The following is a 1,058,163-nucleotide window of genomic DNA, read 5'->3' on the forward strand; positions in this document are numbered from 1 at the left end:
GAGCCGTTTTTTTGAGGTTTCCCGCCGTGGTATTTGTTGATGTTCTGACTGATTGCGCAGGCTACTGTAGTCCTTCAATTTGTCTTGATGTTGGATCGATCTCAGATCTTGCGATAGGTGTGACCGGAATCCAAAGCAAAAGGGCTTTGATGGCCAGGATTCCCTCCATGGTTGCAGAGTGGGAATGAGGAGATCGGAGCCATTATCTAGGCACACCGCCATAGATGGTTTGACATGTGTCTGATTAATCTCACTGACCTCTAAAAAGGTACATCACTCTTGTATATGTGGCTCAGTCAACACTACATCTTGCAATCTTGGTCCTTGCAGGTTGACCGTGGAAGGACTGAGGGGCTTCCCATGAGGGACCAATCCTGAGGCGAAAGTCCTGCTGCATGCATTGGAAGAGCCTTGGAATCTTGGGGTGGGCAGGGACCTGCAGGCTGAGCGAGATTGCAAGGTGTGATCTGGAGGAATCTTGCTACGTGACCTGCTGACTCTGCAGTGTAGGACCTCAAACACATGCAGCGACCAAAGATAAATTGCTTCGAACCCTAAGTTCGCTGGGTGACGCTTTCTTTAGGACTGCCTGTGCTTTTTGTGCACCTCAACCATCTTTAATGTCTGGGCAACCTGCTGCAGGGCAGATGCAGGATGCTCCAGAGGTATCCTACAGCCGCAAAGACAAGTCCTTGGGGCTGTTGTGCGAGGCCTTCTTGAGGGAGTATGGTCAGAGCGCGGTCTCAGTCATCTCCCTGGACCTGGCTGCCACTCGCCTGGGTGTGGAGAGGCGGCGCATATATGACATTGTGAATGTGCTGGAGAGCGTGGAGGTCGTCGAGCGACAACAGAAGAACCAGTAAGAATTTTCAACCGGGATTCAATGTCTACAACTTACTCTGCACTGTGGATGTAAGCAAGGGCTGAGGCATCTCATGCACACGGCAAGCTGCCAGAATTGTGGGGTGATGGTCTCTCCACTCATGCTGGAACAGTCTGGTCATCACGCTGAATGTTAAAGCTTCTGTGGCCTGTGCAGATACAAGTGGTGTGGATTGCTCCACCTGCCAGCGACACTGGCAAGATTAGAAGTGGAGAACTTGGATGACAGGAGCAACGCTGGCATCGGCCGTTCTGGGGACAGGCGCGAGAAGTCTCTGGGGCTGCTGTCGCAGCGCTTCATCCAGATGTTTCTGGTGGCTCCCGGCGACAAAGTGATTGCCCTGGAAGGGGCTGCTCAGATGCTTCTAGGTACCGCCCCGCCACTTGCTTGGAAGCGAATGATGATAGGAGTATATATGACACTCTGTCGCTTGCACAGAAAATCAAGGCGCATGGGTTGAAAAGTCACTGGCTGCCTATTCACATATTCTTCTGTACCAGACAAAGCCGGTGGGAGTGTGTGCCGCCTACTGCACTGGGAACTACAACAATATTTCAAGCATGTGGTGTGCTGCTTGCAGAGGCGGAGGGAGCAGGCGGGGACGCGAACAAGCTGAAGACAAAGGTGCGGCGGCTGTACGACATCGCCAACATCCTGGCCAGCCTGCACCTGCTGATGAAGACCCAGCTCCCCGACTCGCGCAAGCCCGCCTTCCGCTGGCTGGGCACCGAGTCAGAAATTGCCGCCGCCCCCTCCCACACCCTCAAAGACTTCTACAGGTGACCGCCACCCTCACACCACCCTCTCATTTCCACCAAGCAATGTCCTACCACCCACCAACCTTAAATGACACATGTCTGGCTCCCTTTGCAGCCTGACCCAGTTTTTTCCACCACCATTCAGCATCCCGCTATTCTTATCCAACAATTTTCAGCCTGCCTGCCTGAAGTCCTCCCCAAACACTCCAGGACCCAAACCCTACAGGCGATTTGGGCTTCCAGGGTGACTCATTGCAAGACACAGTCTTGGGACTTCTTGACGCTGATGATCTGTTGATTTTGGGTGAACAGCAACCAGAAGACACTGGCGCATGAGGCGCGCATGGCCGCAGCAGGAGGTGTGGCTGCCCCGCCGCATGCCAACGGGAAGCTGCCGGAAGCTGCATCCAGCTCTGCCTGTCAGCTCGGCAGCGCGAAGCGGTCAGCGCAGCACATCCCAACCGGGCCCCGCGCGAAGAGGGAGCGGCGTTTTGTGCAGCCCTGCTTTGGCCTAGTGAGTCACTCAGCACAAACGAATACCTCAGCAAAATCCTTTCACTGCTGCTGTGGTGTACGCAAATGACTCTCAGTCAGAGATCCAGCATTCAACAACATACTGTCTGCAAACGTCTGGCTTTATTTTGACAATCATCATGAAGTCTTATGCCAATACTATTTTATTGGTGCATTGAGATGGCTGCTGCATGTCCCGCACCAGGCAACAGCAGCGTTGCACGGGCAGCAGCAGCCCAGCACAGACGACTTGGCAGCGGTCATTACCACTGAGACGCCGCGCGCTCTGCCAAAGGTGCCAGTGCTCGATGCGTGGTCCGCAGTCGGGCCGCCGCGGCTGCTGCCTGCACAAGCGGCCACCCCAACGCATGACACCGCCAATGGGCACCCGAATGGTCCCAACTCTGTTCCCAACGCCATGGAGGGCGCTTGGAGTCTCAGGCAGCAAGGCACCCCCAATGCAGCTGTGCCTCAGCTGGGACAGCCAAATGGGGGCCGTGCAGAAGCCATGCAGGTGTGGCCGGGGCCGACCGCCTACAAAGCAGAGGACGGAACTGCGCAGCAGCTGCCAGGTCAGACCGCTGAGCTGGCAATTGCTGGGCGGGCCAGGAAGCAGCTGGCCTGGGAGCGGCGGGACCACACCCTGCCCACGCGAGCCCAGCCCGCCTGCACCCCAAGCATTGCAAGCCTCACGGACTTGTACACCCAGGCCGTGGCAGAGCCCATGTTCAGCCTCCCGGCGCAGGCGACCCTGCAGCAGGAGCACCTGCCCCTCGGCGGCTCTGAGGGCAGCTCAGCCGCGCTCAGCCAGCTCAGGTGCAGCAGCACAGCCAGCGGGCAGACGGCTGTGAGCTGGCGGGAGCTGCAGGCATCCGCCGCACAGGGCCAGCAACGCACCTACGCACCTGAGCATTACGCGCGCGACGCTCAGCCGGCCAATCACTCGTTCCAGCAGCCGTACACGGCGGGGGCCGGCCGCATGGCGCAGCAGGGGATGCCAGAGAGCAGCGCTGCGGCCATGCTCTTGCACAGCTCTGCCATGATGCTGGCCGCCAGCAATGCGATGGCGTGCGCGCCGGTGCAGCAGATGCACAACGGCCAAGCCTTCCACGGAGCAGCCGCGTCGAGCGTCGATTTGATGCACCTCATGAGCTACTACGACCACTTGAAAAGGACCATGCAGGTCCGACTGCAGCTTCTTACACGGCGACTGCTGTGCTCACCTTCCCACTCACCTTGCAGTGCAACGTGCTTCAATGGAGCTCAGACATTTCTCTGCACGCCAGTCAAGCAATGTTCTCAGCTACTTCCATGTCTTTCCTTTGCTGTAGTGACTGAGCTTAAAGTGTGCACCCGCAGCCGGCTGGGACGCCAGATTTGCATTCCCTTGAGCAAGCTGTCAGCCTGCTGAATGGCAGGGCCGGCCACCTGGACTATCGATACTTCTGCAACGGTAAGGCTCTTGCAACATGCTCCTGTCTCAGGAACGATGCTGTCCCCTACAACACACAGACTGAATGTAGTGCTGTATAAACCCATGTCCTCAGGTAGAATACAAGAAAAATTCACATAGCTGAGTGAAAGAAGGTCTGGCAAATGCAGATGCTCATCTGCCTGAGGCCTTCCAGGGAGCCTCTGCCAGAGTACCTAGCTGCACTGCAGCCATCCCTGCCTCTGCGCTGACAGAGATGCACAGCTTGCTGCCGACAAGGTGGCCACTGGAGGAATCCGCACCAGCGCCTCTGGCGCCGCCTGCAGGACGCAGCATGGGGCGGTGACATCAGCAATCACAGCATTGCTGCAACGCATATCACATCAATGGGAACGCTTGCCCACAAGCGTGGTGGGGGAGCTCAAACGCTGGAACTGATTTTCACCGAGGATCGAGAATGATCCGTTTTTGCAATAGGACTGAGCAGTCAACGCTTCACTGTTCATGTCTGCCTTGCTTCTGTTTGCAAAGAATTGCCAATTCGAAAGTCACAAGGTCTGGACAGATGGTTGTTTGTGTTTTGTGTGGTTCATTATTTTTGGGTGGAGTGGTACTCGGCAAGCAGCTGTGCTGGGCTTTTCTAGAAAACCTCCTGGCACACAGCTTGCCTGTGCCAGCTCCTATAACCATGTGGAAGGTGCAATAGCGTGTATTGCAAAGATGGTTTCAGTTGTTCAAGGATCATAGGTGTCCACTGCCATGTGCAGCGGGCAAAGGGCCCTTTGGGTCACGCTTCAATGAACATTCAAACTCTACGAACCTGTGAACAGCCCTCAGGACCTCGCAGTGTCAAACAAAAGCGAATGCCATGCAAGTCATTGAATTTCTGCAAATATCTGCTGAAAGAGCTTTACCTCAACCGTGGTGCACCGTGCACACTGAGTGCAGTTCGGAAAGAAAGGGTAGTGTTATTAAGGATAGGTCATGTAAGCAACAAAGGATGAACTTGGAAACCCTCAAAAGGACAAGATCTTGACCCCAAGGTCTAGACCCCCCAGGCGCCTGTTTCAACAGGTAGCTGCCATGCATGCATGTACATATAAATTAAACTGTGACAGTGCGCCAGTACCAGTGCGCACCTCGTGACTGAACTACCTGGAGTCCTCATCAGGGCATATGACGCATCTGTTTTTCGAATAAAAGTGTAGATCCAATTGATTGCCAAGGGTGTCCAGGATCGGAGCACACCTCGGCCTGGCGCAGAATCAAAAAGATGTCCAAATTAGGCTAGATCAGAGAGGTTCCAGCACCAGGAAATCTTGGTGAGCTCTTTGGCTCGCATCGTGGAAGTGTCGAGGATCGTGCGCTGCTATTGCGCGAAAGTTTACATTTGGAGACTTGCATGCGCATGCTCTAGTGTCACTTGCGATTTTTCCGCGCTGTAGGCAAGTCCTTGGCCACTTCTTGCGACAGCCGATAGAAAGTTACTCGTGTCAGTGTAATGGTGGACGTGCCCTGATATGTATGATAAAAAGCTGTTCTATTTCTGTGGAACTGCGTGTGTCCCAGATTTGTTGGCAGGGGCCAGCATGGGATGAATCCTGCGGGAGGAGCCTGCTGACACCGTACCTCGATGGGAAAGAGGGAACAATGAATGTGTGTTGAGATGCACATGTTTGTGTTTGCAGGTCCCTCTGCCAAGACACTGTCAACTTCGAGAGTACAATCAGGCGGTGAGGCATCTACCGAGAAGCTAGCAGATGTCAGGCGTCCAGACCGCTGCACCACCCGCTGCAGGCCCTCACAGCTATGCTGAAGTGGTGGCAGCTCCTCCTCCTGCCAGCAGCAGCAGCAACAGGTGTGCAAACGTTGAGATGAGCTATTTTCGTCACTGGTGAACGCTCCACATCTCCTCTGACCCTGCTGAGCATCCCTCTCTTTGGCTTGCAGAGGCGCAAGGGGTTCCAGCGGACAACATGTCGACAAGCCCATCCTGGGCTTCCTGAAGCTGCAAAACCTACACCACTACCTGCGCTTGCGGAAGGGCCTCCAGGTCACTGACCAGCTCTCAGCTGAGCTGGGGGTGGATCTCAACGTGAAGAAGCAGACCTACCTCCCGCATGCTGCACTCTCTTACGAGGTATGCATTTACATCATGCTCTACCCAGCACTGCAGATGCCTTGTTGCAATTGCGCCTTCGCCCTTGCTGTAAGCCTTGGCAGTCCTTTCTGTGGCAGTCCTTTCTGTGGAGGTATGCCAAGCAAGACAGTATGCTTGTGGACTGCAGCTGCGGGGCAAAGCGGGTCAGAAGATTGCGATGCTGCGCGCAACGCGTCAGAGCCTGTTCATCCGTAAGACCTTTGCCATAACTCCGCCCAGGGTCTCCTTCAACCTGCACACCACTGCCGGCGTGTCTTACAAGGGTGAGCGCTGTCCCCTGCTGCCACCTCTCCCTGGCCGCGCCTCTTCTCATCTGTGTAGGCGCATCCCTGCTTGTTCATGCAGCTTGTGCATACCGTATGTGTGGCAGCGTATTGATATTAGTACAGTACTATCACGGTCCATGCAGTGTTCGAGGATGGCTATGGTTAGGGCCTGACTGTGTGCATGTGCGCAAATGTGCAGGCCAGCCCGAGTTTGCTGTGGATGTGGACAACATCAAGCCCAAGGGCCTGGTGGCGGTTGCGGCTGTGGCCATGCTGCTGCTGGGCAAGCCCCTCTCTGGCAGCCGCGGCTTCGGCGGCCTCCAGTTCACCCTGCCCAAGACCGGCACCTGCACTGCAAAGGTGCGCACACATGCCACAAAATGCCCATGTTCTGAACTTGTAGCTTCACTCGATGTACGCCAAATGATATCCATTTGGTGAGTTTTGGTGAGTTTGCACACTTGAACACGGGTGCCTTCAGAAGCAAATGCAACCCATCTGGTGAATTCTGGGCTGTTGGCTTGAGTTCCTTGGGTGCTTTTCTGTGGCATGACCCACTCACACATGAATGTGCAGGCTGAGTCCAAGGCGATGGTGGAGCGGAACGGAAAGGGATTGACGCTGTCCGTGAAGCAGATCAATGGGGTGCTGCGCTTCTGAACGGTTCACGAAGATGCACTGTGTCTCTGGTTGTGCATGGGAGGGAAGAAATGTGCCACTGCTGCATGGCCTGGCCTACATTTCTTTCTTCAGTGCTGTCCTCGAATTGCTTATGTAGCAGATTGCAAGAATTGAATGGAGGGGTACAAGGGGGTGAATAAGCAGTCATCCGAGAGGGAAAGGAGAAATTGAGTGTTCTGAGCATCCAGCCTAAGAGAGCAAGTCGGACAACCGTTCTCAAGGATGAGACTATCGACCTGCAGCATCAGTATTGTGAAAGGCAAGTGCTAAACATGGCATTCAAAAATCTTGACTTTGTATGCTGTATATCTTGAAATGCTGCATTGCAAAACTGTTTTCTTGCTTTGTAATGATCTTGAATATAATGAGAATTGCGGAAAATACATTCCTCACTTCTTATTACGATCATGCTGGCACCAGCATATATGGCCATATGACATGCACATACAAATCTTGCATGAAACGTTAACATTGACTTAGAGCTGAAAACCATCACAACTCAAACTCTCTCAACAAATTCTCTAAAATAAAGCTGAGCTTCGTTCGCTTCAGCTCACAAATCCAAATGCGTCAGGCTGGCGCTGTGATCTGCAGAGCCGCTGACGACAACGTTCATGGTGGGATGCCAGTCCACCGCTGTGACATGGCCTTTGTGCGAGGCAGCGGCCTGGAACTGCCACTCGCCGTCCGCACCCTCCACCAGGACAGGCACTTGGCTCGTCATAGATGTCAACACCAGTGCACGGGTGTCGCTGCTCACGGCCAGGGCATGCTTCATGTGGGGAGCCTTTGTGCCGCAGTGGGCACTTGCATCCACCGTCCTCACAGGCTCCTGCGGCGGCATAGTTGCTGTTGTTGCAACATTGCCAGCATGCGAAAACAACCATTTGCATGTCCGCCTCAGGGCGAAGCAGGTTGCATTATTGTGTGATGGAGTCAGGCGCTGACCTTCAGCATGGCTGTGTCCCACCACTGGACCTCTCCAGAGGCGGTCAGAGCAATGACGGACGTCTCGCTCCCTCCAAACCGCGCGCAGGCAGGCGCGCCTGCGCCGCCGACGGCCCACGCAGCCACCTTTGATGCACAAGACTCAAAATCACAAGGACGCAGCCTTGCAACAAGGGGCATTTAGTAGACCAATGCCAATGGACACGTGCACTGCAAGTCATTGCTCCAAACATGGTTTAAACCAGGTTAGGATGCAAAATATAGACGGCAGTTCGAGCGCCAAGAAGGGAGGGAGGGCTGCCACTCGGTGGAAACATAGTGCACTGACAAAATGTATAACCTCAGACTTGGCGTTGGTGTTAAAAAGGCGCAGGAAGCCGTCGCAGGCGGCGGCCAGGAGCAGGCGGCCGTCCGTGGAGAAAGCGAGCGAGTCCAGCACCGGATCGCCGCCCACCGCAAACGTGTGCGCCTTCTTGAACGCCCGCATGTTCCATACCGACAGCTTCCCCGCCGCCGGCCCTGCATAACTCTTACCTTCACCCGCCATACGGTGCAAACTGTGACGGTGGGACTGAGACAGTGTTTTCCTCCCACCCTCACTTTCCATCTGGTGCAAGATTGCCGACTGGATCAAGACAGTGGCGTGGTGAGAGGGCGCCCGTACTGCCTAACGGTGCAGGCAATGGGCAGGGCAGCAGCTTGGCAAACTTGTGCCCAGTCGCATCCTCATCGTGTGCTGCCGCAACAGTCTTCACGGCGATCTCGGTGAGACAGACAGGAATGACCAGACAGGAATGACAGGATGAAGAGCGCGTACCGGAGGTGTGGGAGGAGGAGGATGCGCAGGCAAAGGAGGGGTCGGCGGGGCTGCATGCGACGGTGCGCACGTCCGGGAAGGAGGGGTCCAGGCGCACGTGCGCAACCATGCGCTTGGTGTCCACGTGCCACGCCTTTATGCCCTTGCCCACCGTGCCCACCAGCCTGCGCCCAGGCCAGCAGAGAACTCCTTGATCCCCCCATTTGCATGACATGTTCTAGGCAAGGTACCATTCCTTTGTGTAGCCCCAGACAACACACCCTTGCGCAAAACAACTCCAGGGGGCCTCAAGCGCCAGCCGCCACAGGTGCACTTCCAGCTGCTGGAAACAAAGTACAGGCTATGGGAAGCACAGGGAGGGTCAGAGGGAAGCAGCATTACACTATATAAACGACCAGTAGTTCTACTTATAGTCCACAAAAATTGCAGGAGTCCACATGAGCTACAGGGTGCAGCGAGGGATGGCCTGGCGCGCACATGATTTTGTCGGCGCGGGCGTCCCAGGCGAGGGCGGAGACGGGTGCGCCGGTGAGCAGCGTGGCGGAACGGCCGGCGTCGGCCGCGAGAGACTGCGGCGCCCAGATGCGCACCACTCCGTCACGGTCCGCTGTCGCCACGTTCTGGCCGCCCGGCGAAAACGCCGCCGCCACCACCGCCGCGTCATGCCCTGCCAGCTCCTCTGCCTGTGGGTCAAATTTCAGACTCTCTCTTCTTTGCCGTTGAAATATCTAGCAACATGCGTGGGTTTGGGAGCTGGTGGCAAGGACACTCAAGGCAGACAAAAGAGCAAGAGCATCGCAGTGAGCTTAGATGCCGGGCAGCCTTCTCTGCAAGACCTGCAATCTTGACCTTTCCAGCGCTAAGCTAGATTCTCAGTGAGTGTCCAAGCTATAGCCTCTGGGAAAAAAAACTGCGGAGCAGGCTGAAACGTGCCTGCATGACGAGGTCGGCCTTGCCAGCGTCCTCGCTCGAGAACCTGCGGTGCAGTGAGGCGACTGCATCTCCCAAGCTGGTGCTGTATGGCTCGCTTGCGCCTTGGTCTTGTGACTGCTGGTTAGATGCCCCTGACGCCCTGCGGTGACATGCACTTCGCTTTCCTCATGCAGATCTCAAGCAGTGACTTTGCAGACACACAGGTACTCAAAAAGAAGTGAAAGTAATGACAAAAGACACCGTGGCCCTTTCTAGCAGAATAACAGACCTGCCAGCCTGTACAGGAGGATCTGCTGTTGGGACATCTGGCTCAGGCGTGCTCCTGCCGCTGTAATCCAACGCTCCTCGCCGGACAATCGACCTTTCGGATTCACTGTTGCTGGATGCTCTTTGCGAGCCGGGCGCCTGCACATCAAAGGCAGTCCACTCTTCTGGTGCTCCAAGTGAATTGAATGAATCATGGGCCACCCCTGCAAATGGATGCTGGACTTGAGTGAAAGCAATCACAGCATCGGATGCAGATGACTGAAGGATGTACCTCTGGGACTTGTTCTGACTGGGCCTCTAGACTGATGAGGGGCCTGGCATCCCCTGTGCGCCTGTCTGGTGCCCACTCCCCAAGCTTGACATCTCGCCTGTGATTCTGGCCCGCCTGCCTGCGCCCATCTGCCGGCAGACTCTGCTGTGTTGCGCTGCTTCCGTTCTGAGTGGGGGTGGGCTGAACACCTGATCCAAACTCCTGCCTTTTGGCCTGTGACAAAGAAGCTGCGAATTAGGGATGATGAAGCACGCCGTATCAGAGCCAGAGGCAAAGTCAAAGGCACCAGCCTGATGCAGCACTTGAAGGTGTTTCTGTACCTTGGCACTGGCTGTGTATGTGCTAGGCAGTGGTGAGCTACTGCTGCTGGGTGCATACTCATCATCGAGGATGTGGTCGACCAAACTTAATCGCCCGCTCTCACTGACGGTAGCAACAGGACTCTCCTGCAGCCTCTGCTGCAACATCTGCAGTGGACACTAGAATCTCAAGATAGTAAGAACAAAGGCGACAAGCATATTACGCAGTTCTCATGATCTACCAGGCGCAGATGCAGTCCTAAGGGGGGCGCCAATTGCACCTTTTCTAGTCTGGCCTTCTCCTTCTGGAGCTGCCTGCATTGATGCTGCAGGGAAACTCGCAACCGCCGGTCTGTGTCAAAGCGGAGCACAGCGGGCAGCGGTAGCTTCTGGATAACCTCTGCAATGAAATTGCGGAAGGACGTCTCCACCAATTGCGCCCACTCCTTTGTGAAGAACACCTGCTGCCCAGGATGTGGCCCTCTATAAATGATGCACAATCCCATGGCCTTAGCATCCAATGCAAAGTTAGTACATTCTTTGTCTCACCTGAAAGGTAGGGTGATTTGCTGGAGAATGCACATAGGGCAAGGCAAACCAGGGGCTCCATTCCTTGGCGTCAGGGCCGCTCATGAGCATGTCTCCAAAGTCAGCAAAGAATGATCTGACATCGTTCAGCTTGCCAGCCTTCAAGGCATGGACAAGGAAGTACCTGATGAGGGACACCTGAAAAACCCATGTCAGTACACGGGTATTGTCCTCTCATATTAAATTAAGGCTTCCTGTTCCTCAGTTTTCCATCCAAGGGAGGGTCAAACACCTCTAATTTGCGTATGGTTGACTCATAGCTGGCGTCAAGGTGGCAGTACAATTGTGAGTCCAGAAACTCTAGCATGTCAATGAGCTGTTTGCCTCTGTTCTGGCGGATGATCTTCTGGAAAACCATCGTCGAGATCTGGTCCACCTGGAGCAACATAACGCCCACATGACATAACTTCACATGGTACAATGCATCTGATGAGTATTTGAATGCTTTGAGGGCATCAGAGAACGTGTACTCCTGCCAATAGTGCTCCAGGACAAAGAACATCCAGAGCACTGTGCAGACCTGAAAGCCGCATCCTCGGTCTGCTGCAAGGTCTGAATTGAAGGTCTGCAGAGTTGTTGTAAATCCACGAAACAAAAGGTACTCCTTGAACAGTGTATCAATGTAATTGAGGGACTCCATGTATGACGAAGCATCAAAGTGGCAACACTCGGCAAAAGCTTCTCTACTACCGCGAGAACATTCGATGGCGAGTAATTTACAGATATACCCTTAAAATAATATTCCTATTGGAATAAATTCACAGCATTGGAGTGAGAAAGAATTCACAAGGTTTCCAATTCAGGGAAATGAGGTAGACAGGAAAGGGAAACAAAGCAATACCACAGCACCTCACATGCATGAAACATTTCTTGGTATAGAAGACCCATGTCAACTACTTGGACATTTCTAGACATATGCACATGCAGGAAACCTGCTTGCAAACTTGAGCTTGGACCAACAGCTGTATGCATACATGACTGATTTTACCACTTGAACAGTAAAATGCCTACAAAGGTAAAGTACGTCAGAAACATGTCTACACAACCCCTGTCGGCCTTTTTCCAGGGCACCACAAGGCAATCAAGAGGTGCTAGCAGAGTCCGCGCCGGACCTCCGGACTGCGCGGCTGCGCTGCGCAAAGAAATGCAGCCGCTGCCTCTGCTGGCGACCCCTGTCAGCTGCTGATGGCAGGGCTGCTGGCTGGCCCCCAGGAAGGCTTGATGTGTCTTGCGCAGGCACCTGCGCTGTAGTTGCGCTTGATGCAGTGTCTTGGCTGTTCTGTGAGCAGGCTGCAGCCTGAAGAGCAGCAATCCTGGTTGCCTGCTTGGCAACAGCCTCCTGCAGAGCCAGCATCTGGGCTGCTGCCTCCTCCAGGGCATCTGCAGTGGCAGCACCCAGTCAGTGACATCTCTGCAATGTCTTTGGTATCAGGCATGCAGAACAGTGTCGAGTGAAGAAAATAGAGCACTCAAGAGATCCTGGGGCTGCACACCTGCCACAGTGCACTCCACAACTCTGATCCGCCCTTCCATGCCAGACACTGCCCTCTGCACCTGCAAAGCCGAGGAGAAGCCTTGTCAGAAGCACTGTGACACATGGCAATCTGCATTGGTGTCCAAATCAGGGTCCATATCCGCTCAGCTCCCTCACCTGGTCAATGCCCTCCACTTGCTTTTCTGCAGCCTCAAGCCGGCTGCCATTTGATTCGCCCTGCTGAGCCACGACCGAGACTTGCGCATGCAGAGACTCCAACTCGGCCCGGACACCTTCGATCTGCTTGCTTGACGCGCTTGCCGCATCCTTTGCCGCTGCTGAGGCTGCACCCTGCTTGACCTCAAGCGCAGTCACCTCCTGGGACAGCTGCACCAACTGCCCAGGCAGCGCTGCGAGGCCGTCCAGCTCAGCCCTCATCTGAGCGCCAGTCTGCTGGAGGGGGACCAGCTCCTCAGACAGACCAGCAACCTGCGCCGGCAGCGCGGACAGGCGCTCAAGCTGCTGTGCATGGTCAGACAGCACCGCGCGCGCCTGCGAGAGGCAATCTGCGTAGCGCGTGAGGTCTGTGCGCAGCGCCTCTGACATGCGCTGCATGGAGTCCTCCATGCCCTGCTGCACGTGCTCCACCTCTGCCTGCACGCTGGCCAGGGAGTCCCCCCAGGCGGCCTCGCTGATCTCAGCCACGTGCACTGCCTCCCCCAGCTCCAGCACAGTCTCCTGCAGCAGATGCAGCTCCGACTCCTGCCGCCGAATGCGCGCGTCGGCCTGCTGCTCCGCTGCGGCCAGCGCCTTCATCGTCCGCGCTGCGCCGGCCTTCAGCTGGGCCACATGCTCCGCCAGGCTCTTGATTTCTGCCGCCTCCTGGGCATGCTTGTCCAGTGCATCCAAGCGCGCCGCCAGAGCACCCTGCATTGCCAGAAGCATGACCTCAAGAATACGAATGGCAGAGGGACCCTGCAGTAGGAATCATGGATCCAGTCTAGGACGTCACAACTTGCTCAAGAACAAATCAAACAAAATGAAAGACAGAGATGACCATCAATTAGCACAGATTCAGAGATGTGATGAAACACCGTAATACAAAATAAATGCCCCAAAATGAAGGCCTCACCATGTTTGCAGTCGTGCCGTCGCAGGCGGCCTGCAGCTGTGCAATGGCGGCCTGCTGGGAGGAGCAGTCAGCCGCGAGCTCCAGCTGCGCATGCTGCATCGCCCGGTTGTCGGCATTGACGCGCGCCAGCGTCTTGAGTGCCTTGCTGGTCTCTTCTGCTGCCAGCTCATGGTCTGCCTCCAGGGCCTCCATAGAGGACGTCCATGCACCCACCTGGGCCTGCAGGCCGTCCACACAGCTGCTTGCATGCTGCTGCGTCTCCAGCGCTGCCGCATCGGATTTCTTGACGGCCGCATTCAGCTGTGTGAGCTCCTCGGATGCATGGCTGAGCCCTGCCTGCAGGGTACTGACTGTCGTCGCCGTGCTTGACTGTGCCGAGCTCAGGCCCTCGAGGGTGGAAGCAAATTTGGATGCTTCCGAGACCATCGCCAGGTTCAGCTGCTCGATCTCTGACTTCACTTCGGCAAGCTCCTGTGCAAGGTGCTGCTGGGCGGCCGGCACCTTGGACTCTTGGGCAAGGGCATCAGTCGATGGGGCTGCCTGTGAGCTGGCTGCTTTCTCAGCCAGGGCTTGCAAGTCTGCAGCCACCTCAGCAACCTTGCCCTCCAGGCTTGCCAGGCCTGCGTTTGCAGTGTCTGTACGGGTGCCGCTGCCTGCTGCCAGAGCTGCGTGTGCAGCCTCGAGAGCGGCAAAGCTGCTTACTATGGCAGTCTGCTGCTCTGTCATAGTGGCAAGGGTTGCGCGCTGGCTTTCCAGCTGTGCTTGCACATCCTCGTGCTGTGTCTTAGCCCTGCTAGCATGCTTAGTGGCGGTCAGGCTGTGCTGCTTCACATATGTGAGCTCCTCCTCCGAAGGTGCCAGCTGATCTGCAAAGGCATCCTGCATGCCTTCCTTCGCCTGTCTGTCCTGCCGGTCTTCCCAAGCCTGCTTGAGGCGTTCCTGCCCCATCTCCACAACGGCAAGGGTGGCTCCCCAGAGGTTCAACTGGTCTTCCACCTCCGCAAGTCTGCCCAGGAGAGAAGGGGGATTGCCTCCTGCCTGTGCCTGCTCCAAGGCGTCCACCCTGGCCTGCAGCTGCACCTGCTGTGCTGCCACGACTGCCATGCTGTGATTGTTGGCGGCCTGTTGCGCTGCCAGCCTGCTCATGGCCGCCACAGTCTCATCCGCTCTCCTGCCCAGAAGGCACACTTGGCCATCCAGCGCCCGCATGCTCTGTGCAACCTCTTGCGCATCCAGTGCTGTCCTATCAAGCTGGGTGGTGCTTGCCTTGCAGATCGCCAGCTCACCCTGCCACATGAATGCAGTGCTGGTAAATGACTGCACCATCACAGTCGCCTTCAGAGCACATACAGTGAACACAGCATTAAAATACTTTGAATCGAACGTGCAATGAGGAAGAGGCTGCATACCTGGAAGATTCCAATCTGCGCTGAGACACTCGCAAGATTCTCTACTTTCTCCTCTGTTAATGCCTGCATAATTAAGCAGCACATGCTGGTGACGACAGCTCTGATGAGAGTCCTCCTGGAGAAGCATCAGGTTGAATTTGACACAAACATCATTGTGAGGTGTTGCCAGCCCAAGAAGGTTGCACAGGCTGCTCACAAGGCGTCCGAGGAAGCTGTTGAGGTCCTCTGCTCGAACAGCCTTGCAGTCCAATGCGTCCATGAGATGGCGATCAGATTGCTGGGGAGGCCCAGGAGCATTCTGCTGCCTTGACAGGAACTCAGCCAGCTGCGCTTCCAGGGCAGCAATGCGACCCTCATGCTCCAGCTGGCCTGGGGATAAATAGAACAAGCTAGCTTGAGCAGAGTGATAAGCTTCAAGAACGTCCAGCTGACATCTACATATCCAAATACAGGGATGCCAATAAGGTCTTGGTCACCTGGAACCTCTCTGACATTGCCAACGGGCTCCTGCGGGGTCTCTTCATGAGTTGCCAATGCTACTGGCACTGCATTGTTCTTGCTTCCAGCTTGCCCCTTCTGCACAGCTTCTGCAAGAGCCACCTGCAAACAGACAGAAGATTCACTACTGCCACCGAATCAGGACCCTGGCCAACGTAGGGAAGCTTGAAATTGATATGTGCAAGTCTCCTCACCCCCAGCAGGAGCCAGGTGCACAGCTGCGAATTTTGACCTCCCGGACCATCTGTGGGGTTGATGGTCTTCTGGCTCTGGCCTTTGGTCTTGGAAGACTGCAGAACAATGTTGGCTGTGTTGCTGAGAGTCTTTGCTGCTGCCACCTCTTGTTTTAGGTCAACCAAGGACGCCTGTATAGGATAGCAGGAGAGCTTACTCCACAGGGTCCCAAAGATCCTTTAATCGAACAGTAGTCGACCTGGAAAGTGGCAGTGGCTTCAAGGCGATACTGCAACCCTTCAATGGAGTGACTCAGTACCTGGACAGCAGATAACAAAGCACCAACCGCCTGCCTCGGAGGCCCGTTCAAGTCCACATTCTCTTTCTGCGAGGTACATATAAACGGAAACGTTTTAAGTTGCCTTTTCGGTAGAATCATGTAGGGACTAGGAAATGGTGACTTGTGGAGAATTGGGTTTTACTAGACAGGCAATGAGCACGAAGGGTACGCTCGAGCTGACCCCAATACCAGCAATGAAGTATCACATATTTCATTTAATAAGATTTTCCGCAGTAACGCAATAGATTTAGTGCCGCATATTTAACAGTGCTGGTGTTACCATTACAACCCCTTTATTTCCAATGTTGCGGTACATCCCCTTTATCGCCACGGTGCTGGATACCTGTACGCCCTCCGCCATTTTTAAGCCTTTTGCTTTATTGCAGCAATTCGTATCGCTGAAAATTTTAATGTTCTGCACAGCGACAGCTGGATGCCCATTCGTACTAGAGCTCCTATTCAGGCAACTGCAGCATGAAGGCGCATGCTCTCGCCAAAAGACCTTGTATTTCCTCGCACGATCACGCAATCAAAGGCTTGTGGTCTGTTCACATGAGTGCAAACGCTGTACCGTCCTTGGTTGGCCATTGATCAGCAAGTGTCGTTATAGTTGTTGTGGCACTATCTGTTGACTGTCAAGCAATCCTCTTTTGGATGCTTGGAGGTCTGCTCGAGCTCTTCCATGCAGTGTGTCGATTGGCAGTAAATACTGTGATCATAGTAGTATGAGCAGAGGATATTCTGTAACCACTCTTCTCTGCTTCTGCGCGTTGAGCTTCATCTTTGGACGATTTGTACAAGAAATACCTGGACTACCACAGGCACCTAGTGGGGTGAGGAAGCTTTTCAGCGATGTATTCTATGCATGTATCCAAAGAGCTTAAGGCAGCATCCTTGGGTAGTACTCGGTGGATCGCTTCTGATGGTTTCCTTTTAGCACGATCAAGGTGGAGGAAATCGTTAAATCCCTATTTGTCACATGCAGTTCACTAAGGCGGGTCTGAGACAGAGCCAGAGCCAGCCTTCGCGGCGGCAAGCCATAGAGAAGCAGTCCAAGAATGGGGAGCCTGGAGAGGTGGGTGCAATCCTAAGCAGATGTGACTCATATGTCCTATCAATTGATGGAGCTCTGAAATGGTTGAATGCGTGGCAGGTTGCACCGGGCACGGAGCCTTTGTTCACCACATTTGAGGAGGCACTTGCTGCTACAAAAGCGATTCAAAGAGCACCTTCTGTGAAAGGTGCAGAGTCTGGCAATGACTTTTACTCAGTCCAACCTCAGCAGCTCATCAGCTGGTACCCTAGGTGAGCTGACAGGTTCTCAAAAGCACCATTGACTTGTGCAAAGATCAAGCTGCAATCTGCTTTATGTTAGGATCAAATTTTTGGAGGTGCCCAAGGAGCTGAGGGGGTGTGCTGCTTGTTGCGCAGAATAATACTATATCCTGGGTTCATAGACCCGGAGCGCTGCAAGCACTTTGTGAAAGTTGCAAAGGCAAGACTGGCGCCGTCAGGTCTTGCCCTGCGCACGACCGAGGGGCCGCAGGAGACGGAGTGAGTTTGCAATACTCCCATCAATTTGCATGCTCAGTTTAAGATAAAAAACAGGACACGCTTCTGATGACCCATTAGACATTGATGTTTAAGGTCTCAAGGGGGTCATGATTTGTTGCAGGAATGTGCGGACGAGTCAAGGGACCTTCATGAGTAGGAAGGATGACCCAGCAGGCGTCATAGCGTGGGTGGAGGAGAAAGCTGCGCAGGTCACTGGACTGCCGGTGTCGCATGGAGAGGTGTGTACTCTTGACTGGGACATGCAATGCTAAGCCTTACATGGCAAGCTCCAAGCTTCTTCTGCCCTGTCCAATGGAGAAGACATGATCTGACAACTTTCCTTGTGTTTGCAGCCCTTCAATGTACTTCGCTATCAGGACGGCCAACACTACGATAGCCACTACGACATTTTTGAGCCGGAATCTTACGGTCCTCAGCCAAGCCAAAGGGTGAGGAATGGCATGGAAGACACAATTTTACAGGATCAGCCCACCAAGAATTGCCGTTTCTCTTATACATTGTGCCTCAACTGCTACACATGTCTTGACGATGTGCGATGCTGCCATGCAGATGGCTACCATTCTCTTTTACCTGACAGATGTGGAAGAGGGAGGCGAGACAATCTTCCCGCTGGAGGGCCGATACGGCCCAGATCTATTGAAAATGACAGGATTCAATTACAAGTCTTGTACCACAGGTTTCAAGGTGAGCTCACTGGTTGGCCACACAGCAATTTTGCAAGTGTGCAGGCGCACGTGTTCGGCAAGTGGTGTTGTGCACTTGTCAGTTTGGTGCCTTCTCTGCTGCCTTCTCTGATGAGCCTGCCCCTGTACCTACCAATAGCCCTGATGAGTGCCGTGCTGGTGTGCAGTACAAGCCCCGCATGGGAGATGCTCTCATGTTTTATTCCATGCACCCCAATGGAACCTTCGACAAGCATGCACTGCATGGCGGCTGCCCTGTGATGGCTGGAGAGAAGTGGGTGGCAACAAAGTGGATCAGAGACAAGTGCTTCACACCGCCCTGTCTGTGACTAGAGACACCTGCAGACAACCTTTTTGTTTTCTGATCATTGAGTACAAACACAGTACCCTGTGGTCTATTAGTGAGGGGAGGGGTTTTTCCTGGAGCTGACTCAATCGGTTGTCTTGACTGATCAGCCTGCAGGCTTAGCTCAGTGACTGTTCAATCCGTTCTCAGATCATGTAGCGCTTTCAATGGATGGCCAATAACGCAAAATCAATGTTAATGTTGCTCTACGACTTATCACCTCGAGCCTCAAGGTGATACCATATATACTACGGTATATAAGGGGACCCAGCCGGACGAGAGATTCAGTTTCGCTTCTTGAGTTGTCCTTGAGCAATATGAAAATATGCAGATTGGTACTGGAGATTGTATTTGAGAAAATGCAAAGTGCATCTGCTTGGATTGAGATAAACACATAGCCCCACATCCATGGCCATAGCATTTACATTTGTAAAATGCAGGGATGCATTCTGAAGTCACTATGAGCTCGTATGATCATTGAGCACAATACCACAATGCCTCGGCTTGATCAAGTCTCTGGTTCCTTGATGAATCTATTCTACAGAGGTCAACGACAAGTTGCACTCAAGATTAATCACACTCAATCTATCAGTGACGCGGAAACGACCGGGAATACATTGCTGACCCTCACTCTCTGCGCGCAAGGCAGCTACATCTGCATGTCCTTCATTTGAGCTCCGCTGCCGACGGCGGTGACAGGGAGGTCCCCCTTGGTAGTCGGGAGGACCGGCTGTGTCGCCTGCTGCACATCACTGAGAGTGAGCTGGTCCAGGATGTGACCCGGCTCCTGGCCGATCTGCTGCCACGGCGAAGGTGCAGGCGCCTCCTCCACAGGAGCATCCCTTGATGCCTCCAACAGCGTGTGCTGGTTCACAAGGTCCGGGCTCCACCCCTGTTGCACATCCCACACACAGCACCTCAGGCAGAGTTGTGCCAGACATTCCCATGCCAACAGTCTGCCATAGAGCAATCCATGCAACTGCACCCAAATAAAGGCAAAAAAGCCGATTCCATGCAATGAATGCAGGAAGGGAAAGGGTAAGGGGTGTACCTGGGATCTGGCGGCACTGACAAATGGCTCTTCAGTGTCGGACTCAGCGGCGTCGCTGTCCTCGTCCAGCGGCAGCGTGTCGGTGAAGGGCAGGCGCGCTGATGGGAAATACGAGGGCAGCCGCAAGCCCAGAAACAGCTCCACAATGGTCTGCCACATTGCACAAGATCTCTCTCATTCTTGTATATTTTGCCACATTCTGTTGGAAAGTCCGCCCAAATTTTTGGACAAATTTCCACTCACAGTGGTGGAAGCACACAGCGCTTATCATGACACACATTGAACCTGCCTGAGTTGAAGCCTACACAGCAAATGCTGCGGTCAGGAAGAGCAGCAGTCGTTTAGCTCTAAGACTCTAGACTTCAGCTCCTAGAAGTGCTGATGTCAGCGAGGGGCACCTGGCGGGTGGAGTCGGAGAGGACGTTGTTCCAGCGGCGCTGCACGGAGACGCTGATGTTCTGCAGGCGCCCCACGCCGGCCTTGCTCATGCCGCTGCCGTCCGGCTGCAGCAGCGACAGGATCGCGCTGTGCATCGCGCGCGACGACGTGTACAGGTTGCTGTTCATGTCGCCGTTGATCAGGAATATCTCCGCGTGCTGCGCCACCAGATCCGGCCGCAGCCGCGACCTCACCTGCGATCAAAACATGTGCCATCTGACATGCGCCATTATTCAATGTTATTTTCGACCTCTTGTACTTGAATCCCTTTGTGCTGTATTAGTGGTCATGTCTGCTCTAATGTACCCTGCAGCAATCCAGCTCTACAGCTCTGCTCTACACTTGCCAGCTCGACATGCTCTAAATATGTCAGCTCTTCTTCCCCTTTGCAAGCACATCAGGAGTGCTGTCAAGCTCTCACCTCGTCCACGCTCAGGCCAAAGAGGCCAAAGCGCTGCTCCCCTGGTTTGCCAGCAACCTCTGCATCCGGCTCCGCATTTGCCGGCGCCACTGCTGCCTCGCTGGCATCGTCGGCTGCGCTAGCGAGGTCATCAGAGGAGCCGTCGGGGGAGCCTCCCACTGGAGTGGCGCTGTCAGGGGTGCGCGCTGTCGGGGCCGGCAGGGGCGATGCCGGCCGCACCCAGGTGGTCTTCCGGGTGTTGTGGTCTATGTAGAAGTGGCGCCCTGTCACCTCATCTTTCCTTGCCTGGCAACACATAGATTCACTCTAAACAACCTGAGGATGACTAGTGAGCACAGAAAGAGCGCTTGCAAAGAGTGCGCAGCACTGCCAATAAAGAGTACAGAATAGGAAATGGTGTAGTGCTGTACCTCCCAGCCAGGCGGCAGAGAGGAGTCGCCATTGTACGGAGGCGGTTCGCCGGCGCCTGTTTTGGTGCGCTGGCTGGTGCGCATGTCCTCCTTGATGCGGCGGTGGATGCTGCTGATGTCCAAGTTCCAGGCTGGCTTCTTGCGTGCGACGCCCCTGGCCTCTGACAGCGCCGCTATGTGCGCACTGCTCGCCTCTATGCCGATGTCCAGCCGCCGGCACTGCTCGGAGAGCACCTGCACCAGGACACCTCTACGACTATAACACCCAGCCACTGAGATCACTGACAAAGGAATTGCAACAGGACAGTTCTACTGTGTAAAGGATGTCACTTCTTGCACAAATGGACAACGTCTTTGTCAAGTTGTTACGCGTTGTTTTGCTGAGGAAGGCGAATGGTAAGAGCCCACCTGCACTGCGCCAAAGTAGGAGGCTGCATTGGTGCGGTCCAGAGAGTCTGCACAGTTGTAGCGCACCACACCGCACTGCCGGCTGCGCCAGTGAATCTGCGCACAGCACAGCGGTGTCTCTTAAGAGAGGATTTCAGGGTAAGTCAGGCTATCAAACACAAAAACAATATAGTGGCCAGGACATGTTGAAGCAATTGGCTGTCCTCACCTTCCATTCGTCTCCCCAGGGAGTGGCACCAGATGTGCTGGCATCAGCACCGCTGCGCGCCCTCTCTTCAGACTCGCTCTCCTCTTGCACAGCAGTCCCAGACGGTTCCAGCGTGCCGACAGAAATGTCGCTCTGCATGCACAGTGGCACTCTCAGTCCCACCCACATATGCATGTATACGAACGACACGAAGGAAACTGCACAGCTGTTATGATTGATCAGATATGTGCACAGCCGCACCTGAGCAATGATGGTTTCCAGCAGTGCCCACAGCCCCTCTACAGCACCCTTCTCGCGCAAGTCCTTGACCATGCCATGCCAGTCAAAGTTGATGACCCGCAGAGGCGCGCCAGGCAGCCGCTTGCGCACAGTGCGCAGCCCCTCTGAGAAGTGCTCTGACAGCAGCAGCTCATCCTTCCTCTGCATGCAAAAATTCAAATCTCAGAGGGAAGCAAATGATCCAGGCATACTGTGGAGTCAATCCTCAATAGTAAACATGAGTACAGGGACTTGGATGCATTAAAACTGGGATACACAACCTGCATATTGCACCGCAGCAGGTTGATGCAAGTGACTGGTGTGTTGACGCCCTGCAGCTCAGACGGCTCTTTGGCGACATCTTCGCCGTTGCATGAAGCAGTCTTCTTGCTGGCATCCTCTGGCGAGTATCGCTTCTGCAGGCGGCGGAAGTACCTGCAGTGGTTTGACTGTCAGAACTGCCCCTTCTCTGGATACATTTGCCCTCTGAACATGTACCTGATTCAAGGACTTCAACAGACAGGCCTCGTTACACATATCACCAAAAGGCAAAGGAGGCCTGCATGTGCCAGCTGCATAAAACGACCTGGGCATAGGCTGACCTTCTGGTGCCGTTGTAGGGTCTGTCAGCGCTGACAACGATTGTGGCTTCACCCACTCCCCCAGACTTGATCTCCACTCCCCACCAGATCGGCACCGTTCCTCGCCGCCACACATAGCTGCTCCAAGACAGCGCAGCGCCCGGGCTCTGTGGCGCCAACCACAACAGCTGCACATGCCACAAAACAGTGAAGAGGTACATCATAAGCGATACACATCATTGCTGTGACAAATTACAAATGAGCCATGCCATTCGAATGACAGCACCAAGCACTCGTCAGCTTGATGTGTGCACAGTACCTGTTCACACTCAATCTCATTGCCCGGAGATGCCAAGCTGTTCAGCCCCCGTGCAATGTACCGCATGCCAGGGTGCAGCCTGCTCCGCCGTGAGAAGAGCACGAGGGTGTAACGCAGGCCCCTGTTGTCCTCTAATGTCCGTGACTCCACCACACCCTTTTACACAGGATACCCATCAGTTTATGACTCCCAAGATGAATTGCAGGGATGTCTAAACCTCTGAAATTCCGACATTTGTTTTGGTGCTGTTAATCACAACAATCTCCACAACAAGATGGGCAGGAATGGCATGCCTGCAAGAGGTGGGGACAGTGCGACAGCAGTCCAACATTCCGCAGAGATGCGGCGAGCCAGCGGTTCCACACAAACTCCCAGCTGGGGTTGTCCACGCTGTGGCTGCTGGGGAATGGCCGGGTGATGTCGGCTGTCTCACAGAAATAGTGAGCGTTGTTCAGCGTGAATTTGGGCATCATCTCAACCCGGTCCACCTCCTCTGGCGTTAGCCGCTGCCCGGACTCCTATAAAGTACCAGGAAAGCAGCACGTTAGAATCAGGCATTGGTGGGTCTGTCAGGGAGCGTAACATTCAACCTCCTGGTTCTAGGTAAATGCCGGAAAGGACAGGGTTGACAGTGTCATGCTCTTTACCGGCAATGGCAGCTGCAACCAGCGGCTCTCTGTCACCAGGCGCATGATATGGCCGCCAGGAAGGGTTGCTGCATTTCGCAGCCTTGTGGCAAGCAGCAGCATCCCGATATTCCCAATGGGTACATACCCAAGCAAGGCGCAGCCACGCTCCATGATCTGCATGTCCACATCACATCAACATTGTAAGATAATCTGCTTGAAGTCTGCCAGTGACGTGCAACATCAAGGAGCGAAGTACAAGATTTTATACAAAGTTGCATTAAGGGCCAAGAGGATACCTCTATGTCTGCCATAGCAGAGAGTACATCCAATGCCTCACCCTGCAGAGGCGAAATATGCCAGTCAGCACAAGGTGCAAAAACATCAGCACCTCGAAAGGATGTGGAGCAAAGAAAAATTGAATTACCTCTGTATCGAATACGTCGGCTCCTTTCCTGTTTCTAAATAAAATTCGGCCGTTCTGTGGATCAATTTGAAGAAGCTGGGTATCCCATCTGCCACAAACGGTGAGGAATCAATCAGCAGGCAATCAATACCTTCATAAGCACTGGATACTTGCATCTGACACGCCATCGTGGACATTCGATAATTGCAACACTATTTAGTGCTTCATGATAAACATCAGACCTGGTAGACAGCGATACAACAAGGCTGTACGTCTCTGGTTGCCTCTTGGACTTGACCACAACGCACGATGAGTTGCGCTTTGCAGAGGGATCGAAATGGTCGCGATTTGGACTTCCCTGCCTTCCATTACCATTTTCCATTGTTTGCATTCTTGATGGCAGGGGCTCTGGGTATTTCGGAACCCTTGGCTCACAGGATTGATGAGGACACCTTCCAGCACAGAGGAGTGCTTAGTCACATCAGTATTTCATGGTCCAAACAACATCCTTGCAGAGAAGCATTGTTACGTCTTCAGAAGCCCTTTCTCTGCGTCGAAAGTGTGTTTCGCGAAGTCCTTGGACGAGTCCCATGAGTTACTAACAGATGAGTCATTCCATCACATTGATCACACTGACGTTTCGGGAAGGGAACCACCACACAACAACCAATGGTCCATTCAAATCAATTCGTGGGATCAGTTCTTGCTGAACATGCTTGTGCATGCATTCTTACTCGAGATTTGGACATCTTGATTTTGTGTTGCCTAGATGTCTAATCGCTTTGCACATTCCAGACTTGTATGACGATTTGGAATCACCATTTGGATGTGGGTAACCAATTCTTGATGTAAGGGAACGACCACATTACAATTGTTCAATGTGGATAGCAGGATCTACCCATTGGACGTGGCCATCAGGTCATCGTGCTGTTTCCTTCTCGGCACAGCAAATGCGTCAGGCTTTGTCAATTTCGTTTCATCAATAGGCAGAATGAGTGTTCCTCTGGGCCAACTAAAGGAGCCAGAAAAGTCCCTGCAGGAAGGGCTGGAGTCTTCAGGGGGCTCTCTCAGATACCTCAGGCAGCTGATTGAAGATTGGATGAAGCCTTTCTCCTTGCAGAAGATCACGTCAGACAAGGGTTTTTTTGTCCTGGTGGTAGCAGTTGGGGCTGCTGCAGTCTCTCTGGGCATAGCCCTCCTGATTCCTGGCGCGTTTGTCCGGGCAGTCTTGCCGTTCATATGTGGGTTCTTGGGAGCCATTCTGCTCATGGTGATCACTGTGGTAAGTCTTGCTGACAATTCTGCACGCCCTCATGGTTCCATTGTTGTGCACTCCATTTCTACCAACCTGGGCAACACCTGCCTTTCGTGTTTCATCTGGTCTCTGAAATTGGTTTCACCATCAAGATCAGTTGCACTTCATTCGGCAGGTGTACTTGGTTCTGGCAGTGACCACCGCAAAGTTTTCTGCGGCTCCTGCCTCACAAGCGTCTCTCCTGATTCCCGGTCTTGGCGTCAGTTCGGACATGGGCGTGACACAGGAAGAAGTACAGCACGTCATGGACACAATAGGACAAGAGCTCTCTCAGGTAGGGACGCAGCCCAGATGAAATGTTGCTCTCGTGAGACTATTGTAACCCATTTTATGTGGGAACTTTCATAACGGCCTTAGTTTGGTTGCAGGCTCCTGTCGGGGACATTCCACCTTATCCAATGTGGAGCAACGGCAGATACAAGGGATGGATCTGGACCCTTGAGACTGCCAAGTTCGACAGAGCAGATGTGAGACGTCACCCTACTTTCCTTGCGCACTTTTACATTGCAACATGCGCATGTATGTGCTTACCTTCAAGTCTTCAGCATTGCCACTGTAGTAAGGTTTGTATGGTGCTCCAGACGTTGGTGAACTGGCCGCCATCAGTACCTGGGAGCTGTAGGTGGTGGGCGAGCCTGCAGGGGAGCACACTGGTCCTTGCCAGGGACAGGCCGCTGCCTGAGGAGATGCTGATGACATCTAGCGGCAGGCGGCAGTCCTCCGCTGGCGCTCCAGCCCATGAGCTGGAGGATGCACTCATTGTGAGAGAGGTCGATCTCACCGGCTGCAGGTGTGTATCTTCACAGAGCACTAAACTGGCATGCACTTCTAGTATTCTACTGCCTGGGGCATGCAAGGTCTTTGCTTCTGTAATGATCACTCCCTGTTCATTGCGAGGCTTTAACATATCTGCTCCTCTTCAAGTACGTGGAATGCTGCCATGCAGTGTGCACATTCTCACTGAGGGCTTGAGAGGCAAGTCCCGCTGGCTGCGCAAGAGCCCCCTGGAGATCAAGCATCCTGATCGTGACATCTTTGAGGGCCAGCGGGAGGTGCTGCTCTTTGCAGCAGGCAGCGCAGCCAAGGAGCAGTGGTTCATTGCGCTGTCAAGTGCCTGCAAGACTGATGGCGGCAGCGGCGCTGCCATCAGCGCCCTATACTCGTCCTTCTGTGACTATAGCCGAGCTTCTGCCTCAGTGGAGTACCCTCAGGTGCAAAACTTACTCAGTGCAGCGCTCTTGACGCACAGGAATGGCACATGCTGTTCACTTAATTAAGTGAACATCAAATATCCGAATTATGCATTGCATGCAGGTGGATGACGATAGTTCTGAGGCAAACCCACAGAATGATGAACACGGTAACGCCGAGCAGAAGCACCCGAGACGCTGGTTGTCGCGCTGGCTGCACAGAAGGGAGCACGGCAAGCAGAAGTCACCCGCACCTCCCAGACCCCCCTCTGCCAAGAGAACAAGCAAGAAGGACGAGCACCAGGGGTCAAAGGCATCAGACGGCAAGCCTGCAGGTTGGTGATCCGCATGGCACTTTGACAATTTGCATGAACAATTTCTTCGACAACATTTTAGGTCAAATAGCCTGATCATTGACAGGAGTATAGAAGGGTGTGCACAATGTCCAGCTCATACAGTCCTCAATAAGGTGTTCCTGCGTGCAGTGCTGAATCCCACGGAGTGCATGGACCAGCTGTGGATGGGCAAGGGTGGGAGTCCCTCCCCAGACAAGCGCAAGAGCCAGGTCTTGGATGGCTCCACAAGCTTGCCCGGTGAGATCAGGACAGTCCTGACATGCACCATATATTTACTTGCAATTTGCCTCAATTACTCCTTGCAAGCAAAGCCTACGCAGGTCTGATAAGTTTGTTGAGCTTTGGCATATACAGTGTCCAGAGTGTGCTGCTCATGATCAGAGTGTTGAACTGTGCAGGCCAGCCTGTCACAGAGAAAGAGGGCCGAAGTGCCAGCGCTCCGCTGCCCGCAATTGCTGCGCCGGACAGGGAGCTGCAGGACATGTCCAGAGCTGACAAGCCACAGAAAGGTCCTGCTGCAGCACCGGCGGCAGCCAGGCACCCCACAGTGTCCGTGAGCCCTAGCATGCCGGTCATGCATGCCAAAGCTGAAGCTGAAGAGGTAATACAATAATGATCTCTCATCATGATGCATGAGCTGCCTATGGACTTGTTGCAGCGTTTGAAAGCAAATCCTCATGCCGCTGATACGAAAACAGGCTGCAGGCAGCTGTTCTGTCGTTGCAAGGCACTTTGAGGAGGATGAATTGTGGGTTGGCTTGCAACGGCACAGGAGGAGAGCAGCAGCCACACAGAGGGAGGAGCACAATTGGCCCAGCAGGAGGATGATGGGTACCTGAGTGATGACAGGAGCTTCCCTGGAAGCCCCTCCACTCCGGCACACGTGCCCTCCAGGGACATGCGAGGTGCGCACCTCTCTTGGCCAATTCATTGGTACCTCTACAGTCATGTCCGAGCTCGTGTGAGGGTGCATCAGAGTGCATCCGTGTTGATGTACTGTCTTCCTGATGTTTACTGAGTATGTGGTTTACTGAGTATGTGGCTTACATAAGCTCAATTATGTGCTGCACAGGGCATGCGACCGACAGGTCAGCGGCAAGAAGAGGCAGGGCGAGCCAGCGGAGGGAGGCTGCTGCTTCGCTGCCATCTGTGCCGATGGAAGCTGGCGTGAACCTGCTCCTGGCGCGCATTGGCTTTGACCTGCTGCGCAGCAGCTCTGTGAAAGAGCACTTGCAGGCCCACATCCAGCGCAAGTTGAACCTCCTGCGCGTGCCTGAGTACATCAGCAGCCTCGAGGTGCCTCCTTTGCACGCAGGCTATGATATCTTATGTGCAAGATGTGATGCAAAGTGTCACTCTGTTCTGTTGGTGAAGTGTAATTGTTTAAGCCAGTTTGCACCCATGTATTAAATGCATTCGAGCATACATTGATGCGCTGTGCAGGTAGTGGATGTGGACATGGGGTGCTCTGTGCCCACCATCAGCAATCTCAAGGCGCTCCCATCGCCATCCTCGAACCTGTGGCCCCAGTTCCTCTTCGACATAAACTACCCTGGTGAGCTTAACTCACAGAAAACTCGACTACTTGATAATAGCGCACAGTGCCCTGAGCTATCCGGATAGTGACTGTCCCAATCAACCACGTTAGCAATGCGCATGTGCAATGCACCACAATGCCAGCCACTGCTATATAGCGTGCATGCGTATGTCTGGAAAGCCTCGCTAATAACATGTGCATGATGCCTAGCAGGCGGTCTAGTGGTGATAGTGGACGCCAAGCTGGAGCTGCGGGACCACTCTTCCTGGGACACGCTGGACCGGGCCATCAAGCGCGTGGGCGGCGTCGCTGCAGCAGCCGTCGAGGGCAACGGCAAAGGGGTGCCGGCTGCTGCCGCCCACGCGCCCGACGCCCTGTCACCCAGGGACAGCGATGACGAGGACTCCACAGGTGCAACTCGCCACTACCTGGCGCACTCGGCTCTTTGTCTTTTTTTTTTGGAGCTGCTCACTGCTGGAGAAATTTGACCTATTCTTCTTGCATGTGGGATGGGCAATGTGATAATTGTGACAATGTGTGCATGCAGCTCCTGGCGATGAGCCAGCACACAGCAGGCGGCAGGGCCGGCTGCAGCGACTGCGCGACATGGCTGCCAAGGGCATCCGCAACCTGGCAGAAATCACCGCAGAGCACATCTCAAAGTGTGCCTGCCTCCTGTCTTGAATATCTTCTCTGATCCTCTGAGTTACTTGATGCATCATGACGTGCCTTGGTGCAGATGTGTCTCCGGTGTAGAGAGCGGAGGCCATTTGGCTGCGCAGGATGCACCTGCGGGTACGCGTGGAGATACACTCTCTCCAGGGGACGGTGTGCGCCTGGGTGCCGCCGCCGCCGAACGACCGGCTGTGGTTTGGCTTTGTCACGCCCCCAGAACTGAAGGCTGAAGCGTCCCCCATCCTCAACGACGATGTGAGTTCCAGCATCACACCCCTGGCATCACAACAACGATATGTATGCACTTCCACAGGCAACTTGTGAGGCTAGAGCAGGCCTTCTGTGTGAGCTTATACTTTTCTGAAGTTGGTTAAGCGCTGCAGGCATTCCTGTTTTAGTACATTCCTGGCACTGTTGCATTCTGTGGAAGTACAGTCCCATCCTTATTTGTCACTATCTGGTCAAGAAGAGGAATAACTGCAGCACTGTACCACCCTCAGCGCCATGCATGAGATCACAAGACCAGCCAGGCTCAACAGGGGCGATAGTCAATACACGGTGTCATTTCCGCGAAGCCTTATTTCGCATGTCTCATGGAGCACAGCTTGCTCTGTGGGACAGATAGCCCCAGGTGGATCAGTACAGGTGCACAAACCCTCATGCAGTCAGATTACTGGCGCAGGTGAGGGGCCGCATGCTGATGTACTCGTACCAGATCACCAACGTGCCGCGCTGGGTGGCGGCCAAGCTGCAGAGCGCCATCACCAAGAACATGACGCTGCCCTCCTGCGCCGACATCCCCCTGCCCCACCTGCTGCCCATCGACCACCCCGCCATCGCGCATGCCCTGCCCGCCTTCCTGGCCGCCCTGCGCCAAGGTCTGCCATTTTTGTGCCTTGCCCTGACTGATCGTGTGTTGCCTGCTCAGATCAAGCCAAGCAGACCTGTCTGCATAACTGTGATGAACTTCTTTTTCAGCTGTCCTGACCTGCAGTAGAGTTGCATAAATTGTGGCTTGAACAGACATTCCTCCCAGTACAACCTAGTCTCAGCAACCCAGAGCATGCCAACCAAGCTGCTGCGTCTGAGAGTGTCTTGTGTGCGTCTGAGAGTGACCTGTGTCTGCCATTGCAGAGGAGGGAGTGGAAGCGATGCCAGAAGAGAGGAGCACTGCCGAGCGCGCGCACAGCCTGGAAGCCCCAAAGCCCGCAAGCACGCTCCCGCCTGCCTCGAAGGTGGGTGCCTCACACCTTTTGCGCCTGCACCCACCTTTTCTGTGTGCTGCTCCCGACTCCAATGTTCACGCAATGACAGAGGCTTGCTTTCTTCACTGAGAAGACTGTGTTTGCTGGCGAATCAGGAGGAACGCAAGCCCCTGAGGCCGATGATTCACTGGCCACGGCGCAGCAGCAGGAAGCCCAAGGTGGCAGCTGAGAAGGCGCCAGAGGAAGCTGCTCCTGCAGCTGCCGCCGCAGCTTCTCCCTCTGCATTGAAGAATAGGAGGGCCTCGCGCGAAGAGCAGCCCCCACACGACATGGAGCTGAGCACATTTCTGACCTCTGAGGAGAAGGCTGAGCAGGGAGAGGAGCTGCGCACCCTGGCCGTCACCCACAGCCGCACTGAGGTCAGCTGCTCTTTCGCCCCAAACAACATTTCTGGTCCCCGTATCTTGTCTGCCTGCCACCATTGGGGATGCCCTTGCATGGGGCTGACCTGAGGAGCATGGATTCTCCCAGCAGAAGCAGCACTCATTTCAAGAATATCCCGTGCCGATCGTTCTGAAGCTCATATTATTTACGCAGGCTGCGGGTGGTGCGGAGGCGTCGGATCCGCTCGGTGCGACAGCCAGCACGTCGCTGATCGTGCATGACGGCAGTGGCAGCCTCGCCGTGACCGCTGTTACCGGAGCCGGTGGGGAGGTTGCCGGTAGAGTGGACACAGCTGGCGAAGCCGAGGCCGTTCAGTCCTCAAGGAGCTTCTCCTCCAAGGAGCCGCCTGTGCAAGACCTCTCGCTGCTGCTGCCTCCACTGCCGGCAGTAGCGGTCCGGCCGAGCGCAGCTTCTCTTGGCGGCGGCAGCAGCGGGGCAGGCAGCAGCGCCGGAAGCACAGCTGGCGAGCCGGCCTCTGTGGCTAAACCTGACACAGGAATCCCATTGCTGGAGAGTGCAGCCAAGCAGGAAGCGCAGCCTGGGAGCTCTGCAGAGGCGCAGGCTGCAGGGCCCAGTTCGGGCAGAGAAGGAGCTGGCGGGAGTGTAAGGTTGGCGGCAGACCTGGCAGGATCCGTCAGCGATGAGTCACTGGACGGCCAGGAGCTGCTGCCAGCGCCTGGCTTGCATGCAAAGGGAACGCCTGCTGCCGAAGATGAGGTCCTGGGCTCCTCGCCGGACAGCTCGAGCAGGGGCGGCTGTGGCAGGTCGGCGTCGCTGGGCGGGGGGGGCTGGTCCCCCCAGGCCGACAGGGAGGGGTCCCCCGGTGGCAACCGCGGGGCCGGCCAGTGGCGCGAGCTCGGCGGCTCCGTGAGAAAGAAGTACTACGATAAATACTACAATCAGGTGGCCCTTCTGCACCTTCTTGCAGCACCAACTTTTGCATGTTAAACGTTTATATGATGCATGCATGCTCTTGATTGCCAACAAAGACCAATATGGCTGAAGCAGGTCCGGACATTTGAATGCAAATGACATAAGCGGCAACATTCATTAAGCATGCTTGGCTGTGAACAGGCACAGTCACTGGGAATGCAGGGCAAGAAGACATTTTCGTCACTGAAGGAGCAAGCCCAGGAGCAGATGCGCAAGGCGTTGGCCGCTCGAGAAAAGGCATCAAAGGAAGAGAAGAGGAACTAATGTGCCTGACAATTCATTTAATGGACTCACATGTTTTTTTAAATGTTGTTGTATTTGTAGATATATGTAGATAAGTAGATATGCATAATATGGTAGAACAGTAGGTACATATAAAGTAGTGTCTTGTACTCGTTTGTGTTATTTGCTGTGGCATTTTGCCAATCCAACTACAACTTTGAAACCATGTCTCTCTAGACAGACCGATCTCCCTGGAAAGGCAGAAATGTACATGTAGTGGTTTTTAGCATTCTGATGACACCGCAAAGCAGAATGAAAGTTTTTCAATGCATATGCAGCTCCCGAGACATTTCCAGATGATTATTGCTATAACCATACATGAGCTCCATGCGAACAATATGCAACCCCAGCAGATATGGCCAGCAGGTTCAGACCAGCTCAGGCAAATTGCTGATATACTACTTGGCATTATCGCACAATTGCAATTGAGCAGCCGACGAAATAAAATACTGGTTCTCAATATCTATCTCCTCAACATGCATCAACATCATACCTATTGTCCAGATTAAAAACCATTGCCTTCATGTCAACCATGCCATGAGTACCGTACCCATCATGGCATGCTGCACGTCCGGATGCATTCCCATGCAGAACGCACAATGCAACAAGAAAAGTCATCTGCTTCATCAATTGCCTGAACGGTCAGTCAGGAGGTCATGCATATTTGTGACGGCGGCTTCTGAAAGCGGCCTCAAGCCTGGACACAACATCTGCTGCCAACCGCGGACAGTCATCAATCTTGAGGTACAGAGGATCCTGTCAACACACCAACCCCATGTTCAGCGGATGGCACTTGCCATGTGAAGATGTGCAATCCACCACAGTTTTTTTAGTACAACCAAATCACCCATCACCTTGCTGCTACGTGCTGCTGCCATGAGGTCGGCCACAGGGCGCTCCAGTCTGGACATCTGCAGCTCGTGCAGGTTTGAGCATCCTCCAACATCCAAATGCCTCAAGCTCTTCCCTTGTAAATGCAACACCTGCCGCAATGCAAGACTGTGTTATTACAAGTACATGATAGCAAAGTTGTGGCAGGCAGGGTGAACCTTCTCACTGCAACCGTTCGGCGATTTTCAAGAAACCTTCAACAATACTTCCTCATCATCCAAGAAATGAAATGAACTCTACCTCCAAGAGCTGGCACGACTGCACCATGCAGACCTCCAGCGCTGCACTTCCACAGACAATCCTGCGCATCTGTCTGCAACCGGCAGCCTCCAACCGTAGCATCTCTGTCTGAGCATCCAATACCAGCCGAAACAAGCTGATGCAGCCGTTCACGTTCAGCGTCAACAGGCTTGTGCATGCGGCAAGAGACTCGTCCAGTCCTGCAAGCACAAATCGTCCTGATTTGTCGCATTGGCAGGGACGTTTGCAAAACCATAGAGACTCGCATTCGAGCTTCACAGCTGGTACAGCATAGGGTGCAATGCAATGCACCGCCGCACCCACAAAGAGCTTGGCAGTCTGTAACGTGTCCCAAGTTGCATTGGAAACTGCTCTCTATAGCAAATCACCTGCGAGACTCCTGCAGTTGGCAAAGTTGGCATGGAGCAGGCTGGGGAGGTGGCATCCCTCCTGCAGGCCCTCCAGCCTGAGGCACTGTGAGGCTGACAGCGCCTCCAGCGCATTGCACCTCAGAGCCAAGAAAGTGAGGCTGCTATTGCCGCTGATGTTCAGGCTGCGCAGCTGCGCGCATGTGACCACAATCTTGCCCAGGTTGGTGCACCCTGCACCACAGCAACACCTCAAAACAATATAAATGAAGCATTTGAATTTTAAGAAATCCTCCGCATGGGGATGGTACAGCTGAGAAGGAAAAGGTAGCGTTCAACGAGAGCATATGGGAATGCAGAAGAAGGCCGGAGGAATGTTGAGAGGCACATGGATCAACTACCTGACAGGTGTAGGTCCCTCAGCTGCACGGAAGGAGGTAGCTGCAAAGTGACGCTCGTCAGACCGCTGCACTGATTGGCTGTCAGCGATTGCAGCACGCCCTGCACTCCCTCCAAAACTCAGCTTTCATACTCTTGCGCTATTGAAGCTACCGTGCCATGCGTGTACAGACTCACAGGGGTAGCAAGCAGGAGACATGAAAAATGTGACTGCAGAAAAGACAGCGCGGACCCATTTGTCCTGAGGCAGGCAGGAGATGGCGGTGCGTGACACATTGAGCGATGTCAGCGAGCTAGCGCAGGCTTTCAAAAAAGCCAGGACTCCTTTGGAGGTGACTTCTGTACATCCGGCCACTGACAACGCTCGCAACATGCGCGCCTGCTGAGTGCTGCTCCCCTCATCCGAGCGCCACTCCGCCAGCGGGCTGTGGGCATGCCTTGCCGTTGCAAAAGCATCCTGCACACACAATCACATAATATAGGTCAAGTATTGTTATTATTATTATTATTATTATTATTATTATTATTATTATTATTATTATTATTATTATTATTATTATTATTATTATTATTATCATTATTATTATTATTATCATTATTATTATTATTATTATTAGAGACAAGCTGCAGTTAATGTCAAGTATAAATGGCTTGTAAAGCTTTGGACGTGCCACAGTGACGTGCCTCCACATGTAGCCGGGCCTTGCCAACCAGCCTGGGTTGCGAAGCATCCCGCACTTGCAGAGCCTCCCATGCAAGCGCGTCCTCCTCTGCCTCGGCTTCGGCTTGTCTCATGTAGGACGCCAGTGCTGCCAAGGTGTCATCTGACAGCTGTATGCAGTTTGACAGATCCAAATTCCTGCACACACGCGATTTTTTCCTGCTCACTCTAAAGCAGCCCTATTAGTGATTTGCAGGGCAATGCTTTGCAGGGCAACATGCTGCTGCATGCAGGGCACAATGCTGGCTTGTGATGCAGAAGTAAGAATTAGCACCAGCAGAATGCCAGGTGCTAAATTTGAGCAGCACCTGATCGTGTCAATGGTGGTGAAGTAATCCAGCAGGGCATGCTCGGAGAGGCTCCTGCAGCCGCTGAGGTCGAGGGATTCCAGGGCGGCTCCCTGCTCACGGGCATGCGCCCCCAGTGCAATGGCGTTGCTCATGCCGCGCATCTGCACGAGGGACGGGTGCACCCTCACCTTCTCGGCACGGCTGTGAGCCTTAACCATACCCCGAACAGCCGCCACAGAGAGCCCTGTCACAGGCACATCAACATTAGAATGATGATACAATGAGAAGGTCCTGTGTAATGAGAATAATTGCTGTCAGCTCTGGGGAGACTGGCAGATGTCTGCATCTAACTAGGTGCTCCGATTGGGAATGCCAACCTGCAGGCAGTTTTACGGTGCGTGTAGCCAAGCGCGACTCGTGAGCATAGGTAGCGAATTCCCGACATATACCAGCCGCTCTCGCGATGTCACGAAGAGTTAGGTGCTCCAAGACCTGCATTCATTTGGGAATCGCTTTAGCGATCTTTGCCGCTAGGCACTGGCAGATAGCCATGACTCCTTGCTGTCATTACCTGCAATTTGCATTCTTGAGGCAGCTCATCCCACCAGCATGGACCTGTAGCAGTGAAGCATGCAGTCAGCTACAGGCCTGAGGCACGGAATGCGACTTCAATTTCGTGGCAACCAAGCAACTGCATGTATGGCAGCTTATGACCATCTTGAATTTAGTGGCTCACCGTTGCTTTCATGAGTAATAATCCGCTGCTGCTCAATTGGGTCCCGACGGTGTGAGGTGGATGGATTGGTTTGTGGGCAGATGCTGATTAGTGCCTCCGTGGCAGCCTCCTTGCTGTAATTGAAATCCTCAAGAACATCAAGAACTATATCCGCATCTAGAATACCACGGAACATTTCCTGCAACTCCTGAGTGAGTCGCATATTCGTCCGATGCACGTCTTGCCCATCACTCAAGGATGACAAACTGTACTTTGAAGCCTTTTGAGAACCTTTTCCTCTTCTCCTAGCCATTGCAAAAGTAGTGTGCAAACCAGTGAGCAGCACCAGACAGTGTTGAACTTGATGTGCTGACAATGATTGAGCTTGGAAAACAACTGTTACCGGGCGCTGCGCTGCCCTCAGGACATTATCTAAATGTGAACTGCTCTAGAGACGTTGCAGATGAGCATTTGTTAGTCTGAAGCGAGTTGCACAGGGCAATTGCATCCTTCACGGGCACGTGACCACCTTGTGTCGATTGCCACGTCATTCGAACTTAAAGCGCAGGCATCCATCTGCTCGGAACGCGCTGATCGCACATACAAAGATAACTTCGCGCACAATAATTGGAAAAGAGTTGTTTGTTGGTGGATCCTGGGCTCAGAGAATATATCACGTGGCCGATGGCCCTGCCTAGGCTTTTCAGGGATGGCTACAAGACTCTCGGCAGATTCGTCCAGGAGCCAGCATGTGATGTAAGGCGTTGTTTGCCGCCGTCATGCACAGCCTTTGTTCGAGGCTATGCAGCAGAACCAGCGCCTATCGAACACGGTGAGAAATTTGGGAAAATTGCCTTCCAACTAGTGTAAGTAGAAACAATGAGTCTTTAGCATATTATTCACCACACTAGGTGCATTTGCGCTCTTGTTCGGATGCGGAGGCGTGCATGCGTGCTGAGAATTGACAAGAGTCCCTGCACTGTGCAGACATGGAGCCACCACCTTCCACAGGAGGCAGCTCTGGTGATCCGTCAGACAGTAACATTGAGATGAAGGGTATCAAACTGCGTGGAGCGCCGATGTACCTCGACATGCAGGCCACGACTCCCCTCGATCCAAGAGTGCTGGACGCTACACTGCCTTTCTTGACAGAGCAATACGGCAACCCCCATTCTCGCACTCACATGTATGGGTGGGAGAGTGAGGACGCCATGGAAGTTGCTCGCAAGCAGGTGGGTCTTGAAAGCTATTGCATGTGACTCCTGGAAAATGCCGCTTGCTGTCCAGCTCCTGCTGAGCAGTTTGTTAAATGCGGCATTCTGAAGACTGGTACATTATGCACAGGTGGCTTCATTGGTGGGCGCTGATCCCAAGGAGATCATATTCACTTCTGGCGCAACTGAGTCAAACAACCTGGCCATCAAGGGCATAGCCAATTTTTACAGGGACAAGAAGAAGCACATCATCACCACTCAAACCGAGCGTGAGTTGCTTTTGCATGCCAAATCACGTCAAATCAAACGTCAAATCAAGTCATTCAGCGCGGCTGTTGTTTCCAAAGCTAGCAGCCTTTGGCTTATTTTGGCCTTGGATTTGAGGTCTGTGATCCTCATCACGGGGAAGCTGATGCATGGGGTATCTGTGCTGCACAGACAAGTGCGTGCTGGACAGCTGTCGGTATATGCAGCAGAGGGGCTGGGATGTAACCTACCTGCCCGTCGACCAGGATGGCCTCATCAACCTGGATCAGCTCAAGGATGCCATCAGGGAGGACACAGCCATTGTGTCTGTCATGTACGTCAACAATGAAATTGGTGCGCATCTAGACCGCCCTTCACATGGATCTGACAACTCCTGCCCTATCTCTCTTTCAATCAGCAAATTCTGTAACTGTGCATAGGTACTCTCCTAAGTTACTAACACTTCACTCATTCTTGTTTGGACAAATTTCAGTCAGCATGTAAGGCGCTGCATGGGCTTGCTGCAGGCACTGTGCAGCCGATGGCAGAGATTGGCAAGCTGTGCCGGGAGCGCAAGGTGTTCTTCCACACAGACGCGGCGCAGGCGGTGGGCAAGATTCCGGTGGACGTCAACGCGGACAACATCGACCTCATGTCCATCTCCGGGCACAAGATCTACGGCCCCAAGGGCATCGGCGCCCTCTACGTGCGCCGCCGGCCGCGCGTGCGCCTGGAAGCCCAAATGAGCGGCGGCGGCCAGGTGCCTTCCCATCTGCCTCCCCTGCCGCCTTTCACCTCCTTGCACCCCTCCTCCTTGCATTTTATGATCAGAATCCAGAATTCGGAAGAGTACATCTTACTTTTGAAGATCGTGCAATGTTTGCTCATATTCAGCAAGCTGCCATGCATCTCAGCAACGCATAAAGACTGCTACCGGCACGAGCACATGCGAGGCGCCAGGTTTTGGAATGAATGAAAAGTCTTCCGAGGGAACTTAGAGATGTTGAATGAGCTGATGTGGGCTTGCACAGGAGCGCGGAGTGCGCAGCGGCACGGTGCCTGCGCCGCTGGTGGTGGGCTTTGGCGCGGCGGCGGCGCTGGCGCAGAGGGAGATGCAGGCGGACACGGAGCACATTCGCCGGCTGGCGCATCGGTTGTACGAGGGCGTGACCTCCCAGCTGGACGGTGTCGTGCTGAACGGCCCCGGTGACCTGGACGGCCGCCAGCGCTACATCGGCAACCTCAACCTGTCCTTCGCCTATGTGGAGGGCGAGTCCCTGCTCATGGGCCTCAAGGTGACCCTCCACGCCGCCAGAAGCGCTGGTGTGATTACTAGTATGGGCTTCGACCGTGTCTGCCCGCTTCTTTTTCTTCCATGTTGAAGGGACCCATTGATCTCTTGTTGGTGATGTTTGACAACAACAAAAAAGGCTTATTGCACAGCAGCTGTTTGCACCTCTACTTTGCTCTCAGACTTTTGTCACTTATTGCACTGCTGCTTGAAGGACTCTCAAAGTAGCCCCCTACTGTGCTGTCTTGTGGCACAGTCTTTGCAGAGCAGCCTGCTCTGAATCCCTCACTTCGTCATAGAGGACGGTAAATTTCTGTGCCGTGAAAGCACAGGTCCCACAATGTAGTGGCTTGGCTGGCGCAGGACCTGGCAGTGAGCAGCGGGAGTGCGTGCACGAGCGCGAGCCTGGAGCCGAGCTACGTGCTGCGCGCGCTGGGAGTGGAGGAGGACATGGCGCACACCTCGATCCGCTTCGGCCTGGGCCGCTTCACCACCGAGGCAGAGGTCGACCGCGCCGTGGCGCTGACGGTCGCCCACGTGGACAAGCTGCGCGAGATGAGCCCCCTCTGGGAGATGGTGCAGGAGGGCATCGACATCAAGAGCATCCAGTGGAGCCAGCACTAGGCCAGGGGAGGGGCTTCTAGGGGACGGGTCTGTAATCGAATCAAGGCTCAAGACAGTGCAGGCCAAGGTGTGAAAGACGTGGAGGGGGTCAAGGTGAATAGCATCCAGTAGAGTCAGCTGGCCAGCTTCAGTTGCCATCAGGGGACGGGTCTGTGGGCTGTTTGTGCCAAGATCAGGCTGAAGACAGTGCAGATCAAGGCATGCAAAAGCATTGAGGCTGTTGGGAGGAGGGCATTGACAGCAACAGGATCCAGCAGAGCCAGCACTGGGCAAGCTGTGTGCTGCAAGTGTCCATTAAGGAGCATGGGTGTTTCAAGTAGCAGGGGCTTGCAGAAAAGCAGGAGTATGGGCTGTATGTGTCGAGAAGAGGCTCAAGAATGATGCAGGTGAAGGTGTGTCGAGGGTGTTGGCATGATGAAGGTGCCTCATTGATATCTGCATAGCGTAGATTTGATGAATTATTTGAGTGTTAGCTTATTGATCTGCTGATGCACGTCACTGTCTTGTGGTTCAGACATGCCCTTTTAGACATGTCCTTTTCAAATAGTAGTGACAGTGGGATCAGCCTTAGACTTGAGAGAGATCCTCCAGTCATGACCAATCGATCAATGCAATGCGGTTGTTGCTTATTGTTGATAGCACCGTGACAGGTGACAGTGCTCATGTAAAGTCATGATTTCAATGTTGCGTAAATTTGCAGCTAAAGGACCGAGCATGACTCGGCGGGCTGCAGCCACCACTCCCAGGAGTGCCTGCTTGCCAATGCATGTATACTGTACAATGTGCATGGCATATTGACGTAATGAATGATCAGCATCCCCGGGCCGCTAGCGCTACTGCAGTAGCTCCGAGCTACTGAGTCAGCTCAGGCTCGAGCTCGTACCGGCCGCGTTGCATTACTAGTACTGCCAGTGGGCCAGCGTGGCTTGCGCTGGTTGTCGGCCTGCCGGCCTGACGCCATGCCACACAGATGGGAACACACTGAACTCATGCACGTGCCATCAAAGCCTTGCGCTGGCACAAGGAAGGAAGGAAGGAAAATTACATCACTCCACCAGCCACCTAGGCTGATCTGATGCCTGACTCTGGTTATTAGAGTCAGCGCCCAGCATGAATGTCCAATGTCCAATGTCCAATTGCCACTGGGAAGCCGTACTTCCTGGAATAGACCTGAGCGGCTAAAACAGGCAATACTCGTGATAACGACCTTGGATTCGGTCGACGGAGGCCAACGTTGCTAGTCCAGATGTATAGAAATCCCGAACACCCCTCGTCGACTTTACATTACATTCCACATCGTATCAATATACAGCACTGCACGCGGCTCTTACAACCATATCGGCGGGCCTTTCGTCATCAGGGTTTTCTTGAGTATCTTTTTCGAGGCCCCAGACTTTTAACGGTAAGTATTCATCAGAGAGTCGTGAAGGTTGTACCACAAGTTATATTGTTTGTCATATTTTGTGAGAGAAATATTTAGATGACCTGTGGCCAGGACCAGGCAACGATCGGTACGTAATGGAGGGCAGAGCGATGTCCCAGGAGCTTTGGGGCGAGGTGTGGAGGCAGGTCGGCTATCATATCGCTGACTATTGCTCCACAGTTGACTGGGTAAAAGGCCAGTGGGGCCAGCTTGGAAGTTTCGAAGGTGATTACCTTGCCTGACCTGACGCAGCTCGAAGTCATATGCTACCTGGAAATCACATCTAAGATTGTCCTGGTAGATCAGGCGCCGCTGCAGTTGCTGTTTCTCGTGCCTGCAGCTTTCTCTCTTATCAGCGCTGCCCTTTCCTATCCTGTGTGCCTTGCTACAGGTGAAGCCCAGCATAATTTGTATGTGCCCCAACAACTTGGAGGCACTTTCCTGGCTGTCAAAGCACAGCAACGAGGCAACGGTGCTGGATATGGAGTTTATCGGCGCCGAAGAGCAGACACAGGAATTGGTGCAGCATTCTCTGACTTTGGCTGCAGGTCTCACCACGTTGCAGGTACAGGGTTCCTAGCAGCTGCAAAAGTGTCGAAACAGTGCCTGCTCATAGCTTAGTAAGGGCCTGCCATTTGATTCCAAGTTGCTGATTACAGATTGCTGAAAACAAAGTGGACACCCACCTTCTCACATTCGCCCGCGCAGGCTCTGCGGCTGGTTGCTCGCCGGTTTGATGACATCAGCATCCTGACCCAGAGGCCACTGAGACATCTGGAGCTGAAGGCAGTCCATTTCACTGACAAGCGTGGCTTTTACATGCTGGGTTGCCTGCGCTCTTTGGAGACCCTGGCCATCCAGGTTCATGGGGAAGAAGCCGAGCTTCCTGGGCTGGACCTGAGCGGTTGTGTAAGGTTGCGCGGCTGCGCTTTGGCCGGCATCTCTGCGACTGAACTCCAAGTCCCAGCGGGCTGCTCTGTCCTGCTGAAATCTGGCTGCATGGGCATGATGCATCCGTGCAGCCCTGCTTGCCCATCTTGTCAGAGTAAAGACTACGATGTCCGTTCATTTCTCACCAGTGTGTTTGCGGCGTCGACCTTCCTGGAGGTGGGAAATAATCAAACAGACATCACCCTGGAGGTGCGTGAGAGCCTCCAGCACCTGGAGTCTCTGAGCATCAGCGGCCGCAGAGTCAAGCTGAGCACCAAAGTGCCTTTGCGGCTGACCTCTCTCCGGGCTCTTGCAAGCAGCGAGCTCTTGCTGAAATTCAGTCACTACAGGCATGCAACCAGCATGGCAGAAGCACTGCAGGCTTACACTTTCGAATGTGAGAGGGGTTTGGATGCATCTGACATGAGGCCACTTTTTGAAATCCTCAAGGACTTAGACAAGCTTGGTTTGCCTATGAACCGTTACGGTGAAGTCCCATCGGGAGGCGTACGCATAAAGCAGACAGCACGCAAAACAACGGGGCCTCCGGATCCACGAGAGTTTCAAGAAATCGGCTGGGTCAACGGCATCGAGCGTGACGAGATGTCCTCAGGAGCATACACGGCTGCTGTCGATGAACGCTTGGCAGCGCATGCTGGCTCTGCAGGCGCAACGGCGGCGATGTCCTTTGCGCAATTGCATAATCCAGTCTGCCGATTCTCTTAACTGCCGCTAACATCCACATGAGCAGCTGGAATTCTTGTGAATTGTCCCTTGCTGCTGATCTGAGGCAAGAGTGCGATTTCCAGCGGATCATTTGGGTAGTAGGCAAATGATTGATAAATTGGCCTACTTCAGTTGAGAGTGGCACCAGCATGTTGTATCATTTTTGTGTTTGCCCTAGGACCTGCCCCTTATAGGAAATGTCACCCTGTGTACATATTGCAGATGGTTTGCTAGGCCAGATTGTTTGCGCCGCCCCGACCAGCTCTTCAAGCAACCTCTGATTGCTCGTTGCTTGCGTGTATTCCTGAAGTGTAGGATGGGTTGTCACAGTCTGCCTGATGTCTCAGGCCGATGGGCTGAGGTTTCTTGGGCTCAGCGTCTCTGCCTGCATTGTGCCCAGCAAGGTGTTTGGGGATATATATGGCTATGGGGATATTATATAAGCGCCACAAGTTGTCTTTGAGGGCCCTGCCTTGCAAAAATTTTCGGGATAGATACCCTGGGTTGTTCCGAAATGGATGTTGTAAATAGCACAAACAAACAAATACACACAAGGTGGCGCTCATCCCCAATAACCTGCTGGGCACAACGCATGCACAAACCTTGGAAGAGTGCCAGAGACAGTGTGCCTATACAGGTATGCATGGGCAAGACATGGTAATCACATGTTCCCTCGTTTTCTTGGTAGACACTGAAAAGCACCTAGCAGCGCTTTGTAGGAGTGTCTGCTTGGTATTCCTCTTTCTATACTACTCCCAGTGTGGCTTTTTCCCCTCAATCAGGTGTCTCTCTTAACTTCGTTTGCCGAACGTTAAGTGATGCTCACTCCGCTTTGACTGCATGCTCGTTACAGAACTGGTGATCAAAAGGTTGTCGGATAATTTTATCTCGCTGACTTTTGATTGACGGTCAGTACCTGGCTGCCGACGTAAACGAGTGAATGACCAGCACTGACATTCCCATGACAAGTCCTTCACCGTCCTCGGAAGTAGATTACAGCGATCTATGCGGTCTTGCCGTCAAACTCAACCTAGCACTGCTTGATGCCGATGTGTTGAAGCTCGCTTCGGAATATCTCATGTCTACGCTTCCTTCCATCACATTTACTAGGTGAGGTCGACCACTCCAAACCGACGAAGACACTCGCCAGTCTCCAATCTTAATCCAATTTGACAATATCAAAGAATTTGTGCGTGCCATATTACCGGCAGAGCATGACTCTGAGTGAACTACAGTGAACTAGAGAGTTTGTCCCCAGGTTTGTGCACAGCATCAACAATTTTACACAGACTGTGATAATCAGACCTGGAGGGGCTGTGGAGAGATGGAAGTCCGCCCGTGCAACTCCAGCTAAAGGACCTGTTGGGGAATATCCCACGGTTTGCGGGGAACACACTGCCAGAGAAGGGTGCTTGTTATGACTCCTGATACATGTGCTGCTGCAGCCAAAATACAGTTGAAGAGGAAAGAAGCGGTACTGTCAATCTATGACATCTGTGTGAGGATCTTTACACACTCTTCTGTTGCGATTAGGGGTTCAGCTGGCACTAGTTTCTCGGCGGATGAGCCCGAAGCAGCCAGTGTACATGTGGCTCCTATGCACAGCAAGGGAAAGGCGCTTGGGACCCTCACTGTCGGCAGCAGCTCACCTGATGCCTTTGCAGGGTGCGCCTCCATGCTGAAGCCATCCCACGAGGCCCCTGAGCGCACTGAGCTAGATTCCACAAATCTTGAGGGCCAGTACATAATGACGCACTTGCCAGAGCTCGGCAACCTCACACCTGTCTTCTAGAGCGTGCTTCATTTGCAGGCGGCGGGCGGAAGCCGTGGACATAATAGCTGCCATGGTTGCCCCATACATGCACATCCATGACTTAAGGCAGCATCTGGAAGTCAAGCAGACGTGTCTTGTTGACTGTCTTCCTGCAAAGGTGAGCTGCACGTGCACTACCTGCTGATGTCAACACTCTGACAGTCATTCAAGTAGTGAGTGAGTGAATTATGACAGCATCTTATGATCTACTTCCTGTCAAGGAAAGCTTGACAGTGTTGAAACCATAGCAATTCTGGGCCCTGTGCTGCGCAGGTGGCATCTCACATGCTAGAAAAGAGGTCGCTGGGCATGACACCAGTCATGCACTCTGCCGAATATGACACAGACGCCTCCTCTTCAGACGGGCATGACCATGGTGATGGGACATAAGGGGATGTCCTCAACTTGCATAAGGACGTCTTCCCTCACATTGGTACTATTTTTGTAATGACTGATCAGAGACTATGACCAAGCTCTGAGCTTGTCACTCAGAGCTTTCAACGTGCTCAGATCTAGATGTTGATATTGTGACTCAGAGTGGTCGCTGCCTCGCTCACTTTGAGTACAGCATTATTTGAAGGGACTCGAATGCACATGTGGAGAAACCTTTTCCTCTGGTCTGAGCTTGATCCCACACTGATGATCTTGATCCCACCCTGCAGCTCATGAGCTGATCAGCTGACTTGAAGGCATATAAAATTCTGAGCTTGAGGGCGTACGAATGTGCTGGTCCTGATTATGTCAAGCTTGCAACAGCCTGGGGAACATTCACAATCTAATGATTACATTTGAATGAGCATCACACAACTCTTTGGAGGTTGCAGTGGTGTCCAACAGGCGCTTGAAAACAACATTCTACTCAGGAACCTACTAACCTAAGATTAACGCCAAGAGAAGACACATTGTACACATGCCCACTGGGGACGGCAGAGCACCAAGCTCTGATTAGCGTTGCCAACAGAAGGATGCTGAGCTCAAGCACCCAGCAGGCGCTCTACAGCAGCATTGACATTTCCTCCGGTAGCCTGCAGAGCCTGAATGTTTGCTTGCTCATCGAAGAAACCCATGGCCTGCAGGACACAGTAGCATTCCCTTGAAGCTCTTCTGATGGCACATCAGCCCTTTGCGAGCTTCTACAAATATCCATCTACACACTGACATGGCGAGGACAGGGCCATTTGCTGCATACATGAGCAAGCTATGACAGCCAACCATCGAGGAACTTGTTTGTTTGGGTCAAAGTGTGTCTTGAAAGAGTCGAACCGCACCCTGAGCTGCTCCAGCTGTGTGGCATATGCAGTCTCTGGGTTGGAGACAGCTGCGGGAACTCCAAAGCCTCCAAGGCCCCCGCCGCCACCCCCCATGTTGAGCGAGTTGAACATGGAGGCAAAGTTTGGTACAGCAGGTGGGGCACCTGCAAATGCAATGGCGCCCAGCATGAGACAGACATGACACCTTGATCAGTGTTGAGGATGAGCGGTGGTGCGGTGCTGTATGCTTGCGGTGTGCATGCTTGCGCCCTGCAGCAGTCCTCATTGTTTTAAGGCCTTGCTGTCAGCAACTGTTCTCGTAGTGCTGTCCTCGTACTGCTCTCCTCATAGGCATGTCCTCTATGTGGTGTCCCAATCATCCTTCTACACAACAGGCGCATTGGTAAGGGAGAAGCGAGGGGCACTGAGCAAGGGGGAGCTCCTAAATGGGCTGCGGACCTGCACTGACAGGTGGCTGCTCAAGACCGGCGCCCAGGCCACTGCCAAGACCAGCGCCGAGGCCGAGGGCCCCACCGGGGCCGGGGGGCATCAGGCCGCTGCCCTGCAGCTGCTGCATGGCCTGCTGCATCTGCATCATGGCCTGGATGTTGGCAGGGTCCAGGGAGCGGCGCAGCATGTCCGGATCTGACATTGCTGCCCTGTGCACAGCAATGTCGCAGTGTTTGAGGGACTGCATCCAATGCATGCATTGTCGCGCCACCACCCAACTCTAGCAACTTTGTGCCACTTGAAAATTCATGATCCCTGAGGATAGCAGTTGTATCGGAAGACCTTGGCCATGACAGAAATGCTTTGTCCTTCTGCATGGCAGAGACATGGCAGAGACATACAATGCTATCCAGACACAACAAAGGGGATAGCATCTGTAGCCCTATTACTCAGAATAAGTTAGGCAAAAGGTGCTCACACCTGAGGCGGGGGTCGGAATCCAGCATCTGGCGCAGCTGGGGGTTGTTGTTGACTGCGTTCTGAGTCAGAGCCTCCATCATTTGTGGCTGTGACATCATCTGCTGCAGCGCCTGCTGCATGGCCGGATTCTGCATCGCCTGTTCAGTCATTGACACCTCGTCATTTAGTTGCTGGTGGCTCAGAAAATTGCTTCTGAACCCTCATGAAAATACTAGCGAATGCTCCAAAGCCCGTCAGCACCTCATACGAGAAATATGCAGGACAGAGGGATGCACTGACCTGGAGGACTGAGTTCATATCATTGGGGTTGACGTTCTGCATGCCCATTCCCATATCGCCCATACCCATGCCGCCCAATCCCATGCCACCCATTCCCATGCCACCAAGGGAGCCCAGTCCTCCACCTCCCATACCCAGAACCCCTGCACATTGATGCCCATGTACTCAGCCAGCCTGTCAATAGATAGTGCATGCTCTCAGCGTTGAACCCTCCTCAGCAGGAAGCTGTACCATGCGCAGTGTGCTCACCATCGAGGAGATGTCCTGAACACAGAACACCGTATTCAAACTAAAAGCAATCTTAAATTAAGGGCCACACCTCCAAGGGGCTGTGTAGCAGCAGGTGCCCATGGGTTGGGCAGGGGAGAAGTGTTGGGCACAGCGGGGGCGGCAGAGTCAGCGGGCGCCCCTGTACCGGTGGCAGGCGCAGTGGAGGAGGGAGTACCAGCTGCCAGCGAGGCAAAGGGGTTCCTTGCATTGCCGGCTGCAAGATTGGCTGCATCATTTGCCGCAGCATCCATCAATGGCTCCTGACAAAAGGCAGGCCACGGCTTAGACAGTGCCAAAGTAGGTCTGCGACCTTTGCGTCTCGACTATTACAAAGGTACATGAAACTGCATCTAGAGTACATTCCATAAAGCTGTTGGAAGCCGTGCGGAATGGGAGGCCACCTGGATGTTCTCATACATGCGCCGGAGAGCATTGAATCCTTCAGGGTGCGACTCCAGGTTGCTGAAGGCTCGATCTGTGTTGCGCATCTGTTCGCGCATCAGAGCCTGCAAGAGCACATTTGTGATCAATTATATACACGTTGATCAATTGTATACACACACCTCGTTTGCTTTCTGTCCCTGCACAGCATCAGCCATCAACATGGACGCGGTAGATTACAGTACTCACATCCAGAGTCACACCAGACAAGGCAGAGCGCACCGGGTTGGCAGCCAGCTGCATTGACTCCCTCAGAAGCTGAGGGTTGTTCATGATCTGAGCAAATTCAGGGTTACGCTCCATGATCTGGAGGGCAATTGGCAGTGTCAGTGTTGCGCTGGACCTCCGGTGACACCCTTCATTTTGCACAGCAAAGCAGGACAGCAGCTATGAAAGGTGATGCTGAGAGTGAGTACCTGGGACACCATTGGGTTCTGTGAAAGCATGTTGCGCAGAAGCTCTGGATCATTCATCATGTTCTGCATGATCGGGGAATTCATCATCTGTGACATGAGCTCTGGGTTGTTGCCCATTCCTCCAAGACCCTGGAAGACATTCAACGAATCTCAGACTGCATATTCAGTGAAGTCACAATTTCAGTAGTAACAAGACATTTTGACGGAGATGCGACTTTGGTTGAGGTTAAAAGCATCGCCGTACCAGGTTTCCAAGGCCAGCATCAGGACCAAGCGCAACAGGAGGTGAAGTTGCAGCTGATGATGGCTGGGGAGTTGTACTGTGGCACACAAAGCACATCAAATGACGACACAAAGAGATCACAACGCTTTTCAGATCTAAATATGCAAAAAGCAGGACAGGGCATGAAGGCATCAAGAGGTCTAGCTACCTCGGTGCTCTTGCCCTTACTAGGTGCAGGACGTGATCCGCAGCCACGCCTGTAAAAGCATGCCTTGTCAGAGATCACGGGTGTAACATGCCTTTCACATGATTTTACAAAAATCGGGACGTGTGAGACGCACCATAACTCTCCACTGTCCTGTCATCCTTCAGCACCTGCCCCTTGTAAATCAGACGCTGATTATCAGCAGCGATGTTTGCCTTTTCGGCCACCAGAGACTTGACTTCCGCGATCGTCATTTCATTCCTGACATCAATGGAAATCTTTTCACCACCAGAAGTGGTCTTCAGATGCACAGTAAAGTGAGACATCTCGTGCCCTCGCTGTCCCACGCTATGTGCACACAATGTCCCTCGAAAATCCTGAGGGCTCACATACACAAATTTATTGTGCCTAACCTCCCATCACGTCTTCCGAGGCACTATGCGAGGTTCGGTCTTTTGGAGTGTGTCATCTCCCTAGATTTATTGGAGAGGTCTTATATTCTTAGGGTGTGTGAACTTGGCACCTTCTCCTCTTGGCAGGAGCTGGCCTATGCTCATGCAGAAAGGCTGAAACTCTGATAGACTTCGAGCACGAGGTGGCTGTTCCTCGACTGTGCGCGTAGGTCCCGCTGGGGTTCTGGCTTGAAGCATGGTTTGGCGCGGGACCACAAGCGCACTGTTTGTTTTGCTTGTAGGCTTGACATATGTCGAGAAGTCTCATGGGTTCTGCTACGGCATCAGCTCTGCAACTCCAATTGACTCCTTTCACTATAGAGCAGTCATTAACGCTCTTGGAAGATGCGCTCCAAACACCGTAAAGTGCGTTGCTCTAAAACCTGTGTTAATATTACAGTTTGATCAAGGATTCAAGGATTGATAAGCTGCTATGACTGATTGAGTTATGCTTGTCCTGACAGCTTTATCTGTGTTGTAGCATAACACGTTTCTACATGGTTGGGGCTTGCGCAAACACGAGGAGAAACGACTTCTCCTATCGACCAGACTGCAGAAATGACGGTGGAAGCGTACTGGATGGGAGTACAGCGACGTGTAACTCAGTCTTCAATTCGAGTACGCAACAAACCGCCCTTCATGCATTGCTGACTAAGCAATGTTTGGACGAAGAGCAGCAATTCATGCCCTCATTATTTTGCACCAAGGCATCCTAGTTCTGTTGCAGAGGCACCAAAGGATACTTTCAGGTCATTCGCTGATATTGGCCTCGGGAAAGTGTTTGATGAGGGTGACATATGCAACAAGGGCGTTCAGGTGCGGGGAGTGCCATGCATGCTGAGGTTGATCATGATCACCATTTCTGCACCAATTGCATGCCATGCATGATGTATTTCTATATCGTATAAAGTGACTCTACATGCTTACACCATCAGGTAGTCCTTCATCTCACAGCTGCGGGTGTCTTGATTGTGCAGGGCTACTTCTTTGTGAACACAACCTGCTCCACTTTCAGAGATGATACAAGGCTGCAAGTCAGCCAGGAGCGAAACAATTACTGCAGTGGCTCTTCCAGCTGGCGTGGGCTGAATTATGTGAGGATATGGTACCTTGTCACCTTCAATTGATTGGCCGACAAGCCTATGACTGGGAATATGTGGATGAGGATGCACTGTCTCACTGAGCTTCTGTCATGCCTGCTGCAGGGTTCCAGGATAGCTGTTGCAGTGGTGCTCGTGTTCTTAGCAGTGTTTGTCTTCTTCCTTGTGTTCTGGCTTGTGCGGCGCCGTCGCCGCAACGCCTTCCAGGTACATTACTCCCCCATTCTTGGCAGTGTGCCTGTGCAGTAAAGGGAAATATTGCTATCCAGATCAGTGACGCTGCAAAATACCTAAGTCACTCTTCTGCATTGCACACAATGCAGATGGCAATTGAAAGTCTCACTTTGTGCCAGGGGCCTGCAACTGTGGGCATGCAGCCATATCCGCCCCAGCAGGGCTACGGCCAGCAAGGATACGGGCAGCAGCCTTACGGACAGCAACCGTATGGTCAGCACACTTACGGTCAGCAGCCATATGGGCAACAGGCTTATGGGCAGCCATACCCCAATCAGTATGGCGTGCCTGCCTCGCAAGGGTACCAGCCCTCACAGGGCTATCCTGTGACCGGGCAACCAGTGCCAAATTCCAATGGTGCAGCCAGGCCCACTGTCTAGGATGAGCAGACTTCACAAGAGGAGGCTGTGATGGCTGCGTACAGCGGCAGCAGATTTGCAGATGAAGTACACGTCCAAGTATTGATAGTGATTTTGATTTTGTCCGGAACGAAACAAGTCCTGCTCGTACCAGCTTGCCATGATCATTTTTTTGTCACTGAGGAGTCCACAGCATCTGCTGTACATACCTGGTTATAGTAGCCATGTTGATTACGTCATGAAGATTAAGAGTACGGATGCAACATCATGATGCAGAATGCAATAGGTTCAGTTGAATTTAAATTGAACGGATTGTCTACCGCCGAGTGTACAGAAATTCGTTGCTGTACACATGCGAAGTTGCACAGCCGCCAGAAGTTTGCAATCAACCACACAGGTCTGCATAACTTTGACTCTGCACGGAGCACAAGCCTCCTTCGGATGGAGTCCTTCAAGGAAATTCCAGTGGCCCGGGGCCGGGCGTGCTCTGCATCATGATCATGATAATTTTATGCAGCCGCTGAAGGCAGGGTCCCGCCCGGCCCCAGGGCTGCATAAGGGCGTTCTTGAAGTCTGGTTTTCCTTGGCTTACAAGTGCTGGCATGGCCCATCCTGTCATGGGGGTGTCAAATTTTCCAGAGAACAATACTCAGAAGAGCCTGATCTGGCTCCTGACCCAGTGAGGCAGAGCGTCTTGGCTTGGCTTGGCCAATGCTACCGACGAAAGGCAATTAAAGGATACAGATGAAACAGCATTCTGATGCAAAGATCTTTAAATCAAAGCAAATTTCTCTAGCTCACGGAAGTGGTCCTTAATCTGCATTCAGAGAGATTTGGGGATTTGCGAAGTCAATCAAGTCTGAAAATGACAACAGCAGGTGGTGATGATGCCCCTGGGATACAGGATCCAAGAATAACGCTCGCAAATAAGGTGCTCATACCAAAATACCCTTGCCTCACTCGTCTGGAACAGACGTATTATGCATCTTGTCAAGTTGAGGTGCCTGACGTTTGCTGTCAAGTGAGCTTGTATGTTTCTTTGACCTGCAGTGTTTCTTATATAAATTACCTGGGAGAACTCAGAAAGAGAAGGCAAAGACGCAGCAAGAGATTTTAGAGACCATCTTCAAGGACGGTACGCTCCAGGAAAATGGAAATACAATCGCACCTAGACTCTATCATGCATTATAAAGATATCTAGAGTTCGTGAGGAACAGCTTGTTTTCTAAGATTCTAGGAGGACTTTTTGTTTTGTGGACTGAAGATTTGATGATGGTCTTTGAGTGCTCACGATGTATGATATCACGTCTGCAATGTGTCACAGATGCAGCGCCATTGTACGAAACCGTTTGCAAAGACCTTGGCTGGGAGGTAGACAGCGGGAGGCTAGCAGCCATGAAGTCTGCCAATGAAGCTGAGCTCGTCAGGCTGGAGGCCAGCATAAAGGACGCAGAGGAGAACCTGGGCGACATTGAAGTCAGGGATGCCTACCTCGCCAAGGCCGACTACCTCTACAAGATCGGTGTGTCTCCTTTAAACGGCCCATGCCTGCCACTGATCTGCACTTACACTTCAGGAGCCTCAAGTGTATCTTGGCATGGTCAGGTGACAGGGAAGCTGCCAAGGCAGCCTACCAGCAGACGGAGAGCAAGACTGCCGGCGTCGGCCAGAAAATGGATCTGGCCTTCAGCATGCTCAGGCGCGACACCTCACACACTTTACCCACCATGCACTCTATTCTTCTTGTGTTGCACCACTGCAAAAACAGGGACTGGGGAGCTCGAAACAACAGGATTTAACAGCAGATTCACAGATAGATGAAGAGTACAAATTTGGAAGTCTTCAAGCAGTTTCCTACGTGAAGACCACTCTAGTTCTCTTAAGCGACAGCTTCGAGCGCTCGACAAAGAGGGAATCATGTGCGCAGGCTGGATATAGCGGCGGGGGATTGGCACGCGGTGAAGGCGGGCCTGAAAGCGGCGGGGGAGCTGTGCGAAAACGGGGGCGATTGGGAGCGCAAGAACCGGCTCAAGGTGTACGACGCCACCTTCCGCATGGCCACGCGCGACCTCGCAGGCGCCGCCGGCCTCCTCCTTGACTCCATCGCCACCTTCACCTCGTGCGCTGCTCCCCTTAGAGCTCCCCTGCCAGGAGCCTAGAGCAGTTCAATGACCATTGCAGACGTCCTCCAAAAAGTTGAAGGGGTTCTTGTGCTCACTGTAATTGCTGTGATGGGTTATTGTCATCAACAGCACAGCTGAGGAGCCGGTAGATCATCTCGACTGACTGGAAAATGTGGGTTATTGATGACTGGGGCTGGACGCAGTCCTACTGAGCACGCTAGCGTTGCGGCCTGCCCCAGTTATCGAAATTCCTCCTCTGCCACTTTCTCTATAGACCAGGCAGATTTGACCCTCCAAGGTCTCCTGCTTCCAAGCCTCCCTTGGCTTGGCGCAGAATGAGCCCCTCTGACTGCATGCTTTGCCTGAGTTCCGCTGATCCACTGGGCTGGTGCAGGACGGAGCTGTTCAGCTACGAGACGTGCATCTTCTACACAGTGCTGACGACCATCCCGACTCTGGACCGCGTGTCGCTGAAGGCCAAGGTGGTGGACGCGCCGGAGATCCTGACAGTCATCGACACCATCCCCAACCTCTCCACCTTCCTCAACGCCCTCTACGAGTGCCGCTACGCCGACTTCTTCAAGGTGGGCAGCGCTGCCATGGCCCATTGTCATTGTCATCGCTACTGTGTTGCAATTTCATGTACAAAGCTTGTGCAATTCCTGCCAAAAAGGCAAGGTGCGCCTGCAGGCAAGCTGCTCTTTGAGCTGCCATGACTCCTATCCTTTTTCCATTGGGGATAGGGGTTTTAGCCGCAAGATTTCATGGAAGACCCATTTGTCCATGGGCAGCATGCTTGGTAATCTCACTGAGCTTGGGGATGTCCCCTTAGCCAATCTTTAAAGTTACAGTCGTGGCAGAGATGAACTTGTGGCATGCTTTCAGAGGGAATCGAGACGAAAGATGCAGTGCTCGCTGGAAGCAGCGCGGGGCTTCTGCATGCCCAGCAGACGCCACTTCACTTGCATTGTTGGCATTTGGCTGAGCAGAGTGCATGGGCTGCGCAGGCATTTGCAGGCATCGCGGACCAGACGCGCGAGGACGTGTATTTGCATCCCCATGTGCGCTACTACGTGCGGGAGGTCAGAGTGGTGGCTTACTCACAGGTCGGCACCGCCTTTGACAACCGATGCATGTGTCTTGCAATGCTATGAATGCATCTACCATGTGTGCATCTAAATTTATCGTGAAGTATGATGTGCACTTGTAGTTCCTTGACTCTTACAAGAGCGTGACGTTGGAGTCCATGGCGACCGCATTCGGCGTCTCTGTGGACTTCATTGACTATGAGCTGGTGGACTTCATAGTGGCTGGACGCCTCCCTGCCAAAATTGACAAGGTGGGCGCTGCTTGTATGAAACAGAACAACATTTCCTATATTGCGGATGCGCCTGTGCCGTCTTCAGCAAATACGGGGTTTGTATGCAGTTTGCATGGCATGAAAATTGTGTGTTTAATGTCTGGCTTGCCATCTGTGGGCAGGTGGCGGGTGTGATTGAGACAAAGCGGCCAGACGCGAAGAATGCGCAGTACCAGGCGGCCATCAAGCAGGGCGACCTGCTCTTGAATCGCCTGCAGAAGCTGAGCAAGGTCATCGATGACAGCTTCTGATCGCCATACTACTTACATGTCTGACTGCTACAAACAATAGTCCAATATGTGCTGTGCCGAGCTGTGTGTTCTTTTCAATAGGCGCAGTCCAGTCAACTTTACTTGTAACTGACAGCTGCAAACACCCATACTTGCTTGCACCCTTGCACATTTCTCAAGAAGGGGATGGACTGTTGCGCCTTATTGTCCTATAGCAGCCGCACCATTGGACACAAGTCCTCTAACAGAGAGATCAAACACCACGGATGCCCCACATGGCGCAATGGAGGATGCTGCAAGCATCGCTCTGCGCAGCATGGGCCCCTTGCATGTCAGCACAAGCCGCAGATTTGCCTGCGCCTTCCAGCTCTCACCCAGCGCGGGCCGCATGTCCTCATAGCCTACATTCACATGCATCCACCTTATGGTCTATCTCATAAGCCACAGCCACTCATACAAATTGTTGACCTCGCCATGCTACTCCAGCATTCTCAGTCCAGTCCATCCTCAGTCCACTGTAATCTGTGTGACCCTGCTTACCAGGACAGGGTGCACTACACAAGAAGACAGTGCCAGCGCCAGAGTTAAAAGAAGGGGCTGCCGCAGCATTCTCTCAAGAGTGCATCGACAGCACAATCGTGCAAATATTGCAGCATGAGGCTCGCGCACCTCCAACGAGATGGTTGGTGGTGAGTGCAACGAGGGAGAAGCGCTGGGCCAGCTGCTTGATGGCACGCCCCAGGCAGATCATCAGGGCGTGGCCATTCACCTCCGCGCTGCTCAGCATGGGCGCCACCAGGAAGGACAGCGAGTCTATCACCAGCAGGGAAGTCCTCTGCTGAGCCTGGTCCCCCTGGCGCCAAACACCCCATTTCAGCCTAAGCTTCCTCTGGAGTGAACAGAGATTGCACCGAACGAAGGCATTGCAAGACGCAGAAAAGGAGAAAGGGCTGCCTCGCAGGTTTGCACGAATGCATCAGCAGCACAAATAACCCCTGGTCTACGACTAGTAAACATCACCGTGCATGCATCCCACCTTCTGCTTTTTGGGTTCAAACGCGCCCTGGACAGGGCCAGCCGGCACTCTCAGAATTTACCTGAGGCTCTCGGCTTCAGAGTAACACAAAATCACGCATGACAGTATGCAAGAGCTGTGCGCACCTCGAGCTTGGTGTGTAGGGCGCTGAGGAGCTGCAGCATACCGTGCAGGTCGTGCACGCGGAACAGGTCCACGCAGCGCAGCGCGGCAACCAGGTCGGCCTCGGGGGCGCCCCCGGCCAGCCGCTCGTGCATGGCCGCAAAGCGCTTGCCGCTGAAGGACCCATCCGTGTCAATGTAGATCACCCGCTCGCGCCGCAGGGTTGTCTGTGCCGCCATCTGCCCACATGCACAATTTGTCTCGATACAATAATCCAAGAGCAGGACCGGTCCATTTACATCGACACATGTGTGTGAGGAGGTGAGAGACATTCAGTCTGCAGACCTGCATGCACATCTGTGTCTTCCCAGACCCGCTCTCCCCAGCAACCTCTGTGTGGTGCCCCTCCCGCAGCCCTCCCCTCAGCGGCCCCTTGTCTAAGCTGAAATAGCCACAACACACATCAGAGCTGTCCTGTCTACTAAGATGTTAAAATCGGCTGGTGCATGACAGTGACAGACCGGGGCGCCATCATGGACCTGGCAGTTTGGCATCATGGTGGAGTCCTCGCCTTTCACAGCCCGTGGGCAGCAGCCTGGTGTTGCGCAGGGCTGCCAGAAGTGATGCTCCCGTGTGCACAGCGGGGGCAACGTTGCAGCGCACGTACTCGAGCAGGGCTTCCTGTGCCTGCATGCACAAACCCACCATCAGCCCTTGCATGCATGCAAATCCCAAGGTTACATAGGATAAAGGGGTGGCTTCCTCACAAGCCCGACCTGCTCTTGCCCCGCATCTGCGGCATGACCAGCTCGCAGCTGAGTCCTCGGCCTCCCCTTCACGAAGTCTTCAACTGGGCACCCAAACAGTGGTGATCAGATTCTTGGGTTCCACCAGTAAGTGGTCCAAAGGCTTCATCAGCGACGCGCGGCAACTATACGCTCACCAGTCTGGTATTGCCGAGCGAGCTCTGCCTGGTGGGAATCATCGAGCTGCAATGGAAGCTGCGAGACTCGCTGCATTTCCGACAGATGTCATCGGTGATTTCGGATAGCTGGTTCCCCTTGCAACATCTGATCGATGCCAATTCTGTATTAGGCTCTGAGCATTAGAATGTGGTATTCTAGAGCATATTTGACAGCAGCGTTTGCGAGCTCGATGTGCAGATCAGAATTAAAACGGAGATCCCTACTTCATTGAATATGCGAAGATACCTCGACAGATGTCCACATAAAAATGAAAGACTCACAATCAGAGGTCGTTGCTTTCGAAACAATGAATTAGAGGGAAGTGCACGACATTCAGGGACGTGCCATGTGGGCATCCGACATGGATGACTTTTATGCTGATGTGGAGGACAGGCCACCAATGGTAGCGCTGTTTGGGAAGTTGCAGTTCACTTCGTCAATGCAGATCTGGGTGGGCAATTGAGTTCTTCCGTCTGTGACAAGTCTTGATTCTTAGGCACTTCGGCGTGGGTGTGAGCAAGCTCGGCTGCCCTAGAAAGTCCACCTGACTGTAAGTTCGCAGCCGGCTTGGCACCCGATGGACGCTGGAAGCCTTCTTAGACCCGCTGCCGCGGCCGCATCCCCGGCCAGGCAGCAGGATGCGTTCCCCTGCAGCAGTGCAGCACGCCCCACCTGTGCCCGGGCTGGCCTGGGCCACCCACACCGTGTCAGCTCGGTGCAAGGCGTGTCCGCTAAAATATCGTCGTCGCCAGTCAGTAGCAGGGCGCTGCAGGCTAGGCCAGGCGGTGTGCAGTGCTTTGCACGGGCAGACAAATTAGAGGAGAGGGGCGCGGACGAGCAGCTGTTCGCCCGGGGCAGCTTCGCGGAGAGCTTTACGCTGGGGGAGCTTCTTGGCGTGGGCAGCTTCGGGAAGGTGTACCAAGCGGTCAGCCGGGCCCAGCCCGGCCAGGACTACGCCGTGAAGATCGTTCAGAAACACAGGGAGGGAGTGTTGGATGAGCGCATAGCGCGCAGGATTCGAGAGGAGGTGGGCAGCAGTCCTGGTCAAATTGCACGTGATTTATTGGCATGTCCGTAACCGTTGTACCTCGTGGGGTGCCCTGCTGGCCCTGACAATGTTCCTGCATGTTGCAGATCGACATCCTGAAGATGCTGCAGAGCCGGCCAGAGGCCATGCAATTGGTGGGAGTGTTCGAGGTGAGATATATGGCAACACAACCTGAGCAGTGCTGTGGTACAGCAGTACGTTGCGTTTCTTACAGTCCCCTAGCATGTTAGTGCTGCAGGGGTAGATCAATGGCAAGCATCTGCTCACAGGCAGGGCAATTTGTAAGCATCTGACACTGCGCTGTGCAGGACGAGGACCAGGTGTGCATAGTCACTGAGATATGCCTGGGCGGGGACCTGGAGCACTTTCTGAAGGTGAGGAGACATTCACATCTTTCTATCACCACCAAATGTTGGGACCAGCCTGCAATAGTGATTTGGCGACCCCCCTTCTTGTCAGCTTCTCCATAAGCGTTGTCAACCGACAGCTTTCCCTCCCTTGCAGGATTATGGGTCCATGACAGAAGCAGAGGCTGCACATGCAGCGCACGACATTCTGCAAGTCCTTGCAGAGTGTCACAGGCAGGGCATCTGCTATGCGGATGTCAAGCCTGCCAATTTCCTGCTCAAGCGCCCATACAGCCGAGCTGCTCACAGCAGTGGCGAGGCTAGCACATCCGGCCGTGTCCTTGAGATCAGGGTCGCCGACTTTGGATGCTCACAGCGGCTGCAGGAGGTGTGTGCTTGCCCTATCAGTCCTCTGGAGCTTGTCAATGTTCTGGATGCGCAATTGCGCTCTGTTGTCGCCTTGCGTTTGTAAGAACTGAATTTTGGAATGGTGCGTGCAGAGGGAGAAGTTGAAGAAGCGGACGGGCACGCCACTGTACATGGCGCCAGAGCTGTTCATGCGCTACTATGGGGTGGAGTCGGATCAGGTGCGGCAACAGTGTATCCAGCAGTATTCACGTTTGCTTTGTGTCACTAGAGTTGTTCTTGTGGATTCTGTTATGAGCAACATGGCTGAGCTTTCTGCTGTGCTGTGCTGTTGCAGTGGGCCCTGGGGATCATGATGTACCAGCTGCTATCTGGTCATCTGCCCTTCTGGGACGAGCAGTCTGACCGGTCTCCCTTCGCAGTCATGTCAGCCATTCTTTCCAAGGAGGTGAGCCTGGTATCATGAATAGCTAAGGAACATCTTGTCATGCAGCAGAGTGCCACTTACAGGAGTGTCTGAGGGCGGTGGGCCGGCCTAGGTATTTAAGGCATGAGCTCAACAGTCTTGATGTGTGCCCAGGTGTGCTACAACGGACCTGAGTGGGAGGGCGTCTCTGACTCGGCCAAGGACTTTGTGGCAAGCCTCCTAGACCGCGACTACAACTCACGCATGACAGCTGCCGCAGCCCTGGAGCACCCCTGGATCACAGCCCACTGCAATGAAGATGGCTGCTCCGTCGCGAACAATGTTGTGCAGCTGAAGGGACGCAACCTGCACCTCAGCAAAAACCAGTAGGCACAACAAGTAGGGCTGCTTGCTCTGGAAGACCTTCTTGACCCACCAGATCACTGATTGCAATGCACTATTTTATTTCCCGAACGTCAGATATCAGGACTTGCATGCTGCAGCCCCGCATGGGCGCATTGACTGCAGACTAGTCACCCGCCATCCTGTTTTGCAGTAGATCTGTGGCTGCGGCACTCGCTGTGGTTAGAGGTACAACAATATCTTTTGGTGAGACAGTACGCTCACCTCGCAGCAATTGATTTCTTTTGCGGTTTGACAGTGTGCTTCTTACTTACCCCAGTGGGATGTTTGAACGCTTTAGAGCTTCGCAGGACTCTGTTGAGCCAGATTCCGTGACGGCATACCAAGTGATGTGCGTATTGTTGTATTGTTAGGCAGGAATTTTAAGCTTCTGGGTATCTTCACACCTGCTAGTGGGTGTCAGAAACATGCAGCACAATTGTGTTGCTGAACCCTCGTGTAGAATGGTATTGGCAGGGAAGCGTCTCATATTCACAAATCCACCGTAGCTGCATAGTTTGGTGTATCAGAGAGTGGTGATGACGTGCTACTTCCTCAAGGGAACCAACTTGAACCTGTTGACTGGGATTAGGCAGGCTCTGGGGCCTTGCATTGTATTTTTAGATGTCTTGCTTTGGGCAGAGTGGCTGCATTGGGATGTTACGGATTTCTTGGTGTGATATTGAACTGGAGTTTCTTGCAAGTGCCTGCTCAATCCTTGGCAAGCAAGAGTGGACAAAAATGCGTGCAACCGTTGCGCTGTGTATATAAGTGGACATGTCGACATCCAGACCTACCTGCAATGCCATGGAAATGAATCTTACAATGGGGAGTACATTAGTTTGCCTTGGTCATTTTGTTGCATTGAAGTGGGACATCAAGAGACATTTGCGTAACCAAGCAAGAGATCCGAAAATGACATTAAAAGGATTCCAATATCCTGCTGCTAATAATATCATTATATCATGATGTCGATAATATGTTGACGAAGATGCCGATGAAATCATAATATCGATATGATATTGCATCGCCAAGTTTTCTGCACAGCCCAAGCAATTGCAGGGGCATCAACTAATTGGCTTCAGGCTGTGCACACATGGGTGCAAAATTGCAGAATGCAAGGCTTCGAGATGATTCCCACATAGTGCCTCATGTACCGCGTGTCACAACAACTCTTCGGCCAAGCAGTACAATATCCTCATTGCGCTTTTACTTCTTTTGTGGTCTTTTCCCTCTTGGCCTTGTCAATTGCCGGCTTGCCTTGCCTTAAGAGCAATGCCGAAGTCACTGCCAAAAAAGCAAGGGTAGCGCCAGCGATCGCCTGCTCAAGCATGCAGACCCACCCATCAAAGAGCTGCAAGATGCAAATGCCTGCATGCATGCCTGGGCAAATGAAACAGTTTAGCACATCATTAGTCAGTTGAGTCCTCACCAGCTTGCTGTTGCTCTTCAACGCATCCAAAGCTGCTTCAATAGGAGAGGGCTCTGGCGGCACAAGCAGAGGCTCGCTGCTCTTGTATCCTTGTCTACTGAAATGTCCCAAAGCGTCCGCGCCAGTGTCAACCCCAGAATACTTGTACATCTGCATGGCAGGAAACTTGAATTGCACATCTGCCATGGCCAGCCACATCCCACCGAACTCATGTTACGACCTTCCTGTGATGACAGTAATTGACTGGATCTCTCAATCACCTTTCTGTCCCGGAAAAGCAAGAATGTTGGGACGCCCGATATCTTGAAGCGATCTGTTAGGTGGGGATCCTCGGCAGTGTCCACCAAGCCATGCAGGATGGGCTCTCCGGACTGCTCTTCACCCAGCTGCGCCCAGGCTTCTGAGAGCGGCTGCAGGCTCGGCTCTACAGAGGAAGTGAATAGCACAAACCTGCTCGCCGGATCACAATCTGCCTTTGTACCAGGTGACTCCAGATGACAAGATCTGGTCATCCACATGATGTCTGTGTGCATCAGAGAATGCATGCAATCTTGCATGTCTGAGGGGGGCCCACCAGACTCCAGTGGTCTGCCCAGTTGAGGCTTGGGTGACACCTTCAAAATTCTTGGAACTCAGCTGTATAAGGCGAGGTTGGGCGCTGGCGTTTGTGCACATGCATGACATCAAAGACAGAGACAGAAAACAAAAAGATCTGTAGAGGCTCTTGCTCTCCACCACCTTTCTCAACATCCAAAAACAGAGATCAAGATCAACCGAGGAAGTGATTTATTATGGCAATGGGCTGTGCGCTGCCCGGTAACCACGAATATTCTTCAGTACGTGGAAGCAATACGAATACTTTGCGTTTGACAATGATGCGCTCCAGATCCATCTGAGAACGGTGGACCAGTTCTCGGCCCCGCCTCGCCAGAAGCAAGTCGCTTGAACAAGGAATGGACAGAGATTCGAAAAGCTGTGGAAGGGAGGATCAAGCTTTAGCAATTCTAAAAATCATTACCCAGAATGTTGCGACAACAATCTATAGATCCACCTGTATCGGCATTTTTGAACTTTCTCTTATTGATTTGATGGTGCTCTGCTCTAGTAGCATATGGTGCATTAATTTTGAGATATGGTGCTGTGACATTATTATAGCACATACTCGTGAGTAGAGTACAACCCCATTGATTGACAGTTTGCCATTGGTTGAATGTATTGTGAGCATCGCTTTTAACTAAGCGATGAGTGACTCCAGCAACTGCCTTGTTGATCTTGATCTCCGTTCTGTAATCAACAGGTGCTCAACTACAACAAAACAGCAAGTTTCAATGCGCTTTTTCCTGCTGTGAATGTTAGGAAAGGTGTACTGAGAGCTGTCAACTTTCAATATTGATTGGTATATTTTGCAGACTCAAGGCAGAAAGTAAGGCGACAAAAAAGCATGTGGAGGCCACAAAGGCTTGGAAGAAGCAGCACAAGGAGAAAGTCAGAGCAGTCGAGAAGCAGACAGCACAGTATGACGCTTCAGACCTTCCAATCCTGGGGGCTGAAAACGTGGAACAGCTAGACCTTGATGGCGATCAATCCGATGATGCCGATGCAGAGGAGCTGCCCATCCACCAGCAAGTCTTCTTCCCACAGCAGGTGGGGTGGAAGGTCTCCAGTCCTGCATAGTCCTAGCGCCCTCAGGGAAAGGGCAAGCCAGCAACTGGGTGTACATTGATAATGCAGGTCCTAGAGCCCGAGTGCTCGTTGTCCGGAAGCGACACCCTCTTGGAAGCCTGCACAGCAGGCATCAGCAAGTTCAAGACAGTCGAGGCAGACAGCATGGAGCACAGCGCTCTGTCACAGGAGCTCATCAATGGGGGCTGGCTGACGGAGCATTACCAAAGGTATGCTTGACAGCTTAGCATGGTAGCTCTATGGCACCACCCACTGCACTCAGCCACTTCCCAAAAAGGACATGCTGATCTAAGGAGTACTTTCACGGACAAGTGTGCGTTTGTGCAGATCGCCGGAGTGCCCAGAAGAGACAGCAAAGTTGCTCTTCCGTGCGTCAGCCTTCTCGCGCAACGAGTCCCAGGCAGTGGCTGCTTGCTCAGCTCTGCTGACGCTGCTTGGAGCGCCTGACAGCAGCAACGCCTTCCTTGCTGCAGCCTGCACATCACACACCTATAGTGGGTGTCTCTCATCCAGCTGTCCACACCGCGTAGCTCTCCAGCTGCTCCAATAAATCAGGAAATTTGGTAGATTGTGTGTATTGTCCCTGGGTTAATAAGAGTGCCGTGATCATTTGCAAGGTATTGCCGGCCTTGCACGTTCCTGGTGACTAGTCTGGCTTTGTGTGCAGTGTCACCATTGTATGGGAGCGCTCCCAGCGGACGCGTCACAGAATGGGCGCCAGGAGCCAATGACATTCTGGAGGCCCTAGTGCAGCTGGGCTACAGGCCTGCGCCGGCGGCTGCAGGCGGCAGGCAAGCAAAGAGCGCCGCCGGCAAGAAAGAGGCAGAAGCAGCGCCTGAGGAGAGCAGCGCAGAACCCCAGCTCCTCAATGTGGCCCTGCTCCTTCGCATATTCAGAGCTGTTTGCCTGGCAAAGGTGCGTCTGGGGAGGAGACAAAATGCTCCTGTCTATTCATCATGCAGCATAATGCAGTGCACATGGGTGAACTGCACTACCTGTTTGGCAATACAGACTGGCAACGAAGGAGGTTGCCATGATTGGCCATTGCGCTTGTGCAGGAGGCTGTTGGTGGAGCTCAGGGGCCCTCTTGGAGCAGCCATGCAGAGCTATTGGTGGCCCTGTTGCGCCTCAGGATGGACCCTGAAACCTGCGCTTTGGCCGAGGATCTTGAGGTCAGCATCTCCTCTGTGCACCCCTGCCCCAATTTTTCATTGTGGTTACATCAGTTCTGTGTGCGCTCAGCTGGGCCTTGTTTGCCCTGACATGAGCTGATAGCATGGTGCTTGTGGCGCGCAGTCGGCAATGGATGCAGCGCTGCAGGCGTTTGGCGAGAGCACCTGGCAGCGCAAGTTTGTCACTCTGGCAGAGCAGGCCTCGCAGGTGGGATCCGCTCGGCTCATTCCCACCACTCTTCACGCATCACTGCAGCTTCCATTGATGATATTTTGTCAGAGGAGCGGCATTGGTCTCTGTGGTGAGGCATTTTGAAGCTGACTTCTACATCTACTGGCATAGGTGGGGGTCAGCCACAGGGGTCACTTGGAGGCAATCGGGCGAATCCCCACCCACTCACTGCGCGGCCGGGTGCTGCGTCAGCACGCTCTGGTGGCTCTGCTGCGCCACGTCATCCCCAGCAAGGCACGCACGGCCCCTGAGTGCCTGGCCATGTTTCCAAGCCGGACGGGACACCTTGGATGTTTGCCATTTGAATATTCTTAGGGGTGTTGGACGTGAGGGAAGGCTTCTGTTCAACTGTTGCAGGCGACGGGGAACAGCGGCGCCAACAAGCGCGGTGCAGTCTCTGAGGTGGACGTCCCCAAGGTACAGTAGGTCTTGGTCATGACAGCTCTGCCGCAGACAAGTAAAGAGAATGGACAGTGGAAACTCCATCAGAATTGCCCATTGGAGACGTGCTATCTGAGACTCGGCTCTGCTTTGCTGTGCAGGTGCTGCAGAGCCTGCCCTGGTTTTCAGACACCCGAGCCAGGCGCGACATGGCCGCCAGCGCCATGAGCGGCGAGGGCTCCTTCGGGGCCGTTGAGGTGCACACGGCCCTGCAGGCAGCCCACAAGCTGGTCTGGGACCACGAACTGATGCATGGTGCGCGCCTGCCCTGTCCTTTTCCTTACAAACTGGGAAACCACCCGTGCTAGTTGTTGAGCTGGAATTGAATGCACAGAAGTGCTTACGGCAGTTGCTGGCTGCTAGGCAGGTCAAAGGCAACCCCGTCTGATCAGGATCCTTTGGTAAATCCTAACAAAAATTACCTCCTCTAGAAATAGTGTGGCATGCGTGTGCAGGGCGCGATGAGTTTGTGGGGGAGACATGGCCGGGCTTCCTGAGGAGCCTGGAGGCGCAGTTTCTGACCTCCAAGAAGCTGGACAGAATGTCCGACCTCAAGCTGCTCTTCACTGCGCTCCTCAACTTCACTCCCGCCGACCAGATCTGAGGCTGACATGACCTCATTGGTGACTGGATACCTGATCAAGACGCATGTGGTCAAGAGGCTGCCATGCAGAACAGTCAAGCGCTGATGTGCTTGTTTTGATACCTGGTCTGGACATGGTAGATGAATTAGCTTGCAGAGGAGCCAAGGGACATGGTTCCCCTAGTACTGTATTTATGACTTCTGAGTATATTCCTGTCCTGCACGAAAAGGAAAGGCGGTACCGGATCTGTTGTAAACACCATTGCCAAGATGGTGATGCTCTGTGATGTTTCTTTATCATGGCACAGCATGGTGGCTATATTTGAGCATTCTTTACATGGATGTGGCAAGCCTGCATCTACAAAAGCAGCAAGGAGCTCCATTCACGTGGATCTAATTGCATTCCTGCAGGCTTCCAATGCTTAGGCTAGTACATGTATACACCACATGCCGCTGAAATTACACAACGTGGATACGCGCATGTCATGTGACAAAGTTGGTCCTATGCGACAAGTTGTGCTTAGAAGTGCCCGTCGGCACTGCCCAATGGATGCAAACTGTATGCCCTTCAACGTTGCAACTATATTTCCCTGTCCCACACACTCAGAACGGAATTGGTGCAGCAATAATATCTCAGCACTGACAACGGGACATGCAGTACCGCACAGACGTGTGACAAAACTCTGGACTGAGAGTCCTGCTCTCCTTGCAGCAGCTCATGTACTTGTAGTCTCAAAATTGTTGTTTTGGTGCAGTGAGAGCATGTTCCAGTCATTCCTGCTGTTTCTGTTCATTCCCAGGTTCTTGAGAACCATATCTTGCCGCTTGAAGGCGTATGCATCTGCATGTACTACAGTACAATTCACTCTTTCTGCTGTTCAATGTCTGCATTGATTAGGGTAGCAGACCGGTAGCCCCTTGCCTTCATGTCCTTGCAAATGACCCAAGAGATTCCCTGCTGACCCACTCCCCAGAATAAGAAGCCCCATCCATTGTACCTAACCCATTGTAGTTCTTAGTATGCCCCAGAATGAACCGCAGGAACACCTGGTGCTGGGCCTGGCATCCACTTGAATTCAACAAAAATGCACTGAAAGCGTGACATACAGGATGAAGCAGAAGGGAAAGAGAGAAAGGAGCGATGGGACCAGCACAGCACATCAGCAGGCACCATTTGCAGCCCGCCATGATGCACACCAGTGGCAGCTCACAGGGGGTTCCTGTTCTGTGCTGTTGTTCAGTACGGCATGCAATTTGACATTCTGGTTGTTTGCCCTCCCATTCAGGTGCAACTTCACCCTCACGGAGTTCCATTTTGATGCTCCCGTCCTCACACAAACTGCTTGCGTGCGTACAGCGAGGGGTGCCGATCGTCCAGGAAGGCGGCGGGCGGCTCCCGGGGGGTCGGCTTGCAGAGGGCGCGGTTGAACAGCGAGGTGACGCGAGTCATCAGGCCGGCGGCCGCGGCGTCCTCGTCAGCGGGAGGGGGAACTGGTGGCGGCCGCGGTGGCAGCAGCTGGCTCAGGTCGTGGGCCTCGCCGGGGGGTCCCTCCCCACCGAAGTGCCCCCCCACCTTGGACATCACCACTGGGCTTGGCGCCTTCATCTGCTGGGCCCCGCTAGCCTGTAGGCACCAACAGAAACAAGGACACATCAGCATGTTGCAGCTACCATGTTTATTTGGTGGTGGAAATGAAGGAAATCGTGAGATGCAGTGGCTACGGATGTGTGGAAAAGAATTGCAAGGCAAAAGAAAGTACCGCGGTGGCTGATGAGCTGAGGCTGCTGCGCCTTGTTTTCTGTGGCCACTGTGCAGAGTCCTCGTGAGGCATTGGTCTCCTGGACGCCGACAGCCGGTGAGGAGCCGCCCCCTGTGATGACAGCAAAGCAAGACCCTCATCAGATCCCCAGTCGCGAGGATGGCAAAGGAAGCCCAATAGCCGTTTGATCCAGGGGACTAAACAGCAGTCCTTATCCTCAAGGGCAATCCTTATGCTCAAGCCTTCTAGCCTTCTGCTCATCCATTCATCCCATTCTGCATGCGCCACCTCAGTGAGGATGTATTTTCGGCACTTCAACGCAGCAAGTGCACCTCTGCGCAAAGCTCCTCCCAATCTGTATTACCTTCTTGTTAGCATGTGGTCTTTGCTCTGTATGCGAGCTGGTGAAATCTCAGTGCACCTGTGCGGAGGTGGGGCGGCTGTCGTGCAGCAGTGGGGAAGTGGACCGGAAGCTGCCGGCGTCTGCGCCGCCGCCGGCGCGCATGCAGTCCTCGGCCGATGACGCGCTTCCGCTGGAGCGATTGTTGAACATGTCGCTGCTGCTCGCACTGCTGCCGCCGTCGCCCGCTCCGCCGCCGCTCAGACACTCGAACGCCGCGTGCCTCGCCTGCACTCAAACCCAACAATGCTCCTCAGGATCACAGTGATATTGTGTAAGAGCTACATGCGTCCTTCTGCTGCCTTAGCCCCTGACGTTGCATGTGCAAGTGTGTCATCTACCCTGCAATGTGTCTGGACTTCTGCGGAGTCCCTAGGCATACGAGAGTGGCTTCCAGAGCAAAGGTCAGATAGAAAGGCAAGCTAGGCTGTTCAGAAGGAAGATTGGCTTGCGTGAGGATCTGGACACAGATCTGGATTTAGGACAAGGTGTGTGGTCGGCTGGGGCGTGCCTTGATCAGGCTGCCGCCGGAGCCCTGGAGGATGAGGTGGGGTGCATTCACGTGGTGTGGCGCGATTTCGGGCGCGCTTGTGGCGGCCTGCCCCTGCCGCACAGAGAAGCTTCCCGACAGCGCTCCGCCGCCCGCGCCCCCGATGCTGATCGTTATCGTCCCCTGGGCCCCTGTGATTACCAGAACCCCCCATCAAATGAGATCCCCAGTGCCTGCTGTCCCAAGATCCTGGACACTGCCAGGGCCTTTAAACACCAGGCACGAATCCAGTGCCTAGTAGAGAAAAAGTAAGAGGAGTGCATACCTAAATGTACAGCTGTGGCGCACTCAGGAATAAATTGACACTGCAAATCTCACGCGCCGTGCGCCAAGTTTGAGAGACCAGGAAGCAGGGAACACACCGTTGCTGGGCCGCTTGCCGGTGGCTGTGAGGGCGATGGGCCGGGGGCCGTGCGCGCCATCCAGGGAGCTGACAGAGTCAGAGATTGACGCGGCCGACAGCAACTGCGGCTGCGGCGGCGGCGTGGCCGGGACCGGGGCCGGCACGGCGGCGCGAGTGTATCCCAGCACGATGGGGTGCTGCAGCAGCTGCCGGGCGCTCGGCCGCGCCTTGGCATCGCGCAGCATCATGGATCCCACAAAGCCCGCGCACGCCGGTGAGAGGTTCGCGCTGAACGGCCGCATGAGCCCCGCCGTGATCGCCGCCTTTATCTCCGCCTTGTCCCGCCCCTCAAACGGGAGATGGCCTGTGTTTGATGGCCACGACATGCCTTCAATGTACTGGGAGGACCCTTTCAGCCAAGAAAAGGCGTACAGGGCCGCGATATGAGCATGAGCTCACTCGAATGATCAAGGTGAGCCACCCTGTTCTCCTAGTTATAACTTTTTGCCATACTTGTCAGTGGCTTTATGAAGACTGTACACCACACTGGTGACCACAGCACCCTTGCATGCAAGGAAAGGGTAAAAGTTTGACAGCAGCACCGCAGTACCCTCACATCACATAGGCTGAATACATCAGGTAGGTAAAGCACGAATGCCTGACATTGAAGTCAAGGCGTGTGGGGACGATCCAAGACAGGTGGAAACGGTCGACTTGGCTGTGTTGGTTAGTTTGCAAGGAGGAGTACCTGTGAGGAGCTCGTAGAGAGTGACACCGAGCGCCCAGATGTCCACCTTCTCGGTGCAGGCTGCGATCTCTGAGGTTTTCACCGCCCCGCTGATGACTGCCTCCACTGGTGGCAATGCAACCACCTGCACATGCATCAATCTGCTCCTCAAGAGGCGCTGCTGCATCTCTTGCAGGAACCCAGGCTCCTCAAGGGTGCTGGTGCAGCCGTTGTGGGAAACTCAGACTCCTAAGAGGCGCAGTTGTGTATTCCTTGAAGACTTGAAGGCGTGAGCATTTGGGCAGATGAGTGTGTGGCCAGTGTGTGATTGGTAGCTGACCTCGGGTGCCATGTACTCTACAGTGCCCACAGGCGAGATGGCCATCTCCTGCTTCATGCTCATGGTCAGGCCAAAGTCCCCCAGCCGCACCCGCCCGTCGTTTGCGATGAACACATTTTCCAGCTTCACATCCCTGCACATCACCCCGACACCTCCAGCCTTCAGCACTGAAATTTTTGCAAGAGTCCTTTGGCAGCAAGAAATCACCGGCTCTGCCATGTCCTCTCAGGCCTGCGCACAACTTGCTGCAGCGATGCCGGTGGGGTGGTCTTCACATTGCATCTAATCCAGCCAAGACAGGGCTGATCCATCTCTGATCCAAGTTTACAGAATGAGCGCCTAGAATGGCATTCAGTCGCTCTTTCAGATGAACTGTTGTGCAAGGGCGTGGGAGGGTGCGGACCTGTGAATTATAGAGTTGCTGTGCATGTGCTGCAGGGTCTTCAGCAGGGGCACAGCCACTTCCAGGATGACTCGCCGCTCTGACATCGCGCGCCCCTCCTTCAGCAGCCGCTCCAGCAGGTCCCCCCCTCCGCAGTACTCCATGACCAGGAATATCTGGTACGCGTCTTGGAAGGCTCCATAGAACTGGGTGATCAGTGGCACCCTGTACCCCGCCAGAGCTCACATCACTTTGCACATGTAAAGCTGCTCACACCCAGGGGGGAGCTTGAGTCGCTAGGAAATATAAAGCCAAATGAAGTGGCTAATTTGCAAGGAGAGTGGTACCGTTTGCGCGTCATGTAGATCATCATTGCTGCTTCGCGCTTCACAGCGCGCAGCTTGGATGTGGACAGCTTGCTCTTCTCATACACCTTCACGGCCACCCTCCTCCCGTCCAGCTTGTGGCAGTAGGCTGAGTACACGACGCAGTCCCTGCAAAACAGCGCACAGGCTTGAGTCCAGGGGGCCAGCAACAAGCTACGACGCACCGTTCTGTGTCATCACCCCGGTGCTCTGACAGCTTCTGGAAGCAGCGTCCAGATATCATGGCTAACAATTTTATCTTCCATCAATTGTGCTGCGGGACAGAGAAAGGCTTGCCCGAACTACAGCTTTCAACCTCCGAAAGAAACCCTCGGGCATTGCTGGCAATCTGTCTGTTCGTACAGATGGACTTTGTAAACCACAAGGAACATCTGCAAGATAAAGCTTATATATATTATATGGAAAGACGAAGAGTTATTGTAATAACCCCATACATGGCGAATAGCACATCCTTCCGGACCGGGGAATTTCTCTACTATAGGGAATCTACTCACTTGCCCTTTCCGATGACCATGCTGTCCTTAAAGTCCTGCGGCCTGAAATTACAAACGCCTTCTGTCTCCTCAAAGCACGGCCCATCGACAGCATCGCTCCCTGGATAGGCCATCGTCACTTTCCGACACCCCACCGGGACCCTCCGAAATATCTTCCCTTGTAGCTCCCGTAGCCACAGGCCTATGAATCCATACGATGAGGATTCTAGCTACTTAGGTCTACAATAATCTACTCACATCAGATGTCTGTTATTCTGTGGCTTCTCGCTCTTGTGGCTTCTCTCGGGATGCACCGAAACCGTTGCTGACGATTCGGAACAATGAAGAGGCATCGGCAAGCCACACCTTGCAACTTCGATGTAATACATGTGAGTGTAAAAGAGCAAGCAGGGGCAGGTGCTTGTCCTGGTGCGCTCGCGAGTGTCCAGGCAGCTCAGAAGGGGGAACCTCCGCTACCACAGCGGGGGGACCGTTTCTCCTAAAAGGCGTTACAACAATCGACTCGAATCAGAACGTTATTGTAGATCTCTTGTCAATGAGTCTGCAGAGATGGGGTGTCTATAGGGTCAAGGATTCTAAAAGTGGCGATCGACGACAAATTGTGAGATGTAGTATCTCCTTCTGGTCCAAGGTGCTTCACATCCTGACGGCCTGTATGTGTAGTCGCAGATCACACATCAATGTAAAGACACGAGGTGACATGATTTATTCTGCCAATGGCAAAAATTCCGGGCCTTGCTCTGACACTATGGGTCTTGGTCCCTCTTTGAAGAATGAATGCTTGAATACCTATGAGCTTAAGCCCTTCAGCTGGAGTTAGAACTCATGCCTACTGTCAGCTCTATCAACGCATTATAGGTCTTGCTGGCCGGTCAGGGCGGCGGCTCTCAATCACTAAGTCCTTCGAAGAATTCTGCATCAGTCAGCAAAGTACCCAAGAGGCAGCACTTGTGTCATCATAAAATAAGTCTGTACCAGTAGTCTGCATGCGCAGCTTCCTGAAGGTTGCAACAGAGCAACACTATCAACTGCAACCGATAAAGCTCTTAGAATGCAACAAACTTCGCAAGGGGCACGGATGCAAGGCAGAGTCTTTCTGTATGTCCTCAGCTGATATTGGGGCAGCTGAGTTTGAAACACAACCAGGGGAATCAGAATATTACTTGTTTTGCTGGCCTGCAGGGCAGAGAACCTCAAGCACCATGTGCGTTGCATCCATCAACCTTCCACTGGGAACATCACAAAGCAGCAACTTTGCTGAAGAACGCATTCTTTTGAACGAGTCAGCAAGCACATGCATGCGCAGTTCACATACAGTAAATTATTCACTTTTCTATTGACAAACAGAGCATCATGGAACTACCGCACTTAGCAGGTCGTGATCGTTCGCAATCGAAAGTATAAGGTCATAAGCATGCATAGATATCCCTCCAAGAACTCTGAAAAAGAGTATGCTCCACTCAACCATGATAAATCATACCATCAGCCAAAACATGCCTTGTTTCGGGCTGCTGAAGGGCCGCACACAGTATTCTGACAAGTAGGAGATTTCCCCAAAGAAGCTGCAAGCACAGTGTGGCAGGCTGGCACAGGCCAATATAAAAAGAATGCAGAGAAAGTTTGCCAAGGACTTGGCTTCAAAATAAGCACATGAGCCTCCAAAGGATCAACGCAGGTGGATGCTTGCACGCCTGCAATCAAGCTGGCATCGTAAGACCTCGAATTCTGCATGCTGTGAAAAGCAAACTTGTCCTCACACCCCTTCCTGCTGCCTCACGCTGGGCTTGGCAGCTTCCGATCTGAACGGAAAGTAAGTCCGAAACAAAATGCTGACCTGCCATCTATCCATCCGTCAGGGCACACACTCAAAAGCAAGTAGAGATGCTGCTCCTCAGAACAATGCCCCATGGTCTTTTCATATCAAAAAGATACTTGTGTGCCAACACAGATTACCGCCAGGACAGACCTGGAACACAGTCAGGAAAACAAAGAACATTAATTGTACGTAATATAATAATTGTACGGCAGCAAATGCCACTGGCTTTGATCCACATCCCCAGAAGGATAATGCTGGTAAAGATTGATTTATGAATCGCAGGCGGGCGTTTCCTCAGAGGCTGGTCCTATCCTATCTCATCAAAATTCTGGGTCTGCCTCAGGTGGGTTCATCAGATCCCTCCTAAAACGACCTGTCTGTTGCACAGTATGATGCTACCTGAACCTCCTGCTGAGAAGAATGCTGGTCTTGAGTGTGGTACTTCCTGTCCTGCAAAAAGGAGAGCAGAATGTAGGGGACTGGCACATTGCTGACTGCAGAAGCCAACCTGGCTTCTTTCAACGGTTTTGCTTTTGCAGTAAAAAAAAAAGAAACTGCACACGTCCCACACCGACCAATCTGCAAGCAGGCACCAATCTGGTGATTCATCTCGATGATGCAAACTTGCATCCTAAATCATGCCACCTACTGGCGAGGCAGCGGCTCTGAAATGTTGTACACTTGCTGCCGCAGCAGGTTGTAGTCATCGAGGAGGCGCCTGTGGGCGTCTTGGAGCAGCGCCAGCTGTCCAAGCAGCACCTGCACGTGTTGGAGGGAACACGGATAAGCCTGTGATAATAGCGCCAATAAAAAAGTGTCTGATGAGTGATGCAACACCAGGCAAACGTGATCACTGGAGATTGTGGATGTACAAACACATGCCAGTAGAGTTGAGGCAGGGGGCGAAGTACGTATCAGTGTCTTTTGCTCCTCGACCTCCGTCCTGGGTTTCAGGCGCATCCGACGAGCAGACTCGCGGTTGATTTTGCGTCTCTTCTGCCTGCGTAGCTCCTCTGCGGTCATCTCTGGTTCCTCCCTCTTGCCCTCCTCCGAATTTGCGGAGCACTCCAAAGCTGTTTGGCAGCGAGTTATTTCTGAGTGCAAGCTGTGATCACACCCTCCTCCTATATTTGTGGACAAATCGAAGCCTGCCAGGCAGCAAATTTTGAAAGTGACCAGCTCATCCATCTGCACAAGAGAGTGCGTCGAGGAATTCCGCCTGAGGATCAAAAGACCGAAAACACGCACTAGGCTCTCCGCAGAAAGGCCTTCCGAAAGAATCATGGCGACCACCGCTCGAGGGTTGGTCGCGGATTGTCGCCTCGTTAAGGAGATGTGGGTTATCGGCGAAGGGCCTTCCGGAATGCTCACGCCTGCATGCACTTTCAGGAAGGGGGTATGTTCGTGCCTGTGCGCTCCATGTTTTGGGTGTGTGTGCTGTCCATATCAGCGCAGCTGCTCTCTTGCCGAGCTGATTGCAACCACAAGATCTCCTCAGCACCAAATCTGCCGGCGGGGTAATCACAGCCCGATTTATTGACGTCCGGCTGCATAGCGATGGGAAGCTCACAGGGTGCACAGTTGTCTTGCAGACCAGGGTGGTGCAGTTGTCCAACCCTGATGTGTTGCTCCGAGCCAAACAAGGGCTCCGGCTGATCAAGGAAGTTTTCAAAGAGCAGCATGTTGGGCATGCCCGGCATTCCTGCCATGTTGCTGAGTGAAAACTGCCCAGGCCACCCAGACGGCAAGACGGGTCCAATTTCGCGCTAAGCGCCCTTTCCTTGTAAGCACCAAAAGATCGCCAAATTTGGAAATCTGATCTGTGTCATAATTTTCTAATCTGGCAGTCCATGGATTTCGACTCGGATCGGCACGATACGGGACAGGACAGCCGCGGAGAGTCCACGGATTGTCCAACGCACGCATTCAATATGAATCCCGACAAGTAGACAGAGCTTAAAAAAAGCGTACCCAAACTAAACGATCAACAGGACGGCATCAACAGCAAGCTCTGCAGTGGCACTCCAAGGTTCGTTCACAGTCCGTTCACTCTCCGACCCATGCACTGCGACGCCTGCAAGCGTTTCCATATCTTCAAATGAACATATCACGATGTGTTTGTTTCAAACACGCGGGCTCGATTGCTCTAAAGAGCTAAATTCATATCTGTTCGGCGTGTACCGTGCTCGGCCTCTACGTCGTTTTAAATCTACTGTGGCCACCCTTGCAGATGTCGTCCAAGGTGACTGCGACGTTGGGCTTCTTCCTCTGCCTGGGCCTGGCGGCACAGCTTGCAAGTGCGCCTTCTCGAAACCCCTTCGTTAAATTGTCGATGCTGTAGCTGTGTACTGGACCCGTCTTGCTTCAGAGCTCCTTGTGAAAGCAGCAGAAAATTTTCATCATTGTTGCCTTTCCGGTCTACCAAGTGATGCGAGGAGCAGAAGGTCGTTATTTATATCGATGATTTGTGGGACGGCTCTGGAACGTCTGAAATCTGCTGCCTGCCTCGCAGGCGCCACATGGGAAGGAGAGGGCGACTACCCCTGGCTGAAGAAGGACGACAAGGGGGAAGTCGGTGATTATCCCCTCGAGAAGTACGAGCTAGACCATAATTTGTCGGACCTTGCCAGTAAGTACATCGAGGAAAAGGGTAAGGCAGACATGGCCGAGCACGACGATTTGCTCAAGAAGCTCACGGACACCAAGAACTACCTTCCCGCCAGCAAGTACTCCGTCTCCTCCCTCTACTACAAGGTCTTCCAGCTCGAGCGTGAGATCTGGTACATCCTCGGCTGCCTGAAGTCGGTACGCACCCACCTGCATCGCGCCCCTGTTTTGCAGCTGGCAATTTCTGCACCCTAGCAAACGTCCCATATGGCAGGCTGACATGCACACATGTGTCCCATTCAAACAACAGTGCTTTGATTTGATACGCACGAAGATGAACCGTTCTCTGAGGCGTCCTTGCGCTGGAAAACTCATCTTTGACGAGTCCAGCAAAAGGCATGAAACTCATGTGGGTCGTGCGCAGGGCAACTGCACTGTGGCCGGACCTCCAGGCCCCACTGGCGCCACCGGCCCTACAGGCCCCTCCGGCCCCTCCGGCCCTGCCGGTCCCACTGGTGAGCCCGCATTTATTATTGTTATTATTTGCTTTTCCTGCCAGAGGGGAGATGCGTCTGCAAGCTGCATGTAAACGCTGCCACATATCCTACCCCATGATGGAATCGCCAGATCCAAGCAAGACCCAATCAACCGTGGGCACGGTGCTCAGTTCTTACCAACCCCTGCCAGCCGAGGCCTATATCACACCAACATAAATGCACCGAGGTGTATGCCGGATTGACATGCACAGACTCACTGTGCTCACAGCTGCAGGCCTGTGGCAGAAGAAACATCGCCAGACTGGTGTAGTAATTGGCAGGCTGCATGCTTTGGCTTTGCTGCTGTGGGAATGTGCTGCTTGTGCTGCCATGCGTTGAACTAGCCTTCCCTGGCAGTGCCCAAAGTCAAGGATTTTAAGACACTATTTGCTGAACGGTGCTTGCTTTTGTGCTGCAGGTCCTATGGGTGCCAAGGGCGAGAACGGCACCTGCTCAGCAGACCAGTGCGAGAGTGCGTTGCTCCTTCCAGACTGCAGACTGCACGCATGCTTCTTGTTATTTTAATGGCTAATTGTATGCTTCTTGTGACTGTGCATGCTTCCTGCATGCTACTTGTCAGTGTGCTGGCTGCATGCGCACTTCTTGCGCTCTATTTTGCTTGCTAATGGCATGTGCAATACCTGCAGCTTTCTTCTGCAGCTGCATACGCGCTTCCTGTCGTTATGCTGGCAGTGACTGTTGTGTTGCAATCATAGAGTGCCCCGAGAAGGACATCATCAAAGCGACCGGCGGCGAGAAGATCTGCTGCAAGGACGATACCTGCCTCGTGGATGTGCCCCCTTCCTGGGGCGGCAAAGACATCGACTTCTACTACCCCCAGGACTACCCGTACGCGGAGGGCGCCTCACTCACCGGCCAAAAACCCGTCAAGGTCACCCTGGCACCGGGCACCTGCACCTACCCTGACGGAAAGAAGTGGCTCTGCAAGAGGGTGAGCTTCTTGCCTGCCACAGTGACGAGGCCATCATGTGCTTGAGAAAGAGAGAGGAAGGTGCATCGTGGAAGTGTTAAATGTCCAGCTTCCTGCAGCTACCTAATCACAGTAATTCTCATACTGTAAACTTGGATGTGCACAATAGCACATTTCGCCCTTGCGCCCACTAGAAATTGGCTGGATCCGGAAGCACAGATGACAGGTTTAAAATCTGATGAGATTTGTGGTGGCTATGCTTTCACAGGAGGATAAGGGGTTCGAGGGTCTGTGCGGTCAGCTGTACAAGGGCAAGTGCTGGTGCGTCCCGGATTAAATGTGTTCAGAAATCTTGATTCTGCTCGTCTACTGAGCAGTGACGAGTCTCCAAAGCGCACAGCTCGATTTGCTGCATGATCTGGCACGGCTCTTGTGCACATTTTTAACCGGCTTTTCTGTGGTTGCAGGGGCTTCTACAATGAGAAGTTCACCGAGAACGTTGTGATTGGAGGTGAGCAACCATAGACAGCGTATCAGACTGCTCCATACAGCACCAGGCCCAAACCAGGACTTGTACATACTATCCTGCAGGGCGCTCGTGCTGGCTCCCAGCTGTCTCACGACCAACTGCCTGCAAAGTCATCGAAGTTAGTTTCCACACCGCACGGAGCAAGCTTGCAGCTGTCAGTTGTGAAGAATTATCACAAAGATCAGGGCAAGGTCCTGCACTGCAGTTGCTTTGTGCTGAACGTTGAGCAACAGAACTCTGGAACTCGGAGGTGAACCTGTGAACATTGCCTTGAATAATGACGTGTGCACATATGCGATTGCTTTGATTTGATAGAGTGAGGTGGCTGATCACCCGCCTATTCATGAGTGCTCAGCCAGATCCTGGTATTTGATTGAAAGCTTGACAGCACTGTTTGATTGATGCCCTTTCATCCTGTGCCGTGCCTCAGATGGAGTTGATGTCTTGACTCTGCTTTTGCTGTAACAAGGGATGAGAATATCAGATTGTTGCACAAAGTTGCCAACAACACCGAATAGCCTGCATGCTGCTACTGATGCGCAGATGCCACTGCAAAGATTTACTTCAGCAAATCCCACCAGCAGGCACTCCCATTGCATGCCAATCTAGATAGGTCCTGCATTGAAATGGCATGCAAGACCTGCACCTGGTCAGGCATAGGCAGTCTCCTCCGAAGTACTTGTCAGCACAAATATCCGATACACCCAGGCTGCAGGAATTCCTCATGCTGGCAGGGCTGCAAGACCTAGGTTGAGACACACTCTGTCAGTATCACGACTGTGATTTCTTCCTAGGTTTCTGCCTATGGCAGAGCCCCTGCTGTTCGAACCCTCACAGCAAGCTATCATCATTAGACCAGGGGAACACAACCAATTACTGTTGTACCTAGCATCCACCTGCTCAGGCCAAGGTGCTCTGTACCTTGCAACGCAAACTTCATTCCCCAGCAATCAGAAGACCCGACAGCGGCCCGTGCACAGGACGCCCTTATGTTCCTTCTGCCCATTGCTGCATGCATGTCAGCTGCATGCAATTGTTGATCACAAACATAAGGGGCGCCTGGCTAAGGCACAATTTCCAATCAGGCTCAGGAGGACACTGAAATTCCTGTGCCCAATATACCGAGCCAAGGCCGTCTTCAAGCATCCCCGCTTTGCATGTCATGTCATAGCATGCCCCACTTGGAGTAATTTAATGCCTTTAGGCCAGAATATTCATAATACATTTATGTCCTGTTGGGCACATCCATATCCCCCTGTCGATCTCATACCGAGGACACTCTAAACTAATTTAGTTCGCAGTCCCCTGTCACACCAGGGGGCTGTATATGATGCAACAGAGGATGCAACAGAGGCAGCTTCAGTCACAGGCGGGTCACACATTTCAGAGGTATTATGTGCAGCTTCATGTATTACTAGATGAATTGTGTGATTGTCTTTCTTGTCTGCAGCATTACTGCTAACATACAACTCCCCCGGGGGTCAAGGCCTGCGGCCAGATGACAATATCAATGATGTCAATGAAGCTCACGCCAGGGGAATCTATGTCAGATATATAGAGGGGCCCCGGGGTTCAGGCGGCGGCAGCCTGCGGCCATACAATGATGTCGATGATGCTCATGCCGTCGCATGCATGCGTGCGGCGCGGGTGCAGCACGAAGTCGAAGCTGTCCCCGGCCTCGATGTCGCGCGTCCATTCCACGCGCCGGCGGTTGGATGTTCCCTCCGCCTCCGGCTTCATGTTGTACGCCTGCGCCATCAGCACCGACGGCGGCCTGCGTAGCAGACACATGCTGTTAGCACATTTACCATAATCTTTGAGATTTTGACTAATATAACAAAGGACCGCAACGCCAGCATTGGAGGCCTGAGGGCATACATGCAGGGCCACCTGCAGCCACATCTGCAGGGCCCACAACAGTCTGCAGGATTACCATCGTCGGAAACAATACTACGGCCTGGAGTGCCCTTGTCCTAACAGCCCTTCTAGTTTATGGAATCACCAGGCAGCCCAGCAGCTAGCCTGAGAGACAGTCAGTCAGTGACAAGTACATCACATCGCTCTTAGGGGGTATGGAATCAGATGCCTGACATTCGCTCCTCATGACCAGCGTCCAGCATGACAGCAAGGAGGACTGGAGATGAGCTGGGCACCACCAATAAGATAATCATGCCAGAAAACATGCAGACACATTATCTCACACATCTTCTGGCATCTGTCTGTAAGGCAGCTCGTTTGGCTGCCTCAAGCGTCAGCACTCAGCATGCGGAAGAGGCAGCGCTGCATTTCCGCAGATCCTGTCTACTGCTTCCACTCTCCCGATCCCCTGATGCCGCTGCCATCAATAACTTTTTTTGCTATGCCTTGCCGGATTGCACAGATAGATTCTTGTCCCAATGGGAGCTCGTACAACCACAACGTAAGGCTGCTGGTGCAGGAATTAGGAGCAGCTGCAGCTGCACCTTATAGTCAGTCAGGGAGGCGGCCAACAGATAGTCCACGTGTCTTGAGTAGTAGAAACCGTGCTTTGCTCACCTGCTGGGGTCGTAGAAGTTGTGGGAGACGATGAGGTCGATGCCGTCTCCACAGAGCGGGTACACATCGTACGCCAGCATGACGCGCGCCTGCATCGCGCGGAAGTGCGCCGTAAACCTCACCGCGGCCGCCGCATACGTCACGTTGCCGCAGCAGCGCCCCTCCTCCGACGCGCACGGGTGCATGCCGCCTGCGCGCATGGGAAGCCAGGTGAGTTGAGGCTTGCGGGAGCAATCCAGGTGTTGCCAGATTAATTCACAAGAAACTACAAGGGAACATGCCTCACGACAGAAGAGGCTGTCACGTGCGGAAACCCCTCTGTACTAAGTCATCTTCATGCAGCCCAGAAATGTGGCCTGCGATTCTTGCAGACCGGCTTGAGCGCTGCAACGCTGGGCACAATCTTGCTAGTGATGAAAGGTTTCGCAGTGGACCAAGATTTCCCGATATTCTGGTCTGACCAGTGAGCATGCTTCTACACTGGCAATACGAGTGCCTGCAAGGAGAGCCTGCCTGGTCTCATGGAGGGGAATTCGTAAGAGGCATCGGCGCAGCCCCACTTGTTCTCGGCCTCCCGCCACACCAGCTGCTCCAATTTGGTGGAGGCCGCCCCAGTGAAGTACCCAAACGTCCACCCCAGGTGCCGCTGGAAGGTGGGATAGTCCGCATTCAGCGACGCCAGCGGCCTGCACATACCCAACAACAGGGGTGTCAGCATTATGCGCAGGTGGACTTGAAGAAGCTCTTCCTTCTCAAGCTGGGCAATGCAATCACTGCCCGGGCGGCAGCGGCACATTTTACCAATCCATGCTCCTGTCTGAAGCCATGCGTGAGCATCATTCTCATCAAGTGCTCTCGCAGTTGCCAGCGCAGAAGTAGTGTCGCAGAGATCTTAGAGACTCAGAGGCAGCGCCAGGGCCACACGAAGTAGTGGGTATTCCTGGATTGGCTTGCTTATCCTGGGCGTGGCATCAAGATCACAGATGCAGGTGCAGTGCCACGGGCTTGGCAAAGGGCGAGGTAGCGCACCGGCCGGAGTGGCCGATCTGCATGTCCCACAGCGTCTGCTCGGCGTCCTGGAACAGCACGGCGGCCGCCTGCCCGTACTCTGCGCGCCGCTGCTCTGGCAGCCGCGTCGCCACGCACGGCTCAAAGCCCTCGCCCGCATCCCACTCCCCCACCCGGAAGAACGACTGCACATTCGCATAATGATCCTCCACATTGTTGAACGTTCCTTTGCTTTACAAGGCTTCAATGTGAAGACTCTGCTCTCCTTTGCGAAAGTCAATGCCACGCCCTCCAGCAGATTTCTCTTCTAGGAAAGTGTGGATTATCTCTACGTCAGCCTAGCTGATAAGTCCTATTGTCCGCCTGCTGCTCTGGAACAGCATGTGGCAGACAGGATACTGCATGGCCTCTCATCAAAGTTGTAGGAATGACGATGAGCAGAGATAATGAGATCATAAATGAAGAGCTCTTGGATCAGCACCTGGGGGTAGGTGTGCAGGTGGAGGCCGGCGTGGCTGAGCAGCCGGGCGAGGGCCCAGACGCTGTACGACTTAACCACCCCCGCGCGCGCCCCCGGGACCCTATCGCAGAAGGTGGACCCCCGCAGGATCACGGGGGCCCCGTCGTAGCAGCGTTTGGAGGGAACTCCCCCCGCGTGCAGCAGCCAGGTCGGGCTGGAAGGAAACGCGTGCTCCCCCGATGGCAGCTCCACCCCGAATGTCAGCGCCCCGATGCGCCCGCCGCGCGCCTCCGCCGTCGCTAGCAACCCCGCCATCGCCTGCACGCAAACCAAAGAGCCCCTCGGCGCTGCAACAAAGAGGACACGATGAAGGAAGCTGTCAGCTTGGGGCCAGCAGTCCATGCTCACGGGGTGCTGCAAAGCCATCTAAACTGGTCACTCCTGTAACTGGGTGCATGCCTTCTGCTGTCCTGGCAGTGCTGTGGTCCAGAGCCCAAGCAGCAGCAGAAGCAGGGCCCAGGAACAACAAGATGCTGGAATGGAAGAGAGGTCCTCCCACTGTCGTTTCCAAGACAACAAACCGTAATTCTTTGCGTGATGTGTCTGCTGCGTGGTGTGGGGGCACCTGCAAAATGCCCTCGCCCGGCAGCAGGGAGAAGCCGTCAGGAAGCAGAAGCAGCGTTTCTGCGATGCTTGTGCCGCCGCACGCCCTCTGCCAGAGCCGCTGCGCGGCATCTCCCCTTCGCACCGGCACCACCTGCACTTCCCCAGTCCCCCCGCTCTTCGCCACCGCCACATCAGCCTGCACAGTCGTGCAAAGACAGATTTGCATCCCGTGTGCCTGGACAGCAGCACTGCTTCTTGTGTTGCCACAGATCTCACCAAAATCCAAAATCTGGTGGTCACCTAGGTAGGGCGAAGAAACAGGAAGGACAGTGATTGCATCATGTATCTTGCAGTTGTACTGTTTGTAACAACCTATATCCTTGCAATGGCGCCATAGGACCTGACAGCACCCACCTGTGAGAGGGCGCTCCTTTGGGCCGCAAAGCTCCTGTGCCAGTCCACCCACTGCTGCGCCCCCGTCAAGGCCTGCACATTTCACTGCATTCATCTATTCCCGCCCTTTACCGATCCACATCCTACGCCCTCATGATATCAGCTCTAAACCTTCCCCGCACATGTTCAGCTCTGCACGCATGCATGAGCTGTGCATACGAAACAGAACCCTCTTTCTACCGCTGCGTACTGCTACTGATTGCAGTCAAACCTGTGATCACCATCCCTGCAGCGTTGCCTATGATCAAATAAGCCGGCTGCGCGCCTGCGGGCGCAGCGGCAGCAGGGGCAGCGTGCCGCGTTCCAGAACGGTCTGCAGCTGCGCAGCCAGTCGCGCCGCACCCGCCTCCGGCAACACAGCCTCTGAGAATGCGCTCAGGTCCACCAATTCAGACACGCCCCCCACGTCCGCCACCATGTACGGCACGCCCATCGCACCCACCTGTGCGCGGCAAACTCCCACTGTCAGTACTCTCAGCTGCGGCCTTATGTTCAAAAAGCCCACAGAATGCTACCTGATGCCCCGTATGGGTGTCAGACCTTGTCCCTTTCTCGCAGCAGTCATACCCCCAGAAGCGGTCGCCCTCGCACTTTGAGAATGCCCAGGCATTTCGTGCGCATGTCATCAATAAGTGGCGGTGCTTGACAAAATGGGCAGACGCCGGGTGTCAGGCTGTGCTCATCAGCTTACAACGCGCAGACATCGATTGCTCAGGTGAGGAAGGCCTGCCAGTGATTGAACTGAGCTAGCAGAGCGGGGCGATAAGATCTAGGATTCAAGGGGTGAGGCGGCCGCGCAGAGGGGTGCTTGAAAGGGGCGCGCCTCGGCGATGACGTAGGGCAGGTTCTCGACAAGGGAGCAGAAGACGACGAGCATGCCCGGTTGGGCCAGCACTTGCAGCGCCTCGGAGCGGGGGGCGTTCATGAGCAGGTGCGTCTTCCAGGGCCAGCCGCGCGACTGGTCCGCCAGCCACACGCTGCTCGGCTGGTACTGCACACTCGTGTCAGCGCCCAGGAAGTACACCTGCCGGGAATGGCATGACAGTTTTAGTGACTGACTGAGTGACTGAGTGATTGAGTGATTGACAAATTGGATGAATGAGTGAATGACTGAATGGAAGACGTCATTCAGCCACGTGGCTAGGTGCCTCGCAAAGGTATACTTCTGTCATTCTATAAGGGCTGCTAGGACTTCCAATTTTTGCGTGTAGGCTGTGGGAGAAATATGCCTCCACCAATCTTGACAGGATGGTAGGCTTCTCGAGTACCGCGCAAGGGCTGTGCTTCATGTCTGAGGCTTCATGAAATGACATGTAGCCTAATATGCGGCACAGCCCCCACGCAGCACTCATGAAAGCTGACAGCCAGGGACAGAATTCGTCTTTGAAGAGAAACGTCATTCCTGCCCTGTTCACAACTGCAGAACGTGTGCAGCGCAAGCATGCATGGGGCTGCTTGGTGCACTAGTAATGTTTGATCGCATGCACACCTCAAACTCTTCCTGCTGGCCGCGCAGGGCCGTCAGGCGCCGCCCGGTGCCGTTTGTGCTCCGCTCTACTCCGGCGCCGCCTGCCGAGCTTGCCTGCGCTGTGGCCGCTTGCTCCCTCCAAAGCTTCGAATTCACCTCCTGCACAACAATGGTGGAGGAGTAAGGCAGGGAGACTCTACAAGTGAGCACACCTGGCACCAGCTTGTCTAGGACAGGGCCTTCATTTCCAAATTTAGCCCATCAGCTGCTTGAACCTTTGAACATGGCACATGATGGCCTATGTGGATTCTAGACGAGGAACAAGCAATGTGCCAGTCATAAGCATGCTACATGCCTGCGGGCACCTTTTGCAACGATCCCTATGAGCCAAAGAGTCGAGCCCCCTCCCTTGATCTGGAAAAATGAGCAGCCCGAAATGACCCAACAGAAGCAAATTGTGCTCAGTTGGGGGCCAGGGCCTGCTTGATGTCACCACGTTCAATTGGTTTGGGGCGGAATGTGGCTGACTTTGTGGACACCAATCCATAAAACAATACGCCTGCTGGGGGCCTCCTACAGACTAGTTCTGCAGGGAGTGGTGTAGTTGGGGCGCCACAGCACCTGGCTCTGTTTGAGCGAGGCGGCGTTGAGCATATTCAGGGCATCCACAAACACTTTAATCCCCTTTCGCTCCTCCATGCGCGAGAAGAATGCCACCCGCCACACGCGCTTGACCGCGCCCGTCTGCAGCTGCATTGCCTCCCCCGGGGCCACCCCCTGCAGCTGCGGGGACCCCAAGGCCGGCATCACATTGGGGATGATCTTAGTGTCGTCCGGCAGCGTCCAGCCGCGCGCGTTCAGGTACGCGCGCATGTGCTGCGTGGGGCTCGCCAGCGTGTCGGCCATCAGGATTGCCATGCGCTCCTGGGCTCCACACAAGAGCCCAGTCATTTGGTGGTCATTTGCATGCTTGTTTGCATGTCTGCTTTACAGGTTTCAGGGGCTCTACCGGAAGATTTTACTGGTAATCTCCTTTCTGCTGCATGTGTTCTATGCAGTTTACACAAGACCCCCTCATGAACCCCTTGCAGACCCTCTGAAAGTGCACCATCTTCCTCTGCACACCGACACTCGTCAACTATCGAAACTTGTCTCGAAGGGACAAATGAACAAGCGCCCGAGCCAAGAAGGTTCGCCTCAGGATCCAAGAATGCAGGCGAATACGGGAATGAGGGGCTCCGGTGAAGAAATCTAATAATGCCGTACCTGTTCTCATATTGACTGCCCTTGACAACCACCTCTTGTCATGTGGCTGATGATAGCTTATGTGACTAACAGCAGAGGGGATGGGAAGGCATTAGGACACCTGGTGGTCGATCCGCAGGGGCTCCACGGAGAGGGATCGTTGGGGGCGCCACTGCAGGGACCACATGTGGCCGCCATGTGGTACGATGACTGTGCGCGTGCCGGGGGGCAGCCGCCGGAAGTAGCTGAGCGTGGCAGCGTCCACCAGCACGCCGCCCCACTCGTGCCCGTGGATCACCTCGCACAGATCCGCGTGCTCCCGCAGCCACGCCACGATCGCATGCTGCGCGCGTGATGTCTCTTGTTATCTAGGATGGAAGAGATTACATGGCACCCTTTCCTCTAATCTGGCAAGATTTAAACTGCATGACACCTTGTGCCTCTTTGCCCATTGCAGGGGTTCTACTCTGAGGCTGCCAGGATACAAATCAAACCATGCCACAGGAGCACAGCGCTCGTCAGCTGCTGCCATTTCTGCATTGTCATCTCTGATAAAATGTTGCACTGCATGCGCAGGCGAATTGACTGGTATGAGGTGAGATTACTGTGTGAAGTGCCCGGGGCTAGGCAGGGATCTGCGCACCGAGAGGGCTTCGTAAGGATATGTTTCCACCACCTTTGGCTGCTCAAAATGACGCTGCTGGAGACACTCGAAGCTGAGTCCAGCTGCCTTGTGCACCTGTACATCACGAATGATGCATGCATATTATGCTTTGATACAGAGCTTACTTGATAGACAGAGAGAGTCTCATAGTATGTATAGTCAGATAACATGCCCTACCTTCTGGGCCTGGGTGCAGACTTCCACCTCCTTCGTCACCCCCAGGAAGGTGACCTGGGTGAAGTCCTGCTCTCTCAGCGTGTTCGCAAGCAGATGACTGGCTGTCGCTGTTCCGCCACCTCCTTTCAGCATTGCACGAACGCCCCGCCCAGTGTCAGATTTGAGCATACCCCAGAAGTCTGCTGTGACGATGCAAATCTTCAGCTTAGCGTCATTTCTGGTGCTCTGGGCATCGCTATAGCTGTGTAGTACAGCTAGGCAGATCAGCCAAGCTATTAGCGAAGCACTTCTGCACTGAAAAGCCCCCATTTCTACATCATCGACATTCCTAGATCATATAACAGGTTAAGGTGCATTCGGGGGTGAAAGATGCCCGATTTGAAATGTCTGTAAAGAATTCGTTAAACATCGAGACCAGGACACAGCCTCGAGAACAGGTAAGGAATGTTCAGAAGAGGCCATCAATACTTCAAGATGTCCAAAAAACCTACGAACATCTCTCTAAGTGACATTCAGGATCGCCGTCCCCTCAAACCCAGGATCTGGACGGAATTTCCTTGGCTCGAACGCAGAACTCCGAAATGGGTTTCGAAACGCGGCATGCGTTCGCGGCGTTCCGTGTAATGGGCAGATTTTTGGGCAAGGTGGCGGGCAAGAGGCCCATGCAGGAGATGTGACAAGAGTGGGATCAAATGAAGTCAAATTATAGTTTGAGCTGAAAATTATGTGCTTCTGATCATGTGCACTGAACAACTTGTTCAGTACAAGTCAGCGCGGGTTGAGCAACTGGCATGCTTGCACTGCAGTGCCACTCCGGCTTTCAGTGATGGCGCCGGCTTTAAGCTTCAAGCTAAGTTAACTTCCAAAGTTGAGTAAATTTGAGCCTAGGCCTTAACTGGCACATCATGTGATCACTTGAACTTCACGGCGTTTAAGCCACTGCCAAGAAGCATCTGAAAAAGAGCCTGAGGCACGCAAACAGTTACGACAGTATAGTGATGTCAACAGCCAACTGTAGTACCGACATATTATGATTATTATTACACGCTTTTCCTGCCAGAAGCAAGGTGCGTCTGCAGACAAGCTGCAGTAAAGGCCAAAATCCTACCCCTCGATGGACTCGCCACATCCAAGCAAGACCCAATCAATCCTGGGCACGGTGCTCAGTATTTATACCGCCCCCCGCCAGCCGGGGCCAACGGGTAACCGACATATGGCACAAGTCATTCCATTGGCATCTTGCCGCTGCGGCGTAAAAGTCTGGAACCGCAGCTGAGCATATGCCAGTCATCATGATCAGCGCACTGATCAGAGTACTGCACCTCGTGCTCATCATAGGCAACTTCAAGAATTAGTGTCTGCAGGTTCACAAGAACCACAACGACAAACTCTGATTGTTCCAGAGCGTCCTTACTCCCTGGGACCTCATGTATCAACAATGCGGATGCCCTGCAACAGCAGCCACATGCATAAGACACAGTCCCTTGAAGGATGTGTGAGAGAGGCACGGCATCAGAAATGGCGCAAAGTCATTTAGAGAGAGTCATGTGAAGAAGACTTGCCATCGGCCGCATGCGCTGCAACTCCTGCTGACCTTGCTGCGACCTGGACAGCCACATGCAAGTCTGGTGTGTGCTCACATGCAACTACTCGGGGAAACCAGGCAATCTTGGGATGATAAACAGGACTTCATTCCGTCATGGTTCGAGCCAGAATGCTTGGGCCGGGTAATGGAACAGAGTTGCAGCGGGTGTTTGGGGCTCACTGTCCGCCTTGCCGCTTCTGCCGGTCCTGCTCCGCTCGTATCTGCGCCTCCTCCACCTATAAATAGTCAAGGCAGGACGCTTATTCCCAGCAGCATGGAGTCGTCTGGCTTTGCTCTGCCTGCCTTGCCTTGGGAAGGGCACACTGGCGCTCATCTGCAGCCTCCGACACACGCGTGAAATGCCTTTTTTAGTTTCCAACGATAGTGTATTTCAGGAGGATGCGCCTTGTGCACCTGCCAGCGGCAATTGATGACTATCTGGCATCCTTTTGCCACAGCAGATCTGGTAAGGTTGTGTCTGCTCGGGTGTGCACGTGGCAAAGCGGCAGGCCTTGCGCCACTTTTGGAAGAGGGCTCCAGACATGCAAAGGTATGGCCAGATAAATCCTGAACAGTATTACTCTGGGAAGTGTAAAAAAACTTTTGCAGGGAAGAATAGCCAGCGGGGCGTGCCTTGCGCCTGTTGTCGAGGAGGATGTGGTCGAGTTCCTCCTGCTTGCGCCGGCGCTCGTCCTGCTCTCGACGCTTGCGCTCCAGCAGCGTCGCCTTCTCCAACTCCAGCTGCCGCGCCACCTGTGCCAGTGCAACCCGCCATCTTTTCCTCTTTCCTTCTCCATCGTCCCCCAAGATTCTGTCAAACCCCTTCTGCAGGAAGCTATACTTGCATGATTACCGCGCCGCTGCAAACCAAGGCATGCCACGACAGTCTTCCGTACCCCTGCATTTACATGGGGGCCCTCCATCTGTGATGACGGCAGAAAGACCCTCTCTGCTGACATCACAGGGTTTACTTAAGACTACACAAAAGGGGGTAAGTCTTTAGTACCACATGGACAGTAGAGCCTACTGCCTGGAGGCTCAGCTCTCCACCCTTCAAGAGTCTGTCAAGGCCTCTTCAGCAGGAAGCTTTGCTTGGACAATCAACGCGTTTGTGGCATATGCACAGCAAAATGCCCTTTTCAAGGTACCAAGCGATCCCATGCAGGTGCTGTGTTGTTTAGGCATCCCATGCTTGCTCCGGCGTCGCACTGGCCCACAATGCCCTTGTGCCTGTCTGATGAAGCCTCCAATACAGAGTTCCTTGCACAGGGTCACATCTGTGGCGCAAAGTGCCGACGTGAGTATATTGTACTGTTCCAGGGCAGGGGGTGTGCCTTCTGCTCGAGGGCGGCCCGCTCTTCGCGCAGGCGCGCCTCGATCTGGCGCAGAACGTCCTCTGACTGCATGGCGGCCTCCACGCGCTCGCGCACGCGCTCCTCTATGCGCTGCGCCATCTCCTCCTCCTCTAATAACCGCGCAGCCGCGTCCTCCGCCTTCCCATTGCTGCGCAGAAAGACCACACCCCATGAGACCGAAGACTGCCAAGCACATGACCTGCACCAATAGCAGGGAAGTGGCGAAGTGCAGCCTCTCAGGCATTCCAGGGGCAAGGGCTTTGCAAGACGATGCAATCCCAAGAGAGCGCCAATGGAAATGTACGGCGTTCTGCTGAAGGGATCTGCCCAACAAGGCGTTGATGAGCCATATGATGAGCAGGTCGGCGCTTTGTGGGCGCCAGATCTGCACAAGGATGGGGTGAGGTGCCGACGTGGCACGGAGGGTGGCACACTGCTCAGGGCACACACCTCTGTGCCGGCTGGCTTTCCTTGTTGCCATCTCCCTTTCTTCGGTAGTGCCTGCACACCGAGCGGGGCTGCTCAGTCCTGGTCATTGCAGCGTAGTGCGCACCGGCAAGCATGCATGCATGCAGGTCGAGGCAGGGCTTGCCTTGTGCGTGCGGCAGGCCTCCGGGGGCTTGAAGGCGGGGAGCGAGAGGAGGATGGCCTGCTGCGGGGGGAGCTGCGGTCGCTGTCACTGCCAGAATCGTCCCTTTTCCTCCTCCTCCTTCCTCTGAAGGACAGAACTAGAGTGTCAGATTAGGATGTGGGTCCCAAGAGCTTGATACATCGAGAATGATGATGGATGCAGGAAGACACAGAGGGAATAGCAAATGACCTGTTGTCAGGTGACGAGCTCTCCCTGCTCCGACTTCTTCTCCTGGCCATGCCTTCCTTATGTCTTCCTTAGTGAACTATGAAATACTAATGATCTCTGTGCATAAGCACCTCAGTGGCCACTTCTGACAGGAATCGATCTGAATAATCGCGTGAATTCGATAGGGGCATAACACGATCTAATTTCTCTTCTGTCAAGATTGGACGTTGCACTGATCTTCTTAGAGAGTCTTGTGATCTCTCGCCTTGAAGGGAAAACCCTGCCTAGGGTTTTGGAAGCTCCTTGAAGGCCAACAGCTGGCTGGTTGGAATGCAAAGTAGGAATCTCTTCAATCTGCGATCACACATCACGGGCGTTCTGAGGGGCCCTGTGTGATATTGAGAGCAATCCTGGCGGTGCAGTCCTGTACTGCAGCCACTCTGACACTTCTGAAACGCCACATTTGGTAGTTTTAGGCCAATCGGGTACCGTACCGGCCTTCAAATGGAGCCTTTGACCTGCACCATGAGAGCCAGCTCCAGTAGCAGCTAAGATGTGCTTGGGATAGATCATCCAGTAGGGTCAAAAGTTAGGGTCAGAACGCGGAGATCGGAGCGGGAGGCGCTGGGGCGGGAAGACCTGACAGCTGGGGCAAACTGAAAGGCCAAACAGGAAGGATGGCGCCCGGCCACAACACCAGGCCGTCGCTATCTACAATGTTGTTTACGTTTGTGAGCTGCCTCGCGTGCTTATACGTTGCCGGCAGGTAGGCAACTGAAGCTCCTAAGAACCACTACTGAGCCATGCTGGATGCTGTCTGCCCTGCGGCTGCCTCAGCATGGCAGAGTTTTCTTAAGTATGACAGCATTGATAAAATAAGGTTTTCGACATAATCAGGGGATTTCCTGTTTCAAGAGAGGAAGTCAAAACAATCTCCGTCGAGGCACCAAGGGAATCTGTAGTGATGGGTGTATTTCCATTCATCGATCTTAGTTGCCCCAGAACGGTCCTTCGAGTGGGATGGGTTTTTTTGTGTCTGTATGCTCTCCCTTTCTTGGCTGTTCACACCACAGCCAGAAAGTTCAATCCAGACCATGTGCAGTATGTCAGACCTATTGGACATAGATGTATCACGTATACTTCCTCTATTCTGTAAATACCATCTTGAATAATATTGTGTGTTGTTGACAGGCTATGGAGCACCACCAGGGAACTCCATTACTTGGTAAGCCGCCTCTGCCTGAATATGGACTGTGACTATTATTGGCTATGACCTCATTCTGTCTGTTGACAGCTGCCCATTCTCATGCATCCTCAACTGAAGCAAGCACTCTTTGTCTGCAGAAGAAGGAGATGAAGGGCAGCCCATACAGAAGAGCAGGGAGCGGGTTCCCATTCATGGAGTCGGGTTCTGAGGCAAGCCCGGGGTGCGTTCAGCTGCCGTCCTTTGCTTTCATTCCAGTGCACAGCCTCTACCAAGTTCTGCAGCTTCCAACAACCCTGCACCCAACGGATGTCAACTCAGACAGCTGTGTGGGTTAACCAATAGGAGCGAGGGCGTTCTGTTCTATAGCATAAGACCTAGCGCGGGGCCGGCCACGCCGCTGACTGGCGCAGCAGTGGAGGACGACCTGCCACTGCAGACTGGGGACGAGGCGCTGCTTGGGCAAATCGATGGGGTGGAGTCTGGGGAGGTCGCCGGCTGGGCCTGCTTGAGAGGCTACATGTCCAAACCCTTGGAGGTCTGTCCACTTTATTGACACCTCAGATTCCTAAATCTTCTCCCGCAACGGCTCATCCTGTCCCTGCGTCGAGCCCCCGGCACCATTGCACCCGGACACTGACTGTGCGAGCAACGTATTTTATGTGAGCGTTGCAACACAGCATGGTCGTGCCAGGGCAAGCTGTGCTGTAGGCCTTGCGGCCGCCCTGTGACATTCTCAGGAGGACAAGATTCCGCGATTAATTGTTGCCCACATGTCACTTCTGCTCTCTGCTCTCAACAGCGTGATGTGCTGAGGGTGTGTGCGCGGGGTGGATCCCTCAGGTGGTGGTGTATGTGGACGGTGTGCGCGTGGGGGAGGCGCTGGCGTTGGAGGAGACCCCCCACCACATCATCCATCGACTGTGCGAGCTGGATCTGGCGGTGTCTGAGCTGGAGCAGCCGCCGCGTCAGAAGGGCGTGGGCTTCCGCCTCAAGCTGCCCAACCTCACGGAGGGCAAGCACGAGGTGCATGGCCATGCTGCTGATTTGACTGGAGCAGAAACATGTGAAGTTCATGACATTCCCACAGATGTAATTTGTCTGGGGTTGCGCGCCCTAGCGAGGTTTCTGTTTTGGTTGCCCTGTTGGCATCACCGTTGACCAATGTCGGAAATCTGGGGGCCCTACTGTCATGCAATGCTGCATGTCCACTACCTTGAAATTGCTAGCCATGGCAGCGTAGCTGGTTGACCACCAATGATGTTGCTCTGACTGTGCTCTGTGAATTGGCCTGTTTCCCAACTGAAGTTCAGTCCTCACTTTGAACTTTCTGTTGTCCTAGGTCCGGGCATTCGTGAAGAATAAGGAGGGCCTGGCAAAGCAGGAGCTTAACCAGTCCCCGCTTCCCTTCGTGGAGTCTGCTGCCCAGCCAGGTCCGCACCCTCCTTTGCTCCTCTGATCGCTCACCAAGTAAAATGCGAGCTTCTCATCCGCACTTTCTGTCTTTCTGCGTTGCGCCCAGGCACAATCCTTCCGGGGACACACTCTTCTATAAATCAATGTATGAGATGGCGCAGCAGAGGCCTGGGATTTGTTGGCTACGCTCTGCGTTCCTGTTGTCATTCCCAAATTTCAGGGGCCATTTGCAGAGCGCATGCAGGTCACAGGCCTAGGCTGTAGAGGAATGCTGGAACTAGTAAGGACTTGTTGCTCTATGGGTTGTGCTGCTGACGCCCTGGATGTGGACTGGCAGGGCTGGAGGAGGCGCTGAAGCGGAAGGACGCCATCATACGGGTGCGCAACGCCCAGATCAGCGCCCTCTGGGACGAGCTGCACACGCGCCAGCCCTGGACCAACGCCCTCTCGGGGGACGCCCCCATCAACCTCGCCACCGAGACCCCCGTCAATGCCTCGCGCAAACTTCTGGTCATCGGCATCAACACGGTGAGCATACTCTCTCGCTGCTTCATAGATAGGATTGGAGCAAGGCGGCGGTGTGTCCAAGAAACATTATCCAGTTGCACCATGAGCTGTTCCAGTGGACTGGTGGCCATGGCATGCACACGGTGGGTCTGCCAACTGCTGGTAAGAGAATACAGGTTGCTGGCAAGTATGCAGCATGTTGAGGACATCAGGGACTTGCATGAGAGCGCAGCAGGCACCGTCTTCGTGAGGGCACCCGGCATTGGGCTGCCATTCGCATGCCTTAGAAGGGCCAGCATGAAGGGCATCCCCCCCACATGGTGGCCATGCATAAGGCTGATTGGCGAATGATTTTTATATTGCATTGTTCAATCCTCTGGAGGTGAAGGGGGTGCGATGGATTGCGCAGGGCCTGGGCGCGCGGTCGCGGCGGGATTTGCTGCGCAAGACGTGGGTGCCCACGGGCAAGGGCCTCAAAACGCTGGAGGACGAGAAGAGCGTCGTCATCCGCTTCGTGGTCGGCTACAGGTGGGCCCTCCTTCCCTACCCGACGTCGCCTTCCCATGCATTCCTGACTGCTTCATTGCCCCCACTCTTTATCCAGATCCCTGGTGTGCTGCTTTGAGGGCAAGCACACAAGCGCAGGGTCAGATGGACCTGTCTTTCTCCTCGGATATCGTCGGAGCACTAGCCATACATGTAGGGAGATCCGCCAAGATAGCTTAGAATCTGAGGGAAATCTGGAGGATCCTTTTCCACTATTAGAGTCACACCAGTTGTCCCAGAAGTATACAGCTATGTAGAGCCCTGCACAGGGCAGTTGAGACACACGCTCCCCAGTGGGGCCATTGTCAAAGAGGGCACTGTCAAAGAGAACATTGCTGTAAAATTGGTACTGAATGGCTCGTATGGCTGTGTGCGCGCAGTGAGCAGAAGGACGACCCGGACGAGCTGCGGATACAGGAGGAGATAAAGCTGTACGGCGACATCCTGCGCCTGGACATGGTGGACACGTACGCGGACCTGTCACTGAAGACGCTGAAAATGTTCACCGTGCTGCCGGCCAAGTATGACGCCGACTTCTACTTTAAGATTGACGATGACGTGGCGGTCAACATCGATGCCATGGCCAACTACCTCGCTGCCAAGCGCAACCAGGGCAACCTCTACCTTGTGAGCCCCCTCTCCCGTGCCCGCCTTCCCTGATACTCATATGCCGTCACTGGCTGGGTGGAGTGTGGAAGTCGGCTGACTGTGGAAGGAGAAGGTGCAATGCAGCAGAAGAGCGCATGTTGTGCCGTGATAGATCCGCTTTGGGTGGCTGTTGTTCCTACTACATGAATTGCTGGACCAGCAGAATTGTAAGTGTGCAATGTGCGCGATGAGCAGGCGGGCATGGGGCGATCGTGGGTGTGTGCTGGGTGCAGGGTTGCATGAAGAGCGGGCAGGTGCTGACGGACCGGCGCTACAAGTGGTTTGAGCCTGAGTACTGGCGCTTTGGCGACCCCGCCTCCGCCGAGGGCCAGATCAACTACATGCGCCACGCCTCCGGCCAGGCACGTTCCCTCTCCCCATCACACCCACCCATCACCAGCACCTTACCTGTTGCAAGTTGCAGAAACCGCCCATTCTATCCTCTTGCTACTGTCTTGCTTCCGAAGTGCTCTTGCTGTCTGAGCAATGCGATGAAGGCAAACACAGGGTGCATGCGTGCTGCCGAAAAATGAGTCAGGGTCAGGGCAGGCACGGGCACCGAAAGAGCAGCAATGATGCGTGGCCTGAGGAGTGCAACAGCATAAACGACTGAGGACGGGATCAGGAACCTACCGGCAGTGCCTATGAAACCTACAGGGCAGACGAACAAGGACGCGGCTGACAAATCAGGGTGCGTGCAGGTGTATGGGCTGAGCGGGCCGGTGGCGCGGTACATTGGGCGCAACGGCCCCATCCTGCACCGCTTTGCCAACGAAGACGTGACGCTGGGCGCCTGGCTGGTCGGCCTCGAGGTCACCCACGTCGACGAACGCCGCTTCTGCTGCGACTCCGCCGAACGCTGCATGGCCCAGGTGCGGCTGTGATCTGGTTCTCTCTCTCTCTCCAATATGCAGCCCTGACTTGTGTACCTTGCTGGTCCCTATGAAGCACCAGCTTGACCTCTGGATGGGACATGTTGCTTGCTCAGGATGGGTGGCTGCAGTGTTGGTGGCGGCAAGTGAGGTGACTTGAGATGACCACTGTCGGCCTGGTGTTGTTGAGTTGTGCAGTGTAGCATGCAGTGCACCTGACAGCAGAATCTCTCAGTGTCTCTTGAACACATTCAGTATTCTGACAGAGGGCAGGAATCACACATTGACTGATGGCTTTGGTGGACTGACAAGAGGTAGTTCGTGCGTGCGCAGACAAACGAGAACAACGTGTGCCTGAGCTATTACGAGCACCAGTGCGCGGGCATTTGCAGCAGCGAGTCGCGCCTGGAGCCCATCTTTGAGTCCTGTCTCAAAGACCCCCTCAACCGCCTCGCCGCCCTGCTGGCCGAACAGGGCGAGACTCTGGAAGACCAGAAATAAGCGCTGCCTCCCAGTCCTCTCTTCTTCGCTAGGTATATTTAGTCTCATGCCCAGTGCTCATCCATGGCAATGCCTGGCCCTTAGAGAAGCTGACCCCTCTTCAGCTGTCTACTAGAGCTGCTTGCTAGATGCTGCACCAGGCAGCCCTCCCTATGGCACATGATTTTTGTGAGGCCACGCCAGCAAGTTTTTAAGAAGGTATCTTGAAGCATGCCTTCTCAATCGTGCGGGCCATCTAGCAGGGGCTTTCCAGTGACATATAATGGCGACTGGCCTGCTCATTTGAGATGCCTTCTTCTGATGGAGGGCACAGATCTCCAGTGATCTTGTTGGGGCAGGGGCGTGACTCTACAGCTCGTGCTGCATGTTGAGGTGCTTTCAAGGCTGCCCCACATTCATTTGGGAGAATGTATGTTGCTGGCTGTGCCAAGGGTGGCTGCATTTTTTTGTGGGTCTCAAGGGGAGACAGCCAGCACAGCAGCAGCATATCGATTCATGAGAAAAATTGCACTGCAGTTTGGTTGCAGTCGCAGTGTCTTGTTGGGGTTGCCGAGGTCTGACTGTCAGGCCAGTTGTCACACCTGTTGTTGCATTTGATTTTTCATTATGCAGTACTGACGCTTCTGGCCTTGCAGTGCCAGTGCATCAAGACTGGAATTGACTCAAGAACATGTCAAGACTGCCTGGCAAAAACACACTTCGACACCAAACAAATGGCTCCTGCAAGCACTTCCACCTTTTTTGCAATGCTCTTTTGCATCAAACCTGCGTTGAGTTGTTTGCTTGTGCTGTGGTAGATTATGCGCGTTGTTTTAGGCTTTTGTACCTGACACAGCAGCAGGGAAGGTATAGGGCAAGGGATAAGGAATGTCTCAACCAACACATTCGTTGGGCTAAGACATCCCAGATGAGGTCAGCATCACATGGTCACTGGGTAGATTAGAGGTGTACCATGCAGCCTGAGCGCTTGGGTTTGCAAAATTCGCAAGGTGTGGTTGGTCTCTGTGGCAGCTTTCACCTTCACATGGTGGCTTGGTTTGCCCTACAAGATTGCTGCTGTTTCTGCTCAGGCTGTTTGGCAGGGCCATGGCAGACTACACATTCTCAACGTTGTGACGATTCGTTGTAGGTGCCCCATGTGTGCTCCCCTATAGCAGGATGTGTAACATAAATTCACTAGAGATCTTTGCAAGAAACAGGCCGGAATTTGCAAGCGCAACACTTTGAGCAACCCTCAATGCATTACATAACCAGCACTCAAGGCTGCTGAGCATGCGCTGCTCCAAAAGTAGCATCCCATGAGAGTGCGAGTCTGTCCCCTTAGGGCAGACGCCTTCCGAGCTAACACTTATCAGTACAAAAAGCTACAGTCACTGGGACACTACGGTAATTGTGTCGCATTCAGCATGAAGCATTTATGGTACAGCACCGCAAACAACAAAAGCAGCGTCGCAACTGGCCCAAATGACTCATCAATTTCCTGGCAACATCACTTCGCCGCTTAAAAATCATAGTCATCCTCTTCAAAGTAGCCGGCCTCCTTCATCTCTGAGTAGTACATCAGGTCCATATCCAACTCCTCATTCGACCAGAAGAATTCTGACAGGAATGTCAGGTAGAGCAACTGCGCCAGCAATCACAGGTTACTCTCAACGTGCCATTGAAGGCACTTCAATAACTTGGCATTTGATGATGCAACAAGCGCAGGCAGAATGTCAGAGGGACAGGCATGACTCACCGGAGGGTATATGGCATAGTACAGGAATGTGGCGAGGCCATAAACACAATATCCACCAATCACGCCTGATCCCAACAAGATCGAACCTGTGCACAACACCCGCACAATGTGTGAGAGAACATGAGTGGCGTTTGCATGACTACAGAAGACATGCAGCGTGACATCTCAGAGCAGCAGTCAAGGTGGACAGAGTGCCCGTAGCTCACCTAATCCGGCCAGGACATTCAAGGCAAATAGAACCAGGATGTATCGGTAGAAAGAGGGCTTGGCAGGCAAGCGATCGCGCCATTTGGTGTTGGGCAGGATCAGAATGAGGGCATAGACCAGCAGAAACAGCACGGTGTGCGCCTGCATAAAGGCAGTCTCCTTGTAATTGGGCGAAAAGGATAGACCAAAATTGTCACTAAAGGGCATAGCAGAGAGCTCAGCTAGTCACTCACCAGCCAGAAGCCCCATTTGCTCCAGCGCAGATCATCCCCAGGTGCCTCCGGGCTTCCCCTGTCAGGAGGGCTGAGGTTCTCAGATGTGGCAATTGGCTGCTGTGGTATGTAGGGACTGAGAACCTCCGTAATGGGATAGGGAGAGCTGGGTGGACATACCCGTAGAGAAACAGGGGCACGTGCGCTCCAAATATGTATATCGATGCCACCACAGTCTCAAAGGCTGCATATGCTCCAGACATCCACAGAGTCCTGATAAGAGCCTGCATTGTCAAGGAACCTCAGAAGCGTTCCAACACTTGCCACGGCTCGAAAGTGAAGAGAAAGAAGTAAAATGCATCAATTCTGGCATGTGTCTGCTGCAGGGAGGATGGGCAAGTGTGCGTGAGTGCATCTGTACTCACCTCCCTCCCGCTTGTGAGATAGCCCTGCAGCAGAAACACCACCACCGATACCTCCAGCATCACCAGTCCTGCAAAGAATGGACACTACATGTCAAGACAAAGAACAGACTCCAACTTGGCTTGGCAAACGTGCACAAGTATCAGCATCACAGTGTCAATGGCACGTAAGCTACAGATGGTTTCGATTCTTTCTGACTCCATCTCACGCTCACAGAGTTTCCAAGCTGTATTTGAGGAAAGTGACAATAGGAGGGTGTTGCGCACCAAAGCGTGTGAGGAGCCAGAGGAGGTTGAGGAGGAGGGGGCTGGAAGATTCCACTTCTGCCACGAATGCGAGGCAGCGCAGCACGTTGAGCAGACCGACCACCCACAGGAATGCATAGTATGTGGTCATGATGTGGGACTGTGACCGCTGCAGCTTGCGGATTGAGGGCAGTAGGCGCCATCCCAAGAAAATCAAGAAGAGCACTGTGGGAAGCCCAATGACCTGCAGGACAAGCTGGGCTGTCATGTCCAACTCTTCAGATGGGGAACAAAGGTCAACAAGTGCTTGCCGATGGGGTGCAGACCTCAATATGAAGCATAACGCCCTTGATGAGATGGTGAGATTTAGCATGGCTAACAAACCACAGAGAGGCTGGTACTCCTTACAGGAAGCGGTGACGTTATGAGTAAGCAATGGTCAGACAACGCACCAGGGTGTAAATCAATGTTGAGCCATGACTATGTGGACTGACGAGATCTATACAGATGGAAGCACCCATGCTCGTCCTCTTCACGCCAGGGCCTTCATCAATAGCTGGTCGTCTTGGACTCAACAGTCTCGGCACCTTTCCACGAGCATTTTGGGAAGTGGCGAGTTCGCGCGATTTAGGATGTTTATTTAGCTTAGAGATTTATTCACAATCAGTGGAACAGAGCTCGAATGGCTTGAGGAGAGGTCATCCAGCCATCACCCTCAGTTTATAAGCAGCTTCTCCACTCGCGGAACCTGCCATCCCAACTGCGCCATTACACTTCTGGTGCGATTGATATTGGAGTCTTCTCTATGTTCTGTGGTAAGGAGGCAATCTGTATCCTATATACTGATCTGTGCACACAGCGACGTGATCAAGCCTTGAAATCTCCCAGATCATTCTAGCAGATGGCAAGCCAGCACCTTTGGCATGGAATAGCTGGTCTTTCGGGAGCAGCGGCAGTTTCTCTCGGTGCATATGGCGCTCATGCGTTCAAACCAAAAGATCCGTACTTTCTAGAGGCATGCTTATTTGTTCCCACGTATACACATGCCGAAGTGCCTTAACCTCAGAATATTTTCTTTCTTGTCAGCTGATAGCGATATCTTTTCAATGAGAATTTCTTCTTGAGTTGGGACTGGCCTGCAAATCCAGACGGGCTGAACACAGCACATCTATATGCGCAGGTATTTGACCGCGGCAATAAGTATCACCTCTTACACAGCCTACTTCTTGCTGTGGCACCTCTTGCCAGAAGACCAACAGCAGTTGGTGCCTGCGCAAGTGCTGGGATCCTGCTGTTCTCGGGCAGCTGCTATGCTGCCGCATTCACAGAAGACCGTGCAAATGCCAAACTTGCTCCCTTCGGGGGCATGGCCCTGATCGCTGCTTGGCTGTGTCTAGCAATTCCATGATCAGATTTGTCTCAAGTCCTCCTCTGTGAACACTGCTCGTTGGCATACAAGCAGTTGGTCCTGTTTCAGAGAACGGCTGTCCTGACACATGTCCCTGGTGTCCCTAAGTGGTGGATATGCAAGACAAATAAAATGATGTTCTGAATAAACAAGGACATTGTAAATTTGACAGCACATCCCACAACATGATCCATTCAATTTTTCCTGCTACTTGCCACACAATCATCTGCACGAAGAATTGCTCAGGCGTCAGCCTGAGCCTGCGGCTCTGTCTCTGGTCTGGGCTGCTGTCCTTCTGGCTGCTGCTGCTGCTGCTGCTGTGCCCTCTGCTGCCCCTCTCCCCCCTGAGGTTGCCTCTGCCCGAGAACAGCCACCCTTGGCTGCTGCTGGCCAGGCACCACAGGATTCCCTCCCAACCCCTGCAAATAATAGCGCAGCATGTGTAAAAAATGCCAGCGAGCTCAGGACAATTTTAACCAGAGTCATACTACCCAGAGGTCCGGACCCGAGAGCCTCCACCCTCAAAGAGCAATGGAGAAGTCTCACTACCGTATAATCCCACCGGAACATGGCAATATATCTAGGCACGGGGAAAAATCCCAGAATGGGTATCAGCGGCCAACTTTGCAAAGATGCATTTTGACAGCTGTGGCCTCTTATTCTGTCGCACAGGTGTATTTTGCTCTTTCTAGAGCCCTCTCTTAATAAGCGTCCTAAACAAGATCGACAGCAAAACAAGAGCTGCCAGGTGAAGCAGCAGGGGCCTGCACAAACGCTGCCTGCACTTCAGCACGAGCGGAGCATGAATTGAGTCCAGACAATGCCCAGGGCTTCTAGAAGCAGTGGGTGCGCGCGCACCTGCTGCTGGCCGGCGCGCAGGTTGCGGCGGCGCCAGAGCACGAGCCAGAGGCAGCCGCACAGCGCCAGCAGCAGCACGCTCTCAACGGTGTCGCCCATCGCGCCGCGGTCCGCGCCGTGCCACGCGCGGCCGGCCGTGTCCACCGCTCGCTCCAGCCAGCCCAGCCCCAGTCCCACGCTATCCCTCCTCGGCACCGCCCCCAGCGCCAGGGCCTGCACCGAGAATGGGACTGCCATTACCATCGTGCAATTCAATGGAATAAACATAAAATCATTTGCCGCAGAATGTCTTCCGGCATGAGGAGCCAGGTGCACAACCCGGGCCAGCAACACACAAGCTGTCATTGATCGCGTTCGGTTCTTTTGAACTCAAAAATTTAGTTCAGCTTGAATGCCTTGAAGTAAGATCGAAATTTTGCTTGAGCAGAGGGGACAGACCTTGCAGATTACAGACCTTGCAGATGATCAAACAAGAGAGCTCTTGGACCCACCTCTGGCCCAGGACCGGGGTCGCTGATGTTGTAAATCCGGCTGCTCAGCCAATGCAGCGCCATAGGAACGTGCGGCCTCACCGACTCCCACCTGCACGCACGCTGCACTGGTTAAGGCAAGCTGACTGGCCACACAGATGCCACTGGAGTGATCCCAGCTGCAGGTATTCAGAGAGGCACATGGACAGGTCGGCATTATTGGTGCATGGTATAGTAGCAGAGCATTCCTGCCAGCAAGGGCCAGGGGATGAGCAGCGGCATGGGCATACCAGGAGTGGAGCGCCAGTGAGAGCAGGGCCACTTGCACAGGCGCGGTGGCGTCCGGCTGAGCCTCCAGCGACTTGTCATAGAACCTCTTGGCCAGGTGCAAATCCTGCAGCGGTGCCACCACTTGTGTTCAAAATTGCCTTTTTATGCTTGAGCGGGCTGCTATTGATACCAGGTGCCCTGGCCATGTGTGTGACTGAGTGCCATTCCATAGTCTGCAACTATATAAGAGCAGGGTGCAGTGGGACTACTAGGATACCACCGGCAAAGTGAATTCCTCGAGGCTCTTCGTTGATGGGCGAATTGAGAGCATTTGTTTCGCTACAGGCCCTGAATGGGGCCCACACCTGTGGCAGGCCGGCGCCGAACTCGTGCATGAAGCCGAGGTTGAAGAGCGCCTGCGCGTTGCGGAATTTGGAGGCCGTCTGGTAGAGCTGCGCCGCGCGCGCCCAGTTGCGCTCGGCCCCGCGCCCGTACCAGTGGCTGTCCCCCAGCTGCAGCAGCGCGTCCACATTCCCCTGGTACAACCAAACTCTGCTCAACGCTGGTTTTGCGGAGCGGATTATGTGGCGTCTGACTGCTCAACGCTGTCTGTGTGAAGTGGATCATGCCGCGTCGGAGAGTCAGACGGTCAGCCAAGATGTGCAGTTCCTGATTGCATGAAGCACCTTATCCACTGAGCGGCCTGAGAGTTCTGCTTTCCTTGGCGACAGGAGTCTGCTGTGATAAGGCAAAAAGAGCTGCAGTATGTACAAGATGTCCAAGAACATAACCGATCCTTTCAAAGGCAGGGGTATGGTGCTTGCCTCCCCCGGTGAATAAGTCAGTGACAAACTTGTCCTGCTGATACTCTTTAGTGATCGATAGGCTCTGCATGAAAAAACATGCAGGGTGACCTCAGGGACAGCTGCGCCACCTGGCCGGCTGCGCGCTGGTGCAGCTTCTGGGCGAGCGCAGAGGCAGTTGGGCCGGCCGCGCCAAAGCCGCGCGAGAGCATCCAGGCGGCGTTGCTCTGGCCCACCTCCAGCCCCATCTCTGCCGCCTTCAGGTATGCCACCACTGCACCCTCATAGTCCCCAGTCCGATACTGCACCCACCAGCAATCACTGATCAGGCACTGGTTAAGCAACGCAGGAAGTGGTTCATGCACCCAAGCAGATCACTGGGTGGGGCATTTGGAGGGCTGGTTTGTGCGTTCACCCCTGTTCGACACTGTTATCAATCGTGTGCAGGCTGTCATTCTGCACCGATGCCATGCGTTATGCTTGCGCAGCACCACTTCCAGGCATGCAGAACTCGCCCGTCTCTGATCGGCAGGGCGAGCAGGATTATTTGAGCATATAAGAAAGGGTGGGTCTTGGCGCACCCAGTCAAAGGCTTCCTGCAGAACCGCCGCCCACGGGCCCCTCTCTGCTATCTTCTTCAGCAGTTCCAGCGCTGCAGTGCAGCCGCCCCTAAATAGCCAGAGCCACATGCACAATTTCAGGCCACCTTCAGAAGAAGTACTTGGCGAGCCCACGGCAGCACCATGGTGAACAACTAGGATCCCCCTCCCCATTAGCGACAGGTAAAGATATATTCCGCCCTCACAGAGCCACAGGACACAAAGTGATGATGGACAGGTGGGTGCCGCACTTGTCGGCGGCGGAGCCCTGCAGGTGCAGCATGGCGAGGTTGTACTGCGCCAGGACGTGGCCCAGCTTGGAGGCCATGTTGAAGAAGGTGAGCGCCTGCTGCGCGTTGGCCTTGGTCCCCCAGCCGTTCAGGTGCATCACGCCCAAATGGAACCACGACTCCACATGCCCCTGCCGCACCACTCCACAAGGTCAATTCCGGATGTCGCACCCAAAAAAGGCTTGATTACACTGAGAGGGGACTTTGCACCGGCGCAACGTCAGGATTTTTTTTTTGTTATTGGTGAGGGGCACCTCGGAAATGTAATAATACAGTATGACTCAGGCATGAGAATCTCTCGAAGCTGCTCCAAGCACAATACGGGTGACATTGAAAACAAATAGCCAAGCCAGGCCGTTTCAGCTTTAGAACAATCGAACCAAGCTACCCACAGGACATCATCGGCATGATAGATAAAAAAACCAGCGGCACTGCGCACCTGCTCAGAAGCAGAGGTGAAGTACTTGAAGGCCTTCTTGGCGTCCTTAGGCACGCCGTAGCCGGACAGGTGGAGGTAGCCCAGGCCGTACTGGCCGCTAGGGTGGTTGCGCCGAGCCGCGCGGTCAAACCAGTCCAGCGCCGACTCGTTGCTGGCCGCCACGCCCACACCGTTGGCATACATGTGCCCCAGGTGCGCCATCGCGTCCGCGTCACCCGCCTCCGCCGCTTGCCTGCGCAACAACAGCCACCGCATCAGGCACTGATGCTTGCGTTTCAGGTTTTGCGACTGTCATCTATTCACCTGCCATGAGTTGCTGCACAGACAAAAGACATGACCATTGCAGCCGCATCTGCTACTTGCAGAGCAATACCCAGCTTCGACTTTTTAATGGCGGCCATGCGGGGGGCAAGCCTGGTTGGACAATGGTCTAAACGGCAGCAGCAGATGGAGGTTTATTTTGGCACTGAAGTGGTTTATATTCTGGCAGAGCAGGGGCCCACCTGAAGTAGCGGAAGGCCTGCTCGGGGTCGCGCTGCACGCCCTGCGTGAGCATCTGTCCGAGCGCGCGCTGCGCTTCCGCGCTGCCCAGGTCGGCAAACCACTGGTAGTGCAGCACCTGCTGCTCGCGCGTTGGGTGGCCCCGCCACGACGCCCCAGCACTCAGCCGCATCCGCTCCACCTGCGTCATGATTCTCACACTACATTACTCCAGCAGCGCCGTATGACGGGCCAACGCGTCCTAAGCCATGGCGTCATTGATACAGCACAGGCAACCTCTACGTAGGTGATGCATTATCCAGGCCACCCCTTCCAACACAACGCCTCTTGACACTGGCGCATTTTAAAATGCAACATTGCTGAGAATCATCTCCGGCATGAAGAAGGGCTGCTGCGGTGTAAAGTGTCAGCCAGACAGCCACCCATTGGTGGGGTCTCCTATCTCTGTGGACCCTGAGGCCTTAGGTGACCTGTTAAGTGCGGCACGCTACTTCATGTGCTTTGCATGGGAGAAAAAGAGGGGCCGGGGCTCACGTAGGGCAGGCTGGCGGGCTGGCGGGCCAGCTCCACAACCTGCTCGGCCACAGGCTGGTAGTAGAGCACCGCAGTCTGACAGGACTTGGGCACGCCCAGGCCGTGCATGTGGCGGTAGCCCAGCGCCGCGCGCGCAAAGCTGTCGTTGCCGGCCGCCGCAAAAAAGTAGTGCGCCAGCGCCTCCGGCCACCGCGCCTGCCCAAGCTGGAACAGCGGCAGCGGATCGGCTGCATCTGCGCAACACACTTATAGTGTCAGCTCTTGTGTCCATGCAATCGCATTGCCTCAACTCATTCGGCGCTTTCAGCCCTCATGTCCGTAACATTGCAGCTCGATACCCTTCAGCCAGCGCGCTAGCAATATCGTTTGCAGGGCCTCAACTGTACGCTTGGAGTCACCATAATAGGTCTCAAACTGCCACTGCAAAGTGTGCTTCAACACAAACATTGCAGAAGAGCGCCTGGCGTGACATGGCTGCATTGCTCATGCGCGTTTGCCTGGCCCTGCTCATTTGGTCTGGCCAGCGCCACGGCGTGCAAGGTGGTATGTATGAAAAGGGAATGACCTTGTGGAGGGGGGTAGATGCCAATAGCCAGCCGGAAGCCCAACTCTGCCTGCGCCTCAGGATCGCCGCGCTCTGCAGCTGTGCGCAGCAGCTCGAATGACACCGCTGGGTTGAACAGAACCCCCTCCCCTGCATGCAAGGAGGATCACCCTTGAGGCATCGGCACATTCTCAAGTTGCAGACGATACTGCACACGAGGCATCGGCACATCGTTCATTCCATCCATTGATCCACGAGAGGCATCTGCACATCCATTGTTTTCCCAATCAAAGCTGCATGAGTCCACCAGAGCTGCTGTCAGACAAATAGGGTGGGGCCCACCGAGCTCGTAGCAGACTGCCAGCTCTTTTATGGCGCCGACATGCCCATTGTCAGCGATTTCCAGGCCAGAAAAGTGACTGGACAGGACATCATCATGTGCCCCGCTTCCCTCTGCATCTGTTGCATTCAGCGCTGTCTCTTCGACTGCCATAGATACCCCGAGGCTGACGCCCGCTGCAGACTTCAACAGATCTGCTGCCTGCCTCAACTGCTTTGCTGACGCATCTTTTTTTGACCTGCACCACCACTAGAGGTTTGAGTTCCACGTTTTCACCCACCCCATTGAGCGATACATCATCACATTTGTTGCATGTTTCGCATCGTGTACTGTCGTTGGGCTGATACCTGAGATCCACTGCCTTCTCATACTGCTGCTGCGGGAGGGAGGTATCCACCTCTGTCCCATGAGCTGCAAGGATCATCTGTCCAGCTAGAATGGCGACCATGACTCCCCATAATTCGGCAGCCCTGCCTCCCTGAAAGATCAAGACTTCTCATTCAGATTCGAAACATGGAGACTTCGATACATGATGGCACAGAGCCGCTGGGTTTGTTCATGTCGAAAAACTTGACTGTACAGCCCTACTTATGCAAAGCTCTGCTGTTCGATTGTCAAACTGTGGCGATGTTACCTTTCTTGCGCGGCCCATTAGATGTGAGTATCAGATGTAGATGTAGGATATGGACATTGGCTGAATTCACTTGATGGTTAGACCTGAGCTCTAGCTCGCCGTTCCCTGTGATCTTGTATTCCACTGTTCACCCATGTTGTTGCTTGGTTAATGATCTCAACTAAAAATACTGCTCATTTCCAGGCAGCGAAGACACAGTGTCAGTGATGAAGCACTTGTAACCTGAGAAAGCACACTCTTAGCTCCCAGAACGCGACTCCTTTCATGCAAACAATACAGGATGTCTAAAATAACAAATGACATGAGTTTGTGGCTGCTGACAAAGGAAAGTCGTCGAATGCAAGCCTTGATCGCAAGAAATTTCCTCGAAAGGAGGCAACTCCGCAAAAGCGATGCATGCATATGGGTGCATGGCCTAAATAGGATCCCTCGGATGCAATGTCTTTTCGGACGTAGGACTGAAATGGACTGGAAATGAGGGACTGGGTTGTGATTTTGATTGTCCTCGAACAATAGGGGGTTTAACAGTCAATCAAGGCTATCAGCATGAGAAGAGGATGCAGCTGGAGAGAGAAAACATTTGCCACGTGGCAGACGAGTTTCCTAGCTGAAAGCGCGTATAGAGAAGTCACTGTTCACCTGAATAGGTTTGACGCTCATTAGGCTCTCATCGTATGTTTGAGTGTTCTCTGGCCTAACAGATTGAAGACGCTGAGCGAAAATGGCACGGTTGCCGCTCATGCCTGCCCACCCATGGGCGATGTGACGTTGTCATGTTATAAGACTGGAGTATTGTTAGCGGATGCCAGATGCCAGATGCGTCCTATTCGTTTCACAATGTCAATGTCGGAGTCCTTGGCCACGTCGACAGCGGGAAGACCAGCCTCGGTGCGCCCAGTGACTTGCAGCATTGGGAGGCATCTTTCACAGTTGATGCGCCGCACTAGGATCCAGCCTTCAGCTGACACCTGGGAATTAAATAGAACATTGGACCGTAATTCTGTCTTGATTTTCATTGTCATGAGTCACCACATGCACAGCATGACAGGAGCACATTAACAACTTCCCTGGGCTGCCGCAGTTGCGGCCCTGTCTACCCAGCTGTCAACAGCTGCACTGGACAAGCACCCTCAGAGCAAGGAGAGGGGCATCACTTTGGACTTGGGCTTTTCATCCTTTTCAGTGCCGATGCCCGAGCGGCTGACCGGCAGCGTCCCTCTCCAGAATCTCCAGTTCACTCTGGTGGACTGCCCTGGGCATGCCTCCCTCATCCGCACCATCATCGGCGGCGCCCAAATCATCGACCTGATGATGCTGGTTATAGATGTCACCAAGGGCATCCAGGTAGGAGCTCCTCACACCTCGCATGACTTCCTTTGCCCTTTCAACAAGCTCTAGATAGGTGCTCATGTTGTTACGTCATAGTAAATTGTCAGGGTCCTGAGGTGCTCCTTCTCGGTGCAGGCTCAGACAGCGGAGTGTCTGGTGGTGGGGGAGATAGCGACGCGGCACATGCTGGTAGTCATCAATAAGGTGGACCTGCTGCCTGCCGAGCTGCGGCCCAAGCTGGTGGCCAAGGCTCGCAAGCGCCTGGCGCAGACCTTTGCTGCCACCACTTTCGCTGGATGCCCCATGGTTGCCGTCTCGGCCAAACCTGGTGCGAAAGTTTCATGCGTTTGATCTCTTCTCAGACCTTCTGAGAACATGGCCAATACTTGACGCTGCTTCAACCTGCTCTGAGGGCAGATGCGATCTCCCAACTTATTGTCACCTGCAAGCAAAGGCTGTCCTGCCACGGCACAGCCACAATGTACAGTATGGAATGGATCAGCCAAACTCTTGATGTGTTCAAGCAATTGATTCCACTGTGGCACGGGTATATGACAGTCTTGGAACAATGGCCAGGTGGCGGGGATGGGCCAGCACCGCCTGCAGAGGGAGTGGAGGCGCTGATAGAGGAGCTGGTGAAGCTGGTGCCGGCGCAGCCGCGACCGGTGAAGGGGCCGTTCCTGTTCTCTGTTGACCACTGCTTTGCAGTGAAGGGGCAGGGTACGGTGCTCACCGGCACTGTCCTGGCCGGCTCTGTTGAGGTATGCCACCCTCAAGCCTTGACAGAAGCCTGTGTCGTCACTTTCAGAACAAGATTACATTCAAAGTCATGCATATCCTCTCCTCTCCTACTTCCATCAGCAAACTCCTTTTGAATCTTGCTTAATGTGCACCTTCTCTGCATGTTCTCTGCAGAGATGATGAAGCCTCATGCTCGTTGGACATATGACCAATGCAGTCATATGAGACAACAAGCCTCTGATGGCGGGCCAATCATGGCACGCGGAGCTAGATCATCCTGGCTGGTCACTTGCAATTTGCCAGGCATGTCTTTGCATCCCTGCTTTCGATGGCATGTAGTGGACTGCGCCAGCTAGAATGAAGCTGGGGCCTCTGGATTTAGTGATTGAAATTGGAGCTGAGGGGTGCTTGTGGTTGCAGGTCGGGGGGATGGTGGAGCTGCCAGAGCTGCGGCTGGTGAAGAAGGTGAAGAGCATGCAGGTGTTCCGGCGGCCGGTGCCGTCCTGCGCGCAGGGCGACCGCGCAGGCATCTGCGTCACGCAGCTCAACGCGAGCAACTTAGAGCGCACGTTGCTGTGCGCGCCGGGCACCGTGCCGACCTTTAGCGCGGCCATTGCTGCGGTTGAGAAAGTCCGGTTCTTCTTGGGGACCCTGCCCTCCAAGAGCAAGGTGCGCAGCCCCATGCCTGGACGCAGCCGTGTGAATGATCACGAGTCATCTGACCTGGTTGGCTGGGAGGAGGTCTGTGACTGCAATTTGTGGATGGACCGCCTCAGACCTGCAGGAGGGCTTTGAAGATGCCAGGTCGTTTTTATCTTGACCGCTATTCCTCATTATAATTTATTGGGCTGGTGTTGCATGGAATCTCTTGATGCTGCCTGCTGCCTCTTATTGTGTCTGGCCAATCTGTGGCTACAGTCTAGTTGGCAAACCTGAGGCTAAGAATTAGTGCATGCAATGGAAGGTTACAATTTGTTCTCTAGGTGCTTTGAGTCTTTTATTGTACATGCCCTCAGCTGGGACTCTGGAGCAAGACACTGGATTAAGCTGCCGCTCAGTGCTGACGAGATGCTGCGCAGGTGCATGTGTCGCTGGGGCACAGCACAGTGATGGCGGAGGTGATGTACTTTGGAACACCCGACGGCAGCGGCCACGAGCCGGCTGCAGCCCTGCGCTCTGTCCTGGACCGCATCCGGCAGCTCGCTCTCAACGTGAGCCGACATCACCGTCCCATGCTCGCATGGGAATCCCTGGTGCAGCGTTTGACGTACTCACGCACTTTGCAAGTGGCAAGTAATAGTAGCCCAGCTGATGGTCGAATGATTTCTTGCAGGAGGACGTGAAGGACTTTGATTTTGGCGCTGAGTACGCGTACCAGAGCGAGCTGCACGGCTTGGAGGGGCGGCCCTGTGCTTCAGGGGCGCAGCCCACCACGCACCATGGGCCCCAGTGGGCTCTGCTGAAATTCAGCCAGCCCGTCACTGCACCCAAGGTGTGCTTTCCAGATAAATGTACAACCTGCCCCCCTGCACAAGTCCCTGGGTCTTTCAAGGCGTCCCTGAAGTCCCCTAACCCCTGAAATCGAATTGCGGATCATTGAAAGGTCACCCAAGAGCTACCAATCTGTGGCCGGCCTTGGTACGTATGCAGCTTCATACTGAAGAAACCAAGGTGATTTCTGCGGCATCACGTAAGGAATCATCGTGGTTGTCTCAATATATCCGGGGGCAGGGCCCACTTTCACCACGCTAGTGCCTGGATTGGCTAAAGGCCCTTGTTGCTGGAACAGGACGCATTGGTCATTGGGTCGCGCTTCGACACAGACGTGAGCAAGGCAGCGTGCCGGCTGGCATTCTACGGGCGGCTGACGGCGCTGCTGCGGGCCGAGGAGCCGGGCGAGCTGGCGCGGCTGCGCATCTTCAAGGCCAAGACGCGCGCCGGCAGCATCGACCGCATTGCCAAGGACGGCTTCAGTGCTGTCTGCAAGGGCATGTTCAGCAAGGACACCGACATCTCCCTCTTCGCCGGCATGAAGGTGCCTGCTCATCTTTCAAATTTGAGAAGATCAGCTGGATTATTTTGCTGATCACCTGCACGTGTTTCAGATGCAGTACTGCCCCTTCACTGATCTTCTTAACTAGCTAGGGTTTTCGCATAGTAGGTATGCACTTGTTTCACAGACAGGAAAGGGGAGAAATTCTTCACTCTTTGCCAGCCAACAAGGCTGATAAGATACTTGGGTGCTCGATCCCATGTATACTCTTTCTAACGAGTCTCTCATGAATTGAGCCACCTGCACAAGACTGGTGATCCCCTGCACATATGTGTAGCTGCCGTCTCCTCAATGCCAGGGCTGTCGCAGGCGCTGTAGAAAATGTGGCCCCAACTCACTGCTCCCAACGCTGTGGAAGAGTCATGTCACATGGCTTTTCAATGCAACGGATTGGTCCATGGCATAGAAGCATGTTTCTGTGCACTGAGTGGTGTCATGCTGCAGGTGACGACACAGAGCGGTGCAATAGGCACGATCGAGGGCTCCTTCGGCAAGTCTGGCAAGTTCAAGGTGGCCTTCCCAGAAGGCATTGCACCAGCAGCGCCCGGCCAGAATTCCATCACGTTGGTTTTTAAGCGCTTCATCTATGACCAGAATAAGAGAAATATGGTCCAATAGCTCCATTGCTTGGGCTTGCTGCCAGCCTCTCAGGGGCCTGAATCAGGGCAGCATTGCAACCTCCCGGTCAGTTCAGGGTCTGTTGAACGCTCAAATTTGTACAGATCTGCATTTTCAGTTTCAGCTCTGGACATGTGCAAAATGCTTGTAACTGAGGCCAGCATCCTTGCCAATAAATTTGTGTTCTACTCGGCAATTCATGATTGGCACCGTACCACCGGTGTTCTGTTGTTAACAACAAAACTACCTAAATTCCATCTGAATTTCAAAAGCATGCAGACAGTCTCTTCACTTAGAGGAGCAGATCATAACCGGATCAAACTTGCACAAAACCGGTGGAAGTTGAAACTGTTTTGAAGCCTACTTGACCCCCAAAGACGCCGCACACACTTGTGTGCACTCGGTCAAACAATACTGTCTGCTGCGAAACCCGTCTTTGAAAACTACCAGCTCCTTCCGCACAGACAGTGGTCCAAGTCCAGGCGCTCCTGCATAGGGAGGAATTCAAATATTGTCAAGTGTGCCCTATTAGCAGCCCTGCTGTACCCACCACAATTGCTGCCTTGGTCCTGGCTTGGAAAGCCAGCAGCATATCACACCAGGATTCCTCCTGTGTCAGACATGCGGCTTACTTTTCAGAGATGTTTGGATTAGGCAAACTATTTCAAGCATGGCACGCACCGTCGCCACCACGTATGCAAGTGGCCACGCACTTCCTTGCGCAATCCTGCACCTCCTTGTTTTTGAGAAGCTTCCCGAGATTGCCTACTGGCTTCACGCCTGCAGCATGTCCACTTACTCAAGCCAGTGTCAACCAGCCTCAGCATGGGAAGAGAACCTGGTGGTGCTGATGCTGACCTGTTGAAGACAGCTGAGATGGGATATTGTTCAGGTTGTCCTCAGAATTCAATGGACCAAATGCCAACGCAGGGCTGCCTGCAAGCAACACCTGCCAGACAGATGCACTTGAGCCTCAACAAGGGCATGACACTTTCTCTGCGCCACTGAAAAAGGTGTGAAGGGATGGATGCCTTCATGAAGACTGAGGTCATGTCCTCTTACAAGAGATATGCTGCTTGCTGCCACAATGGACTGCATGCTTCCTCTGCTGGCCGCAAGAACTGTGTCTAGAGGAAGTCTCAAGGCACCAATGAGTGTCCGTCTCGGAGCTGTGGCGGTGCATGGCACTCTGCTGGCCAAAACTGCTGGTGCCACTGGAACGGCAGAGATTACAGGGTGGGAAGGCCAGAGCATTGCCCTCTCCACTGCCTACAATTTTACCCTTTCCAAGAGTTGTCTGCAACCGCTACGATGTGGGCGTGTGCTTCAAGTGTGGACAAGGCAGCTGGCGCCAGATCGCTTGTTGATCACTATGCTGCGTCACAAGAGGTGTCCTCGCTGATCACAAAGCAAAGTCAATCTCCTTCGATATCTCCTTGATGTCAAATAGAGTGACTTTAAGATCTGTGTTCAGGTTCAAAAGATCAAATTTGGATTGATGTCCGAAACCAAGGTGCAGAAGATGTCCCGGAACAATCACGCAGTTTCGAAACAAAATTTGACTTATGTGCAAGCACAAAAGTTTGACTTTGACCAAGCCTCTTTCTCTCTCTCTCTCTCTATCTGTGTCTTTGCAACACCTACTGCCCATGTCACGAGACAGGACAATCCCATAAGTTTGGTTTTTGTGTGTGTCAATCTTGCTTTTGTTGCTCAAGCTGCATGCCGCATGCGGCATGCTGCGCAGCTGCAGTAGCCAGCTGCATTACTGCGCAATTGCAACCCTGGGCCGTGCGTGCAACCATGCCATGGCATTTTTTAAAATATTCAAGTCGCATCTAAGCCTTGTGGAAGAACTCCATTGACAGGCAGTGCTGTTTCTGTATATGCGCTGAACCTTGATAAGTAATTGTCAGCAGCGGGTGGGCTGGCCGATTGCCAGTGCCAATAGGAATACTCCAGTGTGCCCGACATCACAATCGCGCAAAAGAGACTAACTAGCATAGTAAGTGAAGAACTCATGCCTTTTAAGAGCATGCCTGTGCCTTGCTTGTTCTGCTTCATACCACCGCAAAATTGTCAATGGCAACACGACTGCCATTCTCTCACTGCACCTTCACTGCATTCTGGCCTTGGCTCTTGAAGAAGCCTGCTTCCCTCTGGCGCTCCAAGTCCATCAGCTGCATCCTCTGCCGGTGACCCTCCAGATCAAAGTCGTCCTTCTTGTCCCTGCACATTCCAATCACTCTAATCAAACAAACACCTCCACTTATGCTGGATATGGGCACTGGGACCCAACAAGACGGCATCAAATTTTGTTATGAAGTGCTTTAAACCAAGCACTCACCCGCCCAGACTTTGATACAGGTGTGCAGGCTGGATATGAGGCAGGAGCGCCGTGCGCAGCTCATCATTTGTGTACACCAGGGTGATCTTCGCGCTAGTCTTCTCATCCAGGAAGGCCTGCAATCACATCCCCTCCCTTGGTCATCACTAACGATGTGGGTACTATTGTGCTAGCGCTGCAAGTCTTCTGCCTCTAGAATGAACATGGTATGGCCGTGCACAGCTTGTTGTAGACTTTGGTCTTTTTAGAGCCAAAGCCCCGCGCCCCACCTGAGCTGCTGACCAGGCCAACCAGAAGTAAGTGGGGGGCCTTGACAGCACAGCAAAGGCCAGGCGCTCTGGGTAGTGATTTTGGGCGAGGTGGATGAAGCTGGCCAGCTGGGTGAGGCCCTCTGAGAAGTTTGCCAGGTCCGCAGCAACGATGACCTGGCCCACACCTGGGCATCAAGAGCGCATTTTGTGAGCTTCAGCCCCTTGGGTAATACTGTGTTCTTGTGTCTGACATGCCCATGGTGTGTAAGCACAAGAAGCATGCAGAGAGAATATCCTTACCAGCATCATCTGCCATTTTGCATGCCGTTTCCAGGTTGTATATCCAGAATTTTGTCTGCTCTTCCGTACTGCAAGCTGTCATAGGGCGCCTGCAAGCACCATACGCTTGTTCAACAGTGGCATCAGCAAGGTATGCTTTCTGACAAGCCCTGCAACGTGCATAAGGGCTTTCTGCACAATGATTTGTCAAGAGCTCAATTTAATATTGTTGGGCAGAACCCCACTTCAGCTGGTAGAAGATGATGGGTCTTCCAGAAAGGTCCCTCTCCGCTGCAACTTCGATTCTCCCAGATTGACCTGCTTTCTCGACATCTTTCCAAGTGATACTTTCAGGTCTGCTCTGCCTCCTCCATTCCAAGGTACTCCTACAGGTAGTGGTCAGACTTCATAAAGGATGTGCCCTGTGCTATGTGCAGCAAAACAAGCCTGCCAACACCTTCAGCCGCTTTATAATGCAATTTGCAGTGATACATGAGCAATTTCGAGCATCATAACACTTCAAAGATTCTCCTGCCCCGAAGAAGACGGGTACGGTGGGTTGGACCTTTACATGCTGATGTGAGTATATTGGGCTTTCACTTCGAGGCAGACCACACTGGCAGGGTCGCCCACCTCAGCATATATGTGGCTGCAGTAACGTCACCGTTGCGTGCTTTCACGTATCGCTCAATAGTGTTGGCACTGCAAAAAGCCGCCAGCGCATCATCGCTTGTGAGGTCGCGGAGTGCATTGCTGACTGTCTCGATACATGCATCGCTGCATTCCATTGAAGCTTGAGTGAATTTCTGATAGCCCCGATTCAGCGATGCAAATATAGCGTGACCTTGGAATTCTCACCAACTGATGAGGCTTCGTAGCTATAGCCTGACGCCCGAAGTTTGAGAACGCACTACTATCTTTCCGGCAAGTATTGAACTATATCAATCAGAGATTTTGGAAGAAGAGGAGAACAGGTGGGGTTTACGTGAAGCTCGTGTTTGTTTCGTCCAAGGATCGTTGACCGGTCAATCTTCTAAACTTGGACCGTAGAAAACCGTAGACACCTTGGGGCCTGCTGCCACAAACGTCAATGATCCATCATAGCATGAGTGGAAGGAAATCAATACATACTGTTACAGAAAGAGATATATTCAGTTTTCCTACTAGTGGTTTGCCGCGTAGGTCTTGCGAAGTGTAGGACACAGATTCACCTGATGAATACATCGTGATGGCGTGTGAGATTGTCAGCTTCGGGGTGGAGTCCCTAAGATGTAATTCTTCCACCATACAGATATGGTTGATGTCACGTTGATGGCTTTCAACGATTTTCTGGACGATGACTTTGATGACCTGGTATGCTACAGAACAAGATGGTGCTTGGTCTGTATAGTTCATTGGTTGTGGGATTTCAAATTTAGTCCTGTGTATATCATCCTAAGAAGATCGACAGACCACATTCTATATCTATATGCAGTCCATCTTCTGGTTGCCAGTCTCTCTGACAGGCTAGTGCATCCGTAGGACTTCTCAGTCCTCGAGGCTTTGGAGGCCCAACACTTGGCAGCAAGAGGTGGTGGAGGAGCTCATAGCCTGCAAGGAAGCAGGCTGCCTGCATGGACAGGAAGATCCGAGCCAGAGGTTGTCCCAGGAACTGGCGGCAGCAACCGGGGGCAGCATGTGCAGCGCGAGCAGCCAGACATCCCTGCAAGGATGCCCTTATCGCACAGTGGTCCACATCGCATAGATGCCGAGCCAGGAGCAGCGCATCCTTGGGGACAAGCCACTGCTGGGGGAGCTGATCAGCCGCAGCAATCTTGGAGTGGCAACAGGAGGCAACATGGCAGCGCACCTTCCACATCAGCTCATCATGTGGGCGCGCAGCAGAGCAAGTTGGGTCACACCAGCACGATGGCTACTGCTCCCACTCATGGCCACATGTATCCTGGAGCACCGGGTGCTAGCAATGGGTCTGCAGCAGGAGCTGACAGCAGATATTCTGCTGTCCAGCATCACAGCAACCATGCAGGGCCCTGGCAGCAGCCTCCTAGGGAACAAAGGCCGCCTGTGAGGACCACATGGGAGCCTGGAGGACACACCCAGAAAGGCACTTTCCAGAGCCATGCAGGGCAGCCCCATATGCAAGCACCCTTTGGCAGAGGAGAGGATCCAGTCAGCACATCCCCATCCTCAGCACCTGCGCAACAGGTGTTCCTTGGAGCTGCAGCACAACATACATCCACAGAGCAGCCGCGCTCAGATGGAATTAGCGCCCCAGCTCCGTTCGAATGGAATGACTGGCAGCCAGATGCGGGGGACGAGGCCACAGATTGGGACTACAACACAGGTGCTGGACCAGCAGAGTGGGTTGAGGGAGCAGGGCGCTGCTCTGAGGGCCGAGAGCCGCCTGAGGGAGAGAAATTGGGGGATGCAGCCACAGACATGGATGCAGAGCGACAGGGCATGCATGAGGAGGGAGCAGCTGCTGCAGCTGATGATGAGCCCAGACTGATGCAGTTCAACAGCACCAACAAGGGCATCCTGGTGGACACGTGTGTCCACATCTACCTGATGGATCTCTTCATGGTTGAGCAAAGTACAAACACATGCATGTTGGAAGTCTTATTTGCCCTCAGGCAGATGTCCTTGTTGCTCCTCAGCACTATGCGACTCCAGTGAGCATGAAGTGGTGGTAATATTGTCTTATGATTTGGGGCGTACAGGTTTGCTGCTAAGAACTGGATCTACCCAGAGGGTGTGCCAGAGAGGGCATACCAGGTGGCCATTGTGGAGCAGGCCCTGCTGAAGAACACCCTGGTCTGCCTGCCCACGGGCCTGGGCAAGACCTTCATCGCTGCTGTGGTCATGTACAACTTCTTTCGCTGGTTCCCTGAGGTGTGCGCAGCACCAAAGCATTCTTTGCTTCATCTGCTTGGCCTGCTACCAATTCCTGCCCATTAGGGGCCTCAGGGCGAGCTTTATGCTGTCAGGACTGCATTGGAGGACAAAGTGCTGATCTGTTAAAGAGATGACTGAAGCAATGTGCGGTTGGGCGGTGCAGGGCAAAGTTGTGTTCCTGGCTCCCACAAAGCCGCTCGTGCACCAGCAGATGGATGCTTGCCAGAAGTTCATGGGCAGCTCCAAGGTCAGCTTCCTATTCTGCTCTCTTCTCACATTTGGCTTTGGGAGGGGCTTGGCAACAAGACAAATGCCGGATTTACAGATTTGCTCAAGGCCAAGTTGCTTTGCAGGGCAACAGCATCGTGCTGGATGGCGGCGTGAACAGGGAGAACCGCATCGTCCAATGGGATTCTCCCCACAAGCGCATCATCTTCGCCACCCCCCAGACCTTCAAGAACGACGTCTGCACAGGTGTGTGCAAATGTATCCACTCGTGCAAGTCACTCACAAAGGAATGGGTTTGGGCCATGCTGCAGGGGTGTGTTCACTTGTGAGCGACTGGGCGTATGCAGGAGTGGGTTCACTAGTGAGCAATTGAGTGTCTGCAGGGGTGTGCCCGCTGGAGAAGATCACATGCGTGGTGGTGGACGAGTGCCATCGGGCCGTGGGCAAGAATGATGCCGTGGCGGTCATCGAGAAGCTGCGCTCAGAGGGCTGCAAATTCCGCGTTCTGGGGCTCAGCGCGACACCTGGCAGCAAGAGGGAGGCAGTGCAGGTCTGTTATTGTGGTCCTCTATTCGGTCAATCATATAAATTTACGGCTGGTCATTGCAGGGCCCTGAGCTTGATGGCATCCTGGCCAGAATACATGGATAGTGCATGTGATTGGTGGTGTGCACAGTGCAAAGATTCATGCGCAAGTCCCTTCCATAATGCACATGACTGATACACGTCAGGAGGCATATGAGGCACGTTCAGATTTATAGATTGGCAGCCATCAAGACTGAAGGACTGTTGTATGGGCTTCAAAGGGGCAGCATGTGTCGCAGGAGGTTCTGCAGAATCTGATGATCTCGGCGATAGAGTTCCGGGGCGAGGAGGACGCTGACGTGGTGCCGTACCGGCACGCGACGGCGCGCGAGATGATGGTGGTGGAGCCCAGCCGCGAGGTGGGCCACGCGCGCGCCATGCTACTCTCAGCCTTCCGCCACATCATGGCCGAACTCTGCCGCTCCAAGGTGACCTCCCTGGCCCTTGCACCAGTCTCCAGTCACTGCCTTGCGAAAGTGACTCCCGGGCAAGAGTCACTCCCTCACAGGTCCCTGGAAGAATGGTAGTATAAATGGGTTGTTCGGTAAATAGTCCTTCAAAACACTGCAAGCCCCGTCAACAGACCAAGGGAAAGATTGTCCTATTGGAACCTGTGCCAAGCATGGTGTGTGTTACAAGTAAGGTGTAGGGTAGGATTTCACAGAGGGTACACACTGAGGGGTTGTGCAAATGCAGATGTACTTTGGCAATGCTGACGCGGAGACTGTCACCCGTTTCGGGCTTCAGCAAGCGCAGCAGCAGCAGTACGGCCAGAAATTCGGCCCGGCCTCCGTGCTCTTCCGGCAGGTCTGGCCCAAGGCCCTCCATTTGCATCCTTTGCATGCATCTGCTGCCCTGCAGAACATCCCCTGGTCATCCACAATCAGGCATCATCCTGCAATGCAAAGTATACGAACCGCCGTCCAACGGGCACATATGGGTGGCTTCTGGGGAGCCATGCAGTTGACTAATGTGCAGCTGGCGAGCATGCTTGCATGTTTTGTTGCCATGATTTTAATCTCAGTTTCCATTCTGTATTCCCACTTGAACATAAATTAAAATTTGGATTTGGATGCGGCAGGCGATGCTGCTGGCGGACCTGCGCGACCACATGGACCTGCACGGCCTGGGCCAGGCGCAGGAGTACCTCAACGAGAAACTGGGCGCCGAAAACAACTCCCCCCTGCGCCGCCTACTCGACACCACGCAGGAATTCCGCGAGGTTCGCTGATCCTGCTTTCCCTGCTGCTCTACCACACCAGACCAACCACGTGTTCATCCTTCGACAAGGTTGCATTGGAAGTCTGCAGCTCGCTGACGGCGGGCAAATTGAAGTTGAGGTCCTGTCAGAGAGTGCAATCAGGTAAAAGTCGATAATAGGCAGTGCGCCGCACAGCTTGTTCCGTTGTCCATGGAACAAGCCCTCCCTTTCAGACAAATAGGTTCTTTATCTGCCGTTTGCAGTGCATTGTTCGGCACGTATCATCAGTGGGAAAGTTGATGTTGACAGCTGCTGTGCCTCTTGCTGCCCCGGCAGTTCCAGGCGCGGCTGGATCATCTGGTGAGGAGCGCGGCGGCGCACCCCAAGATGGCCGCGCTGCAGGAGGTGATCCTCGCGCATTTCAGCGCGCATGCGGCCTCGGCCGACGCTGGGCGGCCGACGCGCGTGATCGTGTTCACCAATCTGCGCGACAGCGTGCACCAGATCTGCGACGTCCTGCGCAAGCACGAGCCCCTCATCAAGGCCAGGCATGTACACTGGTTCGCATCCTGTCATGGTTGCGCCATGTCAGCAGATCAATTAAAGTGTGACATCCACTGCAGCTAGGCAACGTTCACAAGGTCAGACAGAGCTGTCATGGCTTTTTGAAGTGCATTCCGTACATCAAGTGCAGCACCAGCATGGTCCCCTGGTCACAGCCAGCAAGTCTACCGCTCTTTTCAGGGCAGAGCATTTCGATGACTGCAAGTATGACAGGCCCGCACACTTAAGCAAAGAGCATTCGGGGCTCTTCAAGCGCAACAAGGGCAGTGCGGATGTGTCCAGCAGAGCAGAGACCGGCGGACCCAGTGTTGCCACTTGTTAAAGTGTGATGTGTACTTAGTGCTGAGCGTGGGCCGCGCAGGATGTTCATAGGGCAGGGCGCTGGCAGCAAGAGGGGTGCCGGGGGCATGAAGCAGCTGGAGCAGAAGAAGGTGCTGGCCGACTTCAGGGCGGGCCTCTACAACACCATGGTCGCCACCTGCATCGGCGAGGAGGGCCTCGATATCCCCCAGGTCTGCCATCCCAATCATGACTCGCCCGTTGATGTAGTTCTCTCTCACTGTGCCATACTGTGAAGCCCCCAGCCTCAGGCAGCTGGCCTGACGCATGGTCGTGCTTGGAGGTATTGGCCTTGAGCAGATAGGGGATGACAACACCTCTGATAGTCGAAAGGAAAGGATCCTCAATTTCGTGAGAAATGCGTGACAATGAATTGGTTATTGCAGGTGGACCTGGTGCTGTGCTACGATGCAAACGCTTCGCCGATCCGCGACATCCAGCGCAGCGGGCGCACGGGGCGCCACAGGGAGGGAAAAGTCATCCACATCATGGCCGCCGGCAAAGAGGAGCAGAGCTACAAGAGGCAGCAGCTGGTGCTGTCCATGTGCAAGCTTCTCATTTAAATGATCGTTTTATTCAGTATGGGGGCCCCTCATATCGCTCTGATGGAAGTTGCTAGGCAGCGTCTGAGTTCCTGTCGGCTCATGGTGCAGGCGGCGCAAGATCTGCACCGCCAGCTGCGCCGCCAGGACTTTGAGCTGTACAAGCCCAATCCGCGCATGCTGCCGCGCAAGTATGAACCCCGCCAACTGAAAGCCGACGTCAGCTCCACATCCCCAGCCAAGGAGGCCAGCTCTGGCTCAGGCGCATCCGGTCGCGGCCGGGCCGGCCGCCGATCCGGCAGCGCAGCCGGTCGGGGCCACAGGCGCGGCCGCGCGCGCGGCGGTGCCGGGGACGCCAGCTCAGCCGGGGCCGAGGCGCCTGCGCCACCGACGGGCGGTGCAGCCGTCAGCCCTCGCAGCCGCTGGCGCGGCCCCGCAAAGGGCTCGGCACGCGGCGGCGCGGCGCGGCGCGGCCGGCCTGCCGGACCACGGCCGGCCCATGCAGACCCCGATGATGACAATCCAGCGGAGCAGGCCGAGGCGCCAGTGCAGGCTCCGGCTGCCAAGGCGGCGCCGATGAGCCTGAAGGAACGCATCGCTGCGAACAATGCCAGCCGCAATACCAGCGTTGTTTTGCCTGCGCGTGTGGCAGAGCCGGCACAGGAGGGTCCCATCGCGGACCCTGATGTGACTGTAATGGACAGCCCTCCCGCTGAGGAGGACCGGCCAGACTTTGGTGATGACACCGAGCCAAGCAGCAGGGCAGCTGGTGTCGACTGTGCTGCTGCCGTGGAGTCTGAGGAAGACCTGATGGAGCCGCTCTTCATAGACTCCGATGATCCCAAGGCAAACACCACTTGGCTACTTCCAACGTGCTCTGCACAAAACAGTTCCTGTCGATGGCCTTGCACTCACTGGTGTTCTCATTGGAGCAGCGCTGGTGTCCTCAGCCCCAGCATCATGAATAATGCATAATACTGGATTGTGCAGGAGAGAGACGGCAGTGCTGATGCGGCTGGTGATGTGGAGGTCGCATCACTCCAGGAGCCTGCTCATGAGGCCCAATGTGTTGCTCCAGACGCAAGTGCAGCAGAGCGCATAATGGCCGCGCTTCCATTCCCAGATTGTGCAGACTTCATCAGGTGCGCCACGCAAATTACTCTCAACAATTGCCTCTCTGGGCAATTGTCTTGTTCTTGGATGGTTTTATAGCTGAGACAAGCTCGGGATTATTGAAAGCCTTAGCTTCAACCTCCTTTTGGTGCAATTGTGCAGTGTCCAAGCAGACATGAGCATCCGAGTCAAGTCCCCACCACCGGAGCTGCTTGCCGCCGTATTTGGGCTTCCCACAGCAGCGCCCTCATCTGACGTGGGACGGCCGTTGGAGGCAATCTCTGCACAAGACTTCCATGCGGCTCAAAGCGACGCCGCCAGCAGCACAGCAGCCTGGCTCGCAGACCTGCACAGCATCCTCTGCGGTGACCAATCGCAAGGTGACGACGAAGATGGCCCTGCAGCGGCGCAGCCTGGCACAAGGGATCCAGCAGAGAAGCAGGCAGGAGGCGGCCATTGCCAGGGAGCGGCACAAGGGTCTGCGGCCATGGCCGCTGCACTGGCGGAGGCCGGTGCTAGGAAGGAGGGGAAGCAGCCAAGGAGGGGCAGCAAGGGGGAGAAGAGAGCCAGTGCATCAGCGCAGCCGGAGCAGCAGAAGCGGCAGAAGAAGGCTGCAAAGGACGCCGCTGCGGCAAGGAGGAAGGACAGCGAAGCCGCCGCACGAGCAGCAGAGCTACAGGCTGCCGAGGCAGCGGTTAGAGGCCCCCAGATGAGCCTGACGGAGAAGATGCAGCTCGCCAGCAGGGCACAGCAGCAGATGTCGGCCTCTGCTGCTGCTGCAGAGCTGGACTGCTTGGCTGGCGCTCACCAGGTCAGGGAGGCCCCCCCAGCTACTTTTGCTGCAGGCTTGGACGCAGCATTGCCGGAGACTGAGCAGCATGCAACTAGCAGCCACAGCACAGCTGCAGAGGTGCCAGAGGCAGATGCGGCAGAGGAGCAGAGTGCCAGCGACGGTGATGGCAAAGAGCGCCTGTCGCAGCAGCCGCTGCTTCAGAGGCTGCAGAACAGGCTGCGCCAGGCGAAGGGCAACAGCGCAACCGACCGCCAACTGCAACCGTCAGCGGCAAACGCCAGTCTACCAGAGCGCATTGAGGTGGGAGAGGGCGGCGAGCACGAGGAAACGCTGTCACAGGTGCCCCTGGCAGAGCGAGTCAGCGTCAGGGCAGCCCACGCCAGCAGGCATAGCCGGCATGCGCTCAGCACTGCCGTGCCCAGACAGGATGCGGGCCTAGATGCGAAGGCAGCGCAGCCAGACGCGTGCACAGCAGGAGCAGACTTCGAGGTGTGCAAGGTGCTGGACAGCGACACAGAGGCAGAGGTTGTGGCGCTGTCACAGATGCCTCTTGCCAGCCGACTGCCTCGCGCCAGGAGTGGGAAGCCTGGGCCTTTGCCAGCTCGGGCTGCGGCAGACAGGGTGCCTGATTCTACACCTGCGGGCACGCACGCGCACAGCAGCCGGCCGGCCAGCACAGCGCGCGACACGCGCCCTGGTGACATGTCCGCAGATGGCGGCGATCCTGTGCTTGTGGGCTCTTCTACACAGCGAGGCAGCGGGACGGGGGAAGCACAGCGCATGCAACCATGCAGAGCTCAGCAGAGCACAGAGACGCAGGCAGCTCAGGATCGCATGCACCAGGCGTGGCACGCCCGACCAAGCCCTGCGATCGCCGCCCGGTGCCAACTGCTAGCACAGCACGGCGTCGAAAATCGAGCGCGCAATGCAATCGAAGGGCCTGAGCGTGTGGCTGTGGCAGAGCAGCAGAGCAAGCAGCGGCCGCAGCCGGAAAGCAAGGAGGCCGTTGTCAAGGGCAACTGGGACCTGCTGGACGACTTGGGCGGACTGGACTTCTTCTCAGCGCCTCCCAGCCCCGGGCTCAAACCCCCTCTCGAGACGCCCTGCGCCACAGTGGGCGCGGCAGCGGCCGGGGCCAGTGCGGAGGAGCCCAGTACCAGCCCGGCACTCGCTGTGGGCAGGCCTGCAGCCAGGAGGGGGAATGTGCTGTGGAGCCCCGAGGAGGCAACGCCCCTGCCGCGGCCGCCGGAGCATTCGCGGCCGACAGACCCCGGTGACTCGACCGGCGGCTTCAGGCGGCCTGTCGCCAGGCGCAAGCGCGCAATCCTTGACAGCTGCACTCCAGGTTAACTCATGCACACACCTCTCAATATGTCTATCAGCGTTAACAGCTGTGCGTGACCATTATGTGATCCACTGGACCTCAAAAAATCAGCTTGACCTCTTGGTGGGCAAACATGGCTTTCAATGGAGGGATGCAATCGGATGCATTGTACTGCTTTATATCGCTTCTTTCGCCTGTGTAGCACGTGCTTGGTGTTGGATTTTTGTTCAGAGAAAACTTGGAATATCCATGAATATGAGAGTGAGCAAGATTGAGATTGCCGGATTTGTTTGCAGGCGAGCCAGAGCCAGAGGGCAAGCGCAAGCTGAAGAGGCTCAGCAAGCACAGAGATGTGCTCGCCGCAGCTGCCCCTGGCAATGACCTGCATGCTGCAACGCCGGCCCCGGCAAAGAAGACAAACGCTGGGAAAATCCAGAGGCAAGCGCCAAGCTTCTACTGTCTCTCACAGCAGCGGCTATCGCTGTATCACGCTTCCCATGTTGTGGTGATACAACAGTGCTTGCTCGAACAAGTCATGGTTCTGTTCTAGGCGGCTGATGGCGGCGGCGTTCATTGATGGGGAGGCTGAAGTGTCAGACGACGAGGACATGTCTGGCGATGAGGACGGCGAAGATGATGACATGCTCAGTGACCTCATCGATGACGAAACTCAGCCGTTTGGCTCTGTCCAGCCCAAAAAGTACCGCTCTGGCGCCTTCATTCTGCCTGCACAGTGGCGTGCTTTGCGGTCTGGATTGCTCTTGCCGTGAATGTGCACAGAAATCGCCGCATGTATATTTGGATGTCACTGGACCCCAAGGCCTCACACATTTTATATCAGACGCTGACAGATCTGAACAAGAATTTTACAGCCCGCTTCATCTGCATTGATAAAGAGAGGAAAAGAGACATCGGTATGCAGGCATCAAGGCAGGAAGAGGGGCAAAGAGTCTAGTTGCATTTGACAGTCCGGACCTCTGTGGCTTGCAGACAGAGCGAGATGATGGCTGTGTACCGCGACTCCCTGCGGCTGCACACGCCGACGCCCCTGAAGCAGCGGCTGGCGCGCTTCGCAGCGCGCGGCCCCGGTCGGACGCCGCTCGGCCCCGTGCCCGAGAACCAGTCCCCCGCGCCTTCAGAACCCTTCTTCGACTCCCCCTATGACCTCAGCGGCTCTTTCATTGCCACAGGTACCACCACTGAGTCTTTAGTTTCTTCCTTATCCCTGACCATTCACCTGCACTACCCGTGCTCTTATCTTGCCTCCTCTTATGACTTGCTTCAAGAATAGAGCGTGCACAAAGCATTTCAGCTCACTCTCATTGTTTGCATACTGAGTGAGCATGCCAAATTGCTTTTTACAGTGAGAGCCTTTACAGAGCTATGCACTGCGATTTGGTGCACATTCTCAAGTGCTCGAGTGAGGACATGTTTTGCGGTGTCAGTGGCATGCGCTGAAGAGTGAGGGATGTCATCATGCGCAGAGGGGGAGGCGAGCCAGCACATCCAGACGCAGCATGAGGACGTGTGCGGCATGTGCCACGACGATGGGGAGTTGCTGTGTTGTGATGGCTGCCCGGCTGCATTCCACCTGTCATGCCTCGGCCTCACCAGTGAACCGGCCGGGGACTGGTTCTGCGCTGTTTGCCGCGACGGCTGAGAATCTAGAAACTTCTAATCGCATGCATGGGCGTCAGCCTGTAGCGGCTGTTTTGGACCGTGTACTGGTTGATTTCAGCAGTAGGTGCGATTGTTTAGAGGGTTACCAGGATATATCTGTACTATATAGCTGAGTTGTTGAGAGGTGTAGATCATATTGCGCTTCGTCTAAGGGGCATGCACATTGTATCTTGTGCAATAGCTTTGTACCTGTGAAGTGGCTGTGCGATTCCAGATTATGAATGAATCATGTCATGCATTGTGCTTGTACAGCAAGAAATGACTGTCGCCCAAGCTTAAGCCTAGGTGACTTGGCTTGATCAGAAGCTTGAAGTTGTGTTTACATAAACCAACCCTCTACAAACAGTAGTCTACTCATCTGCTGATAAATTCAAATCCTCCAAGGTTGTTTAACGCGGACACCAGATGCACATACCTGTTTGAACCAATTCGTTGTCTCCTAACATGGGAGAGGCGCCTCATAAAGACACCCAGGAAAACTAGCAATCAAATACTGGGATTAAAAACCGGCTACATCAATTGTGGACACATGGACACTAGGGAATCATGGAGGTGACAGCGGGTTGTTCTGCGCATCAGCATTAGGAGCGCCAGGCTGCTGCAAGTCATGCTGCGGCGCCGCCTGCTGAGCAAAAACAGGATTCTGCACTACGTTGGCAGGTATCTGCTGGGCTGCCGGGGGACTCATAAACGGCGGCGGCCGTATCTGAGCCGACAGCTGCTGCAGCAGCCGCGCCACCGCAGGGGACTGCTGCTGCTGCTGGGCCCCGTAAACCCCCTGCTGCCCGTAAGGGTTGATGCCTGGTCCGTACTGGGGGACCGGCATCGCATTGCTCGCCATCTGCGACGCAAGCAGCGTCTGCAGCGGGTTCTGGAACTGGGGCACAGACCCAGGAACGCCCATAAATTGCTGCGGCGGTGGCTGCAAGCCGGCCGGTGTTGCTTGGCCAAGCATGTTGGAAAGCGCTGCTGCCTGAAGCTGCTGCAGCTGCTGTTGTTGTTGCTGATACTGCTGTTGTTGCTGCATCTGCTGTTGTTGCTGCAGCTGCAGCTGCAGTGCCAGGCGCTGGGCGTTGGCCGCCGCTTGCAGGTCTGCGCCGTTGGGAGCCGGCAGCACGGTATTTAGCGCGGCTGCAAAATTGTAGTCGGCTGAGGAGGCCTGCGCGCTCTGCTGGGTCTTGAGAGACGCCGCCTGCACAACAAGGAATTTTATTCACTGGAATATTTGCGCTGTGTACACAGAAAGCCCATGACAGCCCGTCATCTGCATTTGACAATAAAAGAGTGATACTGATGGAAGAAGGCCAAGAGTACCTGTGAGAGCAGGCTTGCGAGAGCGGCCGACTCAGTGGCTGCAGCTGGTGTGGTGCTGGGTTGCACGACGGGGGCGACCGTCTGGGCGGTGGGCACCGTGCTTCTGCCGGCAGTCTTGGCCCCGCTGAGCCGCTTGATGCCTTTGTCGGCCACTGCGCTGGCCACGGACGCAAACAGGCCCCTGCCCTCGCTCTTCCTGGGGCCGGTGCTGCCCTCTCCATCCACCCTGCCACACCCACACAATCAGACATCAACACATTGACACTGTCATGCATGGATCACATCCTCTGACCCGCCCACCCTTTTGCAACTCGCTGACTCTGAGCCAAAGACCTTCGGGACAAGCGGACCTGAGCAGCCCAATGAGCAGCTTTTGGCACAACAAGGGCGATCATGCACCAGACAAGTCTTGAACCGCAATGACTCAATTGTTATACATTCTGATCAGGCACAAGACTGGCAGATCAAGCTGGGGGCTATGCAGGGAGCAATGATGACCTGGCAGAGCTGGAGGCTGCGCCGATGAGGGCAGTGCCGGAGCCGGAGGCGGCCAGAGCGGCCAGCCGCGCCTCGTGCGCCTTCTCGGCAGCTTCCTCCTTCTTCCGCGCCTTCTCCTCAGCTTCCTTACTCTTCGCCTCGCCTTCCGCCCTCTTCCTCTCCTTCTTCGCCTCCCGCAGCTGCACCAGCCACATGATGAACTTCGCTACGATGTGCGGGGCCTTCGTAACTACATTTACCATGCCTCTACATGCACTGATCTTTCTGCCACTCTCGCGCTGGGTACTGCACTATAGAAACGGGAGCTTGACACCTCCACTGTGTTCTCAAAATAAGTGAGTAGGATAATTGACCAAGAAGCCGAGTTCACCTAGGACAATGGCTCCCAGGGGCATCGAACACTTGTTTACAGGACGTGCAGCAAGCAGAGGGGAAGAGTTCCCACCTCCTCTTTGCGGATGGCGGCCGGGGAGTCAGAGCGCGGCAGGGACTTGACGAGGCAGCAACAGCAGCCGAACATGCACTTGAGCAGCCCCCAGACGATGCGCACGAGCGTCTTAGACCAGCTCCAGCAGGGGAGGCAGTTCTTGAGCGCATAGAATGCAATCAGCACTCCAGCGACGGTGCCCAGCACGATGCACCACTTCTGCCACTGCAGGCCCAGGAATGCCTTCACGCGCGTGGCCACCGCCGACGCCGGCGTCGTGCTGTTCCCTCCTGCACCCCATGACGCACCCGTGACTCCCCCATGACTCATTGCCGTCACCGTTCCATGCATGCATGCGCCGCAAGCACTTTGTGCTCAAGAAGTCAAAATGCAGGTTGCAGTGGACTCCAGTAGTCCGAGCAAATGCCCTGGTGCTGTGTGCAATGCACAGACTCTCTTTTTTGTGAGGCGCCTAAATTGCATCGGTGTTGTTTAATGTGTTTGACGCGCAAGAGAATTTGGCAGACCATGCAAGCAGTGCCGGAGCTGATCGCTTACATGACCAACTGAGAACCGGCTGAGAGCCTTGGCGTTCGATCGTTTCCAAACATGATGGTGGGGCACACCCTAGTAAAGATTATTAGCAGCTTTGCCTGGACCATGCTGTCCTTTGGAGGGGTCTTGAAAGCACAGCATGGTCGAGAAACCATTCTGCCTATGTCGAGTCATAAAATGGGGTGTCTTGCAATGGGGAGCTAGCTCAAATTCAATCGAGTGCACCTGTGCGGCACTCGTACACGATCCCTATCGTAAGGATCAGCAGGATTGTCACGCACCAGGCGAGGGGCTGAGGCTGTCTGTGCCGGTGGTGCCGCCAGTGGTGGGCTTGGTGCAGTACAGGTAGTTGGCCAGGTCCTGGTTGGGGTAGGTGCCCCAGCCGGAGTCGCAGGTGCAGCCGCAGGTGCCGGCCTTTGGCGTGCCGTGGGTCCCGCAGTTCACTGTGCCGCACCCCAGCCCCTGCGCATGCATGCACCGCCTCAAATTACTGGCTGTATAGCCCAGTCAGAACCCCAGCCTAGGCAGCAGTCACCCAGTCTGAATGCTGAGTACCCAGCAGAATCTCAGGAAGGTCGGATCCGCCCAGCATACGCAGCCTGTGCAGTTCGGGGTGACGTAGTAACTCTCCTGGGGTTGCCTTGCTCCGAGGTCATAATGCTTGCAATCTTCACGTTTTGACCTTCCCGTCACACTCATCCATCCTTAGCACTGCTGTTCCTCATCACAGAAGTGCTGCAGCGACAGTGGGGCGGTTGTGGTGACAAAAGAATAAGCGCTGATTGATGTGCCCATACCGGCGGTGGGGGCGGGGCGGGCTTGGATGGCGGCGGCGGCCGCAGCGGTGGGGGCGGCGGCGACGGGGGTGGTGATGGCGGCGGCGGTGGCGGCACCGGGACCATATTGGTGACTACTGCAGAGAAAGAGGCCGCGCCCACTGACGCCTGCCATGCAAATGCTTGCTTAACTCCATGATGATGCACAACGTTTGCCAGGACACCATTTGCACAGGTATCCTGGCGCTGAAATCAACGTGAAATTGAGCGAGTCGATGAAGAAGCGATTGTCACAGGCAAGATTCCCGCTGACCTGGAAGGAGGGGTCAGATCCCAAGATGGCCGTCAGGTTCTGGGTCTGGAGGAGGCTCTTGTACGCGATGGCCAGCTGGTACAGATCGTTCTCACCAAACGTCACCTGCACAAACCATATTATAAAAGATCACCTCTGCATGCAGAGTCCACAACAACAGTTGGGATACCTATTATTATCCTTTATTCAAGGTCAAACGATTTAAGCCACAAACCGCAGGACATACACAGCATGAATGTAGTTCAAATTTAATCAAAATTTTTTAATTTGTAAGGCGCTCACAATGGTGACGATGGTGAGGCCGCCGGCCATGAGGCGCCTCCTGGACCCGGCCGCAACTTGCAGAGTCACCTGGCTGGACGGTACTTTTGCAGATGCTGCAATGGCGTTGCGGTACCTGCGAAAGCAGCTCTCAGTCAAGCGCTGGAAATACTTGAAGCCATGAAAGGTGCCGTCAGGCATGCAAAGCAGTGACAGACCAACTCATCATTTTACTCAGGCATTTGGAGGGAGAAAGTTTGACATGACAGTACTTATTCCATGATGCATGCCGTTGCAGGCCTTCAGATTTTGCAGACACTCTGGGCATGTGCTGAAAGCATCGGAGATGACCGGACCTGGATTGGAACGTGGCGGTGGCGTCGGTGGTAGTCAGGCTGGGGAAGTTGGCGGTGAAATTGATCCAGGGAGTGATGCCGATGGGAGGGGGTGGCGGAGAGGGGGGAGACGGTGGCGGCGGGGGGTGCGGCGGTGGCGAGGGGGGCGGCGGGGCACTTGGAATTCCAAAGCCTAACAGCACGCCGGGCCCAACCTGCGCACCAGGTCAGCATGGTCAGGGATTATAAGACACTATCATATAAATCTGATTACTCTGAATATTTTTTGTATTTAGTACCCCCTGAGACGGCGCTTTTGGGAATTAAAACTCAAAAGAAATTTTCAGGCAAGGTGCGTCTGCAGATGCACTGCCTTTAAGGGCTCAGTATTTTCAGTGCCTTCCGCCAGCCGGGGCCAAGGAACATGTGTATATTGCGAAAACCCTTGGGTTCCATGAGCTTTGTCTCCCGGGTGAGAAACCAGGTTGCAGATGGTGGGGGCGTACCTCAAAGTTGACGCTCATGTTGAAGACGCACTGGCCGAGGCCGCCCCATGAGTTTGAAGCGAGGGTAAGGGGGAAGGAGAAGGTTGCATTGTTGGTCGGCTGGAGCAGTGCAATCTGCACGCTGGTGTTGGCTATTGTTATTGCATTGGGATCGCAGGGGCCACCAGCAGCCGGTATGATGCAGCAGCTCACTGCCTGGACCCTCACACGGCCTGCACAAACATGCCCAAGCATTCCAAAGTCAATGTTGGTCATATGCATACATTGCACGTCCATCTTTGGAGAGAAGCGTGCATGTGCCATGTGGCATGCTCACACTTCTCTCAGTGGCTCTCCCTGGACTCCAGTGAGAGGAGGACGGGATACATGACACGTAACTTACAATAATCACAGTCCACCAGGTGGGGGTGGAGTGCTGCTCTGGAGAGGTATAATCTGTAATGCATGCAGATTCCAAGTCCAGGTGGTGTTCAGTGCAAATCAACCGGGTCAAGCATACCACCTGGCAAATGCACTGCATCTTTGGCTGTGACTTGGCACGATGCCTGTGACGTGCTAAATATTGTGCTCCACGTCAACACTTCATATAAGCATATGTGATCAAGAGTGCTGAAAGGGCTAAAACGTTCAATGCATGTGAAGCCCACCTTGCACGGTGTCATTGTTGAGGACTGGGAAGCTGAGGTTGCCGGTGAGGCTGTTGAAGGCCCAGTACTGGAGGCTGAGCAGGGGGATGAACTTCTGGGGATTGGCAGCGTTGGGGTTGGGCGGCGGAGTGTATCCCAGCGTGTAGGAGATGTTCAGCAGGCTGATGTCCATTCGCACAGTCACCTCCATGCTCGGGTTGAGGCTGGGCCCGTAGGTGCAGGAAATCTGCATGCGGCATCAAATATCTGAAAGACGCTGCGACAATTCTCCCCTGTGCCAAGTCATCTTGCAAGATGTGCTAGCCTGAGCAATGGGTGTGTTGGGCAGTGAGGACTGCCCATAAGGGACTACTGGCACATACAATATTGAAAAGCAATGACTTCTGCATTTCGGATCTGGGAATTACCTGCTGAGCATAGGCGTTGAAGGGAGTGTACAGGCCATTGAACAGAAAGCTGCAATTAGAATCAGACGATGGCTTCAGCAGGGAAGCCAACTGTGTGCCTGCACAGGTGGATGCTGTCAGTATTGCCCCACATAGCTCTTACCTCTAGCATATTTAGGAGAATTATAGAGTGTGTTCTTAGCGATTCAAGCAGATAATCAAGCGAATACCTCGATATAGGCTGAATTGGTCGGTGGCATTTGTGCTTCCCGTCACTTTTGTGCACTGGTTGACTGTGTTGCTGCATGCAAAGCAACTGTTCCAGCTGCTCTGGCTGATCCCTGGATGATTCGCCGACCCCCAATTTGCAAACTGGCTTTGGGGCACTGCAAATCCTGCACATGCAAGCTGAATCACTCATGCCTGCATTCTACCTTTCTTGCAGATCTCACCTGCCCACTGCTTCCTTTTTCGACAAATGCAGTCAATAAGCACAGCGACAAGATATTTGTCAACATGCCATCAAAAAATGATAGAAGCAAGCGATCCTGGAACAAAATGCAACCTGAGTCGGAAGTTCCATCAGAGCGCAAGGTACGAAATACATTTTCTATGGGAGCGCAGGGAAAGAGCACCTTGATCGGTTGACTGGACAGTGTTGGTGGCTTGGCACCAGCGCTTGCCAGTGTAGCCATCAAAGATGGACGAGTCATGAGGCGTCTGAGGTTTGACAATCACCCCTACGGCTGAGATATTTGGACCAGTGGTCTGTGCCCCTATCCAGGGTTGCACAGTCAATGGAAAGCCCGGAACTGCATTGCCATCCTGTGAGATGTTTACCTGCACATGCACACCTCAACTCCATGAGCTTTCTCAAGGCTTCGTGCTCTTATCTAAAGGTGAATACCTGCATCTGGTGTTATGACGGTGTATAGCTGAAGACGCCCCGGCTGGCGGGGGGCGGTACAAATACTGAGCACCGTGCCCACGGTTGATTGGGTCTTGCTTGGCTCTGGCGAGTCCAACAAGGGGTAGGAATTTGGCAGCCTTTACATGCAGCTTGTCTGCAGACGCACCTTGCCTTCGGCAGGAACAGCGTGTAACAACAATAATAATAGCTGAAGAAATGGGCTCTAACATGCACCGGAAGCAATCTCACAATGAGTGGGTGATCAGGGGGAATCCGCAGACCTGCAAGAGGAAGTCATTGGGCATCTCTAGGGGGTTCCAGCACTTGTAGGTGGTGCTGGTGTCCTGGACCAGCTGGGTGAGGCTATTGCTGGTGCAGCAGCCGACCACGCTGTTGCTGCATGCTTGCGCGGTGCGCGTCTCATAAGCATTGTTGACCTGGTACAGGTTTGGACCCCCATAGTCCGGGCCGCTATCGCCTGTGTCAAGGGTCGCCACAACTGCAGGGCACATGCTTGCTCTCTTCAATGGAGGCTGAATGCCCTTATGTCCGGTGATGTACTACCTTGATCAACAAGGAAGAAGCCCACCGGCACGCGCTGTGCACACACGACAACCGGGGAGGCACATTGGCGGCATTTCTTCTGGATTGTAGGGTGCTTTTCATTGGGTGCCCACCTATTCTATCGACATCCCCAGCAGACGCAGGGCTAATGTAAAGGGTGAGGTTGCTGCCTAGATGCCACGTGATGTTCCTGCCACTGTCCAGTGCTCCAGAGCCTGTGTTTCACAGCTGGTCACACATGTCAAGATGCAATTCTTGTGGAGCTTCTACATATTTTGGATGTTGTGTGACACAATGAATGTTGGAAACAGGTGAGAGATGACCTGCTGGCAGGCTGAAGACATTGGCAAAATAGCCCTGCCATTGACTGTATTTCAGCGTCACAGTAAATGTCGTATTTGAGACACCGACGACAGTTGCATACGGAGTGTACTGTGGCTGCCAAGCTGCTGTGCAACAGCCAATGAGTGCGCCGAAAAAAGCGATTGAAAAAAGTCTGCTCCTGACATCGGTCATGCTAGGTTGCACGATAAATCATCGATAGTATTTACAATTTCTTATTGAAACATCAAAGTCACGCCAGCTTCTCAAAGGAACGCGATAAATATGTCCAAGAAAGTCCTACAGCCTGCGACACTTTTCGGCAGGTTTCGAGGATTGTTCCGTACTAGACTAAAATCTGCATCTACAAAACTTTCATTGCACATCATATCTGCAAAAGATGAAATTCTTCAAATTCCACTAGCACTGAGAACGTGCCTGCGTGGCGCGGGTGCGCGATGCTAAATTTAGCCTTTCTTGGTTCAATCGATCCAGCGCAGAATTACAAAGCACTCAAATATTTTGGAATCAGCACAACATTCGCAGAGCAACACTGCAATTATGATCGACAATCTAAGTCTGCATTAGCGACGCTGAGGACTTGGCAAAGCTATCCGCAGCTTGCACCAAGCGTGGGCCCTGTTGCTGCCCGACCGCCATCATTTCCTGCAAGAAGAAATGCACCACTTGAGGGACAGCAATTAAAGAGACTCGTGCACTAGCTCATGGAAAGCCATCACACGCAATAAATTACAGGAAATCAATATATGGAAGCTGCAGCCGTACCTGCAGCACCGCAGAATTGACAGCTGATGGCACACAATGAATTACAGGAAATCAATATATTGAAGTGCAGCCGTACCTGCAACACCGCAGGATTGACAGCTGATGGCCCGACCTTGAAGAGACCACACAATTTACCACCGCCGTTCACAGCCACTTGGACTGCAGAGTCTATGCATGTCTCTTCCTGGGAGGATGCATCCAGGATGTAGGCACGGCCCGCCTGAAACATGACAATGTACCTCAAAAGAATCGCCGATAGAGCCACACTGTGACAAGCGGCATCTCATGTCCAATACTGTGTTGGCCACACAACAAGCAGGCAGGATGAAAATTTGCTGCATTGGAGGGGGTCTCGCCTGGGACACAGTGACGATGACAGGGACACTGCTCGTGTCTACTTGCGTGGCGTGCGCAGGATCGTCATCTAGTTCAAGTTCAGGCTCCTCATCTGGATTCTCTGTCGCCCCCACCTCCACCAGGGGGATCCTGGTGTCCTGCAGCGCTGCCTGCCACGCACAACAAGGCAGGCATCAAGCTACTGAAAGCTCCTTATTAACATGCAATCCTTCTGGAGCTTGCACTGATAGCAAATATAGACGTTGACAGCCAGAGCGGATCGTGACAATGGCAATGCCAATGCTACATTTTCTTCTTGACTTGAGTTTGTTTACTTCAGCGATCAGGAAATTTTGGTGCTGACTGTTAAAGAGATCCAGAGTCTACCTTTGCGGCTACGCTGAGTGCATCCAGCACGCTGCCATCTGCAGCCAGAATGAGCGCATCTATGCACAGAATCCAGCACCTTCTGCCGCTCACAATCGACAAGGCTCGCAGGTCCACACAGCCACCTGCACATTGCAAGCACACTTGGTGAGCCCAGGCACTCTTCACGGCCCTTACTACCAAAAGACTGCCTCTATCTTTAGTCTTCAGTCGCACATAGTCGTGCACGGTTGAACAATAAGACAGCCAAGGGCATTCCAGTCACAGCTAGTGCACCTTTGCCGCTGCGCCCAGGCTTCAGATAACGCTCCAAGCTCTTCGTGAGCTCGACCCCCAAGTCCTCGCCTGACTTTCCCTGCAATGGACACTCGTCTTATCATTGCTGTAGTGCTCCCAGGACACACAGGCCACAAAATATGTGATTGATGTCATTTCCTCCTTATAATTATATTGTGATCGTGAGCCTCACCTGATAGCTGGGACCAGCACAAGGGCTGCACTCCACAGTCACTTGCAAGCCGCCACAGTCCGGCGTTTCCTCGAGGGGAACCCCAATCTCAACCTGCCACCAGATGTCCGTTACTTAATCCAGCTGACATACTCTTTTATGTTTTGAAGGAAGTAGGAGCACAGAAGAGGCCATCATGAGGTGCTTAGAAGTGTCACACCTTGACCCCGACCAGCACTTCGGTGTTGCCCAGAGAACACCGGGCAGAGCCACTACACTGCTGCAAAACACCTAAAGCCAACTTAAGTGGCCGCACGTCCCTGCAGGAACGCCCATCCTCCCGCAGATCATCCTGGAAGCCTTGCACAGTGTATTGCTTCAAGTCCTTCCCAATCATGCCTGTTGCAGCGACGGCACCCAGATCGAGACGTTGTTATAGTAAGATGTCGGCTGGTGAATGCAGAGATGTCTTGCTCTGCAGGCTCGGAACGGGTGAAAAAACTGATCTGGTCAAGTCACTGACGTGTGCACACCGCAAAGGCAACATCAAGCAACAATTGTATTTCCATGATCTCTAACCCAGATGCATCAATGTGACACAGAATTGCTTCCTACTTCCTGTTTCTTTCTTTCAAACAGGAAAACAACACGTGAGGTCACATGACTTTAAAGAAGGGTTTTGGAAGAACCTGAGCGAAGCGATGAATACACTCGTTGACTTCACGCTATCAGGAGTGCGAGTACTTATCCTTATTGCGCAGAAGGGTCACAGCCTTGCAGAGAAGCAGCCGGGCCATGTTGCCACGGAGGGTGCTTGGCGGTCTGGCCGCGAGCAGAGCCGAAGGCGTTGATGGAACTTGCAGAGCACTAGTCTCATTGCAGAATGCACTTTGTAAGCCATCAGATACCGGTACAGTTCAATTTTCTTCTCCATGGCAGCAGCACCAGACTCGCGGACAGAAAGCTGCACCTACGCCGGCAAGTGAATTGCCATTGCAGACAGGCCGTGCCCGCATGGTTGTGCTTGGGACGGGCTGGGCAGCAGCGCGACTCATCAGAGATATTAATCCAAAGTTATTTGATTTCACGGTGACTGCCCATTTTGTGCGAGAGAGTTAATTGGCGGTGACCAAATAATTCTTGGACACTTTACATCCTTTCGGCATCAGGCAGTGATCTGTATTAGATATGAGAGTTATCGCTTGAAAAACTCATTTGTAAGTTGCTGAGATCCCTATCGTCCCTTAGACATATACTTTTGGCTGTTCATGCGCAATCATTGAAGGATCCTGAAATGGTCTACTGATCTTTTGCCCTACTTGCAGGTGATCTCACCGCGGAACCATATGGTGTTCACCCCTCTTCTCGCAAGCACTTGCGTTGGGACCCTTGAACCCAGATCTGTTGCTTTACCCTTGACAGACATCCAGCCTCAGCTCAAACAGCTTCAGGTCAGAGCAGCGCCGATCTTTTGGCCTGCTGCATTGAGCAACGTGCGTGCTTCAGATGTACACCAATCAACTTCCTGGATCTGACGATGCTCCTTCTCTGGTGCAGAACAAGTACTATGCAGCCGATGCTGTCGCCATCGATAAAGATAAACAGGTTGTGACATGCACTGAGGATGGGGTGGAGGAATTTGATGTCAAATTCGACATGCTGGCCATTGCCACTGGCTCACAGGTATGCTGCCTACCTGGCATTCTCCTTGTGGTTGAAAACAGGAAACATGTTGCTTTTTGCTTGAGGGATTGAAGCTCAATGAAGCAATGCATGGCACCGCTAAGGACTTGGCTGTGTGTCCAGGGTTCAACATTTGGGATCCCTGGAGTGGAGCAGCATGCCCACTTCCTCAGAGATGTGTCGAATGCGACTCACATCAGAAACCACCTTATTGCAAACTGGAACAAGGCCAACCTCCCAAGTATGGCGGATTCCCTCATCAGCAGACTTATGGCTCCCCACTCGTCCTCTTTGATGTAGTTACAGAGCCGGAGCTCTTACTGACATGAGACTGAGCCTGTGCATAATCTAGCAATGACCGACGATCGTTTTAATGCTGCTTCACAGCTCGGACCCAAAAGGAGCGCTCACGACTGCTCCAGATTGTAGTCGTCGGAGGTGGCCCAACTGGCGTCGAGTTTGCCGGCGAGCTCAGCAGCTTCATCTCTACCGTACGCCGCCCCCTCTCAACTGGCTCCGCGTTCACATTGCCACCTGCCCCAAGGCTTCATAATTGGTTCCCACTAGAGTTAATGATAGTCTAGTTGCACGCTGTTCCTGCCAGAGGCAAGGTGCGTCTGCAGACAAGCTGCATGTAATGGTTGCCAGAGATCCTACCCTTTGACGGACTTGCCAGATCTATGCAAGATCCAATGAACAGTGGGCACGGGGCTCAGTTGTTATACCGGCCTCCGCCAGCTGGGGCCATATGATGGTGCATGCAACTCCTGCTTTACGGCCCTGTGTGCGCAGGACCTGATGCGGATAGATGCCGAGCGCGCGAGAGACATTCGAATTTCGCTGGTAGAGGGGGCGCAGCTGCTTGGCAGCTTCGACGTGCGGCTGCGCGAATACGCCGCGCGCAAGCTGCACAACCAGGGCATCCACCTCATCAAGGTGTTCTACTACAGCATCCATGTGCATGCATGTCCTCCTTCACGCTGTTTGCCTTGGTTTGTGTGCACTTGTTGCTTGCATGTGTGTCCACCTTATCAAAGCGCCTGATCACAGACTCCACGTCCGTCCATGTCATCCTTCGTGCTTTTTGCCCGGTATGTGGGCATGTGTTGCCCGGACGTGTGTCGGTGAACCCAAGTTTGTTGTTCAGCAATGTGTGTAAGGGGTAGGTCATCAGGAAAGACCTCTTGAAGTGTGCTGGCAGCGCAGAGCATGGTGAAGGAAGTGAAGGAGACCGAACTTATCCTGCAGAACGGGGATGTCATTCCTTACGGCCTGTGTGTCTGGTGCGCCTCTAGGAAAATGTCAGAATCTATGCGCGACTGCTTTGGGTCGCCTCCCTGAATTTCCTGCACTATTTCCGGATCGTTGTCTTGAGTGAAGCACAGTATCCTGATCGCAGGAGTACTGGAGTGGGTCCCACAGATTTCACCACATCCCTACCCTTTGCAAAGACAGCCAGGGGGCGCATAGCAGTGGATGACTGCCTGCATGTGCTGGTGCACCCCCATAAAGACCACGGCCCCAAATCCCCAGCCGAGGTAACCTCCCTGTGCACTATACCTGTTATCTCTTTTCCATGTACAGGTATTCCATTTGTAGCTAGAGGTCCCCTTGTCTGGTGGTATCTCCCAGCATGCAAGTGGGAACAGCCCTGCACGGATGTGTTGCGAAGGTTGGGCAGAACGCTGTGGAGGCGGGCGACAAGTCAAGCAACGATGACTTCGAGCCTCTGCACAACATCTTTGCCCTGGGAGACTGCTGCGCAAATAAGGAGCACGCGTTGCCAGCGCTTGCACAGGTGCCCTGCTTGCCATTTGACATGTGGTTATGGATAGACGCAGAGGACACTGCACCCCTTCCACAATGTCACCTGCCCTTCTTGACAAGTGTTGTGTATGGGTGTGTGATTCAAGTGCCAAATGTCAAAATGTCAGGTGGCAGAGCAGCAGGGGATGTACCTAGCCAAGCAGCTGAATGCGGCAGCAAAGGCAAGGGTGGGCAAAGAGGAGGCGCCTCAATGGAAGCCATTCGAGTATCATCACCTGGGCTCCATGGCACTCGTTGGTCAGTCAACTGACCCCTCCTCTCCCTGTAACCGAATCCTCCATTGCATCTCTTCTGAAACACAAGCCAACCATACTGAGCAATCACCCTGCATCCATATGATGCTGTGCCCGTTCTGTTTGGGAATGCGTATCTGCTGATACTGATGTCTTTTTGCATGCAGCTTGTCTGCAAATGCGGCTCAGCTCTTGATAGGAACAGCGTGTAGTCAATGATCAACATTACGAATTTTTGTAAATTGACCCTTGCAGGGAAGGGGTCTGCAATTGTGGAGCTGGGGGATCACAGCAAGGGCAGGGGGCTGTCCCTGACCGGCTTCAAGAGCTGGCTGGCATGGCGCTCCGCATACCTCACGCGGCTGGGCAACGTGCGAAACCGGCTCTATGTGATGCTGGACTGGACAATCGCGCTGCTCTTTGGCCGGGACGTCTCCGCCTGGTGATCTGCATGCTTGGAACGCTTCCTGCATGCAGTTGCCCGTTGGTGTAGATTGAATTATCGTGTGAGGTAGTGCAGACATGGATTCTGCAGCGCTTTCCTAAGTTGCCCATTGAGGGGAGGCTGGGGAGTGGCGCAAGGAACCTGTATTGAACACGAACGCAGACTTAGAAGGTTGGTTTCAGGATGCCCGTGTCAGCTTGTGTTTGTTAGTAGTGATTCATTGAATGAAGGGGCTGAGCATGTTTTGCTGTATGATGTTGTTTGTGTCATATTCTTTGATGCTGTCAACATTGACATCACATTCTTTGAAGTGCGGACATGTGCTTCATGTTAACAAGTTTTGTCGTTTGACCATGTCTTTGACAGTAGCTAGCGCTAGATGGTGTATGATCCGCCAACAGAAGAAACATGGCGGCCATCGAATGAAACGCCCGGCCTTCCATATGGAAGGAGGATATTCGTAAATGCTTCATCAAGGAAAGCTCGTGAGCAGTCCATCATGGGCTGTTGCCTTACAAAAACCATCGCATACCACAGCTAGAAGAGATTTTCATATTGATGCCAATCTAGGAACATTTTCGACAACAATCCCCACAAGGCTGCATCCGCGACGTTGTCCAAGAACCATTCGTTTCACGAGAGTAACGTCCAGAACATCTCCTTTGATCAGAGCGAGGCGTCCACTTGCAGGTACACCGATTCTGAGATGTAGGGGACATCGGCATATTTGCCCCTGCACCATAAATAATCCCTTTTCGGTTGCCCCTTCAAATTCTCATAATGTTGTACTGAGCAGTGAAGGATATGTCTGGCCCAGAAAGAAAGTTCTGGCTACGAAGCAGCACAGCACTTGTGAACAAGGTATCCAGATTGCTATAAGCCACACTAAAGGCCATTCCCCGGCAGGTGTAAGAGCCAGGGATGGTGAGTGGGTGGCTACTGCGTGCTTGATGTATAATTCGCATTAATATCCCACACTGACTTCATTCACTTTTCAGGAAGCCAAGAGTGGACGCAAGACATACAAGGCAGTGCGAGCGCCAATCTTAAGGGACAAATCATTGTAGGGCTGCAATAAAAAGGCAATAGGAAAAGGCTAAGAGGCGCACGCAAGGGAGAAGAAGACGCAGTAGAGGATGGTGCACATGCAGATGTTCCAGGAGAACATGTCGTAGATGTCCAGAATGAACGACCACCGGACCTCAGCAGGCACGTATGCTCGCAGCAGAGTGAACAGCATGCTCACAATGTCCAGCATCACACCCTGCCATCCAAGCACAAAACTATTTCTAGGCTGCAAACTCGCAACCTTACATGAGGCAGCTCCATGCGCTCCATGCACAGCTGCGCATGGCTTCTGCGGAGGGACTGGGAAGCAGACTCTTAACAGGCAAAGAGGCTGTGTGTGCAGCTACTGGACATGCAGGCCTGACATAATGTGTACAGAAGCAACCGCACCTGCATGCAGTTGAAGCGCACAAAGTGGTGCAGCTTGTTGTTCTTGACGATGGCAAGGAAGAGGAGAAAGAAGACAATGAGCGGCACAAACTGGCCACTGTAGTACAAGGGTGCCAGCGGCCCTGCATAAAGAGCCCCAGTTGGTGTTCTGCTACACATTGATGTTAGAAATTCATGAGCCACTCTTACGTGTCCTACTGCCAAGCACCATCGGTTGCAGGTGCAGGTCTTGATGAACTCACCAGGGACCAGGTACAAGAGCAGGGATGTGGGGAAGAAGTGGTAGATTTCCCTGCCAAGCGTTAGGATGTCAATCCAGGGCACAATATACAAGAACGCCGACGCAAGTCTGACAAGGAGGCTTGGGGGGCCGCGGTTGCCAGTGGGAACAGCTGCTGCATCTGCTGCCCTGACTGGCGTCACACCCTGCAGTCCGTCAAGCAAATGGCTTTCAGCGACAAGGGTGACACAGAAACAATGAGGACTTGTTCGCATTGCGCTTGCTCAAGCTTCACCTGACGTGGGGGTTTTCTTCCTGCTCTTTGCTGCTGCAATGACCTGAGGCCTGTCACAAATGCACATGTGATAAGTTTACAAGAGCCATTGAGACACGAACAGGAATCATAAGATACATTAGATCGCTACAACAAAGCAATTAGAGGCATCGACAAAGAGGATGCAAAAAGACATCGAACTACAAAACTTAGCTTTTGCAAGCCCCTAAATATGGAGTGCAAGTTGCTACCTGGACTGAGAATTGTGTGCTGACGGCTTTCATTTCTGCGCAGACCTTCGCTGTGGAGCTTCGCGTTTGTGGAAACGTTTCTACAAGGATTGATGCTGCATAAGCGTGGTGCAATTATTCTACGATTTAAGCAAGCTACACCCTCTCTCGCGCTACAAGAAACAAACCCCTCCATGTCGCGAATCCTCTCCTTTCAGTTTGGAAGCAGCTTTGGGACCAGCCGGCAGGATAAGTCACAGTGGCTTATCCTATTTTGGCTTGCATGCACATTCCTAGATACACAGGATGATTTTTGGCTGACTAACTGGCCTTTGAAATTTGCTCTTTTGTAGGATCCTGTAAGCAGCAGCATACACTGCAGCAGGAGGACACTGGTATTTCGTTGAGAGGCGCAAATATTTGACAATTGCAATATTGTCACCGTGATAGTGACTGCGCAGTGCATGCATTTTGTCGCACTGCCGCGGCGCTGCCGGCAGCGATCGCTGGCGCCAGCAATCTCATCATCACATGATACTACGTGTCTAGTCATTCTTACAGCATTAAAACTTACTTGCATCCAGCACAGCCGCTACAAAATTCATACAAGGCCCCCGGCCCAGGGCCACCTGATCATGATGGATACCCGTCCATCGATGGACGGGGGCTATAATTAGGATTGACCTGCAGCGGCTGCTGCAGAGACTTCAGGAGAAATTGGGAGAGCACATATGGAGGTCCTGCATCACAGCAGCACAATTTTTAACTGTAGCACGATCCCCTAATGCTCATGCTACATACTTGAAAGAGCAGGGACAGTTCAGCTAACGGAGGAGTCATGCCAATTGGTGGGCAATCGGAAGCACACTTGTACTGGTTTGTAGATTTATCCTGCGCAACCATGAAGATTTTCTCAACATAGACACCCGCGCCACAGTGCAGTAATTTTTACAGGAAAATTTGCTTTAACACACAGTCAAACAGATTGAGCCGGCTCACCGAATTGGACAGGCGAGTGCTGTACGCAATGTAAGTCAGAGTTTTGTGGGCTTCATCAAGCAAGCGCCTGACTCGCAGCGTCTTGTTCTGAAAGAGGTTGAGCCCCTTGGACTCGCTGAACACTTCACCCCCAGATGAACCCCTCACCCTCTTCAAGTCCTTGATGCGTATAGGTCCCGTAGCTGCACATGTGACAGATGCCTGCGCACACCCCCTTGTATTTTAGAAGCAAGATCCCTGTGAAAGCACATGCATGCTTTCTGAACTGAGTTTGCGCAACCAGCTGTGTTCCTCTCTGCTGGGAGCGCATCTACCTGTGATGGCTCTGAGAAGAAGTTCTTGCTCAGTTTGTCCACAAGGGACCTTTTGAAGTCCGAGATGTAGACTGTGACACCCTCAACTGCACCCAGGCACAGTACATCAAGCATGTGCTAATTCCTGTTCTATGTTGAGGTCAGGAACCAAAGATCTGGAAGGTACCTTCAGGATCCTCCACTGCAACTACTTCCACGGTGTCCTTGAATATGAAACCGTTCCCTGTGAACTCCCCGACCTTGTCGGAGGCATGGGCTGCTTCCAGCACACACATCTCTTCAGATCTATGCAGGAGGAGTTTTTGTCTATACAGGACTGAACCCTCTGATGATGGGTGTAGCATCACACCTGTTAGGGGTGAAAGAAGCGCTGCTGAAAGCGCGGCAGCTCCTACTATGCTGACTGCACCTCTGCGAAGCAATTGAGTAGTTTGCGATCTGCGATGTTGGTGACATGTGCACGTCACCTGCGGCTTTTGACCCTTGACAGCACTGCAATGAAGCCGGGGAGGACTGGCCGATGATCGCCATTCCCCACACGCCACGGGCTTCATGATAAGCTCTTGATTGTGTGTCTGGTTACGGCTCTATAGATTTTCTTATTCAGCGCCAAAAACAGACTTTACTTACCATCTACTGCACCATCTGTCCTCTGATTGAGCGTGACGGAGCAGCAGCTTCTACCAAGCTGCAGGAAGCTTCCGCTTGGAGAAAAGATAAGGTGACGTTTGGAATGGAGAGGGAGGATAGGAAGTGTCCTGAGCCCTTGTTGAGCACATGCTGTGACCATCCCTCCCTCTCGTTCTCTTCCTTGTTACATGTTAGGGCCTCTACAGCTGTACCTACAGCTTCTACCTTGTTCCACGGGTACCGGTTTCTGCAGCTGCCATGATCATGATGGCATGGCATGTGCCATCAGCCATACAGTCAATAGACCCGCAATAAAGTACCATGTCATGAAGCTAGTCACAGTTCCTGTACGCACATTTGCATTCAAATCAGCTAGTAGCTGGCACAGTACGGCGCAGGTGCATCACTAAATGACAACGCAGCTAGTTCTCAGCAGATTCACTTTACCATTTTGTGCGTAGTCTTCTCAGAAAAAATCAAGCCTAGTGAAAGTTTCTAATAATAATAAGAGAAAGCACCACGCCTGGCGTTCACAACACGAGCTGAGGTCAACAGTAGTTTTCAGCCCCAAGGAGCCCGATCCCAGCGCAAACAAACAGCGCACGCCAGAACATTGACATACCTGCCCAGCAGATGTTTTTTCAGAGACGCCCCAAAACCAATCCACAACTGGTGCAGACACCAGCTGCTGACACAAAACCAAACCCAGTGACACGTGACGGTCCGAGACTTGTGGCAAATGCTCCCCCAAGCTCGGCTGACATGCACATGCCATGCTGGCATGTGACTCAGATAACAGTGCCGTCAGGGAAGGTAGTTCCCTTGATGACCACGATGATGCCATCCTTGATGACGTAGCCGTCCTCCTCCTTGTTGGCCTCCTGCACGTTGGCGCTGTTGATGATCTTGCAGTTGCTGCCGATGCGCGCGTTCTTATCAATGATGCACTTCCTCACCGTCGTGTTGGCGCCTGCAGTCAGTCAGTATATGTAAATTTCCAGGATTGTGTGCCTCCATTAGGAGAAAGCCCCACCTTGCAGTATGCCGTTCTAAATCACTGCGCACTTGCCTTGCACGGCTTGCGGAAGCATGTACCATGCAGGATAGGCAGCATGCATGGCGTGTACTCAAGCATCTGGAGCCCCCACTCCGCTGAAATGCTCTGAGCAGCTTTTAGAGAAAGCGATTGCATGCATTGTAGCAGAGCCGCCAGGGAGAACGGAGGAAGGGTTGCCGGGCAGTGTAATGCAATGCATGCAACATACAAGACACATCCTGAACTCGCGGTCTTTTAAACCCACATCTCCACAAATGATAGATCCATGCCAGGATCATCTCGAGGCATTCCCGCCCTCACAGCTCCACTAAGGCCTCAGGGTCCATTAAACCCAAAAAGATATTTTTCAAGATTTCAGAAGGCGCGCACCAAGGCCCATGGGCAGGCAGCCGGGCACGAGCGCGCACTCCTCCAGAGTCTCGTAGTAGTCAGCGCCCATGATCAGCGCGTCGTCGACGGTGCAGTTCTCGTTGATGAGCGCGCGCAGGCCGATGACGGAGTGGTTGATCTTGGAGCCTGCCCGGATGACGCAGCCGTCGCCCAGGATGCTGTTGTTCACCTCGCTGTCCTGCACCTTGGACGGCGGCAGGAAGCGCGACATAGTGTAGATCGGCGCGTCGCGGTCGTAGAAGCTGCACAGGCAAAGCCCCAAAATCGTGTTGGTCTTGGGTGCACAAAGTTTGTCTTGGCTACACAAATCATGTGCCCAAGGTGAGACTGCTCGACATGTCATACCTCTCAATACAGCGACCTCCCTTCTGGTCTCATTGTGTGCATATTCAAGCACTTTTGACTGATCATGCCCCATTTGAAAAGTGATTTCCCTTGTGATCTAACGTGTGCAGAGTGTTTTTGTCTAACAAGTGATGCCCCTCAGTACAGCAATCTCCATCGTGATATCATGTACACAAGGTAAGGTTTTGACTTGTCATGCCTGTTCAAAGCAGTCTGAATAAAATGCTCATCCTGGCACATGGAAAAGGAGATGGCTGTTGAAGCAAGATCTTTGCAAAGGGCCAAAGAGCAGCGCACAGCAAAAGGTCTGCACACCTGAACTTTGGGGTGGGGTTGTCTGTGAGGGCCAAGTTGGCCTCGTAGAAGGCCTCCACGGTTCCAATGTCCTCCCAGTAGCCGTCATAGAGGTAGGCCTGGATGTGCATGCCCATGTCCTTCGCGCCGGGGATCACCTCGCTGCCAAAGTCGTTCGCCTGCGCCATACACAGCCGTCAGCTGTCTTGCAAAATACACTCTGGTACCTTGTGATATGATGATTCATCTGATAAATTTTTTGGAAATGTCTGACAAAGCCTGTCATGGAAGGTGCTGCAGCAAAAAATGACCCACCTCGGGGAAGTGCTTTAGGAGCAGGTCCCTGATGGCTGAAGCCTTGGCCACGTAGATGCCCATGCTGGCAATGTAAGGCTCCTCCTTTGCCCTGCCCCCAAACAGCCCTCACTCAAACAATGCTTAGGGGCACCATGCCTTCCATCTCCCAAGCAAACCAACATGGTAACAAGTTGTTACTAACAACCAAATAATTGATACAGAAGAGTAAGAGCCAATTGATTTATCACCAGATACTAGCAAATATGACAGTGCAAGCGCTGTCACCTCTCAGCGTCAAGCCCCAGAATGGTGGTGTCCACTCTCATGGCTCTGAGAGCATCGCCGGTGGGCTTCTCTGCAAAGTCTATGATGCGACCCGAGTCGTCAATCTTCATGAGGCCAAAGGCAGTCGCCTTCTTCTCGTCAGATGGCAGAGCCGCCACTGTGATGTCGGCACCGGTCTTGCGATGCTTCAGGAGAAAGTCCTGGTAGTTCATGCGGTACAGGTGGTCGCCTGCATGCAGCACCACAGCTGACTTCCTTGCATTGAACCCTCACAAGCTGCTGACAGGGATGTGAGAAACAAAAAGGACGACTGACCCAGGCCTGTCTTTGCATCATGCCTTTCCAACCAGGTGCTTTCATGTTTAGCAGGTCAAGCTGGCACCTTGGGGTCAGTGATTTAGCGCATTGGGGAGCAGTCTTGCATTGGGATGGGAGAGGGTGCAAGGGGGTGTGCAGTGAAGGGCGCGGTGCACACCTGCCAGGATCAGGAAGTCCTCAACACCCTCTCTCATGGAGTTCTCAAAGAGCCACAGATATTGCCTGACAGCGTCGGCTGTGCCCTGGAACCACTTCTTCTGGAGAGGGCTCTGGCTGGCTGCAAGCACCTGCTCACAGCCACACAGAACGTTCAGATACACATTTTTGCGGACGATCATTATTACTACACGCTGTTGCCGCGCATAGAGGCAAGGCGCGCATGTAGATAAGCTGCAGGTACAGGCTGCCACATGTCCTACCCCTTGTTGGACTCGCCAGATCAAAGCGAGACCGAATCACCCATGGGCACGGTGCTCAATGCTATATGCTGACAATACCTGACATAAACGACAAGGATAGCCCAGTTGCAATGTTAGGAGCAAGCCGGGCTGCATCTTGTTTTGTGTTCAGCACAGAAGGGCAGGATGCATGGGCATACCTCCACAAAGCCTCTGCTGCTGTAGCCGCCCACATTGGCGTTGTAGGCCTGCGAGAGATGCCTGTTGAGGGAGGCTGAGTTGAACTGCGTGAGGCAGTAGATTTTGTTGACGTTGGAGTTTATGCAGTTGGACACTGGGATGTCGATTAGCCTGTAATTGGCGCCCAGAGGCACTGCCGGTTTTGCGCGCTTCTTTGTGAGAGGGTACAGCCGCGAGCCCGCTCCACCTCCCAGGATGATGCCCAGCACAGTCTGCACACGCATGAAATTACTTATGAGACTTTGACCTGACCTGACCTGACTAATGGCGACAAAACCTGAGCATTGTATACACCTGTGAACCTTAGGGCAGTACTGACGGGCAAGCTGGCAGCCTTTCGGCCTATAGAGGTGAACTGTTGTGAGGAAATAGCAAAGCTAGGGCAATGCACAACTGCACAAATATCAGAAAATGCTTCGAGAACTCAGTGCGCAAGAGCATGCTGCGCTTGGGGCCCGGTGGCAAACCTTGGACATGTCCTGCACTTGCAAGTCGAAGTCCAGAGCGCCGGCTGCCTTCCTGCTGCTTTCAAGAGCTGCCTCATTGATGATCGCCGCTTCACGCTCCAAAGACACTGCCGAGGCCCGCAGAGTCTGGAGGAAGGAGCATGCAGAGTGTTTCCCAAACGCCCAAAGTTACTGGCTTGCAGGAGGGTGGTAGATAACATATTTCGCAAGATATGTATTGATAACAGCAAAGGCAGACCTGGTGGCATCTCCTGCTCCTAGGAAGTGCCCTCTGAATGGTCGTTGTCAGGGGCCTGAGCTCTCCATAGAAGGTCTTCCCACCTGTTCAATAACCAAAAGAAATTTGTGAATAAGCTGCTGATCAAAGACATTTCAGGTGAAGAGGATATATTCTGGCTGGAAACAATATGCCAATAGACTTATATCCATGATATTCTTAAGCGCCAACAAAGTTTTTCTGATAGTAGTGTAGGGAAATACAGTGCCTTTTGCATACATAATTATTCTGCATCTAGGTCCGTAATGTTCATTATTGCATACCAGCGAGCAGTGCGTCCCTTCCAGCCATCGACTGCATATTCATGGCAGCCGACAGCTAAGGGGTCGCACTATCTTCACAAGCCCCCTTCGCCGTGATGCACTATTTATTGTCTTACAAAAAGCAAGTTTTGAGCCAGATACTTTTCTCGATCGACGTCTTCGTGCCTCAGAATGTCGCTGCCGTTCAGGTGCCAGAATAGGAGTCATCCAGATATTTTGCATGCTGTGAGATTCACCGCATGCTCACATAGAGGAAGGAAGTTATCCAAGAACTCAATTCTCCCATCAGGTAAGATGCAGCGCAGGCTGCAGATCAGCATTAACCTCTCCTTTTGACGAAGGTACTTCCTGACAAGTGCATTTGCGACGGCGGTTCAGTGCGCACTGCTGGCAGCTAGTGCCAACTGAGTTGAATTGCCGCCGGCGGCCAGTGAAAGGTACTCACCCGCACCATGCATGCTCATTAAATGGTAAAGTACCACTTTGTGTCTGTCAATGTTCACACAGCACAACCATTTTCGCGAATCTGAAAGCACCAACTGCTTGAAGTTCTCTAAGCTAGACACCAGTGCACTGAAGTACCTTGGACTCCTACGTTACACCAGTATGTCTCTTCTCCTGTCCAGTAGGAACCTCCATTCAATGAAATTATCAAATGACAGTTTTCGATGACGCTTCGCCTCCAACTACAAGTCAGAATGGTCATTCTCATGTACGGGTGAAGCTTTGCGCCTCAGATGTGGTGGCTTCAAGTTTTCTGGAAGATGATCCAGAGGGTGTTTGTACGTGCCAGCCTGAGTTCAAAGCATAATGAAAATATTCTTAGCTTAAAGTGCTGCTGATTCGTAACTCTGTGGTTTCGTAGCTTTGTTCCCAGGAGCTTCCATCAGCAGAATGAGGCCTTCCATACCTCTATTTGAGCTTTGATCTTTTCAAAAGCAGCCCAAACAGGATTTCCATCATCTTCTAATGATCCCATGTTTGCCCACTGCTTAGCCATGGCGGCATCCAGCCTTTGAGCTGCCTGGCATCCAAGAACGGAATCAACAGCAGACCTCCGGAAAGACAACTCACAATCCTGTTCCGATCCTTGGGCGCAATCGGAACAAGGAAGAATATCTCCAGTCATTTTTGGAACAGCAATACAGTCCAAAGCCGAAGATTACCTCTTCTCGTGAAGTGGCAGCCATCGCAAAGGTAGCCGCGAGAAAAACGAGCAGTGTGCAGGAAAGGAGAAACCTTGTAAGCTTCATAATATGTCGACCAAAGTGTCTTCTCCCTGTTATGTCTTTCTGATCATGAGATCACGTCCTTAGCTTAAAATGTCGCCCAAGTCAACAAAGGAGCCAACTCCAGATTATTGATATCAAAGCCCCTGTGCATGCAAGGGCATCATAAAGCGAGCGATCGCTGGTATGAAGCCGAGAGCTACAGCCTTCCTCTCCAGCATCGAACAAATAACAACAATTGAAATCACTGGTTAATGCAAAGCTAGATGCTCATGGCAAATAATTGTAAAAACATCGAAAGTCAACATCTTGTTACCTTTACTTTTTGCCTTTAAGCGATGATACGAGCTAAAATTTGCGCTATAAATCTACGAATGGTATCATTTGATGTGGCAGACTTCGTGCTGCAAGGAGTCTGACCCTGGGGAAGCTACATAAGATATTTGATCTGGAGACATCCCTGCAATCCAGTGTTCCTATTATTGAGAACATCCACCTATCAGAGTCCACATTGCAGTCCAACCATACAGTGTGTGTAATTGCTGCAAGGCAGGGGCTTGATGGGGGTTTTGGAGGCTTTGCTGTTCGACAACCTTGCTCTGCGGGCGCTGCCTGTGGACATAAGGGAAGGCAATGAAATACGCCCAGTCCCCAGGGCCTGCTATGCCAGGGTGAAGCCAACGCCCGTGGACAGCCCCCGCCTTGTGGCGGCATCGCCTAGCGCACTGGCTCTCCTGGACCTCGACATGACAGAGGTAAGCTTGACCACATTTGCGCATGATTGCAGCTGGACTGCATGGCACAGTGCACAACAACAGTGTGTGAGAGGCCTGTTCGTTGTTGCTGTTGGCATAAGTGTGTCAAGAGCCATACCGCATCAGATGTACTAGAAGCAACTCAAGGACTGAGCTGGTGCTGTGCTGCATGCATGCAGACAGAGCGCCAGGAATTTGTGGAGGTCATGGCAGGCAACAAATTGCTGCCCGGCATGGACCCTGCCGCCCACTGCTATTGTGGGCACCAGTTTGGCAACTTTGCCGGCCAGTTGGGGGACGGCGCTGTCATCTACCTAGGAGAGGTGAGCATGCTTGGCTCCATCTTCACTATATTGCTGGAACAGCTTGCACCCATCATCACCCTGAAATGAGCTTCTCCGGGGCTGAAAGAGTTTGCAGGTGATAAACAGCGCAGGTGCGCGGTGGGAGATGCAGCTGAAGGGGGCCGGGTTGACCCCTTTTTCACGCCAGGCTGACGGCAGGAAGGTGCTCCGCAGCAGCATCCGGGAGTTTCTGGCCAGCGAAGCCCTGCACCATCTGGTAAGGTATTCTAAGCCCATAGATCACTCCTTTGAGCAAGACTAAGCCACCTGCGCGTGATGCAATGAATGAGCTGGGTTTCCTCTGATGCCTGCTGACAGAGGGTGACCATATGAGCACCAGGACCACAGTCAATTCAGTCTTGCTTGGAACTGGCAGGCCTGACAAGGGGTAGAATGTTTTGGCAGCCTCTGGTGGCAGCTAGTCTGCACATGCAGCTTGCCTTCATTGGCAGATAAGCAGGCATTACTAGTAACAGTCACAGCAACAGCAAGAGTGATAGTAATGTTGATAGTAACAAGGTGGTGTCCATGCAGGGGGTTGCGACCACCAGAGCAGGGTGCATAATGACGTCGGACACACAGGTGGTGAGGGACGTGCTGTACACTGGCAACCCAGTCTCTGAGCGCGCAAGCCTAGTGCTGCGCATGGCGCCCACCTTCTTCCGCTTCGGCTCCTTTGAGGTCTTCAAGAAGACCGACACCCAGACAGGTGGACATCTGCCCTCCTGCTTCGTCCTTTCATCTGCTCTCACCGTTGGGAGAATCCGAGTCGCTGAGCCCACATCACCTGACCATGTTTCTTGTTGCAAGGCAATCACGCCCTCACTACTCGTTCTGGTATGTCTGTGTGTGCGCTCACCTCACACTCTCAGATGCCTCCCCATATTTGCATGTTAAGTGAAGAAGCAAGTTTACATCGCTTTCTTGGCATTTTGGAAAGACACACCAATCAGAAGATTAAGACAACCATGTGCATCTGGTGACTGACTACAATTTTAACATCACTGTGTATTGCCGAGCGAGTATCATGTGTCCGTTCTATAGGGCGCGCAGGGCCTTCGTATGATGAGAATGGGGAGATAGCAAGGAGCATGCTACCAGTGATGCTGGATCACATCATCAAAACCTTCTTTCCTGAGATCTGGGAGGAGATACCTGTCCTTCCAGATCAGGTGATTGGATGACCTCATATTTGAACTGCTAATTTGTGGTTTTTCTGCACTTTGCTTTCTGTTGTAATGGTCAATGCATGCCATGACTGACTGCTCAAAAAAGTGATGTTGTGCAGTCTGCAGAGCAGAGAGGGAAAACAGAAGAGAGGAGAGGGAACATGTATATGGATTTCTACACTGAGGTAGTCCGGCGGACATTCCAGCTTGCGGCTGCCTGGCAGTGTGTCGGCTTCTGCCATGGTGAGCGACCACCTGAGCCACATGAAGCAGCAATGACACAACACAGCCACATTGAATTCTCGATTTTTATCTTGGCATGCATAAAGTTATAGTGTTCTGGCCCAACAGGTGTCCTCAACACCGACAACATGAGCATCCTTGGACTGACGATCGACTATGGCCCCTATGGGTTCCTGGACCGGTGCGCCATGCAAACTCCTTGACATTTACCCTGCAGAATAATAATGTGCGCAATGCTGGCATGCTGGCAGGATCAAAATTACTCTGATCTACTTTGTAAGGAATTGAAGCCCTTATTGGGCATGTAAGACGGGCACTGGCCAGGAGGGACGAGGGGGTGGCTGACAGGTATCTGAGGGGGATCACTTTTATATAAATCGTGCCAATTCATCCACTGGGTACTTAATACCACAGGTATGACCCGGAGCACGTGTGCAACCACTCGGACGACAGCGGCCGCTACAGCTACGAAGCGCAGCCGGGCATCTGCGCATGGAACTGCGAGAAGCTGGCCGAGGCGCTGGCGCCTGTTCTGGACTCCAGCCGCGCGCGTGCACAGCTCGAGACACTCTTTGCCCAGGAGTACACCAAGTGCGTGAAACAATCTGCTCTGCAGCAGAATAAGGAAAGAACCTTGCATGCATGCGTACTGCTCAGCTGTCAGAGCCCCTGTGGTGTGTGCGGCAGCCAGAACTGCAAATGCTGCCCTGTACATTGCCGGGCGGACCTGACTATGGTGCCTTGCAAGGACCTCCTTCAATATCAGCGCACTCTGGGGAAGGAAGCGGAGGATGGGCTGCACATGGGTGTATTGGATAAAGCTGCAGGCGCCCATTGGCTGATCACTCTTGATTGTATGTTTGTTCAGGACCTACCAGCGCATCATGAGGCAGAAGCTTGGGCTGCTGGAGCTGGTGGATGAGGACAGGGATACCCAGCTGGTTGCAGACCTCCTGGAGGTTGAACCTCATCCCCATTCCCATTCCCTTGCATGCACTCTTTGATGCTTAGAAGCAGCCAATCTGTGATGACGCTGGAATGCGTATTTGAGTGCTGAGCACTTCAGCAGATGCTAGAGGGACTCGTGCTAGGGCGCAGGTTATGCACAAGACAGGAGCGGACTTCACCAACACGTTCCGGTGGCTGTCCACTGTGGAGATGCCACCTCCCAGTAGAGCACACAGCGATAACCAGGCCTCAATTTCTGGCACTTCCCAGGCGGGGATCTCAAATGGCGCGTCCACAAGTGGTACGGCACTCAGCCACCACGTCAGCTCGGCTGTCTATGCAGATCCTGTCTTGCAAAGATGCTCTGCTGGCGTCCCAGCTCTCTGTTATCATTTCTGGCACTAGCACGGTGCACTGAAATGAAGACTTTTGTGACAGCGTGCAGCGTGGGAAAGGCAGGCCTGTCAGATCCTGAATTGCTTGCATGAGGATGACTTGGATTCCATGGGATTGACATGCTGTTTGTGGAGAAAGTGCCAAGACAGGCAAAGCTGGAGGGGAATAATCGAGAGTTTGCTGCAACACACCTAGCCCTGTGGGCTGGAACAAGCGTGTAATGATAATAATAAGAACAATAAAGTGCGGATTGCAGGGGATGGAGGATTTCTGGAGCGTGTGCTGGGCAGCCTGGCGTTGCCGCAGGAGCTGGCGGAAGCTGCCCGGCCGCGCATGCACCCGCAGAACCTGCGCGTGCTGCTGCAGTTCTCACACAACGAGCTTCTCCTCGCCTCCATGGGCGTCACCAAGGAGGTCAGAGCCTCGAACTGAATTTTTTTACCTGAGGCTCTGTGAAACGTGCTCAAATGGGCGGTGCAGGAGCTTGAGACATCCTGTGTAGAAGAACATCACAGCATGGAGAGGGTGGTTCTTGTGCCTGAGAACCAATCAACCACCAACAAGAAATCCACCTCTCTCGCAATGGAGCCCGCGTGTGGAGCTGGCAGCGCAAATCAAACGTCATTTTCAGTGCTTCACCGGCTGCTATCAGTGCAGTGTATTGAAGCTGCAGTGGGCGATGGGGTGTTGGCTTACGGTCATTTCGTCGAGGATCAACAGCAGGCTGAGGCAGCGCTTGTCTCTGGCGTGCAGGTGCTGCATCAGGAGATGGCGCGGCTGGAGCGCTGCGAGGAGCTGGGGAAGCTGGACGCAGCTGCCAAGGCTCGCGCGGACGCGGATGCCTGGCGCGGCTGGCTGCGGCGGTACACAGCGCGGCTGCAGCAGGAGGCCGACGCGGGCGCCAATCCCCAACGCCGCATCGCCACCATGAACGGCATCAACCCCAGGTCTGACCGCATGCATGCCTGCACATGGCACCGTGATGATATTCAGCTCGTCAGCTGATTTCTCTGTATTGTAGGTACCCATGTGGTGCCACTTGCCAGGGGACTATGTCAATTTAGAGTCCCCTGCACGTGTTGCACCTGCGCAGCCCCGTTTGCTATATCTCCTCACTGCGCAGAGAAGAGGATCCTCATCCGTCATTTGTAATTGTGCCAAACTGCCTCTGTCGAGCTTAGGAGTGCCACATGTCTGCAAAGGGTGCAGGTTCTGTGCAAATGCACCAATGCTGGCGTGGTGACAATGCAATGGGGATGAGTGTGGCCAGGGCAGATCGGCTGATGAGGCTGGTGCGCGCAGGTATGTGCTGCGCAACTGGATAGCACAGCGCGCGATAGATGCGGCGGAGAAGGGCGACTACAGCGAGGTACGGCGAGTGCTGCGGCTGCTGGAGAACCCGTACTCTGACGATGCCGCGGCAGACCTGGATGCGAGCAGTGGGAGGAGTGGCAGCGAGGCTGCGTGCGGCCGCGAGCTTCAATATGATGGACCGGTGCCGCAATGGGCCAAAGGCCTCTGTGTCTCTTGCTCATCCTGAGCAGGGGAGGTGATGCATGGCAGTTGATGTCTGCAGCTGTACTGCGATAGTGTACAATTTTGTGACACTATATATAGATCCCACTTCAGAATTATGAGTGGGTTGTGAGCGACACCGCGTCCTGTTGACCTTCACCCGAATAAGTCAGTCGGCTCATTTGCTGCATGCAAATGACTTCGAATGCCACAAGATGTACTGAATTACTGAATTGGCAATCAAACTGTCATCTAATGAGCGCAGTCGCTCCAGCAAACTTGACAGAGGGCTTAGAGCCCTCTTTGCCGTCAGCGTCATTAACACCAGGTGTGCTTCTCAGCAGCAGATAATTCAACAAGTATCTTCCCTGCTGGACATATTGTACAGCCATTTACCTTATTTGCTGCCCTAATCCCATCAAATACACTATTGCAAAAGTATGGTTCAAATACGCAGCAGTTGTGGAATCCTCATTGCAATTACAGGCCCAACAACACATTGCAGTTGCTGTTCATTCCTCAACGTGCCAAAAGGGTCACAATCTGAGGGATGCTTCAACATGGTAATATGATGCCTTCTCCCTCCCCTGCCACAGCAAGGACCACCCAATCTACAGCTGCATTGTACAGTGGACCAGATGGAGACAGCGGACCTCGTTGGGGCAAGGCATGGATTTGATCCGCGCGTGCAAGATTTGATTTGGTGCATGACTTTGTGCAAAAACTGCAGGCCTACCTGCATGCGACACAGCTGCAACTCCGAAACGCACACAGAGCCGCCCTGAATCCCCACCAGGTCTGCATACGCTTCCTGCCAGTCGCACACAACATCACTCCGCATTCAAACTATTGGTGTGCACAACCTGTAGGTGTGCATTTCACCCCATTCACAAAAAGCACTGAAGAGGAAAACACTCCTTCAGAGATGTACCTCAGGAATCCCCTTCAGTTTGGCACCGTGCCCGCGCCGCATGCCCTTGAAGAGATTACTCAGCTTGGCAACAGTGATGTGGGCGGTGAAGGGCCGCCCATCATCCCCATCGGCTATGCCAGCATTCACAAAATGGGACCGCGCGGCTTCCGACAGCGCGACAAGCCTCTCATGCCCTGCGTCCTTGACGACTTCCAGAAACAGCACCTGAACACATTATGTATCGTCACTGGCTGTAGATTTATCATCACCTCCCCGTGAATGGAAGAATGATCCTCTGTTCTGCTCCAGTGCCTCTGGAGAGCAACAGCTCAGAATTATATTCACGTTTCTGTGAAAGGAAGGGTGATCCTCTGCACTGTGCCAAGTTTATAGAGCACCAGCTCAAAGGGACCCTGACCTGTCTCCTGAAGTCGCTGAGGCCTGCAATCTCTAAGGTGAGTGGGCCATGCTGGCCGCCATCCTGCAAAGCAGTCTGCAGGGCCTCCAGGGCATCCTTCGCCGCTTGCAGGCGATCCTCGCCATCCAGAGGCATGACCTGCGCACACAATACCATTGCGCGATTTTAGCTACTCAGCACCATGTGATATGAGGGTACATGATAGACTGAGCTTGCATGCAAAACCAAGGAGTCACCATCAGCGTAAGATGAGCAGTGATAGGCTCCACTAGGGCTCCTTGAAGAGCAGGCGTGTGCACAATGAGGGCGTCCTGGACTGAGTCCATAGCCTTGATCACTGACTCTGACAGAGACACGCGGGCTGCTATGAAGTGCGTCGGCCTGAAATGTCAACAGGTGAGTCATACTTCCAAAGTCAATGATGAATGAACTAGGTCACACTGCAAAATAGCTCATGCTCCAGCAGGTTGGTCGCATGTTCAGTTGGTGGACTGCAGACCTTTGTCTCTTCTTCTCCTTGGTTGGAGTGACAGTGACAGGGACAGGAACCTCTGTATCGGGTCTGAGCCGCTTTGTTCTCGACTCATCATGACCTTCGATGGCTGACACCGTGCTGCTTGATTTTGCCTCATGTTCTGCACCACATATCACGTCCAGGAGGAAATGCTGGCGTGACACGGGATCGAGAGACACTAGTTCATCCATACGATTATTGCGAACCAATCGCTCATTTTTCAATGGACTCCCAATTACATGACGAATTAGAAATACAAAAACCTTATTCGATCTCCAAGCACATTGACAAAAGGCAGATGTGGTCAACTTCCTTGCTAGTACTAGCATGCAAAGGTTGATGGGTGCGGTATCTTAATGACCGCACTGATGTTGATGGATCTTCAACTAATGCGATTTATCCGTGTGATTTTAATTGATCCTTGGAAAGGCTTGGTGCAGGCAGCGACAAGAAGAATAAATAGTCCCAAGCCTTGATATTCCATTTTGGAGCTGCCCAGCATGTGCCCATAGATTTGCTCAACTGCCCAAAAGGAAACTCTTGAGTTGGGATGCATGAAAGTTGCTCAATACTGATCAAATGAGTTGATTTCATTTAGGGTGCAACTTACAGGCCCGGAGTCTTCTTACAGGTCACCTCAGGTATGTCCCCCACGCCACCAAGCTCTTAAAACATGCCAGGCCATTGGAACTCTCTGTCGTCAATTCTCTTCAAAGCTGAAAGTAAATTATGGCCGGATGAGGTGTTCACCACCGTCCACAATCCTCGAGCTCACAATGACATCGCCGCTCTGCAGCTGTGGCACCAGCTCCAATCCCTGGAACAAAGATACAGGGATTGTTGAAGACACACCAAATTTCCCAACACACCACGGATTAGCGGCAAATTATGCATGTTTGCTCAGATGACTCACACAGTCACGCATAACAGACGGTCAATTGCTGGAACCTCACGTCAGTCACGTAGCCACACACTCCAAAAATGCCCTCATCGAACGCCAGTCCAGAAAGGCCGGCCTGCTCCTTGGAAAACTTGTATATGAAGAACTCATCGGCGGCTGAGTAGCCATCGGGAATGGGCGCCTGGTCTGATGATGCATGGGCCATTGCCACCTGCATCAAAGGGGCAGATTGCTATTTAAATCAAATCTTTCACCCTCAGATCAAAAGTGGGAAAGACCATGAATTGCTACAGAAATGCAGAAATGCCGCAGCTACAAGGGTAAGGATTAGAGAAATGGTATGCTGACATCAAATCAGAGCGAGGATTGCACCGCGCCATAAATTGAGAGTGGCAGCACAGGCAGCTCTCCAGACTGCACATCAAGCGTCGATCGGTACACCGGATCAAACTCTCCCAGCGGCAAAATCTCCAGCGGTACCAGCTTGCCTGCATGCACAGGGGAAGCCTTGGCTCTCCAATGTATTGGCAGGTGCATGCTACTTTGGTATGGGTCTAAGGAGCATTTATGGTGCATCAAAGAACCCAGTACCCGATACCACAAATACAAATTATAGAAAAGGGATGTAGGGCACAAATGCGGGTGGAGATAGTGCTTTGGCTTGCATTAAAATACGCACAGGTCAAGCGACATGAACATGGCTTTTTAGCAGCCCTCACATTGGGCTAGAGGTCGCAACAGGTAGGATATTCCAACCTGCCAAGTGCAAGTACGTTATTGGTGACGTACCAGGAAGTGCACCGGCGCCAGCCAGCACAGAAGCATAGCTGGCATTCAGCGTTTTGCCATTGTAGATGCCGTCCTGGATGTTGGCTGCCATGTTGCCAGCTGTCAGCGGAGCGGAGTAACCGTCCAGAGTGATGCCCAGCCTGGCCTGGCGGATAGGCCCACCCCCTTTCTGGTCCACAAACGCTGACTCGTCCCCTTTGCGCTCCAAAATTAGCTCCACCGTTGCCCTGCCTGCAAGGAGACAAATTGAATCAGAGAAACACATTAAGGAGGCCATGCGGCTGACTTTTCTGGGCAGATGCACAGGGAAAAGTAATACCTCAGACAAATACCATGCCAGAAAAATGCAGAAATCAAGGTCAGAGGAGAGAGCAATCAGAGCAAAAGCTGCAAAAGGTCACCTGTCAGCCGAGGCTGGCTGGAGAATTGGTCAGGGACGATGAAGGAGAGGCCTGGTGCCTGCAGGATCTCCAGGCTGGCCACATCCTTCAGCACATCCGCCACCCGCCTGGACACCTTGTCTGCATCCCTGCAATTACATCAAAATTCAAACCCTTCTCTGCCACTCTTAAACTCAGGAAACAACAAAAACACCCAAACCACGGCACAAGCAAAGCAAAAACCCTTCTGCCTAGAAGCTAACAAGCGGGGCGAGCCTTGCTACATAGAAAGCGATTCTAGGGAGATGAGATGACAGTCTAAAGTGTGAGATGAGATCACGCCAAAATCAGTGAAGACATGCAAGGCAGTACGAGCGCCATGCAAGGGGGAAGATTGTAACTAATTGGGAGGGCCTCACTTGGCATCAATGGCTCCGAGCACACCGCGCAGCCCGGAGCTGATACTCGCGTTCAGTTGCTGTGCCGTTCCCTCCTTCCCCTTGGGCACGCCGTACATGACCCTCTCCGGGGTGGCCATGACGGCAGCGGCCACGCCCACATCGTCGGCCATGGCCTGCCAAGGCTTGCGCTGCGGGATGCGCAGCTTGAACGCCACGTCCTCTAGCTTGGTCTGCACCTCGCGCACGTCCCCATTGAAGGCTGGAATGGCCCGCCTCAGCGCTGCATCCGCACTGATCACACGGCACACGGCACGGGTCAGGCCCCCCGGTGAGACGGCACTGTGAAATCCTGCAGCAACTGTGCAAATGCTGTACAGTATATGAATGCACAAGACCCCAGGCCTGACACCCTGGGCTAGTATGTGCCCCTCCTGGATACTGCCGAATGGTGTACAACAAAATTTGAGGTGAAAAGGTCAGCTTGCACTGTGTGGGGTCTGCCCAAAGTTCTTCAGCAACTGGGGTATTGTGAAGTGAGAAGGGAACATGCACTATTTGGGGTCCCCCTGAGTATGTTCACGGACAGGGACTGCTGTGAAGGGAAGGGTGAAGATGCAGGCTGTTCAATTGTGTTGAAAGATGTGGGGCACCTGCGGGCAATGCGGGCATTTGGCGAGTTCAGGACTGCAGCTGCGGGGCCCGGCAGAAGCATTTCTACGGCAAGTGGTGCAGTGGCCAGTTGCAGAGCTGCCAGCACTGTAGCCAATGCCTGCTGCCCGGATGTACACACCCTCACAGTCGCCTCTGCAGGCGCTGAGTTGGGGCTGGTGTTCTCTGGTGCAACAGCCTTCATGCGCCCAGCCTGCAACCCGACATGCGAAGATTAGCTGTGAGATTGCTGCTGTGATGTTGTGCGCTTGCATCCAAGTGGATGGTCTGTTTACCTGTACAATGTGATGGTTCTCCTTGGCAGGCATGCCTGCAGAACAGCGGGTGCCATTTGCAACAGCAGGTTTCCAATGTTGTGCACGTGGCGCAGATTGGAACGGCACAAATCTCTCTCTTGACTTGTTGAGACCAGCGCTGCGGCAAGGTGCCTTATCCCAGGCTATCGGACTCATCTCAACCACCCCTGGACAATTACAGGCGTCAGGCTTAATCATATTATTGTCATTGTCACAACTCAAGGACAGGAGAGAGAATTGCTGGCTTAAAGAATTGGAGCACACCTATGTTCTGGTCTTTGGTGTGTCAGGGCCTATATCCCGTGATCCACTGTTGATATAGGGCCCTCTGACAGCGGTGGATTGGGCCAGCGGCTTATTCGGATCAATCTTGAGGGGGACAAGGGAAGGATTCAGTCACTGTCCAATGAATAATATTGTGGGCATCTCGACAGGATCGAGATCAAGCTTCAAACCAATATTGCCACCAAGCAGCTGGCTGGGCGATCTGGCCTTTAGGACGATCGTTGAGCATTTATAAAAATTATGCCTTTTCACGATAAGCGTGAGAGAATGGAGCATACCCTGACTCCTCCTGACGGTTTTGCAAGATAGTAAGGGAACAAAGCAGCTGCAGAGATCAGAACAACTAGCCCTCCCGCTAGTAAACCGTTCCTGGCCTTGCTCATACCTGCTATGTCCACATTATAGCTCAGTATAGTATAAAAATCAAGAGAAATGCAGTGATGGTGAAAATGCTGACGTCCTCCGTCCTTGCTCAGAGTGTGTTACCTGGATCGGCATCGCTAATGAACACATCCTTGTGAATACGCAACTTTACATTCAGCAACCAGTGGTAAAATAGCGCATTGTCAATTGTAACTCGCAGTCTGCATCGTCTTTCAGCGAAGAATTCATTCAAAGTGAAAAGGAAGAGTTGATAAGGCACGTGGTCACATGAGTCACTTTTTCGAGAGCCAGGCATGGATGAAGTGGAGAATCAGACATTGGCAAGAATGCCACCAATCTGTGCAAGATTGCAAGATTGGGTGTATAATACCTCAGCTGTGATGATGACCTAGTCTGCATGCAAGTTGCAGACCTCTGAAAACTGCAGAACAGAACCTGTCAGGAAGTTGCCAGCATGTACTACAGTATACACCTAGGCATCAAGATGAACTTCACTCGCTCTGTACGCTACATGATGCTGATGTGATTGGTTTTGCAAATTTGAGAAGACATACTGCGTCTCGACCTATGACATTGTCAAGTGATTGCCAATCGGAGTAAGATAGGTTATCATCAGAAGGTATTGTTACAAGCAAATTAATCATCAGCAATCCCACTGTTGGCAGCTCTCATACTCATCACTCGGCAAGTATCATTCTGAAAATCTTACATCTCACAGAAACAGGACACCACCATTATGTCACAAGACCTAGTTCCATGGGGCCACGGACGACAAGAAGGTGTTCATGGTCTGCACACTGACAACGGCGTTGTTGACAATCTCTGCATTGATGGTGCCGTGGGGCAGATTCCAGAACTCAGGCACTGTCTTCCCGGACAGAGCCTCTGTCACCAAGATTGCTGTGAATCCAATCATAGCAAGCCTGCGAAAAATGGAGGAAGTGTCAAACAATTTTCAAAACAATTCCACTTGATCCTGATTGGACACTTGCCAGTAAGCTCTCAGCTCCTAAACAGGAGGTGCAAAGCCAACATTTTTGTACACTTCCGTTACAGGCAGTTGGGAAGAATATTGCAGGGATGCACACCTGCCATTCCAGTTCTCTGCCTTTGGACTCCAGAATGCGTTGGCGAAGGGCTCCTTCCGTGTGAAACCCCTGCAGATGCAGTTAGCAGATATGAGCAACAAATATGCGATACTACCAGCTCTAGACCACCATGACAAGCTTCCAAAGTAAAATTCATTACGTCTACCCTTTTTGCCAAGCGCATTGCCAAGAACGTGGAAAATACAGGACGCATATTGTCAGAAGGCAAGTAAGGACAAGTCACCTGACAATGGGGATGTAGGACGCCAGTGAGATAATGACGAAGGCAGCTACGATGCTCACGGGCGCAGTGGCAACCTGCTCCTTGATGCCGATGCCTGACACAAACTCTGCTGCAAGTGCGGATGTCACGCCCAACATTGCCAGGCGAGAGTTGATGGTCTCAGGCGCTGCACACACAGAATATTTTTTCAGAACTCACAAAGGCTGATCAAATTTCACTGAGCCTTTTGTATTCACAAATGTTTCACAGTTTCTGTACTACTAAGGTCTAGCTCCATGTAAGGCAGGTAAGAGTGTGACACAATACTCACCCACACCATCGAAGGCCTGGATGGAAGTGAAGGGCTGGTCGGGACCAGCGTCTGCACGCCTCTCAGCATTCTCGTTCGAGAGGTTGCCTGCCTCAATATTACTGATCTTGCTGCGGTCGACAGTGCCCGGCTCCATGACCTTCTGGTCACCCTGATCTCTCACCTGCGAGACGCTGGAGCTTCAGATGTACAGCCAAAGAATGCAAAGTGGTTTCAGAATATTCCGAAATAATTGTCATAGCCATCTCACTCAAAAGCTACGCTGGTACAGCACGCACAGCAACGCAAATAACGGACGCACGACCATGCCGGCCACGAGAACTTGCGTCGAGAACAATGCTTGAGGATCACCTCTGCACGCACAACCATGCGGTTCATTCTGCAGACAGACGGCAATGTCGATGAATACAAGCGGGCATGGACAGACGGCCTCGTCCTCAGAGTGGGCACTGACGTGAGGGCGCTGGTGGAAATCATGCTCATCGTTGCGGCCACGTTGTCCTCGACGTTGATAAGCAGTCTTGTCGTGAGTAAGTGTCTTTGGATATTCTTTGTATGTAGTTTGCAAGCCTTTGGATTTTTTAGAGCGCTCCCTGCACCGATCGGGGTTAAAAGCTGCAAAGCGAATTTTGGATGGGAAGTTGGGGTGACGTGGTTGCGTGGGTGGCCTATTATGCCGCAGCTGCACCTTTGAGAGAAGCTACAGGCTATTTTTGGAAGTGCGGTGCAGTGAAAACCATCTGCCCCATCCCAGCGATGTTCGGGATGCCAATATTGATGGTTATCATCGAGATCGAGTGCTAGCATGATGAAGTGCACTATATATAGTGCACTGGGAAAATAGGGCGTCCTAGTGGGCTCGAGCCAGGCTGGCGCCTATTGGGCCACCCAATAGGCTGCGGCAGCCCATGCATTGTGTGCACTTGTGTGGATCGGGCCTTTCAAACTCTGCAGCGCGTGCTCCATGTGCTTGGTGGAAGTAACATGCCATCTTGTGCGCACTTTTGCATTCAGAGCTTTTTTTTTCATTCTGTAAAGAGGACAACGTTGGTACCTTGAGGACTGTCCTAAACTACCTGAAGGATTCAACAAGTTGTCCTACTGGTAACCTCGTCCAGTTTGCACTGAAAAAGTTTTGTTGCACAGTTACCAAAGAGCTCCGGGGTCAAATTCACTTTTCGACACCGGTGGTACCTGTCGCAGACTTCGAAGTCTGAATTCACTGAATGGCATTCACTGCACAGCTTCTTGAATATAAAATCTGGCATCATGCGATACACTTCCGTTGCACACAGGTAGTGAAACAGCATCAGCCATATATGTGGCGTCCACTCGTAGTACAGTTGATGTGCCACAGAGATAAGATTCCTTCGAAGCCCTAAATGTTATGTGTAGCCACCTCTGGGTAGCCTCTGTGTAGCCACCCACCATAATCCTTCAGAAATGGCAGCTGGAGGACCATCTGCACAGATCCCAATGCACTGCATCAGTGCGCAGCAGCCTTGTCGCAACTCGCTCAGCATTGCCGGTTGAGGTACAGATGACGCCAACATTGCACAGTGCAATTGGGAGGAAAGATGCATGCACATCGAAGTCACCTGGACGGTGGTTTTTGGCATGTTGCACAAGGTTCACAGATTCACAGTTCTACAGCTAGTTAAATATTTGTCCTCTACTACTAAAGTAATGCCAGAAACCCACGATAGCATACAAGACAATGATAAAATACATGTGAAACAGGTGATTATTCTTCTGCAAGTCAAGGACATCCTAATAACCTGCATTGCATTATCAATTCTGGTGGTCAACTTGTCAGGTGATCGACTGACAACAAGTCTCATTGTCAGGCTTTATTGGCACATCATCCAGCCACATAGAAATCCATCTTGTGGACAGGCAGATTGAGGACAGAATCCTGCATGTGCTCCCAGGCCACAAAAGTGTATGGTGCCAGCCCACGCTTGTACTGCCTGCCCCCCTCCTCTTCCTCCTCCTCTCCTTCTGCATGATCTGCGCATGCAACAGAACCATTTCAAATTGAATAAAAACTTGACAGGTACCTGCCTAAGTTCATGAGCCTGCTGTAGGACGCTAAAAGAAGAACAACACAAGATATGAAGGCACAGCAAGCGCCAAAGTAGGAGGATGGCCTAACTCGCAGTGTCACGGAGTGCATCAGACGATACAAACATTTCCTGGACATTGAAATATACTTTTTCCTGCTGCTGCATGCATTACATTGATAAGATTAAGACGCACTCAGCATGGGCACTCCAGAGTCGCTGCCCCGGTCAAAGGACATGATCTTGTCCACGTCCAGGCGGTTGTTGCCGCCTCTGCAGGTTGATCGCAGTCGCAGCCGCGTCCGGATCTCTGTGCCGGCTGTATTCCCCAGTGGCAGCGATGTGAAGAGGTTGTCCTTCTGCAAAATTACACCCCACGGGTTGGCACTTTGCTCGCTCAGCACACACTAGACACCGCCTATTAACAAAGAGATGACCGCAGATCACTGCAATGGCTTGTGCGCGAGAAAGGAACGGCCATGTTCGGTGACTGCTCACCCTGAGCAAGTATCTGCCCCTGTGCACGCCCTCCTCCATCCTGTTGCGCACCAAGCGCATGGAGCGCTGCACCTGCACTGGGACCTCTGGGGAGGTGCGGTACAGCAGGGTGCCGTCCGGGAAGAACCTGAAGTAGCGGTAGTAGCATACCAGGTGCACCGGGTTCTTCACCCTCCACTCCACAATCCCTGACCGTCACACACATTCCCATCATCAGCACCAGGGCGCCTGACATGTTGCCTCCTTTATTCGTTACTACCAAATACAGTAGCACGAGAGAGCAGAAAGGGCAGTCACTGTATGATTGTGCTGGATAGTGGTTGCAACCGGCTGCGTTGAAGATAGCGCACCTGTCCGGATGTATGTATTACGCGACACGTAGAGCCCATCAAAGCGCAGGTGAGGCCGCTCCATGAACATTTTGTGCCAAGAGCCCCTGCATGAGCGAGAGGACCGATGAGACAATGTCTATCAGTTACTTGTATCATTGCAAATCTCAGAAGACACCAGCATCCCTTAGACAGAGAAAAGAGCCACCTGTACTGCGAGCGGACAAGAGTATGGATGGAAGCCACAGGTGCAAGCTCTCTGCTGAATTCCTGCCAGAAAGCCTCCACACAGGCCGGTCTCCACAGCGTGTCAGTGCAGCAGAGACTCCGGAACTGTTTGCAGACACACTGAGCCAGTCCCAGACTGAGGGATGGCAGCTTGCTCAGAATCTGAGTCAAGATCTCCTCTGGCAGCTTCGTCTGCAGCAGTGAAAGCTCTGCAACCTGCGCAGGAAGCAGTGTGCTGGGATGAGAGACGGCCTTGCGAGCCTAAGGCAAGACAGCAAGAAACCAAAACCTGATGCGGGAGAGCTACACAGAATGAATCAAGCTCCGACGACATGATGAGCATGTAAAAGAAAATACCTGCTTGCTGCTCTGCCGCAACCTGAGGCCATACATTGTCATCCATGGTCTCCAGGATGTCAGAAATGGGCTTGGTGCGTCAGGGGACCACGCAGCAGAAGGCCCTGGTGGCATGTTCTTGTCTAAGAGCACCGTGGCTGTCGACATCGCAGCAAAATACTCGAGAAGACTATAGATGCATCGATCCTCGCTGGCTACATATACACCTCAAGAATGGTTTCGAGCAAATCGAGAAACTAACGACTAAGTCTCCTTGCAAACAGAGTTGACGCAAACAGCATCCCTGATGCGTTCTTATACAATCTACACCTTCTCGACACGACACGATTTCTTCGAGCGAAAGGAAGAGCGCTTAAGGCAAAAGTTACGTAAGGCTGGGGTCGATACACAGTGAATGGTTTGTTTGATTTATCGACTCCTGAATCTCAAGCTCCAAGGTTCCCAAATTGCGCTGCACAAATCGACACATGGAACGTGGAGGGTCGTACTTAAAATTGGCCAGAAAACATCACGCGGAAACTAATCAAGTGCAAATCAGGCGAGGAACAAAATGCCTCTCCTCTGAAGGTCCCCTTCAGACACGAGGAAAGCTATTTCTTAAAGTAAAGAAGTACGGCCTCGTCCTGATCATACAGATACTGAACCATACATATATTAGTGAGATCCCCTCTTATAGTACGGCTTGGGGTCCCAGCGTAGCGCGGATGTCCTGACTACACCAACTCTCAGGATGAACGTTGCAAGATGAAGCTCTGAAGATTGCTTTATGGGAGCTCATCAAGATGGAGAGCTTGATACAGCTCTCCTTCGGGCCAGGATGGTCTGGTATGGTCATTCCCCGAGGATACTGAGAATTCAAATATTGTCCCCAAGTCGGCCTCGCAAGGGAGTCCAGTGGATCCCCCAGCCCCCATTAACAATAACAGATCTGTGCCTTTATCTGTTTTCGCCCTCACCTGCAACACAGTGCAGGGCTTGTGGCAGGTACAAGGACCAGTGCAGCCGCCTGCAGAGCGAGAAGGATGCCCTCCACTCCAGTGCTGGCGAAGAAAGTACAAACCTTCGAGACATCATAGAATATCTGGGGAGGGAGTTGTCAGCACGAGAGCTGGAAGTGAGCGAGCTCAAGAGCTTGCAGGCGACCTTGGAAGCAAGGTTGAAGGACTCTCAATCAGAAGCACAGGTGCTTGATTATCCCACTCTATAGAGCCATTGCCATCACGGATTACAACGGATATACTGCTGTGTATTGAGCAGACAATGCATGGTGTGCGTGTAGGCATGTGCAGAACAGTATGAGAGATATAGATCTGAGGCTGACGCAGAGCACCTCACAAGGCTGAAGCTCTTGGAACGGAGGCTGCAAGATGCAGGCAGCCTCTTTAAGCAAAATGAGCTGTTGACGGTGGAAAGAAACGCTCTGAAAGCTGCTCTGACAGAGGAGCGAACACTCAATCAGAAAAGACTGGGGTAATGCACCTTATGTCTCCGCTAGTTCTGAAGATACAAGAGGCACATCTGTACGACATCACACCTCACAAATCTCAGGTACACTCCTTCAATTTCACCTTCCTCAGACGTCTAAGGCTTTCTGCAGGGATTTGGAGAACAAGCATGTGCATGAGCGCGATGTTTGGGAGCAAAAGGCAGATGCGCAGATGCGCAGTGCTGTCTCTGCGGCAGAGCAGGCAGTGAAAATAAATGGTATCAGCAAGGGTGACATCGATGCAGAATTGCAGTACCAAGCTCAGCAGGTGTGTCCAGACAGGCGTCAGCAGCTGCAGCCTGATGACCATCTGCCTACATTTGTAAATGACAATATGCACGATAGCGACATTTCATCAATGGCACATGCATGAGTGATTGAAGCAATAATTTCTTGTGGTGCTCTTTGCCGCAGATTGACTTCATGTATGACAGCATGAAAGACGCAAAGTCAAAGATGGCTGCCATGAGAAGGGAGCTTGAGGTCTCAAGGGAACTGGGAGGCCGGCTGACAGCGCAGAATCAAGCCTTGCAGCACGCACTGAATGTTCTGGTGCGTCTCTCACACTCTCGATACAATGGAAATGACCTCAATGTATTGATTCTTGTGCCTGCCCACAGGTGATACCATCCCTTTCTGAGCCCGGCAGCTCCTGATCCTAATGAATGACAGAAAGAATTTTGCTCAACAGGCAGAGCGGCTGAAAGCGCAAAGCGCCACAGATGGGGCACAAGAGACGCATGTTTGTCCCACTCATCATGGAGCAAGGCAGGTGCCTAAGACAATTTCCCATGCGCAGACTTCAGCTTGCCTTAAGACACCTCTTGATCAGAAAGTGCAAAAAGCATATGTGGGGAGGACAAAAAGGCCCACAAAGGTGAGAAAAGCTTGTGAGACAATTTCTGACACAAATTACATGCACGGAGCGATCCGCCATAGACCAAATAGAATCTTGCCCAGTGAGCAGCTAAATTTGGCCAGAGGTAAAATGGATCTCACTGCTGCAGAGCTCCAGCCAATGGCTACTTACCCGAGCTAGCCCCACATGGACAACAGTGGAATTGCACCAGGAATATAAGCGAGCAACCTCTAAAACAATGGAGTGATCCCTTGCGCTCTGATGGTACTCGCCAGCATGCAATCAGCGAGGCATCTTGTGAAGTATTTGAAGGTGCAATGGAATGTACTATTGTCCTTTGCCGGCATCCGTTTAAACCGAACTGAAGTATTATCACTCAAAGGCCGCGTCAACACGTCAAGAAGGTTGATTTATGGGACAATGAACGTCAGTAAACACCGAAATCATCCTGTTATGCTTACCCCAGGCTTTCCAGGAAATAGGTCAAAGAGGCAATCAGTCAGCTGTACAATCAACAAATCTATCTACATCTAGCAACGAGTTGTCATCGTGTCTCCTACAAACTACCTTTTTTAGCCGTGCACATCCTAGGAAACTTGCTACTCTATGACACTGCTGAGGGCTGCGGCTCCTTGGGACCCAGCGGCAGCGGTGCAATGAGTGCTGCCACCTGCTCTACGAGGCCGGCATTACTGGCCGCCAGCACTCGCCGCCCCATGATATCAAAGGGCCCCCCTGCAGGGTCTGCCACATGCCCCCCAGCTTCCTCCACAATGAGCGATGCTGCTGCCACATCCCATGGCCCCCCAAAGCCCACCTCATAGCTGACCTCTGCCCGGCCGCATGCCACCGAGCACATGTCCAGCGCGCATGAGCCCATGCATCTCACCGAGCGCGCCTGTTTGCACAACAATTTCCTCGTTTTCATGTGACATTCAGGCGAGGAAAAAGACCCGTTGGCCTGCGCCAATGCCACAAGAGAAGCGAGATTATGAAGATCTGATTACCTGAGAAAATAGAGCACAAGAGAGCGGTGCGCACCCCTTTCACAATGGCCGAGATGCGGCCGAAGAGCGCGTCAAGTGTCGCGTCGTCGCGAGTCACCCCTATCTCTGTGATGATCAAGGCTGACCCCAGGTCTGTGCAGCCTGACACATTGATGGGCTGGCCATTCAGAAACGCGCCCTTGCCGCGCATAGCTGTGTAGAGCTCGTCAAGAATTGGGTTATAGACCACCCCCACTGCAACCTGCACCACACGACTAGACTCATGGACTTTTTGGAGCGGAAAGACAGCCAAGCAAGCAGGAGCACTCAGCCAAAGGGTCCGCCCAGTACCCAGTTCACTGGCGATTCTACAGCCACTGACAGTTCAACAGGGCTGCTTGGTACCTTCTTGTCGATTGCCAGCCCAATGCAGACACACACAAAGGGAAAGCGGTGCACGAAATTAGTGGTGCCATCGACAGGATCCACCATCCATGTAGGATTATCAGTCAAATCCGCTGTGAAGCCCTGCACAGAGTCACCGTTTCACATAAAATGTCTGTTATCTCAATCGAGCACTTCTGGGATAGCACTCCTTTGCGATCCAGCACAGGAAGTTACTCTCTACCTGAGCTGCGCTGTCCTCCTCCCCAATGAATTTGTGGTCTGGGAAAGCATCTCTGATGCTCGAGAAGATTATCTCCTCACACTTTTTGTCAGTCTCCGTCACAAGATCTACGATACCTGGTGCACAAATCATTCACTGTGATGCTGAGCTTGTCAAGAATGCTCTCAGGAAGATATAAGCCCACAATTACAATGCATTCGATTGCCAATGTGGTCTAATGTCACCTTACCTTTGTGTTGCACCTGCTTGTCTTTGTTAAAAGCATCTTTTATCTCGTTTCCTGTGCAGGGAATTTTGTGCCTCAATGTTGGTCTCATAAGATACCATTACTTCAGGTATAATGCATCCAAAATGGAATTACCATATCCTTGAGATGGAATGGCAGTGCAAGCATTTTGTTATTGATACCTGCTTGCTTGGCTGCCAAGAGCGCGACACGCAAATAATCCTCCATGCCGCGAGTCCCATTATCGATCGGCTTATCTCCTGGCCCTTCAGTTGCCCCCATCCGAGCTGTTTTCGCGGAAATTTTCAATCTATGTGTGGGTATGCTCGAGTACGGCCCTTTTACTTGGTTTTGTACGGTTGCTTGCGTATTCACAAGAGCTCGCCACTTAAAATTTCTCAGAGATGGAATCCAATTGCAGCGTCCAAGATTCCTGTAAGCAAGATACATTCATACTGGGCTGTGCTAACCAAAGCAATCCTTTTTCTTCCCAAGATCGGGCAGATTCCTCAAAGTAGGAAGTTCGGAACGGGTGTGTCGAGAACTCCACGTTAACGTTGGGTGAATCAACAAGGAACCCCCTCAGGTCAGTAGGTCGACACATCAAATGTTTCTCAACCGCTTCCTGCTCCTGCACACGACATATTTGATCTAGAGTGATCCAGGAACACCTGGAACTCCGAAAAGGTTTCATCTGATACAACGACAGGGCTGAAATGACCACTTTTGTTCAGGCATCAGGTCTGCACTCCTATTAATCTCTTTTCATAATGCGACATGTTCTCGACTCGGATTTCAGAAAGAGTCTGTCTGGTTGTTTGTCATTCAATGTTCCGCAACATAGTACACTGCTGTTTTGTCGAAAACAATACACATGTCAAGATCAGTCTGGTATCAGTTCACTTCTGGTGTTTGCGCGCAGGCTCGTCAACTAGATGGCAATGTCTTAGCAACGGCCCTCGTTGCACGACAGCCACACTCAGACAGCAGCAGCGGCCCTCGAGAATGCAGAGGCAGCGCATTGTAGCTGTCAGGTAACTGTTCTGCATGTCTCCTGTGAGGCATTTCTTTGAAAAAGTAGCCATCTTAAAGGATCTGTTTGCATCCCTTTTATGGATACAGTGTTGTTGATATAGCGCACAACACCAGTGGAAGTCACTTAGGAGCTTTGCTGCAGAGCGGAGAGGAATGGTAACGGTGGTGGATTCATCACTGGGTTCGTGGTGGGGGGAGCTATCTTTGGAGCATTGGGTTTCCTTTTTGCCCCTCAGATCTCAGCAGCCTTGCTCTCAGAGGACCAGCGCCTCAAGCTCCCAAAGTTCCTGGATGAGGATGAGAAGGACCCAGAAGCCACCAAGCAGGCATGCCCCTGGCTTTCCTCCTCGAGCTGAGCTCTTGCCGATGTCCTAGCAATGCAAGAAGTGAGCCGATAAGTGCCTTCATTTAATTTGTCTTCCTCCCTTGGTGGGGCTCGCACTATGTCTTGCAGCGGCCTTTGTTTTTATTTTAAGAGGTAACTTGCCCGTTGCAGGATTTGGCCGACAAGATTGCATCATTGAATGCGGCGATCGATGATGTTTCAGCGCAGCTGAAGGCACAGGACACAGTGGGCGAACCCGCAGCCTCCACAGCCACTGTCTCTTGAGAAGTCCACGTAAATGACGCGCAATTTGACGCGCAATTGTGTTCAATGGTCATGCAACGTTGCTCATGTTAACAGGCTGTATTAATGCGCAGTGCACAGGTCGTCTAGGGCAATTCCGAGCAAACATTGCAGTCCTGTGCTATCCAACGCTGTCATTGTGTGTCGACCTCAATCATATCAATATGCCATATTTGGTGTGGTGACTGATGTCATGTCTCATCGCATGTCTCAGCCTAGGAAATCCAGTTGTTCCAGTCCGACCCAGCATCTGCTCTTGTCATTATCCTTATTCTTAATTTCCTTATTTGACAATAAAGAGCCGCAGCATGCTGCAGTATAATTTATGTGCTACTACTGGTCGAGAAAGTGGGACATCAAATCAGCCCTGAGTGTGCTGGAATGATGTAATCTCTCTCTGTCTCTTCTGGGTAACCCAGCCAGCAAAACCCAAAAAATTTGACCAGCACTGAAAGTATCTTTTTACGTTTGCTTCTCTTCTTCCTCAGTGCTGTCACCCTGCCGGCCTCCTCTTTGTTTCATCCGCACCGCGGTGACAAGCCCAAACGCGAGCGGTCCCACATAGTTGCCAATGATGTTTGGAATGGCCACCAGGGCCAGGGACGAAAGATAGACATTTGGTGCATTCCGCAGAAAGTATCCCTGAATGCAGAGAAAACTAAGAACAGCGATTGTGTATATTGCTCTTGCTAGACAAAGCTGTATAGGAGGAAGTGAAGAAGCAAAGGACCAGGCAGGCGCAGAGGGGGGTGCTCACAATTGTCAGCTGGATCGGCATCGTTCCCAGTGCCCCAATGGATGCCCCAGTAGCAAATTGGGCCGCTGGAACGCCTGTGAACCCAGAAAGCAAGCAGAGGGGACCTCTGAATCCCAGGGAGAAGCGCTGTACAGCACCTGCACAAAGGACACTTGTCTGTAAAAGGAAACTAGAGCCTGATGCTAGAGAGCAAGCTTCTAGACATTTGTGTGAGGCATGCGAGGGGTAAGCTACAAGACAATGATGTGGGACATGCAAGGATGGCTCACCAATGTAGTTGCTCCACTTCGTGATCATTTGCTCCGCCTTTGTGATGCTAGCTGAGTTCTTCGGCAGGAGCTTGTCTTTCAGGGGTTTCAGGAGGCCTTGCCGCAAGGCCAAGCCTATGCAGAAGGTCAGCTGCATGCATGCATGCAAGCTTCCAAAACAAGGCCTCGAGCACACAGAACTGCAGAGGACACTGCAACATACAGTAGTATTTGAATAACAGGGAACAAGATTGGTAGTCTGACCGCACCATGTCACTGATCACGACGCCAATATAGACAATGAAGAGGACATAGGCCGCTTGCTGCCAGGCGCCATACATACCGCGCCACAGCTTTGACCCAATCCAGATGACAAAGGCATCCTCGCTGCACTATTACACACAGGCATGTTAACAAATTCTGACCAGGAGCATGCAGATTGAGAAACCTCGCCCATGTGTGCTGAAACACCCACCGGCATGCCCAGTCCAGCTGCAAACATGTAAATGAGGTAGTAGCTAGGAGGTGCATTCTCGATGAAGTTCAAAATGCTGGAAGATCCTCCCTGCATCGCAATATCAGCTCTGATCACGGTCTTGAGGTGGCGTATTGACCTGATGGAGCATTGTGTGTAAATCAAATGTTTGCACAGATGTGTACAAACTGTGCAAAATGATTACTAGTGGGTTCAGCAGACCTGTAGTTGCGAAATGGCAGTCCAAATTGTCGACGCTTCTGCTCTGACTCCAACACATCCCCGCCTGGCCCTTGGCCTCCGTTTGTATGCAGGATGATTCTTTAATTGTTGTCTAGTGTATGATACTCTAGTATGATTATTGCAATGTGCTAACAGCGGTAGTCGGCCGGAGTGTAAATCGCATCTGAGAGACATTGGACCGCAAGCTACGAAGTCATGCACATGTCGTCAAGGATGATCGGTCCTACAAACTGCACGATTGAGCACAGGCAACGTCCAATATCACAGATGTTACACTTATAAATCCTTTTAAGAGGGAAAGTATAGAAGTGGCAAATTTTGACTGTGAAGTCAGCGAGATAAACCATTGAGGGTTCAGAGCGTTGCTCCCCTGAACAGCTCAGTCCGAGGGGTCCATGATCCAAGAACAGCATTTGAATCTGGTTTTGACAATGCTAAGATCCGAACAATGTTTGTCACACATACTTCAGTTGGATATCTGGCTGTTGATCAGAAGCTGCGCCAACATCATGCCAGCATTGCCATCTTGCGGTACTTGATTCGCGTGGGGTCACCACCAGTCCTCTTGCGCAGATCAGCGTCATACTCTGAGTAGCCGCCTTCAAACCACACCTGCACACCACCATCTGACAATAAATGGCTGTACACCAGGTCGACGCAACAATGTGTCCTGAATGCACATGTTGAGCAGCTGAGACGGCCAGGATTCTGCTTCACACGCATGCTTCCGGCGCATCAGAAGTCATGCACATCAGATTGGCGGTCTAAACGAAAATATATCATGATGGATTGCAAGAAATCTGGTGGAAAAGTTAGCTGTGGTGGGAACATGCCTGGGAGCCGTCATCCTCAAAGGCGAGGATGTGTGTTGCCAAGCGGTCCAGGAACCATCTATCGTGGGAGATGATGAGGGATGTGCCTGCGGTGCGCATGCCACTCTTAAGCAATGTGGCCGCACATCAAGCAGACATCATTTCAATAATATGCAGCATATATGGCTCAGGACTGGTCTTTAAAATACCTGCAAAGGAGCCCAGTGCGTCCTCCAAGGCTCTCAGTGTCTCGACATCCAGATCATTCTCCGGTTCATCCTGCACAACCAATTAGACTTCAGGTGGCCTGTGGAGCTTTATATGACTTCAGGTGTTGCGCACAGCTGTGCTGTGATACAGCAGCTGGCAGGAACAAATTGTGGAATGGCAAGGCAGGGCCAGAAAGAAACCAAATCCCTCAAGTGGGAGATCTCACCAGTAACAAGACATTGCCGGTCTTCTTCAGGACCTGCACAGCATTACAAAAGGCTTGATTATTCAGGCTTGATTATCCTGAGGACATGATGGGGCGCACACTCCGCAGTTGCCGCACAGCAATCTGGTGTTCGCCCTTGACAAGATGTTCTAAGCTGTCCTTACCTTTGCCAGCTGCAGGCGGTTGCGCTCCCCGCCAGACAGGTTGGCCACCTTCTTCTGCTGGTCACCCCCTGCAAAATTGAACCAGGAGCAGTATGCTCGCATGTTCACCTTGCGCCCGTTCACGTCCAGCTCGTCCAGACCCTCCCCAATCTCCTCATACACCTGCATCAGGGTAACACACTCCTGTCATCCATCTGGCCATCGGTATTTCCCTGTACACCAGCACTGCCATTAGTAATTCCCTGTGATTCCCCGTTTAGCGGCATCGCTACTGGTAGTTCCCTGCGATTACAGCACCAACATGGCCATTGTGGCTCCATGTAATTCCCCTGTGCACTGACATGTTTAGAGCACCAGGCAGCTGAGCAGACAGAAATTCACCGTGCGGTCATTATCCAGGTTTTCTCTGGACTGCTCGGCGTACATGAGGGCCGCTGTCTGGCCGATGACGAGCTCCCCCTCATCTGGCTGCTCCAGTCCCATGATCATCCTGAACAGCGTGGACTTTCCAGATCCATTCCCTCCCACAATACCTGCCAACACACACAACCTCAAAGGAAGCCATTTGATATAATCCAGATGCCTTCAATGCCACAAATGTGGGTGCAGACATTGGAAATCGCAGAATGCAGCTACATGCTGAGCAATCCTGTTTGTACATAGCAAGAGGCATGCCAGTACACTGTGCTGGCGACGGCTTTGGGGCTTGCATAATAATGCGAGCCTTCCCATCATGAGAATACTACAAGCAGCTTGACAGCTGCGATTGGCCATACCTACGACACTGCCAGGAGGGACAGAGAAGCTCAGATTGTCCATGAGCACTCGATCGCCGTAGGACTTGCGCAGGTTCTTGGCTTCGATGACAATGTCACCCAGCCTGGGGCCCACTGGAATTGTGATTGACTCCATCGTGGACTGCCGCGTATACTCCGCAGCCTGTGCAAATCACAGCTTCATTTCAATGCCCACAGAAAAAGTTGCTATCTTTTCATGACCTCTGGCACCTTCAGCACAGCTATTTGTAGGCCTGACTGTTTTCAACATTAATTGCCAAAGCAACTCATGACTGGTAATAATTACATGCATGGCATGCGACAACTGTCTGAGATTGCGCACAAATCCTGGAGTTGCCTGATACATGATATAAGATCATGGAGATTTTGTAAAAATGCCATGCACCAAAGGATTCACCTTGACCTCGATTTGGGGTAATGACTGATGCTCACCTGCTGTACGAGGTCATCATAGCGGCGCATGCGGCTCTTGCCCTTCTTCTGCTGGCCCTTGGCCTGCGAGCGCACCCACTCCAGCTCTCCTTCAATCTGCTTCTGCAGCGCAGCCTGCTTCCTGGTCTCAGACCCCAGCCGCTTGGCCTTGGCCTCCAGCCACTGCGAGTAGTTGCCCTCAAAGGGGATCCCCTTGCCTCTGTCCAGCTCGAGGATCCACCCTGGCACAGCACACCCCAAGCGTGACTAAACTTGCCAAATATGCCTGCAGTCCATGCAAGCCCAGAGGCGCATGCAGCACTTGCAGCCACATCGGATTGGGGATTGCATATTGAGACGCATCACCTCTCATGACGGATCCAAATATGGCACTCAGCAGGAAGAGCAGATGCCACAGAGTATGTCCTAGAATCCACAGTGTACCCGGATGCGCTCAGTTGAATGTAGATACCTGCCTTTCTGCAAAAATGGCAGTCTGCAAATTGCTTTATACCTGCTACATTGTCCAGGAAGAAGCGGTCGTGAGTGACAGCGACCACGGTGCCCTTGAAGGCCGCCAGGGTGCGTTCCAGCCAGGCAACAGACTGCGCGTCCAGGTTGTTGGTGGGCTCATCCATGAGTAGGATGTCGGGCTGCGAGAGGAGCACTCGCGCAATTGCCACTCGCCTCTGCTCACCTCCGGACAGATTGGTCACCATGGCATCCCCTGCACAGTGAAGATTTGCCCCTTTACTTGATTAGAGCATAGATAACATTATAATCACGATTTGAAGCTTGTTGATTATCAGGCAGCAATGTCTTATAGATGTAGATTGATTAACACAAAGCGAACATTGGTGCAGCCAAGAAGGGCAGATGCAAGGATGCAGGACATGTAAATGATGCACAGCATCATGAAAAAGTATACGTCAAGCACAACTTTCTGAAAGCTAAGAAGGGCGGATGCAAATGTGCTGATTATGTAAATGATGAGGGTGAAATGTGAAACCTGGTGGACATCTGAGGGCATCAGTGGCGCGTTCCAGCTGGCGTTCCAACTCCCACCCTTCGCCAGCATCGATCTCTGACTGCAGCCTGTCCATGCGCGCCATCAGTGCATCCACTTCTGCATCTGGCTCCGCCATCTTCTGGCTCACCTGGTAACACCAGTCGTGCATGCATCAGATTAAGCTGGCTCAATACGCTCAGGGGGAGCACAGAAAGAGCGATTGTCTAATATTCTAATCAGTTCTCCCTTCTATTACACTCCCCTTGATACACTGAATGTGCTCTACTTAGCACCAATTTGGACCCACATAGAGCTTGGATAATTAGAGCTTGCGATCTTCAGCAGGTGGGGGGGAGGGCACCTCCTCAAACTCTGTGAGGAGGTTCTGCATGTGCGCCACAGCCGGGCGGACATTCTCGTCCACAGTGGGGCCATCATCCAGAGCAGGCTCCTGTTCCAGATAGCCCACCCTGATGCCATCTGCCAGCTGCAAGAAGCCATCAAACTCCTTGTCCTGACCCGCCAGGATTCGCAGCAGGGACGACTTCCCGCTGCCGTTCATGCCCAGAATGCCTGCGTAGCACCAAGTCTCTTGGACTCTCAGGACGGAGGGTTGTCTCCAGGCTGTTGATTCTGTACAACAGCTGAACCATGGGGTACTGTAGCAAGATAAGTTACCAATCTTGGCGCCCTTGTACATGCCGAGCCCGATGTCCTTCAGGATCTGCTTGCCGCTGGGGACCGTCTTGGACACACGATCCAGAGTCAGGATGGTTGTCCGTGTCTCCTCCTTGTACGCCGCTCTGCAGCAGGCGCACCGTTATCACCTAAATGCTTGCACGGTTCTTGACTTAGACGACAGGCTGAGTCAGAGTGTCATTAATGCGGAAGCTCTGAGAAACACACCCCTCCTTGACCTGCCCAGGAGATTTATATGACGGTCCCCCGCCACTCTTCCCACCAGTCTTCCCACCGGTTTGGCCGGTCTGGCCAGTCTTGGGCCCCTTGACTCTCTTCGCAGCCCTGCAAGCAGTATGGTAGACGTAGATTTCTAAATTGCAGGTGGAAGGTTTGCCAGTGGGGAACGCAACGTGCAATGTTGCGTTACATCTGTGCATTCTTGCGTGATCACACTAAAAGGCAGGTTTTATCAAATAAATTCAGTTACCTGATGCATCTATCTAAATTCCTGCTGTGAGTTCTCCCAGGGCAGAACTGTTTGCTGAGCCGACTTCCAAGGAAGCACGGTGCATTTTCGCGAGTTCCCGCAAAGACCGCAGAATTTGATAAGGCGAAAGATATCGACGTCATCAGAAAATGCTAATTTGGCGCCTGGACGTCTCGTCTATGACATCGCTTCGTGCCAGATCAGATCAATGCTTCCTTGGACAACTAGTCCACACCTTCAATTTGCCTTAAGAATATCAGCATCTCATCCTCTAAGACTTCGCAGCACGATTAAGAATACAGGGCACTTAGATTGAAACAGTCGCAACAGTTGACTTCAATCTCATCCGCCAACTCAGCAGTGACTAAGCCTACAGCTCAAACTTGAAATGCCTCCTTGGCCCTATTTTGCACTGCGATCAATGCAGAAGAAATGCGATTGTCTTCTTTGAAAATTCTTTTCTTTCGAGGCAATATCGTGCTTGTATTTCTGTAACTTTGACACCAAAAAGAAAAGCATTAACATGTCGAGCTTTGGATTGGGGTACTTTGACAAAGCCTTAGATAGCGTGATAGATGGTCTTGAAAATTCTGTCGTGGATCGCACAAGGGCCATTGCTTCAGATTTGCTTTCAGAAGAGTTTAAGGCGCCTGCCCATCAGCCAAACATCCCCGCTGATTCACTTGCAGTTTTGAGCAACCTTAAGGACGTCACAGGATATTGGCGACTCTTCAATATACAGGTGTGGTTTACATGCAAAATTGGTATATTTTCCCGTAATCCTAAGATCCAAGACTTGAAAAGCTGAACATCTGGAAGTGTATACGTTTTGCAGGAGAAAAGAGCAGAGCTGGCATGCCGACGAGCGGACTTTCAGACACCTCTTGACGGCAGAGACGCTGCCGCACTCAAAAGGTGGAGCTCAGAATTTACTACCTGAGGTTCTGTGGCCTGCGAAGTATTGCTGCACATGCCACCAACGATGCCTGTGCAATTGAGACGGGATACTGAAGGCCCAGCATGTGCAGGCGAGCAGAGGAGGCCACCAAGGCGTACTGCGAGCTGGCAGGCGTGCTGTCGCAGGCTCCAGATCCTCTGCCATTCCTGCATGCGCTGCAGCCATTGCAGAAGAGTCTGGCAGAGGTGCAGCGAGAGAACAAACGACTGCAACTGTACGGCCAGGCAGCTGAGAGCGAGGCCAGCAGCGCCAGTGAGGCGGTTCTCAAGAATCGAGAATTGGAGAGACAGGTTGCTGAGCTCCAGGCAGAGCTCAAGGAGAAGGTCTGGCATGTTTCAGCTTCAGCATAAAAAAACCATCCGTACATATGTAACGTGACTTTCACAGGGCTGAGTAGTAAATTAAGAAAAGGAGATTCATGCAGATTGTGCTGCATCAGGCCGAGAAGGACAGCCAGCTCCAACAAAATGTGAGCAAGGTGGAGGACTTGAAGCGGGAGGCAGACCAACAGCGGCAGGAATCTGAGCAGCAGATCAAAAGGCTGCGAGAGGATATGGCCTTACTCCAGGTGCTCATTGTGCATGCTACATATACACAAGGAGTGCTGCCAAAAGCTTGCATGCGCAGGCTAATGTGCCAAGGTGCACTCGTATAAATTGACCTTCAATCAAGCTGTCATGTTGTAGGCCGAGCATGAGAGGGTTCAGAGTCAGCTATTTGAGCTGAGGGAACAGAAAGAGGCGGCCAGCAATGTTGTTGCGTCAGCTGCTGAGCTGGCTGCTGAGGAGCGAGACAGTCTTGGTCTCCGTGTCAGGTCTGACTTGTCAATCCTGCCTGCTGCATGGCATCTGTGCTCTCAACAAAAGACATAGATGCACTGTATCCAGAGTATAAAGAAGGCATGCATGCTCAGGCAAGCAAATTTGTGGACAACAGGTCTTTGGAGCTTGAAAAGGACCTGTTGGAGGAACGGATAAATGGCCTGACAGCCGGTTCCCAGGATCGCGCAGGCCAATTCGCAGCTGCCGAGGACTCTGTCACACCAAGGGCCGCTGATGCCATCAGATCACTGAGGCAGGAGGTGGAGCAATTGGGCCAGCAGCTTGAGGCAAGTCTTTCCCTTGCTTGCACCAGCCAACTTCCAAGGCCCGCGACAATTGCCTCAGACTTTGCACTTGAAACAAGCACCCAGCAAGGTTTTACTGTCACACTACTTCTTGACCGAAGCTACCCGGGGGCACTGCAAGCCCAGGTTCTAGACTTGCATATATCTATCAAGCACCTCAACTGCCTGCTACTTCCAAAATTCACAAAAACCTACACAATGAAATCGATTTTCAACTGAAGATGGTGTTGAAACAACACCGGTTCGGGCTCCACAGTGGGGGTAATCCTTCCGCTTAGTAATTCGTGAAGGCATGGTCTAGTCAGCAGCTCCACCAAGGCAATTGAGCAGTGCAAGATGCATTTCCAGGAGGCGGAGTCGAGCCATGCGGAGGAGATGGGATTGGCGCAAGTGGAGCTGCAGCGGGCGGTGCAGCAGTGCGCGGCGCTGCAGGCTGATCTGGATTCGCGCGCGGCCCCCGATGAGGTGGCGGCCCTGCACGCACGCATCGAGACACTGCGCCACCTCGTGGACGTCCACGAGGAAACCGAGGGTGCGCGCCAGCCGCCGCCACATGATGACATCATTTTGCAAGACGACAGCTCTAACAGAAATTTGAACTGCCGGTCAGCAGACTTTGTCAAATGGCCTTCCTTTTGGTGGCAGCGGTCTTATGGAGGTGTACAGTGCAGAGTGAAGGGATGATGGGCCCTATAAAGCGCATCATTTGTCTTCCATGTGCAGGAGAGGAGCCGGAGACAAGTGGCCATGCAACATCATCTGCCTCCGCTGCATCCTTGCATGCCATCTTGCAGGTCAATAACCTCACCCTCTGGACAACTCCGTTCCCAACCAAGGAGGGAGCCCATATTTGTTTTCTTACACAGTCCATGTACCTTGAGCAATTGAAGGGTTGATGCTGAAATTAGGCAAAGTTTTGTGAATGGAGGGCGTTAATTTCTGGTGGTGCTTGTGCCGCAGGCGCGCAATCGACGGCTGGCGGCGGATCTGCAGTCGCTGCAGCAGCAGCTGAAGGCCAAGGACGACGCGATGGGGCAGATGCAGGATCGGCTGGCCGGCCTGCAGCAGGAAGCGCGGCACAAGGCCGCGCTCGTGCAGAGCCTGGAGAGGGACCTCCTGCAAGCCTCCCAGAATGTGGGGAGCACCGTCGATGGCAGCCGGCCCGCATCTGCAGGGCATGCCGAGAATGGCGAGGAGGCGTCAGGGCATCATGCCAGCGGAGCACCATCTTCATCCCTGCTCAGCATCATCACCAGCCAGCGGGACCGCTTCAGGGGAAGGTGCCTCCCCGAGCTTCTGAGCTCTGTCTGCATCTTGGGAGAGGCGTTCACAGTGCTTCACATTCCCTTTCAACAAGCTTGGGCACACCATCCTGCATATCACTACCGTCTCCCACCTAGCTGTCCACTTCCTGGTCTTTCCTGTTGATTTCTCCTAGGACTAATAACTGCTGTCTTTGGTTTCAATTGCGGCCTGCGCAGGGACCATGCTCTGACCACCCTTGGATCAAAAACGCTGTGCATGGCTCCCGACTGTGGTCCACACACTCATTAGAATTTTGAGCTTGGAGGTGTTGGCAACGCATGCAGGGTGGAGCAGCTGGAGGGTGAGATGGCTGGGATGAGGGGCCAGCTGGCGGCGGCGCGCTCGGACCTGGCGGGCGCTCGCGCGGACAGCGTGAAGCTGTACGAGAAGATCCGCTACCTGCAGCGCTTCTCCGCCAAGCACTCCGCCTCCGACGGGTTCCAGGTTGTCCAGGTTGACAGCGAGGGCGTGGCACACCCCAAGGTCAGCCCTGCAACAAGCCTGTACCTAACCAGGGGCAGGTACCTACACACAAACGTGTACAGAGCGTGTGCCGGCATTCCAATCGTGCAACCCTTTGCCCAAAATGCCTTCCCTTGCAGGAGATTGAGGGGTACAACTAGGTAGGGATCCACACACGACAGATGTATCACAGACTACGTGAAGTTTGTGCTGCACCGGTGGGTCTTGTCCGCCGCACATTCCGCTTTCTAGAAATAATTAAAGGCCCAAGGTCTCCAAGCTCCTGCTATGTATGAGCCAGAGCATCGTGCTGCCATGCAGGCCTCGCAGCAGCACCGCCTGCAGTGCGGCCCGGTGCACATCGACTTGGGCGGCAGTGGGTCGCCGGAGCGGGATGCGCGGCCGCAGGTGGGGCCGTCTGCATCCCCGTCACAGCTGCGCGCGCGGCCGGCCCGGCAGCGCAGCGCCTGCTTCGGCTTTGTTGAGGCCGATGACGAGGAAGCTGTGCACTCGGCCGCCGAGCAGCGCTACCTGAAGGTCGGTGTCACAGACGCCTTCCTTGCTGCAAGCATGGATACCAACAGCACCCCCTTAGAAGTGCTCAGCAGCAGGCAGCCGTGAGGCAGCCCCTTCTCCCTACATGGCACTCGCACTGCCTTGTGTCTCTTGCAATCCCGCTTGGCTTGATTTGTTTGATGCAGATTCCGAGTCTGAATTGTAAGGGATTATGGCGAGTGCAATGCTCGAGGGCAAAAGCAGGATCATGCAAGATGGCTGGTGCATGGCCTCGCAGGCGTACGAGGCGCGATTTAACCCATTTGCTGAGTTCCAGCAGAGCGAGGAGGTCAGCCGTGTGAAGTCGCTGCCGGTCCATGACAGAGCCATCCTGTCAGGAACAAGGTGAGTCACTGGTGGGGGATGTGCTGATCTGTAGATATTGGGTGCAGATCCCCAATTTTTCCGTTTGCAGACAAAGATATTGACCTCTGAAGTGGCCACGGCTGATATGATTGAGTCCGATTTTGTGCATTGGTGCAGGTTGCTGTTGCAGAATAAGGTTGGGCGCATTTTTGCGGCGGTCTACCTAACAGTGATTCATGTATTTGTTTTTGTACTGATTTACTATGCGGCTTTATCAAGTCAGCCGGTTGTAGCACCCATTGCAAGTCAAGCTGCATCTGCAGACGTATATGCTTCATGAAAGCTGCCTTTGAATACTGCCAGCATTTACCAACAGACCTGTAAGATGCAAGTTGTTTTACATGTTGTTTGTCACATTGTTCAGGGTTGCCTACACATCTAATAATATTTATTAGAGGGCTCATTGCAGTTGCTGGCAAGCCTTATGTCTTCTGTACAGCGTGAAGAGGTCAAGCTTCTGCATGTACATGTGGCAGAGCTAGATGCGTTATTGTTGTATATGGTACAGGCGGGCTCACAATTGTAATCCTGAAGTATCCAAATGCTGGAGCTTCAGAAAAGTCATGTCGGGCACGCCACTGCAATGGCATGCAAATAATTGCAAGAATCATGGTCGCATGTGTTTCGGCACTGTTGGCACTGTTGTGTCAAGACTGCGCAGCTGCTGTCACAATGGCAGCCGCGTAGCTGACGCTCGAGTCCCGGAAAGTGGCAACTCTGGCAGATTGGTCATAATTCTCAAAGTTGATCTCAAATTTTGTTCTGCAAGAGCGGACCATCTGCACAGCAGAATGCAAGCCTCAAGACATTGACCCGGAGCAGCGCTTCATTTTGCAAGTCATGCTGATGTCATCACAAAGGGGACAACACAGGAAGCAATTACTCACATTCAGGAAGACACTTATGGGATGTCGGCCACATATTGTGTTCCCATATCGCCTCAAATACTCTGTGAAGGCCTTGGGATCCCCCTGCAAGCCGGCATTCACAGCTCATACTGACATTATCAATGCCAGTGACAGGGTGAGGCCTTCAACTCAGCGCTGGTAAGAGTTCATCCACACCTCATACCTGCTCAATGATGTCCATGCCCTGTGTGTCAAGCCATTCTATGGCCTTGTAAATGGGCCCCTGCACATTGTTGCAAGACTGCTCGTTAGCAAGAGACATGACGGTATTATCTGTGGCTAAAGCTCATGTTACACAAAGTCCATCACGCAACAAAGCAGTTGCAACATCCCACCTTTGATGAGTCATTGAAGGTGTAGCTGAAGCGCGATCCCCAATGACAGAAGTCCGAGGAGATAATGAAGACATTGGATGGGTCATCCAGGTAACCTGCCAGCAACCTCCCATAGGCTGCCTCTCTGCAAAACATACCCAGATTCAGATGCTTCAGTGTGCACTGCAAATCTGTCAAGCATTGCCCAGCTCCCTGTTGCAAGCCAATGTCTTTCACTATTGGGGAAAAATCCTGAATAACACACCTCTCGGGAGTCAGAGATCCAACCATTATGGGGACAAGCTGAAACTGTCTCCCCCTGCAGCAGAACCAAAGTTCACAAGAATCTGCAACCACCATCCAGCCATGTAGGATTCAGTTTCCTCTTCAGTTTGCACACCTCATGATGTGCGCAAGATAGCCCATCTGCAGCTCTAGACTGTGCTCTGCCTGTCATTAACACACCAAGGCCTTAGACTGCGCAAGGCGCTCTTTGCAAGACTCTTGTGAGTGCACCACATAGCTGCCTCTCCAGCACACAGGCTCACCTCGTCCACATCAATGTCAATCACATCAAATTGTCCAGTGGCTTGGAGCTCCTGGTAAATGTCCAACGCTATGCTGACTGAACCTGCACACCAGCAGTATTGGGAATCCCAACCCTTGGGATGCATGCATGCATCAGAGTGACCTTTGGCATCGCTTGTGTACGCCAAGCTTGCAAAATTTACCGAGAGGGGTGTCATAGCTGCTCGCCGGAGACAGGCAGCACCTCCTTGTGTAATAATGATGTGATGGGCCCAGAATGAACACCCGGGACCTGTGCCACAGCAGGGCACTGGGGCTTTCACAAGAAGCACACAGAAAAATTACTCAATACACACTGCCTGCAGGAAATTTGTCACAACTTAGTATTATGGAGCGACGTACACTCTTTCTGGATTGATCTGCTTGTACGCATGAGCCATGACATGGCCGCAGTAGCTGTAGCCAGCATGTCTGTTGTGCACACACAAGGACGTCAGCCATGCGCATCCTTGGTAAAGAAGGGATACAGACACCAGAAGGGAGGCTTGAAGTGCTCACGGGCTTATGATGGCACGGGCATGAGCACCCCTTGGTGTTGGTACAGCACCAATCCAATTCTCGATCTGAGAAGCCAATCGAGTCCCTGAAGAGAACAGCCATAACATCGTTTCAAAAAGCTTTCTAAAGCTAAGTTGTCAGTATCGTGTTGAACAATGTTATGATGTGGATGCAGTATACGAGCATATTTCCAGGTTCCATGGATTTGCCAGAAATTTAAAAAGGAGGCATCGGTCCTCTCCAGCAATGAACACGCTCACATTATTGTTACTGCAAGCATTAGCCATACCGTCATCTTCATACCAAGATCCTGCGTGAGCTGGCCTCCGGTGGGGTCGGGGCATCTCAGTGTGATCTAGCTTTCTAGTACAAGGTCAACGCTCAAATATGCACACAGTAACTTCGTGACGATGTTGCTTGCTGACATGACCACTTGAAAGCACATTAGCTCATCCCTTTGCCTTGAATTTCCAGCTGAAGGCCTGAGAAGTCGAAGTAGGGTTGAGCGTAAAGCCCTTAAGCCCCCAAGCTTGGCAGGGATATTCCAGATTCTACCACCTTCCCCGTGAGAAAATGTTGAGGTTGGATTTTAGAAATGAGCCCAAATTGTGCAATTAGCCATAATATACAAAGCTAGCTTAGGGCTTGATCTAAGAGCCAATCCCCTGCATGCAACCATATATGGTGATATATATAGCTATATAGCAGCCGCTGCAGCACCCCTTTGGGAGCAGGGGGGATAAGCTCAGCTTGTGCTTTTGTTCCCCCTGGAGACAGGGGTCTTGCAGCCCTCGATGACAATTTAGCACAGCACCCACCAGCTCCCCTCATGTGGTTGACCTTAAAAAGTGATGGTAGACTCCGGGATTACGTAAAGGTTTGACTGCATGTATCACATGATTACACGGTGTAATCTACACATCGATAGCTTGATCTTGATCGAAGCTTCGATGCAAGATCTTGAGATCTTGCAAGCGTACTACGGTAGTCGCATGCGATTGCACTTGTCAATTAACCAATTGGGCCAAATCTGCCAGATGGATGCATTTCCACCTGTCACATTGCGTCAGTCCCTAGTCGTGTTCATTCAATTCTTGCTGACCGGTCTCACACTCTCCACTCTGTATAACACCACATGTACATCATGAGCAGGGCATGAGCAGCTCCTTATTCCTGCCAGCACCGTGCACCTTGTAACCTTTCTTCCAGAAGGCCTGATCTACGTCAATGAATTCAACAGGTCAAGAGGGTCAACAAGAGGCCACGTCATCCTGATACTCAAAGCAATGGCTGCAGGCGTACGGCTCAAGCAACTTTGCTCAGGAGTGGCGGGTCAGGCTGCAGCAGGCCCATGCCTAGGGGAGGCCGGCTGGGCGACAGGTAGTGCACCATCTCTCCGGCATTCCTAGCGCCGTTGGTCCAGCTGGCAAATCTGTGGCACACAGCCTTCTGCAGCTTCGGGTTGGTCAGCAGCGCCGTCGGCCCAAACATTTGCTGCAACCCCTCGGACATGATCGAGATGATCTGCTCGCACATCTCCTCCACGCGCGGCCGGCCGACAAAGAACTCCTCATCAAACCGGTGGGACAGCCACACCCACAGCGAGATCACCTGCGATGCATATCCCTACCCACTCACTACCCGGAACAGGCATGCGCCAAGCAAGGGTCCCCCAACATGCACACAGGCGGGAACGGGCCAGAGCCACCGCCTTCAATTCAAGGAGAGTGGAATGAGAAGCAAAAGTTTACAGGGACGAAGGAGTCATGGACCAGCCCTGACGCCTTCACTACAGCGACAGTGGTACGAGAAGCAGCAAAAATTGCTGCAAGAAAAGAGAGCACACCTGGTGAGCTGCTTCCAGGTCGCACAGCTCTTGGGAGGTCTGGGGGACGCGGTCCTTCCAGGGCACGTCGACAGGCACTTGCTGCTTGGCTGCATACTTCTGCGCAAAGCGCAGCAGGGCGGCCGCGGCCACCGGGTTGCGCAGGTTGGCGGGGGCCATGCAGAACCAAAAACGCTCCTGCACCCCAACCAGCACTGCTCAATATGACTACTATTACAACACGCCGCTCCTGCCAGAGGCAACGTGCGTCGGCAGACAAGCTGCAAGTAAGCTGCCACAAATCCTGCCCCTCAATGGACTTGATATAGTGCTTGTCAGAAGAGCTGAGGGCAAGATAACGACAATGTTTTGGTGCTGTATTGCAAGCTAACCAACATTGCTTTGGGCATTTGTCCCGCACCTGCAAGGACAGCCCTTCCACTTTGGACAGCAGGCGGGCGGCCTGGATGACCGACTCCTGCTTGCAGAACATGTATGTGCCATCTACTCGCGCCTCCGCTGCAAACCTGTTGAAACAATAGACATATATTACTCACCCTCCCGCAATCAGCGATCCCCTCCCACAATAAAAAAGTCATCTGCTGGATCATAACTGACAGAGACATTGGCAGCTCTCTGGCCAGCAAGCAATCAACAGGGGCAGGCCCCATGGACATGTGTTCCTCTGGTAATGAATTCTTATTATTAATCTCACACGCTTTTCCTGACAGAAGGCAAGGTGCATTCTGCAGGCAAGCTGCAGGTAAAGGCTGCCACAGATTCTACCCTTGTTGGACTCGCCAGATCCCAGCGAAGACCCAAACAATCGTGAGCACGGCGCTCAGAATTTGTATCGCCCCCCGCCAGCCGGGAAATTTATAACCTCTCGGAATGGGCGGAGCTTTCAAATATTGAATGGACTGCGGGGTCATGGATAAGCCATAAGAGCTACACCAGAAAGGTTGTAAGGGGCCAGAACCAGGGGGCCCCACCTAGACACACCCTATTACAGCATTGATAGCAGGGATGTGTGTAAAGGGGCCTGCCTGGTGAGGATGTTGTGGAAGTCCTGCTCGAGCTGGTTGCCAGCAAAGGCCTCCAGCTGCTCAAACTCGGGAAAGAGGCCGGCCGTGGGCGTGGACAGGGCCTCCAGAGGGGTGGCGACGGCCTCCTGCAGCCGCGGAATGTCCGCCCTGTTCAGGCACGTCACCAGCCCCTGCCCGTACACGCTGTTGCGCCGCCCGGCACGACCTGCACACAGCATTCCCTTGGTTTGAGTTGCCATGATTTGCTGCCATCACAGAAATCGACTTGCCTTCACTTCTCGGTATGCTCAAATGAGAGCAAGGCATGTAGTACATGAGGCCAGAAAGCTGCTGCACATCCACATCCACTGATGCAATGTCCTGTTCATAACTGCACACTCTCTCAATCATCTTTTCATCATCATGGGAGCGGCAAATGAGACTTTGACGTAAGATCTCATAAGGCCTGGCCACCCATTGGCATCTGTGAGGTGCAAGCACAGCCACATTGGAAGGAGATGATGCCAAGAATGTGACAGGAAGCCATGTGAGCGCGCGCCTGCGATCTGCTTGATCTGGGAGACGGAGATGGGGACGCGCGCGAAGCTGCCGTCGGTCTTCTCCAGGGTGTGGAAGATGATGCGGCGGATGTTAAGGTTGAGGCCCATGCCCACTGCGTCGCTGGCCACCAGCACGTCGTAGCCGCTGTCTGGATCGTTGAACAGCCGGGCCTGCGTCCGCCGCATCTCTGGCGGGAGCGCACCGTACACCACACACACCCTGCACGCACGACCCGCCGCATTATGAATGACCTTCAAGGAAGCCACATTTTGCATGGAAGGACCACAAAGCACAGCTGTATGTCCAAAGCCAAGACTCCTATCACGAGCATAGCATCCCCATAAGGAAATTGTGGAAGAAAATTCCCTCACAAGGAATTGATGCCCGTGACATGGCTCTGCATGCGGGGTGGCACGAATAGAGCGCCAATCAACCTCCAATCCGCCAAAGAGCATTTCCCACTCTTCACCTATGATCATACACTCTTCAATTGCTCAAATGTCGGCAGTGCAGGACAGGTTGCTCAAGCAAGTGGCAGATGAGTCACCGCTGGCCGGTGCCGGCCTCGATGAGCTGCTTGATGTCGTATATGTCGCGGCGCGAGAATGCGACGATGCAGTCCCCAGGCTGCACATCCAGATACCCGCGCGCCAGCCCCTCAGCCTCTATCGCCAGCGGCGTGAACCGCTCGTAGCTGTGCACCTGCCGCGCTCGCACACAGACTTCTGATCATTTCCAACTCTGTAGGCTTGGATATTTTACAATCAAAGCACTAGGAGATGGTATCCACGCATCTGAGCACACACTCTAATGCCACAGGTTGAACGCCACTAAGCAACAGCTTTCTCCCCAACAATATCTGCAGCGCCAAAGGATGGTAGCCATGCAGTGGAGTGTGGGCTCTTGAACGAACTTTGAACCTCCCACAGCATTCTCAGAAAGTCGTCCCAAAAAAATTGCAGGAATGGGGTTGGGTTGCCTCCCTATAGGAGAAAAAGGGATTAAGTTGACTCCCTAAAGGAGAATAAGGAAGCAGTTGAAGGGCTGCCTCGCACCTGCAGCTCCTCGCCCATCTGGTGCGCAAGCGTTCTGACCAAAGGCAGCGCGGAGCCATCGCCGCACATGTGGATCTCGTTCGCCGCCAGGCCCTGCAGCGCCCGCGTCCATGCCCACCCCCGCGAGTCATCCCCAATTTGCTGCACGGCAGGCCACAATTGCTGAGCATAAAAGAAATTTTACTTTTTCCTCTTACTTCATGGTACAAAGTCTGTGCATGAAAGCAGTAAAGGTGATCGTTGAAAACCCACCATGAAGCACAAGGTAATCTGGAGACAGACAGCAGATGTTGCATTGGATGAGCGATTCAGTGAGGCACAGCCTTTACCTGGATCTCATCGACCACTGCTACATCCACACGCTTTGACAGGTTTGTCATCTCGATTGTGCAAGCCGTATGCTGTGCAAAGGGCACCTCCTTGCGCTCCTGGCCTGTGCATGCATGCGGAACACAGCTCTGAGCGCTAAGAAGCGGCCCCAATCAAGAGCATAAAGACAGGGTATCGCCTGGATCCCCTCACATTGCCATCCCAACTCCACCTACAAGAAATGCAACCTCATTATAATCTGGCTCTCCTGACTGCAGTGCCCCTGCTGCACTTTTAACAGTGCCCCACAGAGAGGTTCACTCCAGTGTGCAAGCCTCCATGAGTCAGCGTGTGTAATCTCACCAGTGGTGAGGTTGCAGAAGGTGCCGGAGGCGTTGAGCTCGTCATAGACCTCCATGGCGAGCAGGCGGAGCGGCCCGCAGTAGAGGCCGGTCTCGGCGGCGCACATGGCGCGGAGGGCATTGTAGGTCTTGCCCGAGTTGGTAGGGCCCATGTGGTAGACCAGCCGCCGCTGCAGCGCGCGCGCCATCGGATACCACAGGTGCGGTTTGCGCAGGTCCAGCATCTTGATCGCCTCGCTGCAATTATAAAGGCAGCCAAATATCAGATTAACCATGCACATGACAAGATTACGAGTGCTGCAGGTACCAAGAGAAGGAGAGAATACTCGGCAGAATGTTAGCATATACCAGATATTGAGAAAATATCCGGGAGAATGACAGCATGCAACAAGACAGTGAGACAACATCAGGCGAAATGGGAGCATGTGATAGGAGAATGAGACAAGATCAGGCAGAGGCCAATTCATACTAGGCAAATATCAGCTTGGCAAGTACTCCGGCAGGGGCAATAGTGGGGAGCAAGATTGTTGCAAGAAGCGCGAATACAGGGAGGATGCTGCACCTGTATTTCTTGATCTGGTCGCCGAAGGTGTTGAGGGCAAAGGGGGCAAACAGGTTGAAGAGGGCGTCCTCAGCCTCGCCGGGCTCCAGGGCCACCAGAGTGTCCTTCAGCTGCGCTGACATGCCCCGGCCAAACCACTTGGAGAACTCCGTCGATGCCGTGAAGAACAGCTGCAATGGCGCAACCCACACAGAGTTAGGCACTTGCCTTGCTAACCACACAGCCACATACAGCGAACTTGCAGGGTGCGTCCGATGATGCGCTGTGCAACTGCTTAACATGTATCAATCTTGATGCTCTCATGAAACCTTAATTGGAGCTTTGATTGATGAAGGCGGCCGCCACCGACCTGATTATTGATGTAGAGGGCGCGAGCGGAGTCGCGCATTTTGGCGCTCTTGGAGAAGGCAGTCAGGTGGGCAGCTATGCGAGGGCCCTCCTCCATGGTGAGGTCCATGTGCGGCAGCAGTCCTGCCCGGCGCTGCTTCCACAGGTCCTCCATTTCCTGAAAGCTGGGCAGCCGCACCCTCTCCTTGGCCTTGGCTCCCGCCTTGCTGCTGCTCTGCACCTCCGCGTCCTTCTCCAGCATGCCTGCAGCAATGGCCTCCAGCTGCCGCTGCTTCCTGCCGACCCGCTTGAATTCCTCCATCCCCCCGCCGTCTTGCCTGCCAGGGCCGGCTCCCGGACTCGAGCTTCTGCCCCGTCTTCTGAGCGCCCCAGGAGCAATTTTGGCAGCGCCGGCCTCCGCTGCGGGTGCAGACCGCCGCCTCCTCGCCCGCGCTGGAGACTGTCTGAGTGCCGCAGCAGCAGGCTGTGCTGTAGGCTGCACCACCCGCTTTGGGGACCTGCCTATCCTCTTTGGCGCAGCTGCATCCACAGCGCTCAGTGTAGGGCCCGCAGACGCTTTGCATGCGATCCGCCGGGCAGCTGCTGTTAGATGCTTCTTCCCAGAGCTGCTGGCCTCGCTGTTGGACGCCTTCCTGGCATGCTTTGCGGCTGCCCCTTCTGCAGCTCCAAGCACCTGCATAGGCGCACAGACAGCCTCGGCACTAGGAGTGGAACGGAGGCGAGCATCACCGGCGACCGTGCATTGCTCTCAAGGTGCTGTCACTTACTGGTGCCAGAATCAACAGGATGAATGCAAATCTTACCTGCCCTGATCTGCCAGCCTTATAAGCGTGCTGTGAGGTGTGCAGGAAGCTGCGCAGGCTGAGGAGCTGGTCCTGAACGCCCAGGCTGGACAGCAGAGTGTTCACAGGCCTGCCGTCCACTTTCGAGAAGGCCTCAGAATTGGAAGGCAATTGACTGCTGCAAATGATTCTGCGCAGCAAAGCGGTCCCATTTCGCAGTGCCATGTTACTATGATGGGAATCAAACGCGCCCCAGGCTCGAGGATCTCAGCAACACCAATTGAAAAATGCTCGCAACAGAGAATGTGAAAGGGACGTTGGGACACCGATCAACTAGAGCCAATGGCCTTGTGCACTTTCGTTCATCTGTTCTCGGCTACTCTCTACTATTCTACTATTCTACTATAGTGCACTTAGATAACGACAAGGCTATATTATGTGTCCAAATACCACATTGCTTGATGCAAAAGTAATTTAAGCACGTTTGGTAGGAGGCAGCAGCATTGAGGGGCCACCTAGCTAGGGTATTGAAAGGACCCCATTCTATATCCCTCGTCACCTTATAGCCCTACATTATCCTCGGCCTCTCACCCAGCAGCCCTTCTCAGGTGTCCCTTGTGGTACATTGTGAAGTGTGATCGCCCAGAATGGCGAACACATTGGCAGCACAGATGTCTCATCTGCATGTCTCACACAGCACCAGCACGGTGAGGCCCCCCAGCTGCCGGTTGCATCCTGGGCACAAGAATGAAGTCTGTATCCTAAAGGCAGTGCTTTGGGCTGCTACAGCTTGATAAATTTGATCATTTATCAAGATCAGACACGGTGATTGACTTTCTGCTGCTTGACTTGCAGTCTCTGAGGAGCTTTGAGGGATTCAAGGCCAGCCACGTTTGCAGACCTGCTCAGGTTTTGGCTGTGAGAAGTCGTCAGGTGCGACGCATCTCTGAAGCTGCCTAATTTTACAAATTTGTTCTAGCAGCAGGAATCAGCCAGTGAGAAAATAAATGAAAGTGTAACTAACCCTGGTAGGCAAGTTCTCAGCTAGAGACACAAATTGTTTCGTTGAAGCCTTCTATTGCACCCATCAGGTGGCAGGACACAGGTTGCCACTCAGGATACAGGCAGCTCGTGTTGGTGGCGTGGAGATCCCAAACCAAAAGCGCATCGAGTACTCCCTGCAGTATGTCTTCGGAATAGGCCACACAACAGCAAAGGCCATTCTATCAGAGACGGTACGTTTCTTAACAGCACTGCCAGCATCAAATCTTAGTTTAGCTGCAGTCAGCCTGCTTGTTAGCCCTTTCACTGCTGAAGCCATTCCTAGTCAGCTGCAGCCAGGGTGCTTATCAGTACTTTTGACCTCTGCAGGGAATAGAGAACAAGCGGACAAGGGAGCTCTCAGAGGATGAGCTCACCAGGCTGCGTGACGAGGTGGACAAGTACTCGATTGAGGGAGACTTGAGGCGTTTCAATGCCCTCAACATCAAGCGCTTGAAAGAGATCCAGTGCTACCGGGGTCGCCGTCACATTGCGGTTGGAGCACTTTCCTCCTGTGCTTCATGTTCTGTGAATCTGAATGCAGGCGTAAAGTCAAAGCATGCGCTTCCTACATCTATGAATGTTTTGGTGTCATGCTGGGCGCTGACATTGGAAATTACAGGCAGGCATCCAATCGGCCTTGAGTTGCTTGGAATTTCAGATGATGTGACTCTTGAATGACATTTTCACTTGTTATATCGTCTCAGACGCTTGATAAATGTTGTGTTTCTGCAGCAACTCCCTGTGCGTGGACAGCAGACAAAGAACAATGCGCGCACACGCAAGGGCAAGGCAAAGCCCATCGCTGGAAAGAAGAAGTAGGAGTTCCGCTGGCGTTTCTTGCTCTATATTGTTGTTTTGTCCCTTTGGATCTGCGTCGATAGATTGAACATTATCTGGCAATGGTTACAGTACATTAGAACTGGAAATCATTGATTAACGCTCCAACTTGAACATGCCGTTGCAGCCATATGAAACGCTTGTAAATTATTTGGTCTCAAGAACACTAGTACGAATACAGACGTATGCCACGATTGGGGCCCCATTTATCATCGTATTCACAACAGCTGTACATGTCTGGTCAGGCTCAAATGTCTATTCTACATGCAAGCTGCACCAGGACATGCGCACTCTTGCTTCCCTGTGCCGTCATGGTGCTATGGTTGCTATAGCATGCTTGCTATGTCATACACTGCACAGAGTCATCGCGCATCCCAGCCCAGGCATTTCCGCCCCTGTTTCCTGTGATCACCAATGGGCATGCGCTCCCTGACAGAGGCCATGTACTGGAAGTCTATGTCAGCAACAGCAATGCCTGTTGCAAGGGAATTGTCCAGCCTGGCAATGATGTTTCCCCAGGGATCAACAATTATGGAGTGCCCATAACTCTCGCGCTTCTCGTTGTGCTTCCCTGCCTGTGCTGCTGCGATGACATAGCACTGCGTTTCCACGGCCCGAGCTCGCAGCAATAGCTCCCAATGTGCTTCACCTGAAATGAGCAGCATGCCAATCGTAACATGTATTTCCCTCACATTGCAGGAAGATATGATGACCATCTTGGCAACGTTAGCGCAGAAGGGCATGTCCCTTCTGAAACATCCGCCAGAGTGCAGGAGGTGCTAAAAGTAACCCTCTGCATCGACTGACATGGGACCCATGATGACAGACTGACCTGTCAATTTTGTGAATGCCGAGGGGACCAGCAAGACCTGAGCCCCATGGTCAAAGGCCAGGCGCTGGTAGACCTCTGGGAAGCGCAGGTCATAGCACACTGTCAGGCCCAGCCTGCCAGCTGGACTGTCGCACACTGCGAGCTGCACAGCCCAGCAAGATAAGATGCACACCAAATGTCTGATTCGGGCAGATAGCAGGTTGAGATGTCAGTATTCTGCACAAGATCAGCAAGGTGCTGATGCTTCTCACTTGATTGCCTGGGGCTGTGCTGCGGCTCTCCATAAGCACAGGGCCGTTGTGGACCTCAACATCAAAAAGATGCACCTGATCCAGGAAGCCCATATTTTATTAAACAAATAAATAGTACATCCTCCTTGCCACCCGTGCGACACTGGCCACATGGCATATCGATTCGATGCGCATTACCTTTCTGTATGATGCCACCAGCGTGCCATCAGAGCTGAGGACAACATGGGTGTTGTAAATGTGCTCCTTGTCTGGGCCGACCTCCTGGAAACCTCCCAGCGAAAGCCAGATGCCGACTTCACCAGCCAATTGTCTGAATCTTGACATGATCGGGCCATCAAGCTTCTCAGCAACAACCACCGTCTGCAAACAGGACACTGTGAACATCTGGAGCATGTCAGGCGATCAACGTGCGCTTTAGACTAGTCAGAGGTTGCAGCAAAATGTACAAGATATCAATGAGGCTTGCCTCGTTCTGGTTGACACCAATGAAGGAGAAGCACTCCGGCAAGAATAGCATTTTGCAGCCTTTGCGAGCTGCTTCGCGCGCTAGCTGACTGCAGACACTGAAGTTTGCATCCTGATTTCCAACTGATGTCATCTGCCCGACCGCCACCCTGACAGCAGGTTCTATATGACTTTGGCCATCACAACCAGCCGTGTCGCCTGAGTAACTCATGGCCAGGGGGCCTCTTGGAGTCGCGAGCTGAGCTCTTGTGGCAACTCTTCGGAGCTTCTGTAGCAGTGGATTAGGATGTCGATGGTAGCTTGCAGTTGTCAATGCCCATGGCTTACCAACGAATGACCTTTGGATACTCGTGAAGGCTTGATAGACGCGGGTTCGAAGACATATTGGGAGTATCATGTGTCTGTTCACAAAATGAGTCCTTGATGTGAAGTGTACACCACTCAAGGCTCGATATATAGGTTTTCATGGTGGCATCGTCCGAACACAGTTGAGCAAGGATGACCGCCAAACTTAATTCTCTGCCCAGATCTCAAGCTTTAAAGCGCGAATTGAAGATTTCTTTTGGACAGGAATGCTCTTGATGACCTCTGTGGGTCAAATAATTCTGAGATCCGACAGGATGCCATCACGTGCCCAGCACACCCGAGACTCCTTGGTTTCTTGTGCGCAAATTGCATCGCTATCTTGGAAATCAAACATTTGGTGTACATCAGAGCTTAGCCGCGCAGGATCAACGAACACAAGGCATATCACAGCTTTGAAGATAGCTAGTATTTCGTGTTGATGGTCATTGCCTGAGAGACTTCAGCGCCTCAAATTCGCTGTTCTTGTACTTAGCATTGTATCCATTTACTTGCCAAAACATACTCGTTTGAGTTTTAGGGGGACTTTTTCTCATGTAGCCCTCATGGCTTGCACAATAGTGTGCCTTAGTACTGTAGGAGGGTGCAAAGGCTGGTGTAATAATAAACGGTACTGTGGGTGCACCAGACTGTTCAGACCAAGGCCAAAGGCTGCCAAGAAACAGCTTGAGAGACAGCACGCAGGTGTCACTTATGCGCTCACCTGGAATGACTTCCCACGCATTGTCCAGGACCTCCCATACAGGAGGTACGAGCTCTGTGTGCATGGATTGTTTGGAGGCAGTCTATCCATCCTTTCCAAACAGGCTGATCAACCATGTCTGCCCACAGGTCCTTCGCTCCTCCCCTCTCAAATGGCCTGGACATGAATGGCACAGAAATTTTCAATTTCCTCTTTCCCGATGGCAGCATTTTCACAGCTCATTGGAGCTCGTATGCACTTCTTGCGCTGGTCCTAGCTGTAGCTGTGGAGCTGTGCACACGTGTATTGATGCTACTGTCTCAGGTGCGGTGCTGTCTCATTTCACTAGGTGATCAGGTTGTACATGTGAGCGGGAGGATATCATGACTCCTGAACAGTTCATGAATTGTTGATCTTGTCACTCAGGAGCCACCAAGCGAAGAGGAGCTGAGCAGACTGGAAGCCAAAGCCATGAAAGCTGAAGCCAGGGAAGCAGCCATAGAGAAGAGGGAAGAAGAACAGATAGAGCGAGAGAGGCGCCTGCGCATGGTGCAGCGAATCGCACAGGTCAAGTGGAAGAGGCTGGAGGATGCGAGAGCGGCCCGAAGACAACCACCAGCCACTCGGTAAGGAGTCCTCTATTGTCAATGCAGGAATTCATGTTTGAATGTTGGCAGTGCAGGGCTCAAAATTATCCTTTCAACAATATCGCATGCAATTTTAGAATGTACCAGATCATTGCTATCTCTCGCAGGGCTGGCAGTATCAGTGGCGAGGAGACAGTGCCTTCACAAGAGGATCTCCAAGTGGAGAAATATATCTTCCGTGATTACATTGTTGATGAGAGATACCGTGGTCTGAAGTGGCTGTCTATCATCACCCTGATGGCCATCTGGGTCACGGGCGTGCTCAACAAAGACAGTCCCCTCGCACCATGACATGTTCCTGTGGACTTTTTGTGAAGTGCTGATGTCTGCAAGATGTGCACATGTGCAGCATGCACAAAAGGTGCTGCAACTGGCAAGACAAAGCTGGATCGCCAAGCTGATGAGGCTGTGACCATTCAATCATATATTCCTTCTAAACAGAAGAGCATATCCTTGTAAAAGAGAACCTGTACTATGCTATGTATGCTAATCACAACAAAGGCCTTATAGTATGCAGGCAGCACCGAGATGTCATGCGGACTGATGCATGACAGTGATTTGTATCCTTTCCTAAGACTAACTGAGCTGCAGTGATATGGAGAAACAATATCAACAGTGCAAGCTACTTTGCGCTTTATTACATTATCCAGCATAGGCATGTCAGCTGGCCGTGCGCAGCAGGTCATCTTTGAGAGTGGGGTCACACTGCGGCGCAGGGCTCAGCCTCATGAAGTTGAGCAGGGCTGAGGGCAGGAGCTGGGCTTTGCGCATGCTGCCCATCGACGCAGCAATGGGCTTGCGGTCCGGGCCAATCAGGTCATAAGTGGCCCCAGGATCGCGCAGGCTGTCTGTCAGCCATTCAAAAATTGCCGCCACTGGCTCCCCTGACACAGAGAGAACTCCTTCAAACAAACATTCAGAAAACACTTTACAAGGGAGAGAATGTCTGTTGCATCACTATAAAGCAAGCACAGCCTTGGACTCCTACCTGCGTTGAATTCTCCCTGGAGGATGAGGCCTTCAGGCAGGCGTATGCGGATGACTGCAAAGCTGACTTTGGCCTGCTCCTTGTGCCCACTAGCCAGCTTCTCTCGATACGCCCTTGTCATCAGGGTCTGCGATAGGAACAAGCACCCACATGCATCATGCAGAGAACTTCACGCCAACATCAACCAATAGTCACAGAAACCACAAAGAGCAATGCAAAAAGAAATGTAGCTAAATCAACCTGGTCAAGATCCCGCTTTTTCTGCTTGGCCACAAAGGCCGCCTTCAGCTCTGCAGGGGACCGCGCAAAGAACCAGCTTGGCAGGGGCTGGTCATCCACTCCAGTGGGCAGGATGACCTGCAGCGGCACCTTCACATCACCTCCCCATGCATGCATGCTGCAGGGACACAATTTACGGCGTAACCACGACCATACGGGGTGAACGCTGACCTGTGTGTTGCGCGGCCGTGGGCCGGCAGCTGCACTGGGACCCGCAGGCGCAGCACTCTGCGAGGAAGAGGTGGAGGCTGCTCCTGAAGAAGACCTGCCGACGCCTGCACGAGCCGCCAACACTTACATCTTTACTTTCCTGCGAGCCATTAGTATTTACTGAAACATCAGGGACGTCATCCTGGCCAAGAAACACCAGCCAGATTGTTCCGCAGATTGTCTTAATCGAGGAAAATATGCTTGGCATACCTGGCTGCTGCGGCCTGGGTGACGGTGACGGTGAAGGTTCTGCCTGGCCCAGGAGCTGCAGGGCAGCCTGCAGCAGAGCAAGCTCGCAGTCATCTGAGAGAACAGCGAATGCCTCCTCCTGGCCGCCCTCGGCTGCCTCCTCAAAGATCAGCTCAAAGCCGCATGCCTGCACCGCACCATCGAGCAAGCGTTATGTTGCGCCATGCACAGCTTCTCCAAGATACTGGAGACTACACCATGCGAAAAGGGAACCATGCAAGGGTTTGTATTGCACAAGTTGTTTGCATTTGCAAAAGTGCACCGTGCAAGCTTCATGTCGCGCCACGCAAAGCTTCTCATAGACAGAGGAGATCATAGAACAATCGGATGGGAAAAGAGGACAATGCAGGGATTTGTACCTGTAGGAGTGCAACCCCGCCACTGACATCCACTATGGTCTCCTGGATGCGCTTGTTGCCCAGCCGCAGCCGCCTGTACTTGGCTTCTGACGGGTCCGCCAGTATGTTCCTCAGAACCTTCCCAAGCACCTCAGAAGCAGCGCCAGCCTGTGCAACACACCATCATCTGCCTCGGGCTTGCAGATTCGGGGTCTCACATTGTCGTTGCGGTAAGCATCCGAATGTCCCTTGCATCATCATCTGATGGCGTGTTGCGGCAGGTTTACGATAGAGACTGCACCTTATCAGAGGAGAGCAGGAGGGCAGCAGCAATTTGCACTTCGTCAATGCCCTCCACATCAGGCAGGCTTTGGCTTCTGCCTGCAGCGCTGTGGTTGAGTGTTCCAGAATTGGAAGGCTCTGGCTTTGGCGTGCTGGTGCTGAAGCCACGATCTGGAGCTCCAAAGTCACCTGCTGAAGTTCCCCAGAATCAGCAAGATAAGCAATTTAAGGGCCCTTTTATCAACCAGAGAACAAAACACGGTGTCAAGTTGCATCACACCTGCTTCCCTATTTCGTTGGGGTGCTAGTTCTGCCGTTCCCAGGCGTCTTCCAGGAGGTATGGGCTGTTTGGGAGCATCTGTACTCTTCGAGGGGACTCGTGACCCAGGAGCTGCTGACATTGGTTTTCTAGCTGGTGGTGGTGCCTGCAATTGGATGTCATTGGATTTCAGTGTATCGTTCACGAGGTGCGTATGCAGCAAGGTGAGGCAGGAATTCAGGTCAGTACTGTAAGCAGGCAGGCAGTTGGTAACGCACCTGATCTGCACGTCCGAGTACATTGCCCTTACCCTTGAAAGTCTTGGGCTTCGACTTGAAGAGCTTCTTGAGTTTTGAGCTCAAGTCATCCATCAGAGATGGTCCAATGTCTTCAGACTTCGGAAGCTTGAAGACTAAAAGATTCCGCAGTGTTGCAATACACTGGTATTAATCTTCCCGATACAATCGCAAAAGCAATTGCTGCAGGACAGATCTGCAAGCAATAGTCAACACGGCACGTGCGCATGTGCTCCCTCCATTTGCAGGGCAAGCAAGTTCGCCCAAAAGATCCTCGATTTTGTGTTTTCAGACATTGAAATGGCCTATATTGTGCTTGCAAGCAAACTTTCGTTCCTTTGATCGTACTCCTATAGCCACGTTCGCTTTGCAATCATTGCGAAATAGCACTAACTGGCCTTGAGCTGGGACAGAAGGATCAGTCATCCAATCTTCAATACATACCCTCAATACATTTGTGAAGACTGGAACTTCGTCAGACAGCAGGATGTCTGTGAACAAGATCTGGCGTTGTCAGATCCATCTGACATGCCGTGAGCATTGGGGGCAGCTACACCACAGACCGCAGAGGCTGTCATCTCTCTGTCAATCACGAAAACCTTACCTGCCAATAAGGACCACTATATGCGCTTCTCAGGTCAGGGCCGTAGCTCTCATGAAATCAGCAGATATTCCAGTTGTATCCAAGCTCACAATGCGTGAGTCAAGCGCTCTGTGTTTGCATGCAGGCTACATCACAACAAGAAATTCGGGACCTGAAATCTCTTGTGGTGGTGGGATCCATCAATGCTGATCTGGTCCTAGAAGTGGAGAGGCTCCCCAAGGATGGTGAGACACTCGGGGCTAGCAGCCTGAACACATTCCCAGGTGGAAAGGTATGGTAATAAGGGCGCAACTCAACGCAACTCAACTCAACTAGTCCGGTTCAGAGCACATCTACCTTCTCCAGATATGTCAGTGCGTTATTCACTGCTGCAGGGAGCAAATCAGGCTGCTGCTGCAGCACGTTTGCAGCACCCTACCTACATCATCGGTCAGGTACATGCTCACACAACCCCTGTGGAAGCTAGAAGCATTACCTGCCCTTTGGGCTCACAAGCCTGGAAAAATCAACTCTGCAGTTTTCAGGTGGGCAAGGACGCCAATGCCTCGCTTTTGAGGGATGCGCTGTCCGACTCGGGAGTGCGCTTGGATCACTTGAAAGAAGTGGATGGGCCCAGCGGCACAGCAGTCATCCTCCTGCAGCCATCCGGTACCACCTTAACACCTCTCAGGTTGCAAGTTGTCTCGAGCACTGGTGCAGAAGCAGTGGTGTGTTTAATACATTGTGATCCTCTTACAGGTGAGAACAGCATTTTGATAGTGGGGGGCGCCAACACAGCTGCATGGGATTTTGATGATGCTGCGCTTCAGGTGATGAGCTTCCTGGCATTCCAAAACTGTTCAGGCGACTGATGAGCTTTAAATCCCTTACGCCCTGTTGGATCTGGTGTTCAAATTGTTGAATTTGATTGGCTTGCAGCTTCTGCGCAGCGCCGGGGCTGTGCTGCTCCAGAGGGAGATCCCAGAGGAGGTCAATGTGCATGTGGCCAGCATTGCTGCAGCAGCTGGGGTGCCAGTGCTGCTGGACTGTGGTGGAGTTGAGGGGCCGATCTCGCCAGATCTGCTTAAGAACATCAGCATCCTGTCCCCGAATGAGACTGAGCTCGCCCGGCTGACTGGTGCGCACTTCACTGCAGAAAGTTTTTGCATGCATTGAACTTGCTTTGCACAAGGTCCTGTGCGTGCTTGCTGCAGAAGTCCTTGAGGTTAGCTTTCTGAGGAGGCGAGGTGACTTGCAGGTAGGAAGACTGAGTCAGAAGAGGAAGCAGAAGCTGCAGCACAGGTGATGCTAGAGCAGGGCGCAGACACTGTCCTGGTCAAGCGAGGAACCAGCGGCTCATTGCAAGTCAGCACTGACGGACGGATAAAACAACCTATTTTCTTGGTGGACACGGTAATTTCATCCTCACAGACATGTAGACGACATCTGTCTTGTATGCATAATCTGCCGCAGCCTGTAGTTTGGGCGTTGGATGTCCTGATCCAGCCTGTGTGATGTCGGAAGGTTGTTGACACGACTGGGGCGGGTGACTGCTTCACTGGAGCCTATGCTGTGGCAATCTTAGAAGGAAAGGGAGCAGCTGAATCGCTGAGATTTGCAGGTGCAAAAGTTGCCTTTGCCTACTATATTTTGTGCTCCCATGCTGGATAAAGGGCAATGTAATGTTGTTGTTGATGGTTGATTGTCATCATTGATCGATGATCGTCATCATTGATCATGATTGGAATCATGCAATCTTGCTGATGTGGACTGCTTGTTTGTGTGCAGCTGCAGCCAGCGCCCTGTGCGTGCAAAAGGCAGGAGCCATGCCAAGCCTTCCATATCGTGAAGAGGTACTAAGATTGCTGGAGGAAGCATGACACAATGGTGTGGAAAATGCAAGATTACAGAATGTGTAAAGCAAGCTTCAATTCACATCTCCAATCAAGATGCATATTGGGAATCAAACATGCCACCGCCTCTTTCGTGGTTCAAACGGATGAAAGTCCTGCCTAAATTCCAGCAACTTCAAAATAAGCTGTCAGGGTGGCCAGAGTCTGCAAAAGCATTCAGCTACTATAGTAGCTACTCATGCCTTGGCATCCTGACCACTGCTTTGGCGCCCTCCTATGCACCTTGCCATCCGCCAGAACTCCTTATTGCGCTTTCAGGCATGAATACAGGGCATGATGCATGTAGAAGTTACCAAGTGCAGCTCCAGCTCACCTTACCTGGACTGCGGCCATCCCTCAGGAGACAGGCAGAATCACTTCTTTGTGGGCGGCGGCCCGGGGAGGGCGGCTGCGTCCTTCTTGGCCTTCTCTGCCACCTGATCATCTGTGAGGGGCACCCAGTACAGCCAGGGCCGTGTGGTCGTCTTGCGGAACAGGTCCTCGAGTGACTTTGGCTCGTCCTCATCCTGTCACGCAGCACCCCTAGTCAGCAGCAGCCCTCCTTCCATACATGAAATGCAAGGTCAGTAACACAGAAGTGATGTAGCCAACAAAGGCAGCACAACCGCACAGTAAGTGAGAAACGCCGCCTTGCAATATGAATGCAATGTGTACAACACATAAGACACCTCCAACCGCCTGTATATCAGCAGACCGACAAAATCCAAACCAAGGCTCGTGACACACAGCAATGGTGAACAACGGCGGCGACATAACGCATATGAAGATGTCTGTGGAGGATGACAAGGTTGAGGAAGTCACCATGGGCTCTGGATCAGCCGCGTCAGCAGCAACTTCTGGTGCTCGCTCGCTCTTTCCCCCGCGCGCTCTTCTCCGCTCCTCCAGGATTGCACGCGCGTCAAGAGACTGCACCCACACCGCAACCATCAGCCTCTGCAACAGACACAGCTGCAACATCCCTTAAATCCCAATAAAGGTGTCCAATAAGGTGCCCTGAGCAGCCATAATGTCATGGAGATACATTATCACACTTGGCGCACTGGCAGGCAGACCTTAGTTTTGGTGATGCTATCGGCAGGCTTGGCAGCGGCCGCCCGGTTGTTGGGCTCGGCCGCCGCGGCTGCGGCAGCGGCCACCTGAGCCGACGCGCCAGAAGGCTTCCCGGCTGCCGCCGCCGCCGCTGGCCGGCGCGTCTCCTGAGGCACCCCTGTCTTTATGCTCTCCTCTGCATCCTCCACAGGCACGAACCTGCCCAATGCACGCCAAAACATGTCAGAAGCTGCAACAAGTTGTAACGAGCTCAGCATACCATCCAACAATGCTCCGTAAAGATTCAAGATGGCGCGGCCAATCTCAAGGGACAAGCGCTGATAAACAGAACATTGTTTTCAGGTCTAACATGAGCAGGAAGGTGGCTCACTTTGGACGGAGAGAGTTGCCATTTCCAAGAGGCCACTCGATGCCTGTGACGGCTTGCCGTGTGGCTTCTGCCTGTTCCTCAGTGGCATAGATGACATATGCCCTGTCTTTGATCTTCGTCATCCAGAAGCCTGTGATCTCACCTGCGGTGCAACATGCATCTAGGTCAGACCTGGCGTTCCTTATCTTATGTTTTCCAACTGCAGCGCCAGCGGCAGGAGCATCTAAAATTATATGACACTCCGCACCGGTCTCAGAAAGCTTCTGCTGGGCCTGCTTCTCAGTGAAGGGCCGAATGAAGCCAGTGATGAGGAGTGCGCACGAGGCTGCCTCCCTTGATGACGGCGCCCTCTTGGGAGGCACATCTGCCCCTTGGTCTGCCTGCTCCTCCTGTCCATACCAAGACCTTTATTAATAACCATTTAATAACCATAACTCTGTTGAACACAATCGCTTCCTATCAATCGTACAGTGTCGGCTCAGGTCCATGCTTCAGAGTGCAATACAGTACAAGAAACCATCAGAGGCATAGCTGGGAATGAGGAGGATGTCAGACCTTGCCAGAGCCACTCTTGAGCCGCTCAAAGACGGAGCGCTTGTCGTTGCTGTCTGTGCGAGCGAGCTTGGCTGCGCGTTCGGGAGCGTCGGCCGCATCACTCCCTTTGGTTTTGTCGCCGTTTGCCTCTGCAGCCGCCCTCTTCTCGCGGGGTACAAAGATAGGAATGGGCGCCCGCTTGCGCTTGCCATCTGTTCCACAGTACCAACCATGTCACTGGTGCACTGACTGGGACCACAGGAGAGAAACACACTAGACGCATGCACGGAAGAAGATGCTAGTGTGGATTGTGGCCCATACCTTTTGTGACAGCATCATCCTTGTCAGCTGCTTTGTCTCCTGGCCCAGTGGATTCTGTGCCCTTCTTCCCGCCAGCTTCGCTGGCTTTCCCTGCAGCTGACTTTCCCTGCAAGCAGAGAAGCGTTCATGCATGGAGGTCAACTAGCAATGTGCACCGGGCAAAAACTGGGGTGCACAATTTGAGCCGGGCTAGTCTGTCCTAAATGCACAAGCCCGCACCTCGGCTGCAGACTTGGCCTCGGACTGAGCTCGGGGCCGCCGTGCCTCGTGAGGGGCGGGCTCCTCTGGTGCAGTGGGCACCTCATCAATCACCTCGTCCGCCTCATAGTCCACTTCCTCCTCTGCAGCATCCTGCACCGGCACTGGCGCGGGCGCCTCCGCCCTCTCCGCTGCCAACTCCCGATGCCGCGGCTGCGGACTGCGCCATGTCACCTTGTGCGTCAGCAGCTTGACGATATGTTTGCCTGCTGAAAGACAGCATACCAAGACGCCAGCGCATCTGGGGACTCTTCACAAACATGCAATTACACGAGGGCAAAGGGGTCGAGCCCACCTGGCGGAGCCTTCCTGCAGGTCATCTCCTCTGTCGGCTGGCTTCTCCTCTTCTGCTGCTGCGCCCTCATCCGCATCTTTTGCAGCATCAGATGTCGGCACTGCAAACTCCTCTGCGGTTGCTTCATCTGCAGCTTTGGCATCGGGTGCATCCTGATCTGGCTCCTGGCTGACCTCCTTGTTTGGCACGTCCTTGGGAGCCTCTTTCATGTCGGGCTCCTCCTTTGCCTCTGCAGTCTCATCGGCTGCCACTATGCTGGCAGCTTCCTTTGGCTCTGCAATCTCGTCAGCTGCCTTGTTGCTCTCAGGAGCTGCTGACGGCTCATTCTTAGCCGCAGACCCTGGTGCCTGACCCAAAGTATCCTCCTTTGCCAGCTCCTTCTCCTCCTCGACAGCCTTGGGCTGCTCTTCCTGTGGTGCATCCTTAGCCTCTGGCTCAGCTGCTTCGGCATTCTGCGACAAGAAAGGATCTAATCACTTCATCATATTTTTGAGATGCCAGTTCAGTCTGAGATTGTTCACTCACGAATCGCCCATCTGCTCAAGACAATCCAGCAGCGAGAGGAAAATCTTAAAACTAGTCGAAATGGTCTGACCATTGATCAAATATGAGGGTTGTACACAGGAACAGCCATCGCAGGCTCACCTCTTGTCTGATTGCACCTAACAGTCGCTCTGCCAAAGCTGCTTTGAGGCCGGTGACTGCAAGCCCTCGGCTTTTCAACTCATCCCTCAAGTCTGCAACACGCAAGCCGGCTACCTCTTCTTCCTTCATCTTTAATGTATCAGACTAGGCCGATTGCCACTTCTGCTGGCCGAAGTGTGAATCCAGGTATTCAGGAAGCTTCGGAAAATAGACCCTGAAGCAATGTACAGAAAGTCACAAGATCGTTTATGATCCTATCAATAACAAAAGCCCTGCGCAAAGATCAGTGAAAGTTGCTGGCACCATGCCATATTCAGTAGGCGAATGTCAGCTTGGGAGGTAACGCGGTAATGCAGCTCCTGGCACAAGGCAGGTAGATGTCTGAACTGGTCTGCAAAAGATCATCAACAATCCACCAAGCTGTCATGGATGTGGTCACATTGTTGAAGTCCAGCGTTCAAATCCAGTGCGAATAATTGACGAGCCTGAATAAGTAGGGCATCCGATCCAAACAGCGCTCTGCGGTGGTGAGATAGGTGACAGCCAAGATGAGGATTATGATCAAGGGTGGTGTGTGGAAGAACACTGAGGTGCGTTCTCGATCTATCAGGGAAGATGTCTGCTCTGAGGTTTCACGGTGTCTGTTTTTGGCCGATCTTTAGAGCTCTTGGTAAATTATGGGCAATGCAACAATCGTGTGGAGTACTTAATATTTTTTTTCTGATTTTGTCCGCTCGGACTACGCCATGACCAGGCCTTAGAGTCTTGTGCTTCCGTTCCTCAACAAGTCAGGAACCTGTGTGCTTGTGTTTACAGGATGAAATCCTCAAAGCAGCGGTCATGAAATATGGCCTAAATCAATGGGCCCGTATCTCTTCGCTGCTGGTCCGCAAGTCTGCCAAGCAGTGCAAAGCCCGCTGGTATGAGTGGTTAGATCCAGCCATCAAGAAGACAGAGTGGACGCGTGAGGAGGATGAAAAGCTGCTGCATCTTGCGAAGCTTATGCCTACACAGTGGCGCACTATAGCACCCATTGTAGGCCGGACGCCGGCGCAATGCTTGGAGCGCTATGAGAAGCTCTTGTACGTTCCAATCCTCTAGTGGCCTCGCCGTGATAAAAGGATTTCTTGCTGTTTCTTGTGAACAGAATGCTACCATCTCAGTCAGCAAGTCCAGCAGTGAAAACGTGTACGAACCTTCCGTTATTCAGGTGCTTGTCAACCAAATACTGACGCATGCGCGGGAACTGATTGACTGCAGGGATGCAGCAGCAGCCAAGGACGACAATTATGATCCTGCGGATGACCCGCGCCGGCTGCGGCCCGGCGAGATCGACCCCAACCCAGAGGCCAAACCTGCTCGCCCTGACCCCATTGACATGGACGAAGACGAGAAGGAGATGCTGTCAGAAGCGCGAGCTCGCCTCGCCAACACCAGGTGTGCAGCCGTGTATCCAGCCTGCACATGAGGAGACAACTGAATCTAGTACCTACAGATGCCTCCGTTACAGTGCAAAGTGGAGCACCTCGTTTTGCTCTCAGCTATTCATTCGGTGCCTTTGGCTTGTTTTGCTGCTTGCCGCTGTCGGTACAGCAGCATCTCATGGCATGCTGTTGAGGGATGATGCCATTGGAAGACTAAGCAAGGGAGTTGGGGCGCGCACAGGGGCAAGAAGGCGAAGCGCAAGGCGAGGGAGCGGCAGCTGGAGGAGGCGCGGCGGCTGGCCTCGCTGCAGAAGAAGCGCGAGCTGCGCGCGGCCGGCATCGAGATGAAGGCGAAGGCGCAGCGCCGGCGCGGCATCGATTACAATCGCGAGGTAGCCTTTGAGCAGGCGCCTGCGGCCGGTTTCTTCGACACGGGCGCCGAGAAGGAGCGCACGCGCGAGATCGGCAAGGAATTCCGGCCCGCCACCCTCGAGGAAATGGAGGGCCGCCGGCGCAAGGTGCGCTTTTTTTCCTCTTCTGTGCTTGTTCCCTTGCTATACCCCAAGCCCAGTGGATGGCTCGTAGAAAAGCTCTTGACAGTCCCAAGCTCCTATCGCTGCATGTGCAGCAGTATTCCTGGTCTGCAGCCTGCAATTTGTGATGCCTTCCCCAAGAGGATGGTGTGTGACCTGACATTCGTGATGGATCTTGTGCAGGACATTGAGGCGAACCTGATGAAGGGCGACGAGCAGAAGGCAAAGCTGAGGGAGGCCCACAACCAGCCAGCAGCCGTGGCAAAGGCCATGGAGTTGAACGATGCCAGTGGCATGCGCCGCCGGGGCCGCATGATGCTTCCTGCCCCACAGGTCTGATGCAATGCTCTTGTTACTTTTGCTCCGGATTCAGCTCATGTTAAGAGGCGTCTGTGGAAATTGAAGGGCATCTTTCAGATAGAGCCCGAATGCAAACCCCAGAAAGTTGCCATTTGCTCGTGACTACCAGCACTTATTTAGAGACGCCTGAAGTGGATTTGTCATTTTGCAAAAATGTAGAGAAGAGACTGCTCTTGCAAAATATGCAGCACACTGGATGGTGAAAACCTGCTTGAACGCCCATCAAAGCGTGGAACACAGTGTGGTAACTGACCTTGATGAATTTTCCAGCTACTCAAAGTAATTGGTGGAGAATTTGCAAGGATAGGGGACCTAGGAAGACATCTGTTGAGCTGTCCCTGAACGCACCTAGTCTTGGATGGCTCATACCAGTGTTTTAAGATTGTTAGTATGTTTGCTATCTTCTGCTGGCATATCTTGGCCCAATATGCATTCGTGCCATCATCAATCAGGTGACAGAAGAGGAGCTGGAAGCCATTGCTAAGGGCGGTGGTGAGGTGGCCATGGATGTTGACATGGATGGTGCTGGCGGTGAGGCCACCCGGCGGCTGCTGGGCGACTACCAGACACCTGCCAGGTCAGCACCGACCCCCAAATCTCCCTTTCTTCACCCTCAAAATGATGGCTCCATTCCGAGTGAGCGCAGCTCGTTAGCAAGCTCATGTGTCTTGACACTCCAACAGTTGTGCCGACTTTGAGTACGGGCAGCTTGTCTGCAACTGTAGCGCCATATTTGATCATGGGGCGAGCTTATGCGCAGTAACTCTGTGCGTTTGGCCACGGCTGGCGGGGGGCGGTACAGATACTGAGCACCGTGCCCATGGTTGATTGGGTCTTGCTTGGATCTGGCGAGTCCATCAAGGGGTAGGTTTATGGCAGCCTTTAATTGCAGCTTGCCTGCAGGACGCACCTTGCCTCCTGGCAGCAAAAGCGTGTAATAGAAATAATAGTCATAATTTTTGCGTGCAGGATGGCGACTCCCATGCGGACGCCGCGGGCGGTGACGGCGAGCGGGCAGGACCGGGTGATGATGGAGGCGCAGAATCTGAGCCGGCTGCAGCAGGGGCAGACGCCGCTGTTCGGCGGCGAGAACCCGGAGCTCTTTGACTCCGACTTCAGCGGCATCACGCCCAAGCCCTTCACCGCCGCCACGCCAAACCCCCTCGCCGCTGGATTGACGCCTCGCATTGGAGCCACCCCTTCGCTGACCCATCCTGGCGCCACTCCCTCTGGTGGCCGCGCCATTGCAGGTGATGATCCGACCGCTGCTGCCGCTCATGCTGGTCTGATTGATATCGTTTCTGTTGTGAATTTTAATGATTGTTGTCTCGCCTCCCAAAGCAGATGCACAGGAATTCCCAGTCTGGAAAGCATGTCGATCATAGATGTGACCTTTGTTTTGGTCCTGCAGCCATGTTTGGATACACAGCCATGGCCTGAGCATAAATCATCCTTGGAAGACTGACGTGTGCCTTGCATGTGAGCAGGTGTCTCCGCGACGCCATCTGTGGCAGGTACGCCCCTACGCGGCGGCCCGGCCGCCGGCATGACGCCGATGCGCACCCCTGTCCGCGACGAGCTCGGCCTCAACGACCCTGACATGCTGCTGCCGGCCGAGGCCAGCCGCCGCGAAGCGCGCGCACGGGAGGCCATGGAGAAGAACAACCTGAAAGCGGGACTGGCCGGGCTGCCTGCTCCCAAAAACGAGTACCAGATCATGGTGCCAGAGGTGCGAGGTGGTCATGCATGTGCTGTGCAGTACATTCCAGCCACCCAATCTATAGTGTCTTGCGCAGAATGACTCTGCAGCCTCTTGATGTGCATGACATGTGATGGATTGACTCTGCGCTCTGCACCCATGTCTTCAAATTTGAGTTTGATCCCTGCTGATTTTGGGTTTTGTGTGTGGTCAGTTGCCGGAGGACAGAGACGACGGCGAAGCATTGTTGGAGGAGGATGCAGCAGACATTGCTGCGCGGCGCAAGGCCGCAGCCAGAGCGGCTGAGGAGGCGGAGCTGCGGAAGAGAAGCCAGGTGAGCAGCCTCACTGCACCAGTTTAAATCCACTCTGCTCCCTGACCATGTCCTCAAATATCGTTCCTGCTTGCACATATGGTGGGTCCTGCCCACGATTCCTGCCCGTGTCTGCAAATTCTCTCTTTGCATGTATTATCACGTGATGTAATATGTCATCTGACCAATGCACGTTTGGGGGTTCTTGCAAGTGGCGGCATGTTGATTGGTGCTTGTGTGGCGTCCTTGCAGGTGTTGCAGAGGGGCCTGCCGCGGCCGCTATCCCTGGAGCACGGCCCCGAGGCGCGCAACGCGGAGGAGGCCGGCGGGCTGTCTCAGAGGGAGGCCGCGGAGGCGCTGCTGTTCAGCGAGATGAAGGCGCTGCTGCAGCACGACGCTGCCAAGTACCCCGTCAAGGAGAGCAAGAAGGACAAAAAGGTAACGCCTCTGCCGCGGTCCACGTCATGTTTCTAGGCTTTTGGCAAAATCATGATTCAGCGCAGTGTTTGGCACTTTGCGATAGGAAACATTTGGCCTGGACATGTAGTGCATACGCCCAAGCCTTACCCTTGGCATGTCCTGCTCTAGAGGTTCACCAGCATTGAGATAAAGTTGTGCACATACGTTTTTATCGTCAGAAAATAACTCAATTCCAGATGTAGTACGTTCACCTGAACATGGCTGAGGGAAATGTGTTGCTTGTCGCAGAAAAAGCGGCCTCGGCCGGAGCCGCAGCCGGCAGAGCCGCTGGATGAGGTTGCTGAGGAGGACATGGCGTCGGCGCTGGCAGTGCTGCGCGCGGAGACGGCGCACGTTCGGCGCGCGATGGGCCACGAGGGAGTCTCGGAGGAGGAGTATATGGAGTCCTGGGCCGCACTCAGCCGCGAATTCATCTACCTGCCCAAGCGCCAGCGCTATGACCGCAGCATCTCTGCCACCAACACCGACCGCGTGGAGTCCATGCAGGCACGCAATACTTTATTTGCCCCGCTGCCAGTGCCGCTTCATTTGTTGTGACCTTACATAGGGAATTGAGGTGTCTCACGCGCGCGCTTAGGGACACTAGACGCTGCTTAAGAGGTGCCCCACCGTGTTATGAGCTTCATGATACTGCATTAACTATGGGGCCTCAGAGAAAGAAGTTTCTTGTGTGTTCTCTTGCTTTGCTGTATGAAGGGAGTTTTCTGGCCAGGCTGCAACTTGCAAGGTCCACTATTGATGGCATGAGTGTGTGCTGCAGAGCGAGCACGAGGCGGTGCGGTCGGAAATGGAGAAGGAGGCGATGCGCGCGGCAAAGTTGGAGAGCCGCCTTACTGTGCTGACTAAGGGTTACATCACGCGCGAGGCCGTTGTGCGCAAGGACATGGAGACGACGTGGCAGGCCGTTCAAACTGCCGAGCAGGTGCCCCCCCGCTGTGCCTTGCTGACTGGTTTGCTTCATGCTCAAAAATCCTCAATCTTGTGCTCTAGCATTGAGGGGCAGCAGCACTGAGAGTACCTCATGATGAGCTTCAAGCAAAGTGGTACTGCGGCAGCACATGCAGACGTGCCAGAGTGGCCTCGCGCAATTTAGGGAAAAGAATCGAAGAGGACAGCAAGGCGCTCAGCCTGAGTGACACATGTGCAGGAGCTGGCGTGCTTCCGAGCGCTGTCTCAGAGGGAGGCTCAGGCCATGCCAGAGCGGAAGGCGGCCGTGGCGGGGCGACTGGCTGCACAGGAAGAGCGGGAGCAGCTGCTGCAGAAGCGCTACAAGGCGCTCAGCAGTGATGTGGCTGAAGCCAGGAAGGCATTAACGGCTGTGGCTGCTGCGTGATTCCCTGTGAAAACAAAGTTGTGTACATATCGTACACTCGCTTGTTTGGGCAGGCTTCAGGTTGAGTGGGATCCAACGAATGGAAATTGCTGGAGGCTACAATATGTCGCACCTTACGCACTTATTGACTTTGGTGTGAGTGGTCCTGATGCTCGTGGCCAAACCTCCAGGTCATCCCAGAGTCTGTTAGCGATCCAATCACTCAGCTATGCATAGCCTGCACAGCTGGTAAAATGACAGATTTGCGGCTGTGATGATCTTTACTGTGAAGTTAGTTGCAATAAGCACGGTGACCAATACACATCACCATCACATACACGTGATGCCACACGTCATCATAATTACCGTGACAATAATACTATTTCAACTCCCAACTTGAAGACTGACTGTTCAAGTTTGACATCTTGAAGTCATACTATTCTAACTAAGTAAACCTATGGCTCATCGGAAATACATGCTATACATGTAGGTACATGAGCACAATGCGCATGCAGCGCATCCTCGGCGTCCATCAAGATCCTCATCGAGATCTGAATATTTGGTCCCGTGATATCCTGGACAGTCTCGGGTCTCACCCTCACACATGAGAGAGTCAGGAAGGGTGGATTTGGTCCAGATTAGGCTGAGTGGGTCAGGGAGGGACCATTAGGGTCGAGGGTCGGTGAGGAAAAAACCCATTATCAGCCGGCGTAGCTCGGGAGCAGAAAGGAGGTCATTCCAGTGTATAAACGAGTGCACATCATGGCTGCGAGGTCTCGAAGAGGGGCTGGCAGCTCCGCAGAGACACATAAGGAAAATGGAAAGGGGGAGGGTCTCAACAGGAAGACGATTGAGACCATCAAAGATGCAACAGGTCAGCACAAGCACTATCTTGGAGGCCTCATTTCGCGCAGGGCCTGGATTTCTTTCCACAAACGTAGAAGTTCCTTTCTAGCTTGTCTACAAGTAGGGAAAGGCACCAATGGAAGATCTCATGGGGTCCTTGACTGTTTGCAGGGGCCAGTGAGGAGGACATCATGGTGATGCTCCTTGAGTGCAACAATGATGTCAATGAGACAACCAGCCGGCTTATCGACAGTACGTTTTTTGTCGCTTTTTCTGCTGCAGCATTTCATTTCTTGCAAGATCTGTGCCGAAGATAACCCATTTCTGCTGTGCCTGCAGACCCGTTCAGCCAGGTCTTCAACAAGAAGCAGAAAAAGAAACAGGTGCGCCTGCATGTTCCTGCTGCAGCACTATATATTTTTGGAGCGAATGCGCTTGTCTTGAATATTTGCCATTGTCTGCAGAGGGAGGAGGAGAGAAAGAAGGATGGCTCCAAGGTGATTGAGGTGAGGCGGCAGCCAAGTGCAGGGCAGGGAGACAGACGGAATCGGGACAGGGGGCCTCGGGGCAGCCTTGATCGGAACGGTCCCGATCGAAACGCCAATAGAGGTGCACACCCTCGGCCATAGGCAACTGTCCTGTTCGGGATGGACCGATGTGGTTTTGTTTGCAACGGCGCTGAGGGAGTTGTGTTGGACCGTGCAGCAGCCAGAACCGGATCTGGGAAGCCGGCAGAGGATGGCTCGCATGCTGAAGAAGCCGTATCGGCGCCCACGGAGGAACAACGGCCGACCCCGTTGCCTGAGCCCACACCTGCAAAGTGCGTTACTTCCCCCGTGCAGCCATTCCACGCGAACTTTTGGTGATGGCGTGTTCGAGATTCGAGTTTCACATTTATGCATCGCAGACCAACCTACTCGAGAGCACCTGGGCCTCCACAACCAGCTGCTGCAGCACCTCCATCCTCGTGGCAGCCTGCAGTTGGCAGCACGCCGGGGCGGAAAACCATGGCAGACTTGTTCAAGCGGCCTCCTCCCCCAGCTGCGCCACTACCAATACCAAAAGCTGCCCACAGTGTGCAGGAAAGCTTCTCCCAGAAGGAGACAGCCCCCATCGCAGAGCTGGTACTTCCTGTCCTCCGCTGTATGCTGTCAATTTGACGATCTGGTCACACATGCAAGCACAGCAACCGTCTGATTTAGTGATACTTCTATTGCTGACATTCATATCATTGCCGTGGCGCAGGGAGACCTTTCCCTCGGCGACCCGGCAGTGAGCGCACCGCAGAGGATATCTAGCAGCCCTGCAGCCGGTGGCTCTCTACAGTCAAACCAGGTCACACAGGATGTGCAGGTCCGCATCCAGCCAACGATGTACCATGTACAATGTACCATGACACCGACCATGATCCTCCTGTCAATCTGGGGTGAAGCGGAGCCTCGCTGACGGAGCGTGTTGCCTGCAGGTGCAAGGACCGTCGCCGCGGCACACGCCCATCTCGGCCGCGCTGGGGATCGCCCCCGTGGTGGTGCCGCCGGCAAGATACCCGAGCTCGGAGAACAACGGACCGGCCGCGCCCGTCAACGCGTGGGGCAAGCCCAAGCCGCAGCCTGCCGCGCCTATGGGAGCGCTGGGGGCGTCTCTGCTGGGCACTGCGCAAGGCGTGCCGGGGAGCATGGCCGCGCCGGCGCCAAGCATCTCCCTCGCCAACAACGACGTGCTGTCAGTGGCTGATCCTCAGGTCACATCATCGGGATTGCTGAGCTCTTCTGCAGGCACCCAGTTGTCCGGGAGCTTCCAGCAGCAGGCGGACATGAAAGCCGCGGAGCGGGTGATCCTCCCGCAGCAGGCAAGAGTTTTTTTTTCTGTTTTCACTATGGCAGCTTTTCTGGGGTGGCAGCCCCCTCAACAACAAGTAGGAATACCAAAGACCAGGCTGTTACGAGCCTGGCATCACACAAGCCCCAGGGCATTGACGCCATAGAGCAGGTTCCCACACGCTGCAGCTGCTGCGCTCAGCCAGCGCCACCGAGAAGGGTCGATTACGGAGTTCCTATGCGCCTTCTAATCTTGAGGCAGTTTGTAGTTTCATGTCCTAAACTTTGTGCTACATGTCTGAAAGCCACCACTTTATCTACAAGTGGGCTAGTACTGTCTAGTTTTCTATGAGTCTCTGACTTACCTGAGTGGGGAACAGGTGCGGGATGTGACCAACCTGGGACTGCAGTTTGGCAACATCGGGTTTGACCCCAACCGCAAGGGTTACGCGGGCGCGATCAACACTGCAGATGACGACAGCTCCGCGCAGCAGCACACTGCGCCACAGGCGGTTCCCGAGCGCAACACCGCCGCAACTTCAAATGGAGCAGCATCTTCTCCTGCTGTGGATGTGTTCAACGGTGGAGGTATGCATCTCATGAACAGCCTCTCAATGGCAGCATGCCCCTGCATTCACCCATCAAGCCATGTCACCTGTGTACCATCAGCATTTCTGCTTGCATGTCTGCCAGGCAGGTGTACCTGGCACTAATGGTAGATGCACTGCAGATCCGCCCAAATTTGCGTTGTGCAGGCTATCACTTCTTCATGTCCAACCTCTTAGCCTTAGAAAAGGGCCGAGGATGATATTTGAGACACCATGCTTTTCAATTGTTGCAGGTATGGGCAGCAGCTTGGGCAGCTACCAGCAGGCTGGGAACACCGGCTACTCTACCTTCTCTGTACAAGGGCCCATTGTCAGCCAGCCCACTCCAGCGGCGGCGCCAACCCTGGCCCCTACCAGGCTCCAGGCATGCCCTTATCACCACTGTTGCAGTGCTTGTAATTGCTGCCATTACCATCATGGGCAGAAGGCAGTCCAGAATATCCAGAGTTCATGTTGTGCTGGGCAGCAAAGATGATGCGTCGGGAGGAGTGGCTACAGCTCAAAATGTGTACAAGTTTGATTGCTGAGAGGTTGTGCTTGGGATGCACAGGAGTCGTCGACAACGACGAGCCAGCCTGCCAGCAACTTCTTCTCCGGGCCCAGCTACCAGACAAGCGCACCCTCCACCAACTACAACAACTACCAGGCGCCGGCCGCGCAGCAGCAGCCGGCCAGCTATGGCCTGGGAGGTTACCAGTCAGCTGCGCCTCAGCCGCAGCAGCAGCAGCAGCAGGCACCAAGCAGCCAGCCTGCCTACTCCTACCAGGCCTCCGCTGTGTCCACCAGCCAACCGGCCTATGGCGCTCAGCAGCAGCACCTGCAGCAGCCGGCCGGTGGCTACCAGGCGCCCGCGAGCGCGCAGAACGCACAGTCGTCCTACAGCCAGTACGGGCAGCAGCAGCCGCAGCAGCCCCAGCAGCCGGCGGCGCAGTACGGGCAGCAGTACGAGGCCCCCACTGCCAGCACCAGCGCTCCTGCCGCCAAGCCTGCGGTGCGTGCCCCTCTCCTCTGTCATTTTTTCGGCTGTGCTGCTGTGCTGTACTGCTCCCAAGATTTTGCTAAGCTTCTTCGGCACAGGAAAGTATAGTACTGCGAGTTTGATCTGAGTCTACTTTAGATATCAATGATCGGACAATTTTCAGGAGGAATTCTCCGACGTTTTGCAAAAAGGGTTCCATGCCGACTGCCCCGGAGTGCTACGTGCATTGTTGCATAGTGGTGATGACATGTGTCTGGCGCAGGTGAGCTCGTACGACAACAGCCAGTACGGCAACTACAACCAGCAGTCGGCCCTAAAGGACTTCCAGCCAGCCCCCAAGTACAACGCCGGCAACGCACACAGCGCCGCCGGACACGCCGCCTACGGCGCACAACCGCACGCCACAGGCCAGTTCGGTGCCAACGCTGCAGCGGCCAGCACCTCTGCGCCCCTTGCCGCGGCAGCTGCCGGGCAGCAGCAGGTAAACAACCCATCTTTTGAGCTTGCAGATGCCCATATGCCTCTCTGGTGCTAGGACCCTGTCTGTTGATCAGACATGGGACCTCCATTTGTGCAGTCTTCTACCAGCAACACTGATCACTAATCACAGGGTTCTTGGTATTTCTCAGCAGGCGCCATTCGCAGCTCCAGGCATGCAGCAGGTGCCGCAGTACGCTGCCATGGGCTACGGGCAGCAATACCCCCCCTACATGCCGCACTACGGCGTGCAAAATGCATACTTCCCACAGCACCCTGGTGGCTATGGAGGCTACCCAGCACAGGTGTCCATCTCTTCCCATTTATGTTGATCTGCATACAAGCACGGAATGTTGAGGACAAGTCATTACTCCCATGCTGCTTCTGCTCAGCAGCTCAGGTTTGCTGTTTTTTTCACTTTATTTTGCAGTATAAACGGGCGCATTGTCATGTGGAGGAAGCGGCATGTGTTCATGCAAAGGTATTCTATACGCAGGCTCCCGGCTACGGCGGTGCAGCCAACCAGCCCAACGTGGACTTCCAAGCAGGTGGCAACTACTCCCATGCTCAGTCCAGCAAGTACCAAGGTGGCAGCGGCTACAGCGGGCAGGGAGGCTTGTACGGCAATCAACAGCGCATGCGAGGTGCGGCACCTTCAAAAACTATGTTCAGCCTCTAAGCTCCATGTTGTGCGCATTTTGTCCGTGCCTTAAGATTCACTACTGTGGAGCTCTGCAGGTTTTCAAGACGTTGCATCCATGGGACATCCTCATCTTGTGCGAAGTCACATTTGCTTGACATCAGTTGGCTGGGGTAATGCTTGCAGTCACAGCAGATGTATCTTCACTGCAAGCATTACCGCCCTCAAGTAAAGGTGGCTGTGCGCATGCAGGCAAGGAGAAAGACAGCTACCCACCGCATGCTGCCTCATCCCTGTATGGCCCTGACGGCTCGCAGCTCCATGCAGCAGGGCCTGCTGGCCAGTACCAGGTGTGCACCTGCCCTCTCTTACAGCCTGAATGGCAAGCGAGCTGCCTGCCCACCAGCTCATGAAGTCCTGCTCAAGCACTGTGTGCATGCGGGCTCCTGCCATGCGGGCTCCTAACATGCCGCAATGTGATGCCGCACACGATACTGTAATGCTCGAGTGCACACATTTGCTAAATGCACATTCGATTGTATGCTGCAGCACGGTGGCGCTGGCCGCGACAACCAGTACGGCTATGGGGCCCAGGGCCAGGCCGGGGCGCAGAGCTACGGGAACTACGGCACCGGCCAGGGCTACTCTGGGTACAATCAATATGGCTATGGAGGTGGCCAGAATGCTCCCAACGGCCAGTCTACCGGCTTTGGCAAACTCAACTGAGCGGCATGCGCGCGTACCGCACCAGGCATGGAGCACCACTTTTCCAAAGGATGCTGCCAAGTGGAGTGCCCTGCCTCGACGCGGTGCAGGCGGCCCTCACAGGTTCTTGCAGGCTGATGAATATGGGACTGGGCTGCCGGTGTGGTGTGGTTGCGTGGCTTCGTCTTAATGTATAGTGCTGTCATTGGACATGGTAGCCGGTCTGTAGCCTGGAAGGTACCCAACTCGCTCAAAGGCTGATCAGGAACTCTTCACCATAGTAGCTCCCAACATGGAGTCGTGCAGGCAAACCCAAATGGACATGCAAGTCTCTAGCGAGAGGAGATGCGGAGAGTGTCGGCCAAGACGCCAATCTGTTGATGGATGCAAGGTAGTTTTTCAGTTACTAAACTCATAGCAGGCTCCCGCTCAGAGAGCGTGCAGGGTGTCCTGTGGTTGATCCTTCTTTTCTTCTTCTTGGTTTGTGGCAGCTGCGTCAAAGCCCCTAGTACTCTGATTCTGTTGCGCCCCATCAACAACGGCTTGCTGGAAGGAACCGTCGGAAGTGTTAGATGAGACTGTATCTGGCTGTTGGCTTTCACGAGCGCCTCTGATAGCGTAGGACAGGGACAGTAATGAGGTGTCCAGCGAATCCCACGGGTGATGAAGGGGTGAGGCGCCCGGAAGGGGTTTTGACGAGAGAACGACATGTCATACAATTGTAGCACTGTTGTGAGTGAAGGGGCTGACTGGCTTTTAAGGAAGTTCTAGCTGAGGCACGTTGCTTCAATTCAGTCCCGCCATGCAAGGGCACATGGTCATACATAACTTGCATTGCAGGTTCCACCATATATAGCCCGACACTGCATTTCAGCACCGGTGCCATACATGCTACACAGCGGCTCCTTGCGCTGTATGTTGCACAATCTTTGCATCATAACTCTGTAGAACTCGACACAAATTCTGGGTGCAAAGCCAATATGCTGTCTGTACTCTGAACGCAGTCTTTGGTTCAAATCGCATATATCCCGATATTTCAGGGCAGCTGTGCTTGATATCAGGCCCTTGTGCTATCAATGACCTGCACTGTACAGTTTATCCATAAATGATTGTTTCCAACTTGAGCTCCAGAATCAACCGACACAAAATGCAAGGCCCCCCAACAAAATCAAGTTCATGCATGGGCGTATCCAACCTAGACTTTGACACGAGGCGCCATCCGCAGCCACTGCTCTATTCTTGAAGCTTCTTCTTCCACCACACCTCCCAAAAGCGTTGGCAAACCTTGTTAGCTTCTCGATGAGTTGGAGAAATTGATTTGACTGCTCATTGAACAGTAGAGCATTAGGGGCTCACTGCCACCTTGGGTGATCGGCCGAGGATTCGTTTAGGAGCAGCTAAAATATTTGGCATCACACCACAACTTTTCATCTGATTGCCATTGTCTATCTGAGCTATCGTTGAAGACGTGCCAAGGAGGCAAGAAAACGGCTCAAGGAAGGTGGGTCGGAAGCGCATCCTTCTGCCTTGGACGCAACGATGGACAACGTAATTCAGTGTGTAGTTGCAGTTGCGTCCAATTGTGAAATTTATATTGCTCATCATAAGTGAAACATCATTCAGAAAGGATGACCTTGAACGGCACACTGACCACGGCTAAAGTAAGTCCTAGTATTGTCAGCAAAAGTATTCCTCGGAAAGGACGGTGTGCCGTCAGGGCACCCGAGTAATCAAAATCCACTACTTTAGTGGATGTAAACGCTACTAATGTGGTGGATTATTGGCAATCAGGGGCCATGCCACCTGGTAACACATTCCATAGCATGCCATTTTGGTAATAAAAATTAGGCCTTTCGTCAGTAAGCATGGAGAATGATCAGTGATGTGTTTCTGTACCGAGCATGTCACTTATTATTGCTAGGATCCCGTGTTACAAGTGTGGCAGTGACAAGGAGAAGCTTCATCCGAACTGCGCAAGTTCAGAACGCTTGACTCGCTGTGTAGGTTGTGATTATATTATCAGATTCTATTCAGAAGGTCTGACAAAGGACGAATACGGCCACGACGCTGTTGCCGACTGGGTCTTCAAACAAGAGGCAAGGGTGCCATTGCAACGTTGCAATGCCGTGGACTCAGGGGTCAGATATTTCCATCAGAGCTGCCTTGGCCGAGATGAACCTTCAGCATTGTCCAGAGCTAATGGCTACTATTCTATTCGCGGGAAGATTGAGAGCGAAAAGTATCCAGAGCTCAGAAATATTACCCACAAATGCTGTGAGGACTGCGTCATTGCAGCCCAAACCAGGGGCAAGGATCTCAATGAGGATAAGTTGAATTTTATCATGCATCAAGGAGTGATTGGTAGGTCTCAATAAGCACTCCATCTTTGAAGGTTGGGAACACCTATGTTTTGAATCTCCCCATGACCTTGACACAGAGTAACTAACTCTGACTTTTGCGTTGCGTTCAGAGGCAGAGACCGGCGACTTGGAGAGGAAGAGAGCCGATAGGCGATCAAGCAAGATTCGAGGCATCATTGGTGGTCAGCAGGCTCGCCTCGAAGACAATGGGACGACTTCGACCGCCATCTTTGCAACGAGACACCTCAATCAGAAAGTCAGCTTCAGCAAGAGCGCCAGCAGATTGCTGGCAGCAGTGCCCAACCTGAACAGGACAGTGATGGCAGCCTCGTATCTCCAGGCCAGTGGACTTCAGGCAGGCCAGACAGCCCAAGGACAGGCGCAGAGGGGCGCCACAGCTGCAGCAGGCGGCATGCAGGGTCCCGCAGCCCCAGAGGCAGAAGCTGCAGGACCTTCGCAAGCGCCACAGCCAGGGATCAGCCGCAGGCAGCTCAGCGCTCAGGGAGCCGAGCAGGACATCGTCCAACGGTGGCTTGCGTTCAGCCTCAAGGCCTCATCCACCGTTGCAGAGCTGAAGCGGTTCCTGCTTGACAGAGGCCAGCGGCCAGTGATCTTCACCAGAAGCGCGCTGCTCGCCAGGGTGGAAGGGCTGCTTAGATTTGAGCATCCAGAAGGTAGCTATCCATGATGGCTGTAACGATCAGCGCCTACACATCTTATGCCTGGCAAATTAATAACATGTCCTCACCATTTCCTCTGGACATCTTATGCGCTGGCAGCTAATGGATGCTGTCATGCAGGTGGACTGGAGCCGAGTGCGGCGGCGGTTGAAGAGATCACAGCCGCTGTTGAGGCCGCAGCCCAACCGGCACGGCAAAGACCAGCAAGGCAGAAGGTGGGCATCTTGTTGAGGATCCTTATGTTTGCATGTGCTTTGTGAACGCCTCTCATCTGTCAAGCTGCTGGTGCAGTGAAAGCGAGTTTGGCTGAACACACTGATTGTAAGTTATTGTTGTTACAGGCGCCGAAGAAGTCACAGCTTCAGATGGAAGCGGCCAAGTCCATTGTTAACAAGGGTGAGTGGGCGCTCTCAGCTGGAAGCTCTGATCACCTGGTGACTGTTGCACACCCGAGAAGGCTTTAACTTCTGCAGATTTGATGGAAGGGAATGATAGCCAGTCAATTGAGGCGCTCACATGTTTGCAGGAGTGAGCAGCGGCCTGCCCGTGGTCAAACTCAAGCAGATTGACGAGTTGCTCTGGACCTTCGACAAGTGCCACTACCTGCCGCAGTTGGGGGAGAGCACTCCCTCGATTGGTGTCGCTCTCTGGGCCGTCACAAGCACGCTGCACCGCGACGGGGAGTTCCCAGCACGCAACTTGTCCCAGTTGGGTCGTGCTGCCAAGGCTCCTGTTGGTTTGGTGCGCGCTGTGCAGCCAGGCAGCGATGGCAACCAGCTGCATATGGAGATATGGTTCCTCGAGGCGCGCGTGCAGACAGATAGCCAGGGGGAGCCCGAGGCAGCGGTGGCAGGGGAAGGCGGTGGGGCACGCGCAGATGTGGAGGGACGGGGTGCAGGAGAGGCAGCCACCGGTGGGGGCGTGCAGGAAGGGCATGGGCGGGGTCGGGGCAGGAAGCGTGGCCGCCGCGGCACAGGCGGGGCGCGTGGCAGCAATCGGCCCAGAAGGGGCAGCCGAGGCAGGCTCAGGCGCCCAACCGCCAGAGCCGCAGAGTTTTGGGGTCCCCCCACTGAGGGCGACGAAGACGAGGTTGGGAACCTCTTCTCTGAGTCAGATGCGGATGACCAGCCAGCGCAGCAGCACAGTGACCCAGCAGAGCCAGAAGGGCAGGCAGAGGGTGTCCTGCCTGAGGCCAGCGAAGTGCCGCCGCAGCCCACAGCTTGTGCGAGCCAGTCGCCGTTGCACGGCTGCTTGCTGGCAGATGAGTCGCCGCAGCCTGTGCCAGTCCCCAACGTGCGGCTGAGCATGCAGGGGCATGCCGCATCGCCGGCCAAAATGGCTGTGCTGGTGATCGACTACCGGCACATTGCAGCGGCCCTCTGTCATCCAAAACGGCTGAAGGTGGCTCTCGGAGGCGCTGCCGGGAGCTCGCCCATGAACGTCGAAGAGGCTGCAACTGGTGTGGCGCTGGCAATGTTGCTGGCTGAGGAGCAGAATGCGGCGCGCGCCGGAGAAGGTGAGGAGCCATCATGGCTCTCTTTGTCCTGGCTTATATGATTCCACTCACAGTGAGTTTCTAAGTTATAATGCCATGCGAATCATACCCCGAAGGTTTATCGACAGGTAATTGTCAGCAATAAGCTGACGACAGGCATGTGTTGTCTAGGTGGGAGTGCTACGGCAGCGGAGCAGTCGCAGTCAGCCTTGGAGCAGTCACCGCTGTCTGGCGCCATGGTCTTCTTTGATCCTGCTCTGGAGCTCGCTGCCGATGAGGAGCCAGCTTCCTCCTACCGCTCTGCAGATGGCCCAGCAGGCATGTACAAAATCCTGCTCTGTCATTCCTGTGAACTTGTCAACTGACTGCTCTCATACGCTGGTGTAGTTGATTTGTTCATGTCTTGTCTCTCAATGCTGAAGTGTCTGCTTGCCCCTTTGCCTGAGCCATGCCTGTCTTTCACGCACCCTGCTCCACATGCTGTGCTTGCCCCTTTGCCTGAGTCATGCCTGTCACTCACGCACCCTGCTACATATGATGTGGTAGAGTGCCGCACCTAAGGGTCATCTGGGTAATACTAACAACAGGAATAAATTTGAGCTTGACATCCTAGCAAGACACTAGGGAAGATATTGCTTGAATGCGGTAATAATCGCGGATTGTAAGCAGCTGTGTGTTGGTGCGCGCAGGTCGACCGTCCCTGGAAGTTTCCTCCCCTGGGATCAACATGGAAGCTGCAATGGGTGTCATCGCAGGGCTGGCATGTCAGCTGAACCCCTCGCCGCAAGCCAGAGGCCATTCGAGCGCGCACAGTGACGTGCAGATTCTGCCAGATGACACAGTCTATGTCCTAACAGATGACAGGAGGATAGTGGGGACGGCAGAGGTGGTGCATATTGGGCCTGGCACACGGTTCCACGGTGCTGAGCTTGAGGGGTTTGGTGTTATTTGCGGGCTCACCATCACAGACGCAACTGGGGCTGGACACCAGAAGGCATGGTTGAGCGACACAGATGAAGTCAGAGCAGGCAGAACACCCTTGGAAGCAATTGGGGGCAATCAGATGGTGGCAGTTCCCGAGAGGTGCCTTCGCTTTCTGAGGCGCCCACCGGCGGCTGGAGAGTGACTTGCAATGTGATCTTTGCACTTTCAAGCTAAGTCAGTTTCAAGCTTAGTCAGAATTGGCGTGTGAGCATGACGCAAATGTAGCATCAATTTTTTTTATGTCCTAAATTTGATATTGCAATGAGGACTGTAGTAGGTTGTGACCAAGTCTGCCTCACTACAAGGCGTTGCACATCCATGCGCTCTACGCAACTAATATTAGTCACTCACTTGTCCCTCTCTGCACATGTGCGCAACAATCATGACGGTAACCAGATATCATGCATGTAACAATCTGTAAGGTAATTTTGCTCCCGGTTGCCTCACATGCTCAACCTTCGAATCTGAAGTGGCCAGTGGGATGGAGCACTTCTGCTTGAAGACAGAGCACTGCTGCTGACCGCCACAAGGTAGTGGCGGTGGAGGGCAAGAAAATAAATCCCCTGAGCCTATCTTATAATATTATTAACCCCATCTGTCATTGAGCAGCCTGGCTCGTTCTTGCTGTTTCTCTACGATGTCGGTGTCGAAATCCACTCACATAGAATGTTGAACGTGGAAGAATTGCTACAAGATTCTTCTCAGCATCATCGCACTTCTTGGTCGCTGCATAAAGACACACGGCATGTCACATCAGATGGCGCAAAGGTGATGCCCTTATCTTGCCGGCACCCACGCTATGGTACACGCACGCGATGTGTATCAATCAAATGTGCCACAAGCGACAGAATTGGGGTGTCAATTTGCTGCACAGCGTGGGTGCCCCTCCTTGATGGGCACATCTCTTTACATCGAGCAGCCATCTGAGATCGCCAGGGTTGAGGACGTGCTGTCCGTGCAGCACGCACTCAGCGTCAATATTTAGACTCTTTCAATATTGATTATTGATGGTATTCTTGTGAAAGAGTCTCTTGACCGGCCCTGTAGGTATCGCACGCTATGAAGAGGCTTTTGCAGTCCAGGGTTGGGGCAGCACACCTCTGAACATAGGACCTGCCACCTTTGTAATCTTGCTCAAACGAAACCCTGAAATGCCTTCTCGAAGAGTGTGGTTTTCGAAATTCCTTCAAGCACCACGGCTGTGTGTGCAGGAAACCTAGTAATCTTCAACCACTGAACTTCCTTGAAGGCGGGAGCCATGCATGCACACACCGCCCTCATTCACTGGGCACTGGTCATGTACAGGTGAGATCTCAGGAAAGCAAGAGTATGATCCAAGTGTAGAAGTGCTGTAGAAATCGGGTTGAAGCCGCGGGCCAAAGCCTTGGAGCCTTAAGCATCATGCTGATGATCATAATGATGCCATCGGGTCAGTACTAGTATAAATGGCGTAAGGCTACCCATTAAGAGATTCCAGTGGGACCACCGTCGAACATTATAACCTGAGAGAAATTTCTTTAAAGCATCAAGCATCTCGAGATGTGCTCATGAGCAACGCATGTCTTGTGCTGCAGGTGCAACCCATGCCATGCCCGTGGCCAGTGGGCACGTACACATGTGCATCAACGTTTCAGGCAATTGCAAGTTGCCACAATGGCTACCCAACACCGGTGTTGGTAGCAAGTGAATAGTGGGTACCCACTAGTTATTTGCCACACCATTGCCCTCAGTGTACTCTTAAAAAGCAATCACTCGATTATAACTAGAAGGCGCCTCTACAGTGTAATATTGTTGTCAATAGATCAGATTGATATTATTGTTGCATTCATTTATTTTATATTTAATTATATTGAACAAGCTCGGCTCGCAAGGCTTCAAGCCTTGTTGCTCCAATTGGTCAAATATATGCATTATTCTTTTTTATCTGATAATTCTTGCAAAGCAGAATTAAAGCCACTGCAAATATTAAGGCTTGAAACTCGAATTCACAATGTGGAGATAAAGTCCATGCAATGGGTGACTCGTTAAACATTAATTGAAGCTGAAGGGCTAATTGGCTTCTGATAAATATTTTAATATCATGGTCATTTATTTGGATGGTCCAAACAAGCTGTCGACATGAGAATGATCACTCACAGGCTTGCATGGACACTAAAGTCCCCCCAGGTTTTGGTAGAAAGTGAAGCCAATGACGGTACTGCAACATGCTCAGCCTATAGGTAGCTAACCAGATATTTACTATAATTACACCTTGAGGATCTGGTCCAGAGTCACATGCATGCCATATGGGCGCATGTTGCCGACTGTTGACATGACCTCTCCAAGAGTCATCAAAAAATCACATTATGACAGACATATCTTCTTAGAACCAATACAAATCTTTTGAAGACTGAAGGTCTTTATTGTCATTAATGGTGGGCAGTGGGTCATGGCCTTCCTCTAACTAAGGAAGCTTCACAACCTGGCAGGCAATCTTTCTAAGTAGCAATTCTTGTCAAGGTTCATACTGTTCATTTTTTGGCTGCTGGCAGTCAACATGCTATTAACTATTAACAACGTGGACACCTGTACATATATACAAATTTTAAGTATTAATACTAATATTAATTTGTAGTATTAGCCGTATAATTTTATCATAATATTATGATATGCTGCCAAAAATAAAATTCAACGAATTTAATTTGGTGGACCTTCATCAAAGTTTTAAAAACATGACAGGGACACCTCCATTCACGACAGGCATTGATCACATTTTGACACTTATATGAGATAGAGAGAGGCACTGCTCAGAGCTACATGAATTGCAAGAGTTGCAGGAAGTTTCAATAGGCTGCCTTTCGCTTGAACAACTGATAATTTTTAACAGCAATGCATATTTACATTAACAACATAAGAAGCTGGCACTCTGTGTTAATTATTTGCTTTAAGTGTGTGGAGAGAACAAGCTGCTAAGAGATCTTGAGATTTTTGAGCCAATTGGCAGATGATTCCACAGCGCACTCCCTTCCCAAAAAGGATCTGATGAATTGTAGAACAATCAGATTACTGTACTCTATAGAAGATTACTGTACTCTATATAGAAGCTACTGACTTTCAAAGTTTGAAACAGCATCGAGAACATCAAAATTGGCAGACAAGGCGAGATGCTCATTGCCAAATTTTCAAATGTGCCAATATTTATGTGTCCTCATCATCGCCGCCGCTGCTGTCTGAGGAGGCATCGGACCGCGCATCCTGCCAGTCCGAGTCGGAGCTGGTGCCGCTGTCCAGGTTTGTGAGGTCGGCGTGCAGCGCTTCCACAGCATTGCCTGCCATGCCGCCCAAGTGCTGATACTGTTCAAGCTTGGAGAGGAGCACCACCTGCTGCCCGAGCTGGAAAGCTTCAAGGGCTGCATGCACACCCGCCTCCCCCAGCTCCGCCGCATGGGGAACTTGTCGGGCGCTGGGCAGGCGGCGCTCTCCCCTCCCAGCGGCTTGCTGCACTTGCTGGGCGTAGTGCTCATAAAACACTACCATATCCCTGGCCTCACGCCGCACGATGGTCATCTCTTCGGAGCACCGCTTCAAGCGCTCCTGCTGCTCCGCCAGCGCGGCCAGTTTCCTAGCCAGCAACCCTGCCTGAGCAGATTGTCGCTGCCACGGCAATGTGTCTGCCGCGAGCAAGCCAGGGGCGGTCAAGCGCTGGCAGTCATACTGCGCTCCCTGATAGTCCCCAGGGGCGGCATGCCAGCGCCGCAGCTGAAGGATGTCATCGCTGACTTTGGACACGATGGCTTCCATCTGGCGCCGCAACCGCTTCAGGCTAGTGCGCTCACGATATGCCGCTGTCTCCAGCTGTCTCTGTAGGGCGTAGTAATCCACGAACCTGGCTGCAATGGAAGCATGTAGCTGCTGAATCATGAACCTCTTCCGCTGACCCCCTATCTCCTGGTACAACCGGTCTGCCTCCACCCACCGCAGCTGTACCCGGTGCCTGCGCTCCCACGCTGCCAGCTTGCCCTCAAGGACTCGGCGGTGCTCATGCCGCATTTGCTCGGAGAGCGATTGCTGCCCCTCAGCTGCGAGAGTCACACTGCCACCCAGCGCGTACAACTCCTCCAAGCAGCCTTGGTAGTGGTGCTCCCATGTAAGACGGGCCTGCGAGTAAGAATCCTGACATCAGTGATTCATGCATCTTTATGTATCTTCCAAAGGTGTGCATCCCATTTGCTCTTTACAAAAACTCCACCAGTATGCACATCCTGTCATGTCTTGTCCTGTCATGTCATAAGTCACATGTCAAATGTCCTATCATGTCATATGAACAAGCACCAGTACAGCCAACTGAAGGTGCAGAGTGGAGCAGCACCGGGATGGTGGGCGCGCTTGTTGATGCCCCCTCAGACGATGTCTGCCGCTGCTCCCGGGCAGACCCCTGCGTGCAAAACAAACAATCTGCTTGCATACTTTCTTCTGAGGCAGCTCTTTACTCTGAGTCCTCTGAGCACCTCCTTCTCACTAGCATACCCATTGATACTTATTCCATGCTAGAGAAGAGCCTTCAAAAAGGACCAACACACCTCTGCTTCGTCACTTGCGCCTGCACCAGCGCCGCCTTGGAGAGGATCCTGGCCTGCCGGTGATGGGACGCCTCCTGAGCCACCGCCACCCTGCACCTGATTCATCAGCCAATAAGCGAGCATGCAAAGCATTGCAGACTGCAGGATATATCAAGATGGCATCTCCCCAGAGAATCAGTAGAGACAGGTGCAGCAACTAGGAGGGGTGCATTTTACCTGCAACTCGGGGGCTTTGATTTGGGCAATCTCCTGCTTGAGGGCCCCCGTGGACTGCCGCAGTTGTGCCAGCAGTCGAGCAGCCCTCCTATGCCACTCAAGCAGCTGCTTGGGCAACCTGCGCTCCTTTTTTCGCTGCCAAGCCATCGCCTGCACATGGACCAACATTGTCACTTCTCGCACCTACAGGGTTACAAACTGCAACATCGAGCAAGGCTACAAGAGCTTGCATCATATGAAAGGAGAACTCACCAGGTCCGTCATGTAGTCCTCCCGCGTGGCAGTCGCCATGCGCTTCAAGATGTGTGCAAATTTCCTGTAATGTGCCCAAGCCTGTTCAATGTTGTCACCAAAGGAGTTTCCTGCCGCTAGCATGCGGCGGGCGCCATACTTTTCTTGGCATGCCGGAATGTGAGCCTTCACATGCCACGGCCCCACTGCCAGGCCAGGCATACCCTCCACGTTTCCTTGAACCATCCTGCCAGCACAACACATCACCATTCAAAGGGGACGCTGCTGTGCACTCCGACGAATCCACACACTCATAGCATGACTAGTACTAGACACTAGGAGTGAAATTGTTCCATGCAATAATTGTACAGGGCACATCTTGACGTAAACGCCAGGCATGATGGACGAAAGATTATACCTTCGCCAATATGGGTCAAACTGGCAAGCAATGTCAATGAAGAAGTACTTCAGATCCTTGCCCTCCTCAGGCTTGAACTCCTTCAGCAGACGCTGCAGGAGCAACTCGTAGTAAACAAAGCACTCCGGTGTGAACAGGTTTGCCGCCACGAGAACATACCCGTGGCGGCAAACTGCTGCTGCCACGCCCTACGCACAAGCACATGCGGGAGTGTCAGACCGGCTCCAAAGCACCAGCACATCTTCTTGTTACACGCTTTCCTGCCAAGCAAGGTACATCCTGCAGAGCTGCAATTTAAGGCTGCCATAACCCTACCCCTTGTTGAACTCGCCAGATCCAAGCAAGACCCAATCAACCGTGGGCATGGTATTCAGTATTTTTACCACCTGAAGCAAGGCACGCTAGGGTGCTGCCAAGTATTACCCTTGCCAGCCGGGGCCAGGAAAAAAAGAGAAAAAAATCATGGATATATGAGATGCATGCCAACATCAGTAAGCGCAACAAGATCCCAGAAAAATGCGAGGAGACTCACTTGCACATATAGGCGCAGCTGCGTGTCTGAGGCGGTTGGCGTGGCAGCAACGAACTGAGAGCAGACCGGCCGCTCCAGCGCCGCCGGGTCCAAGGCCTTCCGTTGAGCGAGCAAGGCCTTCACCTCTTCATCAGCAATGAAGGGGCTATAGGGCAGCTTCGGCTGCAGGAAATCAGAGGCTTTGCCCGCCGCCCTGAGCTGCGTGAGTCCCAGGCAGGCGTCAGCAATGGCTGCCACGCAAGTGCGAAAGCAGCAAGGACACTGCACAGTGGGGCCCCCGGAGGCACGACTGTCCAGAGATTCCTGGGTCGCCGGGCCCACCTCAGCTGCATCTCTGCCAGTTTGAGCCGCGAGGCTGCCTGCTTCCATTTCTGGTGGCGATGACGACGCTGCTGCTTCCCTCTGAGTGTTCTCCTGGGGCGGCGGCGGCTGGCCGAGCTGCAAGTCTGAGTCACCGCTGAGCCCTGCCTCCGAACAGATGGGCTGCACGCCAAGCCTGTTGAGGTCATGTGTGGCGATGTCCATTCTGCGCCACTGTCTGACCGCCACTGGGAGGTTCCTCCAGATATTTTTGGGCAGGCCACTCAGTTGCCCGTACGGCACACAGCCGTTCCTGACGTGCACCTCCTCCAGGGCGCTAGTCCAGGCGACCATTGAGGTTGGGCTGGCGAGGCTGAGCTCATGCGTCTGCAACATGAGCGCTCCAGAGTAGTAAACCAGCGGCCTCTGTGGCGTTGCAGGAAAGCATCCCATGCTCACAGGATCGACTGTGAAGGCGGCACTGCACCCGCCACACCTGAATGCTGGGGGGCTGACCTCTGTCCTGCCGCTGATCGAGACATACACAAGCCTGCTGATCGTCTCCACCTGCTCCCACACTGATCCCACCCTCCCAGCCTGACTGCATGGACTGCAAGCGGGCAGGGCTGCTCTGGCAGCTGTCAAAAACTCTGCCTGCAGCTGCTGCTTCAGTGCTGCTTGGCGTGCAGGCTGACCAGCTTGGAAACATGTGTTCCTGAATACATTGTCATCAAAGCACGCATCCCATGCTTGGTGCAGCCGTCTATTATCCTCTTGAGCTGCCTGTTTCCGCAGACGCCGGCGTGAGGGCGGAGGCTGATAATAGGCAGCAGCGGCTTCTCCATCTCCATCTGCAAAGCCATCCTGCTGTTCTTCCTGCTGAGCTGTGTTTCTTGCAGGGATCCGCCAGGATGGAAGGGCGCTGGCCGGCCTCCGGGGTCCCCTCGGTGCAGATGTTGCCACAGTGCTGCCTAGGTTCCTCCCAAATCTGCGGCCTGGCTGCAGCAGAGCAGGAGTGTCGGCTGATGGTATCACCTTGACACTGACCCTCCACCTCTTGTTCCTGACCATTCGTCCTGCATGAAGTCATCACACAACGGTTTCTGCAAGTGATCCACCAGGACATTAAAGGAATGAGAAGTACATCAGCAGCATGCCTTCTAGTACAAGTGATACAACTATCCTTACAAGCACCTGGGCTACTTGCTACTCTTTGGGGTGCACAGTCCTCTCCAGATGCTCCTCATCAGATTGGCATTCCAAGCAAAGCCAGGTCAGGGCAGACACCCACGGCTACTCACAGCAGCAGAGGGATCGTAACGCTCACCAGAACAATTGAACTTGATGTTGGTTTAGATTGTAGACGACTTCAGTGTCTGTCCGGTGCATCAGTGCTCAATTCAGGTGAACGCTCTGTGTTGCCTGCACGCATTTCATTTCAAGGAATTGGCTTGGCAGGGCATGCAGTCACTACGAAAGAAGTAGACATGCACGTCGATGGTCGTGACATTCGATTAGCTGAGTCCAAACAAGTCAAGGATGGGGATGCCAAAAAACCGGCAAAAGTGCGAACCTCACATGGCCAGCGACAGAAGACTTCAAGAATTCGTTTAAATTACTCCCATAAACATTTGCGGCCGTCCCACCCCCCTTTCAAATCCTACTTTGCAACGGTAACCTGGCAAATGGCATTGCTGTCTTCGCAGAAACGAGTAGCGCACGATCCTATAGATACAGGCTTGACCGAAATAATTAGCTTGACGGAGGTACTATGCAATGCTGAGATTGTTGTAGGTAAATCTGAAGGATGTGCAGCATTGCTTTTGTTATTGCACGCCCCGAAGGGGCGTGCTCAGAAAGAGAGCCAAATCCACTAATGTAGTGGAGTGCATGTCCACCAAAGTAGTGGATTTTGCCCGACAGAGTAGGATGCATCTAGCTGCTTACGATGATTGGACCCTGCCCTATTTGCTCCTGCTTCATGTAAGATGTCCATCATAACAGTGCGATCGGTGGTGCAGCGAAGCCTCTGTGCATATTCATAATGATGTAACTAGCTTCCGGCACTGAGAACAGGGGCTCAAATGGGTCGGCACGAGGAAGAGGGCACTGAAGTAAGGAAGGAGAAGAAGGAAAAGAGCAAGCACAAACATAAAGATAAGGACAAGGAGAGAGAAAAATCCAGCAAGTACAAAGATAAGAACAATTCTGACGGAACTGTAGCAAAGGCGGAGCCTGAGCAGAATGGCGACACGTCAAATGGACTTCCCTTACCACCACGATCAGGAGAAAAGAGCAGGGAAAAGAGCGACAGGCAGCCCAGAGAAAAGAGCAGGGAGACAGAATCAGAGGTGGACAAGGAAAGCAGGCGAGACAGGGATAGCAGGAGAGAACGGGACGGGGACAAGGACAGGGAAAAGGACAGACACAGGCACAGGGACAGGGACAGAGATCGGGAAGAAGGCAGCAAGAAGGGTGAGAAGGAAGGCAGGAGGGACAGGGACGACGAAAGGGATAAGGAGGAGAGGCGAAGGCACGACAAGGATAGGGACAGGGATAGAAAGAAGGTTGACAGGAAGGAGGATGGCCATAGGAGCGAGCGCAGGGACAAGGAAGAGCACAGCAGAGGCGAAAAGGCTGCAGACGCTGACAAGGATGACAGGGGCAAAGCTGCAGCGAAGCCCTCTGTTGCAGCTGATCCTGAAGGGGATTTCATGGAGGAGGATCTGCCTGGGCCACCATCAGGACCAGTTCCAGTCCCAGAGGAGCCAGCAGCAGCGTCTTCTGTCCCAGAGGAGCCCTTCGTGCTGGACGTCAAGCCTCAGGTGCAGGAGTCCGGCGGAGAGATCTCCATGAGTATTGAAGAGACCAACAGGTCAGTCTGCCATCCCTGTGCCTCCTGCAACTTGGTTCATCGTTGTCAAAGCAATGCTTTCCTATGTCTGCACTCTGCGGCCTCAGCGGCCTCAGGATATGCCCTGCGAGCTTATGGAGAATTCTTTATTTTGGCAGAATGTTCTTGTATTGAATTTGTGCCTCCTGCACTTGATTGATCTTTGTCAAAGCAATGCTTTCCCAGCTCTGCACCCTGCGGCCTCCTGTGAACTTTCTGGGAGTTCCTGATCGACGTGAACCCTAGAAAAGTGTTGATTGTGAGAGGCTGTACCTGGTACTGAGCTTTGTGTGTGGAAACTGCAGGGTGCGGGTCTCTCTGGGGCTGAAGCCGCTGGTGATGGAGAGCGAAAGGGAGCAGCGGCAGAAGGAGGCGCTGGCCAGGGAGGCCAAGAGGGCCGAGGAGGAGAAGGAGGCCAAGGCTGCTGAGCTGGCTGAGCGCATCAAAGCGTATGCCCCTTACCTACTGCATTTTTTGTGTATCAGAGGCATCCTAAACTGCAGAGCATACAGTCCTTCGAGGAAGTCACATGCGAGAATGAGAAGTGTTCCTGATGAGTTTACTGCACACTACTATCGTCCTCTTGTACCCAGGATGCCTGTCTGTGGTTACCTGTTCTTCTGCAATTGTTCAGTCCTGCTGATTGGTGAAAGGCTATGTTTCCTTGGAGCACTTAGTTCGGCAGTTGAGTGCAGGCCTCCACTACTTTAGTGGATGTAAACGCTACTAATGTGGTGGATTATTGGCAATCAGGGGCCATGCCACCTGGTAACACATTCCATAGCATGCCATTTTGGTAATAAAAATTAGGCCTTTCGTCAGTAAGCATGGAGAATGATCAGTGATGTGTTTCTGTACCGAGCATGTCACTTATTATTGCTAGGATCCCGTGTTACAAGTGTGGCAGTGACAAGGAGAAGCTTCATCCGAACTGCGCAAGTTCAGAACGCTTGACTCGCTGTGTAGGTTGTGATTATATTATCAGATTCTATTCAGAAGGTCTGACAAAGGACGAATACGGCCACGACGCTGTTGCCGACTGGGTCTTCAAACAAGAGGCAAGGGTGCCATTGCAACGTTGCAATGCCGTGGACTCAGGGGTCAGATATTTCCATCAGAGCTGCCTTGGCCGAGATGAACCTTCAGCATTGTCCAGAGCTAATGGCTACTATTCTATTCGCGGGAAGATTGAGAGCGAAAAGTATCCAGAGCTCAGAAATATTACCCACAAATGCTGTGAGGACTGCGTCATTGCAGCCCAAACCAGGGGCAAGGATCTCAATGAGGATAAGTTGAATTTTATCATGCATCAAGGAGTGATTGGTAGGTCTCAATAAGCACTCCATCTTTGAAGGTTGGGAACACCTATGTTTTGAATCTCCCCATGACCTTGACACAGAGTAACTAACTCTGACTTTTGCGTTGCGTTCAGAGGCAGAGACCGGCGACTTGGAGAGGAAGAGAGCCGATAGGCGATCAAGCAAGATTCGAGGCATCATTGGTGGTCAGCAGGCTCGCCTCGAAGACAATGGGACGACTTCGACCGCCATCTTTGCAACGAGACACCTCAATCAGAAAGTCAGCTTCAGCAAGAGCGCCAGCAGATTGCTGGCAGCAGTGCCCAACCTGAACAGGACAGTGATGGCAGCCTCGTATCTCCAGGCCAGTGGACTTCAGGCAGGCCAGACAGCCCAAGGACAGGCGCAGAGGGGCGCCACAGCTGCAGCAGGCGGCATGCAGGGTCCCGCAGCCCCAGAGGCAGAAGCTGCAGGACCTTCGCAAGCGCCACAGCCAGGGATCAGCCGCAGGCAGCTCAGCGCTCAGGGAGCCGAGCAGGACATCGTCCAACGGTGGCTTGCGTTCAGCCTCAAGGCCTCATCCACCGTTGCAGAGCTGAAGCGGTTCCTGCTTGACAGAGGCCAGCGGCCAGTGATCTTCACCAGAAGCGCGCTGCTCGCCAGGGTGGAAGGGCTGCTTAGATTTGAGCATCCAGAAGGTAGCTATCCATGATGGCTGTAACGATCAGCGCCTACACATCTTATGCCTGGCAAATTAATAACATGTCCTCACCATTTCCTCTGGACATCTTATGCGCTGGCAGCTAATGGATGCTGTCATGCAGGTGGACTGGAGCCGAGTGCGGCGGCGGTTGAAGAGATCACAGCCGCTGTTGAGGCCGCAGCCCAACCGGCACGGCAAAGACCAGCAAGGCAGAAGGTGGGCATCTTGTTGAGGATCCTTATGTTTGCATGTGCTTTGTGAACGCCTCTCATCTGTCAAGCTGCTGGTGCAGTGAAAGCGAGTTTGGCTGAACACACTGATTGTAAGTTATTGTTGTTACAGGCGCCGAAGAAGTCACAGCTTCAGATGGAAGCGGCCAAGTCCATTGTTAACAAGGGTGAGTGGGCGCTCTCAGCTGGAAGCTCTGATCACCTGGTGACTGTTGCACACCCGAGAAGGCTTTAACTTCTGCAGATTTGATGGAAGGGAATGATAGCCAGTCAATTGAGGCGCTCACATGTTTGCAGGAGTGAGCAGCGGCCTGCCCGTGGTCAAACTCAAGCAGATTGACGAGTTGCTCTGGACCTTCGACAAGTGCCACTACCTGCCGCAGTTGGGGGAGAGCACTCCCTCGATTGGTGTCGCTCTCTGGGCCGTCACAAGCACGCTGCACCGCGACGGGGAGTTCCCAGCACGCAACTTGTCCCAGTTGGGTCGTGCTGCCAAGGCTCCTGTTGGTTTGGTGCGCGCTGTGCAGCCAGGCAGCGATGGCACCCAGCTGCATATGGAGATATGGTTCCTCGAGGCGCGCGTGCAGACAGATAGCCAGGGGGAGCCCGAGGCAGCGGTGGCAGGGGAAGGCGGTGGGGCACGCGCAGATGTGGAGGGACGGGGTGCAGGAGAGGCAGCCACCGGTGGGGGCGTGCAGGAAGGGCATGGGCGGGGTCGGGGCAGGAAGCGTGGCCGCCGCGGCACAGGCGGGGCGCGTGGCAGCAATCGGCCCAGAAGGGGCAGCCGAGGCAGGCTCAGGCGCCCAACCGCCAGAGCCGCAGAGTTTTGGGGTCCCCCCACTGAGGGCGACGAAGACGAGGTTGGGAACCTCTTCTCTGAGTCAGATGCGGATGACCAGCCAGCGCAGCAGCACAGTGACCCAGCAGAGCCAGAAGGGCAGGCAGAGGGTGTCCTGCCTGAGGCCAGCGAAGTGCCGCCGCAGCCCACAGCTTGTGCGAGCCAGTCGCCGTTGCACGGCTGCTTGCTGGCAGATGAGTCGCCGCAGCCTGTGCCAGTCCCCAACGTGCGGCTGAGCATGCAGGGGCATGCCGCATCGCCGGCCAAAATGGCTGTGCTGGTGATCGACTACCGGCACATTGCAGCGGCCCTCTGTCATCCAAAACGGCTGAAGGTGGCTCTCGGAGGCGCTGCCGGGAGCTCGCCCATGAACGTCGAAGAGGCTGCAACTGGTGTGGCGCTGGCAATGTTGCTGGCTGAGGAGCAGAATGCGGCGCGCGCCGGAGAAGGTGAGGAGCCATCATGGCTCTCTTTGTCCTGGCTTATATGATTCCACTCACAGTGAGTTTCTAAGTTATAATGCCATGCGAATCATACCCCGAAGGTTTATCGACAGGTAATTGTCAGCAATAAGCTGACGACAGGCATGTGTTGTCTAGGTGGGAGTGCTACGGCAGCGGAGCAGTCGCAGTCAGCCTTGGAGCAGTCACCGCTGTCTGGCGCCATGGTCTTCTTTGATCCTGCTCTGGAGCTCGCTGCCGATGAGGAGCCAGCTTCCTCCTACCGCTCTGCAGATGGCCCAGCAGGCATGTACAAAATCCTGCTCTGTCATTCCTGTGAACTTGTCAACTGACTGCTCTCATACGCTGGTGTAGTTGATTTGTTCATGTCTTGTCTCTCAATGCTGAAGTGTCTGCTTGCCCCTTTGCCTGAGCCATGCCTGTCTTTCACGCACCCTGCTCCACATGCTGTGCTTGCCCCTTTGCCTGAGTCATGCCTGTCACTCACGCACCCTGCTACATATGATGTGGTAGAGTGCCGCACCTAAGGGTCATCTGGGTAATACTAACAACAGGAATAAATTTGAGCTTGACATCCTAGCAAGACACTAGGGAAGATATTGCTTGAATGCGGTAATAATCGCGGATTGTAAGCAGCTGTGTGTTGGTGCGCGCAGGTCGACCGTCCCTGGAAGTTTCCTCCCCTGGGATCAACATGGAAGCTGCAATGGGTGTCATCGCAGGGCTGGCATGTCAGCTGAACCCCTCGCCGCAAGCCAGAGGCCATTCGAGCGCGCACAGTGACGTGCAGATTCTGCCAGATGACACAGTCTATGTCCTAACAGATGACAGGAGGATAGTGGGGACGGCAGAGGTGGTGCATATTGGGCCTGGCACACGGTTCCACGGTGCTGAGCTTGAGGGGTTTGGTGTTATTTGCGGGCTCACCATCACAGACGCAACTGGGGCTGGACACCAGAAGGCATGGTTGAGCGACACAGATGAAGTCAGAGCAGGCAGAACACCCTTGGAAGCAATTGGGGGCAATCAGATGGTGGCAGTTCCCGAGAGGTGCCTTCGCTTTCTGAGGCGCCCACCGGCGGCTGGAGAGTGACTTGCAATGTGATCTTTGCACTTTCAAGCTAAGTCAGTTTCAAGCTTAGTCAGAATTGGCGTGTGAGCATGACGCAAATGTAGCATCAATTTTTTTTATGTCCTAAATTTGATATTGCAATGAGGACTGTAGTAGGTTGTGACCAAGTCTGCCTCACTACAAGGCGTTGCACATCCATGCGCTCTACGCAACTAATATTAGTCACTCACTTGTCCCTCTCTGCACATGTGCGCAACAATCATGACGGTAACCAGATATCATGCATGTAACAATCTGTAAGGTAATTCTGCTCCCGGTTGCCTCACATGCTCAACCTTCGAATCTGAAGTGGCCAGTGGGATGGAGCACTTCTGCTTGAAGACAGAGCACTGCTGCTGACCGCCACAAGGTAGTGGCGGTGGAGGGCAAGAAAATAAATCCCCTGAGCCTATCTTATAATATTATTAACCCCATCTGTCATTGAGCAGCCTGGCTCGTTCTTGCTGTTTCTCTACGATGTCGGTGTCGAAATCCACTCACATAGAATGTTGAACGTGGAAGAATTGCTACAAGATTCTTCTCAGCATCATCGCACTTCTTGGTCGCTGCATAAAGACACACGGCATGTCACATCAGATGGCGCAAAGGTGATGCCCTTATCTTGCCGGCACCCACGCTATGGTACACGCACGCGATGTGTATCAATCAAATGTGCCACAAGCGACAGAATTGGGGTGTCAATTTGCTGCACAGCGTGGGTGCCCCTCCTTGATGGGCACATCTCTTTACATCGAGCAGCCATCTGAGATCGCCAGGGTTGAGGACGTGCTGTCCGTGCAGCACGCACTCAGCGTCAATATTTAGACTCTTTCAATATTGATTATTGATGGTATTCTTGTGAAAGAGTCTCTTGACCGGCCCTGTAGGTATCGCACGCTATGAAGAGGCTTTTGCAGTCCAGGGTTGGGGCAGCACACCTCTGAACATAGGACCTGCCACCTTTGTAATCTTGCTCAAACGAAACCCTGAAATGCCTTCTCGAAGAGTGTGGTTTTCGAAATTCCTTCAAGCACCACGGCTGTGTGTGCAGGAAACCTAGTAATCTTCAACCACTGAACTTCCTTGAAGGCGGGAGCCATGCATGCACACACCGCCCTCATTCACTGGGCACTGGTCATGTACAGGTGAGATCTCAGGAAAGCAAGAGTATGATCCAAGTGTAGAAGTGCTGTAGAAATCGGGTTGAAGCCGCGGGCCAAAGCCTTGGAGCCTTAAGCATCATGCTGATGATCATAATGATGCCATCGGGTCAGTACTAGTATAAATGGCGTAAGGCTACCCATTAAGAGATTCCAGTGGGACCACCGTCGAACATTATAACCTGAGAGAAATTTCTTTAAAGCATCAAGCATCTCGAGATGTGCTCATGAGCAACGCATGTCTTGTGCTGCAGGTGCAACCCATGGCATGGTATTCAGTATTTTTACCACCTGAAGCAAGGCACGCTAGGGTGCTGCCAAGTATTACCCTTGCCAGCCGGGGCCAGGAAAAAAAGAGAAAAAAATCATGGATATATGAGATGCATGCCAACATCAGTAAGCGCAACAAGATCCCAGAAAAATGCGAGGAGACTCACTTGCACATATAGGCGCAGCTGCGTGTCTGAGGCGGTTGGCGTGGCAGCAACGAACTGAGAGCAGACCGGCCGCTCCAGCGCCGCCGGGTCCAAGGCCTTCCGTTGAGCGAGCAAGGCCTTCACCTCTTCATCAGCAATGAAGGGGCTATAGGGCAGCTTCGGCTGCAGGAAATCAGAGGCTTTGCCCGCCGCCCTGAGCTGCGTGAGTCCCAGGCAGGCGTCAGCAATGGCTGCCACGCAAGTGCGAAAGCAGCAAGGACACTGCACAGTGGGGCCCCCGGAGGCACGACTGTCCAGAGATTCCTGGGTCGCCGGGCCCACCTCAGCTGCATCTCTGCCAGTTTGAGCCGCGAGGCTGCCTGCTTCCATTTCTGGTGGCGATGACGACGCTGCTGCTTCCCTCTGAGTGTTCTCCTGGGGCGGCGGCGGCTGGCCGAGCTGCAAGTCTGAGTCACCGCTGAGCCCTGCCTCCGAACAGATGGGCTGCACGCCAAGCCTGTTGAGGTCATGTGTGGCGATGTCCATTCTGCGCCACTGTCTGACCGCCACTGGGAGGTTCCTCCAGATATTTTTGGGCAGGCCACTCAGTTGCCCGTACGGCACACAGCCGTTCCTGACGTGCACCTCCTCCAGGGCGCTAGTCCAGGCGACCATTGAGGTTGGGCTGGCGAGGCTGAGCTCATGCGTCTGCAACATGAGCGCTCCAGAGTAGTAAACCAGCGGCCTCTGTGGCGTTGCAGGAAAGCATCCCATGCTCACAGGATCGACTGTGAAGGCGGCACTGCACCCGCCACACCTGAATGCTGGGGGGCTGACCTCTGTCCTGCCGCTGATCGAGACATACACAAGCCTGCTGATCGTCTCCACCTGCTCCCACACTGATCCCACCCTCCCAGCCTGACTGCATGGACTGCAAGCGGGCAGGGCTGCTCTGGCAGCTGTCAAAAACTCTGCCTGCAGCTGCTGCTTCAGTGCTGCTTGGCGTGCAGGCTGACCAGCTTGGAAACATGTGTTCCTGAATACATTGTCATCAAAGCACGCATCCCATGCTTGGTGCAGCCGTCTATTATCCTCTTGAGCTGCCTGTTTCCGCAGACGCCGGCGTGAGGGCGGAGGCTGATAATAGGCAGCAGCGGCTTCTCCATCTCCATCTGCAAAGCCATCCTGCTGTTCTTCCTGCTGAGCTGTGTTTCTTGCAGGGATCCGCCAGGATGGAAGGGCGCTGGCCGGCCTCCGGGGTCCCCTCGGTGCAGATGTTGCCACAGTGCTGCCTAGGTTCCTCCCAAATCTGCGGCCTGGCTGCAGCAGAGCAGGAGTGTCGGCTGATGGTATCACCTTGACACTGACCCTCCACCTCTTGTTCCTGACCATTCGTCCTGCATGAAGTCATCACACAACGGTTTCTGCAAGTGATCCACCAGGACATTAAAGGAATGAGAAGTACATCAGCAGCATGCCTTCTAGTACAAGTGATACAACTATCCTTACAAGCACCTGGGCTACTTGCTACTCTTTGGGGTGCACAGTCCTCTCCAGATGCTCCTCATCAGATTGGCATTCCAAGCAAAGCCAGGTCAGGGCAGACACCCACGGCTACTCACAGCAGCAGAGGGATCGTAACGCTCACCAGAACAATTGAACTTGATGTTGGTTTAGATTGTAGACGACTTCAGTGTCTGTCCGGTGCATCAGTGCTCAATTCAGGTGAACGCTCTGTGTTGCCTGCACGCATTTCATTTCAAGGAATTGGCTTGGCAGGGCATGCAGTCACTACGAAAGAAGTAGACATGCACGTCGATGGTCGTGACATTCGATTAGCTGAGTCCAAACAAGTCAAGGATGGGGATGCCAAAAAACCGGCAAAAGTGCGAACCTCACATGGCCAGCGACAGAAGACTTCAAGAATTCGTTTAAATTACTCCCATAAACATTTGCGGCCGTCCCACCCCCCTTTCAAATCCTACTTTGCAACGGTAACCTGGCAAATGGCATTGCTGTCTTCGCAGAAACGAGTAGCGCACGATCCTATAGATACAGGCTTGACCGAAATAATTAGCTTGACGGAGGTACTATGCAATGCTGAGATTGTTGTAGGTAAATCTGAAGGATGTGCAGCATTGCTTTTGTTATTGCACGCCCCGAAGGGGCGTAAATCAGAAAGAGAGCCAAATCCACTAATGTAGTGGAGTGCATGTCCACTAAAGTAGTGGATTTTGCCCGACAGAGTAGGATGGGACAGGATCTGTGTGAGATATCAAGAGCATCAGCGTATTTTCGGGGTGATCGGCGTTGCCGTTAAGCAGTGTCTTCTTCCACAATGCAAGCTTTTCTTCTCGTGGAGGCTGGGTGAAACCGACTCAATGTCTGTCTCGTTACGCAGTTACGATGAATTGGCTCTGTCTTGATTACAGATGCAACACGGCCCGTGCACCAACCTTCCAAACTTCTCCAAGATTCTGCATGGAAGGCAGTGGTGCAGCTGAGTTGTGAAGGTGCGCTGGTATTCTCCACTGCTGCCCCTGTACAAGGGCATTTCTGTATATTCTTAGGGAGCCTCAACAGTTAGACAAGACGCAGAGAACTACCTGCATCAAAAAAGCCTGCCTAGCATCTGGCAGCCAGCCTGAGCACACAGCATTGAGGACTTGATATATTCGGAGCGCCCACCACCTGCACATGATCCACCACCTTGAAAACTCTCTTGGAAGAGAAGTGCCTGGACCGGGTTTGTGCTCCTTCAAGCAACAGGGATTGAGTAAGAAATATGATAAAATATCTATATGGCCTTTCGGCTCAGGAAAAAATGCAAGGCATGCACCAAAAGAGTAATTCTGGCCTGAACAAGCACAGGATATGATGAACATCATGGCCCAATATGTCCTTCTGTGCTGCAGGAAGGATCTACCTGAGCAGTTGAACAATTTAGGTGGCGTGTATGGATTTCAACAGTGCTCCCCTATCGCAAGGACAACACTTTACTGCGAGCGGACCAGGACAGCCAACACCTTCAGGCTATCAGAGCATCAACGGTCCTGTCATCAAGCGCGAAGGACAGGCTGAACCTGTAAATGGACTACAGAGCATTCAAGAATACTCTGCAACCAGTTCAGAATGGATGCCAACAATGAACCCTTCCTCCTTGCAAGGAGCCTTGCATCAGGTTGCACCACCAAGCACCCCAGGTACTTGATCATCCTGCCATACAGTCTTGACCCCTTCTCGCGCATTTCGTGATGACCAGCTGGTCTCTTTTTCCCGTGCCGTGATGAATTCATCTGGCTTTTACTCTTTGTGACGTTTACTTTGTATGAGGCCAGGGCCGGCAATGATGGCGTATCTGCCATCCCAAGAGGCTGCATTTGCAGCCAGTCATCCACCAGCTGTTGACAATGGAAAGCATGGCACCACAGTCGGTGTCAAACGTGAGCGTGGCGAGGCTGGTGGAATGCCAAGGTGGGTCTGATCAGCCCCTGCAAACTCAGTGTGTGTATTTTATGTCCTGCACCTCTCTTGTCTCAAATTCAGTGTAGCCTCACAGCAGGACAAATTCTAAAAGCCACCTATGTGTCAGTGAGAATGAATAGTATACCTTCCACTACACTTCCAAATAAACCACAAGCGCCCTGGGCTGATCAGAATCAGTCATATTGGCTTGGTGGCTCAGCATTATTGCCACTGATTCTGCAGGGATGCTTGGAGCCAGTCCTCGCCACAGCCAGGATATGGCGGTGCAGCAGTGGCATACCAGTCCCCTCAGCCTCCTGATGCCGGTGCGATTCCTCCCCTCCTCAGAGGACTCTCCTACAGACACCTCCTGCTCTCTTTCATTGCAAGTTGTACTCGTGTCATTGACAGCATCGAAGACAACTAGCTTCTTCTCTGTCATGCGCTTGGTGATGCAACATAGTGCACAGATTGGGGATGAGCTGAAAGTCTGTGCAGGCATGGGCAACGGAGCCCAGTGGCAGGCATACAATGCGCAGTGGGCTGCGTACGCGTGGCAGTCAGAGGCCGGCATGTATGGGGCGTACGCGGCCCCCCAAGCACCCCCCATGATGCCGGCCCTCCCTCAGCAGCTGCCTGGGGATCAGGCTTCGGCCTTTGCTCCCTCCACTCCCCACCCACAGGTGCCTTGCCTTTATCTTTCTCCTGAGATCAAACTAAAAATTGTACTGTACTGTGCGCCACAGACAATGTGACAAGGTCTGGCATAGAGAGGAAAATTACAGCCTGGATGGACGGTCTGTCTCGAGGCGCAGTCTGACCTGTCTTGGCGGACGATGAGAGCGAGAGCACTGGGTTGATGGGATTCTGGTGGGCGCTGCAGGTGATGCCATATGCTGTGGTCAACCCCTACAGCCCACAGTACTATGGCGGGGCGCCAATGGCATACACCTGGCCCATCGGCTACTCTCCGGCCCCGGTAAAACACGCTCACCACCAGTGTCAGTTAAACCTTTTGATGATCTCTCCCTGAGCCGACTTGAAAAGACAGAACAAGACTCACAGCTTCCACCTGAATACTGTTACTTAATGCCTTCCTGGTTTGTTTCGCCGAGTAATTAATGAATTGATGCAGCTATACCACTGCAAAGGCAACTTAATTTCCATCATTCATCATTTCTGATGACAGGGAAGCAGCGCTGCATATACAGCGTCCCGCTTGACATCATACTGCTGGACATGTGTGCAGGGTCCGTACGCGCCGTATCCGCAGGCGATGCCCCCTCCCGGGCCCCCTCAAGGGCATGCTGCTGGCCACTGGCAGACCCATGACCCCCGCATGCTGCGTCCCTACGAGCACTCTCACAGTGCAGGTGCTGCACTCATGCCGACATGCAGTTATTAATATTCCTTGATCATGCCATGTCTTGCATCTCTGCTGTCTCACTTCCCTTACCGCGTGTAGGAACTTGTTGGCAGGTAGCATCACTACCGTGTGCCGAGATGCATTCACTGACTTCCTTGACGGAAGCCATGTCACGCATTCATATCTCCCTTTCCTACAGCTAGCAGGAGCCAGGGGCAGTCGACAATGGCAGTGCCTGATGACAGTCTCATATTACATTAGGTATCAAATGAATATATCTGATGACTGTGCACAGGCAGGAGACCCTGGATGGGGTCGCCTCCAGGCAGGCCGGTGAAGCGCGCGCGCACCAACTTTGCAGGGCCGGTGCCGGAGTGCGTGCACATCAACAAGCGCATCACCGCCGCTCAGTCTGCAGAGGTTCGACTCTATATGACACATACATGGGCAGCATACTTGAGCATTTTACAATGTGACCTTTTCTTCACTGACAGCCTGCGTCTAGCCATTTCTGTGAGCAGACTGTCTTTTTGCTGGTGATGGGAAAGAATGGCTCTGCTGAGCTCGGTTGTAAGGTTGTGCTAATATGGACCAAGGACTCTCTGGAACCTTACCTCAATGAGGCAGTCCTCAGCACTCGACCGGAATGTGTTCATGCATTATAATATTCTTATTACACGCCTTTCCAATCCATGAGGATCAGGTGCGTCGCAGCAGCGTTCTATGACAGCCTCCCAACCTTCTCTATCATGCATTATATCAGGCAATTACTAAGGCTCTGTGCTGCCACGCAGGCTGTGATTGGCGTGGTGCAGCAGGAGCTGGACAAGTTTGACGCTGTGTGCATGGCCACTGCGCTGCACACGCTGGCCTCCATGCGTGCCAGCGCGCAGCAGTACGCCGCCCTCTTCGAGCGCCCTGAAGTCCTGCGCCTGATGCATGTCATCGGTGAGCGCTGTCAATCAATCTCTCAATCCTTCAGAGCAGCAGACGCTCCTGATTTGTCTTGTCAAGTATGTCAGTGTTGCTCAATTGCATTATCCAAGAATGGGTACTCATTGTTGCATGCTATGGTTGGCAAGGGCCCCAGATTATCATGCCATCCAATACCATCCTTCGAATGAGGATGGAATGTATTGTGTTACTGTGGAATTACTAAGGCATTCCTCGCTTCGGCAGGCACGAGGCTGACCGATTTCACGGCGCGCAACCTGTCCAACAGCCTGTGGGCGCTGGCCAAGATGGGGCACAACCCGGGCGAGGCCATGCTCAACGCCATGGCCGCAGAGGTCGCCAAGAAGCTGGACGGCTGCAACGCGCAGAACTTGGTGAGAATTGCCTCCCATTATGTCTGTCAAGAAATTCTGCTGGATGGGATTCTTGCTATCAATGGGCAATTGTGCAATTCCCTGGGCAATTGTGCAATTCCCTGGGAATGATTGTATGTCCAACCGGTAGCCTGAGGCTGGGAGCATTTGAGATGTACGCATTACCCTCATTACAAAAACTATCATTTCAGTGGAGTTTCGGGACATGCATGTCCACCCTAGTGGCTGAGTACGTCGGAAGAGAAATGCCTGGCCTCCTCTGAAAAAGCCATCCCATTAATCAGTCACTGCTTACATGCATGTCCAGCTAGGTGGCTGAGAGCATTGGAGAGGACTGCCTAACCCCCTTTTTAAAGACCATCCTGTTCAATGAATACTTCGTGACATTGCGCATGCACGCAGGCCAACATTGCCTGGTCGTACGCGACGCTGAGCCACACTCCAGGGGAGGAGCTGCTGGAGGCGATTGCAGTCAAAGCCCAGAAGAAGCTGGCCGAGTTCTCCTCCCAGAACATCTCCAATCTGCTCTACGCCTTCGCCAAGCTGGAGCACAAGCCCAGCACCTTCCTGGAGCAGGCCTCCCGCGCTGCCATGCCCATCCTCGGAAGCTTCACTCCCCAGGTACATCCCGTTTAAATACGCCCCATCCTGGCATGTGGAGATTTGGTGTCCACAAGTTCTCCTCTTTTTGCAGCTTGTCTGCAAACGCATCTTTCTCTGGCAGGAACACCCCTGTAATGATGTTCATGAAAGCATTTTGGGTATATTAATGACAATATATGAATATACCTCATTTGTGGGAGGTGCAAGCGCAGAGTGTGGGCTGTGCAAGGTAATAACTGTTTATATTGCTGTGGCAGGCTCTGTCAAACACTGTATGGGCCCTGTCCAAGCTGGACACGCTGGACGAGGAGCTGTTCATTGCCATCGTGCAGCAGGTCCTCGGCAAATTGACCAGGTTCAATGCGCAGAATGTGGCCAACACGGTGGGTCCAGCAGCCTGCTGCTCCTCGCTTACAATCCACAATGATCTGCTTCAATTTTGCTAATTTGAGCAAAAAGTGTGCTGTGCTCTCTCAAAAAAGAGCATGTGTGCAGGTGTGGGGATTTGCAAACCTTGCATTTGACCCTGGCCAGCCGCTGTGGGATGCTGTTGCACAGAATGGCATCTACACCATGCATGAGTACAGCCCACAGAACATCGCCAACGGTGAAGCTCCCTTTGATGCATGACACCCATTCAGGCTGACCGCGATTTGCTTTGGACATGCATGCACTAGACATCATACTGCTTGGACCTGGACTGTTCCTAATTTGTTTAATCTGCTGCAGTCCTGTGGAGCTATGCCAAGATGGGCAAGCGCTATGAAGCCCTGCTCACAGCCGCATCGGCCCATGCAGCTCACACCATGTCAACCTTTCAGCCCCAGTCTGTGGTGCGCCCTCTGTCCTTGCTTGTTGAGCGATCTCTGTCTTGATCATCACTTTGGTTTCTGAGTATGAATTGCTGCAGAGCTTACTGTTCTGGTGCACATTCCTGGAAAGAATCTGTGCGGTCCAGGCAAACTTCTGCTGGGCGTATGCAACGCTGAATGTGGCTCCCTCAAGCCAATGCCTGACGGCCCTGGCAGAGCATGCAAATCACACCCTCATGCAGTTCTCCCCGCAGAACATCTCCAACACTGCCTGGGCCTTGGCAACGCTCCAGTTCAAGCACATGGTGAGCCAATCTTCTGGCAATCTCTACTGACCACCACAAGTATTTGTTTGCCGATGGCCTTTCTTCACTCTGCAAGACAGCCCTCCTCCCTTGCTTGGCACCCGCACTGCCTTGCATGCCTCGCATGCTCTTCGTTTACATGTGTGATGTCTGGCTGTGAGTGGTGGATTGCCATGCTGTGCTGCAGGGGCTCATGGGCAATGTGGCAAGTGAGGTCACTGCCAGGCTGTCCGGCGCTGAGGCATCCGCCTTCAGCCGGCAGCATCTGGCCAACCTGATATGGGCCTTTGCCACGCTGGAGGTATATCCACCTTGCCATGCATGTTGCATCTTTGTTATTTAGATGCCTGGCAATGCGGTCTGCATGGATGCCTCGCAATGCGGTCTGCATGCAACCTGTTGAGCAGGTCACGGCTTGTCACATCTGAAGCCCGCAACATGCAGCACAAATGGCAGCTGACTCACCGCAGCAGCTTGGTAGAATGATCACATGGATGATCAGAAGGTCTTAAGAGCATATAGGGGCCTGCAGCTAGTCTGCAGACGCACCTTGCCGCTGGCAGAAATAGCATATAATAAGAATAAGAATAATGACAAGAATAAGAGCAATGATAACACAGGGAGGTCACTGTTGAATTTGTGCCTGCAGCTGGACCCTGGAGCGGCCATGTCGCGGGTGGTGGCGAATGCCATGGCAGAGAGGGCGTCAAACTGCAACCCGCAGGAGATCAGCAACACAGTCTGGGCCTATGCCAAACTCCGTGAGCTCCCCAATGGCATGCATGTATTCACGTGCCCTTTCATGATCTGCCAATAATATAATACAGACCTTTCCTCAGTGTTTTAAGCAAAATTGAGTTTCATGACGCAATGCATGACTGCATGCAGGCTTCTATGACGCTGCCGTCCTGGATACCTTTGCAAATGAAGCCACGCGTCGCATTGAGGAGTTCAGCCAACAGAACCTGGTATGGCCATGCATCTGTTATCATTTACACTTGCATCTCTGTTGTGTCTTTGACTTGAGTTGCTTATTGTTGAGCAGATGCCTTGCACTAAGCCTTCTGAGACTGAGTGGTATTGCTGCTGCGCAGGCCAACCTTGCATGGGCGATGGGAAAGCTGTCCCACTTCCATGAAGGACTCCTGGATGCAATTGCTGAGCATGCAACTGCAATGGTCCAGGTGCGCTGCTCAGTCAAACGTTCTATTTTTAGGCCCGTCATTGCACCGCAAGGATCTGAATATTCTGCCCAACGGAAAGCTGCAGGTATTCAGGGTTCCCTGCAATGTGTGCAGGATCTTTCCCTGCAGCACGTGAGCAACATCCTGTGGACGTATGCGTCCTTCCTGCACCTGAAACCGGCCATGACTTCAGCGTTTGTGGGCGAGATCGAGCGCCGCCTAAATACAGAAGCCTTCAACCCCCAGCAGCTGTCCAACCTCCTTTGGAGCCTGTGCATTGCTGAGGTGGGCATCCGCTCATCCGACAATTTCCAAATGTCCACACTGATTATGCCTGAGATTAAATCATGCGCGAGAAGACATGCTGCATGTTCACCATGCCAGCTGACCTTTCGGGCGGGTTTCTGATGCAGCTGTGCTCGGAGGAGATCTGGAAGGGCATCATGGCCCAGATTGAGACTCTCGGCATTGCTGCAAAGGACCTGCCCGAGGAGGCCCTGACTCAGATCTACCAGGTGCGCCCCTGGAGAGGAATTCACAGGCATATTGCACTGCTTGTTTAGCATTGACGGGCAACTTCTCTTTGATGGCATCAAACTGTTTATAGTGGCTACATCTCTTGCACCTAAACTTGTCACGCAAAACCTGCCACACACTTTTCCTGATACTGGCACGGTCCAGTGAAGCTCTGAGCCCACGGTTCAGGGCGTCCTCTCAGTGCAACTGTGGGCAACCTTGGCTGACAACCACATTACTGCGCACCGCAGGCGTACCTGCTGATGCGCGTGGACCGGCCGCAGCTGCAGCTGACCATGCCGGCTCAGCTGCTGCCGGCGGCGCACCACACGTGGCTGGAGAGCTGCAAGAACGTGCGCATCTCCGCGCTGCACCGGGACGTGGCGCGCGTGCTGACGGAGCACGGCATCCCCCACAACATCGAGCATGTGACCGAGGACGAGCTCTTCTCCGTCGACATCGCACTGCCGGGTGAGTCATCTTCCTCTGCGCGCATCCGCAGTTTTGCCAGGCTCGCCTTTGCAACGAACTGCATCATTGCATACTTTACCGGTATCAGTGCATGTGCCAGGGCCTTCATTGATATTTGTTTCCCCGGGGTGGGTGCTTCTGCACACAACAACACAACCGCAAGAATTGCCAGTCGCAAGTTTCATCATTGCGTACTCTGTTGTGGTCAGTGCATGCATGTCAGAGACAGCTCAATGACTGGGCACCTGGTGTGTCCAGAGAGTTGAGTGGTCCTTGAGAGCTTCGGCATGAGATAAATCAGGGACATTCTCCTGGTCTCAGGGAATAAGTCCATCTATTTTAAGTTCTGATGTGGTCGTGCGTGATCTAATCTGGTCTCAGAGAATGATTCGTCAATTTCAACTGTTGACGTGGTCAAGTGTCATCACATGTGGTGTGTTGCTGTGCAGAGGAGAAGATTGCGATCGAGGTGGACGGGCCTCATCATTTCACGGTAAGTTGCACAACCAGCTCCAATTAGTCTAGCTCCTTCAAATATAATCGAGCTTGCAGCAAAGCAGCTCGCTTGCAGCAGCACAAGCACGGTCTTGCTGTGATGTGCAACTTTGGTGCAAGGATTTCTCTCTGTCTGTTCTTACAGCATCAAGCTCAACTGTATATATGTATTACAGCGGAATCTTTGAGGTCAACAGCTCTAATGAGCAGAGGATGTGCAAAGTTTTTGTACAATTGTCCGTGTTGTACAGATGCCCTGTATTGATGATTTCAATCTTCTGCCATCAGGCCAACACCCTGGCGGTGACTGGGGAGATGCTGGCGCGCCAGAAGCTGCTCAAGGCGCGCGGCTGGGCCGTCATCTCCGTTCCATTCTTCCGCTGGTCCGGCCTCTCCGACACCCAGCGCACCGACTGGTTCTTCCCGGTGCCACTATTTCTCCACATATCACCCTTGCATGAATACAGAACAATCACGTAGCGCATGTTTTTGTCGCGAGGTGGCTTGACCCTTCAGGGGCGCACCCATGTTGGCTGCTGTGATTCTGCACAGCGCTTCATCAGCCCGTGTTCAATCCTGTTCTAACCGTATGATTGCAGCTGGTTGAGACCTGAGGTCAATTGACATGCACTTGAATGACAAATATACTGAGTATCATGCTGATGCAGAGGCAAACATGTCATCACAAGGCCGATGTGCAACATGTGGAGAAAACTAACGCATGTCCTGATGGCGGATGGCGCATGGCATGCAGGAGATCGCGCAGGCGCGCGCAGCGCAGGCGCAGCGGCACATGTGGCTGGGGCCCCCTCCGCCCGTCCCTCCGCCGCGGCCGCCACCGCCGCGCCCCCCACCAGGCAACCCAGCTGTCCGCACCGCTGCGTTGCCTCCGGCCGCTTATGCGTCCCCACCGCCTCCGGGCCCGGCATGGCCGCCTGCAGCCTACCAGCTTGGCAGTCCCCCTGCTCCAGCTGCCGTCATCAAGACTGAGGCTGCGCATGGTACTCCTGGGGGACTGGCAGATGCACAGCATGCCCTGGCGCCTGCCTCGGTGTCGCACTACGCTGCACCAGCCAGCAAGCCAGTCACTGAGGCAGTCAAGACTGAGTTGCCGGCAGCGGCAGTCCAGGAGGAAGCCATGCCAGTGCCAGGAGATGGGGGCAAGGCGCTGTCCAGCCAGCAAGCCCACAGCTCTGTGGAGCCATCATCTCCGGTGCAGCCGTCAAGCAGTCCGCCTGAGCATGCAGTGACGACCCTGCAGTCAGCAGCAGAGCCAGCAGAAGGTGAGGCTGCGCAGCAGAGCCTTCCAGTTGGTGACAGTGAGCACCCGCAGTGATGAGGAATTGCAGCGTCTGCCTGTAGCAGGCATGAGAGCAGCATCCCTTTTGAGGACACAGAAGCATCTGCATGCAGGACCTTGCCTCATACCGCATGACGGAGGTCTGCAGCTGTCAATACAGCTACGTAGTAGGCACCTTTGCAGGGCTCTGGAAGCCGCTGTTGGATGCGCTAGCATATTCACAAAATAATATGGCCCAGGTGGTGTTGGTACTGCTCTGGGACAAGAGCGATAGATATTTCTTGCCGTTGTGTTCGGTTCAAGGATTTCTCTCTGTCTGTTCTTACAGCACCAAGCGCATCTGCCTAGGTAGTACAGCTAAACCAAGAGCTCAACAGCTCTGACGAGCAAAGGATGTGCACATGCCCCTAAGCATGCATGACCATATTGGGAAGTGGGTACAATGGTCAATGTTGTACAGATGCCCTGGGTTGATGATTTCTCAATCTCCTGTCATCAGGTTTTTCCGGTTGCTGGTCATGTCACATCAATATGTGCACCACGACTGTCTGCATGGACATCACGGCCATGATGGCTGCTGTAAATTGAAATAGACTTTACCAAATGGCAACGGCTGCATTTCTGGGACCCTTATGCATCCCTGCAAGCATAGCGCCATTGCTGTGGTCGATAGATAATCCCACATTGTTGACCTCAAGACTTACTGCACGAGAAAAATCACATGAATTCCTTCACAGTTGGCATGGCGGTTCCACTGTTTTGGCAACACATTGCTGCTGGCACCATTATCCAGACCTTAGTTTGGAGATGAGAAGACTTGACAAAGCAGGATGCCACACTGTAATAGTCTTATGGAAGGTCTTGCAGTGACGTCTTGAGTCTGAAGAGGCAAACTTGCAGAGGCCTGCATGCCATGGATCTCCAGCTGGCAAGGTTGCCTGATTTGCCCTCTGCCAATTTGAATGCCACTTGTCGGCTTGGTGCCTGAAGCTTTATAAAAGGACTTCTGCGCAGCAAAAGCGATCCTTTTCTCTTCAGTCTTGTAGGTAGTGAAGGTGTCTATGCCAGAGCTGTGATCTTTGACTTTGAAGGACGTTGATGATGAGGGGATGGGCTGTCGCACTCGCCTTGGCGCTGGCTGTCTTGACCGCCGGCAGCGCAGCAGCCGCACCACCAGGACTGCAGGGCTTCATCCGCGTCTCCAATGGCACCTTCGTGGACGACGGGTGCCAGGAATACCTGCCTTTCGGCTGGAACAGGCAAGTCCAGGTCAAAGCTCCCTGCTGTGCACTTTGCCGCTTTCCCACCTTTTTCGGCCCAGGTGCACCTGCTTCAGTCTAAGTTGAGCTCTCCAGGGATTTTTTTTTGTTAGATGCTCTTTATGTGGCATGCAGCTGGGTGTCTTTGAATTCGGTTGCAGCAGACGCTGCCTACTCACTGCCTGACGGCAGCGCAGCCCTTGCCGACAATGTGCAGAACGACGTCGTCAGCCTGTTCCAGGAAGCACAAACCAGCGGCTTCAATGCCGTCAGGCTCTTTGCTCATGGCGGAGACGTGAACTTTCAGCTGCAGGTGTCGCCAGGTGTGCTTCGCCCAACCTTCCAGGTCAAAGCTCACAAAGGGAAGCAAGCAACCCTCCTTCAAAGCACTCATGGCCTTTGTTTCCTTGCAGGGAAGTACAATGAGTCTGTCTTCAGGGGCATAGACTACATCCTTGCCCTTGCCGGCAAGTACCAAGTGAAGGTAATGCTCAACTGTCAGGACACACTCCCAGGTGCCTAAAGCCAGCGTCAGCCTTTGTCAATCAATGCATGCATGTGCAATCCTGAAATGGTCAGCTGACAATCACAGGCGATAATCTGTACAGTGAACAACTGGCTGGACGAGTTCGTTGGAGATGGAAAGATCCAGGCAAGTTCCTGCTCAGATTGCTGGTTGCCTGATGTGATGATCAATCATCTGCTGAGTTGACTGTAGCATGCATGCAAATGATTTAAAGAGAGCATGATCGTCTCATAAAAAAAGGAGCAGGTCTCATCAGCATGCTTGACATCATATTTCTAACCAGTGATGCCTGGCAGCCACAACAGAATTCTGACCAGCAGGCTGTGCCATTGGTTGATGCAGTACCTTGCCTGGGCTCACATTGCCCTGGAGTACCAGGACACCTTCTGGACCAGCAAGGAAGTGCGCGACATGATCAAGGACCACTTCTCTGTTGTCGTCAACCGCCGCAACATGTTCACTGGGAAGCTCTACAAGGAGGACGACACCATCTTTGCATGGGACATCTACAATGTGAGAATGCTGCACCCCACCTGTCTGCTCTGCTCTGGCCAATCCCACAGATCATCAGATGTTCACTTCATGCATGTACATGTACATTATCACCCATGTACATGACCATGCATGCAAGGAGCGCTCTTTGTCTCCTCATGACCAAACTGTAGAGAGGCTACAGAGAGCATGAGCTTTGATGTGCCATGCATGCTTTCCTGCAGGAACCCCGCTGTCCAGCGTCACAGCTTGGAACTGGCTGCCCCGCCGCAGTCACAGCATTTTTTGGTGACCTTTCAGCATTTCTCAAATCAGTGGATCCAGACCACATGGTAAGCTCTCATTCTCTTCCATGATGTAGAAGGTTTTGCTGTAGCACAACAGCAGAAGCAGTACAGATGAGAATGCAGAAAATTAGAATTTATTGTTGCAATGGCTCTGGCAACATGTGAAAGGATGCATCTCAGGTGACGACTGGAGAAGAAGGCTTTTTTGAGCTCAGCAGTGGCGATGCTGATGCAGACCCATCCGGAACTCCAGCAAATGTACGCCGCCTCAGAGGACTCCCTGCATGGACTAGCTCAGTGGCATTCTGAGCAGGAGGCAGTCAATGCATGAGACTCACCTGACTGGACTTTCTGTTGCATGCAGGTCCTTGCGGCAGGGAGGTAAAATGAATGCATGCATGCCTTTTGTCAAGTTTAATAGGGTGCATGACATGCTGCATTCCAATGGTGGACAGTGCAGGGAACTGATATGTGCTTCATGGCAGGTACTGGTCGGCAAAGATCGGTCAGGACTTTCAAGCACAGCATGCCTTTCCCAGCATTGACTACACAACCATCCACCTGTGGCCTGGTACTGCTCTTTCTTGCAAGCCTCCCTGCAGATATCTGATCGCGCCACATCTGTCTGTGTGCACACCGCTTTGATGACTTTGCACTCGAGAATGAGGATACTGATGCCACAGTTGGGCAACGCAGATAACTGGGAAACTCAGGACCCCGACTTCCCCCGCACATGGATTGAGGCGCATGACAGGGCCTCTGCAGCCATGGGCAAGCCCCTGGTGCTGGAAGAGGTGGGCACGCTGCCTGCACTGTTACTTTTTGGTTGGTTATCAGGACTGCAGCATTGCTACTCCACATGCATGTCGGTCAAAACTGTGTATTTTGCTCTGGTACAATTTGGCATCCATGTAGGCAGATTTTGGCAATGCACATGCATGTAGATCAAAGCGCAGTGCATGGCTGTGGTACAGATTGGCATAAGGGACGCATCTTGGGAAGTGCGCATGCTTGGAGATTAAAGCACAATGTTTGGCTGTGGTGCAGTTTGGCAAAGGGCAGGGCAAGAATGCCACCTACCAGGCCGTCTATGACACGCTGCAGGACAGCCTGGCGCGGAACGGTTCCTTCAAGGGCGCGCTGTTCTGGCGCTAGGATAAGGATGGCGGCACTGACACGAACACTGTCGTCACCGGCGACCCCACCTTCCAGTACGCATTCAAATCCCGCTGCTCCTGCCCTTTGCACCTCTGTGCACCTCCATGATGTGACTGTGCACCTGTCATTGAAGGTCCAGGAATTGTGCTGTCTGTCCTTGCCTGTGGACAGCAAGGATTTTCAGGAGCAATAGAAGTCATGGGGGGTTTAGCTGACGTTACATACATGTGGCGCAGGTTGATTCTGGAAGCACTGTCCAAGATCAAGCCCTTCATGGGGCGGAATGTGCCAGGCTGCACACCAAAGGCAGTGTCTGCTTTTGGATGAGTCTGGAATTCATACGGCTCTCTGTACATGTACAGGTTGCAGCTATTCTGAGACCTGTCTACAGATCTGAGCCTTAGTTTTTTGAACGCCAATTTCCTTGTACGCATCCATCATTCTTTCAACATACGAGTTTCAATCAAGGATGTTCCGAACGATCATGTTCAGGATTAGTTCAACAGAGGGTGCATGTGCGCAAAGAATGAAGAGCGAGAGAAGATTTGATTCAGCAGGTAGCTCTGCCGTCATTTTGTCCGCATTGAATGGCTGCTGTGCTGCTTGGCTAGAGTATCTTGAGAGCTTTCATTTGATTTTCCAACCTTGAGGCTATTTATGCGGTGTAGGATGCCTGGCTGCGACTAAGTCAGCGCCAGGTCTCCAGCTGGGTTGCAAGAATCAGTAAACTTGGATCCAATTGTTCTTTCAAATCACGATATGGGGTTTGATTGGCAGTCCTTATGTACTTCCAAGTCACAACAGCTTGTAAGGAAATGCTCTGCCATCCAGGACTTCATTGTCGAGAATGCAGACATAAACAATGCTCAATATCCATAAACATTCCTTGACAAGTACAGTTACTGTACATGATGTTTCCCAGAGAAATGCTGCCAGCGAAATGCAGACATGTGTTGACATAGTATCGTCTCCACACATGCATTCATTTTGCAGTTGTTAAATAAAATTGGAGAGCAGCGTTGAGCATGATAGCAGTTAACTGCTATCGTGCATTGTCATGATGCTTCTTTTCAGCTGCTGTCTCAGCACGCTTCTCCATCAGCAACTCCATGATGCGCCTCTGGGACTCCGAAGGATTGGATCTCCTCTCCTCTAGCTCCTTGTGGATATTGTAGGTGTACCTACAGGTGAAGAGCTCATGCCTTGTGAATATGCCAAGTGCAGTGTGCAGGCCACTACTTGCACTTTTAACTGCCAGTGTAAGGAAGACTTTGCAGCAGCGATCTGCAGTAAGAGTGGGCCACAGCGGTACTCACAAGTCCTGATGTACATGCAGAGCTCCTGTAAATATAAGGCAGCCTCCTACCAAACATGCTGCTGAGAACCACATTGCAAAGCGGGGATGCCTGCACAGTCAAAGATGCACCACAGATGTCAAGTTGGGCAGACACAGCAAGAATGTGGTAGTAGATCATGAAGCAATCGATGCAATCATAATTCTGAACAGGCTGTACTTCTTCACCTTATTAATCTCTCGGTCCTCCTGCTCATCGCTGAGGCTTCAGCATTTGCTGCTGACATTGTCTGGGGGGTCCCCCGCGACTGCGTCACAGTAAAGCTTCCCATTCATGGTGGGCAACAAGAGGCATTTGATGCTGCAGAATAATGCGTGATGCTGGGTGATAACAAAATCTTTTACGCACTCACCCTGTTTAGTATCTGATCTGCAGCTATTCTGACCTTTTCAAACTGCTCAGCTGCGTCTGGAGCAGTGCTCACATCAGGGTGATACCGCATGGCTAGTTCTCTGAAAGCTCGTTTTACTTCTGCTGTGTCTGATGTAGCTTCCAAACCAAGGACTGCGTACGGATCTGACCCCATGCTAAGAGGGATATGAGATCCCAGGATTTAGATGCTTGATGATATCACTGCATACTTATGATTGTGAGCTAAACAATTAGTATTTCGGGTATTTCGGGTTTGTCAAGACCACATAAGGAATTGGATGTTCTACTGCTATCTTGCAGATTATCCTTGGCGCTCACCGCATTCTCCCTGCGCTTGTGCTCGCAGCTTCCACGTCGCAGGAAGCCAGGAGCCACTGCAGTGACGTCAGCTGACAGCCCTTTACATCTTAATGTAAACGCAATTCATTCCAGTAAAAAGACACATCAAGAGCTTTGAAATTTTCTCTGTATTTGGCAGATTAGCAGGTTGCTCTGTGTGACGAATCTGATCTGTGACCAGAAAGTAACATCGAGAAGCAATGACCACGCAGATAACAGAGTTGATATTAGATCAGACACCTTCATTGATCTTAAAATCGCAGAAAGAATACGCAGGTATGCCACCAACTGAAAGTCCGGTAATTTATTACGTCAAGGCTTCAGATCGCTGTGACCACCTTTGCATGAAGTTTTCTCATGCATTGCAGCAGGCGGACCAAATCAACGACCCTGCCCCAATTCAAATTTCTTGAAAGGTGACACAAAAGCCATCCTCTTTCTAGATTCTTTCCTAGCAGCATTATGCTGTCTTTCATGTGAAAGAGATTGGGTCTGTGGGCCCCAAGACTTATGTCAGGCCTGTGTTGGCAGGCGTCCGATGGTCTCCAGATGGAGCTTGCCTGCTGACAGCCAGCGAGGACAACTGGTGCGCCAAGGTTCCTCGCCCCGATCGTAAACATGCTACTTGACCCAACAAACATCTGAACACTGCCTTGAATGTGCTGTGGGCCTTGGGGTGATCAGGTTGCGCGTGTACGATCTTCCAGCAGAAGTCTTGGACCAGGGTCTCTTGGAGCCTGCAGATGATGGCGGTGCAGCTGCGATTGATGACAACCTGCCAGCAGTTTTGTACTTGGACGAGGGCGAGACCATCTATGACTATGCATGGTATCCCAGGATGCTGGCCTCGGAGCCCTCATCCTGCGTCTTTGCTTCCACTTCTCGGGTGACACTCTCCTGCCCGTGCTCCCATTGACCAGATCCTGTCACACAGACCTTCTGCGAGAAATGGGGGCCTCTGTTGGCCTGCTTGGCTCGGTCACCTATCGAACAGCTGAGGCCTTCTGATCCATACTTGATTCCCAGATCAAGACCAAATCTTTTTGATCTCCGCATGACACAGAATCAACCCCAGACAGTCTTCAATCAGTGAGACATGAGGTCCTTACCGTGCATGCAAGAGCATGGATAGGCTGCCATAGCCATATCCAAAGCCATATCCATGGCCATGATAGGCTGCCATTGTCAGGCAGCGCGCCACTTTAATCACCAGCTGACAGCGCATGATTGGGCAGGCGCACCCGCTGCACCTGTGGGATGCGGTCAGCGGCCAGCTGCGCGCAACCTACAGGGCCTACGACGCTGTGGACGAGGTGACGGCGGCCTACAGTGTGGCATTCAACCGCGACGGCTCGCGCCTGCTCGGCGGCTACAACAAAGCCATCCGCATCTTTGACACCTCCCGCCCCGGCCGCTTCTACACCGAGATCGTCACCCACTTGAAAAAGTCCCACGGCCTGCAAGGTGCGTCCCAGTGACACTGTCAGGGACGTCCACTCAGAAGAGTATTGGCTGTCCATCAACTCTTCTAGCTTAAGATGGCCAAGGTAACGTGCTGGCAACAATGTGCCTAAGGAGCCAGCAGAGCAACACTTGGCCATCCACATTGGGATGTGAACATTGGATTGTGAGTTTTGTAATGTGCCAGTCCGCCACCTTTGTTCCTGGAGTCGTGCATGCTTTGTTCCTGCACCCTGTCCGCCAATGAGTCCTGCATGCATTAATTCTGCCCCCTGCCTGCCAGGCACGAGCAATGCCCCACTCGCAGGGTCTGATCTGTGTCAGGTGCGGTGTGAGCAAGAAGACTTGGATGTGCAGGGATTGTGTCGTGCATGGCGAGCAACGAGGACGGCTCGGGCATGATGGCAGCGGGCGCATACTCGGGCGATGCTGCAGTCATGGACGAGCGCACTGGCGAGCTGCTGTATGTGCTGCAGGGCCAGAAGGGTGGTATCACACAGGTGCATTCCATCTTCATCAGCTGCTCTGTATAAAAAAACGACTTTACTTCTGGTCCATGCCATGCACAGTGTCATTGAAAAAGTTGCTGCTTCTCTTTGCACGTTTCTAATTGCCACAATATGTCTGATTCTCGCCAGACTGAGGGCACAGAGTGGCAGCGTTCACAATACTGATACCACAGTCTTTGCCTTCTGAGACATTCATGTTTTTGAGTCATTTCTTCAAACCAAGCCCACTGCATGGTTCCTTTGGCAGCCAAAGGAAGTCACTCACTTTTGTGCACATGCAAGCAGGTGCAGTTTTCCAGGGACGGAAACTTCCTGTACACGGGGGCGCGGAGGGACCCGGACATCTTCTGCTGGGATGTGCGCTTCACATCAGATGTTATTTACCGCATGCAGCGCGAGACCGTGGCCACCAACCAGCGCGTCCAGTTTGACATCGAGCCATGCGGGCGCCACCTGGCCACAGGCATGCCCTCCCACTCCCCTGATCAAGTACTTCAGGGTTGAGTGCAAATGGTCTGCTGTATACTGTACAGGAGTAATAGCCTGCCTCCAGCACATGCAGCAGCAGAAAACCTACCGGCAGTGTCAGTGGAACCTCCTGAGACACGTGTAAACAGGCTTTGTGCGTGACTGCCATTTGCTTCCATGCTGAAAGCAAGTATCTGTTATGGGACATGCAGGTGGCACAGATGGCAAGGTGCAGGTGTTTGACCTGCGGACAGGCGAACCAGTGGCCAGTCACACTGCTGCGGCTGACACTGTGAATGGCTTCCACTTCCATCCGTTCCTGCCTTTGGCTGCTAGTGCATCAGGTGCAGTGCTTCCCATCTCTGCCACTAATCTCATGCATTTTTCGCCCACCCATCAAAGAGAAGCACCTGCAAATTGTTACTGCTGAAGCTTTAGCTTGATTGCTTCTGGACAGGGCACCGGCGCTTTCCTCTGGAGCCGACATCAGAGTCTGACTCTGACATGGATGAAGATATGGCGCCTACCTCGGATTCTGAAAGTGCAGAATGCAGCAATGCCCTGCTGGTGTGGAGATTTGATGCGCGGACAGTGGAGTTAGAAGCCATTGAGGCAGGGAGCACTGATGCAGAGGGCGGCACTGAGCCAAGGACTTCCAGTAATGCAGCAGTTGTAGACCCCGCTAGTGCTGTGCTGCCACATGATGCTTTGCCATTGAATGATCATGGGATAGAGAGCGGTCACCAGGGCGTGGTCCTTGAACAGGATATGCAGACAGACTCCACAAGGGAAGATCCTCAAATACAAGCAGACCTGGCTGTCCAGTGAGAGGCAGGATAGATGCACATGCGTTGCGAAATACATTTGCTAGGTTTGTTGCAGTGATCTCTTTATTGGTCCACAGATGTCTTGTGCAAGATGTACCACATACTGCAGGATGGCAGTAGAGGACAACCCTTTGAGTAACTTCCTGGTCCTGTGAGCCTTGGCTGGCCTGCTGGCCTAGCTAGAGCAGGAGCATACGCTCATTGTTTAATGACCACAGCACTGAGCCAGCCTGGGAAGGGTGATGGCAGCTTTTGCCAATTCATGTGATCTAAGTGGCGGTTGGATCTTTAGCTGGCCTGGCAGCTCTCTGGTTGAAGGGCCGTGCCAAACCTATTTGGGCACACCGCGTGACTGTCACAGTGCCCTAGTGCCACGGTGGCACTAGGGCAAGAGGTGTTTTCCAGCTGACCAGCTGATAGAGGACTTTCTGCCTGCCTCCATGCTGGAGGCTTTTCATGCAGGATCTAACAAGATCCCAAAAAGCACGACGCTGCGCTGTCAAATTCAACTTCCCATGCAATTCATCACGTCCGAACAAGAGGTGAGTTGGATATCCTACTCAGCCCTGGGCAGGCGACAATTTAGGACACATCGACCAAGAAATTGCCCACTTTCCACACTTTATTAGGGTACAATTTGTTAAAGGAAGTTCTGGATTCGAGGAGTAGCATGTTGTAATTGAAATGAACTCAGGCGTATTCGAGGGAGCCAGTGTTGGGGGTGGTGGGCGGCTGCAGCACTTCCACACCAAGACAGCTGCGTCGTGGACTCGGCCCAACAGTCGACGAGTTGATTGCGTTCTCGCTCCGATTGAAGCGCCTAGCAGACCTTCGGTCTGTCTGACGCCCTCAACATCAGAACCAGCCACCGGCACCAAAAACCGGCTGCAGGATGGTGTCCACCGAACTGTCTCGTCTGGCAAGGCTTTGGTGGGACAGTTGTGGGGCATCTGGCAGCGGGACAGTGCCACGCCCACAGGTCAGATCCGGCAGAACGGCCGTGATCTGCAGAGGCTCGGCGAAGCAGCGACGGAAAGAGGCCTGCAGGTATGCGTGATCCTTGTCAAGGTCAAGAATAGTCATGCTGGGTCAGCAAGACATTGTTGGTTTGCCGAATCAGCCCTGTGAGAGGTTTGTCTGGCTGTTCGAAAACACAATGCTGGTGATCCCCAGGGGCTAATTCCCATAGGATAGGTGGGTGTTTTTGAGAAACGAGGTAGAAGCTCCCTGCAAAGCCCAGGTCATCCTGGAGCCTGTTTATCATAGAGGTCTGTGAAGGGACATTTCCTCGGTCTGTCGTATTTTTTGGGGACTCCTAGCGCCTGCTCGCAGCGATTGCTCTCTTCCATGACCCTCACCCTTTGAGATTTACATGACAAATCTGCCCTTATACAAGAGGTGGACGAGCTTTTTGTGTATCCGATAATCTGTGAAGCGATCATACAGCTGTAGAGGTATTCTTCCCGGAGTTTACATGTGTTCCTGTCGGGTGTTGGCTTTTCTTATGTCTTGACTGATGATGTCAGCCTTGTTCTGTGTCAACACTTTATTGACAAAGTTGAGGGGTATCTTGCAGGTCGACACCGCTGTGAAAAGGAGGGAAGCAGTGAAAGCTCCTCCAGCAGATATTAGGCGCTACGTGAAAGCCACTGGTCTGATGGAGACCCGCTACGTCAGGATGCTCTCCAGCTTGTGCGCGGAGACATACTACCTGAACAAGCTGAATGTGAGATCTTGCTCGAACTCCCTTGCATTTGCTGCTTGGATCTTTCAAGCTGACAATTGCGATCTGTTTGGCCAACTGTTGGTGTGACGCAACTGATGGAACTGCAGAAACGGACTCTGTACCTGCGCCACCGCCTGCACTTGGTGACAACATCACACGAATGCAGCCACGTGGCCAAGGAAGTCCCGCGATCAGCCCAGCAGACTATGGATGAGGGAGATGCCATGGCAGCCTGCCCATCCCAGGCTGAGGCTGTGCAGCAGGACATCATGGCCAGCTCCCAGCGCTCCGTGCCTGCCATGGAGGTGCGTGCTTCCCTGCAGCTCTGTTGCCTACAGCTGTCTTGAAAGTATTTTTCCACTATACTCACTCTTGCACAAAAGGTAGACCTCTTTTGACAAGGTGGAGGTGCATCGCAGGCTCTGGAAAAGCTGAAGGCGGCGGATGCAAAGAAGGACAAGGCGGTGTCCCCCACCGAGCTTGTCACACAGCGGCTCTCCATGGCGGCGGCAGCAGCCGCCAACGCCGCTCAAAGTGCAGCTGGGCCCCTGGCCAACAACATCACATCCTTCACCTCTGCAGCCTCCAGCGCGGCCGCCGTGCAGGCCCTCACCTCCCAGCTACAGGTCAGCCTCGTCATAGCTAATCCTGCAACATCTTGCTCGAGGAACCATTCCTGAACTCACTGTTGGATGCATCACAAGTTGTTGAGCTGTATGCTGTGAGCTGAATGAGCGATTCTTTTGGCAGGTGGCGGCTGCGGCAGGGCACTCCACGGCAGTGGCGACGATTGCTACAGTGACCGCGGCGGTGCAGGCGACGTGGGGCAGCGAGAAGGACAAACTGGGCAACCCGACAGAGTGGTACGTGGCGGACGACCCGGTGTCGCACACGCGCTACTTTGTGGTCCAGGGCAGCGACTCCATCGACCACTGGAAGGTCAACCTCACCTTCGACCCAGTCGTCTTCGAGGACCCTTCCCTAGGCGTCAAGGTTCGAAACCCCCATCTTTTTGCTCTGGTCTTATTTTCTGTGTGGCTGACCACTGCAACATACAGCTGGGAGTGTGCCTGGTGTACTGTTCTCTTGGTCTTCTGTTCACTCGGCTGCTTGTGCTGGCTACCACTTTGACAATTGCCATTGTAGATTATGGTGGAACTCCGAGGTGTTAAGATATTCTTTGTTCCACAGGTGCATCGAGGCGTGTACGATGCGGCAAAGCGGCTGTACCAACGCTTCCGGCCGATGCTGGAGGAGCACCTGGCGTCGTCGCCCTTTGCCAAGGTGGCCTTTGTGGGCCACTCCCTGGGCGGCTCCCTGGGCTCGCTGCTCATGCTCATGTTCCTGCACCGCGGCGTGCTGCCCCACTCCGCCGTGTCCCCCACCTACACCTTTGGCGCACCCGCCATCTTCTGCGAAGCCTGCGGCCCCGGCGGCACCTGCGCGCTCAACACCGCCATGGAGCCCCCGACTGCCGACAACAAGCAGAAAACCCTCCCCTCCGGTTCGAGTGAGGTGAGCCCTTTTTCCTATCCCCTGCAAGGTCCATACATCGAGCAAATTGAAAATGGTCAGGATCCAGCTTTTGCATCCATAAAACTTTCCGTGTCGCGTTGTGGCATGATGGAGCAGACGGGTACCCAGAACTGAGAGGAGTGTTGTGGCCATGCAGTGTGACGACGGCACATGCCTGCACATGGGGCACGCGGCGGCGGAGCAGCGCGCGGCGCCGGACTTTCCCGAGGCGGCGAGCCGGTCGCTGCTGGAGCGCATGGGCCTGCCCACGGGCGCCATCCGCAACATCATCATGCACCGCGACATCGTGCCCCGCGCCTTCGCCTGCGACTACACCCTCGTCGCTGACCTGCTCGCGCGCGTCGGCGACGGCTTCCGCGAGCACGGCTGCCTGCAGAACCCCCACGGTCGCCAGGTGCGCCTGCCACGCCGCTTTGTTCTTATTATATGTCTTTTATGAAGGATAAACAAGTTTCTGCTTTGGAGATTCTGTCAATCTGGCCGCAAAGTACAGCACTCTTACGAAGGTGCATGCTGAGCTGAGCTACTTATTGCCTTCAATTGTACATGGGTTTCATCAGAGTGCCATACTTTGCTAAAAGTATTCAAGCCTTGATGTGAGTTGGTGGTGGTGGGCGCAGGTGATGTACTACTTCCTGGGCAAGATGCTGGTGCTGCAGCCGGACAGGGAGCACACCTTTGTGAAGGGCGAGCCGGACCACCCCATGCTGGCGCCCGGCCCGGGCCTGTACACGCTGCGCGAACCCTCCCTCCTCTCCTCCGTCGCCAGCGGCGCCCGCGCCAAGGCCTCCAAGCTCGGCAGCGAGGGCGCCGCCCAAGCCGCCAAGGTGAGCTCACTTTCTTTCATTGCTCGACATCAGACTTGTCATTTTGCAGGATTCATGGAGCATTCTGCAGGTCACTTTGTTCCAGGACTTTGGCAGCTGATGTGTGCACCTTTGCATAGAAAACAAACAGAAACCAGTGGCTTCTGTGGAGGCGTGGTATGAATCCATTTGTTATTCAGGCATTTGGGTTGAACGGTGTGCCTGTCCTGCTGTCAGGTGGCCAAGTCTGCGGCGGGTCTGGCAAGGCTGGGACGCAGGGGGGCGACTCACCTGGGCAATATTGCGCCCAAGCCCGCCAGCATGGGCAAGGCCAAGCTGGGCGGCCTGGCCGTCTTGGCCGGAAAAGCCGAGAAAAAGATGGCTGACAGCCAGGTGTGTGATTAAGCCTTGAAAACAGGACACCAGCATTTGTTTTGTCCTGTTTCATGTGCTTTGCATCTTTGCGGATCCAAGGGCGGTTGTGCCAGGAGTACGGCAATTCTGTTCTAAAGCGCTCCTGTCACATGATTGCCTCGGTGCTGCAGAGGTGCGTAGCACGGCTTGTCTCTTACTGGCCCACACGGCTGCTGTCCTGGCCCATTGTGCAATGTGCTAAATATCCATCGACAAGGCACTGATTGGGTGTGGCTGTGTGCAGGCGCCCGAGCTGGGCCCGCCGGCGCCGACGCTGTTTGACGCGGTGATGGAGCTGCTGGACTGCCCGCACCCGCTGGACACACTCAGCGAGGTGAATGCCTACGGCCCCGACGGCGCAATCAGCCGCTTCCACAACCCCGACAACTACACACGAGCTCTCGGCGGCGTCCTGCGCTCGCGCGCGCGCTCCTGGCGCCCCCTGCTCGGCGACGCAAAGCCCCGCGGCGGCAAGGGAAATAAAAAGGGCAAGGGCGACGGAGGGGACGCCTCCGACTTCCAGGTCGGCCAGGGGCCTGCCCCCACCGGCGGCCTCTGGTTCCTCCCACCCAAGGGCACCACTAAGGTGTGTATCTGATGCTGTCTGCTCAAACGATGCTTTAATGTGATGACAGTGCATCTGGCATCTGGCTGCAGCGCACAGGTGTATTCCAAAGACACCCTCTCTGGTTTGAGTGATGCTCATCGTTCAGAGAGCTGCGTGTTGTTCACAGGCCGGCAGCAATTCTGACAATGTGTCGCTGATGCATGCACTCTTTACCCCATTGGTCATGTCTGCTTCTCAATATTTTGGGTTTTGTAGTCTTGCTGAGGTGTGCGTGGTATCCTGCAGGTGAAGGTGCACCCCAAGAAGGTGCCTGCAAGCGGAGAGCGCAGGCAGCTGCCAGATGCTGTCCTAGCCAAGCACACGACTGGCCGACACTGAGGTCGCTGCTAGCAGAGCCTCTCAAGTGACAGCAGCCCTGCAAGGCTCCAGTGTGTGCAAGAGTAGGTAGATAATGAGAGACGTGCTTGCGCTTAGAGGTAGTAATTCGTTATGATTTGTAGCGCGCAGCACAATTTGTGAGCTTGTACAACGCATGTGTGAGAGAAGAGACTCAAGAAACGGTGTGCCTCTTTTTCATTTGCTATTGATCCTTCACAGCAATTCCGACGAGCTTCTGCAGACGAGTCATGGGATTGCCTGCCTGCCGGCTGCAGTCGCATGCAGCTGTCAGGTGGTGCACCATGGCATTATTTCCCTCTGCAGTATTGCGGGGTCGATGAGAATGTGTTGATTTGAGAGGTTGGTCAGGCGCAATTGGCCTGACGCATGTATGGCTGAAAGAATGTGTATTGTCTGTATCTAGGGCTAGTGATGTGCTTTGCTTTTGTCACTTGTCGTAGCTCGTAATCTAGCATGTTGGTGCAGCAGTTGTGCTCTAGTGCACCAGAGAGATCAGGAAAATCGGGTGAACAGATTGCCTTGTGCACAGATGAATGCTGCAGCCTGTTAAGCTGCAAATTCTAAATGCACAAGGTTGAGTCACATCACAATTTCCATGGCACCAAATGCGGTGCATGTTGTAGATCCTTCTCGAGCAAAACTATCTTCTTGTGACTAGGACGTACAGCAAACGTGCTCTGTGGTGACTGGTGAAGTCTGACTAAAATGATGTCATCAGGCTTAGTGTCTTCACAGTACACCACATGATGTGTGAACCTAGCTAGTAATTAACTAGATCTGTGGCTGTGCGCACATTTCTTGCAGGCCTTGGGGATAACATGATCTTACAATTGTACTACTAAATTTAATGTAAAACCATGCATGATCTTGCACTATCGTGGCAAAACCATAAGAGTTGTTGGGAGCTGCCAATTCTGCAGTGCCTTTTGGTCCAAGCGTTCAAACTTTGAATATGCATTTACGTAAAACATGAGGATGCACACATGCAGGCTTGTCCATTTCTACATTGCACTGGCAATGCGAGCGCCAGAGCATGGGAAAAGTTTTTCAGGCCTTGGAGGCGGGATTCCAAAAACCCTAGGGGGTCAAATTTTGACCTTCCAAAACCCTTATCCTCTGATGCTAGGTCAATCTACGTGTCTTTCTCCAGCACAGCTCTTCCACCACATCTTTTAAGTTCGAAAGTAAATCAAATCTGCTCCGAATGAGTCACACACTGTGGGTGTAAAAGATTCCCCTTACACATCCTTTATGTCACAGATCGGGGCCACTAGGCCATATTAGCCTACTCCAAAACGTGCGCAGTCATATAGTCCGGTGGCACCTGTTGTAAAGACTTACACCCTGCCCGAAGACTATGCCTAGTCCGAGCTGATCCAAAGATCACTACCATTGTATCCATTGTCCTCAGGATAGTCCCCTAGCCTAGTTGATACTTTACAGTGGCATTCTGACCTCTATGGGAATTGATGAGGGGCACCGGGAGAAAACGCATATATAATGAGGGGAATGTAGCTATAGCCCAAAAGATGTTTTATTGCCTGCCTCGTGAAATAATGGCTTATTCTTGAGAAGATGCCAGATCTGGATATCGCCAAATTAGGAAAAAGTCTATGTATAAAAATGCCAGTTTGCGAGGCACCCCATCAAAATTTATCACTTTCAAAGTTTGCAAGTCTTAACAATTCCACCGTTCACTACTTGCTGCATTATACCGACGCCGCCACTGGTCCAACTTGGTTGAACCAAGTTGGCTAGCACCACCGGGCGCCACAAGCACCACCACAATCACCGTGACTTTACGGTATTGGCCAGGGTTTGTTGTACAGCCCTATGGCAAGATGAAGTTCAAGTTGAAGAAATTATGTTGATGGCCATGGCGTTCAGTATGACCCCGGGTCGCTGGCCGCGGAACAAGTGCGCTCATGCGCATGCGCCATTGCTTGGATTCAGTACATAGTATGCTCGACGACGTCACGGGCATCACAAACAATAATAGGTGTGTTGCGAGGCATTTTCCAGGAGTGATGACGTTGTGCATTTTGCAAATTTGCATACCCTGACAAATGCGTCCGTGATTATTGCATGCCTCATGATGTAGTGGGGTCATTGGAAACTTGCCAATTCAGGATATAGCCATTTTAGGAAAGATTCCATGTTACTAGCTCGATTTTCCTAACGTCCCACGACAATGTATTGGTGTGTAGGAACAAATCCCCAACATTTTAGTCAGCCCGCAAAAATCCGGAAACCTTCGGCTTTGAAAGCTGTCGGCCCAAGACAAGGTATACTGCATAGCTCCTCACCAAAAAGACACTGGACAAAAAGAAATGGGATGTATCCGCCGTAATATTTTTGAGGCGATTATATCATACCTAATGAGATCCTGAGGTATGTTACGGTTCGATATTCGCGAGACGAAGGAGATCCTTGGGACCGTAAAATGGCTTGCTTTCACTACGGATTGTTCTCATTGACGTCTGAAAGTGGAAGGCACTAATTCATCCAACATGACTAGGAAGGCCTTGGTGTACCAAATGGCAATAACGAATTTGAATGGCTTCAATGGAGATACTGATAAGCGTCCCGAGGTCATGTAGATCATGTGAGGTTGCAGTGCAAATAATGGTCTCAACACGTTATAACATTTGAGACGCATTTGTCCAGGATGAGGCTATATTTTGGAGACAACCAGCCTGTTGATTGCGATTGCCAGCTTCAACCGGGTTGGAGCCAAAGCTTGACATCGGACCTTCCTTCTGAATTTGCAGTTCGCGACTACTGGTGAATTCCGTACTTCCATCCTGATGGTGTGTTTCGGGTACTGCCACCAGTTCTGAGATTGTGCATGATTTTTAACCGGCTTTGTGAGGCAGAACGGCCACCAAGTTGAACTGTACGATGATCCAGACCAAAGAAATTCAACCACTGTGACGCTCTTGAATCCTGGCTTCCTTTATCACCGCAAACAACCAGCCCATTGTTTGCATTCTCCTCATCGTGCAATGGCTATTGTGGTTATAGCAGAAAGCACAATCATGAGAATGGAAGTTGTGCCAGAGAGACAAATTCAAGCTTTGGTGTGTTGCATCGTTCAGAATCTTCTTGATGCTGGGCGAGCCTCTGCTAATAATGTAATATATGACACTTGCTGCCATGCTTTGCAGGACCTGTAAGAAGGATGTGCGGCTGGTGCTGCATGTTTTGACCGGAGGTCTGCTCTCAATTCCCATATCAGCATGATTTTGTCAAAATTCTGAACCCACAGTCAGAAAGTTTCTAGCTGCAGGTCTGATCGTGCTGTGTGTGCTGCTGCCAGGTTCATGCGTGGCACTCTTGCCATCGCCACAACTCACACCAGAGTGCGCACCTTCCCTCATCTCCCTGTGTAGGTCCCTAAGTATACAGGATGTAGTATGGGGGGATGCAGATGTTTGAGCTGACACCATTGCCCTGCCGTGCAGGGGCACGAAGGTGTTGGAGGAGCAGCATGCGCAGTGCCTTGGGGAGAACAAGGCGGCAGTCGTTGCAGCGAGCGACAAACTGGACCTGCTGCTCGTTGCTGAGAGAGCCTTAGACGGTGCGAGGGCGCAGGCCTCCTTTGCTGCTCACATCCTGCTGCCCTTGACTCCCTGCCTGCCGCCTGCCACTGCCCAAAGCTTGTTATGCTGCATGCACAAGTTATGGAGTGATTCCTATATGTTGGTGCTGCGCAGGCGAGACTCCTGTGCCCGTGTTTCTGGGCTATGTTGTGGCGCGTGGCACGGCCGAGACAGCGCGTGGCGGGGCGGAGGCAGCTGCGGCCTTGATTGAGAACATGCGGCTGCCACTGGTGCTGGACCTGGATGAGACCCTGCTGGAGGCCTTCACAGCCAACCAGCTGAGGAAACATATCAAGGACCTGTCAGCGGAAATAGATGGGGGCAATTGGTACGCCTCGCTGCATTCCTTGTTCAGTGTGAGCACATTTGCCTCCTGTGGCGGTGTACTGTCACCAGTGCTGCTAGCGCGTTTTTGGTCTTGAGTGCTTCAAGATGCGCAAAGGATTTCATGATTGTCATTGTTATTCCCTACAATTGCAGGAGTAACGTAGAGAAGAAGCTGCAGCTGAAGAGGGAGAAAGCTTTCAAGGAGGAGGACTATAACTTACTGGTGCAATTCATACAGACAAACAGCGTCACATTGAACGGCCAGATTCACAAAGCATGGTTTGTCCTCTTTCTACTCAAGCCATCCATCTGAGCACCATATTTTCTTTGCAGCCAGCCCATGTGTCTGGCATGGAGCTTGCATGCCCAGCACCAAGACCCGTCCCACACCATGTATAAATGCCTCGCTCGTTGTGGTGTTCACGCAGTGTGGAGGAGGCTAAGTCAGAAGCCGGGGTGCCGCCTGTGAAACGGCCGACCATCCACCTACCCAACGGTGTTGTGGTGACGCGCATTGATCCGACCAGGAAGGAGACGTCCATGTTGATGCGTATACGCCCTGGATGGGAAAGGCTGCGCCAGTGGCTTGAAGGCCAAGACAATGCCCAAAGGTCACATGCCAATCTTTTCACGCTTGCATTAAATGACCTGTCTTCCTTCCTGCGCTGCGGAGGCCGGGATAGCTCACTTGGCCCTTGAACAGCATTCACCTCCTGACAGAGCTCTGTCTGGGCTTGGTCTTGGCCACAGTCTGTGTCCTGATCTGTTCTATTGCATGGGCAGGCCTGGCCGGGAGCGCTTTGAGGTGTATGTGTGCACAACGGCGGATCGCTCATACGCGCTGGAAGCCTGGAGGCACCTGGATCCGAGTGCGCTCCTCATTCCCTACGCGGATCGCCGGAAGCGCTTTCACAATGTGCACCAAGACAAGGACTCCAAAGACAAGGACGGTAATGTCAAACCAGTGAAGGATCTTGCGCATGTCATGGGCCTGCTGGGGCACCCCTGGTCCGCGCCCTGCACGCCCCCCAACTCGGCCATGCCCCTCGCAGTCATCATCGACGACCAACCAGCAGTGCGCATCCTACCCATCTTCGTCGGGCATGCCACCTGCCTGACAAATTCCTGCATGTGAGAGCTGTCTAGAGCTCGATGTAGGAACACATGATTGTGCCCTTGTGGGATGCAAACACCATCACATGGAGTGCATGCTAAGGGGGGTTTTGCAATGCCGAGGTGAACAGAGCAGATCTGTGTGCCGTGTGCCAGGTGTGGACGGCTGAGTCGCAGGGGCAGTTGTACCAGGTGGAGAAGTTCAACCCGCAACGGCTCGCAGGAGTGCACGACGGCGTGGCAATGCACGATCAGGAGCATGTGCGCAGCCTGGCGGAGGAGCTGGAGGGCGTGCAGGACGTGCTGTGCAAAACGCGCGGCTGGATGTACAACACCATGGAGGGCCACCCCAGGGACAGCCTGCGCAAACAGATCTTGGATGCCAAGCCGCTGAAGATCAGGGACATACGCGAGGGGCGGCCTTTTGCCAGGCACCAATGGCCGCGCATCTGCCACCTGCTCAGCGTAAGTTACCTTGTCCGCTTGCAGTGATGACTGGAAATCAGTGCTTTGCTGACAGTCCCTTTCTGCCCGGTCTCTGTGCACCCCATCTCATAAGAAGGGGTAAACAGTGATCTGCTGTGGGTGCAGAAAGCGAAGAAGGGAACCTTGGAAGCTGTGCCATTAGAGCTCTCCCCGGCCAACTCATACGGGGCCACCGTCAACGCCGGAACCGGGCAGCCGCCTGCAGCCGCCGCTGCTGCCCGCAAGCCTGTGGATTCCCGGCGGGGCTGCCTTCCTGACGGCCAGCCCGGCGCGGCCGCGCTCTTCGCTCGGGGCGCTCCAGCTGGGGCCGCGGCGGGCTGCAAGCAAAACCCTGCACCACCCCCCAGGGGGTCTGCGGCCCCGGCCGCAGCGGCCGCAGCGGCGGACTTAACACGAAGAGGGAGCAATGCAGCGGCGGGGCCGTCGGGCGCACCTCCCAAGCAGTTCGGGAATTTGCGGGTATGGATCTTAGCGATTGTTGTTTAATCCCCTTGGTTTTGTCCAGCAATGCACATCCAGCAATGTGCATCGCCTTATGCTGCAGAGACAACAGTTTTCAAAAGGCTGCTGTGAAGGGTGTACGTATTGGCGAATTAGTCCTGATGGGTTGCTCGAGTGGGAACAGGCGGCTGTAGATCCGCGGATGATGGCGGTGGCGCCGGCCGGCGCGCAATCAAAACCCCCGGGACAGGGGGTGAAACCCCGGGGGCAGCCTCCGCCGGGGAGAGGCCGAGTGCAGCCTGCCGCCCCAGGCCGGGCACCTGCCCCCGGCGCTAAGGCTGGCACCGCTGTGCCAGCCAAGCCAGCAGCGTCACGAGCAGCGCCGCAGCAAGCAGGTCAGGGAATGGCGGCCGGCAGCAGCGCGCAGCCGGGCAGGAAACGAAGCCTTGAGGGGCAAGACGACGCCGCCGCAGACAAAGCCAAGCGGCCGATGATTCACGCAAACGGCAGGCGCCGGCCGTCGCTCAGCCCGAACTTGGAGATGACCTGGATGCAGCTCAAAGACAAGCCCCATGCCGAGTCTGCCGCACCCGCTGCTGCCGCCACGGCTGCATCCGCTGCCGGCACAGGAGGTGCTGCAGAGGGTGCACCACAGGCCAGCCGCCCAGCAGCAGCCGGCGCCACACAAGGGCAACAGCCGCAGATGCTATCAGTGCAGCTCCCCAGCGATGAGGACGGGGCAGGACCAGTGCCGATGGAGGCGTCGCCATATCGGACGCCGGCTAAGCCACCAGCGGGGCCCAGCGCGCAGCAGATTGGCCAGGCGACTCCCGAGGGGATACCCCTGGGCTTTGGGGGGTCCAACCTGCCGCTCAGATCCCCCGGCAGCTCCAAGGGGCGGGGCAGACGGCCTAGCGCGTCCCCGGCTGCCACCAGCGCAGCAAGGAGGCGGGCCAGTGCGCCAGCCGGCCCCACTGACACTCCAAATGGGCCGAACGATGCGAGTGACGGCACGCCCGCACAGCCGCCCCGCCAACAAGGTAGCACAACGTGAATGGCAAACTGGGGTATGCTCTGACTGCTGGCAGGCCAATATACCTCCGTGCGTTAGCTTCCCTTGTCCCGAGATGGCGTGGGGCGTCCTGTGCTCATCCTGGGCTATCATTGCACCAGGCAGGGTTTGAGGAAGGTGCTCTGAGGCGAACGGATGCTGGGGCTGCTCAGGGGACTCCAGCCCGCTCCCAGCCAGCGTGCGTGCGACGCAAACCACATCATTTCCCCCTGAGTGTCAGTTTGGCAGCCTGGACGAGCTGCCCGCCGCGGTGAGGGAGCATGCAGTCTTGAGGCAACGCCGGCTGCAGTACCACACCTGGAAGGTCGAGGACTGGTGCTGCGCGCGCGTGCTCCTGGGTCCCAAGGTGAGTCAGGCACCTGCTTGGCAAGCGTGCCTTTGAATTGCGGGCGCATAATAAATGGGTTTAATAGGAGCGGCTGACTGTTGGACAATCAGAGCCGAAGCGGCTCACTCCACAAGCCATGGCTCTGGTGTCCAGCTGCTCACTGGTCATTGCAGATGCAACCCTTGCCTGTCAGTTGGCAGAGTCTGATCGCCATATTAAGTAGCTGTGTTTCTGCAGGTGCTGGGGTTTGGCGTACATAGGGAGCTGCAGCCTGCTAAGGACAGCTGCATCAAGAAGGCCTGTGACAAAGTGGAGGAAGGCATGAAGAGTAAGCTACGTATCCACTGCAAAACCTGCTGTCATGCCTGCCTGCCTGCTGCTAGGCGCAGAAACAAAGAGCACATATCTTTGCATTATGAACTTGCAGCAACAAGTGGATTGCCCCTCGTGCTGATCACAGTGTAGTGTCGCCAAGGCTTCAAGGGAGTGTGGTGCTGAATGCTGCCATGTGCTTGCCAGGGGGGCTGACGTGGCTAGATGATGAGCAGCCCGTGGATGCGCGCTCAGCCATTAACAGAGCCGAGCACTTGTACCCCGGCAGGCTGCAGTGGGCCAGTGACAACCGGTGCTTTTCCTTTTTCCTCTTGTATGCTTGTTAATGTTGAGCAATGCATCAGCTGTGATCAGCCCAAAGTGGTTGAAGAGACACAAGGCAGTGCGAGCGCGATGTAGGGAGAAATGGCTGCCTAGGAGTGTCATGAAATGCCTGCAATATACAAGACATCTCTGATTGTGAACGATGGGCAGACATCAAGGTTCATGTCGAAGGCTGAGAGTTTCATTTGTGTTGTTCCCATGCAAAGGATTCTTGCGGCTGAGTCATCTTCGCCTTCTGTGCCAGGGATGGGGACAACAAAAAGGCTGTGAGACTGAGCCTGGACAACGGAGCGCTGACGGCGGAGGCATGGGCGCAGACAGAGGTGCAGGCAAAGCGGAAAGTGGCTCTCTGCGTCCTGCTAGAGCTGGGCTGCCCCTTGGATGACACTGAGGACAAACCAGGTAGAGAGCTGCACACATCTCTTTGGCGGCATGCATCTCTAGAAAGTAGCTGCTTGAAAAGTCAGTGACACAGAGGAAACACTAGGTAGAGAGCTGCACACACTTCTTTGGCGGCATGCATGTCCAGTTTGGCTGCTGGAAATGCTTATATGCTGGAGCTGCTGTCTCACAGAACTCACTGCCTGCTTGCAGCTCTGAAGGCATCGAGTTGGGTGAGGAGGCGAGAGCCATTGGCGGGAAAGCCAACAACAGGGCGACCTTTCAGGGAGCCAGCAGGATGATTGTAATGTGCCTCTACCAGAAGTGGTTGGGAAGGTGGCAAGCAGTGGCTGTACTGGCATTTGCCTTCGCATGCCTCTCTTTTGTCAAGGCAAGTAGAACAGATGAGTTTTCGTCGGCGAAATGTTCAAGTGTTTGGATTCCTGTGCAGAGAGGAGAGGCAGTATTCAAGATAGTCAGCTTCCAGAGAATGTGTGGTATCACAGACACAGTAAACAGGTCTGGCTCTTGCAAGGGCCATCAAGCAGAACCTGTTTGAACCTGCTTGAACATCCATGATATCTCTTAGATAGAAGACTATTTGTGTATATGTCCTGTTCAGGGTGTTGGTCAGTACTGGCGATTCAAGTACACCACCAGAGATGGAGAGATTTTGGAAATTAAGTACTCCTTGTCTGTAAAAAAGAGACCTTACACCCTTTGTAGTATTTGCAACATTGTTGATCCTCAAGAGCTTGCAAAGTTGCTTCCTCCCTATTTATAGGACGGATACTGTTAGGGTACAATCGAGCGCCATTCTCCACTTCAATGATAGATGCTCGGCGGAATAAGCAATGCTGCTGCGTTGAGAGCTGTGATGACCTCAAGAGGACTTTCAATTGACAAAAAGGTCCTGTGGAAGGCTATTCTTGGACAACTACTCGAAGGCTTGCTCGGATGAATCTGGCTCATCCTAAACACAGCAGGAGTATGTCACTGATTATCCTGGGACAATGATAACATCCAAGATTAAATCCATGCGTCCATCGGCTTGGGGTGCAAAATATTTTGCGTTCGGCTCATGAGCGATGCTCAATCCCCACAGTTAGCGGGCCTAACCTGGCGGCTTCCTGGTGTCGCCGAATCTGAAATCTATGTATCCTCTGATGAAAGGTGAGATCCGCTAAGAGTTTCTAGCAATGATTGTTTCACACAAGGTTGAGACCGTCTCTGGCAGTGGTGTGGCTCTGTGCTATCCGAAACCGTCGGTCAGCTCCTTTTTTGCACATGCAGGTGGCCCGATCACCAGGAATTATTCCTGCCTGATCAAGCACAATATCAGGACAGCAAAAGAACTCACTCTTTCAGACCCCTATGGCCCACAGGCCAATCTGCAGATCTCAACGTGCGGGGCATTGAACGTGTCCCTAATCATGGACAGACTCCTTCTCGGCGCTCCCATCTGTGCATGCCAGAGGCACGCGTGCCCAGTCTGGGACGGAGGCAGAGCAGAGGGCAGAGCAATGCACAGCAGCCATGCAGGGCCAGTCCGTGGTCCAGCAGTACAAGGAGCCATGACCGGCTCAGGCCCACCCAGCTGAGCCCTCAGCTGGGGTGCAGCCCTGCATTCAAGCGGGACGTTGGAGGACGTTTAAATGCGCTGAAGCAGTCTAAGCTATTTCAGCCTACCTCCCATGGCTGGCCGGCTCTTGCTCGGCCACAAGTAACCATGCCGCCTGACAGAGCAGCCGCGCTGTTGAGAAGCCTGGGCCGCTTCTCAAGTGTTTCATGTGCGGGGCAGAGGCCGGCAGATCTCACAAATAAATCGCACATGCTGGAGACCTACCTGCAGGATGCTCGCAGGCTCAGCATGCAGCCCAGCCAGCCCTGTATGGGGGACAGCGCGAGGACACCCTTCCAGGAGACGACAGAGCTTGACACATTCAAGTCTTCTGTGCATTACGATACAGTACAGCAACATAGAGACGACACTCCAACGTCTTCTCTGCCTGTCCCGCCGAGAATATTGCGTGAAAATAAATGCATACAAGCAGCATCAGCAGGTCTAGTAAAGGAGCATGCTGCGGGTGAGAGGGCAGTGCAAATCGATGGCGAGCCAACGGCCTCAGAGTGGGGATGGGCGCCCAGCATTGCAAGCACTAGGAGGTCAAGGGCGACAGCTATGGGCAGCAGGAATCTTGGATATGCACAGATGCACCTGGAGCGCATAGCTGGGCGGTGAGATCTTCATGGGCATGATGAATTTGGGTGATAGAAACTCCATTTATCATTGAGTGCCCTTGTGGGATCCGAAAACTATTATGCCCGACTCTCAAATTGTGTATGCCTGCTGCAGGGAGAAGAAAGGGAAAGCCCCTTCCTGTCATGCGGCCCCATTTGCCTGCCAACGGACAGCATTCAATTATCCAGTTATTGCGCAGCCACCTGTAGATTCCTTCTCCCCAGGCCAATAACGCAGATATAAACAGCAGCTGTGGCAAATGTGTCGTGCATCTTCATTGGTCTATCAGTTTGCAGATTTTCTAACGGCAAATTTTACTAATGGTCCAACTAGACGATCCTTCCGTATTCTGGCACCATAGCATGTTGACTGGCGGCTCCAGTCTGGGTCTACCATGATCATGAAGGGGATGTGACCCAGGCTTGCACCTTTAGTGCACACCAGGCTGCCAATCTTCTGGTCACGCCATCATGTTTTAGAGGAGCGAGACAGAGTGATCTTATAATATTACATAAAAACATGATGGCTTGCTTCTGGGGGAAATTTCCACGACTTGCCTATAGGTATGCGTTTGCCTGCAATGAGGCAAACATGGGATCTTGCTAAACATCGGATTGTCAACGCTGTTTGGCTTCCCTCATGTCATTATCCGTTTGCCTGAATGCTGCCACAAGTGCAGTTCTGTCAATACTTTCCACCATCCCGAAATGCAGCAGCACGCGCTTGTGCACCCGCGTTTCTTCCAGCAAAGCATATGCAGCACCAGGGATTTGTTTGTGCTTAAAAAAATGTCCAACATGGTCTGCTATGGCTGACTACCTTAGAAACTGGCTACGTCCTGCTGTACTACTCCGACACATCTTTGCAGAAACTCATATTCTTATGAACAGTGTGGGACGCCTAGGCACTATAAGAATGGTGACACCTGCCGTCTCTTACTGCCAGCACCTTGAAAGCATCGAGTACCGCGCAGCACCATACTGCAATCTGCTTGCTGCACAAGGAGCAGCTTCCAGCAATAACACAAAGCAGCAGCAGCTCTTTGTTCTCTGGGGCAGCAGAGGCTTCCAAATGGTGCCAGCCCGTATGTTAATGTTTGCATTCCAGAACGTTAGGCTACCACTGCATCGCTTGTTGCTTCTGAGGTGCGCTCGGCTGGCCAGAGCAGATCATGCCAGCTTGCTAGTTTGTGTCCTTCTTGCTCCTGAAGCTCTCCCGCAGCTCCTTGAAGCGGCGCATGCACTCCGCCTTGTTCTTGCCCGGCACGTCCTGGGACACATTCTCCCAGCGCTCCTTGTCATCCTTCCCAAACTTCTTCAGCGCCTGTCGCACAAGCAAATCCCACATTCACTCTCTTCCCTTGTGTCAAGTAAAACCATCACTTTTCCCTTGACAACCCACAGATACTGCTCCTTACATCTCAAGCACCTCACTGTTATCATGTCTAATCCACAGTCAAGGTATATGGACATCAATCGTATTACTAGGGAGGCCAGTGAACAGAATGATGATTCAAAACAAAATTCAGATAGGACGAACAAGGGTGCATCATGAAAGATGGTACAAAAACACCCTTTCAGCAGATTGATCAAGGGGGATCTATGTTAGATATAGATCCCCCTGGATAGATAGAGAAATGGTTGACCTGCACGAGGGCGAGCTCCTGCTCCTCGGACCAGGCGCCCTCCTTCTTGGCGGGGCTGGCCTTGCCGTTGGCCGCTCGCGCGCGCGATCGGCCGCCGCCGTTCTCCGTCAGCGCCTCCTTAGCAGCCGCCGGCATCGGCGCCGGCGCCCGCTTCGACGCTGACCGCGGCGTCCCATTGCCATTTGCCTGCACCGCAAGCCGCTTCGCATCAGTGACCCAACCCTGTGTGGTATTTCTGTAGGGCATGGCAGCCCACAAGCAGGCATTCACAGACGTTTCAAGAACCTTCAATCCACTAGCTCCTCTCACAGCAAGGAATCACCTGGCAAACGGCCCTGTTGTGGTGCACTGCATCAAAGATGACAGCTTACGTGCCCTGGAGCTATTCCGTTTGCAGAAAGGAGAGGACTTTAGCGGTGGCAGGCTCGGGAGGGCAATGAGGACTAGCAAATTTATCGCTGTGTACCTGAGGGGCGGCGTGGCCGTTGGCGAGTGCAGCGGCTTCTGCGGGGCCTCCGAGGACGGCGGCTGCCTTGCCCGACAAGTTGACGTCCACATCTGTGAAGGCCTCCACCCGCTGCGTTGCGTCCGACGCAATCGTTGTGTTCCCCTGCGCTCACACAATGACCCATCAAGACACACCCTACACCCTTCTTCTGTTTAATTGTGGTGAGCCAGCTCTTCTCAGCTCTGTACAAGGAAGACTCCAAGAACCTCCTGCTTGCCGAGATGCACTTCTCATCTGTAGGCTAGGCAGCGACATTCGCACGCAGCAGGATACGGAAAAGGCGTGAAAGGGACCGCCATGAGGCAAGGGCAGGGGCAGACCTGGCGCTTCTTGGCGACGGCGAAGTTGTCCTGCTTGGGCGCGAAGCGGCCGGCCTTGAGGCCGTGCTTGACCATGTCCAGCACCTCGTCCACTCCGCGCGTGCGAACATAGCCCGCCACTGCCTCCCACCTCTTCACAGTTCCCTGCAGGATAAGCTCAAAGCATCAGCCTCACAATCCAATCCCGCGCCACTGAAGCACAAGCATGCGGACGAGCACACCATGATACGCATCACTCGCCCTGCTCATTCAACAGTGTGTATGCAGACTCAGCAGCACAAGACAGGAGGCACGCGTGCTGGAGCTGAGAAGAGATGAATTATCATGTGCCGCAGTGGATTGCCCCATTCAGAAGTCAGGCTGGTGTGTTTAGGGCCAGTGAATCATAAAACGAGGTAGAGAGGAGTGCACCTGTGGGAACTTGTCGAGGGCTTTTTCCAGCAGGCGCACTTCCTCGTCGGACCACTCCTTGGCCTTCTGCACCTTCTGCCGTTCGGCCGCGCGCTTGGCTGCGCGCTCCTCGGCAGCCGCGCGCTTGGCAGCCTCCTCCTTAGCCCTCTGCTCGCCGTAAAGTGCGCGCTCCACCTCGCCCACCCGCTCCTGAACATGAAACCCTCACATGTCAGCAACTCCCTCGCCTTAATAATTTGAAGGGGTAACGATAGCGTAGAAACCCTTCGATCGACGTTTGCCCTCGGGACCATACATCATGGAGGCCCCTTCCTTGAATCCTGCTGCGCAGACTCTCCCTTGATGGTGGACATGGTCAAAGCCTGGGCTTGCCGCGTGCCCAGTCATCTGGAAATCTGCAATGAGCTGGAAACAGGGACATTGATGCCTGAACAAGCTTGAAACTGACCTTGAGCAGGGCCTCCTTTGTGGCGGCGGTGGCGCCCTCGGCGGACAGGCTGGCGTTTATGGCCGCCAGGTCATCCTTCTGCAGGTTGGAGCACAGCAGCTCTGCCATCTCATCCACAATCGTGCCTGCGGGTATGCACAAACAAATTACAACCACAGCTACCACATCAATGGTCACTACTGCCATTCCTTCGTTGGAATGACCTGCGTTGCTTTAAAAGTCCGCAGGGTCCATCCTAGGCCCCATGATTCTGCAGCACATGCGTCATCCTAAGCATGTTAGAGAGTACATTTCTTGCAACTCGGAAGTAAATGCAAAGTGGCTAAGCGGGGCTCAGGCGCGCACCCATGTCAGCACAGAGGCTGCGCAGGCGCGAGCGCTCCTTCTGGGTCGCCTTCTTCTCTATCTGCCGGACCTTGCGCGCTTCGGCGGCTGCCTCCGCAGCGGCTGCCGTCTCGGCCGCCACCCGGGCAGCCTCCTCTGCGCGCGCTTTCTCCTCTGCCTCCGCCTTGCGCTGCCTCTCAGCCTCCTTTTCTCTCTTCTTCCGGTCCCTGCCCAGCAGCCATCACATGATCAGCACTCGCACCGGAAAGTGGGATATCCACAACCATTTGCTCTCACCTAAACAAGTCGTGGTGTTGCAATTTATGTTGTGATCCAATGCATTGTGGGACCAACAGCTAAAGGTGCTGACATGCTGGCGCGATTACTTCATACCAACTCAATAATGTCGCTAAACAGTACTCGAGTGCTTTTGCTGCAAAAGAAACCATGATGGGCATGTCAGGTCAATGTGCCAGCGCACCTCTCTGCTCGCTGTGCCTCTTTGTGCGCTATGACGCGGGGGTCGCATCTGTATGCGTTCTCCACAAACTCCTTCAGCCGCCTCTTCTCTTCCTTCTTCCCTGCCTCTCTCAACTTTGAATTCATGCGTTCGAGCCACCTGCGCCACAGACAAAAACCCCCATTGTTTAAAACCAGGCTCACCAATGCTTCCAACTTACAAATCCAGACAGATCAGGCGCCACAGCAAGCGATGGCGCCAGACAGAAACATGCATTGTCATCCGAAAGCAAGGAGGCGGAGAGGCTGGATCGCTATCCAATATACCCCACATCATGCCATTGGCGCACCAGCAACAATGGGACGCACACACTTGTTTACGATGACAAGTGGCACACCTCTTCTCCTCTCTGCACTCTGCCTGCTCCACGTCCTCCTCGTCGGGATGGGGGAACTCGCGCCAGGACTTGAAGCTGAACCAGAAGTCGTAGAACTTGTCCACGTCCTCCCAGGCCGTCTCATCCTCGCCCACCTCCGGTACCGGCGTCGCCACAGACCACCGGCTGTTGCGCCGGAACGCCGGCCCAAACACCTGCGCCACAACCGCATCGGACTCAGCTGCCAAAATAAAAGAATGACATGGGGTTGAGTCGTATCAGCTGTACTCAGTTGGGGCATCCTTACATCACCCCTTTCGCTGCCGATGACTGCAACGCAACCATGGCGACTGGGCCACCAGGTTAGATTGTTCGCGTTTGACAACTGTTGGGGTCACCCAGCTGATATAGCCATGCCCCTTTGCCTGCAAATGAAGAAGGTACATGGGAGACTCCAAAGTGAGGTTATAGCAAATCGCCAGCCCCGTACTTGGTACAGAAGAGATGGCACCCATGCAATTCACAAGAGCATGGGAACAATGAGCACTCTCCAAACGCGAAATAAGCACAGGGCAGGCAGGCTGGCCGGATCGTTAGGCACCTTGATGAAGTCCTCGGGCGCGCAGTCCATGGGCAGCGTGTCATCAAAGTCATCGGTGGAGTCAAACTCCCTGCGCCTGGCCGGGTCGGAGAGCGTCTCATAGGCTTCCTGGATGGCCTTGAACTTCTCCTCAATGGCCTGCTTGGTTGCCTCATCCGCGGAGGCCGCCCCTGCCTTGTCCGGGTGATGCTCCAGTGCTGACTTGCGGTACGCTGCACAATGAAATCCATGGTGAGCAACAAGCGCTGCAAAGTATGAGAGTCTCTGCCACATGCCATGCTGCAGCATCTAAAATACACTCTGCAACGACAAAGGGGATGATATCCATCTTCACCCCATAAAATAGCATTAAATTATGTGCGAGCATTCATCAGGGCATTCACCAAGCTTGATCTGTGCGTCTGTGGCAGTCCATCGCTCGTTCTGCAGGCCCAGGAGAGCGTACAGGTCCTCCTTCTCTGACTTTTTCTTCTTCTTCTTCTTGCCCTTCCAGCTTACTCTGCAGCCAACGGCAAAGCGAGAGTGTCAGTGTTTGCGGCGACGGCTACTAGGGAGGTGTGGCATATTCCCGAGATCAGATCAGGGGGTGCCGGCCCATGCAAGCGCTACTCACCCTGGGGGAGGCTGGTCGTCATTAATGAATGAGCCCTGTGATGGACTGGGCTTTACTGTGGAATCCTCCTGCTGAACAGCAACGTCCTCCTCGTTGGCTGCAGTGCAACAGATAAAGACACTGTAAGCACATCAAACAAATTGATAGCTCGCTCTGAGAGGATAGACGCGGGAAGAAAACGCTGATAATTCCTGCTGGGTAAGTTGAGATACTGTTTCCACAGGGGCTTGTGAAGTCAAGTATCTTAGACAATTTAAAAGATCTGTCTGATGGACTATCACTGATGCAAGGGTTGATCATTGTACTCTGTCATCATATATTGGGACAGCGTATCCATGAACACACCTAGCAATCCAAACTATGATTCACGCACACCTTGGTCGTAAACACGTGCGTCTAGACGACTATTTTATCTGCGCTTTGCGCAATCTTGGGTGCAGGTTGGTCATGTCATGATAGAGAAACTCACCAAAGAATCCGGATTGCCTGAGAGCATACTCATGAAACCTGTGCCCAGCAGCATCCTTATTTTTATGCTTCACTGGCGCCGCCAAAGCACCGAGCACAGCCTTCCCTCCAGGCGGAACGCCATCGACGTTATATTCTATAGCGAGCAGGAAGACCTGCTGGGCCATCTTGCGAGTCATCGCACTAGCATGGCACTGAATCGTTCGAGTCTCCTGACGACTCAACGGAGGGCCACCGCAAGAGGGCTTTTCCACGGTCATCAAACGGCGTGACAGAGAAGCATTTCCAAGAATGTAGAGAATGGTTTTGAAGATTGCAACGTTTGACGATCTGATATACAATAAACAAGAATGGCCTTGCAGAGATTAATTTCAATTGATTGAGAGAATCTGGGGCCATCGTGTTGTACATCGACGACCTGCAGATAAACAAGATCTCTACTCCCGCAATTGCTCATCGAGCATCGTTGTTATTGACCTGAATGTAGTGGTCACGTCGGTGGCCGCACGAGCAATCGCGCTGTATGCATGTAGCGTATTGTTGTGCTTCTCCTCTGCTGAAAACAGATGATCAAGTCCCGGGTTGTACTCGTGTTGATCTTCACGGCACAATTTCATAACAATGTCGTATTGTCACAGCTTAGCAATCCAATTGCAAGCAACAAGCAGATTGATGCGAGAAATAACAAGTACCTGCAACGCAGTGCTGATGAGGATGACCACATCGACCCTACGTGAGCATTTATTTCTCTGCCTGCGATCACAAAGGGATGATGTTTTCAAATTATTGGCTTTGCTTGGACCGAGGCAGTGCCGCTGCTACATGTACTTGTGGCACTGATGCTTGGGTACAACAGGGGCGCGGGTGATGAGGAGATCCCTCAAGGCCTGTGCGATACTAATATCAGGCTGAAATGGATGACAGAGGTCAGCTCGAGTGTGTATGCCACCCCCATCATCCATGACCTGCTCAGCGATGGCCACAAGGACATCATAGTGCCGTCCTTTGTCCATTATGTGGAGGTAAGCTCAACTGAATGAAGAACACATGCAGAATAGGGATCACGGATTCTTGTATCCTGTCCTCATGCCCCAATGATTGCAGGTGCTTGATGGAGTCGATGGGGCCAAAGCCTCAGATGACTCATGGCCGGCCTTCCACAAAAGTTTTGTGCATGCCTCACCAGTCTTATTTGACTTTGACGAGGACGGCGTACTCGATATTTTGATAGCAACTTACAATGGAGAGATTCTTGTGGTCAAGGACACGGTGGGTGATGCATGGCTCCCAAGGCCTGCTATTGAAAAAATCACAGACTGGTGTATGTGGGCTGTTGCCTCATCAGCGTGGTGCTCTTTGTCTGACACCTGTTATTCCCCCAGGGAGAAGTGTTGGCGGAGAAACTGGTGGTGCCTAGATTGAGAGTAAGGAAGGACTGGTACAAAGGCTTGGACGATGACCCCACTGATCACAGCCACCCTGACGTGGGCATCAGACCTGATGCCCAGGATGGCTCCACAGGTCTGCTTCTTGCTCTCACGTCTGCATGCAAATATATCCGGCTAGTCTCAGCCACTCTCATGACTTGACAGTGTTCCCTCATAACGTGCGCCCGACTCTTTCTTGTTTCGTGATGCTGCAGTCGAGGCAAATCTGACGGCGGGGATGCGGCGGCAATTGCTGGCTGTTAATGAATCGGGGAGCGCCCCTGGCGGACAGTCAGATCTGAGAGCAGGGCAGCGGCGCCTGTTGCAGGTGCTTTTAGCAATTTTGAATTCCTATTGTTATAGTATTCTCTGCTTATAGCCCCCTGCAAAATCAGGAGATGTGAACCACCCGGCCAGATAAAGAGACTTTTTTGTGGCTCTGCAGGCTGAGTCTAAGGTGGACATTCCGGAGGAGGCAGCACAAACATATAAGGAACTTTTTGAGGACCCACACAACGAGTGGAACGCGGAATTGGAGTCTGATGATGCTGCATCCTACATGCATGACATGGACAACCCAGGCATCCGCGGCCTCATTGATGGCGACGGGTTTGACTCAGGGGATGTGGCAGACTGGCACAGCAAGTGAGCCCCACTGGTTGAAGTTGCCATGACCTTATTAAACCTATAAAGGACCTCAGTCAATAGAGAGCAAAGAAGCCTGGGCTCTTAGATTTTGCCGTCCTGTGCTGCCCTAATGGTTTGAACTAATTGCAGGTATGTGCAGCATTATGACGATCACTATGTGGATGACTGGAAACCGCCCCCAGACATGAGTGAGGATGAGATGTGGGGCGATGAGTGGTTCTTTGAGGCTCCCCATGAGCGCGAGAAGGGCTTCCTGCGGCTGGATTCGCACATCATGAGCACTCCAGCCATAGCAGACATCGATGGGGATGGTCAGGCTGAGATAGTCATTGCTGCCTCATACTTCTTTGACCCAGACTACTATGATGATCCGGTGAGGCCCCACTCCAGGATCTCTGCACATCTTGCACCAAGCAGAGCCTGCATGATCGGGGGCAATCTGCCAAATTCCTGGAGTGCAGTCTTCCCCTTCCATCCACATCATGCATCATGGTACTGCATGGCTGCATGTCTCAGATGTACTTGATGCATGTAATTTGCCGCTATACCCAGGAGCACAAGAAGGAGCTCGGAGAGGACGTAGACGTGAGCAAATATGTCGCTGGAGGCATTGTGGTGTTCAACTCGAGGACGCGCACCATCAAGTGGCAGCAGCACCTGGACCTGTCCACTGACAGGACTGCCTTCAAGGCCTACATCCAGGCCTCTCCCACTCTTGCTGACATCAATGGTGACGGCAAGCTGGAGATTATAATCGGCACAAACATGGTGCGCCATAACCTTTGTTCTCATGCATCTGCTTTGAAGCAGTATTTCGGATTGCTCATTGCTTCACAGATGCATGCTGGTATTGAGCTACTAATTCCATGAAGAACATAAATGGCAGGAATGAAGGGTCCTTCGTGGGTGAAGAAGGGTCTTCGCATCTTGGACCGACCGATCCGCATTCAGTGGTACGGTAGTAGCCTGATACCTCGGCGCGGCAAACATTTAAGTGGTGGTGCGCGATGTCAGTCAACCAAAGAGGGGTAATTGATACGCTGTGGCTGGGGGTTGTTGGCAGGGATTTGTGTACGTGCTGGACTGCGAGGGGCGCACGGTGGAGGGCTGGCCGCTGCAGATGGGCGCTGTGCAGGCGCAGGTGGCCGTGGCCGACATCAACGGCGACGGCGCGCTCGAGATCGTGGCCGCCGACGCGCGCGGCAACGTGGCCGCCTTCTCCGCTGACGGCTCCGAGCTCTGGGAGCGCCACGTCAAGAGCCTGGTCGCCCAGGTAGGCCCAGCAGCCAAACACTTGGCGCGGCTGAATGACACCTTGATGGCTGTGACCACATCCAGATGTGCAGCTGACCCATCTTTTCACAGATACCATGTGGTATTTTGGACAGCAGCCACTCTTGGCGCCCATAAAGGAAGCAAAGTGGCATGGGCCACTCCAATGCACTTTCGTAGCCATCGTCTCCTGGACTTCAAGGCAGGGTTTTGTATTGCCCAGCCGTGCCAGCGACCAACAAGGCCATTCAGCTCAGAAGCTTGTCCCCCACTGTACTCATGGCTAATGTACTCCTGTACAGGTGCACCTCCTGAGAGGTGCCGCGCCACCCTCTTCCTGAGGCCACCCTGTCACTTGCAGGCGCCGTCGCTGGGGGACATAAACGGGGACGGCGTGCTGGAGGTGGTGTTTGCGAGCGCGTCAGGCGCCGTGTATGCGCTGTCGGGAGTCAGCGGCCACGATGTGGCGCCCTTCCCCTTCCGCACGCGCGGCCGCATCACCGCCCCGGTGCTGCTCGTGCGCCTGCGCGACTCCGGCCCGGCGCTGCACGCCGTGGTGCAGTCCTACGACGGCCACTTGTACGCCATCGACGGCGTCACAGGTGGGGCAGCCATGCGTGTTATAAAAAATAAATGAGGAGATACATTGACATGTAAGCAGTAGGAGCGCCAGTGCAAAGGGATAGGGCTCAACTGATACAGGGTTAAGGCCTTCACTGACTCCTCTTTCAACAACAACTCTTCAGTGCAATTCTATTCCGTGCCTGGTAACCATTGCCATTCGGTCTTGCTCCCACCGGTTGCGTTGGACTATCTTTTGCGCGAATCCCTTCATTGGTAGCTCGCAGAAATGGGCACAGGATGACCCTAGTTTCATGCCCTGAGAGAATGCTGCAATTTGTGAACGGCATTGCTGCATTTGTGTAAAAGGTTAGGACTACCATTGGGGCCTGGGTGTGCAGGCTGCGCTGACACGGTGGACATTGGGGAGACTGCGTACAGCATGGTGCTGGCGGACGACATGGACGGCAACGGGCGCATGGACCTCGTCCTGGCCACCATGAACGGCAACGTGTACTGCTTCGAGACCGCCGCCAGCTACCACCCCTTGAAAGCCTGGCCCTCCCAGGTCCGCCTGTCACCCCTCCTGCACAATCCAGCCCCTCTCATCTCATGTCCGATTCTCTACACTGCCCTCCCGACCTTGCAGATTTTTTCTGGCCTCTGAGGATCGGCAGGGGCTTTATACAGGCGCTAAGCTGGATGGGCCTAATGGAGAGCATGACCCTTTCAGCCCTTCTCTTTGTGGTTCTAAGTCATTGCCGGCTCGTTCATCACAATAATTTGGTAGCTGTAGAGAATTTTGCAAGTAACAACAATTTGGGGTCTTTGAAGATCGCTGAATTTCCCCTACATGCAGAGCTGCACAGGCTGTGCTGGACAAGAGGACCGTTCATGCAGGCCCTGCAGGTCGGCGGTGGAAATCTCTTGCTCCCTTATTTTCTGGCTGAGAAGATGACACTAGTCCTTGGAATGGTACAGGTGCTGGAGCACAGCGGGTTTGTGGCGAGGTACAACTGGGAGGGCGTGTATGCAGTGGCGGCCAGCAGGGCGCCGCGCGACGTGCGCGGGCAGACTCTGGCAGTGCGCTTCCAGATCATTGACAAGCGCCCGCGCAGCACTGTTGGCGGCAGGAACGCCACCGGGGGGCCCTACAACGTGGCTGTCAGGCTGCAGGTGCGCACCGCCATCCCCTGCCTGTGCAGAGATCTGCCCCTGCTATGGAATTCAGTGCTTCAAGCGTTCCTGAGCTCTGCTCACTCTGAAACCATGGAAGACTATTCTCTGCAGCTGAAGCAAGAGGAAATGCAAGACATGGCATTGCGAGCGCTACTGAAAAGAAATGGGCTATAGAAGTGCGTATGCAAGCTCTTATTCCAGTCCAATTTACATGTGCGCACTGGGGCCTGTGCAGGGTGTGGGTGTGGAGGAGATGAAGGCTGGCGATCAGCCGGTCATCGGGACGACGTCTGTGTACCAGGAGCCAGGCATCTACACCCTGGAGGCAAGACCCCACCTCTCCCAACAGTTGTGCAGCCTGTGCACCTCACCTGCGAGTGCCCTGATCTGTAAAGGTCCAGGATGCCCAGCGTTGATGCAGAATGATGCATCCTCGAGGGCATTGCATGGCACTCCTCCAACATGTTACTCATTGCATATTACTCACACTTAGGAAGTTTTGCCGGCTTGTTGCAGGTGCCATGCCCACGGACGCGGTCCACGGCAACTGTGCGCATAGAGATGGTGGACGAGAACAAGCAAATGTTTGTGGACACCTTTGCGCTGTCGTTCCACATGCACTTCCACCGCCTCTTGAAGTGGCTACTGGTGGCACCCTTTCTGGCCTGCGTGGCTGCAGTGCTCAGCCTGCAGTTTGACATTGACCTGCAGGATGCCCTGCCCTCCTTCAACAGGAGAGTCTCCATGAGTGCTCCATGAAGTACTGCACAGTAATTGCCAGTGCTTTGAGGCCCGAGCTCTTTGCGTTAGCCAACTGTCTTCAATTTTATAGAGTTGCTAGGCACTAACTTGAGAGTCTGAGCTTACCCTAAAATCTGATTGGTTTGCACGCTGTAAAAAGTATCTGGGAGGAAGGAAGGAAGGAAGGAAGATTACATCACTCCAGCCGCCTAGGGCTGATTGGATGAACTGGCAGCATCCAAATAATCAAAACAATCCATCACAAAATGTGCAACACCAACAATGTCCAACTGCCACATGAATTGCTGCATCGTCACAATGGCTGCACCAAACAGCCCAGGATATCTGTCCCGAACAGATTGCAAGGCAGGGCACTCAAACACAAGGTGGCGCTCATCCCCAATAACCTGCTGGGCACAACGCATGCACAAACGCTGGGGCCGGGGAATCCTTGCCCAGCGGCCCGAGACATTGGGCAGACTATGACAACCCATCCTGAACTTCAACAGTATACGCAAGCAACGGGAGGAAAAGAAGGAAATTGCATGGGTACGATTACAAACTTTATGTTCTGCCGGCCTGACCAAATGACCTCTGTGCAGCGACCGTTTTTGGACATTCTAGGTGCACAAGTCACATCCAGAGTACCAGCTTGTGCATTTTCAGACACGCAATCAACAAAGCTTCATCATTGGAAGGAATCTGCAATTTTCGGCTGGGCAGATCGCATGGAGTTTGTTTAGGGTTGAGGCTCCATAGCTTGGCAGTCTGCACTAGAAATGAGATCCTCATCTATTCAAAGATATAGCAGGCTTTTGAATCGATGGACCGCGTCCCTTTGGACTGTGTCCTCGAGGCAACTGTCAACAGGAGATGCTTTGCAGGCACATTACTCTGGGTGAGCTTCGCCAACACTCTCCAAGTAGAGACATAAAATTTGAAGGATGCAATACTCTTCATCTCTCCTCACATATGTTGGTCCCATTTTCCTTGCAAGACGACGACACCAAAAGGTCTAGGTATCCTTGAACCTGACGCCTGCTGGACAACCTTTCCAGAGTACATGCCCAGCCCTCTGCAACATTCAGACCATTTGTACATCACAAAAGTCTCTTCTTGTGGCAGGATGACTGGAGTACTTGACGTTCCCAGGAGAGGGTCTCCCTGGCTGCAGCTGGGTGGTCAGCAGCGCTTCTTCAGCGACCTTCCACCCCATACAGTGAGTTTCTATCCTTCATTGCTGAGATCACAGACTCACAGTCTAGTACTGGGAAGCAGCCCAGAAGTGCAGAGCATGACGGCTGTGTGGGTCCTGCTTACTTACGATTTGGAGGCTATGGCATGAGTGCAGGAACTACAGATGCCAGCACTGTCACCGACCATGTCGCAAGGCAATATTGCCACCTGGAAGGTGAAGGAGGGCCAGGAAGTGACTGCTGGAGATGTGCTTGCTGAGGTGGAGACAGACAAAGCCACCATGGACTGGGAGAACCAGGCAAGCCTTACCCTTGAAGGACAGGAGTACATTGTCCTTCCCTGACGGAATTGGGTTGCCGGTGTCTTGTTACCAGAGCGGAACAGGAGCCACAGGTGCTGGTACACGATTGAATGGCTGTGAAGCATGAGCTTATATGCCATGCATGCTACAGGACGACGGCTTTGTCGCCAAGATTCTGGTGCCGGATGGCGAGAAGGACATCTCAGTGGGCACGCCCCTTATCGTGCTGGTCGACGATGAGGAGTCAGTCGGAAAGTTCAAGGACTACAAACCTTCTGGGGCGCCCGCAGCAGCACCCAAATCAGACGATACCTCCTTGGAAGAGGAGGCTCCCTCGGCACCAGGTATGTCTTGCCACGCTCCACACTGGATCTCTGAAGCTACTTTGTCAGCATTTTTGCAGTTTGAAGCATTGAGCAGCTCCTAAGAAGTCGCTTGTCTATCTCTGTAATGCTGCAAGATGTCCAAATTTGGTGATTTTGGTTGGAGATTTTGAGGCAACACCGGCGTCACATACATGCATGTATGATGGTGTGGGATCGCCTGGCAGGGCCCAGCACGAGCGTGCCGGCTTCTCAGGAGGGCGGCAGCCCACAGCACTTTGAGGTGAACCACCGAATCGGCCCCGCGGCGGCCAAGCTGCTGCGCGAGAGCGGCCTGCGCGCGGACGCCATCCAGCCTACTGGGCCGCACAACATGGTCACCAAGGGCGATGTCCTGGCCGCCATCGAGTCCGGCCTCAAACCGTCCCCCAAACCCCAGGTGGCCCTCTTGCTACTGCCACTGCTACTGGCCACCACTTCTCCATTGGCCTTGCGCATGATGTTTGGCGTCCACCACGCCTGCCTGGTGCCAGCTGATGCAGAACAAGAGCGGTGCTGCAGTTGTCCTCCAGGAACACGGGAATTGATGCATGTGTACCAGGGCGTGCCAGTCACGGTGTCGGTGTGACAAGTGCAGGAGACGAAACAGCTGGAGAAGAAGGAGGCTCCTTCTGCGGCGCCGGCGCCGCCGGCCGCGTCGGCCGCGCCGGAGCAGGAGCAGCAGCCGGCAGAGCCTGCGCCGGCGCCGGGGAGGCCGCGGAGGCGGGGGCAGGGCGAGAGCTACACGGACATGCCGAACTCGCAGATCCGCAAGATCATTGCCAAGCGGCTGCTGGAGTCCAAGCTAACCGTGCCCCACTACTACCTGCGCGGCCACGCCGACCTCGCCACCGTCACTTCGCTGCGCCAGACGCTCAAAGACCAAGGCGCCAAGGTGGGCTTGTTCATCTCTTGCCGAGCTGTCTGAACTTTTATTTAGATCTCTGTGCTGGCGCAGAGGCTGTCTAGGAAAAGAAATGTTCATGCATGTCTTGAGAATGGCCTGTTGTGCTGAGATCTGAAGCTTTAGTATTCACCTGGACAAACAGAGAATGTTTCTGCACTCTTTGTAAAACGGTGGTGCCAGTTCGTGTTTTTTATGTTGTTTTGGCGCTAAAAATTCTGCACTGGTCAGGTGTCGGTGAACGACTTCATCGTGAGGGCGGTGGCGCTGGCGTTGGTGGATGTGCCGCGCGCGAATTCGCAGTGGGACAGCAGCCAGGGGGAGATTGTGCCCTGCCCCAGCGTGGACATCTCCATCGCCGTGGCCACCGACAAGGGCCTCATCACGCCCATCGTCAAAGACGCCGACAAAAAGTCCCTCACCCAGATCTCTGCAGAGGTCCGTGCAATGCCCGCCCAATTTTGTGCTTGCATTTGCGTGTTGAATCTGCTGTTATGCATGCTGGATGCTGTGTCTTGACTGCTGTGTGCCTTGCTGAGTGTGTGTGTGTGGAGCAGGGAAGTGTGCCTGCTTGTTCATGCTCTTGAGTGTGTGCTGATTCACTGAGTGACTGCTGAGTTTCATGTCTGGACGTGATATGTCTGTCTCTTCTTTGTGCCTTGCTGAGTGGATGCAGAAGCAGGGTCGTGAGGGGATGAGTCAGGTGTGAATTTTGAGAAGGGTTTTGTGTGACAGGTCCGGGAGTTGGCTGGCAAGGCGCGAGCGAACAAGCTGCAGCCGCACGAGTTCACGGGCGGGTCCTTCACCATCTCCAACCTGGGCATGTTCAATGTGGACCGCTTCTGTGCCATCATCAATCCTCCTCAGGTAGGTGTTCTGTCTGTGCATGCGTGAAGATGCAGTTGACGTGCCCTTGATGAGATGCAGCATGTGCTGTGATAACATGGGGCGCTGATGTGCGTTTGGGATCCTGGGAGAATATGCATATGCATGAAGTATGCCTTGTGCTGCTCGCAGGCGGGCATTCTTGCTATTGGAGGCACTCAACATTCTGTGAGCCTAGAACAAGGGCAGCCTGTGGGCAAGGCTGGCATGACGGTCACATTGAGTGCGGACGAGAGGGTGATTGACGGGGATGTTGCCGCGGACTTCCTTGCTGCGTTTGCCAAGGCGATGTCCAACCCCGTCAGATTACTTAGTGTGTGAGGATTTGTGCGAGGGAGAGGGGTTTAACAGTGCTGAAGGACGCTAGTTGATGACCGGCTGGTTGCCCATGCAGTGACTTAGATGGTCTTATTGTAATGCTGTTGGAAGATGAGCAGGACATCTGCATTATGGACTGACGTGCCTTACATTATCTGGGCAGTTTTTTAGACCTAATGCATACTGCAACTCAAATGTATGAGAGAGTTGGTTGTATACAGTAGTGCAGTTTTGCAGCTGGTGGTGCATATGCATTCAAGGAGAGGGAGTCGACGATGCAGATGCATGTGCTTGATCACTATGTGAATCATTATTTTTCCATAAATGAAATCGTTACAAGCTAGTGTGGCACTGGATCTGCATCCCAGCACCTGTCAAAAGGGCACAGATGGTGCACAAATGACAAAATCACCATCACATAAACATCACACTTGAAACCAAAGGCATGTTCTGAACAAGACATAGTTTGCTATGGATGCCTCAGAGGGCTAATGTACAGTCATACCACATCGACATATCACGCTGCCTCTAGAAGCTCTCCTTGGAAAGCGAAATCGGTCGCGGTTCTACACAAAGGAAGAAGTGCCCTGCAGACAGAGCATGGCACACCCAAGGAACAAAAGAAACACACCATGCCGTACACAACATCGGGTGGCATTCTCAAATGGATGCACAGCTGTTCCAGCAATCACAAGGTATGGGGAGGGAAGCCTTCTTACAGTGCTGTGCTGCCCACTCTCAGGAGTTTACACCTTCCAGTAGTGTCGACCAGGGAATGTACAAAACGAAAACACTCTGCACTCACCACACAAGAAACCCCAAAGCATAAACAGGCCCAGCAGAAGAGTTGAAAGGCAAGCAGATCGCTGCAAACCTGTGATCTGCCTCCTCCAGAAAAGCTGGTCCACCCAAGATGCGCAATAATCTATCATCCTGTGATTAAAGTCTTTGCCCAAAATATCTATGCAAAGTGGTAGATGAGCCACCACTGAAAAGTTGTGGAAGGAAAGCAGCAGGTATGAGCCAACCTGCCATAAAGTTCCTGAGGCCCTTCGACTGCCGCTGCATTGAACAGCGCCTGCACATTTGCCAGCAAATGCCCGCATGCAAATGTGTGAGGCAGAGCAAAAGGCAGGCAGTCCACAAAAGAACAGCACACCTTCCACATGGCGACTGTAGGCTAATGCTAAGGAATTAACAACACCAAACTGCCAGCTCCGCTGATCCTGCCATCTGTCAGCATCCTTGAAGAAAGAAAGCAGCATCTTCCAGACATGACCCAGCAGGAGTGGAGCATGTCAGCGTCAAGATACCAGCAATTACCTCCCTCAGGAAAGTTGCCGCAGCATTGCTCTCGCAGCAGGAACCGCAGCCCCCATCTGTTCACACAAGACACAGGCATAAAATTGCATCTTGGGATACAAAATTGCCCTTGGCTGTGTCTTTTGTTGCATCACCATAACGACACAGGTTCCTTGTAACAAGCTCATCTCAGCAGATCTGAGAAAGCATTACCGTGCTGCTTGATTCTCCGCTGCTTGTTGACCTCGGTACGGCGGTCATGTCCGAAGCCCATCTCAGAAAAGTCGCCCACCCTGTGCCAGCAGCAGACACCAAAGCACCAGAAGCATCACCCAGAAGTTCCTGGGTGCCTCAAGCACGAGAGGGCCATGATGATGCACGACAGCAAGATGTGCACTCAGGATGCTGCAGTGCCGGTAGGTACACTTAGCCAGCTACAGACACGTCATCGTTGATCTTCTGCGGCCATCTCCTGATCCCTCTCGTCCTCATCGCTCACAGCTTGCCCATGCGCATCTTCTGCTCCATTGCGCAGCTGCTCTTGCAGTAGGAACAACCGCTGCACAGCCAGATACATGGGTCATGATGCAGCACGCTAGCACCAATTATTGCCTGAATGACAACCGCACGATGATGCTGCCACCGCATCATTGGCATCTGGCACATGCTTCATAGCAGCCAGGCACGCGAAAATTACCTCCTGCAGATCAAGGTTCTGCTGCTTCAGTGCCATGTTCTCCTGCTCCAGTGACATGATGTAGGATGTCTGATCTTGGCGAGGCTTCAAGGCTGCATCTCCTTGCCCCTGCGCAACATACAGGAGCAACGAAATAAGAAACCATACAAGCCTTTGCACAGGACCCCACCAACAACAGCACAATGACAAAAACGCAAAAATATTTGTGCACATTTGAAAAGCAGGAACACTTTACATACCTCTGCACCAGGCTCCATCTCGCTGTCGCTGCTGTCTGAAGCAGAATCAGAAGCACTGGCGTCGTGCATAAGCAGAACCTCGTTGGTGCCAAAGAAGTCCAGATGCGCGTCCTTGTGCTCTGCCGCTCCCTGGGATGACGCCAAGCTTGCTCCATCATCTGGAAAAGACACACAATCATGTCAGACTCGTACATCAGCTCAGCCTTTCTTGCACAGCCGAAGGGTACAGGCCAGGACGCACATGGCAGCCTATGGCATATCTACCATGCTGAGTTATCACAAGCTGATGCACAGATGCTGCACTACTACAGTGCTTCTCAAGGGCCAAGGGTGAAAATTATGGCGGGGAGCAAAGCAGAGAGATATTTGAGAGCTTCCACAAGCTTCCATGGTACTACACGTCAAAAACAACACTATCATAGCGAACCCGGGTGCGGAGCAGACTCTTACCTTTCTGTCTGGCCAATATCATGTCGGTCGTCGAGTTGAACGGGGCGCGGGGAGCTGTGCGAGGCGTCTCCTGACCTGCGCGAAGGCGGTTCTCGAAGTTGGTACCGGCGCCTTGAACAGCACGCACACCCCAACCGAAACGAGATTTCCCGCTTTGCTTCGCACCCTGGGGGTAGTGGCGCTTCGTCCTCTGCCTGTTGTTGACGGCCAGCGCATCCAGCTGACTTGGATGGTGGACTTGACTTCCAGACTGCTTGCGCTTCTTGCTCCAGTTCCGCTTGCGCTTCTCGGTCAGGCGTCCCTGCGGATGAGATACAAACCCCTGCACGGGAGGTTGGGGCTGATTTTGGCGCTGCAGGCGCTGAGGTTGGTCCTGAGGAAGATATGAGGCAACACCTGCTGCAAAGCCTCCAGAGAGCATCGCCGGTCCCGGCGCCAGGTCCATGATGTTGCAAGGCAAATTTAACACTGCTGCGGAGGCCATCTGAAGACTTTTGAGAGAATTTTTGGCAAAAGTCTAGTCCTCCGGAGCTTTTTATTCGCACCATCATCGAAACCCTGCACCCCTGCTGGGCTGGAACAAGGGATTTAACCTCCTCTCTGTCTAGTCGAGTCTAGTCGAGTGGTCCCACGTTTGTCAGATTGTTACGGCCCGGCTCAAGTAGTATAGGCTTTACCTGGCGTCTACTGATCGATCTCGTGGATGCTCCTCCGCTTGCATCAGAAAACGCGTTCTGGAACGGCGCACGTAGCAAAGATCTAGATCGGTGTTATGGCCCCGTGAGTTCGCAGTCAGGTTATAACTCTCATACGCTGCAGAGAGAAGAATGGTTCGGAAAATGTAGTTTGTACGCTTGGACACGCGAGTCACAAAGGTATGATCAGCCGCGCCTGCACCGTGGGCAGGACGGGTGTAACCGAGAGTGCAAAGGCGGAGATAGGGCCTGCCATCTGCACGCGTCTGCCATTTTATGATGGAGATCTTTGTTAAAATCACTTGTTTGATCGCCACCTTCTTTGATCCCTTTCGTGGGTCCATGACGCGCCATGTGGATGTTATCGAGCATGGCAAACAGCGCTATCTTTTCGTGGCTTCTTTTCCTGCTTGTCAAGTAGCGTGACTGAGAACTCCGATAGATTTGGGTACTCAGTTCACAGTTTGAAAATGTGGGTTCGGAGCCCGTCGTGCTTGTGAAGGCTGTGTCATGATGCTACCCTTCTCTTGTTCGTCAGCAGGTGGATTGAGTGGGAGGGACGAGCTCACTCACCATGGCCACAGCATCGAGACGGCAGCATGTGGCGCACGCCATGCAAGGGGAAGACTTGGTAGAGGCAGCCTCAGCCCTGGCCAACCCTGCACGCAGAGCACAGCTGCAGGAGTCCCCCTCCACAATCCACCGCAACCTTGAGAATGTCACAGGCATCATTGGGGCTCATGACCTTGTCCACTGGCGCACAACCCTGACGGTCAGTCTCATCGCCTTCTTTCCCACCTGCCTTGCATGCATGGTCATCGATACACCTGGTACCCAAACTAGCTATTTGGCCTTCTCACAAGGTATGTGCATTGTTGCAGGTGAGGTCAGTGGTGCTGGCGGTGATATTTGGCAGCGTCTTCTCCATCATAGTGCACAAGCTCAACCTGACGGCCGGGGTCATCCCCTCCATGGGCATGGCCATCGCGCTCATCAACTTCTTCACAGTGCAGTCCTGGAACGCGCTGCTCAAGCGCTTCAACATCAAGACCCTCCCCTTCACGCCCCAGGTGCCCCTGCCACTGCCACTGCTGCATACCATCTTACGTATCACACCATGGGGATGCTAAACACAACATAGTATAGTGCTGTAATAAGCATTTTCATCGGCATCCACCTGATCGTGCATTGCAGGGGTTCTTCTTCTGATTACTGCCCTTGTGCTAACACAAGCTGTGCACCATGTGCAGGAGAATGCTGTCATGCAGACCTGTGTGGGTGCCACAGCGGGCCTGGCGTTCACCGGGGGTTTCGGCTCCTACCTGATCGCCATGGACCAACAGAGCTACCTCAACCTCGGCTCCACAGTGGGCAACTATGCCTCGGTGCGCGCACCTTCCAACCCCCCGCGTACATACACATGCTCCCTGTCACTTTCATCTTCCAGTCACTCTTAGTCACAGTACCCTTACGTCACAGGCTCACCCGTTCATGCTTACATGGCGTCAAGTGTAATAGTCCTATTTTGTCTCACCACATCAACAGGTGAGAAACGTACACCAATAGAGGGGGCTGACTGTACTTGTCCCACCGCCTCTCACCACAGAAACAACTTAAAGTGGTTACGACAAAGAGAGTGCCATAAATGTAACACACATATGTGTGGCGCAGGATGTGTATAATCCGGAGCTGTGGCGGACGATCCCGTACCTGCTGTGCATATCGCTCATCGGCATCTTCATCCTGCTGCAGCTGCGCAAGCGCTTCATCGTGGATTATGGGCTGCCCTACCCCTCCGGCACCGCCTCGGGTGTCCTCATCAACTCCCTGCACAAGATCGGCGACAAGACTGCCGGGCGCCAGGTAATCTTAATCCCTCTGAATTGTACGAATGCCAAATTTCAAGGAAACAAGCTTTTTGAGGTCTAATTGCATGCTTATTTTTGCACCCATAGTGGCAAATGGTATCATCTGATGCCGGACTGCAGGAGCTGAGCTGTTGAGGTCTGGAAGCACGTTGTCTGGGCGGCCCTGATGGCACATGCTGGTGCACTTTTGCTGGATGATGTCTTTGTCATATATAGTGTGATGCAGTATCTGACAGAGCTGCATGCATGCGCTGCTGTGCAGATGAAGACGCTGGGGACGTGGGGCTTTTCTTCTTTCGGCTTCTCCTTCTTCAAGTGGTTCTTCAGCGCCAAGGGGGAGAAGTGCAGCGGATTTGAGGGCTTCCCCACCTTCGGCCTCACAGCCCTCAAGTGGACCTGGAGCTATGACTTCTCCTTGACCTACATTGGAGTGGGTGAGTCCTGAGATGCTTTTTCAATCTAATCTCGATGGTTGTCCGATTGTCTTGCTCTGATGGTGAGCCCACCAGCACCAAAGAGAATGGCCGCTACCAGGCGATTAAGTGCAGTTCTGGGCAGTGTGCTGCTTTGATCTTGTGTGTTGAGGCTGAATTGGGGTGCAAAGGTGCCTGCCAGCGTCCAGGGCTGAGGTGATGTGCTGTGCTGCGCAGGCATGATCTGCCCACACATCGTGAATGTGTCCATGATGCTGGGGGCCATCCTGTCCTGGGGTGCACTCTGGCCCCTCCTGGCCACCAAGGCCGGCGACTGGTTCCCTGCCGGACTCAGTGAGCATGACTTCAAGGGGCTCTTTGGCTACAAGGCAAGCCCGTGTCCCCAGCATTGCCAATAGGAGGCAGAATGCAGATCCAACGCTGCTGTGACAAACACCTGACAGCAGAGTGCAGGCTGTGGGGCACAGGCATTGTTGCCATGATGCATTCATGCTCATCTCACTTCTGTTCCCAGCAGCATTCCTGATGAAGCAGATGTTCTACTCTATTTTGTGCGACGAAGTGTGACAGTGAATGTTCCAGCATGTGATGGCTGTCTGTGGGGCTTGACCTGCGCAGGTGTTTGTGGCCATGGCGGTGTTTCTGGGCGACGGCCTCTACAACTTCACCAAGATCGCGGTGGTGTCGCTGATCGCCATCAACAAGACGGTGCGCGCCAAAAAGGAGCAGCTGCCCGTCAGCCTCCCGGCCCCACACCCAAAGACGCCATCTGAGGCGGGAGGCAGCGCCGGTGACGAAGGATCGCCGCTGTCGGACACCGAGGCCGCCAAGCTGACGGAGCTGCGCAACCGCGTATTCCTATCGGACCCTGTGCCCTGGTGAATCCTTCATAACACTCAACTCTGGGACCTCTCTCGTTGATGGTGGAGCGACTGCGCGGATAACTCACCCACTCATGCCACTAGGATGCGCTTGTTTGGACCGGAGCATGGATGTGCAGAGGAAGATGTATTGGAAGTGTGCTGAGGGTGGGACTTGCATGCGCGCAGGTGGATTGGAGGGGTGGGCTATGTGCTGTTTGGGGTCCTTGGGGCGGTAGTGATTCCCCTGCTGTACCCGGCCGTCAAGTGGTACATGGTTGCCGTGGCATTCTTTAGCGCCCCTGTCTTCTCGGTGAGCCCCCGTGGCCAACAACATGGCAAATATATGAGCACCCTTTGCTCTGACTTCTTTAAGGCAACCATGTTGATGCGTGTCGCATGTCTGAAAGGAAGGTTGCCTCATGCAGGTGTGCAACGCATATGGTGCTGGGCTGACGGACTGGGACATGGCCTCGCTGTATGGCAAGCTGTGCATCTTTGCCTTTGCTGCCTGGGCAGGCCACAGCGGCGGCGTGACTGCCGGGCTGGCCATCTGCGGAGTCATGCTCTCTGTCACCTCAGCTGCCTGCTGTGAGTGGCCAACACCCCTTCTTAAATACCTCTCTTTGCTACTGCCAAAAGCTCATGTATCCTAGAACTGCTGCTCGACAGCTTTTGGGCATGCAACCTTTCTAGTGCGTCTTTGGCCAATATTTAAAACTGCGAAGAGTTGGGACATGGTAACCAGCAACCCTGAGCCATCCTGAAGTGGGGTTCTGGGGCCAAGGTAGCGATCGAGAGATTCAATTGCACAGAGGAAGGCAGGTACAGAAGTCTGACGGAAAGAGTGTGATTGCATGCAGCGCTGATGGGGGACTTCAAGACGGCGTGGATGACGCTGTGCAGCCCGCGCTCCATGTTCATAGCGCAGGTGGTGGGCTCCTTCCTGGGCTGCATCATCGCGCCCCTGACATTCCTGCTCTTCTACAAGGCCTTTGACATCGGCGTGCCCGGCTCCGCCTACCCGGCCCCCTACGCCACCATCTACCGCGCCATGGCCGTCCTCGGTGTAGAGGTGCGCCGCCCCTTTCTGACCTCTTCCTCACCCTTTTATGAGGGCCAGTGATGCCCTCACCTAAACAGCTGCCTCATGTTGCACTGCATGCTGGGCGTTCATCTTGTGATGACCTCTTTGTGTTGGCAGAACTTCGCTTCAGCCATTTCCACCTGTGACATGGAAGCGGTCTCTCATCAGAGACTGCCCAAAAAGCTATCATAGCATTGCTATCTGCAGGTGGTAAGACGGGCAAGCAAGTCATCTGCGATGGTTGAAACAACTGCTAAGTGAGTCCTTGGCTTTGCAGGGCGTGGCGGCGTTGCCGCAGCACTGCATGTCGCTGTGCGCGGGCTTCTTTGCTGCTGCGATCGCCATCAGCGCTCTCCGTGACGTGCTGCCGGAACGTTATGCGCGTTTCGTGCCCATACCCATGGCCGCAGCCATCCCCTTCTACATCGGCGCCAACCTGGCGGTGCGTGACACTTTTCTGCCTGTTGTTATTGACCCTCTTCTCCCTCCTTTCAAGGTCACCGCCAAGACTTGCACTTTCAGAGGATTCGCAGGCGATACTCAAGGATGATGACGCGAGCAAGGCCAGGCACTGCCTCCTTTGGGGCAGGATCAACCAGAGAGACTTGGTGCTTAAGGCAGCCCTTCTGTCATGGATAGAATATGCTCTGGTTGGTGGAAAAGGCGGAGGGAGTTGAAGGTAGATTGCGGTGACATTGTGGAGCCCTCTGTCATGCGTGCAGGTGGACATGTGCATCGGGTCGGTGGTGAAGCTGGTGTGGGAGCGGCGGAGGCCGACGGAGGCCGACTCGTTCGTGCCGGTGGCGGCTGCGGGCTTGATCGCCGGGGACGGCCTCTGGTCGGTGCCTGCCGCCATCCTGGCCATGGCCAAGCTCAAGCCGCCCATCTGCATGTCCTTCTCCCCCGGCTCATAATTGCTATAGGAGGAGCGATGATTCTTCACTGCTTCCTTGATAGGGACATAGAACTTGGACCTCTCTGACCGTCCAAAGGGTGCGACCGCGCGCCCTGTGACAGCTGCTCTCTTGATAGGGGCAGAACATTTGGGCCTCTCTGACAGCAGGAAGGTGCACCATTCTTGGACGCTTGCTCCCTTGAGGGGGCCACAACACTTGGAGCCCTCTGACGGGAGAAAGGGTGCGGCCACGTGCCTGTGCTAACTGCTCTCTTGATAGGGGCGCAGCACTTGGACCTTCAATACAGATACAGAAAGGGTGTGCAGATCCCGGTCCCATTCTTTGTAGATATCTTCTGTTGTTCTGGCGGTTTGCACATTCATCCTCGAGCCGGCCTTCTCGTGAGACCCATCCAGAGTGCTCAGCCCAGCTGGCTTTGATGGCTGGAGTCTTGCTGAAGCGTGCTCGTGTGCAGTGGGTGTCATGTAGCTCTCATTTCTGAGCACACTACTGTCCTATTCCGCGTCCCAGCACTAATTCTCAGACAGCTGCCATGGTGCAATATTGTTTCTCAGCTGTGTTGTTGTGGTGAGGCACAGAAACTGTAGATCTTGAGCCTCTGAGCAGGACTAGGGTGAGCAATTCTAGGTGGCATGTTAAAAATAAAGCTGGCTCTGACCAGCACTCTGAAGCGGCACAGAGAGCGGCTCAGACATGAACGCGTGAAAAATGACATAGTAGCAATATTTTTGCAGTGTCTGCTTTGCCAGCAATCTGTACCTGTACATTTGAGGATGCCAGACACTGTGCTGGACGGTGCTGAGTCCAGCAGGGTATTCTGACTGACTGTATTACTATGCTGCTGAAGTGTTTCAGAGCGTGTTCAAGAAGTAGAACAAAGAACCCCTGAGGAAGAACCAAATGAACAAAGGAACAGTGACCCTGTTGTGCAAATACTCTGAATAAAAAGCGTTGGGGTGGTATGCACGGAATGCTGTGAACTTGATAAGAGTATTCTGGGTCAATTGCAATGATGATGTTGCTGTCCACATGTGGGAGGTATTGAAGGTTTGTTTGGGTTGCGGCTTTCCACTGATTGTGCAAAGACATATGGAAGTGAATAAGGCAAGAGATCTCAAATTGTTCCCTTAAGACTGACCTGCTGATGGCGCCAAGGTCTTACAACTTCATTGTAAGCTATATGTCTTGTGCTTGGAAGTTCTGTCACGAATACGCTCTGCGCATGACTGGCATAACGCTTTCCTAAATTCTCCGGCCACACGCGAGGAGGGCCTGCATGGTGCCATCATCTGCCATCATACTGTCTGCGCTTCGCAGGGTCTCTGAGAATGCTGTAAGCCTCATTCAGCTTCTGGAACCTCCTGGACGCGGCTTCCTTGTCCTTGTCCTCCACCTTGTCCGGGTGCCACTTCATAGCCAGCCCCCTAAATGCCGCCTGCAACAGTCACACAGCTCGAACCTCAACACCTGTCCTTCTTTGCCGCTTCAGGGCATGAATATTGATGCTGGCCAGATGGCATAAACATGGCCCTGACCCTAGCCACAGCATGCCTACCCTGGGCCATTGCCAAGCTACCTCTGATCTGTCGTGATAATGGGTATTTGAATATCCTTTTCCATGGTTTATGCACAATTACAACGCCCTCCTTTGACGTTCAGAAAGACAGCATGTCAGGGGTCAACACGGCAGAGGCACGATACATATACCTGGATCTCCTGCTTGCTGCAGCCGGCCTCCAGGCCCATGAGCTGGTAGTAGCCGAGGCGATCGCCAGCGCTGCCCTGCTGCGCAGAGCTGCCAAACCACTCGGCGTTCTCTTGCTCGTCCATGCGCCGCCGCTCCTCTTCGTAGCGCGAGTATGCATGCACCCACTCCGCGTCCCACGCCCCTGCCCTGTTGCCCTCCGCATCCCTGCACCACAGGTGTTCCCTGTTGCAACCAATGACTAGTTATTTTAGTGCTCCTGCCAGCCCACCGGCCACACATAGTGCAGAGGAGCCTTTCCATGAGTCCTCATTCTGTTCCAAATGAAGACACATGCACGGCATACGCTTGACAGCGGGACCTGGGATGTGCCCTTCATCCCTGGGTGGCGGAGGGCAAAGAAGAAGTCTATGCATAACCGGCTGCGACTTGCAGGTGGTTGCCAGCTTATGTGCCAGCTCGTGGTTACCAGGTATCCTGTTGGTGTTCAAATAAAGCAGATTATGAAAAGTTCCACAAGAGGGGACCTGAGGCGGGGAATGAAGGGACAGGGGAAGGACCTGGTCTCCTCAGACTGCTGCCAGAAGGCGGCCCAACGCGCGCGCAGCCAGGTGAGGTAATGTGTAGCGACGCCGGCCAGGCTCATGGGCAGGGCAACGCCCCAGATCAGCGCCTGCGCGGATGCCAGCACGGCCAGCCCCTGCGACAGCGCCATCCCCGCGCCAGCCGCCAGACCCGCCAGCACTGCTATCTTCCCCTCGTCGTACGCGCGCGCCCCCGCCACCTGCTCGCTGTTCACCCCTGCACCGCAGCACACAGGGGGAGAGTGAACACAACTGCTGTACACAGTACTGAAGAATGGACAAGTGTTGCATTTAGCTTACCCCACAGCACCGCCGGTGACTTTGTTGGCGCGAGGACAAGCAAACAGAGCAATGGCGTACACAAAAGCGTTGGAGAGGGAATCTTGTCATGCCTGATCTGCATTGCACAGGGGCAACCATCGCCACTCTGCGTGCCACTCTCAATGCAGTATTTCATACAGCATGTCAGTCAGTCCTCCTTTCTTGGACCTCAGCGATGTTATATGTGGACATCAGACAGTGGTGGAAGCTTCATGCAAAAGTGAAAGACAGCAGATGCGCGGGTGGCTGCAGCTGACCTGACACAAAGGTGCGCATCTTGGTGCCAAAGTGCTGCGAGCGGAAGATGTAGGCGGGCACGTAGAGCGGCGAGGAGCGCATGGCCGTGATGCTGAAGTCCATGTCGACGCCCGCCACCCTGTCGCAGTCAAAGCTGCTGCGCAACAGGTCCTCTGCCGCGTTCCCCTCCTGGCACCGCATCCACTCCGACACAAACCTGCACACACCCTTCCAATGTTCCGATCCATTCTGTACACCTGCCCATCATGTGTACTCTTTCCTCGTGAAACGAGGAAGTCACTTCAAGAGAGAGATTGACATTGAAGCACACTGGCTCATGCTCTATTTCCAAGGGGGTTAGCAAGTGGGACTGCCTCTCCACTTATGACCCCCATGGGAATTCTTCATTTGTGAAAGGATAATGCCACTTCAGGTAAATGCAGCCAGCATCTCTTGTCAACACGATTGACGTGTAGAAAGTGCCGTGGCTGGCACCTGAGGGCAGTGCCGGGCTTCATGTGGAAGGGCCCCACGCGCCGCGTCTCTCCGGTGGCCGCGGACGTCAGCATGCGCGGCGTGAACTCCGTGGCCTGCGTCACTGTGCGGCCCGGCCGCAGCCGCTGCACCTCTGCGCGCGGATACTTGTAGCTCGCGTACACCTGGTGACATATCATTGGGTGCCCTGAAGTCAGAGAGTTCTTTGCATGACACCCGGCAAGTGCATGGAATATTGCTACATGGCGATGCATATATACCAACAATGGGCATCCGAATTTTCTTGTGCATTATGCTTGCTCAGCCTCAGCATCAAGCACAGGAAAACTGTGTGTAAGATGCCCAAAGTTGGCATGATCAGTCTCCTAGATAAACAATGCGCCAGCTCACCTGCATGCCCTCCTCGGAGGCGCTGTAGGAGCGCTCCCAGCTCTGCTGCAGCCTGACCTGGCGCCAGGTGGTGCGCAGCTGCTGCTCAAAGCGCCTGGTGGCCGGGTTGTACACCGACACCCACGCGTCATAGCCCAGCTGCGCCCCCTTCAGCACCACCTGGGCAGTCGCTGTCGTCACCCAGAAAGGCAGGAAGCTCTCCTTCACCTTCTGAAGCCCTGCGAGGTGCATGCATTGCTGAATTCTGCTATGCAGACCTTGCTGGCAACGTAGGCGCAAATTTCGCATCAAGAGACCCGGATGATATCCCCTGCTTGGATTTGTTGGGGCATCATTTCAGGGAGTCACCTGCAGAGGGCTGAGTCAGGAAGAAGTTCTCGCTGTGATAGTTCTCAAATGCCTGCGCGGCCTGCTCTCGTGGCTCCTGATGCAAGTCACATTGCATGCTTGAGATGTCTCAGATGATGGACAGTACTAAACAAGTGATGTGCAGCTCCCAAGCAGTGTCTCACCCGGAAAGGCAGGGCAGTGAGCTTGGCCTTTGGTGGCCCTTCGGTCTCTGTGGCTGCCTCAGCTCTGGTTGAAGTGGAGAATAGACTTTGGCCAGGTGTTCGCTCAGCAGCATGCGCTGAGTCTGTGCTGTATTGTGGAGGTCTGGAGTATATACAATACACAAGATGCTCTCCAGGTCGATCACCGTGTCTGACAAAGGCTGCGAAATGATCTGCTCTTCCTCTCACGAATTCATTGAAACCCAATGGGGGAGAATCAAGAATGCATCTGGGAACCAGAAGGCGGACACATCTCCCCCTCATTTCATTGAAGGGGGAGATGTGGTCGGATCAGCAAATTTGTAAGAAGACCTTATTGTGTTCGGCAGGTCAATAGAATGAAAATCGAACATTTCAAATCAAGGAAATCGATCTGATGTCGGCCTCTTCATACACACTGGTGCCAGGGTCCAGTCTCCTTTTCAGCCACTACTCACACCACGGACTGTAATTGAGACCAGCTCAATATACTCCCCAAGCTTAAAAACCATGATACATCTAGTATATTAATAGAATTTCTAATGTTGAAACATGTTTCTTTTCGTTTTGTCCTCAACTTCCTCAATCTTGGAATTTGGGAGGAACGCCCTCCGACAGAGTAGAATTCTATTCTTGGCTCCTGTGCCTTGGACATGCATGTCGAACCTTCTGCAGGGATTGATGTCCCATTCGACATGTACAGGGAGAAAGTATTAATCATGGCTGCGGAGACATCTCAAGTCAAGGCAGACAATGCTTCCCTCGTGGAACAGATGAAGCAGATCAGCAAGAAGAGTCACAAGTACGAGACTCTTCTATGGCTGTCGAATACACTGAAATTAACAATGCCTGATTCTTAAGAAATTAATTGTACGCATCCTTTCTGATGCGGAAGATTTGCCTTGCTGGGATTCCATGTTGATCTAGAACACCAGTTCACTGAGCACGGGTCTGCTGCTGGGCGCAGCGTTTCAAATGGCCTTGTGATGGCAAGGCTGGCCGTTGCGTGTACAGATGAAGCCCTGTACGCCAGGGCTCTGCATGCATTCTGGTACATACACTGTGGCATAACAGATGCTGTGGAGAAGCACAAGAGTCATCCGGGTACAGACTTGTTGGTTTCGCACCCCTGTTGTATGCGAATCTTCTCAGTCAGTGATCCCGATGCCAAGGCTCAGTTCTGCCATGCAGCACTCAAGAGGATTGCCGAGTTGTCTGTGAGGGCTGACAGGAAGGGCGCATTTGAGGCTGATCTGCGCTTCTTCCGAGGGTGATCACTCATCTCTCGAGGTCAAATCTTTTTCGGCATGAGATTTGTGCCTGTGCAATTGGGCATAAGGACTGGTGTGGCACAGTGAGACATGGAGAGCACGCGGGGGTACCCCGACACCACCAGTGAAGGCATATCTGGACCACCTTGCGGAAATATCTGAAAGGGATCCAGTGCTACTGGTGGCGCACGCGTACACACAGCAGATGGCACTCCTTGCTGGCGGACAACGGATCAGCAAATTCATCCGCTCGACACTGCCGAAAGTTGATGGAGATGAGGGAGTCTCTGTCTTTGCGTTCAAAGTAAGGCCCATTTCTCCGAGTCTACCTTATCATAAAACCCAGGACTGCTGAAACTAGGCATTGGTCCATTTTATTGGCTCTGATGTGTCGTGCCATTTGCTGGTCACCAGGAATCGGTGCCACAGCTGAAAAGCGACTACACCGAAGCGGTCAATGCTCTGGGAACTCAGCTTGATGAAGAAACTGTCAACAGGGTAGGCTTCCAACCAACTTTAAACAACATACTTCCTTCTGACTACAACTGTGACTTGATGCTTGTTCCAGGCTTCATGCAGCAGCAGTGATGTGCCTGGTCTGTGCAGATCTTGCAGGAGCACGTGCGAGTTTTTGAGCTCAACAACAAGGTCATTGCGAGCTTTCCAGTCAGGGCGAGGCACAGCATCCAGGCAGTGCTTCGGATGCTACCTCCAGAGCTGCTGCTCTGCATCTTTGCTGCCACCTTTGCAGTCGGCATGATGTGCCTCCTGCCCCACTTTAATGCCTTTGCAGCCTGGCTGGACGGCAAAATGGTAGCTCCTGATGTGGAAGGACCTTCTGCTGCTGCTGAACGGGCAGAACTCTGATACGGCCAACTGGAGGGCTCAGCTGCGGCAAGTGAGCCTGAATTGCCTTAAGTACTGATCTTCTGTCAGACAAAACACTTACAAGCAGTCCAACATTACATGTAGTATACTGGGCTCAACATGCCCCATTGTTCCTTAGGCAACATGAGGAGACATGGATGCCATGTAATGTTGGATAGACGCTGCCATTACTGAGCATAGATAGCTGGTGCAGTCTGATAATGCCCAGGTGCAAACACACTGTAATCATCTTCATTCGCAGAGCCGCACAAAATTTAAAGTACATCACGTGAAATCTAATTGTTGTCCAAGCACGCACACAAGGGTATCAATACAAAATTTTTCTGAAAGAGAATTGAGTCTGGCATCATCATGAAGGCAGCACACAAATGCCAGTACTTGACATGGCAGTTCTGGCAAATGAAGTCTGCCGACACCACTAGAGTTATCTGCGATCAAACTTCCTGGAGCCTCGGCGCATGTCTTCAAATCCAGGGCGATCATCGGCTTCCTCCTGCGCGGCTGCCGCCATTTCGCGCTGCTGCTGCTGCCGCGAGATGATGGCCTCCTTCTGCTGCAGGCGAGGCAGTGCGGCTGCCAGGAACCTGGCCACCTCGCTGTAGGGAACGTCCTCCTCCGTGCGCCGCTCGAGATTCTTCACCTGTGTCACGGAGCATCGATCTTCACCCAATGCATGCACAGAAATGAAGAAGGATGCAAGACACGACGACTTTGCGAGCCCTAGGTGCATGAACTTCAGCTCACACCTCAGAGCCACTAGACAGCCATTCGTACCCCTCAGAGCGGAGCAGCGGCTTCTGTGGCAGTGCCTCTTCCACCAGGAGATTACAATCAGCCATCTCAATCCTGGGGCAGCATCCATCGGCCGCCTTGGTGGAGGGTTTTGAGAAGGCTGATTGCACCTTCCTGGCACAGATCGCACTGCCATAGGGTACACAAAGCAAGTCTTATGAGATTTTACTACCCAGAGCAAGGGTGATAGTGGGAAAAGCGGCAAAGCCATAAGGGGAGACACACGCGGACGGTGTCGGTGGTGGAGAAGGTGGCTGCGTTGATGGTGACAAGCCAGTGGATGTGGCGAGCGCCCGCGTACTCGTACTGCGCGGTCTGGCTGGGGGACGCGCTGTGCACCAGCTCCGCTCGCACGCCCGCCTCCCACAGCAACGCCGCTAGCGCCATGCGCTCCCTCAGCAGACCTCCGCCGCCCTTCGCGCACACCAGCACCTCCGCCTGCATTGCGAATGGGTGGCTTGCTACCTTACTTGTTTGATTTCAACCACAAAATGACATTCTCGATCTGTTTACAATAATCAGCCTGAAAATCAGATGTTTTAACCTGAGACAAGATCAAATCTATCTGCCAGGTTCAATATCTGCTCTGCATGCACGTAAGCATCTGTGTGTCGTCCATCAAGCAACCTACATCCAGATAAAGCACAGGGAACTGCCCTGCCCGACCCAATGCATGGCATTCCTGCAAGCACTTCCTCTTGGCAAGAAGTTGACACTAGGTCCTGAACTGTGCAACGGCCAGAGGCACAAACAAGACATTCCCAAGGTGGAAGGCTTGCTGGAATGCAGTGCAAGCGCAAACACAGCAGTTCCCTGCCCTGTGAGGGATAGAAATGGGGTGTAGGAACCTGGGAGGCTTGCAGTGCGGGTGGGCGGCCCCGTCTGGGATGCGGCGCGGCCAGCACAAAGAGGCGCTCCACGTTGAGCGTGACACCGACGGCGCCCATGGGCGTCCCCATCGCAGGCGGCCACAGCGACTTCAGCAGCCCATCGTAGCGCCCGCCTGCCAGACCAGCCAAGACCAATGCTCGGATCTCTGCTGTAGCTATTCACTACCTCCTCAGTAAACCAATACTCTCCGAGTCTGAGCAAAGACTTGGCAAGTTGCAAGGCTGCTTTGCAGTGAGGAGAGGTTGGACACCTACCCACAGCAAGCAGGGAGGATGCGCCAGTGCCTGGCTGAACCAGATGCACCTGCAGCACCATGCACACAGCTTCAGAAACTATGACATCCGCCCACATTCTCTGCTTACCCACAGCGCACGCAGCGCGCTTCTGTACATGCAGTATCTGGGTACATGGCAAAGGTCAAGCAGAACAGGTGACATTCAGAGGCAGAGGGAACGCGCCTGGAAGACGACGCCGGTGTAGTAGTCGGCGTGGGGCCGCAGCAGGGGGTCGACAACGACCTGGGCGGCCGGCAGGCCCCAGGCGCGCAGGTGCGCCGTCACCAGCCGCACCGCCTCCAGCGCCGCTTGCACCTGCCCCGACGGCCGCCGCGCCCCGGTCGGCGCGTCCACCAGCTTTGCGTGCAGCCGGTGCAGCGCAGCCTCCGCCTCGCCCGGCACCTGAGCGTCGCAGATACACTCTAGGACTTCTAATAGGGGATCTTCTACGGACCTAGGGAGCTTCTAAGAGGAGACTGCTCTCAATCTTGACGATACCATTTTCCTGTCAGAGAGGGAGCATCTTTTATCCAAGATGTTAAGTTGTGAAGAAGATGTCAATGGGGAGTTTGAGTTGCAAATGTTATGTTTTTCCAAGTATTGAAAAGGGCACGCAAATGGGTTATGCTGCTAAAGAGACTCTGAAAGCCGTGCTGCAATCTCCAGGTAGACTGTGCATTGATCATACGAGTGTGCGCATAGTCAGGAGTGGAGAGCAAACCTGCAGCAGGAATTGCTTGCAGCCGGCGACGGCGTTGCCGGAGAGACCGAGGCCCTCCAGGGCGACGCGGATGGACGGCCAGTGCTTGGAGCGCGCTCCTGCTGTCCTCGGCGACGGCGCCAATCCTGTTGCCAGCAGCCGCAGCGCGCTCCCCCGCAGCTCCTGCCGATTTAGTAAAAAGAAATGTCTCATGTGCGCCTTGTAAAACAATCTCTCCACACTGGGCCGCTGTCCAGCAGCATGGCAATGGTATCCAATATGCAAGAAGCACAGCAGTGTCTTTGGAAGCCTGGCCACCGAGGCGAAACGAAGCTCAAAGGGCCTACTGCGCTTTCAACACAGCAGATAGCAATGCTCATTCCCACGGCAACGCACAGCCGCGCAAGTGAAATCTGCAGGAGACTGAAAAGGCGAAGATATCAGGAGACTGAGTGCTGGCGTACCTTGGGTACGTGGGCGTGCGTGAGTGAGGCGTCCAGGAGGGAGCGGTGGCCCAAGCGCACCTCCAGCTCACCAGACCACTCCGGCAGCGCGTCCATCACCTGCGCACCAAATTGAAACTTCAACGTCACTCCAACGATTCCTTGTTCCTGCAGGATGCCAATGATGATACAGAAAAGCTGTGTGTCATTCAGGCCATGTCATCCGTGTTAAGCAAAATGAAGAGGACTGCAACTGACCTCAGACACAGTGCGGATGACCTCTGCGTCCGCCAGCAGTGTCTCTGATGGAGTGGAGCCCGGCAGGGTGACGATGTCGAGGTCGGCCTGCAGGTATGCGCGCGGTAGGCAACGCCCCACGCCCCGCCTCCTCACCCACGCCACCTGTATCCATCCACCCCCTCAAATCAGCGCCCAAGCCTTCTCTTCAACAAATTGCAGGGCAAAGCTGCTCTGGCAAGGCACATCGTGTAAAAGGGGATGAGTACTGAATAGAACAAGGGCATTCTGTAGTGAGGAATTTCAGGATGCAGAGCAGTGCTGCATCGCACCTCGTATCTGCGCATGGCTTCCAGGATGGCAGAGCTACGCACGCCGGAGGCTGCTTGCCTCGCCAGCCAGGCTGCAAAGGGAGCCCGCAGCTCATACCTGCGTCACACAGATACACACGCCCTCAAGCAGACAGCAATACAGCGGCCCAAACATCTCTTCGCTGCCTCTCCTCTCGTCACTATCTCTCTTCATTTCACAGGCTTCATGCATCACCAGAGCGGACTGGGCCATGATGTTGCTTGGGAAACTGCAGGTGCAGGCTGAAGCGTGCTCCGTCTCTCCAATGCGTCTCTCTCATTCACCGTCTTTTATTCTCTCACAGACTTCCTGCATGGAGGGAGGGAGAGCGGGCCAGGAGATTGTTGGGTAGAATGCAGGTGCAAGCTGAGGTGTGCTTGCCTCATGGCCAGGCGGGCGCCGCTGGTGGACAGCATGGCAGCGATGTCTGCGGGTGCATCGATGGGGCAGAAGCCCACGTCAGAGCTGTCCATTGGGACCGCGCCGTGCACCTCAAACACCCTCTCTATCACATCCACCACCGCATTGCGCGCTGACACCTGCACACACCATGTCACAGTGAGCAGGCATCTGATGAGTCTTTGAAGCAACAAGAAGATGACATCTGATGGGTGATTCTCACAATGATGCTACATTGCTGCTATAGTCAGAGGAAAATGCGTAGCAGGTGAGATGGGCACCTGCAGGGAGTTAGGTGTGCCTGGGACCTCGTCCTGGACCAGCAGGTCGCTTGGCATGCTGAATATGGCGTCCACCACACGCTCATACGCATCCAAGCTGCACTCAACAGACACCTTCTCTGCAAAGCGCGCCGTCACTTATTCTTTGCGATAGATTTCGACAGCACGCATTTGCTCCTGGTGACCCCTTACAATGGGCCAGGTATCAGGTAAGAAATACGCTGAGTTGAATGTACCCTTTGCTTTCACCAATTGGTTCCAGAGAGACAAGACATATTTTTCTTCAAAATTCTGTATAATTGGGGAACGAGTACTGGCAAGGGGCTGGCTCACTTGTCTGGGAGGGAACGCAGCAGGTCAGTCAGCTGCTCATCCCCCACGGTTGGGGGCAGCAGCTCACTGCGCAGCACCTCGCGCGCGTTGGGCCGGTCCGCAGGATTCGCCGCTGTCAGCCACCTGATTAGCCGCGCCACCTGTGCCACCCATACAAATGTTGCTTGCAGTTTTTGCTGCCCACCACATAAATGACCTTTCCAAGAGTATGCTACATTGCCTGTCTGTCAAACACAAACATTGCATTCGCATGGCGAATGGCTTTATGCCCGAACAAATACCAAAAGGAGTGAAAATTAAGACAGGAATCCATCCACCTGGGTGCTTGGGTGCCTTAACGAGCCCTTTGCACCACTTTGGTATCAGGGCAATTGGTCTGACGCAATAGCTGCCCTGAATACTGAGAGAAGTACACTCCCTTAAAGTCGTCCGTAATGCTCCATGGATGCAGTGCTGAGGGGTCGAATAAAGAAAGGGGGTGGACCTGGGGGTGGGCGGCCTCCCACTCGGCGGGCATGACGCCGTGGCCCTGCAGGTCCCGCAGCAGCGCAACGCGCTCCATCCCCGTCGCAAACGGATGCCACAGCTCAAACGCCACGATGCCCAGGCTGAATATGTCCACCTTGTCATCGTAGCGCGCCCATCCATTCGCCACCTCTGCATGCAAATGAAAACATGTATAATCCGTACAATGACAGAAAGTCCGCTTACAGCACCTGGGTACCCATGGGCCAGTGCCATGTGCTTGCAATTCGCACATAAGAAGGAAGCGCTGCACAGGGTAGAAGAACCGGCATTGGGCATCTGTCTTTTAGTCCATTTCTCATTCACCTGGGCTGATGTAGAAGGAGGTGCCCACACGGCCGGTAGTCTCCCCCAGAGCGCTCCCGTGCTGCGAATCTGCATCGGGCCTCTGAGCTGCGCCGCCGACGCCCCCTCTCTCTCCTGCCTCCTCCTCGGCCTCTGGCACGGCGGCAAACTTGGCCAGGCCAAAGTCCCCCAGCTTGATGTCTCCTCGCGCATCGTAGAAGATGTTCGCCGGCTTCAGGTCCTTTTCACAGTACACAGCATAATCAGCACAACGTTCATCTGGGTCAGTGCAGCGGTTTTCCAGCTTCGTTTCACGAGAAGCTTCCCATGCAAAGATATCTGCAAGTATCACAGGCTGCTCACCCTGTGGATAATGCCTTGGCTGTGGATATTTGCTAGCCCAGCCAGCAGCTGCCTGATGACCTGCGCACATTGACACCCGTGTCACCCACTGACATGTAATGTCACCGGCATGCATGTCAGTTGGCTGTGAATTCTGCAGAGAAGGGGGCATGCCTGCCAGCAGTCTTCGGGGTCCATTCCATCTGGGCTTTCATCAAGAACTTGGCGCAGGGTCCTTGGACAGAACTCCATCTGTATGTACAGCATCTGCTGGGGAGCAGTCTGCCTGCTCCCTGTCTTCAGAGTGCACGTCCCTGCCACATTCATATCAGTGCTGAGGACCCCTGCAGGATCAACGGGCACTGCAGCAAACGTTTGTAAATGGGGCAGATCCAGGGAAGCCTGCAGACCTGCTGTGGTGGTTTGTATGCCTGATTCCGAGGTAGTTGTCTGTGCAGTGTCAGTCTGTTCCCTCCTCTTCTGCCAGAACCCTACTCCGCTGGAGCTGTCATCAGTATCTTGAGTAACTGCACCAGCTGCGCCACTGCTGCTTGCCTGCAAGAATATGTCAACAACAATTTGCAGCAATCCAGTCAACGCCCGATGCTGCTGAAACATTGTTGGAACACCCACCTTGGCAAGTGCCTGCCTTTGCCACATAAAAACCACGAACCAACAAAATGTCTACTTCTTGAAATGATGTTTCAGGGCTCGTCCTCACCGTGCCATGCTGTGTGGGTGCTGACGTGGGGGTGCCTTCAGATGACACCTCCTGCACAGTGTCAAGCCCGGTGAAGGCCAGCTGGCGCATGGAGGGTGCCACAGCGTGCGACTGGCTCTCGGATGTCTCTGCCAGCCAGTCCCCAGCATCTGTGTCCACATCCGTGTCCATGGGTATGTCCCCCACGCCCGCCTCGCACCACGCCTGCACATGCCAGCACACCCATCTTCTTTCCAAACTAGGCTTGTCCTGACCCAGCCATGCCATTGAAACTGCTCTGGCATCTTGCTTGGAGCAACATGAATCTTTGTCAGTGCATGATTGGATCAAGCAAATGCCGCTGGCTGAAGCACTTCGCAGAGATGGTGTTTGGGGACATTGCTTCATCGAAAAGTTGGTCCCCTGGCGCATGTGTGAATAGAGCAAACAGCAGTCATGGTGTCAATGTGAAGTGTGCAGGAGAGGGAGCAGCTGCAAGAGAAGGGAGCTGGTGAGTCACCTGGAAGTAGCGCACGATGAAGGCATGCTGCAGGCGAGCGAGCGTGGCCACTTCGCGCATGAGGCGCGAGTAGGCGGCCGGCGCGGAGGAGGGCATCTTGATCTTCTTGATCGCGTACTGGCGCCCGTCCAGCCGGTTCACCGCCGCCACCACCAGCCCATACCCGCCCTTGCCCAGCGTCCGCAGCTCCTGTGGCATACCATTTACCTCAATTCACATCCATATACGTTGCCTTCTCAGCATGCGTTTCTATGAGCTTGACGAGGAAGGAAGGTGCATGGACAGGTGTCCTAGTTGTCCAATGTGAACAAGCAAAATTATGCGTAAGAGATGTGAGGAACGCGTCAGTTATCTCGAGATGGTAAGGCGATGAAGCCGAGAATACTGATGAAGCGGGAAAAAAAATGAGCTCTTGGTATGAAAGAGCATATGAGTACAAATAAAATACCTGGAAGTCGCTGAGGTATCTGGAGGTCTCTTCGCCGGCGCGAGGGGCGGCCGGGGGCCGCGCCAGGGGCGCCTTGGCAGAGGGGCGCTGCCAGAAGCGGTCCAGAACCCAGGAGGCTGCAGGATCGCGGCCCATGCCGCCGCCGCCGCCGCCGCCGCCTGCCCCGCCGACAGAGGTCTCAGCAGCCACCTTGGCCACCTCCTTGCTGAAGAGCCTCTGGAAGGCGCGGTCGAAGAGCGCTGGCTGCTGCACCAGGGACACCTGCCACACCCATCAGAGCATACATCTGCAAGCTTGGCCAGAACAGAAGACTAGGTTTGGGGAGCGCCCTCACCTAAGGACTGATTGTTCTGCCAGAGCATGATCACTGCAGGGCTGGTCTCAATGCAGACAGCTCTTTAACGCTTCAGGTGATGGGATTGATACATCTACTGAGAGCATGCTTTTCTTGCTCACCTGCACCCAGCGCGGCAGCAGGCCGCTGTCGGCCAGGCTGGAGGCGAGGGCGGGCAGCGCATGTGCTGGCATGCCCTCTCCGCCCTCAGTCAACAGGCCCAGCAGGTGGCCCAGCAGAAGGTCCTTCTTGATATCCTCGCGCGTTCGCTCCCCTGCATCGCCTTCCTCACCCTCCTCCTCGCTCCCCGCCGCGCTGCTCCCCGCCGAGCCGTCCCGCAGCGTGCGCCGCAGCGCCGGCGGCAGCGCGGCCATCACGCGGCTGAAGCCGGTGCGCATGGTGCTGATCAGATTCCCCACCATGCTGCTCGAGGGCTCGCTGCGGTCCCCGCTGCCGCTCGAGCGCTTGTGACTTATACTTGCAGATGCTGCGCTGTGGCCAGCGGGCCTCTGACCCGCCGGCTGGAGCGGCTCTGCCTGGGCGCCGTCCACCTGCTTCTGGTCGGGGCTCTTGTAGTCGCTTGGGGCCCGTGGAATATCCACGGCAGAAGCCAGCTGCGTGCCGCTGTCCCTCCTCGCTGCCAGGTCAGCTGCAGGGCCCAGCGGCATCTTCTGCAGGCTGGCAGTGCTGCGATCCGGTGCCAACCTTGCTGGAGGTGTGGGATTGGAGGCCTGCAAAGGGCGAGCTGCGGCCCAGGCAGCACTGGAGGGCTTGGCTGGGTCAGTAGGGGCAACTGTGTCAAAGAGCCCTCCCGCGCCTGCGGAGCCCCAGGCTGCCTGATCCACATACAGGTCGTCCCCAGTCTCGCTGCTGGCTCCGCTGCTTGGCGCGTCCCTCCGCTGCATGTCGTGCCAGAGGGAGATCGATGCGGCCTCCTCCGCCTCATCCTTGGAGGGCTTGTTGCGCTGCTGCAAGAACTCCTGAGCACATGAATAGAGGATCGTGTCACCTGACCCGGCCACTCGCTTTTCTGATTCTGTGGGCTTCCTAGTGGACACATGCATGGGCAAGACGGGATCCATCATCATCGGGCATCGGGCTTGGATCTATTGCTGACCTGGCATGCCTCCACCAGGTCAAAGGCGCAGACCTCCTCCTGCTGTGCATGCTGCGCAAGAGCGCGGTGCAATGCCTTTGACAAGGCACGTTTGTCAGGGACTGACAGCCCCTTTGTCTCCTTGACTCGGAGAGCGCATGGCGCCTCAGGATATCCACCAGTCAGCCTGCACGGCCGATTGGATGTGATCACAATTACCCAGGGGCAGCCTGTATTGTTCCACCACATGCTTCTGTGGGCTAGTAGCACTTGCCAAAACTACAGGTCTTGGTCCGATTTCGGCGAACCTGATGCCCAGCTCTGCCCAGACAAAGTTTGCTTCGGCATCTCCTGGATGGGGGACAACTCTGAGTGAAAAGCCCTGCTCGTCTTCATCGATCTTGAAGGGTTCTTCCTCATCGGCATCTCCTTCGGGGTTGGAGAAGATGGCTTGCAAGGCGACCTGCTCGTCATGATCGTCTGTCAGAATTAACCTTTGAATATCATCGAATGTGGTGTAAGGGCTAACAAGATCGTACCAGCTCTTCTTGAGCGGCTCTGGTGAGAGCTGGCTCTTTTGATGCAGTCTGTTTGGACCCCTTCTTCTTCTTTCTAGCCATTCCAAGTCTCAAATCATGACTTCACAATGTCAATGCGTTTTATACATTCCATCTGGAGTGTCATTTTCAATATAACCCAAGGCATGTCTCCCAATGGCAGAGTGACTCAGCAGGATTGCATGCACCAGTCCCTTCCACATGGGGGTTCTGGACTAGCTTTAGCAGCAGTGTTCCTTCGCCTGCCTGCCTTCTCTGCATTCGTCTGATCGTGTTCTTTTTTGTGAGCACAGACTGAATACATGTGTAGACAGGCGCATGCAATGTCCATGGGCGTCGGCTGCAGTTGGACCTTTTGAGCCATACTTCAAAACTTTAAAGTGCCAAATGATACGTACGCAAAGTCACAAACGAATCACAAGCAATGATAGCCACGCATGACAGATCATCCAGTGCAGTGGGCTCATCTTGCAAAGATCTGGTACATTGCATTTCTGCTTACAAAGCAAGAGGGACAAAAAGAATTCCATGGATCTTCATTCCAGCTCTCAGCTCTTTCACATATGCTCAGCTCAGTCTCAATCTCTTTCTCAACACTATTCCAACAGTCAAAGTCTCGCAACATCGCAACATGCAGGATGTCCACAGTAGATCTAGCTCCAACAATCAATATCAATGCAGCAATGGCTGATCTACAAATCATCTATCTTGCTGATCATACTACAGCAGCAAGAAATGAAAACTCCCGCTTACAATCTACGGGACCAAGAAGAAGGTTGCAAGCAACAACATGCATTCGTTATTGTACAGCATACATGCGCCTCCCACCACCCAGGCAATGGGAAAGCCAGCTGGAGTCTAGTTAGCCTGTGCGCCTGCAATGGCAGCGTCCTGGCCCTTGTCATCCTTGTCCAGGAAGAAGGCGCCCAGGGACTTGCCCTTGCAGAACTTGCCGGCCGCGAACTTGCCCTCGGCCTTCTTGGCCTTGGCGAACATGCCGAACTGGCCGGTGCAGATGTTGAGCTTGTCGTAGTACTCAGCATCCACAAAGGAGGTTGCCTGTCCCTTGCACTGCAGCCCAGCATATAGAATCAGCAATTCCGTGATCCATCACCACTCACATGGCTGCATGGTGTGACTTCTGTAAGATGCTGAAAGAAGGGTCACATGCCAGCAAACAATGCAGATGGAATAGGATGGAAGTTAGAAGGGGCACATCAGCTGCACATGCAAGTAGAAAGTGAGGTGACACCTTGTGGCCAAAGATGCCGCTCCAGAAGCCCTTGCAGGAGGCGGCGACAAAGTTGGGCGCCCAAGTTGGGGCGTCCTCTCCCGCCTCGCACTTGACAGTGAGCTTGCCCAGGCAGGGGAAATTGCCATGGAACCAGGCCGGCTTGTCGTTGCACAGAATCTCGCAGCGGGGAGCCTTGCAGCCGTAGCTGGCGAAGGCCGGGGTCATGTCCAGGGACAGAGGTGCGGGCATGGAGTGCACGGGCATGCGCACCCCCATGTCCTCCATCTTGTCCTTCACGGTGCCTGCAAGGCAGCACTTCCTCGTGAAACACTGAAAATACGTATGCATATGCATAGCCCGTGAATAGCAACACAGGAGTGTCTGAAGAGGGTGCTGAGAACTGTGGGGGATGTCAGTACACCAGAGCAATGTAAGGTGGAAGGACCATACTTCAGCCACAAACAAAGAACTCAGCTCGCCATTCAATGACACTGCTGATAGGGTGTCTAGCATGCATGCAGCTGCCAGGTGACTGATCACGTCCAGGGGAGGAGCTGTGGCGCACTCTCAAGGGTGTCAAAGTCCATGGCCTTGCGCTCAAGCTTGTGAACTGCCTTGGCTGCGAGCTTCTGCTCGCACTGCTCGCCCTCGCAGTCGCTCTTCTTGACCTTGAAGGCCTTGATGCCGCCGCCAAAGCCGGTGCACCTGCCCTGCCCCAACGGCTCCTTGCTGTTGGACTCGGCCAGCGTCCTCTTCAGGACGTCCAGCCCCTCATAGTCCGCGTCCCACTCCTGCGCAAACGTCACTCCATCGCCATGTGCTCGAGCATTCCAGACTAAGAATTCATGTAGATGCTGCATGCCTGAGGACAATATGGACAATCGTCTAAAATTGAAATGCATGCATCATCCCTCCTCAAGCACTCAGTTCCCCGCTGGTCATCTCCACATCCGAGATGCCTATTTTCGCAGACCAGACAAATGGCATGTAGGAGTGGCATTTTGACAAGCAAAGCCATCTTGTGTGACACAGTGTGACTCATGTAGCATGGGCGCCTGAGGTGAGGAGCGTGCCTGAGGCATCTGTGAGGGCCAAGTCATGGCGGCGTCGGAGTCCTCAGACTTGTTCTTGCCAATGAAGGAGCTGGTGCCCAGGCAGCCGCCCGCCTTGAAGGCCGCGACCTTCACATCGCCCTTCTTGAAGAACTTGGCCGCAAAGCCGTGGCTGTCTCCCTCGCACACAGCCACGCGGGCGCCGCCAAGCTGCATCATGGCAAATGAACAATCTCAGTCCCTTCTGATCTTTTGACAAGGACTTCCTTGTTGATTGTCGACAAGGAAAGTTGTTGTTATCAGCAAAAATAACTGCCAAATTGGGGCCGGCGTTCTTAGCAGTCTTTTGACATCCCCTGAGTGATGTATGCGGGGTTGTGCAGCATTGGATGAGCAGCAAGGTAGACACTTGATGGAGGCTCAGGATTGACACCTTGAAACCGACCCAGTGACCCTTGCACTTGAAGCCGGCAGCTCCGCAGCCCTTCTCGCTATGGCCCTTGCAAAAGGCCTTGAAGAGGCCCCAGCAGCTGTAGGGCTTCTCGCCGTTGTCATCAGCCCTCGTCACATTCTGCAGCACACCCCGAGGATACCCAGTCAGCAATGTCACGCACCTAAATACACCCTGCAAGGGACATGAGGATACCCAGTCAGCAATGTCACGCACCTAAATACACCCTGCAAGGGACATTAAGATGACTATAGGTTAGCGGCGCAGCAGCAAGAGCAAGACTTACCCCCCCATTGCAGGTGACAGTGCAGTTGGGGCTTCCCTGGATGCCGTCCCAGAGACCAGGGTCCTCCAGCACTGTGGCCAGGTCAAGGGCAGCTCCTCTTGAAGCATGAATGGAGGTCTCGCCCACACCAGCAGTCACCGTCTCTGATACAAGGCCTGGTTGGAACAGCTCCAAAGCGTCTTCATTCACCAGGGAGCGCGCATGGCCTGCAAATCAGAGGTTTCCGACGAGATCAGGATCTTGCTTGAGGAAACGGCACAAGGCACGCGTTTCCGGCAACACGGAGGACCCACAAAAATCGGGACGTTTCATTGCTGGAAACGATCTGCCGCTACTTCGAATCAACCATTCATAAGGCCGTCGACCCAGACCGGCATGGGACAGCAGAGCCCAGCTCATCCCAACAACAACGTGGAACGATCACGCCGCACAGCAAGTTTGAAAAGAGAAGGTAAAACATTAATAAGAAAAATCAACAGCACAGTTTCAAAGTGTGCGAATGTGGCTGTCACACGGCATCATGCGGGCCTCCCAGAGCCCGGCTACTGGTATACTCACCACGAAACAACAGCGCGACACTACAGTAGACACCAGGAAGGACTGTGACGTCAAACATAAGGTGAAGGAAACCTCATTGTACCACCCGTTACTCACAGATAGGATTTATCGCGTTCCATGACAGACACGTCGATCAAGCATATAAAAAGTCCAACAGAACGCTTTAGCTCGCAATTATGGCCGGCAACGACCTCCAGAAGCTGCATTACCTCAACGTAACCCCTTTGCCACAGCAAGAAATCTCTGGTTCCTCAGGACGTGATAACGTTACCGATGCGTATTGTGCCAATCAATCAAGGCGTTGTCTTTACCTGATGCGACGAAACAGAGGGCAGCGATTGCCAGAAGCGACGAAACGGAAAATCGCGCCATGGTGAAAACAACCTGTACCAAATATTGACAAACATGGGCTTGTCCACAGGTACGGTCTGGGTTCTAGGAAGGAGGCAACGCCGCAAATGGATCACGTGGATTCACGTGCATCCCCGTGCGTCTGTGCTCCCTCCCTCCTCTGATTTCCTTTCAAGATTAAATTAGTATCAACATCATGATGCAGTACCATGTAATTTGAATGCCATCAGCATGCTCCCTCGCATCGGAATCCCATCATGCATGACCCATCATGACCATGGCATGACTAAGTTACATTGTCACCGTGATAGTCATGCCATGATAGTTTGAATGAGCTCATCATCCATGAGTTTGATCATTTCAACGAGCACCAGAATATAGGCACATTGCCGGGACAATACACAATGGTACCAATGATTCTTTACAAACTGGGGTTGCACCTGTCTTGAGCACACATTTTGTCACGGTTGTCTTCAAGTCCCACTAACTTTCAATATCCAGTGCGCAGTTCCATACAGTAATTCTGCAAAGACCAGCTAGCCCAGCCTTCTGCAGACCTTAAAAAGTGGCAAGTTGGCAGCTACTCCATAAATTTTGAAAGCGTGCACGTGTTGCAAACAAGCAATCCTGAATAAAAAGGGTCCCACACAAGGCTCTACATCGTGGACTAGGACGCTGTCTCTGCTGGCAAATCTGTCGGCTGGACACTGTCTGCCTGTGCAGCAGTCTCGCCATCTTGGATGTCGGGTGCATCTCCTACAGCTGCTGCTTTGACTGCAGGCTGAGTATACTGCGCGACTGGCCGCGCCTTCCTCTTCCGCTTCTCCAATATCGTAGCGACCTGCGGCAAAGACCATGTGACAGTCACCAACACTTCATCTTGCCTGTAGAGCACTGACACGCCTTCTGCTTCTGCTCCAAGGCCATAAACCAGCAATAGCCTCCACAAACTGTTAAGCCTACTGCCCAATAACCTGACAATGCAGACGAAGGAGCCCGCCAGCAAGCCCCAGGGGTAATCAGGATTGTATAGGAATATAAAAGGTGGGTATTACGGGCGCAAGATGCGGCACACCGTGTTGCGGAAGTTGCCGAGGCCCATGAAGATGAGCAGCGCGCCGGCCAGGGCAACGCCGCGGCTGCCGCGCAGATCGCTCTCATGCGCCTCCGGATCCAGCCATCCCTCCGGCGATATCACCGCCAGAAACGTACCGCTCAGCATGCAGGCCCCTGCCCACCATGCAGCTCATTTTCATTCAAATATTTGATTCCAAATGCAAGGCAGCCCTTCCTCTAATCTTTGGCGCTCGCTCTGCCATGAAATTTACATTTAAGTAAACAGATCAGCCCACTAGCCTCCACTGTTACATGCTTGCGACAGGAGCTGAAAGATCCTTGAAGGTGCCATAGCAAAGTATCTCCAGGTGGAGAGGCACCCATAGACATTGGGATGAGCAAGGGGAAAATGTGGGAGAGAACAGAGAAGCAGGGCGCACCGATCCAGCACTGGAGGATCTGCAGGGAGAAGAGGAGTGGGTAGAGGAAGAGGAGCTGGCCAGAGCCGCCGCTGGACTCGCCCGACACCACGTCCATCGCGCGGTTCTTGCCGAGCGCGATGCGTGTGTACATCCGCCGCCGCTGGTACCGGTTCTGCACCATCATCACCAACCCCTGCACCCACACATCCTGCCCCGAATCAGCATCCCTGTGTATTTTCACCGACGCTCTGCAGCCTGAACATGCACATTCGGAGGAAGTTTTACCTTTGCTCACCAGCCATATTCAGGGATCAAGAGTACACCCAGGCATGTGTCATGGCAAGGCCAGGGGTCTTTGGATGCAGGGCTCGATTAGGGGCAATGTTTGTGGTGTCGTAGGTGGGATGTGGGTGGGATGAGAGGAGATGCGCGCCTGGAAGGTGGACCACCAGAGGAACTTCCTGACGAAGGCCTGCACCGCGCTGGAATCGACGGGCAGCGTGAGCAGCAGCGCCATGGTGATGGCCGCCCAGTAGTGGTGGTGGATCCACCAGGGCCGGATGCTGCTCCCATTCACCTGCATGCCAGGCTAGCCAAATCAATGCACAGCTCCCGCCTGCTTTAATCCACCAAGCGCGCGGAGTGGATGTTTGAGACATGCATCCTGGCATAGGAGCGCTGTGAGTCTTAGAACCGCCTGCTCGCTGACACTGACGCTGCCACTGGTGAGCCCACCTGCTTGATTACACATGCTTTGCTAATCAACAAGCTACAAGAAGATGTTTTGAATTTTGTGACCTTATACTTTTTCATATTTGCATAGTCTTGATACAAGGAGCACTATTGGAAAGGAACCCACCTTGAGGACGTTCTCTCGCAGGGCCATGGCGGTGTAGAAGTACAGGAGCCAGGCGAGGAAGCCCTGCACGCCCACCATGAAGGGGGGAGTCAGGGAGAAGGGCTCCCCAGCCTCCCGCTTGGCATCCGCTCGCAGGAGGCCCACCAGGAGCACAAGCGCAAATGAGAACAGGATGACTCCGCAGCGGTCCCTGAACGCGTGGTATTCCTCCTTCAGCTTTATCGCCTCTTTCCTCTGCGATCCACAGCATGCCTTCACTTAGCTTTTCAGTCAGTACATGTGGCAGTGTGTGACTAGGCAATGGGCTCTGCGATGCTGTAGCATCCCAGTATCGTACTCTTTCAGGGTAGGTGGAAAGTCTAAAGCTTGCAAGGATCATGCATCAAGTTCCAATGCCCAATGCCACTCAATGCCTGTATGCAGAAGCCCTGCTGAATGATGGGGATGCTGCACCTGGAGGGTGACCAGATTGCACTGCTGGCCCAACAGCAGCGTGAGCAGCGCCGGCGTTGGCTGCTTGAGCAGTTTTCGCATGTCTCCACCTGGTCCGTGACCTTCCAGCACAGCCTTGGCCCTTCCGAGCTCCTCCAGAGCATTGTCATCTGCGGCGCGCTTCATGGCCCGCGAGATGTCACTCTTGACGAGTTTTACCTGGACAGTGCATAACCGAAGATGTGGTAATGTTGATGTTGTGGAAAATGAAAGAAAGCTGGGATTAGGTTTGCTGGGCCTTCATGGAGGAAGCTCAGCATGACAGGTGCAGGGAAGGACATCATCTTAAAGCATGAGATCACCTCTTCTGCCAATGACTCGCCCTCCCCTACAATGCGAGAGTTGTAGGAGGCCACGCGTGAGCTCAGGTTGCGACTGTGAAAGCAGGTGCACAGTCAGTCCAGGACAATAGAACTTGCAAAAGAGGGTCAAATCACTGGAGTGAAGGGATTGACCGCGATCGTACCATCTCGTCACAATCTTTTCAGCATCCTGTAATGTTAGGGGGACCTGCAAAACGCATTCCCTTCCCAGGTGATCATCTGATGCATCAGAAGGGAACCAGAAACGCACAAGATCATCGGGCTAGACAAGGCTTTCACGGCAGTAAAAGCGAGTATGTAATGTTTGAGCATCAATATCGTACCTGCACTTCTTCTTCATCCATGATATTAGCCCTGGATCAGGTCAGTGAATTTCGAAGAGACTGATTCCAGGTTCTCGTCGCTTGCTGTGATCAAAGACGTGGACACCAGACCTTCAAAAACATTCCTGACCGGTGATATTGACTACATAGCTATTGTTTTTGTTGGAGGAGAGTTCTGCATCCAGTCCGAGATTCTTCAAGGGTCCCCCCTTCTATTCTGCGAGCCCCCCCGCTCCCATGTTATTATGTTCTGCCGCACCTTCTGGAGGCGGCTTCACATCTCTGAATTCACCACTTGTCCTGAGGACAGCACCGGCGAGCCGTTGCTGAGGGACGATTTCATCATGCAGCTCTTCGTGCGCACAGGTGAGAAGACCTGCTGCTCGCCAAGCTCGAGCAGACTTGATAATCTCTTGCACCTTTTTAGTTTATTTGATCATCAGCGAGGGAGGCGATAGTTACTGTGATATCTGGGCGGTGTGAAAACGTAATTCTGACGCTGGAAGTGTTGCCCATGGCTGTGGCCATGTCCGTGATAGTGTGCCTATGTACTGATGAAACCTTTGCTTCCCTGCAGACAAGACTCACACGCTCCAGGTGGGCAGTGATGCCACCGTCTCCGATGTGAAGGCAGCCATCGAGGCTCGTCAGGGTACGTACCTCTATTTTTTTGTAATGTTTTATCACATTGAGCTGTATTATCACGTTGAGCCAGAAGCCACCAGATCTCAGGCTTGACTCCCACTGACCAATTACACGCAGGCCTGGCTGTGGATGCACAGCGGCTGCTGTTCGCTGGGCGCCAGCTGGAGGACAGCACTGTGCTGGCTGAGGTTGGTGTGTCAGATGAGGACACCCTGTACATCCTGGCACGCCTGCTGGGTGGTGGCAAGAAGCGCAAGAAGAAGACCTACACCAAGCCCAAGAAGCAGAAGCACAAGCACAAGAAGATCAAGATGCGCGTGCTCAAGTTCTTCAAGGTGGGGGTCCGGATGGTGCTATCCTACCTGCAACTAAAATGTTCCCGACTAAGGTTCTCTACTGGCAATGGGATTGTGAAGTGATGTGTGCTGCTCAGGTGGATGACTCTGGCAAGGTGCAGCGTCTGCGCAAGGCCTGCCCCAACTGCGGCCCCGGCATCTTCATGGCCACCCACTTCAACCGTGTTTACTGGTACGCTCTCGAGAGAAGTGCTTTCCTCAGTGATAAGCATTTATTTTGCAATGTCTGGAAGTTACTTCTATTGTGAACAGTGCTGAGGATCCCTTTTGTTGTCCTGCAGCGGCAAGTGCCACCTGACGTACATGTACGAGAAGGCGGAGGCTTGAGAGGTCCAGCATGCATAGCTGCTCAATTCTGGGGGACAATTTCTTCGCTGTTTTGGCTTGCTATTCTATAGTGGGCATGAGAATGGGTTGAATACTCTCTTGGGTGTATTGGCACGCTGTGGGAAGGCCATGTAATCGCTTCTACAGTACAAGACTGACTGTTTTGAGGGACACGACTGTTTCCCACCTCCGACCATCCGAGCATAAGTCATGGTTATTCACCGGGTAGACAACATGCTCAATGATTATTACACGTATGTGTGCCTTATCATAGCTATCATTTTGCGCAGACCCGAACGATTGCTCTTGGAAGTGCAGTATCCTCACAAATCTCGTACATTATCGACATGCACGGTTCTGGTTGCACCAGAATATAATTGCCATGCTCTGTGACTGGTCACATACAAGTTCGGGGTCAGAATGCCACCTACCAGTGATATCAATCGATTAGCCACAAGTATAATTCAGATGTGCAAGTCCTTCATATTCTGATTGTCTGCTGTACTAGACAGCTTTCTTCCAGCACATAAACCTTGCAGCATGGGCCGGTGGCGCAGCACAGGCAAAGAGTCTAAACGCACTTCCCCGCTCAATACCAACACCTCTGCATCCCCCTAAGCCAGATCACTCAAAGTCGCAGCATGAATTTCCCCTGTGGTCACAAACCCTATCAGGGGCCTGAAGCCAGACGCAGGACCCGCTGCAGCAAGGAACGGCCACAGCTTGCTAGTCATAGCCGGCAGCGTCGCGGTATTCTCTTCTGCTGCCTGTGCGCCGTGCTCACAGCTGTGCAGCATCAAAATGGGTTAAGCGCCATCGTTTCATTCCTTTTGCAGCTGCTATATATTCCTGGAGATGGGGTATGCTGTCCGGACACCAATGCCACTACAGTCACTGTGCTCATTGCCATGTGGTGGGTCACCCGTGTCTGTGAGCACCACCACTGCAGGGTCAAGCAGGGGTGAGTTGGCCAGCGCCTCGGAGGGGTTGCTGAAGGTGCGGAGCTCGCATGTTTCTGGCGGCACGGTCCTCCCAGGGCCCCAGCTGCAGTATGGGGGGGGTGTGTCCAGGGGGTGGATCATCTGGTGGGCATCGTGCGCCAATCTTCTGTCCGCCAGCTGCACCTGTTGAGCAGGACACGGCTTGTCACATCTGAAGCCCGCAACATGCAGCACAAATGGCAGCTGACTCACCGCAACATTCGGCTTGCAGCACATAGCATTCTCACAAACAAGAATTTGCAGCATACACCCAAGGGTCGCTGCTTGAATTCAGGCAATGGCTGCACGCTACATACGCACCAGGCGGCTAATAATCTGGCGCACCTGGACATTATGTACTTCAGGGCTCAGGAAGCCACCAGCCTGCCCTTCACCAGGGCAGGTCTGTACAAATCACCCAGCATGACGGTGTCGAGGCCGAGGGCTCTGTAGGCTGCTGCATTGATGACCTCCTGCGCTGCCACCATCGCCGCCAGCAGCTTCCCAGGCGCCTCTGCATCATGCGTTGACAGCTGTGGCTTGATAAGCTGCCCTGCTGCCTCCTGCTCCTCAGTGCTCAGCTTAGAGCCTACAGACTGCAGCTCGTAGATTTGCTGCAGCAACACTGGAGGCAGCCACAACCTGACATGGACCCACTCGTTTTCCTTGCGCGATCAGCCCAACTGGAAGGCCTGAACACACGGCTCATCAGGGCTTCACAGGGAAAGGCTGCTGATTGGAGAGGAAGTATCTTCTACAGTACTGCCTTGCAGGCCCGTCACATGCAAGAGAGTTGCACAGGACCAACATCCTACCTGATGCAGAAAGTGCCTGAGTCCAAGACGTCACCGAGCGTGAGAGTGTCTGACAGCTGAAACTCATCACTGACTGGAGCCCCCGACAGCACCAGCAGCAGCAGAGTTTTCGCAGCCTTGACTTCATGTGCAGCTGCCCTCCCTACTGTGGTCCTGTCTTGAGAATGCTCTGTTGTGAGCTAGGAGCTACATGTTGCGGCAGCCCATTGCCTTTGTGACTCTGACATTCTCGCTGGCCTAGAGGCTGACAAGAAGTATCTGTCCAAGAGGTGCAGCTGGCGGACAAGCAATTTTGGCGCGATGCCCACCAGCTGATCCACCCCCTGGACACACCCCCATACTGCAGCTGGGGCCCTGGGAGGACCGGGCCGCCAGAAACATGCGAGCTCCGCACCTTCAGCAACACCTCTGAGGCGCTGGCCATTGCACCTCTGCTCGACCCTGGAGTGGTGGTGCTCACAGACACGGGCAACCTCAATGGCAATGAGCGCAGCGACTGTAGTGGCATTGGTGTCCGGACAGCATACCCCATCTCCAGGAACAGGAGGAGCTACTTCAACGGAAACTGCGGCGATCGGTCCATCTTGTTACTCCACTGCTGTGACGGCCGCTCACAGGCAGCACAAGAAGTGCTTTTGACGGTGCCCGCTCCGATCGGCAAGCTGTGGCCACTCCTTTCTGCAGCAGCCTGCTGCCAGCAGGCCCTGCACGTGGCTTCCAACCCGTGATAGGCTTGGTGACCTTACGGGAGATAGATGCCGCCACTCTGACTGACTACAAGGGAAAAGCACATGTTGTTGTGTTGAGTGGGGAAGCATGCATGAACTTCATGCCTGTTCTGCGTCACCGGCCAATGCTCCAAAGGCTGTGCGCTGGAAAAGCAGAGCTGAGTCACAAATTGTGTACATTTAACAGGGATATCCTTTTGGCTTCATGACCCTGTGCTTGCATTTGGCCATTGCAATGACTTGTGATGTCCGCAAATTTAGAATTGCGGCCATGCTCATTGAAGGCGTGTGGCAGTTGGAATGCTTCCTCCTGCATGCCACATTCAGGCACTCCATGCGCGCATAGTGGAGATTTTGCCGGTCCTCAGCTGGTTGAAATGAAACAGGGCAGTATTTAGAGCCAGAACAAGATTACATTCCCGAATTTCTAGAGTTGATTCACTGAATGTGGCATATATATAGTCAGGTCGCCAAATAAAATCACATGGCGATAATATCGCCGCGATATCAAAGAGATTGCAAATAAGATTGCTGCTGATAAAACAGTACTTCGGCATGCATACTGGCCAACTCTTGCATACAGGCAATACATGAAGTGATCTTGAGCGTATGCCACTCATCATGACCCTATTTACCATACATTTGAGACTATGGGATCAGAACTGGCATTGTCACAGCCATCTCCCTTCCACACAGATGCACATGACGACTCAACAATCTGCACACGGGCTTTTGCATGCGTACTTGGGTGTGAAACTGTCAGGTTCACCCCTGAATACTTCCTACAATCCTGGTGTCACCAGCATTTGACAGTCATCAGAAATTAAGAGCTTGCATGGTCGGCAGTCTTTCAGAACGCTGCCCTGCTGCACTCATTCCAAAGCACAATCTGCTCCAGGCGGTTCCAAGTACTTCTCTTGTTGTGTTCACACAATGTACTGAGAGCTCCCTCTGGAGGGTGTCCCCTGGGGCGTCCTCATAGACCCCACTTGGGCTAGGGGCACATTGTTGTTCTCGCCTGCCCTCGCGCGGCGCATGATCAGCCTGCATGTGAATTATACTCACATCAGCGAAGTACCACAGCAGAAGAGCGCAAACATCTCCAACAGCATTAGCAACAAATAAATGACATCACAGCCAAGGAAGAGGGAGAGTGTGGTGTAGGCAGCACAGCAGCACACCTGTCAAACTTGTTGGTCCAGAGCAGGTTCACGTCGTAGCGGATCTTGGCGGCCTCGGCTGAGAGGCGAGACAGCAGCAGGGTAGAGCCCAGGTACACCAGCACCAGACCTGCAGATGGCCATAATACACTGTAACGACCTCTTCTCACTGAGAAAATTACACACAACCTCTCCTAAAAAAGAACAAACGCGCAGGAATCCTAAACCTGGGCGCACGCACTGATGAGGTGGTGATTGACACGGTGCAGTGCACTGGACAGTGGAAGGTGCTCACCAACGAGGGCGCGCAGGAAGTGCCGGCGCGCGTCTCCAGCCTGGGTGGCAATGCTGACGAGGATGGGCGAGTTGCAGATGCAGGCGTTGTTGTTCATGAAGGTGTACTGCTGCAGGTCAATGCAGGTCGTTGCCGGGCAGTAGCGGACGCCACCGGCACCCACAGCTGCACGCCATATGGAGGATGTCAGATTGATGATCAAACTTGAGCTGCTGACTAAGCTATACCTTTACCACTGACTCATTGACACGAGTATCGCTACTGTAGAGCCCAGAATGGTGTTCTTCCAGCACCAGCTTAGCTGTCAACACCAGCTCACTTTGCAAAACACAAGCATCATAGTGAGAATTTACTCTTCATTGGCTTCGCCATAGTTCTTCCGTGAAACGGTCAATTCAGGAGCAGCATTTCCTGCTTGCTGAGTACGTTTGTGGCAAAAGGCATATGCGCAGCAAAGAGGGTGAGCAGTGTTAATGCAGATTGTTGGGAGAATTGGAGGAAGAGCGTCGCACCTGGCGAGCCGGCAATGAGGCTGTTGACGAGGTAGCTGATCTTGTTGCCGGTCTGCTTGTTGATGAAGGCCCCGATCGCGTTGATGTCAGGGATCAGGGTGTTGAACGCCGTCTCCACAAATTGAGGCGCAGCCGTGCCTGTTGCAACAAAGACACTCACTCAAGTCCATCTGCCACACTTGTCATCACCAGATACCCCCACAGAGGATGTTTGCAATCCCGGCATGGCCCAAACATGCTGCCTCCTCTGTTCCATCATCAAAACACCGAACCACTGCGAGGCCCCCCCTAATGAGGCTGAACAATTTAACATTTCATTACGCTTGTATATGTTGTACTTCCCTCAAGAAAAATTGAACCCTGCTGTGAACACGATAAGGTGTCTAGATGCATGCTGGAATTGGGAGCTTACCAATGGCAGGGTTGCCAGCCAGCAGCTGGCCCAAGGCATCATGGGAGGCAGCAGCGTCATCCAGCCAGCCGCGCAGAATGGGCAGCACGGTTGTGAACAGCTTGCTGCCGGAGATAGTCACCTGCTCCGCAATCATCACTACGGCAAAGACTGCGCAGCACACACTCAGCCGTGAGCAAATCTGCTCTGAGCCAAGTGCCATGACCGCACACAATGTAAGTCTGACACACTCATTGCTGGACGTACCCAGACCCTAGATCCGTGAAAGTGGACAACAGGAGGTAGTACTAGTAATACCTGCTATGCAATATCAAACAAGGACACCACCACACAAGGCTTTGAACGTGACTTCTTTGCGAATCAAAGATCGACACAACATGGCATTGCAGCACATGAATGGATTGGGACCTGTGGGCCTTAATCTGTAATCTAGTACTGTATTGACAGATTTGAGTTGGAGCATGGTGGTAGTGGGCAAAAGAAAGGAGAGGAGGGCGGCAGACTCACTCAGCAGATTGATGGCGAACCAGACCGCCGTCCACACGCAGAAGGCGTACATGATCACCACCACGATGACTGTGATGTACTCCAGCACCACATATCTGCGCTCGGTGCTGAACCCTGCAGTAGAAGAACTTGTTGATGTTAGGTATCATTGAAGCCCCACATCCCGTAACGTCTTGACCAACTCTCGAATCACCCAAACAAGCCACACATGTGATGTGATTGCCGCACCGGGAATACACAATTAATTTCAGCAACAGAGCAGGAATGCACATTTTGATTTCATGCACTACCAGGAGTAAGTGATGACCAACCTGTGCCGACCCTGCCCTCGGCCCTGAGGCGCTGCTCAGTGCGCCAGAGCTGGATGATGATGGTAGAGACAGCTGCCAGGACGGCCACCACAACAGTGACCACCCAGGCAGCGTAGTAGGCACGATTCAACTTGCCAAAGTCCCCATTAGGCCCGGTCGCCGCTGCTAACAACCGCCTCACGCTGCCTCCTGCCTCACTGGCCTGCAAGCACAACACAAATTCTTTGCAACCGCTCAACTCCCCCAAATCTTAGCAGCAGAGCAACAGGAAATGGATATATGCGTGCAGGACGGTGAAGGTGAGGGTGAACAGAGGAGTTTCAGAGTGGCGCGCACCTCATGGCCATACAAGATGGTGCCCACGACGAGCAGGAGGACGCCCAGTATTGAGAGGAAGGGTGTGTATGAGAAGCAGCATCTGAGGCTGCTGGTGGGCCTGCGCAAGCAGCAGCACAGTAAAACTCAACACATTCACCTTCCTGAAACATTACCTGGCCTGACTTTATCTTCAGCAAGGCAACTAGGCCATAGTCACGCGCATTACTGAGCGCCCTACAGCAGAAAAATTCAAGGGAAGACAATAGGAGAGGCATGGCTGGAAAGCCCCAGGAACCGCACCCGCAGAAGGCCCTGTCCCCCTTGTGGGGGCTTGACGTCTTGGTATCCAGTGCAGCTGACGTTCTGCCCGTAAGAAGGGCGTCCTTGCCCTCGGCTGGCTTCCTCTTGCTGGGTGTGCTTGCACCGGATACACGAGGTTCTGTCAGCTGGATGCCCTCTGACATATCCTTTTCCTACCTGGCCACCACAAGCTTGTCAGCTCTTTAGCTTGGCGCTGCACCGCTCGCTGCAAAACTTCCAAGCATGGGCCCTCAATCGTGTCTTAGAATAATAATGCTCTCTCGGTGGCCTCTTTGAGGGCCACAGGAGCCCAACACTTCACCATCGTGATCACCTACTTGCCTGAACGGCTTATCTTGGATGGCTGTCACCGAGAGAAATCAGCGTGACAAGCATCATCACTGGTTCTCGACAACCTGGGTTCACAGGCTGAAAGCCCACTCACCAAGCCTAAAAGGTGGACCGCTGCGCAACGCGGGGACGAGTCTACCGAGGTGGTTGCGGCTAAAATACGATCCAAAATGATCACCAATAGTAGTTTCCTTTAGCTAGCAAGCGCTGGAACCCATAATCCATCGATGTGTAATAGCTGGTCCACGCTTGATTTAGAAGTTGAGCCGACTTCAGTGTACACCATTTTGCTACCAGCCCTCCTCAACACCCGAGCGGATCAAGCCCAGAAAGCATTAAGAATGCATCAAGTGTTTATTGGCAGACGGGCATACCCCGCTCTGGCCGTCTTCCGCAGCCAGCTATAACGAGAAAGCGATGACAGATTCCCCGGATCAGTCCGATAATAGGCTCCGACGCTGCCTGCGCACTTACAGGGAGCAATATGCCACCCTTTTCGCTATTTGACTAAAAGAGGATAGCTAATTTGTCGAATCACTGGCGTGGACTTCCCTTCCCTCTCAACCTTCGGGCCTGACTGCTTTGCCAGGTGTTCGGGCCAGTCTTACCTGCCCAAAATGGCCAACGGGGCCTGACCGAAGCCATGGGCAGCTTCTTCCTGGCAACACCCAGCTCCCCTATCGACTTCGGCTAGGAGTAAGAACGATCGATGCACTCCAGGTCCCACACATTGAAGTCGGACCTGAGTCGCTTAAAAATTTGCAGAAAAACGTGCGAAAAATAAACCTACACTTTCTCGATCCTAGTGAATTGTGAACAGAGATCAGGTGCAAAGAGTTCATACAACCTTAGGGAAACGACAGGTATCAGCAGAAGCATTTAAAAAACTTGAATGACGATCTCATGAAGAAAGAATGCCAATCCAAATGATAGAACTCACAGAAGAATTCATACTCAAGGAAAGGCTTGGTGAATGCAAGCCTCATGTGTCTGGGGCCCTCAATGCCTGCAGAGAATACCAGCAAGAAAGTTGTGCAAGAGACGTATGCTGTGTGTGCTAGCCAAAGGGAGGCACATGGCAGTCCTAGCAGGCAGCCACCACGGCACAGACCCAACTTATTTGCAGGCCGTGGCAGTCCCGCCCACAGAGCTTTCTGCCACCCTGGGAGCACGCGTGGAGCACATCTTGGTGAACGAGCCTGGGGTCCTCTCTGAGGTTGTAGCAGCTGCCCTTGATCTTCCACAGGTATGCAGCGATCACTGTGATCATGTTTCTCCTGTCACTCATCGTTCTTGTTATGGCATTATGATTGCATCACTTGATCTAGGGGCATTGTGATAAAGGGTCTGTCAGAGCACCAATCAGAAGCAATCGCCGATTCTGGTGCAGGACTTTGTGACGGAGCTTATCCGGTTTGGGGCAGTCCACTGGTGTCCCGTGCTGCCCGTCAAGGCAGGGCCACCAGGTGAGAGCCACAGCACTGAGCATGAAGCTTCTGCAAGACAGGCTGCTATAGCCAGAGTCGGAAAGAGCGTGCGTCCCTCACTCCGCGCATTATTCTCTGCGCCCATTCTGTTCCAGCGCTGCTGCCCACTTGTCAGGGCCCCAGACATGGTGATACACAAGCTTGCTCGCCTTCCTCCATGGCATGGCTGATTTCTTGGGGGCTTGCACTGGACAGCCTGTGCATCAGCAGCCTCAGCGTGCTGCGAGCGATGTTCCAGTGGAGAAGTATGCGTACGTGCGTGTGCATGTGCACCCCAAGCGCTTTCCCAGCGCCTACAAAGTTGACTGGAAGGTGGGCTCTGAAAGACCCCTGTGCATTGAGGCCCCCGCAGAACATGCATTCACCGTTCCAATGCTTGCTGTACTTCCCATCGCTGCCTTGTTCACTGTCTGGTAAACAATAGTCCAATATTTTGTGGTTGTTAGGCACGAATCGTGCATGCTGCGCCAGACTTTGTGGTCATCAACAAACCGGCCGGCGTGCCAGTCGTGCCCACGGTAGACAACATTCTCGAATCGTGCTTGGCCTGCACAGCTCAGGTGCGACTGCAATCCAACTCCTTGTCCCCTCTCAGGCTTGGTATCAGGGCCTCAAGCTATGTGTCAAGCAAACAAAGAGCATGTGATCCTGAGAGATTTACGCTCTGATTACTTGTTTCATGTGTGGGCCAGGCACTTGATGAGGCATCTCCGCTGCTGAGCACACACCGACTGGACACCTGCACAGAGGGTCTGGTGGTTTTGGGCCGCAAGTACGAGTTTGTGGCTGCCTTCAACAAGCTGCTGGGCCAGCCTGGCGCCCTGCAGAAGTACTACAGAGCTCTTACGAAACAGGCGCCCCCTACAGGTACACTTAATGCCAGCCTTGGTGGTTCTGTGTGCCGGATTGCCTGCTTACAACACTCCTTTGTAAGTAGAATGGGACGGAGTGTGAGTCATAGCTGCGTTTCTATGCCCTGAGGAGGGCCGGGTGTGCAGGCGGGCTGGTGCACTATGTGACAGTGGGCAAGAGGGTGAAGGGCCTGCCGGCACACACAGAGGTGCACAGTTCGGCGGTGGAGGGCGGCCAGCGGTGCGAATTGGAGATCCTGACTGTGTCCCGCGTGCAGCTGGCCCCGTGTGCTACGGCTCTGGGGTGGCCGAGCTCTGCATATGAGAGCTTGATCCTGCTCAAAACTGGGCGCACACACCAGGTCGGCACTTCATTGACCCCTGTACACCTTTGCAGCACTGGCAATGTCCAGCTGGCTAGATAAGGTACTGCTGGGCAATGTGGGGTGTGTGAGGTTTCTGTGCCGGCCATGCAGATCAGGGCGCAGTTGGCGGCTGAGGGCCATCCTTTGTTCGGTGACACATTGTATACGCCCTTGGCTATGACTCTTCGCCCCAGCAGCGATGCTAGTCACGAAATGGGGCGGATGAGCATAAAAACAGTGAATGACTGCCAGTCAATGACAGACTGCAGCGGTGTTGATAGCGAGATCAGTTTGGGACAGACCGTACAAGTGCCTTCAAGAGGAAATGCTGTTGACATCAATGAGCGTGAGAACTTCAATGCACATAACCAAGAGGAGGCAGCAGGTGCTCCAGACAGATGCGCGGGGAGCATTCCTGTGCGGGTCCTCAATGAACCGCTTGCATCAGGCATTGGGTTGCAGGCGTGCCGGCTTGTAGTGCATGCAAATGACAACATCATGGGTTTAAGCCCAGCGGTGTTTGAAGCCCCTGTGCCATGGTGGCGAGATGGTGCATGATGCAACTAGGCCCTCATACGTGTAATTCAAAGCTGAGCAATGCTTCTGGGAAATGCCACACAAGAACCCACTGCAGAGTACAGTGCCAGGACAATTCTCTCATCGGAAGCATCTCTTACAGCTCGACATCTGATTGAAGCCGAATTGAAGCATTTCATGCGGCTATGAACCGCAAGCTAGATTGTTCAGTGCCTTAAGCACCTTAACGGCAGATTTCAACCCCCTGATGCAAGAGCAAGGACTGTCGTCCCAGTGCCAACAGGTATTTCCACACTGGGAAGGCTGAAAGCTATTCTACAGGGCTGTGGCTGCTGCAAGGCTATCAAGCCACCAGCTGCACTGCACCGCCAGCCTCCTTGATCTTCTTCTCTGCCAGCTTGGAGAAGAACTTGGCTCGTACAAGCACGGGCTGCTCTGGAAGGGTGCCCTTGCCCAATACCTTGAAGATGCCGTACTTTGTCACATCGATCACGAGTGCCTCGCTCGTCTTCTTTGCTGCCTCCTCCCGGGCCTGCAGCATGAGCCAGCTTGATTAGCATACTTTTGATGCTGCCTACTCATGTGCACAATTAGTACCCCAGGCTGACGGTTCGATGAGAACAGCCAGCAAAACCCTGTGTATCAGAGTCTTGGGTGTTGTAGTGCACACTCTTTCCCACTTGCCATGCATATGCCATTGTCAGAAGGCCTGATGCTCAGCCTCGAACAACTTCGCGTGAGCAGGTATTTTTAAGCTCATTATGCCATCCTCTCTCACCTCATTGCCGACCAGCGACCACAACTTGTCCAGGTTGATGATGGGCTGGAAGTACTGGTTCTTCCTGATGTTGAAGTGCCTCATACCAACCTGCATCAGTCAATGGTTTCAGGTTAGTTTATTTACTGACATATCCAAAAGACTACCACTCAGGCAAAAACTATGAGCAACAACACCCACCTTTCCAAAGTAACCAGGATGGTACTTGTCGAACATGATCCTGTGGTGATGCTGGCCACCAGCATTACCCCGTCCACCAGGATGCTTTCTGTGCTTTCCGATACGGCCATGGCCAGCACTGACGTGACCACGCTTCTTCCTGTTCTTCCTCAAGCCTGCATCACACAGACACTTGTAAACAAGGAAAGGCAGCAGTCAATGCAATCGTGCGATGGTTTTCCTCTACGTAAAAGACTCCCCCCAAATCCTTTTAAGTCTGGTATCCCTCAAAGACAGCAAAAAGAGAATGTAGCTATTAGAGCAAACTGCTGCAGCACGCGATTCCTTGGCAGGTCAGTGCACCAAGCACAGTCCTGCGCAAGCCTAAGCATGTGAAGTAAGGAAACTCACGGGTCGTCATGGTTGCTCCTTTCCAGTAAGAAACACTAGCAGGAACATTAAGGTCATGGCGGCTCTGTAGCACCCATTGGTGGGCAGGGCATAACAGATTTCGAAGATTAAGGTCTGCCCAGTATGAAATGCTCGTCAGAAATGTTGACATCGCGACTTGTGCCCGGATCTATGGCAACTTGCCATTGGCAAGTCTCGCTGTGTAGCAACGGTGATTCAATGATGTGTTGAAGGTTTCGACACCGCGGTGGATGAGTATCAGGGACTCAAGGTGCTCATTGCACTGTTATGTTGCCTTGTGGCATGCTTTGGCTTTTCACCGTAGGCGTGATTGCCAAGAAAGGTAATCGGAGCTGAAAGCTGGATAGCTCTGCATTCTTGAAGCGTCTAGAAGTTCGTGCAGAAGGTGGGACCACATTCTTGGAGCAACGGTCAGTAAGCAAATTTGCATTCCTTGCGATACAAATTACTGGCCATTATACGCTGTACAATCAAACCAGCACTGCAGCTCCCCAGTGACTGATGCACTTTCCTGAATAAAAGGGGGGTCGCAGGTCCTGCGGAGCATCTGCCCATATGGAGCAGGACTTCAGGGCCACTCAATTCGTGGGCTCACAAGCAGACGCAGAGGTCCTCCTTGAGCAACCACGCGCTGAAATTGTATTGAAGCAATTGAGAAGGCGAGGCCGTCGACAAGACAACGAATACCTCATCAGGTTTGAAGGGTGAGACTCTCCTAGGTAGAGGAACCGATCTATTGTAGCCCTTCAAGCCACGACATTGACGACATCCTGGAGAGCTTTTCTTACTCCTGCATATCACAAGGACACAAGATATGCGTTGATGTGGCTGCGCAGGTACCCAGACTCAGACAGCACCTGGGTCACAGAACAGGCGCTCAGAAGGGAGCCAAACGGGGCACAGCTCATTGCAGAGTATGAGGCAGCAATCGAGCAGGAACACGCCGACGTGCAGGCCAACAGTTCCGACGAAGACATGACAGCATCCGTGGACATCCAGGGCAACGCTCCACAGCCGCAGTTGGCTGTCCCCTCAGCACAAGACATAGTGAATCAGCTGTGGACGCAGGCTCCCTCCGAGCCGCAGCTGCCGGAGACACAGCTGCCCTCGCAGGCAGCAGCCGCGCCTGTCTTGGCGCGCACGGCGCCCGCCACGCAGGAGCCAGAGCCGGCATGGGAGGACTGGCAGCGCAACAGGTCGGAGCAGATTGAGGCGGCCAAGGTGGCGTACAGGAGGGAGGTGCAGGCCAGTCACGGCCGGCCGGCTGGGCTGCGGCCGGCCCAGCGCTCCAGCGTCCTGAATGGGTTGCCAACCAGCCTCTGGGAGAACAGCCCGCTCGTCAACAGACGAGCTCAGCGTGCCCCAATCGCCGGCCTTGCTGAGCAAAGAGCGCCAGTGCCGCAGCCTGGCAGCGACCAGTACGCCAGGCCTGCTCAGCCGGGGCCTGCTGGACCATCAAGCACTGCGGATGCCTGGGGGTTTGATGTGCCAGGTGGGAAAGCAAACCCTTTGCCGCAAGATCACCATATCACCTTGAAAGGCATTTGCGTCCATGCCCACGCGCTCCGCTATGGCGTTGATGATGCGCGACATGGCCAGCCCCTTGCTTATGCCCACCGGCCGCACCTCCACGCTCTTCGCCCCCTGCCGCCATCACACAATCCCCTTTCGTCCCCTGATCTTTGGCTCTGGAGTCTTGAATGGAAGCTGTCATTGAGAGGAGGCAATGCTGTGCAGACGAACCGTCACAGGAGGATCTGGCGGCCGCAGACTGGGCCCGGCAGCACGCCGCCCCGCAGAGGCCAGCAAACCCGATGGTGTCGGCTCGCCAGAACCAGCCAGTGGGCCCTGAGCAGATAGGCTACATGGCCGCTGACCCTTTCGGCTGGCAGAGCCCCAGAGCTGCCGCACAGCCGGCCTGGCCCCCTCTCCAACAGGGCAGGCCTGCAGCAGCTGGAGGCGGGAGCCCTGAGCAGGCGCGCCTTGTGCCGGCATCCTTCAACCGCAACAGGAACAGCCACTGGATTGGTCCCGGGGGCGGGGCACATGCGCAGCCTCTGTGGGCAGCTGCACCCAGGAGTGCTACGGGTCCCGTGCCCAGGCATGACTTTGCAGCCGCTCGCCACAGCCCGCAGCCAGCCGCATGGGCCCACCATGCGCACCCGCCAGCCTCCTTCGAGCCGCCAGCAGACCCTCAGCGCCACAGTGTTGCCGGCCACAGTGTTGGGAAGGTGCCGGCACACGCTGCGCGCATGCAGGGGCCCAGTGCCGCAGAGCCCTCCATGCAGCCGCTGGGGCCCCTTCCGGCGGAAGCTCAGCAAACCCGCGCGGCGCGGCCCTTGCATGCCGACCATGCAGCGCTCGGCCTGCCTGCTGTCGCTGCCGGCCAAGCCGCCCCGGCAGCAGCAGCCAGCCTGCAACGGCAGGAGCCAGCGCCCGCGAGCTGGTACGACAGCATCGCGCAGCAGCTTCTTCCCAGCAGCCGGCAGCCGCCACAGGCCGCCCCTGCGCGCGCGGCAGAGCAGCCGCCGCCACGATATGAGGCGGCTGCCCGTGCGGAGCCGTCGGTGCCAGCATTTGTCCGTGAATCTGCGGATGCGGATGGCCTGCCTTCCCCCAGGCAGTGGCCGGCTCCGACGCACCCTGCACCGCCCCAGCGCCTGCAGAGCCCTCTGCGGCCTGCACAGCCAGTTGTCCCCGCTCCGTCCCATGGTGGGTGAACGTCCCATTGCACCACCTGAAGGGACACCAATGCACAATTAAAACGTTAAGGCGGGCGCAAGAATGAGGTTTATCAGCTGCTTGAGGATGTGAACAGTGATAGGGCCTTTGTGTGCCACAGGGGCTGCGGCTCGGGCGCCTGCGGCAGTCCACCAAGGCCTCTTCTCTGAGCTGGGAAGGCGTGCTGCTGAAATGATACGCCAGGCGCCCCCCGCTCCTGAAGGTGCAACCTTGCACACGACAAACATAATTGACCACAATGCAATGTCCAAAATTCTTGGTCATGCATTCCTTCGTGCATTTTCTCTGTCTGACAACACAGTGTTTTTGCAATGATTGCCCTTGCAGATCTGCGCACCGAGCCTCCCAGCTGGAAATGCTTATTTCAGTCGGCCACGCATCCGACATCCCTGAAATTCACGGCTGCGCAGGGCCGGCAAGCGGTGCTGCAGAGGGGCGTCCTCAGTCGGCGCCTGTCCGGGAGGCCACATGGGGTGCCTGGGCGACACATCTTCAAGCGCTGGTGCGAGACCAGCCCTCCTTGATTTTGACTGACTACAATTACCTGCGTTGTGGAGAGGCTCAGAATGACATATCTGCACACTCGCTCAACGTTGACCATGGTTTTGGACACTGTCCTCAAGACCTTAGGTGCTTTGCATGTGTCTGCAGGGTGGCACTGTGGCTGCATATGCCGCGGCGCAGGTCTTGCCGCCAGAGCTTGCTGCTCAAACTGGAGGATTGCCGAGCACTCCTGTTGTGGACCTGAACGCCCGCCCTTTAGCCCAAGCGCAGCCTGAAGTGAGCAACTGAGTAATTCCGACGACCTCGGGCTCCTAGAGTCATTTGAGTATCTTTGCAAGGATCAGTTGTGCTTGTGAACCTCAGTGGATTCAGAGTCCTCTGTGTCTCTATGTGGTTTGAGATGGCAATTTGTGGATGTGCAGGGGGATGAGGAGCCAATTGAGGACTTCATTGATGTTCCCAGCCTGCCAAGCCACGATGCTGAGGAGGACACAAGAGACAGAGAGGCAGGGGAAAAGAGCAGAGGCCGCAGTCAGTTCAAGCGCCTGAAGCGGCTTTATCAGCCAGAGACAGGTGCCACCTCTGCGTGGCCTGCTGTTTGTTAAGCCACCGTTATTGCAGCCCTATACCAAGCCCGGTTGAATGTGCTAAAGTGGTCATCATGTGTGCAGAAGAGGAGGATCCTGCGCCAGAGGAGGATGCACCAGAGCTTGTTCCAGACAGCAGTGAGGAGATTGGTGCACCAGCACACAGGCGGCGCCCTGAAGGTAATGTTATCTTCCAGTTTACCTGCAGCATGCGCATGAAAGTCTTCCGTGGCTTGCATGGCAGGCATGGCTTATCTCAGGCTTCTCATGTTGTGCATGGCGGCCTAGATTTCATCTGAGGAGTTTAAGATGCTGTGCTCAGGCGGCGCGCGGGTGTCCCCAAAGAGGCAGAGGAGGCAGTCCCACGTCATAGAAGATGATGAAGACGAAGCGCAGGAGGCCAGTGAGATGGCAGAGCCTGGAGACAATGTGCAGCAGTATCAGGAGGATGGGGCGCCCATGGACCAGATCGATGAGGAGGACTCTGTGGAGGATGCATACGGCCTAACTCAAAATGAGCTGTGGCATCTGCAGCCACAGCAGTGGGACGATGCTGTCATCAACAGTGCGCACCCACCTTCTCTTGACTGTCATGCATGACATATGGACACCTCTTGGAAGACACCATTCTTCCACTGCTGTTGCCTTGCGCAACCGTCATGGAGTGTGAAAGACTCAGATTGGGGGTTGTCTTTGACACTCACAGCATGTAATGCTTCCCTGTGCAGGAGCGAGGCATGAGGAGAACGATGTGCTGCTGCTGCGCATCCACTGGCCTGATGATTTCAGCGCTTGGGTGAACAGATACGCGCTGCATGTGCGTCCGCACTGCCACATGAAGCTGATTGACTTCTACGAGTCCAAGGCGAAACCGAGGCGCTAGATGCATCCCCTCTGGATACAATTGCTCGTTTGCGCCGCAAGGTTCACCTCTAACGAACGAAAACCCGGAGATTGATTCAGTACAGGTGGCATATGGTGCCACAGCATAACTGCAGCAGTGTGACAGGCAGCAATTGCGCTGCATAATTGATCTGATTAAAGCCAAGGGAAGCTTCTTGCTCTTGTGTGTAATTATCACTGGACTTTACTTGAATGGCTTGTCATGTCATGTCATTGTTGTTTCTGTTGGTAATATTAATCTATCAGGTATCCTGTGTCAGTACACGCCGTTGCTTTGCTGCAACACAGATGGCAATCGGTGATGGCTGTCAGAAGTCACAACCTTGAATCAGACTGGGGATGAGGAGATCCACACAATACCTCCAGGATGAAAGAGACTTCATGTAACAAGTGCTCTGCCACCGAGACCAATTGGACGTCACTGCAGGTCACTGTTTTCCATGTGCTCCTCTAAGTCAGATCATTGTGCAGCAGCTGTATCAGCGGATGCGCTGTCAGGCATTTGTCCTGATGACAGCGATGGTTTCTTCAGCGTGACCCATTCCACCGGGGCATCATCCATGCATCTCCAAACCCTCTTCAGCGTGCCATTCACTCTCCTGGGCTCCTCAGATTCTTTCCTGCCTGCATCAGAGCAGCGGAGTTGTCAGGCTCTTGCTTCACCTGAAATTGCTGGGCGCCAGTTTTTATACGAGATCACAGCAGGCTCCTGTACCCACCTCTCCATGTGAGGATACCAAATGCCTTTCCATGCTTGCCATCCTGCAAGCCAAACACCTTATGAAAGTTCCACCAATGCAACACCACCAACAGCATTGTAAGTATCAAGTGTGGCAGAGTCGAACATGTGACTGAACTCTGCTTTTCTTGGATAAGCAAGGGCCTACCAACGACGGCTTCATGCCTGTTATCGTCCAGAAAGAGTCCTCCTTCCATGTTGTTCTCTGCACTTTGTGGCCAATACCATGTTTTTGCAGATTGCTGGCCACCTCGTACACTGCATGACAAACAACAAGCTCTGTCAAGCACTGCAGGCAATGCAGCATGCATAGTATATGAGTATGACCCTCCAGAAAGGAAATCCGGCTAGCTTCAATGTATACGTCTGCACGCTCAACAGCGACGACCATGTAAACAATGGGCACGGTGCTGCTTGAATCACTCACAATTCTTTGCGCTCAAGATAGCCGATGCACGCATGCACGCAAATCTTGGCCAGAACGACAGATGTATACCAGCACCTCACTTCCTGATTTTGCACCCAGGCTTTCTATGCGTGCGTCAAAACTTAGAAGAGCACCTTTGCATGCATTTGCACCAGTAATCCAGATCGATCTAGATTGTTTTGACTCACAAACATTTGCAGTCTTCTGGGAGGCAAGATCGTTCCGGAGTTCAGGCAGGCCATATCATAATAGTGCCGTAATTGTACATTTGTCCCAGAGTAGTTCGCATTGCTCCCCGACTAACGAGCTTCATTGATGCTCTTGTGATCTTATAATCACTGTTCTATCATGCTTTCAGAAGCTGGCACAGGATGAATCAATGAGAAAATATTTTCTTGGACAGAGCGGCATCTGATGAAAATTGTGGGGCTTACCGGCGGAATAGCAACCGGCAAATCCACAGTAACAAATTTGATACGACAACATGGGATCCCAGTCATAGACTGCGACGAGATCGCGCACCTAGTGACTAAGAAGGTGAACACTGGCCTGCCCAGAAGTCTTGAACACTAGATTCTTCCATCAGCCTACAATTACAGGGGACAAGACGGTGGGGCTGTGATGTTACACAGGGGAAATGGGTTTATAAAAGAATTGTCAGGATGTTTGGATCCGGTTTTCTAAAGAGTGATGGTGAGTGCTGGACTCCCTTGTACAGCTCAGCCAAAAACAACTGCCTAAGAAAAGTCCAGGAAGTAATTCGTATAATGTTTCTGATTTGTTTCTTTACTGCTGATTTCACAGGTGAGATTGATAGGGAGAGATTGGGCGAGCTTGTGTTCAAAGATGCTGTTGCCAGACGGAAGCTCAACAGAGCAACTCACCCTGCAGTAACTTTGGAGCTTGCTAAGCAACTGCTGAGTCACCTCCTCCAGTGTCACTCGCTGGTGATGGTGGACATGCCCCTGCTGGTCGAGACTGGTGCATACCTTTTGACGTGGCCGCGCGTGCTTGTCAAGTGTGATCCAGAGACACAGGTGCCCATGCCTTGTTTTATTTTTGCTCAATGCAGCGCTGCCATGAATGTCACAGCATATGCAGATTGGCATTGTTTCTCAGATCCTGTGAAGTGCATTTTGGATCTGCAGGTGAGGCGGCTGGTTGAGAGGGATGGATGCAGCAAAGACCTTGCACAGTCAAAGGTTGCTGCTCAGATGCCGCTTGAGCAGAAGCAGAAGTGGTGCCAATACATCATTGATAACTCTGGCACGCGGCAAAGCACCGAGGCGCAGGTGTGCTGCACTACTCTGCCAAATAGCTTACAGATGCAATTTGCAAACGCCGATTTTTCTGGATTTTGTCATCATGACCATCAGCAGTCATGAGGTAATGTGCCATGCGCTGAAACCAGATATCCATGCAGGTGAAAGACACCGTTTGGGGGCTGAGAAAAGGTTTATGGTGGAAGAGCGCACTTCAAACTCCAGCAAATATTGCAGTGATACTGATATTTGCTATAAGTGGTCTTGTCCAAAGGTAACGGGCTTGGCATTTAATATATGCAATGGAAGCAGTAAAGACTCCTTAATAAATAGAATGGTCTCAGCACCTGAGCAGATCACTCTCGATTGCCTTTCAGTAACTGTACTGGCAAGGAAGGCAAGAAGCATAACGTCATGACAATCAATTATATGTTATAATCCCCATGTGGTGCACCCCCAGAGTTCAGTCTAGACACAGGTCTGCCCAAAGTCTTTCATCGGGCCCTTGAGCACCACAATCATATTGACACTGAGAAACAATACAGGCAACTTGTATCAAAGAACTAGAATAAGTACTAGCAGCAAAATGCATGGATGACAAAGACTACAGAACCCTGTGCTCTGGGACACACAATGTGCACTTTTTGCGCATGTACAAACACAAATGCTCGACGTCAGACTAGCGCACAGAGCTATATATAGCACTTGTGGGACATGCGCTCGCAGTCCATTTGACACACGATGTTTGAATGCGTGAAAACAGCACCATTCTAGTGACACACTCCGCATCTGCTCAACATGTAGTTGTACAGACACTGCAGCTTGTCTTGAGCCATCCGGCAGTGAAACCTAGAAATGCGAAAGACGAACCTGGACATCCTAGTGCCAGCAAACCTGGGTATCAAGCCTCAACTTTTCTCTTGCCAGATGCTTGCTGCTGTGCAGCACACCCTGGGAAAACACAATAAAGCACTGCAGCAGTGACGTCTGTGCTGCAGTGGACCCGAGTCGCTGCCAAGCTTTACAAAATAAACATATCTTCAAGCAGCGTCATCGTGAGTACGGTCAATCTCAAACAGCGTCCCAGGCACCTTTGGGCTGGGCAGGGACGCCCTCAGCCACAGCCTGGGCAGGGGCAGCGGTGTTGGGGGCGGCCGGCTCACTGTGGGGGATTGCTGCAGGGGTTGCCGGGTGTGGAGTGCCCGGTGCGGTGGCGCCGATGGGCTCAGCAGGCTGCGCCGTGGGCTTCTTGGAGAACCAGCTTCGCTTGGGCTTTGCGGCCGCCGGTGTCTGCAGCACAGCACCGTATGCTCAGCATGGTCACAGCATGTTCACAGCATGAGCATGACAGGTGCTGTCTACAGCTCTTACCGTGACCAAGACAAGAATTGCTTACCTTGAGAGTCCCTCAAAAGCATGACCATGACAAGAGCATGAGCATGGCAAGAGCTGACCACCTGCCTCAGATCATTACCATGACAGGCCATAACATAACAGTCATGGTGTCAGACAGAGTTCGTTGAGATGGCCGGCAGAAATGTGTGGCGCTGCAGGGGGAAGCATACCGCAGCGACTGGGGAGGCAGCAGGATAGGAGGCTGCTGGAGAGGGCGGGACCTTCCCTGTCTTCTCCTCCCTCACGAACACATTGCGCATGACCAGGATGAGCACAGAGTAGGCCAGGTAGACGCCCACCAGAATGAAGGCCAGCACATAGGTGGCAATATACGCCGCTGCACAGCACAAGCACTCAGAGAATGATACAGAGAAGGGCTTGAATTTAAGGGTGGGCTATTCATCAGAGTATTGCTACAGTATTGCATTCATAGCACGGGATGGGATGAAAGGTTTAGTGGTAGTGGTCGAATAGACGGACAGATCCAATGAATAGAGCTGATTGGTGTCATTCAAAAAGGTTTCTGCAGCTCACCTGTCTGACCAGAATTCCAGGCCAGGTTGGGATTGCGCTGCCAGGACCTTGTCTGCAGGGGTGAACAGAAGAGATTAAGGAAGCTTCAAATATTGTGCAGACACAAACATTGACACCACTAACCAGTGCAGCTAAGAACAGGGCCCATGAGCACATACCAGGTTCTTTGCAGAGTACACGACGAGAGCAGTCAGCAGTTGGAATACTGAAGTGTGGAAGCTGGACGCCAACAGGATGCCATTCCTGCACCATCAATGCTACCAATTGAGGACAGCAAGTCGGCTGTTATAGCAACAGCAAAGATAACAAGCTTTCATACATGCCAGAATGTGGTGCTTCGATAAATCAGTATGAATGGCAGCTCACCCGAATCCAGAGAGAGGCTCATGGTTGATAGCGTTCCTGTAAGACAGGCATACTTATATCAAACAATTACTCCAGGGCTCTATTCAAGGAAGTATATCTCAAAAACGCCAAAGAGGTGACATGTTGAGAAGAGGCAAACTCACTTGAGGAGCAGGATCAGGCTGACAACAAAGAACAGAATCAGGATTAGGACACCCAGGAAAAGTGCTGAGAGCAGAGCATTGAGGTCAAAAGTGTCCTCGTTGGTCACGTAAGGTTTCGCCTGCGGAATGTAAGGGGGATGCACGTCAAAGTAGAAAGCATTTCTTGCGAAAGGCAAACTTTGAAAGCGCGTGTGCATGGTAAAACCGTTGGGTCACTGCAGTGTAAGGCTGCAGTGTAAGGCGTTAACAGCATCGCACGCTTCCAGTACCTGCTGAACGTTTCTGAAGCTGATCAAAGCAACCACGACGTACGCTGCTGAGATCGCCTGCAACACATGAATTCTGAGTCACGAGAAGGTGCAGGAACCGCCAGCTTCGCGCAATTAATTCACCACTCGTCACGATTCGCTGTGCAAGAGTCAAATTACCTCCTGTATGAACCAGAATATCCAGATAAACAGCCACGCCGCCATTTTGATTGCTTAGAACAGCTTCTGCTTTCCGGGCCCTGATTCCTCGGAGTGCTTGTGTAGCAAGACAAAGCTTGGGTCTGCGCTAGCGATCGATCCTCAGTAAGCGATCTGCGTAATCTCTCCACTCTAAGAGATGTCCTTTGCGGAAGAACACGCCGATCTTCGGCCAGGAGATCGTACAAAGCGTTCAACAGAGCAGGTGCCAAGAAGGTGGGAAGCTGTAGTGATGGCCAAGGTCGTCCGGTGGCGTTCCTGCCGCTGGGTGAAACTTGTCTTCCTTCCCTCTTCCACCACCAGATCAAAGGTCTTTTGTCCTGTGAAGAACGTAGAGGAGAGAGCAGTCTCCCGAATCCCGAACGTGCGTCATAATTTGGTGCATCTTGGGCCAGGGGGCGGGAGGCTCCCCTAGCGGAAGCTGTCATGGCGTGGCTGGAAAACTTTGCGAATCTGATGATCACCGGAGCGATCTGTACATACGCAGTGTATGATTTCTTCAGGGATTACAATGGACAGCAGCAGCGCCAGGTACGTCTGCACAGATACAACGCAGAAGGCAGACTATTCCAACACCTCACTGTTGCGCCAACATTATCGTGAGGTGCACCTTGAATCCACCTTTTTACAATCTTGAAGTACTGCTCATGTTATCAGGCACGTCCTGATACGCTTGGTGTTCGTCATAGGGGAGTGAAGCCAGCAGCAGCAGCAGCACCAGCCGGATCCAGACCACTGTCAGCAACCAAGGGTGGACAACAGTGCAGCACACAGGCCCAGGGTGGCAGTCCACAGTGTACACGTTCGGAGACAGCAGCCCTCCAGGCGTACTGACCCTGCACAATCTGTTGGGGCCCAGTGGTGAACCCCAGGCCTTTGGCAATGACGGGGAGGGCCCATCGGATCTGCTGCGGCTGCTGCAACACCTGCAGCAGGACCTAAATTCCCCACAGCTGCAACTGGCTGGAGCAGGAGCGCGCGACTTCACTGAGGTAAATTTTGCCCAGATCTTCGAGCGGATTGAAGTCCTCTCTTCCTCTGAAGGACACGACCATAAGACATAAAGGTTTTGAGCCCCTCTCTTTCTTTGAAGTTAAGTGCAGGTAAGATGTCACGTGATTGGGCTCCTCTATTTCTTTGAAGTTCACTGCGACAAAAGAATTCACTGCAGTGAAATTGGCATTGTGAATGCGCTTAAAAAGGGGCTGGCGATCAGTGAGAATACTCCTGTGCTACGCTGCAGGCGGACTATGAGATGCTGTCAGCGCTGGACCAGGGGAGCAACAGGAGGCGGACGCCCGTGACTGAAGCTGATGTGGCGGCGCTGCCGACACACATCCACTGTGCTGCTGCAGAGGTGCGTGGCTTTCCTGCATACCTCCACAGCAGCAGGCCTTCCACACTCATTGTGAGCTCATGACTGCAAAGCCGACGAGGCCACTTCGTGCAGTGCTGATTGTGCTCCTGAATTCTGCGTGGCCTGCCTGTGTATGATTGTTGGTAGGAGCAGGAGCTGACACGGCTCTTTTAAAAAGCAATACCAGCAAAATACCGTTGGCTGCTTACCTGGAACATGCTCAACTGGACTTGTAGTTTCATTGGGATTGTCGTGCAATAAAGGTTATTCGAGAGGGTGCTTGACTGGGAGGTGTGGTGCCTGGCAGGGTGTCAAGGGAGCAGAGGAGGGGGAGGAAGTGTGCAGCATCTGCTTGGACGGCTTTGTGCCGCGGCAGGAGGTGAAGACGCTGCCCTGCATGCACCACTACCACACAGGGTGCATCGAGGAATGGCTGGTGCAGCAGGGGCGCTCTGTGTGCTGTCCTGTCTGCAAGACACCCGTCTTCCAAGGTCAGACTGCTCCATGGTAGCGCAGCAGTCCGTCAGAGTTTCCCAGACAAGTGAGCCGATATTGCTCAGAGCAGCGCTCCGGGATATATTTCCAAAGAAGCGAGCTGAGATTGCTTAGAGCAGCTGTGCAGCCTGCGTCATAGGAAGCCTGCCCAGGATAGAAGCAGACAGAGCACAGCAACACACTTTTCTACTGAGGATTGTAGAGCGAGTAGCTTGCAGGAAGTGTGCAGGGCTGCCATGTGACTGGCAAGCCTGCGACGGATCACACATTCCCTGAAACACGGGATGAGGAGTGTATAGTATAGTCACTTTGTGTACAACCAACCAGTGAGATATGCTGCAAGGGCATGTCAGGAGCGCGCTACAGCACGGAAATATGACATCAGATCAGCTCGGAGGAATGCAGCAGGATTTCAGCCTTTTTTGCCTGGCTGACACAATCTGGAGGTATAGAGATTATATCAGCAAACTCAGTTGCTGGTGTGATGACAAGAGGGGTCGGCTTTGGTTGATTGAGGGTACCAAGATTGCCACTAGCCAGCAAAATGCTCAGTGACGCATGCTTACAAGCGGCGAGATGCTGCAGATATTCGCCTTTGTTTGGCAGTTAGGCAACCGCATAAAGAAGGTGCCCGAATTGTACAAATACAGGAGGTCTCGGTCCAAAAAATAGTGGTGTTGCAGTCAGTCCTCTCAATTGGAAGGAGCGTGGCTCTTGGCTGACTCAGTCAGACATCCAAAAAGATTGGGTACGTGCCCACTGGTCAAGCTCTGAGAGCATAGCCATCAATCAAGACTTGTCATGACTTGAAGCGATGGATATGCTTGTGCACTTCACAATGGCTGGAATTTTTGAAGCTCAGCAACAAATATTTGTATTGCAGCTGACATCTGTGATGGGATGTGCACCGCCTTTGCTATGCTCCCATTGATCCTGTCCGAGTAAGTGATGATGTGCACCACATGTTGTGTGTTTGTCAAGGACATTTGAAAGGTTTGTGGCCATGGCGCCATGGCTTGCATCCATGAATGATGGATCAGGCTCTCCCAAGATGTCCCTGCTCGGCTTATGGCGCCCGTGACTTCATCTGTAAGCATATTCCATTGAACATTTACAACTGAAGAACCACTGCCGCACGGTGGCGGGCTCTTATACCAATAATAATCTCCAAAATAAAAATCATAAAGGAAGTAAGCTTATGCCGGCAGGCGCCTGCAGGTCTCGGGCTAGAGGACACAGTCTCAACAGGGCCTATGCATGTCGACACCATGATCATGATGGATTAAACAAAACACTAATCTTGTGGACCCCAAAGTCTGTGTCTAGACTTCATCAAAGTCGTCCTCAAAACTCCTCAAAATGCATTATGTTCCCCATAAGACCAACAAAGAGGTCCTGCGACAATCCAGGCAAGTCCAGGAAGGGATCCGGGCAGAAATAATTATGGCAGCTCACCATCAGACAGTCCATGAAGCAATGACAGCTCCTATAGCTTTTGTTCGAGAGGCATATGAGATCTGCACAGCTTGCGGCACTGCACGGGTGTGCAGGTGCCTAAAAAATATTGCAGCACTCCTTGCCACATGGCACAGGATCAGATCTCCCTTGTTAGACAGAAATAAGGGGGATCACAAATTGCCTGCCACATGGCTTGGATGTGCTGTTCCTAGAAGTCTCTGTCCAGTGTTGGGCTTAGAAGGCCCGGCCTACCCATTACTTTGCATTCTGCGCTCCGCCTGATGCAGGGTATCCTGCCAGAGCGGCCCCCCTGGCCTGCCTCTTTTCAGCTTGAAAATGCCATGATGTGCAACAGCTGGCATTGAGAAAACCAAGGCGTGGGGGGCTCTTCTGGACTCTTCCTCTTCAGCTAATCAGGGCATGAAGCAAAAGGGCAACGTAGCAAACAACCGAACCGCATGGATGTTCCCTCCACTTCTGTTTCCAATCTCTACCCTACTTTCGACCAATTGCATGCAATACTATGAGAGGCGTGCAATCCCCCCGCCAAACCAAGCAAACCCAACTGCAATTCTCTCCTTGTCTCTCCTCACCACAGCTCTCTCTGGCACCCTCAGCCGTGCAGTGCTAACAGCATCCACCTCATGCATCGAGCCGGACCCTCTGACAGAAAATCAGGCCCTATAGGAATGCAGAGATGCCTCACACATGATCCCCATACACCGGACAAAGAGCAACCCCGAACAGACAATTGAGTGCCAGTGGGGGTGCCGCGCCAGGTCAAATGATGAGACAAACCTTGACTGTGGCAACAACTGACCGTGGCCATAAGTATCTAATAGAATCTCAGGAAATGGGCAAGGGAACACACCTGTGACATGGAACCTATTCTGATCACAGCGCATCATACCAGTCACTGCTAGAAGCTGGCGGCCCTGGCAACACTGGCGGGCACACCCTCTCTTCTCCCTCCCCTCACCCCTCAACAATGCTGTAACCCCACAGAGGACTCTTTCTCCCTACATCTCCAGCCGCGCCAGGCAACCCTGGTGCACTGCATCTGCACACAGCGCGCCAGAGCACCCCGCGCGCACAAAAGCAGTCCACAATGAAGACCTGCTCCGGTCCCAAAGCTAACCCCGAAGCTACACACTGCTGCTTTTATAATTAATACCTCCCTCAGGGCGTGGGTCTAAACTCCCAGCCCCGGCTGACGAGCCAAATGGACATGCATTTGGTAATCACATCATCGTCCTGCCGTTCCTTGTCTCTCCCTCAAACTTCATTCGTCTTGCCGCAAATCGCCTCTCCAAATCTCCTCTCCAGATTCGAATTTCGAAACCATCAGGCTTTCACCGGGCAGCCGCCGCGCAGGCAGCACAGCTGAGGCCCCTGCTGATGGAGTCAAGCCAGTCAGCCGGCATTGCAATATCGGTGGCTAGTGCTCGCCAGAAGCGCGCCTGCGAGTGCGGCTGCCGGTGAAGCTGCCGCTCACATCATCGGGGGCCGGCCGCCTTGGCGCTCCTCGAGGCAGAGGCCCACGGCATGGTAGAACTGCGGCAGCGCCTCTGCTGGCACAATGATCGCGATCCGATCCTGCCCAGCCACCTGTGCAAGTGCGCACATCTCAGTGCAACATGCAGAGCAGATTCCTGTACTTCCCACGACAAGCACTGCACCCTTGAGGGGTACAATTGTATGTCGTGCACTGCACTGTTTATCAAGCAAGTTTCTGCCCTGAAAGGACCTCGATTGCGTGCTTGGAAGGACATATTCTTGCACAGCTGGAAGGCACTGCTACACAAGGTGCTATGCAAAGTGCCATCTCTCGAGACAGTAGCCTCTGACCTCGGTGATGCGCAGGTACTGGCCCTTGTTGTTGCTGCCCAGGTCGAAGAAGTAGCGCTTGTGCCCCGCGCGCACGATGCGGCTGCCGGACTCCGTCGAGATCAGCGTCGGCGGTGATGGCCCCGGCCCCACCACTGTCTCCTGCCCAAGTGCCGGCACCTGCACAACCCCCCCAGCACAAATACTAAGCTGCCAGTGCCAGCCTCCCCACAAGGTGCCATTTCCATATGCTGCATCACCAGGCTCTCTCCAGCACGATGCTTCAAATTCGAGACAGAGCATGCATGCGCAGAACAAGCAACGGTATCTGAACGTTGGTGCTCCAGAACAGCTGAAGTCCCGGGGGACTCAGAACATTTGCCTGGGTGGTCAGAACACTGTGACTGGACACATGCAAGCAGATGTGTGGTTGGGTACTGTCAGAAGTGATCAGAACGGCCTGAACGCTGTCTACCTGCATTGGTCTAGAGGAGATGGAAAATGCATCCAGGTAGGACGTGGTCTGAGCAATATCCGGAATGCGGGCACCCAGCGACGCCAAATGAGACTCCAACTCTGATAACCGATCCAGCTGAAGCTGTGCGCGCAGATCAAGCAACCACCGTCAGTCAATCAGAGCCGAAGGTCTCGGCGTCAATTCAGAGAGATAAACAGAGCGGCCAAACAGCGAACAGTCAGTAGCGCAATGCTCCACTTTGGAACAAACACACCCTCTCACAGGAGCCCCAACTGATGCATCTTGATGCGTCCGTCATGTAGCAGATCAGCAAATTGATTATCGCTGCGCTGTTCAGCCACAATAGAAACCAAATTTGTCGTCCGCTGTTAAGCTGACGTGCATCAGTGAGTGGAAGTGTAAGGCGGCCACCTGCACAGGAGGCATCTCCGTGGTCTGGGCCTCTATCCGCGCCAGCACACCACGAAAGGCCAGCCATGCTGAGCAGTCAGCACCCCCCGAAGGTACAATTATGGAGCTCCTCCCCCTCGGCCTGCAGCACAGGAGGCTCTTTCATCACACTGGCCAACAGCACACTGCAGCTGGCCAGGATTCCAATGCTTTCAAAGTTTGCGCTTGATTTCTTCACATTAGTAGCTACTTTATAAATACACTGCGGGGGCGCACCCTGCTCCGCTCTCTGAGATCCGAAGGTATCTTCCGCGCGGGTTGTCGCCCACTGACCAGTAGAAAACCTTGCTTTCCACCGGGAATTCTTTCGCGGTTGCAAGCCTGCAACAGCAAGCAACATTGACGTGTGCACGTGCAACTGACAGCGTCACCAAACATGCACATTTCTGATCACGATATAGTAGGGCTCTGCTCACTCGAAGCACAGAGAGTGTTCAAAAACTTCACAAGGTCTCTTGAGGGAGGGACGAGGGCGTACGAGGGCTCTGTGGTGGCATAGTAGTTGAATAATTCTCGGAACCAAGGCAGCGATTGCCCCGGGACGATGATGGTTGAGCGCTCCCTGTTCGTCCCCTTCTCCGATATCTTCAAGTAGAGACCTCTGGAATTTGCCTTGGCATCGCAGAAAAAGATCTTGCTCTCAATCTGCGCAAACAATCGGGAAAACGCTTATGAGAGAGGCCGCCGGATGTGGGCCCCAGCAGGTGCCCAGGCTGCACACGGGTCACAAAGTACCCTATTGCTGACTTATCCCTGCTTTCCCAAGCTCCAAATGGCTGTGCTGGCCGTTTCCGCACGGTCGAGGGAGGGGTACGGCTGCCAGTACTGGTGCCTCTTACGCGGTATCAAGGGCCCCTTCCCCCAAAGCTGTCCTTGCAGGCTGACTCTGGCATGCACAGATGGTTGTACCCCTTGTGTTGAAGAGCTTTCGCCAAGTACGGCTGTGGTTCCCATGTCTGCAGCCCTCGATCGGACTCTCCAGCACTCCACGCGTGAGAACTTTTGAAGCACAGGCAGAGGCGCTCCACGCTCTTGAAGTGCTACCGAGTGCTTCACTGTTCTGATAATTCACAAGAAGCTCAGAAAAAACTCACCCGCAAAGTTTCACTGCAGACTTCTTCGTCCTCTGCGACCCTGGCTCCTGGGCCCTGTTGCATCTCCGCAGCATGGCCCGCGCCCGGCAAGGGCGCACTGTGCGGTACCCGAGTCGCTTCGTCCAGGGAAAAGTACGTGGGATCAATTCTATCTAACACATTGGACATGATGGCCCGCTCCCCGCTGCCATTCCACACTGATTATGCTGCCGTCACTCTCCTTTGCTGCCGTCACCCGCGGGGAACCATGTGAAGGAGTCACCACGTTCTGGAAATGGCACGCCTCACTAGACGGGACCCAAACACGTGCAACCGTGTTGCGGTCAGCGCAATATATGATGCGCTGTGCCACTGAAGCTTTGTAGCACCATCAAATCGGCCAGTGTACACCGTGCACGTGTGGCACTTTTCCTTCTCAACCTTTAAAATGTCAGCTGAGTCTCAGGTTGACCGCTTTGTCAGGCAGCCAGGTTGGCTCTTTGGCCGAGTGAGGCCAAGACGTCCTCACTCAAGCTTAAGTCGACTTAAGCTTGAGCTTGCGCATGCATGCAAGCAGCTCGGAGGAGTCCTGGTCAAAGCATTAAATGGCAATCCAGATCTGCTTCTAGAACACGTACGCATACTGCATCACAATAATTAGCTAATGCCATTCAGTGAACCTGTCAGAATCTCTGTCACTCCGAGTGCCACTCGCAGACGAAGGTCTATATCTAGATCTCAGATGATAGGCTATCATGGTCATGCCATAACGTAATATACCGGTATCACTGGTACCGCCACAGCGTGCACTGGCAGCCCTCAATTCCAGGACATACTAAGGCCGCAACTCAATGTAAAGACTTAAGCCCTAAAGAATTCGAATCCGGGTGTGGCACTAGTGCGGCAACTAGCTGCAATCATGCGACCAGCTCTGAAGAGCAACGTGACATGTTGTACAAGCACAAATGCCTTCCGGAGGGACACGCAACACGGCCATGAAAAAGTTTGGGATATCAGCAAATTTTGATTTGCAAAACTCATTTGCCCCCTCGTCAAATGTGATGCATCTCGTCATTTGTTGCACGGGCCCTGCAGGTTTCAACGGTGGCTGCTCGCAAGACAATGGTTGACCATGTCCACCAGATTTGGGTTCTCCAAGGCTGCTGCAACTCGCTCCTTGTCGTTCAGCTGCTTGTTCACTGCTGCTTCTGTGGAATGCGTGCCTGGTGTTACAAAAATGTCCACCTGAAACCCCGCACCATCAGCATCATTGTCCTGACCAGATCACTAGCGCAATACTTGGTGCTCATTCTTGCATTTTGGCACACCTTGAATCTGGATGGCAGCGTCTGCATGAGTTTGACCCTCAGTGACAGGCCGATGAGGGTTGCCATGCTGCAATGCTGCACTGTGGGAGTGAATTGCACCCTGCAGACAGCAGCAGGCGTGTCAAGTAGCAGCAATGAGCTGCATGGTAAAAACAATCCCACAATACTGACATACAGGTGCATATCTGTGTCTTGCCTAACACGGCCTGCAGAATCCTCCACCGTGATCAGGTCCTCGCTCACGACATTCAGCTGCTCCAGACTGTAAGGATGCTCAGGATCTGTAACATCTCGTAGATGCTGCATGGGCAACACGTCAAACAGATGAGAACAGTAAACGGACCAAAAAGCATATGTCACAACGGGCGGACCGTGGCATATTGTGTCCCACCAACATAGCTTTCCCACAAGCTTAGAGGTGTACCTCGAATATTTCCAAGGCATCTATCGGTTCCCTCTGCCCTTCATCTCCTGAGTCCCTTGTGCTCTGCACCAATTCAGTGAGCAGGATATCACTGGGCTCACGATCTCGCAGAGAAATCACCTGATCAATCGTATATGTCAAGTAATAAGGATTTAATGTTTATAATACTCTCTTACCGCTGCTCTGTGCGTTTCCTTGCGCTCATGCACCACTGGAGACGGGTTGATCAGGTCCATCAGAGACGCCTCAAGAGATACGTGCAGTCTTTGGTGGTATTTTTGGGCATTCCACACAGCACGCCTCTGCTCACAAAGCCCCCTCAGGGCCTGACGAGCGGCGAGTTTCACTTCCATTTCACGTGATACCACGTGATAAATGTGTCATCCAGAGCGTCCGTGAAGCCCGAAGATGATGTTTTGGGAGAGCTGGGAAATGTTGAGAAATTTGGAAATGAAAGCTTCAATACAAAAACTTCTGCTGCCTCGATGAGCCAATTCTAGTTGTCACAATTTTGGGGCTGAGCCAATACCATGAGGATGGCCTATTCCTGCACTGACTGCCCTTCCCATAGTCATCAGATACCCCCTTCAGCATGTCTAAAGCTCACTCGCGTCACATCTGTCTCAGATCTGCATCGCAGAGTACAGCAATCCTCAGAGCCCCTCAGGCGTCGGCGGTGTTCGATGACGAACAAAGGATGCATGAAAGTGAGAGCTTTAGATGCGCCGATGCCCTTCGATTTTGAACATAAAGCTACGAGGATCTTGGCGAAACGGAAGCAGCTCACTATAGGCATCATCGGATTTGGCAACTTTGGGCAGTTCCTGGCAGAAAGGCTCGTCCAAGCAGGCCACACGGTAGGCTCGCAGGACAGTGCATGTTGCAGTATAGTATGTTGCACTTCAGCATTCAACATGCAAATATTATGCAAGCAACATCCGTACTTTGTTGCATGTCAGGTCTTGGCCACGTCCAGGACAGATTACAGAGAGGTAGCAGCGGGAATGGGGGTTGCATTCTTCACAGACATAAATGACTTCTGTGAAGAGCATCCAGAAGTGGTCATCTTTGCGTCTTCCATCCTCTCGATGGGATCAGTGCTTGGAGGCCTGCCAGTGCAGCGGCTGAAGCGCAATACTCTCTTTGTGGATGTCTTGTCGGTGAAAGAGTTCCCGAAGCGCCTGATGCTCTCCACGCTACCTTCTGAGGTGCGCTGTGTCAGCTTGTCAGGATGAGGCGCACCTATACCATGTTGCTGTGACGCGTTTGAGCAATGCCGATTTCGGCTGAGCAATGCCGGGATATGCGCCATGCAGGTGGACATCTTGTGTACGCATCCCATGTTTGGGCCAGACAGCGGCAAGCACAGCTGGCAGGGCCTCACCCTGATGTATGAGAGAGTGAGGGTAGCAGGTTCGGCTGATCGGCAGAAGCGAGCTGCTAATCTTTTGAGGGTGAGTACTCTCTGATCCTCATTTGTTGAAGCCACAGTTGTACCATGGAAACGAGAGTGGAACCAGGAGCATCCAGCTCCTCACTGATTCTGGCAGCCCTGATAAAGGGAACAGACCTCCCATTGCAGCTCTGGGAGAGGGACTTCCATGGCATGCTTGCTTTGCCAGCTATCTGCCACCTCTTGCAGCCCATCCTGTTACCTGTGTGAAAGGTGACAGGACTACCCCACAATCTACCAAGCCAGTTGGTGACATCACTCAAGCGTTTGTGTTGTGCGCGTGCAGTTCTTTGAGACGGAGGGATGCCGGATGGTGGAGATGAGCTGCGAGGAGCACGACCGCATAGCAGCGAGCACGCAGTTCATAACGCACACAGTCGGCCGCATCCTGGGCAGCATGCACCTGATGCCCACCGCCATCGACACTCGGGGGTTCCAGTCGCTGCTCAACCTCGTGGACAACACCACCAATGACTCCTTCGACCTCTACTACGGCCTCTTCATGTACAATGCGGTGAGCCCGCTGCCTAAGTGTTTCTCCTCTGTTCCCCCTAATACATGCCCGTGCCAGATCTGACTGGCCAATCTTAGAGTGCTAGGGGCCGGTCATCAAGCTGCAGGAATGAAGCTTGTGAGCTCGAAACAGTGGGGAAGTTGTCAAAAAAAAAAAAAAAAAAAGGATCACATAGGCTTAACCAAAGGCCTACCTGCGGACAATTTCTAGTTTCACAGGGGGCTAGAAGACTGCGTTGTGACGCTGCAAGAACGTGGCGGTTGTTTGTTGCGCAGAATGCGACAGAGGAGTTGGAGCGGTTGGAGCATGCATTTGACAGTGTGAAGAAGCAGCTTTTCAGGAGGCTGCATGATGTGGCCAGGGAGCAGCTGTTCCAGCAGGCGCCTGCTGCTGCTCCAGAGCGCCTCCTGCTCAAAGCTGGCAGGAGCCCTCAAGCTGAGGCCGGTCAAAACAGCAGCAATGGGGGAAGCCAAAGTCAAAGAGAACATGCAGAGAGCACCCCTTTAATTTGAGGCTTTGTCTCTGTTTCTGTCCGGTAGGCGGAGTGTAGCGTGCATTGCGCTGCAGGGGGATTTTGTTGTTCCAACTCTCCTTGTCCAGCAATCACTTACAGGTAGTACAACCTTGATGGGCGCGAAAACCGAATTATTCCGCTGTTCGTAGGGTCCGTGTACAATATGTGTGTCTCCATATGCTTGACAAACATGAATTGCAGCAAGTGGTGTTGATGTTATACCGCCATTCATTGGACAGGGAAGGAAATCTGGGCCACAGTAAGCTGCTTGCACAACGCCTTGGACAAGGAGCCAATTCAAGCAGCATGCATGCATTGCCTTCCAGAATTCAGGAAATGGATCTGCGATGTCGCAGCAATGTTAGGATTCAGGACATCAAGTTCTTGCTTGAAAACGCATTTTCCTCACCTTGTCGAGACGGGTACAACAATAGGAAGTGTTGCAGAGGCCTTTTGGTTTCGTAGATCATCTATTGATGCGGCATTCAGACTTCTCGACCTCTTCGCAGGAAAGGCCCATGTCCTGCCGCACAACGGTGAGAGCATGGTATGGTTACTGGACTAAATTAGATGATCACTTTAACAAGCATACCCAAGCGTATAGTGCGCCTGAATACGAGCTCTGAAAAACTCCGCTGGGAGCGCAGGAAGCGATCTTGAGATTCTACGCACCCCATCAGAGTTCCATGAAAGGCTCTTGGTACGAGAGTGATTTCATTTTCAACATTATACAATAGCGCTGCCTTGATCCAAGAGAAGGGCATATACCTTCGTTGGTACATCAGGGTGCTCTTCATGGTCCATACAGGCTGGCATCAGGACAGCAAAGCATAATGTCACCATTGCATCCCTGTATGCTGGAACTTCTGGGGGGCTGGAGGCACAATTTGTGGATGCTCTGCAATGTGCGGCATCCAAGCAGGCCCCTGAGGCACCAGGAATAACAATCCTCTTGGATGCCCTGCGCTCCACCAGGCTGTCCCTTGGGCCTCAAGGCAAGGACATCTTCCGGATCCACTAGGATTGCTGGACTGTGGCTTGACATGTAGGTTGACAAGCTGCGGCATAGCCACTGCATGTACGGCATTGGCTCTGCACATCTTGACACGTGTGTGGATCCGCAGGGCAGCAGATCAGCACAGCACAGATGCTCGAAAGTGCTCTTTTGGCAGGGAAGAAGCCAGAAGCAGATGTGTCCATCCATCTCTTTCACACCCCGGCTCTGCGGGGCGTCTTGAAAAGGTATGGCAGGGCTGTCAGCTGACATGGGGTCAGATGCCAGATAACTCCATGTCAACACTTGTTTCTTACACATGATAGATTGTCACCTGCAATCTCACTTCCATAGGCTGTTCTATGTTCAATATCTTGACGTTCTCAAGCAAGACATGATACACTCGCTTGTAGGTATCAATCATGGGCAGCCTGTGTGTTGCAGGCTTCTGCCGCCCCGAGTGAGCGAGGTGGTTGGGGTGTGCCACCTCAAGGCGTACATCTTTGATGATGACATCATGATCTCAGGTGCCAACCTCAGCAACACCTATTTCTCCACGCGCCAGGATCGCTATTTTTTGATCCGCAATGCAAAATTACTGAGCCAGCACATCCGCTCCTTAGTACAGGCGAGACACTCTCAAAATCTCCAGTTTGTTACATGCAGTTGACAGAAGTGCTGCAAATGTGTTAAGTGTCATTTGGGAAATTGTGGTGCAGCTGACACTCATTGCAAATAGATGACTATGATTATGTCATAATAGAGATTTGGACCAATTGTTCAAATTGCCCACAGAGGTCTATGTTGGCGCCAGGTGGTGGGCAGGTATTCATACAAGCTGCAGCCTGGTGCAAAGCTTGCCCAAAATCTGGCTGGGCTGGATCCCCTCACGGCTCCCTCTGCCTTCAATCATGGCCTGAGGCGGGAACTTGAAGCGCTGTTTGTGCCTGGGCAAGCACCCAGAGAGTCTCAATCTTCCCTTGCAGAAGAGGGCGCCAGCGCTAGGGATGCCAGCATGAGTCACAGCGCAGCTGCAGCTGTAGCTGAAGATGCCAAGGCGCCCATAGCAGACAGAAGCATGCCAGCAACTGCCTTGTCGGAGAGGATCAGAGCTTCTCTGAACCTTCTTCAGCGCCACACGATTGGAAACGCAATTCCAGACCTCCGATCCATCCACAGGAGAATGCCAAGGCTCCTTGGAGGCACAGACCCAGAGAAAGCAGAGGCCAGCAGCACCGCCGACCAGTCAACGCTAGAGTGGGTCCCAATACTGCGCTCTGCAACAATTTGTTGCTCAACATTTCAAATGAGATCTATATGTGCTGATATTCCTTCACATGTCAATCGTAGAGATCCCAATGAAGGATCTTAAACCTTCTGGTGGTTTGTTTGCCAGCCATGAGCGGCTGCGCGGCGGCGAATGCTCGACCTCAGGGCGCACAGCAGATACTTGGATCATTCCCACAGTCCAGCTAGGAAGCGCTGGCTTGCGGCAGGTGCACCTCAACATCACCGCATATAAGTCTCGTGGTGCTAATGCCTCGGTCATCTCCAAGCTTTTCACTTGTTGAGTGGTGCAAAGATTTATGGCTGCTGGCAGGACGAAGCTCTGACAACGCTGTTTCTGAGGGCTGCCGAGCCTGGCAGCAGCCTGGCCATGTCAACCGCGTACCTCAACCTCGCCAGGTCATACGAGGCAGCCCTGGCTATTAAACCACAGGTGACTGCCTTTTCTGCACCTCAACTGTGCTCCAGCTCACCGCTCCCCATTTCATCGTTCTGCTTTCCTACCCAGACTGTCCCCGTGCACTGCATGGCCTAATTGCACAGCCACCAAGCACTGGGCCCTGATTCCGACAATTAGAGTCAGACAGATGGGTCGGCCTGAGATTGGCTGGAAGCGATGTAATAAGAATTCCTCACCGCATGCAGTCATGGCCTGCCAGCTGGCGCTTACACAAATTATGAGCCAGGTTGAATGCTGTGCCCAGGTGAATGTGGAGTTGCTGACGGCGTCCCCAGCGGCCAACGGCTTCTACGGGGCCAAGGGGGTCTCGGGGCTGATCCCCACCGCGTACTCGCTGCTGGAGCAGCACACCTGGCGCCGCCTGCAGCGCGCATGGGCCCGCTCCGGAGTGTCATCCTTTACAGCGCAGCGCAGCTTATTGGAATACAACCGCGCCGGCTGGGAGTTCCACGCCAAGGGCATCTGGTGGGCCGCATTCCCTGATGTGTTGGCCTCCGTTGTTTGAGGCTATCTTCAGGTGGACAGGCTGAAGAGAGGGGTGAGGCGCGCAGGGCAACATGCCATGATTCAGCAACTCCGGACACGGTCATCTTCTTGCTGATGGGCAGGCGGTTGCTGCTGTCCTTTTTTGCATTGCAAGAAGGTGAGGCGGGAACGGGGCTTCCAGCAACTCATCGGGACACTCTGAACACAGGTACACGCCGCCAGGGGAGACGCTGCCCATCGGTACGGCTGTGGGGAGCCCCAACTACGGGTACCGATCAGTGGTGCGCGACTTGGAGGCCCAGTTCATCATCATCACTACCAATCCAGCTCTACGACAGGTATGCACCCTCTAACACCCTCTCATTTGCCAGGCAATTCACTTGTGCTTTTCTCGCCATTCTGCATGTCATAAAGGGCCTGCATGGGCTTGCAGTGTGACTGCAATCCCATTGCCTGCCGATCAATCCTATGGGTTGTGTGCATGAAGGAGAAAATTGGTATATATAGACGACTGGAGATGTGTCAGCTTGGTTTGACGAGGTGTGTTCAGGCCATGTCAGAGGAGCTGGAGGCACTGCGCTCGCATGCTGAGCCGGTGAGGGACGCCCACTTCAAGAGGTCAGACCGCAGAGGCACCCCCACCGTGCGGCTGGCGGCACACCTGCTGCGAGGGTTCCTATGAGCCTGCGGATCTGCACTCTTCACACGAATCCATTACTTACGTTACTATTTTTTTCAATGCCTTGAATTGCTCAGAATGCTGAAAGATCGTTGTTTGAGCCGGTTTGCGATGGCAGTTGTCGAGCGCATGCCAACTTGAACAGTGCAATAAAAGAGATACCAGATTTCCTTTGGTGAGCATTTAACATTTTGCATCTTAGTTTCCAGAATGATTTGTAATTTCATCTGCTGTAGAGTTGGCCCACATATTGCAACCGCATAAAATACACAGCTCTCACAGCGTTCGTGCCAGTCACATGATACAACATCTGCCTTCCTCAACGGCTCATGATACAGGCAGGGTTCTGCTATACAACATAAAACTTACTTCTACATTGTCCATCTCTCCCAAATATCTCTCTCTCTTGTGCTCGTGCAAGGAGTACCTCCCGTTCGCTCATTCATCTCGCCTCCTCAACAAATTACCTTGTGCAGGATATGCTGCAGATGGGTCCGTTCAAGAGAGCTTTGCAACGGGTCTGCACACCAAAAAAATCTCTAGTAGTCAAGCCCAACATGTTGGTGGGTCAAAACTGTCTAGAAATCAGAATCTCAATGCGCACAATGGTAAACGCTGTGAAAAACGCTTTCTGGAATCACCTGCCATCTCTCTGCCAGGCCTTGAAGCCTGTGCGCAGTACCGAAATGTTTGTGAAACCATCAACCGTCGCCAGGTAGGCTGCAATCAAGGACCTGCAGAAATGCCTAATTGTTCATCTCTCAAGCATGCCTGGCTGTCACTCATGCACCTTACGTAACTCCGAGCGGCAAAGAGACACTTCACAACAATAACAGCTTAATAATCAGCTGCACTCTCCTTTGCACCGCAGCAGATGGCAGGTCCTGTGCTTTTTCTGGGACACACATGGTGAGTGGACTTCTGGTCCAGGCATGCAGGTCATTTTTATACAGTGATGCCCAGCACACAGCGGCTTTGAAGGGGCAGATTACCTGCTCTGGTACACCTCATGCCACAGCTCTGCATTGTTGGGCGGCGGCGGCCGGGACATGTCTCCCTTGCTGTTGCACACCAGGATCACCTGCGTGGCCGGGTCACCTCCCACGGCGCTGGCCAGCTCCGCCGTAAAATTGACATTGGGCTCTGTGGCATTGAACACCCCAAACAGCGCAAAGCCTGTCCGGCGAAGGATCTTCCATGGTGTCCAGCCTGTTACAGCACTTTAGTCAGGAGATACTTATGACAAGCAACATGATCTCCGAGGCACAATGAAGTCCAAGGCTCCAGTGTCATACAGCTTGCACAGCTGAGAGCGGGTGACACATCGTCAAGGCATGATGTGACGTGTGCATGGGCGTCTTGCAGGTTCTGTGACTATATCTGCTGAGCAAGCAGTGTGGTATTGCGCACCTCTGATGGACTGGTAGACGGGAACGTTCTTGGCTCCAGGAATGTGGGCTTTTGCGAATTCGCTGGGGACTCGTACGTCCACCAAAGTGACTTCCCTCTCCAAAGCAAACTTCACCTCATGGGCAGATACTCCCTCCACCTGGATTTCAGTTTGCATTCTTCAACACAAATAATTTTGAAGGTGTTCAGACAGAGTCTGAAGCGGGGCGACACTTTCAGGAGAAGAGCCCGTGCTGTGCCCCTCCATGCGTGGCTGGTAGGGACAAAACCAATGACTGAGGAGCCCTATCCACCTTGTTTGCCTTCAACACGCGATACATAGCTTCCCAAGCTCCTGGTGTGGTGATCCTCAAGCCATTCACTGTGAATCTGTCGGTGTTACGTTCTGAGCTCGTTGCCGGAGTCTTTGGGGGAGATGGGACACTCGTCGGTGCAGCAATCGCGCGGATAGCAGACCTGTGTTGTTACATACCACAAATAAGTCTTGCATCATCGCACACTTTGCACGAGAAGAACAATTCCTGTTAACGACTCCCACCCGAACTTGAGCATGAAGCAAAATAGTGATAGAGATCGATTGCTATAGCAGCTCACTTGGTACTTGTTGTTCTTTTGACTGTCTTTGAAGACGAAAAGTGTTGCGTGCGCTGCAAGGTTCTCGCAAGCAGAGTGCTGGAGAGAGTCGGTCTTGTAGCGCGATTTCCCCAGGCCGCGGGATCCATTCTGACTGCAACCGACATGTTCGACGCACCAAATCTTGCCTTTAATTCCTTCTTAGATGGATGTAGGGCCAACGTACATCCCAAGAGGAAGTGGAAGCCCGTTCCTTGGGGCGACTTGCGCGGCATGCCGGCACGAGAAAACACGTGCCTATCCATATTAATTCCCCTCTTGCTCTCATTTAAAGCTGCTGGCACCAATCTTGCAGGAAATCTCCTTCGTGTCAAATATGTTTGTTAAGGTACCCTTGCGAAGAAATTAATACAAGACTCCATCCATTTTATCGATCGCCAATTTTTTCTGCCAAGCCAATTCTTTGAAGGCAGTGTCTGTTCGATTCACTGCGATTCTGAGCAGATGGCGTCTCAAGGAGAAGTTTTAGTAAACAGTGACCGGGTCATCAAATTCCTTGGGGGGCATGCTGATCGCCTGGCAGATTTTGCAGATGTAAGTGTTGTGCTTCGCATGCTTTGCCTGCCCATGTCGATGCTCCCGCTTCTTTGACCTTGAAGAATCAATAATGGGTACCTATTCTCTTAAATTCTATGCAGAACGTGGATCCTCCTTGCGACATTGTTACAGAATTTGCGGAGCTGTTTGAGAGGGCCCAAGCCACAGACAAGGTGAGGGACAAGGCTTCATAAGCGTGGATCAAGACGCTCCTGCACTTTGACAATCACTATGTAGATCACTCAATGGATGACACGCCGAGGTTCATTTTCAATATTGTGCATATGGGGTGGCTTTGTAGGTGGACAGCTGCAGGAAAACACTGGCAGAGCTCACCATGATGGAGGCCCAGATAAAGGCCCAGGCAGAGGCCTTCAAGCGGATGTCTCAGGGCTACGAAGCCAGCATTGACTCCTCAACAGACTTCATGGCTCGCCTGGAGCAGACTAATGCTGAAATCCCTGTCAAGTGAGGACCCTGTCCCCACCGCTCATTTCATCAGTCTCTTGCTTGACAGCCTTTCCTTTTCGTGCATATTCAGAGACACAAATGACTCTGAAGCTGGGTGTGACTGGGTGAGATGTAGCATAACTAGATGTATGCGGGTGTGATGCAGTTGCAACCCAGAAGAGGAGGAGCGCTTCAGGGAGATGCAGGAGAAGCTGTGGAGGGTGAATCACCCGAACGAGCCCATGCCAGCTGCCGGCGGGGCTGCAGACGAAGATGAGGACGTCATTGTTGCAGACTCTGGCAATGACCTTGCACGCAATGTCAAGTGTCCCATCTCTGGCGTGGAGGTGAGGCCTCCTTGTTTGCATCTTTGTATCAACATTCTCGTTGCACGTATCTACTACATTCCACTTCAAACTTCCAAGAGGAAAGGTATGTGCATGGTCAATCTGCATGGTCACTTTATGCTTGCACCATTATGGTTTTTGTGCGCAGGTGCTGAATTTGAAAGAGCCTGTGGTCGATGAAGTCGGCTTTGTGTACGAGAAAGAGTCCATTGAGGGTTGGCTCGTGCCTCATGGAAACCGCCCCGTGGAGGCACCTATAGCCGGTGAGTACCCTGAAGATTTAAGACCCCCCTTCCACTGTGTCACTGTGTCAATATGCAGGAGTGATCTTCTGATGAGTGTCTCCTTGAGACAGATGCTGCTTTGTGTTGATCACTGGTGTGTCGTGATAAACAGGCACGAGCCACAAGATCACGAAGGCAGGGCTTAAAAAGGCTACCAGGGTGATCAGGGAGCAGCGAAGGAGGCAGAAAAGACCCCAGACACAGCAGGCAGAGGATGCAGCTGTGCTGGACGTTTGAGAGGCACATATGATGCCTCTGTTTCCCTGGTGACTTTCAGACGCACTTTGCAATATTCCATGAAATCCTATCGCACCGGAGGAATCTCAAGGAGCTCCTGGGTATCTGTCATGGTGTGGGTATTTACAAGGGCAGGTGCACAACCTCTTTCAATAGCCTCACTACCCTCGCTTGACTAAGTGAATTCATCTTTTCATGTGGATTCTTGGCAACATCAGGGCCATTACAGCCAATCACTGATTAATGCCACAGCAGTTCTATCATCTTCAGATGTTATGTTGGAAAAAGTTGTCATAGGCATATGCATTGCAACAGCACACACTGATCGTGCCAATCTAGGTCCTATCAATTCTTGCTCACTGATCAGAAGGCACAGCCTTCACAGGATACCATGGCTGTCTCATTTTTTTTTGTTCGGCAACCTGGCAGGAAAAGAATCGCAGAGAAACGTTTTGAAACGGCAACCGAGACGTGTCACTGTTTCACAGCACTGCGTTTACTAACAGACAAAGCTTGGACATGGACGCATATTGTATTCCTCTAAATCTAGCAATGTTCTACATCCCCTACAGTGCCCCATGGCACTCTTCCCCTACTGGCACCACAGGAAAAGTGACCCCTGTCATGCAGACACCTCCACTTCGATGTTCTATGTATCCAGCCCAGCTGGTCCATGGGCTGTCACACACGCCCCCTTTGCATGCGCATGGCTGGCGGCATGCTCCCTCCTGCTGAGTACCGGCCACAGGGCCGCTTCCATGCATGCGCATGGCTGGCATTGCCTGGCAACACCCTCCTCCCTTGCATGCAAGCGCATCGCTGGCAACCACGTTCCCGCCTTTGCACTAATGGCCACAGACCCCCATGCACGCATGCATGCAATGGCTGGCACCCACGCTCCCTCCTGCATGCTATTGCTTCTGCAGGAAGGGATCAGATCTGGGCCAGACCCCTTGCATGCATGCGCATGACTGTCACTACATCCCCCCCTGCACGCTCCAGGCAAACGCCCCTGGCATGGCTGGCACCGGAATCCGGCCAGCGCGCTACTGCTTCTGCAGGAAGGGCTCCAGAGGCTTGCCCAGGGCGTAGACAATGAAGCCAATGGAGCGGAGGCGCTCGTGGTCCAGAATGTTGCGGCCGTCAAACACAAACGCGGGCTTGCTCATGCTGGCAAAGATACGGTCGAAGTCCAGCGCCTTGAACTCGTCCCACTCCGTCATCACGCACAGCGCATGCGACCCCGCGCATGCCTGCACATAAATCCAAGCCCTGCTCAATCGATGGCATCCAGTCTTCCCTCTTGTCTTCCATGCTTCCCACGTTCTGCACACTCATGCAGTGATCCCTCACCTGTTCTTCAACTGTCAACTGAAATGACAACTGAAAGGGCAACTGAAAGGAAATTCTGCACTATTTCACGAACATTCTCTATTTTTTACAGTTAGCAGGATGTCGGACCATCATGAGAAGCGGTGGAGCATCCCCAATAGTGGTGCAAACCCCAAGCTCACAAAGCTAGTGGGATTGATTATCTGCCATGGCACTGATTGGGAATTAAGGCTGCAGACTTATTCAGCAGAGTCAGGGGTGGAATCTGGTGCCGGGTGTGTACCTTGTAGGGGTCTGAGGAGACGCTGACGGTGCGGTCGATTTCGCGCGAAGAGAAGGGAACCTGGGCGCCGTTGGGCAGCATCGGGTGGTCCCACTGGAACTTGGGCATCGAAAGGTCCCTGCAGACACATGCCCCCGCACCCTCAGTGTCCTGATTAAATTGAATGGTGCAATTTTTATGGACCTAATTGATTGATTCATCAAGACTTGTAGCACGAGGCACAGCATCTAAGCTTGTGCACCACCAATGCTGTTTGAGCATTCTCTCCCTGCAGCCGCTGCAGACTTTTCTTTGGCTGACGTGGATACTTTTGAAGTGCTGAACATGGCTCTATACATAATATCATCGGGAGAGAAGTGCACCTCGTAGCATGCAGGCCATGCTGTTTGACACAATATATTCAGATGGCATGGGTGCTGTTTTTTTGGAGGCCCACGCCATGCATGGAGGTACGGGGTTGGAGAGAGATGGCTGACCTGAAGATCTGGTCCTGCTGGACCTGTGGGTCGTAGATGCTCAGCCGCGCGTCGTCCGCAATGAGGCCGTGGCACACATCGATGGCGGGCGTCTCACGGGTGTCGCCAGTGTCCTGCAGGATCATTATTTTCAATGAACTCTGTGCATAGATAGCATGAATCTCACTCTCCTTCTGACTTCGCATGCTGCTGCAATGATTGCACTCAGAAGATCTCAAGGTGCCTCAGATACTGATTAGGAAGCATTATTGTCTGACTCCTCATGAAGGGTCAGCAATGCTCAGCTTCGTAGAATGCTATATCACAAGGTAGCACAGATTGAATAATCCCGTCTTGCTTCCATAAAGCAGGACAGGACTGGTGGAAAGGGTGAGTAATCACCTTCTTGAAGGCGAAGCCGAGGATGGCGATCTTCTTGCCGGAGACGGTGTTGAACATGCTGCCAATGACCATCTCCACAAAGCGGTGCTTCTGGTAGTCGTTGATCTGGATCACCGAGTGCCAGTAGTCCGCCACCCTCTTCAGGCCCACGCTCTCACTGCGCCACAATAATGCGACTCAGTCACTATGCTGGTCCATCTAGCCTGCCAGATGTGAAGGATGAAGCAGATTGCAAGTATGGCTCATTGCTGGGACTTGAGTCCTCCATTCAAGGACCTCGCTGGGCCCTTCAGAACCAGCCTGCTCTGACATGGAAGGAGTATAACAGCATTGGAGTGATTGTAATGGTAATGACGGCTGAGGTGAGTTGGGGCCTCACCAGATGTAGACCAGGTTGAGGATGTCCTTTTGGAAGCAGGAGCCTCCAAAGCCCACGCTGGCGTTCAGGAACTTGGGGCCAATGCGGCTGTCTGTGCCTGTAACAGCAGCATGCCAAGCATCAGCCCATGCACTCCCTATAATCCTCTACTGGCTCGAGCCTTTCTCATTTGGTTAAATAGAGCCTTCTTCATGCTCCCACATCACTGTGTCCTGGTGCCTTCCCAGCATATACTGTCTGGAGCTTCTCGCCTGAACTGTATCCTCCGCGTGCATGAAGGCGAGAAAAGCAGCAGTGCAAGGGAGCAGCAGGGAGTTGTAGCAACACTTAGGAGGATGTGCGAGGCAGCCGCAAAGGCTTCGCACCCAGATTACAAGGTTAGTCACCAGTGAGCAGGTGATACAGAAGAGGTAGCCCGCACCAAACCAGCACATCATATCTGACAAGGACATCTCCGCGCAAGCCTTGTCGCCTGAATTGGTGTTTATGGTGCTTGATGACAAGGTCAGTCCCTGGTAGTACTGTCATTGAAAGGAGGAGGCGCACCGAGGGCGTGGGCGACCTGCTGCACGTCGGCGCCGGTGGCCTCGCAGAGCGCTGAGATGGAGTTAACGGAGGAGATGCGCTGCGCCAGCATGGCGTTGGCCGTCAGCTTGGACAGCTCCGCGCTCCACAGGTTGGCGCACAGGATGCGCTCGGCCGGCACCCAGTGCGCGTACACCGACGCCAGCGCAGCCACCGCCGCGCGCCCGCTCTCTGTCTCCTTCCCGCCGATCAGCACCTGCAGATACATGATTGGGGTCCTCTTAGAGATGAGTTTTCTTTGGATTCTTGGGGCTGCGGAATCCCTGCTGAAGGGTGATATGATTGTGTCCAATTAGCACCTGCAGCGATTGATTGGGTCCCCCTGAGAGATGGGTCTTTTTCCGATTTGGTGCTGTGGGCTCCCTGGCCGAGGATAGCATGGAGCTATGACTTGCCTCCAGAAGGCCATCTCCAGCATTCAATCAGGGCATTGAGGCCGAGCGCTTGAGGGAGTGATTGCATCACACATGGCCCAGCATGATGGCCCCATTGGATCTTGGTACTGCTGGGGGTGTTTGGAGCGGGAGATGGAGGGGCAGGGGCGTACCCTATCGGGGTTGGTGAGGTCCTGGATGGCGGTGCCCTCTGCCAGGAACTCCGGGTTGGACAGGATCTCAAACTGGACGTCCGGGTGGGGGCAGTTCCTCCTCAGCACCTGAGACATTAAATCTTGACTGTTGGTGGATGAATACAAGAACTTGCGAGTCAATCTTTGTCTCGACTGTACTGCAGGCTGCAGGCATGTCATCACTTTTGCAGCCGGAGTGGGGACTCCTTTGGAACATACCTTGCCGATGGCCTCTGCGGTCTTCACAGGCACGGTGCTCTTCTCCACAATGATCTTGGAGGATGTGGAAACAGAGGCGATCATGCGAGCAGCCCCCTCCCAGTAGGCCAGGTCTGCTGCCTTGCCCGCCCCCACTCCAGACATCTTGGTGGGTGTGTTCACACTGCGGGGCACCAGGCATGCTTGTTGAGTCGCAGCACTGACGTTTGCTGAGCAGCCAGGAAGAATTGAGTTCAAACACACATTATCGCGCCACCTTGTTGCCGACCTTGCCCTAAGATGGAGGAAAGGCTAGGACTTCTCAAGGAAAGGTGCAGTTACATCGCAGGCACCAGTATGTTTGATGGGATCAAAGAGTCCCCAGATGCCGTTGAAACCGCCTCCACAGATATCTGCAAATTCTCACATGTTGCCAGACTACCATCCAATGACCTTCAAGTCTTCTGAGGGCCACTTGCCAGGACGGCTTCATCAAGTTGCAGCTTGACTAACAACGCGTGCAGTGACGCAAGAAATGGAGCGTGCGGATAGAGCATTTCTGAGTATGTAGAGTCAAATTCAACCATCTACAGACATTGAGGATGCAGGTATCGGATTCTGGTTGGCCCACTGGGTCTCGACATGCATGTCCAAGGGCCAACGGACCTCACGAAGACGATGTCTGCCTGCGCAACGTGGTAGCGGCAGTCCGTCGAGAAAAAGAGGTTCTTGCCCCTGCAGGCCTTCACGACCTCGAAAAGCCCAGGCTCATAGATGGGCAGCGTCTCACTGTTCCAGGCATTGATGCGGCTCTCGTTCAGGTCAACCACAGTGACGATGATCTCGGGGCACTTTAAGGCAATCATCGCCATCGTGGGGCCTGCAATCGGAGACACATGTCAGTTAGCACCAGAATAACCTCGCTTGATACGGCGGAACTAACCCCATACAGTTCAAGATGTCCAGAGTGTCAAACGCACACAAACATGCCTGTGCATACCTCCGACATAGCCAGCACCGATGCAGCAGATCCTGGTAGGCTTCGCCATCTTGATTGACTGCTGCGATCTCTGCGATCCCGGGAATAATGCGGTCGACAGGATCGATTGGAAGTGAAGGGGACGATGCTTGGACGCGCCTTGAGTCTCGAGAAGGGAGCCAAATCTGGAAACTGCATGCGTCAAGCTACGCTTCCAACTTCTTCTGAGTCATAAAATTTCGCAATTTTCTCTCCTCAGCTCCTCGTCAGCAATATATATATATATATATATATATATTCTTGCTTGCACTATTTCTGACTCCAATTTTTGAACAGGTCATGTTGCAAGATTCTCGTGGGACTGAGACTTTTGTATCCTGACAATCATCACTCGAAGAAAGGCATGATTTTGAAGGATTAGCTGCCAGAGATGTTGAAAAGCTTTAGATGAGTATTTTGCATACTTTTCTTGCCCACGAAAATGTGATGAATGCGAGACTATTTTGTTGAAAAAAAGACCCATCAACAGGAGTCAAGTTGTCTTAATCGCCGGTGTTCCTCACGGCAAAAGGCCTCGAATCTGGTAGCAAACTTTGCTAAAGTGATACAATATATCAGCAGCGATGTTGGACGACAGACGAAGTGAGTTTCGTCAGTCCAATGACAGTGCCAAATATTGTACTGGCTGCTTGGTAGTCTCAGCAGAAGTTTCAATTTTGCAATGAGGCTGCATACTGCTTGTAAGCTGATCGTTTGGCAATTCTCATGTCCTGCAGAAATAGGGATCGGCCTCACTGGACTCGGATTCCTGTTTCTGGTGCTTGGAGTGCTATTCTTCTTCGACAAGGGACTGATAGCCCTTGGGAATGTGAGCATTTCCTGCACAAAAAGCAACTTTCTACCCTCCCCCCTCCATGTATACCCATAGCTTCATTGCAGGGATGTGCTGAATGCACGTTGAGGGACATAGACTTTCCCTGTGTTTATGCAGCTCATGTTCCTATGCGGAGTGGCACTCACCATAGGGCCACAGGCAACGGTCAAATTCTTCCTTCGAAAGAAGAATCTGAAGGTGAGCTGCTGGTCTGCAAGCATGAGTCCTAGAATCTCTGAAGCATGCAAACGGCTCTTGACCGCGCATCCCGACCATATGACGAGTCTGCTTTTGCATGCAGGGCACCATATGTTTCATGGCAGGTGTGGCCCTTGTGGTCTGGGGATGGGCAATTGTTGGGATGCTTGTGGAGACTTATGGGTTCTGGTTGCTGTTTGCTGGGTTTGTACCAACGGCCCTGTCTTTCCTGAGGAGGATACCTGTGTTTGGCCGCGTTTTGGACCTGCCTCTCTTCAAAAAGGTCAGATTTTGTCATCTCTGACATTTATTTTGATGTGTATGCTCCTCCGCCTTTCTTGTGTGATGTGTATCTGCCTTCAGTCTCAAAGTTTGTCTCTGTGCATTTATGTGCCGTTAAATCTCTACTGACACATGTTTTGCAGGTGCTTAATAAAATTGCACCGGCTCAGACGCTTCCCATCTGATGCTGCTGAGGGGGGACATGCGTTGTTGGACTGGCGGGGGATCTGAAGCCCCTCACTCAGCCAGCGGAATGGGAGCATTGGGCTTATTCTTACATGTTAGGAGTGATTTAGTCCCATCCAACCGCGATTGAACTCTTTGAACATTTTAATAAATTATTGTGATGGGTCTCTTCAGCCTCCATCGTATCCTGGGGTGCTGAAGAGTGAATGGCCTTGTGGACATGCAAATCTGTTGGTCCATACTGTCTTGCCGGGACGGCGCAAAAGCATCATCAGTGAGCCAATGAATGTGTTACAAATGATGACAGAGCGATATGCTCTGTTCAAGACAATAGCAGTTCTCTGCTAATCTCAAGACAATCCCTGCTCCGGATGAATTACATTGGAGAAAACTTGCACCAGGTAGTAGGGCTCAGATGTCTGTTTCCAGAACGCTAGTGCAGGCACTTGGAATTCCAGGATTCTTACTGCAGAACACATAACAAGAATCAAAGTGACTCCTAGTACCGTATGTCCAAGTATCACCTGAGTAGGCTGATGAATCCTGCACATCTGTGGAGGTCGAGGTCAACAGAGTCATCACACATGCAAGCTGTACTTCCCCTTATAATCATTATCCAGCTCATTCTCTCATGCCTTGTTGTACTTTCCTGAACTGTTCTCAGCTCATGAAACATAAAACGTCCTTGGATTATGCCCCTCGTGCTGGCATGTTTGCATGCCACAATGACATCCGTGTTTCAATACGGTACTATGGCTTGCTTGCTAGTCTGTATCAATTTACCACTTATGCCACAAGGTAACCTGAGGTTGCTGCAACGCACCTAGCCCTGAGGGCTGGAATAAGCGTGTAATAACAATAACCTGAAGATGCCTTCGAAGGTTGGAATCCAGGTTGACACGCCAAATGCGTTTATTGAGGGAAACAGGTGCTGCTGACTCTCATCCCATGCGCAAGAAGAGTCCAGACTCCTGCAACAAGCACTCCGTTGTTAAGTGTCAGTCACTCAGTTGTCAGCCAAGGAACCAACGCCAGGAACGCAAAGCACATGACTGTGTCAAAGCTACCATACCTGATTGATGCATGCCATAACACCCGCTCTTGATGCATCAGCTCGCACGAAGGTTGCTGCAGAGCTGGCCCTGCCCGGGTCAGTCTCTGCTCCCTCACAGGAAGGGGCTGTGCTCGTCTCATTGCCCGAGTTCTCCTTGTCAAAGCTCTGCTGGGGTCTGATGCGCTGTGGGGAGAAGCCTGTGCCTGAAGGGCGCCCTCCCAGGGCTGGGTTGACAGAAGCCTGCGCTGTGTCCTGGCTCACAGCTGTGTGGCAGGCGCGATCTGACTCAGATCCATTCCACTTCCCTGCAGCGGCAGGCGTGGTCACCTGCCGAGGCGCCATTGTCTGCAATGCTGTCCTCTGCGCAGCGATATTCTGCAGGGTCTGTTGACTGGCTGACTGGGCGGCCCCTTGACTGGGAGCTGGCTGCTCGAAGCAGTGCACTGGGCGTGCAGGCCTGAAGTGCCACACTTTAGTGCCGCCGTCCGAGAGCATGGAGTCCTGGGAGCTGTGCAGGACCTGCTGGTCCTGGGCTGTCTTCCCGTCTGCGCATGACAGAGCTGCAGCTGAGGTGGCCAGGTAGTCCCGGCGGCAGGCTCCAAGTGCCTGGCTGAATGTGTATCGGCCGGGCCCACTGCTCTGTCGCGACAGGGCGGAGATGTTGATTGGCAGGGAGGAGGCACTGCAGGCATAGCTGCTCATGCGTCCATCTGGGCCAAGGAGCTTGAGGACTGGAGCTCCCTGATGGGGCCTGGCTGTATGGGTCTCCCTGGGCTGGTCCTCGTCTGCACTGAGGCTGCTGGGCGACAGAGGAGGCCCCATGGCAGACATGTAAGTCGCTGTGCCTGCACTGCAAAACGCTGGATGCTGATCGGCCGCTTCTTCGTTGTCCTCTTGGCTTTGCGCACTGCTTGGCTCCTGTACAGCACAAATTGCACATGGCTTAACTGCAGCGTGTGGTAGTTGCAGCATGCACTGCATGGCATGCAAAATCCGTTGCTGCAAATCAGTGATAATTCAGAGAGGAAACATCATCCCTCTCTTTTGAAAAGTAGATGCATGCACAAGCACCTGTGCTTGCGAGCCATCCTCCGAGTCTGTGGCCATGATTTCGTCCATAACGTCAGGCAGGATCTCATACAGGTATGGGTCACTGCGGCCGCCGCGGCCCCTGCGGCTTATCTTGCGGGCGTTCACAAGCATGCGCAGCGCTTTGGACGTGTCCGGCGTGTTTCCAACGTCACGCCTGAGCACACATCACCGTATCCTCTCATCCTTCTGAGCGGATGCATGCATGACTCATGCATGCATGATTCTGGTTTGAGGCTACTTTGCCTTACAGCCATGAAGCGATGCTTTTTTTGATGCCAGATGGGGTGGGAGTGTACCTCACTGCAGATTCCAGCGTGGTGGTCTGACCCATCTGCTGTTTGTCAAAGAGGTACTGCAGCGTGATGCGCCCTCTCTTGATGATGCGCTGTTCTGTGTTCACACCTCCGAATTCCATCTGCAATGCATGCACAAAGGTGTCTTTGATCCAAGCATGGGACTACACTTTCTGAAAGGCCCCCAGACAAACCAGCAGCAATGGGGTGCCAAGGCAATCATATTCGGGTCCACACCTCGGCAATTGAGCGCTTTGCAGTCCTCGGAGCCTTTGGTGTTGGTTTCTCCAATTCCTTGACTGTCTCATGAACCTGGCATGCACAGGAAGTCATCAGCAGCATGCAGCAGGAGGACACACTGCTGGGCTTCTAAGAATATAGTCCCAGCGCTTCTTACATCCATGTAGGCATGCATTGAAGACCTGTGCATGCGCCCATCATGCTCACATTTTTAATTATTGATAGACAGATTACATTTGACATGCATGTTGTCTATCAGGAAAGCTGCATGCATCTGCATTGGATGCTAGGTGACTCTTGCAGTTCTGCCAAGGCATACCTGGGGACAGGGTGGCGTGAGCTCCAGGATGTTGTTGTGCTGGGACAGGGCATGTGTGTGGCTGCGTAGTGTGTGGGGCCTGGTGCTCTGAAGGGCGTTTTCCTGTAAGCACAAAAACTTGTCACCAGCGCAAGTTAGGGGACTTTTTGGTTGCTGATCATGCAGCAAACAGCAGCTGCTCTGCTCTGCAGAGCTAAAACGATAAATGATGAGCTGTGATGAATGCTGTACCAGTTCCTTGGGTTCGTGGTGCTTGCTGGCTTCACAGGCTGCCTGCAGAAGTGAGGCAAATTTTGCGTCCATTGCCTCGCTCAGCCCCTCCCTGAACGGCAAATACGACACATCCTTGATCGGTCTTTGGCATGCTGCACAGAGCCTCAGGTCATTGCTTGTCCAAGCAGAGACGACTGAATTCTCACAGCACATTTACAAAACGCAAGAGGTTTTGTGGCCCTGCAGAGTGTGGCTCGTCAGTTATCGGCTCTCACCTGATGCTGCAACCTTTCGAAACCTAAGAGATCTGCGTTTCTACAGAGCCTTGTGCTCAGTGGGCCTGCCTGGCTTGAAAGCCTCCGTGACTCCCTGCCGGACGGAGCTGCACAAAGCAGGAGGCACCCTTCGCTTGGTCCAGCGCAGCACTCCGTTTGCAGGTGGGAGGACAAGTACTTAGGCCTCAACTTCTGCAAGCGTGCGCTTCTGAATCGCACTTTGCCACTTCGAAGTGGAAGGCTCAGTTCAAATTTCGCATGCTGTGCAGTCTGCATGCATGGGTGTCTCAAGCGGCGTTCCGATCAGTTGACTTTAAATGAACCTTTTTCTTTCTTCCTCCTTCTCCTGATAAAAAATTGCACGCTCTTCCAACAATGGAGACTCCTGCACCATGTGTTCTTGTTGTCGGTTGTGCAGCTGTTGGCAAGAAAACGCTGATATCACGCATCACTGGATCCAGAAGTGATCAGCAGGTCCTGTGGACGATCGATACAAAATACTACACAGCGCAGGCCCAGATCTTATCAGTAAACATTCCCCCAAACAACAGCCATGACAGCAGCGCCCAAGACTGCGAATCGTTAATATTGATCTTCGATGCACAGCGTGAGGAGACGTTTAGACAAGCGAAGGAGTGGCTGATCCAGCAGAGCGTCAGCCCAGAAATCACTCTGCTTGTAGCAAATAAGTCAGAGCTTCTCAGAGGTCCAGATGGTGCTGTGCAGCGACAGACTTGGCATGAGGAAGCCCAGGACTGGTGCTGTGAACAGCTCTTTGAGTACATTGAGGTGAGATCTGGTTTTAGAAAACTTCTAGTTACCAATCAAAGGAGGGTTGCAGCTGTACTGAATACAAGATGAGAGCACTTCTCGTTTGTCACACTGTTTCCCGAGCTGAGTTCTTGTGCATTTGCAGGTGAGCGCGGCTGATGATGCAGCTGACCATTCATTACAGCTTGACGGCGATCCCCAGGGCCTGAAGCGAGTGCTCGAGGCTCTCGAGGCGCACACATGGCCAGGCCTGCACTTGAAGGCCCACCGCAATGGCAGTAGCAACGGCAATGGACTCGGCGTGCATGCTGCAAACGTGTCACAGCTGCCCGGGTCTGAGGGGCCAGGGCCTACTTCTGACCCAGAGAACAGCCACAGGCAGTATTGGACAAACCATGCGCAGGAAGAACATCAACAGAGCAGCATGCAGGAGCCACATTCAGGGCCAGCACTGGATGGCTTGGGTGCCAGGGCGACGTTGGTGCCCTCAGCAGGAGAAGCTGAATCGACAAACGGCAGCAGCATGAACGGGCAGAATGGAATTGCTAAACTGGCTGGCAGCCAATCTGAGGAGGATGCAGAGCTTGAGAGCTTTGAGGTGATGTTGGGCAGACTCTCAGAAGCGCGGGGCCAGGTCCAGGGAATCCCTGACGATGAGCGGCGAGCCAGAGCTGCTACATTTGCGATGCAGATGCTGGAGTCACTAGGGCTGGACGATGATGATGACAGTGACGATGGTGATGGCAACAATGACAGCTTCAACTAAGTGTTGCTCATAAGGCAATCACAGTACACGGTGTACTAAATGTACTCTTTGAACCTCGCAAAAAACTGTAATGCCATTTTGCGATTTGGCTATCATGATCAGATGCTGTGACCCACCTGCTCTTGCATGGCCAATCGCAGCCTCATGATTGTTTAGTTGCCTTATCTTCAGTTTACAAGGTGGCTTTGCTCATGATGCACTTGAAATATTGTATCGCTCTCAGCAAGGCACACCTGACTTGGTCACGATGACGAGTCATTTACAGCGTCTTCAATTCGCATCCTGAAGTGATTTCTCCAGTGAACAGATGTCTTCTAGGGTCATTGTTTCAAAACGCTGAGACGGCGTGGCGTTTTGGTACAGGAAAATCCTGGCATGTATCCAGCTGGCAGAGCAAGCCAACTCCACCACTGCAGAGCAAGCCAACTCCACCACTGTACCTTTTCATTGGTAAGGTGTGACAGTCTCTACGGTGGTTAGCCTTAACTTAAGGCTTGCTGGCCTGAACGCAGCTTAGCTAGCCTGCCAATCTTCAGGCTCAGCGTAATGGGGCGAGACTCAGCATTTGTGTCGCCATCATCATGATGATCACTCACGCTGGTGGCATACATGTGCCATCATGCCATTTAAAATCCCATCAACTTGATCAATTTGAAATTTGGCTGAGGCCTCCAGCCTGGAGGCTCCAGGCACGGTGCCAGTGCGTCAACGCCCCTTGAGTTTAAGAAGCCCGAATGTCGCTCTGCGATTGCCATAGTCAGTCCTCAAGAACTGATGTGTCGTTACTTTGTTGACACCAGACATTCTGCATGTCCCTTCAGCTGTCCACTGTTGCATTCAGGCTGGAACCTTAGTAATCGATTGAGTCATCACCGTCAAAGAAGACAAGGCCGCCTCTTAATCAAATGCGATGCAATTATTGCGTACTTGGAATTCGCACACTAAAGCAGACCTGATACTTGAAATGGAAGTGTGAGCTGATGTGCCAGGATTTGTGTATTAGTATGAGAATTTTAGGCTAGAAATCCAACAAGTCTGTTGTAAGGGTCCCAGTGCTTTTCTCAAATGGACGACATACACGAGATGGATCCCTTTCTGCATGAAAAACCAAGGGGAAGCGTTGCATCAGAGCTTCTGGCGAAACATCTCCGCTCAAAACAGCCGGAGTCGCAACAGATCTGTGTTGTCCTTGGAGCGATCCTGGAAGTTTTGGAAGGCGAAGGGATGGAAGCAACTCCCACTGCTTTGTTTGCGGCAATAATGACATCGCTTCAAAGTCCAAAGGCGTCTTCTGGCAAGTCGCAGCAGTCACCACAGGCGTGTTTCTGCCAGCAGCCGTTCACATGCGCCACTATGGCTGCTTCTTTCATGATGATTAGTCTGTAGGATCGCAAGCTCAAGCCTTGAGATGGCCATGAAAGCTATTCTTAATCTAAGCTGCAGTGATACATGACGGTAGGCCCTGATATCGAATTTTATTTTGGAAATGTCTGGAGAAGGGAAGCCGAATGTTGCTGTGGGGCTGGTGCAGGTTTGTGCAGCCATGGGGACAATCCTCTCAGTGACTCTGAGCAGGGTCCCGAATGCTGTGCTGCGCTCCAAGTTTGCCGCATCATCCGAGATCTTGTGTTCCCTCGTCGAGGAGCATGCCGAGCAGGTTCGATCTCTCTTGCAGCCGATTATTCATTAGCATGCAGATATTAAGCCATCTCTTGGGCAGGCAGAGCATCCGTTGTGTTTGAGGGGCTGTGCGGCTGTTTAACAGGCTGCGACGCTGAAGCCAGTGCTCTCCTGTCTGGCAATGGTGACAGCTGCAGTGGATCCGCGTGAGTGGGCCAGTGCTGCTCGGCCCTTTGGCCTGCTGCTAGGTCTCTCCCTGGACGAGCGGCCAAAAGTGCGGAAGCGCGCCCAAGAAGGTGTCATTGGCGTGCTGGCTGCTGTGCGTGGCACATCTGCAGCAGATGCAGCTGGCTCCACCGTCGCAAGAGGTAGAATGGCGGTTTCATCATTTGACCCATACCACTGCTACTGGGTTGAGGAAGATTGACAACCTGCACCAACTTACCCACCCATGTTGGATTGGAACTTCTCACATATTGTGTTTCTGAGATGGTGCCTTGGTGCCCTGCAGTGTGCCAGCAAGTGCTTCCGGGCCCAGAGGTGGCAGCCCGAGCAGCAGCAGCGGCTTCAAACAAGAAAAGGGCGGAGGCAGAGGCAGCCATCGCCAAGGCAGTGACAGACGCCTTGAGAATCTTGGGCTTGCTCAAGCCTGCCTTACCCCTCATGCCAGGTAAAGCTCATTGCAACAACCTCTGAGGGGATTGAGTGATTGAGAAGCTGATGCGGAACAGTTGGAGTGCCCCTTCAGAAGGGCGAAGATGAGTTGTCTTTCATTCATCTTGTTTGCATGAGATTGACTTTGTGATGTCATGTGCAGGGACAAGAGTGCAGGAAGTGGTGGGGCTGATGCTGAAGCTGTACGTGCTGCGTCAGCCGATGCTGTTACGCTCTGCAACAGAGTGCCTGGCTGCCTTGTGTGCCGGTTCAAGCAGCATCAGCGCGGCCGCTCTGGTGGAGGTGCTCAGAAACGTGGTGCACATGGAGACCGCATGGGATTCCAAGGACGCTGACTCCCTCATCTCATTGATCAACCTGGTGGAGTCCGGCTACATCCGGTGAGCTTCTCTCAAGCTTCGTGCACATGCATGCACCCGAATTGTGGACTTCTCTCTCCTGTTTGTTTATCTTGTGTCGATTCTATACTCAGTATACTGTCTTGAGCGCTTCAAGACAAGATCCTCAAGTGCTGAGAGTGCTGTTGTAACACAATATGAAGGATCATCTCCCCCAATCTCAGTGATACTCTGACACTTGTGAGCTCCATTGCTGCAGGCTGCATGAACTTGATGCGACAGCTGCTGCGGAGCGCTTGCCGCACGCATTTCATGCAGTCATACCGCGGCTGACTGGTGACTTGGAGGGCGTGCGGCGAAGAGCGGAAGAGGCCCTCAATCGCCTCATTGCCGCCTGCCTGGACGATGCGGCTGTGGCCGCTGCGGTGAACCTGGCCGGCGCCGGCATGGGCGCATCGGCCGGGCCGCCGTCCGCCGCGGCCGGCGTGGTGGCCTCCGTAGCTGGAGCTCTCGACCCGCGCACTCAGGACGCCTGGCCCAGCGCCCTGTCAGGTGGGGCTAGTCACTTCTCCTGCATTGTTCACCTGACAAGCTCCGTTGGGCACAGAAACGGCAGACTCACTGCAGACCCACTCTTGTGGAACGTGCTTTAGGCAGGTAATGACTTATCAATGCTGTGCCACACAGCAAGATTTCCTTGGTACTGTGGTTCACCGCCGTATTTCAAGTTGTATTCACTTGTTGTAGCCTGCCTAATTCCTTTCAAGTCTGAAGAAGAATGAGGGAGGCTGAAGAATGTTTATGTGTGATAATGCAGTGTCTGCGGCGCTTTTTGAGCGACTCGGCCAGCGAGGGGCGCGCCTTGCGGAGCCCCTGCTGGAGAGGGTGGGAGACCTTTGCGCGGCTGCGGCTGAAGCAGCAGAGGAGGCTGATGATGAAGATGATGAGGAGCGGACGGCCGGTGCGGAGTATGCCGGAGCAGCTGGTGCGGCGATGAGCTCGGCGTTGCGGAACCTGGGGCCCGAGGCTGTGCTGCAAGTGCTGCCGCTCAACCTAGAAGAGGTGCGACGGCTGCCATGATAGTTGCCCTGCCTCTATGCTGGCCCTACTGCGCTTGCCTTTCATACCCAAGTATAAGAATCCGTGTCCATTTGTCTTTGGACAGTGTCTGGACACTGTCTGGCTGGTGCTGATTCATTCCTGTCTGTGAGCTTATTGTCAGCCTAAGATCACATGGGAAGGCGATAACGTGAGCTATGCTTGGTACACGGTGCATACTTGCTGGCAGAGGCAGTCCCATGGAGTCCCTTCCTCAATTTCATTGCATTGCTGGGCAGGGGATGAATGGGATAGGGGAGGCGCGGACGTGGCTGCTGCCAATGCTGCACCAGCATGTGTCCAACGCGCGGCTGGCCTTCTGGGGTGGCACGCTGCTGCCGCTGGCTCGCAGGATGGGCTCCATTGCCAAGGACCCTGCCAACCCCCATGCACTGGCGTGCCGTGCTCTGGAGGCCCAGCTCTGGCAGGCCCTGCCTGCCTTTGCCTCCTGGCCTGAAGACACCGCCTCTGCCTTCCGGTGAGCCCCTCGCTGAATCTATTCCAGAGTAGATTGTTGAGATTCTTGGGATGTTCTTCCCGTTGACCTGTGGAAGATATGTGGTGTGTCCTTGTGAAAGGAAGGTACAAAGGATGTCTGTGATGAGACTTTACATTCATGATCGAAGCTCCATCTGAGTGCCTTGCGCACATGAGGATTTGTATCAAAGCCCTGAGACATCCATCTTACCATTCTGGACCACTTCAGATTTTCGTTTCAGACTCAAACCTCGAAATGCGTTTCCAGTATCACGTTGTCTGAACAGCACCAGTGTAAATCACATCGAGTTTAACTCGCAAGGGGATTGCCGATGATGAAAAAACATTGTTGTTGAGATCCAAGTATGCTTCAAGGAGCATGTGAGGACAGCACTTTGTCACTACCCCTGAGGCAATCCCTTGTGCACTCTTTGCTTTGCACCAACCACTTTTCCATTTTCTCATACGGCTTGACACGCTCTCTTACAAGATTGCATTGTGTGCCTGCGCAGGGATCATGCGAAGGAGATAGCCATGGCTTTCATCAGTCGTGCGGATCTGCATACTCCAATTTGCACAGCCCTATATCGCCTGTGCACGCAGAACCGGGATGTGCTGAAGGTCTGAACAATTTTCTTAGAGACTTAGCAAGTAATGTGGCTTGATGGTGCTCAAGCTGAGGAGCTGACATGCTGAATTCTGCATATGACACTGATGCAGTTAGGATTTTCTTCAGGTGTCTAAGCATGTCTCTTGGCTTTGTTTGACACAGGCATCAGGCCAGGTAGAGGGCCTTGGCTATGCAGGAGGGCCGAGTGCTACCTCGAATGGAGACGAGTCTGATGCAGAAGACGAGGGCCAGGGTGTTGCATCAGAAGCACCTCCTAGCTACACACCTGCACTGGCACAACAGTAAGTGACTCATCCCCATATTTAAATTCAAGCGGTCCCAAATGGCTATGTTCTTTGCTCCCAATGCATGCTCACGAGGAATCAGTCATGCATGTCTGGTGGCTCTGCTTCCAGCGCTGCAATATCGGTATCTGACGTTGCATTGAAAGACAGAATTTCGCTCATTTTCTTGCTCGGTGCATCTTCAGGAATGTGACGGTCCTGCGTGGGTTCTCCAAGAACTGGCTCAAAGTGATGGCAGATGCATTCTGTGCTACGCAACCGGGGCTCAGAGGACCCACTGGACGCGCCATATCAGCATATGCCGCCATCAGTGACCCTGCAGTCTTGACACCCTTCCTGAAGGATGCATTGAGCAAATATGTGGAGGTGCGCGCCTCTTTACTTCCAGACTAATCCTGCCTGGACCCGCTCATCTGGATCCGCTCATGTGACCTATCAAGACTGGGTCAGACTTTCTGAGCTTGCTAAATCTGTAAGTCAACTTAATGCACCCAAACAGTCAAGCTGCATGCTAGTGGGAAGAGACATGACATGCAAGTTCTGTGCTCGCTGCAGCTGACACAGGCAGCTCAGGCGGACGTGCCTTCGGCTGCGTTGGTGGCACAAGGGGGCAACAACACGCTGAGCGAGCAGCGGTGCACCTTCCTAGAGCTGGCGCTTGCGCTGGCCGTTGGCCTGAACACTGACTGCATCAAGCTGCTCTTCACGACAGCAAAGGGCGCCATGCAGGTTTGCTGTTATTCAACATGGACAACTCTGATGACAACTTATATGCCGTGAGTTCTGTAGACTTAGCCTGTGCACAGGACATCAAGCATGACGTCTTATGCACCGTGATTATATGGGCTCAGCCTGTGCAAAAGACATTAGAGAACATTGTGCTTGATACTGCAAGTCTGACCGCTCAAGTATGATATCAATGTTGGAATATGCAACAGACATGAATCAAACTCGGCGATGCAATCCGCAGGAGCGGGATCAAGCGGTGCAGAAGCGCGCGTACAAGCTGCTGGCGTTCATAACGGCCAAGCGGCGAGATTTCACGCTGCCGGCCCTGCGCGAGGTGCTGGAAACTTTGCTGGCGGGCGTGACATCATCGCTGTCAGCCGCCAAGCGCTACCGGCTGGCGTGCCTGCAGGCCGCCGTGCTGCTGCTGCTGGCACCGGACGCCCCCGACGTTGACCTGCGCGGCGAGGACGACGCCGGCATGAGTGCGGAGGAGCAGCGCAAGCAGGTGCGCACTTGGTCCATCTCTGTGAGCATGCATGCATTGGCCCACTGGTGTAGGACGTGCTACTTGTAGGTAGACATGCAGCAGGGTCTTTATTTGATTACGTGGGATAGGCCAGTTGTGGGCATGCATGCAGCATCCTTCACCTCTGAATTTGTAGGACGTGCTACTTGTGGGCGTGCATGCAGCATCGTTCACCTCTGATTATGTAGCCCGTACTAGATGTGGGCAAGCATGCAGCAGCCTTCATCTTTGATCATGTAGGACGTGAACAGCAGAAATAGAGACAGGCCATATGCTTTGTGGCACGGCCTACACATGCAAAGGTGGAACGTGCTGCATGCATACCCACACTGGCTTCCTTGCGCCATTATGCCATTGCCTGCATTGCAGATCCGACCTAGCCAAAATCCTGCAGGTTGCATGGAACCTTCAAGAGCTGCACAACCAATGCGGGGTAACTTTTGGCGGTTCTTGGGGATGAAACGAGGGGATTAAAATTGCTGAGAGGGTGTGCTGGCGTGTGCAGGTGGTGGCGACGTTGGTGAGCGAGATAGTGCTGTGCGTGAAGGAGGTGAACCAGAAGACGCGCGCGGCCGCGTACGGGCTGCTGGTCGACCTTGGGCAGGCCATGCACGAGGCCGACCCCCCCTCCCTGCCCAGCCTGGACACCCATATGGGCGGCCTCGACCTCCAAGGTAGTGCCTCCACCTGGCACCAGCAGTTCTACATGTTTCTATACTGGGAGCGGCTGAATGCAGGGCCCAGCCTCTCACTGCTGATGTGGAGGTATCAGGAGTCATTGCAAGAGATCATCTATGCACAGTGACCTGTAGTAGAAGTTCTGGCATCAAGAAGCATGGTAGCCTACCACCAGCGCCCTGTGATGCGAGTGTAGCGCTGGGAGTCCTCTGAATGGGATAGCGGCTGTCATTGGCAGCGATTACTTACCAGAAGGCAAAGATATTTGTAAGTTGTTTTGCTGCTTGGGTGTGTTCAGGTGGTAGCGAGGGGGGATCGGGCGGGGGAGGCCTGGCGACGCTGTTTGAGATGGTGCTGGGGGGCCTGGTGGGCACCTCGCCCCACATGATCAGCGCGAGTGTGATGGCTCTCGCGCGGCTGCTGCACCAGTTTGCGCCGCAGCTGGGCGGGGTCGCACCAACGCTGCTGCCCGCCGTACTCATGCTGCTGCGCACCAAGAGCCGTGAGGTTGTCAAGGCCGTGCTCGGCTTTGTCAAGGTGCGCTCTGCTTTGTGGTGGCAACATGATATGTTCCTGTATGCCGTCTGGATGTAAATGCATTTTAAATGCAAATGCGAATGCATGGCTCTTAAAAGAGGTGTAGAATAGTATAGCTGTGAAAGGGGTACTCTATTGAGGTAATTATACTTAGCTAGCATTGGAGGAGAGCAAACCATCATAGCGCAGGACAACACAGCTTTTGGCAGAAGAAGCAGTGGTGCCTCAAATGAATGGGACTGTGCAAATGCAGGTGTGCGCGGTGCGGCTGCCGGTGGAGGTTCTGGAGCAGCACATGGCGCAGATCCTGGAGGGGCTGCTGCTGTGGAGCGAGGACTCCAAGAACAAATTCCGCCTCAAGGTGCACCCCGCTCGCCTGCTCGTGCCCTGTACTATCTCTAGCATTTCTTTTGAGAGGGCTGTACACTTCAGAGCACCTCCTCCCTGCCCTGACGCTGTGCAAGAGAATTCGAAGCACTTGTCAGGCTGTGCTTTCCTCTTGCAAAGGGTTCACACGGCATCTTCGATGATACTTCTCTCCTGCTGCAATGCATTCCGCGCTCTTTGCTGGGACTAGCGCATAGTGAATAGTGCGTAAAACAAGCATGTAATGACTTCCGTTATGAGCTGGCGCGCAGGTGCGAGTGATTGTGGAGCGGCTGGCGCGGCGGTGCGGCTACGACGCTGTGGCGGGCGCCATGCCGGCGGGCGACAAGCGGCTGCTCATCCACATCCGGCGTGAGAACCTGCGCAAGCAGCGCCTGCGATCCAGCGAAGCCGGCTCCCAGGTGCGCCATCCAAAACTCCTCTCGACTCTCTGGTTTGAACATTTGGTGCACATGGCCGCTTGCCCTGAAGCACAATTTTCGCGCGGCTCAGTGCTGACCAAATGGCATCTTCTCTTTTGCCACAAATCACCTTTCCTGGAGAAAATGAGGGGCAATTTACAATAATTTGACAGCATACACCTCCCAGAGCATTCAGCAGTCATGCAGTCATGTAACAGGATAGCTTTGTTAGAGGTCATTTGAGGTAACAAGAGTCCAGAAGAGCACATGTACTTTGTAATGGGGGACGCACCACCTGCTGGAAAAGTGGTTACTGTCATGCAGATGGATGTGGACGAAGAGGAGGATGGGCGCTCGAGGGCGAAGGTTGCGCCCACGGCGCGCGGCAGCACATGGAACCACACGAAAGTGTTCTCTGAGGGCGGCTCCGAGGGAGCCCCCACCAGGTACAGCGGCCCTGCACCAGGACAGCGCGGCCAGCAGCGGCCCGGGCGGAGCGTCAAGCAGGTGCAACCTCTCATAACATCACACCCTCAACTCTCTGGATTGTGACGCGGGAGACATCTCTAGAAGCATGGGAGCAGACTCATCGACCGGGCCTTGCCTGCCATTACTTTCGCTGCTGTGTCCTGTGTCCTGTTGTCTGGCCTGATGGCTGGAAAAAATTTCACAGCTTCCCAATCCCTTAGTCTGCAAACAGGGTAACGTCTACGGGCTGCTTCAGTAGCCTTTTAGGCCTCACAAGCCTCACGAAAAGCAACTATGGGGTTGACCCTGTCTTGACATGGAGGGTGCTGCGCGCAGGGTGAGTCACGGGCGGTGATGGCGAGCTCGGCGAATGGTGATCCGCTGGACCTGCTGGACGTGGGGGCCACCCGGCAGATGCAGCGCGCGTCGTTAGGCGCCAAGCCGCGGCGGTCGGCGGACGACTACGCGCGCGGCAGCGACGGGCGCATGATTATCCAGGACGAGGACGCACCGCCAGGTCAGCACGACTTTCCCTTAACAATTCGTTTTTAAATAATAGCCCAGCGATCTGAATGACAGAGGTCTTCAAGTGTTGTTGGCCAGGTGCTTTTTATATGCATGCCTCACCCCCTTGTTTGCTTAAGGCGTGGTGTGGTTTGTGGGGGACTTGTAACCTGCAAGAGGTTCATGTGGAAATACTTCACAGCGTGCTCCTCATGGCAACAAGTTGCAAAGTGTGAGCAAAGTGTGGTGTGTTGACTGTGCACTTTATATTGTGTAGGTGTCAAGCGCAAGCGGAGGGCGGGTGGAGGCTTTGATGACCGGCTGAGCGATGACAGCGACTTTGACGACCTTCGCCACATCGGCGGCTTGGCCGCTGGCATGCGCAGCGCCAGCGCCAAATCAGTGCGCTCCATTTTCAGGATGACAAGCTTGTAGCTGAGATTTGCTCTTCACAGATGTAATAACCTCATAAGCATGACTTCCTCTTCCTTTTGCTTCCGGCTACGTGCTGCCTGCTGCCTCTCTTCCTGCTTCCTTTGCCTTGAAGCCCATGTCAGTGCTCAGCATCTGTCAACCTTGTGCAGGTGGCTCTGGCGCAAACTGTGGCAACGAATGCCAAGACCGCGCGCACGTCCCGGGCCGGTGCCAATAGTGCTCGCAGCATTGGGGGCCGAACAAGCGTCGGCGGCCGCAGTAAAACCACTGTGAAGGGCCGACAGCACACCGGCGACAGGCATGCACACCACTCCTGGACCATGTTGAGGCTTTCTGTCCCATTGAGGCAGTTGGAAGTTTGACTGCACAACTGGATGCATCTTGTTCTCCCTGCAGGGGATCTGATGGGTCATGCAACTTGCAGGTTCAAGAGCAAAGGGAAGGCAGGCGGTGATCAGAAGGGGAGCAGCAAGGTGGAGCCGTATGCGTACTGGCCCCTTGACCGCAAGATGCTCAACAGGCGTCCATCCAAGAAGGCAGATGCTCGTGAAGGCCTTGATCAGGTTGTCAAGGCTGCCAGGGCAGGTGCAGCAAAAGGGAGCAAGGCCAAGAGGCACCGTGCCCAGTGAACTGCAACAAGTATGCCGAATATTTGTGACATCAAGAGTGTTGGGCATATGAAGATCAAGCCAAGGTGGCACGTGATCGTTTGAAAAGTCTGTGAGAGTTGTCTGGCATGTGATGTTTACCAATGCTGATTAGTTGTTGCTCCATGATCATAGGCCTCCCTGGTATTGTTTGAGGTATGTTTTGGCAGTACAAACGCATGCTCATTTGGTGTCTTTAATGCAGGCTGATTGTGTGAAAGCTCATGGGTACTCTCTGGCAGTTCTGCATATAACTTATATGACATGTATGATGACACATGACATGATGACACATGACACATATGATATAAAACTTTGAAAGGGCAACCTTCAAGGAAATTCCCAGAATATTGCGAGCTGTCTGGGGGCTGGGGGTTTCAGCCTAGGATGGCAATTTGCCCTTTCCCTGCCACATGAGGTTTCTCAAGCCAGTGTTTGTTGCAGACCATCTTTTCCACTGATCAGAAGGAAGGAAGGAAGGAAGATTACATCACTCCAGCCGCCTAGGGCTGATTGGATGAACTGGCAGCATCCAAATAATCAAAACAATCCATCACAAAATGTGCAACACCAACAATGTCCAACTGCCACATGAATTGCTGCATCGTCACAATGGCTGCACCAAACAGCCCAGGATATCTGTCCCGAACAGATTGCAAGGCAGGGCACTCAAACACAAGGTGGCGCTCATCCCCAATAACCTGCTGGGCACAACGCATGCACAAACGCTGGGGCCGGGGAATCCTTGCCCAGCGGCCCGAGACATTGGGCAGACTATGACAACCCATCCTGAACTTCAACAGTATACGCAAGCAACGGGCACTCAAAGGCTGCTGTAAGAGCTGGCAAGGGTGGCGCACACAAGCTGGCCTAGCAAACCATCTGTGATATGTACACAAGGTGGCATTGCTGGACGGGCAGGTCCTAGGGCAAATGTCAATGTCATCCCAAACCTGCAGTGCTTGCGCATCTAGCAGCTGCATCACAGCATCAACTTCCACAGGAACAAGGGTGTCAAACCGAATAACAAACTCATACCCAATTCGGCGCAAGCCCCGCATGAAGGCCCAAGCCCAATTCTTAACATTACGGGTTATGGCATCCCAACAATCATCAAGGGCCACTTGCCTGTGAAAATTATTTGCAGGCAAGGCAGCCAAATTGTTCCAGAACTTGATAATGCGCCGCCACCACACACAATCAAGGGTCTGCTGATTCAACTCCTTAAGCAAGATGGCACCATGCACAGAGGTGGGGACGCCAGCAATGTCTCTCAGAATTTTCAGGTGAGAGGAGGCCAAGGCAGCCCGGCCCCGCCGGCTGTCGCCACCAGGAAGGCTGCGCAGGCCCCACACCTCACAACCGTAGGAGGCAGTCGGCGGCACACATGCATCATATAGGCGCAACAACAGGCCAGCTGACATGCTGCAATGCAACTTCCCATATTGCTGCTTGAGCTGTGCCCACACACCCCACATGTTCCTGTGAAGCTTGCCAAAGGTGAGATTAATGCCTTGGGCACCGTCAAAAAGGGCACCCAGGTACTCAAACTGCTGAACCCAATGTAAAGGCGCACCACCACAAAGCCATTGAAAAGGTCCTGGCAAACTTGAAGAGAACACCACAATCTTTGTTTTGTCAACACTGATGACCATTCCCGTTTGTTCACAAAACTCAGCAGCTGCATCAATCAAGCGTTGCAAATGAGCAGGTGTGGTGGCGAGCAAAGCAAAGTCATCGGCATAGCCTAGATCTGGTACACAACTGCCAGGACGCAACTGCGGGCCAACCCCAGGGCACCTCTGCAGCAAGTGCCTGTGCAGGCCATCTGCAAACAAGCCAAACAGCGTTGGGCTAAGGGGGCAACCCTGCTTCAATCCTGTCTCAGAGGGCAAACTAGGACCCTTCCTGCTCCCAATCTTAATGGCAACCGTAGAATTGGCATACAAAGACTGAATGGCAGAGAGCAGGTGGCCATCAATGCCCAGGCGACGCAGACTCTCCCAGAGCAACACCCGATTCACTCTGTCATAAGCACCCTTCAGATCAAGAAAGCAACAATACAAGGGCTGCTTAGCATGGTTTTGCCGGTCGATAAAATGCTGCAAGGTGAATAGCTGGTGGGCCGTAGACAGTTTTGGCCTAAAGCCAGAAGTCAGAAGTCAGGGAAACTAAGACCAACATAACACGATCGATGTCTAGGTTTCAAGAGTCTATACATCCAAAAAGTGAAAACCTAGGGGGAAATAAAGTATTGGATTGCCTTGTGAAGCCACTCCAGAAACCACCTCTTGTCTGGATTAGCCGAGTCTCTGAGGTGTGTGGATCCATACTTGTGTCCTTCGCGACAAACCTGAGATTGTAGTAGGGCGCGGTGCGCGGTAAGCGAGTGCTCGGACCGCAATCTATTGTGGGCTTAAAAGCGCGTGTAGGTGAAAGGACACAGTTCTGTTTGGGGCTTGTCTTCCCCAGGCGAGATGGCTGATGCGTCAGTGTCAGCGCAAGAAGCCGTGCAGGCTCATGCTCAGGTGGCTTCAGAGAAGGACAAGGAGGACTCCCCAGAGAATTCTGCCTTCGAGTGCAATATCTGCTACGATCTCGCTCAGTCCCCCGTCGTGACGATGTGCGGCCATCTGTATTGCTGGCCTTGTCTCTACAGGTGGGTCACTGCATCCGGGTGCAAGCTTACGAGAGCGCGCCAGACTTTGGAGGGCTTCTGGTAATTGATTGGAACGCTGGCTTTTCAGATGCTTAAGAATCTCTTTTGCTGCAGATGGATGCAGGTGCAAACTCATTGTCGAGTGTGTCCCGTTTGCAAAGCCGGCATTGAGCAGGACAAGGTGAGATCCCTCATCTACTTTTTGAGGAACCCCTGCTGGTGGTTTTTCTTTCCTTTGAAGAGGCAGCGAGTTCACGCGAATATGCATTTTGCCTTGTTGCAGGTGATTCCTATCTATGGACGAGGTGGTGACAACACAGATCCACGGCAGAAGGCCCAGTCCTTGGGCAACAAAGAGGAGGACGAGGATGGTCCTGTGCCACGAAGGCCAGCAGGGCAACGGATTGCGCCTGTGCTGGTCAGTAGACAATCTGCAACCACTTTTAAACATGTCGCAACCATTGCAGAGGTGCAGTTGCCCTTCGCTGAGGAGTACGGAGAAGAATGATGCTGCTGCAAAACTTGAGCAATACTTGGGTGCATGCAGAGGGGCGGCATGAGCCAGCAGTCAGGGAATGTGAATCTTCAGCCAGGACTTGGCATCCTCCCTACTCTGTTTGGGATGCAGCAGGCTCCAGGTGACCCCAACGGCATTACTTCCAGTCTTGCAGCAGTGACGAGTCTGTACCCTACTTGTGCTTGAACGCCTGTGTAACACAGGGCAAGGAGGATTTGCGGAGCCTCTCACAGCAGAACAGCAACATCAGGTATGACTTGCTCTGAGCTTTAACTTTTCCTCTGGCTGAGCTGCTTTGTTTACATTGCACAGTTTCTCATGGAGGGATCATTCATTGTGATGTCTGCATGCAGGCATTTCTGTCAAGGCTGCTGCTCATGCTGGGCTCTTTTGTGATCATGTGTCTCCTGCTCTTCTGAGCAACCCCAGCATGTGGATGCACCAGATGTGCCAAGTGTACCAATGGGTTCAAAGAGAGGTTCCAGTGAAATAAACATTGTCCGCCTGTGCGACTAACCGCTCCTCTGCAGGATGGCTAGTGTGCTTGCTTCAGCAATGTTTGTACTACAAAAGGGCGAGTCCTTGTGAGTTTTACATGATTCTTGTACTTACATGATCCGCTGAGGCCCCCCTGCCACCACAAGAGATGACCTGCTGCGACATGCTTAAGCATGGGGGATGCACAAGACTGGGGTTATACGTGAACAGCGTGGACGCTGACTGAAATCACCAAGACAATTGTGCTTTTTTTTGGTAATGTTCCTCTCTAGTCCAGAGAGTGCGTTTCTCCAGGTAGTGTTGCAGCATGGGGGATATCAGAGGCAGCAAAGAGCGAGAGGGTTGAGCACAGTTTGGTATACATAAGCCTAATTTCTGTGCCTGAGCTTTCAATCCAGCTGAAAATTTTCCATATCCAATGCTGTCCACAGCATGGGACAGTGCCCAGGATCTTCTGCTACTTGGTTTTGTGACAGCTGTGCATGTGCACCATGCAGTACATATGGAGACTTTGTCTTCTGAATTCAACCTTGTCAGCATGAAGAAACTGTCATCCGCCAGATGATCACTGAGGTTGTCTTCAGCAGTGACCTTGTGTAGCCGGTTTAGTGGAATGGTCCTTTTTGAGTATATGCAGAGTAGTGCACACACTGCATGATATGACACCAACTCGAAGTATGGGGGAAAATGGCACCGGGTTGGAAGCAGGAGCTCTTTTAGCAATAGACAATTCCGATCAGAGACGTGGACTTTTGCATCTGCATGTAAGGTTGACATTTCTTTGCGCGGAAACCTGGTCCATCACATCACTGTGTTTGGAGCATACTCAAATTGTATGCTACAGGCGCGTGGGTAAAATGTCCACACTGGTGCAAGTGGGGTGCACTCATCCTTTGCTACTCCTCTAAATGTGTGGTGAGAACCGCAAGAGAGTTGTGCAATGATACTCTATCAATGCTGAGTCTTTGAAATTAGAGTTCCACCATCTGACTGAAAAAACCTCTCACGGTAGCACATCACCTCACCACCATGGTCAGCCCGAAACAATTTCATTGGGCGTCATGCTAAGCTTCTTGATCAGGCACGTGTGTAAGTCAAAAAATAACATAGAATATATATTGAAGCTATCAGATTGTGAAGCACACCGCCATTATCATTGGCATGACCATGTCAGCTCCCAAAGTTCGAGATGTTCACTGCGAACATATTCAAACCGTTGATCAATCTGATCTGTGTCAAGTCTGCGAGCTTGCATGCCGCCTTCTGCACTTGAATTTGCGCTTATAAGGCTCATCAAGAACAAATACGCGTGTGGCTGAGGCGCCACATCGTACTTGGCAAAATTGTATCTTTTCTCTGTGCTGAGCAGCACTCTTCTTTGCAGGCCTGCATACAGAAAGGTATACTTGGTACACTCGCCTCATGTTTGCCTTGCATTTTCAAGGTCGACTGGACAACGCAGTTGGAGAATACAAAGGGGGTGTTCAGTCACTGGTGTGCTGTCTCACCTGGCCTGCCTGGATCAGGCTTGAGGAATGACATCATGCACCGCATGAAGGCCTCTGTGAGGTCATCGTCATAGATCATGTCTGCCGCCAGTATCACTTGCACATCAGCCAGCTCTGCCACATCCTCTGGCAGCCAACTGAAGGCCTCATCTTCTCCATCACCTGCTGTGCATTGATGGACAATGATAAGAGCAAGGACAGCAGCTTAGGATGTATCTGCTGAGGCGCACTCGTACATCCATCAAAGTGGGTAATTTTACAGGCTTGAGCAGGAGCATGCAAGGCAGCCGCGGATGAAGGGGAAGGCACCGGGCCTGACCTACTTCACGAGAGGCTTTCAGAGGACCCGGCTCAGATGGCACAGCATGGAAGAGGTCCATTTCGCGCACCAGGGCCACATCCGGCCCCTGCCTGAAGAGGTGCTGGTTTGCCTCTACGTTTGTTTGGCAGTTGCGCAGGACTGCCGGGTCATGGTCTGCCAGAAACACTCGACGCGCAGTGCGCACAAGAACCAGGCCTGCAAAGCCAGTGCCTGCCCCAACCTCCAGCCCCATGCAGCCATTGAAGAGACCCTCATTTGCCAGGATGTAGTCTGCCAGCAGGAGCGCTCCTGGCCAGACCTGGACATGCCAGACAAGAAGAGCTGCAAAGGGCTGCCCTGATGAGGCTTCCTTACGATACAGTGGTGGAAGGTTCCTTTGCCACTTGCAGTGGGAGACATCCAGTATGAAATGTCTCACCTGCAGCCCCACATAATTCAGACCTGTTGAGCATGCATGGCAAATAATAATGCGTTCTTGGAGCTCGTCATATCGATCTAGTATGAGATCGCCATCCTCATCCACGGCGATGGCATTCTGGTCAACCTTCTTGACTGCAAATTCAGCACCGTTGTCAACTTTGAAGGCCCCTTCGAAATGCAAAATTAGACTGCATGAAGTTTTTTCTAGGACAAAAATATTGAAAGAGTCACACACCTCTCAGACTGGAATCAGATTTTGGCAGCAAGACAAACGTTGATACAGCTACATGATCGGCAAGATCCTTGTGGACGTCGCTCCGAATGTCGTCCATGAGACATTGCGATGGTTACACAAGGCACAGTAGCTGATAAAGAGAATGCCTTCCTTCACATTCAATTTCATATTGAGAGATTGATTTTAATCTAGGGAGGCAGCTTCCCTTTCAGGAGAAGCTGCCAATGGCCCCCTCCACCATCTTCTTATCAGACCTCAGAGGAAACCATCTGGAAGCCTGATCCAATACTACCCCAGCGGGAAGGCACCGTCTCACACACGATATATGGCCCACTGGGCCCCCCTGGCAGTATCGCCCCATGCATGCATGCATACCGCCTACCAGTACTACTACCACTGTTGTACCACCGGTCACCGCACGGCCGGCCAACGCGTGGCAGACCGACCTCAGGTAGGCTATGACAGGGCGTGCAGACTGCCAGTGTACAATATGCGTTGGCAGGTGCAAGTGAAATGTGCCACATTGGCAACATGATGCTGGTGCCACTGGCCATGGCATTGCTGGTAATCCCCATCTGATTGTTGTGACATGCTTTGCCATCATGGTGATCACCTCCCCCCAATTTCATCAAACTGCCACAAATCCAGACTGGGCGCCAGGCAACATCTCATGCTGCAAATCTGCTGCACCAAAGCATTGTGAGCACAGCTTCACTGCCAACTTCAACAGGACAAAATCGAAATTAGTGGAAAAACCAAGTAGGCCCACCATGAAGTCTACTCTCTCAAAAACTTTGGCAGGTTCTGGAAAGCTCGCCAACATCAAAATTTGTAAGGCCTAGCATGCCAGCATTGGCATTCTGTCCACCCCTCATATGCCGACACACTGAGCAATAACTCACCACCTAACTATGCTATAAGCGTAGTTTTTAGTATACTGTATGTTCTGTTGCAAAATCTCGCCTCATATCTACATACACTTGCTGCATCCAGCAGCACATAGACGAGAGCAAAAATTGCAACAAACGACCTATGTTCATGGCTTCAGAGCATGCCTCTGGTGACGCTCTTATTGCAACCACGATAAACCTCCTGAAAGGTCTGAACAAAATTCAAAAGTCCTGTTGACATCAAGATTTCCTGCCACACAGCTGGCCAGCAAGCAGCTCTCAGCTAGCATCTCTCCAGAGCAGGCCACAAAATCTATACAAGCATGCAGCACCCTCGTGTTACTACCCAAGGCACTGCATCACCTAAGGAGGTTGTTGCACCATCCATTTAACAGTATCTGACACTAACGCCCAAAGAATACGCATACGCAGCCTAATGAAACATTACAGCGCAAAGAAAAGCAACGACCAAGATCCCATCGGCTCAGTACTCTGCAAACAGCTGCAGCCGAAAGGCACCGGAGCCTGCCTGGCAGGACTTGATGGGCACGATGCTTGACAGGTCCCCACTGTTGGACACAGGAGATGCTGGCTCCCCATCCACCCAGGTTTCTTGGGGCACGCTGTTGCGGTTGGTCGTGTAGGCCACAACCTCAAATGTGCAGCCTGCGCGCAGGTAGATAACAGTGAGGAGTGCCTATTCCGACCATGATCAGGCAATCCTGTAACAGGCAGGACACTACAAACAATTTGCATCACTGGCAAGAGCAGGTACCAGCTTCATGCATGGTGGTTGTTTGATCAATCGCAACTAAGCGCTTTGCACTTGTACCGGCATAGGTTCAAATGCACATACATAGCACTTGCGGATCGTAGAGGGTCATGCACCTTTCTTCAACGGACCCAGCGATGCATTGGCGTACTGCAGCTTCAGCAAGCAGCCCCGCAGGGCAACTTCGACGTCCTCCAGTTCCACAGACTGGAGGATCTCGGGTTGTACCTGCGCCATGCAATGCACACCATCATCTCTTCCAGGTTTCAAGCGATCCCATCATAAAACAAACAACCACGGGTGTTGCTCTTGCATGCGCACCCTCAAGTTAATGATGTATCTCTCCACGACGCAACCACAGCTGTCAAGTATGAGGATGGCTACTTTCTCAATGACTCCCTGCATCAAAGGCTCCTGCGAAACAGAAGTTCAAGAGGTGATGAACCAAATTCACACCTTGTACAATGGACAGGAACACGGGATCATCCGAAATCTGCCAATTCACTTTGTGTTGCTCATTGGTTGCATCTTCCTATGCAGTCAATGTTTGGGTTTTCCCAAAGGCTGCGATCTAACCACCAGAGAACACATCGCGGACGTACAGGAAGTCCCCGAGCCCTCACCCTGATGCTTTGCACGACGCCATGTATATAGTCTGTCAACTTCGGATGACGAGACTTCCTGACTGCGATGTTGAATAGCCTCTGTCGCGCAAATAGCTCGGGACTGTAGATGCCACGCAGATGCAGGACCTCGTGCACAGTCGCCTCTATGAAGTCGCACAGGCAATGTTCGATGTCTTCAAGGCTCATGTTAGCGGTAACACTGGTTAAAGCAGCAAATTTCCACGCGCAATACGCTGCTTGTGGCCAGGCGTGGGCTTCCGGAGGAGAGCAATGTCTAGGAATTTGCGCACAGCGGACGGGCTCCTGGCTACTTTTGGGCCGAGAATATAAGAGACAAAGGAAGCCAGCAGTCTCTGTTAAAGAATATTTCAGCAGTACCCAAAAGCTTGGCCAGCATTGCGGCGCAGATGCCTTCTGCGGTTTGCTCCCAGTCAGCTATCGAGTCACATGCACAGGTCAGCATGGTTTGCATGGTTTGCTCCCTGAATAGGCATGCGCTGATCTTCAGTCCAGGAGACTTTCCGAGGAGATTAAAAAATCCCCCCTGATGAGCGAATGCAGTCTGTCTATAGCGCGAGTAAGGCTTACTCAGTAAGCCACTTGCTTATAAGTGCTCGCATGCATGGGTGTCTAAAATCCTTGCATTACAATTTTCATCATACAAAGTTCATGAATATCATATATATCAATATTGATGATTAATTGATCAACAAACATCTGCATGAATACTCCCGCAGACAAGCGGCATGGCCGCACTATGCAAGTTCGCAGCAGGCCATCTTCTCAGACATAGCTGACCGTTGACCGCAAATCAAAGGCGCAATACCTTTGGGTGTCTACTCAATGCACTGCACTGGTGGCACCTGGCGTGCGCACCAACCATTTTGGTGCACAAGCCTCAGGCTTGCTGAGCCTGATGCGCAGTCAGAATCTGCCAGGGTCAGTGTTGGCAAAAATAAGCCAGCCACTCGCCCAGCCGGCATTTCCATTGGCATGCTGCAAGAATAACACAGGCACCACATTTCGTGTTCCAGCTCCGCACAGACTGGGAAGCCTTCAGGGTTGGTACAAATGACTCCAAGGATCCAGCATCTCTCGGCTGCATCTGTGTCTTTTTCATACCATGCTCAGACTGGTGCCACCGCCTTGTGGCTCATGGATGACATGTAGATGTTCCAGGCCAGCGCCATGACATTGGATGCCAGCACCTGCCAGGCACACGTCTGACGTGAGAAAAGGGTCACATCGTCTTGCATCACTGCTTGCAGCAACAGCCGTACATCCAGCAATGCTGCAGCACTTAGATAAGATCTCAAATGCACACCTGAAGCTGCTGAGGCACGAAGTTGAAGTTGAAGAATTGGAATGGGAGCCAGACTTTCCAGTTTGTGATCAGAATCGCCCTCATGTCCTGCTTCAGCTTGGGAATCACCTGATCAGCCTTGCCCTGCAGCATCACACGTTGATGTCACTTGCCGCAGCTGGAACGGAATAGGAGAGATATCAACACAGGCATGCAGCCTGTAAGCGAGACTCTCAACGCGGTAAGTGTGCTATTGGTGGTTGCCAATTACCTCCATTGTGAACTGTGCTGCAACAATGGTGGACAGGAAGATGGGTGCCCACACAAGCTGATCCAGGGCCATCCTGACAAATGTCCCTGCAGCAGCAAGAACACTGCCATTGACATGTCTGGACTGGTGTAGCTGCCAACAATCTCCTTGCACTCGTAAAGGCACAAACGGATTTGAGTAGTCGCTGACAAGCAACCAGCGGGCGCACCTGCCAAGCCGGTCACTGCCACCTTGCTCAGGGTCAGGTACCAGTAGTGGAGCGGCGGGCCAATGATGGTGAAGCCCTGTGCAAGCACACCAACTTCACTGATGCGCTCAACAGATATGTAAAGGTTTGTGCAGAGAGTCAGTCCCTCATGGAAAATTCCATCTGTGTTCAGGTCAAACGGAAGAGCACCAGGATGGTGAAAATGCCCAGGCGCTTCCAGTCCAGCTTCTCGTTCTTGTCCACAACAAGCTGGGCAAGGACGTCCCCCAGGGCGTTCAGCAGAGCAGCGCTCCAGGCCTTGGTGAACACCTGCCCAGCCATTGCAACATCCATCGGACCATTGCCATTTATGCTGCATGCATGCACAGCATGAGAGACTCTATTCACAGGAGGTCCATCCACTTTGAGGCCCAACTGCACATTGTACAAGGCACAGTAAGGCTTGGGCAAAAGCATGGGCAGTCAATGAGGTGATTTCTACCGGCTGGGTCTCCAGCAGGCGCAGGTAAGTGGCCCAGAGACCGCCACCGGACCCCGAGTCACCTCCGCCACCGCCCCCACCTCCACCTCCTCCTGCTGAGCTACCGCCTCCGCCTGATCCTCCAGTGCTGGAACAGCGGATGGATGGCTGCAAACGCGCTACCTTGGCTACAACGGACTGGCCTGCACCCAAGCATAGAGATCATTACAGCCCGATGAATGTGGGGCGCAGCTGTGTCAGAGGGCTGTGGGCGAGTAGACAGGCATGCTCTGCTGTACCTGTGACAAGGCTGAAACGGCCACCAAAGGAAGCAGCAGAGGGCCACACGCGTCCACCTGCACAGGAAAAGTTTTTGTTCACGTTCCCATGCCTGTAGATGCTCCATGGCATGGTGCACCTTGAGCGTTGCATGACTGCCGCGTTCCCCGCTAACAGCCTCTCATCTTTGCCCAAATCACTCACCAGATGAAGGATTGGAAAGCCGGAGATGGACAGGTGATGCCGCAGAACTAATATGTGTCGGCGCGGATCTGGCTGAAGCCTGAATGTGGTATGGAGCTGCCATGGGTCTAGTCAACACAGCCGAAATCTGAAATCGTCTAAGGCCTCCAATGGCAGACCGGAACATCCAGCACCAATCAGCAAAAGTTGGTGATGGCGCTTTTGTGCTTTTTTGCAACTGCTCCCTTTAGCAGAGCAGTCAGATGAGACCACTTCCCTAATTTTACCTATCGTTTCGAGAAGCTTTTCTCGGAGTCATGTCAATTTCGTGTCTGTTCCTGCTTCAACCTCAAAAGTGCGTCAGCAAGTACGTTTGGATGACTGATATCATCGATGCCTAATCATTGCTTGCATTGATATGCGCGACGTTGGGCGAGACTTACTCGCCAGCAGAGCTGAATCATAAGAATATTTGAGAAGGAACTATGCCAAACTTGCCAATCAATGTCATATGTGTGTTTTAATCCAGCCATCAAGATGCTTTGATGTGATCCACACCCCCTTGTAATAGCCTCCACACAGTCACGATGAGCGGCAAACGTAAAATGGAAAATATGGGGGCATCAATGGGCACGGACGAGCTTGTGCGGGAGGCTATGCGGGAAGTTGAGGAGAAAAAGAAAGCCAAGAAGCAAGCACAGTCAGGTAGGCATGGGCCAGACAGATTAATCCAATGCCCACTGACGATAACGCTGAAATTATCTGATTAGATAATGTGTCGAATATACTCCCAACAGTAACGCGTCCCTGCGCTGTAGAGGGCTATCTTGCTCAGGTTGCTTCATGACCAAGCTCCTTCCCCACTCTGCAGGTGCCCCCGTCAGGGATCCGTCCAAGAAAGGCAAAACGCTTGAGGAGCTGGAACAGGAGGAGGGAGGGACCATTAAGGAGTCCCAAGTGCCCATGGCACAGGTGAAGCGCGCTCAGAAGCGGCAGGGCAAGGCCCAGACCGAAGGTATCAGCACCTCACATCAAGAGACGTCTTGTACCTGTACTTTTATGGGCATGGGTTGCTCCTAGCATGGGTTGATGCACTTCAACTGCCTCCAATGCGCTAGTGTCTGTGGGGCTCTCCATATTGAGGCAGGATACTGTTGCCTGCTTGCAGAGACGGAGCTTGTGGGTGTTGGCGACCTGGAAGAAGTGGAGGAGGCCCTGGAGGTGGAGGAGGATGATGGAGTCACGCTGGAGCCATTCAATCTGGCCCAGGAGCGCAGGGAGGGGTACTTTGATGAGGGTGGTCACTATGTGGAGCACAGAAACAAGGACGAGGAAGAACTGGAGAAGGATGCCTGGCTTGCCAGCTCCAAAGGTGAGCTTTGCATCACATGGAAGTTGCTGATGAGCTGCTGCTCACTGCATTTGGGTCACATTGATGCGCGGGCATGGCAAAACGCACTGCCCCCGATGACTTTCTACAGGCTGTCCAGCTGCCAAAACAATATGACATCCTCCAATCGCCGCAAGATCAGTGTCTCAACTCGCCACCTACCCTGCTCGACTTGCACACACCTGTGCACTCCAAAACCCATGTCCCTTTTGCTGCAGCAACCGCCAAACAGGCCAAGTACAGCTTCAGCACAGTGTTTCCAAGCGCAGGCCCACTCAGCATGCAGGAACCAGTCCCAGCAGAGCCTGCATCACAAGCTTGAAGGCTTCGCAACTGAGTGACAGGGGGTCAGCACAACTGGAGCACTCAGCCCTTGACAGCCTGCAGGCATCACTTGGCAGCAGTGTCTTTGATGAAGGGGTGGCACAGGGCTTCCTTGGGGCTGAGCCTCTTGTCGGGGTCCAATATAAGCCTCTCCAGCAGGTCTGACATGCCTTCTTTTAGTTTTAGATTATTCTCCTACCCTGCCATTGCCGTTTGGATGGCAAGGGGTGTCAGAAACATGACTAAGGCTCTTGTGGCGCGCAGATGCGGTGGTGAGTGCGGCTGTGCGGCGAAAGATCGAGGAGCAGCAGGCACGCGAAGCGGCTGCAGAGGCCGCGCCGGACATGTCTGGCGCGCAGGCTGCCGCGCTCAAGCGCCAGATTGCCGACCTGCTGCAGCCGGGGGAGACCGTCACAGAGGCCCTCAAACGGCTGCGGCCGCCCGCACCCAAGCCCGCCAGAAGAGGTGGGCCCCTTGCCACAATGCTCTTCATTAGCGCATCGGCACACAGCCATCCTGTTTTGCCCCGCAAGGTTGTGCAATGAAGAAGCATTGTCCAAAGACCAAAGCAGGAAGATTTCACCGGTGCGAAGAAGACATACTCTTCTTGGTGCGAAGGCAGCATGTCCAAACACAATGAGTGGCCGCATGTCAGAATGAGGAGGCATACTGCTGCCTTGCTGCCAAACCCTCAGGGATGACTGCGCTGCAGCAGGGAAGCAGCAGCGGCCGGCTCAGAAGGCGGAGAGGACGCCGGAGGAGGCGGCGGCGCTGGCGGCGTTTGATGCAATCACGGAGGCGGCCAGCGCGCTCATGGACAGCGGCGAGCTGGACGTGTACAGCACATGCCGCGAGGAGTTCCAGCGTGCGGCCGCCCTCTTCGCGCCAGCCGCAGACATCTTCGCCGACGCGGACGGGGATGACGACATGTTCGGCGACGGATTTGACACAAAGCAGGTGCCGTCAAATTGGAATAGCTATGAAAGACTGAAGACTATGCAAGCAGGTGCAGCAAGCTCAATTAGCGCTTGCGAGGCAGCCCGTCCTCTCATCTCCAGCGCTCGCTCTGCATTAATGTCTGCATCCCTCTTTTTTCTAATTAGGTTCCTGCAGAATCCCAGGTTTGGTCCCTGAGTGAATCGAATGTGCTGTACCCCTTATTCAGCATGGCCGTGCCTCCGATGTGTATGACTGCATGTGGGGTTTCATAAAATGCGTATGGCGGGCTGAGCTGCGGATCAGGAGATGGTTGGCGCCATGCAGGAAGACGCGGGGCCTTCTTCTGCTGGGCCCAGTGGCGTGAACGGGCATGGGACTCCCAGCACAGTGGCAGCAGCAGCAGCCCCCAGCGCTACAGCTCCTGCAGAGCCGGCGAAGCAAGCAGCTGTGGAAGCTGCACCGCCTGCAGCAGCTCAGGTCTGTGCTTTGCCTAAACTTGGCAGAAAGAATTTTGGCTAAGCTTGCATATACATCCTCTTCGATTTTGCCACGGGGCCCGGCTTTAGTCATAGTAGAAGCAGAAGCAATTAGCAATTGCTTAGCACGTTACTTTTGTGCACCTCGCCTGAGGATTGCTTTGCGCAGGCGAGTGGGCCGACAGTGGCAGCACAGGGTAAGGAAGCTGAGGCCGTGGACTACAGCCGCTGGCCGATAAAGGAGCTGAAGCGGTTTTTGATTGAGAGGGGTGCCGACCCCACTGGCATCGTGGTGGAGAAGGATGACCTTGTGGCAAAGGTGCACTTGAAACATACCTCTCTGCACACGAACAAGTTTGTTTTAGCCAACTGCACTTCATCCTGACAAGCCCGGCATATGTTTAATGTCGGCGTCCAACATTTATGAGCTCACGACGAGTTGCTTTGCCCTCAAGGTGAGGGAGCTGGCAGAGAAGGGGCCAGAAGGCGAGGTGTCTGCACAGGCACCGGCCGGGTATATTCTTGATCCGGGCAGCGGATATTTTTACAATGCAGAGGCCGGCCTCTACTATGACGTCAGCAGCGGCGGATACTTCTCAAGCAGCACCAATAAGTGGTACAGCCATGATGCACAGACTGGGCAGTACAATGAGTGGCCTGCCTCTGCCAGCTGAGTAGAGGGAAGCTTTGTGACCAAATTTTGAAGTGTGGCCACATATGGGTGTGGGTAGACTATGAAGAGGGTGATGGGAAGCTCATGGCCATGACTCATGCAGCATATTATCAAGGGAACAGTGCTTGCTGGAATACTCTACTGCACATAAACAGTGCACATGGTGAGAGATGAAAACATATTGAAATAGTTGAACCACCAGCACACACTCATAGCTTACATGACAGGGAGCAACACCGTCAATGCCCTTCACATGCATTTTGACATTGCGACACAAAGAAGTCCAACTTCTCAGCAGCTGTGGCACACACGCAATTGCAGCGCACTTTCTTATGTGCATCCATTTATTAATCACAACTCATGCGTCATCAATGTTGCAAGCTTATTGAAGCAATCATGCCGGCGTGCCAGCAATGTCAATGGAAAACTCCAGCTAGCCCAGAAGCTTTTTGAGGATGGTACGAGAAGTGTCAAAATCTTTGCGCCAGACAAAGCAGCTCAAAAACTCCTCGTAATCTTTGCGCAGATTTGGCTGCACCCGCATGCCCCCCAGCCACTTTTTGAAGTCTGCAATGCTGCAGGGGCCCTGCGTCTTACCCTGCAGAGAACACACGTCACCCCACATCCTCAGTCATGTGTCCAGAAATTAAGCACATGAGGGAATTGGCACACACCAAACAATCCTGCAATACATTCAAAAAAGGGCAGATGCTGAAGAAGGCATACCTTGGGATCAAGGTACAGCCACTCCATGCAGTGCTCATCAGGCACAGATGGGTTGGGCACACCAAGCCCAGCAGATTGGTCAAGCGCGCTAAGAGCCAACGGCGGTGGCGGCGGCAGATCGGCCCCCTTCGGCTCAACATCTCTGGACACACAAATAATAGTCCACTTGAGAAATAGAGGAGACACAGTCGCGTTGGCAGGCGCAGATGACGCATGTCCCAGAAGAGGTACTTGAGGACGTCCTTCCCATCAAAGGCCAACGTTCGCAACCCAATAAGCATGTAGCAGAAAACAGCTTACCTGTCAGCAACATGGCCGTTGCCATTGCCGTGCGCAGAGCTGTGGCTGCCTCGCCTGGCGCTGTCGCGGTCAGGGACTGGAACCACTTCAACACGCCTCTTGTTGGATAAGGCAGGCCTCCTGCTTTGACGCGTCTCATCACGCGCTCGCTTTGCGCCTCTGCTGTTCTGCCCCCTCCCGTTTGTTGCCGTGGAGGCTGCATGTGGCAGGCAGCAGGTCAGTCTACAACCCAAGCAGCTCTGGCACAGGCTCCAATTGACATCACATCCGCAACCAAACGGGAGCCAATATGCCATTCTATGGACGCAGATAAAAAGAGAGTGCTTGCACCTTTGGGTGTCGTCTGGCGGCCGCTGTCCTTCCTTCCCCTTTCCACACTCTTTTGTTTGCCTCCCTGTCTGCACCGCTCCTTGGCAGACTCCACTGCTGCTGTGGAGGGGCGGCTGCCCTTATCTGGGGCCGCTGATGCTGCATCTGCGGTCTTCTTTCTCGTCGGAGGGGCGGCGTCTGCTTTGCTGGGGCCGCCAATGGCAGAGCCTCCCACCGTAGCAGAGTACGGACCCCACATGCCTTTTGAGGAGACAGGCAGCGCCTGCCCTGCATCCCCTGGCTGTTCTGTGCCTGGCTCTTGCTCTGACGGCTGCTTTGCTGCCTCGTCCTGCGCCATGGCCGGGGCAGTAGGGGTTGAGGCCTTGGGAGCGGTGCCAGAAGCGTCCAGCTCTGCTGCTGAAGGGGCTGGCTCGGGGTCTGCTGCAGCGGGTTCTGCTGTGATAGCCTTGTCGGTGTCTGCATCTGCAGCCTTTGCTGCTGGAGTTGAGCCTGTCATGCCGCTGCCGCTCGATTGCTCTTGGCAAGCCAGTGTCTTTCCTGCAGCATCCTTTTCAGATGCCACAGGAGGTTCCTGTGATGACTGCTGCGCTGGGCTCTTCCTACCTGTTTGTGCTTCTGCACCATTCTCCTGCGTGCTCGCCGCCACGCTGGCGCCAGCCGCCTGCTCGGCATGTCCCTCCTTCTTTGCTGATCTGCTCGCGCCAGAGGCCCGCTCGCTTCTGCGGTCCCCATTCTGCGCTGCTTGTGCCGCCTTGCTGCTGCCGTCTTTGGCCCTGTCCGCGCGGCCAGCTGAGGGCTTCTCCGGGTCCAACGCCGCGGCCGGCTCCTTCCTGCTGCTGACCTGCAGCCGAGACGACCTGGACGCCATGACTCTGTCCTCTACCTTCCTCTCGGCAGATCCTCTCCTGGCGGCTGGGCTCGAGGCGCTGTGCCGCCGCCTGCGCTCGGCCTCTGCCTCTCTGAGCTCGACAGAGCTCCTGCGCGGCGTTCCGCGCAAGCGCGGGTCGATGGACGACGGCGACTCTCTGCGGCGAGGCGGGCTGCGGCGGCGCCTGAAGGACGGAGAGTCCGGCGCGCTCGCATGGGGTGGCTCCCGGGGATGGAAGCCAGGAGCGTGCGCGACGACGCGGCGCTCCCTGATAGGGGAGTCTCTCCTCTCATAAGGGTCCCGCGCAAGGTGGTGCGGCGGCGGCGGAAAAGGGTCAAGCGGCCTCGAGCGTCGATCGCGCTCCCAATCATGTGCGTAGCGCGGATGCGGCGGCGGCTCGGCAAAATGGCGGCTGGGCGGCGGATCGTGGATGGAGGGCGGGCCCCCAAAGAAGTGCGGCGGTGGGGGCCAATCGCGCGGGGGAGACCGGGCCCCCCGGCCCGGCCGCCACTGCCCAGAAGGTCCATCCCAGGGTGGCGAGCTCCCAGCACGCCTGGGGGGCCCCGCATGGTCGATCGGGACTGCGTATCGGCGCGGCGGCGGGCTGATGCTCCTGCGGGCCCTCCTTGGGCTGCACACCCATCGATGACTCAGTCAGCCTGGCGCCATGATGCAAATGTGAAAGCCTGCAGCTCACGGCCCCTTACACCTCGCTCTTTCTAACCTGGGCGAGGGTACAGAGCCTGTAAACGACAACGATGTGAAAAGGCAAAGCAAGGAAATGAGGAAATGCACCACACCTGTGCACATGGTCCATGGCAGGCGGAGGGAGAGGTGTCCTGGAGCGCTGCCGATGCACTCCAGCATCCGCTTCCGCAGGCTTGGTCCTGGCGACAGCACAGAGAATTCCTTCAAGACAGCTTTAAAATAACTGGTGAGGGCAGTCCACTGGCATGGTGGGATGAGAACATACTTTACAACCATAGCTCAGGACCCTTGGAGTCCTTGCACAAGGAGCCTCTGTTGATCAACTGTACTGAACTTGCATGAGTTCAGCTTATGCAAGAAATGAGCTGATTTTACTTCTTGCATGCAATCAGCTCAGGAGCACTAGCTCACCTAGCCACGAACAGTATTCGGTCATATCATATCAGCACAGGGCAGCTAATGTGTGAGGCATCGCACCTGCGCAGTTCGGCCTGTTCACTAGTCTCCTTCAGCTCGTGGTGGCCAGGCGGACCTATCCTGGGATTGTTTCGCTCTCTCTTGCGGCCCCTTCTTGTGCCGGCGGCCTCATCTGCATCCCTGGAGTGGGATATGGGCGCTGTGGCTGTCTGCTTACGATCCTCAGATTTCTGGCCTGGGCCCCGCTCGCTCCTGTGCCTGCTGCCCTCCCGAGAGCTGGGCCTCTCAGGCGCAGCTCCCATCTCAGCCGCGCCCTCCCTCAACACCCTGTCCCTCCATTCCCTGGCACTCTCCCACCCTCGGCTCCTTGCAGGGCTGCGCCTGCTTGCTCTGGGCTCCCTGCCTTCTCTGCTGCTCCCCTTGGCTCCATCGGATGAGGTCTGCTGCCGCCGCCGCTCTGAGACGCTCTCCCCGCCGCCGCTGCGGCCTGTCGCGCCGTCCTTCCTGGCAGGCTCGTCGGGGCCCTGCCAGCGCTGCCAGGAGATGGGCTTGTGCTTGCCCCTCTCAGAGGGCGCGCCGTCTGCTCCCGCTGACGACCTGACAACACGGGGCGGCACCTGTTTCTGAGGCGCGCCAGCAGACAAGACACATCACGGCAAGCTGCCGCAGGGCGGGGGAGGGCCGCACAAGGGCGGGCGTGACTGCATGTTCCGGCAGAGGAGTCCTCGGAGGAGGGTGGGTGGCGCTGCGCTGCTGGGGACTTCAGCACGTCCAGGGAAGACTCAGCTCGCGCGATCCGTTTCTGGGCAGTAGCCCGACGCCTGCCACTTTGATGGCACGCTTTGTGCCAGGCGGCCACGCGCTGGCGCCTTGCTGGCCCTGACTTCTGTCCTCTGTCCCTGACTTCCCTGTGCTTGGGAGGGACTGATCTGCGCCCCCTACTGGCCTGCCAGCTGATTCTGCTGTCAACCCACACCTTGCTGCATTCCACTGCCTCCCGCTGCTGCGTGTCTGCTAAAATCATAGGGTGCATCTGTTAGAGATGCCCACCTTTCTTGCTGTGCAAGGGAGGCCGCTCTGCGGCTACTGCCTGGCAGATCCTCAGACTGGACGTCTTCGTCGGTCGCGCTGTAGTTCACCTCCTCCTCGTCTTCCTCAACGAATTCAAATGGACTCGCTGCACCGTTCGTCAACGGCAGGAGGTGTGCAAGAATGTTGTCTTCGTCGTCCCTCTTCTCCGCTCCTGCCATGCCGGGCCAGCACTGGCCTCAGAAGGTCGCCAGATCCTGCACGTATCACGTCGAAATGATTGCACCAGCTTATTTTACCAGCGGGGAGCACTGAAGCATTTCTAACGCATCAAAGATCGATGCACTGATACTAAATTAAAATTTGGCCACAAGCAATACCTTTTGCAAATGAACTGATGTGTCGATATGAATCATACCCTTCTGGCGATCTAGGTCAAGTGATCAGGCAAGTAAATTGATGAAACGTCTAGTTTGACTTTCTATCTGCACACCTATCCTAAAGGGAAGGCGATCATGATAAGCGTTGCCAGGTCTGTCGCATGATATCTCAGCACATCACTGCCAGACTGGGAAGAAATAATGTGGTTGTCATCGTCGTTCCGCCCAGACGAAGTCAACTTTACCAAGGGTGGCGGCAGCATGGCGGAGTCCGAGCGGGGGATCCCCTTTCCATTCTTGGCGATCTAAAAGCTCTGTTGCAGTGTGCAGGCTGTTGCTTGGACGGTTGGGAGAAGTGGGGTGATACATTTGGGAGAGTTGGGGGAAGCTACGCACGTGGACTGATTGCTGCGGTTCCTGCGCGTCCCTCACTGTCATAGATCGTGGCTACGAGGGCAGCCTGCCACAGTGCCCCAAGCTTTCATTACAGCCCAAATTTTGGGACATATCGAAAGGTATGTTTTATTGTTCTTGAGATATTGCTGCTCCTTCATTGGATACGGATTCATTTCCATGTGTAAGCGTGCTCAGCAGCAGCTCCGCCACATTCTATTAGCTTCATACTCGTTAACGCAACGAGCTTGGCTGCCGACCATCGAAATACTAAGTATATAACGGCACATGGCCGTTCAGAAGGTGTTGAATGAATCTTAAGCAATGGCACGAGGCTCGGCAAGCATTTTCGGTCTAGATCAAGGGAATTCCTGGCGCTGTAGTACAGGCCTGATTCTTCTTTAGGATGACGCAGTCCTGTGTTCACATGGGTCTTCAACATGCAGCAAAGGCGAGATCTTGGTGGACTGCTTCTGGTGTCTTCTGGAGAGTTTGCTGTGCAGATATCTCAGCTCCTGACTAAGACTGGGAACCCGCACTTTGGTGGACCTCATGAATTGTAGAGTTTCCTGGAGTAAGAATGCCGTTTTACTGATCTCCTGCTTGGCGATTGATGGTGGAGTGGGTGTGTCTGATGCATCTGCAAGTCCTAAAGCCCTGCCTCCTGGATGTTGGAGATAGTGTGTTTCTCTGTGCATACGTTTTTACTGCAGTCAAATATTGCCAATGCAGGCGACATGCTTGAGCACCAACCTTGCGCCAATGAGGAGAGGCATATGAGCGCTGCGGAGGTTTCCGAGCAGGAGGCCAATGGAGTGGCAACAGAGCACCTACCCCCCGACCAGACAGGGCTGAATGGCTGCAATGGGAGTGGCCATGCTGCAGTCTCACCCCAGGAAAATGGGTTGGAGAGACACGAGCCGGAAGTGGCCAGAACTCAGGCGGCGCAGGATAGGAGCGAGGAGATGCAGAGTGACAAGCTCGTGTCAGGAAGTGAGAGTGGCGTGAAGATATCGCCAGCGGATGCGCAGACAGCCCCTTGCAGTAGCCCGGCCCTTGAAGAAGCTGAGGCCAGGCCTGAAGCAGGATTGGAGAAGCAAAACGGCAGCAATGGCGTTGATGCAGCAGAGAAACCTGGCAAGGGGAAGGGAGGGAGCAAACAGGGCAGCATAGAATCGAACAAAGAGCTCAAGGGCAGGGAAGAGGAGAAAGGAAAGGACAAGGGGGAGCGCTCAAAGAGCAGGGGCGCGAAGGACAGCAGAAAAGACAGCAAAGGCGACAGGAGCAGAAGCAAGGCCAGCAAGGACAAAGACAAGGAGAAGGACAAGAAGCGGAGCAGGCGGAGCACGCGCAGCCGCAGTCGCAGCCGCCGCCGACGCGGCAGCAAGCATCGCTCTCCCGGCAAGCTCTCGCCGCCGCGCAAACGCCGCGCGCACGGCAGCCGGAGCTCCTCGCGCTCGTCGTCCCCCAGCCCGCGGCCGCGCTTCTCCCGGGGCATCAGCCCCGGCGCGATGCCCCCGAGGTCGCGATACACTGCCGGGGGAATGCACCGCAGCCCGCCATTCAGCCGCGGCGCGGCGCCCCCGGCCGGCCCGTGGGGCTACGGGGGCGGCGGCCCCCCGTATGAGCCGCACGGCTACGGGCCGCCGCGGGGTGGTTACTCACCGCCGAGGCGGTGGCCCGGCCCGGGGCGTTCCCCGCCGCCGTACGGGTACGAGCGCCCGTACGGCTACGGGGGGCCGCCCCCCGGCGGCAGCCGCTCGCCCCCGCCGGGCCAGATCTACGGGCGCAACCCGACGACGGGCTCGCCCCTGTACGGGCCTCCGCCGCCGCACCAGGGAGGCCCTTGGGAGCGCGCGCTGCCGCTGGAGCCGCGGCCGTCTGCGCAGGGCAAGGTCTGGGGCGCCCGCAGCGGCTGGGACTCTGTCGCGCCGGATGCCCCCGCCCGTGATGTGCCCTTGGTGCGCCCTGCTTGCCAGCTTTTGCTCCTCTGCTGAAACAATTACCATTGCTCTTACGTTTCTCAATCTTGTGGCTTCCATTGCTTTCTAGCTTGCACTGCTCTAGTGCCCCAGTCCTGACGGATTCAAGTGTGCACAGGTGGCCAGGCAGAGTCCTGTGGTGCCCACCAGCTCGGCTGGGCCGGAGATGTCGGCCAGCAAGGAGGTGGGGGCGTCTAGGCAGGGTGCTGAGGAGGCAGCTGTGCCGGCCACTTCGCGGTCCAGCAGAGGGCCTCAGGTGGGCGACAGCGGCTGGCAGAACGGCCCCGAGACCACCAGCAAGCCCAGGCCCAGCGAATGGTCCTCCATGTCTGACGGCACCGCCATTGCCAAGCCGATGCCAGGTCTGCGCGGGCCCTCCCTTCCTCCTCCCTCCCAAATTGATGAAAAAATTGGTTTCTTCATCGAACATTAGCATTGGCATGCGATTTGTTGTCTCGTATAGCAAGGAATCAAGGGAGAGTAGAGACACATGAGGCGAGCAGGGCTACAGTATCAGGTATTGCAAGGTGTTTTTTAGAACACCTGGAATCTGACAGGGTGGGCTGGTGGTGTGCACAGAGGCTTTAGCGCCGGCAGCGGGGTCGCAGCAGTACCGACCTGCAGTGAGTCCAGCAGAGGCGGAGCTGAGGGCCATGGTGTACAGTGTGGACCACAGCGACGCCTGCTGGTACTACATCGACCCGCAGGTCAGCCCCGTGCATGCACCTGCAGCTTCCCTGACAAACACTCTCATTCGTAGCCTTTTTTCCTGTCATTCCTTTGTCATTTCTAGCAGTGCCATCCTGCTGTGAATTTGCATTGCAATGTGTCTGTGATCACCAGTGCTCCTGGTTGGCCAGATTTATGAAATTCCTATGCATCCTGGGTGAACAGCAAGGCAACCCTTATTCCTCCTATGGCGTGCGAGTTGCCTCTCATGTGTTGCATTCTCTCTTAACTAAAAATTCCGGTGCGGCGGGCTGCGCAGGGCAAGACGCAGGGCCCGTGCACGATCCGGCAGTTCAGGGAGTGGCTGCGGCACATGCGCGGCGACCGCAACCTGCACGACGAGCTCAAGCGCTTCAGCGACGTCTCCGTCTGGCGGGTATGCTCACTCTGAGTTGACCCCTCGTTACTGAGTCATTGCACTCAGTTTTTCGGCGCCACCAAAGGATTTTAGACTTCGGGAGCTCATCAGCGCCCACCCATGGTGTTCCCATTCCTGTGTGCACATCCTAGCATGATGAATGCCTTTGTGAGTCTGGGCTCAGCTGCAATACTGCAAGAATTTCCTGGTGAGGGCGGCAACCTGAAGCATCCTCTGGTGCGTTTGACAGCGCGGCAGCCACTGTGCAGCTGCTGACGGCAGGGCATGTGTGTGTGACAGGTGGGCATGCCCTTCAGAGTCAAGCTGACGGTGCTCATGGCAATCGTGGTCCAGACATCGCCCTCACCACCTCCAAGCCCCAGTCCCCACGATGGCAAGACCTTTGGGCAGCACATCTCAGCTCGTTGATGCACTTTCGTTGCCCGCAGCAGATTACAGCGTGTTATGTGTGTGGCGGGAGACATGCAGAGAGAGGCTCGCACCACCCCTGTCAGAATGAGCAACTTCTGTGGCATAACTTATCCCTGCGTGAGTTTTTTTCCTTATGCACTCTTGGCTTGCTGGAAGGTTGCTTTGAGGCCTACCAGCTTCAGCAGCTTCAGATATCTGATGAGTCGTATGAGTCAATGTGATCCCTTGGAGACATCCCTCAATGAGTGCTTCATTGTTGTACCCGCTTTTGGACGACAGTTGAATTTCTAGGAGTTTGCAAATCCGGTGCATGCACTGGGACTGTTGATGCACGGCAGGCAATCTTGTGGTCAAGGGAGGCTTTTGCACTGCACCTTTTTTGTTGCTTTGCCACATTAGGCAAAATACAGTGGGATTTCAGGGGCTTTGTGCACAAGTCTGACTGCTATGCTGTGCTTAGCAGTTTGAGGCCTCATGTTAGGGGTTCTGTTACTTCAGATGTGGATGTTTTTCTGTGTGCATGTCAAAAGTGCACCAGATATTGCACGATTCTAGCTGGCTGGCCCTGAGCAATGTGTTGAGCTCTCATATGCGTGGGGACTTATGCGCATTATGTAGATCTTATGTATTATTAGGCATCTAAGCCCTTTAAGCAGTGGTTCTGCAGCTCTATACTGCTGCACTGTCGACGTGTTGAGACCTCACAAGGACTTTGTGTTCATGTCCTTGCCATGCAGCAAGAGACGATCTCTTATCATGCTGGGGGACTCTTCTGTGATAGGCTGCAACATGGGATGTTATGTTTGTGCTGCAGTCATCTGCTTTTGGTGATCTGTGCTTATAGACAGAAGGCAATATGTAAAAGGCTGGTTCAATAAACTTCTTTGCAGTATTTTGCAAATGTATGTGTACACTTCTTCAAATTTTACGAAAATATTACAGTATGTATTGTTTTTAAAATCTATGCGCCTGCGCCGTTGCCCAACTTTTCAAATAAGTACATGTGGCCTCTCACGACTACAAGTTCACTGGAACAAATTTAGGGCAGAAATCTGCCAAGGCCCTGTGGGTGCTCAATAAGTATACATCATTGTACACAAACGGCTCGCTATCTCATACATCATGTCCCACAAGACATGATCATGTGATGGCAAAGTTGATGGCGCGGCGCGCGTATGCAAATTTCTTGCGCAAGCTGGCTTCAAAGCCCGCCAGCTGCACTGCATGCATCACCAGAATAGCGGCAAACGCAGCCGTCCCTAATCGAAGTGCCCATCTATACAGCAGCAGCCTCCACCGATGCCCTCCTGACCTTTGAGCGGGCACCAGTGACACGCCACCTGTGAAGACACAGAATCAGCGCTGCTTACAGACATCCCGGCCCTAAGCCCTGTTTTGCACAGCACACCACCAGGACTCCACAGCTGACCGTTGTCTGATTCAAAATCATGAAGAAACAACTGAACCAAGCATGTCAGGTTGTTGGTCGAGTTGCGCACCTTGCAGACCGAGCACGGCCTCAAGCGCGGCCTGGCCGTCAAAATAGAAGACTGGTGCCATGTTGATGAGCGCAAGGGCGGCCGACACGTTGAACAGGTATGCCAGCATTTGCTCTATGACATGTGGCAGGCCCGTCAATATCCAGCCCGCTTTTGGAGAGAAGTCCGTCATCTATTGCCCAGCACATTAGTTCAATTTGCTCTGCTTTTCAAGTGCATTCTGATCTAGTAATTGCTTGCAATCAGCAATAAACGTGAATCAAGTAGACAATGGACAGCAGTCTGGTTGAGCTTCGCTGGCATCTCTTCTTCTAACAGGGGTGAATGAGGCACACTGGCAGCGCCAGCAAAATAGGACACGTGCCAAAAGATAGGCATTTTAGCAAACAAGAGGCCATTAAAGGAAGGTCACCTCCGCTGCTCGCAGCAGGGCTCCAGGGCTCCCCACAAAGATCAGCATATGCGGACAGTTTGACTCCTGTATGACCATATCACGGTGCATATGGGCTGGATCTCCACTCCCCTGCTTTCCCCTCTGCTCCACCTTCCCTGCTGCTGCTTCCTTCCCTTTGCGATCCCTGCTGTAGCACACCTGCATGCATCACCTCGCCGTTATTTTCCTTCTGCAGCCTGATCCATTTTCTTTCCCTGTCATGCAGCGCATGCCCACATTTCAACCAGGTCTGTGATATTGTCTCAAGCAGCCGATTTCCCAGAATTACAACTTTTGAACTGCCTGATCTATTCCCTTTCCCTGTCATGCAAAGCATACGCACGGTACACAATAGAGGTGTCTGTATGGTGGCCCAAACAGCGGGAGGTTTCCCTGCAGAAATATCACCTTGAACATGTGGTCGCCTGGGAGCAGCACTGGCACCATGCAGGCGGCGTTCCTTGCACAGCCACTGCCCTTCTGAGGCGTTCCTTGTGTGCTGGTGCATGCCCGGTGCCCTGCAGCCGTCCTGGCTGGCAGGCACACTCCCACGACTGCATCTTCAGGCAGGGGTTGCTCCTGGCCCTCAAAACCTCCCCCTTCCAACCCGTCCTGCCGCTGTGCAGCCTGCTCAACTGCAGCCGGCCCCTGGCGGACCGTGTGCATGCTAGTGTCTTGCTTGTCCTGTTGTGTGTCCTGCTTCGGCCGCCCCTCTCCGTCTCCTGTTGTCATGGCAGACACCTCAGATGTCCAACTTTAAAAAAACCTGCTGAATAAAATAATGTTTGCAGCATATCTGATTTATTCTGCCGGCTGCCACAAATTACTACGAGGCAAGGAATTGAGCTGATGACACACCCCGCAACTGTCGTGGGTGGTCGGAGCGGGCACGCTCGACAAAGCAGAGCTCATTTTCAGCGCACAAGCCCGACTCAGTGCTGTCTGAGCACACCGGTGCGCCCCTCTGCTCCTCTTCAGGTATGCAGTAGCCTACGCCTGGACAGCCATGGCGTTTTGCTGAATGTACTGGCCGAACAGCAATGAGACAGGCAGACAGGGTAGCGGCACGTGGGCAGAGCTCCAAGTACAGAACATTGACAGCCTGCGGATAATATAGTGGCCGGATGTTAGAGAGAGCACCAGTGTAGGGTGCCGGCCTTCCTCCTTGGTCTATGAAAGTCTTAGCGGACAGGAGGGACTCGGCATTGGCTGCATGGCTTCTGGATGACGTAAGGGCTGGCATGTTTGTGAGGCAGGCAAGCCAGTCACGGGAGCCCTTGACAGGGCACTGGTTGACGCTCAGAATCATATCTCCTGGAGACAGGTACGCACCCACAGGGCTTGCCTCGCTCAGCTGCCTGCAATCAATTGAAAAATGTCTTCTCTGGATTTTTATATGAGATACACCATTGTTGAATGCTTTAGCGGCAAAGAAGCAAGCCCACCTGACAACAGCGCCATTGCCAATAGAATAGCCCGGTGACAGGATCCATGGCAGGCTCAGAGCCACCACCCAGCACATGCAGCAGAGCACTGCATTGTGCCACACTCCAGCACAGATCACCTGTGGCAATAGACAAATACAAGTCAGACAAGCTCTCTGGCAGGGCACTACTGGCCCTCGATGACAATAAGGATGCTACAGGGCCGAAGCTAAATTCTGGCAACAAGCTTGAGGAATTCACCCTCAGACTCCTCAAGGGGTTTAGGATGGTCAGTGTGTCTGTGTCCAGCGCAACATATGCCCCTGGCAGCAGCAGGACCAAGAACACAGCCATGTGATGGATGCCTACACCTTCTGCTGCAGCTGCCAAGGCGTGACCCGCCTGCATGCCATCACATCAGACCTTCTCATCTGGTGTGTGCACCATGGATTGTGCAGACATACAGTTTGCCGTGTGTCACGCATCAACAGAGTGCATGGCCAGCCTTGATTGTACTTTCTCCCATTCACAACGCACCTCATGCACACCAAGGGACAGGGCTGTGGCGATCCACAGATACACAGCATGACCCCAAGGGACTGTGAGACCTGGCAGGGCAACGCCCAGTGACCAAGCCTGAGCTGGAAGCTGTGGGTCTGGGCTGGCATCCGTGGCAACCTGCAGGTCATCCAAGAGAGTTATGGATGCTTGGCAAAGCGTACACTTCGTGATATATTGATTTTGAGACAATTGGCTTGCATGACCTTCAGGACATGAGTGAGAGCAACAGCAGGCACACCTCTTTCAGCCACCTCATGACCTGCCAGAGCTCCTGCATGAAGATGAAGGTCACGGATATGCCCAGCATGCCCGCTGCAATCGTGCCCATACCAAACCATTGCCGCAACAATCTGTTGTGCTTCCTTCCAATGTTGTAGAAGATCCTGCGAGGGCATAGTTAGTCATAGCGACCCGCAACCTTGGACAGCCAAGGATGGCCATATTGGGGGCGTGCAGGTGACTTTTCGATTATCACACAGATCATCAATGAATCAACACTACTGCAGCAAGTTTCCACGCAAATTTGTGAGAGAGCTCACCGATTGAAATGGGCTGTGCAAAAAGTTATGCTGCACCACCCAATTGAGAGGCCTCTTACACCAATGCCGCGCTTTATGAGGAGTGAAGCTGCGTAGATGCTCAGCCAAAGAAGAGTGGCGATTAACAGAGGTCCATGCATCAGCTGACTGTTTATTTAGAAGTCTCTGTCGCCTAGTACGTCACAATCGTCTTGACATTCTGACGTTGAGGCCAGATGTCTAGTGTCTGAGTCAAATTGCCAGTTAATTTGTGTACTATGCCATCAAATACCAGCAGGACATCAATGATAATGAAGCAGAACACAATTTGTTTGAAACGATGAGAAGGCAATCTTCTGAAGGACAACAGATCTTTCTGATCGGCGCCTTCCTGCGGTCAAACAATGCGCCTATGTATCCTGAGGCTTCAGCAGCCCATGAAATTGGGATGCACCTCAACGAATGTCGGTGCTGTCGCAGTATGCTAGCCCCATGCAAGCCCCCTAATCAGGCAATATCCATCTTTTTTTGGCATTCCATTCCAACATCAAAATTTCCTTGAGGAAATCCCAATTACAGCAACATAGTTGAACAAGATGATCAAGAGGATATGGACCATATCGGTACAAGGTTAATTTTCGAGAAGTAGAGTCGCACATCGACATGTCATCACACAGTCAGATCTCTCACCACATATAACAAGGGAAAAGACGTCCCAATTCAATTGAATCGAACCCATTCTGAATAAGTGACATTTTCAGTATTATTTGGAAGGTGAATGACCCATTGATCAAGGCCATAACTGCGATTATATCAGCCCTTTAGTAGCAATGGAAAACCTGACGGTGAGAAGGAACTATCAGGTATGCGTACCAATGTTTTAAATTTATTGCCGCAAATCACTCATGTAAGCGGAAATCACAGAAGATTCATCACCAAGGTCTGACTGTGAGAGAGCTGTTTATGTGTTTCTCAGAGACTGGCAGCACTACAGAGCGCCATGCACACCAATTTGGTTGAGTCCCAGCAGAAAACCAGAGCGCTTCGTTCTTCTCTGGTGGCAAAAGAACGCCAACTTGAGCTGGCAAGGAAAACCATTGAGCGCCTGAGCAATGAGCGCACCCTCATTCAGGTCTGCAGCCCGGTCTGGAGGCACTGTCATGCCAGCAACACCTGTCCTGCATCTACGAAACAAACAATGAGTGGGTTGACAGGCCTGCCTCACTGCTGTGCAGATATCTGCAGAGGCAGACGGGGCGAGGATTAAAAATTTGGAGGGGTCTCTGGAAGCCATGAGGGGTATGTCGGGCATCAAAGCCAGCAATGAGGAGCACAGAGCAAAGGTGCCGTGCGTTTGAGACTCAGATCATGGGGCACACGGAATTGCAGCACTTTCCAACGTAAACACAAGATTTCTCTGATCATTTCTGAAAAGACCAACTGAATTAAGTGTGAGTGCAGGTCAGAGCCTTGATGGAGGAGCTGAGCATTGCAGAGGAACGGGCAGATGCTGAGCATCAGCTGGCTGAGGTGCGCAGACAGGAGGTGAAAATTTTGAAGCGGGCGTTGCACCTCAGAGACGAGGAGCTGGCCAATGGCTGCCAGCACAGCATGCAGGATCAGCTTTCAGACTGCCCGCTGCAGAGCGTTGCACGAGTAAGGCACCTGGTATAACAAAGCAAACTTGTCTGCACAACATATAGTATATATCTAAGGACATGTGTGTAGAAGTTTGTGTGTTTTCCAGGCATTGTGGAAGTCTTTGGACATTATGGATGGCGCACAGACGGTTGCAGGAGTGTTACCTGTTGACACCCCAATTGAAATCCCAAAGGTGGAATTCTTGCAACATGAAACTTGCATTCTCAGCTGACACGTCGAAATGCCTTTCTGATGCATTTCTCGTCTTACAGGCAGACTCATGAACATTGAGGCTCTTGTAGGAGGTGGAAGGGACATGAGGTCAATGTCTTACAACGTGGAAAAATGGGAAACTATGCATGCAGGTTCAGCAGCAGCAGTTCAACAGTGGAGAGCTGCAGCTTGTCCTTAGAGCAGAGAGTAATGTGGAAATGACCGCGAAGCCAACACTGGATGACTTCCAGTCAGCTCAAGAGATCTCGCCTGCAGCTGATTTGAAAAGTAACAGCATACTTGGAGATCTACAGAACGAGATCAAGATCTTGCGAGAGGTGCTGGAATTTTCTGCTGCTACAATTTTGGATGGTCCAAGCACAGCGCCTCATGCAGCACAAGAAAGGGAAAAATGACGTGCTCTATGCACGCAGGATTGTGGTAGACTCAAAGAGGAGGCTTGCACCTGCACAAAGAACTTGTACATTTGCAAGCAAGAACTAGATGCTCTGTCTTTGGAGAATTCTCAGCTACGTGAAATTGTGGCTGACCTTGTCCAAGAGAGGGAAAACGCATCAAAATTGAAGGTGCGGACTGCATCGTGAATGCGCATGCTTTCATGCAAATTACCGATGATTATGTTGACTTGAGTGTTTGGAAACAGGAGGAGAGAACAGAGGTGTATGCCAGGGATATGAAGGCTGTGGAAAAGGCATCGCAGGATGACTTCAATGGCCAGGCCAATGCCCTGCAGGTATGAGACATGTCATGTAGTACTATCAGGAATATATCCATGCTCATCCAAACCATGCCTTCCGCCGTCTTTGCAGACTTGCTTGCCTGCTCTGCGTCTGAAGTGCAGCTGGTCTAAAGACCAATGTACATGCAGATGCACATAAGAGACATGCTGGAGATTCACAACAGTTTTATACAAGATGCCAAGGTCATTTCCATACAAGAGAAAATTGCTGACAGCAGCCAGGCATCAGAATTCTTTGAAGCTAACTTGCAATCGTGCGATTGATTACGAGCTCGTGCCAAATAGCTCAAGGTTGACTCTGTCCCATGGTAGATTATACATGACAGCGTGATATTCGATCAGGTGAAGCATATGCATGCATGTCTGGCACTGGAAATTATGGCAAGTTGCGCAGCTGCAAGGCCCCAGTTCTTCACGTTGGTGCCGCAGGCATTTCTTTCAGAATATAGCAGAAGGTGATAGAGAGCAATGAAGTGTGTTTAATGGTAATCACTGGCTACTAGACCTTGGGATGGAATCTTAATACTGTACAACAATGGATTCCGGTGTACTTTTATCATTGCACTAAATTTTGCAGGCAATTCTTTGCTATAGCTGGGCACCTGCACTACACTGGCATGTCACGGGAAATTGTAGGACTTTGCTCTTCTGTTACAATTGCAGCCAAATGTTGCCTGTACACATCCTTCCAGCATCGCAAAGACTCAGTGCTTACGCAAAATTCTTTAAATCTCACTTCTCTCTATCACCCTAGACAGCCTGAAATTACAAAAAGTAATCTACCAAAACTGACCGACTTGCACCTACGCATCCACTACATTCAGAAATTTCAGTCCATATCTGTCAAAAATTTGCGGACAAGTACCACATGCATGCAGGACCTGCAAGATATCTTCCGTGAATGTAGTTCGATGCAGTTCCAAGAGATTCTCATGGCATTTCTGATTGATGCCCCAAGGCAATCATGAAAGGCCCCACACAAGTGGAGCTTGTCTCAGCCCTTTGTGTCTTGAAGTCTTCTGTGCTGTTCTTGAGTGGGTCAATAGTTGCTGCACCCAGATCACCAGGAGTGCATCCAGTAGGTGATGGCATATGCATCTGGAAACTTTGCCTTGCATGCGAGCTCGCTGAAGCCCGACTGCCTGGGATCACACACTTCGTGCTGTCCTGGCCTCTTTGTCGGCCTGTGCCCCTTGGCAGGCACATTCCCAGAGTTCTTCCAGTCTTGAGATGTCAGGCGCCAGTCAATGGGGTAGATGATGCCTGGGGCCAGCACTTTGAGGGGACCCAGTCCGGAGGCATTGTAAGACATCATGGCCTTCAGCAGCATAGGTGGCCCCGTCACTTCCTCCACCCAATCCCACTTCCTTTTCTCCTCACCCCCAAACCACCTGGACAAGCACACAGACCCAAGTATTGCAAACCTTTCCTCAGCTCAGCAGACATTGCTAGACGTGTTGCACAATCTCCTGGGCTTGCAAATATCCTTCTTCTGCCAGCGGCTGCACCTTTGCTGAAATAAGATGGACTGCACACATACAGAAGATCAAGGGCCAAGCATGTGCGCACTTCATCTTGGGCTGCCAGGCACATGGTGTGGCCGCAGCAACAATCTGCTGGATGCAGAAGTTCCAGAAGGGGTGCTTGGGGGCTGAAGCCATCCATGCATTCGGGATGCGATGGTTGAAGCTCAAATCGTCCGTCATTGCCGCCAAGACGAGGCTCTCCATTGTTATCAGCTTGTCGAATGGCTTCAATACCTCAAAGTCCAGATCCGCATAAAGACCTGCAACGTGCACACAATGCTCTGGTTCTTTCTCACATGCAACGTACTTGCCAAAGAAGATACCAGCCTGTCTTGCCAATCACCTTGGGCTCAGGTATGAGTCATACGACGTCGCCTGTTCAAGGGTAGTGTCAGGAGGACACCAAGAGCTCACCCCCGTAATGATGCATGTAGAGCACTCGTGCAGTGTCTGCACGCATGATGTTTTCTGGGAATGCATCATACGTTTCCAACAACCAGGGGTAATGTTCCCTGACAAGCTCTCTGTTGGCTTCATCTGTCCACAGCTTGTACTCCCAGGTCGGGTGCATCTCTCTGCGGGCAACACAATTTTTCGGTCCAGAGCACTAGATTCTAAGCAGGTTTGCCACAGCCCACATAAAGGGCTTACAATCCAGCATCAAGGCTCCAAACTGGCAACTGCTTGGACCTTCTTCGAATGAGTCTTCCCCAGACAATGCGATTTCACTTCTGAAGGATACAAGGAGACATGGCTGCCACACCTCATGGTTTCCTGCCATCTTACAAGCTTGGCAGGTAGCTTGTCCACCTTCCAAGACTGATGGATGATCTTCGGGATGCTATGGCCTTGGGTTGCAGGTAAGCCGAAAGCTTCAAAGCTTGGAACAACATTAAAAAGAACAACCAAAACAGACGCTGCCGATCGAAGCTGCATCTTCAAAGTGTCCTCGTATAGAGATGTCCAGCACGAGCATTTTGTACCAGGCCTTATATTTTTATCATCGTTGGGGGTCCTTGACTCATCATGTTTCGCAGTGCAAAGCAAAGCTCACAGAACCATTGTCCTTCCTTCAGATTTGACGCCACTCTCTGTCCTGGCCCTGGGCATCAGCCATCTTGGCCTGGAAGCTGTGACTAACTCGTACTAACTCTTGGTCAAAGCCGCTTTGCTTCACCTCTCTTTGCAGTTCGTAGGAGGAATTTCTAGAACTGTTACCAAGGAAAGCAATGGATTTCGATGAAGAGAATGCTGCTGCTATTTCTCAAAGATTGAAAGCCCACGGTAAGTTGATCTGTTGATCTCAGAGCTGCAATCTGTGTTTTCCGCGTCTGGACAAGGTTGATTGAGTGACTGGCTTTCTTTTTAAAACATTAGAGCTTGTTTTTGGCTATATATACCGACTTGCAGCACAGGGATGATGAGTGTGGCGGATAAGAGCACCTTGCTGTGGTGTGTTTTCAGGAGAGGCATTTCTGCGCATGTTCGAGGGCTCTGGGGATGAGGCAGAAGAAAATAAGGAGCCGTCTGCAAACCTGCGAAGGAACATCGTGGAGCCTGAGATCTCTGATGAGGAAAAAAACATCACCAGCAGTGGTAGAGATTCTGATGAGGAGCTGGAATTCCCAAGCGGGACTAGCTCACAGCAGCGCAGTAGACCAAATGCTAGGTGCTGATCTGCCTCATGATAGCTAGGAGGCCCTAATCGTGACTCCCAATCACTTGTTGCTGAAGCCTGCGTTCTAACAATACCATGAGCTGTAGTGTGCATCACAACTGGAAGTAAAGGTTGTCTCTGCTTGCAGCCAGAACGGAAATCTGGGACTTGCTATGTCCTTAAAGAAGCAGAGACGACTAATCATGTCGGGGAGATCAATCCATGAGCAGAAAACCAGCAGCAGGGTGTCCAGGCAAGATGATGGCAGGAGGACAGATCATGAAAGAGAAATCACATCGCAGGACTTTGAGAAAATGCGGAAAGAAGTCGACACGTTGGGTGCGCACCGCGCCGCTCAATTGCGTGTTGAAGACTGTGCAGGATTGTGGACCTGCTGCATGGGCTTAGAAGCTGCCTTCGTGATAGTCGCGTTTTGAAACCTGTTCAGCTCTTGCCTGAAAGGGAAAGGAAGTCTGCAGGTGCTTCGGCACTGGGGAAGCGGCAAAGGAAGGATTTCGAGAACTCCATGCTGCGGAGTGTCAATGCAAGAGTTCAAAAGTCTCCACGCATACCTGCCTCTATCGGCCAAGGTGAGCTGGCCAGTCTGATCCAGTGGAACACTTACAATCACGTAGCTTACATTCAGTTTGCACATCATATACTCATCTGTTGCTCGCGTGCCACAGGAACACTGTTCTGATATTGTGATAAGCAAACATGTACCTCTGTGCCGAGATTTCGTGTATACTTGTGTTGCTGTGTCCTTTCGTCGCATCAGCAGATTTTCATGTGAATGGACAGGTCTGGCAAAGAAGCGAAAGCAAAGAGAAGATGCAGCTAAGGAGCTTGCAATCGAGGCAGGCATGATGCAGCGGAAGGGTCTTGGCAAGAAACGGAAGCAGATGGAGAAGGCCCAGAGAAAGGGATCAAAACACAAAAAGCGGCCTTGAAGGGCTGAGGCTCCAGCAGGATGTGCCCTGACTCCAGGCAATACCGTCATGCGCAATAGATGCGCAATTGTGCCGCGATGATCCAGCTGGGGTGTTTTGAGCACTTTGCTGACATGCCGCAGTTTTAGAAATATTAATAGGAACTCATGCAATCCCTGCAAAGAGGTCAGGGCGTACTGTTTAGCATTCAGGATGTGATGCAGAACTCCAGCAAATTTTGCTATCAGGATGAGACTCCTTTGAACAGTTCTTCTCCAATCTACATGCCCATAGGGCTCCGAGCGTCTAGAGTCTAGAGTACTAGGCCTAAATTTGTACTTCTTGCATCCATCTTGCAGCCACACTTTCTGCCCATAAGAAAATCCACAGAAAATACGGCATGGTCCTCTCTTGTGTCCTTGCTAAATAAATCAAATGAAATAAGTTCAAAGAAAAACAATCTGAGGCAGCGTCTCAGATGGCATGGGTCAATATCAGCACTCTGCTGTAACTATCGGTAATGGAAACCATTCTGTACCGAGCAGGGTTGAAGGTAACCTCCTAAAAAAGAAAGAGTTTGTGGTGCCATAGCATATCGTGATCAGACCCAGAATATAATTTCTGCCTGGCAGAAAACCTGGAGTGAGCTTGAGGAAATCTTGGATTGAGACGCCCAGACCTCAAGTACAGTGGTAGGCCTTGCTCAAGAGCCCCAGTGGCCCCACAGGGGGTGCACGCACAAATTGACTAGTAAACAGCAATCAGATGACATTGTAAGCAGTTGACCAGAGTGACGCAATCCCCGGATATATCCTCCCCTGGGCGCCCACCTTTGCCTAGATTGCTGACTGCCACACTGTGATTGTCTGCATGCATGTTGCCATCAGATCTGAAAGCTGCAAGACTTGTGCTTGTACTGATTGTACCCATATGTCTTAGCCCCGCACACCCCTCAGTGTGCCCCAGCATTGCTTGAGCCACCTTGGCACGTGTATACTTACACACTCAGTCACTGTCCCAGCTACCGCTCCATGCCCAAACTACAATGAAATAAGCCATAAAAAGACAATTCCCCATGCCAGAACTTGCGTGTTGTTCAAAAGGTTTGGTGCCGCTGAAGTCAAGCTGTGTCCAGCTGGGATACGCAGAGGAGGGCCACTTGTCACTGCTGCAGGGCCCTCCTTGCTGATCTTCTGCTATTGTCGTACTGGTCTGCTCACATGCACTGGGTTGGAACGCTCGTGAAAACTGCCCTCCCTGCCTGAGTCCTCAATGTCGCTTCTGACACATCCAGAGCCTATGCCCGCACTCTGCAATAGCGGTATCTCACATGCCACCACACACAAAACCTACAGCAAAGAAACAAGCACCGCAGCATGGTCAGAACAACACTTCATCCTGGACAACGCTCACAGCTGTGTGGTGTCTATCATCACAGGCCAGTTGCGTCTGATTTGCTATCAGACTCCTGCCAAAGAAAAATTTGAGCTCCTTCAAGAGTGCAGCACCTTCCTCATCCCATCGCCTTCAGCATGCGATCTGAGCACGCAAGGCTAAGTAACAGCGATGAGAATACTGCCTCCTCCCAGCCTTCTGTGACGCAAGCACCACAGGCACAGTCCCCCCCGTCTGGTCCACGCTCCTCGGGCTGAGCACTCAGCTCTCCAACGCATTCACTCATGGCAAGAAGAAAGGAGGGGCCCCGGAGCCTATGCTTTGCTTTGCTCGATGCTGCAGCAGCGGCATCATCTAGTTCCCAGCAATGTCAAAGTGACATCCTTCCCCTCCTTGCCAAAAGCCTGGCGGCTCTATTTGCCGTGCACAATGCCCATATGCAGGGCCGGCCGGCCTCCTGTACCATGCTGCAGCCACACCTATTATTCCTGGCCCCACCATGTGAGGACCTAGCTGCCGATGATTCTCCTGAAGTTTTACCTCGCCGCACAATTAATAGATCAGGCTCTGCCGCTGTTTGGGTGCTTGGGCCGGTGCGGGTGCTGCCGGGTGACTCCCTGCTGGAGCGTTGGGGTTTAGAATTGAACCCCCAATGGGGTTGCTGGCGGGTCACTTCCTGCTGGAGCCTTGAGGGTTGGGGTTGACCCCCCAGTGGGGGTGTTGGCGAGGGGGAGAAGAGGGAACGCCGTCGCGGAAGGCCATGCCGAAAGCCTCCTGCGCCTGCTGCAGCGCTGCCGGCGCAGACGAGCGCTTCATCTCCTCCTCAGCTACCACACTCCCCGATGCCCTGGGGTCCCAAGTCGGGTCTCAGGCAATGACGCGGGTGGTGCCAGGTTGACCCATCGTACATTGATCAAGGAAACATGGAACGAGAGAGCAGAGCCCAGCAGGTAGGCGCCCAATGACAGCAGAAAGCAGGGGTCACAAGCCCCTGGTCGGGAGCACCACAGATCCCTTTTTGGATGGTGAGGTGTCATATGTGCTGTACGTATATTAGCAACCACAGCAAATGAGAAACTTGATGACTGTGGCGCTCACCTTGCGTACTGGAGGCTGCGAGGGCTGGACTGCCCGAAGCTGGCTCGGGACTGGAGGCCGGGCTGCGCGTAGCCGCCGCTTGCCTCCACTCCCGGGTGACCAAAACTGCCCCGGGCTTCCAGGCCGCCGCCCGGCTGGCCGAAAGCCGATCCCAGCGCCGAGGCGTCGCCGGGAAGGTGGCTCCTGTGCTGGTACAGGTCCATGGCGCCCTGGCTCAGGTTGGGCGCCGAGAAGTGGCGGGGGGACATGTGCGAGGGTCCCCCCTCCCGGGGGGCGCGCGCGTGCGGCGGCGGAAGTCGTTGCTGCAGCTCCGGAATGCTGTACGGCGAGGAGCGCAGGTGCAGGTGCGACCCGTACTGCATGCCCGCCTGCGCAGCATCAAACTTTTATGAAGGCCTCGGTAGCGTCACAGGTACTCTCTGTTGCATGTCAACAACTACAATACAAATAGTAACGTCCTCCATAAACTCTGGGACACAAACGTGTTTGTGGGTGATAATTATTAGGTTTCAATGTATCTCAAGCTGTCTTTTGCCCTTCAACCCGTGCCATCCTTGGTACGCGCAGACTCCACAACTGGACACAATTTCAACGGGGGGTTTTTTTTTGGACTGCTGGAACAGTATAAGGGAGCGTCGTGCAGTGGTGGCAGACCTGGCCGCTGCGCAGCTGCTCGTGCTCAGGTGTGGACTGCAGCTCACTGGAACTGGCCCCTCGCTGGAGGCCAGTCAAGTTCGGGTAGTACGCCATGCCGGCCCCAGGCGATCCGCTGGACAGCTGCCGGCTCTGGGCGGCGCCGAGGGCGCTGTCGAACGACTGCAGCGACAGCGGGGTGTGCTGCGCGCCGCCCCCCGGCTGCTGCGCATGGCGGCTAAAGAGCGGCGTCTGCTGGGACAGCGGGCTGAGCATGTGCAACGAGGGGATCTCGGCATCTAGCGTGAAGCTGTCAAAGCCGCCGGGACTCATGCTGCGCACTTGAGCTTCCGCGGCAACCGCCGGGTGCGGCACCGGCAACGACTGCGTCTGCATCAGGAAAATGCACATTCAGATTGAAATTTTCTTTTCAGGAGATATCAGATCAGAGGGACACAAAACCCAAACATCAGACATTCTCTATTGCGGCAGGTTCCGGGCGGCAGGTTCCGGGCATTCTTCCTTCCAACTTGGATGTGGTGGACAGAGCTGGGATGACTGCAGAGCAGCATGGAACACTGCCTTGGGTCCAAGATCACGCTGCATTAGATGCAGGAAGGCCACAGCAGATGCGACGATCCACCCATCGAGAGGTACACAAGGGGGAGCACTCACCCGCTTCTCGGCGGTGGGGTTGGGGGATGGGAAGGGGCTGAGCGTGCGCGACGATCCACCCATCTGCTGCTGGGGTGTGCCCAGCGGACGACCGGCCAGCTGCTCGCAGCGGGAGCGCCAGCCGTAGGCTTCCCTGGCCAGCGCCCTGTTGGCGCCCTCCAGCTCCAACATGCGCGCCCGCAGCTCTGTAGTCTCCTGCTGCAGCTTTTGCGTCTGCGCTCGCAAACACGGACCACCTCAATGATAACCCCACACGACCCTCATGCTCGACACTGACGCAAACGTGGAGATTACAAGGCAAGGGCGCAAGCTGTTGCATTTTGAGATGGCCTCCCCTTTAACAAATATCCTTGTGAAAGGGCCTGCCGCAAAATGACAGCTAGTGCGAAGAGACAATTCAGGCTTCGAGGAGAGCGGAACTCCTGAGAAATATTAGGGCCACACCTCCGCCGCAATTGTCTCTCGTTCCTCGGCGCGCTTTTGCCGCATTCTTCTTGCTGAAAGCCTATTTGTGACCCGCCTGCAGACCAAAACAAAACTCGGCACTGGATCACATGATCACGTGCTGCGACAATGCAACCAGCTGCAACATCAGTCCCACAGATCTCACCTTCTCAGGCGGCGGTACACCTGGGGAGAGACCTCCTCTTTGGTGCCGTCCTCTTTTTCCACCACAATGGGCTCCGTGCGCCGTTTGCGGCCCCTCTGCGACTTCTTGGGCTCTGCCGAGTTCCGCTTTTCCTCCTCAGACTTTGGCACCGATGAGGCATCGCTCTCCGACTCGCCTGACGCAGCGCCTGACGTTCCGTAAAAAGGGAAGCTTGGCTTGACGCTCGACTTAATTTGGCAACAAAAGGGATTTTTTGCCTTACTTTTCATTTCGGCTAAGATTACTGCCATTACATTATTTAGTTCCATGCATAAAAAGACAGATGGGAGCAGTGGGAGAGGAGTAGTGGATTTATGCCTGCTGCTTGTGCGTAGTTGGGCTGGGGTCTTCTCCGCAGGGACCTGAAAACGCCCGGACTGTCTGGGCCAGCATCTTGCATCTCCTCGTCTTTCACTACAGTTTGCACTCAGCTCCTTAGTATCAGAAGGGATTCATCAGTCTCATCTCTGCAGGCCATTGCTGCAGCTGCTGCTGCCTCTGCATCGAGCAGTCTCAACAACAACCGGCACGAACGCCAATCAAAGAAAATAAATAGAAACTAAGCGAGCTCATTGTGAACTGCATGCATGCAGCAGAGGGGGCACCTGAGGTTGTGCCAGATCTGGAGCGCAGCATGCGGCCATGGTGGCGGGGGGAGGTTGAGTCGGGTGCAGTGCCCTGCGCTGTGCCCGTCGTGCTCTCACCACCCGCCCGTGACCTCAGAGACCTCTGCACTTCCTGCACAGCGCACAGCGAGTCATTCAACTCTTCTGCAGCTGGAGAAGCACAGCTTCAAGAAAACCCGAGTGGCAGCAGTGTGTGAGACAGGCTCTCTGGGCACCATTGCAAATGTACATACAGCCGTGGAGAACATAAAGTGGACCACCCCAAAGGTCTTTCCCGAGCCCTGTTGTGAAAGCAATCAAAAGTCTGGAAGTCCAGAGTCTGACCTGTCCAGCAGGTGGGGGTTCTGCAAGAGCGGCGGAGGTTCTAAGTCCGGTGGTGACAAGTCGCATGGAACCAGGCTTGAGGGATCCTTGTTGGTTGATGGGACCAACCTGCGCACCACATGCTCAGCTTAGAGGTCAATCTTCACATATTTATCCCACTTTTGCATAAGCACCAAAGAAGTTTCCATTCTTCGAACTGTCACCCAGGTGCAAGGCAGCACCTGTGTCATGTAGGTGCTTGGGGAGGACGCAGCGGCAGAGAAGTTGCTCTCGGCGCTGACAGGGCGCGGTAGGGAGTGCTGTTGGTAGGCTGCTGAAATGTCTGGGAAGGAGGGCATACGGGGGATTGTCTGCGCCCACCACCCAAACTTTTCAGATGGTGCATATTAGATGTTCATCAGGGAATGTACATCATTCACAGCACAAGCATCTAGCAACCCTGACCCAGCAATTGGTTGCTGGAGCAAACCAAGGCGAGAGGAATCAACCCAATGGTGAATACACACAAGTCAGGGTGATCAGAGACAGAATGATTACAAAAATGAGTAATGAAGGAGTCACTTGCTGATGGCTCACTCTGTCAGAGGGAAGGGGTGGGCTGGAGGTGGCGGCTGAGATGGCGGGGTCCTCTCCGACGGCGTCCTCTGCCTCCACCAGCCACCCCAGATCCACGGGCTCATCGTCCTCGTGGGACGGCAGGGAGGGATCACCGCCGTGCTGTGTCATTTGGGGTGGATGGGGGGGGAGCCGCTGGCGCTAAGTGCGGCGGTTACGGGGTGGGGGCGGTGGCGAGCGGCTGAGCTGGCGAATGAGGGCACCGGCAGTAATCAGGCCGTCGCCTGGTGCCGCATGCGCCCATGGGTGGGCCCTGTTGCGGCCCAAAGCAGAATCCACATCAGGGCCCGCCACAAAATAGCACCACTCGCCTGTAGAAATCCGGTCTGACCGGCTGCAGACTTTGCGGATGCCGGTCTGACCATGTCCTGAGCAGCCTCTGGCTGACACCTCACAGATGGGAGGGATAGGATGTAGCGCCAGGGTTGGGGCCTCATTACACTCATTTCAATTCCTCAAACTGCTCACTGCGCTCCTCTGCAAATGGGCTGGGCTCTGCTTCGGTGGTGCGTGGACTTCTTTATGCTGGATTTGCCCCTTCCCTTGACTCTTATGGCGGTGAGCAACATAAATGTCAGACTAAAAGCGAGAGGGACCCTTTCAACGAAATGCAAGCAAAACATTCCACAGGTTGTGACCCTGATCATGCAATACTAGGAGCCACGCTGAGTGCTGCCTTTCATGTTCCAGCTCGATCAGGGCTCGCTAATATGCATCAATATGACATCAAGCTCCAAATCAGTGCAGGTTGGTTACAGGCAAGAGAGGCAAGAAGAACACAGTCGCATCAGACAGACTGGGGCGCCATCGGTGATGACGATCGGGAGTACCTGGTGCGTTATATAGCTATCCCTGCCGCTGCTGCGTCCTCCTGATGTTGATCTGCTTTGAAATGCAGTGCCACAGGGTTCCCCGCGTCCACCTGCAAAGATTTTAGTGCACCGCTAAAATCAGGAGCGTCATAGCTCACAGCACGGCGGATCGCGCGCAGGAAGCAAGTCAATTTAATATTGGTGCCACGAGGTTCCATCAGAACGATGATACTGACTGAATCGAAGGCAGATATGAGCTCTTTTCATCGCGCAAGAGTTCTGGGCGCTGCGCTATTCAGGGTGCCCTCTGGGTTTAGATGCTACCTGCTACGAGTCCCTTTCGATTGGTGCTCTCCCGCTATTCAAATCTACCCTTAGTGTTCTTCAAGACGGCTTACACGCTAGGTTGTCGATGCCTTAAGGAGCACAGCTAATTTCAGCCACGTTGAGGCCGCATCGGGCTTTTACTAACACTTTCGAGGTTGCCGTCAACCCACAACAGCAGCACATTCCCAATTTTTCTAGAAAAGACAACGTGATTTTTCGTCCTGACTTGCGACTATAATAGGATATGACGGGACATGATCGAGACATTTTCCGAAGGCCAGCAACACGATTCCAGACGAGTTTGACAGATGGCGCCTTCACAGCTTCCAGTGCAGCTGCCATCACATCTTGCTCACATGGAAATGATCACCTTGGACGAGACATCTCATGTCATCCCCTTCCCCCGTTTTTGGCTTTTGGGCATCGTGATAATCACGACGTGATTTTATTGCACTAATGTTCATGAAACTGACAATGCATGTCCATGCGGTGGAATGCTGGCGCGCCCGAGGGCCCTGTCATCGCATTGCCACAGACCCTCGAGTTGATGAAATTGCCATTCATGAGCAGGCGGAGCATACCATACTATGTAGTAGTTTTATGCATTGCTTCGGCATACACAGGCCAGCAAAGCCAGCACATGACACAAAGACATAATAAGCTGAACGCTGTAGCGAATTGCACGCACGTATCTCAATTTGCCGGCCAGGCCTGGCGATGCTGCGTTTTGCGGCATGGCATCATGATGTGATTCTTGGAGGTTCGCCCACTGGCAGCGCTCAGGCTGATCAGCTAATCACGGGGCCTCCGGCTTGTCAATTTTTTGGACTGCCACGATGACATCCAGCCATGTGACTACTAGGAGCAACCTTGCCAACACAGTGCGTCACGCCACACCAAGTAGACAGTATAGAACGCGTCGCATCCCAGTCTCAGCCTGAGGCTAGCATGCAATTGCACAGCGGGCATGATGATCTGATGTGCAGCCACTCCAGCAGGCAGTCTGCATGATGGAAGTGTCCACACTGTCCAGCAGTAGCAAAACATGTCAGATCTTGTTGCGTGCCTCTGAATGGCTCTCATAAACTGCTCCTGTTCCTAACTATACAAGCAGATCACCACTTCCTGCAAAATTCTGTTTCTGGACTCGCAAGAATTTGAGAGTAGTGCACAGTTTACCTGTAGCGCATGTAGCTTCTCATCCTCTTGAAAAGGCCCAAGGCAGATGGGACAGCTTTCCGCTTGAAGCTGAGAGCCGCTTGGCACAGTCAAAATGACCAGGTGGCAGAGTTGTGCCTCTGTGGCCCCAGCCTGCCCATGGGGTGCTGCATGTCGCTGACTTCTTGTATCTAAAGATACCAGCAACTGCCTGCGGTTCCAGCACAGATCTTTGGTAGCTTGTTGCAAGCTTGCCCATGTCTACACAGAATCGGATGCATCATCCTCGGCCTGTGAGAGTGTGCAACATTCCAGTTGTGAGGAGCATGTGCAGGCCTCACCTAGCCAGTGTGGAAACTTCCTCAGCACGCCGATCAGCATCGGCACAGATGCAGGACACTCTGGGAGTGTGCTCCGGGCTTAGCGCCTCAGGATTGGCAGCAGCTTGGGAGGCCAGCTGCACATCCATCATGGAGTCCTGTAGCAGTGCTGTTGCCTGCTCCATGGCGATCTCCTGCTCGATGCACATTCCCTGTCATTCGTAAGGACAAGACCACTTACTGTTTACGAAACAATGTTCCAGGCAACAAAAAGCTTAGGAGCAGTGCTGAGCAGGGAGAGTATGCTGACCTGTGAAGGAGCAAATGCAGTCCTATGTACGCATGCGTAAGTGCTCAAGAGGGTGTGCAGTGCAGACAGCTGCTGACGCCGCAGCTCGAGCTGACTTCCCCGAAGCCGCAGCAGGTCCTTGCTGGCAAGCAGTTGCTGGTGTTGCAGTTGTGCAAGCCTGAAAGGACACCATAGCCAATACGTTACTGGGGACTGCGCTTGATCAAGACCAACCAATCGCACTGATGTTAGAGCAATGGAGCCAGCAAACCAACCTGCGCTGCCCTGAAGCAAGATTTTGCAGTGCATCTTCGACTGAGCCCATTCTTTTCTCAAGACATCTTGAAAGCCTCCTCTGCAGGTGTGGTTCTGTAGATGTCCTGTCCGATGGCTCAGCTTCCGTCTGTTGGCAGACATATCTTCTGCTTTCCTCACAATCAAATTTCTCAGAGGACTCAGTGGGGCCCCCTCTTAAGCACCCTTCCTGCGCCTTGTCATCAAGTGCATTGGAAGTACTACCCACGAAGTCTGCGTCAGAACCCTTGTTGCAAACGCCATCGCTACATCTAGTATCAGTAAAGTCTATACACAGCAATCTGGCCCTGGCCAGAACGATTTGAGCTCTTTGCAGCACCTGCTCCATAACCTTGTACGAGCTTCCACCTATCCTATCGTTACTTCCCCAGCAGACAATGACTTTAATATTCAGTAGCTAGTCTTCTGCACTATCGAATCTCTCTCCATGCACATAAATGGCGTTTGAAGCGCATCCAGAGTCCATGGACTTCATTTGGCCAAGACTGCAGTTGCGGAGGCGAGGAACCTCTGAGGATACGCCTTCCGAAACTTACATTCCGACACCATCTAAGAAAATAGAGTGCTTTACAGCTTGTTGTGGAAATGATTAGGAAAGTATTCAGAGAGTATTACCCGTGCTTGTTTGGCGTGAGTGGAAGCATAGGATTTGCTTGACAGGGCTACTGATGATGCCTACGCCCACTCTGCAGAGGCTGCCTGCTAAGGCAGCGATACATGCTGGGCAACAAACGTCAAATGTCCCACGTAATGTTTGTTTGGCTGGCAGCCTTCGACATGGGATGGCCGGGATCGCCTCACGCAAGCCTCAGCCGTCCAGGATGAGAGCAGTCCAAGTGGCAGCCAACGTAGAAGATTATGATCCCAACAATCCAGACATTGACGACATTCAAATCAATAATCTCTCACGTGAAGAGCTGGGCCTAGAGGATGACGAAGATTTCGACCACTTCGAGCCAGATTACCTGGATCCTGAAGGCCGTGAATTGAGGCTGGAGGATTTCTACACAGTCAAAGAAGGAACACCAGAATCTTTGGTCTATGAGCTATATTCTGACGACGTGTACGGGCCTCCGGTGAGCAATGCCTCTCATGATGCCACCCCATTTGCTTTTGCACAATCTGCCTTTGTCCTTACAGACCATTGAGATGCTATTCTTACACTGCAGGCGGTCGTTTTGGCGGGCTTCAGGGCAGAAGAATTTGCCATGGTGCGCTCCATCTTCTTCTGCGCAATTGCTGAGCATACAATTCCCCGGGCGCTGAACTGAGATGCAACCAAGCTGTGCAATGATCAACGGAGTTGGCTGGCGCACAGGTGCGCGCGATCTTGGACAGCGCCGGCGGTCATGCCGTCAAGGTGATACCAGTGAAGGACGAGCTGCTGTATGAGAAGATGTCCACTGCCATCCATCTGCCAGAGCCAGACTGGGGAGCAGCTCGGCCACAGGGCTGGACCAGAGGTGGAGCTTGGGGTTCCCAGCGCACCATCCTCTTCTCTGGCATGAAGTCAGTGGATTTGTCACTCCTTACATTATCAGATCATTAGAAATTTGGGGGTCTTTAGATCTGCACTATTTGGATGAGCACTTGATGTTGTTGACCAGCTCTTGTATGCCGAAAAGAACTAACAAGGGTATATGCAAATGAGCTCTTGATATTGCAAAACACTCGAGTAGATTATGGCTGTCTTGGTGTTCTAACTGCCTGTGTTTTTGATGACAGGCTGGCGGCACAGGCTGCACTGGTGGAGCTGTTGGAGGAGTCAGGGCTTCCCCCTGTCTGTGCAGCTCTTGCAGTCGAGGAGGATGCTGACACGCAGCTGGGCACGGTGCTTGCTGAAGCTGTCCAGGTAAGTGTGACTGTGACAAGTTGCAATTTTGCATTCATGCCAGTGATTGCAAGGGAGTGATAGAAAGGGCCGCGAGGAGTAAATTATGTGGCTTGTGATTGTGGCAGGCGCAGCGGACCAGGCGGAACCCACACAAGAATATCTGGGAGGACCTTGACCGGACTGCTAAGGAGCTTCCAGATGTTGAGGACTACCTAAAACGGAGAGTGCAGGTACTTGCTTTTGTCTGAACATTCACATCCCTTGCTTTTGTCATTCCTGCACTTGCGTCACACAAAATAATGATGAAACTTGTAATTCCAATGCAGGAGATCCAGCAGGATGTGCAGGCAGGAAACCTGGACAACATCATGGTCAAGGATGACACAGGCGAAGAGGGGGCCGAGATCACTCTTGCCGAGCTTCAGGGCCGGTTGGGCTTGGAAAATGATGAGGAAATTGCAGATGCTGGCAGCAGTCCAGTGACAGACATTGAGCTGGAGGAAGGACTCGGAGCAGAGGCGCCGCCGCCACAGGATCCATCCACAAATGAAGTCCAGCAGCTTGGGTCAAGCAGAGACATGTCAGAAGGAGCTGGAGATGCCTCATCAGGGCAGGCACAGGGACCAGGCCTCTCCACAAGCCAACAGAGTGAGGGCACGCAAAGTCGGAGGGCGGATATGCATCCCAGGCGTGCGCGCAGTGATGATCGGGTGGAGCTGAGTGAGTCGGCGCTGGGTGATTCCCTGACAGCAGCAGAAGGGCAGGCGCTGCTGCAGTCACTGGGGAAGAACGGGAGTGTGCAGAGCAGTGCAGACAGAGACAAGGAGGAACGGTTGCAGGAAGTGCAGAAGCTGGCAGAGTCAGCAGGCAAGTTCTTCATGGACAGCTTGGCGCAGAATGCAGGCCTTGCAGCTGACCCCGACTTGCAGCCGAGCGAGGCGCCGGACACCCAGCAAAGCCTCGACATGATCGACGCCATTGCTGAGGGGCGCCTGGTCGCCATACCTCAATCCTCCAGCGATGGCACGCCATGGGAAGAGGACTCCAAAGCAGAAGCTCACCCCACCCGAACACAGCAGGAGGGGTCTTCAACAGAGCCCTTGGAGGACAAGGCTGATGAAGGCCAGCCATCTATCACTGTGATCAATGATGTGAAGGTGTGACTCGTGCTGCTTCCTCCTGATCATCCTCCTGATCAGTGTGCTTGGTGCCGGTCAGGTTTGATTGCTTTTGTGGCATATGTGGAACAAGTCTAGTGACCTCCTCGCTCCTGTTGCACCATGTGTAGGGTGAGGAGAAGGCAGCTGAGCAGATCATGGCTGATCTAGACAAGACCTTTGACAAGCTGAGGAAGGAGACGGACAAGGATAAGGTCACAGAGGCCCTGCGCAAGGAAGCCTGGGAACCCACCAAAGATGCCCTCAAGGTCTTTTCCCTTCGCATCTGCGCTGCTCCCTTGTCATTCGCTGTCATGTCAGGTAGCTTTTGCTGTGCAACATGATGAAAACCTGTGGTCCGCAGCAATGCTCCCCTTGGAATACAGGCATGCATGATGGATTAAAGAACCTGTGTGACTGTGGGGACAGGCTGCTCTGGCATGTGGCATCCCTGCGGAGGACCTGAAGCGCTTCATTGACGAGGAGGCGGCAGAGAGGGAGAGGGATGCAGAGAGCTGGGCCACCTCCTGGAGCAACATGCCGTCACTGATGCCCACCGAAGAGGAGAAAGCAGCGGCCGCAGCGCGCACCGGCAGTGCAGTCCATGACATCCTCTCGCCGATGCCCATCGAACGGCGCACACAGAGCCATGAGGCAGAGCATGCTGAGGCAGGCACAGAGCAAGTCAGTGCTCAGGAGGAGGGCAGTGTGAGCGGAGCCTCGGGGCCTGGAGATTCCGAGTTTGGCAGCAAGTCCGGCACCATGACCAAGAAGGAGCTGCGCGCATTTGCAGAACAGAGGAAGCTGGACTATGCACGGCTGCTGGCTGATGCAGAAGCTCAAGGCATCGAGCTGCCGGATGACTGAAGCAATGGCACGCCCTGGTAGCAGGACGGCGTAGATGCATGGACCCGTTTGCGTTGAGTTGCGTGTGTCAGATGTTGCAATCTTTGCATGCTATGACTTCAAATAGCTACAGTAGCTTCATGGAGTAAGGATGCATTACTGCTTACACATAATGTAATGCCATGAGAATGCACTCTCTCTAAGTAAATGACTCAGGTGCGCTACTCATCTTGAGCTTTGATTTACTTGAAGGCATCCGTGCATGACATTACCAGTGACTCTCCTACATAGATGAGCAAAGGTTCCAGGTTGTGCAGATCATCTGGGGACATGCTTGCTATGCTAGTCGAGCGCAAATTCCGTTCTACTTGTCACTAACTTTGGATTTTTAACTCAAGAAAGAATGTAATACCAATGCACTTTAGACAGAATTACAATGCAGGACAGATGCCTGATCTCAGTTCAGTCAATTCTGATTGCAGCTGCAGCACTTCTGCATTCATTATGGTGCCATCATGACATGGTACATTTGCTTCCTTGACATCGATCGCGAGAGCTGTCGCTGCTGATCAAGACTCTACTCCTCCCTTTCAAACAGCTTTGCCAGATTTTTCCTGCCTGCTCCCTGCTGCTTGGCTGTCTGGGTGTTTGCTGTGGCCTGAATCTTTCGCGGCTGCTCCACTGGATCCGCCGAAGCTCTGGCAGCTCTCTTGCTGGGCCTGTTCATCTTGGCGTGCCCATCACCTGTTGCTGAAGCCATCTCACTGCCTGACACTCTGCCCTTGCACACCACTGAGTGGGCATCCCTGGTGACAGATGCGCCAGAGCACACTCCGCTGATTGGCAGCATGGCGCTCTTCTCCTTGTCATGCATCTCTGAGGCGATCTGCTGAGAGCTGTAGGGAGATCGCTGCTTTGCTGTTGATGGACAGCAGTTGTTAGATGAGCTGATGCTGCATGCAGAGCTGGTTGCGCCAAAGCCCTCAAGTTTCTCTGCTGGGCTGAGCAAGTAGTGAAAAGCACTGCCCCTGTCGATGCCATTGTTTGACTGCCTGATCTGCTTGGCAGCCATGTACAGCGCTTTCTGATTCAGCAATGCTCCTGCACAGGTGTCCACACAAGGCCGCTCAGCTGGTGTAATCAATGCTTCATACAACCTTTGTACGCCGCTGTTCGTGCTGCCTGAGTACAATGCATCTCACTGATTCAGCTGAATGGATATGCAGGGGTAGCCATGACAGGTGTTCACCTGTGTCTGGTCTGTAAGCAGGGGGAGTCTTGTCCATCTCAGTGTTTCCTGCACGGCGAGGAGGGGAATACATCGAGACTTCCTCGGTTGCTCTTCAGCAAATCACCTTTCTTCGCAGCACCCTCAAGCAAGGGAGCAAGCAGCAATGTTGATCAGGAATTTCCAAAACGCTTCAAGAGGCACAAAGAGCGAAGGCGATCAGCTTGAAGGGAAGAAAGACAGTGGAAACTTTACAACTGACAAGTACAGATAAGAAGGAAATGGAGCTATCCTGGTCACCTGCAGCTGCCGACGCAAGCACAGAAGGTTGAAGCAAGGAGCCACTCTTTCTCTGAAGGATCCTATCTCGAGAGCGGCTGCGAAGGAGGATCTCAACACTGCTTGCCGACAATGGCCGTTTACAAGTTTATGTTAAGATCAATCACAAAGAAGGCTTCACACAATCAATTCGGTGCGAGGATTTTGAAGTTGTGTCACCCCATTGCCTCATGATGCATGCATCTGCTTCCCTTGTCAATTGATCTTAAGGACATGTCAGGAGACAATCGATCAAGATTGATGGCCCTTCTCGCCGAGAGACGCACGAAAGCAGGGCATTTCGGTAAATGCAGGCCAAGAGCACAACGTTTTTAACTTTTAACTGAGAAGCCTCGTACACCGACGCACTGCGCAGCGGTTGTCTTCTGAAACGGACTCAACGCACCTTCGTGTCTACGATATCGTCTCTTGAGATCAGCAGTTAAGTATATATTCCGTTACGAGGATGCACAGGTAGGCCAGTGCCTTCAGCTTCAGCTACACGTTTCTGCGAGAAAAAACTTCAGACTTTCTGCAGGCAATAGTGTCTTCTTGTTTGACGTTCAGCTTGAAAACGGTGCAGGCAGCCAAACGTGTTGAGGCTGGAGCCCTCGAGAAGTTCTGTGCAGAGTATGCCTGACAGACAGTATCAAGAGCCTCAGGCTCCACAAGGCACCTACTTCAGTGCTTCTCAGCCAAACCCAGCAGCACTGCAGCAGGAAAGCTTTCAATCTCCCCAGCACCTGGGCCGCATGGGCCAGTTCCAGCGACCTTCAAACTCTCCTCTGAGGTCTGGAGGAACAGATGCATCCCACTCACAGTAGCACCTCCACTGTGCGCCGTCTAGAGTCAGTGAATGCCATGCATCTGCATTGCCAAGCTTTGCCTAAGCAACAGAATGCATGTGCAGGTTCAGGAGTGCCTTTGCGAAGCAGCAAGTCGCACGATCACAGTCTCCACTAGGGCGCCTGGCTCAGCAGCCATTCTCACAACCCACGCCTGCTGTGTGGTCGCCTTCAGAGGATGAGAACACATCACAGGTAGCCATGGTTTGCAGAAGCTCTGTGGCTATTTCATGGCCTTGTATCCTTTGCCAGGCTTACATGTCTACTCAATACTTGGCACATGTAATGCTTGCATCATGTCTTGCATTGCAGTAGGCCTCGAAGTTGCGGTTCTATTCAAATGTTTGTCTTGCGTTGGCTTTATTTGAAGGCATGCTGTCTACTATCAGTCACGGATGAGTGTTCATGAGTGTTCATGTGCATGCAGAACATATGCATGTCTCAGTCTGCAAGCCTGCAGCCAAGTGCGAGCCTGCAGCCAAGGCAACAAGCCGCCGGCACATACCCTCGCCAGCGCAGTCTCTTGCCAACCCTCAGTCATGCATCCCAGCAGCAATTTGCAATCCAGGTAACCTGCCCTGTTGCACATCATGGCTTGTGAGTGTTGTGACATAGTGATCAGCTATCAGCCATGCCATGGATAGTAGCCTTCTGCCATCTACTTCACAAATGCTGTAAAGGTCTGTTTAATGTCATGCAGGACAGCCAGCCAGCCATGCCATTCTGCTTGTCGTCCCAAGAAGAGCCACAGACTTTGACAGCAAACATTGCTCGCCCATCCAGCGCCATGCGCGGGGGCGCTGACACAGCCTCTCTGACAGCAGCAAAATTGCTGGACCAGATTGGCCACATGTCATCGATTGAGAGCCAGGTGTATTTCCTCCACCTGTCGTGTCACCATTTGATGATGCATGTCAGACACCAGCACATCAGGACCATGACGACTCCAAGGAGGAAAATCTGACGCATGCATGCCATGGCAGGTCAAGGAAGTTGGTGAGGAGGTTCAAGCGCTCAAGAAGGCCTGCAGTCAGATTGGAGGCGTTGCAGAGGGTGTCCAAGTGAACACAGAGAAACTGGAGAAGCTGGAGACTGCCATGAGCCAGATTGCATGCAGTGCCACAGAAGCAAATGCAAAAAGTCTGACTGAGCTGACCGCTGTCAAGCAAGCATGCGACGAGATCCTGGCAGCTGTGAAGGCCGCGGCAGATCAGCTGGTGGCACAAGTGGCGTCAGTGAAGCAGACCAATGCGAGCATGCTGCACTCCGCCAACACTGTGGCAGCAGCAGCGCAGCCCAAGACTGGCACCCACACTGGAGGTGATAAGGGGCAAAACAGCAGCTGTGCCGCACGTGTGCAGCCCACAGAGCAGGGAAAGATGCCAGCAAGTATCCGAGGCAATCAAGGCAACCAACTGGAGAAGACCCAGCATCGAGCAAGCCAGAAGGGGACAGGCGTGCCGCGAGCAACTCCTCAGCAGGCCACTCCTGGCATTCCTGACAGGGCTGAGAGCAGAGAGCCCGAGCCCGCTGCACCCTGGAGGCGCAAGCACAGGGCCATGACACCGGTCGAGCCGCAGTCAGGGGAGGGGAGAGGCTCAGCACCGTCACAGAGCCCCTCTTGCAGGCCAGCACAGGAGAGTGGCCGCTCTTCACATGTGGAGGTTCCATTGAACGGCAGCAGGAAACCGGCCAGCAGGCCTGCCACGCAGAAGAGGCCCCTGCAGCTGAGATACCTCAGGTGGAACCCGGATGCGCCAGTGCCTGTCAGCCCATCTCTGCACCACGGACATGCCTTGGCCACAGCGGATGAGGCAGGCACAGAAGCAGCAGGCGCACCCAAGAAGACAGCCTGCCCGCGAGTTCCCCTGGCAGACAAAGCCAACGCAGCTGAGCAGAGGCAGTCCATGGGAGCCTCCAAGAGGCGGAGGCAGGGGTCTGCAGAGCCGGCGGGCGGTCTGTCAGACCCATTTGCAGCTCTCTTTGCAAAGGTGGACGATAGCCCTCCTTGCGGTGGAGCAGGTGCTGCAGAGGAAGCCGACACGGCAGCAATCGATGACCAGGAAATCCAGCGGGAGGTGAAGAGGCGCATGCAGATGCAGAGGATGAAGCGCATGCGGCCCTAGAATCCCACCAATCGAGACAGGGCATAGGTCAGAGATAGTGCCTCTCTACTATTGCAGTTTTACGTGCCAGAGGATGCGAGAGAGGTGCTGCACAGCATCAGCTTCTCTGAAGTGGAACGGTTAAACTGAGTCGATGCATGATCAATAAGTAGTCATTGGATACTCACAGTGTCCTGCCTATCTGCTTGACCCTTTCTGAATGCATTTCCATTATCTGGGAGGATGGCGATGACCATGTCGGCAAAAGGTACTTCAGGTGTCTGACATGTCATTGATGTGTCATGGATCAGAGCTGTGCTTGTGAAATTCTGAGGCAGAAGGCGGTCTGAAAGCCGAGCCAACTAGTGGACTGTTCCTGCACTGTTTTACATCGCACAGCTCTGAGCTGTGGCAAAATAATATCAATGGGGACTGTAATTGCGAAAGACCTGGTACACATTTATTACTTCTTATTTCAACTCTGGAACAAGACTTTAAATATATAAATTATTATTGATCACTCAGGCTGTGTTATTTCAGCTCTTTTGGGGACACCAGAACGCCATCCTTGTCAGCATAGAGGTAGTCGCCTGGTGAAATTTGGACTCCAGCGAACGTCAATGGCACATTCGTCAGACCGTGATCACGCTTGGAGCTTTTCAAGGGATAGGTGTTTAATGCCTTAACGCCCAAGGGCATCTTGCCAATGTCTTCAGAGTCTCTTATACAGCCATTGATGAGGATCCCCTGTGAAAGCACAACAAAAAACTTATGTCAAAAAGAAGAAGCTTGACAGCACGAGTCTGACAGAGTGCTTGCACACACCAGCACACTTCCCGATTGGTTATCAGGATATAGAATCTCAATTGCGGTGACTGCTGATGGCAAGTGATAGTCCGCGATAGGGCAGCGTCCTTACGCTCCAGCCATTCTTGTAGGCCATCTCAGCAATGTTGTCACCAAGGAGGGCACAGCGCAGAGAGCCACCCCCGTCCACTGCGAGCACCCGCCCTTCTCCACCCTCTTCAAGTGCCTTGGAGAAGCACAGGCAAAGCATGTGATGAGAATTTCTGAGCTTGCGTCACGGAGGGTACCATAGCCCCATGATGCACCATGCATACGAAGCTGCCTGCTCACCTTTCGCACAAGCGGGTTGTTCTCAAAGCACTTTATCGTAGTGACCTGCCCGCTGAACCTGATATTGCCACCGTAGTCCCTGCATCCAGAATGTTAGTGGTCGATGCTGACATGGGCAATGGGGTTTTGCAGGTGCCTTAATTACAAGACTTGGACCTTGTCGTGTCACTGACATATTCTTTCAGACATCAAGATACTGTAGATGTCGCTGGAACCCATCACACCTGAAGATCGGTTCCATGATCTGAACATCCCTAGCTGTGACCACATCGACTGGGTCTGTGATGTACACATCGCACAGGTCCGCAGTGGCTCCTCTAGCCGTGTTAGGAGGAGGAGTAGCAGTCTTGGGTCCAGATGACATGCTGCAGCTGATGAAGAAGGAGCTGAAAGGGTTTAGATGGCATGCGGCAATTGGCCTGTTCCCTCCAGACAGTCGAAGGCCGTGAATCGATTGCTGCAAAATGCGTCCTGCATGCGCCATCACGATGGATGTTCAAATGAAGAATGCAGGGAGTCGAGGAAGTTTCCTCGACCTTTCAAACGTGAATTCCACATTGGCACCCACGTGAGAAAATCCGGGACCCCCACGATTGTCCTCGGCCCAGGCTGGCCGGTCATTTTCCGGCACAATTAATCCAGTCCAAGATGGATCCTCAGCGGAGATGGCTGGCCTTCTCTGGGACTACCCAAGGGAGTGGAAGTGCCAAGGTCGCACGAGACATCTTTGCTGGGACCTGCGGTGCGCACTTCTGCCTGCCTTGCAAAGCAGCTCGCTACCCCGAAGCATTGATATATAACTCTTGCAAGATGTGGCTGTTCTAGAAGCCTTACCTTGTGTCAGTCTGGTGATTCAAGCTTGTCAGCTCACATTCAGAATGACAGCTCGCCAGAAGAGCACTGCTGACGAATGATCACCGTGTTGATCTTGTACACGATGCCCAGGTGGAATCGCAGTCACGCTCGTTGGACATCCCTTCGACACAGCGAAAGTCAGGCTACAGAGCCAGTCATCTGTCAATCCAGTCTACTGTGCGCATAGCCCCTTCTTCACGGCAATACGCTTGTGTGGTGGAGCAAATATAGCTTATTTCATGCTCCAGTATTATTGATGCAATGAATATACATCTGCTTTGCAGCTGGAGCACTTGATGTTGTGAAGAAGACCATCCAGTGGGAAGGTCCACAGGGACTGTACAAGGTGTGCACTTGCATGCAAATGAAATGCAGGCTTCCAGCACAATGGCATGCTGACCGATTTATTATTGGTAGTGATGTGAAGCGAGTGCTGCCTTGCGACAGGGAGTCACCTCACCTCTGGCTGGCCAGATTGTGTTCAGATCAGTACTATTTGGGGCGTTTGGGGCTGCCAAAAGGTGGCTCTCTACCAACCCAGATGGCACAACACGGGCGCTAACCACCTTGGACTTCTACAAGGTAAATCATGGATGCTTGCATTGCCGCTGCGCTCAGAACCTTTCCACTTTCAGTTCTGTGACAGCTTATATTCATGTGAAGCCATTGATGCTCGCTTGCAGGCAGGAGCTATCACAGGCTTTGTGTCAGCATTTGCAGAGGGGCCCATCGATTTCTTCAAGTCCCAGATACAAGTACAGATTATCAGGGCGAAAGGCGACATCAACTACAAACGTGGGCAGCTATAAACCTCTTGTGCCCTGGAGCTTCTGATTGGCCAATGAATATTTATTGCTTCAAGTCATGTTCAGATTTTTTTTTCAAATCATGTAATTTCCTTAGTGACAACATCCCTGCTGATATTGGGTCATGGGTGTCAACAGCGGCGTTCACATCAGTCTCAGGCTGTGTGAGGTCGGTCTTCAGACACAATGGCCCGCTTGGTCCCTTCCAAGGCCTGACCGCGACCATTGTCAGGAACACACCGGCAAATTCCATCTACTTGGGATCCTTTGAGGTCCTCAAGCAGCAGTTTGCCGAGGCCTATGGGTGCTCGTAAGTGGAAATCCAGCTTACCTTCTTTCACTGCAATGTTGCAGCATGCTAAGTGGCAATTCCATGCCTGTTTGTGCAAGTGGGCTTACTGTGGCAAAAAACTGCCCACAGGCCAAAGGAGCTGCCCGGCATTGTGACGGTGGCTGCAGCTGGGACTGGGGGTCTCATGTACTGGCTGGCAATCTACCCCATTGACCAGATCAAGTCGGCCATGCAGACAGACAGCATCATCAAGGCGGAGCGCAAGTACCCGACCATGGGTGCTGCTTTCTCGGTGAGAAGGACCGCTGCCTTGCAGTGCATGTCATGAATGCCTTGCAAAGCAGATAGCAGATCGGATTTGCAGAGCATGGTGCTCCAGGGGCCTTGTTACATCCTAATATTCTCCATCCATCTTTATGTGAAGGGAATGCAGGGTGTCTTGTTATGAAAGGATGCCAAACTACACAGGTGTTGGTACTGAGTTGTTTGTGCATGCTCCAGAAACTGTATGCGGAGGGTGGTGTGCCTCGCTTCTACAAGGGCTTCACCCCCTGCCTGCTACGGGCGGTCCCTGCCAATGGCGTCATGCTGCTCACTGTGGACAAGGTCACAACAATGCTGTCCTGACAGGCAAAACATATGTTGGCAGGGATGTTGTACTGTAAATTTCCCCACTGCGCAGTTGTAATCTTGGTAGCTCGCAAGATGCCACAATCGGCAGCCCGTACCGCTCGGCAAAACTTGATCTGTACTGGAGAGTTGAGCTTTCATATATCCGGATCCTTGCCAGTAGTTTCCTCGCCTCATGCGGAGCTTGCATATTCAAGTGGGGAGAGGTGAGACGTTTTACAGTCAGGAGATGTAGAGTAGGACAGAGACTTGTGAGAGAGTGTAGTCAATGAAAGTGAGTGTGGTACTGATGTCTCCTTGTCGCCTGCCTCATATCAGAACTCCTTTTCCAAATGTCTAATCCATTCTCTGTGCACGTGCGCATGCCTTTACACTTCTGTAATTAGAGAGTCAATCGCGCAAACAATGTAAAGTATCTTTACAGTTGCAGAACTTTAGTATGCCCAATTTTTTTGAAACTACTGCTGCCGCAGAGACACACCGTGCACTTTGCATGATGCATACACCCCGCATTTCCCTGATGGCGTCCCTGATGCCATTCCATTGCTTCTAAAGAATATATCTGCCCAGGAACCCCCACCAGGGTCCAAAATGACACAACCCACAGTCCTGGCCTCTCACCATTGCCTCACACAAGTATGCTGGGACACTTCTGAACGCTGTACAGAGCTGTATGTCCTTGAGATAAATCTCATGTCTCTACAGGTTTCAACTCCCTTCAACAGCACTACCTGCAGCTGCAGTCCTCGTCCTGACAGTACCTCTCAAACAGCAGTACCACAGAAGTTGCAAGCCGTCCCTCGTCCTCGTCAGTGTGCCAGCCCAATTCTGATTGTCCTCCCTGTTGAGGGTTGTGAATAAGCCAGCCCACTTCTGACCCTCCACCCCGTTGAGGGTGAGGGAGCTTTGTAAAAAGCAGGTGGCTGTGCATGCGGTGACTGTGCGGAGTGCTCAGGGCAGGCGGCCCTGCTTGCGCAGGCCGTCCCTGAAGGATGCCAGGACCAGCTCAATGTTCTGCGGCTGGGCATTGTAGCCCATGATGCCCACGCGCCACACCTTGCCCACTGTGGGGCCCAGGCCGCCGGCAATCTCTACAGAGTACGTGTCCATCGCATTTTTCACCACTGCTGCCCAGTCCACGCCCTCCGGCACCTGCCCATACAATCTTCCTGTCAGCCACTTCTATGCTATCCCTTGCATATCTCTAATCGAATATCTATTGCAGGAGTAGGAGAATCTCTGCAGCAGGCACTGCTGCAATGAACCGACCCGTAGCTCATGGCACGACAGGAGATCCAATTCATCTGGTGCATGCAGCAACCATTCGTCATGTCTTGCACCCCAAGGCCAGGCATTCCTGGAAACACAAGGGTGTAGGTGGGCACCTTGATAGTGTTGACAGTGATGAGACGCTCATCGGGGTTCTCCACGAAAGGCTCCAGGCCCATCTCGGTGAGGCCTGCCCACAGCTGCTCGTGCATGCGCTGGTGCCTGGCCCACATGGGCTCCAGCCCCTCCTCGCCCACCAGCGCCAGAGCCTCCCTCATCGCGTACCTGGGCAACAACCCTTTGATTGTGGACACATCAAAATGATGTCATGCATACTGCACCGCCACCATTCAGATATATGCAGGTGGTCAGGGCTTGCTCTGCTGACGTGCCTATGGTCACCACACTGTGCACTGTTGGACAGCGTGTTGAGAGACGTAGAGAGCCTACCACATGCTAACCATGCCAGTATGATGTGTTGCACTCAGGTAGTGCATTACCTTCCTCAGGTAATGCGGCCAGGGTATGCAAGCTCCCCATCTTGTAAGGGCAGCAGCGCACCGATCCAATGTCACTGGCCCTTGGGTCCAAATAATCATGGTGGGAGAAGAGAGCTCACCACATGCTAACCATGCCAGTATGATGGTACGAACGCCCTCCGTGCCAGCTCCAGTAGTCGCCCACTAAGTTGAGGTCGAGGTTGTACGAGCCCGGCTTGGTCTTCCGTGCCTTGAGCTTGTCGAACGCCCTCTGACTCAGGAACAGCGGTGCGCCACCTGCAACAAAATGCACTTGCAAGATGAAGAGAATACTTCTATGGGATCAGCAACCCAATCACAGAGTGATGAATTGCAACCTTCCACCATGACAAGGACCTAATCCTGACCGGACCCTAAAATTAATGCTGACCTGGGGGTGCAGCGAGTACTTTCTGGGAGCCGGAGTAGATGGCATCGATGCCCCAGTCATCGGCAAAGAGGGGCACGCCGCCCAGCGAGCAAACAGTGTCCACCAACAGCAGGGTGCCGTTGTCCTTGCAGAGCTTGCCCAGCCCCGACAGGTTCTGGTGCACCCCCGAGCTGCTCTCTCCCTGCCCAAGTAATCGTCGTGTATCAGAATTTTTTATGTAATACTATAGCAGAAGCACTGCAATCGCAATGCAAGCTACTTTTCTGAGAAATGTCAGCCCTACAAAATTTCAACAATGAGAACGCAAAATGCATGAAAGGCAATCTTTCGCAAGGGAGTCACCTGGCAAAGGAAGAGAACAGCTGGCTTGTGCTCTGTGACTGCCCTTGAAAGCTCCTCAAAGCTGAAGGCCCTCCCGGCTTCCTTCTGGAGGTTGATCACATTGGCTGTACCACCAGAGTCCCCAGTCAGGCAACAGGCTTGTAATCATGCATCCTCTCAAGCACACTTCTTCAGCGCAGTCACATTGGCAGCAAGCAGGCACATGTCCTGTTCACAAGATATGTGAGGCATCACAGACCTCCGTATCTGGCGGCCATGTCGCACACCCTCGAGCCCCAGATACCGTTGTTTCCGACTAGAATAGTCTCGCCTGGCTCGACAAGATTTGTGATTGTGGCCTCCATGCCTGCTCAGCCAGTGTTCTCACATCAAATTCTCCTTTACATGCCCTTATACCCGCAGAATATGTCGATTGCCAAAGCACCAGTTGCGCAAAAGTGTCAACTTGGGAGTACCTGCGTGCCCTGTGCCGCTGATCAGGAGCGTGTACTTGCTGCTTGTTTGGAACACGTATTGGAGACCCTGCTGAATCTCATCCATGATCTTGAAGAATGGAGGGTGCATGTGGCCTGCGGGGAGGAATAGCGGCCTCTTTTCAGTTCGTATTCATACCAAATTCTCCTCAATTCCATTAGATTCGTCCATCAACTTGCTTAAAAGAAATCAATGCAATATAGATCACCTAGAAGAGGCAGAGTCTGAGCAGCGAGCACCCTAGGGTGTGAGTTCGCTGGACCAGGCCCCATGAGCAGCCTGCTCGGCACCTGTTACCAGCACACAATATGATCGATGGTTATTTAGGCAGCAATGAATCAAGTTCGATAGTTAATGTTAGCATTCACAAATTGACAGAAAAGAAATTCCACGGCTACAAAGCACAGGTTATGTCTAGCTCGGGATGGTGCACTATTTCGATTCCTTATTGTGGCACACGAATGCCCAGGATCGCTTACATCGATGACTGTGCTAGGTCCCGCATAAGGGAGCATCTCTGGCAGGGTCTCTCCTGGCCTAGCGGCATTGGCAGCCAGGGCCTGCGTCGTGCTGGAGAACGACCTCTGCTGAGACCTAAAGGTCTGCAGCGCCCGCAGCAGTGCAGACCTACCCATAGCTGCTCGTTATCTGGCAAACACTGCACCACCAAGAACCAAAAACCTCGTGGGCCTTGCAATTTACCGAGGGTGCATGCACTGCCGCACGTTCGAAATCCCCATCCGGCGAGCGGCGTGCCTACGCAGATTTACAATAGAGGCAGACGTGGATCTATGCAAAATTTCTGCAACTTGGTCAGGCTCTTGACCACCGAGCAGATCAGCGAGCACGATATCGAAGATGGGGAGGTCGGCAGCGAAGCGCCTTGCGACACGGCTGGTGCACGGCGCGCTGCCCTCCCAGCGCCCGTTCTCGACCACTATCCCATCTCCACAGGCAACAGGCCGAGGGCTTATTCAGAATGACGTTCAGGCATGCAATTCTGTCTCCTGATACCTTAAATGTCAGTTATCTTGCGCTGTCTAGTGTGATCTCCTTGTGCCGTACACCTCGGACTCGTCTCACGTTTTCTCAGAGTTTTCATAACCAGCACTTTCCTACTTGTCGTGTAATGGGTACATCTGTGCATGTGGGTAAAGCACCCATCTTGGGGTGGTTCAATGACTTCATCTTGTCACGAGAAGGCTGGGAATTACACCTCTTATCTCTGGACCCTTGTTGATGAAGTCTTTCTAGATAAGTCGTCTCCTACTTTCAGGAACAGACATACCTTGCTTGTCCATCAATCAATGAGTGGATATATTGGTCTGGCAGGCTGGAGGCACAGCAGCAAGGCAGCTGGCAGGAGCACAGGCGGGTGTGTCTCACCAGCAGAGGCGCAGCCTGGTGCAGCCAGCAGAGCAGGAAGCACCCATGCCGCAGATCACCGTCGACAGGGTGGGAGCAATCTCTGTCATCGGGGCGAACGACCCTCCACACCAGCCTGGCGTGTACCGCAACATTGATGGCTACCGTGAGGAGGACGGCCGCTATGCGCGCTTCACAGAGGAGATCTCGTCCTTCATCCCAGACCAGCGCAGGTTCACGGACCCCGTGCGCACCTTTGCGTACGGCACAGACGCCTCCTTCTACCGCCTGAATCCCAAGATGGTGGTGAAGGTGCGGACCCAGCCTGGCATATTGCCATCAGCTGAGTGTTGTCATCTTGCTGATTGATGTCATAGGAGGGTCGTTGTCATCCTTGGCCGGTGAGAGGATGGTTGTTATTGTCCAGGTGCATACCGAGGAGGAGATAATGAGGATTCTGCCCATCGCGAGGAAGCATGGTGTGCCGGTCACTTTCAGGGCTGCCGGCACATCTTTGTCTGGCCAGGCCATCACAGACTCTGTGCTGCTGAAGCTCAGCCACACCGGCAAGAACTTCAGGAAGTATGAGATCCATGTGAGTACTCTCTGTTCACCCTGCTGGTGTGGCAGCTTGCTCTTTTGCCACTGGTGTTGGTTTGCACTTTGTTTTACACTGGCGCAGGGTTCACTCAAAGGTGCCTGCCTGCTAGCACGCGGCGTGATTCTGCTTTGTATCACAGGGGGATGGCAGCAGCATCACAGTGGAGCCAGGTCTGATTGGAGGGGAGATCAACGCCCTGCTGGCGCGGCACAAGCAGAAGCACGGGCACCCCATCCAGTACAAGATTGGGCCAGACCCTTCCTCCATCGACTCCTGCATGGTCGGCGGCATGGTGGCCAACAACTCCTCTGGCATGTGCTGTGGTGTCAGCCAAAACGTAAGACCCCTGGCAGGAATGTAATCTGTAAGGCTGAAACTCTGTTCTTACACGGTAGCACAATGTGAGCTTGCAAGTCTGGTCATGGTATAAAGTGGCCTACTGGAGGGGGCCATTTTATGCTGCTATCTGAGAACGTGGTGGTGTTGCGCAGACATACCACACCCTACAGGACATGAGGATTGTCTTCGTTGACGGCACCGTTTTGAACACTGCAGATCCTGCCAGCAGGGCAGCCTTCCTCAAGGTACTAGATCGGTTTTATCCCTGTGGCTCAGTCTTTTACCCTCCCTGAGGCTGACCAGCTTGGACGTACCTTCGCACACTTCCGTTACAGTTTTAGACTGAAGCAATTCCTTGGTTGGGGATTGTTCCAACAGGAGATAGGGTCCTAGGCTGGATTGAGTGCTTCTGTTATGTGTCCGTTGCGCAATGAAATTGTGCTTTAAGGTATGCCATGTGCCTGCAGAGCCATGCACAGCTGGTGGAGGGGGTGAGGAATCTGGCGATGAGGGTGCAGTCAGACTTCACTCTGGCCTCCCTGATCCGCCGCAAGTTTGCAATCAAGTGCACGACCGGCTACTCCCTGAATGCCCTCGTGGACTTCCCGGTGGACGACCCCATCGAGATCATCAAGCGCCTCATGATTGGCAGTGAGGGCACGCTCGGCTTTGTGTCCCAGGCCACCTACAGCACTGTACCGGAGTGGCCCAACAAGGTGAGAAAACAACTGGATTTTGAAAGACTGGGGTTTACCCTGGGGTTTGGGAAGATACGTGGGATTTGGCAGACTTATGTGTCATGTCAGACTAGTGCTTCATGTTACTAATGCTTTGCTTGTGCATGCAAAAGATATCACTCTTTTGTGTGTAGTGTGGAGCTCATGAGATGGGTTGGTTGTGCAGGCTTCGGCATTCATCATGTTCCCCGATGTGCACTCAGCCTGCAGAGCAGCCTCCATCCTGCGTGATCAGACCGCTGTGGACGCCGTGGAGCTTTTTGACCGTGCATCCCTCACGTGAGCACTGTGCAAATGACCAGACTCTCATGCAACACACTCTTGCTGCGCGCAAGATTGGCCTCTTGTGACAAAACGTGCATTGATTTGAAAGGGTCTATTGTGTGATAATGCAGGGAGTGCGAGAAGGACGAGGGCATGACTCGCCTGGTGCCAGACATCAAGGGTGCAGACCCTGGCGCGGCCGGACTGCTCATCGAGTGCCGCGGGCAGACTAAAGAGTGCCTGGAGGTTGGTGCCTGCACCTCCACCATATTGATGTTGCAACCTATTCTCTTGACTTAACTGCAGAGTGATCCCTCTTTTGGTACAATTCTGTTAGTCAAGCTGATTCACTGTCGTAGAGAGACTTCTTCACACAGGTCCCTATTGGATTGATGTGCATGGGTTTTTCTAACCCAATTGGTTTGGTTCTCTAAATCCAATTGGTTTTTCTAACCATGCCATGTTTGGGACTAGGCATGCAGTCGTTCCATTTGAGCTGCATTTCAAATCTTATTTGGATGATCCTGTTGTGCAGGAGCGCATCTGCGAGGTGCACCAGGCGCTGCTGCGGGGCAGGCTGCCATTCGGCGCGCGTGCGGCGCAGCCGATGACGCTGGAGACCTACGGCTTCAAGCACGACAAGAAGGAGTACAACGTGTACTGGGACGTGCGCAAGGGCCTCATCCCCATCGTCGGCGCTGCCCGCGAAACAGGTCTGTATTGATCATGCCCAATTTGCGCACTACACCTGCCGTTCTCATGTATGCACAGTTATGTCCTTGTGCCACCTGTAACACTTTTGACGATGGACTCTACTTCTGCTTGAATCATGGTGCTTGACAAGTATTGCTTGGGTCTCAGCATCTTTGCATCCTCTTGCCAACTGTAACACTTTTCCTTATCAGAATATGCCTCTGTTTCAGCATGTGCTTGTACATCTGTTGCTCTGAGTCTCAGCTGTGGTATGCTTTGTACTTCTTTTGCTCTGAGTCTCAGCTGCGGTGTGCTTGTACATGTGTTGGTTCGAGTCTCATGTTTGGTGTGCTGATGCGACAGGCACTTCCATGCTGATTGAGGACGTGGCCTGCCCGGTGGACAAGCTGGCGGACATGACAGTGGACCTGGTGGAGATGTTCCAGAAGTTCGGCTACAAGGACGCCTCCTGCTTCGGCCACGCCCTGGAGGGCAACCTCCACCTGGTCTTCTCACAGGTGCATGCCAACCCTATGCAAATCTCACCGTGTCGTACTATTCATGACACCTGATCTGCTGAAGGTCTGCTGATCTGCCCTCTTGATCTGTCCCCTTGATCTGCTGAAGATCTGCTGATCTGCATTGCTCCTTCTGCCACATACATGGTGTGTTATTGCTGCGGAGGGTGTGCATCAAATCATGTGCTGGTATGCATGCAATGCTTTGATTTGGAATGGAGAGGAGGGTTCATTGAATGAATCCGTGCCACAGGGATTCCGCACTCCAGAGGAGGTGCAGCGCTTCAGCGACATGATGGACGAGATGTGCTACATCGTGGCCACCAAGCACAGCGGCTCCCTCAAGGTATTTCTCATCCTGTAATGATAGCTCGTTTCTGTCAGAACAGCCATCCTCAGGGCTATCCTCAGTACTTGTTTTGCCTCTCCAGAGCCAAATTGACAGTTTGTTATGTCCTGCAGGGCGAGCACGGCACAGGCAGGAATGTGGCCCCCTACGTGGAGATGGAGTGGGGCACCACAGCCTACGAGCTCATGTGGCAGCTGAAGGAGCTGTTCGATCCTGAGTATGTGCTCAACCCCGGCGTCATCCTCAACGCGGTGAGACATCCACTCCCTGGCACATGCATTTCTTGGTACTTTGCGGCACTTGGTTATGCACGCAAGACAGTGGGCCGCTCCAGAGTGGCAGAAATTGCTATTTAGCGTATTACTCGGGTTGGCAAGATGGCTTACTGGAGGAGGAGGGGTCTTGCTCCTGTTGCCTGAGCAGGAGCAGAGGTGCTCAGAAAGCACTTGCACATCATAGTATACACAGCAGCATGGTAATGTCAGTGTTGTGCCTGAGCAGGACCCGGAGGTGCACATAAAGCACCTGAAGCCGAGCCCGCCGGCGAGCGCGATTGTGGACCGCTGCATTGAGTGCGGCTTCTGCGAGTCCAACTGCCCCTCGCGCGACATCACCCTCACCCCCCGCCAGCGCATCACCACCTACCGCGAAATCTCCCGCCTGCGCTCCATGCCCAACCGCACCCCTGACCAGGAGCAGAGGTGCTTTACTGCCTTCTGAGTTGCGCCAATGTGTTTCACAATGGACATGCCCGCCGATCCTTACTGCATGCAGTGTGCTGTGAGCGTGTCAAAAGGGTACAAGCTGCCAGAGGTCCCTGATTGTAGCTCTGTGTGGTGCAAGGAAGGACTTCAACAAGACAAGGGATATTGTAGTGTGAGTATGAGTGTGCTCTGCTGAGGGCTGTCTTGCCGAGAGTTGTATGTGGTGTGCGCAGGCTGCAGGAGATGTCGAGCATCTACACGTACCAGGGCGAGGAGACGTGCGCGGCGGACGGCATGTGCCAGGTCAAGTGCCCCGTCAAGATCAACACGGGCGACCTCATCAAGTCCATCCGCAAGGAGCAGCTCGGCCAGGACTCCCGCGCCTCCAAAACAGCCATGGTGCGCACTCTGCACTCTCACAGCCCAATGCCATGCTTCCGTTTGTGCTCAGAGCACTTTGGGCACTTCCATCATGCAAACTGCCTGCTGCTGTACTATTGCACGTCAGATCATCAGGCCTGCTGTGCATATTGCATGAATTCCTGAGTGTATCGTGGGACAGGATCCTATGTGTATTGTACACTGCAAGGTTCAATCACGAACTTTTATTGCTATAGGTCGAGGATTACTTGGAAATTCTGAGATCCACAGCGTGGGGTTTTGGGATGAATGGGGCTGATGTGTGCGGCATTTTTGCTGTGGCAGGCGATGGCGAACAACTACGGTGCTTTCGTGTCGACGGTGCCGGCGTTCCTGAACGTGGTGGACTTTGCGCACCGGCTGGTGGGCCCCAAGCCGCTGGAGTACCTGTCCGGCGCCATGAACCGCATGACCAACCACCTCGTCCCCACCTGGAACCCCTACATGCCCCGGGTGCGGCCCCAAAACACCCTGCCCACCTGTCTTGCACTTTCTCTCATGCGCTCAGTGTCTTTGGACATCTCCCTTCGCTTTGCTTACCTGCAGCCCTATGTCTGCGTCAACTTGCAGTTCCTCATTGCCAAGGACCAACAATGAAAATTTATTTGTATCAGAGAACTCCCGTGAGACATCCCATGCCGTTTTCCTCTGCTGCAATCATCCAATCCATTCTTCAACCTACCTTTAAATAGAGTGGTCTCAAATGTGAATGCTCGATGACATGTTTGACTGAGAAATTTGTTGGTGCTGCAGGGGGCGTCCAAGCTGGACATGAACCCCCCGGTGCCGGTGCAGCCGGAGGGGGGACTGGCGCGTCAGGTGGTGTACCTGCCCTCCTGCGTCACGCGCATGATGGGCCCAGCCGCCTCCGACCCCCAGAAGGCCTCCGTGCACGAGAAGCTGCTCTCCGTCTTCAACAAGGCCGGCTACGAAGTCATCTATCCAGAGGTGCGCAACTTTCTCCATTTTTACCTAACCAACCTCCAGTGCTACATGGTGGATCCGACTAAGCTGTTCAGATAGCACGTCAGATCTGCTATGTGTGAGCATACGGGCCCTTCAGAAAGCATGTGATACCTGCGCTGCGTAAGCGAGGGGCAAGGAGCATACTCTCTACTCTCGCATGCCGCAATGTCCTCGTGGGACTTCATCTGTGTAGGATTGTGGAGTCTTTTAAAAATGAGTTTGGCTGAGGCGGCTTATCTGTGTGGGCGACAGGGTGTGAGCAGTGCGTGCTGCGGCATGATATTCAACACCAAGGGTTTTGCGGATGCGGCCAACAGCCAGGTGTCCAAGCTGGAGTCGGCCCTGGTGAAGGCGTCCAAGGGTGGTGTCATCCCCATCGTCTGCGACACATCCCCCTGCCTCGGCCAGCTCAAGACCTCCCTCTCCGACCCGGCGCTCAAGTGCGCCCCCTGCCATCCCTCCCCTGCACTCTCTTGCTTGCTTGAACAGCCTCTGAGACGCTTCTACCACCTTGGCCATATTCTTGGTGCACAGCCATGTTTTGTCTGATTGCTGTTCCAAAAGATCGTTTGCCAATGGTGTCTTAATGCTCATGACTCTGGATCAGATTTGCCCCGCAAAAGATGTCTGGAACAGTTTCTGCTACGAGTGTTATCCAATAATGCATCCAGTGAGATCTAACAGGAAAAGCAGGCTGATTGTTGTGTGCGCGTGCGTGCAGGTTCTCGCTGTACGAGCCGGTGGAGTTCATAAACACGTTTTTGAAGGACAAGCTGGAGTGGCGCCAGGTGCGCGACAACGTGGCCATCCACGTCCCCTGCACCTCCAAGAAGCTGGGAGTCACCTCCGCCTTTGAGCAGGTCGCCGGACTCTGCGCCAAAGAAGTCACCCCCTCCGGCATCCCCTGCTGTGGTGAGCACCTGCCCTTCTGCACCTACCTATCCACCAATATTTCCTGTGGGATGGCCAACACAAGCATTTGTTAATCTTGCACGTGTCATTGTTCACCTTGGAAAGAACACGTACAGTTGCAATGAGAACCCCTTGCAGGCAACGTGGGTTGAAGCGGCCTGTGAGGCACACTCCAAGAGGGCCATGGTTGTGAATATTGTACTCAGTAAAGTTCAGGGACAGAGGGACTCTTATTTGGGCAAGTTTTTGAGGGGCTGCTGCTACTCTGTTCTGTTCCAGGCATGGCGGGCGACAGGGGCATGCGCTATCCGGAGCTGGCGCAGGGGGCGCTGCAGCACCTGGACTTGCCATCCGGGTGCACGGACGGCTACTCCAGCAGCCGCACCTGCGAGCTCAACATGAGCCAGCACTCCGGCATCAACTTCCGCGGCCTCGTCTACCTTGTGGACGAGGCCACCGGCCCCAAGCAGCAGCAGCAGCGCCAGCAGCAGTAGCCTGCAGCGGTCGAGCTGCAGAGTCGATGAGAGTGACGAGTATTTTGAGCGCGCGGAGCACAACTTGAACTTGGATGTCAGATGAGGAAGTATTTCTGTGGCCAGATTGGGCCTCATGGGAGGATTGTCGCCAAAGTGCAGAATAATAGATGGCACGGGGATAAAAACAAAGTTGTGAGGGCATTGCATCATTCAATAAGCATGCACGTGTGTCAGTGGCCAGACTTCGAGGAGCATTGGATATCTGGGAGGTGTCCCCGTTGAGTAGATTGATCGAATTGGTCGACGTTGAGATTCTTTGGGCATTGTGCACAACCGTGTTTGGGATACCTCACTTTAGCGGGTTTGCAGCGAGTGGCTTTAGAACACACCTGTCTCATAATCTCTTGTCTCTCATGCAACAAATCGAGCAGGGCTTTTGGCAATATGAGCATTTTCTGATTGAGATGCCAAGCATAATCCATAACTCATCTGGCAGTTAGTGCCCAAATAAGGAAGGTTTCACGGCTCTTGAGCCTCCAAAAGCCCAGTGTTGTACACTGTTGCCTAGCTCGCTGGCGTATTGGTGTCTGGTTTATCTTAGTGGAGGATAGGAAGGGTGAATCACGTCTCCTCAGCATCAACGGTGTGCAATCCATGTGGATCATACCGCAAGACTGCTACCGCTGCTGCCTTCTGAGTGTAATAGCACAGCTTCAGTTGGTTGGGAGTGACATGTCAATGACCCTGTACAGCCACACGATTGTGTCAACATCAGCGTGTTGCAGATATTGCATTGATGCACCGTGCATGTGACATAAAATGCTGCATTGCATTTGTATTCATGCCAGATCTCAGCTGTGACAGCAGTATTTGGCATGACCATCGATATCGCAATTTGCATCTTTGACAAATCAGCGACATAGGATCATAACAGCTCATCATAAAATTTTCAAAGTTGGAGCATGTTCTCTACTAGCTTTGCCAAGCCAACAGCTGGACTGCAGCAGGCTTGCTGCAACCGGCATTAGATCAAAAGAAGAGCTTTTCAGATGCAAGAGCCAAAGTCTAATCGGCAACCACCTACCTCTAGTGGTCACAGGGACTCAGATAGATAAAAATCCTGTATGGTACAATAATTTCATCACAGTGTGGAGACTGGAACGAATGGCACTCTGCACACCCCGGTGACAGCTCAGCCCGACTATACGGTGGTACATTTGGTCTGTACGAGACATCTGTACACCTGCCTGCTTCACTGCTCGGGCTCCCCATACTTGGCAAGGAAGCTGTTGTGAAACTTCACCAGCCGCTCAGCCACCTCATCAGTCTCTGGCTCTGGCACCAAGAATGTGGTCCTGAAGTGGAACGTACCCTCCTCCTGCAATAACACCATTCAGGCTTTTGAATACCAGAGACACATGCAGAGCTTCCAAATACTATGAGAAGGATGGCATCAAGCATGCTTCATGAAGAGTATGAGTAAGGGAAAGACATATGAGTGGCACCTGCTTGAAGCCTGAACCTGGAACAGTCACGATGCCAGTCTCCTCCAGCAGCTGCATGCAGTAGAAGAAGTCCGCAGCCTTGCCCGTCTTCTTGGCAGCCTGCCAAAACAACACAGAAAATGAAACCATCAAATCAACATCAATCAGCACCAGTCTCACTACGCGCCCATGAGTACTCCGCTGTCCCCATCAGGCATGAAGCGCATGAAGCCCACCCCACCAAAGCACATATGTAAGACTAGCTTACAGTCACACAAAAGGTGCCTCCCCGTAAGACGCCATTTGCCCCGCCCACAGGGGAGACAGGGCTGCCTCGCAATGTGTATGCAGTGCTAGTGACATAAAAGGCACCTTCGGCCCAGGAGCACCACTGCGTGGAAAGATATTAGCAAGTACAAGTGGGCCCGTGCCAGCACCTCAATGGCGCCCTGGGGCAGACGGATTTGGGGCATGGCGTAGAGGGCGCCCTCGGGCTCTGTGCAGGTGACGCCCTGCAGCGCGCTCAGCGTCTTGTGCAGCTTCAGCGCCCGCCGCTTCAGCGACGCCAGCAGCTCCGTGCGCTCCTTCGCATACAAATCATACGACGGCTCCCCCTCCTGCGCAACCACCAACCCCTCAGGAATGACTGTTTTTCTCAAATTTCCTTTCTCCTCCAGACAATGGAAGGAGACTTGATCAATAGCCTCGGCAGTCAAATCACAGGAAGCAGCACGTGAAGTGTGTGAGAGTAGGAGCTTGCAAGCCACGCTTCTCGCATGGAATGCGACATCCTCCACTAAAGCACCTTCGAGTGCCAATCAAAGTGATGTTCCTGAATGAGAGCCCCACAGAACACCCAGGATGGCTGAGGGTATTTTGAGGAACAGCGTTGCACCTTGGGGGGGTTCATGACGAGGGCCATGCAGATCTGGCCATTGAGGTTGGAGCAGAGGTTGATGGAGGCCAGCTTGTAGACCTCGGAGAGCACGCTGGGGTCCACGTTGACCAGCTCCGTGTAGCCGCCGCGCCGGCCGCACTCGCCATAGAAGCCCTTGGAGATGGACATCATCGAGGCCAGCGTCACTTCCTCCTCCTTCAAATCGCTCAGCACCTGCAACAATAGCGCTCACACCTCTGCCAACATGCTGCATGTGAAGACAACTCAATAGAACTCAAGGGGAACACCTACAAACAAAGGCTTTCAAGGAGAAGATATCATTGGACCATATGGCCTGCACAAGTGATGGATAGTGTCCCAGAAGGGTACAAAATAGCAGCTATCGTTCTGCTTGTTGCCTTTATCGGCAAACTATAAAGGCTACATAAAACCAAAGGCTTCTTGGGCGCTCTCTAAGACTGCAGATGCGTGATGTGCAGGCCTGGGCACACATGCATGCAAACAGCGTGGCTGAGAGGAGAGGAAGGGGCGTGCCTTCTTGAAGGAGGTGAAGGTCTTGTCGGGGCGGTAGATGTTGGCCTGGTACACCTCGTCTGCCAGCAGCACGATGCCCTCCTCCTTGCAGAACTTGACCACGTCCACCTGGTTCTCATACGACAGGATCTGGCCGGTGGGATTGCCAGGGTTGATCACCACCAGCGCCCTCACATTCTGCCCCTCCGACCGCGCCTGTTGGACATCAGACTCCCCTTGGAATTACTGAAGGTAAACATCTTGCGGGCTCTGACTGCTTTACCCCGCCATGCCTTGCAACAAATCACAAGATTGGCTTGTTCAGTATTACATGCCCCTTGGTGCTGGAGGATAAAATAGGTTGCTGACTGTGGCCGGTAGTAGTACACAGTCATGCCTTGCAGACCATCACACAACAGACCTGCTCGGCTGAACAGGGCTGCCTGCTCAGCATCTGGACGTGTATGCTGCACTGACAGCATCTCTGTTGAAGACAGCACAGCATGCAGGGCAAGGTACAGGGCAGGCAGGGCCGCAGCTGGCAAAGGAGGGGGACAACGGCCAAGGGTACCTTGTAGGTTTGCTCGCGCAGCTCATTGATGTCCAGGCTCCAGCCGGTCTCTTCATGGAGGTAGTAGGGCAACAGCACGCCTCCGTACATCGTCAATGTCGCCTGCAAACAAACCCAGATGTCAATGCATGAATTTCCAAGATTACAAATGCCGCACCATTGCTACATTATGCCTGAGTTCCTGTAGCTCCCGCATGCGAAAAATGGTGCGTTCAATTTTCATGCTGGCTGTGTGCAGAAAGGAGCAGTGTTGAAGGGGGTCACCGAGTAGAGGGGGTACTGGGGAATGGGTGTGAGGACAGCGTCCTTCTCATCGCGCAGAAGCAGGCGCATCATCGCATGCACGCCCTGGCTGGCACCATCTGTTAGGAACAGATTGTCAGGATCGCAGGGGTACCCATCTCGCTCCTCGATGCCCTGACCCCCACGAGGCATTTTAGGTAAGCAATTCAATGGCCCGATATATATCAATGCTTCCCTTCTAAGCCAAGGAATGCAATACTGTAAATACCGCTATGGGTGAATTCTTCAGTGGCAAGATGCAATCACGGGAACAGCGGCATCTAGAGGCTTTCTCTGGTGGACTCTCAAGCTTGTTTAATGTAAGTGTGGATACTCTTCGTGACATTTGGTTGCACTTCTGAAGATTCAGACTTTCTGACTGCTTCTTGGGGCCACAGGCCTCCCACCTTGGCAATATCCTGCCGGAGCACCATGGCACCTCTACTGTCGCTGTATGCCCCAGTGCCTCCTGGAATGGCGGCCAGGTACTTCTTGGCACGCGCAAGCACATCTGGCGGGAAAATGCTCTTCGCCTCTGCACTCTCCAGTAGCTGCATGCCAACAGCAAAATGTCCTTTAGTTCCACAACAGGTGTCATCTTGACCTGCTGCAATGGAAAAGCCCTCTTACCTGCCAGGCAATGCACAGATTTTTACGGCACTAATGGCAAGACATCTTGCTTGAGAGTGCAGGAGTCGCACCTCTGGGTAGTCACAAATGGCCAGCACTTGTCTGTAGAAGGTTACAGGGTGCTGCCCTAGCTGCTGGGGATTGCCAATGTTGCAGTACAGAATCTTGTCAAATGGGAGCTTTTCCCCAGCATGAAGCTTGTCTTCCAGCTCCTTGGCACGAATCACGATTTCGCCCCTGCAAATTTGGAAGCAATTTGGGCAGAGAATATTGTGAGGTTGATCAGATCAGCCTCAGAAAATACACAGACCAGAAAGCCTGCATTCAAAGAAGGAACATATCCATGTAACGGCGATAATGATACGTTAGCGAGGGATGTTCACACCTTACAGCATACTGTGCCTTGACCACTTTGGGGTTTATGTTTTCCAAGGCCAAGGGTGAACAAGAAGGCTGAGGCCCCTTCACAGAGTCCACAGCACCGTTCGCAACCATGTCAACTGAAATTTGACTGAGATAAGTACAACAGCTGCAGTTTTTACGGACGCTCAGGTACTTTGATGGGCCCTGTTACACCTGGCGTTCTGGACTGGACTGCAACGATACAGGATATGGTAGCAACGCGTTTAAAGCCCAAGATAACAAGGATCTGTCAAACAAGAACGTTGTGACTGATGTCGAGGTCGTGCTTCACAGCGAAGAGGCCAGAAGGCGTGTCAATCACCAAATCCGGAAGGGAGGGAACGGCGCTAGCACTGTGGTCTAATCCTCACGTGGAAACTCCGACATCTCTGGACCGGACGTTCCATCGAAGTCGAGGGACGCCCTTTGGACAGCAGAGGACTGGAGCTGCAGTTCGGGAGGCAACAACACAGAAAGATGCGGAGGAAAGTGGCACAGGCGGTGGCATCATCTCTGTGGAAAACCCCTGCTACGATCTCTGAACGTGCGGTACGTATAAGAGCGAGCGCGCTCATGTAATGCACAGTCTTAATTCCAGTGTACAATCTCTTCACATTATAATGACCTTCTGCCACAAGAGTAGCAGATCTACTGGCATTTGACCACAAGAATTGTCGCCAGTGATCATCATGTCTTGGCAAACCCTCTGAAGTTATCGAGGAGCTTTGAGCGGTAAGTATCAGCACCGTCAAATCATGAATAGAAAACACTGAGTCGGATAAAATTGCAAAGTACAAGGCATCGACTCTGACTGATCATGTCTGTATGTGTGCCTTGTGTAGGTGGCTGGCCCTCTGTGTGGCAGCCATGGGACTCCATTCGGGGCAGGACCTCTGCAGAACACGTACATCCGCACTTTTGCAGCCGCACCCTACTCTTACACCCCACCAGGCCGGAATCATCTTGCTGTCCCAGGTATGAGCAATTCTATCCACAGATTTGGGCCTGGCCCGAGGCAGCACAAAATTTGCTGCTCTGCTCACATTTAGATACCTGTCTTGGTCCCATGGGATCAGGCATTCCTGATCTGTTGTCTCATCGTTATTTACAGAGATGGGGCTGCAGTTCATGCATATTTCACTACATCACAGGTTTGCTGCACATGCAATCCATTTTATCAGTGGGGTGCATGAGCCAAGATTCTGAAGCGGTGGGGGGTGCCACAGGTCCAGTCAACATCCACGAGCAGGTGATGCGGGCGATGGACCGCCCCTCGCAGAACCACCGCGACCCCTGGTTCCCCCCCTTCTTCCAGCAGATCCTGGAGGACACCAAGTACATCTTCAAGACCACGGAGGGGACCCCCTTCATATTCCCAGGGACAGGCACTGGCGGCTGGGAGGTGGCCCTCACCAACACTCTGTCACCGGGTGACAAAGTGGTCACCTTCCGCTACGGCCAGTTCTCCCACCTCTGGATTGACATGATGCAGCGGCTCGGCTTAGATGTGCGCTCACCCTCCATCTCCCTTGACAATTAGGCAATGTGCCTACTGCCTAATTGTCAACCCCACTCTCCGATGGTAACATCGCATGGCTATTTCTGGACATGCTCTTCTGTTCATAAGCTTATGTATGATGATCTGAGCCTTGCAGCCGTGGTCAAGTAGAAAGGGGGCTATCTGTGCCAAATTGGGCAATCTGATGGAGCATTATGCATCCCTGGGCTATTGCAATTGTGGCCTGCAGCTGTACTATGCACAATCAGTCAGATGTGATGTGGCTGCACAGGTGCAAGTGGTGGAGGTGGAATGGGGCGGCGGTGCTGACGAGGCCAAGCTGGAGCAGATCCTGAAGGCCGACACGGACAAAAAGATCAAGGCCGTGGCTGTGGTGCACAACGAGACCACCACCGGTGTCACCAGTGACATTGGCCAAGTTCGGCAGGTGACCATCCTTTTTATATCCATGCAAATACCGTACATCTTGCGCACTGCAATTTCATTGTGGTTGGAATGGATAGCAATGGCTTGCTTAGTGTATTTTGCTGTTCCAATGCAGGTGATGGACAGTGTGAGCCATCCGGCTCTGCTGCTGGTGGATGGAGTGTCTTCCATTGGGGCTCTAGACTTCAGGTTTGACGAGTGGAAGGTAGACGCGGCGGTGACAGGCTCCCAGAAGGCCCTGTCCCTGCCCACTGGCCTCGGTTTGGTCGCTGTCAGCCAAAAGGTGACCACCTCTTACACAACAACATGCAGTTACCATGAATGTTGCAGAAATCGGTGCAGTCAATGCACTGCTAGAATGGGGTGAAAAATCTTGACCAGATGCTGCTGCACCAGGCATTGAGTTTTGTTGCTTCAAAAGAGGCAATCTTAACAGTTGCTGATCTGGTGTGGCAGGCTCTTGAGGCGCGGAAGACGGCGCAGCTGAAGAGGGTGTATTATGATCTGGAGGACCAGCTGGCGACCAACCCGTCTGGCAACGTTCCCTACACGCCCTCCATCCCCCTCCTGTACGGCCTCCGAGAGACCCTGGGCCTGATCAAAGCAGAGGGCATGGACAATGTCATCGCACGCCACCACAGGTGGGTTTCTCTGGGCTCATCACATAATCAATAATCACGTCTTTCACTGCTGCTCTCGATGTGCTCACAAGGCATTTCAGGGCAAAGTCTGCCGAATGGGCGGCATTCGTGTTTGAGGACCCTGATATGAAGCTTGCTTTCACAGCTTTTCAAGCACCATTGTTTGTACCTCCTGTCCTTGTAAGCTTGCATGCTGCTGAGTCGCAGCATTGAGCGCTTGAATTGCCTGCACAGGCTGGCTGAGGGCACGCGGAAGGCTGTGGAGGGCTGGGGCCTGAAGCTGCTGTGCAAGGAGCCCAGGTGGAACAGTGACTCACTCACAGTAATCAAGACCCCGGAGGTGTGTTCTCCTCACACATGCACGCACCCTGCCAACGCTTGCCATTGAACCTCTGCTAAATTGTAAGTATTTCTAATAAAGAAGCACTGCAATACTCGCGCACCCTTATTGCCTGTCGCTGCTTCCCTGAATACTATATAGCAATATCTGTATGACACTGCATTTGCCTGAATCTATCTTGCTTTATATATGCGTGCATGTCTGTGCTACAATGTTGTGCCTGTCCAAAAGAGTTAGTAACCCACTGGCTCTGGTGTGCACTGCACGGAGTCACGGAGTGGGCATTGATGAGGACATCGTGTGTGTGCGTTGATGGGGTGAATATGCGTTGCAGGGCGTGGACAGCGGGAAGATAGTGAAGGAGGCGTACTCGCGCTACAACTTGTCTCTGGGCGTGGGCCTGTCGGAGGTGGCTGGCAAGGTCTTCCGCATCGGCCACCTGGGCAACAACGACGAGGTCATGGTCGGCTCTTACCTCTTCGGCGCAGAGATGGCCATGATCAGCGCCGGCGTCCCCATCGAGCCCGGCTCCGGGGTCAGCAAGGCGATCGAGTACTGGGCAGCCACCAGCAATGTCATCCCCACCCGAGGCTGAGCACAGCCTGGGAGCTGCATTGCAATAAGTCCTGTGAGCCTGTCTGATCTGCTAGCAATGCCACTCTGCAAGTGCTGCTAGAACGGCAGCGCTCGCTGGGAACATTGCAAACCTATGTGAGCAGGGCAACGGGTATTCTTGTACAGCTGCAGAGTTGCGATGGGAGTTTAGAACCGGTACTGATGCATTAATCTGGCAGGTCTGGCACAAGCACTGGGCGCACTACTGAGATAAAAGCTGCTGCACTGCAATCCGTTTTGTCAACACCTTGAGAAGATAGAGATCAGGCTGCAACATATCTCTTAATTGGATCAGCAGATGGATTGTGGGACGTTCGAGAGAAAAGACTTCCGCTTCAGTGGAAACTCTCGGAGTTGTTGCACGAGTAGGGCAGAGAGGTCCCTATTGAGCGGATCATAGTGTGATGCTGCACTTTGAGACCGTACAACTTAATAGCTTGATTGAAGCTACAATGTAATCATAATGTGCTGTAACCATATACATTATAATCTGCATCATACTCATAAAGATTATTACTTTTCTACAGGGAGTAGGGTAATAATAGATCTTTATGAGTGGCGAACCCAGAGCCCATGGCCAGATTCTTATTATTATTATTCTTATTATATTATTATACACCGTGATGAAGCTTCAAGGATAATTGCACAGGGGAGCCCGCCATGCACTGCATGCGTTCCACCCCGTCCTGCATAGATCTGTGGAATCACTTGGTGTGCAAGATAGCCAACCCCCCTCTTGGGCTCCCTTTCGACCTTCCCAGTATTAGTATCGACCCCAGCCCGCAGCCCGACCCACTTCATGAGCCCCCCAAGGTTTCGTAAAAGTGGATGGCCCATTGCTCTCGACCATTGATCACGAAAGTCAATCTTGTTTCATAGACCAGTTGCTGAGAGCCACGGCAATGGCCCTCTCCGGTTCTTTAAGACGATTAGCAAGCGGTTTGGGACCCAGCCACGAGACAGGCGCGGTGGCTGCCTGCTTCAGCCGTGCAGTACACACCCTCAATGGTTTCAGTACTGCTAAGTTTGCGAGCGCAACAGCCACAGAAGACGATCAGCCCGTCCTCTCGGGCGTAGTTCCCATCACTGGACCACTGAGCGCCGCATGGTGGGATCTTGCGCTCCTTTGGGAGAGTAGTCGATGAGTGATCCTGTGGTCGTGCAAAGGCTGTTTTGCACAAATTTGCGCGATCCAATGCTTTCTTGGAGAGGTACATCTTTGACATGAAGTACATTTTGTTCCAGGGGCCCGACACCTCCTCCAGCTCCGATCTCAACTTCTGTTGGTGGTCACCCAGTGATGGTGCGTTCCAGATCTTATGTGGGCATTACTGGCCTTGGATGACAGGGTGTCGTAGTGACGTCTCCACTTTGAATGAACACTCATCATTCTGTCCACAGATTCCGCGAAGCTCATCTACTCTTTTGTTGGACCACTAGTATGGCAGCTAATTATTATGTTAGCTGAGATCAGCTGCACTTCCGCTCTTCTGAAAGGTCGTTGTCCTCATGATTGTGCTCTCGCACAGGCTACTTTTCGATTAAGCCCAATGTGCTTTCACCTTGCGCAGGTGCACAACGAGAACGGGACAAAACGTGTGGTGGTCACCAAGGATCTCCCAGGGACGAGGTGGATTGACATTCTGACTGCGGCAAACATCCGCGTGGAGGTCTGCGCGCATGAGGACTTCATCCTCAGCCAGAACACCATAAAGACCCTCATCAGCGATGGCTGCAGGCAATGCCACGGCGTCATCGGACAGCTCACAGAGGTGCGCTCTTGTAACCATTACACTGATCAAATCTCACATGTGATGCATTTCTAGCCTGCAGAGCATTGCTTTCTTTATCCAAATCTACACGTTCTAGGTTTGCAAGTCTTTGTTGTGTGCCACAGGACTGGGACGAGTCCTTATTTGAGGAGCTGCGTTCAGCGGGCGGCAACATCTACAGCAACTATGCAGTGGGATACAACAATGTGGATGTGAAAGCAGCCACAAAGGCGGGCATCCCAGTCGGCAACACCCCTGGTGAGTTCTCTTTCTGGCCTCCTGACACCTCCTGTCAATGCCTTTGCTCAAGATCCTGTTCTTGTGCCTTCCGCCCTGTTGGGGACGTATAGTACATTTCACCTCTTTGTAGGCACAGGGTTGGTGAGCAGGATAATGTTGACCATAAGGAGAAGTGGAGTGATTCTGGATTGTTGCACATTTTCATAATGATTTGCACACTGTCCCCACACATCTGCATGTTCTGGACTACTCACATCAATTCCCCTGCGTCGCCTCTTCTCCACAGGGATGACTAATGGAATATGTAATTTATTGCTTGTGTTGCAGCATTACCACATTTGCAGAATGACATATGAGGGGAGGCACTGTGGGGTTGCAGGTGTGCTGACAGAGACAACGGCGGAGCTGGCGGTGTCGCTCACGTTTGCAGCGGCCCGGCGCGTGGTGGAGGCTGACAGGTTCATGCGCAAGGGCCTCTACCTTGGCTGGGCGCCCACCCTCATGGTTGGACAGCTGCTGCAGGTGAGCAAAGGATACATAATGCTCCGCAAGTCAGCACTCAAAACAGACTTGCGTGAAGGTAAAATAAATATCAACTGCCGCGCAATGGACCTTATTTGGAAAGTTGCGTGCCGTTCTAAATAACCTTTCTCTGTGTGTTCCACTCACCCGACTGAAGCATGGGAAGCAAGCTACCTAGGATATCTCTGTTCCTTTGTTGCTCTTGAGCACACTGTACAGGATTCTGCCCTATTGGAAGGTGCTTTACGTGCTTGTTGAATGAGGGTGGTTTGCATGCTGTGCTGCAATGTTGACCGAGGTGCTGCCGTGCTGACTGAGTTGCGTGGTGCGACTGCAGCACAAGACGGTGGGGATCGTCGGAGCGGGGCGCATCGGGACGGCGTATGCGCGCATGATGGCGGAGGGGCACAAGTGCAACATCGTGTACTTCGACCCCTACCCCAACAAGTTCCTGGAGCAGTACATCGCCGACTACAGCGCCCTGCTGGAGTCCAAGGGCGAGGCCCCCGTCACCTGCCGCAAGATTGACAGTGTTGAGGAGCTGCTCCAGACCGCTGATGTGCGCACACCGTCCCATGTCCCCTTTGCGGTGTAAATTCAATGGGAAAAAACTTCAGATGCAGGTACATGGGCCAAAGTGAGCGACAGCGAGGACTGCCTTGCTCTTTGAAATTTCATTTCTGTACCGCACCAAACCATGAGCTTTTTGGTTGCGTGGCATTTTCCTGGCAGGACAATCCTCATATGGGTCCACTTGCGTCTGGGCTTGAGACAAGCAGCGGCGGTAGCAGTGCTTGCACTCAAAGGGTTGTGTTCACAGTGAAATAACGGCAGATCTCAGAAAGAGCAAGGGAATTTGATGCATGTGGTGCCTGTTGCAGGTGGTGAGCCTGCACTGCAGCCTGGACGAGAACACGTACCACCTGCTGAACGAGGACAGACTGAACATGATGAAGAAGGACGCCGTGCTGGTCAACTGCGCGCGCGGGCCGGTCATCGACGAAGTCGCCCTCACCAACTTCCTGCAGGCCAATGAGAACTTCAGGTGGGAGCAGGCACCCTTCCTCTTCTACCTCACTCCTGTCTCCAATCAAGGGAATGGGCTGCCTACATCATCTTACTCATATCTGCATGAGGAATTAGACTGCCAGACAACATAGTTAGAGGAAGAAGAATGCAGACATCAAGGCAGAGCGAGCGCCAGGGTACTTAGAAAGGGCTGCCCCGCGGTGTGAGTGCAATGCGTGCAACATGTTTAATAATGGATCGCGTTGTACACACTGAACTTGACTGTGCGCGATTGAGCGCAGCATCCTTGTAGTTTTCAAATTCTGCAGGGGTTGGCACAATCAACAGGCTTGATTGTTGCTGTCATGCTGTGTGCAAGAAATTTGCACCTGATGTGAATTGCAATGTTGCAGGTGTGGGCTGGATGTGTACGAGGACGAGCCCAACATGACTCCCGGGCTGTCGGACTGTGAGAATGTGGTCATCGTGCCCCACATCGCCTCCGCCTCCCTCTGGACCCGCAGCGGCATGGTGCGCTCACATCACTGCCGAGACCTGTTTACTCAAAGAAAATATTTGCAGTTTGCGTTAGCTTAGTGCAAAGGGACTTGCAGCGGCATGGTGCGCTGAATTCACTCCTGAGACCCTTTTCCTAAGTAAACAATTTGCATCTTGCGCGTTGCTGTGAGGAGCAGCATCTATGACTGCTTTGTATCTGCTTTGGACAGCACTAGTGATGTGGGGGGTGACTATCATGCGTCTCCTGATGTCTGGGTGTGCATGGCCGCAAGGATTTTTTTCTTCTTCTTGCTTTCTGGATCCTGTCTGCTTCCCTGGAGCCCTCAGACAGACCTGTGGTAATCTACTGTACCAACCTGAACTGCTAAACAACGACGCACGGCAGGAAAGGCGGGATGCAAAGTTTGAATGTGTGTGCAGGCGACGCTGGCGGCAGCGAATGTGGCAATGAGGCTCCAGAACAAGCCGGTGTGGAACAAGCCAGACATTCTGGGCTTTGTGGAGGGGCCCCTGGAGGAGATGCCACAGGCCTCCCCCAGCATTGTCAATGCTGAGCAGCTTGGCCTCGACATCATGTGAACGGCCAACAAATAGATAAATACCTGATCTGCCAGAGTGAGCTGTGTCCGCTGTTTCATTGACTGTCAGCTCTGGTGGTGGAGCATTTGGTCTGCTGAACTGCAAGTATTTTCACTGCTCCAGGTATACATAAAGAAGTTGCTTCATCCTGGAGACATACCTGAAATACCTTAAAATCAAAATAGATTCTATGTTTGTAGATGTAACTTGCCAGGCTGTCTCTGAAGAGCACTGTGAGTGACTCCGTACGATGTGGCTCTGTGGAAAAGGAGTTCAGACAATCTTGTAACTGCCTGTATCAAACTGCGCTGTCACTCGCTGTGCATGGGCAGTGCAGCCTGGATGCTGGTAGGAGTTGAGCAGTACCCTGGGATAACAAGCAATATTGAATGCAGCAATCTCCTCTCTGAAGTGCTTGCTAGTGAAAGGGTTCATGGGGTTGTTTATGCGTGTCTGTGAGGTCCTTGAGATGTTCATGCAGCCGCTAATAATAGTGCTGCAGCATGTTGAAGTTTCCGGTGCTGTGTTCACTGGCACCTGCTGATACCGTGTGATACCGTGCACCGTGGCACCGAGACAGCGTGGTACTATGGTACTTACCAATCTAGTTGTACGACTGCCGCAGCAGCCCCCAGCGGCCTGTCCCGGGCCCGGGCCGGCCCAGGGGGCAGTGCCAGAGTTGAGCCACCAGTGATTATCATGAGTGAATTTCGCGTTGTATCACCTAAGGAGTGCTCTTATTGCGTGAACATGTATCATTTCCCTCGAATTCAGTTCTCACGCGTCAACGCCAAATCCCATCCAATGGGGGGATACATGCAGCCTATTCAGGCGCCTTGATCCTGTGCCAAGGTACAGATCGCACAGGTCTCAAAAGTGGCCTAAAGATCGAAATAATTGACGAAATTCAATAGAATACATTCAGTCGCAGTATAATTGCACATTAACACTGACTGAGAGAACGAAGAAAATCAGTAGATCACAATTTCCATTACTCGGGATCGTTCCCTTTCGCTGCTTCAAAACCTAAATGAATTGATGCTTACAATATTGTGATTAAATGTTGAGGGCACTAGTGCCATGTTCGTGTTTGACAGTTCTGCAAAATAGTACAATATGCCAAGCTTGCCCGCTCAGTTCTGCAGGGGCCTTTGTAAGGCCCCAAACCAATGCTCTGAGGAGTTCAAAATGCAATACGGCCATCAGGGCTAGGAAAAAGGCGGAGGTTAGCATGAGAAACCGACTGTTGATGATTGGATTGAGCAGGCAAGCTTCTACTAACTGTGCTTTGGGAGTCCTTCATGTAAGCTGCTGGAATGGATCTGCAGATTGCGGAAGAGTGGGCACAATTGGCTCAAGCTGATGATCTGGCTGATGAAGAAGATCCCGAATTGCAGACAGCAGTCAATGAGGTATCTGACTGAATTTGCATGCTCGCATGAGACCCCTGGTGCACCTGTTGCAAATGCACAAATGTAACATAAGTGTCCTGGTGTAGTCTTGATATGATGAGGAACTGTGCACTTGACTGAGGAGTGTCCTGATAATCTGCTACAGGTGTGTAACAAGGGACTCCGATACATGTTGCGTGAGGAGACGGGAAGACTTCTGGATTACAGGGACGAGCTCAGCCGCTTTGGGCAGTACTTCAGTGACAGGAATAATGTGGCAGGCGCCACCTTCATCTATGTCTTGTACAAGATGACAGAGCATATTCTGCCCAAACAGATGGTGAATCTAGAGGGCATCTATCTGGAGGCGTTTGAGAAAATGTTCAGCATGCTGGAAGACAGCGGATGGCAGCTGAGTCCTGAGCCAGAAGAAGGGCAGGAAGTTGAACTCATTGAGGAACCCACAGAGGCAGAATTACAAACACAGAAATACATGCAGTGAAGCTGCTTCACTTCAATATGATGTCAGCACCTGGAAGAACTGTCCTATGCATTTCTGAACTGAATCTGTACGCTTCAGCGCCCACAAAACCATTCGTGCCACGATCCAGGTAACATGCTCTGTGGCTGTCAAGTCCACTGCAGCCTATTATCCTTGGCTCACTTCTGGCAATCTACTAGGCAGGCTATCACTCGTTCGTACTATGTTCTGCTAATTTTCTCCCACCCCCTTCAGATTAGCAGGTAACCCCTGCATCTACCCATCAGTGGACATGACCACGCGTAGGGCCTTGCCGGCATGCAGCAGGTCGAAGGCCTGGTTGATCTCTGTCAGCTTGAGCTTGTGGGTGATGTACTCTGCCACCCTGAACTTGCCCTCCATGTATCCATCCACCAGCTTTGGCACATCCACGCGCGACTTGTACCCGCCAAAGGCAGTCCCCCTCCAAACGCGGCCTGCAGAAACGCTCAATCTTAGCTCAAGAGTATGTGCCGTAGGACGTTATCACAAAAGATAGTGCTCCTGGGCCTAGGGGAATATTTTATCGTTCTTGCTCATTGGATTGCTGCTGCATGACTGCACTTGCGAGGCAGCCCTTTCTCCTATGGTCTGGCGCTCGCTCTGCCTTGATGTCTGCATTCTTCTTTCTTCAATATGCAAGCAGGGGCGTCAAAAAATGATCACTGGTAATGAGCGTGAGCTGCAAGAGGGAGACCTGTGACGAGCTGGAAGGGCCGTGTGCTGATCTCCTTGCCTGATGCTGCCACCCCAATGACGATAGACTGGCCCCAGCCCTTGTGACAGCACTCCAGCGCAGCGCGCATCACCTGAAAGCCAACGCCGTACTGCTCATCACAGTGATGCTGCAGACAAGATTCATACTTCTCTTGCCCATGATATGGTTCCGGGTCCTTTCAGCCCAACATTCGGCAGCTTTGACACAAGCACTTTGACAAGGGCAGTCTGGGAAACCTTTGGAGTCAAATAGGGTTGCTATGCACCTGCACATTGCCGATGCACTCGAATGAGTAGTCCACGCCTCCCACTCCATCGTCATCTGTCATCTCCACAATTACATCCTGCACAGCCACTCCCAACATCGCCATCTGTCTCGCAAATGACAGGCCATTATGTCATGACCAACATGATCAAGTTCTTGTTATGCCGCGGTAGCCTGCTTCGAACACGTGCAGCAGATAGGGGAACAGTACCAAAAGCTACTGTCAGAGCCTGTACAAGCTGGAAAGCGAGCATGTTAAACCAGGCTGCAAAGGACGAACAGATCACCCTGGCTCGCTCTCTAGAAGTGCATCCACACTCAGAGCAGGCTAGGACTTAATCAAGGAGGAGGCGCCACCTGGATGGGCTTCTCATAGTTCTTGGGGTTGATGAGGTCTGTGGCGCCCCACTCCTTGGCGCGGGGGAACTTGCCCTCATCAGTGTCCACGCCAATGATGCGCCTGGCGCCTGCCTCCCTCAGAGCATCCACTACCGCCAGACCGATGGTGCCCAGCCCAAACACAGCCGCTGTGGAGCCCTTCTCCACCTGTCATGCACCCCACATCAGGTCAGAACTGTGTGACAAAAACCAGGTCTTAGATCCTCAAAGTGGATTGAGGTCATCCAGATTTTAAACATCTGATAAAGCATGCAATAACCAAGCACGAAAGGGCAGCTCCACTAATTGTCAAATTGCAAATTGCGAAGCCTGTTGATTGAGCGATAAATCAAAAAAGGGGCACCAGAACCCCCAACTATGCTAGTGCTTTTCTTGTTAATGATTGGCTGGCCACAAGCTGATCTAGACTTCTGCCATGTACTGCTGAAAGACACTCTTTTGAGCCACAAAGCTCCAGTGTGATGCTCTGTGGGCACCTTGGCGGTGTTGAGGACGGCGCCGATGCCGGTGGTGACGCCGCAGCCGAGCAGGCAGACGACCTCAAGAGGCGCCTTCTCATCGATCTTTGCCACGCTCTCCTCGTGCACCACTGTGTACTCTGAGAAGGTGGACGTGCCCATCTGCACCACAGCCCAACTGTGACCTCCAGAATCGATCTGATAAGCAGGGGAGGTGTCTTCAAATTGCAAGCATTGCTTCTACACTGCAAGGCAGCTCTTCCTCTGCATTCCCTGGCGCTTGCTCTGCCTTCATGTCTGCATTCCTCTTTCACTAGACTGTCAATCCCCTGATCTAGAGAGGAAAAGAACCATAAAACTACTTGAGGTAGGCTCAGGGTGAAGGTACGCACGAAGTGGTAGATTTTCTTGCCGCTCTCCTTGTGCGTGAAGCGCACGTCGTCGTCTGCTTTCATGACGCCCTTGCCAGTCCACTTGCGCACAGCGCCGCAGAGGTTGGTCTTGTTGCTCTTGCACATGGGGCACTTGGAGCAGTACGCCTGCACCAGCGCTGCTAGGTCAGCAATGTGTAATTCGAGATTTGAGACAAGCACCAGCGCGCCTTGCCAAGCAGGACACTGCAGAGAGGGACAAGGGTCTACCTGGTAGCAAGGAATGACATGGTCACCAGGCTTCACGCTGGTGACACCTTCCCCCACACTCTCAACGATTCCTGCCGCCTCATGACCCAAGATGCACGGGAAGAGGCCCTCGGGGTCTGCAGCCACATATTGAAGTTAGGAAATGCCTTGTCCCTGATCTCATAATTTGAAGGTCAAAATAGTTTCGATTAGGATTTGTGGGGTGATGGGCGAACCGTGTCCGTCGAGGGTGTAAGAATCTGTATGGCAAAGTGCGGTGGCAACGATCTGCAGGAAAAGAAATGAAGCAATCAGCCTTTTCGAACACATCTCAAATGAGTGCAGTGGGGTGACAAAGTAGGAACAGCACGGATGATCTCCTCCTGAGTCGTACCTTGATGCGAACTTCACCAGCCTTGGGTGGAGCAACTATAACCGTGGTCACATCCAAGGGCTTTTCGGCTTCCCAGGCGATCGCGGCAACGCACTCAATAGGCTGCACAGAAGAACACAGATCAGTGGTTTCTTCGTCACGTCAACGCTAGAAACTCCATCGGATTCGATGAAATATAGAACTTTGACATTAAAGTAATAAACTTTGAGACAACAATGTCAATAGCCCATATGTCAGTCCCGCTTGAGGTCACGGAAGTATTGAGCATGTGAAAGGTACCTTTCCCTCCGTCATGCTTTTGATGACTTGAGTCGACCACAAGATGCTAACGCTGCTTTTGAAAAACCAATCCTGTCACGCAAATTCCAATCGGTCACAAATTCAAGCTCTTCGATAGTGTAAACATATTCGCGTTTATGTATGTGGGACTTTGAACGGTCCGAGGTACTCGAATGTTTACGGAACCCTGCATGCAGACAAACCAGTTAGAAACCTACCGTAAAACGCCCTACGGTGGGGTCCGGAGGGAGTGTAAAGTAATCGTAATATGGAGCACCGTGCTCGGAAATTTGCAAGTCGCATTTCTCGATTTTTGCGTGCATTGCGTGATGTAACCACACAGGACGAGCACTTAGTCCATCTCCTGCGACTCGACTGGCCTTTGCACTCGTCATACAGTTCAGCACGCCTGCACAGGCTTGTAGATTATACGCATCCGCCTTTCGCAGCACCCTCTAAAAATGCCCAGAAGGTCCCAGAGGCCGCGCTATACCTTTCAGTCTTTTGTTCTAGTCGATAGGTTCAACTTCCAGCCCGAAGAGCAACAGCCAGCTGAAGCAGCGCAAGATAACCAGGACAGATCAGATGACGATCATGGAGACTATCTTGAGGATATCAGCTACGAGAATGCCACTTCATCTCTCAGCTCCATATCTTAGCAACAGGGAAGATTGTCTACTGCTCACCAAGAGCCAGGATAGCAGAGAAGCCCACTTCTTGACACCACAATATGATCTGGAGAGCAGGTCCCTTGAAGCCTTGCAGTATGGTTTTCTTGCATTGCGATTCGTGAAAGTCGCTGGGGGTGAACACCACCTGGTCAGCTTCTGCAGGAATCCATCTTGTCCGGACCCAGCAGACGATGGCAGCCTATATGAGCTGGCAGACTTTGCAAATTGCCCAGCAGCAGCTCTCTTTGGGGATCAGGCCACGCTCTGCACATGTGCAAAAGCTCTCCTTCTGACAGTCGGCGGCCCAGAAGCATTGGAAAGGGAGATGCAGCAGGCCCAGGTTCCAGACTCAGCAGCACAGCAGCAGGCAATCATGCATGACAGCAGAGGCCACAGGTTCTCTATAGTGCGCGCTGGCGACTGCTTCGGGGATTGGGGGGTGGTGAAGGGACAGAAGTGCCAAACATGCCCATCTCAGCGCACTAAATGCCGTCATGTACTGAGGACTCAAGGATCAGAGGAAGGTGATGGTGAGGCTGCTGAGTGGCTGTCCACTGAGGCATTCGAGCGCAAGATCAACGAGGTGACAGAATTGCGCTGGCTCTTGTGTATGTATCTTTGCTCCTCGCATGTAAGCCTGCTTTCATTCATCAGCTTGCCTGAGGACATTTCTGACTGGCTTGGCAGAACTTGGATACTGAGAACGGGCGATTCCGGCTGACATGCATATCTCAGCAGCAGATCCCAGAAGAGTCTGAGGACGATGAAGCTGTTCTCACCATCATCACAGGTGTGCACATAATTTGGGCTATTAGCTCAGCTGATAGAGCGCACCCTGACAAGGGTGAGGTTGCTGGTTCAAATCCAGCATAGCCCACAGTAGCTTGTGGCAGTGCTAGGCAGATTTTCCTGGAGGTGACACCGTTTGCATGTATTTTGCAGAGCGCTGCGCGGGCAGGGCAAGTGTGCCTGCTGAGTGTTGTCCAGACACGATGGCATCCTGTCCCATGTGTGGGCGGTGTGACTGGCATGCAGATGACGTGCTTCTTGAGAGATGCACGGTTTTTCTGCTGGCAGCCGCTGTGGAAACATCATTCGCCGTCATGCGCTGTGGAACGCCACAGTGCTCTGGAAAGCTGACCGCAGATGGCAAGGAGCATGCCATTCTGCGGCAGTCAGCAAGACATGCCTTCGGGTATGAGCTGCTGTATGACTGGGCAGCCAAGACATCTGTTGGGGGCGCTCCTTGGTTCACTTTCTGGCGTGACACCCTGCAGAGGTGCACCCCACCGCCAGGATTTGCTGTTCATGCCATTCGTGCTGTGAAGTGCTGGACAAGCTTTGTGATCTATTAAGTAAATGTCCTTGTGATGTAAGGGTAAGTTTAAGCTGCTCTCTCAGTGTGACTGTGCAATCAGGTATGCTGGAGTGGGTGTGGATATTCTGCGCCGGTGGATGGACCTGCGCTCTGTCTTTCAGAGTGCCACTCTGAATTTTATTGAGCTGCAGTTTCTGGACTATGACTCTGGCCCTGGTGGGTTTGGCTGCGGCCACGACTCTGGAGTTACAGCCGATGAAATTACTCTCGGCTACCACCTTGAGCAAGCGCATTTGGAAGCGCCATATCTTGCTGCACAGGTGATGCTCGCTGCTGTAAAGCATCTGTTATCCTCGTAGTCAGATCCACCTTGCAAAAGTCCCTGTGTTAAGGGTACAAACTTAAGTGATACAAATCCTTGTCTGTGAAGGATCATCCCAGGATTCCAGAAATGAACAATGGGTGTCACTGACAGGACAGCAGCCTGGCGGCGGGGTCGACATTCAGCAACAGGATTTTTGTGCGCAACAAGAAGTTGCGTGACGTGTTGCACGCCTTCAGCTCTTCCAGGAGTGGAGGCGGGGGGATCAATGCGGAGGACTATGATTGGCTGACTGCAGAGGTGGAGCAGATGCCAGCCGATGCCCCCGAGTCAGCTCTGCTGCCGTTCCTGGGCGCTGAAGAGATGGGCATGCGCATGTTTGCCTTCAAGGCTCAGCAACCCCTCCTGCACATCTTGAGCACGAGCGCTCCAGTCTGCCAGCTTGTGAAGCCGTCAGTCTTTGATGTGGTGGGGCTCATCACAGATGGCCACCTTGAGGCAGTGTCTGTGGAAATGCTGAAGCCTCTCGCTGCCCGTTGCCCGCATCTTTATGCCTTCATCAAGCAGTACATGGGCCTAGCAGAGATGCCGCCGCATGCGACTGCCCTCCTTGCGGTGCTGCTGAAGGTGAGTTTCTCGGGTAGCAACTCTCTCTGTTTGCTGATCATGGCGTACATGCCTTTGCAATTGCTGCAAAGTTAAAAAATATCTATGTGAGAAGCCAGTCCTTGTGAGCCCACCGTCACCAACACCATTGATTGGCATCAGGATGCATGCATGCAATGAACATCTGCAGTGCACATGTCATCACTCCTTGTCAAGTAGTACATTTGGGAATGCAGGTGGCCAAGCAGGCGTTCGTGGAGGCAGAGCCTCAAACATGGCAGTCAGTCCCCACCCGCCAGGGGGGCGACCAGCACCGCGCCAACGCAAATCTGCGTCGAGCCAGCAGGATGGCAACCACGACTACCAACCCTCTCACTTGGACGCGGGCAGAGACATTTCTGCGCACTGGGAGCTGGAGTGGTCTGGGTCCAACTGAGTGGCAGCACACGACTCATGGAGGCTCAGATGTGTACAGGCCCCTGCGCGCGTACGCTGCTGACGGCCGCAGTTTCGGCACCGTGCCCACGTGCACAAAGCATCAGCGGCAGACAAAGAAGCTGGTGCCTGGCTGCCAGTTCTTTTGGTGCCTAGAGTGCCGCAAGTGCAACCTCTTCGTGGTAATGGGGGATGCTGAGTCACCTCGCACAATCTTTGAGGCATTGTACACGAGGTTTCCGTCAGCGCCGCGGCGCTTCTGCTTTGACAATGGATGCAACGTGCACAACTACATCCTCAACCGTGAGCCACAGCACTTCAAGGAGATGGAAGTGTACATTGACGAGACCCACTGGCAAGGCCACAAGCACTGCTCAGTAGGGTACAACACCGGTGAGTCAAATGTTGTCACACTCCCCAGACGACATTGCGCCGCATTCTACATAGCTGAAGCAGCTTCTTTGGAGCCCTAAGGCCATTGAATCCTGGCATGCATGTCTTGTGTGCTTAGCATGTGCTATAATTCTCCAAAGCAAAGTCAGCATCTATGTATGTGCAGAGAGTCAAATGTGATTCCAAATTTACAGATATTTGATGACGATTAGGAATTTGATCGAGACTCCATGCTCAACTTCTGCTGTGCATGTGAACAGGGGAGTACAAGGATTTTGTCAACTCCCCGCTAGCGGAAGAGAAGAATAGATTCCTAGGGATGGCTCGCACGCAATGTGCTTACATGCAGCAGATTACTTTCTTGAGATATCTGAGATATTTCTTATACCGCCTCAACAAGCTAGAAGCAATCACCACCGCCGGTCAGTGCTGGTGGCGGCGGCCGTCCAAAGGCCTAAATGTATGATCATCCTAAAATGCATGTGTCATTAGGCCCATGAAGAGTGTCGACCTGTATTAACTACTATATTTGCAACAGGCCATGGTGGTTCAAAATGAGATCATTGTTGTGATCTCTACAGATTTTAGTTTTGCCGTTGTCACACTCAGGATATATATAAATATGTTTTCGGTCACATGCATGCATATGATTCTCCATGAATCAGGGCGCCACATGTACATTATTCTCAAAGTGTGCATGCACTTCACCTTGATAGGCACTATGGCATGTGGACATGCTCACATTCAAACCCAATCCATTTTCAATTTGTATACATTTGTGAGAACAGATTCCTTGAGGAACACATTCACATTTGGTAGACGGTGTATGGAAACAGCTTCTTTTTCCATCATGGGGCTTTTGTCTCAGCTGGTCATAAAATGATGCCTGTGCCTGTTCCTGATCTTCACGTATGGCATGAGTTTATTCTATGGTTGGTTGTTGACTGTCAAGAACTCTGTTGCACTGGCAGTTTCATTCTACATCAGAATGATCATGGCAAAGTATCTGGTGGATTTTATAGAATGAAATATGCTCATTGTCACGGCCACAAATTCTTGCCGCAATCAACCTGATGTTTAGATTCTTGGCTTCCTTTGGCTATCCTGTGACTACGAGTGTAGATCATTCTTTTCAAATGCACTATTACACCGCAAGCTTATTGCCTTTATTGCAATGAGAACGCCACACTCATGGGCCGTAGGCCACAGCCGTGATTCTAGTGGATGGCTTGTGGGGACGCTTGGACTTCCTTGCAGGTGCAACTCCGGCAGGCAGTTCCATTGACAGGACATGTGCAGCTGCCATGGTGCCTGGTGTGGCAGGGGAGGCAGTGCATACCCTGCCAGGGAAGTTGCCCAGCCGAGCCACGTCACCTGGAACGCACAAGAACTTTGCAATCACTGAGAGCTGGAACATCTTCACTTGACAATGTACACACGCTATAAATTGCTCCAGCGACAGGCTACTTCAGTGATTCTCTTGAAATGTGTATGTGTATATGGTGATGAGAAGGACATCGGGAAGACTGCTACCTGTGCTGTCATGCGCCGCATCAGCCCAGTGCACGCGCCTGACAGGTATGGTGGCGGTCTCAGCAGGTCCCCCCGTTGATGCTGCTTGGCCGCAAGTCTGCTGAATCCTTGCCCCCCCTGATATCCCCAGAGCGCATTTTGAGACGTCTGAGATATAATACTGGTCATGGTCTGATATAGATGCTTGAATGTGCAGTATGCTTTTCTTGCTGAGAGATGCATAAATTCAGTCAACTCAACCAAGAGAATAGTCACCTGCCAGCCGTGCCCCACGCCGAGTGGTGCTGCCATAAGCAGCTGGGCGAGGAGGAGCAGGCACGCCTTCTATTGCAGCGCAATCTCCAGCAGGAAGCGCAGACCCAACGCGCCCTGCCAGAGGCACAAGGCACCTCATTTCTTGCGCACATGGAGTAATGCATGCATTCTTGGTACGTGAACAAGATAATATGCTTCAACAAGCTCGCTGTCAAGTTCGTGCTCTGCTTTTATTAGGGGCGCACTCTGCCTCAGCTGCCTGACGGTGCTGCGCTCCTCCATTGAGCAGGCCGCTGCATCAGGGTCCCCAGCAACGCCATCCCCGCCTTCTGTGGCAACCCCGGTTCCACCACTGACCTGCACACCCGCATCGCTCCCAAGATCTGCGGCGGCGCCAGCCCCATCCGCTGGACTGTCGCTCGGAACAGGCAGATCTCTGCCTTGACAGCCCCCGCTGGCCGCAAGCTCACTGGCAGCTCCACCCTCAGCGACATCTGCACCGCCGTCCGGCACAGCCCCAGCGCTGAGCTGAGCATCCTCACCACTTGCTGTGGCATCTGGGGTCCCCTCACTGCTCACTGAGCCCAACCACACCAGATGTGAGATGAAAGAACTATTCTGAGCCACAAACTTATTTTTGCACTGACCAGCATTTTTGCAAAAGTCAGTAAGGGACACAGCCAATCCCTCACAGGGGCGTGATAAAGAGAGTGCTGATCACCTTTGCCAGTGCCTGGCACCAGTAAGGGTGTTATGTACTTGCGGTAAGCTTCCAAGATTGCCTTGAAACGGAAATTGTCCTGATTGATACCTAAGGCCACCCTCAATTTTTTCTTCTTCTTTCCAATTGGATTGATCTTCTTGACCTACAGAGCAAGCTTCATTCAGTGAAGCCCATTCACATATCTCAAAATGGGTCAACTGTAAGAATTGAGAGCAACAGCCTCAAGCGTGACTTACCACAGCAATACCTCCAGCAGCGTGCACAGCGTTGTGCAGGTCATGCAGGGCTATTGTGGTTTTGCACAAAGTGATAGTGCCGTCCCGCACATACATCTTGTTATGCTCTGCCTGTGGTAGTAGGCTGACTTGGCATTGTTTGATGCCTCCCTGTGTTGTGCCCTCTCCGTCCAGCAGCCACTGTCCATCCACCTTCACAACTCCAGGCGCACTAGCATCACCTGCAACAAGGGAGCTAAGCTACGACTCAACTGAATCGGGTGCATGGCACCTACAGGTGTCGGTGTCACTTGTGTAGAAAATATAAAGTTTATGTAGGAAGTTTGACTCTTCTTGAGGGTCAGTGAATCTCACCTGCAACGTCCTGCTGCACCTCATCATTGCCCACTGAGCCGTTGAAACGTCGCATTGCAGCAAGGATTGCCTGCTGGGCGAGCGGGTCAAACCCAAGACTGCCCACCTTTGCGGTCAGGCGCTTCAAGAGCAAATCATTGGCTGGCTGGGCTGCATGCTCCATGATGGCTTTGAAAACCTCTGCTGATTCTACAGGCTCCATCTCACGAGGCCGCTTGTATGCAACATCAGCAGGGAACCACGGCGCAATTCTCACCACGCTGTCATGATCTGGCAGGCTGTTGTAAGGCAGCTTCCCTTTTCTGCCCTTGATGGCCACATCCAAGAATTCCTCCAACACTTTGATTTGCACTAACTTCTCCAATTGCTCAAACGTCTGATCTTTGAAGCGCTGGGCCTGCTCTGCCAATCGCACCTACACAGTGATGGGTCAGACAGAGTTTCCAGTAGCAGTGCAGGAGAGCCATACTTTCACATCATGATGAATCGAGTTAGAGCATTTCACACCTGCATCTTCGCCTGAACTTGGAAGGCGGGCAACACCTCCTCTATGTTCAGCCAGTTGGGGCCGGCAAGCCCTGCCAGCCCCTTGCTGGCTCTGCTCTTTATATCATTACTGGTGTTCACAGTGACCAGCATGAAATCTAAGCCGCAGGTCCTGCAAATCAATTCAAATTTAGCAAAGGCTGTCAGCTGTGGGCTGAGGAATATAATAAGATGTCCTGCAGGCAGAGGCAGGCACCTGTGTATGTGGACGAGCTTATCCATCACAATTTTTAGCCCGTTTTTCTCTTCTTCATTCCTCCTTTTCTTGGAGGCGATGATACCCTGCAGCGATATCTCCTCATTTGTCCGGCGTTTGCGTTTAGTTGTATTTGCGGATGGGTTGGCATCAGGTCCATCGCCATTATCCGTCTCAGGAATGGCTTCAGTTATCTCTTCATTCTGCTCAGTACTACTAAGACCAGCAGGTTCGCTTGAGCCAGCCGTGGCACCCTCCATAGACACCTACACCTATTGGGCTTGAAGTGATGACAACTCCTCGGGGGTAAACGACAGTACAAAGTGTTTACAGAACAGTTATAATATCTCCATAGGACTCCCTAGGGCCTGTACAGCTTGCATAGGCTCAGAAAATATGACTTTGAGATGTAAGAAAATAAGGTGCACGGTGCTCTCATGTACATGCTATTTAATACATTCCCTCTCTTTATCTTGGTAGGTTTTAGGGGGGTTTTCTAGCTCGACAAACCTGTGGCATGACCCAAATTGGCTAAAAGTTCTTCCTGCCATCGATACTGACATGCCTAAGAGTGATGCACATGTTCTTGTGTCGCTTTCGTTCAATTTCGAACATTAAAAAAAAATTCACAGTACATAAAGGGCCCCTCCAGGAAGTGCTGCCAGGCACGCGTATGTGGCTAGTGGCCCCGGGCCCGCGGCCCAGCTAGTTGCAGTTCTGCGAGTTCTGCCATGCCTGCTTCTTAGCTCCAGCTTTTGAAGGAGTACAAACAATGATTTGAAGTGACAGCAATGGGTTGCATATTAAACAGTGTTCAGCGGCTGACCAAATTGCATCTGATCAAACTCTCAGAGTGAAGCATTTTCATTTAATATCGGAAGTCCCGCGCCAGTCCGAAATGACACGGATGACCACTTTAGCTGGGACAGCAGGCACTTGCGTGGATTCTGCTCTGGACTCACAGAGCTCATCCCAGATTCTGATTTAGAACAGATTGATCACCATCACCGGCACAGGGCCTGTCAGGCTGGGCCATGTGAGCTGCTCACGAGGACAGCCAGGATGGCATCAGGCCACCATGCCTGAGGCGGCTTACAACAGTAGAACAACCAGGTTTACAAACAATGCTGCTTGGCCTGCTCCTTTTCAAGGTGCACCTGCAACAAGCATGCTTTACTTAGATTTGTGATGCAATGGCACATGCTGTTCGCCAGGAGACTAGGTATGGCCATAGTAAAACAGCCTGCAGAGTGCGACAATCACTGCCATTGTATTTCCAAAGACGGGATATGCAAGCACCTGTTGACGACTTCTGGCTCTGCCGAAAAGTCTCAATATGCTGTTGCGCCGATTGGAGTCTATCTCTGGTGCATTCGGTCTGGGAGCTTGGCACTTCAGCTAGCAATGCGCTGAGATGCAAGCCAGCATTGGATTCTCTCAAGCTTCATTTGGCACAGTGGCATTGGATCTGCTGCTGCTTTTGCTCTGGACAAGGTAATTAGTCAAGGCAGCGCTGAGCACGCCCAGTGGTGCAAGCACTGAGCACAGCAGCACAGTGTGCCTGGTTGGGACACCATTCTGTAAGCCTGCACCAAACCAGCATCAACCCATTAAATCAATAATATGGTCCACTTGTACAACGCTACATCAACTTTGGTGCTTGCAGGACTGTCAGGATGCCCACCTTGCAAGTATGCTGTGCGAGCAGCGTACAGATTGATGGACAGCAGATGCACCCAAAGCGATGCCGCTGTTATGGTGCGTGAGAAGAGGCCCATGATGCCCTCCAGCTTTGGAAAGAATTGAGGATTGAATCCACCTGACGCACCACAGTCACGTCGAACTTCGCACTGCACTAAGCAAGCAGCACACTGAAATGGCAGGCATTCTGAGACCTGGCAGGCTTTGCACCGGAGTGTGCAAGAACAGGAATTTTTGGGGGCGAGTTGCAGAACCTGTGAGTCCATCACGGAGGCTCCCAGGCAGAATGAGGCTGAGAGTATCAGGCTCCCAAGATTGTGATAGCAGGAAGCAGTATGTAGCTGCCAATGGCAGGAACATTAGATCACTGCTCAGCAATCGCCTCGTCATCCGCCAGCCGGGGGCACAGATCATCTGCGTACCAAGATGGAGCATCAGGGAGCATACAAAAGGGAGGAAAACATTATCTCGCTTATTGAAGAATGAACCGTCCTTACCGTCAGAAATAGAGGCACGCAGTACATTGTTGATCCAGCAATTGACCAAGACACCGTTGAGGCTGACAGAACAGCAGAAGTCCTGATTGATCTCGGATACCGTCGAACATTTGTATGAGAAAAGTACGCATATTTTGTTCCTTTGACTGACTTTGCCAAACGGCTAGCAATGGAAGTACCAGATCGTGAGCTGATCAGACAGGCATGGCCTCCCGCTGTGACTGATTGATGCCACAGCCCCATTGCTTAAAATGCTGCCAGGCGATCAGATCTTACTGAATTTGAATCTCTGGATTTGTCTGAATTTCAAAGATGACTTCTTGTGTCAATGGAAGGATCAACTGGATGCAAGCTGAAGACCTACATATCCCCAGCATACCACATAAATCCAAACCCTCTTTTGCATGCCAGCAATGGGCGACACGAGTCGTTTGAATGTTTGTCTCCATCACCGCAAGCGCTGCCGCGCATTGGATTACATTCCCTGCATAAGGCTCACCAAAATCTTGTCTTGCAGACACAGTCAAGGCCTTGCACAAACCGCCTCGCAAAGGTGGGTGGCCTATTTGCGTTGCAAACCTCGTTTGGCCTGTCTCTCCTCTGCTCTGCTGATAGGTGATTGGCAACGTGATTTGCTTCCTGGTGGGGATTGCATCGTCCCCTTGTGGGCTCTCGATCTGATCGTGCAAGAACGCCCTTCGCCTGCCGAAAAGCAATTCGAAGCTACCTGCCCAACAAGGAGCACCATCTCCCAATGATCATGCCTTGTATTTGACGCTTAAAAAATATAATTCAGAACGCAACGAACGTTGTCTGTGCAGGGGAGAAGCTGCATCATTCGGCAAACAACTCTATTGCTGTTCCTTCTTTTGTCTAGGAGTTGCAGACTCTGCAGGCCTTGTGATCAGTCCATATGTTTTACTCGACAGAAATCTTGGGAAGGCGGTCACCGCTGGGAGCAATATGGTGAGTAAGCACAGGACTAGTTTGGTCCTGCAAGACAGAGGTTAAAAGCACCAGGTGGCCTGCTTCTGCTTAATCTTGATGTTGTCAAAGCAATTTTCCACCTCATGCATGCAGGATAGCAGCACATGGAAAGAAGCTCAATCGTTCAAAGATACTGGGTGTGAACATTATTGACACATGGTAGGTGACCTTTGCCTTTGAATCATCATCTTGCTGTCTCTGGAATGTCACAACTGTGGTACACTTTGAGATGCAGATTCAAGAGCATGAACCTGCATCTGTATGTATATCTGCCTGCAGCAACAAGATCATGGAGCCCGACATACCTCAGTCGCTTCGCCTCCAGGGCATTCTGATCGGTACTGACCAGTCTGCCTCCCTTCCAGTTCAATTTCTTGTTTTGCTGCCAGTGAACTCCAGTCCTCCCAGCACTCATTACTGTGTTTTGCATCCAGGTGGTGTCGTCATCGTTTTCAACAAGCAGCAACATTTTCTGCTAGGTAAGCTGATTGTCATGCAAGTGTTCTCTCAATCTGCTGAACGATCCTGGGTGCATCTCGCAATGTCTATGCTCTTCTTGGGTCTTCTCAGTACGTTCACTTGTTCAAGCTGCCGTCTGATTAATCTGTGTATGCACTTGGCAATTCCTTTCTCAGACGACTGCAACGAGACCATGGTGCGTCACACATCTGACTGTTAACTATAAGGTTGTGGCATTCGTGCATTTGTCCATCGCATGGGCACATGAAGTGGGCAGCAGGCTTTCATTTCTCATTTAACCATGTGCTTCCTGCAGAGGAGGGTCCAAGCTTTGACCACGCAGCAAGTGAATACGGTGCTGGACAAAGACAGGATGAGGGCCAGGCAAGGCCATTCTTGGGTTGTGGTTTGTAACTTTGCATAAGCCGTCTGAAAGGACGGGCCCATTTCTGTTCTGTCACTCTTGAAGCCCTCTTGCAAGATGCTGAAATGCTCGCTTGCAGGCCAGAGCGAATCACGCTGCAAGACATCAACTTTGCTGGCAGAGACGAGGACATCTACAATGTGAAGCTGATCAATGAAGCCCTGACAGACGATGACATGTTCCCTGCCGGCCATGCGGTATACCTGCACAGCATTATGGGTCCATGCATGGCTGCATGCATGGATGCCAGGAGCCCTGCTGATTCTGTTTTCTGTTGAGTATTGTTTGCTCCTGTCTTCTGTTGCTCCCAATTGAGTGATGTGGTTTGGCCAGGCACTCGGCGATGATCTCTTTGTGATGCCAACCCTGGATGAACCAGGCGACAGCTACGGAGATGCAGCGCTAACCAACGGCTCATCAAGCTTTGCCATGGACCTGTCAGCTCCGAGTGTTCCGGACATTGACTTTAATGCCGGCTTGAACATGTGCGGCAGACTGCCCATGCCTGCATGCATGCAGAGATGCTGCCTCCTCATGCGTCATTTGATAACTGATGATCAGCTCGTGCTCATGGCTAGCATGAAAGAACCTGAGGTGGGTGGGGGCATGCATGTTATCATGGCTTTGCATGCATGCAGGGACCAGCCAGAGCGCTTTGACATGCTGGAGATGGACATCGAGATGCCGGATGTGGCAGCAGAGCTGCAGATGCAGGCAGAGGCAGCTGCTCAAGCAGACATGCACTCAGACAAGCAGGTGGACAGCCAAGGAGACCCTATCATTGCCCCTCCCGCACCCCTGACCCCACCAGCACCAGGGGGCGAGATGGATATGGAGCAGATGGATGAATATGCAGCAGGAGAAATGATGCATGCAAGCCCACTTGCAGGACCGGAAGTGCAGCATGCTGCCCAGGTATGCAATTTGCACATGTGCCTGAATGATTGCAAAAGATCTGCTCTTTGTTTTCTTGACAATGAAGCTGACCCACACCTGATTTTTTGGAAAGTTGCTTTTGTTTGTTGTAACAGGCAAAGAAGAAGAAGCGGCATGCAGCAGCAATCATGGATGCTCCGGAAGGCCTCCTGATCGACCGCAAGGTGACTCGCTGGCATCTTGCATGCTACCACATGAGATCCAGACTCAAATCATGGCACATCTTGTAAAGCTGAAATACATAACAGGAGGATATAGCTGCATGTCTAACATGAGCAGCTACACAGTAACAGCGAATCAACACATGTGCAGGTGTATCGGGACTGGACACTTTTCCGTGCAGACCTTGTGACAGAGCGCCCTAAGCGCCAGCGCCTGCTGCATGGTGGCGCAGATGCAGTTCTGGTGCAGTTTTCTCTGACGATACCCTCACAGCTGATGTGCCTGTTCAAAAGACACCTGATCGCTGGCCCTGCCGCAAGCATTGACAAAGGTATATTAACTTGAGCCTCACCCTCCTTTGCCGCATTTCGTCTTGACTTGCATTTTTGTATTTGCTGAAAGCTTTAAATAACGCTCTTGTGGATCCAAGGAGTGACGAACGTTGCTGTGTGCCGTGGCAGAACTGCCCTCCACACCGCCGCAGGCTGCCAGGACAGCACAGAGCCCCAGGCGCAGGGCAGAGCCTCAGCGCCACCTGGAGGATGACTTCTTCGAGATGCAAATTGATGGGCTGGACGCGCAGTCTGAAGACCCGGCGTATGCCGATCATTACTACGCGGATGAGGGCGTGCAGGGGGAGGCTGTGCCAGACATGCCCACAGAGGAGGAGCTGCAGGCCATGGCAGAGGAGGAAGGGCTGCCCATCGAGCAGTGAGTGATCCCCTCAGAGAGAGATGAGAAAGACAAAAACTTGCATTCTTCCAACCACCATCTTGCAGCTTAAGCTTGCCTCAGTGTGTTGCTGCACCTGTGTCCATTGGGCGCTGTTTGTACGACGCTCCTGATGGAGACCACATGCTGGAGATGCTGAGGCAAGCCTGCTGTAGCTGACATGCTAAGACTTCTTCAAAGTGAGGTTCTTGTGGACAGGCTGCGTGCAGCTCTGGAGACGCCTGGCTCTGCGGCAGCGCAGCAGCTGCAGAAGCAGCTGGGCCTGACCCCAAGCTCCTCCAAGCACTCAGGTGCCGCATTCACCTTTGCAATTTTGCTTCTGGATTTCATAGGACTGTATTTTGCTCAGTCTGCATGCTGCATGCAGTGCACAGACTTGGTGTCGTACCAAGAGGGAAGAATAAAGAAGGCGGGCTGTCTGATAAATTAGTCCCTAACATTTCTGGTCATGATGGATTCGTGCAGGTCTGGCCAGCATCCTGGCGCGTCGCAGCCGCCCTGGCTCTTCAACTCGCGGTCGGCCTCCCTCCATGCACAGCCCAGGATTCCCAGACAGGTAACTCGCCTGAACATCTACACATAGCTGGAACCCACACCGACTTCTGCACTACCAATTACTATGCGAGTGGCATTCGGTGAATTCTGAGGGGCAATGTCTTTTTTTGGTGCGCAGTTCTGTGGAGCACCGCCTGTCTGATGTGCGGGAGGACACTCCTGGCCTAGGGAGCTTTTCTATGGATGGCGGCAACTTTGACGACCTGCTGCAGCCCCTGCCAGAGGAGGATGAAGACCTGCCTGGCCCAGGTGTGATCTGCAAATCTCAGGCATGTCTCTGCATGCATGCATGCATCTTGCTTTGCTTCTTCATACATGCCGCTGCCTCTTCGGAGCTGTGTAGGGACTGTTCAGGTCCTGCCGTGCATCTTGATACATTGCGCCAAAATGATGCATGAAGAGGAGCTCCTGTCACTTTTGTGTTTGTGAGCTGTCTTTTGACATGTGATGCACTTTATGTGTTCAGGGTATCTGACCCAGTTCCAGGCGCTGGGCGGCTCTCTAATGGAGGCGACTGAGTTACAGACCCAGCTGGCACCCGCGGACTCCATCAATCAGCACTCTCTGACAATGATGAAGTATGCTCTTTCGCTGCACTTGATGCAATCCCTGGAAGCAGTCTGAGTGCTAGCATGTGACTGAGAGCTTGAGCTGGCATCGAAAGGATGAGTGCGTGCAGGATCCTGCAGAAGCATTTCTCTGAAGCCGAGAGGCAGGAGGGTGGCCCGCCCGTGCTGTCCCTCTTTGCCCTGACCTCCAAGATGAACAGGGGCCAGGCTGCCAGGATCTTCTACCAGGTCTGCGGTGAGTTTTTCTGTCTATCGGTACAGATGTTCATGTCTCTTTTCGCATGATTCTGGAATTTGGCATAAAAATTTGTGTTTCTAGTCGCATGCATGCAATCCTTTGGAGCCGAGAGCCCATGATGGCTAATGCCGATGTGAGTGGCTGAGTCGAGCTTTGACTGCACAGTGATGACGTCCACCAACTTTGTGAAGGCCACTCAGAACAAGCCATACGACGACATTCTACTGAGCCCTGGTAACGCGCCTGCGCTGTGAATACAAGACAGACAGAATGTTCCGGTGTGGCCAGAGTAACAATGTCTGACAGTACAGGAGACATGCTGATATCTGCGTATAGGATGCGAGACAAGTGAGAAACCAAAAAGTACAGGAGTGTGATCTGGGTTATTGAATAGCTGCCCTAGTAAGTAAGATCTTCGAATAAGCAAATTGCAAATGTGACATGATTCATTCGATCATACAGTCCAGCTATGAATATTTGATGTTCAGGTGCATGAATCCAATTAAATACATGAGAGGAGTGGTGCTAGGTATCAGTCCAGAATAATGGCGCACAGCGGCGCCCGTCTTTTGCTTCCACGGTGTGGTGCTTTTCAGGCCTTTATCTCTCTCTGACAATTTTCCTAAACAAGCAATGACATTAAATAGGACAGGAAGAAAACCTGACTAGTCCCATCCGATGCTGTCTCTACAGCATTCAGTCGTGCATGCATGCAACTCACCAAGTACTCTAAAATTTGCGTTAGTTCAGGCTAATTTTGAATCCCAAGTGTAACTTTACTGTGCTTGAGCTGCGCGTTTTATCTGAAATGATATATCTGAGCTGCGTTGTCCGTAGCAATGCACTGCACACGAACCTCAAGGCTGGTTGGCCATGCATGTCCTACTGGGGCATTGGTGAGTCAGCAGTGGAGAGGGCTGCCCATTGATCTGCGGTCATCTGCCAGAACTGTAGCGTGCTCACTGGCAGATTCTCAGCGCCATCTGAATTGTGCACTGTGCCCACAAAGTCCACACCCACCTGCACACAACCTTTCTCAGCCTACAGAACCTTGTTTGTGATGCGAGAATGACAAAGCTAATGCAATACATGATGCAGGTGTAATGTTTGCATCATGATGATCATGTAGCATCTGGGTGAGGGTGATAAGACTCTCACCAGGCCCAGGAAGCACTCTGAGATTTCCAGGAGGAACTCGAAGACAGCTTGAGGGCTGCCGTCAGTCTGCTGAAGCATTGTCAGACTGTGTTGTGCTGTGCATGGATCTTCTGCAGGAGCCGGGGCTGGCACTTCAATCAGCCTGCGCCGATTCTGTCCTCCAGCCACCTGAACAACACACTTGTGCTCGCGCCGGGCATTTCAGCAGACAGTGCCTGATATCCCCCTTGCCTTGATGACAGCATGCACTCAAACCCGCCGAAGTTTATCATTGCTGGAAGTTCAATGTCCCCGGGGTGACTGGCGCTTACAGGGCCGGGCAATCCAGCAACGGCCGCAGCTCCTGGCATCTGAGTCTGCGTCAGCTGCACAGAGATGTCGGCAGGCGACACAGACGACACCGGCTGTGAGAAGGTCAGCGTGAGGAAGACTTGCGACTGGTTTGACACTGCCCCGGACGCCGACTGCTTCAGTGTTGGTGTGTGGAGGGCGCCTGTTGGCCTGCAACGCAAACACGGACATTTTCTGAAGCCTTGTGGTCACCCAAGTCATCCTGGCCCCAGCATGTTTCTCTGCTGTTTGAGGACAGACCGAAGCTCCTGTAATACTAATCCATGAACTTTGGCAGTCATGCATGCTTATGAGATCTGCTTGGTTGCTGACAACAACTGTGGCCACACCTGTTGAGGATGCTGGATGTGAGGGAGCTGCCAGGAAAGGCGTCACCGGCGCAGTCAAACACAGCGCCATCAGTGATACTCAAGTTGATGTCTGTCCGTGCAGGGTCCCCTGACTCTGGCTGCTGGACATAGCCCTTTGCCACATAGTGGCCGCACCCCTCCTGAGGGTACACTTCTATTATAGTGCCTGCAGGACACATTATTCAAGTATTAACACCTGCACCGCCAATCTTGTACCTATGCATGATGCAAGACGCTTACAGCACCTAGAATGGGCGTGTGTCATGATGACGCCACACATGTCATACATGGGTAGAAATGGATTGCCCATTCACCGTGGGAGGTCAGTCGGTCACATTACAATGTGTCCAATCAACTGAGGGCCGATCCAATGACTGACTGTGAATCTCAAGTTGAGCGCTCAACATGACATGAGGTAAAGAATTCCTGCCGCACCGTTAGCAGCTGAGATCTGTTGAGCGCCAAAGCCGAGCGGCGCGCGCGAGAACGCCACATCAGCGACAAAGTAGACCACGTTGGAGGGAACGCCCTCGAACGTGCTGAACTGCGCCAGCTCGCGCCCGTCCGACACGCTCATCGCCATGCTCAGCGGCCGGTCGACGCCGAAGCCCGCGCACGCGTCGCAGGACGACTGCACACTCGAATTCAAATTCGCTGGCTGCCGGGGGGCCTGCGCAAGGGGTCTGGGCGCCAGGGCTGCGCTAGGGCTGGGCACAGCTGCTGATGTCAGCAAGACTGGTGCATGTGCTGGGACTGCGCTCGCCGGGCCTTCAGCGGGACTTACGGCCTCTGGTGCAATTGCTGCAGCAAGAGATGGCGGCGCAGCAGAAGGTGTGGGCTGCGGTGGTGTTGCAGGTGCAGAGGCAGCGGCCACTGGGGCTAGGGCAGAGCTGATGCCCAAATGGGTGATGAGGGACAGCGGGGAAGCTGAAGGGCCCAGCACGGGCTGCGCAGCGGGCGCAGAGGTGGCTGCTGCCGGGGAGAGTGCAGGGGCAAATGGTGACGCTGACACTGGAGAAGTCGCCGGAGTCGCCTTGGCTGCAGGAGCTGGCGCTGTCCTTGGCGTTGGAGTAGATTGTAGTCCTGCAGCATGCATGGCAAAGACAGTCAGCTGCGCGATGATATTGCTGAAAGTGTACTCTGTTAAATGTCGACTACAAAACATCCGTTTAGATCACATTTGGGTGGATGCATGTGATTGGCATGTTCATTGTGTTGATGATAGTGGGCATCACTTCTGTGCACTAAGAATAAGTAGAGGGTTGAGTGGATTGCACCTGCGAAGGTTGAAGGGGCAGGTGCCGGCGTCAAGGGAGCATAGCTCTGCGGTCGAACAGGCATGTAGTAAGCTTGTGGCCGCACAGCAAAAGCACTGTAGACGCCTGGAGAGGCTCCAACACCTGTTTTGCAACATGCAAATGCTCTTCTTTAAGTATGAAGTCTGGCAAATGTAATGGCATCTATCACTTATCAAAGCACGTTGCTTGTTCAAGCAGCTGCTGGACGCACCGTAGCCGACATAGGGGACAGGAGATGTGTGCTCCGTGGCGGGTGCAAACGCCAGGCCTACAGAATGTGGTGGACCCCTGGCATAGCTTGCACCCTGCTCTGCTCCATAGCCATACTTTCCAACCCCATAGGCACCGTAGCTGCCCGAAGGCGAGGCTGCAGGCACCAGCTCTCCTGCACAAATGTTAAACAAGGGTATCCGACATCTATGTCCAGGCAGCCTTAAGGCAAGTTTACATTGCACTGCTATGTGATCACCGGTTTCATTGCCTGGTGTCCATATGTAGCATCCAGAAAATTACTGCTTTCCTAGGAAGAATATTTACCTTCTGCAGGGCCTGGAGAGGCGACTGGTGCAGGCACACCCTCCGCTGGATACTCTCTCACAACAGGGGCGAGCGCGAACGAGCTGCCGCGCGTCTCGATGCCCCTTGTCGTGTACGCTCCATAGCCCCCGTACACCCCGTACACACCCCTCTGAGGCGCCTGCGCAAAACCCCGCGGCGGCTGAGCACCCTCCGCAGGCTGCGGCGTGGACGGGCTCTCAACCGTATGCGCAATTTCAGGTGCAGGAATTTCAGCCTCCTGAGCCGGCGAAGGTGCCGGAGAAGTTGCTGCGGCGAGAGCGGCCTGCGCGGCTTGAATCCCGGCATAGTAGCCGGCATGGTACGCGGCTGCGGGGGAGGGTGCATAAGCAGCGGCCGAGGGTGCGTAAGCGAGGGGTGTCTGATTTGGCTCGGCTGCTGGGGGCGCAACAGCTGGCAGGGGTCCTGGGACTAGGGTCGTTTCTGCCCCGAGCGGCTGCAGAGAAATGGAGCGCCCCGGGGCAGGCGCCGGAGCAGGTGATGCGGATGGCATGGCTGAGGCAATAGGAGCCTTGATGGTTTGAGATGGCGCCTCTTGAGTGTTACCACCGCCGTACCTGCACAACACACAGTACTTGATGTCCTTTCAGAAAAAGTGTTTTGAGCGGTAAAGTGTAGGAGCAGCTCTCATTCTCTGACATCTGTAAAGAATACTCCTTCTAAGAGAAGATGAGGGAGTTGAAAAGAACTGGCTCATGCCCTTGCACCCTGTCAATTGCATTGTGCAGACAACAGTGTCTTGAATGGTCCCACGCACCTTGAAGCAGGCATTGCTCCCTGCGGGTAGTAATGCCGTGGGGCCTCAGCCGCTATGGGAGCGGCCCTTGCCCTAACAGAGAAGAAACCATCGCACGGCGCAGGCGCAGCCCAGACATCAAAGTATCCGCTGGTGAAGGAATGCTCATAAGCCGGATGCGCCTGAGGCGATGCAGCGCTCAACAGCTGTGCAAGAGCCTTCTGCCCCGGGCTGAGTGCCTGGGAACTGCTCGGTGCAGCAGCGGCCAGACTGGAGTCAACATCTGCGCGCGGCGCCTCAGTGTTTGGAGTTGCAGAGGCTCCAGGTTGCGCTGTGGGCTGGGTTGGGAAGGCTGCAGGCTGTCCTGCATTGATGTTGACCAGGACCGAGTAGCCGCCATACGCCGACGGTCGCATGCTGTTGACTGCCGGCGCATACACAACAGGCTGGCTGGCTGCCAGCGGGGAATATGCCAGAGGTGCGGCTGCAGGAAGCTCCTCAAACCCTGCACCAGCTAGAATTGCTGTGCTGGCAGCCGGAGCTTGGGGTGGTGTGAGTGTCTCGGCTGGTGCAGCTACTGGGGCTACCTCAGCTGCGCTGACTGGCGCTGCTCTGTACAGCTGGGAGGTGAGGGCGGCGGACTTGAGGCTGACATTGACGAGGCTGACGCTGTCTGGCGAGCTGGCCTCCGGCTGCAGGACCCCAGTGTCCAAGAATGCCACATTTCCGGCAGGTAACTGTTCCGGCGACGGAGGCTGCGCGGTTGGAGCGCTGCCAGGCAAGCGCAGAGCGGCATTGGGCACCTGCACGGGGGAGCTCCCCACCAGACTCCCTTCCTCTGGCTCTGGCAAAGGTGCTAAGAAAGCAGGCAGCGCCCAGGCTGTCAGGGGCGCCTCTGCACTGCTCACCAATTCCCCGCTGTCTGCCAGCGTGGCTGTGGCTGACCTGGCAGGCTCCTCCTCTCCTGCCCCAGCAGCGTTTGCTTCTTCTGGTCCCTGCAGCGCGGTCGGCGCCCCGGTCGCAGCAACGGCGGGTGCCTCGGCGCGCTCAGCCGCCGGTGGAATCCCAGACGAGCTACTCGGCACGGGATCCTGCACGCTCGGTTTTGCCTGCCCGGTCGGCTGAGCTGACAGCGCCGTGTTCGGCACCAGAGAAGCTTGGATGACTCCGATGGCCTGCCGCGGCGCTGCAACTGGGCTGTCATCCGTGGCGGCAGTCTGACCATCCGCAGGCGCAGGCGCGGATGCAGGAGGGGTTGGTGGAGTCTCAGCCGGCTGCGCTACAGCGACCTGAAGAAAGTCTTGGCGCGGCTTGCTGACTGTGTAATTCTCTGATGGAGGGAACGCGGCACCTGCAGACGCCTCTGCAGGAGCCGCCGCCGCCGCCAGCGCAGCCTGTGCGGCTGGTACAGGCGCCAGCTCATAGGAGCTTGGAACGCCTGCGTCCATTTCTAAAACAATCGGTGCCTGTGCCGCTGTGAAGGCTGTTGTAGGCGCTGCCTGTGGGGCTGGTGCTGGCACCAATGCAGCGCCTTGGAAGGGGCTTGGAGCAGCTGTATCAAGTTTTGGAACACTCCCAAGCGGCCCAGGCGCGAGTGCTGCTGCAAAGGCTGTCGCAGGCGCTTCCGCAGCACCCTGGAAAGGGCTTTGAGCAGGTATCTCCAGCTCCGAAGTGCTTACAAGCGGTCCCGGCGCTTGTGCGGCTGCAAAGGCTGGTGCACGCGCCTCCTCAGGCGCCGTGGCTGCACCCTGGAAGGGGCTTGAAGCAGCTGCCTCCAGCTCTGGAGCACTCCCATGCGGCCCTGGCGCCGGTGCTGCTGCGAAGGCTGTCGCAGGCGCTTCCCCAGGCGCCGCATCCGCACCCTGGAGGGGGCTAGGAGCAGGTGCCTCCAGCTGCGACATGCTTGCAAGCGGAACTGGTGCTTGCGAGGCGGCTGATGCTGGTGCAGACGCTTCTATGGGCACCGGCGCGGCAGCCTGCAGGAAGCTGCTGATCAGCGCCGGAGCCTGTTCTGGCGCCGGCACCTCGTGTGTGGGGCTGGCGGCCGGCTGCAGCTGTGGTGCCGCCATCACTGACGTGGTGGCTGCAATCGCAACACCCGTCACTGCCGGCCCAGAGGCTTCACTTCCCACTGTCTGTGAACCTGAAGCAGTGCTGGTGCTCGGCGCAGGTGCTGGCACTGCTTCCAGAGGAGCAGATACTGGCGTCAAATTCCCCATGGCTGGCCGCTCAATCTGTGGACCAGGCACTGGCGCTCGCTGGATCCCCACAGGTACGGCAGCAGAGGGCGCGCGGCTGCCGACCTTCAATGCCGCGGCCGCATGCTTTGGAGGCGGCGGCGGCGTCTTGGAAGGTGCAGCCTGATATCGGTTGGCAGGCACGAGCTGTGCCGGCTTGGCCTTGGTGACGCTGTGTGCGGCTGCCTTGGCCGGCACGGGCGGCGCTGGTAGTGGGGCCGGCAAGGTCTGGTTTCGAGACGAGGGCAGTGCTGTGCTTGTGGCGTTGATGTGTGGAAGCGCAGCTGGTGCCAGAACAGGCGCGCCAGGACGGGCCACTAAGGGCGCGAGTGTGGTTGTGTTGGACGCGGATGCAGGCACAGGCATTGGTCTCCTCGCTCTTGCTGCCCTCTGCCGCGGGCCTGGAATTGTGACAGATGCACAGTCAACAATCTATCCAGGGTCTTAATATTGGAGACAGCAATATACAGAAAGGATCCTCAAGTAAACAGGTATGTGAAGAGTGTATATCCAATCACAAGCAGATTCAACAAATTTTCGAGAGATAATACTTGGAAGAGAGGTGTGCAAACAGTGCAGCATTAAACATCACATGCCTGCAACGAATTCGGATGTGTCGATTGCGCCTTGAGCATTGACAGTAGATAAGGGCAGGAGCAGAAGGGACAGAAGAATCATTGGGTGCAACACCTGCACATCCAACCTATCTTTCTTAAAAGATCACCTTGTATTGCTGCAAGAAATGTGTATGAGCATAACGTTGGAAAGGCAGGTTTCGTTAGATGTCAATACCTTGATGTTGAACATCAGATTCGTGCCCATGATTCCACAGAAAGTGTGCATGCCTTGACCTGCAGTGCAAACATATTCACGTGGTGTAAGCGGAAAGAGACGCAAACCAGATTAAGTGCAGAAGAGGCTCAGGTCTTCTTTTCTGCAAGTTGACCGTTTCATGCTGAAATTGGCTCCATTTGATGACTTGATCGGACATTCGCGTTCACTATACCTCCAAGTATTGTTTCCTTCACAAAACACACTTGAAAGAATGCCTTGAGCAAGGAATCCCACCTTCCGATACCCTTCAACACGAGTCCAAGGTAAGAGTGAACTCGAGAGATCTCATCTGTCGAGCTCCGATCGATCCAGATAATTGCTAGATCCACTGAATAAATCAGACATGTGTAAAACGAATGCTATCGTGCAAGTGATAGATTTTCCGAGTCCGTCGTACAAAGGGTCAATGGGGAAAGGAAGGGACGCAGTACCTCCGTCTCGTTGCAACGTGTGCGGCCTGCACAGACTGTGACGATGGTAATAAGATCTCGCTTATCTATCTAGTCACATCCATTTGAAACAATTCGTCGCGTGAAAGACAAAATTTGGCATCCCAGATTGACCGATGCATGCCGGAAGAATGGGCAGCCTCTAATCACACCCTATCGGAAAAGTGCCTTGCTGCTTGGTCCAGATCTATCATCGACGTGGGTGCCACCAGAACACCCAGATACAGCTCAAAATCTAGCTTGAAAATTCAACACTGTAATTCCTAAAACTCGTTATCTGCTGTGCGGGACACATCTTGACAGGGACCAAGAGTTGGCTGATGGGGGCTGTGGGCACGACCTGTCCCTGCAGCTGTAGTGCCAGACCTCATCTGCTACAGAGGTACAAACATGGTCAAATAAGATTTTGGTTGTTCACAAGCATATATATTACATCGAGATCTCTTATCAGATCGATATGTTACATCGCAGGAGACTTGGAGGCAGGGGAACTTTCTACAGTAACTTCACAGCGGCCCCAGCTACGTGCAGACCAGGCTCTGGAAGATCTTTGAGGCTAGAAGTGAGTTCCTTTCTCTCTTGTCAGCCACACCCAGAGTTCTCTGCAAGTACAACACCAGAAGCCATGCCAAGTTGTGCTGAAACCACCTATGACTTGCAGGTGAGTGCCGTGAAGGGCGCTGGAAAGAAGAAACTTGCTCAGAGTGCCCAGGCAGGCGCAGCACAGGTGGGCGCATGTCGCGTGTGACCTAATGCTGTTGTAGCACCCCCCCCTTCCCAGAAAATACTAGCAGGAGACTTTGCTAATGCTATAATGCTGCACCGCTCCACCCTGCGGGAAGTTTTGACGCATGGCTTGCATGTGCACCCATGAGGGCATGCCAAATGTGAGTAAATATGGGAGGAGCGCTAATAAGAGTGGCATGATGTGCCCACAGTTGCCGCCCACGCCACCAGTCGATCCTGACAATGCAGAGTTCGTGCTGTTCATCCGGGCAGTCAAGTTCCCGCAGTGGTACCCGCTGTCAGTGGTGAAGGGCGGTTCAGCGGCCAACATCATTGTGAGGGCCATGGAGTCAGAGTTTGGAAGGCTGCTCTATGGAAAGACCCTCATACGCAACATTGGCACGGTGCGCAGCAGTATTTTAGAGTTCAATGGATTTATGGAATAGTTGCATTGTGTGTAAAGTTTCACGTGAGCTGAATGTTTGTCTTGATGATGCCTTTGTGCTGCACAGGTTGTGTATCAGGACCGCAGGAAGATTGAGAACATGGTGAAGCGGAGTCTGCCCATGATGAAGAACTTCAAGGACTTTGAGTTTGGATTCAAGATCCGGGACAAGACGCGGCCCAACGACTGGTACTTTGCCGAGAATGTTACCATAATCCCACCAGAGTCAGAGCTGAGGGGTACCGTTGCGGATCAGGTCGGTGACTGGTGGAAGAGCCTCACAGGAGGCAATAACTGAAGTGCGAAGCGAAGCAGGCAGCAATTTTGTGAATGTCTGAGTTAATGCAATTGGTTTTCTGTGAGTATACCCAAGAACATTCTGTGCTTGTGCTGTGTTGAGATATGATGCTCAGAAGAGGGTTTTTTCGTACTTACATTCTGCTCAACTTGAATATTGAGTATTCTCATGAAACCGAACAGGACTGCCAGTGCTGACTGCTGTGCTTGGTGACGAAAATAGCATACTTTGAAAAATACCAGTGTTCTGCTTAACAAGGGGGTAACTAAAGGACTTCATGAATGCAATGATGCTTCAAGTGGCCATTCCACTAGATCCTCTTGGCGTTGATGTCCAATGATACTTCAACCCTGAAAGCCAGGCAATTCAAAGAATATCTGCGCATTTGCCGTTGTCCGCTGTGCTACAGCCTCTGGATCCTCCCCAAGTGCAGCCGCCACAGCATGAAGCACATGGGGAAGCAGGGCCGGCTCGTTTCTGCGGGGCCGCGCTTTCGAGGGCCGAATGGTGCGAGGCACAAGATATGGGCAGTCAGTCTCTAGCATGAGCCTGTCTTCGGGAATCAACTTCAATATGCTCGCCAGCTCCGCTCCGCCCCTCTCTGGTCTGTCATCACACACCTATTGCACCAGCAGCATCCCTTATGTGTCCGTGCAAGAGGAAATTCATGAAAAAGCTCTACCAAATGAACTTTTCTGCAGGCAAATTGAACCCACAACTCGTGTCAAGAGTTGCTCACCCAGCCAGTGATGCCAATATAGAGTCCCAAGTCGAGGAATATGTCGAGCTCACGTTGGCTTCCCGTGAAGCAGTGTGCAACTGCTGGAGCAGTGAGGTGATGCTCCCGCAGTATGCTGACAAAACGGTCGGCTGCATCCCGGCAATGCAGAAACAGTGGCTTCCTCAGCTCCACAGCTAACTTCACCTGAACATGCACAAAGGAAGAAAATTCGCGGAGGGTCCTTCACACAGATGTAAGGTGCATGGCACATATATTGGGTGAACCACCTGGTTGTCACAACAAGCATGAGGGCACACCTCTGCCTCTGCCGCACCTGCTCTGCAAACCAGGTCTCCTGTACAGCGGGCTCGCTAAAATTTCTGTTGGCACACGAATATTGTCAGCTTGAGAAGACCAAAGTCTCTTCATCATGCTGAAGGTCACATGTCTTGCACCGCACCTATTGAAATCTAGGCCACACTCGCCCACTGCGACGCATCGGGGATGCTTGGCAAAGCTGCGCAGCTGGTCAATGGTGTTTTCTGTGCATGACTTGGCTTCATGCGGATGCACCCCGGCTGTGAAGAAGATTGGATAGTCTGACTGTTCTGCTATCTCAGCTGCTTTGCTTGTGGACTTGAGGGAAGACCCTGTCAAAATCATCGCATGCACTCCTGCTCTCTGGGCCCTGGAAATGACTTCCTGTCGATCTGTGGAGAATGAAGGATCTGCCAAGTTGGCGCCTATATCAATGAGTGCCAGTGGTGATCGTCCTCCATAGTCAAAGAGCGCAGCTTCTGCCAGCTCCCCTTGAGAAAGCTTCACTGCAGCCATTGCATGCCTGCTGCTGCAGAGATGACGTTCCTAAACCAGGAATATTTTGGTTGTCAGAATGTAAAGGAGCCATGCATTCGAGCTGGTAGGGCACTAATCCCATTCGCTAGAACATGTTGCCGATGTCTAAGCGCTTCTGACAAGGAGTCGCACCTTGGTGCTTACTTTACCACGCTTGGGTATCAATTTGAAGATGTTCTGGGAGATGAAAGGGCGACAAACGAAGTGTTTATTCAGAAATATCGACTTGAGCATGGTTGCACGGCTGGCATCAGTCGCCTGTTGGGTAGGATACTAATCCAGATAACACTCAAATCTTGCAAACGAAAGACGGAGACCCCTCGCGAAACATTGGACAGGGATCGATCGATCTGTGGAATCATGCTTGAAACTGAATTGATCCAGAGTCTGAATTCCAGACGACACAGTGGGAACCCGCCTTGCCGCCGCTTGCAAGCGGCCGCCGTATCGTTCCCCCCGATTATGACTTTGGCTCCCAAAAGCTTGCAGGAACTTGCAAAAGTGTGGTCTTTGCACGCCTGGAGAGACATCTTTGGGTGTCAGTGCAAGGCTCGTCAAGATGTCGAGCGGACAGGTGATCCGTGCGACGCAGATGTTCACGAAACACGGAAATTCGACTAAGGTATCTGTGCTGAAGGAGATTGGTTATGGACTTGGTCTAGGCCTCGCCTTTGGTCTCGTCTGGAAGGTATGAAAACTCTTGCACTATGTCGTCTCGTTGAATTGATCCTGAGATTCCAAAGTTGCACTGTCTTGATCCTGCAGTGCAAGTAATTTTCTCTTAATCTAGGTCACTGTAGCAACGCAATCTTTTAATTTGCTGATGTCAGCTCTGCGATTGGCTTTGTATTTGAGACACATTGTGCTCATCACGGTAGCTGGGTCAGTCTTATAATGGATCCTGTGCTGCTATTCGTGTTCCAACCAAGCTCGTGGGCTGCAGACATACCACTGGAATGAGAAGAGGAAAATTGAGGAGTACTACGAGCAGCTAGCAGCTTTGCCAGACAAGCAATAGGGGTGAGACTGACGATCACAGACATTGAGCTCTATCGTTGAGTTCTTGGAGTTGTTTGTGTGGCTCTGCGAGGACCTTCGACCTCACCAAACCTAATGGACATGCATTTCGCAGCACCCAGAACATAGCATGACTGTGTTGTGGGTCTTGCAGGTTCACCCCCCAGATGCTTGCCATCAGCATGAGCACGATGGGCAAAGATATCCAGCAGGAGGGCAAACACTATTGAGGCTTCCATCGCTCATGGACAGATCACTTGCACCCACCTGCCGGACTTAAGTTTTGGCAACTGAGGCAGTGCAACAGATCATCGGCTGGGATCAGGCCATCAACAGGAATTAGATGCCTTGCAATAAAGTGTACTGAAGAGCAAGGACCTTGGAGGCCCAGCAAAATCCCATGTGCATTTGCAGCATGGTGTGTGTGCAAAGAGGGGGGCAAGTGCACCTCTGATTTGCATCTCTTGAAGTGCAGACAGATGTAACAAGTGAAGAGATGATTGAGGCTCAAGTGGTGGCCGAGGGGCTGAGGCACACTGTCAGCGGGCTGTTACATGCACTCTTGGCACTCCAAGATTTATGCAGGCATTGCTGATCTCTTCTATTGACATGTTCTTTCTACCAATCTAGCTAGCAGCAGCTACTTAAAACCAAGCTCTCAGCGAGATCTGCTCATATTCGAGGCTTTGGTTTCACTTCGGCATCGCTCATATGTCTCACATAAATGGCCTCTGCCGGGTGCTCCTTCTCTCCTTGTTCCCATGTATAAGATGACGCCACAGCAAGGTACTTCCCCTCCCTAGAAAACGCCATCGCTGAAACGGAAGTGGGATAGCCTTGTATCTGGCACAGCCGCTTCTTGTTTGCCCCATCCCAAACATTCACAGTACCATCGCCACCTGCATCCATGCATTACTTAGCAAGTAATCTTGAATCCAAAAACCAACAGCAACACCCACATCAGATTTTTGTATAAGCATCATTACACGCCTTTCCAATCCCTGAGGATCAGGTGTGTCGCAGCAGCCGTTCTATGACAGCCTTCCAGCCTTCTCTGTGTAAGGCTTTCCTCCACTGAAGCAGAATTCACCTGTACTAAAAGCCGCTCCAAAGACACCACGATACCCATGCAGCACTGCAGTGATGCCCAGCTGGCGATGAAGGATAAGGGAGACACTTCGCGCACCGCCAGTGGCAAACGTGCCGTGGACAGGATGGAAGGCGATGCTATTCACAGGGTGCACAGTGTCTGTGCCGGCCTCGCTGCTCCGATGGCACTTGAAGGCATACTTGCGCGTCTGGCCGGCCTCGGACTGGTCAAAGTACTCCATCGCCACGCGGCCCTCCACCGAGCTCACCGCAAAGCCGGTGCCGTCCGGGTAGCAGCGTACGCACCGTGTCTGGAACCTCAGCGAAGACTCCCGCTCCTGTTCTGGCAACCCCGCCTCCAGCCTGCACACTAATGTGTTCAGTGTGCCTGATTCTGGAATATATGAGATTCGATGAATACTCCCTCTCTCCCGTTCTGGCTTCTCACGAACCATGACTCATGGCAACAAGAAGTACAGAAAAAAGTGCTCGCACCACTCATTGAACAATTCTCTGATTGTCCAGGGCAGCATGTACCGGATGGCATTTACTTAGGGAGGGCTCACTTGCGGATGTCATAGACGAGGATGTGCAGTGAGGATGTCGCCACAACCAAGCGTGTGCTGCTCTGCGCCATGCTGAACACCTTGCCGGGCAGCTGCATCACCACCGCGCAGTTCCGTCCCTGCAGCACAGCATGATCTCTCCAGTAAGCAGGCTCTGTTGGTGATGGTAAAGAGTCATGGCTGCATGCCCACTTTGCTCCAGAAAAGTGAAGGTGTTCTGACTCAGAGGGGATTGGCCAGAGTGGCCAGGGATTGGCCACCTGGGGTATCCGCGGGTCCCAACAGCGTAAAGTCTTGTCCCATGAGCCGCTGGCTACCAGTCCTCGCTCTGGAAGCCACTCTACGCACCTGGCTCCTGCCGCATGCTGGCCGATGACCGTCTCCGCGCGCGCGAAATAGTCATACCTGCATGCAGCACAGCGCCATGCTTTCCACCTGACCGATCCCTTGATGGCGTGGACTGCATCATGATAGCTAGAAATACCTAGCTGAAAGGGAGAATCCGAGTAGTGTAAAGCCAAAACTTACCTTTTGACTATGCCGTCTAAGCCAGCCAGAAAGATGGATGAGTCTTCCTGGAAGGCCGCATCTAGAACGGGGGCTTGTTGTGAGAAGCTTCCTTTTGTCAGACTTCGTGGTGGATCGTACAGGCGCACTGACTGCACTCCATAGAAAGGGGCCAATTAGCAAATCATGGGTAGTGCCCTGGCCTGGTTTCCCCATGCCTATCAGTCAAGCTCATGGTTGTGCATACATATGTCTCACCCCATCCCAGGATGAACAGAGCAGCAGGTCGCTGGTGTTAGAGAAGCGCAGCCCAGAGATGCCATCATTTGGAGGGCTCTCCAGCGGCCTGCCCAGAAAGGGAGGAGGTGCTGCCATGGTTCAGGCAGCACAACCTCCTGATGCTCCTCAGCTGACAGAACAGGGTCAATCCACGATATTCAATTCAATAGCCGTATTTTGTGTCAAGAGGGGCACCAGAGGGGGTTCTCTTCTGGGTCTGAGATGTCGATGCTTTCCAGCTGCAAGGGAAAGCTGTGCGAGAATGGGAAGGTGTAAGAAAATGTGAAGTCTCTAAAAACGGAGGTGGATCTATGAACCTCTTCCAGGTTTGATGCACACTTGTATCAGATTTATGATGCAATTGCAATTGGGCATCTGCAGGGACGCAGCCAGCTACCGGTGATGATGTCATGTCAGATTGTGTTGAACGTTCATGGATGGCTTTTATGACAAAAGTTTTATTGACTTAATACAATATTCGACAGAACTCGCTTTGTTATACACATCACATCGTTTAGCTACGAGATTGCATAGCGGGCAAGTCACGCATCTTGTACTGCAGGAAGGGTCCTACATACCTCCATGTCTTGCGTCGGTGATGCAGATGATAAAAGAGGATTTTGCTCATCTGGTTTGCTGACAAATGAAGTCATCAGAGCATTTCTTGCAAGGTATGAGGTGGTCCAGTGGCCAGAAGCCATTCTGCTAGCAACTTTGCAAGGCGTCCTCTGCTTTGAAGACGTATTTGGACGAGAAACTACACCATTGAGGACTTTGAGATCTGCAATCGAGCAGAATATGTGGGATCCGGAAACCCATCGTGCTTGTGGGTCCCAAGGCAACACGCATCACATACCATCAGTGCGAGGGACAGGAAATCGAGAGTCGAGGTCGACAGACAAGGTGATCCTCAAACTCTGATTGAATCAAAATCAAACTACTGCGTACGATTTTGACAAGATTGCGCCAATGACAAGTGCCAGCTGCCTGTTTCACATCTTGATATATACACTGCTGAATGGCAACTCTTGGGGCTTGTTGGACAGAGCATTTATCCTGAATGGTGGGGTGACGGCAACAGTACAGCAGAGGATGCCGGACTGCATAGATTTGGTTCCATCACATGTGGGGACGGTGTGAGCCAAAATTACCTCAGTACAGCCGATACCGACAGCACAGGAGGTACCACGTGTCTTTTCAACATTTAGGTGCAATCCACAGCTTTCTTAAGGAGGTGTAGAAGCACCCTGTGGACCTGATTTCACCACTAAAGCCAATATATGTGCTCATCTTGCCAACCTCCATATTTTGTGTCTGACTCGCAGGGAACTTGCAGGCTGTGGGCGACGTGGGGACGAGCAGGAAGCACACTCGGAGGAACATCAAATCCCGAGTTCAACAGAAACTTCAGCAGGCTCAGAATCTGGCACAGCAGAAAGCAGCACAACGTCTAGAGAGATTGCAGAGGACTATTCAAAGGTGCAGTCAATCGCCACCATGCTTACTTGCCGATGCATCTTCAACGCAGTGGATGATGATGCACAGCATCATTGTTTTCTGAGGTGATACCTCTCTCCAAACTCCTGGAACCTAGCTGAGCCAGAGTTTTGCCTGTGTTGTGTGCAGGCAGGGTGACCCTTCAGCTGCAGATATGAATCACCTTGAGGGCTTCCCGGCTTGCTCAACAGCCTGCAATCCTGAAAGTGTTCTCAGCAATCCGTGGGTTGCAGCATTGGTCTCTCCCGAGAGACACGGCAATGGTGCAACAGAACGTACTTCATTATGATTTATAATTACTAGTACTACCAGGCGCCTTACATTGATTAGCGTTCAAATTTGCACCGTTCCGGCATATCTAGCACATTGCTCGACAAATCAAAAACCGAGTTTGCATTAAAAACACTTCATCATGATGCCAACAGTCCTGGGCGCGTGCCTGGGTCCAATTGTAATCTATTTCCTCTTAAAAGGACAGGATGGCTCAACCTCAAATTTGCTGCTGTTTGCTCACAATCCATGTTCGCCAGGTTTCTCAGACCTTATGGCGTTCTAGTCAGCCCGGGCCCCATATAAGACCTCAAAGCACCTTGATTGCGGCAGCAATGCTCTGGATCTGACCCACTGTCAGTCCAGTCTCCGCTTCAGCTGCAATCTCTTCAGCACCGTGGCTGGGCTGCACCTCAAACTTGCTGAAGTAGTCTTGGATATCCAAGTCTTCAACTGGCATCCTGCCTTGGTCGACCTGCAAGGTGCTGCCATCCCTCAGGTGAGGAATTAAGGTGGGTTGAAGAGGAGTTCATTTGCTTGTGAACAAGACTCAGCATGCTTCTTTGCGCATGCTGAAGTCATGTCCATCAAAGGAACCATTGTTGTGGCACATCACTTACCTCCTGTGGGGGAGATATGTCTGTCGCATTCTCTACTATGCCAAGTTCAGGCAATGCATCTGCAGCATGTTCCTCTGGTGATCCCACAGTGGCAATTGAAGCTGCTTCCACAATGGGCAAACTTGCGCTGCGGGATGGAGCGCTGTTGAGGGTGGGCATGCGCCCACATGGGTGGTGTGGAGATGGCAGCATTCCCAGCGCACAGGGTGACCAATCCTCTGCCAAAGACCACCGGGCCTTCCTGCACATAGCCAAGAGAACCCTGGAGATGCACAACAATGCAGACTTGGTAGGCTTCTTACTGGAAATTCTTGTGAAGCAATTGAAGCTTGGAGTTCTATCTCCACAGCTGATCATAGCTAGAGTGCTGGATGCAGCATTGGAGCGCACTTGGCAGAGGCTGTTTCCGCAGTAAAAGCAGCTCCTCTTGACCTCTGCATGAGCTCATCCCGCGCTGCTGCAGCTGCAGCAAGCGCCTCTGAGATTTTTTGCGCCCCTGAGCTGCCACCTACATATGCCCCTCCTGCGCCCACTTGAGAGAGCTCCACAAGCTGCTGCAATTGCTTTGTCTGCGCAGCACTGCCCTCCTGTGAAGACTTTATCCGCTCCAGTAGCATCCCTGCCACTCTCCTCAGTGCAGCTTCCCCGCTGTGCACAAGTGGATATCCATGCATGCTTGGAGTTTGCGCAAGTGCATGCAGGCAGTCGGCCAGCAAGCTGCTGAGCTGAGCACTGCTGGGCCTCCACTGCTCCCTCTGGACACCAACATCGCTGTGAGGCTGGCTGCTCTTGCGCTTGGCGCCCACCTTCTGCTGCTTGCCTTTTTTCTGGCCGGCCTCCTTTGCAACGCTCAGCAGCCAGCCGGCCCACTGTGCCAGTGTATCTGTTCGGCCCGTCGCTGCAGAAGTATCTGTGTTTGCCGCAATCTGATTGCTGTCTGGCAGGGTGCTGTCAGGGCTGGCACCCGATTGGGATGGTGGTGTGCAGAGGCGCTGCACTGCAGCAGCAAGGAGCAGCTGCCTGAGCTGGGGCCAGGTGCTGGACAGCCCCTGCACAACGGCCTCCCAGACAGCCGCAGCCACCTCCTGAGGAGTCAGCTTGCTGTTGCCAGCCTCAGCTGAGACGGCGCTGGCATCCTGCTGTGCTTCCAGCAGACCTGCACATCAGCACATCCCCGGCTACTGTCAGCTAAGATCAGACCTGGGAAAATGTTGGCTGTTGCAGAAGTCAATGCAGATGTCCATTCAAGATTATCCTCTCTATTTATTGGCTCTCTAGTTATTGGCGACACCTCATGTGGGGTGCGGGTCAGGACACGCACCGTCGTCCAGCAGGGGCCCAACCAAGAGGTGGGCAGCCGAATGCACCCGATCCCAAAGTTCTGTTATCACTTCGCGCCGCTGCTTTTGGCCAACGGCCCCACTGTAGGCCATGCTGTCACCCTGCGCATCAGCTGCATTCACTACCGCTGAATCTTCGTCCTCTGACTTCCCCGTGATGGCCTGCTTGAGGATCGCCGCTTGTTGCAGCTCCGTGTACCTCTGCACATGCCATATCCCTCTATGGTCAGTATGAGCGCAGCAAAGGAACGTCTTGAGACTGTTATGGCTTTGATTGATCAAAAGGGTATTTGGAAGGCGTGCTAGCACCTGAAGCAGGGATCTGATGTGCGCTCTGCAGCTTTCCAGGTGATCAGCCTGCCGCTGCCAGTAGGCTGAGGAGAGCCAGGACAGGGCTGCTGATGATGCCAGCCGCAGCAGCGCCAGGCTGGGCAGCTCATTGTGAGAGGCATCATGTCGCACATCCACAAGGATACGCGGTATGCCTGCACAATTAGGAAGAAATAGAGCTTTGCTGGATTGCACCAAAGCATGAAGACCAACATTCAAACTTACCACATAATAAGGAATGCACGACAGCAAGAGAAATTGGATGAATAACTCACCAGCATCTTCTGCTAGATTTGAGACAGACATGGCAATTCGGCCCTTCTGAGATGAGTCCGAAATGCCATTGACCAGGCGGATGATGAGCATGGCATACTGGAGCCTCAGCAGGGACTCTGGCTCTGCAGCCTGCTGCTTTGATGCGTTAGAAATACCCTGGTCTCGCATGCGCAGCTCATGCAAAGCTGCTGTGATTTCGGCGCCCAGCGGCGCTTTCCCTCGAGTTTCCCAGGCAATCACCTGCAGTGCCATCGTCATGTACTCTCAGAAGGAATAAAAATCCATTACAAGCTGTAGGAAAGTAGAATTTACAGGCTTGCATCAGCTTTCCAGGCCTTGACTGAGACTTGATCTCACAGATCAACTTACGATATGAGTGGGAATTCCATGCCCGAAAGGGCATGAATTGTGTACAATACCATACTTATTTCTGACGTCATGGAAGAGCGAATTACCCTGTCAATAGCAGTTCTGCGGAGTCTGGGGTCCTCAGAAAATATGCCTATCCTGACTCCTTCCCACTCCTCCCAGTCGCACCATGGCACAATCCTCCCCAGTGCCATCTAAAAGAAGTTTTTCTCGAGCTACCAAGACCTGCATAATACTCATATCAATTTCGAGAAATGCCATTGATGTCAATGTCGGAAGGAGACGGCAGGGCCCCTTCTCACAAGCGTTTCGGAGTTTTTACCATGCCAAGTTCTTGGATGTCGACAAGCACCTCATATTCGCGATCATATGCTTTCTCAAGAACTGATATAAATGGACACATGGGGCTCACTTTGCTGTACAACTTGGATAGCTGGACATTCTGGGGCATCAGCTTGGCTGTCTTGATCTATTTCGTAGAAAGGTGCATCAAAAGGCTGCGATCTAGATATCGACGGCAACAAGCGGTAATCTGTGAACTTATGAAGTCTTGATAGAGCGCTGTACCGTCAACCACTTACATGTTGTCACGTCGACACTGATGGCATGCCCATTGGAAGCATTCTCTATTGAGATGTCAACATTGATGCAATATTTACTTTGAGCTCCAAATGACTACCTTGGCACAATTGCAGGAAAGGCTTGAATTTGATTTGGGAAGCCAACTCATCACTGATGGATGGTGGGCTGTTCCAGCATATCCAGATGGCCGACAGGTACACCAAGACTCACGACATAATTTGTGGGCCATCACTTCAAAATAATGAATTGTATGTGCCGGACACATATGCCAATGAGAGTGTGGTGCTTGCAATGCAGGGGAGGAAGATACCAGCTGTTGTTCCTGGTACTATACTGACAACGCTGATACAGAATTGGATACACCCAGACCCAGATATAGGCCTTAATCAGTCCAGAATACCAGACATATTCCATGCAGGCCGCAATGTGTATACATACTGGTTCTGCAACTCCTTGAGGGTCCCTCAAGGAACAGGGCTACAGCAGGGAGGGCGAGTTCGCTTGATCCTGCATGGAATCAACTATTCTGGCAGGTGATGGCAGTCAGCCTCTTGAGTTAAGTCTCTTCCATGCGTTCTGGTGAGGCATAGGCTCCTTGAACTACCACGTGCCCAGTCCCTGGCTACCATGCATTTTGTCCTGATGAGTATTTAAACCACTTCACAGGATATTTATCGATGGGGATGAGGTTCTTGGTGGCGCGCCCATCAAGGGCATGTACCTGCGGCACACGGTTGACATCACCCAGCAGCTGAAGCAGTGCGAAACAGACGAATGCAGCCTTGCTGTCCTCGTCAGCCCTCCAGACCATGTTGGATGTGTTGACAAAGGGTGCGGCGCTGTGCTCATGACCCTGCATGCAATAGCAGATACAGGACCCAAAATTTTGCATTGGCAATGTGACGAATGTGCAAATTTTTCCTATGGCTTGTGTCTGTTCAGGGGCCAGGGTGGCGATCACATGATTGCCAAAGATGTCACAGCGCCATATGTGGAGGGATGGGATTGGATTCTGCCAGTCCCAGACAGGAACACAGGCATTTGGGATCACGTGGAGTTGTTGACCACAGGTCCTGTGGCTCTCCAGGTAAGCAGCAGACTATCTTTGAGGCCCAACAGCCCCTCCATGAATTCGTCCTGTATGTATCATGCCGATGTAGCCTGGTGACTCAGTCGGACTTCTTCCTTTTGCCAGGATATTGCAGGCATGATCACATATAAATATGAGGACTGTTCTGTGTCATGCAGCATCCTTATGTGTTTGCCGAGCGGGTCACGCCAGAGCAGCCCCTGTCCAAGGGAGCTTCCATACGCTCAGAGGTGACACTGGACAATTCCACCAGCAAAACATGGTCGGGCGTCATCACTGCCAAAATATGGCCAGTGGAGGGACCTCACTGCAGACAAGACACAGCCCACCGGACACAGGCAGCTGTGCCGGGCCGGAGCACAGCCTGCGGGCAAAGCTACCGGCCTGCAGGCAAGCATGCAGACATGGAAGCTGGCTATGCTTGCAGAACTGGCAGAGCTGTTGTGCAATGGACGGAGTGTGTGGTTGTTCCTCCGGGCAGCACTGTGCACAACCTGAAGCCTTGTCTCATAGAGAAGCCAGCGCTGTGGTGGCCCATACATCTGGGAGGACAGGTGACTGAGCTTGTCTACAGTCACCTTGCCACTAAATAGCCCTGCATCCTTGTGTCCATCGTGGCCTGTTGTTGCTTATGCTGCTTGCTTGAGAAATTTACTGTGAAAATTATTATTTCTTGCCGATAATATACTATGTGCATGTAGGCTCTGTACCATCTGGAGGTGACCCTGCACCTGGATGGGTTTGGCTTGTCGGACAGAGTGGTGCAGCGTTTTGGCATCCGTGAAATTGAGTCCAGAATAGATCAAGACCTTGAGGGTCACACATTCTATGTCAATGGCGTGAAGGTGACCAATACCCTCGTCCCATAGCTCCGCTGATAAGTTATAGTTGAGATCCCAACACCGCATGTGTAAGACCTGGAAAATAGGCTTGTGGCTGAAGGTTAAAAACTCCACACCAGGTGTTCATCCGCGGAGGCAATTACATAGCATCGGACTGGATGCTGCGCTGGTCTACACAGCGATATAGGGATGAAGTGCGCATGCATGCAGAGGTAATGAGCCTGCACTCTTCTGATGCCCTCCTTTGTGCTCTTCTAGCTCTCACCATGCTTAGAGCCTTCCTCCCACTGCGTACACCCTCCAGCAATGCTACGAGTAAGCGCATCTGCTGAACCCAATTCTTGAAATTGCTCTGCCAGACGCTTCAGCTTGTGGTCTCTTTGCAGATGGGCCTAAACATGATAAGGCTGTGGGCGGGCGCTGCCTGTGCTCGGGCGCCCTTCTACGAGGCCTGTGACGAGGCGGGGATCCTGGTCTGGCAGGAGTTCTGGATCACTGGCGACTGCAACGGCCGCGGCGCAACACCCGTGAGCCACCACTCCTTCCCCTGCTGCCAACTTTCACCCCTTCACCTCATGAAAACACCCTCTCACCTGTTACCCCAAATGAAGTGAACCCATCCCAGGCTGCTGCATTGGAGCCTGTCGGCATGCAGCAACCAAGTTTATTGCATATAATCACACCGAAAGATGACAAATGAGTCGTTGTGCATGTCAATCCACTCTTTTTACTCCCCCCTGCCAATATTGTATCAAGGGTGAGCTGTGTGGTTGCTGGCGTGCCTGCACCAGGACTCGCCGGTGTCGGATCACAGCTGGCCGCTTGACCACGCGCTGTATGTGGCGAGCGCGGCCGACACAGTGCGGCGGCTGCGGAGCCATGCGTGCGTCGCGCTGTGGTGCGGCGGCAACGAGCAGGTGCCAGCCGCTGACCTGGACGCCGCTCTCTGCGCCATGCTGCCCCAAAGGCCGCTCGGTGACACTGCTCCCAGTGGTGAGTAACGTTTTGGTGCCCCACATGATCAGATGTCTTTTGCTTCATGCGATTGGATAAGCAAGGGCTCTTGAGAGGTGTCAAATGAAGGGATGCTACCAATGCCTACACAGGAGGACAACTGACAAGGGCTGGGCCACGAGACTATGCATACTTAATCACTATATTGTTGCAGTTTCCTGCCCTTCAGGACTGAGATGCAATTTGGGGTATGCTGTGCCAGGCCCTGCCTTATTTCTTTCTCTGATATGTGAGCTAGCATGTGCGCAGATTTGGAGGGAGCGTGTCTAGCGGACGTCCCGTGCAACCTGGACAGCACGCGCGCATATGTGTCTGGCAGCCTTTGGTCCGGCTTCGGGCAGGGGCACGGGGATTTCAGCGACGGTCCTTACGGCATCCAGGAACCGGCATCCTTCTTCGACCCGGCCTTCTACCGCTGGCCATTCAACCCCGAGGTCATCACCCATCAAACCCCTTGCTGTGGCACCCATTCAAGAGTCCACAATATGGACAATTGAAGATACAAACCCTTGTGGATTGCGCTCCTGCCAAATGAGGACAGTGACCTTTCTATTGGAACTAATGGGAACATGGAGGGAAGTTTGGTTGGCTAGGACTTGTCATTGTGACGTACGTCTGTGGCGGGTTCAGGTGGGTTCTGTGGGCGTCCCAGAGGCGGAGACCATGCGCGACATCTTCCCCGACCCGGCCCAAGCAGCGCCGCCGGAATATCACCGGCTGCCATCCGGCCTAGTTGAGGTGCTTCATCGGCAGAGCAATTAAATTACGATTGGCAATTTCAAGGGAGAAAAGGCAGCCTAGCTACTCGGTGCACGTGCGCCAGAGGAGGTGTCAACACTGTGCATTGACTGCGCAGGAGGTGCCCAATGCAGCTTGGCAGGCGCACACATACATCTCCTACGGTGACCCGCCGAAGGGCGTCAGGAATCAGATCCTGCTCTACGGCGAGCCCAGCAGCCTGGAGGACTTCTGCGGCCTCGCCCAGATCGCAAACTACGTGCAGTACAGGTGCATTTGGTAATCACAGTCATGCCATTTCAACCCATTGTAGCAGCAAGAACTCTCAGAGGTGGCTATTGAGTGGGATGACGGCCGGCTGGCATGCTGATTGCCAAGCAACTGGATGCTCTCTCAAATTGCACGCCTTTATATGCGAGTTGATAAGTGTACATCCATGCCACAAGCTTGCCTCTCGCTGATCAGCCAGGCAGTTGATGTCCAACAGGAGGCACAGTGCTGTCCGCACAGCACGTTGACAGCAACATGGCAAAATGTGTAACAAGCTTCTGTGGAAATGTGGTCAGGGCGCTGATGGAGGGGTGGGCGTCAGGCATGTGGGAGCGATTTACGGGGTTGCTGCTGTGGAAGACGCAGAACCCCTGGGCCGGGCTGCGCGGGCAGATGTACGACTGGCGCCTCGCGCAGACCGGCGGCTTCTACGGCGTGCGCTGCGCCTGCCAGCCCCTGCACGTGCAGCTCAACCTGCACACCATGCAGGCGCGCCCCACTCCGTCTGCCACCTATACATTTTTGCCCCCTGGCACGCAAAACTAAACGCACAAACATCAGTGCTGCAGGAAACAATCACTCAAGCATTACACTTGTTAGTCATCCCTGTGCAGAATAGCTAGGCGAGGTGTGCAGCCAGAAGCATGCAGCTGCTTTGGGCCAGAGTGTAGAGTGCAGAGATGGCAACACTCTTCTACAGCAAGATGCCCCTGCATCATCCATCTCCCTACTTCGAGTCAAATAAAATTGTGCGCTTAAACATCTCGCTGCATGTGGCTGTCTGGAAAGCTGGGCATGAATGTGCACTGGGTGGTGAATACCATAGTAACGGTCAGGCATGTATTTTACAGAAGTTGCTCTGAAAAGCAGTGTTGCTGCTGTGCAGGTGGAGGTGGTAAATACTTCAGGCGAGGCATTATGCGATGCCACCGTGAACCTGCAGACCTTGTGCGCCGCCTCTGGCTCCACAGTGAGCAAGCGGGTGTCTGTAGGGAGCGCACAGCCATGCAGCCTCGCTCATGTGCCTGACAGCAGAGTGGAGGCAGGGCACGAGGGTGTCACTTTTGTCTTCTTGCAGCTCTTGTCTCCTGAGGGAGTGCTCCTCTCCAGGAATGTCTATTGGCTTCCAGACCAGCAGGCAAGCTGTCTGGCTTTCTGTACTGCAAAACCATTTGCAATTACATACATGATGCCAATGCATTGTTTTCTTCAATGGAAGTGCAGGATGATTTTTAACGCATGTGCTGTCTTGCAGACTGGAGACTTTCACTGCCTTAGGCCTTGGGCAGCAAAGAATCAAGTCCTGCTTTCAAGCAACGGGCTTAGCATCACTGAGCAGGGAGGCCTTGTCTCTGTGGCCTTGGACTTAGTCAACCAAGATTCCAGCCACCCTGCCTTCTGGATCAGACTCAGCCTGAGAGATTATGACAAGACTGTAAAGCCAGAAGCAGATCAGGGCAACGCCAGTTCCAAATCCAGGTAAGGCTTGCTCCTTTGTGGCTCATGCAGGCATGCCAATCATTGGTCCATGCCAAATCAAGTCAAGAGTGACTGCAAGACAAACAATCCTTGCCAATTCGAGATGCGCGCATTCTCATGTCCATCTTGGACTGACAGTGGGCATGCTTGACGACAGGCGTGTGCTGCCGGCTTTTTACAGCCATAACTATGTGACCCTGGCCCCTGAAGAGCAAGTGCACGTGGCTGTGGAATTTAGGCGATCATCATTGAAGAGGGCTTACATCTTACTATTTGACGGATGGAATAGCAGCCTATGCGTCAAGCTTTGAATTTCTGCCATTGGCACATCAGAATTCTAACCGGCAACCACATTGAAATGCCAATTGCAGAACAAGCAATGAAGTCTCTCACTTGACTGTTCTGCCCACTACAGCACTGTGATCCTGATTTGCTGCATGCTAGACCCAATTGACAACTTGATGTCACAGCTATGAGAAAGATCTACAAGAATGCCTCTTGAGGCATGGAAGAAGATAAAAAATCTATGACACAACGGCACCATTTGGTGCCCACTGGTGAAACTTCTATCTGATATCACCATGGCATTGGCCAGGTGGACTGTTCTACAAGTACATAATGTAATCTTAATAAGCCAGATTCAATGATGCTGACAAGACAGACTCTGTTCCTAGCTATTGTCACCGGCCAAGTGTGGACCTCAGTGCGGCCTGCATTTGACGACCAATGTCGTTATATTGCCACACGCGAGCACAGTAATAATTCGAATTCGATGCAGAAGTCCTCATTGCATGATGCGCACATCTGAAGTTTCTTCTCATTGAGGAGAGCTAGCTCCTGCCAGATCTCATGCTGTTGGACGGTCGTCCAAAGGTTGCAACAAATCGGCAGTGGATCTGGGCTCCTGCTGTCGGCAGAACTTGCTGTACTCCTGCTTGTCATAGGTCCAGGATCCTTTGCCGCCCAGGCATGCCTCCATCTGGTCCATGTCAAACTTCTGTGCCATCACTGCCGCCTCGTTCTGGCTGCTGACAAAAACCACCTTCTCCGCTGTCACTGTGTCTATGAAGGGGTGCAAGGCCTGCAACACGAACTGGCATCAGTGCTCCCATCATATTCAACAGCTGTACCATTCAAGATCCGCATGAAGAGGATTCGTTTAAGCCCTTTGACAAGACAGCAGTAAGGCAGAGCATGCGCACCTTCCATGACATGCTGAACAGCCGTGGTGGCAGATAGCAGAGCGCCAGGCCAAGGCGCTCAGGGTAGTGATTCTGCAGTATTGACAGTGTCGTGAGGCTCACCTGCAACACATCCTCCTCTCAACACAGCAGTGTCTCTTTGCGCAGCAATTATAGATGCACATCCCTTCAATGTTGAGGCAGCAAACACAAAGATGCAAGCGGCAGAAGGGAAGGATACCCTTATGGAGGGCGCATTGCGCATGCTGTACCCCTTGAAGTCTATGAGCCACGTTATCTTTCCCTGACCTGCACATGGGCAAAATTGCTGGTTGGCGGAACGGCGTGTTAAAACAAGATACCACAACATCAGAGGCAAAAGGAATAATGTTGTGGTGAAATTGAGAGCCTGAAAATTACCAGAGGCGTCTGCGATCTTGCTGGCGATCTCCAAAGTATACACCAGGAACCTGATCTGTGCCTCCGTATCTTTGCTCCTTTCCTCCCTGTCATGCAGCGCTCAATCTGCTAACGCTATGTTGTTTTTGCACTCTTTAGCATGCACAGGCAGAATTTCTAAAGATATGCTATGTACCTTGGCCGCATGATGACCACTGTGCGGCCACCTTTGTCAGTGCAAGGTGCGATCACTTGCTTCCCAGTTGCCTCATCTGCAATGCTCTCCCAAGTAATTTCATGGGGCCTGTAACTCCGGCGCCTGTGCACAGGACAAGGGCAAAGGTCTCTGCTACAAGTCATTTCAAGAGGATTCCAGAAGGATAGAAACATCACAGAAGTCAAGCAAGAGAATGACTTGATCAAGGACCTTCCTAGATCAAATGAGGCCCTCGGTGAAGGCTAAATGAGTATGCTGGGGATGAACTCACCATTCCAAGGTATTCTGGAGCATCTTTGCGGCATTTGCGATATTCCCATTGCGTGCTGCAAGGTATCGTCGCAATGTTGTGTCCTTGCACCATTCCTCCAGGGATGGATTGGCCTATTACAGGCACATGCATGCCCTAGTGAGGACTAGGCATAGAACCAACAATCAAAACGAAAATGATGCATACACCACAGCAATCCTTGATCCAGATTTTTCCTATGTGATGCTGATTAGTATGCCGATTTCACGTAAAGCTTCCGAGGGAACTTCTCAGATCACAGTGTAGGATGCCTTCGTGACTTCCGAGGTCTTCATGTCTACCCTCCTTTAATATCGTACAAACAGTTGTTCTAACATGCCACAATTTGAAAGACGGAGATTTTATCTGTTACCTTGAGAGTTTCCTGAACAGCAGCCTTAAGCTTCACCACAGCATCCTCCACGCTCTTGTCCCCATCGGCTTGCACGCGCATGCCCATTCGGTGGGGACGGAGCAATCCCTTTCTTATACAACGATTTCAGAGATGCGGGCAATGCGTGATGATGTTGTGCCATGAAACGTGAAGATGTCTACTATCTTGGAAGGGGAGACTCTAATTTTGGCTGGCATGCCACCTGTTGGCACAACTCTGAAGGTGGGGCAGAAGGTGGGGAAACTGATATCAGCTTTCTGATTTGAGGAAAGACAGCAATGTCAGTGATCGCTGTCAGAGATCGCGCTCTGAGAGCGCCGCTCTCCATGCCTTGACTGCGCTACCTTTGTGATTTCTGCCTTACTTTCTGATGTCAAAATTTTACAAGTTTGTCACGGTGGGCCCAATACTACCTTGTAAATTCTACCGATAGTAACGTCACCGTGAAGTCACCGGTACCGTTGACAATTGGTGCCATCATGCATTGCTATTTCGAGAAAGTAGTCAGACAAAGGATGAGTACAAAGGCAGTACTACTGTGTACAGGCATCTGTTGGCCGATCACAGCAGCAATAAAATTTTCTAGGAGAACAGCACAGGACGATGCAAGGCTCCGATCACTCAAAAAAGACTTTCAAGTTGCCAGTCAGCAGGTATTTGCCCGGCAATGGCCCAGGGCAAGGAGCCAGGTAGGTGATGGTGCGTTGGTGGATGTCAACATTGCTGATGTAGAGAAAACCCGCAACGCTGACAGACAGCAGCTGGTCCGGGGTGTTGGCATGGGACACTGCGACCAGAGAGTTCTGCAGCTCCGCATTCACTGCAGTCACTGCTGTGACGCGCAGAGGGTCTGCAACTGATGTGGCACCTGCAGATCACACGCACATAGATCTCATCCAGGGCACCATGCCAAACGCTGCTCCCTAAACTTGCTCAACATGCATGCATTTGCATACAGCAAGCTTGTGGCAAACAACCAATGAAACAAGCATCAGCACAACAGGGGACAGTGGGCCAACAGATCAAATCAGAGACAGCCCTTCTTTTATTTTCACCACTCGCTGAGCCTTTTGTGACACCCCTTTGTCTTTCTCTATATCAATAAGAATGGCACTTACCCAGAGGCAGGGCGGAGCTGGGCGCTCGTGGGCCGCCCCCAATGCGGAAAATGCGCAGCTCCTCGAAGGAGGCGGTCTGGGAGTGGGGGCTGAGGTCTCCGCGGACGCCGTAAAAGTACTCCTTCGTGCGGCGCGTGCGCGACTGCTTGCGCACCTGCGGCGTCCGCGTCACCACCCCCCCGCTGCTGTGCAGGCGCACCACCGACACCTCCGGCCGAGCCCTGCACGCAGCGCTCAATGCTCACACCGCAAGCACCGCTCTTGTGTGCGCAAAACCTATGCACACTTGCAAATGCAGCGATTGCTGCAAAGGTTGCCCAGATCGCCAAAATAACTCAAGCATGAAATGAAGACAGGTGTCAGGTCACTTGATGACCAGAAGCATTCAAGCCAGCCCATTTAGCTGACAATGTCAGCCTGACATTGTGCCGAGTGGTTTTCTATAATAGCAAGTAAACAGCTGTCAGCTCGTGAGGCCACCAGCTTGTGCATGGGTAGCACAGGAAAGCCTTTTTCTTGTAGGCAAGAGGCCCATGCGTACCGCAGGTGATTTCTGAGCTGGTTGTACAGGCGTTCCTGGCCCACCACAAGGATCACGTCTGCTTTGAGCGCCTCAATGGAGTGCAGCAGCAGCTCATAGCCCAGCCCCTCAATCCAGCCCATTGTGTTGATCATCACTCCAGCCGCTTGCACATCCACATTCGCCTACACGGCGACAGACTCACAAAAGCTTGGCGTTGAGGTCGCAAATGGGTTTTCCCATGACATGGACATATTGCAAGCCTCGCACTTCATGTCAGGTCATAAAATTGACCGGCGCCGAAGTGTGTTAGTCTAATGGGTTTGGGAACGCACCCGCCGGCTGAGCACGTCTGCTAGGCGCTCCACAAGAAATTTGTACAGCTCAGGGTTCTCTGTGGGGTTCTGGTGGCCGTAGAAATACACCAGAGGAACCTCGGTGGGCAACCCCTCCTCCACATCAATGAGGGCCTCCACTGGAGTGGCAGCAATGCAGCCCGGGACTGTTATGCTGCCCTGTCCTGCAGTCACACCAGTAACTTTCAGCGTCTAAGGAATATGCTGCAGTACATTCCCAACTCAATCAGTCACGTAAAGTGGTGACCAAGTTTCGGGCAGCATTGATAGTGACACAAGGGGCAATGACAGAGCCCCACCTACATCCAGATCCACTGCTGTGGGAACCCATCCTGCCCTGACAGCATAGTTGAGCAGGATCTTTCCCAGGCTGCTCTTGCCAGCATCTGTGGGCCCGACAATCTGCAGTTCACAGAGAACTGGGTGAGGTGCTGCTGAAGCACAGGGCAATTACTGCTGACGCACCCACTCTCTTGGTGTGTCGTGTTAGGGAGGAGGAGGCTCACAATCGTCCTGGGCCCTGACACATTTGATGTGCTGGCTTCCTTTGCTGCTCGCCTTCGCTGCTCCAGCCCATCATGGACATTTAAGTAGCTGACCATTGGTGTCTCATCAGACTCATACCTGCACGAGGGAAAGCATGTGACTTCAGAAGACTTGCTGGTTGCTTGCTAAGGGCTCAGTCACGTGCAGCCACATGATAGCGGGATCAACAAGCATGCATGCATGCATGCATGCAAGGGGGAGAGCACTCACACAACATCTGTTACATCTTCCACACTGGCGCCTTCGCCTGTCAGCTCCACTGAACACCCAAGCCATGTGTACACCTGCAATGCGGTTGCTTGATAGGACCGACCTGGCTGGACTGTTCAAGAGAAGCAACGTCGTCAAAGCCTCAGCAAGTGTGAGTATGCAGGTTGTTGCAGAACGTACCGCGATCTTCTGTCCTTCGAGCGAATAATTCTCCCCAAGAGCCAACTCGGTGCCAAATACCTCAGCCTGGCCTTGCAGGAGCTGCAAGCAAGGAAAGAGAAGGGGAGGTCAGGCTACTAATTCTGCAGTCTGATCAGGAGAGATCGTCTCTTGCTCAAGAAAGTTACCTTAAGACGAAGTACTTTAGCTTCTTTGACCTCAATGCGGAGTTCATGGCCCTGCACAAGCAGGTGTAGGCATCACATCAACAGTGTGGGTGGAGCACAAATGGCAATAACATCGGTACATGATCCTGAAGTCACTCGCCTTCTTCAGAGAATACTGTTGCGTTTTTTGCGATGTTGACATCCCTCCTGAAGGCGTTTACAATGAAATGAAGTGGTGAACAGCAGTCACCTCGACTATTGAAAATGAGCTGAAGGTCAGAATCGAGTAAAATCGGCTCCTGCACTCTAAAGTACAGTCTTACAACTAAGAAAACTACGTATGCATGACCTCTGCGGATGAATGGGGGAAGGTGGACTTCATCAGAGAAACTCACATTGCCCGAGGGGACATCGCGGCTACGCGCTCATGTCAACTTATCACAATGCCAGAGATGATTCGATCGTTACTCTCTTTCTAGACAATGCGATCCCTGTTGTCACAGCCAGCCACCATGCAGACAGCGATGACATTCACGACTGCAGAGCGCTGCAGTGCACAGAGCTTGCTAAGCTCTCGCTCTCATCAGACTCTCAGACTCCCCATCCCCTTCAGATCTAACAACGGAAGGACATCAGTACCTTGCAGATGTTCGAGTAACGATGATCAGAGCGGCGTTGTGAATGTTCAGAGGCGATCGGTGCTTTTGGGAGCTTCTGCTGCAGCTCTTTTGACGCTGCAAAGCCCAGCTCTGGCCACAGATGGTAATGAAGTGGTCCTGACGTTTGCTCTAGATCTGTTCATGCACTATAAACTGACGTATCTAGCACATCTCACCAACAATGCTCAGTCTATGTTCCCCTCCTTTTCAGACCTGAAATATCCAATGTTGGACCCAGCAATTGCACAAGCAGATTTCGTAATGGCCTTCTGCTTGCAGGATTCAACACCTTCTGGGGCTTGGCCCGACCTCCAACAAGCTATGGTGCTTATGCTGGCGACAACAAGGACGCAGCCAAGTGTGCACTTTCTTGAGTGCTTTCTTGGACACACTGAATCTTGATATCCCTGTAAAAGCACTGCATACAAATATATGCCACACTGACTAACAAAATAACGTTCTCATTCAGGTACGCCTTTGATTATCCGGCGGGTTGGAAGGTGGAGACGGTGGGAAAGGTAAAGTTCCCTCCTGGCTGACTTCCTTGGGTACGCTTTGTGTCTGCCTGAGTGTGATTGCAGGACCTTAGGATACTGAGCTGCTGCTTCCTGCTGCAGAATGAGAAGGGAATGCAGGGAATTGACTCCCGTGTGCGAAACATTAAGAACAAGGGTGCGCACTGATTTTTTAGCACAGCTGCCGTTTTTTTTGCAGTAAATTGGAATGTCTACCTGGGAAAAATTGCCTCATGCATGATCACGTTGGGAGCAGGGCAGACTGCATACCTGGTGACATTTGGACGTGCTGGAGAGGACAACAAGAAGTTCAAGCTGGGAGATGTTGAGCAGACGCTGCAAGGTTTGTCACTAGCCCGAACCTTTCGTACAGCCCTCGATTTGTGATGATGATCGGCCCTGTTTTATTCCCAGCACATCTCAGAGTTTTTTGTCTCGTTCCAGGTTTTGCTGGCGCTGACTATGATCTCCAAGATGCCTTGGTGGAGTCTACAGACAAGAAAACTAAGACTCGGGAGGTTGATGGCCAGACTTTCTATGACTATGAGCTGTCTGGCCCGGTAAGTGCTGAAGCACACCCGAGCATTCCTTTATCTGCGCTGGCGACGAGCAACCCATTAATGTAAAGAAATGAAGTAGTACAGATATTTACTGTGTCTGTTCTGATTGGCTTACAGGCAAACAACTACCTGGCCACTGTCACATTGAAAGAGGGCAAGGTCTATGCCTTCTTTGTCAAGTCCCCTGCGAAGGTAAGGCGGGTGGCATTTTGCAGTGGTCACTGACTGCCAGCAATTGATTTATCAAGGGTCTCCATGCCAATCATATTGTCCTCCTGTCCCCTGCAGAGCTACTCTGGAGATGAACCTCTTCTGAGGAACATAGTGCAGTCGTTCCGGACTGTGTGAGCAGAAGTTTGGCGCATGCGAGAATATTAGAGAAAATGGATATCGACGAAATTGAGTGTCCCTTCCGCGCATCCCCTGGCAATGAAGGGCCATTCCTGGTCATCACAGTGCTTTCAAAAGGCGTGTAATGACTCATGACACTGAAAGCGAGTCGCTCAAGTGCTATTTCAGTGCAATTGACTTTTGCAGAACGAGGTTTGATGCAGAAATTGAAGCATGTCTCGCTAATAGTATGCCTGTCACACATGGTATACCTCGAGGTCATAATATCCCGGTCCAAGAAAGGATTTGCTTGGATCAATTTTGTTTTACAGAAGAACTTGCTCAATTGTATCGGAAAGCGTGATGGGGCTCCGTTCATGCAGATCTACAACAACTGCACCAATTTTATCTCACATGCAAAAGAATCACTTGTTGGTCCACATACGTTCTGTTAGTGGTCCTTTTAATCAGTGAGCAGATGGTGCAAAATAAGAGACACGACTTGCGAGCCAAAAAGCATGTGCACATGCTGTACAGTGTACAGTCCTACATAGCTGTCGGCCCAAATTTTGAAATTGAGGACATGGAAATGAACAGCATCAAAATTATGTGAACTCAGATCGAGCTGATTAGAAATGGGATTTAAGCCTCTGAGAGTACATTAACAGATCTGAGAAAGAAATGGTCACATGCATGTGCAACGCTAAGTCACATTCGAGCGCCAATGATACAGCTGGTGCTTGACTCTCATTGCTCGCTCATCAAAACCCAGGTTGAAATCTCTAAAATAAGCTGGTGACACGTGTGTGCCTAGCCCTGCTGATGAGGGAGGACAATCACAATTTCCACACTCTCTTCAGTGTATCCCTCTCTCGCTTGTCTGTCATGCGGGAACTTCTATACATGCAGCTGTCACTTCTTTGCCTGCTCTTTCTCGTCTACAAGCGCCCAGAGGTTTGTGCGACGTATGTTCTCTTCCTGTAAAAACAGGACCTTGAATCAGCACAAGCAAGCATGGATAGAGGACAGGAGAAGAATTGGCTGACAATTGCGAGATCAGATCAGCAATGGCCTGGGTTTCCCAACAGCCACACTCGTTGTTCCAGAAAACAATGAGGGGGATAGCGCGTGTACCTCTGGGGCTTCAAAATTCTTCACCAGGCCGAAGCACTGGCGCACATGCTCAGGGGACTTGCCACGTATGAGGTTTGCTATGCCTTCGCAGCAGAGCTCTAGCAAGCCAGGTACATTTAGGTAGTGAGCTGCCATCACCAAATGATAGAGCTCATCTGTGCTCACCTTCACACACACACACAAATCACATCCATTGATACAGTGGTGCAGTCAATGCAGGGCACTTCACTGGAAGACTGCACAATACTGGCAACAATGCATTGCGTGACAAATTGCTGGAGCAAGCTAGTGCTCACCATTATATATCTTTTGTCCCAGGCTTCCATCTCTCTTGTCCTGAGCTCATCTGAAATGTCTGTCACTCGCCTTTGCAACGCTGTGTGCTGGGTGCAATACTGCAGCACCTTTCTGAGCGTGCAATCACAGACATTTGGAAGGGGCACAACCAAGGTGCTTTCTTCCCCATCCTTTGCAGCTGCACACATGATAAGGAGCACAGTCATGCAGTTGAGATTACAGGGCATTATCAAGGGTGCATGCACGTGCCCTGACAGATGAGAAGTACTAGATATCATGCGCAACGAGGTAGACCTATCCTTCAGCAGCAACGTCAACGTCTCAACACACACTGAAAGCCCATGGTGCACTTAGTAGACTTGCGACCGAAGCAGACTCCCACCTTCAAGCTCTTCCAGCAGACTCTGTACCGTCTTGGACAGGCACGCGGCTTCTTGAGCTACTACATGGTCCGCACCATCACAACTCCTCAGAATGATACTACGCATGGCTCGATCATGTCCTTCTCACTACGGGTCGATCCGTCGATTCCCCGCTTCCAACCCAACGGATAAACTGTCTATGGATCCATGTGCATGTTTCACTGCGATTGGCAGCACTCCGTCTCATTATAGTGCTGGGCCAGGACAAACCAGACGAACGCCGAACCAACGTCACGGAACAACGTCACCGATAACGTCATTCCAAATTCTGCCACCATCTTCGGTTGCCCAGACGTTGCATATTTTCTTGACCTCGACATCTGAAAGAAGTTTTAAAGTCTGCCTGTAGCCTTGAGCGCGTCGCAGTCATTGCTGAGTTCGAATCGCGAGACATCAGGTTCAGGAAACTCTAGAAAAAGTCACGAAGATCATGCAAGCTCTGTCGCTATAGTCTGCTAGATACATTGCAATTCTCTAAATTATTTATTGACCAAGTTGCGGCGCACAGTCTGGAACATATAGCATAATTTTATGAGCATCCAGGCCTACACTGGCCCTTCTGCAAGCGCCAATCATGGGGCTATTGTGCCAGTCGGCGGTGCACAGGAGCTTACACAGGAGGAATATGAAAAGCGGCAGAAGGATGTGAGCACCTTCGGCCTTTTCGAGAAAAGAACATCCTGTGAAGTGCAGTCTCCCAGAAGCACATATATTTGCTTCCACATATGCATGGAGACATCACTGCTGATGATTGTAAAAGTTGTCTTCAATTCCACAGGCAGCAGAGCTCGAGGAGAAGCTCAAGTTTATCACCGAGAAGGTGCCAACCAGGATCTGTCAGGTCATGGGAAGTAATGCTGGAGCGGGGAGTGGAGAGTTCCACATGTACAGAATGGTGGGGCAATGGCTCATCTTTGTTGTAGCATGGGGATATCTGGTGGCCTTCCATCCAGACGCCATCATCGTGCAGGTTGGGTGTGTATAAGACCATGGCCGGGCTTGCAGGCACGAAGACGTGAGATGATGCGACAAGACCGGATGGAAGAGGAAGCAAAACAGAACGACCTTGATTTAGCATATGAGGTGAGATTTGCCCACCCTTTGAAGATCACAAAATGAGCATTGGCACTCCCAGCGAGTCCCATGCTGCAGGTGATTGCGGCAGGCAATCTCATCCACTGACAGCGGCATCTGTTGTGCATTGCAGGCGAAACAGGTTGCACTGCGGCAAGCGGAGGAGGAAAAGACTGCAAAGCGGAGAGCAAAGCGGCTAAAGAAGAAGGTGCCTTGCTGCCTGCTGCATGGATGTGAAGGGATGATGAATACTGGCTAATGTCACAATGGACCAGCTGTAGTGTTGAGATTGGTAATTCTCCTTGGCATTGCTGCAGACAAAGAAGAGGAAGGGAGCAGGAGCGGACGGGACTGTCCAAGCAGCAGGCAGGAGTGACAGTGAGCAGAGTGACGATGACGGAGTGCAGCAAGCTGCCCTTGATTGATTGTCTTTTTGTGCAGAATACTATATGCAAGAAAAAGCTCATCGCTGTATCTCATGGTCACATGAATGTTTGGCCCAAGGATTTCCAGGCTTCAGTGTAGAAAGGACGTTGAAGAATTTGTATCCAAAGTGTTTCGTGCCGTGGCAGCAGGCACTGATGCACTGAGATCAATACCGCGTGCTGCACTGATGGCCTCCAAGTAGACATCATATAATGGTAATGCCAAATCATATGGCGTCCTCTATATCTTCTAGAAGTTTGAGTCCAAGCCAAGCCGCTGAACGCTTCAAGCAAGTTGCCACTGGCTGCCGGCTAGGTGCAGTACAAGGGAACATTCTCGATGCCTCATTGCTGCCCGGGGGTATGAGCTGTTGTGTGCATCACCAATGAATGACACAGTTCGATGTTGGATAGATTTTTAAGAAGCTTCTGAATTTCTGCTGGCACCTGCAAAAACGGGGGGTCCTTGGCCAATTGGATCCATTGAAGTAGCTGCGGGCACCCCTTTTGGCGCACCTCCAATCGCACATACATAATTAGGGACGATTCAAGAGCCGCTGTGTGTTCAAAAACTTCGTGCGTGTACAAGAATAAATACTTTCTGAGGGTATCATTTCGCACCGTTGCAATTTCCTGCAAGACGGGACGTTGTTGAACAAACCGGTTACTGATGGGGCGAACACCTGAAGCAATGTGAAATCTGCAAAGAGCTGGGTCATTTGAACAAATGCTGACATGATCAAATGCATAGAAGGACACTGATTGATTGCACATGAGGAGACAATCTTTTGGGCGGAACTCTTCACTTTGTACTTCACCTGCCTGTGCAGTAGGAAGTTGCTATCAGGATGCGACAACAAAATCTTTTGGTGAATAAAACTATCGATGTATCTTGGAAATTTACTCCTTATTTTGGGTCTACAGATCCGAGCCTCCAGTGTCCAGGAAGAAACGCTGCTTCCATGATCTGACATCTTTCTGTGCGATTCCAGGTCATTGTTATCTTGTTTATAGTCTTGGGTGGCTATGCTTTCTTCCTTCAGTCCAAGCTCACTATAGAGGTGGGTGCCAGTTCTGGTCTTGGCATGCTAATATGTATTACTTTCAAGAATCATAGAAGCTGAAAGATTGCAACTTGTTACACAGGAAGCGGAGCAGGGGTTTGTGAGAAGCAGAGGCTTCAAAGGCGAGACCATGCGGGAGTTGGCTACAGAGGTGACCACATGCACTGTAACTGGACGACTACTTGAGCTTACTATGCAAAATAATGCCTCCCTTTGTGCGTAATTGATGTTTATAGCTGCATGGCAGGCTGAGAGGGCAAAACTTGTGGCACTTGCCACTGAGGAGGAGTTGGCTTTGTTGAAGAGGACACAGAAATTGGCAGAGGAGGTATGACTACATCACATATCTACCAAAGGGAGATTGAGGTGGCTCGATCAGCAGAAACCTATGGCCGGTATACGCGCCAGCCTTCTCATTTGAACACTAAATTGCACGATGCGTAGGTGGCTGGCCTTGCAAAGACTCTGCAGGAGAAGAAGGATGAGCTGGAGGCAAAGGGGAAGGAGGCTGTTGCGCAAGCCCGTGCTGTGGAGGAGGCATCAAAATTGGTGGCGGCGCGCAGCCCACCCCCACCGGTGCTTGCTGTTCAGAAGGTGGCTGTCAACGTGACTGAGCGGCAGAGGGCGCCAGTCATTCAGGAGAGGCCTCCCACGGCCCAGGTGGCCAACAGTACAGACACTTCAACACCGGCAGGGTGAGCCTCACCAATTTTGTCCTGCCGCCTGTCTACCAAACAGCAGCATGTATGCAGGCCCATTTGTCAGATTTGCGGACGTGCTTTGCCCCATCAAGATGCTCTCATGGCAGAAGTACCGTACTTGCCCATCACAATGCTTTCCTGATGGATGATCTTGCAAATCATGCTGCCTCTCCCGTTGCTCCCCCAGCATCAATGGGGGCGGCAGTTGGGCCCTGCCAATGAAATGTTTGCTAGCCACGCACCCCCATGGGGCAACATGCAGGGGGAGTTTTCCTTAGACGCCTTCTAGAAATTTGCACATGGTGTGCAGAGAGAGGCATGCTAGCCTGCTGATCCCATTCCGCGCACTGCTGCAGGAAGCAGGCGGCGATCGTGGCGGCGATGCGGCACTCGTGGGCGGGCTACGCGCAGCACGCGTGGGGCTTTGACGAGCTGATGCCCCTGACGCAGAATGGCAAGAACTCGTTCGGCGGCCTGGGGGCCACCATCGTGGACTCCCTGGACACCCTGTGGCTCATGGGCCTCAAGGACGAGTTCAAGGCGGCCCGCGATTGGGTTGTCAACGAGCTCTCCTTCAACAAGTGGGGCCCCCTAAACTTGCCCCTCGCTTTACTTGAATGACCAGCGCGTCTAGCAGGCACTACTACATCTGCGCATGGGAATTTATTGTCCGTTTTCAGTGATCCCAACCGAGTCAGCTCAAGTGGTGTGTGCTGGCGCAGGTTCTACGAGGCGTCCGTGTTTGAGACGACGATCCGTGTCGTGGGCGGGATTCTGACTGCGCATGAGCTGTCCGGCGATGAAGCATTCCTCAGGAGGTCAGCCTTTCCATTCTAGCATACCGCCTCCTGCACCAATACATCATGCAAACTTCATGCACACGCCGCAATGCCAGACTTTCGTCTGCGCATGACACGTACGTGACTGCAGAGATGTATGGTGCATTGTGCAGGGCAGAGGAGCTGGTGCAGATATTGATGCATGCCTTTGACACGCCGACGGGGATCCCCTACGGCACCATCAACCTGCAGACGCAGCAGGGGCGCAACCCCACCTGGACGCAGAAGGCGTCCATCCTGTCGGAGTTTGGCACGGAGCAGCTAGAGCTCATCCAGACCTCCCTCAAGACCGGCAACCCCGTGTACGCTCAGAAGACTGAGGCCGTCATCAAATTCCTCAACGACAAGTACCCCAACCAGGCACGCCCCCGCCCTGCACCACTGGCATGTCGTCACATTTTCGATTTTTCACTTTGGCCAAGATCAAGCAACGCCGTATCTTCGGCTTGAGTGCATGCAGCTGGATCACTATCCTCTTCTTTGTACGAAAGTCACTTTATAACCTGTCATGCTCATCTGTTCAGCTTGAAGCGCAGAGATGCTTACGCATTGTTCCACGTGATTGCTTGGGGCAGCGGTGGGGACAGTTGATCTGTGTGGAAGGGTGGATTGCTGGGTCTGAGGTGGTGTTCCATGCAGGGGTTGTTGCCGCTGTACATCCATCCCCAGACAGGGCAGGCCACGACGCAGATGGTGAGCCTGGGGGCGATGGGGGACTCTTACTACGAGTACCTGCTCAAAGTGTGGATCTACAAGGGGCGCCGGGCGGAGGACGAGATGTACCGCGCTATGTGGGAGCGCTCCATGGACGAGATGCTGCGCAAGCTGCTCTTCAAGAACGAGGAGTCCGGCTACACCTACGTTGCCGAATTTGCCCGGTGCGGCTCCCCTCTCTTGGTTCTCTCTCGGGCCAGGCACCTCAATCGTGTGGAGAACATGAGTTGCTTGATTTTATGAGATGCTAAATCACAGATGTATCATGTGTATTACGGCGCATGTAGTCTTTGTGACCTCTTCTCTTGTATAATCGGCAACTCTGGAAAACTTCAGAGCGTCGTGGCTCCTCCGAGGCAGTGTCGTGACGGGGACTGTCCACAGAAAGGATAATAGCCACAAAGTCATTGTTCTCTGGCGTGAGCTAATGGATAATGCTAGAGATCAGATATTAATTATACCCCTGTGTGACGGCTGCAGGGTGGATGTGGTGAAGCACAAGATGGACCACCTGTCGTGCTTCATCCCCGCCATGCTGGCGCTGGGGGCGCATGCAAGCGCTGTCACCGGCGCCAAAGCCACCCGCTACCTGCAGGTTGCGGAGGAGCTTACGCACACCTGCTGGCAGATGTACCACCAGATGGCCTCCGGTAAACGCCCATCTCCCACTCTTTGTCTGTTATTGTCAAAGGTATACATAGGAGGAGATGTAATTGAGCGTATGCTTATTTCTCTTGTTGCACCTACAACCTACTTTGGCTCTGGCAGGCAGGATGTGGGCAGCATCTGACAGTGAAGAACAAAGTTGTGCAGTCTTCTTGGCATGCTGAGGTATTTTGAAGACCCAATAGCCATGCAGTGTGGGAAAGGGCGATGTGCTCAGCGCGAATTGTGGATGCTGCAGGGCTTGCGCCGGAGTATGTGGAGTTTGGGACGGCGGGCATGGTGACAGCGGAGAAGGCGAAGCATAACCTGCTGCGGCCGGAGGCCATGGAGGCGATGTTTGTGCTGTGGCGGGTCACGCAGAAGGAGCAGTACAGGGAGTGGGCCTGGGAGATGTTCCTGGCATTTGAGAAGAACTGCAAGGTGCCGACACTCTCCTTGAAAATACACATGCCATGCCCTGCTTTGAGCATAAGGCGCCTTGATTTTGCGTCATTTCCCCTGCCATCTTCCACCAAACACAAACGTGTGAAGCTCCTCTCAAATTCTCATGATGACGTGGGTGACTTGTGTGCGCGCAGATGCCGGTGGGGTATGCTGGGCTGAAAGATGTGACGGTGGTGCCCCCCCCAACTGACAACACCATGCAGAGCTTCTGGCTGGCAGAGACGCTGAAGTACCTGTGGCTCCTGTTTGCCCCAAACGACGTGGTCAGCCTGGATGACTGGGTCCTGAATACCGAGGCACATCCCTTGAGAATAATCAAGAAGTTGCCTGACTTCCTGACCTCAAATAATACTGCGCAGGCGCAAGTCAATCCGGTTGTTATGAATTGATGTCATCGCAGTAGTTTTGCTGCTTCAGATCTGTCTACAGGAAAGCGCTAGCGTTTATGTTGAAGGATTGGGTTCTGCTCTAACGGCAGCCTCATTGCATGCATGCATCAACATGGATGCGTATTGTAATATCTTATTCCTCAATATTCAGTCAAGAGCTAGAGGATTCCGTGGATGTTTCTTACATACCATACTTGTACAGTATAGCAACCGATTCTGCTCTACAACCAGGAAGCCTTCTGGAACGAGTGCAATTTGAATACACAGATTTCCTGTTCTGCATGCATGAGGTGCACTCTGGCTGGGCGAGCCGTACATCTCAGTCACCCCTGCTATACGTTGAGGATCGGAGGGCCACAATGAGGCGGCAAGATTACCCCCCATTTGCAGCGCCAAGAGAACACTACTTCAGGCACTCTCACGAGCTGAAGATCCCCTTTCACACCACAGGATAAAGCACTCGGGAAAATAAAGACCCTGAGAAGGTAAGAGCCCATGGTATCAACACAATCACAACAATGGAGCTCGCTGAGCTCAGATGAGGAGACCACGCCCCTCAATGCTCATCTTTGAGGCCTTGCCGCCGCCGCCGCCGCCCTTTTTGGCGTTTAACTGCTTGAGCTTCTTCGCCATGCCTGTGGCCTTGCTGCTTCCCCCGCGGATACTGGCTGGGTCCACGTTCACCTTGCTCTCAGGCCGCTTGATGTAGTCAAGGCGAGCCGGCTGAGGGATGCTCGCGTGCCATCTGAAGCCTGGATCCCCTCGCTTCAGCGTCTGAATACCCACACTCCACTCCTCACCATCAGCCAGCAGATCACGATAACTCACACGACTCTGTCAGAGCACCGCCACAGGCGCCCCAAGGGTGATAGATCAACTCGCAACTGGTGACAATAGTAAATCTGTCCACCTTCTCGATACAGGTTCTCTGTCAGTATGAAGCTGATGAGGCAAGCCAGTGCAACAAGCAATGGGCCGAGCAAGACAGGCAGCCAAGTGCAATGAGCAGAATGGGGAGGCTGACCTTTGTCTGCGCTTCTTGTTCGGCTTCAGTGGCGGCCTGCGCCTTTTGGCGGACGGCGCGCGCCTGGCGCATCTGCAGCTCGCGCTCGCGCACTTCATCGTCCTCGTGCCGCTCCCTGTACTGCTCAAAGATCGGCCGGCTCCACCGCTCTATCAGTTCCTGTGACCACAAGCTCGAATGTTGGTCACTAGCAGTATTACTACCACAAGCTTTTCCTGCCAGAGGCAAGATGCGCATGCAGCCCAGCTGCATACATATTAGGCTAAATAATAATAATTATTACTATTACACGCTTTTCCTGCCAAAAGGCAAGGTGCGTCCTGCAGACAAGCTGCAGTTGAAGGCTGCCATAATCCTACCCCTTGTTGGACTCGCCAGATCCAAGCAAGACCCAATCAACCGTGGGCATGGTGCTCAGGCTAAATATAAATCAAAAATTGCAAAACCTCTGATTGGTCATTCAACATCAAGCCAGAAGAAAATTTTGCAGTGCAATGAACTATGAGGCATTGCACACACCGTTGGAAAGAGTCTCATGACAGGCGACTGCCATAATACTGTCATGCATGAAATAATGCTGAGAAATCTTTGGAGTGAGAGGTGCATGATTAGGAGCTCACCTTGGCGATGCGGCGGTTGGCCTGAGACTCATCTGGGAGGCGGAACAGGAACATGACCACCTTGCCCAGCTCTGACTTCTTCAGCTGCTCCTTGCGCAGGCTGTCAGCCACCTCAATGGGCAGCTGCTGTAGCATCTTCAGGACTGCTGTGCGAATCTGCAGCAATACACAGACAAACACTGTTAAAATGTTACATACACAAAAGACAGGCTTGCAGCGTCTGTGCGGCACGCATCTGCACAATAGACACGACCATAAGCTGGATGTGACATAGGGAGTTGCAATCGGAGTCACTGTCATGCGCAGGCACCACGCTTGCCTTGATATTGGGCAGGTTGCCATCTGGCAGGGGCTCAATCCAAGCCTTGAGGACCCCCAGGATCCCACTTGCCAGCAGCTCGTCATGCCAGGTGCGCTTTGCCAGCTTCTCTTCCACCTGCACAACGATCGAGATGAAGTTCAGCCGCAAGGATCTTTCTACAAGATAACACTACACATGGACAAATGAACGGGACAAATCACACGCACTGCACAGCGCGCACAAGTGTACAGGCATGTGCAAGAAACATAAAGGACCCTTGGTGAACCGATGGCAATGTACCTGTGACAGCATCTTGAGCTTCATGACAGCGGGCTGCCCCTGTTTGTTGGCCTCCATGTCCTTCTCTGCTGCCACCTCCATGTGCGCCAGCAGCTGGTCCACATTGGCCTTCACATCCTGCACATGCCCCCAGCAACGTTTCAGATGTACGGTATGCCCTACAGCAACAAGCGCCAGTGATCATGCTGATTTTATCCACTTTAGAAAATGTGCAAATGCAGTCGACCTGTCAGAGGCTGCTGAACGTCACCTCTGCTAGGGCGGCTCGACGGCGGCGCCCCTTGGCCCCGGCAAACATTCTCTCAAACTCGTCCTCCTCTTCCGAAGCCTCCTCGGCTTCTGGCGCTTGCTGGCGCCTCTCCTCGTCACTGTCACTGCAAGGATGGGTGCAGCCTCATCTCAGTCATGTTCTTCTCCAGCCCCATGCACAAACACCTTCGAAGTCGAATCCAGCGCCATTGACTGGACACAGCATCCTGGCAAACTCATCAGAGTCAACGAGGAGGACAATGTGCCTTGCCTTGCAGCTCCAGCACCCTCCACGCCATCATCGTCAATGAAGGCATTATCTGCTTCATTGGGCTGCTCGTTGCCTTCTTCTTCCTCTTCTTCCTCGCCTAACTCCTCAGCTGCGCCTCTTGCTGCCTCATCCTCATCGCCATTACCCTCTTCTTCATCTTCGGCATCACCTGCTGAGCGTCGCTGCCTCTTCTGCTGCTCCCCTTCAGCATCCCTTCCAGCCTGTCCACCAGAAGAACTTCACTTTCGATGACAGTCATGTGACACTCAGCTCACGATCACAATAATAAGTATATGCAACAAGTCAGGCTTGGCCAGATCTGCCCAGGTCTGTCCTCTTGCCAACAGATTGAGGGTGCCTCACCGCCTCTTTCCGCTTCCTCTGAGCAAGTTCCTCAAGACGGCTTTTCTTGCTTGCTGGTTGCTGCTCTGAAGGAGGCAAAAGTGCTTCATCCTCGTCGTCTGAATCTCCAAAAAGTTCCGCTACGAGATTCTAGCAGACCACACAAGCTTTTCATTTTAAGACGATCTCGGGATTCTTATGTTATTTATATGAACAAGACGCTCAATCCATCAAGACAACTGCCCTTCTGACATCTTGAGTGTTCAGGCAATCTGTCTTGTGCTCCGTTGTCCAAACTGTTCGCATGACTTTCGCTCACCTGGCCCTCAGCCTCTTCCTCTCTATCCTCCAAATCTGCCATCGCTGTATTGATCTGAGTGTCTGGAACAAGTGGTCGCCAAGGAAGGGCCACTCAGAGTAATGATATAGTCCTGGCCCGTAGCAGCACAGACCCTTGGACTCCAGCTATTATATACAATATCGAATGACCTCGAAGACTCAGATGGAGGTGAGGAGATTGACAAAGTGGTGCCTGCTGTCTCGGCGAGTCTTGCTTCCTTCTTGGTTCCCCCCCCTCCCTTTCAAGGCGGGGGGGTCACCTTCACAGGGTTGTAGCCTTTTGCATCTCATCATCCCGCAGCATCTATCAACAACTGGACCAACTGCAGCAAAAAAGACTTCATTTGTATTCATGAAATCTCTGGAACCAGCCGGCTAGGCGTCATCAAGCAAGGCGACGCTCATAGTCAGCATGCTGTCAAATACTATTGGTAGCCCAGCTCATGCCCAGGCTTTAGCCCTGCACCTGCGTACTGAGCCTATGGTCGGAAGTGTGAAGCATCAGGTGATTCATGAAGTGTCTGCCAAAGAGGACCAGCAGCTGCAGTGACCAATTATGTCCAGCTCTAATTCAATAATCACGGCGCAAATGAATCGATTCAGATTTTTTCCTGGAATTTATTACAGAGAGGTCACAGAGTCCCAACATGGCCAGTGTGACTTCATCATTCAGTCCTGTCTATCCTACAGCTGATAATCATAAAAACTGCTCGGATGTAGCTACAGTCTGGATCGGGAACTGCCAGTCAAATCGTGGCACCCTTGTCAAAACTTGAAGCGCAAACAACGCAATGCAAGAAGTCACAGAGTAACGACAGGTGCAAATGGTACCCATATCAGAACTGCTCTCAACTAGAACAGTCTGCACCCATGCCATCGATAGGTAGTGAAGTGCTGGACTCGGGCGTACAATCTTCTCCATGCTGTTCAGCCTCTCGTACGGGGGTGAACTTCTCTCAATGATACATGCTGCCAAGTTCCAACTCTAAATGAAACATTCAGGGGCGCGCAATGACCGCCGAACAAAAAACCGGCGCACAAAGGCAGCACCACCTCAACAAATCACAGCAGCCAGCACTATCGGCTGATGGAGGTTGTGTTGAAGCGCGAGAGCTCAAACATGCGCTCCAGTGCCTCCATGTTGGCGAGTGTCTGGCCGACCGCGTCGGGGTCAGAGCCGTCGCAGCGCAGGGCGGTCATGGGCCCGTGCAGGATCTTGTTCACAATGCTGCGGCTGAGCTCTTCAACAGCCTTGAGCTGCTTCTTGGTCAGGCCGTCGCCCATCTTGCCCATCGCCTTGTCCAGCTCCCCGGCCCTGATGGACTCTGCCTTCCCGCGCAACGCCTGCATATCACACATTTTCGTCAAGGACCCTCATTTTGGAGAAAACATTCCCCTGTTGGCTGACTGGCCAGCATTGCCTGCACTGAGCCTTCAAGTTCCATTCCACAATCACACAAGCAAATTCAACCAGTGCACTCGCAAGATGTAGGCAGCTCTGTCACAACCAACAGCAATCCTGGAAGATGATTCTCGCTGAAGGAGAAGAGGGGGCAAGGCCCACCTTGATGGTGGGCACGGTCTCCAAGGAGTCCCTCCAGGCCTCGAATGACAGCTGCTCCTGCTCCAGCAGCACCTGGGCCTCATCAGCTGCCTTGCGCCGCTCCTCCTTGTTCTTGGACACAACCTCCTTCAGGTCGTCCACGTTGAACACGCGGCCGCACACGTCCTCAGTTATGTCGGGCGCAATGTTGCGCGGTACACTGATGTCAAAGAACCGCCGCAAGCCGCCCACTGCCGCCGATGCTGGTGGCATTTCTGCACATACATGCAACACACTCAGTTCACACACACTCTTCACTCATCTGCCTTACAAACCTTTTTGCTCATGTGCACAATATCAAGGACCAGATGTTTGGGGCACCCTATGCATCAGGAATTGCATATGCAAGGAAAATATTGCAGGGCCTGCATGTATCTCACCTGCAAGGTGCTCCTTGTGCACAAGGATATCCTCAGAACCGGAGGCTGCGAATATGGTGTCGCAGTCGCTGATGCACTGCATGAGGTCTGGCATCAGGTGCACGTCAAACTCCACTTCTGGGAACTCCTCCTTCAGGGCTTCCACGCGAGGCAGTGATCTGTTGAGGATCGTCAGCCGCTTGAGCCCCTTGGAGGCCATGTGCTTCACCAGTAACCGGGACATCTTGCCCGCACCGATGATGCACACCTGCGCGGATTATCACCACAAATGTCTCAGCTTGGGAACTTTCTCAGCTGCCACAATACCTGAACCATACTTCTGAAATTTGAGGACAGCATCTACAGCAACAGATGTTGAGCATACAATGTCCACAGCTTCTGAGCTCACCTTGCTGTCGTCAAAGTTATGGGTGGGCAGCTTGAGCTGCGCAAGCTCAGCGGCTGCAGAGGAGACAGAGACAGCACCGGAGGAGATGGAGGTCTCAGCGCGCACGCGCTTGCCGGCGGTGATGGCCTGCTTGAACAGGCCGTTCAGCTGGCGGCCAAAGCCGGGTGCGTTCTGGCCCACCTTGTACACGTCCTTCACCTGCGCAAGGATCTGGCCCTCCCCCATGACCAGCGAGTCCAGCCCGCCAGACACCCTGCATGCCAATAACGATACACAGTGAGCCACTGTCAATTTCCTGATAAGCATCTGAAAAATCACGGTGATGCTAGCTGCTCCGTTTCAAAAGTACATAAAATGTCAATGCGAGCTCACCTCATGAGGTGCGAGGTGGCATCGCGGTCGCGGAGAAGGAACATGTGCGGCCGGAGCTCCTCCAGCGGAATGCCACTGGTCTGAGACATCCACTCCTCCACCTCGCGCACACCCTGCATGCAGCGGGAGCGAGCATGAGTGCCATTCAAACTAAACATCGATGCCACAAAACACTCGATCGGCATTATTGCATGCAGAGGCATGTTAATGAACACATGGACTTTGCGCACCCTGTGCCAGGAGAGCGCCACAACATACAGCTCCATCCTGTTGCAGGTGGACAGAACAGCAGCCTCCTCAATGTGAGGAAAAGACGTCAGCTCCTCAATCGCACGAGGCCATTCAGCCTGCATAAAGCAAAAACGTGAGTTCCATATCCAAAATTCTCTCCTTGAGGCAGAAAAAGCTTTCTACACAACCCATAAGAGATCCAATAATAGAAGAGAAGTGCACAGCCGTTCTTGCACACCTGAGGGATCGAAAGCTTCTCCCTGATTTCCACAGGAGTGTGGTGCACTGAGAGCCCGATGGCAATGATGCTGCTCTTCGTCTCCATTGCATATCCTGCACAACAGGGAACCTTATCAGCACCTTTGAGGCAGAAGCTTCCTGATCAATGCCAGCCGTGGAGGTCTGCCGCAGTTAGATATAGGTCTCACCAGTAAGTATGGTTAATATGTAACACGCCAACTGCATTTCAGCCTCGAGCATAATCTGGCAGAGCCACGACACCCCACAAGACTGCTAATACTTATCCTCATTAAATACTGCATGTGCACGTATTCCACCATTCCATGATTTTCCTGGGATTGCCCAAGACGTTCCCAGGAGGTCTCCTGTGGAAAAGCACTCTAGTACTTGATTGGTCAAGAACGCACTATTGACATTCTGGGTCTGGCGAAGCTGTTCGAGCGCTCTAGCACTCGCTTCCACATGTGTAGGCGGCAGCTTGACTCCAGCCGCGATCGCAGCGGTCATGAACGGGCAGACGCGGTCTGGCCTGGGCGAGACCGGCGAGGTGTGCAGCCTGCAGACCTTCGACCCTCTGAACGACGCAGTTAGGTCAACCGGCACACGCGGCGCCACCCCGCACTCCGCTAAGCTGCCAAAGATGCCTGCCATTTTGGATATGCAGGCTTTGCAGGTCAGGCCTCGATGCACATCCACCAGCTGCGATCCTGACTGCAACGGATGAGGAGAGATTCACCAGAGACAGAGGGTCGAGAAGCTTGCCTCATCCCTGATTGGTCAATTGGCAGAATTGATTTCCGTTGCCTCTTTTGGAGATTTTGGGACGCCGCTGTCGACCGATACCCAGAAACAAAACCTCAACTGAAGCTGGTCGGGTGGTGTGCGGGATCTACAGTGAGAAAGGAGGTGTATCTTGGCAGTGAAATAGATCGGTGGTGCCCTAACTGCCTTGTGGAGCTTCAGCGCATTGATTTTGCCGAGCTGTGGGGTTGGAGATCCAGCAGACATCCACTCTTGTGAAGCCTTGCTTTTAGAGAAGACAGGAAAGTTGTGCCAGCTTAGGATAGCTGCCAAACCTCATGGCTCCTGCCCCTGATTTCTACTTGAGATACTACGTAGGGCATAAGGGAAAGTTCGGCCACGAGTTTCTGGAATTTGAGTTCAGACCTGATGGCCAGGTAAAGAGCCACGATGGGCTGCCATACTGTCATGTACAGCCTCAATTGCTTGTGCATTTCCTTTGCATGTGACTTGACGCTGTCAAAAGATGCAGGACCGTTCTCTAACAAATTGTTGTGATCTGCTGTGTAGCTGAGATACGCCAACAACTCGAATTACAAGAATGACACAATGATCCGGAAGGAGGGCTTTGTGGCGCCTGCGGTGCTGGATGAGCTGAAGCGGATCATTGAAGACAGTGAGGTGGGCTTCCAGATGAGCATACCCTGCCTTCAAGTGGGAGAGCTTAAACCGCAGCTCATACTTGACCTCAGGAGCTGGTTGAAGCACGTTTGCTATAATTGCTGTCCCGCATCTCAATAGTCTTGGGTTGCTTGCACAGATCCTAAAGGAAGACGATGCCAACTGGCCACCCCCAGACAAGGTGGGCCGCCAGGAGCTTGAGATCATCATGGGGGAAACTCACATCTCCTTCACCACCACCAAGCTGGGCTCGCTCATGCAAGTGCAGCAGAGCAAGGACCCCGATGGCCTCCGAATCTTCTACTACCTAGTGCAGGTAAGACTTTGTCCGTAGCTTTGATCACCTGCTTCTGCATGCCTTCATTGGGCCCCATTGCCACAATTTTCAGGACATCTTTTCAGTGCAATCTGTTTGAGAGCATGACAAAGCATCATTGTGCCGATATGTGCAGGATCTCAAATGCATGGTGTTCTCCCTGATCGCTGCACACTTCAAGATCCAGCCTATCCAGAGGTGAGAGAGGGACAGCCGCGGGTGCCATTCAGGAGAGCAGTGCACCTGCGCAGGGCAAGCGTATTGCAGAGCCCACCTGCCAATACAGACTTCTCAAAGGCCAGCTGAGCAGGATGACAATAGTGCGATGAAGCACATCATACAGACCGTGACATCAGGTCATGTTGGGTGACCATCTGGAATGTCTCTTGATTGACGGCAGCGTCTGCACGTTTATCTTTTGTGCACTGGGGCTACTTTCACCTAACGAAATGTGGTCTTTGACCTGGTAACATACAGCTGAACAGCTTACATGGCCTTGCACCTCTTTATATGTTGGATAATCTGCGGGCGGGGCCAACAGGTTCAAAAGTGCAGTCGCGCTTAATGTGTAATTTGGAAGCTGCGCAAATTTGTCAGGTTGGCTAGTGTCTCTCTGTCAACCTTACAAACTTTTCACTACCAACATTGCAGATAAAGTACTGTCCGATCAAGGCTCCAAAGCTGCCTCCCCAGAGCTGCTTCTCCTGGTAATTTTTGAGCTCTTACTGGGAGCAGAGGCTTCCATTTCTCCAATGGCTTCAAGAAGCAGTGGCGGCGCATGTTTTGGGTGTCCACCGTGGGACTCGCAATCCTCACAGAACGCCAGCAAAATGGTGTCAATTGCCATCTCATACACCTGCAACCGCACAATGTGCTATCACGACAAATTTATCGGCTCACCTCCTGTTTACCACTTTCTATTGTGCATGATGATTTCAATCGTGCATGCAGAAGCTCATCACAGCAGCACCCTCCAGTCTACCACAAATCCAATCAGAAAGACTCCCTGAAGTCAACCTCGAAGAGGTGTGCATGAATATTCGGCAGTAATCTGAGTCAATGGGACATTGCATGCATGGAGGTTGAGTAGGGGACGCACATTGAAGAAGACAGATGCGACGATGTAGCCGATGAGCAGCGACAGGATGACGGGCAGGAGCGGGCTGGACATGAAGGTATTTGGGTATTTCACTGGGTCTGTGTAGTAAGTGAGCGTGCTCATCAGCAGAGCAATCACGCCGCACCCAGCCATGACCGACAGCTTCCCCAGGAACACGAGCGCGTCTCCAACAGTGTCTACTGCCGCCACTCGGAGCACATTGGTCACGATGGTCTTTACAGCCAGCGTGGCCGATGTGCAGAAGCCGTTGCCGTGAATCGCCGCCATGATGTATGCATTCCTGTGCACATGCATTAAGTAAGTGAGACTCAACATCGCAACTTGAACGTCCGTACCTCCATTAGTGGGGCACATGCATGTGATGACAGCACTTCAGATTTGATGTGCAGTGTGCGTCAGGTACTGTGCAAAAACGTGATCTTTGGTGGTGGTGGACTCAGCGGTCGAGCATAGAGAGGCTCACTTGTTGATAAATTTGACAATCTTCTCCAAGATCCAGAGGAAGCAGGAGATGCAGCCCATGATGTACTTCAGCCAGGAGGTGTATTTTGTCCGGGCAAAGTACTTTGTCCGCCTCTGGATGAACTCAAGGACGATTCTGATGAACATCAACAGGGCCAGGATAAAGGACCCAATGGCCACAGTTCCCATGTGGTAGATAAGGGTCACTTTGAAAGAGCTCCAGACTGGCGATGAGGGCATTGCATCCGCATGTCCCTTCGCATAATAGAACTGCGCAATTGCCCCTGCTATCGTCATGCACCTGTGCAGCAGGAGCTTCCGGTCAGACCTTGCAATTGACCGTGTTGGATCTAGTGCAAAGGAAAAGAAATTTGCCCGCGAAGCAAGCAGCAAAGACTCACCCAAAGCCGGCAATGAACTGGTTTGCCCAAAGGAGGCCAAAGAAGTGGTAGATGAACATGTACTGCAGTGGTCTGCTGAAGGATGGAGTGAAGTAACAATCTGGCCGCTCAGAACACTCTGTCGCTGTGATGTTGGCAGGGAAGTATGGCAGTACGGGGGCGGGCAGGGCTGCTGTGGAGTTTGCTGGTGAGTCAAACAACACCTACAATCCCATATCCGTGAGTCAACCACAGGCTGTCCTAGAGGCGCGCTACACAACCAAGGTCACCTGCCAGTATGGTACTGGCAAGACAACACTAAATGCTGGAGGCAGTCAAATCTTGCAGAGGGCAGCGAGTCTTACAGCAAGGCTGAGAGCTCCAGAGGTGGAGGCAGTCAGTTGAGCAGGCTTGATGTCTCCTGCGCTGTACAGGAAAGCCGCGACTGCCACCCAGTACACAACCAAGCAGCAGAGCGCCAGAAATGGCACCAGCGGCCAGAAGAGAAGTGTGGGCATGGTGGCCACTGCCTGGCTAGCCACCTTGATGCATGCCACCGCCACCTGTGCAGAGCTGCCACTTCAGGTTCACTATAGAGGCCCAACGCTGAGGAAATTGAGATACAGGTCTCTGGGTTGAGGCCATCCATGCATGGATATGGAGAAGATGGAAGGGACGTGCCTTTACACGGCGGATGATGACCAGGGTGAAGATGATGAGCAGGCCGGTGAGGCCCACGGCAACATATGCACAGATCTGCCATATCTTCCTATCTTGTGCACTGGGGTCCTCGCTAAAGGGTACCTGATCCCGGACATACATTCCCACCGCCCCAAAATTCCCCAGCATCCCTGCCTGGATATAATGCCAACATTGTGTTAGATCGTCTGTTTGGCTTGCCATGCATGTTCAGACCGCAGACAACAATAACAGAAACAAATGGAAGAACATGCACCTTTGTGAATGCGAGGATGGTGCATGCTGCAAAGGCTGCATTGACAGCCAGGATCACAAACCACGCCATCAGGCCGGCGCTGAATCTGAGGAGGATCATCCATATCAGAGACAGGATCAGGCCGCCCACCAAACCTGCCCAAAACAGTGATCCACCAGTCAATATATAGCCGTGCAACTCTTCAGTAAACTTTGCATCAGAGGAGGTCCAGGAGGTGCAAATGTAGTAAGCACCAGCCACAACGATGATGACAAATCCCTTCTGGATGTCAGCGATGTAGCGCTGCAGCCGCTGGGACGATGTGTTGAAATACTTGTTGACGGAGGAAGTGGAGTTTGAGGACAGGATTCTCTGTGAGGTATCGGATGCTGACACAAGCTCCGCCATCAGCTCAGGCGAAAATTTGGGCAAACACCTGCGGCGAAATCAAAGCACAGCAGACAATTAAATTTGCAGCCAATGCTTATGGCTTCATACCTCCATACTATGTCCAGTAGAAGGACCAATGGAGCTTCCATAAAAGATGCGTTAGCCATATTCGCTGACAGTTGTGTGATTCTCACCTGTTGAAATAGTCCACCGTTTCCAAGAGGACTGGGTAGCAGGGGCCCCGGCCAGGGTACAAGGATGTCAGCTGCAGGTACTCCCCACACAGGGGATTGCTGACATTGCCAAAAAAATCCGCCCGGAACTTGTCAGGCAGATACTGCAGCAGAATATTGCACTGCCCAGCGGTGATGTTTGTGCTGGAGATGCTGCCCCAGTAAGAGGTGCTCCACTCCTCTGTGACATTGAGCGTGCCAAAGAGATTGTCTTGGGCAAGACGATAGTACGGGCACCTGCTCATAACACGGAACTTTGAGTGCACAACTTCTCTTTGCTGTTCCTGGTTGTCAGATATGAGCACTTTCACAACCTTTAATGGTGCTAGAACAACCAAATTTGCTTTTATGCTGGGTACCGGGTGCACCTGTACTGTACATTGCTCCTACACGGCAAGCTGCTGATGCTGCATGCGCTCTCCGTTCCAAGGCACTCCTTGACACACACTGATCTGGCTCCCAGGAAGGTATTTGTGTCAAGGAGCTCCAAGGGGTTGAGGTAATACAAATTCTTGTATTCTGTCAGGTCTGGCCCGGAGCCACCATTCCATGCGTTCTTCTGACCACATGTGTTCCCAGAAGAGTCTATCCCATAGCTCAACCTTGCTGGGTGACCTGTTGTGCCATGCCAGCATTGATCAAATGGCCTACAACTCGCGTATCGCATTTTGATCCCAGCAGATGCAGCTAAGTCCTGCAGGATACCCAGCTGCACATATATTTTGCCACTCTGTGTCATCGCAAGGTGAAGAGCATGATCGCCACCTTGCTTGAACGCGATCACTGCTATGTATACCATCCCTGCCCAAAAGACAGCGTAACAAAGCAAAAAAAACAGATCTCGAAATCTTCTTCTCTCCACGACTCCCTGTGGAATAGCAAGGCACTCTTACAGCACTTCAGACATGGAAACAGGATAAGATTGCAGTATTAACAATTTGAGATCATTTGAAAAGTTACCTCATGCTTCTTGTGATCTTTATCTCGTGCATTCCCGAAGCAACCCATTGCTTCTTCACGTCCAAGGAAAGGGTTCCAACGGATACTGCACTTTGACGCTTTGCGTTGGGGTGTCTGGGTCAGACCCGTGTCCCATAACCAGGTGGTGTTCTTTCATCAATAAATTCCAGTAGTCTGGACAAAAGCATGTGTCAGACACTTCGATCTAAAAATACTCCCGTTTTCATTGTGGTCCCCCCGCTGTGCCGTTGTGCCGCCTGGCCAGCACTACACGGGGGACCGTGATGCACCATGCACCTCCTGTAGCCTGTTCTAGTGCTAGCAGGGATGATTCTGTGAGGAGAGACTTAAGAGCACATCTTCGAGGTCGATATTGCACCTGAATCAAGTGAAAACCAAATCGCTGTGCAGGAAGTTGAAAAGTAAAAAGCAGATGTTGGTCACAACTGCTGGAAGATTTATGTATTTCATCTCCCGGTAGGACACTCACAAAGCCCAGATGGACGATTCTCTGTACGATGAGTTTGGAAACTACATCGGACCTGAGTTGTCAGGCAGCGAAGAGGTACTTTCCTCCCTAGTCTTAGTGATCTTGACACAGTCGAGAGTAATTCGAACAGTTGTGCAGTATTAGAATGGTCTCTCTGTTCAAAAATTTAAGTCGCATCATACACCGGAGGAACGGCCTTGTCCATGGCTTTGCTCTCTTAACTACAGATCACATTCTTTTTTCAGTAACGAACTAACAGGAATCGCATGTGATTTCTGCGATACATGCCTGTGAAACTTGAGAGATTTTCACCATAGTCGCATATAAGAGCGAATCACGTACAGGAGGATGAGGAGGAAGTCGAGGAGGATGAGGACATGGCAGAGGCGGAGGCCCTGGCCAACGCCAGGATGGACATGATCCAGAATGCGGGGGCACAGAATTTCCCTGATGACGATGAGGAGCCCATAGAGAATGCGGTGGTGCTGCATGAGGACAAAAAGTACTATCCGTCAGCAGAGGAGGTCTATGGGGCAGAGACAGAGACACTGGTCATGGAAGAGGATGCGCAGCCTCTGGAGGTGTGCAGCCATGATTTTCAAATTCATGTCCAAAAACCATCTGCCATGCCAGCTTCCTATTGTGCGATAGCTGGTAGCTCCTGTGCGCTGAGCAGGTTTCTCTATGCAGACCTTTATGGTTGACATTAGAGCATGCTGAGACAGTATCCTTCATAATGTATAACCTAAGCATACACTCAGATATCGCCGCTGTGCTGGACAGGTTCCCATCATTGCACCAGTAAAGCAGAAGAAGCTGGAGGTGCTAGAGCGTGCCCCGCTGCCAACTTACTACAGCAATGAGTTTCTGGCGGGGCTCATGACCAACCCAGAGCTGGTCAGGAACGTGGCCATTGTCGGCCACCTGCACCACGGCAAAACACTGGTGATTAGCCTTTCTTATTGCCTCTGTCAGACCCTTCTGAATGCTCATTGACAAAAGTTTTGATCCTGCCTGGCAGCTAGGCCTGCTTTTGCATTTTAAAGGATGCCTTTCTGAGCTTGCAGGCATGGAGATTCACAAGCTTACGGTGCTGCAGGTCATGGACATGTTTGTGGAGCAGACGCATGAGGTCAGGCACGAGTGGAGGGACAATGAGCGGCCGATGCGCTTCACAGACACGCGGCTGGACGAGCAGGAGCGCGCCATTAGCCTCAAGATGGTGCCCATGAGCCTCGTCATGGAGGGCTCCTCCGGCAAATCTTACCTCCTCAACCTCATTGACACCCCAGGTACCCCGAGGCCTTCCCTCCCTTGCCAGTGCATGGGCTTTGCGGTGCATCCCTGGAATTGTTTTGTGATTATTGCCCAGCCCGATTTCAACGAGCATGGCAGGTGGGTGTGTGAGGGGACAGTAGGGCACCAATTTTTGGGAGCAGATATGGCTTTCCATCATACAGAGCATGAGGTGGGTTGTCACACAATCTGCATGGAATTCTGAAAAGTTGGCTTGCGCCTTTCCAGGCCACATCAACTTCAACGATGAAGTCAGCGCTGCGCTGAGGCTGGCGGATGGCATGCTGCTGGTGGTGGACGCAGCCGAGGGGGTCATGGTGGTCACCGAGAAGGCTGTCAAGCAGGCCATCATGGAGGGCCTGCCCATCTGCCTCCTTATCTCCAAGGTAAACAAATTGCCCTCTATTTGCTCATCAGATGCAGAATTTAGAAATCAACGGCTCCATCTGGCATTCAGCGCGCTTGTGAATGCACTCATGGATGTGTGCTTGACGGGTGAATGGCTCTTGGCAGGTGGACAGGCTCATCACAGAGCTCAAGCTGCCTCCTGCAGATGCCTACCACAAATTGCGGCATACCATTGAGGAGGTCAACGCTTTGATCACCACCTACTCTGGTGGCAATGAGGAGCTGCTGGTGCGCTCTTTGAATTTCACATAATCTCTTGGCGTTTGTTGCGGATGCTTGCATATGGAAGTCCCACCTTGCTGAAAAGGGTATTCGTAGTACCATGTTTGGGAGTCAGTACAATTACTATTTGTGTGCTCACCTGTATGTATCTGCATGTGCCTGCAGGTGAGCCCAACAAGGGGAAACGTGGGCTTCAGCTCGGCGCAGTCGGGCTGGTCCTTCACGCTGCAGTCCTTCAGCAAGCTCTACTGCGAGGTCTATGGAGTCCACATGGACGCGGCTGAGTTTGCGCGGCGCCTCTGGGGCGACGTGTACTACCACTCCGACACGCGCACCTTCCGCAAGAAGGCCCCGGAGCGCGGCGGCGAGCGCAGCTTTGTGCAATTCATCCTGGAGCCCCTGTACAAGATCTACGCCCAGGTGCACACTCAATTTTCCTTTCCGCGCACCCTTTGCATGGCCGCCTTTGCTGGCATATCCTCAGGGCCGTAACCACCCTGAAGTTACCGTGCATTTGGTGCACATTAGGAAAGTAGCACGACCACCAGTGAGCTCACACTATAAGTAGTTACTTGTTGTGCACCCAATCATCATGCAAGAGCGCTCGCATGAGCGTCTGAATGCAATGCATGCTGTAGGTCCATTGTGAAGGTGGGCATGCATTTAGTTGAGGGTGTGGGGCCTGTGCAGGTGCTGGGAGAGCATGATTCGGGCGTGAAGGAGATGCTGGGCACGTTTGGGGTGCAGCTGAAGCCGTCGGCGTTCAAAAAGGACGTGAAGCCGCTGCTGAAGGAGGCGTGCACGCGCATCTTCGGCACGGCCACTGGCCTCGTGGACATGATGGTCAAGCACGTCCCCTCTTCCAAGGCCGGCTCTGCCACTAAGGCACGCCCACCCCTCTTCCTGCTGTCCTGTGCTGGAACTTTTGCCTGTCAGCTTATATCCCCACTCATGCTGGGCAAAGTTTTATGCAGCCTGATCTGCTCAGGAATTGTTTCGTCGCAGCTCCACTTTCCCTTGCTTTTTCTCCTTGCTGAGGTCTGAGAGCCACACGTTTGCTCTTAGCACTGCAGAAAGGAGGTAGGATGAAAGGGAATGTGGAGCTGTGTCGGCATGGGAATTGTCTGAGAACACCCTGGGCCCTTCCATAAACTGTGTACATCAAGAGCGCTGAGCCTAAGCTGCCGCGCCACGCGCAGGTTGAACGGACGTACACAGGGCCGCAGACGGGGGACATCGTGGACCACATGAAGGCGTGCAATCCACGGGGGCCGCTGGTCATCCACATTGCAAAGCTGTTCCCCAAGACGGACGTCAGCGCCTTCGACGCGCTCGGGCGCATCCTGTCGGGGACGGTGAAGCCGGGCGACCGCGTGCGCGTGCTGGGCGAGGCATACACCCCCGAGGACGAGGAGGACAGCGCCGTGGCCGAGGTCACCAAGGTCTGGGTGTACCAGGCCCGCTACCGCATCCCCCTCACCAAGGCCCTGGCAGGTGCGCTGCCTTGACCTTCACCTCCGGTACACTTATGGGATATCTGCCCCTGCTGCAAAAGTGCGCCTGTGGCGTTGCTACTGTATCAAGAGGCAGGCATGCACTGAGCCTGTGAACTGGTGATATGGCATGCATTCCACTGGCGTAGGGGCCACCGGTCCTCGGATGACCATCTTCAGTTGCAGGCACCGTCTGACCTAGACCTAGACCTGAAGCTGATCAAAGCGCCGGCGCAGCGCGCTCATGTATTAGTGCATTCAGTGTTGGCGCAATAGGTCCCTGGCTTGACATTGTTGGGATGGCGGCTGCAGGCAACTGGGTGCTGCTGGAGGGGCTGGACGCCACCATCACAAAGACGGCGACGATCGTGCCGGAATACCTGGACGAGGACGTGCACATCTTCCGGCCGCTGCAGTTCCAGACGCAGGCGGTGGTCAAGATCGCCGTGGAGCCGCTCAACCCCTCTGAGCTGCCCAAGATGGTGCGCTGCATACTCTTGTTTCCATACACATTCTTTTGCTTACTGGACCGCAGTTAATTGTGAGACAGAATTTTTGAGCGTGCCCATCTGCGGGGTCATCACGCCCATGCGCCCGCTGTTGCCTGGCGCTACCTGCCTGCTGCACCCCCAGGCACTCTGCCAGGCCGCCACTGACTGCATGCACCTTTTGAAGGAAGCTATGAGGACACCTGGCTATTTGAGTGAGGAGAGATTGGCATGTGAACAGGTGGAGGGTCTGCGGAAGATCAACAAGAGTTATCCGCTGGCGGTGACCAAGGTGGAGGAGAGCGGCGAGCACGCCATCCTGGGCACCGGGGAGATCTACCTCGACTCCCTCATGAAGGTCAGCCCACTCCACAACTATCACTGTCACGCTGCACCACCTGCTTCCACACAAAATTTCAGCGGTGCATAGGGCAAGTGTTGTTTAATTCAGCGGACTGAAGATCTATGGCCATGGCTTGCAGGATTTGAGGGAGCTGTATGCAGAGGTGGAGGTAAAGGTGGCGGACCCGGTGGTGGCCTTCTGCGAGACGGTGGTGGAGACGTCCTCGCTGCGGTGTTTTGCGGAGACGCCCAACAAGCGCAACAAGCTCACCATGATCGCAGAGCCGCTCGAAAAGGTCCGCGCCTGCTCCCCTCCAAACCCACCTCCCTAAACCTCTTCTGGCCTGCTCAAAAACACTGTATATGAGTACCAAACCATGACAATGTGACGTGTCTGACTCAGTCTCCCCGAGAACCGTGTTGCGCATGCCTCTTACGTCAAGAAGGAACCAGTGTCTATGATGAATGCGAGATTTCCTACCGGCCAACTCTTTGCCCTTCAAATGGATGTCTAGTGCTTGCTTGTGGCCCCACGCTGAGTGCGCTGTGGATTCCGCTGTGCTGCAGGGGCTGGCGGAGGACATAGAGAGTGGTGCGGTGGACATATCGTGGCCGCGGCGGCGACTGGGTGAGTTCTTCACGACGCGGTACGACTGGGACGTCCTGGCGGCGCGCTCAGTGTGGGCCTTTGGGCCGCAGCGCGCCGGCCCCAACATCCTCATGGACGACACGCTGCCCACCGACGTCGACAAGTCCCTCCTCTCCGCCGTCCGCGACTCCGTCGTCCAGGTGGGTGTCAAATGTCTAGAGCGTCAGAAACCAAATATTAGTATCGGATGTCAACATTTTGAGAATATTTTCCCACAGAGCCATAGGATTGCTGTATTGAACCACCCTCTTGAGCACCAACATGTCATGAATCTTGAGACCCTCTCGCTGACCTGTACTTGCCAATTGAAACCCGCCCATTCTGCTCGCAGCCAACCCCCTTGTTGGGCTAAAATGCATTGCCATCAGTGTCCTCCCATCACACTGCTCTTCTCGGCTGCAACTTTGCTTCAATGAGGTGCCCTGGTTGCAGAGCAGGTGGGGAGTCAATTTGTGACAAATGTATTGAGCGGTGGTGGAGTTTGCTGTGATGCAGGGCTTCCAGTGGGGCACGCGGGAGGGGCCGCTGTGCGACGAGCCAATCCGCAACGTCAAGTTCAAGATCCTGGGGGCTGAGATTGCGCCGGAGCCGCTGGCGCGCGGTGGCGGCCAGATCATCCCCACGGCGCGCCGCGTGTGCTACTCCGCGTTCCTCATGGCCACTCCCCGCCTCGTGGAGCCCGTGTACTATGTCGAGATCCAGACCCCTGCAGGTGCGTGTTCCCATTTGTGCAGAAGGTGCTGTCTCGTCAGCGAGATGCCTCCACACTTGTGAAAAAGTAAAAACCATGTGCTGCACTGGGAGCCACAGTTGCACCCGACAAGGATGGAGAGGAGCGGATGCTGAAAATGTGTCTGACGATACTCCTATCCTGTACACTGGTTGACAATTATTTGATTCCTGCATTGAGTTGTGAGGTTTGGCCTTGTGCAGATTGCATCACTGCGATCTACGCGGTGCTGGGCAAGAGGAGAGGGCACGTCACCGCAGACGTGCCCAAGCCCGGCACGCCCATCTTCATTGTCAAGGCCTTCCTGCCCGTCATCGAGTCCTTTGGCTTTGAGACGGACCTGCGCTACCACACCCAGGGGCAGGCCTTCTGCCTATCCGTCTTTGACCACTGGCAGGTGATTGTTGCGACTTTCTGCATGCCTGACCGAGTTATTCTTCCATCTGTTTTTGCCATCTAGTGCATGAAGCCTTCTGCGAAATGTATGTGTATTGCTTTTTGCACTAGAGCATGCTGATCTGCAAAACAAACAGGCAGCGGCGGCCTCTTTGCTTCTGCACCTTCTTTGTCGCAGAGTGGCCATATTATGCATGTGCAGCATACGTGGAGTTGCAGTAACTGCACGGGGGATCACTTGCTGGTTAACTGTTCAACGGAAAGTCAAAAGCATTGTATTGCAGGTGCCTTTTATACGCCTCATCCTAATATCATTATTACTGGGCGCAGATTGTGCCGGGCGACCCGCTGGACCGGTCGGTGGAGCTGCGGCCGCTGGAGCCGGCGCCGGTGAATGCGTTGGCGCGCGAACTCATGGTCAAGACGCGCCGGCGCAAGGGCATGAGCGAGGACGTCTCCATCCACAAGTTCTTCGACGACCCCATGCTCATCGAGCTCGCGCGCCAGGACGCCGACCTCGAGAAGTTTGTCTGACCTGGCAATTTTACCACACCGGAACAAGAAGTCCTGCAGAAAGATAGTCGCCCGCAAGGAAGTTGCCTGTCAGTTTGGACGGGCGAGCTTGTTGCTTGACAAACGGGTGTGCTTGTGATGGCGCAAATAGATGACACGAGACGCTGACAACTGTGCCGCTGCATCAATGCGCTCTTGTTCAAGAGCTGACATGTGCATGTGGCCTTCATTGACAGGCGACACATGGCCAAATTTTGCTACTTGACCAATTTGATGTAGTGCATCAAGTTCGAATTTTGCAGACGACCACTCATGATGCAAGGTAACATGTATCGTCATGGTCCACTGTGCAAAAACATTTGGACTTTGTGGAGAGTGCGTTGCATTTTCATGCTGAAGTGCTGCACATCTGCAAGCACTCTCGAACTCGAAGTCGATATATATTTGACTGTTGAGACAGAGCAACTACATTGATCCACATCATCCAAACATTTTGTGGACGATGCTAGCTAAACATTACGTAGCAATGCTTGAAAGGCATCTTATGCGTCTGGAACAGATGCCTTGCAAGTGCATGGAACAAATGACTGAATCCTATACACACATGTTCATACGTTGCTACCAAGCTGACGAGAAAAGAATACTCCTGAGCTGAAGCAGCTCTGGAAGTAGACCCGATAGCCTCTTCCCTGCTGGTTCCGTACCAGCACCCTAAACAGGCTTGACATTGAGGATGATCTTGCCAAAGTGAGTGCTGCTTGCCATCCTCCGGTGCGCATCCCCAGCACTCTCCAGTGGCAGCACCTTGCAGAAGCACGGCAACCCAGACTGTCAGAATCTTGGGACACACTCCTGCAAAGTAGAGCCTGAAATGAACAGCTGAGCTGCAAGACTGTCAGGATTGCCTGCATACACATGCACAGCACACTTCTGCTTACTTTCTCCGTTTTTTGATACAAGGAAACTTGTGCAGGTATCATTCATGGAGTGCAGCAATTGATGCTCTGCGACTGTGCCACACTGTCTCTGCTTGATAGATCCAGCACACCTTGTCAATGATGGGTTTGATATCCCCTCTTTTCCGCTCATCTGCAAAGTCCCTGCGCAGGTTCTGCACCAGGTTTGCCTTGAATTGCAGGGTGCGGTTGCGCAGGGTGGACCCGATCAGACTCGCCCTCTTCTTCAGCAGCGTCCCCAGATTGGCCTTCTCCGCAACAGCACCTGCTCCACAAAACCTTGCCTCTTGAGTCCACAAGGTTGCACCAAAGCCAATGCTCATTGCCATGTGCACAAGATGAATCCACTGGACCTTTAACAACCTGCTTGACCACTAGGTGGGCCAATCTCTTTGTATTGCATGCATGCCAGGTCTTACTCAATCAATGGGGCACGTAGCTCAACTCATGCAAGACGAGAAACCGGCAGAAGATGGACATTATCTGAAGGTGTGTGCAAGGGTGCCTAAAGAGTTGTGAGCCCCCACCGCCCATCATGCCGATGTAGACCACTTTGCCATCCATGCCAAGGCACTCCAGATTCCGCTCCAAGTATGGTGCCCCCACGCAGTCAAGGATCACATCCACACCCTTGCCCTGGAATACACCCAATCCGCCATCAGCTTCTGGGCCCGCCTCAGCCCAGGTGGCATGCAGACAACACCAAGGCGCCTGACATTCAGGTGCAAGTGTAGCCCACCTTTGTCATGCCGTTCACCAGGTCAATGACATTCTCTGTCTTGTAGTTCAAAACGTAGGACGCTCCCCGCTGGAGACAGCGCTCACACTTCTCGTCGCTGCAGAAAGACGCAAATTCTCTTAGCTTTTCATTCTTATCTGCAAGTCTTTGATATCATAAGGGGACATGCTGCAAAAGGTGAGCCCTTTGATCAAAGCCAATGGGACGTCACTCACCTCCCTGCTGTCACAAACGTCGTGATGCCTTTGGCTTTGCATAACGCAATCGCCTGACTGCGTTACACAGCCGCACACATGTCCTTCAGCGTCTTTGCAAACTGATAGACATTGACATTGACGCTGCAGCTGATCGATAATTGACGTACTGCAGATCCTCTGCGCATATATGGCAGATGATGGAGGCGCCAGATACCTGCCAACACCAGAGCCTCCTCCATGGATGAGCACGCTCTTCCCCTTCTCAGCGCCCCCAAGCTGGAAGATGTTGAGGTAAGCTGTCAGAGTGGCCTCCATGAAACCAGCCCCCTCTATCATTGTCCAGCTGTCCGGAAGCTTCAGCACACTGCCAGCATCCACCACCACCTGCAAGGTGGATTGCACAGACTCTCAGCACTGTCTCTTCATGATTACTGAAGCTGCATTGGATCATTGCCTGAGGTCGGAGACTAACCTGCTCTGCATAGGCTCCCCCACTGCATAGCGCCATGACTCTGTCTCCCACTTTCCAGTCCTCTGTGCATCCTGATCCGACCTGAAGCAGTGACATTGAGAGGAGTTGAGCTGCAAGAATCTGTGGGGATATTACATGTACACAGGCCAGGTCAGGAGTAAGAGTTCTTGACGAGAGAAAAGGACGCAGAATTACCTCTGAAATTGTTCCTGCTGCTTCAAGCCCGAGGATGGGACTCGATCCTGCACAGAAGTGTGATTTTCAGTGGTCCCTGTAGCTCACACTGATCTATGACTGTTTGTGTGAGTCTTAAGATGCACATAGACATTGCGGATGGCGGACCTGGTGGAGGGGGGTATTGGCCAAGGCGCTGGTTTATGTCTGCGCGGTTCAGACCAGCAGCTTCCACTCTGCAAGTGCACCCAAGCGCATTGATGAAGTGATTGTAGGCAAGGCTACAGAACACAAGAGGAATCACCTCCATCATTAATGCCTTCATAAGAATCTGTACATAACTTACTTGATACGTACAGAACTTGGGGGGAGTTCAGGAATAGGAATATGCCCCAATTGCAACACGCCTGCGAAGAGCAGAAATGATCAGAAGCATTTTTAGCGCAGCGTGTAAAAATGCACCGAGAGCTGAGCATCAGGACGCACTCTCGTCCCCTGGCTCATCAAAAACGATGGCCTGCATGGTGCTACTCATAGTTCAGACAGGTCCACGACAAATATAGCGATCTCCAAAAAGCTTCACTTGTTGTTTCAGTAAGAGAGTGTTCGTATAGCCGAAATTATGACTTCTGTCTTTTGAAGAGCACGAGGGAAGAGGGAAGAGTTTCATTTTGGGAGCTGGGTGAAGCTGCTGAGATGTTGCGGAATGAAGCCAAGATTGGCACCGTCCTGGCTCAAGCCTGGCAGGACCATGAGGACTGGCCCAGATGCTGTGCTGCGAGCTTTTCATGATCCTCTAATGTAAAAGATTGGTCTCACAGATAGCACCAAATTTCTGAAGGATTGCGAGCAAGGACCCCTGTAGCAACGATTTGTGATTTGTTTTGACAAGAGTGCTCTTTACCCAGATTTTGGTATTAGCCTTCTCCCATGGGAGTTATCTTTGATGAGCCTAAATATCCAGTGATAGACAAGGCTCCAGGATTTTGGAAGACAGGTGTGGTACCTTCCTATAGTACAGGATAGGTTTGGCATCAAAGAATCTCCGCAGTGCCGCACAGCAACAATCTCCTAGTAGTGATGCTCCACTTTGATTGTATTGCTTCCAGTGCATCATCAAGCTGAACCCCTATATGCATATGAAAATTTTGCACATGCTGCAGTGAGCAACTTCAGTCTTGGGGACATCGCCATATTCGGGGGCACAGCAGCAATCTGCGGGCCCTTGGGCTACTATGTAGGTAAGAAAGGGGGGTAATCTGAGAGCACAGCTCAATTCTTTGCACTGTGCATACCAAAAAGCTGAGCGTTGAGGAACTCCTCCAAAGAGAGTGCGAAGGTCCAAGATCAAAAAGATGAGGTAGATTTGCACAGGCACCCCTGCCGTCATTCGCGTACCCTCCATGTGGGCAGGGTTGACATTGGGAGCCACAGCAGGATTTATGATGGCATACCAGAATTCTTCTGGTGCGCAGTTCCTTGCACTACCACCCCAGCAGAACACTGTGTACAGCTTGTAACGTTCCCTGCTGTTGATCAGTGTTCTCGTGGCATCGAATGTAAAATGCATACGATCGAGGAAGGGCTCACATGTTGCCTGGTGTGCAGGACGATTGATGGGCCTAAACCCCAATGACCGAGAAGTCGAAGTGAACCTCACAAAGAAGAGCTGAGATGTCTTTCAATGAAGACTGGTGCAATTGCAAGGATATTTTTTGGCATGTTATGTGGACCGGTTCGATCTTCACATGTGAAATGGGGAATCGACCAGCATGCAAGGCTTAGGCTGCTCAGGCTGAGTCCAGCTAGGCATGAGCAGCAGTCAAGGACCTATAAGAAATTGGGACGACTAGAGAGAATTTGTGAGGTTATATCTGGGTCCTTTGCTTGGTCACGACACCTCAGAGAAGTAGAAGTCTGAGCAGGCTGTGCTCTGCGTAAAAAGATATCCTCCTGGAATGGCTGATGAGGGAAATTTATCCTTGATACCAACACTATGCTTTAAGAAGGTATCCAAACTGTAATATGCAAGGGTTACTTAATCTGCAGCCAACATGCAGCTCAAAAACAAACCTGCATGCATGCTGTGCATTTTCAGGGCACTGCACAGATATTTGAAGTTCTCTAAACAACAATGCTACAGCATCTAGATCAGATCTGTTGGAAGAATGATAAATCAGATGTGTAGAAATTTCTTTAAAGCTGCAAGTGAGCAGGTGCAATAGTGAGGTTACAAGGTTTCATTGTGGCCCATAGGTTGGGTCTTTGCGTCACATTCTCATAGGAAAGAGGCGGAGCTGAAGCCCTCTGTAATACATGCACAATCTGTCACACTTTTGTTGATATAGCACCGCTGCCAAAGTGAATTGCCAGATGTCCACACGAGCAGATCAGCTATCCACCAGCTTTACCAGGGCATCAAGTTCTCGGTTGACCTGCAAGCGGAGGGCTTCAAGTTGCGCAATCTTCCCACCATTCTCCTGCAAAGACCAGTATGAGCACTGCTCAGCATTGGAGATATGGCGCTTTCACAATGCAACCTTCTGAGCAAACTTTACAAGAGCCCCCTCTTCACATAATGCAGACATATGTGATGGGCATGCTGAGGAGACTTGCAGACATCTACCAAGTTGAGGATCACCTGAGTCTCTTTTGGCTGGGCGTCAGGCAGAAGAAGCACTCTGTCCCTAGTGTCTCCAGCTCTGCTGGTGCTGCTTTGCTCCATTAGGCGGCCATCGGCGCTGTCATGTCCTGACTGCGCACCAAGGCCTCCCTTGGATGAGGCAGAGTTGCCCTCCTGTGCAGCAGCCTGCGGCGGGTCTTCCGCGCCGAACAGAGGGTTGCAATGCACGTTCATGTCGGGGCTGCCTCTGGCGCCTGCGGACAGCGGCGCGGTTCTGCTGCCAGCCTGGCGCGGCGGCCTGGCCTTCCCGGACGCGCTGCTGGCCGATCCTGGGCGTCCTGCTGCGCTAGCATGCACTGGCGTGGTTTGTTTTGATTCCTCCGGCAGTGTGTGACCTCCTGCAGCATGCTCCACGCTCCAGCGTCTGCTGGGAGGCTTGCCAGGGGACCGCAGCAGCCTGTTGACCTCCCTGGTGATGCCAGCGAGCGCCTCTGTCTCCTCGCTGGCCCCCTGGACGGCATCGGATCGCGCCGCTGCGCAAGCCGCTTCATCTGCTGTTGAACGTGAGCGGCGCTGTGTGGAGTGTGCTGACAGCGGATCTGCGCGCGGCTCAGTCATCTGGTGCCAGGAGCTGCGCCTGTCATGCAGGCGTTGACCTGGCTCCTCCATGCCGGTGCGCGCATGGAACTGGTGACTGGATATCTCCTTCCCTGCTGCAGATCCGCCATCGTCTGAGCTTCTCTGCAGCGCAGCTCGGGCAGCTCGGGCTGCGCTGGACGCGCCATCTGCGTGCATCCCATTGCTGTGTGCGGCCGGCGCAGGCTTCATGTCGGACCAGTCGCTGGGGGCCTCCTTGGACTTCTTGCTGGAGCTCAGCCTGTCGCTGAGCAGGCTCTGCATGCGGTGGCTGCTCGACACAACCTGTTGGAAGTCCTCCAGCGGCTGCTGCTCATCCTGCTGACGCGTGCTGGTGTCACCAATCGGGCCAGCTCCATTTGGCGTCTCTTCAGGCAGGCCATGCAGGTGCTCTCCGTCTGATTGGGTCTGGCGTCGGGAGGCCGGAGGGGTCTCGAGGCGGCGCGCGTCGCCGAGCACGCCCTGGATGTTGTGCAGGGCGCGGCTGTGCTGCAGCGTGGCGGTGGCCTGCAGCAGGCTGCCCTGAAGCTCCTTCAGGCTGGCTCCGGGCGCCTGCAGGGCGCCGGGGTTGTCCAGCAGCCGCTGCAACTGCGCCATCAGCGCCCGCTGCCCCTGCAGGACCGCCCTGGCCTCGGGCGTTCCCTCCCATGGCCCTGCGCTGTGAGCTGCAGTCGGCGGCGTGCTCGGCTGCACAGTAAATGCAGGTGTGCTCATGCTGGCGTGTCCGACGGGCTGTGGCGTCTCATCTGGTGCCGTGCCAGCGCCGTAGAGTGGGGTGTCCGCCATGGTGGTCGGCTGCCGGGAGGGTGGTCTCTGTGGAGTTGCGTGGCCGCCAGTGTAAGCTGTCTGATACTCCTGTGGAACCGTCCCGGCAGCGGCTGACACCAAGTCATGGAAGGTGCGCAGCTGCTCCAGCAGCTGCTTTGTGTCAACTGCGCTGCAGTCGTCCACGTTGGCAGTAGATGAGCTACCGCAAACATCTGGCTCAACTCCTGAAGTCTTCCCAGCTGCACTGCCTGACCTGGACGCTTGTGGCTGCGTATGTCCCGGCGCATCTGCAGGGGTCTGCCCAGCAGCAGCTGTGCCAGCGCCTACAAGGCCATGCATGCCTTCTTCCTCCTGCAGCCATTGGAACTGGAATGATGAAGTCCCAAACAACACGATTGCAGGTCCTCAAGCCGTGCAGCACTCAGCACAGGTGCATGTCTGCTTTACCAAGGAAGCAGCCCACCTGCTTGCTGCTTGGAGCCCGTGGCCGCTCAGGCGCATACACCTGCACTCCGAAGTCCATGCTGGCCCCCACCCATCTGCGCGGCTTTGCCATCGGCGCATCACCCTTTCTTGGTGCTCTGTGCTGCTGCACTGCTGCCTTTCCTGGGGCGCTGCCTGTCCTTCTGGGCTGCAGGTCCTCCCCTCTCTGCTCTGTGTCTGCTGCCGGTTCAGCGGGCGCATCTGCATTGCTGTCGATCCGCTGCAACGGCGCCCACCTTCGCCGGGAAGCTGCTGATGCAGGTCTAAGTGATGGCCTGCCATTCGTATCTCTGCCCCTGTTGTGCCAGTTCTCAGAGGCGCTGCCAGCCTCAGAGGCTCTGCTGCCTGTGCAGTCGGCAGGCAGTGGTTCTGCGCAGGAGGTCTGGCTGGACAAGAAGTCGTCTTCAGAAGGAGGCTGCAAGGAGGCAGTGTACATGTGTGCTGCTTTCAGAGGTGAGGAAGGCTCAGGTATCCCGTCCATTTCTGTCAGAGCCTTCTGTGCAGCCTGCAAAACATGCTTGTGCTTATATCCATTTCATTCAAATCAAATCAAGCTCTGTATAGCTAGAAGCAATGGCATATGCAAGTGTAACAGAATCCAAGGCATTCGGACGGTTTTGGTCCGTCCTAAGAGTGCTGCGCACCTGCCGCACATGGACAATTTTGTCATACTTGACATCTGTCAGCGAAGCAAGAATTGCGCTCTTTTCTGCTGCCAAAATGGCGAGGCCGTCAGACCGCTCCAGCTGCCAAGCATTCGCTGTCTTCCTGAACACCTGCCATCAAGAGTGCGCATGAGCTACAGGCCTAGAAGCAATTGTAGACACATGCAAGCAACACTGACATCAGCCACATTGCAGCCATCTGTGTTTGAACTAGCACCTGTGAGGAGGCCGCCAGCGCAGCAATGGTGTCAGCAGCCTCCTTACGCAGGTGCCAATCTGACTTGAGCAGCATGCAGTTGAGGCTCTCAGTGATAAGCGAGCGGACCACCGCTGGCTTCATGTCAGCGCCCAGGATCTCAACACTCTTCCTCATGGGCAGGAATGCCTCTGCCACGAGCACTCGCTGTTGGCCTGTTGAATGACCACACTCGTCCTGTCTAGCAGCTCTTGCATAGTATATCTCTGACCTTACAGACTGCTGGCACAAATATCTGCAGAAACAGGATAGCCTACACTAATCATAGCAGTCAGGCATGGCATCAGAGGCTTACCCATGCTCATGCTGCCGAGTATGTGTTTCAGGCAGTCCAAGGCCACAGCTGCAACTGATGGGGATTGAGCCTGTTCGAAGAAGACCATGAGCGCAGCATTCACCAACACATAGGCGTTGGAGGCCATGTGCTTAGCTGGGGTCCTGCGGGAGGGGGAGGAATGCAGTAAGGGGTACATGCAAAGGATGAGATGCACTTAATTTAAGGCACTTGTGCAAGTGCTCATAACGAATGCAAAGTAAATATCTATTTGACAGGCATGGTGAATGCACTGTAGCACTCTCACTTTGCCGCGCTTCTCAACAGGGGGCGAATTAGCAAGGCACTGAGGCCATCCTGCTGGTCAAGCATGTCATCCTCATTCACATGCAGCAGCAATGCCGCCCTTGCCACCTCTTGCATGAAGCCTGTGCATGCGCACAGTATACTTGAGACTTTTGACACGCATGTCTTCATGCACCATGTCCCACATGAACGTGACCTGTCAATACTTGTATACCTGCCAGCTCCTCAACAGCGCTTGTGTGCTTTTCAAAACCGGCCTGTTCTGTGAAGCGTTTCATGATGAGGCCCATGAGCCCCGAAGGATAGCCATGATTTTGGACAAGGAAGGCTGCCAACCTGCAGGCCAGCAAACAGATTGGACCCCCCATCTTTTGTACCACTGCACATTCATGTGGGCCTCAAAGACCGAATTTTTGAGGTGGACACCGTACTTGTATCTCAGTCTCCTTGCATGCGCTGAGCATTGATCAAGGTTTGCCAGAATGTCACGCAGGACATTTTCAATCTCCCAAGTCGCTTGAAGATCTCTGATGAGTCTTTGCACACCCAGCTGTGCTTGAGCGGCCAGATCCTTGTCCTCGAGGCCCAGTAATGCTGTCCGAGTACGAAGATGCAGATCCCCAACAGCTGCAGCTGTCTTGGTCCTCTGCATCACCATTCCTGGCAGGACTCTTTAAGGAGGGTCAAGGCACCTGCAGGCACACCAGTATACTTTTGTTTACAGTATTGAGTGTGATAACGTGTGACTACAACATCGGAAAACATCTTCTATTTCAACATCGGAGGCGATAGTATCAGTCTTCTGTGATGTCCCATCTTAGAATATGATTTTAAGAACCTCAGGGCATTTGCTGTTCGTGGCATCTCACCCTGGTTCAGTGATGATGTTTCAGAATAATCGAGCCTCTTCAATACAGTAGATGTAGAAATATGGTGTTGTTGCGTGGTGACCTCAGAATTGACAGACGTTGATCTTTGCGGATATAAAGTGAGCTTTTTGCACACGGACCGCCAGATCTCGTCATCAGACATTACCGCAAAAGCATTGCGTCCGTCTTGACATAAACAGACAAAATAGGAATCATCGTGCACTGACTTGTTGCTGGCACCAGGACCTAGTGACCAGGTGTCTTAATCCAGCCTGAGGCGTTCCCGCGGACTGGCGTTTGAGGCCAAATCAGGCGCTCTGGCAGGGTTCAAACTCCTCGCGCCTTGATGCCACCCAAAGTCTGCACATCTGAAGTCCCATTGACAGGATTGATAATTGAATCCGCCAACCTTGGAAATCAACAGCAAGAATACGATGGTTGAGGCACCCCTCAATGGCGTTGCTCGGGCACTTTCCAACGGGCTGGAGGAGGAGCAGGGTGGCGACTACGTCCCCAAGAGCATCCTGCTCACCGGCGGAGCGGGCTTCATCGCCAGCCACGTCGTGATCCGCCTCTGCAGCAGATATCCCAACACGAAGGTGATCAGCACTCTCCAAGGGCTGGGATCGCAGCTTTTTGTTCTTTATCGCAGCCCTGCGGTAGCTTGGTCAAACCTTCATGCTTGACTTGTGGACCGGAGCTGGAAGGCCCTTGGCACATGGTCAGACCGTCACATGATGTCCACGACAATCAAGTAAATGGGTTGCATGTGGGATCCGGCCTCCAGCAAGCGTTTCTCAAAGGCACATCCTGAGTCGTCCCTTGCAACGCCCAGGTGGTGGTGCTGGACAAATTGGACTACTGCGCGTCCATGCACAACCTGGACGCCGTGAAGGACCTTCCCAACTTCAAGGTACGCAGTGAGCGGTACCGCCAAGCCTTCTGTGTAGTGACCTGTCTTTGAATCCTCGTAATTTTCCCGGTAAAGCAGGAGGGTCAAGTTCTGAGCTCCACGGCTGCGCTTCAGCTTGAGTGTCTTGCTTTGCAGTTTGTGAAGGGAGACATCCAGAGCGCAGATCTCATCAGCTTCGTGCTGAAAGAGGACAACATTGACACAGTCATGCACTTCGCTGCTCAGGTACTGCCTCGCTACTCTTCAGTATGTTGCCTCAATTCCAGTGTCTGACAAAACCGAATGGTCACCATAAATATCCGCATACTGCTCAGCCATGACAACGCCGTCTCTGCTTGTTTAACCTGAAGAGGCACTTGGCTAATCTTTGTATCTATTCAGCAGCATCTGCAGCACCTGTATGCTTTACGAGAGCTGCATTTGCTCTATAGGCACCCTTGCTGCTTTAAAGCTTGTTTTGTAGAATGCAGTGCAGCCCAGAAGTCCCTCAAAGCTTATGCCACATGTCACTGAGTTCTGACATCTGGCTTCTGCCCTGTGCTGCAGACACACGTGGACAATTCCTTCGGCAACTCCCTGGCCTTCACCATGAACAACACTCACGGCACACACGTCCTGCTGGAGGCAGCACGCGTGTACGGCGGCATCAGGCGCTTCATCGCAGTGTCCACAGATGAGGTGTACGGAGAGACCAGCGTTGGACGTGACTCTGGCTGCACGGAGACCTCCACTCTGGAGCCTACCAACCCCTACTCTGCTGCCAAGGCAGGCGCAGGTGTGCATACCCCTCCTTGAGCCATCCTGCATTTGTGTAGGCCATGTTCCACCTTCTTGAAGCATGCATTGAGCCCTGCTATCAAAGGTTCATGATCTGATGAAATTAATGCAGGAATGATGTCATGCATGCATGTGCATTTTGGCAATGTCATGAGATCATGACATGCATGGCTTGGAGTACCTCCTCTGAGACATGTACTGTGCCTGGAATGCAGAGATGATGGTGAAGGCATACATGACGTCCTACAAGCTGCCCTGCATCATCACGCGCGGCAACAACGTGTATGGCCCCCATCAGTTCCCCGAGAAGCTGGTCCCAAAGTTCACCCTGCTGGCCAAGCGCGGCGAGCAGCTGCCTGTGCACGGCGGTGGACAGGTCTGTCGAATGCAAATGCCCCTCATGCATGTATGGTGCACTGACATGACACAGCAGAGGACGTCAGCAATGTTTGGGGCCCATGCTGGATCCTGCATGAAGGCTGCCACATCTCAAACACTGCATGTTGCAGCCCTGATTTCCACAAACCACAGCATGCCATGCTCGGACATGCATGCCTGCGTTGCTGTTGATGTGGGACATGTAGCTCCATGCAGATGGGCTGGTCATGCATGCCCTGCATTGACACTGCTGCTGCTTCCATGGCTGCAGAGTCGACCTGACTGTGCCCAGATGGCGGCACTCGTGATGAGACAAGTGACACTGAGCTGCTCTGGATTCTGCACGCAGAGCACGCGGTCGTACCTGTACGTGGAGGATGTGGCAGAGGCGTTCGACGTGATCCTGCACAAGGGCGTGGTGGGCGAGACGTACAACATCGGCACGCAGAAGGAGCGCACCGTCATGGACGTGGCCAACGCCATCGCCCGCCACTTCAACGTGCCCGAGGAGCGCATCATCCACGTCCGCGACCGCGCCTTCAACGACCAGAGGTGCGCCTCCCAGCCCCCGCCCTCATCACACCAGTCAGTGCATGATGAGAGGCAGCAGCTGCACCCGGATAGTTCCCCGCCCTTATCAGATCTGCCAGTGCATGATTACAGACGTAAGCTGGTCAGGGAGCCTGCAACAGCTTTCCCTCATGCATGTAGTGCTGCCTGAAAAACAAAGAGAGTTGCCGAGGGAATTTGTAGCAGCTGTGCCTCCATGCATGCATTGCATGCTTCAAGCCTTGAATCAGCAAGTCAGCAGGTCCAATGGTCGCTCATGTGAAGGGCTGGTGAGCCCAGTGTTTGAGAAAGTGCCCGTCAGCTACCCCATTGAAGGATGTGGGCCATGTGCAGGTACTACATCTGCGACAAGAAGCTGGCGGCGCTGGGCTGGTCAGAGAAGACCAGCTGGGAGGATGGCCTGGCCAAGACCATTAACTGGTACATGGAGAACGGCTTCAGCTCGCGCTGGGTAGGCGACGTGGACTCTGCCCTGGCAGCCCACCCCAAGGCCCAGTGACGAGCCTGCCAGTAGCAGCCAGCTCAGGCAGCAGGCTCTCATTTGAATAGGACAGCAGCAGCTAAGCCATGATCGACTACTGCTTCTGTACAGCCTCGTGTTTTGTGCGGCTTTCAACCGCTCAGGATGTTCCCTTTTAAGGATTTGATGAGGCAGACCTCTGCATGCCTCTTTCTGTGATTTAATGAGGCAGGAGAAAATGATTAAGACGAGTGAATGCGGACAGAACTGCACCCATCTGTTTGTGCTAATGAGGCTGCAAGCCCACCGTCAATGACAATCCCAAACAAATAAAGATGTGCTAAAGAGGTACCAAAAGGGATAGAGCAGCATTCTGTGCAGGTTTCGTGGCAAAGAGCTGTCCTTCCCTGATGATGCCATGCTCTGTGAATTGCACAGCAACACGGCTGGTAATCTGCTTTCTTTGAATGCAAGAAAATGTATTGAAGGGAGCCACATGTGCTATTGTTTACATCTGAACGCCTGGGGGGAGTCAGATAAAATGCATGTCTGCACTGCTGGTGTACTTAGCGGTTTAGAAGAACGGTATGATACTGGTATGTCTGTGGAGATGAGCAACAGACACCCACGGTTGTTTGATGGTCTTCGGTGGCCCTGTCATTGGTCAGTCCCTGTACTTCGAAATCACCTGAGGAGCTGAAGGATCAGCAGGTGCTGTCCTGAATTCAGCATAGTTTTTACATTCTCGTCAATTAGAACAAACTTTTATGTGACCCCTGTCCAGACTTCCATGTAAGCAGCTTTAGGCGGGCAAAGCAACTGGGACCGAGCACCACACCACATGTGCACCTCAGTGTGCAGCATCAAGACAGGCATTCCTCGTGGAATCCGTGGAATCCGTTAATGGTGACCTGCATGCCATTGCTGGCGCCAGCACTGTCAATTGACGATGTCAATATGTGAATGGTGTGCATTTTGTTGACACCATGCTTTGACTTTCTTGATTGCTATTTCTTCATTTTGGTGTCATTCAACATCGATGCATCTGCTATCATGGTCAGCTACAGGTGCGTTGCATGATCATGACTGGTCATTTGACTGGATCAAAGTCTTTTACACATGGACTTATGAGGATATCTACCCACTATGCTATCCAAGAATTGGAAATGCGGTGTATAGATAAGGGCCATGCATGTGGCCAAAGCCTTTGCCCTTGGCCCAAAGGACAGAGTGATCCCTCTGCTTCCTCAGCAAGGGGCATCTACCGAATTAATCATCTGGAAAGCTGGGTTTCAGGCGTTCGACCATTATGCTGCGCTTGGTCGCTCCATCAGACTCAGGCAAGGCGGACCCGCTTGCAATATCAAGCTGCTTGCATACTTCACAGTGCAACTGCACTATAACAAGCTGCAGCACCTGTGCCATCAATTGAATCTACCGATCAGGACAATATCCTTCATGCACCCTGCACAGCTTCGCTGCGCACTACCTGTCCCACACCCGCTGCACCACTGCTGCGCAAGCGACATACTACTCCTACAATCTAAGGATACTAAAAGTTTGTGTCATGCCCAGCAAGCACAGGAGCGACTCCCGCGCTGCAGTGCAGCTCACAGCCACAAAAAAAAATGAACCTGCACCCGCGCGTATCCTCACACCTCCACAATGTTGGAGCTGCCGAGCATCGCTCACGACCGCCATGCGTCCGGGCAGACGAATTTGCCTCGCACTCCCTCCCGCCAAGTCACATTGCTGACATCACGGCTCTGTCGATGACGTGGCGTCCACGTCATTGATGACCGTAGGCTCAGGCCTGGCCGGCGGGCAGAGAGCCGGAGCTGCGGAGGCCCTCCTCCTTGCGGGCCTTCGCGTCGGCGCCGGCGTTGTAAAAGCGGCCGTACTTGAGGACGTAGCGCTCGAAGAAGGACAGGTTCTTGGGGTGGGTGGCGTCGCCGGTGTAGTTCTCTTGCTTGCCCGCCATGAGTGCGTCGAAGCGGCGGTCGCCCTCGCGCAGGTCCAGCGTCATGATGTTGGGCACGAAGAGCACCGTGAACACCAGACCAGCCTGTGCGCGCACGCGGGAAAAACGTCAAATCGCCAGAAGTGTACCAGTACAAACAGGACAAGAAGGTCCGCCGAGACATGCACAGCATTGTGGCGGGATAGCACTGCAATCTCTGTGCATGCCTGGGGCATGCAACTTGCGCGCTGGCACAGTAAGAATGGAGCAGCGGGCACAGAACAAGAGTCACATGCAGAGGCGGGGCTCACCAGATTGAAGAATGCGGCCACGTAGAACTTGTTGGCGTTTGTGAGGTAGGCAAACCAGATGCTGCAAGAATACCACAGCACAGCGGTCAGTAAAGAAGATGCTTAGGAACACTCCAAGCCAAAGGCACACAGCAACAATGTGACCCCCTCCAGAATCACTACACCCAGCCAGGAGGGATCAATCCACGTGAGCAAAAATACAGAAGTAGGCAGGTATGACTCACCCGGCAACGAGCGCGCCGACCTTGCCGGTGGCGGCAGAGATGCCGTGGCATGTGGCGCGGATGTCGGTGGGGAACACCTCACCAGGCAGCAGCCATGTGGTGGCGTTGGGCCCAAACTGGCCTGCAGCACATGCACGCACGCGTCAGCCAACAAGCCAGCATAACAAGAGTCCTAACGCCCTACCACAAGATATGATCACATGAAAGGATTGCATGTGCACAGCCTGAAGCACTGGTTAATGTACAGAACACCCAAATCAATGTTGAATTAGAGATAACTCCGTGATTTGTTGAAAGGGGCGCACCGAAGAAGGAGGACAAAAAGTAGAGGGCCTGGAACCACTTGATGGCGTTCTTCACCAGCGGGTCGTAGGCGGCAGCGCAGATCAGGAACAGGATGAACACCATCATGAAGCCCTGTCACCCATCCATATCTCTTCTCAGTACCAAGACAGAAGGTCCACCTGCCGAGTCAGTGTCAACCCAGGACATGCATGCATACACTGGTCAATGACAGGCGATCTGGGCACTCACCATGCACTGCAGCCTGACGCGGCCCATCCAGAGCTTGTCAACGGTGAAGGCAGAGAAGTAGTAGCCGACCTGCAAGTCAGCAGATGACAGTCAGGCAACCCTCTGATTCTTCTTGTGCCACGAGTCCATCTTGTTACACAGGCAGTACATTACACTATGGGTGATTGGACTGCCCTTAAATAAGCTACGGCTTTCAGAGATTCTTGGACAGAGAGGGAGTGGTGTGCGCACCAGGGAGACAGAGGAGTTGAGCAGGGTCCACTCGAGGGTGGTCAGGATGGAGGCGCCCGGGTACAGGATCTTGATGAAGGTGGACTGGAACAGCTTGTTGCCGTAGAAGGACACATCCCAGAAGAACCAGGACAGAGCGCAGCCGGCCAGCCTGTGCCAGTAGTAGTACCACAGCACCTGCTGCTCGCGCACTGCAATCTGCACCCCATCAAACTCCAAACTATTAGTCCTTGCTTGTTGCCGTTCAAGTATGAACGTTGCTCTTTCATCAGTCATGATCAATGGTGCGCATGCTCTGCATTTGCTTGATGACAGACGGTTCAGTCACTTCATGACGCGCAGGTGAGTCAACGGCCATTTTCAAAGCATGTACTGTGTGGGAAGGCTGCAAAGAAGCAATGCAGAGGGAGGGGCGCACCGCAGCAGGCTTGTTCTGCTTCTTCCAGACCTTGGACTCCTGAAGGAAGAACAGACGGTAGATGAGCATGGCAGTGACGGGGACGAGGCCCACGCCGAAGGAGATACGCCAGACAGCGTCCAGAGCATAGTGGTTGTACTTGCTGCCGGTCTGGCCAAAGGCAGCCAGCAGCAGGCAGAGCACGGCTGTGTTCACCACGTTACCCCATCCCTGTGGCAGCAACTCACTTGCATTTAATTACTGCGCGCCAGACAGCCAACATGAGATTGACAGTCCCAGGAAGGCGCTTGTGACACTGCCATAGCTGCACTTTTAAGCGCATCTTTTTCTCCAAGCTGGGATGGCCTTGGAAGTGTTGGGCAGGCCTGCACAGTGTCACTCAGTGGCCGTGCCGAATAGGAGAACCAGCCTTCCCAACTATGCGTTAGCAAAATTGGGAAACAAGCAGAATGGCAGGTTGGCAGTGTGTCTGACCTGCATGCTGAAGGTGCACACGACCATCTCTCCGCGGCGGAAGCGCAGGGCCTTGCTGGCCTCGGCGCGCTCAGCAGCACTGGAGGATGCCAGCGGGTACTCTCCACCCACACCGTAGCCGAAGATGAACTGCAACCGACACCTTGCGCAGTCAGCCCATGGCACACCAAGGACCGCAACTCCAAAGCACGCTCCTGATAATGCCCTGACTTGTTGACACGCCACTAGCACAGACAAAAACATGTATCACAAAGGAGGTCTCTGGACGCAGACAAGCAGTGGTGTGGCGCACCTGGGAGATGGCAAACATGATGGCCCAGCCTTGGATGGTGACGCCGTTGGAGGCAGTCAGCATGATGCCTCCCACAAACATGAAGGCGGCGGTGAGCACAGAGCCCCACTTGCGGCCAATCTGGTCGGCGATGAAGCCCATGAGCAGCATGCCCACGATGATACCGCTGACCTGCAGATGCATTAAAATGAATGAGCACGAGAGACAACGTGCATGTCCTTGCCCAAGTTACAGCAGTCAATGGAGGGCACAATAAATTGCACAATGAAGACACACACCTGGACGTAAGTCTCAGCATTGATCAGGCCTTCGCTGCAGGTCTTGTGCTGCTTGTAGCAGTCCTGCACCACGACAACGGCTATTAGCAACATGCAACCCATGGCAGCACGCTATCAGACATCACAAGGCAAGCAGGCATCCTTCTTTGTAGGCACAAGTACCAGCATGGGATATAAAGAAGTAGGCACCTTGTAGGTCTCCTGGAAGATGGGTGTGATATTACCAATGGAGAAGATAAAGTAAGACTGCACAGCAACAAAATGCAAATGTCAGGATCAATAAAAAGCTCGGAACAGGCGATGACGACGGTGGCTGCAATACACAGTCAGACTGCAGCAGATAATGCTCTGAGATAATCACCTCGCAGAACATGCCCATGCCTGGAAGAGCCCAGCTCTTAATCCAGAAGAAAGTGGCCGCCAACCAGCCATGGGCAGTGTACCTGCAGCACAAAGGCTACAATGAGCAGTGTACAGCAACTATTCTCAGCAGAGTGTTTGCAGGTGACAATGCTCAGAGCAAGCAATGATGATGATGATAGACGGCAGGCATGATGCTTACTCCTCGACTTCATAGTCGCGGGTGACCTGGCGATCCGCAACCGCATCATTCACTTTGCCGTTGGTGGCTGGGGCATGGGAAAGCTCCACATCACCCTTGGAGGCCATGGTTGAAGGCTAGTGAGAAGAAAGTCCCTATGGAAGGTCCCTGCAAACAACAAGCATAAGGTCATTGACTTGAAAAATCACTGCTTTCCAAGTGGTGACATCGGTGCAGTCTGGCCAAGAGCCACACTCAAACCAGTTGCGTTGCATCCAACTGACCCTTGGAATAGAGATCAGCCACGTCCTCACCACCATCGGGGATCACTTTGCTCAACCAACGCAGCAACGTGAAACCTCGTCAAAGACGTGAAAACCGATGGGCACTCCAAGCGGTTTGAAGAATGTGTCAAAATCTCTCAATTGCACAGTAGCCGTAATATGCCGATCATTACTCAGCGAACACCCTTCAGATACCGAGATGCAGCAACGTGACGACCAAGTTCCGCTATTCCTATACCTCGGCAATAAGCGCACGTATCGCAGACGATCCCCCTCTTGAAGAGGGCACCAAACACACAAATAACTCCAGACCTTGGCGGCCCAACCATGGCGCAATGTTCATAGCATACGCCACACCGCCGCACTACTGGTGGTGCAAAAAGTTCCGAGAAGCCCATCGCCCTCATAAAAATTCGCGTAGTTCTCCATCGCCGTTCATATCCAACTTAATACGCTCAAGGCCGTAAGGAAGCTAGCCCTAATTTCCTTCAGGCAAAAATGAAACAGAAGGGCCAGGCCGTGTCTCACCTCCGACGAGATCAACAAGCGGAGACAATCCGCAACATACCCTCACACCCGTTCACAGGTGCTCCGCGGTCTATGAAGAATCTTTCGCCTCCCACTGCGTTTCTGCTCCAAATATTTACTGCTGGGATTCTTCTGCTCCTCGGCAAAAAGGAATATGCTCTCTGGAGGGCCCCCCGGTGGGTCCCCCGGTTGTTCCTTTTGATCACGTTGGATGACTCACTCCGATCGAAACGCGGTAGACGCCTCGGGAGGAAATAATCAGAGCTCTTGAATATTCACTCTTCGACTCATGACCTCCCTTTCAAAGGAAGATCCTCAGAGGAAGCAATTGTGCACTAATTTTGTTATGCGTGCTGTTCTTGCTCTTTTATATTTGATCGCAGAGTGGGGTCAATGCCTCGATGTTCCTGTAAGGTTTATTTTCACATCTTGCTCTCAACTTGAGAGTCTCAAGAGGAAATATCGTTTCTAATCACCACTTGTGAGTCGTCAGATACATCATGTAAGAAAGGAATTACGCTTTTAGCTGGAAGAAGAACCTTGCAAGGGCATTTGACATGTCCCTGCATTCTGGGATGTGTCGTTTAAGAGAGGACTGGCCTGTGGGAAAAGTACGATGGTGAAGAGGTCGCGAGTCGAAGATGTCATCCAGATGTCAAATCCCTTTATAAACGCCAAGAAAAGGAAGAAAACAGGAGATGCAGAAGGGAGAGTGCAGCATACCATCAAATACTACGTGTGGGAACTGCTTAGAGATAAGCCATCGGGCCTTACCGTGGATGAATTGGTGCACGAAATGGAAAGCCGTGAAATGCGGTCTTTTGCGAACTGCAGCAAACCAGCGTCTCAGGTGCAGATGTGGCGCGCAGTTGTGAGGGTCTGAGTGTAAATTTGAACTTGCAATTCAAGTCCAGAACTGTCCATTTTCTGCAAACACGTTATATTGCATGTGCCTGTGCAGCTGAGCGTTGAGCTGAACAGGGCCAAGGAGCACTTCACGCAGAATGCCACCACCAAGGCGTGGAGCCTCCTGTGTGTGCCGGCACCCTCCGCTGCATTCCGCACATGTCACTTTACTTGCACCTGCTCCCTGCAGAATGATGACCACTCTGACATGTGCAGGCCGGATGTTCTTGCGGTAATAGAGCAGGCACCACAGGAAGCAGCTACGGGGCTGGAACCGCCGCCTGTTACCCAGCCAGAATCTGTCACACCAGCAGCACTGCCTCAGTCACGTCCTGTGGAGGAGCAACAATCAGGACCAGAGCCAGTTGCTTCACATGCAGCGGTCGGCAGCAGCGCTCTCAGAGAGGACGCACCAGATGCGGCAGTGGCAGGCTTTCAAGAACCAGAAGCTAGGGATGCCAGCATGGCAGTTGCCGGCCAGACCATGCGGAGGCCAGTCATTGTGGAGCAGCCCAGAAGAGCATCTGCAGAGGAAGATGCTATGGAGCAATCAGCACAGCCTGCCAGCACGCATGCGGCTTGCGAGCCATCTTGTGCGCCACGCAGCTCTGGGGCCCCAGCTCGTCAGCCTATTGATGCTGGCGTCGGTCCTGTAGCCTTGCAGCCTCAGCGACTCAGCGTTGAGGAAGCAACGCAGCTGCCTGCTGGGGACGAAGGGCCCAGCACCGTTGACAGCGTGCAGCCGCCAGAAGATGCGCCAAATCAGGACATACGGGAATGGTTTGGAAGTGTGAAGACGCAGCCTGGGTCTCGTATCACGGCTGCAGCTGATGCCAGCCCTGGGGCAGCCGCGGTGTTGCCGCGCTTTGTGCTGTCTCCAACAACAGGAGTGTTCAGGGCAGTCGACCCCTCGCCTGCCAGCCCCATGAGCGATGTGGGCGCCCAGGACAGGCCAGCTCTGTGGCAGCAGCTCGCCACTTCAGCCCTGTCCAGCGATCAGCGCGGTGCCTCGTCACTTGCACCACCTGCACAGCAGCGGTCCAGTGAAGGCAGATCTCTTCCAGCATCTGGCTCGGCTACTGCGCCCAAACAAGCAGCCACCTTCAGTCAGCAGGAGCAGGCACATCAGTGGGCACCGGATCCCCAGATCTCCATGCCAAAGGGGTTGAACAGCGTGCGGGCCAGCAGGGAGGGGAGATTGCAGATGGCAACACCGGGCAGCGCAGCAGCCAATGGGGAGGCCAAGCTAGCTAATGGCGGTTCCTTAGGCGCCATCAGCCCTGTTGAGCCAGCAGAAGGTGCAGGGAAGCTTCCTGCGACTCCAGTCTCCTTTGATGATGCAGAGGTGAGCATGCTACGGTTGGTAGCTCTTCAATTCTCTGGCCCTGCCTTCCATAATTGTGCAGGTTCACCTCCTATGCCACCAATATCCACCAGTCCTTCACAAGCTGCCACCGTCAAACAGCTAAGGCATGCACTATTCCACTCTCAGGAGGATCCGAGCCTGTCAGAAGACGCTGCAGTGCGATGGCTGCCGAGCCCACAATGGACGCACCCCAGTGGCGGGCAGCTGTCGCCAGGCATGGAGTCCTCGGCCGCCCCTCTGCTGGGCACGCTGCCGCATTGGCCGTACGCGACCCTCTTTCCGACCACTCCGGAGCGCGCCGCACCCGCCACGCTGCGCACGCTGGAAGAATGTCAGCCTGCATTCCCTGCAGACAGTGAGCAGCCGCCCTGGGCGCCTGACCTGCTGGACGTGACCTATGACGCGCCGGTGCTGCCTCGCTCCCACACACCCACGCAGCCTGTGCAGCTGCTTGGAGATGGGGAGCACCCTGTAGTGCTGGGCACTGCAGCTGTCCCCACAGCAGGAGCACTGCCCTCCACAGCAGGGTTGCCACCCATCAGCCTGCTGGGCGCAACTCCAGAGTGGGCTCCTGGCGCTGGGCTGCTGAGTGATGCCCTGCCGGAGCCCCTCGCCAAAGCTTCAGCAGTTCGGGATCCAGCTAAGAGAGAGCCAAGCGCAACAGCCGGAACTGCGCCTGCTCGTGCAAATACGGAGCCTGCCCTTGACAGGAGGCGGGAGAGCCCAGGTACGGCACTTGAGGTCCAGGAGCCAGAACAGGGCGCCAGGCACAGCAGCAGGGAGCCGGCTCCAGAGCGCCGCAGCAGCGAGCGCGCGCATCACGAGAGCCGGCACCACCCCTCCAAATCCGGCAGGGATGACAGGCAGCGCAGAGAGGCTGACAGGGACGGGCACAGCCGACGCAGAGTGGGTGAATATGACCACCAGCGGGAAAGTGGCAGGGATGACGAGAGGGAGAGACAGCGGGAGAGTGCAAGGGACAGGGACAAAGAGAGAGAGAGGCAGCGGGAATATGAGAGAGACAGAGACCGGCGCGGCAGCAGGGATGAGGATGCTGGCAGGGAGAGGGCTCGGGAGCGCTCGAAGGGTGATGATCGCGAACACAATGACGGGCGCGGAGGCGGCCACCGGGGCAGCGCACAAGAGGACGGCCGCCGCCACAGACGAGACGACGATTACAGGGATGACTACCGCGATGACTACAGGGATGACTACCGTGACAGCCGGCGCCGCGTCAGCGCTGAGGAGACGCGGCGGCCGAGCAGGGAGGGAAGCAGGCCTGAGGACAGGCCAAGGGAGGCGCATCGAAGCCAGGGGCGCGAGCGTGAGAGAGAGGAGGACCGCGGCGCGAGCAGGCATGCATCCCGGCGGCCCAGGAGCCGCTCTGGCACGCGAGACAGCGCCACGCCGGACGACGACTGGCCCTTTGATTCTGGGCGCATCATCTCGTGCAGGTGAATGAGAATCTGCAGCATGCTTGTTGACAGTTGGGCCTTTGCCTTTGGCTGCAAAGGAGAGGTTTTGATGCTGAGGTTCTCTTATAGCCAGGCTGCCTGCGTCATGCTGGCCTGTTAAAGGAGAGCCATTCAAAGATGAGTGTATCCTGAGCAATTCATGCCGTGCAATGCACCGTTCTGCCTCATGACACATTGTCAATGCCTTGCAGTGAATCTGCATTGGCAGACAGCATGCTGCGGATGACGTTTGGGTCGGACATACGGAAGGATCTGGAGGGCATGGACAAGCGCACGGCAGTCTTCCTGTGGGACTATGACCGCGAAAGGCTGCACGGCATCTTTTATGGCGGCTCTAAGGCCGTGGAAGAGCCCAAGTCCAGAAGCGCAACTTTCCTATACGAGGTGAGCTGCCAGTCTTGCCCACCTGCGCATGCATGCGGCTCCTAGAGCCCAAGGGATTGATCACTTTCTCTAGGACTGCTTGAACTTATGCCGTAAGTACGCATGCATTGTGCATGCAGGGGCAGGGGTCATGATTTAGCTAGCCATGTTTCTTATTGAGTGCGCTTCACCTTTAGCAGCAGCACTTGAAGCATCTCCTGTTTGGAAGGATGCTCTTGTCCTGACCCGGTTGCATGCGCACTGCACAGGTGAGGGTGAAGGAATTCGCGCACTATCACTCGCTGCCTTGGGACATCGTCAAGCGCACAGTGCCTGGCAACGGAACCACGCATCAGGGCCAGCACTTGCTCAAAATGCGGATCGACCGCGGCCATGTCCTGAAGCTCTGCAGAGAATTTGCCAAAAACAACTGAGAGTTTGGCAGTGCCCTAGGGCCTACCTACTAGTAGTACTCCCGTTGGTGGGCGGAAATCGGGCACTACCAAGTAGGTGGGAGGTAATTTAGTGTGTAATAGTTTAAGGAGGAAGATTAAGTAGGTTAAAGACCTCACAGACACGCACAAAGAACCCCATGAACCCTGTCGCTATGCGTTATGCTGACTGCGCCCCTGTACCAATAGCAGATCAGACAGGAGCGATCAATCTTGAAGTTTTCCTGACATCTGACTGTATTACTGTATTTGGTATTTTATCAGCTTCAAGTTGATCAACTGTTGACTGTGACCGTGTGACACTGGCACTTGGACTGGGAGGTTGCCACTGGCACTAGTGGACTTGGACTGGCAACCTCCCAAACTCAATAATGGTACCGCCAGCTGTGAGGTGAATAAGCTCTGGCAGAGGCATGCCTAATGAAGATTGGTTGGTATTGCAAATTAAAATCAAAATTCCATGTTTCTGTTGGTCCCTGATTCACAATTGAGGGAAAGTTAGAGGGAACGGCGTTAGACGGACCCTTCCATAAACATCTGTAAAACATCCCGGCTAAGTTTGTGGACTTTATCATTTTTCGCTTGAATAAGCAAACCAACTTTTGCCTTTTGGAACTGAATATCGGTACTATTCTGCATGCAACGTAGTGCGCGTTTTTGAAAAAGACGAAAATTGGGCATTTCTGGACCAGTTTTCGAGCATCCGTCCCGAACGCCTGTAAGTTTTGCATTTTGAGCCATCAGGGCCACTGAAGGATATGAAGTAACTTCGTGAGCTACTTTGGTTCTCATTTGGGACACAAGGTGCGTGCTATGCTACGTTTCCTCACAACGCAGACGTGCCCCTGCTTGATGTGCCAGGTGATAAAATATTGACATGATATGGTCGAGAATACGTGTATAGTCATTTTTCAATGTATAGAACCAGTCTGTGGGGCGAAAACTCCCTGGGCTAGCACGGTCGTTAGGACATCCACCAGCTCATCCACTCTGGCATGTCTTTTGTCTCTACTGGTTTTCATCATCGTGCTCGGGATTTCTTGATCCTTTGATAACGTATACACCCTGTTTGATAGGTGTGAAGCGAAAGCGCCTGCATGCATGCATAGGAGCATGTCCAAGGTGCAAAGATGTAAGCCTCCCGCCACATCATATCTTGAGGCCCATAGCACCCCATGAAGGCTTTCACTGTATGAATTTCATCAAATCAGAACGCTTTCATTTTTGTGTGTGATGAGTGCACCATGGATCAGCACCTACTTGCTACTTTTTTTTGCATGATGCTTGGCCCGGAATTGTCCCTGCTAGTGGGAGCTAGTGGAAGCTGGCGACATACATGGTCTTTGCACAGGCTGGTGTGTCTTTGCACCAAGCACGTATGCTTGCACCGTTGCAGAGCTCACGATCTGGGATGTTGGTTGATGCAGGGGTGCTCAGCAAAGTCTAGGCTGTTGAAGGACCTGAGCTGGCGTAAACATAGTGGAAGTCACCGCGACTCTTAGCGGACTGGGAACACTCAGAAAGAGTTGTCAATTCCCACAGCAGCCTTTCTCCATCGATGGACCAGCAGGTATGCTGTTGATGAGTTCCTGTGACCTCTCACACTCTCCCAGTATGTTCATGCACAATAGAAGCTACACCCCTCATGCCTCTGCATTTCTTTTTGAACAGCATTATAATGATCATTGAGCTGTGATACCGGGGCAGAAGGGTCACCTAATGAAAAATCACACTCGTGGTGCACAGGCGGCAGTAGGCGAAGCGCCCAGTGTGCATCAGCCAGGCAAGTGGGTGGAGAGTGCGTCCATTGATGGCGAGCGATGGGTGGATTCTTCCGATGCTGTTGCCATGGATGCTTGGGGAACCGCAGCGCCTCCGGCCCCCAAAGCTATATTCGATCCCCAGAAAGCTGCGCAGCAGAAAATGAAGCCACAGCGCAGGACGAGTCTCACAAGTGTGCTCCTTCGCTTGAATGGCAATAGCCTCCTCATGGCTATGCTTATACGTTCGCTGGCATGGCCTCTGCTTTTATGAGACATGCGCTTCCCTGAAGAAAATCTTTACAGTCTTGGCTGTGTCTTTCTGGAAGTCAAATTAGTGTGCTCCATTGACTTGTCTTGTCAGTCCAGTCCCTTTGTGCTGACTGAGTCGATCTGCTCTGTTGCAGTGTCAGACATGGCGCTAGGCAGCCAGGATCAGCGGCAGGGGTCAATCTCGTCGCTGCAGCAGCGGGAAGAGATCATCCAGCAGGGAACACACCAGCAGACGCACCCGCGGCAGCAGCAGCGCTGGACGCCCTCCCCCGCCCTGTCACCTGCGATGACGCCAGCCCGTGAAGACAGCAGCCGCCAGACATCCGAGGATGCCTCGGAAGAAGACGCCGGTGCAGCTGCGGAAGTCACAACGTTCCCAGCTTCTGCAGTCGTTGGGGAGGCCTTGCCTGTCAGCGCCCCACAAGCAGGTAATCAGATTCATTCAGGGGCCAATATTTTTGCCTGTCCGCAGCACTCTGTCTTGCTCTCCTGCATGCAGGCCTGGTTGTGGATGTTCTGCAAGACAAATTGACACATGGCCAAATGCGTGCAGACCTGGACATGGCAGGCAGCGGGGAGCTCTCAGTACCCAACCTGCAAGAGCGGCAGTCGGGGGCGCGCTTTGGCGGCCCGGGGCCGCCGTCCCACGCGCTGAACGGTGCCCGGATGGAGCACCATCTAAGCGACAGCGGCTCGGATGCAGACAGCAGCGAGGCCAGCGAGGGCGAGGACAACATCGATGGTGGTGCGCATCGCCTTTACTTATCGTGCCGCCCTGTTGCAGCCCCGTGCTGTAGGAGGTTACCACATGCACACTCAGGTTTAGGTAGGCGGGAACCATGGCGATTTCGCGGGCATGCATTTGCTGGGGTACATGACAAGGGAGTTGGCGCAATGGACGGCAATGCAGGAGGGCGTGCATGGGTGGGCAGAGTGACAAGATTCACCAGCATCGTGGATCGGCGCATTGAATGCCTGACAGAGACCAGCCTGCTGACTGGCATTTCTTGCAGATGCAGGGTCAGAAGGCGACGATGGGGACATTCCAATCGATGTGGCCAAGGCGCTGGGGCCAGACAATTTGATGGCGCTCAAGGAGATGGGCGGGGACGGCCTCAGCGGCGCATTCCGGCTGCCGGCCGGTTTCGCGCGCGAGCAGGACGCGCGCGAAAACGGCGACGATGACGGGGACGGCAGCAGCGCGACCGAGAACATGGGCGGCAGCTCGGACGATGACCTGGACGCTGACTACGACCCCGCCTACGCAACGGCGCCCAAGTGCATCAACTGCACCGCCCCCCTCTTCATGGACGCCGTCTGCTCGGTGAGGGAATTTGCCGCCCACCTCACTGCGAATTATTTGGGACTTCTCTCTGTCGCAAGAGACTTCAGCGATCTTAAGTGACCCAAGGTTTTTCAGCCGACTCATTGCATTTATACTAGATGTGCTTTTTCCTGAGTGGTACTGGGACAGATCTTTCAAAGTGAGGACAATATTCCAGACCTGCATGCAGTCAGGTCAAGGAAGGTGCATTTTCCATGTGGGCTCACCTCATTGGTGGGATGCTTGCGGCAGGAGTGTGGACATGACCCAGAGGATGACGACGCGCTGTTCAGCACAGAGCAGCAGCAGCAGCATGGGCCGGGGCTGTTTGCCGCGGTAGCGCAGGAGGGAATGTCGCCGGGGACAACGCTGCTGGCGTACGATGAGCGCATGACTCTCCACGAGGAGGACGCGGCCTCGCCCCACCCGGAGCGCCCCGACCGCATCCGCGCTGTCATTGCCCGTCTCCTCTCCACCGGCCTGGCAGGTGAGAAAAGCCTTTTACTTAACAAGGCTGCACAGCTGTCTCCTGCTCGGCTCTCTACTCTCTCCGACTCAAATTTTTGGTGACTGTCCAAGAGTGTACTTCCTGCAGCTTGGCATTTTCTGCCATCATCATACCCTGCGGGATCCAGCCACAGAATGATCACAGGCAGGCGGCTGCAAGACAAGAGAACGGTGGTGTATTGGTGAGCTCCAAAGCCCCAAGAGAAGCTTCTGCATGGCGGCAAACCCCCTTGCCAAGCAATGAGTCTGCTGCGGGCGCAGATCGGTGCAGGCAGATGTCGTGCCGGGAGGCGACGGCTGCGGAGATCGAGGCGTGCCATCAGCCGGCGCTGGTGCGCGCGGTGCAGGCGCTGTCGGCGGCGGCCGCGGGCAGCGAGGGCGAGCCCTCTCCCCCAGCCTACTTCACGCAGGACACATACATCAACGCCTCCACCTTCCTCTGCGCGCGCCTCGCCGCCGGCGGCTGCATAGACGTCGCTGCCGCCGTCGCGGGGTGATCTCTCTGGCCCGCATCTTAGCAACTCTGCAGAAAAGAATACCGCTCACTCATCCCAGTTGATTACACATGGCACTGCATCTTGCTACTGCTCCCTGATTGCAACTGGGCCCCACTGTGCTAAAGAGGGCTATCACAATGGCCGACCAGAAGCATCGTGCAATATGTTTCACAGTGTTTCTGCTCATCAATGGCTGCATTTTTCCCGCTTATGGGCTTGATCATGGCCCGATCATTTGTAGTCTCCTTGACAAAAGCCGCTCATGAATCTACACAGGGCCTGAGCCGGTTGTGGATGGCGTGCAGGGGCGCGGTGCAGAACGGCGCGGCGATAGTGCGGCCGCCGGGGCACCATGCGGAGAGCGGCATGGCAATGGGCTTCTGCTACTTCAACAACGCTGGGCTGGCGGCGCGCGCGGCGCAGGCAGCCGGGGCGCGGCGCGTGCTCGTGCTGGACTGGGACGTGCACCACGGCAACGGCACGCAGCACATCTTTGAGCACGACCCGGGTGTCATGTACATGTCCATCCACCGCTACGACGGGTGCGCCGCCCACCGCCTTCCAGCCCAGCATGCATGCACCACCTTGAAGCATGCATTGCATGAATTGCTAGACTCACAAATACTGATACTGGACTGGACACAAATCAAGATCAGATGCATCCATTCAAAATGCACAGCGCTTCCAGCGCTGCAAACCTGCCACCAGTTGCCTTTGTATCCTTTGTTGGAGTTGAGCCCCTTGGGAGGCATGCTCTAGGAGCCCTCAAGTACTGTGCAGCTGGGAGTGCACAGTGTGTTGTCTACAAAGTAGCGAGTTCTGAAGACAGTGAAGCATGAATGAGCGAGTGCGTGCGTGCAGAGGCCACTTCTACCCGGGGACTGGGGCGGTGAAGGAGGTGGGAAGGGGCGCGGGCGAGGGCTTCACGGTGAACGTGCCCTGGCCCATGGGGGGCATGGGCAATGGCGACTACATGGCGGCCTTCAGCCACGTCATCATCCCCATCGCGCACGAGTACAGCCCCGACCTCATCATCGTCTCCGCCGGCTTCGACGCATCCGCCGGCGACCCCATCGGCGGGTGGGCACCTTGCCTTCAATTGTTGTCCTCCCTTGTAATCCTGTAGGAGTGATGGTGTGCTGGGCCCTTTGGTGAGCTTTGTCGTTTCAACACCGGGCTGCCAACATTCAGAGGGCACAGCCACAGACCTTGTCCGCTTCAAACAAGTGCTTCCTTGATCTGGGCATGGAGTGGTTGGCTTTGCATCTCTGTCTCTGCCCCAATGGCAGTGTGCCACTCTGACTACTGCCTTGGCAGTGGTCTGATCTTCAGCTATCAAGGCTGTTAGCCAAGCAGTATGGACTGGATCATTTGTCTCTGTTGTACCGTGCAAGCGTTGAGGTTTTGGAAGGTTCCCATCAGCGCTCCTGCTGAATCGGCATGAGGGCTGAATGGCATGTGCGCGCAGGTGCCGAGTGACGCCGGAGGCGTACGCGCACATGACAGCCATGCTGGGGGCGGTGGCGCCGCTGGCAGTGCTGCTGGAAGGAGGCTACAATCTCACGGCCACGGCGGCAGGCTGCGAGGCGGTGCTGCGCGTGCTGCTGGGGGCGAAGCCGCCGCGCTTTGCCAAGCCGGCTGTCCCCTGCACCGCCGCCCTCATGGCCCTGCAGCAGGTCGTCGCCGTGCAGGTACGCGCACATGTCCACAGCTCCTGCCCTGCACACCCCTGCAGCCGCTCTCTGCTTGATATAACCAATGACTCTCCTGCTGATACTGCCCCTGCAAAGCCTTGCAGAGCAGCGCGCGCTCGTACACAACAGCTCAGAGGGCGCTCCAGGGGCCATGAAAATCGCTGTTCATCTCCTTGGACATCAAATGGTGTTTATCTGCGCTGGTTTATGACGGCTGAAGACAGCAAAAGGCCCGAAATGCTACTTGGGAAAATGATGGCTGACGGGCTTTTGGTGCATGCGGGTGCAGGGCAAGTACTGGCGGTGCTTGAGGGGCCTGTCAGAGCAGGCGGCCTTCAACCCATACAGCACGCCGTACGCGCTCACGGGCCGGCACGCCAGCCTGGACGCCGACCAGCTGTCACCGCGGCAGCCGGCTAAGAAGCCGCGCCCTGCGCCGGCCGCCGATGCCGGTTGGTCGCCGGGGGCCTCCGGCGCGCAGCGCGGCGCGTTCCCTCCGGCGGGCTTTGCGTCGCCGTCCCACGCCCGAGGTGCGCATCCGCCGGTCTCTACCTCTTGAGTAACTCACCAAGTCCTCAATACAGCATGGCACCTGTAAGGTGGATGTCACACAAAGCCACCACAATCACGCGCTGTCCATTTTAATGTCTCATGCCTCTACACAGGCTGGCGACTTTGCAGCTGTCAGCAATCGTTACTGGAATTTGCTGAACACAGTCGTGGCTTGCGCAGAGGGAGACTCGTCACGGCCGAGCTGGCCTAGGGGCAACGGCCCCGCCTCGCCGCGAGGCGTTGTGCGCATGGGCACGCAGGAATTTGGGCCTGCGGCGGGCAGCCCTGGCGGTGTCTCGCGCGCGCTGCACCGCACCAAATTCATCGCCAAACGCCACAGGGTACTACACATTCTTTGGTTTGTCTGATGGTGGCCACTTCAGAAGCCCCAGAAGCCCTTCATTTGATGTCCGATTTGGCCTCTTGAGACATGAAGGAAATATTAGCTGCAGTTGGAAGGCAGTTGAGGATGCGCGAGGATAGAGGAGGCCATTTACTTGCTGTAAACACTTGGTGTGGGCATTGAAAAAATATCGGTAGTGGGATGTCTGTTGAGATGGGCCTGACGATTTTGCGGGCTCTGTTGCAGGGAAAGAGCCAGCGGCGGTGGCAGATGCTGCACGCACTGCATCTATTTGCGCTGCGGGACATGATCAAGCGGCACTACCGGAAGCGCTCGCGGCAGCAAACCCAAGCCGCCCACTCGCAGGGATCTGGCGAAATGGGCACACCTCTGAACTCAGAGGAAGGCAGCCCCTGATTGAGCCTCTCCCTTTGCAATGTCTGTGTCACTGTTCCGAGCCACCTGTGTGTGCTTTTCCGCCTGTGCATTTGCGGTGCTACCAGCCAGGCCTGGTCTGCAGATGGGGCTGTCGGGACCGGGGTGTTTTGTCATGTGACTGCCTTACGAGTGAACGCAATTTGTGTGCATGTGTGCGGTCGTGTGTGCCTCGTGCTCAGATGTCTGTGTGTGACGACTCCTGAAACTCGCGCCTCTTTTTAAGCACCTCACTTATGCTATAGAGAGGAACTTGCAATGCGAAATTGAAATGGCTGCCGTGCATGGCACTCCACTGCAATTACGGTGATGTATGACATGTAAATTGAATTTGGTGGTGAAGAATCCAAAGCTATTCTGTGTGATCCTCCCAATTGTGCATTACAGATGCAAATACACAGCAGTCCAATTTCAAATTGCAAGTTGCAACTTTAATTTTTGAAAGGTCACGCGTGCGCCAGCATGCTGCAAAACACAACCTCTGCAAACAGAGGCTAATTCTACTATGACCGAACGCCTAGCGCGCATTCTACTGAAGCAACATGAGGTGAACAGTCAGATTGTCCAGGTGTGGCCTCTTGCAGCAGCTGCTGTCTGGTGAGCAGATTTCCAATCCGCTTCTTGTCATGACTCACCCACAGTGACTGCATATGGTGAGGTTGATGCACATACTCAGTTGAAGACAGACATTTCACGGAGGAAAGAGAGCTGCGCAGCATGCAAATAAAGAAATTGCAATCACACAAGTCAATGTTGGACCTGCCCAATCTATCCAAGCCGCAAGGCTGCTAAAAAATCCAAGCACACGCAGATTGACAAGAAAAATTTCTAAGGAACATCCTACATTGCATTTTTGCACCTTGACACCACCAGCATTCCTGCCTAGGACAGCTGCCGCAAACATCAGCAAATTAACAACAACACAGACCCGGTGATACGCAGCCCACCGCTTATGTCGCCAACTGCAGAATGTCCACTTCGCGGTACTCTCTCAACCCACCAAATCTTGACCAGAGCAATAAAATCATCAGAATCCACGCAGAACACGTGCCATAATGAAAATTACGCATACTTCTTGAGTGACGGCTGCAACACCCGCCTCAATTTCAATTCCCGCACGCATGCCAAACCATCCTCTGCTCGCTCGCTGTGTTGCGCTGTCTGCTTGAGCACTTGCTGTTTTGCCGTGCCAACTTCAGTGGACTGCGAAAGACTTTCCTCCCGCACTGAACCGCGCTCCTAAGCCTGCCGCACCACTTGCAGCACCTCTGTCAGAGCGCGCCGGGGGTCAAAACCGCGTCCCCTGACGGCTGTTTCTCGACCGCTGATCCCGCGTTGCTGCCGGATGCCGTCCGATTGCCGCTACCGGCACCAGGGGCAATCCCCCCGGCTTCGCCACCGCTGCCGCCGCTGCTGGCGCGGCGGGGAGCGACGGCGGCCCCCGGCGTAAGGGGCTGTGATGCATTGGTGCGGAGAGAGGCGGTGCGCACGAAGGGGGCGATGATCTCGGCGCACTCCTGCGCGTCCGGCCGCTCCTCCACGTCGCCCGTGCACCGCGACACCAGGTCCGCTATTTCCTGCGGCGCCTCCTCCGGCACCCTGCGCACATTTAAGGGGTTCGCAAAATATACTAGATGTGAGGGATCTGCACCCAACCGCTCGATGTCAGCCGCCTGCCCTGCCACGAGTACAGTGCAACGCCCTTTTCGGCGCCACGCAATGCCCTCACAGATGCCAAGTATCACTCCCCTTTCCGTTACTGTCATTTCCATTCCTGAGCAAGCCCTCAGCCCTATACATGCCTGCTAAGCACATTTATTCATGCACTGCCTTGCGGTTTTTCACCCTGTAGGCCAAAGTGGGCGAACACACTGGGACACCAAGGATCTACGGAAACTCGAGCACCGGTCTGCCTGCACTTCTTCAGCGAGCAGGGTGGGGCGTTGCCAAGAAAGGGGCAGTGGGCGCGTGCCTGATGTCTCGGAGGTTGCCGCGCCAGGCGGGGCGCTCGAGGGTGATGATCTCCCACAGCACCACTCCAAAGCTGAAGATGTCTGCCTTCATCGTCACACGGCCGCCCAGGATGACCTCGGGAGCCACCCAGGCCCATGTGCCGGCCGGCGCCATCTGGCTCAGGTAGGAGCGGCTGATCAGTGCTGCCAGCCCCACGTCGCTGATCTTGGCCGTGCCGTCCGCTGCTATCAGCACATTGCTGGACTTCAGGTCCAGGTGCGCCACCCTGCGCAGCAGCGTCCCCATAGATTGGCATGCAGGCAAGCAGAAGGGGCAGAGAGGTGGCGTGTCCGCTTAGCTGCGGTATCTGGCTGCTTTCTCGTCTACAGCATGAGCGCATTGAAATGCTATAAAAGGGGGCACAAGCAGGACTCGGGGTCGCTGGACCAAGGCAGCGAGGCAGAGGTCCAGAGCTACAGGACCGGATTTTCAAGCATGCAATGATGTGGCCCTCTACTGGAGCAGCTGTGGGAGGAAAGCAAGGCTTGCTGTTTGAGAGGAGGCTGTATGTGCACAGTTGTGGGCCTCACCGAAGGTCGTGGAGGAAGTGAAGGCCGAGGGCGATTTCGTAGGCAACGCGCTTGCCGCGGTTGTTCCACTGGAAGATGAGGCGCCCGTCCTTGGCCACGCGCGGCAGCACGTCCCACAGGTTGCCGTTGTCCATGTAGTCCATCGCCAGGATTGTGTTGCCCTGCACGCCACAGCACTCACATCTCAATAAAATCTCTCCACAAATCTGCCTTATCCTTCTGCCTTTCACACTCATCACAGCCGCCATGCGCCCGACATTCCGCAGGAACGGCAGACCCCAGTGAGGCGTGCTTGAGCACATGCATGACTGCGCCCAGCTCACAGGGCACCCATCAGCCAGCAAAAGTATCATGCACAGTTAGGGCACACCCCTCATTGGCTGGTTGGCACTGGCTCTTGGGTGACACTTCCAAGTTTCAAGTTTCACCTCAGAACTAGCGCAACTTGGCCACTGAACGCACAGTGCGTCCGCAATCCAAAGCCTTTGCTGGGACCCATGCATGCCTGAGGGTGGTGCTGTGCCCACCACTCAGACATAAACATAGCTTCCCAGAAAAATTCTTCAGGTCAAGGAGAGGAGACTGACCGGCTGGAGGCTGGCACCGACGAAGGGAACGACGTAGCGGGATCCGCGGCAGGCGCGCAGGATGGCCATCTCCTTGAGGAAGGCGACCTGCTGCTCGGGCGACTGGTCGCGCATCCGCTTGATGGCCACGGGCGCCATGCGGTAGCTGCCCTTCACCACCACCCCAAACGCCCCCTTCCCCAGCTCCACCTCCGTCCCATCCTCATTCAACTCCACCTGCGTGACAACGTTACCGCGTTGATACTGTCTGCTGTGCCACATACGTCCTTCAATTCCCGGAGCTCAAGCCAGGGTATGAGGATGCCTCACTGCTGCAGTCCAACTTCAGCACGACGCTCGTGACATGCTGAATGGTGATGCTGATCACAGCAGCGCCACAAGCGCATTGCAGAAGACTGGACTGTGGCTGTGAACTTTATCCTGAAAGCCTGGCAAAGTCTCAGTAACCATAACAAAAGCAACACTTGGATGACACCGGCGCAGTGAGGCAAAGCACAGATAGAGTGCCATAGCAATGGGGGACGGACCTGCAGGGCGTCAAGATTGAGCTCCCAGTCCTTCCAGGGCATGGAGGGCAGCGAGTAGTTCTCCGTGCTGCCCCCCTGCTGGCTCAGCGCCACCGAGCCACTGCTGCCCCCGTCCCGCAGCCCGCTGCCCGGCGCGCCGTGCCCGCTATACTGCCCGCTGTGCTGCCCACTGCCCGGCCCGCTGTGAGTGTCTCCCGATCGGGACTGCCCCGATCTGGGAGTGTAGCTGCCAGAGGCGCGGCCGCTGCCGGACACACGGCTGCCGCCGTTGGAGCGGGCCGGGAAGGAGGCGGCCATGCTGGAGGGGGCGCGCGAGAAGGGCACAAAGCTGTGCGGCGCTTTGGGCGGTATGATGCTGTCCGAGTCATGCGGTGGCACGTCCACCCGCATCAGCGCAGTCACCTGTGCTCATTCAAGAGCAGCTGTCAGCACCTACTCTCAAACAGCCCACCAACGTGGCCTTTGCCCGTCCACAAAGAACGACCAGGGCTTCACATTTGAAGCGCGCGTCTCTCCCGGGGGAGCTGCAGAAGAAATAATAGAGGCGCAGCAGAAGCTGGTAGAAATAGGAAGTGGGAGCTGACCTTGTCGTCCAGCGAGAAGGCCTTGTGGGGCTGGTTGCCCCACAGCTCCTGGTCCATCCCCCGGGTGCGCCGCTGCCGCAAGCGCCGGACGCCGTACCAGGCCGCAAGAGCGACAAGCACGATCAGGAAGCAGCCGCCCAGGACTGCGCCGGTGATGGCCGCCTCCACGCGCACGCCGGTGCCGGCCGATTGTGTGGAGGTTGACGTGATGTCCACTGGGCAGGGCTTGCCCAGCGAGTAGACCTGCTCCGCGTCCGCGCTGCCTGCCTTGGAGAAGACCGACACGCCATTCGGTGCGATCCCGCAAAGTCCCTCGTTGCCTGTTTGCGCAGCACACAACAGTCAACCGTCAGCTCATTCAGCAACTACCGGATTGTGTAACTCTCCTGCAGCACTGATGAATTCAGCGTAGCTCCGTCTGCCATGCTTGTCATTGCACTCCTTTCCCTTGCCTGTCATATTCCTCTCTGTATAACAGACAATTTTCCATCTGGGACAAGCAAAGCACCCCCTTCCCTTGCCTGTCATATTCCTCTCTGTATAACACACAATTCATCCATCTGGTACAAGCAGAGGAAGACACATGCTTGTGTTGAAGGCGAGAGGAGTGCGCGCAGAGCTGCTGCAATAGGGCAGCGGCGCACCAGGCTGGACGTAGAGCGATTGGAGGTTTGGGAAGTGGGCGCGGCCGGCTGCGTCGAGCGCCCAGGAGGCTGGCACAGGCCCACTGAGGTTGTTGGAGACGAGGGTGATGTTGCGGATGTTGGACATCGAGTTGCCGTCGCCCCAGGACGCCGGCAGCGTGCCGTTGAGCAGGTTGGCGTCCAGGTGCAGCTCCTGCAGGTACGCCCACGACTGCGCCCCATTGGCCGACCACCTGCGCGGCGGCGATGCCTATCAAAACCCAAGTTTTGCGGAAGCACGTTTCTGATCCTGGTGACAAGCCTCTTGCCCAGATGGGGTCTACAACACTCCAAGCGCTGTGACTGGATGCCTTATGGCCATGCTCAGGTGGCGGCTCCAGACTGACGCATGATGGTGAACAGATGACAAACAGCAATTGAGGCTACAGGAACAGCTGAAAATGCTGCTTGAGTGGCAGAGCAGAGGAAGGGAAGGGATGGCTCACTGAGAGGGCAGGGTGCCGCGCAGGTTGTTGCCGACAATGTTGAGGGAGGCCATGGCGCCCATGTTCGCCCACTCCGGCGGCAGCGTACCTGCAGCACACCTCACTTCATTGAATAATGCTCATCATAATTTGATACACCACATCTGATGTGGGCTTGGTGGCAGTGGGCTGCAGACGCCTGTGCAATGATCAACCTCATGGCAACGCTCCAGAGCTGCGAAGGGAGGAACACTGAACAAAGAGGCTCACCGGAGAGGTAGTTGTAGTTGAGGTCGAGGACGCTAAGCAGGGGCATGTTGGAGGACCAGGAGACTGGCAGCGTGCCGGTCAGGTTGCAGCCCTGCAGCGCCAGCACCTCCAGCTTGTTCAGGCTGCTGGTCTTGGAGCCCCAGTCTGCCGGCAGCGGCCCGCTCAGGCGCCAGTTCCTGTTGAGGTACAGCGCTCGCAGCGCAGGGAACGCCCCATTGTCCGCCCAGCTGTTTGGCAGCGTGCCCTGCAACTCATGCATGCAGCAATGTCAGTGGGAGCCGCCACACAGGCTGAGGACTACTCCACAACACGCTAAATGCCGCCAAGGGGTTCACAGCGCCCAAGAGGCCCACTACATGATGGCTGGGTGGTGAGTGAGGCCCCCAGTATGGCGTCCTATACAAAGCGGGTACTGTTTTGCAGGCCTGTGACAGAGGCCCGGTTGTCACTGCCCATGACACCGTGAAAGCGGCTGACGCCAAAGGGCTCCATCTTTGCTGTGCTTAAGATGCATCTGCTGAGTTGCCCAACGGAAAGAGCGGCCTGACAAAGTATGCATGGGAGAGGGGCGCACCGAGATGTCATTGGCGATGAGGCGCAGCTCCACAAGCTTGGGGAGGCTGATGTTGGCGGGCAGCGTTCCCGTGAGCAGCTGGTTGTAGAAGTCCAGCTTGGTCAGCTGCGGTAGCGCCGACACCACTTTCAACACCTCCCCCACATCCCCTGCACCAAATAATCCGCATTCAGCCCCCTCATTTGCAAGTAGCTCGAGCTGACTCCACTCAGGAGCGGACACACTCATGTGCGCGGCGCTTTGTTGTGAGCGCCCAACAAAGCGCTGTCCACCCGCATTTTGCAAACAGCTCTGGGAACTTTTTTTGGTGCACAATTTTCCCTCGTGCCAAAAATCACATACAATAACCCTGAATATGGCCAGACCCCATGCACAAGATGAAATTGCACAAGCTGAAGCGCAGAGGTAAAAAAAGTGAGCCACTGACCTTTAAGTTGGAGCTCGACGCTGGCATGCACAATGGAGTGGTCGTAGCCTTGCGCAAGGGGGGCCAGGACAGGGGGAGCGCGCGCGGGGATGCTGAAATTGAGCGATTGAACAAAGCCCTGCGGCGTGCATGTGACGCCCTGCCAGGAGCACATGGGCAGGCTGGCGTCCCAGTGGGAGTCCTCCGTGCGCGACACCATGTCAAAGTCTGTGAAGGTGGCCCTCAGCCGCAGCAGCGTCGCCATGTCACCGGCTGCGCATGCAAGCATGAGTCAGGACTCATAGTATTCCCACTGCTGCATTCTATTCATGCCTTGCCCACATCAATCTCCCAAATGTCATTGAAAGGCAAACATTCAGCCTTACAAGAAATAGTAAGTTGTTCGTGGCTCTTGAGGCGATGGTAAGAAGATGGAAGCGTACTTGCGGACTGGATGGGAATCTGGGCAGGGACAGTGGGTGCGGGTGCAGGTGCAGGGCACTGCGGTGCAATTCCCTGTCTCCTGACACAGTCGCGCCGAAAGTAGCCGCAGCTGAAGACATTGTAGTTGGGCATAGGGCCGCAGAAGGCATTGTCTGCAGTGGCACAAACATTTCATCTCTGCAGCCTATCTTGGAGACTCTATGTACTTCCAAACTAGGCTCACCGACAGGGAGAATTGAGAAGGCATGTGGTAAGCAATCTTAGGACAGGCACATGACACATAGTAAAGGCACAGGTGCCACACATGCATTTAGCAAGCACGCTGGGTGGGAGGGCAAAACCTTTCGTGACAAGGAAAGAGAGCCCAGCATAACCCCATCCCGTTGGAACAACACCCGAGAAGTTGTTTTTCGAGGTGTCAATGACTGACAGCTTGGGCATTGTGCCGTTTTTGTTCCAACTGCACACAAGCATGCAGCCTTCAGGCCCTGCTTTGAGGCAAGGATCTGATGACGCTTCATTTGTGCAGCACTCTGCCAGCCATTCACGCATACCAGCACTTTGTAAAGGTCTACTATCAATTCTACAAATTGTCAGAAAGCCCGGAGCAGTTATAAGGGATACTCACGCTGCAGGCAGGCTGGACGACAGAAAATTGCTGTACAGTTGCAATCTCATCAAGTTTGCAAACGACCCATTCGCCCCCCATGTGTCAGGAATGCTCCCTGCACTTGCCACAGCCCAGCTGATTCTAGAAATTAGACCAAACTGTCTAAACTAGGCAGATGCTACTTCAAAGAGCCCTAATGTGTGCTTGGTGTTCAGCGCACCTCTCAGATTATTTCGATCAAGATTCAGCCCTGTGAGATTCAGCGTACTCCATGCTGCTGGCAATGTCCCTGTGCAGCATGAAATCCCATTGGCATGAGTTTCTTCACGCTGCTGACTCAGGACCCTTCCTTTTGTGCGCTTTGTGGGACAGGGTCAGCACCAACCTGACAGCGCATTGGTGGAGACATTGATATCCTTCAGCGCTGGCAGGTTAGTCGCCCATGCGGCCGGGAGGGTCCCTGAAACATTGCAGTTGTTGATCTCCAGCCTGGACAGCGCCCTGAAACTGCTGCCATCCGTGCCCCAGGACGCTGGCAGTGTTCCCCCAAGGTCTGGGTTGAAAGACAGGGTGAGATTCTGCAACCGAGGAAACGAAGCATCCAGCCCCCAATCCGCCGGCAAAGACCCCTGCACAGCGATATTCTTCATCCAACCACGACATGTTGGGTGATCTCATTATCCATTGCATTGAATGCTTGTCTCCTGCAAAAGAGTCGAATCCCCACCTCTATGTAGTTATTGGCCAGGTCCAGCTCCTCCAGGATAGGCATGCTGAGGCTGCTGTTGGGCAGGGTGCCAGTGAAGGCCTGCCCTGACAGATCCAGTCGCTTCAGCTTGGGCAACAACGATGCCCCATACAAAACCTCCCCAATATCACCTGCACATGCAGAAAATTGCATATTTCGACCTATATCCTGTGTGCGCTGCATGCAACCTGGCGAGAAAGGTGTCGACATGGTCTCACTTGATCCTTGCATCGCTCAAGATCCAAAGCAGGCGGCAAACGGATCCTTGTTAGATAAGCGCTCACCGACAAGAACGGAGCCATTGTTTAGAAAGTGCAGGCCCACGACTTGCTTGTCAATACAGGTGATCCCCGGCCAGTTGCACACGTTGGCACCAGGCTTATCACTCCACCCAGTGCACTGTGCTCTCCGCATGTAGATACCAAAGTTCTTTATGGCATTTCTCATGAAAATCAGCCCATTCTGATCTGCACTGTAGCCTGCGCACGCAGCAGCGTTGTTTTTGTAATCCACTACCGCACACCCTCCCAGACACTGCGGATCGCATCACGCAAGCATTTGGCGAGACAGGAGCAAGCTGATGTACCTTTGGCATCTGTGAGAGGTTGGCCAGCCGTGAGGCATGCACACCAACAGATAAAGCTGAGACGCAAGACGACAACGGCCATGTTCGCAATTATAGTTTCATGGCCTTTGTGTCCTGCTCCCCTCCTTTCCTTTGGGACCATTGAGCAGGCCAGAAGCTGATGCTGCTTCTTAAAACGGCTCAAAGGTGATCTGGCGCACTTCCGTACATAAACTTTGCAGCTGATACTGCCGACTGGGAGAAAAGGGCGCGCTCAAGAGGACTGCGTGACAGGGAAGTGTCACGAGAAGCTGCATGCAGGGAACCCCACTGTGTCAAGCCCATAATGTAAGGAAAATAGCCAAGTACTCGTAGCATTTAGGATGATCCCAATCATCCAGAGACACTCACATGCAGTAGAAGAGGCGAAGAGCACTCAAGACCTACTTGCCTGGTCACGAGGAAGGCAAAATGCCTGACAGACCGACGCCACTCTGTCCCTTTCGACAGCGCGTCGGCTCGGATCGCTGCCTGGATGAAGCAGATGAATCTCCCGTTTAATCACACGCTCAAATGATTCATGTCCCACGACCAGCTCTGACTTCTTCACTGGCTACTGGCTGCGATGCCGTCTCCTGCGCGGCCACTTCGGAAAACCGTCAGTCCTGAAGCCAGGTGTTATGAACGCATGCATGAGTTCGCTTCATGAGCGCTCTCGAATGCGAGCAGCAAAACAAGAAACTGGCGTGGGACAATCCGGGGCTTCAGGGTCTATTGGCACATCCGAAGAGATACGCTCCCCCGGGCCCGTCAACAAGTGGGGTTTTTCAGGGATCAGAGGTATCGATGCATCAACCCTAGAGGCTTACCGCGCTTGCACATTAGGTAAAGCACGCTTGTTCGTTCTGAAGCGGGAGGGATACAGCTGGCGACTGCCACTGTTTGAAAGCATGTGCTAGAGCACTTGAGGCAACGGCGGAGGTGTGACAAACCAACAGAAGTTGGGGAAACCCGCAATCCTCTGTTGCACATCCACGACGATGTAAGCTGAAACATGCTGATGGGCGCAGCAGATCTTCACAACTTGTTGGAGAATGAGTGATTGACATTGATGGATGGGGTCGAGACGGAAGGAAGCCCGAGGGCGATATCAGAGGCAACATCAGATCAAGGAGCAGATGCCCTTCAAGATGTGTCTTTTCCCCGTTCAGCTGCAAGCGCCCAGCCTCCTGTGGAGTTGCGAGCCGTGGGGCAACAGCTAAGGGGGAGAACAGATGCTGGGCCTTTCCACAGAGAGCTGCAGCAAACGGCTTTATTGCGCCAGCAGGAGGTGAGGCTTCCTCAAGGACAATGGGGCACATGTAGTGCAATGCGGATGAAATAGTAATTTATCCTGGTGGAGGTGCAATCAAGGCTGCTACTGGCCTACCAGAGAAGTCTAACAAATACCAAACTGATCAACAGGCAACCATCACCTCTGCTGGCCAGCAGCCCTCCTGGCTGACTGGATCAGGCGGAAGGCTGGGAGCAGCATCTGGTCTCACAATGGATTCCAATGCTTCTGCTGCCATGCGGCAACCGAGCATCAGCCTTACAGCCCCAGCAACAAGCAGCCGCACCATTCCTCGCCAGGTAGACCACAGCGCCGCAAGTGGCTCTTTTATGGGTATTCAGATACAAACAGGACCAACATACTCCCTTCAGACATTGTGGTCTTGTCAAGAACTGTGACTGCACCTATCAATCTACCAGAGAGTATCTCTATTGCCATGGAAAGAAACACTGGGAATGTGTGGGGGCTCCCCACCAGCTGGCTTGAAGGAGTTGGTTGTTCTAGACTTGCATCTACATGCTGAGTCTGACAGGCACTGTGCAACTTTGTAGGATTCTCTGGCATCTGGTCCCAAGATCAGTGTGCCCTCCCGCACAGAAAAGACATCCTTCCTTGTGCAGCAGCCCAGCTCCAAGCTCTGGATGGAGGCTGTCCCCATGAGGTGAGCTGCTTCCTTCATCCACCTGCCCGCATGTCTTGCAGTGCATAGATTTACGATGGAACAGCTCTATTGTGGGCCGCATCACTTATCTTGAGGGCCATGAGATGCATGGCCAATAGAGCAGAGGATGGCAACAGGAGGTCCTCCCTTGGGGGGGGCGCCTGCCTGGTGATAACCATATGCTGCCTGATGCGGTCTGTTGTGCTGGCAGAGTCGGAACAAAGGCGACCACGACTTACAGAGTGTACAGCAATGCGTTCATGGAAGGGCGGCAGCAGGACAGCAGGCTGGGGCGCGGCAATGGGCGGTCGGGCATCCCAAGCATCCAGTCAACCTCTGTCACGCTCAGGCAGCCCGCCTGGTCCCGCTCGGTCAGCAACCCCTCCCTCTCCTTACCCGATCCCCCTGTTTTCCCCAGCTGCATCAAATGCAGGTGCCAAAGCTGCGATTATCCACAGGACTGCAGAGTGGTTTGCTTGCTGGAAGTCACATAATTATTTGGCTGTAAACAATCTGTTCATTTATTGATTCTTGCTGAAGGCTCGCAGAGTGAACATAGCAAGCATTGTGGGAAAGCAGGGTTTTCTGACATCTGGCTGGAATGTGCTTGCAGGGTGCTTTGGTGTCGTCAGGCGCTCCTGCCAGGCAGGACGGTGCGCGCCGCGGAGCGCCGGAGGCGGCCGGGCCCCGCGTCGGCCCGCCGGCCCCGCCTCAGCGGCAGGCGTCCTTCGACCTGAAGCAGACCGGGCACGCTGTGGCCGAGCGCATGCTCCAGAGGGTGCGCTGCTGACACTGACCATCAAATTGCTCTCAACACTTCTTGCTGCAGATGAGTGGCAGTGGATTTGCAGCATCCAGCTGTGCATTCCAAACTCTCTGAATGTCTCCTTCACTTCAAAGCCATGCATTCCCCAATTCTGCGGCAGTGCTCAGCATCGAGTATAATACCCTTTTTAAAGCTCATCAATATCCTACTCTTTGAAGCCCATGGTTGCTGGGATGCTGTTGTTTAGTTCTACCAGGAGCAGCCATCAACTATTGAGGCATCCGCCGAGGTTGGCATTCAGGAACTCAACAGGAGTTCATTGTGTTTGGCAGGGGTATGTGGTGCGGCCGCGGCGTGAGGACCTAGCATCGGAGTCCCAGGAACTTGCCGTGAGCGCGGCCTCCACCGGAGAGGTGCACCGCCAGGCAAGCGCATCAATAGCAGCCAGCAGACGGCGCGACTCGGGCAGCCCCGCAGAAACCGCCACAAAGCAGGCAGCCACCGCAAAAATGGTGCGCTTGCGCAGCCTTACTCATCCAAGACCCGATCTGCAGGCAAGGAATGCAAGCAGCCCAAGGACTGTGCTTCCACAATTACCTGCCACCCGTGTTGCTCACTTTGGGAGGAATACGGCCTACAGTTGCCACGGCCTCTCTTCACATGCCAAGGGATCTCTTCAAGCTGTCAAATGTTAGGGTGGCTGAGGTCTTGTGGTGGCGGCTGCAGGATCAGGAGCGCCAGCTGGCTGCGCTGCTGTCTCTGCCGGACCTGTCAAACGCCTCGCTTGCTGAGGCACAGGGCTCCTCAAATCTCATATACATCCTGAAGACATTACAGGTGCGCATCATCCTTTAAGAGCAGCCCCTTGTTTTCCAGCTCTTGCATTACAGCCCACCTTGGGAAGGACTGCTGTGTCTGCCTCCTCTGCTGCCATGTGCTTGCTTGGGACTCAGGACTGCTGTGGGGAGTACATGCATCGAATGACTGCATGTTATCGACGGGCAGGATCATGGAGGCATGAACCCCCAGCGGCTGCTACAGCAGCTGCAGGCGGCTATGAAAGAGTCGCCGATGCAGCAGGCACTTCTGATGCACATGCTGCAGGAGTCGCTGGCATCACCCAGCCAGCCACAGGCCCCCACGCGACAGGTATACCTGTCATGCAAAAAGCTGCTCGGCTGGCTATGCACAAACCTGGCTGCCTGCCTGTGTGCCCTAACCCTGCATCTGTCTATGTGGCGTCCTGGAACGACAAACTTTGAGTCATCTTCTGAGTCTAAACCTCTGTGATGTTTTGCAGGAGAGTGAGTACAGGGAGAGGGACCGTGATAGGCACAGGCGCGAGCCGGTTCCGGACAGGCATAGGGAACCGGATAGACCAGCTGTTTCCCCAAGAAACGCGGACTTGGCTGCCTCACAACAGCGTCCGGCAGCCAAAAGGATCTCGCACGAGGAGATGGAGGTGAGCCCCTGATTTTCGCCACTCATCTGTGCACAGCAGACTCGGAAGTTACAACCCTTCCTATCGTTCATCCTTCTGTCTATGTAAGGAGTTATGAGACATTAATACCTGTCATGGTATGACCTTTAAAGTAGCAGCGCTGGAATAGGCATTGACGACCTCTCTGATTGTCTCAGGCATCGATGCGGCGCATGGGGTCAGAGCCGGAGCAGATGCGCGTGCCGAGCCGAGCAGGGCCCAGGTCGGGCAATGTGTCACGGCTGGGCAGGGACCATGCCCCGGAGCCGGACCGCCACAGCAGGGGACCCCCACCGCAGGGGCAACTGGCGGAGGACCGGGCGCGGGTAGCCACTACCGCTCGCCAAGATCAGCCCTCCACCACGCTGCCACGTCTTGTGTTCAAGGACACCACGGCGCCCAGTGACAAGTGCGCCTTTCTGCTCTTCCAACCCGCACAACGGCAGATGATGGCCTTGCCACTTGCCTGCCGGGACTGAGCGATGCGTGGAAGTGCTGCAGGCAACAGCGCATGAACCCCTTCGAGGGGCTGCGCATGCAGCAGTACAAGGCGGCGGCGGCGAAGGAGGAAAATGCCACGGCGCGGCCGACACGCCCGGCTGCGGCGCATGCCGCTGACGCCCCCACTGCCGTACGCGAGGCCAAATGTGAGCCCGCGCAGCCGGCGGCCGGCCCGGCATCCCAGCCGACAGGCGACGCTGGGGATGCACAGCCGCCTCGTCCCAGGGAAGACAACCTCAGGCAAGCAGCTGCCGCCACGCTCGCGCTGCTGTATCAGTCCTCGTTGCTTGTCGTGCTGTAGCGAGGAACGATGCACATTCCCCAAAGTGGCTGATGGTGCCATGGAAAGCAGCATTCAAATTATGTCAGGTGCCCACAGAGCTCAGTCTGCCTGGCCTTTTTGGGGGCTCCGTTGACCGGGGCAGTCCTGCGCGCAGGGAAGCGGCCAAGATGCTGCTGTGCCTCAATAGTACCGAGCCGGTGGCCAGGGGGGACCAGGCACCGGCGCAGGAGGGCGCCTCCCCGCCACCTGCTGCTGCTGCTGCTTCCAAGGAGGAGCCCCAAGCGGCTGCAGAGGATGCCCCCACTGAGGCAGGGAACGCCTCCATTGTGAGCCCCCTGCAGGCCCTTGTGCAGGACATCATGCAGCAGCAGAAGCAACGTGCCCAGGTGGGTGGCCATAGCATATGCAGAACATGCACGTTCCAATTTTTTGTCAGTTTCTGAAAATTGCTGGTCTCTCTGGCGCCCATGGTCTTACTGATAGGAGAACAGCCGGCAGTTTATTAGCTTGGCAGTGCTGTTCTGCTTGAGGTCTGTGGGGTTTGCAGTGGCATTTTGATGTGGCTGTCTTTCCTGGCGACAAGACCTGCCAAGGTCTCAACAGGCGGCGCTCATTTTGGTTGCGAAGGGGTTGCTGGCTGTGCAGGAGAGCGCTCTGGCAAAGCTGCCATTGGGTGTCAGCCGCATGGAGCGGCGCGGGGGGGACCGGACGGCTGCGGCCATGAGCGACGAGGAGGCATTTTCTCCGCCGGCCCCTCCCGGAGGCCGCAAACGCGCGCCCAGGATGATGGGCCTCAACAGGTCTGCTGGCATGGGCCTTGCCTCTATCCTGAAGCAGTTACTCAGTCAGTGGACCCTGCTCCTTGGTGATGCTGTGAGAATATGCATTTTTTGCTGGCTACATGTTGCAGGCATGCAGAGGCGGCAATATTGGCTAGACGCTGTTGGATTCAACCAGCAAAAGTGTGTGCCGAGACACTGAGGGGCGGCAGGGAGAGCAATTGGCTGTACGACTGAGATGGAGGGCGTGTGCAGCATCAGGGATCCGGGGCCAGCGCCTGTGATGGAGGAGGCTGTGGGGAGCGGCCTGCTGCGGGAGCCCAGCGGCAGGACCCTCAATGTTCTGGGCTTTGTCGTGCCCTCAGCGCCGCGAACTGGCCATATTGCCCGAGGGGATGGCGCGCCCGCATTCGTCGAGCTGCCGCCACCGTCGCGGCATCCAGGGTCAGCTTCTCCTCGCTGTGCCTCGCTTCATGAGACCATTACCACCTTGATCAGATCGAGCTTGCATGCGTGCTATGTAGTACATGTCTTCCAGTGCTCGAGTGGTCATGCCGAGGTTCGGTTGCACGGGCACATTGAGCTAGATAAGGGGGGCAGTAATGCGAGTGAGGCGATAAGTGGTGTCCAGATTTGGCGCTGTTGAGGGTACCCGGCGCAGAGCAAGCGGCAGCGTGGGCGAAAGCAGCGGGGGGAGGTCCGAGCCCGGGGGCCCCAGCGCGCTCTCAGGCGCCTCTGCAGAACGGCGCATCTCCCACAGCCTCTCCGGCCGCCGCGTCACGCGCCCCGTCCTGCACGACTCCAGTGCGCGCTGCTGCCTCTGTTATTTGACCGACCAAGGGGGCACGAGCATGGGCTCGTTCCCAGAACATGAGGATGCATGAAGGCTGCTATCCTGGCAGTCCTTGCCCTGGGTCTATTTGCCTGCTGTGAGGCTCCTTTGTCAACTGAGAAGGGGTGCACATTGCCTGATAGACCAGCAGCATCTCAGCTCTTATGCGCCCTCATGCCTGCCTTCTCAATACCTGGCGCTCAGTACCTGGTGTATGTGTGCATTAGCCTCTTGTCATGCTCTCATATCGTCCTGGGAATTTGTTGCAGGTGTTGAGTTCTCGGAGGAGAGTTCGGAAGAGCAGCACACCACCGACAGCGAGTCCTGGGACACCAGCAAAGAGCCCCGGCATCGCAGGCGACGCAGGAAGCGGTGACGCCGCCAGATTGTCGGTAGCAAACAGCGCAAGAGCAACTAGCAAGCAGTGCCCGGCACATACCCAAAACAACCAATAGCAAGTGTTGTTGTGGAGTCAAGAGGTGGCTCATGGCTCTGAGCCAATGCTGCCACAGTCCACACCCAGATGTGGCCTGATTGCCAGATGCAGCGCCAGGAATCTGTCGCTGAAGAGCAGTTAGGTTGAGCATTCATCCACGAGTTGTCTGGCTCTTATGAAAATCCTTGTCTTTCTGCGTGGTATGCCTGTTTGGCGGCCACGAATCTGCTTTCTCCCGACACATAACAGAGAAACTGCCAAGGTATGAGTTCTGTCTCCTATCGATACTATGGTGGGCCACGCTGGAGGCAGCAGGTCGGTGAGATTACTAATAACGACACATTACAAGCCCCCTGTCTGGGCTAAATAGTGACTGCAGAGGTGCATTTCCGCGCACCAAGTCCCTATTCTAGAGGGGACTCTGACTGGATTTGCGACCGCAGAATGGATCGCTCATCAGTCATTGCTCTGGAGGTGGTTGGAAGGTAGTGGGTTGCCCATGCATGGCGGTGCGTATGGGAAGTGATGCTGTGCTTATTTAATTAGCTTTCTTGTTGGTGGAGGCTACACCCGCACTGTGTAGTGTGCGGGCTAAAGGAGGAAATCTGGCGTGCACACATACGACACTTTCTTTGGTATTTCTAGGCTTGGGATCTCACGGACAGGAGTGAACTTTCATTTCTTCACATTCAAGGCTTACTGCAGTGAACGGCGGTCCGTTCGCTGTAGTGAACCTGGAGGCATCCTTCAGTGATTACTTCCTCTGAGCAGGAGAGGCATCATGCAAGGAAGTCACCGTCCTTTTTCAACCACTGTTGCTTGCACGTTGAAGCAGACATGAAGGGTGTGCCTCTGGCGAATCTGAGCTTCACGCATTGCATTGTGCCTTTGTTTTGGGCGCCCACATCTGACTCAGGATGGCCACATGACGGGAATGTCGTTGTCGAGCAACGGGGATGTCGTTGGCAAATGGGTCTTATTTTTGTGGGGGCTCTTGAGCTGCTTTGCACCACCAAAGTGCAGGACAGCACCATGCTGGGCCTTGGTGGCCGTTCCCGTGCATGGGGAAAAGCAAAGGCTTGTGGTTGATTTTGGCGAACGAGCATATTGCGGAGCACTTTCACCGCAAGAGTGTCAACTCCATGCTATCAGTTTGTTGAACATGGTGCATAAGCACTACCTAGAATCTCTAAACATGCTTCAACTCGGTCGATCAATGATTCAAGGGTGAGAACGCGAGACTGCTGGCAATAAAGAGATGGCATTGTGAGCATGGCCATGATGTCGGTGCCATTCTGTAAGGCTTCTGTAAAACTTTCCGGGCTTCAAAAAACTATAGCGCTCACATGTTGATGTCCTATGCAGATGCAACATTTTATTGCTGTCATGCAATGATCATTCACTCAGCATCAGAGGCTCCAGACTGTGTTCAGCATGACCCCACAGCAGTTCATCGCAAGTCTAACATAATCCGGCATATCGAAGCACATATGGTCCAGTTCATTTGGCGCAGCAAGGACAAAGCAGTATGCATGAGGTATCTTTATAGCAAGAGAAATGGCAGACATGAAGACAGAGCAAGCGCCAATGCCGGATGAAAAACTTGCCCGGGCCCTCTCAATTTCGCAGGCTTGCATTTGCAGCACTCTGCACCCATTCAAAGACCAACGTCATGGTGAGGACGACAACACGCAGTAGTGCAGGGCAGCAGATCTGGTGGAGGTCTAGACCCTTTTGCATGCAATCCCGCATGAGTAGGCACCCTGGTTTGGCAGTCACAAATGGGTGCCGCAAGGCTCAGGTGTCCTCTTTGCGGGTGATGGTGCCAGTGGACAAGTCCAGGTGCGCCGCTGCAGACAGGTCCAGGTGCTCCAGGCGGCAGGTGCCCAGCAGCCGCTCAGGCAGCTCCTCCTGTTCACGCACACCCTCATCAACACCCTGTCAGCCGCACGCATCTGACCATACCAGCATCCTTGCAGCACCGTGACATCGTTTGCACCATCATGCGGAGTGCCGGACGCTGCTCGCCACTCCCTGAGATTCCGGCTGCACACCAGCAGTGTGCGCCAAGGCATGCAAACCATTCCACTGATTTGTCCATCCGAGGGACATCCGGAAAGCAAATGGGGACACGTGACTTTTTGAGAGGGGGTAAGCGCAAGACAGGGGGAAGAAAGAGGGGTTGCGCAGGGGGCGCGCACCGTGCAGTGGCCCTCCAGGAGGACGGCGAGGTCGATGACGAGGGATTTGAGGGCGCCCTGCACCAGTCCCACCACGTTGGCCGCACTGCGCGAGCTGCCCACGTCCACATCCACCTCTATGTAATTCGCACCCCTGCGCCAGCGCCCCCCGCTTCACTCGCCATCCCACTCATGACTTTTCCCAGACAAGGCTGGCTGTTCTGCTTGCCTTCCCAGCCGCAGAAGCCTATAGTGTGTCTCGGGCAAATAGCATTTGCATGTCACGCGCGCAGAGACTGCAGGAGCGAGTAGCAGCAGGTGTCAATCTTGCGGAGTAAGGCAGGTGAAACCTATGACCGATCAATGTCATGGCACCTGAACGGCGCAACATTCGCACAGTCACCCAATTGCTCCTGTGGAAGGACATGGCACTGCCTCAGGAGTGCGTGGGATGACCGTGCACATGTCACACCACTCTCCACGAGGAGACTTTGCCACAGTCAAAAAGACCCCGTCTATTGGGGTCTGTATTGCGCAGGTCCTCACCGGAAGTACTTGGTGGTGAGCTTGCGGCCGAGGAGGACGGGCGTGTTTTGGCCGACGGCCTGCTTGACGACCCAGGAGCCCTCGGTGATGCGCGGGATTATCTTGAACGCGCCGTGACGCACCTTCTCCACATCCTTCTCATCCCCCCCAGCCTCCAGGAACCTGCGTGAGCACCATGCTTACATGGTCATGCAACGGCAACACGGCAGATGTTTGACGGCTTGGATGCATACTTATGGACACATTGCGCAGCACTGACAGGCAGAAGGACAGACAAGTTTTATGCCTAGCTCCTGACCAGGTCTAATGACATCACCACCCCAAAGCTGTGCAACTTCATAAAGTTCTTGAACAAGCTCTGAAGAGTTGGCAGTCGGACTTGGGTCAGCAGAAGACTGGGATCTTGCATGTGCTTAGGCCACAACGAAGAATTCCAGAGCTAGCCGTTGCCTCTACTTGCGTCAACACTAAACACACAGAGACGGATCACTCTGCACGGGCAGCCAGGCAGGTGCAACGCCAGGCGCACCGCATCATGGTGACGTCGAAGGGGTCGCAGGCTGTGTAGGGGTTGGGCCCCTGGGGCTGCTCGGGCTCGGGGGCGGCGGCGCGGCCCCACAGGGAACGCCTCATCGGCGTGGAGGGCTGCGAGGGCGGCTGCAGCGGCTTGGGCGGCGACCCGTCCAGCACTGTCTGCGAACGCTTGTGCCTCTTACCCATCTGCGGCACGTCCTGTGGCGCAGTGCAGGCAGACACGTTCCCTCGATGGCAGTACACACATGTCCAGTACTTCTCACTCAGTCATCACTCTTTTGTGCTGCTCACAAGACCCTGCTCAGCAACGGGTGACAAGGGAGAGCGGCGGCTGCACAGTGAGATCTGTACAGTGAGGCCAGGACAGACCGCGTTCAACGTGATGGAACAGAGAGATGGGTGCTGCAAAGTGTGGTTGAAACCCTCATGTTAAGCGAGACAAACCAAGCCAGGGCAGAGACAATGAGGGCCACACCGGCTTGAGGGCGCTGAGGCTCTTGGAGGAGCGCTCGATCTGCTGCTCTGAGAAGCCCTCATCCGTGGCAAAGCTGGCACCAGAGCCTGCGGACGTCTCGGGATCCAGGCCTCCAGCCGCCTCCACCTGGGCCCAGACATGACCCAAACATCACCACCACCCTGCTTGCTGCGCATGCATTTGACAGTCCCCATCCTTACCAGATGATCCTGCATGAGTGCTTTGCCACGTACTGTGACTGACGTCAAGTCATCCCTAAGGCCGCTAACAACAAGCCCAGCAGGCATCAACAACAGTGAATCTTGACGGAAATGCATACCCAAAGGAAGGTACAGAGCAGCTCTCCATGCAAGCAGGAAAGGACATGAACGCACCTGAGTGGCATCCTGCGCTGAGGCTGACCGCCGGATCTTTAGGCTTTTCCGCTTCTTGAGCATGACCGTGCCATCCACCTCTGCGCTGCCGGCCGCCGCAGGTGTATCCCCCGCAGCCGCCCCCTCCTCGGCTGCTGCCAGAGTCTGCCTCACCCTCTCCACCGGGTCATGATCCAGCGCCCACGCGATTGCCAGGGAGTAATTCTGCTTACCGGGCACCAGCACCTGACGCCAAAGCACGAAAGCCCATTTTCAGATTTTGCAAGCAAGGTGGCAAAGAGCAAGTTGAACATTGTCACAGCCAGCATGCAACAACCTCTTCTCACGCATCAAAAGGAAGGTCCGAAAGGCATTGTCCGAACCAAGTAGCAGTAGCGATGACCCAAATGGCCCATAATGCATGATGTGGATGTAGGGATCAAGGCGGGAGAGTGCGCACATGCCAGATGAAGAGCAGGGGCGCCTTGGAGTCGCGGACGGAGGGCAGGAAGCGCGCGATGTGGAAGGTCGGCTCGGCCAGCGACACCAGGTTCAGGCTGACCAAGCTGCACACAGGAGCATCCGGCAACACCTGCAGCAGTCGTTTGTGCGGTGAGGCACCATGCTCTTCTGCTGTGAACCCATTCAATCACATGGATTGATGTGCCCCATTTGTTGTTCCCTCCTCACAACCTGGACACACACCCAGATGGATGCTGTGCATATGTGCAAAGGAGAGGGAGGTGAAAACAGGCACAAACCTTCTTCTTGTCCTGCAGGTAAGTCGGCCCGCGCACTTTGAAGTCGGCAGCGCCTGGGCAGCTGAACATTGCGGTGGGGATGCTGTCCGACACGGGGCAGCCGCTCGCGCATGCGGTCCCACAGGAACCCCCCTCAGACACTGCCGCCAGGCCACCGCTGGCTCCCCGGTTCCCCCCGCCGGACCACCCCGTTGCACCACCGCTGCCGCCACCGCTGGGGGAGCGCAATGCCGAGAAGGCCCCGCTGATGCTCTGTGCCAGGTTGAGTGCGCGCACCTCACCTCCGCTCTTCACCGCCTCCGCGCGTGTCGCCAGGCTCGAAGACACCTGTGAAACGGGGCATTGTGTCGCTTTTTTAAGAAGTTACTTTGCCATGCGGTCACAAATGCACGTGCTAGAGGTTCTGAGAAAGCGTCCAGCAATGTGGACGGCAGAGAATCAGAATATAAAAGCACCAGGGGGGCCAGGCGAAGAGACATGTGCAAGGTTCCAAGGACCAGTACAGAGTTCCCATCCTGAGTGCAGAAGAGGATCCAGAGCAGGACAGTACACCACGGAACGCAGGGCAGGACAGAACAGAATGCCAGAACAGTGCAGCACAGAACAGAGATCGGTACAGTACGGACCTTCGGTGATTTGCTGGAACCCATGCCCAGCAACCACACTAACCAGTCCCATACCCGCGTGAGCAGCCGTTGCGCCTGCCTCACCGCTGTCTGCAGAAGCTCTGTTGACGGATGCGGGCCCTCCTCTCGAGCGCTGCTGTCCAAGTAGTTATCAACCTGGAACACGCCGTCACCAGTCCATCCCAAATGAGTAAGAAAGAATTTTTTGACCTCAGCTGAGAATCAGCTTGTCTGGCAAGGTAGATGATACGCTGAAACAGAGACCACTGTCTCAAGTGTACCCTGCAACTTCTTGAGCAAGGGTGGCGGCCACTCATGCAGAGGCAATCTCAGAGCAATCCGCACCTTGCCCAGAAGCTGGCGGGCCTGTGCCACATTACCCCTCCCTTGGCTCTGCACCGAGGGCTCTGCGAAAGCCGACTCCACAGGCCCGTTGGAGCCGCCTGAGGCTGCTGCAGCAGTTGCGGCCCTCAGCTCCTCCTGTGCATGCTGCATGCCTTCTGAGCCCTCCCCCTCCCGGCGCTCAGACTCCCCTGTTGAAGCCACGAATGCAGCGGCTGCTTGCGGCGGCAGAGGGTACTCCATCTTCTCAAAGCACTCCACGCATGCGAGCCTCTGCGCCAGGTCAGCCACCTGCCGCAGACAGTCTTAGCTGCACACAGCACAAAACAGAGCAGTACCTTTTGCAAGTATGCCTCAACACAGCAAAGGCCATCTTGCTGATTGCATGCTTAAAAGATTGCAGTGGCGCGCATTTTGAGCCCCTGACTGAGCGCTTGTTGCATGCCCATGCCTCCCGAAATTGCCACGCAGGGGCTTCTTTGAGCGTACCTCTGTGCTGCCGCTGTGCAGGGAGAAACTCAACAGCAGCGCGCCAAAGGTGGTGTATCCCAGGAAGGGCAGCAGCAGGAAACCAGCAAGTGGTTCGACGGCATGAAATTGCAGACCGACCAATATCGTCATGCCCAGGACAACTGCAAGCATTACACATGCAATCTTCACTGTGCTTTATAATTGCTGCTAAGACGATCCAATTGTACACATACATGAGGAGGTGCTGGAAGTAAGCATGGGCCACGTGCCTGCAGCGTCCACGGCTGCATAAAGCTGGTTGCCTGGAACAAGCGCTGGGGGCCAAGCCAGGTAAACGGCAACCAGCAGAGCCCCATAGAGAGCCAATGGCACGCTCTGAGCTGCAAAGCCCCCGTGGCACCACACCAGCCAGGATGCCAAGCCCAAGGCAGCATACACAGCACTCCATGGGCTCAGAAGACTGGTGTGCGGCCTCCAACGGCTAGATGACTTGTATGGCAAGCATTCCCTTTCCACCTCCCACCTGTCACAGAAAGCTATGACTCAGCGTGCCCATGGCATTGGCTCAGTATTCCAAGAGGGGTTGAAGGCAGCATGACGAACGTATTGAAACTTCGCACACCTCCACAGCTGAGTTTTCGATTTGTTCACAAGCTGCTTCTTCACCAAGTGCCCCAAAAAGGGGACGCTGACGCTGAACGCCTGCACAGCAACATGTAGACTTGACAAGGTTGGACGCAATTATATCGGATGTAGACACCGCACATCTGATACCCACTATAGAGTATCACCAAGGTTTTGTGCCCTGTTAGCTATCTAACAGGTCACATGCAGCTGGTGTTGCAGGGCAAAGGAGGTAGCATGCCACAAGGCATCATCCTCAGCACCGCAACATCGTCAGCAGATGTGTCATCATCAGCAACAGTTAGGACACCATAAGATATCATACTAAGAGTAAATCACACTGGGGGCGACGCACCAACGAAAATATGTCAACAAGCATCACATCGGCCTCTTTTCACTCGCTGAAAAAGATTTGGGAAAGCACTATATTCTAGTCCCTGTCCCTGAGTTGTCCTTTGTTGTTCCGTGCAGCACATGCATGCACTCATACCCTTTCACCGTTGCAAAATGCGATTAGCTTCCGTTCGATTCTCCTCCTCATTCCAAGCTCCCTGATGACTCATCACGGAGTCCAAGAAAGGACGGCATCGTTGAAGCATGCACAGAGCATGTCCCCACACTCTGTATTGCTTTTCAGCGGTACAAGCTCATGCATTTGTGATTCTGATCTGCACTTTTGAGTAAGAGACGTCTAGTAGACAGCACGTCTACTCTGTCGAAATGTCGCACCCAGGTGTCGGCAGGACCTTCACTCTGAATAGTGGCGCCAGCATACCCACTGTAGGATTGGGAATTTTCCTTTCTAGACCTGGATCTGAGTGTTTCAACTCTGTATTGAGCGGTCTTCGCTTGGGATACAGGTTTGGCCCAAGTTGCTGAATACTATGCAGTCAGGAGCGATGCTGCGTATCCTCGAAAAATTAGCACTTCAATATGACAATATGGTGAATTTCGAAGTGTTCCAATTGCAGGCATATCGATACAGCGCGCTACTACAGAAATGAGGCAGATGTGGGCAAAGCAGTCAAGCAGAGTGGCGTGCCTCGTGAAGATATATTTCTGACGTCTAAGCTCTGGTTGAGCGATTTTGGATACAACAATGCTCGAAAGGTGCAGCTGTTGTGGACCTTCTGAAGATGGTGTGGTGTCTCGTCGGGAGTGGGTTATTCCACTCAATCATCATGACCGTGTGCAGGCAATTGACCAAAGCTTAAAGGCTCTGTCAACCTCAAGAGTGGACCTCATGCTGATGCATGCCCCTGGCGATCCCGACGTCCGCGAAGAGACCTGGAGAGCACTTGAGGATGCACATAAAGAGGTTACCGTTGTCACCTTGCTAAATCGCTTTTAGATTCCCCAGGCTAATCAGTAGGGGCATGTCAAAAGGCAAGCAATCGTGTTGACGTCTTCTCTGGACCCTCAGGGCAAGCTCACAAGCATTGGAGTGTCCAATTTTGGGATTGGCCATCTGGAGAAACTGCTGAAGACAGCCAGGGTGAAGCCAGCAGTGAACCAGATCGAGCTGACGCCATTCCTGCAGCGCCGCAAACTTGTGGATTACTGCAAAGGTCAGGGCATCACACTGGAGGTGAGCTAATTTAACAAAGCTGTCCTATATGCCAGGAAGGCCCTTGAAAGGTTTTGCAGATATGACGTGCATAAAGCTGCCGACACATGGCCTCACAGGTGCAGAATTAACAAAAGAAACGAGGCTCAATAGTGCAGTAGGAGTGCAAGAATTATTTGCTGTTTTGAGCCCATTCAATGAAATTTAAGATTTTCTCTGACTCAAGAAATCCTCAGACCTCAGTACACAGAGATGACGGTTGAGTTTTGCATGGATCTGTGCAGGCCTACTCTCCGCTGGGAAAGGGCAGCAGCGAGATCTTGGACGACGGGACAGTCACAAAAGTAGCAGGGAAGCACGGAGTGTCAAACGCGCAGGTCTTGATCAGATGGAGCCTGCAGCATGGATTCATACCCCTGCCAAAGTCCTCGAAGCCCGAGCGCCAGAAGAGCAACCTGGATGTGTTTGGCTTTGAGCTTGACAGTGCTGACATGCAACAGCTGGACAGCCTGGATAGGAACCTTGTCACAGCTTGGGATCCCACCACAGACCCTGTGTGATGCATGACTGGCGTGAGGCTTGGGCAAATGAAGCCTCAGCCTTCGTGCCTTGTCCTGAATGCATGCACTTGCTGCTGCGGAGACCTGCGAACCTCATTGGCATGCCCTAGGTGTAGCACTACAGTACCAGCCTACTGAGTACACTCGGGGTTTTGACACGTACACACATGAGAAGCCGATACACTGACCGGAGTCCAACATCCTCTGTCAGCCTCTTAGGAACGTAGGTGCGGGAATGCATGATAATGATCTCAGATAGATAATGCAGACATGGAAGTTGATAGATACGGATGCCTGCATGCGTTAGAATCCTTCCATGGCATGGCATGACATATGGCAGACCTCGGACCAGGTGATTGCTTGTCAGTGACCATATATCTGTTTTACACATGTCCCAAGCTATGTATATTCCTGCCGTTTCAAGTAGCAAGCTACGAACTACAGCTACACTTGTGTCAAATGAAGCTGAGATGTCTTCAAAAACCGGAATGCCCGTGCACATTGGCACAAGCTTGAAGGAACAAAAACAAACCAATAGTTTTCTTTTGCTGCATCTCAGCAGACCTCTAGAGATTTTGCACCAACCTTATTCAAGCATTTTGCACTGTACAAATACATGATTCACCTACCGCCTTTGCCATTGAAAATTGCGGCAGTGCGCAGCAGAGTTGCACTTGCGCTAAGATTGTACGAGCTTGCAGCAGCGACTAGTGTCTACAGCCCCAATAATATACACACAACCCAAGATGCAATTTCAGCAGGATCTCAAACAAGTGTGGCATCATTCCTTCGTGGGCACAAGTGCTGCTGTCCCCCAGGAATGTACCGTAGCAGAAATTTACAAATGGGTCTCACCAAAGCCTGGACATCACATTCTCACAGTATTGGGATCTCCAAGATCTTCTTGAAAATTCATAAGCTTACTGCCAATTGCAGGCCTTCTCAGGAGACCACTTCTGCCTTTACTGAAGCACAAATTGGAGCACGTGCGCCAGGACACTTTCCAGTCTGCGGTGGCCACTGCATGACTCATGCAGAGAACCTGACCCGCTTGATGGAATCTCCCGCACGAGCTCGGTCTCGGCCCTGCCATCACAAAGGAACTGTCAAAGTGTGTATCTCATACACCCTTGTACCTTCTACCTCACTGCCCCTGTCAGCCTCCCCTGGCCGCGGCCGGCTCTGGCAGAACATTGCATTATTCTTGGAGAGCTTCAATGCATGGAATGACACTCCCATTTGCCATGACTCTAGTGGAGAGGGGTCTTCAGAGACAGAAGCAATGCAGGATGTGGGGAGGGCGGCAGAAACACACCTGGGACTTCTCCTGGGCTGAGTCTGGGGTGGGGGAGCCAGTGAGGTCTATGAGGTCGGCCTGCGCCCTGCCCAGCTGCCACACCGGGCTAGCATGTTGCGGCGCTGCCCTCTCCGGCCGCAGAGTGGACTTTCCCTGCAACAATACCCAGATTCATCATGCAATGCATGAACAGACCAATACTGCAGGGCTGCCACAAACCTGAGGACACAAACTACCCCTCTGCACTAGCCCAAGCAAGCACAAAATGGCTTGACATAGCATCCCAACTGCCCATTTGGAAGTTTAATTTCTGTCAACAAGCTGTAGAGGCTGTGCAAGGGCTGCATGCAGGGGGCAGGTATGCAAGGGGTGGCTCAAGGGGGAAAAGCTGACCCCATAGGGGGCGATGTAGCCGGTGGAGAATTGGAGGCTGCCAAGGAGGTCGTTCTCGATGAGCTGGTAGAGGTTGACGAGGCGCTTATCGATGTTGATGGTGGAATTTATGACCTGCAGCCGCAGCTGCTCCTCCACCTTCTCTATGCGCTCCGGGCCCATCTCCACCAGTCCACTCAACCGCTCAACCTGCGCAGCATGTCACTTGTTCAAGCTATCAAGCTTAGCCCTGTTTGAAGCTAAAATGTATCCACGATCAAACAGATGAAACATCCGCTCCGCCTGCTAGAACGCCACAGGGGCCATATCAAATGTTTTCAAGTCCTCTGTTTGCTTATGATTGAAATTGTTTGTATTCAGATTCTATGGTGCTGCAGCGAACATCGAGCAAATGACTGGATCTAAACATTCTTGAGGTTGGCATGCTGCTCCCTGTCTGCCCAGGGAAGGGTTTGAAGATGTAGGCATGCGGATGTAAGCAAAACTAAGATTCGAGCTCCCTTAGAATCACTGCCCTTCACTGGGGTGACATGGACCCTGCACAAGTGCCCTATGCCCAAGCCTTGCAGACTACCTGTGCCTCAAAGAACATATAGGATCTCTGTGCACATCAATCATCTCAACGCTGTCACAGTGCAGATGGAAACTGCTAGTTCGGCTGCATGACAATGTCCGACCAGGGCACTAATGCAAGGTCCCTCCCAAAACGAGGCTACAGCGTCATTCTAAAGACAAGTTAAGCAAGCTGGTGTGACACCAATATAAAGCCCACCTCGACCTCGAGCTGCTGCTGCTGGTCCTCGAACAGGTTCTGGTTGATGGTGTTCTGCTCGGGAGTGATCTCCTCGCGGAACATGACGTTGCCAAACATGTAGTAGGCGTACGCGTACGAGTAGCCCAGCACCCGTCGCGCGTGGAACAGCTGCTCCTGAGCCTGCATCAAATGGACAAACACCTCAACACCACTTTATTATTACGTGCCATTCCTGCCAAGAGGCTAGGTGTGTGTGCAGACAAGCTGCGCTTGCACTGCCAAGACCCCACCCCTTGTCGGACTTGCCAGATCCAAGCAAGACCCAATCAATCATGGGCACGGTACTCAGTATTTGTATCGGCCCCCCGCCAGCTGAAGCCACTCCTCATTCTTCTTGAACGTATGACAATGCTTACTGATGTAAACAGTTCAATTGTGCAAGGCAGAGGCCCAGGGCTTCCCATGGAAGTGACAGCCAAAGGGCCAAGGTGAGTGGGCGCAAGCGGCAGCAGTGCAGTATGCAGCCATTGCTGAAGCAGTGAGATCTGCTGCAGGAACAGCGGCAACACCCCCACTGCAGCTAGATCCCGGCGATGTCCTTTGCACCAGTGCCTTAATCTTTGCATTGCAGAGAAAGGTACAGAACGAGTGCTCGATGTGAAAGGTACAAAAAAGAGGTGACACATCGTTCCATCACCAATGCGTACTCGCTAATTTGATGCTGACAGTGGAGGTAAAGGTAGGAACCTGGGAGAGCCAGGAGTAGTCCTTGAGGAGGGAGGTGTTCTCCTCCAGTGCCACAATCTTCTCCTGGATGCTCCTGCGCGTCTGCGCCTCTGCCTTGGACGACTTCATGTGCGCTTCCCTGCCCACACATGCATGCTAAGCCCGTTTCTCGCACATTTCATGTATTTTTGCACATGCTCTTTCTGCCAGAGGCAAGGTGCTTCTGCAGGTAAGCTGCAGGTAAAGGCTACCATATACCCTACCCCTTGGATGACACCTGGCAGCTGCAATCCAAGCCATGGCCAAGGTTCACGCATGCCATGGGTATCCCAAATCCCCACAACCAATCCTGTCACCAGGAAATGGCCTCACGCATGTGCCGGCTTGCAATGTCGCACACGGTGACTTCTTGGGATCATCAGTGCAACCAAGCTGTGTACCAAGGCGCATCAACAATGCACAAGTAGACATGGTCCGCACATGGATCTTGTATCACGTTTGAGTCACTTTCATTCATCGGCTTGTAGAATTTCTAGTGTTCCGAGCTTCCCAGCCTCAATTTCTCAATGTCGATTTGGGCAGGCCATATCCTGGCCCCCTGACATTGGCGAGCACCTCCCCAGAATTGGGGGAACTAATCAGGCGTTGTGACAGCATGTGGGGGCGGCGCACCAGCGAGTGTAGTAGTGCATGTAGCGCTTGACGTTGCGCTGGGCCTCGCCGATGCGGCGATCGACGTCCTCCTTGTAGCGGCCGCACGAGTGGCCAGATATCTCCGTCCACGTGTGCGACATCCCCGTTGCAGCCCCACACAGCCAGCAGAACGCCTGCACATGCCATGGGCGCCATTTCAGTGCATCTGACACCATCAGGTTTGACCCGGTTTTACCTGTTTCCATGCAGCGCAAAGTGACACCTTGCTTGCTCCGGCTGTACATCGATGTGAAAATTTGGAAAACTGAGCGCCGTACAGCTGCCAATCTCTCACTGCCGGGCTCATCAAGAAGAGAGTCCTACCAGTCCCTCATTGATGCTGCGCCAAAGGCTTGGGAGCACCACCATTGAGGCTGGGCTGGACCGCCCTCTTGGACAGGTCAGCACAAGGTCAACCATCTAAGCAAAATGGCAGACCTGGCGGCAGGTGCACATGACGAGGTTGCAGCCGCCGTTTTTCTCCACGGGCTTGCCGCACTTGGGGCAGGGCTTGGTGTTGGCCGTCAGCCAGTTCTTTGTCTCACTGTCGTCGTGGCACTTCTCCTTCCACTGCTTCCACCTGCACGCACATGTGCGCTATCACAGGCAGCATGTGCGGGTTGCCTTCAAAGATATTGATAAAAAATCAATACCTGCAATCTGTCAGGATTCGGCGCCTGTGTGGCACATGGGGAACAAGTAATCATAAGGAAAGCTTTGGGGAATGCAGTGCAGAGCCTGGCATGACTGGTAATGGTAATGGTAATGGAACGTTCACGAAGTACAGAGTCATGTAATGGCTGAACATCTGATAGACCAAAAAATTTTTTAGCTCCGCTCACCTCATGGCTGGGCGCGTCGAGAACATTCCACGGAATCGTCACCACCACCGCCAAGCAATGTAAAAATACATGCCAACAACTGGGCAGTCGTGTGCCAGGCTTAAAAACCTGTCCTTTTCACAATCCCCCCTCTCTGTCAGCATTATGTGCCCTTGGTGCTTACATGGCCTGGTAAAATGGGGGATTTAGAGCGCACATGTCGCAGGTGCAGGGGGAGTGGGGGTCCTCGCCGCAGGCAAAGCAGAAGCGCAGGCCGCAGGTGCACTCTGGCTCGCAGTGCAACTCGCCCTCCACTCGGATGGCGCGGCCGCAGTGGGGCACGCTCGGGCACCAGCGCACCAGCGCGTTGTCCTGCCACAGCGCACCGCCGCAATCAGCGCCGACAAGTTAATTCCGGAATATGACTTTGAATACAATAAAACCCTCCAACCATGTATGGACCAATGATGGACCCCTAGAAACAGCACAGCATGGAGTACGAGAGCCTATTTAGACTTTGAACCCCTTGAGCGCAGCCCGGCAGAGATGCAGATGCAGGCGTCTACAGGTGAATTTGCATTGTGCTCGGCAACTGGAACCTGCACAAGGCCATGCCTCTGCCAAGTATGTGTTCTTAGCTAGCAATTGGAAGGGTTGTCAAATGCGTGCAGTCTTTGGAAGTTTGCTATGAAGCAGGGGTAAGGGCTGGGTGCTGACCTCCACATAGGATTCCAGCAGGCTGCGGTCAAATTTGGCAAGCAGGTCCGGGTCATCACCGATGAGCTGCCGCACCTGGAATGAAACATCGCACAGTCCTCAGGCACCTTTCCAGATTGACCAGCCGCACACTTACTTGGCTGCAACGACATGTCCATAACAGTGCTGCCACCTCTGTGGCTGTCAAAGCTGTTAGGATGACAGGTCATGAGAAAGAAGGGGAATACTGCCAAATTTATCTGTGCATGGTGGTTATGGATGGTGGCTGCTCGACAAGCAAGGTAGTCTGGCAAAATTCATTGGTGGGCCCAGGACGCCACAACCTTGCTGCAAAGCCCTCTGCATCTTCGCATTATTCTCGTCTCGTCCTGTCCTTGGAGCAGAAGCGGGTTACCTTCTCCTCGTCACATGCAGCGCCGCACTTGACCCCCATGCAGGGCAGCTTGCGACTCCTGCCGTCCTTGATCTGCACCCTGCAGTGCTGGCTCCAGCAGTCGTTGCAGAAGATGTGCCCGCACCCCATGTCTGTTGTCTCCTTGCGCGGCACATCACAGAAGCAGCAGCCGCAGGCCACCTCCTCCCATGAGCCTGCCACAAGGACATAAAGCCGATGTCAATTCAAACACCGTTATGTACCATACCATGGACGAGCAAGGTGAAGTTGGTACGTTGCTTGCCTGAGCAAGAAGGGCCATCAGTAGAGCGCGATGTCACAGAGGCCAGTTTGTAGAGCTCGTCCTTTTCCCTCTCTGCCAAGACACCTACATGCACGCGCTGATCTGAGAACTTGAACCAACAGCAAGTCAAGGTCAACTCAGCAGATGGCATCGACGTTGATTTCTAGCAGCCCCTTTCTAAAGTGCCCCTTTCTAAAGTGCCAATCCTCACCAAAGAGAGTCTCGGTGCTCCACCGGAAGTGCATCAAGAGCGTCCTGGCAGTTGACTTGGAGCAGCCCATGATGCCCATCACGTCCTGCAGGGCATTCTCCTGCACTCCCAAGCCCATGTCTTGAAGAAAGGATGGCATGCAAGCAAGCAACAATACAAGATCGGATGCAAACCCTTCAAGAGATGCCTCGGCGATGATTCGCGCGTGCTAGTACAAGAAGAGATTCACGAGTAGCTCAGTGCCATGCGCGCTGTGTCACCCATGCAGATGCCACGCAGGCTATCACCTGGACAGTAGCGATGTCGCTGGCATCTATGATGTACCAATTTGCCTCCGACTCCCCCTGAACTTGTTTCCCTTCCTCACTTTCTGAGTAGTATCCTAGATCGTAATCTGATTGCCCGTCTAGGGAATAATCCTCGCTCTCACAGCTGGACATCGAGATGATCTGCTTCCGATCTCTTTATTACTGGTCTGATCTGCTGTTCAGGAAAGAGTGATTCCCGTTGACATAGGAGACCCCAATGCTGGATGAGCAGAGTCGGGTCAACGCATTGCAACAATGCCCTCCAGCCTGGTCAATCCTTTGGAAGGGAAGTCATAGAATTGGCTTAGATCTTTCGCCAAGAACGGGTGTTGTGTTGCAAGTAAAATTCCCCGACAAGCTGATCACCAAGGAGGGGAGCCTGCCCTCTGCAGCGGTGCTGCTGCTGACGCGATCAGCGGATCAAACAGATGTCCCAATGACAACACCACAGATTGGGCAGTAAAATTTGTGTGTGTCAGTGGGATTCGACTCTACGGTCGGGAAGTCAATACTCGAGGAAACCCTTGCTTGAGGAACTCTAAAACCCTGAATCAGGAAGCAACGCTCATCTCATGCGGGATTCACAATTAGAAGCTGCAACGCTTCGCAAATCCTGCTTGCCTTGCTCTACCTGTCTTTGAAAGCGCTTTTGCAATTTGGAAGAGACGGTCGGATGGACAAGTCAAGCACGTGCATGTTAATGATCATAATCATGATGGCCAGGAGATGCAACATGAGAGAGATCTGCATGTCTTTAGGCAACTTTAGGAGATTTGTTTCCCTGTTTGGGATGGACCATGGACCATGGTGGCCACCAGCCAAAAGGGATCTTTAACACCAGCCTCAGAAACACAGAAAGCCCTCACACCCCCGACAACACTCGAGAGACGTGCAGCTCAGGATTCTGTGGCCTCATGACTAGCTCATCCACACACTTGCACGGCCAGTGAGCAGCTGTGCAGTGCAGGTACTGCTGGCTGGCCTCACACAATAGAAGGCTGATTGATGACTCGCAAGGAAGCAACAGCCACACACTATGGGATGTGCATGTGCAGATCACACCATAGGGACTGCTGCTGATATGTTCACAAGCCTGATATTCCCAAGGAAAGAAAACGTCCAATTCTGCCCAATCCTGTCTCTGGCCATTGTACCTCCCATGGATCAAGGATGCAGCGACCATGCGTCTCTACTCTATACCTGAACGTTTGGTGCTGCCACTTCAATGGCACGAGGTCTTGGGCCATTCACATCCTGGGCAATGTCTTCCGCTACATTCCCCAAGACTGCTGAACAAAACTTACAGACCCACAAGCTCGGAAAATATGGCAGCACACCTATCAACTCATCTTATCGGGTGTCTGCGCATCATTGCGGCGCAAAATATCGTGCCCCCACCCCTGCCACTAATCCTCCTTCTAACAGTGCAACAATGAATCAGGCATACTTTCTGAATGCCGCCCGGCTCCCCGGGACAGGGCAGCACTCTTGGGGCGGAAGTTAAAGATCCGCGGACAGTTGTGGCATTTTCCTCAAGGGCACCGGGTAAGTGTACATGATTGTGCAGCATATCAGGAGGAGCCAACTGCGAGTGGCATCCCTGGCTGCTCACGGATCCTTATGCAGACAACAAATGGACATCTACACCTCTTGCGCTGTTGACAAGCGCCCTCCAGCCGAGGGTCGCCAGCGCAGACATGCCGGGACGCGGCGCGCGCGCGCGCGCGCGCGCGCCGGCAGCTACCGGGCAGCCGCCTCGCAGCTGCGGGGCGGCCCCCACAGGGCCCCCTTAAATGGCGGGGGTCACAAGGGCGGCGGGATGGGAATGCGCACGTCCGACTTGGCTTTGCTAGAGCTGTCACGCGATCGCGAGGACGACAGCGTCTGCGACAGCCGCTCCCGAAAAGCTCAGCCGCTCGCGCGACAGCCGGTCCTGCTCCCGCAGCGCGCTCAGGGAGATCGGCGCCTCCCCGCTCATCAGCTCCCGCACCCCCCTGCCGTTGCTGCGCACCAGCCGATTTCCGTTCACCTCTCTGCAACACTTTTTTGGCAGACAGGGGTCCAAATCCCTTGATACCCAGCACCTCATGCCGATTGAGCTGGCTGCTACTTCCAGCCAACCTCACCGTGCTCAGGCACGCTGTCATGCTCAGGAATGGCCAGCATGCAGAAATGAGGGCACCGTCATCAGACAAGGACCACCAGAACACAGGGGTCTAACATGTCTAACAGGGTGTCACACACACTGAACCCCCGAGCGGAGGCACAGCAGGGCTGCGCGGAAAAGCTCACAGCAGGGTCCTGATGATGCGCGCACCTGTCGGCGAGGTGCTGGCCGGAGATGTGGCCGGAGACGGAGAGGGAGGAGGAGCGGTTGGAGATGGTGCGTGCCATGGTGGAGGAGCCGGCCAGGCGGTTGACGAGGTCCTTGGCGCTCGGCCGCTCGTCCGGCTCCACCTGCAGGCATTCGCGCACCAGCTGCTTCTCCTCATACGTGCAGTCCTCCGGCACCCTGCAGCCACAACACACAGCTCAGCACATGCCTGACTTATAGAAATCTAATAATGGTAATCCTGAAGAACAGAATACACAGCCACGCAATCCAACCGGTATTAAGCGATGCTACTAAATCTGTCCAGCAAGCACCCTACGGCTCCTTCAATTGCCAGCTTGCAGGAGAAACAGACAAGGCTTTGCTGATCTGCAAATCTGTCCCGTGGTGATGGAAGCAAAGATCGTAGGTAGGAGGAGGATGGAGCTGACCTGAGCTCCCGCAGCTTTCCTCGCCGGGGGATCTCCTCTGTGATGAGCTCATGCAGCAGCACACCGAAGGACCTGCGCACAATAAAGCACTTCATGCTTTGGGCATGGCCTGTGCAGAAGTCATAATTACAAACTACACAAGTCCAATATGAACAGGCAGGGACACTGTGTTGCAATGCCTGCATCGATGTGGCTAGAGCTGCAATGAGGCATTGCACACCATGCAGAGGGTGAGAGGCATGGTGCAACAGGGCTTGAAGGAAGCGACGGCAGGCTCACCAGATGTCGGCCTTTTCGTTGCACTTATCGCCATTGATGAGCTCTGGGGCCGCGTACGCGAAAGTGCCTAGCGCATCCAGCTCTGCAATGTGCGACGCATGCACCACGTGTGCAAGGCCCACGTCTGCCACCTTTGCTGTTCCCTCCCTGCAGACACACAATCAGCCACCCGTCAACATCCCTCACTCCCCGTCCATTTCGTTGCATAATTCGTTTTACCAACTGCATCACCATGGTGCGAATAACTCCATTTAGGTAAAACAAGCTTCCTCTCTGCATTCTTGTCCGAGCAAGAGAACAGAACAAGGAGGCATATTGGGAGTTTGGTAAGGGCCGCACTTGGTGAGGAGGACGTTGGAGGCTTTGCAGTCGAGCCAGGCGATGCGCTTCCTGTGAAGGTAAGCCAGACCACGCGCCGAGTCTATCGCCACCTGCTTTCCCCTGCAGCACACAGAATCCCACGAATTCAGCACTGAACATCCGCATGCCCTCAGTCCTCACAGGTGGAGACGAGTTTAAAACTGCTCCACATGATCCGGCATTTGTAGATATTGAATATTAGGTGACTACCCACTACTCTACATCCAGTGAGTGCCCTGAGATGGACCCCGTATCTCCTTGCATTCTTGGCACCTTTCGTCATGTCCCCTAGATTATCAGGGGTTGTCACAACGAGAAGAGATGGGAGAGGGGCGCACTTTTCCCGCCAGGGCAGCTTGCCGCTGTGGATGAGATCCTGCGCGTTGGCGGCCATGAGCTCTGTGATGAGCATGGTGCAGCCAGGGTGCATGCAAGCGCCCAGGAACTGCACCACGTGCACGTTGCGGCAGTCCTTCAATATCGCAATCTGCGCCCAGCACACCACACAGCCTCAGAGACCCTGATTCAGACTGGCATGCAACTTTCATTCACTGTCCCTTGCGCTGCTAGTTCTTGTACTGTAGATCAAGCAAACCACTCTAGAAAATGCTATCCCAATCGGCAGTTCTCTCTGAGCAAATCGCAGAGGTCTGCCCAAGCATAGGGCTCGGGCCTTCTTGATGCATCACCACAGAGGAGATGATGAGGCTGAGGGTAAGATTGCAAGGGACGGTGGTGGTTTATTCACGCACCTCTCTGAGGAACCTGGCCTGCTGCTCCGCGCTCTGCCCCACCACCATCTTCACCGCCACGTCCTGCACCTCGTTCCACAGCCCCTTGTACACCTGCGCACACCCCCAACGCATACTGACTCAGACTCTTGCCATACATGACAGCCATTCACGCACACAGCAACTGGTCCAACAAGCAGGGATGCATGCATGCACCCGTGCTCTTTCCATTCAAGGCCCGGCCCCAGCTGAGCAGCAGGAGCATGCTCAAACAGCTGTTATGCATGCAGCAAAAATCACAATAACAAAATATAAGATCACAGGCAGAGGCAGACAGGGCAGAGATGCAGAAGGCACCCACAGCCAGCTATGCTGCAGGAGTAGTCCAGGGCTAGTGCTGCCAATATTGCAGTCCACATCATGGGTGTTGATATGTCAATTAAAATTCTACATAAGCTGGAGAGGGATAAGAGGGCAGGCCGTGCGTGCACCTTGCCGAAGGCGCCGGCGCCGAGTTCCCAGGGGGAGCCGTCCTCGCGGCGCATGATCTCGATGTCCATGGGCGCGATCTCCCAGTCGTTCTGGGCCATGAGGCTGGGCAGGCTGCCCGTGTCCCCGCTCAACCCCGTCTGCAGGCTGCCCATCGAGTACGTGCTGTCGCGGCTCATGTTGCTCGCCCGCGACATGTCCTCCGCCTGCAGCCAGCTCCCCTCGTCTCACTCCCCAAGTCAACGGGTGCAGGTGCAATGATTCCAGGACATGCAAGTGCCCAGAGCCAGCCAGTGCAAAGCAGGCTTGGCAGGCGTGTCTGGCCCGGTCACAGCAGCACAGAGAATGAATCAATGGGCGCCACTAATTTTGGAGGTGCTGGGCGCTCATGGTGCATTCACAGGTGTGCAGGCCACAAGCATTGTGCTTTGGCAGTACATAACCCGGCTACAAACCAAATGGGTGGCATGGCACTGTCAACTGATGTGCTTGCAGGTCCGCGCACCCCTGGTAAAAGGAAAACCATGACAGAGGGGCCCCACCGTGAGCTCGCCGCGCCGGCGAGAGACGAGCATCTTGTCGGAGTCCTTGTCCTTGAGCGTGACGCTGCCACCGTTGACAAACTTGTGGCGCAGCGAGTCCGGCGCGACGCGCGTTTTGAGCTCGTCATACATCCAGAACTCGTTGCTGTCCTGCGCCGCGTGGCTCGGCCGGTACCCGTCGCTGAACTTGCCCGCCGCTTCGGCCTCCGCAACCTTCCTCTCCGCCTCCGCCTTGGCCTCCCGGTTCAGCTTCAACAGCTCCAGGATCGTCACCGTCATGCACAGCGATATCGCTATCAGCCCAGCCGCCGCGATGCCTGCGTTCATCGACACGAGCATCATCAGCCTCTGCCACGTCTTAATGCCCAACCGTCCCTCCATTTGCCCAGTCTTCTGCCTTTGACACAGGCTTCAGGCCAACAGTCGGCAGCCGAAGAAAAGTGTCCAGTAGCCTGGCACAGCGAGGCAGCGCTTCTGCCGCCATGGGAGTGCAGCCTGAAGATGCAACTAGACTGGATGCCCGTGGTGGTCCAAAGGGTGATGTTTGTGGTCTTGAGGGACGGCAGAAAATGAGGGGGGACCCACCGATGCCCTTCCCAATGGTGGCCAGGTCCACTCCGCCCCCTCCGCCCCCGCCGCCACCGGAGGCGGCTGCCGCGGCCGCAGGGTCGGTCGCGGTGTTGTTGGGCGCCGACACTTGCATGCTCAGCAGCTTGATGCTCTTCAGATCCATGCCCTGATCGTGCGTATACGACTGCGCAGCCCAAGAACCCACTCAGCAGCCGCACCAACACTCTTGCACACTCTCACGTCGCTGTAAACATTCGTCTTTGAAAGCTTTGATCTCCTCGATGCAGGGCCAAGCAGCCGCGGCACACTGTGTGCCCCTTGTTCAAAGCCGCGCAGCCAAAGTGAAGGGTGACGGCACGGTTAGCATGACAAAGGTGCGCACCCCAAGAGTGCCCTCATTCACGATGGAGTTCATGGCATCCCCGACGCGCTGCGCGGCGGAGCCGGTCACCGGAATGTCAACGGTTAGGTCCGTGGCCTGCGACTGGCCTGCATCCGCTAACAGCCTGCGATTCGCGTCCTGAAGCACAGCAGGGAACGCCCCTCAACCCAGACACATCCACCAATGCCGCGCTAGACGGGCTCTCGGCGTCTCAGCAGCAGGAGCAATAAGCGCAATTCTGCCCAGGCTGCAGGAGGCTCAGCTCAAGGATCCCGGGCACCAGGAGTCTGTCCTTTGCCTGCTTGCAGTATGGCGCCAACTTGGCAGCTGTCGGGAGGACATTCAAACGCCGGCGCACCTGGGCAGCCATCAGGCGGCGTGCGGCGGGGCCGCGGGGCACGACGGAGACGATCTTGGGGGAGTGCACCATGCTCTGCAGCGGGTCGGGGTAGTCGTCCCGGTGGAACTGCAGCTGCAGCAGCAGCGCAACTTCCAGGCCGTTGCTGTTTGCGGGGGTCCAGGGCCCCCGGCTCACCACCTGCAGCACCGCCTCCAGCGTGACGTTCCCCACGTAGCTCTTCACCGCGTCCGCGCCCGGCACCGCTGCCGCCGTGGCCGTCGCAGCCACCGCCACCGGCGCCACCAGGCTGCTGTAATCTGCGCGCCAGCACAGGGGAGCATTAGCCACCATGTGTGCACATTCCTAGCATTGCGTGCATGCATCGCCCGCATGTCACAGGCAATACACCAGAGCTCCGTCTTACTACTGGCACATGATGGAAGTAATCAATGCAGTCAAGGCTGCTGTATCAGCCCCGGCTGGTGTGGCAGAGGCAGCTGTTCATGGGCAGCCACACTCTGGCACTTGGTAGGCAACCCATTGCACACATTCTAGACATGCCCAGTGTCTCAGTGGTCTGTGAGCACTTGCATGGTTATACATAATCCTGCATGTCTGTCAACCCTGGAATGGCAGTAGGGTGTCACCTGGGAGCACGCAGGAGTCCCAGGAGCGGCCGTCCGGGAGAAGGCGCGGCCGGCCGATACAGGTGCGCTGGTCTACAATACACCACGGCAGCGAGCCATTATGGGGGCGAATGCAGCCGCCGTCGCGCACGTCCAGGAACAGGCCCGTCTCCGGCACGGTGTAATTGTACTGGGGCAGGCAGTTGCAGTCGCTCACCGTCCGCTCTGCACCACACATGCCCATCGAAACGTCAGGACTTTTGGCTCCACTGACATGCATGGATGTACGGGAATGTCCCAACCAGTGAGATCAGCTGCTTGCGCCGATGGCGCGCTTGTGTGCTTTCACAAGCAGCATCTCATTCACTCAAAAGGCCTGCTGCCACCACCTCGGCAGCACTGACAGCAACGCCAGCTCTCTTCTCCCTGCTGGTGCTTCTTCAGCATTGCACTCCAGCCATCGAGACCTTTGTATCACCACCTTGCGAGCCTTCTTCTGTTAAGACTGCAGCGAGCGCAAGAGAAGCTAATTGCGAGTGACCCAAGCAGGGGCGCACGGGTGTCCAGAGTGCTGTTGCTGCCCGGGGCGGTGCAGAAGTTGAAGGCGTCCCCGCTGCTGATGCTCTCTGTGCGCGGCTTGTACGTGCATGTGCTCGCATCCACCTTGCACCAGGGCATCTGCCGCTCGCCTCCCGGGATGGCGCACCCGGCGCTGCCGTTCACCACGTATATCTGACCCGTGGTCGGCGACGTGTAGCTCCAATTGCCGTTGCACTTGCAGCCTGCGCGCGCCAGCTTGGCATCAGTCACCCAACTCCCCTGGGACCCCCTCAAATACTAGGAGCTTGCCGAAGCAACCATATTCCAAAACCCCCCTTTTCCTTGGAGATGACTGAGCACTCTTGTGGCAATCCCCGAAGCAGGCCTTCTCTATGCCCCACAAACTTCCTCGTGCAGACAGCAGTGAAAGAGACGGGAAGGAAGAGATGGCACATTGTCTCCGCAGAAATAGGGTTTACACCCCACTCTGGAACACCTCAATTCTGCGGCTCGTGCCTTTCATGGGTGATGCTTGCGCAGGGGTAGGTGACCAAAGCAAAGGGACTTGCACTGAACATCAGGGCGGGAGGTCACCTGACGTGGCTGTGTAGGGCAGGACTGGAGTGGCGGTCGCGTTTGTGGCATTCACAGCTATCTCCATGAAGGTACCGTTCTCGCTCCAAAGACCAATGGGGTCCTCCGCATGGAAGTGGTGGTGCTCTGACGACCACCGCAGATTCTCCGGATGCGCAGCTGCAATGCAAAAATACCGATATAAAATGCAAGCTGTCAGAGACACCCTGCCCAACAGGCAGGCAACCCCAGCTGCCCGGCGCAGTGACAGGCAGCACTTGCAGCGCGGTCTCAAGCACCGTTGGCCTCGTCAAAGCGGGCCGCCGCACTGATTGCCGATCAGCTGTCGGCATCAAATTCAAGTTTGACACGGTGTCACGGCAGGAGACACGACGCAACCGGTTGTACCTCGGCACACGTCCCAGGCCTTGCCGCGGCGCCGCTGCGGCGGGGAGGAGCAGGTCTCGGGGATGACGTAGCACCAGGGCGCCTCGTTGTCCGTCGAGTCCAGGTCGACGCAGCCGCCCCCGGACCCCTGGACGTGGCTCTTCACGCTGATCTCGCTCCACGACGGCTGGCAGGAGCACATGCTCGCCGTCTTCTCTGCGCGCAGGCAACAACCCACACCCCACATCAGACCCCGCCGCCTCTATGCCTGCCATGCTATTTGGCACCAGGCAATCTTGATGCTGCAGCCTTCTGTTTATAGGCTCTCGATTTCAAAGCTAGGTAGAGATGTCCCAGGCAGGTGTTTCCCATGCGCAGTGGCCCAGCTGTGCTCGTTTCGGGCTCGCTGTGAGCCATTGTTCTGGGAAGAGTGCATTGAGGATGCGGCTCATGCAAATTCATCATCGCAAGTGGTTCAGGAAGCGTCTCAGCAGAGCAGAGCATTGGCCTGTCTGTGAAAGGCTGCAGAATTCATCATCGCTGTGAGTTGCGGCTGCGGGGGGGCACCTGTGTCGATGGTGATCTTGTCGTCTGCGCTGTAGCAGTAGTCCCAGGAGCCCGTGCTGGCCGTGAAGGGGTCATGCGTGCACGTGGCCGGGTCCACCATGCACCAGGGCACCGGCTGGTCGCTGTCCGGATTCGCGCAGCCGTTGGTGATGTGGAACGTGTTGCCCTTGGTGCTGTTGTAGCTCCACTCCTTCAGGCATCGGCAGCCTGCGCGCACGCGTGCACACACACCCACTTGAGCCTCTTGCCGCACCAGCATCTTGTCCCCATCACTGTCTGTCATCCCCACATGCAGCGGACTGTCCCGTGTAATATCTTGGCTGCGACAGGTCCCCAAGAGGTGTCACAGATTCTGGGTATTGCAGGAAGCATGCAACACTCCTACAGGATGACGCCCTGATTTCATCAATACTCACAGAACTCCGTGCATGCTTTCCATGCCATGTAGCCATGCATCGTCCTTAGGGTCCTCATGGCTTAATAGCAAGATAGCAAGATATCAAGCTGCAGCAAGCGGGTCGGCAGAGGTTGACAGGGGCGGGCAGGGCACCGCAATTGAAGCAGGAGCAGCGGGGCCGGATCTGGTAGATGAGGGCCCCGACCACGACCTGGTAGCCATCCACCCTCTGGCCGACAGGGCAGGGGGTGTAAAAGCCATCTGTATTGTCCAGGGTTGGCTCCCCCACCTCCATAAACCCCTCCACGACCCCCAACCCTGACCCATTCAGCGATGTGAAACCCTGCGGCTGCACCAACTGCGCAGCAATCACACTGTTCCTCAGGACTCTCTGCCGCTGCTGAAAGGGTGATCAATGCGTCAGCCTCCTTGGGCTGTCTGTTGGCCCAGCAGGCTTTGCATGTGGACACACTCCTGGAGACGCATCCAGAACCTTTGCATTTGTTCTGCAATTTTCCTTGCATGTCTGCCTGAAAGATTTTGCTGGCAATAACGATGAGTATCCTGCAGGCCCCACTTGGCTGCAAGTGCTCTAGGCAGGATGTCAATCGCTTGCGCAATCATTCTTCATGGGCGGGGCAAAGGGCGGCACCGGGATGTTCTCCTGCTGGTAGATGACAGATGCATCGCTGGCGCTGGGACCATAATAGCCCAGCTGCTTGCCGTTGCTGCACCTGCCCTGGATGCTGAGCATCCCCCTCATTCTGTACGCCCGCGTGGAGTTTGCGTTGACAGCAGCGCTCCCCATGCTGACAATGAACTTGTCTATGTAGGCCCCGTCAGCGCACACCTCCTGCTTCCCCAGCGTTCCACCTGATAATGCATTCTGCGGCTGCCAGTCCCACCAGTGCTTCTGCGACGCTGGTGTCCTGGGATTTTCCAGGTACCTGCAGCAAGGTCTGTCCTTGAGCACAATTCCTTCAGCTGATACATTTGCAGAGTAACCATCATAGATTTTGGATTTTGGATTGCCAGGTCACAAGCAGTACAGCTCACAGCAGGCTATTGAACTGGTTTTGTCAGGAACAGATCAGGTGAGTTGAAGGCCACAGACAGCCTAAATTATTGATCATCCTTCAGCGGAACTGCAGATTGAGACCTAACATTTTCGAACGCATGCATTTGAAATCAGAAACCTTCAGTTCTGTCCTGACACAAACGCCGCTAGAGGCCAAGTTCTGGGGTTCTGGAGGTTCGCTATGCCCAGCTAGCACACAGCACAGATATTGGCGAAGACAGTCGAGATCCCACAGAAGCGGAACGGCAAGATCGACCGCCAACCCTAGCCAGAATTTTGGGTGCAGGACTATAAGTCTGCACAGCGAACACCAACCCCGGGAGCTAGTCCGTGTTCTGCTCGGTGGGACCCAACAATTTGGACTGGCAGGTGATCGGACGGCGCTGCGATCACGGACCTTTCTCCTTGCTGCTGACCGATGGCACCGTGGCTGGCCAATAATAAGAACAGCAGCGAGTGCAACCAATCCCTCCGCCGAAGCCTGAGTGACGTCCAGGTCCACCCTCTGCTGCACGAACCTTGCTCCCTAGACCTCTGCGCATATCGGTGAGGTTCTGCCGTTCCCTTTGAATTCCTGGGCTGCTGGCTTTCCCTGTCCGTCTCTCCTTGATGCGAACTGCTCGCCGATGCACCGCTCGCTGCTCGCGGGTCTTCGCCGACCCCGTCAGATACTTCCATGTCTGTCAACCCATAGGATCAACGAACAATGTCGGGGGCGGCTCTGGACACATCGACTCGCTGCCCACTACCGACGAGGCCACACACGAAAGATTGATTGATGAATTTCTCAAAAGAACTCTTTACTGAAGCCAAATTTGGCGTGCGAACGGCGACCGTAATTACGGATTCTGGATGTTTGAGGCGGGATCTCTCGTGAAGCACGAGATCTCGTGAGGCCTGGAGACCGAGATCCAATTAGATCCAAAATTTCAGTGAGAGGGAGGGGGACATTGTCAAACATGGGACAAAACAGATTGCATACAGTGTTTCATGGGCGAATTCGTTCATATGAAATTCTCGTTCGCGAGGTAAGGTGCCGCTAAATTGCATGCATGGACACAGTACTGTCAGGGCACCCTGGGTGGGGCCTAGCAACAGGTTACCATCACAGGGACTGGCGTAATATGTGGTCACAGTGCAGCGCTGCATGCGGCATGATATGATGGTCATGTGAACGTTCACAGTAATAGCCGACCTTCGACTCGGCAAACCCATTACCGTTTTCGCGCTGCAAGTCCACACTTTAAAGCGCAGTCGTCTATGATGATATGATGATCGCTGTGGCACTCATGCCATGACAGTACTTGACCCCCTTCAAGGGATTCTTTTGATCAGACTGTGACTCATGTTGTCGGACTGCCAGGTCTGCCAGTACGACCACAATAAACCATGTTGTAGCATGCACTTCATACGCTGTCTTGTCGACCACTAATTGGCAACCACCACAACATAACAGCACACGATGTCATGCTAAGCTTCGGGATGAGCAGGACGCACAATTTGCATCTCATCATTTCCTACACCTGTCTGCCTCAATCTCAGCGGAACAGTCAGCATCCTAGGCTTCTGGCACCAGTAGTATTTCAGGACAGAAAAGAACAGTTAGCAGTTCGACCAGCCTGCAAATAATGGTCCCTGGATGGTCCCAGCTGATGTTGGCAAAAGAAGTGAGAGGGCACAATCTGGACAAGACCAAGAAGCGGCAGACAAGACCGACGTCTGCAAAAAACAGAACAAACATCAGGCAAGCATGCGAAGCTCTGAATTGAGTCATTGTATTGGAGCAGGGTTCCAGCAGTACTTGTGCCCATCTTCCAGCACATTCAGCAGCTCCATGTCATCGTCAGACAGCTGCCAAGACAAAAGTGCTTCCTCGCTGTACTGCTCCACATACTTTTCATGGACCGTCTTGGGAATGACTGCACACCCCTGCTGCAAGCCCCACCTCAACAAGACCTGCAGGTTTGTCATGCACCCAGTCAGACATGCATGGAATTACTTCTCACGCCCTGCACACCCACTTGCAGCTCACTGAGAGAAAGCGCAAGGATTCTGCACTCTTGATCAAATTCATCAAGCTCCCGCCATAAGCAAGCTGCATCTGCAGACAAACTCATGTGCAGCTAGATCCCAAACTTCAGCGAGCTAATTGAGAGTCATCCCTCACTAAACGAGAAGGGAAGCACAAAAGCAGGAGGCAATAAAGAAATGCCCACCTGCGCTGCTGTCTTGCCATGCGATTCTGCCACTTTCAGAACCACGTCATGGCTGAGCAGGTCCCCACATCCGAGGCTGGCATAGGCAATCACGGCAAGCTCCCTCTCGTCACAGTATGTCCGCAGGCGCGTCTGCTGGAAGCGCGGGTGCACCTCGATCTGAACCACAAGCCAGCATCCTTGTCTTTGCTTAAGACTCTAGGCATTGAAAGAAGAGACATACAAAGGCGAGAGCCAAGTAGCGAGAAAGAGCTGCTCGTGGTGAACAAGCGGTGCTAGTGATATACAAGACATCTCCGGCCAGATAATCTAGGCATTGCGCCCTCATAGCCTCCAACTGACGCTTGTTAATACAGCAACCTGCCGAGTCAGTTTGAACATTTCACCCACAAAAGCACTCTGAAGGACGCACTTGGTTGACCATGGGTCTGATCTCAGCCATTTCCAGCAGCTCTGCCAAGTGGCCCTCCTCATAATTGCTGACCCCAATTGCTTTGCAGCGCCCTGCCTTGTACAAGTCCTCAACGACCCGCCATGTCTCCAATCGCTTGTGGGAATTGCGCACAGACTTCACATCCATCTTGGCCACGCCCGGCCAATGGATGAGGAGCAGGTCCAGGTAATCCACACGAAGCCGTGTCAAGATCTCTTCGCATGCCAGCGTTGCCTTTTCGGTCCCATGCTGCACATATTAATGATAATCATCAGCACAAATCTTATCAGATTTTGTTGGGTACACCTCAGATATCCTCCAGGGATCACTTTGATTATTTAACTCAGCAGAAGGCTGGCAAACTGCACAGAGGCCCAGCAAAGTGGTGGCAGTAAGTCTGGTAATATCAGCAGTACCTGATGAGGACCGATCTTGCTGGTTATAAAGACATCCTCTCTTGCAATGTCGGCCTCCTCCAAAGCATCAGCAATTTCACTCTCGTTCTGCAGAGACAAGCTTAGCCCATCAATGCTCTGGACTCTAGTAGAACACAATGAGCATGTCCAAGCATGCAAGTAAAGCGAAAGATCGACAGACCATTTGGCCTTATCAACCCACCTTATATACAGCAGCCGTGTCAATGTGCCTGACTCCAATGGCCAGGGCCCTTTTTATTGTATTTCTCAAGTCCTGTCCGTGAGACTTGAAGGTTCCCAGTCCTACAAGTGGCAGCTCAACCCCGTTCTGCAGCTGTATTGACCTGGGAGAGCGCTTGGAGTTAGTGGTCATAACCCAGTCGACCTTGCAACCAAATGATATTGCTTCGCAGTATCATTTGACTTTCCAGAACAGCAAATTTCTGCTTGCAATCCTCTGTAGCACGCCCCCTAATTGCCGACTTCCCCAAACAGAGGGATTGGAATTGTGACAAGACTGAACAATTTGATCCACGAACAGACAGTATGAACTCCCAGATCACACGCCCTGTACAGTAGAAAGTTTACTCGAAGCTTGATTGGCTTGTCTCGGTGAAACACAGATCGTTGCGTTGATGTTGATGTGAACCTCATGCAAGTGTAGCACGTGAACCATGCATGTGGTTCCCCTGCCATTGACCATGCGACTTTTTCAGATTCAATGTGAGCACTCGGGAGGCCTCTCGAGTGCCAGAATGAACACAGTGATGTGAAACACGATCTTTTTGATGTTACAAGATCGGCGCACTTCCAAATATATACAGAATCATTACCAAATGAGTTTCAACAGCAGCGTGCACCGTCAAATCTACCAAGACGGGCCCAGCCTGAGGTCCTGATCAAGACCTCATGAGCCCACACCCCACGCATTGTGATTGTAAAGCCCAGGCGAAGAGCCAGGCTGCATCAATGGCATCCACCAGCCACGTGCTGCGCATAACGAGCTTGTGGCTCATTATTATTTCCGCAGCCCACCAGGAACACATGTACTGCTCATGAGCAAGCACTTGATCAAGGTTATACTCATTTGTGTTTGAAAATGATGTGTGTGGGTGAGGTGCACCCTTCAACCGCATAAGCCTCATCCATTTATGCTGCTCAAAATGAATATTCACAAAAGAAGATGCAGTTCCAAAGTGCCGTACAGAAATCTCAGACATCCTCCAACGTCACCGAAACAACCCATGCCTCGGTGTCACTGCCACGCATGCAGCCCCCCTTCTGCACTCAAGCAGCCCTGGCCTTCTTGCGCGGCTTAAAGAAGCTCTCTATCGACGGCTGCGTGCCACCGCCACCGGCGCCGCCGGCAGCAGCCGGCCCGGCGACCGCGGCAGCGCCGAAAGCGGCGACGGGGAGGGCCCGGTACGCGTTCCAGTTGAGCCGATTCGCAATGGAAGACGTGGTCATGCGCCGGACCTGACCAAAGATCGGCGTTGACTCGGCGCCCATGGGCTTGTCAAAGAGGCCGAAGCACCAGAGGATGCCGCCGTAGGAGCACGGGTCGCAGCCATCCAGCGCGTAGCGGTGGTTCACGTGGCACGCCGCCGCGATGGCCGCGTCCGGCGTCGGCAGCCAGGGCAGGAACGCCTTGCCCCATTTCATGCGCAGGTTGTTGTGCAGCTCGCCTGCAACCACCACCGCCTTCAGGGCTCCATGCAGTGTTCTCATGCTCAGTGCATTATGAAACGCATGGCAACTAAACCCAAATTGGCACTTTAAGAGTGTGAATTGATCCACCTGGTAAGGAAGGGAAGATGTGCACTCATGAAGTGTGTAGTTGATCACCATGTTGAGCATGTTGCACATGTGGACAGCCCACTTCACAAGGCATGTAAATGACAAAAGCAGGACCCTGGCAAGAGATGGCGAAGATGGCAAAGGGGGGGTGCACCGGTGGTTTTGAGCTGGTGCTGCATGGAGTCCCAGATGTGGTCCCCTGTGGTCCCCTCCTCCAGCTGCCGCATGCTCTTGCACTCGCGCGCGTCGCCGCTGTGCCTGCCCAGCGTCTGCTGCGCCCACTGCGGCAGCGCCTGCAGGGCACCGTCCCAGCTGTCTCATCATCATTGCCACGTAACTTGCGCTACTGGGCACCGCAAAGCTTGAATCTTTGGTCTCCTTGTCCCCAATTTGTTGTGACAGCACGTTGCCAGCTCCCAATTCCTCTCTGATACCTCTCACCAGTCCCAGTCACACTTAGCTGCAGCTGTATGACTCAACAAGGGGCCGCCAATCGCAGCCGTGGATGTGGCATGCCACCACTTTTGGTGATGGGTTCACATGCAAGCAGCATGCTGTACCAATCTCCATTCAGCTGCAAAATCGGCCCGGATCCCTGCAAGGTAAGCGGCGCACCTGCACGTTCTCGAGGACGGGCCAGGAGCGGAGGCAGAAGGCGTGCGCGACCTCTCGCCAGGTGAAGAACTCGTCCACGTACTTGGTGGCCCCATTGCTGCGCGCCAGCAGCGCGTCGCGTGCCACCTTGAAGGGGCTCACCATGCCATAGTGATGGTAAGCCGACAATCGGCTCACACCGTCCCTGCACCAGTCGGGCCGGCCTAGTCAGCGGATGAGTCAGCAGAGAGATACTCACCCCTATGACACCACCACTCAGTGCTCCAAAACAGACACCAGAAAGACAGCCCTACTTGATCTCACGCACAGTTTTACGATGAAAGTAATAAAAGGTGCTGTGCCCTCGATGAAGCTGCCATGCACCTGCATTAGGCAGCCAAAGCAGCTGCTGCAGCAGCTGTACAGTGCCTGCTGTCCCTTACTAAAGGGCACACAAAATGGAGCCCATGCGTCTCAGCTGGCGGCTGTAGCTTTCATGGTACAACAGAAGGGGGAGCGCACCGTTTGAGGGCGTTGTTGCGATGGGCGGCATACAGGTCAAGGCCCTTGGTGCGGAAGGCCTCCCAGCGCGCGTACCCCTCCCCGGACCCCCCGTGCATGTGGCTGACCGCTGGCACGCGGCGGTCAATCCAATCGCACTGGGCCAGCAGCGCTGCGATGTCGGCCCCCGGCGCCGACAAATTCAGGGGGTCCCACCCCAGCCCCTCTGGAATGGGACCCCTCGCCGGGGGATCCTCCCTCAGCTCCTCCATTCCCTGCGCCCCATGCCGATACAACTCGTCATCTCAAGTGCAAACACCGGGCACAAGAGTAAATACAATAAAAATGAGAAAATAACATCATCATCACCATTACACGCTTTTCCATCCAGCTGGCAAGGATTGCCTGCAGACAAGCTGCAGGTAAAAGGCTGCCACATATCCTACCTCTTAGTAAATTCGCCAGATCCATGCACGACCCAATCAACCGTGGGCATGGTCCTCAACATTTGCACCGGCCCCCGCCCAGAGCCATATAAAATATTAAAGTAAGGCTATTCACCTTGGCGACAGCAGCGGCGCCACCGAGCAGCCGGGCCCAGTCAGTGGCGCCGTCGGTGTAGGGCAAGCGCTGCAGCCGCTCGCGACGCGGCCGGTCCGTGGACGAGCGGAAGATGTAGGCCTTGGCCGGTGCGCGCGCCGTCAGCCGCATGGGGTACAGGCACGCCGTGTCCACCGCCCACACCGCCACGTCCGGTGGCAGAGCAGCCGCCAGATCCTGAGGGGCAGTTCACCCAGGCTCATGCCTTGGTCACAAATTACAAGGGGGAGCTCTTCGCTCGGCAAATGTATTGAGCTGTATAGGAAAGTCATATTTTAATGTCACAAGATTGAAATCCTTTCGTGAGCCCTGTTGTCTTGAAGTGAATTCAAGAAAGGGAGAAAAGTCCTCCAGGGGTAGATCAGTAGCCATGAAAGCTACTTTGAGCTGAAGCGATGCTGCCCTGGGGTGCCCATGCTAGGGGGAAACAACAACTGCAAAGGAATGTGGAACTCTGCATTACAGATTCCACAGGATGCCACTGACGCACCTGCTCGCAGTGCCAGTCCAAGTGCATGAACGGGGTCAGATGCTAGATGTGTGGTCATTTACCTTTGTCCATTGTGCGTAAGGAGACACGGGCATCTCCTCGGTGATCACCAGCGAGGAGGCAGCCGCCAATGCCGTCAGTGCGGCCCAGCCTTCCGACTGGGGCCCACTCATGCCGTCCAGGTACACCAGCAGCTCCACTCCCTGTTTGGGTCATGATAGACCCTTGTCAGCGTCATAATCCCCTCATTGTGTCCTATCGCATTCCTCTGGTCACTAAAAAGATAGTCTGCATGAAGCACTCTGTTACAGCATGCACAGCAGGCATGTGTAAAGACAGGTCTGGCTCAGGCAAAGCAGTAGAATGTCTTACGAGAATCTGACTAGGTAAATTGGAGTCCAGGTGCAACTCCACACTCATCAATCGGCACATGAAGAGCATGACCTCTCCCAGATGGAGAGGGAATCATGAAATAGCCCATATAACCTTGGAATTGATGCCTACCTGCTGGCGCAGCTCCAGCTGGGTGTCGCGCAGGCCCTGCATCCAGAAGGAGTAGCGCCGTTCTGTGGGGTGTGTGTGGCTCCTCAGCAGGAACGCTGCGATATGCAGGGGCACCCCCCGCCGCTCAGCCGCCGCCCGGGCCACATCCAACGCCGGATTCTCGTGACCGCGGAGCGCAGTCCGCATCCAGTACAGCACAGGCCTGCCATCGCCCCTGCTGCCTGCTGCTCCTCGCCAGTCCTGTCAATAGGCTAAGAAGCTCGTTACTGCTGCAGAATGCATACCTGCCTGAGCGATCGTCAAAGCCCAGGTGATGCAGAGTCGAGTGGCCCAAGACCCTTCCGGCGTCGGCAGAGTATTGCCAAGGAAAGATCTCGCGCCCAGCTTGGATCGCAGAATGTGGCAGCCATGAAGCCTGCGAAGTAGCAAGGCGAGGAGGGAAAGGTGTTGCTCACCGCAGTGTTGCCGCTGCGGAAGTCTCTGATTCGCTCGGTGATGAACTCTGGCAGCTCTCTCAGCTGCTGCTGGGCTCTGGGTGCGGCTGATGAGCTGGCACCAGCATCGCCTCTGCGATCCACCAAGCAGTCTGCTGTTGGCAGGCCTCCCTCTGGCGTGCTCTGCTGCGAGGCGCTCTGTTGCGAGGCGGAAGTTCCTGCGCATCCAATATATGTCACAGGGCCCTCTCTCAAAGGATGCAACTCAGTCTCCACAAAAGACATTGTCAATGCTTGGCCTCTTGTCTGGTGCCCAGGTAGGGGCAACAGCAGCGTAAGGAGCGCGTTAGATACAAGCTCACACTGCCACGGATGCGTACTTCCTGCCACGATGGCTGGGGACTGCATGCCTTCCATACCCGCTGACAGTGTGGAAACTTATGCAGGTGCCAGCGGACTTGCAATACCTGCTTTGGCCTGGGCGCGCTCCAGCCTCTTGGCAAGCCTGCGAGTCCGCTCCTTGTCAAGCCCATCCTGGCCGCCCCACTTCTGCAGTGCCAAGGCCTCCACCTGGATCACCAATCATACCACTCTTGCATCCATATAGGTCAGCCTGTCAGCCAGAGCCGCCGTGTGCGTCGCATGCTTGTCTCGTTGGTACAGCTACACGCCGGACAAGGGTCCGATGACCATGGCAATGTACCTCTGTTTGCAGGTAGAGGGACATGGGTGCCCCTGACCGAGGTGAGCGGGGGTTGGGCTTCTGCACTACCACCAAAGCTTCCAGCTGCATTGCGGAAGTCACATTGAAAGATTTGATGAAGATCTTTTTGTGCTCAACGGTGTTACTGAATTGATGCATTCAAGCACAGCAGTTTGAGTGGGCACCAGGAGAAGGCAAGACTGCCTGCAGCTGGTCTTCAACGAGCACTCACGTCTTTGTCTGATAAACAAAAGCCCTCCTTTGCGCTAGTTTTCGTCTGCAAGCACACCACAGATGAATGTAAGTAATTCCTTCAGCTAATTTCGAGCTCACCATCAGTCCGATCAAAACACCAGACCTCCAAATTTGCATACAAACAATGAATGTAGCTGTCGTGAAAACAACAAATTGTGCATGGAATAGAAAAGTCACGGACGATTGAATTTTCTCGCGTCCTGGGGACGTCAGGAGTCGACATCCCGCCTGTCAGAAGGGCCGAAAATTGGGACTCTGCTTTTTCAGACTGCCAAATCCCGTTGCAACAGTTCTTTCGTCAATTACAACATCCCTTGTATAGGTCGCTTTGCCCACATGAAACGTGCTGAAAATACTTCCAATTATAAGACAGCGCCACGACCTGATGACGGAAGCCTGTCTCGGATATGAACCTGCCCAATCGGGCAAATCACTTTGGCCCAAAACTTGTCAGGCACACACATGAAATTTTGTCCTACAGGTTTCCCTCATCCAATGCTACACTTTATCTTTATCCTCTTAATTAAGTGGGGCATCAAATTACACATCACACAAGCACGAACAACAAATCCCTGCCCATCATAAAGTAAACACCGGTACCGTAGTTCACTATAGTAGCTACCTTGAAGTTCGCCAGCAACTTGCAGCCTGCATCACAGCTCTGGAGCCCTCTTGTCCACAAGGCACGCAGCCTCGTGGCCTCGCTAGCAAGTTTATTGGCCCAAATTTAAATATTAAGTTTTAATATCAATCAAGCTATTCTAGATAATAAAAGTACAAGTCTGAGCAGCGCTCATGAGCTCCGAGCTCATCAGTCATGGAAGCTGCTTTTTGCACAGCACGCCACAGAGAAGCAGTCACAGGCTCCGTGCTGAAGCCATCAGTGTGATTCCATTGCAAGATCCTCCTCTACCCCAAAAAGTGAGAAAAAAAACTACTCTTCTTCCTATCTACGCCTTCGCAAAGTGACAACCGCGGTCACTGCGACTCCAGAGATGCCCAGGAGGGCCATCCGTCTCCAAGGCCAGTTGCTGCTCTTCTGTGGCGCTGCGGGCATGCGACTGATCTCCTCAAAGTCTATCTCTGCATTCCATCTCTCCCGCATCCCAGGCAAATGCCCCGCGCCAACCACCGCCACCACCTTCGATGCCCTGTCATGTGCAAAAGTTTCACTGTTCAATGCTACGCCTTGCGAAATTCACCAGGCTCATGAAAGGTTGGTGTCCCTCCACCAGGATTAAATAAGGCAATGAGTCAACCATTGGATAAGGTGATAAGAGTTGCAGGGCAATACTGCAGCATCACCTGGAGGCCAGTGCTCGTAAAAGGAACACCATGTACTCGTCCCGCTCTTGAATCAAGGGCCGCATGAGCTCTGGAAACTCCTCAGCCAGATCCTTCATGGCTTGAGTGAGCACATCCGCCTCCTGCAATGAAGGATTCTCCACGTGACGACTAGATCTCTCATCATGTTACGACATTCCACACCTCCCATGGGAGGGAGCATGAAGTACAAACTAGAGAGCGAGGTGTGAACATGGCCCACTGCGTTTCTGGCGCATCGGTCAAGATCGCGAGCTCCTCACCTTCATCTTTTCCACCTCCGCTTTGAGGTCGTCTGAGACACAGAAGCCCGTCGTGAGCAGGCCCCAGATGAACCTGACCTTGCTCCATCGTGACAAGGCACTCCATGTTCTCGCCAAAGTGACACGCACTGGTCGGTCACCCAGCACCACCTTGGCCCCAACCTGGACGCCCACATGAGCAATGCTGCTTCAGGCGTCGAGGTACAACACTGGAAAATGGGCAGTCCCACCCTCCATGTTACCCTTTGTCAGCAACCTATTTGAATGGGGATAAAAGGTGCACACGACAGGTACTGAGACCAGGCAGTAGGAACCAGACACCTGCTGTGCTTCGAGGAGGGCGGCCCGGAATTCCTCTCCAGGCAGTACTCCAAGCGCATCCGCCACTTGGCTGAGCATCCAGGAGTAAGCCACAAAGAGCAGGGGAACCTTGCCAGCCCGCCAAAGCTTGAAGAGCTCCCCCGGCGCTAGCACCTGCCACAGGGCAGTATGCAAGCTGTAAGTTGCGAGGGAATCCGATCTAGTCCAAGGAAACCAAAACGTTTTGAGCAGTCCCTCACCTCTTCCTTGGTCATGGTGAGCGTGCTTCTGCGCTCTACACACAACTCCAGAAACACCACCTGCACAGAGAGTCATCTATCTGTAAGATGCAAACAAACTGTCCAAGACCGCATGCAACAAGAGCAATTCAGAGGGGCAAACAAGGGCCAGAACGTTGCCCTGTTCAGGAAGGCAGCATGCCAATGCACATACCTCAGGCTTTACAAGACGAATCACTCGCCTCACATCTTCACATGATTGCGTGCTGACATGCGCTGTGCCGACTAGGTAAAATGTCTGCTCCCTTCCAAAGTCCTGAGGATCACTGCAGGTCAGCACGGTGCAGCAGCTGGGCAGGCTGTCCATCGGATCCAGCTCACTGGGCCGTTGGACAATATCCTGAGGTTCACCAAAGACATCTACATCCGCAGACTCTTCACTCGGGTCGTTTTGTGTCCCCATCAGTGCACCAGAGTGGTGTGATCAGGCTCAGCAGTGGTACAAGGATGCAATTCGATTTGCAACAGCAACCAACTCTCGTAAGAGCAGCTTCGTCGACTGAACAGAACCAGGCAGCGCAATTAATAGTAATTTCCATGACACAAGGACAGGTGGGATGTCACAATTTGGAACGCCATCGGTCCGCTGCGCCCTTGGACTCGGGCTAGCTTCCTTCGTCTTCAGAACGCCTCGTTTCCCTCAAGAGCTGGAAATACTGATCTATGTTTCCCTTCAAACAACGCGAATTGATGTTACTTTGTTCCACGGCGTGCTCGCTGAACGACATAGCACGTCTGCGGTTGTGCAGGTGAGGCGTTTCTGATGGCTAGGTTGCTTGATCTGTGCCATCTGACTCCTATTACTGCCTCTCTCGCTGGAGAGTCTGGAGTACTCTTATATATCGTTTATCTGTGTGCTTAGAGCACAGAAACTGCGAGAAGCAGAGTCAGTCTTCCCCCATCTTGAGGAGTGTGGGAACGGTGTTTTCTGAGCTTCCTGCAAGCTGTCAAGATGATCTTACTACGGTTACATTAATATTCGGGATTCAATGCCTTTACCTGCCCAAACAGGACAAATTCTACGCATATTTCCATGAGATACTGGGCGTGGATGCCTGGTATGTTGTGAGCATCATCGATTTGCCTCCAGATCGCCTCGGTTCTCAATCAGTCGCTAAAATTCTCACTCAGGCACTCGCATGCTTTTTCTGCTGCAGGCTCAGACGTGGTTGCAGCCAATAAGTCAAGGAGTGCCACCTTGGAGGTTCACCCTAATTGCAGGCATTGTTCCTGGCAGCAGGCACAGCAGCAAAGTGACAGCATAGAGCAGAACTAGCACAGTGGAGAAACGGGGATGTGGTAATGTTTTTGAGATCTGCCCTGGCGCAAACTGCCTATTCGACCGCATGCAGCAGCAACAGCCGCAGCTGAGGGCAGCAGACAGCTCCTCAGCTCCAGCTGGCCGATGTCGAGCCCTGCTGCCAGCCTTGCGGTGAGGCCTTGTTCCTCTCAAATGAAGCGTAGCTGTGCCTAAGCATTGCATACCCAAGCAGCTGCTTTCTGACAAGGTAGCAGAGGGGGGCAAGGGAGCAGATGCACTCCATGATTGTTGCCTCTACAGGTCCTTGTATTCACATATGCATATCTTGCGCTGACTGGCGTATCTGATGAGGCATAGCTGGTCACGTCCTCCATCGATGTTCTGGCGCGGCATGCAGGCGCATGCTGCCAGCATGTGCTGCACGACAACGGCGCGTGTGCCTGGTCGCCGGGGCCTGTCTTTGCCTGCTGCTGTTCTCTGTTCTGGCTCTGACTGCGCCCTGGTGGGGCACCTGGCTCCTGTGGCAGCCCAGCAGGACCTCCTACGTGACTGACAGCCTAGGTCCGCCCTTACTCCTCCTGAGATGATGCAACCATCTTTGTCCTGCTCATCTTTGCTCTGCTGTCCCCAAGAATGTCCTCGCTTAATGGCAGCCGGGGCCCAGGGTGCCTTGCTAAACGGGTGCATGAGCGGCAGAGGAATGGACAAGATACTCTGCATAGAAGGGTCACTTGTGCTGGTGCTGTGCAGATCCAGATCGAGGTTGGCAGGGGAACAGCACAGCCGAAAGGGAACTGGTGGTGCCGCGCATAATCCATCAGACATGGAAGACGGAGGTCATTCCAGAGAAGTGGGTGGCCGCGCGGCAGTCCTGCATGGACATGCACCCGGGCTATGAGTTCCGGCTGTGGACAGATGACAGCGCGCATGAGGTGCTGGCCAAGGAGATGCCGCAGCTGCTGCCCACCTATGACTCTTACATCTACAACATCGAGCGTGCAGATGCCATACGGTGCGCCCCTGCCCTGCCTTGCAAATTTTTGAGAGTTCAGGGTTTCCATCGCCTCGCTGTACATTCTCTTGGTGATCCTAGCCCCAGAGTCCAGGCCAGGCTTATCTCTGTTCCTTGTCGAATCTTAGCTTTTAGATCCATGTGATACTGCCTTTCAGAGGCATACACGTTGTGTGATTGACTATTTTCTGGCGGCCTCTGCTATCACTATTGCTTTGTCCATGAATTCTCTCTTGATGGGCTTCAACATGATTGTCAATTGCATTGTGGCGGCAGGTACGCTCTTCTGTATCTGTACGGCGGATTCTACATGGACCTGGACATCGAGTGCCGGCGGCCGCTGGACTTCCTGCGCGCATACCCATTCGTCATGCCGCAGACGCGGCCGGTCGGCTTCTCCAACGACTTCCTCGCAGCCGCCCCCGGCCACCCCTTTGTGGCCCAGCTGCTCGCGGCTCTGCCCCGCTGGAATCTCTGGCTGCTGTCCAAGTACCCCACCGTCATGTTCTCAACGGGGCCCATGTTTGTCACGCTGCAAGCGTCCTTGTATCGGTCGCGGCGCTCGCTCTGGGTGCTGCCGGACCGGCTATATGGGAAGTACGTCCCGGCCGGGGACTCGCTATTCGTGCACCTGTTCGGCAGCAGCTGGCATGGGGATGATGCCAAGAGCGCGCTGTGGCTGGTGCATCACCCTCTTTTGCTGCTGGGGGCCGGTGTGCTGTCTGCTGTGGCGTGCGCGCTCTACCTCTGGCGAAGGTCCTGCACGCTGCTGGGTGCCGGGCAGGCCCAGAGTGACTTGGAGAGCGCAGCGCTGAAGATGTGCTGAATAGGGCCCTTCAATAAGAGGCTCGCTTGGGTTTGATGCGGGGGGGGGGGGGGGGGGGGGGGGGGGGGGGCCCAAAAAAAAAACAATAATAGAGGAACAATGTGGTTGAACCCTTTGAATCAGAGAATGTGTAATTTACCTGGAGTCTGATTGGGTGAATGCTGTCTGTCTATCAGGCAACTTTTTTTGGATGTTGCTATTTGTGGCTGCATGAAACCCTCATTTTGACATCCTATGTGTATCAATGTACTCAGCTGCATTGACGATGTCTTTTGCTGGGATCAACTTAATTCAGTCTTGCTGAATATTGGAATCTGACATGTGCTGACAACATTTAGATCGTTCAATTTATCTTGATAGGCATAATAGCATCCTGAAAGGTTAGATTCGGACTCATTGATCATCCAATGATGATCAAGGTAGCCTTTCCTGGAACTTGGCAATGCTGCCAGTGCTAGTGCCAGTGGCCCAGCCGGGCAACTCACCGTGAGTGCCAACTGCAGTCACTGCAGTCACAGTGACTGTTGGCAACAGACCGCCCGTACGGACGCGTCTGACCCCTACATGATGTTAGATTTGCTGCGATTGCGTTTGCAAATGCAACATGCACATGGAGCAGGCAATTTTGGAGAGCCATGTGTTGTAAGAGTGTGGAGTCCATGACAGGGGATCCTTGTGCCTGTGCCAGGAAGCAATGCATGCAAATTACATGCAACCTTCACATTGCCCTCACCAACTCAATCCCCTCCCTTGAAGACCCTAGCAGCGTGAATAAGATATACAAGCATGTGTCAGCATGGCGTGGGGCCTTAAATCTCCCTCGAAGTTTACTCTGCTGAATCAGTTTGGCACACCTCTCACCCGTCTGGAAAGACGGTTGGGGTTTCTCGGATGCACAAGATCCAGTCCAATCTTCGTAGCATGAGAGATTCAGACTGGTGACATATCTGGTGCAATGCAGAAGATGGAAGGGGACGGAAGCGCAGGTGGCCAAGTCCTGATTGGGGATTGGATCTTGGGGAGCAAGATCGGTGCTGGATCTTTCGCCGTGGTTTGGAAGGCAAAGCATGCGGTGACAGGCCAGATTGTGGCTATAAAGGAAATTTCGACCGACAAGCTCAACAAGAAGCTGAAACAGAGCCTGGAGTCCGAAATCTCCATCCTCAAACAGATAACGCACAAGAACATTGTGCAGCTGCTGGAGGTCATGGAGGTGCGCACCTGGCGTTTCAAGTCGTCGAGCTGTGGTCCTCACACTTTGGCATCATTTGCATTCTTGGTTCGATGTATATAGCAGTTGTGCGTACTTGAATAACATACAATGCATTAGCTGGTCCGATTTGGAGTGATCTGGCGAGTATCCCTGCAGGATTCTGTGGCACTTGGCCAGTTGTTGTTACTTCTGTTGAGATTTTGCATGGCTATTTGCATTTGCACCACGTTGTAATCTTCTGGCAGATATCATGCATGCCGCATTTTTGCCAATTTTTCTTGCCTGTCAATCTTTCTAAATTAGTCCCTTAATCTTCTTTGCCTGCAGGTGCGGGATCGCATGTACCTCGTGATGGAGTACTGCTCAGGAGGTGACCTGTCCAAGTACATCAGGAGGCACAAGCGCATCCCCGAGGCGTCTGCACGCGCCCTGCTCCGCCAGCTGGCTGCCGGCCTGCGCGAACTCTGGTCACGCAACCTGGTCCATGTATGCTCCTGCTGCCCTCTAAAAGCTCACTTGTGCTCACCAATGCTTCACGCATGATGCTGCTCATGCTTCATGCTTACAAATCTGACAAGCAGGTCCAGGAGCTCATGCTCCATTCATTCATCAAGTTTTGTTGGAAAAAGGATTGTATGTCACCCTGCATAAGCTGCTGTCTTTCTGTCAGGCATGCCGTTCTGCGTCACGATTGCCCACTCGATATGCCCCTATTCTGGCTGGTGCAGAGGGACCTGAAGCCGCAGAACCTGCTCCTGTCCACGACCAAGACCGGTGCGCTGCTCAAGATTGCGGACTTTGGCTTTGCGCGCAGTCTGCAGCCTCAGGGGTTGGCAGAGACCCTGTGCGGGTCCCCCCTGTACATGGCGCCCGAAATCCTGCAGTTCCACAAGTACAACGCCAAGGCCGACCTGTGGAGCGTGGGCACCATCCTCTTTGAGCTCGTTGTTGGTAAGCACCCCATTGATTCCCTGGCTTTACTGGCAAAGTGGGACACAGACCCTGCAACTGACTCCTTCCACCGCATGCTTGCATGCTGTTGGTGTCACGCTGTCCTGCAAGTCACGAGTCTGAGTCACCACCATACCCATACTAATTCGCTTGGCTCTATTTGCACGGTGCAAAATTGCTAAACGGCATCCTATCATGTCCTGGGTATTTCTGCTTTCCCTGCATGTCTTGTTCCCGCTGCTGTAGTGGTCATTCGTCCTGGATACTTGCCGACCTGAAAGAATGTATGCACGGCTCTGCAGGCAAGCCGCCCTTCAACGGGGCGAACCATGTGGCGCTGCTGCGCAACATAGAGCGGCAGGATGCGGTGATCCCGGCAGCGCTCGCAAAGAGCCTGTCGACGTCGTGTGTGTCGCTGCTGCACGGGCTCCTGCGGCGCAACCCGGTGGAGCGCATGACGTTTGAGGAGTTTTTCATGCATGCGTTCCTGCGCTCCAGCTCAGCGTCCAGCTGCGACTCGCGCGGCAGTTCCAGCAGCTCCTCCCTCGTCTCCTCTGCCGAGCCCTCCCCTGTGAAGGGCCCCGCTCGGTGCGCCTTGTTGGCTGGATGATTGCTGCCTGTTCGCGCTGCAAATGACAGTTGTCGCCCATGCAACCATTCACATCTGGCCTTGCTCTTTGGAATATTTCAGAGCTGGCTTTGCCTGAAGGGAATGCCAGTTGCCAAGGATGCGACCCCGGCCTCAGTGAATGAAATTGGAGGCCTGTTCTATCATGATTGGTTAGGAGTCATGTCCAACAGGACCGTTGTCACATGCAGGGAGGATGCAGTACCGGCTGCGGCGCCCATGGAGGCTCAGGGACCCCAGTCAGCGCCGGACGACAGCCTGCCCTTCCTGCTGGACGACGACGCCAGCAAGGCGGGGGAGCAGCAGAGGACGGAGCTCACCTTTGCGCAGGTGCCTGCGCCGCCGCCGCTGAGCATCGAGCCGTCCAATCACCCGGTCCAGTGGTTCCAGTACCAGGCGCCGCCAATCTCAGTGCCCCTCAGAAGCGACTCCGGTAGGTTCCTGGCCATACAGCTCTCTAACGGTGTGACCCATAAGTCTGGCCTGTATGTCCTTCGGTTGACTTGCCCTAATCAGGCAGGGCTGTAGATTGCCGGCAAATGCAGCTCACCGGCACGGCGAGCACCCATGGCTCTGTTCTGCATGCGGTTTTGTTTGAGGGCGTCTGATATTGCTTTAGTGGGTCTGAGGAACATGTGTACATCACTCTGCTGACCGCTCTCTTATGTGGCGCAGGCTCGCGGCAGAGTGCGAATTTCAGTGGGCCGCGCTCGGGGCCGCCGATGCTGATGCCGGCCACGCCGCAGCCGCAGCCGCAGCTGCACAATGCGCTGGGGAACCTGCTGGATGACGATGACGATTACGTCATCATCGACGGCCCTTCCCCCTTCAACTCCACGCATGGCTCCCTGTACGCCACTCACACCCCTCGCTGCAAGCTTTAGACATATGCCAACTTTGTCTCGCCCATGCCTTGCAATACTTTCATGTTGCTGGTTTTCCCAGTACCGAGGCATGCTTCTATCTCGCATCTCTGTCTTCATGGCATGCTGCAGGATGTAGGGATCATCTGTACTTTGGGTCCAGACGAGGTATTGATATTTACTGTGCTGTTCCATTAAAACATGCATGCATGCATTGCCATGACATGTGAATCTGTGTGCAGGCCGCGGCGCGGCTCGGTGAGTTCAGGGCAGGGGTCGCTCGCGCAAGGCCCCAACACGCCCGGCACCACTCCGCCAGTGCACAAAGGCTCCCTCATGCGCATGCAGGCCATCAATAACCACCCGCTGCAGGCGTCCCGCCCGCCGCCGGACCAGCCTTCCGTTGCCCCGCAGGTGTTGCACAGCCCTGCATGGTTGCCATCATATGCATGCAGCAGCAGGAACCCCATTCTGTGCTTACAATGATGCCTCCTCTGCAGATGTGACATAATCTTGGGATACTATTAGGGGTGCCCTGCCCGTTGGAGCTCCCAGAAGGTCCTGGAAAACGACTTTGTTGAGTGACCTCTACGCATCTCTGAAGATGGGCTGTGTGCGGGTGTGCAGGCGGCTACAGCTGGCAGCAGCATGCTGTTCTCGGCGGGCATGAGCCGGCCGGAGTCGCTGGTGCGCTCTGCGCGCATTCTGGAGGGCTTGGCCGCCACAAAGCAGGACGGCGGCGCCCCCCAGGACGCCCTCTCCATCCGCCTGCTCACCATCCAGGTGCCCACACATCTCATTGCCAACCCTGCCCTTGCACCCCTAGCTCTTCACTTCACGTGCCTTTCATAACCTTGATCCTTTTGTCTAATCATGATCCCGCCAGTTGTGGAAAGTGGCCCCAACCGGGAGCAAGGCTGTCTCATCGTTTTTGATGTCCTCATTGACCTTCCTTGCTGCCCTCAGGGAGCAGGTCAATGTCGCTGCCGCTGGGGCTCGATATTGTGGTATTTGCAGTTGTGCTGAGAATGCTTTGTCCCTGGCAGGTGTTGGAGGCCGCGCTGGATGCAATGGCAGACAGGCCGCTGCAGGACGTGCGCGGCAGCGGGATGCAGCAGAGCCGGGACGGCAGCGGCCGTGGTTGCGGCCTGTCGCAGGAGCGCGTGTGCGCGGAGCTGAGGGCGGTGGTGGCGCGCGCAGTGGAGTCGGCTACGGCGACGGCGGAAGCCATGGAAACCGACGAGCAGCTGCCGGACGTGTGGGAGCTGACGTACCGCGCTGCGCTGGCGCTGGCCAGGGGCGCCGCTGTAGACGAGCTCCTCGGCAACTCCGCTGCAAGCATGCGCTCCTATGTTAAGGTGGGCCCATTCCCAGCTTCTGTGTCTTCTGGGTTCTTTGAGCCGCACAATGCACTCAAGTATACACCTTGTGTTTGATTTGAAAAGTCCAGCATGTCGTTTCCTCGAAGGATACATCGTCATGTTTATGTACTCCAGAAATTGTAGCCATCGCTTTGCCTTGCCTGTATACATGCCTTGCAGCATCAGTTGCTCAACTTCTCCTCTTCCGATCCTCTGTAGTGTTGGGCTGCTTTCATGGCCGCACTGCACAGTTGATGATTTTTTTGTTGTTTATATGCTGGAAGCTGGATCCCGTCTCACGGCCGTCGTGATGCCTTCAGGCTGGGACATTGCTGCACTTCATCTTTGGGGAGGCGCCGACTTTGAGCCTGGAGCCGAAGGCGGATTTGACTCGCAGCGAGCGGATCCGGCTGCAACGCTACACAGCGGCGATTGCAGCACGCTACACCGCTGTTGCCTCTTTGAGTGCCGGCAGCCACAGCAGCAGAGTGGACCTGAAGCACAACCGCCACATGGCTGTTGTACATGCATGAACAAGGTGTCGTCTACCCATGTCGCATGTGGCTGTCTTCCCTGCGCCTCTCCTGCAGCAGCAGCACTCCCTTAACCGTGCCTTGCAGGGCAACGCTATGTTGTGCTTGCATCAGAACTGGATGGATGCAGCATGTACCTTCAAGACCAATTGTGTACACCAGAAATACTTCCGGGGATCCTTTTGAGGGTGGTGCCTTTGCCAGCACATGCGGATATTTGCAAGATAACAGATGGTGGCTTGTAGGGGGGATCATGTAGAATAAGCTGGACATTTGATGTGCTCAATCTTGTTTCCTAATCAGCTTCAACGTATGACAAGATACCACAGTCTGCATTGTTTATTCTTGCTTCAAGTTGACGGAAACTTTAGCACTTTTAACCGGAGCCCTGTGGGTAAGCGGTCTGTACATAAACATTTTGAATGCTTGTGAGGGGGCCTTCACTGGGCTAGAAACCTCGAAAGCTTGTATATGCTGTAGGTCCATCTGTGGTCAGTTGCAACCGCAAGCTGCTTCTCAATCGCCAGAAATGAGGATAGAAAGAGGCCCTGTATTTTTATGCGCCAGTCGCCAGAAGGCAGCTCAACATGGCTGTCTATCGCTGCGCAGTCTATTGTAGTGCAGCATAAAAAGGGATTGCTCGTAGATGCCTGAATGGTCAATGTACAGTATGTTGGATAGCCTGTGGTCGTGACACTCCTAAAGATGGTCACTAACAGTGTCGTAATTCCTGTATTGGCTGAATGACGCTGTGTTGCAGCCCTGTAATAAAAATAGTCACGATGACCTTCATGTTAGACCTCATGAGGCATTCTTGAATGCAAATTTATATGGTTGCACATGATTTCACCCTGGAAGGATGAGTGCTAAAGCACAACGGCATGCCATGAATGCCCATGTGCATATGCTTGGTCAGTATCATCTGTGCGTGATGCTGCTGACGATCAGTGTAGGATATGAGCATGGGCCACCACATTGGTGATCAGATGTTAAGTCTTGGGGTTTTTGCCTTTGCTGTGGCCTGAACTTCAGGATGAAGGGTGGTGGGTGACAGGGGGTACACAAATTCACCTTTGATCTCAACAACGCATGTGATATGCCACACTTTGGTGGTTAGTACTTGAGCAACCACTTCAAAGGCTGCCGCAGCGGCTGTCGCATGAATTCCTTGGCATCTAAGGAAGGCAAGGCCCACAGTCCTGCACAGAGATGAGCATGGCACAACACATCCAGATGTTATCAAACTTCGCCAGGGCTTGCTCTTACTGTTGCATACTATCATAGCCCTGAAAGTGGTATCGAAGGGAGAACATTTCGACAGAGCTCGAGCGTATCCATTACCTTGGATTTCATGCATGCATGCAGATTTGTGATGTCCTCACCTATTAGTGCTTCATACGAGAAAGTCTCGGAGAGAAGGCAAGATGCTATCCATTGACAGGCTGGTCTTGCATGAAAAGTTTGCATCCTCCACCCAAATAGTCGCCTGCGCAGAGAGTAGGAAAAGGACAAATGCCATGACTAGAGTACGTTTCCTAGGTATAGTGCGCGATAAGCTCAGGTACCAAAGTATTTAACCCCATGTTAAAATTCTTCAGAGATGGTGGATGGGCCGTGCCCCTGGGTTCTAGGCTTGGAGGCACGAACTACACAAGCCTGAATTGCAACAACCCCAACTTGACAGCATGGTTGAAGCAGCTGGAGAACGTTCGCCAGGCAATCTGCTCCTTGATCGGTGTAAGATGCAACCCACATTTCGATGTCCGCGAAAAGTGCGAGGAGGTACAGATGAGAAGCTGCCCTTGCCCCACTGCTTTCAGAGTGTGACCGCAACTGGACGAGTAATGAAAGTTCAAGGAAGCGCTCCATGCTGAAAGGAATTTGAAGATTCTGACATAAAATATTTTTATGCAGTGGACGCCACTTGCCATCGCGGCTACCACAGCTGCGTTCGGGATGTTGGCCCTGGTGCTCTTGGCTGTGGCGTTCTCCTCAATAGCCGAGTATTTCCTCATGTAAGTCACTTATTACCTCACCACATGACCTCACAGAAGGTTCTGAAGTAAGGAAGAGGGGGAGGGGGAGGCACCTTGCACACCCACTGAAGGAGTAGTGCTCAACTGTCAGGTGGAGGAAGAGCATGCGCAACAGCATCACTGATACTGTGAAGGCCGCTACTTCAGCTGCTGCAGAGTTGCGCAAGAAAGAGCCGCTCAAGTACCCACTCACGCCGCACTCCTGGTATCAGCTCAAAGGCCAAGAAGACGAGCTCAATGCACCCGTGCTGTGCATCTCCTGTTTCCTGCGCGTTGACCCAGAGGGCGAGGTGAGGGGCTCCATACATTGCTCTCAGCCTGGCTGTTCCTAGCTAAGCTGACCAGTCATGCTCAGGTTAGCATTGCAGCAGCTGAGGAAGTCTCCCTGTGCCTTGTGCAGCGGGTGCAATGCTGCGAGGTGTGCGGAGTGGTGGCGCATGATGGAGCATGTGCCAGGAAGGCTGCGCAGGACTGCAGGCCAGTCACAGGGGCCACCGAGTCCATGGTGCACCTGTGGCAGCCTGCAGGCACCGTCTACTATGACAGCGAGGTGGGCCAACCTACCAGAATGTGCCTGTGGGCTTGTCAGAGACTACAGTGCTCAAGCATGTTGCTCTCTTCCTGTTGTCCACCAGGTCCTGGTGACTTGCATGTGTGAGCAACGCTAGGGTAGCAGCGTGACTGTCACTAGTGCTGCAGAAAAGGACCTCTCATGAGCGCTGCTGAGAGCAGTGGCTGGCCTGCGCCAGGATGACACGGACGACGTGGCAGTGCAAGTCTGTGTGTACTGCCGTCAGCCCTGTGACGCGGATGTGTTCGGCCCCCAAGCAGTGTGGACTTGTGCGTGGTGCCGCGCAAATGCGCATGTCAACTGCTACCAGAGCTTCCATAAGGAGGCGCCCTCAACGTCAGGCTCTCAAGACTTGCCTGGAGGAGATGGGACAGCCAGCAGTTCAGATGGCGGCATCCGCAGGTTCCCGCTGCGCTCAGCCGCTCTTCTTGACTACAACATGTCTGCCTGCGTGATCAAAGCTCGGCGATGACCATTTTGACCCTTATTCATGCCTTCTTATGGGTGGCAGGAGGCGAGAGGAGAGGGTCTCCCAAAAGCCCAGCTTGAAGCAAGTTCCAGAAGGTAAGCTCTTGCACTATGAGCACATGCTTCTTCGACGTCACATTCTGTAATAGCCAGTGGTGCTTCAAGCTAAATTACGCATCAAAGTGACTCTGGGATATTAAAGCAATGCCATTACTGTCACCAGGGAGAAAAATACACCGCCCTAGGCGCAGCTCCAGCATTCAGGCGCTGCTGGATCTGTTCAGAGGCGCGGCTGCGCATGAGAAGCCGGACCCAATGGCCTTCGGGCCCCACCCGCAGAAGGCCGCCCACGTAGATGTTGCGCGCTTGGATGCCTGCCACTGTGGACCCCACGGGTGCGCACTTGCTTTCTTATCCTGTCCATGCAAAATTTCACTTTCCTGAGAACTGTGCATTTAGTTTCTACAGTGTTCCATGCCGCTATTGTTCCAACAAATTTTGAGTCAGACTCATGGAATCAGTGTGAAATTGTGCCCAACACAAAAACTGGTTGTTTGCAAATGCTCTTGTAACATTTAGGTGATCCAGGTAATTTAGATAGCCAAAAGGGTGTGGCGCGCATCAGTCACTGTGTGTCACATGCAGGAGGCTGGTCCTCCCTCCCACAGCTGTGACACTGCTGCCAGATGAGGACTCCTGGTCATCGCGCGCCAAGCAGTTCCTGCGGAGGGACTCCTTCCTCAGGCGGGCCCGGGCCAAGAAGGCAGCTTCACCCGCAAAGGGAAGCCAGTCCGACGCTAAGGACGGCCCTTCGAGCGCCTCGGAGCAACCGGTGCTACTGTCTGAGGGGCGCCTGGACTCTGCAGAGACGGATGACACTCTTGCGGGGGCCTCTCCCCGCTCCCTAGACGGCAGGGAGTTCAGCATTGAGCCTGAGGATGCCGCCTTCCATCGACAGGAGAGCAGTGCAGAAGCAGAGCAGCACGGCCGGCGGCCAAACGGCCATGCTGCGGGAGAGGACAGCGCAGATGAGCAGGTCGGTCACAGCAACGGGGGGCCGTCTGAGAGTGATAGCGCAGGAGAGCCAGCAAAGAACGGACAGCCCAATGCGCAGAAGGAGCCAGACGGCACAGCGGCGCCGAGGCGGCCGCGGCTGCCGCCGCTGCTGCGAGGGCCGCCGTCGGACCAGCCGAGCGGCCAGCCGCCGACGCCGGTGTCTCCCGGGCGCGGGATGTCGCCGCGGTCGGACGCGCGCGGCTTCATGGCGAGCGTGAGCGGGTTTGTGTCGAGCACGGAGGGCGCCGGCGGCGCCAAGATGCGGCGTCCCGGCTGGTGGCGCGGCCCGGCCGTGACCTCCTGGACGCAGTACCGCCTGGAACGCAGCCGCCTGCCCCCGGGCTGCTCCCCCCTCCTGGTGAGCGCTTTCTTCCCTCCTGACGCCAACCGCTCATTGGCCCGCCGCCATAAGGTGAATGCTGTTGAGATATGCAATGCAGAGAAGGGGTTGGGAATTTGGATGGCGAGGTGCTGAGATTTCGGTGAATGCAACAGGTGTTCCTGAACACGAAGAGCGGGCCGCAGGTCGGCACGCAGCTGCGCAGGCGCTTCCTTCGCTTCCTCAACCCCCTGCAGGCGCGTCCTGGCAACCAATTCCTCCTGAATGTTGGTCGCCACAGCACATTGCTATTTCCTGTCTCAACTGTCCCCAGATGTACAAATTGGCCAACATTGGACCGGGCCGCTGTGGGTGAGAGGTGCCGAGAGGTTTTTGTAGCAATCAAGAAGTCAACATTCCTCGATCGCCAGGGGTACTGTGCCTGTAGCAAGAGAATGGGTTCAGGCTTGGGGTTCAGGGTCTTCAATCTTGGTGGCTGGGATGACATATGGTGCGCAACGCACGCAGGTGGTGGAGCTGCCGAGGGAGGAGCCGGAGGCGCCGCTGCGGCTGTTTGCAGAGGTGCCGGGCCTGCGCGTGCTGGTTCTGGGCGGCGACGGCACGGTCGGCTGGATCCTGGCCTGCCTCGACTCCCTGGCCGCCCAGTTTGCCGCCGAGCCCACGCCGCGGCACTGGGCCCCGCCACCCGTTTCCATTCTTCCCCTTGGGACGGGCACGCTTCCTGCTTTCTGCCTGAATCTGTCACCCGTGTCGTGCCTGCACCACTAGTGTGCACCATCATGCATTATCCATGTGAGTAACAAGTTTCCGCTCACGTTCTTTTTCTTGCCAGCTCGCCGCTCTGTCAGGACCCTTTGTTCCCATTTTCTAGGACCCGATGTTTGATGGAACGGATACAGAGGGCCGCCAAGACACCTTTCAGCAGTCCATAAAACCTAGCACGGAACCATTATGGGGTTCTCTAATGTTACGAAACATTTGAAAATATGACAGTAACCCCTAAATCATTGAGGCTAGAATGATCAGCAACCGTGAAGAGGGCTAGAGTGATCACAGTGAAGAGGGATGGTGGTGCGCGCAGGCAATGACCTGGCGCGGTGCCTGAATTGGGGCGCGGGCCTGGGGGCGCTGCGAGAGAGGGGCCTGCCGGCGGTGCTGGCGGACATAGAGCACGCGACGGTGGCGCTGCTGGACCGCTGGGAGGTGGCCATCACGCGCACGCCCTCCGACAGCCGCCCCGGCCTGGCCGCCAACCAGCTGCAGCGCATGAGCCACCTCGTCGCGCGCGACCGCCCCGACACCGAGCAGGTGCCGTGCCTTGCTGCTGACCTGCACTCTTCACGCTGCTTGAATTTTGTTGAGGCTTGAGGAGGAGCCCAGAGAGGCTTGTAGCCGTATGGGCCGCCAGCTTAGGAAACAGAGCACACTCTGCTGACTGCTGAAGTTAAAATGCTTTGAGGCATGATGGCCGCCAGCTCAGGAGCAGAGCACACTGCATCCGTGTCCCTCAGCCGCGCTCAGATGTGGGAGCGCCTGAGCAAGTACTGCAAGTTTTGCATGTGACTGGCATGTCAGGCAGGGCAGCAGGGTTGCAGCAATTTGCAGCATCCCTTACATTACCAGAGGTAGGCGAAGAAGCGGGGATTTTCTATCCGAGAGAGTGCGCTCTCATGTGAGGGAACACAGGTGCAGCGGTGAACAAGTCTAATGACTAATGACTGGCCTTGTCAGGCAGGGCAGCAGGATTGCCACTTTCGGCAACATTGTCCTAGCAGGTTCAGAGAGCAGCAATGCTGGCCGGATGAGACTGTGCGCCGGTACATCACAGGTGCAGCGGCGGGTGATGAACAACTACGTGGGCATCGGCGTTGACGCCAAGGTGAGCCTGGAGTTCCACCGGCTGCGCGACCAATTCCCGCACTGGTTCCGCTCCCAGATGGGCAACAAGGTCTGGTACACCACCGTCGGCGCCAAGGACATCCTGGGCCACGCCATCGGCGCATCCTCCGGCTCCCTCCCCTCCAAACTCAAGGCGCGCCGCTGTCGCTGTTTGTACCCGACAGTCGGCGGCCCCGACATCAGTTCTACTGCAGCTATCCGGCTCACTTGAGATTGTCGCAAGCTGCATTCATTGCTGCATGCAGTGAGAGATGAGCTGGTCAGAACTGGTGGCAGCTGAGACACGCTTGCCCTTGCATGCTCATGACCCCTTTGGCATGCCTGCATGGCAGCTTGTCTCTGAGAGTTCCCAATTTCTACTCACAATGTCACAGATTTGAGTAGGTCTGTTTGGCTCTGGCATGTCCAACAACCAGAATATGCAGCAACAGTTACCTGCAGCTGTCTGCGGTCCTGCGATGCCTCAAGAGCATTGCCTCGACAGTCAAATTTCCATATGTCCACACACACAAAATTCTGAGGTCTGGCATTTGTGCGCAGGTGGAGGTTGACGGGCGTCCGCTGGAGCTGCCGGAGGACATAGAGGGTGTGCTGCTGCTCAACATCGCCTCCTACATGGGCGGCGTCAACCTCTGGGCGTCAGGCGCCGCCTCAACCGCTGCCGCCCCGCTCGACGCCCCGCAGAGCTTCTGCGACGGAGTGCTCGAGGTGCGCACGGGAGCTACCGTATCTGGCGCCGGTAAAGGAATCATGAAAGAAAAAGCAACCTGCCCCACTTTGGCGCACAATCCCCATTTCTGCGATGCAAAGAGTGCCTGCAGAGCTTGGTGTGGTGCTTGTTGACCTTTGATAACACCTTTCTGTAGAGCCAGTGGGGGAACTGCAGCTTGTCTGCAAATGCACCTTTTTTCTCTTGGCAAAAAAATAGAGTGTGATAGAAATAAGTATTATTGGGGAAACCCTGGCAGGCACGAGGGTGACCATGTCAGGCTTGCAGCAGCCCAAAAATAAAAAGTGGCAATACAGTAAGGCTCCGAGTGGCTGTGACATCTGAAAGAGGCGTCGCACGGCTTTGCATGCATGCTTTTGGTTTTCAGAGGCTCACGTGGAGCATGCATGCGCAGGTGTGCGGCGTGTATGGCAGCTGGCACCTGGGGCAGCTGCAGGTGGGGCTGTCGCGTGCGATCCGGCTGGCGCAGTGCCGCAGCGCTCGCATCACCGCACTTGAGGCGCTGCCCATGCAGATCGATGGCGAGCCCTGGCGCCAGCCGCCCGCCACCCTCGACATCTCCCTCAAGGGCCAGGTGCACTCCCCAAATCACCCTGTTGGTATTCGTAACTTAATGCACCGTAAGGCATCGGTTCGACCAGCTCAAGCTTGTGAAGCCGGGGATGTGGTTGCAAATCTTATTACTGCTCTCCATGTGGATAATCTCCCTCATCTTGTTACAGATGTGCACCCATTGCTGCACTGCCTTACACCTTCCTTTACGATGTGCAAGCAGCTGCCACGGTCCAAATGCTGGGCCGCATGGCAGCTGCTGCCGGTTGTCCTTTGCAATAACACTGGATTCCGGCGAGCTAAATTCGTCAATGCTGCATGCAGGCATTCATGCTGAGGCGCATTGAGAGCGGCCCGGTGGCGGCCGTTGCGCGCGCAGTGTCGGATGTGCTGGAATCCTGCGAACAGAAGGGGGTCATCAGCGCTGGGCAGCGGCACACTCTCACTGCCGAGATCGCTGCCAAGCTGCACCCTGTCCTCTAGGCCCCCAAATGTGCCATATGTATACAAAAGCAATTTGCTTGTAGATCACTGCTGCATACGGCCATGGGAATCAGTGGCCGTGGACTATACTTCCTGAGCCAGACTCCGGATATCCAGATCGATCTGAGCCTTGGCCAATAGGCTTGAGCTAAAGACCCGTGCAAAGTATGACCCTGTAGCGCAGTTTCTAGAGTCTATTCGTGAGCATAAGGTCTAGGCATTTCAACGGCTCATCATTGCCGAGCACCTAGCTTGAATGAGGTCTGAGAGTCACCATCTTCGAACGACCTCTCCAAGGAAATCTCCTGCAGTGATGAGGATGTATCCCCCCGGCTCCCCCGCCCCTTCTGCGCCGTTATCCGGCAGTCGGGCGGTCCTTTCAAAGTACTTACTTTCAAATCTCCTGGCAAAAACAGGTGCACTACCCTCGCCGTGTTTAAAGGGGAAGATTGAGATTCTGACAGCATTACAGACGTGCAGCGTCGTTTGGGAAAGTGCGAGGGGTTTTCCAGGCATCTGAAGCCGGGCACCTCTCGGAAAATCGAGGGAGGAAAACACCAGCTTGACCAGCATGGCGAGACCTGCTCTGGATAAGAAAACAGGGAAGAAGCAGCAGCAGGTGGGAAAGAAGAGAGGCAGACCGCCGAAGGCAAAACCTCTCCAAGCTGTTACAAAGCCGCAGAAGAAGGAGTCGGCGCGGACAGTCTCAAGGAAAGCTAACAAAGAGAAGAAGGAAGGAAAGAAAAATATCAAGATGATGAGTTTGTCGCCCAAGAAGCAGGTACCAACTCATTTCCGTCACATGCGATTGTAACATCCGCAACTCAGATCCGGCTGGTATGACACTTTATTTCCACTTCGCGCAGGCTGCGCTCGGGAAAGACAAGAAGAAAAATCAGGTCGCAGAAGGGGAAGCGACTGCACAGGAGCCTGTCGTCAGCCAAGCTGCTGACCCAGCAGAGGTAAAAACACACCTCTGCCAGAAGTAGGGCCTTACGAGGGTGCTTTGCTAAATTATACTTTTTGGAAAAGTTAGATCAGCATCAGAAGTGGACTTGAGCCCCTTGGCGAACTACCTCTGTACAGTCCACCTTTCCCCAAGCTGAACTTGTTGAAAGCTCCAGGCAGAACTGAAAGTATCTTGAACGACTGCAGACAAGCCCAAGATTCTGTTTGCCCTGATGATTTTGTTTCTCCATGTTTGCAGCCAAAAGACACTTCGTCTGTGGGCGGCTACATTTCTGGGTCATGGACCTATCTGTCCGAGCTTGTGCGCAAAGTCCGGTTTGGGGGCCGCCAGTGAGGTCACTGGGACACAACAGCTGGAACAGCAGCAGCAGCAGCAGCAGTGGTGTGTGGTAACACCCGCTAAAGAAGATACCAGCGTGTGCTCCAGAGAAGCCAGCTGCGAGCAGACACAGGCAGAGTAAGGAACCCTTGCATGGCATGCATGCCTGGCGATCAGGTTGTAAGAATGGACTGCTTCTCAGCGCTCGCCCACGGCTTTGGGAATTGCGCAGCGAGAGGTGTGCAAGCTGACAGGCACTACTTTGCAGGCCCCAGAATTTCTTGAACCAAAGGGCATGGACTGTTGAGATTCTTGCTTGGAGTTCCAGTGGTCGGCTTTATTCCTGCAGCCGCACGCATCTGTTGACATCAGTACTGTCAGTACAGGCTCATGATACAGCCATTTGATTGCAAACTACAAGTTGTGAAGGTGGACCAGGTATTTTGGTAGGAACACAGTGATGACAAAGAAGAGCGGACATTGACTGTCATTCAAGTTTGTTACTTTAAATGAAATTGTTCTGTTGTCCTGTGTACTTGTCACCTCCGACCACTTGTTCTTGGTACGACATTGCTGCAAATACATTTGCCCCTGTACAGCCTGGAGATTTTGCTGGCGTTTGCGGAGGTCACTTGTGGCTAGCAGATTGGAAGCACATTTGAACCAGAGCAGAATGTTTGTAACAATGCATGTTGTGTGCAACAGAGTCTTGTATGTGCCCAGTCAGATATTATGCATGCATGCACAATAAACTTGAATCAAGCTAAACGGCATGCTAGCTAGCAGCCTGCGCTGCGCAGCGGATGCGGCACCATATGCTGTACACTGTGGGGATTGTAGTGAGCCTGTTCTTACTTGAGCGAATATATGACACGGCCATATTTTGCCAGCTGGGAACACCAGATACAAGGTCAGCTCAGGACCAATTTGCTGCCCGAGGCGTCTGCAAGTGCCGCCCGAGGCGTTGAGCGCTCCAAAAGTGCCGCCCAGGCGTCTGCATAGCTATAGCCTATAGCCTACTGATTATGCTGTACAGCTGTGACAGCTTCGAAGATTTTGCCTCTCTACCACCCACGGGCATGGTAAAACTTTTGGAAAAGGTGCTTCATGCATGGCACATGGCCTTGTCTCAGTCATTGCTGACATCATCATTTGACTTGTGAAAGGCTCCGGCCAAGACCTCCAAAAGTCATCCCGATCATTTGGATCGCGTCATGGGGGAGTAAGATGTGCTCTGGAAGATAGTTTGACCAATGGGAGTATTTCCAAGACTTCCTTTCAGGGTTTGCATATGTAATGAGGAGTGCTTGGGGGTCAGACAAATATAGCGGCACATTCGGAAGACCGTTTTCCAGGTCAAATGTTATCAAACTAAGATTTAGGGATTATGCTCAGCGCCCTGAATCTGAACGAAGGCACGTGCACGCCGATGCCCTGGGAAGATGCAATCTGGGACCAGGCGGCCGCTCAGTGTCTCGCATTTGTTTTGGTAGGATCCAGGCTCTTAAATTTTTTTTTAAACCATTGATATTGCAGGTTGACAAACACTCTTGCAGATAATAACGGCCAAGTGCAAGTGCTTTGGAAAAATTCCTGATCTGCTTTACTTACCAGGTTCAATGCTGTTTGGGGAGAGCACCAGTGGTTCATCAGCCGTCACATTGCTCAATCAGGCTGCAGAAAGTGGCGTCAACTTCTTCGACACTGCAGAGATGTATCCAGTGCCCCAGCGTCTTGAGACGCAGGGCAAGTCTGAGGAAATTCTGGGGAGCTGGATGCGCACCAAACGCAGGTGAATTCCATGATGAAGTCAGACAATATGAGAGGATGAATCAAACGGTCCTGGGTGTCCTGTACATCTTCATTACTGCCATGCCAGCTGTTGTCTTTGGAATGCGCTCCGTCATCGTCCGGAGAGTGTAATGAAAGTCTTTTGCTAGCAGGGAGGAACTCATCATCGCCACAAAGGTGACGGGCCCATCGGGGCAAATGACTTGGATCCGCAATGGGCCTACTGCTCTGGACGCCCCAGCCATCACAGCAGCCATTGACGGCAGCCTGCAAAGACTCAACACTGATTACATCGACCTCTACCAGCTGCACTGGCCAGACAGGTATAGATATTTCACTCCTCACCCTCATTTGGTGGTTTCAGATCAGGCGACTGCCATAGGCTTTCTGCCCTGGGCCGGCTTTCCTCAGGATGATTATGATGCCCCAATGTCTGCAATCTTTGGCTCTTGTGTCGCTGTGGTCATCGTGGTCACGGCAATCATCGGTACGTCTGGAGACCATGCACATTCAAATAATATAGACACATGCTCATGTCCAATACTTGGCCAGACTGGCAGCAGCCAGCCAATTTGTCAAAATTCAAGCTTTGGGTGACTTCACAGAAAGGAGAGACATCCGTCATTCTTTGTGCATAATGAGAAGGCTGTTGCAGGTACGTGCCAATGTTTGGGGAGACGCGGTACCATCCAGAGATTGCATACAGCTCGGTACCACTGGAAGAGCAGCTAGAGGCGCTGGCCGCAGCGCAGAGGGCCGGCAAGATTCGCCACATTGGGCTAAGCAACGAGACCCCTTGGGGGCTCATGGAATTCTGCAGGCTAGGTGAGAGACGGACGAAGCTCCAGAGTTTTATGTTCATCTGCACTCTGAGAATTTTGCAATGTCTATCTTGACAGCATGGCGTAAGCAGGCAACGTTTCCAGTGACGCATGTGTTGGTTGCAGCGAAGGCCCGAGATGACTTGCCAAGAGTAGCATCCCTGCAGAATGCGTACAGGTGGGTCCAGGCAACGCTCATACTCACACATATGTATCTTCCAAGACCATCAGATTGATCACCTGTGTCCCCCAGCACGGTGAGGGGCGCCGGTGCTTCAATCGGTGAGCTTCAGAGTGATGTCCCTTGCAAGAGCATCAAGGCCATGCTGCTGTGGCTTCGCAGCTTGCTGTGCCGGACATTTGAGGGCGCGCTTGCCGAGTGCTGCCATCAGGAGCGGGTGTTTCTGCTGGCTTACAGCCCCTTGGCTATGGGGTTGCTCACAGTGCGTCCAATGCAGCTTAATTCCTTGCAGCAGAAGATGAATATTTCCTGCTATCATGCTTAAGCCACAGCTGAATCGTCATGTTCAGATGATCCTGCTAACAAATGCTGCTAGAAATTTGCTGCGCATGCCAAACATTGTGCGCTGTCCGTTGCCAGGGCAAGTACATCGGCGGCGGCTCCGAGGGTGCGCGATTGAACAAGTACAAGGGGCGTTATGCGGAGGCTGAGTCCCGCTATGGTCCCAAGCCCAACACTGCCGCAGCGGTGGAGGCATATGTGGCCTTGGCACATGCTGCCGCCATCTCTCCCACTGAGTTGGCCATCCGGTGGGCACAGCAAAACTACACACCACCTTTCTCAGCTTGAAGCAAGGACAGCAGGACTCATAGGTGTCAAAGTGCATTGCTATAGATCACTCGAATCATGTGCATATTTTTTTGCACTTTGCTGTGAGACTATCCTGACTATACTGTGGGTATGATGCAGGTTTGTACTGTCGAACACCCTGGTCGCGAGCGCCATAGTGGGAGCAACCAGCTCGCAACAGCTGCAGGAGCTTTTGGACGCAGCTGAGAAGGGGCCGTTGAGTGAAGACCTCCTGGCTGCTGTCGATGATATTCACCAGCGTTTCCCAAACCCAAACCCCTGAGTGTGCAGGCTTGCTAAAAAAGCTTTTGACAGCACGTCAGTGAAGAAGCAGCTTTTTGACTGTGTTCATGAGTTTTATCTGCTTCAATGTTAGGTCCTAGCTTTGGTCAGATGCAGATCAGTGGATCTCCTGCACTTTAGGCCCAAGGGAAGGCTTTCTGGTAACATTGATACAGTTGCAACAGTACCGATACTATTCATTAGCAGTGGCTAGTCACATAGCCTTGATCAAGCTTTGGCCATGGAACAGTCATGGGATGTGAGAGCACCTTCTGCACTCTGTTCTGGACTGACACTATTGTGGGATAATTCAGGGAGATGTCATGTTCGAACTAACCTATCTATTGTCATCAATCCCATTGTGCTCCCCATAGTGTAATTTTTGCAGATCCACAATGTCTCGCAGTTGTCTACAAAAAGTGCATGTGCCAGTACCTGTAGCTACGCTAGCAATATTGCCTGAGTGCTGATCAAATGACATGTGGCTGGTCTGTCCAATAAAATTATGTAATACTGCCAAGTTCTAGAAGCTCAGATCTGAAGTCATCATCGAGGGAACAAATGCCCTGTAAAGAATTCCCCAACGTCTACATGGTGCCAATCTATCCTAAAAAATTGCAGTTGTCAGCTGAATCTGGCGTGCAAATGCACACCCGAATGCAGCCCCTTGACGCAAATATGTTCTCCTTTGCCGCTGGCAGGAGATGTAAAGAATGTCTGAATTGACCAGACTCACACAGCTGAGCCACTGCCGCCAAGATCAATGCATCTTGACAGAGTGCTGACCGGGGAGATGTGAAAGAGGACGCCTGTAATTCTGATCTCAAACGCGGGCGTTCTGCTGCTCACTGCTGATGTGCTGTGCCCGCAGTCCTCATCCCTTGATGGCTGAGCTGAGGTCAGAAAGTGCATGCGGCAGCTGCAGCGGCTGGCTGATGACATCTCTGGTCAGATTGGTGAGTGCGCCTGCCACCAGCTCATGCTTGGTGGGAGCAGCCAGGCTTGTCTCGTTGTTCTTCACCTGCATTCAATGCACAACCATTGAGGCAAATTTAATCAGACCTTTTTAAGTATACTAATATGGGAGATGACAATCCTGCAGTTGTGTTTTGAGTTGACATTCCTTCTGATGCTATGTGCATGGATCCCTAGGTGCACAAATTTATCTAGGGTGGAAAAAATTCTCACAATAGTGACGGTGTCAAAGACGATTCCAGATGGAGCCTCCACAGCCTGCACCCACACCCACTCACTTTATGCCAGCAACACTTACCAGGTTTGGCATCCCTAGCTTGAACCTGCTGATATTATGTTGGCACTAGTGTACTCTCTGCCAACACATATTGAGCTGGCCACTGTCCTGGCCAAAGAACCATTGCTATCATGGACAGTACATTGTCAGAGACTCCTTAAAGGTATTCGGTGACATGCATGTAAGGACCTTGGAGAATATGAGAAGTAGCCGCAGCCCACCTCGGTGATGAGGGCGGTGGCATTGGCGCGCAGGCGCAGGTAGCCGTACTTGAGGTTGATGTTGGCAAAGATGGCCGGCTGCGGGTCCTCCAGGAAGTCTGCCGTGCTCAGCAGGCGGCCTGCATTGCAGTGCCACGCATGTCAGATCCATTCATCAAAAGTCCACTCATCCAGCATGCGATTGAGTGTAATAGTTCCGTGCATGTTCAGGAAAGCCCCTAGCCACATAAGAATGTCAGCATTCTTGGGCATTGCTTGCAAAGAAATGTCTGCTCCTTTCAGCCGTTCAAGCAATGTCTTGCAGGTTTGACACTACATTGCCGTCTGCCTGCCGAGTTGCCACAGCATCACCTGCATTGCCGATGAGGTAGTAGATGGGAGCAGAAGGCTCGTAGTAGAGGGTGGATGAGTTGGCATTGAGGGAATTGAGGGTGCCCGTGCTCTCCTCGCCCTTGCTGGCCTGGCATGCATTCTTGTAGGTGGGGCATGTGCGCGCGTACCTGTGCAATTTTTTGAATTACAAAGCACTCATCATGACATGTGCATGACGCAATGCTTCACAGAGGCCAATCCAGATGCACTGAAGCAGATGAGTTTGAGTACAACAATACAGCAATGCATGCCCCCAGTAATGCAGCCACCAGACTGCACTGTGGAACATAGGGCGACACTTCCGATGCAGACAGGTATACAAGGCACTTCCATCATGGACTAGAGATGATCTTGCACTAGAGCAATGCCGGGCAGGGAGCTTACGCATGCTGGTGCCCGAAGAACATTGCATCAACCTGCACGAACAAAACTCATTTCAGAACCCACAAGAGCCACCCATTAATATTCAAGGCAACAGCAAACTTTCCAGCACAAACTGACAATCACAATCGGCGCAGACTCTGCACCTAAGAGCACCAGACAATTCTGTTACCCAGCAAGGATACCCAACACTGAGACAGGTTGGTCCTTGGCATCCCCGTCTTGATGGCATGGAACAGGATCAGGCTCATCTGGAACCCGGGGTCCAAAGGTATTGAAGTGCAGCAGCTTGCACCTTGGCGTCGCGGAAGAGGTCTTCGAGGGAGGAGCGCATGCGCGCGGCCACTGTCTGGTCGGCGTCGTCGTTGGAGCGGTAGTCGCTGGAGTCCGCGTAGAACATGCGGTGCACGCCCACCACCAGCCACGGCGTCTTACTACGGTCCACGGCCGCCAGGTCACTCTCTATCCACCTGCGGCGCCACGCGTGCGCCAGCTCAGCCAAGTGAGTCACCAACAATGGTGTGCGCATGCAGCTGAATGACAAAAAGGAGATGTATTGATGTGTAGTGCGAGCCCCAGGGCAGGGCAGAAGGGCTGCCTGGCAGGTCGCAAAGCTTGAAAATTCGTCTTTGGTATTGCAATGTGGTGCCATGCTCAATCGGATGGCAATTGCAGAGGATGAACAGGAGACCAGACAGGTGCACATGATCAAAGAGGCAACTGCCCATCGCTTTCTTCTTGTGGATTGACTCCTTCTGCACTGCATTGGCAGGAAGTGGACTGAAATGATGACGATCATTGCAGTAAGAATTGGCAGCACAAGACGTTTGTTTGGGGAGTGCTAGGTGTCTGGGCTTACAAGCGCTGCAGGGAGCCTGGCTGGTAGGGGGTCTCGCTGTCGTACTGCAGGAAGTGGATGGGGCCGTAGTCGAAGGAGTAGTAAGAGCGCACTCCGAGGGCCAGCGGCGCGCTGTTCATCACCGACTTGTCCTGCCCCGGCTGCTGCGGCATCGACTGCCGCCGCGCGTACACCACCCCGCACTCGCCGCCTGCACAACGCACTGTGCTGTTCAGGATTGGGCGATTGGGTCAACTCTGAAGCTTGTGTGCCCAGCAGGAATGGAATGAAGAAAACGTAGATGAGTTTGCACAGCTCGATCAAGATCTTGCAGATTGCAGGAGCAACAAGATCTAGGAGGAGGTGTTTGATGGCGGGAGGGGAGAGGTGCATACGTGCATCGTTGGAGCCCGGGTTCATGAAAGCATCGCCGGTCAGAACGCCTGCAGAGAACCATCATGTTGTTAATATTCACCCAGCACAGCCATCTCCGCACCTATCAGGGGGATCTTTATCTAAATAACTGACTACGTGATTTTTTAAGTAAAGATCTCTTTAAGTATAGATCCCTATGCAGCCATCTTTCCAAAGAGAAACAGTGCTCCACACCAATGCATGTGTAAGTGTGCAAATTGTGAGCGGTGGGAGCGGGTGCTGGGGGCTGGGAGTGTACCGTCGCGCTCGTGGTTGCCAGGGACAGTCATGAAAGGCAAGTAGCGGGTGTAGACCGAGATCTGCTCATAGTAGTTGTCCCAGTCCGCCAGGAAACCGCTGCACAGCAAACGCACAAAACTCATCACATGCATAGTTATTTCATGTTGTGCTGAGCTAGTCAGACTGGTGTGATGTGCGTGGTGGCAAATTTTCAGGCAGGTATGGAAGAGTAGGAAGGCAGGTGGAGGTGGTTGCAGAGGGGGCCTCACTCGGCGTATGACAGGTCCCCGTTGTGGATGTTGAGAGTGTAGCCGTTGGCAATCTCAGAGGCAATGCCGTTGGTGACGGCAATCGAGGGCTTCTCATCGCGGCCTGGCTCGTTGGAACCATCTGCCTGAGCCTGTAGAGGCCATCCGCATCTTTCACATCTTTTCAAAGTACTTATCTTGGCATGCGAAACAAAGATGGGTACAAAAGAGACCCTTTGGAAGCCCATGTGCTGTGCAGCAATGCAAACGAGAGGAACTAAGGTTTGGCCTTCAGGGCTGTCTGGGGGTAAAGAGAGAAGGACCTGTCCCATATCCGCTGACATGACGATCTGCAGAAACACCAACCACTTCTCTCAGGAGCCCAGAGAATAGAAGCAGCATCACTCACAAGTGAATCTCTGCAACAAAGTTTTAAGCGCTGCCACTTCGGAGAAAGAGGATCATTGCCAGACCTTGACAAGGCTGGTGTCCCCAAGAGCAGGTGCACTGACGAAGAATGCCTCCTGGCTGTAGCCGTCAGCCTGCACCCAGCCACCACAGCGAATCAGCCCAACCCTGTTACTCCTCAGGACTTTCCCGAGTTTCACCACACAACTTCTGTGTGTGTCAAGCATCCGATAGAATCGGCAGCATTTCTGTCTGAAAGTTGCCTCATGTGTGCATCAAGCAAGCATGCTGGCCAGACCCAAGCCAAGACTCCTGTGTACACCAGCATTTCTGCCAACACCTTATGGAGAATGCATGACATTTGAATTTATCATCTGGAAGGTTTGTTTGTCTCAGCAGCGCACGTCTGAGCCATAGATGTAGTAGTATTTGGTGGAGGGCTGCAGTCCGGTCATGGCGGCCGTGTGGAGGCTGCCCGGGTCAAAGAAGCCGGTGCCCGTGGCCGGCGCAGCGCACAGATCAGCCTTGGTGTACGTCTTGGTCGTGCCTGCGCAAAACAGATACATGCACAGCCAGTGAGGCAGGGAGCCAGGAGCCCGCGGCACGCTCTGTCATGGCAAGGATGCCAACAGAGCGGTCAAGCAACATGACCACCATCGCACTTCTGACTTTAGCCGAGGATGGGTTTCTCGAGGATCAGACTCTTGCAGGAAATTGTTGACAGCCTTTAGGGTACTTTATAAGTGCGTGCCTGCATTGCTGCCGGTGTATTGCCCAGGCGCCAGGCCCCACTTGACTGTAGGCGCTGCGGAGTTCTTGGTTGTCCAGGAGATCAGCATAGTTCCCGGGTCGCGCGTCGCCGCCAGGTGTCCCTACACATGCACAGTCCCGGAAAAGCCACTGACTGTTACGCTGCATGGCCCGTTGCACTCCGGCAACAATGGTGCCCAAATGCGCAATTGCCTCTGCACTTGCATTGATATTGGCATCCCCGCCAGGATCTCAGGAGCGTAATCTCCGCCCCTCACATGAAATGATTACCAGCTGCCCTCATGACTGATTAGGCATCTGGATGAGGCCACTGCCGCTTCAGAGGCATCAAGCCATCTTTGCCAAACCTGAGCATTCATTTCATTTGAGTCCAAAAGGTCAGCCAGCAGGCATTGCAACTCACCTGGGTGGGCTCATTGACATTCTTGTTGGTGATGACGGGGCTCTGCGCTACGATAGTGAAGTTTGGCGCCTGCAGGTTGGAGCCCAGTCCACCGGTGATGAGCGAAAACTTGGAGTCCGCTCGCAAGTTCAGCAGTGTGAACCTGAACCCACACATGCACGCTTTCAGGGAGGGCCCACCTTAGAAAGACAGCAGTCACCTCATGTGACACGAGGATCTGTCAGACTGTTAAAATCCCTCCGGGTGTGCCGAAAGGTAGACTGCTAAGTGGCAAAAGCAGGGGCATGCTTAGTCAGGACCTGCATTCCCATTACTCAGCAGGTGGAGGACAATTTTCTAATTAGCGACTATGCATGCACCAGGATTGGCTGAACGGCAGAAAGATAGGAGCCACACGTGTATGTGCCCGCTCCAGTGCCAATGTAGCCTGGGATCTGGGAGCCAAGGATGTACTTGACGAACAGCACTGTGGCCGGGTCTGCATTGGCTGGTGCGTACAGAGCCACAACATCTGTGGCCTTGCCCGGGCCGCCTGTTCCCAGAATACACACATGCCATCAGCGCATGCAACTACCTAAGCTTATTGGGTAGCATCGAGCACTCAGATAAGCTAAGTATGGCCTGGTGTGCTGTTGGGGGTCACCGGTGATGGTGAGCTTGAAGTTCTGGCTGCTGGTGGTCTGCACCGTGCTGTTGAGCGTCAGTGTGACCTTGGGGTCGATCACCACGGCGAAAGACTCGTATAGAAAGCGATCCATAGGATGGGGTGGATTGTGCAGGCCGCCCAGCGCCACCGCACACAGGCAGCACAGACATGCCAGGAGGATCGCGGCCCTCATCCTGAAGTCTTCTTTGGCGTCAGGGGCCCAGGAAGATCAAGGAAAGCTTCAATTTGCCAAAAGAAGTACCGCAGAGAGGATTGCGCGGTGGCACGTTGTCTGCTAACCTGCACAATTTGGACGGATGAGTACTCATGCCCTAGCCGGCGTCTGGACTTTCTTGCGAACAACAGCATGTGAAGGTCATGTGAACGGACAAGTGGCTCTTTTCCGCGGTGAAATTGCTGGCCAACAAGAGGAGCCACACGCCCTTCCAAGCGTTTACGTTAGACATTGTCCTTCCTTACCTTTCGTCACCCTCCTTCCACTTCTTATAGGAAGGCGATGCCTACCCCAGAATATGTATTTTCTTGTGTGTTCCTTCGCGTGATGATAGCACGTCGAATCGCAGGGGCAGAGCTGGCTCCTTTCAGCTGGAGATTCGCGGTTTGAACTAATTATTCCTTGTGTCCAGATTAAGCCCCCAGAGAGGAGAGTGTCATGGGCACAGCATGTTGCATATGTGTATGGGCAAAATGTGTCTTTGTCTTGAAGAAGACGATTGCATCTGCAAGGTTCATCTGCAAGGTGGCAAGCAGACTAGTTGAGACGGGCAGTACAGTAAGGCACTATATATGGCCATATGCCTGACGCCATACTATATGGTATTCTATTTATATTTGCTGTTTCTTATAAGGGTCGACTTTACTTAAAGGATCGACTCATGATCATGAGGCCGATCGGGCCAGTCCAGAGCGCATGTGTTGTAGAAGTGACTCACTCAAGAGTACCTCAACGTAAGGACTGTACATAATTCTACCTGCTGGCTTAATGCCTATAGCTAGTAAATTACAAGAGCACTTAGCTGTTGGAGCACATCGGTGATCGGCTGATGAACATTCACCCTGATATAATTCGATGATCAAATAGGACTACTTAGCAAGGGAAGACATGAGCAAAGCATGGCAACTCCTTATACAAAATGCCCGCCCAATTCATCCCATGGCGCCTTCCTATATATAGCTAGCTAGCGCGTGCATGAATTACTGAGCGCACGACATAAGGCCAAATTTCTCACCCATGCTCCCCACCCATGATCAAGATCGTGAGTAATCAATGTTCCGCTGAGGCCAGGGGCACTAGGGAACCCCTGAAGCGCCTTCAGAGCATGCAGCACCTCGTGGTAGTGCCCAGGATTTATACATTGAGCCTCTCTGTTGCTGCGCCGCTGACAGAGGTGTCAGCAGCAGGATAATGCTGTGCGGCCGTTGGAGCCCCCAACATTGAGGCTCTCTGTTGCTGCGCCCCTGACAGAGCTATCAGCAGCAGGAGGACGTTGTGCGGCTGTTGGAGCCCCCCACATTGAGGCGGGAGCTGTTGGATGCAGTGAGCAGGCTGGGTGTGTCCAGGATCTTCATCACCAGCTCCTCAAAGGCCTGCCCCACTGCCATATTCGCCTTGGCGCTCGTCTCCACAAACAGGCAGCCGTGCTTCCGCGCGAACGCCGCACCCTCCGCTCTGCTCACCTCTCTCTCTGCTTCCTGCAAGGTGGGCAAAGATGCCGATGTCAATGCACACGGCATATGAACTTACGGCTCGTGAGGCTGCCCCCCACATTGTTGCCGCCCAAAGCTGCATTTTCACTGCCAGGCCTCGTGTCTTATAATGCACCAAGACTGACTTGGGTATGTTGAGGAGTACAGAGGGTGAGCGCCACAGCAAGCCTCAGTGCATGCAGTATGGAGAGATGCACACCTTGTCCACTTTATTGGCGACTATCATCTTGACCGCGTTGTCCACGGTTGAGTACATGTCCACCTCCCGCATCCAGATGTCCTCTATGCTCTCGAACGTTTCCCTCCTCGTGACATCATAGGCTGCACACACAGGAATCTGATAAGGGGCTGCAGCACACAAACATTAATTTTGCACTTGAGAGACAACGTCATCAAAGACAATTATGCCCAGAAGGTGCAGGGCGAGAAGGTGCGTGGGGTTACCTACCAAAGACAATGCCCTGTGCACCCCTGTAGTAACTGCTTGTGAGTGTGCGGAAGCGCTCTTGTCCAGCTGTATCCCAGATGGTCAACTTCAAGCGCTTCGCATTCACGGTCAAGAACTTCAGCCGAAAGTCGACACCTGCACAATATTGAAGCCACTCAGCTTCTCCTCGTGATATAACATTGTGAGGACGAGTGTAAACCCACTCGGCGTACACAGAGGTACGGCAGGGAAGATCTCACCGATCGTGGGTGCAACGCTGTCCTCGAATGTGTCGGCGGTGAAACGCAGAAGCAAGGAGGACTTGCCCACATTGGAATCGCCCACCAGCAGAACCTGTGATGATAGAAAATCTTTTGATATCGTTGTGCAACAACAACACCATTATAATTTGTGATGATCACTCTCAGGATCACAAAAAGGGCCTCCTCCTGGAATGCACAACACAGCTTCCTTAAAGCTGCACTTACTTTCAGCAAGTAGTCGAAGGGCTCATTCATGTCCCAAATGGGCACGATCTCTCCTCGGTGGTACTTTTACAAAAGAAAACACAAACAGATCAGGATCGAAAGACGGCAACAGGAGACAAGACTTAAAACAAATTTCGGTGACAATATTTCAGATTACAAGTGCACACGATCCAGGTCGCACTTTGCCACTGCAAGTCTCTTGTCTTGCATCAACAGACTTCGATTCACGGTATTGTACTGATGCATAACGCTGAATTTAGTTGGAATTGCAAAATGTGCACACGGGCTAGTGAGTCAGCAGCATGCAAAAAGGAACGCCATCGTCCGACCAGCATGTTTCTATTAAAAGAACACCAGAAATGAAAAGATGGAGGCATCAAGTGATGGTTGGTGGCAGGAAATATCTTAAATGTCTCGTCAATGACAATAGAAATATATATATACAAAATGTGCATATTGTTTAAGTGGGCAAGGAGCAATATGGCATCGAGATGGAATACCCCATCGTAAGTTGACTTATAAAAGACAGGCTCGGCGTGCATAGATCTAGATTTGGCTAACCGAAAAGAACTTGCAGTTTTCAATGAACTCAACAAGAGATGATGACGTGGAGTCTTATGAGGTTCATCCCACCCCTCTTCTTGGATAGAGATGTTCTGCGTTCATAACTGCAATCATCAATGGGAAAGCTTCCTCTCATCGATTTGGCTTTCCTTCCTCTCGCAGAGTGACTTTGAAGGCGATGAGGAGATCTATACAGACAGCGACGGAGAGGTGCAGTGCCTGGCCTGAGATTCCTCTAAATGCAGGACATTTCTTTACTTGCAAAGCTGCATCTCAAGAAACTGACTCAGCAGTTGTATGATAGGAGTATCCTACAAAACAAATTGAAGCCCAAACAGCGGGCATGCATCCTCACCACCAAGAGGAAAGCAGCATTCCTGAGCAGCTGGACAGCGGAGCTTCCACAGCGCAGTGGTCAGTCTTGCAATCAAGTCAGCTGTACCAACAGCTGTCAGTGCAAGAGCAGCAGGCTGTAGCCGTTCGCCACATGATGCAGATGGCTGCACTTACTCAGAAGCTGATGGAAGGCAGCAACCATGCACTGGACATCCCAGCGCAGCCAGACACAGGGGGCAGCAGCACCAGTGAACCCAAAGATTCACCCAGCACAAACATGCAGGACCCTGCCAGTGACGAGAAACACCAGCCCGAGCAGACCAACGGAGTCCATCATGGTCAACAGGGTAAGCAAGCGAGGTTGATTTCATGCTTGGCATTGATACCTTTCTTGGCTGGCCTGGCAGAGTATGCAGATTGCTGTCATTCAGCTGGGGCCCCAAAGGGACCGCGTTCTCATTGAGCTCAGTGTGTGGACAATGCAGACGCTGGTGCTGTTGAAGAAATTCTTGCAAATTTGGGAAATGGGCACACCAGAGAAGATAAGAGCACAAAAGCTGATCACGACAATGCTGGTGGTCCTACTGATCAAGATTCATCAAAAGCGGACTCACAATCAAGATCTGCTTCTCCATCCTGGCATTTGCCAGCGCTGCAGATCCCTAATGGCAGACCAACGTCAGCATCAAAACGACAGGTGACTCTCATTGCTTTGCTGGCCATTCATGAGAAAATCTTGAAGCTGTGATATTGAACACGTGATAAATTAAATGACGTCACAGTTCTACTGCAAAACGTCAAGACTGTCATGCTTCATTGATGCCGCACAAACGCAATTATGATCTCAGGTTGCTGCGTACAAGGACCGTTTGGATCAAGCTGTGAGGCAGCAGATGCAAGAGCCGGTGGAGAGCTGGGGTGCGAAGGAAGTGTGTGACTGGGTGGAACACCTGGGGCTTGGGCAGTATCGAAAAAGATTCCTGCACCATTCCATTGCCGGTCCCCTGCTTCTGCAGCTCACAGACACCCACCTCAAGGTTGAATACTGCATGAAGTATCCTTGTAGAGATTTGACCTGTCATGCTTCGGTTTTTCGTTTCTGCCGAACAATATAAGTAACAGTGTAAGAGTCCAGAAAATGTAATCCTCGTTCCTGCTTTGCTGAGAAAGGATGTTCTGTTCGCATCAACTTGAATCATTTGAAGACCCTGTGTTTGTGTCCCAGGTGGACCTGGCAATTCCCTCTCTTGGCCACAGGAGGGGCCTTTTAATGGCAATCCAGGACCTGAGAGCGCACCCTCCAGCCAGCAGCCCCCAGGGGCACTGGAATAGCGGGACCAGCGAGACAGGCAGCCCCTTATCCTCACAGCCCTCTCCTGTGAGTAGCCCTCCGCACCAGCCCGACAATAGACTTTCACACAATCTCCATTATTTGGCTTTGACTTTTAGAGAAGCGGCTGTCACACGGCACGCTGCTTGCTTATTGCCTGTGAAAATAGACCACTAAACAAACATGTTGTGCATCTGTGAGGAGGCTGTGTAAAGACAGATAAAGATTGTTGCATTGTGAGCAGGCTGCTACAAGCGGCAGGGGGGACGGCAAAAATCTTGGCAACCCGTTTGCAGTGGAGCACCAGCGTGGCCTGCTGCAGCGCCACCTAGACAAGGCCAGGGCACGCGCTGCTCTGCGCCAAGCGTGCGTTCCCTCCCTCATGCCTCTTTCACTTTTCCTTCCCCTGCGAAATTGTGCATGGGGTGTCTGGCTGCGTTTGATGTCCGCTGGCCCAATCCTGTCTCTGTCACCCTTCTGTTCCTGTTCTTGTCATCCCTCTGCTCTGTGGTCTGAGAACCCATGGGCACATGAGTATAGCGCCAAGCATGCGTTCCCACTGTCCCTTCCAGCCTCCCTTGTAATTTCTTATATGACCCTCCCCTGCAAAAGGGTGCTTGGAGGGTCTGGCTGCATTTGGATTGGAGTGCTGCTGTTTGAGGCAACCTCCTATAAATGTAGCTTGCTTATTCAAAACACAGAGCTGATGCACCAGATGCATGCAATCAAGGTGAAGGCAAGTTGATCTCGTTTAGATTGCTTATCAGTTGCATACATGTCTGCGTGCAGGGCTGCGGGGCAGGCAGAGCGGAACGTGGCGCTGGCGAGGGAGGAGATTCAGAGGCTGAAGGGGCAGCTGACTGCCCTGGACCGCAGCCGCAGCAGCGCTGCCAGCCAGAGTGGCGGCGGCAGTCACGCCCATGGCATTGACAGGCACGCTTGCCTTGCCTGCCGCTTTGACAAGTCACTGCATGTGCGCCTCTTGGCTGCACTCTGTATGATGCTGCCCGACCTGCTCTCTGGCAAATTGTGTTTTGTATGCAGTATTGTGATGTTGCGTGGGGCCTGCAGGCAAGGGACTGTGCCGTGGCAGCCGACAGGAGTCCGCAGGCAGTCTCTGTCCAGCGGTGGACTTGGATCAGCCACCATGCAGGTGAGAGCTGCACAGGATTGCTCTGCACAATCTACATCCCGTCAGATCACAAATGTTATAAAGACAGGATCATGCAAAAGCGCGAGGTTGACAGTGAAGCGATTGTTATGCTGGCTTGCAGGGCATTGATGTACTGTCAAGGCCACAAAGTGCCAAGCAATCAGCTGCATCGTATAAAGCTGACATGACACCCTTCCTCCAACGTCTGGAGGCTGACATGCAGTACCGGAAGCACAAATTGCAGGTCTGCTTTCATTCTCAATGCGGACCTACCACCAACCTCGTGCATGTTGCCTTTGCTCTTATGCGGCCATCTTGCGTGCTGAATCAGCATCACTGATACACATGGCATTTGGTATTGCAGAAGGCGGTCAAAAGGTGCTGCACTGTGCTGCGCAGGAAGAGAAGCAGCGCATCCACAGCAGGGAGAGCGGGGGGCAGAACTCAGCTAGGAACACAGAGGCCCAGGACATCAAGTTTCTGCAGGAATTTGCCGCCTCCCGCACGGACATGGCCGACATAGCAGCCGCGCTCTCATCCTCCCACATGCCTCTGCCTGAGGCTCCTTCAGCCAGGTCTGCCGATGTTCCATCCTCGGCAGCGGAGCCCACAGCCGAGGAAGCTGAAAATGGCGGTGGGGAGGAGGTACCCGCCCCGCTGACCAGGGAGGGTGCCTTAGAGGTGCTTGCAGAGCGCTGCAAACAGGCGCTCGGCTTCAGCAGTACCCAGGTGTGCGTGCCATGCCACGTCCTGGCAGCCCCTGCAAGTGCTTAAAGCAATATGACTGGCATGGCCAGATAATACTTTCAAGCAGCTTTGGCGGATGCGCTCACCAAAGCGGCTAGCCATAACAGTTCTATTTGAGTACAATAACCATCTATTGCTCAGGCCCAACATGGACAATTGATTTGTAGCCTACTAAAAGTGTTATGAGTCATCCTTGAGGAAGCGATGACTCGTCGAGGAAGCTTCCTGGCTACTGACAAATATTCCAAGCGCATGCTTTCACTCTTTGCGTGCATTTGTGCGTGACGCAGGTCGAGGCGGTTCGGAAGGGGTCCAGGGCCGGCAGGGGGCGCAAGTTGGCAGCATTAATCCGGTCAGCCACATTCATGCAGCGCTACAGGAGCGATCTAGAGACCAGGGACGCCCGTCTGCAGGAGCTTGCCGAGGACTGGTAAGACCAAGAGATTATCCAAATTCACATGCTAACGACCGCCGAATTGTACAATAAGATAAGCTTACTAGTGATTCACCTGAGCTACTGTAACAAGATTGCATCCTGTGTTTCCACATATTTGATTCAGCAATAGGGGATCTCGCATTCTCATCATTCTCAGAATGAAGCCTGCACAAAGGCGGTGACCAAAAGCACAAGAGAGAAAGGGCTCGGTGCGCAGGTTCAAGCGGACGCAGTACAGCGACAAGGCGCCGGAGGGCCGGCAGGTGCGCTTCCACAAGCCGGCACTCACCGCGGAGCAGCGCGAGGCGGCCGACGTTGAAGCTGCGCGCCGACACTTTACCTCCCTCGGTTGGGAGCCCGCTGAGGTGGCGGCTGCTGACATGGACGCCTCGCTGGACGCCCTGCTGGCGCGCGCGCGGTCGCTGCAGGAGTTTGCAAAGCGCTGCCGAACACTCGCGCCGTCGGCCAGGGCCGCCGAGCAGCCGCCGGCCTTCGGGTGAGTTCTAAAGTTATTCAAATTTAGTTGCTGTTCCTACCTTAGGTAAGGTGCAAGCCGCAATGGACGCTGCCACGGATCTTACCCCTTGATGGAGTCGCCAGATCCAAGCAGGACCCAGTCAACCATGGGCAGGGTGCTCAATTTGTGTATGTCCCCAGCCAGCTGGGGCAGAGCTCGGGCGAGCTCTACTGCTGAGAGATGTTCTGCCAGTGCACGGCACCTGTGCAGATTCTTGGACTGCCCGGCAGGGCTCATCTTGATTGCAATGTTCTGCGTCACCTTGCCTGAGAGAGGAAATGCCGCAAAGTGTGGCCGTGTGTGGAAGGATGGAAATGCACGGTGTGGCATGACAACTCAAATCTTCTGAGTAAGAGGATCAGGCAGTCATGATCAGTAAGGGTCATCTAGAGTGCTTGACCTCCTCCTTCAGTTGATCTGACTGTGCATGCTTGCGCCAGGCATTGCGACTCACGCAATAAAACACCCACCAGCAGGTTGCTTCCGGACATAGCAACACAAATTACCGAAGAAATTAGCATGCCTGAAACATTAGCAGAAAGTGATGGCTGCAGGGGGGACGGGCTGGACAGCCTGCAGCACTGGTACATAGAGAGGCATCCCAAGGCCGACAACCTGAAGGGCACAGCGGAGCAGCAGCAGAGCCCGCTGCAGGAGAGCGTGGATCTGCTGAAGGAGTGCCGGGAAGACCAACTTGCCCACCTGGAGCACCTCAAGGGCGCCCGCAAACTGCTCGCCGTCTACAGGTGCCTCAGCCTCCACCCCTATGTCATGCACTGAGAAATGGTGGACAAAATGTGCCGTTAGTCATTGCACTCTGCTAATCAACATTGAAGTGAGCGGGTTATGGAGTGACAGCCTGTGCAACATATGAACGCACTGTTGATGCAAGCAAAATGTGCTGGTTAAAGGAGGCATCAGTGCTTTGAGCCTGACGACCTGGGAGAAGCAAATTCAGACGAACGAATGAAAGACGCCTGTCCAGCTAGGTGAATAGGTACTTAAGTAAAGGTACTTAAGGTAACTAGAGGTACTAAGGTAACTAGGTGAATAGGTAGTTAAGAAAAGCTTTTCGCATGAGCCTCATGAGAGGAGGTGATCACCTCCTTTTAGTGATCACCTCCTCTATACTTGTCACTATAGATGCCACTGCTATCCTCGACTGCTCGATGACAGGCACGACATGATTATATCATGGAAAAAAAATTGTGCATGTGGCTTGCAGGGCGGTGCGTTCGCAGCGGTTCGTGCGGGATACGGAGGCGGATGTGCGCGCGCGGGAGCAGCGATCGGCTGCGGCGCTGGCCGCGCTTGAGCCGGTGCGCAAGCAGCTGTCGCCCGCTGAGGCCGACGCCTTCTACAGCCGCCTCGTCGAAGACAGCGAGCGCCGCGTGCGCAACAGGTGAGATGCCTATATTACATGCCTGTTGCAGTATCTCCACATGCCTTTTGCAGGAATGCGATCATTCGGGACACCTCCTGATCACTGCTCTACATGCGAGATTCACCTTGTCACCATAGAATGGAGACAGGAAGTTCTTGAGAATAGAGTTCTCAAGAAAGTTTTCAATATAGTTCTCAAGTTCCAAGTTCTCAATATAGCTCTTCAGATCAAAGGCCGCAAGAGCAGTCCCAAGGTTCTTGCATGTGAAGAAATGAGCAGAGAAGACACGCCAGTAACCTTTGCCCCAAGGCTTCCGCAGGTGCTTGACAGTTTTTGGACTGGGTGCTGCCCTCTAGCACATGCATGCATGCCGCGGTATAGATGCGAAGCCAATGCAGTGATTATGAGGGCGGGGAGGGTTACAGGCCCAGTTGCAAGCTCATGATGTCATGGTGAATCAGTGGTGAGTTGGATGTGCGAGCAGGGAGGAGCTGCGGCAGAAGGCGTTCGAGGCAGAGGCCAAGAAACAGAAGGATGCGCAAGAGGAGCTCAAGCTGATGCACCGGAAGTCGCGCGCGCATGCGCACGCAGCCAAGTCACGGCCGCAGTCCGCTCCCGGCGCCTGACCAACTGTCCAAGGCCCCCTGAGGCTCTTTTCGTCTAAGGGATCGGTTGTGCTGTCCCTCGTTCCGGTCCAAAATGTGCACCGCAATTGTTTACAGTGGGGATCGTAACAAGCTTACGGCCATTGGGAACGTTCCCCGGGGCCCAGCTTTAGATTCGATCATGGCCCAGCCATCAATATTGCGTATACAGCAAGGTGGCAGCTTACTTCTCTATGATCTATTACTCAATCTCGGGCCAGCATGCTCATGCCCTCATGTGAGCCTGTTGTCGTTGTCATGCCACAGTGTGCATCCAAAGCCCAAGCTGCAGCTGGCGCCAGTTGGCAGCTAATGACTCATCGGACGTGTGCTCTCGTCGGACGTGTGCCTAGGTCGAGGTCAATCATTTGAATTTGGACAATAATGCCATGTCTGGTAACTATGTATCCATTAAATATCTGTACAGTGAAATGGAGGAGTAGTGTCCTCGGTTCAAGGCATCATCGCTTGGCCACAAGAACGCAGGTGCCGGCAGCTGTCCCAGCACGTTTTTGGATTTTCAATCACGTGCGACATCATCCCCGAGAAATGGCATCGCATGGACTTTGATGCCGCAGATGTGTTTCTGGTTGCTTCGGATGCTAACAGGAACTGCTAAACATTCTGGAGGAGCGACGCAAACACCATCGAAGTCCGCAGCAGGCACCAAGCCCTGCGTCATGAGATGATGAAGCCTTGCTGCAGTCAAATAGTGCAGCTATGAAACCCCCATTACCCTCTTTTGAGTTTGTTTTCCCATCTTCAAGGAAAAGGAGTGATCAGCCCAATCGCAGGAATGTGCGCTGGTGAGTGACCTGCTGCCTTAACCACGTCCTACGCACAGTGTTTTGTAGCAATCCTTTCAATTTATAGAGCAAGAAATCTGCAGAGAATACTGCAAATATTTCAATAACATACAAGTATGGCCGGCTGCTGTGTAATTCATGGCATTGCCTTTGAGTGGAACCTGACAGACACCTGCATGTCTGCATGTCTAGAAGCAGGTGCAATGTTGAGTTGGGAATCGCAATCTCTCTCATTGCATGCCATGACAATCCTCACCAGTAAAGGCAACGCTTTGTGCATCGAACAGTCTTGTGCAATCCTTTGCAGAGTAGTCATCACCACACCAGCGCTCTTGACAGGCGTGGCAATGCGTGCAGGTCTTTGCCGGGGTTTGCAGGAATCTCTGCCAGCAACCCTTTTGGCATAGGCGCCAGCAAGGGATCGGATGCAGCTGACAAGCAGCGTTCAGGTGAAGAGCAGAAGGGCAAGGGTGACAAGGGAGGGAAGGATGGTGATGCCCAGGCCAAGTCCAAGGCACTGGCAGAGGGTCAGAAGGAGGAACGGCACAGGAAGGACGATGCTGCAGGCAGGTCGAACAACAAAGAGCAGCACAGCAACAGCGACAGAGACAAGGGTCAGGAAAGCAGAGCAAAGCAGCAGAAGGAGCGAGAGGCCAAGGAGAGAGCAGCAGAGAGTCAGAAAGGGGAATCAGAGCAGAAGAACACAATGCAAGCAAACGTAGCAAGGGGTTTGGTGGGCATCTGGAGGGAGTTCAACGAAGAAGATGACAAGAAGGCCAGCGGCAGGAGCAGCGACGATGACACAAAGCAGGCGTCAGAGGCCTCAGGGAAAGAAGGGGAGGGCATAGTGCCAGATGACTCAGGGCCGGTGGCGCGCATCGTGGCGTACAGTGACAGTGACAGCGATGAGCCGCTGCCCCTGCCCTTCCAGAAGCAGCGGGACAAGGCGTCCGCCACTGCATCGGACGCCGAAGCCGATGACGCGAGCGTTTCCGAGCCGGAGGGCGGCAAGAAGCGCAGATGGCCCTGGCGCAGCCTTGCAAAGCGCCTGCCGGAAGAGGTCCCGCCGGTGTGCAATCCTCTGGATTCATTGGCACCCCGCACCTCACTTCCTTTGCTGCGCTAGTGAGGGGCCCTGCACAAGGATTCGATGGAGTGGGTGTTGAGCAGGCTGCCATTTGTTATTTAACCCTGCTGCTGTTGATTCTCAGCACATTGCCGTTGATTTTTATTTTGTAGGTGCTTGATCTGCATGTGTTGAACATGCAGATCAAGCACCCACCACCAAGCACCATGCAATACATAAACAATGGAAGCGATGGTCAGATCAGACATAGTGCAAGACCGCTGAATAATTGGCGCCATCTTGATCAAGATGCATGCTTGCACAGGCCAACCCTGCTTCCTTTCTTATCTACCTATGGCGTCTCATGGGGCTGGTGTGCTGCGCAGGATGTGAGGCAGAGGGGCCTGGCGCGCGCGACGGCTGCGGCGCGGCGGCTGGGCCGGCGTCAGGTGGCGTCGGTGAAGGACGGGACGGCGCTGGCGCTGCTGCTCAAGGTGCTGCTGGTGGCGCTGTTGCGGCGCTTCCAGCCCAAGGCCGTGGCTTCCTTCGAGCTGCTCTCCCTCGCCGTGCCCCTGCCGGACCTGCTCGCGCACTGGATGGTGGGTCCCAGGCTTTTGTTCAGGCAACTTCTCCACAGGTCCCTCTTTTCTGTCAGCAGCGTCAGTGTGCGCTCGTACACGCCGTTGATCATGTTCTGCACCTCCTTTGTCGATGAGGTGCGCGGTCTCAATTGAGTAGGGCTTGCTGACCTTGCCATCCTCAGGCGGGAAGGGCACCAGGCCCACCTTCATGCCTTGAATTGCCACTTGGCTGTAGGCATCGGTATCCCAGCCTGTGTCCCAGCGGCTTTACGGCTGTGTCATTGATCAGAAGTTTCCAGGTGTAAAGGTGACTCTTTGGCATGTCAAGGATAGCCCTGCGATCTTCACCTTTGCTCGAGTGTCCTTTGTGCAAGGTTCTGAGAAGAGCCTGCCTTTGTCTGCTGCAGAGACGGCCGCCGGTATTAGACAGCTTCCCGCTGGCCCTGAGGAAGACGGCGCAGGATGTCGCGGCCTTTTCTGCGCCGCTGCTCCTGTCCCGAGTGTGTGGCACGATTGCGGCTCTGCTCGTCCCCCGCCGGCCGCCCAGGCCCGTCAGGCGAAGCATCAGCGAGAGCGGTGACCCTTCTTTGGTCCCACCCCCTGCACATGTCAACCCTTTATGGTTGTGACAGCAGCAAGCAAAGTCTCACAGAGCCTTCACATCCTGCCCCAGTGGTAAAAGCACTGAGGCGTGGGGCATTGTACATACTTGCATTTTGCCGGTGGTATGCTCTATATGATCAATTGTGGGTTCTCTACTGCAAGAATCGTGAGATGTATTGTAACTGCTGTCAATGCCCAACAAGGGCTTCTCTACTGGGCGACCCATTGCTCGTTGGGTGGAGTCTGTATTGCAAGACTCATTGCTTGTCGGGCAATCCATGTTATTCGATAGATGGAATTTTTCCTTCTCACTCTTATCTGCTGGGGGCCACAGTGCTGGTGCTGCGGGAGATGGCAGCGGAGGCAGGAGAGGACGAGCAGCTGCCGGGGCGGCCGCTGTTGGGCGCGCCGGAGTTCGCGTCGCACCTGGCGGCGCACCGGGCGGCGGAGCACGCGGATGAGCTGGCGGAGATGGTGCGCGTTCTGGACGCCAAGGGAGTGCAGCTGCCGCCGGAACGCTTCGACGGCAGCAAGGCTGAGCTTCTGCGCTACGCCGCTAGCTGCGGTCTGCTTGAGGTGCGCGCTGCGTTCTCCTGTGCAGGGGTAGGAGCAGCAGACATTATCTAACAATAACATGCAAACGGTATGCAGCTGCAGCTGGCAGCAAAGCACCTAGGATGAATGCAGGGCGAGCGAGCTCAGGCCTGTGGGGATGATTGTTGATGTTTGGGAAATGGTCATGCAATGGTCGTACAAATAGTCATGCAGATGTCTGGGCAGACCAATCGTGGGGACTGAGAAGGGTTTTTTTGTTGCATGAGCAGTGCAAGCTATGGATTGCGAGAGAGCTTGTGATTAGAAGATTTAAGTCTATCAGATCATGGGTGGGCGCCTGTGCAGCCAGGAGGCAAGCTGCAAATATCTGATCTTAGAGGCAACACTATCTCTGCCGTGGCTTCTGCCTAATGGAATGACTGATCGCTTTGTGCAGGCATCGAGTCCGGAGGAGCGTGCGGTGGCAATTGAGGCGGCGGCACAGGGCATTTTGGAAACGTTGCAGTGGCGGCAGAAGAGGAAATTCATGACGCCCCAGCAGCTGCACCCCTGGGACCAGCTCGTGAGCCCTTCACCCCCTCCTGTCTGCAAGCGCCGTGCGACAAGCACACCCTTCACCCCCATTTGTATGCGTCATACTTTTTCTGCTCCTAAAGGTGAGTTGTGTGAAGGGGAAGCATTGCAATGCTTGATGTGTGGTCCAGTGAGGAATTTCATGTCAGATGTTCTGCATGCACAGATCCAGTGGCATGGGAGCGACGAGGAGGGCCACCCAATTCTGCTGCTGCACCTGGCCAGGATGTGCAACGACTGCCAGAGCACAGAGCATGCCCAGCAGGCCGCAGAAGCCGTCATCTCACAGGCAAGCTTGCTTCTTTGCTACCTTAAGATCTTTCTGAAACCTTTCCCACTACCTGCTGCCACTCCCAAGGTTATCAAAGGTTCAGAGTCCTGAAGCAATGCTGAGAGCTCAATACATGGTCATCAACGCGCGACTTGCTATGGTGGCACACCGCGCTATAATCTGCTGTCAAGCCCGGCTATGGGCAGGCTGTCTAGCATGTTTCCTGCCGGGCTGGTCCTGGAGTTTTAGATGTCAGATATGATAGTCTAATTTCCGCTGGCGGCCTCAGGTGGAGTTGGCGGTGCGGCGGCGGCTGGACAACGAGGTGGGCCCGGATCAGCTGGTGGCCGTCATCGATGCGCGCGGCGCATCAGCGCTACAGGTCACGCGCAAGGTCACGCTCATCAAGGAGACCGCCCTCGCCCTCAACCAGGTCCGATCTCCCTGCAGCATGCCATGCAGATATTGTAGCATCGGAATACCACTTGGAATGTCTGCTGCTAAAGGCACCCTGTTGTTGGCATCTGTCTGTGCCACAGCAGACTGCCTTTCTGCTGTGTTTTTATCGGTCATCAGCCACATCAATATTGATCAGGCTGTTCTTTCGTCTTGGAGACTGATGTGGGCAGAGAAATGCAGCCAGAAATTTTCACGCTGATGTGTTTTGTGTGTGAGAGAGAGAGAGAAACATTACATCATGCCAGCCAACAAGGCTGATTAGATGATCACTGTATCTAGATCAGTATTTACTCGTTCTAATGAGAACCTGATAAATTGAGCCACCTTGTGATATGCTGTGCAGCACTATCCGGGCCGCCTGCACCGGCTGTATGTGGTGGGCCTGCCGGCCAGCCTGGCATGGGTGGTGGACACCATCCGCCCAGTGCTGCACCCGGCCACGGCCGCCGCCGTGCGCACCTGCGAGGCCGATGAGGCCTGCCTGCCGCTGCCGCCCCACGTGCTCAACCCCGCCCCCGACTCGCCCTGCACCCCCGTCGACCACGCCCCCAACGGCACGGTGCGCGAAGTTACTGCCTTTCCTGGGGCCACTTTTTCCCTTGCGGTGAGCTCCTAGTAGTTCTGCCTTCTTCCTTTGCAATGGGCTCCTACGTGATGCAAGGTGCTGCCGAAAGTAGTCTGCAAGAGCGCATCGCTACCATGGGACAATGCTGCCCGCCGGCACCGTAAATGCATGGTTACCACAAATAATTTCTAAGAAGACATATGATATTTCTAAGGCAGCAGAACAGGCGCAAAGAGCATGATAGCTGTTTCATCTAAGGCAGGACTGCTCCAGCCTAACGATGCTGTCCAGCTGTGAGGCATTGTGAGGCGGGTCCAGAAGTGCCTCCAGTGAGCCAGCTTGCTCCCTTCCTATGATGCCAAGATGCGGTGAAACAACAGGCGATAGGTACCCACACGAAATTGAGGACTTAGGAAATGCCAGCAAGTCATCTCTCATGCATGCACCAGGAGACTGTCAGCAGCTTTCCAAAGAGACGTGTTGTCATTGCGCAGGACACGGAGTCGGATTACTGCACGCCGCGGAGCACACTGGCGCTGCCGGACGTGCCGGAGCTGAGTGAGATGTCAGTGCCGGCACCCTCCATCATCCGAACCACCCCCTCCTTCGCCGACGCAGCCGCAGCCTCCTGCTCTGTCGGCAATATCAGCGCCCGCAAGCGCGTGTTCATCCCCGATTCCCCCGTCACGCCTGTCACCGAGCAGAGGCGCGTCCTGCTGTTGCTGCCGCCCTCTGTGCTTCCTCAAACTTTCGTGACTGATTTCCGCATAGACAATAATCTTTAGTTGCATGACTTCATCTGTGGATTTATTGAGAGCACTGCATGCCAAAGATGGCGGAGAACATTACGAGCATGTCTGGCAGTAGAGACAAGAGGCAGCGGCTCCAGCTGCAGCAGGAGTGAAGAAAATTCTACTGGCATTTCGGCCGTCAACGCCCAAAAAGAGAAAAAGCCTCAATCCTGAACAATTGTCGCCGGCATATCCCTTTCATATCTCAGTAGCGCTGATGGTAGATCCCCTGCGCATATATCATTGCAGCACGTGCTCTAGGCGACTATCACTCGATTTTGTGCTGACTCACAAAACCCGTGCAGGACGCCGCGGCCGCTGCGCCGCTGCGCCAGCTGGCGAAGCGCGGGCAGCGCAGAGCCCAGCCCGCGGCTGCGCCCGTCCCTCAAGCGCTCCTCCTACAGCGGCGGCGGCACTAGCAGCACTGCCGGCCCCGGCGGCGGCGTCTCGGAGGCCGGCCGCGCGCCGAGCACGCTGCGACGGTCGTCGTCGTTTCCGCGGTCGCACTCTCTGGCGCGCACGCTGTCCCTGGGGGACATCCTGGCGGATAAGGAGGCGCTGGATGTGGCCGAAATTGAGGCCTCCTGCGAGGGCAAGGTGTGTCCTGCCCCTGTCTCGGCTCGTATCGGATCTCTTTTGAGTCACTACAGAGATGGAGATAGGGGTGCGTTGCAGAGCTGTTGCTTTGTGGCGTGCTGCTGTACGGTGTGGAGATCCTGCAGTAGGACAGGGGGTTTGCGAATTAGTCTGTGGCTCCAGGTTGCCCGGCTTGGGCTCCCATGTATGGGTTTATTTAGTGCATGAAGGCTGCTAAGGCTGAGAAGTATCTGAAAGCTGATGTCAACAAGGCCCGGATCAGAATGGCTCAAGGTCCAAGTTTACAAGGTGCATGTCTCATCGGCGGTGCCATGCCTGCACTGCCGCTGGTAGGCTGTGCCTCAGTATTGCTGGATCCTTATTAACATGATGCTTCATACTCTCCTGGAGGTGTGCTTGAGTTGGGCTTTGTGCAAGGATGGGCTCAGTGTGCACATAAACATCAGCATGCTGCTGCGCCTGCTGGATGTCGATGTGGGTGCATGTCACATCACTGGCGGTTACGGCCATGCACCTTTCTGTGGACGCTGCTTACGCTTGTCTGCTGTTCATGTGCAGGCGCAACAATGACGCAAATGGTGCTTCGCTTCAGCATTGCAGACGGTACAGCAGCTGCCAGCTTGCTCACGGAGCAATCTATCTGTGAGGGTTTGCAGCAGATTCGCTTATTAATTCAATGGATGATCACGGCATGCTTCTGAAGCATGGGCTCCTTGGCATATGCATGCAACTTAGAGTAGGACCTTGGTTGCAATATCCCAGTTGGTGTGTTCAGGGTTTCAAACAAGTTGGCAACATGAATGCCCACGTGCACGGGTTCCCAAAGTGTGCAATAGTTCTGAAATGTAATTCATTCGACAGATGTGTTGTTCGGGGACTCTCAAGCAACATTGAATTGGTAAATTCACAGATTGAGCAATGCACGAAATTATTGAATGCAGCTCAAGCATGAGCACTGTGCGGCACCGCAATTGGAAATGTTGATGGAGCATGTATATGTGCACACCCCAATCCCCTGAACATAATGGGGGAAATTTTCTTTCCCATGGCGAGTAATGCAATTGTGCAAATGCGTCTGTGAAGGACTGAGAAGCTTCCTCTGGAAAGGAAGCTTCACAGCTGCTCCCCTTTTTACGTAAGGGTAGCTACAAATTCTTGGACGAAGAGTGGAGTACAATCAAGATCCCCAATCACAGAAGCAAGAAATTACCATGTTTTTTTTTTAAATACCATGGCTGCATGGGGATGACTTTCGCGTACAAGAGCACTACAGGAGACTCTGGCTCTGAATCAGACGGCAGTGCTGTCATACACAGGAAGAATGCAGTTGTTGACTATTTGCTCAATCAAAATGCTATTAGGTGAGCGCCCGTGTCCATGGGTTCATCCTTGCTGCAGGGCCTAGGAGCTTGGCATCACCCATTTGGATACCAGCGACGTGTATGGGCCTCATCTGAACGAGCAGCTTGTGGGTGAGGAAGGTTTGCCTCAGATGCACATCCATTGACAATGATCTTCTGGTCATGAATAGCATTAGTCTGCCCCTGCAGGGATGGCGATAGAAGGCAGGCGATATCAGTACACAGTTGCAGCCAAGTTTGGCGTCAAGTTCACTGACAAGGTCTGCTGCTTCCGGCGCGTGCCCGAGTCTTCTTCCCTCATCCATGACATTTCCAAAATTGCTCAGTGTTCTGATTTTAATGCAGTCAGTGCATGTTCTCCTGCAATTGCGCAAGGTGTGGCTCTCATGTGATATCTAATCATGATGCAGGTGGTGGGCGTGAGAAATCACCCGATAATTGGAAGCATGTCTTATGACGCAGCCAAGGACTCTTGATATGCCCAAGTGGATATTGCTTGGCTAATGGTACAGGCCCTAGGGCCGGAGAGCCACTGGCAATTATAATTAGGCAACTTGCTTGCAATTGAAACTGTTAAAACTTATTTTTATAAAATAATTATTTGACCTGGGGGCGCGCTGCTTAAGAATAAAGCTTAAGGACTTCTTTGGAAAGTGGAGTGGTGCACATAAAGAGTGTGCCTGTGTGGCTATGACATGCAGCGTGGCATGCATGGAAGAATGCTGCCTTCTGCTTTGCCACGTCACTTGCTGGAAGGGGGCGTGCTTCTATTTTGGGATCGTCCCAATAATCACTTCATCTTCAGATTCAGACCTTTCTAATCAATATATATGTAATCGTATCTTACTCTTCATTCCATCGTTATTTATATATCGTGTGTTAATACTCTTTCACAAACACCCATTCTGGGAAATCGCCAAGCTTTGCCCCATGCGGATCTGTCTTCGTGGACCGTTCTGCAACGTATGTAATCCTTATCTAGAAAAAAAAATGTGATATTATCATATTATCCTAGCAAGTATAAAGATAACCTGTTTATGGCATCTAGACATCGATGGGCCATTTCTCTTCGCACATGCATGTGCCTGTGCATGCCCATCTGTAGACACAGATGTCCACCGTTTCCTGCGTCGCTCTTATTACGCGTCGAGTTTTCATCGCATTCAAATGATTTACCATGCCCTAATCTTTACAGGTAGCTCTCAGGAAGGGGCACTATTTCCCAGGAATGGTGGACTCTGCAGTACTACGTGCTCCAGGTATTTTATGTGCTAAGAATTATCAACACTATAGCGATCACATACCAGTTCATCTTGACGATTGAGGGTCTGCAGCGCTCTCACACACTGCTGACTGATCCATCGGGTGTCACTGCCAGCTGGGATTTGGCGCAAGGTCGCTACGCGCGCCTCGCAAGAAAATGGCGCCGAATTTGATTTTGATCTTTTCACCATTGGCGGAGGCAGCGCTGGAGTACGAGCAGCCAGATACAGCGCTGGCCTTGGTGAGACACACTCTCAACTGCAATGCCTGGCATGTTCCTGGTGCCTACCAGGTCGATTGTAGAAATTGCTTGAAACGCAGATTTGATGAACCAATGAAGGGAGCTTCATCTGGGTCATTCAGGCGCAAAGGTGGGCTTGTGTGAGCTGCCGAGAGACCTGATCTCCAGCGATGAGAAGGGCGGCACTGGCGGCACTTGTGTGCTGCGCGGCTGCGTCCCCAAAAAGCTCATGGCCCTGGCTGGGCTCTTTGCTGAGGACGTGCAGGATGCGGCCAGCTTTGGGTACTGCCGCAGCCCACCAGCCAAAGCATCATGCCAATTCACCTGCATGTCACCTGCGTGCATTGCCTGGCACATTGTTGAGCCTTACCCATCTGACTCACTTCTGCTAATTCCTGTGGTCGGTGCGCATCATTGCGATGCCCTGATCTGCACGACAGAGTCTGAGCAATCGCATGTGGGCGCCGTAGAACGGGGCACAGCACTTTAGTAACGGCAATTTCTACTGATGGGAATGGCATGGTCAGGTGGGAGGTGGAGGGGCCGCCTCAACTGAGCTGGGAGAAGCTGCAGAGCAACAAGCGGCGCGAGCTAGAGCGGCTGAGCGATCTGTACATGGACAACCTGAAGAAGGCCAATGTCGAGTTCATTGAGGGGCGTGCGCGAATCGTAGACCCCAACACTGTCGAGGTCAACGGAAAGCAGTACAGGGTGAGATTTAAACTCCAAAAGGCAAAGTTTATCTGGCTACTGCCGAGCACCACCTGTTGTGCCAAGCACCACCTATCGTTGAGAAGCTGTCGACATCTGACACATTATCGTTGTGCTATTGAGCTAGGTGTACTTGCAAGGCCTCAAGGTTCATGTCTCTGGCGAAGGCTGCCTTTCAGGGGCCGTGCGTCGTCATCCCTGGCAGATTAGTTTCTGATATCTGATCTCTCTGGAAATCTTGCAGGCGAAGAACATCCTGGTCGCAACGGGGGGTGCAGCCAGCATTCCACCCATTGATGGGGCGAGGGACTATGCCATCACCAGCGATCATGTCCTCAATCTGGATGAGCTCCCCAAAAAGTACGATCCTCACCATTCTTGCCCAGAGAATTGTGCAACACCCTGCCCGCCTACAAGTTGTAGTAGAAGATGTTCGCATGAAGCCTCTGCTTTGCTGCTATCTTATTCCTCTTGATAGTGTTGCGAAATTACCAGTGCTGTATGATGCAACTGTCTCTGCAGGCTGGTGGTTGTGGGCGGCGGCTACATTGGCTGCGAGCAGGCGTCCATCTTCAACAACCTTGGCACAGAAGTCTACCTCGTTGTGCGCCAGGTGCTGCTCAGCCCCATCTTGTTGAGTTATGCAGAAGTGTAAGACTATGCATCCTTGTTGCACTCGAGGAGCATGACCATGATGTCCTCCTCGCTGGCCCCTGCAAACAGTCAAAAACCCCATGAGATATTTCAATGGTGCCTTTTAGACAAGGGCATCTCCCTAACGATGTGGCTCTGGTGGATTAATGACTGACAAGATACACCTGTGCTGCAGGACCTGCCCCTGGCTGGGTTTGACAGGGAGGCGTGCGCATTTGTCATGGAGCAGTACAAGCTGAGAGGCCTCCATGTTTACGGGCAGAGCTCGCCCACGAAGGTGTCCAGAGGGGCTGATGGGAAGCTGACCGTGCGCGTAGAGCCGTACAAGAGGGATGGAGATCCCTTTGACATTGAGGATGTCGATCAGGTTTGGTTCACAGCTTGCACCGCATGGCATGACATGCTGCTCCCATATAGATATACGTCAGGGTGTACGAAGATGTGCTGTGAGTGGTGATATTGAATGCTTGATGGGGGCTTGGGATGAAGATTTGGACTGTGGCTGTTGTTGGCAGGTGCTGATGGCCACTGGGCGGAAGCCCAAGACACAGAACATTGGCTTGGAGAATGTTGGGGCAGAGATCGACGAAAAGGGCGGTCTAAAGGTGACAACCTGTTTTGCGAACCAAACATGTGCAAACTTGTTTCCTGCAAGTATCTCCTGCACCAGATCTATTGACTGTAAGGCGTGATGAAGCTTGGACTGTGGGAATGCAGGTGGATGAGTTCAGCAGGAGTGTGAGCGTGCCCAGCATCTGGGGCATTGGGGATGTGACTAATAGAATCCCCTTGACACCTGTCGCCCGCATGGAGGGCAGCGCGCTCGCCAAGCACCTGTTTGGGTGAGCCTGTTCAAGTCCCCCACGCATGCACGATGGTCCCTCTCCACGCAGAGGAGAACTGCCTCTGCTCTGCACAATAGCCCTATCATCCCATGTGCCTTTGCCTACTGGTAAAGCATGCATGCAGAATATATGGCCCAGCCCTTCGTTCAGCTTGTCTGCCACCAGACCTTGTCCTTGGCAGGAGCAGCGTTTGGGCCTTGAATCAATCATAAGCATGCAAGGTGATACAAGTACCGTAGTAACAATTTACCGATGGTGGGTTGGCAGGGATGAGGGGGATGTGAAGCCTGACTACACAGCAGTTCCCAGCGTGGTGTTCTCCAGCCCACAGCTGGCGTATGTGGGAAAGAAGGAGGACGCTGCAGTTGAGGAGTATCAGGATGTGGACATCTACACTTCAAAATCCACGTGAGAAACCCAGTAGTTACATCCATATTTCTCCTGCAGGAACCGAGCACCCGTGGATCTGAAAAAAATATTGTTGCATTGCTGTGCATCGCACAACCTTCAATGTCATGCGGTGGCGTCTTGCATTGCGACTGCAGCTCATGTCAGGGGTGCCAAATGAATAGATCCTAAAAGCTGTTTGCAAATTCATCATTCTGCCGGATGAATAGAATTCAAATTTGAAATTGTGTGCAGGCCCATGAAGAACACGCTGGGGCGCAAGGATGTGAAGGAGTTTGTCAAGGTGGTGGTGTCCGCCAAGGACAAGAAAGTGGTCGGCTTTCACATGGTCGGCGCAGAAGCGGCAGAAATCTTGCAAGTGCGCCCCTGCAAACCTCAACAGTCAATGACAACAGCTGTGCACTTGCACCACTGCGGCTGGAAAGCAATCTTCAAGACTGCAAGACTTGGTTGTTCAAGGCCAGTTCTCTGGAGCACGTCTCTCTGTAGCAGCAGAGTCATGTCAACGGAGGGCTGTGTTTCATGCATGCAGGGCTTCGCAGCAGCCTTGTATGCGGGCATCACAAAGCCGCAGCTGGATGCAACCGTGGGCATCCACCCGTCCAGTGCCGAGGAGTTTGTGACAATGACCCAAACCACTCGCAAGTACCGGGGCGGCAAGCTTGTGGAGGGAGAGCCTCTCAAATGCTGAAATCCTTTTCTTCGAAAACAGTATTGGAGTCTAAGTATTGGAGTCATTCCAATTTGGCTGATTTTGGACGCAATTGGAGCACATGAAATCATGGCGCTTACCAGGGGATAGGTAGCTGACTGTCAGAACTGAAATTTATTGAATCCCATCAATGCAAGAGTGTATCAGGACCACAATCTGCCTGCGTGACATCTCTGGATAATTGCAATGGAAACTCTGTCATTGCATTCGTGATACTTGTGGCCACTATTACTATCACTGCGCTGCTTCAGCGATCTTGAGACGGGGTGCTTCCTGCTATGGGCCAATCGCTACTGTTTTGGACTGTATCAATTGGACTGACTTCAGTCCTCAACAGTATAGAAGTTCAAGAAGCAAAAGTAAAATTAAAGTGTGAGGGAGGCCGCACGGGCACAACATGGGACTGCGTGGTAGGGCAATTGCCTCTTGGATATCTTGATTCTGGCGCTCAGAGAGCGGCAGTTCTGTAATGTTGCAAGGTGACAGCATGATGCCGCATGCGGCATGGGTGGGCTGTGCGATATGAACCCTCAGGCCTGAAAATATCGGAATCTCCTGCCATGCGTGGGAACTCATAAGGCTTCAGGCATAACCAGGAGATCAACATGGCACGTCTCAGTGGCATTCAATGGAATCCTCCTGTAACCTCTCGCCGCATTCGAAAGTTCATGATGCAATACACCCCCCCCAAAAAAGCAAAAACATGTAAAAGACGAATGAGCGTCCAGCGACTCGATCCCATGACCTTCTGAGTACGTGGTGCGGGGACTGGGATCTTACCCCCCAGTTGGAATACCCCAGGAGAGTCGTTCCTGTACGACGCTCGCAAAGCTGCTGTTTTCGAAATTATAAGTAGCGAACCTCTGCAGCTTAACTAGGCTTCATCGATGCCCATCTTGGCATGCGGCAGAAGGAATCGCAAAACTTGTGCGTACACCAAATATCAATAGGTTGTAAAATTAATTTGGAGTAAGAGAAAGGGAGCAAGCACGGGAGTATGAGGGGCCTGCAAATCCTTGCCAGATGGCCTGATTCGATCTGCTGGTAAGTGAGGAAACGATATTCCAGGAGCTGTCCCCTTTTCACACTATCTACGCACTGATCCTAAAGAATTCTTATGATAGTATCATCTGAGGTGAAGGTTTTCAGATCATCGCTGTATTCCTCAGGACAAACTTTCTGCTGCAGGATTGAGACTCTCGTCGATCTGAACTCGATCTGGTTCCAATGCACTAGAAAGATTCATGAACGGCCGAAAGCTTTACAACAATTGCGAAGCCTCTTGGACTGGTACAGATGCGCTTTCATAGATCCAAGCATGCAAGATGGGTCCAGCCAAATCGAGAAACAGACCCATACTGCGATTGAGCAGAGCTTCAATACACAGCGACATCCCCCGCAGCAAGAGTATTTGTGTCACGCGCACCAGTGCTCGAGGCGATCAGCAGCCAGACACCTGAAGGAGTCTTTGAGGCATTTTTCAGCTGGTGCTCCATCGGCTGCTGCACTCCGCCATTCCACTGCCTTGCCGCAGCCTTTCAGCTTTGCACGGCGGTCCTTCACCTCAGCCATCACTGCTGGAGCGAAGGAGCGGCTTGAGAGGCTCAAAGCCCGGCATGAGGAGCTCTGCACACAGCTTTCAGGTGAGCACAAGCTGCCAGCTCAATCCCAGACACTTTTGGCTCAAATGTATGTGCCCAGCCCTACTGTGCCTACAGGCCACATAATCACATGGCATGCAGGGAGGGTTAAAGACAGCTCCACATGGTGGTTATGAAGGGCACATGCTGCAGGAGAGCATATGAACAGCCTGCCTCAGCAGGAGTTGACAGCGCTGAACGTGGAGCTGGGAGAGCTGACACCTGCTGTGGAGGCCTACAATGCGCTGCAGAGGCTGCTAGACGAAGCCAAAGGGCTGGAAGGCCTGACCAGCGGCGAGGATGAGGACATGCGGAAGCTGGCCAGGGAGGAGCAGCAAGTGCTTCAGGAGCAGGTGGGCTCCTGAGTACCATGATGACGGCGTTGCAGCACTAGACAGCATGACTGGCTTGATGCGCTCTGAGATGACTTGCCCTGAACTCGCATGGCAAGACTTGATGCCAGTCCACATACGTGCTTAGACCTGGCGGCTAGCACAAGCCACGGCTAGACCTGCCACCTCAACATCACACACATAAGCACGTGGTTAGTTCTGAAAGACCTTGGCACGTTCAAAAATCTCCACGCCAGGACTGTCACCCACGCATGGAGTTCCTGCACAGTCTGCCACTGTCAGCAGCATTTCACCCCCCTTCCTCATGCATGCGTCAGGTGCCGGCACTAGAGCAGGCGCTGCTGGACCAGCTGCTGCCCAGGGACGAGGCGGACGAGAGGGGCGCCGTGCTGGAGGTTCGCGCCGGCACGGGTGGCGATGAGGCCGCGCTGTTTGCCGGCGACCTCTTCCGCATGTATCAGCGCTTTGCCGAGCTGCGCCGGTGGAAGTTCGAGGTGCAGCCCCCCCCTACTGGCAGCTTACTGGTCCCATTATGACTACATCTGTCGATTAGAAGGGCGCGCCCAATCAGCTTACCATCACTGCGCTGCAACTTGTTTTTTCAGAGTTGTCGCAAATGAGATTGCTTGGGCATGCTTCCATCATTGAAGTATTTGGACACTTCGAACTGATGGGAGTATAGCTCTTGCAATTTCGCTTGTGATAACTCATTTGGGACATAGGTGCAGAGAACTCAAAGGGTCTTGCATGCGATGCCCAGGGCACAAGCTTGACAGAAACCATACTGCTGAAACATACATCGCCATACAAAGATTGAAGATCTCTGAGTGTTTGTCCCTGCTGCGATGCAGGTGCTGGAGATGGCGGAGAGCGATGTGGGCGGCTTCAAGCTGGCGAGCGCGAACGTGGCGGGCCGAGGTGCATACGGGTCGCTCAAGTGGGAGAGCGGCATCCACCGCGTGCAGCGCGTGCCCGTAACCGAGAGCTCCGGCCGCGTGCACACCAGCGCCGCCTCCGTTGCTGTTATGCCGCAGGCCGATGAGGTGCACGCCCTGACTGAAATACTGCTCTGCTTGTGAAGAAGATGATGTATCATTCTTGCCTTCACACCTCTGGCAAGGCGGCTGCTTTATCCAACCCTGCCGCATGCTGAAGAGCTGGGGCCGAAGCTCAATCTATGGGAATTGCAGTGAGTGGTAGCGCAGTCCAAGGACATCACCCATGGTGCAGGTCAATGCCCCTGACTTAATCATTGCTCTGCTTGCCAATGAGATTGCCATGTCTCCCCCACCGCCTCTTTCTGACACACCTCTGGCGGCTGCAAAGATAATTTCATCCGGCCAAGGATGTGCGCGACGTGCACTCTGCCTTACTTGTCTTGATTGACTGTATTTTTACGGCAGTGCGGATTACTGCACTTCACTGAAGAAATGTTTGTGAAGTCAAGTGCGGGGACCAGCGGTGCTGTCAAGTTGCAGTCAAGTATGATCACCCTTGCTGTGCCTGTCAATGAGATGGCGATGTCTCATAATCATCCTTTCACTTCGCTGGGAAGGGGCATCGGCAGTGGCCAGTTCCCGGGTATCTGGGCAGGCGTGCAGAGAGTTGTGCTTACAAGGCTGGAAAAGGACAAAGGCGCTCTTTTGAGGCTGAGAGGGCCAGGGTACGTTGCACTTGTGTCACTGATTCTCTGCTTGTTTGTCAGGTGGATGTGAGCGTGAAGGATGAGGACCTGCGCATAGACACGTACCGGGCGGGCGGCGCGGGCGGCCAGCACGTGAACACCACCAACTCGGCCGTGCGCATCACTCACATCCCCAGCGGCCTCGTCGTCGCCATCCAGGCACGCCACCTGTCACCTGACACCTAGTTGTCCTCTTGTCAGACATGCAAACCCTTGGATGGCAGTGGCAACAGCACATGCAAAGCAAGACAGCAGAGACTGTAAGATGGTGCTCGATCTTGGAACTGCTTTGACAACATGCTCTTGGTGCAGGCTTGCTCTGCTTTCCCATGTGGCCCTAAATGGGTTTTCACCACTGCAAGCATCAAAGGCAGCTCCCTGAAGTGTTGATGCATGGTGGCAGGACGAGCGGTCGCAGCACAAGAACAAGGCGAAGGCGCTGAAGATTCTTCGTGCGCGGCTGTTTGACGCGCAGCGGCAGCGGCAACGCGCTGAGCAGTCTTCCGAGCGCAAGGGGCTCATCGGGTCGGGGGACCGCTCCGAGCGCATCCGCACCTACAACTTCCCCCAGGTGCGCCGCTGACTCATCGCATGCATGCGCATATACTTTGCTGCATGCAAGAAGGATGTTCATCCAGATCATGATGTCTTCTCTCCGTCTCTCTTCTTCCTTCCACATGCCTGTGTCCTGGCTGATTTCGAACACATGATGTCCGAAATCATGCATATCGTATGATTGGCAAGTTTATGTCATTGTGTTTTACGGAAATGTTTCACCAGGAATGCAGGGCAGCCACTGTTCACCTCTGCAATGGTATTGACAGCTGGACTGTGGTTTTGTGGAGCAGGGGAGAGTGACGGATCACAGAGTGGGCCTGACAGAACATGGCATCGAGGGTGTCTTGAGTGGAGCTAGCCTGGACACCTTCATAGATGCATTGAGCACCCACCACAAGCAACAGCTGCTTTCTGATCTGGGGCAGTAGTACTGAAGCTGTATGTGTGTTGACATCAGCGCTTAATGACCGCCCATTTTTTTAGAAATCAGAGTCACAGGAGCGCAAGATATACTAAGCCTCTGCTGCTGACAATTCTGAAGTGTTCTGCACATCATCATGTCAGAAAATGTGCTGTAACAGACATTAAGGAAGACTACATCTCATCTATTATTGTCATCTGCAAATGGCTTGCATGAGCATCACCCTGAAAGTTACACACTCCAAAACATCATATGCACAGGTGATGAGAATTTCCCTAAAAACGAACCCAGCGAAAGTCCGAACAGTAATGTGTAAGGAAGAACGTGCAAGACAATAGTTACAGGACACATACAGTGGGTCATCTGCCCTCCTAAGACTCCATGGCCACGCTATTAGCAGGCTCTGTGCTGTCATGCGCCCGGCCGCCACCAAACACAAACCCTCCCGGCTGCTGCTGCGCAAAGCCGATGCTTTGGATGGGAGATGGAACGAAGGTTGCAGGCGGCGGCGCCGGCGCATCCCTGTCAAAAACATGTCAATCTGGCGTTCACTGCGCAAGCAGGTTCGCTCGGCATACGAACGCAAAGCCTGATACTTTACACAAGGGAGCACAGACATACAAGGCAGTCAATAGAAGCGCGCAAGCATCAAGGCATAGCGGGCGCCAAAATGGGAGAGGAGGCTGTCTCTGAAGTAAACATTGCTGACATATCCCCAGCGAAACTTTGCTGATCTCTGCCGCGAGCATGGCAAGGCAAGCTCATAGAAGCAAAGAAGTTCCCAGTAAGATGGGGGCTGAGAGCCCGACAGCGTCTGATTTTATAGCTGTGGGGGAGGCAGGGCTCACCGCCAGGCCCACTGGAAATCTGCATGGGTGGACAGGCCAAAGGGAGCAGCGCTGTTGCTGCCACCGCCTGATGAAGCTGCGCTGCTGGGGGTGTATCCAGTGGAGGTCGAGCCCAGCAGCTGGATCTCCAAGTTCTGCAGTCTTTCCACCTCAGCTGCGCATTAACATAGCTCTCAGCGTGCATTTCTCAACCACACATGCCACAGAATACAAGGACAACCGCTGGCATTTCACACCTCCCATTTGTAACCATCAAGGTATCAGGGACAACTGACATGTATGGCAAACGGGGTTGTATAATGATTTGGGCGTCGTGTTAAGCAGGGTTCATGGAGAAGACTGACCTGGCGTGAGCTGTGTGGCGGTCCTGTGCTCCTTGACCCATTTGTAGGAGTCGCACAGCCGCCACCTCCGGTGTTTCATGAGGTATCCAATGACTATCGCAGGCGACCTGCAGCATTGCTACACTCTCAGACTTGACTGCAAATGTGGCCAGGCAGAAGCAAAGTCAGGCAGAGCAATGGGATTTACGCACCGTGAGACCCCCTTCATGCAGTGCACAAGCACTCTTACATCCTTCCCATCCTTTTCTCTCTCAGCAAACACCGAATCTGCATCACAAACGAGACATTATCAGTTCCTTGAATGAATGGCAACGCAAGCATGAACCTTGAAAAGATCCAACACATTGGCAGATGTCCTGGCAGATGCTTACCTAAGAACTCGAAGCACTCCTCAAAGCTTGGTGGAGACGTGCTGACTGTGTGATATGTGAAGGAATTTTTGTAGAGTGGCTGACAGGAGGGCACCGTCTGCTCCCCCACATGACATAGCTCAGTGACGTGATATTACTTTGACACTATCGGCAGCAACGAATTCTCATCAGGTGGCATGGCAGCACGCACATTCAGGATGTGGGTTATGCCCACAGTCTTGAGGAGCTCTGATCTTGACGCATTGTCATAGCTGCCAAGGTAGAGAAACTGCGGGAGGATGTTGCTCGGGTAGGCGCTGGCTTGCTGAGATGCTGCATCTGTTTGCGGCATTTGATGGCCACACACGCTGCATTGCTCCCCACCTTCATACTGCAATGCCAAATCTCGATTGTTCAATCCTGCTTGAGATGTCCTTCCAAAAGCCCTCAGGAGAGCTTTTGGTTTTCAGATGAGTTGCAACACAGCCGAATGCTTCCTAAGATGCATTATAACCAGTCTTCGGGGCACCACATTTCCTTGACCCTAAATATTGCGTGACCATGGCGTTACTACAATCACGAGGAACCTCATTCCTCTGATAACTTTCTCAAAGAATTACTGATGTGATGAAAAGACATCGCTTTTGAGCCAACGCGGGGTCTCCCCATGATCACCCTCCAGACCCAGCTGTGTGGTGTGTGCTGATGTTCAGCAGCAACTTGCACACATTCTGCACCGTCCATTCAGGGATTCTGTGCTGTGACAGGAAAGCGTACATCGTGATAGTGCTGGCAGATGTGGCATGGCTCTTCTCTCTCCCTTCTCTTCTTCATCCTGTCACCACTGATACCGCCAAATCTTCACCCAAGTGTCTCCTTTGCACACGGTAGATCGCAAGTGATGTCAGTACGATGGTAAATATTCAGATAGAAGCCAGTAACCAGCATGCGCTTGTCAACCGCAAGAAATGGTTCTTACAAGTGCAGCAAACGAATTGTGCTGAGCCAACTACGGGCACCCGCAGCGTCCCATCGGGCCTGCCCGCTTGAGATGACGATCTTGGATGGGGAACTGAAAGCAGGCAAAATCTTGCATAGGGTCAACAACAAAGCCATTGTAATTCTAATCAGCATTGAGTACAAGGCCAAGAAACTCGATTGATTGTGCCATCGTTGTCCAAGGCAGAATATACATAGACACATCTCTAGTAGAGCTTTATTGACGACTGGGTCCAGTCGAGAATTACAGGTAAAAGAAGTACGTTCATTGACTAAATGACAGATCCCCACATCTTACGTTCCTTGTCGGGAAGCTGGCTGCCTAGAAGAATGCCTTTCAGGTGGGTCTCCATCACAATCTTTTACAAATTTGATCTTGTGATCCAAGATCCTGAGACTTCAATACACCCTTTTTCTGCACATTAGTACTATTTACAATGCATGTAATACTCAGGGCTGGACCTTGGGAGAGGGGAAAGGTTCAGCATATGTGCTTGGCAGCAGCTAAGGGCTTTGGCAAGACTTCCACCAAGGAGCACCTCCCAGCTGACAAGCAGAAGCGCGGCAAGAAGAACAGTGACTTGGCAGTGGATGGCTCATCCAGCAAGGTCAGCCTTCTCCACATCTAATCCACCAGGTCTTGTCTTTGCAGTATCATTGGCCGGTGGTCACTGCACAAGAGTTGATACAAATGAGATTGTCTGTGGTCACCAGGCTGTGGACAGGGCTGTGAGGGCGGTGGAAGGGAGGAAGTCCCGGCCAGTCGACCCCAGGGAAGCCTCAAAGGGGCGGCTGGATTATGCTCAGGTGAGCAGTCCTGTGCCTTCAGCGCCAGCCGGGATCTTTGGATCAAGGCAAGGTCATGTCTTTTCGGGGGAATCTAAGCACAGGTCTGCAACTGCAACCCCTGAGAAGGCAAGTAAGCAGGGCGGCAGCAAGACAGCAGAAGCACACAGTGAATCATCCAGGCTGAGCAGGAATTGAGAGCCTGTTGTGTGCTACATGCCAGGTGAGCGACTGGGGGAGCGGCGAGCCTGCGGATCTGGATGCGCTGCAGGTGACCTCCTTTGAGGCCGATGGCGGCCCGGAGCGGCCATTCTACGAGCAGCTTGCACGGCGCCTCGCCCAGCTGGAGGCAAGCCGCAGCCGTCCTGCCCACCTTGCTGCACATGGTAGCCTAGATCATAGCTGTATGCACCGTAAGCAGAACCATAGTCTTCACCTTGTAAGAACCACAACCCGATGGACCCTCCCATGCAAGCTCTTCACGTGTCCCTTTTCAAGGTACGGCCTGCTGCTGCAATGCAGATTCTGACCGCAAGGCTGCGGCTCTCACGAAACCTGTGGGGTCGTCTTTTACATGCATTTTGTGGCTCTAAGAGCGATCTTTGGTGCATGAGCCTTAAGAACATTGTCAGGGCGTGCACAAGATCAGAAACCACAAAAGGACATGCCTGCCAAAGAACCTGAACCCCATGTTGGCAGCCGCATGACAAGCATTTGTCGTGGCGCGCGTGCAGAGGCAGGGGGCATTGAAGGTGGCGCAGCCGAGGGGAGCGGGGCCGCTGCCGCCGTTCCACAAGTGGAGCTTCAGGGAGGAGCGCTACATCCAGTGGCTGGCCGACATGCACACCGTCCACTATGCCCTCGAAGCCGCCCTCGCAGACGCCGTCACCGTGGCCGCCACTGAGCACTACGGTGAGCCCGCTAGTCCCTGTGGAAATATGTGCCTGACTTTTATGAGTGCTACAGGTGCCTAGAATTATCGGTGCTAGAGGCTGCTGCTGCCTGCCTTGCATGCAGCCCCTTGTGTCAAACCACCAAGCCCAGCAGGAATCATGCATACTTCCCGAGGCATGCCGTAGCTCTCAACAGGTACGTCACTATGACTTCAATTCTTCAGCCAATGTTAGATAAGTCCGCTCAAGGGACTGGCTAAGCTGGCATGAGGGGCAAGCAACACACCATGAGTGAATGCGAGAGTTCTGACGAGAAAGTGCCCTGCGCTATGGCAGGTGACAGCGAGTTGTTGGAGAGGGTGTTTACAGCGCTGGGCTGCTTCAGCGAGGAGCGGGGCCTGGACCGGTCGCTAGAGATCGCAGCGGACCTCAACAACATCGCCAAGGCATCCACTTTGACGGAGCCAATCGAGCTGGCGCCCTCGCCCAATGCGCAGGCGTACGCAGACTACCTGTGCCGCCTGGGGCTGCTCTGCACCGAGGAGGACGAGGCGGCAGAGATCGAGGAGGCCGCGCTCAGGTTTGGGGGACCGCAGTTTGAAGCTGCCTTCACTTGAGGGCCCTAGTCATGAGAGCCTGTTTGCACTTGCTGCATAGAGCCCTCTTCAGTGAGGCTGTGTCCTCAGCTGCTTAGGGCTCAATTGGCCTTCTGAGGCTGCATCGCCTGAAGCTTCCTTTATATTTGGCCTCCTTGGTGGATGTCCGGGAGGGAAGCAACCAGGGAAGGTGCTGCACTGTAATGCCTAGACCATGTTCTCCTGCCGCTCCCTTGCCATGGGTGCATCGCCCGGAAAGTGTCGGGGCGACGGGTAATTTCTGCGGGATGCAGGCTGGTGGCGAACGCGTACCTGGTGCATGTGACGCACCTGACCACCGGCATGCGCATCGGCGCCGCAGCCGCCGAGAAACTGGACCTCTTCCCGGTGAGTCACCCTCGAGAGCCTCTCCCTGCCCCCATACTGTATCATCATGCATGCGCCGCGTGCGTTGTGGCACGGCGCTTGCATGGAGAAGACATGAGCTTGTCTGGCATATTGCTGCGTATTGGCAATCAGGGGTGTGCTGAGGGTGTGTGGGCTTCCAAAACAGGCGCAGGCGCTGAACTACTTTCAGACGTGGCCGGAGGGCGTGCTGCCGGACCCGCTGGCGCTGTGCATCGCGAATGTGAACGCCGCGGGAGACGCGCTCAGCCTGCAGCAGCGTGAGGCGGTCATGGCAGAGCTGCCCAAGGCCATGCCCAAGATCAGCCTGCTGCTCAGCCCGCTAGCCCACACCAAATGATTTAGAGGCGCTGCCCCGGGGTCTGATAGGGTGTCGAGGGTATTGTGGTCACTTTGGAACATGTGATTTGAATGAGATTTGCAAACATGCCCAGGATCAGCCTGCTGCTGCTCACGCCCCTGGCGCAAACGATGTCGAGGCGCTACCCCTTACAGCGCAGGGGTATCGGCAATATTATGGTCATATCAGAATTTGTTGTTTGAATAAGGTTGCCTCACATGCCCGCAGTGGAATCATGCTGGGCGTTCTTGCTTTGGCGCAGTGGACTGGCCCATGGGTGTAGTATCAGAACAGATGAATTTAGTCAGTTGTGATGCTTTTGACGGACACTTGCCGCTGTGGCACTGACCACGAGACGGTTGAGATGATCTCAAGAGTATGCGGCGCACGCAGGTATATTGAGCCAGCATCTGATTTCAATTTTCCTTGCTGCGACTATTACAATACACTGAGAAAGTGCTACGGACAAATAGAGTCCCTGCCAGCTCTCAAACTACTTCACGATCCACTCTCGCGAAACATGCAACCGTGTTGATACAAAGAAGTTAGCACAATGTCCCGCTGTCATGTCAACATGCAACCTCTGAGAAAACATGCTAGATGCGGATAATGAATTCATAGCGTTGAAGTCCAACTCCCACTGATGTCCTGCCTCTTTGATAGCTCAAATCGCCAGGGCAACAATCTCTCGTACAAATCTCCCTGCTGCTCAGCTAAAAATTTACTCAGCTATCAATGAGCAGGCTAGACAAATTTGCCCAACATACCTTCATAATTCCCTGCCGAAAGATGAATCATTGGCAACCCGTGTGGCAGCTGCCAAAGAATACGGTGCGTGCACAGCTCAGGGCATCCAACCAAATTTAGCTTGCCTACACTCATTTGTTTCTGCAATTAGGCACCATTTCCCAGGATCCCCTGCAGCTGTTTTGCTGAATGTGTCAGCCCAATTCTAATGTCCCAAAGCCAGGGCAACCGACATAACTCTTGCTGCACTCTGCACATTGCTTCCTGCGACATGCCCACAGCATTGACTGCAGTACTCCTAACACGGCAAATGCTTCAATTCCAGCCAGGTCAACAGTGCATCGGCTCTCCCCCAATCCCCCTTGGTCCTGGATTTCCAGTCAGACTAGTTTCCGTCTGTATCTAACCCGTTCCTGCCACAACCCCCTCATGATCATTCCTCCCACAGTCTGCACCTATGGCTTCTGCACCATGTTGAAGACATTGCAGGTGCCATCCACAATAGCGCCACTCTGTGCCATGCAGCCCACCAGGTGCATGGAATTTACACCTGGTGGGCAAGAAAGATCTGTCTGCCGATCTCCAGAGCAGTCCACGCTGGCGCGGAGCTGTGCGCAGCTGTGCGCATGCGCGTCTACATGGTGCTGGGGAGGACCTTGCGCTGGATCCAGTAGAAGGGCTCCTCCTTCTCGTAGTCGAAGGGCACGTAGTTCTGCTCCTCGTCGTAAACGTGCAGCTCTGTGAAGATGTACTTCATCATCCGCCAGTTCCACGACGCCTCCGTCATGTACTGCACCAAACGAACGCAACAGATAAGAGCCATGTAAATTGCTTTTCAAAACACAACACAGAGTGCAGCAATTCCTGAGACACACTCCAGGACAAGCAAGGTAATATTAGATCCATTCCCAATATCCCAATATTCCTAGCAAAACTGGAAAAGTTAGCTGGGCAATAGGATATCAGCTTTCTCTCTGTTTGAGTGCGTGCTGTGCAGCAAAGGGCTTGGGTGCACACCTGGCCCCAATTCTGGCGGAGGGAGTCGGTGGCCGCGCGCAGGTTGTACCAGGGGATCTTGCTGTTCACGTGGTGGGGAACGTGCACGTTGATGTCGTGGCAAAGGAACTCCACCCTGCACAAAAACAACCTCGTCAGCATCTGACCACGGAATCACCAGATTATGCACCGCTCAGTGTCTGGGTACCATCGGTGCAATCTACACACCCCCAGGACATGGCCAATGTGCAAAACCCTCTCCTCCATGCTCCTTCCAGCATTCCTCAACACTAATTTGAATCAGCGCTGTGCACGATTAGAAGGCATGCATATGGGCAACAGTGAGAGAGGAGCATGGCAAGCAGGAGCGCACCAGCGGGGGTAGTCGCAGTGCACTGTGCCGGAGAGCTGGGCCTTGGCGGCGTTCCACTCGCCGGCGGGCTTGAAGGGGATGTGGGGCGCGGTGTGGTGCACCACCGTGAAGGTGGACATCCAGAAGTGGTAGCCCAACCAGGGCATGAGCCAGTACTTGGCCACGCCCGCCAGCCCTGTGAAATATCCGATCGTGGGGATTCCAATGAATGCGAAAGCTGCAACGGCCGCCAGAGACACCAGCACCTGCACATTGCCACCGCGCATGTCAGAGATCTAACAATTGCGGCTCAAAAGATTAAAACTTGGTCCACCCAATACGCTGACGTGTCACACAGCTGAGGCAGACTCCAAGCAAGGTTGCAGACCGACCCCTCATATCAGCAGAGGCTTCATAAGGCACACCAGATCAGCGGTACAGAGGCAAGAAGATCAAATGCGCACCCGGGGCTTCTGCTTCTGGGTGTAGAGGTCGAGGTTGAAGTGCCAGAGCCACCAGTGGCCGACGGAGGCCCACAGCTTGAGGGGCGATCCCAGGAACACCTTGAACAGCGTCTTCTGCACTGTTCCCCACTTCTCCAGCTCCGCCTTGCCTGCAGGGTGCCACGCCGTGTCCTCCACCAGCCTGCACCATCACAATTACAATCAGCAAGCTTGTGGACCCTGAACTTGTGAATGCTGCAGATATAGCAACCAATTGGCTGTCCAGGGATGTGTAAAGGTGCTGCTGCCATTAATTTGATTACCGTGTAGGGATTTGTGTTCTGCATGCTGGTTGATGCGCGCATGTGAGATCCTGAACATTGTTGCAGATTGAGCGGGGCAGTGGTGGCGCACTTGTTGGTGTGGGCGTGGTGGTGGTTGTGCTTGATGCGCCAGGGCTCAAAAGGGTAGATCAGCGGCATGAACATGAGCGTGCCCACAATGTCCTCCACCAGCTTGTTCTTGCTGAAGCTGCGGTGGCCGCAGTCGTGGCCCACCACAAACAGCTGCACAATCACCATCTCAGGTCAACATTCCTCTCTCATATTTGGGGATGAGACAGCACCAAGATTGAACACCAATCAACCGAAGCAAGCACAAAGGTACAGATCAAAGGAGCTTCCAGTTGGTTGTCGGGTCTGACAGTGCAAGGGGCCGTCAGCATTGATATACAGCAAATATGTGTTTTGAACGCCAGAAGGGAACAGTGGCTCACCCCGGTCCAAGCTGTGCCGGCAAAGGCCCATGCGAAAGGCAGCATGTACCAGGGAGAGATGGAGATGAGGTAGACACTGAGCGCCACGCTCACAACAGTAGTGGCCACAGCGCCCCATGCTCTCAAGGGGTTGATCTCAAACACCTGCGTTCCCAATCAATCTCACATCGTAACACAGCAACCGAGCCACTACGCAATTCTGCAATAATCTGCAGAGAAACAAACAGAAACGAGCAATAGCAGGTGATCTAAGGCAGCCAGCAGATACCAATTTATTTGTTGGGGATCCAGGTGCCACGCACCTCCTTTGGCAGCGATGAGATCACTTGTGTCAGTGTGACATCGTTGGGGAGGTCAGCCCCAATGGTTCTGTAGCCCAACTCCTGGGCGAGGGCTGTCCTGTCCTCTGCTGACAGCCTGCCGGCATCTGAGGGCACAGCCACAGCTGGTGCTGTTGCTGCTGCCTTGCATGTCAGCCTATTTGCTGACAGTAATCGTTGCCTCGCAGGCAGCTGCATGCAGATCACATGATCGTCAGAACCAGCCTCCACTGCTGCTCTAAAGGAGAAAGAAGCTCTCCTGATGATACTGATGATCGACCAGCACTGGCTGCCAAGTGACTAATCACGAGGTGTCAAGAGACCACGCATAACAAATCAGCAATGTGAATAATGCCATTCACCTCCAGTGGCTTTGTTATGGTCATCAGTAAAGTGCAGCAAAAAGTTTTACTGATGTTCAGCAGTGCTGCACTAGGGCCCACAGCAGTGCCACGATAAACTTTCCAAATACAATATGGATTTGTTAGAAATTACCTGAAGGCCTGCGACGGCGTTGGATCGAGCGCAAATACGCGGCGCTGTCCCTGTCCCCACGAAACACGTAGACATGTTCAAAATACACGCCCGGGTTTCATAGCTGATCGGCGAAAATCAGAGGGGTAATGTCCTTACCTCTGATAGTCTGCCTGAATCGGATGGTCATGCCTGCATTGTGAGCCGCCTGCAAGGCCACAGAAGGGTCAGCAACCAGCCTCTGCGACAGCCTTACACGCGCTGTTGCGCCGACCGCACTGCAGACACTCACCGAGCTGCAGCTCACGTCCGCCCGGAAGCTCGTAGCTGCCTCCATGCTGGTTCAGCAGCTAGATCCCCGTTTACTTGGCGGGTGTTGTGCTAGGCTGCAGATTTTGTAGCGCCTGGGTTCTTGGCTGTGCTCAGCTTGCGCTGAGGCTCCAATAGCCATTCAGAGTGCCACCAAAGCGTGTCCTGTTTTGGCCATGGGAAAGATCGAGTGTCGATATATATGGGCCCTTTAACCTGGTGTCTATTAACAACAATCTCCATGAGCAAACCCTAAGTATGTAAGCTTGACGTGGTCTTGACCAAGCAATCGAAGTTCCCGAGCGCTGCTGCACTTGGCCAGGCGGAAAACAGATTGGTTTCATCGCACAGATGAGCACATGAACCTCTCACGAGCTATCTGAGTCCAACCCCCAGAGCCCTTAACGGCCGCGATGGCTGCGACAGGAAACGGTCGCAAGCGCGTTGCTGTGGTGGGCAGCGGCATCACGGGCCTCAGTGCTGCCTGGCTGCTGCACAGGTGCTTTACAATGAAGTGTTCTTCTATTTGGAAACATGCTTGCTCAATCTTCCACACGCGAGAGTGCACCAATTGCCTGGCTGCGGTCCTAGGGTTCTCCAGCAGTTTCGGCCCACCCTTGCTCAGGGAAGATGATCATTGGAAAATCTTACATTTCATGAAGGGAATCTACAACGCATACGTCTGTCTGTGGATGAACGGGACGTAGTCGCTTAATTTATACATTCAAAATGCCAAGATGTCACACTGATCACAGTGTCTTCATGGGGTCCATACCCAGCAACGTTCCAAAAGCTTACACCCTTGATGAGGTGATCTGCCAATGATATCAAATGTAAAGAAAGTTGCGATCTTGTGCCGCAGGAGTGGAGCGAGTGTGACACTGTATGAGAGTGAGAGCCGCTGTGGGGGGCACACCCTGACAGATGATTCACCCGGCTACCCAGTGGATCTTGGATTCCAGGTGGCATTTCTATATACCACTGCGACCACCTTCCACCTCCCTCCTGCTGCCCCGAATTCTTCCCGGCTTGCAGAGTTCTGCTGGCCAGAGAGCAGGTCCCCTGTACTGCTTCAAGCCTGCATCCACAGGGCTCATGCGCAGCATGGCCCTGTGTCCATCACGTAGTGCACGTACAGAGAGCGGCCAGACATGACCGAGGGGGGTGCTGCTCAGGTGTACAACCTCACAACGTACCCCAACCTGGTGGGTTTGCTGGAGGAACTAGGAGTGGACACAGAGCCATCAGACATGTCCTTCGGGCTGTCCATTGATGGGGGAGCCCTGGAGTGGGGCAGCCGGGGGCTGGGGGCCATCTTCGCGCAGCGCCGCAACCTGCTGTCTCCCGGCTTCCTGCGCATGATCTGGGACGTCATCCGCTTCGGCAGGGAGGCCCCCGAGGTGAGGAGGCCCAACGTATATGCATGACTTGGATTGCTAAGTTGCATCCTCACCATTGAGGCAAGGCCTAGTCTAGTCTGCACTCTGATGTGTGAGATATGTTGGCAGACATGTTGAGGACTGTCGAGTTGACTGCTAAGAAGTACAATTTAGTATACATTACAAATGCCCAAGCTCTTGTTGAATTTTGACAAGTTTTCACGCTCTTCCACCCTTAGGAGCATGCCTGCTGTTGCCCTCGTGGGGCCTTGCCAGAAGCGCAGCCGCTCGTCTCAGTGTCCTGGGGTCGCACGAGGGTCTTTACTCGACGCGCAAAGAGGGTCGCCCTGTGATGCAGGTGTTGAAGCCGGGGACGTCAGAGAAATACGCGCAGCACAGCCTAGGGCAGTACATCCGCGAGAAGGGGTACAGCCGCGCATTTGTCACGCAGTACCTGCTGCCGATGTGCGCCGCCGTCTGGAGCGTCCCCAACGCCCAGGTCAGAGCCCTCAAGGGCCCGCCAGAACTCACCAACATCACATAGTCACCCCCTCCTAGCTGTCAGGACTGAGACGTGAGGAGTGAGGAGCTCCTGGATAGAGCCTTGATGCGAGCGCAGGGAGCTGCTGGGCGCTGCAGTGCAGAGTCTGCACGGCTGTGTCATTGCTGCATCTTTGCTGCCCTCTCACGATGAGCGGGCACAAGTGGCAGACGTGACGGCTGGAGGAGTTCAAAAAGGGACAGAGAACGATGAATGAGACATTATGATGTCTCAGGTGATGGAGTTTCCGGTGGTGATGCTGGTGCGGTTCTGGGCGAACCACCATCTGCTGGATCTGCTGCAGCGACCGCTTTGGCGCGTCGTCAAGGACCGCTCCCGCTCCTACGTCAACAAAATCCTAGCCGGTACGCTCTTCATCAAGATTCCGCTTGCGGTAAATTGCATGCTTGCTTGTGCAGGAGTGTAAGCAGGAAGGTCGCATCTCCGATCTGGCAGACATTGGGAGGCTGTGCACAGCAGATCAGGCGTCTAGACTGAAGCATTGAGACTGCGCAAGGGGTGCCAAATCACGCCTGCAGGCATTCTGAAATGATCAAAAAGCTCAATTAAGCAAGGAGTTTGTAACAGAGCGTCAGGGAAGTTCAAGCACAGTGACATGCAGTGCACCTCAATTGATCTTGAGGAGTGTATCTTCTGCTACAGATCTGCCGGACGTGCGCACGAGCGCTCCAGTGACGCGGGTGGAGCCGGCGTCCGGCGACGGCAGGGCGGTGGTGCACGCGGCGGGCTTTGTGGCGGAGGAGTTCGACGCGGTCATCTTTGCCACGCACACCAACACCACGCTGGCCGCCCTCGGCAGCGCCGCACCTGAGGTACTTGCTTCCACTTCCTCCTTGATCCTTTGCTCATGCGGCCTCTTGCCTTAGTTGCACCAATGTTTTCTTACTTCAGGCATCCTTTGTCTTAATTAGGCTGAGAGATAATACTCTTGAAGTTTGGCATTTCTTTGGGGATCGCGCTTTTGATACGTCTTGAGGCAGAGCAGCTGTGCGCTCTGGGACGATTTGCATGGTCGAATCATTTCTTGGTTAGGTCTGATCTTGCTTCTGAAGATGGCAGGTCCAGATTGGAGTTCATATTCAAATGCGTGCGAACATCGGCGCAGGGTGTGCGGCCGCTGCTGGAGGCGATCCCCTACGGCACCAATGACATCTACCTGCACACCGACGTCGACTTGATGCCCCGTGCGCACGCGACTTGGTCCTCTTGGAACTTCCTCGGCTCCTCGTCCCACGCGGCTGACCCGGCAGCCGACACAGCAGCCGTCTGCGTGACCTACTGGCTCAACAACCTGCAGCGGCTTCCGCCCGGCGCGCCCGATACGTTCGTGACGCTGAATCCGCCGCGGCCGCCGGCGGCCGAGCGCACGATCCGGCACCTGCATCTGGCGCACCCGGTCTTCAGCTCCGCCTCGTACGAGGCGCAGCAGCGACTGCCCTCCGTCCAGGCACGCCTGCCGCTCTCTTTTGTTTCTCTTGTGTTGCAGTCGGTCTGGCCTCTTGCACACTGCACAATTTGCGCCTGACACTCTGGCGTGAGAAAGGGTCTGTGTCATGACTGCTTCTGATGTTGTGGCAGGGCTGCCCGCACAGAGCAGTCCAGTTGGATGAGCTTTCTGGCCGAGACTTTTGACTCATCTCCAAATGAGCTTTCAAGCATTGCTTGCTAAGAGTGCCTAACCGAAAGCACAGAGATACATGCATAGACTCAAGGCAATAATTGCGTGCAGGGCAAGGGCGGCATCTACTATGCGGGTGCCTGGTGCGGCTACGGATTCCACGAGGACGGCCTCAAGGCGGGCATGGCGGCGGCGACAGCACTTGGTGCCACAATCCCCTGGACGCCGCACGCCACTTCCCCCAAGATGTCCCTGGCCGACATGTTCTTCATGTCGACCTTTGACAAGTTTGCGCGGCGCGCGATTTCGCTCGGCCGCCTGCGCTTCATCCTGCCCAACGGCGAGGAGCTTGTCTATGGGGACGATGCCTCTGCCGCACGCAGCCTGCCTAAAGGTGAATTTTCAACATAGCTGCATTGTCTGAAAATATCCTAAGATTTTCACAGGGTGGGTGGTGTTTGTGCACTTCGTTTCTGCACCAGAAGACTTCCATGAACTGGAACTCCCTGCTGCGCTTATGATTGCTGGTTAGCTGCTTCGTCAGGATTGGAGTCATTGTTTCTGTGACAGCTTTGGTGCTCAACTGGGTATTGGTGAGAGTTTTTGTAGTTGAGACAACGTGTATGTGAAAGAGAAGTGCACACTGGAATGGCCACCAATGCGTGCAGAGGATGAGTGGATGGGCAAGCCGGTGCTGTGCGCGACGGTGCGCGTGCTGCGAATGGCCTTCTTCCGCAAGGTCATCACCCGCCACGACACCGGCCTCGGGGAAGCCTACATGGACGGAGACTTCCTGGTGCGCCTACTCTGCTCTGATCAAAGCAGCCTGCTTGAACATGTGTTCAATCTTTTTTATACATAGACACCAGCATGCCATAAGTCCCCAGAAATGCTTAATCAGGCAAGGGCTGCATGGTGGTTGTGGAGAGGAGTGAGTGTTTTTATGGTGCACATGCATGGGTGGTCACAAGCCAGCACATGGTCTCACATGCCCAGACATTGACTGATATGATTGATGAATAGAGCAGCTTGAGAATTGAAACAATCACCCCTTCTGCCTGATCTTCCAGGTTGATGACTTGGGTGCGCTGCTGGCGGCGGTGACTGCAAACGCGGGCAACATAGAGGGCAACCGTGGCGCTCTGGGAATCCTCAACCGCATCGGGGACTGGCTCCTGCTGCTCGCTCACCGCGCCCGCGCCAACACCGTGCGCCCTCTACATGTCCAACGTTGTCCTGGGCATTCCGTGCATACTTGCGCGAAGCTTTGAATCAAACAATCTCATATGGCCCAGTGTGCATAACAACAACAGATCCATTGCTCTGTGCATGCCATCCTTGCATCTGTGCAGTCCAAACAGCAGGAGGACTCGTGCCCCTTGGTTACCGATAAGAGCTTGGAAGCCATGCGTGCACACTGCCCAAGGTGCATGGCTGCAGATTGATGTGGGCTGCAAGCTGAAAGGCAATGTGCGTGCAGATTGAGGGCAGCAGGCGGAACATAGAAGAGCACTATGACGCAGGCAACGCCATGTACAAACTCTTCCTGGACCCCTCCCTCACCTACTCATCCGGCATCCACCGCCCAGGTCCGCCCATATTTTCTTAGCATTAAGATCCAAACAAGAGGACAAAAAACTTGTAAGGATTGTGGAATGAATTGATAACGAACGGAGTGGCTACTGAGATTATGTCACTCACCACACATAATTCTGAGGTGATGCATGCCCACCAGAAGCAACCTTGCTGCCATGTTCTCTTGTGTCCAGTAAACTCATGCATGCCTCAAATCCTCCATTGATTTTCAGAGGCAGCAGCCCCAACAGAGTCTAAGGCTGCAGTGGCAGATGCAGCACAGGTACTGCCTACAGTCATTATTTGTTATTACATACTTACCAGTTCCCTGAGATCTAGGATCCAGGTACATGTTTACAGAGTTGCTTCTCAATTTTGAGATAGAAATGAGTTGTGCAAGATTAGTCAGCGTCCCCGGCGCAGGCGACAGCTTGGAGCAGGCGCAGATGAACAAGCTGGATGCGCTCGTGTCCATGGCCGGCATTACTAAGGATGACCATGTGCTGGAGATCGGCTGCGGCTGGGGATCCATGGCTATCCGCGCCGTGCAGGTGGGACCCCCGCATTGACTTCTCCCTTCTGCACTCGAAACCTCCTCCACCATGCAGTTACTGACCAATGACATCATTCATTCTGAAGAGCAGGTTCCAGGTTGTCCTGCAATGCCGACTAGTTCATTCTTCTGCAGACTACTTCAAGATTCATTCCAGAACCTTCTGCATTGGAAGCCTCCCTGGCAGCAGCAGCCAGCTGTTTGATGAATTGTCTCATAGAAGAGTCCCAAGGGGTGTTTCAATCTCATAGAAATAGCAGCCATAGCATTGTAAATGCATGTGCAGCGAAAGCAGATCTGCAGAATTCCTGCAGTCAGCGCCACATTAACCTGTCAGGCAGACATGCAAGCAAGGATGCTGCCGACCAAAAAAGATTACCTGTGCAGACTACTGGCGAGGCATCTGGTCGCTGGCAAAGCTGTGAGACATGTGCTGATGTGTACATGAATAAAAGGGTGACATGCAAACCTTTGATGCACAGACGACTGGTTGCCGGTGGACGGGCCTGACGGTGAGCAAGCAGCAGCTGGAGGAGGGTGTGGCGCGAGTGAAGGCGGCCGACCTCTCCGACCGCATCACCCTCCTCTTCTGCGACTACCGCCAAGCCGCCCACCTCGGACCCTTCGACAAGGTGGCACCACTGCTCCTGCGTCTGTGTGATTGCATATTTGGTCAAATTCCAACGTTCTATAAACGTGTAAGCAAAAGAGCAGCTTGAGGTGTGCTTGCAACTTGAGGGCTGCGCGCTCTGCTTCCTTATTTTTTGCATCTGCACCACGGAGACTCCAGAGCAGTGATGCACTGCCCGTGCAGAACACGTGCCACATGTATCATAGCTGACTGAAATGTTGCTTCACGTCGATGAGATGCACCATTCTATAAGATGCACCAAATGGGCCCTCTGCCTGTAATCTGGAAGGCAATTACCATGTATGACCCTCCTACAATCGTGTGTTCACAAGCATGGCCAGCAGGTAAGGGCTCAGAGCGGTGGGCAGGGCAGGATCATGTGGTAAAGTGCATTGCACGAGGCGGGGTGCATGCATGAGGGGTGTTGATTATGGTGCAGGTGTTGAGCTGCGAGATGATAGAGGCGGTGGGGCACGAGAATCTGCCGGCCTACTTTGATGCCATCAGCGGGCTGCTCAAACCGGGCGGCCAGGCTGTCATCCAGGTCAGTACCCCACTTTGTATTTCTAAGATACCACTTCCCTGCTGGGACCTTATCATTTTCTGTTGTTACTTCACAGGAAGACAGCCATGGCAGCTTCTACTGAACTTGCTTAGCTGTATAGTTGCATGCAGCGTCAGCAGCTGGGTTTAGGGGTCCTAGGATTGCACATCCCCTAAGGGAAAAATTCATGTCCTGGTCACAACAGTCAATTCACCTTGTCAATACAGTGACCTGAATGGGTTCTACTCTCGGCAGGCGATATCGGAGCCGGACGAGAGGTACGAGGCTTACTGCGCTTCCAGCGACTTCATCCGCGAGCACATCTTCCCGGGCGGGCACCTGCCCTCCATGGGCGCCATGGTCGACTCCGCGCGTGGCACCGGCCTCCACGTCGAGGTCAGCGCCTACGCCTGTGACATCAGCGCTGATGTCACCCATCCTACCCCATTGCTGATCACACTACAGATTGCATGGGGGAAGCAGGGAACACATTTTTCTGGCTTGCTTCTTCCCCGTTCATTCCCTCGCCTGCGTGCACTTCTGGGGTTGCATGGCATGTCCTGGGTGCTTCCAATCACAGGTTGCGAGGAAATTTGCGAGCTTCCTCTTTCCTGTGCATGATGAAATGTCATTGAAAAGGGAGGGGTCATGTGTCCGACGGTGGATTGGGTGTTTGGTGCAGGAGTGCAGGGATATCGGCCCCCATTATGCGGTGACGCTGCGCGCGTGGCGGGAGACTTGGGAGAGGGAACGCGCGGCCATCCTGAGCCTGGGCTACAGCGAACGCTACTGGCGCAAATTCAGGTGCCGCTCTCCTTTGTATGATTTGCTTCCCCTGGCTTGCCATGGCTTATTGGTAATTGCTCAAAAGAAATGTGCTTTTAAAGGCTTCTTGCTTCTGACATTCTGATGGTGCTCCCCACTGCAACACTTTCCCTGCGTACACAGAAAATCCTTGGCTTGTGCCTGCTTTGGGAGCATCTGCATGGAATTTGCAATGAATCGGGATCCTGCAGCAGCTTCATGAGCTTGGCGATCACCAAAGGGCGGTTTACATGTGTATTGAGCCAGAGACCGATGGTGTTGCTTACCGTGGTGCAGGTTTTATTTTGCATACTGCGAGGCGGCCTTCGACGCCAAGTACATCCACAACTTCCAGATCCGCTGGGCCAAGGCAACCGACCACCCGGCCGCCGACCCGCTGCAGCCGTCCTCCTCGCAGGAGCTGCCCAAGCACGTCGTTGCCAAGGCCGCGGCTCCCGCTGACCCCGTCACCCAGGCAAGCACATCTTCACACTGCCGTCACATGTCTGGCTTAGCACGACTTCCTGGAATGAAAGAACGGCCTTGATTTACCCCAGAGAAGCGCTTGAAGGGCTACTTTTAAGGTGGGCTCGCAGCACCTTCAGGTCATTGGGAACTCCTCATCGTGACAAACACGACCTTTCGAATGGCTTCAGACTCTGAAGCTTCGCAAATACAGTGTGGAATGCCATTATCAACGCCCATCTGCTGGTTGCCATGACTGCGTAAGGATTGGGATTCCGAGAAAGACATCTCACAGGAGGCAGAGAGGGTCCTGGCAAAGTCTTATGGTATGCATGCATGTGTGCAGGTGCTGCTGGCAATATACTTCTTCCTGGCGGGGTGCGTGGTGAGCCAGAGCCGCATGCTGTGGGTCATGCCTGCCGCCTCTGCCGTCTTCGCCTGCATCCTCGCCTGCGTCTCCGCCGCCTCCACCCTCCTCTTCTCCTCCTACAGGTGCGTGATCTTGATTGAACCATCTAGAATTCCCAGTCACACCTGTGCTTGCAGTCCTTGTGCATGCGTGTGCATGCTGCACCGCCAACACTGTGTAAGTGCACGTCCCTCTATTTCCGAGCTCGCTGTACAGTTGCATTTAATATACCCCTGCTGCGCCTCTGCCTCGTTTCCAGATAAACTATATCAAGGGAAGCTGCCTACACTATTGGTGGGATCGAAAGCATGTTTAGGGAAGCTGCTTACGCTCTGGGATTGAGAATATATCATGGGAATCTGGTTCTATTGTTGGTGGGGTCAAACTGGTATCTAAACAATCTGCTGCAGGAGCCTGAGCGCGGAGGGGCAGGCTTGGTGGTGCACGGATGTGGTGCACCTGGTCTACTCAGCGCTCAGCTTCGCGGCGGCTGCCGCCTACGTGGCGCGGCACCCGGCGGCGCTGTCTGTCGGCTGGACGCCGTCTGCAGCGCAGGCCGGCCTTCTGCCAGACCTGCTCGTGTGCACCAGCGCCGGCTTCTTCGGCTTCCAGCTCTGGACCCTTGTGCGCAACAGGTGGCGCAGATTCCTCCCTCCTCGACTGTCTCATGGACTGATAGTGCTCATCTAGCACATGCAAGCACAACAAGTGTGCATGAGCTGCAGCCTCTACCAGCCGCCTTTGAGTGTAACGCTCCTGATAGCATGAATGACTACGGTGGCTGTTCTGAATTTGAGGGGGCAGTGGCGTTCTGAAGTGAGAACTGGGTGTCAGGTGGAAGTGTGGGAACCTTGTTTGCCTGGCGCTTGCGGCTGGATCAGCATGCATGGGAATGATGCATCAAAGGAGCTGAGATGGAGGCATGTGGCTGCTGCAGGCTGTTCAAGCGGTCTTACCTGGCCATCATCCACTTCTCGCTGCTGCTGGTGTTGTTTGGCGCCGCCGCGTCCAAGGCGCAGCATACGCCGCTCCTCAGCGCCATGCTGCTGTCAGAGCTGCCCTCCGTCTTCTATATCACGGGCCGCCTACAGGTGTGTGCCAATCTCCTTTCTCTCCGATGTGACCATTGAAATGAGACAAAACACTGAATTTGGAATTGTGTCTTATTGGCTGGATCATCCAGCAGAAGAAATAACCGAGCACGTGGTTGTCTCACGAAACCATGCCCATAATTGCTCCCCTGCTTGTATGAGTTGCATCCCATTTCAAGGATGATAAGCTCTGTACAGTTCACATAGCTGAGCAGGGTCCATTGAGGACGTCTCGTGGATATCATTTCCTTAGGGATGGTTTCTCACTGGATCTCTTGTTCTGTGCATTTACTACGCGGAGGAACATACCCGTGCACAGGACACTAGACATGTGCATGGGCTGTACAGAAAGATCCTGAGCCGGTGATGACTGTGCAGGACTTGATAGGAGTCCCCCCGGGCTCCTGGAAGCGCAGGGCGGTGCGAAAGGCCGAGCTGGCCACCCTGCCCCTGTTCCAGCTCATCCCCCATTTATTGATAGCCTTAGACGTCGCGCAAAGCCCGGACGCCTTCTCAGCCAAGGTGCGCTGCCGCCTCTTCATTTTATTGTGCGCCCTGCAGTGTCCAGGGGCTTTCATGCCACAATAGATGGGAATGACAGGGGAATTGGGACCTGTATTGAGAGGCACGCTGCATCATGCTGCCGTAGATGAAGAGATATTACTCTGTTGCACAGTGTTCGTCTTTTTGATGTGCCTAGCTTCAACTTTTGATCCCTCTGGGTCTCTGCAATGGCGCATCCTTGGCCCTTTTGGTGCATCATGCTCTTGATATATCAGGGACACTGATATCATGTGCCTGTGTGTTTGCAGTCCTACTATGGCATCGCGATGGCTGGCTGCCTGTACATCAATGCTGCCAACCTGCGCAAGGCGCTGCTCACCTACTTCCCTGCACAGAAAACCAAGCTTCACGCTGCATGAAGACCCTTGGTGCGATTTTCAGATTCAAGTCTGTCCGGTGACAGCTGACCCTGTGCAAGGGACCTAAAGGGCCGCTTATTAGAACAGGCAGCAGCATGGCGTCAATCTTACTGCTTGAGGCAATGGGAAACTTGTAAATATTCCAGGGCCAGGAAGTTATACAGGACATCCTGAAGGTCTGTCAAGAAAGAATAATGGCGGTATTCAAGAGCACAGAGAGTCTGACATCCATTTATTGTCCTGCATAGAACTTGTGAACATTTCACTGGGTTCCAGTTTTTGCTAAAGACTTGATCTTCAAATGACATGGCAGCAGGCTGTGCTGACATGTCTTTGCAATGTGTGGATTGTGCATTGGTGCTGAGCATTGTCGAATCGGAATGGTGACGGCCAGCACTTTTGGAGAAGGAGAATTATTGAGGATGCATGGTTTCCATCATGTGTGCAGTCTTGTGATGTGTTGTGATTCTTTGGCAGAGCACCCGGCAATGTGCTGCAAGCTCTGCCCGTGCTCTCTCGATGAGTTGTGGAGCTTTCCATGTCAGCATGGTTCTTCTTAAGACAAAACTTTGTTGCAGATTGTGCTTTGGTGAAGGTAGAGCAAATATGGGTCTTGTGTATTGTGCAGAGCCACTTGATTTCAAAGGCTGACATTGAGACCGGGTCTGTGCAAGGGCTGTAGATGGGGCACAAATAATGCAAGGTTTGTAGAGGCAGCTGTTTGTTCAATGACTTAAAAACAATTCTGATGCCAACTCTTGAGAACTGTTGTACTCGAGCTGATGGAGATTCCTGTGATGTGCAATTGCAAGCTTTTGAGATTTTTCAGCACACTGCAGTAATTGCAAGCTAGAATAAATCTAATATCGGCGCCCGCCGTGTCCCACTGGAAATGACAGGCTAGCCTAGGTCTGAGACTGTTGCTTTGATGTCACAATTGATCAGCTTACCATCTGGTATCGCCAGGTCATTGTAAATCTATTAGACCCCCAAGGAAGGCAATGTTGTTCCAAACCACAGGCAGCAGTGTGTTGTATTGTAAATGCCGCTCAAATACTACCGTCAACATTAATTTGCAGTGCAAGCTTTGTGCTGCACGCGAGCTATCTAGACGCGCATCTTGGGATCATGCATGCTATTGCTGGAGAACGGAATATCAGGACTACAATGCACTGATGCTGAAGCAGGCCGGACCAAAAAGAGTTATATTTAGAATGCTTCCAGTTGCTGTCGCAAAAACAATGTTGTCATCATGCATGCAAATTGATGGTCAAATTTGGAGCCCATATCCAAAAGGGTGCCACGTCAAGGGCAGCCGCTGACACTTTTGCGAACATTGTGTCTAGAAAGCTAGCACAATCGCTCTGTTCTTTAGCATAACTTTAAAACACAGTCTATCCTGTGAATATCTCTGCTATCGTTAAGAGACTGTCACTGATCTCTGTTGAACCTTACCTTGTCCAAGTGAAGGACACGGAGGGTAGTCATGACCTGTAGCAGCGCCATTGCGGATCTCAGCAGAACAAGATGTTCCGATGCGTTACCGCAATGTCATGCTAAGACCTTTCCCTCACTAAGATGGCTGCCGTCTCGGTCAAGAGCAGTACTAGATGTAGCTCGTCCCAGAAAAGGTGTGTGGGTTTCCTATGGGCTCAATTTTTCTTCTGCACTCCCAATTGTTTTCAGGGAATTAAATCCATTGGCATGCAGGTGCTCAAAATCCATTTCGTCTCAGTGGTGAAAGACAGCATGGCACAGTATGTATGGTGAGCCAAGTGCCTGCTTGTTTATACCGCCGTCGCGAAATATTCTTCTCAGTGTAAGTTGATGACATCGGTACGTGCTGGGTGTCAGGCACATCCCAGGAGGGTCGCTCGAGTGGCAAAGCAGATAGAACGGGAAGTGGGCACTCTCCTGCTCACAGACAGGGTGAGGAATGTAGCTTATTTGAGCAGATCGCACCTTTCTGCTCTGTGAGTGCACACCCAATCGACAGCCCAATAATCTCTTCGGTGTTTTGAGATGGGCAATAACAGCATCCTGGGCTGTGCAGGTGCTCCAGGGAGCAGTGAGCCCAGAGGTGAAGCTGGGGCTGGATTCTGCTGTGTCAGCCCTTGCCAGTGTGACAGACGTGGAGCTGTCAAACGATTTGCAAGTGGCAAAGGTGTATATCTCCATCTACAGCGATCCAGAAGGCAAAGACATTGCCATGCGGGGGCTGTCGAGGCTTGAAGGGTGAGCGGACTTTCTTTGCACCTGCATGACTCGAGATCGAAGACTTGTACATCCACGACTAAGCTTGCCCTGACTATAAGTGCACAGTGGAGTGTCTCAGTCCTTTTGTCCTGTCATCAGGTATGTGAGGAAGCACATAGCGCAGACAGTCAACCTCCGGCTGTGCCCAGAGATCAGATTCATCAGGGACGACTCGATGCAGAGAGGAGAGGAGGTGAGGCTGCTCACAGGAAAAACTGCCACATTTTGGCCTTTGGTCTGCTGAACAATTATAAAAGTACTCAACCTTCACAGGTGCTGGCCCTGCTGGAGCGGATAAAGAGGCAAGATGCCGGAGAGATTGAGCCTCCGGCCATAGCTATTGGGGGATTCAGGGGTGCCAGCGCAGAAAATGACCTGGATGATGATGATGATGACGAGGTTGAAATTGAGGACGATCTGGAGGTGCCAGACTCTGCCCTGACACTACGGCATATGTCATTGGACCCTCGCATGCTCGCTTTGGAGAGTCCTCAGCTTGTGCATGTCTTCTTAGCTAGCATCATTTGCCCTTGCCATCTGTAGCCTCCTTGCAGGTGTGCTTGAACTTTAGGTTCTGTGCAGGAGGGTGCGAATTTCATGTCGTTGTGTGAGTAGCCCTTCCAAGTGCTGATGCAAATTTTTCTTCTGCAGGAAGAGGAGGGGTTCTTGGATGCTCTGGATGAGGATGAAGATGCAGCATCAGATGATGAAGGTGGGGAGGAAGATGAAGTGGAGGGGTTGCCCTTGATACCCGACAGAGATCTGGACTTCATGCCTGACATCGATGGCAGCTTTGCGCCGACTGTGAGGGAGCCCTGGCGGTCTGAGAGGGAGCTGAAGCGAGTGAAGGGGCGCAGCAAAAAGGGCGGCAGGAAAACCAGCTCCAGGAGACGCTAGGTGCGCGAAGGGGGTGTAGTTGTGGATTACTCATGGCCCTGGGCAAATGCCCCCTCTGTGTGAACGCATGTTGAACTGCAGAACGGATGACAGACTTCTTCCAGATGTGCATGCACGGATACAGTGATGGATGCCAGCTTCTGCTGCTAAGTCTGCTGTAGTAGAGGTGTACGCTGCACTGCCAACGTGTGGGTTAGAATGGAAGGATGGAACAGAAATTGATGGCCTCTCACTGTTGCGCTTGTTGGCGATTTTGTATATGAGCGATTGCAAGCCAAAGAATGTAAGCATTCACTCCTCAGAGGCCAAATTGACCTGATGATCAGCATACCTGCCTTGTAATTGGGGCTCTAACTCATGCCATGGCATGCTGATATGGCTGACAGGAGAACAGATTGAAGTCAAGTGGAGCACAAGGGTTACACGTGCCCACGAATGACCGCAGTTCACCCTATGTTTGCGTCCATGCACCATGTCACTCTTGTGAAAGCTGATTCTCAAAGATTGCACCTTGAAAGGTGCCACCTTCGTCCCTGTATCATGACCACACTCCAAGTCCAACACCATTAGGATCCAGAACAAGCTGCAGGTAATTGTCAGGGAAGGAGTAAAGGATGGTGCTTTGCTGCATGGCATGGCGTGCAAAATTGTTCATGTTGGACAGGTTCCAGCCAAAAACATAGCCCATTTTGCATTCTGACAACAAAAAAACTGGAGAGCAGAAAGCAGGCAAATTCCATGCATCAGTCTTGGCTGCGTATGAGACATGGGCCGCACAGACTCCACTGATGATTCGCCATGTGGTATAGCAGCTGTTTTGACAGGGACTGGCTTAGACTGCCAGTGTGGCATTGTTGCCCTTGCCAACCTTGTCCTTGAACACCTTGCTCGCCGTGAAGGTGGGCACTGTGGTGGCCTCAACATCCAGCTCCTCCTGAGTTTTGGGGTTGCGTGCCTTCCTGGCTGGCCTGAACCTGGGTGCGAATGCGCCAAACCTGCACAGCCAACAATGCAAAAATCGCAGAGAGCGCAAAGGTGGTTGAGCTAGTGAGCCTGGCTATCCCTGCGACTGCATGCTTACAGCTGGATCCTTGACATATATATATCATTCAATACTTTTTAGAGGGCGAAGCAGAACAAGCTGTTGCATACCCGATGAAAGAGATTTTGTTGCCCTCGGTCACTTCATCAGTGATCAGGTCCAGCACCTGCATTGAAAGATGGCAGCGTCAATTTCGCAGCAACAACCATATTATAATGCTTGTGAAATTCAGCTGACAATTGTGTATAAGTTCACACAGAAAAGAGGGCAAGACGTGGATCTGGAAGATGAAGTCAATCCATGACAGCTCTGCTGACTGAGTTGGTCCTCACCCCCTTGACCACCTTCTTGGCCGTCTTTTCATCCAAATCGGCCTTCTGCGCTAGCTTCTTCGTGAAGTCGCTCTGGCTGATGGTCGGCTCCTTGGTAGCTGCCATAACAACGAGAGCCCGCTGCGGCGCTCGAGGCACTAGGGAGCTCCTCGCCGTCAGGTTGCCCATCATGGGTGAGGAGCACAGCTTGAGAGCCATGGCTAACATGTATTGGCGTCTGCGTTCGATGCCAACTGGCCAGAATTGCTACAGGCAAATGTGCGAAACAGCACACAGATCTTCAAGATGGGCCATTGCCAGATACGCGTTTCCTCCCTGTTTGGCCGAGGCACGGCTCTCAAGCAGGTTCCACCCACTTTCTCATCGAATGCTTCTTGTTGTCTCGGCGATTGTGCGACTATCAGACGGACACCACGTGAGTAACGCAGGTCCAAGATCCATCTTTGTTCAAATCAGCCGATGGGAATGTCGTCAAATTGCTGCAGACCGTAACAAGACCTGACGTTAACCTTGGAGACCCACAATTTTCTCGGAGTGTTTCAAGTACGAGACATTGGGAGTTGCAATTGTCTTTGTAAACGGAGGAAGTTCCCATGCAAAGATCTTGGACCATGGGATAGCATCCCATGGCTTTCCCCTCTTGGGGATCAAGGCCAGATAGCCTGGCCTCCCTGGAGGATGTTGACGTAGAGGATGTGAAGGAGGGTGTGTCCCAGAGGATCACCCCCGCAACAGAAGAGACGCTGCAGGAGATTTTCCGGGACATAGATCGTGATCACAACGGGAAGTTGGAGGTTGAGGAGCTGCAGGTTTGACACTTGCACACCTGTCTTCTGCTCATGTTCATCTCGTGCTCGACGTCCAAAGGCTGCCTGGAGTGTCTTTGATTACCAAAGAGGCCGCTGTGCAAGTGCAGGAGGCCCTCAGAAAGCTGGGTCTCCCAGGGGACTCCCGCGCCTACATTTCAGACCTGCTCAAGCAGTATGACAGGAACCATGACGGCAGCATCGACTGGGAGGAGTACAAGCGGTATGTGATTCGGAAGGAGCGCATTGTGCAGCGCACCTTCCAGAAGCTGGACGAGGATGGCAGCGGCTCCGTCTCAGCCGAGGAACTGGTGCACTCACCTCGCCCGACATCTTCCTCTGTCTGCCTCTGGGATCTGGTGCACTGCATGCAGCTGCATGACCCTTGCTGACTGGCTGATGCAAAAATCCTTTGACTCTAGGATCCCTGAGCCACACATGCCGAAGGTCTCTTGCTGCTGCACATACGTGGCTGAAACACAGCCCTTCATGAAGGTGCCTTGGCATGCAAGGAAGGGGGGTGACTAGACGGAGCATTGAGGCCACTGAGTGGAAGATATGGGGCTTTTGCAGCTGCATGTAAACCTTGGAAATAGGAGCTGTCATGAAGGTGCATCGGCATGCCAGGAAGTAGGGTGTGTGGGCCAAGCATTGATTGGGCGCTGTGCAGACGAAGTCGCTGCGCAAGCTGTGGATGTCGGTGAGCGGGGAGGACTCGGAGCGCATGGTGAGCCTGCTGGACGCCGATCACAACGGCCAGATCAGCCTCGACGAGTTCCGCCGCTTCGTCTACCTCCTGCCTGAGTCCCTGGTGCGCGCTCCCTCCTTGGATCGTCTGCACGTTTGTCCCTTCTTGGTTATGCATGTAAATGTTCACCTGTTCAATCATGAGGCAGACTCCGTCCTACATTCCCCGGCGCGCGTTCTACCTTGATGTCTGCTAGGCTAGCGTGTCCATTCTAAGGCATGCAAGAGCTTGGTAGCAAAGGCAACTGGGAATTCAGTCAGCATGTCCTTCGTTCGCGCCCTGAGAGGCCATCAAACATCAGGACAGTCTGGGGAGGGGACCAAGAGGATGCATGTTGATAAATGCTGAGGTGGCAGCGCAGGTGACGCCGACCAATATAGTGTATGCGCTGGTGGACTCCAGCGACTGGATTGAGGGCGTCGAGCTGCGCCTATGCATGACCCCGCCCAAGCAGCCCTTCCAACGGTGCCCCTCTTACCTCCTTTACCCATTCACAGCACCTCTACACAGCACTCTGAGTCGCTTGTTAACACTGCGCACTTTGCAGCACCCAAGCAGCCATGCCAATTGGCTCTTTGGTGGAAATACATTATCCCAAGCGAGAGGAATGATGTCGAGGATTGGCTCCTGTGCAGGCTACTGGCGGGAGGGATCGCGGGCATGGCGTCCAGAGCGGCCGTGGCGCCATTTGAGCGCATGCGCACAATGTACATGGCCGACCGGACGCAGACTAGCATGGCAGGTCTGCATACATACAGTCTTCCTTCCAGAGTCAGGCCTATGATATCATGTGCCCCTGCGACATTAACAGGGCGTCCCATCTGCATTGCATACATATCCTCTCATGCCTCATCAGTTTTCTAGTGTGCTAGGAAGATGTCTTATGTGTTGTTAGGCAGAGGATTTGATCTTGATGGATTCTGAGCATTTTTGTGTGCATGCGTTCGCAGGTTGCGCGCACAACATGTGGAAGGACGGCGGTGTAACAGGCTTGTTCAAGGGCAATATGGCGACCATGATGAAGGTCGCTCCACAGACAGCCATCCAGTTCGCCGTGAGTGCTTTTGCACTGCATGACATGGCAAATATTCCAACTGCAGTATTGTTATTGGAGTAGGTGCCAGTGGGAATTGAATAAGCACACAGCATGTGGGAAGCAATGCAATGCACACTGATGTGGTGATTTCTCGGGGCTGCAGGTGTATGATACAGTGACAGATGCCATGCTGAGGTCCATGGCCAGCGTGGAGAGCGCCAGTGGCCTGCCCGCCTCAAAGCAGCTCAGCAAGTGGCAGCACCTGCTCGCAGGTGCGCACAAAATCCGCCCATTCCTGGCGTATCGACTTGGCAGACCTGCCTCTAGACAACCCAAACCCTTGCTCTTCGCATGAAAAATCTCCCATAGAGGACAGTGACATTCCAGGTGGATATATTGTCATGCCAGCAAAGAACCATCAGCGATCAGCAGTGCACGTTTTTTCTATATCAGGCCTGTACAAGCAATGACCTTTCATACGCATAAATGCACATTTAACAGCAAACTTCGCATGTTGGGGGTACAATGCAGGGTGCATGGCGGGGGCGGCTGGGACAGTGGTGACGTATCCGATGGAGACGCTGCGGACGCACATGGCGCTGGGCGGGCAGAGCTACCGCGAGTGCCTTGCCGATGTCCTGCGCACCCACGGCCGCCGCGGCCTCTACAAGGGCTTCACCTCCGGCGTGGTGCGCCTGGCTGACCAGTCTTTCCAACGCCTGTCCTCCTCTCACAACCTTGCTTGCTGCTGCCATCAAGCTTGTAACCTGCACGCAGGCGTGGTGCGCCCACCCTTTCGATGCAAACAATGCCGCATGTCGCTTGCTGACACATTGCATGCAACGCTGCAACATGTCCTGCCTCATGCCTTTGTCCTTGCTACACTGCAGTGCACTGGGAGCTGCGTAATCAAGAGATCTCGAGAGATCACAATGCCAGGGGGTGTGTCAGGATGAGCTCTGATGAGACCAGGCTGTCTCTTCTTGGCGACATCACAATGGTCTCTCTGCTCTGGATCACACCAGCTGCAGGCCTTGTATGTTCAAGTCATCCTGATTAGCTGTCTTTGGCGTGTCTGGCGCAGATGAGCAGCGCTGTGTCCAACGGCCTGGGCTTTGCTTCGTACGAAACGGGGCTGTCCTTCTACCGCCGCCTGAACGAGGGCGTGTCCCCCAGCCCAGCCGAGCGCGGTGTCATTGCAGGAATTGCCGCCACGCTGGTCATGGCCGCCATCCAGCCCCTCGAAGTCATCATGCGCCGCATGCAGGTCCGTACAGTGCCCTGTGCTCATGCATCTCAGTATATGTGTCACAAAGATTCAACCAAGAGAGGATGCAGACATTGAAGACAGAGCAACCACCCAGAGCAGGGAGAAAGTGCTAATATGAGTGTTTCAATAATGCGAACACCTTTCGGCCCATGAGCATGGCCCAAGATTGCGCCTTTGCACGCGCAAGATCTCAAGAGTGGAACAGCTGCCTGAGGCCGGCCCTGTTCCTGTGCTCTAGGACCATGTGGTGTGACGTCTTAAGACTGGAATTTTGTGGTGAGCAGTGTGCAAGGCATGTGGGTCCATAATTTGCTTGTTGATGCGGTGCAGGTGCAGGGGCGTGAGGGATTTCCGGTGAAGTACACGAGTGTGGCGCAGTGCGGCATCCGCATTGTCACTGAAGAGGGGATGGGCTCCTTCTGGCGAGGCTCCATGTGCTCATTCATGAAGGTGCGGCAGCAACACACCCAAAGTGCTCAGGGGGTATCACGTCAAGGGAACTAGGTATAGGCTTCCATAGATGCCAGAGTCATGGTCACAAGTAAAATAGTGCCAGTGCTAAAAGAGGATGTTGTTAAAGCTGCACAGGATCCTCCCATGCTGCCCACACAGGATGGCTGTGGCCAATTGCCCTGACTTTGCAAGTCTTGAAGGGCGCGCTTTGGTTGTCCTCAGGAGTTATGGCATCAACTTGTCGGACAAGCTTAAAGACTGAGAGATGCTCCTCTCAGGTTGCGCCCAGCATTGCAGCGGTTCGGTTTGTGTACGAGGCTCTGATACAGAGCTGGGGAGTGGGCGGCCTGCGCAAGTACCGAGTCAGGGAGAAGCCTTCGGACCTGCCCCCTTGGATCTGATGGCTGCAAATGCAGCTTCATGTTATTCATCTAGAACAGAAATGTACTATTAATTTGATAGGATTGCAGAGGTACTATAGGTGTGCGCATTTCAGAGGCTGTGCCTCCATTTTTTAGGGCATTCCAGCAGTACTGGGCCCCATGTGAAGGTTTCACTAGGACAAACAATGATATTGTGCTGCAGTTCTTTGCATTGGTTCGTCTAGCGGTCTTTTGATGTCTAGTTGCTCTGACCAGCAATACTATGAATTGAGGTCTGTCCATTGTGACAAGGCAACGCTGCAGATAGGTACTGATTTTGTCCCAAAGATTGATCTTGAGTGTAACTTGGTAACTTAGGATTGTGGAAAGCCCTAAGTCCTGTGTTGCTGCTCTGGCACATCATGTGACATGCCACCGGCAAAAAATAAATGACAAACTCAAATTTTTGAATTCATTTCATAGTATTTATGCCTGGTCTTAACGCATGTGTTTTCCTCGTTGGCCGGGCCTCACCAAGTATGCTTTAGAGCGTAAGCCTGCAACCTTTTACAAAGCCACTTTGCAGATCCTGCTTCCTTGGGTAGCGTGGTACCTGGGGCCAGTTTCTGCATTGCGTTGCACTGTGCCCACTTACTGGTGCTGTTAGTTCAGGGGGGCTATTGTGTGGTATCCCTTGGTGAATTCAGAGAATTCTTCCGCCTGGTTTGGCTTTGGGTACGGCTCTCGGCTGTAATTGCTGTAATCATACATTCAACTTCCATAACCTTGTGCCACATGCGACCCGACCACTGGCAGCATGCAAGGGCCACAGCCTCTCTGAATCTGCACACCTGCTGCCCTCCCATCTGGCAGGTGCACTTTGCTTGCTGCTGTTCTTTGCCTTGCAAAACCCAAGGACACCCACTGGACAAGGAAGCTTGCTGGCTTGCCTGGTCTGCTACCCTCACATGTATAGGAGATGGGCTCATCTAGAATGATCAAAACCCTCAGCGCAGCCCTTGCAGTGTATACAAATATACCAGTCTCCTCACACGGCGGCGAGGGCGAGGGAGCTGCGGCCGTAGCTGGTGGGCGCGCACGGGCGCCACCGGCCGGCCTCGACACAGAACGCCTCCGTAGACGTGTGGAAGCTGGCGTCCCCAGCGTTACCTCCCACAACATACAGCTTCCCATGCAGCGCCGCGATCCCGGCGCTCGACCGTGGCACCGACATCGGCGCGACGGATTCCCACCGGCCCTCGCGCGGATCGTACGCCGCCACGCTGTCCAGCCGCTGCCGCGCACTCGTCATGCCCCCGACCGCGTACAGCCGGCCTGCAGCCACCGCATATCCGTTTCATTTACGTAGATAGTTCGGAAAAATCACATATGTACTGTAGATAGATAGGGTTTAAGCTAAATCTGTAGTGCAGCAGACCAGAATTTGCATGGACATGTCCATCATTCCTTGAGCAGCAAGCAAAATTCCTGCAAAGAGTGGCCTGCCAAGGCTTCCTCCTGTCAGGGAGGGGAAAATATGTGCAAGACGCTTGTCAGTATGCGCACAGTACCTCCGAGCTCACAGACGGAGTGGTACTTGCGCTCGGACGGCAGCTGCGCACTCAGCAGCGCCCATGCGCCCCTCCCCAGGTCCAGGCACTCCACGCTCCTGTGGATGTGCTTGCCGTCCTGCACATAGATACACTCACCGCTCACACCATGCAATGACGATCACAAGAGCCTCTCCATGCTGCACACGCTCAATTTGCTGCTAAGCCAAACTTTGAATTTGAACCTTCTCCATCTGAACAAGAATCCCTAAAGGGTCAGCCTGCAGATCAGAGATGCCGGCAAAAGAGACCCTTGAATATCCGCATTGAAAGAGGAGCCATCAGAAGTGCCGGCCAATCCCACTCTCAAGCAAGAAATTGACTAGAGCTGCCAGACTGAGTGCATTTATAGGCACACCTGGCCGCCAACAGCATAGATGCGGTCGGCCACGGCAGCAGCGCCAAGGGCGGTGCGGGGAGTGCACATGGGGGGCGCAGCCGTCCAGGGCTCTTCCTCGACGCGCGCTGCGTCGGCCCAGCCGATGCGCAGGGACTCCACGCTCTGCAGCTCCGTGTTCGACTGCCCCGTCCGCCCGCCCTGTGCAGCAGTGCGCCGTTAAGAGGTGAAAATGCATAACTTGCTCAGATACTGAAGTGTCCCCAGGACTGCATAGCTGCACAGTGGCCAGCATTTTTATCTGTACATTTGTCAGGCAGCACTTGGACCACAGCAGGCCAACAGAGCATGTGCGAAGGGCCTCGCCCCTGCATGGAGCCCAAAATGGGATTTTGGGGCCTGACGGGAAGGACAATAATCAGCGAGTCAGGTTGATAAGTGATGGCATATGGGAGGCTTGGAGACACTGGTGAGAGGGCGCACCATGACCCAGACTCGGCCGGCGGCAGAGGCCATCGCGGCGTGCAGGCGGGGGGTGAACAGCGGCCGGCATCGCAGCCAGTGCTTGCGCGAGCGCTGGTACAGCAGCACGCTGCACAGGTGCGGCGACCCATTCACCACGCACAGGTTGCCCTGCACACCACACAGTCATCCTCACAGCAGGCATCAGCACGCTATGACGACACTGCCGTTTGTGATTGGTCAAGAGCACGTGGAATTGAGCCCTGGGCACCTCCGAATATTGAGACTGCATAGCCTCTGGTCCTCATCGGCTTGACAACGTCCAAAGGGTCATGCTTGTCCGCAGTAGGATCATAATGAGAGCCTCGTCCGTCTGCTCTGAAGGCACAGCAACAAGAAAGAAGACATAATACTGATCTCACCTGGAGGACAGAATAGGCGGCGAAGGAAACGCTTTCAGGCAGGGGTGGCCCCGTCGTCCACTCGTCCTTGGTGGCATCATAGTACTCTGACGTCCTGCGCACAGGCCAAACCTTCACTCCTGATATATTCTCCTGACCACTGTCTCATGTACTGTTTCAGAAGACATTGCTATGACTTGGTCATGTGCACATACAGAAACTGAAGGTGCGGAGATATGCAGGCAGCTGCCTGGCAGGTGCCACAGCAGGTACAGGAAGCTACCTGAAGCTGCGCCAGCCGGCATCGTGGCCCCCGGCAGCCAGCAGGCCCATGGGCATGCACCGCCGCGGCGGAGGCTGCAGTGTGACACCGACACCGCTGGTGCTTGCATCGGCGCTGCTGCGCAGCCTTTCGTGCATGCGCACAAAGTCCTCCAGGCACTGAGATGCCTTGATCGCCGCTGTGTCCCCCAGCATAGATAGTAGGCCTGATGCCGCCACCTGTGTGCATGAGGCACCAATCCTGAAGAACAGACAACGCTGGAGCTGGGAAGAATTGCAATTACATGCCATGCCTCTTTGCTATCGAGGAGCAATGCAGCCTCACACAGCGATGAAGCTGGGATTGACTAAGAGATCATATGACCGGGCAATCACATGGAGTTTGCACCAAGGTAATGGTAAATTTGCACCTGCTGCTGCAGCTCAGTGGCTGACAGGCGGATGGTGGAGAGCAGGCTGGGAAGCTCTGTGCTCCTGGCATCAGGATCCGCTTCCCACCATATCAAGATTGCCTGTCACACACTCCCACAAAATGTTAGAGCATACCTTCACAAATGCAAGCAACATTTGACATCTGCATTGATATGCAGGCCTTGATCTTGCTGCAGACAACCCACTTGCAATATGTTAATCTACTCTGATCTCTCCCACATGTGAAGTTATTGGCTGCTCACCTCCAAAACCTGCATCTCGGATTGGGTCTCCAGCTCTTCGCTCTGCAGCAGGTCCCTCAGAACATCCTCTGGCAGCTCCTGCAGCCCCGCCCTGCCCTCCCCACACATCACCTCCACAAAGTGCCCCTTCACAAATGTGACCTGCAAGCGCAACACTGTCTTCAGAGAGCTCAAAATAGAGCTTCTGTGCCTGTTCATGAGTCCAGCCCCCACGCTGAAAATGCTATGGTAAAGCCGGCATTGCATTCCACAATTCTAAATTTCACGGGAAGCATCTGTACGCATTTCTACGTACCGCATCAGATGAGAGATCCTGGCAGTCATACATCGCTGCCAGCGCAAGCGTGTGCAGGCAGGTTGCCGGCTTCAGGTTCGCCTTGAGAAACTGCAGCAGCATAGATTGCACACTTTTTTAGTGACTGGCCTGCGTGCTTGGGTGGGCTAACTTTCAATCCTCACAACAGATGCTTTGAAATAACAGCGGACAAAGCTGGCCGGTGACTACCTGGCAGCAGGCGGCCTTGACTGCTGCCACATCCAGGTAGTTGCTGGCCAGCAGCAGGGCTTCCACGTTACCCTCTCCCACATCAACAATCCCATGGTAGATCGAGGACAGGATGCAGGCCAAGCTTTCGGCGTCCACCGCCTCCAGCTGTATCTGCATCTCATCCCCATCCACCCCTGTGCTGCTGGTCCCATGCAGGTGCTTGCCCGCTCCCAGGAACAGGGCCTCAAAGTAGCGGGAGGCTGAGGCCAGGATGATCTTGTGAGCCCTGAACCTCTGCCTGTCTGAGCTGATGACAGACACATCGCAAAGCTCCTGATTTCTATAGTGGTCCCACAGTCGAGGCGTCAGGGCTTGGATGGGCATGCTGTCGAGCTAGGCACCACAACCTTTTCTCAGCTAGAATGAAGCGTTGCTTTCGACATGCCTATGGCTCTAGTCCTGAGGCGCACTGTCGAAGAACCCCTCACGTCTGTGTGATGCTCTGGGACGTTTGGATCACATTTGAGATACTTATACTGCCCGATCATATAGATCATGCTGAAATCTGTGATATTCATTTGGGTTGTATTTACGTCGTAGGTCCTTTTTTGTCAGTAGACAGTACTTAACTCACCGAGACTTTTAGCAAACGCTTGTGACCACATCGTTGATTCAGAAATGAGAATTAAGAGTATGAGCAATTCACGATGTGATGCTACTTAGAAGGCGCGCTCAAATGTGCAGTGGTGACAGATGGAAAACAAGCCTTCTATGTTCTGATACGTTGACCACGATAATAATTACCGCAACTATCACACGAAGAGGATTGGATGTACTGTACAATTTGTAGTGCATGATCGTGTCCAAAATACATGTCCAATCGGAACCATAAATGGCACGTGGCGCCGGCGTGTTGACACGTGCACCTTCTGGCTCAGGGCCGCTTCCTGGGCTTGAAGCTGCTCCGTGAACCAGATGCCGGCCTTACAGTGCAGCACACGAGTTAAAACAAATATGCTACCCATATCAAGCCTTGACTGAGTCTTCCAGGCCTCAAAGCACTGCGGCAGCAAGCCCACAACTGTTGTGGCACAACCAATGTGACATGATGCATTGAATGCCTAAGGTGACAGGTTTTTTCTTCTTATTATTATTATTACATGGTCGGCGAACCCAAAGCCAGAGGCCGTAGGGCATATACGCAGGGCGTCTGCAGCCACATATGCGGGGCCCACTGTACTACGGTAGTCTGCAGCCTATCAGATTTACTTTGTTATGTCTCAACAGACATAAATCATTGCCGCCTGAAGTTCTTGGCTTTGCGCACATTCCTCTTAGGCACAAAAGTCCCGGCCTTGCCCTGCTTCTTGGCCAGCTTCCTTGCCAGCTTCTCGCCCTCTTCCTGCGCAGCTTGCTCCATTTCTGTGAGTGGCTCCCCCACGTCGCCTCCGCGCTTGGGGGCCCTCACAAACCCCCCCTTGAGCGGGTCCTTCCCCCGCTCCATCTTCCTCCTCTTCTTCTGTGGGAGCATTCCTGCATGATACCAAACCCGCCTTTGCCCCCAGACCCCTCCAGACCTTTCCAAGAATGATTCTGACAAGGTGCACCATGACAGAGGGGCGGCTTCCTCTCCAGCCTGCATTGACCCTTTTACCCATGCATACTGCAAACAGCATCAATCCTCCAGCAACAGCACCTCAACAAACATCCTTGTCATGAACACAAGCATCCCACCAATGGCACCCAAATGGTAGTTTGAATGCGCACCCGGCCCAGCATTGCCGGAGGCTGATCGGCCGGACGCTGCGGCGGGGTCTTTGAGGTAGGCGGGGATGTGCTTCAGGTGGGAGGGCGCGGCGGCCTTGGCGAGCGGCTTGTCGTGCTTCAGCAGCGCAAGGTCAGCCGGGTGCTCCTCAAAGTGGGCCTGCAGCCGCCGCGAATTCAGCAGCTCCAGCCGCAGCTCCTTCGCGCGTGCCTGTGATCCACACACACCATGCACCGCCTCAGCACATTCTTCACAACGTCAGCTTCCAGGGCTCACTCAAACAGCAGATGACCAAGCAACCCAATAGCCAAATAGAATGGAAGTCAATGGTCATCTCCTGTGGGTGTGCGGCTCTGGCAGGAGGACTGGCATGTGGCACTCTTAAGAAACGAAAACAAATGGAAGGGGTGAACTAAGGGCCGGATGGCAAGTGGTCGGAGGATATGGTGTGCATTGAAGCAAAGGGGCGTGCCTCTTTGATGGAGGACTTGGTGAGCGAGCGTGCAATGTCCTCTGCCCTGTAGCGCAGACCCTCCACCGACGCCTTGGTCAGCCGCTCAAACCGTCTCAGGCCTGCCTGCTGCTCTTCCTCTGCACCTGCAGACACGCACCGATCAACTTTAGCACAAAATGCAGCAGCCCGTGCCTGTCCCTTCCGCCAACTGCTGAAAGAGCACCTCCCAGCCGCAACGCTGGAAACATGCTGCCTGTGGCTTTTCAATGCAGTGACATTAGAGAAAGAAGTCAATTTAGGGACATCATGAACCGTCACACAGTGTATGGTCTGCAAGCATCCATGCTGCACAAGGATCCAAGGAGTTTCATTCTGTACAGGGTGATGTGGCGGCTGCACCAGTGCCAGAGGTGCTAGCAGGCTGTCCGCCCAGCTGTTGCTCCAACTGCTCCCTGACTTCGCTGTCTGCTGGCGTGAAGATTGAGATGGCCGTCCCTGCCTGCCCAGCTCTCCCTGTGCGGCCCACCCGGTGCACATACGTCTGCATGCATCACTGAGAGCTCAGTGCTTCGCTGTCTTATAGGGTCCATCCAGGGCAGCTTTTCTGCTTACCTGATTACCAGATAGATTCTTGGGGCTTCACAAAAGCGTCGTATGCAAGCACACCTCTAAATGAGTCAAACAAGGCTGCAAACGGACGTGCACACTCTCGCACAACAGGTCAAGCATCATCACATCAAGAGCTGAGCTGATAGAATACTCAGGGTGAGCAGGAGGATGCCCTCACTCAAAGGGCAGAACACCTCACCTGCACGCTCTCTGGGACGTCCACATTGATGACTGTCTTGACCCCCTGGAAGTCAATCCCCCGGATCACCCCAAACTCGTTGTCATTCTCAGTCTTGCGGCCACGCTTCCTGCTGTCTCTATCCCTCCCCTTCCCCCTCCCCTTGACCGCGGCTGGCTTCGGCAGTGGTGCCGGCTTTGCTGCATCTTCCTCCTGCTCCAGCCTCTTGGCCGGGTCGTCTGTGGCTATGAGGTAGTCAAATATGCCCTTATTGAACTCCTGCACATGCAAGCAGCCACCCTTTGCAATATGTTCATCAGACACTTCAAAATCCCGGCCCTGCAGCGTGGACTGTGCGTGATACCTCTGAGGAGCTCCCCCTGCATCTGCCGCTGTGCTCACCCCCTACCTGTCATCGCAAGAGCATTCTATCTCTTATGCCCTCTTGACGAGAACATAGAAGACAGTGACAGCAGACGACTGGATGACTGCAGAAGCAGTTTGAGAGAAGGACAGCAGAGGTGCCTCAACAAGCACATGTCTTGGACACCCTGACAGAATGCGCTATTGCCTGCAGGACACCCTCACTAGACATTAGCAAAATATCACAATCCGTGATAAGGTGAGCTTGCCTGCAGGATGTGGTGGCGCGAGTTGAGGGGCAGCTCTGCGTTGATGACGGCGCTGCGGATGCCAAAGGCTTCCAGGAAGAGCTTGAGGCGGAACCCGGCGTTGATGGAGTTGACAAACAGCAGCACCTTCTTGCGCACCAGGCCCAGCTTGAGCAGCACCATCGTGTGCAGCAGCTTGTCGCTCCTGGCAAACCCCGCATGTCATGGTTCGGCATCCCATCACTTATTGGCAACTCGGACACTTGAAGTGCTAGATAAGGTCACAAGGAAGCCGCTTTTCACCGCCACAACTGCACTTCACACAGCTGCAACTGCACACTGAGGAGCTGCGCATGCAAACTGGGAAATTTGGTCGCGTTTGCCTGAGTTCCTGTTGTCATACCCATGCAGCAGTCCACCTGATGTTCATAATCTGCACACAAGTAGAAGGAGTGGTCAAGGCAAGTGCAGGCGAGGAAGGAGGATGAGACAGGCCTCCGAGCACCTGTCGCAGGCGATCTGAAAGTGCTCAATCTCAGCGGCGGAGCCAGGGCCGGGGCCGGCGGCGCCACTGCCGTCGGCGTCGCTGCCGAGGAGGTTGAGGGTGGTGGGGTTGTGCAGCACCAGCTTCTGCAGCCGCTCCACCTCCTCGCTGCTCGTCGCGCTCATCAGCATGCACTGGCAGCTGCGCGGAATCTGCGCACCAATTCTATTCGTCAAGTCCCTAGAGGATTGTCATTACTTCTCCCCGTACCCTTGCATATGCATGCCGGTGCCAGACAAGCTTTATTCCCGAGCACGTGGCTAACCACTTTGCCTTGTAACCATCAATCATAAGCAATGCTTGACTGACCTGCGCTGCTCAGTATGAACATGCCAACTTATACAAATTTCTTGCATGCACGTATCTTTTGCGGCCAAAAGGCTGGTGCTTAGGGGCGCACAGGCCATTGATTTGTCAGGTCTAGATCTTGTTGATGCATGCAGATGTATCACTGGGAGAACGTGGGAGAGAATGCAGACCAGGGGTGCGATGGCGCGCAGGTCGTCCTCGTAGCCGGGCATGGAGAGCATGAGGTCGGCCTCGTCCAGCACCAGCACCGACAGCCCCGGCCGCCGCATGCGCTCGTCCGGCTGGAAACTTGCCGCGCGCAACCGGCCCTCCTTCAGCGCCTGCCGTGCACGCGTTGTGTTGAGGACAATAATTGTATTGTTGTCAGGGATCCTTAGAGCTGGCAACCTGGGTTGCTACTTTAATCAGATGGTGTGCTTTGGCGAGATATGACCCTGGCGCTGCTGCATCCACCGTGGCTCCAGGGCCAAGATTGCTGTGCCACTATCTGCTGGCGGGAGCAGTGATACTGTGTACTTCCCACACAGTGAATTCATGGCTATCCAATCCGCCATGGATTCTCCACCGGGCTGAAGTGCCTCGCAGCAGCTTTGAGGACAGCGGAATTCCCAAACACCAGGGGACCCACAGCACAGTCCTCTTAAGTACAGACTAGCATTTTCTGGCCACCACCCGGAGGCAGGAATACTGTGCAGATTGCGCATGGGGCAATAAAGTACGCTATTCAGAGAGAGATTCAAGCTTTGGCAGGGCAGCACCTGTGCCACCTGGCCGGGGGTGGACACCACGATCTGCCCGATGTGCAGGAAGATGTCACGCTGCACAGCCGCGGAGTCAACCGCCAGCGATGACACCCGGATGTCCGCCTTGCACCTCGTCGCCACTGCCTCCGCCTCCTCTCGCACCTGAACACACTCACATATGAACATCTCCGTCTTTTCTTGTACACGAGACGAGACGGCACGTTTCCAGTCTTCCTCCACGCATAATAGGAAAGAGTAGGTAAAAGGAAGGACCTGCTCGCAGAGCTCCCGGGTGGGCACGAAGATGAGGGCCTGCCAGCCAGCGCGCTGCTTGTCCTTGGGGACGGCCAGGATCTTGTGCAGCGCGGGGAGGAGGTACGCCAGCGTCTTGCCACTGCCCGTCCTGGCACGCGCCACTATGTCCTTGCCCTCCAGGGCCGCTGGTATGCAGGCTGCCTGCAACACACCGTCACTGTTATACCTGTCTCTCCTCCCTGGTAAATGGATACTTTGGCGCTTGTGCTCACATGGAGGAATAAGCAAGAACGAGAAGACTTCTGTGTCACCTGCACAGTTGTTGGCTTCTCGTACTGGCGTTTCTCCAAGGCAAGAAGCAGCCTTGGGTCCAGTCCCAAGTCTGCAAAGGTACTCGCTGCAGGTGCCTTGGATTCAGGCTCTTCCATGCTTCGATCTAAGTAGTATATCCTAAGCTGATTGATGTCCTGTAAGATACGTTCTCGCGGATCAGTGGGAGGCCACCACAGAAGAGTATGCTGGTCCAAGTGCTAGTCGATGTAAACGCTGGCCTCGAAGTGTGCGATCAAGAATAACAATTGGAATAAACTTATGGGAAGTTTGGATGTCCAAAGCATTTCATTAGGTGGAAGAAACTCTCATCATATTATTCCGAGACCTGTTTCGGAACGGGGGGTCCGCCGGCACGCCTGGAAAGGTATGAATTATGAAGGTCAAGATTTACATCTGTTCAATCAAAGATTGTTGCAGTGAAACAATAAAACAGTTTGTGCTTTGGTCACAATGTTGGCGTAGGTTTGCTTCAATATCTATGGCTTCAAGGGGCATGCTTCAAGCTGGCGAGAAGCTTTCGAACTCGTTGATCAATTGTACGTTACTACCAAGACATCAAATTCCAGTCGGTTTGATCAAAGGGGCTTGCCTTAAGCCAGTTTGCCCCTTGTCATCCCCATTTTTAGAAGGCAGATCACTTTTGAGGAGTAGTGCAATCCACAAGCCTTCAGCCCGTTCAGTAGCCAGGTATGATCATTCTGTCAATTGCTCAATCTATTTTGCACAAGCAGCTACTAGTTTGTCTCGCTTACACTAAAGTGCATGTTTGTTGTCCCAATAGGGCAGCGAGACAGATGAGCTCTGCACAGGCATCGACCTCAGGTGCGGCTCTGGTCATTGTGTCCAAAATTAACATGAGCGATGATTGCTTCATCTGCAGAGGCGATCCGGCTGTATCGAACTAATAAAGAATTGTCCAAATCTCGCAGGAGCTCCCAAAAAGGCTTTAATTTCAGTCTCTGACAAGACAGGCCTGGTTGAGCTAGCCAAGGTGAATGATCCTGCCCTTTGCTGACATCAAGCTTGAGGAAGACGCTAGCAGTGCGGGCAAGTGTCTTCAGGACTGCCATTGAGCTTTTGAGTCTGTGCCAGGGGTTGTCGGAGCTTGGCTATGAGGTGGTGTCCACTGGTGGAAGTGCGAGCGCCATCGAGGCCGCCGGAGTCCCAGTGCAGAGGGTGGAGGAGCTCACTGGTTTCCCTGAGATGCTGGATGGTGCTGCACCCCAAAGCATGCCAGCGCTTGCACATCACTGATAGTTTGCTTCACATCGCTTGAACCCTGCATGCAATGTGTGAAGAAGTCTCCATGATCTTGTGATAACACGAACAGTGCATGTGGGGAACAGGCAGAGTGAAGACGTTGCACCCAGGCGTGCATGGGGGCATCCTTGCCAGGAGAGACCTGCCCGAGCACCTTGATGCTGTGGGCAAGCACAACATCTCCCTCATTGATGTGGTACGTATACAAATCACATTAAAGCATCCTCTTCACACTGCATTTGCATCAAGTAAACCAGAGTCCAATGCTGGCATGCATACAGATGACTTAGGTTGAGATCCTGCATGGCAGGTGGTTGTGAACCTGTACCCCTTCCGGCAGACAGTGACCGCAGCAGAGGCCCCTTCATTCGAGACAGCAGTAGAGAATATCGATATTGGGGGTCCGGCCATGATCCGCGCAGCCGCCAAGAACCACGAGCATGTGACGGTGGTGGTGGACCCCAGTGATTACCAGGAGCTGCTGGAGGGGCTCAAGAGCAGCGGGGGGGCCTCCCTGGAAGCCAGGAAGAAGCTGGCGTGGAAGGCGTACCAGCACACCGCCACATACGACAGCACCGTCGCCGAATGGTTCTGGAGCCAGATTGGTGCGCTGTCTTACAGAATGCACGCCAGGCAACTTACGCTTACCTGTTCTTCATGCATTCTGAAGACGTGAACCATACTGGAAGTGACATACCCCTGATATGCATCATATGTCAGGGTCAGGAGGGCGTGTTGCCGTTGGATTTGGCTGTGGCTGCTGCATTTTCCTAGCAGCATATGCAAACACTGTGGTGATTCACACTGTGAATCACCAGAATCCATGTCAATGAAATTTTAAATTTGAAAATGACAGGTGGCGAAGAGCCAGCGCCGGAGCTGAGCGTGCCGCTGCGGCGGGTGTCGGGGCTGCGCTATGGCGAGAACCCGCACCAGCCGGCCGCCTTCTACGCCGACCTCTCCCTGGCAGAGGCGGGCCGCGGCGGCATCGCCGGCGCCATCCAGCACCACGGCAAGGAGGTGCTGCGCTGACCCCTCTTTCCTCCCCAGGAAGCCTTCCCTTCAACCCTTGAACTTGCTTGCATGGCTGCGCACAGGCAGCCTGCCCATCTTTCCGACAGGGATGTACATATTGGCCTTTACTAGTTCTTCTAGGGCAGCTGTGCACATTTCTGCCTATTCGGCCATGCTTTGAGAAGATCATGATGAGATGGTGCACCTAAGAAGTCCCTTGACAGGACAAGGCCTTGAGCTCAAGTGAAGTCTATGGCCTGCTGCCTCTGCAATAACGGCCTGCTGCCTCTGCAATTTTGAGGCGGCTGCTCTGTTGCACACGCAGATGTCATACAACAACTATCTGGACGGCGATGCGGCGTACAGCGCGGTGAGCGACATCCCGGGGCCGGCGTGTGTGGTGGTCAAGCACACCAATCCCTGCGGCGCAGCCACGCGCGATGACCTGCTGGACGCGTACCGCCTGGCCGTGCGCGCCGACCCCATCTCAGCCTTCGGCGGCATCGTCGCCTTCAACAGGTGGGCCACCACGGCTACCTGAGTAACCCCAGCAGACTCCTCAGATTCAGCAAGAGCATCAGGGGCTGAGGCCTGATACTCAAAAGTCCTGGATGCAATCTGACTGCATGCTGCAGGCTGTGTATTCCTTCTGCTGATTGCCACCAGGGCATACTGGCGCTGCTCCAGCAATGAGCTACCCTTGTGGGCGTTTTCTCAGTAGTGAATTCAGCTGAAAATACCAGAGTGTCGTAGTGTAGAGATTGGCAGATTGGACTTCTGCAAATCTAACAGACGGGTGTATCTGGTGTATGGGGCAGGCCGGTGGATGAGGCGTTGGCGGCGGAGATCCGGGAGTTCCGGAGCCCGACGGACGGCGAGACGCGCATGTTCTACGAGATTGTCATCGCGCCCGGCTACACGCCCGAGGGCCTGGCCAAGCTCAAGGGCAAGTCCAAGACGCTGCGCATCCTCGAGGCCCCCCTGAGGGCCCCCTCCGGCCGCTCCCTACGCCAGATCGCCGGTCAGTCAGTTTGCCATCCTTGCCGGCGCAAAACCTTATTCATCTGTGGTTTGATTCAAATTTTGCTCTCGCTTGATCCGATGTAGGGATCTTAGATTACGATGATTCTCTTTTGGGGAATTCCCCAACCAAGAGAGGCGCCCGGTCTTTCTTTTGCTGGCACAGTCAGGTGCAGCAGTTGCACTTTCTTCTTTGCATGATAAAGAAAAGAAATTGTGGTTTTTCCAGTTCTAATTTCATTTGAGAATCATATAGGTGTTGGGGCACGTTGCTGACGGCTGCAGTCAGCACTGCATGTGCCAGCTGCCTGGAAGATATGTAACATTTTCTGCGGCTGCGTTCTTGGTCAGATGTGATTCCGGACGGCATGCTCTGCGCAGGTGGCTGGCTGTACCAGGAGGCGGACTCATTAACGCCCGAGGAGATTGAGTTCACGTCCGTCTCTGAGACCAAGCCCACAGAGCAGCAGCTGGAGGACCTGAAATTCGCCTGGCGCATTGTCAAGCATGTGAAGAGCAATGCCATCACAGTGGCCAAGGATGGTAGGCTGCTGGGCATGGGCAGCGGGCAGCCCAACAGGGTAAAGAGCACAGAAATCGCCCTGGAGAAGGCTGCCGAGGACGTCGAGGTGGGCATCTGTAATTAAGAAGTCTCTTTCCGTCGAGATTACTCTGCAATATAATGGCGTATTTGTCATTTTCGATGGAACTTTCGATGGAAAATTGACGATATGAGAATTGGGTGTGCAGGGATCGGTGCTGGCCAGCGATGCCTTCTTTCCGTTTTCTTGGAACGACTCGGTCGAGAAGGCTTGCCAGGCCGGCGTGAAGGCCATCGCACACCCTGGTGGCAGCCTGCGGGACCAGGACGCCATTGATTGCTGTAACAAGTATGGTGTTGCCCTTGTGACGACTAGCGTTCGGCACTTCAGGCACTGAGTTCCCATGCAAGAAGTTATAGGCGACCTGGCTTTGCAACATGTTCAGATATAAACCTGAGGATGTTGAATGGATTGCAGCAGGCTTTTAAGGTTGGAAACTTCTTGTAAGCAAAGCTGTCCCTTATGCAATTGAAAGCCGGGATTTCGGAACTTTTCCGGAAGGAACCTTGCGTCACGAGGAATCTTTCCGTCTTGGTTGGTATCAGAAGGAAAACTTTGTGTCCCAGATGTAATCAGGATGGATATTTTCAGGACGGTGGCGCTGGTCATACTGGTAAGCACTCCGATTTATTTATGGTGAAGATCGATCAGAGCGAGCTGGCACGAGATGTGCGCAACGAAGCGTTCTGGCATCGTTTGCTTGTGAAGATGGTGACTGGGAAATATCACTGGTTGTGCCAATTGTTACCTCAGAATTCGCCTATGACGCGGATCCAAGATGGTATTTGGGCACGATGGTGCTGATCTTTCAGCCTTGGCATACGGCACCAGAGCCCTAGTAGATTGTTTCGACTCACATGTGTGCTTGCCCACAAAAGCTCGATTACTCCGGGTTTCCTTTCCTGATGATGAGATGTGTCCCGGGCAGGAGTAATTGTTACTATAATTTCAATTACACAGAAATCACATGGCAAGTCCCTAGTCTTTCTCTAGAACATTCGAAGTACAGATCCAGGGATAGTACAGTCGAAGTATTCTTTCATTTGTGCAGGGCTCCATATGCCTGGCCACAGGCCAGATACGGCCACTGTCTGCTGCTGTGACACCCGTCCAGTCTCCAGTGACTGTGGAGTTCAACCAGTTCCAGTTGGGCAGCAATGACCTGCCGCTCACAGAGGCTCCTCTGGCCAGGAACAGCGGTCCCAATGACCCAGAACAGATTCACATCACTCTGGGAGGTGACACACTGCATGCCACACTGCAAGCCTCCTGCACCCGTACTCCTCTCACCGCCCTGTTGCTTCAGTTATGTACCGTAATCTAAAATTCTGAAGACGGATGTTGATGCAGGTCCTGGTGAGATGTACATCACATGGGTCACAGGGAATGCCACAATGCACAAAAGCAGCCCTCAGCCTCCGGAATCTGTTGTCAAATCTGAGGTGAGTTCCTCGCTCTACTGAGCACATGCATGCAAGGGATCTTGATTGCATCGGCTTGGAGGCAGTTGGCAGGAGTTCCCCATGCGCAGGAAGGGCGATGGTCATAGGCACTTGCAGGCCCAAGGCAGGTGTCAATGGGCTGAGTAGTGGTGACCAGGTGTTCTACGGAGTTGCAAAAGAAGAGTTGAACTACAGCGAAATCGGCTCTTCTACCTATTATGTGCAGGTCGGTCCCATGAGGTTATCTCATGCTCACCTCAAGAAGGACTGTTTATTGCACTGCAAGGGAACCAAGCAGTGATAATAGAGCTTTCCTGCCATTTCCTGAGGAGCCTGTGTGTTCGTGGGTTGCGCAGAACAATACCGGCAAGACAGTCGATCCGAACAACAGCTTCTATGTCTCGGGGCTGATCCACACTGTGCTGCTCAAGAACCTCACTCCCAATACCACCTACTATTACAGGTCTATTCATCCTTTCTTGCCTCTCTATCTTTATATCAATCAAAATCAGAGCAGTGGCAGCTTCTAGTGCAGGAGGAAATTGCTCACAGCATCCAAAAAAAATGTTGAAGGTGCCCTCCTTGTGCAGGGTGGGTGACAAGAATGCTGCCCAGAGCGCGGTGTACTCTTTCAAGACAGGGAAGCCCATTGGCCCATCGTCCTTCCCGGCGCGGATCGGTCTCGTCGCCGACCTGGGTATCACATCCAACTCATCAGTCAGCCTGCAACACCTTGCAGCCAACAATCCGGAGATAGCTCTGTTTGTTGGAGGTACGTCCTCTGCCATGTTCAGAACCACTGCAGCGCCTGCCTTTCTGTAAGGTGCAGGAGTCTTCTGTGTAGCTCCTTTGAGCCTCTGATGAGATGCCCAGCATTAAAACCAAGGTATGTGGCTGCACTTTCAGTGGAGCTGCATTTCTCATCATGCTGATGTCTGTGTCTGTGCGCTTGCAGATTTAAATTATGCAGACACCTACACGGCGGATGGCCTGAGCTCCTACTACTACCCAGCCATTTTCCAGGCAGGCAACAAGCCGCCTCAGCTGCCCACCAGCACAAGCACCTACCAGCAGATCTGGGACGGCTTTGGGCGCTTCATGCAGAGTGTCGGCCTCTCCACTTCGGTGACTGAACATTTTCCTTCATTTAAATTGTGTTGTTCCTTTTAATTCCGCTCCCCCAACATCTTAAAGAGCACAACCTTCAGAAGGAGAAAGCAATACTCCCTGGCTGGTCAGGTTGCCCAGGTTTGCTCACTTGAATGTACTTACTTTTTGTAGTTATCTTGGTTGGAGGATTCAAATTCGCCTCTGCAGCCATGCTCACAGCGCTATTCATCAACCCTCCTGCGGATGGCTGCTTCTACTCTGTGCAGGCTTATAGCTGTTTCAGTTGATAATCAGAGAGGACTTGTATTGGTTGCTGTTCTGCAGGTCCCTTACATGACTGTGGCGGGCAACCATGAGATTGAGCGCGACTCATCCGGCAAGGCATTCCAGTCCTGGAGCGCGCGATACCCCAACCCACATCAGCAGTCCAACTCAAGCAGCAACCAGTACTACTCATTCGACTACGCTGGCGAGTGTTCCATCACAACCAGCGACTCCTCTTGATGGTGCTGGTGCTCCTGTCGGCATTCTTTACCTTCCATGGCCTCGCCATCAAATTGTGATACATGGTTCATCCAAAAGCGCACGCAGCGAAATCACATGTGCGTCAGGACAGACAGTTTGGGAGGCATGCAAACATCTATATTAAGGCTGTCTTGGGCTGCAAATCTGCAGGTGCCCACTTTGTGAGCATTGGCGCGTACGACGGCCCTGGAAATGCCAGTGCCCAGTACAAATACCCCAACGGCAATTACCCCCACACCATCATCAGCAACACCCAGGTGACCCTGCAGCCCTTGCTCATCTCCATTTCCACTGTGGACTGTGAAAAGAAACTGTTGTGGCATGATGGTGCTCTGTCACGTTATGTGTGCAAATTGCTTCCTGCTCATCGCTTCCTTCTCAGGAAAGCACACCTGCAGCACTTTTATTCTAGTCTGTCATGGAAAGAGTGTGTGATGACTGGCCATCCAAGCAGCGGCTTGGAGGCACTCTGCACGTCATGTGATAATAATCTTCGTCAATTGCCTGCCTGCTGGTGCAGTTGGCATGGCTGGAGGCTGATCTCGCGGCTGTGGACCGCTCCAAGACCCCCTGGATTATTGTCCAAACACATCCACCCTTGTGGGCCCCCACTTCCCAGAAAAATCCCCTTGTCTGCAAGCATCATAGGGCCGGCAGGCACTCCGTCTTGTGTATGCCTTATATGCTCAGACTGCGTTGAGCAGCAGGAGTGTCAGCTGAAATGCTATGATATGGTATGGCCTTAAAGGATCAGATGACATGCAAATGACATGCAAGCAAAAGAGGTGTCCTGCGCAGCTACAACACATACAACAGCCACTACAAGGAGGTGGAGTGCTTCCAGCAGCAGATTGAGGACGTGCTGCACAAGTATGGAGTCAACTTCGCATTCTTCGGCCACGTGCATGCCTATGAGCGCACCAATCCCCTCCTCAGGTACATGAATGACCCCTGTGGTACCGTCCACATCACCATTGGAGACGGCGGCAACATCGAGGGGGTGAGTCACTCTCCCTTACCTTGCAATCGTTAACATGTTGCCAATGAGCACCTCTTCCAAGTCCATGTTGTTCATGACATCCATGGCTGCACCCTGAATATTCAATAATGAGGAAGGCAGGTTGCTGCCATGGTGCTGTAAAATTTCTCAGGCATATACAGGCTGAAAAGACATGGATGTGACGGTTCTTGATTTCTGTTGTAACGTAGACAATGTTTTGATCAGGCAGGTGCGTTCAGGGCATGAGGGCTTCACTTAAGCATGCATTTCTTGTCTGTGTTGTGCAGACATACAAGCACTTCATCGACACGCCTCCCTTCCCAACCAACTGCAGCGTGCCCCAGAACACCCTGAATGCCCCAGGCAATTTCGCCCCCCTCTGCGCCACATTTCAGGACTATAACACCTCAGAGGGGCCCCGGTATTGCCCCACCAGCCAGCCCTACTTCTCTGCTTACCGGTGCGCGCCTCCCTTGAAGCCCTTCTTCTACTTTTCCATGGTGTCTTGATACATGCTGATCAGTCAGATCTGTGACCAATGGCATGTGTCTCCTGCGCGCTGCCCAAAAAATATATATCTATTACGTGACCTGAAGACGTCGAGAAGCAGTGGGGCAAATTCAATCGGTAAGGATTGTGTAAGGCTCTTTATCAAGCTCTGAGGCCTTGACAGATGTGAGGGATGCAAATTCTGAAGGCGGCTTGTGTGTGGGATGCATTTGTGGTGCCATGATGATGAGGTTTTGGTGCAATGGTGTGCAGGGAGCCGAGTTTTGGGCACGGTATCCTGGAGCTCAAGTCGCCCTACGAGGCAACATTCCAGTGGTGGGTTCTTACTTTCTCAACTTTGCATGCATGGATTGGGTAGCCTGCTGATGTGTGCTGGTAAGTTAAAGGGCGATTGCAGGGCACGACTGGCAAATAACATTGGACATGCATGCGCATGCATGCGGGGCTGCCTTCAGCTGCCTTCCTAGCGCATGAAATTGAACTGGTCATTTGTTAAGTGGCAAAAGGTGCATCAGACAAACAGGCATGCGCTGTTGCTGTGCAGGTTCCGCAACCAGGACAATCTGCCGGTGGTGGCAGACAATGTCACTGTTGTGCGCGATCTCAGGTGCCCCAATCAGGGCGCGCCAGTCAAGCAGCCCGGCGTCTGAGCTCCTCGCACATTTGCGGGTGCAGTGGCCAATGCACTGCTTGAATAGATCAAAAGATCATAAGATGATCATGTATTCTGTCTGCTGGCCCTAAGGGGCAATCCTTACAGGAGTGTATGACCTTAGGGCGATATTTTTCCCTGTACCTCGCAATTTTTGCTTGTATGGACTGAAATTTTCGGACTCCACTGGACGCATTGGCAGTGCATACTTGGCAGTACATAGTGTGCTAGAAGTGAGAGCCTCTGAACGGCCCTCTTTTGCATGCGAGTTTGGTAGTATCAACTTGGATACTATTCTAGATGTAGATTCTAGAAGTCGTAATAGGAATATTGAATAGGAAACCTAGCCAGGCAGAATCATATGAATCCTATATGCATATAGAACATCCCTGACAGCATAACTCGACCTGAATGTCGAGCTTGAATAGCAGGCTTAATGATTTGCGAAGCTCACATTCAAATCTGAATTTGAAGGAGCTGTCCCGCTGAATCGATTTGGGCAATCTACAAATCATAAATGGGGTGCACCGTCAGGGGGGTGGTTTCCCTCGGCTGCTCCACCTCATTCATGACGCCCCTCAGCTTCTTGTGAACTTTCCTCATTTCAAGCAGCTTTCATCCAATCCGAACAGTAAGTTTGTCTGATCAGTCCTTATCAAAGCTGTCTGTTGATATCGCAGACTATTTCGCTCTCAGCAGAACACCTGTAAGTTCGCATTAAGGCGCGCAGTTTGAGGGTGAAATATCCTTGCGATTTCTCCTTGGAGATTCTCGATGAAGTTGTGTTGAGAATGTTTTGGATCCGCGTGCGCAGCTTGAACTTGGTGTTCACACCAAGCACACCTCTGTAGGATGGAACAAAGTTGTTCTGTCTGCAGCAGAGAGACTGCCTGACCATCACAGGTGCTCGTGCTGCCCAGCACAGACACTTTCACAGACTGGACAGAACACGCTCACCAAAGAGGGCAGCAAGGCCTTCGACAAATTTGCACACCACGGGGTCATCAAGCAGCACCCTCTTCGGTGGCAGTACAATGCTGCGCACTGAGGCAGGAACCCAGGGCAGAGTAGAAGGCAATGGCGTCGGTAGGGCTGACAGCGCGCCATCAAGGATGGACAGCAATCCTGAAGACCCACAGGACGCAGATCTCCTCCTTGATGCTGAGGAAGGACTCGACAGTCCAAAAGGAAGACCTGTAAGGCGTACATCAACTAGAGAGGTGCGGTGAAACCATCTTCAAGGCTCCTTGCAGGTCCATCATGGCTACTTTATTGGCACTGTTGTTCACACCTTCTTGATCAACTCCTGACAGAGGGCTGTGTTGTGTACCGCGCAGGCTCTGCACTCTGTACTTTCGAGCTGGGTGTCAAGGAGGTTCTTTGGGGGATGCGCGGTGCTGTTTCCCATGGTCATTACTGTGTACATCACCTGGTGGTTCCTCACCTTCTTTGACAACTTCTTCTCGGTACGAGCTCTTGCTTCGGTCCACATGCTGCAATGATTTGTACAAGGTATCTCACAACTCCCATCTTATCAGAGGCTTTATCTTGCTAACGAAGTGTTGTGGGGTGTTTAACAGCCTGTCTACGAGGCCCTCTTTGGCTTCCACGTTTTTGGCCTCGGCTTTGTGACATCCATGGGCTTCATCATCGGCACAGGTAAGTGCTGACAACTGCTGACCTACCAGATCATTGGCACATTCCTGAAGAAGGGCAGCTGGTCCTGTGGTTCAATAGCACAGAGAATGGTGATGCGTTCATGCAATTATAAATGCCCCTATGTGCTGCGCAGGTGTGTTTGTGTCATCCTGGTTGGGAGGGCTGCTGCTGCAAGTGGCAGACTGGATTATCAAGAAACTGCCCCTCATCAAGCACATCTACTCTGCAGCAAAGCAGGTGTGCCCCTGCCGTTTCCAAAGCCGCTTGTGCTTGCGCTTCTGCATCATAACTACAGCCGTTGAAGGCCCCTGCATGTCATGAGAGCGTGCAAGTTGCTTCGCCAGCTGTGTGATACAGGGTGGATTGTCGTCTGGCAGGTGAGCGGGGCTGTGAACCCTGCGAACGAAACCACGGCATCGTTCCGGGAGTGCGTGCTCATACGGCATCCCAGGCATGGCGAGTATGCCTTCGCCTTCATCACAGGCACGACTGTGCTGCAGGTGCGCGCACCGCTGCCCCCTCTCTCTCCATCCCTCCACGCATCCTGCTGCCTTAAGCCAGCTTGTTCTGGGGCATCTCTGGATGCAAATTGGTCTTGCACATTGCCCTTTGTCCATGTCCAGGATCGGCTCAAATACACAAGAGGCATGGTCATGCTTTTGAGAGCTCTGATCATTTGCTGAAGCGTCTTCTGTGCCAAGAAAAGCCCTGATCCATTGCCAGGTACAGAGCGGGTGGGATTGTAATGGCCCGTATCAAGTGCTTAAGATTGAGCGGCTGCTGGTGTGGTGCAGCAAGAGGATGGGTCGCCGGGGATGGAGCTGTACAGTGTGTATGTGCCCACCAATCACATCTACGTGGGGGACATCTTCCTGCTGGGCCGAGAGGATGTCATCCACACCAACCTCTCCGTGCGAGAGGGTCTAGGTGAGACTGCTCTCCTGCGCCTGCTTTCCATTCTGCACACAGTTCTCACTGCTGTGCGGAATTTGGATCTGCAATGTGGTCGTTTAATGCTCCTGTGCTGGGGGATCATTGTGCTGTTGCTGCACGATGTGCCCTGGCAAGGGTTCCCTTCCTCGTATCTCTTTGACATTGTTGCATGCATTTCTCTCTCTCTCTCGTTTAGATGTGTGCCAGACTGCTGCCTTGTGATGACACAATCGAGGATGTATGCTTGACGGATGGAGTGCTATGGCTGCAGAGATCGTTGTTTCTGTGGGCATGGCGTTGCCGCGCAACCTGTCAGGCTACATCAAGACATAGGCTGTATCCTGCGGAGTTTTTTTGGAGTGTTCCCTGGTGGGGGTTGGGAGTTCATGGCCTGTGCACACAATTCAGGGTATGCCTGGAAATAAATTGTAGAGTATTTTTGCCTCCTGTTTTGGTGTTGGAACGATCAGAACGACTGCCTTATCCAGAACAGCAATGTGCATGTGCTGTGCTTGCCTTCATGTTGCCAGAAATCAGACAGAGGCTCAAGACTTGACCAATGGTGACTAAACCGACGTGACTAACACCGCGATAAATACATGTACATGTGATGCTTTCTGCGGTCTCATGAGTGATCACTGGGCTGCAGCTTTGCGTTTATCTGGCTTGCTGGAATTGTTTAGGTGCCGGTGTGATGGTTCAAGAGAGGCGTGCAAACAATCTTGATCCTCTCTTTCCCTGGTGAAGGATTCCAGAGCATTTACAGAGGAATCTTTAGTGAGTAACGACAGAAACGAATGGCCTCAGTAATCGTTCATTCCAGGACCTCAAATTTTACAAGCCATTATGCTAGCAGTCTCGACATATCACTTAGTCGTGACAAAGGTAACCAAGCACTGGTCACTGCTTGCTGCATTGCACTGCACACAGAGGCAGCGCTGCAGAACACGGTACACAATAGAATTGCAATTGTTGAAGGCCCAGCTTGTGGCAGGAACGCCGGCCTACTTGGACTTCTTCTTCTGCAGCTTGCGCTGGTAGAACTCCAGCTCCTTGCCCTCCAGGATGTAGCCGTCGACACGGCCACACTGCCCCGGCCGCGAAGAGATGGCTGCCAGCAGCCGACCGCCAGCAAACTGGGCGTCCAACACCTGCAGTGCACAACAGCAATATGCTTTGGAATTCTCCTTTCTCATGCACTCTACTGATCTGGGTCATCCGCCCCTGATCCATCCCTTTGGATGGTGCATCATCATGTTGAACATCACAGATATCGGTTGCAATAAAACAGGCGTCAATTTGTATATCACATGATGATGTGATCGTTGAGCGCTGCCATCAGCCATCCCTGTAGGTCTAGACCACAGGCAAAGGCTGCCAGCATCCTATTTCCAAGGCTCTTTCAGGGTCCTGCCATGTCAAGTACAAGGTGATGCACGAGACAGGAGCGGCGCGCACCTCGTCGAGCTTGTGGTTCTGGTTGCGCAGCTTCAGCTTGCGGTCGACGTGGTTGGAGGTCTTCTTGGCCTCCTCACCCGCCTTCTTCTCCTCCTCAGCCGCGGCCGCAGCGCCGGACTTCTTCTTGAGGCCGGCTTCCACGCCGTAGTGCTGCGTGTAGAACTGCTTGAAGGGCGTCGCGTCCACCTGCACGATCGCGCTCTTCACCAGCGTCTGCGTCCGCACCTGCACACACATGCCAGCACCTACATCAGCGCTCATGGTATTTATTTTTTAGGGTGGATCTGTCAGAAAACCGGCAAAGGAGACAGGAGTTGGGCACGGGGCCAATCGTATCTACAGGGCAACACAAAAGGCCTCCATTGTCACATCGCAGGCTGTTCAATATAACTCTCGGTCAGCTCAGGGCACTCCTCACCCCAAGAGTATGGTGCTTTGGGGAACACATAAAGCAAGCAGCAGCCAACTGGAAAGGAAGGTATGCGCACGCTAGGCTGTGAAGGCTTACCAGCTCGTTGTTGGAGGCGTTGTACACGACGTCCAAGACACGAGTCTTCCTGGTCACAGCCTGCACCACACCATACACACTTTGTCATGTAGAGGCCAAGAGCTATGGCAGTTTTTGTCACCAGCACATGAAAGCTATCCAAATCTCATTGCAGCTGGCTCATTAGATTCACGTGTTGCGGCTTAAAACGGATGAGCAGCTGCAGGGCTCACCTCTGAGCCCCAGGAGAAGTTGCCAGAGTCCAGGCGCAGAGCGCGGAACTTGAAGTTTCCTCCACGAACTCGCACCCTCCTCACCGTCACATTAGATGACAGCTTTGTGTTTGCAGGCTGACGTCCCAATTCGAATCTGCACATCAGAAAAATAACTGAGAACCTTTCCCTCGATCGTTGTCACAAGAGCTGGTGTGGCCCCCAGACCAAATACGTGTGGCTGTCCGGAAGAAGGCTTACTTCCTCTTCTTGCGCCATGTCTTTTGCTTGCCGCCTGTCAGGCGCCTCTTATGGAGAGAGTCACGGGAAATACCTGCAGAGCAAAAGCTTTCACATCAGGCAGCATTTTCAAGCAGGAAAGGACAAGCTTTCGATGAATGCTTGAGTATGTTTCTGTATCAATCGTCTGAGATAAGAGACCGGACAGATCGTGCAACAATGCATCAGTGCCTGCAACTAAGATGTAGCAAGGACTGCATCGATGCCACGCAGGTCCACATGCACAGCAGTCACAGGCGCATCAATGTAGAATGATTCTCACCCATGACGCCAAGCTTCTCCCCCACAAAAGTCCTGCTGAACAAATCTGTGATCTCGTAGTAGCAGAGAGGCGGCTCTTTCTCTTGCAGTTTAGCGACCCTAACCTAAAAGGTAGATATAGAAACCCCTGAGCTAGAGGGTGAACTCCCTGATGAACCCTATCGGGCTTTGTATAAACGAGTGAACTGTAACCTAGCAAACCCACCACTTTGTCCAAGAACGGCCCAAAGGATCCGCTCAAATTTCAGTGGTTGGATATAGCTGTAGAAGGATGTATGGTCGAGAAACTTGAATGCGATGAGTTGCTCTTGAATATGCTATAAATATGGGCTTACAACACCATTCACTCCTTCTCAAGCCTACATGCCGGACAGACTCAAAATAACACCTCAACCCGTATCAATCACTGATGAATCTGTACCGATCAAGCGTTGCGACACTGCACCCAATGGCTCCTTCACTAAGCCATAAAAGACAAGCACTGTCAAACTTAAACCAATAGAACCCTTGGAAAAATTCAAGCCGAAGTACCTAAAAAATATACAGGGACTCTCTCACTCCACCATCCACAGCCATAATCACGCTCAGCCCGGCCAATTTTAGTGCTGTGTCCAGACTTCATGCATTCTGGCAAATCACTGCCGCGGCATAACCGTACATGAGACATGCACACCACTCTTCCAAGCAGCTGCGCAGCATGCTGACATGCATGCATATACACCAAACACGCTCAATTCACATGGCAGGTCGTTGCTTCTGGGCCTCCCAAGAGCAGGCCACCAAACACTCGGGGTGTTCCTTTGCGTTGATTAGTGATGCGCTCTTATCCGGGTCCTTGTGCCATCGCTCACACATCTGAGATGTCCCTGCCAAAGATCTTGGCCTTGAGGAAATCCCTGGACACCAGCCACCTGCAGTGCAGAGCAAGCTCAGCATGCTGTTTGCGCTCTGCGTTTACATGCACCTATCTAAATATGCATCTTTACTTCAAGCACCAATTCAGACACCAATCAGCAGTGTCATGCGAGGCATTTGGGCCTGACTGCAAATCAGGCTGCTAAGCTCGAATACATCTCCATATTCAAGCACACAATGCACACTTAGAAGCTGGCACCAACAAGGTTACTAGTTTAGCAGAAAATCGGCATGCTGCTGAGTAGCGGGAGGGGCGCGGGCGCACATGTTCTTGTAGGAGATCTGCATGAACACCTCGGCGGACTTCCAGCCGAGGCCCATGAGCCAGCCACGAATGTAGCGGAGAAACGGCGCCGACGGCCCCGGGTCAAGCACCGCCTTGTCGTGGCCTATGTAGGCGATCGTCCCCAGCGGCTTGTACTCAAACTCCGGTGCATCCTCTGGCACCACTGTGCATCCACAAGATACCCTTCAACTCTTGCAGAAGGTAGCCTTATATTCTTGTTATCAATACATGCTTTTCCTGCCCGAGGGAAGGTACCTTCTGCAGACAAGCTGCACGTAAGAGGCTACCAAAATTCTTCCCCTTGTTCGACTCGCCAGATCCAGGCAAGACCCTCATACCGTACACAGGTCCAAAAGTGTTGAGGCGGATGGTGTCAAGGAAAAACTTGGGGGCAAGAAGAACCGAGGCAGAGACGAGATAAGTTCTCACCTTCTTTGGTTGCAGGATCAATCTTGTACTTTCTGAAAAGCTTGCCCAGGTAGTGGCCTTCCTGGTGTGCAGCCTGCACACATCACATGAAAAAGGGAACACTGATTCCAGCCCTCCCCTGAGAAGTAGACCCACACTGATCGTTCCAGCACTGCTCTTATCAACCTCCCACAGATGAGCAGCTGATCTTAGAGGCAGCTCAAGGTAGAATGAGGGCAACACACTGAGGGTTGAACAAATGGCGACATATTACTCAGCTGTGGCCTTAGGGGAGAAGCTTCAGTGATGAGGTCACCTGGGCAGTGGCGGGAACGGAGCGCAGGCTCTTGTCCAGCTCCTCCAGGTGTTTGAGGAAGGCCTCCTTGGAGAGCACCGTGTTTTTGGGCACGCGCGCCGCAATCTCCGCCAGCTGCGGATACTTCTTCACGTTCTGTGCAAGAGCAAACACACCAGACCTGAACTTCCAGGTCTCATCACCTGAGCTGGGCGGCCCAGCCTGAGAAAAGCAGAGCTGCTGCATTGTGTGAGTGCACAGATGAATTATGCATGAGTGCATGCCTGAATGCCATCCCGTACTCATCAGCAGTCAGGTATGCAGCCCAAAGGGTTGGCACGCACGTAAGGGTGCAAGGAAGAGACTGGTCTGAGGAGGGGAAGAAAGCCCCACCAGGAGGAGCAGCTGCTGCAGTTCGTCTGAGGACAGCATGCCATCATGGTTTGCATCACCCTGCTCAAACAGCTCCTCTGCATGCCGCAGCACCCTCTCCTGCTCACATCACCATCCAGCAGACATCAACAACCACATCCTGCTTTCTGCCTATTTTAAGCATATCATCCCGAGGGCTCAGAATTGCTGGCAACCATGCAAAGGCAAAGCTGGGGATACTGCATGGGATCTTGGGCATTGCGCGAAGTTGATTGCAGATTGGACACATTGCGAGGAAAAGTGCGTTTATGCAGAAGATGCGGGCTCATGCCTGCTCAATGGTAGCGGCGTCGCCAAGTGCGAAAATACTGTCAGAGCCCTTCACGCGCAGGTTGTTGTCCACCATCAACGAGCGCCAGTGCTCCTGCCCCTGCAATTGCTGCAGCAAGGCCGGAGCTCATCAGTCCGGACAGCCTCAGGGCATCTTCACACAGGATCAAAAGATTGCACAGCCAAAAGGTGCTGCGCATACCCACAAAACCCCTTCTTTCATCCTTTTACAATAAAATTTGGTATGGGGAGTCGAGTACAAGAAAGGATGGTGAGGTTCGCACGTCTGCAAGGCGCTCTGCTAGGGGGTGCATGCGGATGCCTGTGGTCCAGATGCATGTGCCAAAGGGAATGCGGTCGGTCTCCTTGCCCTTCTGCACCACTACCGCCCCTGGCTCCACTGCCTTCACCTGAGCAGCATGCAATGCCCACCTTCACTATTGTTATAATCCCCCCAGTCTCCTTCATCCTGAGACAAAGACAAAGTGCAAGGCCAAGAACTTCCCCCGGTCACCGGCTGTTCATGGTGAGCCATGCACTGCCAAATGATAGGGCAAATCTCGCTGCGTGGGTAGTGACCGAGGCAATTCTCGGCTGGAGTGCGTCTGCAGGTTCCGGAAGCTTGTTCAAGCAATCAGGACTGAAGGAGCAGTACTACTGCCGAGCTATTGGCAGGAAAAGGAGGATTCTGCGCACCCGGCAGGCGAGAACGAGGTCGATGCCGGAGCGGCGGAAGTGCTCGGTGGCATACTCAGCGATGGTGCGGTCAAAAGCGCTGAGGATGTGGTCATGGCTGTCTATCTGTTTTATTGTCACCTGGCTCCTGGTTATGCGCGGGAAGTACCGCAACATGTCCTCCAAAATCTGCACCCCCAGCCACCAGCTTAAAATTCCTTGAGAGTGGAGCAGCAATTGAGAGGCGCAGAAACATTCTCGGAGAGAAGTACTCACAAAGAATCTGTACAAGTATCTGCCAGAATATCAAAACAATGGCTGTGTTACTCCCTGTGTCTATGGAGACCTGCTATTGAAAGGCCACTTCCCACACAGTATGAAATGGATCGGGCTATCACCAGATCGTTCATCTCTGCTGCCAGCTCTGTGCCTGTCGGGCCTCCACCCACCTGCCAGAAGTACTCACTTCAGTCAATAAAAGCCAAAAGGCCTTGAAAACCGCATGGCAAGTGTCAGCGCATGTCACAGCAAAATAAATGGAATACACTCCTCTTGACTCCAACAAAGGGAGCTCACGATGACAAAGCTGAGGAGGCGCTTGCGCTCCTCGTCGGTGGTGTCTGGCAGGTTGGCCAGCTCGAAGCATGCATTTATGCGCTCTCGCAGCGCTTTGGCGTCCTCTGCGCTCTTCATGTAGAAGCAGTTCTCGTCCACCCCCGGCACGCCAAACGTGTTGGTCACTGCGCCGATCTGGGCACATGCATGCATGCACAGACAGTGCTCAATCCCGCGTGCATGCATCTCTCAGACTGCATGTCGCAAGGGATGCTGTGACGCCACAGATGGTACTGAGCTGCTCACGATGTATTTTGTTGACAGAGAGGTAGATACTATGCCATTAGATCTGTGACAGGCGGAAGTAATGAAGGATTTGCTTATCCAACGGAATGACTCACCGCCACAATGAGGACATCATACTTCATCTGGAAGGTGTGATCCTTTTGGCCCGCGTCCGATGCTTCCCTGAAGGGCTTCGTGTAGCCGCATGTCAGAATCTTCTCCTGAGGGCACCAAACTTACATGAGTCGCTCTGCTGAGAGCATTCCTGTTGCAAGAACCTGCGCCAATGTCACAATTGATGCGGAACATTCTGCAGAATGGAGCAAACCAGCGGTACCTTTGCATCGATGTTTAAGCATTCTGCTTCGTAGTAGTTGCAGCGGGCGTCCAGGTGGCTGCGAATGGGGTCTACTATGGAGTGAGTGTCCACTGTGCCGGTGGCAGATGCAGGCAGCAGGGGCCTGCGCTCCATCACGTCGTCAGCGCGTGAGGTTTTACACAGAAGTTTCAGTGCTTGCTGTCAAGCATCTTGGACCACATGTGTTTGCAAGGGAGCAGAAAGCTGGGGGCAGTTGCGACGTACGTGTACAAGAAGTAGTTGCGGGGGGACACGATCTGCACATTATACTGGTTACCTGCAAAGCAGAACAGGTGGTGTTGACGAATGGATCACCAAACCCAGCTCAAACGTGTTCGGGCAAGTGTCATAGTGAATCAAGAAGGGACGAGACGCACTATGGAGGGGCTTGAGCGCTCTCAAGAAGCTAATTGCTCCCCAGCCAGTCCCAAGAATGACAATAGTGGGCTTATCTTTGCAGTGGAAAGGCTCTGAAGCGCTTGCTGCAGGCGCTGAGGCAATAGTGCCACCGACGGCAAGCCCTGATGACACCAGTAATGTTAATGCGGATGCTTGAGCAGGCAGCACCAGACTGCCGAGCAATAGACAGCGATTGCCGCTGACGCTGAAAATAGCATGGACCACTTTCGAGCCCCATAAATGACTTATTATATCGATTGCTCAGAATCAATAGCCATCATTGAACACGAATGTACTTGCTAGGGCCATATCTCAATCAAGAAATCCAGAAAGGGGATATGCTTCACCTGTAAGACCTAGCCAAAATGCCCACTTCCCCCAGGATCCTTCTCTATCTGAGGAGCTGCTCAAGCTAGATAGGGCTCGAATCTGGTAACTAAGATTGCATCTTGCATCTTGTCGAACGGACCCGAGGTGCCTGAACGATAGAACCTGAGTTGAAACTCTCACGACACGCCTCAGCATCTCGTTTCCTCTGCCAGATATACCTCACGAACTACATCCAGAAACGGTCACTTTGAAGTCAATGTGCATCACGTCTGGCGAAATTTGCCATCGCGCATTGAAAGGGCCAAGGAAATTCGAAAACAACTGGCATGCTGCCGGCACGTGCAGCTAACTGTAAGAAGCAAGCCTGTTTTTGCCTTTGGGCCTGGATCTGAAGCTTAATTTTCTGGATCAAGGGATGGTACGAGTACTATGACTCATTACAAGAGGGTCTGGCTTGCTGTAGGTCACCCAAGTGCTGCGTTTTGTCAATGTCATGGCTTCCTTCACAGGTTGCGTAGGACGGCAAAGGATGACCTGCTTTCATGAATGTACATTTAAATGTATGTAAGGGGTACAATGCAGCTCTCAAGACCTCATGCTTCTCCCGACACCAGGTGGGATGATAGCTGGTGAGCAGTGGCCTCTACGTTATGTGCACCCACAAGGTGCACCGTACCATTGTGTTTCTTATCATCTTTCTTCTCAGTACCACGGACTCTTACTTTCAGGTGACCGGAAAAAGCTCATTTCGTCCTGGATACCCGGTTCATGCCAGGATCGTTGTAACCCCAAGTAAGGCGAAACTCAGCACAAGAGTGGCATTTTCCGTCCCAGAGAAGAATGCTCTTCCTGCAAAAGCCAGGGGCGAGACACCTTCAGTGCAGCGGCAAGCAGTGCAGCACTTCCGCAAACTTGCAGCTGCTGCCAAGAGAATCAAGAGAGACTCGGATCGGTTTGCCAAGGTGTGGGTTGATAATTACCCAGTAGAATCCCACACTTACTTTCTGTGATCAGCCTGTGGCAAATTTGGCTTTTACATTGCTTCTGGACATATGAAACTTACGGGTGTATTTAAAGCACTTCCTTAATCTTGGCGCTGTGCAGGCTCGACAGCCAACACCTAAGAAGCTGCTGGCAATGATTGGGCTTGCCACTGATGCCTCTGGTGCCGTGAAGCTCGCAGGTGACCTTCTGTCTTTGCAGGCCATCATCGTGAAGGTCCCCGAGAGCGCAGAGGATACAGTAGCCGGTTGGAATTGCCAAGAAGATTTGCCAAAGTTTGCCAATAAAATGCCACTTTTTATCTGGCCCAGGTGGCTCAGTGGATGCCCTGGGAGCGCAAGGCTTAGCTGATCTGCTCTGGGCATTGGCAGCGTTTGGTGGAAGGTCCTATTTCAAGGATGAGATGGAGGCAGTGTTGGAGGTATGCTGCACTCATCCTGGTCCCTAAGTACCTATGACCTGCATTGGTTGTTTTGTTGATCATCCATAATTTTCTGGACGTCTCTGAAGCATCGGCAGGTGGGTGATTGCTTGCAGATCGCTTCACATGCAGCTGTTTGTCTTGTTGGAGGATTCTGCAATTGTCTAATAATCTCAGTGCTATCATTGGCTTTCCCAGCTTGCACTGCACTGCTTTGCACTGCCCTGAATGACATTTGGATGTGTAATTGTCTTTTCACAGGTTTTGGATTTTCAGCAGCAAAAATTTACTATGAGCGGTCTGCTGGATGTGACATGGGCACTTGCATCAGCCGCTCACTGGACGCCAAAACTGGCAGACCTCGCTGCAGCAGTACGCGAGCGCGGTGGGCTCAAGACAATAAAAAAAAATTATCAATTCACGGGATTGCTCTGGAGCTTTGCTCAGTTTGACCACAATCCAGGCCTATTCTGCGAGGTGCTGCCACCCAAGAAAGGTAAGCAACAGCTTCCATGTACATGTGACCTTGCTTTGCAGTCTGCCTGCAACAGGTGACCTTGCTTTCTTTGGTGTCATTGTGGTTGCTGTGTCCTCCAGCACTTGCAGAGACATTGCTCCAGGAGGCCAAGATGCTACGTCACTTTCTTGTGGATCAGTCTGTATAACAAGTACTCATGAGATGGGGTATTGCGCAGTGGCCGAGTTTGAGACCCACCAGCTGATCACCGCTTGCTGGAGCCTGTGCGTGCTCCAAGAGACGCAGTCTGAAGTCTTCAAGTCCTTGTGGAGGGAGCTTGGCACTAGGGAATTGCCTGCGACCCCCATGAAGGACGCCATAGCATGTCAGCTCTGTCAGGTGCGCTGGTTTCACAACAGTCAGTCTGATGGCTATATTCAGTACATGGCGCCTCATCCCATGCTGTGACTGCAGATAAAGATGGAGTTCAGAGGGAAGGAGGATCTCCTCTTGGGCACGGATGTCCATGCACAGATACTTGAGAAGGCTGACAGGTGTTGGAAGCATGACCTGCGGACCACGGACTTCCATGTGCGCCACTGCCCTGGACTGGACTTCTTTCTGCCTGCAAACTCATGACTCAGCATGTCTAGGATTCCAGAGGGCGCGGGTTGCACATTATTTTGCGAGGTTGTCATTATTATTTTTTAGGATATATCTACCCAGCCCTCACGGCTAGGTGTGTTGCAGCAACCTCTCAATAATCGCTCTCCAGTCTTCCCTATCTTGGCACTTTCTCCACCAATGGCGATATGAATCCAATGAAAACCAGGTCCCTAAGGCAATCATTCCAGGATTTGACAGGCCTGCCTTCTCTCCCAGATCCTTTCATAACTCCAGATAGCAGCTGTTTTTGGCAGCCTGTCTTCCTTTAGTCTTGCCATCTGACGAAGCCATCTCAGCTGTCTATAATTTAGCAGATCAGCAAATTTTGGCATTCCTTAGCAAGATTGTAGCGAGAAAAGTTTCCTCAGGAAACCCCACCTTGGGCAAGAGATTATGATAGACATCTGAACAGAGAGCGATGCATGCGCAGATGTCGGCGCAGCATGCAGAGACATGCAGGGCCTTGAAGGGCATGGGTTTGGAGCACATATATGAAGATGTGTCCACCGGATATGCCGTGGACATAGCCATTCCCGAGCTGCGCATTGCTGTGGAGATAGATGGGCCCACCCACTTTGCAAGGAATGCCAAGCGCAGGCTCGGCCCCAGCATCATGAAGCACCGCCAACTCGACGACATGGGCTGGCATGTGTTCCCATTGACAGCCGAGGACTGGGAGTCTGCAGAGTCCAGCGCTGCAGCGTTACAGAAGCTGCGCGATTTCATTCGCATGAACAGTCTTCCAGGACCAGTTACAAACTGTCGGGCGGTCTTCAGTCCAGGGGATGTCAAAGAAGGCAATTGCGACGCATAGATTCAGAGCCTGAAAGATGCCATCCATTACATGTATTGATTGCTGACTATGACCAACAGTGCACATGCGGCTAATTGATATAGGCGCTTCCAGGCACACTTTGCAATTTTTTACCCCTTGTGACATTGCGAAAGCAAGTCTGCAACCCTAATCATGATCACATGATTACGAGCATGTGTGAGCTGGGCGTGTAGATACAAAAGGTATCATTTGAGAGGAGCTCCAACACAGTGCAGTGTCCAAAGATAAAATGCATTGCAACTCATTTTTCAGCTCGAAACCGAGCGCAAGGGCACCGTGTTACCTGTCCTTTCTGCTCTTCTTGTCTTTCTTATATTTCTTTGACAATTTCTTCTTCTTATCCTTCTTCCCTGAGCTCTTGAACGGGTGGTCAATCCCGGCTGCCTTCAGATATGCCTCCGCTTGCTTCAGCTGCAGATGACAATGCCAGAGTTATGCTTGTTAGCTGCAAAGTCAGCAAGTCTTATTAGCACTAAAGCAAAACAAGACAAGCCAGCACAGCAGATAATCACCTTTTTGCGCTTTCTGTGCTGCTCAGAGTCGCTGCTGTCACTGCTTTCTGCATCGAGCCCTGCATTGCATACCCCGCGTCGGAATTCTTCAGACATGCATTGAGGAGCTGACAGTGCCACTAAGCGCCAGCACACTCTGATACCAGTGATGCGCAAAACGACCGGTCAGAAGCATGTTTCTCTACCTGATGCACCTGGCACCATGATGTCCTCATCGGGCTCATCCACAAGGAGCTGCTGGTTAGAGGCTGTGATGTCAAACCCCCCTCTTGGCGGGCTGCGCTGGCCCCCTCCAGAGACATGCCTCACCTCATACCTGCACCCACACCCAGACAATCCTCAGCACCCCGGCAGGCACTGCTGAGGCTGTGAAGCAGCCGCCGCCCCACATGCACATGTACTTCATCCAACAACCACAATGTTGTTTGCATGGCCATCAACGAGTAGCGATTCTGTGAGTGCAGAGGCTGCCTGCATGACCTTTGGTGAGTATGACTCTTGGACTGCAGGAGTTGCCTGCATGGCCATCAGAATATACGATGTCTCCATCTGCGCATGGAGAAGATGGGGTCTCACTTCTCATGCTGGTGGAGGGCGCTAATAGCGCCCAGCATGTTGGCGACATATTCCTTGGGCAGGCCAGCTTGGGGGCGTTCCCTGCGGCCCTCCTGCTGGCTGGGAGCTTCCTGCTGAGGCGCCTCTGCAGCGGCCTCACTCTTCTCTGCTTCCGCATTCTGCGCTTCACCCCACCACCGGCTCATACGCGCTGCTTTTGTGACCACTAAAAGCTCGAGAGATCATGGACCAAGCAGGTGTTATGTAGCATCAAGAGGGCAGAATGCTAGTGGGTTGATGTGGCACCTGTTCAGCGGCTTTGCTCATGGCAGCGTCGTAGCCTGGCGGCTTCTGATACATGAAGGACACACCCTGCCGATCCCTATACTTCTGCTGGTCCTCTGCGCTCAAGTAGCTGAGAGTTTTCAAATACTCTTGCTCAGCGTCGAATTCTGCCTGCAGCAGAGATCAGGTGTGCATCATGCATAATTCATGTCATGCACGCTTATCCTGGGATACATGTGAGCGAACACATGCTCGCTCTTTGCACTGATGCGCAGCTGACACAGGGCATGTACCTTTCCAACCGCTTTTGCCTTGGCATCTGACTCGGCTTGTTGCTGCGCTTCGTACACCTTCAATTGATTCCTGTAATTGAGCGGATGCCACGGTTTCTGCGGCAAAACAGAACCTCAGCTCTTCCCTGCTGCCAAGCATTCTTTGCACTGGATGCATGAGTGCTCTGCACTGTAACATGGGCAACGCACTGAACGTACCTGATTCAGAAAGTTGTGAGACCACGCAGCGCCAACTCCTGGAATTGCAGGGTTGTAGTCCTCTCCAAGGAGTGCAGCCTGCTTTGCTCTGTCAACGTCTGCCTTCATGCCTGCAACGCCCAATTCGTTTCGAATATTTTGACGTGTTGGATGTGTACAGCTTAAGCAATTTAATCACCAAGAAGCAAAGCACCATCGAAGCCATCATCTGCGTACCTGCTAGGGCACCTCGCGCTGGTTCCTTGTGTTTGGGGGCCATGATTGCAGGGGGTAACAGAATCTACACCGATTGACAGCTTCTATACTATAAAGTTACAGATTTCCATTGATAGGCTCCATCAAAATTTCAAGCACTCCCAACGTGCAGGCACCTCATCATAAAATCTGCAGCAGAACACCTTTTCGATTTTTGTTCTTCCCATCTTTAAGGACCATAACATCTAATTAATGGTACTCCAGCAATCTGTTCTCTGGCATGCTCCAACCGCGGCCCGTCCTTCCTCTGACCGTGGGATCTGCGCGGTAGCTGATCAGCAGCGGTGGGCAGTTTCCTCTGTTGCATTCATTGGACTGGAAGAGAAGTGATTCTCCAGCTTTACATCGTGAGTACTAAATTTCAAACTCATCAAAATACTTGAATTGAATCCTAGGGGCTGCGATTCTGCTTTGGGAGTGGTCTTGAGAAGCGTTCATTGGGGAGAAGGTGTCCTTCTTGCTGAGAGAATGGGGTCAACAGAAGAGCAGAAGAAGGCAATCCTGCCTTTTCTGCAGGTAAGATCGCACCAGTGTATGAAGCATTCTCCTCTCTTTGATACGCTCCCAGTTGAAGATGTCCTTCGTTGTCTGGTGCTTCGCAGAGGGCTGATGAGGTCGCAACGGTGGAGCCAAAGGTGGCGTACTACTGCAGGATGTATGCAGTTGAACAGGTAGGGTGCCTGTAGTGCTCGATATGCAATGCAACAAGACGCTCGGTGCAGATGCTTTCACAAGTTTGTGATCTGTGGCACCTCCCGATTAATACTTCCCATGCAGGGCCTTGTCCTGGAAAACCGCAGCCCGCAGATAGATGGCGTGCTGGGAGCTCTGCTGGCGAAACTGGAGAAGGACAAGCCGGCCATCAGTGCCGGGCCGGACGACCAGCAGTACTGCGAGAACTTTGCTGTGAAGGTGTTCAATCGCGCAGACAAAGCGGACCGCGCCGGCCGGGCAGACAAGGGCACGGCCACCACCTACTATGCTGCCAGTGTCTTCATTGAGGTGCGCCCTCCACAGCTCTGCCAAGCTGCACACACTGCATCCATGCTCCCATCGAAACCAGCATCATGGGCCAATGTAATTGAGATCTTGATGCGGCTGATGGATATGTCAGCGGAGCCATTACCTTGGGCAGCATGGTGCTTAGTGGCCTGCCGCAGAGCCAGCGGGGCAACTAAAGTATGGTCCGAGTGCTGTCAGCGAAAGCAACGGCTACAGCTTTGGGTGCAACATGCAGATCCTGCGGCAGTGGGGCGAGCTGTCGCCGGACCTGGTGGACATGCAGCGCTACGCGGCCTGGAAGGCGGCCGACATCCGCAAGGCCCTGCGTGAGGGGCGCACCCCCGCCGCCGGACCCCCCGCCGACTCGGCTGACGCCAAAGCAGAAGCAGACCTCAAGGCGGAGGCCGACCTCCTGGACGATCTGGGCCTGCCGGCCGTACCAGGCAGGACACCTCCAAAGCCTTTAAAGCTTACATGCCTTCCCTGCATGCCTTCCTGGGAGGTTTGTGCTGTACTTGCTATACCAACAGCCTGATCGTGGAGACCTTTATGTCTGTGGGCAAGCAGCACTGGGAGTATCCCCATGCGCTGCTCGTTCTTCATGCGACATGCGCAACTGGCTGAAATGCCTGGCATGGCATGATGCTGCAGGCAGCCTGTCGGTTCCGCACACAAACGCAGCCCCGAGTGGAACCAACCCTGCACCGCCCACCCCGCCAGGTCCCCCGCCCATGCCACCGCCGGCTTTCACGGGAACCCCCAGCAGCCACAGCACAGCGCCCCGCTTCCAGCCGGGGAGCAAGGTCATCTACAGCGCGAGTGGCCAGGGAGGCGGCGTCAAGGGCACCGTCGCCAGAGTCACCCGAGAAGGTGCTGCTCTGTGTCCCTCGAGCCTCAGCCATCTTCAGGCCTGCGCGAGTCTCGTGTGCGCGCAGCCCAGTTGCACCTGCTTGTTACAGCAGTATAGCATCAGAATTATCAAGCTGCACATGCAGGGAGAGGTGTCTGTCTCGAAGCACCTCAAGGGAAGAGGCAAACGCTGCCCTTATCCACCTATGGGCATCCTAGGTGGAGAGCCACTCAGAAAGTCCAGAACCTTGATGCCATGAAAGCTCAAGCACCGGCGAGCCCAAGTTTGTTGGTGAAGGTGTTGTTATTGGTGCAGGACCGGAGGGCTGCCAATACATGGTGGCACTGAGTGCGGAGATAGTGGCAGCAGACGAGGCACAGCTTGCGCCCGAGTACGAGCCAGGGCAGCGTGTGGTGTACCACGCCCCCGACGGATCCCTCATGGACGCCAGCGTCGGCGAACTCAATGCCTCCCACTGGTGCGGTCAGACGAGGCTCTGCACCATTATATTTTGATGGGCGCGTCTGCATTTCTCAGCTCATCATGTTGTCAGCAGACAGGTATTTGTTGAGCTCAATGTGACGGCCGCCACCCAAATACTTCTTCAGACAGCTTGACAGTTGGATGCCTTACAGCCGGACTGCAGAGCTCTTGCCTGGGCCTACATGCTGATAGCATGCCAAAGACAGTGTTGCAGACCACTTGCAGACTTCACTGGGCCTGACCTGTCATTCTCCTGTGCATGGCCGCAGGCGCCCGACGTACACAATCACCTGCGACGAGGACGGGGAGCAGCGGGAGGTGATGGACACGCATCTGGAGCGGCTGAAGGAGCCGCGCTCGCCGCTCATGCCGGCCTCAACGCCGCCCTCCATAGCGGCCGTGTCCCCTTCAGTCGACGGCGATGCCTCTGCCAGCCCGGTTGCGCCGCCGTCCCCGCCGCCGCCGCCCGCCCCCGGCCTGCCGCCCAGGCCGCAGGCGCCCTTCGCGGCCTCCCGGCCTCCTCCCACGCCAGGTGGCGTTCCCCTCTGGTCCCTGCTCCATTACTGGAGACGCAGGGTAGATCTGCGGGCAGGCAGCCACAGTGCATCTCTGAAAAAGGTCGAGTCCGTGTATTTTCTGAATAAGTACGTGCGCACCACTGGTCCTTGCTCAATTGAGGTCCGAAGGCTTGCAAGAGAGCAGTGAAGATCCAGAGGAGAACGGTCATGTGGGACGTCCTCTGCTGTCAAGCGCATCCCATTCCAAAGCTGATGGCCTTGGAAGAGGTCACAACAAACACTCACAGAGGTTGAAGACAGCTTGTACTGCTAAATTTGCTGCCGATGTGGAGCCTGTACATTCGCCCTCCTGTCTCGTCCAGGCCTGGCATTTCCATGCAGAAACACAGTGATGCTGACACGTGTGCATCCCCAAAAGGAGCTCTGCCCAGAACAGGTGGCGGGGAGACTGTGCTAGTGCACGTTTGATGCAGTTTTCGGGGCAGGATGAGATAGGCTTGGTTATTGAGGCAAACAAGGTAGCAGAGAACCTGCAGTGTGGCTGGAAATTCATGGCAGCAATTATTAAAAGATTCTATGGTGGTGCAGGCCCTCCCCCGGTGCAGTCTCTTCCCATCCCATCCCCGCCCCCAGTCAGCCATGGTGCGTTCCACCCTGCAGCTGTATAGTTCAACCACTTCCGAGCCTGGAATGTGTAAAAAATCTCTGCCATTGCATGATCGCTGATGAGAAGTGTGTGCTTTGCAGTTCCAGCAGCAACCGTCCCACAGCCCACGGCAGGATTTAATCCCAGCCTGGCAGCGATCACTGAGGCACACAAGTGCGATCCCTTTTGTGGTACTCGCACACATCCTGTCTGCAACGGTAATACTTAATTCTATGAGTGATTGCTTGTGATGTTGGATTGGCGTGCTCTTCAAGAAAGAGTACATCTGATTTTTTATCGATTCTGAAAGGGGTGTGAGCTGCATGCAGGCTGGCAAAGTATGGAGCAAGCTCACTGGGCTTTGAGGATGTCCCTAGTGCCGTCAAGTACCTAAGCGATGCTCTGAAGCTGCTGACTCAGCCACATTAGCGCTGCATTCTAGAATTCTGAGTCTGATCTTTGAGTTGTGGCGCACCGTTTGCACATGATGCAGTCTGGAGTTCGTCATCTGCTTTATAGCCATGTGATTGTTAGATGGGTGAGCGTTAGGCAAGCAAGGAGAGCTCTTCTTAGCTCGAGTGCTTCTCGGTACGATTTTGCAAAGTTCTCACTGTTGGGACCGGTACTTGATTTGGATCGTCAATTGATAGCTAGTGAGTGTGGTGGCTAGTCAGTCTGGTGGCGTAATGAGTGCGGGGGCAGCGGTGTAAGGCTTAGCGCTCAGGGGGAGTTTTATAAGGTGTAGTAGAGCTTGGATTGGAGCCATCTGCGTTCAAACTTTGTGATACAAACAGCTAGACAGTGAGGAAAAATGTAATGCATGGTAGATTTGTACAATTATACATGTATATACAGGTATGGTACATCCTCGCGATGCTTAAGAACTCGCTGAAAAAATAGCTACTTCAGACTTGAAAACAAAGCCAAAGACACACGAAGTTGCTGCCATCCTGGCATACATGCATGACCTGAGGCTGTTTGTGAGCTGGGGGCATTCAATCTCTTTAGTGAATCTCTGCACGCAAGAGGTATGTATTACCCAGCTCCAAAGCATTGCAAGTATAGAGGCTAAAAATGTGACTGACCCATAATTGTCTGGAACAGAATGGGGAGAGTCTTAACATGCTGGGACACCGTGAGTCATCACGACAATACCGAAAAGAAGAAAAAGGAAAAAAATTAGGGAGAATTGTCGCGCGATTCGATCCGGGCCTTGCCGAGGTATGTGGTTCGAACGGTTCACTTGTTACGTTACTTCTCGTTCGACAGATGTGGCTTTAGCGGTCACCAGGACTCGTTTCCGAGAAGATCGCTTCTCCCATGCACAGATGGCTATTTTGCAGACTAATATAGCAGTGGAAAGAAGGTTTTGTTGAGATCATTGCGAATCCTCAAACACCACGACACGACATCAGTAATACAGTATTACTGTCGATACTGAAGTATCTCCAGTGCCTTTCATATGCTGGCAGGATCAAATGATGCATGATAAGTGGTATTGGTAACAAAGTAATTTCAGCTTACAAGGCAGAATCTTTGCCAGCCATTTATGCTTCAGGAGTACAAAAATCATGCATGTGTCAGTGTGCAGCTCTGATATTAGCAGAGCACAACGCTATTGCAAGGGCTCTGCTGAAATTATCACACATTCGTGATGTCAACATCATTGTTGCTGACTGAGACCAAAGCAGCCTTGCTCAGCTTGCCACAATCAGAGAATTGGAAATACAAAGGCCTGAAGCACACATGCCTTAAACATGCCTCTTCCTGGTGGCTCTGATGCTCAAGAACTCCAGACTTCAGAAGGTCGTGGCTCCCCTCATCTTCAGGAGGTCCACCAGTTGATCGTGCGTGAGCGAGTTGAGGATGACGATGCTGGGCGCTGCATCCTCCTGAGCCTCTTCCCCAAAGTCCCTCTTGGGGAATCCCACGAAGGAGGGATGCTCCGAGCGCTTCACACTCTTGCTGAACATCCGCTGCAGTAGCCCTGGACCTTGCTGCTTGCGCCCCTGCACAACCCCAAGAACACCTCATGTCACTTGAACAGGAATTGCTCGCATGCAAAATTGGCATATTGATCTCACATTAGCACTAAAGTAGCAGCTTCAAAGATGTACCCCAAAACGGCTGCTCAAGAGCCCTGGCTTTACCCAATCCTGTGCTGAGGAGAACGAGTCTCCAGAGGATGATCTGGGCGTCTTGAAAGCGGCGCGATCAGGCAGAATGGAATGATTGTTTTGATTGTTGTGGGGGACCAATTCATCTTCCTGCGCTGCGCTGATGGCCTCAAGCTGCCTCAGCCGCCGCTCTGCTGCCTCCAATTCGCGGACGCGCTCCCTCAACCTGACACAAACATTGCAGCTCAGGGAAAATTGATGATGTGGGCGTCTTTCTCCCTCTTAGCGGAGCTCCCTGCTATCAGTTGCATGGGCGCTTACACCATGGCATGATTGCCAGCCACCCACAGAGACAGCTTGAGAACCCTCTGCGCCCATCCTCTCACTGTCCATCAGTGGGGTGCTGCTGGCATTGTACCCTGTTGCCGGTGATACTTCTTTGTTGGGAGCCTCAGCAGACAGCGGCACCGGGGGCGCACCGCTGCTTGTCATCATCGTCGGAGTCAGCGCCGCTGGCAACTGCCGGGCAGCTGCTGGCGGAGCAGTGCGTGTCTGGCCGGCCGCTCGCGTCTTCAGCCGTTGACGGCCCCGAGTCGAGCATGGACGCCGTGCTGCTTGCTGGCGGGGATGTTATGCTTGAAGCGCTGCGTGGCGACGCCGGGCCCTCGGTGCTGAGGCCCCGGCTGCTGCATGAGCGCCTCTCCAACTCCTCGCAGCTCATCTGTCACAGGAACTGCCCATTAAGGCTCCCCAACAATTGGAGTTTTCTTATATCCGATTAAAAACTCCCTTGTGAACGAAATGGGAAAAAGGACAGACCTTTCGGTCACCAAGTTGAAGCCAAGGGCAGGGCTCTTGAAGAGATCGATACAGCCGTTTGAGAAATACACTCAAAGCATACAATCTGTCATGAGAGGTGCATTGCACTCCTCACACACATACGACAGAGACAAGCCTTCTGAGGTGAGACATGAGATGAAGTGGGAGACGAGGCTGTGCAGCACACCTGCTGCACCTGCTGCCGCAGGAACTTGAGCTCTGACAGCAGCCGCTCCGTCTCCGCAGCGCCCTGGGACCGGCAGCCGGCCTGCAGCTGCGTCACGGTCGCGCGCAGCTCCTCCAGCTCAGCCGCTGACTCAGCATCTGCGCCCGCCCTGCCTGTCTGGCTCTCCAGCTCTGCTTGCAGAGACTGCACCCTACACTCCCCAGCAGTAAGGCTTCAGCAAGCGAGCATTCAGACTCTTAATGGTTCTCTGAATTCTTTTGGTACATCTCATCAGAATTCTTCTTGCAAAGATGTAATACCTCTTTTTCTCTCTCTGTGTCTTTATCTTCTTCTAGGTGCGGTTTGTGTGAAGACTGTTTAAGGCCTCTGGGCTGTCTTTTGAGGCACGTCATGGTAATGTTTTGAGCATGACAGCATGCCCTGCTTGTATAAGAGAGTCTGGTGACTTGCCTGCTCCTGAGCAGTGCCAGCTCATCTTGATCATTGGAGGCGGCCTGGCGCAGGAGGTTCTCTTTCACCTCGGCATACAGCTTTGCCCTCTCGCGCGTGACAGCCGCCTCGGTCATTTGCTGCATGCCCACATCATGCCCACATCATGCACACTCAGCTCCTCATCACAGCACAGTATCATTGCAAAGAACACACATCTCTGGCTTGATGGTGATTTTAGATGCCAGGGATGCAGAGGGGTCACCGTGAGGTACTGCTGCAGGGCAGGGTCGAGCTTCATGAGGTTGCCATGCACCGCGGATATTCCCCCGCCATTCCTGTGAGCGTCCACGGTCACCTGCAATAGCAAGACTGTGTGATTGCAACTGGCAACAATGTGACTGGACGGCCCTGGTCAGTTGCTCTGAATTCTGAAGCACTATTCCACATAAATAGCTGGATCTAAAGCTTCGGGAAAGTTCACGTAAATGACAGATCTGCCCTGCAGAGCAAGTGCACACCTGCATCATCCGCTGTGCAAAGCGGCATGTCGAGATGGTCTCGTTCAACTGGGCCGCCTGTGCCGTGCACGAACTTTCAAGATTGCAGGATCCAACACTCATGTACTTCTTTCATAGATGCCTTTCTTAGCAGCGTGTCAAATTCCTGCAGCGCTTCAGAAAGAAACAGATATGCAGTCCAGGCATGGGGTCAGAGGCGCACATCAGACCAGATGCATGCAATGAGGCGGGTGTGGCAGTTGCCTCCGATGGAGTCCTTCAGGAAGTGGGTGAGCTTCGATGACCTGTAGGGCACATGCTTGGTGCCCTTTTTTGACAGCGCCACTATCACCTGCATGCATGCACCGGCTGACTCAGCAGCCTTCTCCACCCATTCAATTTTCATTTTGAAAACCAGACAATTGCAAGTAGAAGCAAGCATGGGGACCTGTACATCAAGATGCACTTGGCATTCAATGGATAGGAGCTTCAAGTGAGGCAGCACCTGTTCGAGAAAGGACAGGGACTTGTTGATGTACATGGCTTCTTTGGCGATGGCCCCTTCTGTGCCTGTCTTGGAACTGCGCTCTGATCCGGCCAGGTCCACCATATTGAGCTTGCTCAGGAATGTGTGCCCCTCTGTGGGCCACAGTACAAGATCAGATATTGTTGCTGTGTTCTAAGCTTCAGCATGGCCATTGGGAACCAAGCTTTATAGACAAGCATTGGATGGGCTTGAGTAAAGTGTTGGAGCCAAGATTTGCCTTGATGGCCCTAGAGGAGAGTTCTGCACCGACCTGACTTGATGGTCTCGCACCAGAGGGTGAATATTGCGTGCGAGCGGGAGGACCTGGAATTCAGGGCGTGGCCTGCCACCGCTCTGTTGCTCTGGCCCTGTCACATGCAGGCAGCGTACTATCTGTGACAGTTGGAACTGATCTGAGGGGCTCAGGCTTGACAGAAATTGGACTTCAACACAGCGGGGCTCAGAAGAGATGCTCACCATTGCCAGAACTTGCAATGCTGCAGCCGCATTGCTGCACTTGATGCGGCGCACATTGTTCAGGGCCACCACACCCCTGCGTGACAGCACCATGTTTAGCACAATGTTGTTTAAGACACCTATCACAACATCTCTGCTGATCTGTGCATGCATGCTGTTTCCGGAAAAATGTGGACCAGCACACTCACTGCTCCTCAAAGATCGTGATGTCCGAAGCTTTGGTGGACGGCTCTGACAAGTCCCGGAAGGTCTCATTGTAGATCTCCACATAAGACGCTGACACGCTCCACTGCATGAACTCCGACCTTTGCAGGCGGTTGAACAACTGCAGTGCGCAGAGAGAAATCATTGCTCGCTATACCCCCGTACTCGACCTTGTTTCTGTAGCTAGCTAGTCCGACAAATTTGGCTGTAGGAATTCCATACCTGTGCAATGGCTCGTGGCATGATGCCCTGGTCCTGATCTTGCAAGGGGCCTTGTGAAGGAGGGGGTCCTGCGCAAAGCAGAAGGCTGTCACAAATGAGACTCACAAGGTGCTTGGCTGAGGCACAAGTGGAGACAGACAGGGAGAGCCGGATTACCTGCCATTGTATACGTTTTGCCAGAGCCCGTCTGGCCGTACGCCATGAGCGTTGCGTTAAATCCATCCAGAACAGTTTTCACCACATCTTCACCACAAACCTGACAGGATATATATCTGCTCCTCAGGGAACTGGAACACCGGTTGAATTCATGAGGTTGTTCAAGTATTGTTTACCCAGCATTGTTTATTTCAGAAGCGGAAGGAGCAGCACCTTGTATGCCTCCTCTTGCGTTGCATCGACAAGCGATTGCGAGAAGCCGAACTGTCGAGAACAAACGAAATCGTTCACCAAGAGCACAGCCATTGCAGACACCACTCAGGTGATTGAAAATCCAATAAAATGGCACCGGTTCTCGAAGGCGAGCATCACCTGGAACAATTCATCATCATCGCTTCCCTTTCGTATGAAGATGGTGGACCCCTGTAAAAACGCCAACCATTGTCATCCTTGGAATCTTAAAGTCAGGCTTGCATGCGTACCTAACCTTGAAAGTATTACCTCTGAGCCATTTACTGTTTGGATCTGATCGCATGCACCCTCTCTGGTCGGCCGCACACGGACAACCACACTGCACGTCTTCTGCATAGTCCTATCTTACAATTGCGTTCTTTGTAACAGGATCTAGATGAGTTGTTGATGCCATAAACTGGTCATTATAGAGATTTATCACGCCGTAGGCCTCGTCAAAGGAATTTGGGAGTCTATCCTTCGGTTACGTCTGAAACGTCTGCAGCGGCGGGGCAGCGGCGGACAGCTTTCAGATCATGCACTCGATCATTTGTAAATGTTCTGATCAGATTGTCACTTCGCTATAAATGATATCACATTGTTGATTCGAAGGCAAAAGCTACAATCTCAGGCTCTTGTGTAGGCTTTTGTTGGGAGCATGGGCCCCAAATCCCTTTTTACTAGCCCTGCGCTTTCACAGCTGGCCGACCATTATCATGCTTGCTTGCACATTTCGCCCCTAATTGCTAAAAACAGAGCGACGTGCCACAAAAGGTTGAGATCGCTGGCATCGGCAGGCTCTCTAAACAAATCAGCCTCCTCTGTAGATTGCACGATCCTGGCTGTAAATCCAGGAGCTTCTCAGCGGCTGGACGCAAATGTCAGACATATTGGCAATGGAAGCCACCCTGCTACTGCTACACCCCCACAGGCTGACAGCAATGGTGCTGAAAGCCATCTAGCCACACTGGTACGTTCACTCTGTGCAGTCAGCTCACATCACTTTGGGGCAGATTCTTCTGGTATAGAGACTCAACACTGGCTGCTACTGAAGTGGGGCTGCCCTGTATGCAGATGGTGAAGTGCCCAGATCGCAAAGGTGTCATTGCGGCACTGGCACAGCTGCTCTATGGCCTCGGCTGCAACATCCTGGCATCCGACCAATTCACAGCTGAGGTGAGCTCTTTTCTGCAGTACATCTCAGAGTCTGCAGTACACCCAATAATCAATTAATCAAGCAGCCATGCATGCGTGCCTGCATGCCCGGACAACCAGCGTTGAACGTATGCTGCTTCACGCTGCATTGTCGCAATGCAGCGTGCATGCGGCATGCATGCGTCACTTAAAATGTCAAGCAAGCTGCTTTGTCACGGAGTCCCAGTGAACAGTACGGATGAACGTGCTGACTGTACCTTACATAAACGTATGCAATGCAGAAAAACCGCAAGCATGCACATGCTGACAGCACATGGGGGCACATGTGTCTGCAGGAGGGGGTGTATTTCCAGCGGATACGCTTCGACCTGACGGACATGGTGGTGGGCACTGCCAACAAGGCGGTGCTGGAGCGCGCGATCGCTGAGGTGGCGGACAGGTTTGGGATGGAGTGGCGCCTGTTCTACGACGGCGCTGTCAAACGCGTGGCCATCCTCGTCAGCCGCCTTGACCACTGCCTCTATGACATCCTCATCCGCCACAGGGCAGGTCCGCCCCAGCTCTCACATATTTTAGAGACAAGTAGCGCAGGCGGCCAAAATGGCTCCCAAAGGAAAGCCACACCCAACCCTTAGGCAGTGCAGACAAGAAATATGCATGCATGCAGTCAAAAAATGCGCCAGAGATGAGGAGAAGGTCTGGGTCGACTGTAACCCCCAGTCAGCCCAGCTTTTTGCTGCATGGTCTCGGCTTCAGATTGTGGTCTGTCATGACTGATGAGAAGCGCACTGTGAGGTAGTAATTTGCAGCGTTGGGAACAGTCCTGCAGATTTTCTGTTGGACTGATGGCATGATGCTGATGGAGGTGCAACAGGCAAGGCATGTGAAGTGTGGCATCAATATGAGGCGCCATTTATGTGCTGCAGGGGAGCTGAAGTGTGAGATTCCCATAATCATCAGCAACCACCCGGACCTGGAGGGCATTGCTACCTCCTTTGGCATCCCCTTCAAACACCTGCCGGTTGCCCCTGGCAGCGGTCCTGAGGGGAAGCGCTCACAGGTGACCTCATGATCTCTTTGTTGAATTTCAATTCCCATGAGTGACCACTACCATGCGCACACCTGATGTGAGGCGCTCCCTGAGCAATTTGATAGGAGCACTGCCTCCTGATTGGTGGCAGGCTCCTTTGTCCTTAGGATGTGCCAAAGAGGCTTCACCCTTGCCCCAGGACTTGTGACTGAGCAGTAGTAATGAGTTCTCAGGATGTGGCGTTCATATTGTATTGCAGGAGGCACAGATAGAGGCGCTGCTGGAGGAGCTGGGCGTGGACCTGATAGTGCTGGCCAGGTACATGCAAATCTTCAGCGAGGAGTTCTGCTCGCGCAATGCCATGCGCACCATCAACATCCACCACTCCTTCCTGCCAGCCTTTGAAGGTGAACCTGCCCATGCCTCTCCATACACTGTTGTTTTCATGCTGTACCCTTCCCTTTGCAAGCAGAGCGAACTCAGAATTCCTGTTGATGTAGAGTCCTCTGGCAAGCCTTGCTAATGGTATTCTGCCATCCTGTAACACATCACCGGCAGTCACGACAGTTCAGTCCCTGAAAGCGCATGTTCCAGTTTGTTCATGGGCTTGCCCTGCCAGGTGGAGCATCACAATGGTGTTGACCTGAGCACACTTTCTCTGGTGCAGGGGCCAAGCCATACCACAGAGCGTATGAGAGGGGTGTGAAGGTGATTGGAGCCACAGCCCACTATGCGACCAGTGAGCTTGACGCAGGCCCCATAATCGAGCAGGTGATCTTTGTATCAATATCCTTTCTCTGCTCCCGCCTTGCACATATGTTTAAAAGTCAGGTTGGCATCCAACGAGCCCTGTATGATCCAGTTTATCTGCAAGCACCATGTCAGGGATGCTGTGGTGGACAGCTATTGAGTGCCCATTGCTCCTTGGGAGCTTGACATAACAGGAGTTGGTGATTCTGTTGTGCAGGACGTGACGAGGATATCCCACAGGGACAGTGTGCAGGACATGATCCGCAAGGGTAGGGATCTGGAGAGGCTGGTGCTGGCTAGGGCACTGAGGTCTGTGCTCAGTGACAGCGTCATGGTGAATGGCAACAGAACTGTGGTCTTTGAAATCTAGAGGCATTATAATGTCAGAGTTTTACAGCACTTGATTTGGCATGATTCACCTTCAGACCCGTGTGTCATGTTGCACTGCAATTTGTAATCAGTAGCAACCTCCAGCAGATGGCTGCTTTCTAACATGTCAACAGGCGGTGCTGATACAATGCTGGCCTGAGTCTGGCAATTATCATGCTGCATGCGTAAGGTGGCATACAACAGTATACAGTGATTACTGTAATCACTGTCGATAGATGCATGGATGCTAAGCTATCTAGCAGTACAAATAGATACTTGTTCAACTCTACAACTATTTAACACCTCAAAATTGCCCGCATGCTGTAACCAGCAACCCTGGCTTTCAACTCTCGCCAGCTCGTTTGTCACCAGTCAATGCTGCAGCACATAGTTCTGGACAGATGGGAGCGAAGTAGATAGCCGTTGGATGCTCAATTGCGTCCAAGAGAAGAACAATAAGATCTCTCCTCCAAGGCATCTTCCCATGCCGTCCTATCCACGAGTCTGGCGCCGCGCTTTCCACCACACAAGTCACTGGCCCTTCAGGATGTGCGGGGTCAGCTGCTTGTTTAAGGTAAACATCGTAAGTGGATTCGTGAACAGGGTGCCCAGCTTCTTGTCGACTAGGATGGTCCTCTTGTCGTTGGGGTCCTGCAGGTTGTTGGCCCGGATGTACTCCCACAGCTGCTTCACCACCTGCAGCACAGCCGCCCATCTCTGCTGAGCGTTCACAGCCTAATCAAGCAGGCCCCCAGCATTAGAAGTATTCATGCCACCCCATATCTACACCCTCGACCGCAAGGAGCTGCAGACATGTAAATACAGCAACATTATTGTCACACGGGACTTTCTTTGTGCAGCACTTGGATCAGCTACACGTCTCACATATCATCCCGATGTTTTACTCAGTGTGCCATAAATTCCAGATGGGATGTTCCTCTGACACATTTTCCGAAAAAGAGATTTAAAACATCCGTGTGTGCTCTCACCTGTGGCCGGGCCATTCTCTCCACGCCCAGAAACTTCTGCATGGGTGCTGACAGCGCGCTGCCGCCGCCGCTGCCGTTGGAAGACGCCCGTCTCTTCTTGGGCTCCTTCGCGTCGCCGCTCTTCTGCGCCCCCCCTGTCTTGCGCTTGTTGGGTGCCTTTTTAGGCGTGGGTGCCTCATCATCGTCCTTGTCATCATCTTCCTCCTCCTCTTCCTCCTCCGCCTCATCATTCCCTATGGAATCTGCATGACACATGAAGGGTTCCTCTGTCTCTGGCCGTCTAAACTCTTTCATTTGATGGAGTCTGAAGATAGAGAGGTCTCCAGTCATCCAATCAGCTTCATATTGTTGCATCTAGACTTCAATGTTGATTGAGCATTGTGTGAGATTGGCCGGCGATGTTCGCACTGCATGTGCTGCCTTCTTCTCTCCAAAGCCAAAGGCCCCATATCCAAGGGCTGGTTATGTCCTGATTAAGCTTGCACAGAAGAGGAAAGGCATGTTTAAAAGAAGTATAAGAGGCCTCACCGTCGACGTAGACATGCCGCGACAGCTGCTTATTCATTGAAAACATTGTAAGTGGTGATTTGAAGATGGTCTTCAGCTTGTCGTCCAGTATGATCTTCCGTTTGTCGTTGGGGTTCTGCAGATTGTGTTCCTTTATGTACTCCCACATCTTCTTCACCACCTGGGGCATTCACAACACGTTCTGCTCCAACCTCGCATTTTTCCTGTGCAAAGGCCCACAGCTTCTGATGCGGCTCCGCCCAAATTTGATGGTTAAGAAATTCAACTCTGCTGGTGTGTCTGCGTCTTCAATCACCTCTGTGCGGGGCATGCTCTCCTGGCCCAAGAAGGCCTGCAGGTCTGCAGACAGCTTGCTGCCAAATGCCGACTTCCTTTTCCTCTTTGGCCTGTTTGGGGGCAGACAGGAAGGCTCAATTTGAACTGTGCATCTATATCGCATTGTTCTGCGAGCATGCTGCTGACTCCAACAGGGAAAAGCAGGTGGCCCTGGACGCACTTCTTCCTCTTCACCTCCACCTCCACCTCTTCGTCTCCATCGTCGTCGTGATCATCGTCCTCTGCATCACCTGCTGACTCTCCATTTTCTTTGGCGTCGTCACCTTCCTCCGCATCTTCGTCCTCGGCCTCTTGTTGCTTCAAGAGGTACGTTTGCACCTGTGCTACATACAACTCGTTCAGCTAAAAAACTCAAACATGCGGATTCTGACCGGTGAAACAGTCCCCATCTTCAATGCTTCCACTTTGCAGCAGTTCCTTTCATGCGAAACCCGCATTGATCAATAGGCTCATGCACCTCTTCACGGATGAGTGCTTTCCTCTCAGACAGATCCTCGTTCAACTCCGCCTCGATAGTTTCGCGAAGTATCCTTTCTGCAAGGGAACATCGATTTAAGATGTCAAATCCCAATGCCACTGCCATGTTCCACATTGGGGACATTGAAATGCCAAAGCAGGAGCAGGCAGGTCGAACATCAGACTGCGTTAGCAAACCAGTGCCCAAAAAGGGACTCACCAGACGTTGTCTGTAGGTCTACCTCCTCAAGAAGGGCTCGTAATCTTACAACTATAGTTTCGTCTGAGACAGGCATGCTGCTTTTGTACCCCTGGGCACTTGATCTGACCCCTGTTGCGTCTTGCGAAATGGGGAATAGCAACGAAAAGGGATAAGGAGACCGGGCAGCAGCCTTCAGCAGACACAACCTCAGGAGTTTTTGGCAGATGTGGAGCACAGGTAGTCGAAAGGCAACAGCTCAATGGATTAAGATTGATCGCTCTTGCGACAGTGCCCGCTGGGCAGCCGGCTCACGGACGTACGGGCTGCCCGCCATTGGGATGGCCTTCAGCTGCCGGCGCATTGGTCTATAAACAATGCAGATGATTCATTCCTGAACCTGTCTTATATTTCTCTGGCGATTGAAGAATTGTCTAGGGCGTCCACAAACCGAAGATTGCTGTTCCAAGATCTCCGAGTTGACTGACGGCAGTTCAGATCTCCACCTTGAGCAGTCCCTCATCTTCGTGATGTTGGATTACACCATTTTTATTTAAATCCGTACACAATGTGGCACCTGTAGTAGGTGTGCAAAAGACGATTGCGGAATGAGGCATGTAGGGATGTGGTCTAAGCACAACGTGCAGGTGCTTTTTTTGCTGATGCTCGATGAAAATCCTCCAACCTTGCCTTTCATGAGCACATGGTATTTAGGAAGTACGATTTAAGTGTCTGTGACACTTCAAATATAAAAGGTGCAACTGCTTGTTCTCAGGTGATCTGGCAGAGGAGGTGTCCCTGCCTACACAGCATCCGATGTGCCAGCAGCTGGAATTCGTCCGCAAAGAGCGCAAATACACGGTCCTCGAATCGGGGATCTGAAGGCAGGTAGTCGCTCTGGATCTGCTCCCCCAAAGCACACAGTACGTTTGGCCATTCTGCCTGCCGTTTGTCAAACAGCCTGTTTCTTTCTGACCATAACTATCAATAGGTGGTTATGATGAGTGATGCGTGCACGACAGGTCATGGCAAAATGACAGACCGAGCAGCTCTGAGAGCGACAACTCACGAAACAGCAGCGGGTGGCGACCAGATCTCTCCGAGGGTAAGGAGGAGCAGAGCCCACCCAGGGATGCATGGGGGGACGGAGCATGGGACAGGGGCAGCAGCCGCGGCCAAGAGAGAGGCGGCAACAGGCAGGGATCATCGAACAACTGGGGCAGAGAGGGATCGCAGCGGTGGCCAAGCAGGGACCGCTCTTCCGCCAGCAGCCAGGGATCGGGCAGAGGGGGAGCACAGCGTTGGCAGCGCAGAGACGGCCCTCCGGCTAACGGTCAGGCATCCGGCAGAGAGGGAATGCAGCGTTGGCAGAGCAGGGATGGGCCTTCAGCCAACGGCCAGGAATCTAGCAGCGGGAGGGCTCTGAGGGATGGGCTGCAAGGGGAAGCGGTGTATGGGGTCAACCCCGTTCTGGGCGCTTTGCAGGCCATGCGCAGAGAGGTGCATGTTCTCTATGTGCAGGAAGGTGGGCCTCCTGAATCTCTAAGTGCACAGTTACTTTGCCTTTTATGGCTAGTGTTTCTTCATTTGAATCTGCTATTTCAGGAGGTCTGTCACTTTCTCTTTTGAAACTTCCAAAAGCTGTTCAGCAGATGGTTCGAGGGTGCCTTACCAATTTCCTGTCACAGATTATGACAGAAGATCAAATGGCGGTTACCCAAGATAGATGCAGCCCTTCGCACCGGCCCCTCTGCCTCCCAAAGCAGAGTGGGCCTTATCATATAAGCGGCTGCCACATGAATTCTTCCAAAATTTTTGAAACAATTTGAGTTGAATTGCTAATCCACTGACAGTAAACCTGTGGTTCCTCACAGCAACCGAGGGCACGAAGAAGAAGGAGGGCGTGCCTCAGGCGATAGCTGCCATGAAGGAGCGAGGGGGGACCATCAAGTATGTCAGCAAGCATGACCTCAACCTTGTTACCGATAACAAGCCCCATCAGGTGCATTCTGTTCCAAGAAGTATTTTGACAAACCAGGCCGGACTGCACACATGGGAGTGACCCTTATCTCAGGGATCCTGCTTGTTCCTGGGGACGTCTATTGCATACAAGCCAACAAATGTTTTGTAGTCCAGCTTTGCCTTCTCGTCTCTGCCTTCTTGTCTCTGCTCCCAAATTGAGGACTGAAGTCCCTGTCCTCTCGTTGGTATGGTAGGGCTTGATGCTGGACTGCTCTGCGCTGGACTGGGAGGCTTTGGAGGAATTCCCTCCCGCGGACAGCGCAGCGCAGCCCGACAGTGGCCGACCGCCTGTGTGGCTCGCTCTGGACGAGATTGGCGACCCGGTGAGTCCACCCATCTGCGTCATACCGGCAGAGTTTGAGCCATGGAGGTTGCTTTTCTTGCATCAATTTCCTCTCCCGTCAGGCACTCTGCTGGCAATGATTTGCATGACTTGCATGATTTGCAAAAACTTGTGACTTAGCCCATGTCTGTGCGTTGTTGCAGCAAAATCTTGGGGCGGCGGTGCGGGTGGCGTACTTTCTGGGCGTGTCGGGGGTGTTGTGCTGCGAGCGCAACTCGGCGCCGCTATCGCCGGCTGTGAGCAAGGCGAGCGCGGGTGCGCTGGAGTGGCTGCCTCTGCACGCCTGCCGCTCAATGCCCCGCACCCTCACCCGCGCCGCTGAGTCCGGCTGGCATGTCGTCGGTGCGCGCCTTTTCTGTCCAGACTCACCCCTTTTTCAAAGGGCACATTGATGATGTGCAGCAAGTGACATGCTCCGATAAGGGTGAAAGGGTCGATATCCTTAAGTCTCTTTTCTGAGGGGTTGTGCTATATGCCGGCTGCCTGCAAGCATGTTATGACACACCACAACCTGCGCTAGTGTGTGCATCTCTGTTTTGCCCCGTCGTACTTCTCTGCATGACCAAAAGGCACAGACATTGTTGACGTGCCCCAGCACCATGCTGCTGTGCTGCAGGCTTGCGTGTTGACAAGAATATGCTGCTTTGCAGGCGCAGGGAGCGAGGCGGACGCGGAAAGTTGCAAGGGCTTCACGGTGTCTCGGCCAACGATTCTGGTAATGGGCAATGAGGGGCGCGGGCTGCGGCCGGTGGTGCGCCGCGCATGCGAGGGTATCCTGCGCATCGACTCGGCCGCGCCCGGCCCCGGCCGCCACCAGCCCCTCGGCGTTGACTCCCTCAATGTCAGCGTTGCCACCGGCATTCTTCTGCACCAGCTGCTGGGGGCATGACAGTGATGTCCTGCCGCATTTTAGGCTTTTTTGTTTCTGTGGTCACCAACTCAGGAGACAACAATTATTGTTTCCTGAGGTTTCCTGCAGGCTGTGTCATTGGTGGATTTTGCAAGGAGTCCTGCTTGAGAAACTGACACGAGCCACTAGTCTGAAGCCCTAAATTCTGCGGTCTTCAATGTTGGATGTGAAGGTTCAGTGTTAAGATTGTCATCTCTGAAGTGTTGTCAATGTGGAAGTGACACCCCAGCGTATGATTGTTTGGGTGCTCTCACAGTGCCGATGAGCACAGGAGTTCAATTAAATTGTTTAAATGCTTATGAGATCGGGAGGTGCACCCCTGGTTGCGCTTGATTTTACTGTACCAAATCAATGCATTGATTTAGCCATGTACCATCTAGAGATCTCCTTGCCAACGCGTTAGTCTGAGCATGGAGACATAATGATCATGCGCACTTTTAAAAGCCAAATGCAGACCTACAGCTGCAGTGGCGGATATGTGTATCACTGAGTTTGGAGCAGAAGGTCAGGATGATCCTTGGGTAGACTGCAAGATGGGTTGAGAGCGAGTACCATTGCAAATTGCCACTAGGTACCTCCGAATCAAAGGAAGGCAAATTTCAATCGCGTGGCAGTGGTGAGCTTACAGCCGCATCGATCTTGCACATGATATACTTTGGGATATCATGCATGGGCAAGGATATCGTCTCTTGCGCTCCGGACGGGTGTGTCTGTCGGAGTGTTCTGAACACTACCTTGCACCCCCAAGGACCATGGCTCGACTTCCTTCCACTTACCTTTTTCAACATGCTCCCTTTTTTCCCACACAAAGGGCACTCTGGATATTAGATTCACAAATTAACAATCCCTATCAGAAATGTTGGGAAACAAACTGCATAAAACGGCGCTGAGGCATTAATGCATTCTGAAAGTCTGCATGCACATGCCACATTCATTCACAGATGTGACAGCTTGCAGGAGAAGCTCGAGTGTATCAAGGAGTAAACTTCACAATCTTACATCTCCAGGGCCGGGAGATATCTACATTGATGTTTGTTTTGTCCGATGCACTCTGTTCACACCGCGAGGCAGCCCTTTCTCCCACTTTGGCACTTGCAATGCCTTCTTGTCTTGCATTCTCCGTCTTCATCGCTTTATTTCTTGGGTGCAAGGAAATTTCTTAGGTGGAAGACCTACCCACGCATGCATGCAGGCCCTGGGGCATCTGCTGGGTTGTGCGCTGGCGCCGTTGACATCCGGACAGCATTTGGCTTCAGAAAATGCAAATGTACAGTGCTACATTGCCAATGATTAAACACCTACTCCAAAGCCCCCACCACCGCCTCTGCAAGGTCGAGAAAACCCCAGCCTGGCAGCGGCAGCAACAGAGGCTGCAAAGCAGAGCAACAGGAAATTGTCCGGACAAAAGGCTATCCATAATCCCAGCTGGATGAGGGCAGGCAGGCAGGCAGGCAGGCCCTCCAGCGAACTAAGGCAGAGGTTCAGACAATCTATGAGGTGATTGTTGACGTGGTCCATATACAGGCGTGGGGAAAAGCCAAGACAGCCGTGTTGTGCATGCTACAACTGGCATTGAACACATATCCATGACACAGCAGCTTTCCCAAGTCGGCTGTTTTGCTAAAGGTAATCTGTAATTGCACCAGGTCATTTGCAACTCCACGCCGTCATAGAACAAGTTGCGCTGGAGATGCACTACCCTCAGCTTTCTCTTTCACTGAGTCGTGCAAATCCACAACAGACCCATCACAACCACGATTTTCTGGCCCCTCTGACCTAGCCCACTTCAATACATGCCTTATTCATTTTGTCTGCATGGCTACACTTGACTGTGTTCTTAGAAGCAATGAGAAAGAATGAAGGTGATACATCCTGGGCCGGTCTGCTCGCGCAAATGGCTGCTCCTGTTAGTACATATCAATACACAAGGACGGGTATCCAGAAAAGCATCCTGTTTGACAGTCGTGCACCCTCGCGCTGCCAATTCTACCTACTTATACCCTTGCCTAAGTCCCTTTTTTATACCTGCCTTTGACTTGGTAGTGCTAAATAAATCCCCGAGCATTAGGCGTCGAGGCTCTTGTAAGGGGACACGTGCTGCAGCAGGGCGTCCATGGTGTAGTCGATCTGCTGCCGCTCCTGCGCGAGGTAGTTGCCGATGGCGCCGCGGAGCAGGCGGTCGCGGATGTAGTGGCTGCTGTGCGTGAGGCTGGGCAGGTATCCGCGCTGCAGCTTGTGCTCCCCCTGCGCACCCGCCTCCACCCGCGGCAAGCCCCTCTCTATCGCAGCCTCCAGCGCCTGCGGGCAGGTTAGCAAACTCTATGCCCGAGGGTCAGCCCATACTGCAACGGTCATGCGGACTTGCACGAGTCAAACCCCTGCTGGGAATTGCTTTCTCGTTCAACAATAGCTAGTGCACCATGCGTCATCAGCCGGTCCCTCCTGATGGTCCCACAAAAGGGGACCGGACTATCGAGAGGTGCCCTTCACAGAACAGGCAAGAAACCCCTGTTGGACCTCCTAAAGCGGAAATGCTCCCCAGAAAGAGCCACCAGAGGGTCCTGCCAGCTTTGCGAGCCATGGCATCGACATCACTGGACAGATGTGCTCCAGACAGAAAACACATAGTAGGAGCTTTCGGGGTCCTGAACCTTGTACAGGACGCATGCGAAAGGCAACTTTCAGCGTAAGCTGAGTCAGGGCAGGCAGAAACGCGCCTGGTAGTAGCAGACTTCAAAGTGCAGGTGCTTGACGTCGGTGTCATAGGCGCAGCCCCAGTTGCGCCCGAACAGCGCATGCGAGCCGATGAGATTTAGCGCTCCGGCGATGGGACGGCTGCTGGCGTCCTCTGCCATCACTAGCAGCACCTGCTCTGGCATCGACTCCCCCAAGACCTGGAAGAACTCCCGTGTGAGGTACGCCTGGCCCCATTTCTTGTCTGCACATCCGCACAAGCATGCGCCAGTCAGTTGCTGAGTGTTGTGGCGCACTAATAAATACCTGCATGCAAGCATGCCTTGCGAGTACAGCTTCTTGGCACCCAACAAGCTCGAGACTACTCTGTCCCATAAGATTACTCTTAATGGAGCTAAAAAGAGATAAGACTCCTCTTGACAGGACTGTTGCTGCAGATGAGCAAAGAAACATGAAAGCTACTAAGGGAGGTCGCATGATCTGGAAGGGGCTGGAGATCATGAGGGTCATGTCAGTACAATTGGAGTGTGGCATGGTGCCTCACCAGTGGTGTTGAGGTAGAACTTGTAGAAGGCGTCCCAATGTTTCGACTTGATGTCAGCTCCCGTCAAGCGCTGCAGGGACAGGCCCTCCTTGGCGACGCTCCTCCTCTCCTGCACAGTTCGGGAACTTGGCTGACCTCAGTCACACCTTCACAAATGCAAAGGACAGTCCTTTGCCGACCATATGCCTGTTCCAGAGTTGTGGCGCATTCCATGGTGTTCACTGTACTGAGGCAAGCAGCTGGGCTACCTTGCGGATGTTGTTGCGCTTGCTCTGCTTCAGGTCCATGAGGAAGCCGTCAAATGTGCCATAGTCCTTGTTGACCCAGTGGTACTGGATGCCCGTTCTCCTGAGGTACCCCAGCTCGGCCAAGGCATCCCCCTCCTCCGGTATGTTGAATGTCAGGTGCGCCCCTGACACATTGTACTCGTCTGCACCCAGCAAATATCCTCAACAAATATGCGCTGCACATCGGTACATCACAGAGACTTGAATTACCGGTTTGACAATTATCGGGGACTAGCTCCATTGATGGACTTGGAATCATTATATTCCAATCACAAGTGCCAGCTCATATTGTCAGCAAAGGCCAGGACACGCCTGCACCAGGCTAGGCTCACCTGTAAGCTGCATGAGGGTCTTTGCAGCGGCCGTTGTCAGAACCTCCCTCATGTTGGCATCTCGCACTAGGATACGGGGCCCTGTCACTGGCGTGAAGGGGACTGCCGCCTGGAGCTTTGGCTGCAAGAAGGCCAGGACAATGTGAACGAGTCATCTGGAGTGAAAGTTGTTAGCAAACTATATGCACAGTCTGGTACAGCAGCGTGTCACGATCTGAGAGACAACGGGGGCGCACGTAATATCTCTGGCCTAGTCGCGAAGCGAACACAGCCCAGGAGTTGTCAAAGACATATTCGCCATATGAATGGCCCTTAAGGTACAGTGGGACGCATGCTAGGAGCTCCTTAGTAGCCGCTGACCGAAGGAGGATGTGTTGAGGCAACCAGCCCTCTTCTTTGACCTGTAGCCCTACATCCAGTCAATCTCTGCAAAAAGCCTTGCCAGTCACTGATGCTGGCATGAATGACACAGCAAGGGAGACAAGTAAGCTCACCGCTGATCCGCTCACTTCCAGAGCGTTGAGGAATGACCAAAGCAAGAAGGGATTCATCTCTTCAGAACCGGTTGCACAGGCATCCCATTCGCACTGTGAAACCTGTCACAGACAAAGCTGACTTGGCTTGCTGGTGCTTTGGGTACAGACTTGGTGCTTCCAACACATCAATAATAAGTGAAGAACAGTGGCGACTTAGAGGAAGCACCTGGCTTATTGACGAGATCACTTCTGCCTGCAGTTGAAGTTCCTCTTTTGGATGGGTATGCTGAGCCTGCCCAGGCGCAGCAACCTCTGAAGAAGCTCCCCCAACGGTGATCTGCGGTTACGAGATTGGCTGAGTTAATGCTGATTGCATGACTACTTCCAAGGAACGCTTCTTTGAGCATGAAGCCAGTCCCACACAAATACCTGTGCAAGAGTGATCCTTCGCCTGTACGGTCGTCTCGACGCAGAAAGTCTTTGCGACTGTTTTGCCTGCAAGTATTTGGTGGATTCAGTGATGATGGAGGTAATGGTTGATCGCGGAGAAATCCCATCGGCATGACCAGGCAAACGTCGTACCCCAGCGATCGACGTTCGACATGGCTCAGAACGACACACAGTCTGAATTAATCCCACATGTTGGCTGATTTCTCCGCAGAAATGCGCATTCATCATGTGCTCTGTGCTTTTTCTGAAGTCTCGCTGGTATGAGCACAGCCGATTTGGCCTCCTAGGATTTGGACTGGACTGGAAAATGTACACGACTGCCGCTCAACCTATCGTTTAATTTCTTTGTACAAATCCTAGAGTCTCCATGAGGCAAAGTATGGACTTTGATAATGGGAGCATGTCTGTGTAGGGTATTGACCCCCGACTCATCACTTGCTGGGGTGTTGAAAGCTCCAGCTGCAGCTGCTGTTGTTCTGAATTGTGCGTCCAGATAGAAACTGGATCGGGTGATCAGACACTTGACATGTGTTCAGTGAAGTCAAAATAATTCCTAGGGTACATCTTTCGCGTCTGCGTGTGCCTTCTTTCGCGAGCAAGCACCGTTGAAGGCTAGCTTGAGGAAGGTCAGGGAGGTTGGATATGCGTCCAGGTCTTGCTGCAAGCGAGACCGTTGGTCCGACATCAGTTTGTCATGTTCACAGTCGCACCTGTGCATGGAGGACTTACAGAAGTCCCTGGCCCTTGAGGATAAGCTTTCTTGGACAGCAATTGCCTGCATTTCACAGCTTGCGAGGCTGTAATTCCAGACAGTTGTACAAAGCCACAGTTACCAGTCGAAGCAGCAACACCGAGACGCGGCAGAGTCCCCCGGCAACAACCAGACGAGTAAGCCAGCATCTGCTAGCCATACTTTCTGTACCTCTGCTTTGTACCATTAGTTTGCTCACCCACGACGATGAAAGCCATGGCATGAATCCTTTCTGTTGTGCTGTGCAGCGAGCAGCTGTGTCCCCTCCCAGAGAGCCTGTGAGGCAGCCCCCAGCAGTGCGAGAGAGGACCCTGTCCCGCAGTCAAGTGGTTGACAAGCAGGTGCGCTGTCCCTGCATGACACCCCATGCATCATCACAAAACGACCTGCCGCCCAGCTGGCATGCAGTCACTCATCCATATGGGTGTATGATCCTTTCTATTAGGATATATTTGTGTCCATTTCACTTGTAACTTGTCTGCATACGCACCTTGCCTCTGGCAGGGAGACGCGGTTGGCATCTTAGTCAGTAATGTTCCTGGCTGCAGGTCATCACACGGACGAGTGGGCTGCAGTTGGGGGTGATCTCCCATTTCCTGGTGGACCCGCGCACAGTGACGGTGGTGTTCCTGGACTTGCGAGCAAAGGGGCTGGGGGGACAGGAGGTTGGAGTGGTGGAGCTGAGTGCGCTGACGCAGATTGGGGATGTGGTGCTTGTGCACGATGAGAGTGCGCTGGAAGATGACCTGAGGAGCAGGGGGCTCGTGAAGCTCGTGGGCTACTCTGTGCAGGCGTATGACGGCACCCCGCTTGGCAAGGTATGCTTCTGGTGTGATCTTTACATTTGTCCTTTACTTTCATTCCTAAGACAAGAGCATCTGGCACCATTTTCCAATTGATAAGGGTGTCCACAGACACCGATTTTATCGTTGCGCTTCATCTGTCTCTCCCTCCACTGGGTCTTCTTTAAATAGCCACTCGATGACCGCCTCCTGGAAGAATGACTAACAACACGAGCCAGCACCTGCTTGATCCTTCTGCCACGCCCTCTGCACCTGTCCTCACCGTCTGTGCCTGTTACCTCTGCTTGGCGTACGCCCTCTGCACCTGTCCATAATTGCACCCATGGTCCGTTCAGGAAGCAAGGCAGGCAAGTAGACAAAATACGATGACATATGGGTGCGCAGGTGCGCGACTTCACGTTCAGCCCGGACAGCGGCCGAATTACGCACCTGTCCTACGACACGTTCGGGCTGCCGACCATCCCAGAGGCGCTGCTGAACGTGTACGAGATTGACGCAGAGGCGGTGCTGGAGGTGCGCAGCGGCCTCGTGGTGCTCAAGCGCGGGGCCGAGCGCGCCGTCGTCCTGGTCAGCACCGGCCTCCTTGGCTACGCCCTCGAGAAGGCCAAGGTGCGGCCGCGCCGTCTCATACTGCTCCGCGCTCTCTGCCCTGGCACAGTCAACATTTAGTCAAACATACAGCTATTGTGACAATTTGAGCAGGATCCTAGATTAAGAGTTTGAAGCGCCCTAAAAAACGCCAAAATGCGGCCGGGCTGCCGCCTCCTGGGAACATGTCCCCGTGCTCACTGCACTGGCATGACAAAGAGATGGCTGATATCTGGCGCATGACACTGTTGAGAGCAAAAGCCTGACCTTACTTCCTAGCTTCTTCAGTAGATCGGGCTATTGTCAAGCAGGACTACCCTGGGCACTTGTCACGAGGATGTCTTGGCACTGCCTGCTCACAATATGTGTGCAATATGCGTTCTGATGGGTTCTTGTGCGCTGCTGGGCAGGACGTGTATGACATGGTGAAGGGGGAGGATGGCGAAGAGGGCCAGCTGTACATTGAGGGCATGGATGAGGCGTTCCTGGAGTGGAGGCGATCCCATGGGGCTGAGTGGGCGCGCTACTACGGCCTCCGGGTAAGCATCTTACTCTTCCAATTCGCATTGCTTCACATGGCCTCTGTTGAGCCTTCTTTCGGAGTCCATATGCACCATTTTCAATGCTCATGTAGCACGCCGAACGGCAAAATGCTCTGCAGAGCACCTCAGCCACTTGACACCCAGGCTGTGCTACTGTGCAGGAGCTACCCTCTAGCAGGGCACAGGTTGACATGCTAACGCGCAGCATGCAGAACGCGCTGCCGCCGCCACGGCAAACAGCAGAGCTGCTCAGGCGCGAGCCAGCTGCCCGCTCCAGCGCTGCTGCCACCAGGTGTAGCCAATCTCACTTCCCCCGCCTCACTCATCGTCAGGAATGCCTGTGCCGCTTTGTACAGCTCCCTCGCACAGGCTGCCCTTACTCTGTTGCCTGCATAGTGTTGGTGCCACGCGCCAAGACCGTAGCGGCTGCTGTGCATAGTTGAAGGTCTGAAAGGTGATTTGCATTCTGGCAGGGACCCGCGGACGCGCAGAACGCCCTACAGCACTACAGAGCAGCGGCGGCCGGGCGCACGGCCAGCGCCGTCGCCGATCGCGCCGCCGCGGCAGCAGGCGGCCAGCACGAGCGCGTCAGTGCCCATCGTTGACATGCGGCCCCCGCCGCCCTTCCGCCGACGCGATGCCGACGGCCGCTTTGGGGAGACTCCCGCGGTTGTCCCTGCACAGCAGGTGCGCCTGCACTCCACAATTCTCTCTCATGACTGGCGTGGCAACGTTCTCGACGCTCAAGCTTTGCGAGATTGACAGCTTCAACAGAAGTGCACATCATGTGGAGCTTTACTGGGCTAATGAAGGCTTTGAGAACTCTCCAGCACTGTACCTTTTGACTGCGGAAGTGTGGAGTTGAGGCTGGCTCGCTGTTGTCCTCCAGGTGAAGGAGGAGGTGTCCGGCTCCAGTGTACCCTTTGATGAGTTTGTCGTCCGGGAGCCTGCGGCAGCAAGAGTGCGTCAGATGGACGGCTATGGTGACTTGGAACAGCCAGCCTACACACCCAGGGCTGAGCAGCCCACCGCCTCTGCGCGGGAAATGTACCCTCAGGGGTATGCACAGGATCCAGCTGAGCCTCGCAGAGACAGCAGGGTACCAGTGCCAGAGGCAGATGAGCGGTCTGACAGGATGACAGCCATCCGGAGAGACCTCAATGACTGGCGGCTGCAGCGGGATGAGTCTGGAGAGATGTACCAATACCGGGATGCCAACATCCCACGCATGCGGCGGCACTAGGATGTGCTTTTGAACCTCACAGAACCGTGGAGTCTTTAAATGGACAATCAGTCCTTATAACACAGTGGGTTCAGCCCCCAAGTCTTTGTAAGTTGTTTTGGAAAGAGCCATGCTAGACTGGTAGTACACCATTCTCAAACGTGTTCCCTCGCCTATTCTTCAGCCTTTAGACAGTGGGCAGAACGTTGATTCTTTTGGTGATCTGTATGTCCCAGATATGGGTCTATATACAGATATTATTGGATGTCAAACCCATCAAGCACCTATATGTGCATGCTATTGGCCTGTGTTGAACATAATGCGCCTGTACACTCTTGAGGATGAATGGTAGACAAAATCAAAGTTGAAGCTCTACAGCGCTCAGCAATGTGATCAACCTGGCAACGAAAGAGCTTCTTTGCCGTCTTCACAATCTGTGCATGTGTTCCACCGTTGGCGGTTTATTGGTAGACGCTCGTTGGCGGTCCGTGCGTAATTGTCGACAATGCTTGAGCAATCCCTTCACTATCAAGCTTGCTGAATCTTCCTTGTAGTCTGACACCGGGTCGCACACTCATCACTGAAAGCCGCCAGGCTGCCGAGCCACTTCACTACCTGCAAGCACACCATGCATTGTTTTCATGTACATGGATATATGACGAGAAGGCTACTTGTGGCTACATGGCAACACAGCATACCTGCGGCGTGGCCTCGCGGTCGACGTTTCTGGAGAGAGAGTCCAGCAGCCAGGCCAGGATGGAGATGCCTTCGCCAGGCTCCAGCTTGCGCAGCTTCTCCTTGACCTCCTTCCCCTTGTCTGACAGCGCGCCCCTCGCAACTACTGCCGCCCTTCTCTCCATGTCCGCCACGGCCCCCACAGACGCACCCCGCGCCCTCCGCACCAAGGGATCCTTCCCCTGAACAACCTGAGCAAGCCTCTGAGCTGCGTCCAGATGCCCATTGCCGTGGACGTCCTTTGTGGCTGTTCTGTATTCTGAAGGCTCCACCAGTGTCGGCGTGGCCCCCCCCAGCAGCCTCACACCCACCGCGGGGCTGAACCGCACTCGTTTGCTGGCATGCAAGTCATCCGGCGGGTCCTGATCTGCTGTCAGCGGCCGCTTGGCTGCCCTGCTGTGGCTGTGCGGCCGGGCCGCCTGCCCAAAGTCCTCGTCATCATCGAATGCGCTGCCAATCTGCCCGAGCTGGCCGTCCGCGTCGAACTCTGCCGTCTGAGAGCTCGCGGCAGAGGCGCCACCAGCGGCAGGCGCGCTAGCCGGCACCGGCGCAGCTTGCTGCTGTGAAACGCGGCCGTTCGCTGGTGCCAGCTGCCGCGGCAGCTGCGGCGCAGCCAGCGTGATGGGCGGCGCGTGAGACTGCTGCTGCGGGGCGGCGGCGGCATAAGCCTGCATGTGGCTCAGCGGCATCGGGTGGCCGTGGCCGCTGTGCAGCGGCTGGTAGGGCCAGTTGTAGTAGCCCTGGGAGGGCATCTGCGCATAGGCCATTTGCGCATAGCCGGCCGGCATGGCGTGCGCCGTGGTGTGGGCCGTCCCATTGGCATACATCGGCGGTGGGGCCGCAGAGACGGGCGCGGTGTGGGGCCATGCATGGCCGGGGGTGTCCTGCGGCAGGGGCGGCGGAGGGGTGGCGTGGCCGTTGGGGAGGGCCGCCGGTGCGCGCGGCGCAGGGGCGGGCGTGCAGGGCAGGCTGGCAATGCATTCGCGCAGCAGCTCGTAGTCCGGCTCGTCCGCGAAGCAGGTGGAGCGCAGGTAGGAGGAGATGGCGACCAGCGCATCTGCGGCAGCACGAGGAGGGTACATCAGAACACAACATCAAGCTTCTGTACGATTAAATCCGTCTGTTCCAGTCAAACCTGATGCCTTCTGAGCATGACACATCCGAAGAAATCTTAGATCTGTTCAGTTTGTCATACGCTGCCACCATTGATACATTGACCTCACAGAAATAGCATTTCTGGCAAAGGCGTTTTCAAACAATGCTCATGACACACGGCATGATCAAAGGGGCCTTACCGGGGAGTTTGCCAGAGGCGGAGAGGACATGGGGGTCGTCGAGGGCGTGCTGCTTCATGCGCATGGCGGTCTCCTTGGGGGAGTGCTCGCTTCCGGCGGAGGCATCGCCACTGGCCGCCCGCCAGGGCAGGTTGCCTTCATGCATCTCCACGACAATGTACAGCCAAGACCACAGGTCATCCCTCCGCCCTGCCACCACAAGCAGACACACGAAAGTTAGTCCCCAACTTGTACAAATAACCCAATCAGACAACCCCGCATCAGGTGCACCCTACTTTGCCAGCTGCTGTGGAGGTGCCAGCAATTGAGAAGCGGACATTGAGATAAAGCAATCCACTCTTTGGGCAGACCCCACAAAAGATTGACCTGGCAGTTCCACATGTCCTGTAATCACGCTCGGGCACTCCCTGGCAATCAAAAACATGCCACAGGAAGTAGAAGAGAGATCACTTCCAGCCACACAGGGCCTAAAAAATGTTCCACAGGGCCGCACCCAGGTCCTGCTTGAGGTGGGCGTGGATGGATGCGTAGGTGGTGGACCCCCGGAACTCGCCAAAGTCCTCCCGCTTCGGCAGCGGCTGCCCCGCGTCATCCACAAAGCGGCGGGCGATGCCAAAGTCGATGATGCGCCACTCGCCGCCCGCAGACTTCGCCCCCTGCTTGTGGGACTGCGCAAAGTTGGCCGGCTTGACGTCCCGGTGGATGTACCCTGCCCCATGCACAGCCTCCAGCGCTGCCAGCGTCTCCAAGGCTGGGCACCACAAGCACAGACTCAGAAAATTATACCAACGACCGTAAACATCCATGGGCAAACTGATTAAGATTAAGACAGAAATCCTAGGTGGTCAATACTTCTCTGTTAAATTTTAAGCAAATGTCAGCTGCATGCCAATTTCAGCCCAGCCACAATGAAACGGGGCGCTGTTGCTTTCAAGCAAGGGGCGCTTGTGTCTGGCGCACCTATGCTCTTGACCATGTATGGCTGGATGCGGCCATGTGGTCTGCTGTGCTGAAACTGCGCCAGATTGGCACCTAGGAGCTCCATGATCATGTAGAAGCGCCCCTCATGTGTGCCCTCACCCTCTGACGCCAAGCGGCAGACTGGTGGACAGCTCTGAAGCTGTCTGAGCACCTGCCCGGGTCAACAACGCATTCAAAGGCTCATAAATGTTCAAATATTGCTTGTGCACACGTGTATGTGACCAGCTTCAACAAGAAGCTGTACGTCAAGCTAGCTGACATCAGCAACGTGCCTTCAACATGGCGTTTTTCAAAGTACTGAGATCGAAGTTCACACCCCTTACCTTAATCTCTGCCTTCACAGTGCCGCTTCTAGGGTCCTTGCGTTTGTCCGACTTGTCGATCTTGACGGCGAACTGTGGCGAATAACGCACATGGTCAGGCGACCAGAAGACAGCAGTTTATCAAGAGCACAGCCCAAAAGATGAAGAGTCTTGCCTTCTCGTTGTCTTTGAAGGTGTCGGTGACTTCATAGACCTCCGCAAATCCGCCATCGCCAATTCTTTTCACAACTGCCCAACGCAGCAGGTTGACACCCTCCCCAAGCCTGAGGTCCCTTTTAAGCAGAGGTGGCATCTTTGTCAATGAAGCAGCATAAAAGCCTCCTTTAATCCTGAACTGCAGCCGAACACCCGTGCTTGAGGATGGACTAACGGATCTCTGTAACCATAGGTGCCTGGTCACCTGCAGTAGCCAAGTAGTTGTCACCGCCAAAGCAGCTGTTCACGAACTATGTTAATATTAACAGCAATTACGTCGCAAATTTGAGCGAGATGTCGCCTGAATTACAGTAATTCAATTACTTGGTAATGTAAAATTTCTCTCTTGAAGGAGCTTGCAAATGCAAGGGTCGCGAAATTGTCGTCTTTTTTGGGTTTGCTGGAATGGACAACTCCCTTGATCGATGCACATTTGCTTGAGAGCTTCCGACAAATTGTTGGATCTGCAGAAGACTTATTAGATACGGTCCAACTCTGCAATAGATCTTCCTTCCTGTGGGTGTAATGAGTTACAAGTAGGAGGTGGACGTCCTCCTTGGACTGATATGTTCTGCTTTGGTGGAGTGTGCTTGCCGTTGAACTTGCTTCTACCCTTCCTCGTTGGTGTTCTACATCGGTATGGATTCTTCACGTGGGTAAACCCGCAATGGGTGACGCTCAGATACTGGCAACAAAGGTGATCAGTTCACACCTCTCAAACCATACGAAAGTGCTCAAGCAGATGATGTTTCTTCAGTGACTCCATGCAGATGCTGAACATTGGACAGGTGGAATGGATCTGGACGCCAGTCAGAACCTGTGCCAGCGGCCGGAGTGGAAGAGGCAGCAGTTGCAGGGGAGAAGGGCAAGCAGGATACGTCACGCCAAACAATGTTGTTAAGCCACAGAAGAGCCAATAGATCAATAGAAGGCCGATAACATCATATGCGAGAGCAAAACAGACAACACCCGCCTCATGCTGTGCTGTAAATTATTACAAATTTGCTGTGAGACTTTGGTAGAGCATAAGCTTGTTGACGGCTGGCTAACGACTGGTGGTGCAACCATCTAGCGACTGTTTCAAAAGCAGTGAATCGCATAGTCAGTGTCCACTTTCAAAAGTCTTCTTCTGTTTCCTGCTCACGCCATCTGCAATCCGGAAATTAATGCTGCATGTGGCATGCGTTCTCTGCATCCTGCTGCTCACATCAGTCCAGGAAGCTATACCAGACCACTTGATGCTGATAATCATTGCACCCACTGCCACCTTTCTAGACCTTCTGGCCCTCGCAATGGCGGCTACTGGCATTCAATGCTCAACGTTTGTCAAATACATCGACAATACCTCATCTAGATGATGAAGGTCATGTGCCGCAATACATTCTTCTTGTCTCCAACTACGGGTGTCGACAGCAGCTTCTGCACAGCCTGGGAAACTCTGCGCTGTGCGCCGTATGTGTAAAGAACATACACGCCATCCCAGTACCTGCAGAGAACACAATGAGAGATCTTGAAAATGTGCCACTTTTCTTGACCGCTGATTTACCTGTAGAGTCCTGTAGAGTCTTGGATTGCAAACAGTGCAAGTCAGCTGAGGAGCAGTCTCAGTTGAAGATGAAGTTGCATTGGCTCTGTTAACAACCCATCAGGAGCCTTATATCGCACCCTTCGATGGGGTAGGCAAGATGTTGTGTGCCCCTGACAAGGGCGCTGATCTCCAGGCCCTCCTCTTTCTTGAGGAAAGCTTCAAACTTTGCCAGCTCCATATCCCTGCAGGCGCACGTAATGAGATAATGATCCAGCTATATCTTTGATACTTTCCTTGTCAAATGCTCTCCAGTCGCGCGCAAGCAGAGAGAAGGCTGTAAGGCTTCAGGAACGCATGCTTGATCGCTGCCCTGATCTACGCTCACCTCTCTTCCTCGCTCAAGTCTGGCCGCAACACGAGCATTGTTTCATACCATACATAACCCTCTGGCAATGTCACATCCTGACTTGTGCTCTGTGCTAGTGCCTGCACACAGGTAAACAGCTCAACTGCCAAAGAAATTCTGCATTGTATTTCAAGAGCTGCTCTCACTCTACACTGCCATTTTATAATTTTGATGATATACGATTGTAATTCCCGATCAATTTGCCTCACTAAGCAACATAGCACTGGAAGCACAGCAAGAATTGACTTCTCAGTGCTATTATGAACCTCAGGCTGCAATAGCTACTCACTGCTGCTCTCCTCTGCAAGTTGCATCTGCTTGTTCCCGTCTGCTGGGGAGCGCTCTTTGCTCCACTGAACGATTTCCTAGGCACACGAAACAATGGAGTAGGAGTTGAGGCACCCGAGCACGTTCTGTTGGCTGTGCAGCTGACAGCACACCGGCTGTGCAGAGCAGAAATTGGGAGGCTCATCAGAGACATGACTACAATGTCAATGCAAAAGTTTTTGCGCTAGGTGTGCGGCCTGAATTGGGAGGAGGCGATAAGACGTGAGCCAGAATAGGCTCGAGCTCCTGCGCAGGGCAAGCAATTTGGCGGGAGGCTTCGAACGTTGGTTTGCATCGGAGCAATCTTTCCGCACCTGACCTATAGGGAACCTATAGATCGCCTATCTCTCCAAGTCAGAACTGCTCTTGGCGCAGAAACAAACGTTTCTTGCGGCAATCCAGACCGTCAAGGCTTGTGTAGGAGCATTCCAAGCGATAAAGATGTCAGGACCGCCAAGAGGGCTCTGCGAAGAGACCTTGGCGCCGTACGAGATCGAGCGTGCAGAAAGGATACAGCGAAATCAGCGCATCTTGGGTGCGCATCGCTCTTAAAAAAGGTCTATTCTCACAGTCGCAGCGCAACGGGTGTATTTGAGGCTGTTCCGACACGACTGTAGACAAGTAGCCTTGCATACATTCGGCAAGTGTCATCAAAAGCACCCATACTACTTCATGTTTGAACATATGCAATCAATGTGCATCACATTCGGACACTGAGAAAAAGACATATCGCAGAGGAGATGGGCATCGTCAAGCAAGTCACCCTGCTTGAGGCGGGTCTGCGCTCGAGGAGACGGGAAGGAGGGACGAGCACCACCACAAAGACACGGAAGGAGGTGCGCCTAAGCACCAGTTGGAGATTGCTGTCTCCCCAATAGAATCTTGATGTATAGTTAGAAGGAGTGTCCCTAAAGACTCCCTGACCGCAGGTGAAAAGCTGCCCATCCACGCCTTTGACGCGCCGCTCGTCATCTCGCATTGCAAATCAGCCCCCTGAGAACAAAGGACTGACAGGGGATGAGCACGAGAGCCACGGTGGGAACGCTTACCAGGACAATAATGGAATCGCATCAAGTTCTGCTCATGCTAATAATGAACCCTCAAAGCGCTGCTCATGCAATCATGCGTGCATTGAGAAGCGGCTTGATCCCTCCAAAAATTTTGAAGCACCCTTGTATCAGCAGATGCTTGCTGTGTTGGCGCAGGGCGTTTGGTGATGGCAACAAGCATCATAGACCCCGAGCACGAGCAGCGCTGGTCGGAGTATGTGAGCAAGCACCGCTGCGACAGCCAGAGCCGCGGCTCTGTCTATGACAGCAAAGCTGGTGCGAGCATCCTGGCAGCCCTGACATGGAGCAATGAGATCATATGACCTGGGCACATCTTGCTACAAAACCGTGCCGCCAAGGACAAGAACCACAGCAGTGTGGCGTTGCTGACATGCACGGTCTTGTGTGCGCGTTGCAGGGATCTGTTGCCACTTCTGCCGGCAGAAGAAGCTGTGTGGCGAGCCTGAATGCCGCCGCTGCACAGAGCGCAACCCGGAGCTCTCCTGTCTTGGTGAATATCTCGCTGCCGCTGCCTCTCTTGGATTCCTTGTGGCCCCTGCACCTCTGTCAGCTGCACCACCTTCTGCTAGATCTAATCTTGGCATGATTGAACATGATCCGACGTGATATAAGGACGGCGTGCTGGCCATAAGCTGGAGACTTTGCTGATGGGGCGCAGGCAAGTCTGAGTGCACGAGGTGCGGATCTGCCACTGGCCGCTTCTGCCGCGCATGCCTGCTAGTCAGGTATGCTCTCCCAGACTGAATATTGGCAGCCTGCTCCCATTTCTTTTTGCTTATAAAAACACATTCTGTCAGGAAATGAACAGATCAGTATTGACTGGCAGGTATGGCATGACATTGGAGGCGGTCCACGAAGAGATGGAGGCCGGCAGCTGGCTCTGCCCCCACTGCTACGAGGATGACCACCCAGATGAGGTGCGCAGTGATGCATTCTTTTCCCAAATTGTCCTCGGTGCAATGTCTTCAGCCCCATGCTTACAGCTCAATTCCATCCTGTGGCCTGTGAAGTGGCAGAGTTCAAGCAGAGAGCTATGGGGAGGACTCATCGGTGTGGGCTGTGCAGGGCTGGATCTGCAACTCCTCCATCTGCATGACCAGGCGCGGCCTCAAGCCGACCGGCATCGCCATCTATGATGCGCAGGAGAAGGGCTTCGCATCAGTCGCGCACTACGTCCAGGTATTTACTTACTCCTCTTGTGCACACAGATGTCATTATGGTACCCGACTTGTACAATGCCCAGAATCCTCCTGAAGTTCCAGCTGCCGATCAAAGAGTGAAAGGGTACTGCATCATGCCTTACTGCAGACTGTTCATCATGTGCTTATTTTTATGCCCGTCTGACTTCTTTTTGCTTGCAGGCACAGCAGCTGGCGCGCACAGGCAAGAAGCTGACAGCAGCGCCCAAGGCAGCAGCAGCCAAGGCGCGCAGCACGGCAGCTGCGGTCGACACTGTGGAAGCCCAGCCAGTCCTGGGATCCGCAGGCAGGCCAGTCAGCGTTTCACCAGGCACGCCCATTAAGACCGATGCAGCTGCCCAGGAGGGCAAGGGGCAGGGCAGCTCGCAGGCATCCTCTGAGGAGACACAGCTGCTCGCTGAGCTGGCGGGTGACGACGACGCTGACAGTGCGAATGCATGCGCGGGCGCGGCCAGAGAGCAGGACGCGCCAGGCAAGGAAAATCTGCCGGCCACAACCGCCGTGCCGCCGCACGCCGCTGGCCTGACGCCAGTCAAGCGGCCACTTCTCGCAAAGATGCCAGGTATCCTATTGCTCTTGAATGATGATGTCAACATGTGTCTTGTTGGCGGGGTGAGAGTCACATGTAATGGAACACGATTAGGGCAGGATCATGGTTGGGCATTGTGGCATTCTAGCAGCATGCGTTCTATAGAGCAATTCAGGGCGGGATGTCCTGCAGTTGACCATGTGAAGATGCTGCAGTCAAGGGCAGCTTGCTCGGGTTATCAAACGATTCATTGTGTGTCATGCGCAGCTTCAGAGGGACGGATCACACGGAGGCAAGCCAGGGAGGCGCACAACGTCACGCCAGCCGAGCAGGGCAGCAGTAAGGCTGCCGCCCCGTGCGCACCTGCTGGCCGCTCATTGCGCCGGCGTTTGGTCACCTAGATGGAACCAACCCTGGATACTGATCAGAGACTTATTGCTCATGAGACTGCTTCAGCTGTTGAAAAAATAAAACACGCTGTACCTTCTCTAATTGAGCCTCACAAATATTACAACAATGCTTTGCGGGCAAGCCTCTGCAACTTACAAAAGATCTTTGTAATATACAACTTACGGTGATTACATGCTCAGATCTTGGTTGCTAGATATATTCTGTGTCCAATATGTTGTGCTTATAACAGAAACTAGACAGGCACCTCAGTCATAATTGAATAAGTCATGGACAGTAACATGCTTTATAAATGGCTTATAACATGTTCGTCGAGCTACACCAATCCTTTGCATTACGCATGTCCTTTGCAATAAGCAGTTTGAGTCACAAATACGCAGCCTGATCAGAGAATCTGGAGCACAGTACAACTGATTTTACTGATTGAGTTCTGAATTTCAGTCTGTATTTGGTCTGAGCAGGTCACTTGTTGCCCTTGGAGAAAGCCGATGAAACCCGCAGCCTCCCCGACACAGCTCTGACCAGCTCCCCTTGAGCATTCCTCACAAGCAGCGGCCCTGCAGATGCATCCCCATTCGCATTTGATGACACTCCCCTCCTCAATTGCTGCCCTGACCCATTTCCAGACCCCTCCCTCACTAACGCGCCGCGTCCCTTCTGCATGCTCCCTGCTGGACCTGCACTGCTTTGGCTAGCCCTCACTGCAGAGCCTGCAGCCTTGCTGGGGCCCACTCCAGATGCTGACCTCACAGGGCCAGCGCTGTCAGAGAGGTGGCTAGAAGCCCCTGATGACCTGCGGCGCTGTTCCTGTGGGTTGCCACTGCCTCCCTCTCTGCCATCAGAGCTGTGGCTGTCAGCTGCTGGTGACATGCGACCAGACGGAGGTCGGTGCGCGGCAAAGGGGGAGCTCCATGTGTCTCTGGTGGGAGGCGTTCCCGGGGAGGCAGGCTGGCTCTCCCCCCTGGCCAGGCCCTGGGACCTAGTGGACCTGCCTGACCCTGGCTCCGCCCTCTCCAAGGGTGCAGCGCCCAAGAGAATCTGCCCAATCACCTGTGCACCATGACCACAACTCTTGGAACACATGAAATACTTGAGATGCCCCCAAGTGTGACCACGGTGTCCAGTACATACTCAAAGCTCAGCCCATCCCAAAAGAGGTCAAGACCTCATCCAGGGGGTCAGATCGGGATCCCCAGCCAGAAAATTCAATTGAGAAAGAGGATGTGGTCATCAGACATCTGATAGCTTCTGCTGTGGCAGGACAACTGTGTGGTCTCCTAATTGTAGCGCAAGTGACAGCAGCGAGGTGGCAGAGGCATCAGCGCACCTCCTCCACCTTTCTGCGCAGGCTGGACCTGGGCACGCATTTGTCCAGCAGCGCAGCCCACTGATCCTCCTGCACGATGTGGCGCGCAAGGCTGCACAGGATGCCCTTGCCATGCACCCTCGTCTCCGACATGCCCTCTTCCAGATACCCTGCCGCTGCTGAGAGCAGCCTGCTCACTGTTGCCGGCACAGCTGTGCGCACACCACACAGCATGCATCAGAAAGCCGTTTACCATTGATGGGAGCAGAGATCCTGGTCAAAATATTAGGAGGACAATTCCTGCCAGAGTGCGGAAAAGGCTTTCACCTTTGATCTTGTGCGGATCCTGCTGCACGCAGGCATCGAGGTGCGCGGCAACCTTGGCCCGAACATTTGGATTCTTGTGCGCGGCACTGCCCAGCAATGCCGCAGCCACCTGCTTGGTGGCAAATAACAAATGAACGGGGTTTCTGGTGTTGGCTGTGACTCGCGTCCCCAGTCTTTATTGGCAGACCTGCCCTTGTCCCCAGAGTGACCTTGCCAGTCTTGATTGCATTCAACACGGCATGCTGAGGATAATAATAGCATATCATACAAAGCCTTATGAAGGAGTCATGCGCGCCTTAGGCTCAGGGAGGCAGGCCACAATTGCAGCTAGAGTCCGATCAGCCTCCAGGGACAGCGGGCTGCCGCGGCCGGCCGTGCCGACCTCCCCGGCCCTCTTTGCAGCCGCCGCCACCATGGCATCCGCACCTGCATCTGCGGCACGCCCCAGCACCTGCACTGTCTCCTGCACACAGACAGTGTCCCTTCAATACTTCTATTTTGCCCTGGCACCCATCTCAGCCAAGAATCTGAGAGGAAACAAAAAATATTCATATGACTTGTCGATGACTAGCAGTAATGTGCATGATCCAGGTGAGGGCAATAGCTGGTTTCAAGCCTGGCTTGCGCCATGAGATCGGACTTGGGATCTATTTCAGGCCGAACATGCACAGAATTTGCTCAGAGAGCTGTCAGCTCACCTGCAGGAGCACCATGGCATTGAGGGCCGTCTGGCTGCGCAGCGCATCAACGCCCGGCGCCACAGCCGACACCAGCGGTAGCACTCGCTCGGCGGCAACATCTGGATGATGCCTTATCAGGCGCCTGGCATCAAAGAGAGCCTGCACAAGTGGAGGACACACCTTGCTGTTATTTGGACAGAGAATGGGGCAGTCTTCACATGGAGCAAGAATGTATGAGAAAGGTTCAGAAAGGTGCAAATGGGTTGGCTACTTGCCATATTCTGGGCTTGCCAGTCCAGCTCTGTGCGCTGTGCTGCGTTCGCCCGTGAAAGTGTCTGCAGGACTGCCGTCATTGCGGCATTAGGGTCGGCACAGGGGTGGAGCAGGCCTTCTGCCTCAGAAAAGGCTTCCTGCTTGAGACCTCCTGTTCAGCCCAACATCAACCATGAGACCCGGCCCAGAGTAGCCAAATGCCCCTGGATGGTATCAAATATAGGGCAGCAGTAGACACTTGCCTGGGACTTGGTGTGCTGGCAGGTGAGGGCTTGCGCTGTGGACCACATCGATACTGAGCCTGTCCAAGCCCTGCAGCACCGCTTCTCACATGACCCGAATATTCTAGGAGGAAGCGATCAGGTGCATGGCAAGATTGCTCTCATGCAAGCAGAGCTAATCAAGGCGCGCACCGGCAGTGCAGGCGGGGTTCCCCGGTCAGGGTCTTCCTGCAACTCGCTCCTGCCACGGCTGGCCGCACACACTGAGGATGTGGATGAAGCCTCACTAGAAATCTCGGAGTCTGTTGTAGCGCTTCGGGGCGCCATTGATGCGGCAGAATAGGTGCTATCGACCCATGCTGCAGGCAGGCTAGCCTGCGTGTCTGGCCGGAGTGCTTGCTGCCTTGGTACAAATGCACTCTGAGCCCGTCTTAGATCCTGCAGAGCGGCAGCGATGGCAGGTTGTCAGGCCAGCATTGATGGTAGAGGCTGATTAGCACTGGCAGCTTCATTGCCTTATCAATCACCTGCTGACGACGCTTCAGCAATTGCAACCTAGAACCGGTACTGTTAGGACGAGTTCCATCGGATGCGCCCATGCATTCCTCGGAGTCCCCTCCTGTCCCACTGTTGCTGAGCTTGGCTTGGGCTGGTTCGCGGCCCTTTGGGAACATGCTCAATGCTCTGGGAACTAGCGTGTGCTCTAGCGGATGCATAGTACTGCTCATGGACTGGGCACTGGCTGCAGGGTAGTGAGCTGCTATTTCCTGGGTCTCGAGCCAGCTGGCAATCCCATTCAGGTCTTGGTTTTGGTCGCTGACATATTGCCCAGGAGTTGAGCCTTTTTGGAGCAACATCATCTTCCTTTGATTAAAGATTCCTTCTATAGCCTCAGAGTATATAAGTTGCTGGACAATTGGGATCCTGAAGGTGCGGCCACAACACCTTCCCTGGAAACCCACACGGCACTGTTGCCGCTGTCGTTCAATAAATGTCCGCAAACTGACGTTGGAAATTGGGAATCTAGTGAATCTGGTGCAAAAAGGTTCCTTATGGTGCGGTCGTTACTTCTATGCAATGAAAGATGTTCTTGGACAAACCCGGCATCTGCTACTTCTGCGATGAAAGTTGATGTTTGTGAATAGAATTCCACTGAGACGGCCACGAACATACTTCTTCACTCTCCTTGCCGTTTCTATGAGCCCTTAATCCATTGCCAATGGAGCTACACAAGGTTTTGTGCGTTCTCGGCAATTTCGGTGTGGGCAGCCAAGTCTGGAACTGGTGCATGCCGGCCATGCCAGCCGCAATGACTCATCGAGATTGACTTCTCCCTGCTTCTGCTCGATCTGCGACGTTGTTTGTTCAATACATCCAAATACCATTGATTGATCCACCTTCACTTGCAGAAGTTACCCTGGAATAAGGACAAAGTGGTCAAACAACAGTCGGAATTGCAATCTGCAAACACAAAAGCTGCAAGTCGTTATCTTATAAGACAATTCATCAAATACAAGATCTGATATTGAAGATCCTTAAAGGATGCAAAGTTGTAGCAACTGCTGGGGGTCAAGACCGCAGGCCACTTTACACGGTGGGTGTGCTCAGTATGCCAACTGAGACTTGGCACGATATAAGCATTGCGATCGTTTGCTGATGTCTCCACCATGTGTCAGAAAATATTGCTGACAGTGAACTCAAAAGGGTTCGCAAGGCCTCAGAGTCTCTCAGAAACTTTGGTCGGCAACTGTTCTAATGTGGCTGTCAGATCTGCGGAGCTTTTCTGTGGCGATGCCCTCCCCCTTTGCAATCCAGAGGAATAGAAGGCAATCTCTCAAAAGCAGACGAGCACTGCAAAGGCCTGGAAGACGATGGGATCTAGAGGTAAGACACCAATGGTACTCTTATGCCTGTGTATAACAGTGCGAGCATTTTGCCATCAACGTGCTGGCGTGTCAATGCAGGTATCTGCAGCGTCACTCAGTGCACCAACAGCTGCCAAAGATGCTTCGGTGAGCAGGCCACACCTTTCAAATGGGACATTACTCCTAGGACAAAGCAGAACAGGCACATTTCTGTGGAGGTTTTGGTTGATTTCACGATGACGTCTGCAGGAGGAGAGCGAGGGGTATGATGTCTATGTCAACCATCCAGAACCTCTAGACGAGGGCGAGGAGAAGCATCTGATCTCAGCCTTTGTGGCCGATGAGTCTGGTATCATCAACAGGGTGGCCGGGGTCTTTGCCAGAAGAGGTGTGCAACAAAGAAATTACTGAGTAAACTCGACCTTTTACTTGAATGAGGGCAATTTCTCTTTGTTCCTATCACATTCAAGTGGACAATAGCGCTTCACAATTGGCTCTGCCCTGCAGGTGCCAATATAGAGTCTTTGGCTGTGGGCCTGAACATTGACAAGGCCCTCTTCACTATCGTGGTGACTGGCACGCAGAGCACGGTGGTGAGTTGAGCACAGTCCCTTCTGTGAGAACTTTTCAGCCACGTTATGTTCTGATGCCTGTGCCTTGTCGAGAGACACCCGCAAGCTGCTAGGTTGATATGTTGCGTGTGGACTGTGCAGGCCAATTTGGTGAAGCAGCTGGCGAAGCTGGTCAAAGTGCGCTATGTGGAAGACATCACTGAGTCTGACCGAGTAGGTGAGTCCTTGCATTCCACGGCACTCTGCTGATGTGCTGTAGAAAAGAGAACAGAACACATGTTGGGGGACTCACAATTCAAAGCAACTGACATAGGCTCATACCAGAACAACGGCAGGCATATGTGAGCACCAAGCATGTTTCTTAAGGGACCTGCGGTGCTGTGCAGAGCGGGAGATGGTGCTGCTGAAGATCCGGGCGCCCCCCGGGCCCGCTAGGACAGAGGTGATGCAGCTGATTGACATCTTCAGAGCGCGTGTCGTGGACGTGTCAGACCGCAGCATGTGCATCGCTGTCAGCGGCGACTCCGGCAAGGTGGCTCCTTGCACGTTGCACTTTCTTTGCTGTGATACAATGAAAGACATGTTTGCTTCATTGTTTGTCATTGTGGAGTAATGTTTGTTGATGTGTCACGGTAGCCCTTTGAAGCAGCACAGACGTCCTGTCCATGTCTGTAATTTTGCAAATCCCTACCAATAATGAAGCTGAAAGCTGACCCAAGTGGCTGTGTGCTGGTTTGCAGACAGCAGCGTTACAAGGCGTGCTGCAGAAGTTTGGCATCATGGAGATCGCACGTACGGGCAAGATCGCACTCAAGCGCGGCGAGCAGCTGCTGGAGATGGGCGGCTGGGGCGATGGCGCTGTCCAGCGCGCGCGCTCCAAGCAGACCACTATCACAACCGGCAACGGAGCGTCCGTTGCAACAGAGGGCATCGGCTTCCAGGGGGAGGACGGCTCAGAAGGGGATGTGTACACTGTGGGAGGCAATGGCCAGCCAGGTGTGCATGCATGAATGGCATGAGCATCGCACATTTGCCTCCTTGCAGCTTCTGCCTTTTCGATGCATACGTTCACATCCCTGCAGCCTCTGCAGACGCATCAGGGCCGCCATCATAAATAAGTGCTGAATTGCCTGCTCAACTGTATGCGCAGGTGTATGGGATGTGGAGAATGTGCTGGAGGCGACCTTCCAGACTGGGGAATTCGAGCCGCATACACTCTCCATCGAGGTGGAGGATGTCCCTGGTGTCCTCAATCAGGTATGATATCTCGGCTCTCGCACGTCGTTCACGCCTTGGTGAATATCATGCGGGCACTCTTGCTTGCTGTACCTCATTAAAATCCTTCACTATGATTCTAGCACTTATCTAGTGGGCGCTGTACATGGATATTCAACCTACGAGGCTTGCCAACACAGGTGACGGGGGTGTTTGCGCGGCGGGGCTACAACGTGCAGAGCTTGGCGGTGGGCAACAGCGAGGTGGAGGGCCAGTCGCGCATCATCATGGTCATCCCCGGCTCTGCGGAGGGCACCTCCAAGATCATCAAGCAGCTCAACAAGCTCGTGCATGTGCAACAGGTGCTGGCACGTAACCTTCCTGGCACCCTTGATGAACAATCCTGCAATCTAGCTCCATCCCATTCGCGCCGCATGCTTCTGTTTTACTGTTCCAGAAGGCCTTGTTGATCTCTGCTGAAGCAGCGAAGATCTGCTTGCACCTTGTGCAGTCATATCACAGGATATGAACAAAGGTGGTCGTGTGGCTGCGCCAGGTGAGGGATCTGTCGGCAAAGCCATACGTGGCACGAGAGCTGATGCTGATCAAGGTGCGCTGTCCGGCGGCGCAGCGGCGCGAGCTGAGCGACCTGGCCAACATCTTCCACGGCACCGTCTGCGACGTGTCCCTGGACACCATCACGCTGGAGATCCAGGGCAAGGAGGACAAGATGCACGCCCTCCAAGGCCTCCTGGAGCCCTATGGTGCGACCATTCTTCTTGCTGTCACGCCCCAAATAGTGATGCTGCAAAATTGAGTAATCAGAAGTCTGATCCCAACCCCTGGCTGCCGAGGTCGACAAAATAGAGGTGCATTCTGGCTTCTGTGTTTCCTGAAGTAGTAGGCTCCACTGCAGTGGTATGATGGCCAGCCGGGTGCTTTTCGAGGTAAGATGCAGTGTGTGCCTGCAGGTATCTTGGAAGTTGCGAGGACGGGGCGTGTGGCTCTGGCCAGGGATTCCGGCGTTGACAGCAGGTACCTTGGCCGCCACAAGAGCAGACGCATCATGCTTTGAGATTGGAGAATTAAAGTCTCGCATTCAGCCTGTGCCGTTCAAGTCAATCCCATGGATGCCAGCAATCTTGTGTAAGAGTGGGGTTCTCCATGGTTCTGGATGTCAGTGGACATTGAGATGCAAATGCATCTTGGTTGCTCAGGATAATATATGCCATACTTTATATACGAGTCTTTTATCTGGAACACGCTGTGCTCAATCAAAGTGTATTGTAGGGTTAAGATCAACTTGTTGACGCTGATCACAAGAGATCATCTAGATCACCCGCAGCACAGCTGGAGGCAAAAACTTAGTCCCCCACTCACGAGCACTTACGATCTCTTGGCAAAATGTATCATGTACTGAAATTCACGCAATCACGCAATGTATTCGTCGCTGAGCCAGAAGAGTGCTGAGCATGCTGAGCGGGTGCCAATTTAGAACACAGCAGGTTAAAGAACCTGCGTCTTGCCGAGATGCGAGACCATTGCACGCCAAAGGCAGGACATCAAGGAAAGATGGCATCAGCTGATCATCAAGAGCTCATACAGACGTTCAGTTCTGTGACTGGCGCCGATGCCGTCACCGCACAGCACGTCCTTGAGGCACACGCGTGGGACGTGAACAATGGCGTTGAATTCTTTCTGGAACAAGGCTCCAACCCCTGTCCACCATCGCTGCAAGGTCATCCTGTTTCCATTGATGAGGAGTTTGACCAGGACGAGGAGCTTCAAGGCTTGGCAGCTCAGCCTGTGCTCCCGACAAGGATAGCTCTCCCTGATTCACCACCAGTTCAGGGACGACCGCCAGTGGCAAGCCACTTCTTGAGGCGTGAAGACGATGAAGATGATGAGATGTTGCAGAGCGTCATCAACGAGAGCGCCCGATCTACTGGTGGGTCTTGCTGTTTTGTGTATTAGGATGGAGCCATAGGTTTCCCTTGCGTTGGGCCTGTTACTTTGTCGACATGTGCATGTAACTAGAATAGGACTGAAGGTCGTGTTGGCACATTAAGCGATGGGTTCCTTTTCCCGCGTCTGATCACAAATTTGTTATGTACCAATCCTGACAGGTGGAGCATCTGCTGCTGCCAGTGGTGGAAACAGCCCGATCCCAGAGCTGGTAAGCAGTGTGCGCTTTATTTTCTCTTCTTGTTTTATTGGTACAGATTGTTTGACTAAAATCGCCATATTTGCTTATACAGTATCACACGGTCCTTGCAGGTTGACAGTGAGGACGATGATATTGAAATCATTGAGAACAGCAACAGGAGCACTCGCCAAGCCAACGGCACACAAGCGCATCGCAGGACCTCAGCTCAGAACGGCTTTGCTAGTGGTAGTGGAGGTGTGCACCGGCACCTTCTCACTCCTTCCGTCATAGACACTATTTTCTAGTATATTTTTAGAGCAGGATCCTTATTATCAGCCTTGCATTGCGCAGGTGCTTTCTTTGATGATAACATGGACGAGGGCCCGACTGTGCGTCAGAGGAGGTCCCGGCCGAGGGGGGCTGCCGCCGCTGCTGGCCGTGATCTGGACGCCCTGCATGTGAGACCCCAGTTGCTTTTCTGCTGTGTGTTTTGTAGTTCTGCAAGGACACCTTGACAATGACGTTCTTGTCCTTGATACTAGCAGATCTTCATGGGCACTCTGATGTGCAGGAACTGGGACGGCGACTTGGTGTGCCAGATCTGGAACCAATGCAAATGCCAGCCGTGCGGCCGACTGGGCGGCGCCTGCCAGAATCTCTGGCAGCGCAGATCTCTGGTGCGGGTGGCAGAGGGCTGCCACACGATGATGAAGAGCTGCAGCTCCCTGATGGCATCAATGTGGAAGAAGCCAGGTGAGGCGATAGATCGAGGCAGTGCCTCAGCTGTTGGCAACTGATGTGGACTATGATGGCCCTCAAAGAAGCTGGAAGACCTGAACCAAATTACTTGGAAAGATATCTGGTACTAATTCCTGACTGGCATAGGGCTCATGTGCCGATACAAAAGCTCAAAAGTGTAATCTACATTTACAACGAGATCTCCGCCTGATGTGCAAGCAGAGAGAATGGTTGTGGCGTCGCATGGTCTTTATATTGCACGTGACTAATCCAAGGGTGCTGGATGCCAGGATGCTGGAGGCGGCCATGCTGGGGATTCCTTACGAGGGGCGCATGCCCCACATGGGCGAGCCCTGGCAGCCGTCAGCTCCACCTGCACCAGAAGTGGTCGCCCAGCGCCAGCTGCGTGAGGAGCAGGATGTCGCCTACCAGGCCTCTCTGCTGGTGAGCCCCTCCCGCTGCTCTGCTGTTTCTGTGCAGCCTCTCACAACTGCCGATGAGGTTCTGATTAAGCTGGAGCAGTTTAGGCTGGCACTTTGAACAAGATAGGAGCATGGTCACTGGTACGGACACTGACTTTGCTGCAAATCCAGTGTTTTTACTCGTGATCGAGCGCCAACTCTTGCTCTCTCGCCAGGCCAAACGGCTTTTGGGTGTGCTCCGCGGTGTTTAAAGACAAGGATGGAAATGAGCTTATGAAGCTCAACGAATGCAGGAACTGCATCTTGTATTCACATGAGCAATTGTGGAGGATGCAGTAGGTATGGGCAGAGAAAGAAGTCATTTGATGCGCTCAGGCCGACATGGAGAAGGCGAAGAGTGCGCAGCGAGCCGAGCAGGAGGCGGCAGCTGCGCGGCAGCGCGCGGAAGAGGAGACGGCTGCCGCGGAGGAGGCCGAGCGTATGGCGGAGCGGCTGATCAGCGACAAGCGCGCCGGTCTCCCCGCCGAGCCGCCCCTGGATGACACTGACGCCATCACTGTCCTCGTCCGCCTCCCCAATGGCGGCCGCCCCTCCCGCAGGTGCCCAGACATCTCACACCCCTTTCATGTCCTCCAATAAGTTTAGTCCGTCAGGGCTCAGATTCTTGCTGTTCATGTTAGCACAACTTGCCATTGAAACTAAGCATTTTCTGTCCAGGGAGTGCAATTGTGAGGAGGCAAGGAATGATTGCAAGGTGGTGTCTCTGCAGGTTCACAAAGGACACAAAGGTGGCGACGCTGTTTGACTGGGTGGACGTGAATGTGGCGCCTGACATCAAGCCGGGCACGTTCCGCCTGGTCACTCCCTTCCCGCGCCGCATGCTGCTAGCTGACACTCTCGGCTCGCTGCAGACATCCGGCCTCACACAGAAGCAGGAGGCTCTGTTCTTGGAGCCCATCTAGGCACGAGCTGTAACATCTCAATACGCATTACCTTGCCATGCATACAATAATATATTTTGCGGTCGTCGCATGCTATAGGATCCAGCATTTGCATAGAAACCTCATCACGGCAGTTTTACAAGTATTGGGAGGTCTTTTGGATGAAGGCATCTGCTCAGCATAATCCTGCCAACATAAACGACCGAAGTGCGTAGCTAGCTTTGGTTGTGCGAGGCGAAACGCATGTGTGTACATTGTATTTGCATCAAACGGTACAGGCAAGCGCATCTTCCTTGTTCGGTTGCCATGCAGGCCGCTCGCAGATGCCCTTTCAGTTGCATTGGACGTGGTACAGTCTGCTCAAGCGAAGGAACGATGGTGGCAAACATACAAACATATGGCAATTTGCACCTTTGTGAACTGGGCTGTTGATTTTCCTGTCAGACTCGATGTCAAGGCAGCAGGCGGAGCATTTGCAAATCAAATGGAATGTTGATTAAGGAGCCTGATGGCCTGTATGAGTTACAGCATGTAATCCTTTCAGAGATATCTTGCACGTGCACCTGTGCTGCTGCATTTGAATCTACCTAAAAGAAAGGAGGCCACGCTGCTGGCACTCACAGCTTCGTCGCAGCACTGCGCTGGGATACTTGTTTCATTATTAGTCATCACGCCAAACAAACTCTCCTGATCATGTGTATGCAGCATTGCCCTGAACAAATTACCAGCGCATCTGCAGCATAACTTCAAGCTTTGTATATACACAGGATTCTAATCAGTTAATTGTCTACAAACTGCACAACGTATCGGCCACCCATGCCAGAGCAACGAGTCCAAAAACATAGCAGAACAATGTCTGCCTTGAGCAAATGATATGTACCAGTGTCGCAAACTGGAAACTCACAAAATCATTTGCAAACTGATGTGGGCGCCTATGGCTGATGCTAATCAAGAAATACTGGCTCATTTGCGCTCCCCTTCAAGGATTAAGTTTGTGCCCTTCCGTCAAGGAATATAGTACAACGCTGGTTGCAAGCCTGCCCTTGCTAGAGACAGCAAGCACAGCCGTGCACCAGCCCGCAAAGAAGAATAAACACGCCGACGAGAGCCAGCACCGGGACAGCCAGCGCTGCCCACCCCAACAGCAACCAGCAATGGGGGCAGCATGCTCCAGCCCACTCACTCCAGCCCTCTCCGTCCTTGCAAGGATCCCCACTGACAGTAGCCCCAAAAAATTGCCACACAGAAATGACCACTCTCATCCTTGAGGCACGGGCAGCCCCCTCCGCGTGCTGCCGGGCAGCTCGGCGCCGCCGCCGGAGCCGGCTGCGCTAGCGCGGAGCTCGGCTGCGCGCTTTTCGCGGGCCTCGCCGTTCTCGGCCGCGAGCCAGGCCTTGGCGAGGTCGTAGCAGAGGAAGGTGACAGCGTACTGGGGCGCCTGCTTCACCCAAGTCAGCCACACGCCTGCATAAAGCGCTCCCACTCCCTCCGTGCGCGCTATCGCCATCAGCGCCGCCAGCGTGCCTGCAACCGGGCACCAGCTCATTTCAAGTGGGGCTACCGGGGGCTTCACTCCACCACGTCAAGGTAGGCTACTTGCTGCCAGGTTCCCCTTGAGGCTGAATATTTTCTCTCCAACCCTTTTGGGCAAGCACCATGGAGCAGTCACTGAAATACATTCGTCGATTGCTGTTTGTCCGCCTGGAACAGCAAGAATTAGGAGAGCCTCCGGGAAGGGATGGAGAGGATGGAGAAGGCACCTGTGGTGGGCAGGGTGCCCATCATGGCGCGGCGGCGCACGATCTCCAGTGGGAAGCTGGCACTCGAGGAGGCTATGGCCGCAAACGCGCCAAACATCATCGTCACATGCGCCGGCACATTCTCCTGCTGCGTCGTCTGCAGCAACACCCAACGCAGTGTTTATTCAAGGCTCGACACCCCATGGGACAACAGACAGAAGCGATGGCAATGGTGCACTGAAAATCTGAGCACATACAGTATCCATCTGCACTTTCAGATCGAGTAAAAGTACCCAATAGTAGAGGTGTGGGAGGTGGCAAACAGCGTGGGATGCGCACCCTCTTGTAGGCCCATTTGAGACCGTCATAGGAGCCCAGCCTGATCGCCGAGTACGGAATGACACCCAGCACACTCGCGCCAAGTCCCTGCAGCCAGAGCACCACCTCACAGCATGCTCTCCCAGTGCGCCCCACCAAATTAGCCTTCGCATTATGCTAGAAAGCATGGACAGATCTGCATGGGAAGGAAAGGAAAGCAGCAGGTGTTAGATACCCACCCGGTAAAAGGCAGGGACGCCCTCCTGCCCAAAGATGATGCGGAACGCAGTGAAGACATTGCGGTACGTTTTGTGGTCCACCGCCAGCCGCGTTCGCACTGTCTCCAGAGGGAACATCGCCAGCGTAGACGTCACTCCTGAAATTGCAGGACCGTATGATCAAACGCCTTTCCCCTCTCTCCTCACCCTTTTGCCAAGCCCATTCCCTTTTATCCTTGTTTTGACCGCAATTCAGGAGAATGCCCTGGCAATGATGCTCTGTTCAAGTCGAGACCTCTGCTGCTGCCTGACAGGAGCACATCACAGCACATGTCATTCAGCTCCCTTCAAGAGGTGAGCGCACCTGCTAGGGCGCCAGCGACAGTGACGCCCAGGCCGCTGGGGTGTTGCTTTCCGTCAGCGCCCTTGGGCCTGAAATTGGCGAACGCCTTCTTGTACAGATCAAAGGAGGCCAGCTCTATAGCCTTGGACGGCATGGTCCGCAGCACATCTGCACCACCGCGCAGCCATCAGGAAACACATATGCATGCAAGTATTGGCCATTGGGCCAGTCCACTCAGCTGCCGCAACAAGGAAGAGAAGCAGGCATTGAGCTGAGGCGGTTGTCACTCTGTTTCGCAGCTGAGAGTAAACAGTCCTCGAGGTCTAAAGGTTAATCTGGGCCCCACCTGCTTCATTGCCGCTGAAGAATGCCAGTAGCCCTCCGCGCTCATAGGTTCTCCCCACAATCTCCCACACGCTTCCCTACACAGGAGCCCCTTTGTTTGAGACACCATAATTACCATGAAGGAAAGGCTGCATTAGAGGGCCTTCAGCAGAGCTCCTAATGCGCACCTTGGTGCCTGTCATTATCTGCATGCGGACACTCTCGATGGGGGCTGTAGCTGTCTTGCTGATTGCACCTGGGGAATATGACTTCATAATCAGAATCGCATTCAAAGCTGCAATAGAAAGGAGGCCATTCTCTTGAATTCCTTTAGTAAACAGTGACCATAACTTTGCCTCATCCATGAGCCTGATTTTCCAAGAGGACAAAGTACCAGCCAGGAAAAGATATATTCAGAACGCATTCGTGAAGTTACTGCAAAAAAGTTACTGCAGAGGGCTGAAGCACACCTGCAAAAGCACCTGCCAAAAAGCGCCTCACATCTGCGGGCCAGCCCATCATCTGATTTCGCACACTCTTGCGGATTTGTGCTCCCAACACCGCAAAGCAGTCGTGCTGCAAAGCGTTCTGCTGGAGGGCTGCTGTTGCCGATGCGAGCTCCAACGTGCGCCACTTTCGCCGCCTCCTCTTTGGAGATCGAATTGATAGACTGCATCTCTTATATCCACTCCCATTTTCAACCTGTTCGTATGAGGTAGATGGTTCTAGTTCAAAGGACCCCAAGGAGACAGGCTCACGAGGACAAATGCCAGAAGGATGTTGTTGAAAACCGCTCAGTTGGACGCCTCTGAAGCCCACAGACATTGAACCAATGTTTTCAAGAACACAGGGTAAAACACTAACAATTGATTGCTGAAATCGCCATCTCAATGTGCATGTAGGATGTCCCGCTGTCCAGGCTGAAGGTGCCCGGGAAATAATATAATAGGAGAGCGTTGCGGAGTAACCGCTCAAATGTCAGATAGACTTCTTCCGAAGATTGCTCGAGATGGATTCAGTAACTAGAAACGTCTATATGGCGGTATTTCTGCTGATATTCGGCTCGGTGATGCTCATTTCCGGCATTGGCCTCTACTTCTCGGAGGACCCAGAAGCCAGCGGTGAGGCATTTTCAGAATGTAATTTGTCGCAGATCTAGGGTGTGCGGCAACTGGGTTCAATTTGGTTTATTTCTATCGCAGGAATTGCTCTCACGAGTCTGGGTTGCGTGGTGCTTCTACCCGGTCTTGTCTACTCCTGGAGTGCCTTCCGATCGTGGCACAAACACGAAGGTTACTCTGAAGACTTCAGAGCTATACACTGATGATCAAAGACAAATGCTCTTACCGAGGGTTTGCCAGCACTGCTGGACGCAAATATTGCGGCATGCCAGACAATAGAGATCATTCTGCAGTTTTAGTGCTTGCCCGACCAGAGGAGGCAAGCTTAGCTGAGCAATAGACGTGAGTGCCAACGGAGTTCACTGCTGAATCTATCAATTTCATGAAAACTGCAGACATCACATGCTGTAACAGATGCGCTAATCTGCCCAAGCACCTGATCTGCCTCACCCCCCTGAATGCTTCCTGCAGTGCCTAGCTGCAATTGCAGCGCAGCAGAGTTCGATTGTCACTGAGTAAGAAAGTGTGCGATTGGACAAATGCAAGCAGTGCTTGCATTGAGCCCGCCTCAGTCGGCTGCTATTTTGATCTAGTGGATTTCGCTGGCAATATTGGTTGGTTCTGTAAAGTGCTTTTGGAGTTAAAATACAGGGGATTCAGGTCTTTCCTGCAGTGTGATACCTTGCAGTGCATCATCCCGCAGTCTTTCCGAGCCTGCGCCGTGCATTATGGCCAGCCACAGGCTAGACCTGTCTGCTGCCGGCATTTCGGTTGCAGCGTTAATGGCACTCACATAAGAATGTCAATGCTATCAATCAAGACGCCTGGCGGCAGTGTCATCATGACACTGCCATGGGGAGTCAGCTAGGTGAACCAGCCACTGAGTGCTTGTGGGATTCCGAATCAATCCAAGTTGGGCCGGCCACTGGCAACGTGTTTGTGTACAGCCACTTGTACCTGGAGTCTCTTGTCGATGAATTTCAAAGTTCTCATGATGGAATACGGTCTGCAATTATGAGAATGCTGCAAAAGTCGCCTGTGCCTTGAGCTCAACCTTTGCATCCATGGGCAATTATGCATGCAAACCCATGACTAGTCAGTACTGATCTTCACTACTTCAGTCTTGGTATTTCCGACCCTGTTCGCTTTGGAGACACAATTCGTATGGCTATACATCCAAGGACAGAGAAAATGAAAGAGCGCATGCGGAACCGTTTCAAGATATATCCAGCTCCGAAGGCAACAATAACACTGAAAGTCTTCAAGGAAGCGGTTGCCAGCCGCAAACAAGCTGAGGCTCTCGCTGAGGACGCAGAAACGTGCCCCGAAAATGATCAACGGGATGCTTTTGGCTCCGCTAATGGAACTTTCGAGGGCCACACAGCAGAAGCCAATGATTTAAATGGCAGGGGAGCCCACGATCTCGATGCTGAACAGCAGGTGACTTGTGCGTATTATCTTGATCAGACAAGTTGTCAATATCACATTTACACCAAAGATGCTTGGGGAGGTGCTGACTTGCATGTGACACAATAGGAAGAAGATTTCATGGAGGACGACCCAGCACCTTCAGCTGGAAGTCAAGAGCAGCACTCACCTGTTGAAGAGCATTGCAGCCATAATTTAAAGTTGCAGGAAAAAGCAAAACGAAAGGTCCATCACTGAGGATCGAGTGTTCGGTCTACCTGCAACACTGGTCACAATGCATCTTGCTTGATTGCTCTTTATAGCCAAGTGATCCTCTTGTGCACTGAGGTCAAGGATGAGATATTATCGTGCATCAAGGTGCATCTCAGACTCCACTTGGCCTGACAGGCGGAGCGGCAGGCTCAGGCAGAGGAGGCTTGGAGACAGCAGGAAGCTGAGAGGGTTCAAAAGCTGGAAGAGCAGCGAAAGGCAAGGGAAGAGGTGGAAGCGAGGAAGAAGAGGAGATCAGAGGAGCTGCAGGGGTTGCGGGCCAAGTTGGATGCTCTCAAGGTGGAGAAGCTTGACATGGTGGCGCAGCTGAAGCAGGTGATGTACTGCTTACCAGCAATACCATAATGTCGCACCCGAGTCAGACTCCAATGCTCGTCTTTGCACGACAAATGCTGCCTTCCAACCAGGCTGATCTGAGCTGCTTTTGAAGCTTGCACCACAGGCGCTCTGCTTGAGACCAGGCTGATGTGAGGTGCGTTTTGAAAATGATCGTCTGGGTTCTGAGGTAAATGTGCGGCATGCTCGTATAGGTGTTGCTGACAGAGGACTCAGAGAAGGCCAGGGCAGCTGCTCTAGCCGCGCTGGAAGAAGGGGAGATGCTGGTGGAGCCACTCCCCCTACCGGCACCCCAGGGGATGCCGCACCTGGCACCCATGCCGAGCGTAGGCTCCAGCGCATTCCCATCCATCACCTCCCCGCAGCCAGCCACCCTCATGCCTGCATCCTTTCCCGCTCTGCAGACCCAAGGTGAGGGCTGCAGTCCATGCACTGCTTGCACTGAAAGACCATTGTCCTTGGGGCGGTTCAGGTTTGCCATGACAAGCACTCACGATTGGAGGTTTATGCCTTTGATGCCACCTGTCTGCAGGGTCCTCAGCAGCAGGGTTGCCGCTGCACATGTCTCAGCCTCTGGCATCTGTAAACTCTGGAAGATTGCAGAGCGGGTCAGGCCGCCTCCCTCCTCATCTTGCAGGCGATCACCCTAGCAGGTGAGCTAATCGATGCGTGATGACCATGCGCTTGCAGGAGGCTCTTGTATCCGAGTCTCGACATGTGCAGCCATGGATAAGTTACTAAATTGCTTGTCTGGTGGCCAGGGCAACACCATCCACACTGTTTGGGGCGCCATCGCTGCCTCCGCATTTGCAGAAGTGATCATCCTCGGCATTATACCCAAGCCGCTTGCAATTGTAATTACCCATTGTTAGGATGACAGTGGAATAGTGCAGACCAGTCTTGCACCTGAATAGCGCTGCGCCAATGATTAGTGGCAAAGCATGATGTACTACTTTCCATCAGTCGCAGAGTATAATGTACCACCATTGGAACAGAAAGTGACCACATCAGGTCATGATGTGGATTATGGAGGGTTGCATGCCTGCTCCAGAAGGAACTCCTTGAATCTGGGTCGGCCTGATACATATTAACTGCTTTGATTTCACATGAACAAACATGATGCATCTCAGGAAGCCTACACTGTGCATCAAGACTTGCACATGCCAATTGCGCACAGGCCTGAAGTCTCCGAGACGGATCAGTGCACAGTGCCACGTGGCCGCTTCAATGAAAGTAGCACATGCAAATACACACAGCCAGCTCAAGCACAATATTTTGGTCTCATTCTGTCACGTTTCTGCATCCTCAAGCTTATTAAAACTCCCTCCCTTCTGAGGAAGATTTCAACAACACAGGGATGGACCAATATGCAGGGCTATTTATTATGCCTCATCGCCGCATGCTGCGAGAGCGTGGTGATACAGGCGAAGCGGTCCGGGTTGTCTGCATTGCAGAAAGGCCACCTGCAAACAGGCCATTGCATCATTCTCAGCAGGCAGCACTGCTTTACACAAAGGCACAATTGGGGGAATTGGCTGGAAACAGAGAGAGTTGCACTGGGCATTGCCAGCAGAACATGCCATCCACTCTCATGCCGCCTTTCTAGGGTTCTCTGTCTTTGAACTGCCAGTACTGTTGTAATTTTAAACACAATAATGGTGGTCACTGTAAATCATATCCAAATAGAGTGGAGCACCAGATGGTTGGGCAGGCAAACAAAACGCCAGAATCTCACCCGCATCCTTCAAGGCGCCCTTCTTTGTGACGGGAGGAGTCAGCACGCCTGCGGCCCGGTCGGGCGTGTAGCCTTCCAGGACAAGCTTGTTGTAAGTGGCAGCACCTATCTTTATGGTCTTCCCAGTACGCTCATTGAAGATAAGACCTCGCTGCACCAGTGGAGACTCCAGCCCATTTGCATCCTGTGTAGATCAGCATGTGTGCATAAAATGGGGTATAATTGCAATATCGCTTGCCTCCAATGACAGGTAGACTGGAGGCTAGATGTTATAGCAGGATCACATGGCAATATTACCTCATGCCTGGAGCTCAGCATCTGTGCCCTGGGCGTGTGTGAGACGGCCCCATTCTGCTGTGGCTTGAACTCTAGCTCTCCTGCAATATCAGCAACAGTCTATGTGTCAGCATCAAAAGTGACACAAGCTACATCGCATCCCCAAGCAATACCATGCAGCCGGCTGCAACATGCACATGTACGCAGTAAACATGTCCAGCCACACAGTGCCGCCCATAGTGCTCTTTCCCTAGAACGGCTTGTGTCTCGCACATGGAACATGCATTCTGGGGTTACTGATCGCCTACCCGGCAACGGCATGCTGGCTGCTGCGTCCAGGTCCTGCGAGGAGCCGGTGGTGGAGGCCGGAGAGTCCGGCACAGCCGCTGGCGCAACGGGGCGCTGCTGCGTGCGAGGGGAGCCCAGCCCCAGGCGCTGGCCCACCTTGTGCAGAGCTGCGTCCGCCAGCTGCCCCGCATCCCTGCCCGCGCCCATCACGCTCCCGCCAGTCCTTCTGCACCCATGCCCATACAAGCTCACACACTGGGCACAACACTCACCAATCTGCCTTGTGGCATGCGGTGATCTGACGAGTTGTTTTGCTTTGAGTCAGTCCTCATGTAGGCCGATGTAGGCACAAGAGATCTTGTATGCTGCATGATGATAATGCAGATGCAGTATACTTGCCCACATGGGCTGCAAGTGTGCAGGTTGCAAAGCGGCTGCCGGCAGCTGCTGAGGGAAGGAATGGCACACAGCATGAGGCATACCTGAAGCCGCGGGCATGGACGGCTATGTCCAGGGTGATGAGGCAGGAGGCAAGCGCGATGGAGGTCTCAGGCATGGATGTGCTAGTTGCGGTCAGCGCAAGGCCCAGCAGCTTGAGCCCGTACTTGAGGATGTTCTGCAGCTTCGTGTTGGCCTCGCTGTCATAGTAGTACGTCACCGCCAGGCCCACCAGCGAAGACGCTCCCAAGTATGCCAGCGCCACCTGCACATGCCACAACCCAATTGCAGCTAATCTGCTAGCTCGTCCTCATGCAATGATATATGGCTTGACTTTGGCTTGTGCGCTTGAAATACACTAATTTTCCTTTTTCTCTGGATACAGTATCATGCTCGTTCCATGGACATTTTGCAGTCATCTGTTGAAGTGCAAAGAAGGAGAATGCTTGGGTGTCCCCGTCATTGGAAAGGTGAAGGCTGACCTTGCTGTACATGAGCTGCTCAAAGGTGGGGATCCAGCGGCCAAAGCAGTAGCGCATGAGCCCCGTGAATGTGCTGCCCAGCACTGCAAACGCGGCGCCCATGCCTCGCTTGTTGGGCAGAGCCCTGCACACAAGGCAAGTATAAATCCTTGGATATTGCGGCTCACTTTGGCAGTGTACATGACAGATGTACAGTACAGAGATAAGCATTGCTTGCACAAACATCAATCTCCGGGTGCAGGCAAGAATAGAGCACCAAGATGTGGGCGCACACCTCGAAAGCACGAAGATGAGGATGAGCACAGAGAGGAGCATGAAGCCGAGCGATCCGGCGCTGAGTCGGAAGAACATGGAGTGGCTGAGTGGCCCCGCCCACCAATACAGCGCTGCCCCCAGCACCCCCTGCGCCAGCTGCACAAATGACACCTTCTCCTCCACCGTCGCCGTGCAGACAAACCCTGCAAACACACCCACACCATTAACCCCCGTCCAAGCTTCGCCACATCATATGCCATCCTACAACTGGACACCTGGAGGTGATGCCATGACCGGATGCCCAATAGACAGCTGCTGTCATTGGTGTAGGAAGCGCAGGGCACCTGACTGGAGGCGCTGTGTGCCCTTGCTGTCCGCCACAGCCACCAGCATCTGCCCAAAGGGAGAGATGCGCGCGACGCACTCGGTGTCCGACGCGCCAAGGAAGCGGTCCCAGCCGCACCACACGCTCTCCCTGTTCTCTATGCGCCGCTGCAGCTGCTCCAAATCAGGCGCCACATACGTCCGGAGGTCCTGACGAGCCGAAACTAGCCATCAGCACTGCCACCACTGTGCAGGCCTACCGAAGATAGTGATATGCCAGCAGAGCTCTGCTTTCAGCATTGCAAGTTCTGTCATGTCCCACACGTAAAAGAAAGGAGGCTTGCTTACTAATTTGGGGGAGGTTGGCAATCCACACCTTGCCTCTGTTCCAGCGAAGGCTGACTGCTTTGTCCACCCAGAGATATGGCAAGAGGCGCCATTTGGGCACTCCTTCCAAGACGGTGTAGACGGCGTATGTCCCATCATTGAGTCTGAGGTCTTTCATCAGCTTTGTATGCAGCGCTGCCTGTGCCGATCGATGGGGGAAACAAGCACACAGCAGGGCTAACAGCATAAGCTTGAGCTCTTTCATTTGAAGGCACTTGGCGCCCTCCCGTGAGCTGCCTGGCTCCCAGGTAGAAGTCAGCATAATCGCACACTTCTTCCTAAAGGCATCGGACTCCTCCACCAAGAATTGGTTCACAGCTCTCTGATTGGACAAAAAAATCCATCCTTTTATTACTGTTATTTTAGATCACCAACATCACACTCTCACTTGATCGTAGACATCGCGAGGGATCTTGGCAACTCCCTGATGATGGATCAAAGTCAGGTGGTCAGCACGAAATTTGACACACAAATGCCGTTGCAATCAATTGAGAAAGCACAGTAGGAGTCCAGATTAAGTTTTTGAGACTGACCATTTGTTGATGTGCCTTTCCACCAACGACGGTTTTCTTGGACTGGGAATATTATTGTGGCCCCCAAGCGAGCAGGGACCTCTAAACTAACCCTGGATATTCACAGGGTATTCCATTTCCCGGGCAGTCGGAGCTCGCAACTCAGATTTGCAGATCATAGCCCACATCCCCAACACGGTCTTCCACTATGGCAGTGCTTCAGTTGTCCCAACGATCAGGCAGTCTTTTGGTGCGTCCTTCTGTGGAGGGATGTCAGCGTGCCCTTGCCACAAGCAGAAAGTGTGTAAGGTGTGAGCCCTTTCTACGCTCGTCAGGGCCCGCCCTCCGTCGCTTTGTAGCAGTCAAGGCCGCCCGGAATGACAAGAGTGGACCAAGCTCTTCAAACGATTTCAACCTCGCGGAGTATGTTGAAGCCAAGGTCGAGATTGGTAAGAACACAGCATCAGTTGTTGTTTCCTTAGCCCGCGCTGCTTCTGTACCTGATAGCCCCGGGTGTGCGTGCAGTGCGTCATACCAAGGAGTTTGGCCACGTTATTTTTCTCAGGCTCATGGAGAGCAAGCATCAGTATCTTCCTGTCTACATCGGTAAGTCCCTCGCGTCGTTCCCATGCCCCCCTTCCCTTAGCACCGTGTAACCTGCCGAGAGCTAAGAATCTACCACTTTGTGCAGGGGACACCGAGTCAAATGCTTTGGAGATGCAGCTCAACCAGAAGCGCTCGGTACGTTGACCAAAGAAGCCTGAGTGCTCGTCCTTTTTCCCCAAACAGCTTGAAGGGGCTACATATACAACATTCGTGTGCCCATCCTGCGCAGGCACGGCCTCTGACTCACGATTTCATGAAGGTGGCTCTGGACACGTTGGGATTCAGGGTAAGCACAGCTTATTGCAAGTCCCTGTCACGCTCGATTGTTCCCATGTCCACGTGTGAGTCGACGTGGAGAGGACTTCCAGAGCTCCGTGCCTTCGCTGTCATTTCGCGGAGCTATATATTTTGCATTATCGAAGATGCACGTCGGTTGGATTTCTGAGTAAAGGGGCTGGGGTTCGCTACACTTCAAATCTTGCGTTCTCTTATTGTCATGCTTGTGTCCTTCCCCACCTTCGTCTCCACGAAGCCAGTGTCAAGGCTTTTCACAGCACCTGAACCGGAATGGCCTTGCGCAGGTCACGAAAGTGTGCGTGACAGCGTTGGTAGGCAACACCTACCTGGCCCGCGTACACCTGTCACCTTCAGGTAGGGACGCCAGCGCCAAGGAGGTGGACATCGATGCCAGACCCTCGGATGCCATCAATCTGGCGATGCGCTTCAATGCACCGATGTACGTGAGCAAGCAGGTGACTCCCTATGACTGCGCTCTGTGCTGTATCATGCACCCGTGGGAAGGAAGGAGAGGAACAAGTGCATAATCGTGATACTCTGCCTCCATAGACTCTTGCTATACCGTAGATGTGAAGATGGTTGGCATTCTCCTGGAGGTTTTGTCTCTGTGCATGTGGCAGAATGGGGTAATATCTGCAGGGTCACAGAGTGGGGGTTGGCGACAATTGTGCAGGTGGCCAACAAGATGGGCAGCTCAGCGCATCAGTTTGTGGAGAGCCCGGAGAGCCACCAGGAGATTCAGCGCAGCTGCCGCAATGCCAAGCAGTCCTACCACGACCCCACCGTCATGCATCGCCTTAACCTGCAAGTGGCCATCGCTGAGGAGCGCTACGAGGACGCCTGCATGTGAGCCACTCAGGCCCCCTCTCTTCTCATAGAGTGGGAATAAGTTTTGTCAATAAATATGCTTTGGGTCAGGTGCCGCAGAACAGATAGTGTGACCGGGAGCCCTTTTGCAGGATTCGCGACCAGGTGGACAAGATGCTGGCCAGGGACAGGGCTCTGAGCCTCCTGGTTGCCATGGAGTCTGCACTGCATGACAACCGCTACGAGGTGCGCAACATACCTTCCTCAGCAGCATTGCTTTCTTGACAATGTTGAGCCAATTGTCAATTATTATAGGCGTTACAAGATCCAAGTTGAGAATGCAAGCTGCCACAAACGGTAACACTCTTGTTGTCTGCGCAGGAGGCTGCTCGCCTGCGAGACTTCTTCCTGGCGCTGACATCGCAGCATAAAGCGCATGCGGTTGAAGGCCTTAAAGAGGCCTGACACGTCGGCCATGGTTGCTCAAGCGCATGGATTGCGTTGGCGCAGTAGCACTCAACCAAGCAGCCAGAGTCGTGCACAGCGGCTTGCGCGTGTAGTGCACACTCCGGCTGTGGCCTCCAGTTGGACTGTAAAACAGGCAGCACAGTGGATGCTGCCGTATCCATGCATCCTCTTTTTGATTCTCGCTGTACACTATGGTACTTTGGGAACTGGGTTGGTCTTTGTTCAGTTTGACAATAACATAAGGCAGTACATTGGCAGAGCACCGCTGGCACCTCTTTTTGACTGTACACTATTTTGGAGAAGAACAATGTTGCAAACGTAAATTACCAATTTTGAAGCGCTGCTCATATTAGCCGTACTTGCTGTGCTTGCTGTACTCCGGTGAGTCAAGATTGCTCATCCGCTGAACTGGGTAGTGAGCTCGTGTACTTGAATATTGTCCATATGCAGGCGCCCAGTGCACATTTTAGAGGGTATGTGTCATCAGAAAGCATGATGCCGGCCATGGGATCATGGCCATAATGCCTGTACAAACATTGGCCAACTCGTATGCAGAGTAGATATCGCGTTGATGTCACAGTGTAATGGGACTGCTAGATCAGCCACTGTTAGAAATTACCGTGAAGCACATTTGGTGCGCAAGCTTTCTCTATTGCTCTAGGCGAACAGATTGGTGAGGACAGGCTTGCAGCTCATTTGTTATTGAGAGTATATACCATGCATTCCATCATGTAAGCAGTTGCCGAGATTGATGAAGCAAAGCTGTGTTGATTATACTATAATAGTATCTCCTCATGCCGCAGTCACATGCATTAGCATTTACCACTCTCCTCCCCACATCTCATGTATTTAGGTGCAGTCTCATAGCTGTGGTCACTCATGAACATGTTCAACGTGGTCTGTACAAATACACTGTCCCACTTGCCAGCACAAACTCTCCTGTGGCCTCTCACGCACTCACGGGCTCCTCCTTCCTTACAAGTGTCTCGCTGTCCACTGCCAGGCCCATGGCATTGAGGCCATTGTCCACATACACGAGGCTGCCTGTGACCGCTGAAGCCATCGGCGACAGCAGAAACGCTGCAGCGTTGCCGACTTCGCGCGCCTCCAGCGCCTTCTGGATGGGGGCGTTGGCATACGAGTACCTGCACAGATGGGTAGACAACAGAATCTTAAAACATGTCTGAGGGTCAAGAGAGAAAATTATGAGCAAACACTGGCCAGAAGAATTGACATGCAATGAAGAGCATGAGTGATCTGCATGCCAATTTTTCTCTGGGGGCACTGTTGTGCACTCCTCCTAAGCAGTTTCGACGATGTAATGACTCTAGCTGTCACCTGCTGTGAATGACTATTTGGTCCCTGGAAATGGGAAAGAGCAGCGATCTCCTCATTCCTGGACGGCCCCACGCTTTGCACTGATGACACAATGCTGGCAGAGGCAGAGCAGCACCTGATCATGTCGTCGATGAAGCCGATGGCCTTGGCTGCGCGCGAGCCCAGAGGACCGGCAGAGATGGTGTTGACGCGGATCTGGAACTTGCGGCCGGCCTCGAATGCGAGCACCCTTGTGTCACTCTCCAGGGCCGCCTTGGCACTGCTCATGCCTCCTCCATACCCTGCATCCGCACACCAGGTATTCGCACTGCTGACCCATTGCACATGTGTCACCTTGCATGTGCCGCTGATGTGCTTCTTATGGCATTGGGAGGCTCATTGAAAGACATAATTCCTCCAGATTTGAAAAGATGATCCGCACAGAAGGGACCATGCACTGGAAGATGACACAGCCATTATGGTGGGCGAGTGGCTGAGCAGCAGAAGGAGCACCTGGGATGATCCTCTCTGATGCCAAGTAGGTGAGAGAGATGGCGGCACCACCAGGGTTCATGATGGGGCCAAACCTCTGCACCATGGACACAAAGGAGTACGAGGAAGCACTAATCGCTGCCAGGTAGCCCTGTTGCATACATGAAAAGGTCATGTCCTTGCACAGACGCTGTGAGATCTTCAAGTTGCAGGTCTGCAATTCAGTCGCCGGCATGACTCAACATTGGGACTTTTCTGTATTGATCACAAGATCAGCAATTCATCACCAAATAAGTGCGTTAGAAAACTGGGTTCGAGAGATGAGATCTTGCCTTGCGTGAGGTTTCGAGCAAGGGCTTTGTGACCTCTGGACCGTTGGCCAAGCTGTGCACAATGATGTCGATCTTGCCGAAGTCTGCCTCCACATTCTTGGCGCACTGTGACACAGTGAATCCCTTGTCTCCCGCAGCAGCATACCTCTTATTTGTGGCAACCTGCATTGGCAAGCAAACAATCAATCAGGGGAATATAAGCTTGAAGAGCATGGAGCATCCCTCAAGAAATTGGGTGAGATTGAAATGCTGCATGTTGATCGTGTTGGAGTGCAGCCTAAGAGGACACAGATCTACCTCCTCTGGGACATCCTCAGGGGAATCGTAGACTGCATCCATGGGATACACTTTCACGAACTCCATCAAAGATCCATCTGAAAGCTTTCTGGAGGCATCGAACTTGCCACGCCTCAGGTTGCTCTCGAAAATGTTGAGCGCTGGCACCTGCAAGCCAATACTAGACATTTCAGACACTCATAGAAAACACTATGTTGTACTTACTCATTTTTCATTTCAGCAACATTTTTATTGCTTACCCAGACTCCAAGAGAAATCTCTGCCCCTGCTTCAGCAAGTGCCTTGGCAATCGCCCAACCAAATCCCTGCAACCCCCCACACGGTCGGTTTAAATACCAAAGTATGATTCATATACGCAACGTAATATCTTGTTTGCCTACAGGGTGAATAGTTGCGGTAATACAAGGCGCTTTTGGCTCTTCTTGGTGCAAACGCAGTGATGGCGCTGACTATAGTACTGCTGGTTATTACCTGATCATCTGCCACTCCTGCAACAAATGCTTTCTTCCCTGCAAAGTTCGAAGACCGTTGTCAAGCCAAATTCTATATGCATGTACCAAATTCCGAATTAAGAAGATCTCATGCCCAATTCCACCTCGTAGATCGATGCTGAGACCAGCGCGTGCTGGTGCTGATCCGTTGCTTTCAACAGCTTGTGTGGTAATATGTTTTCTTTCATTTGCAATTGAGCGTCTTCCCGCAGTCCTGATGGGGATCCCTTGGTATATCCTGTTTAATTTGCAAGGCAAAGCACCACCTAGACTCACTGTGGGGCATCTGTTCAGAGCCCCATTCCGGACAGCCGAAAGAACGGCGCGTGAAGCGCCTTGGGTAGGAATCGAAGCCATGGTGGTGTAATCGTGATCTGCTTGCGATAGCGACAGAGGAACGTTCGGTTTGGAGGGATGGTGCCTGTTCAGGCTTAACATGGTGTGCTGGCGTCAGCTGCGCAAGCCCTTGCACGTCTTGTGCTTCACTGGACCCTTCCAAATTCCTAAAAGCTGCATTTTGTAGTTCAGTAACAGCTGAAGAGTCAAGCTGCAGCCGGCCGCCGGCAGCGGCTGCATGGCGGCGGCCAGACCTAGGCGGCACAGCGCGGCAGTGGCCCGGGGCCACCGGCCTGGGTGGCATCCGAGGAGTGCTGGGCACCATATCAATGCCATAGGTTGCGTTGAAATGGCAGACAGGCCCCCGATTGATCAGAAAGAACTGCTCTTACTTGTTGCAAAAGTACTGTCTCGCAGCATATATATTTATATAAGCAACTGAATTCTTCGAAGTTCTCATAAGCTCCAAGCAACTCATTTAAATTTAGGCATTTACTGAGTAAAAATAACGAGCAGCAAAGTTATACCCTGGGCTGTCAATGACAAAATTGCTCAAATAATATAACTTTTGTAGTTCTTTGTCCTGTGCAGCACATAGGCATGCATACATCACTCTCAGAAGCCCTGAGACAAGCACACGTGATTTGCATGCATGTTGAAATCCATAAGGACTCAGTGAGGCTGTGCCCTTCTTCGGACTCAGCTGGCATCACTATTGGTGTCCGAATCGCTTGATTGCTCTTTCTTTGCTTTCTTCGCCTTCTTTGCTTTCTTTTTCTTCTTGTCCTTGTCCTTCTCTTTCTTCTTGGACTTTTTTTCTTTGTGGGACTTCTTCTTGCCGCCCTTCCCATACTTGGCAAGGATGGCCATTGCCTCTTCCACACTGCCAATGTTGCTGGGTCCTGCACACACCACCCAGGTCCAATGACAACATGACCTGACCTCCAGGCCTTGTATTTTTGGCTGTTATGGAAGGCCAGTGAGTGGGCCAAGATTGCTTGTTGAAGAAACGGCATGCATGTACCTGCTGGCTCCGATGCGTGCGCGAGGCCATTGTGGCCTGCACTCATGGCTGGAGGTGGAGGCGGCGGCAGCATTGCCAGGACCTCGTCCCCAACCATCTCGTACTCCTGTGCGTCCCCATACTGCCGATCCCCCGCCTTCAAGTGACCCCAGTCCACCGCGCCTCCTGGAGCCAGTAAAGAGTGTCCGTGAGTCACAGCACCTTAATGTGATTACTGTTGAATTGAATTATCTGAACACCATGAGAAAAAATACCTCGTAGTAGAGCAGTAAGATAAGTGCATGGTGACAGCAGAAGCTTATATAGATAAAAACCCTCATCATGAGGCAATATCAATTCCTTGTCGGATTACTTGCTGGGCACCCACTGCGCACCTTGTTGGACAACGGCTGCAGGCTGAGCAGGGCCCCTGCCATGGCCTCCTGGTCCCCCCTCCCCCCGGGGCTGCCATTTCACATTGTGGGGGTCGAGGTCTGTGCCCTCCCTCTGGTCCACCAGCTTGATGGAACAGGCCACCTTTGGACCCCTCTCTCCGCCGTCATCCGTCACCTCCACAACCTGCACCCATTGTGACACTCAATTATAGCTGCGTGATGGCATAGGAAACTGAAAGAGTTGCCTTCAAGCACTCCAACAAGGTGAAATGTGTAAGGGCGCTCACCTTGACCCAGAGCGGGTCACCCACTGAGTGCACTGCGGACAGGGCATTGATCTTATCCTCGTCGCTCTCGTCCTTGCCAATCTCCAGGTGGTCACTGATCTGCATTAGCACAAGCAAAGAACCTGAATGGTGCTGAATACAAGAGCAGCAAAGGCCTAAGAGGGTCATTTGACAGGAGCCAAGAACACTGTGCACGGTGATGGCACCCACCTGTGACAGATGCACCAGGCCGTTTGCCCTGAACCCCTTGAGGCGCACAAAGATTCCGTACGGCTTGACCGACGCCACACTGGCTTGTACCACAGTATTTACCTGCGCAGCAAAATGCTTTTGCGGCTGATTCTCAATTCTTCTAAACACCACATGAGCGCATTCAGCACAACATCATTCCGCCTCGTCAGCCACCCAAGCATTCAGCCAGATGAGGGCAACACCTCTGGGGGTGAGTCGCTCTGGGGGCCTCGAAAGCCCGCGTCCCCACCGCCTCGGCCGCCGCCAGCGCCACGGCTGGCCGCTGCATTGGTGGGGTCCAGATCGCGGCCGTCCTCCTGTGAGACAATTTTCATGCTGCAGTTGACCTTGGGCTGGCCGCTGCCGTCATCGCGCACCTCCACCACCTTAACCCACACCTGACCACGCACAACATGACGCATATGAGCGTCCACGGGGATCCGCAAGCCGCCAGACATTTACAGGTTTTTGTTTGGGCACCAGTGGCCTTCAAGTATCATGCTGAGCATGTCACAGTGGGCATGAGACAGCACACCTGGCTGCCAACGGGGGCGAAAAATTCCATGGCCTTCACCTTGGCCTCGTCCTCGTCTTCTCTGCTGAACGAGATCTCCTCTGATATCTGGCTGTTGTGGACAAGGCCGTGCCGCCTGAAACCCTCCAGCTCGACAAAGGCGCCAAAAGGCCTGATGTTCCGCACTGTGCCCCTGTGTATGCTGCCCGGCTGTGGCGGCTCCTTGTCCAGCTGGACCTTCTGCTCTGCTCTATGGGGATATCTTGGTCTGCGGCTGTCATCATCCCTGGAGTCCCTCCTCCTTGGACTGCAGCAGCACGTGCAAGCTGTCAGCAATTAGACAGGTATGCCATCCTGCCAAAAATGCTTAAGGAGCTTGGGTGTGCGGGTACAGACAGCAACTGTCCAAACCTGCAGTAACAGCTAAAGGATGGCAGGAGAGATGTGTGGAAACCTCAGACTGCTGTCCCTCGCATATCTGGCGATTTCGTTGTATCTGTGACTATCATCATGCCTCCTCCTGTAATCAGACCGCTCGTCATCATCTCTCCCAACACTGCGATCTCTTCGCCTGTACCTTTCGTCCTGGGCCCTGGATCGTCTAGGGCTTCTGCTACTTCTTCTATAGTTTCTATCATCGTCTCGATCTCCTTTGGAATGCCTGCCATCTCTTCTCCTGTCAGGCGATCTGCTAGGCATTTCTGGAGTTGATACTTTGGTTGACAAGAAAGGGGGTCGTGCGAGGCTTTTATGTGAAATCCAATAAATCTAAAACATAAGCAATAAACATGCAATCATTGAAGCTCGTCCTTGTTACAAACCATATAAAGGCAATGGCAACTTCCTGATCTAGTGATGACTCAGCCCTTAGCCAGGGCATGCGCAGGTCCATGAATATACCCCCTGACCCAGAACATGTGACATCAATTCATCAACCACACCAAACTTATTAGACCGATAAGGTGAATACAATTAGTCCATACTGGTACATACAATAATCCGTCATATAACCGCTTCCCACACACAGTACTGTCTTCCTGACTGCCGAGTTGAGTCAAGATGACTTCAGTGCCGCCGTGGCAGGGTGGCCCTTCACGACTGGGATTTCAATCTGTTAGCAGCGTTAAGGGGGGCAGCCAAATGCCCGCATGTGCTTCTGCCCAAAGTGCAGCCCGTCAAGACCCTTGCAACATGGGCATAATGACTGCATCTGGAACAGCTGCTGAGTCCTGGAGGTTTCCCTTGGCATTCGCTACTGCGTTCCGTGCTCTGTGTTGGATCCATCGCCGCTCCCTTGCAAGGTTCCGCAGAGCAGTTGCCTTGCCATAGTTGCCGGCAGCTTGCTCCACCATGCTCAGCTCCTGCAAGCAGCACATCACCAGCCAAGAATGAGAACACAACACCACACGCCCCGGCTGATCCAGCCACTACTTTAATGCATCACTGGCCAGTCAGAGGACACACGCACGCAATTGGCAACTTCAATCTCAGACAAGGTGATAGCCAACAGGGAAGAATGAGGGCAACACCTGAAGGGCAACCGCGTTGCGAGGCTGGAGGGACAGAGCGTTGCCCAGATGCACTCTTGCAGCCTTCTGATGCCCTGACCTCCTTTCCAGAGAACCCACGGCGCACAGCGTGCGAACATTGTTGGGGTCCACCTGCAGACGCGAAACAAGGCTCCTCACTGGCAATACCACAAAGCCTTGTACAGCCTGTTCTTTTAATCCCTGTTACACAGTATAGGAAATGAGCGCCAATTCCTGCATGATTGGATGGTCAGTTCTCAGGCTGTATAGTACCTGCAGGGCTCTCGCATACAGGTTGCGAGCGGCGTTGGTCTGGCCAGCAAGGCCCTCGCAGTGGGCACAGGCAGCCAGAGCAGGCACATGGCGGGGGTTGAGCGCCAGGGCGCGCGCAAAAATGTCGCGGGCAGCCCTGAAGTTCTTGGCGCGCGTCTCGGCGACCGCCCATTCCTGTGGCAATAAGCAGCCTCAGAAACCAAGAACATCAGCCCGCGACCGAAAATTTGCCATGACACTGCGCAAATCATGCACAGTCAACAAACACTCCAAGAAAATGTCAACTCTACCGGCGAGCGGCATGCAGGTGCTTTATTTAAGCACGTCAATACTGTCGATGCAGGCATGCCTGCAGCAGAACGATGTTGTCCTGGTTTCGGCTGTGTGCGCTCTGGAACAGCTCGCGGGCGCGGTCCAGGCAGCCGGCCGCGGCCTCTGCGCGCGCCCAGGCGCCCAGCAGCACCAGGTTGGCCGGCTCCGCGACAGCGCCGGCCTGGAAGTGCTTGCGCGCGGTGGCGGTGTCCCCCAGGTCTGCCTCCACGCAGCCCAGCAGGCACAGCGCCTTGCTGTCTCCCGGCTGCGTCCTCAGCGCCTCCTGCACCAACTGACGCGCCTGCGCAACCACATAACATCATCAGCCTCAGGGGTGTCTTAAGTTCGACTCATTCATCTGAGCTGGATGTTGATGCAGGATCAAATGTTTATCATCAGCTGAGGAAGGACACTTGCTTCAACATCATTTATCTGTCAAGCAGAGGACAGGGATGGGCAACAGGAACTGGTCTGTCATAAAGCAAGGTTGAAGCTCACCCTGGAGAGGTGCCCATTCTTCTTCTCCTGGTGCGCCCAGACCAGCAGAGTCTTGACGCCCCCTGCCTGAGCCAGGCCCTCTTCATGCGCAGCAGCAACGTCCACTGCTCGTCGGAATAGCCTGCGGCTGACGGATTGGTGCCTGCAGCCAAAGTATCTCCATGGCTCAGTCACAGCGCCTCAGCATGCTGGCTTGATTCCTGAACTGTGCACTTGAATCAAGATACATAATGCGACTGAAAAGATGGTCTTGAGGACTGATAGGAGCAAGAAATGAATGGCATGTGAATAAGGTATCATACGCACCCCAAGAAACCCTCCATGCGAGCCCAACTCCTGAGAGCCCTGCCGAAGCTCTTCCGTGTATCCCCATCAGGCACCTCGTGGTCACTCAGACGCACATGCTGCACTCTGCCCTGCTCGCTCTGCTCCACACTTTCGCTCTCAGTAATCTGCTCTACACCCTCTGCTCCACATTCCCCATCGTCCTCTGACATAGTCTCCAATGCCTCACAAGACGCTCTGTAAAATGCGCGCGCCCGTGCAAAATTTCCCCTCAACCCTCGTTTTGCCAGACGCCGCTCTGCATTCGCCAGCTGCAGGAGAACAAAGCCATGATTTGTCAATTCAATTGCCAAGCAAAGGACAGAGGCTCCAAACATTCATTGGCACAGCAAGCTTTACCCAGAAGGTTGCCGCTAAGGAACACACCTGTAGCCACACTGCGCCATTGGTGCCCAAAGACTGGGCCAGCAACGACAGTTCGCTGTGCTTTTCCTCCAGCCCGCCATCCAATTTGCTGCTGCTCTTAATATCCCCTTCAGTCGCTGCTGTACTGCAACAAGACGCGTCCAGGACATCTGCCGCTGTCTCCAGGGCGGTCGGGATGTTGTCGGGCTCCAGAGCCACCAGGCGGAAGGCAATCCTGCTGTCTCCAAAGGCCACGGTGTCACGCGCACGGATCTGAGTGTCCCGGTGCGGCCGCAGCTGCGCGCGATTCACCCACGTCCCGTTCGTGGATCCCAGGTCCGTCAAGATACACCTGTACATCACCAATTTCATGGGCTCTACACATTTGTAATACGCAGCAAGAGGACAAGCTCGCCAGTACCTCACAAAGGCGAGGATCTGTGTGCTGTGTGGAGCGGACCTGAAGTCGGTGCTCTTGGTGCCACTGCCAGTTGGCACGATCTCAAGCCGTGCGTGCCTGCCAGACACAGTGGGCGCATCCAGGATGACATCGATATCGGCATCCTCGACCGCACCAATGATGAGCGGCCCCTGCTGCGGCAGGAGAACGGCCTTGCCCTGGGCACCCAACCTGCACCAACCAAAGCACAATGTGAAAGACACATGTTGCCGCACAATCTGAGTTCCTCACTACCATTTTAAGCCTTCCTTGCGCAAGGCTCTTGGGCAGCTGCAACCATCAGCGAATGCAGAGAAAAACGTTTGTACCAAAAACACCACGCAAGGCAGGGGCGAAGTTCTCACATGTAGCCTGCAACGTCACGGATGCTGCAGAACTGCCCACGCGCAAGAGGCACCAGCGCAAAATGTCTGCATCTGATCCATGGGTGACCCCGGTGCTCCGCTGCTTTGAGGCCCAGAGGGAGCTCAGAGAGATCAAGATCTGCGGCGCCTCTCCTGCCCTTGGGCTTCCTCAATGATGCCATGGAGGCACCACGTTCTGACCGTCGCGGCAGGTTCGACGTTGAAGGGAGAAAACCTCCATCCTCTCCCTCTTGCCTACTGGGATGCCTCCCATGGCTGAGCTGCGTGGAACTTCCTGCGGCCCTGGACTGATGCCTCTGGCCTTCCTCCTCCTCAATGGCGAAGCTGTCAAGCACCCGCCCGCTGCTTTCTGGCATGCTGGAGGCAGTCCCATTGCGGGCAGGTGAGCGCGCTGTGCTCTCCTGCAGCGCTTCCTTCTTTGAGAAGGGGACCACATCATTGCGATATACTCCGGCTGAGCTCCTGCCACTGGTCCAAGCTGTGTGTGTCTCCCTGCCGGGAATACCAGCGCCAATCCCAGACGGCTGGTGCGTCTGCTCTGCTCTGGATCTGCCAAGGCTAGGCCGGTTGTCAGCTGCATGCGACGGAGCGCCGGGGCTGCCTTGCATCAGCAAAGCCTCCTCTTCTGCATCATAGCTGTCCCAAACGCTTGGTCCGTCTCTCCCCTCAGCGTCAGGCCTGTCATCAGCCATTGCTGGGTCCTGCCTCGGTCTCCGCAGCAGGATGTGCTCCTTCCTCTGTGCATCTACCGTATGAGACCCAGTTGCTGAGCTGCCATGCTGGTCAGCATCAATTGCGCTGCTGGGAGCCTCTGCAGGAGGAGCGCTGAGAGGCCCATCGGACGTCTGCTGGCACCGCTGCAGGTCTTGGGCTGTCTCCAGGTCTACTCTGGGGAGAGCCTCCAAGACTCCCGCCTACACATGTGGCTCAAAAAGTCACCAAGGTTGCAATCAAAGACAGCCAGATCTGTGAGCACTCTTCCAGACAAAAGCATGCGGCTCAGTAGGATCAATTGGATTTGTGCTGTCATTACATGCAACATGCTCCAGTCACAAGCGCCATGAGGCACCTCATCATTGCCGCATATCAACTATACTACCTAATGAGGCTTTTAGAGGTCAGACGACTGTTTTAAGGTCATCACAAGCAATCCCTTGCAGGTCTTGGAAACATGTCTCCATCATCCCTTGACCTCCACATTTTTTTTTGGCATCTTTCATATGCAAGCACTTAAGCACACAAAAAAGAAACTCATGAGACTTCAGGAAAATTCACTGAATCCCTCAGAGAACCTTTTATATTTCTCACTCTTGACAGGCATTTTTTAGCTTTACATGAAAAAGAAATCCTAAGAAATTCACACTTATCCACCCGGGGTGCCGGTACCTTTCTGACAAAGTGCAGGAAGTCGGGGAGAGTGACGCCGTCGGAGTGCGAGGCAACCTCGCTCACCATCTCCTGAGCCGCTGCCCCAGCAGCCCCGCCAAAGCCCAGATCACCCAGGGCCTGCTGAAGCTCACCCTCACTGATGCACCCATCGCTGTTTGTGTCCAGATGCCTGCACATGCCCGCAGTCCCCAGCTGACCGCATGCTCTGCATATTTAGCAAACTACTAGCTAGCTTGCGGGAATGCCTTGCACGTGATGTAATACATCCGAAGTCACACCTGAAGAGCTCTTCAGCGGCGGCTTCAGAGCTGTTCCAGGAGCGGGCTGGCAGGGCCGGCGGGTTGGCAGAGATCTCCAGGAAGCCATGCAGCCTCCGCGCCAAGTCAGGCGCCAAGCCGCCCTTGTACGCAGCATGTGCTGCCTCCCCAGACTGCGCCTCCTCGTGCATGCCTGCTCAGCCCAACAGTAAGTTCTTCAGCTATTAAATGTAATATATACCTACACTTCACTTGCGTTGCAGGCCATTCTATGCCAGGCTCACTGTGCCTTCTGACAGACAATGAGATGATGGGTGGATTCGTGATTGCTTTGGTGTAAAACGAATGTCAGGCCCTCACGTTTGCTGCGGATCTGCAGCTCCAAGGGGAGCATGCCCTCAGGGCTGCTGCTGCCGCCGCCGAGGCCAGCGTCGAAGGTGGGCCTGTCCTGGCTCCCCAGCCCAACCTCAACTGTCAGGGAGGGAACGCGCAGTGTGCTGTGCAGCGACCTGTACCCATTCGGCTTGGCCGCCGCGATGTAGTCCTTGTCCCGCTCCTCTATTGGCTCCCACAGCGCCTTGGCTAGCTCACGTACCCTGTAGCACGCCTGTCAACCCACGCCACACTGGTTGACAATGCATCCTGAGATCACTTCCTGGTGTGCTTTGCTAGGGACGGAGTGCTTAATCAGACAACCATGCGCTGCAGATGTCATATCTGATATAAAAATTGTCACTGACAGATCTTTGCATTTGAGCAGGGTGAGCCACACCTGGGTTGCGGCCAGCTCCCCTTCCTCAACAGGCAGGTCGGGGTAGGGTGTGACAATGACGCGCATTCCCAGCAGGTCATACACCTCGTCACGCCCCCTGCCCCCCTTGGCCACATCGTCCATGCGCAGCAGCTTCTTCATGGTGCTGTACAGACTCTTTGTACGGCCTTGTATCTGCATACCACAAGCTTCATTACCTCAGACAAGTCCTCGCAGCAACACTGACCACTGTGTAGACGAGTCAGCAGTCCACATCATGTGAACAGTCGGGCGCAGCACCTGACAGAAAGCAACCAGGCTGGCAAGCGTGGCATCTTCTCTCAGAGCGCTGTCAAGGCGGGCCTGGCAGCGAGCCAGGGTGTCCTGGTATGCCGTCCTCTCTCGCCACAGCCACTCCGCTGTCTGAGCATACGAACGCGGGAACAGCTCCTGCAGCAGCCAGAACACCTTAGTGTGGGCGTGTGACATGCAACCAAAAGATTGCCTAAAAGTTCGCACAGCACGCCAGATCATGAGAGCAATGCAAATGAGTAATTAAAGTTCGGCTATGATGCGCCCATGACAGATATCACTGGATGCACAGAGGGCCACAGCACCCAATGACGCGCCTGGAAGCAGCGGTCCTCCAGTTCAGCGCTGACAGAGGCGAGGCCGAGCGCATGGCCCATGGGAGCAAAGATTTGTAGCGCCTCCAGGGCTGCCAGCTGGCGCTGCCACTGCTCCGCGCCGGCCAGGCTGTTGCTCAGGTCGTCCGAGCGGCGGCACACCTCCACCACGATCGCCCGCGCATCGTAGAAGTTCAGGCACAGCTCGCGCAGCGCCCCCGTCGCCACGTCATCGTACACGTCGCAGCGCTGCGGCAGCGTGCGCACCTGGCAGCATGGGCGGTACAGGCAACATTTCAGCCCGCTCACTTGAACGGCATCTACCTGGCACAGTCATGGAATGAGTGTGCCGCTCAGCAAGGCTGTTACATTTGATATTCAGAGAACAGGTAGAAGAATGCACCTTGAGCATGTCCCGGATGAGCAGCGCAGGGATGGGGCCCAAACGCTCCTCCACCACGGCAAGTGGCAGCTGCCCCTCATGCACCGCCGATGCCACGATGCCGGCCGCGATGGACTCTGCATCCAGCGGCAAGCCCTGGCGCACATGACAGATCAATCAGGCATGCCCAGCACAGGTAGCCTTGGCCCACACTGGGGAGGGTGATCAACCGCACAGCATGTAGTATAGCCAGCGTAGGAAATGCACCACGTCATCTTGCCGGTGCTATACCTGAGCAGACAAGTCTGCCAATTGAGAAGCCAGCGCCAGCGCACGCTGGGAGTCCTGCCGTGCTTGGCCTGCATGAGGAGGGGCTGAGTGCGCGAAGGACAACTTCAGGGAGTTGAGGATGAGTTTCGCCCCGTCGCCAGCCCCTGCATGCTCTGGCAGCCTCTGGGCCAACTGATCCCAAGCAGAGACAAGCTCCATGAAGCTGGGAGCAGCTGTCTGCTGCAGTGAATCACTCCTGCGCAGCTCCAACTCTCCATGCTGGACCTGCAGGTTTAGTGCCCAGACTTTCGAGCTGTCCGTGGTGGAGCCTGCCTAAAGCGACAAATCGGGGTGCAGAAAAGGACGCTGAAAGCCGGACTGTGTATTTCGCATGGATGACAGTCCAATGAATTGCAAAAGAAGGACGCCACAAGGCTGTCTACCTCAGGCTCCGCTACGCTGGTCGCTAAATGGGTGTGGTGTCTCCTGCTTCCATCAATCCTGCTTAAAGGGTCATCTTTGAAGCCACTGATGACATCTACTCGCCTCTGCCTCTGATTTCCAGACACCGTTCTGGGGCGGAGCTTGCTAGGCAGATTAAGTCTTCTCGGCCCTAGGCAGTAGACCTCTTCAGGATTCAGATGCCGATCACATCTTCGATGCATAATGATCGAGGTAACATCCGGCTCCCCGCCGAGGATGTATTGAGAATTGCAAGTCTGGGCATGGATTGACCAGGATCGCAGATTGCATTGTTGATGATGTGGCAGCTGCATGGGGGCTACAAGGCAATAGACCAGCCCAGCGACTCGATTCTTTTATTGGCCAAAATCGCTGAAATTCGGCTTTCCTGCAGTGAGGAGTTTTCCTAGAGTACGGAGCACAGATCAGAGAAGCCTCCGTTCGGTTCTTCTTTTCAGCTAGGATGTTTCATACACTCCTGCCGCCCACGGTTCATATCTCGTGTCATGCCGCACGCCTGGATTCCCACTTGAGGGTCCCAAGCTCGACAAGAGATACTGTGTTTGTCAAAGCACAGTTTTCAGGGCGGTTGTCTCCAAGCCATCACACGCAAAGACGTACGTTGGAGTGTCAGGCAGCTGCAGCTCCAGATGTTCCTCTGGACAGGATGCAGCTGGAAAAACTGCAGGCGGCACTCTCACAGGGCAGGAAGAGGATCAGTGTGAGTGCTCCCAACTTGTGGCAGCGACCCAGATACTAGCTACACACACCTCACACCCTCCCATCAAAGCAGTCTTATGGGAGGCTGCATTGTTTAAAATTGCTTCAAAGATTTTCATTGGGACTGCAGGTGAAGCAGCTTTGCCAGGACGTGCAATTGGATAGGGCGGACGTCCTGCAGTGGCTGAAGTATTTTGACAGCCTTCCTCCAGCGTAAGCATATGCCTTGTCAGACAGAAAGCATTTTTTGAGGAGACTGAACATGCGCAGCAAGACTTGATTGAATGTTTCGCGCTGCTGTCATAGTGTGAGGGACACCGTCTTGGAATCAAGAAAAGCAGCTTTCAGTGCGTCTGAGGAGCGAAAAGTTGTGCTGATGGGGTCCAAGCAGAGAGATCAGCCCATCAGCCAACAAATAAAGCAGCCAAGAGAGAGGCTGCATTACAAACCTGGTTCTGAGCCTTACACTCCAGGTCTGTGACTACCCAGTGTCTTTGCACCTGCATGTCGCCAGTGACCCACGTGCCCTGTGCCAGGGATCCTGGCTGCTGACTAGCATGCAAATTGCCAGCCAGGCAATCACAAGGATTTGGCGCTCACAGGCACTGCACCCTGGGCCGCGAATTATGGCAGGAAGAAGCTGCCTCGGTCTGCTGAGGCGACGATGGAGAAGATTTTTGAGGAAAGCCCCCGACCGTCAGAGGCAGTAGTGAAGGGGCTGTTCGATTTGCACCGCTTGCCTCGGAGGAGGGTCTTGGATTGGTTTGCTCAGCGTCGACGGGACAGGGGTTCGATTCCTGATGTCTGAGGATGGCGGATGGCAATCATCAATGCTGGCCGGAGTCCTCAATTTATTTTTAAGTTAAACTTCAGAGTTTGTGACTGATCAAGCCCGTTTTTTAGAAGATTTTGAGGGGAACCGGGTGCAAAGGCACCCATGACAGGTTGTGTGGGCCGGTTCAATGGAATCGGATGTGTTGCTCTTGCGCACAACTGTTTGCCTACTATTGAATCACCTGCCAGTGGCGCATGAAAGCTACCTGAGAATGTGATTTGCTCCCTGCTGCAATTGTTATCCTGCTGGTCCTGCTATCAGATTCTTTGACATTTTGTGTATCTGATATCTCCTGAAAGTCAGGAATAATTTTAAGAAACGCATCATCTGATGAGATGAAGTTATACTTAGCAACGCATGACACTTTGGCCAATGGTGGCCCATGCAAGGCGCACCACTTCAGGAACGTTCCGGAGCTCTACTAGATGGTATGGTGGCTATCAATGATTGTGCCTATGAAAGGTGTTCTTAGGATCATCGATGACCTCAGATTGGAATTCACTCAACCGGATGCCAAGCAAGTTTTGACGCAGCTGCAGTCACTGTTGCCGTTTTGACGTAATTCATCATGATGAAGCTTTCAGAGCAAAGCTCAAAGAGCTCTGACAGAAAGATGGTGGGTCATGCTGCCCAGAATACCGTGTGAGTGTAGTATACCGGTAATGATCTCTATTGGACTGCTCCTACTGGGGTGCACTTGGCGTTAGCCTGAGATCTGAGATGTCTGCACAAATGATGCCTTCAATGAGCCACAATGATAATGGATTGATAGGCGCGCCCCAGGTGAAATGTACACATGTGCTATCTGACAGATCTGCTTGCATGACGCATTCACCCAACATGCAAGGTGCAGCAGCAAACAGGCCACGCAGCATCCCCTTCTCCTTCCCATCCAGTTGCAGGGAAAAGTGGGAACTTTTCAGGATTGCATCAGCAGAGAAGATGATGCTGAAGCCACGTCGCTCCCTTTTGGGCAGGCCACAACATGCAGGCATAGTCACTGCCGATCTCTCAAAATAATAGAAAGGACGCAGCTGAGGATGGCGTTCGAGCTGCCGCCCCGGCTACGGCTGGAGGAAAGGAAGGTGGAGGTCGCCAAGGCCAACAACAGCCGCGACTCGCCAGCAGGCAATTCAAGGAAGGGTAGGTTGGCTTCCCTCCTTGGGGGTTTTCTGTGATCCAAAAGGGTGGAGTGGTGGGCTGAGGCCTCGTGTGGCATGCAGGTCAGCCATGGACGGAGGCGGAGCATCTGCAGTTCCTCACAGGCCTTAAGAAGCTGGGAAGAGGCAACTGGCGGGGCATCTCGCGGTTGTTCGTTCCAACCCGCACGCCAACGCAGGTGCGCCGCTTTCTGCCACTGCAGCTAACGCCAAATGTCTTCCACCGACCAGATTCTTGTGATGCGCCTCACCGATTGGCGTGCACCGTGAGAAAATACGAGTCTTGCCCGTGCTTACTTGGCGTTTTCTGTGTCAGCCGGATTAGAAGTGCCTCCATTAGTCCGTGCCCGACTTTCATCAGTCCTGCCCATTGTCGCGCTTCAGCCTTTGACGTTGATATACACATTACACATATGTACATCTGCATCTCGTTACCCCTTTACCAGATGTCTTGGGGTGAAGGATCAAATGCCTAGTATGCCACCTCTGTACATTTAAAAGTCAGAAAACCTCAGAGGCTTCTACTGCTCTCTGTGTCTGCTGTGGGCTGCACTTTTACAGTTGTCTGTGTCTGCAGGTGGCCAGTCATGCACAGAAGTACCTGTTGCGCCAAACAACTGTGAGCAAGCGCAAGAGCCGATTTTGCCTCTTGGAGCAGGCCGCATCTGCCCAGGGCCTCCTTTGCACTGGTGTGGCAGACAGCTGTGGGGCAGGGCCTGCGATGCTCCCTGTCTTCTATGGTGTGCAGACATATCCGGTTGGCCAGCTGTCTGACCGCGCTGGCTCGCTGCAAGGTGGCTCAGCATCTTCTTCTGACACCAGCGAGAGAGGTACAGTCCTTCATTTCTTTGTAAAGTTCAAGATTTGCTCGTAATCACAGGTGCCAAGTGACTCGATACTGCCATGCCTGGGTGTCGGGGGGTTTGCTTACATGACTTATGAAGTCCCTGTGGTGGATTGCAGGCTGCCATCGCATGCTGGACGTACCCAGCTCATCGTGTCCAGAGAGCTCAAGGGCTCCCAAGTTCACGAAGATCTGCAGGCCGGTGCCCTACCATGCTTCAGCGCGCCTGACAGACATGGCCAAGCTGAGGGCTGACTTGGCGGCAGCCGTGGCAGATGACAAGCTCGGTCCGCTGCAGGCGTCGAGCCGCTCAGCCTTTTTCCCCGTCCGACCCTCCTCGGCAATTTCTGTGTAGGGATCCTATCTGGGGCAGTGCTAGAAGGAGTACAGATGAAAGTACTGGTGAGCGTGAGATGTGCTCAACCTGGGAGCACCGCTTATGTCTGGGAGCTTGTTATGTGGAGCTGCGACAGGCTGCAGCTGTCAAGCTTGATCTGTCTTGGATGGTCGGGTACTGGGCCATGTGTACAACCATACCGTTTAGTTTAGTCTGGGTCGTGGAGCAACCAGGGATGTTCCTCGGAACAAAATGCATGTCAGGTCTAGGTGGCGTCTTCCTCTCTGCCTGAGCGGCTTTGCTGCTTATGCACGTACATTGAAGTCCACTCGCAGAGGTTGTCCTTTCCCCATCACATGGCCCTTTCAAGGCCTGCTGGGTTCGCGCAGATTCAGATGACCAGAGTTAGGACTTTGCAAGAACTGGGTCGTCAGCATATGCGTTTTGAGTTTGTTGGGTCTCCCAACCCAGCGCCAGGAACAGCCATGGGATCACGCAGATGAAGTAGAGCGCCTTTTCGAGAGGCTGCTTGCAGAGCCGTTCTTTATTTTACAGCAGTTGCCCACGGATAAAGGCAGGAAGGCAGATGAACGCATGCTGTGATGATATATGTACACAATACACAATGCTGCGCCGAAAGTGGTAGGCTCTCAGATTGTCGGCGCTGCTCTTGCGGAAGCGCCGAGGATGTTTTGGTGATGCTGATGCGTGTGTCTAGTGGTTTCACTGCTTTTCAGAACGCAACCTTGGTTATGTCGGATCCCTCAATGTACACTGCATTCTTTGAGGTTGTACTTTAGCTGATGCTCAGAACAGGTGAGCTGTATTTGATCGCAGGCAAACGGAAACTTTCCTTGGATGTGAAGATTGGGGTGTCACTGTTGCATGTTGTCCATGGTGGCTGGCCAGAGTCCTCAGTGTGATGATGTGTCTGAAAGCGGAGACACATGATTGGATTGAAACTGTAGTTAGTGATGGTGTGCGATATATTGGCGCCGCCGGATTGAGGACTATTGGTCTCTGATGACAATGCTGATTTTGAGAGTTATGAATGAAGATGAAATGCTACTCTAGACTTTTGGAGGCGATTGCCTGTCCCCACAAATACTTGTAGACGGGCACCTCAGGCAAAACACGTCAGTCAGCCTCGAGGTGTTTGTCACCCGAAAGATAGTGTAGCATTGCAGATACACCCCATTCGCTGATGTCGGTGTTCAGAGGTGCAGGAAGCAATTTTAAGGACATGCAACAATGGCACTTTGGAATCCCGCTTGGAATGATTGCTGTGCAACATGGGTGCCGGTGCATCCACACTGAATTTTCTCGATTGAGGTCTGCGTCTTACTGAATAATAAGTTGCAATTTGTGCCTCTTTTTGTAAGTCAGCAATTCTTAATAATGTGCCAATGCACTAATATGCTTTACAGAAAACTCATCGTGATCATCATGACACCAAGGTCTGAAGGGACTCAATATCCTATGATCATGATATCCTATGGGCGCAGAAACGTGATTATGCTACCTTCTCTTCTTCAAAGCACTCTGCATAGCTGCCAAGTCTTCCTCGAGGGATCCTCCACCTGGAATCACAACAAAGTTTTCACTAGGGAGTCACCATGTTGGTGATGCATATCAGAAAGCAACAGGACGACCAGGATCTGAGCACTCACCTTCCAGGATGTCTGCCAGGTTCCCAATTGCTTTCGTGGCTGGGCCTTTTGCTAGTTTGCCAATGACAGTGCTCTTTTCCTTGCTTTGGACGCCTGAGAGCTGAGGTAGCTTGCTGGGAAGCGCCTTTTGGGTTGCAGTCTGAGCATTCTGCAGACTTTGCACAGCTTGCACAGATACACGTCCTGCAGCACAGGGGGGCTCATAGTGATGTGGCTGTTTGCATCCCTTTGGCATCTGGCTGTGGAAACATTCTATATCTATGCCAAGGTGCATATTTCCACAACAACAGGCAGTTCTGGACTCACCTCGGACATCTTTTCTTGATACAGTTGGTTCCTGCATTATAGCTATCTCTTCCTCTTCATCTGACTCTGCGTCCGAATCTTCTTCATAGCTGCTGCCGTCATCATCTGACTCGGAGACGTGTTCCGTCATTGCATTATTTGCCCCTTCCCCAATCGATGCACCTGCACATCCATCCACCCCACTTTTTTCCCTACACGAACTTTCAGTGCAACTGGTCTCCACCTGTGCATGACCCTCCCTAACCGCACGAGACACAGCCAACAGCTCGCTAATCAGGACCTGGCTGAACAGCTCCCCAGGGCTGAAACGAAGATGAATGTGATGCGGACAAGGAGTCACCAGTGATGGCACCGCTGGCGAGGACGGTGACAGAGCGGCCGGGGGCGCCGGGCTCCTGAGCAGCCCGGGTGTGTCGTCGGACACGGGCGGCCACGCGCGATGTGTCATGCCTCTGCAGCGCCGCCTTGAGCCCATCCATCACCTGCCCTGCCCTGCTGTTTGCCAGACGCACCACTCTGTGCACCTGCGCACCGTTCTCGCTGTCAACGTCAACCTGCCCTCACTGAGCCAAATTGCCAGAGCCATGAGAAGCACAGTGCAAGCCAGCCCCACCCCAGTTGTCAGCTGGAAGTGAGAACAAGTTTGCACTTTCAGCAGAGGGAGAGTGCAAATTTCTGGAATGGCAGTGTCACATGGGCTGTGCACCTGTGTCATGGAGATGCCAATGCCGGATGTCTTCCTGACTGTGCAGACGTCACTGTGAGTGTTGACAACCACGGTCATCAGCCCTGCCGCTGCAGCCTCCTCTGTGCTGTCCGGGTCCACCACCAGGAGCTCCCCATCCTGCAGCCACCAGAGCCACATGACAACCCCCGAGACTTGATCACGCTGTGGAGACTCTGCTGCATGAATAGACAGCAGGTGACTCGCAGAAGCTGTCTGTATATCTTCCTCCTCATTGTTGAAAATGTCGCTGCCAGAGAAGCCTTAGTGAAATACAAGGTTGGAATTGGTTCGCACCTCAAAGAACGCGAAGGAAATGCCGAGAGGCAGATGGTGCAGACTGAGGGGCACCGGCTCCCGCGCGCTGGGGGACAGCACTGTGACACGCGCGCGCCCCGACTCGGCACCTCCGGCCGCCACCTCTGTGTCCGGCCGCCGGAAGGCCATGAGTGCAGCGAGCGTGCACAGCATGCACGCGTCCGCCAGGTTTCCCCCGTTATCCAGCACATGCACGTCTATGCTCAACGACCAGACCTGCAGCAATGGAATCTTGTATCTTTGGACATTTTGAAGAACCAGCACACACACCCGGGACCCTGAGGAGAATGAAGTACAAATCTGCAGTGCCAAGCTTCCCACTTTCGAGGTGCAAGCACAAACGCATTGGCAGCAAGAGCTGGTGGGAAGGTCACAGACGTCTCAGCCCGTCGCGACCCTCATGTCATAGCTGATTGTGCATAGCCGCACCCTGTGGCCTGCCAGCACGCACAGCGCCTCCTGGTCGATGGCCCTGCTGTCCCTGAAGGCTCGCTCGAGAAGCCGCGTGACCTCTATAGCTGCCTCACCAGGCCTCCCTGCCTGGAACGATGGCGAAGCCATAGGGGAGTACTCCACATTGAAGCGCACAGCACCCTCATTTGGCCTGCACCAGCAGCAGGGAGATTGCGGCGATTGCCGTCTGGCCAGGAGGGTACCTGAAGCCTTGAGCCTTGACTCAAGGTAGCCATGCCATCAGTGTGCGCACCTGTCTTCGTAAGGCGCTGTGAGTGTGGGTGTGATGACAGTCATGACTTTTGTCTGCCCCATGTCAAGTGTGGCGCCGCTATCATCCAGGGAGAACTGCACAGGGGGCATGAGAGAGGTCATCACATGTTAGGATTCTCCGCAGCCCCTGACTTTGTGAAGGGTAAATCCTTGCCTGATAAGAGATCTTCCGGTGTTCATAAGGGGTCCTGCCATCCACCCTCAGCTCCTCCCTAAGAGCCTGAACATATGCTTGTTGGTTAATGCCGGCATGAAACACATAAGCGCAAATATCATACCTATAATTTTATAGGTTACAAAGACACTGCACAGTATATAGGTACCTTCAGGACAAATTCACGTTCATTTGTGGAGATGAGGTCTGTGTCTCTTTGCATCAGATCGTCTGTTTTTAGCACCCGCGAAAAAGCATGAACTGGATCAAAACCAACAGATATACTCCAGTTTTTCTGACGTTTTGCTTTATTCGAAGCACCGATCTTGTTCTTGAGAGCAGCGAAAGAGCAGCTTTGTTTCGGAGCTGCCAATCTCACTCCGGATCCGTCCAAAACAGGCTCGGCACCTATTTTGAGCAAAATTTACGGCATGCAAAATTAAGGGATCGAGGAGCTGAAGCACAGGACTTGCAGGCCAGGAGCATTTAGAAGATCGCATGGACACGTATCGATCGCGGGATTGGGAAGGCTTTGTTTGAGCTTGTCGCACTGAGATGCGGGCCATCGTTAGATCACTACTGGGTACACCGGATAGTGTTGCGATCCCTCCTCGCTTGTCTAACTTTAAAAAAAATCAGCTTTGTTATTGGAGGACTTTGAACAAGGTGCCCAACATTACGCTCGCTCCTTTCACCCGTCGTACGCTGACGCAAGCTTTCGTCCTTTTTGCCGGTTCCGGTCTCACTATCGCTCGTGCTGGTGCTTTCTCACCTTTTCTACTGGGACATTCTCTTTGGCTTGATCGATTCTCAACAAATGGCGCACCCTGCTTCAGTCATTTTCATGAGGGCGTGGTGCACATCGTTAGGGAGGGCTGCAATAATGCGACGTTGTTTTACCTGAATTCGATTTGAATATCGTAGTAATTCAAAACAAGTGGACCCATCAAAGCAGAGAAGATTTGGCAGGGCATATCAGCTTTCATGCTTGACAAATTCCTGGGCCCGGTGCAGTGTCTGTTACAACCTGCGGTGACACAAGCCAACACAACCCAAGCAAGAAGAAGGAGCCGATGCTGAATGCGTGGGACACCCTAAGAGGTGGACGCAGAGACAATGACTGTCTTGTGGATGATCTGGAACTCCAGAACCGACTGAAGTCTCAGCGTGTTGCAGATGCTCTGCGGAAGGTATGATCTAAGACTAGTATTCTCATCCACGGTAAGATTACTCCCATGGCTTCTCCTCTGACGCCAAGTGTGGCATTGTGCAGGTTGACCGCAAGTTCTTCATTCTGCCAGACATGTTCTCCATTCGAGCATACCAGGTATGGTCTTTGTGTCTTCTTTTGGATTCAGCATTGTCTTCTGCCATGCACCATGTGGTTACTGGGCTCATCTCACATGCGCAGGATCAGGCCCTACCCATTGGCTACGGGCAGACCATATCTGCACCCCACATGTACGTCAAATGGGTCATGTGTTGGTACCTCTTTCCATCCGGTCTTTCGAAAGGGGAGCTTTTTCTAATTTTAGCTGCTCATACAGGCACGCAGCTGCTCTTGAACTGCTGGAGCAACACCTGCAACCAGGCTCTTCGGTGCTTGATGTGGGCTCAGGTATGCTCAACCGCCATGTCTATCGACAGCTGCTTTGACTTGCCAAGCTCCAGTTCCCCAGCAAGGATCCCCCCTATTCACCCCCACTGTGAGGTGCATGCATGCCTGTCAACAGGCTCTGGCTATCTGAGCGCGTGCATGGGGCACATGGTGGGTAGCAAGGGCCATGTGCTGGGCATTGAGCGCGTGCCGCAGCTGGCCCAGCGCTCCATCTCCAGCCTGCGCAGAGCAGCGCCCGAGCTGTGCGCACCTCGGACAGTTCTGTGTCCCCTTGGTCAAGCTGCTCTGTTGCTGTGCTGCTGCTGCACGACGTGTGGACAGGGAGAGATGTGGTGCTGTGTGCGGCAGGTACGAGAATGGCACAGTCACCCTCAAGGCCGGCAACGCTCTGGACGACCTTGCCCTTGAGGAGTATGGCCCCTTTGACGCCATCCACGTTGGCGCTGCTGCAGCATCACTTCCGCAGGTTTGGCCGATGCGCTTGGTCTTTAGGCTTAAGTTAAAAGCCAGCGTTCCCTGAGTACCAAGAAAGATTCATAAAATTTGCTCTCATTTCAATTGTTGGATTTGGCACAAATTGGGGATTGAGCACGCTGCTGGGCTTCACAGGTGCTGGTTGACAAGCTGAAGCCAGGCGGACGCCTGATCATTCCTGTAGGCGAGCCGAACGATCTGCAGGTGCAAAAGTTATTCTGCTGCATTATCACAATCAAAGAGCATGGCAGAAACCTGATTTGTCCAAATATATGGAGTCCTGCCGAGATGTTCCTTCAGTCGAAAGATCAATGACTGGGGCTGAAAATGTATACGCAATGTACAGGTGCTCAAGTGTCTTGACAAGGACAAGGAGGGACGAGTGACATCCAAAGACATGATGGGCGTGCTATTTGTTCCATTGATGGACTCAGCACTGCCTGGTCATCCCCACCACCGAGATCCAGAGCTGTAGAGCTATTGAGGGAGCCAGCCTTGTGGCTGGTTAGCCTTTGGAGGGCCTCGCACAAAATTTGCTCAATTTTGCACTTTTGGCCTGTCACGGGCTATGATTTGCTGTACCACATTTTTGCCTAGAGATCAAGCACAGCCCTGTTGAAGACCTTCAAGGCATGGCTCAAGAGCGTTTTGTTCATGTTGACGAAGCTGATCATCAAGAAGGTCTATGGGAGGTTGCAAGGCAACACATGAGGGCATTCCTGTGTACCCAATTTTGATGCCGTGATGGGCATGTCTGCTTGCGTGTGCAGACTTATGATTTTGCAAGAAGAGGACAGCATTTGCAGTTGTGGCATAATAAATCTGGTAGTCATCTGCATATGAATGTGCACGCTTGTGATATCTTATTATGTAGTATGTCAGGTAGATGGATAATCAAATTTCCGTGCAAAGTTTTGAGAATGTAAGAGTATGGAAATCAGTGCACATGACGTCATGACCCCGCACTTGCAATGCTTCTTTACACTCAAGTTTGGTGCAATTTGCATCTGACAATGGGCCTAGTGTTAACTAGTGTCGATCACTGCGATTAAGCTGACCAACCTGGCAGTTTAGAGGTTCATGCTCATGTTGCTACAGAAAATCTTCTTCACCCAATGGTCCTGATGGTTCTGCATTGGGGACCAGCTCACCAAGAAGGGCATATTTCTCAACCATCCGCGCTTCTTCTCCACAGATGGTTTGGTTTCGGCACTTGCAGCGATGCCGAACCTGCGCACAGCAGCTTAATGCTGGTGATGCCACAACCCATATATTTTTTGCGCATCGATTGTACTGTACAGCAACATCTCAGAAACCAGGCATCAACGGACCTGCAGCTCAGGCTTGATGTATTTACACTCCCTTCTGCCCACACCGTACTCGGGATCTCTCCCATACCACTCTGTTGCATTCTGGCTCAATGATTGCACGCCCACAGGCTGACTGATCTGCAAGGCGTAGGCAACATCGTTACAGCCTACCACTTCATGCTTCTTGCATTGTTGCAGGTTGGGCGAGACTGCAACTATGTACGTCCAAATGATGCATGACAAGTGCTCTGCAGGTCAAGAAGTTCCAAAGCCACACGCACATTGATTCCCTTGGGCGTGGCGGCAGCCCAGATGTTGGTGTTGTGGCCAAAGTATCCACGGAAGCTCTTGGGGTGCAGATCCTCTGGGATGAAGTTGCAACCGCCCCAGTGCAGCGGCCAGCGGTCTGACAGCGCCGTGGGCGGTGTGCACCCCATGGTCCGTGATTGAAGCTGCGTCAAGGTGGCATGCAATTTGTGAGCAACACTCCCAAGGTCATGAACAAGGCCCTGAACAGACTACACAGAGGGTGCACTGCAGGTACGGTGGCGGCGGCGGAATCGTGAAAGGTAAGACTGTGGACAATGACACCGCAGGTAGCCAGTACTACTCTCCGTATGTGCCCCCGGCAGTGCCCTCGGTGCGCCTTTCAATTTCGCACTGCCAAGTGTCAGATCCGGTGTGGGCTGCCTTTTGAGCTTTTGACCAAATGCTACCGTTCTCACCAGAGTTGCACCTCTCACCTTGTGTGCATCCTCAATGTCGTAAACCAGGTTCTCAGCAAGAATCTCTTCAAATGCCGGCAGTGTGCCCTGGAAGTTCTCGTCAAGCAGTGATGATCCCACCAGCTCATCTCTGACATGTAGCAGGGTGAACCCATGCTTCAAGAGGCTGCAAAACGGGCAGGAGTCGACATCAGGAGAGACCACAGTGACAGACAGATAATTTTGGCTAGAGTGGGATGCAGCAACAGCAAAATCTCATCCATGGGGTGCGCACTAGCTGAGCATGCGTGGCCAGTCCAAATACTCATCCCATCGCTTCCCCACATCATATACCCCAGGAGAATACTCCATTATCACATTGTCTACCCTGCAGCCGCACAGAAGCCAATTAGGTCCCAGCGCAGCAAGAGAAGCCAATCTTGAGAAGAATTCATAAAGCATGAGAAGAATTCATAGAGCATGCTCCCAGACAAAAATGCAGATCATGCAAATTGTCGACTGATCTTTGCAGCGCACTTGTAAGTGTCCAGAATGCCCTTTGATGACTGAAATGCTGTTGGCTCAAAGCCTTCCACGTCCAGTTTCATCAGCAGCACATCCTCTTGAACAATAGAGTCAACCCGCTCCCCCTTCACAGTGATGAAGTCATAGGCCCCCTCATTGTCAATACTCCTGCAGACCATGTCACAGTTGATAATATTCTGCGCCGTAAGCACTTGTTTGCCAACTTAATGTCTGCAGGTGTGGTGGATGTTTGTATGTGGGGAGTAGCTCACTTGTCAATGTTCCCACCGCCTATTGATGCAGTGCCCCAGATACCTCGTTGAGGGACTTGCAGTGTATATGACTCTCCATCTCTATCAGCAACCGCAGCAGCTCTCACAAGTGCAGACCCTTGGAACCCATTCAGCTGCACTCCATACTCCAGAAAGTGCCTGAACTTTGGTACTGGTTCCCATGCTATGACCCTGCCAAGCATGATGTGTCGTTCAGCAATCAGCTGTGCAGGGCTGTTTGCCGTGATATGAGAAGAGAAAGAAGATGATTTTTGCAGGGTGTGAGAGACACGAGGTAGTGCAGCTTGACCTGCATCCGTGCGCTGCAGCATAGAGCGAGTAGTATCCAAAGTTGGCGCCAATGTCCACCACGAGGCGCCTGCCTGCCCTCCCGGACACACTGCGCTCTGCCCCCTTCCCGGGATGCCCAGATCCACCTCCCTTCTCTACACATTGCCCGTTCAGGCGAGTGTACCACACCTGCATAGGGAAAGAAGAGAAATTTTGCCAGAGTTACATGCGGCAATTGCTTGAGAAGTGACTGCTATATACGAATTAGCAGACTTGGCAGCTGAAATCTGCATAGAACGATGGTGGTCTTGGAAAGCACCTGCGTCAAGCCCAGCTCAATGTTTCCATTGATGTGCATCTGGCCACTGACATCCACGTCCTGCTTTGGGTTTGTGTAGGGCATGAGGAAGGGCGGCACAGTGCGTGTCTGCTTCACGTACACCTCCACACCCTGCCCCAGGAGATCAGCGACAGGCGAGGCAGCCTGCAACTCCCCCGGCGACCAGGGCACGGCATGTGTCCATGGCCCACAGTCCGCACAGTCGGTGCCCAGATCACAGTACACCTGCCCGCAGCATCAGACCATCAGGATGCGATTGCACTGGTGGTGCAGGCAATAACAGTGTGAAGAAGCGCAAAGGACAAGGTCTGTTTCCCAGGGGATTATACTGACCCTCCCATCTCCACCGCGGCCATCTTCACAGATGCCATTGCTGCTGTGGCCCACACAAGTGTTGCTACATGTGGTCCTGTTCACAAGGATTCGTTCCCAGGGGAACAATGCCACAGTTTCTCCAGTCTGGTTGCCAATATCTGGGCTGCTCTGTCGTGCAACGCGGTGAGACGCTTCATCTAGGCCTAATTTGTTTGCAGGTGTGTTAAAGCTGCGCGCACCAGAAAGCTGTTTTTAACGTTTTCCAGTCAGATGTCTCAGCGGGAGAATTTCAGAGGGTGACCCATCTGGGGCAGGTTTGCAGGCATGCGTACCTGACGGCACTTGGCGCCTCAACAGACTTAGAGGAGCTGCCTTTTATGTACAGCGCTGCATGAGGACATCAGTGTCAAAAGCCAGCAGCCCTGAACATTAGAAGCTCAGGAATGCCTGAAAGTGCTCCAGACATCACCGTACCTGCTGCTACTGTAGTGATCACCACCAGTAATAAACCACACTGGGATGCTACGCTGCTGCAGTAGCCTCGACGTCTATCCACCTTGCTGCGGGTGAAAGTGAATCCAGCTGTTCTGCTAGTGTCATCGATCGTGATCTTGCGCAGTGTACGCATGTGATGTACTAAACAGGAAAGATGCTATCAAAATCTTTGTCAGTAACATACGGGTCAAATTCTGGTGCAATTTGAGCTTCAGATCAGCAACATTCTACAACAACATCTTCACAAGATGTTCCAGGTATCCCGCGTGATGTTTTCGTTTCCTGAAACAAAGGGCGCATGAAAAGACATTTAAGGAAAGAAATCCATCGAAACACCTGTCCGTTTCCTCCCTGGATCTGCTCCTTTGATACTTTCGGCTCTTCCGACGAAAAATGATAGGTTTTCTCCCCTGCCTTTGGATGCTAGGGGTCCGAAAAGCCCAACCTTCCAGATAATGCTAGCATGCTAGCTATAGCAATAAAGCTTTCAAGGCAGTACGAAGTGCAGCTATTTCCATAGATTGGTAGTGTTGAAATAAGAATGGAAAAAAGAAAGAAAGAAAGAAAGAAGGAACGCAGAACAGGAGACCCCAGGGGGGACCCCTGCCACGTGCGTACGGGCGCAGCCGGGGGGCCGCGCAGAGGACATCACCTCAAGGCTAGCCCCCGTCATCAAAAGGGAAAGTCGAGGACAGGCGGCATAGTCGGGTGGAGCGTCGCAGGGGTGGGGGCGACACCAGAAGGGCGGGGGATATTCAGTTAAGAACAGAATCCAGGATAACGTAAGTACCCAGGTCACGTGGTACGATTACATAATTATAACGTTACACTCTCCCCCATTTAGTTGTCAGCGACAACGATAGCTTCTCAAAGGAGTAACTTAAGTGAGACCCCACAAAGGTGGACATGCAAAGTGCATGCTGAAAGTTCGGACTCATACCCATGCATGCATGAGATATGAATATGCCTCAGCGGAAGGAAACTCATCCCAACGGGTGAGCGCCGCTGGCCAGCATTTTCCGTCGCTTACGCTTAGAAGCTAATATATACGCTTAGAAGCTAATATAGCTAATAAGTGTAACGTCACGTACCGGTTACAGTAGCACTACCATAATGCACTGATGATCTCAGTACTACTATGTATAGTATACATACAAAACAGCAACCCAAAACTTGGAAGAAAATCATGTGGTGCCCGAGGTGTCGTGCATCTTATGTTGCCAACTTGGCAGTTAGACTAAGGTCACCGGTCACAAAGTTTTTTTTTATAATGCAGTCATTGTACCAGTGGTGCCATGAAGGGCATGCATGATAAAATTGGACACCACACTTGCATCCCATAAAGTGTCGGCAGTGCCACAGGTACAAGAGATTGTCTTCTTCACCCTGCAATACTGAGAGTTCCAACACAGTTCTCACACGTTTGATGCTGTCATTAGCTGGCCCCTGTCGACTGGTGTAGATTCAAACATTCCTCACTTCATCGTCAAAGCAACCGTCATGCAATACTCCTGGGTCCTTCAGCGCCCCACCACTTCGGGCTTCAGACCTCAACCCTACCATCACTGCCACGCTCAGCCCTCACCCAATCAACACAGTGTGCTGCTCCGCATCACGCTCGCAAAGGCTCGTTTTGCAAGAGGACGCCGCCCATGCCAGCATGCGCATCCCCTGCTCCGCTCAGCCGTGGGAACCGATCCCAAAGTGGAATCGCCGCACGAATTTGTCGTTGAAGGCATACTCGAGGCGGAGGGGCCCAACGGGTGAGTCCACGCGGATGCCTGCCCCAAAGCCGTAGCCGCTGCCGGGCTTACCGCGCGCCCCAGCAGGGTCGCCCAGCACCGTCTGCCCACTGTCCAAGTCTGTGCCGTAGTCAAAGAATAGCGCACCCTGCACACCAGGCTCGGGGTTCAATTCCTCCAATCCAAATACCTGGGGGTAAAAATGATTTGCAAGTATGCATTCCCTCCTGGTTTCAGGTAACTGCAGCCCGCAATACTGCGTGTGTGCATCAGCTGCAATGAACATCTTGAATCCTGAGAGGGCGTTTATTTCTTTGGGAGGCAGAGAGGACTCACGTCCACGGGGCCAAAGATGGGCCAGTGGAGGCCAGCAGTGCCAGTGACATAGTTCCGGCCGGAGCCAACGCCACCCTCGCTGTATCCTCGCACCGAGTTTGTGCCGCCGATCGGGAATGCCTCATAAGGAGGCAGGTCTCCCAGGATCACACCGCCTGTGCACAATATGACAGATCTGAGAACACTGGTATGCACGGCGCACATGGCTGCAGAGAAGCATCGCAAGGAGGGAGGATCTGCCGTTGCGTAGAAGAAAATTATGGCTTCAGTGCCGCAGCGCACCCTTGGCGGACAGGTGGGCGCGCAGGCCCTTGTAGATCTGCATGCCCCGCTCGGCGCGCAGGCAGAAGCGATTGAAGTTGAGCCAGTCGGACTGCAGCGGCAGCGCCTGCTCCATGGAGGCCACCAGGTGCGCGTCCTGGCCGCCGCTGTATGCCGCCCGCAGCAGAGCGAGCATCAGCGTGTCGCTGCGCCCGCCCGAGAACGTCAACGGGCTGCCGTACGCATCCTGCACCGGCACCAGCATACCTCAGCACGCCTCCCATTGACTGTACATCTCCGTCACAACCCTGAGAAGACAACCACACAGCGATGCAGGAGAGACGGGGCCAGTCGGCTGGCGCGCGCCTGCGTGATGCAGCTGCCGTGCTCGTCGAGGCACTTGGCACGTTGCCAGTTGACGCCGAGCGTTCCGGTCCAGCCGGTGGCGAGCGGGCGGCCGTACTCGACCCCGCCCATGAGGCGCGCGACCACAACGCTGCCTTCGGGGGACGTCTCCTCCTCGCTGCCCGGCCGAGCGCAGTCGTCCGGCGCGCGCCCATGCACCGGGTTGCCCGATGTGCGCGTGTTCTGCAGCGAGATCGTGCGCGAGGTGCGATACGGGTCCCCCTTCACCCACGGGTCGGTGTGGTTCACCCGGAACAGGCTGTCCACCTGCACCAATTATGCCACTTTTCTTAGGCATAGCAATTAAATAAAACAGGACCACTGACTCTGTACCTCAAGCTCTTTTGTACTGCCAAGCTGGCAGCAGGTGCAGCACCTGCCCAATCTCAACGGTGGCGGCAAGCTTCTGGTTGAGGCCGAAGAGGTTGCGCTGGGAGAAGGAGGCCGAGCCTATGAAGCCTGGCAGGGCTCCCTCCGAGTGCCCCTGTGAGCTGATGCCCCCGCCGCAGCTGAGGCCCCCCGTCTTACGCTCCACAACATTCAGCACAAGGTCCACCTGCACACCCAGCAAGCAGGCTGCAGCCACTTGTTCTCCACATAGTTGCACGACACGGCTAAAAATTTTCTCGACACGCGTTCCGACACTTGTCGGACACCGACACGCCCGACACGCCCGGACATGCATGCATACTGTTGGATTACATAACCTGACCGTTACGGCTCCAAATTGAGCCAAACCAGCCTGTGTTCGACCCTAAAAACACTGGGGAAATCATTTTAAGGTCCATTTTGCATGTAGGAGCCATTTACATCACGTTTTATGCAGATTAATTGGATTTGCAATGCTTTTATAGCCATGCATGCTCAAAAAGCTGAGGTGGCTCCCACGTGGCAGCCGTGTCGCCGTGTCTGGCCTGGGAAAATTTTGCCCGACACCCATGTCTGACACTCGCCGTGTCCGACACTCCTAGCCGTGTCGTGCTTCTATGGTTCTCCACGTAAATCTTTGCATATGAAAGTGGCATGGAGAGTCTCACACCTTTGGATGCTCAAGTGTGCTGTCTTCTGCTGGCTGTGGCAGGATGGTCACATCATCAAAAAGCCCCATGCTGTACACAGCGTCTATGTCCATCTTGGCCTGCCGCACATTGTACACCTGCCATTCGAGACACAGGACACACTCAGAGCCTGTGTTTGGAACCGCTGGCAAAGCACTTGAATTTGCTTTGGGATGCAATGATGCAATGAAGCAATTCAGTCAAGCAGAAGCACTCACCTGACCAGGGCGCGTTGCAAGTTGTCGCAGGACCACCTCTGGCCTTGTGGCGCCCTCTTCTCGGACCTCCCCGGTCTTCCTATCAACATATCTCAGGTTGAGGTTGCCCACCACCATCTCAGCCAGCTTCACATTGATGACCCCACCGGTGTCATCAACTTCCGTCACCTGCAATTGAAGCCCCCTTCTGTTTCTCATTGTCATTCAGAGCCAAATAAAAACGCAGTAGGTCCTGCACGAAGGCAGGATTTGCAGTGCAAACAGGAGTCTTCAGGGCTGTGGCAGACCTGCCCGAAGATGCCGCGGTCTTCATACCACTTGTTCAGCCGTTTGACGGCGGTGCTGAAAGCTGGGAAATTCAAGGTGCGGCCTGCCTGGTCCCTGAACGCCTCCTCAATCTCCCGCTGGGGTAAGACATTTGCGCCAGTCACGACCACTCCCTTGATGACCGGATTTGCAGTGGCCTGCACAGCAACAGCAGTGCAAAATAGTTGGTGTTCTGCGTTGGATACACATGGCAGCAGACATCAAAAAGGGCAATATCAAATGGAATGGCTGCTGGCTGCTTTCATCCAGCACCTGCAGTGTGAGCTTGATCCCATCTCGTGTGTCCTCGGCAGCTGGCAGGATCTGCTGGAAGTAGCCTGCATCAAAGACGCGCTGGATATCGTCCCTCACTTCGCTGAGGGTGTATGCAAAGTTTGGCTTGATAGTCAGCTTGGACTCTGCTATCCTCTTCAGCTCCCCATCGACGCCCCTTACTTCCACCTACACAATCACACTCGTCAGTCTCAGCAAAATCTAGGACATGGCTTGTGCGGGATGAGAGGCATTTGAAAACGTCACCTCCAAGCTCTGGACTGGCAATAATCCTTGTGTGCTGGGTGGGGCGAAGCCAAGCGAGGATAGAGGTAGATGACAAAAATCAAGACGGTGATACCAAGGTAGCATGAGCAAAGACATTATCTTGACGCTCAACAATGGACATGCAGGGGCTTTTGTACCTCACTGATCAGGATGGGCTCCTCAGTGCCAGGGCCTGCTGTATCGCTTCCAGCCTGTCCCTCCATAGTGTCCTTGGTCAGACTGAGACTGTTGGCGACTTCTGACGATCTAGGCAGTCGCACAGTCGAGCCAGGCGCAACCCCGCCTGCTGCTCCAGAGAGACAGCAGAGCATGGTGGGCCTGGCTCGCCGTCTCCTTCCATTCCTGAGCTGTGGATGGGAAATTGCGTCTGAGAAATGTTGCATATTCTCGATTGCGCCCAGCTGCAGCTGTGCACCGGCCTGCTGAGCTTTGCCAAGGAAGCGTTCCATGCCTTGCTGCCAATTCCGCAGCACGTCCCCCATTTTCTGCAGGGGTGGGGGCGGTGCGCTGAGCATGGACCCGCTGCAGGATGGACTGCTCGCATCCATGGCTTCAGCACTGGCCTGTGTTCAGGCTGTGATCATCACTGTAAGAGCTCAATCCAGTCTACTCAGCTTCTTTGCGCCAGATATTACATTTCGCCGATTTCCTGGCACGATACGGCGCAATGCACAACAGTAAAGCCACCGACAGCCTGAAGTGCCACAGCTTCCAGTGCACTTTCTGATCGGAAACAAGCTTTAACAGTTGGCCCATTGTTTATGAGATCGGAGGTGTAGATTGTGGAAATGGTCTGTATAGCTGTGTGGTTGACGCGGGAAATTGTTGCCCTATTTTAGTCCTCGCACAGATTACCGTCAAAAGATAGTTTCTATGTTTGCCAACAGAAAACTACTTAGAATAGCCAGATTGCTTGAAAATTCCATCTGCACGCCCGCGTTTTGTTCGGTGGCCAGGCGTGAGGGCCAAGCCTCGACATCTGCGAGTGCTTCATACCTCAGTAGCTTAAGAGCTTGTGCAGGTACGACAAGGTCAGAATGCATGCCAGGCAGCACATTATACAGCACAGTCGAAGCAGGCAGGGCCAGGCTTCCCGCGCAGCATGATCTTCAGTCCAAGAGGCTCTTGTGCTCAATTGGGAGAGCGGCTGAAGTATGTATCAAAGAGAGCACAGCTGCAAGTCAGAAGCTCCCAAAGGCCCTGCATGCCTACCAGCAGCGGCGCAGTGCGTTTGGGCTCCCAAATCTGAATGGAGACACTTCCAAGCACTACCAGGAGAGACGCCTGATAGGGTGTGTCCGCGCATTTGTGCTGTTTGACACATTTACTGCATAGATTCCAGGTGTAAGCGGCAGCGTCCAGCTGAAGATGTGAAGAGTCCAGTGTGCGCGAAGGGGTTTTCTGACAACCATATGTGCTTGAGCAGGTATTCGCCAAAGCAGCTATATGATGTTGTCGCTGCAGTGGAGCATTATAAGGAGTTTGTGCCGTGGTGCCAGAGGTCTGAGATCATTCAGGAAAGGCCTCCTGACTTTGTGGAAGCCGAGCTCGAAGTCGGCTTCAAACTTTTCGTGGAGAGGTGGGGCATTCACGGGGTAGTGTTGCCTAAGTTTTGCTAGCTCACATTTACTCCTGTACTGCTGTCCCCCAACAAGCTGTTGTGACGTTACAATGTGCTAATGCGCAGGTACACTTCACAAGTACACTTGCACAGACCGGGCAAGGTGGTGTCGCATGTGTATGACAGCACATTGTTTGATCACCTGGACTCAACCTGGGAGTTTAAGCCGGGGCCCACACCTGGCTCGACATGGCTATTCTTCAGTGTGGATTTTGCCTTCAAGTCCCCGCTGTACAGGCACATTGCCAGCGTATTCTTTGATGAGGTGAGCTTGTTGACTGGACAATGGAACTCCGACAGTTTTTGAGCATTCACAGCCTTTCTGGCAGCTAGCTGAAGGAGCACTTGTCTTTTTCGCATGCCTGCAGCACTCGAACACATAATTGCCATTCATCACAATCATTGTATTTGACAAGCAGGAAACGTGCTCATGGGCAGGTTGTGAAGCATATGATGGGCGCTTTTGAGGGCCGCTGCAAGCATTTATATGGATCCTCCGCTTTTGCAAAGCGCGCTCCTGCAGCTCAGAAGATGCAGACAGCATGAGTGTGGCTAACCAGGTTGTTGCAGCCGCCTAGAACTTTGTTTGAGCGGGGGATAGTGAGGCAGTCGTTGTCCTGGGTTTCTTATTCTGGGTCACCCCATAGGTTATACCATGGGTGATGCAGCCATAGCAACGTTTTGGTGAAGTGCAGCGGAGAGGTACCTTGTCTTAGACTCCACACTGCGCTCATATTGAATGGCCAGAACTCCGAGACTTTCCCTTTAGAGAAGCGTAGCAGGAGTCATTAATTACTTCCAGATTGATCAGCTTACAAACTCTGAATTGCCGCCGAAAATATGGTTTTCGATCAAAAAATTGTTTTTGAAGGCTCTTGGTTGCCTGAAATTCAGTTCAACTTGCCACCATGAATCAAACAAATCTGCCTGAAGCAAAATTAAATTAGGACATCTCATCAGGATCCCATGATGTCTGCATGGGAACTGCATGATGCAATTTTCCCACATCTTGCCAGCAATATTCACCCTATGTTGGCTACGTGCAGGCCTGCAGGCTGCCAGCTTTCAGTGAATCGGTGTGATATTCTTCAAGTTGCAGTGGTCTAAACATGTACAACGTAGATATGGGGAATGATATATTATGGCAGTGTATAGAATATAGCGGCTCTGATCAGAGTACTGCTGATCTCTCATGTTTATGCAGGGTCTAGGTGAGCCTTTGCTGCACTCTTGCAATTGCCTCTGGCCAGAGGCACTGCTGCGGCAGTATTCTTGCTGCAAGAATCTTGCATGCGCAGTGAGGCGCGCCCTGCACGCGTATGCATGCGTTGCGCATACTTGCGGAAGGCATGCCAATCAGAAAGACGGGTGCACTGCGAGACTCGATCAGCAGAGGTTCCATTACATTCTGCCAAACCAGGCCACTCAGTGCTCGAAGGATGAGATCATGCAGCTTCCTGTACCTTCGCCAATGCAACTGGCACACATTCAGCGGCGATTCGAATCCCCTTCTGAAACGTTGGAAGTGGGAAAGAAAACTGTCAATATCAGAAAGGTGGTATTCTTGGATATGCGTGAAACGATTGGCACGCAGTTTTATTGAAAGCAGCAGAGGGTGCCAGTCTTATCGGAAACGATCCTCGATCGGGGCTGGTGTTTTCGGAGCCCGACAGGATAGTGCTTCCGGCAGACAGACATAACCTGCAGGTAGATAATAGAATCCATTGCAAAAGTCAGTGATATATGCAGGTGTGACAGTCCACACGGGGCACACGCGGAAACTTGAAAACGAGAACCTAGATCGTTCAGTGTTCTATCCCGATAGAGCTTACTAAACTCGACTTATCACCTGAAACTCCACCTGATGGACAGAATCCCTAATTTGTTGTCTTAATGCAGATTGCTCTCGCACCGGCTGAAATTCGAGTGAGAAGCAGAGAAGAAGCATGCTGCCTCCTTACGGACATTTCAGGAGCAGGAGAATCTCACAAGCACAAGGAGCATGGCTTTGCCTGTTCCTTGTATTTGCATCCGTTGCAGGTGCTTGCCACCGCCCACTTCTTGATGACGTGCCTCGGAGCCTGTCCTGCAGAAATCTCGGCAGTCAGCAACTTTCCAGTTTGACCTGCAGGCGCTGCAAGGAGACCTCTTGAATATGTTGAAGGCATAAAGACAGCTGAGGCATCTGCCGATGCAAAGGAAGATCCCCTGCTGGCGGTAAGCAGAATAGCCTTGGTGTCCCACATGCAGCCAGAGTCACAGGGCGTTTTCATAGAACAGTGTGGGCACTGACATCCTGCTGTGCATGAGCAGAGTACCGTATTCCCTCTCTATGACAAGCTTACTGCCGCCAGCATCGTCCCCAGTCTGATGAACCTCTTCAAAGAACTAGAGCAGGACATCGACAAGCTGGAGGCCTCTGCGCCTACCACCTGGGCTGACCTTGTCGATCCCTATGAACGTCTCAATGATCGTCTCAACCTTCCTTGGGGCATTGTCACACATCTGGAGGTGCGCATCCCTTCTCAATCCCAGCGGTGGTAAGATGGACGCACAGCCAGACAAAATACACCAGTAGCATCTGCTTTGCGCTTAATGTGCAGTTCTCAAAAAACGGTGTCTTGTGCAGGGAGTGAAGAATAACGACGAGCTGCGAGCAGCAATGGACCAGCTGAATCCATTGCAAGTGCGCATCAGCCAGCGCCTCGGCCAGAGCTCTCCGCTGTACCAGGCATTCAAAATCATTAGGAACAATTCGACAGGCCTTACAGAGGCCCAACAGCGTGTCTTGGATGGGGCTATAATCAATGCAAAGCTCAGCGGAGTGGACCTGCAGGTACAGTAGACTTTCTGCGCCTTGACAGTCCCATCTGTGCTTGTCTGCTCATACATCTCATTGCTCTCCCTCAGCATTATTGCGCGCTTACTGTTACGTCAGGAATGAAGTGTGTGCAGCTGATGTGAGCGTTCTGCTGCCATGTCAGGTTGCTGTGCCAGAAGGTGAGGACAGAGGGAAGGCAAAGGTGGAAGCAACAGATCGCTTCAATGAGATCACCCAGCAGCTGTCAGCGCTGTCGAACAATTTCAGCAACAACGCCTTGGATTCGACGGCCGCCTTTAAATTGCTTGTCACCGACAAGAAGGGCCTGGGTGGCTTGCCAGAGAGCTTCCTCGCACAGGCCGCCCAAAGGGTGTGTCACTCCTTTCCAGTAAAAGATGGATGCATGCACTCAACAAGCGCTGTCAGAGCTGGATACTAATTATGACCTTACTGTGCATTGTTGTAGGCTAACAAAGCAGGGAACGATGGGGCGACACCGGCAGACGGTCCTTGGCTCATCACCCTGGATGCGCCAACCTACACTAGTGTCATGTCTTATGCTGACAACAGGCGAGATCCTGATCCGGCCACCTGCTTCAACGTCAGGTCTGCAGTCATGATGACTCTTCAAGCAATCTTTGAGCACCAGAAATGAAGGAGGCGATCTTGCTCGTGGCAGGACCCTGCGTGAGGAAGTGTACAGGGCGTACATCTCACGTGCATCATCCGGAGCAGCGGACAACACTCCAATCATTGAGACAATGATGGCGCTGAGGCAGGAGCAGGCTCGCCTTGCCGGCTACACAGATGCTGCAGAATACTTCATGGCCAACAAGGTGACCTGCTGCACAGAAGCAATCCATCCTTTCACAAGCGTATCTTCTGGTGCTTGCCATGGATTGTGGTGCGCGGAGATTGCCTGTGGAAGTCTGGCAGTGCATGGATGAGTGTGCTTCTGACACGAGTCAGTCCCTGAGCTGTATGCTGCATGCTGCAGATGGCCACTCCCCAGACTGCTATGGACCTCGTTGAGCAGTTACGAGAGGCCTCATACAACACAGCAGCGAAAGAATTGAAGGACCTGAGGCAGTTTGCGGCTTCCCAAGTGAGTCCCTTGCCTCCATTGCAACATGCTGTGCATTACATCAGCAATGCCATGAACTCAGATGATGCAGGAGACAATCATACATAATCAGGTTGATGTGCGCCACAGAATTTCACCGAGACGCTGATGAATTGGGACAGTGCATACTGGGCACAGAAGCAGCAGCAGGCCCTGTTCAACCTGAATGATGAGGATGTGCGGCCTTATCTGCCCCTGCCAAGGGTCTTGGAAGGACTCTTTGCGGTGAGATCTCCCTGTCATGCACTTTGGTGTCATGGCTCCCATCCTTGAAAACCTCTGATCGGAGACACTGAGGACATATCATCTGTTTGGCACCCGTGCCAGCATATGAATGAACGGCTTCATTAGGCAGCCTTTGCTCGCCATTCCAGCGGAGTCATTGTCTGGTGCTGTGCACAGTTGGCCAAGCGCCTCTTCAACGCCACAGTGGAGGCCGCTGACGGAGAAGTGCCGGTCTGGGATCCGACTGTGCGATTTTTCCGTGTGTATCGCAATGGAGATCTGAAAGCTCACTTTTACCTGGACTCCTTCGCAAGGCCTGGAGGTGAGAGTTCTCCCAAGCTTCATTTGAATGATGGGCCAGCAAGCTCATGTGCAGCATGTGCTGAGGTCTTCGGCACAATGTTGCAGAGAAGAGCGCTGGGGCTTGGCAGTCTTCCATGGTTGGGCAATCAGCACTGCTGGCAGCACCAGGAGAGAAGCTGAGATTGCCCGTGGCAGTTCTGGTCACAAACCAGTCGCCCCCTGTTGGTGACAAGCCCAGCCTGATGACAATGTAGTAAGTTGCTCGAATCCTCTCCCTGACATGCTCATGTGCGCACTATGGTGTAGGCCAAATTCCTCGTGGGTTCTGACTGATATTATTTATTTGTCTTTCTGGCAGCGAGGTAGTCACGCTGTTCCACGAATTTGGACACGGCCTTCAGCACATGCTGACCACTCAGACTGACGTCCTTGTGTCCGGCATTGCGGGCATAGAGCAAGACGCTGTCGAGCAACCCAGCCAGTTTCTAGAGAGATGGTGCGGCCCTGACAGATCATCCTGCAATGTATTCAACGTTCTTGAACCAGTAGGCTTCTGACCATCTGAGAAGAAGCAGCAAGAATACACAGGACGGGGACACTGACATCGTGCTTGTTTTCCGCAGGGCGCATGAAAAGCCAGTGCTTCTTTCATTTGCACGCCACTACGAGACAAATAAGAGCATGCCAGAAGACTTGGTAAATAAAATAGAGGCAGCTCGCAACTACAGGTGTGGCTGGAAGGAGGGGCCATCTGTGTGACAGCTGTGAGAAATTTTGTCAGGATTGAGTAAATCATGGTGTGCTGCACAGGTCTGGCACAGACACGCTGCGCCAGCTGTACTATGCCTTGATAGATCTGAAGATTCACTCGAGCTACAATCCACAGCCCGGTGTCTTCCTGCATGAGACGGACCTGTACAAGGACGTCATTGCTAAGACTAATGTCATGGCCCCTCTCCCAGAAGACAGGTATGCATGTTGCGCGTTTTCTGCCCTGCATGCACTCTTACCCGTCACAGACCTGCTGCATTTCTTGGACAAGTGTACATTGGCACAAGGCTACATTGGCCTTAACCATCTCGCTGGAAAGGTTCAACAGTCCTCTCATCAATCTTCCATTTCTGCCTGCCCTGTGCAGGTTCCTGTGCACATTCACCCACATTTTCAGTGGTGGCTATGCCAGCGGCTATTACGGCTACAAGTGGTGAGGCTCTTCAGCTGCATAGCTTGCAATGGCTGTGACGCGCTGTGCAACATTTTTGACGTTACCTTTCATCTGCTTGGGTAAAGTAACATTGAGGCAATTGGAGTCTTGACCGCTATTGCCATTTGCAGGGCCCAAGTGATGTCTATTGATGGATTCAGCGCTTTCCAAGAAGTTGGCATGGATAATGAAGAAGCAATTGCGAAGGAGGGGCTCAAGTACAGGGATACCATTCTCTCCCTTGGAGGGGCTCGTGCACCAGCACTTGTATTCCAGGTATGCACCGTGAAAAATCTCACCATTCCTTTCAGCAAGGAGTGACAAAAGGAACGAAACTTTGATGTTCTAGTGATCACACGTGAAGACACCATACACTCTTATTCACTCATGCCTTGTTTCCAATACAGGATTTCAGAGGGCGACCATCATCAACGACTCCAATCTTGCGCGATGAAAACCTTCTCCAAGCTGACACTGGAAGTGTGCAGACACAATCTTTGGTGTCAGCAGCGACAAGCCAAAGGGCAAATTGATGAGAGTGACCCTTTCTGGAATGTACACTTTGTGCATGAAAGAGCTCTTTGATGGTATTTGTGGCTTGGACATATAAGATAGCAGGAGTGAAATGGCTAGTGCTTATGTAAATATTCCCAAGGAGTCCTTGCATAGTCTTGGATGACAGAATGAATAAAGCAGCAAATTGTAAATTGATTTCGGTCGTGTAAGTTGTGCAATATTGTCATCAGCCAACCAATGGAATGATGATGTTTTGCCATCTTTATACATGCAAACCTACGAGCACATACATTGTGCAGGCTTCTGCTCTCATTAAGATGCTGTGACTTGGCCAACTTTCCTTTGTTTCTTTAACGGATGAACCCTCTTACAAGTTGTGTGCTAGTCGCACGCTTTCCAATACACATACATGCGTAAGGATATTTAGGAAACCTGTCTGAGTGGTGGTTCGCAAAGCACTCCCGCGGGAGGATAGTGCGATACCTAAGAGAAGCGCATGAAGGCAACCGCTGACAGGCAAGACCTAGCAATGAACATGTCCCAAGCACCAGGGGGTAATCTCATCCCACAAGGCGCACACCAGCCCGCCGGCACCGCAACACCCCTCGGGTGACGTTGGAGGACCCACGGGGTAAGCCTACAGCATTGCATCTGGAGGCAGGGGGCACAGCAAAGCAGGCAAGCAACAATTACAGGCAAGCAATCACGTGCACTGCTGGCAACCAAAGAACGGAAAAATCATGGAAGGCCAATCTGTACATGGAGGCGTGGCTGCCAGTCGATCAACTACCTTTCGCCCAGAAGTGATTACGTGTAGCTTGCCGCAAGCCGTGAACTTTTAAGTGTATTTGCAGAAATCCGTGAACACTAAACCTTCATGTAAGGGGCCAATACCCCGTCCGGAAGTCCGCGCCGTTGACATCTCCCAAGACAGCACAGCCATAGGGACGATTTCCGGCACGTTGCACGCTGTTGCCTTGGCTGCAGTATCATCAGCAACCATGGCATATTTTTTTTTTTTTTTTTTTTTTTTTTTTTTTAAAGGGGAAGCCCCCGCTATTACACAGGTGCCAGTCGCACGCTTCCCAGCACGCATGCAATAGGATATTTGGGGAAACCTGTCAGAGTTGGGGCACGCAGAGCACTCCCGCAGGAGGATAATGCGATACTTAAGAGAAGCGCAAGCATGAAGGCATACCACAGAAAGGCAACAGAAAGGCTCCTAGCGATGGACATGTCCCAAGCACCAGAGGGTTACCTCATCCCCAGAGGCGCACTCCAGCCCGCCGGCAACGCAACACCGCTGAGGTGACGTTGGAGGACCCACGGGGCAAGCCTAGGGCTTGCAGCTGGAGGCAGGGGTCACAGCAAAGCAGGCAATCATCAATCACTGGCAGGCAATTATGGATGTGCGGGCAACCAGTGGTGGAACAGACATGAAAGGCACGTTTATACGGTTGGCCGACAGGGATGGAACAGGATCGCGTTCGGACCCATTACCACTAGGTGCCGCTCGGGGCTGGCAATGTGACCCTAAACTATGCCTCAATCTGCCAGCAAGGTGGGGCACAAGCAAACGGTGGCATATGGGAGATATGAAGCCGCAAATGAGGCGAAAAACAGGTAGGCTGGCGAGAACTCGACCAGATACACACACCCACCACACACCCACCCAATATTATGGCATATGTGTGGGGGATAGTCCACGCTTCCTCTCGACGTCAGCCAACATTGGTTGCTGGGTGGCGTCCTGGTTGCTGATCTCCTCTCGGTGTGCCAGTCCACCCTGCCCCGTGGGGCCAGAAGCGAAGCAAAGTTGCAAATCTCTTGGAATGTTCTCCATCTTGGGTGCGTTGCCGGGCGGCAGGGCTGTTGACAGCGGCCTCTTAGTCCACGAGCTGCCTATCCGAGCCTGAAGAGCAAGCTGCCTGCGAGACTCGCTGCCTGCGAGACTGGCTGCGCCGCCCGTGAAGAGGCCTGCAGCTGACTCTCCGCTGAAGTGGGTCCCTATGGGCCACCCTGGTTTCGCCTTGCTGGGTGGCCCAGCACTACGATTGTCTGTAAGGTGCTGATCAGTGTTGATTGCCTCTCCGTACGACCCCTCCTCCCTGGCCAGGTAACGATACCAGAATTGCTCCACATAGAATTGTCACAAGATTCTTTCCTAAAGCGCAATGCCTTTCGCTGCTCCCAACCGGTGAGCATCCTGCCGTGCTAGCAGAGTCTCCGCATTAGGTGTCCACGCCGATGTTGTGAGCTCTGCCTGACCATCGGGGTCCACATCTCGCAGTGCTGCCCGGCGCTGTGCCGCCATGACCCAGGAGCGCTGAAAGGCAATCTCCTTCATCTGCCTGCATCCGCACTGGCTGCCCCGCGTCTTGCCGTCTCCAAGCGGGTCCGCAATACGGCCGTTGGTATCCAGAAGGGCCGGTCGTCCAGAAGGTGAAGAGGCAGTCTCCAGGCTGCAGGGCCATAATGTGTGCTGGCTGGTGAGGTGGGACAGAGGCAACTTTTTTTCAAAAGGATGAATCTCGCTTACGCACGCATGCTGGTCGCACGCTTCCAGGACACATGCATAAGGATAGCTAGGATAGCAATTTCCATGTGTCCTGTGCGCGCCCCTCCCTGCTGACTCTTGCTCACAGCGGCTTACTTGTGAGCCAGCGGATAAACCGAAGTGCTGACTGGCATTCAGTGGCAATGTGAGTAAAAGCACGCCCGCTCAAATTTGAAGGTCATCTCAGACGTAGTGTAGCTGGTGATCTGCCTCGAGGCCGGTCTCGTATCCCAACGTCCGCTGGCCAGGCTGGCCGGCCTGATCAAGCTTGGCATGATCAAGCTTGTAGCCCTCCTGGCCATAAATGCAGTTGAAGCCTCCAGCCACTGTTTTAGGCCAAGGCAGGCCACCTGGGTGAGGCCAAGGCAAGCCACCTATGTTAGGCCAAGGCAGGCCGGGTACGATGTGTGGTGGAGGAGAGCATCAAGCGGGCAGCGGCACTGGGTGCTGTGCGCTCCAGCGGATGACTGGCTGTGCGTCCGGCAGGGCGTCCACTGTGCAGAGGACTCCGCGGTGGCACCAGCGCGCTGTGAATTCCTCCCGGCTGAGTGTGGGGTCGCGTCCCCGGAGCCAGTCGCTGAGCACGCCTGCTGACATCCGGATGTTGGCGGTGGCAAGTCGCCAGTCGGCCAGGAGAGCCTTCCTGCAGGAAGACAAGATGCGGGCTGCGAGTTGCCTGCTCTCAGTAGTCAGCGCACTCTTTTTTTTTTTTTTTTTTTAAAAGGGGAAGCCCCCGCTATTACACAGGTGCCAGTCGCACGCTTCCCAGCACGCATGCAATAGGATATTTGGGGAAACCTGTCAGAGTTGGGGCACGCAGAGCACTCCCGCAGGAGGATAATGCGATACTGAAGAGAAGCGCAAGCATGAAGGCATACCACAGAAAGGCAACAGAAAGGCTCCTAGCGATGGACATGTCCCAAGCACCAGAGGGTAACCTCATCCCCAGAGGCGCACTCCAGCCCGCCGGCAACGCAACACCGCTGAGGTGACGTTGGAGGACCCACGGGGCAAGCCTAGGGCTTGCAGCTGGAGGCAGGGGTCACAGCAAAGCAGGCAATCATCAATCACTGGCAGGCAATTATGGATGTGCGGGCAACCAGTGGTGGAACAGACATGAAAGGCACGTTTATACGGTTGGCCGACAGGGATGGAACAGGATCGCGTTCGGACCCATTACCACTAGGTGCCGCTCGGGGCTGGCAATGTGACCCTAAACTATGCCTCAATCTGCCAGCAAGGTGGGGCACAAGCAAACGGTGGCATATGGGAGATATGAAGCCGCAAATGAGGCGAAAAACAGGTAGGCTGGTGAGAACTCGACCAGATACACACACCCACCACATTGGAGGCGGGGATAGGCAGGAGGCATCATGTCCAAGGTCCTAGACACCCGCTCAGGTTCAAGGGTGGATACTGGGGTTGGAAACCCTAAACCCTTCAGATAGCCTTCAATGAACTACTGTGAATGGTGAGGAGGACAGACACTAAGGCAGAAGGCCACGGATGACAGGCCAAGGGGATTGTTGGGGCTGCTGGTGAGACAGAAACATCGGAGGATCACTGGAAAACTATTGATAGCCTAAAGCCCTGGGCAGGGTGGTCTTCTGTAAGCTTGCGCCAACGCTCTGGCTCTCCGGCACGGTACTCCACGTATCTTGTCTTCCTGCCGAAAGGCTCTCCTGGCCGACTGGCGACTTGCCACCGCCAACATCCGGCTGTCAGCGGGCGTGCTCAGCGACTGGCTCCAGGGACGCGACCCCCCTCCGTCTGATGCTTCTTGCTGTTCCTGTGCTTCTGCGGCAGCGGCTTTGTCGGCTGCTGAGGGAGCCACCAGTCTGTGCGCTGCTGTCGTACGCGGCTAGAGTGGCGGCGTGGCTTGATGCCTGTGAGGGCGTCCTGTGCTGCCTGCTGAGCGGCGTTAGTGGCCTGGGTGCGCTCCTCAAAGCCTGGCGGAATGGCGGGCCTGGGCTGCTGCTGAGGCAAGGCTGCTGCAGGCTCCGTGGTCGCGGCAGGCTCCAGCACCTCCGCATCTGTGAGGGGCTGTCGCCGAGCAGGGGCGGCTGTAGGCTCCGTGGGCGCGAAAAGCTCCGTGAGCTCTGCGTCCGTGAGAGGCGGTGAGCCGTAAGAGTCCTGTGGCAGGCTATCTGCTCCATGCGTGCTGCGCAGGATGGCACACAGGGAATCGTGCATGACGTTTCGCGCCATGGCCGAGTCTCCTGACTGGAGCAGGAGGGGGTGCTGGTCGTACAGTGCGCGAATGGCCGCTCTCGTCTGCGCAGTGTCCAAGTCTGTGTGGCCTGCTAGCCAAGTAAGGCACTCCTCTATCCGTGTGCTGGGAACACCGGAGAGCTCGAGCGGAGGCTGGCTCGAGGTGCATGGCTCGGCGACGTCTGGCGCTGTGTGCTCCATTTTTTTTTTTTTTTAAAAGGGGAAGCCCCCGCTATTACACAGGTGCCAGTCGCACGCTTCCCAGCACGCATGCAATAGGATATTTGGGGAAACCTGTCAGAGTTGGGGCACGCAGAGCACTCCCGCAGGAGGATAATGCGATACTGAAGAGAAGCGCAAGCATGAAGGCATACCACAGAAAGGCAACAGAAAGGCTCCTAGCGATGGACATGTCCCAAGCACCAGAGGGTAACCTCATCCCCAGAGGCGCACTCCAGCCCGCCGGCAACGCAACACCGCTGAGGTGACGTTGGAGGACCCACGGGGCAAGCCTAGGGCTTGCAGCTGGAGGCAGGGGTCACAGCAAAGCAGGCAATCATCAATCACTGGCAGGCAATTATGGATGTGCGGGCAACCAGTGGTGGAACAGACATGAAAGGCACGTTTATACGGTTGGCCGACAGGGATGGAACAGGATCGCGTTCGGACCCATTACCACTAGGTGCCGCTCGGGGCTGGCAATGTGACCCTAAACTATGCCTCAATCTGCCAGCAAGGTGGGGCACAAGCAAACGGTGGCATATGGGAGATATGAAGCCGCAAATGAGGCGAAAAACAGGTAGGCTGGTGAGAACTCGACCAGATACACACACCCACCACATTGGAGGCGGGGATAGGCAGGAGGCATCATGTCCAAGGTCCTAGACACCCGCTCAGGTTCAAGGGTGGATACTGGGGTTGGAAACCCTAAACCCTTCAGATAGCCTTCAATGAACTACTGTGAATGGTGAGGAGGACAGACACTAAGGCAGAAGGCCACGGATGACAGGCCAAGGGGATTGTTGGGGCTGCTGGTGAGACAGAAACATCGGAGGATCACTGGAAAACTATTGATAGCCTAAAGCCCTGGGCAGGGTGGTCTTCTGTAAGCTTGCGCCAACGCTCTGGCTCTCCGGCACGGTACTCCACAGGTAGCGGGGCGCACGATGGATCCGTCTGGCCGAGGGATACCCAAGGGGTGAGCCGCGCAAACACGTCCGGTGGTGGGCGAGGCCACCGGCACTGGGTGGCGAGGCCAGTGCCCCAGGGGTGAAGGAGGCACCCCCGGGGCCGTGTTGGGCCGAGCTCGACAGGTCCCTCGACCAGTGGAAGCACGTGACTCGGAGCCCCATTCCGCGCTGGCAAAGGTTAGAGGTAGGAGAGGCGCAAAGCTTCTGGTAGGCAATCTGTGGTCCCAGGGCTCTAAGGCAAAAGGGGTCTCAGACAAGGAACAGACAGCTTTCGATCGATACCCCACTTGCCTACTTTTGTGCGTATTTACTCATTTCGACCACGACACTGTTGCCATCCCGCGAGCTCACACGTCCGGATAGCCTCCAATGTAGCTTATTTTCAGCCACTATCATCATCGACAATATATATACATATTTTACGCGAATGTTACCCGTCTCCACTGGACCAGATGCGCACAGCCACCTTCCTCACTCTACACTAGCGACTAACACTTTTCCACTATCCCCATGGTTACTCGCTGCGGGACATATATTATGGGATTCGATGTTGTTCTCCTGAATTCTTGAAACAGTTGTGCCTGTACTTTATGCATTTCAACCACCAAACCTATGACGAAGGCTCTTAGCGCCCATGTGCCCAGAGCACCTATCGCAAAGGCCCCCCTAAGAGAGGGTGTGAGTTCAACACAAGAATCGACACGAGCGGGTGTCATGGCAGAAGGCCAAATGAGAGCATGGTCATACAGATAGCCAAGTTAGAGCCGTGGCCGGCTGGGTACAGTGAATGGTGGATCGGAAGCGTCACGCTGGAAGCGGCACGGGATGCTGGGCACTCCAGTGGATGACTGGTTGCGCGCCCGGCAGCTCCTCCAGCGCGCAGAGGACCGCGCGGTGGCACCATCGCGCCGCAAACTGCTCCCTGGTGATCATCGGGTCGCGTCCGCGAAGCCAGTCGCTGAGCACACCTGCTGTCTGCCGGACGTTGACGGTCGCGAGCCGCCAATCGGCAAGCAGGGCCTTCTTGCAGGAAGACAGGATGCGAGCCGCAACCGCTCCGGGGGTGATCGCCGCCGCATCTGGCTGGTGGCGGCCGCGCTGATATGCTGCCCACAGCTGACAGATTGTAGCGAGCCGCAGGCGATCCCAGAGCTGCCTGAGCTGCCGCGGCGGTCCCCAGATCCTGGTGTCATCGGCGAGAAGAAGGTCGGCGCTGCGCGGTGGCGCGTCGTCTCCGGTCACCGCGGCCCATGTCGCTGCGAACCAGTCCCACACCCCGGCGGCGAGAGGGCAGATGATGAAGACATGGGTGAGTGTGGCCAGCTGACCTGCACAGCTCGGATGCGGGCAAACGTGACCGGCGGGATCGGCACGGTGGACGTGACGCGCGAAGCCGCCGACGAAGAGCTGGCCATGCAGCAGCCTCCACGCTGTCACGCGCTGCCGCCGGTCCAGATGGGAAGCGTGCACCACTTGCCACACATGAGCCCAAGGTGCTGATGGGTCTGCTGTGACAGCAGCAGCAGGATCAACAGTGACATCTGCTCCCTGTGGCACTGGTGAAGGGCCCGCTGGCGCGCCCGCAGGCCCGCCGCGGTCCCGCAGCGGAACCGGACGTGGTTGCGGCGCAGCCATCCAGATCGCCCAGGAGGAGGGATCAGGCTGCCCTCGAGGCCTCTTGCCTAAGACCTGCGACGCGGTACCAGCAGCTGCAGCCCTGGCCTCCCATCGCGCCTCGAGCGCCCGAAGGCCGCTGCGCTGATCATCTGTGGTATCAGCCCAGATGGCTGGTCGCATCGGGCCCGCCGGGCTGGCCTCCCCCTTGCTGATCCTGTGAAGCACCTGTCGCCGCGCGGTGGCCTCCCTCACCACAAACTCATGTGCCGGCCGCGTGCCGAGCCCCCAAGCCTGAGGGTCCTGTACCTGGGATCCCCAGAGGCCAAAGAAGTATAGTGTGGGCGGCGGTGGTGGCGGTGGCTCCGGCAGCTGCTGCTCCCACTCCAACTGCTCCCCTGGCTGCTGCTCCACCTGCAGGTGCTGCTCTGGGTGCAGCTGCTCCGCGTGCTTGCGCTGCTGACGTGTGCCGCTGCGTGGATGCCAGGGCCTGGTGATGTCCCAGTGCTGAACCAATGCAGGCTGCGCGGCCGGAGGAAGGAAGGCGTGCATGGCTGCAACGCCTCCGTCCACTGGCACAAGGGCTCCTGTGCTGCTTACTGTGTGGCTGAGAAGGTAGGTGCTACCTTCGGCTGTGCGAGACCAGACGCGGCGATCCGACGGGTCCGGAGATGCGCACCACATAGCGGCCGGTGGCTGCACCTGGATTAGCGCTCTCCAGGCTGCTGGCAAGGCAGCCAGAAGGATGGGCACGCGCTCTCGCACCATCCGAACCGGATGCTCCGGGCCGCGCACGACATCACGCAGGTGGCTGATCCTGACCAGGCCAAGCCTGGCCCAGTCCTCCCAGGCAAAGGGCTGCCTGACTGCATCCGTGAGCTGCCTGTTGAAGAACAGTGGCTCACCCATGACTGCGTCGTAGCCGATCGCTTCCGGCTTCCGCAGGTGATGGGGCCGCACCTTCTCATATTAGTCACCACCTCCGTGAACCGGCAGGTTCACTGGACATCTGGGCGCTAAGAGCCCCTTGGTTTGTATCAGGCACGGACGACCGCTTTGACTCCTGCACTTCCACCCCGGGGCAGCCCGGCTTGCCACCTTGTATGTTTTCCTTAGAGCCCTGGGGTCACAGATTGCCGCGACGGAGCTCCTTGCACCTTCACCATTTGCCAGCGCGGAATGGGGCCTCAAGCACGCGGTACCACCGGTCGAGGGACCCGCCGAGCTCAGCTCTGCACGGTCCCTGGGGTCACCCTCCACCCCCGGGACACTGGCCTCGCCCCCCAGTGTTGGTGGCCTCGCCCCCAACCATGGGCATCCCTCGGCCGGGCGGCTCAGTCGTGGGCCCCGCTACCAGTGGAGATCAAGACCGGAGCGTCGGAGCGCCGTCGCCAGTACGCAGAAGCCCATATCACCATGCCCAGGGCTCTCGGATGTCAATTCTTGTTGTTCCACCTTCGCATGCTTCACCTTGAGCCTCACCAGGCCTTTCCGATTGTTCCACCATAGTTTTCAGCCATTTTCTCGACCATGGCCGTTGCATCCTCGTCATCCGTGGCCCTTTGCCTTACGAAATTTTGGTTGCCTCCTCGGCAGTTGTCTCATGTGCACCACCTTGAGCGGGTGTCTAAGATTTTGAGCAATCATGCCTCCTGCCTATCCCCACCTGTGCAGTCGGTGGGTGTGCTGCTCTCGAGTTCTTATAGTGTCCTACCTTCATAGCCAGTCAGCCGGATCGGCGTGCTGATGCATCATTATGTTTCACAATTCCCGCAATGTGAGGCCTATATATTCCTTTCAGCAAGGAGTGACAAAAGGAACGAAACTTTGATGTTCTAGTGATCACACGTGAAGACACCATACACTCTTATTCACTCATGCCTTGTTTCCAATACAGGATTTCAGAGGGCGACCATCATCAACGACTCCAATCTTGCGCGATGAAAACCTTCTCCAAGCTGACACTGGAAGTGTGCAGACACAATCTTTGGTGTCAGCAGCGACAAGCCAAAGGGCAAATTGATGAGAGTGACCCTTTCTGGAATGTACACTTTGTGCATGAAAGAGCTCTTTGATGGTATTTGTGGCTTGGACATATAAGATAGCAGGAGTGAAATGGCTAGTGCTTATGTAAATATTCCCAAGGAGTCCTTGCATAGTCTTGGATGACAGAATGAATAAAGCAGCAAATTGTAAATTGATTTCGGTCGTGTAAGTTGTGCAATATTGTCATCAGCCAACCAATGGAATGATGATGTTTTGCCATCTTTATACATGCAAACCTACGAGCACATACATTGTGCAGGCTTCTGCTCTCATTAAGATGCTGTGACTTGGCCAACTTTCCTTTGTTTCTTTAACGGATGAACCCTCTTACAAGTTGTGTGCTAGTCGCACGCTTTCCAATACACATACATGCGTAAGGATATTTAGGAAACCTGTCTGAGTGGTGGTTCGCAAAGCACTCCCGCGGGAGGATAGTGCGATACCTAAGAGAAGCGCATGAAGGCAACCGCTGACAGGCAAGACCTAGCAATGAACATGTCCCAAGCACCAGGGGGTAATCTCATCCCACAAGGCGCACACCAGCCCGCCGGCACCGCAACACCCCTCGGGTGACGTTGGAGGACCCACGGGGTAAGCCTACAGCATTGCATCTGGAGGCAGGGGGCACAGCAAAGCAGGCAAGCAACAATTACAGGCAAGCAATCACGTGCACTGCTGGCAACCAAAGAACGGAAAAATCATGGAAGGCCAATCTGTACATGGAGGCGTGGCTGCCAGTCGATCAACTACCTTTCGCCCAGAAGTGATTACGTGTAGCTTGCCGCAAGCCGTGAACTTTTAAGTGTATTTGCAGAAATCCGTGAACACTAAACCTTCATGTAAGGGGCCAATACCCCGTCCGGAAGTCCGCGCCGTTGACATCTCCCAAGACAGCACAGCCATAGGGACGATTTCCGGCACGTTGCACGCTGTTGCCTTGGCTGCAGTATCATCAGCAACCATGGCATATGTGTGGGGGATAGTCCACGCTTCCTCTCGACGTCAGCCAACATTGGTTGCTGGGTGGCGTCCTGGTTGCTGATCTCCTCTCGGTGTGCCAGTCCACCCTGCCCCGTGGGGCCAGAAGCGAAGCAAAGTTGCAAATCTCTTGGAATGTTCTCCATCTTGGGTGCGTTGCCGGGCGGCAGGGCTGTTGACAGCGGCCTCTTAGTCCACGAGCTGCCTATCCGAGCCTGAAGAGCAAGCTGCCTGCGAGACTCGCTGCCTGCGAGACTGGCTGCGCCGCCCGTGAAGAGGCCTGCAGCTGACTCTCCGCTGAAGTGGGTCCCTATGGGCCACCCTGGTTTCGCCTTGCTGGGTGGCCCAGCACTACGATTGTCTGTAAGGTGCTGATCAGTGTTGATTGCCTCTCCGTACGACCCCTCCTCCCTGGCCAGGTAACGATACCAGAATTGCTCCACATAGAATTGTCACAAGATTCTTTCCTAAAGCGCAATGCCTTTCGCTGCTCCCAACCGGTGAGCATCCTGCCGTGCTTTTTTTTTTTTTTTTTTTTTAAAAGGGGAAGCCCCCGCTATTACACAGGTGCCAGTCGCACGCTTCCCAGCACGCATGCAATAGGATATTTGGGGAAACCTGTCAGAGTTGGGGCACGCAGAGCACTCCCGCAGGAGGATAATGCGATACTGAAGAGAAGCGCAAGCATGAAGGCATACCACAGAAAGGCAACAGAAAGGCTCCTAGCGATGGACATGTCCCAAGCACCAGAGGGTAACCTCATCCCCAGAGGCGCACTCCAGCCCGCCGGCAACGCAACACCGCTGAGGTGACGTTGGAGGACCCACGGGGCAAGCCTAGGGCTTGCAGCTGGAGGCAGGGGTCACAGCAAAGCAGGCAATCATCAATCACTGGCAGGCAATTATGGATGTGCGGGCAACCAGTGGTGGAACAGACATGAAAGGCGTGCTAGCAGAGTCTCCGCATTAGGTGTCCACGCCGATGTTGTGAGCTCTGCCTGACCATCGGGGTCCACATCTCGCAGTGCTGCCCGGCGCTGTGCCGCCATGACCCAGGAGCGCTGAAAGGCAATCTCCTTCATCTGCCTGCATCCGCACTGGCTGCCCCGCGTCTTGCCGTCTCCAAGCGGGTCCGCAATACGGCCGTTGGTATCCAGAAGGGCCGGTCGTCCAGAAGGTGAAGAGGCAGTCTCCAGGCTGCAGGGCCATAATGTGTGCTGGCTGGTGAGGTGGGACAGAGGCAACTTTTTTTCAAAAGGATGAATCTCGCTTACGCACGCATGCTGGTCGCACGCTTCCAGGACACATGCATAAGGATAGCTAGGATAGCAATTTCCATGTGTCCTGTGCGCGCCCCTCCCTGCTGACTCTTGCTCACAGCGGCTTACTTGCGACATGGGCCGCGGTGACCGGAGACGACGCGCCACCGCGCAGCGCCGACCTTCTTCTCGCCGATGACACCAGGATCTGGGGACCGCCGCGGCAGCTCAGGCAGCTCTGGGATCGCCTGCGGCTCGCTACAATCTGTCAGCTGTGGGCAGCATATCAGCGCGGCCGCCACCAGCCAGATGCGGCGGCGATCACCCCCGGAGCGGTTGCGGCTCGCATCCTGTCTTCCTGCAAGAAGGCCCTGCTTGCCGATTGGCGGCTCGCGACCGTCAACGTCCGGCAGACAGCAGGTGTGCTCAGCGACTGGCTTCGCGGACGCGACCCGATGATCACCAGGGAGCAGTTTGCGGCGCGATGGTGCCACCGCGCGGTCCTCTGCGCGCTGGAGGAGCTGCCGGGCGCGCAACCAGTCATCCACTGGAGTGCCCAGCATCCCGTGCCGCTTCCAGCGTGACGCTTCCGATCCACCATTCACTGTACCCAGCCGGCCACGGCTCTAACTTGGCTATCTGTATGACCATGCTCTCATTTGGCCTTCTGCCATGACACCCGCTCGTGTCGATTCTTGTGTTGAACTCACACCCTCTCTTAGGGGGGCCTTTGCGATAGGTGCTCTGGGCACATGGGCGCTAAGAGCCTTCGTCATACCATAGTCAGGCACGGATGACTAACCTTTCACCAGTCCCGATCCCACCCCGGCAAAGCCCGGCCTGTCGTTCCTTGTCTGAGACCCCTTTTGCCTTAGAGCCCTGGGACCACAGATTGCCTACCAGAAGCTTTGCGCCTCTCCTACCTCTAACCTTTGCCAGCGCGGAATGGGGCTCCGAGTCACGTGCTTCCACTGGTCGAGGGACCTGTCGAGCTCGGCCCAACACGGCCCCGGGGGTGCCTCCTTCACCCCTGGGGCACTGGCCTCGCCACCCAGTGCCGGTGGCCTCGCCCACCACCGGACGTGTTTGCGCGGCTCACCCCTTGGGTATCCCTCGGCCAGACGGATCCATCGTGCGCCCCGCTACCTGTGGAGTACCGTGCCGGAGAGCCAGAGCGTTGGCGCAAGCTTACAGAAGACCACCCTGCCCAGGGCTTTAGGCTATCAATAGTTTTCCAGTGATCCTCCGATGTTTCTGTCTCACCAGCAGCCCCAACAATCCCCTTGGCCTGTCATCCGTGGCCTTCTGCCTTAGTGTCTGTCCTCCTCACCATTCACAGTAGTTCATTGAAGGCTATCTGAAGGGTTTAGGGTTTCCAACCCCAGTATCCACCCTTGAACCTGAGCGGGTGTCTAGGACCTTGGACATGATGCCTCCTGCCTATCCCCGCCTCCAATGTGGTGGGTGTGTGTATCTGGTCGAGTTCTCACCAGCCTACCTGTTTTTCGCCTCATTTGCGGCTTCATATCTCCCATATGCCACCGTTTGCTTGTGCCCCACCTTGCTGGCAGATTGAGGCATAGTTTAGGGTCACATTGCCAGCCCCGAGCGGCACCTAGTGGTAATGGGTCCGAACGCGATCCTGTTCCATCCCTGTCGGCCAACCGTATAAACGTGCCTTTCATGTCTGTTCCACCACTGGTTGCCCGCACATCCATAATTGCCTGCCAGTGATTGATGATTGCCTGCTTTGCTGTGACCCCTGCCTCCAGCTGCAAGCCCTAGGCTTGCCCCGTGGGTCCTCCAACGTCACCTCAGCGGTGTTGCGTTGCCGGCGGGCTGGAGTGCGCCTCTGGGGATGAGGTTACCCTCTGGTGCTTGGGACATGTCCATCGCTAGGAGCCTTTCTGTTGCCTTTCTGTGGTATGCCTTCATGCTTGCGCTTCTCTTCAGTATCGCATTATCCTCCTGCGGGAGTGCTCTGCGTGCCCCAACTCTGACAGGTTTCCCCAAATATCCTATTGCATGCGTGCTGGGAAGCGTGCGACTGGCACCTGTGTAATAGCGGGGGCTTCCCCTTTTAAAAAAAAAAAAAAAAAAAAAAACTTGTGAGCCAGCGGATAAACCGAAGTGCTGACTGGCATTCAGTGGCAATGTGAGTAAAAGCACGCCCGCTCAAATTTGAAGGTCATCTCAGACGTAGTGTAGCTGGTGATCTGCCTCGAGGCCGGTCTCGTATCCCAACGTCCGCTGGCCAGGCTGGCCGGCCTGATCAAGCTTGGCATGATCAAGCTTGTAGCCCTCCTGGCCATAAATGCAGTTGAAGCCTCCAGCCACTGTTTTAGGCCAAGGCAGGCCACCTGGGTGAGGCCAAGGCAAGCCACCTATGTTAGGCCAAGGCAGGCCGGGTACGATGTGTGGTGGAGGAGAGCATCAAGCGGGCAGCGGCACTGGGTGCTGTGCGCTCCAGCGGATGACTGGCTGTGCGTCCGGCAGGGCGTCCACTGTGCAGAGGACTCCGCGGTGGCACCAGCGCGCTGTGAATTCCTCCCGGCTGAGTGTGGGGTCTTTTTTTTTTTTAAAAGGGGAAGCCCCCGCTATTACACAGGTGCCAGTCCGGGGTCGCGTCCCCGGAGCCAGTCGCTGAGCACGCCTGCTGACATCCGGATGTTGGCGGTGGCAAGTCGCCAGTCGGCCAGGAGAGCCTTCCTGCAGGAAGACAAGATGCGGGCTGCGAGTTGCCTGCTCTCAGTAGTCAGCGCACTCTGTGTGGTGTGGTGCGCAGACTACTGAGAGCAGGCAAGTGCAGGAGTGTGGGCGTCCGGCTGATGACGGCCGCTGTGTGCCGGGCAGCCCTACGGGGTTGGCGCCCGGCATATGTACCGGTTTGAAGTGGGTCATCAAGGCTCTGGTGATCTGCGGTTCCGAATCCAAGCGCTGCTGGCTGCCGTAATACACCTCTACCGTGAGCTCAAAGTGGCCCAGGTCGTTTACCAGCAGTGGCTCACTGTCGTTCCAGCTGCGCGGGCGCGGCCGGAGGGACCTCTGCCGAGATGTGTGCGGCAACGGCTGCGTCGTAAAAGCATCTTGTGGCGCCTGGCTGCTGGAGAGTCACCCCCTGGTGCCTGGGACATGTTCACTGCTAGGTCTTGCCTTCACGGCAAGCTCTTCGCCGGCGCCTTCTCACAGCATATCCGCCGCGCGGATCCAGCAGGAATGTGGGACTGGCATGCAGCGACATGGGCAGCCGTCACAGGGAGGCCGCGCCGCCTTGCAGCACAGACCTGCTGCTGGCAGATGACACCAGGGTGTGGGAGCCGCCGCGGCAACTCAGGCCTCTCTGGCAGCGCCTCCGCTTAGCTACCATCTGCCAGTTCTGGTCCGCCTACCACCGACAGCCGCTGGAGCTCTGTTTCGACATGGTCTCGGCGGCAGCTGCGGCATTGCGGCTTTTCTCGCCGCTCTGCCAGCGTCATGGAGACAGCTCATCCAGTCCCAGTCAGCAGCGGCCCTGTGGTTGGCGTGTCCTGATCCGGTAGAGCGCCGGGTCTGGTCGCGCACAGCTGCAGGGCACAACCAGCTCAGCCAGACAGTCAGCAGCACAGGCGCCCTCGTGCCAGTAGACGACAGAGCACAGGCTGGTCAGCACTCGTAGCCCCCTAGGACCGCGCAGCCGGCGTTGGTGCAGCACTGGGACATCGATAGGCCCTGGCACCCGCGCACCGGGGGGACGCTCTGGTGCCCGCGCCCGCAGCACCCACGCTGTCCCTCTTCGGCCTCTGGGGCAGCCAAGTCGTGGCTCCCCAAGCGTAGGGACTCGGCCTGCGGCCGGCACATGAATTCATGGTCAGGGAGGCGGCGCGAGGCCACCACGCGCCGTTAGGTCCTCCACAGGATCAGCAAGGGAGAGGCCCGCCCCTCGATCCGCTGCGGCCATCTGGGCCGACACCACGGACGATCAGCGCAGCGGCCTGAGAGCACTTGAGGCGCGCTGGCAGTCCAGAGCAGGGGCAGCGGGCACAGGGACTGGGGTTCTGGGAAAGCGCCCCCGGGGGGAGCCCGACCCCTCCACCTACGCAGCATGGATGCGCCCGTCGCGGCAGCGGCTTGTTCCGTTGCGGGATCGCCAGGTTCTTGAGCCTGCCGTCGAGCCAGCACAGTCCCAGGGTCCACTTTCAGACACGGTCGACGCCGCCGCGCCCGCAGGCCGTACCTTAAGCGCATGTGTGGAGGGCCATTCACTTTTCCCATCTCGACCGGCGTCAGCGCATCACGGCCTGGCGGCTGGGTCGCGGCAAGCTTTTCGTCGGCGCCTGCTCACAACACATCCGCCGCGCAGATCCAGCAGGACACAGCTGCCCGCATAGCGGCTGCGAGAGTCAGCCCGCCACACTCACCCACGTCTTCATCACTTGCCCCTTGGCAGCAGGGGTGTGGGACTGGCATGCAGCGACATGGGCAGCCGTCACAGGGGAGACCGCGCCGCCTCGCAGCACTGACCTGCTGCTGGCAGATGACACCAGGGTGTGGTAGCCGCCGCGGCAACTCAGGCCTCTCTGCAAGCGCCTCCGCTTAGCTCCCCTCTGCCAGCTCTGGGCTGCCTACCAGCGCGGCCGTCATCAGCCGGACGCCCACACATCGCCCGGGCAGTTTGCAGCCCGTATCTTGTCTTCCTGCCGAAAGGCTCTCCTGGCCGACTGGCGACTTGCCACCGCCAACATCCGGCTGTCAGCGGGCGTGCTCAGCGACTGGCTCCAGGGACGCGACCCCACACTCAGCCGGGAAGAGTTCACAGCGCGCTGGTGCCACCGCGGAGTCCTCTGCACAGTGGATGCCCTACCGGACGCACAGCCAGTCATCCGCTGGAGCGCACAGCATCCAGTGCCGCTGCCCGCTTGATGCTCTCCTCCACCACACATCGTACCCGGCCTGCCTTGGCCTTAAACAGGTGACCTGCCTTGGCCTTACCCAGGTGGCCTGCCTTGGCCTAAACCAGGTGGCCTGCTTTGGCCTAAATAGGTGGCCTGCCTCGGCCTTAACCAGGTGGCCTGCCTTGGCCTCAAACAGGCACTCTGTGTGACCATGCTCTCCTGGCATTTTGCCATGACACCCGCTCGTGTCTTCTCATATTAGTCACCACCTCCGTGAACCGGCAGGTTCACTGGACATCTGGGCGCTAAGAGCCCCTTGGTTTGTATCAGGCACGGACGACCGCTTTGACTCCTGCACTTCCACCCCGGGGCAGCCCGGCTTGCCACCTTGTATGTTTTCCTTAGAGCCCTGGGGTCACAGATTGCCGCGACGGAGCTCCTTGCACCTTCACCATTTGCCAGCGCGGAATGGGGCCTCAAGCACGCGGTACCACCGGTCAAGGGACCCGCCGAGCTCAGCTCTGCACGGTCCCTGGGGTCACCCTCCACCCCCGGGACACTGGCCTCGCCCCCCAGTGTTGGTGGCCTCGCCCCCAACCATGGGCATCCCTCGGCCGGGCGGCTCAGTCGTGGGCCCCGCTACCAGTGGAGATCAAGACCGGAGCGTCGGAGCGCCGTCGCCAGTACGCAGAAGCCCATATCACCATGCCCAGGGCTCTCGGATGTCAATTCTTGTTGTTCCACCTTCGCATGCTTCACCTTGAGCCTCACCAGGCCTTTCCGATTGTTCCACCATAGTTTTCAGCCATTTTCTCGACCATAACCGTTGCATCCTCGTCATCCGTGGCCCTTTGCCTTACGAATTTTGGTTGCCTCCTCGGCAGTTGTCTCATGTGCACCACCTTGAGCGGGTGTCTAAGATTTTGAGCAATCATGCCTCCTGCCTATCCCCACCTGTGCAGTCGGTGGGTGTGCTGCTCTCGAGTTCTTATAGTGTCCTACCTTCATAGCCAGTCAGCCGGATCGGCGTGCTGATGCATCATTATGTTTCACAATTCCAGCAATGTGAGGCCTAGCTTTGATACTGCGGCTTCCCTTCCCGCCCCTTTTTAATGGTGTCGGGTCCGAACGTGATCCTTGTCGATTGGCAGCCAAGCCTCCATGTACAGCTTTGCCTTCCAAGATTGTTCCGTTATTGGTTGCCTGCAGTGCACGTGATTGCTTGCCTGTGATTGTTGCTTGCCTGCTTTGCTGTGCCCCCTGCCTCCAGTTGCAATGCCGTAGGCTTGCCCCGTGGGTCCTACAACGTCACCGAGGGTTGTTGCGTTGCCGGCGGGCTGGAGTGTGTTTTGGGGGATGAGGTCACCACCTGGTGCTTGGGACATGTTCATTGCTTGGTCTTGCCTGTCAGCGGTTTGCCTTCATGATTGCGCTTCTCTTCAGGTATCGCACTATCCTCCTGCGGGAGTGCTTTGCGAACCACCCATCAGACAGGTTTCCTAGCTATCCTTCCTTATGCATGTGTTCTGGAAAGCTTGCGACCAGCATGCGTGTGTAAGCGAGGTTCATCCTTTAAAAAACAAAAACAAAAAAAGGGGAGAAGCTTTGAGATGATGAAAGACAAAGAGGTATGGGATGCCTACAGATTACAACTGCATGTCTGAAACGTCAACGATGGCTGCTGCGTATGCCTGCTCATGATCGTGCATGCACCTATAAAGCCGTCTCAAGGAGCATACGTGTTGACATCAAGATTACTCTGCTCTCGACTAACAAAGTCGCTCTTCTGTTCCCATCTTATCTCTGTAAGATACATCTCTGAATTCTGGCACGATCATCATGAGGGCCATGTTTTTCCTATCCTTCAAATAACCTTCAAAAGGAGGACACATGTTGTGCAAAGAATGCCTGCGCACTGCACAGTCCAAATCACCAGCAAGTACGACAATGTGTCAAGATGCACACTCTCAGCTCTCTTTCAATTTGCCAGTATGCAGCCCCTCAGATACTTTCGTGTGTTTGGCAAGATCCGAGTCATCAGCCGCCTGCCCACGAGCATCAGGGTCACTTGAGGCATTGATAGAACGGGGTGACTCCACCAGATGCTCCTCAACTTCGCTGCTGCTCCGAGGCAACGGCAAAGCAGCCTCCTGCTTCCCAAAGCTTGCCATATTCATCAATGGTGCTGCATGGCCTGCGCACACCGTGCAAATAGTAAGCCTCATCTAACAAGCACACCAGCACCATTGTTGCGAAAACCCTTTAAATATATCCTCGCAGGCAGCAAAATCATGAAAGCTGAGAGAGAGGCTGCTTTGGGCAAAAGCACCTACCCACGCGTTCCATGGTGCGCTTCAGGTCCGAGAACATGCCCCGCATGGAACCCAGCGCAGCATGCTCGGCCTTGGGGCCCTCTGCCGCAGCTGGGCTGCCGTCGCCACTTGCAGCGCTGTCTGCCTTGTAACCGGTCGCCTCTGGAGACAGGACGCTGCGCGCGGCATGCAGAGACTGTTCGCCACGCGACTTCAGGCTCTGCAGGAAGGTGGGCCCGCCCGCCTGCTGCTCTCTGCTAGGCGGTGTGATGCTCCGTCTGCTGTGCTGATCCTGCAGCTTCTCAGCCGGAGGGGACAGAGCCCGGGGCTCCCCCTTCCCAGAGTGCCGTGCTGCACCGGACGCATGGGATGCCGCTTGGGCAAAGCCTTTGCGCAGGCTGTCCCCGGCCATGGCTGCAAATCGCCCAGACTTCTTGCCAATCTGGCTCCAGTCCACAGCGCCTGGTGAAGGGCCCGGGGATGAGTCGCCTGCAGGCCCAAGAAAGAGCTGCCTCCTCTCAGGAGTGGCGTGCCTGTCTTCAGCGCGCACGTTTGTGGCTGCACTGCTGCTGGCCTCTGATGCTGCAGCCGAGGTGCTAGGCTGAGACGGTGCTTGCTGTGCTTCGCCGCAAGCCTGCGCTGCATCCTCGGACTGCATGTGTGCCTGTTGCTCAGCCACGGATGGTCCCTTGGGCGACTGTGCTTCAGCTCCTGGGCTGCCCTCTTCCAACACCTGACGTGAGGAGCGTCCAGTGCCTTGTGATGTGATTGTCCCGCGCTCCGCTGGCAACAAAGGGTCATCATCCGCTTGCGCCGCATGCTCATGATGCACCACCACGCCGCTGTCGTCCGTGTCGCCGTCGCTGGCATGCCTGACGTGCTCCCAGTCCGCATGTTCCTTCGCAGCTGCATGCTCCTGGAATGCTGCACTCTCGGCAGGCAGCGCCCCAGAAGCCTCTTCCTCCCTGGCGCTGATCGCTGGGGATTCCTTGCTGACAGCCTCCAGCGCAACAGGCTCTGATGAGGAGGTGCTGCGCTGCTGCAGTTGTGTAGTGGCTTCAGCGCTTTCCAGTCCCAAGTCCAGCCCGTCCTCTCTGTCATCCGGTGTAGGCTGACCTCCGTCTGCATCAGGCTTCGCATCCGCATCCTGTTCCAAGCCCGCATTCGATAAGGCCATGGCTGGCCTGCTGTCACCGCCATCACCCTGATCGCTCACCGCACCCTCCTCTGCTGGACTAAGACTTGGCGCGTCTCCGAGACCCGATTCAGGGATCCTGCTGCTGCGGTGGGATCCGTTGGCAAGAAGCTTCTCAGCTGCACCGCTCCCCTCCGAAGAGGGCTGCATGGAGGCTGCAATCTGCAGCTCCACCTGCTCAAGATCAGAGTCCAGCAGCCCAGCTGCGCCATCAGCCGCGGCAGCCTCCTCCTCTGAGCGCAGAGCTGCAGCTGATGAAAGCCCAATCGCTGCGGAGCCCTGCGCTCCAAGTGCGTGCGCTGCAGCAGCAAACGGATCTGCAATATGCTCTGACCCATTGCCTGCAGCTCTGTTTTCTGCTGCTGTAGTAGCCTCGTCGTTTCGTCTTGGATAGCCGTTAGTGCCTCCCGCGACAAATTTATCTGCATGGCCGTCTCTGACAGCATGGCTTGGATTGTCTGCCAGCCCTGCACTGCTCCCTGGCGCTTCTGCCTGCACCAGACTTCTGGAGGGCATGCGCAGCTGGCTCCCCGTTGGATCCCCAGCTGCTGGCAAGGGCTGCTGCATGGCGGGCTGCGGAAGGGAAGGCGGCTGCATGGGGGCTGCCGGCTCCTGTCTGAGGACCAGCTTGACTGCCACACCGCCGGCTTCGCGAGTCGCATCTCCTGACGGCACGATACTGAGGCGCAGCAGCACGAGGCGCTCCTCCGCCTGTGATGAGGGGCTGCCCTTTCCACCCGTGCGCATCACCAGCCGAGGGGTCTGCAGCTCGGCAGATGTCGTGGGGGTGCCGGACGGGCGCAGCTCAAATGGCTGCTGCTCAAGAGCCTGGGAAGCAATGCCTAGCTCAGGAGAGGCGGGTGCTTCTAGCGGCAAGGGCTGCCCTTCAGGCCTGATGGCCAGGTCGCCGAGCAGCTCTGTGAGCGGCAGCAGCGGGGGCGGCTGCGAGAGGGAGGCCAGGCGCTGCAGCGCGCCGTCCGAGGCCGTCAAGGCCTCGCAGCGCACCCGAGTGCGCACCCAACGCCGCCTCCGGACATAATCCCGGACCTGCGTACCCACACACACATGTGTCAGCACCGTGCACGTACACCAGACATCTGCATAGCCACACCTTGCCACAATTGCCACCCATTGGCAACCGCCGCCGACCTGAGCGCTTCAGGCAGATGTGTGGTGTCAAATATTGCTTACAATCGACAATCTGGCCATGCACAGGAAACTGTCGGCAGTGACTTGGCTAGGCTGGTGGAAAAGGTGTCTCACCCTCTTGAAGCGGCCAGCACCAGGCGCAGGCGGGTGCTTGAGCCAGTTGAAGTCGACTGCATAGTACCAGCCTTCATCATCCACGCACCCCTCCTCATGACCCGTCATGTCAATATGCCAGTCCTCCTCCAGCCACTCCCAGCCCTGTCACACCGCGAGCGTCCAGTTTATGATGCACAGGTGGACTCAATGGAGAGAACGCGCTTCCGGACGGTCTCATATCCGTCAGTGTCACACTAAACATATGCAGCTGATATGGCCCAAGCAGTCAGTAAATTCAGCACCTCTCGCAGCGCGGGCGCCACATTGTGGAAGTCCATGCTCTCTGCGCCACTAGGAACGTCGCCACGCAAGCTCCAGTGGCCCACGCGGTCGGTGGGCAGCAGGTGCCCCGGCCACTGGTGGCCCCAGCCCCGGAATGGCAGGAAGCGCTCATTCTCAAAAACCTCTGCCTCCACCGGGCCTTCCACCACAGGGGCAATGCTGGGTCAATGGAGCATTCAATCCAAAGCGACTGACTTAATGAAAAGGGCACACGTCCAAAGCATGTCCCAGCACTGGCATGGCATCGGGGGCCACAGTGGCAAGACATTAACATACAATTGCACGGCTGTGTGGTGTGAACTGCACACCTGCCCCTTCATACTCGCTCAGCGAAGATGTCTGGCTCGTCAGGGATGCAGGTCGTGCCCCCATTGCGCTCATCTCCACTGACCTCTGTTCATCCCGATCCCAACACGTCCCTCAGTGAGCATGCCATCAATGCAATGATATTCGAGGTGTGCAAATGTGTGTTAAGATAGTAGCCTGCACAGTCATCACCTGTGCGTCAGCTTCATCCCCGGAACTCCTGGAAGCTGCATTGAAGCTCTTCATAAGCGCTTTCTCCGACCTCCTATTTCCATGCCGTCTCCTGCACAACATTTGCGCAATGAACCCCAGAAGTGTCAGAAGTCAGGACCTTCGCCAGGCACCTGGAGAGCCACATTGCACAATGCACCCCAGCTGTAGAAGAAAACAGCAAAAGGGGAGCATGCCACCACCTTGCGCTGGGACTGCGACGCTGCAGGGCATCATCGGACAGCGTAATGGCGTCCTCGCTCCCTGACTTGGGCGACGTGGGCAGCGGCGAGGATCCGCGGCTGGGGCCCAAGCGCTTGTCGGGGCCCTGCTGGCGCGCCGGGGAGACGGCGCGCTCCGGGGTCAGCGCCCCATTGGCCATGCGCCGCCGCCCTGCCGTCCACGTGTCCGCCATCAGCTTCTGGAACCCCTTCACGCCCGTCCTGCATGCCACGTCCTGCCTTGATGCAGTGACCATGGCAAGATATAGCTCCAGCAAAACCCCATGGTACCTCACGGTCTATCTACCAGAAGTCCTGTGCTGCGTGTAGCGCGGCCACACCTGAGCTGTTCTCGTGCTGGAGCGGTCCTCTGCAGCGCAAGGTTTGCCAGCGATGCTGCACGCAGCTCTTGCTCGCCTGACATGATGTCTGCATTTGCATTCTCAAGCGCAGCGTCAAAGCCCTCGAACCTGCAGAGGCAGCAATGGTGGCTTATCTTTGCAATAGTACCAGGACGTGAAGCCTAGTCCCAAAACATCATACAGATTGGCTCCCCACCTCGTGCCCTTGACAGGGGCATCAGCATCTGCGCCACTAGGCAAGCTGCTGCTGTTCCGGCGGAGTTTCTGCAACCCCGGCAGTCTGCCAAACAGCGAGGGGACTCGAGCTGCTACCAGCGGGGCGGCCCTTTGCGCCAGAACAAAGACAGCAATGCTGAATACAATTCCTGAAACACTCCCCGGTATGCCCAGCCAACCTGCAGGCAAGAGAAATGCTCAGAAAACACCGTAAGCTCCTCGTTTAGCTTCGTGTTAAGGGCTTCATGCCCAGGCAGATCATCAGGACAAGAAGAGGCACCTGGATTGATTCTGAAAGAACCCAAGGCCATGCGGACCACCGCCAGCAGACACTGAAGGACAATCAACAGCACCAACACTGCAATGGCAGTGGCTGTGCGGCTGACCTCCTGCCCAGCGACCCCTGCACACAAGCCAGGTCATGTTTGACTTGCAAGTCCTGAGAATCAATTCGTTCCTTTAAAGAAGAGGGAATACGCTTTACCTTGCTGGGTGCCGGTGCGCAGAATGACGGCAGCCACCGGCTCGAACAATCGCACAAAGCCCTCATCCAATATACCCAAAACCCGCTGTTGGGCCTGCGGTTGTGCCGCCTCAGATGGCACAGCCTGCACAGGAAGTACTCGGAGTGATACAGGCTACAATCATTAACTATTCAATGCTGCTTGTCCCAAAGGTGACGGGGTCCTCACCGCTGTAGCTCCCTGCTCCTGTTGTGGCTTCGTCACCTCGCCAAATTCGCCCAGGACTTCCACCAAAGTGGCAAAATTCTTAGCGAGGCCTCCTGCAGAACCTGCACAAAATACACAATTGACATGAGAATTAAGCTGAGAGCCTACAGAGAAGAACAGAATGACTTCCCGTGCACACATTCCAAGCAGCAGAGGGCACACGCACCTTTCTCAATGGCTTTCTTGAGCAAGCCATTCACAGGAGCCACGTACACCAGCGCAAATTCTGCCTTCCATGTGCTCCACTGTTTGCCATCAGCTTTAAGCCTGTCGCAGCAAGGTTGTATCTTCATGTATCGACGGAGTTGGACACCTTATGGGCACACCCGCCCAGCACCCCTACACACTAGTGCCCAGCTGCAGGAATCGTACCTGTGCTTGCATACCCCCCGGAACTTGTCGCCATAAGTGGCAGTGGTTGCTACACAGACCTCCACCTTGTACGACAGGCCACTCTGCGCCTCCAGGCAGCGCTGCACCTCCTCCGTCCGGAACTGCAGCATAAGGAAGTTACACATTACTCCCTGGTGGATCCCCTCTGGACATGCAAGGAATGCAGAATGGTGACTGTAGCTGTGCTTGTCGCGTACCTTCATGCCCATGCCGAAGCTTGAGCAGGTTGTCTTTCTTAGGAGCCCCTTGTAGTCAGAAGGATCCAGTGTATGTTCTTGCAGTTGCTTTGGTACAGGCGGGGAGAGCTGTTGGAGGGCGATTAGTTCTTCCGCGTTGCCCAGCCATGGACTCTCCACATAATCTTTGTTGCCTCGCACCTCTTGAGATCGGGCCTGGGAGCAAGCCCCACGCCATTCCAGGTCAGAGTGTTCAGGTTCACCTTCACCCTGTTTGACTGGGTGTGTGGGGTGTGCCTAGTATGAGCTAGCGATAACCGAGACAATATAGGTATAGCGACATTTTCAGAGCAGGAACAAATGCTTTCAGGATGAAAATGTCCCAGCAAGTACAAGGTCATGCTCAATAACCGGTGCAATGTCAGCAAAAGGACGCACCACAAAATCAGAACCAGGTGCGTACAGGAGCTCAAAGAGCTTATCAACGGGCAAATTGACGCGAACATCGACGAGTTGAAGGGGGGAATGATAGTTGGGTGGCCACAAGGGCCACTGCTCTTGAAAACTCTTGGACATCCTTACGAAGTCAAGACCATCTGCATGCGCGATCTTTGACTGCCTGAGAGTATCCAATGCTTCATCATGGCAAATGGTTTCAAAGATCCTGGAACAAGATTGTATATTGCTTCACCAGAAGTACACTCGATGGGACTGTTGAAACGACGTCTGCCCAGACCATCTGAGAGACACAATGTGGGATCACACAAACGCAATCTAGTATTTACACGGTGTTAAAAATGGTGTCTCGCACCAACATTTCTGAAAAACGCTTATTAATGTGCACACACAAGGGTCCAACGAAGGGCACATTTGTTTCTAGCCAAGGCGGAGCCGAACAACCGGAAGAAGTGCATTTTCCGAAACGCATGATCTTCAGATATTTGACGGTGTGGAACTTATGCTGGGCATGTCAAAGATGATGAAGTCTTCTCTAGTTGCAACAACTCAACTACCGCATATCGATCGTCGAGTACCAGCCAGAACTGCCCGCCGCTGTCAAGCAAGAGCTGCGCCTGCTGTAGCTTCAGAAGCAGATGCATTGAAGGTCTCCTTTGTGAGCTTAGGGTGCCCCAAGAATGTCGTCGATGGTGGGACCACCTTGTTATATTGTGCTCAGCTGCTTTTGTTGTCCAGATCCATACATTTTATGGCCCTGGCTAGCAAGGGAGCTTGGTATGTCATCGGATGCATTCTTTGACCTGCCTGTCATATATGAAATGGAACCTCCGGTCCTGACTGAACGCATTATCGACACAGGCGAGGTGTTGCTGGGAGACTTAGCCAGAAATGGGTTCACAGTCACAGAGGACAGGCTCGAGGCCGATTGTATCGTGGTCAATACTTGCGCATTCGTTGAGGATGCCAAGGCAGAATCGCTGGAGGTGCGGCATGCAACAATACGCTCTCCTGCTGCGTGTGAGCAATGCGCTGTTCTAACGCTGACAGCTTCGCTCTCTGACAGGCAATTATGGAAGCTTCTGAGCTCAAGAAGGACGGCCAAGTACAAAAGGTGATCGTCACAGGCTGCTTGGCCCAGCGGTATTCCACAGAGCTTGCAGGTGAGGGGCTCAGTACACCTGCAGCGCTGGAGCTGTTCGGAAATGCTGGATGTTGTTCAGCAAGAGACACTGTCAATGGCATTATCGGACATCAGATTCCAATCACAGACAGGCTCTGCAAGCCTGGTCAGAGTCGGGAGCACCTGCCAGTGAATGTGCTTCCTAGCGCAAAACCCTCAACGATGTGTGTATGTTTGCAGAGAGCCTGCCAGAAGCTGACTACGTAGTTGGGTTCCAAAATTACAGCAGCCTGCCAGCAACCTTGAGGAATGCGTTGCAGCCGACGGCGAATGCAGGAGGACTTGCAGAGGCTAGAGTGCAGGTGAGGATGATTTTTACTCCTCAGCCTTTCACAACATGATTGTCTTGCATAAACAAAGTATGACATGCCCAGTGGGACGCCTTGTTGAGATACAACCCTGTTCGACTGCTCCTTTCAGGTGGGCGAGTCAACTGTGGCGTTCCGTCCAGAAGCCGATCGCTATCGTCTCACACCGCAGCATACAGCATACCTGAGAGTCGCCGAGGGCTGCAACCATTCCTGTACGTTCTGCGCCATCCCCGGCTTCAGGTGGGCTTCTCTTACATGCGTCATATCTTTGACAATCGGCATATTGGCAAGACTTGTCAGGCAGGCACAAGAAGACTCTCAATGGAAACCAAACAAAATTTTATATCATTCAAGTCCCCGGGCTTCCTCTGTTGGGAAGAAGGGGGAAAGGGTGCGATAAGAACAGGTCTGCTGATGGCATTTTGACTCTTGGAATGTTTCCCGGTTGCTTCTCAGCACCCACCGCCAGCAGCTCACTCGTCATCGTCCGCCAGGCTGAAGACATTGTTGCTAGTCACAATGACCATGGACGATTCGTCCTGGCCTGGTCTGGCGGATGGTGATGCCGTGAACTTGTCCGCCATGAACACGCTGTCAACCACACTCTCCTGCTTGGGGATGAGGTGGTAGCTCGTGCATGTGGTGAGCCCGCCGTACGAGACCACATCGTTTGTGGCCAGCTTCACTTGCCTGCGGGGTGCAGAATGGTCAGTAAGACATGGCTAGGCGAGTCTAGAACCAGTAGAGTGTACAGATAGATCAGGGTTGAGAGGGATCAGACCTGAAATTCCAGAGCACCGTGTAGTTGCCGCAGCTGGCAACAATCCAGCGCTCTTCCCGGCCACTCTCGGTGATCCACGTGAACTTCCCCTTCTGCAAGGGAGCGCCGCCCACCAGCTCTGCGTCCTCCGCCTTCAGGCGCAGCAGCCGCGGCGCCGCCCCGCGCGCTCCCATCCTGCTCCTGAATCCATTCGTCTCTTTCTCCTTTGCGTCCTGCGCTTGCCGTCACAGCGATGCAATGAGGTCTTTCCCGACAAGGGCATAGGTCTCGCGAGGCCAAGCTGCACAGCAGTGCAATTCTAGGCAGATTTGCAGATGTTTCTTAGGTTTCGCACCTTGTAGGTGGTTTTCACCACCATCAGGTAGTTGCGGGTGGTGGCCAGGACCCATTTGCCGTCGTAGGTGACATCCACAGCTGAGATGGGCGCGCCCAGACCGGGGATAGCAGTGTTGGCACGTGTCAGCGATCTCTCGCTGTACAAGCGGATCTGGCCGTCCTCACTGCCCACCACGATGAACCCGTCGCCTGCGACAGAGTGCTTTCCATATCAGTGGATAGCCAGGACCAGCAACACAACTATTATTCCTGCACCAAGGAAGGCTTGAGTCATGGAGGCATGCTGCCAGCGTGCATCACCTGAGGTTGCCATGCAGTTGAAGTTGACTTTGCTGGCGTAGTCCTTGCCGCCCTGGTAGCCAAGAACTGGCGACTCCTGCACTGTGCCAGATGGATCGCGCATGTCCCAGCGCGCCAGCCTGGCAACAACAGTGTCACCTCAGCTGTGCTGCGATCAATGTAGGCAAGCATGAATATAAGCACTCGATTAGAGGAGAGCAGTCGCAAGGCTGCACCTGTTCTGGCCAATCCCCAGGAACGTGTCCTCATCTGTCAGCTGGCCAGCGCGTGTGTCATTGACAATGTCCTTTATCTCAACGTCGTTGCCGTCCTTCTTGAAGGACCACTCGTTGACGATCTTGCCCGTCTCTATGTCGGTGTTGAACAGCTTCGTGCGCGTGTCCGGGCTGAGCATATTCATGCGGCGCTCACGATTCATCAGCATCAGCTTGTTGGGCGTGAAGGTGCCGCCGCCTTTCCTGGGTGTGATTTTGAAGGAAGTCCCGGTGTCCTGTCAGACATATAGAATGTATAAGCAAGCGCCATGGGCGAGGCAATCACGTGTTTTTGCACCCAAAAACTGTGACATGGTTCTCACCTGGACTCCGCCGTACACGTTTTTGAGGACCTCGATCTGATCATCGCGCACAAGGTAGCTGCGGTCTCCGGCTCCCATTCTGACTCCTTTGATTGGCGTATTCTTGTTCTGGGCAAACTTGTCCTTGAACTTTTCTGCTGTGGAGGGTGCTTCCTGCATTGCAATTGAACTCTTAAGTCCAGGACTGTGCTGCACGCGCCCCTCAGATCGGGGTTGGCAATAGTCTTAGGAGCAGGTCATTGACTGCTTTCTCACCTTCATGTCGACATCCTCCAGCCACTGCTCGCGCGACTCAGCTGTTTCTCGCGCCCCGAGGTTCAGGACAGAGTCCTTTCCAAAGACCTGCGTGGAGAGGACTCTTATCTTCAGCTGGTTGACAGCAGGACCAGCAGCTTCTGGTGCCTTTGCAATAGCAGGCTGCCATGGTAGAAGTCTAGTTGAGTTTCAGACCTTTTCACGATTCGCTTCATCATTCTTCACGTTGTAAATGTTCTCAAAGAGCTTGCCGTTGTACTCGTTCACGAAGGCCTGGAAGGCCTGCGCGCTTGGAAAGCGCAGCGCCCAGATGCCAGAGGCTCCGGAAAATGTGGCACGTTTGCTGCTCTGCTCAAAGCTGAACTTGTCTGTGACCTCCACCTCCAGGTCTCCAGCCTCTAGAAACCACTGTGGTTTTGCTGAGGCTTTGTCCTCGTTGGCATCATAGAAGCTCGGACTGACACTGGCTGAATACAACTCCCAGCTGTCTCCTCCTCTGCTGGGAGTGAATTTGAAGAGCCTGATGGCGTTTCCCTGTGCCAAACGTTCAAGGCTCAGTTAGTGGAAGGTGCTATCTGCCTGAAACGGTGGACAGCGCTGTTCCATTAATCCAGCGATGCATGGTATTGAGCTGGTATAGAATAGCGAGTACAGCGCTTACCACCTCTGGTGCGGCGCCAATCTCAGTTGGAGCCGCTTCCTCATCAAGGATGCTCTGTTGAGCACCCATCCGCACTTCTGCTTGGCTTCTCCTTCTAGCAAACGGTCTTTGTGCGGTACTTTCTCGTTTTCTTTTGCGGAAACAATTTAAAGCTTCGATTAACGCCAAGTATCTTGAATGACAAACGTTTGAGTAAGTACAGACTTTTTTTTCTTGTCAATGCAACACGTAGAATGTCTGATGCTGTCTTATTACACCTGCAGAATTGCTTGAATTATCTGAAAGACTTCAGAGCAAGTAATCGGTTTCCTGGCTGCGATAAATGATGAAGGGTGGCCGGTTGCCTCGAGGGAAGCTATGGAGTCCCTGGCGTGCTTCGCTGCCTAGATTGGCTTCTATTGTCCCAGTCAGCATTTCACATGTCTTGGATTTCATGGATTGTTACAAACAATTTTTTTGCAAAGCACTTGAAAGGGACTGGACTGATCATGAGAACTGAAAAGTCATCGTTAATGGTGGCGCAGGGGCAAGTTCAGATCAAAACCATGGCAGCACGTCCTCGACGAAGCGCGGCAGCTGGTAGCCTCAGGAGTGAAGGAGCTCAATCTCATAGCGGAGGACACCAACCAGTGAGCCCCTATATGCACCAACTATCTGACATGCTGAGTGCATTGCTGCCTGCCCTGACTTGGCACCCCTTGAATGAGCAGCATGACTTGTCCTATCTGGGTTTGCTAGTACAAGTATAGCTGGTCGCTACAAAGTTGCGGTCACTGGGGAGTGCGCTGCAGGTATGGCATGGACAGGAAGGATGGCAACAGCCTGGCGGAGCTGATGGCAGAGCTGGGGAAGCTGGAGGGCCTCCACTGGATGCGCATTCTCTACGCCTACCCTTCCTACTTCTCCGACGCCCTCATAGATGAAATTGCATCCAACCCCAAGGCAAGCACACCAGCAATTTGCTTACTGCTTGTCTTAAAAGCCAGCAAATGGCATTCTGCCCAATTGCCATGCATGTGCTAAGAATCCCTGCGCGAGTATTGGCACTGTCATTTTGCTACTTATCCTGATAATGCTATGAATGGTCTGGTGGCAGGTGTGCAAGTACATCGACATCCCTCTGCAGCACATCTCCAACATGACCCTTCTTGGCATGAATCGACCGCCCCAGCTTCACACCGTGTCGCTGCTCCACAAACTGCGCGAGAGGATACCCGAACTCGCCTTGCGCACGACGTTCATCAGCGGATTTCCAGGTTTTGACTCTCCTACCTTGTCCTGTGGTATTCATGCTTGCAGAGCCAGTGCGACATGGTGTTGTGGCTGATGCATGTCCCCTTGTGTTCAGGCGAGACGGAGGACCAGCACCAGGAGCTGCTGCAGTTCTGCAGGGACTTCAAATTCGAGCGGATGGGGGCCTTTGCCTACTCTGAAGAGGACGGAACACCTGCTGCCGCATTCTCAGAGCAGGTCTGCGCTGTGGTCTAGCAGCGATTGATGGATGTATTACGGAGAAGGTGCATACAACATCAACTGATGGACTGTTCTTACTGCTGCCACCATTCCTTATTGCGTTCGGATGCATCAGGTGCCGGAGGAAATCAGGCAGGCGCGAAGGGACTCCCTCATCAGCCAGCAGCAGGACATCAGCCAGACCTTCGCAGAATCGCTGGTCGGCAGGGAGGTAGGCCAGCCTGTTCCCCCAGGAGGACTTTTCCCCATTGTTGGGCAAATAGAGTTGGCATGAAGTGCAGGTCAGTATGGCAGTGCTGGGCGTCAGAGATGTGCCCTCACCTGGGCGTGGTGCTTTCCACAGGTGGACGTCTTGGTCGAAGGCTGGAACGAGGATGATTGCTTGGTTGGTCGGACCCAGTGGGATGCGCCCGACGTTGATCCAATTGTTTTCCTGACGCCAACAAGCGATGCACGCATACCGCCCCTTGAGGCCGGCCAGATGCGGCGCTGCCTCATTACAGGGACTTCGCTGTTCGACCTCGAGGCGCAGCCCATCTTGTGACGTGGCCATGGATCCACCATGCAAGCGCATGTTCATGTTGGATACTTAACGGATGCAGGTAGATTGTTAGCAAGCTACACTGTCCAATTGCCTCTTGAGAAAGATGTGTATAATCCCAGTCTTGGAATTCTCAGCCATGGCATTTAATGCAGCTGCTGCGGCTATAGTAATGTTGCTTAAATTATATGCCAAAATTCTGGCACGCTTCTGAACACCCTGAGCTTGTGGAACTAGATGCAGATGGCCCCTTGCCTGCGTAAGATGGATTGCCAACACCCAACTATGTGTGTAGAAATGCTGATATATCCTAGCATCATATTGTCACAGCACGGCGCTGCCAGCAGTGCGCCGCAGCCAGCCTGGGGTACCGGTCGCAACTGCAGTTGCATGCATGTCACAGCCGCAGCTGTGGCGACCATGCGTGGCTCCCGTGAAAGTGGCTCCCAAGCATCACAAGGCACACTTCTACCAGCGGCAGTGACCTGGAAGCAATTCTTCAAGTGAGGATGGCATTGACCAGGTGAACGAACGAGGGCACTTTGGCATCAGGTCCTGACCCTTGGTCAAGGGGTTTGAGCTAGGAAACAGCAAGGACTTCCTAGCAGAACCTCTCCAAAATTTGGAGTCCAAATTCAAGGCGATCGCTGATCATTGCAGTGCACAAGTGAACATTACGAGTGCTTGACCTGCAACAAGAAAGCTTCGGCGTGTCTCGATGGGGTGAGGGCTGTCGCCAAGGCCATCAGAACTTGAGATGCAGGCGCAGGAACATACCAGCTCAATTGAGCAGGGCACGATCAGCCCGGGGGACCACCCCAAGATCGTCCAGAATGCGAGCAAAAAGCGGCCTGCACAAGCTCTCAACTCGAGAGTCGCAAAGGTGAGAGTGTTGCTGTGTGTGAAAAACTTCTGCCACTGTCCTTTTTCAATGATTCAAGGCTGAAAGTGCTGTTCTTGGATGCAGAAAGCGAGCAACATGATTTCTTGCCATTCGAGGAGCCAGGATTGGCTTGACAAAGTGCCTGAATGTCCGGTATTCCGGCCCTCCCGAGAAGAGTTTCAAGACCCCCTGGCATACATCAGGAGCGTACAGCGGGAGGCAGAAAAATGGGGTGCGTGCGTGATCATTGCTGACTATAAAATCTTGCGCTGGCAATTTGGTCTCGATGCCTGCTTGAAGCGCCATATCGACTGTTGGCTGTTTTGCAGGCATCTGCAAAATAATTCCACCAGTCACCCCTGCTGTACCCGGAGGCTTGGTACGTACAAGTGCCTCAGTTCTGCATATTTGTAAACTGTTTGGTTGGACGATTCCTGGTGCATGCATTTGTTCCTCGTGCGTACTGGCTCTTCATCAAGTGCTCCTGCAGCCTGAATACTCTTTACATGCATGTCCAATCGTGCCTTAATTGAAGGAATCCATTGTGATGCCTTACTTCTTATTGTGACGCGACAGGTGTGCCGAGAGCTGAATGGTGCAGTCCTGAAATTCACCACTCGCGAACAGCCTGTCCGGGAGCGTTTGTGGCATGACATGGATGAAGGCAAATTCACTCAGGGTGAAACGTGAGTCCCAACCGAATTTTCACATTCCATCTGGTTCATATGCGTACCTTTGATGGGTGTTTTCTGCACAGCTATGGCACCACAGGCACTCCTGACTTGAAGGCGAACTTATGTCTTGCCCTTGCCCCAGGCTGTACACCCTCCAGCAGTACTCCAAGTTGGCAGACGACTTCCAAAGAAAGCAGCTGGGGGCATCAGGAACATGTCCTGCGCGCACAGTTGAGGTGTCGTCCACTTCTTTGCAGACGTTACCATCCTTTGACCACATTTTTTGGGATAGCATGTTCCCGGGGTTGCATGGTACTTTGTGTGAAGAGCCTGTGAACATGCAGAACGAGTACTGGAGGCAGCGCAAAGTGGCGTCTGACCTCACAGTGGAGTACGGGAATGATGTGGAGGGGACTGCCTTCTGCTCACCCAGTGAGGGGGACCCCTTGGGCAGCACAGACTGGAACCTGCAGGCGATTTTCCTGCTCTAAAAGCTTGTCATTTGCTGCAGATGTGGCTCCAGGCTGTCGTTTCACACCTTGATTTGTGCCATTATTGTGGCATAACCCCTTCTGCAGACTGCCTTGACCCAAGTACCTGGCCGCCTTGCAGTTGCTGCCGCGACTGCAGAACTCTACGCTGCGGCTGCTCAAGGGCGAGGTGCCGGGCATCACAACGCCCATGCTATACATCGGCATGCTCTACGCCACCTTCGCCTGGCACGTGGAGGACCACAACCTCTACAGCATCAACTACCAGCACTTGGGCGCCAGCAAGACCTGGTGCGCCCTGAATTTTACTGATCTCTGCAGCCCCTTACCAGCAACTCTGTGCCACTGCACCACATGTGACTCTGTCAAATGGTCAAACAATTGTCAGACATTTCCGTGCATATTTACCAACAGTAGCACTGATGCGGGAGCAGGTATGGAGTGCCAGGCATCGCAGCGGATGGCTTTGAGAAGGTTGTGGAGGAGCAGGTGTACGCGCGGGCACTGCAGGCTGAGAAGCTTTCTGGACGGGAAGCATGCGTGGCTGCCCACAGGGCCATTTTGGGCAAGACCACCATGTTCAGCCCCCAGCTGCTCCTAAGTGCAGGTGCCGTCCTGCACCAGTCCAAAGGCTTTTCTCTGCAAGAATCCACCTGCTCATTGATGACAGGTTGTCACGTGCTGCAACTCCTTGTTGCTTCCTCAACCCCGCACAGGCCGACATAAATGGGCTTACCTGCAAACAGAGCGAGAGATGTCTGCGGATTCCACTACTAACCCCAGCAGCTGTGCAACTGTGCTCACGGCCATCCGATTTGGTGTAGGCGTGAGGGTGTGCCGGGCAGTGCAGCAGCCAGGCGAGTTCATTGTGACTTTCCCGCGCGCCTACCATGCCGGATTCTCCAATGGCTTCTGCGTCGGGGAGGCTGTCAACTTTGCCATGCACGACTGGTACCAATTTGGCGCTGACTGCTGCCTGCGCTATCGGCGCCTGGCCCAGCCGCCCATCCTGCCCCACGACGAGCTCATCTGCGAGGAGGCCTTGCTGCTGAGAGGTGACATCTCAGCCATGCGACTGCATGCATCAAACGCACCACCACCCTCACTGCTTGCCTTGTACCTTTCATTCTGCATGTTTCAGCACATGCCGCTTTCAATGATGTGTGTCGTGCGGGTGTGGACTATGGGCAGTGCTCTTACGTGACCCAATCTGGTCTGCAGATCGGCTGGCCGACGAGCAAGGCGCATGCTGCTCGGCCGACCCGGCAGCTGACGTGAGCCTGGCAGGCACCTTTGTGACCCTGCTGCGCCAGCAGAACAAGCAGCGCCGCGTCATGGTGGTGCAGCGCGGACTCACGCAGCGGCCCATGGCCACGGATGTGGATGACGGCCTTTCGTGCCAGGACTGCGTGAGCTGCGCGCATCTCTGCTTCCTCGCGTCGGTCACTTGCCAGGTGCGCCCCCAATTGACCCCCCGCCATTCTCAACTTCTGCATAAAAGAACTCGAGAACTCGATGCAGCAGCGCATAACACCAGCTTCTGGATGGCCAATGCACGTTATTGTATTCCTTAATGTGTGCAGGTCAACAAAGAGCCACTGTGCATGGAGTGCGCAATGAGGGAGAATGTGATGGGCCCGAGCAACGAGCTCTTCTGCCATCCTGAACTGGAGAAGTTTGAGGATTGTGCCCGCTGGTTTGAGCAGCAGCCGCTCCTGAAAGACTCAGGTCAGTGTACCACTTGGCCTGTGACATGCTCGGATTGACTCGAGGCCCAAAAGGGCACCCACATGCTTGTCAGCCTGCCGGTGCAGGTCTACCTGTAAAACGCCACTCTAGCTACGGATACTGAAGAAATGCTAATAATGGGGTTTCTGAGGTGTTCACCTGTCCCTGCAGACTGGGAGGGCAGCCTGCAGAACAGGGGCCTGACGGAGGGCGAGCTGCACAGCGGCGGCTGGGGACACCACAACAGCCGGACAGTGCCGGCGCCCAATCAGGCATTCCTTTGGGAAAAGCTTCCCTCTGCGGTGCCCGCTCCCGGCACGGCGGCGCCTTCGGAAGAGAAGGAGGTGTTGGCTTGCGTGGCCACAACGGAGGCGGTCCTCGTCCCCGACAACGCCAGTCTCCCTCGGGTCAAGGTGGTCTTCTCACCAATCGGCCCCTACGAGGTGAAGCGCTACTCATCCCACGCCTGAGCGACCCGTTCACTGGATTATCACGTGCCTTTTGCCTGCCTGTTGCAACACCAACGCGCATCAACGAGGCTCATTGCAGAGGCAGGGCCATAATGCGCGGCGTGCCATTGTGAGCAGGGTCTGGGCTTCTTGCAGCCGGTCTTGCCCCAGCAGCCGGCCTGGGGGGCGGCGCCGTCCGATGCAGGCGGCAGCGCAGCCTCCGACAGCAACATCAGCGTCGATGTGGTCGGGGTGTCCACCGTGCGCGATCCGGCGGGCGAGAGCAGCAGTGCGGATGTCAGCTCCGGCAATAAGGAGCACACCCCAACTTCCACGCTGGATTCTGCTACTGCACTGTGCACATGGCCGCCTGTCAAGGGCGCCACCCTGGGAGACAGCACGCAGCCAGATGCAGCTCCTGTGCAGCAGGACAAGCAGCCGTGCGCGACCGGCGCGCACGACGGCACCGGCGACCGAGCGGACGACGCCGCACCCGCGCCAAAGGATCCCGCGATGGAGGATCCCGCGCTGGAGGACCCCGTGCCTGCTGCATCACCAGCCAAGAAGGCCAAGGCTGCTGCTGCGGCCTCCAAAACCCCCAAGGCTGCTGCCGCGGCCTCCAGAACCCCCAAGGCTGCTGCCGCGGCCTCCAGAACCCCCAAGGCTGAGACCAAGGAAGGTGGGGGACGCGCCCAGGCCGCGGCAGCAAGCAGACTGCATTCCTGTAATCAGCACAAATGCACACCTGGTGGCATGCTACAGACTGACCTGTCATCATTGCAAGCGTTGAGAGTGCGCATTGCATTGCACCAACGATTGAAGTGCTGCACTTGTATGTGCAAGGAATGCACGTATCTGCACATGCTGAATGTGAGCGATTTGTGCCAACAGCTCCAGCAACGGGACCCAGGTTCTTCAGCGGGGAGGGCGGACCTGTCGTACTGGTGGAAGACACCATGGTCACGATGGGCGGAAAGAAGATGAGACGCCGTGTGTACAGCTTGGAGAAGGACCTCACGCAGCGCTTCCTGCCCACCAGGGAGCTTTCCAAGGTACCTCCCTGTGGCTGTGCCTCCGTCAGAGCCTTAGCCAACGACCATTGGCCCCAGACCAAGGTTGTCTTGCGGGCTGCAATTTAGTTTCTATTGATGTATTTTTCACTGATGTACCAGGTGTTGTTGGCTCTCTTTCCTCTTGTTCCCTGCTGTCCACATTTTCTCCTGTTGTCTTCGGCACTAGAACAGCTTGCGAGGTTGCTTGCACTTCAGCTAGCATGTCATACAGATGTCGGACCAATACCGACCATGGCATGCAGCCCCCATACCCTGTGGCCCACCAGTCTCCTCCTCTCTGCATGCCTTCCCTATTATTTGGTGCTTGTTTGTTTTTTGGCTGAAGCAGCAGGACCTCTTTACACTGATGTTGAACCTCTATTGAGCTTGATTCACAGATTCCAGCTTCAGAACTTGATGCCTGTCTTAAATTTGTCTTATGGCATATTGCATATTGCCATTCGTTCTGGAATTTCAGGGCTTTTGGAGGCTTTCACCCCATGCACTGTTCAATGGTCAGTGTTGTGTTGTCAATGCCAACCTGCTTTGTGAGATTTGCAAATAAGGAGGAAGGCACGACCCTGTAAAAAGAGACGGTTCCTTGAGTCTTCCAACTTTGTTGCAGGCGGCCGATTTTCTGGCCTGTCCAGCTGAGGGCGCACGTGACACGGTCTTCAAACAATGGAGGAAGGCAACGGACAAAGCAGCGGAAGCAGCGGCCGCCGGCTTCACCGTGCCGGAGCTGCCGGAGAAGCCGCGCCGCTACACCTGCAAAAGGGATCCCTACATCATCACCACATTCCTGGTGGGCCTGGACGAGGTCGCGCGCATCTTTTACTGGGTGGCCAACCCCAGGCAGCGGTGCGGTCTGCCTTTGAGCCTCATTGCACACGAGCATGACACTAGTCGGCATCTGTTTGTCTGGCTGCACCTCAGGGGCCCTCAGTAATCAGGATTCCCAGTGAGTTGTAGACCTTGCCAAGCATGAGTGCTACATACATGCTTATATCTGTGTCCCTTTACCACCAGCTGGTCTCCTGGCATTCCATGCAATCGTGCGCTGTCACTGGGAGTGCCATTGCAGGTGTGACTTGGAGAAGTTCTGCAAGGGCGTGTGGCCGGAACGGCTGCAAAACCGCTGCGCAGGAATGCCAGAGCTCGCTGACAGCCCCACCCAGGAAGTGTGCCTGCTACTGCACCCTCTCACTCACGCATGCCATTGCAAAAATTGCCAATTTCGTTATCGCCATGCAGCGGATGCCCTTGTGTGCAACGTGTGGCACCCAAGCATGACAGGCAACCTTCTGGTGGGCATGAAGATGTCTAATCCTAATTACATGCAATGCTGCCTGCAGGTGACTGCGCAGAAGAAGAAAGCTGCTGGCAAGGTGCGGAAGGAAGCTAAGCTGCGCGGAGCTGTGACGAAGCCCGTCAGGGAAACGAGGGCTGCCAAGATACGGGGTGTTTGGAGTGTGGAAGGCTGTGGCGCCATGGCGCTCTCCCCAGCAGACCTTGCAAAGCTTGGTCAGCACGCCAAGACTGGGAAGCCGGGCAAGCGTGCAAGCAGGTTTCTCGCAAAGCAGAGCTGCACTCTCTCCTGACCATGGCGACACATGTCTCCCGTGTGCTGAGGCACCTGGCATGGCGTCAAGATGTGCCAGAACCCTGGTCTAGCAAGCTCGTCATCAGCAAACAAGTTTGACGTGTCCTATTCATAATCTCAAAGTTTTGTGTGCCCTTGTACCATCAGTCATTGAGGAGGACAAAGGAACGAGCGAGGACTGCTTAATTTCAAGGAATCCCTGGTGTGGCACACTGTTGATATGTGTGTACTTGGTGACTAAATTTCTACCTCTCCCAGAGATGTGCTCTATTATGGCGTTGACTTGCTGAAGGAAACCACCTACCTGGCCACGGATGACCAGTGTCAACCTGCTTACTCAGGACTGAAGGAGCACTAGTTGATAAGCTTATTTGTTGTGTATTGTGAATGTGTGCTAGCCTTGAATACTGTGCTCTTATCAAACAGACACTGCTGGTGAGCAAATACGGGCTTGCAAGGGAGTATCGACCGGGCAAGAGGTCTGCACTCTCTGTGCTCCTAGACTATACTTTAATGTGTCCAGACATAGTGACCTCAGCTATACATGTGATTTAGAAGATGACAGGTCTCTTGTGCCTGGCAAATGAGTGTAGACAGTTGGCCCTGTCTTATTATGGGAAATCCAGATATGGTTCTTTGTTTTTGCAATTCTAAAAAGTTAAGATGGAGTGTCTTATGACTGACTGCCATCATTGTAAAAATCCTGAAACGCTGCATATGCGATGTGTCCGATTTTGAATTGCACAAGTTTTGTTTCAATAGAAACTCTTGGCCAAGAGTCACTGAAAATCTCAGTAGACAATACAAAAATATCTTTTTCAGCACTCAGTGACTGCGTGACCAGTCACGACATTGTTCACTATACCAACGTTGCTTATGTAAACAGTACACGCCTAATCCTGTACATGGCATTTGATTTCCCATCAGGTCCCCATGGCAATATTCAGAACTGAGAGTACACTGTCCAACGCTTCATGCATGTCCTCAAGCTCCTCTGCCAGCTCCTGTCGGTGTCATTCGAACGTTCAGTCCCACAGCTTAACCACAGGTTTGTCTGCATGGATAGCTGGAGATGCAAGAAGAGTGGCAGCATGGCAAATGCTGCACATCATCAGCTGATTGTGACAATTGTCTTCCAAGAGGCAGCCCACCTGCATGAGAAACTGGAAGGAATACCAGCGAATTTTCCCAAGGTAGCCCTCTTCATTTTCAGGAAACTCAATCAGCTCAGACGACTCGACCCTCTGCAGCCGCATCGTCAGCAGCCTCTTGAAGTCTTGCTGCTTTGCCCCGCCGTTCAACTGCACAAGCACAAATGAACCTTCTGAGCTTCTGACTAAATGCCACATCTCTTGCATCTGTAGCATTGCCGGTAGCAAGTATGAGACACACAGCAAGACAACTTCCTTCGCAGAGCTGGACATGCCTGGCTGACAAGCTCTGCTGCAGCCGCGCTGTCCCCGGCTTCCCCCATGGCGATGTGCAGCCCCTCAGGCAGATCCCCAAACGCCTGCAGCACAGGTGCTCCTCAGGTGTGCCTTGTCTGAGCTGTCCGAGGCTTGCTCATCTCCCAGGAGTGCAGCAGAGGCCACTCATTGGGAGCGTGCAGGTCACGGAGTGCCCAGGAGATTACTGGTTGCCTGGCTTTTCGTACCTCAATAGGTGTGCCCACATAGCTGCGGTTGAGGGTCCAGTCCAAATCCCTCATGCTGTTCGGCCGCCGCTGCAGAGGCTGGGCCAGATCCTGCAAAGTTGGATCTATTAAATATCCCGTGACAAGTGCACGTCCAGGTCCAGTCTTACATGTACTCCGCGGTATGCATAGCGTATATCGTTCCTCGCCAGCATCCGTTCAGGTGTCCTGAAAGCATCGCGTGCAGCGCAATCACCTGGCCAGCCGGCAGTGCTGGGGATGTGGGGCTTGCGGCTGCGGCTGCCAGCGCTTCTGTGAGGCTGCTGGACTGCCGCCCGCGATGCTCCAGCCCCTGTGACAGCCACAGCGGTCTTGAAATCAAATCTCTGCAGAACTCTGCACACCACCCACATCACGAAACGTTACGCTCAAACATTGCCGGAGATCAATACATATTCTCTTAGTTTTCAATGTATTTTAGTGCAGCAGGCGTGTCCACTCATGAAACATCCCGTATATTGCATGACAGCCTGACAACAGCTCCGGGAAAGAAAGAGACGCAGGATCGAGCATCACCTGCGGACGCTCCTCGTCCCCGCTGCCACTGCCCAGCATCATCTCCTCAGTGTTGCTGCGGTTCATCACGTCATCCTTAGTCGCCGCATCGCTGCGCTGCCGCTCTGGCACTGGTGGGAGGTCCGCAGGACGAGCCCTGCTGTATGCTCCCCGATCAAGATTGCGAGAGCTCAGACCTTGCTCAACATCTGGCTCCTGCAGCAACACCACTTGTGCCCCTAGTTAGCTCTTGCCAGCACCACGCCCTTGACTCCTTTCAAGTGCTCCATTAGAGTACTTGCAAAATCATAGTTACGTGCAGGAATGCCACAGCCAGACTGCATCAGAGAAAGCTGGTACTTCACATGCATGTCAATTAAGGCCTTTGAATGCCCTCCGTTGTGGGAAGCCATTCAAAGGCCGTTGTGGGTTTTTTTGTCTGTAGAACGGATGCACAGCATGGAGCATTCGTGAAGCAGCATGGACATCACAAGAAGGGGAGTAAGAAGAGGAACTCTTCATACTCCCCTTGATCCCACAAAGGACTCTGTGACGCACCTGGCGTAGAGCGGAGGGCTCAGGCATGGAGGCGGCAATACGCAAGGGGCTGCCGGCGTCAACCGAGGAGCCGGCTGCGCGGCGGCGGACGGCGTCCCGGGCGGAGAAGGCGCGTGCCAGCGTGCGGCGCTTTGTGCTGACCACGCGGAAATGCTTGATGAGCTGCAGGATGCGGCGGCGCTGGAAGTCTGAGATGCGCATCAGCCCCTGCACAGGCAAACTAGGTGCAGGTCAATACTAGCCCACCGCTCTCTGGAATTGGGGAGCCCTCCAAGGAGCGGTCTTGTCTCCTTCATGACAGTCAGATATATCAAATTCTTTATACAAGCCCACACGAATACATACGATGTCTTGTGCAGAGCGTTGGACATCTCTGTGCTAAAAAAGCTGAACATGTCGAGTGAGTATGATGATCACCTCCACAGCGTTCACAAACAGCTGCAGGTTGGACTCGTCGACGCGGCGTTTGCTGGGGAATGCAGCGGCGGCGGCTTCTAGCGCGCCCTGGGAGGTCTCTGCCAGCTGCGGCATGAGCTGGCTGGGGTACTGCTGCTTCAGCAGGTTCAGCATGTTCTGCACAGCAAGCACTGATGTTTATCAACACGTCACAACAGTCTGGGCCAACTTTCTAGGGCCATATTTCACCGAGTCATCATGATTGCAGCTGCTAATACGGTATTCCACTTTAATAATCTGCGGAGGTGAATACTCCTGAAGCAAGATGTATAAGAATGATCTTGAGGGCATGAGAACTCATAGACTATGGTCTCTTCAGCCAGTTACAAGTGATCTTCCCAAGGGGCCCACGGACCTCATCAAAGCCGTCCAGGAAGGAGAGGTGCAGGGCCCAAAGCAGGCGCGCAATCTTGCGCAGGCTGGTGGCCAGGACATCCATCTCCTTGGCGGGCAGGTGCCACTTGCCCATTGGGAACCAGGGCAGCCCCGGCAGGAAAATGAGCGTGCCCCTCCATGTGCACAGGTAGATCTCCGCCGCAGCCAGCGGCACCTGCTCCTCCACCTGGACCCAGAGTCAACATCTTCTTCAGGACTGCTTTGCGAGAGATTTGCTTCTACATGCATGAAACAGAAATGATATTAAATGAGTTACGACAAGAAGATCAAGAAATTTTGTGTCAGCTGTAGTACATTTGCACAGGTTATCCGGGGCTGTTCGGGTCAACAAATCGTGCCAGCTACGTGCCCCAGCAGTATGGAGGCACAGACAACGCAACGGAGAGGTGAGGTGGCTCACCTTGTACAGGGCATCGTAGACCTCCATCAGCACCTTCTCTGACTGCGCCTCAAACTCCTCATGCTTCTTCACCAAGTCCTCCAGCGACTCGTCCTTGCCAGCCAGCGGTGCATACCCATCGGCACGCCTGCCCACCAGCAACTAATTTCGTCAGTCAGGTCCTTGGTAGCTTGAGCGGCAGCACTATCCGCATAGTGCACTTGACACCATGGCGTGCCAGAGTGTGTGTGATTGGCAGGGGCGCAATGTCACCTTGGCGGAGCCTCTGCCAGCCCCTGAGAGGGATTCCAGGGGCCGTGCTCCCAGACGAGCCTGTTGAGGTCGCCCAGCTTCTGCATGGCCGTCTTCATCTTGGCGACCGCCTCCTGAGTGGCGCTCTTGGGGAAGATGAGAACGGCGTACAGCTCCGACAGCAGCACTCCGCTGGCGATGCCCGTCACGCGCATGGCCCCCAGCAGGAATACGCTGGTGTCCGTGCTCTGCTCGTCCACCGCGCCAAAGGTGACGATGAGGAATGCGATGGCGTACAGCTTGGCGGAGTAGGCCAGGTTGAACGCCTTGCCCAGCACTATGCCGCTGAAGGCCACCAGTGCGGCCGCCACGCTCAGCGTGATCTGCATGCGCACGCAACAATCAGCGCGCGGCGACGGGGCTGGCAGGGGTAGGGCGCACACATGCACACACCTTTTGTGCAAACGCGAGCAAAAGAGCCGCTCCTGGAAGAGTGCTGCTCACAAGACCTTGGCGAAGGGGCAGCTTGGCAGTGCAGTAGGAGGGGGTTACATGCATGATGAACAGGAGGGGGGTGTGGCACTCACTCCATCCGTGCGGGTGTCAGGGTCCCACAGCCGGTGACCAACCTCATACACCAGGTACCCCAGCGTTCCCCCCGCAACAGTTCCCAAAATTCGCTCTGCCCCAGTCTGTCAGCACCAAATCTGAGTGAGCCCCCGAAATCACAATTGGCAAATAATCAGACAACGACAAGCAAGCATGAGTGGACTGCGGGAATTACCTGAGCAATTTTCCCTATCACTGGGGCATTCACAACGACACATGTGATGGCAGCCCATTTTGACGCCTGCGAGAATTGCCGTGCGTACGTCGTATGTATACCTGCAGGACAAGAGGTATGCAGCAGCTGAAGCAGGAGGCTGAGGCAATCACGGAACAAAAGATTCAGATCAACTGCTAATCTGTGCTCACCGTGTTCGGGCAGAACGATCCCATATCCTATTGCTGTTGCTGTGAAAACTGCAAGTCCAACCCTTATTGCATTTGGGTAGGGATCAGGAAGTTTAGGAAGCCGCATTTGGAAAAGACAGGAGAACAGACAAAGCCCAGATCAGGCCGGTTTCGCCTCGTTGCAAGCACGGTTTCAGGGCCCAAAGATTGAGAGAGCAAAGAGACACAATGCAAGTCCCGTGATATATAAACAAATATCTGCTTGTGTTCTTGAGTGTTCTTCAGCAAGAGACGAATCAGGATTGCAAGATGGCAAGGCCATGTGACATGACATCAGCATATATTTCTGATGTCTTGAGGGCGAGCCAGAGTACCCTCTCAATACTACCCTAATAATATAGAGGAAAATGATAGATATTGAAGGGCTTCGGAGCGGCTTCTGCAACATTCAATGTGGATTAATGCACTGGCATTTCTTGTACCAGAAAGCATCCCAAACACCTATCCTCGTGTCAAGCAAGTCAGAACATACCTAGGTGTTACTTCGAGTGTCTATTCACCACCCTGGCTGCTTATAGTCGAGGTGTACTTGGGTGATCGTTGCACCATACTAAACACTGTTCGTGCGTCCGGGAGCACCAGAGCGGTGTGCTCTTGCAGATGGTGAGTTTCAAAATGCTTATATTGAAACTGAATACAGCTCATCGCTCAACTCCAGTCTTAGAAGGTCTCGCTGCAGCTCCCTCCATTGTGTGCGTTGTCTGATCAACAGGATCCTGCACCTCGGGACGCCGATATGTCTGGTCAGCAAGAACCGGATGAAGCTGTAGAAGAGGACGAAGTCCCCTCACGTGAAGCAGATCGCCGGCCAGCTCGGAGGGGTCCGGGCGATCCTGTAGCAAAGGGGATGCGCAGGGCACATGTTGTCCAGACAATGAACGCAGTGAAGAAGAAGGTGAGGTGTCTCCGAGGTTGCTGGATAAATTCCCCACTGAATGAGACTACCCCTGATTCGCGGGGTTTGTTTTGCTTTGGAAGACAAATCCCTAGAGCCCATGCCATGAAGAGCATCAGAGCCCTGTACTTCATGACCATAATGCTCATTGTGCATCAGAATGCTATGTGCGAATAGGAGTATGCAACTTGCGAGACTCTCTGCATTTGCAGCCCTTGGGCAGAAGTATGTACATATTCGCTGATTAAGCAGACTAAGTTACCTCAGCAGACAACCAAACATCTCCTTCGGCATCCTCTCAACAAAGAGCAAATGTGTCCTTGTACACATAGACTGCACCTGTTTGAGCAGCGCCGATGGTAGACACATGCTGCCGCACAACCGGACAGATTGTAGATGACCGCTTCTCCTGCTGTCACCCAGCCCGCTTCCACGGGATCTGCCTCAGACCATGGAGCACTGCAAGTAGAGCAGCATCCATCTGTCCCAGGGATGAGGAGCCAGGATCCCTCAACAACCCGCGACGGGCTGCTTTCTGGAAAGAAGTCACCTAAAATGCACACAAAGGCATGGCAGTCTTCAACATGCAGTCACCTTAACAGTAGATTGTTGATGGCATGATCAGAGGCAAAATGATAAAGCATCAATAAGGCTGTGACATCCTGGAGGACAGCCACTTACTCGCTCCCATTGCACGTGCAGCTAGCTGCATGAAAGAAAAGTCGGGCGGCAGCCTTGTCTTGGAGATGGGAAGGTGAGTGGCATGTGCTGCCTGTTCCGAAGCCACTGACTCGGCGAGCAGATTGAGGCCTTCAAAGATTTCCCCAAGATCAGCATCCTCACCATCCCTCTCTTCCACCCAGCTCCGCACGTGATCGCAGTGTGCGCAGGTGATAGACTTGCACTGGAAACACCTCAGTTGCTTGTTGCTGGGTGCACCCACAAATGCTCTTGGAAGATTCGCCTCGGTCAGGGCCACAGACAGGAGGAAGTTTGGACCAGACTCCGGGTTCACAATGGAAACGGTGTCAAAGCTGTCCAAGACTACATTCAGATTTACTGCCCTGTAAATGGCCTCCTCTGGAAGATCATCGATGTTGCCGCTGGCATGGCTGGCATGGAGTACCTCCACAGCTTTGCTATGCAGGCAACGGCGCGCAGCTAGGTCCCACGCTGTGCACAAAGAGTAATTCAGGATCTGACCTGGAAGAAAAGCAAATGTGAGATGAAACACTGGGCAGATTGCAGTTTGAACCAGCTGACGTGGGCACTTACTCAGTTTTGGATTCCGCCTGCTGTCTAGACCGTCCAAAGTCTGTATCCCCGGCTGCATATCTGGGCAGTCACAGAGGTAGCTGTAATGGCGCTGATCACCAGCATGCTGCATTGGGAGGGCAAGCACATGCTGGGAGCCTTTTGCCTGCACACACACTCTCGGCACAGTAATGTGCGCATGCAGGCTGCCTCCATCACACTGCATGGAGCCTGGAGCAGATTCAATTGTAAAGACCCACCGAGATGCTGAGGCTGCCGTCAGGGCCCAGTAGCAGTCCAGCCACAGCATAACAGAAAGCTCCAGCCTCATTTTCTGCTACGATTGCGTATCTGCAGCTGCCAATTCTGAGCTGGCTGGTATAGTCAGAAAGTACATCTCTACCGGCTGAAGCAAGGCGTGTGGCTGCAACTGGGCTGACAGGACTGTTGACTGCTGGGGGATCATCTACTTCATGGTACTGGCTGCCTGAGCTTTCTTCTCTTGCATCAGTGCCAATGCCGGGTCTGGAAGTAGTGGGCCGTGCAACCTGCACCCTATTTGACCTAGGCCTTGCAGAGCTAGCTAGGGATGTATGCCTGAAACTAGTGAGTGTCCTCTCCTGAACTGGGCTCACAACTCCTGCTAAGGTGCTGGATCTTTTACAGCTTGTCAGATCAGCATTGCAGTGCGTACACTTCTTGCAAGCAACGGGAATTTCACGTGTGCAGGATCGACATGCCTTATACCCAGGCTTTGGCATACGCAAATAGTCCACGATAGATATACTTCAAATAAAATAGCACTTTTCTCATTACGCAATCGGGACCATTTCGTGGTCAATTGGGCGATGTATTGCCACAGCCGTGTAACTTCGGTTCAGGCCGGCATTGCCATCAAGTCTTAAGTTCGGGAGAGGTAAGACTGGAAACGGGCGATCTTCGCTCTCGAATACTTTACAAACACTCTAACAATGATATCGAAGCAATGGATGATGCAAATTCGCAAGTTTTGTGCGTTGCAGAATCCACATTCAATGCGGCTTGTCGCTAAGAAACAGGTGTCAGTTTCGCACATTTTCGCCAACATTATAACCGGGTATAACCCCAGTGACCTTAATCTCGTTGAGGGAGGACCCGAGGCAGATCTGCCTCTAGAAGCATTTTAAATTTTTCACGGCGAGCTTTTGTGCTATGAATAAGCCCGTTTATCAGTTCTCCATGCTTCGTCCACCGATGCTTCACAGGCAGCAGTAACATTGAATTTGAGTGTCTCTTATCTGCGCTGCCGCTGCCGGGCACATGCTTGGCATCCGGTAGCATAATGATAAATATCTCATTTTACATGCATCATGCTTTTAACCTTTGTGCCTGAGAGGATTCAATGATGACCTCAAATATCCCAGTGATCATAGCCCAGGCGCAGCAGCAACGGCCAGGTTCAACAGGTTCAAATAAATGTTCAATATTGAGCTCTGCTGATCCCTGCAAGGATGCCCTCAAGGCACAGCAGAAAGCACAACATCATGTTCATGATCATGACGATTGATGTGTTTGCTAAATTCACAAGTGCCATAGCCAAGGTCATCCACATGAGGTGAGTGCACCTGTATCTCTCATCATTCCCATTTTTTCAACAGAATGCCCTTGCTTGAGCCTGGGCATAAAGCAGCAATGAACATTGTCAGCGGCACTGCGATCAGGGCAAATCTACCAGAGGGGCACATCTAGGATAATATTTTCATCTGAGAAGCCTCTTGTAGATGCCTTACATTTGGATGGAACCCCTGTTTACCACCAAGCAATCTAAAAGATGCATGGAGATATGACATCCGACCATGCAGATCATGTGGGTGCAGCCATCTCCAAATGTCACCGCCTCAAATCTACTGAGATGCCTTCTTCGCGACTCTGCAGCTTGAAATGCAGAAGCAGCAGGAGGTACGCCATCACCAGTATTATGATCAGGGCGATCAACCAAGGCAGCCACTCGCGCAACATGTCAAAGGTGTACATTGAGGCTGCTGTACCCATCAATAAGCCCATTGCTGAAAAGAAGCGGTCTCGCTCTGCCTCTGCAGCACAATAGCACACTCTTGACTGATTTCACATGATACGGCAAGAACTTCACATGCTTCACCGCAGCGTGACAGTTTCCTGCTTGTCACGTCAAGAACAGAAAGGACCACTACTTGCAATCCAGTATGACCGCTGCTGAGCACGCTAAGCACTGTCTCATATGTGCACTGGTGTGCAGATGCTGCACTCAGCGGCCAGTACGTACACATGCATGGTAGCTTCTTAGATGAGTGGCACATATTCAGCACAGAGTCTGTGAGGCCTGAATGGGAGACCTTACCAAGGGGTGCGAAGAGCGCTTTGAGATCATGCTCAAGCAAGCGCCTCTCCTGCTCCTGACCGTAAGTTTCCAGCCTCTGTGTAACTGTTCGAAACCAGAACGGCACAACACCCCGTATCCATAGGTGTCCTGTGGGCTTCCATTCTGCAGCAGGCAAACAGAAAGAGCCCATTCACCATATTGTTGCAGCTATTTAAAGAGACCTACCCTCAGAGGCAACAGCAGTTCTGCAGCTATGTTCCAGATCTGCAGAAGAAGGCAACAGAGAGCGTCGCACCGGGTGGTTCTGGCGCCGCAATCTTCAGGATATCAGCACATTCCTTGTGGGGCAGTGAGAAGAGCGCTTTCAGGCTATTCTTGTTATTCTGTGGGTGGCTCAGGCCGATGACGATACAAGCCTTTTCCGCAACGCTAAACTCGTCGTCTAAGAAGCCTCTTTCAAAGCAGCGGATGATGTAGGCTGGGATATCCTCAACACTTGTCAACTCGTCATCAGAGCTCTCCGTCATGACCTCTTTTCCCTGGGAATGCATAAGCACAGTCACTATTGCTGCTTGTGTTTGGAGTTCTATTATTTTCTTGCTTGTGTTGTGGTGGAGAAACAATAGAGACAGTGAGAGACAAAAGGACCCTCGGTGACATGAACCTGTCACCAATCACCCTGTAGATGACGACGAGAAGCTGTCGATTGAAGAAGCTATCGACAGAAGGGCTCCAAAGTATTTCCTCACCAACGTCGCGCATAAGTAATCAAGAGACGGTGGCACGGCGATACACACTGAAAACCAGGAGATCAGTGCGTTATAAAGTGCAGAAATTCATCTCCTACAGACGGATCGCTCCTGATCGTGACAAAGTGCTATTCGCGGTGACGTCAGTCCTTTGTGAACACAATCAGAAGGCCTTACCTGTGTTCTAAAGCACGCTACTGTCTACAGCCCTGAGGCCCCTCAGAAGGCATCTACACTGCTGTTAATACCAAGTGCTGCTTCACGCAAACCATTCCTCAACTATTTGCAGCATCCGCAATGAACCTATGTCTTGATATAGCATGCCTCATTAGGCTCCCTGTCAGGCATGCAAAGGTCTCCATGAATTCAATGCAAAATTGGCAGGCCATTGACCTCTGACAGGGCTTCTGAACGATCCTTTGCCCTTTCCAGGGCAGGGGCAGCAGCTGGCCACTTCCTTGGCTTGCTTCTCACTTCGTCCAATTGCAACCAGTCCTTTGCTCAGCAGGCTGTTGTCGCATGCACAACTCATAGCATGATGGACATGTTGCCCTGTCCATTTGAATATTGTCACAATGCATGCGCAAGCTTACAGCCAGTTCTCACAGAGTTCTCAAAGATCATACAGGACTCTGGGCTTTGCGCTGGGAATTAGAAGGTTGAGCTTTTGTATTTACATGAACCCACTGGCACTGCCAGAGACACAACATGAGCCCTTCAGCGCAATGCCCCAGCACATCCAATGTCCATTCTGTCAGCTTGGCTGGGACCTGCATAGCTCCGGAATTGATACAATCATACTCCCAGGGCCTTAAGCGCCAATTAAAACGATTCGGCTGCTGGTCCTCAAACATGGACAGCTTTAGGGCTTCAGGTACGAATGCATGGATTTGTCTTTGCAACGTCATCAGATGGCCACAACCTCATGTAGCGCCGCTTGACGCTCTTTTTGTGCTCAGGAGATCACAGTCCTCTAGCGCTGCACGTACACGCTTCTCAGATACCAGAGATGACTCAGCCTGGCCGGGCCAATAGTAGCAGCGCCCATATGGCAGCAATCCATCTGAAAGCGCCAGGAAAGAATAGACATGCCTCGGCAACAATGCCAGCCAGAATCGCTTGTGTGAAGTAAAACTTGTTGCGCTCCCGGTCTGCAGCAGCACAACCAGCATTATTATGTTCATTTGGAAGGGGAAGCTAATCTCGAGCCACGCCTGACAAGCATGGCAATTTCTGCCCTACTAAGCAAATGGTGCCTGGCTTGGGGCCACATCTACAACACTGAGCCTGTGCAGGGGCTACGACTTCTGTCTGAAGAGCAGTAAAGAAAGAAAGTGACTCTTACAATTTCTCAGGTTGCGCTTGATCACCTGCTGCTGCCATCAGCGCCCTGACCTCGGCCGTGTTCAGGTGACCCTGGTCTTCCGTTGGGGTGTCACCTTCCAGTTGGAAGAGCTCGAGCCAAAATTCAAGGTCATGCCCAAAGAATCAGGGCATGGCCAGAACAACCTGTATGTATCCGACGGGCTTCATGGTCTCGTCTGCAAATCAGAAGCAATCTTGTCAGCTGGCAATTATGCTTGCATCCTCCCCTTGAGGAAGCACTGCGCTATCATCAGCTGCGGTTAATGCAAATATATGGGCATCGAAGTGTAACTGATGTAGAGTGCAACAGATGTAAGCAACAACCTTGAAGCTGGATTCTGGGCAACTCCGCACCTGATTGGTGAGCAAGGGCGCCCCTCAAATCAGGGCAACGGTGGCCTCGCTTCCACTTGACATGACACAGGCAATGACAGACTTATCCAGGACGCTGAAAGTGTTATCTGGAAAGGCAGACTCAAGGTAGTGAAAGATCCGAGTGAATCTTGAGGGTGATGCCCCAGTATCCTCGCCTGGTGCCCTGCATATGAGAATCCAAATGGGAGAGCAGAAGACTTTGCATTTTACAGCCAGTGGCTTATGCAAAGTCCAGGTTCAGACACCGGCTTGGAACAAGCAGGCACTGAGAGCCTAAGAGCAAACTGATGTTGTGTTTGATGACTGTGATCCTACCATGATCATGGACACCTCTTGGTCTTCGAACATCCAGAAGCTTGCCGGAGGGTTCCCAAGCAGGCCCTGCCTGTTGTCCAAGGTGCAAAACACTCAAATCTGTCCTCCTTCCTTGACTGAATAGCAACTTACGAACAAAGATCGAATTGCGTTGGTAGCATCAGCGTTGCCACTCTGCAACAAGGACTCCAAAGCTCGCGATGACGGGTTCAATGTTACTGTTTCAACTTCTTCTTCGATTTATCCAAGATTCAGTGACTGACCTGTTCAAAACTTCAAAGTCTTATTGCGCAACCATATTGCAACCAATTGGGGTGCTGTCGTCGTGTGGCTTTATTCCTTCACGTTCAACAGCTTCAAGAGTTCGGTACGTGCGATATTGGCATCAAAAGTACCTCTTGACGCCCAAGGAACCATCTGACATTGCATCCTATCTAGGCACTACGTAAACGTCTCAGGCATGCAGAGAGGGAGAAGATTGGGTGCAAAATAGAGAGCCTGATGGTGTGCATGGGTACAAAGATCACACCTGTCTTGAAATACCAGTGACTTTTCCTTTTCGTGCCATCTTATGTGTGATGTGACAATGCCACTGCAGATTAATGACTTCAAGATCTGCTGCAGCAGCTGCCCTTAAGGAACCCTCAATATTTGCCCACGTGGGCAGATCTGTAGACATCTGCTTTTTAAAGCTTTAAAGTATGCAGAGACCTGAATGTGCTGAAGGACAGATCTTGCTGGGCTTCTCTTTCCTGGAAGCCAAGAAATTTGAAAGAACGACCTTGCACAAGGTGTGCTGTTGGGCACAAAATTAAAATTCATTGTGAACTTAAGTACATTCGTTAGATTGGTCATGTGGATCACTGTCTTGCATCAGCAGGGCGCAGCATCTTCTGCTGCTAGCCAATTTTCCTAGGTAAAAGTACATGCCATTTTGGCCGAGACACACTCGCGCACAGAAACCCAGGACATCGGGCAGATTTGCAGCCCGCCCCACAACCCTGGATCCCTCCTGAAACCTTGAACGCAAGTGTCATTACAATTGTGTGTCAAACCATGCATACTTATTGTTTGTTTCACCCTGTAACTAATGGCAGCTCCTGCTGAGCTCCTCCACCATTCTGAGCAAATCTTCTGAGGTGACTCCCTCGCCCATTTCGCGTGCCACGCGCTCCATGGAGTCCCGCTTGAGGTCCAGGAACTGCTCTATGAGGTCGCCGTCCACAAAGTTCTGACTGGGCATCTTGGTGTGCTCGTCCTGGAATGTGCGCCAGGCCACGTGGCTCAAGCCGCCCACCCCCTTTATCACCTTCCTCAGGCAATCCTGCACAGCATATCCACTGGCTGTCAGCACCTTTGGCATGTTAGCAATAGGGTCCAGCGTCGCGCTTCAAAGCCAATATCGGGGATGTCCTGCTAAATCTGTACCCTAACAAAGCTTCCAATATGGCAGGATCTTGACCTGCACACTGCAGATACCCACTGGCTGAAAGTCATCGATGCCATCTACAGTTGCTTGCCCAGGGATGAGCTTGAGCCTGACAAATGCGCACACACATCAGCAAGGGCCAGCCCATTGAGACTTCGATCACAGGTCCCAAGGGGCTGATTTTGCAGTAATCTTCAGGGGGGGCAGCCATGGCAGCGCACCTGTAGCCTGCTGAGGAACTGGAACTGCTGCTGGGGCAGGGAGGCTATGACGCCGATGGAGCCGTTGATGGTGACGAAGAGGACGGTGGGGATCTTGGCCGCCTCGCTGTCCGGCAGCTTCATGACCAGCGAGCCGTGCCGGAAGCGGTTCACAAACACTCCCAGGTGGTACTGCCCAACCGTCTGCACACACAAAAGCTCAGTAAAGGCCTCAGCAGAACAAGCCTCATGAGTGTCCGTGCAAGCGAACGTCCATGTTTGTATCAATGGCCTGATCATGCCTGATCAAGCATGCATAATCCCTACGACACAGCAGCTAGCCCGCTACCGGAACCTTCTGGAAGGAGCTCTCAATCATGAAGCAGTCAACTTTGCTGGGCAGATTCGTCCAGCAGGCATTGGACGGACCACCCAATAGAGATTCAAGAGACACACCCAGCTTAGGCGCTTCATGATGCTAGACACTGCCCGAATGTGGGAGGTGAGCGCCAAGCCATGCAAGGCAACAGAAGCGCACCTCAAGGCGGTTGCGGTCCTCGTCGGCGGCTGCGTCGGTGTTTTTGCGCAGCGTGAAGATGTTGTTGGAGTTCTCTGCGCCCAGGTAGGTGTCGTCGTCGAGCACCTCCACGGCCGTCATCCAGTGCGTCTTGTAGTCGCGCGCGCGCACCTCCAAAATCCCCTCGTCCGCCCGGTATATCAGCAGCTGCAAGCTCCGCATCAGGTCGCCTGCCCACACATCTCTTGGACTCAGCACCTCACATTACTGGGCACCTGGTGCCTGTGCTTGTCCTGATCCTCTTGCACCATCTCTCTAGCACGTGCCCCTGCAGGGAGGTCGGCCTCTGCATGTGAGGGGCCATCCGAGCCTGTCTTGCAACGATTCCCAACTCTGCGCTTTTACATCACCAACTCTAGCAGGTGTGCCTGTGGTTGTACTGGTGCAAATGCAGGCCCCATCTCTCTAGCACGGGCGCCTGGAAATGTCATCTCCAGATGTCCCATGTGCGGGGTCCTCCAAGCCTCCTGCTACTGTGCTCGTGAGGCAATAGCACAGAGTGCAGGAACTCGCCCTGTGCTTGCCATGCAGGTTGGAGCAGCAAGCACAGCAAGACTGCATGCTCTGCGTAAGAGACAAAAAACCGGCCAAGTGAAGCGCACCAACGATCACAAAGTCGCCGCGGGTGACGATGTAGAGGGCGAGCACGTGGCCGACATGGCTGCACTCGTTGGTGAGCTCCCTGGAGCCATCCTCTGACTGTGTCCACTTGAACAGCTGCACGCGACTGTTGATGCCTGCAATCAACTTCCCCTGTACCCATGCCCATCTTGCAGCCTCAGTTGCACGCCATTAAGCTTGCAGGGCACAATATGTGTCTCTGTCTCGAACTCCTTTTGTCAGCAGCCTGACAGATGAGAGGAAAGTGTATAACATGCTGATTACAGGCACGCTTTGAGGCAATGACCATTGTAGACATGGGACAGCTGACCTGGAAGGGGTGAAGGTTGTACGCAGCACCCTTGACCTCCTTTTCGCACACCAGGCTCAGCTTGCCGCCCTTGGCGCCAAACACAAGTATTCTCCCCTGCAGCCACCACCCCTCACATTACTTCCTCCACACATTATGGCATTAGAGCATGATGCATGCTAATGCTTATTTACTAGAAGGGCATCACAAGGCACCTTGGGTTCCACCCAGCAATGTGTCAAACACTCATGGGACGCATTTTGACATTCACTCATCATTCTTGAGAGACGAAGATGACAACGAGGACACCTTTGCATCTTGCAGCTGTTCTTGCCATCCCTCCTGGCAAAGAACTACTAGAGGCAGCGCACCTTGGTGGGCTCAGGCTCCTCGGCGACTGTGATGGCTGTGCCGACCACGTAGTAGGGGCAGGGGTCGTCCGAGAATGACATGGATGCAGCCGCGCAACAGACCTCGTTGGTCTCCAGCCCAAAGCGGTCCAGCGTCTCGAATGTCTGGTCGTCCAGCAGCCGAACGCTGTCTGGGCCTGCATCGTCCATGCCTGCTCGCGTGCCACACAGGAAGTCAAATGAGGCTGTCATAATTGCCGCGGGAGCAATCTCAGCATCAGCACTCCAATATTTTCCCGAGCCCTGACAAAGTTTTGAAAAGAAGATTGTACACAGCATGCGCAGTGCTCTAGGGGCTATAATGTAATAAGCCTTCCTGACATGACATGTAATAAGCCTTCCTGACATGACATGCTGAAAAAGGATCACAAATAGATAATGGTTGTCAAAGGAGCTGCGGCGGCCTGGGCAGGAAAGAGGGAACCCACCAGTGGCGCCGTTGTTGGGGGAGGTGAGGACGAGGAAGGAGCGCGAGGCTTCCTGATGCGCCAGGCGGCGCGGCTGCTCGCCGAGGGGCACGGTGCGGATGTGGAGCTTCTGGATCTGGTCGATGCTGCCGATGGTCATGGCGCCCTCCTTGGCCAGCGCCAGGCTGTCCGGGAAGCTGCTGCTGTTGAAGCTCGTCATGAAGTTCACCTGCGCGCCACAGATCCTTGCTGCCTGGGGCTCCCTTATACTCTCCCTTCACAAAGCATCCTGCAAACACCATCAGATTACCCACGCCTGGCAGGCAATCCTGGATGTTCCTGACATGCATGAGACCGAAGAGAGGCATTCTGCTCATTAATAATGAGGATAAATCAATTCTCTATTATTTTTGCATTGAAGCTCATTAGCACTCATGCTGCACAGTACCAAGAAAGCGCACCTCGTTCTCATTGACGTTGGAGTAGAGGAGCTTCTTGTTGGCGGAGTAGATGACGGTGGGACGGTCGGAGGCGGCGAAGACGTGGGACTGGCCGTTGGAGCGGAAGCTGCGCAGCATGATGGGCTTGGTGCCCAGGCAGATCTTCTTGCGGTCGGCCAGCGCGCCCGTCGCCTCGTCCACGTGGAAGTTGTACAGCTGCCCGTCGCCCATCGCGCACAGCAGGTAGGGCACGCCCTCAAACGCTGCGCGCATCAGGTAATCTCAAAAAATGTCTCGTACATGTGGTCCATTGGCCCTTGTATAGCTTGGTTCATTCCTTCAAAAAAGAACTTAAGCATCTGCTCCCCCAGATATTGCTCCTCTCCTCTGCTCCTCCACTCTCTCCCAACAAATTGCCATTTAGATCTGTATTGCATTGGGGCACTTGATGTTGCTGAGCACTCAAGAATAGCACAATTCCCCTGCCTTGCAAGGCGCATGCACAGTGATCAGCCATGCTTGTGGGAAGTGCAGGTCTTCTTGGCTCACCTGCAAAGAGCACGGATCGGGGAATGATTTCTCCGCCCAGGGGCTCTGACACCAGCGGGGCCATGGCTGGCAGGGAGAAGATGTGCACGCGCATGTCCCACGTGCCCACAGCCAGCAGCGAGGCCGCCTCGCCGTCTTCCGACAGGGGAGATATGTCGACGCATGCCACCTCAGCGTCCAGCTTCACGTGCCCCTTCTGCTCGATGCCGCTCTCTCCCAGCTCTAGATACACCAGATTGCCCTCCCCAGTCGCCACCACCGCCTGTGGGACCATCATGCGTGTGTCGGCTTACTGCATGCAGACTTCATCTTACCCATCTTACTTGTCCAGAACAACATAGAATATCCACCTTGCATCTAAGTAATTGGCTACCCTCCGGCGATGTTTGTGTGCAGCAAGCAACGTGCAATGTTCACCATCCAGCTTAAGCACTTGCCTGCAAGCATTTCAAGCGCCTGCCTTCGGCTTGGCGAGGGCAGGTTCAGGCTGTGGTTGCAAGCAAGGGTATGAGCTGCAATGAGGATCAAGGTCAGGCAGAAGGCAAGGATCAAGGTCAGGTTCTTTAAGTAGACTGCGTCAAGATCGAAGACAGAACGTGTGCAGTGGAGGGGCTTGCCTGGGTGGGGCTGACGGAGGCGACGTTGATGTTGAGGCCTGCGGGCGGGCGCCACTGGTGGGTGAGCTGGCGCGTGCTGGCGTCCACCAGCCGCACGTCTGCGCCCGCCACTTGCACCAGGTGGTCGCTCACCGTGTTGCCGCAGCACAGCGTCTGCGCAGCGCAGAGTGATCAAATTTCATGTGCAACCCTTGGTCAAAGGCAGAACAGTTGCTGCAAGAGGACCCACAGCAGCACCATGCTGATGCTGATGCGCTTCCTTTCAAGCCCGCTGTTTTTGCTCTCCATGCCATGCATCATTTATGAGAAACCATGACCCTCCAGAGGAGCCACACCATACCCTAGGCTTAAATGCACAGGAGTGCGGAGCTTCACTGTCATCTTGCAGAATCCTTCATGCCACATGGACATGGTCTAGTCAGTCAGCAAATTGTCCATCAATGCATGATTCAGCACATAGACAAGCACATGTTTAATCCTTGGCAGAACAGTCAGCTCACCTGCGCGTCAGCGCTGAAGCCAGGCAGCTCGGCTTCGTCCAGCTCATCGTCTGCATTGATAGCGAGTATGCGGGTCTCGCCCACAAAGGAGATGACGAGGAAGGTGTCAAAGGCGTCCATGTGGGAGGCTCGCAGCGCCCACATGCCCTTGATGCCCGGCAGCTCCACCGTCGCCTGCTCTATCATGCCAATACCATTGCGCACAATGCGCAGCGACCCGTCCGCCATGATTCCCGAGCACATCACCACCTGCAGCCGCAGTATCACTCATCACGAGACAGCCCATTAGTGCGCGTGCTGAGCCTAAAATAGCTTAGAATTCCTCAAGTCTTGAGCTGGACTCTTTAGAGCATGAAGCTGGATGAACCAGCAGCAACAGAGATTATTTATGGGATCCTTCATAGACACCACAGCGGCGGAAAGCTGAGGGTTGCAGGTGGCACGAAGATGCACTCACCTGCCCCTGCCCTTGGCGCTCAAGGTCCACAACAACAAAGTCGATGATGGGCCCCAGGTTGGTCATCGTCTCCAGCACCTCCACAAAGTTGCTGGGCTCCTGCGGCGTCACCGGCGTCGGGTGCAGCCGCACCTGCAGTGCCAGTCAGCCATTCACACCAGTGGCTATGTCCACATCTAAGCGCAGCCTCATACTTCCAGGACATCCTGCAACATCTCACATTTTGCTAAAGAGACACCCTGAATCTTTGCCAGCAAGATCGTGCACAGAGATTTCCTCTACAAGCTCTGCTCAGAGCTGTACAAGACGTGGTGAGGATTTGAATGGGAATATACATGTGCATCACGTTGTCTTTCCTCTTCACATTTGGCCCCTCCAGACCTGGACCATCTTGACAAAGCCAGGCAGCGCACCAGCTGGGAGTCGCCACCAGAGGAGCCCACAAAGACGACGCCATTGTCGAGGTAAGTGAGTGTGGAGGGCGCGGAGGTGCGCCCCAGTGGTTCCACCTTGAGCCCTGCCACATGCTCCCCATCATGCTGCAGCACGAGCAGGTACAGGTTGCCCACATAGTCTCCCAGGAGGTAGCGCGAGCCGTCCTCGTCCACCCTGCCATGCGCCTGCTCCCAGCCAAGGACATGCCTCTCAGACCTTGCTTGATGGTACTGGTCAATTGATCATGGTCCAGAGTGTCAGCAGAGAGACAACCGCTGCATGCTCAAAAGGATGCCTTCCTTCTAGCTTGCTTCTGGGCGCAGCTCAATTGTGGTTCTTGGAGTCGGACGATTGCATGTCAGCAGAGCAGGAGCGCACCCGGATGATGGTGGCCTTGATGGGCGTGCATTTCATGGCCTGCCCCTGGCCCATGTAAGCAATGACTGACTCGCCCACCACGAGTGCACCCCCCAGCGGCTCCGGCACTGCTATCACCCGGCTCGCCCCTGCATCCAGGTTGCTCTGCCTCCACGGACCCTCCGTCAGATCCTGCAAGCATAGCCATCAGGAACTGATAAAGCACCAGAGACAACGTAGTCTTTTTGATCTTGAAAGCTTCTTTGTAGACGAGCAGAAATCCTAAAAAATTGCTGGCATTGACTGACGAGACTGATAAGGTTAGATCTAATGTCAATGATCCTTGATGCAAATTGCTGCCCTAATAACAGGCAGAGGCCGTACCTTCTCCTTCAGGACAACCTCGTAGGTCTTGATGTGGCGGGCATCTTTGTTGTCCTGGTACAATACCGCGATGGTGGGCTTGGCGCAGCCCTCCAGGAAGATCATGTCGATCACATTAAGCTCGTCGATGCGCATGTTGAATGCCTCGTGCAGCTGCCCCTTGTCATCAATTGGGATGACCTGCACAGAGCATTGAATAGCCTGATGCACTTCCCTATTCAGCCGAGGCTCTCTGTCGATAGCGCATGATGAAGAAGACCCTTGATGATGGTATGCCAGCTGTACTTCGTCATGAAAAGCACAGTGGTGCACATGTGAGAAAAGAAAGGCCGGCAGGCTGTGCGCACCTTGAAGAGGCCATCATAGAGGTGTAGGCCAATCATCCGACAGCCAGGGTCAACAATGCCGATCTGGCCATTGTCACACGGCCTTCCCACCTGGTCCTCGATGTCCCCATTGGCCCTTGTGACCAGCTCCCCTGCCACACGCCCCCAAAGGAAGAATCGGAACCTATGATGAAGGCATGCTCTAACGCACAGAGCATGGCGATCGACACTGAGGTGGTTGGAGGAGAGGCCAAGCCCCCCTAGTGAGCATGACTGGCACTCTAGAGATCTATTCATACGGAGATCAGTTGCTTCGCGAAAGCTGACCTGTCTCAGAATCATACTCCAAGACGCAGAATTTGTATCGCTCTGTAGACAGGAAGAGCAGGTCTTTGCTCTCGCCCTGCGTGAGCCACAAAGCAACTTAGAAGGGCCAAATACGTTTCAATAAGTATGACATGGCGTCGCTTTCTTAGCATTGAACATGCTAAATTGCCTCACCACAGGCCTGAAGAGCTCCATTGTGGCAACGCGTCCATAGATGGCCACATCAGCAACACCCTGAAGAGCCAAGGCGTCACACCAGATTTTTCAGAAGATGGCTGATCAGGTCTTTGCAAGTTTCTTGTGCAACAAATCTGAAATCAATGAAGCAGCCCACGATCGCGATCCGAACCTTCAAGCCCTCTGGAGTCAAAGTATGTATCTCGATCCGTGTGCATTTCCTGTACCAGAAGCGAAAAGAATCAAGATCAAAGCCAAGGCAAGATCAGAAGTCGTCATTATGAATGCTCAAATGAATCTTACGATATGATCAGATTTATATCGGTAGGAGACGTGAAATTCCCGACGATGGACTGGGTGACGCTTGTGGGCTTGTGTGCTGTCACAACATAATTGAAGGCACAGCCCTGCTGCGATGCCATGGCCCAAAAGCAGCCTACTTCACCATCTGAACATCTCGGTTTTGCAAAATTTGTTGGTTCGTGTTCATGCATGCTTGCAGGACACGACAGCCACGTTGGTTGACCCAAACCTTGACCTCAATGTACCCATTTGATGTTCACGAATCATAATGCCATTTCTTCTCTAGACCTCTGTGTTGATTATTTTGCGGATAGTACAGATCGTTGTTAGAAAGAACTGTATTAGGGAACGCAGCGGGAACGTCTCGATAGAACCAGCATTCCAATCAGACTCTTGTACTGTTTATGGAACCAGAACAACCTCCTCTGGGGCGCAATTTCGCAATGGCATACGCACGAAGGTAAGTGAAAAGTAAGGTGAGCGATGCGCGGATGCAGCAATGTGAAATATCTCAGCTAAAGACATTTTTTCCTTGTGTTTGCAGCACATCTGTGGGCAGCAAGGCGTCCAGTCCTGTGCAGACGAGAGCATGGGAAGATTGCAGGAGAGAGGTGTGTTCTGCATGTACTATTCCCCGAGCTAACACTGCTGCATGCAAGATTTAGGGTCCAACGTAGTGATTGATGATCATATGTATGAGGGCCTGTCAATCCCTTCCAATCTGCGAGCTGGGTCTTCAATTGATATACTAGAGTCTTCTTAAAAATGTTCTCAATCCTTTTCAAGGCCCCCTGGGCTAAGTGTTGGCCATGAACTGACACCTTGACTATCCCCCTTTTGCAGGCCAGACAGATAGAGAGCGACTTGGAGGCCAAGATCAGCGCGTTTGCCAAATTTTGCTCTGGCTACGAGGGGTCATACAGAAGCAAGGGAGAGACCGGCCTTGCTACTGACCAAGTAAGTCCTCTTAATCTTTGGGGCTCGATCTACACTGTGTTGCCGGAACACCTACCTGTTGGATAGTCTTAAGACTGATGGAGATATGTTTCCTGTAGTTGGCACATTCCAAAGCAATAGAGATAGAGGATCTTTTGGGGAGGCTGTCGGATGTGAATGACAGCCTCAGCAGCAGCCTTAGCGGTGCCGCTGACTCCAGGTCACACACGCTGGCTCGCCACAGGGACATCTTGCACGACTACACTCAGGTACACAGAGCACATGTGGGCTGTCAGCATCATGGCAACTCGTCTTGATAACTAAACCAAACGATGCTGTATATTGGCAGCCTGCACAGCCCAACCCAAACCTGTTCACAGGAAGTTCATGTTTTGCCTGAAGGGTTTGGGCTTCTGATGTTGCAGGAGTTCCGACGGCTACAATTAGCTCTGGGTGCTGCCAGAGATAGGGCAGACCTCTTGGCAGGCACCAGCGACAGCTCGCCTCTACAGGTGAGCATCCAGATGTTTCTGTGCCGCAACCAAGCCACAGTCTGTGTTGACACTGCCGCAAAGCCAGATGAAGCAGTGTTTCCTTTTGCAAAACTCCATGATGGCATTCTTTCTGGCTGCAGGCCTCCAGCGCCACAGGGCTGCTCTTGAGAGAGCGGGGAAATCTGCAGAACACCCACTCTGCGGTGCACCTCCCCTCCAACCATTGTCACTGGGCAACCCTGCTGATCGTACATGCCCATTTATTGCCCTGCCATGTCCTCCTTTGCAACGCTGAGAATGATCTTGGATCACACAAGTATTATTGAGGATCAGTAATTGGTGTTGTGATGTGTGCCAGATGGACGACGTGCTGGGTCAGGCGCAAGCTGTGGCGGGTGGTTTGGGAGAGCAACGGCGCATCTTTGACAACGTCGGCCTGAAGCTGGAAAACGTGGTTGCCAGGTTCCCCCTGGTCAGCGGCCTCCTGAGCGCAATTCGAAGAAAAAAAAACAAGGTGAGTGCAAGGACAGTACTCAATACTCTGGCTTTGCACGTGAGGGTCTCTTGGGCAAATCAATCGCTGCACATGCTTGAAATCGGCCCCTCCAGCTGGTGAATTGATCTGCCAAGACAGGAATTTCTTGATTGGGGATTGCTCTTCTGCTCCTATTGTGCATCAGGACAGGAGCATATTGTGAAGGTATTGTGTGACCAACACGGATGTTTCCTGCCGCAGGACACTATCATCCTTTCGGCAGTGGTGATTGCCTGCTCACTGGCCCTACTTCTTTACTGGTGGAACAAGTAATACTGCGGCTTTCTTGGCTAGCTGAAAAACTGTCAGACTCAATGAAATGTGAGGAAGGAGTGTACAAATATGGCATACTGTGCAGCTGAAAGAGTCAACAGCTGTTTTTTAGTGCACACGTGGTGCTTGCAGTCCGCAAGATTGAACTTTGACAATATAGTTGCTCAGCTTATATCTGTAGAGAAGGTTATTGCTCAACATGCGATGCTCGTACCTTTTGAACATTACCAGGCATGCATGACTCATCCAGAATAGGTACTGTAAAACGGTGTTGCCTCGACCTCAGAGGCAGCAGCACGTCAATAATGCCCATCACTGTATACATTACGTGAACAATATCAAAGTATTCAGGGCTGGCCTCTGAATTTGTAATGGTTGTAATCCTGTAGTCAAACTTGCATGCATGGAATGGATAATCAGATCACACAGCAGAGCTCTCAATGTATTGAATTTTAAAGCCGCCTTTGTCAGGCCAAGGTGACCTCATAAGCATCTCTCGGGCACCGGCGTTCTGTCTTTGAGCTCATTTCATGAGGGCTGTCAACTTTCCTGCCGCAAGCTTTCCAACACCTCCAATCCCTCCAAAGCATTGTAATGTTTGCAATACAGTCAACTCATCATCTACTGGCACAGCGCACTCAACCTAAAGACTCTTTCACAGCTCCTGCAGCCTGGCCAGGCGCTCAGAGAAGTCCTGCCACCCCTCCGGCCGGCTCGCCGTCAGCTGCGGCCCGGCAGGCAGCATGTCAAACTGCTCCCCGCGGTTGAACAGATCCTTCCCAGTCTTTATGCACTCGGCAATGTGCTCCGCCCCCTTGAACTCTGGCAGGTTCAGCTCCTTGTGCGAAAAGCTCTCGATCTTGCGCGCCAGGTCAGCGATGCTCATGTAATAACTCAGATGCCAGCCGGCGTCGTGGCGCAAGTGGTACCGCGAATTTTCAAGCCTGTAATCGTCGAGGGACTTCTTTGCAAGGCCCACGTCGCTGACAGCAAAGGCATGGTACCACTGGTATTGCGCAGTCCAATTGAAATTGTAGTAGGAAAACTCCAGCTCGAAATAGAGCGCGATGTGGGCGTGCTCGTAGCGGAAGGAGCGCAGCTCTTCCACCACTTCCCTCTTGGGGATCTCGTCCACGTCACAGGCCAGCACGACGTATTTCTGCCCCGCGTATTTCCCCTTGATATATCCCTCCGCAAAATTGCGCTGGTAGGTCTCCCGAAACCACACGCTCAGGTCGGTCATCCAGGTATTCTGGGCTTTGCTGTCCAGCCATGCCTGATCAGGCTCGGGGTACTCGTCAATGACTAAAAACTTCAGCTTGGGCAGGTACGGCCTGAAGAGCTCCGCGTCCCGCTCTATGAACAGCTGCGGCTTTTTGAGCCCCGAGAATGTCATGCGGCTCTCCACCACTATTATCTCATCCACGTGGTCATACAGGTACTGCAGCCGCAGCGCCGCGATCATCTCCCCGTTGTAGATGAAGCAGTCCAGGATTTGCACGCCGCTCAATTTGGTGCTGAAGGGAGTGGCTGCGGCTGACTGTGCTGACTCAGCGGACCCCCGGTCCTGCCCCCCTCTCCTGCCCAGGTTCATGTCCTGCAGATGGCATGCCAGAAGTTGGTTTAGTTGGTCACTCTTGCTGGGACCTTTTCAGCATTTCTGATGGAAACACCAGTGGTGAAGGCACGAGACTGACATCCATGCGCCAGGGTCTCCTGGGAAGGGGCAGGCATCTACAGGCTGACATGCGCGACAGTGCAGGAAGGCAGCAGGACTTGTCACGGGCGAGGTGAGAGAGCAGCGATGCGTCACCGTGATGTCATGATATACGTTGGTGGCCAACGACATGAAAGATGTGTCAGGTGACACATTCACGCTCTCTTCCCCGCCAAAGACATGATCACCTACAGTACAGACTTGGGCTGTGCAATGCCGCCGCGAATGCATTTCTTGAAATCCCTCTCTCTTGGGGAGCAGTACAAAGAAAACAAGCAAGCGTGTTACCTGTCTGTATCCTCCAGGACATAAAGACATAGACTACGAACAGCAGCCCTGCTGAGCCATAGGCTGCCCGGCGAAGATATGGCAGCACAGCCATAGAGAATTCTAAATTGGAGAGGTTTCTGGCTGACACCTCTCCAAAATATTTTTCCTGTCTTGCAAATTCCAAGGCAACAAATCAGTCACCGTCCTGGTTACTGTTGCTCTTTGTGCTCTTGGCCATCGCACAAGGTCTTTTGGGAGCTAAGATGCCATCTTTTGTCATTGATGAAGCAACACCCACATGTGGAATGCAAGGGCGCTCTGCTGTTGGTGTTGGCCATCGCACAGGGTATTTTGGGAGCTACAATGCCATCTTTTGTCATTGATGAAGCAGCACCCGCATGTGGAATACTTGCATAGATTTCTATGTGGCGTTGCTCTTCACAGAGCAACTACACCCTTCGATGCCAAACACATCTTGAAATATAAGTTTAGTGATTTTGTTCCTTTTGTCGTAAACTCCCTCAGATTTAATCGAGGTGGATATCAGATCCTAGTATATATTGAAAAGGATGGTTACAGAATGTACTGATCTTGTGAGAAACCTTCACTGAACAAGCGAGCTTCATCGTGCTGACGTCACGAGTAGGTTCGAATTCGAGGGGGGCATGGCAAAATACTGAAGGAGTCTGAAAGATAGGAGTACGGTGAAGTAATGAGTTGTGTCTGCATCTCCTTACTGCAAGCTTTTTGTGTGTGAACAAGCTGATCAGTGCATGTTGAGCGTATACATGTTTGCGTAGCATGATGCCAGCTGCAGCTGCTGCAGTCCATACCATGGCCCATCCGGGATAGCTACCGCGGTACGGCCGTAGCGCTGTAATCACATGACAGCGCTGATCAAAGGGCCATCATGGTCATGAGGACCAGAGCAGCGTCAGATCCACACACCCAGAGCCCTAAATGGCTTACATACGTTGGCTTACAAACAACTTGCAGTTGTGCAAGCTGCTTGGCACTACGTATACGGAGCTACATAGATATATATATATATATATCTCACGAGCGAGCTCAAGATAGCTTGCTGATCAGCGCATCATGACGATTTAGAGTTACCAAAGCAACACACATCTGCAAATATGCAGCGAAGTGCAAATTTAATTCTCTGCCAAACACGTCCTGGAAGGCAAACGCAATTCATTCAAAATTCTATCAACTGTCATTCATTTCTCGAAAATTCAAATCCGGCTAGAGAGGAAATCTCATGTAGGAAAATCCGCTGCGGCTCCCAACGACTGCAGAAACCATCAGCTCAGGCATTCAAGGCATCCACAGGATGCACACAGCAACCAGCCTGTGATGATATGAGCAGATGGCAATGCATCTTGATGCATTGCCTTGCTGCTAAAATTAAAGGCCAAACTCTTGAGTCTGTTCTGTCCGGTGCATCACACTCGCTGCTGCACTACAGCCTAAAGGATTCTCAGCACCCTGTCAATTCCTAATTCTTCAACGCATACAAACTAGCAGCAACTTAAAAGTCAGCAAGCCATGGCGACACTGGACTGTGCACCAACATGTAGACTCTTGGACTGCGCAGACTGTGCCGAAACACCCTCCAATACCTTTCTCAAGCTTCAGCAGATTGCTGCTGTGCTCAACACACAAACAACCTGAAGACCGTCGCTCACGCAACAAAATCTGTCTCTGCCCAGACCGTCTCAATTGCTGATCCTACACTAATGGAGGACTCCAACAATGTCATGTGAAAAAAGGGGCCACCAAGTATATTCGACTATTGAGTAGAAAAGGCCTCATGACGTGGCAGACCAGCTCCATAAAGGCCAGCTTTGGCTTGACCAATTCTCTTGAATTTAGTATCGAGATTTCACCAAAAACCCTTCTGCAGCTTTCGCGCAGGTCAGCCTGCACTGAGCTGCGCAGCGTCTGTCCAGACAGACACTGCTGTCCAACTCTCCCACCGCAACACTTCACTTGCAATCTGTTCTTGCATGCTTTTCCTGCCAAAAGGCCAAGCAAGACCCAATTAACCTTGGGCACGGTGCTCAGTGTCTACACCGCCCCCCGCCAGCCGCGCCGAAGTTGTCAAGATTGCAATCTGCATTACAGCGCAAGCTTAAATGTGCTGCCAGCAGGCAGTGTCAAACGCAAATTTGACGCAGGCATCAGTGCGCGGCCACAGCCGGGGCCAGCATCGGCATGCTTGCAGCGCCGTCGGCTGCGGCCACCTTGTCGCCGCTGGGGCGCCGCTTGAAGCCGTGGCTGAGCCGCGCCAGCAGGGGCTCCTTCTTGGGCTTGTCAACGCCGTTTGCGTGCGGCTCCTCCGCGTTCTCGGCTGCCAGCGGCGGCTGGGCCCCCTCAGGAATCTGCTCCAATGTGGTGCCGCCTACAAGCACGGAGTATAAATAACAACTCTGTCCCAGAATGCCACTATAATAATTTTGAAGGCTGAGCATGGCTTCTGGGAAGATCAAACCAGGCTCTCGACCAAGCAGAAGTTTGCATGGGGGAATGGCAATCCCGGAATGCATGAATAAAGTGTGGCGTTTCACAAGGGACCCTTCGGAATACGGCGGGGCTGCTCACCGTTGGTGAGGTCACTGAGTGACTTGTCGAGGGTCTTGGGCTTGGAGGATGTCATGCGATGGAAGGAGCGCCTGATGATGCCCACTCCTCCGCTGCCCTCGCTGGCCGTGCGCTTCACTCCCCTCTTCTTCCCTTGCTCGTCAACCTGTCCAGAAGGCCACACCCCTCAAAATGCTGTTCACCTACCTCACCAGCAATTACTGGGGAAGCTGCAACACTGCCCAGTCCAATGCCTTTGAAGGGAGTGCCATCACTGCATTCACTGCTAGTACACTTGCAACAGCACTCAGCTTGCAACAGGCATTCTGCAGCAGTGACAGGTGGCTTTTTAACACAGCTGGAAGCTAGTACTCTCGCGACGCGCTGACGCCAAGTGGCTCCTGGCCCTGACCAGCGTTGCGCCACCAAACACCCTGAGTGCCTGGGAAGCTTCATTAGCGAGATTTAACCAATTTCCACTCACTCCTCACAGGGATCGCACCGTGGTCTCTCCATTCTTGTGATGCCGGGGGGAGTCAGACTCGGAGTCATCTGACTCGGTCTCCAGCGTGCGGGTGACACCAAAGCAGCCGACTGATCTTGCTTCAGAAGGGAGCTTGAAGTCCTTGTCATCAAACGCCGGGAGCGCCTCCAAACCCCCAGGCAGGAGGCTGTAGACTCCGGCAGTATACCTGTCCAGAGACAATCACAAGCATCCTCAACAAATGCACTGAAAGATATGTAACAACCAATCACTAACAAAAGCAAGTACTGTACGCAAATAGCTGCTATGAGACAGTGTGAATAGACACAATCATGATACATGCGATATACCGTACATCTTCCTGTTCAAGGCCTGGGGCTAAAGTCAGGGTCCACAGAGAAAGGGCTCACTTGTTGAGGAAATGATGACCAACGACTGGGCGCCATGCCGCGTGCCAGGGGCGGCTCTTGAGGGTTAGGCCGCCCTGCTTCACGTGGATGGAGCTGCCCACATGGTCATACCTGCACCATCAACCCATTGCATCGACTTCAGATCATTATCAGGTATTCCACACTTCATCAATCATCCACCCTTGCTGCACCATTAAAAACCTATTAAGCCGTTCCTACACAGGCTCGGCCTCAACAGCCAGAAGACTTAATCCCAATCAGCGTTATAAGCAGGATGCAGGGTGCAGACCTGAAGCTGGGGGGGATGGATGGGACTGGGTCGCCGCCATAGGTGAGGCGCAGCGAGGTGCCCACCAGGGCGTGGAATGCGCGCTTGAACTTGCGGTTGGCAACACGCGGGCTGCCGAACGTCACGCAGCGGATGTCCGCGTCCGGGTACTCGATCGCGGCCCATGCAGCGCCTGTTCAGGCAAGATATACACTTTTGTCAGCCTCCTGTGACACTTCTGATCCGCTGTAGAAGGTGCACTTGTTAGAAAAGAAAGCACAGGATGGCGAGGTAATCAGCAATTCTCATAAAAGAGATGCTACGGTAACAGCCATGACTGAACTTCCTCAGTGACATTCTGAGTGGGTGAAAGCGGATTGTCAGAACCGCATGGGTCGGTCAGTAAGGGGAATGAGAGCAAGACAATTGATGCAAAAGTGGAGGCAACAAAAGAGGCGAAGTACACCATCTACAGCAAGAAGGCATTCATGCAACGTATAGCCAAAGGAAAATGAGGGAGGTGGTCGCAGCAGCAGCTCAAGCCTACCAGACATTCCCAGCTGAGCTCCTGTTGTGGAGTGGCCCAAATCTGGTGATCAGGATTCTGAAGGGCGCACCGAGGGTGGCGAGGGCGCCTCCGAGGCTGTGGCCGGTGCAGAGAACGCGGTTGGGCTTGCGGCCGCCAGACAGCTCTGCCAGCACCATGCCCATGTGCATGTGCGGCCGCGACTCATCCACCACCGCCGCAAACTGCTGCAGGAAGCCTGCAACACACGCGAGTCGCTGACGAGGGGCGCCTCATGCAGCACACGCCTTCACGCTGATTGCAGATCCTGATGACCGGCAGTGCAGGCACCAACAGCTCCAGGCGGCCCCTCTGCATGTTCTAAGATTGAACAAAATCGCACACAGGAGCCAGTGGGAACAGGTTGTGCCGGCACAGCCTGTCACCAGAGCTGCTTATTCTATAAAACCTGCAGCTTGTTCATGTGTTGAGATGCTATATGGAGAGGCCCCAAGACCATGGCATATATTGTACTTCACTAAGATCGCGCACGACAATTATAAGTTCAAGAAAATCTGCACCTGTATGGGCCTTGGCGCCGGGATAGGCTCGCTGCAGGTAGTCGATGTTGCGGCGCACAAACTTGAGGTCCTGCAGCCCGTCCTTGGTGCTCTCCGTGCCCCTGAAGGAGAACACGGCCGTGCCGCTGTCAATCCACGACACATGCACCTGCACCAACACACCAAAGATGAGGACATCTCTACCCTAACTATATCGGCTTGATCTGTAATGCTCTGAGCATTACAGATCAGAGAAGCAGAATTTGCAAAAGGACGATTAAGGACACTGTATCCACTTGGCACTTGGCCAAATAAGAGGCGTCTCGCTGGCATGTATAAGCTAGTTAATTTAAGTTAACTTTTTTTAAAATTCTTTTTCTAAAAACAGGGCTCTTATGGAGCTTTTGCAAATGGCCATGTTGGAGGTGGTGGCGCTTCGCCCCACCCCTGGCAGTCAACTGCACAGCACTGAAGGAGATATGCCATACCTGCGTGTCGGCGCCATCCTTGTCATCGATGAGGCGTGTCTTGTCGCGGGGCAGGTTCGCCATGCGCGCATAGTTCTCCTCATCCTGGTACGCCGCACCCGCCAACACCACAGCGGCTGAGATCTTGCCAATGGTGAGGACCTGCACAATGTCACCAAATTGTCTCAGGGGCCATCAAAGACAGTTTGTTATATGGCTTTTGGGCAAAAGGCAGGCATTTTTCATATGGCAAGCCCATCATCAAGTGCCAGTCGGGCTCTCTGTGATCAGTTCTGTTGACTGGATGGAAAGTAACAAAAAGAGCGGATCTAGGGACGAGCTCCAGGAAGGCCACACAATAATTACCTTCTGTAGGGTATGCAGCTCGTGCAGGTCCACTGTGAGGTCATCGCGCTCCAGCAGGCTGAATGCACGCATCAGCCACCGCGGCGGCTGCGCCAACCCAATGTCCTGCGGCAACAGAAACTAAGCATGAGACATCTCCATCACTGCCGCTCATCCCAGCAGATTCCTAGTCACTTCTGCGTTTGAGGCAATCTCATGCTTTGAGGGACGACTCTCAGATGATATTGCTTTGATGAGCATCCAAAAGCTCATTGTTGCAGGCACTCGAGTATCCCATAAGGTTGCCTTGATGAGCATCCAAAGCTCAACATTGTATAAATTGGGGTCGGCCCCCTCCTTTTCAGTATGTGCAGCAGCACCAGATACATTTTGCTCACCTGGTTGCCGGTGGCCTCCTGCACGACGGAGCGGAAAAGGCCGGCGGCTTTGGACTGCAGCCGCTGCTCGCGCTGGTCCTCCGTCTCGTCCTCTCGCTTGTCGGGCGCTGGCCCCACGCCCAGCTCGCTGCAGCGCGTGCATGCCTCGTCCAGCCGGGGCTGCTCGTCTGCGCCTCCCTGCGCCGCGGCCGTCGGATGTTTCTGCACGCCCCCGGGACCCCCCGCCACCGCGCCCCCTGGCGGCCTGAACAGGTGATCATGCCGCCCGGCGTCTGCGGGGTTCCCTCCCGATGCCGCCGCCGCAGCCGCCGGCGCAGCGGTCGTTGCTGTGGCGGCTGCTTGACTGACGGAGGCGGGGACTGCAGCTCCTGCCAGCTTCTGCAGGCTCTGCTGCTCGCCGGCCGCCTTTGCCTGGGAGATTGCGGGGATCACGTGCTCGGCAGTGGTGCTGCCCCGCCGCGACACGGGCTCCGGCAGCTCCGGCCCCGTCTCAAGCTTGCACTCGCTGCTGCAGGCCGGGTTATCAGCGCAGCGGCTGTCCTCCATCTTCACGGTCTTGTTCATGGCCGTCTTCAGGGCAGCGCAGTACTTGAGAATGCAATGGTCCTTCATGTCCCGATTCCATGGCGCCGTCCAGTGATCTGCAGCCTGAGATTAAACACAGTAGAGCAAAATTGCCATACATTTGCATCACCATGGAAGAAGCCGAGCATAAATAGTTCAAGCCTTTCTAGAAGTTTATTCCCCCACCGTCTAAAGTAACTAGATATGCACTGTGGGATCTTAGCATCCTTCTGTGCAGAAATAGTGCGAGGAGGAAGGGCAAACGCACCATGTCTGCCTCTTCAGTCAGGTAGATGTTGCCACGGACAGGCACGAACGAGGAGAACAAGCCACCGCCTTTCTGGATCATGGGGTCATTTCCAAAGGACACCCTGTAGCTGTTCCCCACGACCCACCTGGAGTGCACATCGCCGAAATGTCATGCAAGGCAGTATGCAATCATGATGTTGAAACAGGATTTTCTGGAAAATGAATGCCCCACATCCAAGCAAAGCTTTGGACTGATCAGCAAGATGGGGCACACATGCGAGAAGAAATCTAAAGAAAAGATTTGATGAATCATGTTGGCTAAGAGAAAACGCACCGGAAGACCTCTGCAAAGGCGGCGTTGCCAACATTGGGGGCGCCGAAAGTGATGCAGCGCACGTCTGAGGTCGGGCTCTGCAAAGCTGCCCAGCAGGCGGCGATGGTTGCCAGTGAGCCCCCTATGCAGAACCCTGTCAGCAGTATGCGCCGCGGGGTGCGGCCCCCTGCGCCATTCACCAACAGAGAGATATCAGGGTCTCTGCACAGTGTTCCAGAATCGGTTCTGGCAGTGCACTATACTGCACCCTGAAATTAACCATAGCCATGCGCACCCTGTGCGCAGATTCTCTCGGGCAAAGAGGCAGCACAGTTGCTTGCGTGACAGATACACAGTGTGGCAGAGTCAATCGCATCTTTCACTGTGGAGGACAAGCAGCTGCAGGGTCTATGCTCAAATGAAGTATATCTTCGTGAAGTTCCCACCTGTCAGCTCTTTGACGGTCTCTGCCAGCACTTCTGTGCCATCATCACGCCGCTGGAAGCTGTCAAGGATGTCCAAGAAGTCATTGTGCACCTCAGCGTTGGGCGCCACATTCTCCAGGAACGTGGGCATCCGCCGGTGGTCATAGACCGCCGACATCAGCTCTGTGGCGACCTCTACTCGCGGGCTCTGAAAGAAACGGCCCACCTGGCGTCAGCGGTCACAATAGATCTTGTGCAGCGAAACCTGCAGAAAAGGGTGGAAATGCCTGCTGAAACACCTAGGCAGGTGCTCAAGGGCACAGCCAGGGCACAGGAGGACTCACCTTGATTGCCACGACAAGCACCATGCCCTCTTCCTTCCAGCCAATGTGAATTGCTGCATCATGAAGACCTGCACACAGCGCAAACACCATTTGGTACAACACGCAATAAAGCTCTCCAAGAGAGCCAGGCAACCGTTTTCTTGGATCAATGTGCTTCTGTGCTGTTAGAGTGTCCGCGCATGAGTTCGTCCGTAATTTATTGGCAGGAACACACCTGTAATGACCTTGCTCCCGGGCATGAGGTCTCCGTCTTTTTCGGAGTAGCAGGACGCCTTCGCGTACGTAAATGCTTGAACAATCTTAGACAAGATGGGGCAGGTCAAGCTCTCTTCAGCGATGAAGGTGGGCTCCTCTTCCACTTTCGACACGCTCTTGCGCCTTTGATGGCCGTTGCTTTCACGGCGCTGTGTCGCGTCCGGTACCGACTTTTCCTTCATTGTTCAAAAAATTAACTCTGCAGGCGAAGAAGGACACACACTCGCAATCCTAAATTCCTGCCTCAAGGTGGATAATTGGGATACGCGGTACAGTGTTTTTCAAGTGTACGTGTTGCTCGAACGGCTGCGTTCTGCGAAGCTGGACAAGTATCACAAGCCAAGATCGTCGAAACACTGTAGGATTCGAAGAAGGAGTATCCTTGAAGCAACGAGAGGGATGAACAGTTCATGATGAACTGCATGGCAAGGTTGTCGTAATATCGGCACCAATCCCGAGGCGTCCCTATCAGGCATGCATCTTCTCCAACTCAGCGAATGATCCAAACAGAAATTGGGCTCTCAGAATGCTGTCCATCGCATCTAGGACAGCTCTGAGGGTTCTTAACACTGCATCGGCTCCGTCACACAACTTACAGCGTTCTCTGCGGGGAGTTCACATCAGAAGGCATTCGCTAGTCCCACCTCTCAGAAGAGCCATGTCTTCCGAGGAGCAGGCCGCAAAGAATGCTGCTGCATCAGGGTATTTGCGTACCCATCTTGTGTATCGATTGAAATGTCCCTTTTTCCCGAAGAAAAGTTAATTTCGTTTCTCGATGCCGGCATGCGCAAATTTGCCAAATCAGTGTCTTTGCTCTATCCGCAGGGCAGATGCCGCAGCTGACCAGGGTGCTCCAACAATATTTGATAAGATCATCTCAAAGCAGATTCCCGCCAACATCATCTATGAAGACGAGAGCGCTTTGGCTTTTCGAGATATTAATCCTCAGGTGAACAAGCTTGATCTTTGAGCATTGCACTGATTTTGCAAACTTGCCTTTCAATGATGCTTATAAATGTGCACAAGGCAGAATCTCTCAGGAATCCCACGTGACCCTCCCAGGCCCCAGTGCATTTTCTAGTCATCCCCAAGCACCGGGACGGCCTCACACAGCTGAGCAAGTGCAATGACAGCCACGAGAAGGTCCTGGGGCACTTGCTCGTTGTTGCCAGCAAGGTGGCTCTGCAAGGTAAGCAAAGTCCTGGTCTATGTTGCACATGAATAAGGACTGGCAGATTTCCACATCATGAGTCCCTGCGCTGCCTTCCGCATCTCCAGAGAATTTTGATGTCCTGACATTCTTCCATTTGAGGTGACGCACAGCATCCAGCAGTAAAAGGCGCAAAAGAATATGATGGGACTGAGGTACACTTCTTTTGTGAATCTGCAGAAGGTCTCAATGATGGCTTCAGAGTCGTCATCAATGACGGTGTGAACGGATGTGAGTGCCCTCCTGCTAACTGCTCAGTGCTGCCTTCAGATCATTTCACTATTCTTAAGCTTTGCAAGATATGCTGCAATGCTGCCCGTGTTGATGAGCTTGATTGTTTATCTATTGCTGGACTCAAATCTGCAAAATCTTTGCATTGTAGGCCAGTCTGTGTACCACCTGCACCTGCACATTGTTGGGGGCCGCCAGCTGACATGGCCCCCAGGATGATATAGTCTGCAGGGCCTACACCGCTACTTGCGCAGTCTTATGTCCACCTTATTAGAGGTGCAGCACACGAAGAGGATCATTTTATGCACGATTCAGCCTGCAGCCGCTGTCTGCGATGTCGGAGAGACCAAGAAAGGCTAAAAAATTGTGCCCCACATTGCTCAGTGCAGCCTGTGGGACAGAGCAGCCTGTGGGACCACAAGGATCTGACCTGAACGACCTCAATCCTGGAAACCCCAATTTGTGAAAAGAGGCAACGGGACCATCCTGCAGAGACAATGTTGATTATTATCGGGTCTCCCATGACGCGATGTGTACGGCTCGGCACAGAACAGTGCTGAAGTCCAAACGTTGTTTCCGTACAGCAGATACTAATCATGCCTAGTAGGCATGAATCACGAGAGTGGTCAATTGCTACTTTGAACATCGTACAGCTGTAGACCCTGTAAGACCCTCTAGAATAGACACTGTGAACAACTTCTTGGCTGGAGATTTGAATGCACAATGTGAGCGCAACACGGGATTACTTCACTGGGCTAGTCTCACTCACCATATGCAACCCAGGTTGGCAAAGCATTTTGACACCGTGCATACTAGCTGTAGGATGCACTTGAGTCCCGATATAGGCTTTCATCATGATGAAAACATCGATGTGCATGCTGTGCATCTTGTACGGTGATACCATTGCAGGAATGGCATTACTAGCTGCGCGCATCTGGGCTGTCATCATCACTCCTCCGGGCTGTGCTTCATACCTGCCCCAACATTTATCACCCCTGATGGGGTAATCACAATGGAACTGCCTTGAGATGTATATGTGCAGCTGAGAATGCAGGCGTAAGTAATGCCCTGTCCTACAGCTATTTGGCTAGGGCTGAAACAAACACTAAAATTGTTGTCTGCAATAAGGCAGTTTGGCCTGCAGCTGCCCAATACCCACGGCATCATGGGATGATCCCAGCTGCCCATAATTTGCTTCGTGCTTTAGTTGATTTCACGCGTGAATGCACTTCAAGTTGGTATGGAATTCCATTCGAATTTGGTCATGATGATACTATGGAGCCTGTTGCTGCAGCTGCATCAATCCACACTTCCTTCCAGCTTAGGCCATCTAAGTACAGAACCCCTGAAGGTTAAATTGAAGAGGATATAAGTTAGTATCGGTGCCAGTCTCAAATGAATTGCGTCGTTCGTGCCAATGGTCTTAAGCATCGGATCTCGCTGGCTTGAGTTCATTGTGCCATTTTTGCAGAATTGTTGCGAGTTCACCCTCCATATTCAGGCGCCTTTGTGTCAAGGTGAAGTTTACAAAATTCCTCGGCAGTAAAACGATGCATATGCAATACACGGTCATTGAGACAATGAGCGAATCACTGTAATGATTCCTTGAAATAAGTTCAGACAGAGGTAGGGAATACTGTTCCCTATTTTATTAATTATCATATGGTGCGGAACTTCTGCACTTTTGTGCCTAATATGTTGTGCAGGCACAGTACAGGCCTTTCAAAAGCAGGGAATCCAGCAGAAACCTGTATCCACTTTGTTCACCTTGCGCAAGTTCAACCTTCAAGAGCCAGATATCCAGGGAATTCCACGCGCTTGGTTTTGGCGTCTACAGGTTTTTTGCACAAGGGCAGCGTATTAGAAAAGTTTTGGCTTGGAGGCTGTCTTCAGCGGCTGCAGGAGTGCATGGCTTGTGCAAGCAACTGCTTCGTCTCTCCCTACTCAAGCTGCCACTCTGCGCAAAGCAGTTCTGCCCTGTTCTCTGTACTGAGAGCCATTGCAATTGCTGCTGTGCTTCTAACAACTTGCAAAGCCCTTTTGCCAGCTGCACACAAGGATCGCTGAGGGTTTCAGCCTTTGATATTCAGGAACGATGAGAAGCCTTGCCACACCGGAAAGAAGGTGCGGCAAAAGTCATCTGAGGCATCTTCCTTCCACCTTTCTGTTGATTATTGTCCTAGCGTACCAATGAATACCGTCATTGCAATCTGAACTTTCCACAATGTAAGAAGGGGACAGCGCTGTTCATCTGTGCTTTTGAGTTTCCAGGGCTCTGTGTCCAGTGTGTTGTAAAACTTGGAAAACCATTCCAGATTTTGGTGGCTTTGCCTTTTTGCTTGTGCCCTGATGCATGCTAAAGCGTGCAAGTGAACACCACTTTCACAATGCTGTGGCAGGAAACAACGCCGCTGTCCAGAGAAGAGACCATCGAGCAGTTTTCTCAGAAAGTAATTGCAAAGCTGGAGGCAGAAATCGCGAACGTGTGCAGGCATGCCCCTTTTCTGCGCCGAGCATTGATTGGTTTGGAAGTGCAATGCCTGTCAGATGCTATCTGCAATCTCTGTGAGCAATCATGCATGCCTAGCAGGGAAAGTCCACATTGGTAGCCATCGTACAGCAGAGATTATTGTGCTCATTTTCCTGTGGTCCCTGGTGCTGAAGTGTAGCGTGGTTGTGGTGCTAGGTAGGGGATACAGTCTTCAAAGAGGCTGATTTTGACAGCAAGTGGCCTAGCATGTACATGTCCGAGGAGCAGTTCTAGGTCTGTAACCTAATTTGTCAGTTCTGCTTACCCATTCATATTAATCCCACAATATGACAACAACTGCAAGCGTTGCACATAATGCACTGTGCATGGGCCACGATATCTCAGAAGTGGAACGCGTGTTGTGGGCGCCCGTTGCCCTTTGGTTGACCGGGACAATTGCGTTGGATCAGGAATTCAAGTGCTACTGGATTGGCAAGAAGATGCCCGAGTGTGAGTTGGATAAGGCAGGCCTGCTGCAGCTAAAGGCACATGGCTACACCTGGGAGGTCTGGCATATGGCACAGCGTTTGGGCCATGCGTCAGATGAGAGGACTGCAGTAATTCCCCAGACCTTGGGAATTGGCTAGAGATTGAGTTCTGCGGTTGTGTGTGCATTCGCGGTTGCCTTTCTCAGATGCATTGTATCGAGGACGCAGTGATGCGCCTAAGCAAGCCTCTGACAGCTGACATCCACATGCTTAACACAATTTGGACCAGCGCCACCACCAGCGGAGCTTCAACTATAGCTGCAGAACTGCGTTCCTGAGACTGAAATTGTCTTGGAGGATGAGATCATCAGGGCAGGCTGCATACTATGTGTTATCGTAGAGCAGGAAACTTTTCAATCCTGCTTAATGTGAAACTTTTATCTGAAACAATTCCCACCAGTGCAGATCGCTGTACATTTCTAGAACTACAATTGCTGTTTCCCATGCTCAACGCAATCCCCTCATCGCGGGGAAAAGGTTGCCGGTTTCACTCCCACCTCTCCCAAGACCCAACCCAACAGAACTTGCATCGGCAGAAAAGGCACAGCCTGTAGACAATGCCATCTGCAGCACGTGTGCGCGTGCAAAGCCACTGTCTGCCACTTGATCGTAAGCCTTCAATCATTGGCTGGGAACAAGAACCAGCCCTGCTGTATCACCACTGTTGAGGCTGTATGTCCGCTGTTCAGCAGCTGCAACTCACTATTCTCAGATCAGAACCCTCCATCAGGGGAGCCATTCATTCCAGAGGCGCCTTTGGGGGCGGGGTATCATATCTTCCACTGTTCATGCGGCCCAGGCCCACCCCCTTAATGCTTTCAAGGTAGTCCAACACAATGTCCTTGCAGTTCTGCATGCTGTTCACTCCCTCCCTCATGTAGCATTTCTGCACCTTGTCGCGCAGGAGCTGCAGAGACAAGCGAACATGCGTTACTTGATGTCTCATCGCTCCACCTTTTGGCAGTCAAAAGCTTCAGCAGGACACAGTCTAGGAGTGGAGACGCATACATCTGTTGAGCCAAAAATATCAGACGCTCTGACACAGCCCACGGCATGCGATGTGGCAAATTGATGCTCATGTCTGCAGCGGAATTGAATCACAGAGACTGCCATTAATCTAGAGTGACAACGCTACAGTGGATGCAACTCTTACTTTTGCCTTCTCCACTCGAACAATCTTCTCCCGTGCTTTGTGCTGCCGCTGCTGTATGAGAGCGGCGGGATCTGCATACGGATCTTCCGGATCAAAAGGCCTGCTGGGGGGCTCAAATTCTGGCCCAGACCAACCCATACGATCTCAAACTCGGGCTTCAGTGCCCTGAAGCAACCTGGCTGCAGCTGCCAAATTACTTGAAGTCGTAGGGCTACAGTCAAGTATCTCGTGGCTGTGGGCACCAAATCCGTGCCTGCCCTTGCCTCTTCTTCTTGGGGAGCCCTATAGAGTGACGTGATCAAGACTGCACGTGAGGGGAGCACGGAGGCACACAAACTCCTCCAGCAGGGAAGCAGATCGTTGCTGTTTTAGTGCGGATCTGATATCATCATTCTAGAGCCAAATCATAAGTTTACATAAAGCTGACTCTGGATCGCCTCTGAGATGGTTGCGAACGGGCAACTGAAGTCCCTCAATGACTTAGCCCCACCTTCTGGTGGATCGACAATGAAGTACACAGTTAACGATCAGAATTACGGCAAGAATACGTTGGGATGTGATGATGCCGTGAGTATCTGGCGACGAAACATGTTTTCAATCTCTTTATATTACGAGACTGACGTGTACTGCCTCCCACAAAAGCTCCTTTCTGAATCATCTCATGCCTAATTTGTGCACTATCGGCAATGTCTGATGTGTAGGAGTGGCGTACAAGAGTAGATCTTGCGGCCGCGTACCGCCTCTGCCACAGATATGGCTTCTCAGAAGGAATCAACAATCACCTCACGGTAGGTGCCTTCTCTCTGAATTGCAAGCTTTGAATCTACGGACCAGATAATAACTCCACTTAAATGCACGTGTGCCTGCAGGCAGAAGTGCCAGGGCAGAAAGACCGGTTCCTGGTATTTCCATTTGGCATGCTTTGGAACGAGGTCACAGCCAGCAGTCTGCTGCTGGTCGACACTGTAAGCTCACACTCCTCTCAATGGATGTTCTGATCTGCTACAGTTGTCATGATGGTCGGCCTTTCTCTGAACTGCACTTGCCATCACGCAGTATCCTCGAGATGACTCCACACCAAAGTGACTGATGAATCGAGACCATGACCTCACAGGAAGGCAATGTCATCAAGGGAGAAGGCCAGCCAGAGGTCACAGCATTTTGGATACACAGGTGCGTCTGTAGCACGCGCGTGACAAATCCCTTCCTTCTCTTTGTGAATCCAGTAGTTGAATTGTAGGACTTTGATGCTGTGCAGTCGGCTGCACCAGCTGCGACCCAACACTGGCGCAGTCTTCCACACACATCAGCCGGAGATCACAGCGCTTTCGTGCCTGGAGGACTTCGAGTGAGGCTCATGTGTCTTTGCAGCCTTTGATCATGGAAGGCACTGCGATCTTAAGATATATACCTCTGTCCCATCGCATAGGCTACCAAAGCTTCATTTTCCAAGGGCTCAAAAGAAGTGCATGGCAATACAGGCTGCCCATGATTCACCAGAACTCCCTGCGATTCTACAACGACATTGCTTATGACACCTATGATGGCCTCGTGCTCACCCAGGCAGAAGGCGACCGGCTCGCAAGTGCGTACCTCTCCCACTTGTAGCTCCGATCATGTTTTGGTACACCTTTGTATTCCAGGTCATGTGTCTTTGCATCGCTTTCCAGGTCGCCTGAGCTGACGTCCCAGTTCTTGATTGCAGAGGCACTGGGCAACAAGCGCGTCCTGATCCACAGAAATCACGGTGAGCGACAATACCCCATGCACCCCTGCTCGACATTGTATGGTTGGCGCATTCCTGGCGAGCTTCTGTCGCTGGCACTGCCCAGGTCCCCATCTGCTTTATTGCTGGTAAGGATGAGGGGGCGTGGGGCGCAGGAATCATGGTGTGTGCAGAGACGGTGCATGAGGCATTTGATGCCATGTACTATCTGGAGCAGGCAGCCCGGGTCACCGTCAAGGCCATGTCAACCGGGAGGCCCCTCAAGATTGTGCCTAATACGGTCAGCTCCTTCTATGTGAAGACCTTTCATTTGCAGAGTGTTGGCGAAGAGATGTTTGAGACTGTCTGGCATGTTCTCTGCACTGTCAATGTCTCCACCTGTTGCAGGATCTGCCGAGCTGTTCTGCTATATATTCCTGAAGCTGCAGCTTGTGCTTCAAAAAGTAATCGCTGGAGTCTCTGGTTGTAGGTAGCTAAGCAGTTCAAGGATACACTCAAGGACTCCGGTGCTGAAGTGGTAAGAGTACTTCCCTCTTGGCCATTGGACACATACATAAACTCATCACAGACCCCAGAGAAGCATCCTTTCTCATGGCACCGTTTTGTCTGCTTTCCAGGAGTATGGGCGCCTGCTCTTGGAGGCACTAAAGAGGGATATGCTGCGCGGTCCTGACAAGGACTTCATTACATGAACCAAACGCATCAGCGTGGATCGGCGAAGGGATGTATGGTGACAATGCACGGACGCTTGTCCAAAGACACATCTGATGACAAGTCCTGGAGGATTTTCATTGTTGCTGCAGTGAGTTTACTTTCCATGGGGAGCCCATTGGCACCATATTCTGTTTGTTGGCCATTTGCCCGCTACAAAATCACTGCGTTGCAGTCAAATTGTACAACAGCCCACTTTTCCTTCTTTGCATGACAGCTGTCAACACAACCAGATTGGTTATAGATGCTCAAAGGATCCTGCTCTGCTTACTTAAGCTTGGAAAGCATCCAGTGAGCAACGTTGATGGACAAGATGGTCTTGCTTGGTGCCATATTTTTATTTGCTTGCACTTTGATACAATGTGACAGGTCTTGAGTGCAATGGGGAATTCTATGTCTGCAGCTAGCTTGGTCCAGTATAGCTATGCAAAGGCACCAAAGGAGAAGGGTAAGAAACAGAGAAAAGTTTCAGGAAACAGGTCAAGAATATCACAGTTGCTTGCGAGGCCGAGGAGACTAGAATGGACTTTCATGGATTCAAATCATGCTGTAAGCTGCTTTTTTGTAATAGAATCCACTGTCAAAGCCTTGTCAAGTATGTGAGGGTGCAATTGCGTTCTCAGCCACCATTAATGCTGCGTATGCGCAGCGTGCACAGAGTATTATGGCTGCACAAATTGTTAAGTTTTAAGCTTGCATTAAATTGTGCATGTGTCGTGAGACAGTAAATGGCAGCCAAGAAGCTTCCCTTAAGGGCTACAAACTGCAAGTTCCTGAGGCACAATGTCCTCATGTGACAGCACGTGGGCAATCTGCCACTTTGTGTTCCTTTGAGCTTTCAAGGTTGTGTCAGTTGCGTTGAAGGTAACTTAAAGGAAATCTGCACACCATCTGATCTCTGCAACGTCATTTATGCAATGAAATTGCAAGTAAACAAATGCATTCCACATCTAGTTCACTGCAAAGAAACTCAGTCTAGCATTGTTCACTACCCTACGTAATTACCGTAGTCATGGTACGATTTCATTGGCACGTTGAGACAGGTCTAGGCGCCTTTGTTGTGGGGCCACAGACGGTTCACAATATTGATGAGACAACCCAAGTGTTTGATCTACCGACACACATCGAGTTGGCAGGACAGAAAGAAACCTTCGAGGGCATTATAACGATTAGAAGTGACTATCTTAAGGCTGGTCAGATACAGCCTGTCGGTGTAGTGCTGGGACATGATACTGCGGCAGACACATGGAAAGGGAGTGTCCTCTCGCATCTAGCTGTCAGTCTTGCGAAAGAGGGTACGCACATCAGTCTTCTGGAATCACCAGGTTGCGATAGAATTGCCTGACAACATTGAATCGTTAGTCCTTAGCTGGTCTATGCATTCCTTAGCTGGGGCACCTTGCTGCCTGCAGGTTTTGTTGTCATGCGCAATCTCTCCAGCTCCACAGCCAAGGATGTGCGAAGATACAGGCTGTTTGAGAAGGCGCTCGATGCCCTCGCTACTTCTCCCTATGCCAGATCAGTGTACCAATGGGTCCTAGCAGGTACTGGCACCTTGCATGTACCTTGCTTGATCCCCTATGGTTAGCTGCGCATGGCAAAGCCTTGGTCATGAATTGAACCCCTCAGATATCTGGTGAGCGTTCATGTCTGCAGGTTTGGGAAATGGAGGACGCGTTGCAGCGGTTGTTGCAAGCCGCTGCAGGGGAACTATTGCTGGAGTTGCACTCTTGTCATACCCACTTCTGGTGAGCAGCACACGTATACCGTAGCTTTTTGTCTTGATTTCCTAATACCTCTAAACTTCCATGGGCTGCCATGCACGCTGACATCGGATCCCATGTGTGTGCACCAGGATCCAATGCAGCCAACAAAATCCAGCAAGGCAAACAAAACAGATCCCTCGCTGGTGCCCACAAACTCAGTACGCTCTCAACACCGACAATTCCACAATTTTTCTCTGCATTTGCTGCCTTAAAATTGCTGCCACCGCGTTTGCCTTGCCTTTGCCCCCCTGGCAACTTCACCACTCCTAGCTGAGACTCATGTTTACATGCAGGAGGCGCCTCTGTTGAAGCTGCAGTGCCCCTGCCTTTTTGTGAGCGCAGAGAGCGATCCCCTCTGTCCCCCTGCAGCGCTAGCAGAGGCCCAGCAGCGCATGCAGAGCACCGCCATGCAGAATGTGACCATCCAGGTACGCAGCGTTTCTTGCCCAACAGGACACATGTGTTCCTATTTCGAGGGCATTAGTGTCAATTTTAAGAGCCCTGTAATGACAACCTGCTGGCGTTGTTGTTCAGACAAAAGACTCAAGCCAGATATCATTAAGCTGTCATTTGATCAATTAAGTGACCACCTAGAATCACGGGAGCATTAGAAAGGTGACTGAAGGGTAATTGTAAATCATCAGTCTGATTTTCTTTGTTTGCAGGGCGTGGACCAGAGTTTTGGTTCAGTGCCACAGGCCGGCGAGCCGGCTGAGGAGACGCTGAGTCAGATCTCTGGAGCTGTCCTGGACTTTGTGCGGGCGCTGAACAGCGAAGCGCACGCATCTGCGCCTCCTGTTGCCCCACCTGCTCCAGAGCCCATGGATATCAGTGCTCCAGGCATGCACTTTTCTCTAATGCCTTATCCCGCATGTGCTTATATCTAAATGTCTATCTGCTTTTGTGTCTTCTACTGTACATTCGCGTGCGGGTGTATCAAGCGAGTCTGCTGCAGAATGTTGAGGCACTGTGGCACTGCTGTCAGGGTCCATTGATATGGGGATTTCTATGTGTGATGCAAGGGTGTGACAAAAACAAATCGTGATGTGACTGGGATTTGGTGGTGTGCTAGGGACAGCGGATGTGGAGCAGCCTGCTGGGCAGCAGGAGTATCAAGGGGTAAATCCTGACCCCACCACACTAAATCAGACCCCGACGAAAGGAAACGATGCGGAGCAATCAGCCCAGGACGGTGCTGAAGATGCAGCACCTGAAATACCAGGGAGACCATCACCGGCATTTCTTTTAGTCGCTTCCTGAACTGGTGTGGCTCAACGAACTTCGAATTTGAAGCCACAACAGACTTATTTCAAAACAATAATAAATATGCCACTGCTATGTGATATTGCGACAGGGTGAGATTTAGAGTATTGGTGAGAAAACTGCTGTACACATATCAGATCTCCAGTGTGGAGTGAGAAGAGATAGCGTTGGGCATAATCTTCTACAGTGGCTTTGTTACAAAAGAGTTGCCTGATTGGAACCCATGATGGCTTTTTGCATGCAAATTCTGCAGCATCTTTGTTGTTTGCCAGCTGTGGACACTCTCAACATTCGATAATAAAACTCTCTCTGCGTGCATGCCCTTTGGCATTTGGCTTTGGGTTTGCCGGCACGTAATTATAATTCTTGTCATAAAACTCACCGTTGTACACATGTGCCTTCCAAGAACGGCTGATATTAATGAATATATAAATAAAAACGACCCCCCTCTCTGTAAAGAAGATCCCAAAGGCAACACACAGAGTATTTTAAGTCAGGCCCTCATCAGGTTGCAAGCACAAGTTCTCCCAGTAAATTTCTCACAAGCCTCAACTGCAGCTGCTGAAGGCAACAAGTACATGTCAAAATTCAAGGGGCAGAAGGTATTACAGAAGGACCAGTCCAAAATTTGTTGCGCTGGCACTGGCTGCCTGCGCTATTTTAAGATAGCATTCCTGTATTCTTGTGTATCGTTGACAGCTACAGACTCTCTTCAGGCGCGGATTAGCCTCCATCTCAACAGGCCCTGTCACGCAGGATTCAACAATCCATAAAGGCAGCCTCTGGCAGGAGAGATGGCCCGGCCCTAGTCAGGTTTGCGTGCCATGCTTGTGCTGCCACTCCATGATGGCTGAGCGTAGGCTGTGGTTGGCGATGAGGTGCTTGTGGGGCAGTTTGCTGTTTGTGATGGGACTGGTCGCGTGGTTGACCAGCCAGCTCTCTATGGCCAGCCGCTCATAGGTGTACCCGTCCCCTGCCATCACCGGGTCCTTCATCACTTCCTGTGGGCACGCAAGAGCATGAAGGTCAGCACCATCACACACCTGGAGCGTGTGATGCTCATCGGTGTTGTTTGCAAGCAGTGTGCTTGCCGGCTAATGCAACTGCGCACGCCACGTCAAGCTGTGACTAACAAAGCTTAACGTTGTCAGTCACAGCTAACAAAGTTGTGTCAATTTCTCAATTCAGCAAAGCAGCCAGTCACTGACGGAGCACGCTGCAATACTTGATGAGGCACGCAGGAAAGCTCAGCCGCAGATGCCGCAACATGTGAGCATCTCGGCAACCACTTGCGAAACACCAAAGTCACGCATCTTTTGCGTGCCTTCTCTACACCAAATATACAGCATTGTAACCGGCATGTAGATTGTGCAGGGGAGAGAAATGACCTGCATCTAAAATTTATGCCCTTGAAATCGGCATGCAGATTGTGCAGGGGAGGGAGAGGGTCTGCACCTGGGTAATGGGGCACAGGAACATGGGGTCGGCCTCGGCCTCGTCCAGCCTGGGGCCGTGGCCGCTGCTGTCCTGCCCAATGGGCCGCCCCGCCGGGGCTGCCACAGATGGAGACGCATACGCAGACGGCGGCGGTGCCGTGGCTCCGTTGTAGCTGAGCGTCGGGTACTGATTGTGCGCCTGGACACACCCCATCGCAAACTCAATGAACATGTCTGCTGTGACAGTGTTCTCTTGTCATGACAACAAGATGGTCCTACTTACATCTTAAATGATATAGATCGGCCGCCAAGCATGCACAATTGCAATCACAGAACAGACCAAAACACAGAAAAAAATGCCTCATTCTTTGGTGGCCTGCTGCCTGCCATGTGCCCTAGCGCCCTACTTGGCAGATGGAATTTGCCCGGTGGATTGGAATGTGGTGTGAGGCAAGAAGCGTCAACATAGGGACAGAGGCGTGAGGCAGTGCAAGGCAGGAGGAGCATGCCTGCTGCTGCTGGCGCATCTCCTGGCACAGGCGCTCCTCTATGAGGTCCTCGCGGCTGGAGGACAATGCTGTGCGGTGCAGCGGGGCTGCCGCGGCCGCAAGGGGCCCGTTCAATTGCGACAGGGGGTGCGGAACATTCAGAGCCTGCGAGCATGCAGATCCACACCCGTCAGGCCTGATGTTGCAAACATGGTGTTCTCTGGTGACCATCTCATTTGCATATGGCATTTCAGAAGCACTCCAAACGTCCCACGACTTACTGTAGGCATGACTGGCCAATTAGCCGGGGAAGCAGTGGACACTGTGGTGCACTCGTGCTACTTCAAGACGTATGAGGTATGAGGTATGCTTTGGTCGTGACCGAAGACAATAGAAGTTGTGAGTTCAACAGACGATTACCTCGGAGTGGGCAACGTTCGGGCTGCCGTAGCTGCCATGGGTGGCAACGGGGTTAGAGGAGGGAATGCCGCTGGAAAGCGCAGTGTCAGCGGCCAGAACAGGCGGCGGGGGGCCCAGGGCGGGGGGCATCAACCGTGCCATGATGCTAGGGTTGGGAGTTGAACCGATGAGCCCCAGCCGCATGATCGTGCGGTACTGGTCGGGGATCTCCATCAGAGCTCGTAGTGCAAACAGCGCCTCGGCCCTCGCGCTCGGCATGCCTGCAGCCTCGCGCATGAGCTGCGCAGCCACACAAACTTCCGTCAGCAGTATTTTTACCAAGTGCCTGCCTACAGAAGGACACACAAGGCAGTAAAGTCTACACACTCCCTCAAGCTGGCCGCCGCAAGGACTGCTCCACACAGAAAGCTGTGGGCATTTTAGTTTGAAAAAATGCCTGCCTGAGTGCACAAAACTCTGAATATGCCCCTGCCATACGGTGCAGGCCAGAGTTTCAGGCTGTCTGACTGGAAGCAATGCAAGCAGAGGGGGCGCTCACCGAGGTGAAGTCGACGAACTGGAAGTTGTCAAAGCGGCGCGTCGGCAAAGCGTCGTCAAACTCGCGCATTGTGTCAAATGGGCCGTCGCCAAGTCCCACCATCACGATTGACAGCGGGAAATAGCTGCAGCACAGGGCTCAACTCGCATCAGCCACTATATTTCATAGTCTTGAGGGATGTTGTGCAGCCGCCTTTCTGCACATCCTAGAGGTCCTTTGCAGTGATATGGGAGGCAAGAAGTTTCACCTGGCGGCAACTATGGCGTCCATGGTTGCCCTCTCTGGAGGGCTGTACTCGCCAGGACCCATGTCAACACTGCGCGTCACCTGCAGCCAGTCAAACACCCTCAGTTTACAACGCACATGCATTGGCCATCCAGACCGACAGAGCCAACTGCACATGATGACGCTGCCATCGCTCCCTGGACTCCAATTTATTGGACCTTCACTTGGCCATCCCACATTTCATGCTCTCAAATGATATCGATGAGATATAAGACATAAAGGCATAGCAGCAGTTCTGCAGCTTGTAAGGACCCTCTGAGCGCTCAAAAGAGCGAGACATTTGACAATGATTGGGATGATCAGATGCAACGCAGCGCATGGATTCCTGCAGAGGCGAGGGCCCTCCTGGCGGTCACCTGCCCATCGGCAAGGAGCAGGAGGATGTGGTACTGCATGCCAGAGGCAGCAGTGTCACGGATCGCCTGGTGGATGAGCGGGGCAAAGCTGGTGGGCCCAGACAGCTTGACATGCGGCACGATGCTGCGGTAGCGCCACAGGACCTGATCCAGCCCCTGGGATGGCTGACTGTTGGGCAGGAAGGAGAACACGTGGGTGTCATGAGTGGACGCTGCGCGCACACATACTCTCAGACACTGTTTCGTGTCCTAGCATGCTTTGAGTGTGGAGACACTTCTAGAGAACGAGCCAGGTGCTTTGTTTGTCATTCCATAGTGACATCTCTGGCACTTTTGGTGGATTTCCTGCTGACCCTGCAACTGTGCACATGCTCTAGCCACATTATCACTCGTTTGTACCCATTGCTCCTCACTGAAGGCCCCTTCCTTGACACCTCTGCACTCATCACTTCACCATATGAATCATGGTAAGGGAGAGACGTCTGATCTGCAGGAAATTGATGAGGTTGACTGAGCTCTGTGATCGGGTGTTACTCACCGTCTCCAAAGCCATAGGCTGGGATGAGGTTGTCATCGTCAAATGGGGCAAGCGTGCGGCCAATGATGCTGAATGCCTGCTCGTAAGGGTTGGGCTGCTGGCCCACGTGATGCAGACTCAGGCCCCCAAAGCTATACTTGCCTGTCCACTCGTTGCTCTGCAAGCCAAGCCAAGTGGAGTCATGGTCTTGAACCATGGCCAGTACTTCCTTGAAATGATTGAGGAAGACGTATAGTGGAAGAAGGGGATTGCGAGGTGACCGTTGCAGAAAGTTAGCAAAGGGGCTGACTAGGACTGACGTCCATCAGCAATGCTGTACAGTGGGACCAGCTGGTCGACTGCACCTTGGTAAAATCGATTCCCACAACAAGCTGAGAACTCTCCAATCCGTTCGTCCTCAAGGCGTTTTGAACGTCTTCGAGCCTGCTGAACCTGTCTTTGATGGCTCTGAACTGTAACGTTGTCGACTTTTTCACCTGCAGATCCCCAGACACAGAAATAATATCATACTGATTGATGTAAAGCTAAGAAATTCACTGAGATAGGGCATGTCACGAGGGACTTCGGACCTTTGAGGCGCCACTGTGATCACATTTGCTGCTAGTACTGCCCATAACAGGAGGCGCTGCTTTGCACCCGAGGCCTCTACAGAAACGCAGAAATTCTGCTGATGTATGAGACTGCGATGGGGGACCCGTCTTTCCAAGGATGTCAGAAGATCTTACTGTCGTTCTGTCTCTTCACTGCTCTTCTGAGGCAGCTTCCTCGATCGTTCCTTTGGAATTTGCAAACGGCGTTGCCTCCTTAGCGCTCTCCACGATGTCCCATCGGAAATTCCAATGCACCGGTTGAAAAGGATTCTTACAAAGCAATCTGGTATTCGTATTTCGAATCCTACCAGCAGGCCGGTCGAGCAAAGACCCACGCGGTTGCAAGGTTTACTGCAACCTGCTGGCAAACTTTTGTCTCATCAACTGAGAAAGCTCGTCAACTAGGCTCTTTGACGTGTCATCGAGCGCACCAAAGCCTTCAAGCTAAAACACACTTCTGATGGTACAACTTGAAGCACAGGAAAATTGGGGAATGAATGTCAGGAAGGATTGCTGACATGACCACAACTAACCATCTCGGGTTCATTTGGGCTTTATAGTATGATCATCCTGACACCATCGGAATTACTGCTGGGCTCTGGGCCGCTCTCCTGGGCAGCAGTATCCCTGTGCATATGGCTCTCGTATGTGTTTGCCCAAGGGCTGGGCAACATGGGCCGCTGGGACAGGCATCATCTGATATGGGGCCTTCTCAGCATTGTACACTTCATGTACTATGTGCTGGTCATCGACAGAACTTTTCAGGTGCGTCCACTGGGTCTTAGTATACCTGCTTTTAGAGGCTTGATGTGCACTTGCATGCTTCTCTTCAGAACAGAACATTTTGGCTCACATTTGTGCATGTTGCAAAAAAGAAATAGAGCATCAACGCATCACACCTTCTTTGGGCACTGAAGCGTCCGCGCTGCTGCAGAGTTGGGGAGACGTGTACTACTTTTGTGGAGAGGACATGCGTTTCTGCACCTGTGACTTCAAGTGGAACCTAGCTGGCTGGGGGAAGGCGCTTACCTTATGGAACTTTGTCCTGTCCAGCGCATTGGGTCTCCAAAAGCTGGCCATCAGGGTTGGCATGGACGGCCTCTTGCCAGGTGCTAGCTGATGTTCAGCATTTGCTGCCTCTAAAGTTGTCAATGGACCAAATGCTTACATTGCTGATCATTTGAGGTCAATGCAATGAGTTCTGTCTGCAACTTCCCCATATAGTTGGGCCAAGTAAGATACCCATTTCACCAGGCAAAAGAGTCACACGTGCGGCCTTGGCAGAGCAGTGGAAAATGATCAAAGGCTGATGGGTTTGGGGTGCAGGAGAGGAGGTGGTGACGAAGGAGTCGTTCATCAGCGTGTGTTGGCGCCTGATCCCCTACTGGCTCAACAACTGGGAGCAGCAGTGGGGCGCCGAGTGCAGCAGCATGATGTTTGAGCTGCCCCACTTTGCCATGGAACTCCTGGTTGTCCTTCCCTGTGTGCAGGTGAGGGACCCCTTACCCCTTCTCTTGTAGCATGACTTCAGCTTGGGCTGAAAATTCCTGCCTGAGTAAAAAATGTGCAGAAAGGCCTCCTGACTTGTGGAGGAGATCTTCCTTCCAGACACCTGTGCAGAGGATAGAATGGGCATGTGATGCCTTCCGCTTCTTGGAAAACAAGTGGAAAAATAAAGAAATGTTGGGATCCTGAGGGTGCGCGTGTGTGTGATCTCTGCAGATTCTGTGCGCTCGGCTGAAGATTCTGGCGATGCCGCCGGGGAGGGCGGTGGTGGCGCATGGGGGGGCCGCAGCGGCTGAGGTGGAGCCCGATCTGGCGCCCTGCATCCTGCGCGGCGGCTGGGTGCCCGGCCCTGAGCAGCGGAAGCTGATACCGCGGCTCCGGTGCGCGCCAATTCACACCGTTACTCAAGAAACAAAGTCCTTGATCAAGAATGCTGAACAAACCTGCTGTGGGTGGTCTCTTCAATTCTACTGAGGCGTCCTCAGACCTTGTGCAAGGTACTCATTCATGCAGACAACTGGACTCTCGGTCAAAGCGCTTATGCCGAAGAACTGTGGAGCTTTGGATGGGAGACATGGTGACAGCTTTAGCTATTGAAAGCCCTATCACAGCAATAGGTGGACAGAATAGAAAGTTGCTTCGTCCTCCAGTGATCTCCTGAGTCACCACCGGTGCGCAGAGCAAACGTGAGGGTGTTGGCGGTGGTGGTGGCGATAGCAGCGATGGCAGCAAGCAACGCGCTGATAGTGCCGCTGAGGTTGGAGCACCAGATAGAGGCGCACGCGCGCACGCCGGCCATCCTGGAGGGCCTGGCCGGGGGCCAGTTTGCGGCGGTGCCGCCGGAGGGGGGGCCCTGGGGGCTGCAGGGGCCACTCGGAGGGCTGGAGGTGGCCTTCCGGCAGAAGGGCTGCGACAACATGGAGCTGCTGAGAAGGTGCGCTCATATCAGCTTCTGGGGGTTCCTACTCACGCGCAATACTTGAAAAATTGTGAAGCTTCTAGAAATGCCGGGGCGCAGATTATGAGTGGAGACCTGCACTTTGGAAAATAAATGCAGCTCGGACCTGTCTATTCTACATCTTGAGCTTGACGCTTTCAGTGTTGCATGGTTGGTGGCTGTATGCCGGGTATCATGCACTGGTGTCAGGCCGCATTTGTGCTGTAGATCACACAAGGTGGTTGCAGTTCTTGATGTGGGTCTGTGCTCTCTCTGTATGGGTTTGAGGTGGTCCAACAGAGGAGTTGCGATTGAGAATGGTTGCTGTGGCAGTGAGCACCAGCTTCCTGGGTTTGTAGTGTTGAGCTAATACTGTATGCCTGGTGGCTGTAAGCCTGATGTCAGTCGGTGATGTTAGCTCGCACTCTTGCTGCACATGACAAGTTTCACATATTGGGCGTGGCACAATGCGCAGGAAGCTGCAGAAGCATGGCACGGAGATGGCGCGGATGCGAGGCAGGGAACACCGCGAACTGATCCCTCTGGTGGAGATTGCGCTCGCCATCATGCGCCTGTCCTGCGAGAAGTTCTTTGTCCTTATTTCCGTGCTGGCCTCGTACCTGATATTCCGGGACGACGTGCCCCGCGGCGCGCGCCTGCTCATCCGGCTCAACCACCGCCTCTCCACCCTCTTCCAACGGGTGCGCAGACCCTCACGCTTACTAATGCGCTTCCAATCTTAGAAGCGCGCTCCTCTCAATTACTAATGCGCGTGTAACATGTGGCATGCAAGGGCCAAGGTCTGCCGAATCAGGCAGGGTTGGTTTGTCCAGCACTCAGTTTTGATGATTGTGCTGCAGCAATCGTCAGTTCTATGGTGATCGGCTTCCCTTTGCGCTGCCAGCATGCTCGAGTAGGGGCGCATCACTTAGCAACGTGTGTTTGTGTGCGAGTTGTGGCATGGTCCTGTCTATAATGGCATAGAGACTGCATGCTCAGCTAGTGAACACCTTGCAGATGCCAATGGCCTTTCAAACCTTGGGAGCCTGCAATCCAGATGTTCCCGATACCTCTTTCATGCCAACGGCATTTGCCAAGGACAGGGATTGATGAAGAGAGGGTTGCAAGATGTGTTTGCGTATGCGCAGGTGATCCTGTACAGTTTCCCGGCCATCTGCTGGCTGTATGGCGCGGGTTTCGTGTTCTCCACGTTTGTGTCGGTCGTGTTCTGGGGCGCCTCCGTGCAGCAGCTGTGGGAGTCCCTGCGCAAGCACTCCACCATCGTGCGGCCCATGGGACTCCAGGTACGCACCCTCATTGGCCCTTGCACCTGCACAGAATTCCAAACTTAAATGAGGACAGCGACACAGAAATTCATCATTGTCTTTTGGCATGCTCAATGTCCGTGTGAGGGTGCACACCGCGCCATAGCTTCTGCATAATGTGCGCTGCAAGTAATTCTCAAAGAGCACCTCGTCCTGTGGTACAGGCATGTGATCAACCCGGCCCGCAGGCGCAAGCATGCAGCAACTTGCTTCATCCTGTCACACAGTCATGCAGGGCATCCGGCCCGCCAGTGACAGAATTATAGCAACCCTTGCTTCAACAGTGAAAGGTGTGTGCGCGCAGGACGCGACGGAGGAGCAGATAGAGCGCATGAACAACAACTGCGCGGTGTGCTGGTCGGAGATGGGGGCGCCCATGCCGCGCGCGCCGATGCTGCTCATGGGCGCCGGCGGCCCCGGCCTGGCCGCGCTTCACGCTGTGCCGGCCCACGCGCCCGGCAAGTCGCTGCTGTGCGGCCACGCCTTTCACGAGGCCTGCATCAAGCAGTGGCTCGTCCAGTGCCACGGGTGCGGCCTATTTCACAGGGCATTTTTTCACACGCCAATTGCTTCTGTATAGCGCAGGCTGCGCGGCCAAACCTGCATGTAGCTGGCACGGAAATTAATCTCATAAACGGAACACATGCCATTGCTTCTCAGCTGGACTGGGGTGTGCTATGGGTTGCTTTTGGGCAGCAAATATGTTAAGAAGCATTATTTTGGTGTTGTAACTAACACTTTCAGACTATGCAAGGTGAAAACATCTCAGCCATTTTCAATGCTTATCAAGGCATGGTGGTCTTTTAGCCCTGTCTGGTCCAACTGCAAGTCTTGGTGCTGTAGCCTTCTGCTGCAAGACTCGCAGTCCCTGCAGAACTTGTACGGTGCTGCGGCACCGGCTGGCAAGATGAGATGTGTCAGGCGGCTGAGGTGTGCGGTGGGTTTTGGCGGGTGCAGGCAGGGGCGGCAGCCCACGTGCCCGATGTGCAACGCGGTGATAGAGCTGGAGGTGCTCTACCGTCTGCCAATCCCCTGGACGTTGCGGCATCACCACGCCAACGCAGATCCTCCGCAGCCCCAGGAGCTGCCTCCACACGAGCAGGTAACACCTCTGCAGAAGATGTGTTATTTTGCGGTCCTGCTTGCACAGCGAGGATGCCCAATGCCGCTCTCCCACAAACTGCCCTGTATGAACCTATTTAGCTCAATTTCTCGGGTGCCTGAGCTGTTGCTGACATGCGCGACACAGTCTATGCCTCACCTAGATCTGAAGCTAAGCGCAGCACTTCAAAAGATGCAGGGTCCCATGCCTGCATGATTGGCGTGACATGCATGCAGGTGGTTGGCAATGTAGAGGCTGCCCAGCTGAGCAGATATTTTGTGCGCAGGTGAATGGCAACATTGCGCATCCCCATGACAATGAGTTCTTTGAGGTGATGGAGGAAATTGCTGTGGGTGGTGCTGTTGGCCACGGCAATGACCACCTCGAAGGCCACCAGATGTGACAGGGGGCTGTCATAGAGTCTTCTGACTGGTGCCATGCTCAAGAAAAGCCGAGGTATTTGGGAGAACTCTTGTCTCTCTCTCTTGTCACAAAGAGGAAAAGTGGTTCTGCTGTTAGGAGAGGAATGGCATTGATAGGGCTGTGGCGGGGCCTGTGATAGTTACCATGCTTGGGGGCTGTTTAGGGTTCTCCCAGCCAATTGCATTGTCAGCCTGCGGGGCAGGGCCATATTAGATGCCCTGTGCTTGCATGCACACCCCACAGAAGAGAGATGGGCATCTCAATTGATGGATCTCCCCGATTCAATGGGATTGTTTGAGTCGTCTGCCGTTTGTACAGTATACTACGTAGAATGTCAATCAATTGTGTGCCCAGCAATGCACAGAAGAAGGAAAATCTGAAGCCTGCTTTGTCTTCACAAAGCTTTATTTCCCAGGATCAACTAGCGGAGGGATTTGCGCAAATCCATGCCATGGCATGCCGGATTTGGCACCCTTGTGAGCATAATGGTGTGATGTGTCTCAAGAGCATATTGAAAATTGCTGATGATACTGGACGTGTTCACCGTTGATTCTTACAGTGCTCGGCTGTATCAACAAAAGTAAAGAACATGCCGGATCCAAAGTGGACACCCTCATAGGCAAAGTGAGCGGCGCCTTCAATCATTGCTAGATCCAGTTTTCAGCATCTAGAGTTGCAGGGCACTTTATTTCATGCATTGCAGCGCGTGGCCCCAACCGAGGGTCTATAGAGAAAAGAGCAGGTTGGCATGTGTGCAATGTGATTAGGTCAGACACAATTGGGGATTCAGTACAACAATGCCCTCTCTGTATCCTCGCCACATATGATTGTTCTTGTCCTTTGAGTTCACCATATTTGCTGAACAGACCAATGACAAGCATGCCTGTCCAAACATCCAACGATCTGCTTCTTTGATCCAGAAGACAATGCAGCCTTGCGACCCTGATCTGCTTGTCGTGGCAAAGCCACCCATACATGTACAGTCGCAAAAGCCTATGTGCCATCCCTGAAACAATGTGCCAAGCTCAGACTGCTAGGCAGTCACACACGAAGTACTCCAGACAAGGGCGGCGGTGCCAGCACACAGCTGAGGCCCGCTCACTTGTAGTACGAGTTTATCCGGGCCTTCACAGCCGGCGGGAGGTCATTCTCGTCCGTGCTCTGGTTGCTTTCAGTGGGTGATCCCTGCAGCCCGTTGTGGCCTGCCGCAGGCCTCCCCGTGTGGGCAGGGGGACTGTCCTCGTCCCCAAACATCTCCTCGGGGGGCGTTGACAGAATGCGCGAGGGGCGCGGCCGGGGGCGATAAGCATCAGCCGCGCGCTTGCCTATATTGGCGTCCAGGTTGCCGCTGAGCCCCCCGCTGAGGCGGCTGTTCAGCGGCACGCCCTCCGGCACCAGCCGCCGGTTCCGCCGCCGCGCTATTATCTGCTCCCCCGCCCCCACCTTGCCCTCCTGCAGTCCCAGAATCATTTGTCAGCTTAATAGTACAAAATCACAGATATAATTATCTGTCAATTCCTTGCCAGGGCTATGCTTCTGTGAGATACTGAAGCCCTACCAGCCCCAGTAAATGCCAGACATGAAGGAGGCGGGGTTGGGCTATAAGGGCACAAGTAATGGCGCTCTTGAAGGTCTGCACTGCAGCGTTCGCGACCCACAACCAAACCCTCTGCAGCGTGTTGTGCATGGATTAATGCAGACGCAGAGACAAACGCACCTTGAGCAGCTCGCTTGGCCGCGGCGGCAGCTGCGAGGAGAACGACCCGTGGCTGGGCAGCGGATGCAGCGGCGGCCGCGGCAGGTTGCTGCCGCTGGGCCCCCCGGCATCGCGCAGGGGGCCCCCGTCCTCGTCCCCCCAGTCCCCCGGATCCACCCGGCCCGGCGCCGCAAACGCGCTCGGTGGCATCGACGGTCCCCCGGGTCCCCCCGCCGCCGCTCCCTTCTGCGGTCCCCCTGGTGCAACCCCCTGGCTGTTCACCGCCGTACTCAGCTCCGTCCAGCCGCTGCTGCCGCCGCTGTGGGGGTTGCCGTATGCGGCGTTGCCTCCAGCCCCCATGTAGCTCGGCCGGGTGTGCAGCGAGGCGCCGTTGCCCGGCACCGGAGCAGAGTAGAGCTCCTGTATGGGCTTACGCGGGCCGCCGCGCATGTGGTAGTCCATGCGCAGCGTCTCTGCCGCGTTGGTGCGATTCTTGCGCGAGCCTAGCCGCGACCAGCTGAACAGCTCCTGCGACAGGACAGCACACACAACCTTAATCCTCTGCACATTTCCTGGCACAGCTCAAGCCGTGTTGGTGGCTCCTCTGCACAACCTGTGCATTCCCTGGGAGAGCTTGACTATGATCAACTCACTCGTTGCGCTGTGAAGCAAGCCTGCATGCCCACTCTTCCCATACATTGCCACACCAAGATTCGACCAAAAGTGTTAAGCCCTTCCGCAAAGTGTCAGGGCAGGCATGCTACAGCAGCATGGGGATATGAAAACGGCGCAGCAAATGGGAAGGTGACTGGGGCTCTGATGCATCGCTGAAAAGGGAAAGGGAGCACACCTTGACAATGCCGACGAAACACCAGAAGAGCAGGATCGCGGTGGGGACGATGTAGAACAGTGGAGTGGAGTGCAGCATCCAGAGCCCAAAGAAGAAATTGCCCAGAGAGACCACCAGAATGAAGCGGCCCCACCAATAGTGCCCCATGTTCCAGTATTTCCTGAATTTCGAGTCCGGCGGTGGCCGCACCAAAAAGGCAATAACAACCTGCACGGTCACAAAATTAGAACGCCCTCACGCTGTGCTCCACAGAAAATTTTCTGTGGTGATGCACAGGGCGCAACTGCATGCGCCGTGACTCAGCTTTCTTTGTAGAACAATGCCCAAAACCCTGATAGCAAGGCAAAGCCAGGTCTGCATGCAGTGCAAAAGTCTGTTCCTGACATAGAAAAACCCCGCTCTTGGGGCGAAGGGACCAGTATTAATCCTTCCTGCAATACAGCTTTGGCAGTGCTGGGCACTTCTGCTGAAAACACACATGCAAATGAATAGCAAGCTGCGCCAATCACTGGGCCACAAGACATGTAAAATAGTACAGGCTGGCCAAGGGTGGTTCGCATTTTGTTTAGATTGTTTATTTGGTTTTGGTTTTTATGTTTTTAGAAATTTGTAACTTAAAAATTGATTTAAAAATAATGGTGTGCTTACCTGGATCAGGAGAGCGGCCACAACAGCCGTCCCCACCCATTTGTGTACCCACTCATACGTGTCATCATTGATTAGAGTGAAGCCCACAACCAGGCCAGCCGCCGCTGAGACCAGCGCTAGCACTATGGCAGTGATGTGGACGTAGAACCAGTATGGCTGCCAGTTCTTGAAGGCGAACGCCGTCAGGATGGCAAATGGCAGGAAGATGACGAAGGCTGCAAACATGAGCCAGCCGTGGATCTGCGCACAGCCACACACTTGAGACAGTCAACCAAGAAACGATGCGACGCATGTCCACTACATCAGCATTAGGGGTAATTAATATACAGCAAGTTCTATCAGCATGATATGGTATAGCATCTCCTCAGCTTGTGATTGGCGGCATTACTGCAGCATGGATCCCCAAGGGACAGATGCAGTTCACAACAATTCTGAAACTCACAGCTGATGACATATCCGTAGGAAGAAGCAGATCGAGAAGCCATGTAATCAACCATTGAATCAATAACAAATTCTGAGGGCATGCACAGCACTGCTATGGAGTGACTCCTGCGCTGGACAAATCCAAGCCAGGCCTGCCATCACCTATCCCTGCTGTGCATGCTGTAATAGAGTGCCCCATCTAGAGCTCATCTGGATTCCTAACAAAAGAGGAATACATACAAAGCAGAGGATTGTGCCCGCACCCTGATCATCTTGAGGTTGTAGCCAACCAGGGCGGCATCGTTCTCGAGCTCTTTCCTCTCCTCAGGAGATGGGGGTGAGGGGATCACAGGGGGTGCAACGCTCTGGCTCACCGCAGCCACCCCTGCTGACTGGACCGGCAGACCTGAACCATAAGAGGTTTCTCAGAGCTGCAGCATCCTTGCAGAGGTCGCAGTGAACATTGCTGCGGTCCGAAGGCTGTAACATGCATAGCGCGCCGAGGCAAGGATGAACTTTGGCCAAGAGCACATCAGGATCAACTACACCCATCAGTACACAAGGAAGTGGTGAGAGAAATTCACCAGCGCTGGCCAGCTGGTCCTTGAATGCAGCTGGGAACGAGCCCTGTGAGAGAGCTGCCAGCACGCCCGCCGTCTACAAGCAAACAATCACAGACACATCAGCGGGTGACAGGTGGGATCTGAGTCAAGACGTCCTCCCTTTCTGCAATTTGCCAGCAAGATCAACCACAAATGCATCAAATTCACTTCCTCTTGATGCATCCCTCCTCAACCTCAATTACATACTTTTGCCTGACCAGAGACTGTCTAAGGGCATGCAGCGGCAGCTCCTGTCCTGCACAAGATTTGAATGTTGGATGCACCTGATCTGGCGCAGGCCTGATCTGGACGTCCACCACGCTGGCCTGGCTGGTCTGCCCCGCCTGCTGCAGCATCGTGCGCCGCCGCGTCGGCACTGAGCCTGGAGAGCGCACCCCCACCACCATGATCTGCTCCGGAGCTGCACCACGCACAACAACTTTTATCAGAATAATATCAACTGTTGGTTGTCATGCATGGTCGACAGGGGACGACGAATTCCAGCTAAACTCGGAGCAGAAATCCGACTGAAGGGCACAAGTCAAACTGCTGCAGGGAGGAATGCAGAGTTCAGTGACGGACGCAGTTCTAAAAGAGATGCAATCTAAAATTGAGTGGTAAGATGCGCACCAAGGTTGAGCTGCTTGGCGAGCGCCTGCTGGATGGCGGCCTTGTTGGCGGGTGACAGGTTGGCTAGCCCTGGGCTGTCCAGGGACAGCGCCAGGTTCACCACCTGCTGCCCTGCCGGTCCGGGCGCCAGTGCAGCCGCCACCGACGGCGCAGGCGCCGCCGCCGATACAGCAGCCGGTGCCGGTGCCTGTACAGGCGTGCCCTCTGCTGCTGCTGGAGGGAACGCTGCAGCCAGGTCAGGTGCCAAAATAGGCCCCGGGGCCGGTGCAGGGACGCCGCCGAACGCCGCGGCCTCCGGGGCCGGGGCCGGAGCGCTAACAGGAGCGGCAAGGCTTGGCGCAGGCGCGAGCTGTGGCGAAGGGAGCGCTCCGGCAGCGGGAGCGGGCGCGGGCGCGGCCGGCTTCGTTGGCCGCCTTGCGCCGCCGCCGATCTCGGTGATGCTGGGCTCCGGGGCCGGCGCAGCGGCCGGGATGGCGGCGCCTGCCGGGGCCAGCGCCAGTTCTGGCGCGGCCGGGGGCGCGTTGGGATCACCGGGGTAGTAACCGATGTCCTCCGCCGGCCCTGCCGGCGGCGTGAAGGTGAGCGTCACGTTGCCAAGCGGCGGCGGTGCGTACGGGGGCGGCTGCTCCGGCGCTGCGAGCGGAGAGTCTGCCAGGGACGAGGACGACACGCGTGGGTTCCTTGCGGGCGCTGGTGCTGGGGCCACCCTGGGAGGGAACACCATCGAAGGGGCAGGTGCCGGTACTGCAGCCGGCAGCAGGGGCGGCGGCGCGTACAGATTCTGGAGCGCTGCATTTGCCAGGGCCGCGTCCGCGTCCGTCCCGTAGGTGTCCGCGGCGGCCGGTGACAGCGCAGTGGCGGCAGGAGCAGGCGCTCCGTCAACGCTGCCGAAGCCACCAGGCGCAGCAGCTGGGGTCACTACTGGTGCAGGCACAGGAGCTGCCGCAGGCACCAATACTGGTGCCGGAGCAGGGGCAAGCAACGGCGCAAGTACTGCTGCTGGCACCGGTGATTTCCTGCGAGCGCCACCGGTCCCGATGGAGTCGTAGAAGGACGGTGCGAGGGCGACCGAGGTCGGTGTAATGCCGCTCGCAGCGGGGCCACCGGCCGGGCTGGGGGCCGGTGCGCCAGCCAGCTGGCCGGCGATTGCAGCATCAACAGCGGCTTGAGAGGCCCCCGGAGCCTGGCTGGCCGCCGCAAGGGCCGCAACAGCGGCCGCGGCGGCGTCTGCCGCCGCCAGCATGGGTGTTGGGGCCGCAGTTGACTGCGCCGGCGCTGGCGCGGGTGCTGGAGGCTGCGTATTGGCTGCAGCAAGGGCTGCCGCCAGTGCCGCGGCGTCGTCGGCGCCCTGTGCTGGTGTTGGTGCACTGGCCGCCTCCGCCAGATCCTGCGCTGCAGCGGATGAGTCATCCGTGGACGCCGCAGGCACAGGGGCCGGCTCTGCCGTTGGCGGCTGCGCAGGCGGGGCCGCGGTATTACTCTTGACCGCTCGCGGGGCCGGAGCGGTAGCTTTTGGTGCTGCCGCTGGTGCGCGGGTTGGTGCGCGAGCCGGCGCTTTCAGCGGCGCTGGTATGGGCGCGGAAGGCTTGCGGGCCGCAGCGGGCCGAGGCGCTGGAGCTGGCGGCGTGGCGGCTGCAGCGAGTGCGGCCGCCAGGGCCGCGTCGGTCGCCTGCGCAGGCGAGCTCGCCTGGTTCGCCAGATTCTCCAGCGCAGCTGCGGCCGCTGCCTCGTCTGTAATTGCTGCAGCTGGTGCAGGAGGCAGTGCTGCCTTTGCAGTGGGCGGCTCAGCCGCAGTAGTGGCTGCTGCTGCGCTGGCAGGCGTCTGATCAGGCGTCGGGATGGCGGCAGACGGCGGTACGACGCTGTTGATAAGCTGTGCCGCGAGCGGCGCCGGCGCAGGAGCGAGGGTATTGCCTCCACCCAACGCAGAGCCCACGAGCCCGCCAACGTTCGCACCGCCGAGGGCGGTGAGGTTCTGCCCGTTGACGCTGCTGTGGTCCTGGCCGGCCGCTGACGCGAGCGAGCTCAGGTTCTGCTGAGTCACCGGGGCCAGCGCCCCCGGCGAGAACTGACTCAGCGCCGCTGCGACCTCATCCGCTGATGTAGGCGCGGGTGCAGGAGCTGCTTCTGTCAACAGTCCGGCCAAGTCTGGCACTGCTGTGGCCGACTCTGCCGCTGGCGGCTGCGCAGCTGGTGTTGCCTGAGGACTTGGAGCGGCTGCTGCCTTGGATGTGGGTGCAGGAATTGTTGCCGGCGCCGCTTTCGCCGGAGGCCTGGCCGACGGAGTGGGGGCTGCTGCAGCCTTTGCGGGGGCCTTGGCGGTGGGCGTTGCTGCTGGTGTTGGCGTCCGCGACTGTGTCGGCACAGGTGTGGCCTGCGCCGGCGCCTTTGCTGTTGCAGCACTGGGCGGCACGGCTGCAGCTGCTCCCTTGGGAGCGGCCGCTGCCTGCGGTGGCGGTACCGCAGCGGCAGCAGCAGGCGGCACAGCTGCCATTGCCGCCTGCGGCGCAGCTGCCGTTGCCGCCTGCGGCGCAGCTGTCGGCACCGCGGCCGGCACCGGTGCAGCCGCCGCGTCCGCCGCATTGCTGAAGACTGCGGTCGGCGGTGTTCCCTGCTCCGCAGGCGGGCCGGCGGCGCCGGCCGTGTCGGGCGAGGCAAAGTCTGGGAATGCCGGCGGCGCAGAGATGACTGGATCCGCCGACGCCGCGCCAGGATATGCTCCGAGAGCAGGCAGGCCTGCGCACCATTGTTATATTGATGCTTCAGAAGCCCAAAAAATACGGCTCTAATCAACGGCCAACACATCACTGCCAGAGAGTCAAAAGGGCTCCTGCATTGCATAACACCCGTGCAAACCCACAAGACTCAGAGCCCCTACCTGGGCTGTTGTCCACGACTGTGACCGAGGGCCCCCCATTCACATCCACCGCGCTGAATGTGGCAGCCTGCGCACAACAACAGAGTCCGAAAAATATTTACTGGGACCAAATATATGAATGAATTGAAACATCATGCACAGGCAAGCAATATGCTTGTCATCCATCAGCGTGCAGGAATCGACAAAAATCAATCAGCACGGCAGGGCATCTCTTCTGTGCAGTAGGGCGGTTGCTCCCTGGCAGCATCGCCCCAAATTAGTTGAAGACAAGCGTCCATGGAAGAAAAGTTGTGCAGAGGTACGACAACAACAATGTCGGCAAGAGTGGCGCACCTCAGCGTTGGGTGAGAACTGCAGCCGCTGGCCGGCCACGTCAGCGTCGGTCCTGGCTGGCGCCGGCGGAGGAGGAAACAGCGGCTGCGGATTTGAACCTGCATTCGAATCGGCAGAATCTGCCTCCTGCCCCGGGTAGGAAGACAGCAGCGCTGGGGACGTCCCCTGCTGCAGCAGCCTCCGCTGTGCTGCACTCCCCTGATTGGGATTCACTGTATGTGGCAATTCTGCCCATGCCCGGGCCCCCTTCTCCCCAAGACACCTGAGCAAAGCAGGGCAAACGACAACTCAGATTTGTGCGCCAGTACCTGCACATCCTCTTAGAAACTTGCAACCGCAAACTGCGAGGAAACAAGGCATCCTGAACAACTTGGAACACACTGTGGAGGTGTGCAGTATAAGCATTTTAAGTGTAGGGGTATGGCCACAGGTTTTGATCTTGGCCATTACCTTAATTGAAGGGACACCACTGAAGACCAGCTGACGCCTTCTGGCAGCCGCATTCTCTCCTGTACAGCAGCAACATTTCTTCAGCAATGTGCGTCAAACACATGCATGCAGCAGTATATGCTCAACCAAACCCAGCTGATACAATACTCCCAGTTTTCTACAAAATTGCAGACTTTTGAGATGTTTTTCTCTTTCTAAAAACACTCTTGTATCTCCGTCAATGCTGCAGTGCTCATGTATCTTGTTGAAGAGGCCTGGCGCCTCCACATGCACTTGCAGAGCTGACACTCACCTTCTCCCCAACTTGATCTTGCCTTAGTCTTGATGCATGCTCCCCCGCCTCCCTGTCACGCGTACAAGCAAGAATCAACAATTCAATCAGCAAGGCGTATATCTCCTTTTCCACTAAAGACAGGTGCTTTCATAGGTGTGCATGGCTCTGTCCAAAGTATGGCAGCTCCTAAATGTGAATTAAGAGTCTCACTTATTAGAACTGCCCAGTTTTGTTGAAGGTGCAACATCTGCCCACCAAGCGCAATTTTCTGAAGCCTCTCCGCGCCACCTGACCAAGCAAAACAGTAGACTCTGTCAAGCCTGTAGCTTTGCACCTGAAGGTGCACCGCACTGCTCACTCCTTAAGATGTACTCTTCCTGAAAAAACTCGAAGCCTTAAATGAATCAACGGCCATGTGCAGCAATTATCCTTAAAAAAGCATGACATCTGCAAGTGCTGTCACCACGAAGCAGCTCAGGATCCTTGAGTATGCAACCCTGACAAAAATTTCAGCCAAAACTCGTTGCATAACTAAGTTGAATGCGATCGAGATATGGAGAGCCAAAGGTGCAAGAAAGAACAGCAATTAGTGTAAAGAAGATGGGCACAACAAGCAGCGATAGCTTTATGCTAGCCTTCCCCGGGTTTGCCACCGGTGATGCGCCCGGTCGAAAGAATTCAACTTGAATTGTACGTTGTGGTCAGATAAGTCCTGAAGTTCTTTTATTTTTCACGGTGTACTTGCCTTAGCTCTTGTACTTCGAAAGAGCAGTCGTCATATACTCGCAGCCTCCCCGCCGAACCTTGCAAGAATAGTTCAGATCCCACAACAGCACTGCGATCTGAACAAATAAATGATGCCGAGATCGACTGGATCCCGAAATTGGCAACCACTAGGAAAGCTAGCAACGGAGCTATTCGCCCCGCTGTCTTCCTCGTCATCGACGTGCTCGGAACGGGTGTTGTGATTTTCGAGACAGGATGCTCATGATATTTAAGCTTTACAACTCACAACCGTACTCAGGTGCTGCTCTTCTCCTCGAACCCTTTCTTGTTGCTGGCGTGCCGAATGGTTTCATCAGTTGTACTAACTTTTCGGGAGGGCTATAAACCTAAAGGGTGACGGGCCTATAGGCTTGAGGGAGGTGCAGCATCTAGAATATGAACCCAGCGAAGCTGCTCTAAAAGCAGTATTTCCAAATTGAGTCCTGGGATCCGTCCTTCATCACAGCATGATTTGCAAAATTGTACATTAGAGGAAAGTGTTGGCCAAGTGACACCTTCGATTTGGTCGAGGACACTATAGAGAGTAGCACCATGCCTCTTCATTGGAAATCAAGGTACTTGAAATCACACAATACATATTCATTTTCAACTGTGGTAGCGTGCATGTGAATCCAATTTCTTGGGCTTACCTTACTTATTGCATCACCTGTTCTGCAGGCCTCATTCCCCAAGGATGACCCCTCTATGGGATGGGCTTCAAGATGCTCAGGAAATAGCTGAAGCGGGGGACACATCTCTCCTAACGAGTCTGATACGACAGATGGCTGACAGAATTGATGAAGAGGCCAAATTCATGGAAACCGTTCACGGCCAGGTTGGGTTTTGTCTAAACCTTGGGATGGGACAGCCTGCCAATTGGAGCAAATGCATGCTGCAGCCTTCCATCATCAGGACATGCCATTCCCAGATTCTAATTGTATCTTGTTCACACCTTCAGAGTCAAGCACTTGCGGTGCGCTGCCAGGCGATTCAAAAAGCGTGCGAGGTCCAACAAAAGGAGTGGATCAGGATAGAGTATGGTGAGTTTGTTTTGTGCGCTTGATTGATTTTGGAGCTAGTCCCTGTGATGTCGCCGCCATCCATCAGTGTGATCCTGAAAGCAGATGTTTGTTCATTCCTCTCAGGTGGTGCAAGCTTACCTGATGATGGTGCCAGCAGTGCCTACACCCTGACAGAGGCACCAGAGACCTCAGACCAGCAGGATCCTGGTAGACAAGCAGGTCAGCATGTGCGTCCAGCTCCGTTGCAGCTGCCAGAACCTGACTGCCAGCCTGGCAGCTCAGAAGGGCCCTCGCCAATGAGCAGCACAGACATCACAGCAGTTGGCAGCCCTCCACAGGGAGGCGACCTCGATCCTCAGCTGATGCTGTGCAACCCGCTGTACAGCATGGCCAGCCTCAGGTTCCGCAGCGATCCCTCCGCCCCCGGCAGCGAGAGCAGCTTCCCAGAAGCCGCATCCTCCGCCGCCGCAGCTGCCGCGCAGCCGTGCGCTGCCGTGTCGCTGTGTAGCAGCCCGGCCGACGCTTGCGCAGTCCAACCGCCGCCCAGGAGCATGCTGCTTCCCAAACTGGCTGCGCAGAAGGCCTGGCCGCCACGGCTTGCGATCCCTGGCAGCGAGGCAGGAGCCTCCTGCGATGGAACAGCAACCCTCGACAGGCAGACAGCAAGCCGGCATGCACCGGCGCCGAGTGAGGGTGACAGCTCAGCCTGGTTTGCCGCGGCTGCCGCGCACAGTGCTGGGTCCTGCGTGTCCAGCCCTCGCGCCGCTGCCATGCTTCAGCAAAACATGACAACCGGCAGTGAGCAGGCAGAGGCCGCGGCGCCAGCAGCCGCGGCGCCAGCAGCCCTTGCCAGGTCCATAGCAGAGCCGCCGCAGCCTTTGGGGGGTGCGCAGGACTGCAGCCAGGCAGCATGGCGGGACGGTGAGTGCGATGCTGCAGCGTCCGTGACAATGGACGCAGCCTCGCAGGCAGGGGAGGTCCCGCGTCAGGCTCGCGGCAAGCGGCCATGGCGGCCCCGGCCGCCGCCGCCGCCGAGCTCCTGCGCGTCCAACCGGCCGCTGAAGTCCTCCGGGCCTTTCTTCCCTCCCGCGGCCCGCTTTGTCCCTTCGACGTCCGCGCGCTCGGCTGCGCACTCTGCTTTCGCCGGCCCTGACGCCGGCATTCAGGCTCACAAACCCGAGCTTGATGTAGCCTCCTCTGAACAGCCACAGCAGCAGCAGCATCGACAGCAGGGCCCCTGGACAGCTGGTGGGGCAGAAGGCAACTGTGGTGAGGGAGAAGGCGGTGACAGGCTGCCAGAGGAAGGCGGCAGGAGCTGGGTGGATGACTGCTCCACCCCAGATACCATGATTGTTAAGGGCGAAGAGGCAGATGCGCATGTGGGCTGGAGCGCGCATCTCCAGGGCCAGCACATGCATGTCTTGCGCGAGGAAGCAGAGCCGCCGCAGCTGCAGAAGGAGAACTCCGCCTCGCCGGAGCAGCGGCTGCCGGCTTTCTCAACGGTCCTGAAGCCTGGCAGGTCGGAAACTCAACACATGCAGCAGCCGAGGGCGCCGGTGTCTACCTTGCAGGAGCGCAACAGCCCCGACGCGGCCGCGCACTTCCCTCAGCAGCTCGTCGCGCAGTCCCTCGCGGCCCCGTGCAGCCGCCACCTGCCCGGCCAGGGTCCCCTCGCCACGTCTTCCCCCGCCATTGTTCGTGCCGCAAATAGACAGCTCCGATCAGGGCCCGAGCAGCTCAGAGCCTTGGTGCAAGCTGTACCCCACGCAAATGCCCAGGCAGGCCTCACGGCTGACGCAGAGGTCTCGCTGGCATCGCCGCTTCGGCGCTCCATGCAGTGGGCCAGCCAAAGCAGCCGGCAGATGCTGCCGCCTCTGCCTGAGGCACAGAGGACGGCAGGGGACAGCAACGGAGACAGGGCGCAGCCTGCAAATGACAGGCAGGGGAAGGGCTTGAGGGAAGAGCCGCAGTCTCTGGCAATGCTGCGGTCGTCGGGCATCCTGCAGAGGGACGGCCCGCTGGCGGCGTCCGGCGCGGCGGCTCTGGCGCGCGCGTCGGCCCCGCAGCCGCCGGTCAGCCTGCGCCGGCCTCACCCGGCCGACCTGGAAGCTGCAGAGCGGCTGCGCGTCAGCCTTTCGTCCGAGGGCGGCAGCAGCAGCCGCGCCTCAAGCGAGCCGCTGAGTTGTTCGCGCCTGCAGCAGAAACAGGAGCCGGCCCAGGAGGAGGGTGCCCTCAGAGCTTCTGGAGGGACGCAGGCGCCGAGCACCCCCAAGCATGCGCCGCGGCCCAGCGCACTGCCTGACAGCCCCCTCACCTGCACCAGCAGCGGTGCGCGCTCTGCCACACCAATGGCCAAAATTCCTCTGGGTCATATGTTAATTGCAATCTCTTCGCACAGGCCAGCACCGTGCAGAGCATCCTATACCCCTGAAAGTGCTTGGACCTTATTGACTTTTACCAGATGTAGCATTTAAGAGATAACCAAGGCAGCGCCCCGTTAAAAGAGACAAACTGAAGCTGTGAATGTTCTTTGGGCTGCAGTGGCCCACGAGCAAGGCGGTGCTGGCCTGGCGGAGGCATGGCAGACGCCGGCGCGGCCGGCACCGGCCGGCGGCAAGCAGCCGCAGCCGCCGCCGACGGTGCCCAAGCACCTGGCGACGCCCTCTCTGATGCTGCGCGCCGGTGACGCGGCAGTCTATGATGAGCCGGAGGTCGATCGTGTGACACCTCGTGGTGATCCACCACCACGCGCTGCTGGCCCACTTACCACAGGTCTGTGCCTTTTGGGCTGAATGATTTCGTGCGTATCATTCATACAGTAACAACCAGTGTCATATTTATTAAGGGCGAAGAGAGTGCCAATATCATCGTCAGAGGGATGCCGCTGGCATCCCTCTGACACGTCTGCAACCCCTTCCAACCCGAAGGGAGGCAGAAAGCCACCCTTCTTTAAGCTTTTATGTCTGGCAACATAAAAGTTACAGAGGCGCCTCAGAGTCCCCCACAATGCAGGGGACTCTGATTTCAAGTAGTTCACGTTAAGAATGCCCTGCTGCTTGTGAAGCATGGTGGACAGTTCTAATGTCCAGCAGATGTCAAGACTTTGTCACTCCTGCTGGGTACTTTGCTGAGGGCCTGACTGACCAACACTGGACTATGGTGTTGACATTACCACGCATGTGGAGATGAAGGGACTAGAATGCTGCTGTGCCATGAGTGGTAACGCGTTGGATGTGCCATGTGCTGTGCAGTGGAGAACGTGCAGCGCGTCCTGCAGCTGGCCTCTCCAGCGCCACCGAAGCCGGAGGTGCTGCCAGCGACGGCAGTGGCACAGGGGCCGACCGCTGCAGCACCGCGCGCCAAACCGCAGCTGCCGCCGCACCTGCGCAGCGCCTTCTCAACACTGCGCGCACCACTGGCACAGCCCGGCTCCCCGCCCGCCAGGAAACCCCAGGCCAAGACCAGTACGTCGAATCTGAAGGCTGCTGTGGGGCCAATTCCAGTGAAGCAGGTTGGAGATCTCTCGTCTTGTTGTTCACACTTCTGACGTCAGTCATTGTTCACAAGTCTGGCATACACAGCTGCAGTGTGTCAAAGCATGTAAAAGGGCGCAGGGTACCCTTTAAAGACTTGTGATCAATCGCACAACCATGCCCCTTGCATGCACCACTGACCAGACCGCTGACGGTATTCTCGGCCTCTATTTGTCTGAAGCCACGTCCATGCTCTGAGTTTCCTGGAATACAGATAGCGACCCAGATTGAGACAGTCACTCTGCATGCTGCAGGATGACACACCGGGCAGGCTGGGCGTGTCGGCTGCGGGCCTTGCAGCTGCGGCTGCACGATTGAAGCGCGTTAGCAATGCCCCGACTCCGCCATCCTCGCCGCCTGCACCCCCAAGGGTGTGGCCCCTCCCGATTTCCCATGCAGCGCTTTGTCTGTCACTTGCTAGAAGAAGCGGCCAAAGCGCCAGACCTCTTCACAACCTGATATTTCCGTCTTTGAGGTTGTGCTTGGCAGCCTCCACCCCCAGTCTCTGGGAGCCAGTTGAAAGATGCTCAAGGCCCAGCTTGCTGACGCTGTGCTCCCTGTCTTGGGACGACTTCTGTAGTGTTTAAGAACTGGCCAGACAGCTCTCTTTTCTGTTTTGCACACTTTCAGGGTGACAGAGCTGAGAGTGGGGTGTGTACCAGCAGGTGGCGCAGGAAGCAGCGGCGCCGGCGAAGGAGACTGCAGCGGCTGCCCCGGGGGATGCCAGGGGAGCCATGCTGAGCGCCATCAAGAATGGCCAGTTCAAGCTGAGGAAGACCCCTGCCCAGGCCAAGGGTGTGTCCCGAGAAGTTCTGCAACTCCTTCCATCTTAAATGCCCCGCGCCTTTAAAGCAATAAATAGATGAATGATTGAGGCGCCTTACTGCGTCCCTGCATCATATACCTGGAAATAAATGCAGTATACTTTGCGAGGTTCTGTACACTCATACACCTGGCAGGGTACAATGTGGAGAAACAAGCCCTCCTGACCGCTACCCAATGCACATGGCTGCTGGCTGCCCCTTCTGGCTGCTGATGTTAACCCTTGCTGGTGCAGGTGAAGCGGGAGAGGGCTACGCAGGCGGAGCAGGGGGTGGAACAGCCGAGGGCTGCTCACCGGCCATGGTAGCCCTGATGGAGCGCGCTCGAGCCATGCGCGCTGCCGCGTACCCTGCCAGCACAGTGGATGGCAGCAGCGTCAACACCTGGGACACCTGATGTCGGTAGTTTCAGGGCAGCAGATCCAGTGCTTGGGACACCTGATAGCAGTGTATTCTTGACAAGAGAAACATCGCTGCATTCTCTCACTCCTCAGCTATGTCTGCAGCGCTGGTCAGTGCCTGCTAGCAGTCTCTCAAGAGAAGTCTGCTTGCAGACTGTATGTGTGAGTAAGCCCAAAGAGATCCACAGATTAGAGATGAAATTTTGGATCATGCATTGGATATGATAGTGGGCTTGGACAAGGTGATCTTAGATATACAACGTTTCCAAGGCATAGGCAGTAAATATCACCAGGGATATGAGGCACTCGTTTCAAGACAATGTCCCCAGACAGCATGCCAAAAAAAATGATTGTGAATCTGTGTGCCATTTGAGAATTACAGTAATCTGGTATGTCAAAAGTCAACATGTCTTCCCACCGGCGCATATACCCTATATTAGCAGAGCCATCCTCAAGATTAGTGACTATCTCATGTAAGTCTTCAAAATACAATCAAGAGAGACCGGTATAGCAGTATCAAAGAATAGCATGTAAGCTTATGCCCACAGTATGTGATACTGCACAGCAATTGTAAGATGCGCAGCAATTGCGAGCTGCAGCATTTGCATGCAAGGCTCCCATAAAAGGTAGTGTACAACAACAACAGTTCCCTCTACTTAATCGAGCCCCTCCCAATACAAATCATAAGAAAAGATTGCTCACAGCACATGTGTCTGTCACTCCCCTCTCCCATTAGTGAAATGACAGCCCTGCTGTCTACTAGTCATGAATGGGAGGATCCCACACAAACATTGCTCTATGACATTCAGTCCCACTTCCAAAAAACATTCTCAATTTGCACGACGCCCGACTGAAATTGGGATCTTAGACTTTCTCCTCTACCACATTCTCTCAAGCTGCAAGGGTCGACCATCTGCATGTGTTTCATAGATCGAGGCTTTTGCTGCTATCAAAGCTGTCCCTGCTCTTGCTGTTCCTGCCAACTCTGCTGCTGCATCATTTTGAGCACATTTGTGGAGATTGACTGCACAGATCGGCCCACAGAGAACACGGAGGCGCTCTTTGCCATGAGCACCCTCCGCCGCCGTCCCATGAACCCCCACCACTCCGGGTCTATATGCAGGTCCGCATACCTGACCAGAATCAGACAAGAGCTGTCAGCGCCTAAATCTTTGAAGTCACTAGTATATCCACCCAAATGGCGCACTCCGCAAAGGAATGCAATATGATATGCACCCAAATCAGCTTGACATGCATGAGGGGAACTCCTCAATATTGCAGTTTCCCGGAGAAACGCGTCCGCATCCTGCAATTGTATCGGAGTTCCTTGGTCATTTGTAGCCATAAGAGCAGGCTGCGCACCCGTTTCTATGGTACAGGCGGATGCCGGGGAAGTTGTCGCCGTACACATGGAGCAGCACCCAGTTTTGCTGCCACTTCCCCGCCATCCGCTCCGCTGCACCCAACAATGCGCTCGCAGCCCCACCCCGCCTAGCCACACATCATGCATGAAGCTCAGCCAATTGCCACACATGCTGCTGCTGCTGCTTCTGCTGCTATTGCTGCTCTCAAAGAGGCCTTCACTCAACAGCGGTGCAGGTAGTGAGCCATCACATCCACCTTGACAAGCTGTGCCTCAGAGCCGTGCAATAGGAATGAACGAGAACAAGAGTGGGGAGCTGGCATGCACCTGGCGTTCCTGTCCACTGCCATGCATGCAACGTATGCATAGGACTCTTCTGCAAAGCCCTTCTCTGCCAGACAATTCAGCTCCTCCTGTAGACGGCACAAAATGATAAGTTCAAATTGCCCAGCAAGCGCATTCAGCTGACACTTTAATACGACATTGAGCTGCAAAAGCAAACCATAACAGCACAATGATTGAAGCCTTGTGCGGATGCCATCGATTCAATAGGACAGCCCACCTTCTCGCCCTGAAGCGATACCTCCACAACGCCAACAATCTTGTCGGGGTCCGAGGCTGCCGACGCGACCAAACAGCAGAAACCGTCCTTGTGCGAGTACTTCATTTTTTGCTGGAGCCCTGACAACACCTCCCCCTGTAAGACACAAAAGCAATTTCATCTCGGGGTTTGCTGAACACGTCCATGACACAAGATGCAAGGAAAACGCGAGAGACAGAAGTGCATGTCTTCTTCACACGAAAAGTCAAACCTGGAAGACATAGTACAGGAGGGAGTCAAGCGGCGCAAAAGAGCTGCTCTCGTGGAAAGCCTGCGCCTGCAACCGCGCAACTGCTCCCACTTCTTCCTCCCTGTACAACACAGTCCATCTTTTTGCTCATTGATACTGAGCAACCACATCGCAAGCTTTCTGGTGCAAGGCTTTCTTGCCTGTGGCTCACCTGATGGGCCTGACTCGCCACTGGCCGTTGGGGGAGAGCCACTGCCGAAAAGGAACGCCAGCATAGACTTGCTGGCCAGCAGTGCCAGGCTCTGGCACTGCTGCGCTGTGCTCCTGCACTCCTGCCCAAGCACTGGCCCGCAGTTGCTTGGCCAGCTTTGCTGGCTTCCCTGGCAATCTGTTTCACCGCCAGGGACACGCTAAACATCTTGGAAAAACAATTTTCGTGCTGCTGATGGCTAGAACGCTAAGACAGGGCTTGTGCTATGGCAGATGCCGGTCAAAAGCCTTTAGACATCCTTGGCAGAGGTAGTATTACCTGCATGGCTTCTGCAAGTCAGCTGCTGGCCTCACAGATCTGCTGGTAGACGATCTAGGCGATAATCTCCCGACATTGACCTGATCGGATGGAGAGTGGTAGCACCCACTGGTCATCGCTGTTTGTAGTACTACGCTCAGGCTGCCTGCTTGACACGTCAACGAGAAGAGGCCCGCATACCTAGAACAGGCTAGCTTAAATTGAAGTTTTAAGAAATAGGATTCAATGCAGATAGTAACAGTTCTGCCCAAATAGTACACCCCACGCTTCAAGAGCACACCAAAAAATTCCCCGATCAGAAGCTGATCTGCCGAGCCAGCGCAGAAATATATATTTTCTTTTTCAGATCAGAAAGACTGTTCCGGTGATGTTGATTATGTCGCTGTTCGTGCGACAGAAGATCTGTGCGGTGACAGATTGGCCATTACCGACGTTCATGATGGCCCAGCTGGTGGTTGCCAGATTTGGGGTCAGCTTGAATACAAATCCCTGTTGAGAAGGCCCAAGACATCCCAGATAAAACAAGACATTACAACTTGCCTTGATGTCTGCATACCTCTTTCTCTAATTTGCTTTGGGCAAAGTGTACTTGCAGGAGCACAGAAGCAGACAATCACGCCGTATACATAATGTTATGTAATGTTGCCTGGTGCCATGGCCAGTGGCACTGTTGAGTGCCACAAACCTTCGAAAGAATACGCCACCACTGGTAAAATCATTTGGTGGCACCATCAGTGATTGTCAATGACAATTCGTCATTGATACTATCTAGTAGCCAGGCCCATACTCATCAACAAATATTCCCGCTGCCTACATTTTCCACGAAACAAATCTCTCTCATCCTCTCTCGCGATATCATACACTGCTGTCAAAGCCGCTACGGCTGTGCCCGTACAGATCTGACCAATGCTAGTAGCAATGTGCTACAGGTCATGTTCACAACAGCCAAGTTCAGAGAATTTCAATCTTCAACGTGCAACGACTACAGACCGTACAGCGCTACTGAGCACATGCCCTCTGCCCCGGCCCACCGCCCTCCTCCATTTACTTGGCTTCTGCATGCACCGGCCTTGTAACCTCATTCCATTGCCCCCGAAACAGGGCCCTGAATGGGGCATTGACCCCTTGAGTGAGCGGGTGTGAGCAGCAACTGATGTCCCAGTTGTGGGCAGTGCCTGAGCTGTCACGGTGGCCTGTCTTGGCTTGGATGATATTGAAGATGAGGAGGGCCCTGCACCTGGCCGGTCACCTTGCACAGGCCGGAAGGTGGTCTCATAGATGACCCTGATCTTCTCCGGCCCCGTGTTGTTGTCCAAGCCCTGCACATGCGCGCAGCAGAAAGAGCTCAGACTGCAGCAGTAAGAACTCGGACAACACAGAGGGCAACAGCAGGTCACCCGTGCATGAATCCCGGGCGTCCAACCACAACGCGGCTCGCTGTATTTAAATCCGGCGATGAGAAAGTCGAAGGTGTGTTGGGAAGGAACAGCACCTTGGTCAGGACTTCGCGCACTCGGGGGCCTCTCTCAGCATTGAATTTCTGCAGCGCCTCTGGTGTGACACCACCTTCCCTCACGTGCCACCCCAATACAGCACCTGCACATGAGATCATGCCATCTTCAATGGTCTCTGCAGTCCCCAGCTTGGTATGCTGAAATCAGCAAAGGACTGCAAGCTTGTCATACGGAACAGAGCTGACTCAGAAGAGCACTGCAGGGGTTTCATGCAGGGGCCCAAGCGCAGCCATGCGGTGCTCACCATCTTCAATGGCCAGATTGAGGCCTTGTCCATTGGGCAGGCCGGCATGTGCTGCATCGCCGATGATGGTCACATTGCCCCTGCACCATCCCTGCACATGCCCAACCACAAATTGTCTTAGTTCACATCTGAAGTAACAGGAGCAGACCTTGATGTTGCTTTTTGTGCACACAGCATTTCCGCTATGACTCTTGGCACGGTCTTGATACACAAGCACCCTGCCTCCTGGCAAGTTTCAGACTTCCTGACGACCGCCTCTGATCACCAACAATCGCCATTCGAGTCTGCTGATCTCAGCTGTATTGGACACGAGAAGCAGCGCACACCTCGTCTGGCATTTTGGCGACCGGCCGCTCATAGAGGCCATGCTCTGTGACTGTGCTGGGGTCTGTGTCCCTCAGCACCTCCAGCAGCCGCTCATCAAAGTCGTGGAAGACTGTCAGGCAGCGCTGCAGATTGTCCTTCTCATACACATCCTCCTGCACCGACCTGCGCCCACAGACAGGATAAGGCCTGTTCACAGTAAGCAGCATCCACACTGAGCAGCAGATGGTATCTCTGACAACTGCAGTCATATCCAGGACCGGCTGCTCCTGTGACTTTTCTTTGATAACGTAGGAAATCCAGAAAGGCAGATCACAGCAATTCAAGAATAGCCAGGCAATAAGGCAGGCACAAAGGCAGGCCAAACCATAACAGAAGGCCTTGCATGGGCGCAGTATCAGAGTACAGAAATGGAACATGTGGGTGCTTAGGCAGTTTTGCCTACCTCGATGTGTCGGCCTGGAAGGGTAGATTGTGCCGATGTAGGTGCTCTACAGGGGCGTTTGCCACGAACGTGACATGGTCCTTGTCTATAGGAAAGATGACAGCAAAGCGCCCGCCAAAACTGTCAAGATTTTCTTTCCACCACCTGCAACAGAACATTTTCAGCCTTCCTGTTTTCTCCAAGCAGCAATGACCCTTGAAGCCCCCTCATGCAACCTGCTGGTTGTAGTTACTGTGGCACACACTTTGCCTGCCCAAGCATGCATCTCGGTCCTTGGACTGCATCCCAATGCTCTGACCCCACATCGTCCCGCCGCCGTGACTTCTTTGACAAGATCTGCCTCGGCGGATGAGTACCCAACACTTAAAGGAAAGGAGCGCTGTCCTTCTTATTGTCCAGGAGATCAATTGGCTATCTTTTCTACATTACCTGGTGCGATCTGTGGAGAATTCCTGGCGCAGGGGAAACCGCGCGCGCCACATGATGTTGCCAGTGAACTCTGGCGGCCCATCATCCAGCATCTGCCGCCGCACTTTGGAGAAATAGCCGTCAGCGCCAATCAGCATCCGCGCTCGGACGCTGCTGCCGTCCTGCAATGCCATGTCAGCTCTCTCTCGCCAGTGTTACTTACTGCACTGTCATGAGCCCACTTGCTACTCTGGCTGCCTCAGATATTCAAAGGATTGTAACTGATGGGGTATTGGGGAGTTGCCGCTTCTGCCTGCTGTAACCGTTCTAAATGGACTTATTGCTGGTTTGTACTTCATCAAGTTAACAATCTCAGGGGAGCAGAGCAAAGGAGGCCGTCGCTTCAAGCATGAAGAGTGCAAGAGATCGAGCAAAGCATGCACAGCTGCAGCAGCACCTTGAAGTTCACAATGACTCCATCAGCGCCCTGGTCGTCATAGCTGGCATATCTTCGCCCGAAATCCACAACACCTGGTGGCAAGGCCTCGTACAGTGTCTCCCGGATCTCGTGCCATCCCAGAAAGAACAAGCTCTTCCCATATCTGCACACAATCAAGTCATTGGATGCTGAGCTGTCATACAAGGTGTAAGTTGAAGAATTACATGGCAGACTTGCAGCAGAGACCATACCAGCATGAACGCAATTGCTGAGCAAAATTGAGCATAATGAGCAGTGCCGCACTTCTTCTGGAAGTCGATTCCAAACATTTTGCCCATCTCCCTAAATGTCACATTCTTTCCCTCCTTGTCCCTTGTCTCACCTCCGAGCACACTCACAGACCGCGCCTTCATCCTGTGACAGGACAGGAAGCGTGAGTGGCAAGTTCTTTGAGCCCCTGAGAGCGCAGCTGACAATGCATCTGCAAATATGGAAAATCAAGATGTATATAATAGATCCACCTCTCATACAGCTGTGGATCAATGGCCTCCAATGCATTTTGTCCGTTCAGATTGATCAGAACACCTGCTCCCTGAGGAATGTACTCCTTTGCTGACTCAAACACCTGCAAGTGGAGGGCTTCCGTGAAAATGCAGCGATACCCTTTTTCAAAACCTGCATTATGTGCAATTGTCGGCAGTGTACACACTGTACGAGGGTTGCCTTGGTCTGACAGCAATGGCATGCGTATTCACAGTACCTTCACGCGAAGATCGGGCACCGCACGAATAATCGCAGCAGCTGCAGCAAGGCCTGCGGGGCCCCCTCCAGCTATCGCGACATCACAGTCCATTGCAAATTAAGTACACAAACAGATCTATACCCACAGAACTCGCAGATTGGAACGATTTGCTGTCAATACCTTGTCTACTGCTTCGCCACACTTATCCAAATATCATTTTAAAAGTATTAGATCACAGATTATAGGACAATCCTTGATCGTAACGAGAACTTGAAGCTTGTCAGGAAATCGGGCCACGTCTGTGCATGAGCAGCTTCCGTGCTGACCCCAGCAGCTTCCCTTCAAAACTTGTGAGAAGGAAGGAAGAGTAAACAGAAGGTAAATAATTGTATGTACAGCTGTTGGAAGACATTTGGACTGCAAGCAAGTTGGGTTGCAGTGATGCCACATGTATATGCACTCAGGCCTCAAATATGTACTGCTCACCGCCAGATCTGAATACCGTGCTTCTGGGGAGAAGAACTATCAATTTACTGCACTATCAAGCTGTTGCGCACGGCAGGGCATGTCAATATAATAACAATGTCATTGTTGCTACAGTCACAGGCATTAAGCAACTCGATTTCAAGCAACATGTTAATAGTATCAGGCACATGCAGGCACTGTGACAAGCAGCAATTGCTTGTATCCACGAAATTTTGACAGAGACCATGGCAAGCAGAATATTGGCAGTGACATTACTGTGCTTCCATTGTATTGCACCACTTCCAGCCAGCCCTCCAAACGTGGATTTGCTGGCATGGCGCCACACAACACAAAAGCTCCCTTGTCACACATGAAAGAGCCCTGCTGACTGCTCCTAAATTCTCCCTCCCCATAACAATTTGCTGGTGTCTTGCCAGTTCCTTCCATGAACTCTTCCCACCTGCATCTGTTGTAGTTCTGTGCCAAGCCAAGGCCACACGTCCTTACCCATTGCACATGCACACACAGTCATCTGCAGTTCCCAATTTGGATGCGTATGTAAACCTGCTCGTCTAGGCTGGCTCAAACTGGCCGCGCAGCTCCCCATTGGGATTCTGTGTGGTGACAACGAGCACATACAGGTCACCATCATGGGCCCTGTCCCTCATGTCACTCACATTCTTGTTGCGCAGTGGGCCCCTCAGCTGCCCCTTGTCAATGCTGCCTGACACCAGGATGCCGTTGTTCACCTGCACCATGCACCAGACAAGCCACAGTCGGTGCATGCGACCACATCAAACACCCAGCAAGCCTGCATGCAATAGAATTCTATGCATGCAGGGATTATGGTGGTCTGTCATGCAAACTTTGCTTGAAGCATGTAAGCTCAAGAGTCATGCATGCACCTGCCACCATGCTCTGCTAGTGGGATTCAGAAGATAATTCAATACGTGTGCAAGAGTAATGCAAATGACTGATAGAAGCAGATCTCTTTTGCCATCAAAAGGATGAGGCAGTGCCTGACAGGCACATTTCTCCTGGGATGGTCTTCCTGCTATACCCTCCAGCTTTCAGGGCAATGGGCACAGAATAGCAGACCTAGACCCTGTCAGGTAGCCTGCCACTAGTACTGCAATTGCTGTCTGTCCGTGCTGTGATTGGTAAGTGCGTGGAAGTCTGCGCATACCACTGCAGTGGGGTTGTCGTTGGGGCCGTAGAAGTAGTAGACCAGCTCTCCATTGGACGCTCTGGGTGCCTGGTGTGCCTCCACGGTGTGCACATTGGTCAGATTTGCAACTGTAATCGTGTAGTCCCCAGTCCAAAACCTGCGACGCATGTCCCAGCCCATAGTCAGCATCAAGATGGAATCCTCATGCATGAAGGCCATGCTGCATAACCAAAGCGCATGTGTCCCCTGAGGGAACAGCAGCAACAGTGCATCCAGTGAAAGCAGTGCAAGCATTGTGTGACTCTAATTCACCGGAGGGAGGCCACTTTGTATGCAAATGATGGTGTGCAACAGGTCCTGGCTTGCGGGCATGAGTGAAGGTGGAGTCTTGCAAGCACCTGACTTCATGGCGATCTTCGCCGCCAGTGGTTGTGACATGCTCAGTGAAGCTAAGGCTAGCAGTGCCACTGGCTTTGGTGTTGACTGCTGGAATCACCTCATTGCCCAAAAGTAAGGCGCTGTACTTTTCAGTTGTCTGCATGCACCAGAAAGACAGGCGTCAGATGCACAGCCAGGTATGACGAGACAGGAACAAAGGTAAGCAGCCCTTTTGAGCCTGCAGGAAAGGTTAATTGTGGCTTGAAATAAGACGGTGAGCGGTGCAGCGTGTTCCAAAAACGAGTTTTCACCACTTCAGCAGGCCCGGCCAAAGGCCTGTTGAATTGAAAAGTCGTTTTTGGAACACGCCATGGGTGCCGACAGGCAGATCGAAGTTTTGCCATTTGAAGGCAGCCTGCTAGAGAGAAGAAAGAATTTCACGTCGCCTTTGACGAGTAAGAGGCCCAGCAGCACCGACAGGATCGGCGCCAGGGCCGCACACGCACGCCGACGCTGCATGACAAAGCTCTGTCGAGAATGACCGAAATCAAGCGTTGTGCACCTATTTATCAATGCTACACAGCTCTACAATATCTTTGCACGGTGTGGGAGCAAGACGCAGTTGCAAATCTGAAAGTCCAGCTCTCGTGAAAATTTGCTGTCGGTGCGTCTTAAGTAGGCACTGGAGATCTTCATGCATGATGCCATGTAGACTTAGCAAAAGAGGCAGCCTATGCCCTTCAGGAGAGAAACTGGATGCATGGTTTCATACCAACGGCAACCAGATTGGTGCTCAGACTGTACAAATATGGCAGCAAACCATCACCATCGGAGTTTGGCTGTGTGCCGTTCGCCTGCGGCTTGTACATATCATATACGATATTACTGATTTTCACCAGGAATGACTAGTAGTACTGTTTTCACGCAACCATTATGTCATGTATGGGGTGCCTTCTTGATGTGGCTTCAAAGTTTTAAATTATTCCTGATGACTTGTGTGCCAGCACTCAAGCTGCCTATTCACTCTGGCTGGGCCACATGCATTGTGCGCATGCCATGCAACCTAAAGTCGGTCTCGCTCTTCTTACACCCCAGTTCAAGCTCTTACATCAAAGGTGCCCAGGCATTTGGCCCCACTGAAATGTTTGACAAAAGCCATGCATTGCAGCGCTTCCAGTGCAAATTACGCTTTTTTGTACCTTTGAGAGATGTCAGATACACCTGGTCCAAAATTAATCCAATAGCACACCACTACTTGTGATGATAGGCAGGTGGCACTCCATATGTACGCACCCCAGTTCATGCCAGAGTTCCAACCCATCATCATGCCTCACAACTACTACTTTAAATATATAGGATGTCATGGGCGCATGGTCAAAGAATATAAAGTATTGCCTCTCATTTCCTATCTTGCTTGTGCTGCGAGCATGATAGACATGCTGGCAGCGCAATTGCAAGCATCAGCCTCTGACTGTCAGTTTGGGCCTGCCATGGGAACACGCAGACATCCAGGCCACAATGCCGCCTGCCTGGCAAGCGCTTATCAACCTCCTACCCCACTTGCCAGGCTTTAGGCAGTGATCCAACATGCATCAGCAATTCCAGCCCCTATATCCTTGCAGACACCTTCGTGCATGGCAATTTTGCTCGTGCAGGCTCCCGATGTACCAAGTGTCCCTGCTGAGATTGATCATTTGAGCATGCGCTTCTGTGCTGCTTTGCTGACCAGGAGCAGTTACCATACTGGTCCATATGGTGACTTTCCTCTGCTTCTGTCCCTTAGTCACGCGGGGGTCAGGGCGGTGCAAAAGTCATGTTGGCTGGCTCAACCTGACCGCGCAGCAGCCCATCGGGGTTTTCTACAGTGGTAACCAGCACATACATGTCGCCATCATTGGAACGCTGCGCGAATTCGTTCAGATCCTTCTTGCTCATTGGCCCCTGCATTTCAAGTTCGAACTCAGGTTTTTGCGAGTAATGCCATTAGCACAACTTGAAAACTGAATCAACTGTTTTTACCTTGCTCATGTCACCGCGTTTCAGGATACCTTGCTTCAGGACGCCATTCACCACCTGTGCAGCACACACATCCAGGGCCTGAATGCACAGCTCATGCACAGCTCATGCTTCAAATCCCCTTCTCTTGCCACAGAACCCCACGCTGGCCTTTCCCATTAGCAGTTTTAACAGGATACTCTCTGGCATGTGCGTTTCAAAGCAACCACTGTCACTATTGCCACATTGGCGCCCCTACATGCCGTCTGCAACTTCATATCATCGAGGATCCATGAATGAAAGTTCTGAGAAGGGAAGGGGGGTCTTGCCTGGGGCAGGCCATTGGGGGAGGGGCCCCAGAGGGTGGCCACCTTGTCTCCATTCTGGCCTGCATGGGCTTGGCGCAGGTCGATCTCCTTCAGGTGGTTGACCTGGAACAGGGTGATGGTGTAGGCTGCTGAGTCATCCTTGGAGTGTATGTGGTGGTGGATGACAAAGTCCACCTCCCCATGCGCGCTGGTGTTCACTGGGGGCACCACCTGGTCCCCTGTCAGGATGGCGGTATACTTGCTCAATTGTCCCTGTACAGAAGAGGGTACAAGATCGTCATTTGAAATGCAGTGAGGGTGCAGAGGATACTGTAGCACTTGCCAGTCAGCAGGTGATCCGGCCCACAGGACAAATTCCACTGTCCAAGAAGCTAGGCTTGCCTGACATGGTACCTCTTGCCAGCCAGGAATTCACTTGCCTAGGGGCAGGAAGTACTATCTAGAGGAGCTTTCTGACAATTCCTCGCATGATCCACGCTGTGATGGGAGGAAGAGAGGTCTGCATTGTCTGAGTCATCGTCGTTATGCTCTCGGTGCAAGTGTGTCTTCCGCACGATTCGTCTGGGTCGAAAAGTTCGAGACGTACCGTTTCATCCGATCTGGCGTCCGCCTGGCCCCACAGCCCGAAGAGCAGGAGCAGCACCGGCAGAATGACGCACGACCGACCCCGCCTGTCTGAGAGACCGATCATGATGTTTCGGTACGATCTGCAGCTTCTCAACCCAGCTCAGCGAGGTTTTCTACAGGCTTTACACTTGTCAAGTTGTTCCTGCTATTGAGACTGGATGTGCCCAGTTCTTGAGCAAAGAAGAAGGTCGCAAGGCCACGTGATTGTTGGATTACTACTTTACAGTAACGTCGGGTTCTCTTCTCTCTCGCGGAGAGAGATCTGGATGTCCTCCATAACCGATGCCCTTGAAAGTTTGCAGCAACTGTACACTGTGTGATCAAGCAGCAGGAAGGACCAACATGACGTATATGCAGGACGGCATCGATCCCTTTCATCAACGTCATCAAGTTCCGACTGCGGAACCAGTCGTTGTATACAAGCCACCTGATAGTCACATTTAATATTTATTAACCGATTGAGACATTTACTATAGCTTTTGCCACCACTTTCAACAAGATTAATGCAACCAATGCTTTCACCGGAATGCCTCGATATCCATCGGTGGACTGCGACAATTGCCGAGCAAGATGACCTTCGCGCCTTGCAAGTATAATTTTAAAATCTTCCTGCAGTGCTATCTTCCAGCCAGGCAGATTAGAGGGGCTTTGATTGACGTGAAGTGCACGAAGCGTCTGACTGGATCTGTCAGATGGTTGTTTTGAACGACCTCAAAATTAGCAAGACTTGTATCTCCATGGCCATTGCTGTCCTTCACCGAAGCTTTGGCATGTGTGCTTCCTTACATAATCCAGCAAAGCATGCCATGCAAAAGTTATCCTTTCCCAGCATGTCAAATAACCGGTGACACCCAGCTTTTCAGCTGTGCACCACCAGATTCACAAGAACGCTAGCTCGACAGTCCTCGCAACAACTGGTAGATTGACACACTGAGCTTGTATCAATAACAAGTCGAGCAGTGAATTAGCTCTTGACAGTCCACAAGTACAAACTGTAAGGCATGCGCACATGTGTACACTCAAGCCTGGCATTCATATCTTGCTGCTGACGTCATACTCATGAGGGGGCATTTCATTCATGCAACGGCATCCGTTTGGCAGTACATCAACAAGTTATTGCAAGAACTGACACGGCTCTTCAGCCACCCAAAAGCTCCACGCATTTCAACACTCTCCCAATCTTGAGATTGCATCAATGCATTTTGACAGTGCTGCCTGTCGGCCTGCCTTGCATGCAATGGCAACACAGGCAGGCCGCTGCAGTCTTATCATAACTGGCACCCTGAAAGTTAAGGCTCATGGCTTAAAACCCACCCTCCCTGTTGCAAATCGCAGCCTGCCCATAACGGAATTTCTGGATTGAACGATTCCTCCCCTGCCCACGGGGCCTCATGGGGGCTCCAAGGCATTTGACACCACACCTCTTGGCTGCCATAATCAGTAGGTTGCAGCACAGTCACAGCAGTGACTGGCCTTGGGGTTCACAGCAGTCTTGTCCTTACTAACGACTTGAAGTAACATGGCACGGGACACGCTCTTCCTGTTGACCTCCAGGATATGTCCCCATATGAAACTTCCGGATCAGACACTCAGCAGGATAGTTCGCCTGCTCCTCCTGTCTTGGCCTCAGGGCACTTGACACCACACCTAATCACTGCCATTAGCAGCTGATCACAGCCACAGCAGTGGCTGCTGACTGTGGGTGACTGTTCAAGGAGATGATGTGTCGTTCTTCCTGTGCACCTGGCCGCGCAGGAGGCCTTCCGGATGGTCAGTGGTGGTCACCAGGACATAGACATCGTTGTCGTTGAAGCGCTGCATTAGCTCGTTCGGATCTTTCTTTGACATGGGTCCTTTCTCAAAGCTGCTCTTGGTCAGGTTGCCCTGCTTCAGCTGGCCGTTCACTTCCTGCGCAGCACAGAGTCTTGGCATCAGCAACGCATAAAGACTCTGGAAGTCAGGGGATGGTTGCAAGCGTAGCAACATCAATGTGAGCAAGTCCATGTTGCTAACCGACAGTGCACAGGCTATCATAAATTACACATCCTCTGACTGGAGACTCTTGAGAAATGTGATGAGGTGGCCAACTCATCACTAATGCCTCCATGCATTTGTTGGCGCAGGCTTCATGTGCTTCCCAATCATGCATGCATTGTTGAAAGGTGAAGCTGCACATCCCTAATCAGATCATTGAGCAGCACTGGCAGTGCTGCTGCTTATCCTCAAATGGGATGGCATGTACATGTCACTCTGTAAGGTAGGGCATGTCGTGGCAAAAGGAAGGCAGCCTGACCTGGTTCAAGCCGGTGTCTGAGGGCCCCCAAAGGATGGCGATCTTGTCTCCCGGCTGCCCCTGCTGGGCTTGGCGCAGGTCAATCTCCTTCAAGTGGCTCACTTGGAAGAGGGTGATGTTGTAGGAGACGAAGTCATCCTTGCTCTTCTCGTGTTGGTGCACTGCCAAGTCCACCTCCCCATGCGCGGTGGTGTTGACTGGAGGCACCATCTGATCCCCTGTCAGGATGGCAGCATAGGTGGTGGCCGCCTGCAGCCAGCAAGCCAAAAGAAACCCATCAGCAACAATGCTCAAACTGCATGCGTCATCTGTGGCATAGGAGCATGCATGCAGGAAGCTGAAGGTGGGTCTCTGGCCTTTTTTGTGGGCCAGCACCCAGATTGCAAGAGCAACAGAGGAAGACACCACATTTAGGAAGATATCTCTTGCAAATGCGGTCTGGACCAGCCTGGGATGTTCATGCATCAGTACACAGGTAACCGGATTTCCTCGACTTGGCAACGCATACTCTTGAGCTGCCGTTCGAAATCGGCACGAAGCAAATTGTCCTGAAGAAAATTCTGTCGGTAGAATTCCCACTGGAAGCGTAATTTTCTCAAGCTGGCACAAGAAGAATAGGGATGAAGCTTGCTGAATCATTTTCGTCTGTCTCCGAATCATCAGGACGAGTGCGCTGGAACGACAACCGGGGCTCACCTTTTCCTTCGACTTTGACTTGGCGCTTGCTTGCCCCAGCACGAAGAGCAGCAGCGGCAGCAGCAGCAAGACGCAGGGCCGAATTGCCCGGTGCACAGGTCGCGCCATTGCGATCACGTAGCTCGCAGAGTCCGCTTCCAAAAGGTGGCCACCTCAGAGCACTTTGGAAAGCGTCAGAGTATCAGGAGCTTACGATCCAGTATCCTAAAGTTGTAGAGTTCTTGCAGGAGCAAAGTTTGTCGAGCTTGCTGTCACACGATCGATGCGACTTTGGTGTCCAGTCGGCATCCAGTCACCGAATGTCGCGTCAGCCCATGCAGCTTCGAGCATGTCACACGTGGAGGACCTCCTCTCGCGTCAGTGCTGCCATCTGGCCATTTTCAATTGTCAACGCTGAGGAGATGCTCACGATCGCGTTGCAGAGAATGTCAAAGACGTCGCCTGATTGATTCGGTTGCCAGCCGCCTTTCAAGCCCTTCCTGAACGGTGTGCGAGCTGTGGTGTCTGGGTGGGCCGTTCCGAGACGTGAAGCACCTGGCAGCGAACCGTACGTAGCAGCCCTGGCGGCAGCTTCAGCAACAAGTAACGAGAAGAAGATATTTTGTAGAAGAGTTGGATCGATGGGGGAGGCTAGATCACCATCTGTAGCCTGAGCAGAGGAAACAGCTGGCGCTTGGGGTGTTTTCAGGTGCCTTTGACGAAGCACGGTATATTCTGTCTTTCTCACTCCAGCGGCCTAATCTCCACAATTCAATTCTCAAGCAGGAAAGACGGGCTGCCGAAGTTGAGCAGCCTGCAAGTTTCAAAAGCCAGGGTTCGTAATCAAAACTTCCCAACGCAGAGATCTTCGTCTGGATCAAGAGTTCCGAGGAAGGAAATGCTTTGGCGAAAAAAACTCTCGCTTCTCCTAGTCATCTGCGTCAGCAGCCTGCTGCTCTGGCACATAGGACTGGTGAGACCCCAGGCTGAAGGAGCAGACAGCAAGCAGAGGCAAATGAACTTTGTGCCAGATTGCCTCTCTACAGGGCCACAATTGCATGCAATCCTTTCACCAGATTTGCAGGCCGCTATCCTGGGCTTTGATCAAGCTGTGCATGACTGCTGCTACACATGCAATGCAGGTGGAGGCAGCAAGGCACCTGCAGGGTCTACCAGGTAATGCTGTGCTCCAAAGACAAGGCCGGTGGCTGCAGCAGTCGCCATCAGTAGTGGGAGCAGATGCAGGTCTGCATTGCTTGTTTGTTTGTTCAGCTTCCATTGTTCAGCATGCTTCATCGTCGATCTGCCTCTGCTGTCTTGCCCTGCCGCTGTAAGCCACCAATGTGGCAAGCCTGTGAGCCCAGCCTACCTGCAGCGGATGACAAAGCTGTACATCTCTGAGAACAGTGCTGCTGTGACTGTGCAGCCCACATGCATGTTAGATCACAGGGCCCTTGCTCATTATGGTGGTTCCAGGCTCCTGTGAGGCTAGGCATGGCATGGCGATGCATGACACCTTTCCCTGCAATGATCAGCGCTGTTTGACAGAGACTTGTGCATCTGCAGGCTCCACATCAGGCAGCAGCAGCATCCTGGGGAGCTCTAGCGAGCTGGGTACCTCTTTGGGAGTGGCCAGCGCGGGGTCAGGCAACAGCGGCGGCTCAAGCGGCAGTCTCCTGCAGGCGGTGCAGAGCGGATCCATCAACAGCTCGCCGCCCCCTGGAACCTTGGGTAATTGCCCCTGTCTTGCGCTAAAAACAGTGTTTATCACTGCGCTCCCCCAGATCCCTGTACCCGGTGTTGGTGCTAGCTAAGTGGGGCATTGAAGCCATTATATTATGCTGTAGGCATTGCTCGCAGCATGTCGGTGATCCCGGTGATGGGATCTGACTGCAGCACAAGCAACCTTGTATCGAAGCCTGAGAAAGACAAGCCAAGAGAATCTAACTCCCCGATTGTCAGGATGTGATGAGTTGTACCTTTCATGGGTCTTTGTCAGAGCTCAAACTGAGCTGCGCAAGCATGCTAAAGCTCAAACTGACTCATTGAAGCTCAAGAAGCTGAGAAGCAAAGATCATCTTTGCGTGCTGCAGGTCTGGCAGGCCTTTCCTCACCGCCGCCGGCGAATGCAATGCCGCAGCTAAACTACAACCCCTCTCAGAGCAGCTTCAACTCCGGCACCGGCCGCCGCATGCATGCCCACGCCTGATCTGGGTCCTCTGCATGCGTGCGCACTGCAGGACATGGCTGTCCCACAGCAGCCGAGTCAAGTTCATCCAGTGGTGCGGCGTTTCTGCTGGCAGCATGAGTCTGGCACATGCTGCAGGTAGAGATGCAGGAAGGGTCAGCGCAGGATAGTGCAGGCTGAGAAGTGAAATATAGCTTCAGGCAGGAGACCCGATTTGCTTGTTCTAGGGCACAGTATGGCAGTGGCGGGTGGGAGACTGGGGTGTAGGCTGCACCAGGAGAGATGCAGATGGAAGATCTACAGGGTCGAATTGAGATGAAAGGCGCAGAGCCTGCATGGTTCACCCACATTGCTGACACAGCAGCAGTGACATGACCGTGCTCACACAACATTTCAAGGGAGCTGACGCACTTATGAAAGACAGGAAGCGTGTCTGGAAGAGCTGTGGTGCCACAGCAAGCAACAATGGGAGCAGAACATCGTGCAAACAAATTTATTTCATTGGCTTGTCAGCAGCATGCAAAGCCATGTGCGGCTGCACAACCCAGGGTCTGCACAAAAGGAAAAGAGCTGCCTTTACATGCAGGGCGATATATCGTAAAGAGAGATGCCAAATAATATGTTTTGATTAGAGTCGCATGTGGGGATTGCCCTGCCATTGAGGCATTGATAGTTGGATGTCAAAAGCAGTACCAATTTTCAGGCGTGGCACGATTGGCATGGGCGGAGGTTTGCATGTTCAGAGTCACAGTACAGATGGGGGGATACCAATGCCGGCTCTTGGTGGTGAGGCCGCAGCAATGCCAGCGACTGTGTGCTAAGTTAATGATATCGGTTCTGTGTGCTGATGGTTTGTTTGGGCCGCTCACCATGCTACTTGACCCATGCAGAGAATGTTGCTTGCCATGCCACCCGTGTGCATGCTCTTTGAATGGCTTGTCAATCAACTCTTGGCGAGTACGGTACTTCATCAAAATTCGTTTAAGTTGTCGCACATGTTCCTGTTCCATACAGCCTCAAAGCAATATCTCTTTCATGCATGCATCAACATCACAATCCAATCACGCAGGGCACCGATGTGCATGCAGGCAACTCAAGCTTCCAAGTTGGAAGCGGGTAATAGCACATGGAAAAAACCGCTGATTGTCGACCACAAGAGGATTCCTACTTGGGTGTGCGGCTAAGTCGAAAGTCCGTCCCCGAAGCGTGTTTGTGTGCGGCTATGTTGAGAGCCTCTGCACGTGGAAGGCGCGCAAGTTCGAATCCCACCGGTGATTTTTTCTCATTTTGGCCCCAAAATTTATCTTTTTTCTTTTTGTTTTACGCCGAATAACCCTCTATGAATACAGAAGCAAATTGGGCCAAAAAACGTTGTCCAGTATTCTCACGTCATAAGTTCTGAAGCATTTATCCACCGTGGCACGTGCACGCGTTCAGGGCGATGTCACTGCGATATGCGGCATCAAACGCCGTGATTGCGGTATTACATACAGTGAACATATAGTGGACGCTCTGCAAGTAAATTATTACCATCCCCTCAATCCGAGAGGACAACAGAATCTTCATTGAAACCTTCCTGAATGGGATTTTCTAAAGGCCCTCAATGTGAAATGTTCACAAAATCTATTCTGTGCCCAGATCAGGTATGTTTAACATTGCCAATGACAGCGTCCCGGATTACTAGAAGCTAGTAGCAAGGTAGATGTAAGTGCTTACACTATTAAAATTAATCCTATTCTCATGACTGTTATTATTATCTTAAACTTGTCCTGCGCAGGACTAGCATGCTACAGGCAATTGCAAGGGATGGGAACCTGTGATGGACCCAGATTCAAGCCAAGCCCAATCAACCGTGAGCACGGTGCTCAGTATCTCTACTTCCCTTCCATATATGCATTGAAGATGAGGTACAATTGGTGATGGGTCGCCCTTCTGGTCTGAGAAGCACTGTTCTGGGCCGGTCTCAAATACAGATAATTCAGGGCTCCTTTCAAATGGCTGCTGATCTGTGTCACAATCTACTGCTCTGTCACAGTTGACGGTTGGCGGTTGACGTGGTGTAGTCCGCCTTCACAGGCCACTCTGGTATTCTAGATCGAAGGGCTACGCAGAGCTGAGCTGGTACAGGCCGCAAGAATGCCCCAGACGCTGGCCTTGGCGTCAGATCAAACCTGCACACAATAGGTGGGAGCTGGTGTCAGTGCAACTTGCCGTGGGATCCAGGCTTTGGCGGAGCCTCATGAGAGACCTCCACGCGGGGCACGAAAGCAACCCTGCATGCCCCAGGCTTCCACTTGAATGTGGAGCAAGAAATCACTTCATCAGATGCCGGGCAGCATGCTTACTACACAGAGCCACAGATATAACAATAAGCATGGATTCAAAGACAAGAGCTTAAGGCAGGCTCGCACGTGATGAGGTGCATGTCATCCTGTATGACATGAGCGCCAGATCTGGCGTCAGGCACCAGTGAGGTCCAGCTGCGCAGAGAAGCGCCCAGCTGCCGCCCGGCGGCCAGCTGCTGCGCTGCGCGCTGCCCAGAAGCTGTGTCGAGGAGCCTGATCAGGCCGTGCAGCTGGTTGCCTCTCCACCACACCGCCATGATCTGCGTGAGACAGGACCGTGCACGGCTTTGATTGACATTCTTGGAACAGCAAAATCCAAAAACGCCAGCAGGGCATGTGATACTCTCCTATTCTCAAAGCTGAGTCTTCATCCCGGTATCTGCCGGTGCTCTTGGTGGATAGGATGTGGTGCTTTCCTCTACCTGGTGGCTGACTGCAGGAGCGTTGAGGGAACAGAAAGACTTTGATGTGTAGCACGGGTGCGTCAACTCCCCAAAGGCCTTGCCTGACAATATTGACTCCCCATGGAACCTTTGCACCTCCCTCACTAGAATCTCCTGCATTAAGACCGCTTGTTGGACCCCAGAGCAACAAGGCATGCTGTGGTGCCCAGACTCAAAGCGCATGAACAATTGCTCACCTTCCTATAGAGACGTTTGTTCAAGTTGATATTGTCTGCTTCTGCAAGTACCCCTGTGCACCATCATTCCTTCAGAAAGGGGCGTGGAATTTTATGCTTGAACACACTCAACGCAGGCACTTCTGCGACCTCATGAAAAGATTTAAATAACAATTATCTTTCATCCGGATCACCTGTAAGATATATCGCATCGTTTCTCCGACGTCGTGGGTTGTCACCCTGGAGATGCCACGAGATTTTCTTTTCTTGTCTGAACCGATTCATCAGGCTTCTTTCTTGGTCGATTTCAACATTAAAAGATTTAATCAATTGAAAAATGCGTCTGTGAGACCATACCTCGTGGCAAGCAATCGTCCCTTTTTCCTGGTGAGTGTGGCATGGGATTGACTTTCCGAACGTCAATTGACCTTGTTTTTCTGAACTACTGATTATGCACCGGAAGCATTCTGTCATTTGTTGTGACGTTTACGAGTGATCTCCACATTTTGGATGACGGAGCGCGCGCCGGAACACGAGACGTAACAGTGTGTTCTTGTGGCCTGCCCCTGGGATCAGTAACGCTGACTCTAAGTTTTCCCTAGCTGTCAAATTGGAGCTCTCGTCCCTCCTGCTCAGAGAGTCTCCTGAATGAGTATTTTAAAAGTCTGCCACCATGCCAGGATTCGGATGTGGGACCTTCTGCTGATCGGTTGCCAATCGATGTTTATGAGTCCACGGAGGCGTTTGGGCATCTTCCGTGTACATTCTGTTCTTCAACAAGTCCGATGAAAATTGATCTACGTGTCCATTTTGTACGCCTACTGCATATTGAATGCAGCACTTTAGAAGAAGCTGGGACCTTCCAATCTGTAGCTTCGCAGGCGAAGCTACAGACCGATCGGATCCATATCGCTAGATGTAGCAGTAGTAGATATTGGCAGCATATTTACAACCAAAACGGGTCAAGCAGTCCCCTGGACTGTAAGGACAGCACAGTAGAACAATTGGCATCCCGTCAAACTTTATACACGAATTGTTTCTGACGCTTCGATGGATCTAATACAGCCTTCAATAACCAGGGGATCACAGGATCCTTTAAATAATTTAGAAAAATAATGCAGAAGAATGTGACTCAATAGAGAGAAGCAGAAAGCTGGTGCATGGAACGCCGTTCGATGACGTGTCCACTCGAGATCTCGAGCTTCAGCTGTTCCGGAACGTCCCTGGCTGAACAAAAGGCTCAAATTAGCAATATACCTCGCTTGTGAAATTTATTTCTTTCTGATACACATCATATCGAGCGCTAACCTCTTGACGATCACTAGATATAGAGTACACCGATGCCAGGAGTCCTGCTTCACTCTCGCTTCCTCTGGTATCCCCACCAAGCAAGCTCATTCCGCATTCGAGCTCTTTATGAAGTCGGTAACATTTGTAGAATGCGGGACGGCTCCTCCTGATTGCGTACCCGCGTGAATGCCTGTCCAAGGTTTGGGCAGATGGTGCCATTGGACTGCTTCAGGTCGATGCAGCCCATAGAACTCACTTGGTAAAAGAAAATTCTTTAAAATGAGTGATAAAGAGGTTCAGATAGTCAAAGATCTGGACGAAGAGATGGATCGTTGCTGCAAACATGACAGAGTGCCGGACAGGAAGACTACCTTCATTTCAAGCGCCAGGATCTCGGCACCAGCACATCCAGTGGGTCACGATGGATCTCCTGGAACGGCAAAAGGAGATTTTCCGTCCCTGGATCTGGAGAGTGTGTCAAGCTGGTCAGATGACATGCACGGATTGGGGAATTTGGACCCTCAGAGGTCAATCATCTTGAGGTTTGAGTGCATGAGTGCCGCAGAGCTGAAGGTGAGAGCTTTGCCACGAGGTCAATGCTGGCAACAGTGTTCTGAAAAGCAATTCGCACAAGATTTCAAATGATCATTATGATTGTATTGCGAATGGAATGCAGCTCATCCTTCTGGCGCTCTACACACTTCTCTTCTTCGGAGTGCTGGCTTTGATCGGGCTGATCGTAGTGAAAAATGTGCTGGTGAGACATTCTTTTGCTCTGGTGCCTGCCAGGCACCAGGGTCCCACAATTTTTTTATTTTCATGGCCTGATCTATGGGTACACTCAAGTGCAGTAGCACAGTAGCCAGTGGCTTCATGTGGCAATCAGAGTAGGAGCATAGGTACCATTGCACGCTAACAGGCATTTCTGGCACTTGCAGCGCAAAGACTCCACATGGTTGGGAAACAAGGGGTTCTCTAAGGCCAGTGTGGGCATGGCAGTCCCCTGCCTCGCCCTCTTGCTGACAATACTTGCTTGGGGTCTCTATCGAATCTGGAGCGCCTGGAGGAGTGGCAAGCGCTGGTGAGCATCTGTGCGCGCACTCTTGCTGCTGTGTACATTCATGCACCCCTGCTGCTGTTGGGCCCGGCTGGCTGGGGTTGAATACTGAGCACCGTGCCAACGCATGAAAGGGTCTTTCTTGGATCTGGCGAGTATATGATGGGGTAGCATTGTGGCAGCCTTCACCTGCAGCTTGTCCGCAGAAGCATCTTACACCTGGCAGGCACAGTATCATAAAAAATGGGAGTGCTTTTGGGAGATTGCACAAAAGTTTGCTTGAGATTGCTTGACGTTTGCTCAACAGGGGTTCAAGGAGGCGGCGGCTGGTCATACTGGCCCTTCTGCAGGCTGTCCTGCAGGCATGTAGCTCTTCCACACCAAGCCACTCGGATATCTGTTGCAAAGATTTATCCTACACAGAATAGTATCTCACCCCGCATTCAACCCACCCCTTGCGCGCAGATGCTGTGGCAGTACAGCAAGATATGTTGTCCTGCAGGCTACATGCCCAGATCCGGCCACTCAGATAGCAGTTGCAATTCACAGAGGGCGATTTCGTTAAGGCCCTCACCAGTGATATACAGAAGAATATTGTCTGCCCTGGGCTGCGGCTGATGCACTCCTTGCGTGCAGATGGTGAATGTCACCTTTTGGCTGACACCGCATGTCCACATACTGCTGACCCGCTGTGGCTGGTTTGGCAATCTGGCCAACGCGTCTGGAGTTATTCAGTGGACCATGTGGAACACGGTGAGCCTTCTTAGATGCTGCGATGCCCTGAACGCAAGACACATGCAGCTGTTTAAGCATAAAAAGGATGCACAGAGGAAAACAGCTTGCTTCTGCCTGATCACTGCTTGCCTTTCCTGACGCAGATATTACTGACGTTGACAGTGAGTGCCCACAACAGCAATCCATGGCTGCACAAAGGTGGCGTCTCTGCCGTGAATTCTTCGTCTTGGGACCCCTTGTTTGGCTGACACGCTTGTGCCTCACTGCATGGGTTGTCTGTTACAGGCAGGCTTGCAGGCTTGCAGGCTTGTTGAGAGAAATTTATGAGGTTTTTTTGCAGGAAAGCCAGTCTCCACACAGCCGGATCCGCTGATCCTGGATGCTCCCCTTTGGTATCATGCCCCCAAACTTCTGCTGTGGTGCGGCTTCCAAGGTACCATCATCAGCGAAGCCGTGCTTCAGAATAAAGGTTGGATCATTTAACCCACAACATGACCATTGACAGAGATGCAAAGTTGCCAGATTCTGTGCTCCTTGCAATGTCTATCAATGTAGGTCATCTGCCCTCCTTTCAAATCATGTCAACTTAACAGGCTGTTGGACTGACACTGATGCCTTGCGCAGACTCGTATACAAGAAATATTTGCAACTGGATGAATTGGGAGGGGTCTTGCAGCCCACGTCTGCACACAAAGATAGTCAGCATTGTGTGGGGGGTCCTCTCTGTGGGCTACTTTGTGATATACGTTTACTACAACGCCCGCGCGCGCATGCGACTGGAGAAACTCCCCTACAATCGCTTTCGCACAGGCAACCTCCTGCAAAACTGGCAGGTTTGCTTGCTCAACCTTACTTGCTGGAGCCCATATGCTACTGCAAGAAAACCACACTCTGTCTTGCATGTGTGAAGACCCCGGCAATCTTGCATCCGCTCCCCAGCATGTCTGAAATTAATAGTGTTTGTTGACAGAGGCGCCAGGGAAAGTGGATCATGAACTTCATGGTGGCATCTGTGCTGACCTCGTGGTACTCCAGTTGGACCAAGTGCAGCGCGTATTTCACCACATGGCTGGGTGTATTACCCCTTGAGGTCATTGTCACAGGGGCCATGGTGGGTAACTAAACCTCACCAGATCCCGCCTGGCACAATGAAGTTCTTCTCAAAGGCAAATTGATTGTGGCCTGTCTTCATACTGCCTGTTGAACCTGCTGTGTGCCTCCACAGGTGGCCAACTCACTTTTCATGTTCCCCATGCCAGCCAGAAAGGCAAACCCCGGAGTCCAGACTCTGCTTCAGGGCTTCTCCTGGAGCGAGGCCACAAGAAAAGATGACCTGGCACAGCGAAACCTCCTGCTCGGCTTGCATGTGAAGGTTTTATAGTCCTCTGTCCCTTACTCTTGCACAAACACACATCCTTGCAGGTCGTCACCACCCCTTTGCCTTGTCACAGCACGACGAGCACATGTGATTGCTGCTTCCAAGTGCTGCATGTCTCCTGTGAACCTGTAATTCTTCCTCTGCAGGATGTGAAGAAGCGGAACCTCCTGCTCGGCTTGCATGTGAAGGTTTGATGTTCTCTGTCCCTTATTCTTGCACAAACAGACATCCTTGCAGGTCGTCACCACCTCTTTGCCTTGTCACAGCACAACGAGCACATCTGGGGTGCCGCAATCCAAGTGCTGCATGTCTCCTGTGATTCTGTGCTTCTCATCTGCAGGATGTGAAGAAGCAGCCAATGTTTTGTCTGGAGACAGCGGTAAAGCTGCTCACTTTCAGCTGGGTGGTGTACGATGACACCACCCCACCTGCAGCCGAGAAGGAAGTGTACATCGACATCCCTGACCCCAAAAGCAAGGACCTGCCACAGTCTGTGCAAGCCGGTGAAGTCAAGCTTTTGCAGCCGGTGAGTGCTCAAAGCGCACTGCTCACTTTTATCCATCAGGGCATCGAGCAATCCAGCTGCCTTTTATTGCAAGTTTGCTGCTGCGTGCATCAGTGGCTCAAATATTCCGATTGCAGATTGCCATCGTGCACATACAGGGAGGCGACTGTCTCTGACATATTCCTGTTCTGATCTGCAGGGTGATGCAGAACATGGTGACATAGAAGGCACGTGCAGCGCCACATATGACAGCCAAAAGGCTGCAGAACCTGCCGAGCTCACCAAGGAAGAGCTGCTGAGCACGGCGTTGAGTTTCTATGACCTGCAGCACACCCACATTATCCATGAGAAGGATCCAGATACCAAGGTGCACCGCTGGCTCATGCACAATCTCAATATCCAGATGCCACAGCACCGTTCACTTTATGACAGTGCTAAATAAAGGGAGTTTCATGCAAGTCAGTCTCCTTTAATTGAACATCTGGGCTGAGCCAATAGCTTATGATCAGGTGCTCATTTCCTGGAGTCAAGACACCATTATTGTGGCATTTCGTGGCACTGCAAGCATGAAGAACGTGCTGCATGACCTTCAGGCAAGCCTCTTGACACCCTGTGCAGTAACATCAGTATCTGCAGGGTCTGATATCGACTGCCGCTCAGGTTCATGTTTGCATTCTTTGAGGGCAGAAAGCCAGACGGGTCTGACATGCGGACAGGCCCTTACATGCTTCGCCAGGTTTGTCACTTGAAGGCAGCTGTGGCCCTGTGGTGCTTCAATGCATCATGCATGTCGTAGCGTAGACTGTCTGATATTCTGTCTTCACACTGACTGGTTCATTTGCATGTCTCCCTCAGGCGTGGCGGGCAGAGCATGTGCCCAAGCGCGGTCAATTTTGGTTGGGGCGGCGGCCGATGGTGCACAAGGGGTTCTGGCACTCCTGGAGCGCGCACGGCATCGGAGACAGGGTCATGGACTTCATCGGGAACCTTTTGACAAATAGCAAGCTTCCCGCTGCAGACTGGCATGTCTACATCACAGGTCAGCCCCACTTACCATCTCCCAGCCTGCCGAACTACTGAATCAGTGCAATCTGCAAAGATTTGGAAGCCTTTGCAGCAGAGCTGCTATAAAGATTTCTATAGCCTGATGGTGTTGAAATCAACACCGGTCAGCTTCCACAGTTATAATTCTGAGCCATTTAGTGATTGGTAAGACGTCCAGCGTGGAAGGGCATTGTCATGGCAGCGCTGGCATGCACCTTGAAAATTACAGTTGCTGTGACGCCCAACTCGGATGTGCAAAAGGTCCGCGTCAACACATCTATGGCAGTCAGAAGCCTGACTTGGCCATGCATGCATGCAGGGCACTCGCTAGGGGGAGCGCTGGCAACCCTGGCAGCTTTTGATATCCAGACAGCGTTCGGCTTCAAGGATTTGCAGGTCTACACCTACGGCGCGCCTCGCACCGGCAACCACGCATTTGCCCGGTGCGCAGCGCAGACCAGTCCACTTCTCAGAGTCTTGAGCTTTGCAAATCCCATTTGCTCCGATGCTGCAGTGACACATACGCATGTGCACACTATTTCCTGACTAGCTAGTCTTTGTGCTGCCCACAACCTGGACATTGTTGGCACAGGCAACTTGAGCAGAAACAAAACAGCGCACAGTGTCAGGGTATGCAGAGTCCCTCTTGGGGTTGACTCAACAACCTGTTGCGTTGCAGGGAGTACGAGGCCCTGATCCCCGAGACATGGCATGTTGTACACGACGCCGATGTCATTCCGCGCATGGGCAAGTTTGTGCGCATGTACAAGCGCCCTGGGGCGCGAGTCATCGTCGACCGAAAGGGATCTATCGTCGTGCGGCCCAGTGCCCTCGAGCTGCACCTGCGCCCCAGTGCGGCCCAGCCTCTCCTGCTATTTGGCGTCATCTGCTGAAAATCTGCTGGAGCACGTGGGGACTGAGTTGATTGATGTTGTCCCTTCACCATGACTTGATGGAGTGTTGGGTCGCCCTCAATGGTGATCTCTTTGGGGTTCATTGCGGCATGCTGCAACTCAATCAATGCTCAGAGGCTAAGTATATCACTGATCTGTTGCCGATCACTTTGACTGGCAGAATCTAAAATTGGCTAGCAGCTCTAATCACAACTGTGGCCTGCAGCCTGCCGCAGCCTGAAGGCGCACTACCTGAAGTCCTACCAGAGTGCACTGGCGGGAGTGCTGCGCGCCCAGTTCAGCCCCCTCAAGGCATTTGTGGGCGGCCGCCGCGCAGCGCTCACCCTCGCCGACAGCCCCCGTGTCTCCTCTTACCTCTGCTCCACAGGTCAGTGCCATTTCCTATTCTTCTTTGGGACCCAACAGGGCGTGCAACTGTGCATTACTCACCTGTAACAATCTCACCTCTAGGCGGGTTACCCTCCTACAGCATGCATACCAGGGCGGTGTGGAAAACAGGCCTTGCTCAGGCAAATGCCAAATGCACCACCTGTACAGCTCCTTTGAAAGGGGCCTGTACAGGCATACGTGGTTGAGTGCTTACATAGGGATGTGAATAACACCATTGTTTCCCTGCTGCAGGCTTGGACTTGGTGGCACTAAGCGAAACCGACAGCAGCCTCGGCGATGCGACAGACTCTGATGCAGCATCCGTCAGTTCTGAGGACGTGCCCTCACGCCTGCCTGCCTGGGCACATGCCCTCGTGGACCAGGTGCTCTTTTTTCCCCTTAACCATAGCACACCCCTTTACCAGCAAATTGTAGGCTAAGAGTAGGGCCAGAGCATCTGGGAGTATGCCATATCTTGCGTTGCTGCTTCAAGGACATGTGAGCTTGATGCAGATGCGTTGTGCTAGATTCATAGGTCACGATCTTCTGTGCTGGAGCTGCTAAGTGCGCGCATATGTGCCCCTTGAGCTTTGAACGTATCCAAGACCAGTCTGCTCTACTGTGTTCATGCGCGCTGCTGACTGCAGGTGATGGGCACGTCGCTAGAGTCCAACATTGCGCGAGCGGCGCACATGACACGGCAGCCGGGGGATGATCACAATCTGGTGACAGGCAGCATACAGGGCAGTGCGCGCGGCCTACAGCCTTGAAATGAAGCGGGGACAGGACAAATGGCATGCTGAGAGCCTGGGCCCTGAGGAGAGTGTCTGGCAGGGGGATCCCTGTCCAGCATGGCGGACACAGAGAAGCTCAGATGTGGGGATCTGCGGGGAGTCAGGTTTTGCATTGTGGGACCTAGCTCCTGGGTGACTGCCGCCAGCATGCAGGCATCATAAGGAGGCAGAGCGCTCAGTCACAGACGTGTGCCACGTGTAGAGTTTGTCATTCATCTTGCAGGTGGTGGGCGGCCTGGGGGTTCCTATATCAAGCCTATGTGTCTTCTAATCTTCTTACAGGCCAGGCTTGCGTTATCAAGAGTCATGATCTGAACGATGGTGCTTGACACGAACAGGCCGAGTTCCTGCCACTTAACAGTAGGCCTAATCTTACCTGCAGCTGCACATGAATCAACTGAATATTCGGCTTGCACAAGTTGCCATATGTTCAGCAGCCAGCGCAGCAAGGGGTGAATTTACCAGGGGGAAGGCATGCGAAGGTGCACCACTGGCTCTCTGAGGACTAATGCTGTCATGCCCGGCACTAATTGAATTGATCCAGATTGCAGCAGTTCAGATAAATGGCTGCTATGTGCGTGTGTTTGGGAGCGGCGGCCAAAACATGAGCTCCCATGGCCAGTAAGCTTGCTTTTCGGCTTGATGCCGGTGCGTATACAATACAGGGAGTCCTGACATTGTGGTGAGACTGCAGCTGGTTTGGACAGCTACTCTATTGTCTATACATTCTGTGAGATCTGTAGAGGGAAGCATGCATGCAAGCCATGCAGCGCGCTGTCTCCGCCGGCATGCACCGTCATGGATCGGCGACTCACCTGTCAAATTGACAGGTGGCTCCTGCATGAGAATATGTAATGATAAATTTTGCACGCTGGAATAGATCTCACAGCCAGAGGCAATCATGATCATGGTGTCCAGTATGCATGCTTCCCAGTAAGGAAGCCAGATTAGGTCCCAGAAAGGGGACAACGTCGGAGGGCGTGCCTGCTGTTTAATTCAGCTTCCTGCATTCATCTCGAGAAATCTCACACTCCTTAATTTAACAAAGGCTCCTCTTCTCCAAGTTGATGAAGGCTATCAGGCCCGTCGTGATTTCGGGTGATCTAGATCGAGGTGATGCCACTTGTTCGCTTTGTGATCCGTGCAATGTAGGACACAGCTCGATCTGCTACGATAAGGGATGTTGCAAAAATTATTTACCTATCTGCGATCACGCAATGTCGGTTGCGTTATATTCGCTGAACTATTTGGGAGATCTGGTGCATGGCACGCCGTTCGATGGCGCATCCTTCCGAGAGCATTTAGCTTCGTGCAACTTCGGAATGTACCTGGCTGCCCGAATTGCTAAACAGAGCGACATCGATTGCTTGCGACGTTTCTTGTTTTTCTGGCCTCCATCATATTGAGCGCAGCTCTCTTTACGATCATCAGATTTCAAGTACAGTCTTTTTATGAATCCAGCTTGACTCTTGCTATCTCTGGTATCACCTCAGAGCAAGCTTATTCCATTTTTGACTCCGTGTGAATTGTTGAATTCACTTTGGATGTTGAATGGCTCCTCCTGAGTGCATGTCCGCTTGAATGGCTGTCCAAGGTTTAGGCAGATGGTGGTGGTGAAGCTTTTGGTCGATGCAGCCAGAACAATCAGTCGGGCATGTTATAGATCTTCGAAATGAGTAGTGAAGGGGCTCATACATTCAAAGAACTGGACGAAGAGCTGGATGGTTCCTGCCAATATGACAGAGTTTTGGACAGGAAGACAACTTTCATTTCAAGGGCCAGGATCTCGGCACCAGCAGAGCCGCTGGGTTTAGATGGATCCTTTGGAACAGCGAAAAAAGAAGCTTCAACCCTGGATCTAGACAGGGCTTCTGGCTGGTCAGATGACATGAGTGGCTTGGGTCATCTTGACCCACAGAGGTCCATCATCTTGAGGTTTGAGTGCATGAGTGCCGCAGAGCTGAAGGTGAGTGCATCGTATTGAGGCCACAGATCTTCCGGCGTTCTCTTGTATTGGCAGCCAACAGACTGTCTACCCGCAGCACTGTTCTCAGCAGGAGCTTTTGCCCTAAGCACATGTTTTGGGATGCAGGTCACCCTTCTGGCGCTCTATGCACTGCTCTTCTTGGGATTGTTTTCTTTAATTGGGCTGATCATTGTGAGAATTCTGATGGTGAGTCCTGTTTTTCCTCGCGGAATAGCCAGGGAAAAGGTGCCTTTTTTTGGCTAATCAGCACCTACAGTCAGGACAGCTCCATGTCGATCATCACCAAGGTTTCATCAATCGCACATTCGAAGTGCAAGGGGCATTTGAAAGAGCTGTTGCGCACCTGCAGCGTGAAGACTCCACCTGGCTGGGGAGCGACATATTCTCCAAAGCCAGTGCAGGAATGGCCACCATATGTCTTTGCCCACTATTGATGACTCTGACTTGGGGGTTCTGCCGCATCGGGAGCGCTTGGAGGAGTGGCAAGCATTGGTGCGTATCCTGCGCACACCAGTCCTGCTGCATGATAATATGTTCCACCCATTTCTGATCTTCCAAGGATTGCTGCTGCACTCACATGTCGTTTGGAGGTTTGCATGCTTTGCACACGGTACAACACTGGTGCATGCTGCTGATTTGCCCACAATGTGCCCAGGGGTGAAAGGAGGAAACGTCTCGTCACAATGGCCCTTGTGCAGGCCATTGCGCAGGCTTGTTCCTTTCCCCATTCACCCCACGCACAAATATGTCAGATGACTGCATCAGGATGTCCTCTGAAGCCTTGATCAGTCAATGATGCATTTCTTTGTGCGCAGACAGTGAATGTGACCTTCTGGCTGACACCGCATGTCCACATACTGCTGACCCGATGTGGCTGGTTTGATGACATAGTCATGGCGTCTGGAGCCATCCAGTGGACAATGTGGAACACGGTGAGCCTTATGAGATGCTGCGCTGCCTTGAATGCAGAACTCATGAAGCAGGAGGGGCATGAGTAATGTGCAGACTTGGCCAAACTGCATCACGGTCACATATTGCTCTTGCCTGATTTCTTACGCTCAGTCCTGACGCAGATCTTCTTGACGTTGACTGTGAGTGCGCACAACAGCAATCCATGGCTACACAAAGGTGCCGGCTCTAGCCTTCTTGTTCATGGAAACCCTTGCACTATCTGCCTGAACCGAACGTGATCTAGTGCAGGAATGGTCTGCTAGAGGCAGCGTTGCAGGCATGTCGCAACAATTGAGCTCATTGGGTCATGTTGTGCAGGAAAGCCAGTCCCCACACAGCCGGACCCGCTGATTCTGGATGCTCCCCTTTGGTATCACGCCCCCAAGCTTCTACTGTGGTGCGCCTTCCAAGGCACCATCATCAGCGACGCTGTCATGGAAAGTCAAGGTGCACTCACCTAATCCATTTGTGCCATGACCTTCCCCAGGCAAGAGGGGGTGCTTGAGTTTACTGCTCTTCCCTAGAGCCCCTTCAAACTGTCGCTTTCCCTTCAGGGGGGTTTGTCTGATGCCTGATAGGTTGAGCAGGTGATTACACGTTTGCATGCGATTCGAGGAAATGGGAGGGGGCGTGTGACGCTCCCCTGCACTCAAAGATTTTCAGCGTTGTTTGGGGAGCCCTTTCCCTGGGCTACTTCGTGGTCTACGTCTTCTACAACACCCGAGCGCGTATGCGATTGGAGAAACTTCCCTACAACCGCTTTCGCACCGGCAATCTCCTGCAAAACTGGCAGGTGCGCAAGCACATTCACCTTGATGGGACCCATTTCCTGCTCTGGAATCACCAGATTCTGCCATGCATGCTTGAAACAGTGAGGGGATTGTTTGCATCAGCTTCCGTGCATGTCTGAAGAGTGAATGCTGCTCTGCTACAGAGGCGCCAGGGGAAGTGGATCATGAATTTCATGGTGGGGTCTGTGCTCGCCTCGTGGTACTTCAGCTGGACCAAATGCAGCAGCTACTTTACTACATGGCTGGGTATCGCTCCCCTTGAGGTCGTTGTCACAGGGTCCATGGTGGGTGCCTTTTTCTTACATTTCTGGTTACAACAATGACATTCCAATTGAAATCATTCTGGCCTTGCCTTTGCCCGTTGAAACTAAAGTCAGCGCTTCCCACTGTGGCAGGTGGCCACTTTGCTGTTCATGCTTCCCATGCCTGCCAGCAAGGCACACCCCGGGGTGCAGACTCTGCTTCAGGGCTTTTCCTGGAGCGAGGCCACGCGGATGGATGACCTGGCACAGCGGAATCTCCAACTCGGCTCACATGTGAAGGTTTGCTACCCCATATATCCACAACCAGTGCGTATGAGACGAGCCTTACTGCTCAAGATCGCCGCACTCATGCATCACATTGCTTTGGCAAATGCACCTATAGGCACCTATAGGTAGTAGCTACCCAAACAACCCAAAAAAACCCCCCTGCCCGATCCTGCTGTGAGACAGCTGTAATGGTCCAGCTGTCTCACAGACCAGCAAAGAAGTGCGGCTGGATTGTGTGAAGCTGCGCTGTGCTGTTACAGGATGTGAAGATGCAGCCCATGTTTTGTCTGGAGACAGCAGTCAAGCTGCTAACATTCAGCTGGGTGGTGTACGATGACACCACCCCACCTGCTGCAGAAAAGGAGCTGCACATCAATATTCCACACCCCGACAGCCAGAATTTCAAACAGACAGCGCAAGTCGATGAGGCCAAGCTTTTCCTACAGGTGCGTGCATTATTTGTAGCACAACCCAAGTCAAACAGTTCCATTTGCAATGGAATCAAGCTTTGATCCTGCCTTCCTTGCATAAACCTGCCTTGTGCGTCACTGATTTTAGCGCTACACATGCTCCAAGTTGTGGAGGTCGCCAGACTGCATTCTGCCATTTGGCGCATGTAGAGAAATGGGCCTCTCTGACAAAATTTTGTTCTGATCCGCAGGGTGACAGGGAGCATGCTTACAAAGGCGGCACCTGCAGCGCCTCGCGTGACAGCCACAAGGCTGCAGAACCTGCCGAGCTCACCAGGGAAGAGCTGTTGAGCACGGCGTTGAGTTTCTATGACCTGCAGAACACCTACATTATCCATGAGAAGGATCCAGATACCAAGGTGCACCGCTGGCTCATGCACAATTCCAACATCCAGATGCCACAGCCACAATGACTTCATGACAGTGGCAGATTCAGAAACCCCATTTACGGCTGCAAGGCAGTCTAAATTATTGAATGTCTGGGACTGAGCAACTGGCTTGAAATCAGGTGCTCATTTCCTGGAGTCATGACACGATTGTGGTGGCCTTCCGAGGCACTGCAAGCATGAAGAACGTGCTGCATGACCTCCAGGCAAGACCCTTGACACGATGTACAGTGACATCGGAATCTGCAGGATCTGGTCGCAAGTATGCGCGCAAAATCATGTTCGTATTCGTTCAAGGGCAGAAAAGCCAGAGGGTGTGACATGCAGACATGCCCTTACATACCTTGCCAGTCATGTCACTTGAAGGCAGCTGTGGCCCTGTGGTGCTTACCTGCATCATACATGTCATCGCAAGTAACAGCGTAGACTGTCGGATATTCTGTCCTCACTCTGACTGGTTCATTTGCATGTCTCCCTCAGGCGTGGCGGGCGGAGCATGTGCCGAAGAGGGGCCACTTTTGGTTGGGGCGACGGCCGCTGGTGCACAAGGGGTTCTGGCACTCCTGGAGCGCGCACGGCGTCGGAGACAGGGTCATGGACTTCATCGGGAACCTTCTGACAAATAGCAAGCTTCCCGCAGCAGACTGGCATGTCTACATCACAGGTCAGCCCCACTTACCATCTCTCTGTTTTCCCTGACGCTATATCACAGCAGCCTGTACAAACATGCGGGTGGTTGTGGCACCGCTGCTTTGAAGCCTAAGGCTCCCAGCAATCGCACATCACCTTGCGAACACTGGAGGAGGACCCTCATCGGTATCAGTGTGTGACCTGCACATAATTCTGTGGCAGAACTGCTTTGAAGTCTCCACGCCCCTCAGTAATGATGAACAACCCCCAAAAAGTCCCCACTAGTTGTGTTGATTGTCGCTTAGAGAAGTCTTATCATCGCCACTGCGTGACCTGGCATGACTCATTCCTGCATGCATACAGGGCACTCGCTGGGGGGCGCGCTGGCCACGCTGGCTGCTTATGACATCCAGACAGCGTTCGGCTTCAAGGACTTACAGGTCTACACCTACGGCGCGCCCAGAACCGGCAACCACGCCTTTGCTCGGTGCGCGGCCCAGGGAACCTACCATGCATATCCTTATTTGTGCAAATGTCAGGTGTCCAAATTTGCTGGCTGGTGTGCATCACATGCTCAAGCTCTTCCCACGAAGATGGGCGCAATTGCTTCTCTACTGCGTTTGCTCGTCTGCTCTTGCTGGTGGCCAAGACTTGTGACGCTGATGCCGCCCGAGCAGAGGACATTCCTTTTGCGCCCAGGCCTTGCATTGATACGTGTGTCTTTCATTGAATGGTCGGCATGGTGCGCTGCAGGGAGTACGAGGCGCTCATACCGGAGACCTGGCACGTCGTCCATGACTCGGATGTCATCCCGCGCGTGGGCAAATTTGTGCGCATGTACAAGCGGCCGGGCGCGCGGGTCATCATTGACCGAAAGGGATCCATTGTCGTTCGGCCCAGCGCCCTCGAGCTGCACCTGCGCCCCAGTGCGGATCTAACACTCCTGCATATTTTGCTTCCATATGATCACAAGTTGTATGTTTGACACTATGAAGGGCAGGAAGCATCACTGGCATGCGAGGGCTGCAGCTGCTCTCTTCAAATTACTGCTCTTCTCACCACGGCCTTCTGCCATGCATGCAAGGCGGCTGCAAGCACCCTGCTGTCCTCGTCTTGTCCTAGTTGTCCGCAATAGCTTCAGGTCTTTCCTGCGTCTTCTTGAAATGAGCGCATCCCTTTGCTGGCCTGCAGCGTGCCGCAGCCTGAAGGCGCACTACCTGAAGTCCTACCGGAGTGCTCTGGGAGGATTGCTACGCGCGCAGTTCTGCCCCCTCAAGGCGTTTGTGGGCGGCCGCCGCGCAGCGCTCAGCCTCGCCGACAGCCCCCGGGTCTCCTCTTACCTCTGCTCCACAGGTGAGTGCTGTTAAACGCCTGCCCTTCATGTGCATCCCCACATCTGCATGCACCGTGCACAGAGCCTATTGAGAAAGGACTGAAGGGGATTGAGCACTGCGAACATTAAGGTAGAGCGAGCGCCTTAGAGAGGGCTACCTCGCTTCGAACGGCATGCAACAACAATACAATGGATCCTGGCCCAGAGGCAAGGCATGACCACATTGCAGAGCAGCCTAAACAGGCATGCATGCGAGATTTTCCACATGGATATCAATATTGGGTTTTGCTGCCCTGCTGCAGGTTTGGACCTGGTTGCACTGAGCGAGAGTGACAGCAGCCTTGGCGATGCGACAGACTCTGATGCAGCATCTGTCACTTCTGATGAAGTGCCTTCGCGCATGCCTGTTTGGGCACATGCACTCGTGGACCAGGTGCTCTCCTTTCTTCATCATGCATCACTCAGTCACTGCCCGTACACCCTGATCCTGCACCATTTATGACAGTGCCTTACCTTAATCTGCTGCTTTGAGGGACTTTGGCCCTGTCGCGCAAGGATTGCGTCAAGTAGATGTATCCCTCCCATTCTTTGTGCTGGTGCTTTTGCAGATTGAATGTGAGATGAATTGTGCTGATCTGCGCATCTGCGGATTAGGCCCCACACTTCTGCCCAGATTGTCCGACACCGGCCTTGGCCGGGCCTAGTAGGTTTGCAGGCCTGCTGTTCTATTTTCAAGGGTGCTGTCTGGGCTGACTGCAGGTGGTGGGCACATCTTTGGAATCCAACATTGCTCGCGCAGCGCACCTGACGAGGCAGCCGGGGGATGATCCCGATCTGGTGACTGGCAGCATACAGGACAGTACGCGCGGCCTGCAGCCTTGAAATGAAGCGGTGACAGGACACATGACATGCTGAAGCTCAGATGCTGGGATCTGCAGAGAGTCCTGTTTTGCAGAGGTGGCAATGGCTGCCGGGTGACTGCCGGCGGCATGCGGGCCTTAGAGGGAGGCAGAGCGTCTGGTCACAGTTGAGGGCCATGTTCAGAGTCAAGTTGTTCAGCTTGCAAGTTGTGGACGGGACTTAAGCGAGACTGCAGTGTTCTGGATTAGACTGTGTGCCATCCAGTTATTTCAAAGGCCACTCTTCTTGGTCAAGAATCATGACCATAACGACGGTGCTTGAACATAGATAGGCCCATTCTTTGGCTTTTGATAGTGGGCAAGAGAATGAATGAAATAGAACGCGACTTGAGTGCGCTGTTCTATCCTTTGGACACTTTGTTGAATATTGTTGAATGAGAGCAGTGGATACTCAGTCTGCACGCTGAATTAGGATTATGTTCAGCATGCTAGCGCAGTAGGGGCTGAAGTGATAAGGGGAAAGGCTTCAAGGTTGACTCTCTGAGTACTGAGATCTTAGTTGCTGCTACTTTGGAGGCAGAGAAAACAGTACTATCGCCCAAAAGGTATTGGAGAACACATCTGTACACATTAATTGAGCGTTCACATCGCCATGGCTGATCCGGACCAAGAACAAATATGTGTCCATATACCATATATTACTTAGTAAGGCTTGAGAGACCTGTCAAACACTTCACACTACAGCGCGCCAAAGCTCTGCATGGCATGCATGCACTGCATGGCAGCTGTGCTTCCCTCTGCAGATACACAGTGAAGAAAGATACCCTCAAACGCGACACAGCTCTAGCCTTACAATCTCAGGTCTCAATCTCAACGCACAGTTGCTTACAAGAGTGACATCAGAAGGTACAAATAAAGCTGACCTGGCATGCGTGCCTTTAGGCAGCTGCCATCAAACACACGCCCACAACAACATGTACATCATGACACTTATCTCTACTCTAGCTGGGTGAAATTTAGAAAATTACGACATTCCTACGTATGACAGATCCACCCTCGAGATATCTCCCTCCCTCCTCAACACGCGGGTGTGAACATGAGGACAATCCTCCCACTCCAGTTCACAACGAGACAACTGTCAACATCAGGTGTACTCATTTTATATGCCATTCTTGAATGGTAAAATTCAGCCGCCGAGAAGTACGCGGCATACTTCTGTTCAATCATCAACGTTCTGCACATGAACCTTCATTAGAACTACCGTGGTCAGGAAACCATCTGGACGGTAGACAGTCTGTATCTAGAACCTAATTGGCCTGCCAAAAAACGGCAATCCACCTACAAATTGAACAGCAGAAGCCCAACCGCGACCCAGCGATCTGGCTTTCTCTTCTGACCTCTGCATGCTAACACTGTTCCAGCCTAGTCGGCGGTGCCACAGTGTGCGGTACTACTCCCTGTAGACTCTGGTATCAAAGTGTTCTTAAACTTAAAGTAGGGTCCCCTGCTGGTGTCTTCATAATCCCCCGCACACAAGATTGCCTCAATCATCGCCGCAGGCTGTGCGCACTCTCCTGTATGCTGCCTGTCACCAAATCATGATCATCCCTCGGCTGCCGTGTGATGTGAGCCGCCCGCGCAATATTGGACTCCAGGGACGTGCCCATTACCTGCAGCCAGCCCATAGCAGCATACTTAGCAACAGAGCAGCAGGCATGCAAGCCTCCTAGGCCTGGCAGAAGCGCACATTAGCACGGTTTCATATCACATTGGATCTGCAGAAAAACGGGAAGGACCTATTAACTTGACGCAATGCATGTGCAAAGGGCCACAGGCCATCAAAGCAGCAGAGCAAGCTAAGGCACAGCCATAAACGGTGCAGGGTGAGGATGGAGGGGAGTGAATAGGTGATGCACTGTAGGGGGAAAAGGCACCTGGTCCATCAGTGCATGTGCCCAAGCAGGCATTCGCGAAGGCACGTCATCAGAAGTGACAGATGCTGCATCAGAGTCTGTCGCATCGCCGAGACTGCTGTCACTCTCGCTCAGTGCAACCAGGTCCAAGCCTGCAGCGAGGCAGCAAAACCCAACATTGACATCCATGTGGAACAACTCGCATGCATGCCTGTTTAGGCTGCTCTGCAATGTGGTCATGCCTTGCCTCTGGGCCAGCATCCATTGTATTATTGTTGCATGCCGCTCGAAGCGAGGTAGCCCTATCTGTGGCGCTCGCTCTGCCTTAATGCTTGCTGTCCTCCATCCCCTTCAGTCCTTTCTCAAAAAGCTCTGTGCACGGTGCATGCAGATATTGGGATGCACATGAAGGGCAGGCATTCAACAGCACTCACCTGTGGAGCAGAGGTAAGAGGAGACCCGGGGGCTGTCGGCGAGGCTGAGCGCTGCGCGGCGGCCGCCGACGAATGCCTTGAGGGGGCAGAACTGCGCGCGCAGTACTCCTCCCAGCGCACTCTGGTAGGACTTCAGGTAGTGCGCCTTCAGGCTGCGGCACGCTGCAGGCCAGCAAAGGGATGCGCTCATTTCAAGAAGACGCAGGAAAGACCTGAAGCAACTGCGGACAAGTAGGACAAGACGTGGACAGCAGGGTGCTTGCAGCTGTCTTGCATGCATGGCAGAAGGCGGTGGTGACAAGATCAGAGGTTTGAAGAGAGCAGCTGCAGCCCTCGCATGCTAATAATGCTTCCTACCCTTCATAGTGTCAAACATACAACTTGTGATCATATGAAGCAAATATGCAGGAGTGTTAGATCCGCACTGGGGCGCAGGTGCAGCTCGAGGGCGCTGGGCCGCACGACGATAGATCCCTTTCGGTCAATGATGACTCGCGCCCCAGGGCGCTTGTACATGCGCACAAACTTGCCCACGCGTGGAATGACATCCGAGTCATGAACCACGTGCCAGGTCTCCGGTATGAGCGCCTCGTACTCCCTGCAGCCCAGCATACTGGTGAAAGCTGGCCTCTTGTACGACTACTAGTAACGGCACACAGACAGCAATCAGCTGCATGCATGCGCTATGTCCCTGCATAGTCCTTCTCTGTAAAGGACTGTGCTTGTTGCTTCTATGCCTGCTGCTTACTTCAGCCTGTTGCTCTGTTCAGCATCATACTAGGGTTCTTGCCGGCATTCTCGGTCATGCATACACAAGCATTGAACGGCAGCACCCAGGAGAGAAGACATGCGCACAGCTTTTGGATCATGTGCAGAAGTGGCAAGTGGGCTGCGCACCTTGCGAATGCGTGGTTGCCGGTGCGAGGTGCACCATACGTGTATACCTGCAGGTCCTTGAACCCGAACGCTGTCTGGATGTCATAAGCTGCCAGTGTTGCCAGAGCGCCCCCCAGCGAGTGCCCTGCATGCGTGCATGGCTAAGTCATGCTCTTATTGCATGTCCTGAAACGGCGGTGATGGTAATCATTCTGCACTATTCCAGGTGTCAAGTGCTATTGCTAAGGGACAGGGAGTGCAGTGTAGCTCTGCAGCAACTATGTAATCACTGCTTTGAATCCAGTGTTCAGGTAGAGTGGGAGATGATTTGAGCAGCTGACCTGTGATGTAGACATGCCAGTCTGCAGCGGGAAGCTTGCTGTCTACCAGAAGGCTCCCGATGAAGTCCATGACGCGGTCTCCGATGCCGTGCGCGCTCCAGGAGCGCCAGAACCCCTTGTGCACCAGCGGCCGCCGCCCCAACCAAAAGCGACCCCTCTTCGGCACATGCTCCGCCCGCCACGCCTGCACGAAGCACTCAGGCACAGGTCTCAGATTGGGCTGAGCTGCTTCTGCCTGTCATGATGGCTGTTGCACAGTAGTGACAGGAGCACATCATGCGAGAGAATTATCAAGGCGCAGACGGCATGGCGATCGCTGCTATTACAGGATTGGTCTGCCGTCAAATGAGTCAGGATTTCCTTTAAACACAGAGCGTGCAGATGCTGGTGGCTTGTGCAATGTGAAAGAAAAAGAATAGGTGTCTGAGCTCTTGCCTGAAGGTCATGCAGCACGTTCTTGAGGCTGGCAGTGCCTCGGAAGGCCACCACGATCGTGTCATTATTCCAAGAAACTAGCACCTGCTCACATGCCAGTAGCTCAGCCCAGAAACTGTCAATCAGTCGTACCTACAAAACGTTATGTTATCCATACATTATATCTAGATTTGCTTCCGCTGCAGACTGTGTTTGCCAAGGATAAGCATGAGCCAGCGGTGCACCTTCGTGTCCGGGTCCTTCTCATGGATGATGTGTGTGTGCTGCAAGTCATAGAAACTCAGCGCCATTGTCATCAGCTGCGCTCTGGTGAGCTCCTCAATTTCGGCAGCCTTCTGGCTGTCAAGTGATACACTGCGCATGTGTTCTCTGTCACCTTTTTCAGTGTCACCCTGCAGATCAACACCCCGCTTCCAGTTTGCCTCATCACCGTGGTCAGAAAGGCAGTCTGTGAACTGGGGCACTCGCAAACTTTTGAGCAAATTGATCGCTTGGAGTGGATTGCTTAAAGCAAAATTCTGCACGGATCATTAGAGCATGAAGGCTCTGATGCCCCTGATGATCACAGAGGATTGAAGGGAGTGTGCTTGGAGCACGCACCGTTTGCATGACTTCCACCTCCTTGGCTTGCAAAGTCTGTGGCAGGTCATTGCTTTTGGGGTCAGGGATGTCAATATGGACTTCCTTCTCGGCTGCAGGTGGGGTTGTGTCGTCATATACCACCCAGCTGAAGGTGAGCAGCTTGACTGCTGTCTCCAGGCAAAACATTGCCTGCTTTTTGACATTCTGCAACGGCACAGCACGAGCATGCAGGGGGGACTCAGATGTCATGCTGATCTCGTGCTGATCTTCAAAAATGTTTTGATGGCAGGCTCAGGCACTCGGCTATTGCATTGCAAACGGGACAAGTTGTGTGGCTCTACAAATCCGCACAGGCAGGGTGCAGAGGAACGGCAAACCTTGACATGTGGGCCGAGCAGGAGGTTCCGCTGTGCCAGGTCATCCTTTCTTGTGGCCTCGCTCCAGGAGAAGCCCTGGAGCAGAGTCTGCACTCCTGGGTTCACCTTGCTGGCAGGCATGGGGAACATGAACAGCGAATTGGCCACCTGCACAATTCAGGGGACTTGGCACGTCTCAGGCAACAACACGGCATGGTTAGAATGGGTGCCAGTCTAATGTGGCAGGTGAGAAAATAAGCACATGGCAATGGGCACGATCTTGAGCACCCATCGTTACAATCAAACAGACGAAAGATGCAGGTCAACCTATTTGGCATCATCAGTAATAGTCAAAAATGAGGGGGTCTTCTGGTGGCAGGGGAGCACGCACCATTGCCCCTGTGACAACCACCTCAAGAGGGAAGACACCCAACCAGGTTGTGAAGTACCCGCTGCAGTGATTCCAGCTGAAGTACCAGGACGTCAGCACTGAGGCCACCATGAAGTTCATGATCCATTTCCCCTGGCGCCTCTGTTGCCAAACACAAACTCTTTCTTAACATTGGGATACGGCAGCCCAGGTTGTGCAAATGAAGCCTCACCTCTCCAAGCATGCATGCCAAGACTTTAGTAATATGCACGGCCAGACCTATTGATACTTGTCCAAGCTGTCCTTGCTAGAGGCAAGGTGTGTCTGTACACAAGCTGCAGGAAGAGGCTCTCACATATGCTAACCCTTTTTTAACTCGCCAGATTCAAGCAAAACGCAATCAGCCGTGGGCACGGTGCTCGGTTTTTATACCGCCCCCGCCAGGCGGGGCCGAGAATGCGGTTACATGTAGATATCATGAGTATCATCAAAGCATCCCTAGACGGCTGAAACATGTGTAAACTTCTTCTGCCTCCTCTTCTTCTTACATAAAGGAGGATGACAAAGCGCACCTGCCAATTTTGGAGCAGGTTGCCGGTGCGGAAGCGGTTGTAGGGGAGCTTCTCCAGTCGCACGCGCGCGCGGGTGTTGTAGTAAACGTAGACCACAAAGTAGCCCACAGAGAGGACCCCCCAGATGATGCTTATGATCTTTGTGCGCAGTACGGGCGCGCAAGACCCCTCCCAATTCTTCCAATTGCACGCGTCTTTTTGGTCACCTGTTTAGCATCACATGCATGAGTAATGCGGCTGTAGTGTAATGCTGCTGTATGCTGGCCCTTTGATTGTGACAGGGTTGCACCTTTTTCTCAGGGTTGCACCATTTTCCCCCTCTAGTAAGCCCTTAAAACGCCGTGTATTAAGACCCTGAAGGGAATATGGAGGCAGCGGCAATGTCCCAGAGGCCGGCAAGAGAAAAACACACATGCATGCCTGGATACCACACGTTTTACCTGCAAAGAGGCAAGGTGCGGCCTGCAGACAAGCTGCAGATAAAGGCTACCACAATCCTACCCCTTGTTGACCTCTCCAGATACAAGCAAGACCCGTTACACCGTGGGCACGGTGCTCAGTGTTTGTACCGCCCCCGGCCAGCTGGGGCCAACATGGCCTGGATGGCAAAGATATATCATAGTAGAAGTGGCTCAGAGGAGCACACCTTTATTTCCCATAACGGCCTCACTGATGATGGTGCCTTGGAAGCCGCACCACAGTAGAAGCTTGGGGGCATGATACCAAATGGGAGCATCCAGGATCAGCGGGTCCGGACTTGTTGAGACCGGCTTCCCTGTACAGTGACACGAATCTAAACTTGGACTTTTCCAGATGAGAGCGCAGGTCATTTTGTAGAGGAAGCGTAACAGAAGTCCAACAAATCTGCTAAAAAGAGGACCGTGGTCTGACTACCCACATAGTACCTTTGTGCAGCCAGGGATTGCTGTTGTGCGCGCTGACAGTCAGGGTCAGGAAGATCTGCGTCGGCAACATGAGTTTGGATCAGGCACATTGAATAGCCATACACGTCTCTCAAATTTCCAGTCTCTGCATTCCCTGCATGCTTGTATTCCTCTCCTCTCAATTTCTGTCACCATTCAATGCTTCCTGCGAAGTCTCTCAATGCTTCCCGCATGCACACTGCAGAACAGCACAGGACTCAGGAGGCATCACCGTGTTCCACATGGTCCACTGGATGACTCCAGAATGGTCGATGATGGCATCAAACCAGCCACACGACGTCGCCAGTATGTGCGTGTGCGGCGTCAACCAGAATGTGACATTCACCGTCTGCGCACAAAGGATCCATCAATTGCAGCTCAGGGCCTAGACGAACAGTTACTATTGTCACACGCTGTTCCTGCCAGAAGCAAAAGATGCATCTGCAGGCAAGCTGCAATTACAGACTGCCACAACGCTACCCATTGCTGGACCAGCCAGAGCCATGCAAGACCCAATCATCCGTGGGCGCGGAGCTCAGAACTTAAACCGCTTCCTGCCTGTCGGGGCCTACAAATATGCACCTCTCTGTATTGCAACTGCTGTCTGGGTGGCATGACCTGGGAAGACTACATGCCTGCAGGACAGTCTGTAGAAGGGCCAGGATGACAAGCCGCCTCCTCCTTGAACCCCTGCACATCATGTGTCAGGGAAGATCAGAAAACTTTATCCATCACAGATTTTGAGCGGTCCTGTGAGCAGTATCCTAAACATTGATTGGGCTGTGCAGGAACATGTGCAGTAGGGATGCTGCGTCCACGCTTACTCACCAGTGCTTGCCACTGCTCCAGGCACTCCAGATGCGAGCAAGGCCCCAACTGAGAATGGTCAGCAGAAGGGCCAGGCAGGAGACTGCCATGCCCACGCTGGCCTTTGAGAAAGTCTTGTTTCCCAGCCATGCTGAATCTTTGCGCTGCAGGCACAGTATCCGTCATGCACCATGCAATGCTAAATCTTAGTTGACAAGGAAAGTGCAGTTCATCCATTAAATTCAGGCCAGAGCTGCACTATTCAGGCAGCTACATTACAGGTTGGGATAATCACCATCATTTGTTTCACTACAATCAGCATGATCAATGCCAGCACTCCGAAGAAGAGCAGTGTGTAGAGCGCCAGAAGAATAACCTGTATCCCCGTTCCCGTTGTCATTCCCACTGTTAGTGGTCGTCCAACTTGCTCTACAGAAATGCGCTCCACTTTTGCCAGTATATGCTTGCAAGGCTCATAACCGTGGCTTCAGAAGATGCACTCACCTTCAGCTCTGTGGCACTCATGCACTCGAACCTCAAGATGATTGACCTCTGAGGGTCCAAATTCCCCAATCCGTGCATGTCATCTGACCAGCTGGAAGCGCTTTCCAAATCCACGGATGAAGGATTTTCTTTTCCCGTTCCAGAGGGTCCATCGATATCCAGTGGCTCTGGTGGTGGCGAGATCCTGGCCCTTGAAATGAAGGTGGTCTTCCTGTCCAGCACTCTGTCACGTTTGCAGCAACGATCCATCTCTTCGTCCAGATCTTTGCCTATCTGAGCCTCTTTATCACTCATTTTAAAGATTACTCTTCTACCGAGTGACTTCTATGGGCTGCATCGACCTGAAGCAGTTCAATGTAACCATCTGCCCAAACCTTGGACAGACATTCACGCGGGTACGCACTCAGGAGCAGCCGCAAAACACCCAATATACCTACTAAGACCTATAACGAAGTCATGGGAGGAGTGACCTTTCTTGACGGTGAAAGCAGAGAAACAGAGAGTCCAGCAGCAGTCCTGGCATAAGGGTGTTCAGTTCAGGGTGATCGCAAACATTCTCCGCTCGATGCGATGATAAAGACAAAGCATGGCATCGTCTAGAATGACAGAAATGCTCTTTTGCTTTACAAGGCAGAATCAGAGACGTTCCGAAACCGCACGAGGCTTGGTGATCTCGGATGGACGCGTCGTCGAAGGGCGTGCCGTGCCATGTCACCCCATATCTCCCCAGATAATTCAGCATCCCTGGGGATTGGGAAATAAGCTCAAAATTCAAGTTTGCAGAGAATCAAAGAGGAGGAGATCAAGCGAGACAATCAGCAAGAAACCCTTCAGCATGCTTTGAGGCTTTCTGTGCAGTGCAAATGCAGGCTAGCAGCGCTGCGTTGTGCAAATGCTTCAAGCCAGCCTGCTTCGAGTCAGAAGTCCGCCTGCCTCTTGAGGCTTCTGACCACAAGATTAGATTAGGTGTTGAAATGATCAGGACAGATAATCTTACAGGTGTGCTGTGCAAAAATGAATGGCGCTCATCAACGTACGAGAAAGTCAACCAAGTTTTAATGTGGGGAAACCTTAAGCAAAGCGCACTCAGCGCTGCTAGCAATCAAGCAACCACTACAATCATCCACATCTCCGTCTCCCTAATCGCATGCCACCTCAACGCGCAGGGCACCCTGCGACACAGCATATTGTACATGTGCCTGACCCCTCTAGACTGCAGCTGCAGCACTGACAACATATTGTACACATCATTCTCAACCCCATCAATGCCTCTCACCGCGCGGACCCAACAGACACATACGGTTTAGTCATCGCCTCTCCAGACAGTTACAGGCAGCTTAGTCATCAATGCTGTCTTCCAGGGAGCGCTTGCTGCGCAGAGCAGCGGCCAGCTGGTCTGGCTGGGGCAGGTGGCAGCCGGAGCGAAGCAGCACGACCACGCTGCGCACGCTCTGCGACGCCCTGAACAGCTCGTGCGAGTCAGCGCGCATCACCGCCACCTGGCACGCAGCCACCAGGAACTCCAGTCAGCAGGACTCCGGCAAGCACAGGCAGGATTGCTGAACAAGCCGTCTTTAACCCCAGTCAGCACAATTTCTGTTCCATCTCAAGTTGCTCGTCTGCGAAGTCACACAATTTGTTTATAATTCCCCCCCTCTCGCGCATGAGCTAGCCGAACACACCCATCTTTCACCAGAAGAGAGACTCATGCATGCTCTGCAGCAAGAAAGATACGGTTTTCCGTGTGCTTCAGAGCACTAGGAGATCACCGCATGTGAAGTTTGCGGGGATTGAATACAATATGCTTTTGCTGCTTAGCTAATATGAAGAGCGATCACACAGTACTTTTGCCAGCAGGGTCATTCATGATGGCCACTGCACATCACTGCAGGTCCAGACATGTCCGAGAAAATCCAAAAGCTGCAGATAATCAGCAGAGAGGGCAGACTCACCTCCAGGTGGCCCTCAGCCTCCAGCAGGGCGCCATATCTCTGCGCATCAGCCTCGCTCTCAAACGTTATGATGCCGTCTCGCATCTCCAACACCGAAATCAAGCTCCTCCCATCCGCTCGCCGCCTGCCCAACACCTGTTGCAGCACCATTCCCATCATCACACTGCATTGCCCAGTCGACTGCGCACCCCGTACCTCCATGGCTTAAACCCTTGGTCGTCTATTTCAAAAAAACAGGGGCAGGCAAGCTTGCATTGTGCATGCTTTGGCCAGAACCTTCCCCTGTTGCCTGAACTGAAAGGCATTGACAAGCGCACAGCACTGTGCACTGAGCTTGGTAACTGAGGGCCAAGGTAAGCAGTTCAGAACATAGCGATCAGAACTCTTCTCACCCTTGAGAGCTCATTCTCTGCTTCTGGCCGAGACACGCGCGCGCGGAGTGTGTGCGTGAGTCCTGCCTCCCTGTCCGCCTGCTTGGATGCCAGCACATACACCGGCCTGGACATGACCCAGGGCGACCCCTCCAACACCTGCCACAGACGTACAGCCATGCCATTCATATTCTTGATAGACTCCTCATAGTAGACACCGGATAAGGGACACACAGAGTGGCTACAGAGGACACAGAAGAGCTGTAGCAGGGAAATGACATGTTGACATCCGCTTGGCTACGTCAGTCAGGGAATTTGTTCCATGTCGTTGGATTTGCCTTATCACTGTCAGTCAAGCGTCTGCTTCAGGGATCTGCCCAGCTTCATGTCACTTTGGCATAGAAGAAGCGAGAGGAGCAAGTACAAAAAGAGTAGAGTACTTCAGTAAAAGCAGCCTACCTCGTAGCTGGTAGACACCCGTTCCTGCAGCTCCTGCTGTGCTTGCTTGTATGGCTCTGAGGATATGTATCTCAGCAGCTCCGCTGGCGAGCTCGGCAGAGCAGTCACCTGCTTGTGCAAAGTCAGATCAAAAGCGCTGACATGTCTCATGGAGGGATCAGCATTGTACAGAAGCCAGCAGCAGAGACACTTGTTATGCAGAGTGTCTGAAATAAGCGAGGAGCCATGGTTCTAGGGCGGAGGGAAGATGCTCACTCTCTCGCTGGGAGACTCGATGCTGGGTGATGAGGAACCTTTAGACATGTTTCTGTCAGTCCTTACAACTCTTCCTGAAGGCTGCACGATATCCCAGCCCAGGTCATCCCACCTCTCTGGGTCCCAGCCCTCTGCATAGCTGCATGTGGGATCTTCTTTTGGACGGCTGTCACAGTCCTCATCTTCGACTACAGGATACCTGATGCGTCGAACCTGCAGCACAGACGTACTGTGATACAAGACTGGGGCCTCAATGCAGAGAATTAGGACAGTTCATTGAACAGCTCGATCTTCTGCAAGCGAAAGCCTTGAATCCAGTGGTGCAGACTTGAAAATTCATAAATGTCGTAAGTCGTCAACATGCCACGTTCATAATGCTAGGGACAGGAGTATTGTTTAGGATTGAAGAAACCTCTTGTAAGCAATGAGAAAGGTGAATCACCTGCCCTGATGGGTACCTTAAGATCCTCTCATAGGTCCTCCGATCTTCTGCAAAACGATGTGCGAATGCAGCAAATGCTGCACACACACGCAATTTTGCAGATTGCCTTCTATTCGTCCCTTGCAAGGGACGTGGGACCAGCTTCGAACGCCAATACAAGTACGATGCTGGGCATGACTGAGTCGTGCTGCCCCGTTGGAGCTCCATACAGAGCACCACTGTTGCGACTGACGAAATGAATGGTTCTCTTACTTCACAACAGCGAGTGCTGCGTTGAAAGCAAAGATTTTCATTTCTAATGACGTAGGATTAGGGTTTGGACTTTTATTAGTTCTTTGCCCTTTGTCAAGGGTATTGGTGGTGCTATTTTCTGCTGCTTCATCCTGTGGCTTTCTTCTTCTCCTTCGGCAACTTTAATGTAGACCCAAACTTGAGATGTTAGGCAATAGTGAAGTTCGTGCTTCTGACGCATCCGGAAGAATTCCATACAACACCAGGATCTCACAGATAGCAACTTACGCATGTGCCAACACATCACAAAAACATCGTGCAAGCAAGTGATATAACATGTCCATCAAGACCGTTTGCACTGCGTTTCTGCTCTTATGTGATGCCGTTGGTACGGGAGCTCTCACGCACGAATTGCTGCGTGCAGTTGTTGTCATCAACCTTGGACAACTGGACAGCAATTCAAAGCTCCTTGGAATCGACAAAGGTGAGCCACATCATGTTGCAAAACCAATAACATATTGCTGAGGTATACGTTGCATTAATCGTCGCAGATATCATGTATCAAACATCTTCATGTGGCAGACAGATGTGAGTTGATCGAGTAGATCAAGGGCTGTGGAGAATTTAAGACCTGCGTCATAATGCCAAGTTGAAAACAAATCACCATTTATGAATCTTCTGACTCAGACATTTTGCATGGGGTTGCTTGACAGGATGGAACTGACTGACCTGTTCACATTTGTGGAGGCCCACATACCTGATGACAACTTGATCATACTTGAGGAGGCCCTTGTGTTTCATGCAGATTCCTTCCATCCAACTCTGTAAGCAGCAGACCTTGTGCATCAGTCTGTTGCAACAGCTGTCCGGAATCTGAAGAGCCTGTTACAAGCTGGTGGCCCTGTCTTAATTCCAGTCTCGCTGTGTACGTTGCATTGAAGGCCTTGCTTGCTGAGTGTCCTGCTTGTCTAGCCGAAGAGCATGCGATGCCATTCAAACATTTTCGGAGTCAAACACTCATGGATGTCAATGGATGTTAGATTACACAGCACGCCTTCCTGTCAGGGCCTACCGAGTACTTGACTCTTCAGCTGCTCAGTTGTTTTCTGCACTGCAGATGAATGGAAGCATATGGGGACGGTGCTGGCAGCTGTGCGCAGCCGCAGACGGCTGGGCCTTCTTACAGATTTCACAAAGCACAGGCTGGAACACTTGGATCTGATCTCAGATGGCGACTGCCCGCCAGGCCACGGCAGGATGATTGTTTAGGAGGATGCTGAACTTTGGAGCAGAATGGGCTCTGCCTAAGCCAGGTCAGAGTGTCTTGGTGGCACCTGGATATCCGGATGCTGCTATTGACTCACCCTTTCTACGTGTGATATTTTGTATGCAGTTGGGAGGTGAAAGGATGGTGAAAATGGTGGAGTTGAAGAGTCAGCCAGCACACAAGGCGGAGTGGCCTGCGCTCCTTGTCTTGAGAAGAGAGTGCTGCAGCAGAACATGGTTACTCACTATCTCTCATGAGTGTCTGCAGGGCAGTCATGCGTGCAGCATATGCAGTTCATAAATGAAAGCTGGGGGCCAAATGATGGTCTGAGCCATTCCCATTCCTACCGGTGAGAGATCCACTTGACCAAACCTGCCTCCGCATAGCTTGGTCAGTCCCACCAAACGCCCAGACCCACATCTACGGAGGTGATCCTTAGGCTCCTTATGTGTTTTGCAGAAGAACAAAGATTCAATACTCTACATCCCACCTGTGTGCATGTCTTTGACACGCTGTTCAAGTTTGTGAATACACTCATGGAAATCCCCGTCAGCATGAATTGCGTGCTTTTGTGTAGAGACTTTTGCAGACTCTAAGCTTGAGCCTTTTGCACTGCACTCTGCCCAGCTTTGTTGTGATCTCCACAGTAGTTATGGGAATCTTATATCCTAACTTGGTGGACTTCTGGTTCTGGTGTGTTTCTGTGGTGGTGCTTGTGCTTTTATATCCATCTGCGTGCGGATATGAGGTGCAGGAAATTCCTAGTGTCACCGGCTCTGATAATTTTGATACTCCAAGTGCATGGCCACCATTTTGCAGATCATTGGGCACAGCTGTCTCACCCAATTTGGTCCTGACAAGAGCACACTGCTGCACAGCTGACTGACTGGTTCTTAATTGCTTTGCAGGCCGGTCATGTCTGCAGCGGAAGGTGTATGTCAATGTTCTGTGGCCTGAAAAGGATGGTCTCAGCTGGGAAACCTTCTCATGCTCGCCAGTGAAGGAAGAAATCAGCACGAGGTCCCTGCGGCTAGCAAGATCAGTCCCAAGAAGCAGCCAGCTACACATTTTCACAGGTAGTTCACTTGCTTTTCCATGCAATGCTCAAAATCCTGCACACACTTGCAAAGCTTACCTGCTGACGTGTCTCAGAGACAGTGGCGATTGACTGTGTTTGAAACGATCAGTTTCGATTGATTGGTGTGTTTGTGTGCAGAAACCTTTGGAGACCATGTGCTTGAGCCCTTTCTGGAGGACGGCTGGCCCTTTATGATGTTGATCTGCGCAGTGTTCTTGAGTGCGCAACATCCCGCTTTTGGGATTTGGTGGGTGTGGTTTGCCGCTCTAGCGACGATTCTGATATTGGGGCTTTTCTGTGGCGTAAACATGGATTTGAGTGCTCAACTGTGGTGTAAGTGTTAGCCTTTAGGACAGCCTCATAGATTTTCACACCCAAATAAATCTCACTGTGTGACTGTGGTCCCCTAGCATGTGCAAACTATCTGCGTGCTGAGCTACCTGCGAAGCAAGAACCGGCAAGAATGGAGCTCTTGCTATGCAGAGAAGATGAATGCATGAGCCAGCTTGAGGCATTTATAGTGGCCTGTGTTGCTCCATGTTCCCCACCATATATGTTGATTGCGTAATTGCAAAGAGCAGACATGTTTTGGAAGAAGCAACCAGCATGCCTTGTCACATTGTAATATTAGGTCTTGGACATTTTCTTATGCCCAGAATGTGCGAGATGTATAAGGTGCCAATGACCGCTTGACAATCCATCACAATCAGATAGCATGAGATGTAAGGATTCAAATCTAAGCTGCCATGCAGGAAATTCATCTTCTGTGACTCATGTAAACATTATTGCCTAATCTGGCGTCCTTCCTAATTCTGGCGAGAGATCGATGGATCACTCTGTTTCTCGTTGTCTTCTGTACATAGGGTGAAAGAATGTTCAAGCAATCTTGCTATCCATTGTCCCAAGTGGTGAGTTCTCACCGCAAGTACCGTGGCAAATCCACAGATCTGTCGCAAGCAGCTCATATTCTATTGATCTGATCAGAATTGAGAAGGCAGACATGGAAAACAGACAACGCTGTGTTGGGCATGGCATCTGTTCAGTCTAAGCATCGAACCTTGGAAGCCTTCCCCAGGTAACGGAAGAAACCTCTGATAGTTTGGAATTTGCGCGATCAGCGAAAGATCTTCCGACAATTATGGATCACGAAGTGCTGCTCAAAGAGGACACCTGTTAAAGATTTAATGGTCTGCTCACAGCTGCTGCTCCAATTGGATCACGTACATACAGAACACCTGCTACATATGCCATCGAAATGGCCAGCTGTGAAGGTGGATTCTCCTGGTGGACCTTAGCTCTCACCTCTGTTTGTTGACTGCAGTAGACACAGAGCAATGACTGGACAACTCAGCAGAGCAGACCTCATCCGAGGCCTGGATGCCAGGGTGCTGGATGCTGAGCTGAGCATTGTGGAACGTGCAATGGTGATTCAATATTACGGAGGCTTTCCCGGAGCGGTTGAGCACATCATTGCAAAAGTCTCAGAACGACATCTTCCGGGAGTTTTGCAACTGGCGGCAGCAGAGAAGATCGCGAATCTAGGTATGAGCTGTCACTTTCCAATTTCCTCAATTCCCATCTCCGATTGCGCACTGTCAAACACACTTGACACAATAACTGCAGATTGCGCTCTGCAAGCGAGTCTCATCCCGGAGGGTGGCTTTGCCAAGTTGCTATGTTTGTTTCACTGTGGGGCACTAGCGCTGCAGTAAGAATGCCTTTCTCATATAGTACTTCAGAATCCTGCAGTCCCACGCTCCCTTGGCAGAGAAGCGGGCTTCGGCAGCAAGCAAGGAAAGTATTGTTCAAATTTTGCCAACACTATGGTTGCTGTGGCTGACAGAGGCAGATTGGAGGCCCATTGGCGAGTGCACAGTATTGGTGCGTGCGGCGGCTTTCACGTTTGGAGAACACCACAAAATGGAGCTGTTTCTGAGCAAGGATGAAGACAGCAGCAGCAATGATCATGAGGGGCGGATCAATGTGGCAGCGGCTGACGTACTTATCGAGGGCGGGACTTGGTACAAGCCAGGAAGGCATGCCACAATCTGGAGGGCTGGTGCTGAGTCATCCCTACCCACCTGCCAGTTCCTGGCCTGAGGGTTGCCAGGCCTTAGACGAAAAGTGCATGCTGCCCTTTCAGCAATTCTACGAGAAACAAAACGCATGCAGGCTGAGAGAGACGCCTCCTACTGACACAATTGTGCAGTACAGGACACGGAAGCCACTGTTATTCTGAGCTCCAAGCGCAAGCAGATGGACTAAGCAGTGTCACAATAGATCCTGTCGCGCCTGCATCTAAGCTGTACGCAGGTAAGCAGTGAGCAAGTGCCCAAATCTTCACACATGCCACTGATATACTGTGCTCCAAATTGTACAGAATTAGATGCTGCTCTGCACAAAGTTCCACTGTCAGAGCTTGATGACGCCACCACCGTACTGACATCAGCACTTCCTGGTGCAGAGCCAGTTCTGGCAATAGAGATCCAGGCGGAGCTCGTAAAGCTTCCAATGACCAACATCTGCCTGGCCCTGGGGTGCTTTGAGTCTGGGCAGTATCTTGCTGGATTTGCTATCCTCCTGTATGAGCTGGGGAAACTCTTGCTCGGGCTGTACAAGCTATATTGGCTGTGGGAGCTCCATGGACCTTCCGGCTGACAACACCATGCACCATCCTGCCTTGTTCACAATTGTCACCCAGATCACCTTCAAATCTGATGCTCAAGCTCTGCCGAAACTTGACAAATGGGCTGCCTTGCTAGGCTTGCTCGGCGCTGTATGCCAATTGCTCCTTTGTGTAAGCCAATGGGTGTACAGAGATTGTGAAGGATTTAGCTTTGGATCAGCAAATGTGCTCAGGAAGAAGCACTTATTGCAGCTGCTGCTGCTTGTACACACATTTGCTGGAAATATTACTCTGTACGCATGGAAAGCTGAAGCAAATCTTGTCAATTCCTTGCGAAGTGCAAACTCAGCACCTGTCTAATCTAACAGCTGCTGAAGTCGACATCAACATCACCTGCTTTTCAAAGAGACTTAGTGCATGTCCCTCACGTGAGGGTGCTATTTAAGGATCGCATCCTGGAGTCTGGTTCAAGTCCTCCTTCAGAAAAACAAAAGCATTGCGATTGCGAATCATTGAAAGCTGTCATGCAAACAGAGCTTGCGTCCTTTTCATCCATTGTGCGTGATCGCACGGACTGTTTCGTCAGGCTTGATTGTGTAATTGTACCACTGCACGTCCGGATGGCAGATTAGTCAGGTTGAGAGAACCCTTCATGATCAAAACGCGGTGAAGTGCACATGAGGATGCATATGTGCCTTTGAAGGAATGTACATGGATCCTATACTGCAAATCAATCTGAAGGCCGTTGCCTCTCTGAACATAGGAGCAGAACGGAAGCTTGACACGTTTGTAATTGGAGCCATTAGCACAGAAGTCTCATGCTAATGACTAATAGCTTTCTAAATAGGCTGATCTAAAGGAGACCTTCTTTTCCGTGAGCATTGCTTTGAACGTACACGTTCTCTTAAATCAAGTGACATCTTTTACAATCGCACATAGCTGACATTGAGGCGAGCAGTGCCTCGTTAACAAGGTGGAAGGCAAGATCTTAGAATTCCTTGTCCTTCGCCGAAGCCTGATCGCTGTGTTGCACTCCCCTGCAATCAAAACAATTTAAGGAACCTTGTGCCGTCTGAAAGCTGCCTTGCTTGTGGCCAGCAGGGTTTGAAGATACTTGCACAGGTACTGCCACGCTGGAGTGATCCAGGTGCTCTCGAACCCAGAGTGCTCGCAAACTCGCAAACCCATTGAAGGTCTGCCGAGTAATGTTCTGCGATCTGCGAACATCTCGGAAAATCAAGTATTCAGTCTGCACCCTGTGGTGGCTGCAACAGCTGCCACAGCAGCCCTGTGCCTTGAGCAGAGAAAGCTGTTTCTGATGCTTGCAATGTGGCCTCCTGTGCAGAGAAATTTGCTTCTTGCTTTTCCGATCCAATCAGGAAATCTTTAGAATGGCACAGAATGGTGAAGGAGAAACTCGCCTGGTCGACCCTGGTGCGCAAATTGATTGAACCACATAAAGTTATGCTTAATTTTCTTCAGATCCAAGGGGTTATCAATCACGTGCTCATGTCTTGCTACACGTCTCAGTGCTGCTATATGGCTCAATGCTTTGTGCAGATCCAAGCTGGAAGTTTGTGGGATATGCGCCCTTTGTGGTGTATCCTTCCCTGTTTGGCAAGGCTGCACCGCTGTGGCTGGACCTGTACCATGGCCCCAATGAAACCTGTGGGCCCAATGAGGGGCGCCTGCACGTGGCAAATGTCGATGCTCTTGTTGGACTGAGAGGCAGCCGGCAATACGCGACAATTGTCAAAGGTATGTCTCCTGCTTGATCTCAGACAAAGCTCACAGATGTGTTCAGCAAGCATGTGCCTGAGAAGCAGGAATTGGAGGTGCTTATTTACCGCTGGCCCTGGCTGGCGGGGGCGGTTTGATAAACTGGGTATTGTGCCCGCGGTTGATTGAGTCTAGCCGGCATCTGTCGAGCCATCAAGGCTGAACCGCGTTTGTCTGCAGATGTACCTTGCCTCTGGGCAGAGAAAGTGTGTGATTGTAATATAAAGTATAAGTTCCTGCTGCAGGCCTTTAAGGGTTTGAGCTGTGTGCAGGCGCTGGGACAGCATTCTACGCAGATGCGCGAGCTGACGGGCTGAGTACTGAGACCTTTCGCTACTTTGATGAGTTCAAGGGAGTTGGCAATCACATATTCCCAAGTAAGTGCCCTGGCATTACTCAGGTTGCAGTCAATGCTTCTGCCTGTTTTGATTTGGCAGACTGTAATCTGTCATTGCCAGTATTTAATGTCCAACCACTGGATTTCCCTTTGCAGGCAACTGATCCTGCACTGTTGGTTTCTGACAGTCAGGGCCCAAATCCTCCCTTGATAATTGTATAAATTGGTGCTACTCCGGAGGTGTAAGATTCTGTCCAATGTACCCTTGAAAGCATTTTGAGGAAAGATATTTTGCCATGCAGATGATCCATTCTCGGTGGAGCTGAGGTTTGTGCTCACTGGGATGTTTGGAGATCCAATTAATGTGGCCCACGCGGTTGCTGTGACATGCGGCGCCTACTACTTTGGATGGCATCCCAAGACTGCACATGTGCTGTACATGATGCTGACGGTGGTTAAGTGGGGCTTGCGTGCACACTGGGCATATTCTCGGGGCCATCTTGACGCCTTCCTGGGACTGGCATGATAGCTTAAAGTCATAAAACAGCCTTTTGCATGTTGGATCACCTCTAGAACAGCAGTGTCCCTCTGGGTGATGTCATGCATGGAGGCTGGTTCTGGAGAGAAACACCGACGTGGAATCGGCATGGCGCAACTAGTCATGCGGATTGCTGTCACCCATTGCTATCGGATTAATGCTGCGTATCGTTGTATTGACTTGAAATTGCAGGTCCATTTTGTCACCTCGCGATGTTTGCATGGATGTCTGGCACATGACTCATCCAACCCCTGCGAAGACTTATTCTTCAGGCATACTATGTCCCATTCTTATCTTCTGAAAGCACCATCTAGCATGCACCAGATCAGCCGCAGCAAAGCCTTAGAGAGTCTGAAAGCCAGAATGATGGGGCATTCCTATTGAGCTACCTGCGGTACCGCAGGTGATCACCACACGTGGATACACTTGCCCTCCAAGAAATTTCCATGGGTCTCTCTGCTATAAATTCACGTGCTGTGTTTTGGCCTTTTTTTACTTTGCAGGGATCATAAGCTCCCTAATTGCAGTATCAGAATATTTGGTCATGACTAGAAGCAAAGAACTCTCAAAATTCAGCACAGCACCTTGCATGCATGATGATGACTAACAGTTCGCCAATCAAACCAACGCCAAAAGCGCTTCTGATTTTTTGCGTGTTGGGGACAAAACCTTCTGCATTGGCTAAGTTGCTGATGCGAGCAAGGGCTTCGCATTACACTTTTAGCACACTGTTCCGATTTCGCAAGTGAGCTCCCTATAGGCCTAGGCAAGCATAGTCACCCCATCAGATCCTAAGGTGAGATCCCTCTGATAAAGTCTGTAGTCGAGTTTCTCTAATCCATAGAAATCGCACCAGTCTTATGCCGTACTTAGGCTGCTGTGCTTGTGGACAGGGGTTTCTTTCCAGTGTTTCGTCTCGTGTGAACGGTTTATGCCAGGTGCGTCAAACTGCAGAATGTCTACCATCTTAGAACTTCTTTGAAGGCCTCCTGACTGACGAAGCTGTTTTCCAGCAGTGTTTAGCACGCACCTTGTGGTGGTTGGCACAGAAGCCATTGCAGACCTGTGCTCTCTGAGTGTGAGTTTGGATGGAAGCAACCTGATGCTTGCAGGCTGCTTGTAACCAGGAGGAACCTGCTTTCTACTTAGCTCACCCAGGCAGGGAGAAAAAGAGGATGGCACAGGATGGTGAAGGAGAAGCTCGCCTGCTCGATCCTGGTGGCGAAAGCAAACTGTTCGAGCAGGCGAGCTTTAAAAGCTACAATCATACAGTAATTGCACCACACATGCATGCTCAGGGTCTGCATGGAGGCTCACTCTTCTGGATCATGTGCTGCAGATCCGAGCTGGAAGTTTGCGGGATACTCGCCGTTTGAGGTCCACTCCACCCTGTTTGGCAAGTCTGCACTGCTGTGGCTTGAGCTGTACCATGGCATCAGTGACACCTGTGGGCCAAAGGAGGGGCGCCTGCATGTGACCAATGCTGATGCCCTTGTGGAACTGAAAGGCAGCCGGCACCATGCATCTGTGAATAAAGGTAGGACAACTGCACGTGTTGATATGAGGCTCCCAAAAGGACTAGACAAGCATATGACCAAGAGGCAGTATAGGAGGCTAATTTTTGTCTTGCTGCTGACTCCGGCTGACAAGGGCCGGTAGAAATACAGAGCATTGTGCGCTTGTTGTTTGGGTTGGTTGAGGCTTGCTTGGATCGGGCAGGCCGAGATATGCAACAGCCTTCACCTGTACCATGTCTGCAGAAGCACCTTGCTTCTTGGTATGTAAGAGCTCGTGATGCAGGCCCTGACAGGTTTTAGCTGTGTGCAGGTGTTGGGACAGCATTCTATGTAGATGCGCGAGCTGATGGGCTGAGTGCTCAGACCTTCCGCTGCGTAGAGCACTCCACCGGCATTATCAACCACATCTTTGGAAGTGAGTTTCCTGGCCCCTCTTCAGCACAGAGCTAATACCCCTGCATGTCTTGGGCCAACAGAGTGCCATCTTTACCATAGCCAGTCAGTGCCTATCCACTAGTTGAATATCTTTGACAAGTATTTGCTTCTACCCTTGCGGCCTCTAACAGTCAGTGCCAACTTTCTCAATGGAATTTATTTACCAAGGAGATTGTCCTGCACTGGCGGCCTCTAATAGATAGGCCAGACACCGTAAGTCCAATAAAAACTCTTTGCCCCGCAGGTGATCCGTATCTGGTGGAGCTGAGATTCATGGTGTGGGGATTTATGCAGCCTGCAAACTTGGCAGTCGTGATTGCTCTGGCATGCAGCAAGTACTTCTTTGGATGGTCCTGGGAGACCATCTCTTTGGTGGGACTGATGGTGCCGGTGGCCGTTGTGGGCTTGCGTGCATTCTCGGCTCTTCTCAGGGGCGAGCTTGATGCCTTCATAGGGCTGGAATAATAGGAATTATCAACTGCAAAGAGGCAGCGGTATGCCACTATTTTTTGTTGGCCCCGGGTGTGCGTGAGGAGGGATACTGAACCAAGATGGAAACGCCTGCAAGCATTTCGACCTGCCTGTAGGAAGGTGCCGGTGGACATAGGGAGCACTTCTCAGTTGCAAGCTTGATGCCTTCCTAGGGCTGGCCTGAGGGAATCATCCTTGACTGCAACAAATGCACGAGTGTCAAATGCCTCGACAGGTGCAGGAGGGTCACTTTGTGCGGGACTGTCAGAAAGAGCATGATACTGTAAACATAATCGTGGCGGGTCTGTGAAAATGCGCCCTGTGAAGAATGGTTGATCTGTGCAATCGCAATGACCCCTGCTTGGGGGCAGGACATGCATGCGGCCGCCACAAATGCATGCACTCAGTGCCTTCAAGTATCAAAGCATATTTGCATGTATGCACCCAGTCAGAAAAAGTGTGAAGGTGTCTCTGTAGTAACATTGATTTTAAGATTGACATTAACATCAACATAAAGATCAACTTGGGATTCTGGTCGGAATTAACCGGCGTTCCCACTCACTCTGACCTATACCTTACCCCTTGGTCCGGATAGATAATCTAGGTCTGGGAAGCTCATTTCTGCGTTCGCTTGCCTGTTGTAGGAATTGTTTTTAGTGTGGCCCGCATCCTAATCTTTAACGATACCTTGAGCACGAACCTGGCCAGGGATATCGATTGCGCAATAGTAAATCTGCTCGGCTTTTTCAAATGCACTTTCGTCAGCTTATGGCAAAGCTGATCAGACTCCTGGTGCGTATTTCTGACGCCAATTTGAGCATCCTCGAAAGGCCCTCATTGTCATCCACGAGTCCACAACTTCCAGCATGTCGCTCGAAGCTCTGGCACTTTATCCTTTCGTTGTGATCCTCAAGGGTCTGCTCTCACAAGCCGGTGAGCTATTCTTCCCAAACCTGGTGTCCCCTTGTTTTCTACTTTGAGTGGGGTTCGTTCCAGAGCCCCTGCTTTAGCCTTATACTTCCCGACTCGAGATCAAGGCATTCAAGGAGATCACCAGAATTTGAATACTGCTTCCTCTGATCTGTCAGATCTGTCAGATCTGTGACAGAGGTCCCACCACATCCAAAAGTGCCACAGCAGATAAACAAGGCACCTGTCAAGACTGATTTATTATGCCTTGCAGAAAAGCAGTGGGAGCATGTGGGAATTGTACTGGTGGCTGTTTGGAGTCGCAGGCGCCTTTGCTTCTTTTCAGCTGGCACGCAGCATCAGATGGTCCACCTGGATCTCTTTCGTACCTCAGATGACACCTGCCTTCTGGCCATGGCCGAATCAATATCAGGGAAGTGAACGGCCTATTGGAGCAGGATGGAATCCGCCTAAAACCGGACATGAATGCTTGCGCCGAGCGCAAGTACCCTGGTGAGGCTGACTCAGCTCGGAGCTTCCTCGCTCCAATGGGTACTTGCATGCATTGCAGCCTTGCTGAACAACAGTTGAAAGACAGCGTGGCAGTTTTTATCTGATGAAGTGCTACGCACGTGAGTACCAGGCTGGAGGGTCTGTGAATGCAGGGAAGTACGCCTGAAAAGGATATGGCATGATATTGCATGTGGCCTGTTTGCAGGCAAGATTGCCCAGCCACGTGTGCAGCGTAGCCCCTAAAACTGTGCCCTGGGCTGGAGAGCATTTCCCACTGAACCTGATAAGGACGTGCTCAGACAGAGATGCTGCAAAATGGGAGCATCATATCCACAGGGCATCCACCTGCACATCTTTGGGAGTAAGCACTGAGCCCCCCTTGGTGCAAGAATTGTGCTGGTTAGCACTTGCAGGCTGGCTTCTACAACACACGTTTTAGAGTCTTGCCTGAAAGAGTTGCATGCATGCATGCATTGCACCTTTGCTGAATCAATGCCGTGTGTCTCTGTGCAGATACTTTTGCAGATCAAGCGCTGTGCCACTTTTGGCAGCATCATCCTCACTGCAATAGTCCTGCTGGTCTTTGAGAGCCTCGATCCAATGTCTGCCTGGTGCTTTTACATTCCGGTGGGAACGCTTATATTTTCTGTCGCAGTTTGCATCCTTTCTGCATTCCCTTGCTCGACAATGAAATCAGTGATGAGGGCAGCGCAAGCGTCAGTTGTGCTCATGCATTATCAGTGCAAAAGCACAGTTTGCCACATCGGCAAGGAGGGAAATGTTTGCAGTAGCCTGCTTGATAAGGTGCCTTGGAGGTTTCCATGTTGCAGAAAAAACGTTCAGCTTCAGACATAACGTTGTCTTCTGCGCACTCTTGATTCAAGGCATGCACACCCTCTTGAGCCCTCTCCAACATTCAGCATTCATCGCAACCAGCAACATAGCTTTCTGTGTCCCTGCACATTTTCATGCTGCCTGCAGCGGTGCTTCCAGTAAAGAACATTACTGGCAGAGCGCCGCTTCCCAACCCTGCTTGCTTGAGCTTTCCTTGCCTTGCTACCAGCTGCAGTCGGTAGACCCCGGCAGACTTGTAGTTGCTGCATCAGTTGCACTGCCCGAGGTCCAGCCAGTTTTCAATCTGGCAGACAAACCCCAAAGTGAGCCCGCAACAAGTTTGATGCAGGTGATCTTGTTGTAACGCATGGGCTACCAAGAAGATCTAAATACCGTGTGGAGCAGCTCAAATTGCCTGGATCCGTCTCTAAGCATGCTATGATCACAGTGGCCGCCATTTTCTTGTGTCAAGAGACATGCATGGCCTGCATGACGGGAGTTCCTCATGCCATTATAGCCCCAAACTGGTTGGATTCATGCGATCGGTAGCACCTGTGGATGTCTTAGTAATGAAATACTGGACACAATTAACTAGATGGCAGACTACTGGAGCCAGCAAAAAATTGAATTAAAAGGATGTTGGAGGTGTCTCCACATGCATTAGTCATCGGCTGCCAATCTAGGCTCTGGAGCAATTTGAAAACTTTTCCATCTTGTGCTGGGTGAAATGAAGATGAAGACGACGTGCATCATGTCCGATCGGCGGACAGTCTGAGGGTTGATCCAGTCTCAAACCTGCTGAAAACGTTGCACATTGTGGAGGGTCACTTGTAGAGGTTGGGCGACAACTACTCAGTAGTAAAATGCCTCAGTCAGATCACCGAGCTCTGATTGCTTGGCGAACGGCCTAGAAACAGCTCCTGAAAGATTCATTTAAGGGATCAAGCACAAATTCAGGGTGGACGTTTGAGCTCTGGACTGTCCAGCGTCTTTTCAGCTGGCCTTGGTGCTGAGGAAGTCTTGAAGGTACATCTCTCGACATCGGTTGTTTAAGTTGTGAATATGCTGCAAGGTCTAAAGGCGCTGGTGCATTCGAAGCAGCGCTGCTGCAGGCCAAGAGGCTGTGAAACTATTGAGGAGAAGGCTTCCTTTCTCGTAGGAACGTCAATCAACGCATCAAAGGTAAAGCTACCTAATAATACACGATAAAATTTGCTGCCAGGATTGCAATAATGGCATTCACCACGTCGATGTCAAAGACTCTCTTTCCTGGTGATAGTAAGGACTTCAAAATCCCTGATAATTCTTTCTGCTGTGCCTGGCAGAGCCTTTCAGAAATATTTGTCCACAAAATGGGGGATCACGGGGATGGCAACCTGCCAGCATCCTCACCCACGAGTATCATCAAGCACCTTGAGACAAGGGCGGCATATGAGAAGCTGAGCATTCTGGACAAAGGGTTGCTGATCAACTACCTCCAGCACAAAAGTGGAGCGCGTGTCACAGCCGTCCTGACAGAGCCCATATGGAAGCTTGTTGGGCGTGTAGAGGAGATGAGTGCCCTCAAAGGTGTTGTTTCCCCTTAGTGCTAGCAGCATCCTGATGGTTCTGCATGCAATAAGATGCATATTGCATGCATTCTGATGCATGCTATCCAGATGTTGCCCCAGAGGCAGTACTTTTACCGTGTCGATTACACAGATCAGCAGATTGGGTTCTGTATCAGTGTAAGCCTATCACAGGCTTTCCAACGATGCAAAGAGGCCATACATGCCAGCGATCATGACATGTGCTGGAATCATTGGCTACTCAACGTGCTTTATGGACTAAACTGTGCAATCATGACATGTGCTGCAGTGACTCAGTGAGCTTCTGTGCTTTGTGCAGATCCTGAGTGGACGCATGTGGGAGTGATCACGGCAGACATTCGCAGAGACTGGTTCTTCTTTGACACCCGCATGTCTTTGGAGCGACTGGACATCTTCCTTGAGTTCTACCCTGCCAGGCCGGCACCGAGGCTGGGGCGCATCAACATGGCAGAGCTTGAGCTTCTGATGTACCCTGCCGGCCACAGGACATTCCCCCGCACTGCAGTCTACAGCAAATCAGGTCAGTGTCTGGTGTTTACTCATTCCTTTAGTGCCGAAGAATTCCCACGCACTGCAGTGTACAGCACTTCAGATCAGCTTTTAGGATCTACTCAGGTGTTGTGTACCCTATTGGCCAAAGGACATTCCCCCGCACGGCAGCCTGCAGTGACTCAGGCCGGTGCCTTGTATTTAAGTGGTCCTTGTAATTTTCTAGTTGCAGATGCACTGCCATGCACTGCTGCTTACACCGAAAAGGGCCTGCATCTAGCATCATCTCAGTCACTTCTGGCAGTATCTGCTGGAGTTTGAGTTGCAGTAGCTAGGAGTTTTGCTGCTCGTACAATATGGGCGAGTCAGATTCACAGCAGCTGCAGTGTTTAGCTGGTTCCAGACCCGGCTAGATTCCTTCCATATATTGTAGTTGCCAGGGTTTTTGCTTGATATCACTATCGCAGATATGTCAAAAGAGTTTAAACCTCTTCTGCACTCACATCCACATTGCTGAGCGCCCAACTCTGCGCGGCTGCATCCCTCCAGTTGGCCGTCCAGCATTAGTGGCTGGCAATAATGATCCATTGAGGCATTAGAGTGCAGCATGCTATTTTTGATAACACGGTTACTGCTGAAATTTGACTTGCACCAGCAAGGATTGTCGTTGCTGGTACAACACGGATAAGTGAGAAGTACAGCAGCTGCAGGAGTCACTCCGTCACAGGCAGGGCCAGGGCAGGCCTGCTGCCCTGCTACAACAGAACCGTAATGTATGTTTTCCAGGGCATGTGTCTTGGTGTCAGTCAATTCAGCGATGCTGAGATGATCTTTCAGTTGTGCATGTGCAGGCTTGATGGAAGCAAGGGCAGATGGCCTGAGCTGGCACATGTTCTCTAAATATCCCCCAGGCAAAGAATATCTCTTGCTAGAAGGTGTGTCATTTACACGAGCTCCCACAACCTGTCTGCTTCTCAAGCTTCCTTTTATGGGTGAAATAGCTGCTTATGGACACAATTCGAACATTCACTGACAGCATGTGTGATCTTGCAGTTACTCTCTACATATTGCTGCGCCCCTTTGGAAAACTACTATGCTTCTGTCTGAGGTCCTGCCTTCACGCCATCATCTTTCTGGGCAATGCTTGCATGGCCACCATTGGTGCATTGATAGCTCTTCCAGCGGTCTTAGTATATCTCTTCTGGGCTCCCGCAATTTTTGTCATAGAAACAGCCATAGGCTATGCAAAAGGGCTCATTGGGTTTCTGGGGGACATAGAGCAGGCTTGCTCAATCAAGAGCAGGTCGTTTCGCATGTGACATGCGCAAGAGCCTGCAAGAGCGGTGCATGGGTTAGCTGTGAATTGCGTAGCTGCACACAGGCAGGCAGCCTCACACTGGCCTCGAAAGTAGTCTAAGGGGGTGATTGACTTGAACGTGAGAAGGTCTTTCAGGAGATATCCATGGAAATTGCAGTGGTGTAAATGCCCTTTAGCTGCAGCATGCAGGCATGACGAGGAAGCTGAGTTCTGACTCAGAAGCTCGGAGCTGTCCACCATATTGATTTGCCAGGCGTTTGACTTTTGTCCTGGGTGAAAGACAACAGGTGACGGCATTTTTGATAGCAGCTGTGTCGCTGTCGATTCTGGAGCTGTTCATTGGTGGCTTAATTTTGCTTATATCTCCTATCTGTTAATTACCCTTGTGATCACAAAGTACCGCGGCAGTGGTTTAGGGTTCAGATCATGTTGTGCATCCTGGAAAACGTGTTTGTTGCTGAGATGTAGGATGGCTGCTGCTGTGTCCCAAGGCGCCGTTTGTGGTATCACAAGTTCAGGAATTGGTGTTGAATGCTTTGCATGAATTTCCACTTCAGGACAGACACCCCTTTGCTGCCTGGATGTCCTGTGCCCCTGGAGGAAATTTCGAGCAATGTTGCCTAATTAGAATTCGGAGGAAACTGCGAAAGCCCGAAATGAAGTTCCCTGCGACCAGCAGCCAGCAGCCCCTGTCACTGCCTATGATCCTAGCAAGGACGCGGCGACCAGAAATTCGTTCAAGAGCGCTTTGCTGTTTGCATCGAGTAGAACAGGCTGCTGAATGATCTCGAGACCTTACTGGGCACAAAGCATCCCCTGGCAGAGTGCACGCTTCCCTCGTCGCCTTGAGTTGAATCCTTGATTAGACACCAACTTGGAAAGCTCGCTGACGTACGACCCCAGACTTTACTAAACAGAGCATCGTTTCACAAAGCAGCTTGCCAGTAAACGAACAACAGCAACTGGTATCCAAAAGAAGCTTGCCGTGCAGGTGGCCTAATTCACAGTATCGATTCAAACATGCCTCAAACCGTGCCTGATATTGTCAGATATCTGGAGGCCAAAATGCCTGACGCCCTTGCAAGCATCCTGCAGAAAGCTCTCATTATCAACCTCAGCCACAGCAGACTGCCAGCACTGCCAGACGTGCCTCTCGACACAGCTATTGAGGTCCTGAAGGCTGAAGTGATAGCTTTTGGTGAGGCCTTCAAGCCTCATGTCACCTGTCACCAGTGCATATCCGCTCACCTTCGGAGACACAGGCTGTCTCATCCAGCTCTGTCTCAGAGCTGATGAGCTAGACAATGGTGTGCACCGTGGCAGATAGTCAGTCTTCTCATTGCCCTTCCTAGGCTACAGTATTCCCCAATGCACTTTGTGTTGCAATGCAGGACCTCAGTGGAACCTTGTGGGGACTATCCTGGCAGCTGTGCGCGGCAGACTCCGCCCGGGGCTGTTCAGGTTTCGCGCAAGGCACCAGATGATATGCCTGGGTCTCTACAGTGCCCCGGATGACACCTGCCCCCCAGGCCATGGCAGGCTGATTGCTGCAGAGGTGAAAGAACTGGTACAGCAGGATGGGCTCCGCCTGAAGCCAGGCATGAACGCTGCTGTGGAACCTGAGGGTGAGGGTGAGTCCTTCCACCAATACAGGCTGGCTGGCTGTACATAACCTTTGCACTGCAGTTCCAGTCCTCACCTGAGTTTGCAAGAAATGCATTGTGCCGGAATGAGATCCGCACGAGGGAACTGCATGCTTTCAAGAAGGGACAAGACAGATTGTCAGAGGTTGAGCACAAATTTTACAGCTGTACAACCGAGCAGGGCGATTCAGTGGGATGATGTGTTGTGTACTGTGTGCAGGCCATGAGCCCCAGCTCTTTTCCCAGGAGAATGGTCTTAGCAAGAGGACATTCTCCGCAGCACAGAGGATGTACTCTGAAAACAAAATGGCGGCATTCAGTCAGAGAGCTGCACGATATGGGCCTGCTGCGCCGCAGGAGGCACAGATCTGCATTTCTGCAGGTGTGGGGCATTCCAAAGCGGCACCTTTGGCATTGAGATCAGAGACATCAATTTGTGCAGAGGCCATTGAGGCTAGCATGTATATACTGACAACATCAGTGTGATTGCTGCACAATCAACTGGAACAATCAATTGGAACAATCAATTGAGACAAACAATTGAGACCCCGGAGACACTCTGCAACCTATAGGCATCAGACTTACAGCAACTTGTGGATTTGCAGATACATTTGGCGACCAGATGCTTCAAGGCCTCTACTGGGATTACCGCCTCATCCTGGAGTGGTTGCCATTAATGCCATTAGCAGTACTACCTTTTGGAAGCCTCACAAGTGATGGCCGCTGGATAACAATTGCGCTTCTCTGTCTGGCGGCGCTGTTCAAGCTTGCGTTGACCATCTTTATGGCTCACATGCTGTCGGTACTGGCTTGATTGGCTTTGGTAAGTAGTCAAACAGTGCATGACTGGAGCAATTCAGTTGATGTGGAGCTATGGAGTGAATCGAGGGCCCAAGCAAATGGCTTCAATATTGCCTAGCCCTGGAGGGCAGATTCGTCAGTAGTGGTCCAATTTCGGCCTGGCAGAGTGTGGTGTGTTGAGCACCGTTTCAATGCTTGAATTTCTCTAGCTTGGTTCTGGAGTGTCCAGCAAGGGTTAGGATTGGGGCAGCCTTTACCTGCAGCTCGACTTCGCCAATTTAACTTTTCTTCTGACAAAGAGTGCATGTAATGCTTAGATTTCCATATGGCTTATTTGAAAGGAGTGGCTTGACATACAAATCATTATGTTTTATTTTCGCGGCAGTACACAACGCTCTGCCATGTGTAAGAGCGGCTTCACGCGCACAGTTTGGCAACTTTACTGCAATGTGCACATTTGCGAATGCCCTTTTTGAGACAACAAAGTTTAGACTGATTATGCTACTGCCCTTCTCTCGGCATGCTGCAGCCCCTGTTCATCAGAGAGCATGCCAAGAGATCTCTATTCACATGCTTCTTCATACGTTTCCTAGCTTTCATACCCTTTCCAGGATTCCTAGATCTCCTAGCTCTCATACCCTTCCTAGCTCTCCTATCTCTCCTATACTTCATACCCTTCCCAGTATCCTAGATCTCCTATATTTCCTAGCTCTCATACACTAGCGGGCATCCCGGCTGGCCTTTTTAAAATAATGCAGGGTCAGCGGGTGGGCTGGCGACTCCGCTGAGCATGTGGCCCACACGCGCGGGCGCCCCGGCTCCGCTGTATAAAAGAGTGCAGCAAACATTTCTAGAGTGAACGGTCAGCAGCAGCAATAACACTGGCATTAGCATGCAGCAAAGAGCTCAGCCTTTACTGCAGATTGACGGTCCCTGGACATGTCGAAGACTCCGGTAAGAGCTTCTGTTGGTGGTGATTACTTTGTGCTGCGCCAATACTGTAGAAAATAGATTGAGTCATGCAAATGCTGCATTATATTAAATGATCTATAGGTCTGCCTGTGTTGCAGTGCCTCGATTTCAGCCTTAGTCTATAAGGTCCAGATCCAAGGAGATGCTGCTGCCATGCAGACTAGTCCATGCATGCTTGATCAGGATATACCTGGGCACGAGTTGCCGAGAGGCTGGGCACAGGCTGGACAGTCCTTGTGGCCTCGCAGTACTGTGCTGGGATTGCCTGCCATTCCTATTGTATCTCCTGAGCTCTCTACATCTTGAAGGAGTATGTCTGCTGTAGTAATTCGATTCACATGGCACACTCGTGGTGACGTCAGCGCGCACTGGATGCGCTCAGTCCAGCCTGCGATCCTCCACAAGAGGATTGTCGCTGGCGCTCTCCATCTCGCCTGAATCTGTTCGACCGAAGCTTTTCTATCTTGTAAGTCTACATTTAGCCGTTTTGCTAGAGTCCGATCAGCTGACTCGTCACTCGTCTCCGATACAAAAGTCAGGACCATCATGCGCATTCTCTGCCTTCTTCTAGCTTTTGTAATCGCTCTGCACGCCCCGTCATCGTGCATGGCCGACGTGAGCATCCTTCACTACACCGTTCGCACGGTCACAAAAGCAGACCCTTTTTGTGTGGTCCGACGGACTCAGCAGCATGCTTGCTCGGCACGTAATGAGCAAGCTTTTGACTGACGTGCTGAGGCCATCTCTTGTGGGTATGCAGGAGTACAGGGCTACTCTGGATGGGTTCTCTGTAGTGCCTCCACTGAACATCAGCAACAATGGCACAGCCACCTTCACATTCAAAGAGGTAAATATCCCCAGTTCTTGGATGGTGTTAAGCTTCTTGTATCTCCGTTTGAGGGAGATTTTCCCTTGCATGCAACGGCACAGACTTCTTGACCCGCTTAGTCTACCCATGATGAGCGTTGATGCTGTTTTTGAGCAGCCGATAGAGCATGCGCCTCAGCATCGTGCCCAAGGCCCGTTGAATGGGCCTTGCTTGGATATGGCGAGTCAACAAGGTGTAGGATTGTGGCAGCGCTGTGTGGCTGGCCTTTAACTGCAGCATGTCTGCAGGACGTACCTTGCCTTAAGGCAGGAAAAGCGTGTACTAATAACAATAATATTAATGGTAATATTGTTACCTTAACAATAATAGGGCATTGATGCATGAACCTGTTTCTGTAGGTGGTCCCTTCTATCTATCTTGCCACTCTGCTGATCTCGACAGAATGCAACCCTTTCAGAGACAGTATATTAACACGCGGCTGCGGGACATTGCTGCAGCGCTCTGTGCTCTAATACTTGTTTATGGATCGGCATTCTGCAGCATGGGATGTTACAACTAGATATGACGATGCTCAGCGAGCCAATGAAGCACTGTGCAAGCTATTCCTCACGCCGTATGTGCCAATGCATCTCCTCAGCGTTTAACGCAGCACAGGATTGGATATTGGGTGGACCTCAGGAGTCCATCAAGGGATAGGATATGGCAGCCTTTGCTGCAGCTCATCTGCAGCTACACCTTGCCTCTGGCGTGGAAGGTGTGTAATGCTATTTCCAGTAAAGTATTTTGAAGCTATTCTGTGCAGCGCAGGAGGACCACACGGCAGTGATGTACTTCCAGGTCAACATCACCGCTCCCGGTGGTGCGCGAGCAGCAGAGCTGCACCAGGCATCGACACAGGACCCCCTCAACACCAACGGCAACACCACAGCTGTGCTCTGGGGGCCCCATGACCCCCACCAGGACAAGGTCAACTGCCTCAGCTGCTTACTTGCATGCATGCATGCATGCTTCCTTACATGCATGCATGGTAGCGCATAAGTATATGCCCATGATGCCCCATGGTCTGGTGCTTCGACATTTAGAAGCAAATTATCTGATTTATGAGGGATCATGCTACTTCTGCCTATTCCCTTTCATCAATATCCATCCATCCTGCATGCAGGGATTTCAGCTTTGCATGCCTGGTGAAAGAGCACGAAAGATTTATCAGTGAGAAGCATGCTGTGCATGTCTGATGCCAGGAAAGCCCTTTGGATGCTTCCCAATGCATGCAATTGCCTGAATAGCGCCCCACGAGACACATTTTCCCCTGAAGGATTGTGTGTCACCTGCACGCAGCCGGTGGATGGGCAGCTGGGGGCAGGCAAGCTGACCACCCCAGATCTGTTTGGGCCGCTGAAGGGGCTGGGCATCATAAACCTGAAGGACCAGATCGACAACGGGGGCCTGATCTACCTTGTGATCCTCACCAAAGACCACCCAGAAGGAGAGATGCGAGGGCAGCTGATCTCAGCAGAGAACCCATATGCCACAGACATACTTGCTGTGGCGGCAGGCTGAGATGCATTACCAAGTATCTGCCAGAGCTGAAATGACAGTTTTGTAAAGCTTTACAAATGCTTGTTTTTGCTGTGCTGGGAGCTAGCTAGTCTAGTCTCCTCCGTCCTGTGCAAAGTGCGGGCAGAGGCGTCAGCATGCGGCCGCAACTCATGTACAGACTGCCGTGGAGGCCAGATGAAACTTTTTTGGCTTTTGAAGCCTTTTGTTAGAAGTGACGTGTCTGTCGGAGGCTGTGCTGATGATGCTGCAACAGGGACTGCAAACTGTGGTCACTTTTGTTGGCACAGGCCACTTTTGGAAGCAAAGGTGCACTGCTTAACGCTTGACCAAGGTTTTGAGCAATGCTATGAGGGAACTATATTACCAGGTACCCTTTTGCTCTGCCAAAAACTAAATTGTTTTGCCTGAAACTGTGATCTGCCAGTGTTGCAGCGCATGCTGATGTGCAAATACCGGAAAGCTGCAGCATTGATCAGATACTTGTGATTGCCGCAGTGCCTGTCTGAATAAGAGTTGTGAGTATAGCACTTGTCAATTTGACACTGCAGGGAAACTGCAGTGTCAGATTGATGACTTGTCTATGAAGCTGCCTCGCTGCATTGCCTTGAAGACTGCAGACTTTGAAATGCAGAGGGAGGATTGGTCCGGGTTGTCTGTTCTGAGGAAGCTGAAGATGAAGAAGCTGCTGCGTGCTAATTTGCAACCTGCACTTGGGCTCCTATCGATGCAGAAGCTAATTGAAACGATCGAGCGTGGGACTTGATGGTGTCACGTGACCAAGATGTCAACTGTGGATCTGCTATAAACGTGAGGTCTGGGACGTGGCTGGTCATTGCTCTCAGTGCAACTGTAAAGTGACGTCTGTGAGAAGGAAGCTGTACCTGGCCGATTCTGAGGAAATTGCCAGCACAGAAACCACATCCAAATCCTACAGGTTGATCCTCTTCTTCTGCGTACGTTTGCCAATGCACTGCTATGCTCATCGACATCTTGCTGAATATTGAACGACTGGGATCCACCTCCAGAGCCTGGTTAACTGTCCATATTCCAGACAGCGTTCAGCCACACATGTCTGCGAAATCCAACTCTAGCAATTACAAGCACAGGGCAAAGCCGGTGTCAGACATTCACAACGCTCATAGCCACAGCTTCCCATGAAGAAACGCGTGACGTGCAGAGCAGTACAATTAAATGGCAGGCTCAAATGCAACATCTGATGATCTCCTGCCATCGCATGTCCGGAAAATGGTTTGCAGACTCAGATCTGCTTCCCCTGTAACTCAGTGAGGCTGACTGGCAGTCATCAGCAGGGCAAGAGCCACACCCATGCCTCAGCATGCCTTCAGCTTCTATCGCATGCATTTGATTGCAATTTGCAACCCGCTATGTCCCCTGGTCAGAGAGGCGGTGCATGATTTGTCACCAAAGGTATCTGCAATTAACACAACCATGGTGAAGTGACGATGGACATATCAGGCATCAATTTTGTAACCAATAAGAACAAAAACAGAGATACCAATCTAATGATCTGGTCATCCCCTTGACGCTGCTGCATGCATAAAAGTCTTACCAGATTGTGTAAAGTTCTCTGTTCAGTCTGCTGATTATCAGAGAGTCCGGGGCTTGCCTGTTTGTGCCTTTTAAAGGAAGGCTGGTTATATAATGCCATATATGTCATATATGCCACTATGCAAATCTTTCAGCTGCAAAAAGGTGGAACACCCCTGGAGTGTAGCAGCATGTGGCGTGCTCTCAATATACATTGCTGGACTTTTCATGGAGAACTTCCTTTCGCTGAGACTATCTGCACATGCAAGGAGTCAACCCATAATTCCTGCAATGCACAGACACCCTTCAGTTTTTCCTGGCATGTGATCGGGCTGATCTGCCCTCTAGGCTGTGAGTGCATCGTCTACACGCCATGCAACAACCCAGGGGAGGCTTTGTTGCCAAGCAGGTCAGACATGTCTTCATGTTCATGCATGCATGCATCCATCCATCTATTTCTGTGGCATAAGGACTGACGCTCCGCTGTGATGTTCAGCTAATGGCCAGCTGATGGGTTTGCACGATACCAAAGTATAACAACAATAATCACGTGAAGCCAGGGCAAGGAGTAAGACTTACTGCTCGTTTGCAGCTCCACAATAGCCGTCAGTCCAGGGTTCAGGCGGCGGTTGTCGATCTTTAGCAGCTCATTCACCTCGCCCACGATGAGCCTGCCGAGGTCCAGAGGGCACTCTGAATCATATCTAGCACGGACCAGATCCAGCTGCACCATCCGGTGCAGGATTTGAGGAGGAAAGGGGCGGACAGCTGCCGGGATTGTCCCCACCTGGTGCATTTCATGTCCTGCATCGCAAGCCACAGCCATAGTTAAATCCACTGCACCGCTGCTTCTGTTGACATGCGCCAATGCTTGGTCTGCTCCTAATCCCTGTAGTGCGTGCTGCACTTACTTCTCATCTGCAGGACGCACCAGCGTGCAAGTGATGCCCAGCACTACAAAATCGTCATGAATTGCTGTGTGGATGTTGTGTGGAAGCCGCACCAGGATCTCCGATTCCTTGTGTCAGAGCCCGCATATATAAGCTCAGAGGAGCCCGCTTTGGCAGTTGAAGTGATATGGTCATCTTGATGACGAGAGCCTTGTGCAGGATGCTGGTATGAGCATCCGGCACGTTGGCCTCCAGGTACTTGACAGCTTCTGCCGGTTTGTAAGACATTTACATGTTCCTTGCTGAGCAGAGATACCTGCAAAGCCTCAATCTTTTAGAGAACGTCGTGCACCATTGGACGTCCCATGAGGTAGAACATCAGGGAATGCGTTCTTCAGAAAGGGACTTCAAAGATCGGTGTGATCTACTTCTCGGGTTCTCGTTGATAAGAGTTTTCAAGATACTTCCAAGAGAGCTTCGAGTGCCCAGCTCCCTGGATATCGCCTCTCGAACAGATGGACCAGTATCGGTGCAGATCTTGAATCTGCAACACTCGTTGTTGGAGTGCTGGTATCGAATTTCGCAGATTTCGGAATGCTGGGAGGAAAGCTGAACACTGGGCCAAGGCATTCGATTTGCTCCGGGAGTCCTAAACAGGCTTGCACGTGAGGTCCTTAATCAGGGAAATGCAATCATGTCGAGAATGACTACAGACCTACAAGGTAATCCAAGCGCCAATCAAAGGAGAATTCTTCGAAGGGGCTGCCTCACGGTTTACATTAACCATATGTATGCAATGCGTACGCACGCATGCGGCATACATGACACGATGTGCAAGTTGAGAGGGAGGAGATGAGAAAAAGTTGCATACATTTGATGTGCGTTCCATCTTGATTGAACCCTAATTCAGGGCTTGGGTGCACTGGTGGAGATGCCGTTGCATGCCACACAAAGATCAGTGTATCTGCGAACTAATTTCACTTCAAAATCGTCTCCCAGTGTGTGCTGTGCTACCATTCAGATGTTCCAGAATCTACAGATTTGCATTGGCACGCAGTAACCACACTGGCGTTCCCTTGAAACAAAGTACACTTCTCAAACAGGGCCGAATGGTGACTTACTAGAAGCAGGAATGATCACATCCGATCTAGTACATTTAATGCAGCAGGACCAGACTTTGGCAGACTGCACCGCAGGGCATGTTTAGTTCCAAAATCAGGCCTGCTCGCACGACTGGAACAATTGCTGCAGTTGTCATAAATGCTTGACACTATTAATGACATCCTGGCCACGACTGTCAGACCCAGCCCATTACACCCTTGAAGATGGCAACAGAGAAGGGAATGACGACGAAGGACTGAGTTGCGACCAGTGCCACAGCAATAGCCTGCCACCAAGGCAGCCGCCCCCACATGTAGTACAGCACAAACACAAAGACTCCCATCTGCATGTTTGTAAAAATGATGTGCCTGATCTCCACCACTTCAGGGGTGCCTGCGCCAGCCAAATGAGTCAACAATATGTGCAGTTGACAGCCTTTCTGATGTCCGTGGCCCGCTTTACACCAGGTGTTAGGAACAAGGGCTGTAAGGCGTGCCTCTGAAAGCTGAAACGCGCTGATCAGAAGGAGGCAGGCTGAATCCTCCGTAGGTGCACTGATCGATAGGGAAGGTCTGTGTGCTCAGCTGATCTGAGTGCATCCCGAGCGCGAAAGCTTCCCCATTACCTGCAACAGACCACCATCAATCTTGTCGTTGTTGAGAAACATAGAAGAGAAGCACATCCCTATTAGATATCTATCTCCCAAGCAGAAAGTGTCCTCCACCTGTATTGGTGGAACACCTCTCCAGCATGCTTTCCCCTTTCCCTTGCTGGCAGAGGAAAAATAGGCACCACTTTCTAATATTACTGCCAATTGCAAGCGTCCGGAATGGGGTCCTCACATTTGCTTGCAGCGTGTCTCACCTATCATGATGGTTGCATGCCTGCCGGAGCTGGGGCTCAGGTTCACAATGCGGTCGATCTGAGGCACAAGCAGGCGGCCTTCTGTGGGTGTGCATGTGTCATCTGCGCTGCGGTACAGCTGAACGGTGTGCTTGAGGTAGTCACCAAAGCCCAAGAAGGTTGGGCACTTCAGAAAGGTGAGCTTTCCCACTGGCGCAATCATCCTGCCTGGCACATATAATGCATTGCTTCAATTCTATGCAATGGGGACTTGAAGTGCCTTGCAATGCAGGGGCCCGCCTCAATGCACTAGAAGCATGGATAGCACATTCAATGGAGCAGGATCAGAACAGTTCACTGCCTGCAGAGACGCTTTAGGACAGCCCAATCCCCAAGTTGCAGATTAAAAGCTTGTGAATACAAGGCAGGATCTGCTGTCGCTGCTGCAGTAGCCGCAGCTGCCACATCAGAGCTCACGATTGAGATTCATGTTGAGGGAGTCTCAAAGAACTGAGATGAAATGTCATGGGCGGCCACACCTTCTTTTCAGGTTGCAAAGACCGTGACGGCTGTCAGCAGAACTCCAGAAGAGTGGAATGCTTGGTATTGCCTTCAAAGCACCATCGGAAACTCAGAAATATATGTTGCCTTCTATGATCAGCCTGTACACTAGAGAGGCTTATGCCGCTGTTCTGTGCAGGCACCGAAAACCTTCTGTCTTTTGATCGATAGCGTCACAGCAAGACGACCGACCTTGAGGAGGCCTTTCAGACCTATCTTGAGATGCCACTGTCGAAACCTCCTTCTTACATATACGACTTGCTCTCTCTTCAAGTACGGTCAGTGTGCCGTTCATCAGATGATTATAGTGAGTTCAGGTGCCTAATCTGGATCCTCAGTGACCTGGGGTCATTGTGCAGCAAGCAATTCCCTTCTAATGAACCAATGTGGATCACGACAGGGACATGACAAGACATGTTCAAACGCCGCACTTGAAGAACCTCTGATGTTGCAACGTCACCTTATCAGAACTGTGTAGCTGGACTTCAGGGCAAGGGTTTATACTGACAGCTGGCGGTGCCAGCGGTAGGAACTTTCAGCAAAAGGCGATCACATGGATCGATCCTGGACCATGGGACAAGAAGTGTGAATTGTAGGTGAGTGCAGCAAATGCAGCTGCCGGCTGCCCAGCAGCTCTTGGATTGCCGATCAGGAGGACAGCTACTTGACAGCGCTGGACGCCCAAGAAATGCCAGATGGTGCTTTGACAAGATCATTCATACTTCAAAGCGCCTGGAGCATGTTAGGTTGAGGAGTGGATCTGATGTCAGCGGCTGGTGGCAGTGTCGGCTGTGCAGACAGCATGCAGTGGCAAATTGCTGCAAGAGATCCAGGGGAGATGCTGCAGCTGTCCTGTGCTCACCCTGCTTTCATCTATCCGAGCAATCCTGAAACCATGTGGGGTTGTGAAAGGTGGCTGTGCTTTGTGTGATGTAAGGCACAGGAGCTTCAAGCCGACCAGAGACTCTCAACCGCATACTCTGAGCCAAATTGTTGATAGTTCCTCAGTACAGAGCAAGCTTGACCGTCTTTGAGGCTGCTCTTGTTGGGAACATGCAGAGAGCCCAATTGGCCAAGGTCCTTTCCATAGAACATGTATGCTTGAGACTGCAGTGTAGAGATTTTAAGACTTCCATGCCAGATCTGCAGTGTAGAGAGTGCAGGCTGTGATTTGTCTGGCACAGTGTTTCACAAGGGGCCTGAGAACTTTTGTTTTGAATTTTGCAAGATTCGATTGAAGTGACATGGTATTTCTTTCATTCTTAATGTCACCAATTGGTGAAGTCTAGCACGGACTCAGTCTCACTCCAGGCCCAATTCAGCCCAACACCGATTTCCTTAAGCTTAGGACAGTCCTAAGACATATTTTTAAAGCCAGCCTTACGTTGGTGGCAGCATACCACATTTGAACACAGAACAATTGTGGGCAAGCAGTCTCAAGCTCGAGCTCCTGTTGCTCCCATCTCAAATACTGTATTCTGATCCTTCAGCAAGCTTAAGCCACATCAGTCACCACATTTGTGTACCCGTGTACCAAACTTGAACAACCCCATCATTGTAGACCAGATCGATCTCCCTTTAGCAGTAGTACCTATCAAGTTGACAATGTTCTCACGTAGGGCATGAGACTGGGTGCACTTGCCAGAGCCCAGGAAATTTGTCTGCTCACACACAGAGCGCGGCAAAGACCTCTGTATATATACTATATAGGAAGGATTTGACTACAGCGGTATCTGGTTCGAAAATCCCAGGATTGCTGGCACTGGCGTGATGAAAAACTAAAGCACATCTGCTAGGAAATTGCAAATTGTCCCATTTGTGCACCTGGAAAAACATTCCACTGCTTTCTGGCACTGCAGCGCACTACACACTCACCGGGGTGTTTGCCATACTATGAGCTTAGCACATGCACACAAACATATCACATCCACTGTTGGCCATAGTTCATTCCCGAGCAAACAGCTTCCCAGTAGCAGATCAAGCCCAGCGAAAAGAATCAGAAGCGACCCACAATGCAAGATTTCCATTGAAGCCCAAAACATTCCAGACACAAGAAATCAGCGCTTGATGTCGATTTGTGGACCAACAGCGCTCGACACAGGATACCTCCATATCTCATGTGTCACACCAAAATTCAATAATACGGCAGTTTTCTTGATAAGTACTCGAATAGAAAAATAATACCCTCAGCTGCAGGGCAAAGAGTGTCTTGTACTGCCCTGAATGACACAGCTTGTTGGCCAAATGCGCTTGAGCTTGAAGTTTCACACAGGGCAGAATCATGCAAAAGGTCTTGACATTATACCCACAGCCCAGTCAGGGTCGTGTCATTGCATGATTTTGCTACTTAACTGCTTTCTACCTCGGAACAAGACATGTGCAAGGAAATCTCAGACCACTGCTACAATGCACACTCTCTAGAGCGGCAAGATCCCCGTGCTGCCATCAGCTTAGAGGGATGCCGGCGGCCGTGCCTTAAGGGACCAGGATTTCCTGGAATAATGCTCAGGATGCCTGCGCTCCATGTTGCCCCACATCAGGCCGCCAGGCCATGGCTCCATTGTTGCGCGCGGCGAACATGGAAGTGTCCACCAACACAGACCCTGCTGCGGTGCCCTCTTGCGCCGTCTTGGCTGGCTGGCTTGCAGGGCTCGCTGGCCGCGGCAGCCGCATCTGCTCGGCCCCAGGCTGCTGCGCGCCCAGCGTGATTGTCACCGCCGCATCCGGCAGTGCAGAAGGTCCTGGCGAAGCATTTGGCGCACTTGGGGGCCCGGCAGGGGGGACCTGCCCGGCCGGGCGCGCCGCGACCTGCCCATTGGGCAGCACGGACTGGCCCTCAGTGTAGATAGGGCGCAGTGGGGGAGGTGCGCTGAAGCGGGGCGTTCCCGTCGCCGCCTCTCGCGTGGAGTGTGGCGGCGGCGGCGGCGCGCGGCCGGAGGCCGGTGGCGGCGCACGGGGGCTGGGGGACGGCCCCCCCTGCGGCGGCCGGTAGCGCGGCGCTCCGGCCAGGAAGCGAGACAGCGTCTCGAGGGAGGCCCGGTCGTTGATGTGGCTTGGCGCGAGTGTCGGCGAGATCAGGACCTGCAGAGATGCGGCAAAAAACATTTCAACTTTTGTACTGCAACCCCACAAAGCACGGGGCCAGCATCTGAACATGAGCATGCCCTGGCCGCATCCGGCATGGGTAGAGCCACGCGATTGCGTTCAAACAGTAAGGCAATGAGAAGTGCCCACCTGGATGGAGCCTGCAGACAGCAGCTGGCTGACGTTGCCAGGCAGGGTCAGCGCGCCGCTGTCCGCGCGATGCAGCTGATGTGGCTGCATCACCAGCAGCGGCAAGGCTGGCCGCGAGCGCATCCCGGGGCCGGCCGTCATCGGCCCCGGCCGCATCGGCGGCCCGCCGGGGCCGGCCCGCATCGGCGCGCCGCCGCCGTTGGGGGTCGGCTGCCTCAGTGGACGATTGGGTCCGCTTGCGGACGTGCCGGGCCCACCGGATCGCGCCGGCTGGCCGCCTCCGGCACTGCCAGAATGCTGTGCGCTGCCGTCGGCCGCCAAGACGTCCTGCTCATCGGCCGGGTCAGCCTCGGCGTCTGGCTTGGGTACCGGCTGCTTGCGCGGGCGCCCCGGGGTGCGCTTCACCGGCGGCGGAGCAGGCGCATTGGGGTCGACCGGCTCGGCGTTGTCCCTGCGCTGCCGCGTGGCCGGCCGCGCGGATTCAACGCCGCTGGAGAATGCGTTCAGGCTGGCGACGCGCGGGCTCCTGCGGTTTAATAGCCCGCCAGGCGACCCATGGTGCTCGTCCACTGGAGCTTCTACCTCGTAGTTCCCATTGTCGTTATTGTCCAATGAGGGCTGCCCGGCCCCGTCCTCCGCATCGCTGCCCTTGGACTTGGGCGCCGAGCGCAGCTTCCGCGGCGGCTTGATCTTGGCAAAGTCCGGGGACGACATCGGTGATTGGCCCTGCAATGCAGCGCCACTGTTCAGTCCATCGGTTTATAGTGTTTCAGAAGACACTCAGTGGTCGCTGATGAGCAGGGCAAAACGAATAACAACCAAGCCAGTAATCGGTGGCGCTGCCCTTAAGATCCACAATTTTCTAGCTTCCATTGCCAGCAATTCTACCGGGGCATTATGCCTGGCAGTCTACTGCTTAGGGTTCGGCCGACCAGAAGCCGAATGCAGCTGTGCTGCATGCAGAAAGGATACAATATGCCCCTAGCAGGCCAGCGAAGGGAATTCTCACCTCTAGGTCTTGGGGAGGAGTTGTGCTGCGCCGTGAGCGGCGCAGGGCGCGCTGACGTGGCGGCGAGGCATGCTGCAGAGCCTCCAGCCCCTGCGCGTCAACACCAAACTGCATGCATCAGTGAACTGCCGAAAGCCTGCTGGGTGCATGCCCAAGACAGCACACAATATCGGCAGTCTTCATTTAGTTGGACAATGTCTACAGCCACATTGTCCTCTAGCTGACATGCTGAGAGAAGTTACCGCCTGCATTGCAGAAGGACCTTCTCAATCAAGATTGACCGCCCCAAAGAAACATGCAGGTTGCACAAATAGCGCGCAGATGAGCCGTAGCAAGTAACTTTGGAACAGGACCATTCCAACTTTGAGAGCATCCCACGGCCAGCAGCTCACACAAGGCAAGGCAGCAGGTGCATCGTCACCAGCATCAATTGACCCAGGAAGGGCTTAGTCAGAGTGCAAAAGTGCAGTAAGCAGCTCCCACCTGCATGGCCTCGTCCAAGTCGTCCTCATCATGTTCTTTGAAGCCGCGTCCGCGCTTGCGCCTGGGCGCCTCTTCCTCCGAATCGCTGCCAGCCCTGGGAGACCTGCATCGCAGAAAAAGCCTCAGGACATCGCCTCACTTGCTTGACATGACAAATGGCTCAACCGCTGCTCAGCCCCTGACAAGCTATTGGTGAGGGGCTTCTCAAAGCTCTGCAGCAGCAATATGCCCACATCACAGACCTCCACTTGCATCCTTGACAGGGTCATCGCATGCGGTGATTCCGAAAATAAAATGCGGTAAAATGCATGCACTATTGAAATAAATGAAACTGCGGGTAAGATACGGTAAAATGCGGGCTGCGGTGCCACGTCGACAAGCTGGCAGCTTCTGAGCAGCCCCCAGCCTCAGAATCGACAGCTGACAGGTCAGTCCGAGAAAGCCGAGGGCAGAAGAGCAGCATGGGCAGGAAGAAGTAAAAAGAAAGAATGGTATTTGTGCATGTCATCAAGCTGCATGGCTCTGGGCCTGGATGGGGAGGGAGAAGGTAGGATCACAGACCTCCACTTGCATCCTTGTGTACCAGTCATAACAGCACAGCACAGCAGAGCAGGACAGGCTCCTTGACAAACAACAGGTAGGACGCTCACTTGGTACCGCGGCCCCTGCCGCTGCCAGCTCCACGACCCCGGCCGCGGCCGCGCCCGGGAGGGCGCCCCAGAGGCCGTCCCGGCCGCGCGGCCGCGCCGTCCGGTCCCTGCGATCCCTCAGGCTGCCCCTCGCCCGCGCCACCTGGCGCTGACGTGGCCGCCGCCCCGCCGCTGGCTGCAGCAGCTGACGCATCGGCACCTGACGCGTCAGGCAGCAGACCCGGGCTGGCATCGCGCTCTCCGGCGCGCCCGGCGATGGCCACGGTGCGAAGCGCCGCTCGCGCGTTGAGACGGCGACGGCCCTGCCCCGTGTTGACCATCCTCCTGCGCAGCGGGGCACCATGATTACTTCAAGACCTCTGCTTGCGGCTACAGTAGAGCGTATGTCCTTCAGAGCCTTTCTGCAAGCATTGGCATAAATATCAAGCCTCACAGGTAACCAAGCAAGCTCACATGAATATCAACTCGAAGTCAAAAAGGAAAGATGAAATACTCCGGCATACCTGAAGAGCCCTATTGAGTTCCTGACCTCCAACAGACAAGCTGCACAGATGCAACAAACATGCCACCCTGTGCAGTGACGAACAACAGGATGCCACTGCAAGAGTGAGGCGCTCACTTGCGGCGGATGGCGTCTGCGCTGATGCCGACCTCGGGGTCGACCATTTTGACAGTGGGGATGGGCGCGGGCAGGTTGCCGTCTGCGCCGGTGCGGTTGTGGCCGCCCAGGCAGGGGGCCCCCTCCACATCCGGAACCACCTCTCCCACCAGCTGCACGGCAGGAAGACAATGGTGTCAGCCGGCATTACAATTAAGGGGAATATTAAGGGGAACCCGTTCTTCTGTATTCTTTATTATTTTATTCTCACCTTGTCACAATGCAAAACCACGCAGTAAGTGCCTGATCAGGCACCCTGGAGGCAGCAGTGTTTCAGGGGGGTCCTGCTGCCTTTCTGCTTCCTGGGTCTTAATGAGGTAAGCAGGAATTGGTCATAAAGAGGCAACCAGCATCTGCCCCCATGGAATGAGGCCACACAACTCTCCCTGATCATGAACACGACCGGAGCAGACGCAATGGCCCAATGAAGACAGGCTCTGTGGCTGCAGGACTGCGGCTGTTCTGCCAATGCACTGTGAGACAGGAGGTGAAGGGAATTGGGCGCACGTCCTCGAAGGGCTGCTTCATCTCGGCGACCAACTCGGCCTCCTGGCTGCGCGGCATCTTGAAGAACGCCGTCTTTTCCAGCCACCGGTGCACCTACGCACATGCAGTCTCAACTTAAGTCCTCAGACGGATACAATATGAAGCATATTCATGTCAAAACCGAACATCCAGGACATGCAGGACATTCTCACCATGGTGGCGGCGTCCATCCGGCACAAGCAACATGATCGCATCTCCCACAAAATATCTCAGCGAACCTCAGAACTTAAGCCTTAAAAGGGGGCGGCACGCACACAGATGTACACCGCATTATGTGGCTTTCCATTTCCATTAAGACAATGTCATCCAGACCTCAGATTCTTCGAATCTCAAAAGCTGCGCTCACCCCGGTGGCGGCGTCAATGTAAAAATCTGGAAAGGACCAAACACAAGGATGAGAATCCGCCTCTTCCTTTCGAGAAGACCACTACATGCACGATAGAGCACAATACAGCTTGTCCATGCTGACAGACCACATGACTGACGGAATGTGTTCTCAGCCACCCGTGACCATGGGCATTTACCTTCCCCTGCCAATGGAAAGGTGTAGAAAAGAGGCGCAGTGCGTACCCCGGTGGCAGCGGCCTCGTCCCTGTTGACGACCTTGGACAGCTTCTCGCAGATCCAGGGGGTCTCCCACAGCGACCGGCAGGTCGGCGCCAGCCGCGCGAGCGCCGTGCCGATGCACTCGATGGGGTGGCTGGGCTTGTGCGCCAGCAGCTCTGCCAGGGCCACGACCGAGGCCGGAGGAGGGATGTGCGCCAGCTGCATTCCCAGGGGGTCCGTGGGGTCCGTCTGCGCGTCCTTCGGCGGCAGCAGCGGCACGAAGCACACCGACTTGCCTGCGGTTGTGGGTTCAGGCCATTCTTAGCAAGGGGGTTTGGTGCGATACTCTCCAGTGCATGCTCTTATCTCCAGTGAGTTCTTGAGCAATACCATCAGTCTTTAATCAGAACGCAGCTCAAAGGCCAACGAGACTTTCGCAGGCAAGCTTCTGACAATCCCTTTCTTGTACCAAACACATCACGCCTCTTCTGGAACATGCAAGTCCCCGCAATTGGGAAGCTTCAAACGGTCTTCACACACAGGAAGCTATGAGCACCATTTGCATCGGCAATGTCAGCAAAGCAAATTGAGAGAAGGCGCACTTTGTATGGCTATGCCGCTGGCGGCCCTGGAGGCGGAGAGGAGGGGGAGGTACGCCCCCAAACGGCGGTGACAACACCAGGGCAGGTCCGGCCGGTCCACCTCGCCGCAGGGGGCCTTCTTCTTGACTCCGCACTCCCAGCACTTGAAGCGGTGGCCCCTCTTTGCGAAGCGGTAGAAGCTGCTCGCGTTGTAGTCGCCCATCTGCAAGACACCCCACAGCAAGTCTCACGCACTATGCCTCACTCTCGACGATAACTTTGTGAGACTTCGTTAGTGACATTGAATTTGACACAGCACAACCACAAGCACAGGGGACCTCGAGCACAGGGCCACACAAGGAGCTCAAGCTCTCACACTGCAATATTCAGGCATCTGTTGTCAGCTGCACAATTCAGGACGGATTCTAAGTTTCTCCTCGCAGTCCTCTACCATGCCAGCAGGGCACTTGCTGCACAGAACATATAGCGAGGGACTTAAATGACAGGGCAACAAGTGACCCTCTGAGATACTGCGCAACGGTAATGCTCATGCAGCAATGTCGGTGAAAAAACTGGTGCCGGTGGCAGGGGAAGAACTCGCACCTGCGCGAAGCCAAACCCGGTGGCCATGCGCAGAAAGAGCGCGCTCTCGCGCCGGGATGCCAGCAGCGCGTATCCTAGCAGCAACGACGGAGAAATGCGCTCCAGGTGCGCCTCTGCCCACACCACCCAGATCACAGCGCCCCCCGCGGTGGTAACATTGGCGATGGGGGGTCCCCCTGGTGCGACGCCACCGTGGGGGGGAGGGGGACCCCCTGGTGCCGGGTCGGCCGCACGCTGCCGCGCCACGTTGGCTGCGTGCACTGCCGCCTTCTGGGCCGCCAGTGCAATTTCTCCCTCTGAGAGGCCCAGAACCACTCCCAGCTCCGCACTTGCGTCCTGCCATGCAAACTTGACAATCTCAGCCTGCGGTGCAGACGCCCAAGAGAGAGGCAAGATTGGTACGTCGCATGAGGTGCTAAAACGAGGCACATAAGAGACGCATAAGATGATGTGCAAGATCTTGCAACACTCTTTCAAGAGCATTGAGTTCTTTTGGGCGCCGAGATAGCAACAGCATGCACAAGCGCAGGAACCTTGCCAAGCGACTGTGGGCCTGATCGACTCTTCTTATCGAGAGGAGGGTGTTGTGAGACAGAACTTGACAGACCAAATGTCAACAACCTTGACAAGGACATGTCCTCACCTTTGCCTGGGATGGTCCGGCAGCTGAGGCGGCAGCTTGGGGTGCCGCGGAAGCTGCCCCGGAAGCTGCCGGCTGCTCTGGCACAGGTGGCTGCGGCTGCGCATTGGCTGCAGCCGGAGCCTGAAACCCCTCCGGAGGCAGCATCACCTGCGAGCAAGCGCAAACACCCCAATAAACGCATGAAACTGGCATATGAAGTCTCAGGAAGGGGCGATTGTCCATTTGCAAGTCGCACGATGAGCCCTTCTGTGCCGCAGCAGTGTTATGCAGGCAAAAATGTCACAGCATGTCCCTATCACCAGAAACACTTCCCTTTCGTGAGGAATGCGCACGCATGTGCGTTGCAAACACCTGTCCTCAAATGCTTCATGGCAGCAGCCGCCGAGAACCTGAGGAAGTGCAGATCAATGCATACGCGCATGTACATTGCCTGGGCTTTGGCTCTTCTGGCCAAGAGATGAACATCCTGACATCTCCAATCAGTGTGTCCATCCGCAAGCAGCAGCGAAAGATGCACTCACCAGCTCACCCATGGCGGCAGACGCCACAAGCAGCAGCGCAGAGGTGTTCCCTTCAAAATGCAGGAGTGCCATCCGGTCGGCAATCTGCGCAGCGCAGCACAAAAAACAGTCAGGAAATTAAGCGTCAACATCATGCTACTGCAGCAGGCACTTACAAAAGTAATGTCTGGAGGCACATGAGGGGCGCGTGATCATGCGGATGCTGGTCATGAATTAGTCTCTAGCAAACATGCATCTCTGCATGGCTATTCATTCGGGCTTCCAGCAAGGGTGATCATATGAACAACAGGACAGAAGGGTTCACTGCTGTCATGGTGATCCCATCTGATGCCCCACCTGAGTGCCGTCCATGAGCAGACCCAAGGGCATATCCGGGTTGATCTGCGTCTGATTGAAGGCCTCAACGGCGCTCAGGACTGCGTCCGCTGCCTGCCTGGAAGACAGGAGTGGCCCCAGGGCATCTTTTGGGCAGACCTGCAAACACAAACACTCATGAGACTTTGGCAGGATTGATAGGGCGCCACGTGAAAAAACATGGGCCTAGGATCCCAGGAAAGGGCCCAGCCTTAAGTACATCCTGGCAAAGATGCACCACATGCATGATGCATGTGGGGAATGCAGTCAAACACCTCAGCGTGTTGCCTAAACATCTTGCCTGATATGACATCATAATCAGGGCACAAGATACAGTGATTGTCAAAATTAAAGCCACAAGTCAGTCTATGAGCACACGGCTTGCTGTGTGATCAGAGATTAACGAGGCAAAGTTTGGGACATTCACGACCCACCTTGGGCCGGTCCAAGCAGTTCTGGGGCATGCGCACAGCCGCGAAGGAGACGTTGCATTTCTCCAAGTGCAGGGCTGTGCTGTTGTCGAGCCAGGTCCCCTCAGGTGCCAAGTTGGGGGGCGCAACCCTGGCCACCTTGATCACGGTGGTTCCTTGCACCTGTGCGCGCAGCACACGCAGCTGTCAGTCATCCTTGCAACACACCTGGCACAGAATGTTCAGCCGAGAGTGGCCTAAACACGGCCTGAATATGGCCAGCAGATTCCTCCTTCAGCTGTGGTGCGCTGGCGCGAGCTGGTGCCCAGCAAGAGCGCCACAGGCAGCATCTGTGAGGTCTACTTCTTTTAAAAGTTGGAGTTTTGCCACCTAGAGTCGTGCCAACCCCCTGAGCTGTGGGTCACGGCATGAAGTGTTGCCCCTTGTCCTGCTTCTGCTGGTGATGATTGTGGGGCCTTTCCTGGTGTTTCTGGCATATAGTAGATATCATGGAATAAATCGAAGAAAGAGGGACATGCAGTTGACCAGCAATACCCGTCAGCACTCCTGCCATCTGATCGTGACCTTGAAGCACAAGGACCGTATCAGCTGCTTTAAACGCGCCTTGACACAGGTGGAGCGAGGGAGAGACCACAGGCAATGAACGGTATGTTTAATTGTGAGGCAGGGCTTAAGGCGCATTATACTTTTCCTGGGTGTGCCTCAGCTCAAAGTGGGCAAGTGGCGGGGATAAAGCCAACACCAGCATGCTCATCTCCTGCCGTAAAGGCTTTCCTGACATTAGCCCAAGCCTCATTTGCACCCATTGAAACAGCAAAATCCTTCACAAGACTCTAGGACCCTGAGGCGTGTCAAGGACAATTTAAATAGGAAGGGGTTCCGCCCGTTCGTTTTGAGTGGCCGGTGGCCCCAGGCACTTGAAATCTTTCCTCACCAACCGTCTCATCAAACAATCCCGCCAAAGGAGAGGCCATCGAGGCAACGACAGGCGCAAAGTCCGAGTTGGGTTCCTAAAAAAAGGGAGAACATAGGGTGATTTCACTTTCTAGCAGGAGCACTGGCTCGGGAGATCGGCGCACCTTTGACACCATTGAAGGCGCCTCACTCTTTTATCACGGCGTAGCTTGCTTCTGGTCTACTGATCATCGTTCCATCCTTTGCAGCCATGATTTAGGTAAGGACGAAGTAGGCTGCCAGCGTGGCTTCAATTCCATGGCGTTCCTAGCACGAGCTTCCCAAACCTAAATGCTCACCCTGGAGTGCATTTTATTTCAACAGCGGTTCGACAGACTCTTGAATTTTTCTTCCCCACGAACCTGATGTACCGCAGGCTGTAGAGACCATCCGCCGCCGATTGTGAGCGGTTGCACTCCACAGATGGGCAACATGATTAGGGACACTCTTCTTCAAGAAGCAGATCTAAACTGATACCCTCCTCAGTGACTGGTTAAGCTTGAAAAATGACAAGTACCTGCTTGCACTTCCTGAAATGGGGCCCTGCCAGCGGGTGCTCACCAACACCATTCACTTCTTTGACGTTCACACCGACGCCATCGATATTGTCCAACTTGACAGGTGCAATTGCGGAATACTTACATGTCGAAACGTCACCTGCTAGTGGCATATCATCGGCGCCAATTTGTATGCGCATCAGGTGGCAGGACAGAGGCAGTCAAAGTCCTTTGGGCGGGGAGGGTGGACGCCCTTGTGATTCCACCGCAAATTGGCTACCTTGCTGAGTTTCAGGTCCGTCCTAAAGTGCCATTCATTGGGACTGCCAGGAAGTCAACATATTCTCAACACAACTTTCAGCATCCAAGGATCTGGCTGATCAGGACATGGGGCAGGGCAATTTCCACCTTGTAGTTTGCCGCCTTGATAGGATGCCCATGATGTGTGGAAATGTGCACCAAGAGCGCTTGCATGCTTGCTGCAGGAATGGGACACGCTTCTTCTAGTGGAGTACCTGGCGGGGGCCTCGCTGCAGCCTGAGGACTTGGCCGGTGCAGTTGCAAAGGACCGGTATTGGCTGGAGCTTGTGCTTGATCAGGTTCAAACCGCCTGAGCTGCCCTTTGTCACGCTGTCAATTGAATTGCAAAACACTCTGCTGTGGAAAGCAACACAGAGAAGTCAGCACAGAGAAGTAATCCTGTGGATCAAGGGCGAATTCTAGCGTTGAGCAGCAACTACCCTTCCGATCTTAATATACCGCTGACAGAAAACTGACCGCAATCGCATTGCGCTTTGTGCTCATATAAATTACACAGACTATGTTGCTTGCCCCCGTTTGACTGCTGGACTTGACAAATGATGAAATGGGCATCAAGTCAACACCTCGGCCTCTCCATGATCCTGTGGGAAAACAGCCCTAGAGAAGTCCAATGCACAGGTTGCTGTGTTTCGCATTGTAGTTATGGATTGAGAGACAAATGTTGCCATGCTCGCTTCCTGATGTCTTTGTGATGGGTGCACTGCAGGTTGTTGGACCAGCAGGCGCCAGCTCATGGAGCCGCGCAGATGACATGGATGTGCATCATCCAAGCGGACCTGCTCAGCTGCTAGCATCCTCTAAAAGCAGGGCCCTATCAGATCAACTCTCACAATGGTTGGCTCGAGAAACAGCCTCGTCGCTGCATGCTGTCAGCCTGCTGCGCTTTAACCCTGGCAGCAGCTGTAAAGTGCCACAATTAGCTGCAGCTGCAGCCCCGGAGATTGGGCCTGGCATTATGTGCTCAGCGAAGGTGGTGAGGCAGGGTGGAGAGGACAGCGCTGACTGGGATGCTGTCACTATTGTAAGTTACCCCAACAGGACGGCCTTCAGGGAGTCCATTTTGAGCGACAGTGATAGGAAGCATTGTTCTGATGTTGCCGATATGGCTCTGTTTGCTGTGGTTCGTACCGACAATGCTGCGGCAAAACTGTGACCAGATAAGCATTGTGGGAAATCTAATGTTCCCTCTCGCATCTGTGTGCCACTGACTGCAATTGATGCAGTACATGAGGGACGGTGTTGTATATCAAATGGCATTTGTCACTACAGAATGGATACAGCGGAACTGTTCAAGGATGGTGGAAAGAACCTGATTGCGCTGCAGACCTTGCGGGCCATTCCTTGCATGGCGCAGACTTTTGAGATGTTCTCATGTTAACGTCCTGGCCCAGAGTTCTACCAGATTAGCTCCAGCAGATGGAGTGCAAAGCTGTATTTTTTGAAGGAGCTCATCGGGCTCTCAGAAGACATGCGGGCCTAAACAATGGACGATTGTACTCGCGAGGAGAACGGTGCCCCGGCATTTCCTTGTAATTTACATCATCTTTTTCTTGAAGAAGTGTCTTAATGACCTTTGTTTTGCACGAAATTGGAGGAAAACCGTTTTGACAAAATTGTGCGTAATGGCAAAGCAAAGCCTCATTGAGTAGCACCCACCATGGAACGCTTCAATCGACGCATGCTGCATACTATGCATGGTATGCATGCATCCCATGCATGTTTGCGTGCTTACGCCACATTGGACGCATGCATTCATCCAAGCTTGCCCTTCAGGATGTGGACGAATGGACGTCTAGGACTCCTTATTCGGAACCCAGGAAGCATGATGCGTTATCGGAGAAGTTTTGAGTCGAACGGCCGCCACAGGCCGCACGACAACGGCTTCCACAGGGCTATATAGGCCTGGCAAAATGGCACGACCCGTACCTATTCTCTATTCGTGCGTTGGTGATATTGGTGCCTTGGACACTGCAGAAGAAAGCGGGGGCCAATTCTGGCTGGGATATCTGCTACATATAAATCCGGAATAGATTGACGGGCAGATCAACTCTCCCGGATTAGCACACCTGACGATGTCCGGGTGTGGTGTTACGACCACATTCAGATTTGGCACCCCGAAGGTTCTGGGATCGAGAAGCGTCTTTGTCCTTCATGCAAAACATTTTTTCGGCTTTTTTGCTTTCACTCGAGGAAAGACGAGGTTTCAATGCATGGGTAGTGTTTGTAGTGCACCGCAACACATGCAGCACTAATTCAAGTGAAAGGACGTGCAGTGAAAGGACCATTCAGCGAATGTTTCAAATCTTGGACATTGTGCAACAATGATATCCTCTCAGGCTTTGAAGGCCTACCCCAGACGATGTGCGAGTGGTCATAACAACACCAATGCACTCCGAAGGTTCCAGAATCGAGTCCCTTTCCATCCTACCTAATTTTTGCCCATATTTCTAAAGTAAGATTTTCACTCGGTGATCAGCTGAAAGGCCTTCTCTCTGCAGAGAGGCCTCCAGAGAGCAGCATGCAAAGCACAATTTCAGCATTCCAGCATTGTCCTCAAATTGGGCACTGTGCACCATGATTGTGGTTTAATGCCATGCATGCAATGCTGGGTGTCATGGCCATGGTCACCATGGTATGGTAAGTGAAAAGTCTGACATTGAATGATACTGCAAATCATGGGAATCGCCGGTGAATCGGCGAACAATGCAGGTGTACGGTGGGGAGGCCCGGGCCCGTCAAATTGCATTAGAATTGCGAGGCAGCCGGCCCCTTTGAGGAACTTATCCTTTCTCCTGGCGCTCGCTCTGCCTTGATTGCCTGCATACCTCTGTAAATTGTTCTTTCTCTGAGTAGAACCTGATGCATGTGCATAAGTATACAAGTGGCACTTTCAGCCGCTGCATGCAGTCCATAATACTTTCGTTACAAGGCCAGCACGAGGCCTCAACCCCTGAGCCCGTCACTGGAGTAGTACAAGCCCTGTCTCAGAACTGTGCTGGTCCTAGCAATGCTGCTGCCAGAGTTGGATGCTTCTCTTCTCAAGACCTGCTTGTCTGCCGTTATCACATACACATGCATGGCAATTCTTGTCAGCACGCTACTCACACCTGATGAAAAACAGGTTACCCAAATGCCTCCTCCTCTGAACCAGCAGCGGCCGCAGCATTCGCTAGGGAGCCTGACAATGATACTACATCCCGGTCAATGAAGCAGTCCTCACCAATGTTTAGAAAAAGAGACACTTGGTCACCGCTACTGTTTTGACCCTCATCGAATCAAGTGAACCCAGTCATGGCATCAAGGGAAATGCCCAGTATCGAACAGAGGGTTTGAATAGCAGAAAATCACGCCCAGCTCTCAAAGCAGGTTGATAGCCGCTCCGAGCGGCCAGGCAGCCTCAATCTCTTGTGCCTGGTACTTCACGCGCTTCACCAGAGACACGTCGCTGCCCTCCTTTATTCTGAAGCCCTCTGTCAGCAGCGTGTGCAGGAAGGTTAGGTCCAGGCAGAGGTAGGGCGCCTGAGAAGCCTCCACCTGCGAACACAGCATTACTTTGGGTCTCGATCTCTTCTGGCTACCGGAGTGCTGCTGCGGCTGCACTTAAGCTCGAGCCCTGAGTCAGTATAAAGATGGATGGTGGTGCAGCAAATGTCTGCCGGCAGGGAAAAAATTGTTCTGCACACAGCAGCTGCTGCAGAGAGTGACGAAGTATTAGACGGCGACGTGTGAAACATGCATGGTTCTCCATGCTCAAAATTAATTGTGCCCTTGTGCCCACGCCAAGCCTCTTCTTGCATCCCTGCCTTCCCATCAAGTGCAGTCATGGTCTACCTGTCCGACACAGTTGCAAGTGCTTGGGTAACAGGCATTGCACTTGTGCTCCAGAAATTCTGCCCCTAACTGTGTTTCCAAGTCCTTACGAGTCCACAAGACGGTGCTCGCTTGCATGCTCCACACATCCCTGTTCTGCATTCACTGACAGGATGCTCTCCCCACAGGCCATCTTGGTACTACTGGTCAGAGGAGTCACAAATGACTGCATGTCAGGGGTGACAGGGGGGGGCACATTGGGGAAGTGCTGCGAGAGGGTGGAGACAGATGAGGAGCAGGCTTTGGAGGCGGCTGCGCTGAAGTCGTTGGGCTTGAGGACCCAGGTGATGGCCGCCTTGTCGCCAATGATGCCGGCGTCCGTAGCGCGGTCCCAGAAGTAGCTGCTCACGTAGAACGCGCTCGGCTTCGCCCCGCCGCCCCACGCGCCGTTGAATGCGCATTGCTCCTGCGCATCCAAAGCATTTAATCAATGTATCTACAAGGGCTTGCTATAGAGTAAAGAGCACGCGCATTGCTCCTGCGCATCCCACAACTACTTGTTCAATGTATCCACAGGGGCTTGCTCTAGAGTAGAGAGCACGCGCATTGCTCCTGCGCAGCCCGCATTTGATTTTCTATATGAAATATCCACATGGGCTTGCTATAGAGGGTAGCGCACGCCCTGCCCGTGTTCGACTGCAACCGTCAATAAATATGCAAGACGGAAGCACGATGTACAGGGCATTGCAAGGCACACAAAACAGAGTCCGGCACTTCCATGGCTGAGGCATTGTTTTCTTGAAACTGGCTCCATACTGCATGGCTCGCTATTTTGCAGACCTGAAAGGTGCATGCTGCTCGATACCAGCAAATATAACATGTGACCTGCCCTCCAAATATGCCTGCACTGGGCCGTCCATGTCACATCCACACTTTCTTCATTACGTGCCTCTGGGGAAGCATGTGATGAAGGTCGTGGTGCTGTGAGACGAGCGGCCATTGCTGCCGAGATAAGCAATGCTGAGGCCACAATTAAACAGAGCCAATTGCCCAGAGAGTAGAACCATCCTAGGCGAGTCGCAAGGCCACAGTACTTTATGCACTGTGTTGGACATAGCATGGCCCCTTTCAACTTCCCCAACACCCTAGATGTATCCCAAAGAAATCTAGAGGGATACAAAATGGATGCAAACAGCAATTCCCTTCCCTTGACAACCATGCAAGAGGGTCTCCACACCCTTGAGTCCATATAAGATTGGCCAATCACATGTCATTGCCCAGCCAACCCAGGGCTGATGCGATGCCTGACTCTGACTCTCAGAGTCAGGGCCCAGCCTGGCCTCTAAAGTCTGGGATATATCTGTATATACTGCACCCTTCTCACGTCAAACCACAAAAGTAGCACAGGGAGAATCTGCGCGCACCTGGGGCGCGCCGCATGCGAGGTCCTGGCGCAGGACGACCTTGACGAGCTTGGAGCACGCGTCATAGGTGGGGCCGGCCGGGTGTGCGATAAGCTCGTACTTCATGCCGCCGTACTCGTACGCGCCCTGGTGGTCGGCCAAGACGCAGGGGTTGGCTGCCTTGGCCTCCTCCCACGACAGCACCGCCGCCCGGCCCGCCATCAACCCAAAGCCAAGGTAGCTGCACCCACGAGAAAACGCATTCTCAATGCTGCCGTAAGGGCTTCTGCTGCTGGCAGGTGTCAGGGGCGCGCATATCCTCGGTCAAGCTCTAGAGGAGCCTCACGGCACCGCGCCCGGGGCAGGGCCTCTGGCAATGCTTTTGGCCGAAGGAACTTGATATAAGGAGCGCACACAGTTACCAGGGCATGCACAAAACAGAAAAAATGGCTGCGCTGGCAATCAGTTGGCACAGCCGAGCAGTAATGAGGCCTGGACCTATCTTGCGGTCTCAGCAGGGCGATGTGGCAGTCACTTTCTCCGCAGTAGCTGAGCAGGGAATCGGATAAAGGAGCACCAACATCAGATTGGGTTTCTTTATAGCACACCTTCCACATCACACCCTCCCCACAGGCAGTGACTTGTGGAACCGCTGAAACGCCAAACACACAAAAAAGGCAGCATGTGTGAGCCCACCTGTGCACGTAGACGCTGTATGCGCGGCCGCCGCCGGACAGCTGGGTGATGTAGCCGGGGGGCGCCTTGCTGGCGTCCTGTGGTTTGATCGCGAACGCCTGCTGCACGCTGCCTCCGCCCAAATCGATGGCCGCCACTGTCTTCTCCTCGGCCTCGCCCAGGTGGCCCAGCAGGTAGTTCAGCGTCAGCCACGCAAACGCGCCCTCGTCCGCACCTGCGCCATGCATGATGCACCTCAGATGTTGCATTTTTCTGGCTTCTGTGGATCTTTCCTGTGGGAGAATATTGTCCTCCGACTGGCAAGAGTACATGGGACGACCTACATGGCTCAGAGACTGTTAAAATATACAAGGAGCAATACTAACAGGAAGATCCAGCAGGCACCACATTTTGAGTACAAAGCCTCAGAGGCCAGATGGCGCCACATCATGCAAAGCAAGCATAGACAGACATTTCGGCAGTGAGGATATTCGCCAGATGTTGAAGTTCTTGCAAGTGATGGAGCCCTCGAGACACAGGACAGCGCATCCGCAAAGATGCACACCCTTCACTGCAATTGTGCGCACCATCGTGGCAGCGACTGCTCATGTCTCGCGGAGGCACATAGCACATACCACACACAAGAATCTCAACAGCTGTCACAGTGCAACAATCCTTGCAAGCCCACATGCATATGTCCCTTCCTCACCAACCACGGCGAGGGTGTTGAGACATCATTCTCATACAGAAGTACCGCTAAAAGAAAATATTGGCAGCTGACAGCACGACTGAACCCTCGCCAGAGCGAGTTCTGCGTGGTTTGCCACCTCCAGATGCATCCCCGCGCTGTATTTAGTATCCCCCTGCAAATTACAATGCAAGGGGTGTAGAAAGAGTCGGCGCACCGTCGAGGATGGTGACGCCGAGCTTGTCGTCCAGCTGGAAGGGGTATGTCTTGAGGAACTTGAGCACGTGGCCCAGGATGATGTCGGCCTTGCCCTCCGGCAGCAGCCGCAGCCCCGCCGTCGCGCCCAGCTTTATCTTCGTGGACGCCTGCGCCAGACAAGGCTCTCAGCATATATGACAAGTCCAGCTACAACAATTGAAGTGTCACAAGCGACGGTGTGGGGCCTCCTTGTCTGACGCTCTCCAGGTGCAGTGATAATGGAACAGCCACACGAAAAGTACTGCAAGAGGGACTTCAACATGCGAGATGTGGTAATGTTTGGGCCAGAGGTAATGAGGCTCTTTAGGTGCAGTAGAGACAGAACGGTCACAAAGAAGCACAACTGCTGGGATAGCGCGTTGCTTGCATGGGCCTTCCATCTCCAAGAGTCCCATGAGGTAATCAACAATGATCAACAAAACTATCATCCAAAGTGTCCTCTCTGGGCTGCAGCACATTCCCCACACTGTGCTCCTTCTGCCAACAACACATGTGCACCACCAATGAGGTCTGGCAGTGACAACAAATTCAAGCAGGAACTTGCCTGCAGCTCGGTGGGTACGGTCTTCAGGGCGGTCTCGAGCAGGGGAATGAGTGATTTGGCAGCCTCCTCCGGCGCATCTGCATAGCTGGAAAGCCCCGGCTTGAGCTGCTCAAATGTGTCAGACTGCAGGTCCAGCTGCCCTCCCTTCTGTAGGAATTTGTACACGTGCACGCGGCTGCCTGCACATACCGGCACATGCCGCCGTTAGGCACCTCCAAACTCGCATGTTTGATCTCTCTTGTTCACAAACCTTGGAGGGAGTCCCAGAGAAAATGGAAATAGACAGAGCCTCGACGGATATCTGAGGGATCTCAGCAAAAGAGCCTACCATTATGACATCCTGGTCCATAAAGCGAGAAGCATACTTGCTTTCAGTAGCATATCATAATAGACACATTGCCAGACGGTGTCTCATGGGCCTCGGCAAGTCTTGCCAGTTGGGAATGGCAAGCAGTGGGAGAGAAGAAAAGGGAGGGTTCACCGGTGCTGCCGGCGTCAAAGATGATGCAGTACTTTTCGCTGCCCTGGCCGGCTGGGATGGTGTCCATCTTTACAGCGGCTCTGCTAAATGTGTCGGGGGTCAGCGATTTGGCAACGCCCTTCCCCGAGCGGTGTGGCATCACCACCAGTAGCAAGGCCACCAACAGCAGCTGCAGGAAGCAGAGAGTTAATGAAGTCATATTGGGCCTTCATCATGGCTGCATGTTGCATGCATGCATGCACCCTGCACGTCTCTGCAGCAGAGGCAGCCCCAGGTTCTCCTTGAAAACAACTCATCCGTTAAGGTAGACTGGGAAGTGCAGGTCTATCTTTACAAGTCCATAGGAGGCAAGAATAAGTTCTATTTGCAGTGTGCTGTTGCAGGCCAGACAATGAAGATGGGAAAACTTCACGCACCGGTATGCCAATTAAAAGGGCGATGCCTCTGAATCTGAAACCAGGAAAGGGCCACCTCAGAGACTTGAGGAGAACTTTATATCAACATTCCAGAGGCTTACGTCATAACAGTGATAAACAGAACGTTTTGTGGCATCAATGCAATAAATGCTGATCTGGTTCCCACTCCAAGAAAGGTGTACGTCTTGGAGGTGTACATGGGTAGGCAGGCACCTGTACAACTTCTCCAGCCATCCTTCTCGCCTTCTCATCCTTGGATCTGAGTCGAGACCCTCGGTGTAATCACCCCTTTCCAGGCTGGTGGTCCGGTTGCGAATGCTCGCCAGCGTATTACCCGTTCTAGCGATGGGCTAAAAGGTCGGGTTAGGCACGCGTGCCTTTTGGACCACTCAGTATCGACTCCAATAGAGACAACTGATTCTGAACAAACGTGATCACCTTTCAATGAAAGGTCAGCGCATCCAATTACAGAGGACTTAACTTGGAAGTTGCGCCTTGAGTAATGGTACCCCTGAGTAAGAATTGTATGCGCTCCACAAGTGTCTAGCTTTACATGGAATAATACCCAACCACATCTAGATCGTTTATGGATTGTTTTGCAAACCTTTCAGAATAGCTGCCGTTCATGAACTTTGAGCCATGCACTTGAATTCCGTAAAAATCTCGTTGGTTCCCCGTAATCAGTTTGCGCTCCGTAACGGGCCCGTTTAACTTTCTACTCGCCAAAAGCTTGGATGAGGAACGTGAAACCAATTCAAGCTTGCCTGTACCTGCGGTTGACGAAAGTCTTCTGGCTGCTTTCTCAATACTTCAATATATCTGTTGCAAAATTGCAGAAGCAAGGGTTCCTTGCCCCAAAAAGAGGTACCCTACTGCTTTTCTCAACTGCATAACGGGGCAGCAGAACACTAGGCGTTTGCTGAAGGACGATTAGTGGCCGATGTGGTGGGAAAGTGCACCCCCCTTCATCCTCATCGGTCTAGCACTTGCTGGAATGGGCCACATACAGGTTGCCTACTTTCTTGTGCAAGCTCTCTACATGCTTCTCGTCCCAAGTTTCTGTACTGCAACGATTGATTGGCTAGATATGAGTCCCTTCAGGCGATCAATGGGAGGATGAAACATGCAGAAGCCCTTGGTGTGGCAAGAAGCCATTGTATGTGTTGTGTGTCCTACAGACAAAGTCTTCTCCTTGTGTCAAAAGATGATCTCACCAATATCTTCCTGCAATCTGCAGGGTTGGATACACCAAGGCTTCTATGGCAAGCCTAAGGCAGTGTGCCAGGACAGCTATGACAGGAAGCTGGCAAAGCGGGACGCGCGAATCATGCAGGAGATCAAGGAAAGGCAGGAGGCTATCACAGGCAAGAAGACGGGGTTCTTCTCATAAATGGACCACCAGCAACTACAAACGGAGTGAAGTACCGCAAAATAACCTGGCTGGCGGTCAGCTAATGTATGATGGCCTACTGTCTTAGATTGGACAGTCAGTGAGGGACAACAGCTGGCAAAGACGGAAAGGAACGTTTGCAGCATTTGCAGCAGTGCACCTAAAGTATTGACAAGACATATTGGACATTTCTTGATAAGATGGCACCTCCTTGTAAGACATTGTTCTTACAGAATGCTGCACCTGGTGAAGGCAGATATATTGGAAGCTAATAGCTCACAACACACAGGAAGTCTGAAAGCCAGACGTCAGTCGATTGGTCTGCATTGTATATTTGCGCACAGACAAAGGCGTGTCACACAATTGCAATCCATCACGCATGATAGGTGCGCACCGCGGGAATGCCCGGGCAAGTATTCTACTATTGCTTCAACCTGCATGCGCCCACTGGCATGCACTCTTTTGGAGTAGTGATGACAAGTGGAGTGGACACCTGCGTGGATCAGCAGCTGCAGATTACAGGTGAGCATCTGTGGCATGACAAACTTGCGAGGGCCTCAACATACTACTACATAGCCCCTGGGAGCAGCATCCTGCATATGATATGCACGCTCACAGCATCTTGCAAAATCTTGCAATCGAGGTCTCTGTGCTGACATGCGTATGAGTCCCAAACAAGTCCCGGTCCCAAACCCTCTACCATCAATTAATGTTATCGCCCCGCCATCAAACGCGCGGACTAAAACACAAGTGCTACAAGTACTGAGCTCTCCTATGAGGCACACAAGCGCGTGCGCAAACTGCATTGATTCGTTCCAGAGAGTTCATATTACGCAATGTATCCCTAGTAACTGCATTCAGGTTAAATTGCCAGCACTCCATCAAACTTTTGTATTAGTAGTGAGAAACTGGCCAGGTCAACCATGGTCGATTTGCATTACTGACGAGGCTGATCAAATTACACAATATTCATGAGCTGATCAGGGAGCATTCAGCGCATCCAGCCGCCTTCGGGCAGTGCTGAGGACTTCTTTCACGAGCGGCAGCGATTTGAGTTTGAATCCGGGATCTGAGCTGGCGCTGGGCTCCCCCCTCGCGGCAGGGGGGTACAGCCAGGGGGACACCGATGCTATGAAGGGGTCTGGTGAGCGCGCCAGGATGGCCTCCCAATCCACCTGATATGTCTGCAGTGCACACAGACAACAGCTCACACTCCATCACGTGGCGAGGTGGTCCCAAAAGATTGTCCTTTACAGCAGCGTCCCAGGCCCGGCAAGCTCACAGCAATGATAATACCATGGCACTGGTGATCAGAAATAGAGCCACTACCCTCAGTTCCAGAAGTGCTGAGCAGACAGGCCGCGTGAGCGGGGGCTGGCAAAAGTGTTTCCCAATGCAGCTGACCAGAAGTCAAGAAGTCTTCCATGAATAGGAAATCCTCATGCATGAAGAGGACCCGACAAACTGACAGATGGAAGTGACCACCTCCAAGGACTGACCACCTCCAAGTTACAATTCCGTGAAGATGCACTTCTGAACAGGGCAGGAGAAGGGCACCGTGGGAACGACCAAACCAACAGCTGGCCGTCTCAACAGAGCAGGAGTGTAACGTTACTGTTACCCACATGGTAGCCAGGCAGGAGGGAACACCCTCCTGACTGTGCAGGACCAAGAGTTACGACTGTACGCTATCATACACAATCCAGTGTTATTTGAACACTCCCATCATTTGGAAACCGAGTAGGACACTACAAGGAGCAGCTCACCTTGGGGATGGGAGAGGTTACGGGCATGCCGGCAGCGAGGAAGATGCCGAGAATGGCCACGTAGCCGGCAGCGGCCGTGCCGCGCGCGAGGGGCATGAAGTTATACCAGAAGTATGCGAACGTCAGCGCGGCGCGCGCCAGCCCTGGGGCGTTCCCTGCCGCCATCTCTGCTAGAAGAGACTCCCACAGCGCATTCAGCTCCTGCGGCAATACCTCTTAGTCAGAGACTTACTTTTATTAGTCCGCCCAATTTAGAGAAGCACCTGAGAAATGGGGCCGACGTGATGTGGCCTGCCCGAATTCAAATCGAAGTGCAAAGAGAGGGCTGGGGATCTTGAAACAACACCAAATTTGCGGATAGTTGAAGGGTAGAGACTGAAGTTCATTCACGCAAGTTCCTATGTGCGGACCACTCTAGTACATACATTAAGACGCGCCTTTCCTACCATGAGGCATGGTGCGTCCTGCAGAAAAGCTGCACTTATGGTAAGATACAATGGCATTTGCAAGCATGCATCCCGATCCTTGGCTGCCAAATAGCAATAGTGGACCAGGGACACTTTGTGCATGCAGGTTTTGGCACATGTCCATGCATCAAGAGCCCCAATCTACGTCGTCTATTGGGCAATCAAGCGGGCTGCTGTGTGTCATACGGACTCGAAAGCTGCCAAGAGCAGAAGTGGTGAGGTGATCAAGGCTCACCGTGTCGTACTCGTCCCATCTGGCGGGTGTGACGGGTGTCTTGATGGAGAACTCGTACGCGTCCGGCTGGTTGCGCAGCTTCACCTGGCAGCCACGCAGCGAGTG

General features: G+C 53.5%; 245 protein-coding genes and 1 non-coding gene across 246 annotated transcripts in view; 115 read left to right on the forward strand and 131 right to left on the reverse strand.

Moving 5' to 3' along the window:
- Positions 1–5,346: 5,346 nt before the first annotated feature.
- On the forward strand, positions 5,347–7,057 carry COCSUDRAFT_65728 (hypothetical protein; the record flags this gene model as incomplete). Its single annotated transcript, XM_005648563.1, has 5 exons — positions 5,347–5,444; positions 5,537–5,726; positions 5,875–6,010; positions 6,213–6,373; positions 6,590–7,057. 5 exons carry the CDS (start codon positions 5,347–5,349, stop codon positions 6,671–6,673), a joined length of 669 nt encoding a protein of 222 aa, XP_005648620.1. The 3' UTR covers positions 6,674–7,057.
- A 190-nt stretch (positions 7,058–7,247) lies between these two features.
- On the reverse strand, positions 7,248–14,749 carry COCSUDRAFT_47130 (WD40 repeat-like protein; the record flags this gene model as incomplete). Its single annotated transcript, XM_005648564.1, has 13 exons — positions 7,248–7,526; positions 7,643–7,768; positions 7,983–8,176; positions 8,460–8,623; positions 8,937–9,142; positions 9,931–10,044; positions 10,511–10,690; positions 10,779–10,955; positions 11,050–11,193; positions 12,058–12,197; positions 12,311–12,371; positions 12,469–13,218; positions 13,424–14,749. 13 exons carry the CDS (start codon positions 14,747–14,749, stop codon positions 7,248–7,250), a joined length of 3,861 nt encoding a protein of 1,286 aa, XP_005648621.1.
- A 1,611-nt stretch (positions 14,750–16,360) lies between these two features.
- On the forward strand, positions 16,361–18,431 carry COCSUDRAFT_47131 (hypothetical protein; the record flags this gene model as incomplete). The annotated part of the gene is made up of 8 exons (XM_005648565.1): positions 16,361–16,677; positions 16,830–16,919; positions 16,998–17,149; positions 17,276–17,398; positions 17,520–17,637; positions 17,752–17,847; positions 17,969–18,103; positions 18,270–18,431. Exons 1-8 carry the CDS (start codon positions 16,570–16,572, stop codon positions 18,429–18,431), a joined length of 984 nt encoding a protein of 327 aa, XP_005648622.1. The 5' UTR covers positions 16,361–16,569.
- Positions 18,432–19,097: 666 nt separating this feature from the next.
- COCSUDRAFT_41388 (hypothetical protein) lies at positions 19,098–23,234 on the reverse strand (the record flags this gene model as incomplete). The annotated part of the gene is made up of 13 exons (XM_005648566.1): positions 19,098–19,340; positions 19,500–19,649; positions 19,898–20,131; positions 20,359–20,643; positions 20,769–21,002; positions 21,177–21,272; positions 21,385–21,516; positions 21,625–21,804; positions 21,924–22,077; positions 22,245–22,411; positions 22,543–22,698; positions 22,872–23,060; positions 23,190–23,234. 13 exons carry the CDS (start codon positions 23,232–23,234, stop codon positions 19,098–19,100), a joined length of 2,265 nt encoding a protein of 754 aa, XP_005648623.1.
- A 1,607-nt stretch (positions 23,235–24,841) lies between these two features.
- Positions 24,842–31,493, forward strand: COCSUDRAFT_62599 (hypothetical protein; the record flags this gene model as incomplete). Its single annotated transcript, XM_005648567.1, has 18 exons — positions 24,842–24,856; positions 25,005–25,163; positions 25,531–25,679; positions 25,836–26,100; positions 26,204–26,414; positions 26,565–26,672; positions 26,834–26,988; positions 27,208–27,340; positions 27,508–27,731; positions 27,879–27,990; positions 28,186–28,383; positions 28,520–28,634; positions 28,755–28,902; positions 29,330–29,525; positions 29,782–29,882; positions 30,008–30,271; positions 30,450–31,199; positions 31,371–31,493. 18 exons carry the CDS (start codon positions 24,842–24,844, stop codon positions 31,491–31,493), a joined length of 3,426 nt encoding a protein of 1,141 aa, XP_005648624.1.
- Positions 31,494–32,165: 672 nt separating this feature from the next.
- Positions 32,166–34,638, reverse strand: COCSUDRAFT_62600 (RNI-like protein; the record flags this gene model as incomplete). Its single annotated transcript, XM_005648568.1, has 8 exons — positions 32,166–32,267; positions 32,366–32,494; positions 32,676–32,842; positions 33,032–33,244; positions 33,412–33,511; positions 33,877–34,033; positions 34,077–34,268; positions 34,439–34,638. The coding sequence occupies 8 exons, from the start codon at positions 34,636–34,638 to the stop codon at positions 32,166–32,168; spliced, it is 1,260 nt and encodes a 419-aa protein (XP_005648625.1).
- Positions 34,639–36,184: 1,546 nt separating this feature from the next.
- On the forward strand, positions 36,185–38,510 carry COCSUDRAFT_14927 (cysteine desulfurase; the record flags this gene model as incomplete). Its single annotated transcript, XM_005648569.1, has 6 exons — positions 36,185–36,367; positions 36,480–36,618; positions 36,788–36,949; positions 37,123–37,355; positions 37,627–37,890; positions 38,250–38,510. 6 exons carry the CDS (start codon positions 36,185–36,187, stop codon positions 38,508–38,510), a joined length of 1,242 nt encoding a protein of 413 aa, XP_005648626.1.
- A 1,533-nt stretch (positions 38,511–40,043) lies between these two features.
- Positions 40,044–41,589, forward strand: COCSUDRAFT_65731 (hypothetical protein; the record flags this gene model as incomplete). Its single annotated transcript, XM_005648570.1, has 5 exons — positions 40,044–40,079; positions 40,325–40,498; positions 40,642–40,842; positions 40,978–41,142; positions 41,386–41,589. 5 exons carry the CDS (start codon positions 40,044–40,046, stop codon positions 41,587–41,589), a joined length of 780 nt encoding a protein of 259 aa, XP_005648627.1.
- Positions 41,590–42,967: 1,378 nt separating this feature from the next.
- COCSUDRAFT_53216 (hypothetical protein) lies at positions 42,968–47,742 on the reverse strand (the record flags this gene model as incomplete). Its single annotated transcript, XM_005648571.1, has 15 exons — positions 42,968–42,997; positions 43,123–43,254; positions 43,400–43,520; positions 43,676–44,472; positions 44,671–44,816; positions 45,112–45,311; positions 45,583–45,719; positions 45,895–46,004; positions 46,181–46,391; positions 46,533–46,637; positions 46,795–46,878; positions 46,989–47,117; positions 47,233–47,308; positions 47,420–47,468; positions 47,553–47,742. 12 exons carry the CDS (start codon positions 47,740–47,742, stop codon positions 44,377–44,379), a joined length of 1,533 nt encoding a protein of 510 aa, XP_005648628.1. The 3' UTR covers positions 42,968–42,997; positions 43,123–43,254; positions 43,400–43,520; positions 43,676–44,376.
- Positions 47,743–47,980: 238 nt separating this feature from the next.
- Positions 47,981–49,879, forward strand: COCSUDRAFT_53217 (hypothetical protein). The gene is made up of 6 exons (XM_005648572.1): positions 47,981–48,234; positions 48,350–48,486; positions 48,596–48,684; positions 48,846–48,962; positions 49,074–49,175; positions 49,322–49,879. The coding sequence occupies exons 1-6, from the start codon at positions 48,065–48,067 to the stop codon at positions 49,580–49,582; spliced, it is 876 nt and encodes a 291-aa protein (XP_005648629.1). The 5' UTR covers positions 47,981–48,064; the 3' UTR covers positions 49,583–49,879.
- A 427-nt stretch (positions 49,880–50,306) lies between these two features.
- COCSUDRAFT_47133 (PCI-domain-containing protein) lies at positions 50,307–53,421 on the forward strand. Its single transcript, XM_005648573.1, has 9 exons — positions 50,307–50,492; positions 50,612–50,696; positions 50,886–51,083; positions 51,167–51,260; positions 51,489–51,680; positions 52,079–52,268; positions 52,692–52,790; positions 52,895–53,023; positions 53,167–53,421. The coding sequence occupies exons 1-9, from the start codon at positions 50,427–50,429 to the stop codon at positions 53,293–53,295; spliced, it is 1,182 nt and encodes a 393-aa protein (XP_005648630.1). The 5' UTR covers positions 50,307–50,426; the 3' UTR covers positions 53,296–53,421.
- Positions 53,422–53,887: 466 nt separating this feature from the next.
- Positions 53,888–55,659, reverse strand: COCSUDRAFT_47134 (P-loop containing nucleoside triphosphate hydrolase protein; the record flags this gene model as incomplete). Its single annotated transcript, XM_005648574.1, has 7 exons — positions 55,356–55,659; positions 55,189–55,262; positions 54,984–55,099; positions 54,758–54,849; positions 54,436–54,651; positions 54,311–54,337; positions 53,888–54,127 (listed from the first exon to the last, which is right to left on the reverse strand). The coding sequence occupies exons 2-7, from the start codon at positions 55,212–55,214 to the stop codon at positions 53,888–53,890; spliced, it is 717 nt and encodes a 238-aa protein (XP_005648631.1). The 5' UTR covers positions 55,215–55,262; positions 55,356–55,659.
- Positions 55,660–58,750: 3,091 nt separating this feature from the next.
- On the reverse strand, positions 58,751–60,238 carry COCSUDRAFT_53219 (hypothetical protein). The gene is made up of 4 exons (XM_005648575.1): positions 59,953–60,238; positions 59,639–59,828; positions 59,379–59,528; positions 58,751–59,267 (listed from the first exon to the last, which is right to left on the reverse strand). The coding sequence occupies exons 1-4, from the start codon at positions 60,126–60,128 to the stop codon at positions 59,145–59,147; spliced, it is 639 nt and encodes a 212-aa protein (XP_005648632.1). The 5' UTR covers positions 60,129–60,238; the 3' UTR covers positions 58,751–59,144.
- Positions 60,239–63,927: 3,689 nt separating this feature from the next.
- On the forward strand, positions 63,928–64,613 carry COCSUDRAFT_32969 (hypothetical protein). Its single transcript, XM_005648576.1, has one exon. It carries the CDS (start codon positions 63,937–63,939, stop codon positions 64,381–64,383), a length of 447 nt encoding a protein of 148 aa, XP_005648633.1. The 5' UTR covers positions 63,928–63,936; the 3' UTR covers positions 64,384–64,613.
- A 206-nt stretch (positions 64,614–64,819) lies between these two features.
- On the reverse strand, positions 64,820–69,212 carry COCSUDRAFT_47135 (kinase-like protein; the record flags this gene model as incomplete). Its single annotated transcript, XM_005648577.1, has 10 exons — positions 68,872–69,212; positions 68,339–68,485; positions 68,013–68,216; positions 67,610–67,742; positions 67,291–67,414; positions 66,562–66,906; positions 66,161–66,330; positions 65,671–65,877; positions 65,250–65,360; positions 64,820–65,113 (listed from the first exon to the last, which is right to left on the reverse strand). The coding sequence occupies exons 1-10, from the start codon at positions 68,982–68,984 to the stop codon at positions 64,820–64,822; spliced, it is 1,848 nt and encodes a 615-aa protein (XP_005648634.1). The 5' UTR covers positions 68,985–69,212.
- A 1,994-nt stretch (positions 69,213–71,206) lies between these two features.
- COCSUDRAFT_32970 (hypothetical protein) lies at positions 71,207–72,417 on the reverse strand. Its single transcript, XM_005648578.1, has 3 exons — positions 72,096–72,417; positions 71,603–71,835; positions 71,207–71,452 (listed from the first exon to the last, which is right to left on the reverse strand). The coding sequence occupies exons 1-3, from the start codon at positions 72,394–72,396 to the stop codon at positions 71,333–71,335; spliced, it is 654 nt and encodes a 217-aa protein (XP_005648635.1). The 5' UTR covers positions 72,397–72,417; the 3' UTR covers positions 71,207–71,332.
- Positions 72,418–72,917: 500 nt separating this feature from the next.
- COCSUDRAFT_41397 (hypothetical protein) lies at positions 72,918–75,286 on the forward strand (the record flags this gene model as incomplete). The annotated part of the gene is made up of 7 exons (XM_005648579.1): positions 72,918–72,984; positions 73,200–73,492; positions 73,719–73,809; positions 74,249–74,302; positions 74,547–74,782; positions 75,030–75,082; positions 75,229–75,286. 7 exons carry the CDS (start codon positions 72,918–72,920, stop codon positions 75,284–75,286), a joined length of 852 nt encoding a protein of 283 aa, XP_005648636.1.
- Positions 75,287–76,862: 1,576 nt separating this feature from the next.
- COCSUDRAFT_62612 (hypothetical protein) lies at positions 76,863–80,785 on the reverse strand (the record flags this gene model as incomplete). Its single annotated transcript, XM_005648580.1, has 9 exons — positions 76,863–77,064; positions 77,826–78,015; positions 78,199–78,209; positions 78,386–78,511; positions 78,855–79,018; positions 79,315–79,611; positions 79,919–80,095; positions 80,314–80,385; positions 80,663–80,785. The coding sequence occupies 9 exons, from the start codon at positions 80,783–80,785 to the stop codon at positions 76,863–76,865; spliced, it is 1,362 nt and encodes a 453-aa protein (XP_005648637.1).
- Positions 80,786–81,121: 336 nt separating this feature from the next.
- COCSUDRAFT_62613 (hypothetical protein) lies at positions 81,122–84,038 on the reverse strand (the record flags this gene model as incomplete). The annotated part of the gene is made up of 6 exons (XM_005648581.1): positions 81,122–81,376; positions 81,842–81,979; positions 82,442–82,744; positions 83,187–83,408; positions 83,709–83,804; positions 83,907–84,038. 6 exons carry the CDS (start codon positions 84,036–84,038, stop codon positions 81,122–81,124), a joined length of 1,146 nt encoding a protein of 381 aa, XP_005648638.1.
- A 1,199-nt stretch (positions 84,039–85,237) lies between these two features.
- Positions 85,238–87,743, reverse strand: COCSUDRAFT_32971 (hypothetical protein). Its single transcript, XM_005648582.1, has 8 exons — positions 87,667–87,743; positions 87,439–87,561; positions 87,297–87,347; positions 86,826–86,994; positions 86,125–86,244; positions 85,672–85,727; positions 85,469–85,511; positions 85,238–85,355 (listed from the first exon to the last, which is right to left on the reverse strand). Exons 1-8 carry the CDS (start codon positions 87,714–87,716, stop codon positions 85,332–85,334), a joined length of 636 nt encoding a protein of 211 aa, XP_005648639.1. The 5' UTR covers positions 87,717–87,743; the 3' UTR covers positions 85,238–85,331.
- A 1,255-nt stretch (positions 87,744–88,998) lies between these two features.
- Positions 88,999–93,339, forward strand: COCSUDRAFT_62615 (hypothetical protein; the record flags this gene model as incomplete). Its single annotated transcript, XM_005648583.1, has 10 exons — positions 88,999–89,072; positions 89,195–89,387; positions 89,693–89,875; positions 90,192–90,282; positions 90,603–90,793; positions 91,182–91,300; positions 91,699–91,945; positions 92,200–92,332; positions 92,624–92,838; positions 93,172–93,339. The coding sequence occupies 10 exons, from the start codon at positions 88,999–89,001 to the stop codon at positions 93,337–93,339; spliced, it is 1,614 nt and encodes a 537-aa protein (XP_005648640.1).
- Positions 93,340–94,564: 1,225 nt separating this feature from the next.
- COCSUDRAFT_23261 (hypothetical protein) lies at positions 94,565–96,833 on the reverse strand. The gene is made up of 8 exons (XM_005648584.1): positions 96,617–96,833; positions 96,186–96,408; positions 95,922–95,989; positions 95,677–95,780; positions 95,518–95,575; positions 95,284–95,425; positions 95,078–95,163; positions 94,565–94,963 (listed from the first exon to the last, which is right to left on the reverse strand). The coding sequence occupies exons 1-8, from the start codon at positions 96,683–96,685 to the stop codon at positions 94,841–94,843; spliced, it is 873 nt and encodes a 290-aa protein (XP_005648641.1). The 5' UTR covers positions 96,686–96,833; the 3' UTR covers positions 94,565–94,840.
- Positions 96,834–97,359: 526 nt separating this feature from the next.
- On the reverse strand, positions 97,360–103,668 carry COCSUDRAFT_47138 (HCP-like protein; the record flags this gene model as incomplete). Its single annotated transcript, XM_005648585.1, has 14 exons — positions 97,360–97,991; positions 98,431–98,643; positions 98,922–99,012; positions 99,191–99,294; positions 99,536–99,706; positions 100,105–100,275; positions 100,555–100,642; positions 100,824–100,993; positions 101,302–101,533; positions 101,805–101,983; positions 102,337–102,569; positions 102,902–103,030; positions 103,223–103,458; positions 103,568–103,668. 14 exons carry the CDS (start codon positions 103,666–103,668, stop codon positions 97,815–97,817), a joined length of 2,295 nt encoding a protein of 764 aa, XP_005648642.1. The 3' UTR covers positions 97,360–97,814.
- Positions 103,669–104,663: 995 nt separating this feature from the next.
- Positions 104,664–108,595, forward strand: COCSUDRAFT_62618 (selenocysteine-specific elongation factor EF-Sec; the record flags this gene model as incomplete). Its single annotated transcript, XM_005648586.1, has 9 exons — positions 104,664–104,742; positions 104,936–105,198; positions 105,319–105,511; positions 105,760–105,944; positions 106,345–106,593; positions 107,004–107,135; positions 107,258–107,416; positions 107,714–107,959; positions 108,422–108,595. 9 exons carry the CDS (start codon positions 104,664–104,666, stop codon positions 108,593–108,595), a joined length of 1,680 nt encoding a protein of 559 aa, XP_005648643.1.
- Positions 108,596–110,700: 2,105 nt separating this feature from the next.
- On the reverse strand, positions 110,701–112,260 carry COCSUDRAFT_41403 (CRAL/TRIO domain-containing protein; the record flags this gene model as incomplete). The annotated part of the gene is made up of 5 exons (XM_005648587.1): positions 110,701–110,824; positions 110,943–111,058; positions 111,212–111,378; positions 111,494–111,582; positions 112,106–112,260. The coding sequence occupies 5 exons, from the start codon at positions 112,258–112,260 to the stop codon at positions 110,701–110,703; spliced, it is 651 nt and encodes a 216-aa protein (XP_005648644.1).
- Positions 112,261–114,202: 1,942 nt separating this feature from the next.
- Positions 114,203–115,497, forward strand: COCSUDRAFT_7659 (P-loop containing nucleoside triphosphate hydrolase protein; the record flags this gene model as incomplete). The annotated part of the gene is made up of 5 exons (XM_005648588.1): positions 114,203–114,364; positions 114,531–114,614; positions 114,721–114,841; positions 114,979–115,145; positions 115,420–115,497. Coding segments are annotated over 5 exons (612 nt in total), but the record flags the coding sequence as incomplete, so codon positions are not given.
- Positions 115,498–123,280: 7,783 nt separating this feature from the next.
- On the reverse strand, positions 123,281–130,176 carry COCSUDRAFT_62621 (hypothetical protein; the record flags this gene model as incomplete). The annotated part of the gene is made up of 14 exons (XM_005648589.1): positions 123,281–123,928; positions 124,051–124,276; positions 124,549–124,727; positions 124,994–125,265; positions 125,812–125,992; positions 126,328–126,474; positions 126,620–126,724; positions 126,902–127,016; positions 127,237–127,430; positions 127,722–127,933; positions 128,369–128,594; positions 128,776–128,873; positions 129,390–129,594; positions 129,946–130,176. 14 exons carry the CDS (start codon positions 130,174–130,176, stop codon positions 123,281–123,283), a joined length of 3,039 nt encoding a protein of 1,012 aa, XP_005648646.1.
- A 1,133-nt stretch (positions 130,177–131,309) lies between these two features.
- COCSUDRAFT_14599 (ribosomal protein S5 domain 2-like protein) lies at positions 131,310–132,903 on the reverse strand (the record flags this gene model as incomplete). The annotated part of the gene is made up of 6 exons (XM_005648590.1): positions 131,310–131,574; positions 131,699–131,841; positions 132,059–132,183; positions 132,335–132,413; positions 132,528–132,620; positions 132,727–132,903. 6 exons carry the CDS (start codon positions 132,901–132,903, stop codon positions 131,310–131,312), a joined length of 882 nt encoding a protein of 293 aa, XP_005648647.1.
- Positions 132,904–133,301: 398 nt separating this feature from the next.
- On the forward strand, positions 133,302–136,695 carry COCSUDRAFT_14988 (mitochondrial type-II NADH dehydrogenase; the record flags this gene model as incomplete). The annotated part of the gene is made up of 11 exons (XM_005648591.1): positions 133,302–133,595; positions 133,832–133,957; positions 134,064–134,189; positions 134,313–134,430; positions 134,577–134,680; positions 135,006–135,127; positions 135,398–135,472; positions 135,589–135,679; positions 135,883–135,987; positions 136,124–136,253; positions 136,505–136,695. The coding sequence occupies 11 exons, from the start codon at positions 133,302–133,304 to the stop codon at positions 136,693–136,695; spliced, it is 1,482 nt and encodes a 493-aa protein (XP_005648648.1).
- A 665-nt stretch (positions 136,696–137,360) lies between these two features.
- On the reverse strand, positions 137,361–140,464 carry COCSUDRAFT_62624 (CreA-domain-containing protein; the record flags this gene model as incomplete). The annotated part of the gene is made up of 7 exons (XM_005648592.1): positions 137,361–137,427; positions 137,804–137,958; positions 138,153–138,274; positions 138,395–138,578; positions 139,876–140,076; positions 140,190–140,275; positions 140,356–140,464. The coding sequence occupies 7 exons, from the start codon at positions 140,462–140,464 to the stop codon at positions 137,361–137,363; spliced, it is 924 nt and encodes a 307-aa protein (XP_005648649.1).
- Positions 140,465–141,607: 1,143 nt separating this feature from the next.
- COCSUDRAFT_14582 (glucose-1-phosphate adenylyltransferase) lies at positions 141,608–144,667 on the reverse strand (the record flags this gene model as incomplete). Its single annotated transcript, XM_005648593.1, has 7 exons — positions 141,608–141,789; positions 142,246–142,508; positions 142,927–143,084; positions 143,221–143,311; positions 143,488–143,716; positions 143,963–144,092; positions 144,404–144,667. 7 exons carry the CDS (start codon positions 144,665–144,667, stop codon positions 141,608–141,610), a joined length of 1,317 nt encoding a protein of 438 aa, XP_005648650.1.
- A 2,572-nt stretch (positions 144,668–147,239) lies between these two features.
- Positions 147,240–152,074, forward strand: COCSUDRAFT_14593 (UPF0061-domain-containing protein; the record flags this gene model as incomplete). The annotated part of the gene is made up of 12 exons (XM_005648594.1): positions 147,240–147,434; positions 147,614–147,757; positions 147,855–147,995; positions 148,313–148,510; positions 148,858–148,935; positions 149,079–149,190; positions 149,299–149,371; positions 149,605–149,864; positions 150,257–150,428; positions 150,825–150,948; positions 151,288–151,481; positions 151,837–152,074. 12 exons carry the CDS (start codon positions 147,240–147,242, stop codon positions 152,072–152,074), a joined length of 1,929 nt encoding a protein of 642 aa, XP_005648651.1.
- A 511-nt stretch (positions 152,075–152,585) lies between these two features.
- Positions 152,586–153,706, reverse strand: COCSUDRAFT_83681 (hypothetical protein; the record flags this gene model as incomplete). The annotated part of the gene is made up of 5 exons (XM_005648864.1): positions 152,586–152,636; positions 152,786–152,860; positions 152,981–153,187; positions 153,381–153,518; positions 153,680–153,706. 5 exons carry the CDS (start codon positions 153,704–153,706, stop codon positions 152,586–152,588), a joined length of 498 nt encoding a protein of 165 aa, XP_005648921.1.
- Positions 153,707–154,505: 799 nt separating this feature from the next.
- COCSUDRAFT_23266 (cyclophilin-type peptidyl-prolyl cis-trans isomerase) lies at positions 154,506–157,077 on the reverse strand (the record flags this gene model as incomplete). Its single annotated transcript, XM_005648595.1, has 7 exons — positions 154,506–154,711; positions 154,848–155,006; positions 155,168–155,283; positions 155,585–155,815; positions 155,986–156,113; positions 156,384–156,656; positions 157,016–157,077. 7 exons carry the CDS (start codon positions 157,075–157,077, stop codon positions 154,622–154,624), a joined length of 1,059 nt encoding a protein of 352 aa, XP_005648652.1. The 3' UTR covers positions 154,506–154,621.
- Positions 157,078–158,747: 1,670 nt separating this feature from the next.
- On the reverse strand, positions 158,748–159,777 carry COCSUDRAFT_41411 (chlorophyll a/b-binding protein; the record flags this gene model as incomplete). The annotated part of the gene is made up of 4 exons (XM_005648596.1): positions 158,748–158,922; positions 159,088–159,156; positions 159,332–159,497; positions 159,642–159,777. 4 exons carry the CDS (start codon positions 159,775–159,777, stop codon positions 158,748–158,750), a joined length of 546 nt encoding a protein of 181 aa, XP_005648653.1.
- Positions 159,778–161,290: 1,513 nt separating this feature from the next.
- On the reverse strand, positions 161,291–163,418 carry COCSUDRAFT_32976 (hypothetical protein). The gene is made up of 6 exons (XM_005648597.1): positions 163,117–163,418; positions 162,740–162,975; positions 162,553–162,638; positions 162,203–162,390; positions 161,901–162,063; positions 161,291–161,651 (listed from the first exon to the last, which is right to left on the reverse strand). Exons 1-6 carry the CDS (start codon positions 163,228–163,230, stop codon positions 161,503–161,505), a joined length of 936 nt encoding a protein of 311 aa, XP_005648654.1. The 5' UTR covers positions 163,231–163,418; the 3' UTR covers positions 161,291–161,502.
- Positions 163,419–165,732: 2,314 nt separating this feature from the next.
- Positions 165,733–167,583, reverse strand: COCSUDRAFT_47143 (myo-inositol monophosphatase 2; the record flags this gene model as incomplete). Its single annotated transcript, XM_005648598.1, has 5 exons — positions 165,733–166,359; positions 166,503–166,709; positions 166,853–166,975; positions 167,076–167,191; positions 167,484–167,583. 5 exons carry the CDS (start codon positions 167,581–167,583, stop codon positions 166,066–166,068), a joined length of 840 nt encoding a protein of 279 aa, XP_005648655.1. The 3' UTR covers positions 165,733–166,065.
- A 355-nt stretch (positions 167,584–167,938) lies between these two features.
- On the forward strand, positions 167,939–169,368 carry COCSUDRAFT_65747 (hypothetical protein). Its single transcript, XM_005648599.1, has 4 exons — positions 167,939–168,042; positions 168,224–168,335; positions 168,479–168,662; positions 168,833–169,368. The coding sequence occupies exons 1-4, from the start codon at positions 168,018–168,020 to the stop codon at positions 168,944–168,946; spliced, it is 435 nt and encodes a 144-aa protein (XP_005648656.1). The 5' UTR covers positions 167,939–168,017; the 3' UTR covers positions 168,947–169,368.
- Positions 169,369–169,426: 58 nt separating this feature from the next.
- COCSUDRAFT_83682 (hypothetical protein) lies at positions 169,427–170,310 on the reverse strand (the record flags this gene model as incomplete). The annotated part of the gene is made up of 4 exons (XM_005648865.1): positions 169,427–169,606; positions 169,722–169,858; positions 169,991–170,120; positions 170,239–170,310. 4 exons carry the CDS (start codon positions 170,308–170,310, stop codon positions 169,427–169,429), a joined length of 519 nt encoding a protein of 172 aa, XP_005648922.1.
- An 884-nt stretch (positions 170,311–171,194) lies between these two features.
- On the reverse strand, positions 171,195–177,018 carry COCSUDRAFT_36277 (ABC family transporter; the record flags this gene model as incomplete). Its single annotated transcript, XM_005648600.1, has 13 exons — positions 171,195–171,299; positions 171,521–171,606; positions 171,709–171,778; positions 171,936–171,968; positions 172,100–172,261; positions 172,481–172,632; positions 172,876–173,038; positions 173,329–173,549; positions 173,822–174,034; positions 174,317–174,464; positions 174,678–174,889; positions 174,995–175,061; positions 177,001–177,018. The coding sequence occupies 13 exons, from the start codon at positions 177,016–177,018 to the stop codon at positions 171,195–171,197; spliced, it is 1,650 nt and encodes a 549-aa protein (XP_005648657.1).
- COCSUDRAFT_83683 (hypothetical protein) lies at positions 176,505–180,536 on the forward strand (the record flags this gene model as incomplete). The annotated part of the gene is made up of 9 exons (XM_005648866.1): positions 176,505–176,765; positions 176,882–177,010; positions 177,917–178,100; positions 178,292–178,362; positions 178,529–178,848; positions 179,158–179,356; positions 179,657–179,872; positions 180,129–180,235; positions 180,374–180,536. The coding sequence occupies 9 exons, from the start codon at positions 176,505–176,507 to the stop codon at positions 180,534–180,536; spliced, it is 1,650 nt and encodes a 549-aa protein (XP_005648923.1).
- Positions 180,537–180,578: 42 nt separating this feature from the next.
- On the reverse strand, positions 180,579–183,014 carry COCSUDRAFT_28623 (UPF0103-domain-containing protein). The gene is made up of 11 exons (XM_005648601.1): positions 182,854–183,014; positions 182,565–182,649; positions 182,409–182,477; positions 182,210–182,298; positions 182,027–182,109; positions 181,879–181,928; positions 181,744–181,797; positions 181,500–181,623; positions 181,328–181,387; positions 181,144–181,227; positions 180,579–181,035 (listed from the first exon to the last, which is right to left on the reverse strand). The coding sequence occupies exons 1-11, from the start codon at positions 182,906–182,908 to the stop codon at positions 180,904–180,906; spliced, it is 885 nt and encodes a 294-aa protein (XP_005648658.1). The 5' UTR covers positions 182,909–183,014; the 3' UTR covers positions 180,579–180,903.
- Positions 183,015–183,869: 855 nt separating this feature from the next.
- COCSUDRAFT_28627 (hypothetical protein) lies at positions 183,870–188,708 on the reverse strand (the record flags this gene model as incomplete). Its single annotated transcript, XM_005648602.1, has 11 exons — positions 183,870–184,175; positions 184,411–184,587; positions 184,811–184,916; positions 185,400–185,680; positions 186,011–186,194; positions 186,523–186,677; positions 187,031–187,171; positions 187,360–187,463; positions 187,703–187,938; positions 188,264–188,433; positions 188,613–188,708. The coding sequence occupies 11 exons, from the start codon at positions 188,706–188,708 to the stop codon at positions 183,870–183,872; spliced, it is 1,956 nt and encodes a 651-aa protein (XP_005648659.1).
- A 1,332-nt stretch (positions 188,709–190,040) lies between these two features.
- Positions 190,041–191,256, forward strand: COCSUDRAFT_36279 (hypothetical protein; the record flags this gene model as incomplete). The annotated part of the gene is made up of 5 exons (XM_005648603.1): positions 190,041–190,100; positions 190,249–190,326; positions 190,485–190,628; positions 190,765–190,929; positions 191,170–191,256. 5 exons carry the CDS (start codon positions 190,041–190,043, stop codon positions 191,254–191,256), a joined length of 534 nt encoding a protein of 177 aa, XP_005648660.1.
- A 72-nt stretch (positions 191,257–191,328) lies between these two features.
- COCSUDRAFT_23284 (carbon-nitrogen hydrolase) lies at positions 191,329–192,976 on the reverse strand. The gene is made up of 5 exons (XM_005648604.1): positions 192,841–192,976; positions 192,535–192,731; positions 192,358–192,432; positions 192,107–192,248; positions 191,329–191,923 (listed from the first exon to the last, which is right to left on the reverse strand). Exons 1-5 carry the CDS (start codon positions 192,953–192,955, stop codon positions 191,637–191,639), a joined length of 816 nt encoding a protein of 271 aa, XP_005648661.1. The 5' UTR covers positions 192,956–192,976; the 3' UTR covers positions 191,329–191,636.
- A 1,200-nt stretch (positions 192,977–194,176) lies between these two features.
- On the forward strand, positions 194,177–194,497 carry COCSUDRAFT_62638 (hypothetical protein; the record flags this gene model as incomplete). The annotated part of the gene is made up of 2 exons (XM_005648605.1): positions 194,177–194,191; positions 194,294–194,497. 2 exons carry the CDS (start codon positions 194,177–194,179, stop codon positions 194,495–194,497), a joined length of 219 nt encoding a protein of 72 aa, XP_005648662.1.
- A 587-nt stretch (positions 194,498–195,084) lies between these two features.
- On the reverse strand, positions 195,085–197,490 carry COCSUDRAFT_47147 (hypothetical protein; the record flags this gene model as incomplete). The annotated part of the gene is made up of 7 exons (XM_005648606.1): positions 195,085–195,398; positions 195,503–195,629; positions 195,743–195,859; positions 195,953–196,056; positions 196,202–196,367; positions 196,600–196,746; positions 197,398–197,490. The coding sequence occupies 7 exons, from the start codon at positions 197,488–197,490 to the stop codon at positions 195,175–195,177; spliced, it is 978 nt and encodes a 325-aa protein (XP_005648663.1). The 3' UTR covers positions 195,085–195,174.
- A 647-nt stretch (positions 197,491–198,137) lies between these two features.
- Positions 198,138–199,878, forward strand: COCSUDRAFT_14606 (PfkB-type carbohydrate kinase; the record flags this gene model as incomplete). The annotated part of the gene is made up of 8 exons (XM_005648607.1): positions 198,138–198,290; positions 198,394–198,453; positions 198,544–198,667; positions 198,758–198,828; positions 198,938–199,136; positions 199,257–199,411; positions 199,523–199,619; positions 199,787–199,878. The coding sequence occupies 8 exons, from the start codon at positions 198,138–198,140 to the stop codon at positions 199,876–199,878; spliced, it is 951 nt and encodes a 316-aa protein (XP_005648664.1).
- A 386-nt stretch (positions 199,879–200,264) lies between these two features.
- COCSUDRAFT_65753 (hypothetical protein) lies at positions 200,265–203,644 on the reverse strand (the record flags this gene model as incomplete). The annotated part of the gene is made up of 10 exons (XM_005648608.1): positions 203,385–203,644; positions 202,740–203,191; positions 202,406–202,604; positions 202,187–202,292; positions 201,887–202,077; positions 201,579–201,720; positions 201,332–201,473; positions 200,964–201,159; positions 200,713–200,844; positions 200,265–200,417 (listed from the first exon to the last, which is right to left on the reverse strand). The coding sequence occupies exons 1-10, from the start codon at positions 203,511–203,513 to the stop codon at positions 200,265–200,267; spliced, it is 1,842 nt and encodes a 613-aa protein (XP_005648665.1). The 5' UTR covers positions 203,514–203,644.
- Positions 203,645–203,932: 288 nt separating this feature from the next.
- COCSUDRAFT_65754 (hypothetical protein) lies at positions 203,933–209,775 on the forward strand (the record flags this gene model as incomplete). The annotated part of the gene is made up of 13 exons (XM_005648609.1): positions 203,933–203,974; positions 204,201–204,466; positions 204,645–204,821; positions 205,050–205,326; positions 205,525–205,674; positions 206,154–206,278; positions 206,671–206,951; positions 207,189–207,430; positions 207,615–207,734; positions 207,966–208,151; positions 208,422–208,709; positions 208,954–209,115; positions 209,341–209,775. The coding sequence occupies 13 exons, from the start codon at positions 203,933–203,935 to the stop codon at positions 209,524–209,526; spliced, it is 2,502 nt and encodes an 833-aa protein (XP_005648666.1). The 3' UTR covers positions 209,527–209,775.
- Positions 209,776–210,267: 492 nt separating this feature from the next.
- COCSUDRAFT_65755 (hypothetical protein) lies at positions 210,268–215,598 on the forward strand (the record flags this gene model as incomplete). The annotated part of the gene is made up of 16 exons (XM_005648610.1): positions 210,268–210,379; positions 210,523–210,603; positions 210,691–210,734; positions 210,816–210,960; positions 211,057–211,171; positions 211,259–211,475; positions 211,597–211,704; positions 211,817–212,182; positions 212,549–212,756; positions 213,010–213,086; positions 213,327–213,767; positions 214,018–214,236; positions 214,388–214,537; positions 214,729–214,876; positions 215,125–215,222; positions 215,422–215,598. 16 exons carry the CDS (start codon positions 210,268–210,270, stop codon positions 215,596–215,598), a joined length of 2,706 nt encoding a protein of 901 aa, XP_005648667.1.
- A 311-nt stretch (positions 215,599–215,909) lies between these two features.
- COCSUDRAFT_36283 (hypothetical protein) lies at positions 215,910–216,110 on the reverse strand (the record flags this gene model as incomplete). The annotated part of the gene is made up of 1 exon (XM_005648611.1): positions 215,910–216,110. The coding sequence occupies one exon, from the start codon at positions 216,108–216,110 to the stop codon at positions 215,910–215,912; it is 201 nt and encodes a 66-aa protein (XP_005648668.1).
- Positions 216,111–218,256: 2,146 nt separating this feature from the next.
- On the forward strand, positions 218,257–223,186 carry COCSUDRAFT_47150 (hypothetical protein; the record flags this gene model as incomplete). Its single annotated transcript, XM_005648612.1, has 8 exons — positions 218,257–218,611; positions 218,738–218,832; positions 218,959–219,013; positions 219,144–220,133; positions 220,284–220,430; positions 220,802–221,864; positions 222,308–222,401; positions 222,671–223,186. The coding sequence occupies 6 exons, from the start codon at positions 218,257–218,259 to the stop codon at positions 221,236–221,238; spliced, it is 2,079 nt and encodes a 692-aa protein (XP_005648669.1). The 3' UTR covers positions 221,239–221,864; positions 222,308–222,401; positions 222,671–223,186.
- Positions 223,187–223,957: 771 nt separating this feature from the next.
- On the reverse strand, positions 223,958–226,022 carry COCSUDRAFT_32982 (hypothetical protein). Its single transcript, XM_005648613.1, has 4 exons — positions 225,872–226,022; positions 225,656–225,745; positions 225,445–225,510; positions 223,958–225,233 (listed from the first exon to the last, which is right to left on the reverse strand). Exons 1-4 carry the CDS (start codon positions 226,016–226,018, stop codon positions 224,274–224,276), a joined length of 1,263 nt encoding a protein of 420 aa, XP_005648670.1. The 5' UTR covers positions 226,019–226,022; the 3' UTR covers positions 223,958–224,273.
- Positions 226,023–227,522: 1,500 nt separating this feature from the next.
- COCSUDRAFT_28638 (hypothetical protein) lies at positions 227,523–229,143 on the reverse strand (the record flags this gene model as incomplete). The annotated part of the gene is made up of 3 exons (XM_005648614.1): positions 228,926–229,143; positions 228,680–228,774; positions 227,523–228,428 (listed from the first exon to the last, which is right to left on the reverse strand). A coding segment is annotated over exon 3 (900 nt), but the record flags the coding sequence as incomplete, so codon positions are not given.
- Positions 229,144–229,436: 293 nt separating this feature from the next.
- Positions 229,437–235,643, forward strand: COCSUDRAFT_47152 (hypothetical protein; the record flags this gene model as incomplete). The annotated part of the gene is made up of 8 exons (XM_005648615.1): positions 229,437–230,227; positions 230,551–230,694; positions 231,908–232,095; positions 232,368–232,462; positions 232,589–232,643; positions 232,774–233,763; positions 233,914–234,060; positions 234,432–235,643. 8 exons carry the CDS (start codon positions 229,437–229,439, stop codon positions 234,866–234,868), a joined length of 2,847 nt encoding a protein of 948 aa, XP_005648672.1. The 3' UTR covers positions 234,869–235,643.
- Positions 235,644–236,411: 768 nt separating this feature from the next.
- Positions 236,412–238,574, reverse strand: COCSUDRAFT_47153 (hypothetical protein; the record flags this gene model as incomplete). The annotated part of the gene is made up of 3 exons (XM_005648616.1): positions 238,357–238,574; positions 238,111–238,205; positions 236,412–237,859 (listed from the first exon to the last, which is right to left on the reverse strand). Exon 3 carries the CDS (start codon positions 237,852–237,854, stop codon positions 236,412–236,414), a length of 1,443 nt encoding a protein of 480 aa, XP_005648673.1. The 5' UTR covers positions 237,855–237,859; positions 238,111–238,205; positions 238,357–238,574.
- Positions 238,575–240,205: 1,631 nt separating this feature from the next.
- COCSUDRAFT_47154 (hypothetical protein) lies at positions 240,206–248,907 on the forward strand (the record flags this gene model as incomplete). Its single annotated transcript, XM_005648617.1, has 22 exons — positions 240,206–240,253; positions 240,398–240,610; positions 240,811–240,906; positions 241,177–241,300; positions 241,589–241,713; positions 242,088–242,241; positions 242,473–242,621; positions 243,024–243,242; positions 243,482–243,607; positions 243,720–243,831; positions 243,954–244,057; positions 244,183–244,341; positions 244,529–244,642; positions 244,991–245,102; positions 245,230–245,309; positions 245,436–245,525; positions 245,640–245,810; positions 245,939–246,040; positions 246,293–246,512; positions 246,962–247,005; positions 247,296–247,433; positions 247,762–248,907. 22 exons carry the CDS (start codon positions 240,206–240,208, stop codon positions 248,341–248,343), a joined length of 3,282 nt encoding a protein of 1,093 aa, XP_005648674.1. The 3' UTR covers positions 248,344–248,907.
- Positions 248,908–249,408: 501 nt separating this feature from the next.
- COCSUDRAFT_41428 (glycoside hydrolase) lies at positions 249,409–252,026 on the forward strand (the record flags this gene model as incomplete). Its single annotated transcript, XM_005648618.1, has 8 exons — positions 249,409–249,533; positions 249,702–249,889; positions 249,980–250,050; positions 250,435–250,605; positions 251,236–251,252; positions 251,357–251,442; positions 251,568–251,665; positions 251,919–252,026. 8 exons carry the CDS (start codon positions 249,409–249,411, stop codon positions 252,024–252,026), a joined length of 864 nt encoding a protein of 287 aa, XP_005648675.1.
- Positions 252,027–254,619: 2,593 nt separating this feature from the next.
- On the forward strand, positions 254,620–256,963 carry COCSUDRAFT_14666 (WD40 repeat-like protein; the record flags this gene model as incomplete). Its single annotated transcript, XM_005648619.1, has 6 exons — positions 254,620–254,681; positions 254,780–254,981; positions 255,331–255,542; positions 255,897–256,056; positions 256,351–256,554; positions 256,769–256,963. Coding segments are annotated over 6 exons (1,035 nt in total), but the record flags the coding sequence as incomplete, so codon positions are not given.
- A 1,916-nt stretch (positions 256,964–258,879) lies between these two features.
- On the forward strand, positions 258,880–262,440 carry COCSUDRAFT_15015 (alpha/beta-hydrolase; the record flags this gene model as incomplete). Its single annotated transcript, XM_005648620.1, has 7 exons — positions 258,880–259,086; positions 259,194–259,340; positions 259,822–260,079; positions 260,278–260,601; positions 260,855–261,016; positions 261,243–261,383; positions 262,087–262,440. The coding sequence occupies 7 exons, from the start codon at positions 258,880–258,882 to the stop codon at positions 262,438–262,440; spliced, it is 1,593 nt and encodes a 530-aa protein (XP_005648677.1).
- Positions 262,441–264,679: 2,239 nt separating this feature from the next.
- Positions 264,680–272,794, forward strand: COCSUDRAFT_41430 (hypothetical protein; the record flags this gene model as incomplete). Its single annotated transcript, XM_005648621.1, has 15 exons — positions 264,680–264,726; positions 265,977–266,023; positions 266,129–266,171; positions 266,274–266,389; positions 266,526–266,739; positions 266,892–267,017; positions 267,522–267,813; positions 268,008–268,316; positions 268,443–268,796; positions 268,963–269,818; positions 270,003–270,196; positions 270,416–270,506; positions 270,698–270,803; positions 271,080–271,237; positions 272,658–272,794. 15 exons carry the CDS (start codon positions 264,680–264,682, stop codon positions 272,792–272,794), a joined length of 3,090 nt encoding a protein of 1,029 aa, XP_005648678.1.
- Positions 272,795–274,640: 1,846 nt separating this feature from the next.
- Positions 274,641–279,811, reverse strand: COCSUDRAFT_65761 (DnaJ-domain-containing protein; the record flags this gene model as incomplete). The annotated part of the gene is made up of 13 exons (XM_005648622.1): positions 274,641–274,781; positions 275,104–275,289; positions 275,570–275,713; positions 275,932–276,075; positions 276,343–276,531; positions 276,791–276,915; positions 277,136–277,341; positions 277,596–277,733; positions 277,972–278,165; positions 278,552–278,763; positions 278,935–279,050; positions 279,165–279,261; positions 279,634–279,811. 13 exons carry the CDS (start codon positions 279,809–279,811, stop codon positions 274,641–274,643), a joined length of 2,070 nt encoding a protein of 689 aa, XP_005648679.1.
- Positions 279,812–280,471: 660 nt separating this feature from the next.
- Positions 280,472–285,478, forward strand: COCSUDRAFT_65762 (integrin alpha N-terminal domain-containing protein; the record flags this gene model as incomplete). Its single annotated transcript, XM_005648623.1, has 13 exons — positions 280,472–280,654; positions 280,737–280,901; positions 281,015–281,153; positions 281,275–281,387; positions 281,505–281,704; positions 281,837–282,080; positions 282,260–282,475; positions 282,771–282,980; positions 283,341–283,581; positions 283,942–284,108; positions 284,522–284,716; positions 284,955–285,011; positions 285,236–285,478. The coding sequence occupies 13 exons, from the start codon at positions 280,472–280,474 to the stop codon at positions 285,476–285,478; spliced, it is 2,373 nt and encodes a 790-aa protein (XP_005648680.1).
- Positions 285,479–286,820: 1,342 nt separating this feature from the next.
- On the forward strand, positions 286,821–289,659 carry COCSUDRAFT_23293 (Lipoate acetyltransferase; the record flags this gene model as incomplete). Its single annotated transcript, XM_005648624.1, has 7 exons — positions 286,821–286,988; positions 287,110–287,306; positions 287,549–287,720; positions 287,994–288,215; positions 288,456–288,662; positions 288,960–289,091; positions 289,242–289,659. 7 exons carry the CDS (start codon positions 286,821–286,823, stop codon positions 289,428–289,430), a joined length of 1,287 nt encoding a protein of 428 aa, XP_005648681.1. The 3' UTR covers positions 289,431–289,659.
- A 1,454-nt stretch (positions 289,660–291,113) lies between these two features.
- On the reverse strand, positions 291,114–292,610 carry COCSUDRAFT_53234 (hypothetical protein). Its single transcript, XM_005648625.1, has 5 exons — positions 292,281–292,610; positions 292,116–292,190; positions 291,666–291,823; positions 291,427–291,534; positions 291,114–291,288 (listed from the first exon to the last, which is right to left on the reverse strand). The coding sequence occupies exons 1-5, from the start codon at positions 292,597–292,599 to the stop codon at positions 291,175–291,177; spliced, it is 774 nt and encodes a 257-aa protein (XP_005648682.1). The 5' UTR covers positions 292,600–292,610; the 3' UTR covers positions 291,114–291,174.
- A 166-nt stretch (positions 292,611–292,776) lies between these two features.
- Positions 292,777–298,279, forward strand: COCSUDRAFT_65765 (OPT superfamily oligopeptide transporter). The gene is made up of 13 exons (XM_005648626.1): positions 292,777–292,990; positions 293,352–293,582; positions 293,692–293,880; positions 294,061–294,195; positions 294,482–294,673; positions 294,941–295,112; positions 295,329–295,480; positions 295,731–295,990; positions 296,162–296,285; positions 296,401–296,563; positions 296,836–297,047; positions 297,337–297,501; positions 297,782–298,279. Exons 2-13 carry the CDS (start codon positions 293,385–293,387, stop codon positions 297,971–297,973), a joined length of 2,154 nt encoding a protein of 717 aa, XP_005648683.1. The 5' UTR covers positions 292,777–292,990; positions 293,352–293,384; the 3' UTR covers positions 297,974–298,279.
- Positions 298,280–298,355: 76 nt separating this feature from the next.
- On the reverse strand, positions 298,356–299,170 carry COCSUDRAFT_32985 (hypothetical protein). Its single transcript, XM_005648627.1, has one exon. It carries the CDS (start codon positions 299,005–299,007, stop codon positions 298,828–298,830), a length of 180 nt encoding a protein of 59 aa, XP_005648684.1. The 5' UTR covers positions 299,008–299,170; the 3' UTR covers positions 298,356–298,827.
- Positions 299,171–299,261: 91 nt separating this feature from the next.
- On the reverse strand, positions 299,262–302,153 carry COCSUDRAFT_41435 (DnaJ-domain-containing protein; the record flags this gene model as incomplete). The annotated part of the gene is made up of 7 exons (XM_005648628.1): positions 299,262–299,411; positions 299,684–299,888; positions 300,242–300,482; positions 300,844–301,040; positions 301,319–301,482; positions 301,709–301,926; positions 302,057–302,153. 7 exons carry the CDS (start codon positions 302,151–302,153, stop codon positions 299,262–299,264), a joined length of 1,272 nt encoding a protein of 423 aa, XP_005648685.1.
- Positions 302,154–302,957: 804 nt separating this feature from the next.
- COCSUDRAFT_62659 (heme oxygenase-like protein) lies at positions 302,958–304,376 on the forward strand (the record flags this gene model as incomplete). Its single annotated transcript, XM_005648629.1, has 4 exons — positions 302,958–303,040; positions 303,594–303,813; positions 303,924–304,007; positions 304,116–304,376. The coding sequence occupies 4 exons, from the start codon at positions 302,958–302,960 to the stop codon at positions 304,374–304,376; spliced, it is 648 nt and encodes a 215-aa protein (XP_005648686.1).
- A 445-nt stretch (positions 304,377–304,821) lies between these two features.
- COCSUDRAFT_62660 (hypothetical protein) lies at positions 304,822–313,969 on the reverse strand (the record flags this gene model as incomplete). The annotated part of the gene is made up of 22 exons (XM_005648630.1): positions 304,822–305,037; positions 305,415–305,627; positions 306,038–306,192; positions 306,335–306,383; positions 306,548–306,757; positions 307,077–307,238; positions 307,520–307,618; positions 307,757–307,900; positions 308,068–308,164; positions 308,393–308,625; positions 308,767–308,863; positions 309,100–309,239; positions 309,584–309,756; positions 309,931–310,150; positions 310,273–310,332; positions 310,973–311,176; positions 311,472–311,660; positions 311,920–312,180; positions 312,376–313,233; positions 313,371–313,536; positions 313,658–313,812; positions 313,889–313,969. 22 exons carry the CDS (start codon positions 313,967–313,969, stop codon positions 304,822–304,824), a joined length of 4,182 nt encoding a protein of 1,393 aa, XP_005648687.1.
- Positions 313,970–314,265: 296 nt separating this feature from the next.
- COCSUDRAFT_53237 (hypothetical protein) lies at positions 314,266–317,871 on the reverse strand. The gene is made up of 7 exons (XM_005648631.1): positions 317,799–317,871; positions 316,930–317,135; positions 316,626–316,763; positions 316,214–316,402; positions 315,706–315,931; positions 315,159–315,442; positions 314,266–314,977 (listed from the first exon to the last, which is right to left on the reverse strand). The coding sequence occupies exons 1-7, from the start codon at positions 317,857–317,859 to the stop codon at positions 314,765–314,767; spliced, it is 1,317 nt and encodes a 438-aa protein (XP_005648688.1). The 5' UTR covers positions 317,860–317,871; the 3' UTR covers positions 314,266–314,764.
- Positions 317,872–319,365: 1,494 nt separating this feature from the next.
- COCSUDRAFT_6192 (hypothetical protein) lies at positions 319,366–321,044 on the reverse strand (the record flags this gene model as incomplete). The annotated part of the gene is made up of 5 exons (XM_005648632.1): positions 319,366–319,543; positions 319,766–319,893; positions 320,176–320,409; positions 320,629–320,826; positions 320,970–321,044. Coding segments are annotated over 5 exons (813 nt in total), but the record flags the coding sequence as incomplete, so codon positions are not given.
- Positions 321,045–321,615: 571 nt separating this feature from the next.
- Positions 321,616–322,789, forward strand: COCSUDRAFT_32988 (hypothetical protein). Its single transcript, XM_005648633.1, has 5 exons — positions 321,616–321,679; positions 321,891–321,965; positions 322,076–322,293; positions 322,392–322,486; positions 322,596–322,789. Exons 1-5 carry the CDS (start codon positions 321,658–321,660, stop codon positions 322,639–322,641), a joined length of 456 nt encoding a protein of 151 aa, XP_005648690.1. The 5' UTR covers positions 321,616–321,657; the 3' UTR covers positions 322,642–322,789.
- Positions 322,790–323,367: 578 nt separating this feature from the next.
- On the reverse strand, positions 323,368–324,860 carry COCSUDRAFT_62663 (hypothetical protein; the record flags this gene model as incomplete). The annotated part of the gene is made up of 4 exons (XM_005648634.1): positions 323,368–323,408; positions 323,564–323,765; positions 324,002–324,263; positions 324,745–324,860. 4 exons carry the CDS (start codon positions 324,858–324,860, stop codon positions 323,368–323,370), a joined length of 621 nt encoding a protein of 206 aa, XP_005648691.1.
- A 700-nt stretch (positions 324,861–325,560) lies between these two features.
- COCSUDRAFT_53240 (hypothetical protein) lies at positions 325,561–329,868 on the reverse strand. Its single transcript, XM_005648635.1, has 10 exons — positions 329,705–329,868; positions 328,980–329,156; positions 328,698–328,797; positions 328,362–328,563; positions 328,051–328,164; positions 327,544–327,693; positions 327,132–327,269; positions 326,620–326,784; positions 326,346–326,454; positions 325,561–326,208 (listed from the first exon to the last, which is right to left on the reverse strand). The coding sequence occupies exons 2-10, from the start codon at positions 329,141–329,143 to the stop codon at positions 326,091–326,093; spliced, it is 1,260 nt and encodes a 419-aa protein (XP_005648692.1). The 5' UTR covers positions 329,144–329,156; positions 329,705–329,868; the 3' UTR covers positions 325,561–326,090.
- A 162-nt stretch (positions 329,869–330,030) lies between these two features.
- On the forward strand, positions 330,031–332,629 carry COCSUDRAFT_65770 (pseudouridine synthase). Its single transcript, XM_005648636.1, has 7 exons — positions 330,031–330,576; positions 330,721–330,796; positions 331,056–331,129; positions 331,264–331,377; positions 331,510–331,684; positions 331,816–332,030; positions 332,145–332,629. Exons 1-7 carry the CDS (start codon positions 330,304–330,306, stop codon positions 332,589–332,591), a joined length of 1,374 nt encoding a protein of 457 aa, XP_005648693.1. The 5' UTR covers positions 330,031–330,303; the 3' UTR covers positions 332,592–332,629.
- A 60-nt stretch (positions 332,630–332,689) lies between these two features.
- COCSUDRAFT_23296 (ribosomal protein L27a component of cytosolic 80S ribosome and 60S large subunit) lies at positions 332,690–333,952 on the reverse strand. The gene is made up of 4 exons (XM_005648637.1): positions 333,919–333,952; positions 333,529–333,683; positions 333,349–333,438; positions 332,690–333,102 (listed from the first exon to the last, which is right to left on the reverse strand). The coding sequence occupies exons 1-4, from the start codon at positions 333,926–333,928 to the stop codon at positions 332,914–332,916; spliced, it is 444 nt and encodes a 147-aa protein (XP_005648694.1). The 5' UTR covers positions 333,929–333,952; the 3' UTR covers positions 332,690–332,913.
- Positions 333,953–338,455: 4,503 nt separating this feature from the next.
- Positions 338,456–340,021, reverse strand: COCSUDRAFT_53242 (hypothetical protein). Its single transcript, XM_005648638.1, has 5 exons — positions 339,842–340,021; positions 339,563–339,672; positions 339,395–339,437; positions 338,834–339,299; positions 338,456–338,487 (listed from the first exon to the last, which is right to left on the reverse strand). Exons 1-4 carry the CDS (start codon positions 339,873–339,875, stop codon positions 339,136–339,138), a joined length of 351 nt encoding a protein of 116 aa, XP_005648695.1. The 5' UTR covers positions 339,876–340,021; the 3' UTR covers positions 338,456–338,487; positions 338,834–339,135.
- Positions 340,022–340,147: 126 nt separating this feature from the next.
- On the forward strand, positions 340,148–341,555 carry COCSUDRAFT_28647 (dephospho-CoA kinase). Its single transcript, XM_005648639.1, has 5 exons — positions 340,148–340,378; positions 340,474–340,534; positions 340,646–340,878; positions 340,990–341,133; positions 341,265–341,555. Exons 1-5 carry the CDS (start codon positions 340,256–340,258, stop codon positions 341,379–341,381), a joined length of 678 nt encoding a protein of 225 aa, XP_005648696.1. The 5' UTR covers positions 340,148–340,255; the 3' UTR covers positions 341,382–341,555.
- Positions 341,556–342,174: 619 nt separating this feature from the next.
- Positions 342,175–343,738, reverse strand: COCSUDRAFT_62668 (hypothetical protein; the record flags this gene model as incomplete). The annotated part of the gene is made up of 5 exons (XM_005648640.1): positions 342,175–342,393; positions 342,669–342,835; positions 343,033–343,084; positions 343,191–343,275; positions 343,542–343,738. The coding sequence occupies 5 exons, from the start codon at positions 343,736–343,738 to the stop codon at positions 342,175–342,177; spliced, it is 720 nt and encodes a 239-aa protein (XP_005648697.1).
- A 502-nt stretch (positions 343,739–344,240) lies between these two features.
- Positions 344,241–345,876, forward strand: COCSUDRAFT_62669 (hypothetical protein; the record flags this gene model as incomplete). The annotated part of the gene is made up of 5 exons (XM_005648641.1): positions 344,241–344,257; positions 344,404–344,539; positions 344,698–345,000; positions 345,252–345,365; positions 345,673–345,876. 5 exons carry the CDS (start codon positions 344,241–344,243, stop codon positions 345,874–345,876), a joined length of 774 nt encoding a protein of 257 aa, XP_005648698.1.
- Positions 345,877–348,809: 2,933 nt separating this feature from the next.
- Positions 348,810–351,335, reverse strand: COCSUDRAFT_62670 (hypothetical protein; the record flags this gene model as incomplete). The annotated part of the gene is made up of 7 exons (XM_005648642.1): positions 348,810–348,926; positions 349,167–349,325; positions 349,621–349,743; positions 350,035–350,155; positions 350,290–350,394; positions 350,552–350,718; positions 351,189–351,335. The coding sequence occupies 7 exons, from the start codon at positions 351,333–351,335 to the stop codon at positions 348,810–348,812; spliced, it is 939 nt and encodes a 312-aa protein (XP_005648699.1).
- A 909-nt stretch (positions 351,336–352,244) lies between these two features.
- COCSUDRAFT_14594 (hypothetical protein) lies at positions 352,245–352,964 on the reverse strand (the record flags this gene model as incomplete). Its single annotated transcript, XM_005648643.1, has 4 exons — positions 352,245–352,391; positions 352,475–352,574; positions 352,650–352,774; positions 352,899–352,964. Coding segments are annotated over 4 exons (438 nt in total), but the record flags the coding sequence as incomplete, so codon positions are not given.
- Positions 352,965–353,599: 635 nt separating this feature from the next.
- On the forward strand, positions 353,600–355,377 carry COCSUDRAFT_14797 (hypothetical protein; the record flags this gene model as incomplete). The annotated part of the gene is made up of 5 exons (XM_005648644.1): positions 353,600–353,755; positions 353,858–354,106; positions 354,215–354,352; positions 354,638–354,865; positions 355,141–355,377. The coding sequence occupies 5 exons, from the start codon at positions 353,600–353,602 to the stop codon at positions 355,375–355,377; spliced, it is 1,008 nt and encodes a 335-aa protein (XP_005648701.1).
- A 4,406-nt stretch (positions 355,378–359,783) lies between these two features.
- On the reverse strand, positions 359,784–360,852 carry COCSUDRAFT_41447 (Rhodanese-like protein; the record flags this gene model as incomplete). Its single annotated transcript, XM_005648645.1, has 4 exons — positions 359,784–359,805; positions 359,927–360,019; positions 360,278–360,494; positions 360,696–360,852. 4 exons carry the CDS (start codon positions 360,850–360,852, stop codon positions 359,784–359,786), a joined length of 489 nt encoding a protein of 162 aa, XP_005648702.1.
- A 1,108-nt stretch (positions 360,853–361,960) lies between these two features.
- Positions 361,961–363,183, forward strand: COCSUDRAFT_41448 (hypothetical protein; the record flags this gene model as incomplete). The annotated part of the gene is made up of 5 exons (XM_005648646.1): positions 361,961–362,038; positions 362,167–362,333; positions 362,482–362,662; positions 362,811–362,925; positions 363,059–363,183. The coding sequence occupies 5 exons, from the start codon at positions 361,961–361,963 to the stop codon at positions 363,181–363,183; spliced, it is 666 nt and encodes a 221-aa protein (XP_005648703.1).
- Positions 363,184–363,214: 31 nt separating this feature from the next.
- COCSUDRAFT_23305 (UDP-glucose 6-dehydrogenase) lies at positions 363,215–368,460 on the reverse strand. Its single transcript, XM_005648647.1, has 10 exons — positions 368,386–368,460; positions 368,052–368,265; positions 367,407–367,569; positions 367,167–367,274; positions 366,581–366,815; positions 366,035–366,131; positions 365,656–365,812; positions 365,275–365,387; positions 364,799–364,916; positions 363,215–364,436 (listed from the first exon to the last, which is right to left on the reverse strand). Exons 1-10 carry the CDS (start codon positions 368,432–368,434, stop codon positions 364,230–364,232), a joined length of 1,461 nt encoding a protein of 486 aa, XP_005648704.1. The 5' UTR covers positions 368,435–368,460; the 3' UTR covers positions 363,215–364,229.
- A 625-nt stretch (positions 368,461–369,085) lies between these two features.
- Positions 369,086–369,740, forward strand: COCSUDRAFT_14840 (Got1-domain-containing protein; the record flags this gene model as incomplete). The annotated part of the gene is made up of 3 exons (XM_005648648.1): positions 369,086–369,232; positions 369,356–369,436; positions 369,540–369,740. The coding sequence occupies 3 exons, from the start codon at positions 369,086–369,088 to the stop codon at positions 369,738–369,740; spliced, it is 429 nt and encodes a 142-aa protein (XP_005648705.1).
- Positions 369,741–373,988: 4,248 nt separating this feature from the next.
- Positions 373,989–375,012, forward strand: COCSUDRAFT_65775 (hypothetical protein; the record flags this gene model as incomplete). Its single annotated transcript, XM_005648649.1, has 3 exons — positions 373,989–373,997; positions 374,307–374,494; positions 374,633–375,012. 3 exons carry the CDS (start codon positions 373,989–373,991, stop codon positions 374,925–374,927), a joined length of 492 nt encoding a protein of 163 aa, XP_005648706.1. The 3' UTR covers positions 374,928–375,012.
- A 1,401-nt stretch (positions 375,013–376,413) lies between these two features.
- On the forward strand, positions 376,414–385,344 carry COCSUDRAFT_41451 (NUC173-domain-containing protein; the record flags this gene model as incomplete). The annotated part of the gene is made up of 21 exons (XM_005648650.1): positions 376,414–376,584; positions 376,693–376,915; positions 377,059–377,217; positions 377,365–377,602; positions 377,820–378,112; positions 378,378–378,622; positions 378,898–379,136; positions 379,648–379,756; positions 379,908–380,047; positions 380,236–380,416; positions 380,606–380,779; positions 381,021–381,284; positions 381,811–381,979; positions 382,282–382,520; positions 382,774–382,881; positions 383,159–383,308; positions 383,633–383,815; positions 384,113–384,293; positions 384,558–384,682; positions 384,865–385,037; positions 385,140–385,344. 21 exons carry the CDS (start codon positions 376,414–376,416, stop codon positions 385,342–385,344), a joined length of 3,969 nt encoding a protein of 1,322 aa, XP_005648707.1.
- A 2,325-nt stretch (positions 385,345–387,669) lies between these two features.
- On the forward strand, positions 387,670–388,956 carry COCSUDRAFT_65776 (ring finger protein 5; the record flags this gene model as incomplete). Its single annotated transcript, XM_005648651.1, has 6 exons — positions 387,670–388,021; positions 388,136–388,202; positions 388,305–388,439; positions 388,569–388,659; positions 388,742–388,788; positions 388,892–388,956. Coding segments are annotated over exons 1-6 (585 nt in total), but the record flags the coding sequence as incomplete, so codon positions are not given.
- Positions 388,957–394,437: 5,481 nt separating this feature from the next.
- On the reverse strand, positions 394,438–396,816 carry COCSUDRAFT_32993 (hypothetical protein). The gene is made up of 8 exons (XM_005648652.1): positions 396,535–396,816; positions 396,351–396,407; positions 396,073–396,254; positions 395,781–395,900; positions 395,592–395,667; positions 395,384–395,469; positions 395,134–395,256; positions 394,438–395,017 (listed from the first exon to the last, which is right to left on the reverse strand). The coding sequence occupies exons 1-8, from the start codon at positions 396,635–396,637 to the stop codon at positions 394,937–394,939; spliced, it is 828 nt and encodes a 275-aa protein (XP_005648709.1). The 5' UTR covers positions 396,638–396,816; the 3' UTR covers positions 394,438–394,936.
- Positions 396,817–396,966: 150 nt separating this feature from the next.
- Positions 396,967–400,316, forward strand: COCSUDRAFT_47170 (hypothetical protein; the record flags this gene model as incomplete). The annotated part of the gene is made up of 8 exons (XM_005648653.1): positions 396,967–397,218; positions 397,385–397,528; positions 397,682–397,885; positions 398,492–398,692; positions 398,943–399,184; positions 399,491–399,643; positions 399,812–399,961; positions 400,098–400,316. The coding sequence occupies exons 1-8, from the start codon at positions 397,101–397,103 to the stop codon at positions 400,314–400,316; spliced, it is 1,431 nt and encodes a 476-aa protein (XP_005648710.1). The 5' UTR covers positions 396,967–397,100.
- Positions 400,317–400,518: 202 nt separating this feature from the next.
- Positions 400,519–401,537, reverse strand: COCSUDRAFT_32994 (hypothetical protein). Its single transcript, XM_005648654.1, has 3 exons — positions 401,342–401,537; positions 401,042–401,183; positions 400,519–400,913 (listed from the first exon to the last, which is right to left on the reverse strand). Exons 2-3 carry the CDS (start codon positions 401,066–401,068, stop codon positions 400,749–400,751), a joined length of 192 nt encoding a protein of 63 aa, XP_005648711.1. The 5' UTR covers positions 401,069–401,183; positions 401,342–401,537; the 3' UTR covers positions 400,519–400,748.
- Positions 401,538–405,461: 3,924 nt separating this feature from the next.
- Positions 405,462–407,427, forward strand: COCSUDRAFT_47172 (hypothetical protein; the record flags this gene model as incomplete). Its single annotated transcript, XM_005648655.1, has 2 exons — positions 405,462–405,588; positions 406,199–407,427. A coding segment is annotated over exon 2 (1,224 nt), but the record flags the coding sequence as incomplete, so codon positions are not given.
- A 2,680-nt stretch (positions 407,428–410,107) lies between these two features.
- On the reverse strand, positions 410,108–413,563 carry COCSUDRAFT_41457 (hypothetical protein; the record flags this gene model as incomplete). Its single annotated transcript, XM_005648656.1, has 10 exons — positions 410,108–410,307; positions 410,467–410,638; positions 411,011–411,058; positions 411,308–411,621; positions 412,169–412,257; positions 412,345–412,463; positions 412,585–412,725; positions 412,861–413,001; positions 413,123–413,267; positions 413,424–413,563. 10 exons carry the CDS (start codon positions 413,561–413,563, stop codon positions 410,108–410,110), a joined length of 1,509 nt encoding a protein of 502 aa, XP_005648713.1.
- Positions 413,564–414,232: 669 nt separating this feature from the next.
- Positions 414,233–416,127, forward strand: COCSUDRAFT_62683 (hypothetical protein; the record flags this gene model as incomplete). The annotated part of the gene is made up of 6 exons (XM_005648657.1): positions 414,233–414,265; positions 414,638–414,745; positions 414,864–415,058; positions 415,409–415,594; positions 415,921–416,010; positions 416,119–416,127. 6 exons carry the CDS (start codon positions 414,233–414,235, stop codon positions 416,125–416,127), a joined length of 621 nt encoding a protein of 206 aa, XP_005648714.1.
- A 603-nt stretch (positions 416,128–416,730) lies between these two features.
- On the reverse strand, positions 416,731–418,587 carry COCSUDRAFT_65781 (hypothetical protein). The gene is made up of 4 exons (XM_005648658.1): positions 418,306–418,587; positions 417,957–418,117; positions 417,586–417,802; positions 416,731–417,407 (listed from the first exon to the last, which is right to left on the reverse strand). Exons 1-4 carry the CDS (start codon positions 418,476–418,478, stop codon positions 417,077–417,079), a joined length of 882 nt encoding a protein of 293 aa, XP_005648715.1. The 5' UTR covers positions 418,479–418,587; the 3' UTR covers positions 416,731–417,076.
- A 163-nt stretch (positions 418,588–418,750) lies between these two features.
- Positions 418,751–420,477, forward strand: COCSUDRAFT_53249 (hypothetical protein). Its single transcript, XM_005648659.1, has 5 exons — positions 418,751–418,826; positions 419,007–419,211; positions 419,348–419,538; positions 419,679–419,789; positions 420,001–420,477. Exons 1-5 carry the CDS (start codon positions 418,772–418,774, stop codon positions 420,147–420,149), a joined length of 711 nt encoding a protein of 236 aa, XP_005648716.1. The 5' UTR covers positions 418,751–418,771; the 3' UTR covers positions 420,150–420,477.
- A 1,715-nt stretch (positions 420,478–422,192) lies between these two features.
- COCSUDRAFT_62685 (hypothetical protein) lies at positions 422,193–426,254 on the reverse strand (the record flags this gene model as incomplete). The annotated part of the gene is made up of 10 exons (XM_005648660.1): positions 422,193–422,370; positions 422,622–422,989; positions 423,276–423,644; positions 423,930–424,142; positions 424,374–424,449; positions 424,540–424,714; positions 425,184–425,316; positions 425,529–425,636; positions 425,750–425,878; positions 426,105–426,254. 10 exons carry the CDS (start codon positions 426,252–426,254, stop codon positions 422,193–422,195), a joined length of 1,899 nt encoding a protein of 632 aa, XP_005648717.1.
- A 30-nt stretch (positions 426,255–426,284) lies between these two features.
- On the reverse strand, positions 426,285–428,969 carry COCSUDRAFT_62686 (hypothetical protein; the record flags this gene model as incomplete). The annotated part of the gene is made up of 2 exons (XM_005648661.1): positions 426,285–426,396; positions 428,782–428,969. The coding sequence occupies 2 exons, from the start codon at positions 428,967–428,969 to the stop codon at positions 426,285–426,287; spliced, it is 300 nt and encodes a 99-aa protein (XP_005648718.1).
- A 1,216-nt stretch (positions 428,970–430,185) lies between these two features.
- On the forward strand, positions 430,186–433,222 carry COCSUDRAFT_41460 (hypothetical protein; the record flags this gene model as incomplete). The annotated part of the gene is made up of 9 exons (XM_005648662.1): positions 430,186–430,440; positions 430,534–430,575; positions 430,683–430,873; positions 431,090–431,216; positions 431,324–431,428; positions 431,525–431,778; positions 431,899–432,355; positions 432,487–432,624; positions 432,785–433,222. The coding sequence occupies 9 exons, from the start codon at positions 430,186–430,188 to the stop codon at positions 433,220–433,222; spliced, it is 2,007 nt and encodes a 668-aa protein (XP_005648719.1).
- Positions 433,223–433,778: 556 nt separating this feature from the next.
- COCSUDRAFT_62688 (hypothetical protein) lies at positions 433,779–434,487 on the reverse strand (the record flags this gene model as incomplete). The annotated part of the gene is made up of 2 exons (XM_005648663.1): positions 433,779–434,302; positions 434,451–434,487. The coding sequence occupies 2 exons, from the start codon at positions 434,485–434,487 to the stop codon at positions 433,779–433,781; spliced, it is 561 nt and encodes a 186-aa protein (XP_005648720.1).
- A 1,541-nt stretch (positions 434,488–436,028) lies between these two features.
- Positions 436,029–437,718, forward strand: COCSUDRAFT_41461 (hypothetical protein; the record flags this gene model as incomplete). The annotated part of the gene is made up of 3 exons (XM_005648664.1): positions 436,029–436,160; positions 436,293–436,463; positions 436,576–437,718. The coding sequence occupies 3 exons, from the start codon at positions 436,029–436,031 to the stop codon at positions 437,716–437,718; spliced, it is 1,446 nt and encodes a 481-aa protein (XP_005648721.1).
- Positions 437,719–438,228: 510 nt separating this feature from the next.
- COCSUDRAFT_14881 (regulator of ribonuclease activity) lies at positions 438,229–438,915 on the reverse strand (the record flags this gene model as incomplete). The annotated part of the gene is made up of 3 exons (XM_005648665.1): positions 438,229–438,444; positions 438,617–438,730; positions 438,835–438,915. Coding segments are annotated over 3 exons (411 nt in total), but the record flags the coding sequence as incomplete, so codon positions are not given.
- Positions 438,916–439,482: 567 nt separating this feature from the next.
- COCSUDRAFT_14954 (mitochondrial carrier) lies at positions 439,483–441,414 on the forward strand (the record flags this gene model as incomplete). The annotated part of the gene is made up of 8 exons (XM_005648666.1): positions 439,483–439,576; positions 439,780–439,866; positions 439,974–440,035; positions 440,137–440,271; positions 440,373–440,484; positions 440,634–440,805; positions 440,917–441,079; positions 441,289–441,414. 8 exons carry the CDS (start codon positions 439,483–439,485, stop codon positions 441,412–441,414), a joined length of 951 nt encoding a protein of 316 aa, XP_005648723.1.
- Positions 441,415–441,766: 352 nt separating this feature from the next.
- Positions 441,767–445,095, reverse strand: COCSUDRAFT_23313 (alanine-glyoxylate transaminase). The gene is made up of 9 exons (XM_005648667.1): positions 444,891–445,095; positions 444,620–444,701; positions 444,393–444,506; positions 444,176–444,283; positions 443,938–444,041; positions 443,596–443,776; positions 443,306–443,462; positions 442,803–442,971; positions 441,767–442,569 (listed from the first exon to the last, which is right to left on the reverse strand). Exons 1-9 carry the CDS (start codon positions 445,044–445,046, stop codon positions 442,369–442,371), a joined length of 1,272 nt encoding a protein of 423 aa, XP_005648724.1. The 5' UTR covers positions 445,047–445,095; the 3' UTR covers positions 441,767–442,368.
- A 124-nt stretch (positions 445,096–445,219) lies between these two features.
- COCSUDRAFT_23316 (glycolate dehydrogenase) lies at positions 445,220–453,474 on the forward strand. The gene is made up of 19 exons (XM_005648668.1): positions 445,220–445,401; positions 445,744–446,088; positions 446,204–446,371; positions 446,517–446,714; positions 446,869–446,961; positions 447,184–447,432; positions 447,620–447,732; positions 447,849–447,963; positions 448,253–448,430; positions 448,774–448,928; positions 449,182–449,274; positions 449,391–449,528; positions 449,779–449,978; positions 450,215–450,380; positions 450,687–450,854; positions 451,155–451,349; positions 451,620–451,807; positions 452,089–452,279; positions 452,559–453,474. The coding sequence occupies exons 1-19, from the start codon at positions 445,270–445,272 to the stop codon at positions 452,771–452,773; spliced, it is 3,300 nt and encodes a 1,099-aa protein (XP_005648725.1). The 5' UTR covers positions 445,220–445,269; the 3' UTR covers positions 452,774–453,474.
- A 154-nt stretch (positions 453,475–453,628) lies between these two features.
- Positions 453,629–457,813, reverse strand: COCSUDRAFT_23319 (alanine aminotransferase 2). Its single transcript, XM_005648669.1, has 10 exons — positions 457,519–457,813; positions 457,205–457,370; positions 456,911–457,054; positions 456,486–456,638; positions 456,222–456,323; positions 455,627–455,866; positions 455,135–455,332; positions 454,677–454,856; positions 454,261–454,359; positions 453,629–454,133 (listed from the first exon to the last, which is right to left on the reverse strand). The coding sequence occupies exons 1-10, from the start codon at positions 457,626–457,628 to the stop codon at positions 454,008–454,010; spliced, it is 1,518 nt and encodes a 505-aa protein (XP_005648726.1). The 5' UTR covers positions 457,629–457,813; the 3' UTR covers positions 453,629–454,007.
- Positions 457,814–458,012: 199 nt separating this feature from the next.
- On the forward strand, positions 458,013–461,563 carry COCSUDRAFT_53254 (serine glyoxylate aminotransferase; the record flags this gene model as incomplete). The annotated part of the gene is made up of 8 exons (XM_005648670.1): positions 458,013–458,084; positions 458,435–458,510; positions 458,762–459,042; positions 459,326–459,481; positions 459,596–459,763; positions 459,937–460,121; positions 460,356–460,461; positions 460,796–461,563. 8 exons carry the CDS (start codon positions 458,013–458,015, stop codon positions 461,054–461,056), a joined length of 1,305 nt encoding a protein of 434 aa, XP_005648727.1. The 3' UTR covers positions 461,057–461,563.
- A 427-nt stretch (positions 461,564–461,990) lies between these two features.
- On the forward strand, positions 461,991–466,016 carry COCSUDRAFT_23324 (hydroxypyruvate reductase). The gene is made up of 9 exons (XM_005648671.1): positions 461,991–462,184; positions 462,322–462,379; positions 462,648–462,848; positions 462,974–463,106; positions 463,468–463,610; positions 463,948–464,169; positions 464,492–464,655; positions 465,032–465,149; positions 465,558–466,016. The coding sequence occupies exons 2-9, from the start codon at positions 462,377–462,379 to the stop codon at positions 465,714–465,716; spliced, it is 1,143 nt and encodes a 380-aa protein (XP_005648728.1). The 5' UTR covers positions 461,991–462,184; positions 462,322–462,376; the 3' UTR covers positions 465,717–466,016.
- An 899-nt stretch (positions 466,017–466,915) lies between these two features.
- COCSUDRAFT_53256 (alcohol dehydrogenase) lies at positions 466,916–470,774 on the reverse strand (the record flags this gene model as incomplete). Its single annotated transcript, XM_005648672.1, has 12 exons — positions 466,916–466,941; positions 467,045–467,126; positions 467,272–468,064; positions 468,325–468,436; positions 468,611–468,688; positions 468,967–469,155; positions 469,485–469,628; positions 469,859–470,005; positions 470,108–470,223; positions 470,323–470,374; positions 470,481–470,582; positions 470,760–470,774. 10 exons carry the CDS (start codon positions 470,772–470,774, stop codon positions 467,865–467,867), a joined length of 1,155 nt encoding a protein of 384 aa, XP_005648729.1. The 3' UTR covers positions 466,916–466,941; positions 467,045–467,126; positions 467,272–467,864.
- A 981-nt stretch (positions 470,775–471,755) lies between these two features.
- On the forward strand, positions 471,756–475,105 carry COCSUDRAFT_65787 (hypothetical protein; the record flags this gene model as incomplete). Its single annotated transcript, XM_005648673.1, has 7 exons — positions 471,756–471,872; positions 472,118–472,220; positions 472,466–472,709; positions 472,849–473,068; positions 473,224–473,697; positions 473,913–474,504; positions 474,765–475,105. The coding sequence occupies 7 exons, from the start codon at positions 471,756–471,758 to the stop codon at positions 474,968–474,970; spliced, it is 1,956 nt and encodes a 651-aa protein (XP_005648730.1). The 3' UTR covers positions 474,971–475,105.
- COCSUDRAFT_t31 lies at positions 472,236–472,307 on the forward strand. Its single transcript has one exon. It is a non-coding gene; the product is annotated as a tRNA-OTHER (tRNA).
- Positions 475,106–475,693: 588 nt separating the features above from the next.
- COCSUDRAFT_62697 (hypothetical protein) lies at positions 475,694–478,245 on the reverse strand (the record flags this gene model as incomplete). The annotated part of the gene is made up of 7 exons (XM_005648674.1): positions 475,694–475,878; positions 476,038–476,154; positions 476,293–476,406; positions 476,538–476,870; positions 477,264–477,473; positions 477,607–478,003; positions 478,114–478,245. 7 exons carry the CDS (start codon positions 478,243–478,245, stop codon positions 475,694–475,696), a joined length of 1,488 nt encoding a protein of 495 aa, XP_005648731.1.
- A 1,540-nt stretch (positions 478,246–479,785) lies between these two features.
- On the reverse strand, positions 479,786–480,463 carry COCSUDRAFT_83684 (hypothetical protein; the record flags this gene model as incomplete). The annotated part of the gene is made up of 3 exons (XM_005648867.1): positions 479,786–479,934; positions 480,033–480,167; positions 480,319–480,463. 3 exons carry the CDS (start codon positions 480,461–480,463, stop codon positions 479,786–479,788), a joined length of 429 nt encoding a protein of 142 aa, XP_005648924.1.
- Positions 480,464–481,822: 1,359 nt separating this feature from the next.
- Positions 481,823–485,862, forward strand: COCSUDRAFT_62698 (hypothetical protein; the record flags this gene model as incomplete). Its single annotated transcript, XM_005648675.1, has 13 exons — positions 481,823–481,881; positions 482,496–482,613; positions 482,750–482,901; positions 483,055–483,331; positions 483,448–483,516; positions 483,665–483,845; positions 483,976–484,225; positions 484,445–484,536; positions 484,712–484,802; positions 484,920–485,050; positions 485,268–485,319; positions 485,481–485,605; positions 485,774–485,862. The coding sequence occupies 13 exons, from the start codon at positions 481,823–481,825 to the stop codon at positions 485,860–485,862; spliced, it is 1,686 nt and encodes a 561-aa protein (XP_005648732.1).
- A 628-nt stretch (positions 485,863–486,490) lies between these two features.
- On the reverse strand, positions 486,491–492,680 carry COCSUDRAFT_62699 (hypothetical protein; the record flags this gene model as incomplete). Its single annotated transcript, XM_005648676.1, has 9 exons — positions 486,491–486,628; positions 486,767–486,832; positions 487,078–487,267; positions 487,447–487,633; positions 487,903–488,550; positions 488,745–488,867; positions 488,977–489,150; positions 489,303–489,898; positions 490,099–492,680. The coding sequence occupies 9 exons, from the start codon at positions 492,678–492,680 to the stop codon at positions 486,491–486,493; spliced, it is 4,704 nt and encodes a 1,567-aa protein (XP_005648733.1).
- A 1,179-nt stretch (positions 492,681–493,859) lies between these two features.
- Positions 493,860–495,319, forward strand: COCSUDRAFT_53257 (hypothetical protein). The gene is made up of 5 exons (XM_005648677.1): positions 493,860–493,979; positions 494,069–494,159; positions 494,259–494,324; positions 494,536–494,727; positions 494,836–495,319. The coding sequence occupies exons 1-5, from the start codon at positions 493,918–493,920 to the stop codon at positions 495,064–495,066; spliced, it is 642 nt and encodes a 213-aa protein (XP_005648734.1). The 5' UTR covers positions 493,860–493,917; the 3' UTR covers positions 495,067–495,319.
- Positions 495,320–495,410: 91 nt separating this feature from the next.
- On the reverse strand, positions 495,411–496,621 carry COCSUDRAFT_14972 (hypothetical protein; the record flags this gene model as incomplete). The annotated part of the gene is made up of 4 exons (XM_005648678.1): positions 495,411–495,686; positions 495,806–495,991; positions 496,122–496,167; positions 496,248–496,621. The coding sequence occupies 4 exons, from the start codon at positions 496,619–496,621 to the stop codon at positions 495,411–495,413; spliced, it is 882 nt and encodes a 293-aa protein (XP_005648735.1).
- Positions 496,622–497,147: 526 nt separating this feature from the next.
- Positions 497,148–498,159, forward strand: COCSUDRAFT_53258 (hypothetical protein). The gene is made up of 3 exons (XM_005648679.1): positions 497,148–497,330; positions 497,586–497,662; positions 497,814–498,159. Exons 1-2 carry the CDS (start codon positions 497,202–497,204, stop codon positions 497,658–497,660), a joined length of 204 nt encoding a protein of 67 aa, XP_005648736.1. The 5' UTR covers positions 497,148–497,201; the 3' UTR covers positions 497,661–497,662; positions 497,814–498,159.
- Positions 498,160–498,331: 172 nt separating this feature from the next.
- Positions 498,332–500,196, reverse strand: COCSUDRAFT_14755 (WD40 repeat-like protein; the record flags this gene model as incomplete). Its single annotated transcript, XM_005648680.1, has 6 exons — positions 498,332–498,558; positions 498,846–499,111; positions 499,315–499,433; positions 499,575–499,719; positions 499,843–499,973; positions 500,080–500,196. The coding sequence occupies 6 exons, from the start codon at positions 500,194–500,196 to the stop codon at positions 498,332–498,334; spliced, it is 1,005 nt and encodes a 334-aa protein (XP_005648737.1).
- A 1,981-nt stretch (positions 500,197–502,177) lies between these two features.
- Positions 502,178–504,685, reverse strand: COCSUDRAFT_62702 (Las1-domain-containing protein; the record flags this gene model as incomplete). Its single annotated transcript, XM_005648681.1, has 6 exons — positions 502,178–502,342; positions 502,488–502,728; positions 502,878–503,643; positions 503,809–504,028; positions 504,137–504,312; positions 504,433–504,685. 6 exons carry the CDS (start codon positions 504,683–504,685, stop codon positions 502,178–502,180), a joined length of 1,821 nt encoding a protein of 606 aa, XP_005648738.1.
- A 990-nt stretch (positions 504,686–505,675) lies between these two features.
- On the forward strand, positions 505,676–509,884 carry COCSUDRAFT_28678 (glycoside hydrolase; the record flags this gene model as incomplete). The annotated part of the gene is made up of 12 exons (XM_005648682.1): positions 505,676–505,917; positions 506,051–506,215; positions 506,327–506,471; positions 506,633–507,028; positions 507,176–507,319; positions 507,436–507,528; positions 507,703–507,843; positions 508,108–508,309; positions 508,565–508,764; positions 508,961–509,068; positions 509,187–509,338; positions 509,635–509,884. 12 exons carry the CDS (start codon positions 505,676–505,678, stop codon positions 509,882–509,884), a joined length of 2,238 nt encoding a protein of 745 aa, XP_005648739.1.
- An 852-nt stretch (positions 509,885–510,736) lies between these two features.
- On the reverse strand, positions 510,737–511,457 carry COCSUDRAFT_33004 (hypothetical protein). The gene is made up of 2 exons (XM_005648683.1): positions 510,972–511,457; positions 510,737–510,814 (listed from the first exon to the last, which is right to left on the reverse strand). The coding sequence occupies exon 1, from the start codon at positions 511,398–511,400 to the stop codon at positions 511,227–511,229; it is 174 nt and encodes a 57-aa protein (XP_005648740.1). The 5' UTR covers positions 511,401–511,457; the 3' UTR covers positions 510,737–510,814; positions 510,972–511,226.
- A 73-nt stretch (positions 511,458–511,530) lies between these two features.
- COCSUDRAFT_47181 (Clp1-domain-containing protein) lies at positions 511,531–516,441 on the reverse strand (the record flags this gene model as incomplete). The annotated part of the gene is made up of 13 exons (XM_005648684.1): positions 511,531–511,898; positions 512,020–512,121; positions 512,240–512,307; positions 512,419–512,504; positions 512,594–512,716; positions 512,886–512,998; positions 513,930–514,165; positions 514,416–514,636; positions 514,957–515,120; positions 515,271–515,455; positions 515,591–515,693; positions 515,798–515,915; positions 516,395–516,441. 13 exons carry the CDS (start codon positions 516,439–516,441, stop codon positions 511,665–511,667), a joined length of 1,800 nt encoding a protein of 599 aa, XP_005648741.1. The 3' UTR covers positions 511,531–511,664.
- A 1,343-nt stretch (positions 516,442–517,784) lies between these two features.
- Positions 517,785–521,789, forward strand: COCSUDRAFT_62706 (hypothetical protein; the record flags this gene model as incomplete). The annotated part of the gene is made up of 6 exons (XM_005648685.1): positions 517,785–517,890; positions 517,992–518,107; positions 518,225–518,299; positions 521,069–521,260; positions 521,498–521,572; positions 521,682–521,789. 6 exons carry the CDS (start codon positions 517,785–517,787, stop codon positions 521,787–521,789), a joined length of 672 nt encoding a protein of 223 aa, XP_005648742.1.
- Positions 519,350–520,356, reverse strand: COCSUDRAFT_83685 (hypothetical protein; the record flags this gene model as incomplete). Its single annotated transcript, XM_005648868.1, has 4 exons — positions 519,350–519,415; positions 519,572–519,736; positions 519,868–520,028; positions 520,251–520,356. The coding sequence occupies 4 exons, from the start codon at positions 520,354–520,356 to the stop codon at positions 519,350–519,352; spliced, it is 498 nt and encodes a 165-aa protein (XP_005648925.1).
- A 2,143-nt stretch (positions 521,790–523,932) lies between the features above and the next one.
- On the forward strand, positions 523,933–526,748 carry COCSUDRAFT_28682 (glycoside hydrolase; the record flags this gene model as incomplete). The annotated part of the gene is made up of 7 exons (XM_005648686.1): positions 523,933–524,135; positions 524,277–524,372; positions 524,507–524,740; positions 525,017–525,290; positions 525,604–525,757; positions 526,012–526,193; positions 526,352–526,748. The coding sequence occupies 7 exons, from the start codon at positions 523,936–523,938 to the stop codon at positions 526,604–526,606; spliced, it is 1,395 nt and encodes a 464-aa protein (XP_005648743.1). The 3' UTR covers positions 526,607–526,748.
- Positions 526,749–527,049: 301 nt separating this feature from the next.
- On the reverse strand, positions 527,050–530,074 carry COCSUDRAFT_65792 (hypothetical protein; the record flags this gene model as incomplete). The annotated part of the gene is made up of 8 exons (XM_005648687.1): positions 527,050–527,380; positions 527,631–527,789; positions 528,251–528,406; positions 528,561–528,686; positions 528,852–528,968; positions 529,102–529,225; positions 529,360–529,592; positions 530,033–530,074. The coding sequence occupies 8 exons, from the start codon at positions 530,072–530,074 to the stop codon at positions 527,141–527,143; spliced, it is 1,197 nt and encodes a 398-aa protein (XP_005648744.1). The 3' UTR covers positions 527,050–527,140.
- Positions 530,075–531,129: 1,055 nt separating this feature from the next.
- On the reverse strand, positions 531,130–533,773 carry COCSUDRAFT_14561 (glutamyl-tRNA reductase precursor; the record flags this gene model as incomplete). Its single annotated transcript, XM_005648688.1, has 8 exons — positions 531,130–531,396; positions 531,617–531,870; positions 532,036–532,282; positions 532,424–532,676; positions 532,796–532,908; positions 533,026–533,142; positions 533,265–533,359; positions 533,674–533,773. 8 exons carry the CDS (start codon positions 533,771–533,773, stop codon positions 531,130–531,132), a joined length of 1,446 nt encoding a protein of 481 aa, XP_005648745.1.
- A 387-nt stretch (positions 533,774–534,160) lies between these two features.
- COCSUDRAFT_47184 (protein mago nashi 2) lies at positions 534,161–535,590 on the forward strand. Its single transcript, XM_005648689.1, has 4 exons — positions 534,161–534,444; positions 534,578–534,688; positions 534,828–535,004; positions 535,141–535,590. Exons 1-4 carry the CDS (start codon positions 534,346–534,348, stop codon positions 535,204–535,206), a joined length of 453 nt encoding a protein of 150 aa, XP_005648746.1. The 5' UTR covers positions 534,161–534,345; the 3' UTR covers positions 535,207–535,590.
- Positions 535,591–535,671: 81 nt separating this feature from the next.
- COCSUDRAFT_14943 (DUF580-domain-containing protein) lies at positions 535,672–539,349 on the reverse strand (the record flags this gene model as incomplete). The annotated part of the gene is made up of 11 exons (XM_005648690.1): positions 535,672–535,860; positions 536,104–536,404; positions 536,588–536,887; positions 536,988–537,190; positions 537,332–537,529; positions 537,654–537,821; positions 537,922–538,055; positions 538,155–538,336; positions 538,485–538,760; positions 538,892–539,138; positions 539,289–539,349. Coding segments are annotated over 11 exons (2,259 nt in total), but the record flags the coding sequence as incomplete, so codon positions are not given.
- A 463-nt stretch (positions 539,350–539,812) lies between these two features.
- Positions 539,813–547,161, forward strand: COCSUDRAFT_65794 (P-loop containing nucleoside triphosphate hydrolase protein). Its single transcript, XM_005648691.1, has 16 exons — positions 539,813–540,048; positions 540,318–540,554; positions 540,757–540,918; positions 541,073–541,265; positions 541,498–541,655; positions 541,783–541,905; positions 542,065–542,319; positions 542,590–542,751; positions 543,099–543,393; positions 543,705–543,874; positions 544,122–544,238; positions 544,363–544,518; positions 544,790–545,011; positions 545,367–545,583; positions 545,805–545,998; positions 546,328–547,161. Exons 1-16 carry the CDS (start codon positions 539,983–539,985, stop codon positions 546,529–546,531), a joined length of 2,931 nt encoding a protein of 976 aa, XP_005648748.1. The 5' UTR covers positions 539,813–539,982; the 3' UTR covers positions 546,532–547,161.
- A 60-nt stretch (positions 547,162–547,221) lies between these two features.
- On the reverse strand, positions 547,222–548,910 carry COCSUDRAFT_36320 (NAD(P)-binding protein; the record flags this gene model as incomplete). The annotated part of the gene is made up of 7 exons (XM_005648692.1): positions 547,222–547,314; positions 547,559–547,731; positions 547,994–548,102; positions 548,206–548,302; positions 548,421–548,477; positions 548,617–548,786; positions 548,875–548,910. 7 exons carry the CDS (start codon positions 548,908–548,910, stop codon positions 547,222–547,224), a joined length of 735 nt encoding a protein of 244 aa, XP_005648749.1.
- Positions 548,911–549,822: 912 nt separating this feature from the next.
- On the forward strand, positions 549,823–551,088 carry COCSUDRAFT_53265 (hypothetical protein). Its single transcript, XM_005648693.1, has 4 exons — positions 549,823–550,045; positions 550,212–550,289; positions 550,423–550,515; positions 550,657–551,088. The coding sequence occupies exons 1-4, from the start codon at positions 549,979–549,981 to the stop codon at positions 550,719–550,721; spliced, it is 303 nt and encodes a 100-aa protein (XP_005648750.1). The 5' UTR covers positions 549,823–549,978; the 3' UTR covers positions 550,722–551,088.
- A 350-nt stretch (positions 551,089–551,438) lies between these two features.
- COCSUDRAFT_62714 (hypothetical protein) lies at positions 551,439–555,349 on the reverse strand (the record flags this gene model as incomplete). Its single annotated transcript, XM_005648694.1, has 8 exons — positions 551,439–551,528; positions 551,690–553,426; positions 553,539–553,778; positions 554,203–554,334; positions 554,441–554,634; positions 554,775–554,917; positions 555,061–555,181; positions 555,274–555,349. The coding sequence occupies 8 exons, from the start codon at positions 555,347–555,349 to the stop codon at positions 551,439–551,441; spliced, it is 2,733 nt and encodes a 910-aa protein (XP_005648751.1).
- Positions 555,350–556,362: 1,013 nt separating this feature from the next.
- COCSUDRAFT_65796 (NAD-dependent epimerase/dehydratase) lies at positions 556,363–559,641 on the forward strand (the record flags this gene model as incomplete). Its single annotated transcript, XM_005648695.1, has 7 exons — positions 556,363–556,527; positions 556,764–556,841; positions 556,977–557,066; positions 557,388–557,616; positions 557,834–557,994; positions 558,346–558,548; positions 558,900–559,641. The coding sequence occupies 7 exons, from the start codon at positions 556,363–556,365 to the stop codon at positions 559,063–559,065; spliced, it is 1,092 nt and encodes a 363-aa protein (XP_005648752.1). The 3' UTR covers positions 559,066–559,641.
- Positions 559,642–560,119: 478 nt separating this feature from the next.
- COCSUDRAFT_53267 (proton/phosphate symporter) lies at positions 560,120–564,127 on the reverse strand (the record flags this gene model as incomplete). The annotated part of the gene is made up of 12 exons (XM_005648696.1): positions 560,120–561,091; positions 561,298–561,358; positions 561,522–561,642; positions 561,827–561,938; positions 562,056–562,124; positions 562,287–562,484; positions 562,705–562,914; positions 563,179–563,307; positions 563,471–563,641; positions 563,749–563,811; positions 563,938–563,994; positions 564,110–564,127. 12 exons carry the CDS (start codon positions 564,125–564,127, stop codon positions 560,834–560,836), a joined length of 1,467 nt encoding a protein of 488 aa, XP_005648753.1. The 3' UTR covers positions 560,120–560,833.
- A 10,197-nt stretch (positions 564,128–574,324) lies between these two features.
- COCSUDRAFT_7782 (histone deacetylase) lies at positions 574,325–575,661 on the forward strand (the record flags this gene model as incomplete). Its single annotated transcript, XM_005648697.1, has 3 exons — positions 574,325–574,566; positions 574,886–575,104; positions 575,493–575,661. Coding segments are annotated over 3 exons (630 nt in total), but the record flags the coding sequence as incomplete, so codon positions are not given.
- A 2,658-nt stretch (positions 575,662–578,319) lies between these two features.
- COCSUDRAFT_47190 (hypothetical protein) lies at positions 578,320–586,117 on the reverse strand (the record flags this gene model as incomplete). The annotated part of the gene is made up of 17 exons (XM_005648698.1): positions 578,320–578,647; positions 579,078–579,287; positions 579,592–579,752; positions 580,179–580,394; positions 580,706–581,107; positions 581,290–581,609; positions 581,934–582,166; positions 582,419–582,506; positions 582,668–582,911; positions 583,242–583,390; positions 583,669–583,920; positions 584,091–584,243; positions 584,922–584,990; positions 585,087–585,330; positions 585,429–585,580; positions 585,734–585,928; positions 586,036–586,117. 17 exons carry the CDS (start codon positions 586,115–586,117, stop codon positions 578,320–578,322), a joined length of 3,498 nt encoding a protein of 1,165 aa, XP_005648755.1.
- A 1,442-nt stretch (positions 586,118–587,559) lies between these two features.
- COCSUDRAFT_41487 (hypothetical protein) lies at positions 587,560–593,025 on the forward strand (the record flags this gene model as incomplete). Its single annotated transcript, XM_005648699.1, has 15 exons — positions 587,560–587,646; positions 587,899–588,008; positions 588,220–588,379; positions 588,622–588,786; positions 589,107–589,286; positions 589,501–589,611; positions 589,780–589,923; positions 590,075–590,236; positions 590,413–590,663; positions 590,756–591,025; positions 591,193–591,424; positions 591,684–591,838; positions 592,073–592,261; positions 592,479–592,621; positions 592,919–593,025. 15 exons carry the CDS (start codon positions 587,560–587,562, stop codon positions 593,023–593,025), a joined length of 2,466 nt encoding a protein of 821 aa, XP_005648756.1.
- Positions 593,026–594,436: 1,411 nt separating this feature from the next.
- COCSUDRAFT_65800 (hypothetical protein) lies at positions 594,437–599,523 on the reverse strand (the record flags this gene model as incomplete). Its single annotated transcript, XM_005648700.1, has 11 exons — positions 594,437–594,996; positions 595,287–595,419; positions 595,812–595,973; positions 596,341–596,543; positions 596,821–596,946; positions 597,195–597,419; positions 597,634–597,765; positions 597,935–598,261; positions 598,615–598,716; positions 598,906–599,193; positions 599,392–599,523. The coding sequence occupies 11 exons, from the start codon at positions 599,521–599,523 to the stop codon at positions 594,883–594,885; spliced, it is 1,944 nt and encodes a 647-aa protein (XP_005648757.1). The 3' UTR covers positions 594,437–594,882.
- Positions 599,524–600,717: 1,194 nt separating this feature from the next.
- COCSUDRAFT_14612 (Aldo/keto reductase) lies at positions 600,718–602,124 on the forward strand (the record flags this gene model as incomplete). Its single annotated transcript, XM_005648701.1, has 5 exons — positions 600,718–600,857; positions 600,969–601,107; positions 601,193–601,315; positions 601,421–601,585; positions 601,849–602,124. The coding sequence occupies 5 exons, from the start codon at positions 600,718–600,720 to the stop codon at positions 602,122–602,124; spliced, it is 843 nt and encodes a 280-aa protein (XP_005648758.1).
- A 1,600-nt stretch (positions 602,125–603,724) lies between these two features.
- Positions 603,725–608,552, reverse strand: COCSUDRAFT_14821 (IBR-domain-containing protein; the record flags this gene model as incomplete). Its single annotated transcript, XM_005648702.1, has 10 exons — positions 603,725–604,003; positions 604,587–604,748; positions 605,316–605,433; positions 605,967–606,121; positions 606,426–606,567; positions 607,026–607,180; positions 607,526–607,600; positions 607,920–608,113; positions 608,194–608,286; positions 608,414–608,552. The coding sequence occupies 10 exons, from the start codon at positions 608,550–608,552 to the stop codon at positions 603,725–603,727; spliced, it is 1,512 nt and encodes a 503-aa protein (XP_005648759.1).
- A 1,623-nt stretch (positions 608,553–610,175) lies between these two features.
- Positions 610,176–610,514, forward strand: COCSUDRAFT_62724 (hypothetical protein; the record flags this gene model as incomplete). Its single annotated transcript, XM_005648703.1, has 2 exons — positions 610,176–610,266; positions 610,417–610,514. The coding sequence occupies 2 exons, from the start codon at positions 610,176–610,178 to the stop codon at positions 610,512–610,514; spliced, it is 189 nt and encodes a 62-aa protein (XP_005648760.1).
- A 10,014-nt stretch (positions 610,515–620,528) lies between these two features.
- COCSUDRAFT_28699 (Aldo/keto reductase) lies at positions 620,529–623,005 on the reverse strand. Its single transcript, XM_005648704.1, has 5 exons — positions 622,613–623,005; positions 622,411–622,497; positions 621,974–622,243; positions 621,562–621,720; positions 620,529–621,301 (listed from the first exon to the last, which is right to left on the reverse strand). The coding sequence occupies exons 1-5, from the start codon at positions 622,781–622,783 to the stop codon at positions 621,116–621,118; spliced, it is 873 nt and encodes a 290-aa protein (XP_005648761.1). The 5' UTR covers positions 622,784–623,005; the 3' UTR covers positions 620,529–621,115.
- Positions 623,006–623,697: 692 nt separating this feature from the next.
- COCSUDRAFT_62726 (Cryptochrome/photolyase FAD-binding domain-containing protein) lies at positions 623,698–628,123 on the reverse strand (the record flags this gene model as incomplete). The annotated part of the gene is made up of 10 exons (XM_005648705.1): positions 623,698–624,095; positions 624,362–624,500; positions 624,823–625,006; positions 625,324–625,577; positions 625,864–626,079; positions 626,455–626,595; positions 626,897–627,136; positions 627,352–627,548; positions 627,798–627,900; positions 628,034–628,123. The coding sequence occupies 10 exons, from the start codon at positions 628,121–628,123 to the stop codon at positions 623,698–623,700; spliced, it is 1,962 nt and encodes a 653-aa protein (XP_005648762.1).
- A 1,111-nt stretch (positions 628,124–629,234) lies between these two features.
- COCSUDRAFT_62727 (TraB-domain-containing protein) lies at positions 629,235–630,876 on the reverse strand (the record flags this gene model as incomplete). The annotated part of the gene is made up of 6 exons (XM_005648706.1): positions 629,235–629,439; positions 629,594–629,715; positions 629,875–630,036; positions 630,196–630,348; positions 630,435–630,494; positions 630,685–630,876. 6 exons carry the CDS (start codon positions 630,874–630,876, stop codon positions 629,235–629,237), a joined length of 894 nt encoding a protein of 297 aa, XP_005648763.1.
- Positions 630,877–631,819: 943 nt separating this feature from the next.
- COCSUDRAFT_62728 (hypothetical protein) lies at positions 631,820–633,572 on the forward strand (the record flags this gene model as incomplete). The annotated part of the gene is made up of 4 exons (XM_005648707.1): positions 631,820–631,905; positions 632,132–632,295; positions 632,485–632,746; positions 633,023–633,572. The coding sequence occupies 4 exons, from the start codon at positions 631,820–631,822 to the stop codon at positions 633,570–633,572; spliced, it is 1,062 nt and encodes a 353-aa protein (XP_005648764.1).
- Positions 633,573–634,536: 964 nt separating this feature from the next.
- Positions 634,537–636,346, forward strand: COCSUDRAFT_14907 (Pkinase-domain-containing protein; the record flags this gene model as incomplete). Its single annotated transcript, XM_005648708.1, has 4 exons — positions 634,537–634,785; positions 635,113–635,271; positions 635,514–635,736; positions 636,039–636,346. 4 exons carry the CDS (start codon positions 634,537–634,539, stop codon positions 636,344–636,346), a joined length of 939 nt encoding a protein of 312 aa, XP_005648765.1.
- An 8,311-nt stretch (positions 636,347–644,657) lies between these two features.
- On the forward strand, positions 644,658–647,256 carry COCSUDRAFT_62730 (hypothetical protein; the record flags this gene model as incomplete). Its single annotated transcript, XM_005648709.1, has 5 exons — positions 644,658–644,900; positions 645,421–645,654; positions 646,032–646,199; positions 646,616–646,795; positions 647,098–647,256. 5 exons carry the CDS (start codon positions 644,658–644,660, stop codon positions 647,254–647,256), a joined length of 984 nt encoding a protein of 327 aa, XP_005648766.1.
- A 571-nt stretch (positions 647,257–647,827) lies between these two features.
- COCSUDRAFT_62731 (hypothetical protein) lies at positions 647,828–648,686 on the forward strand (the record flags this gene model as incomplete). Its single annotated transcript, XM_005648710.1, has 3 exons — positions 647,828–647,875; positions 648,123–648,218; positions 648,537–648,686. The coding sequence occupies 3 exons, from the start codon at positions 647,828–647,830 to the stop codon at positions 648,684–648,686; spliced, it is 294 nt and encodes a 97-aa protein (XP_005648767.1).
- A 1,477-nt stretch (positions 648,687–650,163) lies between these two features.
- Positions 650,164–652,250, forward strand: COCSUDRAFT_62732 (Aldo/keto reductase; the record flags this gene model as incomplete). The annotated part of the gene is made up of 7 exons (XM_005648711.1): positions 650,164–650,336; positions 650,488–650,658; positions 650,991–651,160; positions 651,283–651,334; positions 651,500–651,599; positions 651,758–651,927; positions 652,088–652,250. 7 exons carry the CDS (start codon positions 650,164–650,166, stop codon positions 652,248–652,250), a joined length of 999 nt encoding a protein of 332 aa, XP_005648768.1.
- An 873-nt stretch (positions 652,251–653,123) lies between these two features.
- Positions 653,124–658,636, reverse strand: COCSUDRAFT_62733 (Metallo-dependent phosphatase; the record flags this gene model as incomplete). Its single annotated transcript, XM_005648712.1, has 16 exons — positions 653,124–653,270; positions 653,438–653,482; positions 653,723–653,841; positions 654,074–654,222; positions 654,479–654,510; positions 654,771–654,945; positions 655,335–655,524; positions 655,709–655,756; positions 655,987–656,084; positions 656,237–656,367; positions 656,689–656,757; positions 657,028–657,231; positions 657,421–657,495; positions 657,798–657,939; positions 658,194–658,329; positions 658,441–658,636. The coding sequence occupies 16 exons, from the start codon at positions 658,634–658,636 to the stop codon at positions 653,124–653,126; spliced, it is 1,956 nt and encodes a 651-aa protein (XP_005648769.1).
- A 1,298-nt stretch (positions 658,637–659,934) lies between these two features.
- COCSUDRAFT_41496 (small rab-related GTPase) lies at positions 659,935–661,116 on the reverse strand (the record flags this gene model as incomplete). Its single annotated transcript, XM_005648713.1, has 5 exons — positions 659,935–660,156; positions 660,371–660,492; positions 660,620–660,754; positions 660,859–660,952; positions 661,087–661,116. The coding sequence occupies 5 exons, from the start codon at positions 661,114–661,116 to the stop codon at positions 659,935–659,937; spliced, it is 603 nt and encodes a 200-aa protein (XP_005648770.1).
- A 1,763-nt stretch (positions 661,117–662,879) lies between these two features.
- COCSUDRAFT_65802 (hypothetical protein) lies at positions 662,880–675,064 on the forward strand (the record flags this gene model as incomplete). The annotated part of the gene is made up of 21 exons (XM_005648714.1): positions 662,880–663,023; positions 663,212–663,364; positions 663,561–663,682; positions 664,106–664,279; positions 664,388–664,469; positions 664,869–665,198; positions 665,507–665,646; positions 665,870–666,148; positions 666,724–666,915; positions 667,395–667,571; positions 668,038–668,160; positions 669,361–670,072; positions 670,456–670,785; positions 671,058–671,226; positions 671,588–671,829; positions 672,245–672,370; positions 672,548–672,658; positions 672,942–673,085; positions 673,455–673,670; positions 674,171–674,394; positions 674,773–675,064. Coding segments are annotated over 21 exons (4,482 nt in total), but the record flags the coding sequence as incomplete, so codon positions are not given.
- Positions 675,065–677,244: 2,180 nt separating this feature from the next.
- COCSUDRAFT_23349 (FAD/NAD(P)-binding domain-containing protein) lies at positions 677,245–681,741 on the forward strand. The gene is made up of 13 exons (XM_005648715.1): positions 677,245–677,388; positions 677,621–677,684; positions 677,804–677,929; positions 678,052–678,211; positions 678,457–678,640; positions 678,885–679,000; positions 679,163–679,253; positions 679,470–679,661; positions 679,810–679,899; positions 680,012–680,136; positions 680,407–680,547; positions 680,782–680,905; positions 681,080–681,741. Exons 1-13 carry the CDS (start codon positions 677,356–677,358, stop codon positions 681,236–681,238), a joined length of 1,605 nt encoding a protein of 534 aa, XP_005648772.1. The 5' UTR covers positions 677,245–677,355; the 3' UTR covers positions 681,239–681,741.
- Positions 681,742–683,060: 1,319 nt separating this feature from the next.
- COCSUDRAFT_15083 (protein chain release factor A) lies at positions 683,061–685,922 on the forward strand (the record flags this gene model as incomplete). The annotated part of the gene is made up of 6 exons (XM_005648716.1): positions 683,061–683,252; positions 683,570–683,746; positions 684,104–684,295; positions 684,958–685,106; positions 685,321–685,507; positions 685,782–685,922. 6 exons carry the CDS (start codon positions 683,061–683,063, stop codon positions 685,920–685,922), a joined length of 1,038 nt encoding a protein of 345 aa, XP_005648773.1.
- A 364-nt stretch (positions 685,923–686,286) lies between these two features.
- On the reverse strand, positions 686,287–687,809 carry COCSUDRAFT_41499 (phosphatases II; the record flags this gene model as incomplete). Its single annotated transcript, XM_005648717.1, has 6 exons — positions 686,287–686,437; positions 686,764–686,917; positions 687,108–687,214; positions 687,299–687,374; positions 687,479–687,575; positions 687,669–687,809. 6 exons carry the CDS (start codon positions 687,807–687,809, stop codon positions 686,287–686,289), a joined length of 726 nt encoding a protein of 241 aa, XP_005648774.1.
- A 1,135-nt stretch (positions 687,810–688,944) lies between these two features.
- COCSUDRAFT_65803 (hypothetical protein) lies at positions 688,945–691,923 on the forward strand (the record flags this gene model as incomplete). The annotated part of the gene is made up of 8 exons (XM_005648718.1): positions 688,945–689,064; positions 689,171–689,263; positions 689,466–689,628; positions 689,765–689,799; positions 689,977–690,154; positions 690,472–690,715; positions 691,025–691,118; positions 691,285–691,923. 8 exons carry the CDS (start codon positions 688,945–688,947, stop codon positions 691,474–691,476), a joined length of 1,119 nt encoding a protein of 372 aa, XP_005648775.1. The 3' UTR covers positions 691,477–691,923.
- A 934-nt stretch (positions 691,924–692,857) lies between these two features.
- Positions 692,858–695,307, reverse strand: COCSUDRAFT_14906 (chloroplast w6 desaturase; the record flags this gene model as incomplete). The annotated part of the gene is made up of 7 exons (XM_005648719.1): positions 692,858–693,013; positions 693,241–693,355; positions 693,593–693,837; positions 694,036–694,216; positions 694,429–694,580; positions 694,790–694,933; positions 695,092–695,307. 7 exons carry the CDS (start codon positions 695,305–695,307, stop codon positions 692,858–692,860), a joined length of 1,209 nt encoding a protein of 402 aa, XP_005648776.1.
- An 896-nt stretch (positions 695,308–696,203) lies between these two features.
- On the forward strand, positions 696,204–706,446 carry COCSUDRAFT_65805 (cyclopropane fatty acid synthase; the record flags this gene model as incomplete). Its single annotated transcript, XM_005648720.1, has 22 exons — positions 696,204–696,391; positions 696,755–696,854; positions 697,068–697,292; positions 697,630–697,770; positions 698,048–698,177; positions 698,476–698,645; positions 698,939–699,322; positions 699,563–699,845; positions 700,120–700,247; positions 700,522–700,659; positions 700,932–701,040; positions 701,450–701,577; positions 702,062–702,211; positions 702,650–702,754; positions 703,010–703,150; positions 703,437–703,558; positions 703,856–704,033; positions 704,370–704,515; positions 704,843–705,067; positions 705,370–705,523; positions 705,902–706,045; positions 706,336–706,446. Exons 1-22 carry the CDS (start codon positions 696,306–696,308, stop codon positions 706,444–706,446), a joined length of 3,498 nt encoding a protein of 1,165 aa, XP_005648777.1. The 5' UTR covers positions 696,204–696,305.
- A 1,578-nt stretch (positions 706,447–708,024) lies between these two features.
- COCSUDRAFT_41503 (ribosome-binding factor A) lies at positions 708,025–709,599 on the forward strand (the record flags this gene model as incomplete). Its single annotated transcript, XM_005648721.1, has 6 exons — positions 708,025–708,077; positions 708,312–708,375; positions 708,500–708,681; positions 708,802–708,895; positions 708,976–709,125; positions 709,354–709,599. 6 exons carry the CDS (start codon positions 708,025–708,027, stop codon positions 709,597–709,599), a joined length of 789 nt encoding a protein of 262 aa, XP_005648778.1.
- Positions 709,600–710,020: 421 nt separating this feature from the next.
- On the reverse strand, positions 710,021–710,588 carry COCSUDRAFT_33014 (hypothetical protein; the record flags this gene model as incomplete). Its single annotated transcript, XM_005648722.1, has 1 exon — positions 710,021–710,588. A coding segment is annotated over one exon (234 nt), but the record flags the coding sequence as incomplete, so codon positions are not given.
- A 353-nt stretch (positions 710,589–710,941) lies between these two features.
- Positions 710,942–715,687, forward strand: COCSUDRAFT_47197 (mitochondrial carrier; the record flags this gene model as incomplete). The annotated part of the gene is made up of 12 exons (XM_005648723.1): positions 710,942–711,146; positions 711,631–711,782; positions 711,890–712,090; positions 712,450–712,590; positions 712,889–712,992; positions 713,163–713,269; positions 713,478–713,581; positions 713,727–713,835; positions 714,095–714,252; positions 714,648–714,830; positions 715,164–715,283; positions 715,565–715,687. The coding sequence occupies 12 exons, from the start codon at positions 710,942–710,944 to the stop codon at positions 715,685–715,687; spliced, it is 1,707 nt and encodes a 568-aa protein (XP_005648780.1).
- A 514-nt stretch (positions 715,688–716,201) lies between these two features.
- On the reverse strand, positions 716,202–720,731 carry COCSUDRAFT_47198 (hypothetical protein). Its single transcript, XM_005648724.1, has 10 exons — positions 719,920–720,731; positions 719,710–719,799; positions 719,415–719,555; positions 719,151–719,252; positions 718,742–718,959; positions 718,480–718,573; positions 718,079–718,228; positions 717,617–717,796; positions 717,220–717,337; positions 716,202–716,983 (listed from the first exon to the last, which is right to left on the reverse strand). The coding sequence occupies exons 1-10, from the start codon at positions 720,283–720,285 to the stop codon at positions 716,697–716,699; spliced, it is 1,746 nt and encodes a 581-aa protein (XP_005648781.1). The 5' UTR covers positions 720,286–720,731; the 3' UTR covers positions 716,202–716,696.
- A 313-nt stretch (positions 720,732–721,044) lies between these two features.
- COCSUDRAFT_47199 (DEAD-domain-containing protein) lies at positions 721,045–725,974 on the reverse strand. The gene is made up of 11 exons (XM_005648725.1): positions 725,681–725,974; positions 725,388–725,570; positions 725,130–725,276; positions 724,542–724,691; positions 724,024–724,214; positions 723,588–723,723; positions 722,929–723,186; positions 722,520–722,661; positions 722,139–722,263; positions 721,669–721,876; positions 721,045–721,434 (listed from the first exon to the last, which is right to left on the reverse strand). The coding sequence occupies exons 1-11, from the start codon at positions 725,795–725,797 to the stop codon at positions 721,196–721,198; spliced, it is 1,896 nt and encodes a 631-aa protein (XP_005648782.1). The 5' UTR covers positions 725,798–725,974; the 3' UTR covers positions 721,045–721,195.
- A 522-nt stretch (positions 725,975–726,496) lies between these two features.
- COCSUDRAFT_36335 (putative phosphoribosylaminoimidazolecarboxamide) lies at positions 726,497–729,935 on the forward strand (the record flags this gene model as incomplete). Its single annotated transcript, XM_005648726.1, has 10 exons — positions 726,497–726,524; positions 726,632–726,693; positions 726,795–726,915; positions 727,049–727,158; positions 727,273–727,567; positions 727,819–727,982; positions 728,302–728,495; positions 728,795–728,997; positions 729,378–729,625; positions 729,747–729,935. 10 exons carry the CDS (start codon positions 726,497–726,499, stop codon positions 729,933–729,935), a joined length of 1,614 nt encoding a protein of 537 aa, XP_005648783.1.
- A 2,548-nt stretch (positions 729,936–732,483) lies between these two features.
- Positions 732,484–734,835, forward strand: COCSUDRAFT_36336 (Metallo-dependent phosphatase; the record flags this gene model as incomplete). The annotated part of the gene is made up of 5 exons (XM_005648727.1): positions 732,484–732,623; positions 733,474–733,675; positions 734,349–734,350; positions 734,438–734,500; positions 734,730–734,835. The coding sequence occupies 5 exons, from the start codon at positions 732,484–732,486 to the stop codon at positions 734,833–734,835; spliced, it is 513 nt and encodes a 170-aa protein (XP_005648784.1).
- A 1,114-nt stretch (positions 734,836–735,949) lies between these two features.
- Positions 735,950–737,762, forward strand: COCSUDRAFT_36337 (integral membrane protein; the record flags this gene model as incomplete). The annotated part of the gene is made up of 7 exons (XM_005648728.1): positions 735,950–736,057; positions 736,175–736,303; positions 736,418–736,496; positions 736,630–736,733; positions 736,874–736,996; positions 737,291–737,423; positions 737,701–737,762. The coding sequence occupies 7 exons, from the start codon at positions 735,950–735,952 to the stop codon at positions 737,760–737,762; spliced, it is 738 nt and encodes a 245-aa protein (XP_005648785.1).
- A 671-nt stretch (positions 737,763–738,433) lies between these two features.
- Positions 738,434–740,183, reverse strand: COCSUDRAFT_28713 (40S ribosomal protein S8; the record flags this gene model as incomplete). Its single annotated transcript, XM_005648729.1, has 6 exons — positions 740,149–740,183; positions 739,848–739,920; positions 739,608–739,743; positions 739,396–739,455; positions 738,888–739,112; positions 738,434–738,580 (listed from the first exon to the last, which is right to left on the reverse strand). Exons 1-6 carry the CDS (start codon positions 740,150–740,152, stop codon positions 738,434–738,436), a joined length of 645 nt encoding a protein of 214 aa, XP_005648786.1. The 5' UTR covers positions 740,153–740,183.
- Positions 740,184–740,994: 811 nt separating this feature from the next.
- COCSUDRAFT_36339 (FAD/NAD(P)-binding domain-containing protein) lies at positions 740,995–746,102 on the reverse strand (the record flags this gene model as incomplete). Its single annotated transcript, XM_005648730.1, has 15 exons — positions 740,995–741,058; positions 741,328–741,511; positions 741,778–741,850; positions 742,073–742,207; positions 742,445–742,543; positions 742,755–742,853; positions 743,038–743,163; positions 743,450–743,617; positions 743,821–743,877; positions 744,005–744,178; positions 744,385–744,489; positions 744,606–744,729; positions 744,852–744,903; positions 745,004–745,096; positions 746,078–746,102. The coding sequence occupies 15 exons, from the start codon at positions 746,100–746,102 to the stop codon at positions 740,995–740,997; spliced, it is 1,578 nt and encodes a 525-aa protein (XP_005648787.1).
- Positions 745,898–748,715, forward strand: COCSUDRAFT_83686 (hypothetical protein; the record flags this gene model as incomplete). Its single annotated transcript, XM_005648869.1, has 8 exons — positions 745,898–745,969; positions 746,084–746,317; positions 746,460–746,538; positions 746,669–746,778; positions 747,040–747,274; positions 747,474–747,634; positions 747,710–747,826; positions 748,332–748,715. 8 exons carry the CDS (start codon positions 745,898–745,900, stop codon positions 748,713–748,715), a joined length of 1,392 nt encoding a protein of 463 aa, XP_005648926.1.
- Positions 747,605–750,995, reverse strand: COCSUDRAFT_47203 (hypothetical protein). Its single transcript, XM_005648731.1, has 10 exons — positions 750,796–750,995; positions 750,580–750,689; positions 750,382–750,477; positions 750,110–750,259; positions 749,825–749,982; positions 749,434–749,564; positions 749,249–749,307; positions 748,332–749,147; positions 747,710–747,826; positions 747,605–747,634 (listed from the first exon to the last, which is right to left on the reverse strand). The coding sequence occupies exons 1-8, from the start codon at positions 750,836–750,838 to the stop codon at positions 749,016–749,018; spliced, it is 879 nt and encodes a 292-aa protein (XP_005648788.1). The 5' UTR covers positions 750,839–750,995; the 3' UTR covers positions 747,605–747,634; positions 747,710–747,826; positions 748,332–749,015.
- A 158-nt stretch (positions 750,996–751,153) lies between these two features.
- COCSUDRAFT_47204 (DUF605-domain-containing protein) lies at positions 751,154–755,168 on the forward strand. The gene is made up of 10 exons (XM_005648732.1): positions 751,154–751,350; positions 751,437–751,505; positions 751,612–751,836; positions 752,072–752,342; positions 752,488–752,706; positions 753,002–753,164; positions 753,439–753,701; positions 754,276–754,329; positions 754,435–754,507; positions 754,663–755,168. Exons 1-10 carry the CDS (start codon positions 751,303–751,305, stop codon positions 754,760–754,762), a joined length of 1,485 nt encoding a protein of 494 aa, XP_005648789.1. The 5' UTR covers positions 751,154–751,302; the 3' UTR covers positions 754,763–755,168.
- A 964-nt stretch (positions 755,169–756,132) lies between these two features.
- Positions 756,133–760,016, reverse strand: COCSUDRAFT_62751 (P-loop containing nucleoside triphosphate hydrolase protein; the record flags this gene model as incomplete). The annotated part of the gene is made up of 14 exons (XM_005648733.1): positions 756,133–756,342; positions 756,589–756,676; positions 756,930–757,171; positions 757,457–757,639; positions 757,903–758,025; positions 758,151–758,243; positions 758,407–758,463; positions 758,609–758,737; positions 758,891–759,024; positions 759,183–759,279; positions 759,389–759,464; positions 759,577–759,713; positions 759,815–759,882; positions 759,971–760,016. The coding sequence occupies 14 exons, from the start codon at positions 760,014–760,016 to the stop codon at positions 756,133–756,135; spliced, it is 1,683 nt and encodes a 560-aa protein (XP_005648790.1).
- A 1,259-nt stretch (positions 760,017–761,275) lies between these two features.
- COCSUDRAFT_15029 (Formyltetrahydrofolate deformylase) lies at positions 761,276–763,506 on the forward strand (the record flags this gene model as incomplete). The annotated part of the gene is made up of 6 exons (XM_005648734.1): positions 761,276–761,377; positions 761,692–761,905; positions 762,283–762,416; positions 762,655–762,793; positions 763,054–763,157; positions 763,354–763,506. The coding sequence occupies 6 exons, from the start codon at positions 761,276–761,278 to the stop codon at positions 763,504–763,506; spliced, it is 846 nt and encodes a 281-aa protein (XP_005648791.1).
- Positions 763,507–763,513: 7 nt separating this feature from the next.
- On the reverse strand, positions 763,514–766,229 carry COCSUDRAFT_47205 (SWIB-domain-containing protein). The gene is made up of 7 exons (XM_005648735.1): positions 766,035–766,229; positions 765,816–765,892; positions 765,519–765,676; positions 765,318–765,408; positions 765,023–765,182; positions 764,495–764,736; positions 763,514–764,201 (listed from the first exon to the last, which is right to left on the reverse strand). The coding sequence occupies exons 1-7, from the start codon at positions 766,108–766,110 to the stop codon at positions 764,037–764,039; spliced, it is 969 nt and encodes a 322-aa protein (XP_005648792.1). The 5' UTR covers positions 766,111–766,229; the 3' UTR covers positions 763,514–764,036.
- A 1,140-nt stretch (positions 766,230–767,369) lies between these two features.
- COCSUDRAFT_36342 (SpoU rRNA methylase family protein) lies at positions 767,370–769,668 on the forward strand (the record flags this gene model as incomplete). The annotated part of the gene is made up of 6 exons (XM_005648736.1): positions 767,370–767,538; positions 767,888–768,015; positions 768,230–768,358; positions 768,522–768,720; positions 769,029–769,261; positions 769,654–769,668. 6 exons carry the CDS (start codon positions 767,370–767,372, stop codon positions 769,666–769,668), a joined length of 873 nt encoding a protein of 290 aa, XP_005648793.1.
- A 1,316-nt stretch (positions 769,669–770,984) lies between these two features.
- On the reverse strand, positions 770,985–773,696 carry COCSUDRAFT_53276 (DUF482-domain-containing protein; the record flags this gene model as incomplete). The annotated part of the gene is made up of 7 exons (XM_005648737.1): positions 770,985–771,586; positions 772,006–772,226; positions 772,527–772,635; positions 772,775–772,956; positions 773,146–773,266; positions 773,382–773,546; positions 773,640–773,696. The coding sequence occupies 7 exons, from the start codon at positions 773,694–773,696 to the stop codon at positions 771,353–771,355; spliced, it is 1,089 nt and encodes a 362-aa protein (XP_005648794.1). The 3' UTR covers positions 770,985–771,352.
- Positions 773,697–775,043: 1,347 nt separating this feature from the next.
- COCSUDRAFT_41517 (hypothetical protein) lies at positions 775,044–777,998 on the forward strand (the record flags this gene model as incomplete). The annotated part of the gene is made up of 7 exons (XM_005648738.1): positions 775,044–775,163; positions 775,371–775,640; positions 776,010–776,234; positions 776,624–776,752; positions 776,917–777,047; positions 777,229–777,442; positions 777,645–777,998. The coding sequence occupies 7 exons, from the start codon at positions 775,044–775,046 to the stop codon at positions 777,996–777,998; spliced, it is 1,443 nt and encodes a 480-aa protein (XP_005648795.1).
- Positions 777,999–778,019: 21 nt separating this feature from the next.
- Positions 778,020–781,603, reverse strand: COCSUDRAFT_65815 (kinase-like protein; the record flags this gene model as incomplete). Its single annotated transcript, XM_005648739.1, has 7 exons — positions 778,020–778,592; positions 778,676–779,769; positions 780,008–780,196; positions 780,501–780,758; positions 780,968–781,139; positions 781,312–781,383; positions 781,505–781,603. The coding sequence occupies 7 exons, from the start codon at positions 781,601–781,603 to the stop codon at positions 778,506–778,508; spliced, it is 1,971 nt and encodes a 656-aa protein (XP_005648796.1). The 3' UTR covers positions 778,020–778,505.
- Positions 781,604–782,487: 884 nt separating this feature from the next.
- COCSUDRAFT_53277 (hypothetical protein) lies at positions 782,488–783,933 on the reverse strand. Its single transcript, XM_005648740.1, has 4 exons — positions 783,730–783,933; positions 783,420–783,520; positions 783,172–783,276; positions 782,488–782,992 (listed from the first exon to the last, which is right to left on the reverse strand). Exons 1-4 carry the CDS (start codon positions 783,919–783,921, stop codon positions 782,857–782,859), a joined length of 534 nt encoding a protein of 177 aa, XP_005648797.1. The 5' UTR covers positions 783,922–783,933; the 3' UTR covers positions 782,488–782,856.
- A 574-nt stretch (positions 783,934–784,507) lies between these two features.
- COCSUDRAFT_41519 (hypothetical protein) lies at positions 784,508–786,966 on the forward strand (the record flags this gene model as incomplete). Its single annotated transcript, XM_005648741.1, has 9 exons — positions 784,508–784,603; positions 784,697–784,802; positions 784,973–785,092; positions 785,235–785,327; positions 785,496–785,562; positions 785,664–785,754; positions 785,903–786,016; positions 786,199–786,598; positions 786,833–786,966. 9 exons carry the CDS (start codon positions 784,508–784,510, stop codon positions 786,964–786,966), a joined length of 1,221 nt encoding a protein of 406 aa, XP_005648798.1.
- A 469-nt stretch (positions 786,967–787,435) lies between these two features.
- COCSUDRAFT_62760 (hypothetical protein) lies at positions 787,436–790,107 on the reverse strand (the record flags this gene model as incomplete). Its single annotated transcript, XM_005648742.1, has 6 exons — positions 787,436–788,023; positions 788,301–788,491; positions 788,607–788,715; positions 788,926–789,069; positions 789,305–789,445; positions 789,973–790,107. The coding sequence occupies 6 exons, from the start codon at positions 790,105–790,107 to the stop codon at positions 787,436–787,438; spliced, it is 1,308 nt and encodes a 435-aa protein (XP_005648799.1).
- Positions 790,108–791,738: 1,631 nt separating this feature from the next.
- COCSUDRAFT_65817 (acetolactate synthase) lies at positions 791,739–797,700 on the forward strand (the record flags this gene model as incomplete). The annotated part of the gene is made up of 17 exons (XM_005648743.1): positions 791,739–791,792; positions 791,895–792,033; positions 792,153–792,238; positions 792,359–792,434; positions 792,604–792,749; positions 792,958–793,213; positions 793,368–793,474; positions 793,633–793,794; positions 793,989–794,196; positions 794,404–794,467; positions 795,046–795,238; positions 795,710–795,833; positions 795,930–796,036; positions 796,150–796,331; positions 796,607–796,760; positions 797,114–797,337; positions 797,508–797,700. The coding sequence occupies 17 exons, from the start codon at positions 791,739–791,741 to the stop codon at positions 797,698–797,700; spliced, it is 2,475 nt and encodes an 824-aa protein (XP_005648800.1).
- Positions 797,701–798,937: 1,237 nt separating this feature from the next.
- Positions 798,938–801,140, reverse strand: COCSUDRAFT_41522 (mitochondrial carrier; the record flags this gene model as incomplete). The annotated part of the gene is made up of 8 exons (XM_005648744.1): positions 798,938–799,203; positions 799,440–799,575; positions 799,758–799,844; positions 799,976–800,112; positions 800,319–800,465; positions 800,644–800,719; positions 800,810–800,877; positions 801,092–801,140. The coding sequence occupies 8 exons, from the start codon at positions 801,138–801,140 to the stop codon at positions 798,938–798,940; spliced, it is 966 nt and encodes a 321-aa protein (XP_005648801.1).
- Positions 801,141–803,240: 2,100 nt separating this feature from the next.
- On the forward strand, positions 803,241–804,595 carry COCSUDRAFT_62763 (hypothetical protein; the record flags this gene model as incomplete). The annotated part of the gene is made up of 5 exons (XM_005648745.1): positions 803,241–803,252; positions 803,558–803,755; positions 803,971–804,187; positions 804,309–804,429; positions 804,538–804,595. 5 exons carry the CDS (start codon positions 803,241–803,243, stop codon positions 804,593–804,595), a joined length of 606 nt encoding a protein of 201 aa, XP_005648802.1.
- A 529-nt stretch (positions 804,596–805,124) lies between these two features.
- Positions 805,125–808,079, reverse strand: COCSUDRAFT_65818 (hypothetical protein; the record flags this gene model as incomplete). Its single annotated transcript, XM_005648746.1, has 9 exons — positions 805,125–805,239; positions 805,512–805,695; positions 805,809–805,888; positions 806,096–806,301; positions 806,558–806,778; positions 806,996–807,119; positions 807,270–807,453; positions 807,595–807,784; positions 807,951–808,079. 9 exons carry the CDS (start codon positions 808,077–808,079, stop codon positions 805,166–805,168), a joined length of 1,392 nt encoding a protein of 463 aa, XP_005648803.1. The 3' UTR covers positions 805,125–805,165.
- Positions 808,080–808,646: 567 nt separating this feature from the next.
- Positions 808,647–811,401, forward strand: COCSUDRAFT_53278 (hypothetical protein). Its single transcript, XM_005648747.1, has 8 exons — positions 808,647–808,922; positions 808,999–809,079; positions 809,165–809,214; positions 809,309–809,365; positions 809,661–809,831; positions 810,050–810,222; positions 810,336–810,429; positions 810,565–811,401. Exons 1-8 carry the CDS (start codon positions 808,682–808,684, stop codon positions 810,646–810,648), a joined length of 951 nt encoding a protein of 316 aa, XP_005648804.1. The 5' UTR covers positions 808,647–808,681; the 3' UTR covers positions 810,649–811,401.
- Positions 811,402–811,404: 3 nt separating this feature from the next.
- COCSUDRAFT_65820 (NAD(P)-binding protein) lies at positions 811,405–813,938 on the reverse strand (the record flags this gene model as incomplete). The annotated part of the gene is made up of 8 exons (XM_005648748.1): positions 811,405–811,796; positions 812,105–812,270; positions 812,482–812,611; positions 812,793–812,954; positions 813,090–813,236; positions 813,329–813,394; positions 813,561–813,598; positions 813,685–813,938. Coding segments are annotated over 8 exons (1,159 nt in total), but the record flags the coding sequence as incomplete, so codon positions are not given.
- Positions 813,939–817,145: 3,207 nt separating this feature from the next.
- COCSUDRAFT_33021 (hypothetical protein) lies at positions 817,146–817,710 on the reverse strand. The gene has a single exon (XM_005648749.1). It carries the CDS (start codon positions 817,696–817,698, stop codon positions 817,522–817,524), a length of 177 nt encoding a protein of 58 aa, XP_005648806.1. The 5' UTR covers positions 817,699–817,710; the 3' UTR covers positions 817,146–817,521.
- Positions 817,711–821,995: 4,285 nt separating this feature from the next.
- Positions 821,996–824,010, reverse strand: COCSUDRAFT_14690 (Nucleotidyltransferase; the record flags this gene model as incomplete). Its single annotated transcript, XM_005648750.1, has 8 exons — positions 821,996–822,312; positions 822,480–822,498; positions 822,592–822,726; positions 822,892–823,065; positions 823,171–823,317; positions 823,488–823,595; positions 823,659–823,763; positions 823,900–824,010. Coding segments are annotated over 8 exons (1,116 nt in total), but the record flags the coding sequence as incomplete, so codon positions are not given.
- Positions 824,011–827,205: 3,195 nt separating this feature from the next.
- COCSUDRAFT_47211 (hypothetical protein) lies at positions 827,206–829,902 on the forward strand (the record flags this gene model as incomplete). The annotated part of the gene is made up of 4 exons (XM_005648751.1): positions 827,206–827,308; positions 827,389–827,504; positions 827,903–828,155; positions 828,289–829,902. 4 exons carry the CDS (start codon positions 827,206–827,208, stop codon positions 828,522–828,524), a joined length of 708 nt encoding a protein of 235 aa, XP_005648808.1. The 3' UTR covers positions 828,525–829,902.
- Positions 829,903–830,616: 714 nt separating this feature from the next.
- COCSUDRAFT_62769 (exoribonuclease PH component of the exosome) lies at positions 830,617–832,340 on the reverse strand (the record flags this gene model as incomplete). The annotated part of the gene is made up of 6 exons (XM_005648752.1): positions 830,617–830,644; positions 830,813–831,006; positions 831,189–831,326; positions 831,504–831,740; positions 831,954–832,128; positions 832,231–832,340. 6 exons carry the CDS (start codon positions 832,338–832,340, stop codon positions 830,617–830,619), a joined length of 882 nt encoding a protein of 293 aa, XP_005648809.1.
- A 1,137-nt stretch (positions 832,341–833,477) lies between these two features.
- COCSUDRAFT_41528 (protein-L-isoaspartate O-methyltransferase) lies at positions 833,478–834,971 on the forward strand (the record flags this gene model as incomplete). The annotated part of the gene is made up of 8 exons (XM_005648753.1): positions 833,478–833,594; positions 833,678–833,731; positions 833,816–833,865; positions 833,952–834,022; positions 834,138–834,264; positions 834,371–834,488; positions 834,632–834,700; positions 834,843–834,971. 8 exons carry the CDS (start codon positions 833,478–833,480, stop codon positions 834,969–834,971), a joined length of 735 nt encoding a protein of 244 aa, XP_005648810.1.
- A 493-nt stretch (positions 834,972–835,464) lies between these two features.
- Positions 835,465–839,092, reverse strand: COCSUDRAFT_65824 (hypothetical protein). The gene is made up of 10 exons (XM_005648754.1): positions 838,728–839,092; positions 838,586–838,640; positions 838,272–838,482; positions 837,918–838,163; positions 837,618–837,787; positions 837,048–837,203; positions 836,550–836,697; positions 836,088–836,258; positions 835,828–835,944; positions 835,465–835,726 (listed from the first exon to the last, which is right to left on the reverse strand). The coding sequence occupies exons 1-10, from the start codon at positions 838,879–838,881 to the stop codon at positions 835,589–835,591; spliced, it is 1,566 nt and encodes a 521-aa protein (XP_005648811.1). The 5' UTR covers positions 838,882–839,092; the 3' UTR covers positions 835,465–835,588.
- Positions 839,093–840,428: 1,336 nt separating this feature from the next.
- Positions 840,429–843,838, reverse strand: COCSUDRAFT_36350 (hypothetical protein; the record flags this gene model as incomplete). The annotated part of the gene is made up of 10 exons (XM_005648755.1): positions 840,429–840,638; positions 840,827–840,981; positions 841,109–841,334; positions 841,454–841,759; positions 841,869–842,048; positions 842,532–842,648; positions 842,769–842,926; positions 843,031–843,232; positions 843,348–843,536; positions 843,773–843,838. 10 exons carry the CDS (start codon positions 843,836–843,838, stop codon positions 840,429–840,431), a joined length of 1,809 nt encoding a protein of 602 aa, XP_005648812.1.
- Positions 843,839–844,396: 558 nt separating this feature from the next.
- Positions 844,397–845,802, forward strand: COCSUDRAFT_28720 (hypothetical protein; the record flags this gene model as incomplete). The annotated part of the gene is made up of 4 exons (XM_005648756.1): positions 844,397–844,927; positions 845,062–845,214; positions 845,323–845,521; positions 845,695–845,802. Exons 1-4 carry the CDS (start codon positions 844,509–844,511, stop codon positions 845,800–845,802), a joined length of 879 nt encoding a protein of 292 aa, XP_005648813.1. The 5' UTR covers positions 844,397–844,508.
- Positions 845,803–846,819: 1,017 nt separating this feature from the next.
- COCSUDRAFT_53282 (oligopeptidase A) lies at positions 846,820–851,673 on the forward strand. The gene is made up of 18 exons (XM_005648757.1): positions 846,820–847,005; positions 847,156–847,296; positions 847,388–847,473; positions 847,570–847,767; positions 847,886–848,092; positions 848,280–848,447; positions 848,544–848,647; positions 848,757–848,913; positions 849,075–849,182; positions 849,291–849,425; positions 849,603–849,747; positions 849,834–849,981; positions 850,087–850,224; positions 850,352–850,456; positions 850,539–850,697; positions 850,867–850,932; positions 851,064–851,208; positions 851,340–851,673. The coding sequence occupies exons 2-18, from the start codon at positions 847,203–847,205 to the stop codon at positions 851,463–851,465; spliced, it is 2,289 nt and encodes a 762-aa protein (XP_005648814.1). The 5' UTR covers positions 846,820–847,005; positions 847,156–847,202; the 3' UTR covers positions 851,466–851,673.
- A 2,515-nt stretch (positions 851,674–854,188) lies between these two features.
- COCSUDRAFT_62775 (hypothetical protein) lies at positions 854,189–854,602 on the reverse strand (the record flags this gene model as incomplete). The annotated part of the gene is made up of 2 exons (XM_005648758.1): positions 854,189–854,299; positions 854,447–854,602. 2 exons carry the CDS (start codon positions 854,600–854,602, stop codon positions 854,189–854,191), a joined length of 267 nt encoding a protein of 88 aa, XP_005648815.1.
- A 2,018-nt stretch (positions 854,603–856,620) lies between these two features.
- On the forward strand, positions 856,621–857,617 carry COCSUDRAFT_62777 (hypothetical protein; the record flags this gene model as incomplete). The annotated part of the gene is made up of 2 exons (XM_005648759.1): positions 856,621–856,700; positions 857,449–857,617. The coding sequence occupies 2 exons, from the start codon at positions 856,621–856,623 to the stop codon at positions 857,615–857,617; spliced, it is 249 nt and encodes an 82-aa protein (XP_005648816.1).
- Positions 857,618–859,968: 2,351 nt separating this feature from the next.
- On the forward strand, positions 859,969–860,964 carry COCSUDRAFT_62779 (hypothetical protein; the record flags this gene model as incomplete). The annotated part of the gene is made up of 3 exons (XM_005648760.1): positions 859,969–860,016; positions 860,153–860,414; positions 860,918–860,964. The coding sequence occupies 3 exons, from the start codon at positions 859,969–859,971 to the stop codon at positions 860,962–860,964; spliced, it is 357 nt and encodes a 118-aa protein (XP_005648817.1).
- Positions 860,965–862,772: 1,808 nt separating this feature from the next.
- COCSUDRAFT_62780 (hypothetical protein) lies at positions 862,773–863,886 on the forward strand (the record flags this gene model as incomplete). Its single annotated transcript, XM_005648761.1, has 2 exons — positions 862,773–862,852; positions 863,424–863,886. The coding sequence occupies 2 exons, from the start codon at positions 862,773–862,775 to the stop codon at positions 863,884–863,886; spliced, it is 543 nt and encodes a 180-aa protein (XP_005648818.1).
- Positions 863,887–864,247: 361 nt separating this feature from the next.
- On the forward strand, positions 864,248–869,405 carry COCSUDRAFT_62781 (hypothetical protein; the record flags this gene model as incomplete). Its single annotated transcript, XM_005648762.1, has 10 exons — positions 864,248–864,478; positions 865,529–865,825; positions 866,088–866,213; positions 866,449–866,724; positions 867,008–867,097; positions 867,154–867,432; positions 867,569–867,826; positions 867,911–868,183; positions 868,595–868,856; positions 869,383–869,405. 10 exons carry the CDS (start codon positions 864,248–864,250, stop codon positions 869,403–869,405), a joined length of 2,115 nt encoding a protein of 704 aa, XP_005648819.1.
- Positions 869,406–870,282: 877 nt separating this feature from the next.
- Positions 870,283–875,915, reverse strand: COCSUDRAFT_41532 (hypothetical protein; the record flags this gene model as incomplete). The annotated part of the gene is made up of 14 exons (XM_005648763.1): positions 870,283–870,367; positions 870,503–872,727; positions 872,944–873,087; positions 873,228–873,406; positions 873,576–873,660; positions 873,766–873,856; positions 873,987–874,226; positions 874,346–874,474; positions 874,563–874,761; positions 874,863–874,985; positions 875,067–875,190; positions 875,275–875,375; positions 875,480–875,580; positions 875,686–875,915. The coding sequence occupies 14 exons, from the start codon at positions 875,913–875,915 to the stop codon at positions 870,283–870,285; spliced, it is 4,056 nt and encodes a 1,351-aa protein (XP_005648820.1).
- Positions 875,916–876,837: 922 nt separating this feature from the next.
- Positions 876,838–882,944, forward strand: COCSUDRAFT_23373 (MiaB-like tRNA modifying enzyme; the record flags this gene model as incomplete). Its single annotated transcript, XM_005648764.1, has 11 exons — positions 876,838–877,030; positions 877,200–877,324; positions 877,405–877,501; positions 877,702–877,823; positions 877,942–878,072; positions 881,267–881,371; positions 881,534–881,714; positions 881,839–881,998; positions 882,091–882,212; positions 882,331–882,426; positions 882,559–882,944. 11 exons carry the CDS (start codon positions 876,841–876,843, stop codon positions 882,757–882,759), a joined length of 1,530 nt encoding a protein of 509 aa, XP_005648821.1. The 3' UTR covers positions 882,760–882,944.
- Positions 882,945–883,819: 875 nt separating this feature from the next.
- On the forward strand, positions 883,820–890,348 carry COCSUDRAFT_65827 (JmjC-domain-containing protein). Its single transcript, XM_005648765.1, has 16 exons — positions 883,820–883,871; positions 883,969–884,018; positions 884,216–884,325; positions 884,456–884,549; positions 884,658–884,786; positions 884,926–885,095; positions 885,239–885,411; positions 885,629–885,859; positions 886,026–886,258; positions 886,388–886,532; positions 886,704–886,975; positions 887,120–887,660; positions 887,873–888,033; positions 888,659–888,894; positions 889,118–889,214; positions 889,389–890,348. Exons 3-16 carry the CDS (start codon positions 884,294–884,296, stop codon positions 889,632–889,634), a joined length of 2,760 nt encoding a protein of 919 aa, XP_005648822.1. The 5' UTR covers positions 883,820–883,871; positions 883,969–884,018; positions 884,216–884,293; the 3' UTR covers positions 889,635–890,348.
- A 181-nt stretch (positions 890,349–890,529) lies between these two features.
- COCSUDRAFT_41535 (hypothetical protein) lies at positions 890,530–894,864 on the reverse strand (the record flags this gene model as incomplete). Its single annotated transcript, XM_005648766.1, has 13 exons — positions 890,530–890,535; positions 890,788–890,937; positions 891,072–891,146; positions 891,291–891,380; positions 891,526–891,621; positions 891,846–892,040; positions 892,383–892,589; positions 892,800–892,955; positions 893,194–893,400; positions 893,635–893,761; positions 893,887–894,248; positions 894,453–894,557; positions 894,841–894,864. 13 exons carry the CDS (start codon positions 894,862–894,864, stop codon positions 890,530–890,532), a joined length of 1,800 nt encoding a protein of 599 aa, XP_005648823.1.
- A 1,157-nt stretch (positions 894,865–896,021) lies between these two features.
- On the forward strand, positions 896,022–896,729 carry COCSUDRAFT_33023 (hypothetical protein). The gene is made up of 2 exons (XM_005648767.1): positions 896,022–896,324; positions 896,456–896,729. Exons 1-2 carry the CDS (start codon positions 896,131–896,133, stop codon positions 896,478–896,480), a joined length of 219 nt encoding a protein of 72 aa, XP_005648824.1. The 5' UTR covers positions 896,022–896,130; the 3' UTR covers positions 896,481–896,729.
- Positions 896,730–903,257: 6,528 nt separating this feature from the next.
- COCSUDRAFT_28729 (hypothetical protein) lies at positions 903,258–911,094 on the reverse strand (the record flags this gene model as incomplete). The annotated part of the gene is made up of 20 exons (XM_005648768.1): positions 903,258–903,494; positions 903,821–904,003; positions 904,338–904,546; positions 904,979–905,129; positions 905,308–905,403; positions 905,658–905,848; positions 906,125–906,332; positions 906,565–906,806; positions 907,093–907,333; positions 907,689–907,862; positions 908,210–908,458; positions 908,667–908,798; positions 909,080–909,286; positions 909,480–909,650; positions 909,843–910,022; positions 910,190–910,320; positions 910,496–910,571; positions 910,670–910,729; positions 910,845–910,893; positions 910,976–911,094. The coding sequence occupies 20 exons, from the start codon at positions 911,092–911,094 to the stop codon at positions 903,258–903,260; spliced, it is 3,306 nt and encodes a 1,101-aa protein (XP_005648825.1).
- Positions 911,095–911,466: 372 nt separating this feature from the next.
- COCSUDRAFT_15040 (Qb-snare protein, Gos1/GS28-family) lies at positions 911,467–913,213 on the forward strand (the record flags this gene model as incomplete). Its single annotated transcript, XM_005648769.1, has 7 exons — positions 911,467–911,586; positions 911,819–911,932; positions 912,031–912,180; positions 912,337–912,437; positions 912,554–912,608; positions 912,764–912,919; positions 913,142–913,213. The coding sequence occupies 7 exons, from the start codon at positions 911,467–911,469 to the stop codon at positions 913,211–913,213; spliced, it is 768 nt and encodes a 255-aa protein (XP_005648826.1).
- Positions 913,214–913,868: 655 nt separating this feature from the next.
- On the reverse strand, positions 913,869–914,807 carry COCSUDRAFT_41538 (hypothetical protein; the record flags this gene model as incomplete). The annotated part of the gene is made up of 1 exon (XM_005648770.1): positions 913,869–914,807. One exon carries the CDS (start codon positions 914,805–914,807, stop codon positions 913,869–913,871), a length of 939 nt encoding a protein of 312 aa, XP_005648827.1.
- A 2,576-nt stretch (positions 914,808–917,383) lies between these two features.
- COCSUDRAFT_62789 (alpha/beta-hydrolase) lies at positions 917,384–923,552 on the reverse strand (the record flags this gene model as incomplete). Its single annotated transcript, XM_005648771.1, has 15 exons — positions 917,384–917,604; positions 917,805–917,949; positions 918,286–918,475; positions 918,678–918,788; positions 918,967–919,138; positions 919,563–919,709; positions 920,032–920,179; positions 920,499–920,639; positions 920,844–920,948; positions 921,221–921,868; positions 922,053–922,179; positions 922,368–922,533; positions 922,793–922,997; positions 923,116–923,183; positions 923,330–923,552. The coding sequence occupies 15 exons, from the start codon at positions 923,550–923,552 to the stop codon at positions 917,384–917,386; spliced, it is 2,817 nt and encodes a 938-aa protein (XP_005648828.1).
- Positions 923,553–923,890: 338 nt separating this feature from the next.
- COCSUDRAFT_23378 (HIT-domain-containing protein) lies at positions 923,891–925,491 on the forward strand. Its single transcript, XM_005648772.1, has 5 exons — positions 923,891–924,072; positions 924,196–924,319; positions 924,433–924,559; positions 924,761–924,811; positions 924,963–925,491. Exons 1-5 carry the CDS (start codon positions 923,897–923,899, stop codon positions 925,028–925,030), a joined length of 546 nt encoding a protein of 181 aa, XP_005648829.1. The 5' UTR covers positions 923,891–923,896; the 3' UTR covers positions 925,031–925,491.
- A 2,528-nt stretch (positions 925,492–928,019) lies between these two features.
- Positions 928,020–929,210, reverse strand: COCSUDRAFT_28734 (hypothetical protein). Its single transcript, XM_005648773.1, has 2 exons — positions 928,983–929,210; positions 928,020–928,736 (listed from the first exon to the last, which is right to left on the reverse strand). Exons 1-2 carry the CDS (start codon positions 929,118–929,120, stop codon positions 928,569–928,571), a joined length of 306 nt encoding a protein of 101 aa, XP_005648830.1. The 5' UTR covers positions 929,121–929,210; the 3' UTR covers positions 928,020–928,568.
- Positions 929,211–929,686: 476 nt separating this feature from the next.
- COCSUDRAFT_8070 (arad-like aldolase/epimerase) lies at positions 929,687–930,976 on the forward strand (the record flags this gene model as incomplete). The annotated part of the gene is made up of 7 exons (XM_005648774.1): positions 929,687–929,774; positions 929,856–929,947; positions 930,097–930,155; positions 930,241–930,330; positions 930,464–930,567; positions 930,688–930,729; positions 930,864–930,976. Coding segments are annotated over 7 exons (588 nt in total), but the record flags the coding sequence as incomplete, so codon positions are not given.
- Positions 930,977–935,257: 4,281 nt separating this feature from the next.
- COCSUDRAFT_14600 (U box) lies at positions 935,258–935,927 on the reverse strand (the record flags this gene model as incomplete). The annotated part of the gene is made up of 2 exons (XM_005648775.1): positions 935,258–935,449; positions 935,904–935,927. 2 exons carry the CDS (start codon positions 935,925–935,927, stop codon positions 935,258–935,260), a joined length of 216 nt encoding a protein of 71 aa, XP_005648832.1.
- An 850-nt stretch (positions 935,928–936,777) lies between these two features.
- Positions 936,778–943,915, reverse strand: COCSUDRAFT_14752 (Copine-domain-containing protein; the record flags this gene model as incomplete). Its single annotated transcript, XM_005648776.1, has 7 exons — positions 936,778–937,071; positions 937,331–937,454; positions 937,578–937,657; positions 937,972–938,183; positions 938,510–938,666; positions 938,854–938,961; positions 943,745–943,915. 7 exons carry the CDS (start codon positions 943,913–943,915, stop codon positions 936,778–936,780), a joined length of 1,146 nt encoding a protein of 381 aa, XP_005648833.1.
- Positions 939,661–944,372, forward strand: COCSUDRAFT_83687 (hypothetical protein; the record flags this gene model as incomplete). Its single annotated transcript, XM_005648870.1, has 10 exons — positions 939,661–939,864; positions 940,034–940,208; positions 940,426–940,589; positions 940,822–940,985; positions 941,285–941,539; positions 942,018–942,243; positions 942,691–942,846; positions 943,172–943,395; positions 943,825–943,969; positions 944,256–944,372. 10 exons carry the CDS (start codon positions 939,661–939,663, stop codon positions 944,370–944,372), a joined length of 1,830 nt encoding a protein of 609 aa, XP_005648927.1.
- A 563-nt stretch (positions 944,373–944,935) lies between these two features.
- COCSUDRAFT_33026 (hypothetical protein) lies at positions 944,936–945,484 on the reverse strand. Its single transcript, XM_005648777.1, has one exon. The coding sequence runs from the start codon at positions 945,394–945,396 to the stop codon at positions 945,040–945,042; it is 357 nt and encodes a 118-aa protein (XP_005648834.1). The 5' UTR covers positions 945,397–945,484; the 3' UTR covers positions 944,936–945,039.
- A 6-nt stretch (positions 945,485–945,490) lies between these two features.
- Positions 945,491–952,955, reverse strand: COCSUDRAFT_65830 (hypothetical protein; the record flags this gene model as incomplete). The annotated part of the gene is made up of 11 exons (XM_005648778.1): positions 945,491–945,844; positions 946,110–946,616; positions 946,939–947,145; positions 947,587–947,826; positions 948,273–948,415; positions 948,594–948,666; positions 948,896–949,032; positions 949,242–951,977; positions 952,120–952,186; positions 952,453–952,650; positions 952,938–952,955. 11 exons carry the CDS (start codon positions 952,953–952,955, stop codon positions 945,491–945,493), a joined length of 4,680 nt encoding a protein of 1,559 aa, XP_005648835.1.
- A 1,472-nt stretch (positions 952,956–954,427) lies between these two features.
- COCSUDRAFT_65831 (hypothetical protein) lies at positions 954,428–957,291 on the forward strand (the record flags this gene model as incomplete). Its single annotated transcript, XM_005648779.1, has 4 exons — positions 954,428–954,516; positions 954,620–954,776; positions 954,900–954,981; positions 955,087–957,291. Coding segments are annotated over exons 1-4 (2,466 nt in total), but the record flags the coding sequence as incomplete, so codon positions are not given.
- A 3,376-nt stretch (positions 957,292–960,667) lies between these two features.
- Positions 960,668–966,188, reverse strand: COCSUDRAFT_62795 (acyl-CoA N-acyltransferase; the record flags this gene model as incomplete). The annotated part of the gene is made up of 14 exons (XM_005648780.1): positions 960,668–960,851; positions 961,081–961,209; positions 961,409–961,494; positions 961,644–961,778; positions 961,894–961,993; positions 962,084–962,204; positions 963,639–963,720; positions 963,894–963,997; positions 964,160–964,250; positions 964,486–964,648; positions 964,929–965,072; positions 965,358–965,518; positions 965,794–965,938; positions 966,079–966,188. The coding sequence occupies 14 exons, from the start codon at positions 966,186–966,188 to the stop codon at positions 960,668–960,670; spliced, it is 1,755 nt and encodes a 584-aa protein (XP_005648837.1).
- Positions 966,189–967,554: 1,366 nt separating this feature from the next.
- On the reverse strand, positions 967,555–969,047 carry COCSUDRAFT_62796 (hypothetical protein; the record flags this gene model as incomplete). Its single annotated transcript, XM_005648781.1, has 4 exons — positions 967,555–967,731; positions 968,169–968,307; positions 968,549–968,685; positions 968,970–969,047. 4 exons carry the CDS (start codon positions 969,045–969,047, stop codon positions 967,555–967,557), a joined length of 531 nt encoding a protein of 176 aa, XP_005648838.1.
- Positions 969,048–970,322: 1,275 nt separating this feature from the next.
- COCSUDRAFT_62797 (hypothetical protein) lies at positions 970,323–971,543 on the reverse strand (the record flags this gene model as incomplete). The annotated part of the gene is made up of 4 exons (XM_005648782.1): positions 970,323–970,469; positions 970,548–970,601; positions 970,895–971,104; positions 971,439–971,543. 4 exons carry the CDS (start codon positions 971,541–971,543, stop codon positions 970,323–970,325), a joined length of 516 nt encoding a protein of 171 aa, XP_005648839.1.
- Positions 971,544–973,189: 1,646 nt separating this feature from the next.
- Positions 973,190–974,576, reverse strand: COCSUDRAFT_41546 (hypothetical protein; the record flags this gene model as incomplete). Its single annotated transcript, XM_005648783.1, has 3 exons — positions 973,190–973,387; positions 973,773–974,021; positions 974,469–974,576. The coding sequence occupies 3 exons, from the start codon at positions 974,574–974,576 to the stop codon at positions 973,190–973,192; spliced, it is 555 nt and encodes a 184-aa protein (XP_005648840.1).
- Positions 974,577–975,345: 769 nt separating this feature from the next.
- On the forward strand, positions 975,346–976,656 carry COCSUDRAFT_41547 (hypothetical protein; the record flags this gene model as incomplete). Its single annotated transcript, XM_005648784.1, has 4 exons — positions 975,346–975,420; positions 975,590–975,623; positions 976,014–976,178; positions 976,541–976,656. The coding sequence occupies 4 exons, from the start codon at positions 975,346–975,348 to the stop codon at positions 976,654–976,656; spliced, it is 390 nt and encodes a 129-aa protein (XP_005648841.1).
- Positions 976,657–978,832: 2,176 nt separating this feature from the next.
- On the reverse strand, positions 978,833–981,136 carry COCSUDRAFT_62800 (hypothetical protein; the record flags this gene model as incomplete). Its single annotated transcript, XM_005648785.1, has 4 exons — positions 978,833–978,908; positions 979,047–979,240; positions 979,403–979,537; positions 981,068–981,136. The coding sequence occupies 4 exons, from the start codon at positions 981,134–981,136 to the stop codon at positions 978,833–978,835; spliced, it is 474 nt and encodes a 157-aa protein (XP_005648842.1).
- A 7,886-nt stretch (positions 981,137–989,022) lies between these two features.
- Positions 989,023–990,072, reverse strand: COCSUDRAFT_33028 (hypothetical protein). Its single transcript, XM_005648786.1, has 3 exons — positions 990,022–990,072; positions 989,778–989,858; positions 989,023–989,651 (listed from the first exon to the last, which is right to left on the reverse strand). The coding sequence occupies exon 3, from the start codon at positions 989,573–989,575 to the stop codon at positions 989,375–989,377; it is 201 nt and encodes a 66-aa protein (XP_005648843.1). The 5' UTR covers positions 989,576–989,651; positions 989,778–989,858; positions 990,022–990,072; the 3' UTR covers positions 989,023–989,374.
- A 7,098-nt stretch (positions 990,073–997,170) lies between these two features.
- COCSUDRAFT_41549 (alpha/beta-hydrolase) lies at positions 997,171–1,003,342 on the reverse strand (the record flags this gene model as incomplete). The annotated part of the gene is made up of 17 exons (XM_005648787.1): positions 997,171–997,293; positions 997,558–997,688; positions 997,971–998,132; positions 998,396–998,568; positions 998,868–998,991; positions 999,188–999,371; positions 999,641–999,706; positions 999,847–1,000,014; positions 1,000,223–1,000,408; positions 1,000,582–1,000,728; positions 1,000,952–1,001,092; positions 1,001,503–1,001,708; positions 1,002,149–1,002,277; positions 1,002,408–1,002,462; positions 1,002,658–1,002,774; positions 1,003,070–1,003,115; positions 1,003,254–1,003,342. The coding sequence occupies 17 exons, from the start codon at positions 1,003,340–1,003,342 to the stop codon at positions 997,171–997,173; spliced, it is 2,247 nt and encodes a 748-aa protein (XP_005648844.1).
- A 1,731-nt stretch (positions 1,003,343–1,005,073) lies between these two features.
- On the reverse strand, positions 1,005,074–1,006,821 carry COCSUDRAFT_62803 (hypothetical protein; the record flags this gene model as incomplete). Its single annotated transcript, XM_005648788.1, has 5 exons — positions 1,005,074–1,005,235; positions 1,005,689–1,005,823; positions 1,006,081–1,006,218; positions 1,006,519–1,006,626; positions 1,006,774–1,006,821. The coding sequence occupies 5 exons, from the start codon at positions 1,006,819–1,006,821 to the stop codon at positions 1,005,074–1,005,076; spliced, it is 591 nt and encodes a 196-aa protein (XP_005648845.1).
- A 4,304-nt stretch (positions 1,006,822–1,011,125) lies between these two features.
- Positions 1,011,126–1,011,891, forward strand: COCSUDRAFT_62804 (hypothetical protein; the record flags this gene model as incomplete). The annotated part of the gene is made up of 2 exons (XM_005648789.1): positions 1,011,126–1,011,207; positions 1,011,635–1,011,891. 2 exons carry the CDS (start codon positions 1,011,126–1,011,128, stop codon positions 1,011,889–1,011,891), a joined length of 339 nt encoding a protein of 112 aa, XP_005648846.1.
- Positions 1,011,892–1,013,808: 1,917 nt separating this feature from the next.
- On the forward strand, positions 1,013,809–1,017,488 carry COCSUDRAFT_41551 (hypothetical protein; the record flags this gene model as incomplete). Its single annotated transcript, XM_005648790.1, has 7 exons — positions 1,013,809–1,013,851; positions 1,013,978–1,014,175; positions 1,014,469–1,014,573; positions 1,014,836–1,015,003; positions 1,016,411–1,016,608; positions 1,016,899–1,017,003; positions 1,017,268–1,017,488. The coding sequence occupies 7 exons, from the start codon at positions 1,013,809–1,013,811 to the stop codon at positions 1,017,486–1,017,488; spliced, it is 1,038 nt and encodes a 345-aa protein (XP_005648847.1).
- A 3,614-nt stretch (positions 1,017,489–1,021,102) lies between these two features.
- Positions 1,021,103–1,022,149, forward strand: COCSUDRAFT_41552 (hypothetical protein; the record flags this gene model as incomplete). The annotated part of the gene is made up of 3 exons (XM_005648791.1): positions 1,021,103–1,021,319; positions 1,021,638–1,021,859; positions 1,022,061–1,022,149. The coding sequence occupies 3 exons, from the start codon at positions 1,021,103–1,021,105 to the stop codon at positions 1,022,147–1,022,149; spliced, it is 528 nt and encodes a 175-aa protein (XP_005648848.1).
- Positions 1,022,150–1,027,108: 4,959 nt separating this feature from the next.
- On the forward strand, positions 1,027,109–1,028,951 carry COCSUDRAFT_41553 (hypothetical protein; the record flags this gene model as incomplete). Its single annotated transcript, XM_005648792.1, has 4 exons — positions 1,027,109–1,027,177; positions 1,027,323–1,027,409; positions 1,028,199–1,028,357; positions 1,028,730–1,028,951. The coding sequence occupies 4 exons, from the start codon at positions 1,027,109–1,027,111 to the stop codon at positions 1,028,949–1,028,951; spliced, it is 537 nt and encodes a 178-aa protein (XP_005648849.1).
- A 1,892-nt stretch (positions 1,028,952–1,030,843) lies between these two features.
- Positions 1,030,844–1,031,232, reverse strand: COCSUDRAFT_62807 (hypothetical protein; the record flags this gene model as incomplete). The annotated part of the gene is made up of 2 exons (XM_005648793.1): positions 1,030,844–1,030,863; positions 1,031,079–1,031,232. 2 exons carry the CDS (start codon positions 1,031,230–1,031,232, stop codon positions 1,030,844–1,030,846), a joined length of 174 nt encoding a protein of 57 aa, XP_005648850.1.
- Positions 1,031,233–1,032,686: 1,454 nt separating this feature from the next.
- COCSUDRAFT_62808 (hypothetical protein) lies at positions 1,032,687–1,033,556 on the reverse strand (the record flags this gene model as incomplete). Its single annotated transcript, XM_005648794.1, has 2 exons — positions 1,032,687–1,032,883; positions 1,033,355–1,033,556. 2 exons carry the CDS (start codon positions 1,033,554–1,033,556, stop codon positions 1,032,687–1,032,689), a joined length of 399 nt encoding a protein of 132 aa, XP_005648851.1.
- Positions 1,033,557–1,035,131: 1,575 nt separating this feature from the next.
- COCSUDRAFT_33029 (hypothetical protein) lies at positions 1,035,132–1,035,882 on the reverse strand. Its single transcript, XM_005648795.1, has one exon. The coding sequence runs from the start codon at positions 1,035,728–1,035,730 to the stop codon at positions 1,035,560–1,035,562; it is 171 nt and encodes a 56-aa protein (XP_005648852.1). The 5' UTR covers positions 1,035,731–1,035,882; the 3' UTR covers positions 1,035,132–1,035,559.
- A 517-nt stretch (positions 1,035,883–1,036,399) lies between these two features.
- COCSUDRAFT_65834 (hypothetical protein) lies at positions 1,036,400–1,045,244 on the reverse strand (the record flags this gene model as incomplete). Its single annotated transcript, XM_005648796.1, has 15 exons — positions 1,036,400–1,036,975; positions 1,037,129–1,037,854; positions 1,038,138–1,038,227; positions 1,038,621–1,038,723; positions 1,039,271–1,039,594; positions 1,039,890–1,040,041; positions 1,040,436–1,040,528; positions 1,041,045–1,041,316; positions 1,041,623–1,041,824; positions 1,042,205–1,042,567; positions 1,042,848–1,042,994; positions 1,043,369–1,043,452; positions 1,043,705–1,043,842; positions 1,044,157–1,044,315; positions 1,045,233–1,045,244. The coding sequence occupies 15 exons, from the start codon at positions 1,045,242–1,045,244 to the stop codon at positions 1,036,400–1,036,402; spliced, it is 3,441 nt and encodes a 1,146-aa protein (XP_005648853.1).
- A 398-nt stretch (positions 1,045,245–1,045,642) lies between these two features.
- On the forward strand, positions 1,045,643–1,046,716 carry COCSUDRAFT_62810 (hypothetical protein; the record flags this gene model as incomplete). The annotated part of the gene is made up of 4 exons (XM_005648797.1): positions 1,045,643–1,045,728; positions 1,045,815–1,045,899; positions 1,046,090–1,046,175; positions 1,046,632–1,046,716. The coding sequence occupies 4 exons, from the start codon at positions 1,045,643–1,045,645 to the stop codon at positions 1,046,714–1,046,716; spliced, it is 342 nt and encodes a 113-aa protein (XP_005648854.1).
- A 2,566-nt stretch (positions 1,046,717–1,049,282) lies between these two features.
- On the reverse strand, positions 1,049,283–1,054,764 carry COCSUDRAFT_28740 (apyrase; the record flags this gene model as incomplete). Its single annotated transcript, XM_005648798.1, has 9 exons — positions 1,054,414–1,054,764; positions 1,054,201–1,054,234; positions 1,053,785–1,053,953; positions 1,053,304–1,053,482; positions 1,052,719–1,052,866; positions 1,051,835–1,052,048; positions 1,051,160–1,051,379; positions 1,049,992–1,050,198; positions 1,049,283–1,049,459 (listed from the first exon to the last, which is right to left on the reverse strand). The coding sequence occupies exons 1-9, from the start codon at positions 1,054,449–1,054,451 to the stop codon at positions 1,049,283–1,049,285; spliced, it is 1,386 nt and encodes a 461-aa protein (XP_005648855.1). The 5' UTR covers positions 1,054,452–1,054,764.
- Positions 1,054,765–1,054,950: 186 nt separating this feature from the next.
- On the forward strand, positions 1,054,951–1,055,821 carry COCSUDRAFT_53289 (hypothetical protein). The gene is made up of 2 exons (XM_005648799.1): positions 1,054,951–1,055,209; positions 1,055,438–1,055,821. The coding sequence occupies exons 1-2, from the start codon at positions 1,055,141–1,055,143 to the stop codon at positions 1,055,588–1,055,590; spliced, it is 222 nt and encodes a 73-aa protein (XP_005648856.1). The 5' UTR covers positions 1,054,951–1,055,140; the 3' UTR covers positions 1,055,591–1,055,821.
- Positions 1,055,822–1,056,092: 271 nt separating this feature from the next.
- Positions 1,056,093–1,058,163, reverse strand: part of COCSUDRAFT_65836 (protein prenylyltransferase) — a gene marked incomplete at its 5' end in the record, with an annotated part of 10,000 nt that continues 7,929 nt past the window's right edge. The window contains 3 exons of the mRNA XM_005648800.1: positions 1,056,093–1,056,774; positions 1,057,357–1,057,557; positions 1,058,059–1,058,142. Coding sequence (XP_005648857.1) covers positions 1,056,571–1,056,774; positions 1,057,357–1,057,557; positions 1,058,059–1,058,142 — 489 coding nt within the window. The 3' untranslated portion in view covers positions 1,056,093–1,056,570. The remainder of the gene's footprint in view (positions 1,056,775–1,057,356; positions 1,057,558–1,058,058; positions 1,058,143–1,058,163) is intronic.

The sequence above is a fragment of the Coccomyxa subellipsoidea genome (genome assembly GCF_000258705.1).
Source record: "Coccomyxa subellipsoidea C-169, whole genome shotgun sequence".
Classification (NCBI taxonomy): domain Eukaryota; kingdom Viridiplantae; phylum Chlorophyta; class Trebouxiophyceae; family Coccomyxaceae; genus Coccomyxa; species Coccomyxa subellipsoidea.

What these genes read in the sequence shown, in the direction of transcription:
- COCSUDRAFT_53217 (XM_005648572.1), top strand. Translation starts at nt 48,065, where the DNA reads ATGGTTTGGCGCGGGACCACAAGCGCACTGTTTGTTTTGCTTGTAGGC. An exon ending in TGCGCTCCAAACACCGTAAA is followed by an intron (nt 48,235 to 48,349) that starts GTGCGTTGCTCT and finishes TCTGTGTTGTAG; the next exon opens with CATAACACGTTTCTACATGG. An exon ending in TATGCAACAAGGGCGTTCAG is followed by an intron (nt 48,685 to 48,845) that starts GTGCGGGGAGTG and finishes TTGATTGTGCAG; the next exon opens with GGCTACTTCTTTGTGAACAC.
- COCSUDRAFT_47133 (XM_005648573.1), top strand. Translation starts at nt 50,427, where the DNA reads ATGACAACAGCAGGTGGTGATGATGCCCCTGGGATACAGGATCCAAGA. An exon ending in GCTACGCCGACTTCTTCAAG is followed by an intron (nt 52,269 to 52,691) that starts GTGGGCAGCGCT and finishes TGGGCTGCGCAG; the next exon opens with GCATTTGCAGGCATCGCGGA. An exon ending in GAGTGGTGGCTTACTCACAG is followed by an intron (nt 52,791 to 52,894) that starts GTCGGCACCGCC and finishes GTGCACTTGTAG; the next exon opens with TTCCTTGACTCTTACAAGAG.
- COCSUDRAFT_53219 (XM_005648575.1), bottom strand. Translation starts at nt 60,128, where the DNA reads ATGTTGAGAAAGGTGGTGGAGAGCAAGAGCCTCTACAGATCTTTTTGT. An exon ending in TGCTTTTCCGGGACAGAAAG is followed by an intron (nt 59,529 to 59,638) that starts GTGATTGAGAGA and finishes CCTGCCATGCAG; the next exon opens with ATGTACAAGTATTCTGGGGT. An exon ending in TGAAGAGCAACAGCAAGCTG is followed by an intron (nt 59,268 to 59,378) that starts GTGAGGACTCAA and finishes ATGCTTGAGCAG; the next exon opens with GCGATCGCTGGCGCTACCCT.
- COCSUDRAFT_32969 (XM_005648576.1), top strand. Translation starts at nt 63,937, where the DNA reads ATGCCGCTGAAATTACACAACGTGGATACGCGCATGTCATGTGACAAA.
- COCSUDRAFT_32970 (XM_005648578.1), bottom strand. Translation starts at nt 72,396, where the DNA reads ATGGCAGGAATGCCGGGCATGCCCAACATGCTGCTCTTTGAAAACTTC. An exon ending in CCAAAACATGGAGCGCACAG is followed by an intron (nt 71,836 to 72,095) that starts GCACGAACATAC and finishes GCTGCCTGGCAG; the next exon opens with GCTTCGATTTGTCCACAAAT. An exon ending in TCGAGGAGCAAAAGACACTG is followed by an intron (nt 71,453 to 71,602) that starts ATACGTACTTCG and finishes TCCCTCCAACAC; the next exon opens with GTGCAGGTGCTGCTTGGACA.
- COCSUDRAFT_32971 (XM_005648582.1), bottom strand. Translation starts at nt 87,716, where the DNA reads ATGGCCAGGAGAAGAAGTCGGAGCAGGGAGAGCTCGTCACCTGACAAC. An exon ending in GGGCCGCCCTCGAGCAGAAG is followed by an intron (nt 86,245 to 86,825) that starts GCACACCCCCTG and finishes GCACTGGCACAG; the next exon opens with GTGGCGCGGCAGCTGGAGTT. An exon ending in TCCTCGACAACAGGCGCAAG is followed by an intron (nt 85,728 to 86,124) that starts GCACGCCCCGCT and finishes GACTATTTATAG; the next exon opens with GTGGAGGAGGCGCAGATACG.
- COCSUDRAFT_23261 (XM_005648584.1), bottom strand. Translation starts at nt 96,685, where the DNA reads ATGGGTGCTTCCATCTGTATAGATCTCGTCAGTCCACATAGTCATGGC. An exon ending in CAACATTGATTTACACCCTG is followed by an intron (nt 96,409 to 96,616) that starts GTGCGTTGTCTG and finishes CTTGTCCTGCAG; the next exon opens with GTCATTGGGCTTCCCACAGT. An exon ending in ACTATGCCATATACCCTCCG is followed by an intron (nt 94,964 to 95,077) that starts GTGAGTCATGCC and finishes TTGCTGGCGCAG; the next exon opens with TTGCTCTACCTGACATTCCT.
- COCSUDRAFT_32976 (XM_005648597.1), bottom strand. Translation starts at nt 163,230, where the DNA reads ATGCCACCAGGGCCTTCTGCTGCGTGGTCCCCTGACGCACCAAGCCCA. An exon ending in TAATACATACATCCGGACAG is followed by an intron (nt 162,391 to 162,552) that starts GTGCGCTATCTT and finishes TGTGACGGTCAG; the next exon opens with GGATTGTGGAGTGGAGGGTG. An exon ending in CTCTGGAGTGCCCATGCTGA is followed by an intron (nt 161,652 to 161,900) that starts GTGCGTCTTAAT and finishes TTGCATGCGCAG; the next exon opens with ATCATGCAGAAGGAGAGGAG.
- COCSUDRAFT_65747 (XM_005648599.1), top strand. Translation starts at nt 168,018, where the DNA reads ATGACCACTTTTGTTCAGGCATCAG. An exon ending in CACTTTTGTTCAGGCATCAG is followed by an intron (nt 168,043 to 168,223) that starts GTCTGCACTCCT and finishes GTTTGCGCGCAG; the next exon opens with GCTCGTCAACTAGATGGCAA. An exon ending in CAGCGCATTGTAGCTGTCAG is followed by an intron (nt 168,336 to 168,478) that starts GTAACTGTTCTG and finishes GCTTTGCTGCAG; the next exon opens with AGCGGAGAGGAATGGTAACG.
- COCSUDRAFT_28623 (XM_005648601.1), bottom strand. Translation starts at nt 182,908, where the DNA reads ATGCCCCGACCCCACCGGAGGCCAGCTCACGCAGGATCTTGGTATGAA. An exon ending in ATCTTGGTATGAAGATGACG is followed by an intron (nt 182,650 to 182,853) that starts GTATGGCTAATG and finishes TGTTCTCTTCAG; the next exon opens with GGACTCGATTGGCTTCTCAG. An exon ending in GCCCGTGCCATCATAAGCCC is followed by an intron (nt 182,478 to 182,564) that starts GTGAGCACTTCA and finishes TGTGCACAACAG; the next exon opens with ACATGCTGGCTACAGCTACT.
- COCSUDRAFT_23284 (XM_005648604.1), bottom strand. Translation starts at nt 192,955, where the DNA reads ATGACATCAGTTGGAAATCAGGATGCAAACTTCAGTGTCTGCAGTCAG. An exon ending in GCACAGCCCCAGGCAATCAA is followed by an intron (nt 192,249 to 192,357) that starts GTGAGAAGCATC and finishes TGGGCTGTGCAG; the next exon opens with CTCGCAGTGTGCGACAGTCC. An exon ending in GGCATTCACAAAATTGACAG is followed by an intron (nt 191,924 to 192,106) that starts GTCAGTCTGTCA and finishes TGCTCATTTCAG; the next exon opens with GTGAAGCACATTGGGAGCTA.
- COCSUDRAFT_32982 (XM_005648613.1), bottom strand. Translation starts at nt 226,018, where the DNA reads ATGGCTTGGCAGCGAAAAAAGGAGCGCAGGTTGCCCAAGCAGCTGCTT. An exon ending in TCAAAGCCCCCGAGTTGCAG is followed by an intron (nt 225,746 to 225,871) that starts GTAAAATGCACC and finishes AATCAGGTGCAG; the next exon opens with GGTGGCGGTGGCTCAGGAGG. An exon ending in GCGCAAGTGACGAAGCAGAG is followed by an intron (nt 225,511 to 225,655) that starts GTGTGTTGGTCC and finishes TTTTGCACGCAG; the next exon opens with GGGTCTGCCCGGGAGCAGCG.
- COCSUDRAFT_53234 (XM_005648625.1), bottom strand. Translation starts at nt 292,599, where the DNA reads ATGGCCTCCGCAGCAGTGTTAAATTTGCCTTGCAACATCATGGACCTG. An exon ending in GAAGCGCCACTACCCCCAGG is followed by an intron (nt 292,191 to 292,280) that starts GTGCGAAGCAAA and finishes GCCTTCGCGCAG; the next exon opens with GTCAGGAGACGCCTCGCACA. An exon ending in GATATTGGCCAGACAGAAAG is followed by an intron (nt 291,824 to 292,115) that starts GTAAGAGTCTGC and finishes TGTCTTTTCCAG; the next exon opens with ATGATGGAGCAAGCTTGGCG.
- COCSUDRAFT_65765 (XM_005648626.1), top strand. Translation starts at nt 293,385, where the DNA reads ATGGCCACAGCATCGAGACGGCAGCATGTGGCGCACGCCATGCAAGGG. An exon ending in CTTGACCTACATTGGAGTGG is followed by an intron (nt 295,113 to 295,328) that starts GTGAGTCCTGAG and finishes TGTGCTGCGCAG; the next exon opens with GCATGATCTGCCCACACATC. An exon ending in CTATCGGACCCTGTGCCCTG is followed by an intron (nt 295,991 to 296,161) that starts GTGAATCCTTCA and finishes GCATGCGCGCAG; the next exon opens with GTGGATTGGAGGGGTGGGCT.
- COCSUDRAFT_32985 (XM_005648627.1), bottom strand. Translation starts at nt 299,007, where the DNA reads ATGTGGACAGCAACATCATCATTGCAATTGACCCAGAATACTCTTATC.
- COCSUDRAFT_53237 (XM_005648631.1), bottom strand. Translation starts at nt 317,859, where the DNA reads ATGGCGCGATTTTCCGTTTCGTCGCTTCTGGCAATCGCTGCCCTCTGT. An exon ending in GGCCCTCACAGATGCCTCAG is followed by an intron (nt 315,932 to 316,213) that starts GCACGCTCCTCA and finishes ACGTTTGCGCAG; the next exon opens with GAGTGGGACGCGGACTATGA. An exon ending in GGACTTTGACACCCTTGAGA is followed by an intron (nt 315,443 to 315,705) that starts GTGCGCCACAGC and finishes GCTGCCTTGCAG; the next exon opens with GCACCGTGAAGGACAAGATG.
- COCSUDRAFT_32988 (XM_005648633.1), top strand. Translation starts at nt 321,658, where the DNA reads ATGCAGCTCTTCGTGCGCACAG. An exon ending in GCAGCTCTTCGTGCGCACAG is followed by an intron (nt 321,680 to 321,890) that starts GTGAGAAGACCT and finishes GCTTCCCTGCAG; the next exon opens with ACAAGACTCACACGCTCCAG. An exon ending in CACTTCAACCGTGTTTACTG is followed by an intron (nt 322,487 to 322,595) that starts GTACGCTCTCGA and finishes GTTGTCCTGCAG; the next exon opens with CGGCAAGTGCCACCTGACGT.
- COCSUDRAFT_53240 (XM_005648635.1), bottom strand. Translation starts at nt 329,143, where the DNA reads ATGTCAGAGGGCATCCAGCTGACAGAACCTCGTGTATCCGGTGCAAGC. An exon ending in GGGGACAGGGCCTTCTGCGG is followed by an intron (nt 328,798 to 328,979) that starts GTGCGGTTCCTG and finishes CTGCTTGCGCAG; the next exon opens with GCCCACCAGCAGCCTCAGAT. An exon ending in TGGACCAACAAGTTTGACAG is followed by an intron (nt 326,209 to 326,345) that starts GTGTGCTGCTGT and finishes ATTCACATGCAG; the next exon opens with GCTGATCATGCGCCGCGCGA.
- COCSUDRAFT_65770 (XM_005648636.1), top strand. Translation starts at nt 330,304, where the DNA reads ATGCAAGCCTCATGTGTCTGGGGCCCTCAATGCCTGCAGAGAATACCA. An exon ending in GAAACAGGCGCCCCCTACAG is followed by an intron (nt 331,685 to 331,815) that starts GTACACTTAATG and finishes CCGGGTGTGCAG; the next exon opens with GCGGGCTGGTGCACTATGTG. An exon ending in AAACTGGGCGCACACACCAG is followed by an intron (nt 332,031 to 332,144) that starts GTCGGCACTTCA and finishes CCGGCCATGCAG; the next exon opens with ATCAGGGCGCAGTTGGCGGC.
- COCSUDRAFT_23296 (XM_005648637.1), bottom strand. An exon ending in ATCCTGGTTACTTTGGAAAG is followed by an intron (nt 333,439 to 333,528) that starts GTGGGTGTTGTT and finishes TGACTGATGCAG; the next exon opens with GTTGGTATGAGGCACTTCAA. An exon ending in GGTCGCTGGTCGGCAATGAG is followed by an intron (nt 333,103 to 333,348) that starts GTGAGAGAGGAT and finishes CTCATGCTGCAG; the next exon opens with GCCCGGGAGGAGGCAGCAAA.
- COCSUDRAFT_53242 (XM_005648638.1), bottom strand. Translation starts at nt 339,875, where the DNA reads ATGCGTGCATCGGCTATCTTGAGCGCAAAGAATT. An exon ending in TATCTTGAGCGCAAAGAATT is followed by an intron (nt 339,673 to 339,841) that starts GTGAGTGATTCA and finishes TTTGTCATGCAG; the next exon opens with TGTACGAGGTGGCCAGCAAT. An exon ending in TGGTATCCTCACATGGAGAG is followed by an intron (nt 339,300 to 339,394) that starts GTGGGTACAGGA and finishes GCTCTGATGCAG; the next exon opens with GCAGGAAAGAATCTGAGGAG.
- COCSUDRAFT_28647 (XM_005648639.1), top strand. Translation starts at nt 340,256, where the DNA reads ATGAAAATTGTGGGGCTTACCGGCGGAATAGCAACCGGCAAATCCACA. An exon ending in CGCACCTAGTGACTAAGAAG is followed by an intron (nt 340,379 to 340,473) that starts GTGAACACTGGC and finishes GATGTTACACAG; the next exon opens with GGGAAATGGGTTTATAAAAG. An exon ending in GGCAAAGCACCGAGGCGCAG is followed by an intron (nt 341,134 to 341,264) that starts GTGTGCTGCACT and finishes ATATCCATGCAG; the next exon opens with GTGAAAGACACCGTTTGGGG.
- COCSUDRAFT_23305 (XM_005648647.1), bottom strand. Translation starts at nt 368,434, where the DNA reads ATGGCGAAGCCTACCAGGATCTGCTGCATCGGTGCTGGCTATGTCGGA. An exon ending in CGGTGCTGGCTATGTCGGAG is followed by an intron (nt 368,266 to 368,385) that starts GTATGCACAGGC and finishes CTCCGATTGCAG; the next exon opens with GCCCCACGATGGCGATGATT. An exon ending in GCAGGTCGCCCACGCCCTCG is followed by an intron (nt 366,132 to 366,580) that starts GTGCGCCTCCTC and finishes CTGCTGTTACAG; the next exon opens with GCACAGACAGCCGCATTGGC.
- COCSUDRAFT_32993 (XM_005648652.1), bottom strand. Translation starts at nt 396,637, where the DNA reads ATGGCAGCTCCATACCACATTCAGGCTTCAGCCAGATCCGCGCCGACA. An exon ending in GCTTTCCAATCCTTCATCTG is followed by an intron (nt 396,408 to 396,534) that starts GTGAGTGATTTG and finishes TTTCCTGTGCAG; the next exon opens with GTGGACGCGTGTGGCCCTCT. An exon ending in CAGCACAGTTCACAATGGAG is followed by an intron (nt 395,257 to 395,383) that starts GTAATTGGCAAC and finishes GTGATGCTGCAG; the next exon opens with GGCAAGGCTGATCAGGTGAT.
- COCSUDRAFT_32994 (XM_005648654.1), bottom strand. Translation starts at nt 401,068, where the DNA reads ATGGAGTGGCTGTACCTTGATCCCAAG. An exon ending in GGCTGTACCTTGATCCCAAG is followed by an intron (nt 400,914 to 401,041) that starts GTATGCCTTCTT and finishes TGTTCTCTGCAG; the next exon opens with GGTAAGACGCAGGGCCCCTG.
- COCSUDRAFT_65781 (XM_005648658.1), bottom strand. Translation starts at nt 418,478, where the DNA reads ATGCAGCTTCGATCGGCAGCGTCTGTTTTGGTTGTTCTTTTTAATGTT. An exon ending in AGATGGCAGGAAACCATGAG is followed by an intron (nt 418,118 to 418,305) that starts GTGTGGCAGCCA and finishes TGTTGCCCGCAG; the next exon opens with AGAGATGCACCCGACCTGGG. An exon ending in CTACATGCATCATTACGGGG is followed by an intron (nt 417,803 to 417,956) that starts GTGAGCTCTTGG and finishes TGCACGTTGCAG; the next exon opens with GTCTTTATGCGGATCTGGAC.
- COCSUDRAFT_53249 (XM_005648659.1), top strand. Translation starts at nt 418,772, where the DNA reads ATGGATTTCGATGAAGAGAATGCTGCTGCTATTTCTCAAAGATTGAAA. An exon ending in TCAAAGATTGAAAGCCCACG is followed by an intron (nt 418,827 to 419,006) that starts GTAAGTTGATCT and finishes GTGTGTTTTCAG; the next exon opens with GAGAGGCATTTCTGCGCATG. An exon ending in CGCAGTAGACCAAATGCTAG is followed by an intron (nt 419,212 to 419,347) that starts GTGCTGATCTGC and finishes CTCTGCTTGCAG; the next exon opens with CCAGAACGGAAATCTGGGAC.
- COCSUDRAFT_23313 (XM_005648667.1), bottom strand. Translation starts at nt 445,046, where the DNA reads ATGGGTAGGTCTGCACTGCTGCGGGCGCTGCAGACCTTTAGGTCTCAG. An exon ending in CTGTTCTCTTCCTTTGCCAG is followed by an intron (nt 443,777 to 443,937) that starts GTGACTCCCTTG and finishes TTACTTGGGCAG; the next exon opens with GGAGAGAGCAGCTCGGGGGT. An exon ending in TCACTGTCAACACTATCAAG is followed by an intron (nt 442,570 to 442,802) that starts GTGCCCACCTAC and finishes TTGTATGGGCAG; the next exon opens with GTGCCGGAGGGCGTGGACTG.
- COCSUDRAFT_23316 (XM_005648668.1), top strand. Translation starts at nt 445,270, where the DNA reads ATGGGGAGGTCGGCAGCGAAGCGCCTTGCGACACGGCTGGTGCACGGC. An exon ending in CGGCGCTGCCCGCGAAACAG is followed by an intron (nt 448,431 to 448,773) that starts GTCTGTATTGAT and finishes CTGATGCGACAG; the next exon opens with GCACTTCCATGCTGATTGAG. An exon ending in ACCCCTGACCAGGAGCAGAG is followed by an intron (nt 449,979 to 450,214) that starts GTGCTTTACTGC and finishes TGGTGTGCGCAG; the next exon opens with GCTGCAGGAGATGTCGAGCA.
- COCSUDRAFT_23319 (XM_005648669.1), bottom strand. Translation starts at nt 457,628, where the DNA reads ATGGTTGCGAACGGTGCTGTGGACTCTGTGAAGGGGCCTCAGCCTTCT. An exon ending in TCCGGCAGGATATTGCCAAG is followed by an intron (nt 456,639 to 456,910) that starts GTGGGAGGCCTG and finishes CGTGGGGGTCAG; the next exon opens with GGCATCGAGGAGCGAGATGG. An exon ending in CACGCTGTTTGCATGCATGT is followed by an intron (nt 455,333 to 455,626) that starts GTGCCCAGGCCT and finishes AGCGATTTGAAG; the next exon opens with GAGGAGGAAGTGACGCTGGC.
- COCSUDRAFT_23324 (XM_005648671.1), top strand. An exon ending in CCCAGTCGGCAACACCCCTG is followed by an intron (nt 463,107 to 463,467) that starts GTGAGTTCTCTT and finishes GTGGGGTTGCAG; the next exon opens with GTGTGCTGACAGAGACAACG. An exon ending in TGGTTGGACAGCTGCTGCAG is followed by an intron (nt 463,611 to 463,947) that starts GTGAGCAAAGGA and finishes GTGCGACTGCAG; the next exon opens with CACAAGACGGTGGGGATCGT.
- COCSUDRAFT_53257 (XM_005648677.1), top strand. Translation starts at nt 493,918, where the DNA reads ATGGGGGCTGTGGGCACGACCTGTCCCTGCAGCTGTAGTGCCAGACCT. An exon ending in GAAGATCTTTGAGGCTAGAA is followed by an intron (nt 494,160 to 494,258) that starts GTGAGTTCCTTT and finishes TATGACTTGCAG; the next exon opens with GTGAGTGCCGTGAAGGGCGC. An exon ending in TCATACGCAACATTGGCACG is followed by an intron (nt 494,728 to 494,835) that starts GTGCGCAGCAGT and finishes TGTGCTGCACAG; the next exon opens with GTTGTGTATCAGGACCGCAG.
- COCSUDRAFT_53258 (XM_005648679.1), top strand. Translation starts at nt 497,202, where the DNA reads ATGTCGAGCGGACAGGTGATCCGTGCGACGCAGATGTTCACGAAACAC. An exon ending in CCTTTGGTCTCGTCTGGAAG is followed by an intron (nt 497,331 to 497,585) that starts GTATGAAAACTC and finishes CGTGGGCTGCAG; the next exon opens with ACATACCACTGGAATGAGAA.
- COCSUDRAFT_33004 (XM_005648683.1), bottom strand. Translation starts at nt 511,400, where the DNA reads ATGGTGATATCAGATAGAAGTTTCACCAGTGGGCACCAAATGGTGCCG.
- COCSUDRAFT_47184 (XM_005648689.1), top strand. Translation starts at nt 534,346, where the DNA reads ATGGCTCCTGCCCCTGATTTCTACTTGAGATACTACGTAGGGCATAAG. An exon ending in AGTTCAGACCTGATGGCCAG is followed by an intron (nt 534,445 to 534,577) that starts GTAAAGAGCCAC and finishes TCTGCTGTGTAG; the next exon opens with CTGAGATACGCCAACAACTC. An exon ending in TCTTCTACTACCTAGTGCAG is followed by an intron (nt 535,005 to 535,140) that starts GTAAGACTTTGT and finishes CGATATGTGCAG; the next exon opens with GATCTCAAATGCATGGTGTT.
- COCSUDRAFT_65794 (XM_005648691.1), top strand. Translation starts at nt 539,983, where the DNA reads ATGGACGATTCTCTGTACGATGAGTTTGGAAACTACATCGGACCTGAG. An exon ending in AGGATGCGCAGCCTCTGGAG is followed by an intron (nt 540,555 to 540,756) that starts GTGTGCAGCCAT and finishes TGTGCTGGACAG; the next exon opens with GTTCCCATCATTGCACCAGT. An exon ending in TCTGCCTCCTTATCTCCAAG is followed by an intron (nt 541,656 to 541,782) that starts GTAAACAAATTG and finishes GGCTCTTGGCAG; the next exon opens with GTGGACAGGCTCATCACAGA.
- COCSUDRAFT_53265 (XM_005648693.1), top strand. Translation starts at nt 549,979, where the DNA reads ATGGGAGTTATCTTTGATGAGCCTAAATATCCAGTGATAGACAAGGCT. An exon ending in TCCAGGATTTTGGAAGACAG is followed by an intron (nt 550,046 to 550,211) that starts GTGTGGTACCTT and finishes CACATGCTGCAG; the next exon opens with TGAGCAACTTCAGTCTTGGG. An exon ending in GGCATACCAGAATTCTTCTG is followed by an intron (nt 550,516 to 550,656) that starts GTGCGCAGTTCC and finishes CCTGGTGTGCAG; the next exon opens with GACGATTGATGGGCCTAAAC.
- COCSUDRAFT_28699 (XM_005648704.1), bottom strand. Translation starts at nt 622,783, where the DNA reads ATGACCACTAACTCCAAGCGCTCTCCCAGGTCAATACAGCTGCAGAAC. An exon ending in TCAGACCCATGGTCAACCAA is followed by an intron (nt 621,721 to 621,973) that starts GTGCGTCCTTCA and finishes CTTGTGGTTCAG; the next exon opens with ATCGAGGTGCACCCGCGCTT. An exon ending in ATGGCAAGACAGCAGCGCAG is followed by an intron (nt 621,302 to 621,561) that starts GTGGGCATTTCT and finishes ACAAACCTGCAG; the next exon opens with GTCTTGTTGAGGTGGGGCTT.
- COCSUDRAFT_23349 (XM_005648715.1), top strand. Translation starts at nt 677,356, where the DNA reads ATGCGGATCTGTCTTCGTGGACCGTTCTGCAAC. An exon ending in TTCGTGGACCGTTCTGCAAC is followed by an intron (nt 677,389 to 677,620) that starts GTATGTAATCCT and finishes TAATCTTTACAG; the next exon opens with GTAGCTCTCAGGAAGGGGCA. An exon ending in AAGCGGCAGAAATCTTGCAA is followed by an intron (nt 680,906 to 681,079) that starts GTGCGCCCCTGC and finishes TCATGCATGCAG; the next exon opens with GGCTTCGCAGCAGCCTTGTA.
- COCSUDRAFT_47198 (XM_005648724.1), bottom strand. Translation starts at nt 720,285, where the DNA reads ATGCCCATCCAAGCCCTGACGCCTCGACTGTGGGACCACTATAGAAAT. An exon ending in CCGAGATGCAGGTTTTGGAG is followed by an intron (nt 719,253 to 719,414) that starts GTGAGCAGCCAA and finishes AGTGTGTGACAG; the next exon opens with GCAATCTTGATATGGTGGGA. An exon ending in CCACTGAGCTGCAGCAGCAG is followed by an intron (nt 718,960 to 719,150) that starts GTGCAAATTTAC and finishes TCATGCACACAG; the next exon opens with GTGGCGGCATCAGGCCTACT.
- COCSUDRAFT_47199 (XM_005648725.1), bottom strand. Translation starts at nt 725,797, where the DNA reads ATGGAAGAGCCTGAATCCAAGGCACCTGCAGCGAGTACCTTTGCAGAC. An exon ending in ACGTCCCAGAGAGCGTGCAG is followed by an intron (nt 722,662 to 722,928) that starts GTGAGGTGTTCT and finishes TGATGCATGCAG; the next exon opens with ACGTATGTGCACCGGGTGGG. An exon ending in CCAAGTCCTCCATCAAAGAG is followed by an intron (nt 721,877 to 722,138) that starts GCACGCCCCTTT and finishes TGTGGATCACAG; the next exon opens with GCACGCGCGAAGGAGCTGCG.
- COCSUDRAFT_47203 (XM_005648731.1), bottom strand. Translation starts at nt 750,838, where the DNA reads ATGGCCCCCAAACACAAGGAACCAGCGCGAGGTGCCCTAGCAG. An exon ending in TGAGCAAAGCCGCTGAACAG is followed by an intron (nt 749,983 to 750,109) that starts GTGCCACATCAA and finishes GGTGAAGCGCAG; the next exon opens with AATGCGGAAGCAGAGAAGAG. An exon ending in CATGGTGCCAGGTGCATCAG is followed by an intron (nt 749,308 to 749,433) that starts GTAGAGAAACAT and finishes TATGCAATGCAG; the next exon opens with GGCTCGATGCAGAAAGCAGT.
- COCSUDRAFT_47204 (XM_005648732.1), top strand. Translation starts at nt 751,303, where the DNA reads ATGGGGTCAACAGAAGAGCAGAAGAAGGCAATCCTGCCTTTTCTGCAG. An exon ending in CTGCCAGTGTCTTCATTGAG is followed by an intron (nt 751,837 to 752,071) that starts GTGCGCCCTCCA and finishes TGCAACATGCAG; the next exon opens with ATCCTGCGGCAGTGGGGCGA. An exon ending in GCGATCACTGAGGCACACAA is followed by an intron (nt 754,508 to 754,662) that starts GTGCGATCCCTT and finishes AGCTGCATGCAG; the next exon opens with GCTGGCAAAGTATGGAGCAA.
- COCSUDRAFT_47205 (XM_005648735.1), bottom strand. Translation starts at nt 766,110, where the DNA reads ATGCCTGTCTCAGACGAAACTATAGTTGTAAGATTACGAGCCCTTCTT. An exon ending in GTGGAGGTGAAGAGGAAGAA is followed by an intron (nt 765,409 to 765,518) that starts GTGCGTCCAGGG and finishes GCCCCCAAACAG; the next exon opens with GCCAAAGAGGAAAAGGAAGT. An exon ending in AGAGCATGCCCCGCACAGAG is followed by an intron (nt 765,183 to 765,317) that starts GTGATTGAAGAC and finishes TGAATGCCCCAG; the next exon opens with GTGGTGAAGAAGATGTGGGA.
- COCSUDRAFT_53277 (XM_005648740.1), bottom strand. Translation starts at nt 783,921, where the DNA reads ATGTCTCTGATGAGCCTCCCAATTTCTGCTCTGCACAGCCGGTGTGCT. An exon ending in ACTTGCAGAGGAGAGCAGCA is followed by an intron (nt 783,521 to 783,729) that starts GTGAGTAGCTAT and finishes ACCTGTGTGCAG; the next exon opens with GCACTAGCACAGAGCACAAG. An exon ending in GACTTGAGCGAGGAAGAGAG is followed by an intron (nt 783,277 to 783,419) that starts GTGAGCGTAGAT and finishes GTGCGCCTGCAG; the next exon opens with GGATATGGAGCTGGCAAAGT.
- COCSUDRAFT_53278 (XM_005648747.1), top strand. Translation starts at nt 808,682, where the DNA reads ATGGCAGTGCTTCAGTTGTCCCAACGATCAGGCAGTCTTTTGGTGCGT. An exon ending in TGAAGCCAAGGTCGAGATTG is followed by an intron (nt 808,923 to 808,998) that starts GTAAGAACACAG and finishes GTGTGCGTGCAG; the next exon opens with TGCGTCATACCAAGGAGTTT. An exon ending in TGGACACGTTGGGATTCAGG is followed by an intron (nt 809,366 to 809,660) that starts GTAAGCACAGCT and finishes GGCCTTGCGCAG; the next exon opens with GTCACGAAAGTGTGCGTGAC.
- COCSUDRAFT_33021 (XM_005648749.1), bottom strand. Translation starts at nt 817,698, where the DNA reads ATGGTGGAGCAAGCTGCCGGCAACTATGGCAAGGCAACTGCTCTGCGG.
- COCSUDRAFT_65824 (XM_005648754.1), bottom strand. Translation starts at nt 838,881, where the DNA reads ATGCGTACACTGCGCAAGATCACGATCGATGACACTAGCAGAACAGCT. An exon ending in GCCGCGGTGGAGATGGGAGG is followed by an intron (nt 838,164 to 838,271) that starts GTCAGTATAATC and finishes TGCTGCGGGCAG; the next exon opens with GTGTACTGTGATCTGGGCAC. An exon ending in TTGAGCTGGGCTTGACGCAG is followed by an intron (nt 837,788 to 837,917) that starts GTGCTTTCCAAG and finishes TTCCCTATGCAG; the next exon opens with GTGTGGTACACTCGCCTGAA.
- COCSUDRAFT_53282 (XM_005648757.1), top strand. Translation starts at nt 847,203, where the DNA reads ATGCTGCCTCCTTACGGACATTTCAGGAGCAGGAGAATCTCACAAGCA. An exon ending in TCGCACAGGCCGCCCAAAGG is followed by an intron (nt 848,448 to 848,543) that starts GTGTGTCACTCC and finishes GCATTGTTGTAG; the next exon opens with GCTAACAAAGCAGGGAACGA. An exon ending in CTCCTTCGCAAGGCCTGGAG is followed by an intron (nt 849,748 to 849,833) that starts GTGAGAGTTCTC and finishes ACAATGTTGCAG; the next exon opens with AGAAGAGCGCTGGGGCTTGG.
- COCSUDRAFT_65827 (XM_005648765.1), top strand. Translation starts at nt 884,294, where the DNA reads ATGGATGAAGGCAAATTCACTCAGGGTGAAAC. An exon ending in GCCGCTCCTGAAAGACTCAG is followed by an intron (nt 886,533 to 886,703) that starts GTCAGTGTACCA and finishes CTGTCCCTGCAG; the next exon opens with ACTGGGAGGGCAGCCTGCAG. An exon ending in GTGGCCAACCCCAGGCAGCG is followed by an intron (nt 888,895 to 889,117) that starts GTGCGGTCTGCC and finishes GTGCCATTGCAG; the next exon opens with GTGTGACTTGGAGAAGTTCT.
- COCSUDRAFT_33023 (XM_005648767.1), top strand. Translation starts at nt 896,131, where the DNA reads ATGGTAGACACATGCTGCCGCACAACCGGACAGATTGTAGATGACCGC. An exon ending in GCTTTCTGGAAAGAAGTCAC is followed by an intron (nt 896,325 to 896,455) that starts CTAAAATGCACA and finishes ACAGCCACTTAC; the next exon opens with TCGCTCCCATTGCACGTGCA.
- COCSUDRAFT_23378 (XM_005648772.1), top strand. Translation starts at nt 923,897, where the DNA reads ATGCTGTCCATCGCATCTAGGACAGCTCTGAGGGTTCTTAACACTGCA. An exon ending in AAGAATGCTGCTGCATCAGG is followed by an intron (nt 924,073 to 924,195) that starts GTATTTGCGTAC and finishes CTCTATCCGCAG; the next exon opens with GGCAGATGCCGCAGCTGACC. An exon ending in CAGCAAGGTGGCTCTGCAAG is followed by an intron (nt 924,560 to 924,760) that starts GTAAGCAAAGTC and finishes GTGAATCTGCAG; the next exon opens with AAGGTCTCAATGATGGCTTC.
- COCSUDRAFT_28734 (XM_005648773.1), bottom strand. Translation starts at nt 929,120, where the DNA reads ATGGGTTGGTCTGGGCCAGAATTTGAGCCCCCCAGCAGGCCTTTTGAT. An exon ending in TTCGAGTGGAGAAGGCAAAA is followed by an intron (nt 928,737 to 928,982) that starts GTAAGAGTTGCA and finishes TTGTCTCTGCAG; the next exon opens with CTCCTGCGCGACAAGGTGCA.
- COCSUDRAFT_33026 (XM_005648777.1), bottom strand. Translation starts at nt 945,396, where the DNA reads ATGGCACATAGGCTTTTGCGACTGTACATGTATGGGTGGCTTTGCCAC.
- COCSUDRAFT_33028 (XM_005648786.1), bottom strand. Translation starts at nt 989,575, where the DNA reads ATGTCATCTGACCAGCCAGAAGCCCTGTCTAGATCCAGGGTTGAAGCT.
- COCSUDRAFT_33029 (XM_005648795.1), bottom strand. Translation starts at nt 1,035,730, where the DNA reads ATGTTTTTCCAGGTGCACAAATGGGACAATTTGCAATTTCCTAGCAGA.
- COCSUDRAFT_53289 (XM_005648799.1), top strand. Translation starts at nt 1,055,141, where the DNA reads ATGTGGTGGGAAAGTGCACCCCCCTTCATCCTCATCGGTCTAGCACTT. An exon ending in CTGGAATGGGCCACATACAG is followed by an intron (nt 1,055,210 to 1,055,437) that starts GTTGCCTACTTT and finishes TGCAATCTGCAG; the next exon opens with GGTTGGATACACCAAGGCTT.